Source organism: Schistocerca piceifrons, chromosome 6 (genome assembly GCF_021461385.2).
Source record: "Schistocerca piceifrons isolate TAMUIC-IGC-003096 chromosome 6, iqSchPice1.1, whole genome shotgun sequence".
Taxonomy (NCBI): Eukaryota; Metazoa; Arthropoda; class Insecta; order Orthoptera; family Acrididae; genus Schistocerca; species Schistocerca piceifrons.
In genome coordinates, this window is record NC_060143.1 from 413079983 (window position 1) to 414233415 (window position 1153433).

Genomic DNA, 1153433 nt, shown 5'->3' on the forward strand with positions numbered 1-1153433 from the left:
AGTGAAGATTTCATTCTAGAAACATCCCCCAGTCTGTGGCTAAGCCATGTTTCCGCAATATCCTTTCTTTCAGGAGTGCTAGTTCTGCGAGGTTCGCAGGAGAGCTTCTGTAAAGTTTGGAAGGTAGGAGACGAGGTACTGGCAGAAGTAAATCTGTGAGGACGGGATGTGAGTCGTGCTTGGATAGCTCAGTTGGTAGAGCACTTGCCCGCGAAATGCAAAGGTCCCGAGTTCGAGTTTCGGTCCGGTAAACAGTTTTAATCTGCCAGGAATCCAGGAAGTGTCATATCAGCGCACACTCCGCTGTAGAGTGAAAATTTCATTCTAGAAATATCCTCCAGGTTGTGGCTAAGCCATGTCTCCGCAATATCCTTTCTTTCAGGAGTGCTTGTTCTGCAAGGTTCGCAGCAGAGCTTCTGTGAAGTTTGGAAAGTAGGAGACGAGGTGCTGGCAGAAGTAAAGCTGTGAGGAGCGGGCGTGAGTCGTGCTTGTGTAGCTCAGTTGGTAGAGCACTTACCCGCGAAAGGCAAAGGTCCCCAGTTCGAGTCTCGGTCCGGCACACAGTTTTAATCTGCCAGGAAGTTTTATTCCAATCTGATTTGTCTTTTCAGTTCCAGTTTTACAACAGATGACTTTGTCGCTAGGTGTGTACGTGGCATTACACGGCTGCTCTCTGCCACACATGCAACAAAATTGTTTTTCCTAAATACTGTTTCTCAACGCGCATCTTCCATAGCGTACATGTAGGCAGTTTTCAAACAGACAGTAGTGGCACTTACTAAAATTTATTCAACTAGTCCCTGGGTAAGCCTTACACTGCTACCCACGCGACTTTACCTATGCATTTCGCCGGCCGTGGTGGTCGAGCGGTTCTAGGCGCTACAGTCTGGAACCGCGCGACCGCTACGGTCGCAGGTTCGAATCCTGCCTCGGGCATGGATGTGTGTGATGTCCTTAGGTTGGTTAGGTTTAAGTAGTTCTAAGTTCTAGGGGACTGATGACCTTAGAAGTTAAGTCCTATAGTGCTCAGAGCCATCTGAACCATTTGAACCTATGCATTTCTCCTTCAAAACTAAACACATTATTTTCAGAATTGAATTTCACCACGGTGGTAAACGTTCATGACTGTTTAAACGTTTCTGTTCGCATTGTAATTAATCTAGTAATGTCCTCACGATCCCTAAGAGAGTGATTCTTTAGGGCTTGTAGTATATTCCTACATTCATCATTTAAGGCTGGTCTTGAAATTTGTAGGCTGTGTCTGGATATAGGTTGACTCTTACATAGAAGGTTACAGCAACCAGCCACTTTTTACAATGCTATTTATTTATTTAAACAGCGCCGTTACGAAAACAAGATATGAGACTACGTCTTTTTAACTGTAATTGTGCCTCAAAACGATTTTAAGTGATGTAAACAAATTATTATTATTATTAAAGGGAAGATGTTTCGATTACTTACGATGAAGAATCCGCGCTATTATGTTCCAAATAGTAAAGGATCGGATTCTTCATCGTAAGTAACCGAAACATCTTACCTTTAATAATAATAATTTGTTTACATCACGTAAAATCGTTGTGAGGCACAATAGAAATATTGTAGGATGGATAGCACTAGTGGTCTGTAAGTAGTCTCCCTTGTAGACTTTTTCATATTCATAAATGTGTTGCACCCAGATATTTGCATGGGATGATCAATTCCAGTTTTGACTAGTTGCTACTGTAGTGATAAGATACCAGGTAAATTAGTTTTTTGAAATTCAGAATTTTACGTTTCTAAACATTCACATGAAGTTGCCAATCCTCAAACCACTTTTAAATATTATCAATATCCGAATGAATAGATCTGCCGCATTTTTCAGACATATTTCATTATAAATAACCTTATCATCAGCAAAAAGTCTGAGATAGCTATTAATATTGTCTGCAAAATACGCAGTTTGAACAGGAAGGTCCCACTGCACACTTCCCCGGTTACTTGACTACTGAACAGCGTAGAGATCGCCACCGCGATGAGGAAATGGAAGCTTGACAACCAAACAAATGCAAGTAAGGTATTAATTGCCGAAGACAGAGTATTTCCTGTCGCACACTTGAAATATATGAGATTTCTATAATTAACTAAAACGTTTACGTTACAAATTCCAGGAGAGGGCAAATTTACGGATCACACCTCCGCACCTCTTCCCCCTTGCAGCTGCTTCACGTAATTTCAGCGATCGCTAACATAGTTTGGCCGGTGCTTCAGACTTAGCCTGTGACGTGTTTTCAAGTGGACATCTGAAGAGCTTTGTGTACCAGACTAGATCGACAACGCCATCTCAGTTCAGGACAAAAACTGAAACACAATGCATGGGATAAAATTGATAGCATTTGGCTGATGTGATTTTTACAGAATTATGACCAACAGAATTATGACCAATGCAATTTCCAGTCCTGTGCAACATATTTTGAACATCGAATAAAGTTCTGTAAAGCAACTTTACTTTGTTCTAGTTCTTTAAAATTAATTTTCCCGCTTATTTGCGCCACCCTGTTTTCCTACAACCCAAGCCCAGAAATGAGGATCTGTCTGTGGGTAGTTTTACCTAGGGCAAACACTTTTGAATGAGATGGGACGGCTTAATGCGGTGAAGCGGCGTGTAGTGTGGTTGCTCCCACATTGGCCTGTGTGGCGGGCTGCTCCGAGAGGTAGTTGTGGGGGTCATTGATCCTGTTGTATAATTAGTGCACACTGTTGGTGAATGTTGGTGGTCTACATGTGCCTGCGGTCTCATCATGGCCAGAGATGACCATTGCACAGCAGCGTCACTTCTGAGCAGAGAGCGTCTTTGCTGGAGATATCTTGTGCGAGTGATCGGCTTTGCCAAAATGAAGGTAAACTATTCCGTTCCCTCTGCATTTACTTTAAACACTGCATGTAATTTCATAATGGGACGCCACACGGTGTTCATTGCCCTGGACCATGTATACTGTCCACTGACATTAATGTGACCACCTGTTAAAACCCTGAATAATCTATAATCTTTTGCAGCACGTGCCCCTGCGAGACATGTAGGAGAGAGCCAGTGAGGTTCTGGAAGGTACCGATAGCAACGTGGAGCTATGCCGACTCCAGTGACTTGACCAGCAGCGCTATGTTTCTCGGCTGAGGATCCATAGCGCAAACAGCCCGATCGAGGTGGGCCCACAGATTCCCAGTTGGGTTTAACCCCGGGAAATTTCGTGGCCAGGGGAGAATGGTAAACTCATCCAGGTGCTCTTCGAATCACACACACACTGCGAGGTGTGTGAAATGTTGCATTGTCTTGCTGGTAGAGGTTACCCTGCTGAGGAAAAACAAATTGCACGTAATGGTGGAAATGGACCCAAGGATAGATGCATACTGGTGTTGATCCATTGTGCCTTCCACAAAGACGAGATCACCCAGGGAAGGCAACGAAAACATTCCCCAGGCCATGACGCCCCCTCCTGCGGCTTGGACCTCTCTTTCACCCCTATCATTTATGGCCCGAGATGCAGCGCAGTTGTCTCAAAGCCGATTTAGAATAGCGCCACTTACCACCCATGGCATAATCACAGCGGAACGTAAACAATTTACAAACAGCCGTTTGGCAGACGCTTCGACCCTTGGCCCGAAACCCAATGATCATGTCATTTTGGACGTCAGATAAGTCGCTCCGTTTCCGCATTGCAACAACAACTGAACTGTTTTCCACTTTCCCCACTGACACGCATCATACCCTCGACTGATAGTACTGCCACCTACCTCTGTGATTGGTTATCTCTCATTGACCTGGAACATAGCCGATGGGCACATTATTGTGTCTGTGCTGTTTATTTACCATGCAATTATAATTAAATCAAGACCCTAAGCTGTCGACAGGTGTTGATATACATCAACGGGGACAGTTCAAAATATGTGCCCCGACCGGGACTCGAGGACTCGAATCCTGAATCTCCTGCTTACATGGTAGACGCTCCATCCATCTGAGCCACCGAGGGCATAGAGGATAGTGCGACTGCTGGGATTTATCCCTTTCACGCTCCCTGTGAGACCCACATTCCCAATTTAATGTCCACACACTACATTCGTAGTGCCCCTGCCCATTACACTCATTACTCGCGGCAGACAATCTTACCGAGTCCCGTAAGAGTTCAATCAATGTGTGTGCATCCAGCACAGAAGAAGAAGTCCAATGGTCAGTTAGCCTTAACTATATGAAGATGGTATCTGTTCTTTAGGACATGTCCGAAAGAACAGATTCCATCTTCATATAGCTTGTTTACCACTCTGATTCCCATGTCAACCAGTCTGGATGAACTACAAGGCTGTGTGACGGTACAAACAGAAAACGAGTGGAATGTTAGAGACTGTATGAGGCGTGTTAAGTGACGGAAAAATCATGTTATTCGATAATTAGAACGAGTGAAAGGGTAAATTGTACCTAGCACACATCTGCAGCTGAATATTAGAGACAGACCAATAACAATTCTATGAAATGTGTGCAGGACAATTATTAATTCCATAAACATGTTTTTAAAAAATCAGTCTAAGTGAAGGGTTAAACATAACATAAGATACAGTACGTGAAAGGCAAACTTCCAAAGGGGTGTTTGAACGTGGTGCCTGAAAGTTAATTTTGAAAGCCGATAAAAGGTGTGTCACAGATTGTAGTTGCTGAACATGGCTGCGAACCAGGCAGAGAAAGTATTTTGTGTGCTACAATTTGCCCGTTACAAGCGGTAGTGAGCGTTCCAAGAGGTTTCCGTACCAAGTTTCACAAGACACCACAAATTTACATGAGAACAGCGAAGGACGAGGACGATGGTGGTTTGTGCGATGCAAAATGTTCGGGCTGACCAGCGTGGCAGTGTGAGGGACGTGATGTTAGGAAGTCCTACAAAGTCTACCTATCGTGCTACTGTAGCACTAAAGGTCAATCAGTGAATAATGTGGAAAGAGTGAAGCCTTACAAATCGTAGCTCCTGCAAGAGATGAGCAATAGCGACAAATAACGTCGTGTGAATTTCGCATTGAGATGCAGAAACATCTAAAACAGACGACATCCCAAGCAAATTAATCTTCAGTGACGAAGCCAGTTTTCATCATTCAGGTAAAGTCAACCCACACAACACACGCACATGAGGGACAGAGAATCCACATGCAACTATCGAAGTCGTCTGGGATTTCAAAGTTTACTAGTCTTTGACCGTATCTAATAAGACAAGTTTATGGACTCTTTTTCTTTGCTGAGAGAACTGTCAGTGGTATCAGTATCTTGATATGACTCACGTGTGGCTCCTGCCACGACCTGAAAGTAATAGCAGGGACTTAATCTCTCAGCAAGATGGCGCCCTACACATTTCCGAATTTGTGTACAATTATCTGAATGAGATGGTCGCCGGATCTGACGATTTCCTAGCTTTTCTTTTGCTGTTACAATAAGGATGGGCAGAAGATCGATGACTTGTGACACCGCACCGCAGCAGCTCTTCTTATGGTCACTAGTAGTGTGCTGAGTCGAGTGTAGGCAGAAATGGACTACCGATTAGATGCGCGCTGTTGACGAAGGGCGGACACACAAAAGGTTTATAAACACGGTAAAAAAATTTCGACAGTCTGTCTTTCATATAATCCATCATTTGTTACGTTGTTCCCGGTCATTTATCTGCACCGATGTTTTGAAATGTATCATGGGCTTTATAATCATCCTGCAAATATACTGATCGAAGCTCAGCACAAACCCAGAGTCGGCTCCGAAAAGAAAATATAACTTGGACCAATGGTATAGGGATAGCGTCTTTGGCTAGTTATCAAAACGTCATGGGTTCAAGGTTCAGTTCCAGCCACTCCTTAAGCTATAAATAAAAAATCGTCAGCAATGACGGCCTAGGATTTCCAGCACAAGAAGTCAAGAAGTCACCCTCGTTATGCCAACGGCTTTGTAAGAGATGAATGACCGGTGACCGGGGGGGGGGGGGGGGAGGAGAGGAAGAGACAGGTTCAGGGCACTCTCTTCCTCTTGTGCTGGAAAACTTCCCCTAAAACGCCGGAATGGTGGTGTAGGAGACAATTGAAACCAATGCATTAAATAAACATAAAGTGCTCAGAAATACATCCCGACGTTGCAAGCTGAAGATGAAGGGGCAGAGAAAATGTATGAGGATATTGAATGGGTAATTCAATACGTGAAAACCTAATAGTCGTGAGGGACTGGAATGCGGATGTAGAGAAAGGAGTAGAAAAAGGGGTAAGGGAGAATACAGGGTTAGTAGTAAGCATGAGCGAGGAAAAAGAATAATTGATTTCTACAATAAATTTTAGTCACTTATACGGAATAATCTGTTCAAGAGTCACGAGAGGAGGAGATATACATGGAAAAGGCCGGGAGATACGGGAAGTTTCCAGTTGGATCACATAATCGTCAGGTAGAGATTACCAAATCAGACATAGCATTCTAAGGCGTACCCAAGAGCAGATATTGACTCACATCACAATTTATTAACAGTGAATAGTAGGCTGTAGTTTAAGAGACTAGTCGGGGAGGGTCAGTGTGCAAGAAAGTGGGACACGGAAGTACTAGGGAAGGAAGGCAAACGCTTTAAGTTCATTGTGGATATAGACAATGACCAACAAAAATATCAGAGCCATACCTTCAGCCAGTACAATTATGGCAATGGTCTCCTGGGATTCTGAAAGGGTCATTCTGTTTCATGCCCTCCTTCATGGTATATCGATCAGTTATGAAGTGTATTGCGCTACCCTCAGGAAAATGAAAAAACCACTTCAGCGTATTTGTCGCCTCAACATGCAGATGAACGTCTCCATTTCAATGACAATGCAAGCCCTGACACAAATCTGCGCAACTGAGAGGAGCCTACATAACTTTACTGGACTGTTCTTCCTCATCCACGTCCATGTCCGCGACGGCTAGGAGAGTGGTCCTATGACTCCATGGTTAAATAAAAATTTTTATTTTTTTTAAACTTCGTTGTATTTGTATTAGAGTGTTGAAGTTCGATACATTGTACTGAAGATTTAATGTAAGTGGAATATGAATGAGAAAGCAGTGTATTTTTTGAATACGTTCTTTGAACATAGAGACAGAAATTACGAAAGAGATAATAATTTTTGGAACTCAAAATGTTGTGCTTATACGATGTAATAGTTGTAGTGACTGTAACAACCTCAGGGTTATTTAAATTGTAATTCATTTAAACAAACATAAAGTCCACAAATACGGAATCCATCTTGGGTTTTACATGGCCATTTGTGTGGAAGACCTTGGCGGGAGCTGCGCCAAGGGGGAAAAGATACGAAAACCAATTAGTTGTGGTGGAGCCTTCACAGTGTACACGTCATGCTGTTTCATGTGAGCCGATGTATGGCTCTAACAGTGCTAATAATGTGCAAAAAGTGCTACTACTATTCGTGCTACAGCGGAATTTATGTCCTAAAGTCGTCCCCAGAATTTTAAGTTCGGAAAGCAAGAGTTTCCGACTGTTTCGTGTAATGGAATCCACATAATCAAGTAAAGATGGCTACCTCAGGTTGTGTGGCTATCATAATTCCATCACTGGAGACGTGAAGAGCCGATCGAAATTATTCTGCAGGAAGCACAGTTCAATCACTGAAAGCTGCTCAAGGCAAGAAACATTTAACTAACATTGTGTATGCGGAGTGTTACAGTTACAGTTTTGGTCTGAAACGAAATAGAGCCTTCTTAGTCGCATTTCTGAGGCTATTTAACCCAAAGTTATCACCATTTCCATGTTTCCTTGTCATTTTTGTATAAAAGTCACTTGTGTGTTAAAGTAAATTTCTTTGTTCCAAAAGACATCCAAAATGCACAATAATTGAAATCTGCCATGTTATTACTGCATCACACTTCTTAAGAAAATGGTTTTTAAAAAGTGTTGATTGATTATAGTGCACTTAAGAATTCATGGTCGCATTCTGAAAATCACTTAACGTCAAATTTGATGAAGTTTTGCTGTTTGAAATCTAAATCTGCTTTACTTAAAAAGTGTCTACTTTTCGTAAATTTTGCTGAAAGTAAAGATGGCTGCAACAAGTTGGCTACAGAAGTTTTCAGTTTGCTACTATATTGTTTCAGAGTAAATTCACTTCAATTACAAGTAATTAAAGCCATTTAAGGTACTGAGAGAAAGTTGCTAAATTGCTCCTTCAGACCTGGTGACCAAAAATAATTGTTTAGAAATAACTTTTCTTTCAGTGGGTCTCAGCCAAGGTAAGCTTTCGGTCTAATGTGGTGTGCTACGGCGGTGTGGATGGATCTGATGCCAGCTAGGCCATACTGTGTGTGAAATTTGTGAGCCCTTTCATCCACATTGCGTTTTGGGAAGAAGCCCAAAGCAGACGATAGCCTTGCACTCAAAAGTCCGTTGGGTAAGACCGGTCAAAAATTCGTTATTTCTTGTGGTTTAATTTCAATAATAACGTTAATAGTAACACACGATGTAAAATCCATACTCTGTTGAATGCGTTAGCGACAGTATTTTGTGCTTGAGAAGCGAACAGCAGCGAGGCCAAGGAGGTAACCCCCACTTTTTTTTTTTTTTTTTTTTTTTTTTAACCTTCGCCTCCCAGAGGAATACGAGTGTTATTCCGGTCACTGTAAATTCGTTTATTTAAACAAACTCAAAAGTATGAAGGCCATAGGGAGAATTGTACATAGTTAAAAGGCATTTTCTTCCTCAACTACGAAAAACAGTACGATTCCGCGCGGTTCGTATACTTTAATTACTATTACGAATCGGGCACACATGGAATCGGCGGTTTCAGTTACCGTGTGAACATAAAGGCCCTCCCAGCAATGGGCATAAGGTTGTCACATTCAACGGAGATTATGTTGCAAAATAGGGTTTTACAACCAAAACAGTGGGGAATAATATGGTGAACTGACTACTGAATAAAACCAATCTACTTACAGAAAAGAAGTGTTGCAGTACTTATTGAATGTCCTCATTCAAGTACCTTAGAAATGGAATAAATAGTAATTGCAGGAAAGCTGAAGTGAAATGCCTGCTTGAAAAGTGTGAAGAAATAGAAAAAGGAACGATTGTCAGATGGTGCACCTTAGCCTATACAAAAATCAAAACAACCTTCTGTGAAATTAGAAACAAGGGCAGTAATATAAAGAGTTCAATCTGAATTCCACTGAGAAATGCAGAGGTGAGAGCGGAAGTAGTAGGGCAACAGTGACATCACCAAACGCTCTTGGTTGCTTCCATTCAGGGGAAGCAAACATTCTGGGGCAAAGCTACTGTTCTCTTTTGATTGATGGGTCCTTAACTTATTGTTCTTCTAAGTGGATTATGACCCCCTGGGAATAATCCATCCTTCTGAGAAACCCATAACCCCCCTCCTTCCCCTCCCATACCCCCTCCCCCAACTCTTTAACTCCCCTCGCCAATATCAGCACACTATATAAATTTCATTGATTAATTAATTAAATTGATCAATTAATTAACCACACTCTGGGAATCCCCCAGTCCTCCCTCTCCCCCTAACCAGCAAATTGATGGAAAAAGACTCAGGGTATTCGACATTTACAGGAAATCGATTGCAGTGTATGGAATATTGTTCAAACAATTTGGAACAGACAAGGGCAACATGTCAAATATTGATTATTTTAAAAATTTGTGGGATACAAGACGGTGTACAGAAAATAGTTTATTTATTTATTTAAGGAATTTGGAGCTAAATCGATTGTAGTGTATGGAATATTGTTTAAACAATTTCTGGTAGACTACGCAATGTGTGGAATATTGTTGATCTAGACAATTTATAGGATACAAGGCAGTTAATATATTCATTTAAAGAATTTTTTGGGAAATTGGCTGCAGTGTATGGATACTGTCTATTTAAACAATTTACAGGACGCAAAGTGTTGTTCGGAATATAGTTTATTTAAAGAAATTGTCAGCAAATTGATTGTAGTGTGTGGAATTGCGGAACTTTTTCATTCCAATCATGTACAGAAACATGCAATTACACTGTCATAGATCACTTTAAAATATCTGAAATAAATTCTCATGTCTCGCCACCTGCGCAAGCTGCCCGAAGTCGGGATGCAGACTTGGAAGCACTAGCAGGCTCGTGACACCACTATGAGGTGTCAGCTACCCCACAGCTCAGTGAAGCACTGAACTAATTCCTGGAACAAAAGCACACATCCTGTTGAGGTCCACCCCCATCTCAGGTGGTCATGTCCTGTGTCTGTATGTGTGAACCAACCTGTTGGGTACCAGTCCACATAAGACTAGTTCCTTTGAAAGCAAAGGCCTGACTGGGAATCGATCCAGGAATACTGCTGAAGTCAATAAACAATGAATTTCGGGTCACATGATCGTGATTAGGGGATATAAGGCAGATGCGATAGCTATTTCACACACACAAATTGACGATGACACAAAACTTATAGCAGCCTGACTCAAAATACACTTTAAAAATATCAGAACTAAATGTATACAAACAGAGAGAGTGAGAGAGAGAGAGAGAAAGAGAGATGTAGTTTGCTTTGCAGATGACATACAAACTAGTATGGTTTATTTAAACAATTACAATTTTTCGTTCTACCATGGACTCTAAGCTGCCCCAGTCTTCCTGGTGCATTTTCTTCATGGTACACTTGCCATTGAAAACAGACTACTTCAGGAGTTATCAAATTTGGCGTTAGGTAATGTGCAGAACATTTTCAAACACACATATATCGTGAAGATGTCACAAAGCTCTTCAAATGTTGCTTCAGAAGAGGCGACACAGGAAATATTAATTAAATCGTTTATATAGGTGTTTAAACAATTTGCTTCACACACAACAGAGCTTAAAACTACTCGAAATAGAAAGACCGACATTGCACAGTATTTTGTGTGCATAAACAATAGTGTTGTATTTTTGACCAGATATTTCATTAAATAATCCAAACCTATTATTATTTGGCGTCACGACCGCAAATGGTGATGTATAAAGTGATAGTTGCAGTTTTAGATTTGACATGAATTTATAACATCACAGTTATGGGATTTCTGACCAATACGAGTTCACTGAGTGTATTTTTTAAAAAGCATTAGAGAATTCCTTAGTTGGCTGCTATTCTCAGTTACACCACAGTGAAGAAGGAGGGAGGAAAGGGTCTATCATGCGATAAGGATAGTAACCAGAACAACATATACCACTGCAATGTATTGAGAAACAGGATCCTGTAGACGGCTAGATGTCTGAGATCACTGAAAATACTCGTACATCCCACATACTCACCTTCCAGATGTCCACACACAGGGCACCCGGCAACTGTTGCCATTGCACAAAGGCAGGAGAGACCATAGGGGTAAACACAGCCCATGGCCGCAGCTGTGGAGGCACATGTCAGGCAGAGAGAGAGAACCACCTGCCATGGAGGATCTCCAGGAAAAGCGGGGTCGTAAGAATTAGAATGCCATCAATACTCCCAGTGCCAACACTGGCAATGTTTGAACTCTATAGCTTTATTTTCCACGGAGTGTACTCACAACACTTATGTCCACTTCTATCGCCACTCACCCAGCACACTGGTCGCTTTGCTAGCCCCCGTTGTCACAGGTGAGAGCAGACAAGTCGGCGCATTTTTCTGTACCTAACTGCCTGTCACAGGCTGAGCTAATCCGTTACTCCAATTTTCTGAGTTCCCATCACCACCCCTGCCCCAAGTCTCGGTGTATTGCAAGACAAACAGCTGTGGCGTGGATATATGCAGTAATACTAACCAACACCACCCCTATAGAAACACCCCAGTTCAAAAAAATTCCACTTAACCCAACCCAAGACAGTGATGTTGTTGACTATACACATTGAATATCTCATGTGAAATCCGTATTTCTCCCTTTTATACAAGTTAGTTTCGAAGACAGAAGAAATTGGGACATATTCAAATTGTCACATCTCTAAAGTATCGTTGCTTGTTGTAAAAGTCATGTAACAGTGTGGCATAGGCTACGTTTCCTCTAAGTATTTTCTCATCAGGTAGAAAAAATATGTTCTAATCAGCTTAAAGTCTGTTACATCATTCATCACAGGAATAGAATATTAAACTCATTTTTGGCTCAAAAAATTGTTCAAATGGCTCTGAACAATATGGGACTTAACATCTGAGGTCATCAGTCCCCTAGAACTTAGAACTACTTAAATCTAACTAATCTAAGGACATCACACACATCCATGCCCGAGGCAGGATTCGAACCTGCGACTGTAGCGGTGGCGCGGATCCAGACTGAAGCGCCTAGAACCGCTCGGCCACACCGGGTTTGGCTCATGTCAGAATGCTAAGATCTACCTCTGTCACAAGATGTCTCCTCATTTTCGAACTCTCTTCAAGTAACCAAATACCTCGCCACAGATGAAGTCTCTTAAGGTAACAGCACAGTGAATTTGTAAATATCAGGTTTATGCTACGTATCACTTCATAAATTTGGTAACACATCTGATTTTATTATCATGGTAGTCTCTCCCTGTGTAGGTGGGAGATTGAAATTCCGTTGAAAGATATCGCCACAACGAGAAAAACGCCTGATTACGTCTCCAATTCAAGAATAATATCCACGATATCCTAGCCATCAATTCCACCTGCCAGAAAGCATATCATTGATATCAAATTGATAGGCTAGTTCATTAAATTGATAATGAGAGTCACTTTGCATGGTGAGTATTTGTTTTCAGAAATCGGATTTCACTTACCAGGTAGCTCAAATGGGAATCACTGGAGTGAAGATGATGTTCTTTTCGGGGGACGCTGTTAAGAACTGACGTCTTAAACTGACCACATTAGGATTCTACCGCTGGGAACATACATTTTGCGTAAGAACTGTGCTATCAAAAACACGATCAGAACGACTATGCTACTGTCAGCCTGTGTACAAACCTATCAAACTGCAGCACATGCACACTATAAAGAAGAGTGAGATTATGAAAGGAGTAAAACCTAGAGCGTATTCTGTGAAAAGTGTTTCGAAAGTGGCAGTCTTAACTGTTTCGGCTATTTTCCTTCAGACCCAGACACTTCTGAGCCCCATCTGTGTGACTCACAAGGTAAGGTTCAAGTAAGAAAGAGCCCCTATGTTTCATCTGAAGCGCCCATCAAACTTTCATTTCCTCTCAGTCGGTGCCACCTAAAGGATACCAAGTATGTATTTCTTCTGGGTTGAATAAGAGTAAAAGGTTCCTCTGACAATATTATGATTCCTGTTACGGAGCTCTCCTTACGTCTTCTTCCTATCGTCTTGCGAAGTCTAACTATTTCTTTAAGGACTCTCTTTGTGAAATAGGGCTTAATTAAAAGTTTGTGGCAGATTTTTAAAGTTTTTTCGCAGTTTGAATTTCTAGGGGATGGCCACACAACTGTCGCTCTACCTTGACACTGTTATGATAACTTCTTGACGAAATTACAGGCGGAATTGCATTAGTGTCCGTAACATAATTTGCGTTCTGGTCAGTAATGAAACTGGCTGCTTAACATTTGGTAATACTGTGGGTACAATGCAGATTGACTCGACTTCTCTATCAAGAGTGCGCGAAGTTCGGCTCAGTACATTGCTGTTCGAAGTTGAAATTAGAGAAAATCTTTAAGAACATTTGCATTGAAATTACCACTGTCTATTAACTGTTTCCTGTCGCGTGACAGATAGCTCAATAAGGAATCCAAAATCCTAATAAAAAGTTGAAAATTTCCCAGAAAGGATCTATACAAAGTTACAATTAAACGTCAAATGTTTTTCGATATTAATTCACAAGCACACGCATCTATGTCCTGATCATCACAAAATCTACCTGCTCGATGTTTTTGAACTTGTGTTCTTCTGTATGTAAGAACTTCTCCTTTTCCCATAAGGTGAGATGTTAACGTGTAATGTTTTACATGTAACTTCTCTTTATTCTCGGAAACAAAAAGAAATCAGGACTGTATGGCAGCCAAGGCCGTGCTTCCCCCCAGTTTCCGGTGGGGAACTCTTGCATGTCGAGCGAAGTGTAGTTTCCACACAGTCTTAATGCAAAGTCCAATCTACGTAATGTCTTTCCAGACGTGTTTCACCCCATCCAGCAACTGGGCAAGAGCTTGAGTGTAAAACTGGCGATTAAATGTTGGATCTTGAGGCACATATTCACTGTGACTCACGCCTTTGGAGGAAAAGAACACAGTGAATATTATACTAGCTTTGGGTTTGCTCGGGTGTCTTCTTCAAGCGTGATAAATTTTCGCGTGTCACTCACTGTTTTGTCTTTTTGTTTCAGAATCGCACAGGTATGTGATAACATCCTAAAAAATCGCCACTGAGGACTGAGCGTACGTAAAACAAAGTGAAACGTCTAAGACATAAAAACAACCTGGGGTCTTTACTTAATATAATTTTGGTCTACTGCGTGACTTACGCGTAGTGTCTTATGGTGGCTTTATTTTTGTAGATTGCATGCATTCCCGGTGGCAATTTTGGGACGAGAGGTGTTTTCCCTGGCCATGATTGAGATTTGGGGATCTTTGTAGTCACAATTTGGGATACTATTATGACGGTTCACGTACGGTATATGTTTGCCTACTAGTAGTTTAGACATATACATGACGTCCTATTAATGCTAGGTAGGCTGTTTTTAGTCATTTTACCCGAATTTTCGGTTCTAATTTTTATTTTTTAAATTTTGTAATTGTTTAAAGGAGTGGGTTACAACCACTGTTTTACTTTAGGTTTCAGATACATGTAAAACATTCTTGGTATTCTTGCCGCGCCAGTTCTGGATAAAATCTTATTTTATCCAGAACTGACGTGGCAAGAATACCGAGAATGTTTTACATACAAATGCCGTCGCGAAAAACTTCGTTCCCAGGTTTCAGATACACATAAAGATGAGACTAAGTGTAGCTAGTGTATAGGGTCTTCAGTCGTGTAAGATTTCGGTCACTAAAAGCACTGTACAACTGTGGCGCAATTGTTAACTTTGAACAATTTCCAACCCAATTACCGCCGCAGGAAAATCCACAAACTTTGATTTTTATGAATCAAATCCTACTTAAAATTTGTTTTCATGAGTGTTATCTGCGCATTAACAAGCTGCATCAGTGGCTTCAGAAGTGTCTATCACCAACACCGAAAAGTGAATCACTTGTGAGACAGTATCTTAAGGTTTCTCAATACAATGAAGCAAACAAATTTTAACTTCAATAAATCTGCAGGAATTTAGATCTGTTAACGACGTTTATATTCAACACGATTATCACAGTAAAAGATGGCAGCATTTATGTTGTGCCCCAGCTGGTCAACATAGGTTGTGGTGACAAATCCAGATCTGGCAGTATATCTCTAAATCGGCAATACGAGCATGTGCTTTCAAGAATATCTATCATTAATAGGGAAAAAAGTCAGCATATGAGTTAATTAATGCTGTCAAAATCATCATACATGTATATCTTACGCATCTATTTACTTACTTGGTCAAGCTATCAGCGTATTCACATCATCGTATTTTAGACGTACTGTTTCAGATGTTCGATATAACGCATTGGCTAAACATGTAATGTGCTTTATGTTAGGATAAAGGGTTCCTACAGGGCTCTCGGCCTTCATCATACACACATCAAAAAAGTTTTGCATCACCTCCGTTCTGAGAGTTCCACAAACTGTACAGAAAATTGGAATAGAGATCAACATAAACATCATTTCCGCCCTTTCTATTGCTCATGAAAACCACACATTGCATGTTGTACCACCATAAAGCGAGACCTTCAGAGGTGGTGGTCCAGATTGCTGTACACAATGGTACCTGTAATGCAAAGTAGCACGTCCTCTTGCATTGATGCATGCCTGTATTCGTCATGGCTTACTATCCACAGGTTCATCAAGGCACTGTTGGTCCAGATTGTCCCACTCCTCAACTGCGATTCCTCAGAGTGGTTGGTGGGTCACGTCGTCCATAAACAGCCCTTTTGAGTGTATCCCAGGCATGTTCGATAGGGTTCACGTCCGGAGAACATGCTGGCCACTCTAGTCGAGCGATGTCGTTATCCTGAAGGAAGTCATTCACAAGAAGTGCACGACAAGGGCGCGAATTGTGGTCCATGAAGACGAATGCCTCGCCAATATGCTGCCGATGGTTGCATTATCAGTTAGAGGATGGCATTCACGAATCGTACAGCCGTTATGGCACCTTCCATGACCACCACAGGCGTATGTTGGCCCCACATCATGCCACCCCAAAACAGAAGGGAACCTCCACCTTGCTCCACTCACTGGATAGTGTGTCTAAGGGGTTCAGCCTGACCGGGTTGCCTTCAAACACATCTACGACGATTGTCTGGTTGAAGGCATATGTGACACTCATTGGTAAAGAGAACATGATGCCAGTCCTAAGCGGTCTATTCGGCATGTTGTTGGGCCCATCTGTACCACACTGCAAGGTGTCGTGGTTGCAAATATGGACTTCGCCATGGACGTCGAGAGTGAAGTTACGCATCATGCAGCCTATTGTGCACAGTTTGAGTCGCACCATGATGTCCTGAGGCTTGTAATGCCACAATGAAGAATAGCCAAGGCGCAGCAGTTGAATAAGTGAACGCTCATGCCATCTATAGGATAGTTGCGCAAACAAAAGCACAGGTGCTTACGCCTGGCGGCAGTCAAATGAAATAGCGCTACGAGTAGGACGGTATCTGGTAGTGCTGCGCTCGGACGAGGAAATAAAGAAGCGTTAAACTAGGATAATATTATTACATATAGTAAAAATATTAATTTGATATTATGTATATAAAATGACTGTAATTGAATATGGTAATATTATGGTATGTCCATTTGTAAATAGAGAACTTGGCATAGAGTAAATTAAAGTTTAAATGTGAGGGAAATACCTGAGAACGCGGACAATGCAGGTTGGGGCGTGAATTTGGCAGTAGAGAGCTGTTCAGATGCAGATGCAGAGATTACGCGGCGCGAAAGTGACGGTTTAAGTACGGTACGGTAACGTTGCTTATAGACAGTTAAAAGTGAGCTTACAACAAACACGAACTGGATTTATGGTGTGTTAGCAAGTCAAATGGACAATAAGGCTTGCAGGATGCAACATTTCGACGGAGACGGCTTGTGAGCGATATAGTTGCTGTTCTCTCTCAAAAAGCACATGGCACGCCTTGTGGAAGTCTGCGTAATTTACGACGGACTGCAGCGACCAGCAGCAAGGTATGAAGTGACCAGTGTCGGCAGCTAATGTTGCAATGTGATCTTACTACCATATGAGATCCATTGATGTGCTCACGGCAGCACAAGCAACGAACTAGTAGTCATCGGTCGACAGTATTTTTATGAACAGTGCATTTTATACCGCCACCATAACAAGTACATTTATCTGTAGCGAACCAGTTTATGTATTTATCAAGTCAAGTTCTCTACAGTGTAATGTCTGAGTGAAATAATAAGTTTGTGATTCAAAGTGCATTCCACGAGTGTCATCAATTATTTACAGAAAATAGTTCATTATTATCCCAAATCCATCACTGTGTGTGCAGCAACACGAGTAAAAAGGCTACATTACGTATCGGCGTATTAATGCAACAAGAGGATATAATCGAAGTTAAATCCGAAAATTTCCAACCAACGCCGAATTATACAACTGACAGAAGACGCCAGGTACTGTGCCACATTAATTATAGTTCAACTCCATGTGGTGGCTTTTCAGTATATTATCAACGTAAAAACTCATTCAATTTCATTAGAACAAAATGCTTCTAAAGTAATGTTTTTAACATCTCTAATAACCATCAGTTCTATAGTGTTTATTGATTATTCAACTAAAGAATTTATTTCCACCACAGTACTCATTGTACCTTCAGTAAAATGCAAATTCAGTAACATTCAAATCATTACTGACAGTTGGTGTACATCAATCTAACTTACAGCAAGTTCAAGCGTTTATCACATATGTGTGTATATTGTGTTACGTAAATGTTGCTCGCCTGCTAGGTGTGATTAACGTACACCAGTTAGTGCATTCTGTTCAGTCACTTCAAAGAGGTTATTTTTGCTAATGAAAATCAGAATTCATTTAACATTCGATTTCATGTACGCAATCGCCAATATTTATTCAGTAATTCCGTGTAGTAGTCTGAACTACATAACAAAGCTATTCAGGCTTATTACACGCGATAGCCGCTTTCCAGACGTCCGATGCCGCATGGTCTAAAATATTACAGTACATTCGGATAGTGGCATCGCAGGCTGCACGAAGAACATTATTCAACATGGTGATACCTGGACACTTCCCTGGTTGAGAGCCCTTCCTGACACACAGGAACAATGCGGACGCGATCGAACCGGTTATTAACCGTCTAGACATGTTTGAACTACAGACAACAGGAGCCGTGTACCTCCTTCCTGGTGGAATGACTGGAACTGATCGGCTATATCGGATCCCCTCCGTCTAACAGGTGCTGCTCATACCCGGTTGTTTACATCTTTGGGCGATTTAGTGACATCTCTGAACAGTCACAGGGATTGTGTCGGTGATACAATATCCAAAGTCAACGTCTATTTCCGGGAGTTCTGGGATCCGGGCTGATGCAAAACTCTTTTTGACATTTATATATGGGTCAGCACCCCTTGACAGTAACAGGCTTTTTTTAATTTAAATTTATTGACCACAATATTCCTACAAAAAGTAAGAATATTAGATTACTGCTACATTTTAAAACATTGCATACAGTCTCTGGTTTGCGGATAGAAAGAAAGGGGCACACAAACATTCGAAAGGTGAGGGGTGATGTGGGGAGAAATAGTTACCGTAACCTCGTGCTGATCATCCGCTATAGTAAAAATGAAACACGCAGCTTGGAAGTAACAAAGTAAAGTGAAAGGGCGTAATAAAGAATCTGATGCTCAAATATGCTGCTCTTTGAAGTAGTGCATGTTAAATATAAATGAACCAGTGTGAACACTTGCAAATACTGTTAGATAATAAAGATAAGTAGTAGAGTGAACGCTCGAAGTAAATGTTCTAGTGACATCTTGCAGCCGAATTTTAAAAACAGTTCTACGAAGTTACGGCCTGTACAAAATTGCTTAATTTTTTCTCTTGTAAAATAGTAACTGGTGCGTAGTGTGAACATTTTTTTTTTTTTTGAGTTTACTTCCTAGGCGATTGTGTGAAAAGATATGAAGCAGGGATGTAGGTCGTGCAGTGCCGGCAACGTACTCTTTGAGCTGCATAGCTCGAGTACAGCGATTCGTAACAGTCACCGTTGATTGATAGGATTGGCAGCAATGGCTCGAAGTATACTGACCTCTGCCGACGTCCGCAGGCCTGTACCAGGACGCTTGAGCTATCTGTAAAGTTTACACACTGTAAGAAAATTGGTGAAATTTCTCGTTCTGAACTTAAATCGTAATTCGTATAAAAAAAAACAACAGAATTGATTGTAACCTATGCATTAAAGACAAAGAAATCATATAATACGCATTATAAACGTTTAAATTCATGCTGTTACATTGAAAAAAATTTCTAAATATTTCCCAAATGGCCAAAACATGGAAATATACATGCTACATCCTTTTGCATAGGGATCCCGGCACTACTTATTAGCCATCCAGTGATGGAGGTAGACATTCTCATGGACGGACGTCTGAATTATTTATATGAGTGGTATCTGTTGTTTTGGACTTATCCGAAAGAACAGACATTACTTTTTGTTTCAACGGCCTTATAAATACATGATGCAAAAGGAATTGAGATTTCAGCTGGAATGGGACACCGAAATAAATCCAATGGTGACAACTGAAAATTGGAACTGAACCCGAATTTCCTGCCTTAAGTGAGCGGTCGCCTTAGCCGCTTTGTGAGCACGCTTTCTGTCGAACCCAAATTCTCTACTTGTTGCACACAATACATGTAGCATCCACTGTCCATTATCCTCATTGCTCACAGCTTCACCTGATCGCAAGAGTTCAGACGTAGTGTGCACCTGCACAGAGGGCATCATTGTTTATCATCAAGGCGCATATGTATTGCTTTTACGTGAGGTGTCTGTTCTTTTGGATATGTCCACAGGAACAGACACCATGTTTTCATTCAACACCCATATATACAGGGTATAATGGGTATAAGTGTAAATGTTTTTATATTGGTACCTTAATATGTACACACATCACTGTGGTGGTTGGTATTTTCTCTGCATCGAACAGTCTTCCCACTAACAAGCTTTCCACATAGTTGTACTGTGCCACTATGGCTGTCAGAGTAGATTGACCATTTTGCATCCATGTGTCCAGACGTCAACGCCTGATCTACCGGCCAGGGGAAAATAAGCATTAAGGGCTTGCTCTTGCCACATATTCTTTTTACGACTTGTAATGGGTATAATTATTAGTCAGAAAATGATTTAAATACACATGTAATGTTAGTACACCTTCCTCAGTCACCAATAGAAATATCTGCACACATACTCCTTACACACTGTATATATGATGGAAGAGAAATTCAGATCTCATCTGAAAGTGTGCATTGAAATAAATCCAATGACGAAAAGTGTATATTTATGCCAGACTGGAACCTGAACTGGATTTCCCGCCTTAAGCTAGCAGACGCGTTAACTACTTTTTTCCTTGGTTAAGCAAACATTTTTATTCGTATAATGCTGCCCTTCTAGAAGTAAAGAAAGTGATTAAACAATAAAGCACAAAATTAAAGCATAAATAGAACGTAAAAGCCGCTCTTCCGGCGGAACCATCATTAGACATTGCATCCGCTGCTACCATCGATCAACATGTACTTGGATCCTTCTAATCTACCATTAGGGCTGGGCACACCTTCACGAAGAAAGGGTCCATTAAGTAAAATGGACATGCACATAAGGTTAACTTCTCACACCCATCACACCCCAAATATGAGGAGTGTCGAAGAAGACACTACCCAGTATTGGTAGTAGATGAATGAATGGTTCCAATGGGAAGGTCCAAAAATCGAGGAAGTGTTTGTCACCATCATGCTGAAGATTTAATATGCTCAAATTCTTGATCCATATCTTAATGTATGGATAAACTGTCATATCTTGTATAAGAAGGCATGTAAGAGTCGCTGCTGTAGGTGGCATTCGCTGCATGAGAACCAACACCAGCCTTGTCAACCACCACACCTCAATGGGAAGTCCATGCTCCAGACAGTGTTAGCTTGTATCAGGTAGATGGCTCTGGGTACATAATGGAGAATCTGCCATATGTATGGAATGGAGCCTCTGGCGATCCGCGTATTTGTGGTTGACAACCAAATACCAGGTCGCTTTCGTGACTGAATCTAGAAGAGTACCATGCACTCAGTGCCAGACCACTGGCCAAGTAACAAGGGTAGATGAGTTTCCATCAGATTTTCTGGATGGCCTCGCATCATATGGCAATAAACACCATGGGCTCTCTGCAACCAGTCACTCAGCAGGTACCGAGCGAGGTGGCGCAGTGGTTAGCACACTGGACTCGCCTTCGGGAGGACGACGGTTCAATCCCGTCTCCAGCCATCCTGATTTAGGTTTTCCGTGATTTCCCTAAATCGCTTCAGGGCAAATGCCGGGATGGTTCCCTTGAAAGGGCACGGCCGATTTCCTTCCCAATCTTTCCCTAACCCGAGCATGAGCTCTGTCTCTAATGACCTCGTTGTCGACGGGACGTTAAACACTAACCACCACCACCACCACTCAGCAGATCAGTGCTGACATAAGTGAAATCCACAAAGAACTCCTTAAGGCGAGATAGTGTCCGTGAACTATGTGATACTGCAATTGGTGGTTCATGAGAGATGTGGGCCAGTTCTTCAGTCAGAGTTCCTGTGAAGCTACACTGTGTAAGTGTAGTGATCATTGCTTGCTATTAGTCGAACCTCCGTCTGACGTCATCACAATGCTGTTTGGGCGGGTGCCCTGTGCAGTAGCACGAAATGATATTCCATGGTGTGCTGTTGCCAACACATAGTCTCCAGACCAAAAGTCATTATCGCATGCCACAGTACAGGTTTTGTGCAGTCAAGCCTCCACTGAATCGTGGAAGGAAACGTCAGATGCCACCTCTCACATTTCCTCCAGGTCTCCACTGTTCTCTACTGACACTGTGGACCATTGAGGAGCTCATCTTCCAAGTCTTTCTGCTCCACCAAATCCTCTGTCGTGAGAAGGAGGTGGTATAGACGTAAGCATCATGACTTGTAATGGTCGCCCGCCATATCTCAGCATCAAGCGCCTCTGCTGTAAGTCTCTGGGAGACTCTGGCGAATCGCCATAGGTCCAGTGACATATGTGTGTTTCTGTCTGTAGCTGCGAATACTTCACCAGGAATCAACGAGGCAAAGGTCTTGCACCAGATCCCTGCATGTGCTAAAGTGTGGTGACAAGACACTGTTGAAGTCTCCCCCTATGTCCCTTGAATAAGGGCGCGACCTCCTCCGCATAAAATCTCGAATGCACTTGTTACGTCTAGCACAGATGGCCCCTGCCACGCAGACTACACTCAATACACCCCTGTGTACCATATAACATACACAAGCACTTGCAGGCGCAACCAAGAGGAAAACAGTTCTTCAAAACAAACATAACTTGCTAGAGGCTAATGTGAACCTTTTTCTGCAGAGGTCGCCTCACAGGTACAGGGAAAGTGGAAGTACTCCACCGGACTCTGCCGGCGTTATATGGCCAGCGCAGCAGCAGTACAGCCAGTTCCTCGCCGAGCTAGGACCAGCTCCGATGGGCCTCACCGACGCTCTTGATGAATGGTCGTCTACAAGTTATTTGTTTTTGTGCGTATATAGTGATTGCTCGAGAAGTATAGTTCAGTTTCAATAAACGACATTGTACTGAGTGTTCTACAATACTGAGAATCCTCCAGTGTCGACGAGTATAGTGGAACGAACCGGCGAATATCATGTTTACGACAGCAGCGCCTATGGAATGGCAACAGTTCTTTCAAGGACTTCTGCACCAGTTTTTGGACACTCAGACACAACTGATCGCCGAAATCCGAAGGCTCCACCACCCCGCGACGCCACCGCCGTTCCAAGCATTCAACGATGAAGTTGAAGAATGGGAAACATACGAACGACGTATCCAGCTACACCTTATGATTCATCAAGTCACCCAAGAAGACAGGCAGCGCGCTTTTTTCTTGACATGGAACCATTCGAAGATGTACATCCTGCTCACGAAACTACAGCCGCTGGACCCCGACTCCCTCACCTTCACCGCCATCTGCGCGACTTTAAATGCCTACTACAACACTGATATCATGTACTCGTAGCCCGTGTCGAGTTCTACCAATGCCGGAAGAAACTCGAGCAGACCTATCGACAGTGGGCCGCCGAGCTGCAAGGTCTCAGCAGGAAATGTAAGTTTCACACACATCTTTCCAAGGAACCATATGCTGATGACATGGTGCGTGACCACTTGATGCAGGCAGCGCCAGACGCCGCTTTGCGCCACGACGCCCTCAAGTTAGAACACCCGTTCCTCGAGCAGGTCATAGAACTAGCCTATAAGTTCGAAATTTCTGCAGCCGCCGATCGTCGACTGGAATCCTGGGCAGATTTATCAGCAATCCGTGACGACGCCACGACGAACACCGAAGACGTTGCAGCAATCCAGGGCTCAACGCCGCGCTCCAACCGCCGCTGCGGTCTGAGACAGCCTCCACAACAAGACGCCAAGTCGCCACTCTAGTCGAGCGATGTCGTTATCCTGAAGGACGTCATTCACAAGATGTGCACGATGGGGGCGCGAACTGTGGTCCATGAAGAGGAATGTCTCGCCAATATGCTGCCTATGTGGATGAACTATCAGTCAGAGGATGGCATTCACGTATCGTACAGCCATTATGTCACCTTCCATGACCACCAGCGGCGTACATCGGCCCCACATAATGCCACCCCAAATCAGAAGGGAACCTCCACCTTGCTGCACTCTCTGGACAGTGCGTCTAAGGCGTTCAGTGACTGGGTTGCCTCCAAACACGTCTGCGACTCTGTTGTAGATAACCCGCTATAGTTCAAGAGAAGCAATGATATACACAATTACAATATGCGACACCCATTGGTGAAGAGAACGTGATGCCAATCCTAAGAGGTCTATTCGGCATGTTGTTGGGCCCATCTGTACCGCGCTGCATGGTGTCGTGGTTGCACAGGTGGACCTCGCCTTGGACGTCAGGAGTGAAGTTACGCTTCATGCAGCATATTGCGCACAGTTTGAGTCGTAACACGACGCCCTGTGGCTGCACGAAAAGCATCGTTCAACATGGTAGCATCGCTGTCAGGGTTACTACGAGCCATAATCCGTAGGTAGCGATCATACACTGCAGTAGTTGCCCTTGGGTGACATGAGCGATGCATGTCATCCACAGTTCCTGTCCTCTATGTCTGAACAACAACGCTTTGGTTCACTCCGAGACCCCTGGACACTTCCCTTGTTGACAGCCCTTCCTGGCACACAGTAACAACGCGGACGCGATCAAACCGCGGTATTGACTGTCTAGGCATGGTTGAACTACAGACAACACGAGCCGTGCACCTCCTTCCTGGTGGAATGACTGGAAATGATCGGTTATCGGACCCCCTCCGTCTAATAGGTGCTGCTCATGCATCTTTCTGCGATTTAGTGACATCCCTGAACAGTCAAAGGTACTTTGCCTGTGATACAATATCCAAAGTCAACGTCTGTCTTTAGGAGTTCTGGGAAGCAGGGTGACGCAAAACTTTTTTAGATGTGTGTATATTGTTTACATGTGTGGTGTCTCTGTGCACTTGAAGATGCTGAGAGCAATGAGGATAATGGGGAATTGACGGTACATGTGTACTGTGTTATAGTTTGAGAATTTGTGTTGGAGGAAAGCGTGCTCGGACAGCTGATGCGGTTAAGTCGACCGCTCGCATAAAGTGGCAAATCCGTGTCCCAGGTCAGATCCAGCACAAATTTTCACTTGTCGCCATTGAAGTTATTTCAATGTCCGATTCTGGGTGAGGAGTGAGTTTCTAAAATATCATACTGTCTGAATGTAAATCATTCTTCCATCTTCCACTACCACATCTACAGCGCATGGCCACCGGCCTCACTGATGATCCTCATGAGAGCCCACAAACAGATCCGGTGAGCGTATAACTGAATTCGCCGCAGAAATGCCTGAATGATTCGATGGCCTTGGAGTTCCCGCCAGGAACATCTGTGCTAATTTATGTACGATTAGAGTTTTATAGATATCCTTCTGTTTGCAGGTAGCGTAAGACATAGAAGTAAATATCCAGTGATGATTTTGAGACGACAGACAGACTTAGCTCGTGCGGGACAACAGGCAGTGCGGCGTGGCGCGGGTCCAGATACAGATGGTGGTTGGAGCTCTCAGTATGAGCAGTAGGCGAGACATCAATCTCTCCTTTGCGAAATAAAAGGACCATCGATTAAGCTTGCCGTTTACTGCAAATGGTTTTCCCGCAAGTTAAGGTCATTGTAAGTTCGTGGGTGGCATAAAGGTTCGCCATGGCAGAAACTCAGAGGCTCCAAATAATTTCACCGTCACCGCGTAAGTAAAATCAGTGCTAACAAAGATGTAGAATAGGCAATGGCACCTCATGAAAGACGCGAGGCATGAAGCACGTCTATTTATCCGCTGTGGAAAATGATCTAGAAACCTTATTTGGAGCCTAGAATTTAATCTCAGTAATTAACTTTTCAACATGGGTCGCTAAAAACAGTAGGGCCCTAATTGATGATGTTCCTCTGACGACGCTCAAAGCAAGAAAATAAGTGCATACCCAGTAAGAAATGCTCTCCCTGATCATGATGCACAGTTACGGTAAATAAGATAATGCCTTGCTGTATCGATATTCCTCAGTGGATATCAATGAGAATAATTGATGACTGCAGAACAATAGTTTTTAAGAATATTTTGCAAGACATGACCTGGGATGAAATTTATAATGAACCAAATGATGACACGAAATTTAATCTGTCCATAACTAATTCACATCATTATCTGAAAATAACTTTTTGCATAGGCTAATCAGAAAGGACATTAAACAGCCATGTAAAAAAACATGGATCACAAGAAGCATTAAAATATCTTCTAAAAGGAAAGGGGAAACGTATCTGTTGGCAAGAACTATTAAAGATCCTGCAGGAGCTGTACGCTACAAGAACTACTCAAAATTTTTAAGGAAAGCTATAAAAAATCAAGGGACGTGCACATTATGTCACAAATCAGTAATTCTTCGACAACAGACGTAAGGTTGTGTGGAATGTAGTGAAACGAGAGACAGAACAACCGGCCAAAGGATAAGGTGTCATCACTACTTAATTAAATGCAATGGCCTTAAACGATGAGTCACAGGTACGAGATGTGTTTAATAAACATTTTTTAAATATAGTACAAAGCAGTATGTTGAAAAATTAACTCACACAAAATTGTCGCTCTGATATTAAGAAAATTACATATTTGCTAAAAAATAAAAATCCATCTGGATTTGATGGTGTTTCCAACAGAGCACTGAAGACTTTTTTGTCATATAATAAGTCCTGTTTTGCCTGAAATACGTAATTCATCGCTGAGTCAAGTTAGTTTTCCAAAGATATTGATATATATCGTTGTTACACTCCGCTACAAGGAAGGTGATAGGAGAAATGCCGATAACTACCGACGTGTTTCACTACTGACATAATTTACCAAAATTTTGAGAAGGTGATCTATTCTATAACACAATCCCACCTGAGTTACAATAACAGTCTCTGAAATGACGTTTTGGCTTTCAGAAGAATTGCTCTACTGAGAATGTTATTTACATGTCCACTTACCAAATTCTGCAAGTACTAAATAACAAAACAGTGTCACTTGGTATTCCCTGTGACCTGTGTGAGGCATCAGACTGTGTGGATCGCAATATTGTCCTACATAAACTGAGTTTTTGTGGAATTGATACAGGAAAACAATGGGTAAAAAGACATCTAATCAAAATTATGCAGGAAGTTGTTCTTAGTAATGTAATGAGGAGATGTTCTGCTGAATGGCGATAAATCATGTATGGGTTTATCCAAGGCTCCTCATATATATAAACGATCTACTATCTAATATAAAATAAGCAGTAGTAATTCTTTTAACGAATGAGACTAGTATTGAAATCAATCCAAGCCTACATACAACAACAGAAGAAATGGCAAACAATGTTCTTAAAAGAGTCATTGATTTACTACGAATGGTCTCACCCTCAATTTTAAAAAGACACAACATATTCAGTTTTGCACATCTAGAGGTGATATACCAATGATAAGTGTAACACATGGTGAGGGTACAAAGTCCAAAATCTTTAATTATCTATATTGATGAGGGTTTAAACTAGAAAAAGCGCGTTTTGGAACACCTAAAACAACTTTGTTCTGCCGAATTTGGGCTTAGAGTCATTGGAAATCGTGGGGAGAGACAAATAAATTACTTGAGAAACTTTGCATATTTTCGTTCTATATCATGTAGAATAATGTTCTGAGTAACTCATCTTTCAGAAAGAAAGTCTTCATTGCTCTTGAACGTGCCTTAAGAATAATACAGGTGCTCCACCACGATCATGTTGTAGACATCTGTTTAAATAGTTGAGCAGTCTGACTACTGCTTCACGGTATATTTATTCCCTTATTAAGTCTGTTGTAGATAACCCGCTATAGTTCAAGAGAAACAAATATATACACAATTAGAATATCAGAAGGAAAAATGACATTCAGTACTACTGAAAAAGAAACAGCCCTCGGCCACTATATTTTTAACAAATTAACCTGGTTTCAGCACTGCTAGGAGTGTCTTCTACAGAATTTAAAACAAAGAATGATCTATATTCTATAAGTGGTCACTCAGTACTCCACATTAAGGTTGTCCTTAGCACAAAAAAGTGCATAATGCTGCAACTAAAATTTTTGATCATTTACTGATACAAATTGTGTGATAGACAGCAAAAGTAAAATTTGAAAACAAGCTGAAAAAGTTTCTCTTTGGCAATTCATTCTATCTGTAGGATAATTTATAATGTTGTTATGTGTAAGAGGTAGGAATTACTGTCTCATATACGCATGTTTCTTACTAAAAAGTACTTATAACTGTTCAGCATGTAGCCATATTTACAAATTTGTGATTTGAATGTGGGATGACTTGTTCCGCATTTTTACTATTTATCGTACAAAAAAATACATGGAATATGAAACTATCTAAAAAAACTAACCGAAAAATAACTTAAAGGTTGAACATCACGGATCACTGGCGAGGGCAAAAGAGACTTTGATGCACTGCCTTCAGGAGGTTCTCAGCGACACCTTCCAGATGAGAACTGGGGAAGGGATGTCAGAGATGCGTTGATGAGGAAGGAATGTGCTTCCAAGATTTTTAAGGTTTACGTTGAAAAACAATAAATCCACTTAAAAATTTGGTATGGACCCTGTTTACCTCGTTAGAACTCGTACGAGTAATTGTGGCAGAGCTCACAATATACAAAAAAAAGTGCTACCACTTAGATTTATTGCGGGACGCACTCTTAACCACGTGGACGTCGTTCATCGTCCGTGCCACGCTCCCTGTACGATCCGCATACGCTGTGCGCCCTCTTAACGCAGTCAGCGAAGCGTTGAACCAGATTTCACGCAGGGCTGCCTGAGCGTTAACAGAGAAGAGCGAAACGGAGGAGTCCGTTCACTACTTCGCGAGCTAACTTCATTTTCACCTGTGGCGCACGCTCGATTCTGTTTTGTTGCACAAATACGAGTCCGCTAAACAAGCCATTAACGTCACTTCGCCTACCGGTGCGGTCCTGCTATTTCAGTGCATTTACCTTGTCCGACAATTTCTATCACACCATTCTCGCTCTTTTCGTTTTCTTTCTGTCTCTCTTCCTCTGTGTACCTGTGCCCAACCTGCCGTATAGGTCATATACATTTTCGAACCTGCGCGCGGACGTACACAACATACACACACACACACACACACACACACTCAAACATACACACACTCTCTCAAACACGTTTACGCTCCGGGCGAATGGCGCCGAGTGAATGTCCATGTAGGCGCACTGCTTTGTGTCAAAAAGAGGCCATTAATACAGCCGTTCTTTGTCGCCTGTCCCGCTTTATGTGCCCCTGTCTCCACGCCGTCGTGAAACTAGTGGAGTGGGAGCGGGCTGGCGCGACGGTGCACAATATTTCCGCCCCCTCTTTTTTTTTTTTTTTTTACTGCTAGGCCATAACGCGGTCGTCTACGTAATTTAGAGCTGTTTTTGCAGGACTTTGCGTACGAGCTCGAAGCGGAGTGGAGAGGAGGGAAGCCAGCCAGCGAGGCCCAGTCTGGAGGGGACCCGACCCGCGGGTCGTCCAACAGGGGCAATGTGCGTGACGACAAGTGTTTTGTGCGGACGCGCGCTGCGGCTCGCTTTTCCTCCTTTCCGTTCCGTGACGGCTCGCAGAAGGCAATGAATATTTAACCGCGGGAGAGCAAAGTCGAGTGGCTTACGACTCCGGGAGCGCGTGCCTCGTGCCGTACTGCGAATAAGATACTGCCCTGGCCTGAAATGGAACCGGGCTGTGTCGCGGCCGGAAAAACTCGCTCTTGATGTTCCGCCGAGAATTGTCCGTCGCTGAATTATGCTGATACTGCTGGCAATTTTGTAGGACCTGCAAACCGTGCGGGCTACAGATCCAGAGACTGGGACTTAAATTCCTGAAGATCATGGTTCTGACATATGACAGTACCCCTTTTTTTTTTCTTTGACTCGTCAGTCTTTTGACTGGATTGACGCTGCCCGCTACGTGTTCCTCCCATGTACCAAACTTGTGGTGTGCGTACTGTAAGACCTTCAGTACACACACCATCAGGTTATTTGACTTGTCGCTCTAACGGAGTAGGCGAGTGTCAGCAATATGTCTCGCGGTCTTACCGTGGCGTGTTTATCTTCTGCCGTTAGGTCAGACGATAGAAATGCCACTTGCACGCTTAGAGTAGCAGATTGACGGTGACCAACTTTAAACAGAACTTTATTAATTTTCACACACATTTATTAAAATAATAACAAGCATAAAAATTACTTAACTTGGTTCTGAATGCTATTTACAATTGACAATCTGAAGTTTCTTTGGTATTGGTACGTTAATCTTATTCTCACATATATCTCTTATACTTGATAAAAGTGTGTATACATTTATTTACATGGCTATGTACAGGAATATGGTAATCTTTTTAGGCGCAGACTGAAACATGACTATAGACTGGTACAGACAAATGTAGAACTCATACAGACTGTTGCAGACAAATGCAGACTGGTACAGATAAATGCAGATTGACACTCGTTATAATACCTCGCGCGGTCATTTGTCACTGCGCGAGTGGTATCCGCGAGGAGAAAAGGTTCTACATTAGCAGCAATCTCATTGGCTGCGTTACATATTAATATGCGGATCGGCGGAAGCAGAATTTGGTCCGTCTCTATGGCAGCGCCATCTCGTAGTGCGGAGACGGACGAGCGCTGCGCCTGCGAAGTTGTGCTTAGTGGGGCGCTCTCTAGTGGGAAAGTTGTGTACGCGCTGACTACGCGGAAATATGTACACAACAAACCTCACAAAGCAGGACTTGCAACCTACGTCCTCAATTATTTGCTGGATGTATCGTAATCTTGTATTCCTCGATAGTTTTTACCTTCTACAGTGCCCTCTATTACTATCGAAGTTATTCCTTGATGTCTTAACGGCTGTCCTACCGGACTATCCCTTCTTCTTGTCAGAATTTTCCTTGTATTCTTTTCCTCGGCGATTGTTCGAGAACCTCCTCATTGCTTACATTATCAGACCACCTAATTTTCAATCTTATTCTGTAGCACCACATCTCAAATGCTTCGATTCTTTTCTTTTCCGGTTGTGTGACAAAGGTTATTTTGCTGCCTAGGTGACATACGTCCTTATCTACCGGGTGATCAAAAAGTCAGTATAAATTTGAAAACTGAATAAATCACTGAGTAATGTAGATAGAGAGGTACAAATTGACACACATGCTTGGAATGACATGGGGTTTTACTAGAACCAAAAAAATACAAAAGTTCAAAAAATGTCCGACAGATGGCGCTTCATCTGATCAGAATAGCAATAATTAGCATAACAAAGAAAGAGAAAGCAAAGATGATGTTCTTTACAGGAAATGCTCAATATGTCCACCATCATTCCTCAACAATAGCTGTAGTCGAGGAATAATGTTGTGAACAGCACTGTAAAGCATGTCAGGAGTTATGGTGAGGCGTTGGCGTCGGATGTTGTCTTTCAGCATCCCTAGAGATGTCGGTCGATCACGATACACTTGCGATTTCAGGTAACTCCAAAGCCAATAATCGCACAGACTGAGGTCTGGGGACCTGGGAGGCCAAGCATGACGTAAGTGGCGGCTGAGCACGCGATCATCAAACGACGCGCGCAAGAGATCTTTCACGCGTCTAACAATATGGGGTGGGGCGCCATCCTGCGTAAACATCGTACCTTCCAGCAGGTGTTTATCAGCCAGGCTGAGGATGGTGCGATTCTGTAACATATCGGCGTACCTCTCACCCGCCACGGTAGCAGTTACAAAACCAAAATCACGCATTTCCTCGAAGAAAAAAGGCCCGATAACGGTAGATGTAAATCCAACCCATACCGTGACTTTCTCGTCGTGGAATGGAGCTTACACGACAGTTCTGGGATTTTCGGTAGCCCAAATTTTGCAGTTGTGGGCGTTGACAGACACCCGGAGCGTGAAATGAGCTTCGTCGGGCCACAACACGTTACTCAACCAATCGTCATCTTGCGCCATCTTTTGAAACGCCCACACCGCAAATACCCTCCGCTTCACTAAATCGCCAGGTAACAGTTCATGATGCTGATGGATTTTGTACGGATAACATCAGAGGGTACGCCTAAGTGCCAACCAAACAGTAGTATATAGAATGCCGGTGCGACGTGCGACCGCACGAGCGCTGACTTCCCCATGCATAGACGAACCCGCTACATTCTCCATTTCTTCCTGAACTGTCTCAGCAACATTACGCCTTGTGCTCTGACGGCCACTACAGGGTCTATCGTCTAAACAGCCCGGGGCTTCGAACTTCGAAATCATTCTAGCCACAGCTGCATTTGTCAACGGACCTATACCCGTTCGCATCCCCTTCCTATGGCGATAGGATCGTAACGCTGAATTAGCACATTCCCCATTCTGATAATACAACTTCACTAAAAGCGCCTTTTCAGGTAACGTCAACATGCTGCGACTGCTGGCGCATCTGATTCTCTCTCTCTTTTTTTTTTTTTTTCTTTATTGTGATTTTAACACCTTATACAAAGGCGGGCTGGCAGCAGCACAATACGCCGCTCTTCAGCCTTGAGTGTTACAACAAGTAGTACATAAAGGTGGCACAGAGTAGACAGTAAAAACGGTGGGCAAAAAAATGTAGACACTAAAAATCGAAAAAACATGTAGCCGTTCACGCTGGACGAGAAACATCACGAACACTGGGCGACACGATGCACAGAACATGGATGATGGCGACGGCACGTGAACGGTGGGGGCGTGACGGCGAACAACACTACACACAAACGAAGGCACACACACGAAACACTGACGGCGATGATCTCCGGCGCGCGAATGTTCACTGAGCGTGTATGAGTCCGGGGACCTGCCAAGAGAGGAGGTGGAGGAGGAGGAATGGGAAGGGGAATGGGAGAGGGGGGAGGAGAGATGCCATGGGCAAAGGAGAGAGGGGGAGGGAGGAAGGGGGAGGGGAAGCCCGGTAGAGAGGGGAGGAGGGAGGGGGGAAAGGAAAGAGGAGGGAAGGGAAGGGAGGGAGGGAGGGTGCCTAAAGGAGAGGACACAGGAGGTGGGGGGGAGGATCAAAGTTGATAAGAGGGGTAGATGGAGGGGACGAGGACATCATCAGGGAGGGGGAGCTGGCGGAAGCCACCTTGGGAGAGGGTAAGGAGGGTGGAGAGATGGAGACCGGGTGGGACGTGGGAATACAGGCGCGGCAGCGGGCGGGGGTGGGAGAGGATCGGGGACACGAGCGGGTGAGGAGGATCAAGTTTACGGGAGGTGTACAGGATCCGTATCCTTTCAAGGAAAAGGAGGAGGTGGGGGAAGGGGATGAGATCATACAGGATCCGCGTGGGGGAGGGGAGACGGATGCGATAGGCAAGGCGGAGAGCATGGCGTTCAAGGATTTGGAGGGATTTATAGAAGGTAGGGGGGGGGGCGGAGATCCAGGCTGGATGGGCGTAACAAAGGATAGGGCGGATGAGGGATTTATAGGTGTGGAGGATTGTGGAGGGGTCCAGACCCCACGTGCGGCCGGAAAGGAGCTTGAGGAGACGGAGTCGGGAACGTGCCTTGGCTTGGATCGTCTGGAGATGGGGAGTCCAGGAGAGGCGACGGTCAAGGGTGTCGCCAAGGTACTTGAGGGTGGGAGTGAGGGCGATAGGACGGCCATAGACGGTGAGATAGAAATCAAGGAGGCGGAAGGAAGGGGTGGTTTTGCCTACAATGATCGCCTGGGTTTTGGAGGGATTGACCTTGAGCAACCACTGGTTGATTCTCTCTCTCATTACAGCTCCTTTTATACACGATTGTCATTCGCAATCACTGACGTTTCGCTGTCCAGCGCCATCTGTCGGACATTTTGTGACCTTTTTTTTGTTCTAATAAAACCCCATGTCATTCCAAGCGTGTGTGTTAATTTTTACCTCTCTATCTACATTATTCCGTGGTTTATTAAGTTTTCATATTTATACTGACTTTTTGATCACCCGGTATATGATGATCACGAATTCTGATGTTAAGTTTCTCACCATTCTCATTTGTGCTGCTTCTCATTACTTCTGTCTTTCTTCAATTTTCCCTCAATCGATATTCTGTTCACAGTACGTACATTTAAGATCATATTGCACAGTGTGTCATATGTCGTTTATCTTCTGCTACCTGGCATCAGGTAAATGCCGTCAGGCTAAAGCATGTTGCACCTGCAATAGAATCACAGTGTGAAACTAAAACCAAATGGGACATTGCTGCTAATGTAAAACAAGAGCACGTAATGACAAAAAGAACAGGATCGCCACTGAATGGAAATTGGAATCAGATGTCACAACAATGCAGTTACATCTAATAACTCTCAATCAGCAATCGTGTACACTTTTGAGCAACTACCCCTATAGCCATCTTGTGAGACAGTATTTATCGTCGTATTACAATAACGGCGCTGGTGTGGCGAGTAAAGCACTGATTTTTCCCATTCCATGGCCAAGCTCCGAAAGAGCGTAGTATGCTGTGAGCCGCTAACAAAGAGACTACACAATATACTTACGTAAAATTAAATGTTTAAATACTATTTTAATACCTGGTCAGATTACGTAAGATTATGAAAGGGTGAAATAGGGTGACTCCAACATGATCCACTAATTAGTTACTATAAAAATCCACCTTTGTAAAATTTTAAGACGTACGTAGGATTAAGGTTAAATGCTCTACTTCCGGAATTAAATGCGGTTTATCATAATAACAGGCGGTAAAAGTTTCCATGAAGCCACCTCTTTTACTTTTTGAATTATAATACTTTTTTCGGAATTTTAGAAGCATGTAATATTAAAGTTAGAGAGTTTTGCTTCTGGAACTAGGTTCAGTTTATTATAAGAACATGTCGTAGAAGTTTTCATGAAGCTACCTCATCTACTTTTGACTTATTAAGAAAATACAACTTTCGTACCTAAATTTTGTAAAACGAGTTAGATTAACAGACTTTGTTATTAAGCTACAAAGCCAAGGTGACACTACTGCAGTAATCATATGTAATAATGTTGATGTATAATTGTTGTGATTTGGCAAGACAGCCAAGTCACTATGAGGTGAAGCCGAAAGGCACGCGTTAAGCTCACGCAGACTGGCGTGAGGTCTGGAACAGTTAAGGGACTTGATAGTAGCAAATAAAGTACGTAGTTGACGTAATACTTAACTTTAATCCATAATTGGAGAACATCGCTCTTGATGATACATAAAAACAATCTCAATATAAAATGGTAATGGCGCTCCGCTAGGTCGTAGCAAATGACGTAGCTGAAGGCTATGCTAACTATCGTCTCGGCAAACGAGAGCGTATTTGTCAGTGATCCATCTCTGACAAAGTCTGCTGTACAACTGGGGCGAGTGCTAGGACGTCTATGTAGACCTGCCGTGTGGCGGCGCTCGGTCTGCAATCACTGACAATGGTGACACGCGGGTCTGACGTATACTAGCGGACCGCGGCCGATTTAAAGGCTACCACCTAGCAAGTGTGGTGTCTGGCGGTGACACCACAATAATAATGATGGTGAACTACGTTTCAGGATAATGTTATAATTTTACACAGATACAGAAATTAAAACAGACAGTTCAGAGGCCGACATCTACCTTCCATGCCGTTTGAAAAATTATAGAATTCAAAATGAAGAGTCATCGGGCTAAGGATTCATAGAACATACATAAAGTACAGTTTGACCCAGAGAAAATTTGGGATCGTTTTAGATTTAAACTAACAACTATATAAATAATTTTGTAGTCATAAAGAGTGCTGACTGGATGCTGCTGTCAAAGCTGGAAGCAGTTTAGGAGGAAACGTTTACTTTGCCGTCCCCATCGAGCATATACAAAGGTGTCTGCACATGGGAGATTATTCCAGCATTGTCAGCTATGCTCCTTGTCAGAATATATTGATCGGTTAAGCGTCGACTTTTATTTATCGATATGGTTCTTGACTTTTCTGCATAATTCTTCAGTTTCGGCGGGCTGAATTCTGGACTTGTGGACTGAAAATTGTTTAAAAGCAAGTTCTGAATCGTTTGAAAGTCTCTTCGGGTTTGCTGCTGGATACTAAAATCAACTCGATTCAATATTTCGGCGATGCAACTGTTCGTCATCTTCAGGAGAACGCTGATTTCGCTGCTGAGTTCCGCTGAGACCTGGTTCAGCTGGTTTAATTCTCAGCGGGACTCAGCAGCAGAAGCAGCGTTCTCCTGAAGACGGCGAACAGTTGGATAGCCGAAATATTGAATGGAGCTGATTTTAGTATCCGGCAGCAAACCGAAGAATCTTTCAAGACTTATTACGCTGGGAAAGCCTACGGAGTCTCCATCGCTTTTTGGCAGGTTGCACAAATAGTTTTCAGATTGTTGTAAAAGGCCGTCGTATGCAAAAATAGCAGAAGACTGTCAAACATCTCAACTTATAAACTAAATAACGAAGCGTATTAAATTTACCCGCCGGCCCACACTGTGGAAGATTAAAGACCAAACTACGAAGAGTAGTTTTTGTTTTGTCATAAACCTTCCACCTGGTTTGATGAAGCCCACTACTATTTCCTACCCTCTGGCAATCGCTTCATCTCGGAGTGGCACTTGCACACTACGTTCTTAGTCGTTTCTTCGATGCATTCCACTATCCGTCTTCCCCCTCAGTTTTCACCCTCTACAGCTTCTTCTTATGCCATGTAAGATGTTCCCTAATTTCTTAACAAGTGTCCTATCATCCTGTCTCTTCTTCTTGTCATCGTTTTCCGTGTGTTCCTTTCGTCACCGATTCTGTGGACAACTTCTTCATTCATTTTGTAGTTCCATCTAATTTTCAACATTCTTCTGTAACACCATATGTCAAACACTTCTCTTCTCTTTTTTCCGCATCCCCACGGTCAATGGTTCGCTGTCATACAATGGTGTGCCACAAACGTACGTTCTCAGGAATTCCTTCCTCAAATTAATTCTCATGTTTGATTTTAGTTGATTTGTTTTGGCCAGGAATGCTCTCTTTTCCCATGATAGCGTGCACTTTATATCTTCCCTGCTAAGCATGAAACCTGTTGTTTTTATTCCCAAGGTAGCAGAATTCCACCACTTCGTCTACTTCTCGGTTACCAGTTTAGATCTTAAATTTATCTCTAATCTCATTTCTGTTACTTTTCATTAGTTTGGTCTTCCTTCGCTTTCCTCTCAATCAACAATCAGTACTCTCCCCCCCCCCCCTCTCTCTCTCTCTCCCTCTCTCTCTCTCTCTCTCTCTCTCTCTCTCTCTCTCTCACACACACACACACACACACACACACACACACACACTCACACACAAACACTATTCGCATCCAAAAATCTGGTTCAAATGGCTCTGAGCACTATGGGACTTAACATCTGAGGTCATCAGTCCCCTAGAACTTACAACTACTCAAACCTAATTAACCTAAGGACATCACACACATCCATGCTCGAGGCAGGATTCGAACCTGCGACCATAGCGGTTTTTACCAAACGACACACTCCGGCAGATGCACATTATGTGATCAAAAGTATCCGAACAACTGGCTGAAAATGACTTACAATTTCGTGCCGCCCTCCATTGGTAATGCTGGAATTCAGTATGGTGGTGGCCCACCCCTAGCCTTGATGACAGCATCCACTCCCACAGGCATACGTTCAATCAGGTGCTGTAAGGTTTCTTGGGGAATGGCAGCCCATTCCTCAAAGAGTGCTACACTGAGGAGAGGTATCGATGTCGGTCGGTGAGGCCTGGCACGAAGTCGGCGTTCCAAAACATCGCAAAGATGTTCTATATGATTAAGGCCAGGACTCTGCAGGACAGGTCATTAGAGGGATGTTATTGTCGTGTAACCACTCAGCCACAGGCCGTGCATTATGAACAGGTCCTCGATCATGTTGAAAGATGCAATCACCATCCCCGAACTGCTCTTCAACAGTGGGAAGCAAGAGGGTGCTTAAACATCAATATAGGCCTGTGCTGTGATAGTGCCACGCAAAACAGCAAGGGGTCCAAGCCCCCTCCATGAAAAACACGACCACACCGTAACACCACCGTCCCCGAATTTTACTGTTGGCACTACACACGCTGGCAGATGATGTTCACCGGGAATTCGCCATTCCCACACCCTGCCATCGGATCGCCACATTGTGTACCGTGATTCGTTACTCTACACAACGTCTTACCACTGTTCAACAGTCCAATGTTTACGGTCTTTACACGAATCGAGGAGTCGTTTGGCATTTACCGGTGTAATGTGTGGCTTATGAGCAGCCGCTCGACCGTGAAATCCAAGTTTTCTCACCTCCCGCCTGTCATAGTACTTGCAGTGGATCCTGATACAGTGCGAGGTGCCGGGGCTAGCAGTATATTTAACACCAAATTCTAGAATCTACACATGTAAATGATGCTCTAAGCCCCCCCTATTCTAACTCCGACTTTTGCAGTTGCACAAGGATTAAAAAATATACGCGAACTGACTGTAATCAACCCTGCAAGTGGACTAGAAAAGAGTTTGGCACCTGCAATAATTTAATTTGATAAATAAGTTAAATAAAGGAAGGTTTCATTAACGTAGTGAGAAATGATGGGTTGCTCTACCGATTAACAGAATGAAAGTTCTGTCCAATATAACAATATGATTTATTTAGACTAAACATAAAATAACAAACAAAAACACATGAAACATTTATAATACATCAAATTGGCTCAAACTGAATACACAAACAAACGCTGTGAAGGTGAAGTTGTCCCTAAACTAGATTGTGAGGTTTATGACGAAGTGGTATGTGGAGCCAATTCCTTGCCACTCAAATCTTAAGAGAGACACACAGCTAACCCAACATTAATTGCTGCTACTCAAGACAGAACAAAGTTAGAAAAAGACGAACAGACGCACTCTGCTGAGCTCTGATTATCACCTAGGAAAATCCCTACCTGCCGGTGCTACGGACATACATTACCAAACTGTCTTCTTAACTGCCAGAACACGATCTGGCGTACCGGAGGCATTGGCTGGTTGCTTCGACGTCCTCGACCGAAAGGCGAGAGCTGACTACCTAGAGCACCCGTACAGGCCGAACACACAACATTCCCGCCCCCCGACAGTGGCCGTGGTTAAACGTTCCAATCAGCAACTCGAAAACCGGCGGAAAATTCCACTCCATTGCCGGAGCACTACCATTCCACCAATGGAGATTCTTGGCGCCAATTTCTGCGCTGATTTTGCTACGTCACGGAGCTATGCCCTGAGCCAGCCAATCACAGTTACTATTATGCAGAAAGCGCGGGAATTTTCCCGCCACAACTGCCTGGGTACACAAGTCATTCCCACGCCTCGCTGGTAGCCCGCCAGAAAGTATTTTCGCTAAGATTCTGCGAAGTAACGGAACCTCTAGCCCAGCCACTACTTCAGACCCCTCTGGGCGTGTCTTTTGACAATGTCGGCGTCTGCAAAGCATTCACTCGATTTCCTCACACCCGTCGGCTTAACCCTTTCCAGATCAGGAGATCCCGCCTGTCACCGGACCACCCAGGTGACGAGAGACGCTGCGTGGGAAGTCCGTGAGTGAAGGAATAGCAACTTTTCACCGCATGCAATTAGAGACGAAAATCGTAAGATAGAAATATGAGAGGGGGCTCATGCCACCTCTCATAGCCCCTACGCCATTTTAGATTGTAATTGGTGAGCAGTTGGCTCACTTAGGAGCAAGGTACTCAATAAAAAAAAATCACTGCAACTGAAAAATGCAGCTAATAGAGGGAGGATTATTTATGGTGTAGCCAACTTCACCTTCTTAATATGAACACCAACACTCACATCACACATCCATACCCAGGGAGCCCCTTCCAAACGCCAATTCACACAGACATTCACGCTCTAAATATGGCCCGAGCATGTGAGCCAAATATGGAGCAGTTTATTCTTCACAATCAGAGTTGGAGTGCTCCGCAATTAAATGCCCAAGATGTTACAACAATTTGAATCATTAAACTAACCTGAACTCACTCACACATGATACTGTTTAAGTTAACAATCTCTTTTTGTGAGCTTTCAGAATCTAATTACAACCTCCGTTTCATTCTGTCTCCCTACACCAAGAATAACCTTTACAAAATGTTCCCTGAACTGATGGTCCATTCACAATGACAGTGGTGGTATCTGCTTCAGTTTATGGGGATTTCAGGCACACTGTTTGAATACACACAACAATAAAAACAAAATACAAAAAAAACATGGTGTGGAGAACAATACAGTAATTTGTAAAAAGAATTACAGTGTAAAACACAAACACATACAAGGTATAACATACATTACAAAAACAACACTAGAGAAAAATTTAAGAAAGAAAAGAAAGAAAAAAAACAAGGTTCATGGGGCATCAAGTTGTGGGTGCACATTGCACAATGTTCACGACTGTGCTGAGAATGAGGCACTAAATCACATTGTTAGAAATATTCGGAGCACTTCACAAATTCCACAGTACTGACATCACATAGGGCTAAACGTCGGGTGTTGTTGCTACGTTGTTGCAACGGCAATAGGGTATGCTGGAGCATCTGCAGTACTCTGTTGAGATTGGACCAAGACCCATGCATATGATGACGGCAGTACGGTAGGAAGACACAGTGATAGGCTCTCCTCACGTCGATTAATTGTCTCTGAGGTCTATTTCTTGGGATACATCACTAGTCTAGGTCTCTTCTCTCGCTGGACAGTACTTTTACGTTTCCCAATATTGCAGTCCGACGAGGGATGATGGCGTGTGGAGTGATTCCACAAGTGTTTGAGGTCATCTATACAGGATCGAACTAGGAGCGACGATTGCTACACCTGCTCTCTAAGAGAGAGGAGAAGTTAGAAATGAGATCATTCCTTTGGTAGAGTGTGTGGCACGATACTGCTTTGTGTATGCAGATCGGCCAATGCTAGTGAGTTGTAAAAACCCAAACAGGTGAGTATATAGCGTCCCTTTCTGTCCTGAGGCACATGAGGCGCAGGTTCTGACATGATATGTGATCTTCTTCGTGTACTCACGACAACGTGGTCTGCCGCAGGGAATCCCTCGAAACGGCTGCCGCGTCCGGAGAGCTAGCAGGCTGTCGCGTGTGGGTCGCGTGTCAGTGTCAACGGCCAGCCTCACTTTCGCTTGTGGCCCGGCGAGGATTGTCTGCCGCCTAATCCCTCAGGTATACGTCCCAGTGACTGTCAGCTTGTAGGACCGGATGCTCTCGTGCCCTTCACGTCAGGTGGCGCGCTGACGCTCTCTTCTTGCAGGTAGCCGATGACCTCTTGCTTTTGCTCCGGCTGGCCTCTGCATTGCCATGATACCTGTCATCTGCACAATTCTTACAAAAATCTTATACCTAACTTTTCCCTATGACCTTCTATGTTATAATAAATTTACGTAACGATACATTGATGGTCTGTCATTTCAGACACTCTAATTTTAATTTTATGGTTATTTATCTGTAGCTATCATAACAAAATCATGGAAATAATTTATCTTGATATTTGTGTAGAGACCGATCCACTATTGTACATGGTGTGTGATGCTATATTGGATGAAGAAATAAATGTGTGGGCCCACACTAATATTACTATTAATTATATAGATCGACAGTAATGCTCAAGAATTAACTACCATTTGCCAACGATCTACATTCTATGTCTTTTAATTCAATTATGTTGTTATGCTGGTCTAAGTTTTACTGTGCTATAAAGAACATGCAACTATGCTACTTTCGCTCGCCCGTCGTCCCTCCATCTCCGGTTTGTGGTTTGGTGACCTGCAAAATAGCATCTCAACAGGCGCGCGCCAAACACTTGTGGTAGAAAACCGCCACAATATTAAGGATCTAGTTATTGTAAAATCCTAAAGTTTAATTTGTCCTAGTATATGGTACTCTCTCTATTATTATTATACTTTTTTTTTTATACAACACTCTTACATAATTCCTGTTACGCTGAGATGTCTTGCTGCTCGCCGCTATTGACGACAGTGATGTGCGCGCCGTACGACATGGCCTCCGAGTTCTCACTACGCCTTACTGAAACTCCAGAGACTGGGTTAGCCATGGCTATACAAGACAATAAATTTATAGTTGCAACTTCTTTCTCTATGTTGTATTCGCGATCAAAGCACACCTTTCCAGAGGCAATGTAATATGACCAAGCCAGGACTGGTTCCTGTTGAGGATTCAGTCGCCCAACACACGCCAGCTACACAGTATGTCACGAATATCCAAGTACAAGTCCCTGGTTATTGATCTGTGACAGTCACGAGCAGCACGCTAAATCCCCAACCAGCACATTGGCATGGTAGGCTTTATGCCCGCATTTCTCTCGTCTAGGGCACCATTGGAGTCAAACGCTCACAGGTTCACCCCGACTTGCAAGACAACGATGCTGGCGCAGCTCTGCAAAAAACTATACTGCCCATATTCATCCTCGAAATCACGCAATATACCACAATCTTGCAGTGCACTGACGCTTGCCTGTAAGCATTGGTATGAACGTCTCACGAACTGGTTGTGGCCGCTATGGAGCGTATCACGACTTCTCAGAACGCTTCTAAGAGCACGTTCTTGTATGCGCCCGTTTGTGCGACATCTCGTCACTCATCTTTATCCCTTAACATGGACACCAGATAGGAAAGGACAAAAACATTGCTCATGGAAAGGTAGTGCCTCTTATCGCAACGACAGAGGAGATCCCGAACATAGACAAAAAAAAATTAACAGCAGTAAATTCTTATGCGAGAAAACGCAGCGTGTTAATACTTTAACAATCTTAATCTATTAATGCAACGATTATTGATCCCCGAAGAAAGGTTCATATATTTGCCTATTCTACTATGTACACCACTTACACTACTACTATAGCAAGGTTCATGTATTTGCCCATTCTACTATGTACACCACTTACACTACTACTATTCCACGAACTCCTTTATGTGAGAGATGTGGTGGAGTCCTATGGACTTCTTTCCTTTCAGCGTCTCCAATTCATAAGCATTGTGGTGAGCTGCTCTCCTTATACGGTACGGGCCGTTGTAAACAGAATAGAATTTTTGGCATTTCATTTTTTGTTTGTTCGAAAGTCGGAAAGACTTAACGAGCACCTTTTGTCCAATTTGGAAGTGTCGTAGACCAGCTCCCCTGTCGGCACGTCTCTTCCTGACCTCTGCTGCAGCCCGTATCCTCTTGAGAACCAAATCCACTATGGCTTGGTGCTGCGTTCGCACCCTTGGTGGGAAGTTTACGACCTCGGTTATCAAGTCCTTAGGAATCCGGTTTTTCAGTATTGTAATGGGTGCCAATTTTGTTATCCCATGGGGTGCCTCATTGATCACCTCCTGGAAGTCTTTAAGGAAAACGTCCCATGTCGTGTGCTGTTTGTTGCAGTACAACCGGCACAAGTTTCCGAGTTCCTTAATAACCCGTTCTGCAGCATTCGAGCTCGGATGGTGTGAAGATATAAAAATGGGATCAATTTTACATCCACGCAACGTCTCTTTCCATGTTTTTGACTTAAACTGTGGCCCATTATCAGAAATAATTTTACTCACATGACCAACCTGTGGTAGGAAATCCCGGATTAGGGCTCGTGATACAGTTCGTCCTGTCGCCCTCTTCAGTGGCGTAAAGGTAACGTATTTGGACGTTAGTTCAACAAACACTAATACGTAAGTATATTCTCTTCTTGTTCTTGGCAAAGGTCCCATCAAATCTGTTGCTGCTAATTGTCTTAATTTGGTCGGTACGATTGGGTATAATGGTGCCTGCATGCTCACAGTGGTGTGCTTAGCCTTTTGGCAGTCTTTACACACCGACAGTACCCTCCGTATTCGACGCTCCATGTTTCGAAAGTAACACATGGTCCTTAGCTTGAGAGTGCACTTGCGTGGTCCGAAGTGTCCATAGCTGAGGTGAGTGTGCCATATAACCTTGTTTATTAGGTGTTCAGGGATGCATACCCCCCATTCAGTGTCATTGGCATAATTTCGGTGGAAAATTATGCCTTTCCGCAAGAGGTAGAACTGCCTGATGGTGGCGTGTCTTCTGTCTATCCATTTCTGTTTCAATAACACTAGGGCAGGGTCCTTGTCTTGCTCCTCCTTGATGTCCTGCATACTACAGGTAATAAAATTTTCAAAGGCTACTTTCTGCATATAGAAAAGGCAGTAGTGATTTTCCTCCAGATCTTCTTCCATGTTGTGCTCAAATCCGATCGGTAACCGTGATAAGGCGTCTGCAATAATGTTCTGACTGCCGGGGATATATTCTATCGAAAAGTTGTACTGCTGCAGATATGATGCCCACCTAATGAGCCGCCTGTGATTAAGCTTTGCAGTCATCAAGAACTCGAGTGCCTTGTGGTCTGTGTAGACCCTCGTCTTGCGACCAAACAGAAGGTATCTGAATTTTTCAAACGCCCATACAATAGCCAGCGTCTCTAACTCGGTTACTGAGTAATTCCTCTCACTCTTGGCTTGTACTTTGCTACCAAACGGAATTGTCTTCCACACACTGTTTCCTTCATGTACATAGTCTTGGAACACCATGACACCCAGACCTGAGTATGAACTGTCCGTTACTATGCAAAGCTCTTCTGCTAAATTAGGGTGTGATAGGATGGGTGCTTGCAATAATGCGAATTTTAATGCTTTCCTTTCGGATTCGGCCGCCTCATCCCATTCCCAAGGAATCTTCTTTCCTGTAAGTTGATGCAACCTAGGACTGCTCTGAGTTTTGACATGTATAAAGCGGTTGTAAAAATTTATGATCCCCAAGAACCCCCTTAACTGCTTCTTTGTCGTAGGAATGCGAAACTTTTCAATCGCTTCGATCTTTTCGGGATTTGGCGCAATGCCCTCACTCGTGATGATATGTCCTAGAAATTTGACAGAGGACGTCCCAAAATACGATTTTTCGATATTGATAGTCACTCCGTATTCCTTGAATGTCGCAAGGAGTTCACCGAGGACCGCATTGTGCTCTCCCCAAGATTTCTCCGCGATCAGCAAATCGTCCACATAGCTGGTGACATGACGTTTCAAATTATCGCTTAGTATGCCGTCCAGCCCCCGAATGAATGCGGCAGACGAAATGTTCAAACCAAATGGGAGACGACGAAACCGGTAACATCTTCCAAATGCTAAAAAGGCTGTGTACTGTCTGCAATTTGGATGGAGCTCGATCTGCCAGAAACTCGATTTTAGATCAACTGATGAGAAGATTGATATTCCATGGAAGTTTTGTAAGAGTTCCTCTAATCGTTCCGATCTGTCTGTTTCGGGTTCTATTATGGTATTAATTTGTCGCGAGTCCAAGACTAAACGAATACTACCATCTGCCTTCTCGACTACTCTTAACGGGTTATTATAGGCTGAAGCCGTAGGTTCTATTATTCCTTCACTCAGCATTCGCGTAATTTCAGCTGCTACTTTCTGTCGATATGCCAAGGGGATTGGATAGGGTGGCACACGAAACTGGTTGTGCGGACGTACACGAAATTCATATTGGAAGTTCTTTATTGATCCTCTCTTGGGAAGGAAGACCTCCGTATGCTCTTCTAGTAATTTATGAAGTTCTTTGCGGTGGTCGCACCTTATATTGTTTATTGCTTCCACTTTTTCTCGTATTTTCTCCTTTATTTCTCCCATTATTCCGACTTCATTCTCATCCGTGTCCTCTCCCCTACCCGCAACGTCGATCTGTTCTTCCTTTCTGTCTTTCAGACACGCATAGTTTATCCGTACACAGTTAGACGGTAGTTGAGCTGGGATCAGCTGGTCGTCGAAATTAATGTGGACGGGATTCCCTTTCCTCAAAACCACTTCACCTTGTCCTAGATCAACTATCGCTTCATGTTCATTTAGGAAGTCCGTTCCTATTATCATGTCTATCGCCAGATTTGGCACGATCCAGAAGTTAGACTCTATTTTGTGTCCTTGGCAGGAGAATTCCAGTCTTGTTTGTTGGGTGACCTCCGTACATTTACCCGCTAATGCCCCTTTTATTTTGGTTTTCTTAACCGATAGAACAGGCCAGTCCATCTCCTGAGAGCACCTCTTGTATGCTGCCTCAGATATTGCTGTTATGTAGCTTCCACTATCTATTATCGCATTCATACTCTTTTCAGCTATTGCTACTGTGATAAGAGGCTGCCGATCTTGTCGAGGAGTTGCTTTATGTTCCTCGAGCAGGATTTCTGATAAATCTTCGTAATGTATCATCCGTAGTTGGCCAGGTCCGAGATTACGTGCGAAATTCCGGCGGCCTGTGTTCGCACTAGTCTGGCGTCAGTCCCTTGTTAAGCTCCCCCTCCTCTGACGTGCATTAAGATTTGCGGGTCTAGTTTCAATCTCCTGGTTCCACTGTTGTCCTTGGTTTCGCTCTCTCCAATTACGGTCGCTTTGCCGTTCGTTATTCCTCCTATCCCAGATTCCTTGTCTAGATTGACCCTGCTCCCTGACGTTCTGGTTTCCGTGTCTTTGGTTTCCATAACCTTGAATAGTGTAACCTTGACTTCCGTAACCCTGGTTTCCTAACCGACCAGTGCGATTATGCGATCTGTTGTCGTCTTCCTTTCCTGGCCCGTGGTATTTGTTACTTTGCCCCTTCTTCCTGTCCTTTGCGTCTTGTTTATCAAAGACTACTTCGAGTTCGCGCAATAGACTCTTGAATGCTTCTATGTCAGATCCACACTTCCCGACAAGTGTCTGTTGGTACCTAACTGGCAATTTGGAAAAGCAAAATTTAATAATTTCTCCGTTGCTATATGGACTATCTAAAAATTGATTCTTCTTGAGTAAATCATCAAGAAATTTGGTTGCACTCCTATACCCAGACACTTCCAGTTCAGGACGATATACACTCCTGGAAATTGAAATAAGAACACCGTGAATTCATTGTCCCAGGAAGGGGAAACTTTATTGACACATTCCTGGGGTCAGATACATCACATGATCACACTGACAGAACCACAGGCACATAGACACAGGCAACAGAGCATGCACAATGTCGGCACTAGTACAGTGTATATCCACCTTTCGCAGCAATGCAGGCTGCTATTCTCCCATGGAGACGATCGTAGAGATGCTGGATGTAGTCCTGTGGAACGGCTTGCCATGCCATTTCCACCTGGCGCCTCAGTTGGACCAGCGTTCGTGCTGGACGTGCAGACCGCGTGAGACGACGCTTCATCCAGTCCCAAAGATGCTCAATGGGGGACAGATCCGGAGATCTTGCTGGCCAGGGTAGTTGACTTACACCTTCTAGAGCACGTTGGGTGGCACGGGATACATGCCGACGTGCATTGTCCTGTTGGAACAGCAAGTTCCCTTGCCGGTCTAGGAATGGTAGAACGATGGGTTCGATGACGGTTTGGATGTACCGTGCACTATTCAGTGTCCCCTCAACGATCACCAGTGGTGTACGGCCAGTGTAGGAGATCGCTCCCCACACCATGATGCCGGGTGTTGGCCCTGTGTGCCTCGGTCGTATGCAGTCCTGATTGTGGCGCTCACCTGCACGGCGCCAAACACGCATACGACCATCATTGGCACCAAGGCAGAAGCGACTCTCATCGCTGAAGACGACACGTCTCCATTCGTCCCTCCATTCACGCCTGTCGCGACACCACTGGAGGCGGGCTGCACGATGTTGGGGCGTGAGCGGAAGACGGCCTAACGGTGTGCGGGACCGTAGCCCAGCTTCATGGAGACGGTTGCGAATGGTCCTCGCCGATACCCCAGGAGCAACAGTGTCCCTAATTTGCTGGGAAGTGGCGGTGCGGTCCCGTACGGCACTGCGTAGGATCCTACGGTCTTGGCGTGCATCCGTGCGTCGCTGCGGTCCGGTCCCAGGTCGACGGGCACGTGCACCTTCCGCCGACCACTGGCGACAACATCGATGTACTGTGGAGACCTCACGCCCCACGTGTTGAGCAATTCGGCGGTACGTCCACCCGGCCTCCCGCATGCCCACTATACGCCCTCGCTCAAAGTCCGTCAACTGCACATACGGTTCACGTCCACGCTGTCGCGGCATGCTACCAGTGTTAAAGACTGCGATGGAGCTCCGTATGCCACGGCAAACTGGCTGACACTGACGGCGGCGGTGCACAAATGCTGCGCAGCTAGCGCCATTCGACGGCCAACACCGCGGTTCCTGGTGTGTGTGCTGTGCCGTGCGTGTGATCATTGCTTGTACAGCCCTCTCGCAGTGTCCGGAGCAAGTATGGTGGGTCTGACACACCGGTGTCAATGTGTTCTTTTTTCCATTTCCAGGAGTGTATCTTGCTGATAACTGTGATGTGCTACCTCTGTATCACGGTGGAAGTGGCACTCAGAATTCACTCTCCTAAGTGGGCTATAATTATTGGAGCTATTACTCGCTGTTTCTGCGTGTGCATTGTTAGTTCCGCACTCGGTCATTGGGCTAGAGCACGGCGGGCTTTTCCTCGGAGACACAATTCTGTGTATTCCATCATTGGTATCCGAACGCGCAGTGCTCGTGTGCCCGTTTTGCTCTAGTTTTGCTATCCGACTCTCTACTTCTTCCATTCGTTTCGTGGTGTTCGCAACCGAGATATTACCTTGAGTTTTTAAGAATGCTAGGGATTTTCAGTGGGATTGTGTTGTACGTCGCAAGTGCCCTGCGAGTTTAGAAGTTGCTTCCGCGACTTTCATGGCCCCTATTGCTGCCGTTTTCGCCAGGCCTGCTACTTTTTGTGCAGCCATTGACATTTGTTTTACTTCTCCACATTCTTTCTTTATTGTTAGTAATTCCCCTCGAATTTCTCCTATATGCGAAATTATTTCCTGAGTGTCCTTCTTACGCTGTTCGTCGGCTTTTTCCTTCTCCTTCTTACGTTGTTTCTCCTCTTCTTCCTTCTCCCTCTTACGCTGTTCGTCAGCTTCTTCCTTCTCCTTCTTATGTTGTTTCTCATCTTCTTCCTTCTCCTTCTTATGCTGTTCGTCAGCTTCTTCCTTCTCCTTCTTACGTTGTTTCTCCTCTTCTTCCTTCTCCCTCTTACGCTGTTCGTCAGCTTCTTCTTTCATTGATCGTAGGAAGCTCAGTATTGGGTTTACGTCATCTTTTTGATCCTCTTCAAACGTAGGAGATGTAACTCTGGACACCTGGGCGCTAGAGCTCTGACGTGGCCGAGCTAGCCCCTGTCTGCTCTCGTTCGTTTGATTATAAACTTCTGCTACCGTCTCGACTTGTGTGCCCGTCTCTGTTTCATCCTCTACCTCACTATCATAATCATGGCCGCGACGTTGCTCTAAGATCGCGTCCAAATCACCGTCCTCATCAATTACCCTGTCGTCCTGTCCTGCTAAAAATGTGCCCATCTCATCTCCTAACCTATCCCCGTCAGTAACGTGCCTTTTATCCATTATAGTATCCACTTTTGTTTTAGCTTCGCTCACTAATAGTCGTGCCTTACTTCTCGTGATCATTCATGAGAAACAAAATTTATCTAAAATACACAATAAAAATAATCTACTCCCTGTATTTTTACACATAGACATAAAATTTCAACAACGCCTCTCCTACGCTGTAATTATACACACGATTTGTTGTGGTACAGAAACCGCACACAAACCCGACAAAGTGTGATGTGATATGGACACACCATCAAAGGAACACAAAAACAATGAACAAAAGAATATATACACTGAAAACAAAAACTGTAATCATCGCTGCTACTTAAAACTAAACGCGGAACTACCAGAAAAAAACTTGGGTATTAATCAATAAAGAAATTAAGCAAAAAAAATTCTGAGTGTCCCTACTACTAATAATACTTGCTTATCAGCGATTCACAGGAAAGATCCTGGCAGGGTCGCCATTTTATGCGAGGTGCCGGGGCTAGCAGTGTATTTAACACTAAATTCTAGAATCTACACATGTAAATGATGCTCTAAGCCCCCCCAATTCTAACTCTGACTTTTGCTGTTGCACAAGGATTAAAAAATATACGCGAACTGACTGTAATCAACCCTGCAAGTGGAGTAGAAAAGAGTTTGGCACCTGCAATAATTTAATTTGATAAATAAGTTAAATAAAGGAAGGTTTCATTAACGTAGTGAGAAATGATGGGTTGCTCTACCGATTAACAGAATGAAAGTTCTGTCCAAAATAACAATATGATTTATTAAGACTAAACATAAAATAATAAACAAAAACACATGAAACATTTATAATACATCAAATTGGCTCAAATTGGATACACAAACAAACGCTGTGAAGGTGAAGTTGTCCCTAAACTAGATTGTGAGGTTTATGACGAAGTGGTATGTGGAGCCAATTCTTTGCCATTCAAATCTTAAGAGAGACACACAGCTAACCCAACATTAATTGCTGCTACTCAAGACAGAACAAAGTTAGAAAAAGACGAACAGGTGCACTCTGCTGAGCTCTGATTATCACCTAGGAAAATCCCTATCTGCCGGTGCTGCGGACATACATTACCAAACTGTCTTCTTAACTGCCAGAACAAGATTTGGCGTACCGGAGGCGATGGCTGGTTGCTTCGACGTCCTTGACCGAAAGGCGAGAGCCGACTACCTAGAGCACCCATACAGGCCGAACACACAACATTCCCGCCCCCACGACAGTGGCCGTGGTTAAACGTTCCAATCAGCAACTCGAAAACCGGCGGAAAATTCCACTCCATTGTCGGAGCACTACTATTCCACCAATGGAGATTCATGGCGCCAATTTCTGCGCTGATTTTGCTACGTCACGGAGCTATGCCCTGAGCCAGCCAATCACAGTTACTATTTTGCAGAAAGCGCGGGAATTATCCCGCCACAACTGCCTGGGTACACAAGTCATTCCCACGCCTCGCTGGTAGCCCGCCCGAAAATGTTTTCGCGAAGATTCTGCGAAGTAACGGAACCTCTAGCCCAGCCGCTACTTCAGACCCCTCCGGGCGTGTCTTTTGACAATGTCGGCGTCTGCAAAGCATTCACTCGACTTCCTCACACCCGCCGGCTTAACCCTTTCCAGATCGGGATAGCCCGCCTGTCACCGGACCACCCGGGTGACGAGAGACGCTGCGTGGGAAGTCCGCGTGTGAAGGAATAGCAACTTTTCACCGCATGCAATTAGAGACGAAAATCGTCAGATAGAAATATGAGAGGGGGCTCATGCAACCTCTCAGCAGTTTGGAATTCCTGTGTGATGGTCTGGATAGATAGCTGCCTATTACACATTACGACCCGCTTCAACTGTCGGCGGTCTCTGTCAGTCAATAGACGAGGTCGGGCTGTACGCTTTTGTGCTGTACCCGTTCCTTCACGTTTCCTCTTCACTATCGCCTCGTAATTGGTGGACCTAGGGTTACTTAATAGTGGGGCAATGTCACGTGCAGACGTATGACACAAGTGACACCTAGTCCCCTGACCACGTTCAAAGTCCGTGAGTTCTGCGGAGTGCCCCATTCTGTTCTCTCAAGATGTATAATGATTACTAAGGTCGCTGATATGGAGTACCTAGCAGTAGGTGGCAGCACAATGCACCTAATATGAAAAACGTATGTTTTTGGGATGTCCGGATGCTTTTGATCACATAATGTAGGTACCATAAGCGGGGTCCTCAACAGCACTTAACCCTCTAATCGAGGGCGTAGTTTCGACTATTGATGCTTGTGCTCCAATAAGCTTGTGCTTTTTGGACTGACGTAGGTTAATCGATGAAATTGAGTGAGACAGTTATTCCTTTACCTGCTGTAAGAGAACGAGATCATACTCCTGTCCCTGTTTTCCAACCCCAAGATGAACATACGAAGGTACAAAAGGTACTTTAATTGTATGACGCATCTGAACTCTGTGTAAAAAAGTAACAGAAGTTCGCACTTGCTAAAAGATGAAAAACCCCAGTGTATATCGAACACTGAAGTAATGGAAGTTCGCGAAAGCACATTATAGAGACAACTATCTTCAAATCCGGTACTAAATTGTAGCAAATAGTAGCAAATTAATTTGAAATTGTTGTAATACAGCGCAATAAGTGGACCAGAATTGACGAGTACCGTTAGACTGCTCAGTTTGTCAGAAGTCGGAACGTAACGACAGTCAACACTGTGTGTGCGCACTTGTACCTACACGCACCGATCACAGCTAGGGCAGTGATGCTCACGTTCCGACCGAAAAGCTATATGTTAGTGAAGTGGATCCCTCATTATTACATTTATAAATATCTTCCCAAGAAATTACATTAGGTATTTCGAAAACACTCTTGGGGTGCTATTCAGTACTCTGAGCGGAACTGTTATCAGAACTCTTGAGCGATTCCGTAAATTTTCGGTAGTGGAAATTGGCCTCTCATTACTGAAATTATCTCAAACTTTTATCTGTCCATAAATGTATCATTAAGGTTTTCCGGAGAACATGTGAAGAGCTCTTCAGAAGAGTGATCACAGTTTTATTTTCGCAAATCGGCCAATAATTTTTTTCAGAATTAAACTTTTTTCCGATTAGTAATATTTTTTCGTGAAATTCTCAAGAAATATTTAAATTTAGTACAGAGAACTCTAGAACTATAGTATATCTACAAAGAACTCAGAAAAAATGTACTTCACGGCTAGTCAATATCTGATCATAATTTTTTTTTCGTCGGATTCTACAGAACTATTCAAAATTTGTTCAGAGAACGCTAGAGCTGTAGCATCTTCGTAAAGAACTCTATAAATGTATATTTCTCGAAAATCGGTTGCCAACTTCACAGGTATTCAGTTATTATTGTTTGTGATCGTAGTCCTTTTTCGCAACATTCTGCAGAATAATTAAAATATTTTACAGAACACTTTAGAATTATAGCATACTTATCAAGAACTCTAAAAAAAAAAAAGTGTATTTCTCGAAAGCCGGGTGCCAGCTTCATATGACTGTGGAAGTGGGTCAATTACCATTGCAATTATCTTATAAACTACTATCTGCACCAGAAAATGTCCTTAGGGATTTCTGTTCAACTCTTCGGGAGCTATTGAAAATTGTGATTATTATTAATTTTTTTCGCAAATCTATCAATTAATTTCTTGTCCAAGATAAAAATTTTTCCAGGTGTTACTGTTTTCTTCGCGAAATTCTGTACAACTATGGCACACCTATGAAGAACTCTGAACAAAAATATATATTTCTCGAAAGTCGGGTGTCGACTTCACATGATTCTATCTTGGTACAAGCTAGTTCTCCTCACGGCATTAAGTTTCTTATTTTTGTCCCCATTAAGGATGATGGGTATATATTAGAGAATCTGCCAGTTCTCGTGTGTAATCCAGTGCTATACGATCATGCTTGTACATCTAATCTAAGGAAAATAGTTCATTTCTTGTAGCAGAAGCCTGTTTCAGTAACTTCTCCATTTTTTTCACTTCTGTTGACAGACTCTTCATTTTGTAATCATGTATAGGGAAAGTAATATAGTCTCCTTTTCAGTGCATTTTCCTTACCAGATGTCTTAACGCTGTAGCAAGTGACATTGCCTCTTCAGCCTAGTGAGTTCCATCACGTTTTGTATGCTCATATGTTGCAGATCTGTTCCGTTCTGATCTGTATTCTATTGCTTACCTCTCTGTAGTAGGTGTTTGTTTGCGGTACTAACTGGCTCTGAACCTCGTAACGTTTTTGACGCAGATCCGTATCCTTCGTTGCGAATCTTCTTTCGCTTCTGTAGGCATCGCAGTATTTTGCTCAGGTACTGTGCTATCGCATTCTACATACAATTGTCCCAAATCCTTATAGTCTGTTTCATATATCACTTTTAGTTTAGCCTGTGAACTTGCTTCTCTGAAATGAACTTGCTTCTCTGAACTTCTTACCTGCTTTTCGAAGGTACTTGAATCTCTACTTCTCTCTTTGTAGCTTGTTCTCTCCAATAGTAATTAATCCACACTTTTTCCCGTAAATTCCTCTCTCTGTCGGCGTCACTCCTCCTCCTCTGTGGTTCTTAATATTTTTTTTATATAGCAGACACTTGATAGCGTCATTAGAGACCTAATTAATTTCTAATGTTTTGAGATGCCTCTCCATAATTCTTTCTCAAAATCTGCCTTCTTAGGTTTTGATACGCGTGAGATTCATGTATCTTTCCCGTGCACTTTTTACCCCTACATTTGCATTGTGCATACTGCGCTTGATTGATTTTATTACGCCCTTTTCTCACGTGGCCTTCTTCCACACAGTGTCCATATATTAATACTTGCTTATCACAATGTTTTGCCAGATGACCAAGACCTTCCCTTGGCCGCACCACCTCACTACTGGACAATCTTTCACTGAAATCGAACAAATATACTTTTTATCGCTTCGTGAGAGCTGCTCTGATCTCAGTGCTCACGTTAATAACCTGATGGACCTCTTTTCTTCCCATTGGCCCTCTCCTGAATCGCACTGTAAAGCCGCTTTCGAAGCTTTTCTTGGTCAGTCAATCTTCAAGGTTCTATGTGTATATTGTGTCTTTTAGTGCCTTTGTATCCGTGTTGTCGGGGGTATAGTATAGTATCATTACAAGGATACTTTTCTTACGTTGTTGACGTATCAGTGTTTCTTGCACCTGCTTGTTCGTCATTGTCTTTTTCTTGTCACATGGTGTTGCCGGTTGCTGCATTGTCGGTTTGCTTGATCTTCTTTGCATATGTTTTCTCTGTTTCTTTCTGTGAATTATCTCTATAATTGTCATATTCTTTTTGTAGTTGTTTCAACGTTCCATATAATTGAAATAAATGATGTAGCACCGTCATAAATGGCATTGAGAAGTATACCATCGGTGCTGTAAGGGTGAGAAATACAGGTGATAGTCCACGTACAGAATCTGCTCCTGAAGTAATCAAAGCGGAAACGGTCGATTTAACAGCAGCAAAATGCAGCACAGAGGACGGACATTAGAGTACTTCCGATTAATTATGTTATATTGGCGAGTCCGCCTTTCGTGAGATCTAGTGGCCAGTAGATGCATCACATAGAGTTAATGTACAATACGACAGACAGCGTACGAGGACTGACGCACTATGTCTTGTAGGAACCAATAAACCTTTAGCCAGAGGGCTATCTGATGGAATATGGTTTTCTTATTTATCCGGAAGTTAAAGACACTGACTAGCAAGGGGAGGCCACGACGCTCGGCTCACGGAGTTACTTCCATCTCTTGGTACACTATTAATAGACAATTAGGACAACATAACGTGCAAGTAGAAAAGCGTACTACTGAGGCAATTTCGAGAAAATCTGACAAGATGTACGATTCAGAGATGCACGTGGTTAGCGTTCAAGGGAGTTTGCCTGACAAGCGAGCGGCCAGGATGTCTTTCTTTGCGTCCCGTCCGCAAAGATGTGAGCGAGCGTTTTTCTTTTTTTTTTCCCTCGCCGAAACTAGTACTCACGTCCGTTGACACTGAGTCGCTACGGCTAGTTCCTACAGAAAATCCACCATCAAGATCAGTTCCAGTCTGATCACGCAAGACCAAGTGCCTTCGAAATCCATCTCTTTACCCGTGACGAAGTTCAAGTAGAACCCCAGCAGATCGTCGGTATCCACCAATCCATCAGCAGTAGCGTCGTCTGCGTCAGAATGGTCGATGACGTGAGACGTAACGCTGTTGAAAGCACTCTGATGACTACATCGGGGTGGTTATCGTTGACCATAGAGGACTGGATTTGCGCGCACTACATATCTTCGGAAATCTGTTCGAAGTGTCACCAGACGTAGTCGCCGCTGCTTTTCTGTAGTATGTCTAAGAGAGTTCTGGACCAAAGACCATTTCTGAGTCAAATTTCCAGGATGTCGACCAAGAATCCAATTTCGCAGTTCCTCACAACCAAAAACATCTCATTTCCCTACATCTATAAACTAAATTCTACAGAAATACAATGGAAACAAAAATGGCGAAAAAAGTTGAGCTGTTAATAAACTTACAAAATTATAACAATAATCTTAATTTAATTGATAGAGAAATGCAAAATTTTTAAAAATCTCATTTGCCTACATCGAAAAACCAAATTCTCATTTTCTCATTTAAAAATTTTCGAATAGTTAAGAAAATCACTTCGCTATGCTTTCAGCTGCTTTTTATTTTTTCTATTTTTTAACCTTTTTAAATTCTAGGTACTTTTTCACAAATATAATAAATTTTTCTTGTACAAATTGAAGCTGAAAATAAAATGTGCGCTACAAACAAAAAGGACCATTCTATAATGCAGCTACTTGGAAATAAAGTAAAACCAACCGACGAATGATTTGGCTTATGATTACTTACAAAAAATTTAAATAATAATAATCTTGTTACAAAGATTGGAGATATGATCTACATAAAGGGAGAACAAAAATTAGATCAGTTTAAACCAATTACAGAACCATTCTGCGATAGTATGATGGTAGTTAAAATTACAGATTTCATACACTGTACAAAAGATGCAGGCAAAAACAATTTTTAGTTAAGAAAGAAATTTGTGGATCTTTTAACAGTTTCTTACAAGGCGTATTTTCTAAATTTTGTTCTGGGAAACATGTCGTTAAAGCTAAGTGACCCCTTCTTTTAGATTCGAATGCAGCAACACGCAAAGGAGCTAAACAAGCTATTAATGTAGATATGGATGTAATAAGAAGTAAATATACTAATCTAGTTATTGTTCCTTACAAAATAGAATTAGGAGATGCTAAGATTGACACAGCATTAAAAGAACCACCACAAATATTTGAAAGAACTTAAAATGGAACTCTATTATTTATTGAATATAGACATAACACAAGATTTTGCTGGAATTTTTAACAAAGAAGAAATGTGTATGTAACGTAAAATTTAATTTTGGAATGCTGGGAGAATATAAAGAAGATTGTAATGTAATAGTTAACAATAATAATTCTGTAGATAAAGACTAACTTGGATAAATTCTAAAACTAAAAATATACAGTAACTTTATTTGCCAAATAACAAGTCCAGGAGTAAATAAAAACTTAGGTAACCATATTAATGATTTTTTAAACTGCCCAGATAAAGTACTAAAAGAGATATTTGTTTCTAAATTAGCTAAAGAAAACGGAATTACAAGATTCGAAGCCACAATGTATAATTACATTAACACAGATTTCCATAAAGAACGATCCAGTAACAGATCGTTTACAATTAATAGCAAATAACAACAAATATTTCCATAAAGGCGGCGTCCAACGTCGTGGCGGACAGTGGGCATCATGTTTTGGCTTATCAGTGTATGTGTCGTCACCCATCGTCGCCATCGCATATGGCGCTGTCGACTTCTCTGGAAGTTACATATCGCTTATTGCCTTCTCCGGATTGTCAATGCGCTATCAAGGGGGCACGGAGTTTGTGGGTCCACCACCTCCCGACGTATCCTACATCGATCAATTGGTAGCTAAACTGCACCGCGCCGGCCATACGAAGAACCTTGATTACGTACGGTTGTGAAACCGCTGTTTGGATGCGGCGCACTTTTTCGTGAATGTGCCTCCCTGCCACCCACGCCAGAACGACAGATGACGGCACAGCCCATATTTGTCGACACGTCGGAGGGACCATCGTCCGATCGCGATGACGTGACACAACGGAATGACGTCATTCGAGAACGTAAATTACGACGCGGGCGCTGATGCAGGCCCTCACTACTGCGGACGGCCGTCGCCTCACCACGCAACGTGATGTTGATGCAGCCGCGCGGCTCTACTGTGCTCAGTGACGACGGTGACTGAAGCATCACGACTGGATTACGGCGCTGTTCCACAGGACTTACTAACTGAAATATTGGACGAAATTAGTGAAAAGAAGTTATCGACACCATAGGTGAAGGAGCGTCGAACAAGAGTCCTGGCACCGGCGGACTCCCTGAGAAGGTTTATAGAGCTTTTCAGTATTTACTGTCTCCCACGTTGAGGGAAATCTGTCGGAGACTTATGTCCCCTGTTGTAGTTGGCAGGAGAGCCAACACCGTGTTACTAAAGGAGGCCGAAATGCACGCGTTTTGAAACGTCCCCTTTGAACAATTATACATGACTGTGCTTAAACTGACACACAATATTTTTAGCGCAACGCAATCTGACTTTCAAAAATCCCTACAAAAGAATGGCCCTGACTAACATTAACCTATATGTTTCACAAATCACTTACCTCACAAAAAATCTTGGTTACTCGAACTACTGCAATACAGCGAGCGCCACTACTGCCAGCTAAATAAAAGATTCAAACTACGGAAGGCACTATCTACTGATAGGCATAGTTAGCAAATGAAAGATTTTAATAGAGAACAAACAATGTATTTACCTTAATAGTCATAATATATATAGCAGTTCATGACAAATTACAGAACTCCGCCATCTCTCTCCCCACATCCACCACTGCTGGCGGCTCACCTCCAACTGCGCAACGCTACGCTCTGTCAACAGCCCAGCTGCCCAACACTACAATGGCAGACAACAATGCAAACCAGCCACAGATTGCACACAGCACAGCCAGTGATTCTCACACAGAGCGCTACGTGGCGTTACCAATAAGAAAACCTAAACAGCCTACTTATAGTTTTAGCTCACGCAGGCTGGCGTGAGGTTTGGAACAGGACAAGGAAATTGGAATTTAGAAAAACGAACGTAGCTGGTGGAATACTTAACTTTAATCCATTAATGATGAACGTCGCTCTTGACGGTACATGATTCACAAGATCAATAGTAACTGAATATGGCGCCTTGCTAGGTCGTAGCAAATGACGTAGCTGAAGGCTATGCTAAACTATCGTCTCGGCAAATGAGAGCATATTTTGTCAGTGAACCATCGCTAGCAAAGTCGGTTGTACAACTGGGGCGAGTGCTGGGAAGTCTCTCTAGACCTGCCGTGTGGCGGCGCTCGGTCTGCAATCACTGATAGTGGCGACATGCGGATCCGACGTATACTAACGGACCGCGCCGATTTAAAGGCTACCACCTAGAAAGTGTGGTGTCTGGCGGTGACACCACATTCCCTGCAGTTCCACTTCTCACAGCCTTCACCGAAGGAGTGATTGGCTGGCTCTGAGGACTATGGGACTCAACTGCTGTGGTCATCAGTCCCCTAGAACTTAGAACTACTTAAACCTAACTAACCTAAGGACATGATACACATCCATGGCCGAGGCAGGATTCGAACCTGCGACCGTAGCAGTCGCACGGTTCCGGACTGCGCGCCTAGAACCGCGAGACCACCGCGGCCGGCGGAGTGATTGTACCACTCCACAAACCGACAGGTGGCTCTGCAGTACATGATGACCACCTGCTGATACTCTTCAACTGTGACATGAAGGTATTCAGCAGAGTGATAGCGACCTGTATACGGTCGATCCTGGCATGTCACCAGATCAGGCTTCCCTAGGGGCATCAATAACATCCACAAAGCACTGTGTCGATACCGTAACAATAGCCCTAGTGATGTCACGCCGCATCGCGGGAGCCCTGGTATCAATAGATTTTGGCCGAACCCTTGATCGGGTGGATCACGTGTACCTTACGTCCATTCTCCAACACGTGCCGTACTTACACCAATTTATAGACGTCGTACTCTCTCAGGTGCTTGTCAACAGGCATTTCAAGCACTCTCTCCCGATTTCCAGATCGGTGCCGCCTGCCTAGCTTACTTTATGTCCTGGCACTGGAACCGCTTCTTTGCAGCTTCCGTCAACGTCTCGCCGGACAGATGAGTTGGCCCCAGGGTGCGTCAACCCCTTACGGCTAAGTGGTGCTGTCAAATGTCTCGGAGTAGACTTTCACGATGACATACCGTACACTGCGGCCTTAACAGCCACCACTTGTAACTACAAATTCGGGTTAAGATCGCCAACCTTCGTCTGCGGAAGCTCGACGTTCTTCAAAGGACACACTTTGTCAATATTTACCTAGCACCACGCACTTCACACATTGGGCATGTACTTGTAATACCGGTACTGATAGCTCGACGTATACTAGCGGCATCTGGGGCCTACGTCAGTACAGACATGCTCTTCAAAATCAATTATGGATCACTGATTCTTTCCCCGCATAAGATAGGTTTTGGCCTAGTCACGTCCACGACAGAGCGGTGGCCCTGTTTGTCAGCTCGCACATCAAGCTGTGGGGCCACCACCCAGTATGTTTGAGAGATTTGCTGCTGGAGTCCCTGGCCCCGTCCTCCTTTACACCCCACTGAGGACGCAAGACATGCTCCCGCCTTTTTGCTACTTCGGCCACTTTTACCTTGAGCACATTTATGTCCACATCGTATTATCAACAACGAAACAGGACAGCACGGAAAATACACCACGTCCTACAACAGAGTCATCCACCCAACGTCGTAGAGGCCAAGGACCCTCATGTGTGGAGGACGACGTACCCGGTTACACTGGATACAGACGAACGACCAACGTGGTACATCACACTCAACGGTAAACAGGTCATCCTATCGAGCAAACACAGGATACATTTGGCGCACTCGTCTTTATGGACGGAATGCGGAACACCAGGCACGGACGAGCACCGTCTCAGATGTGGCGTAGCAGAAGACGTATGGCGTTGGTGCGTAAAATTTTGTCGCTCTTTCTACGAGTGATCAGGAACACATCGCACCTGGGCTTCTACTTTTTCCGGATGAACTGTATTTCCCACGCACCAAAACCAACGCAGTCACGTCGGTCCATGGTCTCGCGGTGAACTATTTATTTCACGATGGACCTAAAGATGTATTGAACTTGTGGCACTAACCACAAGAATATCATTGTAAGATTGTACGGAACCCAAAGTACTGTCAGTATAAGTACGTCAGTATAAGAAGTGCTCTACGCTTCTCGCCACGCAGCTGGATCATTAACAGGTAGGAGAAGATACCTATTGACTGAACTGACGAGAACACGAACGGTGTAAAAAGAGCAAGGAAAAAACCACTATCTAGATGCCTCCGTATGAGAACTAATTTCTCGCTTCTTATCTTCTTCCTCCCTGCGTGAAATGATCGCTTCTTATCTTCTTGCTCCCTACGTGAAATGATCGTGTGATCGTTGTGCAGCCAACTTCTAATGCCTGTTCCCTATACTTTCTCAGTAGTGTTCTTCGAAATGAATGTCTTCTTCTCCAGGGATTCCCACTTGAGCTCTCGATACATGTCCTTAACACTTGCATGCTGATCAAACCTACCGCTAACAAGCCTAGCAGTTGACCTCTGAGTTGCTTCGATGTCTTCTTTCAATCCGACCCGGTGAGAATCCCAAACACTCGAGCAGCACTCAATCACAGGTCACACTAGCGTCCTATATGTGATCTCCCTTACAGGTGAACTACACTTTCCTAAATTTCTCCGAAGAAACCGAAGTCGATCATTCGTCTTCCCTACCACAATCCTCACACGCTCGTTCCATTTCATATCGCTTCACAACATTACACCCAGATATTTAAACGGCGCGACTGTGTCAAGCAGAACACTGCTGATGCTGTATCCGAATGTTACGGATTTGTTTTTCCTACTCATCCACAATAATTTACATTTTTCTACATTAACAGCAGGCTGTCATTCATCACAACAACTAGAAATTTAGTCTAGGTGAGCTTGTGTCAACCTGCTGCCACTTATCTACGATACCTTCCTGAGCACCAAGGCATCATCAGAGAACAACCGTAGATTGCTCTCCACACCGTCTGTCATATCATTTATGTTTATAGAAAATACCAAACGTCCTACCACACTTGCGTGGACAGCAACTGATGATACACCTGTCTCCGATGAACACTCGCCATCGAGGACAACAGACTGGGATATATTACTTAAGAAGTCTTCGAGCCAGTCACATACAAGGGAGCCTATTCCGTACGCACGTACCTTCGCTAACAGTCTGAAGAGGGATACTTGCTTTTCGGAAATTTAGAAATACGGAATCTGCTTGTTGGCCTTCATCCATAGTTCGCAGTATGTCATGTGAGAAAAGAGGAAGCTAGATTTCGCATTAGCCATGGTTTATAAAGCTGTGCTGAATCGTGGACATGAGCTTTTCGGTCTCTAGGAAGTTTATTGTATTCGAACTCAGAATATGCGCTAGAATTCGGCAAACGGTTGTTGTGGATATTGGTCTGTAATTTTGCGAGCCCGTTCTTTTACCCTTGTTATATACATAACTCGCCTTCGCTTTTTTCCAGTCGCGTGGCACTTCTTGCTGGCCGAGAGATTCGCTATAAATGCAAACTAACTAAGCGGCCAATGACCGAATTGAGATTCCATCCGGACCTGGCGACTTATTTGTTTTCAACTCTTTCAGTTGTTTCTCTTTGCCAGGGACGCTTATTACCATGTCATCCACACGGGACTATCTGCTGTGGTCAAACGAGGCTACGATTGTACGCTTTCCCTGTGTAAACGTTTTCTTAGGCGTGGAATCTAAAACTTCGGATTTCCTTTTGATTTCTTCCATTACCAAACCAGATTGGTCAACGAGTGACTGGATGGAAGCCTTAGACCCGCTTAACGATTTTACTTAGGACCAGAATTTTTTCGGTTTCTCCGCTAGATCTTTAGCCAAGGTATGACAGTGGTAGTTGTTGTATGCTACACACATAGATCTTACAAGACACACGAATCTCTAATAACCTTAGCCTGTCGTCATTTGCGCGTCCTCTTTTGAAGGGAGAGTGCAACAGACTTTGCTTCCCCAGCGTTTTCCGGGTTTCGTTATTAAACCACGGTGGGTCTTTCCTATCATTCATCCACTTACTAGGCACTTAGTTATCCATAGTACGATTTACAATTTGTTAAAACTTAGCCCGCAATTCCTCTATGTCCATAATCCTGGAACTAAACGATTGCAGTTCATTGTCTAAGTCAGATGCTAACAACTACTTACCAGATTTTTCTAGCAATAACATTCTCCTACCACCGTTGACTGATTTACTAACTTTCGTAACCATAGTCGTTTGATGAAATCATGGTCACTAATCCCCATCTCTATACTGACGCCATCGATAAGACCCGGCCTCTTTGTAGCTACAAGGTCCAAGTTACTTCCATTGAGTGTGGGATGCCGAACTAGCTGCTGAAGAAAGTTTTCGAAAAACGTGTTCAAATGTACTTCACAAGACTGTCTGTTTCTACCCCCTCCAACGAATCCATACACGCCGCAGTCTACACTCGGTAGGTTAAAGTCACCACCAACTAGTATTGCATTATCGGTGTATTTATGCACAACTGATCATAGAACTTCTTTGAAAGACTCTAGAACTGTCACAGCGGAGTCGGGTCGTCGGTAAAAACATCCATCAGTTAACTTGGTATCACCTAGACCTGTTATGCTCGACCAGATAACTTCACTAACCTCTCAATTTCAATTTCAGTAGAGACAATATCTTTGCCGACTACAATGATCCTACGGCCTCTAATCTGTCTTTCTGATAAACATTCCAAGACTCGCTAAATATCTCAGAACATTTTACTTCTGGTTCTAGCCACCTCTCAGTCCCAAGGATAATTAGAGGTTGACAACTTTCCTGGAGGGCAGTAATCTCGGGAAGAGATACCTGGATGGTGAAGCGTAAGGAGAGCAGCTGCAGGCCCTTCTGCTTCGTGTATGAAGCTCATTTTCTGTTTCCCCATGTATATTGCCTCGGCCTAAGAAAGTCCCGGGATTTTCTGTTTTGTCCACTTAGGGCACGACGCTTGTTAGTTGCACGTATGCTAGTTCTAGTATTTAAAAAAAATAAAAATAAAGAATAAAAGTGGTCCGCCCCTGATTTCTCCTCACCGTTCCTAGTCCCTTGACGGCGAGGGGACACTGTGGCTAGGTCTGGGGTTACACCCCTGCCCACTCTGCCCAACCCGCCCCCCCCCTCCCCACCTTTCCCGCCCTCCCCTCCCTCCCCACCTTCCTGGCCTTCCCCTTCACGTCCTCCTACCTGAAAAAAATAAATAGGATTGTACTTTAAATATCACGCTCACCTTTCCTTAAAAAAATATCCGACAGCAGTTATATCATTTCGTCCATATTACATTAGAACGATAATGTGATGAGAAGACACGGGTATTTGCATGCAGCTTTACTGAACTTCCAGTGCTATATGGCCTTTTGTTACTTTTTACTATCACAATTAATATTAGGTTTATAATTATTGACAAGTAAACAACCAAACGCATGAAGTTTTCCTGAAAATATATGCCAATCGCGCTTTCCGAAATCCCTTATATCTGCAATCAGGCAAGGTACCGAGAACTGCTTTGGGCACGTATGCTTCGATCTACAGACACGGATTCCGAGGACATAGCACAGACTTGGGAGGATCAAGTCAAACATCGATACATAAAGGCATAAATAATCTGATGTGGTAAGAATATGTTACCGTCGCAAGTAAATGTGATAAATTGTGAGATCAGGCGAGATGCCGCATAGATCTCTCACTAAAATGAAAACAACAAATAAACGGGTGTGAAGTACGTTTCAACAAAGAAATTCAAGAGTCAAAACTTCCAAAATGGAACGCAATAGTCATAACATGTATTTGTGTAGAAAAAATGTGGGGTACGTATGTCTGGAGGTCCCTTCCTTACACCTCTCTGTTGCAAACGGACGTTACACCACGACAGAGACACAAATTAGAATACAGTGAATAGACACGTCAGTGACCGGACGGACAATTCACAATTTTGTAAACAATGTATATAATAGGCTTACGGGCCACGCATGAGATTTGCATACGGATCTCCCCGTTTGTAGTCCAAGACCGTGACACATAACCACGACACCGTGGCTACACAATCCGCTGAACGTTGCACATCTCGATCATAGGTCGTTCACTGTTTCGATTTCTCTTCTTTTTTCACAGATCAGTACACGTTCTTCCTGTTTCCATTCTTGATGTGTGTCCAGTTCTTGATGGGCTATCCACTGGGCCGTCTTGCCACCAAATCTGAGGGAAGTGCGATGGGGAGATTCCCTTGTCAGTGGCGCTTGGAACACTGCGCCTAACGTCATACAATAGAGAAACGTATGCGGGTTTTCAATGCAGGAATGGTTGAAAACCGTTGACTCCCATATTCATATCGTTGTGCAGTCCATCTCACCCGGATTTGCAGTGATCCTTCGGGGAGACGTTGAACAGTATTAGAAATGAAGACACTAATCTATCGTCCGGTTACATTAATGTGACCGCCGCCTTTGTTCGACGTCAACCTGCAATAGCCACTTCCCGACGACAGGTGGCACCACTAGCAGTGTCGGGGGACACTGACAACAGTGCAGTCCTTGTCGAAAGGGGGAAAGGGAGAGATTCATCTGATGTCCAAAAGAGCTTGATCACTGGCTTTTGGGCCAAGGCTAAGTTTGTGAACTGTTCGAATGTCGCCGTGGCTAATCTATACAGTGGATGCCAAAATGGCGCTATCCAAAACAGTAGTGCATCATGGACCATAGATGACAGGGTTGAACGACGGCTGCGGAGATTAGTGCGGGTGAAAACACTGGAACTACTGAGCAACTGATCACCCAACTGAATCAAGGGGCCATCAACAACATCTGTCCAACCATCGCTCAGCGAACATTGCTGTATATGGGCCTCCTCAGCAGGCACCCGGTTCGTGCACCCATGCTGACTACTGTTCACTGGCGACGTAAGCTGGAGTTCAATATCGCAGATGGACCTCCATTGAGTGGCCACAGGTGACCTTTAGAGATGAATCACATTTTATGCTCCATCTGACAGATTGCCGTTGGCGTGTAGACCGTGAAAAGTCCGAAACCAAACACACCGCAACAATCATCGGTAGAGTGCAGGGCGGAGGAGCGAGCGGTATAGTCTGGGGAATATTATAGTGGAATTCCCTGGGTGACCTCGTCATTCTGGAAGGCACAATGCATCAACAAAAATATGTATCTGTCCTTGGGAACCATGTCGTCCCGTACATCCATTTTATTTTTCCTAGACAGGATGGCATCTACCAGCAGGACAACGCAACTTGTCACGCTCCTCAAAGAGTACGTGCGTAATTCTAAGAACACCAGAATGCGTTTACCATACTTCTCTGGCCAACAAACTACCCAGATTTAAATTCAATCGAGAATCTGTGGCAGCACCTCTGTTGGGCTGTATGCGCCATGAATGCTCAGTCGAGAACTCTAGGGCAGCTGGTCACAACACTGGAGTCAACATGGCTCCACATCCCTGTCGGTACCTTCCAGAACTTCATTGACTTCCTTCCTGTACGTCTCACAGTGTTTCGCGATGCAAACTGTCGTTACTCAGACTTTTGACAGGTGGTCACATTAATGTGACTGGATGTGTACGTTACTAGTCTGTTTGCCTACCACGGTTTGTAAAAAACCTTCCTTCGATAACTAAGAAATATTTGGAGAGTCCACTTTTCGTGGTGTATTCTGTCAGCCTGCTGTTGGTCACAATAAATTTTCCTGTGCGTACTTCATAGCACTTGTTTGATTCGCAGTCAGATCAGTTCGCTGCTCACTCGATAAGTGACGAAGTTGAGCAAAAAATGCTCAGTGCCAGCGACGTTTGCAAACGATGGCGATGCCCTGTTTATTTGGGTATAATCCGCGTCCGCCAGGGAGCTTTATCTCCCGTTTCATCGTGACTGACTGAGCACCCGCACTATGGAGCTGCAAGCCGTTTCCGATGTTTTCGGTTCGTCCATTTCAGCGCCGGGAGAAAGCAATTTACAGTGTTTGCGTTTAATTAGTGGTCCAGTGTTTAACTTCCTGGGCGCCGCGGCGCTTCCTCAGCTGCACCTTCCTCTTCCCCACTCTTCCCGGCCCATCCCTCGACTCAACCGGCGGCATCTCGCCACCTCCCGTATCCAGCCAGAGAGCCGCCTCCTCCGAGTGTATTTGCACTTTTCGCGGCGGCTTGCCTGCGCACTTCAGTACGCACCGGAGCGCGGATTGTGGCTGCGGCGCGGCCGACGCAGTCTAGACGCTTCATGCACAGTCAGCGCCCGGCTGGAGCGCGCTGTTTCTCGACTACAATGTGGCAACGCTGTATCGTGCCTGGACCTAATAATACTCTCTCCTCAGCTCCCGAAGAAGGAAGAATGGAGGCTTCGAGTTTAGAGTCGCGTCGATATCATGATCATTACAGATCACGTGCTCAGTTCAATAAAAATGCAGAAGTAGCCTCCATCTTCTTCAACGAATCACAAACGTATTTTGATCGAACTGCATGCTTATAGATCACCGTCTTAGTTGTGCGTCTGGCTTAGCCACTTCCTTTAAGAAAGGTCACAGTTCGTACAAATGACGGGAAATCACCCAGAAAAAACTGAAATATTTGGGATTACATAAAGAAGTCTCATAGGTCTTCTGCTGCTCTTAATCTGCAGGGCGGGGGGAGAATTGACTTCCTACTGAAAATTATTTGTAACATTTTTAATACTTAACTAGTTTTCATGGAAGGAAAAACATATTCTTCCTTACAATGGTAGGATTTATTGCATTATATCTCTTTTATATCATTGTGAATATCAGTGGCGTGAGCGGGCTCAGCTGGCATCTCGGTACGAAGTTTGACGATCCGTGATACAAGTACAGAGATGGTGACAAAGTATGAAACAACCTCGTGCCTCGACAGACGCAAATGCCTTAGGGAATTGCCACTGGAAGTTAATGGACACAGGTTCTGTAAAAGATATTACGAGGGGACAAAAATTTTATCGAGACAATAATGTTTACTGGTGAGGCGCATTTTCTGTTGAATGGTTGCGTAAACGAGCAAAATTGCAGAGTTTGAGGCATGGAGAAGCTATTACACCCACAACGCACTGTATGACTGTGTGGTGTGGCATTTGGGCTGGTGGCGTAATTGAGCCGTACTTCCTCGAAGATGGTGCCGGAAATGCGTATAGCAATATACACTCCTGGAAGTTGAAATAAGAACACCGTGAATTCATTGTCCCAGGAAGGGGAAACTTTATTGACACATTCCTGGGGTCAGATACATCACATGATCACACTGACAGAACCACAGGCACCTAGACACAGGCAACAGAGCATGCACAATGTCGGCACTAGTACAGTGTATATCCACCTTTCGCAGCAATGCAGGCTGCTATTCTCCCATGGAGACGATCGTAGAGATACTGGATGTAGTCCTGTGGAACGGCTTGCCATGCCATTTCCACCTGGCGCCTCAGTTGGACCAGCGTTCGTGCTGGACGTGCAGACCGCGTGAGACGACGCTTCATCCAGTCCCAAACATGCTCAATGGGGGACAGATCCGGAGATCTTGCTGGCCAGGGTAGTTGACATACACTTTCTAGAGCACGTTGGGTGGCACGGGATACATGCGGACGTGCATTGTCCTGTTGGAACAGCAAGTTCCCTTGCCGGTCTAGGAATGGTAGAACGATGGGTTCGATGACGGTTTGGATGTACCGTACACTATTCAGTGTCCCCTCGACGATCACCAGTGGTGTACGGCCAGTGTAGGAGATCGCTCCCCACACCATGATGCCGGGTGTTGGCCCTGTGTGCCTCGGTCGTATGCAGTCCTGATTGTGGCGCTCACCTGCACGGCGCCAAACACGCATACGACCATCATTGGCACCAAGGCAGAAGCGACTCTCATCGCTGAAGACGACACGTCTCCATTCGTCCCTCCATTCACGCCTGTCGCGACACCACTGGAGGCGGGCTGCACGATGTTGGGGCGTGAGCGGAAGACGGCCTAACGGTGTGCGGGACCGTAGCCCAGCTTCATGGAGACGGTTGCGAATGGTCCTCGCCGATACCCCAGGAGCAACAGTGTCCCTAATTTGCTGGGAAGTGGCGGTGCGGTCCCGTACGGCACTGCGTAGGATCCTACGGTCTTGGCGTGCATCCGTGCGTCGCTGCGGTCCGGTCCCAGGTCGACGGGCACGTGCACCTTCCGCCGACCACTGGCGACAACATCGATGTACTGTGGAGACCTCACGCCCCACGTGTTGAGCAATTCGGCGGTACGTCCACCCGGCCTCCCGCATGCCCACTATACGCCCTCGCTCAAAGTCCGTCTACTGCACATACGGTTCACGTCCACGCTGTCGCATCATGCTACCAGTGTTAAAGACTGCGATGGAGCTCCGTATGCCACGGCAAACTGGCTGACACTGACGGCGGCGGTGCACAAATGCTGCGCAGCTAGCGCCATTCGACGGCCAACACCGCGGTTCCTGGTGTGTCCGCTGTGCCGTGCGTGTGATCATTGCTTATACAGCCCTCTCGCAGTGTCCGGAGCAAGTATGGTGGGTCTGACACACCGGTGTCAATGTGTTCTTTTTTCCATTTCCAGGAGTGTATTAAGAGAGGTACTGTAGTTTGAACTGGGTCGTGTGCATGTTGAATAGGTTTGATTTCAACGGATTATTTCACGGAAGAGTGAAGTAAATCGACTACCAAGAACTTGTGCTTTGACGCCATGTGATTTTCTTGCGGCAGAGGTGTTTGATATCTCGTGTGTATGCCAACAAACCAAGACCGTTTCCAGAGCTCAAAATTCCGCGTGTAACTTCAGAACGAGAGGTGCAAGTGTACTGGATTGTTACTGGAAATTTCAACCAAAGAACGAGAATGTGCCTACAGACTCGTGAAAGGCACTTGAATAACATCATATTTCACACATGATCACTGCAATAATATATAAACTATTTAATTCCATCTCTAAATATGTATCTTATTATGCAATGAAAAGTTGCTTTCTTTATGGATTCAACAAAATACCACAGAACTACAGTCACAAAATAAGACTTTTATCCATTGTGGATGTGGAACACTGCGACTGTGGTGTGAAAAGGTTTTCAGAAACCTTTACAGTCACAAAAGTCTTAAATTACAACCATCACATAGAAAATGTTATGAGGAACAATGAAAAGTTGCTTTCTTTATGGATTCAACAAAATACCACAGAACTACAGTCACAAAAGTCTTAAATTACAACCATCACATAGAAAATGTTATGAGGAACATTAACTAAAGAATTACTTTCAGTATTTCAAGGTTCTTAACATTATCAGGAAGAAAATCTCTTAATTGTCTTCCAGTAGTCTTAAACACTTCGCCAGTGTCGCTCAAATATCTGTGGTACCATTGAATAATTTACACACCACCGCTCAAAACATTAGATAAACTCTCTGTAGTATTATATTGCTATCAGGTTAAGCCTCTTCCCTCAAGTATAGATACCTGGTTGTCCAAGCAGTGTAGAATAAAACAAATGTTTTGTAATGTTAACTGTGTATCGTACTGCGAGGCTCTCCGCAACTCTCGCGAACAGAATTTCGACTATCGACCAGTCTGCGATACAGTATTAACCCTGTCAGTAATTATTTGATTATAAACCAACAAAATACTTTTTCGTGTGCTATTTATTTTGACTCTCTACCCTTTCAAATCAAAACACTAGAATTGTATCAGTGATTTATTTAATTGTCTGATCGCATAATGAATGTCATTAGGCTTTAATTTATTCCGAATATTATTATCTATGACTGCTTTTTTGCCATTTTTTAAAAGACTATCGCTGTGTAAGTGTGTTAATTTACACTACTGGAAATTGAAATAAGAACACCGTGAATTCATTGTCCCAGGAAGGGGAAACTTTATTGACACATTCCTGGGGTCAGATACATCACATGATCACACTGACAGAACCACAGGCACATAGACACAGGCAACAGAGCATGCACAATGTCGGCACTAGTACAGTGTATATCCACCTTTCGCAGCAATGCAGGCTGCTATTCTCCCATGGAGACGATCGTAGAGATGCTGGATGTAGTCCTGTGGAACGGCTTGCCATGCCATTTCCACCTGGCGCCTCAGTTGGACCAGCGTTCGTGCTGGACGTGCAGACCGCGTGAGACGACGCTTCATCCAGTCCCAAACATGCTCAATGGGGGACAGATCCGGAGATCTTGCTGGCCAGGGTAGTTGACTTACACCTTCTAGAGCACGTTGGGTGGCACGGGATACATGCGGACGTGCATTGTCCTGTTGGAACAGCAAGTTCCCTTGCCGGTCTAGGAATGGTAGAACGATGGGTTCGATGACGGTTTGGATGTACCGTGCACTATTCAGTGTCCCCTCGACGATCACCAGTGGTGTACGGCCAGTGTAGGAGATCGCTCCCCACACCATGATGCCGGGTGTTGGCCCTGTGTGCCTCGGTCGTATGCAGTCCTGATTGTGGCGCTCACCTGCACGGCGCCAAACACGCATACGACCATCATTGGCACCAAGGCAGAAGCGACTCTCATCGCTGAAGACGACACGTCTCCATTCGTCCCTCCATTCACGCCTGTCGCGACACCACTGGAGGCGGGCTGCACGATGTTGGGGCGTGAGCGGAAGACGGCCTAACGGTGTGCGGGACCGTAGCCCAGCTTCATGGAGACGGTTGCGAATGGTCCTCGCCGATACCCCAGGAGCAACAGTGTCCCTAATTTGCTGGGAAGTGGCGGTGCGGTCCCCTATGGCACTGCGTGGGATCCTACGGTCTCGGCGTGCATCCCTGCATCGCTGCTGTCCGGTCCCAGGTCGACGGGCACGTGCACCTTCCGCCGACCACTGGCGACAACATCGATGTACTGTGGAGACCTCACGCCCCACGTGTTGAGCAATTCGGCGGTACGTCCACCCGGCCTCCCGCATGCCCACTATACGCCCTCGCTCAAAGTCCGTCAACTGCACATACGGTTCACGTCCACGCTGTCGCGGCATGCTACCAGTGTTAAAGACTGCGATGGAGCTCCGTATGCCACGGCAAACTGGCTGACACTGACGGCGGCGGTGCACAAATGCTGCGCAGCTAGCGCCATTCGACGGCCAACACCGCGGTTCCTGGTGTGTCCGCTGTGCCGTGCGTGTGATCATTGCTTGTACAGCCCTCTCGCAGTGTCCGGAGCAAGTATGGTGGGTCTGACACACCGGTGTCAATGTGTTCTTTTTTCCATTTCCAGGAGTATATAAACACTAATGCCTTCAGCAAAATATTATTATTTTTTGTTTTTTTTATTTTATCTCTGTTTGCTTTTTTTCAAAATGGAATAGGGTTTTTGAAATGTTTATTTATTCAGGAAAACTAAACTATGAAATCGGAACTCTTAAATTTCTTTTTGAAACTTTCACATAAAATGTAATTTATTCAAAAATAGCCACATACATATCATTCGTCGTTGCGCACGACTGACCGTGTCTGCCAAACCTATTACTGAACTGGTGTGTTAACCAACAAGGAAAAAAAATAGTAAGCCGGCCGGAGTGGCCGTGCGGTTCTAGGCGCTACAGTATGGAGCCGAACGACCGCTCCGGTCGCAGGTTCGAATCCTGCCTCGGGCATGGATATGTGTGGTGTTCTTAGGTTACTTAGTTTTAATTAGTTCTAAGTTCTAGGCGACTGATGACCTCAGAATTTAAGTCGCATAGTGCTCAGAGCTATTTGAACCAAGCCAAAAAAAAGTAAATAATAATTTGCCACCATAATATTGACCCTAAATGAAACAGCATTTTCTCTAGCCAGGCCACTACAGGCTTTGGCGTCTGCTCTACAATACTTTACCCCAGTTTTTAGACTCGTATGGACACTTTGTAAATGGGTACTAACACTATTCGTCACGCGGGTTAATGTTTTCTTTAGGTCCAATATTAATCAACCGACTTGCTTAATAGTGAGCTAGCAATGCGGTAACACGAAGCCAAATTGTTCCAGTATGACTTACGTAGTGCTTGCCTTCTAAATGCAGCACAATAAGTCGCCCTTCGATCTCACTGCTACCGTATACCACTGTCATCAAAAAATCGAAACAGTTCTCCTTACGAGTATGATCGCAACAGGACACTAGGTTTTAAAACTGGAAAAGAATCGGAAACCTTACCGACTTTAAATAACTTCCAATCAAACTTCTCGCACCACCTCCGGTGGCTCGTCATAAGACAGCTTTTCTTCTAGCAGCTCTCCAAAGCTGCACAAGATCTAACCTGAATGTGCTTCCTTTATAATGTAATTCTTCACACAAGTTACACTATGGAACCACTGTAAAACTCAACAGAACTCAATGTTTATAGTAACAGAACCACGAATAAAATCAACAATTCAGCGTTCAGTTTGAACTTCCCGGAACAGTACCTTTACAAACCGACCTCGTACAGATCGATGTACTCACAGAGCTCTTTATACTCGTCTCTGTCCCCAATTACACTGCCATCAAAACTATATAATACCATGTTAGGACCATTAACACGAATAAATGAATAGCGTTAGGCCACTTTTAACAATGCACAGATTATTAAATTTAGTCCCCGCTATGTGGAATAGCGGCCCGTTCCCTTCTCTACGTCTTTGCCGCTCATAATGTTATTAAGCGAGCATCTCAGACCCCACCAGAAATGTCAGTTTCTTGTTTCTCTCTCTGCAGCAATACACATATACCACATGTAACATCATGGTGCACTGTGCTATCACATCCATAGATTCATAATTGATCGTATTTCTATCATAATGAATAGAGGCGACACATGACCTGTAACGTACCGTGCAAAATTATTTTGGAGCGTTACACAAACTGTGAAATAGCCTCCATATAGAAGAGATAGGTCGGGCCAGCAGGGGCAACAAGCAGTCTTGCATTATCTTGTTGAAAGTTAGTGTCAGACTCTGAAGATAGGTCTCAGCCATCGGCATTAATAAGTTGGAAATGTGACTCCTGCTGTTCAAATTACGGGCTAGGTGTTAGGTTGAAATGCTAATCGTTTGCATTCAGCATATAGTACACTTTTTGTGAATCTGATGTTCGTTGCACGCCATCCTATTGGTTTTAGAATTTTAATGGTTAGCAGTCTACTTTATTTATAAGACGGGGGAACTCTTCAGTTCATTGACGAAGTGTCTGTTTATTGTATTCCGAAAAATTTCGAAAATGTTCTAAATGTGCATTGCCTTCAATGGAGACGAGAGAGTATTTACTTCATCATTTCATCTTCACTTTCAACGTTACGTCGGGTTCGTTTTGAGGAAAGTTTCGCTCCACTATTCATATACCTTAGATTGTTTTATAGTAGCAATCTACAGATAGAGAATAAAATTCATCAGAAAATTTTTAAAAGATGTGTAGTAAGCACTCAAGATATAAGAATCGTTTAACATGGTTAATAATCGGGGAATTGTCTTATTCCACTTGTCGAATACATTGTTTCGATATTTGGGCTGTTGTTTGATCCGTTGAAACACACTGTGAAGCCCACTGCGGTACAGGTGAGCTCCCAAACAGTTTCAGCAGCATATACGCCATGATAGCTTCCAAATAATTTATTCCTATCAAGAAAAGTATCGTCGTTGAGTAATCATACAAAAATCATGATGACTAAGTTAACATAATCCCCTTAGGGTAATGAATAGCAGCTCAGTTGGAATCTACATACAGCCCCGTCCAAATTAATATGACCACTTAAGAAAATTTTAGAAATTACATAATATTACATAATTTCAACGAGAAAAATATTTTTAGGAATACTGTAAATATTATTAGCGACTAGTTGCATTCTTGTAGTTTCATTAAAACAATTTTTTAATTTTAGTTTTGTTGAAACGTTGACATCATTTGTGTTAATAGAAGAAAAGACATGTATCCAGTTTTTTACGAGTATATTGCCACCATAACTATCGAAAATAAAATAGTAAATTACCTAGAAAAAATATTTTTATTCCAAGTGTGTATGAAAAATAATTTTAGTTTATTTTTTATGAGCATGATTGCTGTTTTTCAGTGGCAAATTACTATTTAAGAAATCTAATATAATATCTAAGTAGTTTCAGATTTGAAGATCTTTCACCAACAAAAAAGGAAGTTGTTAAAGACCTCTTTACTGAAACAAATCGTCTACAACTAGAAGTAGCAAAACAAATTTCCAAAACTTAGTGGCTGATACTAATAATAAGTTGCGCAGTAGTTAATCCTTGACACCCAAGAAAAAGGGTACATGTGCTAGAAAAAGAAGCTACCTCCTTATGTCATGCGCCAGTTGTAAAAAACGGTATCGAAAGACATGACGGTATAAGAAAGAAACATGAAGTTGGAGAGTCTCTCATTTGTACCAGAAAAATTCGTAGAAGACTGACAGACTTGGGCTGCAGAAGTTGCAGACCTGTTTGTAAACCCAGACTAAACGCCTGGTTGATGAAATAATGATATGATTGGACTAAGAAATACAGGCACTTCATTATGGATAACTGGAGATCAATAATTTTTCTGAACTTTTTCTCTGTCTTATAAAAGATATTCCATTTTCATTTTACACTTTAACAGTTTGTTTTGTAGGTATGCTTCAGTGATGAAAGTATCGTTTTTGTCAAAGCTGCCATGTACCATAATCTTACTCCATAAACTGATTCCCAGCTACAAATGGGAGGACGCTTACGGTTAAAGTAAACATCAAGGATTGCCATATGTAACAACTAAAATACCACAATAATTTCTTATTCTGGTGGATTTTTAATATGTAGTTGGGAATCCTGTTCAGTACATTTTGAGCAGAGGCTAAGGTGGAGGTAGTCAGTGTCGCGACATTAGGGGGCAGAAATCTTTTTTAAAAGACAGGCATCACTACGATGAGAGGAGGAGGAGAAGCAGCCAGGTAGATGCACCAGAGCTGGTGTATTGCATGATGGCCTACCTCCGCCAGATAGGCGCAGCTTGTGTTTGCGTCCTAAATGACGGAAAGCGTAATGAAAGATTGTTTTTAACGTAACTTGTCCAATGGCGAAAAGGAGGTGCGTCGCGAACTAACAGTGCCTGGGCATGCCTTATCATAGTGCTCTGTGCCCTATAGGAAGTCTGTATTCTGGGAACTGCTGCGCACAGAACGGCTCAAAAAATGGTTCAAATGGCTCTGAGCACTATGGGACTCAACTGCTGAGGTTATTAGTCCCCTAGAACTTAGAACTAGTTAAACCTAACTAACCTAAGGACATGACAAACATCCATGCCCGAGGCAGGATTCGAACCTGCGACCGTAGTGGTCTTGCGGTTCCAGACTGCAGCGCCTTTAACCGCACGGCCACTTCGGCCGGCAGAACGGCTCAAAGATAAGATCTGTAAGGTGAAGTGAGATGAGACTATTTGACTGTTTTTTGCTTGAGAGTGCAGCGCCCACAATCATAAGGCTAGCGCAAAGCTAACTGAATTGTTGTTGACTCTGTCAAGGAACAGTAAGAGTAGTTACCATTGGTATTAAAAGTAAATTCTGGAGTGAATGACTAGAATTCGATTTTTCGTATGCGGAGAAGGCTTTACTGGCTGAAATCCGAAATAGAACAGGTAATGGGAATTAGAGGGTTCGTGTTTCTGAGCTCCAGCACTGAAAATGTCCATGATTGGTTAATTATATTAAAATTTAGTGTGGAAGGAAGACTGATGCCTTATTAGAACGGGTCTGATTGGTCAACACGTGGAAGGATCACTGTAATTGGTGTTCAAAACCATGGATAAGGCGCATACTCAGAAAATAAGCGCAAAAATTTAGCTTTTTACTGGGAGGGCTGTGTAGAACGACTTCCATCAGGGCATGGTTTAGCCGAGAACGGCACTAAGATTCCGGGCTCTGAAGGACAGAGAGATTTGGTGCAGACCAGGTGACTCAGCATTTTGCAATCACCACTGCAGCCATTCGCGGGCACAAGTATGCTAAATATGGTGAGCAACGCACTGTTCACAAACCAGTTTTTAGGGGGCAAGCAAAGACTTTAGATGGATATTAAGATTTTCACACTTTTAATTCAAGGACATTTATAAGCAATTGCTAGCTTAATATGCGTCCAAATAGATGGTGGGTGCATGCCTGAATCGCTGTGCACTTCTTTCCTTCCTCTTTGATTAACAATTGGCAATCACTGTGCAACTTCCGCGAACATCGATGTTTCCCAAAATGTTGCGTTTACTTCATGCTTTCTAACAGATCAGGTCAAGGGGAATATTTTACTACAAACTATAATACCCTAACTTAATTCCATAAAAAATATCACACTATAAACAATTAATTTGTATGTTTACAAATGTCTCGTAAAATTTAGCAATGTTTACCAGAAGCGAAGAACGAGTCAGAAAATGATTCAAAATGATATTCACACTAATTAGATTATTAATTACTTCGTTTATACATTCATACCCCTCTCAAAACATGTAATTTGTGTAAATTCGACTGCAGAAGTGAGTAGAAATATGCTATTACTCACGAAATATCTAATTCTGTTCTGCGACTTTTCTAGCAAGGAATTATTATTCACTGTTTCACGTTTATTCATAGAAACACTGTAAAGGACACTCATATTAATGTAACGTTCTTTAAATTCGATATTATACAAAATGTAAACAAAAATAGTAAATAAAAAAAGCGATTTACTTTGAATGCCACTTTTTGAACCTATGTAAGTTTCATGACACAGCTATGCTAATCCACAACAATGTATTTGATTTAAAATGTAATAGCACAAATAAAGACAGGAACTGCAATTTTAATTATCTGATGACTCCAGAATGTCAGTTTACATTAAAATCTCTGGAGAGTGTATAGATAGCAGCACCAACGGTTCTCGAGAAACCAGTTGGATTCAGTTTAGTGTTATCTACACATTGTCACAGCTGAAATATGCTAATTACGTGATGTGCATTTGTGAAGGAAGTGGAGTCTCTGTGAAGATGATGTTTGCTGTATATGAAAAAAGACGTAGACAAGTTGGTCACATGATGTGTGATATATTCGACTTGATTATAGAGGAGTAAATTATTCACTTTCTGAAATTAGAATTTATGTTAAAAAAATGTGGACTTCAGAGCAATTTTGGGATAAAGAGAAGCCGATTACAACTTGCAGTAAAAGCTAAGTCAGGTGTTAGTTAAGAGTGAAATCCAGGTTATTCTACTTATTGCTGATATGTACTACATATATTCTGATGACATATAGAGAGTGCAAAAAATGTGGTTTTAAATAAACTTTCACTAGTCAGACAGAGGAAGAGACCCATTTCAACTCAACAATCTTTACCTGATTTTTGTCAAGATGTTTGTATTCTAAATACATTGTAATCTGTGTTAATACTTACTGAGCACAGCGGTATCCTGTCTTTCTCCAATTGTGTTTAATAAGAAGTCTTCAGAGAGTTGTAATAAATAGGGTTTTATAGTAACCGTTGTTTGATTCAGTAGTTTTTGAAGAGCCTAGTTTTATCACCTCGTTAGCTACAACATCCATGTTTCATATATGCTAGCCCCAGCCCTATCTAATAAATTCAGTTCATTAAATTATCCATTGCTCGATACCTCTAATTTAATGCACATAACCATTTGGAAGCGATCTGTTTGTTGGCAAGTTCACCCAGACAGGTCTTCCTGATATCCACAGGATGACTAGGGTGAATTAGCCGTAACTTCACAGTACCAGTCAAATTGTGAAGACACAGTCTATTACGAGAAAGCCTTCGGAAAAATACAATAAAGGCTGCAGGCTGCGATTATTGCAAAGGATGGTTCAGCTAAATATTGACAAAAACCATGAAAGTGGATTAAATACCTTTGTTGGGTGGTTAGTTTTATTCTGACGCATGTTTTGTAATAGACAGCCGCGCGGAGTGGCCGCGTGGTTTCAGGCGCCATGTACGGATTGGCGGCCCCTCCCGCACTGTTTGAAATTTGAGACTTACATGAAAACGCAGGAACAGACAGCATTAAATTGTACTGAGATACAAACTGCTGTTGCATTTGAATAAATTTGCGACAAGATTTGTTGATGGACATAGTTATTGTCGTATCCTGGCCACTCATCTCAAATAGGGTGCCTAAGCTGTTTTCTAGGATAGCTGGACAACTATTCAAGCAAATCTTATTAATAGAGTTTATTACAGTAAGTTAAATTGAAAATACTTAACTTTGCGTTTTCACAAAGACGTGTCGCAAGCAATGTCCTTTGGCATACACAATTTTAATGCAGCAAAAACCCATCATTTCATAAGTAAAGCCTAAAGCGTTTGGATGACGGCTTGTCTTCTATTGCGGCCGCGGCTACGCGGAGTGGCGTTTATATTCTTTTCATATAGGTGCCGCTCCTGTCTTGGTGTCGTCCTAGTCAGCGTACTATCGGCTGACGTCGTCTCCCAGCCCTCTCTGCTGTAACGTTCCAGGCCGACGAGTCAGCGCTTGATGTTAGGCCGGAACATTCCTCCCCCCCCCCCCCCCCCGCCACCCCTCCCCAAAGCGGCGGACCGTTGTGTAGGGAGCGCGACAACGGTGGTAGAGGCCAAAGGGTGGACGCTGCGCTGGACCGGAAGCAGAGGCTGCAGGGGACGTCAAGCTTCCCGTCCTTGGCTCTGGCGGAAACGTTTCGCCGAAAACGACCAGAAGGCTCTGGAAGCTAATAACCAGATGTGGAACGCGCGGCTACTGTGGTGTGGTCGGGTCCAGCTCCATCGGTAGTACGAGTTTCGTAGATTTCGTGTTTGTTTTGAATACAGTCAGAGAGAGTCCCTTTAGTCAACCATAGTGCCAGTAGTGCTAGTGTTTGTTTTCAATACAGTCCAGAGACAGGTAGTGCTATTTTCTTTGTTTTCTACAAGAAGTGGCTAGCAATCACAGTTTAGTCAATAGTCAGCCGCCTTTAGTGAATTAGTAGTCTAGTTAAAAGTTGATTAACTCTCTTCAGTAAATTGATTCCTTAGGATGGATAGAATGTGTGACTGCTGAGTACGGACGCAGGAGGAGCTGGCCACTGTTCGCGAACAGCTGAACGTGTTGATGGCCGCGGTCAGCCGTCTTCAGGCTGCTGCCTCGGAGTGTAGCGGCAGTGGGGAGTCTGGTGCGTCGCAAGGTACACCCCAGGTGTTACATGTTTCACCCACTGTCCCTGCTGTCGAGACATCTTCGCGGGTACCGGGAGCGGTTGGGCCACCCTCTCCCGAAGGGGAGTGGCGGGTTCAGCGGCGTTCGCGGCGCACGAGGTGGGGGGTAAATGTGGAGGCTGGCCGTGTGGCGTCGCCCGCTCTGCCTGCGTGGACATGTGGCTGCTCCTTCAGCAAGGTCCGAGCAGGCACACGGGGGGAGGGGTTTATTAGTTATTGGGAGCTCCAACGTTAGGCGGGTGATGGAGCCCCTTAGGGAAATAGCGAAAAGGTCGGAGAAGAAGGCCAGTGTTCACTCTGTCTGCTTGCCGGGGGGTCTCATCCGAGATGTGGAGGAGGCCCTACCGGCGGCGTTAGAGAGCACTGGGTGCACCCGACTGCAAATTGTTGCTCATGTCGGCACCAATGACTCCTGCCGTCTGGGTTCAGAGGTCATCCTCAGTTCGTACAGGCGGTTGGCGGAATTGGTGAAGGCGGAAAGCCTCGCTGGCGCGGTGGAATCAGAGCTAACTATTTGTAGTATCGTTCCCAGAACCGATCGCGGTCCTCTGGTTTGGAGCCGAGTGGAAGGCTTAAACCAGAGGCTCAGACGATTCTGCGGAGATCTGGGGTGCAAATTTCTCGACCTCCTCTGTCGGGTGGAGAAATGTAGGGTCCCCCTGAATAGGTCAGGCGTGCACTACACGCCGGAAGCGGCTACAAGGGTAGCGGAGGACGTGTAGAGTGCACATGGGGGTTTTAAGGTTAGAGAATTCCCTCCCTAGGCCCGACAAGACGCCTCCTGAGACGAGGCAAGGTAGGAGTAGGCAAAATGCAACAGGGAATAACAATATTAATGTGCTAATAGTAAACTGCAGGAGCGTCTATAGAAAGATCCCAGAACTGCTCTCATTAATAAACGGTCACAATGCCCATATAGTAGTAGGGACAGAAAGTTGGCTGAAACCAGACGTAAACAGTAATGAAATCCTAAACTCAGATTGGAATGTATACCGCAGAGACAGGCTGCACAGTGAAGGGGGAGGCGTGTTTATAGCGATAAGAAGTGCAATAGTATCGAAGGAAATTGACGGAGATCCGAAATGTGAAATGATTTGGGTGAAGGTCACGGTTAAAGCAGGCTCAGACATAGTAATTGGATGTCTTTATAGGCCCCCTGGCTCAGCAGCTTTTGTGGCTGAGCACCTGAAGGATAATTTGGAAAATATTTCGAGTAGATTTCCCCACCATGTTATAGTTCTGAGTGGAGATTTTAATTTGCTGGATATAGACTGGGAGACTCAAATGTTCATAATGGGTGGCAGGGACAAAGAATACAGTGAAATTTTTTTAAGTGCTTTATCTGAAAACTACCTTGAGCAGTTAAACAGAGAACCGACTCGTGGCGATAACATATTAGACCTTCTGGTGACAAAAAGACCCGAGCTATTTGAGACAGTTAACGCAGAACAGGGAATCAGCGATCATAAAGCGGTTACGGCATCGATGATTTCAGCCGTAAATAGAAATATTAAAAAAGGTAGGAAGATTTTTCTGTTTAGCAAAAGTGACAAAAGCAGATTACAGAGTACCTGACGGCTCAACACAAAAATTTTGTCTCAAGTACAGATAGTGTTGAGGATCAGTGGACAAAGTTCAAAACCATCGTACAATATGCGTTAGATGAGTATGTGCCAAGCAAGATCGTAAGAGATGGAAAAGAGACACCGTGTACAACAACCGAGTAAGAAAACTGCTGCGTAAGCAAAGGGAACTTCACAGCAAACATAAACATAGCCAAAGCCTTGCAGACAAACAAAAATTACGCGAAGCGAAATGTAGTGTGAGGAGGGCTATGCGAGAGGCGTTCAATGAATTCGAAAGTAAAGTTCTATGTACTGACTTGGCAGAAAATCCTAAGAAATTCTGGTCTTATGTCAAAGCGGTAGGTGGATCAAAACAAAATGTCCAGACACTCTGTGACCAATATGGTACTGAAACAGAGGATGACAGACTAAGGGCCGAAATACTAAATGTCTTTTTCCAAAGCTGTTTCACAGAGGAAGACTGCACTGTAGTTCCTTCTCTAGATTGTCGCACAGATGACAAAATGGTAGATATCGAAACAGACGACAGAGGGACAGAGAAACAATTAAAATCGTTCAAAAGAGGGAAGGCCGCTGGACCTGATGGGATGCAAGTTCTATTTTACACAGAGTATACGAAGGAACTTGCCCCCCTTCTTGCAGCGGTGTACCGTAGGTCTCTAGAAGAGCGTAGCGTTCCAAAGGATTGGAAAAGGGCACAGGTCATCCCCGTTTTCAAGAAGGGACGTCGAACAGATGTGCAGAACTATAGACCTATATCTCTAACGTCGATCAGTTGTAGAATTTTGGAACACGTATTATGTTCGAGTATAATGACTTTTCCGGAGACTAGAAATCTACTCTGTAGGAATCAGCATGGGTTTCGAAAAAGACGGTCGTGTGAAACCCAGCTCGCGCTATTCGTCCACGAGATTCAGAGGGCCATAGACACGGGTTCCCAGGTAGATGCCGTGTTTCTTGACTTCCGCAAGGCGTTGTTCCCCACAGTCGTTTAATGAACAAAGTAAGAGCCTATGGACTATCAGACCAATTGTGTGACTGGATTGAGGAGTTCATAGATAACAGAACGCAGCATGTCAGTCTCAATGGAGAGAAGTCTTCTAAAGTGAGAGTGATTTCAGGTGTGCCACAGGGGAGTGTCGTAGGACCGTTGCTATTCACAATATACGTAAATGACCTCGTGGATGACATCGGAAGCTCACTGAGGCTTTTTGCAGATGATGCTGTGGTGTATCGAGAGGTTGTAAGAACGGAAAATTGTACTGAAATGCAGGAGGATCTGCAGCGAATTGACGCATGGTGCAGGGAATGTCAATTGAATCTCAATGTAGACAAGTGTAATGTGCTGAAAATACATAGAAAGATAGTTCCCTTATCAATTAGCTAGAAAATAGCAGGTCAGCAACTGGAAGCAGTTAATTCCATAAATTATCTGGGAATACGCATTAGGAGTGATTTAAAATGGAATGATCATATAAAGTTTATCGTCGGTAAAGCAGATGCCAGACTGAGATTCATTGGAAGAATCCTAAGGAAATGCAATCCGAAAACAAAGGAAGTAGGTTACAGTACACTCGTTCGCCCACTGCTTGAATACTGCTCAGCGGTGTGGGATCCGTACCAGATAGGGTTGATAGAAGAGATAGAGAAGATCCAACGGAGAGCAGCGCGCTTCGTTACAGGATCATTTAGTAATCGCGAAAGCATTACGGAGATGATAGACAAACTCCAGTGGAAGACTCTGCAGGAGAGACGCTCAGTAGCTCGGTACGGGCTTTTGTTAAGGTTTCGAGAACATACCTTCACCGAAGAGTCCAGCAATATATTGCTCCCTCCTACGTATATCTCGCGAAGAGACCATGAGGATAAAATCAGAGAGATTTGAGCCCACACAGAAGCATACAGACAATCCTTCTTTCCACGAACAATACGAGACTGGAATAGAAGGGAGAACCGATAGAGGTACTCAGGGTACCCTCCGCCACACACCGTCAGGTGGCTTGCGGAGTATGGATGTAGATGTAGATGTACGAGAGGAGGCGTATGAGGCGAATGATCCGTCTCCACGAGGTCGTCCCGCGGTGTCATGATAACACCCTCTGGCGTCTGATGTGGCCGCGCTGCCCTCGGGATCCGTGAATCTGGGGGAGGAGAGACAGAAAAATCACGATGCATATGACAGTGGCGAAGTTGATCGTGATGTCGGGGCTGCAAGCCGTCTGGACCTGAAGGGAGATACATGCAAACGTCAAGTCGACGGACGACCTCGCCTCGCGTTCCCGTCTGCTGCCGCTGAAAACCCTATAAAAGACAGTATCATGCGGCGCGAAGCGATACTCGCGGCCTTCCTTCGGCGCCGGATGCTGAGGAGGGTGCGGCAGGTGGAGCAGTGTCCGATGGCGGCGGCCGTGTAGCAATTCCGCCGGCGATGGTCCCTCTCGTGGGTGCGAACGATAGGAGGCGAGAAACAGTTGTAATACTTGATGCCTGGTGTCTGCGGTGTGAAGTTTGGCCATCTGCTGCTTGAAGGTTCTGACGAAACGCCCCGATTCGCCGTTTGACTGTGGATGGAACGTTGCACTAGTTAGACGCTGTATGCCATTCCATTCACAGGATATTTCAAATTCATTTGACGTGAACTGAGGGCCCTTATCTGACACTATGACCGCAGGTAAACCTTCGAGGCAAAAAATACAGGACATTACCTGAATTGTGCTACGTGCCGTTGTCGAGTTAATTGGCACAGCAAAAGGAAACTTGCTACACGGGTCAACCACAATCAACCAACGAGTGTTTCAAAAAGGTCCTGCAAAATCTATGTGCGCACGTTGCCGTGGTGATTGCGACTTAGGCCAAGCAGAGAATTTTTGTGGCGCAGCGGACTGATTTTCCCCACACGCGTGACACAGTAAGGTCATCTGTTCTGTTTGGGTGTTCATACCCTGCCAAGTACAGTGCCGACGCGCTGACTGTTTCGTACGAACAATCTCCCAGTGTCCTTGATGAAGTGACTGCAACACTTGTTTTTGCAAAATTTTATGGGTCAACACACGTGACTGTACACTGTCATTTTGAACATGAATCACTTCTTTCCACATAGCGAGGCTATGGCGACATGCAAAGTATCGGCGCACTTCAGAGTTCTTGTCAAATGTTGGACTGTGCCATGTTTTCTTCATCTTGTGTACTCTGTGTTCTTCGTTGCGTACGTTTTACTAGTGTGTAGTCCTGTGCCACTGTTTTGTTTTCGATGTCAGTTTTGTTTTAATTTTATGGATCAATTTGTGAATAATGCTTATTCTGTAACCATTTTCTCTGGCAATCCGTATGACTATGTTTAGATCTTGGACTGGAATTCTATTTAATCTGTGTAGGAGGTATCCGAGGCTGCTCTGTTTGTGCGCTAACTGGTATTATGCCCTGCTGTAAATAATTTTACTAGATGGTACATATTTTCTGTACATTGAGAACTGGTGTTGGTGGTTTTGTTTTCTGTTGTGATGTCTAAGAAATCTATCTTTTTCTTTTTCAGTTGCAAGGGTGATGTGTATTTTTGAGTGAGCTGTACTGGTGTCTCTATGTTAACTATGGTATCCTGTTATGTGTTTCTTTGGAACGAAATGTCCGGCTCTCTTACTGTTCAATTCGCCTGTGAAATGACTGCTTAAATGTGTCTCCGTGTGGAGTAATTAATCTAATTTTGCCTTCACGGTAATCTATAGGTTCTTCCTTTGATACAGTTCTTGATATTTTTGTGAGCATGCTTTCCGCAACAGTTTGCGACTATCTTCAAAAGTCAGCAATTCAGGTTTTCCAGCTTTTCTGCAATGCTCTCCCGCGACTCAGGCAAACATGTGACTATTCTCTCCGACCGTCTCTATGTAAGTTCAATACTTCTTGTTAGTCCTATCTGATATGGGCCCCACACACTTGAGCAATGGTCTAAGATGGAACGCGCAATCTATTTGCAATCAGTAAGTAGCCTCTTTTATAGAATTCCAGAATTTTCCAGTAGACTGCCAATAAACCTGCGTCTGTCAACTGCTTCACCTACGACTGATCCCATCGTCCATGTCATATCCCTACAAACTGCTACATCCAGTATTGGTATCAGTTGAATGACTCTAAGCGAATCACTGATGTTTTGCTCAAAGGCAGCTATGTTCTTTAGTTTTGTGTTTTGTTTTGTGCATAGTTTTAAATTTCTGCACATGTAAAGCAACTTGTCCGTCTTTGCGCTACTCTCAAATCTTATCCACATCTGACTGAATATGTATTCTGCCTTTTTCAGGCATTATTTCAGCAGAGATAGCTACACTACACCATTAATGCGTTATAAAGGCTAGACTGATTGTGGAGATATTGCCAACAGACTTCACTAGACCCCAGAACGAGCGAAAGCTCGAGAATTAGACTCAATCATAATTGCGACCCTTCATTTATTTATTTATTAGTTGCTGTTTTTTCAAAAATGTTATGCAGCATTCAAGATGCTGTAAGTCTGTGTTTCACAATTATGTTCATTATGAAAATCCATGGTACATTAATTATGCCAAGACACGTTGTGTTGACTGCACTAAGACTTCGCTAGATAACGGGGCGATGAAAAACCGAGGAGAGTACAAGATTTCCCGAGCTGTGATGGAAATTGTTCGAGCCGTTCGAACCGTGCTCAGATACAACACTATACAGAACTGCTCACATACTGACTCAAATTGGAGCCGATTCATAGTCATTCCAAATATTTGCTTTCACCTCGAGGATGAATGGTATCGCTGCCAACTAGGTAGAGGGCATGTTGTGCCATCGATAGTTAAAGTTGGTACGCGTGCCGGCTCATAGACGATTATGTCAGCGCGGTCTGACTTGTGCCTTGGCTGAAGTGTTAGCTAGTCTTGAATGCTTTCGTTTTGTGTGAATGAGATCGTACTACGCTCGTTGTGAAGTGGGGCCTTTACTGAGGCATGGTGTGCTGTGTATCCATTGCCATATTAAACTTTAGTTAGGGCCGGTTGGTGTAGCCATTCTATGTGGTGGCGTTGATGGTCCAGAATAAAAGGAGTTTGGTGGATTGAATTTGTCTAATTGGAGACGTCAGCTGAATCGTGTCTTCACGGTTGTCGAGCCACTCCGGATGGCTTACTGGCTCCTGTAAGCTACTTGTGGAGTCCCTACAAGGCTGCATGTTGAAGACGGTGACTAACGACTGGTATACTGTAAATGATCTCTTGCTTTCCACGTGAGATAACTGGAAAGTGGTGCTCCCCCTAAACGTCGTCATTGTTATGATCCAGTTGTAATGAGCTGTTAGTAACGGGCTTTGATGTAATGTTGTGGCACTTTGCTGTTCTAGCTGTGCAGCATTACTGCTTTTGAAAAAAAGTTTTACTGTTCATTTTGAAATCGTAAAGTAGCAGTGCTAAGCCACGTGGAGCTTTATTTGTCTGTTATTAATTATCTAGCTCATTTAATTCACAACTGAGCCTACTCGAGCGGCCAACAGCTAGTGCAGTTATTTAAAATTTTAGATGTGAACCGTTAATTTTAATTGCTGTAGTCGTTGGCTTGATTTAAAGTTTCATTAGATTTGTCGGAATTTTTTTAAAACTCTTTCTAATCTTTGCACGTTTGGGCAGTTCGTGTTAGGTCGTATTAATCATTTATCCATTTGTTGGTTGAAAGTCACATAGGGCCCCGATCTTGAGTGGGATTTCTTTTATAAGGGTGTTTTATATTAACTCAGTGGTTTACAGAAATATTTCATGTCTGACAATTATTTCATTTTACGTTGTTTTTAGAGATTTCTGTTGATACTACTGTAAACGGCGTATAAAGCTGATCTCACGTGGCCAGTACTGGAGTCCAGTGAGGGCCTGTACCTGGCTGCTTCCACAGCTGGAATCATTTGTTAAACGCTGCGTGGTAATGATTGGATTTTATGAGTTTTCATTTCAAATTAATTTTGTAAATGATTTATGTAATGAATTCTTTAATTCAAAGTTCACTTCCTCACAGTAGTCTGTTTAAGCACCTTAGTCTGCCGAGCCCGAGCTTTTATTCCTGTAGTCCTTCTCAATTCTGTGTTTCTATTCATGTGTTTCCACTTTGCATTAGATAATTTAGTTGTGCTTGCGACTAATTAAAGTAAGTAATCTGAGTAAAGTAATGTAATCAAAGCACGATGAAATGGGGTTCTAAAGCTTAAATAAATCGACAACAGCTCAAAATTTATACAGAGCCACAGGATTTGAGGATAGGAAGATTTTCTGTGCGAGATGCGCTTCTCAACAAACAACGTGACTACTGCAGTGATTTTCCCTTGTTTTGGGTCAGGGTGTTTTGCCCGCTCTGGCAGTGGAAGTTTCGCAGTCTTGCTGTACGTGCTGCCCTGTGCGTAAGAAGTGTCCGCTGCTGCCCCCTCGTTCTTCCGCTCCTCACTCGCAGGCGGACCCTCTAGAGAGCACTCCCTCGGTAGTTTCCCAGCAGACTCCACGCGCGACACGAGGAGATTACGAGCCGGATTTTGTCGCTGCGTTGTGAGCTGCGACTGTCGCCGCTGCACGCCGGTTCCAGCTAAAAGCCTGAGGGGTCGCCACTGTCACGCCACTACAGGGGTCTGTCACACCAAGTGTCGCGGAAAATACGCCGCCAGCGGAGTTCAGAGCGGCACGAGACCAGTTCAGAGTGGAGCGGCACAAACGCCCCGTGGCCGTCCCAGCTTTCCGTACATAAAGCCGCGTTCACACGTGCAACAAAAGTGTCTCCACAGCTAGTGGCATAGTGAAATTGCTATGCAGTTGTATGTGTGAACTCCTGGTTTTTGTTGTGGAACTTAAGAGAAACAACTTTTGTTATGTCACACACAGATCAACTTGGTTGTATTTAGTTGTGCCACTTTCCTTCTACCACTGCTCCCTGGTGGCAGTATTTCAAACACAAGCGTTCTGCTGCAGTAATCATGGAGTAATTATTGACATACTTCACTTGATTTCAGTGTTTTCATTGTATTACTGAAGGAAGTGAAAACATCGGTCGGCAGATACAGTTTCGCAGCTTCTGAAACTACAAGAGCACCAACCTATGTTTGATTTTCTTCATCGTATATGTACGTGCGTGAGTGTGTGTGTGTGCAATATTTGCAAAGCAATGACTTTTCCCACAATCTTAAAAGATGTTTGGATGAATAAATAAAAAAAAAAAACTTAGCATATGTAACCAAAAAAGTGAGTCGTATGAACCTCGTGATTTGAGAGACCAAGTACTGCATAAATTGTGGATTATATGTAGCAAATAGCTCCAGAGTGTGATGTGGCAGCTGTTAAACTAAAACTTTGTTGTTCAGAATGCCTATATCAATGAATACGACAAGATTCTAAAATCTTGCAAGAGTGGTATGTCTGCAAAAGATATTTAAATACGAGCTGTTGGCTAGTTTGCCATTGCAGAAAGCATTTTCGTCTCCGAGTGTTGTTTCTTTTATAAATGTGTTTGTGGTCTCTGATTTATCTCTGTGCGAAATCTGTTCTCGGAACCAACATTTGTGTTTCGTCATCCTTGTATTTAACTCTTGTCACAGCTGTAATACCATAACCTGCACAATAACATTTATACTCGCCCATATGATTTCAATTGACGCCATACTTAAAGCAGTACAACTACGTAGGATTTGTGACATCCTGTGTGAACGGTTGCCCATGATGCCACTAGAGAAAGCCACAAGCTGTGGTGCCACATTTGTTGCATGTGTGAACCCAGCTTAATGAACATTTTTCAAGATACACTTTGAAGGGTTAGACGTAACTCGGAGGGACGGATCTATGGCCATATTGTCACTTCTGGGAGAATGTACACTGCTGCCCACTGAAGCCTGTGTCTCAACTGACTACTTGAGACAATTGAGTCTACTATAGCGCACCTGTGGTTTTATTCCTATGCTAAGTCTCGTCCGTTTCGAGTGGTCACTTTCGTATACATGTTAGCGCCAAAATTGTGTGTTTTGTGATAGCTGTCTGTTGTGCAGTGTGACATCTGAACGGCGAAAGTGAGGCTGTAAGGGACTTTCCTTTTAAGAAAAATGGGAATATGACAACAAAATGTAGGAACAAGCTTTGATAATGGGGTTTATTAATGACCAAAGCAGAATTCACCGTGGAAGTTCTTGTCAAAGGTGTTGTGGTAAATTCTTTACGCTCCTGAGAAGTGTAAGAATAGGGAAAGTATCCTCCAAACTTTTCAGAACTATTTATTTGCTCGAGAAAATATGTACGCAATCAGCACCTTTTTCTTTTTTCCTTTGTATCTTGTTTGCTCGTCTAGAGGCAAATAAAAACGAAAATTATTTTTCTCGCCAAATCTATTTACATTCTTATTTACTCGTAGAGAAAAACGTAAATAATTTTTTCCTTATTGGCGATTTCGTCTCTCTTGTAGGGGAAGGTAGTAGGAAGAAAGTGCCAGGATTTTGTGTAACTCCTCAATGTGTCACGAAAACAAAGTAAACAACACAATGCAGATAAAGAGTCTCAAAAGCACAAAATCCATTTCTACAACAGGAGTGAGCTCTGCCATAATAACTTCTGAAGTTACCAGAAGCCATATCCGCCCTCGGTAGCTGAATGGTCAGCGTGACGGATTGTCAATCCTCTGGGCCCGGGTTCGATTCCCAGCTGGATATGGGAATTTTCTTCGCACAGGAACAGGGTGTTGTGTTGTCCTCATCATCATTCTATCATCATACGATTAAATAAATAACCAGACGCCATCACAGTTTACTTGTTTCTGCGCATGCTTACTGTGCAGCATACTCGGAAATTTGGAACTACGCACTCGGCACAATCTGTATATCATAGACAAAGTCAAGGCATTGGTGGTTGCTGATTTATAGGCAGGTACAAAAGGTGCACGCACTTCGAGTAGTTGATTTTGACCAGAAAGCAGCTCGTGTATAATGGCCTTTTGAGTACAATAACAGAAATGGCAGCAACTACCGAAATTTTATTTATTTTCCGTGCATAGTGCGAATATAGTGCGTTTACAGTGTGTTCACAGTGCAACACTGATGTTACAACTTATCTTATAACACAGTTTAATTACAGACACGCAGAATGCCGTGGCCAGAGAAGCGAAGATGGCAGGGCACACATGAGGAGAGGGGAACTGGTGGGGGCTGGAGGCAGGCGCTGTAGGGGAAATGCCGAGTGTTGGAGGGGAAGTGCCGTTCTAAACTGAAGCCTACACTCACACTTTTTCTAAATACTAAGTGCGGCCCCTGTGCAACCATATTTTCTTGGTGACCATTCAAAAAGATATGTCCCTCTGCTTCGATTGGTATCTAAAACGGATTTTGCCACAAATACAGCGATTTATTTTCGCCTGGCTAGCTAACCATTTTTAACTTCCAGAGATGTGACATGAATGACGAGAACCTACACATTTCTCTTGCTGCCACGTTAAAATTTAATTTGGTTCTTTTGTCAAAACCTAGCGGAGTTTACACTGTCTCACCTCACTAATGCGTTGTGGAGATGCAATTGCGAGAGAAATCTAAACCAGTGGTTTATTTATTGAGGAACTGAGGAAAAGTGAGGTCCATATCTTATGAAAAAGCAAATCCTCGGTGCAAAATAAACGTGTAATGTGTGTACCTATGTTGTTCCAAAACCCATAGCATTTCTCGTTTCACAAGCTACTGCTGGCCCTTAAAAATTACATTATTTCATCGAAAAAGTCTGTAGTTAGTGAAACAGCACGGTAGATGATGAAGTTTTGCATAATAACCATATGGAAAAATACTCTCCTCTTAGCTTGTTATCATTTGCCAAAACCTCATTTCGATATCTCAAACCGTTTATGAAAAATGAGGAACGTTGTGGGTATTTCACTCCGGCGTTATCGCTGGCGCAGTGTGATCGCAAATGAGAGTGCTGTTCAGATCAATTTTCTCGTGACTGGTGACAGCTGGAGACCTCCACCCAAAGCTAAAGAAAAATTCAATATGAAAGCTAAACTTCATACACAGCGACATATTATGTACTGTGTACCAAGCGCCAAATCATAGCGACCCCCATTTTTCATTGCAAACTTTTTCGAATTTTGCGCAGTGTCTTACTTCCACGTAAATATCACAATAACTATGACCATTGCCGAAATGATGGGCACATCATAATGAACCTGACACATAAAGCTACAAATAAAGTCAAAATGACTTTTTTTTACCGAGTAGTTCCTGTAAAATCGCTTGATAAAAGCTGCAGAACGATCGCCTTGATTCCGTCAGTGCAGCCGGCCGAAAGCGGACAAACCCTGTAGGCCTCCATTTCTGAACGGCCGATGAACTCGTGCAGCGCTTATGTTGAAAACTGGTCACTGCGCATCAGCCACTGTATTCTGTGCAGACTCTAGCCATTCGCGAGCTGCTCGTGCTGTTTAGGATTAAGAAGCACGCCGCAACTACGATGGTTGCAACAGTGCTGTCGCTACGTTTGAACCGCGAGATATTGGTGCTGCAAATTGACGTACAGCTTGGTATGCTCTATTGTCCGACCCATGTAACTCGGATTCGTGACCCATGGCTAGCTTCTTGCGTTATAGTGAGTCAAGTTAATTCATTTCTGCGCTCTCTCTAGGGACTGGTCTTTATACTGAAGGCATTATCGTTTGTGTGGAATTTTGACCTGTTCTACAGCAAGTACATTGCTAGCCCTGTGGATGTGTTATTGTGAGTGACTGTTTAGGAAACGTGTGTAGGGTCATCTCTCATTTACGTTTCCATTTATAAACATACGTGTTTCCAGACTACGCTGACTTTCAGTGGTCTGTAGCTTCCCCGCTGTCTCTCATTGTTAATCAGTTATTTACTAGGCGACGAAACACCTGCTGTAAGGAACGAAGTCCGCCCCCTGGAGTAGATCAACAGGTGAGTAAATTGCTAGGGTATAATGATAGTTGATACATCTCCGAAGAGTGTTTGTCCCATCTTTAGATAATGTATTTATTCAGACTCTAAAGAGGAGTGGCGAGAGAGATCCCAGCCACAGCTGGAGATATTCACCCAACAATCGTGCTACAGAAGGACATGAACGGAAAGCAGAGACTGAGATGGAGTTGTAGCTTATCCCTGATGTTATTTAGTCTACACACTGAGCCATCAGTAAAGGAATTCTAAGAGGAAGTTGGAAAGATAACTGAAGTTCAGGGAGAATGAAGTGAAACTTTGCGCCTTGTGATGGCACTGCAATTCTACCAGTGATGCCGAAGATATTGGAAGAGCCATTTTATAGAATGGACACTGTTTTGAAATGATCTCAACTACAATAGGAGTTAATGAAAAGTAGTCGGATTGAATCAGGTGAGGCAGAGGAAATTAGATTTGGAACTGATACTGGACAACAAAACAACTGACGATGACCAAAGTAAAGGGTATAAAATTTAGACGGGAAACAGCAAGAATTTGTCGACAAGTAATGTGAATTTAAGTCGTATGAACTATTTTCTGAAGGTGTTCCTTGGTGTGTAGTCTTCTAATGAATTGAAACGTGGGCAATAAGCAATTCACGCAAGAAGTGAATAGAAGAGTGCTGGCGTTAGATATGTAGCTCGGATAAGATAAAAAGGAAATGTAAAATGTGGATAAAAAAGAAATGTATGGGATAAGTTGACTAAAAGAAGGACTCGGTTGACGGGACACTTCCTAAGGCATCAAGGACTGCCGGCCGCTGTGGCCGAGCGGTTCTAGACCCTTCAGTCCGGAACCGTACTGCTCTATGGTCGCAGATTCGAATCCTGCCTCGGGCACGGATGTGTGTGATGTCCTTAGGTTAGTTAGGTTTAAGTAGTTCTAAGTCTAGCGAACTGATGACCTCAGATGTTAAGTCCCATAGTGCTTAGAGCGATTTGAACCATTTTGCATCAAGCACTCACCACTGTGGTAATGTGGTAATTGTTGAGGAGATTATTATTGAATTCGTACACAAAGAGGTTGGCACTTCTCAAATTTAAATAGTTTACTGAGGTTCCTTGAAGTCACTGGTGTCATAATGGACAGAAGTGCCGGGAGGTGGCGTAAAAATTGTAGACGTAGACCACTGCCTGAAGTCAATAAACAGATTCAAATGGGTGTATATTGCAGTAGGTATGCAGTATGCTTGGCTAGCACTTGGATGGGTCACCGCTCAGGTCTGCCGAGTGCTGTTGGGAAGCAGGGTGCACTCCGCGCTTGTGAGATCAATTGAGGAGCTACTTGACTGAGAAGTAGCGGCAAGGGTCACGAAAACTGACAACGGCCGGGAGTGCTGTGTGCTGACCACATACCCCTCCGTACTCGCATCCAGTGACTCCTAATGGCTAAGGATGACAAGGCGGCCGGTCCGTACCGTTGGTCTTTCGAGGCCTGTTCGGCAGTGTTTGTTTGTTTTGACTTTAAAATACTAATCTCTCTATACTCCAACTCCGTTCAGCTAACATCTCATTCACATGTGTTCTCTATAGCCACAGAGGATTTGGAGATGTCATGATTAGTATTTGGTACTCCTTCCTTTATTAAATACTACATTTGCCTGACGTGGACAATAACGATGTTTCTATCAAAGTAATAATTAGTTGTATTGTTGAGGAGATTATTATTGAATTCGTACACAAGGAGGTTGGCACTTCTCAAATTTAAATAGTTTCTGAGGTTCCTTGAAGTCACTGGTGTCATAATGGACAGAAGTGCGGGGAGGTGGCGTAAAAATTGTAGACGTAGACCACTGCCTGAAGTCAATAAACAGATTCAAATGGGCATATATTGCAGTAGGTTTGCAGAGCTGTTGAAGCTTGTGCAGGACAGATTAGCGTAGAGAGCTGCATCAGATAAGTCTGCAGACTGAAGATTAAAGCAACAAGGCGTATGATACAAAGAATACGCGATTAAATGTTGCATGGGGGCTTAATTATAAAGAATGCAAATATTTTAATTATTGTCGCTGTATGTTCGGCTACGAAGTCTCGTAACCGGTTGGCCCTGACTAGTATTTGTATGCAATCGGACTGCATAGAACAACAACAAAGAATGAAACGAAATTTCCGTTAACACAATTAATTAATTAAATCCCTAGCAACTATGAAAGCTACGAAACAACAAGGCACAAGTGTAGCTGTTCTGTGTGTGGAAGTGTGATTCAACGTACACATCTGGCACGGTTCTTCCTCAAAAAGACAAGATATTTTAAATACCATTTACACTGAATTAATTAAATAAAACTGAGATACTATACTTGCACATAGAAATCAGAATTACACTCTAATACATGAACACAAGCCAGATGCTTTGTTGACTGAACCTGTGACCAAGAGGCATTATTGTTTAACACATTTGAAATAAAAAAAAATTATTACCTTCATATATGTTGACGAAACATACACTCTGATCATTACAACATCCGCAATCGAACGGCATCGGCTGTCTAGCTCATCAGAACAACTGCATACAACATGCTCACAACTAGTCACGGCTACATCGGAACTCCTACTGCCCACTTCTCCATATGCACTCTCCACGACGACTTCTCGACAAGAACTCTCCACTACCACTTCTCAACAAACACTGCCAGTGGAGGCGGCTGAATAATACTCTTTGGCGCAATCTCTGGCGCTGTGACTCAGTGTAGCCACCTTTCATATGCCCCTCCTCGACGGGCTAGAATTTGATGGTATTTTTGCCAGCATTGGTGGTGGAAATACCACCAAATTCGTCCAAAAATACAGACAAAAATTAAAAAGCAATATTAATAAGTAAATATCACATAACTAAATAAATTTTGGCTTTGCACTGACCCTTCAATAACCTAATATATAAAATACAGTAAGGAATACAAATTCTTGCATACATATGATTTTACATAATAGTTTACACAAGTATCATGTGGTTAAACAATTCAATCAATAGCGTCAGCAATGACGAATAGGTGCAGGTAAGAGTCTCATAACATTTCATAAACAGTAAACACACAAAAAATCAGTTTTTACAAATATTCACATAAAACCCTTTCAATAGTTCAATAAACAAGTAGAACTCCTCAGAGTAGTTGACAGTTCCAACAGTAGCACCCAGCAATGATCAACAGGTGCAAATAGCAGTCTCATAACATTTCATCAGCAGTATTTAAACAGCTTCAACAGTGGCACCCAAAAATGGCGAGCAGGCGCAGACACCAACAAGTGACATTATCTCAGTAGAGGCAGTCCATTAGTGGCACCCAGTAATGTTGAACAGGTGCAGACACCAACAAGTGACATCATTTCATAGAAGCAGTCCATCAGTAGCACCCAGCATTGCTGAACAGGTGCAGACACCAACAAGTAACATTATTTCAGTAGAAGCAGTCCATCAGTGGCACCCCGCAATGTTGAACAGGTGCAGACACCAACAAGTGACATCATTTCAGTAGAAGCAGTTCCATTAGTGGCACCCAGTAATGTTGAACAAGTGCAGATACCAACAAGTGACATTATTTCCATAGAAGCAGTCCATCAGTGGCACCCAGTAATGTTGAACAGGTGCAGACACCAACAAGTGACATCATTTCAGTAGAAGCAGTTCCATTAGTGGCACCCAGTAATGTTGAACAAGTGCACATAACAGTCCATAATATTCACTATCACTAATTAGACAGTTCATCAGAGTTTATCAGCAGAAATTAAACATTTCTAAGTGGCACCCATTAATGTTGAACAGGTGCAGGAATGAACAACAGATTGAATGCACACACAATTGCTTTTACAAAATCATTATTAATGCTCTTACACTAAACATACAAATTATAATAAACACACAAATGATATCAGATAATTGTCATATTATATATTACAAATACACAAATATCAGTAAACCTATAATATTTATGGGTGTCAGTGCAAGCCACAACAAACAAGTAAAATAATATTTAGGAGATAGGTCGGTACCAATTATTTAGGATCAGGAAAGGAAGACACCCAAAACACACTCATTCACCTTTCATCCACATTAAATACTACTGTGTAATTGAATAGTGTTAACTGTGTAAATGTAATTCTGGCAAAGATTTGATGTTCGACATGTGTATCAAGTAGTAGTGGCAGCAGTATATAACAGTCAATAATAGTTAGTCAACATCGTAGTCATCATGTCAAGACCAATGTTTGCCAAGCCAAATCAAAATGTACGGTTGCTGAACAACTGTCAGTGTGCCAAAATATGCAATTACTTCCTCTCTCCAAAAAAAAAAAAAAAAAAAAAAAAAAATATACTGCTTATTGACTTAACAAAGTGTGTGTGTGTAGACAATCTTCTTACCACTTGAGTGTTCTAGTCTGCCATCTTCATCCTCCTTGTTCCATATAGACCAACAAACAAGCAAAAAAAAAAAAAAAAAATGCTCCTCACTTACTTCACCTCTTACCCACCAAAACTCCAATAATCATTATCATCACATAATCTTAATACTTCAATAATACCTCTTACGTCGATACATATAAACCTTATCATCAATATCATTTACCTTACCCCTTGTCCACCAAAACTCCAATAATCATCAACTTCACACAATCTCACTACCTCAATAATACCTCTTCAATACGTCGACGCATATAAACCTTATCGCCAATATCATTTCACTTCCATAACAACTCTTTCCTCTAGTCAGTCTTCTCGAACAAGTACAGATAAAATCCTAGTGCAAATTACAATTCATCATCCCATACAATCCGAAGACACAATGTCCACACACAACCTCTGTGTAATTCATATGACCCATATCTTCTACTCATTATGAATCATAAAATACATGTTGGTTACCTTGTCCATCATTAAATAAAAGAAATGCATACATGACCACTAAAAGCCTTTAGTTCGAATAACTTTCAGTAAGTAAGTACGAGTACGGAGTGTGTATGATCATAATATTTCACAGTGTGTACACCACTTCAAGAACCACAGCAAAACAGAAGCAAACATGTGGAGTATTTCTTGTGTCAAGTGTCACTTGCTATTTCAATTGCTCACGAAGAATGCAGTGTAATAACTGTCAATGGTCTAAACCTAGTGTTGGTAAGTCACATCGTTAGCTTCCTTCCTATTAGCATAAATTTATACAGCTTCCATAAAACCTCCAGCTCATGTGACTTCTATGACGTTTCTTGTACTAATGTCGTTCGTCGAATTATAGCAGTTCATTTTCTTATCTTAAAAATATAAGGCACTGAGCGTAAGCAAAACATGCAATAGCGAGTAAATATACCAGTAGAGAACAGAATGTCAAGCACAATCCCTACAACACGGCTCTGCCAAACGAACAATCTATAATTAATACCATAGTGTGACCTAAGCTCCATGTTTGTACACCGTATATCAGCATTTCTATACACCAAATTAAAGAGTAGTTATGACAACAAACAGAAATGTATAAATATGCAATCCATACGCAAAGCAGCAAATATGTATCTTACATAATAAACAGGTCATTAGCATCATATCAGCATAAGCAAATAAATGTTCATGTGTAATCTTAATAAGTAAACATGAAGGCGCAAGCAGATAAATCACAAAGTGTAACCAACATACATAACCACATCAGCACAATTAATCATGTGACAATTATAATTTACATAAATAAGCACAGCAGGCATATAATAAAAAAAAGTGACATCAGTGAAAAAGCATAGCAGCCAAGCGATACATAATATACATAAGTAACTACCCTGTTCATTAATCAATATTTGTCAAAATCAGTAAACACAAAGTATAAATCACGTAATCGCGAGCAGCAAATTACGTCTAAAGTACGTACCTAAGTGGAAGTATGTTAGCTGAAAAATAAACTCAATTAATAGTTACCTTTTTAGTTTATTAGTTTCTTCTTCGCAATTACATTCTTCCTGAAAATTTCTCGATAGCAAGTCCTCTTAACGTCGGACACACACAGAATTTACCTGAAGTTCTTAAATATTTTATACAACCATATCCTGAAAAATACTGAACGTTAATAACATAATTTATCAATTTATGAGGAGGAATTACATTGTGTATTTGTTTACGGCTGTCAGTGCATTCGCACTGAGCGCTCGATCAGCTGTAGGTATGCGTGACGTAGGAAGTAATTGTTTGCGGTCAACGACTGACTTGTGCGCCGCGCAGACTTGACTGTTTCTTTGAGTGTGTGCCGCCGCCGGAACACGGCGCGGTATCCTTGTATTCTCTGCATGTTTACGTATAACTGTTGGTTTCTCGAAAGTATGTCATTCCATAAAAATTTTAACGTTCGATATGTGATGTATTCCCTTAGAGCGCCGAGATTTAAGAGTTTCTACTTCGACAGTGTTATCATGAATAATTTTGCGAACTCTATATGGACCGTTATAAAGCAGAAAATATTTGCGGCACAAGCCTTTTCCTTTATGAGACAAACGATGAGACTTAATTAACACCTTTTGACCAACTGACAAGCTTTTTAAACGACCAGGACGCTTAGCTGATTTCTCTCTTCTAGCAGCCGCAGACGCAATATTTTGTAGAGCCGGGTTGACAACTTCAGAATGCCGCAGTTTCCGTGAAGGCGGAAAAGGAACGATTTCAGAAATGCGATTTGTCGGTGCTTTGTTTTTTAATATCAATATAGGCGGTAAAGAAGTTGAATCATTAGGGAGTTCATTCAGAATGTTTTGAAAAATATGAAGATACTGATCCCAAGTTCTGTGATTCTGATGACAATAAAGTCGACACAATTTATTGATTTCCTTCATCCATCTCTCTGAAGCGTTAGATTGAGGGTGAAAAAGTGAAATGAAGATTGGTTTAATCTTACGACACCATAGAGTACGAAACCAAATTTTAGAGTGAAACTGTGATCCATTATCTGATATAACCTTATCAACATGACCCACTTCTTTAAGAAAATGTTTGATGAAAGCGTTAGATACTGAACGAGCTGTTGCTTTGCGTAAAGGTGCAAAACACACATATTTTAATGTCAATTCCACTGCTACCAAAATGTACGCAAAACCAATAGTAGAACGGACCACTGGACCGAACAAATCGACTGCAGCCACGGCTTTTAATTTCGCTTGAATGATAGGAAACAACGGTGCTCTGTGAGAAATAGTTGGCGGCTTAGCCTTTTGACATAATTTGCATTTGGCAAGAACAGATCGAATACGTTTTTCCATATTACTGAAGTAGCAATTTTCTCGTAATTTATGAAAGCATTTTCTGGGACCAAAGTGTGCATAACTGAAATGTGTGTACCAAATCAATTTATTAACCCACTCATCAGGAATGCAAACTAACCAATCAGAGTTGTCGACCGATTTTCGTTTAAAAAGAATATCATTGCGAAGTAAATAATACTGTCTAATCGCTACGCTTTCCTTTCTCCTCCACTTCTCCTTAATGTCCTTCCAGATTGGATCCTTATTTTGCTCCTTAGCGATGTCCTGGAGCGAAGACGAAATAAAATTCTCAAACGCAACACCTTGAATATACATCAAACAATAATTGTTTTCTTTGCAGTCCTCCTCAGCACTTTGTATCAAACACATCGGTGCACGTGATAAAGCATCAGCAATAATATTTGAAGAACCCTGTATGTAAACAATACTAAAGTCAAATTCCTGCAGATACAACGCCCATCGTGACAATCTTCCATGTGTCGATTTTGTTGACATAAGAAATTCCAGAGCTCGATGATCGGTGTAAACCTTAGTATGTCTGCCATACAAAAATATGCGAAATTTTGTGAAAGCCCATACAACAGCCAAAGCTTCAAGTTCCGTAATCGAATAATTCTTTTCTGATTTAGAGAGAACACGACTTCCAAATGCAATAGCTTTCTGTACTACAACGCCGTCTTCTTCTATCTCTTGAAATAAGTGTGCACCTAGGCCTTTGTATGATGAGTCCGTCGCCAAACAAAAATCTTTAGATAAATCCGGGTGTGAAAGAAGTGGAGCAGCAACTAAAGCATCACGAAGTTGTTCAAATTCTGATTGAGCTTCCTCATCCCAACACCAATTAGATTTCTTTCCTGACAGTTCACATAAACGAGGTGTGGCCAAATTGTCCAATGTAACAAAGCGTCTAAGAAAATTACAGACACCAAGGAAACTACGAACATCACGTTTTGTAGTAGGAACAGCATAATTACGAATAGTATCTAGTTTCTCTGGATCAGGAAGAATACCTTCTGTAGAAATAATTGTTGTTGTTGTTGTGGTCTTCAGTCCTGAGACTGGTTTGATGCAGCTCTCCATGCTACTCTATCCTGTGCAAGCTTCTTCATCTCCCAGTACCTACTGCAACCTACATCCTTCTGAATCTGCTTAGTGTATTGATCTCTTGGTCTCCCTCTACGATTTTTACCCCCCACGCTGCCCTCCAATGCTAAATTTGTGATCCCTTGATGCCTCAAAACATGTCCTACCAACCGATCCCTTCTTCTAGTCAAGTTGTGCCACAAACTTCTCTTCTCCCCAATCCTATTCAATACCTCCTCATTAGTTACGTGATCTACCCACCTTATCTTCAGCATTCTTCTGTAGCACCACATTTCGAAAGCTTCTATTCTCTTCTTGTCCAAACTGGTTATCGTCCATGTTTCACTTCCATACATGGCTACACTCCATACAAATACTTTTAGAAACGACTTCCTGACACTTAAATCTATACTCGATGTTAACAAATTTCTCTTCTTCAGAAACGATTTCCTTGCCATTGCCAGTCTACGTTTTATATCCTCTCTACTTCGAGCATCATCAGTTATTTTACTCCCTAAATAGCAAAACTCCTTTACTACTTTAAGTGTCTAATTTCCTAATCTAATCCCCTCAGCATCACCCGATTTAATTTGACTACATTCCATTATCCTCGTTTTGCTTTTGTTGATGTTCATCTTATATCCTCCTTTCAAGACACTGTCCATTCCGTTCAACTGCTCTTCCAAGTCCTTTGCTGTCTCTGACAGAATTACAATGTCATCGGCGAACCTCAAAGTTTTTACTTCTTCTCCATGAATTTCAATACCTACTCCGAATTTTTCTTTTGTTTCCTTTACTGCTTGCTCAATATACAGATTGAATAACATCGGGGAGAGGCTACAACCCTGTCTCACTCCTTTCACAACCACTGCTTCCCTTTCATGCCCCTCGACTCTTATAACTGCCATCTGGTTTCTGTACAAATTGTAAATAGCCTTTCGCTCCCTGTATTTTACCCTTGCCACCTTCAGAATTTGAAAGAGAGTATTCCAGTTAACGTTGTCAAAAGCTTTCTCTAAGTCTACAAATGCTAGAAACGTAGGTTTGCCTTTTCTTAATCTTTCTTCTAAGATAAGTCGTAAGGTTAGTATTGCCTCACGTGTTCCAACATTTCTACGGAATCCAAACTGATCCTCCCCGAGGTCCGCTTCTACCAGTTTTTCCATTCGTCTGTAAAGAATTCGCGTTAGTATTTTCCAGCTGTGACTTATTAAACTGATAGTTCTGTAATTTTCACATCTGTCAACACTTGCTTTCTTTAGGATTGGAATTATTATATTCTTCTTGAAGTCTGTGGGTATTTCGCCTGTCTCATACATCTTGCTCACCAGATGGTAGAGTTTTGTCATGACTGGCTCTCTCAAGGCCATCAGTAGTTCTAATGGAATGTTGTCTACTCCCGGGGCCTTGTTTCGACTCAGGTCTTTCAGTGCTCTGTCAAACTCTTCACGCAGTATCTTATCTCCCATTTCATCTTCATCTACATCCTCTTCCATTTCCATAATATTGTCCTCAAGTACATCGCCCTTGTATAAACCCTCTATATACTCCTTCCACCTTTCTGCCTTCCTTTCTTTGCTTAGAACTGGGTTGCCATCTGAGCTCTTGATATTCATACAAGTGGTTCTCTTCTCTCCAAAGGCTTCTTTAATTTTCCTGTAGGCAGTATCTATCCTACCCCTAGTAAGACAAGCCTCTACATCCTTACATTTGTACTCTAGCCATCCCTGCTTAGCCATTTTGCACTTCCTGTCAATATCATTTTTGAGACGTTTTTATTCCTTTTTGCCTGCTTCATTTACTGCATTTTTATATTTTCTCCTTTCATCAAATAATATGACCAAGAAATTTCACCTGAGAACGACCAAATTCAGATTTTTCCAAGTTCACTGTAATGCCAACTCTTGCAAAAATACGTAATAATGAATCCAAAATTTTGTTATGCTCACTCCAATAACGTTTAGCAATAAGAATATCGACACCATATGAAGTAATATTGTCACGAAGATAAACAGGTATAATTTCGTTTAAACTACGAATGAATGCTGCAGAAGATACAGTAAGTCCAAACGGTAAACGGTAATTTCCGAAATTGGTAACAGTTACCAAAGGCTAGAAAGGCAGTGTAATATTTTCTACAATCAGGGTGGAGTTCTATTTGCCAAAAACTTGCGCGCAATTCAATCGTGGATAAAACTTTAATTCCATGGAAATGTTGAAGGAGTTCACCTAAATTTTGTGGACGGTCAGTTTCAGGAATGATGATATTATTTATCTACCTGGAATCCAGAACCAAACGAATTGACCCATCCTTTTTAAGAACGACGTGTAATGGCCTGGTATAAGGACGGACTGCTGGCTCAATAATGCCTTGATCTAACATGTTTTGAAGTTCACTCTTAATCTTGTCTCTGTAAGCCAAAGGAATAGCGTACGTTTTCCCCCGAAATGGTGTGTGTTCTTTTACTTTAAATAAATATTGTAAGCCTTGTATAGTTCCTGTGTGATGAGTAAATACTGTAGCATGTGAAGTCAAAATTTGGTGCCGTTCTTCTCTTGCAACGTCATCTGGCACTTCAGCTTTCTTAATCTTTTCGTTAATTAATTCTTCGCTATTAATTATATCATCCATTGCATCTCTGTATCTATTGTCATTGTCATGAATGAACACATTGTCGTCATAATGCTCATCGAAAACATCAGAAGTAAGAAACCTTAAACATTTTGTGTCTGATCCAGATTTTGTTAAACACTCGAAAAATTTCAAACTTTTCGGCATTCCGGCAACAGTCAAATTCACACTTCTCTCTTTAAAGTTTAAAATTGCCTTATGTGCGTTAAGAAACTCCATACCTAATATAATTTGTGTACTGAGTAATGGAACAATAATAAAATTAGCAGAAAATTCGTATCCTTGACAAATGAAATTTAAGTTGGTCTGTTGTTTGACTTCCACACTTTTTCCAGAAATAGCACCTCGAATTGTGGTTTTAGAAACAGGTAACACAGGACAAGCAATAGTTCTTACACATATACGAAAAACTGATTCACTAATGACATTCAATGGGCTCCCAGAATCTAAAACTGCAGTGAACTTATTCTTACCCACACATACTTCAATAACAGGATGTAAAAATGCGTCTACATTATTTTCCTTTTCGTCTAGCCAAATGTCTCTCATGTCTTCCAGGCGTACGTAGTGTAAAGTCGTAGTGTCATTACTTTCTGAACCGTCTATATTGCTGCCAGAAGCCGAAGCTACAAGTCATTGTCGATTGTTTGCGTCACGTCTTTGATTATTCGCGTCATTTCGCGGTTCAATTTCTACTATTTGCACTTGTCTCTCTGAATTTCTGTCACGTGGAGGATGCCAGTTAGGTCCCTCCTGTCTGTTACATGTAAATTCTTGGTTGTGTCTGTCATTAAAATTTCTATTTTCCTGGCTATCTGCATGACTACTTCTTGTGTAATTTCGACTGTCACTTCTGAAATTATTGTTATATCTACTACTCTGGTTATTTCTGTAGTAAGAATTCCTATTATTGTATGAATAATTTCTGTCTTGATGGTACCGATTACTGTTTCCGTATGATTGATCATTTCGGTAGGAATTTCCGTTATTATAATTGTCTGTGTAATTTCTGTTAGACCGTCTGTTATTGTCATAAGGCTGGTATCTATTGTCCTGTCTGTTACGTCTGTCATTTTCAAAATTGCCGCTATAACTTCCGTGCCGATCACTATCCCTTTTCTCTGAAAATCTGTTGTAATTACTGTTACTGAAAAAATTACAAGAAGTCACGTCGTCGTTGTCATACTCAAGTTCTTGTAGCAAAGTCTTAAAAGTCTCAATGTCGTCTTTACATCTTCCGGCTAAAGCAATTTGTCTTATGGATTGTGGCAGCTTAGTTAAACAAATGCGAATTAATTCAGTCGGGCTATAAGGGCTGGAAAGGAACTGATTCTTTCGAATCATGTCTTCAAAGTATTCTGCTGGCGTGCGGAACTCAGACTGTTTAAAATTACGCTGCATAATTAGACTATGTTTGACTCTGTCTTGCGTGTTTTCGGACCAATATGCCGATAGAAATGCATGATAAAAATCATTTAGATTATTAAATCTCTAATAAGTGCGCGCATCCGCGTCGCCGGTTCGTTTTCTAAATATCCACACATAAATTCCAGTTTGTGACTTAGTGGCCAATTTGGTGGAAGTGCGTACATAAATTGATCTAACCATGAACATGGATGTATGTCATTCTTAGAATTGCGAAAGATCTTAAATTTCCGAACAGTTAAGAAGTGTTTATAGTCAAAGTTTTCTCCTCGTGGCAACAAATACCTACCGCGTCTGTCCCAGTCCGAATGTCGATTATTGTCAAGTTCGCGCGCCTTGCGCTCTCTTGTTGCTTCTCGTAAATGAAATAAATTACTTTCTTCAAACCCCTCTGTTATCTGTGATTCTAAATTTCTTCTACTGTCTTTTCCTACGATTTCACCTTCAATTTGTTTGACTTGCTTTCGTAATGTCTCAAATTCCCTTTTAACGCGTTCATTAAATTTTCCCTGATTTTCAACATGTTTATTTATGTTCTGGTACTCTTCGGTTTCTGCAAATGGCAATGGAGCTGTATCATCTGAATCTCTGTCCCCATTTAAACTAAGACTTGTAAATTTATCTGCAATCTCCTCAACTCTTTCCGATAAGTCACCTATTTGTTCTTTCTGTTTATTTACATCTTCCCTAAGTGTCGCGACTCGGATTTCAGTATTGACACATTTAGTAGTTAACTGTTCATATTGTTGTGTTAGGTTATTGATTCTGTCATTTGGTACGGATTCCTCGATTCTCTCAAATATTTCTTCCTTATCGTGTGCACGTTGTAAATTTAACTCTGAAAATTTTTGTACTATCACGCGATCTCTTTCTTCCTGTTATCTATCCTGTTCCTTTTGTCTAATTTCTATTGCAATTAATCTGTTATTGTGAGCATTCAAAATTGGTTGTACTTCTTCTCTAATTTCTTTCTTTAATTCATCTTTTAAGTTTTTGAAACATGTCCCTGTTCGTGAGTCTAACCGTGTTTCCATTGTTCCCATATCAGTTTCTAACCGTGTTGCCACTGTTTTTAATTCAGATCCTAACTGTGATCCCAGTGAGTCTAACCGTGTTTCCATTGTTCCCATGTCATTTTCTAACCGTGTTGCCACTGTTTTTAATTCAGATCCTAACTGTGATCCCAGTGAGTCTAACCGTGTTTCCATTGTTCCCATCCGTGATCCCAAATTTAATATAGCACGCATCAACTGCTCCATATTAACTGGCTCGAAATTCTTTTCGCCTCTAACATTTCCCGAAAAACCAGCTTCCTTCGTCATAGCTGTAAAGCTATCTGTGTTCGATACAATTCCAGAATCTTCTGTCGTTAATCTCGTATTCTGAAAATTTTTTGATTGTGAAAAGTTTTGAAATGGTTCCGGACTACTTTCCCGGATTATTAAATTGTTTTCAACTTCATTATTCATCATACTGTTCTCCTGTGTTGGCGAGTTCGCCATGTCAACAATTTCGTCATTCTGACTATCCATCATTTTTGCCTTTTTCATCGACCGCGTAATCATTTACAAAACATACAAAACTCGTCACTATAAGAACATTACACACAATGACACTTTATCTCCAACAATACCATTCACACTTCCCGACAAACACGATTAACGAACAATTGAAATCTTCATAATTGCACAAAATTGTCAAACCCGTATACAAGACATCAAAAATTAAATTCTGCAAAAATACCATTAGAAGAAAGACAAGACAGCTACAAATGTTCATTACCAAATCTACACATGCAATATAGACTACAATTACTAAACTACAAATTACTACAACAATACTACTGTCTGCTATTTTTACCATCAAAAGAATTCCAAGGGACGATCCGAAGCAGCGGTCGCCACGTGCATGGGCGCTTAATTAAATAGAATGCAAATAATTTTAATTTTTGTCGCTGTATGTCCGGCTACGAAGTCTCGTAACCGGTTGGCCCTGACTAGTATTAGTACGCAATCTGACTGCATAGAACAACAACAAAGAATGAAACGAAATTTCCGTTAACACAGTTAATTAATTAAGTCCCCAGCAACTATGAAAGCTACGAAACAACAAGGCACAAGTGTAGCTGTTCTGTGTGTGGAAGTGTGATTCAACGTACACATCTGGCACGGTTCTTCCTAAAAAAGACAAGATATTTTAAATACCATTTACACTGAATTATTTAAATAAAACTGAGATACTATACTTGCACATAGAAACCAGAATTACACTCTAATACATGAACACAAGCCAGATGCTTTGTTGACTGAACCTGTGACCAAGAGGCATTATTGGCTTAACACATTTGAAATAAAAAAAAAATTATTACCTTCATATATGTTGACGAAACATACACTCTGATCATTACAACATCCGCAATCGAACGGCATCGGCTGTCTAGCTCATCAGAACAACTGCATACAACATGCTCACAACTAGTCACGGCTACATCGGAACTCCTACTGCCCACTTCTCAATATGCACTCTCCACGACGACTTCTCGACAAGAACTCTCCACTACCACTTCTCAACAAACACTGCCAGTGGAGGCGGCTGAATAATACTCTTTGGCGCAATCTCTGGGGCTGTGACTCAGTGTAGCCACCTTTCAATGTGTTGGTGGCTTGGTAGCATACAGTATGCGTCTTTTAGTACAAAGAGCTGTCACCTCTAACAGGAATAGCCGCCACACATCTGGAGGCAATCATTGTGAAGAACTGGCTGTTCTGTGAATGGCAGATCACCCGCCACCGAAACACAAAACCTCTGCTCAACTGCATCAGCAGAGAGATCAAGGCGGCCACAAAGACAGTCCTAATTTACTAAGCTCACTGACATTAAAGAAAATGCGAGGGTTGATGAACTGATTGTGGCCTAGAGAGAATTACAAGAATAGTTTTATAAGGATTTTGAGGACACTAACGATCTTATAATATATGCTTCTGAGCTGTTTTAGAAGCCGTTGCCATTTCATTTGCAAGTGTCCCTGTGCATGTGCAGATGTTACTGATTGGCTTGCAAGGCAATTCCAGTTATGGAAAATGTTTTTACGTTAAAATTGACCAGGACATCTACATTGGCTACCTTAGACAAAGTTTCCACATTTACATTACGAGGTTACAAAAGTGCTACAACATTTCGATTAACATACTTGTCTGAAAGAGCGTTTTTGGGTTAAGAAACTATATATGTCACGATACGTGCCTACTTGAATGCGAAACTCTGTGAGGTTGTCTGTGTCTGTCCGTATTCTGGCAGTTTGTGAGAGGTAAAAATTATACTATGTCTTCATTGCTCCAAAAATAATTAAATAATACTGGAAATCTGTTTTATTTGTGACCTATTTTGTTACGAAATGTGTAATATAAAACCAAGTCGCATGCAGTGCGATTGCACTGCCTTTTACACGCAGCTCGTTCGTAGTTTTTCCTCTTCCTCCTCCTCGCGTTCGGACAGCGTGGCGTGGCTGTGGGGGAAACGTGAAGCGAGGCTGACCGCTTTAGTACCCGTGCACAAGTCCGCAAGCCGAAATCTTGGTCACCTCTGTCCTACAAAACCAGTTCTTCCGTGTCGCTTGCCATTAGATGGCACGAATCCGTGGACGTGTCTAGCACAAAAAGCTCCCCTCTCCCACTAAACAAAATGCCACTCCGTCTGTTTTCACATCTGGCTCGCGTTTCCCTTCATATGGCAAGCAAGAGGGAATTTCTGTGAATGGCGCGCAGGTAAACTTCTTGTGGGTTTTACGACCTACACAGCCTTCCTCGCTCTTACCGACGTACAACTTGCTTTCCCAATGGCCTTTTATTCAGCAATGCTGGCAATATAATTTACGGAATCAAAATCCAAGTATTTATGAGTTGGCAGTCACTAGTACTAATTCTGTTTCTTTGCCCAGTGCTGAGTAATTTATTCCAGTTTACGTTGTCTATTTGTTACACATTTTGTACGTACATGTTCTGGGACAGTTTGATTAAAATGTCAAGTAACATTGTCACAAAGCCTACACATATACTAGAGTCAAATCGTAGTGTTTTATACAATGTAATTTTTACAGTTTTCTTCCACTACTGCTCCTGTTACTTGACGTCTTTGCAGATGTGCCAATAACGTTCTACTTTCACGGGAAGATCTTCTCATTTACTAGCCTGCTTGTGCGTTATTTCTAATGAATATTCGTACTGTACTTAATCTCATAACATAATTTTTAACACCGTTCTGCGGTACCACAATCCAGATGTTAGCAGTTTATCTTCGTCCAATTTCCCACAATCAATCCTTCCTCTTGCAAAACGTTGTTTGTGTGTTGTTTCTAAAACAAAAATTTTAATTTCATGCCATTTTTCTGCCAGCAACCTCTTTTTGATTCAGAAAGCTGTTTTCACACGACTGTAAGAGTAGCTGACATAGCTTTTGTTTCTAATATTTTGCGTAGTCTGCTTCCCAGACATGGTGGTTCTTTCCCTTCCACTCCTCTTATGTCCTAGGCAGTTTTGAGTTTCATTTGATTTCATTACCTTCAGCACTACTCATAATCACTTTCGACTTTACTTCGTTTATCCCTAAGGCACATAAAGGCGTAGTCACTTCAACTCTTTTTCTGTCACCAGTTTTCTACATCTACATCTACATCTACATTTATACTCCGCAAGCCACCCAACGGTGTGTGGCGGAGGGCACTTTACGTGCCACTGTCATTACCTCCCTTTCCTGTTCCAGTCGCGTATGGTTCGCGGGAAGAACGACTGTCTGAAAGCCTCCGTGCGCGCTCTTTCCTTATGTTATAAAGTCTTTTTCCGTTACGAAGATTAATACTATAATCAATCGCCCCCACCTACCCCTACCTTCAGTCCATTTGCTTCTGTTTCGTGATTTTCTTTTCCTTACTTCATTACCTTGCCCAAACGCAACTTAAACGTTGCCCGTGTAAAACTGCAGTCCTGTCGAATACCGTACTTCACAGGACATTCTCTCTTTTTATTTAATTACGCTATTATTATTTACAAGTGGTGACTGTAAAATGCCAACAGCGTTACCGCAGTGGTAATATCGGTTCCTGTCAGAACACCGAAATTAATCGGAGTCGAGCTTGGCTAGCGCTTGGATGGGTCACCGCTCAGATCTGCCGAGTGCTGTTGGGAAGCAGGGTGCACTCCGCGCTTGTGAGATCAATTGAGGAGCTACTTGACTGAGAAGTAGCGGCAAGGGTCACGATAACTGACAACGGCCGGGAGTGCTGTGTGCTGGCCACATACCCCTCCGTACTCGCATCCGGTGACTCCTAATGGCTAAGGATGACACGGCGGCCGGTCGGTACCGTTGGGCTTTCAAGGCCTGATCGGCGGTGTTTGTTTGTTTTAACTTTAAAGTACTAATCTCTCTGTACTTCAACTTCGTTCAGCTAACATCTCATTCACACGTGTTCTTTATAGCCACTTAGGGTTTGGAGATCTTACGATTAGTATTTGGTACTCTTTCCTTTATTAAATATTCCGATTTGCCTGACTTCGATGATAACGATGTTTCTATCACAGTAATAATTGGTAAGACTGTTGAGGAGCTTATTATTGAATTCGTATACAAAGAGGTTGGCACTTCTCAAACTTAAATAATTTCCTGAGGTTCCTTAAAGTCACTAGTGTCATAATGTATCTTTTGATAGTTAATAAGGAAAAGATGATAATACACGCTAGTGTTTGCATAAACAGAACACCAAGAAGGAACGGACTGAGCGCAGAATGTGACGGGTAACGAAACCATAGTAAGTGATTACGATTGCAAAGAGATGGCTTAAACGTAGGCCTAACTGTGCCATCTTCTACGTGACTATACAAGCCAGTGTTACGTCATGGTTAGTCGGTGCAGAGTCGTAAAATGAAGTGGAACAGGGCAAGCACATGGCGGTATGTCTCTTCGACGTTAAAGAATGCAATATAATCATGTTGCCGAGTTCGGACGGGCAGAACGCTTAATCTCCGGGAAATTGGTTTGTCATACCGTGACATTGCGGCTTATTCGGGAAACACTGCTATGACAGTGAGGCGCGTGTCGAACTAGTGGACAGAAGAGTGCCTCACACGGCGACGAACATGTACTCGACTCACAGCTTGACGACAGCTTGGGATGACCGCTATTTTGTTGACGTGGCCGTGACCAATAGAGCAGCTTAGTAAACAGCGTTGCCTCGACATTGAACACTGCAACGGCTGTGGGCATGTCTAAGTCGGTGGTTCGACGTCGTCTTCTGAAGGCTGGACTGGTGACTCGCATGCCATTGCCTCAACTTCCATTGATCTGAAAACCACCAACGCATTAGATTGAAATGTGCACATGAATCCTGTCACTAGGATGTTGAGTGGTAAAATGAAGTTTTTCCGGACAAATTTTACTTCATCTTGCCTACAGCGATGAACGTGTACACGTTAGACGCTCCCTTGGAGAACGCAGTCGCGCAGACAGGATTGTTGAGCCACATAGTAGACAAATGCTGTGTGATTCGTCGTAACTGCCGTCTGCTTCACGTCTGCTGTGCAGCGAGCTACCTTTATTTAAGTATTAACCGTATTTTTCTTACTTGTCACTTCTTCTTCCGTGTGTATTTGCTTTTAGGAAGCTTTAATTGTCTGGTGCTATTAATTGTGTTCCATAGATTTCGTGTTTGTTTTGAATACAGTCAGAGAGTCCCTTTAGTCAGCCATAGTGCCAGTAGAGTCAGTGTCGTCGTAACTGCCGTCTGCTTCACGTCTGCTGTGCAGCGAGCTACCTTAATTTAAGTATTAACTGTATTTTTCTCACTTGTCACTTCTTCCGTGTGTATTTGCTTTTAGGAAGCTTTAATTGTCTGGTGCTATTAATTGTGTTCCATAGATTTCGTGTTTGTTTTGAATACAGTCAGAGAGTCCCTTTAGTCAGCCATAGTGCCAGTAGAGTCAGTGTCGTCGTAACTGCCGTCTGCTTCACGTCTGCTGTGCAGCGAGCTACCTTAATTTAAGTATTAACTGTATTTTTCTTACTTGTCACTTCTTCTTCCGTGTGTATTTGCTTTTAGGAAGCTTTAATTGTCTGGTGCTATTAATAGTGTTCCATAGATCTCGTGTTTGTTTTGAATACAGTCAGAGAGAGTCCCTTTAGTCAACCATAGTGCCAGTAGTGCTAGTGTTTGTTTTCAATACAGTCCAGAGACAGGTAGTGCAATTTTCATTGTTTTCTACAAGAAGTGGCTAGCAACCCCAGTTTAGTGAATAAACAGCCGCCTTTAGTGAATTAGCAGTCTAGTTAAAGGTTGAACAACTCTCTTCAGTAAATTGATTCCTTAGGATGGATAGGATGTGTGACTGCTGTGTACGGACGCAGGAGGAGCTGGCCACTGTTCGCGAACAGCTGAGCGTGTTGATGGCCGCGGTCAGCCGTCTTCAGGCTGCTGCCTCGGAGTGTAGTGGCAGTGGGGAGTCTGGTGCGTCGCAGGGTACACCCCAGGTGTTACACGCTTCACACACTGTCCCTGCTGTCGAGACATCTTCGACGGTACCGGGCGCGGTTGGGCCACTCTCTCCCCAAGGGGAGTGGCGGGTTCAGCGGCGTTCGCGGCGCACGAGGCGGAGGGTCAATGTGGAGGCTGGCCGTGTGGCATCGCCCGCTCTGCCTGTGAGTGGACATGTGGCTGCTCCTTCAGCAAGGTCCGAGCAGGCACAGGGGGGGAGGGGTTTATTAGTTATTGGGAGCTCCAACGTTAGGCGGGTGATGGAGCCCCTTAGGGAAATAGCGGGAAGGTCGGGGAAGAAGGCCAGTGTTCACTCTGTCTGCTTGCCGGGGGGCCTCATCCGAGATGTGGAGGAGGCCCTACCGGCGGCGATAGAGAGCACTGGGTGCACCCGACTGCAAATTGTTGCTCATGTCGGCACCAATGACTCCTGCCGTCTGGGTTCAGAGGTCATCCTCAGTTCGTACAGGCGGTTGGCGGAATTGGTGAAGGCGGAAAGCCTCGCTCGCGGGGTGGAATCAGAGCTAACAATTTGTAGTATCGTTCCCAGAACCGATCGCGGTCCTCTGGTTTCGAGCTGAGTGGAAGGCTTAAACCAGAGACTCAGACGATTCTGCGGAGATCTGGGGTGCAAATTTCTCGACCTCCGCTATCGGGTGGAGAAATGTAGGGTCCCCCTGAATAGGTCAGGCGTGCACTACACGCCGGAAGCGGCTACAAGGGTAGCGGAGTACGTGTGGAGTGCACATGGGGGTTTTTTAGGTTAGAGAATCCCCTCCCTAGGCCCGACAAGACGCCTCCTGAGACGCGGCAAGGTAGGAGTAGGCAAAATGCAACAGGGAATAACAATATTAATGTGCTAATAGTAAACTGCAGGAGCGTCTATAGAAAGGTCCCAGAACTGCTCTCATTAATAAACGGTCACAATGCCCATATAGTACTAGGGACAGAAAGTTGGCTGAAACCAGACGTAAACAGTAATGAAATCCTAAACTCAGATTGGAATGTATACCGTAGAGACAGGCTGAACAGTGAAGGGGGAGGCGTGTTTATAGCGATAAGAAGTGCAATAGTATCGAAGGAAATTGACGGAGATCCGAAATGTGAAATGATTTGGGTGAAGGTCACGGTTAAAGCAGGCTCAGACATGGTAATTGGATGTCTCTATAGGCTCCCTGGCTCAACAGCTGTTGTGGCTGAGCACCTGAAGGATAATTTGGAAAATATTTCGAGTAGATTTCCCCACCATGTTATAGTTCTGGGTGGAGATTTTAATTTGCCAGATATAGACTGGGAGACTCAAACGTTCATAACGGGTGGCAGGGACAAAGAATCCTGTGAAATTTTTTTAAGTGCTTTATCTGAAAACTACCTTGAGCAGTTAAACAGAGAACCGACTCGTGGGGATAACATATTAGACCTTCTGGTGACAAACAGACCCGAACTATTTGAAAAAGTTAACGCAGAACAGGGAATCAGCGATCATAAAGCGGTTACGGCATCGATGATTTCAGCCGTAAATAGGAATATTAAAAAGGGTAGGAAGATTTTTCTGTTTAGAAAAAGTGACAAAAAGCAGATTTCAGAGTACCTGTTGGCTCAACACAAACGTTTTGTCTCAAGTACAGATAGTGTTGAGGATCAGTGGACGAAGTTCAAAACCGTCGTACATTATGCGTTAGATGAGTATGTGCCAAGCAAGATCGTAAGAGATGGGAAAGAGCCACCGTGGTACAACAACCGAGTTAGAAAACTGCTGCGGAAGCAAAGGGAACTTCACAGCAAACATAAACATAGCCAAAGCCTTGCAGACAAACAAAAATTACGCGAAGCGAAATGTAGTGTGAGGAGGGCTATGCGAGAGGCGTTCAATGAATTCGAAAGTAAAGTTCTATGTACTGACTTGGCAGAAAATCCTAAGAAATTTTGGTCTTATGTCAAAGCGGTAGGTGGATCAAAACAAAATGTCCAGACACTCTGTGACCAAAATGGTACTGAAACAGAGGATGACAGACTAAAGGCCGAAATACTAAATGTCTTTTTCCAAAGTTGTTTCACAGAGGAAGATTGCACTGTAGTTCCTTCTCTAGATTGTCGCACAGATGACAAAATGGTAGATATCGAAATAGACGACAGAGGGATAGAGAAACAATTAAAATCGCTCAAAAGAGGAAAGGCCTCTGGACCTGATGGGATACCAGTTCAATTTTACACAGAGTACGCGAAGGAACTTGCCCCCCTTCTTGCAGCGGTGTACCGTAGGTCTCTAGAAGAGCGTAGCGTTCCAAAGGATTGGAAAAGGGCACAGGTCATCCCCGTTTTCAAGAAGGGACGTCGAACAGATGTGCAGAACTATAGACCTATATCTCTAACGTCGATCAGTTGCAGAATTTTGGAACACGTATTGTGTTCGAGTATAATGACTTTTCTGGAGACTAGAAATCTACTCTGTAGGAATCAGCATGGGTTTCGAAAAAGACGGTCATGTGAAACCCAGCTCGCGCTATTCGTCCACGAGACTCAGAGGGCCATAGACACGGGTTCACAGGTAGATGCCGTGTTTCTTGACTCCCGCAAGGCGTTCGATACAGTTCCCCACAGTCGTTTAATGAACAAAGTAAGAGCATATGGACTATCAGACCAATTGTGTGATTGGATTGCGGAGTTCCTAGTTAACAGGACGCAGCATGTTATTCTCAATGGAGAGAAGTCTTCCGAAGTAAGAGTGATTTCAGGTGTGCCGCAGGGGAGTGTCATAGGACCGTTGCTATTCACAATATACATAAATGACCTGGTGGATGACATCGGAAGTTCACTGAGGCTTTTTGCAGATGATGCTGTGGTGTACCGAGAGGTTGTAACAATGGAAAATTGTATTGAAATGCAGGAGGATCTGCAGCGAATTGACGCATGGTGCAGGGAATGGCAATTGAATCTCAATGTAGACAAGTGTAATGTGCTGCGAATATACAGAAAGATAGATCCTTTATCATTTAGCTACAAAATAGCAGGTCAGCAACTGGAAGCAGTTAATACCATAAATTATCTGGGAGTACGCATTAGGAGTGATTTAAAATGGAATGATCATATAATGTTGATCGTCGGTAAAGCAGATGCCAGACTGAGATTCATTGGAAGAATCCTAAGGAAATGCAATCCGAAAACAAAGGAAGTAGGTTACAGTACGCTTGTTCGCCCACTGCTTGAATACTGCTCAGCAGTGTGGGATCCGTACCAGATAGGGTTGATAGAAGAGATAGAGAAGATCCAACGGAGAGCAGCGCGCTTCGTTACAGGATCATTTAGTAATCGCGAAAGCGTTACGGAGATGATAGATAAACTCCAGTGGAAGACTCTGCAGGAGAGACGCTCAGTAGCTCGGTACGGGCTTTTATTGAAGTTTCGAGAACATACCTTCACCGAAGAGTCAAGCAGTATATTGCTCCCTCCTACGTATATCTCGCGAAGAGACCATGAGGATAAAACCAGAGAGATTAGAGCCCACACAGAGGCATACCGACAGTCCTTCTTTCCACGAACAATACGAGACTGGAATAGAAGGGAGAACCGATAGAGGTACTGAAGGTACCCTCCGCCACACACCGTCAAGTGGCTTGCGGAGTATGGACGTAGATGTAGATGCTATTATCTATAACGTGCCACCTCGTCCCCCACGTACTGAGGTGAATTTGAATAGCAACCGCTACATGTAGGAGGTTTTAGAGACCAAGGCAACTCCATAAATCATAATTAATGGGGACAACATCCTGCCGCATGTGATAAGGAATGTGCAAGTCCTCTTTAGAGAGCGACGGGCACCATTGCTTCCCTAGCCCACACGTTCGCCTGACATGGCGCCCACGAACACATCTCAGATATGCACAGTCCAGTCACATTAATCTGACCACATGTCGAAAGCCTGAATAGCCATACTTTGCGGCGTAGACCGATGCGAGACGAGCAAGAAGGGAGCCAATGAGTTTCTGGAAGGTACCGACAGGGACGTGGAACCCTGCCGATGCCAGTTTCGTGGACAGCTGTGCCAGATTTCTCGACTGAGGATCCACGGCGCGAACAACTCGATCAATGTGGCCCCACAGATTAGCGACTGGGCTTAAATTCGTAGAGTTTGGTGACTAGAGGAGCCTGGTACACTCATACTGTTGCCCTTCGAACCATGCACATACAGTGCGAGCTGTATGAGACGTTGCATTGTCCTGCTGGTTGATGCCATCGTGTAGAGGGAAAATAAACTCCATGTAGCGATTAACAGGGTCTCCAAGGTTAGATACATACGTCTTTTGATCCATTGGGCCTTCCAGAATTATGAGAGCGCCCAGACCATAACGCTCCCTCCTCTGGCCTGATCCTAGTTTATTTCCAGACGTTTTACGTCATACATGTCAATGACTATATGTCCGATGGAGCATAAAACGTGATTCACGTGAAAAGGCCATTTGTGCTATTGACATGCGAATTCCAGCCTTCATTGGCGATGGACAGCTGTCAGCGAGGGTACATGGACCAGGCGCCTGCTGCGGAGGCTGCGCTATGGCGGAACAATCCTTCCCTATCTGCGTAATAACTATCGACGCTTCCTTGACCTGATTTGTAAGAAGAGCGTTCTAACGATGATTGGCACTTCCTACACTGCCTCACGTAAACGGAAACAACGTAGAAATTTGCTTAAAACTGTAGTTACTCACACAAAATACGTATCAGAATACGTTGCTCCTTAGTACCATACCAAGGACTCATAGTTACTGCACACGACAAAGCTATAAATGTGTGCTAAAGCGCCCTGATTATTCGTCAAAGGTAACTGTGTTCCAGCTCAAGATCATTTAATTAGCAAGTTATTAACGTCGTAGGCACAATTCGTTACGTCAAATCATCTGAACTGATAGTGTTAAAAAAATCGAGTGTTCTAGAAAACTTTGTTTGTACGCGTGCAATCGTGAGTGGAGAATAAATCCAAATATTACAGTTAAATCCAGCGTTAAAAAGCCTAACTGGATGATGTCACTTTACTAGCTTGTAGTCGCTTCCAAAAGTGTATTTAAGTGAACCTACTACTTTGTAGATCATGGCTAACGTTGAAAGCTCTACTCTCGCCGTAAGTAATTACTGAAATCTAATAATTAATTTAGAATCTCAGTGTAACTCCTTCAAAACAAGTATGTTAATAATAAAAAAAGCATTCCTACGGAATGATAATCCGGAAATACTTCTATATACGCAGTGGACCCATTTATATCCTTGCTCTTAACATTAACGTGAGATGAAATAGAATCATATTCCATTTAATTACACAATTAAAAATTGCCTTTTGCCTGCCATGCTACGTTATTGCCTGATATATCTAGCAAATAAATCATTATTTAAGATACAACTGTAGTTAAAGACGTGAATATTCATCAGTTAGATACGCCAAGAAATTTAATATCCAGAGATGTACCAGGTCACTCAGACAGCGATAAAATTGTCATAGCAAATTATCTCTATTTTGTTTCTTTTTTTCCCGTACTGAAATCAATATCTTTGTTACGTGGTTATTTAGTTCATTTATCTTTCAAGTAACCGTTCAATATTATTATCTTTTTATTTATTTTGTATGCTTAAGTGAGGAGGACTGAATAGAATATTTTGTAATCTTCTAACTCAAGAACAATTTGTTAATATTGCTGACTAACTACAACCCGTCCTACGTTTCGTGCCTTCGCACAGGTATTGTTAACGTCAGAAAAAGTCCCCGACTGATCATTCTATCACAGGGTAAATAATAGTCGGAATGTTATTTCAGTTTAACTCACGTCAACTTTTTTTCTGCTTTAACATACGGAAGCAGTCGATGATAGTGAACAAGTGACCGAAAAATTTTAAGCCCCAAGCAATCGGTCCGGTATTTTTTTAAAGGGAGTGAGAGAGGGAGAGGGAGTGCGAGAGAAAGGGAGAGAGAGAGAGAGAGAGAGAGAGAGAGACAGAGAGAGAGAGAGAGAGAGAGAGAAAGAGAGGGAACCTACGTGCTACCAGCATCTCATGCCATAAAATTTAAACAAATCAAAGCAAAATCATGGCTCCTCAGGTGTTGACTGATAGCGACCCTCTCTCTGTTCCTACTTTAAAGTTAAACGTAAAAAATGTAATGATAAAGCCTTGATTTGTATATGTAAATGGTTCCAATTAATTGTTACTCAACTTTCGAGGCAAGATCTTGGTACTGAGTGAACAAACTGTAGAACCAACCAATCAGTACGTCCCTTAACTCGTTAGTGCTAGCATAAAACTACTCGTCGCTTCCGAGTTACTGTTACCCAGTGAGAAATTAAATAAATTGTTGCAATTATAATGCACCACACTACTACCTCATTGTGTCCGTAATTACAGAAGTTTCTGCGTCGAACACTCAATTCAAACAGAATGTACCAAATTCCTACACCAAACAACAGTTACAACACTCAACCACGAATGAGCAACGAGCCTGCAGAAATGGAGCATAAAAAAACGAATTTAGGTTATTATTCTAATCAACACATGACAGCTCTTTGCACTCACGACTCATTAAACAGTGATGGTTCTCTGAAGAGTTTACGCTATTGAATTTTTGCTTTCAACGAAGTTTTCTCATGTTTTATCTTCTCCCACTCCACACTGTCAAAAGCCAAATCGTCAGAGATGTGATCGGTCGGCAACTTGTTCGTTCTGGTCCTCCTGCAGTCTCTGACGACACACTTTGCACACGCGTACGAACCACGTGCCAGTGTGTTACCCGGCAACTTATGCAGGTCCTCTGAGTTTCGATGCCACAATCTCTAGAGATTCCGATTGGAGCACCCGGATACTTCACGCAGTGCTGAATTCTCACCGTCAGACTGCATGTACAACTCTATAATATTAACCACTTGTGTGTTGTCAGGACTCCAACTGCGGAAAAAGTTTAACGGTAGTCACAAAGCTCCTTACTGGTATTCTTATTTTCACAAACAGTAGTGCAATTTCGGTGGTTAACAGAAGGCTAATACTGAGTGTGAAAACTCCATCATGCTGATTGTTTCTAAATTCCTGTTATAAGATTGGTGCATTAGTTCGTAGCGTTTTTGTTTTGCATGTTGGTATTCCGGTTGCTATGGGTTCATATAGCGATTGTAATTTTTTTATTTGTAGTTCACTTTCGCTATTTGAGTTTACATACTGTCATTTTTATCACTTGGAGATAGTGAGTGGAGCTGTGGACGCTACAAAATGAAATGCCAAGTGAAGAAATCGGAACATTTCCCATATATTCTTCTGTCTGAGTTCAGCACGGGGGTGACAGCGGTGGAGGCAGTCAGAAACATTTTCGCCGTGTATGAGGATAGTGCCAGTAGACAAAGGACGGCAAGAAAATTGTATTCTCGTTTTAAGGAGGGGGTCGTTTTGACACTAGTGACTCTCCACGTTCAGGAAGACTTTCGGGGTATGATGAAGATCGTTTAAACACATTAGTCCACTATGATCCACGTCAGTGTGCTACAGAACTGGTAACTGTGATGAACAGTGACCCTTCAATCATCGTGTGTGTGGTGGGAAAAGTTCAAAAATCGGATGTATGGGCACCACATGCTCTAAGCCAAAATCACAAAAATCAGCAAGTGGCCATATGTGCATATCTGCTTGCTCGTCATCAATTGGCTGGTTAACAACACTGACCATTCTTATACTGTATCGCTACTGATGAAGAGGAATAGTGTCTTTATGCTAACGTAAGGGCAATAAAGGAACGGTTGAGCTCTAACAAAGCATCAACTCTCCATACAAATAATGTTGTGTATCTAGTAGAACACTGACTGTGCAGTATGCTACGAATTGCTTCCCCGACGTGTAACCGTCACTGTTGACATTTATTGTCAACAACTGAGATGTCTTGTAGATGTAGTCCAAGCACAACGACCAGGGAGACTGTACGCTACTCCACGATAAGGCCAGCCCGCATTCTTCGAGACTGAAAAACAACACCGTACAGGAGTGGGGTGGGGAAGTCATTCCGCATCTGCCTTATTTACCTGATCTTGTGCCCTCAGATTTTCATATTTTTTGCTCTTTAATCATATCTTTAAGGAACTTCCTTTCTGGATCAAAACGCTCTCCGATGATAGCTCGACGAGCCATGTGGTCTCTACAGTTATCGAAAACTTACCCTAGCGTTGGCAGACTGTTGAAAATAGTAAAGAAGAATGTATTATTGATGACTAGAGCCTCTCTTATGTTTATCTTGTGTCATTATTAAACTTACGGAAAAATGCTAAGAATTTATGCACCAACCCAATACAGCTTTTGGGGGCTCGTAGTGGGTGTGTTTAGGCAGCCCAAGAAAGAAAAGGTTCCGTTACCAAGCTACATGAGCAAACACACAGCTCTTCGTTTTCTGCTGGAATGAGAAATATGGATTCACTTTTATAGAGTTAGTTATTACATTTATAACCAACCTGCTAATGTACCTACCCGAAGCGGTATAAGCTCGATTGAATTTAGCTGTGGCGAAGTTAGGAGACAGACTCAGTTCAATACATGAACTGAACACTGCTCCTCCTCCACTTCTCAGTGTTCACTTGTTCCTCCCTCGTCCACCTCAACCTCTCATCTCTATCTGGTCATCTTCTCTTCCCCATAATCTCTTCATCTCCTCCTCCTCCTTCCCCCTCCCTTTCTCCACTTCCTACACCCCCATCTCTGACCATATCTTCCTCCCCCTTCCTATGGCCACATCCTACTCCTCCCCTCTGCTTTCATATCTGCCTCCATCTCTTCCATTTATACTTGCCCACTACCACTCTTCACTTTCCACCAACCTCATGCATCTTCCCCTTCTACCCCTCTCTCTCTATTTCCTTCTCCTCCTTGCTATGCCCATGCATCTCAATCTGTCTGCAGTTGTGGTCGTTGGTAGGTGCAGTCCTTCCCATGAAGTTCAATAAAGTGGGCCAGTACTACTCCCAGAACATGTCCTATAGGGCAGCCTACATGTGGTGACATGTGGACCAGTCCCTTGCCCCTCACTTGTAGGGTGCCCTGTAAAGCAGGTTGATTTGGCAGGCTGATAATTTTCCCACATGACATATCTGTCATGCAGGGCAGCCTATACACCAGGGGTTAGAAAAAACACGTTTTTTGCCGGTATCTATGCTCCTGTTGGAGCTAGGAGGCTATAAACCACCCAGTGTTGATACTATTGAGGTCTTCTGTTCCTGTGACAAATTTGTGTGGCCCTGGAATCAATTCCTTGCGCCTCACATGTAGGATGTCCTGCAAAACAGGTTGATTTTGCAGTCTGGTACTGTTCTCACACAACATGTCTGTCATGCAGGGCAGCCTATAGACCAGGGTCTGGAAAAAAACACGATTTTTGCCCGCATCTCTGCTCCTGTTGAAGCAAGGAGGCTATAAACCCAACAGTGTTTCTGTGAAAAATTTGGTTGTGTGCAGGGTATGAACATACTAAAATATGCACAAATACTCTGCTTTGGTTGTGTAACTCATTTAGTACGTGCCTGTGGTGCTCTGATGGGTATAGAACTAGACTTCAGTCCTGTGGTTCAGTCCTAGATAGGGTCAGTGATCTTTAGCCGTTCCATCCCTATGAGAATAGCCTCAGGTCCACTTAGCATGCCGTAAAATGAGCACTGAGAATCTTTTCCTGGATTAAAAGGCGGTCAGGACACTGGGACCACCACCCATCCCCTTCTAGTGATGTGATGAAGAAAGTCTGTACTCTGACAGTAAACAAGCTACTGCCATGGTTATGGGCATATACCACAGACTTTATATTTAGTAAAGAATAAAGTGAAGTTCAGAAAATGTCAGACTTACTGAGTTAGTATGAGGGGAAGTGTACTGTCACGCTGTGCATGATCCACAGCCGCATGTGCAGATGCTGTATTATAAACATAGTTATTGCTAAGGGAAATGGAAAAATTCAGCCGCAACGTTTCACTCAGTACACTCAACGGCTTTTCGCTCATTGACAATCGTATTCTTCTCCACTAATATAAAGGTTAGCAAAGATACTAACTGCTGTCGGGCTGGGCTAGCACTTGGATAGCTGACCATCTGGTCTGTCGAGCGCTGTTGGCAAGTGGGGTGCGTTCAGCCCTTGTGAGGCAAACTGAGGAGCTACTTGATTGAGAAGTAGCGGTTCCAGTCTCGTAAACTGACATACGACCAGGAGAGCGGTGTTATGACCACATGCCCCTCCATATCCACATCCAGTGACGCCTGTAGGCTGAGGATGATACGGCGGCTGGTCGGTACCGTTGGGCCTTCATGGTCTGTTTGGGTGGAGTTTAGTTAGTTTTTAAAGATACTTATTACCAGACTGATAAATTGGTTTAAAATTTTACTATTATCAAAACCATGGTCCGCTATTATCGGTGAGACAGAAGAACATATAATAATACGTGCAGGTTCTTACATCATGGAAACCAGAGTGTCATAAGCTTCCACTCGAGATATATCATAGGAATATTGAAACTCTCTGTAGCCAACTTCGTTTTTGAAACAATTTTAATACGCTCATTTCTGGTTACTTTTGTGACTTCTCTTTGAAATTTGTCAAACGAAGCTGCAGTGGCGTCCTGGTACCGTTATTATTTTGGATATATATGGAATAATGTGAACGTTTAAAACAGCAGATGCGAGCTGATTCTCCAATTGGCCCAGTGACATTTCTGAAACTTGAAGCAACCTTCACGTGCGGAACTATATTGCGTATGTGAAATTGCACGAATTATACTGCAGTTCAGATTGTACAACTGCGAGGCGCAAAGGCTGCAGGCGAACACAATAGTCGTGTATATACAGGGTGTTTCAAAAATGACCGGTATATTTGAAACGGCAATAAAAGCTAAACGAGCAGCAATAGAAATACACCGTTTGTTGCAATATGCTTGGGACAACAGTACATTTTCAGGCAGACAAACTTTCGAAATTACAGTAGTTACAATTTTCAACAACAGATGGCGCTGCGGTCTGGGAAACTCTATAGTACGATATTTTCCACATATCCACCATGCGTAGCAATAATATGGCGTAGTCTCTGAATGAAATCACCCGAAACCTTTGACAACGTGTCTGGCGGAATGGCTTCACATGCAGATGAGATGTACTGTTTCAGCTGTTCAATTGTTTCTGGATTCTGGCGGAACACCTGGTTTTTCAAGTGTCCCCACAGAAAGAAGTCACAGGGGTTCATGTCTGGCGAATAGGGAGGCCAATCCACGCCGCCTCCTGTATGTTTCGGATAGCCCAAAGCAATCACACGGTCATCGAAATATTCATTCAGGAAATTAAAGACGTCGGCCGTGCGATGGGGCCGGGCACCATCTTGCATAAACCATGAGGTGTTCGCAGTGTCGTCTAAGGCAGTTTGTACCGTCACAAATTCACGAAGAATGTCCAGATAGCGTGATGCAGTAATCGTTTCTGATCTGAAAAATGGGCCAATGATTCCTTTGGAAGCAATGGCGGCCCAGACCAGTACTTTTTGAGGATGCAGGGACGATGGGACTGCAACATGGGGCTTTTCGGTTCCCCATATGAGCCAGTTCTGTTTATTGACGAAGCCGTCCAGGTAAAAATAAGCTTCGTCAGTAAACCAAATGCTGCCCACATGCATATCGCCGTCATCAATCCTGTGCACTATATCGTTAGCGAATGTCTCTCGTGCAGCAATGGTAGCGGCGCTGAGGGGTTGCCGTGTTTGAATTTTGTATGGATAGAGGTGTAAACTCTGGTGCATGAGACGATACGTGGACGTTGGCGTAATTTGGACCGCAGCTGCAACACGGCGAATGGAAACCCGAGGCCGCTGTTGGATCACCTGCTGCACTAGCTGCGCGTTGCCCTCTGTGGTTGCCGTACCCGGTCGCCCTACCTTTCCAGCACGTTCATCCGTCACGTTCCCAGTCCGTTGAAATTTTTCAAACAGATCCTTTATTGTATCGCTTTTCGGTCCTTTGGTTACATTAAATCTCCGTTGAAAACTTCGTCTTGTTGCAACAACACTGTGTTCTAGGCGGTGGAATTCCAACACCAGAAAAATCCTCTGTTCTAAGGAATAAACCATGTTGTCTACAGCACACTTGCACGTTGTGAACAGCACACGCTTACAGCAAATTGGTTCAAATGACTCTGAGCACTATGGGACTTAACATCTATGGTCATCAGTCCCCTGGAACTTAGAACTACTTAACCTAAGGACATCACACAACACCCAGCCACCACGAGGCAGAGAAAATCCTTGACCCCGCCGGGAATCGAACCCGGGAACCCGGGCGTGGGAAGCGAGAACGCTACCGCACGACCACGAGATGCGGGCACGCTTACAGCAGAAAGACGATGTACAGAATGGCGCACCCACAGACTGCGTTGTCTTCTATATCTTTCACATCACTTGCAGCGCCATCTGTTGTTTAAAATTGTAACTACTGTAATTTCGAAAGTTTGTCCGCCTGAAAATGTACTGTTGTCCCAAGCATATTGCAACAAACGGTGTATTTCTATCGCTGCTCGTTTAGTTTTTATTGCCGTTTCAAATATACTGGTCATTTTTGAAACACCCTGTAGTTGCGACAACGAAGGGGCGTTGGCAAAGAGACGTATGGGAAATGGCGTTATGTGATTGAAGTAGACGCGCGAAGAAGCTGCATCGATTCCAAAACAACTGCCAGCGATACTCTCTCGTCAACTCTTTATCTGCTTCCACCCTTCAAAAACTATTGGTGTTCTTCGAACGCTAGTGTACCGGTCACATGTGTCTTGTAGAGACAGCCTTGCAAAGCTGGAAAACATAAAATCTGTGTTCGAAGACAATCAATATTCTTCACACCAATCAGTATACTTCACATCAGATTGGGACAGCTTGAACAAAGAGTAGATCTAAACGTAACAACTCACATTATAAAGGGAAGAAAGAACTGTTCAAGTCCAAGGAAACATTTCGTCTAAACTAGCCACAGTCCTCCAGAAACATTATGTTAATCGTCTGGTTACTAACAATGACCTGTACTCTCCTCGGTTCACTAAAGGATGAGTTGAGCTTGCAGAAAGCTAGAATCTACAGTATAAAAGTCTCTATGGCATAGCCTACATTGGCCACGTCAATGCACAATTCATGGAATACGCGTAAACATAATTGCCACAATCGCATTTCGCAACCTTCTAAGTCGTTCATAACTGAAAACTTTGTATCCATGGGACGTTTGAAACATCTCATATCGTGAAAGACGGCAGTTTTGTTCGGAATGTTTGCCATTACATATGTCTTTAGATACCAGAATGGATGAGTGATTTCTTATTCTTTGGGTGTCACAGGTTGTGTTAGGAGTATACAACGTCACTATTATTCTGCTGCGAGAGTCTGTGTCGAGTGGTCGGTGAGCGAGGAACTGCGATGGCAGACGTAACGAATAGAGAACGATTTTTCTTTGAGCTGCTCTCTGGTATAACGGAGGACAGAGGATGCTTTATGAGATGCTTTCATGGAATGACTGTACATTCAGAAAGAGGTAACATGAACAGAGTTCTTATTTGCTGCAAGCACGCATTGCTCATTTAACTTCCGCATATCGCCGTAATGCAGAGGTATTATTCCAGTCAACAATAGCAATTGCAAAATTATCGGTCATGTGTTCAGAGTTTGATAACTATGCTTCACCTTTGCCCTGTCAGTTAAAAGTGTTTCATAGGAAATGCAAACAGTAAATTTCTTAATTTAAACACTGTTTCTCTCAATCAGTTTTCATTGTTTATGAAAATGGCATAATTTTCAATTTTATATGATCCATTTCGATGTTATTAAAATCGCATTACAGGTTCAGTTTAAAGAAATCTTTTCATTGACTGCCTGACACAACTGACATGCCTTGCACTATTGCATTGTCAGCTAGAACTATCCAGTTCGAGGAGCTATGAAAAAAGCAAATGACCTAATTTTTAAGAATACTTGCTGTGGCATGATTTCTTTCCGGAAAAAGAAGCCCTCTCAAAAAGTTTTCAGCAGAGATGAGTCGTCCATTGCACAAGTAAGAATTAAACGCAGGGCCAAAACGAACGTTGTGAGGTGGAGTTAGGAAATTATACTGATTTGTAAATTTTCACATAATTCATTAGGCGCGTTTTCTAACAGTCTACAAGTTTAATACACGACAGTAAATCAGTGTGTTGTAATTATTTGATGAGGAAGCCATTCTACAAATTGCTAACATCATTCATTGTATTCAATTTTATTTGTAGATTCTCAGATTCAATTTGGAGCAATCTGCATCATACACATTTAATCAAATTTACGAAGTTAATATTAATATTTGAAAGCAGTGCAGCTATGTCTGTTCCACTTCATAATTTAGAGTACATGCTGTTGCGTTGCTAATAATTCATTGAGACATTGTATATTTGTAGCATGAAAGAGTATAGTTTACTTTACGAAAACACAGTTTGGAAGTGACTTTGAATTTGCAGTTGGAACGGCTTAACAAAGATTTTTGAATCATTACGAAACTAGTGAAGAACACTAAACATTATACAGAGAAAAACATAAAATAAAAGTTATTACTTCGGCTAAAGCGTACAAGCTATACATTAATGATAATAACGAACATTATTAAGTAAAAGGTTTTGTCACACACAATTTTCATTTAAAGCTCACGCAGTGTCCAATCAAAAATTTTAAGTTGATAAGTCATACATTACAAATATTATAAACAACAACATATAAGTTGTGGGTTCGAACCTCGCCCTGCTTGAATTTTGAATAAAGATCATCAGCATTGGTGGACAAAGACTTATGGCATCAATCACCCATGTGCTGCTAACAGCCAGCCTTGTCAAAGATGGCGGAAGAGTGGACTGGCCACTTCGCTGCTCTTTTGCTGGGAAACTGCCGTTAATAGGCAGAAGAATCAATACTAACGACGACATGAGGGTGTAAAGGCTATGGAAGCCACTGCATTAAAGACACATACAGTATATCCATAGAAAGCGTTGTCTATACTTGAAAAAGTCTCATGATGATCTCTCCATTGCTAAAAGATTCCGAATTGTCCCCATTCGGATCTCTGGGAGGCGACTGCCAACGGCGGTGTGTCCATGAGAAAAGATAGAATAACCAACGAAAGCGTAGCGTTCTACGAATTGGGGAGTGCAATGTCGGAAATTTGGACATAGTAGGGAAGCTAATAAATCTGAAACGGAATTGCAGCGGCTCAATCTAGGATTTCTGGTCAGACGAGTGTAAAGTTATGTCACCAGCAGCAGAAATGATATAATGGGAGTATGATTCATTATGAATAGGAAGGTAGGACAGAGAATGAGTTTCTGTGGACAGTTCACTCATAGAGTTGTTCTCACCAAAATCGACAGCAAATCAACACCGACAACGATAGTTCAGGTATAAGTGCCGATCTCGCAAGGTGAAGATCTGAAGCAACAAGCAGTCTTGGTTGCAGCGTTAAATTTCTATTTGTCCTCGGAACAAAACGTTCTCGGTTTTCCAGACGCGCCAATTCGGATAAAATCCTCGAGCTTTCGATGACCATCTCCGCCATCGTCGTCAAGAGTTCACTGACTGCCGGGGCTGTTACGGTCTCTCGCTTATGTAGGCATGATGACATCATCATCAGCCAATCAGATCGATCCAATGTGGCGCGAGCGAGTAAGTCGACCCGGGAAGCTAGCGGAGCTATTGCCCGTGGCAGCACCGGTGACGTCAGGTGGCGCCAGAGGCATGCGCCACGTTTGAAACTGCCGCTCCCGCGTCGCGCATCTGTCTCTGCTTTCTTTCAATGTCCAGCGCCCGTCCCCATGCCCTTCTGAGTGTGTATCCCTGGTCTCTGCTGAAATTGTTGTTGTTTAAGCGAATCTCGGCCGCTTCCTTTATAGCGGAGTCCAAATATGTAGACGCATGAGCCAACACTTTTGTATTTTCGAACTGTATATTATGTCCGTTTTCTAGGCAATGCTCCGCTATGGCCGACTTGTCAAGCTCCCTTTGTTTTATATGGTGCTTGTGCTCAGTACAATACTCCGCAACTGTGCGAATTGTCTGTCCAATGTACATGCTGCCACATTTACAGGGTACACCATACACACCGGAAATTTTTATTATTATTTGTCAATGACACGTTTACCTTTATTTAGGCATTTTCGGTCTGGGGTACGGAAGAAATATAAAATTTCGTAGTAGTGGCGTGACCAAATTTAATAAAATTCGATAATCAAGAAAATATTGCACAACTTACTGATATTTGATAGTGTAGGTACATGGGATACCGTACATTTAATATCCCAGCAGGTAAATGCCCCTAGTTAAAGTTTTAAAAACACTGCATGGTATCCGATAAAATTAAGCAAAGGAAAAGCAATCTATCATAACTGGTGTTCAAAAAACTTGCATGGTTTGTTGTTATGAGAAGATTTGGGAATTGAACACAGTCGTAGATCACGCCTTGCAGGTGCCATCTGCTGAGAGCTGTGTGCACTAGTCTTAGGGTCCTTGTATGTTTTCATATCCAGGGTGATGTGTGCAACACAATATGGACTACATCTCTGGCACATTTATGATGTAAAGCTTCACTGCAGACCTAATCCCATTTGGTTTGCATTGGACTGCGTCAGTTGTCGTAACAAGGTAATCTGCTGCTTTCTTCTTATTTCCAGTGTGAGTTGTCAATTTGGGAACAAAGCAGGTTACGTGAGTTTTAAAAATAACTTTTGGTCATCTTCTGTTTTATTTTATATTCTAGCTCATCAAGCAGCGATTTTAAAGATTTGACAAGGGGCATTTAACTGCTGAGTTATTTTATGCACGGTATCCCATGTATCCATCGCTACCAAATACCACTAAGTCGTTCAGTATTTTCTTGGTTATTCAATCTCGCTTAATGGGGTCACATCACTGTTATGAAATGTTGTATTTCTTCCGTAGGGCAATCCGAAGATGCCAAAATAAAGCTGAAATGTTTCATTGGGAAATAGCTAAAAAAATGTAGCATTGCAACCTAGACTATTTGTTTCTTCACGTCATATATACAGGTTGCTGTATCAATCCCGTTATGAAACGTGAAAATAAGATGAAGAGATATAGAAAGTATGTGATGATACTGAACGGGTAATTTGGTACATAAAGGAAGATGAAAATTTAATAGTCATGTGGGTCAGGAACGTGGTTTCTGGGAAAGCAGTAGAAGAAAGAGCTACGCGAGAATATGGGTTTGATAATAAGAATGAGAGAAGAGGTAGACTATTTGAATTTTGCAATAAGTTTCACCTATTAATAGCGTATACTCTGTTCAAGAATCGTAAGAGCAGGAGAAAAATGTGGAAAAGTCCGGGAAAAAAGGAACGTTTGCAGTTAGATTATATCATGGTCAGGCAGAGATTCCGAAGTGAGATATTGGATTGTAAGGCGTACTGAGAAGCAGACATAGACACAGAACGCAAAGACTAGACAGCAAGAATCAATGCGGCAAGAAGTTGGATAGGGAAGTTCTAAGGAATGAAGAGATAGACTTGGTGTGCTCTGAGGCCATAGATACAGCGATAATGAACAGCTCAGTAGGCAGTTCAGTCTAAGAAGAATAGACATGTTTAAAAAGAGCAATCACAGAAGTGGGAAAGAAAAACAATAGGTGCAAGGAGGGTAACTACGAAGAAATAATGGATAACCGAAGAATTATTCCAGTTGATCGAAGAAAGTACAAGAACGTGCAAAAAACTTAAGAACTACAAAAACACAAGTCACCTAGGAATGACATAAATAGGAAGTGCAGGGAAGCTCAGGCAAAATAGCTTCATGAAAAATGTCAAGAAATCTCTGGAGGACTGACTTAGCATATAAAAAAGTCAAAATGACCTTCTGTGAAATTAAAAGCAAGGGTGTTATCATTAAGAATGCGATAGGAATTCCACTACTAAATCTAGAGAGAGCGGATAGGTGGAAAGAGTACACTGAAGCCCTTAAGGAGGGGACGACTTGTCTGACGACGTGACAGAAGAAGAAACGGGAGTCGACAGGGAAGAGATAGAGGATACAGTATTAGAATCAGAATTTAAAAGGGCGCTGGACGACTTATGATCAAATGAGACAGAAAGGGTTGATAACATTCCATCGAATTTACAAACTTATTGGAGGAAGTGACAACTAAATGCCTATTGAAGCTGATATGTTGAGTTTATGAGACTCGCGACATACTACTAGACTTTTGGAAGAACATTATCATCACAATTCCAAAGATAGCGCGAGCCGACGAGTGCGACAATTATCGCACAATCAGCTCAACAGCTCAAGAAGCCAAGTTGCTGACAAGAATAATATACAGAAGAATGGAAAATAAAATTGAGGATGTTTTACATGACGATCAGTTGGCTTTAGGAAAAATAAAGGTACCAGAGACGGCTCTGACATTGCGGTAGGTAATGGAGGCAATAGTGAAGAAAAAGCAAGACATGGTCATAGGATTTTTCGACCTGGAAAAAGCGTTTGACAACGTAAAATGTTGCAAGATATTCGAGATTCTAAGAAAAGCTATAAGGAAAGACAGGATGGAACAACAAGAGTAGACGACCAAGAACGAAGTGCTTGTATTCTGTAGTCTGTAACGGCACATCGTCCTCTAGCATTACTTTTCCTCAACAACAGTTGTCGATACTAGTAACATTTTTCGAATTTCGGGCTGTCAGTATTATCACAGCTGCTTTTCTGAAAACTTGCATGTAATTTTGTACACAGTACGTTATACACTACTGGCCATTAAAATTACTACACCAAGAAGAAACGCAGGTGATAAACGGGTATTCATTGGACAAATATATTATACTAGAACTGACATGTGATTACATTTTCACGCAATTTGGGTGCATAGATCTTGAGAAATCAGTACCCAGAACAACCACCTCTGACCTTAATAAAGGCCTTGATACGCCTGGGCATTGAGTCAAACGGAGCTTGGATGGCGTGTACAGGTACAGCTTCCCATGCAGCTTCAACACGATACCACAGTTCATCAAGAGTAGTGACTGACGTATCGTGACGAGCTAGTTGCTCGGCCACCATTGACCAGACGTTTTCAATTGGTGAGAGATCTGGAGAATGTGCTGGCCAGGGCAGCGGTCGAACATTTTCTGTGTCCAGAAAGGCCCGTACAGGACCTGCAACATGCGGTCGTGCATTATCCTACTGAAATGTAGGGTTTCGCAGGGATCGAATGAAGGGTAGAACCACGGGTCGTAACACATCTGAAATGTAACGTCCACTGTTCAAAGTGCCGTCAGTGCGAACAAGAGGTAACCGAGACGTGCAACCAATGGCACCCCATACCGTCTCGCCGGGTGATGCGCCAGTATGGCGATGACGAATACACGCTTCCAATGTGCGTTCACCACGATGTTGCCAAACACGGATGCGACCATCATGATGCTGTAAACAGAACCTGGATTCATCCGAAAAAATGACGTTTTGCCATTCGTGCACCCAGATTCGTTGTTGAGTACACCATCGCAGGCACTCCTGTCTGTGATGCAGCATCAAGGGTAACCGCAGCCATGGACTCCGAGCTGATAGTCCATGCTGCTGCAAACGTTGTCGAACAGTTCGTGCAGATGGTTGTTGTCTTGCAAACGTCCCCATCTGTTGACTCAGGGATCGAGGAGTGGCTGCACGATTCGTTACAGCCATGCGGATAAGATGCCTGTCATCTCGACTGCTAGTGATACGAGGCCGTTGGGATCCAGTACGGCGTTCCGTATTACTCTCCTGAACCCACCGATTCCATATTCTGCTAACAGTCATTGGATCTCAACCAACGCGAGCAGCAATGTCGCGTACGATAAACCGCAATCGCGATAGGTTACAATCCGACCTTTATCATAGTTGGAAACGTGATGGTACGCATTTCTCCACCTTACACGAGGCATCACAACAACGTTTCACAAGGCAACGCCGGTCAACTACTATTTGTGTGAGAAATCGGTTGGAAATTTTCCTCACGTTAGTACGTTGTAGGTATCGCCAGCGGCGCCAACCTTGTGTGAATGCTCTGAAAAGCTAATCATTTGCATATCACGGCATCTTCTTCCTGTCGGTTAAATTTCGCGTCTGTAGCACGTCATCTTCGTGGTGTAGCAATTTTAATGGCCAGTAATGTATTTCAAGCTGAAATGTATGAAAAGGAATTACTTTATTTTGGATGTTATAATCGATAAGTACTAGTTCTGAATCGATAGTTAAAATTATTTTTAGAAACATTTGAAATTACGAATTATTTGGTACACTTAAAATTTCTATTATTGATTACGCAACCTAGTACTGTTTACTATGTCTATTTCTGGATTGATTTATAAAACAATAATCGAAGCTAATGGAAATTCATCTGTTGTGAAAAATTGTAAACACTTTGGAATATTATTTCCGCTGAGTGAGACAATACTAAGCATGTCTCTGATGGGATCGGACGTATTTTTGTATTTTGTGCGAACAATTTAATTTCGGTTGTGTTAATGTGAAAAATAAAAAGACTGTATGGTCTACTAAAATGTGACAAAATATATTAACGTAACAACAAAAATGCTCCAACAACAAGTTGGATGATTTGTTCGACAATGCACACGCCGATGCCCTTCAGTTAATGAAAATAAATGAAGATAAATATTTTTACTGCCAAAGAGAGAGCCAGGTCGGCCTGAACATTTAGCTGGAGTGGACAAGAAACTGGAAAATAAGGAGGAAAGGTCGCCCATCAGAACTATTGAGGAAGAAAACCGACGTGCAAAATATTTTTTCACGCCAGCTCCTTCGACAGCATCTTATGAAGCATTACAAAATGACTCATCGTCAGATTGTAATGAAAATGAGATGTGTTTGCAAGAAAATTTCCCAACTGTGATTGAGAACATAAAATATGGAACCAGTAAAGCAACTATGCGGAAAAATTTCATTACTCCAAAATTAGTAGCAGCGCTAGATAGGTGTCAGTTGAGTGAGAGAGATTCAGTGTATATTCTTGAAGCTACCATAGATGCACTTGGGTATAATACTGATGAATTTCCTGTAAGTAAGTCCTCTATTCAAAGATTTCGTACAGAGAAACGGAAAGAGCGTGCGGATGGTATAAAAGTTAATTTTCCAAACGAGGTACCAGATGTTGTGACTGTCGATTTGGATGGCAAAGTGTTACCTGCTACACATGATCGGGAATCAAAAGAAGAACGTCTTCCGATAGTTATTTCATATAAAAATAAAGAACAACTTATTGCTGTGCCAAGGTTGGTAAACTCTTCAGGATGTGAACAGGCGAATGCTATTTCGAACGCGGTTGTGGACTGGAATCTCGAAGACAAAGTGCGGTTTCTTTGTTGTGATACTACGGCTTCAAATACAGGTCATATCAATGGTGCCTGTGTGCTACTTGAGCAAAAACGTAACAGAAGCGTCATTATTTTTCCTTGCCGCCACCACGTGTGTGAACTAGTGTTAAAAAACGAGTTCTAGGTAAAAATCAGTTCAATGACAACAAGATCCGATATTCCACTCTTTAAAAAGTTCCGAGATTACTGGAAAAATGTAGATCCAGATACCACACAGTGCTGCAAAGAAAAGGTCGCAATGCACCTGACTGTTTCAGAAATTGACATTCTGCATGCGTTTCACCGCACTGAACTGACAAAAGAAATAATCAGAGATGATTACCGAGAGTTGATAGAGCTTTCTGTTATATTTTTAGGTGGAGATACAGACAGAAAATTCGAGATACGGCCTCCAGCTGCCATACACCAACCTAGATGAATAACGAGAATTACATATTCCCTAAAAACATCATTACTTTGTGCTCAGTTAAAAATTTTGAGTAAGGAGAAGGTAGCGCTGTTTGAAGTTTGCCTGCTCATCGTGACATCCTACGTCAAATCATGGGCCCAGTGTATTTTGGCAGTAAAGGCACCCTACCAAGATTTGTGCGTTTGGAAGTCAATGAAGGCATATGAAAAAATAGATAAAGACATCTCAAAAGGAGCTCTACAGAAGACAAGCCAGCATTTATGGTATTTGACTGTTGAGGTTTCTGTCTTGTCACTGTTTGACAATGGTGTGGATCTAGAAACAAAAGTAAAAGTGGTTGAAAATTTAACCAAAGATAATTTATCAATTCATGCTAACCATTACATCCCTGCGAAAGAAGAACTTTGCGGTTGTAGTGTGCGTTCTGTAAGACCTTCGGTACACACATCATCAGATTATTTGACTTGTTGCTCTAACGAAGTAGGCGAGTGTCAGCAATATGTCTTGTGGTCTTATCGTGGCGTGTTTATCTTCGGCCGTTAGGTCAGACGATAGAAATGCCACTTGCTCGCTTAGAGTAGCAGATTGACGGTGACCAACTTTAAACAGAACTTGATTAATTTTCACACACATTTATTAAAATAATAATAATCACAAACCTTACTTAACTTGATTCTGTATGCTGTTTACAATTGACAATCTGAAGTTCCTTTGGTCTTGGTACGTTAATCTTATTCTCACATATCTCTGATACTTGACAAAGTGTCTATACATTTCTCTTCATGGCGATGTACAGGAACATGGTTATCTTATTAGGCGCAGACTGAAACTTAACTACAGACCAATGCAGACTAATGCAGACTGATTAATCGGAGGTCTGTATACTCGTTATAATACCTCGAGCGTTCAGGTATCACTGCGCGAGTGTGATCCGCAAGGAGAAAAGGTTCTATGTTAGCAGGAATCTCATTGGCTGCGTTACATATTAATACGCGGATCGGCGGAAGTAGAATTTGGTCCGTCTCTAAGACAGAGCCATCTCGTAGTGCGGAGACGGACGAGCGCTGCGTCTGCGCTGTTGTGCTTAGAGGGCGCGCTCTAGTGGGAAAGTTGTGTACACGCTGACTACGCAGAACTATGTACACAACAGCGGTCCATTGTATGGTGAGCTAAATAAATGAATAGAGACGTTGTTTCTTTAGTTTTCTGTTTACATCACAATTTTGTTAACTAGTTTGCTCTCTCTTAATTACAGAGAAAAACATCTACGACTTCATTTCAGTCAGAAGCAAGTCAATGTCCCATAGTCTTAACTTGATGACAATTTTCTCTACGGATGTCCTGACATGTGGTGAAACAATGCTTCCTTTCAAGAAACCAGAAAGAAAGCTTCAGCACTGAGAGCAGTGAATGATAGAGCTGAGAAAGGGGTCAAGTTGATGCAAGACTTTCATGGTTTAATCTCGGTTGAGGAGGAACAGTAACCATTTTTGTTACGTTGTATTCAAGAACACCGAAAGACTTATCTTGACTGCAGAAAACAAACTTTGAAACGAAAATATAGAGACTAATGTTTTTACGTGTTAAATAGTGAATAAACACGATTTGAGCAATTTGGTGTTTTATTTACCAAACAATCATTAAGTTCCAGAATCCCTCCATTCCCACGTAGTAAAAGCTTTCAAGTCTCATGTTTAGCATCAAACCGGCACGTGTTATAATAATTTATAATAATATTTAGTATGTGAGTTATTAAGATCAAATAGAAAAACAATAGGGGGTATGCGTTTTCGATTTCACGAAAAAAAATCCCCATTATATCTAGGGACACCGTAACCTCCATATAGAGTGGCGTGTTGTGTGGCAGGTGGAGAGCGCCGCCACTCTTGATACGAATGTTCAGTCCACTTGTTACATAACGGTTCATGGGATGCAGTTGTGTCAGTCACGCTTACACCAAATTCACCTCACGGACTCTCCCTTCTGTCACCTACGGAGTGATGGATATGTATAACCGTCACCTTGTCTGTGGATCGACGAATGATGTTTGGCATTTGGTGCACCAGATGCTGGCTTTCAACATACGCATGACACCCAACCAGATGGCTGCAGAATCGCTCCTCCTCACAGAAGATGTGTATTTTCTGAGAGAAAAAACGAATTCTGTGATATGGATATGTTGCATGTCGTGTACTGCTTGTTTGGTGATGGTGAAACTGTCCTCGAGTTTTGGCACTACTTAAACCAACGACATTGTGTGATCACACGGTACACCATGTACCAGCAATTCTTCTCAAATTTTCTGTGGAGCGTGTTCCATAACGCACTTCACAGCTGGATTATCGATGACAGAAGAAATTGAACCATGAACGTTTTTTGTGTGTGTTAAGATTTAACAATCAATGGCACCACATTGGTACAAGACGAGAGCATCGATAATTCTGCAGCAAATAGTGCCACGGAGCGTCCTCATGTTGTAACGAGATGACCTCTTTTGTTTCTCTTCCTGTTTGGTAGCCAACAAGACCCATCTTCCATTTATCTACCTTCAGTATTATGAAGTATGCCATACCATGAGCTACTACAGCACACTGGTGATGCATTTCCTTGATGCATTTTCGTCCTCTTGTATTCTATGCCCTCCACCCTTATTAGTCCTGAAGAGGAGACTGGGACTTTGTGACCAGGCCTTGGGTCACGACCTCTGCTCGCTTTGCCCCTGACATCCCCTACCCAGAAGTGTGTGATGTCATAACTTTTCGTGAGAAAGAAATGAGTGAAAGCGGTGCAGTGTGTCTTCGACAGATATTTACACAGTTCATCGGAGTTTGAATTTCGTGAATGGAGCTATGAACAAGCTAATTGAAAATGACCCAGTAGGTATTTCACTAGGTTTTATCAGAGCTGCTAGTTTTAGAATTCTGTTTGTGGGAGAGTGTGAGAACTTAATAGCTGCTAACGCAAGTGCCATTAAACTTCGACATAGTGCTGCCAGTGTTATTCAAGTGGCAACTGTACACGCAGAAAATGGGTTTAGAAGCTATGAAGCATGTATTCTATCTCCATGAATGAACTGTATCAGAAAATGCAGATGCATTATGCACTTGCCTATTTTACGACGAAATTTTGAGGCAATGAAAGAAAACTGTTCGTTTCAACCACAGTTACTGGTAAACTATCATGACACTGCTGCGGCACGCCTTTCTTAATTATGTCCTTGTTTCCTAATGGATATTACTCAGAATATGACGTTAGAAAGCAATCATAGCTGAGGTGCCAAATGTCAAATCTGGGTTCAAACAATGAATTTTGTTTACTCAGTGGCACACCTCAAATGGAAGCCATTCGGACTATTTCACTGAGATGATACGAAAGTACATTACTAGAAATAAAATCTGGCCGCTAGCTGGCCACCACTGTACTAATTCAAATGAAATTCACACTATTACGGTATCCTTACAAGGAAAGTTTACTTTTACAAAACATAAAGCACCCATAACAGGAACCAGAGTGTCTATGTCATCATGAATTAGTAAGATATTATTCATTCTGCACTTCAAAATGGTTCATGTTTACTCGTTGTCATTTGTGACAGTGACATAGTATGGAAATACAGCATTTCATAAATAAAAGTAAATAAAATTTTGTTATTGACTTTCGATATGACTGTGTCACGAAATGGCTAAAAAGGTATCCTTGAGCTAGTTTCCAGGTGGCTACATTATCTCACAACTAGTGGAATACTGCAGCATTGTGCTCTCCTTTACTGTTCCAGGATAGTTGGGAAAGGTAAATTCGCAACATGAAAGACAAGATTAATTTAAGTTTATATGTTGAATGACTTTTCTGGCTTCGAAACGAGAAATTGATAACTCTGTTTCACACCTTATGTAATAATCACTCAGATTGTTTAATGGAAATGATACAAATATATCACTTCAATTTTGTACGATAATTCTGTGTCATACAGGAAGTAACTCATCGGTCACGGTTGCCAAACAAATCTTGTGTCGTTACTAAGATTCTGGTATACTGCTAGCAGGCAGAATACCGACCTAGAGTGGCCTAGAAAGTGACTATAGTTCGTGTCTCAAAAGATGAGGCAGCTGAGCGCCAAAATATCCAAAGTATGTGTCAATTAATCATATTTGCGTTTCTATAACAGCGTTTAGGGGCTACAGTGTTAACACTAGTTACAGAAGCATTGATTGCAAAACAAGCAACACAAAACATTAATTGTCCATTTGTGTTTTCCTGTCTTAAGTTTACTGAAACTAAAAAGCTTGCTAGCTTCCTACTTTCTCTTGTAATCAGGACTAAAATAAAAATGGCAAAGGTAATGTTAATCAGGACACAGGGAGGAGTTGTGATCTAAATAACAATAGATTTATTCATACTTAACGTCACAGGACAAAAAAAAATGGCTAAAGAAACGTCACACAAACATTTTCACTTGACAAACGCTTTCACTAATATGGGGTCTATGGTGGACAAAGTAATCAGCTACGGATCGACACATGACACTAACCAGAACACTAATCGCTTCATCTGATTTCATACACGTGAATCTGCGGTATGGCAGAAAAGCTAGGCCACCGTCAGGCATCTGTACTCTGCTATTCCAAAAGGAAAAATATGGTTCGAGAGAACAGGGTGCTGCGAACCTATATTGGAGCCCTACGCAGTTGCAGCGAATACTTTACCCTTCTCCTGGTCAAGGCGGCACACCACGATGGGTTCGGCTGCTGAAGTGACGGACGGCAGCAATCTGTTATTAATGGCGCACGCCCGAATAATGAAAGTACGCGGTCTCGCGTTCGGCTAATTCGGAACGCAGGTGCTTCCCTATGAGCTTCTGAAACCCCAGTGGATTCCAGTGTGCAGGTGGACCCTCTCTGCTGATCTGCCAAACCAATCTCACTCCGTGCCACGATCATGCGTGACGGTATATGTCAACAACTCAAGACAAATAAGTACACCCACGCATCACTCGCGTGCGTGATGCTAGAAGCAGAACCAGTCACTGTTCAGAAGGTGACTGCACAGAGTCTAAGTGGCACACTAGCAAAGGAAACAAGTCTCACCGTTTAGGTAAAGACCTGCAGTTCTTCACTAGCGAAGCGCCAGTACAAGAGTGATCACTTCTCTTTCGCTCTATTTCCCTCGCCAGCTCGGTAGCAAAGCACATTTACATCTTAGATTACTCCCACTTTAACACAAGCCAATGACAAGCTGGAGTGCTGCATTAGAAGATGGGGGCTGCCCCTTGCTCTGCATGCGCAGATTGACCAATCAGAGACTTTTAATTGGGAGAAAAGGAAAAAAAGAGATTCAGCTTCGTGGCCTCTTTCCCATGCGGTTATACCGTGTCTTTTGCTAACAACATGACCAGGTTGGAACCACAGCCCTCCGTAAAAAGATTGTTATCTCCCCTGTTGTGTCCATTTCGAAGTTTCCAAAGAATGGCCATAAACTCACTAAAAGCTTCGTGTCTTCACAAATGTGTTTTGTAACATAGTCTGGAGGTCTGGGCGCCAGTGACCTGTCCCATGGAAATTCACATAAATCTCACAGTTGTCTCATCAGCTTCCTGCCTAACAAGGGCCCATCCTCTGCTTTATTGCCGGTCTTATATGGTCAGCCCATTGCAGCGGCGTCCATAGGAGCTCGTCAGCCTACCTGGACGTGGCCTCTGACCGACCGACGCCATCCAACGTGCCTGCACAATGAGACTGCGGAACTCTGAAGTCTGCAAATGTTTTCACCCAGGTTTCACAGAAAAAAAAAAAACGCTCCCCTCAGCCCCCAACCGCTATATGCTTTTACTGCATTCGTTTACATTGGCACCCTATTCCTTTGAATGCAGGTAAAGCTTACCGCTGTTCCTTCACTAGAGCACACAAGCAGGAGTGTTAACTACTGCCCACCATTTCATCATGATGTATGAAGTCAGATCGTAATAAACATCATCTTCTCTAAGAACATAAAGCAGCATGACACCAAATCAGAAGTGAGAGTGCCCTGCAATCTGTCAAGCTCACTGCCAGACATATTTCGCATTTTTAGAAAATCTCCAGTAGTCATACTGTAAACACTATAAGTAGACCATATCTTTTTTATAACAATAAACTTAGAAAACATTTTGCTTGAGATCGATGTCAATGTCACAATCCATAAAAGACAAGCACACGAGTGACATCAATGCAACATTGATTCCACAACATAATGTCCACAAGAAGTCTTCATAAGCTACGAATATCATGACGTTGCAAATCAAGAAAGGCTACTTTGTAGGAAACTTTAAAAATGAGAGAAAATGCGGGCTTTACCTTTCGTTGAAAGTGTAGCGGCACCACCGTTTAGGATAGGGAAAGTTAGTTTTGTGCGATATTCTGAGCACAAGTTACAGCCAGGTGTGGGCCGGATTGCATAAGTTACGCTGACCAGCGGTTGCGAAATGGAATGGAGGCCACAGGGACCATCGAACCGCTGAAAAGAGTAAACACAGCGGTTCGCATGTCGCAAGCTATAGGCAGAAGGGTCCCACTGGCGCAACCGGGGTGTTGGATGTATGTGACTCGAAGCGATGCGTTTGCAAAACGGAGGCGCGCAGCCGAGTATAAATAAGTGCTGTTTTCTAACGAGATTCATTCAAGTGTGGCAGCTCTCCTGGACGGCGGCGTGTGTCACATTGCCGGGCTACACGCAGCAACAGATGGGGCGACAGCATCCCAGTCCACGGCGGGTCGTTGGTTCCACCCTCTGAGGCCGACGTGGGGTCCACAGCCAGCCAGGGCGGGCCACCTTCGGGCCGCTTCCGCGGCAGTCGTCTCGGCTCCCGACACACTCCGGAAACTTCCGAGGCGAGGGGCCGCCGATTCGCACTCTGGATCGGGGGCGGTCGTTGCCGCCGCGTTCTCAGCTACGCTAGCGAGGAAGAAGCAGCAGCGGGGCGGGCCTGTGTCTCCCTGGCAGAGCAGCACAGAGTCAACGGGGATGGTGGGTGCTGAGTCGGCTGCTGGCGCAGCCATCCTGACGTAATCGGAACTCTACAGCTGGCGCACAAGGCCGGCACGACACAGCGTTGCAATGCACAGGCCGCTGGGGGTACTTCCTCAGCGGTGCGGGGCCCTGTGACGCGGACCGTGGTGAACGAAGCTCTGTAGTGGAACTTGAAATGTATGTGAAATCTTATGGGACTTAACTGCTAAGGTCATCAGTCCCTAAGCTTACACACTACTTAACTTAAATTACTCTAAGGACAAACAGACACATAACCATACCCGAGGGAGGAATCGAATCTCTGCCAGGGCCAGCCGCCCAGTCCATGACTGCGCGCCTAGACTGCTCGGCTAATCAGGCGCGGCAAGCTCTGTAGTGGAAACGAATAAATCATTTGAAAAGCTCGGCCGAGTTATAATACGGCACCCCCTGCCACCCATTCGCAACAAAAGTTAAACTAGTGAATGTATGTAGCGCAACTTCTATTCCAGGAGAATCAATTGTTATCAGAAAGTGGAACAAGGAACACAAAACACTGACAGTAAAATCTGCAGTAAGCCGTCCTTGAGAAAACTGTCATTCATTCCATAAATGCTAGAAGTAAGATACGTACAGTCTATTCGTTATGATTAACATCTGTTGTCTGCTGATTCTTTGTAAAAAAAGCGAAATGGGTCTGTCTTGAAGAGCTTTTCAGCATGCAGTATGGTTAAGACAGCGAGAACCCAGAATAACAATAGATTCACCAACTGAGTGACTGTGTGTGGTACTGAGATTCTGTGTATCACTTGAGCAGTGTGTTATTAATTTAGCCCCTTAATATTTACGACACACATAGGCTATCACAATGGTCACAGATAGGAAGACGGTTCTAGAATTATCAGAGACTATCCATATGCTGTTGAATCATAAAGCCAAAGTACCGCTACACCAGGTTGTAGGCTATACTTAATTTCTACCTCTGAAAAAACTGCTCAACAGTGAGTGAACAACAGCACCACTAACTGCTCACCCTACACACAACACAGTCCCAGTATATGCCAGTTAGTCGCTGCAAAATGTTCTACGCTCACATCTTTCTGGCAACGACTTGATTTCTATCGTAGGACTATCACCCCATTATCGAGGCTATAAGCGAGTGCTTTGGTCTACCACGCCTCCGTTCACGTCCGCTCTCTCCTCCCACCTGCCATACTCACTGTGTATGTCTCATAAATTATGACAATGAACGCAGATTTATACCTAAATTAACGAGATTATCATCAGATTTTCTGACTGAGTATTATACTTAAGGAAACTGTGAATATTCTGTGTGATCATCCACACTTTCCATTATTCCAGGCATGTTATTTGAAAAATTATGGAAATAAAAGACAAGCACTTACGAATCAGTAAATAATAATCAGCCACGAAAATGGTTGCTTTTTGACTTACACAGCACTGCAGCACATAACTTAAAGGTTTCATAGGAATCTGTTACTTAAAGTCGTTGCGGTGTTTATCAATTAAGATAGAAGAGGAGGAAAGAGTCTAACGCTATAAACATACTATTCCAGCGCGACTTGAGCTTTTGGCTGCAGTTTTAGAAGCCATCAACTGCTAAGGAATCATGAATGTGAACGTTCTCTTATTGATGTGGTGCAGACTAAGGTAGAGAAAAGCATTTTAATCATGTGTTTTATGTTTAACTGAACATATTGCAAAGCATTTCAAGCATGTTTCGCTCATAATCAGGCGCTTGTGCATGCAGAAAACTATTACATAAAGACAAATTATTTTAAACTAACTTAACATGAATATGTTTTGTTCACTGTTCACTGCTGGAGTGTCTATTGGAGTATTTCGTGGAAAGGGTGTCAGTGGGTGGCCATAAATCAATGTCCACATGTGACTTCTGCTGGCGTGGAGCTGTGGGGGGGGGAACAGATAATTTTGCAGAAGTTATTGGGTTGCGGTATTTTGTGATACACTTTTCACGTGTCGGTTGTTCAGTTACGATTTAGGCTTTTCAGGTACTCTGAAGGATTATTTACTACCAGAAACAGTCTTGATCACAATTTATTTATTACGGTGGCCGGTTTCGACCACTACTGTGGTTATCTTCAGACCAATGAGTAAGGAGTCTTGTGATCAAGACCGTTTTTGATAGTAAATATATGTAACACTTTGATCACTGTTCACTCCCACAATGTATTCAAAAGTAATTTACTCTGAAGGAGCTGTTTATAACATTACATTGTTGCACTGCTTAATCTGACACTGATTTGGACGTAATAAATCTACAAAAGCATGGTTCCTGAACGTAGCAAGTGTGACAACAATTAATGAAGAAAGAAGCAGTCCCACAAAGTAGTTGGCAAGAGGCATTGTGATTTTTCCATTAATAATCTTCTTGCAGTCCAAAACTTTTTGATGCATTCGTCCTTAGTACGTAATATGGATCGGAAACTTGCACATTATGTACTACGGACGAGTTTATCAAAAAGTTTCATCAAAATTACGAGCAAGAATCTAGTGAACCGAGTAGGATAATTTAGTTCCAGTCTAGGAAGTTCGTCGACAGTCACTGAGTGGCCAAATGTTTTTCGGGTGCATTTATATATAACTGTTTTGAGAGAAAATACAACTGATCTGCGAATATTTGTTTTGCTATTTGTGTCACGGGGCTTTAACGGCATCCTTTCCTTAGTCACAGCTTTGTCATGGCGCTAATACAGGACAAACACATGTGACTGAGATCGCCGGCCGCGGTGGTCTAGCGGTTCTAGGCGCTCAGTCCGGAACCGCGCGACTGCTACGGTCGCAGGTTCGAATCCTGCCTCGGGCATGGATGTGTGTGATGTCCTTAGGTTAGTTAGGTTTAAGTTGTTCTAAGTTCTAGGGGACTGATGACCTAAGATGTTAAGTCCCATAGTGCTCAGAGCCATTTGAACCATTTGACTGAGATCGTAGCGCCTATTTACGCAAACAAGTAACGGTAAGTATATATCAGAACAGTAGAAGCAACATTGCCGCAAGCTGTTCACTTAACTAGCTATAACATATTGAGACTGTGCAGCGGCTGCCATTTCAGTTGCAGTTATTTGTTAAGCAAATATCTGCAGAATTTATGTATTTAGTACAGGAATGTTCTCTGTGACTGCTTGATGCTATTGAGTTAGCTGTTACATATGTTAGATTGAGCAGAGCAATGGGTGTTTCCCTTCTAATGTTATGAGATTTGGGTACCATAAATTGCTTGTCTTCGAGTGTAACATGAGGCGGGATATCAGGGCAGATGTTCATAGTCACATATCAGTGTATAGTGTACGCTAGCTTGTGGAGCAGGATGATATAGTTAGAACTGAAGCAGAGTTGTTGGTCATAAGAGGCGACAACGCCACCATGCCATCATTGCTTAGGTAGGCACTTCTGATTAAGTGTACAACCACTAACGTCATTCAGAACAGGCGGGCCGCGTACCACGACCACATTCTCTAATCGTCTATAGCGTTCTGTTACTGTCATCTACTTTCGATGATTTCGATATAATTGCTGCTGATGCTTTGCCAAGAAAAGCGAAAAGCGTCTTTTGGATGGGAATTTCCATTTGCAGTACGCCTCGAGTTAATGCAGTTTGATCTTCATTAATGCCTGATAGTTTCACACACTAACCGGTTCTTGCAGCCATCGTGTGGGAACTGTCAACGTGTTATTGCTGGAACATGCGACTAACTTAAGTAATACTCCAATACGCGTTTAATATGGCATGGAAAGCTACGTTAATTTGGTTTCCAGTGTATTTCCTGACGACTAACTGAAAGATGTCTGGAATGTTTGAAAATGTAGTTTCTTGCCCAGTCAGTTTTGTAAAGTGTTGTGGAAGCTGCCAGTCAGAGCTGAATGCGGATGCACACAAAGATCTCCACTGCCGTATGGGCTGCATTTTCCCTACACTGTAGTTATTAACATAACATAAGGCTGATTCTGCTGCAAAAGCCGGCCGCGGTGGCCGTGCGGTTCTAGGCGCTGCAGTCCGGAACCGCGGGACTGCTACGGTCGCAGGTTCGAATCCTGCCTCGGGCATGGATGTGTGTGATGTCCTTAGGTTAGTTAGGTTTAAGTAGTTCTAAGTTCTAGGGGACTGATGACCTAAGATGTTAAGTCCCATAGTGCTCAGAGCCATTCTGCTGCAAAATTTCGTGACAAGAAGTCTGTCAATAAGAATATTCGAGCAGTAGTAATACGTAGAAGGAAAGAGACTGTTGTTTTTTGTGACGCTTTCGACTGGGACTATGATAAGGATGTGGTGTCATCTTAGATTTCAGCATCCTAAAATGGTTATTTTCTCACTTCACCTGACACGTGCTATGATGTGAGAGGAAGAAATGAATAACATGCTAGCCAGAAAAAGTATTTTCGTGTGTACTACTGTCAAGTACAGGAAAGCTCCCTAGCTCTTTTTGTGTATTGTGTAAATTTTTTGTGTCACCACATCTTACTTTCTTTTTTTCTTGTGTCAAAAGAGACTGATCACTTGTATATTTTCGGGTACCAGTTCCACTTTTTCTGTCAGATAAGCGAATGGAGTGTCATTTTGGCTGCTCTAAGAAATTCGAGACAGTGATGTCGCCACACTACATTCAGAGCTCCAGTGACTTCTTCAGTTCGTTCCTTGGCGTCTACCGCAGTTTACGTCGGTCAGTCAACACAAACGCATTGGGTGATCTTTACTGCTGCACTTGCCACGAGACACGACCTCAAGAGCGCACTGTGTATGCTAAATCTGTTATAGACATAATACACACTCCAAGAATTTGATTATCGTAATATGCAGGAAACAGGTTGAGTAAAAATCAATTTTAGGATTTGCTGCCACATTACAATACTGCAGACTGATACCTAACGCAATTTTTATAGTTGCCTGTCTTCTAAAGACAAAAACGTCCTCTCAGCCATTACGTCCAGTGATACAGATGACTAATGTCCGTTTGACAACATGCGCAGCAGTCCATTCCTCAGATGTCATCAACTGGGAGTGGAGTCCAGTTTTCCGGCAATGCATGAACTGTAGAAGAAGATTGGAAGATAATGGGCTTTTACTTCGAATAACTGGTCTAAAGCAGCGTTTGACTTTCATGAAAAGATTGACTGAAGCGGTTTTTCTGAAGAATGTACATCTAGTAATGCACTGACATTAGCTTATGATTTGCCAAAGAGTCGTGGCGTTGATCCCATTAAGCGCCTCAGATTGTAGTGTGATAGTGTATTTCCCGCCACATGTTTTCTGCATCTGTCCAAAGATCACTCGCGTTTCTAGGTCCACATGGCAATGTCCTTGATACCTCGCCCCACATATTCTCTACCATGTTGAGATCCGTGACCGTGGAACAAACGCCAATAGTTTTATTCTGTCTTGGCCCTCAAAGCAATCCTGAACAACTCTGCTCTGATGGATGGGACTGTCGTCCTGTGAATAAACGGTTATCTAGTTGTTTACTTTATTTAAATTTAAATAATGTATTTGCAATTGCCGCTCTGTATTACCATTTTTGTAGCATTTAAGAATTACCCAGTTCTAAGCAAAGAAGGGAAAGCAGAAAGGTGGAAGGAGTATATAGAGGGTCTATACAAGGGCGATGTACTAGAGGACAATATTATGGAAATGGAAGAGGATGTAGATGAAGATGAAATGGGAGATATGATACTGCGTGAAGAGTTTGACAGAGCACTGAAAGACCTGAGTCGAAACAAAGCCCCCGGAGTAGACAATATTCCATTGGAACTACTGACGGCCGTGGGAGAGCCAGTCCTGACAAAACTCTACCATCTGGTGAGGAAGATGTATGAGACAGGCGAAATACCCTCAGACTTCAAGAAGAATATAATAATTCCAATCCCAAAGAAAGCAGGTGTTGACAGATGTGAAAATTACCGAACTATCAGCTTAATAAGTCACAGCTGCAAAATACTAACACGAATTCTTTACAGACGAATGGAAAAACTGGTAGAAGCCAACCTCGGGGAAGATCAGTTTGGATTCCGTAGAAACACTGGAACACGTGAGGCAATACTGACCTTACGACTTATCTTAGAAGAAAGATTAAGGAAAGGCAAACCTACGTTTCTAGCATTTGTAGACTTAGAGAAAGCTTTTGACAATGTTGACTGGAATACTCTCTTTCAAATTCTAAAGGTGGCAGGGGTAAAATACAGGGAGCGAAAGGCTATTTACAGTTTGTACAGAAACCAGATGGCAGTTATAAGAGTCGAGGGACATGAAAGGGAAGCAGTGGTTGGGAAGGGAGTAAGACAGGGTTGTAGCCTCTCCCCGATGTTGTTCAATCTGTATATTGAGCAAGCAGTAAAGGAAACAAAAGAAAAATTCGGAGTAGGTATTAAAATTCATGGAGAAGAAATAAAAACTTTGAGGTTCGCCGATGACATTGTAATTCTGTCCGAGACAGCAAAGGACTTGGAAGAGCAGTTGAATGGAATGGACAGTGTCTTGAAAGGAGGATATAAGATGAACATCAACAAAAGCAAAACAAGGATAATGGAATGTAGCCTAATTAAGTCGGGTGATGCTGAGGGAATTAGATTAGGAAATGAGGCACTTAAAGTAGTAAAGGAGTTTTGCTATTTGGGGAGCAAAATAACTGATAATGGTCGAAGTAGAGAGGATATAAAATGTAGGCTGGCAATGGCAAGGAAAGCGTTTCTGAAGAAGAGAAATTTGTTAACATCCAGTATTGATTTAAGTGTCAGGAAGTCGTTTCTAAAAGTATTTGTATGGAGTGTAGCCATGTATGGAAGTGAAACATGGACGATAACCAGTTTGGACAAGAAGAGAATAGAAGCTTTCGAAATGTGGTGCTACAGAAGAATGCTGAAGATTAGATGGGTAGATCACATAACTAATGAGGAAGTATTGAATAGGATTGGGGAGAAGAGAAGTTTGTGGCACAACTTGACCAGAAGAAGGGATCGGTTGGTAGGACATGTTCTGAGGCATCAAGGGATCACCAATTTAGTATTGGAGGGCAGCGTGGAGGGTAAAAATCGTAGACGGAGACCAAGAGATGAATACACTAAGCAGATTCAGAAGGATGTAGGTTGCAGTAGGTACTGGGAGATGAAAAAGCTTGCACAGGATAGAGTAGCATGGAGAGCTGCATCAAACCAGTCTCAGGACTGAAGACCACAACAACAACAACATCCAGTTAGGAACGTGGTTTTCTGGCTCATCATATGATGTAGTCCTTGCCTGAAAGCCACATATTGTCAGCATGTAATATCATCATAAACTGTTTTATGTAATACTAATACCGGATTCCATACAAATGTAATTATATTGCATTATATATATTACTGATATGCAGATGCAATAAATAAGCCTGAACTTCATGAACATAAACCACTAACACTCACACTAGTAATTGCATGCAAGTAATTTCCCCGATGTGAGCTATGAGACGCAGTTCTGAGGGAAAGGAGAATTTTACGACAGCATGCCGTCCCACGTAGCTAAAAATCTCTCACCAAAGGATACCTAGCAGACACAATTAGACGCCGCCGCCACTGCGTAGGCTACCTTCAAAAGCAGCCCTTGTCTGTGCTTTTGACGACGACCCTCTGGAAAGCTTTTCTATAGGGAAACGGTGGGAGATCGCAGATGAAATGTCTGGAGAAACCCAACTCAAAACACTGGTGACTCATTGCAGCCAACTGTGTTAAAACTCGCATGAAAGAAAAAGCTGTTTGTCACAGTATTGTGTAGCAGAAGTTAAACTCTGCCCTATGAAAGAAACGACGCCTGTGAAAGATTACAAAAATTCTAGTGGGTGGAGTTATAACAAGTACGAACACCCTGACTGGCCAGAAAGAAAACGCGAGGCCACTAGCTTTGGTATGGGCAAAGTGCAGTCAGAGTAACAGGCTCTTCTCTTGCTGAAAATCGTCGAGTGTATGAGCAAGGCGACTCCCAGTCCGCTGAGATGTTTGCTATAGTCATTATGTGAACACATGTTCACTGGCTCTTCTGAACTCATAAGGAGCTAAACTACAAAGTTTCCTAGTATGGAGAATCGCACAGACCACTGACAGTCAACGCTTGTTAGCGATTTGAGCCAAATAGTGTGTACCATGCCAGTTAACTTAGCTAGGGAATAACTAGGATTCTCGGCTTCACCGAAGACGTAGGAAATGTATAAAACTGATGTTTAACACTCGAGAGAGATTTAGAGCAGATTTTCAGGTTCATAGCTCGCGCCAGCAGGCGCCACTGCCTCCGCAGACGGAAGGTAAACACACGTACGCTCGCGCCGCACCCACAAGTGATAAACAATTGACACTCAGAATTGCGAGTCTCTCCTATTTTTTTTTTTTCAACAATGAGCTGTAGTTAAACATATTCACGATTTTCGAGCCTAACTGAAGCAGAAAGACGAGATGTCCGATCTAACGAAAAGGACTGACCAGCCACTGTAGAGTTATGAATTGTTTTAATTGTGTATTTCTTTTTGATTGCCCATTACCAACTGACATTCAATTTTGGGTATCTTCGTTGTGCATTTTAGCGTAATTTATATCTCTGGCCCCAACTGTATTCAATTTGTTTGTATTTTTATCGACCCCAGACACAGTCATCAATCATCTTACCATTAAAGAACCTTGTAATTGATAGGAATTTCGCTTCACAGTTGTGCAAACCCAGCATCAATATTTTACCATCCTGTAGGTAGTTTTGCTAAGATTTCTATGTCATGAAGTCATATTTAGAGTAAAAATAAACCTTAACAACGAAAATGTAAGGTTTTCATTTTTTGCTAACAAATAGTTACGCCTGAAACCGTATGCTAATTTCTGTTTGCGATAACGTTTCCTTTATAGCGAATGTAGTGGAACCGACATTGAGATCATTGGCTGATTACATCAGTGTCTGCCACCCGTTGTGGCCGTGCGGTTCTAGGCGCTTCAGTCTGGAACCGCGTGACCGCTACGGTCGCAGGTTCGAATCCTGCCTCGGGCATGGATGTGTGTGATGTCCTTAGGTTAGTTAGGTTTAAGTAGTTCTAAGTTCTAGGGGACTGATGACCACACATGTTAAGTCCCATAGTGCTCAGAGCCATTTTTTTGAAAAACTGAAACACCACCGTCTTAAGGGACTTCAGGAATACCGAGAAAGACAACAGATAGCAGCCAGTGAAAACCAAATGGCAAGCATTTAAACAGACCCCTAATGACATTCAAAAACTGGAGCAAAAACTCTCACGTACTAAGGAAATTCTCAAAACAGATCGAAGTGGAAGGTATGACGTGGTAGATGGTAAAATTAAGATGTGAGCCTCTGGATGCCCAAAGAATCAAAATAAGTTTTGCTATAGGATTGGGCCCCCTGTCGGAAAAACAGGCATCCCCAACCCGAAAGAGGAAGTAATATCAACCTCGCCTCTCCAACTGAATAACGGTGGGAAACGGGGTTCTACCACGGACTTGATAAGGGGATTGCGTGGTCTGATGACGCTGAGTGTGATCAGTCGTACCACTGAATGACGCAAGCATATGAAATTGCCACCTTCAATGCAAATAATATTTTTTCCGACGTGACTTTACAATATCTAAATGACTGATTGAAAACCCTGTCATTGACACAGCGATGATACAAGAGGTAGTTACTACGAAAGTAGCGGATGTGTACAGATATGAGGCAATCTTGAACATCGTAGGCAATCAGTAAGTAATGGCAATATCGTTCACAAAAGGCATGCCATGTACGGCACAAGCTGTACTTGAATCTGGAGGAGGAATAACTTCAAAAATATATGATTTACTTCTTGTAAATGTATATGCTCCCTCCGAATCCAGCGGGAAACGTGCGAGAAGGAACTTGTTCCGGCATGCAATTGTTCCATCAATAACGGGTGCTCTTTTGAACATAATTTTGGATGGAGGATTTAACTGTGTATTGCGTGAAGAATATCACGTTCCGAATATCAACTTTTGCGAGGAGCTGTTGCTGTTGACTTATGGACTAGATTTAGTAGATATTTGGTGCCACCTCCGTCCGCACACACAAGGATACACACACTATCGAGTAGTTCGGGCCACGCGCGATTAGCTGAGCGGTCGTGTACTGTGCGGCTGGTCCCGGTAGAGGTCCTCCCTCAGGCATGTGTGTGTGTGTGTGTGTGTGTGTGTGTGTGTGTGTGTGTGTCCTTAGGATAATTTAGGTTAAGTACGGGGATACGGAAGTACTAAGGAATGACGAGATACGTTTGAAGTTCTCTGACGCGATAGATACAGCAATAAGGAATAGCGCAGTAGGCAGTACAGTTGAAGAGGAATGGACAACTCTAAAAAGGGCCATCACAGAAGTTGGGAAGGAAAACATAAAGAAGGTAGCTGCGAAGAAATCATGGGTAACAGAAGAAATACTTCAGTTGATTGATGAAAGGAGGAATACAAACATGTTCCGGGAAAATCAGGAATACAGAAATACAAGTCGCTGAGGAATGAAATAAATAGGAAGTGCAGGGAAGCTAAGACGAAATGGCTGCAGGAAAAATGTGAAGACATCGAAAAAGATATGATTGTCGGAAGGACAGACTCAGCATACAAGAAAGTCAAAACAACCTTTGGTGACATTAAAAGCAACGGTGGTAACATTAAGAGTGCAACGGGAATTCCATTGTTAAATGCAGAGGAGAGAGCAGATAGGTGGAAAGAATACATTGAGAGCCTCTATGAGGGTGAAGATTTGTCTGATGTGATAGAAGAAGAAACAGGAGTCGATTTAGAAGAGATAGGGGATCCAGTATTAGAATCGGAATTTAAAAGAGCTTTGGAGGACTTACGGTCAAATAAGGCAGAAGGGATAGATAACATTCCATCAGAATTTCTAAAATCATTGGGGGAAGTGGCAACAAAACGACTATTCACGTTGGTGTGTAGAATATATGAGTCTGGCGACAATCAGCTTAATAGCTCATGCATCGAAGCTGCTTACAAGAATAATATACAGAAGAATGGAAAAGAAAATTGAGAATGCGCTAGGTGACGATAAGTTTGGCTTTAGGAAAAGTAAGGGGACGAGAGAGGCAATTCTGACGTTACGGCTAATAATGGACGCAAGGCTAAAGAAAAATCAAGACACTTTCATAGGATTTGTCGACCTGGAAAAAGCGTTCGATCATATAAAATGGTGCAAGCTGTTCGAGATTCTGAAAAAAGTAGGGGTAAGCTATAGGGAGAAACGGGTCATATACAATACGTACAACAACCAAGAGGGAATAATAAGAGTGGACGATCAAGAACGAAGTGCTCGTATTAAAAAGGGTGTAAGACAAGGCTGTAGCCTTTCGCCCCTACTCTTCAACCTGTACATAGAGGAAGCAATGATGGAAATAAAAGAAAGGTTCAGGAGTGGAATTAAAATACAAGGTGAAAGGATATCAATGATACGATTCGCTGATGACATTGCTATCCTGAGTGAAAGTGAAGAAGAATTAAATGATCCGCTGAACGGAATGAACAGTCTAATGAGTACACATTAAGGTTTAAGAGTTAATCGGAGAAAGACGAAGGTAATGGGAAGTAGTAGAAATGAGAACAGCGAGAAACTTAACATCGGGATTGATGGTCACGAAGTCAATGAAGTTAAGGAATTGTGCTACCTAGGCAGTAAAATAACCAATGACGGACGGAGCAAGAAGGACATCAAAAGCAGACTCGCTATGGCAAAAAGGCATTTCTGGCCAAGAGAAGTCTACTAATATCAAATACCGGCCTTAATTTGAGGAAGAAATTTCTGAGGATGTGCGTCTGGAGTACAGCATTGTATGGTAGTGAAACATGGACTGTGGGAAAACCGGAACAGAAGAGAATGGAAGCATTTGAGATGTGGTGCTATAGACGAATGTTGAAAATTAGGTGGACTGATAAGGTAAGGAATGAGGAGGTTCTACGCAGAATCGGAGAGGAAAGGAATATGTGGAAAACACTGATAAGAAGAAGGGACAGGATGATAGGACATCTGCTAAGACATGAGGGAATGACTTCCTTGGTACTAGAGGGAGCTGTAGAGGGCAAAAATTGTAGAGGAAGACAGAGATTGGAATACGTCAAGCAAATAATTGAGCACGTAGGTTGCAAGTGCTACTCTGAGATGAAGAGGTTAGCACAGGAAAAGAATTTGTGGAGGGCCGCATGAAACCAGTCAGTAGACTGATGACAAAAAAAAAAGTGTGTAAGCTTAGGGACTGATGACCTTAGCAGTTAAGTCACATAAGATTTTACACACATTTGAACATTTGAGTAGTTCGGCAAACAGACTAGACAGGTTGTACGTAACGAAAGGCTTTATCCATAATGTACTGTACTGTGAAATTTGGACCATTAACTTCTCGGATCACTGCGCAGTTCGTACAACCGCGCAGCACACTAAACAAAAGACATATCTGGGCAGATGGCGTATGGCAGAACGTAGATTTGCAACAAGAGATTGTAACCTCCCAACAGATAAATTATATAATAACCTCCCAACAGTAAAAAATATAATTATATAATTCATGGTGTGGACTGGCAAGACAGCCAATCCAATGTAACGGGTAGCCGAAAGGCACGCGTTAAGCTCACGCAGGCTGGCGTGAAGTCTGGAAAATGACAAGGTCTTCATAGTAGCAAAAATAGTACGTAGCTTCTGGAATTCTTAACTTTAATCCATAATTGGTAAACATCGGTCTGACGGTACATGCATCACAAGATAAATAGCAGATGATAATGGCGCCTTGCTAGGTCGTAGCAAATGACGTAGCTGAAGGCTATGCTAACTATTGTCTCGGCAAATGAGAGCGTAATTTGTCAGTGAAACATCGCTAGCAAAGTCGGCTGTACAACTGGGGCGAGTGCTAGGAAGTCTCTCTAGACCTACCGTGTGGCGGCGCTCGGTCTGCAATCACTGATAGTGGCGACACGCGGGTCCGACGTATACTACCGGACCGCGGCCGAATTAAAGGCTACCACCTAGCAAGTGTGGTGTCTGGCGGTGACACCACAATTCACTTTCAGTGTAACTGCCCAACAGATAAATTCCGTAACCTACCAATAATACAATGTGACTAACCTCTCAATGAAATTGTCGCTCACTTATAACCTTTCAATAATGACTGTGATTTTAAACTGGTAAATTTTAGACGTCAGCAGCGCTGCGTCATGGCCCTGAAAGATCATTCTGAATAAATTGAAAATTATTACCTCAATAAGGTCGCCGGATAACGCGTATATATCTGCTTCTATAAGAAATTTTTCTGGCACAGCTCAGTGCAATGCTGGCCAATAGATTTGTCAAGTATAAAAAGAAACAACTGATTTTTCTTTACAATAATCAGGATGACCAAGGATTGGAGAAATTAGTAAAATCTTTAAATTGAGTTGAATGATTGTCAAAAGTTAATTTTTATAAGAAAGATTATTATTAAGAGATTTCTTTTTAAAAGCATTTGCATGGGACTTGATATAACAACAGTACATATACGCGAGGCTGCTTTTACCTTATGCTACAACGCTCAGGCACCGCCATCGCTCCACACGACCGGCCCGGCCAACACGATACACATGACTGCTAGCTACTACTTACTCCTACTACTACAGATACTGCTCTTACTGCACACAACACTGCTCTCTGGTCTGAGATTCTCTTATAGCTTACATATCGCAGGCAGCGCGTGAGCAATCCATCGAAATTACATCTGCTCGAGTGCGCTAGCAACTAATTCCTCATTCATGGACCTCTTACATTGGCAGGACGTAGATTTGCAACAAGAGATGAACGGCACATGGCAACTGTACCTTCAGACGCAATCCAGATATCCAGCACCCATCAAGTGATGGCGAAAACGCACCTTGGAGTATCACTCCTTATGCCTCCGCGAACTGTATAACGACCCCATGGAATTAATAGCAAACAGCTCTAGAATAAAATCCACTAACGCAAGATTCACAGCTTTGATACGACAATCTCTAGAGGGGAAAAAAGTTCGAGCGCGTTCTCCGACTTAAATGATGCAGGAAAATGTATCGGTATACACATGATTCGGGAAGCCAAGAGACTTGAACAAAAGTTACTCCATACTCTCAGCGACGAACGGGGACAAGAATACGATCAACAATCCGCGATAAAAAACTACATGGTGCAATATTATACCGATTTTTACGCCGCTTCGGCAATTGATATGACCGCAAGTGAACCGCTTTTGTCCTACATTCAACCCACGATCAATCCGAATGACAACCCCGACCGACCTTATAACCAACATTACAGTTGAAGAAATATTTATCATCCTCAAGGATTCACTTACAAATAAAAAGGGTGGTTTTAATGGCCTGCCCATAAAACTATATGCTTGCTTTTGGAACGTCATAGGAACAGAGTTCACCAAAATGTACAACGAGTTAATGGGGGACGTCCAGATGCCACCTCAGTTTACGGAACTGATTGTCGTTATCAAAAGAAGAAAAAAAAGTGGCACTTTGCTGAAGGATTTTCGACCACTAACATTACTCAACTACGGCTGTAAAATCTTCAAAACCTTCATCCGACTCATAAATGGTAGAATCAAATCGGTACTTCCGAAGGTACTTGGCTCTTATCAAATGAGTGCGTTATGTGAATATAGGGATATTATAAATTTATCGCCTTTGTAAATGAAACGGTGGTCTCGTGTTTCTAGATTTTCAGAAGGCATTTGACTGCATCAACCACCACTTTTTATTAACCGTAGTGCAACGAATGGGGCTCAGTGATCATTTTAATCACTTATACACAAGTGTATAACTTCCTCTCGTATCAAAATTAATGCCATCTAAGTTCACCAGCCCCAATTAAACAGTCTCTACAAGGCTGCCCCCTTTCTACGACATTGTACGCAATCACCGTAGAACCGTTACTGTGAAACCTGCATCACAGGTGACAAGGTTTACAGATGTTTGGTACAAAAACCGTGTGTCAAGCTTATGCTAATGATATTAGTATGATACTTAATACGACATCTGAAAGTGAAACCGTTCAAGAAATAATTCATGTTTACGTTACGTCTTCTGGAGAAAAGCTCGGTGAACATAAATCGAAGATTTTACCCATCGGACCCCAAATGGCTACAAACAGCAGAGTGAACAAACCACTTAGGTATTATTTTAATGTCTAATTCACCCTAGATGACAGTTGGCAACTAAGACCATAAACTCAATATATTTAGGGATACTCTCCAAGAACATAAAACTAGAACATTACACCATATACAGAGAGCCATAAGCAAAATATATGACTCGTAGCCACGCTATCGGTACCCAAGGATATAGCGTACAAGATTCTAGTTGCAGAGTATTGATTCATCTAGAGCGAAAATATCTTCAAAGTGACCATGCCAACCAAAGTAATAATCCACATTGCTGGTGATATGGGCGTCAAAGACACCCAGAAACTATGCACAGCTATATATACTGAAGAGCCAAGACACTGGTACACCGGCCTAATATCGCGTAGGGATTCCGCGAGCACGCTGAAGTGACAATGCGACATGGCATGGCATGCACTCGACTAATGCCTGATGTAATGCTGGAGGGAACTGACACCATGAATCCTGTCAGAGTCGTATCTAGACGTGTCAGTGGTACCATATTACTCCCACTACACGCGCCCCACACCATTACAGAGCCTCCACCAGCTTGAACAGTCTGCTGCTGACACGCAGGGTCCATGGATTCATTAGGTTATCTCCGTACTCGTACATGTCCGTCCGCTCGATACAATTTGAAACGAGACTCATCCGACCAGTCAACATGTTTCCAGTCATCAACAGTCCAATGTCGCTGTTGACATGCCCAGACGAGATGTAAAACTTTGTGTCGTCAGCCTTCGGGTCCTAAAGCCCATAACGATGATGTTTCGTTGAACGCTTCGCACGCTGACAATTACTGATGCCACAGCATTAAAATCTGGAGCAATTTATGGATAGGTTGCACTTCTTCCACGTTGAACGATTCTCTTCGGTCATCGCTGGTCTCGTTTTCGCAGGATCATTTACCGGCCGCAGCTATGTCGGAGATCTGATGTTTTACCGGATTCCTGATATTCACGGTACACTAGTGAAATGGTCATACGGGAAAATCCCCACGTCATCGCTACCTCGGAGATGCTGTGTCCCATCGCTCAAGCGCCGACTATAACACCACGTTCAACCTCACTTAAATCTTGGTAACCTGCCATTGTAGCAGCAGTAACCGATCTAACTACTGTGCCAGACACTTGTCTTCTATAGGCGTTGCGGACCACAGAGCCATATTCTGCCTGTTTACATATCTCTGTATTTGAATGTTTCTTTGGCGAAGCAGTGTGTATGAACTGTACCCGCAAAATGCTGCAATCACCACATAAAGCAATTATAAAAACGTTCTTCACCAGCTTAGACCCAACGAGAAAGAAGACTCCAATCGATGTTGGCCGCATTAACGCTCAACTCAACCACGTCCGCACTTACTGCCTGGAAATGAGCTATATTCAAGATAATCCACAGCAACGTAACACCAGCAGGACATACTGCCACATCACAAGATACAAGCTAAGCCCTATGGAAGAGAAATACCCAGTGGTCAGCTGGAAAAATGTCTGGAAAAATGTTAACAACCCCATCTTCCACTCGAAAATAGTGTCCACTTAGTAAAACATAGTAGACAAAAAAGTACCCACAAGTGAAAAACCGCACAAAATTAAATTGAGGCATTGCACACTGTAGACACCTCGGCAATCTGCCGAGACCAGTTCCATATATTCATCTGGAGTAGAAAAAAACTCGCAACGATGGCTAGGACTCTAGAAACTGCTATAACACTTAAAGAAGTACTTCAGCCAGACTGACATTTCTTTCCTGAAACAAATTATGTTTGGATTATCGCATATTTTGCAACTAGCACCGAAAATGCGAGTGTAGATGGGTATATACGATACATAATCGAAGAGCACCATATTCCTATAAAGAGTTCGATATACAAAGCTTTGGCTCAACATTTTTACTTCACACTTTACCGTAGACGAGAGGCACCTTTTGGTTGACGCACATTAGTTATGAGAGTTGTTACGAAGTGTGTATCATTTCAATGAATTTGGGACAAAAGAAAATATAAAAAAGTGGTAACATGTTCGATTTCCTACGCGCTGGTTGATAGACAAGTAGGTTTGTATCTCGCTGGACCAACTCTGCGGTTTGTAAGTCTTTTCCTCGTTTTCTTTATTCGTCCTGCAAACGGCCAGAACGAAATTCAGTGACTAAATCATGAGACAAACTCTGCATCATAAGCCGTCTCGCAACCTCCGTTGACTACATTGTAGGAGTGAGCAGAAGCTTCTGCTTCGGAAATACTGAGTTATTTCACAAGAAAGGCTCATAAAAGGCTCCAAGGGACCAATCATGACAGTGATTTGTGTGTTGTTTGTCGTTAAGGGAATCATCATCTAAGACAAACGTTAATGAAGCAATTAACATACTGTGGTAAATATGAAAGTGAAAAAGTACTGAATAGCAGATTTCATGCTTTTTCAAGTGTTTCTTTTTGTATCTGCATCAGAACAGATATATTTTCCTTCTAAATATAAATTTTGATCACTGTGTGATGTAGTTGAATCATGTCAGAAGTGTGTATGAAACAGTTTTCTTTCATTACGTCAAACTTTCGTGGTAAGACAGGTATGGTAAGTGCATAATTCCACTGCATTTTCTAATACACTACAGTTATGGTGATAGAATATATGCTTCAAAGATTCTCAAGCCATTTTCTGCACGGCCAATTTCCGCGTGAGTGTCTTTGACATCACTGTGTCGAAATTTTATGATACTTGCTTTAGCAGCTATTAAGTTCTCACATTCTCCCACAGACGGAATCTCCAAAACAAGCAAATCCGATAAAACCTAGCAGAATATCCGCTGTGTCAGTTTCAATAAGCTTACGTTCTTCATAACTCTGTTCATGGAATTCAAGGCAGACTATCTGTATTTCCGTCGAAAATGCACTGCGCCACTTCCACTCGGTATATCACTTCTTTTTCATGGAAAAGTTGTGACGTCACAGACCGCATCATACCATTTAGTAAGTGGAAACTACGCGATTAGTAGAACGGCTTAGTGGTCAAGTTTCCAATCTGCAGGTAGATGGCTCCAAATGTCTCACATCCATGAATTTTGAGTCATGGTAAGAGTTTTTAATTTGGTAGGACAACGAGAATTATTAAGTATTCATAATTTTAAAGTATTCATATGCATATAGACTCAACACCGACCTTGCACCACCTTTTCTGTTTATGTCTTATGATTTTTGCTTGGCATTAAAAGAAAATGAAATCTCCTTTGCGCTTTCCCCGGTATTGGCGTCATGTCTACATTTAAATAAATGCAACACAAATCAACATTATGCTTTTTTCTACGTAAAAAAGCTAAATGCTTTTGATAAGAGTGAAATAGACAGCTTACTTTTTATATATAATCTATTCCGCAAATAGGGGACAAACGAATTTTCCTCTTCGTCTAGGGAAAACAAAACGTTCATTTGTCGTAAACAAAATTTAATCCTAACAAAAAAATAATTCAGTACCAGTGACCTTCCTCCTCTACAACTGCATTTAATTTAGTCGCCGGCGAATAGAGTTAACAAGTGTCTGGGTAAATATATTATTCTGTGGCAACTCTTCTGATATGTCACAAACTGCCTCGGACAGCGCTGACTTAGTGGTCGGTGCTGCTCTTCTACACCAAATAATTTTCACCACCTCTGCCCATAGGCGTTCCATGGGGCTGAGGTCAGCACCTTTGGGAGGCCAGTCCAACTGCTCAACGTCTCGGCACATTTCAAACGAGTGTTGTACCCAGTTCACTGAGTGGACAGGAGAACGGTCATGTTGGAAGATTACTCTGCCTTCCGAGAATTTCTGACGAACAGAAAGAAGCATTACTTTCTTCAGCATTTCGTAGAAGTAATGGCTGGGAAGCGGACTGTCCAGATGCCACAGATCGCCACAACCACTTGCTGCTATCCATCCACAAACTGTGACATCAGTTCGGACATACCCTTGCCTCTGAAGGACATTTTTGCTGTCTAGTCTCGCTCCACTTGGAGGACATTCATGGACACAGGTATTTGGTGCAGTAGAAATTACCTTACAGTACGTAAATATAACTTGCTCCCAGTACGAAAGCGGTTTCCTTCTGCACGCCAGGTCGAAGTTTAATCTGGCGGCCTTATGCTGCTTCTTCTGCATTTCCTTAATCGCCGATTTTCGTCCATACCTTCCTTTCTCATTGAGACGACAACGAAACGTCGACCTGCTCACACATAACTGGAGTATGTTCCTAATTTCTGTGCTAGTCTAGAAAGGGTCTTCATCACTACGATGATCCGCGGTAGTTCGTAGACATCCAAGGCGACGGCAACGGCTGACGTCGCCTTCCTCCGTTATCCTCTTCACGCAGACAAGTATCGCAGATATGCTGTAACCTAGGGTATAGGAAACGGTGCCGATACAGTACTCATCTTCATAAAGCGTGAGAATGCGACCTTTATCAAATTTCCTGAGCTGTTAAGTTCCTCAAGCAAGAACCTACCGACAAGGCAGGAGGAAACGATGTACGCTACATGGTGGAGAGCACTCCCTTTCGCCCCAGAAGCCACTTTCCTTTCCAAGGATAAACTTTGAAAAAATATTTAATAAATAAATCCTTGTGAGTGCTGTTTAGAGTATCGTGTAAATGTACATATTTTGTCTCTAAACATCATACGTAGTGATAATAATGACACCACTGGCAGAGATTAAAGGTTAAATTTAAGTTCAGTCTGAGATGCAGGCCATGTTGACCCCATTTTAGTCACCCGTGTTAGCTCACATACTATGCCATAGAAATCTGGAAAATTATTTCATGCGACTGGTGGGATACTGGAGTAGGTAAAGTTTTGAGCGTGTAATGTCTTTTTATCGGGTACGAGTTCGGCCGCTTCTACAAATTTTAATTCGTTGGATACAAAGAGCTGTTAGTTTAGGAGAACAACGTCAATAGTAACGTTCAAAGTACGCGAAGTATTGCAAACATTTGAGTATCTGGCATCCAATGCTCGTTGGACGAAAGCAAGGACGAGCAGTCTCCCCTGTTTTCTCTGTTAGAAGTACACCTCAGTTTGAGAATAAACTAAGTTTTCGGTTGGTAATAGTTTTGTATTTTTAGCAGTCCGATTCCCTTACATGTTAAGGTCGGTTTCATCTAATGATTTCCGCAGCTACGGGAACACGAAATGTGATTCCTCTTAGGTAAATTATGAAGCAGGGCTATCAGATGGAAAGCTCGACCTGACACGGACTGTCTACACATTGTTTTTAACCCTTTCCCACCTGGACAATATGCCTTCTTCATTCGGTAAATTTGTGAACGTTGATTCTGAAGGTGCTTTAATATTAAACTAAATTCCTTCACCTGCGACAGCACTAAAGGAAATTATCTTAACAGCACTAATTAGCGGTTTATGAAGTGATTAATGGCTGCATTTTGCAGGATTACGGTAATTAGAAGGGGAAAATGATTTCTGACAAGAAAACTAGTCTCGCAGAAGCAAAAGGTGATATGAAATGAAATCACTCATGTTATGAGGTCATGTGACTTTTATTTCAGTGACTAGAAAATGAAATGAAACTAACTATGAAGTTGGCAGTAAGGGAACACTGTTTGTGTGAGTATAAGGTTGCAGTATCTGGAGCCTGAAACGATGCAGAGCCAGTTTAGACCAGGAATGTACAGAAAAGGAAGCCACGGCACTATTTAATTCTGCAGTTCGTATGCTTTGCTTGAGGCGAAATTACTGTTGCAGTCAACTGCAAGTCCTCTGAATCGGGGTTTTGCAACGTTGAAATACTTTTCTGAATTGTTGAAGGGGATACTACAGGTAGAGTAATTCCAAGAAAATGTGATCTTGAACAACGTAGAATTATCTTACTGCAACGGAAAACAGTTTTTCTTCTGTGATATCATAGTCATTGTACTATTTGAAAAAGGTTATGAGAGCAAGTCATCTTTAGAGAATGGTCATGATATTTAACAGAAGACATAAAAAATCCTCAGGCTTTGAAAGTGGTGGCCATTTTTAGCATTTTACGAACTTGCATAAAAAGTTCTCGGTTTACTTGCCGCGTCAAATTTGGATAACATCCCAAGCTTTCGATGACTACCTCCGTCATCTTCGTCAGGGGTCAGTTTTACCCCTGACGAAGATGACGGAGGTAGTCATCGAAAGCTTGGGATGTTATCCAAATTTGACGCAGCAAGTAAACTGAGAACTTTTTATGCAAGGACTCCGTCGCGAAAGACTTCGTAGTCATTTTACGAACTTCTTTGCAAAGCGCAAGTAAATGAAGTAACACAACGCAGTGTCTGTTCAAAATGGTTCAAATGGCTCTGAGCACTATGGGACTAAACATCTATGGTCATCAGTCCCCTAGAACTTAGTACTACTTAAACCTAACTAACCTAAAGACATCACACAACACCCAGTCATCACGAGGCAGGGAAAATCCCTGACCCCGCCGGGAATAGTGTCTGTTATCAAGTAACATCTTCATCACTTAACCTAGTATTATTGTAATCTACGAATAACTAGAGATGTCCAATATTAACTCGAAAAGAATTCATTCGACATGGAAGGAACTAAATAACTACTCGCTACAGTCCAGCTGCCACAGAAAGTCGCAAACATTTCTTCAAACTAAATGTTTACTTGTTTTTGGGCAACTGCTTACAAGAATGACCAAGAGGCATTAAAAGCTTCCTTCGAGCAGCAGTAGAATGAAGAAGTTAATAGCGATAATGGCAATAATAATCAACGTATCTGATAACTTCATACTCTGCAATGGTACTTCCGCAGCAAAGAAATTTCTTGAAATAGTGAAATTGCTTCGAATCGAGGCTATGGTGGCTAAAAGCGTTTATATATCCAGCAGACATGAGACTAGCATAACTTCCGTGTTCAAAATGGTTCAGATGGCTCTAAGCACTATGGGACTTAACATCTGAGGTCATCAGTCGCCTAGAACTTAGAACTACTTAAATCTAACTAACCTAAGGACATCACACACATCCATGCCCGAGGTAGGATTCGAACCTGCGACAGTAGCAGCAGTGTGGTTCTGGACTGAAGGGCCTAAAATCGCTCGGTCACAGCGGCCGGCTAATTTCCGTGTCAGAAGCCTGCTGATAATTAACCAATTAATGGAAAACTGAACTTTTTTCACGGTGTCGGATCTGTAAGCTTAGCACATCATACAATACGACATAGTCATGGTTGCAGCAAATGTGAGAGTCACTGGTCTCGTGGATTGATCCACTTTCTTAGTGCGAGGTATGATTCCCACTTCCAGCGGGTATTTTAAACACACACGAGCTGATCTCCTTCACTTCCAGTAACGCCAAGCGTAGAATGAGATGTTACATCGTAGAAAAGAATACGTATTATAAACATCAAATCCATTCGTTATCAACTAGAACATGGCCGGACTAGGTTGAAACATACCAGAGGCGGAAGTCGCGGCAAAAAAAAACTCCGTCTATAGTGAGCTTCTTTATACTACAAGTATTACTTTATTTAATGAACCAATGGTCATTTAAGGTGATAGGGCTCTTATTTTATTTGAATATGCGACGTGGAAAAATTTGGTGCTGGGTTTGGTTTCGAATTCGAATCTCCTTTGTCGTGGTATCTGACCCACAAGGAGTGAGATAGCTCCATCATTTCGGTGTTTTTCCAAGGTTGATAACTCCTCTAGGTCTCAGTGTACCGCAAACCGATGCACACTGAGCTTACACCATCCAGTCTAGAAGAGAAAATCTTTAAATACACTGGTACACAGAGCAGAAACAGTTTCTGACGAGGACCACTTGGATCCCGAAATTAATAATGTGAGGTAAGTGTTCCGAAGGAACGGCTATGGATCACTTGATATGAAGTCAGAGTTCTCCAAGAAAACGGAACGTGAAAATGTTGAACATTCACTTGATGAATCACCGATTACATTCCTTCCCTTCCACAGCGCTACATCCAGCAAGTAGGCACAGTTTCTGGAAGACGAGGTGTCAGATCTATTCTCCGACCTCCTAAGAAGATAAAGGAAATGCTACGCTTTCTTAAGGACAGTCTCGGCCTCAGGATTCCTGGGATTTACAACATCCCACGTGAGTGAGGAAGCCCTTCAGCACAGTCTCCGGCCGCTGCGCAGAACATCAACGGCATATTAAAAATCGAGAACTGGAGAAATCTGCAGTTGCACAGCCTCACAAACAGTCTTACTGTCTAATGAAACAAAAGTTCTGTCCAAGGCTCCCATATATTATCTACAATTAAAGAGGCTATATAAATAAGAATGTGTGAGAAAATCTTCAACTACGACTTCGGTTATAATCTTAGCAGTGCACGGAAGCGAGCTTTCGATGCAGAGAAGAGCCAGAGATATTCGTTGTGTCAGTGCAGACTTTGACACCATCTGCGACAGCACGTCGTAAATATCGACCAATCAGACGCCACCAAAGCAGCAATTTTGACAGTCAGTTGCACTTGACGAAAACTGTGGATGAAATCGTCGAAAGCGTGAGGTTTTACCCCGAACTGAAGCGGCAATAAGTTCGAGAACATTTTAACAGCAGTGTTGTTGCATAATTTGAACTAAGTCTTTCGCTGACTCTATTGGGTCTTATACAACACATTCATCAGATGACGCTACGAGAATACGTTAAGCAGACTGAAAACAGGTGACGGAGGCCGCGAAGTTACGCAGGCCCCTCGACCAATCCAGCGATCTCCAAACATGTGTCCAATCTGGGCACTAGCAGCTAGACTGAAGTGTGTGGGTGTACATTGTGCTGGAATCGATACGTCGCTGGAATGCAAGTGGCACTTCCTCTAGTAGTTCCAACAGCACTTCTCGAACGACCGCTGCATAGCTATCGTCTGTGAGTCGAGGAGGAAGTATGAGAGGCCAATCAACTGCGTATCATGTCAGTCCATAAATTTGTGGATGAACTCGTTCGTCGGCGCTCTTCTGCCCAAATATGACAATTGTGAGAACTGGACATGTAATCACGGTTGAAGGACGCCTAGTCCACAAACAAATCATACGCAGAATAATAAGGCATCGTGGCGCAATGCTGCAAAAATCACTACCCGAAGTACACACGCCGAGCAAAATCATTGGACGTCTGTGTCTGTGCCTTCTGAAAATGGAATGGATGGCTTCCCTTCTTATGAACCACATTCCGAACTGCTATCTGATTGCTTTGCAATGTGTGTGCCACATCGTTTCTCTCTAATATGTCCTCTTCAAATCGTAGGGTGCGTACACTTTACATGCGACCTGCGCGGTTTTGACGACCTTTGAAAGCATCTGTTCCTCCCTGACGCTAAAGAATAGCCGCAGAATGATGTGGCTGATACCTATTTGGCTTTACATTCATATATGTGTAAAGAGCTGCACGCTCACCTCATCTCGCCTCGCTATAAACGAAATGCATATCGCGCTGCTATGACCAGCTGAAGTTCTCCATGTTGCAGCACAGCAGCATGAGATAAACTACTGATGACCATTGTGTTTCCATCGCGTTTCTTTGTTTTTCCCCTCTGCCGCCTCTGCTGTTAGCAATCTTTATAGTATTACTGTGAGAGGCGTGGACGCGTTCGGTGCCATCTAACGTCGAGAATGCTATCAGCTCTATTGCGAGAAGTTCCGCCAGCGGCCCGTCAGCGAACAAGGTCATGTTTGCTGTCGAAGTGGTGACGTAGCTGCAGGCGCCGGTGAATAGAATTTCGACGCACGGTAGCGTCGATTTATGACGTTCTCTGACACGGGTTCCTATCCTCGGTTTGTTAATGCACCCTCCACGACCCGTTGAAGTTTGTCGATATTGTCTTGGAACACCATTATGTGTGTGTGTGTGTGTGTGTGTGTGTGTGTGAAACGTGGTTTTCGCCAAACGTTAGAGAATCTAGGGCCACGTGTGTTTTTGTTTGTTGATGCTTTTAGGGCTGGTATCAACTGAGATGCTCAAGTAAGTACGCTTTTTAAAATAGAACCATACACTTTTTGTAACAGCATTCGATAACACCTGAAAAGACAATTACAGTGATGTAGCGTTTGTTAATGTTGCTGTTGAAACCTGTGGTAAAAAGTTCGAGAAATGCCATAGAATGTGAGAGCACGGTGGCCGGAAACGCTATTTGCGGTGCAAACACTACCAAACAGGCGTCTCGGACCAGACTGCGTAGCTGTACACCGTAAGAGAATGAGGCTTTTCGGCGGGGTGGCCGAGCGGTTCTAGGCGCTTCAGTCTGGAACCGCGCGACCGCTACGGTCGCAGGTTCTAATCCTGCCTCGGGCATGGATGTGTGTGATGTCCTTAGGTTAGTTAGGTTTAAGTAGTTCTAAGTTCTATGGGACTGATGACCTCAGAAGTTAAGTCCCATAGTGCTCAGAGCCAATAAAGCTTTATTTTCCCTCTAACCAACTTACGACCTAGATGCGAGTACAACTACGAATGTTGTACATGAAAATTTGACATAGGTTAGGACCTAGCGTGTCACAAAGGACTTAGGAAAACTTTTTCTCATTTGTGTATCCTCCCAGATTTACGTGCGCTAAAACAGAGATATTAACTGTCTATTCTCCAAAAATAAGGAGATCTTATACGCAGCAAAAAGCAACTACTGCATTAAGTATCTAAATGCTGGAAGAGAGATTTGACCTCTCTTTTCTTTACGTGGCTATGTGCTTCTTAGCACATGCTGTCTGACGATTGTCTCCACCTACACTATTCTAAATTATATCGTATGGGATACAATCGTTGAACTAAACATTTTGTTAAAAATACTTTGGTGACCACCTGTAAAACACAAAGTAAATATTCTTCTTTATGAAGCGTCATTTCACGCTGACCGTAAGCGTGTAATGGGAGTGTTACCAGCTTCTTGCAATAGCCGCTGTCTATTTATTTGACACTGCAATGCAAATACCGTACACACGTAAATAAAATAAACAGTTTACTAACAATGATTAGGTAATCATTCAAATCACATAATATAAATTTTGTCTTCCAAAAGCAAATAACTTGATCCTTTATTTAAGCATGTCTCCAACCTGTTGGCCAAGGACTAAGAGGCGCATTTGCTCTTGCCTTTCGAAAGAACGATGAACAGATGTAATTACAATGGATTAGATGGTAGAGCATGCTCTGGCGTTTCGACGACACATGTTGTTTGGTATAGCTGGGGCTTCGTCTTAGGCTGCATCTTTGAATGCTCGCGAAAGACAGAAATCGAAAGAAGTGAAGTAGAGGGGCCTTGCAGGCCATTTGAAAACAGCATTTCGTCCTACCCAAGGTCCAGGATCATTCAGTATTTGCTTCGCAACAGGGAACGAGTGAGCTGGACAACCGTCGTGTTGCAGCCACATACACTGTCGAATGTCCAGAATGAAAGAACCGGCAGGATGTTCGTCAGAATGTGTGCATATAAATGTCCATTTAGAACGCCTGAGGTGAATTAAGGTACCATAATGTAACTCCCCATGATGCTGCACTGTACGTCTACGCTCCAACGCCGTTGAAGTTGCACTTGAAGAAGCCAGTGTGGATTTTCCGTTGCCCAGTAGTAAATATTATGCAAATTTACGTTAATGAGACGGCTGGTAAAATCCGCAGGACAGAACAGGTAGTTGGAATTGTGGAAAGGGACCAGAAATGAGTGGCTGTCAGTTACACTCGAACACATATAACTTTATTTAGTTGTCGAAACATTACAGCGCAAATTTCAGAGTGGCAGAAAGTGCAAGGTTTTATCCTTAAATAATATTTTAAATAAGGCTGAAGGCCCAAAAAATCTAAGACTTGACTAGTAAGGAATTTTAATTTTAATACGGCTGAAGGCCTGTGATTTAAAAACACAACTGCAATAAATTTTCAAAGACAGAAGGCCCAATGCTTTATCCTTAATTTTTAAAAAGGGGGGCTGAAAGCCCGAACAATCTAAAACTTAACAATCGGCTGAAGGCCCATGATTCTAAATACAACTACAATAAATTTTTACAAGGCTGAAAGCCCAAGGCTTTATCCTTAAATATATATTTTTTTTTAATGAGGCTGAAGGCCCAAACAATCTAAGATTTAACAAGTAGAGAATTTTAATTTTAAGACGGCTGAAGGCACATGATTGAAAAACACAACTACAATAAATTTTCAAAAGGCAGAAGGCCCAAGGCTTTATCCAGAAAAAAAAATATTTTAAATGAGACTGAAGGAACAAACAATGCAAGACTTGACAAGTAAGGAATTTTCAGTTCTAAAACAGCTGAAGGCCCATTATTTAATACCCAACTAAAAGCATACAAATTCAAACCATCGGCTATGAGCCTTTAAAATACACGATCAAACACCAATAAGAAAAGGCAGTACAGCCAGCGGCGCTCAGAAGTTTCCGGGGGTCGGTCTGCACTTGAAATATTAACGTTCGCTTAGGGGAGACAAGTAGTCGGCCCAACTATATCCGATCCGCCGGCAACCCAACCAAGAGACAGTCAACGGAGCCATCGACAAGACGACTTGCCTTCCACCAGACCAGTACACAAGGAACTCCAAAGACAAAACGTGAAAGGCGTAACCGCCCACAACCAAATATGCATAAGCTGTCAAAACTACACACACGTGATGGACAGCGACAACACGGTGAGGAAAGGACACTGCCTGAATTTTACGTCAGCGGCCAGGGCTGGTAATCGGAACGCTAACGGCCACAAGGCAGAAAATTCAGCTGGTGCACTTGGACTTCAAATAACCAAAATACAGTTAAACTCCACCGGATGGTGGCCAAACTTTCGCCAACTCGAACACTCGCTGTTGCTCATGGGAATACCCTTAACACCTAACCATGAAAACCAACGGCACAATGTTAAGACTGGCTTCGGAAATTAAATCACCACTTAAGTTTGATGACCTGGGTCGGTGAGCGACGAGCCTCGTAGCAATCAGAACAGCTCCCACACACTCCGACACACTGCGTAGAGACCGCCAGCGGGCCCGGCCCACTGCGCCACGCGGAGATTTCCTGGCTGATTCACACCAACCGACCGACTCCGCACACCGGCTAGCTGGAAACTATAAGCACCAGACCAAAGATAGTACAAGGTGCGAATATCGATACACACCACTGCTGCCACACGTAGAAAGAGGAAGAACCACGAAATAACCGCAATATCTGCGAGAAACCAAACGCAGAGTAACAGTCAAGGTTTAAACCAACGCATAAGCCGGGGCCAGCACGGCTCAATTAACGTGCGTGATAAACGTTGCTTCATCGGTAAAGAGCACACGTTGGGATAACGTAGGGTCGTCTGTCAGTTGCTGAAGGGCAAAACGACAAATTTCTGTACGATCGTCGAGTTTCTGATCTAGTGACAGATGATAGTAATACAAATGCTGTCGATGCAGAATGCGAATGACACCCGTCTGGCTAATTCCATATTCGTTGGCAATATGCCTCGTACTACTGTGTGAATTCATTAGTGTCGTAGCTATAACAGCTTCTTCGTGTTCTCTGCAGTTGCAGTCTTCTTTCTTGTCCTCTCTTTGACGTTCAGGCAGCCTGTCTGCACTAGCGTCTTAATAATTCGTTAAATTTCCTGGCACGTCGGACATTCTCGATCTGGATGTACCACTGTACTGGTTTTACGGATTTTTTTATATTTACCGTATAAAAGTAGTATACCCAGCTTGACACAGCGTAGCACGAGAGCTCTGCTTGGCGGTGATTACACCGCTAAAGCCGATTCCGGCCACCGTGCTCTCACATTCTAGAACATTTCTCGATTTTTTTTACGATAGGTTCCAACGTCAACATTAACAATCGCTATATCACTGTAATTTCTTCTCAAGAGCTATCGAATGGTACTATAAAAAGTATACGGTTCCATTATGGATCCAATGGAGGTCGTGCAAGGCACCATGACCACCAAGAAGTGTCGTACACTGGTTGCAGACCACGTACACTTCTTCATAACCATCATGTTAACCGACGGCAGCGGCATTTTCAACATAATAATGCACCATGCCAGTTCGAGGAAAATGTGGCGACTTCCAGTTGACGTGCAGGTCCTCCAACTCTCCAGATCTGAACCCGATCGAATACATCTCCTCCCTGGAATTTATGGGAATTAGGTGACTTGTGTGTGCAGATGTGGTACCAACTCCCTCGAGTGACCTTCCAAGGCCTCATTGCTTCCATGCCACGACTCGTGCCGCTGTTATCCGTGACAACGGTGGACATACAGGCTATTAGGTAGGTGGTCATAATGTTCTGGCTGATCAGCGTATTTCTGTGGTTAACGTAGTGAAATATTAGATCTGTGTCGTTTATCCAAAAACTTGTCCTCAATTGATAACTATCATAGATTTTGATACGGTCCATAATTCTTGTTTAATCTGTAGTATGGACTAACAAATATTCACGACAATTTTCATCAGATGACATTTTTTGTATCATCAGTATGACGCGCACTTCTTGCAGAAGTCATGTACGGAAAAGTACAGGATACTCCTTCCCTGCTGTCGCATGTTACTTGTCAGTAAAAAACTCCTGTGATCGGCACCATCGTGTTTTACTAAACACATCATTTTGTATCAAGTGATCTCGGCTCAGTTAACACGGGATAGACCTCTTGAAAAATCAAGACACGTTCATAGGATCTGTCGACCTGGAGAAATCGTTCGAAAATGTAACATGGTGCAAGATGTCCGAAATTCTGAGAAAAATAGGGGTAAGCTATTGGGAGAGGCGGGTCACATACAATATGTGCAACATCTAGGAGGGAATAATAAGAGTGGACGACTAAGAAGAAGTGCTCGTATCAAAAAGCGCGTAAGACAAGTATGTATCTTTCACCCCTACTGTTCAATCTGTACATCGAGGAAGCAATGATGGAAATAAAAAAAAGGTTCACGAATGGAATTAAAATTCAAGGTGAAAGGATATCAATGGTACGATTCGCTGATGCCTTTGATATCCTGAGTGAAAGTGAAGAAGAAATAAATGATCTGCTGAACGGAATGAATAGTCTAATGAGTACAGAGTATGGATTGAGAGTAAATCGAAGAAAGACGAACGTAATGAGAAGTAGTAGAAATGAGAATAGCGAGAAACTTAATATCAGGATCAATGGTCACGAAGTAGATGAAGTTAACGAATTCAACTACCTAAGGACGGAGCAAGAAGGACATCAAAATCAGACTAGCAATGGCAAAAAGGGCATTTCTGGCCAAGAGAAGTCTACTAATATCAAATATTGGCCTTAATTCGAGGAAGAAATATCTGAGAATGTTCGTCTGGAGTACACCATTGTACGGTAGTGAAACATGGACAGTGGGAAAACCGGGAGAGAATCTAAGCATTTGAGATGTATAACCCTACAGACGAATGTTGAAAATCAGGTAGACTGAGGAGTTCTGTGCTGAATCGGAGAAGAAAGGAATATGTGGAAAACACTGATAAGGAGAAGGGACAGGATGATAGGACATCTGTTAAGACATGAGGGGATGACTTCCATGGTACTAGAGGAAGCTGTAGAGGGCAAAAAGTATAGAGGAAGACAGAGATTGGAATACATCCAGCAAATAATAAGGACGTAGGTTGAAAGTGCTACTCTGAGATGAAGATGTTATCACAGGAGAGGAGTTCGTGTCGGGCTGCATCAAACGAGTCAGAAGACTGACGACGCAGAAAATGGGCCTCTTGACCGCAATATACAACATACATCCCACTCTCTATAGGAAAGTCAGTCCAGAACCGGGAACGAGTGTGTTCAGAAAAGTCGGTAGGTTCCCGAGGAGCGTAGCTATTTCAACACTATATCCTTATTCTTCCGGTAAGAGATTCGGTTAACATCATGGCAAGGGGACTTAAGGGGATAGCTTTAGAAGTGGTTATCTCTTGTATGGTGGATAAGTACAGAAATTTCACTTACAGAACTTTTCTTTATTATTAGACACCAACATTTGTGTCTAAGTTTCAAGACAGGAATCCGCAAAATCAGACGGATGCCTGGCGACAAAGATAAAGGCCAGGAATGCGCATTTTAATCTACAATCGACAAAGGTTCTTGTTTAAAGTCACTTTTATAAGAATTTGTATTCTAACAATCACCCGCAACAAGAACTAGATGAAAAGAACGTTAAAAAAGAAAACACTTCCTACAGTTCTATAAAATGTCTAGACACTTGGTAAATTTTCAAGATAAGTGGGTAAAATCATTGGCTAATGATACGCATATCTAATGTTTAATAATCTGTCTGAAATTTCCTTGACTGTGGGTACTTCATGATGTCATTAAATTTATTTCTTAAAATTTATATAACTTGTGCAACGAACGCTGGTAACGTCAGACGTAGTACATTTGCTTAACGTAACCACAGAATTGTTAAACCAGTTTCGTAGATAATTACATTGAAATATTTGGTGCTTTTAAAAAATCACTTGAGAAATAAAGTAACTTTTAATTTCTGTTCAAGAGGGTTGCTGTAATAGTATCACTTGAGAATGACACAATGTTTGACCTTCTGTTTGTAGAATAACCCATAATATTCATAACGAAAATGACCACCGTATTTAGACTCTTAAGAACTGCTTTTTAGCACCTAGCACATGTAAATGTAAATGTCGTGTGACTAGAGCCTCCCGTCGGGTAGACCGATCGCCGTGTGCAAGTCTTTCGATTTGACGCCGCTTCGGCGACTTATGCGTGGATGGGAATGAAATGATGATGATTAGGACGACACAACACCCAGTCCCTGAGCGGAGAAAATCTCCGACCCAGCCGGGAATAGAACCCGGGCCCTTAGGATTGACATTCTGTCGCGCTGACCACTTTTTTTTGGTTCTAAATTGTTCGTTGTTTATGTTCGGGGCGGACGTCCCAGGACACTCGTTCAGATTGTTCGTTGAGCAGTTCACTCAGTTTTTTGTTACAGAAGGTAAACACTCAGTTACCGGGTGCGGACACCTAGCACATCAAAGCTACTGGAAAGGTATCAGAATTTATTTGTTCCTATTCTGCAAGCTCACACATTACAATTACGAAATAAATGCGATGTTTGCTGCATAATGTACTGTAAGTCCAAAACGAAGCTATTTGGGAAAACTAAAATTAAAACTTCGAAGGAACAAAATAAATCAAATCATTAAACCAAAATAATCCTATTATTTTATTCAGCTTTACTGCCTTTCTTTATTTACTTTTTATTTTATTTGACGTAACAACAAGAAGTGCAATCTGCAGTACAAACTGTGATAGCTGCTTCTGTCCACTTGCATCATCTGCTGGTACCTTCATTATACACAAGTTTAACATTCCGTAAGAGAGCAGCGCTGAATTTATGTGAGCTTGCTTATCTGTAACGTCTGTTTCATTTCACTGTCCAGCATCGAAGTTAAGATCTGGACTCTTGAATCCATGTGCCGTTCAGCATTGAGGCCGTGACACCAGAAAGACAGACGTGAATTCCACGAAACGTCCGTCCTCCGCCTACCCTGTGTAAATCCGAGTGCTAAATTTTATTCGAGAGCACTCAGTGTTACCGCCTTACTTTCCTGGGAGATGCCATTTCCATATTAGAGGGTGAAAAGAGGATGAAGTTTCAAGGTATCTCTTCTCCTTCAAGTCTGACGCAGTTACCGAAAGTCCACGACCCACGAAAAATATACAGCGACAAACAGAAGCTACGTAAGTTTCAGAAATAATCATGTAAAATTACTCAGATAGATATTACTTTCCAGGAACACGATTTCTTCTCTCTTATGAAAATCAGCTCTGGTCTTAGGAAGGATGTGATAGAGAACACACAATTACATTCTGCGAAGTAACATCCAGGCTACAAGAATTCAATGCTACAAGAGAATTTAAGAAAAGCTAACGCTGTAGCTGGATAAATAAAGGAAACACGTGGTGAAAAGTCATAGAATATGGAAATTAGTAAACGATTTTCGTTTTCTAACAAAGACTTTATTTTAAAATGACAATATTCTCAACAGTCAACGGCCTTGCCGCAGTGGTAACACCGGCTCCCGTCAGACAACCGAATTTAAGCGGTGTCGGGCTTGCCCAGCACTCGGATGGGTGACCGTTCCGATCTGCCGAATGCTCTTAGTAAGCGAAGTGCACTCAGACCTTTATGAGGCCAATTGAGGAGCCACTTCACTGAGAAGCCGCAGGGGCGGAAGGGCGAGAGGGCTGTGTGCTGACCAAATGCCACTCCATATTCGCATCCAGTGAAGCAATCCTCTTAGAATGTCACGATCATCGGTCGGTACCATGTGGCCTTCCGAGACATGTTAGGAAGGAGTTTAATTTTTAGGATTCTCAACTTCTCTGAGCTAACAGGACGTTTTCGCTAGCAGAAAACCAGACCTTGCTGTATAAAGTATTTGCCACAAAAAATGGTCTTGAATAGTCGCTAGGAAACGTAAGCACTTCTATGTAGCAGTGTAGAAAAACGAATCAGTGTGTGGGTAATAAACCAGTGAATTCGTAGAAAACAGAAATGAACTACTCAAATAAAGTTTTGTGCCATCCTCATGACATGCAGAGATATTTTTCGGAAGTCTCTTTCGCAATACCTTTATGACCACAGGTTCCAATGGCTCTGAGCGCTATGCGACTTAACTTCTGAGGTCATCAGTCGCCTAGAACTTACAATTAATTAAACCTAACTAACCTAAGGACATCACACACATCCATGCCCGAGGCAGGGTTCGAACCTGTGACCGGAGCGGTCGCTCGGCTCCAGACTGTAGCGCCTAGAACCGCACGGCCACTCCGGCCGGCCTTGACCACAGGAAATCGCTATGTACAAGAAAAAATAAAGTAAACCTCCATTCCCAACGCGATTCCATAGTGTACACCATATCTCCAATCGTGAACGGGTCAATGTTATTTACATAATAATAAACAGAAATTAGGTCATTTATTTTTATTATCGGATTATCAGAATGTTTGTGTTGTGTGTTAAAGTGCTGTTTATTACTTGGTTTTACAATAATGAAGCTTGTGGAGTGGTTATTTACAGTTTCTATGAATGAATTTATTAACGCCGAAACAAAGTGAAGCTCAGCCCACTGGCCCGAATGGACCAACTCAAACCGGCCGACCATCGTTTCATCCTCTGCGAATTGTGTCTTGTGGACGTGGGATGGAAGGGCTGGGGCCAGGCACTGCTGAGTTGGTCGTTCTCGTTGTTAATACCACACGTCATTAAATGTATTCAGTCTCGTTAATGAGGTCATTGTATATTACCAAAAGTTTACAGCCAGCAACGAGATCTAATAATTTCATAGATTTTTACTTTTTTCTTAATTTTTGCCCTTTCAACGAACACATCCTTTTTCTGATAATTTTTATTCTCTAGGTACAGCGGGCTGTTCGAATAATGACCCGCGTAGAGTCAGGGACTTTCCCACTCCAAATACGAGGCGAACTGTTGGTGGGGCTGGGCGAATCCCAGCTGGGAACAGTAGAGAAGGGTTTCAGGTTCCTGCATTTGCCTTACAGCTATGTGAAACTACGAGGATTATTGCTTAAATACAATAGTCAACCACAAGTATGATATAATTTAACGACAATTGGGATATGGTTTAAAAAAAATACGTCATAGAAAGTGCATACACGATTGGGTCCTTCAGAAAGATACACCACCAACGGGTTATCCAAAATATATACTATGTACTGATTAGGTTCCGTAAATTAATTGCAGAATACTTCGCTCATTTCTCGCCCATGGAAATTCGCATTTGTTCAGTCCCTCTACCTCTAATTCGAACACCACAGTCTCAATTACCTTTGGTAAACTAAGGAGCTCAACGACATGGGCACCTCTCAGAACACTTTTTCCAATGAAAGCATTTACGAGTGACATTAGTCTTGGATTTGTAGCAAATATTCCCCACACTCCCCCACTTTCTCTAAAGCTACAGGTAATAGCGTTTCCGGCTACCAGTACCTTCAGGCCTTCTCTTTCAACCGGACAGACTTACGCGTAGCAGACATTTTATATCGTAATTTACTTAAATAATGACAGTAATTATAATTTTGTAGACAGTAAGAAGTGAAAAGGCACTGATAAAGCACTGACTAAATGTTAACAAAAACAGGAGCAAAACTACCATCTGTTACATGGACGCGGGAGGAAATGGAGAAGGTAAATTGGTGTTTTTACTACGCTAAAGCGTATGGTGCTGGGTCTGCAGCAGATTGTTTTAGGATTTAACGACAGCGCAATCTATACTTGAGCTTTATCTTGACTAACAGTAGCTTATCTCACAACGAAGGTACATTCTGTGAACAAAAACATTTTTACTGACGAGTTAGTACGCATCCAGAAGGGTGCTAAGTATTCCCTTACCATCACTAAGAATTGGATACCTATTGATGGTCTCGTTCAGGATTATGAAAACAATAGTATGGATCTACAATCTCCCTATATTAGTGAAGAAGGGAAAAGCAATAGACACACAGACTAAAACACAACGTCAACATCTTTATGAGGAGTTAAATTAACCAAAATGAATCATAGACAGATACAAAGCTACATGAAACATTTAAGGCAAGATAAATCATATTGTGAATTACGCGCTAGATGCGGTGTTGTAAGAGTGATTGTGTATATGCTGCTGGATTTGTAATACCTGACATGACTTTAGGAAAATAAATCCTCATAATTTCCAACGATAACAAGGAGAAATGGATGCATAATAAACCTGGGTGAAGAGGATGAAGCTATATATAGCTACCATACGTAAGACTAAGCTCTGTTGACAAAAGGGACGAAAAATATCAGTATACACAAGTTTGTTCTAAAATTTGTGATATTGAACGGAAGTATATTATTATAACAACTGATTATCGAGACATCATCACTGAAAAACTTAAAGGAAATATTTAGTAAATGCACAGATAGTTATTAGGTACTAGAAACGACAAAATCTCCGTAGTCAGAATAGATTTTTCGGTTAGATATGAATTAGTTCTCTAGAGGCTTGAATGAGTCAGAGACAGGTGAAATAGTTTTGAAACGGTAGGATGGCTCTGGGCAAATCTTAAGTTTCAATAAAGAGGATCGATCGGGTATCATGTACCTGCTTGGAAAAAGTGGCAACAGCATATTACGTAAGATTTACTGACACATCTCTACGAGAGATTTACAAAGAAATCACGTTTCCTCTTCGGCTACAACTGGACCTGAGTCCGGTGGTCGATAGACGTCTTGCCCACCCCTGGTACTGGGCATTACCCACGCCTTCACACATACATCTTCAATTTCTGTTTCGATGGATTTGAATTATATTAGCTGCCTATATCGTAAATTAACGACATTTTCGAGTTTGTTGGTGACAATGACCCCAAAAACGTTTCAGGGAATCAATAAATTCTATTCAAAGTTGTTCTGTTGTCAAACGGATACTTCCTTTTGGCTTAAAGTTATTTGTTTACTGTTTTTAAAATGATGCACTAGTAAGAACACAGAACCTCTGTGAATGCTGTTCTTAGCCACATGATGAGTTAGTTGGCGTCCGAAAGCAGCTGAAAATCGCCCTGACTACTATCAAGTCATTGGTAGCTTTTGCGAGAATCTTGTATCGGAGATACGAAAGGATACTTCAAGTACTGTCCTTCCTTCTGCATCCCATCACCTTCGCTTGAAGTATGGGATCTAAAATTTATAGTCGTCGACTATGAGCGGCATGTCAGTAGTAGGACCGGATGACTTGTACAGGAAAAAGCAGCTGAAAATCGCCCTGACTACTATCAAGTCATTGGTAGCTTTTGCGAGAATCTTGTATCAGAGATACGAAAGGATACTTCAAGTACTGTCCTTCCTTCTGCATCCCATCACCTTCGCTTGAAGTATGGGATCTAAAATTTATAGTTGTCGACTATGAGCGGCATGTCAGTAGTAGGACCAGATGACTTGTACAGGAAAAACAGGGACAAGAGAGATGTAGTGTTATTTCCATTCTCCCAAACAACAACCTCGAAGTGCTCTCTTCTACTAAAACTGAAACGAAGCTAGTGAGACTCACCTCACCTGCTGGGAATTCTGCTGTATTAAGAGGGCGCAAACGAAAAATGGTGGGGCCTGTCAGCTGCCAGCAATTCAAACATGTAGGAATAATGTTACCACTTGGGGAAATGGGAGATTGGGATGAATAGGAATACCAGGTGCACTCAGTTCGTATGCGTAGGGGCTTCAGAATGTTGACAATGCTGTTCTTGGCAGCCACTGAGGAAACAGGTTGAAACCAACTGTGGGTTGTGGTGCAAAACGATCTTATCGTCTGGGCTCCGAGGTCATACTAGGATCATTGACGCGATTGCCAGAGAAGGCTGAAAAGACCATTCTTGCTTATAGAATTCCAACCTGCAGCAGGCCGTGGTGGCCGAGAGTTTCTAGGCACTTCAGTCCCGAACCGCGCTGCTGCTACAGTCGCAGGTTCGAATCTTGCCAAGGGCATGGATGTGTGTGATGTCCTTAGGTTAGTTAGCTTTATGTAGTTCTGAGTCTAGGGGACTGAGGACCTCAGATGTTAAGTCCCATGGTGCTTAGAGTCATTTGAACTAGCCTGCAGTACTGTCCCCGGAACTAATGATGACCCCCAGTTTCCTGGTAGAAGACTTTAATTACAGACAAGTAGAGTTGTGTGACAACCTAGTCTGTGACTTACTAGACTTGGATCATACGGTTGAGTACTGTAGGATCCCCACCATACTGGTCAGCCCCCCCCCCCCCCCCTCCATGTCCACAGCCCACAATATTAAAATCATAGTGGTTAATTCTGGAGGGAAGCGTGGCGGGTAAAAATCGTCGAGGGAAACCAAGAGACGAATACAGTAAGCAGATTCGATGGGATGTAGGTTGAAATAGTTACACTGAGATGAAGAGGCTTGCACAGGATAGACCAGCATGAAGAGCTGCATCAAACCAGTCTTTGGACTGAAGACCACAATAATAACAACAACAGTTAAGGATCGAAGTGTGCCAGAGTTTCAAGCGCTCCTTAAAATCAGAGAAGCGAAGATAATACTAGCCAATGGCCTTGCCGCAGTGGTAACAGCGATTTCCATCAAATCACCGAAGTTACGCGCTGTCGGTCTGGGCTAGCACTTGGATGGATGACCATCCAGTCTGCCGAGCGCTGTTGGCAAGCGGAGTGCATTCAGCCGTTGTAAGGCAAAATGAGGAGCTACTTGATTGAGAAGTACTGTCTCCGGTCTCGGGATCTGACATACGGCCGGGAGAGCGGAGTGCTGACCACATGCCCCTCCACAACCGCATTCGGTGACGCCTGTGGGCTGAGGATGACACGGCTGCCGGTCGGTACCGTTGGGCCTTCATGGCCTGTTCGGGCGGAGGAGGAAGATAATACTAGGTACAAGAAGTTGGTTAAAAGGCTAAATCTGTAAGATTTTTAGGCTGAATTTAGGAGTACATCAAAAGTATAGGATAATGTAATATTGGTGCAGCGAAAAAAATGAAGATAATGCTCTTAATGAGATAGCTGAGTTCAAAAACTAAAAATATTTCATTATCCTTAATCTATTTCCAATTCAACAGTTGTAACTGTTAGTACGCGAACGTCGTTGTGAAAGAAGCGATAACTGATACCTAGCCCCACACTGCCAGAGCATCACAACGCTATAGGTGCGTAAAGTTTACACTCATATATAAACGTGTTATGCAGTGAAGAACATCGGAGTCGGTGTCAGTGTTAAACAGTACCGCCAGTTTACCCGAAGGAATCACAACTCAAATGAAGCTAAGGAACGCCGAAATCGTACGTCAGCAACTGATACGTCGTGGTGACTTTCTTTCAGAAAAATGAAGCTTGAATTTACTTAATATTCACCTCCAACTCCGAGTACTACCACACTTTCGTATGAAATAAATCTGTAACTTAAACTAGTGATCATGGAAATAAAAACACAATGTTTTCCTCAAATGATATTGAAAGCAATACAGGCCGTGGGTGTAACTTTGTAACAGTCTTTAAAAAGTGTTTAAATAACCGCAATAGCCCTGGCGCAAATGTAAATCGGGCAGTCCAGAATGAATACAATTCAACGACTGACTACTACTTTTATTTCTACTAACCACTACTGGTAGTGGATGCCGTTCCTCGTGGACTATTAATAACGTCTTCAATGCATTCTCGTCAATTTACCAGTTACTACAGTCTTCGGAACGCGAAGCTGGGTGGTGAATCCGACGTTCTTAGGAGTGAAAACGAAACCTTTTTCCAGAATTATTAATAAAATGATTTTCCCACTTGTTGGCCTTCTCCCATCACTCACAACAATTTGACAACGGAACACATACGACAACATAGGCTACCTAAAATGTTCCAAAACGCCGCGCATAAAAATAGGATTCTTCCAGGGCTCAGATCTCGGGTTCTGTTGTCGACAGGAAGGCAAGGTCAAAAGTTGTGATTAGTTCTTGGCCTAGGGACTATTTGTGTACCCAATAGAAGGATCGTCTTAGTGTCACTGTCCTACATTTCGAGATCGCAGTATAATTATTACTGGGTGTTGTGTGATATCCTTAGGTTAGTTAGGTTTAAGTAGTTCTAAGTTGTAGGGGACTGATGACCATAGATGTTAAGTCCCATAGTGCTCAGAGCCATTTGAACCATATAATTATTACACACTACTTCCTGCTTGGGTCAACTGAGAAAATCGGTTGTCTTTTTGCGTTTACTGTTGACCATGGTGGTCCTTTAGTAGCTTACGGATGCACCATTGGTTCATGGTATGTTTCTTAGAAAAACCCTAAAAAAGGGTTTTGTTTACCATTTTCTCGTACAAGAACCGAGCCGCGAATTCCAAGCCGGCTATACTCAGCAAATGGCTGAAATGTTTACAATATGTTGCTAAGATCTCGAACAACATTGAAAATTTTATTGACATATTAATCTGTTTCTGAGATACAGAGATTCAAAGTCACCCTAATTGTATGCGTAAAATATGCAGGGTGGTCCATTGATAGTGACCGGGCCAAATATCTCACGAAATAAGGATCAAACGAAAAAACTACAAAGAACGAAACTCGTCTAGCTTGAAGGGGGAAACCAGATGGCGCTATGGTTGGCCCGCTAGATGGCGCTGCCATAGGTCAAACGGATATCAACTTCGTTTTTTAAAATAGGAACCCCCATTTTTTATTACATATTCGTGTAACAAGTAAAGAAATATGAATGTTTTAGTTGGACCACTTTTTTCGCTTTCTGATAGATGGCGCTGTAATAGTCACAAATGTATAAGTACGTGGTATCACGTAACATTCCGCCAGTGCGGACGGTATTTGCTTGGTGTTAAAATGGATCGTTTACCAATTGTGGAAAATGTCGATATCGTGTTGATGTATGGCTATTGTGATAAAAATGCCCAACGGGCGTGTGCAATGTATGCTGCTCGGTATCCTGGACGACATCATCCAAGTGTCCGGACCGTTCGCCGGATAGTTACGTTATTTAAGAAAACAGGAAGCGTTCAGCCACGTGTGAAACGTCAACCACGACCTGCAACAAATGATGATGCCCAAGTAGGTGTTTCAGCTGCTGTCGCGGCTAATCCACACATCAGTAGCAGATAAACTGCGCGATAATCGGGAATCTCAAGAACGTCGGTGTTGAGAATGCTACATCAACATCGATTGCACCCGTACCATATTTCTATGGACCAGGAATTGCATGGCGACGACTTTGAACCTCGTGTACATTTCTGCCACTGGGCACAAGAGAAATCACGGGACGATGACAGATTTTCTGTACGCGTTCTATTTAGCGACGAAGCGTCATTCACCAACAGCAGCCTAATATGCACTATTTGGCAACGGAAAATCCACGATGGCTGCGACAAGGGGAACATCAGCGATCTTGGCGGGTTAATGTATGGTGCAGCATTATGGGAGGAAGGATAATTGGCCCCCATGTTCTCGATGGCAATCTAAATGGTGCAATGTATGCTGATTTCCTACGTAATGTTCTACCTACGTTATTACAAGATGTTTCACTGCATGACAGAATGACGATGTACTTCCAACATGATGGATGTCCGGCATATAGCTCGCGTGCGGTTGAAGCGGTATTGAATAGCATATTTCATGACAGGTAGATTGGTCGTCGAAGTCCCATAACATGGCCCGCACGTTCATCGGATCTGACGTCTCCGGATTTCTTTCTATGGGGAAAGTTGAAGGATATTTGCCATCGTGATCCACCGACAACGCCTGACAACATGCGTCAGCGCATTGTCAATGCATGTGCGAACATTACGGAAGGCGAACTACTCGCTGTTGAGAGGAATGTCGTTACACGTATTGCAAAATGTACTGAGGCTGACGGACATCATTTTGAGCATTTATTGCATTAATGTGGTATTTACAGGTAATCACGCTGTAACAGCATGCGTTCTCTTAACTGATATGTACACAAAGGTACATGTATCACATTCGAACAACCGAAGCAAAATGTTCAAACGTACCTATGTTCTGTATTTTAGTTTAAAAAACCTACCTGTTACCAATTGTTCGTCTAAAATTGTGAGCCATATGTTTGTGACTATTGCAACACTATCTATCACAAAGCGAATACCTACTACACGAATATGTAATAAAAAATGGGGCTTCCTATTTAAAAAAAACGCAGTTGATATCCGTTTGACGTATGGTCAACCATAGCGCCATCTGGTTTCCCCTTTGAAGTTAGACAAGTTTCGTTCTTTGTAGTTTTTTCGTTTGACGCTTATTTCGCGAGATATCTGGTCCGGTCACGATCAATGGACCACCCTGTATACGTAAAAACCAGTGTGAGATGAAAAATTAGTGTATAAAATGACGTAGCACAGATTACCGTAAAGTGTCTCCGTTATCATCAGAAAGGTTTTGGTAACCTCATGCTGTACAACTAAAGCACATGCAAAATTTTTTTGCCCATGTTTCCAACATCCCATTAGGTGAATATCGAGCTAGTACTCAATTCCTTCATCAGTAACACATTTCGTAAACGTTCAAAAAACTTATGCTCACTTTCACACGAATAACACTACACGCAAACAGTAGCGGTACACATATTCCGTCCCACGGGGTAGCCGGCTGGCGTCAGGGACGACGTCCGACCACCCCTTAAACTAAAAATGCTAAATTCTTTAATAACCATTCTGACACTGCGCCGATGCGGGACAAAGGTAGAATAAAAAATTAAAAGATAAAAGACCGGGGAATAAAGGAACATATGGAACTGGACCGTCATAATGTAAATAGTGTATCACAAGAGTATTGCTTCATAGCATCTGAAGCTGTGTCGTCCAATTCAACAGATAACAGAAGACGTTTTGCTGAGCTTCGCGTCAAAATAATAGCAACTGCAGAAAGTACTGGACGTCGACTTCTGAGTGCTCCTCTCCTACATATCGCAACAGCCACTCCATCAGTAGGACATTGCACGAAATTGTAGCTATAGTATTACTGTTTTCTTTAGATTAATTAATTAATTGTGACACTTCATTGTTAAGTAACGTACGTGCCTGCATGTATACGCTCCTAAAGATAAGCAGAATATAATCGAAATGCACAGGCGTATATTCAGTTAAAAGTATAATACATTTAAATGTACTGATACCAGTAAAATAGAAAGAATTATATCATATATCCGCGATTTCTGCACTTAGCCACTGTGGCATAATTAATCAGCACTACAAAACTTGAAGTATGCTTTGCCCAAGATCTCATGATGCAGTGAAGGCGGTTAAAACAGAACATGAATTACTGTACGGAACCGTGCATGTCTCGCGTGAAGTATTGTAAAACTTTTTGTCATCATTCGTGCTGTTCAGTAAGCTGGAACTAATATGGGGTACACGTGGCTATACTCAACAATGTAATCCTTGTTGCAAAAAATAATTATTATAGATTGGAGACAGAAACGGCGTTTATGAAGTACAAGAATGAGGTATTTCTACATTACTAATTGAAAGAAAGATAGTTAGATATATTGCACCAGCTAGGATTACTGGGAAATTGCTGACATCTGGAATGAAGAGGAGGGCTGTTCGGAATGTCTCTGAAAATCCCACTGTGCCACAGGATGTAAACTGGTCTGTTGTATCGCAAGCATAGCACTAAAAATAGATCTCAAGGTGGGAACATGGATCGAATAACTATTCTTGCAACAACCACTCACTTTAGGCATAGCAAAGAAGCAGCACAATCGTCGAAGTGCCTGTTTTAAGGTGGCCGTAAGTTGCTTTAGATACGTTCAGCTTTCGTGAAAATACAGTCATATAAATTCGTCCAATAGTTTAAATCGTGCTATAAAATGGTCGGACAAAAAAGGAAAATAAAAATTATCAATCGAGAATGGCGAGGAGTGAGCCGTTGTTAGAGGTAGGACTTTTAAAAATAAAACTGGCTCCCCGACATCCACTTTAAGCGTACGAGGAAGCTGAATATTTTAAAAGCTGTTTCAGTGCCGACTTTTTCCCCGCGCTGCCGAAATTAGACCGTGCTCCTTCCGCCGTTACGTTCTTGGCGAAGTAATTAGGCGTCGGCGGCCAGGCAGCTCTGGCGCGTTCGATTAAACTCGGCGAGCAGGCCAGTGAGGAGTACTGCTCCCACAATCCCCCGGTAATTAGCTATTTAAGATACGGCTCCAAGATACATATTTATGAAGGCGAGATTATTAAGAGAGATTTCCAATGCGAATGGATTCATTACAGAGCTCCCGAACGGAGAGACAGAAGAAAACGTAGTGTGTGTGTGTGTGTGTGTGTGTGTGAGGGTTGGTGGTTTCCGGGAGGTTGAGCTAAACCGAGTTTGTAGAACTAAATTGACATGGCTAAGATTCCTTTGCCTAATGAAGTACATCCGTGAAAGAAGAATGCACATTTTTGTAATCTTGTTAACTTCCAGTTAAGAAAATTATTTCCGTTGTCGACAAGCCTCGTTGAGCTCAAAGAAATTGAAGTCCCACAATTGCCAGTGACTTTTGCTTCTCCAATGTATGTAAGGTACACAAAGGAACCAAAGAGCATTGCGCTCTTTCTGCTGAACTGTACGATCTTCTTAGATAGGGAGCGGGTCTGTGTGGGCTGTCGACATTCGTGACTATCTGTTTACTGGTTGGTACAACAGTAAATATGATACATCAAGTAAAAGCGTGTCAGGCAGAATAAGTGGATAATTTCTTGGCTAGTTTTAACTTTCATTATAAGGTACATTAGTCGACTGGTTTCCTACCCTTTCTGTTGTGACAAGCTTAACATCAATACAACATCCTACGTAATTTGCCTTGCCGGTTTTCCCCGTCAAACTGCTCCAGGTCAATTGTTTTTAGATTCCTCAGCAGACGTTACGCTATCTTCTTATGATATGAATAGTGTAAAATGGTTTCAGATTATACTGTTTATAATGCTGAACCCTTCTCTCCCCTTCTCCTATCTTCAGACAGAGGGTGGTATTAAAATGGTGTTCCAGATATGCAACAAAAGAAAAAAAATAGTTTTAAAGTCACTATATCTGTGAGTAACACGTATCTTTGACTTAAATTAAGCCGTAGCCAAAAAGTCACCGTTAGGCATTACTTACCTAAACTTGCATACCTCTGGCATAATATTAAATTAACTACAAGGCCAAACACATACATTTATATGTACACACCCACGCATACACACAGACACATATATCTCCATTTAGTGCATCATATGCTGTGATCTCCAGTAATCATTTATCTTCCTCTCCCTCTCTCTCTTCTTTATCTGTCTGTCTGTCTGTCTGTCTCTCTCTCTCTCTCTCAAGCACATCTCTGTATTTCATACATCAAATATACAATATACCCAGTGGCCACAGACATTGGTCATGTGTATGCGAGTTCCGCTTGCGTGGATGTGTGGTGGGTTTTGTACTTCAGAAGACGGCCTTTTCGCCAGAAGCGTAGATCAATAGCAGTCCTTTCATTGTTCGTGGGGGTATGTTCCGTCTATGCAACTAACTAAATGCAGTTTGGTTATTGCCATACGCGTTTCGCTTCCTTTAGTTGGGAAGCAACTTCAGGCAATAAACGTATTATGAGGTAGATACAACATGCTGCTATGTTAACATTTTGTCGCGTTTTACTATTGTTTTGTAGGTTACAATCAACTTTTGTAGCACAAATTTCGTAATGTGAAATTATCGTTTCGACGTAACTTACGACTTCCAGCGCTCTTAACTCACGTGTGTGGTCCTGGAGGTGTATTCGTTAGTTTTCATGCTCCTGCTGGCAGATTTCTGGCGTTCTTTGAGCAACTTTGTTACATCGCATATATCTCTTGCACTTTGCATTTTGTGACCAACATATGTGTGTTTTAGTTGTGTAATGTTGCCAACTATGTGTTTATCTGTCATCGTTTCTCTTGTGTTGTGTGCGTGGTTTGATATTTTTCATTTGGTGTGTGTGTGTGTGTGTGTGTGTGTGTGTGTGTGTGTGTGTATGTGTGTGTGTTTACTGTGTATAATTGTGTAAGTCTTTCTTGAGAAGGTGATTTTTTTTAAAATGGATGTGTGTGTGTCTGTATTTTGCTGAGTATATATATATATATATATATATATATATATATATATATATATATGTGTGTGTGTGTGTGTGTGTGTGTGTGTGTGTGTTTATTTACATATATTTGTGTGTGTGGGGAGAGAGAGAGAGAGAGAGAGATTCATAGAGATTCATTAATTATTTGTCCTGGTTACATTTCGGTTTATTATTGTTTTGGTGGCTAGCATGATCAGAGAGTTATTGCTTATATGGATTTGGGTGTTGAGTACCTTCTTTTCCATTGCAATGACTCTTTGTATGTGAAAGTTTGCTTGCAATGTCAGGAGATTTTTGTTGTGGCTATTCACTCTGATAACTGTCATGTCACATTCCATGCTGGATCGTTCGTGTCCACGTTTTATCAGGTGTTCGGCGAAGGTAGAATTGCTATTTTCATGTTTCCAACTTCTTATATGTTCTTTATGTCTAGTTTTGAAGTTCCTGCTTGTCATCCCCAGTTATACTGATTTAAATTCTTTTCATTGTGTCTGTCTGGGACTCAGCATCTCCTCTATATGGTAAGTAGCTACCTATCCTTTGCGTATGTTTACCCTGTGCACTTCTTAAACACACATGTGATCAGAAATTGTAACAAACTTCCCCATGAAATTATCCTCTGCGCTGTGTCGTCATTTAATTACTTATTAAATCTAATCTTACATGTGTGTTTGTGCTCATCTTTCCTCTTCAGTCTCGTTATTAAATGTAATCTCCCACAACTTTTTTGCGATTCAGCGTAAATAATAGAGCTCTCAAACTTCTTTCGTTACTAACTCACAGTACACGTGTTACTTAGCTACAGTTCAGCTCATAGTCTGCCGATGCCAGATAGACTGAACGGAAAGAGGAAGTAGAAACGTTCGCTGATATTGTGTGGGAACAGATTACAGAGGAAGAAAATTCAAACACAAAAATGTGCTATATGCAAAGCAAATCGTTTTTTTTTCACGCAATGTTTTTTCACATGGTTCCATTATTTACATATTTATAATATTCACATTACATTTTTTAAGTATTTATATTTTTACAATAAATACCAATCAGGTATTTACATCATACATAATTTTGTCTTCAGTCCAGAGACTGGTTTGATGCAACTCTCCGTGCTACTCTATCCTGTGCAAGCCTCTTCATCTCCGAATAAGTACTGCAACCTACATCCTTCTGAATCTACTTACTGTATTCATCTCTTAGTCTCCCTCTATGATTTTTACCCCACATGCTTGCCTCCAATAGTAAACTGGAGATCCCTGGATGCCTCAGAACGTGGTCTAGCAGCCAATCCCTTCTTCTAGTCAAGTTGTGCCACAACTTTCTCTTTTCCCCAGTTCTGTTCGGTACCTTCTGATTAGTTACATGATCTACCCATCTAATTTTCAGCATTCTCCTGTTATTTGTTCAGTACACACCCATAATGGAAGTCGGCAAGGAGTGTTTTCAAAAATATAAAATCACCAACCCAACTGAGATTGGTTTGTCGAAGACAACAATTAGTGTTCAAAGTTCAATGGCAACAAAATTTTCGTTAAGAATGACAAACCCTTTAAAATTAAGTGGCCGAACCAAACCCGGCGTCCCACGATGCAGCAGGTCTAACACTCACATCGTTCGTATGTTTAGCATGGTTTTGCCGAATAATGCATTGTTAATGAGATTAAAGAAGTTGTTTTCAAACTGTGCATTCATGCGTTTTTGTTCGTTAATGACTACGGGGACCTGTGGCTACATCGAGGAACTTGCCCAAACGATAAGATTTCATAAATCTTTTTTAATACCAATACTGTTTTAGGTTTTTGTAATGAATGCCACAGTTTTTCTTGTCATTCTAAGTGGAAAACAGTTTCTTCGTTTCTTTTTTTTGTCTGATGGAGGTGCCACTTTGCGGACATAGGAGTAAATCTCAATGAAAATTGTGAATGCTTTCAGGGTACTTAAGATCTTCTTCCAGTGTCTGCCCTACGTTCGAATGGTATAGTACCTTCCCCACATAAAAATTTTTGATGCTCTTTGAAGGAAGCCGGTTAAAATTAGAGGAAGATGTTGCAATATCGCCCTGATGTATAAGCTATTCACGCAAGGTGTAAGATGTAATATTCATCAATGTTTCCATCACAGTCAGACCTGAATATGTTGTTGGCTACTCCATGTCTGCAAGAACAGAGAACAACACCGCCTCTGATGCTCTGCTCCATAGAGCGGAATGTTCGATATCGGTTATTAGCTGTGAACCCTCTTCTGTAATTTCCAACTGAACGTCCCATGCCAAGCCAGTTGAGGTAACATAATGAGCAGGGTTCAGTTCTTATGTCTCAAGGCAATCACTGCCGAAGTTTTCAGACATCGGCCCGGAGCAGGACATCAATTTTTAAATGCAAGTCAGTGTATTCTCTGAGTGTTATGAACTTAAATGGAGTCGGTACACTGCAGGCCCTTTGGAATTCAGAGTCTGTTATCGAGCCTCCTGTTAACTGACTTTTAAACTTTTCGGTTGAGTGAAGGCGATTTCCTAAAAGAATCGATTTATTGCTGAGGTTATCATGAGCCGTTCCGGCTCGAGTTGAACCTTAGGCTCGTTTATTTGTCTGATTTACTGGCGTTTCGGTAGGTGGTGTGATTTTAGTGTAGTGTCTCTGGATCTATCTTTGTTGTCGCGACTTGGAAAAAGAAAAAAAAAAAGACAAAAAATAACCTGAGCGCCAGCCGGGTGTTAATAAGAGCCGAGTGCTTGAGTACGACGCCGCCTGACGCAGTCAGCTCTTTGAAAAACGAGCACTACGCGACGAGAGAGAGCCAGAGTCTGACTTGGAGGAATCGTCGCCTTTATTGGCGATGGGAGTCGTCTGCGATTGTATTGGATTGCTGTAATTTTAAGTGTTTGGACTGTACAGCACTACTTGTGCAACAGTCGGTGCGTCCGCCCACTCAGTTCCTGCCATGCATGGCTCTCTGAGATTTGGTGATGCAGTTTAATTTTATGGAACAGTTACCAAGCAGTTTCTTCAGACTGAATTGGTGTATATTTAGATTATCTTATGTGCTTTTGGGGATTAAGATGTTTTATGGGCCAAGCTGTGGCGTAAAATTTGAAGATAAATCAGTACTTAGGGAAAGTTTTAAAATTATATACTTATATGGATATGGTAAATCTTTGAAAAACAAGCACTACGCGACGAGAGAGAGCCAGAGTCTGACTTGGAGGAATCGTCGCCTTTATTGGCGATGGGACTCGTCTGCGATTGTATTGGATTTATGTCCGAAAGAACAGACACCATATCCATATAAGTATATAGTTCTGGCAATAGCGGCCATGACCTTCCTCTTCTGTGCGGATGCACACATATTATCCGAACTCTTACGGGACTAGATAAGAATGTCTTCCACGAGTAATGAGTGTGTTGGGTAGGGACACTACGAATGTAGTGTGTGGACACATAAGGTGAGAATGTGGGTCTCGCGGGAAGAGTGCGAGAGATAGTCCCTGCAGTGACACTGTCCTCTGTGCCCTCGGGGCTCAGATGCCGCCACAGTAAAATGGTTCAAATGGCTCTGAGCACTATGCGACTTAACTTCTGAGGTCATCAGTCGCCTAGAACTTAGAACTAAGTAAACCTAACTAACCTAAGGACTTCACACACATCCATGCCCGAGGCAGGATTCGAAACTGCGACCGTAGCGGTCACGTGGTTCCAGACTGAAGCGCCTTTAACCGCACGGCCACACCGGCCGGCCCGCCACAGTAGCTCAGCGTGTTCGATCAGGGGGCTGTCTTGTGACGTCCGTCCAGACCAAAAGCAACGAAAAAAAAAAAGAAAAAAAATTGATAGAGCGTCTGCCATGTAAGCAGGAGATCCTGGGTTCGAGTCCCGGTCGGGGCACACATTTTCACCTGTCCCCGTTGATAAATATCAACGCCCGCCAGCAGCTGAAGTTATTAATATATAATTCTAATTTATTATTTCATGGACATGTGTTTTTCTTTAAATGGAGTTTCGTGATTTTAGAGGCCATTGTTAATAAGTGCTTGAATTGTGTTAGATTCTATTGTGCAAGCCTAAGACTTTGATAAATTTGTTGGTTGATAAAAAGTTGTTCTAAATTCCATCAGTTATAGAGGTATGGCTTAGGCATCCTTTAAGACACTGATTACATTAACGGCCCTTTGCCAGATCTGTATTGGTAAAGCCTTATATTTAAAGAATGTTTTCTGGAGTTGTTCACTTAGTTTTTTCTGCTTCGAGTTAGCTTTATTCTCTGAGATACTTTGGCGACTGGTGTTGTAAATTTTTCTTGTTTTAAAGTCCCTTATGTTAAAACGTATAAAGACATATCTAGATGCGTAGCTTAGTGAATAATTTTCTGGCTTCTTTGCTTTAGCTTCAAAAGGCGCCATTTGGTAAGTATCGTTAGAAGAGGCTTGAGCTATCTTGGCTTAATTTTTTTGCTCTTAGGCTATGGTATTCTTGTTGAAAGCGTTTGCTAATTGTGTTCCTGAAGTTCGGACCCTCGCATGATTGTAGCGCGCTTGCCGCGAGCTGGAGGCCTGTTAGTGTGACACGGCGATGTTTGCCCTATCGGCTGGTATCTGGGGCGGCACGGCGCGTGGTGCGCAAATTTGTTTATGTTGGCTGTCTACAGATTAGAGTTGAATTTCATCATCATTTCTCTTTCCTGCCTAAACCTTGGTTTGACACCTGCCTGTACATGTAGACGTCGTGTTTTCAGGTTCTTGTGATCCTTGGATTCAGTCAGTTATACTTATTTCACTCTGTAAAATTGGTTTCATTCCATATTGTCTCAGTTGCTCAAATGGCTCTGAGGACTATGGGACTTAACATCTGAGGTCATCAGTCCCCTAGAACTTAGAACTACTTAAACCTCACCTACCTAAAGACATCACACACATCCATGACCGAGGCAGGATTCGAACCTGCGACCGTAGCGGTCGCGCGGTTCTAGACAGGAACGCCTAGAAGCGCTCGGCCACACCGGTCGGACTCTCAGTTGCAGAATCTCTACTATTTACAGGAAATGACGCGTTTCGCTCTTTTGGTGCATCATCAGATAGGCGTACAAATTAATGTGGAAAATTAATGTGGAAAACCAACATTCATCCATTAATGTGCACGTATGGCATTAAGATGGTTCCTTAAAAAATTTTATCTTGATGATATGTGAGCATTAATAAAAGTATGTTGGTTTTCCATGTTATTTTATACGCCAATCTGACGATGTCCCAGGAGGGTGAAACGTCTCATGTCCTGTAAAACAATAAATATTTTGCAATCGGGACTTACTTCAATTTATTTCACTCTGATTGCTAGCAGGTCTTATTATGTAAGTTTCTTGCGGCAGTGTCTTGCATACAAAACTTTCCCTTAGTCTGAAGGTTATTTTTGAAATCCTGATTTTTAGTGATTAACGTTTTACCATACCTTTACCTTGTATAACGCAAATATTGTTCCATTTTTGAAGAAAATTTACCTATTTTTCCGTTTTCCAGATTTATATCGTTTGTTAGGGTTATCTGGGTCTACCTTCCTTAATGGCAAGATTGTCTGTTGATGGCGTCGGGAACATGTTTTACAGAAATCTTCTATTTAATTGTGTCATAATATATTAACTATAAAGCTACAGCGTTAGGGGATGAAATTTTTTAAAGTTATCATAAAATCTTAAATTCTATTAAGGTGCCTTTGATTTCAATTATTGGTTAATCTTAAGTGTGAATTCCTGAGCGCATTTAAATTGGCATGTATTGTTCATGCACTTTGTTAAAGTGTAATGTGTATTAAAAGTAAATGACAAATGGTGACAGTTGTGGGCCTGCCTTCTAAGTCTTGCTTTCCCATCCAGTCCTGTGTTCAGGTATAACAAATAAGGGAAAATTCCCTTCTGGTTAACTAAATTGAACACATATTCATCAGGAAAATATGCTCTCATTATTGTGAGTTCTTTTGCGTTCTGGTAACATGCAGTTTTCAAGGGAACTTGTTTAACATTTAATGAATCAATAAATCTGAAATTTATGTTCCATCTCTTCTCCTTGCGCATTACTGGGATACTATTTGTGTAAGATTTAAAATTTTCCACATTAGATGGTGTAGTGTGCGTACTGTAAGACCTTCGGTACACACACCATCAGATTATTTGACTTGTCGCTCTAACAAAGTAGGCGAGTGTCAGCAATATGTCTCATGGTCTTATCATGGCGTGTTTATCTTCTGCCGTTAGGTCAGACGATAGAAATGCCACTTGCACACTTAGAGTAGCAGATTGACGGTGACCAACTTTAAACAGAACTTGATTAATTTTCACACACATTTATTAAAATAATAAAAAGCATAGACATTGCGTAACTTGATTCTGCATGCTGTTTACAATTGACAATCTGAAGTTCCTTTGGTCTTGGTACGTTAATCTTATTCTCACATATCTCTGATACTTGACAAAGTGTCTACACATTTATCTTCATGGCTATGTACAGGAATATGATAATCTTCTTAGGTGCAGACTGAAACTTGACTATAGACTGGTACAGACTAATGCAGACTGGTATAGACAAATGCAGACTGACTAATCGGAGGTCTGTACACTCGTTATAATACTTCGTGCATTCATGTATCACTGCGTGAGTGTGATCCACGAGGAGAGAAGGTTCTACGTTAGCAGCAATCTCATTGGCTGCGTTACATATTAATACACGGATCAGCGGAAGCAGAATTTGGTCCGTCTCTAAGGCAGCGCCATCTCGTAGTGTGGAGACGGACGAGCGCTGCGCCTACGCTGTTGTGCTTATCGGGGTGCGCTCTAGTGGGATAGTTGTGTACGCGCTAACTACGCGGAACTATGTACACAACAGATGGTATCATAGAAACATGACTTAAATTTAACTTCATCTTCATTCTTGTCTACCGTCACCTGTTTACGTAGGTTCGTGATCAAGAAATGCCATTTCGTAAGTGCTCAAACTGTGAAACACTACAGGTACAGTATAGTGACGCCTATAATTCAGATTTCAGCCGGAATGTGCTGCACCTGGGTACGTGCCTGTGAAATAACAATGATCTCGATGATGCTTCACATCATCTTCTGCAAATGATTTCTCGCAAATGTGACAGGCTTTTGTAAAGCAAAATCCTGATTCTTCGCAGTGCATGTGCTTATTTTGTAATGAAGAGGTAAACACAGTCTCAGAGATTACATAGAGCTACTGAATAAACCATTTCATGCAATCGCTGCCTCTAATATTTTGGTATATTCTATATAAATGGTACTAATCCTAGTTGTAGCTACAGTGTACATAGTAGGTAACACTGAATGGTCTATGTATGGGAAATGTATCTTATTTCAATACGAGTCCGAGACTGTACTACGAATGCAGCCAGTGACTGGCTCCAATAAGCATTGCGTACCAGCATAAATCACGAAAGGCAGTTTCAGCTTATTACTGTTCTGTCAATTTCACAAACTCGTTATTGCCGCTAAACATTACACTGGTGACTGGTTTAAACTGCACACAGTGGACTGAGCGCGCGCCTAATCTTTCGTGGGAATAAAAATAACAGAGACGGCGTTCATATGCTACAACTGAGCTGTGGCAATAAGTAATACTACTTTGTGCTAATATCGACAAGTTTTCATGTGATATGTACGAGATATATCTGTATTACCAGCAACTAGCAACATAAGTCTTTCACATGTCTGCGACGAGAGTATTTCACAATATGCGCTCGGAATAATTTGTCTTTCGTCTTATCTTCTACAGTCTTCTTCAATAATATCAACAGTGGAGGCCATAAATGTTTACAGATACGTCTTCAATGTGTTTTTCGGAAATGTGAACATTTTTTAGCTCTGCAGGGAATGGTATGTTGGCAAAGTTTAATTGGTTTTCATATCGCCTTTATTCAGACTCACGTTGTGGATCCTTATTTACAGGACACAGTCCTTCTATAATTGGCCACTTAAAATATGCGTTATCCTTTGACTCGACGCTTTGTTTATCTGCTATTACCTTAGGAAGTGTCGTGCCTACTCCCGTGTAAGAAATCTATGTTTGATCAACATGCTATTGAATTATTTCCTTCAGTATCCAGACAGAATTGCGTCCTCGGAAAGTTTGCAGTTATTTTGAAAATAGCTCTAGGACATCGGTTGAGTACCATTCATCGATGTCAGCAATATACAGCAGTAGAGGCACATTCTCTGTACTGAGCCAAATCTATTATTCCTGACCTGCCTCCAAAACTGCGAACTATGTATCAATTAATATCAGCAGATTTGTAATTTGACGAACTTTAGTCTCGAAATGGGAAAACAGACATCAAAGAAATTTTTTGGGTCCTTACATCCAAACGTATTATCTATAACTAACACCAGTTCATACCAGTACATATTCGTCTTCTAAAAGCCCACTCAGCATGAAGACATTCGAGATCTTCGTCTACTTTAATATATAGTACTACTTGTTCAGTCATTATAATAATAGCATAACTATTATGTTAGTCGACGGAAGTTCAGCCTACCGAGGTGAAGGTTCTCTGCCGACGCTACTTCCTGCAGATTATTGTCTACATCATCTGCTCGATCAGGAGTTCTGCAAATTCTTTGCTGCTTGATCAGGAAGACTACAGATTATGTAATATTAAATGGGAAGAACAACATTGTATTCGTAAGTATGACACACAGAATGATTAAATGATGGTGCGCATAAGAAGGAGAAAAATAAACCTTACATTTTTTGTCTAATATCCGATTTCCCACTGCTTTTTAGAGCAGAAGAAAATACACTGCTGTTTTTGCAAATCCTTTTTTCAGTTTCCAGTCTGTTCCAGGAGCTCAAAACTGGTGTTTACAGCTCTGAAGCTCTTACAGAAATGCCTTTTGCGAGATGAAGGTCGATGCTTTATATCCTACAAAAAATGTGGAGGAGGGATTACTTCGAAAATTCCTTTGACGCAGACAACGATTCTGTTACATTGCTTGTGAAAAACAAAACGCATGTATTCATAATATGGCAAACAGAATGTTTGAATAACAGTGTGTGCAAGAAGAATACTTAGTTTTTTTCTCGAATTTCTGACTTCCAGCTGTTTTATTGTGCAGAAACTCCGAATCTCTTCCTTTCTTCCCAGATGCTCCAGGTGTTAAAAAAATGTTTCCAGCAAGATAAAGCAAGAATGACAGCTGGGATTTTTGTACCCTAAAACACTTCCAGAAACTTCTTGTTGCTGCTTCTGCTGACTTAGCATTCTTATCTCAGATGTTCAATCAGGATGATTGCTGATTTTGTAACATTAAATGAAAAAAAAGACATATTCATAATTATGTCGAACAAAATGTCTAATTGTCATATTGGACAAGCAGAAGAATATTTATATTTTCTCGTCAAATTTCCAACTCTGCTCTCTCAACTCGCAACTCATCCCACGATATTGACTGTCCAACGGTTGAACACCAAGCGATAGCTTCAAAGCAAGTTTTACTGATTTTACATCCAAATCTCACTGCTAAGCCAGCAGAGATTTCTTATCCTATGTGAGCTTGGATATGCCTATTCACGAAAATGCCAGTTTCCTATTAACGTCAGGGCGGAGGAAACAGACAGATCTAAGCAACCGGAGAGACTCGTTTTTTTTCTGATAGGCCAGAATCAGGAGGCATATCGTCTTCAGATTCTCCCTGGCATCTAGAAAAAAGACGAGCCGTACTACATTTAAAAAACTGCCGAGAAACAGTTTTTAAAACATCGATAGTTTTTGTATATACAAACCACAATGAAATCCAACACTCAAACGTAGAATTCCAAAGACAATGACTGCATCGAAATTATGTGCCCGCTGTGTTGCGTGACATCATCTGCATCACATTTGCTACGTCTTTTTTGTTGTTTCCCTCTTGCATTAAAAAATCCACTCAAATAATTTGAGACAGCTCTGCTTGTCTCTTACGAGCAATGGTGATGCAAGCCGATGTGTCCTCGCAAGAGGAATAAGATTGCGTATCTGTCTTGGGGACCCTGTCTCAGCATATCGGCTGACCAGTGGTACATGCCTCAGAAGGACGATGAAGTGTTTCCAGACGTTTTAGAAGCCACTAAGCCATCATAAACGTTTTAGTCAATAATTGAAACTCCTCTTCAGTTTTATTATTCTTTATCGCTTTCGACTGGTTCACTTATAGCAACAGTGTAAAATTAGAATGTGCAGAAACTTCTGCTCCACAGTTTGCAGGTCTAAGAAAAAAAGTCATTTCTCTTTCAACCTCAGAGCAGTAATATCATCGTAGGAAGGTCAATTCGGGACAGCTACATCAAATTTTAATGGAAGTTTTATTGCTATTGAACGTAGCAGACTAAACGTCATCTTCGCCAAATCGGTCACAGCTGGAATGGTGATTGTGGATAATGGCAAGATGTTTCTCATTATCGACTACACGTTCCAGACCTCCTAACCTCAGACAAATCCAAGGGGGTACCGGGAATCGAACCCAAGTCTTTCCACACCAAAGGCAGTGATGCTAACCATTCGGCTACGGAAGTGGCCAATTTAATTGTGTATGTAAGAACAAGATAAACCCTCTCTCTCTCTCTCTCTCTCTTCGGTGGTTATTTTAATCGTACAATAACGTGGTAAACTGAATGAAAGGCTGTAATGAGTGAAAAAGATTACAGTTTTTGCATTGTGTAACAGGGACGGTGATAGTAATTCTTGGTGCATTTTAGACTCGACATTGCATACACAAAGAACCATACCCTACTGGAGAAGAGGGGGTCTTTTCATCTTCATCCTCAGCTTGAGAGAATGTAGCATGCAACTGTTAATAATAATACCTCTCTCTGACGGAGGGAGTTAAAGCATGTATGCTCTCCAACACATTAGTGAAATATTCGTCTTATGTAGGAATTCCAGCACACAGACTGCGGTTTTTGTGTACAATATCTTGAAAAAACTCGTGCAAATTTCTTTAAAAGAGATTCTGGAGGTAGGATTTTCCCGAAATTTTTGGATGAAGCATGTTTTCATTCATAAATTTAAAAAGCTTTTATTGTGGCCGCTCACGATAAGATACTGTAGCGCTTACATACGAGTGTACAATCAGCTCCATGGGATAGGACAGGATATACCTTCCCACCCATTCTCTGTGCAGTGAAAAGGAGGCCGACATCCTATAACGTGCATAGCTGAGAATAATACACTAGTCATTGGTCTCTCTTGCAAGAACTGAATGTATCGACCGGTTTTACATGAATAAGGAATTTTTTGTGAATAACACTTGTCTGATAGAATGCACTAATTCATATCTTTGACCTAGGCCTCATTTTTGAGCATTACGCCAGAGGTATATACAGGGCTATTATAAATGATTGAAGCGATTTCATAAATTCACTGTAGCTCCATTCATTGACATATGGTCACAACACACTACAGATACGTAGAAAAACTCATAAAGTTTTGTTCGGCTGAAGCCGCACTTCAGGTTTCTGCCGCCAGAGCGCTCGAGAGCGCAGTGAGACAAAATGGCGGCAGGAGCCGAGAAAGCGTATGTAGTGCTTGACATGCACTCACATCAGTCAGTCATAACAGTGCAACGACACTTCAGGACGAAGTTCAACAAAGATCCACCAACTGCTAACTCCATTCGGCGATGGTATGCGCAGTTTAAAGCTTCTGGATGCCTCTGTAAGGGGAAATCAACGGGTCGGCTTGCAGTGAGCGAAGAAACGGTTGAACGCGTGCGGGCAAGTTTCACGCGTAGCCCGCGGAAGTCGACGAATAAAGCAAGCAGGGAACTAAACGTACCACAGCCGACGGTTCGGAAAATCTTACGGAAAAACCTAAATCAGAAGCCTTACCGTTTACAATTGCTACAAGCCCTGACACCCGATGACAAAGTCAAACGCTTTGAATTTTCGGCGCGGTTGCAACAGCTCCTGGAAGAGGATGTGTTCAGTGCGAAACTTGTTTTCAGTGATGAAGCAACATTTTTTCTTAATGGTGAAGTGAACAGACACAATGTGCGAATCTGGGCGGTAGAGAATCCTCACGCATTCGTGCAGCAAATTCGCAATTCACCAAAAGTTAACGTGTTTTGTGCAATCTCACGGTTTAAAGTTTATGGCCCCTTTTTCTTCTGGGAAAAAAACGTTAGAGGACACGTGTATCTGGACATGCTGGAAAATTGGCTCATGCCACAACTGGAGACCGACAGCGCCGACTTCATCTTTCAACAGGATGGTGCTCCCCCGCACTTCCATCAGATGTTCGGCATTTCTTAAACAGGAGATTGGAAAACCGATGGATCAGTCGTTGTAGAGATCATGATCAGCAATTCATGTCATGGCCTCCACGCTCTCCCGTCTGAACCCCATGCGATTTCTTTCTGTGGGGTTATGAGAAAGATTCAGTGTTTAAACCTCCTCTACCAAGAAACGTGCCAGAACTGCGAGCTCGCATCAACGATGCTTTCGAACTCATTGATGGGTCATGCTGCGCCGAGTGTGGGAGGAACTTGATTATCAGCTTGATGTCTGCCGAATCACTAAAGGGGACATGTCGAACATTTGTGAATGCCTAAAATAACTTTTTGAGTTTTTGTATGTGTGTGCAAAGCATTGTGAAAATATCTCAAATAATAAAGTTATTGTAGAGCTGTGAAATCGCTTCAGTCATTTGTAATAATCCTGTATGTGCACACAATTTTGCGTATTAGATGTTAGGTGTAAGACATTATGCGTCATATGTCACTTTATACATTAGCTGTTAAGCATCAGGAGTTTTGGATCTTTAACAGAATTATGACATCTAATGGAAACGCTGGAGGAGAGCCATAGGCGTTAGTCATTAGTTACACGCTTCCTAATACTGTGTGCAGTAGAATTCCAGTCTTATAATGTATATACACTTACCCACCTTAAATATAGCTATTATATGGAATACATACCTCATCTATGCCATCTATACCTCATCTATCTCCTATTTATATATATATATATATATATATATATATATATATATATCCCGCTTCTAACGACAGGTGGTCGAGCGGTCAGAACTTACGAGGTGGGGGTCCAGGGCTGATGTCAAATGATAGAACAGGAAATTGGGCTATATAATGAGAATATATGTCAGTGTACGGGATAAATGGAGCGCGACTAAGGCAGCCTACGAGATCGAACAAACTGAAGAAAGTGGCCAACGGAAGGAGAGGTGGCTCACTGTAAGATCAGTGGTGGCCTGTCAGGAGGTGCAGAGCCAGAGGCTCTGCCACCCAAGAAGGACGTCTGTCCTACTCGAGGTATCGATCCCAAGAGAAAGCAGCAGTTGTGTTCTGCCCTGCAGGACCCTCCAGCGCTCACAGACTCGACCTGACTCCCACGTATGCTTTTGGCTAAAGCGATGGCGTGAATTCGCTAGCAACTTCATTAGAGGGCTGAAGCGGTCTCTTGTCAGCAACCTTGGACAGAATTGCCTGCAGGCAGGCGGCTTGGGTCACGTAGGGACAGCCGAAGTTATTCTAGGAGAAAACTTGTAATAACTTGAATGGCATCTTTGAAATAAAATTTTTAAACCAATTCCCTAAAATATTTCTTGACTGGCTGCCACCTTGTACACATGGTCATGTTAGGAAGGTGTACTTCTACAACAGACAAGTTTTCTGTTTTCTGCAGACTGACAAGAGTGTCACGTATGTTCAGTGATGGATGATGATCAGTTATCCGTGATCTCAGTGTTCAGTGACACTCCGTGATCGATGATGGTCAGTGATCAATCATGGTCAGCGATCAACAAGCCTTATGCATTAGGCAAAACGTGATAGGTGTTACCGGGTGGAAAACTACAGGGAATGTTGGCGACCTAAGGGCAATGGTGACCACCCAATTTGACTTTGACAGAAATAATTTAACATGGTATGCAGGTCGTCACCATGCACGTCGACGATGGTCATGTGGGGTAGTGCAGAATCACATTACATCACTTAACACTATGCTATGCCATTCATCTGTAGCATCACACATGCTTCCGCCTCATGGTTGTAGTCGAAGTGCTACTGTTTGTTGCGGTGTTAATGGCAACCTAGGCATGAGAAAGTAAATTCTTAGTCCAGGTGCTAGTAGTTCGCTACGAATGGCGAAGTATATTGCAGGGGTTCCATTATATGTTCTCGGATGGCAGAAGGGGTTACGAAGAGCTTGATGGACAATGTCGTCATCCTTCCGTGTGTTCTTCAGACATAGTCGACTGAAACGTTGACGAACAGAATGCCTGTCCTCTCATTCACGCTGCCCAGCATCGTATCACTGTCACAAATGAAAGTCCCAGAAATCAGGATGTCGCACTGTTTGATCAGCTGTCCAAATGGAAACCCACAATGAGGCCCGTTTTCAACTCTGCCAGGTACCGATAACATTTTCTCACTCGAGTATGCGGCATCGGAGTCACAGTTATCACTCACCATTGATGGTTATTTACTCCCCTTATATACGCTAACAGGCCTGGCAACAACACAAAATGAACAGCATTAGCACACCCTGGTGTCCGTTCTATCTGTGACCAAGAATTGCAACGCTAAACGTTTACATACATTCTCGCCGAGGGTGCGCACTTTTACGAAGCTACTTTGACAGCCGATCGTGTCTGCTGAGTGTTTCACCATTTTTGTCAGGCAATATAGACCATCTGATCACCTCTCGATAAGAAGTGGAAACCGGTAATGACACTAAGTATGTGACCTGAAGCCCAAAAAATACGATGTAGTTTTTGGCAACAATTCACTTCTGCCTTGTCGACATACTTTCTCGAAAAGTGTACCTGCAGTCACACAACCGAGTAATCAGTTTTCTGGCAAACACCTGTAGAAAATGTTTTTTAATAATATGTAAAAAGAATTAAATAAAAAACTAAAAAGTCAGTCTCACAAAGATTCAAGCAGGAAATACTCTTCACAATGTGAATAATTTATGTCAAGTCTCGTATTTCTGTTTGGAATATTTGTGTTTTATTGCTTGTGCTGTTTCTACTTGGTTAATGCAAATATGTCATAATTCCTGCAATCTACCTTTTATTCTAAATAAGGGATCCTGCCCAAACTAACAAATTGAAAACGAAATTAAAAAACAACCGCGAACTTATAATTTGCTGTTAATGTAACTTGTCTTCCAAATACTTTCTCGAGGTATAGATATAATTCAGAACGAATTTTCACTCTGTAGTGGAGTGTGCACTGATTTAAAACCTCCTGACAGATTAAAAATATGTGCAGGACAGGAATTCAAATCTGGTACCTTCGCATTTCGCGGGCAAGTTCTCTCCCGACTGAGCTATCCAAGTTTGGAAAGTAGCAGCAGAGGTATTGGCACATGTGAAACTGTGAAGCGCTCTCGGGAGTTGTGTTTAGATAGCTCAGCCGGTGAAGCACTCGCCCCCTAAGGGCAAAGAGCCCAGGCGCGGCACAGACTTTCAATCTGCTAGGAAGTTTCAGTAAAACTTTGGGCACAGGTATTAATACCAAATACTGTATCGAACTTGTGTAGGAAGTTTCCTAATGACAGTCGCTTTCTCCATCTGAATTACATGGTCGCAGATTCATGTGGTAAGGGAATCAACAACCTTTCGGAATGCCTTAGACGCGCCTGCAAACTCGAAGCGTGCACAGAGTGTGCGTGCCGAAGTGCTTGTGCGGTCTTCAAACCCGCTGAGGATCTGAGGAGGCGGTGGTCGGGGAGGGGGGGGGGGGGGGGGGACGTCGCACTGCCGCACTGCGCCTCCGGACCATCTCCTTATCTTTGCCAACAAACTGCTCCCACTGAATCACTGAGACTGGCCGGAAATTCGCCGCCGACTGTTTTTCCTCTGTGAAGCGCAGACACACGAAGACAAAGCAGCGGAAAAAAAATGTCCAGCTTCCAGCCCGACCTAACATGTTTCTGCGTTTCTGCAGACCACCGTCGTATGTTCTGTTCCTCCTACCAGGGGCTTCTCTGCCATTTGGCTGAGATCAAAGTGAAAGACCCTCCACTGTAGCAGCGCAGCTCGTCAGGAGCATTAGGGGGGCTGTGCATTACGGGTGGTTGTTTGACAGCAAACAGTAAAACATCGGCCGCTGCTGTTTTCACGTTTGCACAACGTAGGCGTGGCTTTAAAGGGTAGATTAATCAGTTTGGGAAACGGCACTATATCACATCTTTGCTCAAGCAAATTGTAATGATGATCATGGATCTAAACTACTTTAGTCCAGTATGAGTATAATTTTTTAAATCCTGTTTCAAAGTAAATCCATTTACTGTGAAGATGGCAACTTCAAAAGACGAAAACAGTTTCCATCTTAGCCATTTTTACGCAACCCTTGTCATCCAACCGGAGAAACGGGCCTACAGTTTACCGTTGCCGTTTCTTTTGATTGCACCGATTTAGAAGCTTAGATTTTGGACACGACATAAGTTTCAACTTTAGACCTCTACCAGTTCCTGCGAAATAGGGATCTCAACAGACAAACGTATGGACAAGAAACTGATCCTGTAAGGGTTCCGTTATTATTGGCTGAGCTTTTGTTATGGAGTCATAATCTTCTGACTGGTTTCATGCGTCCCGCCACGAATTCCTCTCCTGCGGCAAACTCTTCATTTCAGAATAGCGCTTGAAACCTACGTCCTCAGTTATTTGCTGGATATATTCCAGCCTCTATCTTTCCCTACAGTTTTTACCCTCTGCAGTTCCCTCTAGCACCATGGAGTTTATTCGCTGATTCGTTAAAACATGTTCTGTCATCTTGTCCCTTCATCTTTTCAGTGTTTTCCATATGTTCCTTTCCTCGCCGGTTCTGCGGAGAACCGACACAATCATTACCTTATCTGTCCACCTGATTTTCAACATTTTTCTACAGTTTCGATCCCTTCTGCTCCATTTTTTCTCTGTCCACGATTCACTACCATACAGTACTGTCCTCCAAACGCTCATTCTCTTTAACTGTGCTAACTACTTCTTAAGTCCTCCTTACTTCGTCCAACATGGTTTTTTTGCTTCCAAGGTAGCTGAATTCTTTAATGTCGACAACCTTGTGACCACCAATTCTAAGTTTCTCGCTACTCTCATTCTTCTCACTTCTCAGTCATTGGATCTCGACCAACGCGAGAAGCAATGTCGCGATACGATAAACCGCAATCGCGATAGGCTACAATCCGACCTTTATCGAAGTCGGAAACGTGTTTGTACGCATTTCTCCTCCTTACACGAGGCATCACAACAACGTTTCACCAAGCAACGCCGGTCAACTGCTGTTTGTGAATGAGAAATCGGTTGGAAACTTTCGTCATATGAGCACGTTGTAGGTGTCGCCACCGGCGCAACCTTGTGTGAATGCTCTGAAAAACTAATCATTTGCATATCACAGCATCTTCTTCCTGTCAGTTAAATTTCGCGTCTGTAGCACGTCATCTTCGTGGTGTATCGATTTTAATTGCCAGTAGTGTAGATTGACAGTAAAGCGGTAAAAGACCCGCGATGGTGTACTCAACGACGAACCTGGGTGCACGAATGGCAAAAAGCCATTTTTTCGGATGAACCCAGGTTCTGTTTACAGCATCTTGATGGTCGCATCCGTGTTTTGCGACATCGCGGTGAACGCACATTGGAAGCGAGTAGTCATCGCCATACTGGCGTATCACCCGGCGTGATGGTATGGGGTTTCGGTCACCTCTTGTTCGCATTGACGGCACTTTGAACAGTGGACGTTACATTTCAGATGTGTTACGACCCGTGGCTCTGCCCTTCATTCGATCCCTGCTTAACCCTACATTTTAGCAGGATAACGCACGACCGCATGTTGCAGGTCCTGTACGGGCCTTTCTGGATACAGAAAATGTTCGACTGCTGCCCTGGCCAGCACATTCTCCAGATCTCTCACCAACTGAAAAAATCTGGTCAATGGTGGCCGAGCAACTGGCTCGTCACAACACGCCAGTCACAACTCTTGATGAACTGTGGTATCGTGTTGAAGCTGCATGGGCAGCTGTACCTGTACACGCCATCCAAACTCTGTTTGAGTCAATGCCCAGGCGCATCAAGGCCGATATTACGGCCAGAGGTGGTTGTTCTGGGTACTGATGTCTCAGAATCTAAGCACCCAAATTGCGTGAAAATGTAATCACATGTCAGTTCTAGTATAATATATTTGTCCAATGAATACCCATTTATCATCTGCATTTCTTCTTGATGTAGCAATTTAATGGCCAGTGGTGTATATTCTGTGCTCATTAGACTTTTCATTCCATTCATCAGATCCTGTAATTCTTCTTCTCTTTCACTGAGGATAGAAAAATCGACGAATATTATCACTGATATCTCTTCAACATTAATTTTAATGCCGCTTACGAATCTTTCTTATTTTCCATTACTGCTTCTTCGGAGCATAGATCGAACAGTAGCAGCGAAAGGCTACATTCGTGCCTTAAACCCTTTTCAATCCGAGCACTTCATTGTTGGTCTTCCAGTCTTATTGTTCCCTGGAGGTCTTTGCACATTTTGTTTATTACCCTAATTTTATTATAGCTTACGCCTATTTTTGCACCACCTGACATTGTCGAACACTTTTTCTAGATCCACAAATCCTATGAGCGTATCTTTAATTTTTTTCAGTCTTGCTTCCTTTACGAAGTGCAACGTGAGAACTGCCTCTCTGGTGCTTTTACCTTTCCCAGAGCCAAACTCATTAGCGTCTGATAGACCTTTAATTTTCTTTTCCAACCTTCTCTGCATTATTCTTGTCAGGAGCTTGAAAGAATGCGATGTTAAGCTTATTGTGTGATGGTTTTCGTACCTATCTGCCATTGCTATCTTCGGAATTGCGTGGATGATATTTTTTCGAAAGTCTGATGGTAAGCCACCAGTGTCATAGGTTTCACACGTCAATTTTAATGGTCGTTTGATTCCCATTCCTCCAACTAATTTTAGAAATTCCGATGAAATGTTATGTATCCCTTCTGCTTTATTTGACCTGTTTTAATTCCTGACTCTAATACTGGGTCACTTACGTCTTTCTTAACAAATGGTTCAAATGGCTCTGAGCACTATGGGACTTAACAGCTGTGGTCATCAGTCCCCTAGAACTTAGAACTACTTAAACCTAACTAACCTAAGGACATCACACACATTCATGCCCGAGGCAGGATTCGAACCTGCGACCGTAGCGGACTGCGCGCCTAGAACCGCGAGACCACCGCGGCCGGCTCTTTCTTAACCACTCCCGTTTCTTCTTCTATCAAGACATCAGACAAGTACTCCCCATCACAGAGAATTTCCGGGTATTCGTTCCACCTGCCCGTTCGTTCCTCTGTGGTTAACAGTGGAATTCCTCAGACTACGCTTTTGTTTGGCAACTTCGGTTTTGCTTACCGTGTCATAAGAATATTCTGTAACGACTTCAGTTTGTATAGCAGTTTAGGTTAAAGGTGGCTGATCACTCTGTTAATTATTTGACAAGAAGTTATCACTCAGTTAAAACAAATAGGAAAAATAAGAGATTAATTGTTGACAGATTTAAATAACACTTTCAGGCGCATTTAACATGTAACAAACGAAGCTGATGTACCGTTGTGGTGCAAAGTTAAGCATACAAGTTCATATGTGAAGAACAAAGCAAAATTGCCAAATTTTAGCGTCTGATTCCAATCTGTTTCACTGAAAAGATGTGATGACTCTAGAATACCAACAGGGCTCCGAACCCCCCCCCCCCCCCCCCCCCCCCCCCTTCCCCGGCTCTACGTGAAACAGACAACTCCAAATAACCCAACTGCATGTTAAAAGTATTACGCGATGCAAAACCTAAGTATTTTAAGGAAAATTAATAAGTTATGTGATGTCAAACTAGACCAAGTAACTCGGTTATGATGCCTGTATCTCTACATTTTAAGAACATAAAAGGAAATGGATAGAATATCTAAATGCTTAAATTAAATTCAAGGTCCAGTGGAATTACAACACCTATTTTTTCTGCATGCGTTCGCATGATGTCAACAAGGCACGGTATTGACTGACCCCTGATTTTGAGATCCGGTTACATCGCATGGCAAACGTCGATGTGTTTTGCCTTGCCGGAATCGTGGAAATGTCTACTTTTAATTGATGCGTGCATTTTATGTCTTTGCTGAAAATGGGATGAAATACGCGGTAATATTTAAGAGAAAGCGTGGCTTTTCGAGCATATTTTGACGAATGTCAACTCCAAAGAGTCACAGAAGTAAGACTGTAATTACGATAACAATTTGCTTTGTACAGCTTACAGATGCAATCGTTCTCTGCTTGCAAGTTGGTTGATTGATTTGGGGGAGGGCACCAAACAGCTACTCTACTTACAGGCTGATTTCCACTGGTTTCCGATTGGTCGTTTTGTCGTAGTAATAATGTATGTAGTTTCCCGAATTCGTTTAATGCTGATGCGTACGAACAAGACGAAAATGTAAATTGTAGCTCTTTTTTTGCCTTTCACAGTTATATCGTTATGCACATAACTACATAAAGCACTGAAATCACATATTTAATTTATACGCTTTTGCATCCTTGTGCGCCGCATGTAAGTGCATGGTATGTTGCCGGACGTCTCAACAATATTTCCGTTTCATTGTTCATTGTTGCAGTCTTTACATCGGGCTTCCCGTTATACAGGAAACAATCGTACTGCCATTTGTTGTTTTGTACTCGTGTGAGACATCCTCTAATCTTCATGATATTATTAATGGCCTTGTGCTTTTGACACCATGAATCATTCACGGAGATGTAAAAATGTCCATGGTAATCAGCGCGCATGTTTAGTTTGAAATTGGTGAAAAAGAACATGACTTATGCACCAGAAAATGTACACTATCTCAGGGGAAGTTTTCGAGAGTGGAGTGGTTGGAAAGGAATAGTTCAAACTCCGTCCGGGACTGGAAAAAGAATTATAATGTACCACATAGGGAACGAAGACAGGTTCGCGAAAAATGCCAGCTTATGTTTTACTACATAAAAAGGAGGTGCAGATTATCATTCTGAGATGAATAAAATTCTAAAATTTAAAGGAAGGTCAGCGTTGGTCGTAATATTGATGTTTTATTCATAGCAGAATCGATTTTTGATCACATAGTGCTATCAATAAAATATCAATATTACGACCAACCCTGACCTTCCTTTTAATATAACATATATGGTCGTGGTGCACACATCACTCCATGGGGTCGCCAATCAATGAATAAAATACACTGTGAAGATCGGTTTGGGAGTGTTTCCGAAAATTTACCAAACTTACCTTCAATTGTTATAGAGCAGGCTCCAAACTACTCGTTGATGAATCCATTATCTCGAAATCCATCTGTGGAATGGAAAATGGATTCTGTTATTGAATGGATGGAAATCAGCAATGTAGAGGTTCCATCTAATGTCATATCATAACGAGGAATTTAATGAAGTACACCTAATCGAACACGCCCTACCATATTTCACGCCGCAAGAATACTTTTTGGAAGTATATTGCGCTCAGTGGACAAGGAATTTAAACGTTTGTGGTTGCCTTTGGCACACAACGACTGCAACAAAATGGAAATTATTTGGGCCTTTGCAAGAAGGAACTGAAGGAGTCATGTGCACAAACTTGAAAACAGATATGCACAAAGAACCCACTGTCTTGAGGTCGCAATAGAACCGTTGCCTATCCAAGTAGACAACTGCAGTTGAAGCAGAAAGATCTCAGCCAACCACGAAAGCCATTAAGGTAAGTTTCATGACATTCATCATTCTTTTCGACAACATTTATTAGAGCTAATCGATTTTTCTTTTACTGTTAAAATGTGCAGTACCTTCCATTTTTTGTTTATTTTGAGCTGCTTGTATATCGAGCGCTGACTCGCAACTACCTACCTTATTGCCACTTACTCCTACTAACACCAACGGTAAACACAAACGCAGCATCCTGCATTTGACGTTATACCGACGAAACGACGAATCAGAAAATAAGGGAGAAAGTTGTCTCTTTAAACAATGAAAAGGACCTTTTTCTCCAAAATATGGTCTGATATCTGTGACTCTCCAAAGCTGACAGTCTCCAAAAAATGCTCCAGAGTATCTTTTCTCTTTTTGAGTGTTAGCGCCAATGTCTATCCCCGTTTCAACTCAAATGTAATGTTCATACAGACTCCTCGCAGGACCGTGAAGGACCAGGGGATCTCTACGGCCGCCGTGTCGTCCTCTGTCTTGCGGTGTTACGCCAATGCGGTACGGAGGGGGCATGTGGTCAGCACGCCGCTCTGCCGGCTGTTTTACAGGCCGTGAAGGCACCTCTACTAGGTGAAGCAGCTGCTCAGTTCATCACGAGGGTGAGTCTACAACGTACCACTCTTACCACCAAGGACAAACCCTTGGCAGTACACAGGAATCGAATACGGCTGCTCCGCACGGCAGCTATCTACACTGAACACCAGCCGCGGAAGTGGACTAATGTTTGTACACCAAATAAAAGTAGACATTTCCATGACTCCGGGAATGTATAACACATCTATGTTCGTCATGTGATGTAGCCGGAATACGAGCTCAAAGTCGGAGGTCAATCAATATGAAACAAATAGTAGGCAGGAGTATTGTTTCACTGTTTCCATTGTATTATCGTTCCCAGTTTTGATGTTATTCTCCTTTCTCCTCCTCTTCATTTCCTCTGTCTTAGCTTTGCTTATCCTTAAGTCTTCGCCGGACAATCGGGAGTTAAGGAAAACGGGAAGGACTGGACCCACAAATAAACTGGTTATTATTTCAAGTAAATAACGGTTTGTTGATAAGTTAAAATTTAACTTAAAATCAAAGAAATAAATACTGCAATTTAAATCTTAACGCCACATTTTAGAAAAAATGTAATATTCTTTAAATAATGATTATAATAATAGGGCCAGTTACGCAAAAGTTCAGATGAAATTTGCAATTTAAATGTTAAGTCCGCAGTTTGGAGAAATACAACATGCTGTTAATAATAATAAGATCATTCCTATTTTAAAAAGACGCAGTTGATATCCGTTTGACCTATGGCAGCGCCATGTAGCGCGCCAACCATAGCGCCATCTGGTTTCCCCCTTCAAGCTAGACGAGTTTCGTTCTTTGTAGTTTTTCGTTTGACCTTTATTTCGTGAGATATTTGGCCCGGTCACGATCAATGGACCACCCTATATATATAACACTCTGAGCTATCGTGCTGGCGTTTGTTGGACGGATGCGGCTTTCGCAGACCAACGTGGTTCAAACAGCTCAACTCAGCTCTCACATACGAACCCGATGTCACAAAGAACTCGGCTCCAACCGTACAACTCCCCTTTGTCGGAGCAACTGTCTTCCCACCCAGACACACACCACAAAGCCTGCACTTCCTCCTAGGCCGACTTCGGCCAAAGATGCTTACCGAACAAATAGCTAGACAAGACCCAAACGAAGTAAAATATGGCGCCACGGCTCAAGTCATATTCTGTAATGCTCATATTCGCAATTGCTTTCAGAAAGTTGGAGACATCCTTATATCCAACAAGAAGGGTTGCTTCGACTGCATTTTTACCTTTCTCCATTGACCGTTTATTCCTCTACCGAATCTCTCCTTCATTGTCTTCATTGCTTGTTCGACGTTCTGGTTGATACATTTTCAATGATAATTGATACCCTCTGAGTCACGAACAACAGTCGCCAACATAATTTTTTTCAGCGCGCTTTGATTTTCTTCAGATCTCTCTTTCGTCTACATTTTTGTCGCCAAGCTGTGATCCACATTTCATGAAGAATCATATAAGGACGCCAGATTTTTCTAGAATAATACCTTCACTTTCTTGAGCACGGTTTTGAAATGTTCTTCTTTGAACATTTCTTGTTTGGAGCAACAACCGCAGCACCCATCATTCATTTGATGTGTAACACATCTACATCTGCATCTACATAGATACTCTGGGAATCACACCTAAGTGCCTGGCAGAGAGCTCATTGAACCGGCTTCACAATAACTCGCTATTATCCAATCTCGAACAGCGCGGGAAAAAACGAACATCTATATCTTTCTATGCGAGCTCTAATTTCTGCCCTTTTTATTACGGTGATCGTTTCTCCCTATGTAGGACGGTTGTCAACAAAATCTTTTCTCATTCGGAGGAGAAAGTTGCTCATAGAAATTTCGTGAGTAGATCTCACCGCAACGAGAAACACCTTTGTTTTAATGATGTCCAGCCCAGATCCAGTATCATTTCAGTGACACTCTCTCCCTATTTCTGGAAAATACGAAACGTGCTGCTTTTCTCTGAGCTTTCTCGATGTACTTCGTTAATTCTGTCCGGTGAGGATCCCACACTGTGTGGTTGTATTCCAAAAGACGAAGGACAAGAGTAGTGTAGGCCGTCTCTTTAGTGATCTGTTGCACCTTCTATGTGTTCTGTCAATAAAACGCAGTTTTTGATTCGCCTTCCCCACAACATTTTCTATGTGTTCTTCTCAATTTAAGTTGTTCATAACTGTAATTCCTAGATATTTAGTTGAATTTACGGTTTTCAGATTTGACTGATTTACCGTGTAACCGAAGTTTAACGAATTCCTTTTAGCACTCAAGTGGACGACCTCATGATTTTCATTGTATAGGGTCAATTGCCAATTTTCGTACCACACAGTAAAACATCACTCAAGATACTGTGTACCAGTTCATTTGACATGACCGCATGATGTGACCGCTCTCTACCAAGCCGCTACGAATTTTATCGATAATTTGTTAAGAACAAATCTCAATCGGGCATCCGCAACAATAAAAAGCACCAGTTCTTGAAGATCACTAAATTCATTTACAAAATAATAGGCAATCTTAAGTGCGGGTCAAATGCCCTCATTAATTTCTTTTGACTCCATTTGTTCATGGTGTACAGTCAAATTTTTAAATAAAAATGTTTAGTACTGTTTGAAAACCGTATTTTTAACATGAACGAACTCCTTTACGATTCCACGAAATACTGAGAAACGTTGTTTGGCTTTCCTGTATGCGCAAATTACGTTCATTATTTCGCTGTGAAGGTTTTTGTTCACTTCAGTCCTTCCTTACCATTGTTGAACTTTAGATCGAAAATTCTCTGTTCTGGATCCTTTTTTGTGTGAGCCTGCCAGTTTTAGAACCTTATATTTTTAGTTTTCAAATCGATTTCGTGTGAATTTACCCCTGGTTCAAAAAAATTCAACTATGTACCTATTCATTTTCTTACTCCTGGTGTACAGGTAAGATTTTAATCTCTCTTTCCTAATGTTACTGTGAATATCAATGTACTGTTCAACCTTCTGTTCGCGTCTTAACCTGAATTTATCCATCCATTCCATTCTCTTTTTCAAAATGTTTTCGATATCTCCTATTCTGTTCATAATTAGTGTTTCTGAGAAGTTAAGGAGTTCTCGTTTAATTACGGAATTTTCGTGATTAAGTTCCTTATATTTGAAGATACACTTGTTGTTGTAGACATTTTGTGCGGTTGTTCCGTTCCTACTTTTCTTGCATCTAATTTCATCAGGTTTCCTTTCGATTCCGAAGGTACTGAAAATAGTGAAATCGCTGGATATTGAGATATTTTGCTAGTTTTTTGCAAGTGTAGGGCCAACGCTGCAAACGAGCACCAGCGTACAAAAACGAGGACTTAGACTTGGCTGAAAGCTGCAAAAGAGTAGCACCCTGTGACGTCATCTTCGGGCTCGTTGAAGCTTCAAGCAGCAACGTGTCGACACGTGCGAATATAAGAACAGAGCTCAGAAGTTCAAGTGAGGTGTAAGGTGGGCTAATGATGTCACATTGGCACCAAATTTCACTAAAATTCTGCCCGACTCTACCGTGGACGTGTCAAGTGACGAAAAGATCGTCACACCCCCTCCTACACACATTTCACCCCTTGTTTTGACGCCTCTGCGATGGAGGTGAGAACCGCGGCGCCCAGAGTTGGAATATTTAAGATACACCAGCGTTGTGAATCGGCGCATGATGATCTTGGGGGTTGAATAAAGTTCGTAAATGTAACCACCCCTTTCTTTGAGGCGTTCATACCCACAGATTTCGCTGTGGGAAACGACAGTTCACTGCGTGGTGAGCAACAAGACGACGTTGTTAACCGTCATTGACTCTGCTCACATACCCCAGATCGTTCCACCTTCTGCAACTGCATCGTGGACCAGGGAGCCCATTAAACGTGATTGCATCCCTTTGGGGTGCAGTATGACGACAGGTTTTGCTCTGCTATTCTGGAAGACCAAACCTAAGGGTGTAAGGGACGTAGCCTTTCGCCTCTAATGTTCAATCAATATATCGAAGAAGCAATGACGGAAATAAAAGAAGCGTTCAAGAGTGAGATTAAAATTCAGGGTGAAATGGTATCAATGATAAGATTCGCTGATGAGATTGGTTCAAATGGCTCTGAGCACTATGGGACTTAACATCTGAGGTCATCAGTCCCCTAGACTTAGAACTACTTAAACCTAACTAACCTAAGGACACCACACACATCCATGCCCGAGGCACGATTCGAACCTGCGACAGTTGCAGCAGCGCGGATCCGGACTGAAGCGCCTAGAGCCGCTCGGCCACCGTGGCCGGCTGATGAGATTGGTGTCCTCAGTGAAAGTGAAGAAGAATTAGTGGATCTGTGGATGGAAAGCACAGTCTAATGAGAACAGAATAATGTTTGACAGTAAATCGATGGAAGAATAAAGTAACGAGAAGTAGCAGACATGAAGACAACGAGAAACTTAACATCAGTTTTGGTAATTACGAAGTAGACGAAGTTAAGGAATCCTATGATACCTAGGCAGTAAAATAACCCATGGTGGACAAGGCAAGGAGGATATAAAAAGCAGACTAGCACTGTCACAAAGGTCATTCCTGGCCAAGGTAAGTCTACTAGTATCAAACGTAGGTCTTCATTTAAGAAAGAAATTTCCGAGAATGTACATTTGGAGCACAGCATTTTATATGGTATGGTTGTGAAACATGAACTTTTGTGAACCCAGAAGAGAATAGAAGAATTTGAGATTTGGTGATGTATGCGAATGTTGAAAATTAAGGTGAACAGATAAGATAAGGACTGAAGAGATTCTCCACAGACACGACGAAGAAAGGAATATACGAAAAAATTCACTGACAAGAAGGGACAGGCCAACAGGAAATTTGTTAAAACATCAGGGAGCAACTTCCATGATACTAGAGGGAGCTGTAGAGGGTAAAAAATGTGGGGGAAGACAGAGGAAATTGGATGGTGCTGCAATTGCTGCTCTGAGTTGAAATGATTGACACAGGAGGGGAATTAGCGGCTGATGATCAGAAGCAGCAAAGGGTGCCCATGCTTTTTCAGCCCTCCTGTTTCACGCCCTCCTCTGGCATGATCACGGAGGGGTGCGACATTGACACATGCTTGAATAAAATGGCAACGCGTCCCCCTAAGACCGCCAGTTCAGCCACAGTCTTGGTGCCTCTCCTTGCTTGGGTTGTGCACTTTCAAAACAGGTACCTGTACAGAGACAAATCAGAATGGAGTCCTAGGAACTTGCAGACAGGCATCACCTTGACACTCCTCCAGTTCCGGATGCTTACTACCAGGTGCAAGAGCAGCAACTGTGACGACTGTTACATGAGTTCATGGAACATATTTTGTGTTCAGACATAATGACTTTCTATACTCTGAGAGGCTCATCTGCAGAAACCAGCACTGTTTTAGGAAACAGCGGTCATGCGAGACACAGCTGGCCCTCTTTGTGCATGATATACAACAGGCTCTAGGTACCGGCTCCCAGGTTGATGCCATATTTCTCGACTTTCGAAAGGCGTTCGACTCAGTTCCGCACTGTCGCTTGCTACAAAAAGTGAGCGCTTACGGTCTATCCGATGATATATGCGGTTGGATAGAAAGTTTTCTAACAGACAGAGAGCAGTATGTCGTCCTGAATTGGGTAACTTCAACAGAAACAAGCGTAACTTCAGGTGTGCCCCAGGGCAGCGTAATAGGTCCTCTGCTTTTTACGATTTACATAAACGATCTGCTTGATGGTATTGACAGCGGCCTGAGACTGTTTTCCGATGATGCTGTAGTCTACAGGAAAGTAGTATCACACGAAAGTTGTGAGCAAATCAATGAGGATTTGCAGAAAATAAATGCGTGGTGTAATGACTCGCAGTCATCTCTCAATATTAGTAAGTGTAACCTACTGCGTATACAAGGCGAAAATCCCGATTAATGTAGGAGTACAAAAGAAATGCCCAGTCTTTGGAAGCGGTAATGTCCGTCAAGTATCTGGCTGTGACTATTCGAAATGATCTCAAATGGAACCATCAGATTACACTAGTAACGGGTAAGGCGAACTCTAGATTGCGGTTTATTGGTAGAATCCTGAAGCGATGCAGTCCTTCAACAAAGGAAACAGCTTACAATCGTTAGTTCGTCCAGCCTTGGAGTATTGTTCGTTTGTATGGGACCCTTACCAGTTGAGTCTGATTCAAGAGATTGAGAAGGTCTAAAAAAGAGCGGCAAGATTCGTGACTGGTACATTTAGGCATCGCGAGAGCGTTACAAATCTCATAGAAAGTTTTAAGTGGGACACACTTGCAGATAGACAGAAGGGGTTGCTCACTAAATTCCGAAATCCGATCTCCACCGAGGATGTACAGCAGGTACTATTACCAACAACTTTCAAATCGCGAAATGATCACCATTCAAAGATAAGGGAAATAAGAGCTCGTACTGAGGCGTTCAGGCAGTCGTTTTTCCCTCGTGCGATCCGCGAGTGGAACAGAGGGGGGAAATATGATTTTGGCGCGAATTGTGCCCTCCGTCACACACCGCTTGCTGGCTAGCGGAGTATATATGTAGATGTAGATGTAGATGCTATCTGAGCCGAGAAGGGAATACGAAAAATCTTTCAGATTACATAACGTCCAAAGTCATACTGATTCATTGGCAAATCGTGGTGTCAAATTACATGGAACGTTCATCAGGTTGGTGAGAGAGAAAGCTGTTTTGAAGTTTTCCATAACAAATGTAGTTCTATCAGATATCACTCTCTCGCTCTATAACAATGAAAACACGAAGTACTACCTTTGGAATTAACTGGCTTGGCAAAAATTCTATAACTGAGAAATTTAAGAATATTAGCGTGCCAATTTCTGTTCACTCTGTAAATCGGACTTCGTCGAGATAAAATAAAAGTCTCTACGTAATAAATATAAATTGTGATTACCTCAGTGAGATGGCTACAATGGCGGCTGAACAGAAGCTGGCTAATTCCGATCAAAAAAAGTTACCTCTGTATCCGTGAGATGAGCTGTTAAAATGTAATGTTGAGATTAAAATGAAGATGAAGAATTTAATGAATTTCATCTATCTTTACATCTTAGTCAAGGAGACTAATATGGACAATATGTTCGTGCAGATACAAGTAAGAAGGAGACCGTAAGAAAAGCTAACAAGAGAAGAATGAAACACGTGACAAAAAATGTTTGTCTCCTTACCGGTATATATTAAAGCGCTTAGCAAAGGCGGACGGTTGGCACGGAGGATGTTGCCGAACTGGGGGATCTTAAAGGGACATTTGTTTACTCACCTATGTATCATTGTCGCACCCTTCCGTGATTCCGACAAAGGACGGCGCGAAACAGTAGGACTAAAAAAGCAAAGGCACTCTTTGCTGCTTCGAGCCGCATTCAAATTCCGTCGAATGGTTTTTTGAGCAGTCCCTAGTGGTTCCACCCTTTAAATCAGAGCAGAAACTGCTGTAACACCGCACACCAAAAGGGTGCGATCACGTTCAATGGAGTTACTTGCATACGATGTTCTTCGAGAAGGGGTGAATCGTTCGGGGGATGTCAGCAGTGTCGGAGGTCGTCAAGAACGCAGCCCCGATGCTCCTCACACTGCGAACTGTTGTTTTAGACCGCGAAATGTGTGGGAATCATTGCCCCAAGGAAAGGGATGATTGAATTCACGTCCTTTATGCCACACCCTAAGGTCTTTTCTTGTAGATTCTGAGTGGTAGTGTGCCTGAAATGTTTTCGTCTGCCATCCATAAGAAAACAGCATGATTTCAACGCTGGGCGTGGTGGTTCTGGCCTCCATAGCGGAAGCATCAAAAGAAGGGGTGAACGTGGCTAAGAGAGTGTGTGGCGACCTTCCCCTCGTGTGATTCGTCCACGGTGGCGTCGGGAAGAGTTTTGGTGAAACTTGATGCTAATGTGACATCATTAACCCACCTTACCCGCTCACATAAACCCTAGACGTGTGGCCTCTTTTCGCTTGTATCGATACCTTGCCTGAGGGTGACATCACGGGGCACCACGCTGTCATATCATTACAAAAGAAGGTTAAAGGCACCTTTGAGCCAAATTTCTATCTTCTAGGTCGGAACGACAGACAGTGATGGCGTTTCGAAAAGTGATCCTTTAATTGGGTTGTGCAGTTTGCACTCTTCAACTGTGATAATTTAGGTCAATTGTTCATTACTCATCCGTGTTGATGTGCACCAACAGGTATCAGTGACTATAGCATTACATTCTTTGTCGAGAAAAATGAGAGCCAAAGTTCACTTTAATTTTCCTTTCTGAAGATGTCGGCCAATACCAACACTTCTCAACTCAAATGGAGTAGGCCAATAGCTCAGTCTCTACCTCTCATGTACTGGATGATTTCATTAACAGTACACTACATTCCTTGTCTACAGCAATGTGGCCCAACAGCTCATCACACTCCTCGTCCCTAATGAATGGACCATTAGATTACTTTTCAATGGTGTATTTATCCTCAGTTCGTTTTTATGTTAATTATAAGGGCCAGGTGTTCATATCATTCCTCTTCTATAGTAATGTGGTCGAACAAGTTACTACATACCTTGTTCATTTTGAGTGGTTCAAATGGCTCTGAGCACTATGGGACTTAACTTCTGAGGTCATCAGTCCCCCTAGAACTTAGAACTACTTAAACCTAACCAACCTAAGGACATCACACACGTCCATGCCCGAGGCAGGATTCGAACCTGCGACCGTAGCGGTCGCGCGGGTCCAGACTGTAGCGGCTAGAACCGCTCGGCCACCACGTCCGGCGATCAATGACAGATGAGTTTAATTTACAGTTATAGTATTTAGTTTAACAACAGATGTAAGCATGTTATACTTTTGTACAATAATAAAAAATCCTAAACACAACATAATAGTTACCCAGGGTGAGAATATTATCTTTCTTTTAGACACAACACTGCTATCTGATTAATGTTTAATTACGTTGGGGAAGTGATTAAACGTTTTGGTAGCAGCTCTTATCTTTCCTTTTCGAGCTAAAATGGATTTTATAGACGAGTAATGAACAGTGTTCTTCTTTCCAGTGTTGATGTAATGGAAGCCATTATGCCTTCTGAAAACTAATAAATTATTTACAAAGAGCGTCAAGATGGAAAAATGTGTACTGTGATGCTGTAGAAAAAAAGCCTAGTACCTTATATGTTTTCCTATCTGATGACTGTGTGTCATCGCAACTATTTTTTCTTACGGAGAATGAGGAAAGAGGGAAGGAATAAAGATTAGGGATTAATTTTCCGTCGAGAACACTGTCATTTTAGATGGGTGAATCACGAGAAAGTCTAACAACGCGACGACTGAGAAGACAGACGGCAGTGCAGCATTTCAATTTTGTTTCAACTTCAGAAGTGCACGCCCACCGATGTCTACAGCAAATGTTTGACTTCGTGAAGTGGAATTCGTGATAGGAATAGCAATCTCAAGACATCTGATGCTGGAAATCTAGTCATGCGCGCGGTCTGCATATAAACTACGTGAAGTGAACTGCAACTATCGCTTCCGTCCTTTGTGAATCGCTGTGATCTGAATATGATTTCAACCTAGTCTACACCGGAGATGTCTGAGAAGAGACATTTGGTAACGAGATGCTAAATATCTTTTCTTATCCAATGATAAGAATCGGAACGGGGATGTTCTTTGTATTATAGAATCTGTTGGTAACTTCGTCGTACTCGTGCAATACCACAACCAGAATTTTTTGGCCTGCGTGAAACACAGTTCAATGTGAAATGCATACGCACGTTTCTTAAAATTAATTTTATGGTTAGTAAGTTTACAGTCATCAACGTAGGACCTGCTTGAGACTTGTTCTTTATTTCCACCCCGTCCTACTTTGTCATGTAGGGGTCCTTAAGGAAGAGAATGTTCAACACAACAGTAAGAAACTGAATGTATCACTTACATAAAAATCTTTTTCGTGAGCGAGTGTTTTACACCGTGTTAGAAATGATGCGACGATCATTCATAGTGAGCGCCTTCGAACTCCATGACTTACAAATATACGACGTTACTACTATTCGGATCTTCGACTAACAAGGGAACAGTCCCAAGTTCAAAGAAACGATGTTGATGAAACAGGGCAGGTGTGTAGAGGGGGAAAAATAATGCAATATGTATTTTTTATTTGGGCCCAGTTTCACTTTTAGGGGGAAAGAACACCCTAAAAGGCTATTAGACATATTAGGTTTAGAGGGAATGTCTTCAAAACGATGATATTTTTTTATATACCCTCGTTTCGATGATATTAGCTCTAAACCTAATGTACCAAATTACGTTTTAGGGTGTGTTTTTCTCCTTGAAAGTGAAACTGAACACAAACAAAAAATACGTATTGCATTATTTTGGCGCGTCTACAAACCCACCAAGTTTTATCAAGAGCGTCCACCTGTAAGTAAAAAATGTTCAAACGTGTGTGACATCTTATGGGACTTAACTACTAAGGCCATAAGTCCCTAAGCTTACACACTACTTAACCTAAATTATCCTAAGGACGAACACAGACACCCATGCCCGAGGGAGAACTCGAACCTCCGCCGCGACCAGCCGCACAGTCCATGACTGCAGCGCCTGAGACCGCCTGAGAGCGCGGCCCACTTGTAAGTAATTAACTCATATTTTCAAGAATAGCTTTGTCTTGAACACGGGGAAACTTGCGTATGTTGCAAATTTTACGTTACATGGAGTGGTAGTTGCCGATTTCTAAACGTCTTTTGGAAATGGATATTTTTGGGGTTCAGTGGCAACCTCTTTTTATGTGTCCTCTGTTACCGAACATTAGCAAAAGTATTGACTGGTTCGGAGTAATTCGTCGGTGCTCTAAATACGTCACGGCTTGTGGTGCTTGAAAATAGCTTCCTGCCACAACTAATGTCAAACATTTGGTTGGCTGCAGGCGATACATTCAAATTCAGATCGTCCCACAGATAAACGTACAAGTAATTATTCGTGATTGTGATATAGTTCATTTATTACTTTAACGCGAATTTAAGTATGTCTGCATCTCAGTAGTGCTTATCTAGCTGTCCCTTCGAACCGAACAACAATTGAAAATAATAAGAAAGGTCTAATGTAACACTATTCGGAAGATTTAGAAGTTAATGCTTTTCTCTTTAAATACTTCAACAGTTCACAATCAAGTAAAGAAAACACGACGACAATAATAAAAAATAAATTGACTCCGAAAAGCACATAAATTTCCACAACTGTTCAGATGAGGATCACAATATATAACGGGACATGACATTTTTGTAAATAATCAGGACATCAATTTTTTTCATAACAATCCTGACATTACAGGGAAAATCACACAGTAAAAGATATTTATAATGTAGGTTTTATTATACTAAATGCAAAACATAGCTCAAGAAATAAGTTTTCAGATCCCGAAAATAAAGTTCAGAATGGAATTTGAGGAAGACAATTGTACAGTCTTCTTTGATACTACACTAAAAAAGAAGGGTAAAAACCAAGAATTTGGCATAGTTAGGAAACCTACATGCGCAGACGTCGTTATCAATGGCGTTCGTGCCATCCTCGACGATAAAACTGGCACTATTTTAGTAATTTAATACAACGGTATGTAGGTTATTAAGATTTCCGCTCCACCAGTTTACAGCGAGTGGAAGCGGCGAATGTACAGGGGTTGGAGAAAAATAAGGAAACAGGAGGAGAAAAGCATGCTTAAATATAAAGGCAGATGTTAGCCAAGCCTTATAGGTTACGCCGCTTTAATTAAGCACGAACGGCATCTGTGCAATGTCCTCAATGCATGGAAAATTTCATACGTGGTCAGAAGAGTGTCGTGTGTAGTTGTGAGTGCATTATGTCGGAGTTACGTAAATTCGAACGCGGGCGAATTGCTGGTGCTCGTGTGATGGGTGTTTCCGTAGCCATGAGAGACGAACTGAGCTCCTCAATCTGCGAATTGCTGGTTGAGGTGGAATTCGAAAACCACACATCAGTGATGCAAATGCCCGGAACTGGAGAACGTCGTGCCGGTTCGAATGGTTCTGAGCACTATGGGACTTAACATCTGAGGTCATGAGTCCCCTAGAACTTAGAACTACTTAAACCTAACTAACCTAAGGACATCACACACACCCATGCCCGAGGTAGGATTCGAACCTGCGACCGTATCGGTCGCGCGGGTCCAGACTGACGCGCCTAGAACCACTCAGCCACACCGATCGTGCCGGAGTCATAAAACCTGGACTATGGAGCAATGGAAGAAACTTATTTGGTCGAGTTAGTCTTGACGGTGTTCCCAACTTTCCTAATTTACGTTCCAAGATTGGAACACGGTGAGGATTCCGTACTGATGTGGGCAGCTATATCGTGGTGTTCCAAGGGCGCCACGATTAATCTGGAAGGTCGCATTAAAGGCAAGGAGTCTGTGACCAGTGTGGCTGATCAGGTCCATTCCATAGTACAATGTTTGTTTCACGATGGTGATGCTGTGTTCCAAGACAACTTTACACCTGCTCACACAGCTCGCACAGTCGAGGAGTGCTTTTGTGAGCACGAGGATGAACTGTCGCGTGTCGCTGGTCGTCACAGTCACCAGCTCTCAATATTATTGAGTTTTTGTGGTTTACTTTGGAGAGAAGCGTACATGGTCGCTATTCTCCTCCATCACCGTTACCTGTGCTTGCCACTATTTTGCAGCAATAACAGAAACAAAAAATGCTAGGCTGTGACCTATAACACAAAGACTTCCTACAAAATCGAGAAGTGGTTTCGTAAAAAGCATCTAAGAATAGGTTTTCGAAAGAATATCGTGCTAAAACATAGGCTGCGCCATGAAATATGTAACAGAGGAAATGAACTTGGGGTTTAAGGCGTGTATAGTATAGTACAGGGTAGGTGAGGAGGAGCTTCGAAATTCGATTCAGGGAGCACACGTTGTCACTCGCAAAGAAACACCGCGTTTGGGGGAGATATGATACCTTTAGAGCATTCTAATACTGATCACATTCTGGACATCTTAGAGCTCAAAAGAGATGATCATTTCACGTTTCAAAACTCGAAATTTAGAGATACTAAAAATCATATCCCGATAGAATTTTGAATGAGATAAGCCAATCGAATCACAATGCCTATTTCAACACAACATTTATGAAGACTTAGTGAGGGCCCGACAATGATCTGAGGACAGTCCACTCCTCATCATTACTTCTTGTACTTTTCTTTACTCATTTTTCATACCCCCTGAAAGGGAGAGAGCGGTATTTTGCAGAACTTAATTCTTTTGCGTCCAGTCTAGCTAGCATTGGGGCAAGGGGTACCCAATTGAGAATAATAAGGTGTCACACGCCACGTTGTTTTTTGAACTTGAAGCCCTTACGCAGTCACAATGAGGAATTAGCGGTTCACGGTACCTCTGATTTATGGTGAAGCTGTCGCCAGCGCCTCCGGTCGAGTGGGCCAATAGGGAAGTTTGTAAGTAGGCTGTTTATGTTTTTATGCTGTATGAAAATCACTGACTGTGCTGTGTGCAGTCTGTGGCTGGTTGGCATTGTTGTAATACTCTCCATTGTAGTGCTGCGCTGTTGGGTGTGAACAGCGCGTAGTGTTGCGCAGTTGGAGGTGAGCCGCCAGCAGTGGTGGATGTGTGGAGAGAGATGGCGGAGTTTTGAGAGCGGATGATCTGGACGTGTGTCCATCAGAGACAGTAAATTTGTAAGACTGGATGTCATGAACTGATATATATATAATGATTTTTGAACACTATTAAGGTAAATGCATTGTTTGTTCTTTATCAAAATCTTTCATTTGCTAACTATGGCTATCAGTAGTTAGTCCCTTCAGTAGTTAGAATCTTTTATTTAGTTGGCAGTAGTGGCGGTCGCTGTATTGCAGTAGTTCGAGTAACGAAGATTTTTGTGAGGTAAGTGATTCATGAAAGGTGTGGGTTATTGTTAGTCAGGGCCATTCTTTTGTAGGGATTTTTGAAAGTCAGATAGCGTTGCGCTAAAAATATTGTGTGTCAGTTTAGTGTTGATCAGAATAAGTAAAGAGCGAAATGTATGAGTACGTTCAGTTCTGCTCAGCTGTTTGAAAATCAAATAACCTAAGGGGTTTACCAGCACAGTAATTCAATAATTTTTCTAAGGGGACGTTTCAAGTTCCACGTATAGAATTCTAGTCGGTAGGCCCCACAGAGAGAGCGTTTGCTTTTCTACTGTTTGGTCATCCGTATTAGTTCGCGCTACTGGTTTCGCCTCTCGGTTTTTCCCACTGTAACACTATATTCGCAGAATACAAATTTTTGAATTTAAAATTTTAAAATAATTTTGTGTACTGAAATAGTTGCACATTTTTATATGTTTGCTAGTAGAAATTAATGTGACGTCTAGGTGGTACTGATTTCCTATGATACGTAGCTGTTAGGAGACCATTTCTACGTGCACGCATGATTGGAAAGGACAGTACACAGCAGTCGAATCCTGCAGCTGGACGCCAGCACTATACAGCGTGATTTAGCTACCCTTACCAAATTTTGTATCTGGCCTTCGAAAACCAAGCGCGAGATTTTCATATTCTCTCACTCGCTAAGCGCAGACAATTAGTCCCACAGAAAAAAAATTAAAACAACCTTTATGCGGGAAATTTAGTGCACCGGTAGTTAAATTTTGGGAAACTTAGGGTACCAGTAGTTACATTTTCTACTGGGTTGCATTTTCGTTGGAGGTCTCAGTTTTCAAGCTATTCGAGAAGAACGTACAAAAGTAATCTTCAAAAGCTTCTTCACCCTCACTCTGTTCCCTCACCAGTCAGGATTTCTAGTATGATGTTCGTGGCCTTCCGTCCTACCACTGTACAAAAATTTCCGCCTACATGAACTATTGCCGATATTCGACCTTTTTTGATTAGGCTATTACACAACCAACGTAGTCAGATTTCTCGTTGAGTTATTAATTTAAACGTGTCCTTGAAGATAATGAACGAAAAAACGGCTTTTGTAAACGTTACGCTAAAACTAATTAAGTTGACATTTCGAGCTGAACTTAATACTTACAAGTGCAGTATTTTCGCAGTGAGAAAGCCTGGCAAGTTCAAAAACGTAATAATTATTGTAGTCTGTTAAAATTCGCAAAATTGTAGGTAAAATTTAGGTAAATGTTGGTTTTACAATTTGCAAGTGCTCGACTATGACGGTGGCGCAATAAGGAAAGTCAATGGAGACCAAGAGAGGTCGGGTGTGGAAAATAATTTGTGCATTCGCAAATTTTTGTACAGTGAAATGAGGAAGTACCATGAAGAACGTACGAGAAATCCCGGCCGATAGATTCAGAGTGTGACAGAGGAGGGTGCGTTTGAAGATCACTTCTGTACGGAAGCGTATCCCAGTATAAAACTACATTAATCTTCCTTCAGGAAAGTCATGAGCATTTTTTTTTTCTGTAGGATTAATAGTTTGTGAGCACCGAGCGAAGAATATGAAAACCTTGCGCGGAGTTTTAGGAGGCCAGATATCTAATTGCAGGTTGCATAAAACGAAATCGGTAGGGGTAGCTGAATCGCCTTGTATGTAACGGAGTGTCATGACGGTCGCCTGGCAAAGGTGAAGTCAGCGGTTGAAGATGATAAAACATGAATCAGCAGTGAACTCTTTCTGTTCCTTCAGTAATTTATCACGTTCCGTTCTTAGATTGACATTGCAATGAATTTGTAAATGATTTTATTTTACATTTTGTGAACTGTACTTGCAGTTTTGAAAACATACGAATAAAATGAAATTACTCTTACACTACGTGTTATTTTAATCCTTTTCCGTGACCAAAAGAAGACTGGGATAAATAAATAAATGTGAAATTAGCAGCTGATAGTAAAAGCCCACTAAGGCACGGCAACAGACGGTGTTAACAAAAGAAATGTTGGCGGTAATGGATTTACTGCTTTTAGAACCTATTTGTACTCGCCCATTCTTAAGCGGGACAAAGAGTGCTTTAGCCGGCGTGCAGCTTGGGCAATACCTCATTATTAAGAAAGGCTTTTGGACAATAAAAGAAGGTTGTGCGTGCTAGTCGATGCATCATGTTGGCGAGCTTTACAACTCCGAGCTTAATAACACACAGAAATTACATTGTAACTGTTGAATAAACGAGAAGCTTAGAAAGAAACGCTCAATAACACAAAAGACCCTCGCTATAACGTAATTGGGAAACGCTTTGTTTTACAATTGGCGAGTTTTCAGGTAGCTTTCGCTCACGTCTAAGAAACCATTACCAACATGAACAAGGGATAGTGAGTAACGCCATTTACACTTGCCAGCTGTTCCTTCTTGGTACAAACTCTTTCTGTGCTCTGTATGCCATTTGTACTGTCCTTTATCTGTGCACTATTGCTTCACAGACAAGCGTGAGACCCTACGGAGCCCGTGGATCTTCCTGTGTGACACTAACAAAAACAGTTCTATAGTCAAAGTGAACTCGACTTCAGCAGGCCTAGAGACGAGCGTCACTTAACGTCGATACTGAACATATCGTGTTAATAAATGTAGGATGGAAACTGGTAACAAACGGAGCAATATAATAATAACAGAACGGGAAGAAGAGAATCAACGTCTGATGTTCTATATAACAAAGAGAGAAGAAAAAAAAGGTGTTATTCGATTACATGATTACTACTAAACTCCTGGAGACTGTCGAATACTTAAAAATTTTAGGTAAAGCAATGTAAACTGAGATGAAGATTTGGATGGAAGATTTAGATTTTTCGTAGGGCTCCAGCAGATGCAGAAAATCTATAAAGGAAATCACTACAAGATGTTAGTCAACCAGTTATCTAGTAGTATTCCAGCACAGGACAGCAAAAACCTAACGAATTCAGAGTTGCGCTGCAAGTTTCGTAACTTATGAAAGCCTGACAGTGACGTTCAAAGAACGTTGGTGGGAGTCTCTGGAAGAAAGAAGACGTTCTCCTTCCGAAAACCTGTTAGGATGGATTTAAAGAAACGGAATTTGGGGAAGACTGTGAGACAATTCTGCTGCCTTCAACAAATATACCGTGTAACGGGAATAAAATGAAAGAAATTAGGGCGTGCACAAATGGGGACACACAGTTATATTTACTAAAAGAAATGAATTTCTTTTACCATCAGCTCCACAAATGAGATTTTATTCTCTATCGTTTTTGGTCACTCAAACCATCACCACTGGAACACTATCAACAGAAGACTAAAAAATGCAGTGTACACATTATGGCCAGCAAAAAACACCAACAAAAAGATTACACAGCAATAGAAAAGTACTTACAAAGACAAATACATCAGATGTAAAAGCATTTCATCTCTCTCTTAGATATATAGGAAGTCTTCGACGTTACCATGATTGTAACAGGACTATGTATTATGTATCATGATCTTAAATAGCAACAAATTGGTCTAACAATAACGCATGACCAAATGTAAAGGAACTATCATGAAGAATTATCCCAGTTGACTAGAGAACAGCACAGATCATATATCTGGCAAGAACTCCAAAGAATACAATACATAATATGTCCTGCCATATCCAATGTCGACTGCCAAAAAGTATACAGTAACAACAGTCAAAAAAATCGAAACGATAAAGTATATCGCAAAAAACATCGTATTTACGGTGTGCTTATGTTGTCATCCCAACGCAGACCAGTAATATACGTGAAACAAAGTTAACATCATTACTCGGAACAGTGATACATACAAGTAAAGAAAACTTTGAAGTGAAACCGTACCTTGTGTGAATCTTAAAGTGGCCACATAAACCTCAATAACCGTAAGTAATGATTAATCCACAAGTTTCATCTACAAAGTTATGGCAGAAATAAAGTATAATACGCTCCAACACTTTTAAGTGCAAAAAATTTTAATCTTACGTTGTATAAGAATATACACAAACATGTATTAGTTGGTGCGTAAGGAATCATAATATTGACAATCAGAGTGTGTTAACGAGTTTTATCAGCAACAACGCAAACCACAAGCGCTAGTCCGTAATTATCTACGTAGTCTTTGAACCATAATGACTTTCAATCATACATTCCGGTTATCCAAGGCCTCATTGTATCGTTGTAGAATTTCGAAGCATCAGAGAGGTAGATGAATTGCTCTGACACCTAACGTCTTTGTCTTCATAAGTACAGAACTTCTATATTTCTCTTTAATCTTGGTGGACATAATGTGTACACTGCATTCTTCATCCTTCTACAACTAGTCCTCCAGTGCCTTTGGTCTGCGTGACAGAAACCGGTAGAGAATTAAGGTTTATTTGTACATTTGGCCATTAAAAATGCAATTCTTTAAGTACCTGACAGCAGCAGGAAGTCACCTCACTAAAATGTTAGTTATACCTGTCTCGGTCAGTTCGCCAATGTAATAGGAGAGAAAATCGTTAATAGTGGTACGAAATGTGCTCAACTATACACTGTTCAATGAATTCCGGGATAAGAGTGAATCACCGGCAGCTTAGTTGGACAACGATTCAGGGCGAATTTCCGTGGCTCTGACGGACAATGCGAGAATTCTTGTTAATTATTTTAGTCGGCTCACAGAAAATGGAAGCCAAGATGCCGCTAACCACCGTAGCAAATTGTCTATGGTTAACTGCTTACATTTTTAGTTTCACCGTATCAATGACATTATTAGTCGATACAAGCTCTCCCTTCAGACATCGTAAATTATACACTCGTGATACGTAACTGTGAAACTATTGAAGGAATTTTAAAAATGAAATTTGAAAAGATACACGAAGAAATGTTATTGTCCAGTATCTATGTACAGTAATACACGCATATGTCACTTCTACAGCTGGAAAAAGACTAACCAGTGTAACAATATAAATCACAGCTTAAACAGGAGATGCATGATTCATTTGGTCCTCATATTCGTCTACATCTACATACACATTACGCAAGCCACCATACGATGCATCGAGCATCGAGTGACATTATATTGAGTGCACTATCCGAAAATTAGCTCGAGCAATTAAACAGAGAACCGACTCGTGGAGATAACATCTTGGACCTACTGATAACAAACAGACCCGAACTTTTCGACTCTGTATGTGCAGAACAGGGAATCAGTGATCATAAGGCCGTTGCAGCATCCCTGAATATGGAAGTTAATAGGAATATAAAAAAAGGGAGGAAGGCAGATTTCAGACTACCTAACAGATCAAAACAAAAATGTCTGTTCCGGCACTGACAATGTTGAGTGTTTATGGAAAAAGTTCAAGGCAATCGTAAAATGCGTTTTAGACAGGTACGTGCCGAGTAAAACGGTGAGGGACGGGAAAAACCCACCGTGGTTCAACAACAAAGTTAGGAAACTACTGCGAAAGCAAAGAGAGCTTCACTCCAGGTGTAAACGCAGCCAAAACCTCTCAGACAAACAGAAGCTAAACGATGTCAAAGTTAGCGTAAGGAGGGCTATGCGTGAAGCGTTCAGTGAATTCGAAAGTAAAATTCTATGTACCGACTTGACAGAAAATCCTAGGAAGTTCTGGTCTTACGTTAAATCAGTAAGTGGCTCGAAACAGCATATCCAGACACTCCGGGATGATGATGGCATTGAAACAGAGGATCACACGCGTAAAGCTGAAATACTAAACACCTTTTTCCAAAGCTGTTTCACAGAGGAAGACCGCACTGCAGTTTCTTCCCTAAATTCTCGCACACACGAAAAAATGGCTGACATCGAAATAAGTGTCCAAGGAATAGAAAAGCAACTGGAATCACTCAACAGAGGAAAGTCCACTGGACCTGACGGGATACCAATTCGATTCTACACAGAGTACGCGAAAGAACTTGCCCCCCTTCTAACAGCCGTGTACCGCAAGTCTCTAGAGGAGCGGAAGGTTCCAAATGATTGGAAAAGAGCACAGGTAGTCCCAGTCTTCAAGAAGGGTCGTCGAGTAGATGCGCAGAACTATAGACCTATATCTCTGACGTCGATCTGTTGTAGAATTTTAGACAAGTTTTTCGCTCGAGTATCATGTCGTTTTTGGAAACCCAGAATCTACTATGTAGGAATCAATATGGATTCCGGAAACAGCGATCGTGTGAGACCCAACTCGCTTTATTTGTTCATGAGACCAAGAAAATATTTGATACAGGCTCCCAGGTAGATGCTATTTTTCTTGACTTCCGGAAGGCGTTCGATACAGTTCCGCACTGTCGCCTGATAAACAGAGTAAGAGCCTACGGAATATCAGGCCAGCTGTGTCGCTGGATTGAAGAGTTTTTAGCAAACAGAACACAGCACGTTGTTATCAATGGAGAGACGTCTACAGACGTTAAAGTAACCTCTGGCGTGCCACAGGGGAGTGTTGTGGGACCATTGCTTTTCACAATATATATAAATGACCTAGTAGATAGTGTCGAAAGTTCCATGCGGCTTTTCGCGGATGATGCTGTAGTATACAGAGAAGTTGCAGCATTAGAAAATTGTAGCGAAATGCAGGAAGATCTGCAGCGGATAGGCACTTGGTGCAGGGAGTGGCAACTGACCCTTAACATAGACAAATGTAATATATTGCGAATACATAGAAAGAAGGATCCTTTATTGTATGATTATATGATAGCGGAACAAACACTGGTAGCAGTTACTTCTGTAAAATATCTGAGAGTATGCGTGCGGAACGATTTGAAGTGGAACGATCATATAAAATTAATTGTTGGTAAAGCGGGTACCAGGTTGAGATTCATTGGGAGAGTCCTTAGAAAATGTAGTCCATCAACAAAGGAGGTGGCTTACAAAACACTCGTTCGACCTATACTTGAGTATTGCTCATCAATGTGGGATCCGTACCAGATCGGGTTGACGGAGGAGATAGAGAAGATCCAAAGAAGAGCGGCGCGTTTCGTCACAGGGTTATTTGGTAACCGTGATAGCGTTACGGAGATGTTTAACAAACTCAAGTGGCAGACTCTGCAAGGGAGGCGCTCTGCATCGCGGTGTAGCTTGCTCGCCAGGTTTCGAGAGGGTGCGTTTCTGGATGAGGTATCGAATATATTGCTTCTCCCTACTTATACCTCCCGAGGAGATCACGAATGTAAAATTAGAGGGATTAAAGCGCGCACGGAGGCTTTCAGACAGTCGTTCTTCCCGCGAACCATACGCGACTGGAACAGGAAAGGGAGGTAATGACAGTGGCACGTTAAGTGCCCTCCACCACACACCGTTGGGTGGCTTGCGGAGTATAAAGGTAGATGTAGATGCACAGCGGGGGGTACCTAGCCATGTCGTGTCCTGTTCCATTCGCAGATGGAGAGAAGAGCGACCGTCCGTTTGCCTTTACACGAAACCTGGTTGCTCTTATGTTGTCTTACGCGAGATTAACATTGGTGGCAGTAGAATATTTCTGCACTCTGTGACAAACACCAGTTCTCTAAACGTTCTCAATGGTGTTTCACGAACCGTACCATTTCTAACTTCCAAGCATTCCCATTTGAGCTCACAGAGAATTTCTGTAATACTCGCGTGCTGGTCGAACCTATTGGTAACGAATCTAGCACCACGCCTCTGAACTGATTCGCTGACTTCCGTCAATCTCACCTGGTAGGGATCCAACACTCCCTCAGTAATAAAGAACTGGTCACACAAGTGGCGTCTACGCTGTCCCCTTTACAGATAAGTTACAGTTTCCTAATATTCTCCCAGTAAACGAAATCGACTAGTCACCTTCTCTACAATCGATCTTACTGGTTGGATCCATTTCATGTCGCTCGATGTGACTGTGTTAAGCAGCACACCACTAATACTGTATTATAACATTATAGGATTGTTTCTCCTATTTATATGCATTAACTTATGTTTAGGGGAAATTGATACACACCACAGGAAATAGGAATTATATCGAAGTCATCAGTATCCTCAAGCAGTCACTTTCCCGTACCGTAAAGTGTTTTAAGGAGACAGTCGCTGATTTCTACTTACCTTATCCATCGAATCATTCGTGTATACAGAGGACGAGACTGGTCCTATCACACTTCTCTGGGGAATTTCTGACGACATGCATATCTCTCATGAACATACGTGGTCCAAGACAACATTCTATTATTTAAGAAATCTTCGAGATATTCGTATATAGAGCGGACATCGAAGTTATAATAATCACTCTTAAAACAATGCGACAGAGAGTCTATGTTGATTTGTTGTTGTTAATTCTTTTCTGCGCTCTCACCAGCCAAATTTAAATATTTTTACAGTGTTTCTTGACCTTGCGGATGACTTAATTGTAAAAGTCTGCTAATTTTGCCTTAGACCATACTTCCACTTCATCAATGACGTCAGATTTGTTGTCAAATCGGCGACCACACAACGGAATATTCGTTTCTGGGAACAAGAAAAGTCATTTGGCGTGAGATCGGGAGGGTAAAGCGGATCCTAAGAAATCTCAACCCCACACGACCTCGTTTTGTGACCTGCAGCTTGAGATGAATGGGCCGGTGGAGGTTCCGCCAGTAGACGAACGTCTTTGGAGAGCATACCGCGTCGTTTCTTGATAAGGGATTCGTGTGACTTGTCCAGAAGATTACTGTAGTATCTGCCAGTGATGGTTTGACCCTTGGCAAGATAATTTGCGAAGATAATTCCACTATAGTCCCCACAAAGTGAAAACATCCCCTTTCTAGCTGACTTTAGCACTTGGCTCGTCTGTCAAGGATTTGAAAATTCCTTTTCCTCCTCGCAATAGCGCCATAAGATCGGAGAACTCTTCCGTAAATAGAAAAAAATTTCACAATGGATTTCCCGGGCACTTTTATACTTCAAATGGAGGAACTTTATCACACTGTGAGCCTCAATTTCTCCATCTCCAACGCCAGTCGCTTCCAGCACCCTCTGTAAAAAGATGAGTAATGGCCACAATTAACTGAAATTTGCACTGAAGGGTTGTTATATTCGTGACATTGTATCAGTGTGGGGGCGATCTGCAATAGTGGACTCTCATAAACTTTCTAACGCCATGATCGCGAGTAAAGCGCTTATTAGATTTAGATAAGCGGTTCCGGCAAGACTATGTTTCCATTTTCGGATCTCCAATACGATAGAACCGAAATGGACAGAATAAACAGCTGACTAGCGTTATATAACACTTAATATTTCATTTAATATATGGAACAGTTTCGTGCCTTATGCTTTATAACATTACATCATCTTTTGCATCTACACACATCAATAAAAGTTTTGCATCACCTCGGTTCCGAGAGTTCCGGAACCTGTACAGAAAATTGGAAGAGAGGTCAACTTAAACATCATTTCCGTCCTTTTTATTGCTCATGAAAAGCCACGTTGCATGTTGTACCACCATTAGCGAGATCTTCAGAGGTGGTGGTCCAGATTGCTGTACACACCGGTACCTCTAAAACCCAGTAGCACGTCCTCTTGCATTGATGCATCCCTGTATTCGTCTTGGCATTCTATCTACAACTTCATCAAGGCACTATTGGTACAGATTGTCCCACTCCTCAACAGCCATTAAGCATAGATCCCTCAGAGTGGTTGGTGGCTCGCGTCGGTCATAAACAGCCCTTTTCAATCTATCCCAGACACGTTCGGTAGGGTTCATGTCTGGAGAACATGCTGGTCACTCTAGTCGAGCGATGTCGTTATCCTGAAGGAAGTCATTGACATGTGCACGGCGGGGCCGGAAATTGTTGTCCATACAGACTAATGCCTCGCCAATATGCTGCCTATATGGTTGCACTATCGGTCGGAGGATGTCATTCACGTATCATACAGCCGTTACTGCGCCTTCCATGACCACCAGCGGCGTACGTCGACCCCAATAACGCCACCACAAAACAGCAGGGAACCTCCACATTGCAGCAATCGCTGGACAGTGTGTCTAAGGCGTTCAGCCTGACTGGGTTGCCTTCAGACAAGTCTCCGACGATTGTCTGGTTGAAGGCATATGTGACACTCGTCGTTGAAGAGAACGTGTTGCCAATCCTGAATGGTCTATTCGGCATGTTGTTGGGCCCACATGCACTGCGCTGCATGGTGTGGTGGATCTCGCCATGGAAGTCGGTAGTGAAGTTGCACATCATGCAGCCTATTGCGCACAGTTTGAGTCGTAACACGACGTCTTGTGACTGCACGAAAAGCATTATGCAACATGGTGGCGTTTCTGTCCGGGTTCCTCTGAGCCATAATCCGTAGTGTGGCGTGTGTGTGTGTGTGTGTGTGTGTCGGCTCGATGGGGATGGTTGTTCAAGTCTGGTTGACACAGTTCGACGTCCGTCGAGCGCGACAACTCCGATCTGTAACTGTTAAACATACCCCTCGCTTAGTTTGTTTGGTTTCAGATACTATCTCCCTTTAACATCCACGTATCGATCGAGCAGCATGCTGAAATGTATAAGCGGCCCTCACTTATAATTGAAGCAATAGTGTTCGAAGGATGCCTGTCTTCTTTACTACTACACACAGCAACTGCACCACTCGGTACCGCAACGACTCCCTTTATCTGAAACAATGAACAAAATATCCTTGCCGTTTTCGCAACGGGCTTATAAGCTTACGCGAAACTTGATAACAGTAGTTTTTATGCCCGGTTTGCAAATGAATGTTCAAACGTACATAATATGATATCTCGAATGAGAAGTTCCACGATTCAAGCCGATGCCACATTATAGTCTTGCGAGGATGTTGATTTGTGAAGTATTATAAAGTCGTTAATGCGGCGCTACGGTGCTAATTCAACATCTCCTACGTCGTAAATCTAGAGATAATGTATTCTCTAAATAACGTACAGAAAGAGTCGTAATACAATGTTCAATTAAATGATGTAGACGACACGAAGTATTACAGTTATAACTCAGTTTACTGAAATTCTGAATTATCTAACCACTGCACTGGAAAGCACACCGATCTTCCATTCAGGGAATTGAAGCCACGATTTACATCAGCAATTCTGACATTGACTACAGCTTTCGACAACACGGCGTGTCTGTGAATTCTTCATGACCGCGTGTATATGTTTCCTACTCAAGTCTATTTGTAGAGTTTATGTCTGCGTTTGGTATATTGCTGCGTCCTTCAATGTTCTTAACGACACAGATCACGACGACTAAGTCCCAGAATTGATTAAGTATCAGATGAGTTACTTTTCCCTCGCGTATAATATCTATTCCGTTGTCTGGCTAAACGGTAAACGTTCTATCACTTTTCTTCAGAACTTCGACTAATACGTCAAGACGATACTTGAAAAACTTTAAAAATTGCAGATCGGTCTGAAACAATCTAGTATCGATCAATAAGCGTGCATTGCGACGTCTACAAGAGAGTGAATTAACATCTCCATTAAAGTTTTTCATTGTAGTCGCAGCGAACTTACAGCTCGATGCGGCTACAACTCTTTTCTTGGATAAATGTTATCTCTGATTTCTTTATCTCGTCTGGGTTTTAATCGTCGTAAAGCATATGTTTTGAATTCCTTATTTAGAGTTTCATGCTTCGTAGATTAAGTGATCATCTGATAGTGTTTCATTTAGTTCTTTCCGTGGAATAGATGTTGTTAGTTCCTAGTACTTCTTTTGGTCAAACTCTCAGTAGTGTTAATTTTTTGTTGCCAGTAGCTACCGTCAAGGTCAGTATAACTAATTTTTATATCTTTTGCTGTCAAAAAGGATGTCATTAGGGGCTCTATATTTGGGGTGTTATAGTAGGTAGCGGCAGTAGCCATTGGGCGGTCTGAGCGAGGCATGTCATCGACAGTTCCTGTCTCTCTGTATCTCCTCCACGTCCGAACAACATCGCTTTAGTTCACTTCGAGACGCCTGGACACTCCCCTTTCTGGCACAAAGTAACAATGTGGACGCGATCGAACCGTGATATTGACCGTCTAGGCATGGTTGGACTACAGACAACACGAACCGTATACCGCCTTCCTGGTTGAATGTCTGGAGCTGATCGGCTGTGGGTTGCTCATGCGTGGTTGTTTACATCTTTGGTCGGGTTTAGTGACATCTCTGAAAAGTCAAAGGGACTGTGTCTGTGGTACAGTATCCACAGTCAGGGTCTCTCTTCAGGAGTTCTGGAAAACGGGATGATGCAAAACTTTTTTTCATGTGTTTGTATATATATTTTCACCAGAAGTCGGCTCGTCAAACATAAAAGCAATACTAAGTACAAACAATGATACTCATGCGCCGATATATATATATATATATATATATATATATATATATATATATATATATATATATATATGTGTGTGTGTGTGTGTGTGTGTGTGTGTGTGTGTGTGTGTATAAGCCATATCAGAGAACATAATAATTTTGAGAGTATATTTTAAAAACATTGTTATGAAAAATATTTAAAGAAAAATTACAGTGTCAGAAACCAGAAGACACTTAGTTTAGGTTCTCTATGTATACCTAATAGTAACAGGCATGAAGATAAAACTTTACTATATCCAAGATTACATCGATATATACGAGTATAATTACCTACATGATGATTAAAAGTAACGCATGATGCATCTAATTTATTTACTTACACCCAAATGGAGGAGCATTAACCGTGTAACCGGTTTAAAACTATTTTCACTGAGATTTCTCCCAAGCGTACAGATAAAATTTCATCAATACAGTATTTCAGGGTGCTAAGTAGATATTTACGATTCCTTCCCATGTGAAAACCGTCCGCCTCCATAGGTGAATGGTCAGTGCGAAAAACTGCCAAGCGAGGAGCCCGTGTTCGGTTCCCGGCTGGGTCGGAGGTTTTCTCCGCTCAGGGACTGGATGTTGTGTCGTCTTCATCTTCATATCATCCTCATCGACATGCAAGTTGCCGAATTAGTATCAACTAAAAAAAAGACTTGCACCAGGCGACTGGTCTACCCGACGGGAAGCTATCGCCGCACGGTATTACATTTTATTCCGTAAGCTCTAACTTTCGTTAACAGTCTGTAGAGTGGCATTGTATCAAATGCTTCACCGTGGTTAGCAGGCTGTCGTACATTAAAGATTTAGTATGGCGAGGGATGATTGGTACTCCAGTTAAAGTTTATTTTTCAGAGTGTGGGCTATACGAGCTATCATTTGCTTCTGAAGACGGTAATATCTTCTCGAAACTGGTTACTTTTGGTAAGAGGAACAGTAAAAGTCTCAAGCAGAAGTGATTGCTTCACGCTCCAACATGACTGCGTCGTGTCTCGCTGCCCTTGTTTGTAGCAGCAAGGCTGTGCGTCTCCGCAGGCTGTCGGCTTACCGGCGGCGAGGCGTGCTGTGAGCAACGGCCGCTGTCGGCTGATGCCGGCCTGAAGGATCGGTCGCGTTCCCCGGCGGTCGCAGATAACTCAACCGCGGTCGTCAGTCGTCGCACGGGCGGCCGCTGCTTCGGGTCCTCTGCTGCAGGCGGGTTCCCTGCTTACGCTTAAGGCAGTACAGCGGTAACAGTTGGAATCTGCTGCTAAAGAGTATTAAACCGAACAAGTCTGTGGCGGTGTGAGGGTGCAGGCGTTGATTCAGATGAACAAACAACAAATTCTGGTTCGTCTACAGTATGCACTTTCAAATCATCAGTCAGCGATCTAGCTATGAGCTGGATTGACTACCTACATCCAGAACACACCGAGTTGTCCTGATCACAAGAGAATGGTCCAATTTGACACCTCGTAAACGACCCTCAAATTTTTTTTTGCGGTAAGAATACAATGAAAGCAACGCACTCTCAAAATTTTAGCTGCTGAAACGCCCTGCAAGTATTTTTAAAAATCGACCAAGTTACTCATTTTTGGCGTACGACGAACCGCTTATGAGAGGATTTGTAAAGCCCTTCCTGCATAGGGCGCCATCGGCCGCGACAAGAGAGCGTAGTGCTAACATCCTGAGTGACACAAGCGAATTAGAAGCATCTAAACCATACAAAAATGTCACGTATCATTAATGTTTTGAATAAGGGGTAGTGCGAATCGACAGCTAAGCTGTTGCACATGTAATTCTTACAAAGGTGACTAGCAGACGACAATAAATCAAGGGAGTACATCACGTTATGTTACATCAGTTGTGACTTTAAGGTATTAAAATGAAGTATTCATTACACATAGCCGGCCGGGGTGGCCGAGAGGTTCTAGGCGCTACAGTCCGGAACCGCGCGACCGCTACGGTCGCAGGTTCGAATCCTGCCTCGGACATGGATGTGTGTGATGTTCTTAGGTTAGTTAGGTTTAAGTAGTTCTAAGTTCTAGGGGACTGATGACCTCAGAAGTTAAGTCCCATAGTGCTCAGAGCCATTTGAACCATTACACATACATTATTTTACAACAATTGCTGTAGCACAGTTATTATGATAATTTTTGAATAATGTATATTTTAGTGTCAGCGAAACAGTTCCTTCCTTATTCCTCATAGTTGTGGCAATATAGGAAGTTTTCTTACCGCAAGCACATCTGACGGAAGAAAAATTAATGCGTTCGCGCACCTCACAGTAATTACTACTTTTCTTAGACAGAATTGTGGTGGAGTGAGAAATAATCCCCGTTGTTGCTCTGCTTGTTGTGTTGCACAGCGAGCATACTTAAAGCTGTTCTTAAAATGTGCCGATGCAAACTGATAATGCAAAAATGACTGAAATTTATGAATTCTGTTTTTCCCATAAATCACAAAGGACACGGAGTTATAGAAAATTATATTGTCCAAAAATTTCCTTAAAAATGCTTTCCACAGTTGAAAATACTCTTTATAGAGAGTAACACCGGTTGTTCGAGATGGAATCTGAATTGTACAAACAGTCTTTTCGTCTTTTTCCTGAAACACAGAGGTATTCTTATGTCCAGGCCAAGAGTCCAAGCCGGCCGCTGAGGCAGAGCGGTTCTACGCGCTTCAGTCCCGAAAATGTTCAAATGTGTGTGAAATCTTGCGTGATTTAACTGCTAAGGTCATCAGTCCCTAAGCTTACACACTACCTAACTTAAATTATCCTAAGGACAAACACACACACCCATGCCCGAGAGAGGACTCGAACCTCCGCCGGGACCAGATTCACAGTCTGTGACTGCAGCGCCTGAGACCGCTCGGCTAATGCCGCGCGACTTCAGTCCCGAACCGCGCGCCTGCTACGGTCGCAGGTTCGAATCTTGTCTCGGGCATGGATGTGTGTGATGTCCTTAGGTTAGTTAGGTTTAAGTAGTTCTAAGTCTAGGGGACTGATGACCTCAGATGTTAAGTCCCATAGTGCTTAGAGCCATTTGAACCAAGAATCCAACAAAAGCAATGAATTAATTTCTGCAGTTAATTAGAAACCGTTTCAAACGAAATGTTAAATATAATTCTTTCTTATTTTTCGAGATTTTGATAGTTCTATTATAAGATTTTTGCCGCCAAACCGTACTTCTTTTTGTTTTTGGTCCTAATATGCCTTGACGTCCCGAAGGACAGATTCACTATGTGATCAAAAGTATCTGGACACTCCCCCCCCCCCCCCCAATTCATATTAGGTGCATTGTGCTGCCACCTACAGCCATTTACTCCATATTAGCGATCTCAGTAGTCATTAGACATCGTGAGAGAGGAGAATGGGGCACTCCGTGGAACTCACGTACTTCGAACGTGGTCAAGTGCTGGGTGTCACTTGTGTCATACGTCTGCATGCGAGATTTCCACACTCCTAAAAATCCCTAGGTCCACTGTTTCCGATGTGATAGTGATGTGGAAACGTCTAGGGACACGTACAGCACAGAAACGTACAGGTTGACCTAGTCTGTTGACCGAGACCGCCCACAGTTGAAGAGGGTCGTAACGCGTAATAGGCAGACATCTATCCAGACCACCACACAGCAATTCCTAACTGCAGCAGGATCCACTGAAAGTACTATGACAGTAGCGTAAGAGGTGAGAAAACTTGGATTTCATGGTCGAGCGGTCACAAATCACGCCGGTAAATGCCAAACGACACCTGGCTTGCTGTAAGATGCGTAAATATTGGACGATTGATCATTGGAAAAACGTTGTGTGGAGTGACGAATTTTGATACACAATGTGGCGATCCGATGGCAGGGTGTGGGTATGGCGAATGCCCGGTGAACATCATCTGCCAGCGTGTGTAGTGCCAACAGTAAAAATCGGAGACGTTGGTGTTATGGTGTGGTCGTGTTTTTTTTTATGGAGGGGGATCGCCATCTTTCAACACGATCGAGCACCTATTCGTAATGCATGCATGGCCTGTGGCGGAGTGGTTACACGACAATAACATCCCTGTAATGGACCGGCCTGCACAGTGTCCTGACCTGAATCATATAGAACACCTCTGGGATGTTTTGGAACGCTGACATCGATACCTCTCCCCAGTGCAGCACTCCGTGAAGAATGTGATGCAATTCCCCAAGAAACCTTCAGCGCCTGATTGAACGTATGCCTGCGAGAGTGGAAGCGGTGATCAAGGCTAAGGGTGGTCCAACACCATACTGAATTACAGCATTACCGATGGAGGGCGCCACGAAGTCATTTTCAACCAAGCGTCAGGATACTTTTTATCACATAGTGCATAAAGCTGCGCAAACAGTAATCCACTTATATTTATCACTGTTATTCTTGTATATGAATTTGTCATAGTATTAATTATTGCACAACAGACCCTGTCTTTTTTTCGCCTCGAAATGATAAATCGCGGTTTGCTTGCAGTTCTTTCAGAAACCTGAGTGATCGATCGGCATTAGAGACAGCAGATGTGGGAATAACAGCAAGCTTCGTCTTTACGTCAGCTACGAGTTAATGGTGTCTCTTCTAGACTGGAGTGCACTTCATTGTCTCAGTAGCGGTTAAGAGGATCCATTCTCGTAGAACTCCATTGATAATGCTATATTTCCTCTAACGAGCAGCTCTACGTGGTTCGTATCTCAAGCATACTCCTTTAAAGTACTTTTGTTCATGTTATGTATTCAAGTGTAGGGGTTTACGTTGACTATTTGCAACTTCGTAGGGCATAAATTTCGGATAGTTTTTCTTTTACGGTTTTTCGAGTTTGTTTATGGCGCGAATTTATTACTTCCTCTAAGTCCTTCTTCCATTTAGAGAGTACACAGTCACATTTTATGACGGAAAACTTGGTCTGCACACTGCTTAATATTAATCATTAAACACAATGATTATTAATTCAGTTTTATCCTCATCGTTAAGACTTACACTACTGCTGAAACAGCTGATAATTATTATGAATAATAAATGATTTGAAAATATGAGTGAACAGTAAACGTGGAAAATAGTTTCAGAGAAACTATCGACGAAAACTGAAATTCGCTTTAGAAATTATGACCGCGCAGAGGCGTGTTCTGCCAGCACGAGTGGCTGGCGAAACGTCGGTAAAATCATTAGATGAACGTCGGCCAAATAACCCCCGAGACAGAAGCCAATAGGCAGATTGTCAACAAGTGGCCAGGAAAGCCTTAACAATTTTGATTTCCATTTTTTAAATTTTTTCTTAAATACTTAAAGTTCATCTTAGCAGCTAAAATTTTGACATGATCTTTCTTTCGGGGTGTTCTTCCAACACAAAAACTTTCATGGCATGTCTCGACATATCGGACTGGACCACTCCCTTCTCTGTACCGTAGGTCCTGAGGTACATGAATACGTAGGGAGCAATAACGGATTTCCCAACGGAAGTAATGCCTGTCTGAGCTGCAACAGTATTAGTACCCCTTCCTTCATCGCAAATGCACTTATGATGCAGCTTTCTACATTTAGCACATCGAGCCTTTTCCGTCTTTCTTTCCCTTACTTTTCTTTTTCATCATCCCAAGGTAGCACTTCCAACCTAAATCCTCAATTATTTGTTGGATGTATTCCAATCTCTGTCTTCCTCTACAGCTTTTACCCTCTACAGCTCCCTATATAGTACCATGGAAATTATTCCCTGATGTCTTAACAGATGTCCTGTCATCCTATTCATTCTCTTTGTCATTGTTTTCCTAATATTTCTTTCCTGTCGGATTCTCTTTAGCACCTCCTCATTCCTTACCTTATCAGTCCATCTAATTTTTAAATTTCGTCGGTACTACCATATCTCAAAAGCTTCTCTTCTATTCTGTTCCGGTTTTCCCACAGCCCATGTTTCAATACCTTACAATGCTATGCTCCAAACGTACATTCTCAGAAATTTCTTCCTCTAATTAGGTTGATATTAGTTGGCTTCCCTTAGCCATGAATGCCATTTTTGCCAGTGTTGTGTCCACCTTGCCCCGTCCGCCATTGGTTATTCTGCTGCCTAGGTAGTAGAATTCCTTAATTTCATCTACTTCATGACCATCATTCTTGATGTTAAGCTTCCCATTTCTATTACTTCTGATTACTTTCGTCTTACTTCGATTTACTCTCAATCCATGCTCTGTACTCATTAGACTATTCATTCCGTCCAGCAGATCATGTAATTCTTCTTCACTTTCACTCAGGATAGCAATATCATCAGCGAATCGTATCATTAATACCCTTTCTCCTTGAATTTTAATCCCACTCCGGAGCCTTTCTTTTATTTCCATCATTGTTTCTCCGATATACTGATTGAACAGTAGGGGGCGAAAGACTACATCCATGTCATACGCCCTTTTTAATTAGAGCTCTTCTTTCTTAGTCGTCCGCTCCTACTATTCTCTCTAGGTTTTTGTACATGTTGTATATTACTCGTCTCCCCCTATAGCTTACCCATATTTTTCTCAGAATTACGACCATTTTGCACCATTTTACACTGTCGAAAGCTTTTTCCACGTCGACAAATCCCGTAATCGTGTCTTGGTTTTTCTTTTAGTCTTGCTTCCATTATTAACCACATCGTCAGAATTGCCTCTCTCGTGCCTCTACCATACCTAAAGCCAAACTGATCGTCATCTAACACACCTCAATTGTCTTTTCCATCCGTCTGTATATTATTCTTGTCAGCATCTTGGATGCTTGAGCTTTTAAGCTGATTGTGGGATAATTCTCGCACTTTTCATCTCTTGCAGTCTTCTGAATTGTTTATGATATTTTTCCTCAAGTCAGGTGATATGTCGCCAGACTCATACATTCTACACACCAAGGTGAATTGTCGTTTTGTTGCTACTTCCCCCAATGAATTTAGTAATTGTGATGGAATGTTATCTATCCCTTCTGCCTTATTTTATCTTAAGTACTCCGGGCAGGTAGGTTAGAAAATTTAAAAAGGGAAATGGATAGGTTGAAGTTAGATATAGTGGGAATTAGTGAAGTTCGGTGGCAGGAGGAACAAGACTTCTGGTCAGGTGACTACAGGGTTATAAACACAAAATCAAATAGGGGTAATGCAGGAGTAGGTTTAATAATGAATAGGAAAATAGGAATGCGGGTAAGCTACTACAAACAGCATAGTGAACGCATTATTGTGGCCAAGATAGATACGAAGCCCACGCCTACTACATTAGTACAAGTTTATATGCCAACTAGCTCTGCAGATGACGAGGAAATTGAAGAAATGTATGATGAAATAAAAGAAATTATTCAGATTGTGAAGGGAGACGAAAATTTAATAGTCATGGGTGACTGGAATTCGAGTGTAGGAAAAGGGAGAGAAGGAAACATAGTAGGTGAATATGGATTGGGGGAGAGAAATGAAAGAGGAAGCCGCCTGGTCGAATTTTGCACAGAGCACAACATAATCATAACTAACACTTGGTTTAAGAATCATGAAAGAAGGTTGTATACATGGAAGAACCCTGGAGATACTAAAAGGTATCAGATAGATTATATAATGGTAAGACAGAGATTTAGGAACCAGGTTTTAAATTGTAAGACATTTCCAGGGGCAGATGTGGACTCTGACCACAATCTATTGGTTATGACCTGTAGATTAAAACTGAAGAAACTGCAAAAAGGTGGGAATTTAAGGAGATGGGACCTGGATAAACTAAAAGAACCAGAGGTTGTACAGAGATTCAGGGAGAGCATAAGGGAGCAATTGACAGGAATGGGGGAAAGAAATACAGTAAAAGAAGAATGGGTAGCTTTGAGGGATGAAGTAGTGAAGGCAGCAGAGGATCAAGTAGGTAAAAAGACGAGGGCTAGTAGAAATCCTTGGGTAACAGAAGAAATATTGAATTTAATTGATGAAGGGAGAAAATATAAAAATGCAGTAAGTGAAACAGGCAAAAAGAACACAAACGTCTCAAAAATGAGATCGACAGGAAATGCAAAATGGCTAAGCAGGGATGGCTAGAGGACAAATGGAAGGATGTAGAGGCCTATCTCACTAGGGGTAAGATAGATACCGCCTACAGGAAAATTAAAGAGACCTTTGGAGATAAGAGAACGACTTGTATGAATATCAAGAGCTCAGATGGAAACCCAGTTCTAAGCAAAGAAGGGAAAGCAGAATGGTGGAAGGAGTATATAGAAGGTCTATACAAGGGCGATGTACTTGAGGACAATATTATGGAAATGGAAGAGGATGTAGATGAAGATGAAATGGGAGATATGATACTGCGTGAAGAGTTTGACAGAGCACTGAAAGACCTGAGTCGAAACAAGGCCCCCGGAGTAGACAATATTCCATTGGAACTACTGACGGCCGTGGGAGAGCCAGTCCTGACAAACCTCTACCATCTGGTGAGCAAGATGTATGAAACAGGCGAAATACCCTCAGACTTCAAGAAGAATATAATAATTCCAATCCCAAAGAAAGCAGGTGTTGACAGATGTGAAAATTACCGAACTATCAGTTTAATAAGTCACAGTTGCAAAATACTAACACGAATTCTTTACAGACGAATGGAAAAACTAGTAGAAGCCAACCTCGGGGAAGATCAGTTTGGATTCCGTAGAAACACTGGAACACGTGAGGCAATACTGACCTTACGACTTATCTTAGAAGAAAGATTAAGGAAAGGCAAACCTACGTTTCTAGCATTTGTAGACTTAGAGAAAGCTTTTGACAATGTTGACTGGAATAGTCTCTTTCAAATTCTAAAGGTGGCAGGGGTAAAATACAGGGAGCGAAAGGCTATTTACAATTTGTACAGAAACCAGATGGCAGTTATAAGAGTCGAGGGACATGAAAGGGAAGCAGTGGTTGGGAAGGGAGTAAGACAGGGTTGTAGCCTCTCCCCGATGTTGTTCAATCTGTTTATTGAGCAAGCAGTAAAGGAAACAAAAGAAAAATTCGGAGTAGGTATTAAAATTCATGGAGAAGAAATAAAAACTTTGAGGTTCGCCGATGACATTGTAATTCTGTCAGAGACAGCAAAGGACTTGGAAGAGCAGTTGAATGGAATGGACAGTGTCTTGAAAGGAGGATATAAGATGAACATCAACAAAAGCAAAACAAGGATAATGGAATGTAGTCTAATTAAATCGGGTGATGCTGAGGGAATTAGATTAGGAAATGAGGCACTTAAAGTAGTAAAGGAGTTTTGCTATTTGGGGAGCAAAATAACTGATGATGGTCGAAGTAGAGAGGATATAAAATGTAGGCTGGCAATGGCAAGGAAAGCGTTTCTGAAGAAGAGAAATTTGTTAACATCCAGTATTGATTTAAGTGTCAGGAAGTCATTTCTGAAAGTATTCGTATGGAGTGTAGCCATGTATGGAAGTGAAACATGGACGATAAATAGTTTGGACAAGAAGAGAATAGAAGCTTTCGAAATGTGGTGCTACAGAAGAATGCTGAAGATTAGATGGTTAGATCACATAACTAATGAGGAAGTATTGAATAGGATTGGGGAGAAGAGAAGTTTGTGGCACAACTTGACCAGAAGAAGGGATCGGTTGGTAGGACATGTTCTGAGGCATCAAGGGATCACCAATTTAGTATTGGAGGGCAGCGTGGAGGGTAAAAATCGTAGAGGGAGACCAAGAGATGAATACAGTAAGCAGATTCAGAAGGATGTAGGTTGCAGTAGGTACTGGGAGATGAAAAAGCTTGCACAGGATAGAGTAGCATGGAGAGCTGCATCAAACCAGTCTCAGGACTGAAGACCACAACAACAACAACTCCGAAGCACTTTCAAATTATCATTCTAGTACTGGATCCCCTGTCTCTTCTAAATCGACTTCCCTTCCTCCTTCTATCACATCAGACAAATCTTCCCCTTCATAGCGGCCTTCAATGTATCCTATCCATCTATCCGCTCCCTCCTCTGCATTTTACAGTGGAATTCCCGATGCACTCTTAATGTTACCACACTTGCTTTTAATCTAACCGAAAGGTGTTTTGACTAGCCTATATGATGAATCAGACCTTGGGACATGCATTTGTTTTTAATTTCTTCACATTTTTCATGCAGCCATTTTGTCTTAGCTTCCTGGACGTCCTTTTCATTTCATTCCTCAGCGACTTGTATTTGTGTACTCCTGAATTTATCTGACCAGTTTTATACTTCTTTCGTATATCGATCAATTGAAGTATTTCTTCTGTTACCCATGGTTTCTTCGTAGTTACCTAAATTTTGATCTCCAGCTTTTGTGGTTGCCATTTTTAGAGATGTCCAATCGTCTTCAACTGTACTACCTACTGAGCTATTCCTTATTCTTTTATCTATAGCCTTAGAGAACTTCAAGCGTATCTCGTCAATCCTCAGTATTTCGGTATCCTACTTCTTTGCGTGTTGATTCGTCCTGACTAATCTCGTAAACTTCAGCCTGCTCTTCAGCACTACTACATTATGATCTGTGCCTTTATTTGCTACGAGTACGCCGTACAATCCAGTATCTGATTTTGGAATCTTGGTCTGACCACGATGTAATCTAGGTGAAGTCTTCCAGTACCACCAGGCCTTTTCCAAGTATAAATCCTCCTCTTGTGATTCTTAAACAGAGTATTAGCTATTATGAGCTGAAATTTATTAGAGCTCAATTAAGTCTTTCATCTCCCTCATTCCTGGCCCGAAGTCTATATTCTTCTGTAACCTTTTCCTCTGCTCCTTCCCTTACAACTGCATTCCAGTCCACTATGACTGTTAGATTTTCATGTCCCTTTACTCACTATATTATCCTTTCAGTATCCTCATATACTTTCTCTACCTCTTCATCTTTAGCTTGGGATGTCAGCATTACCTGAAATATCGTTGTCGGTGTTGGTTCGCTGTCGATTCTGATAAGAACAACCCTATCACTGAACTGTTAACAGTAACACACTCTCTGCCCTACCTTCCTATTCATAACGAATCTTTCTCCCGTTACACCATTTTCTGCTGCTGTTGATAATACCCTGTACTCATCTGACCAGAAATTTTCGTCTTCATTCCATTTCATTTCAATTACCCCTACAATACCTAGCTTTGGCCTTTGTATTTCCCTTTTCAGATCTAAATTTCCTACCACTTTCAAGCTTCTGACATTCCATTTCCGGATTCGTAGAACGTTATCCTTTCGTTAATTATTCAGTCTTTTTCTCATGGTCACCTCCCCTTCGGCAGTACCCTTCCGGAGATCCCAATGGTGGTCTATTCGGGAATCTTTTGCCAATGGAGCAATCATCATCACACTTTTTCAATTACAGGCCACTTGTCCTGTGGATACAGTGACGCCTATGATCTGAGGATGACACGGCGGCCGGTCGGTACCGTTGGGCCTTCATGGCCTGTTCTGGAGTAGTTTTCTTTTTTGTCCTGTGGATACACGTTATTTGTCTTTAATGGCCGTTGATCATTGCTGATTCTTCCGCCTTTAGGGGCAGTTTTCCAGTCAAACGACCAGAGAGTGCCTTAAACCTCGGTCCGCTCCTCCGTACTATTTGACAAGGCCGTTGGTAGAATGAGGGTGACATATTCCGGAAGTTTCGGCCGCTAATGCTGATTATGAATCAACGTGAAAATGGATGCCCAAGTTGGAGAGAAAGAAGACATTTGTTTGCCCGTTTCAGTTTAGCTATTCGATCACTGACACGTACGAACTTCTTAGTGTCCTGCACCCATTAACCGCGAGATTTCCGAAAGACTCGGAACGGTTCTTGTACTCTAGTACCTGCCTGGGTTGGTGTTCTAGATTTCGCATGCACATGGAGTACGCTGGGCAAAATATCCCCTTGTGGTAGTACAATACACTTGGCGTAAATTATCCAGCGGTGGCATGTGTCATCCCTAAATTTTCGGTGTGAGGAGTCAACCTTATCCATTCACTTCTTATCCAAGAACCCAGAGAGCTCTAGTATGTAGCTGGTGTTCAGTGTATGACTAATTGAGTTCCTCTGCGCGCTGGCCAGCTGAAAGGGTTTTATAACTTCTATGTAATCTACTTGGGCCTGAATTTATGCGAGCCTTTTTGCCATAATGAGAGTGGAAGGTCCTCTTCGTTTCTGCGTGTGTCTCAGCCACCACCACCATAGCTTTCACTAATTGTTTCGGCCTTCCTGTTTATTCAAGGTGGATACCGATAGGTCCTTTTCGATAAACCTATATGCTCGCAGAAACGTGCCCATGTTTCTAGATGACCTAAAGAGATATCAAACTTGATTAATGGAAATCTCAATGAAATTGAAGTAACACTCGTTGTTACAGATTGTGCCGAGGGAGTACCGGAGATGTTTAAGTTTACTGCTCATTTTGCAATCTGCTTCTCTGCTTCGTGAGACATTCGAGAAACAGTGCGTTTCGCGGCGCCTTTATACTCTTCGAATTTTCGAATGTCATCGTCTAACAGGTCATGGATCGTCTCATCTACTTTAACTAGCCGGTCTAAAGCGTCTTATTGTTTCTCTTTATACTATTTACAATCCGTGGTCTTGGGGTAGCGTCTTTGATTCATCATCAAAACGTCTTCGGTCCCGGGTTCGAATCCCGCCACTGCTTAAATTGTGATTAATAATTAGCATTGGCGGGCAAAGACTTCCGGCATAAGAAGTCGCTCTCATTCTGCCAACAGCTTTGTCAAAGAGGGCGGAGGAGCGGACAGAGATTCGGGGCATTCTCTTGTCCTAGGTATGGAAAACTGCCCTGAAGGCGGAAGAATCAACAAAGATCAACGGAATGTGGATGCAAAAGGCAACGGAAACCACTGCACTAAAGACACGTAACGTGTATCCACAGGACATGTGGCCTATAACTGAAGAAGTGTCATGATGATCACTCCTTTAGCAAAAGATTCTGGAATAGTCCCCCATTCCAATCTCGGGAGGGGACTCACAATGGGGAGGTTACCATGTGAAAAATATTGAATAATCAATGAAATAATAACATTCTACGAGTCGAGACGTGGAATGTTAGAAGCTTGAATGTGGTAGGGAAACTCGAAAATCTGAAAAGGCTCAATCTATATGTAGTAGGACTCAGTGAAGTGAAGAGGAAAGAAGACAAGGATTCCTGGTCAGATGAGTATAGGGTAATATCAGCACAGCAGAAAATGGTGTAATGGTAGTAGGATTCATTATGAATTGGAAGGTAGGGCAGAGAGTGTGTTACTGTGAACAGTTCAGTGATAAGGTTATTCTTATCGGAATCGACAGCAAACCAACACCGACAACGATATTTGAGGTACACATGCCGACGTCACAAGCTGAAGATGAAGAGACAGAGAAAGTTTATGAGGATATTGAAAGGGTAAAACATTATGTAAAGGGAGATGAAAATCTAATAATCATTGAGGACTGGAAAGCAGTTGTAGGGGAAGGAGTAGAAGACAAGGTTACAGGAGAATATGGGCTTAGGACAAGAAATGAGAGAAAGATTAACTGAGTTCTGTAATAAACAGCTAGTAATAGCAAATACTTTGTTCAGGAATCATAAGAGGAGGACATATATTTCGAAAAGGCTGGGTGATACTGGAAGAATTCTGATAGATTACATCATGGTCAGACAGAGATTCCGAAATCAGATTCTGGGTTGTCAGGCGTATCTATGAGCACATACGGACTCGGACCACAACATAGTAGTAATGAAGACTAGGCTGAAGTTTAAGACATTGGTCTGGAAGAATCAATACGCAAAATGGTTCAAATGGCTCAGAGCACTATGGGACTAAACATCTGAGGTCATCAGTCCCCTAGAACTTAGAACTACTTAAATCTAACTAACCTAAGGACATCACACACATCCATGCCCGAGGCAGGATCGAACCTGCAACCGTAGCGGTCGCGCGGTCTCTGACTGTAGCGCCTAGAACCGCTCGGCTACCCCGGCCGGCAATCAATACGCAAAGAAGTGGGATACGGAAGTACTAAGGAATGACGAGATACACTTGTAGTTCTTTAAGGCTACGATAAAGCAATAAGGAATAGTTCAGTAGGCAGTAAAGTTGCAGAGCAATGGACATCCATAAAAGGGCTATAATAGAAGTAGGGAAGGAAAATATAAGTACAAAGAAAGTAACTGCGAAGAAACCATGAGTAACAGGGGAAATACTTCAATTGATCGATCAAAGAAGGAAGTGTAAAAACGTTCCGGGAGACTCAGGAATACAGAAATATAAGTCGCTGAGAAATGAAATACATAGCAAGTGCAGGGAAGCTAAGACGAAATGGCTGCATGAAAAATGTGATGAAATCGAAAATGAAATGATTGTCGGTTGGACTGACTCTGCATACAGGAATGTTAAAACAACCTTCGGTGACATTGAAACCAAGGGTGATAACATTAAGAGTGCAACAGGAATTCCACTGTTGAGGGGAAGATTTTCTGATGTGATAGAAGAAGAAACATGAGTCGATTTAGAAGAGATATGGGACCCAGTATTAGAATCAGAATTTAAAAGAGCTTTGGAGGACATAAGATAAAATAAGGCTGAAGGGATAGATAACATTCCATCAGAATTTCTAAAACCGCTGAGGGATATGGCAACAAAACGACTATTGACATTAGCGTGTAGACTGTATGAGTCAGGCAACATACTGTCTGACTTTCGGAAAAATATCGTCCACACAATTCCGAAGACGGCAAGAGCTGACAAGTGCGAGAACTATCGCACATTCAGCTTAAAAGCTCATGCATCCAAGCTGCTTGCAAGAATAATATACAGAAGAATGGAAAAAAAATTGAGGATGCGCTAGATAACGATCAGTTTCACTTTAGGAAAGGTAATGGCACAAGAGAAGCAATTCTGAGGTTGTGGTTTATAATGGAAGCAAGACTAAAGACAAATCAATACACGTTCATAGGATTTGTCGACATGGAAAAAGCGTTCGACATTGTAAAATGGTGCAAAGTGTTCGAAATTCTGAGAAAAATAAGGTTAAACTATAGGGGGAGACGGATCATATACAATATGTACAACAGCCAAGAGGGAATAATAAGACTGAACGACAAAGAACGAAGTGCTCGTATTAAGATGGGGTGTGGGACAAAGATGTAGTCTTTCGCCTCTTCTGTTTAATCTGTACATCGAGAAAGCAATGATGGAAACAAAGGTTCAGGAATGGAATTAATATTCAAGGTGAAAGGATATCAATGTAACGATTTGCTGATTACATTGCTATTCTGGCTCAAAGTGAAGGAGAATTACATGATCTGCTGAATGGAATGACCAGTCTAATGAGTACAGAGTATGGATTGAGAGTAAATCGAAGAAAGACGAACGTAATAAGTAGTAGTAGAAATGAGAATAGCGAGAAACTTAATATCAGGATTGATGGTCACGAAGTAGATGAAGTTAACGAATTCAGCTACCTAGGTAGTAAAATTACGAGTGATGGACGGAGCAAGGAGGACATCAAAAGTTGACTAGCAATGACAAAAAGGGCATATTTGGCCAAGAGAAATCTACTAACATCAAATATCGGCCTTAATTTGAGGAAGAAATTTCTGAGAATGTACGTCTTGAGTACAGCATTGTATGGTAGTGAAACATAGACTGTGGGAAAACCAGAACAGAAGAGAATCGAAGCATTTGAGATGTGGTGCTACAGACGTATGTTGAAAATTATGTGGGCTGATAAGGTAAGGATTGAGGAGGTTCTGTGACGCATCGTAGAGGAAAGGAATATGTGGAAAACACTGATAAGGAGAAGGGACACGATGATAGGACATCTGTGCTAAGACATAAGGGAATGACTTCCATTGTACTAGAGGGAGATGTAGAGGGCAAAAACTCTAGAGGAAGACAGAGATTTGAATACATCCAGCAAATAATTGAGGACGTAGGTTGCATGTGTTAGTCTGAGACAAAGAGGTTAGCATAGGAGAGGAATTCGTGGAGGACTGCATCAAACCACTCAGAAGATATACGACGAAAAAATAAATAAATAAAAAAGAAAAAAAAAAGAAAAAAAAGGAAAAAAAGACATGAATTGCACAGTGTCTGAAAACTTTTGAAGCTCCTCGACGAAGCACTTAATGTTCGGTCTTTCCGTCGTGCGCTTTCTCTTTAGGCCGTGTAACGGTGCTTCCGAATTGTTGCCAACTACATCCAGTCCGTCACGGTATTCGGAGATCTAAGGGTTGCGATCAGCTGTTCCTGAATCGGCGATGTATGAAGACGCAGGTATGACTAGCAGCCCGCATCTCGTGGTCGTGCGGTAGCGTTCTCGCTTCCCACGCCCGGGTTCCCGGGTTCGATTCCCGGCGGGGTCAGGGATTTTCTCTGCCTCGTGATGGCTGGGTGTTGTGTGCTGTCCTTAGGTTAGTTAGGTTTAAGTAGTTCTAAGTTCTAGGGCACTGATGACCATCGATGTTAAGTCCCATAGTGCTCAGAGCCATATGACTAGCACAATGAACAACAGTCCTATGCCAGCATTAGTTGTATGTGCAAACACGGTAGTATTTGCAATTATCTATGTTCAAACTTAATGTTCGTTGTTTAGCGAGGTGATAATTTTTCTCTGGGTATGGCACAGAATCGAGTGAACGCTAGTCCACCGTAATTGCTAGAGCGGTTCAACTCGTCACATCCTCATATAGTGAACTATATTCAGCACTTTCTAATGCTTGTGAAACTCTTATTTGATTATTTCTAGGAGGTAATCTATAGTACGGCGTGTTTCACACACGGAGGCAGCTGTGGTTCATCGTGGTCATGATTATTCTGTAGACGAAATTATTTTTTCAATAATTAATGTTTATGAGGATTTTTCGTAATCCCTTGTGATTATTTATGATTCTAGTGTCTCTTTGGTACTGTGTGTACTCTGTAATCTCCACTGAGTTATCTCACGTAACGTTATACATTTTCTGACTTCAGAAGAGATAAGTGTCTTACTAAGCCACTGCTGCAATCAGTGTATAAGTCCCTCAAAACTACAGTCAGCAGTACACTGGCTATTTCGTTTCATGTTTTTGAGGCAGATATTTAAGTCGTCAGCTAGAGATGGAGAGAGCTGCGGTACATCATCCCTTAGACGACGTTATTGCTGCTTGTCATTACTTATTCAAATTTCTAAATGGGACGTTAGATTAACAGATGGAGTGAAGCATGCTCTATCCACATAACTTGCCTACAAGGCGGACTACTTACACGTCTTGCAACCAGGCTACGAGCATATCTCAAGTTAGTACAATTACAGAATTCAATCAAACGCCCATTTGTATCCACTATAAAATCGTTGCACAAAAAAAGTAAGATTGTCTTTTCTTTAATATTCCTCTAATGGATTATAGTCAGGTAGCATTATAATTTTCTTGGGTCTAAACATTACGTAAAAGTAGGCATTTTATTCAGAACATGTTCCAGGATATATATTGCATGTATCTGATTTGAATCTAGCAGAATGTGAAGTAGTTTCTTCTGTGCCACAAGTTAAATTTACAAAATACTGGATTTTTGGTGGCATTCATTAAAAAGATCCCCTTAAATAATGGTGGAACAAAAATTCTTTACCTTCCACTTATGATCCGCAGTTGTAATCTTGGTTACTTTTCTGAAGTTTCCTTGTAAATTATTTGTCTGTGTCACTTCCTTTAAAAAGACTGAAGACACATGCCAAAAGTTAATGTTGGCTGTCGATATGTTATTGACGTAAGACCCCATAAGTAAATTAATATTCTCACATAGAAAAGTGTTTTGAAGAAGATGATCGGACTTCTTATTATAATTCCAGATGCGACTTCAGTAAATAAACAGCTAGCGATAAAGACTGGTGGTTCTCGATGGTTGCGTCACCGAACGAACCATCTCCATTTCTGTTAAAACGGCCGAAACATTATTTCCATGGCTCAGTTAAAAATGAGTGGACTAATAAGATAATCACTTTACTGCAATAAAAGGGGATTTGAATTAAACACAACTTTATTATTAATAAAATTCATACGAGGGAGAAACGGAAAGTAATGCACAATAATCCTTTTCTCCCCTGGTAACATAGCTGAAATGTTCAAATTTGATAACGATATAGTCTGAAGTTCGCGCTACAGAAGGTATTTTGTATCCATGTGCAGCTGTAGTGAGAGATGCCTGAACTACGAAATAAATATGGCGCACATGTTACTGTCGTATACTTATGAAGAGCAGCGAAGTGTAGTTCGATATTTGCGGGTCAATAGCATAACTCGAGTCAGATTCACAGGGACATGCGTGACGTGTACGGGGACGACTGTATGGACCGTAGCAATGTCTCCCGGTGGTGTGCAATCTACCAAGATGGCCGTGTGCACCTTACTGATTCGCTACTCTCCGGGCAGCCAGTAGCAGCCGCAATCCCGCAGACTGTCGAAGCCATTGAGGCAACCATTTTGAACGGCGTGTGCAGATGCGAATCTTATCGCAGCTGTTCAACATTCCGTATGGTGCGGTGTATAATATTGTTCATGACAAGATGAAATTTCGTAAAGTTAGTGCTCGCTGCGTGACTAGGAACCTGACAGACAACTACAAAGGCCATCGAATGATTACGAGCTTGGATCACTTAACGCGTTACGCCACAGAAGGGAGATATTGGTGGACTTTGCTGAACACGAGACCACTGTGGATGGTATAGCCCAGATCAAAACTTTGGCCAAGTTGCGTCGTGCCCTTCGTGACAAACGCCACAACATTATTAATGCTGAAAGTGTGAAACTTCTTCATGACTGTGCTCACCCCATGCTGTTACTCCTGTTCGCAAGAAAATCAACAAATTTGGGTGGGAGGTGCTCCAGCATCCACCATATAATCCGGACGTTTCACTGTCGAACTTTCATTCGTTTGATCGCAAAAACGATTCCTAGCCGGCCAACGATTTGTGACATATGTGGAAGTGAAATCGGCAGTTCGAAGAATGCTATGCTCCATGTAAACGGACTTCTACGAACAGGGCCTAAGTAGAAAACTAGGTAAAAGTTGTATGTTCATTTGTAATTTCTTTCTGTTTTGTTATCTATTAAACTTCTTGGTAATAAAATTATTGTGCGTTACTTTCCGATCTTCCATCGCGCAGTGTGATCAACTTACATCTTTACTACCCAGCGTCCACAAGGTAAAGAGTGAAATATTAAAAACAATCTAACAATTGTTTTTTTGTGACAGAGACAATTCTTATTTGGAACTCTGACTCAAGTAACTTCACCATATTACTCATACTTTGTTTTCTTATTAGCGGTTAAAATATGCCACTTTACAGTATTTTCAATGAAAATGACTTCTCATTATGGATGTTTTGGATAATAATAATTTAAGGGTAGCTCATAAATAGGAATTAAATGAATAGCACTGTTTAGCAAGGTATCGACGTATTACTTGGGAAGGAGGGAGGGTGATTATGATAAAGCTACACTACACAATACTCAGAAATGTTAGAAGTAATGTGCATTACCTTCCCTCGCTACCAACATTAAATTACCCATATCCTAAATTTCAGTGGTAGCCAACAAATTTATATAAGTCATTAGAAAATAATAACCCTTCAACTATGTAGCTGATTTCATAACACTCGTGATGACTTAACCAGAGAATCGTATTTTATTATGTGTTATCCAACAGCAGTTTTGATGACAGGTATTGTCATCAGATATTTTTTGTTTCTACGTCATTTACTTTACAAATTCATGACAAACATGATAAAGCTGACATTATATAATTGGGGATTGTACCGCATCTTCAAAGCCTGAATTATGCAATGAAGAGCCAAAGAAACTGGTACACTTGCCTTATATCGTGTGGGACTCCCGCGAGCACGCAAAAGAGCCGCGACACGACGTGGCATGGACTCGACTGATGACTGAAGTACTGCTGGAGGGAATTGACATCACGGATACTGCGGGTCTTTCATAAATCCGTAAGAGTACGAGGGGGGTGGAGATCTCTTCTGAACAGCATGTTGCAAGGCATTCCAGATATGCTCAATAATGTTCATGTCTGGGGAGTTTGGTGGGCAGCGAAAGTGTTTAAATTCAGAAGAGTTTTTTTGGAGCCACTCGGTTGCAATTCTGGACGAATGGGGCGTCGCACTGTCCTGTTGGAATTGCTTAAGTCCACCGGAATGCACAATGGACATGAATGGATGCAGGTGATCAGACGGGATGCTTGGGTACGTGTTACCTGTCAGTCGTATTTAGAGAGGTGTCCCATATCATTCAAATTTCACATGCCCCACACCATTACAGAGCTTCCATCAGCTTGAACAATCCCTTGCAGACATGAAGGATCCATCGATTCATGAGGTTGTCTTCATATCCGTTCACGTCCATCCGCTCAATGCAATTTGAAACAGTACTCGTCCAACCAAGCAACATGTTTCCAGTCATCAACAGTCCAATGTCGGTGTTGACAGGCACAGGCGAGAGGACCTTCGGTTCCGAAAGCCCATATCGATGATCTTTCGTTGAATGTTTCGCACCCTGACGCTTGTTGATGGCCCAGCATTGAAGTCTGCAGCAATTTTCGAATGCGTTGCACTTCTGTCACATTGAACGACTCTCTTCAGTCGTCGTTGGTCCCTTTCTTGCAGGATCTTTTTCCGGCCGCAACGATGACGGAGATTTGATGTTTTACAGGATTCCTAATATTCACGGTACACTCGTGATATGGTCGTACGGGATAATCCCCGCTTCATCGCTACATCGGAGATGCTGTGTCCCATCGTTCGTGCGCCGACTGTAACACCACGTTCATATACACTTAAATCTTAGTAACTGTGTCAGACAGCTCTTGCCGCCGTGCGGTTCTAGGCGCTGCAGTCTGGAACCGCGAGACCGCTACGGTCACAGGTTCGAATCCTGCCTCGGGCATGGATGTGTGTGATGTCCTTAGGTTAGTTAGGTTTAACTAGTTCTAAGTTCTAGGGGACTAATGACCTCAGAAGTTGAGTCCCATAGTGCTCAGAGCCATTTGAACCATTTGAACCAGCTCTTGCCTTATATAGGCGTTGCAGACCGCAGCGCCGTATTCTGCCTGTTTACATATCTCTGTCTTTGAATACTCACGCCTATACCAGTTTGTTTGGCGCTTCAGTGTATTTCACATATTGCCCTCTTTTTCAGACGAAGTCTGCGGATAACCTGGGCGAAAACCGGAACAGGGCCTTCAGACATTTTAGTTACTCATGACTATAAGCTTTATGCGTTATACTGTACACTGAGTGCCGGTCATGTGAAGTTTAGAATTTAGTTAGAAATTATTGATATTTACGTTCTTCAAAAGTCATTCCCATCGTATAGCTTTATCCTTTTTGATAAAGATCATAACCTGTAATGGTTGACAAAGGTCCGGACATTTACTCAAATGTAGAATCTAATAGAACGTGAATTTTGTTCAGGAGCAATAAATTGCAGTCGTTTTATGTCGTTATATATTAAAGTGGGTTTCATCAATTTCATTTAATATTAATTGACCTTATAAACAGAGAATTCCAACGCCGTTGCTGCAGTGGTAACACCGGTTCCCGTCAGACCACCGAAGTTAAGAACTGTCGGGCTGGGCTAACACTTGGGTGGGTGACCATTCTGTCTGCCGAGCGCTGTTGCCAAACAGGGTGCAGTCAGCCCTTGTGAGGCAAATTTAGGAGGTACTTGATAGAGAAGTAGCGGCTCCGGTCCCGGAAACTGACACACGGCCGGGAGACGGGTGTGCTGATTACATGCCCCTCTATATCCGCATCGGGTGACGGCTGTGGGATGACACGGCGGCCAGTCGGTGCCTTAGGGGCATCACGGCCTGTTCGGGCGGAGTTTAGATAGATTTATAAACAGAGACTACACAAAAAATTGCTTTCTGGATGCGGATACTGTCTGCTAATAGTGTTGCGAATAGAGTTGGTAGCAACGAAGTAATAAATTTAAATGTCTTGCATGATGTGATAGTTTTTCAAGCATCTGAGTGTTTATGTAATTATGCTGGTACATTCAGTGGTATACGAAAACTACTGTACGTAAAAAGTGTTACGAATAGAGTTAATAGTAAAGAAATACACTACTGGCGATTAAAATGTCTACACCAAGAAGAAATGCAGACGATAAATGGGTATTCATTGGAAAAATATATTGTACTAGAACTGACATGTGATTACATTTTCACGCAATTTGGGTGCATAGATCCTGAGAAATCGGTACCCAGAACAACCACCTCTGGCCGTAATAACGGTCTTGATACGCCTGGGCATTAAGTCAAACAGAGCTTGGATGGCATGTATACGTGCAGCTGCCCATGCAGCTTCAACACGATACCACAGTTCATCATGAGTAGTGACAGGCGTATTGTGACGAGCCAGTTGCTCGGCCACCATTGACCAGACGTTTTCAATTGGTGAGAGATCTGGAGAATGTGCTGGCCAGGGCAGCAGTCGAACATTTTCTGTATCCAGAAAGGCCCGTACACGACCTGCAAAATGCGGTCGTGCATTATCCTGCTGAAATGTAGGGTTTCACATGGATCGAACGAAGGGTAGAGCTACGGGTCGTAACACATCTGAAATGTAACGTCCACTGTTCGAAGTGCCGTCAATGCGAACAAGAGGTGACCGAGACGTGTAACCAACCTCACACCATGCCATCACGCCGGGTGATACGCCAGTATGGCGATGACGAATACACGCTTCCAATGTGCGTTCACTGCGATGTCGCCAAACACGGATGCGACCATCATGATTCTGTAAACAGAACCTGGATTCATCCGAAAAAATGACGTTTTGCCATTCGTGCACCCAGGTTAGTCGTTGAGTACACCATCTCACGCGCTCCTGCCTGTGATGCAACGTCAAGGGTAACCGCAGCCATAGTCCATGCTGCTGCAAACGTCGTCGAACTGTTCGTGCAGATGGTTGTTGTCTTGCAAACGTCCCCATCTGTTGACTCAGGGATCGAGACGTGGCTGCACGATCCGTTACAGCCATGCGGATAAGATGCCTGTCATCTCGACTGCTAGTGATACGAGGCCGTTGGGATCAACCACGGCGTTCCGTATTAACCTCCTGAACCGACCGATCCATATTCTGCTAACAGTCATTGGATCTCGACCAACGCGAGCAGCAATGTCGCGATATAATAAACCGCAGTCGCAATAGGCTGCAATCCGACCTTTATCAAAGTCGGAAACGTGATGGTACGCATTTCTCCTCCTTACATGAGGCATCACAACAACTTTTCACCAGGGAACGCCGGTCAACTGCTGTTAGTGTATGAGAAATCGGTTCGAAACTTTCGTCATGTCAGCACGGTTTAGGTGTCGCCACCGGTGCCAACCTTGTGTGAATGCTCTGAAAAGCTAATCATTTGCGTATCACAGCATCTTCTTACTGCCGGTTAAATGTCGCGTCTGTAGCATGTCATCTTCGTGGTGTAGCAATTTTAATGGTCAGTAGTGTAACAATCAAAACGTCATCCTTCATGTGGCAGATTTACAGTATGAAAACCAAAATGCAGTAAGTTATAAACTTTCTCCTTTTCATTTTGTGGGAATCATCAACGTGAGAAAATTTCGTTAAGGTTCGAAATTATGTGTAAAGTTTGTCGCAAGTCTCTAAGTGCTCTCAGTCTCAAATACCGGATGACTAAATTATGGATATTCTGGCGTCGAGGACTACACTGCTTTTTCGTCTCCCCCACCATTTTAATATGTGAGTGGTTCTTACCACAACAGACAGTAAATTATCTTTGTACCGAGTTTGGTAGAAATCGGTCCAGTGGTTAAGGAGATGTGTAACACTCATACATTCATGTATACATACATGCATGCATACACACTTACATACAATTTTATAATGGCACTGCGGTTTCATCTGCATTTAACACTCTTGTGTCACTGGTGATGCTTTATAAATGAAAGCAAAACGAGAATTGTATAACAGTCTCTTAAACTACTCTTAAGACAGGAAAAATAAATTTATAATAACTGCCAAAGCAGAAAATAACCATCTGAAAAAATGTAAAATAAACACATAAGCGTAAGAGTTTTCTTCAGGATTTCACGTACATTCTCTAAGGGCCTACTGAAGGTGCTGGGACCTTGTTAAACCTTCATAAAGGACGTAACATCAGCTGGAAACAGTATATATTACGGGAATAATTGACTTTGCGATAAATATTTAAGCAGTGATCGTCCTCTACTGATAATAGTGAAATTCCCCACTTCGTGGAGGTCTCTGCAGATCAGCAAATGCCCCCTTCCTAGAGTGGCGTATGTAAGCGCCACGCCATGCAGCGCTAGTCCCGTGACGCTGGACGGCCACTAGTTTATTCACGAGTCCCGTGTGGCTGCCTATGAAGCGCGTGTGCGTAGCTGCGTGCGCCGTCGTGTATCCTGCATCAGCGTCACACGGGGCTCTCTCAGACTAGTGAGTGACGGATTTGTGTTGCAGTACATCTCGTCCATTTAACACAACCAAGCTTGACAGTCTCTCTTACAGAAAAAAGGCAGTGAAATTATCTTTTCAGTGTCAACTATGATGAAGTTTGCTATTTCAGTATTCCTAAGAGAAATTCGACTGCATACGCAGTATTCCTAAGAGAAATTCGACTGCATTCGCAACGAGGAACTCACCTATGTCAGCTCAAATGTATTCTGACGAGAGAAGGATGTAGCTAATTTATTCTAATCAAGACGTGTAGTTAGTAGCCGTTGATAATAAAAAGATTAAACTTGATGGGCACTAGGATAAGCGCATAATGGCCGAAACTTACTAAGTGAATTCTGTGACAGTACTATTTTGTAGATACGGGAAGAAATTACGGTGTAAAAGTGAGTTTAAATTGGAATATTTGCGTTTTGGCAATGGGCTGAATGACACGCAGTCCTGAAGTTTATGTCAGTTTCAATAGGAATGTAAGCCATCGATATAACAGATGGTTGCTCACTTGCATAATTTGAATAAAGTACAGTGTAACAACTTTGATCTTAGATTCGACTACAGTAGGTTGTCAATAAAATTTGAAATTAATTATAAAACAGCCTAGATCACAACGCACGTTTATTAAAAGGTCATCACTTGATCATCTTCTGACCTTCATCCATAATGACGGAGAATGGCTGTGGATAGCGCAGGAAACGCCGAATGACGATAGCCAACTGCAGTCATCAGCGTTTGCTGCTCCATGCGCAACCACTGTCCATCAATGTGGTTGAAGGTCTCCAGATGATCATCTGATGATCGAAATCGGCCACTCCTTAATAAACTTGCCTTCAATCTAACCTTTTTTATAATTAATTTCAAGTACTGGGTGATCAAAAAGTCAGTATAAATAAGAAAGTTAATAAAACGCGCCGGCCGGAGTGGCCGAGCGGTTCTAGGCGCTACAGTGTGGAACCGCGCGATCGCTGCGGTCGCAGGTTCGAATCCTGCCTCGGGCATGGATGTGTGTAATGTCCTTAGGTTAGTTAGGTTTAAGTAGTTCTAAGTTCTAGGGGACTGATGACCATAGCAGTTACGTCCCATAGTGCTCAGAGCCAATAAACCGTGGAATAATGTAGATAGAAAGGTAAAAATTGACACACATGCTTGGAATAACATGGGGTTTCATTAGAAAAAAAACACCCCATATTGCTAGACGCGTGAAAAATCTCTCGCGCGCGTCGATTGGTGATGATCGTGTGCTCAGCCGCCACTTTCGTCATGCTTGGGCTCCCAGGTCCCCAGACCTCAGTCCGTGCGATTATTGGCTTTGGGGTTGCCTGAAGTCGAAAGTGTATCGTGAAAGACTGACATCTCTAGGGATGCTGAAAGACAACATCCGACGCCTATGCCTCACCATAACTCCAGACATGCTTTACAGTGCTGTTCACAACAATATTCCTCGACTACAGCTATTGTTGAGGAATGATGGTGGACATATTGAGCATTTCCTGTAAAGAACATCATCTTTGCTTTGTCTTACTTTGTTATCCTAATTATCGCTATTCTGATCAGATGTCGGACATTTTTTGAACGTTTGTATTTTTTTTTTTTTGGTTCTAATAAAACACCATGTCATTCCAAGCATGTGTGTCAATTTGTACCTCTCTATCTACATTATTCCGTGATTTGTTCAGTTTTCAAATTTATACTGACTTTTTGATCACCCGGTATTACATTGCGATCGCTGACTTTCTCCAGCGATGTGGTTGAAGGTCTGCAGATGGTCTTCTGATGATCGAAATTGGTCACTCCTTAATAAACTTGCCTTGCGATCTAACCTTTTTTATAATTAATTTCAAATATTAAATTGCGTTCGCTGACTTTCTCCAGCGATGTTTACCAAAATAATCTCTATAAAATAACTGTTTTGGTGTAGAATTTATAGTTGGAACTATTCCGGCATGCATTTCCATATGGCCCTTTACAGGCAAAGAGCGATGTTTGTAAGTGTAAAATATTCGTAAATATTTGCTTGTCTACGACCAATATCTCTTGATAATATTGTAGCCGTTACAAGATCTATTGTTTCAGTTGCTCCGTTGGTAAGATTTCTACTCGGGGCAAATCTTCAAAGTCATCGAAGTCTTTCAACAGTATCGAAGAAGGCAGAACGATTATGAAAGCTTCTGTCCAGAAATTATTCTGCATACAGTATGGTTGCGCTTAGTACAGTAGTGGAAATTATTATAAACGCAGGGTTCCTACAGAAGAAAACGTACAATGTCTGAAGCATAAATTATTGAATTTGTTATGAAAGTAGTAGTTACATATAAGACGTAAACAATCATGACAGAATTACATTTCTTTCATTACGCGAGTAACAAAATATGGCGCTTGCGTTTCATGAACGGAAGTTGCTATAAATGCACTCACTGTCCTTTAGTGTTATTTGCGCTGTTAGTACGTTATCAAACCTCCGTTCACACTAATTACGTCAACTTCTTTTCGGTATTGATTTTCTTAGGGTTTCTATTTCGTACAGTGAAATTTTCACTCACTCTTCTCGTATCGTTATTTCCAGATCACTTACGGCCTCCAATTGCCTTCCACTGCGATAAACGCTCCTTGTAGGTATTCTCCAAAAGTTTTCCACATGGTTCAAATCTGGGATACGTGCAGGCCATGGCAGAACACCGATATCTTTATCTTCCAAGAACGTGTTAGTTGACGTAGAAACATTCCAGACCCATTATTTTGTTGAAACATTGGTCTTTTGTCCCGTTTGTCCTCATACACTTTAATCAATTTTATCTCTTTCAGCTCAGTGTACATCCTAGAGTTCTTTCTAATGTTCAACCAGGCAATACGTGATTTTCCTTTTTGCGCAAAAGGCTGCCAAAATCATGATACTTCCACCACCAAAATTTCCGATAGTTCTCAGATCATGCCAATAATACTAAAATCCCCCCACACCATCTAAACTAAACTTCTCATCAATGAAAACCATTTTACCCAATTCTGAAGTCGATGGCATATGTTTTTCAACAAACTGCAATCCAAACTGTTTATCCTTGCGAGTCAGAGGAGTTTTTTGCGGTCATTTTTTGAACACAAGATGTTTGTTATTTGACAAAATTTGTTGTACACATCTGGCAGTTACTGGAAACCATACAACAGCACCAAGTTGAAAGAATAAACCGTCTTGTCCCTTGCTATGCGCACCGTTTCGATGTCTCAGATAATTTTCTATTTTTTCCATATTTTTCGTTCAGTGCATATAACGCTTCCAATCTAACTAAATTATCAATCACTCTGCATGAACGGTTCAACTTCTTGGCGATTTGATGATTAGAAAGTCCCATTTACTTGTATGTGCTGAATTTTGCATTTTCGTTACATGGTAACTGTTTTCGCGTCGCATTGTCACAATCGTGGTTTATATTTATTATTTTATTTATATTTTATGGCCTTCGTTGGATCATTATAGTAAGTTATACAAAGGTTTGTACAGGATGTTTTTTTTCAATGATACAATACAGTTCAATAATAATTTCAATAAGACAGTTCAAGAGCGTAGTGGTTATACAGGAATTTCTGTAATTTATTACTATATGAACGGTGTTTTGCTTATCTGTCTGCTCAATACTTCATTCTTGCAGATGTTTTCTTCCCTTCTTCGTCTGTAGTCACTCTTTCTGTAGTGCTTTTATTGATCTTCGTTTGTTGTCTGGCTTGTGTCTCTCGCAGTACTCCGGTTTCCTGTGCTTTGTTTTTTTGGTCATCTAATATAATTTGGAGTTCCCTTGTATCTTCCTTAATTTATGTGATCCATTTAATGTTGCTCTTACTATTCAGCAATTTCTGTATTATTTCCTTACTAATTCTCATCAGGTGTCCAAAGAATGAGATACATTTCTTCCTCATCATGGTCATTACTGGTTCTATTTTCTTGTACACTGCTTCATTTGAAGCTATTCTGTGACGCCCATTTACTTGATACTGTCAATTTACACATGTCCTAATTATTTTTCTTTCTGTCTTTGGCATTTTGTCAATTTCTGTTGTGTTAGTTTTTTGAAGATGGTTTCTGCTGCGTAAGTTATTTCTGGTTATGAAACTGTGTCATAATTTTTTAATTTTGCATCTATGGATAGGTCTTTTTTTGTATTTTGTGTTCTTGGTCTTGCAATTTGCTTCGTTCAGTCTTTTATTCTATTTTACCAAGATGGTTTTTCATTTAGATTGTTACTTACGATTTCTCTTAAATATTTAAATTTATCAACAATTTTGATTTCTTCCTCTCCTACTGTAATTTCCTTTGCAAGTGATGGCACAGTTAGCATAAGCTCGGTTTTTTCAAATGATATTCTCAAGCCAGTTTTCTGTGTTATTTCTTGTAGTGATGTAACTTGTTGCCTGGTTTCTTGAACACTGTTGGCTATGAGAGCAAGATCATTAGCAAATCCCAAACAGTTCAAACTTATATTATTTTTAGCACTTCCAATTCTTATGTTCTGTGGGTTATGCTTGTATCATTCTCTAGTTATATATTCCACGGCACAAATGTACAGTAATGGTGATAGACAATAATCTTGTCTTAAGTCTGTTTTTAAAAGAAAGGGTTCAGAAATTCCTTCTCTAAACTTCGCTTTGGTGTTGGTAAGAGTACGTCCTATTAATCTAACTGGTATTAGGTGGAGCCACAGATTTCTTAAAATTTTTAGCACTGAAGGTCTATGGAAGCAGTCATATGCACTTTTAAAATCTACAAATGTTTTTGGAGAGGTTTTTTCCGTTTCATGTAGTATTCCAAAATCAATTTTAAACTAATGATATGCACAGCTTCTCTATGGTCTGAAACCTCCCTGGGATTCCTCTGACTCCTTTTATAGTTGTTCCTTGATTCTTCGTTATAGGATTTTAGATAAAATCTTGTATGTGCAGTCTAGGAGAGAGAGTCCTCTGTAGTTATCTGGATTGCTCTTATCCCCCTGTTTGGGTAGTGGGTGAATGATGGCCGTGGTCCAGTATTCAGGTAACTGTTCTGTTACTCAAATTTTTGTGAGAGTCACTTGAATATTCCCACATTTCAAAAAAACCTGATCTTCTCCACATGAAATGGATTTTTGTCCTGTGAGGACTCTTTCTATTTCTTGGAAAGTTGGGGAGGGTCTAATTTCTTAGGTTTGGTTTTAATTGAGGTATTTACGTCGAATTGTAAGTGTTGTTTGAGTTCTTCACAATTCAAAAGTTTATTAAATCCTTAAGCATCTTTTCAGAATTTTCTTTGTTACATCTTCATCTTTCAAAATTAGCGTTGGGGCTTCATACTGTTGTAGTTGTTTCCAAAAGATTTTGTAGTTGTTTCTGGAATTGATTATGTTGTAATTATTTTCTGTAGGGCTTGTATGTCTTAATGGAATCCTCTCTTAATCTTCCTCATGTTATGTGTAAATTTTTTCGTTACGTTTTTGAGATTGATGGCATTTTCTTCTGTTTTATTTTTTGTTTTAAACCTTAACAACGTTTGGTGTCTTTCTTCATGGAATTTGTCACATTCTGGAGTCCACCATGCATGTTTTCTTCGTGGGTTCAACGGAGCTAGATCCTCGGCTTGTTTCGTAAGACTTGGTACCATTTCTTCTAGATCATCTGTTACTTTAATGGTTTGTGTTTTTTGTTGGTATCTGTAATTTTTAACTAGTTTATGTGGCTTAATTTTTTCGTTACATTTTTGAGGTTGATGGCATTTTCTTCTGTTTTATTTTTTGTTTTAAACCTTAACAACGTTTGGTGTCTTTCTTCATGGAATTTGTCACATTCTGGAGTCCACCATGCATGTTTTCTTCGTGGGTTCAACGGAGCTAGATCCTCGGCTTGTTTCGTAAGACTTGGTACCATTTCTTCTAGATCATCTGTTACTTTAATGGTTTGTGTTTTTTGTTGGTATCTGTAATTTTTAACTAGTTTATGTGGCTTAATTTTTTCGTTACATTTTTGAGGTTGATGGCATTTTCTTCTGTTTTATTTTTTGTTTTAAACCTTAACAATGTTTGGTGTCTTTCTTCATGGAATTTGTCACATTCTGGAGTCCACCATGTATGTTCTCTTCGTTGGTTCAACGGAGCTAGATCCTCAGCTTGTTTCGTAAGACTTGGTACCATTTCTTCTAGATCATCTGTTACTTTAATGGTTTGTGTTTTTTGTTGGTATCTGTAATTTTTAACTAGTTTATGTGGCTTATACCTCCTTCTTGTTTATTAGTTTTTTCGTTTTTTTTCTTTAATGGAGTGAATTTGATTGTTCTTTTAACTAAATAGTGATGTGAGCCTGCATCCACTCCTTCTAATTCTTTAACATTGTATATTTCTTTGTGAAAATTTTTGTCGATAGAGCCTTGGTCTAGTTGCCACTCCCTCTTCCTACAGTCTTGGTGTTTTCATGTCTTAACTTTATTTTGCTTCCCGCTGAAATATGTTCTTAGATATAATGTTGTGTTCCCTACAGAGATCTACAAGTCTTTGATCATTTTTGCTTGGAAAGTTACGTGGACTCCATTTTCTAATTATATCTATATATTTCCTTTCTTCTCCCAATTGGGCGTTGAAGTCTCCCAACAATATTTTTAAATCCTTTTCATTTATTCTGTTCAGTTTGTTCGAGAACGTCCCACAATTTATCTATCTCCTGCTTTGTTTTTGTTTGAATTTTTTTATTTCTAGGGCATGATAATTTATAACTGTAGGTTTTATTTATTGTTTAAAGAGTCAGAGATGCAATTCTTGGCGATACTGCTTCAAAATCAGTTATTGAATCCAGTGGTTTTATGTTCACTGTAAATCCTGTCTCAGTTTGTGGACGTTGCTTCATGAACCTCTGTCCTGGTTTACCATTATAAATTTTATATCCTTGTGATTCGAACGGGTCCTCAATCGTGTTTCTCGTTTCTTGGAGTCCCGCTATTGAGACTTTTTATTTAATTCATCTGTGAAATTCTTGAGTTTTCCGATCTTAAATAGTGAGTTTATGTTGTGTGTTGCTGTGTAATTTATTTTCTTATGTTGAATCTTCTTTTTTTGTCTCATTAAGTATTTGGGCGATGGAAAATGCTGAGATTCATTGCTGCCTTCATATTTGGCTTTCAAAGGTAATTAACCTTAGTTGGAGCCGATTTACAACTACGGTCGTTAACCGTAGAGGGGGCATTTGGTCCACGAGAGGTATTTTATTTCTCTCAAGTCCGCCGGTGAGCTGGTGAGGACCAACTCTCTGCCACCTGGGACGCGTCACGTAGGACTATTCCCTCTTCTCCTGCTCCGACAGCGTAGTAGGTTCGTGGTTCATGCATGCTATGCGCACTGCCATTAATGGAGTCTGATCTTATCTGCAGTGAAGGCACGTAAGCACAAACACCGCACAGAGCCGACTGCCGTTATACGGAGTTACACCACGTACAACCTGAGTCGTCGGTGTCTTATGTACGGTGCTATTGACATCAAATGCAATACTACTTGACTGCATCTGTCAGTATACTGAATCTCATAACCCTTCTACAACTATTCCAACCAACAATGTTAATTTTTCTACAAATCTACGTGCCTTTGTACTTATTTCCATTACTGTATTATCACGTTCAGATGTATTCGAAGATCATGAGATGCAGTCCGCCTGACTTTTATACGACACTTTCTTACAGACTCTCCACTCTCTTTTCGTTGCAGTCGTTTGGCTTTACGAAATGATTACTACAGGTAATCATCAGAGCATATTAGCCTGTTGATAGCCCGTCCAGATGTAAATTAATACCACGGTTTCCCAAATATCTGGAGGGGATAGTCTGGTAAAAATTAAAACTTGTTCCCTAATTAACCAATTGGTCTCAAATTTTAAATTTACAATTTCTGGATATTGCTAAATATAACTACAAAGTTAAACTAGATCTATCCAATAGGTTTTGAGAAATTGTTATTTTATTTTGAAGGGTTTTATGAAAATATTCTTTTATGAAAAACATTCACTTTAATGTTCTTGAAAAAACGAAATTGTATTTAATAAATAGAGACAAACAGTTTTGTGTAAGCTTTTTCGGATATCTTTTACGGTGACCTTAAAATGAATTTTCAGAAGTCTGAGTTCTTTTATTGTAATAATCAAAACATTCTGACATCAATATTTTCTTTTCCAAATATTTTTTCCAAAATTATTCTCAATACTTTTGGGACCGACAGTAAGAGTATTCTCAAAAAATTTCATCCAATTTAGGGAATATTTACCACAAAAAAATTGTATTTGAATGTTCAGTTTCACAGATTAGCGATAAATGCAGTCAAATCTACACAACACAATTACTCCTAGGTACCAGCTATAAAATCCACATTAGCTGTATGTTCTTTCTGTTCTCTTCTGAGCTTCCTCAGCTTGTATGGCCGTCAGTCTGGATGTATGTCACATTTTTTTTTTCAAATTCTTGTTAGCTGGCTGGTGTGGCCGAGCAGTTCTAGGCGCTTCAGTCTTAGAACCACTTGGCTGCTACGGTCAGAGGTTCGAATCCTGCCTCGGGCAGTTCTAAGTTCTAGGGGACTGATGACCACAGATGTTAAGTCCCGTAGTGCTCAGAGCCATTTGAACCATTTGACAGGAAAAATGTTTGCTCAGTTGATGTGTTTACGGGGACAGCTGGTACTTCAGAGGTCGAAGTGTAACAGAATAGACGGTTGTGTTAAATGCTACAGCTTTTACTGCAGAATATGGCTCAGTGGACGGAGCTGATTGTAATTTCAGTTTTCCTTTTGACCTGCTGGGGCGACATTTCACGCTTGCGCTGTGCGACACGGCGCTTCGGCTCTTGGAGAGCAGCAGTAGTAGCGGGGAGAGAGAGGAGTTGAAGTTGGGCAGCCAGCTTGGGCTGGTGGCGACGCGTGCTGCAGCGCGACAGGCGTTCAGTACGTATTGTTCAAGTGTGTGTGAATTCCTAAGGGACCAAACAGCTGACGTCTCGGTCCCTAGACTTATACACGCTACTTAAACCAACATACTCTAGCGTATGCTAAGAACAATACAGACACCCGTGCCCGAGGGAGGACTCGAACCTCAGATGGGAGGGGCCGCGCATTTCGTGACATCGCGCCTCAAATCCATCGCGCCTCAAACTCCGCAGCCACTTCGCTCTGCTCAGTACGTATTGCTTTCTGTGTCTACGCGAGCTTGCTGTTTCCTGTTTGGGGACAGTTGGTGGGTTAATCGGCTGCGTGCCTTTAGAGGGCTATTCGCGCCTTGCTTATGTGAACTGTTGTTACTGGCTTGCTTGTGTCGCCGGTGCCCGGCTTTGGTTGGTAAACCTTGTGGCCGTTGGTTCTTTGGGCCTGCCTGCCTACGCGTAATTGAGTGTTGCTCCGGCTGCCATTCATCTGCATTGGTTTACCGCCCTGTTAGGGGCTTACTGTGTAATTTTCTGGTATCCCATTAATGTGTACTTGATGTCTGTAAAAGGTTTTTTAACGCAGCCCAGCTTTCAGCGTGTATCGTGGAAGGGCTTGCTCATCTTTCATATTTGTGTAAATAGCTTATTAGTTTAAACCTTTCTTCTAAATACATTTAAAGGGTTACCTTTTCAAAATCGTGTGTTTAAAATGTTTTTTTTGATTTTTTGTTTTTTTGTTTTAATCAGTTATGTTATTGAGATGTTTTAGATGTCCTGGTGCGCACAAGCTGTGCACAGCTGTTCACGTGTCAATAAGGTTACTGTACTTGTATTACGTAAGGTAAGTTCGACCGTATGGACTTCCTGCACACGCCGCTGTCCTACCCGTTTACTGTTTAAGTATTCTTATTCGAGTTCAGTACCTTCTGGCACATGTGTACGCAAATTTAATAATGTCATTTTGGCAAGTTATTTTATTGTTTCATATTTCCCTATAGAATATCTGGTAATTTGACGATACTAGAGGTTGGAGTGAAATAAGCAGAGGTCTTCCAATAAGTATTTGGGTCGCACCCTGCTGTCATTGAATATTAATATTTTTGAGTCAAGTGATTTCACTTATGTGCCTTTGACATTTATATTTATTCCTCAGTCGGAACTCATTGTGGCTTCCTGTTTCTCGTGGCGGTGCTGACCGTTGTGTACTTTCGCGAGGCGGGCCGGACGCCGGGAGCGAGTGACAGTAAAGTGCTGCTTGTGCTAAATCGCTTCGGCATGGTTGCGGCGCGTGTTATAGCCGCCAGTGTGACGGTTTGGTTCCAGCCTCCCTTCCTGTGTCCTGGGCAGTTTTCCACCCAGATATCTAAGCTGAGTTTCTTACCTTATTCCAGCCTAAAGTGGTGATCGTTAAATTATGTAGTTTATGGCGCGATCCTTACTTCAGTTAATTTGGGCGCTGACATCGGTGCAAGCGTGACTTTCAAGGGAAATGCTTTATGTTTCCTTTTTTGATGGTTCTTGTTTTACTTACATCGTAAATGTTTTTCTGTTGTCATCCAGATTAACCTGGTAACTTATTGTAATTGATTGTGCTTCCTTGTCAATTATTTCATCGTCAGGGTAAACTGAATTATTCAATCGAGTTCCTGTAATTATCAGTAATTGCACTTTCAAAATTACACAAAATGGATTTGAATAATTATTCTGTATCTGTTCTGGTGCCTTAACCATTTATTAATTATTAATGATACTTTTAAGGGCGCAGTACTCACCGCAAGGTAAAACCATTGAGCACTTTAACTTTTGTTAAACAAGTACTTTTCATACATATATTTACTAGTCCATTCCTCCTGCTGTTGTGGAAGTTCTACGTGAGTATTGCCTTGTAACAATCTGTATTCATTGCTTTTACTAATCGTTTAGAGGTTACTTCTTTACCTTAAAGCAAGCTTGCTGATATGTGTAAGTCGTCGTATCACATTGTTATCATTGTAGTAATTGATGATAAATATAATTATTGTTGTTGAAGGAGTGGAAAACATCCAGTTGAGGGCCAGGTGTTTTACGCTTACCCGGTACCCTTGTGGTTCCATTGTTGTTGTTGTTTGTTGTTGTGGTCTTCACTCCAGAGACTGGTTTGCTGCAGCTCTCAATGCTACCCTATCCTGTGCAAGGATCTTCATCTCCCAGTACCTACTGCAACCAACATCCTTCTGAATCTGCTTAGTGTATTCATCCCGTGCTTTCCATCTACGATTTATACCCTACACGCTTCCCTACAGTGCTAAATTGGTGAGCCCTTGATGCCTCAGAACATGTCCTCTCAAACAATACCTTCTTCTAGTCAAGTTATGCCACAAACCTCTTCTCCCCAATTCTATTCCGTACCTCCTCAGGCCGTGCGGTTCTAGGCGCTACAGTCTGGAGCCGAGCTATCGCTACGGTCTCAGGTTCGAATCCTGCCTCGGGCATGGATGTGTGTGATGTCCTGAGGTTAGTTAGGTTTAATTAGTTCTAAGTTCTAGGCGACTGATGATCTCAGAAGTTAAGTCGCATAGTGCTCAGAGCCATTTGAGCCAGTACCTCCTCATTAGTTACGTGATGCACCCATTCAATCTTCAGCATTCTTCTGTAGCACCACATTTCGAAAGCTTCTATTATCTTCTTGTCTAAACTATTTATCGTCCATGTTTCACTTCCATACACGGCTACACTCCATACAAATAGTTTCAGAAAAGACTTCCTGACACTTAAATCTACACTCGATGTTAACAAATTTCTCTTCTTCAGAAACGCTTTCCTTGCCATTGCCAGTCTACATTTTATATCCTCTCTACTTCGACCATCACCAGTTATTTTGCTCACCAAATAGCAGAACTCATCTACTACTTTAAGTGTCTCATTTCCTAATCTAATTCCCTCAGCATCACCCGATTTAATTCGACTACATTCCATTATTCTGGTTTTGCTTTTGTTGATGTTCATCTTATATCCTCCTTTCAAGACACTGTCCATTCCGTTCAACTGCTCTTCCAGGTCCTTTGCTGTTTCTGACAGAATTACAATGTCATCGGCAAACCACAAAGTTTTTATTTCTTCTCCATGGATTTTAATTCCTACTCCAAATTTTTCTTTTGTTTCCTTCACTGCTTGCTCAATATACAGATTGAATAACATCGGGAATAGGCTACAACCCTGTCTCACTCCCTTTCATGCCCCCAGACTCTGCCATCTGGTTTCTGTACAAATTGTAAATAGCCTTTCGCTCCATCTATTTTACCCTTGCCACCTTCAGAAATTGAAAGAGAGTATTCCAGTCAACATTGTCAAAAGCTTTCTCGAAGTCTACAAATGCTAGAAAGGTAGGTTTGCCTTTCCTTAATCTTTCTTCTAAGATAAGTTGTAGGGTCAGTATCAGCTCGCATGTTCCAACATTTCGACGGAATCCAAACTAATCTTCCCTGAGGTCGGCTTCTACCACTTTTTCCATTCGTCTGTACAGAATTCGTGTCAGTATTTTGCAGCCGTGACTCATTAAACTGATAGTTCGATAATTTTTACACTTGTCAGCACCTGCTTCCTTTGGGATTGGAATTATTATATTCTTCTTGAAGCCTGAGGGTATTTCGCCTGTCTCATTTATCTGCCTCACCAGATGGTACAGTTCTGTCACGGTTGACTCTCCCAAAGCTATCAGTAGTTATAATGGAATGTTGTCCACTCCCGGGGCCTTGTCTCAACTTAGGTCTTTCAGTGCTTTGTCAAATTCTTCACGCAATATCATATCTCCCATTTCATCTTCACCTACGTCCTCTTCCATTTCCGTAATTTTGCCCTCAGGTACACCGCTCTTGTATAGACCCTCTAAGTACTCTTTCCACCTTTGTGCTTTCCCTTTTTCGTTTAGAACCGGCTATCCACATAAGCACTTAATATTCATACAGATGGTTCCCTTTTCTTCAAAGGTGTCTTTAATTTTCCTGTAGACCGTATCTATCTTGCTGCTAGTGATATATTCCTCCACATCGTTAGATTTGTCCTCTAGCCGTCCCTGCTTAGCAAATTGGCTCTTCGTGTCGATTTCATTTTTGAGACGTTCATATTGCTTTGCGCCTGCTTCATTTACTGCATTTTTATATTTTCTCCTTTTATCAGTTAAATTCAATATTTATTCTGTTACCCAATGATTTCTACTAGCCCCCGTCATTTTACCTACTTCTACTGTATTTCTTTCTCCCGTTCTTCCCAATCGTTCCCTAACGTTCTCTGTGAAATTTTCTACAACCTCAGGTTCTTTCAGTTTATCCACGTCCCATCTCCTTAAAATGCCACCTTTTTGCAGTTTCTTAAGTTTTAATCTGCAGTTCATAACAAACGCCAGTTGTGTTTCTCCTGATAACGACATCCTCCTGAATAGTCCCCGCCCAGTGAACCGAATGAGGGACTATTTTACCTCCGGAATATTTTATCCAAGAGGATGCCATTATCATTTAACCATACAGTAAAGCTGCATGCCCTCGGGAAAACTTACGGCTGTAGTTTCCCCTTGCTTTCAGCCATTCGCAGTACCAGCACAGCAAAGCGATTTTGGTTAATGTTAAAAGGCCAGGTCAGCCAATCATCCAGACTGTTGCCCCTGCAACTACTGAAAAGGCTGCTGCCCCTCCTCAGGAACCACACGTTTATCTGGCCTCTCAACAGATACCCCCTCCGTTGTGGTTGCACCTGCGTTACGACTACCCGTATCGATGAGGTACTCAAGCCTCCCCACCAACGGCAAGGTCCAGGGGGTATGGTTCCATATCCTGGGGGCATTCTACATTGGAGACTACTGAAAACGTTAATTATCAGCCCTGAGAGCATGACCTTGTTCTGATAGTATTACTCATCGGCCCGTGCTTAGCTGAAATAAAGGGTGTCACTTAAGTAGAGTTAAACCAGAAGGTCAATACACCTCACTCTTGACATCACAGTTGAGTAACATGGAAGAGTCAAAAACTGGTGAGGTATCTGTCTTAGATAACGTGAGGTGGTTGAAGTAAATTAATTTCAATATTCAATATAATCCATTGCGTTCATGAAGCGTATTCTAAGTGGGCTAGGCGTAGCGTTTGTGACCAGTAATCAAAAACGTCCATGGCCTAGGTTTAATCTTGACACTGCTTGAATTTTGAATAAATATCATCAGCAATGGCGGCTGAAGGCTTCTGACATAAGAAGCCATCCTCAGCCTGCCAACAGCCTTCTCAAAAAGGGCGGAGGAGCGGACAGAAGTTCAGGGCACTCTGTTGCCCTTAGGCTGGGGAACTGCCCCCAAAAGGCGGAAGTATCACTAATGATCAACGACATGATGATGCAGGAGGCAATGGAAACCACTACATAAGAGACACATAATGTGTATCGATAGGAGAAATGGTCTGCAATTGAAAAAGTGTCATGACAGTCTCTCCTTTGGCAAAAGATTCTGGACTAGTCCACCATTCGAATCTCCGGGAGATAACTGCCAAAAGGGGAGGTGACCATTAGGAAAAAGACTGAGTAAGCAAAGAAAGCACAATGTTCTACGAGTCGGGGAGTGGATTGCCAGAAGTTTTAAATTGATGTCTGCAACGTTATCGAGTCCTCCTTGTAAAACATGTGTCTCCTGGTATGGATGTACCGTCCACAAGATCATCTGATCTTTATTCATACGACTGTAGGCTTTAGGGGTATCTAAAAGAACGCGTTTACCAGGGACACGTTCGGTCCCTAACCGATCAGTATACGGGAACACGTTGCTCAGATTCCACCGGAACTGCTGCGAGCAGCTGTTGATCACGTCGTTCGACTGATGAAGCGTCTCGTCAGTATATCCGGTGTTCCTGCTGAACAAATTCTGTATTGGAGATAAACAATCAACTATATGCCTTTCTGCTCACGTCCCGTTCCTAATCCTACATGGCAACGATTCTATATGTCTTTTTTCCAGATTTGCAGCTGGTGCCCAAAATTTTCCAGCTACTTCGGGGACACATTAACTCAATAGAATATTTACTAAGTTCCACTACAATAATTACAGCCCACAATAGACAACTGTGAGTAGCTGCACTTTAATTATAACCATCGGGTAAGTACATTGTTTGCTATTTCAAAAGCAATCATCATAACTGTTAATACATTTATTCCACTATGCTAAAAAATCGACAGTGCCTTCATAGACACAGGTTTGCGGTCGCCTACGGAGCCATGAATACGCAAGCGTGTAACTCTTCGTCCGAAACAAATGGATGCTCACGAATGTCTTTCCTCAAGGTTCCAAAATTCCGTGGGGAGAGATCGGGTCTGCACGGCGGATGTGTAAGGGCTTCCCAGCAAAACTTCTGTAGTGTTCTCGAGAACAATATTGACCACATGGAGATCCGTTTCCACTGTGTTGCAGAAATGTCGCTGGGAAGCCCTTAAAATCCTATATATAATCCCGATCTCTCCCCCACGCGATTTCCATGTTTTTGTAGCCATGAAGCATTGATGTCCATCGATTTGCTACGAACGAAATGGCGGTTCTGCATGCGACCGCAAACTATTTTCCATGAAGGCATTGACCATCTTGTAAGACAGTGGGGTAAATGTATAAGAGTGATGGTGACTGCTTTTGAAGTAATAAACAGTTTACTTAATTTTTTCCATCTGTATTGTTTCCATTTGATTGCCCCTTATGCGCAGACGGAAAATTACAGTTATGTTGCAATGACGCGCATGGGGTGTTGCCCATATATATCTCATCTCTCCCTCCTCCAGTCTCCTCACCAGCGTCGTTTAGCGTAATTGACAGAACGGTGACGGGTGGGGGCGGGGGGGGGGGGGGGGGGGAGCGGCAGGTGGTAATGACGAGACGGGAGCCAAAATGGAGGCCAGTACCGAGGTCCCGCCCATGCCCTAGCGAACGTCCTGAGCCGACCGGGAACACTAACCGAAAAACCAGACTGAGGTTATGCACCCACGTACAGAGGCGCAGCAGCACAGTAAGACAGAGGCACCTCGATGACTACAGAGGGACCCGAGGCAGCATACAGAACAGCCGCCAGGAAGAAGGACCCATCCCCAGACGGTGACGGCTGTCGAGGAAGCGACAACTGTGAAAGGGCGTCAACTTCCATCGGCTCCAGGACCAGCACCGATGGCAGAGGCCCGCAGGAGCCGGATGCTGCAAGGGCTGCTGCGTCCAGGCAGGCATGGAATCTCAAAGTACAAAGCATACGACACGATCACGTAAGTCACAGGGATGAATTTGATTCTGGTGGCGTTGCAGCAATCCTCAAGGTTCCTGCAGCAGAAACATAGAACATCCAATACATCGTACAATACTCCTAATGCCTCCATCCAACATGCAATCTGTAAAAGGTCGAATCGTTCGTTTGATACTCTGCCTGTCTGAGCAGCAACTGAAGCAAAGTGTGGTGGCGCCATCCATGTAACAACTCCGCCAGTGATGGTCTATCGCGTGGCCGGGAGCGATAGTAAGACAAGAATGGCAACAGAGCTTGATCCCATGTGTGCGAGGCATGAAGTTTGTCCATGTGTTGCGTAGATGTTCGTTCAAAGCGTTCAACTTCTACATTGCACTGCGGGTGAAATAGTGCACTCATGATGTGGTTGATGCAGGAGGTGGTGCAAAACTGTTCAAATTCGGCGCCAACAAGTTGAGATCCGTTGTAGTCATAACCACTTCAGGCAATCCCTTGAGGCATAAAATTTGAAGAGGCCCAGATGAGTGTTAATGACAAAGACTTGTTGGCACTGCTCATCCAGAGGTAGCTGCAAGTAAGTGGCACGTAAATCAATTTTGGAAAAGTAACGACTAGCACCCAATTTATCTATCAGTTCTTCTAGGCTCGGCAAGGGACAACTGTCAGTAACTGAGGATTAACGACTTTCTTAAAATCAGGACACAATCAAAGTCTGCTGGACGGCTTTCTGAGAATATCAAGAGGGAACGCCCACAGGCAGTAACGGGTGCTAGTACCCCACTGTTCTGCAAAGCAGTAAGTTCCTGAGTCACCTGTACGCGAAGAGCATTAGGAAAACAGGAAGATTGCTAACAAAACGTGGTTGTGCGTTGTTCTTCATTGTGGTATAGGCCACTCTCAGCAAACAAATTCTGAAGTTCTGCGCGGAACTTAGCAACAGTTTCCCGAGAATCAAAGGAAGACACAGAAAGTACATCGTCCTGAATGGTTAATCGAAACAAATAAAAAGAGTCTAGACCAGAAATATTAGTACTTTTTTGGAAGGAAAGCACTGCAAATGTCACTGTCTTCGTCAAATCTCGTAAAGTGCTACAAGTGCTACAAGTGCTACAAGTGTCTAAGACAGGAATGTCTGTGCCGTTATACACAGTCAGCCTATGGCTGTAAGCTGTAAGCTCACAGACTGTAAATGTCGCCGTTTGCCGTCAAAAAGGCAAGTTGCTTCAGGCATGGAGCAAGGTCGGCAGTGATACGATGTATTACAGCGAGGGCACGAGTTCACGTCTTGTGCCAGACGTGACACATGTTTGCGTGAGCACTGTGGCTGTGCCAAGCCAGGCCACTGTTCGCGAGCCAGCTGTGAAGATTGTTTGGCACGGGTATCTACAGAACAAGCAGGCGCTACCTCAAAACTGTCTGTTGAACCTTTGCAGAAATGCTGATAGTCTCGAACCTGTAGAACCTGCTGCAAGGAAAGATCCTGATATTTAAAAATCTGTTCCCGACTTTGAGACTCAACTTGTGTGCATGATGGCATCACGAATCGTTGCATCGCTGTAGTATTTGCCAGTCACATATGAATCAACAGTGTCTAGTACGCCCCTGCAATTCAGTCACACACGGACAGTATGTCTGTCCTTGTTGCTTACGCAACCTAACTGATCTGTAGCGCGCTCCGGCAACCTGTACCTTGTTATAATGTTTCGTGAGCGCCTGCAACAGTCCCTCCTATGGTAATAATAGTCCACAGCGGACTGTGGGAAATAACTTTACGCATAAGCGATACTCACTCACTCCTGCCGTGGCCAAGAAATAATAATGTTCGTCAGTACCTTGCATGTGATGTTCTGCGATGTGTGCGTTGAAATGCGAGAGGTACTCTATCTAGTCTTCCCTAGTCTTGTCAAACTCACGAAATAGTGGCAGATACGCAGCTGCTGCAGACCGTGGCGCTGTCAGTTGGTCCGTTGTCATGTGAGAAGTCGCTTGCGCCCTCATGAAGTGATTTTACTTCAAGCAGTTGCGTCATTTGTTGATTTGAATTTGAATAATATGAATTAGATCAACTGAAGGCGGGTTGGGCTTGGGAGACATAGTAACCAAGCAACGATCAAAACAGCATGACATTTAAGCTCAGAGAGATCAAAAAAGTGTGTAAAAGCAGCGACTGAGGAACTTGGAACAGAAAGAGCACCAACAAACCAAACACTGGGGCCAAAAAACACAAGCAAACGAAAAAAATGTACCAAAAAGATGAGAGAACGGGAAGAAGTAACTTGAAGACTTGGAGACTACAATACGTTGGTTCCAATATTCGTCACCAGGTTTGTTGTGTACGACTTCGTACACAACAAGAAGGAGAAGTGCGCTACAGATTGGTGTAGCAAATGTCGTCGTAGGATAGCTGGAAAGGAGGAGAAACTATTAGAGAACAAGTTAACACAATAAACATAAAATTTACTTAACTTGTATCTCTCCAAGTGAACGAAGATTCGTTACAAATAATGCAGTAAGAAACAAGAGTCCATCTATTACAATATTAACAAGGAAGAGACTTATTGTCCTGATCACGAAGGATGGTGTTGTCGTGTTGAGGCTCCAAGGGTAAGTGAGTTGAGTGCCTGCTGCTGGCCATCCTATACTGTGGCAGGAGGCGTGGCTCTACAGGCGCGCACCATTGGGTTCACCAGATCCTGCGCTACTGCTATTGTAGTTCCGTTGATATACGGCCTGTGGGTTGGTACAGATACGTGATACCACAGAACTGGCCAACACAAGTATGCATTTATTCTTTGGGACCATGTCAGTCCCTACAGACAGTTTGCTTTTCCTCAGCATAATGACATCTACCAACAGGACAACTAAATGTGTCACACAGCTTCCAGTCTATGTACGTGATTCGCAGGGCACCAGGACGAATTTACCTTACTCCCCTGGTCCCAGATTTAAATCCATCGAGAATCCGTAGGATCACCTCGATCGGGCTGTTCACTCCACAGATATTGAACCGAGAAACCTAGCTCCCCTGGCCCCTGCTGTGGAGTCAGCATGGCTCAAAATCCCTGTCGACACCATCCAGAACTCCACTGACTCTCTTTCCTGCAAGCTACGCAGCATTCTGCGCTGCAAAATGTAGTTATTGAGGCTCTTGACAGGTGGGTTCACATCACTGTGGCTGGACAGTTCGGAAAAAGCCAGACAAGTGTAGAAGCATATCGAGTCCGTTTCTTTCTGTGTGCCATTCACAAGTGTTTTAAGAGGAAGACGAAACGTTACGCACCGTTCATCACACACAAGAGAGTAATTTGCTGAGTACAGATATCGATGAGACAAAGAGTTGCCTGTGTTGTTGCTGCTTTTGTTCTGCAGCCAACTGTTCTCCGTTGACTTCACAGTTTCGGTTTAGAGTTCATGTCGGACCCAACTGTTCTCCATTGATTTCACAGTTTCGTTTTGGAATTCATGTTAGACCCCGACTTATGAGCTCGATGACAACAGCTTGTCTTAGTGTAACCTTACTCCATAGTCTCTGTTACTGTGCCTCAAGTGCGCCGTGCGCTACTTTTACTTTTTTCTGTCATCAGTTTTCTGACTGGTTTGATGCGGCACGCCACGAATTCCTCTCCTGTGCTAACCTCTTAGTCTCAGCGTAGCACTTGCAACCTACGTCCTCAATTATTTGCTGAAAGTATTCCAGTCTCTATCTTCCTCTACAGTTTTTGCCCTCTACAGCTCCCTCTAGCACCATGGAAATCATTCCCTCGTGTCTTAACAGGTGTGTCCTATCATCTTGTCCCTTCTCCTTATCAGTGTTTTCCACATATTCCTTTCCTCTCCTGTTCTGCGCAGAACCTCCTCATTCCTTAGCTTATCAGTCAACATTCGTCTGTAGCACCACATTTCAAATGACTAGAATCTCTTCTGTTCCGGTTTTCCCACAGTCCATGTTTCACTACCTCACAAGACTGTACTCCAGACATACATTCTAAGAAATTTCTTCTTCGAATTAAGGCCGATATTTGATATTAGTAGACTTCTCTTGGCCCGAAATGCCCTTTTTGCCATTGTTAGACTGCTTTTGATGTCCTTGCTCCGTCCGTCATTGGTTATTTTACGGCCTAGGTAGCAGAATTCCTTAACTTCATCTACTTCGTGACCATCAATCCTGATGTTAATTTTCTCGTTGTACTCATTACCTTCGTCTTTCTTCGATTTGCTATCAATCCATGCACTGTACTTGTTAGACTGTTCATTCCGTTCAGCAGATCATGTAATTCTTCTTCACCTTCGCTCAGGATAGCAATGTCATCAGCTAATCTATCATCGATATCCTTTCACCTTGAATTTCAATTCCACTCCCGAACCTTTCCTTTATTTTCACCATTGCTTCCTCGATGTACAGATTGAACAGTAGGGGCGAAAGGCTACATCCTTATCTTACACCCATTTTAATACGAGCACTTCGTTCTTGGTCGGTCATTATTATTATTCCCTTTTGGCTGTTGTACATATTGTATATGACCCGTCTCTCCCTACAGCTTACGCTACTTTTACAAGAATTTCGAATATCTTGCACCATTTTACATTGTCGAACGCTTTATCCAGGTCGACAAATCCTATGAAGGTGTCTTGACTTTTCTTTAGTCTTGATTCCATTATTAACCACAACGTCAGAGTTGCCTCGCTCGTGCCTTTACCTGTCCTAAGGCCAAACTGATCGCCGTCTAGCGCATCCTCAATTTTCTTTTCCATTCTTCTGAATATTATTCTTGTAAGCAACCTGGATACATGACCTGCTAAGCTGATTGTGCGGTAATTCTCGCACTTGTCAGCCTTTGCCGTCTTCGGAATTGTGTTGATGATGCTTTTCCGAAAGTGAGATGATATGTCGCCAGACTCATACAATCTACACACCAACGTCAATAATCGTTTTGTTGCCACTTCCCCCATTGATTTTAGAAATTCTGATTGAATGTTATCCATTCCCCCTGCCTTATTTGATCTTAAGTCCTCCAAAGTTCTTTTTAAATTATGATTCTAATACCTGATTCCCTATCTCTTGTCAATCGATTCCTGTTTCTTCTTCTATCACGTCAGACAAATCTTCCCCCTCATAAAGGCTTTCAGTGTATTCTCTCCACCTATCCGCTCTCTCGTCTACATTTAACAGTGGAATTCCCGTTGCACTCTTAATGTTATCACCCTTTCTTTTAATGTCACCGGAGGTTGTTTTGACTTTCCTTATGCTGAGTCTGTCCTTCAGACAATCATTTCTTTTTCGATGTCTTCACATTTTTCCTGCAGCCATTTCGTCCTAGCTTCCCTGGACTTCCTATTTATTTCATTCCTCAGCGACTGGTATTTCTCTATTCCTGAGTTTCCTGGAGCATTGTTGTACTCCCTCCTTTAATCGATCAATTTAAGCACTTCTTCTGTTACCCGTGGATTTTTCGCAGTTACCTTCTTTGCACCGATGTTTTCCTTCCCAACTTCTGTGATGGCCCTTTTTAGAATGTCCATTCCTCTTCAACGTTACTGCCTAGTAAGCTACTCCTTACTGCTGTGTCTACAGCATTAGAGAAATTCAACCGTATCTCTTCATTCCTTAGTACTTCCATAGCCCACTTCTTTGCTTACTGATTGTTCCTGACTAATGTATTAAACATCAGCCTGTTCTTCATCACTACTATATTGTGATCTGAGCCTACGTCTGCTCCTAGGTACGCCTTTCAATCCAGTATCTTATTTCGGAATCTCTGCCTGACAATGATGCAATCTAACTGAAATCTTCCCGTACCACCCGGCCTTTTTGCAAAAATTACATCCTCCTCTTGTGGTTCTTGAACAGAGTATTCGCTATTAACAGCTGAAATTTGTTACAGAGCTCAATTAGTCCTTCTCCTCTCTTTCATTGTCCCAAGCTAATATCCTCCTGTAACCTTTTCGTCTACTCCTTCCACTATAACTGCATTCCAGTCTCCCATGGCTATCAGTTTTTCATATCCGTTTATATACTGTATTACCCTTTAAATATCCTCATACACTTTCTCTATCTCCTCATCTTCAGCTTGCGACGTCGTCATGTGTACCTGAACTTCCGTTGTCTGTCTTGGTTTGCGGTCAGTTCTGATAACAACAACCCTATCTCTGAACAGTTCATAGTAACACACTCTCCGGCCTACCTTCCCATCCACAACGAATCCTACTCCCATTATACCATTTTCTGCTGCTGTTGATATTACCCTATACTCATCTGACCAGAAATTCTTGTCTTCTTTCCACTTCACTTCACTGACCACTACTATATCTAGATTGAGCCATTGCATACCCCTTTTCAGATTTTCTACTTTCCCTACCAAGTTCAAGCTTCTAACATTTCACACCCCATCCCGTAGAATGTTATCCTGTCCCTTGGCAGTCCCCTCCCGGACATCCGAATTGGGGACTATTCCAGGATCTTTTGCCAATGGAGAGATCATCATGACACTTCAATTACGGGCCGCATGTCCTGTGGATAAACATTACGTGTCTTCAATGCAGCGGCTTCCATTGCCTTCTGGATCCTCATGCCATTGATCATTGCTGATTCTTCCGCCTTTAGGAGCAGTTTCCCACCCCTAGGACAAGAGAGTGACCTAAACCTCTGTTCGCTGCTCCGCCCTCTTTGACAAGGCCTTTGCCAGAATGTGGGGTGACTTCGTATGCCGGAAGTCTTCGGCCGCCAGTGCTGAATATTAATAAAAATTTAAGCAGCGGCAGCAATCGAACCCGGGACCGAAGACGTTTTGATTATGAATTAAAGACGCTACTTTTACTAATCTTCTGATAATGTAATAGCGAAACAAGTGTAGCATTGTGTGGTACAACAACCAGCTACGGGTGAGCCGAGAACTCTGAAATCATGGCTGTGCCGATGAGCATAAGTTTATTCTTTTTTATACTACACTACTGGCCATTAAAATTGCTACACCAAGAAGAAATGCAGATGAGAAACGAGTATTCATTGGACAAATATATTATACTAGAACCGACGTGTGATTACATTTTTACGCAATTTGGGTACATAGATCCTGAAAAATCAGTACCGAGAACAACCACCTCCGGCCGTAATAACGGTCTTGATACGGCTGGGCATTGAGTCAAACAGAGCTTGGATGACGTGTACAGGTACAGCTGCCCATGCAGCTTCAACACGATACCACAGTTCATCAAGAGTTGTGACTGGCGTATTGTGACGAGCCAGTTGCTCAGCCACCATTCACCAGACGTTTTCAATTGGTGAGAGATCTGGAGAATGTGCTGGCCAGGGCAGCAGTCGAACATTTTCTGTATCCAGAAAGGCACGTACACGACCTGCAACATGCGGTCGTGCATTATCCTGCTGAACTGTAGGGTTTCTCAGGGATCGAAGAAGGGTAGAGCCAAGGGTCGTAACACATCTGAAGTGTAACGTCCACTGTTCAAAGTGCCGTCAATGCGAACAAGAGGTGACCGAGACGTCTAACCAATGGCACCCCATACCATCACGCCGCCTGATACCCAGTTTGGCGATGACGACTACACGCTTCCAATGTGCGTTCACCGCGATGTCGCCAAACACGTATGCGACCATCATGATGCTGTAAACAGAACCTGGATTAATCGGAAAAAATGACGTTTTGCCATTCGTGCAACCAGGTTCGTCGTCGAGTACACAATAGCAGGCGCTCCTGTCTGTGATGTAGCGTCAAGGGTAACCGCAGCTATGGTCTCCGAGCTGATAGTCCATGCTGCTGCAAACGTCGTCGAACTGTTCGTGCAGATGGTTGTCTTGCAAGCGTCCCCATCTGTTGACTCAAGGGATCGAGACGTGGCTGCACGATCCGTTACAGCCATGCTGATAAGATGCCTGTCATCTTGACTGCTAGTGATACGAGACTATTGGGATCCAGTACGGCGTTCCGTATTACCCTCCTGAACCCACCGATTCCATATTCTGCTAACAGTCATTGGATCTCAAAATGGTTCAAATGGCTCTGAGCACTATGGGACTCAACTGCTGAGGTCATTAGTCCCCTAGAACTTAGAACTAGTTAAACCTAACTAACCTAAGGACATCACAAACATCCATGCCCGAGGCAGGATTCGAACCTGCGACCGTAGCGGTCTTGCGGTTCCAGACTGCAGCGCCTTTAACCGCACGGCCACTTCGGCCGGCTCATTGGATCTCGACCAACGCGAGTAGCAATGTCGCGATTCGATAAACCGCAATCGCGATAGGCTAAAATGCGACCTTTATCAAAGTCGGTACGCATTTCTCCTCCTTACATGAGGCATCACAACATCTTTTCACCAGGGAACGCCGGTCAACTGCTGTTTGTGTATGAGAATTCGGTTGGAATCTTTCCTCATGTCAGCACATTGTAGGTGTCGCCACCGGCGCCAACCTTTTGTGAATGCTCTGAAAAGCTAATCATTTGCCTATCACAGCATCTTCTTCGTGTCGGTTAAATTTCGCGTTTGTAGCACGTGATCTTCGTGGTGTAGCAATTTTAATGGCCAGTAGTGTAAGAAAGAGTCAAGGAGAAAATTTCGCTATGGTGTTATGTAGACTTTACTTGTCGCGTGCACAGCAATCCCACTGCCAGCACTGCGACCTTGCCGGGAGAGGGTGGGATTCGCACCGCGAGCAGACGGCGCGAGCAGAGATAACTTCGGCGCCGCGCTGGGACGCCGGCGGCGTCGTCGTCGCGGCGCTGGGCCTCAATCTTGGCGTCTGACAGCCGCAGGCGGGCCAAGGCGCGCTGCTTAATGGAATTTCTTAGCCCGCCTCGCGGAACACGAGTGCGACGCAAATCGCGGCGCCCGGGCCCTGGGCGGGAATATCTGGCGCGCACGCTCTGCTTTAGGGGTCCAAGTTATTGCCGTCGAGGCGAAAGCCGAGAAATAGCTCGTAAAATTCTCCGCGTGCCCAGAGTCTGTACAAATTTTTTTATTTAGTTTGCTTGGCATCAAATGGCAAGTGACCCTTCCTTTTGGCTTCCTTTGTGACACATGCCTTTGTGGCAACAGGACCTGCACTAATTAACCTTTGACACCAATAGTCTCTTAACGACCCATCATTTACCGGGGCTTTCTACGAACTGAGTCATTTCAGGAGAGTACTCACTAAGTTTTGATTATCACTTTTAAGTTATAAAGCTAGGAAACTTTTTTGTTTCAATTTTAAATTTCGAGCATGCAGACGCGCAAATACTGCTTTTTCAGCGGCTACTGCTGTCGCGTGTCGTCCGGTCATTCTCATATTGAGTCGCAAAACTGACGACAGAGAGCCAAGCGCGGACTTATACACTGATAAGTCAAAACACTATGTCCACTGCCCACCGCGACATTGGATGCCACCTGGTGGCGTTGCGGGCACGTGACGCGGTATCAAAAATATGTAACCAGAGCGGTCACGGAGGGTGGTCACCCTCGCAAAGATATGGGGTGCAACTGAGGAAATCCATTGAGATCAGCAACTTTGACAAATGACAGAGTGTTATTACACAGAGTCAAAACGGTGAAACTGGTCGAATGTTCACGTGCTACTGTCGTGTGCATCTACAGAAAGACATAGGGCAGTGAAACTATCACTAGGAGCTAAGTGGTTGGACGTCCACGATTCATCACAAAACGTGGGGTTCGGAGGCTTGCCTGCTCTGTTAAATTAGGAAACACGGTGATCTGTGACATCTCTTCTGAAACAGCACATTGCTGGTGCACGCACAAGTGTTTCGGTCACACCGTTCATCGTACGTTGTTGAACACGGCCCATCTTCTGAGCGGGATGACGGAAACTCTGTGCATTCAGGTATCTTCGTCTACATCTACATGATTACTCTGCAATTCACATTTAAGTCTTTGGCAGAGGGTTCATCGAACCACAATCGTACTATTTCTCTACCATTCCACTCCCGAACAGCGCGCGCGAAAAACGAACACCTAAACCTTTCTGTTCGAGCCCTGATTTCTCTTATTTTATTTTGATGATCATTCCTACATATGTAGGTTGGGCTCAACAAAATATTTTCGCATTCGGAAGAGAAAGTTGGTGACTGAAATTTCGTAAATAGATCTCGCCGCGACGAAAAGCGTCTTTGCTTTAACGACTTCCATCCCAACTCGCGTATCATATCTGCCACACTCTCTCCCCTATTACGTGATAATACAAAACGAGCTGCCCTTTTTTGCGCCCTTTCGATGTCCTCCGTCAATCCCACCTGGTAAGGATCCCACACCGCGCAGCAATATTCTAACAGAGGACGAACGAGTGTAGTGTAAGCTGTCTCTTTAGTGGACTTGTTGCATCTTCTAAGTGTCCTGCCAATGAAACGCAACCTTTGGCTCGCCTTCCCCACAATATTATCTGTGTGATCTTTCCAACTGAAGTTGCTCGTAATTTTAACATCCAGGTACTTAGTTGAATTGACAGCCTTGAGAATTGTACTGTTTATCAAGCAATCGAATTCCAACGGATTTCTTTTGGAACTCATGTGGATCACCTCACACTGTTCGTTATTTAGCGTCAACTGCCACCTGCCACACCATACAGCAATCTTTTCTAAATCGCTTTGCAACTGATACTGGTCTTCGGATGACCTTACTAGACGGTAAATTACAACACCATCTACATCTACATTTATACTCCGCAAGCCACCCAACGGTGTGTGGCCGAGGGCACTTAACGTGCCACTGTCATTACCTCCCTTTCCTGTTCCAGTCGCGTATGGTTCGCGGGAAGAACGACTGTCTGAAAGCCTCCGTGCGCGCTCTAATCTCTCTAATTTTACATTCGTGATCTCCTCTGGAGGTATAAGTAGGGGGAAGCAATATATTCGATACCTCATCCAGAAACGCACCCTCTCGAAACCTGGCGAGCAAGCTACACCGCGATGCAGAGCGCCTCTCTTGCAGAGTCTGCCACTTGAGTTTGTTAAACATCTCCGTAACGCTTACCAAATAACCCTGTGACGAACCGCGCCGCTCTTCTTTGGATCTTCTCCATCTCCTGCGTCAACCCGATCTGGGACGGATCCCACACTGATGAGCAATACTCAAGTATAGGTCGAACGAGTGTTTTGGAAGCCACCTCCTTTGTTGATGGACTACATTTCCTAAGGACTCTCCCAATGAATCTCAACCTGGTACGCGCCTTACCAACAATTAATTTTATATGATCATTCCACTTCAAATCGTTCCGCACGCATACTCCCAGATATTTTACAGAAGTAACTGCTACCAGTGTTTGTTCCGCTATCATATAATCATACAATAAAGGATCCTTCTTTCTATGTATTCGCAATACATTACATTTGTCTATGTTAAGGATCAGTTGCCGCTCCCTGCACCAAGTGCCTATCCGCTGCAGATCTTCCTGCATTTCGCTGCAATTTTCTAATGCTGCAACTTCTCTGTATACTACAGCATCATCCGCGGAAAGCCGCATGGAACTTCCGACACTATCTACTAGGTTATTTATATATATTGTGAAAAGCAGTGGTCCCATAACACTCCCCTGTGGCACGCCAGAGGTTACTTTAATGTCTGTAGACGTCTCTCCATTGATAACAACATGCTGTGTTCTGTTTGCTAAAAACTCTTCAATCCAGCCACACAGCTGGTCTGATATTCCGTAGGCTCTTACTTTGTGTATCAGGCGATAGTGCGGAACTGTATCTGCGAACAACCTAAGAGAGCTGCTCAGATTGTCACCTAGGTCATTTATATAGATCAGGAACAGCAGAGGTCCCAGGACACTTCCCTGGGGAACACCTGATACCACTTCAGTTTTACTCGATGATTTGCCGTCTATTACTACGAACTGCGACCTTCCTGACAGGAAATCACGAATCCAGTCGCACAACTGAGACGATACACCATAGGCCCGCAGCTTGATTAGAAGTCGCTTGTGAGGAACGGTGTCAAAAGCTTTCCGGAAATCTAGAAATACGGAATCAACTTGAGATCCCCTGTCGATAGCGATATGCGCCGGCTTGCGGTTATTAAGGAGGCTTTTGAAATAAGAACGAGGCAAAAAGAACTACAATTTGAGCTGTGCATGGAAACGAGCGCTTGATGCAGAGAAGCATCAGAGACGTTCCTTCCGAGGTTTACGTTCCAACGGAAGCGGTTGCGCCACCGGCGCACACATGACACTGTCTGCGACAGCAGTACGTAATCACCGACCAATCAGAAGCCGTCCACGGGCTATAAAAAAGGCTACCACAATCATAGTGAAGACAGTTAGTTGCTCCTGAAGATGACCATGGAGGTAATCGTCGAAAGCTTGAGATTTTATTCCGAATTGACGCGGCAAGAAAACCCAGAATGTTTTACATACAGTAGGTCGATGGTCGTCTCCACAAACACCGTCATAGACGTCAGCGGAGACTGGAAACGTACAGCGCGCCACGGACGCAGGCCGATGGGAGCAGTGTTACGCTACGGGAGCATTTGCATAGGACTTGTGGTAGTAATCGAAGACACACTGACAGCTGTGAACCGCCTGCATCAATTCATGCTTGATGTGTTCTCCTACGGCGATGTTATTTTTCAGCAATGTCACTGTCCGTGCCTCGGAGCCAGAACCGTGCTACCGTGGTTTGAGGAGCATTACAGTGAACTCACTGATGACTGGGCGATTAAATTAGCCTAACGTAAATCTTATGGAACCGATCCGAGTAGCTCTTAAGCGCCATAACCGCTTAGCAAATAAGCGGCCAGATATTTGCGTGAATTACATGACCAGTGTACCTAATGCCACACACCTCCACAAACCTACCAACGCTCAGTCGGGTCCCTGATACGCAGAATCAGTGATGTATTTCGTTCTAAAGACGGACAGATGAGTTATTAAGCAGTGGTTATGTTTTGGCTCATCAGCGAAAGCGCCACCATGGCGGTACTGTGCTTGCGGCTCACAGATACTGATCGGAGGCAAAGAGGTACACTTACACACGCGCCACCTATGATGAAAGCGTTCAAACATTCGACTCGCTTATCGATGTATACTCGATGGTGGTAACACCTTGACGACTTGTTTGCAATTGAATTGCACCGAGAGCCGGATTCCATGCCTTTTCCAAATCTCTCTGTTTATTTAGCTACCGGTTAATATAATTTTTAATGCTTTCTTTGAAAACGGAATCCCAAAAAGAAGAGGTGGATGTTAAAATGTTCGTCACTGTTAGTTCATCGAATGCCTCGTATCTGTACAATGTGCTGCCATAGATGACTTACCTGGTTGTAGGAAGCCTGTGTATCTCTCGGTGTTCCACTCTCCTCTAATGAACGGTGTGTGTTGTCTAACCTGTTTACAACTTCCCGCAGCCCACACGCCTTAGAATGCAATATATCATCCTTCACAGGCCCGAGTAAGGCTGCAGTCTTCGTAGGAGGATCACCTTAACACGGTGTTTCTCGAGAATACGGCTTATCTTCGAGGAAAGAGCGACCGTATAAGGCGAATACGCTCTTAAACCGAAGGCATTACTTTCTTCTTCCAAATCACGTACTTGAATTGTAGGATTTACACTGAATGGCCTGCGAAGTTGTTTCTGGCAGTGTGGGCACTTCTTTCAAATTATCGTTATCGGAAATACAGTGTGCTCTGTGCATTAAGGTCTTACGGACACCAACGGCTTGTGAAGGGTGATAGCAACTACTTGCGTGTAAACATAAATTCGTATGCGTTGGTTTACGATACCCGGGATTTCCTAATGTGCCATCAACTTTAAGACGGAACGGAAACATTTAAAAAAAAACACACGCAGCCATATTTTTCTGTTTCCGTAGTAAATTTAATAATAGTGTGGATAGAATTCAGAAACCCAAGAACACCTATGCAGTTCATCATTCCCGTGAGGCCATACTACAAATGTGGCGTCCACGTAAGTAGTTACATTTTGTACGTTCTAGACCACAACCACCACAACACTCCAAAATCACTAAACGAACCGATAACTCGAAATTGTGTCATATTTTGAGGGAAATGACATTAAAATTTAGCCCCTATTCTACTAAAAAAGCAGCACCCATTTACTACCTTTTTTGCGTCTCATTCACCGTAAATTTGCCACGCAAAACATCGACATCATTGCTTCCATCTTGTTCATTCACAGCGACAGCGTTGCTAGAGAACTGTTCACTTACGATGACAGATTTGCTAGAACAGTTGAGGTACATTGAAGACAACGACTATTTTTATACATTCAATAGTACCCTCTCCAGCTGAACTTTACAATTTTTTAATTCATCAATTGTCTTTTTATTTGTTATAAATAGAGCGAGCAACATGATGACCAAAATGGAAACCCAGTTCTCGACAAACATGATGATGTGGATTAAGCACTTCACGGTTGCCCAACTTCGTGACTATTGTAGGATACACAATTTGAGTGGCTACAGCAAACTGAAAAAGACTGATCTAATTATATTTGTTGGAACACATCATCAGTCAAGGCGTCCTGCAGGACGTAATATTTGGAACAAATTACCATTTTATAAGATTGGTCTTCGTGACACAAAAAACTGGTGCTGATGAAGAAAATTGATCCCATTCTATACGAATTTATTTGGGAGGCCAAGACAAAGAAACACCGGTAAAGATTATGTGGTCGATACAGTATTTTCGAAGAGACTGCAGACCATAAATTTTGAGAACATTAACTCGATTGAGCCTAGTCACTTCTTGGCTGCAGTGAAGCCGAAAATTATGCAAATTGTCAATTATGAGATAAGAATACATCGTGAATTGAAGATGACAATGAAACTTCTTTGTGAATATCAAAAGCATGTGAGCAGCAGCTTAAGCGGTATTCAGGCTGTGCCTAATCGCGATCTTATGGAATTTCAGTTCCAAAGACAAAACTATAGAGTGACAAGCGTAGGTGACCTTACCGAAAAATGTTCAAGCTCGCTAGACAAAATATTATGTCAAGAATGGATGATTTTCAGGAGCGAGGATAAGGTTGGTCATTAAACAGAATTACTAGACTTCAACTAGGATTTAACAAATGTGGTCCAATGATAGGATCATCATACATTGAGTTACCTAGCGCCATAAAGTGCAAAAAGTCATGCATCAACGTAAAAAATGATGATCAAAAATGCTTTCTGTTGGTTATAAATCACAGAATCACAGAATCAGAGTATCGAAGTATAGAAATATTGGTCTTGAGCTAGACCAGAAGCTTAAGAATGTTCAGTTTCCTGTAGTAGTCGATCGTGTTCCAAAAATTGAGAATATGATCAATGTGTCCATCAATGATTATTCATTTGATGAAAAATTTCAAGTGTTTCCATTAAAGATTACGAATTGTGGAAAGGAAAGACATGTAAACCTACTCTACTTCAAGAATGGAGAGAACTCACATTATCGTGTCATAAAAATTTTTGTCTCGTCTCGTCTCGAGCGAATAAACAAACACAGAGAAGTGAAATTTATTTGCTTCACTTCAACAGCAAGCAAAAATTGGATGAGCACACAGACAATTGTATGATCAACAAGCCCATAAAGGTGACCGTGGCAGATATGGGCGAATATATTTGAGTAAAAAATTATCAACACACGCACACGGTCCCTTTCGTCATTTATGCTGATTTTGAAAATTTACTGTTGAAGATGGACAAATACCAGCCAGACCCAACATGCTCGTACACAATTAAGCATGAAGCACATGAACCGAGTGGGTTCTGCTATTACATTAAGTACAAACATGGACATTATAAAGATCCAATCGTGTACAGAGGACCGAATTCTCATAAAAAATTTGTAGAATTCACGAAGAAAGAGGTTGAAGCGATTGGAAGAATTTATAATTACGATGAAGAATTGGCTACGTTGAATGCTGAAGAACGAAGGAGACACAATGAGTCTAAAGTATGAGCAATTTGTGGTTGCCACTTTACGAAAAAAAAATTAATAAAAAGGTACACCATCATGATCGTTTGACTGGGAAATACATAGTTCCATTGTGCAGCGAATGCGACAATAAGTTGAAACATCCAGATTTTGTGCCAATATATCTACATAATATGTCTGGATACGACTCACATCTATTCGTGAAGGAACTTGGCTACGATGATAAGGAAGTAGACCTAATTCCACAGATTAAGGACTGATACATTGATGCTGAGATTCATTGACACATTCAAGTTGATGGCATTATCACTAGATAAACTTTCATCGAATTTGACTAGACAACAGCTGAAAAACACCAGAAACATTTTTACGACAGACTTGGTCGATTTGGTAGTTAGAAAAGGCGTCTGTCCATATGATTACACGGATTCTTGGGAAAAATTTGAAGAGACACAGCTACCAGCGTAGAAAGAATTTTACAGCAAATTGAACGGACGTGACGTTAGTGACGATGATTACATGCATGCAAAACTGGTTTGGAAAAAATTTGGCATGAAGAATATTGGTGAATATCATGATATATATCTCAAAACAGAAGTGTTGCTGCTTTCTTGAAGTGTTCGAAAATTTTAGGAAAGCATGTAAAAACGCATATAGCTTGGATCCATCATGGTATTTTACTGCGGCTGGCTTGTCATGGGATGCAGTGATAAAAATAACCAAGCGACCGCTTGACTTGCTACATCATTAGCATAAGATTTTGACGGTCGAAAAAATAATAAAAGGAGGAACATCGCAGTGTTGCAAGAGAGATGTTAAGGCAAACAACAAATATTTGAAGGATTTCTATGGCAACAAGACGTCAAATTATCTTATGTACTTGGACGCGAACTATTTATATGGCTACGCCATGAGTCAATATTGAGTGGAATGACCCAAAAAGCTTTGATTCTGCAAAAATAAGCGAGATGTCAAACACTTCTCGAGAGGGATACATATTTGAGGTAGATCTTGAATATCTGAAAGAATTGCATGATTTACACGAAGATTTGCGCCCGAAAATAAGACTGTACCTGGCACTAATGAGAGTAAATTGTTGACAACGTTGAACGACAAGCAGAAGTATGCAGTCCATTACAGAAGTCTCAAGCAGTACATAAACCTTCGATGAAGCACACAAAATACATAAAGTGTTAAAATTTAAGCCGTCTGCATAGCTGAAGGAGTATATAGACATAAATACACCCATTTGTAATTTCCTTGAAGAGCAAATCTCTTCCTCATGTTTTCTTTCAGTGTTCTGTTGAATCGTTCAACAACAGATGCTTCCATCTCTGTGAAGGTCGAATAGTGGTTAATGTATTTTTTCATGATCTCTTGAAAATATTTGTTATAGAATTCTTTCCCGTTGTCCGTCTGCAAATTTTTTGGTCTTCTAGTTATGAAAATGTTTTCGATTGTATCAGCCACTTTCTTGTCTGTTTTATCCTTAACTGGGGGGGCCCAGGCAAATCTAGAAAAGACGTCGATGATGGTCAATAAATACTTGTATCCCCTGCCTTCGAAATTCATTTCAGCCTTCCAGAAGCTATTTCGACTAAGTCAGCCTGCCATAGATAATCAACTCCAAAAGATACTACGTGTTTTCTTCCAAAAAATTTTTCTCATTGGCTTATGTAGCTCATCAATCATTTGTTCAAGAATAGAACGTGGTTCGGGGACTGCTTTAGCTGTCAAACGTCCTTCACCACCAAAATTTTTTAACGAACTTGCTCTTTTTCGTTTTGCATAGTGAACATCAACCTTCAATTCTTTGTCATCCATTTTTGGTCGTCAGTCTCTGTAGTTGAAATAGACGAAGGACTAAGTCTAGATTTCATATCTATTTCCAAATTACACTCCTGGAAATTGAAATAAGAACACCGTGAATTCATTGTCCCAGGAAGGGGAAACTTTATTGACACATTCCTGGGGTCAGATACATCACATGATCACACTGACAGAACCACAGGCACATAGACACAGGCAACAGAGCATGCACAATGTCGGCACTATTACAGTGTATATCCACCTTTCGCAGCAATGCAGGCTGCTATTCTCCCATGGAGACGATCGTAGAGTTGCTGGATGTAGTCCTGTGGAACGGCTTGCCATGCCATTTCCACCTGGCGCCTCAGTTGGACCAGCGTTCGTGCTGGACGTGCAGACCGCGTGAGACGACGCTTCATCCAGTCCCAAACATGCTCAATGGGGGACAGATCCGGAGATCTTGCTGGCCAGGGTAGTTGACTTACACCTTCTAGAGCACGTTGGGTGGCACGGGATACATGCGGACGTGCATTATCCTGTTGGAACAGCAAGTTCCCTTGCCGGTCTAGGAATGGTAGAACGATGGGTTCGATGACGGTTTGGATGTACCGTGAACTATTCAGTGTCCCCTCGACGATCACCAGTGGTGTACGGCCAGTGTAGGAGATTGCTCCCCACACCATGATGCCGGGTGTTGGCCCTGTGTGCCTCGGTCGTATGCAGTCCTGATTGTGACGCTCACCTGCACGGCGCCAAACACACATACGACCATCATTGGCACCAAGGCAGAAGCGACTCTCATCGCTGAAGACGACACGTCTCCATTCGTCCCTCCATTCACGCCTGTCGCGACACCACTGGAGGCGGGCTGCACGATGTTGGGGCGTGAGCGGAAGACGGCCTAACGGTGTGCGGGACCGTAGCCCAGCTTCATGGAGACGGTTGCGAATGGTCCTCGCCGATACCCCAGGAGCAACAGTGTCCCTAATTTGCTGGGAAGTGGCGGTGCGGTCCCCTACGGCACTGCGTAGGATCCTACGGTCTTGGCGTGCATCCGTGCGTCGCTGCAGTCCGGTCCCAGGTCGACGGGCACGTGCACCTTCCGCCGACCACTGGCGACAACATCGATGTACTGTGGAGACCTCACGCCCCACGTGTTGAGCAATTCGGCGGTACGTCCACCCGGCCTCCCGCATGCCCACTATACGCCCTCGCTCAAAGTCCGTCAACTGCACATACGGTTCACGTCCACGCTGTCGCGGCATGCTACCAGTGTTAAAGACTGCGATGGAGCTCCGTATGCCACGGCAAACTGGCTGACACTGACGGCGGCGGTGCACAAATGCTGCGCAGCTAGCGCCATTCGACGGCCAACACCGCGGTTCCTGGTGTGTCCGCTGTGCCGCGCGTGTGATCATTGCTTGTACAGCCCTCTCGCAGTGTCCGGAGCAAGTATGGTGGGTCTGACACACCGGTGTCAATGTGTTCTTTTTTCCATTTCCAGGAGTGTATGTCTTTCGTGTTCTTCCAGCTCTTTAGCTCCTTTTTTCTTGTTTATGACCATGTTTGCGATTGCTACAGATCCAACAGCAAGTGAGCCAATTTTTGCAAGATAAGGCAAGGCTGCTAATAGTAAATTAGGAAATCCATCTTCATGTTTCTTTTTTGTTAGATATTCAGTGATTTTATTAACAACTGGAATAGTTAAAGTATCAAGCAAATTCTCACCAACTTTTTTATCTTTCTTTCTTTTTGTGCATCAGTCAAAAATGGCTCAATCGCATGTAATTGCTCATTTTTCAGCCTCAATTTGATTGACTTTGGTCTTGTCTTGCCACTTTGAAGCAACGTATAATCTACTGATAAGTTGCCCATTTATGACAGCAAAAAAAAAAAAAGATGAAAAAGTTTTTTATAGGCCCCAGACATTTTCGTCATCCCCATGCCTAATTTTCGTTCGCCATACATTGTTCCTTGAAATGCTATTGCTGCAACTTTTTCTCCTAATGTAGCATCGCTTGCATACATTCTTTCTTTTGCCCCTAATTGAAGTTCTTTGTTTGCTTCGTGTCTCTTTTCTAAACCTTTATTTTCACGATAGGCGATCTCATGTTTTTTACAAGCTTCAGCTTGTGGATTAATTTCTTGATCTCCTCTTGATAGTCTTTCTTCTAATTTCGTTCCCGGACCACAAAATCGACTACCAGGAAGATGTATTTCGAATGGTAATTTGTTAATTAAAGTGTTTGCTAATACTTTACCATGTTTTTCGCTTGTCCAGAATGTGTATGGAAGATTCTTCGAAAATCTGATCAAGTGGGGAATCCCTTTAGGATTGTTGATGATGAAGTCGCTAAATTTGCGCGTCAGCATCTGCGTTATGCCAACTATTTCATTGTGAAGATTTTTATTTCCTACAAGTTCTCCTCCATGAATAAGTGCTAATCTGTCAATTAATTGTCGAACATTGCTCATCTAAATATACTCGATCGCCTCGCTGTATATTTTTTAACTAAACCTTCGCCAACTTTTTCAAATGATTCGCTAAGATTTGATTTTGAAAAACTGGGGAAATATTCAATGATCGTTTTGATCAAGTTATTGTACCTGTTGCCCTTGATCGGCTTTATTTTATTGGGATTGCTCTCGCTGTGTACTGCGTCCGAGTCAATTAAAATTCTTGCGTAATTCTGCAAATCGAGAGAACTAAATTTGTCGCCCAAATCATCCATAGCTATCTGTTTTTTAGTCAATAGGTTCATTAGGCCATCAGTCCCATCATATTCTTTATCATCGATTTTTAATTTATCACTATCGAACTTTATCGGCAATTTTCCGACATATTTGAATGTACCAACTGGCATTAACGCAAAAACATGGTCTTCACTATGGTTGATAAATTCTAACATTCTTTCACTTATGGTGATTTTTTGGTGTCTTTGTCTTCCATTTTGCTCTGTTCTTCATCATATTTCTTTAGCAAAATCGTTATTTCCGATTCGCTTAGTGTGTAATCTCTCTCTTCGCCCACAGAATGCGTGATTGTCGGAATATCGTTAAATTCATCAAAATCGTGACGATTGTATGGGACCATCTGTTTTTCAACATCTCTAGTCTCTTTGATGGCCTTCAATACTTTGTCGCCCAAGCCTTCGATTCCATCTTTGACTTTTTTAATCGTGTCAATGACTGGCTGATCATCTTTTTTAAAGTTTTCTTGTTCTGTCCTTGCTTGTTTCTTCCACTTTTAAAACTCTTCCTATTCTGCCTGGCGTTTTTGACGATTTCGGGATCGTAGGCTTTCAGCATGCTCGTCCCTTTAGAGCGATCGTATTTTGCGAAAATTTGTTAAGGAAAAAATGTTAAACTTCTTGTTTTTGTTCCTCCATCGTTCAGAGTTCTCGTTCATCGTTTATCGTTCATCTTTCAACGTTTATCGTTCATCCTTCAACGCTTATATTCATCGTTCAACGTTTGCAATCATCATTTATCACTTACGTTCAACGTTCAAAAAATCTTTAATTTTTTTTATATACTTGCCCTCATTAGGCTTTCTTGACATGTCGATCGTGATAAAGCCGAATATCTCTCTATTCCAGCATCTACTACATAGCTCCATAAAGTTGTCGAACTTCAAATCAACACCAAAAAATGCATGGTAGATGTGTCTCAAATTTGTGCCGTCCTGCCTGAAGATATTCAGAAAATTTAGGTTATCCCGAACCAGCTGTTTCTGTATTTTTGAATATGCTTGGATCAAATAAAAACAATCCATCCCCTTATGCCCCTCATCGTAAAATATTCTCTGACTATGTCTTGATTTTCGAGAATGAAGTCATCGAAGACCAAAACAGAATCATCTTTGCATGTATCTAATGGAATAATTTCATCACTGTTTTTTTTACATCTTTTTATAAATTCATGGTGTTTTGGCTGGTAGAAGCTTTTGGAGTATACATACAAATGTTTGATTTTCTTCCAATTCAACCAACCAGAAGCCAAAATATAGTTGTTGATCATTAATGTTGTTTTTCCATATCCGCTCGGCCCAATTATTGCACATCGGATTGAATTTGGTAAAAGTTTATTATGTTTGTTTTTTGACTTCTTTTCTGGAATTCTGACTTTTGGCTCCGAAACTGTCATTTACTTATGTAATTTTACTAACAGAAATGAATAGAGTATTTCAATTGAGTGATAATTCTTCTGTTCTCAAGAAACGATTAACTGTTCCATTAATGAATTTAAAAACTGCCTCAATGGTTGGATTCTACTCGTCTTTTTTCACGCCAAACATTACGCTGAAAAATAATAAACTATATTGTGATGGAGAAACGATAGAGATTCCTGTTGGTTATTACAATTTGAAAAATTTAGATAAAGTCATCCGCTCAAAGAAGCCAAATATTCACATCAAGGTAGAAGAAATTTTAAATAGAGTTGTCATCGAAAGTGACGTCAAATTATTTCAAATGCTGAATTTGGAGGGCCAATTATTCACGAGCCGCTTCATCCCGTAAATGTTCCGATTTTTGACCCTGTTCAACCGTAACTGATGAAAATGATCATTAGATTGACTTTAATGGTGACTGTGTCTCCATAATTTTAAAAATGGATCACTGAAATTTTTCGAAAATAAATCATCGTGAGTTAAAGTGTTCGTAAACTACGTCATGAATCACATTGAAAGCTATCAATTCTACTCATTCTCCGTGAATCAGAAGACAAAAATTAGTTTGAATCTCTCCAACAAGGAGAACGAGATTAGCATCAGTATTGGTGATGGTTGGGTTCATCCTAGCTGTTCACAACATTACAGGACTTTTGACGTGATTCCTACAGATGGAACCGATTTTTCTGCATATGATGGAAAATCGAATATTAAGCTAATCGACAACTTTGGCCTAAAGCTGTTTGATGTGATCACGATCAAAAAGGGGAACAACATTCTGTCTGAAATCGAACATTGCTTCATTACTTCTTCGAAGCTTATTCGTCTGACTTCTTCTCTGGCTAATTAATTGTCTATGGAAGGTTATATTCTCGATGGAAAAATTGAAAATAAACATAATGAAGTTCTCTATCCTCTACAGCTGTTTGGTGGATTTTTCAAAAATAACAAAGAAATTCTGTCTGAAAGTGACTTAACTGCAGTTTTCACGCTGAGCTCTAGTTCTGAAGATTCAACTCTTCGATGGTTCAGTAACAATAGCGATGGTGCTGATATTCCTGGCTCATGTCCAAAAGAAGGCAAAATAGTTGTAAAAAGTACGGAAATTCGCGTCCCTGTCATTAAATATGAGGCTGCATTTTCTCTTAAACTAGAACAAGAGAGACTCAAAAATCCAAAACTTTATACCTCTTTCTTTGAGCTCCAAAAAATTAAATTTCCTGGATTACATGGAAAACGAAATTTTGAGTTGGACATTACAAATTACTACATCTACATCTACATCTACATCTACATCTACATGGGTACTCTGCAAATCACATTCAAGTACCTGGCAGAGGGTTCATCGAACTACCTTCACAAATCTGTATTATTCCAATCTCGTACAGCGCGTGGAAAGAATGAACACCTATATCTTTCTGTACGAGCTCTGATTTTCCTTATTTTATCGTGGTGATCGTTGCTCCCTATGTAGGTCGGTGTCAACAACATATTTTCGCATTCGGAGGAGAAAGTTGGTGATTGGAATTTCTTGAGAAGATTCCGTCACAACGAAAAACGCCTTTCTTTTAATGATTTCCAGCCCAAATCCTGTATGATTTCTGTGACACTCTCTTCCATATTTCGCAATAATACAAAACGTGCTGCATTTCTTTGAACTTTTTCGATGTACTCCGTCAGTCCTACCTGGTAAGGATCCCAGACCGCGCAGCAGTATTCTAAAAGAGGACGGACAAGCGTAATGTAGGCAGTCTCCTTAGTAAGCCTGTTACATTTTCTAAGTGTCCTGCCAATAAAACGCAGTCTTTGGTTAGCCTTCCTCACAACATTTTCTATGTGTTCCTTCCAATTTAAGTTGTTCGTAATTGTAATACCTAGGTATTTAGTTGAATTTACGGCTTTTAGATTAGACTGATTTATCATGTAACCGAAGTTTAACGAATTCATTTTAGCACTCATGTGGATGACCTCACACTTTTTGTTATTTAGGGTCAATTGCCACTTTTCGCACCCTTCAGTTATCTTTTATAAATCGTTTTGCATTTCGCTTTGATCTTCTGATGATTTTATTAGTCATCTACAAACAACCGAAGATGGGTGCCCAGATTGTCTCCAAAATTGTTTATATAGATAAGGAACAGCAAAGGGCCTATAACACTAGCCGGCCGCGGTGGCCGAGCGGTTCTAGGCTCTTCAGTCCGGAACCTAGCGACTGCTTCGGTCGCGGGTTCGAATCCTGCCTCGGGCATGGATGTGGGTGATGTCCTTAGGTTAGTAAGGTTTAAGTAGTTCTAAGTTCTAGGGGACTGATGACCTCAGATATTAAGTCCCATAGTGCTCAGAGCCATTCTTGGGGTACGCCAGAAATCACTTCTGTCTTACTCGATGACTTTCCTTCAATTACTACGAACTGTGACCTCTCTGATAGGAAATCACAAATCCAGTCACATAACTGAGACGATATTCCATAAGCACGCAATTTCACTACGAGCCGCTTGTGTCGTACAGTGTCAAAAGCCTTCCGGAAATCTAGAAATACGGAATCGATCTGAAATCCCTTGTCAATAGCACTCAACACTTCATGTGAATAAAGAGCTAGTTGTGTTTCAAAGGAACGATGCTTTCTAAACCCATGTTGACTTTGTGTCAATAGACCGTTATCTTCGAGATAATTCATAATGTTCGAACACAATATATGTTCCAGAATTCTGCTGAATATCGACGTTAACGATATGGGCCTGTAATTTAGTGGATTATTCCTACTACCTTTCTTTAAAATTGGTGTGACCTGAGCAACTTTCCAGTCTTTGAGTACGGATCTTTTGGCGAGCGAACGGTTGTATATGATTGTTAAGTATGGGTCTACTGCATCAGCATATTCCGAAAGGAACCTAATTGGTATACAGTCTGGACCAGAAGACTTGGTTTTATTAAGTGATTTAAGTTGCTTCACTACTCCGAGGATATTTACTTCTACGTTACTCATGTTGGCAGCTGTTCTCGATTCGAATTATGAAATATTTACTTCGTCTTCTTTTGTGAAGGCATTTCTGAAGGCTGTGTTTAGTATCTCTGCTGTGGCAGCACTGTCTTCGATAGTATCTCCACTACAATTCTGCTGAATTTGACATGCCTTACTTTATCTTCGTTGTTTTCCATACCAAACGAAAGAATAATTAGCTGCTTGATTCTTCATTGTTTGATCAAATTAAGTTGCAGAATATCTATGTGAAAAATGGGAGAAATGAAGTTTTTCCTCTATAACTGTGCAATCTTGAGCCACCAGATAGCTTCTTGAAAGCTTATGATGAGTTCACATGTTTTAAGAGAATAACGCACTTAAACAACGATGTGAACGTGAGTCCATTCAGCTTTATTCAAAATTACCCAATCTATGTGAAAAATATGTCCAAGAGAAGGAATGTTGGAACCACTCAAAAATCATCGATGAAATTATATGCATTTTTCAACGAAAATGATCAAAACGACACAGTCGCGTACGCGATTAATTATGGCAAGAAGAATCTGACTTACGACTCACAGCATAGAATACTTCCTGAAAATTTTTGAAATTTTGTTGCGCTCATACGCCATCGTATGAATACTAGAAGTATGCATATAATTGTGATGACTATCTATATTACAATTTTTTTATACATACATGGAAGCTGTACTCAAGAAGTTCAACAACGCGAGTGTCTCGGAGGAGATTAAAAAACTTTCTGAGTTGGAGACAAATGTCCTATATACCGTCACCAGATGTGAATATTTACAGACTAGATACGGAGAAAAATTAGTATGGAGCTTAATCATGAGTTTAAGGTCATTTTACCAAACAGATACTGCAAGATGATTGGCGTCTTGGATCTGGAACTAGTTGGTGGAGGACAGATGAAAATGAAATTCAATGGGATGAAGAAACTTGTGAATAAAGATCTCAAATTTCATGATCTCGAATTTTTGCTGTAAATTTTTCGTCTATTCACCTATGAATGATGCTCACTAGACTATGATTCTAACGTCTGTTGGTATAACAAATTACGCTCACGCTACTATGATTCTAACGTACGTTCACCTAAAAACGACGTTATTGCATCTAAAATTTTAGGTGAATGACATTCACAAAAGAGGTGAATGTCACTCAAAAAATTAGGTCCACATGACTAAAAGTTTGGTATTCATTCACCTAAAAATGACGTTCACGCGAGGTATCGGTTAAATTTACGATTTTGCCGGGATGGTCTAGATGTGGTCTAGAACATACAAATATCATCTACTCATGCACCTCCAGAAGACCGTCCTTTTTTTGTTTGTGTGCAGGTAGGACCGTACGTGTCTGTAGTTCTGGTAAGAAATGTAAATACCACTCACGGACTATGCCTTAGGCCTATTCCACTGCTGCCTACAAGCAAATACGAGTAGCGGTCAATGATCGTAGGAGATGAGAGAAGCATGTCGCCAATCCCTCCAACTGTTAACGCTAGTAGATGAATCCTGGCGATAGCATTGCTTGTTTAGTCAGGAAGCTTCTCATTTGACCTCGTGAGGGTGCGTGGAGCCCGTTTCACATCTCTATAACTCAAAAAATGTCTGGCGAAGGGACGGGAATCTAACCCGGGTGCTTCTGCACCGGAGGCAGCGAAAGTAATCATTCGGCTACAGAGGCATGAAGTTCAGCCTCTGCCACAGTACCGTAGCCACGAGCTAAAGGAGTCAAAACAAAATGGCAAGGTAATTCGTTTTCTACATTTCCAGGGAAATAATCCATACTGAATTGGTAGCAGTGTACTACAACATTGCCATGTCACATATGGAGAAGACACCTTGTGGTCAGAAAACGCAGAATGAACTTTATTATGATTAGACACGGTCGTCATTAGAGAGTGCTCGAGACCGCTATTTATTCAAAACTGCTCACTTTCAGTTTACAGATCGCTTCTCTTTACTCTCAAATAACCGGTTTCGCGCCAGCTGCCCGCCTTCAGATCATTTGTTGCAGATACGGAGTAAACTGTCGGTACGGACCTACACGGTCGAGTCACATTAATGTGGCCACCGTCTACGTTGGACATCAGAATGCAATAATCACTCACAGACGGCTGGTGGAAGCACTAGCAATAGAGAGTACATAAAGCACATCCGACAGATCCGTACAACAATGTAGTCGTTATCTTAATGCACAGACCGAGTAATTTATCTGACATCCAAAATTGCATGATTACTGACTTTCGGACCAAGAGTAGAAGCATTTCCGAAACGGCAAAATTCGTAAGTTGTTCGCGTGCCGTCGTGGTTAAAGTATACTGTACAGTGCAAAGTGGCGCTAACGAAAACCGGCGCCGTGGCGGTGAACCACGGGTCACAGATGACATGGATGAACGACGGCGGAGGAGATATCTACAGGTGAATAGAAGATAACTACTGGGAACTGACTAAATGGAACAAAGGGAGATGAACAGCGTCTCCTCAACTACCTTTCTGAGAATCTTGCACCCATGTTGACTTCCGTTCATAGGCGACAAAGGATAGAATTTGCACACCGATACCGCAGCTAGACGCCCATTGAGATGCGACCGGCGGCCTTTTCAGATGAATCACGTTTTATGATCCATCAGGTAGCTGGTGGTTGACATGAACGTCCCTGCAAGAATCATCGGATGGGTCCAGGGCAGAGAAGGAAGCGTTATGGTCTGAGAAATAGTTTTGTGGCATTCCCTGGGTGAAGTCGTTACTTTGGTAGGCACAATGAATCAACACAAGAATGCATCTATCCTTGGGAACAATTCCTATGTAATTTCTTTTCTTACAGCGTGATGGCATCTACCAGCAGGACAATGCGATGTCACACAGCTCGCTGTGCGCTGTTCGTAGAACTCCGAAATGAGTTTACCGTATTACCCTGGCCACCAACTCCCAGGAGTTAAACCTGGTGGAGAATCTGTGGGACCATCTCGATTGGGCTGTTCGTGCCATGAATCCAAGGCCGGAAATTTATCGCAGCTGATGACAGCACTGTAGTTGGCATGGCTTCACATCCCTGTCGATATCTTCTCGATACCTTCCAGAGACTCAATGACTCTCTTCGTGCGCGTTCGCCGTGCAAAAGGTGGTTATTCATAGTTTTAACAGTTGCGATCGCATTTGTGTTACTGTACTGTGTATTATAGAATGAAGGCTTTCACGACCGGATGTTTCAGCTGCTGAGAATTCTTCCGGGTTGTATGGCCGTGGTCCATGGAACTCTTCAATCCCTGGCGTTTCGTCCAAGGCTACGCTGGACATCTTCGTAGGTGCTCCTGCTTGTGCTGAGTCTTACCGACGAGTAGGACGACCAAGAGCGGCCTAAATACCGTGGAAAGTGGGCGTGGTCTGGATTTCACGTGCCAGAAGAGGTAAACCTCGTCAAAGACAAAATTTTTTTAACTATCGATCATAGTACGTCAAAGACAAAAACTTATCGAGTCTGTAGCGCCACAATCCATATATCACTGAGCTTCATGGCTTCTTTTTTTCTGGTAAAATTATCACCATGTTTATATGTTTCGATGGCTTCTCTATATAGCCGTGGATAATAGTTCGTCGTAGTACTTAAAACTTCAGTTTCCCAAAATTTCACTATGTGATCACCTGATTGAAGAGCATGTTCCACCACGGCTGATTTTTCTGCTCTCCCTAGTCGGCAAAGACTTTTATGTTCCTTCAGCCGTGTATTCACACTTCTCTTTGTAGTTCCAATGTAGACCTTGCCACACGTACACGGAATCTTGTATACACCACTTGCAGACAGAGGGGGACGTTTATCTCTAACGGAACGAAGTGCTTGGCCTATTTTTTTAGTTGGTCTAAGAATCGGTCGAACGTCATTTTCCTTAGAATCTTTCCGATTTGATCCGTTACTTTTTTCATGAAGGGTAGAGAAACCGTGTTCTTCCATCGCTGTGCCCTACAGTTGTCCTTAGGCCTCCTGTTATTCGGTCGCAAAACTCTATTTATTTCCTTACTAGAGTACCCATTCTTCTCAAAAGCCTGCTTTAGATGTTTTAACTCGGCGTCCAGGTGATCCGGTGTACAAATCCTTTTAGTTCTGTGTACTAGTCTTTTAATTACACCTCTTTTCTGTTGTGGATGATGATTAGACTCCTTATGCAAGTATCTGTCGGTATGTGTAACCTTCCGAAAGACTTTATGTTTCAAGCTGCCATCAGTCTGTCTCATGACGAAGACATCCAAGAAGGATATTCCTCTGACTTTCTCTATTTCCATGGTAAACTGGATTTTTTGATATATACCATTTAAAGAACAAAAGAATTCCTCTAAAGCTTTTTTGCCATGTGACCAAACAACAAATGTATCATCCACGTATAGATACCATCGACATGGTTTCTTACTCGCTTTTTACAGAGCTAGTTGTTCGAATTTTTCCATGTAAAAATTAGCAATCGTAGTACTCAATGGGTTACCCATGGCCACACCACCAATCTGCTCATTAAACGCATCTTCCCATTGGCGCTGACTAGCGGTAAGGCAGTGTCTGAAAAGAGCAGTCAAATCCGCTGGGAAAACATTATACTTCGTTAACCGGAATCATATTAAATAAAGACACTATGTCAAAACTGACAAGAATATCCTCAGGAGCCAAAGCTTTCTCAATAAAAGTTTCAGTTATATCGGTTCTTTTCGTCTACGCTTTAACCTGACATTTAAAATAGCTAAAAATTGCCGATTTCTGAAGTAAGGGCGTTGTATTGCTGTTATTTCCGGTAATAAACGTACATAACAAAGAACGAGTGAGGAATTCTAAGACCCCCTCCCCCCTCTGACGTCTGCATTATACATTTAAAGATACGTAAAATCAAAATATAAAACAAAATACATAAATAAAAGAATACAAATAAACGAAACAAGGGAATGATCCAATCCGACATGTCTTAACGTGTCCTGATTTTTTTATACAGGAAGAATACACCTGAGGAAAGATAATAGAAATATTTTTAAAAAACAATGAAAACTGCCAAATTAGTAGCATACCAGGCGGCTGGAGAAATGTACACCCCTACCGTAGCTGTAGCGAACTGTACATGTACAACATGTCACATGCACATCCTTGGTTGACAGCACCTCGGTAAACACACGACAAGGGTCACCGCGATGGCAGTTTTTAAAAGGAATTTCAGTTTCCCTTTATAGTTTCTCCGAAGTAATTATCTACAGTTATTGTTCACTCAACTTTGCAACTCGTTTAATATTCTTAACAACTACCGTTAGCTTCTCTGGTATAAGTGTTAACAATGGAGATAAAGCTGGAGTAATGTTCATTGTGAAGACGCTTAATGTTAAGCAGCGTGCGAACATTTGTTTCGTGATATCTGACTGTGAACTGTATAAACGGAAGAAAAATTATAAGAAGTAATAAATATGAGCCAAAATGAAACTCGCAAAAATGTGAAAGAAAAGCAATGGTATTTGAAAGATTTACTGTGGAATTGCATATTAGAGGCAGTGCTACGTTATCGATGGAGGTCTACAAGGCTAGGCCCTGAAAATCGCATGTGAGATGAACATTGCTGATTTCAAGGCTTCTCTGACCTGGTTAAGTAGAGTCAAGGTACCATACTGTATAGGAAGTCGAAAAACTACGACCTTTATTTGGAGTAAACGTGTAGAGTAGATGCCATTAATCTGTATCCGACGTGAAGAAAAAGCTTCCTGTTATCCTCACGTTTGCCGTGTCTAATACCGAACAATCAGGCTCCGTGAGAGAACTGCAAGCAAACCGCACTTCATCATTTAGAGACGAGAAAAAGAGTGTTGTGCAATATTCTTATGCAACAATGCCACTGATAAGTATGAGTGGATTGCTGTTTCCTCAGCTTTATATATGTCTGCAGGGATCTCACTGCTAATTGGGACCAAAAACTAAAAAAGGACTGTTCAGTGGCAAAAATCTTTCAGTCGACCTATCAAAATCTGAAAAAATAGAAAGGAATAACTTTTAACATTTCATTCAACACGGTTTCTAAGCAGTTGCAGAAATTAATTCATTGCTCTTGTTGCACTCTTGTCCTGGAAATAACAATACCTCTGATTTTCAGAAGGATGACAAAAAGACTGTTGATATAATTCATTCCATCTGGAAAACCAATGTCGCTCTCTACGAAGAATATTTTCGAGTGTGTGAAGTATTTTTAATGATATCGTCGGACAGTAGAATTTCAGATAGTTTTGTGTGATTTGAGATTTATCAGGGGAACAGTATTCTTAAATTGCCTTGTGTAAGGACAATGCGTTATCAGTTTGCATTGGCACATTTTAGGAATTGCTTTGAAGAGTGCTCGGTATGCAACAGAATAAGCAGAGCAACGGCCAGGATCAGTTCTCACTCCACAGCAGTTCTGTATAAATAACTGTGACGTCCCTGGAACCATTAATATTTCTTTCGTCACGTGTGCCTTGTGTAAGGACAATGATTTTTTCGACATTCAAATGACCCTTCACTTTATTGTACGACTATGAGGAATAAACAAGGAACTCTTACATTGTAACTAAAATACACATTATTCAAAAATTGTCATATGGACTGTGCTACAGGAACTGTTATAAAATGATGTATGTGCAAGCAATATATCATTTTACTAAATTAAAGTAATGATTGATGGAGCTCGTCTGTAATATTTTACTTACTTTCCTCTGTTAATAAACTCTGTATGAATTACATCTACAACAATTTATGTTGATAAGAACGGCTTCTTATTAAAAAAATTAATGATACATGACATTATTTGTATGGTTTACATGCTTCAAATTCACGTGTGTCACCCTAGATATCTGTGTTACGCGCAGCTGTCACAAGCGGTTTTTTTTGTGCAACAGAAACAGTAACTGCAAAAATTTTCGAAACCTGCAGGTAGTTATCCTTAGCAACTAACATTTTAACAGTGCATTTCTTTCGTTACGTTATTCCCGCTGAATACTTGAAAAAAGTCACCAGTATCCTCAAACTGATTTTACTTTTTTGGATTCCTGCTCAAACATTTTGTTGTAATCGAGGTTCATACTACTATTTAGGCATCATGTGTAGTCAGTGCTAAAGGCTGTAAATTGAATTACAGAACTCAGGTTTTCCTATTAAGTTGCCCGTTTCCAAGGGTTACAAGCAGAAAAAAGCTTATTATGTAGACACGGGCACTAGATCAGCAACTGTCTATTTTTCTTGTAAACTATGAATGAATTGTTAAGTTTTTAATGTATTATTGATTTCATGATTTCCTTTTTCTTTGTTTATTTCATAGAAATGGCTGACAAATAATAAGCTTTTGTGTAAATTTGGTAGCGTTCTTTTTCTTTAATTATTTCAAATAAAAAACCCATTATGTAATAAAAGGTATTTGCTCACCATTTAACGGAAATTAGAATACAATTGACATTTTGCCGAGAAACCGAAAAATGCTCTTCCAAAAAATTCACCTGAGCAATTTTGATAGTAGGCAAAATTTATCCACTGACCAATATTTACTGTCTATTTTTTCATAAATATTTGTTATGTATATAATGTTTTCTTCTGCAAGTCGACTCCTTTCATCAGAAATAATATTCAAAGATGACACCAGTCTTTCAGAAGCCATAGAACTTCCTGCCAAAGGTGAATACTGTTTGGCTGCAAATGATAAGCCTGGACTACACCTTTTACTATGCTCCCAAAAACAGAGACGAGATGCTGAAAGTGAAACTCTATTTCGTTAGGCTCCACTGGACCACTCTTGACCACGTCCTGATCTTATAATGATCAAGAATGGTTTAATTGTTCTTTCCTTTCCCCTTTAAAGTAAAAGTGAAAGTTTACCGATTTCGTCCAAGTAATTACTTATTTCTTGAGTTAATTCTTTGCTGGCAATGTGGGGGTTCATGTTCATTTTTTTACACCATGGATCTGACTGTGTAGAGCTGCACGTGAAACAGTTTTGCAATACTTCTGCACTTTTTTCTGTTTTTAAGGCTGCACAGAAGCTTTTTAGATAGGAATTTGGCTGTACTATATTTATGATTGAGATTTCTTAATGCGCTTTTGACAATGATCACTAGGGGAATAACAAGAGCTCCTGTAATGAATTCGCTATCAGGTATTTCCTTTGTGGACCCTTAGAAAGGCATAAATTATCCATTATTGACAACAACACAGTGTCTTGGTGCCTTTTTTATGGAGGTATTGGCGAGCGCTGAACAGTTAACAGTGATAGTTTTGCAAATCTTTTCAACATCAGGTAAGTTGTATACCACCTTTTTTCTACAGATACAACCAAAAGCATTACGTTTCCCGCTGTTGTGCACTTCATTACTACAGCACTTCGTAAAATATTTCCACACTAGGAGTGGTCCCAACCTGTACTTCTGGAATACAACAGATGTAGAGCTACGGCAGCAGGTAACTACCGTATGTACCAGGGGATTGGAAGCTTTTCACACCGCTCGTACACGAGTACTGTCTAATAGGCCACGCCATAAGGCAACAGGTACATTATTGTTTCAACAGCGTCGTATCTTATGCAATGTGTCTGTTGCTCCTTTCTGTTGACGCTGTTATTAAAATAGCACTGATAGCTACTCCCGTTTCGTTCCCAATGCATCACAACAATGGAAATTTTACGAATGAACCTTACTAATTAAAAAAAAAACCGCTTTCTTTAGAAACCAAACGTTTTCGCAACACTTCTGTGGAAAACTGATATAACGGTTTATCTTAACAAGTTATTAGTAAACTGTTTTAACCGAGAGCAAACAAATCCCAAAAAATAGCGGTGATTAAAAGCTAAAATACCAGTATCTGTTTCAACCGGTCGGTTTCTTCCATCCCTAGTATGGGATGCTACGTAGGTCCGCACTAATACGGTATCGCCTTTGTGACGTCAAATGGGATGTCAGTTGTCACAACTCCCACAATCTTCCTGCAGCTTCGTTACTGCAGCACCGCCAAGCATCTGTCACGTGTAAACACATCGCGAAACGATTGTTCGTTGTTTATAAGGAGTGGAGATGCACATTCAAAATGCAAATAAGGTTGTATTTAGGAGCTTTCTGTGGCGCTATAAATATAGAAAGCGGTTTTGTAATGCAGGAAAAAGGTATTTTTTTTTAAAAAAAGAAAGGCAGCGTGTTACCGATAACAGAGAGAGATGGATACCTCCTCGCTTTCAAACCGAATAGGAACAGTCTCTACTGACAGATCTGTAAACCAGTCACAACTAGGTAATGTGTAAGGAAAAAACGTTAATTGTCACCACTGATTACTTGTTCATTGAAAAGGGATGGAGGGAATTAAAGGACTGCTTTTGATCGTCAAGGACACAAAATTAGCATAATACTATTCATTGATGATGCAGCAGTAATATCCAAAAGTGAACAGAAGTTGGGTTTTGTGCTTCAGTGTGATGAAACTTATGCTAGCTGTAGGTTAAAGTGTGTACATAAATCAGAAGAAAGAGTCGCAGTTGGACAAACTCGAGAACTAAATGTTACAGCTGGGAAAGAGACTCTGGAAAGGATACATACATTTTGATATCTAGGAAACACAGTACATAAACATGATAGGTACTCTCAAGACACAGAAGCAAGGACAAAGCCGCAAGGTCATTTATATAAAACATAACTGCTAATGTCCAAGAATCGTGCTTGGTTTCGAATGTATTAAAATGAATCTGAAATCCGTAAAGATACTCGCAAAACAAACTACACTCGACATAAGGCACCAGAAAGTGCGTGTCGCACGCTCACAGGCAGGTCCTTTTGAACATAAACGCACCAGGCCGCATTTCATTCCTCGTCCTAAAGGATTTTCGATGCTACAGTTACGACTAGGGTACTGTCATTTTACGATTAGTCTATAAGTTCATGTTAGCAAGAAGTGGAATATTAGTTTAATTATATGTTCCTATTCGTTTCGGAAAAATCATCACTGTGGTGTCACCGCCAGACACCACACTTGCTAGGTGGTAGTTTTAAATCGGCCGCGGTCCATTAGTACATGTCGGACCCGCGTGTCGCCACTGTGTGATCGCAGACTGAGCGCAGGTCTCGAGATACGGGATAGCACTCGCCCCAGTTGTACGGACGACGTAGCTAGCGACTACACTGACGAAGCCTCGCTCATTTGCAGAGCAGATAGTTAGAATAGCCTTCAACTAAGTCAATGGCTACGACCTAGCAAGGCGCCATTAGTAACATTGCATGTATCTAAAGAGTCTCACTTGTATCGCCACAATCTCCAGATGTACCAAAAAGGATGGATTAAAGTTAAGTATTCCAGAAGCTACATACTTTTCTTTATAGCATTCATTACGTATCCTGTTTCAGACCTCACGCCCATCTGCGTGAGCGTAGCGCGTGCCTTTCGGCTTCCTCTCATTGTGTCTAGGCTGTCTTGTCTAGACACAACAATCACTACCTTTAGTGAGACGGATATAAGGAAGTAACCGCATTTAAAAATAGCTATTTGTCAGTTGATATCATGTCACTCTTCTGTTACTTCATACCAGTCTCTTGGTGCGCTAACATCGATGGAGCTGTCGAAAGGTTACATTTTGTATTGCCCTGTTTTTCCGTAGGCTGTGCTCTATGTCCCGTTGGCCGCTCTCGATCGCACTGATTTAGATCCAGCCCATTATACTTACTCCATCAGGAAGGCCGGGTGTTTCGTCAGAAAGCTGGATACGGGTAACAACCACCTGGCAGAAAAGAAAATAAATTACACGGACTCCACCAACAAGTCAACAGGAGATAAATAAATCAAAAGAGAAGATAGACATTTCTTAGAAGTAAAGAAACGGTCGTCTCCACAAATACCTGAGCTTTCCATCCCATTTCAACTGGAAGAGACCATAGAAGCTATAAAGAACATGAAACCTAGAAAGGGAGCAGACGTTGACGATGTCTACTGAGTTCGTGCAGCACTGTGGTTCTGCTACTGTAAATGGCTGAACAGGTTCCTTTTTAACATCTTAGAATTAAAAAAAAAATGGCTCTGAGCGCTATGGGACTTAACAGCTCAGGTCATCAGTCCCCTAGAACTTAGAACTATTTAAATCTAACTAACCTAAGGACATCACACACATCCATGACCGTGGCAGGATTCGAACCTGCGACAGTAACGGTCGCGCGGTTCCAAACTGAAGTGACTAGAGCCGCTCGGCCACACCGGCCGGCATCTGGCATCTTCCTTCAAGAAAACTAAGATCATTGCTGTACCAAAATCGAACAAAGATCCATCAAAAGTTGAAAGTTACCATCCTATTGCTTTTCTTAGTGCCACGTTGAAGCTCCGGGAGAGGCTCACAACAGAATCTGATCAGCTATCGACAATCACAGCCCCATAGAGCAAGCTGTCTTTAAAGTAAGAGGAAGTGAGGAACAGATTCCAGCAGTAACAAACTAACATCGAGAAACAGCAGTTAAAGGGGGGGGGGGGGGCGAATCTACTTAAATGTAATTGCAGGCTGTGATACCATTTGGCACTACAGACTCCTGCTCATATTAATTGATGTTTTTCCGTGTCGGAAACTAACCACTCTGTCAACATGCTGAACGGTAGACCCCTGATGTATTCTCAGAGAACTATAAAACCAGAGTTCACGAGGTAAGTGATGGTGTCACATAATGTTCTGTTTTGACCCTACCTTTTTTTTATAATTTGTGTGCAGACGATCTTCCAGAAACAAAGTCCAGCAGGTTTATTTATGCTGACGATATTGCGTTGATCACTCAGGGCAAAGCTCCAGCACGGTTGAAACAACACTAACATCAAACCTGAAGACGATGGATGAAATATTCCGACGAATCTTCAAAAGACCGTTGTATCAAATTTTCACCTATGGAATAAATAAGCAAACTAGAAACATAACATCGCATTTAGAGATAAGATTTTCTAATATTTGAAAACTCTAAAGTATCTAGGTGTGTCCCTAAATGGGTCTTTGACGTACAAAATCCATCCCCGAAAAGTAGCAACCAAAATAAAAACTCGGAAAAATATAATGGAGAAGTTAACAAGAACCTCATGTGAGGAAGTGGCGCACTGCAACAGTCATCATCAGCTTTAGAAATTTCGTACCTAGTCGCAGAATACTGCTGTTTCACTTGGGTAAACTGTGCTCACACTAAAATAATTCACACATTGCTCGGTCAAGAAATCTTCCTAAATCTTTCTAATCGCAAGGTGTATTCGTTTCACATACACGCACTGGCTACCGGTGCTTAGTACTATTCTACTAGCATCAACGAGGGGACCGTAGTCATCGATGAAGGTGTGAACAAGAATAAAAAGCAACCCAAAATTACCAGTTCATTTAGAAATTTCATCATTAGAACCCAGCTACTGAGATATAGAAAACCATCGTGTCACACAGCAAACAGCCTCCCGCACAGTAACCTCAGCATGCAAGAAGAATGGAACAATCAAGAGCAGGAGAAGTCTGCTCTGAAACATCACCAGCTAATCAGAATTATCTGGGAATGACCAGCGGCTTTTCACCTATTTCGACGACAATGGTGCACACTAAGTCGAGTCGTAACTATTCGGGGCAAGATGTGGAGCATTGCTGCACCAGCTTGGATGAAGCCCTTCACTGTACGTGACTGCTGCAAAGAGCAGGAAACAATACATCACATATCATTTGAATGTCCCCTCAGGGCATTCAAACGGGATAATGGAAGACCTTCACATTTTGTCTACTAAAGGTTTTCACTAGATTTCAAGCCTAGACATAGAGCCATGAACCCATTACGAAGTTGTTACTGTGTGTATCTGTGTAGAGAGGTACATATTTGTTACAAATAATTGTCTAGTATTTCTGCTATTATCATACAATAAATAAGTTAATAAATATGGTCGCTGTTACTTCAACACAATTACCGCGCTGTCTGGTAGAGAGAGAGACTGCACAATCTAGAGACTTAGCTGCAAGTTAGAGAAGTGTAGTTCGCAAACGAAGTAGTTCAAGCGAACTATTCTTGGAAAGGGGCTGTTCGCAGTAGTAATCTTTTAGTGAACTTCCGTTTTCTGCTCCACGCTTCCCCTACCGCTTGGAAGTTAGAATGCATATGCACGAATCTCCCCTCCCTTTACACTGTGTATACCCCATTCGCAGGACCGAAGCGACCGTACTTCTCAACTCCTTGCGGTAAACTGTAATAACTGCGTTTGATTAAAGACCGAAACCTTTCGGTTATTTCATTTACATGGGAATGGTCCAATTCTACATGTCGAAAACTGCACTGAAATTTTTCAGAAGGGTAATACACCGAAGGAAATGCACTGTCGAAATTTTAGCTGCTGCGGTGCGCTGCAAATATGTTTAAAGAATTATAGTCATTTTTACATCTTTAAGAATCACCTGTAACAGCGATTTACACAGCCTTTCCTGGCTAGCGCGCGTATCAGTGAGACGCAGCCGTGATAAGAAAACGCTGCGCGTTGTCCACAATTCACAAACATAAATTTTATGAACTTAAACCGTACGAAAACTGTCAGAAATCATTAAATTGTTGAATAACTTGCAGTTCATACCGACAGCTGAACAACTGCAAATATAACTGTTACACAAGTGACTGCCAGAGGAAAGAAAAATGAGGCAGTTTATGATGTTACATTACAGACGACTTCCATCAATCGGGACTTCAATTTTTTGACATTCAATATTTTATAAGAATTTCTGTGACACACTTATGATGATTTTTGAATGATACATATCTGGTTAACAATGAAGCAGTTCCTTGTTTATTCCTCTACTGTTTACGTGGGGTAAACATCGTAATTTTGTGACTTCATTTTCCTTATAATGTCCTGGATCTACTTAACCAGGTCGAGGAAACCTGGAAACTAATGTTCATCTCGCTTGTAATTTAGGGCACCCAATCTCGAAGATCTAATTCAGGGTCTGATTTTACGAAACGAAACGGACTTTGAGCACTGTTTGAAGTTAAGCGTTTTCTTTCTCCTTTGTTTAATGAAGAAATTTAGAGCCTTCTCTTTGACATCGAAAGCTATTACTGCATACGTTTTGGTTCAAATGGCTCTGAGCACTATGGGACTTAACTTCTGAGGTCATCAGTCCCCTAGAACTTAGAACTACTTAAACCTAACTAACCTAAGGACATCACACACATCCATGCCGAAGGCAGGATTCGAACCTGCGACCGTAGCGGTCGCGTGGTTCCAGACTAGCGCCTAGAACCGCTCGGCCACCTCGGCCGGCGCATACGTTTTCCTTGGGCTTGAAGGGTGCTGTCTGGTCATCAATTAGCACAACCATCGTTCGAACCAAAATTCACACAACCTTCCGAGTCATTTCCTGTTTCATTAAATGTTCCCACAGAGTTTTAGTTAGATTAGTTAATTTCATTGATTTCTACAAATAAGGCAATTGTATAATTTCTTGCGTGAGAACGATGCTATCCGCTTATTAGTTAAATATTATTTAAACTTGTCATGAATACAAAACGAAAATGTGGATTTTATAACTGTTTAGCCGTTAAAACTTTTCTCAGAGTCAGCTTGGAAAACTGCTCCTTTCGACCATTTACTTTGACTGAACTTTAAAAAAGAAAACGGACTACACCTTTCGCCTTTTTTGCGTATTTTAATTTTAATCCGACAGATGGTCGAACTTTTTGAAAATCAGCGTTGTCTGTTTAGAAACTGGACATATTATAGAATGGAACAGTAACATTCTAGCAATAGAAATTTACTTACAATTTCATTATTTTAGTAGAAACTAAAATATACCACAAAGACGTGCCACAAATGCGTGCCCTATATGTTATAGAGCGTTTCCCGTGGCAGACCGTCTTTGGCATACGCAGTTCCTTGGTCACGTCACAGCACCAGTCAATAGCAATATAGAGCGCATTCTGCACAACGTATTTTTCTATGGGCTTTGATGCTTACAAATAGATTGCGTGTACAAAGTGAATTTTGATTCTGATTTATTAGTGAAAGGGATTTACCAAATGCTCTTATTTTTAGTACTTCAAACAGTAAAATGGGTCCGTACAAACTTAATTATGTATATAGACAGTGCATTCATCCCGGAATATGAAACTCTCGACGATTTTTGTCTGTTATCGGTATTGATGCTGGCAGCAACAAGTTATCTAGAATTTACATTTAATACTGGCGTCCATCTTGAAGCGCCTGCCAATTCAGATTTTAGAAGCTACGAACGTAAGTGGTGTTATAAGGTGGGCCGGTCAAGTGGTCTGAAGCAGTTCCCTCTGTAGACTAGCTCCATTTCCCCAGTGTCCCGCCAATTAGTGGAAGTCTGCCACCTTCCTTACTGTCGTTTGTGCCTATGTGATAATTTTGTCACCCCTACAAATTCGCCTTTTTTGTGTTCAGATAGCAATATTTTTTCGCTGTTTCTCTTTCTTTAACATGCTGCACTAGGGCATGTACTCATATGAAAAGAACTTTATGGATCAATAAAATTTTAATTGTTTACTTGTGTGAAACTGAAATAACACAAAATTAAGCTTACACCTCAGACCGGATTTTAAGTGCTCGAAAAATCTGAATGTGCCTCAGTAGTACAACATAGGGTCCCCACAACCCTTCTGATGATAACGCAGACACTTTTCAGCATATTTCCGCGTGTTACGTCACTTTATAATGGACGTTTTCACAGACCAGAATTTTACGCGCGTGTTTTACGCGTTCAGGTGGGGTCAATTTGAACCTCTGTTTCTTGGTAACGGATAACGATATGAAGAAAGTATTTAAGGTCGGTCGGGATTTGGTTCTAAGAAAACATCGTAAAAATTATGGTCATTTATGTCTCGTAATCCACGGCTCGGTTTTAGTACCCAAAATCCACGGTTCTCGGGTGTTTCTTGATTACTGCCAAACGTTTTTCAAAACGGGAAGCTGTAACTTCTAGACAAATCCCTACAGAATATGCTGTTAAAATTTGAGCTGTCGTCTGGAGTTAGTGATTTACATGTCTCCTGCTGACGGCGAAAAAATTAACTAAAGCCCATTAACGCGCACCGTAGACCGCATCTAATGCAAAAAAGAACCAACCGATTTGCTCCATTTGCCTGAGCTGGAGGAAGTTTGCAATATTCAGACTTTGACTCTGTACTGTGGAGTAGTTACAGTAAGCACAATCGCTCTTTCCGTTTGGTAAACTGTTAATAATTGTTGTAGTGAATAAAAAAGTCAAAAGAGAGCAAGGGTGATTATAATGATGACATTAACGACGAACATCGGCGAAAACTATGTTGTAGACCTATCTTCAACACGATGATGCGTGACCTTGGAAAGATAATTAATCACTAAACATAGCTCCATCTTAGCTTCAGGAGCGTAATCGTGTCTGTTTCCGTAGACATCCGAAATTCACGAGCGTGTGTGTTCTTCTTCGCACACGTGACTGCAACTGTCATACGAACAGTCAAAGACAACAACAAATGATCAAAGTTGAATAAACAGTTCTGTGCGTCAGAATCATCTTTGCAATAAAATGATGTTCATAAATCGGCATCTGACTTAGCTATCGTGTAATAAATGATGATAGGTCACGAGTATTGGAGCGTAAGGTGAGCACTCAAGGTTTCGTCAGTGGTGGCCGACCCATTACATCGAACGACCAACAGCGACATTGTGAGACAGAAATTTTTATTACATCCGTTGACTAAAGGGGCTGCGGGAGAAGAGAGCTAGTACAAATCAGACCAGCGTTTGTTATAAAACAAGATCATATCATAAATAAGTCATAGAACATATCTCTCAGATCGGGGAGCTATGATAGTATTAAGACATTGTGGGAATACATAAGACGATCCTTCTGTTGTGCAAGCAAATGCTCTCTAGCACAAGGGCTGTCCAAAATACTTGAACCCACCTACCACGAATAGAACCCGAGGTATGAGCCGTGAAAAAATCTCGTTTTTATGGGCGACGTTTTGGAATAAAATTGGTGGCGTGTGCTGCCTCATGCGTTTCGGTCTTAACAAGATCCGGCTTGACATTTGAGCTGTTCCTATGAGATAGTACTTCATTATAGACAACTGTTTCATCTGCAGAAAGTGTGGGCTACAATCTGTATTATCAGCCAGGACATATGTAAAATGGAGATCAACATTGCTCTCAGGAAGTCTAGAATTACTGCTTCTACTTCGTTTCTTTGATGCATAGCTTTCAGGACATAATGAACGGCATTTACGGAGTTCATGCTTGTCCGTACGTCGGAGGTCGTTGTGGTCGAGATACCTTTGTTTGTGTTCCGAACATACAATTCCTACAACAGAGTGATGTCGATATTGAACACTAATTTTGTGGCTCATTTCTGTTAGCCCCCTCGTTGACGGGTGTGACCAGTGCTTTCATCCAACTACTGGGCACTGTTTCTTAATCTAGAGATTTAGGTATATTTGCTTGAAACAGGTGCTAACGTATCCACAATCTCTGTATAGTGTCTTATAGGGATTCCATCAGGCCATGGAGCGTTGTTCAGTTCTAGCGATTTTCGTTTAGCTGACAGGCTTTGAAAGTATACCAAACTTCACAAAGGAGTGAAAATTTTTTTTTCATTATACTAGCGACTCAGGTGGACGTGGCACACACGTCTCCCAACTTGTTTCATTTGCTTCACATTCAAGCTATTAACAAACGCACCAGTCTCAATTAAACGTTGATCATACAGCACAAACATATTTAATGCGATCACCTCCTTTCAGGATTTATATGTATTGTTTGTTGTATTTTTGCATCCAAGAAAAACAGAAAAAATTGTTTCATCTGTCTGTAAGGATGTAGTCGTCAACGTGCCGTTAATCCGTAAGCTTCCCCCCTTACTATCTCGAAACTTCTGATAAATATTTTTGTCTAAAATCTTACTCGTAATTGCTAGACTTAATTTAACAACATATTGTAAAGCTTCAACTATCGATGATGCAAAAAACCGATAGTAACAGTGATAAGCCGAGAACGTGAATTACGTTAGTCACCACTCATTCGGTAACATATCGAGTCTAAAACCAGTAGGAATCCGAAGTACGGCTACATAATGTACGCGATGTAACAACAGGACAATAGAATGCAGTTTTAGGATATTTTGTGAAGGACCAATTTAATGCTTCGATGGATGGAAAGAACGCTGTTGTGCTATAATGTTCCAGATTTTGTTTAAACAACAACAGTGCACATAAATGAATACAACATAGAATTATTTATGAACGCGTAAATGAAAAGGAATGCGGTGACAATGGGAGGCATTCATCGGTAAATATTAAATAGAACCTGGTCAGGAGTTCGACGAGATACGGAAACAGTCACTCACTTGCCATATGGAGTTCGTACAAATTAATCAATAGTTACCGTTATGTGCATTAAGACTTCTGTATCGGCATCACATTATCATAGGCATCTTTCAGATCGTTCACTTTGATTTGACAGAGGGAATATGATATGAACAGGCGTAAGACGGTAGACGTGTAGAGCGCGTCATTGTGTGCTGGAGTTCTATTTCAAAGTAACGTAGAACATACACTGTCGCTCAAAAGTTTTCAGCCGGCCGATGTGGCCGAGAGGTTCTAGGCGCTTCAGTCTGGAACCGGGCGACCGCTGCGCTCGCAGGTTCGAATCCTGCCTCGGGCAAGGATGTGTGTGATGTTCTTATGTTAGTTAGGTTTAAGTAGTTCTAAGTTCTAGGGGACTGATGACCTCAGATGTTAAGTCCCATAGTACTCAGAGCCATTTGAACCATTTGAAAAGTTTTCAGTCGCCTATCACAACTACGGATTTGTGGTTAAAACATTTAGTTTTGAATATTCTGTCGTATCACCATTATTATATTAAAATAAATGCAGTATTTACATGTAAAGACTAAACACCACTGTTGCGTACAGTGGCGGATACGGAGAAACTTCAAGGAGAGGGCGCTAAATATATCTTGAGCTATCTTTACTTTTACCGTAATAAAAAATAATCAAGTCACATGCAAAGTTTAAGAAAGCTATATTTAAACTGATTATACACATATACAAGACAATGCCATCTTATGATATAAAAAAGTTACAATTGTGGTTCTCTTCATTAAATGATGAATTCTATGCTCCTAGTCTTCTTGGCAAATTGATTAATTACGTCGTCAATAGGACAATCAATGTCAGGATGAGTGTTCAACAGAACTAAGCCATTAAGTCGATCCTCCTTCATTGTCGACTTCAGCCATGTCTTTGTACGCCGCAATGTTGAAAAACTTTCTACTGTAGCAACTGATTCAGGAAGAAAAGCAAACATTTTGTACAGAGTGTGCAAGTAGGATAGTCAAATCTAGGACAATCAGACAACGATTACATAACAGAATCAAAATCGTTAAGGGCGTTTCTGCTCGTTTGCTTGTATTGAAGAATCTCTCCCAGTAGTCTCTTTTTAATCACAAAGAGTGATTTTTCTTCAAAGAACGGTAGTTCAACTAAGCGCTGATTCAATACATGTGCCAGATCATTACCGTCATGTTCCATTACCGTCATGTTCCAATAGTTGCGAGGGCAAAAGTATGTTGAATTTTAAATGATAAATGTTTTCTTCCCCTATACGTTCTCTCATGTCAGTCGTATTACGAGTTAGGTATGGTTCAAAAATGGCTCTGAGCACTATGGGACTAAGTTCATCAGTCCCCTAGAACTTACAACTACTTAAACCTAACTAACCTAATGTTACAAAGTTAGACATAAATCCCAATGAACTCTTATGGGATAAACTTGGCAGGTAGGTCGGAAAAACGAGGTCATCTACTGTTGCAGATCTATGCAATAATTTACAGACGTGTTTGAATCCAAGATGCGCAAAAACACTACCAAATACTATCTCGAGAATGCTAGCTGTTCCGAGTGCAAACGGTAGATAGTTTAAAAGGACTACATTCAAAACCATATTCTACTGTGTTTAATGACAGAGAGAGAAAGTATTTAAGTTGTTGGCCTGTTTGATTTGTGCAGTGCGTTTCTACAATGAAATAATGTTTAATGATGTTTATGGCTTTTCTCACTAGTGATCTAAGACTTTTGAGCGGTAGTGTATGTCGGCACTTGTGTGTTATCCAATAACGTCCGGTAAATTAGTCCGGATATTCTGCGTAGCCAAAGGTCTCATAAACTGGCTATGTTTTTGCATAAACTTCGATGTGCGATAGGCCTCCCACAAGAGCGCATTAGAGGCACCGCTTTACTGGCCGCACTGCTGTCTTCTTTCGTCGGCTGAAGCTGTATCGCAAGGCACCAGCAGGTGGCGCACAGCGTGTCTACCCTCTGGAATGATCTATTATGCTGAGCCAGACTGGCACTCTCTTCTCCGTCCTCTAGTGGCGCCTGCAACGGTACAGCAATTATAGTTGTTGCTGTCGCCGGCATCTGGGCAGTGCTGACGTCATTTGCCGGGGCCACAGCTGTCGTCTAGCCCGTGAGCGGTCATACTAACGAGGGAGCAGTTTGCGGCTTTTGAGGGCGGGTGCGCTGGTACGCAGTCGCGTCTTTAGACTTCTCACAGCCACGATAGGATCACCATAGCTATTGCTGCACTTTGAAAGGCCTCACCTTCGTCTGGAGGGCACTGCTGCCTTGAATGGTTGCCAGCGTATTGCACGCAAGCGTAAAGCCAACGGCACACGGACCGTGCATTCGAAAGTTGAGCGTTTAGCATGCCGAATTGCTGACAACGTCGTGTGGAGGAAGCGCGTTGTGAAGTCTTTCCAAACACACAGAGCAGTATCTAACACGTCATATTCTTAACGTACATTTTACTGCAGACCCATGGGATTGAACATCAGTCCAGTTGGCCCAGAGAGCCCACACCATTATGGAGCCACCACCAGCCTGCCTAGTTCCTTAGTGCCAACTGTGGTGTCACCGCCAGACACCACACTTGCTAGGTGGTAGCCGTTAAATCGGCCGCGGTCCGGTAGTATACGTCGGACCCGCGTGTCGCCACTGTCAGTGATTGCAGACCGAGCGCCGCCACACGGCAGTTCTAGAGAGACTTCCTAGCACTCGCCCCAGTTGTACAGCCGACTTTGCTAGCGATGGTTCACTGACAAATTACGCTCTCATTTGCCGAGACGATAGTTAGCATAGCCTTCAGCTACGTCATTTGCTACGACCTAGCAAGGCGCCATTATCATTTGCTATTTATCTTGTGATGCATGTACCGTCAGACCGATGTTTACCAATTATGGATTAAAGTTAAGTATTCCAGAAGCTACGTACTTTTTTTACTAGACTCAACTCCTTTAACTGTTCCAGACCTCACGCCAGCCTGCGTGAGCTTAAACGCGTGCCTTTCGGCTACCTCATAGTGGCTTGGCTGTCTTGCCAAGTCACAACACCAACTTTGGTCCATAGTTTCGTGGGGTCTGCGCCACGGTACATACGTCACATCCACGCCACAAACCTTCAGTACAGATTTGCGAGACGGCATACTCACTTTCCGTTGAGGGCCATATGTATATGTGCCATTTCTAAGCAACAGTAAATTGAGGATCTCTCGCAAGCCCGTTGTTAATTAGATAGTTTGTTGTAATAAAATCAGAGCATACTTTCATAATTCGCAAGTTGCAATAATTTCTTTAAACACCGATATACTATTTCCAGTTTCAAGGCTACCACACATTGAGATTCATCAGTAACACTTTGCTGTTGGTACAGTTTGCTGTAATTAAATGGCACTTAATAACATACCTACGATTAAAGCTTGCAGGAGATGGCAAGATCCAAAGTATGAGAATAGATAGTTCAGGATAGGTGTAGCGAAATGAATAGAGTCACAGAATTGTAACGTATCAAGCGATGTGTTACTGATTCGCATATCACTGTATCCCCAGCAAAGATTCCTGGCTCCCCATGGCACTGGCTTTGTAAATATCAGGAAAGCGAAAATTACTCAGAACTGGAATGCTTCTGATCAGTATGTATATCGTAGTATGATAAAATAAAGTATTACGCAACAACAACTAAAACTGCTAATAAAATATTCGACTGGTGGGGCGAAGGATCTGAGCAGGCCAGTCAAATACATTTACATACATGTAACGGATGTTGCAGAACCCCAAACGGAGAGTAATGATGAGGAATACTCATGCAGAAATACTTTAATGTTAGTCCTGCACGGCAGTTTCATGTCTTCTGAGAGGCCGTAAAGTGGTTCGGGACACAAGTGGTGTCACTGAGTTGGATTCAATGCTGCCAATGCTGTATGTTTGGCTCAGCCCGGCCCGCATCTGTATACACTCATTGGCCCTGCCTGCCTATTTATGCAAGTAACCACTCAACATCAACACATCATCTACACATCACCTCGTACTAACATGCACTAACGTGCCCAAGTCGGAGTCCACCTGCCGATGTTCCGTTTGTTCAAAGAAATATCTAACAGCTATGAAAGTGACTCTGAGATTATTATCGATAACACAGCCATATTCTTGTATTCTTTAAAATCTTAATTGGTTACGGAAAGACAATAATTGTTCCAGGTTAAATTTTGTGTAGGGTAACAAGTTGATTATAATGTACTTCCTGGCACAAAATCATTTTTGATTGCAAAATGGGAGTGCAATCTGTGATAAGTGATGAAAATGATTAAAGCATATGAACTGCCAAAACTTTGGTTTCGTACTGAAATTCCACAATACACAAAACTACCGCTCATTGTGGGGTTCAGTGGGTTGCTTACGTGTGTATTTTGTTGTTTTGGGACATTTCTCTGAGTAAACCAAATTTATCTTGAAATTAATTCGTTATTAGACGGAGGTGAGAAAAGTCTTGCAATACTTCCTCATATCCTGCTTAGTGCAGCAACTCGACGTGGAAGGACTCTGCATACTTTACTTGGTTTTATCACTAAAATATCAATTTTCATTAAATGTAACAATACGTTCTGAGTGACGGCCTAGCAACACGCCCTCTTTCCACAAGATACAGATTAGCAGTCCTCTTTTTTTAATAAATAATTTTTTTTGAGTCCTTACTCAAAGATTCACAACTAATATCGTTTTGGAAATTGCGCGCTTAAGAGTTTCTTGCTATCCAATTGCGCTTCACTTGATATTTACATACATTTCTGAGATTCTCAGAATAAAATTAGGCGAAAGTTAGTTAAGAAAAGGTTAGTGAGGCCGACATAACATTACAACTCACAAGTTGTTGGAAGTCCCCTGCAGGACTATTGAGCCATGCTACCTCAGTAACCGCCCATAACTCCGGAGGTGTTGCTGGTGCAGGACTTTGTGCACGATCTGAGCCCTTGACTATGTCCCATATAGGTTCTATGGGATTCTTTTCGGGCGATATGGATGGCCAAATCATTTGAAACGTCCACAACGTTCTTCAAACCAATCGTAAACAATTCTGGCCCAGTGACATGACATACATAGTTGTTTGGGAACATGAAGTCCATGAGTGGGTTCAGTTCGTCTGCAAGTAGCCGAACATAACAATCTTCAGTCAGTGATAGTTCAGTTGGACCAGAGGACAGAGCGCATTCCACGTAAACACAGCCCACACCATTATGGAGCCATGACCAGCTTGCGAAGTGCTTGGATCCGTGGCTTCGTGTAGTCTGCGCCACACTCTAACCCTACTATGAGCTCTTCTAACGGAAATTGGGACTCATCTGACCAGGCTATGATTTTCTAGTCGTCTAGGGTCCAACCGATATGATCACGAGCACAGGAGAGGACCTACAGGTGATATCGTGCTGTTAGCAAAAGGAATCACGTCGGTCGTCTGCTGCCATAGCCCATTAACACAGAATTTCGCCGCACAATGCTAACGGATACGTTCACCGTACGTCCTACATGGATTTCTGCGGTTATTTCACGCATTGCTGCTTGTCTCTTACCAACGATATCTCTACGCAAACGCTACTGTCTTGGCGGTTAAAAGTGAAGGCCGTCAGCCATTACGTTGCTCTTAGTGAGGTTTAATGCCTGAAATTTGGGATTCTCGGCACACTCTTGACACTGTGGAATTTCCTGACAATTTCAGTAATGGAATACCCCATGCGTCCAGTTCCCACTATCACTCCGATTTCAAAGTCTATTAATTCCCGCCGCGCGGACACAGTCACGTCGGAAACATTTTCACGTGAACCACCTGAGTACGAATGACATTTCCGCCAACGCACTGTCCTTGAATACCTTGCGTTCGCGTTGCTACTTCCGTCTGTATAAGTGAATATCGTTGTGCCGTGACTTTTGTCACCTTAATGTAATATTAATTTAAACGAACGAAGTAATGAACTATCGTGCCAAATAGTTAGTACTGATCCTGTGGATAGACTGCTAGAGCATAGTTTCTCTGATTGTGCAAGTGACTGGGGAAACGGTGGGGTGGTATATACACCGAAGCGTCAAAGAAACTGGTATAGTCATGCGTATTCAAATACAGAGATACGTACCAGTAAACAAGCAGAATTCGGAGCTGCGGTCGACAACAAGTGTCTGGCACAGTTGTCAGGTCGGTTACTGCTGCCACAATGGCAGGTTACCAAGACTGAAGTGAGTTTGAACGTGGTATTATAGTCGGCGCTCGAGCGATGGGCCGCAGCATCTCAGAGATAGCGATGAAGTGGGGGTTTTCCCGCACGACCATTTCGTGAGTGTATCGTTAATATCAGGAATCCGGTAAAACATCAGATCTCCGACATTGCTGCAGCCGAAAAAAGATCCCCCAAAGACGGGACCAACGACGACTAAAGAGGATCATCCAACATGACAAAAGTGCAACCCTTCTACAAACTGCTGCGGATTTCAGTGCTGGGTCTTCAACAAGTGTCAGCGTGCGAACCATTTAACGAGACATCATCGATATGAGCTTTCGGAGGCGAAGGTCCACTCGTGTATCCTTGATTTATCCTTGATAACTGCATGACACAAAGCTTTGCGCCTCGCCTGGGCCCGTCAACACCGACATTGGACTGGAAACATGTCGCCTGGTCGAACGAGTCTCGTTCCAAATTGTATCGAGCGGGCGGATGTGTAGGGGTATGGAGGCAACCTCATAAACCCATGGAGCCTGTATTTCAGCAGGAGACTGTTCAAGCTGGTGGAGACTTTGTAATGGTGTGGGGCTTGTGCAGATGGAGTGATATGGGACCCCTGATAGGTATAGACACGACTCTGACGGGTGACACGTACGTAAACATCCTGTCTGATCACCTGCATCCATTAATGTCCATTGTGCATTCCGACGGACTTGGACAAGTCCAGCAGGACAATGCTAAACTCTTCCACTGGCCTCGAAACTCCCCAGACATGAACATTATTGAGTATGTTTGGGATGCCTTGCAACGTGCTGTTCAGAAGAGATCTCCACCCCCTCCCCCAACCCCCCACCCCCCACCCCCCACCGTACTCCTAGATTTATGGACAACCCTGCAGGATTCATGGTGTCAATTCCCTCCAGCGCCACTTCAGATATTAATCGAGTTCATGTCAAGTATACTTACGGCACTTTTGCGTGTTCCCGGAGTCCTACACGATATTAGGTAGATGTACCAGTTTCTTTGGCTCTTCAGTGTATGTACGAGAGAACGTGAAAGGAAAAACGCAACAATGTATTATGAAGTAAGTCCGAATATGAACTATATCGTTCCTGTATGGTACAGAGAAGCTGCAAGAGGAGGAAACCAATTAGCATCAGACAAAAATATCAATTTCGTGCGCCGCAGTCGATGACGGAAGTCCGATAGGGCAGTACCAATGCAGATCTCCGATAGCCTCATGGAGTGAATGACATTTGCTTCTTAGTCTATTACTCAGAAAAGTTGAGACAGGAGAATGCAATGAAGGTGCTACGAGAAGACGAAAACTTTGAAGTGAACATGCTGTTTTTATGATAACCGTAAAGAATCTGACAGAGGAAGAAAATTTATTGTTGTGTTATGTCATTTGTACACTGTATCACGTTTACATATCTCTTACTCGACGTCTCGTGAAACATTGAAACCTTTAACCTGATAAAATGAAGGACATTTTGCAGAGTATGAGATAGTTTTCCAATGTGAAAAGCTTAACTTTTTCGTATAGATAAATCAGCATTGTGATGTATAGTAATGTGTAACCAATTATGGCGAATTTGGTTTACTTTGATGTATGAAAGTGGCAGCGTAGGGTCTTGATTTAATTATCATTTCATTCTAGGGCGCTGCATGGTCACCAATGGTATCTGTTCTTTCAGACATGTCCGAAATGACAGATACCATCTTCATATAGTTAAGGCTAATCAGTCATTGACCTTTTTCTTCTGTGCGGATGCACTCGTATTGCCCGAACTCTTATGGGACTCGGTAAGACTGTCTGCGAGTAATGAGTGTAATGGGCAGGGGCACTAAGAATGTAGTGTGTGGACATTCAGTTGGGAATGTGGGTCTCACGGGGACGTGCAAGGGATAAATCCCTGCAGTCGCAATATCCTCTGTGCCCTCGGTGGCTCAGATGGATAGAGCGTCTGCCATTCGAGTCCAGGTCGGGCACACGTTTTCAACTGTCCTCATTGATGTATATCAACGCCTGTCGGCAGCGTGGGGTCTTGATTTAGTTATCATTTCAAAGATAATGAAAGTTATAACCCAATACCACCATCCATTTGTTTAAATAACTGGAGTTCGTTCAGGTTCAGAACAGTAGGAAGAGTGAAAGGGATTCGTTATTTAAGATACTCAAATGACTATGCGGTTCAACTGTTTGCCTAACATACCTGCACATTGCATACAGAAGGGGAGAAAGAAACAAAATGACACTTACCGGTTAGAGAGAGTATTTAATATTATTTCAGTGTACATAAAATCATGTCAGATGTAGAAAGAAGTATGAGCCCATTTACTAATAAGATTCTGCAGCCTCTATGGCCTGAATACATGCGTTGCTTTAGATGGTAAAGCAGTTGTATCCTCTCCTGAGTCAAGCTGGCCCACAACTGTTGTAAATGGTCACTGATATCTTGTATGTTTGAAAAGGGACGAAGCTGACGTCTTGGCTAGTCTCACATCTTCTGTGAGGGATTTTATTGGCCACTGAAGTACCTCAACATAGCGCAGACAGTTAATAGAGGTTCCTGGCACGTGTCGTGCTGGAAAATGGAACCATTACATTATTGCGTGAAACGTAGCAAATGCGGACATAGGACGTCGATGACCTAGCGTTATGCCGTCAGAAATCCCTAAGTCACCACCAGCTGTGAACTAAAGTTACTCGTAGATCCGATGATTCCCCATAGCTGTGACTCTCCAAAACATTGGAAGACCAGTACCTCACCCCAGGTCACCTCCATTCTCGACGACAATTGTCACACAGGATAGTGCAGAACTGCGATTCATCGTTGAATGCAGTACGACGCCATTCCTTCCCAGTCTACGTTTCCCCATTACGGCACCCTCTAAAAGCAGCCCTTAGTGGTGTGGTGTTGTGTTAACTGTTGCCTATGCATGGGACGGTAATTCACTGGTCCAGCTGCTGCTAGTCTCCAACCAATGGTGCAGGATGAATCAGATTGTTACAGGGACTCAATTACTTGTTCTCAGATGGCAAGCACAAATGTGAAGGAATTATGCTATGGTTGGTGCACAATATGGCAGTCCTCCCTTGTGGTGGTAGATGTGGTTGACTGGAAATTTAACGATGAGTATGCCTCTCCTCAGGTTCCCACGAACCTGAATATTGCACGATTCGGCTACCTGGTCAAATAAACCACAGTGAAGTTCCTTTCAAACTCTCTCAGATGCTAATGACGCTGTTTCGCACAAGTAAGCGACATCACTGTGTCTACCACAGCAACATCTGGCATTTGTTTTCTTTATTGGATTGGGGGGGGGGGGGGTTGGCAGCAGCGTAATATGCTGCTCTAAAACCGACAGAAAATTTAAAAAACCAGGACGAGAATAGAAAAAAACAAGAAAAAAGGCGATAAAATGGAGACATTGTAAAAAACTGTAAAATGACGGTAAGTTGTGGAATATAAAAACACTGCGGTGACGATGCAGATGAAGACACACAAGAAGTAGACAGGCACAATTAAAAAACATGGTGACAGTCTGCTTTCTGTTCGCACGAGATAAAAAACGCAACTAGCGACAGTATGGCGGCTGTTCGCAACACTGACAGGGGCGAACAACACTGAACACTCACTTATAACAGCACTATATGGGTGACATGGCGGGAGATGAGGGGGGGGGGGGGACCCAGACCTATGAAGGGGAAAAGGGAGAAGGAGAGGAAAAGAAAAAAGGGGGAGCCGATGGAGGGAGGGGATACAGAAGAGGGGGGGGGGATGGGCGGACGTGAGAAGCAGTGGGAAAGGCAGAAAGGTGAGAGAAGGGAGGCAGAGAGAGGGTAGGTGGGGAAAAAACAGGATGGAAAGGGGGGAGAGGGAGCCCGAGGAAAGGACAGAGGAAGGGAGGGGGAGGTGAGGATCAGAGTTGATAGGAAGGATAAATGGAGGGAGAGGGCATCATCCAGGAGGGGGAGTTGACACAAGCCACCTTGGGAAAGGAGATGAAGAGTGTAGAGATGGAGGGTAGGGGGGACACAGCAGCAAAGGTGCGGCAGAGGGCAGGGGTTGGAGAGGAGCAACCAGGGGATGAGGGGGGATCAAGGCGGTGGGAGGTGTAGAGTATGCGGATATTCGAGGAATAGGAGCAGATGGGGGAAAGGAATCAGCTCATAGAAGATCCACACGGGAAATGGGAGGTGTATACGGAAGGCGAGGCAGAGTGCATGGCGCTCGAGGATATGGAGGGACTTATAGAATTTGGGGGTGGAGGGCATAACAGAGAATGGGACGGATTAAGGATTTGTAGGTGTGGAGGATAGTAGAGGCGTTCAACCCCCATGTCTGGTCAGAGAGGAGTTTGAGGAGTCAGAGGCAGTTGTAGGCTTTGGATTTGATAGGGCAGAGATGAGGTACGGTCAATGGTTAGGCCAAGGTAGGTGAGGGGGGGGGGGAGGCGGACAGGACAGGCGCAGATGGTAAGGAAGAAATCAAGGAGCCAGATGGAGTGAGTGGTATGACCTACGATGATTGCCTGGGTCTTGGAAGGGTTGATTTTCAGGAGCCACTACTTTCACCATGTGGCAAGAAGGTCAAGGTGATTCAGGAAAAATCTGACACTGATATACCTTACCAGGCCTCGTAACAACGCTTAAAACGACCATCAGTGCACTCTGGTGGCTGTACTGCTTGTCCACAAAATTGTTGCTCTAATCTTTTACATAAGCGAGGATGTTGTATACATATGCGAAGTTACATTGTCATCAGCTCATGTGTTTTGGATGTTTCAATTTGTTTTGTCAGGCAATGTACAAAGGGAACTTCATTTAAAACTTTTTCTAAGACTTTAAAAGTCGTTCAAAGTAAATGCAGTTTATTCTGTCACATTTGACCAAGTTATGATCCTTCATACGTGTCTCTCAGTCCAACATCGCTTATCTCAGTTACATAAGTCAGTTCCTTTCAACTATTTCACGTTACGAATATTTCAGTTATTTAGTGACTTCATCTGAAATTGTTCAAGACTTCTTCCGATGTCACAAAAAATAAAAATCGTACAAAGTTGTTGAATATTCATAAGGAGTCTCCTGCTTCATTTTCAACAGCGAAGATTCACTGATGAGCGGAAACATTGTCCACTCTTGTTTGTACAAGACTATAATGCGATCCTTTGTATACAGTGTTTCCTAGCTCATGCTTACGGAAGTTAAAGAAACAACTGAAATGAACCAGTAAATCAAAGTTTACGTTTCGTTAACCACTAATATTTTTGGAAGCTAGTCCTCAACATCACAGGAAAGAGTGTGAGGGCACATATACCTACAACTAGCTACATGTTATACACTAATGAGCACTTGCTTAAAGCGCATTTCACCATCTTTGGAAATGGAACGCAATACAGCAGCGATTGTGCATAGCAGGGATCCAACAGGTCATTAGTAGCTATCCTGAGGTATGTGGCATCGGATGCCTACTTAACATGGACGTGGCGCCCGATAGCGTCCTATATGTGTTCTATTGGGTTCAGATCATACGAATTTGCTAGTAAAGCCGCGAACGTGAGTTCTGTTGTTTACGACTTTGTGGGTTACAGAGTGGTCTGGCAATTGATGTTGTAGGAAAGCTAGACAGGAGGGGAAATACTTAGTGCACAAGTTAACACAACAAAAAGAAAATCTATTGAACTTGTATTTCTCCAGGTGAACGAAGACATAATAAATAATGCAGTAAGAAGTATAACGCAGCTACTACAACAGCAACAACGGTGGAGTCAGACGAGCGACTAGGTTTTTTATAGCATCCCGAAGCGAATGGGCTCCAAGCGGGTGGACTGAGTCCTGCCGCTGACTGTCCTATATTGCTCGAAGTACCGCGCTACTGGTTGTGTCGCTCAGCAGATGTGCACCATTGGGTCTGCCAGATTCTGCGCGACCACCATCGGCGTCAGATGGAAACTTGCCATTCCGTTACCAACCTAACACCTGTTGAGTGGTATCGATATGTGATACCACGAGTTCACTATCATGCTCTTCAAATCACTGTAGCACGATTCTGGCCATCTGACACTGGCAGTTGTTTTATTGGAAGCTTCCACCGGCACAGAGAAGGTCACGCATAAATGTAGTCAAGTGGCCCTTATCAATTTTTAAATATTCCACAGCTTTCATACTACTTCCGATTACTGCTACACTCCCACGGAAAATTGCCACTACCTGCCTCCACCCGCAGCACAGTACATCTTTGAAGCGGCCGTTCGCCTGGATGGTGGCGTATCCAGACACGACCTTCGTGCTGGTGTACCAAGAGACGTGATTCATACGACAGGACAACGCATTACCACTGATCCACACTAAAGTCTCCATGATCTCGTGTGTACTGCAGCTTTAACTGACCCTTACCTTGGGTCAATATGGGAACACATGGATCATCCTCTGCGAATTCCATGTTTCAATAATGTGCACATAACGATGAGTTTCTAAACATTTGCGACCACACCAGCATAGCATTCTATCGCCAGATCTGCAACAGATCGCCGCTATCCTACTCTGGAGAACGGACAAGCCTTAGACCTCCACTTCTAACACCATCTCATCTACACGTGGTGTCCACGTCCTTCAGCCACTTTCCGTAGATGTTTACGACAGTTGCACATGAACATCGGTCCAGCAGTCGTTTCGTAGATTCTCGTTGTCGACGGGCTATAAGAATCCGTCCTATGTCGTATGTCATTGGATTTCTCCATTTGTGTCCTTATCGCTGTTAGAATGACTCCTCATTCGCCTCAGCTCTCATTAAATAGTAGAGGTTGAAATTACGGCTTCATTTGTAAATTTCTTTATTTTTAAACGACCGGTTCGGACTGTTATAAGCCCATCTTCAGGTATCGTAGCTGTGCTGTGGTCCCCGAGCGCCGCGGAGCTTATAACAGTCCGAAATCAGTCGTGGAAAAATAAAGAAATATATAACATAAGCGGTATTTTCAACCTCTTCTATGATGCCCAGTTGCGGATGTTCTCCCAACAGGATTGTTCGTCTCATTAAATTCTTTCTTTACCGCATCATGGGCAGAGAAGGTTACCTGGCAGCTTATAGTATCGTGGTGGGCAGGGATAATAACGTTTTCGGTCATCAGTGTATAGGCTGTTGAATTAAAACGTAGCCATACCGCACATGGAGATGAAGTACATCACAAAGCTGTAACCGCAGTTGAAAACATCGAAAACGAGCACAATCAAATTTGTGAACGACATAGTAGGAGAAAAATCATAGTGCGTTTTAGGTGATTAACTAATCATGATAAACCTCTGTTCAAGATGTATACTACATTTCTTTAATTCTGGCAAGGGGTGACGAGAAACCAAAAGTTTTCATTATTTTAAAAATTTTGAGTTCAGTGAATCGACATCGCTGACTCTTGATAAAGTCAACATTATATCGCCGATTCTGCAGAACTATTTGGGCCAACTGAATGAAAAAATACCAGCTCTCATTGGTGCATTGACAATGGGACAATTGAGAAATCTGAAGAACGGACTCTGGATGCCGACGTGAAATAGACATAAGGACACTAACAAACTCGAAATTTTATATTCAAACACAACTATTAAGAGATTCTATCACGTGAGATGTGCTGAATATTCGACGTAAATGTTCGCTATCCGCCCAGGCACCAGGATCTGAGTTATGTCATCATGCATTCTACAAAAAGATTCTTGGAGTGATAAGGTTTTTCCAGAAGTAATATGAGATAGTTTGATGTAACAACGAGAATACAAGTATCGTGAAGATAAAGCACTACGTTCAGGTGAAAAATACAACAAAATATCTTTATCGCTATAAATCTGGAAAATACATATGATGTTTATTATATGATGTAACTAATATGCACAGAAAGTGTGGAAAAAATATGCGAGGAGGTAACTGAAATTTCACACTGTATTTCGAGAAGGCGTTTAGAAACCTCTAGGATATTCTTTGTTCCCCATATCACCTACAGTTCTAGAAACGCAAGAGGGCAGAGTAAATACAGTCCGTTTGAATGCGTTCAGTTATGCAAACAGACTGTACGACTATAAAAATACACTAATATACCTGTGGGCTTACCCGCAGCTCCGACGCAATTGCGACTGCGAAATAAGTTAATTTTGATTATTGTTAGGTGGGTAGAATGACTGCCATATGCTAGATAATTTTTGAAAACTACAATCAGGTGATTTCAAAAAAGAAATTTCAAAACTAGTAATTGTTGTCCAATCGTTTTAGTTTGTGTACAAATCTGGATGAATATTTTAAAGTGCAGCGAGTTGGAATACGCGTCTGGCGACTTACTCACACGTGAATCTAATGCTTACACCTGGTCCGCTGAATCAGCATCTAGAATGTGATTTGTAAGTGGTATTCCGTATGTGTCTGCATAAATGTCTTGCTGCTTCTTCACGTTCTATTGGAAACTTAATACACAAACATTTCATACACGAGTGCTCACGTAAAAACGTTTACAGGATTCATCGGCAGGCGATGAAAACACATTGCCAATGACGTTTGCTGAGACAGGAGGTGGATCTGACCACGGGATTAAGAGGAAATGCCGAATAGAGGACGGGCTAGTGTGCATCTTATGCGGATCCTGGGGGAAGAACGACAAAAGCAGAAAAAAATCATAAATTTGGTCCACTTCATTTCTCGAATCCTTTGGGTTAGTATTCGTAGTAATTTTCAGACAGTCCAATCATCTCAGTTTCTCTAAGCTTTGATTAATCGAATGTCATTCTAGCGTCTGTGTGACAGGACGACGTTGGCAAAGTTTTCTAACACCATATGGCACACATTCCGAGCAGACATTATTTTCTCATCACTCTTCATTATCAAAATTGCTTAACATTTAATATTTAGAATTACGACTACGTTCAAGTAACATGTTATGTGATATTTCCCGTCACACCGTTTAATGTATTCACCCTTATCTGCAATTCGTGTGATACAAGGGATGCATTTACGCAGTCCTTGTTGTGGTCGACCACTGGGCCCTTTGCTGAAGGCGCGTACAGACAGTACGGTGCACTTGTGCGACAGTGTTTCATATTCAAGGAGACCACGGCTGTAAGAAAACTGAAGGGAAAACTGCACTGCGTAAGTAATGAAAATAATTTATAATGAACGAGGAATACTATGTTTAAATATGAGGTACTTATAGTCGAAGATTCATCAGGGATAATGAGTGTTTCTAATTACAATAACAGGAATCGCTGTCACCTTTCGCAGACGGTCGTGCTCATAATAACATAACATCACTGTTTTAGAGCACATCTTCTTTATATGTGGAAATACGTGTCATCAGCGCACCTGAAATATTTGTGTTATTGTAAACGCTGACCTTGTGACAAGTACGCATTAGAGCTGCGAACTGGAGAGCCCTCTCACTTCACCGTCACTATCATCAACCATGACTGGCTTTGAAAACTACTCGCTCTGCTACCAAGATGCCTCCCGTCACCGTCGACATTCCCATTTCAGTCTTCCTGAAGATTCATTGTGGTTAGCTCGAAATCTTCATCTGGTCATAGACACCGGCACACTATTAGGAGCGTACTGGATCCACGTGTTCCTCGAGATATTCGAAATCCGGCGTCCATCCATCTTCTTATACACTTAACCCATATTCCTCTAGTTTCACAGGCTGAAGATTCGCTTCACTGTCCATCCATCGACAGTGTAAGTTACTTGCTACCAGAACGCCTAGCTTGCCGGTATTTTGCAGTAATTACTTAAAGTAGTGGGAAAGGTGAAGCGGACACGATGATCATACATAAATTGAATATTAGTCGCATTTTTGGTACACTGTAAACTCTATATACTGATAATCACAGAGTGCTAGACCTGTGGATATAATTTCTGGGAGAGTTTCAGCACCTTCTTATATGCTCCTCTTGTATGTATTGTATTGTATGTTAACTGGGGACCTAGAATCGACGGAGAGGCTCAGTCCCCGCCGCAGCCGCAGTGTTCCACAACCCCACGACGACTATCACAGTCCACTTCACCCCTCCGCCGCCCCACACCGAACCCATGGTTATTGTGCAGTTCGGCCCCCGGTAGACCCTCCCAGGGAACGTCTCACACCAGATGAGTGTAACCCTTATGTTTGCGTGGTAGAGTAATGGTGGCGTACGTGTATGTGGAGAACTTGTTTGCGCAACAGTCGCCGACATAGTGAAACTGAGCCGGAATAAGGAGACCCAGCCCGCATTCGCCGAGGCAGATGGAAAACCGCCTAAAAACCATCCACAGACTGGCCGCCGGGGGGATTCGTACCGGGGACCAGGCTCTCCTTCCCGCCCGGAATTCTCCCCTTACCACAGTGTAATCCTCGAATTGTCAACACTGTTCATAATACAGTTCTTTAAAACATTATTTTTACTGCCCGCTAGTAATTTTCAATGCATATCTTGTGTTCCTACATTTGAGTTTTATTTTTTACTGGATCTTAATCACTATGATGTATGAAAGAGTTGTGAGTCTCCTTATATTTCATGTTCTGGATACAAATCTGTCCCTTGCCCTACACTTCTTCCTCCTCCACTTATCATGAAACTCACAGACAGCTAACGGCGCCCAGTGTAGTGTAACGACGTAAGTTTTGTATAAATGATTTTCTTTTGACATATGACCATGTGCAGACTTCGTCACCTACGTCAGTTACAAAACACTTCAAAATTATTTAAATTCTTTTTAAAATTGTCTCTGAATGGTTCTTGAACGAAACTGTAATTAAAACATCATCATTTGAGTCGTATACGCAGAATTACGTCACTCAGTCCAATTGGTTTGCGCAATTTTTTTTCAATTTAGATGTCGTTTGTTTCTTCTCAGAAATTATATTAATGCAAGTTACCTGCTTTAATAAATATTAAAACCACAATGAATAAACTTTTGAGACTCAAACTCGCTATGAACGTTGTCAAAAATTAATAATCTTGTCAAATAAATCAGTGATACTTCTTCCTTAATATAATCCTTCATAAATAAATTCTCGGAACACGTGTTTAAACTTTTGTAGTATACACTAATTTATTATCTTCCTATATACTACATATAGACGTGAACCTGAGCCTTGACAAGATAGGACTCGACATTTACAACATGATTAAACTTTCTAGGACGTCATTGTTGTAGAAACATTACAAATTCTTTTTTTTCAGTTTTTAGAAGCACGACGCAACAACTCGGTTTCAGGATCTTCTGTTGCTCTTTGGCTGTCGACTCGCGACATATAGTGGCCAGCAATTTTCTCTCTGGTCCCAGCAGTGAAGATGCTGTCTCCGTTCGTTGCGCCACCCTCTCCGTACATGAAACATAAAAGTAAATACAAAACTTTAAGATAATTCACAACGATTACAAATATTACAAAATACATAAACAAAACACTAAATTAAACTTATATTCACCTGCAAACTGGGCTGACACGGGTGGATGGGTGACGCTTCAATTTCACGTCCCACTACATACCCCACCCACAAGCTCAGTTTGTCAGGTTTTAACCGAAAATAAAACTTCTTCTGTATACAATATTTAACTGTTAATATTATACATTTTTCTCACATTTTCCGTAATCTAAAGTCCTTGCTCTTAGATAGATTCAATCCTTTTATGACGATATTGTTGTGACTACTTGTCATTTACTTTTAATTGTGCTATTATGGTAATTCATAACCGAATATATGGAGATTACTCCTTTCCATTTAATAGTTGCTACTAAATAATTAGATTAGGTAATGAGACACTTAAAGTAGTAAAGGAGTTTTGCTATTTAGGGAGTAAAATAACTGATGATGGTCGATGTAGAGAGGATATAAAATGTAGACTAGCAATGGCAAGGAAATCGTTTCTGAAGAAGAGAAATTTGTTAACATCGAGTATTGATTTAAATGTCAGGAAGTCGTTTCTGAAAGTATTTGTATGGAGTGTAGCCATGTATGGAAGTGAAACATGGACGATAACCAGTTTGGACAAGAAGAGAATAGAAGCTTTCGAAATGTGGTGCTACAGAAGAATGCTGAAGATAAGGTGGGTAGATCACATAACTAATGAGGAGGTATTGAATAGGATTGGGGAGAAGAGAAGTTTGTGGCACAACTTGACTAGAAGAAGGGATCGGTTGGTAGGACATGTTTTGAGGCATCAAGGGATCACAAATTTAGCATTGGAGGGCAGCGTGGAGGGTAAAAATCGTAGAGGGAGACCAAGAGATGAATACACTAAGCAGATTCAGAAGGATGTAGGTTGCAGTAGGTACTGGGAGATGAAGAAGCTTGCACAGGATAGAGTAGCATGGAGAGCTGCATCAAACCAGTCTCAGGACTGAAGACCACAACAACAACAACAACTAAATAATAATTTAGTACGTTCTTTAACGTTGTTACATTAGGACAGAGCGTTCAAATTGTGATAGGTTAGTTTCAGTTTTATTCATTTACTAGAGTTACTCTTTCCAAAATATATATTACTAATAAGTTTCTCACAATAACTAATAGTACTATTTACTTTACGTCTTTCTTTTCCATAATGCTTTATTTATGCCTGAGGTCAAGAAGAAATCAAGCAAAACTTTCTTTAGAATCTCGGCACGGCTTTCTTTACCTTCGGACACTCTGTTGGGTAATGGCAATTTATTTAGGACAAACAAGCGAGAGAGCCCCGTTTGGTGTGTTCTATATTAACACTATTACAAATCTCTATTAAAGGCACTCTGCTATGTTCTCGTGAGGTATATAGCTCTGGACGCCCATGGTCCCTAAAATTATTAACCATCCCCTTTGGTTCCTACTATCCGAGTAAATATAAAATATACAAAATTCCTTCTGACCTAATAACAAAAATTTCTTCCATATAAATCCCCTTTTAGTTATCTTTCCCTTTTTGAAGTACTGGTAGATTATTGTAGAACACTTGTTTAAACTTCCTGTCATTTCTTTAAAATAACACGTAACTATCACTAAAAACTTCACATGAATAAACTATGGACGCTCGTCCGTATGTAACATATACTAAATATTAATTAATCTAGGAATGAAGGGTTTAAATTGATCGACACTATATAATCCTTTAATTACACCTGATGAAGTTTCCAAAAGAAGTAACGCTTCGGGATGTACAATCTTACGAACAACATATGGACCTTCAAAGATAAAGAAGAATTTTCTACATTCCTTATTGATCCTCGAACTTTTAGGATGAGATCGTACTAATACAAGGTCTCCTACCTGAAATGAGGGTTCTATAGCATGTTCTTTTGGCAGCTTAATGATAAATTGCAATTGGATCTTGTATAATTTTGACTAACAATTTCCTTTAGTCGACCTGTACTAAAGGACTTTACTAGTTTTCTGAACTTTGTATGATAACGTCAACTACAACTTGACCTTCATTAATTACTTGAGGATGATTTATCTCATTATCGTTGTTGTATAATTTCCGCATTTTAGAGTTATTACCCCGATTTTATTGGCTCTCTTTATCTTTAGATTGACGTTTTATATAACAAAACTGGCTATGATTGTTGTTAAATTTTCGTGCTTCTGAATTATTATTATTTCGAGGATTGTCATTTCTACCATATCTAAATTTCTCGTCTTCCCGTTCTCTATTAAATATCCTAATAATTCGCAAGGTTGTGACCATTCCCTTTCTATCATTCTTTCCTTTACATAATACGGTAACCTACTAATTAGGACTCGCATTCTATCCTTTACATAATACGGTAACCTACTAATTAGGACTCGTATTAGATGACTTTCAATAATTGGTTCTTCAATTAATTTAGCAAGGTTCAAATGCCATTAGAAATAATTCCTATAACCTCCCCACCGTTTAGAATATGGAGGAGGGTCTAACAACTCTAAAGTTAAGTGTTGTTGTTTTCCTCTTGACCAATAATTTTGTTTAAACTGCTTAACAAAATCGTCCCAGTCCCTAAATTCAGTTCTATGCAGTACTGCCCATTCCGCAGCTTCTGCTTCTAAATGTCCTATTACAAATTGAATCCGTTTTTCATTACTCCATTTAGGAGATAATGAAGTTTCAAAAGCTTTTATAAAGATTATAGGGTTAAGTTCACCTCCTGGTTTGAATACAGGAAATCGACTTGCTACATTTGAATTTGTCGTTATATCATCCCAACATTCTGCGAGAGACGTAGTTGGATTTTGTTTAGATTGCAGAGATGGAGTTGCGTCGGATTTGCTTGCCGTGATTTCTTTATGTGTATTGTTGTCGTCCGAGCTAGCAAACACGATGCGTCTGTTGTCTCTCGCTACGTTATTACTTCTACTACTTGAAATGTTTTCATTATTATCTAATTCCGATAACAGTTTAGTAATTTCCTGTATTCGCATTTCTGTATTGGATACACGGTTAGCTAATATCGATTCTTCACTGTGTTCACGATGTGAACGCTCTGTACCTTCGTCAATGTTAGTATCTTTGGAAGTCTCAAGGTTATTGCATATTTCGGTAATTAAAAATTTAATGTTTTCTATTTCAGTATGATCTTTTTCTACTCGACGAGTTAATGTCTCTAATTCTACATTATCTATTGAAGAAATCTCTACAGGTTTGGTAGAAACTTCTTTAATAGATTCTAATAATTCTCTACGAACAGTTTCTGTTTGCATAGAAAATTCATCTTGTAACTTATCGTTATTTTTCTCTATTTCATTTACAACTAAGACATTGACATTATCTAGTCTCTTGGTTAAGTCAGTAATATCATTTCGCATGTGAGCGTTTTCCTCACGCGATTCCTGGATATGTTCTTCTAACCTTTTACAACTATCAGCAATCTTATTACTAAGTCCTACTAGTTTTTCCTGCATTTCAACTTTAGAAGCCTCTATTTTGTCACTTAATTCTCGACTGGCTTCATTAAGATGTTCCTGTAACCTGTCTGTAGATTTTGTTAGCTCCCCTTTAAGTTCCTCTTTTAATCTAGCCGTAGATTCTTAGTTAGATTGTTTTAATTCCTGTTTTAGTTCCTCTTTTAATCTAGCAGTAGATTCTTCGTTATACTGTTTTAATTCCTGTTTTAGTTCCTCTTTTAATCCAGCAGTAGATTCTTCGTTAGATTGTTTTAATTCCTGTTTTAGTTCCTCTTTTAATCTAGCAGTAGATTCTTCGTTAGATTGTTTTAATTCAGCTAAAAATTCCCCGTTGGATTGTTTTAATTTAGCGATCGCGCTAAAAAGGGATCTCATGCTCCTATCGGACACAGATTGCTCTTCGTCTCACATTTCACTTCCCGACATTATTGTAAGATATTAACTAGTTACACATGCAGACTTGTAATCAACAATCCTATTAAAATCACTCTCCCTATGTGCAACACTCCACTTTCAACTTAAAACAGACTCACCGGACACTAATATTGTAGTTTGCAGTTCTCGGTGATCAGTGTGCTGCTATGGGCTGCAGAAGTAACAACCGTCGATGCAGCCGCTGAGATGCTGCGACCCCGCTTCCGCCACCGGCAGGACGCTGAGTCGAACACCTGAGACGTCACTGGCTGCAACCACGCCAGGCCGCGCCGTAGACAGGCGAAGCCCTCAGCAACACCTCTAATACCAGCCGGAGGAACGCCTCCCAGCTGACGTACTGGGCCTGTTAGTTTAGGGAGGAAAAGGTTGTCGGGGTTTGCAGCGTTCAGCTGCTGCCCAACAGATGCAGCTTCTCGTAGAATAACTGCATGACCGTACTGCTTGGCTGCGCTCCGTCAGATGCCCACACCCGCGAAGTCGCCACTGGCTGGTGAAGGCTCCACGAAGACTCTCGTTGACTTCCGAAGGACTCTTGATGTTTTGTTTCGTACCTGTGTGTCTTAGTTGCACACAAGTCCTGTTTATAAGGTCGCCACGGTGTGGTGTAACGACGTAAGTTTTGTATAAATGATTTTCTTTTGACATATGACCATGTGCAGGCTTCGTCACCTACGTCAGTTACAAAACACTTCAAAATTATTTAAATTCTTTTTAAAATTGTCTCTGAATGGTTCTTGAACGAAACTGTAATTAAAACATCATCATTCGAGTCGTATACGCAGAATTACGTCACTCAGTCCAATTGGTTTGCGCAAATTTTTTTCAATTTAGATGTCGTTTGTTTCTTCTCAGAAATTATATTAATGCAAGGTATCTGCTTTAATAAATATTAAAACCACATTGAATAAACTTTTAAGACTCAAACTCGGGATGAACGTTGTCAAAAATTAATAATCTTGTCAAATAAATCAGTGATATTTCTTCCTTAATATAATTCTTCATAAATAAATTCTCGGAACACGTATTTAAACTTTTGTAGTATACACTAGTTTATTATCTTCCTATATACTACATATAGACGTGAACCTGAGCCTTGACAAGATAGGACTGAACATTTACAACATGATTAAACTTTCTATGACGTCATTGTTGTAGAAACATTACAAATTTTTTTTTTTTTCAGTTTTTAGAAGCACGACGCAACAACTCGGTTTCAGGATCTTCTGTTGCTCTTTGGCTGTCGACCCGCGACGAATAGTGGCCAGGAATTTTCTCTTGGTCCCAGCAGTGAAGATGCTGTCTCCGTTCGTCGCGCCGCCCTCTCCGTACATGAAACATAAAAGTAAATACAAAACTTTAAGATAATTCACAACGATTACAAATATTACAAAATACATAAACAAAACACTAAATTAAACTTATATTCACCTGCAAACTGGGCTGACACGGGTGGATGGGTGACGCTTCAATTTCGTGTCCCACTACACTGATCTTTCTTTAGTCTTGATGTCGCATTGTATTCCACCGTCTTCTAATCAGCACGTTGTGTGTTGATTTTGTCTTGGCTTCCCATGTTTTGGCTGACTGGAAACATTTCATCGCTAGACTCACGATTTATGGCACCACTTTCGTTGTACACTAATCGTCAGTCGGTTTTCTGTACATCCGATGACATTTCCCACAAAGGCTCTTATTAACTAAATCGTTCGTATAACAAATTTACCTTCACAAGGCTCGTAATCAGTTACTTCTGGATCCTCGTACGCAAATCGACCTACAGTGAGCCTAATCTCTATTAGTGTATCATAATTAGATAACTTTTGCATTGTTAGGATATGAATTTAATCAATCCCGCCTTGGTGTACGTCTAATACGACCGACAAGGGTATCGTAGTCTGTAGTGGGCGAGATCATCTATTTGAATTTTGGAAGAGCACAGAAATTAGTTCCATGGAGAATTTCTAAACGACACTTTCTAATTAGATTTGTATCAGTATGGTTTAACTTACAATACTGAAAAGAGTCACACAATTTTCTGGCTATGATGGTTAGCGTAGTAGGCATCCATTACCTTTCACTGTACAAAAGAAATCCCATTCATACACATATTTGTGCAGACGTTTCATACTATGTTTACACAGGGAATCACACGCAAAAATTATCATACATACTACGAAATGGTACAATTCAACGAACACATTCACTATAAGACGTGCGGTGACAACAATAAGCACAGAGAAAAGGAATGAGAAACGGAAGAAAAATTGCAAACATCAGTTCTGCATTTTACATTAATTGAATGCGAATGTGAGCAAGGCTTAACTTATATAATCTGTTCATTACACTGAGGTGACAAAAGTCATGGGATACCTCCTAATATCATGTCGGACGTCATTTTGTCTGGCGTAGTGCAGCAACTCGACGTGGCATGGACTCAACAAGTCGTAGGAGTATTCAGCCACGCTACCTCAATAAATGTTTGGTGGGATTCACGTCAGGCGAACTGGGTGGTCAAACCATTCACTCGAATTGTCCAGAATGTTCTTCGATCCAGTCGTGAACAACTGTGACCTGGTGACATGGTGCATCTTCATCCATAAAAATTGTTGTTTGGGAAAATGACGTCCATGAGTGGCTGCAGATGGTCTTCAAGTAGATGAACATGACCACGACCCAGTGCATTCCTTGTAAACATAGCCTACATCATTATGGAGACACCACCAAAATAAATTGGGTTCATGAAATTGCTGGGACTCCCACCCTACTATTAGCTCTTACGAACCGAAATCGGAGCTCATCTGACCAGGCCACAACTATGCAGTCGTATAGGATCCAATCGATATTGTCACGAGACAAGGAGAGGCGTTGCAAGCCATATCGTGCTGTTAACAAATGCACTCGCGTCGGTCGTCTGCTGTCGCAACCCATCAACGCCACATTTCACTGCTTCTTACGGATACGTTCGTGGTATGTCCCACAGTGGTTTGTGCCGTAATTTCACGCAGTGGTGCTTCTGCGTTAGCACTGACTACGCAGGCACCGCTGCTCTCGGTCGTTAAGTGAGGGCCATTGGCCACTACGTTGTCCACAGTACGAGGTAATGGCTGAAATTTGGTATTTTCAGCACACTCTTGTCACTGTTGATCTAGGAATGTTGAATTTCCTAAAGATTTCCGAAATGGAAATGCTTCTAGCTCGAACTACTACTGCATGTTCATAGTCGGTTATTTCCTCTTGTGCAGCCATAATCACAAAAATTCAAATGGCTCTAAGCACTATGGAACTTAACATCTGAGGTCATCAGTTCCCTAGACTTAGAACTAATTAAACCTAACCTAAAGACATCACACACACCATGCCTGAGGCAGGATTCGAACCTGCGACTGTAGCAGCAACACGGTTCCCCACTGAAGCGCCTAGAACCGTTCGGCCACCGCGGCCGGCCCATAATCACATCTGAAATCTTTTCACGTGAACAAACTGAGTACAAATAACAGCTCAGCCGATGCACTGCCAGGTTGTACCTTGTGTAGGGGATACTGTCGCAATCTGTAAATACGAATATCGCTATACCACGACTTTCGTTTACCTCTGGGTATTAACATGTTCTGTGACTATAGATGAGTAGCTGAAGTTTACAGTACCAGAACGTAACTTGCAGAACATGGCCCCAACTTTGTGACATTTCAAACACTGACGCAGTGGCGGTTAGTGTCTTAAAAAAATTATTTTTACTTGTATCTCTCATCGTCATGGATGTATTCGACAGACAGGCTTAGCAAGTAGCGCATCTGAATGTTTCGCAACCACTGTTCCGTACCACTGCAGATAGTCTGTTACAGGTCAGTATTGCACAGATGTTGGTGTGTGACCCCTCTTTACGACAAGTAATGCACACAGCGACCAACTGTTCATTAAGACAACATTTGACATATTTTATTTGATTTGGAAATCAAAATGCCTTCTCTTGCTGCACTGTGAATTATTTTCCCAGATGCGTTCCGCCTTTTTTCACTTTAAGGCATCGTCAGTAGGATCTGTAATGATGCAGTTATGATACACTTTTCCTTTGATATGTATTGTTTGAGGATTAGGAAACAGTCCACTGTTTGCTTTTTATGTAAATAAGTGATTACTTACGGCTCTTCCTGTTTTTTGTCGGCATCGGTGTTTCCTCTCATTTAGTCACACGGAGGTCGCACTACCGCTCTATTTACGAAACGAAGGCACGTTTTTTGTGTTTCAAACCTTTTTCTTCCCACTTTTCATCTTGTTTGCACTTGTTGTGTACGGTGTGAAACAAACAACACACCTCATATTGAATTCCAGAAACAATTGCAGTTAACTCGAAATGTCACATGACATAGTAATGTGAAAATGTACGAATTTTATTGGCTCAGCGAAGCGAATAAACAAACCGACATTTCATGAATATAAATCACTAACACTCACACTAGTAACTGCACGCAAGTAATTTCCCCAACCCGAGCTATGAGACTCAGTTCTGAGGGAATGGAGAATTTTACAATGGCACACCGTCTCACGGTCTCGTGCAGCTGATGCCCTCACCACGGGACACCTAGCGGACACAATGAAACGCCACGGCCACTGCGTAGGCCGCCGGCAAAAGCAGCCCCTTTCCCTGCTTTTAATGATGACCATTTGGAAAGCCTTTCTCCAGGAACACGGCCAGAGGTCACAGACAAATATCTGGAGGAATCCAACTCAAAACATTGGTGACTCACTGTAGCCACCTGCGCTAAACTTGCGTCAAAGAAAAAGCTTTTTATCTCAGTAGTACGTAGCAGAAGTTAAACTCTGCCCTAAGAAAGAAACGAAACTTCTGATAGGTTACAAAACTCTAGTGAATGGAGTTATAACAAGTAAAAAGACCTGATTGACCAGAAAGAAGTATGGCCGCCAGCTATGATATAGGAAAATTGCAGATAGAGTAATTGGCTCCTTCTCTTGCAGAAAATCGTCGAGTGTTTGACCAAAGTGACTCTCCGTGCCGAGACGATAGCGAGAGTCATTATATGAACACTTGATCATAGGCTCGTCTAAAGCTTGTAAGGAGTTAAACTGCAAAATCTCCTAGTATGGAGAATCGCACCGAGCACTAACAGTTAACACCTGCGAGCAATCTAATGGCAATGACGTTTAGCACTATTCCAGCCAAATAGCATGTACCATGGCAGTTAACTTAGTTAGGGAATAAATAGGAGTCTCGGTTTCACCAACACGCAGGAAATGTGTCAGACTGGTGTTTAACAGTCGAGATAGATTTAGAATAGATTCTCAGATTCACAGCTCGCACAGACAGAAGCCACTGCCGCTGCTGACGTAAGGTAATCACACGTGCTCCCGCTATGCTAGCATGTGATATTCAATTGACACTCAGAACTGCGGTCGTCTCCGTCTCTCCTAATTTTCGTAAATCCAACCGTGATTTGTAGTTAAACATTTCACCATCGTCAGGCTTAACTGAAGCAGAAACGTGAGATGTCCAAGCTAACGAAAAGGACTGATCAGCCACTGTAGAGTTATGAAATGTTTTGATTGTGTACTTCTTTTGGATTGCTCTTTACCGACACTCATTCAATTTTTGGTATTTTTATTGTGCATTTTAGCGTAATTGTTACATCTGGCCCCAATTGTATTAAATTTGTTTATAGTTTTATTGAGCCCCAGATATGGTCATCAACCACCTTACCATTAAAGAACCTTATAACAATTAGGAATTTCGCTTCACAGTTGTGAACGGCCAGTATCAATGTTTTACCATCCATTACATAACTTTGCTAGTGTTGCTATGTCATGAGGTCATACTTAGAGTAAAAATAAAAAAAACCTGGAGACAAATTTCTGTTAGCAATAACGTTTCCTTTACAGGGAGTGTAGTGGAACTGACATTGAGATCATTATCTGATTACATCACTGTCCATACTGCTGTTCTCTTCTGAACTCTTCATTCATGAAGTGGTATCTTCCTATCTTGCAGGCCGTAAGTTCAACACGAAATTCCTAATACACTGACAGAGCATCCTTGTGCAACTGTGGTAGGGAGATAGATTAGAACCAGTCTCACATGGGTTAGAATTGTTCTAATTCATTATCAGTCTTCTGTCACTGGTGTAGGCTTAACACTAATATAGACATAACTACTTTGAGTTCCAGTGCATCTCATCCTGTTTCGTTTGTTTACTTACACGTACATGTTGCCAACCTAGTGAAGCACATGCTGAAAACTTATATTTAGCTTTGGTTTAATTGTTTTGTTGAGAGGTTCATGAGCAAGTGCATGGTAAGGGGTTTGGGTGGTATTATTATTATAGTCCACTGTTGTAGTGTTACACTAGTGTGTTATCTATAGCGTAAATAATGCATTGTTTGGTATATGTACTTGATCATTCAACAGGATTTACTTTTCTGCTTTGGTTTTCTGTATGTGATAATTTACTTGCAGGGTATAAGATGTTTTTTATTGTTGATTATGATTATTATTTTAATGTTTTCTTCTCTAGTGGTTGGTTTGTGATTGTGTTCTCTTAAGTGTTCTGCAAAAGTGGAGACGTTTGTCCCATACATCTTGTGTGTTCTTTGTATCTGATATATTCGGCCTGTTTGTCCTATGTATCTGCTGTCACCAGTGTTATAGTGTAATTGATGTATACCTGCTTACAGGTGTACACATCTGACTTTTATCAGTTTTGGAGTGTATTTTTGGATAGAATTGCCTGTTGCATATGCTATGTTTCTTCCCTGTCATTTGAAAACATTGGTGATTTTATGTGTGAGTTTGTGTTTGTATGGCGATGTGTACCATCTTGTGCTTTCTGTTATATTTCCCTGATTATTTTGTGTAATTTTTGTGTTACTGAGTGACTGTGATTGTTTTTGGTCCTGTTGCAATGGTATCAATGGATTTGTGCTTTCTGCTTTTATTCTACTTTTAATTCTGTTGTTTATCTTTGTGACTATGTTTCTATTGTACCCATTGTTTTGGTCTACCTGCAATATTGCTTCCAGTTCTTTTCGATAGTTTTCTTTGTTGAGAAATATTGTGTTGGGTCTACAGCTCATGTGCCGAAGTGCTGTTTGCTTTTGTCATTGTAGGTGGTTTGAGGAGGGGGGGGAGGCGGGATAATAATGTCAGTTGCAGTGGGTTTACATCAAATTTCTGACATATGCTTATTGTTTTGCTTTTTGATCGTTATATCTAGAAAGTTAATTTGGTTATTCTTTTCTCTTTCCTTGTGAATGTTCTATTTTGATGTACCTTGTAGATGTCAGTAAGTAATTTTTTAATTTTTGTTTGTGGTTCATCTATTAAGTGGAGGATGTCAATCATATATCTGAACCAGTATAGTATGTTGTATTCTTTTGCTATAATTTTTGTGCCAATAATCTGTTCAATGGGATGTATAAAAATATTTGCTAAATTCCTTATTGAATTGGAAGTAATTTTGTTTTGTTACGAGTATTATTAATTCGAGAAGTTCTTTAATCTATTTGTCAGGGAGGTGACTATGTGTTTTCAAGTTCTTATTTATGATTTTTATTGTTTCTGGTACTGGTATATTGGAATGCATGCTTTCTGTATCAAATGAGACAAGTGTTGTAGTGTCTGGGATTCTTATATCTTTTATTTGATGTATTAGCTGCGTAGTGTTTTCAATGGTCCTGTCTTCTTGTAGTTTGAAATTTTCAGACAGAAATTTTAATATGTATTCTGCAAGCTTGTAAGAGAGGATTTTCTGAAATCCAGTATTGGCCTCACAGGAAGATTTAGTTTGTGGATCTCTGTCTGGCTTCAGAGGACAGATGCAGTGGAATTAATCTGTCAACTTTATTTTACCCTGTGTTATCCAGTGAAATTTCTATATTTTCCAGAATATTCTTTACTTTTATCTGGAATCTATTTGTTGGGTCTGATTTCAGTTTTGTAATGTTGTTTTGTGAGATGAATTCTTGTGTTTTTTCAAAGTATTGTTCTTTGTTTGAAAGACTATGTTCCCCTTGTCTACTTTTGAAACAATGACTTTCGATTTCTGAGTCTTTCTTAAGTATTGTGAGTGTTACAGCTTGTGTTTGTGTTATTTTTGAACTGTTTCCTAGTTAATCAAATGTTGATGTTGCTGTTTTCTCTCCTATTTTCCCTTGTCAGTACACTTCCTTCTTGTAACAATTGTGATGGCAGATAGATAGGACAAATAGGCAGAACATTAGACAGATAAAAAGAACACATGAGAGCTGCATCAAACTAGTCTCAGGACTGAAGACCACAACAACAACAACATGAGAGCCTGAAAGTATGGGAGAAACCACTCACAAATCCATTGATAACATTGCAACAGGACCAAACACAACTACAAACCATCCACTAAAGAACAAGATATGAAAATAATTTGATAAACAATAATAAAATCTCATACCCTTCAAGTAAATTACCACATACAGAAAACCAAAGCAGAAAAGAAAACCCAGTTGAATGATCAAGCACATTTACCAAACAACTCATTTTTACACTAACAGATAACTCAATAGAGTAATACTGCAACAGAGGACTATTATTGTAATAATAACAAGTATAATAACAATATTATTCGTACCTCCCAACCCCATTACCACTCACTTGTCCATGAACCTCTCCACAAAACATTTAAACCAAAACTATATATCTACGCATGTATACTCTCTCTCTCAGATACACACACACACACACACACACACACACACACACACACACACACACACACACACACACACACACACATGCACGCACACACACACACACACACACACACATAGCCAAAGATGTAAGTGTAACAGAAACAAATAGTCATAGGTTTTCAGCATATACTTCATTAGGTTGGCAGCATGTGCTTGTTAGTAAACAAACCAAATATGATGAGCTACATGGGGAACTCAAAGGAGTTATATCTATAGTTGTGTTACATCTACACTAGTGACAGAAATCTGATAGTGCATCAAAATAACAAGTGCAAACAAAATGAAAGTGGAAAGAAAAGTGTCCAAAACAAACAAAAAACATTCTTATGTTTCGTAACTAGAGCTGTAGTGCAGCCTCCATGTAAACAGATGAAAGGAAAAACCAATGCCAACTAAAAATAGGAAGAAGCCTAAGTAATCACTTATTTACATAAAAAGCAAACAGCAAACTGTTTTATAATCTACGAATAATACATATTAAAAAATATATCATAGTTGTATCATTATAGATTTATGATGCCTTAAAGTAAAAAAAAAGCCGAAACGCATCTGGGAAAATAAAACACACTGCAGGAAAAGAAGGCGTTTTTAATTACAAAATAAATATTTCTGTGCTTGCTGCGGAGGATGGCTATGCAAAGAAACTCGTTAATATTTGACCTCTTTATTCAAAATTTATGATGTTTGAATTTACAGAGGTTTTTAATATCTTAAATGTTCTCTATTGAAAAATAAATTTGACGTACAAGTTTGTATACTGAAATATACATTAGTATAATGCTTGAATACTTAAGTATTGAAATTGGAAATATTTGTATTCGTATTTTTACAACTAAAATTTATCATACCTAAGAAACAAGGAGAGTACGAAAAACATCTATAGTAGTCTCATCAAACTGCACTATATTGAATATGGAGATGAAGCACAAATCATCTCCTGTTTTATGTGCTTTTTATTGGCATTCATTTTCAAACTGTAATTTTAAGTTCGAAGACGTATTTCGCTGGAGGGTTCACACTAACGTCACATTAGGCATCTTGGATTAGAAAACGCCCCATAGATAATTTACAATGGGACCTTGTCTCAGACATTCGTAATTTAATTAAATGTGAGAAATAGTTGACGTAGCTTTCATCTACGACTTTTATTAGGAATAAATTTTTTCCATCTTCCCATCACAGATAAACCGATTACAGGTGTAGGCATAGTGGCAAAGACTTTGCAGTTAGAACCTTAAGCACTGATGTCTCTCCCTTCCTCTTTTGCCACTTCTAAACTGTACTATGGCCTTTGTCTGTAGATTTGACTTTGATGTTCTGTAAGTTACCTACTTTTCGTAGAGTAATGTGTCACATCAAACAGTGGCAACTGGGATATTACTCATTGCTGTTACCAATTACTTTAAGATTCTCTTTCAAAAATACGTAATTCAATACGTACAGAAACGCCGAGATATGTATGTATGGCGATAAAAATATTAAAAGACTCAGCGCTGCAGGGAAATGTGTACATATTATGGCAAGGCTTTGCAATTGCTAAATATTTACCGGAATTGGTTTTATAGGTCCTAATATCCCTCCTCCCTCTCTCTGCACATCTCCTCCTGCTCGGCCTCTCCGTTCATCTCCTCCTCAATCCATTTTCCTATCGATCTCCTCCTGCCCCTCTCTGTCACGCCTTCCTCTTCACCCTGTCCCTGTCCATGTCCTCCCTCCCCCCTCTGTGTCCATTTTCCTCCAAACTTCCCTCTCTGTCCATCTCCTCTCTCTGACCTTGAGCTTGATTTATTTTAAAACCGACTTCCAGAGAGTCCTTGCTTGGGAACCGAAATCGCTTAAACTGAATGGGAAAATAGGCTGGGATCATTCCATATGGGGTAGAAGAGACTCCTTTCGCTACTGGATATGGGAAGGTATTAACTTTAATGAACGCTGGAATTGTGTTTCTATCTTTTGTATATTGGAAGTAATAAATGAAATTTGACAACAGGTTGTATTTCACAATCTAGACTGCGAAATAAAATCTGTTGTAGAGTCAAATGCGGTTATATCTCTCAGAAAGTTTTATATGACTGTGGCTCGATACAAAAGTAAAATCATTTAATGACAATACTTTGCCATAGTTTTAATCTGAAAATGAGCAGGGGTACGAAGTTTCGTACGTTTCAGATCCTGTAGTAGTTTTCTGACCAGAATTCGATAACCAATAAATAAACCTTCCCTGATTTCTTTTAAAACCGTCTGAGAGGAAGAAAAACAAAACATCATATAGTTATCCTTTATACACTCCTGGAAATGGAAAAAAGAACACATTGACACCGGTGTGTCAGACCCACCATACTTGCTCCGGACACTGCGAGAGGGCTGTACAAGCAATGATCACACGCACGGCACAGCGGACACACCAGGAACCGCGGTGTTGGCCGTCGAATGGCGCTAGCTGCGCAGCATTTGTGCACCGCCGCCGTCAGTGTCAGCCAGTTTGCCGTGGCATACGGAGCTCCATCGCAGTCTTTAACACTGGTAGCATGCCGCGACAGCGTGGACGTGAACCGTATGTGCAGTTGACAGACTTTGAGCGAGGGCGTATAGTGGGCATGCGGGAGGCCGGGTGGACGTACCGCCGAATTGCTCAACACGTGGGGCGCGAGGTCTCCACAGTACATCGATGTTGTCGCCAGTGGTCGGCGGAAGGTGCACGTGCCCGTCGACCTGGGACCGGACCGCAGCGACGCACGGATGCACGCCAAGACCGTAGGATCCTACGCAGTGCCGTAGGGGACCGCACCGCCACTTCCCAGCAAATTAGGGACACTGTTGCTCCTGGGGTATCGGCGAGGACCATTAGCAACCGTCTCCATGAAGCTGGGCTACGGTCCCGCACACCGTTAGGCCGTCTTCCGCTCACGCCCCAACATCGTGCAGCCCGCCTCCAGTGGTGTCGCGACAGGCGTGAATGGAGGGACGAATGGAGACGTGTCGTCTTCAGCGATGAGAGTCGCTTCTGCCTTGGTGCCAGTGATGGTCGTATGCGTGTTTGGCGCCGTGCAGGTGAGCGCCACAATCAGGACTGCATACGACCGAGGCACACAGGGCCAACACCCGGCATCATGGTGTGGGGAGCGATCTCCTACACTGGCCGTGCACCACTGGTGATCGTCGAGGGGACACTGAATAGTGCACGGTACATCCAAACCGTCATCGAACCCATCGTTCTACCATTCCTAGACCGGCAAGGGAACTTGCTGTTCCAACAGGACAATGCACGTCCGCATGTATCCCGTGCCACCCAACGTGCTCTAGAAGGTGTAAGTCAACTACCCTGGCCAGCAAGATCTCCGGATCTGTCCCCCATTGAGCATGTTTGGGACTGGATGAAGCGTCGTCTCACGTGGTCTGCACGTCCAGCACGAACGCTGGTCCAACTGAGGCGCCAGGTGGAAATGGCATGGTAAGCCGTTCCACAGGACTACATCCAGCATCTCTACGATCGTCTCCATGGGAGAATAGCAGCCTGCATTGCTGCGAAAGGTGGATATACACTGTACTAGTGCCGACATTGTGCATGCTCTGTTGCCTGTGTCTATGTGCCTGTGGTTCTGTCAGTGTGATCATGTGATGTATCTGACCTCAGGAATGTGTCAATAAAGTTTCCCCTTCCTGGGACAATGAATTCACGGTGTTCTTATTTCAATTTCCAGGAGTGTATAATTTCTTTTTAGAGTTGTATGTAAGGATGAAATATACATGTATATAGGAGTGAAGCACTGTGACTCATGGTTTAAAACCCCTGCTATTGTATTAAAACTGACTGCGCATCTTCACAGCATAGCATTTTCTTTCTTGTAGTCGGTTTAAACTTAAAATTACTAAACAGTTGTTTATAAGTTTCTATGAACTATGTCTGTCTGAATATTGTACTATCATGTAAAGGCTTCACGTAAATCGGTCAAGAGTTTTCCGGGTTATTGTTAACAGCGTTTCCCCCCAACATGCTATATGTTGATATATATTAATAATATACAGATAATGTGTATTCTACCGTTTAGTAGAGTATCATGTAAAATTTGAAGTAAACCGATTCAAGAGCTTCTGAGGCATAGGGGGGAAAAACGTGGTCTCTTACGTAACACCACAGATAAAAATCACAAGGTGTGAGGTCTGGAGTCTTGGGAGGCCACCTGCGATGAAGTTAACCTTCAGATCCTCCTCTTCCAATCCAACGTCCTGGAACGATGTCATTCAGGTAACGTTGGACGTGCTTAGAGAATTTGTCTCAGCACGTCCGACGTTACCTGAGTGACACCGTTCCAGGACGTTGGATTGGAGGAGGAGCAGAAGATGAAGCTGTGAATTCGATATCGAATAACCAGCTGCTTCATACGGCTGCAAATGAGCCACCGTTTTGATATTTGTCGTGTAACATATGGTACTCGTATTGAATGCATAAAAATTTGAATTTCTCTCTTTCTGGGAACGCTGGAATTGTGTTTCTATCTTTTGTAGTTTGGAGGTATATATATATATATATATATATATATATATATATATATATATATATATATATATATATATATATATATATAGAGAGAGAGAGAGAGAGAGAGAGAGAAAGAGAGACAGTCTGTGTCTGACCGAACATTTATTAGAGTATCATGTAAAAATTTGTAGTGAATCAGCCAAGCCAAGAACGTTTTGAGGATTTCCTGTCGATATTCCCCATTTATGTAGCATATTTATATATATACTTCCACAACGAAGTAACAAAAGTCATGGGATACTTCCTAATATTCGTGTTAGACCTCCTTTTGCTGGGCGTAGTGCAGCAGGTTGACATGACATAGACTCAACAAGTCGTTTGAAGTCGCTTGCAGAAATACTAAGCCACGTGGCCTCTATAGCCGTCCATAATTGAGAAAGTGTGGCGGATTTTGTTCAGGAACTGACCTCTCGATTATGTCTCATAAATGCTCGATGGGAGTCACGTCGGGCGATCTGGGTGGCCAAATCATTCGCCTGAACTGTCCAGAATGTTCCTCAAAACATTTGCGAACAATGTTGGACTGGTGACATGGTGCATTGTCATCCATAAAATTTGCATCGTTGTTTGGGAACATGAAGTACATGAACAGCTGCAAGCAGTCTCCAAGTAGCCGAACATAAATATTTCCAGTTATTGATCGGCTCATGTGGCCAAGAGGACCCAGTCAGTTCCATTCAAACACAGCCCACACCATTGTTATAAGTCACCACCAGCTTTCATGGTGCCTTGTGCCACACTAGAAACATACCATCAGCTCTTAGCAACTGAAATAGGTACTCATTTGACCAGGTCACAGTTTTCCAGTCTTCACATATATGAGGCTCGCCCAGAAAGTAATGCACCACGCCTTATTGAACATAATGACAATTACACGCACGCAACAATGGTGTTTTATCTACACAGCCTAATTTTCCACGTAATCTCCATCCCGCTCTATGGCCTTCCTCCAGCGCAAAACAAGGGCATGTCGGTACCAATCCCTGTCCTGGTGGCTGAGCCAGTGCTTCAATGTGTGACTCACCTTCTCATCGTCCTCAAAATGCCGAGTCGTAATTCATCTGTCTTCGGAAGGACCACGGTTCAATCCCGCGTCCGGCCATCCTGATTTAGGTTTTCCGTGATTTCCTTAAATCGCTCGAGGCAAATGCCGGGATGGTTCCTTTGAAAGGGCACGGCCGACTTCCTTCCCCATCCTCCCCTAATCTTTTTTTTTTTTTTCGGTCATCAGTCTACTGACTGGTTTGATGGGGTCCGCCACGAATTCCTTTCCTGTGCTAACCTCTTCATCTCAGAGTAGCACTTGCAACCTACGTCCTCAATTATTTGCTTGACGTATTCCAATCTCTGTCTTCCTCTATAGTTCTTGCCCTCTACAGCTCCCTCTAGTACCATGGAAGTCATTCCCTCATGTCTTAGCAGATGTCCTATCATCTTGTCCCTTCTCCTTATCAGTGTTTTCCACATATTCCTTTCCTCTCCGATTCTGCGTAGAACCTCCTCATTCCTTACCTTAACAGTCCACCTAATTTTCAACATTCGTCTATAGTACCACATCTCAAATGCTTCGATTCTCTTCTGTTCCGGTTTTCCAACAGTCCATGTTTCACTATCATAGAATGCTGTACTCCAGATGTACATCCTCAGAAATTTCTTCCTCAAATTAAGGCCGGTATTTGATATTAGTAGACTTCTCTTGGCCAGAAATGCCTTTTTTGCCATAGCGAGTCTGCTTTTGATGTCCTCCTTGCTCCGTCCGTCATTGGTTATTTTACTGCGTAGGTAGCAGAATTCCTTAACTTCATTGACTTCGTGACCATCAATCCTGATGTTAAATTTCTCGCTGTTCTCATTTCTACTACTTCTCATTACCTTCGTCTTTCTCCGATTTACTCTGAAACCATATTGTGTACTCATTAGACTGTTCATTCCGTTCAGCAGATCATTTAATTCTTCTTCACTTTCACTCAGGATAGCAATGTCATCAGCGAATCGTATCATTGATATCCTTTCACCTTGTATTTTAATTCCACTCCTGAACCTCTCTTTTATTTCCATCATTGCTTCCTCGATGTACAGATTGAAGAGTAGGAGCGAAAGGCTACAGCCTTATCATACACCCTTCTTAATACGAGCACTTCGTTCTTGATCGTCCACTCTTATTATTCCCTGTTGGTTGTTGTACATATTGTATATGACCCGTCTCTCCCTATAGCATACCCCTACTTTTTCCAGAATCTCGAACAGCTTGCACGATTTTATATTGTCGAACGCTTTTTCCAGGTCGACAAATCCTATGAAAGTGTCTTGAATTTTCTTTAGCCTTGCTTCCATTATTAGCCGTAACGTCAGAATTGCCTCTCTCGTCCCTTTACTTGTCCTAAAGCCAAACTGATCGTCACCTAGCGCATTCTCAAGTTTCTTTTCCATTCTTCTGTATATTATTCTTGTAAGCAGCTTCGATGCATGAGCTGTTAAGCTGATTGTGCGATAATTCTTGCACTTGTCAGCTCTTTCCGTCTTCGGAATTGTGTGGATGATGCTTTTCCGAAAGTCAGTTGGTATGTCGCCAGACTCATATATTCTACACACCAACGTGAATAGTCGTGTTAGTGCCACTTCCCCCAATGATTTTAGAAATTCTGATGGAATTTTATCTATCCCTTCTGCCTTATTCGACCGTAAGTCCTCCAAAGCTCTTTTAAATTCCGATTCTAGTAGTGGATCCCCTATCTCTTCTAAATCGACTCCTGTTTCTTCTTCTATCACATCAGACAACTCTTCACCCTCGTAGAGCCTTTCAATGTATTCTTTCCACCTATCTGCTCTCTCCTCTGCATTTAACAGTGGAATGTTACCACAGTTGCTTTTAATGTCACCAAAGGTTGTTTTGACTTTCCTGTATGCTGAGTCTGTCCTTCCGACAATCATATCTTTTTCGATGTCTTCATATTTTTCCTGCAGCCATTTCGTCTTAGCTTCCCTGCACTTCCTATTTATTTCATTCCTCAGCGACTTGTATTTCTGCATTCCTGATTTTCCCGGAACATGTTTGTACCTCCTCCTTTCATCAATCAACTGAAGTATTTCTTCTGTCACCCATGGTTTCTTCGCAGCTACCTTCTTTGTACCTATGTTTTCCTTCCCAACTTCTGTGATAGCCCTTTTTAGAGATGTCCTTTCCTTTTCAACTGTACTGCCTACTGCGCTATTCCTTATTGCTGTATCCATAGCGTTAGAGAACTTCAAACGTATCTCGTCATTCCTTAGTACTTCCGTATCCCACTTCTTTGCGTATTGATTCTTTCTGACTAATGTCTTGAACTTCAGTCTACTCTTCATCACTACTATATTGTGATCTGAGTCTATATCTGCTCCTGGGTACGCCTTACAATCCAGTATCTGATTTCGGAATCTCTGTCTGACCATGATGTAATCTAATTGAAATCTTCCCGTATCTCCCGGCTTTTTCCAAGTACACCTCCTCCTCTTGTGATTCTTGAACAGGGTATTCGCTATTACTAGCTGAAACTTGTTACAGAGCTCAATTAGTCTTTCTCCTCTTTAATTCCTTGTCCCAAGCCCATATTCTCCTGTAACCTTTTCTTCTACTCCTTCCCCTACAACTGCAATCCAGTCGCCCATGACTATTAGCTTTTCGTCCCCCTTTACATACTGCATTACCCTTTCAATATCCTCATACACTTTCTCTATCTGTTCATCTTCAGCTTGCCACGTCGGCATGTGTAACTGAACTATCGTTGTCGGTGGTGGTCTGCTGTCGATTCTGACTAGAACAACCCGGTCACTGAACTGTTCACAGTAACACACCCTCTGCCCTACCTTCCTATTCATAACGAATCCTACACCTGTTATACCATTTTCTGCTGCTGTTGATATTAGCCGATACTCATCTGACAAGAAATCCTTGTCTTCCTTCCACTTCACTTCACTGACCCCTACTATATCTAGATTGAGCCTTTGCATTTCCCTTTTCAGATTTTCTAGTTTCCCTACCATGTTCAAGCTTCTGACATTCCACGCCCTGACTCGTAGAACGTTATCCTTTCGTTGATTATTCAATCTTTTTCTCATGGTAACCTCCCCTTTGGCAGTCCCCTCCTGGGGATTCCGAATGGGGGACTATTCCGGAATCTTTTGCCAATGGAGAGATCATCATGACACTTCTTCAATTACAGGTCACATGTCCTGTGGATACACGTTACGTGTCTTTAATGCAGTGGTTTCCATTGCCTTCTGCATCCTCATGTCGTTCATCATTGCTGATTCTTCCGCCTTTAGGGGCAATTTCCCACCCCTAGGACAAGAGAGTGCCCTGAACCTCTACCCGCTCCTCCGCCATCTTTGACAAGGCCGTTGGCAGAATGAGGCTGACTTCTTATGCCGGAAGTCTTTGGCCGCCAATGCTGATTATTTATCAAAATTTAGGCAGCGGTGGGGATCGAACCCGGGACCGATGACGTTTTGATTATGAATCAAAGACGCTACCCGTAGACCACGGGTACAACCCAACCCTATGAGACCGATAACCTCGCTGTTTGGTCTCTTCCCCCCAAACAACCAACTAACCATTTCATCTGCCCTCGCGAATGACATCAGCTCTCTGCAACAAGACAGGTGTGACAGCCGTGAATTGTCTCCCCGACTTCTGCATATCATGGAAATCCGCCGGACCGCCTTCTGATGATCTCACACTCTGAGTCCAGCGACTAACTGTACTTCTGTCGATAGCAGCGTTTGTGAATATTCTCTACAATTTCTTTCGCTGGGGTGAGAGATTAAATGACAGCACGTTTCTTGTAATGTACATCACCTACAGACGCCATTTTGAAACTGTCCTGCAGCTACGCTATCTGTCGGAAGTGACAGAAACTTGCGCGCTCTCTCAGGAGACTTCAAGTAATACATATGTAACGTTTTGATTTGTAGCACTGTTTTCGGCAGGGGAAAAAAATGCGGTGCATTACTTTCTGGGTAACCCCCGTGTATGATGGACTATCTCAATCCATAATGGGAAAGGACTCAGAATAGAGATGAATGAGATAATGCAAAATATTTTAGCTAAAAGTTAAAGGTGGCAAGGAATGTCATGCATTGCTGCTAATGGCCCTGGCTTTGAGCATGATTTTTAAGGTAATTTGGAGGTTAAAGTGATTTTTTTAAGAATGGGAACTCTAACAGTTGATGTAAGATGTGAAAAGCGCGGCATATTTTAGGTATGAAATGATACATTATTCAAGGTCAGAGCAAGGTTTAACGAAGGTCAAATAAGCAAACATGTTTTTAGTTTCAGAGGAGTTTAACTTGGAATAGAAGAGGAGTACAGCAAAATACAATATTAGATACAAATTGGGAGGGACATAAGAGGTCATGTATCGATATCACAACCACCATCTTAAAGGTAATCATAACGATGATCTTAAAGGTAATCATCTAAAATCATTCGTAGTTTGAGTTTTGTTTCACGGAAACCTGTATTCGTGACGTAGGATTTGGAAAGAGAGAAGTGAGGTTTAAATTTTAACTATTAATTAACGTTTTTATTGCCAAAAATAAATACATCACATTGTATAAATGGCATCTTGACTTTTCACGATAGAACAAACATAAAGTATATATCATTGATTTACAAAATCGTTGAAAGAACCCCTCATAACTCATTCCTCTGGATACCCCTTCCAATTTGTATCTAACACTGCATTTTGCTGTATCCCTCCTCTATTCCGAGCAAATCTCTGTTGGATCTAAAAACAAATTTGCTTATATGACGTTCATTGAATCCCGCACTGACCTTCAATAACTTTTCATTTTATACTTAAAATTTGCCGCGCTTTTAAAATCTAAAATGACATGTTAGGATTCCCATTTTAAAAAATCACTTTAACTCCTATTCACCTTGATAATAACGTTCAGGTTTATAGCCGTTAGTAGGAATGAGTGACCCTCGTTGCCATCCACAACTTTTATCTAAAATATTTTGATGTATCAAAAGTTTTTCCGAGTTATTCACCATTGTGGGTTAAAATGCCATCTGAACATTCAGCAGAGTATCGTAGAAAAATTTAAAGTAAATCGACCAGGAACTTTTCGTGATTTTTGGTATCAGCGTTAAACAATGACCTGTATTTGTATATTGTAGCAATTTAGAAGTATCCAACGCTGGGTATGTGATGTGGTCGGGGGTAGAGGGCTATATATCACTTTTTTCTCCTGGCTAAACTACAGCTTTTAGGCTCTTTGTTCCATCTAGCCAGACATTCTTGGTGAATCTACTTTATTCATATAAATTTTACAGCGCATGAGCAGTGTATAGTAACTAATGGAGAGACCTTGTATTTCAAGTATATTTATTTGGCCAATCTTCTATGAAAAACCAAAACAAAACATTAACTTTGTCCGTAGCGTAGTATCGAAAAAAATTAATTTCTATATAAAACACGTTTGCAATTGTGAAACCGTTGCGCGAAGAAATATGAGTAATGTACACATGTATAACTACAGAACACAAATGTTTTGTAAACGTCTCTGTGGCAAAGCCTCTTCATAGCTCTGTAGACAGCTACTGTTATCGCCTACAGCCGTTTGAACAAAGCAGTTGAAAGCTGTCAAAAGTGCTGCAGGGTGTCAGAGATTTCCTTAAGTTTACTCGATTGTGGGAGGGTCTTACTAGTAAAGAATAATTGTATTAAAACTTGATGCATGGCGCGGCACTTTTCACGTAACTCAGTGTTTATGACATATCTCTTGAACTGTGTTTCGCACAATGATATATTTGTGAAGGCACATTCAGAGGCATGTGTGGATACTGTATGAGAAATATGTTGCGAATAGAGTTAGCAGCACAGAAGTAACAAATTTAAACATCCTGCATGATGTCTGCCCCTGGTAGCTGAGTTGTCAGCGCGGTGGAATGTCATACCTAACGGCCCGGGTTCGATTCCCGGCTAGGTCAGAGATTTTCTCCCATCAGGGACAGGGTGTTGAGTTGTCCTTACCATCATAATTTCATCCCCATCGACACTCAAATCGCCGAAGTGACGTTAACTCGAAAGACTTGCACCAGGATAACGGTCTACCTGCCGGGAAGCCCTAGCCACACGGCATTTCCATTTTCCATCCAGCATGATGTAGAAGTCTATCACACATATCGTTACTTGTGATGTTATATCTCCTGAACAAAGGTAAATGCTTTTACACGTGTGCATGTTGTTGCCTGGTAGTAAGTGATATGTGTACCAAATTTGGTTGAAGCCAGTCCAATAGTTTAGAAGGAGAAGTGGAGTATATACACATACATACGTCCATTTTTATAGCTGTATTGATAATAATAATGACAATATGTATACTAATTAACAATTGGATTTTGATAAATGTCAGTCTTATTAACATTAAGGAATTCTATGGTTGCTTTCTTCCTGCATGTGATCAACAGAAACGTGTGACAACAGTAGAGGAGGAATCAATGTGGAGTGAGAAATAATTAAGTAAGATTAGCAGATGAGATGGAAGGAAGAAGATAGAAATACAAAGGGATAAGATATCCATGGGTATTAAAGAATGTATGGATATACTAGTTCTGTATTGGATGGAAGGAAAACAGCTGGGATATGTGAAGAAGGGAGTTATGCCGATGATATCAGGCAAAGCTTAAATATAATCTTGAATGAAGTGTGGTTCTGGGTAAGACGCACGTTACCAGGTAGTTTGTTCGGTAGTTGTATAACTGAAGTCGTGGAAGAAAAAAAAATGGCTCTGAACACTATGGGACTCAACTGCTGAGGTCAGTAGTCCCCTAGAACTTAGAACTAGTTAAACCTAACTAACCTAAGGACATCACAAACATCCATGCCCAAGGCAGGATTCGATCTGCGACCGTAGCGGTCTTGCGGTTCCATACTGCAGCGCCTTTAACCGCACGGCCACTTCGGCCGGCAAGTCGTGGAAGAGATTGAGAGAGAGAGAGAGAGAGAGAGTTGGAGTTAAACATAGATACCGCTAAAATGCTGGACGCTTCCGATTTAGCACTGCAGTTGTGGAGTGATGACAGGTATCTGATATGAGAGGAGAAATATTGAGTACGTCAGTCAGTAACAAACGGCTGAAACAAACAGAGTGTGGGAAAATCACTGTGTCTATCTGGCTGCATTCAACCTTTCTGAGCACAGGAAGGACTGATAGTGCTCAAACAACCTATCTGACTATACGAAGGACTGATACTGATCAAACAACCCAAAGTTCCACCGATATCTCGAGCAAGTATCCATTGTTATCTCGAGTTGTCTCGAGTTTCACCATTTCTGCTGACTACACCACAATAGTAAATATTTGTCGGAACTACAGACTAGTCTAATTTTTGTTCAGTTTTGGATGTGTCACGCTACACATATTTAGACGTGCTATTTAGACGTGCTATTTAGTTGTCTACAGTTCAGAATATTGAAGCAATTCCAGTATAACAATACTATTTTCAGCATCTTAAAAACTATGAAAGTTAATAACTTACTTATAACTGTACATCTTCATAATAAACCTTGAAGTTAAAAACTTTTAAATGCTTCATGTGATTTCAGCAAACAGCATCTCAGATGGTAGCATAGAACCATAGCTATCATCGCTGAAAGTTACACATGTGTACCTGTGTTATTTATTTGTTTCTATATTTCTTTTAATATGCATATGTGTGTCAGAACATCTTACTCTCCACAGAAACACAGCAACTGAATGCAGCATGAATGCGTCACATCTTATCATGCTTGTGTGGTTACTTAATGAATATTTTACTAGTTTTGGAAGTAATTTTGTCTAGATGATGATTACACTTGGTATTAAAAACTTTTGTAATTTAAAACCTGTCAATTTCATTTATTAGTTTATATCACAGTTGGTAAGAGTGCCAAAAGACGCTTCTCTCAAGAGGCCTAAGTAACTGTTTATCAACATATAATAAAATCTTACTGTCATTTAATGTGAGCACACATGCATAAGAATGCTGGCTTGATTATTTATGAACAAATGTTATCTTTACATATTGTAAATGGTGTGAGTGTGGCCAAATGTTTAGAACAGTCTTCTTATTACGCACACACAAAGTAACACCGTCCCAACAGGTCCTAGAGGCCCAACGGCACCGTCTGGCCGCCGTGTCATCCTCACCCTTAGGTGTCATCGGTTGCGCATACGGAGGGGTATGTGGCCAGCACACAGCTCTCCTGGCCGTTGTCAGTTTTCGTGACCGGTGCTGCTACTTCTCAGTCACGCAGCTCCTCAACTGCCCTCACGGGGCTGAGTGAAACCAGTCTGCCAACAGCACTCGGCAGGTCCGTGCGGTAATTCATCCAAGTGCTAACTGACGGTGCTTAACTTCGGTGATCTGACGGGAACCGGTGTTACCACTGCGGCATGATCTCGCTGTTTGGTCTCTTCCCTCAAACAATCCAATCCATGGCCGCTGAGTTTTTGTTAAATACTGTTGTAGTTTTTTACTTTAGCGCGGAAAGTGATCCAATTGTATCAGATCATGTCTGCATGTCTGTAGAGCTCAAGAACGATGCAGTTTTGGTGGGGATGACCTTCAGCCAATGGGAGTTACGCAGTGGCGGAACATTGCTGCAGTCGAGTGAAGACAGGTACTTTTCGAGTGGTGCAGTCAAGGGAGCAATTCAGTACACTGCATGTTAAAATCTGGAAGAAGAGAGTCCTGTCTGAGGTAATGTCTGATATTCGGTCGTGTAGGTGTTACATTCTGGTGGTGAAGAGCCTCTAGAATAGTTCAATTTTTGGAGGTACTTTATGTTTTGCGAAGTCTGAATGTGACCCAGTTCAGAACTTTAATTTTCTCACTTGCCGTTACGGCACTGGAACTAGGCAGAGCATAAGTATCTACTCATTAACAGTCGTGTGCTGATATGTAAATCGTGATATTGAACAATGAATTATTTTGAGCTGGCGAGTATTTCGTTTATGGTGATCACGAAATGGACTTAGTTTTTCTCTCTGCACCATAGGACTAACATCTATGGTCATCAGTCCCCTAGAACTCAGAACTACTTAAACCAAACTAACCTAAGGACATCACACAACACCCAGTCATCACGAGGCAGAGAAAATCCCTGACCCCGTTAGGATGAGTATTCCGCAGCAATAAGGTTATCTTTCTGGTCGTTTTATACCTGGTTTCTCTGAGGATACTTACTCGAATAAACATTATTCGTCATAATTCTCTGGTGCCATCTCGTACATCAGTTTCAGACATTAGGGTAAAATGATTAATTATCCATTTATCTTTTATTTAAGATTTCTGATTATTTTATTAACTCGCTACTCTAGCCAATGCAAAAAGCCTCAGTGAACTTCCGATTATTTGACTTAAGGATCACAGGTACATTTTATTATTTGCAGCGAGTTTAGCTGCAGGGCATGAAAGCAGACGTATGCGGCACAACCCTACGACTTTATCGGGCCATCCTTTTTAAACAGAGGTTTTCGTAATCCTCATTACCTAGGTATATCAGCACGGAAGTAAAGTCCCAGGTTGAAAATTCTCCTAAATTTTTTGATTGCATGTAGGCAGGAGAGATATTCCCTGCATGCTGCGACAGTTAGTACTTCCCAGTACAGAAGTTCATCAGAGATTATGCTAAGGAACTTGCCCCCCTTCTTGCAGTGGTGTACCGTAGGTCTCTAGAACAGAGTAGCGTTCCAAAAGATTGGAAAAGGGCACAGGCCATTGAAAGGTGGCTACACTGAGCCACTGCGCCAGAGATTGCGCCAAAGAGTACTATTAAGCCGCCTCCACAGTGCTTGTTGAGAGCTCGTAGAGTCAGAGCCTGTTAAGAACTCGTAGCAGTCAGTGCCTGTTAAGAACTCGTAGCAGTCAGTGCTAGCAGAGAGCTCGTAGAAGTCAGTGCGTGGGCAGAGCTAGTGGTAGTCAGTGCTTGTTGAGAGCTCGTTGTAGTCAGTTCGTGCCGAGATGTGCTAGTGGGCACTGCTTGTCGTGAAGTCGGAGTGAGGTGTGATAGTGGAGAGTGTTGTTCCATGTTTTATGCAGTTATTTGATGGGAGAGATAGCAGATGTTATTCTAATGGAAATACTGTAACGATCAGAGTGCTTTTCGTCAATATATATGAAGGTAAAATATTGCGTGTTTTTTCATTAATTTCATGTTTTAAATAATGCGTCATTACAGGTACAATCAACAGAGCATCTGGCGTGTGTTCTTGTATTAGAGTTGAATTCTGCTTTCCTTACGCAATTGTAGTATTTGTAATTTTCTTTTATCACGTTAGTATAATTGGTATTTAAAAATTCTTGTCTTTTTGGAGAAGAACCGTGCCAGATGTATACGTTGAGTCACACTCCCACATACAGAACAGTTACATTTGTGCTTTGGTTTTGTAGGTTTTATAGTTGCTGGGGACTTAATTAATTAATTGTGTTAACGAAAAATTTCATTTCATTCTTGTTGTTGTTCTATGCAGTCAGATAGCGTAATAATACTGGTCAGGGCCAACCGTTTACGAGACTTGCGTAATCGGACATACAGCTACCAAAAACAAACAAAATATTTGCATTTTATTTAATTAAGCCCCCATGCACCATCCCCGTTTTGAAGAAGGGACGTCGAACAGATGTGCAGAACTATAGACCTATATCTCTAACGCCTATCAGTTTTAGAATTTTGGAACACGTATTATGTTCGAGTATAATGACTTTTCTGGAGACTAGAAATATACTCTGTAGGAATAAGCATGGGTTCCGAAAAAGACGATCGTGTGAAACGCAGCTCGCGCTATTCGTCCACGAGACGCAGAGGGCCATAGACACGGGTTCCCAGGTAGATGCCGTGTTTCTTGACTTCCGCCAGGCGTTCGATACGGTTCCTCACAGTCGTTTAGTGAACAAAGTAAGAGCATATGGACAATCAGACCAATTGTGTGATTGGATTGAAGAGTTCCTAGATAACAGAACGCAGCATGTCATTCTCAATGGAGAGAAGTCTTCCGAAGTAAGAGTGATTTCAAGTGTGCCGCAGGGGAGTGTCGTAGGACCGTTGCTATTCACATTATACATAAATGACCTTGTGGATGACATCGGAAGTTCACTGAGGCTTTTTGCGGATGATGCTGTGGTATATCGAGAGGTTGTAACAATGGAAAATTGTACTGAAATGCAGGAGGATCTGCAGCGAATTGGCGCATGGTGCAGGGAATGGCAATTGAATCTGAATGTAGACATGTGTAATGTGCTGCGAATACATTGAAATATAGATCCCTTATCATGTAGCTACAAAATAGCAGGTCAGCAACTGGAAGCAGTTAATTCCATAAATTATCTGAGAGTACGCATTAGGAGTGATTTAAAATGGAATGATCATATAAAGTTGATCGTCGGTAAAGCAGATGCGAGACTGAGATTCATTGGAAGAATCCTAAGGAAATGCAATCCGAAAACAAAGGAAGTAGGTTACAGTTCGCTTGTTCGCCCACTGCTTGAATACTGCTCACCAGTGTGGGATCCGTACCAGATAGGGTTGATAGAAGAGATAGAGAAGATCCAACGGAGAGGAGCGCGCTTCGTTACAGGATCATTTAGTAATCGCAAAAGCGTTACGGAGATGATAGATAAGCTCCAGTGGAAGACTCTGCAGGAGAGACGCTCAGTAGCTCGGTACGGGCTTTTGTTGAGGTTTCGAGAACATACCTTCACCGAGGAGTCAAGTAGTATATTGCTCCCTCCTACATATATCTCGCGAAGAGACCATGAGGATAAAATCAGAGAGATTAGAGCCCACACAGAGGCATACCGACAATCCTTCTTTCCACGAAAAATACGAGACTGGAATAGAAGGGAGAACCGATAGAGGTACTCAAGGTACCCTCCGCTACACACCGTTAGGTGGCTTGCGGAGTATGGATGTAGATGTAGATGCAGATGTAGATGTAGAGATGTAGAGATGCACACTCTAAACACCCAAAGACAAACATGGAACCTGTTAATGTGGTTACTCTTCTGTTTGGTGTCCGCAAAGTGCTGGACGCACTACGAGATTTAAATCACACTGATTTGATACTTGTAACGTGCTACGTGTGGTCGGCCGCGGTGGCCGTGCGGTTCTAGGCGCTCCAGTCCGGAGCCGCGCTGCTGCTACGGTCGCAGGTTCGAATCCTGCCTCGGGCATGGGTGTGTGTGATGTCATTAGGTTAGTTAGGTTTAAGTAGTTCTAAGTTCTAGGGGACTAATGACCACAGCAGTTGAGTCCCATAGCGCTCAGGGCCATTTGAACCATTTTGCTACGTGTGGTTACTCACAGTCGAGGGTTATGGTAAATTACAAATCTCTGAAGCAAATCTAAAAACACTTATTCTCCTATGACATATTTTCACTACTTTTGAGCTTAACGGTGTATATTACGAAAAAGCAATATTCTGTACTCGTGTAATCTTTACTGCTCTCTCGACAGTCATGCAGCTTTTGAAGCCGTACTCTAAATCGGTTATTAGCAATTTATCCAAATAATCAGCAAAATACTGGCCGTTGCAACTTATTTAACAGTGTGCGCGTGGTGCGGACAGACGGGGTATAACAACCCCCACGTACTGCGGGCGTCCGTCCATCACGGCGATTTCTGGCTAATACCCACCGGTAGAGGCCGCCCGCACCCAGTAACAGATGACTGTTTATGCTGACATATTGCATTACCTTCTATCGAATTGCGTTGCTCCAGAATGACAATTACCCAGAAATTGAAATGAAGCGCCCCTCCATAAAACAGGCGTGACAAATTAGCGCAGAGAAAACCTGTAAAATGAATCCCACGCTGAATGCGATATGTAAATATTACCGGGACGGGCAAAATTGCACGCTGAAATGTACCTCAATGAGAATAATTTAATTTCTGATGCACGGCTTCCGGAATCTAAATATGGATGTCATACTTCAGCGATTTCGACTGCGCAGCGAGGAATTATTCAGACCTAATTCAGTTAAAATTCTGGTGCACAAACTCTCTCAGATTAGAGTGCTGTGCGGACAGCTGGAAAAACTACAACCGCATTGCAATATTTAAAAACTTTGTTGCCCTTAAAATGAGATTGTATATACAAGAATGAGTTAAATTTGAGTCAGTTCCATGAAGCACGTATTTGCCACTAACTCTCCGCATTTCGGATCGGCACCTCCAACTTAGAACAGCAGAATAACTGCATGAGTACTCCTTTCAGCTATAACTTACTGCTACCTTCGTCAGCTTGTTACGAACCATCAAAAGAGTGACACTGCTTCGTGGGTCAAGCTAATTAAATCCTGCACTTCGCAGTCTGTGTTCTTGTGAGTGAGCACGAAATAAAAAAATGGCGAGGGGGGGGGGGGGGAGGGGACACTTAAAACCTGCTACTATAAACATTACCTACTCTTCTAGAAAAATACCAAGGTGCCTTCCAATGGATGGGTCGCCAACAACAGTCACATGCCGTCTGCAACAACGCCTCTAAAATAAGCCCATATGTCATTATTTCCAAGGACGTCAGATTGTGACTAGCTGTAACCTACGGTGCACATGATTTGTCGCAGGTGGACGTACAATCTTGAGGGAAATGTTGCAGAATTTTAATTTTCACCCACTTCTTATCCTCATGCATCGTCCTTTCGGACAATCGTCCACCGATGTGTGCTAAAACCAGCACCTGCCTCCCAGTTTCCTGCCTAACTGCGACATAGGCTTTAGTTTTCTCTCGTACATGCAGTTCTAATTAATCTTGCCCCCTCACTCAACTACTGTCACTCTGATCAAGCAACTGAAAGAAATTAGTCATTTTAGAAATAAGAAAGCTATGTAAATAAGATTAGTAGACAGATTCAAATGACAGACGCAATAAGTAAAGCCTTCAGCTACAGATAAAGTCTATCAGTTAGCGTGATAGTCCTGAAAAGAGTGGCAAAGCGTGCATAAACCAGCTTTAGAGGTTATTGGACTGGTAGTCACTGCACAGTGAAAAACAGAAAATCACACTCAATAATTACCTTAATGTACGAGATAACGAAGGAAGCCGAGACAGAGGTTCAGTCGAATGATACTGCTGCAGCAGCAGAACGTTTAGCATTACTTGAGCGGCTGCATGGGTGTCCCCGAAATTCGTTTACGGTAGTATTTTCGAGCTAATCTACCTTTCTGAGGTTCTAGGACTATGGAGTACTACTACAAAATGGCGCCTAAACTGTTGGTCCTTGCGGCACAGAGACTAACTGCACCTATCTCGGAAACGAGTGTTGACTTCTTCTCGGTGGTCCATAGGACTGAGGTTTTTTCTCGCTTTGGATGCTATTTAAAACCTTGATTCCACCCCTCCCCCACCAAAAGAACTTTTGTCAGACAAAAGTAACACTTTAAAGCCAACTCAACTGTGTCCTTTGCAGCAGCACTGCGAGGTGCAATCTGGGCTTTAAGCTGGCAGATACTGGTGTCTCCCAGAAGCTAACTTCACTTTGCAGGTGTAACCGTGCGCGTGAAAGCGTTCCAGTTCCCGCAACAGCTCGGTCTTAACTGAATCAGCGGAAAAAGCATGCTGAATTTAAGAGAACGCAAAATCTCCAAGATTGGCGAAGTTTTATGGAAGCTTGAAATCTAGCGCAAACTTCAGGGCGGAATGGTGTTAATGGGTTCTCTAGCTCGAAATCAAGCAGAAAATCCGAAGAGACTCCGGTTGTGTGTGAAGTGCACGAGCGGCAAGACACAATCAGTACCTTCACTGTGCGACAACGAAAACAATGTTACCGATGACAGTGTCACTAAAGGGTAGTTGCTTAGTCCAGTTTTTCGAAATTCCTTCACCAAAGAGTAGCCAACAGGAGTATCTTAGGAGTAGATATCATCACCGCAGCGAAGCAGCTTAAATCACTTAAGATATGTCCAGATTATGTACCAGCAACTGCTGCAGGAATATCACGTATCTGGTGGGGAGGAAGGATGTAACGTCCTGTCACCTGACGATCGCAGATACCTGTCCTGACATTGACGACGAAGGTGTGCTGAAATTTTCGTATACACATGGCTTTAGATTTTTCTTGATCCCAAATGTGAAATGTGCCCATTTCGGGCGTTGAAAACATCTTCCCTGTTAAAATGTGCTTCGTCAGTGACACAAGTTTCGCCTTGGAAACTGAGGAAAAACCAAGAACAGAAGTTGACACGTGACTCAAAATCCGCAGGGAGAATGGCGTGTACCTTCTGAGGGGAATAGGGGTGGAGTTGCAGTTCATGCGGAACACTCCAGACAGACGAGTGACACACATGCAAGTCACGTGCAAAAGTAGTCTTCGGTGGGTTCTCTTCAACTTGACTAAGCACTTCCTCTTCCAGTACGAAAGTGCGCCGCGTTCTTGGAGCACCACAGTGAATCTCCCACTTTCCTGCAGCCATGGCTCTGATCTGGCAAACATGGGATGAGATGGAGTGTCACACGATTTGGAAAGTACTTGTGGTACAGACTTTGAGTTTCTCTTTCATTACTGCAAAATTCACCGTGAGTAACAACATACCGGTGTACTCTGCGAACGTGTACTCAGGCATGCTGTTACTGCAGTACCAGTCACCGTAATGTCAACCGACGGATCATCAACAAGTATAAAAACAAGGCACTGCGAACAAAGGACATCACGTGACATCTCGTCGTCGTACCATTCATGAATGTGGGTAGTCTACCATAACCGGCGAACAGCGTAAGAAACATCTATCACCGGCCGCTGTGACCGAGCGGTTCTAGGCGGGTCGTGCGGTAGCGTTCTCGCTTCCCGCGCCCGGGTTCCCGGGTTCGATTCCCGGCGGGGTCAGGGATTTTTTCTGCCTCGTGATGACTGGGTGTTGTGTGATGTCCTTAGGTTAGTTAGGCTTAAGTAGGTCGAAGTCTAGGGGACTGATGACCTCAGATGTTAAGTCCCATAGTGCTTAGAGCCATCTGTCACGCGACTGGGTAGCTCTTGTTTTCCTTGTAACATGGGAACGACATGTCCATACTTGGGTTCCGGAGCAAAACTTGACTTACGTAACATGAATTGTGAAACACCCTGTATAATGTGCTCGAACCTTATTAATGACCTCGAGGGAGACGATACGTTGACACACAGTCATCACGGCATCACAGAATCACAATCGTTCTTGTGAAACACAAGTAGCTCATTACTCACCCAAAGTAAGAGTGCTATCTCCATGGAATCTCAAACTGATTCAGTATTTCTAGATTTTCAAAACCTCTCGACACCGTTCCTCACAAGCGGATTATAATCAAGTTTATAGAGTATACATGAAATGCATCCGCAGTTGCGAATACGAAGGACCATGAGCTGTAAAAGCTAATGTCGACAAAGAAAATTTGTGCCGGATTATGACTCGAACCCGGAATCGCCACTCACACGAGCGGTGGCCTTCACCGCTTTGGCTTATCGCTCACCAGACTCAATCTTCCATATGTCGTTGTTTCTTTGTCACAATCTGTACTCGTACACACTTAATGTAATTCCTGTTCAGGGAGCACATTTTAAGTGAAAGTCACTGCCTGGTATGGGCTGATAAATACGAGAGTTCAGTGCTTGTGTTCTTAAGAAGAACGATGCAACGTTCCGTCGGACATGCATACATCGGAACATGGTGCGATATCACTCAGGAATGTGGTATCGATAGCTAAGATGCCACGGCGTAGGTGCAAGTTCTTAGGTTGGCACTACGACACCGACACAGACGACAGCGCCCTCTAGCCGGCGCTGTGCAGCTCTACGAGCGCCGCTCCAGATTCAGCCCATTTGATTCCGAGTAGAAGACCAAGCAACATTGTTTGTAATTTCATGGTGGTCGAGCCACTACAGATTTTGCCTTTGTACCTTCTAGCCGATCTCTGATTGATGTACAGCTTCGCATCTACGTGCTCATCGCAGCCGAAGTTATCATATATGTACTCAAGTATCGTGTTGTGGTGTAGTAAAAACATTTTTAATTGCAGTACCGAAGCATTACACCTTTTCCTGCTCCTACTCACTTTCTACATTCGGCCTACCCTTCAGTTTACAGGAGCAGACCCACGCCTGGAAGGCGGGATACAAAAAGGACACCCAACTACTCTCTCAATCAATACCAGGACGAATACTGCTTGCATAGGGGACAGAGGTGGACCTATATGTTGTTGACTTGCTCGATTTGTCTAGCTGTTTTTCTTCAATAAGTCATCCAATTTTTCTGAAATTGCAATCATTTGATTGTGTTACATGTGAATCACTCTAACGGTTCCAGTTCCGTTCGGATGAGTCTTTTGTGTTGGCAGAAGAGCCAACACCGTGTTAGGAGTGGAGGCCGAAATGCACATGTTTTAGCTCACGCAGGCTGTCGTGAGGAGGGAAGAACTATTCTGACGTGAGGTCTGGAACATGACAAGGAATGAGAATTCAGAAAGCGGACGTAATTAGTTTGATACTTCACTTTAATCCATTAATGATGAACGTCGCTCTTGACGGTACATGATTCACAATATTACCTGTTCAGAATACATTCTTGAAGATAGTACTTATCGTAACTGAATATGGCGCCTTGCTAGGTCGTAGCAAATGACGTTGCTGAAGGCTATGCTAAACTGTCGACTCTGCAAATGAGAGCGTATGTAGACAGTGAACCATCGCTAGTAAAGTCGGCTGTACAACTGGGGCGAGTGTTAGGGAGTCTCTAGACTAGACCTGCCGTGTGGCGGCGCTCGGTCTGCAATCACTGATAGTGGCGACACGCGGGTCCGACGTATACTAACGGACCGCGGCCGATTTAAAGGCTACCACCTAGCAAGTGTGGTGTCTGGCGGTCTCACCACAGAGTCCTTCGTGATGCTTTCGTCTTATAAAGTATTTTAAAATTCACGGAATGGCTAGCAGAATATACACATCTGTTTAAAAATTTACATCAGCTAGGAATATACGTGAACCGCTTTCGCGTCGGAGAATATTCTCCCACACAGCCACAGCGCCTGTCGAGAAAAATCGACCGTACTTTAGCATATTAAAGACCGTCGGAATACTTCAAAGTCAGTTTTCTCGAGAATGTAAGCGGCATCGAACTGTTTTGGGGGATTGATATTTGAGTTTTGAACTTCACTTAGTCTAAATATAAACAACCTCAATGGTCCTCTTTTACGAGGATGGCCACTCCCACGAGAACAGAAGCGGTGGCCTCGCGAAAAATCAGACAGGGTGCTGTGATCGCGTGTCTTGCTGCGGACTGCGGTGGCAGCCGCCCCTGCGTTTGTGACGTCACGTGCAGTGTCGTCGCTCCGCGGTTTTAATCTGACGTCTGCTTCCACCCATCTCCCCACACCTATTTCTTTTTTTTTTCTCTCTCTCTCTCTCCCAGGCACTGGCCCGTGTGACAGTTGGACTGCAGCGGCCCTAGCAGCAGCTGTTGCTGCCGCGCGGCCCGGACGACATTTTCATCCCGACGAAATGCGACGTGCATTTTCCCGTCCGTGTCGCTCCGCTTTACGTCTCTCCGGGGCGGAGTCCGGAGCTCGCTTCTCACGTTTCAGACTGTGAAATGCGCCGTAATTCTCCAGGATTTAATGTCCGCTCTGCGGAATAGCTAGTTCCGTGACCCCGCAAAACTCCGAGGCTCTTTCTTACTCTTATTCGCCCCCTTTCATAGACGTTCTCTCTACGCTGATTGCCTTCGTGATTAACCGAGGTTCGTCAGAGTCAGCAGCGTGAGCAGGCTACTGAAAACGTGAGAGGAAGTATGAAGGAAATATATAAGACTCCACTGACTGTTGTATTTCCCGCTTACATGGAAGAATTGGTCGATGAGGGAGACATTTTTCCAAGATGAAAGCGGCAAGGCTGTACCACGGCCTTCACGAAACATGAGCGGAGTTGCAGGGTCAAGCTGCAAATGGAACACACACACACACACACACACACAAAGTTACATACGTACATACACACATACAGACACGGATTAGCCGAACTAATACATAAGAACTGTTCGATATGAACACCAACAAAATGCGGTGCGAACCGCCTTCGGCTGCCAAAGAGCCGGAATCCTTCTGAGAATCCAGAATGATATTAATGGCGTCTTACACCATTCATTGCAGAGACATTTGTCCCAATTCCTTCAGAGATGAAGATACTGGTAAGAACTTCCCCTTTTTTTCGAATACGAAGCTCAGTTGGTAGCGTGAGTACCAGGGGAAAAGTGTTATATGTTTTACATCTACGTATGCAGGGTGAACCAGAACACCATCGACAAACTTTCAGAGCTGTCAGTATGGACCAAATCAATAAAAGAATCTCTAGTACATATGGGCCCTAAAATGTATATGTTACAAGGTATGAGTACTTCTTCTACTGCAAGGTCTTTGCTATTATGATCGACCCACAGATCTTGGTGCTTAATAAGCCTTTTAGCGTGTACCATTATTGTAGGAAGAACAGGTTCTCAGTAACTGTACGTAGTGATAGGCTGAGAGGGAAATATACAGTTTCACAAAAACATTATTTCATTGAAAATGTACGCCGTTATGTCCCAAGAAAAAACGTTCCTAAAATGAAATTAAACAATCCAGTTTAACAACTATAAAGATCATTTAACCATCGGGAATACTCCCTGGATACATTCAACACCAAGTTTTCAAAATGCTTTAGTTGTCTGATCACGATACAGCCAAAGGGCCATAAGACGACAACATCTAACCTAAAACTATACAACAGGAGTTAAACTGCCCAAACAGAACTGAGTTATTAATATGTATTTAGCCAATAACATTAATGGTACTTCCAAAATTTGCTGGGTACATAATAAATAAGGTAGTTGAATAACCGAAATAATTCTTTCGTCTCAGTCGATTACGCCCGAATACATGTAACGTCAGATTGCTTACAATACGGCCACATATTGGCCAAGCTGCCCCACAAATCAGGAAATCAATCAACAGGTACTACTTGGCCCAAACCGAATCCAGGCATTTATCACTTATCAGGCAACAAAAATGATCCTCCAAATAACAAAATCCCACCAACAGAACTCAGAGCAATAAAAAAGTAAAAAAAAAAAATTAAATTATGCTGATATACAAAGACTTCTTTAAATATACAGCACGCCCAGGGTGGTCCGAGCTGCAAGTTATTGTAGACAGCTCCTACGATTCTCAGAACAGATTGATAAAAACTGAATATAACAAGTGACTCACCCAAACTGTAAAAATTATTTCCAGACAAAGTACATCCAAACTGTGAAGATTATGGCCAGACCTCTCACGTACGACTATTATTTCGAGGATATATTGGCTGCACAGTTAACTTCACTTCATGGCCCAGTGAAAACTAAGGCTCATGAATATTAGCATCCAATGCTGAATCACTAGGTAACAATAGCGGCAGAATCGGCCACAAGTTCCGTCCAAGTTCCTCCGGCAGAAGTTTGGACTCAGGCTTTACCCCCATCTCTACGCAGTCCAGATGCCTGTCTGCCACCAACGTGAACAAAATGTAAGATTGCCCGGCCACGTTGCCCGCGCTCGAGTTGTAGAAACAATGCACCATAGCGTCCACACAAACACGAGTAGAGCTGCGAAGTCACGCTCCTCTCAGCTGCCGGCCGCCGCCGGATGTTCAAGTGTCAGCTCTCGTAGTGACGTTCATAACATCAGAGTAGTCAGTATGTTGCTATTGGTATGTCTGGTACACCAGTCTAATCCAGCGTTATTTAGAAATGTTAATACAAGAAACTGTCACGGTGACAATTACCTGGACGTTATTAATTGATGTGTACCACACAGGAATAGTACAAGCAAAGGCTTCAACTGACGTTCATCCATGTACAAGAAAATGGTTCCCCTTGCTGACTAGAAAAGTCCAGTTATTTTGAGCCAACTATTAAATACAGAGAACAAAGTTGAGCAAGACTGGTCACAGCTTACATTAGACCACGCTGAATCTACAATGTAAAAAAATTAAAAAATCTTTAATTTTTTCGTTTTTTAGGTTATGTAAATTATTACAGTAGCTTTATCCCTAAATCAATGCAAATTACATATTTTATGAATTAAATGTCGTGCTCCGCATCACAGGAAAACACTACCCAGGACTTAACAAGTTTACTGAAGAAAAAAGTCAACTTCAACTATATGGAAACAAAGGCCAAGAATGTACTAACAAGAGTAACAAAGTAGGAACGAAATAACGATGGGTCACAGTCAGGTCAGCCTGGCACTGACTACCGAGGGCACTGGTCAGAGATTAAGTTTACAGGGGAAAAGACTCGCTGAATACTCCATTCACAATTAACACGGACTGGAGCCAAAGCAGGAATGAGTACTTGAGGGACACTTGGTTCGGCAATGCTCAGTGGCTAGATTCTGTGTTATTGACCTGTAAGTCGGAGACTGAGGATGAGAACTGTTGTTGTTTTGATTCAATAACATAACACTTAGAGTCTGGGGCCAAAAGGCAGAACGTCCAAATGAGAATAACGTCACTAATGATGAACTCACTATATTGCTGCAGAAGATATGCTTGGATATCAGACACGATGAGAGTTTGGAAGAAGATATGAGGATGACATTTGACAACGGCGTTCGCCTCTAACGATGAACTTTGAGGGCAGTCCTGTTTGATGTGATGAGTAGCACCCATCACCTGGACCAGAAGAAGCCCTCGAAGCCTGACTGACTAGTGCTGTTCCTGGCACCAGCTTATGTACTTACCTGGAGAAATACTGCTGGAACTATTTCTATGTCACAAGGCGCTCGGACACAAGTGAATTTTGTGTCGGTAGCGCCCTCTACAGGTACCGGCTTCACCTCCCCATGGCCGGTCTTGATCGCATTACTTCGTATTTGCTGTACTGGGGCATGCGGAGGTAGTGCTGGTTGACCAGATCATGGGGCTACCTGCATAATTGCAATGAACATGACAATAAACAGATTTCGTGATATATGTGTTTTAAAACTGCCAGCTGGCTTCACTGAACTAAAAAAAAATCTGAAATCATCTCTCTACCTGGAAACCTCCACATCATTCATCCAACTTCAGTGACTGATGCACCTCAATAAGGTATTGTCATCATCCTGTCCCACGAATTATTGTTGGCATGGAACATCCAGTCACGTGTACATCGAGAACACTGATGAGAGCACAGATGAAGTAACTCAGATTGATAACAAAACATTAGCAGTAATCTTCTACACAAACAAGTTTCCTATGTTTCTCTAGTGCACTGCTAACGGATCATAGCTGCTGATCTCAATTTTTGGCCCACATTATAAGCTTGCGTATAAAACAGTCCTATGATGACAGCAGTGGGAGTATTTTGAAGTAACAGTAATTTTGAAACGAAGTATTGTCCCACTGCTGAACATATGAAATATTGACACATTATTTGGCCTGCCATTTTCCACCAACTTTGATGCTCATAATGCAATGTGTTTTGACCAGGGTGACATAATACAAATTAGCTATGAAGAATTTCCTTGAAACGTTTGTGAAGTAGCCAAAGCAACAGGGTGGGGTGCACTACTTGACTGAGTGTCATTGGAGGTTCAGTAGGGGTGACCAGAAAACTTATGTGAAAGGACAGACTTGATTTATAAGGTATTTCATTCCCTGCTCCTTGCATCACTGGCTGAACACAAGAATGTTACGTCTTCTCATTCTTCACCCCTATGTCCCCTAGACGTTCAGTGATGATGGGGGTCTTTATATTTCCCATTTTCCACCGTATTATTCATATGTTTCATAAATTGCACTGGGGGATGTCCTGTTTCAAATACCAGGCATGCCTTCAAGTATAGTGGCCCCCGGCTGGACAAAGATATTGTACATGTGATACGAGCATGCCCCATTGGCTTGTAAAATTACGTGGCTCAGCACAACATATTGTCTGTGACCAGCTGGACCCCACTGATTTTACTTGTGCCCAACAGCGGATCACTCAAGCTAGCAGGTTCATGTTAACTTTGCTGGGCCATGTCAACGAACTAATTGATTGCTTGTAATGGATGCGCTCTCAAATTTTTATTACATGGCAGGAATGTCTACAGGAGCAGCAAACACTATCAGCTGTAGCCTTGTGACAATCTTCAGACTCTAAGACACTCCAAGCACTACTGTTACACACAATGGTCCCCATTTCATCTCACCTGGGATTCAGCTTTTCTGCTCGTGAAATACCATTAGTTTGACCAATTCTCCTTTCTATCAAGCATTTAAGTGAGAGGTAGAGCAGACTGTTAGAACCTTCAATATGCAAGCGAAGGCACCCTTACCATCTTCCTCACACTTTATGGAACCACTCCCATAAGAAGTCGCAGCCCCATCAGTACTTCACACGGGCACAGACCTCATAAACTCTTCGACTTACTGTGAGTGTCTCTGACACTTCGTAGTCAGCCTTCAAGTGTTTATTACTGCAATAGCTCCCACTTCAGAGACTTGATTTTCGACAAAGAACGTTATGCTAATGTGACCCTGTTTTAACTTGAGGATGCGGTTTCAACGCAGTGAAACCAATTTTGGCAATAAACAAATCACCAAACAGAGCTGTCTTGTGGCTCGTTTACTTCCATTCATTATGAAGTTTAACGGTTGTTGCAAGGTAACTTGTTTGGACTATTTAATTGGTTGAGGATGCTGGCAAAATTTAGAGTACTAGCAACATTTATTTTACCAAACAAGACATAAATTAAACTAAACAAGTTAAAGACTGAGTTCCGTAAACAACGAACAGAAGATTAAACACTTCACTGGGTGGCGCCTGGTTGGCAAAGACAGTTTAACTAGGTGATTAGTGAGTCAAGTGCTCTGGCTACAAAATGTGGATAACGCAAGCTGAATTGATCTGGCGCTGAGCAGACTTTGATTGATCAAATCTACTGAAGTTTCTCTACATAGGTGCAGCCGAGACCAAGTGGCGATTGAGATCTGTGCGGCCTGACAATACTTTACCCTGTTTACTTCGTGCGGCGACGTGACTTGCAGCTGGTGAGATGTGTGTGGCGGAGGAGGTGCGACGTGGAGGTGGCACCAGTGAATCGATTGCGGCCACGAAAGAAATGCAAAAATCTCACGGTCTAGCGATAAGCTTGACAGATCCCAATTTACTCTCTACCAGATCCCTGAAATCATGGTAGATTTCAGTGTGTGACACACCCGTTCGCTGGTCGTACCAAGGACCAGTTTGGCTCTCTCATATGACAGAGCGCACAAGGATACCAAACGTCAAGACTGGTAAACCAAAAGCGAGTAAGTGTGCCCTCGGCAAACGAGTAGTCTGAGACGTTTGAAGTCACATTGTTGGTACAGTAAGAACATCACCACAGGCTCCCCAGTCTAAACTACGCGTAAGTGAAGTCAGGACTGGTCCCAAGTACCAATCACACATGCCAGAGCTTCGACCAGAAGAGCTTGCCAGCCCAAAGTTCCCGCACCTGAGAGCTTCCTATCTATTCACAAAAAAATTCCATTTTCCTGCAAAGTGTACGAACGACCTCGCCTTCACACAGTCTTGAGGCAATGATGAGGCTCTAGAGGCGCTAAATCTCTCCTCCCACACGACAGCACAAGCTCATGTCGAACCAGGGCAAGCGTTAAGAAATCTGTGTCTCTGAAAGAAACAGAAACTGCCAGTTACTGGCTTTTTTTAAGCTTTCGCAGAGGGATGATTTTCTCCAAAGTCACGCTTCACCCCACTGCAAGAAGCTAACAGGTACATCTCAAAGCTCTTTATCAAAATCGCCTGTACCTTGGAGCTTGTAAGTCCTAACTATGAGGTGTAGTAAAGATTCATTTCTAAGCGTTTCTCAGAAGCCGGTGTTTTCTTAGACAGCAGGGGCGGCCGAGGGAAGTGGCTCACTGCCTTCTTGCAATATCGGCGAACATGAAAACATGTGAATTTTTATTACACGTGACTTTTCACACAATGCCCGGTTTACGACTCCACTGTGTAGACGTTTTCGTTTTGACCGTCGCTCCTGCCCAGGCTCCTGTGTTGGCGCTGCAGCAGGATTTACTAAGGTTGGACTCACTGACAATTGTTTTCAACTCCCAACAATCCGTTTCTACAAGCTAAAAATCATAAAAATACCTCATGCTTTTAGCGCCCTACTGGGCTTCATCAACGTCTGCTCAGGCCGTTAACTTTCTGGAGTCACGCTCAATGTGTGTCAGGTTGTAATAAAATCTTCAAAAATTATCCGTATGCGAAAAATAGGTTGAGAGAGTAGCTTGGCCTCTCTCACTGCCCCCTACCTGCCGTTTATTTATGCATGGGTAGTGTCTCACTTCAATATTGTTTAGTGTGACACGAATCGGAGGAAATCATTGAAAATAGCAGGAGAATCTCTTCCTGATAAGCGATATATATGTGAAAAAGGTAACTTTTCCAGTCAGGATTGCCCATGGCTAAAACACCTTCTAGATTGACCTAATTCATTCCAGGGGTCATTCACTCACATGATGCTGCAAGCCAGCAAGTGTACATGTAAACATTGCTGTGAATAGTAACAATTATGCTACACTCATGGGTCATTGCTACATCACAGACTTCTGTTAAACATTTGATATGCGGTTAAATGGCCTTGTAGCCAAGAAATGTACCCATTCACACCTTATCTTGAGGTCAGAGATGTCTAATGTCCCTAATCATGTCTAATGTCCTGGAGTACGAACTGTTCTCTGCCCATTGAATTACCCCTGCTCTGTCACTCATTTGGTCTCAGTCAGCAAACACATACGCTCTCAAATTCTCAACAAGCAACAAAAGACGACGACGATGCGGCATGCACGGGAATTATATTCAACTTCAAATGAGGGTTGGACTGCATGTCACAAGTGCAAGCAGTGGGCTCGTAGCTCGTGTTCTGGCATAGATAGTGAGAACGATAAAGCCCAGCTTGTTTGTAGGATGCCATGGAAGAAATTTAAAATAATGGCCGTGCGGTTCTAGGCGCTACAGTCTGGAACCGAGCGACCGCTACGGTCGCAGGTTCGAATCCTGCCTCGGGCATGGATGTGTGTGATGTCCTTAGGTTAGTTAGGTTTAATTAGTTCTAAGTTCTAGGCGACTGATGACCTCAGAAGTTAAGTCGCATAGTGCTCAGAGCCAAAACATTAAAAGAAACGGCGTCTTAGACAAAGCAATAAGTAAATTATTTTTTGTTATCTTCATTAGCAAAATTGTATTATAAAAATGTTGGGAAAAACGGTTCCTAATTTCTCGGAAAAATTTTTCATTAATGGGGCCTCAAAAATTTACTGCAAACGTTAGGCGGAGTGTTCCGTCCTGGTCTCCTCTATAGCGACCGTCAGGCATTAAACCGAGAGTCTCATGACCAGCATTTTCCATCTGTAGAGTATTCAAACAAATGTATAATAGTTTGGAAACTATCTGCAGATTTGTTAGTACTTCGCAGGTTTTACTTTTTCGAACCGAATGTGAAGCCTCACATCTTTGAAATATTTGGAGAATAGAGTATTAACGTCAAATAAGAATGGGAGGGAGTGTTTGAGGAATGGCTGTGGAACAGGTAATGTGTTTCAAAATTTTGATTACGTACTTACTTATTGATTGAAATTGAAAGGCAAATATAGTTTCAGTTAAAAGTACTACAGTTCGACTAGTCATATCAGTGTGAGCCTGAGGAAATGGAGAACAATCTTCTTGGTCTCTCAGCACTTAACTGAGATGGTGCCCAGTTCATTTTTAAAAACTACGATGACAGCCATTTCACTTCGACATAATTACCATTGGTGGGTATGCTAGAGCAAGTCCATAAAATATTCTTCTACGGAGGGATATCCTGGCAGTTTCTGTGAATAACGTGGCGTGGGGCCCTAGTAAAATGTTTTCACAGCTACTCTGTTGTCTGCTAACATCTGAAGGTGGACCCAGCGCTGTTGTCCCCACAGAAAATAACAAGGATGCCATCCCTTACGACTTGGTTCTTCTGTTTCAGTATTACACGGCGAAGGGGATGGCATTTTGTCTTATTCCTCTAAGACCAAGGTAATAAAAAGAAAAGTTTGTATTGATTTGCCAGCATGTTAATAATTTTGAGCAGTTTGCTTGATATCGCCATAACGTACATTCTGCAGATGTGATTACTTGTTAGCACAGTATTGGTCACTAGCTCATTGAGTTCCGAAATGGTAAGAGTATCTAGAAGTGATTTTCAGTGTTAAATCGAAGTGCTTTCTGGTTTATCATTCACGTTGTCCGCCCCAGATAGAGCACGACAGGGGTCGATCACGATGCGTCTGGCTGCCAGTTCCCCTTTCCTCTGTAATTATGTTCGTGGAATCTTTACGCAACGAGTATTCCGTTCCCCTTCTATATAGTAGTTTGCTGCTTCTGACATTTACTTGAATCGCACAGTTATGCATGTGTATGTGAACTGCATTAAAGACACGTAACGTGTATCCACAGGACATGTGGCCTGTAATTGAAGAAGTATCATGATGATCTCTCCATTGGCAAAAGATTCCGGAATAGTCCCCCATTCGGATCTCCGGGAGGGGACTGCCAAAGGGGAGGTTACCATGAGAAAAAGATTGAATATTCAACGAAAGGATAACGTTCTACGAGTCGGGGCGTGGAATGTCAGAAGCTTGAACGTGGTAGGGAAACTAGAAAATCTGAAAAGGGAAATGCAAAGGCTCAATCTAGATATAATAGGGGTCAGTGAAGTGAAGTGGAAGGAAGACAAGGATTTCTGGTCAGATGAGTATCGGGTAATATCAACAGCAGCAGAAAATGGTATAACAGGTGTAGGATTCGTTATGAATAGGAAGGTAGGGCAGAGGGTGTGTTACTGTGAACAGTTCAGTGACCGGGTTGTTCTAATCAGAATCGACAGAAGACCAACACCGACAACGATAGTTCAGGTATACAGGCCGACGTCGCAAGCTGAAGATGAACAGATAGAGAAAGTGTATGAGGATATTGAAAGGGTAATGCAGTATGTAAAGGGGGACGAAAATCTAATAGTCATGGGCGACTGGAATGCAGTTGTAGGGGAAGGAGTAGAAGAAAAGGTTACAGGAGAATATGGGCTTGGGACAAGGAATGAAAGAGGAGAAAGACTAATTGAGTTCTGTAACAAGTTTCAGCTAGTAATAGCGAATACCCTGTTCAAGAATCACAAGAGGAGGAGGTATACTTGGAAAAGGCCGGGAGATACGGGAAGATTTCAATTAGATTACATCATGGTCAGACAGAGATTCCGAAATCAGATACTGGATTGTAAAGCGTATTCAGGAGCAGATATAGACTCAGATCACAATATAGTAGTGATGAAGAGTAGGTTGAAGTTCAAGACATTAGTCAGAAAGAATCAATACGCAAAGAAGTGGGATACGGAAGTACTAAGGAATGACGGGATACGTTTGAAGTTCTCTAACGCTATAGATACAGCAATAAGGAAAAGCGCAGTAGGCAGTACAGTTGAAGAGGAATGGACATCTCTAAAAAGGGCCATCACAGAAGTTGGGAAGGAAAACATAGGTACAAAGAAGGTAGCTGCGAAGAAACCATGGGTGACTGAAGAAATACACTCCTGGAAATTGAAATAAGAACACCGTGAATTCATTGTCCCAGGAAGGGGAAACTTTATTGACACATTCCTGGGGTCAGATACATCAAATGATCACACTGACAGAACCACAGGCACATAGACACAGGCAACATAGCATGCACAATGTCGGCACTAGTACAGTGTATACCTTTCGCAGCAATGCAGGCTGCTATTCTCCCATGGAGACGATCGTAGAGATGCTGGATGTAGTCCTGTGGAACGGCTTGCCATGCCATTTCCACCTGGCGCCTCAGTTGGACCAGCGTTCGTGCTGGACGTGCAGACCGCGTGAGACGACGATTCATCCAGTCCCAAACATGCTCAATGGGGGACAGATCCGGAGATGTTGCTGGCCAGGGTAGTTGACTTACACCTTCTAGAGCACGTTGGGTGGCACGGGATATATGCGGACGTGCATTGTCCTGTTGGAACAGCAAGTTCCCTTGCCGGTCTAGGAATGGTAGAACGATGGGTTCGATGACGGTTTGGATGTACCGTGCACTATTCAGTGTCCCCTCGACGATCACCAGTGGTGTACGGCCAGTGTAGGAGATCGCTCCCCACACCATGATGCTGGGTGTTGGCCCTGTGTGCCTCGGTCGTATGCAGTCCTGATTGTGGCGCTCACCTGCACGGCGCCAAACACGCATACGACCATCATTGGCACCAAGGCAGAAGCGACTCTCATCGCTGAAGACGACACGTCTCCATTCGTCCCTCCATTCACGCCTGTCGCGACACCACTGGAGGCGGGCTGCACGATGTTGGGGCGTGAGCGGAAGACGGCCTAACGGTGTGCGGGACCGTAGCCCAGCTTCATGGAGACGGTTGCGAATGGTCCTCGCCGATACCCCAGGAGCAACAGTGTCCCTAATTTGCTGGGAAGTGGCGGTGCGGTCCCCTACGGCACTGCGTAGGATCCTATGGTCTTGGCGTGCATCCGTGCGTCCTGCGGTCCGGTCCCAGATCGACGGGCACGTGCACCTTCCGCCGACCACTGGCGACAACATCGATGTACTGTGGAGACCTCACGCCCCACGTGCTGAGCAATTCGGCGGTACGTCCACCCGGCCTCCCGCATGCCCACTATACGCCCTCGCTCAAAGTCCGTCAACTGCACATACGGTTCACGTCCACGCTGTCGCGGCATGCTACCAGTGTTAAAGACTGCGATGGAGCTCCGTATGCCACGGCAAACTGGCTGACACTGGCGGCGGCGGTGCACAAATGCTGCGCAGCTGGCGCCATTCGACGGCCAACACCGCGGTTCCTGGTGTGTCCGCTGTTCCGTGCGTGTGATCATTGCTTGTACAGCCCTCTCGCAGTGTCCGGAGCAAGTATGGTGGGTCTGACACACCGGTGTCAATGTGTTCTTTTTTCCATTTCCAGGAGTGTACTTCAGTTGATTGATGAAAGGAGGAAGTACAAACACGTTCCGGGAAAATCAGGAATGCAGAAATACAAGTCGCTGAGGAATGAAATAAATAGGAAGTGCAGGGAAGCTAAGACGAAATGGTTGCAGGAAAAATGTGAAGACATCGAAAAAGATATGATTGTCGGAAGGACAGACTCAGCATACAGGAAAGTCAAAACAACCTTTGGTGACATTAAAGGCAGCGGTGGTAACATTAAGAGTGCAACGGGAATTCCACTGTTAAATGCAGAGGAGAGAGCAGATAGGTGGAAAGAATACATTGAAAGCCTCTATGAGGGTGAAGATTTGTCTGATGTGGTAGAAGAAGAAACAGGAGTCGATTTAGAAGAGATAGGAGATCCAGTATTGGAATCGGAATTTAAAAGAGCTTTGGAGGACTTACGGTGGAATAAGGCAGAAGGGATAGATAAAATTCCATCAGAATTTCTAAAATCATTGGGGGAAGTGACACTAACACGACTATTCACGTTGGTGTGTAGAATATATGAGTCTGGCGACATACCAACTGACTTTCGGAAAAGCATCATCCACACAATTCCGAAGACGGAAAGAGCTGACAAGTGCAAGAATTATCGCACAATCAGCTTAACAGCTCATGCATCGAAGCTGCTTACAAGAATAATATACAGAAGAATGGAAAAGAAACTTGAGAATGCGCTAGGTGACGATCAGTTTGGCTTTAGGAAAAGTAAAGGGACGAGAGAGGCAATTCTGACGTTACGGCTAATAATGGAAGCAAGGCAAAAGAAAAATCAAGACACTTTCATAGGATTTGTCGACCTGGAAAAAGCGTTCGACAATATAAAATCGTGCAAGCTGTTCGAGATTCTGAAAAAAGTAGGGGTAAGCTATAGAGAGAGACGGGTCATATACAATATGTACAACAACCAAGAGGGAATAATAGGAGTGGACGATCAAGAACGAAGTGCTCGTATTGAGAAGGGTGTAAGACAAGGCTGTAGCCTTTCGCCCCTACTCTTCAATCTGTAAATCGAGGAAGCAATGATGGAAATAAAAAAAGAAAGGTTCAGGAGTGGAATTAAAATACAAGGTGAAAGGATATCAATGATACGATTCGCTGATGACATTGCTTTCCTGAGTGAAAGTGAAGAAGAATTAAATGATCTGCTGAACGGAATGAACAGTCTAATGAGTACACAATATGGTTTGAGAGTAAATTGGAGAAAGACGAAGGTAATGAGAAGTTGTAGAAATGAGAACAGCGAGAAACTTAACATCAGGATTGATGGTCACGAAGTCAATGAAGTTAAGGAATTCTGCTACCTAGGCAGTAAAATAACCAATGACGGACGGAGCAAGGAGGACATCAAAAGCAGACTCGCTATGGCAAAAATGGCATTTCTGGCCAAGAGAAGTCTACTAATATAAAATACCGGCCTTAATTTGAGGAAGAAATTTCTGAGGATGTACGTCTGGAGTACAGCATTGTATGGTAGTGAGACATGGACTGTGGGAAAACCGGAACAGAAGAGAATCGAAGCATTTGAGATGTGGTGCTATAGACGAATGTTGGAAATTAGGTGGACTGATAAGGTAAGGAGGTTCTACGCAGAATCGGAGAGGAAAGGAATATGTGGTAAACACTGATAAGGAGAAGGGACAGGATGATAGGACATCTGCTAAGACATGAGGGAATGGATTCCATGGTACTAGAGGGAGCTGTAGAGGGCAAAAACTGTAGAGGAAGACAGAGATTGGAATACGTCAAGCAAATAATTGAGGACGTAGGTTGCAAGTGCTACTCTGAGATGAAGAGGTTAGCACAGGAAAGGAATTCGTGGCGGGCCCCATCAAACCAGTCAGTAGACTGATGACCAAAAAAAGAAAAAAAATGTGAACGAGGTGGCGCAGTGGGCAAATTGTTGGTACTCGTAAGGTAAGTGCTGCCGTAAACAAAGTATCCGAAGTTTTTGGAGATCAAAGAAGCACCATACAGGGAAACTGGAAAAACGTCATACATTAAGTCACAACGCAAACGATAGTGTGTTTGTAAGTGATCGTGACGGACGGTCATTGAGAAGGATTTTGACGAAGAATAAGAGGAAGAAAGCAGCAAAAGCCAGTGCAGAACTGAATGCCACACTTGCGAACCCTGTCAACACCGAAACAAGACGGAGCTCTAGAAGTAGGAGGGAATTGCAGTGCGAGTTGGAATTCTAAAACCACTCGTCAGCGATGTAAATACAATAACAGAAAAACTTATTGCAGACGCCATAAAGCCTGGACTAAGGAGCAATGGAAGCATGTAATTTGGTTGGATGAGTCTTGTTTCAGACGGTTTCCACCTTTTGGTCAAGTTTAAGTCCCAATAGTGAAACGTAGCGTGCGTTCGTTGATGACTTGGACAGGTATATGGTGGTATTCAGTAGGTCCCACGATTACTCAGCAAGGGAGCGTTACTGCCAAGGATCGTGTGACAATGTTTGCTGATCAGATCATCCCGTGGTACAATGTTTGTTCCTCAACGGTGATGCCGGGTTATAAGACGACAGCGAACCTGTTCACACAGCTCGCATCGTCGATGACTCGTTTTGTGAGCACAAAGATGAATTGTCGCATCTTCCCTGGTCACAACAGAAACCAGATATTGTTGCTGTTGACCCTTTGTGGTCTGCTTTGGAGAGAAGGGTGCGTAATTGCTGTGGACCTCCATCATCGTTAGTTGAACTTGCTGCTGTTTTCCGTGAAGATTGGTATAAGATTCCCATGAAAACCATAGAAGGCCTGTATTTATCCATTCTGAGACGGCTGGAAGCCGTTCTGAACGCCAACGCTTTTCGTGCACCGCAGTAAGGCATGGTAATGCGTTGTGATTCCGAGGTTTCCATACTTTTGTCCACTACCTTAACTGTTCCACACTGTCACAGTTCTGTTGTAATGTGTCACTGGCTGGATTCCAACGGTAGCTTTCTGAGTTACTAGATTAGTAGCGCCGTTCTAGGTCCATCTGCTCCGAGATCTAGGCTGGGCCCGGCGTGCGGCGACTTACAAAGACGCGCAGAGAGTCATGTTTGCTTGCAGTGAGCAAGAAATGACAGCGTCCTCTGATGGTGAACGTAGCTCCACCAAACGAAAGACGGTGGGCTCTGCAGAAAGAGAGGCTCGGCAGCGACGCGTAGTGGGAGGTTTGAAATTTCGTCTTCCATGGCGAAGCGCACAGCGTGCGACGCGCCATGTGTAGCCAACCAAGACAACGTCGATACAACGCTCATCAAACATAAATATTGTGTATGATGTGTGTACGGCGTTATTTATACTTACGAATCCACAGGCACCCAGAAATATGATTTTTTTTAAAAATCCTATACTCAGCAAGCACAAGAAACACCACCACGCCTACAATAACTCATATTAATTACCGGGTGTGTGTGTCTGAAGGACGCACACGATCAAAGCATCGTTGCATGTTCTATTGTGTAAAGCGTTAGTGGGGAAATGACTGATCTTATCGTACTACATGGATAATCGAAACGTTCAGGAGCTACCTGCTCACACAACAAGCTTCATTTTGGCTAGCAGCCTGCGTATGCAGGCCCACATTGAAGGAACGTCTGTTAAATTGCATCAGTTCTGCTCGCGAACGATCTTGAATAACCATCCTACACTATTGAATACACTATGGAATACAGTTGGGAAATAGAAGAAAATGTGAAAAATTACGTACGCGAATTATAGGAACTGTTAGGTATCGCTATTGAGACTATTTATGTCTAAGGAAACAGGTCGTGGGCGTTTACTTTCAGACCATGCCCTACATGGAGCAGTATCTGGTACAATTTGGAATCACTCACATTGAGAATGTGCTCTAACTATGAGAATTAAGTTTGCGAATTGTCAGCGATGTTAGAGAAATGTTATTTCAGCAAACATATTGGAGAAGGAGTATTGTTAAACTAAAATACGTCCCAAAGGCGAACTAACCACACTTGGTCAGAGTAACAAAGACACAGCGACTAATTTAAACAATTAAAAATCACTAAAGATCGAAGAATAAAATAAACCAGTGTATTAACAATTGAAAGTAGAAGAGGCTATAACACCCCCAATTACACGCAACTTGCCTCGCATCCTAACAACTGTGAGTTCTAGTGCAGCAGAATAATTTATCCAGGCAGACTTGCCCTCAGCAGTCCGAACGAGAAGGAAGTGTCCATTTCTTTCTCACGGCAGCTTTCTCCACAGAGCTCAAAGCCTGTCAAGCCCGCAAGACACGTGACCCCATTCCAACTTCTGAAATTTTAGCCGTTTGACCTCACTGGCCACGATTTCCCACGGAGAGAAAAATCTCGCCTCAAATGTCCTCTGCAAACTAAAGGGATTATGAAAGCTGCTAGCCGATTGTTACAGCTGTTGTTAGGCCGACCAATTAATGACAGAAAGCATCTGCCTAGAGATGTCAGTCATTTTCCTCACTCTTCCATATATTTAGACAAAGACGAATTTAATAATTCTCATAGCATGAAACGAGTTAGCTCAACATTTTGTGATGAATTTCAATATAATATCCATAGTTGTTAAATACTGTATTAATGCCTAAATACCATATGGTGTATAAATTAGTGGTAATAGCTGACCAGTACTTTTATACCAATGGTAATCTAAGCAAAAACGAAATACAGCGTTCAAAGTGACAGATAGATAAATGTCGTTATTTGATTGTCCAGGTATGATTTTGCGTCATTGTTTTTGTTCACTCCATACATAGTGTCACTTCCGCAGAAGCAAGTAACTTATAGACGCCAGTACCACAATCACGTGATGACTCAGATGCGAAGTCCATATTGTCTTCTACATTGGCTGATGAGAATAATATGATAACCCATCATTTTTCTACCATTAATATACATCACCTAATAAAAAGAAAGTGATCTTATCACTTTTCGTCTAGAAGCTGGTTACTGATATTGCAGGTATACAATCCCAAGTCCATAAGAGAGTTATTGCTAACAGAACCAATTAAGGCGGAAACCGGCTGCTGATTTACAGAGGCATGAATGAAAGCCAGATGTACTGGTCGCTAGCAATTAAAGTGCGCAGACATCAACTGTGACTTCACCTTTAGCTTTGCCCATCTTCTCACGGGGCACAGGATAATTATGCACCAGATGTACAACCTGGCCACATAGGAAGCATGCCCCATAAGCTTTGACATTCGACCTGTTATTGGAATGCGCCCCTTTCGTTCACCCTGGAATTAAAGTTGTTCCGTCCATACCCCTCAAGCAACATTTTACGGAATCTCTTTATGACCCATGCTTCTCAATAGCTTGTGTAGTAACTCGACTCAGTTGGCCCCAAGATAAAGATAATACGAGTCGTGTGATTAAACACATCTCTGACCTATTCATTGGCATTATTGGATAGACTTAAAATATTGTGCACCACGGACCACACTGTATTTCGAGGCTTGTTAAACAACTTCCTGGACGCTATGCAGTCTTTTCACGTAACTACAACTTCTTATTGACCGTTACCATGAGCAGCCATGGAACCTCCACGCTTTTGCGAACTTTATTGTCAATGTAGCATATGACTCTCTAGTTGTAAACGTGTAACTTTATTATGGAATTACTCGTTTCATCTCAGGATCAGTGCTATGTAAGTTTATATCCTACACAGCTGCGCAAGTGTTTTAATTGTCCTTGAGCTCTAAAGACCTGGGCACGCACTGGAACACTGCCCTGCAGAGGTTCTAGATTGGCTCAGACAATCGCAACGAGACTGCTGCATTAAGGCCAAGCGTCATTTAACGTCACAAATGCTTTAAGAACTGATAGTTAACGTCTCGGTTCAACGCATCTCGCAAACAGTGACTGAATTCAATGACACTGCTCTCAGCATCCACACCGTGCATCGAAAGTTCAGGTTGTAATTGCTCCTTCGTTAAACCGTTATTCCCAGCATGTCATTCTATCTCACTGTGCAAGGTGCATTAGTATTGGATAAAGCTTCCAAAGATATGCAGTACATAAGTTACAACCTTCCATATAACGACACTTTATCAGAAACGCCGAAAATGAAATATAACTACGCTTTGCTGGCATTGAAGTAGCAGGAAGGGGATTGAGAAGTGATTTTAAGCTGAGCCAAGTGAAAATAACAAAAAAAAAGAAAAAGAGATGACATTCATTTAACAATTTTTCAGATCCAATGTGCAAAGCGGTCACAATCAGAAATGAACTTAAAAACAAAACAAAACACACAATGTTTAATAAATAAAATCCCCAGTCAATTGAAAATGTAAGATCGTTACATCTGCAATAAACCCGATTAAGAAATTTCACAGTTAAATATACTTACTTTAAAATTACACTGTATGACTCTCAATAGCAGTAAGATGAGGCTGGTGCCAGAAAAGCTTTAAATAAAGCTAAGTACTGACAAAGTTGTTTGTGCACTGCTGTACAGTTACTAAATTTAATAGTTTTCATCAGTATTTCGTGCTTTTTGTAACGACATAACGATTTAATAAACTTCTGGAAACATTCGCTCGCTGTGTTTTTTAGAGTTTTCTCTGCGTTGAAGACGTTTAGAAAATTCGTGCTTTAGTTTTCAGCCGACGTTAGTTATTGTTTCTAGTCAATTATTTCAGTAAAGTTTTCATTCACTGTTTTAACTTTGTTGAGTGTTGCAGTGGACGCTTGAATTTTTGATTTTAGCTAATACATTTTGTGAAGTTTTGTTGGTATTGGTATTAGTTGTGGTTAGTAGTTTAGTAAAAGTTGTTGCTTTCTTAGTGAAGAGTGAACTTAGAGACCCCTATTGTTAGTTCTATAAATAGTTCTACTCGTGTAACGTAACTTAGGTAACCTAGACATTTCGTTTTTTCAGTAACTGAAAAATGTTACTACGAGTGAGAAGTGTGGACTCTGTCGTAGGTTTGTGAGTAGTGGGTTACGGTGGGGGATTTGTTCAAAGTATTCTCACTGAGAGGAATCAGTGGGGAAGTCAGTGGGCATTCTAGTGAGACTCTTTCCTGGGAATGCAGAATCTGTACTAGAAATAAGTTGATAGAGGAGCAGGAGCGTAAGATTTGTGCCCTTCAAGTGCAGATACAATACGCAAAGTAGGAACTACATAGGTTGAGGAGGGTGAAGGGTGCAGGGGAATGGGAACTGGCAGTTGTCAAGAAGGCAGCTAGGAGGAGGAGGTATTCAGAGAGTTGCACTAAAACGTATATGCAATAGATATGACTAGCTGTCAGAGTTGAGTGGAGAGGAGCCTCTTTCAGCTGTAGGCGTAGGAAACATGCAGCAGTCCTCAGCAGTCACGAGGCCTAAGTCAGTTGCAAGGTCTAACAGAAAGAACAAGGTTCTGTTGCTAGGTAGTTCACACGGTAGAGTTGTGGGCCAGCAGTTGCAGGAAGTGTTGGGGAGTGAGTACCAGGTCCCCAGCATTTTGAAATCTAGTGTATGGTAGGCTTATGTGACTGACAGCATAGGGGAGTTATGTAGGAATTTTGCGAAAGAGGATCAGGTAGTAGTTGGTTGATTTGGGGGAAGGGACCAAACAGCGAGGTCATCGGTCCCATCGGATTAGGGAAGAATGAGGAAGGAAGTCGGCTGTGCCCTTTCAAAGGACCCATCACGGCATTTGCCTGAATTGGTTTAGGGAAATTACGGAAAACCTAAACCAGGATGGCCGGACGTGGGACTGAACCGTCGTCCTCCCGAATGCGAGTGTAGTGTGCTAACCACTGCGCCACTTCGCTCGGTGATAAGGTAGTGATAGTGGGTGGAGCACGGAACAATCTTGATAGGGACGGGGAATATGATGTAGGTGGTGACCTGGTAAAGAAAGCGACTGAAACTGGTGATACTAATATGCATTTCGTTCACAGATTTTTACATTAAAATGCTTTGGTACTCAAACAAATGTCACATATAATTACAAGCTATGTAGGAAAGTTAATCCAACAGCAATGGAGATTTTGTTAAAACTTGCCAAGGAACAAGACTGGCAGGATATTCATAATGTCGATAACATAGATGACAAATATAATGCTTTCCTTAACACATTTCTCATGCTTTTTGAGAGTTGCTTTCCATTAGATCGTTCTAAAGGGGTTGATGTTGTTGTTGTGGTCTTCAGTCCTGAGACTGGTTTGATGCAGCTCTCCATGCTACTCTATCCTGTGCAAGCTTTTTCATCTCCCAGTACCTACTGCAACCTACATCCTTCTGAATCTGCTTAGTGTATTCATCTCTTGGTCTCCCTCTACGATTTTTACCCTCCACGCTGCCCTCCAATACTAAATTGGTGATCCCTTGATGCCTCAGAACATGTCCTACCAACCGATCCCTTCTTCTGGTCAAGTTGTGCCACAAACTTCTCTTCTCCCCAATCCTATTCAATACTTCCTCATTAGTTATGTGATCTACCCATCTAATCTTCAGCATTCTTCTGTAGCACCACATTTCGAAAGCTTCTATTCTCTTCTTGTCCAAACTATTTATCGTCCATGTTTCACTTCCATACATGGCTACACTCCATACGAATACTTTCAGAAATGACTTCCTGACACTTAAATCAATACTGGATGTTAACAAATTTCTCTTCTTCAGAAACGCTTTCCTTGCCATTGCCAGCCTACATTTTATATCCTCTCTACTTCGACCATCATCAGTTATTTTGCTCCCCAAATAGCAAAACTCCTTTACTACTTTAAGTGCCTCATTTCCTAATCTAATTCCCTCAACATCACCCGACTTAATTAGACTACATTCCATTATCCTTGTTTTGATTTTGTTGACGTTCATCTTATATCCTCCTTTCAAGACACTGTCCATTCCATTCAACTGCTCTTCCAAGTCCTTTGCTGTCTCTGACAGAATTACAATGTCATCGGCGAACCTCAAAGTTTTTATTTCTTCTCCATGAATTTTAATACCTACTCCGAATTTTTCTTTTGTTTACTTTACTGCTTGCTCAATATACAGATTGAACAACATCGGGGAGAGGCTACAACCCTGTCTTACTCCCTTCCCAACCACTGCTTCCCTTTCATGTCCCTCGACTCTTATAACTGCCATCTGGTTTCTGTACAAATTGTAAATAGCTTTTCGCTCCCTGTATTTTACCCCTGCCACCTTTAGAATTTGAAAGAGAGTATTCCAGTCAACATTGTCAAAAGCTTTCTCTAAGTCTACAAATGCTAGAAACGTAGGTTTGCCTTTCCTTAATCTTTCTTCTAAGATAAGTCGTAAGGTCAGTATTGCCTCACGTGTTCCAGTGTTTCTATGGAATCCAAACTGATCTTCCCCGAGGTTGGCTTCTACTAGTTTTTCCATTCGTCTGTAAAGAATTCGTGTTAGTATTTTGCAGCTGTGACTTATTAAGCTGATAGTTCGGTAATTTTCACATCTGTCAACACCTGCTTTCTTTGGGATTGGAATTATTATATTCTTCTTGAAGTCTGAGGGTATTTCGCCTGTTTCATACATCTTGCTCACCAGATGGTAGAGTTTTGTCAGGACTGGCTCTCCCACGGCCGTCAGTAGTTCCAATGGAATATTGTCTACTCTGGGGGCCTTGTTTCGACTCAGGTCTTTCAGTGCTCTGTCAAACTCATCACGCAGTATCATATCTCCCATTTCATCTTCATCTACATCCTCTTCCATTTCCATAATATTGTCCTCAAGTACATCGCCCTTGTATAGACCCTCTATATACTCCTTCCACCTTTCTGCTTTCCCTTCTTTGCTTAGAACTGGGTTTCCATCTGAGGTCTTGATATTCATACAAGTCGTTCTCTTATCTCCAAAGGTCTCTTTAATTTTCCTGTAGGCGGTATCTATCTTACCCCTAGTGAGATAGGCCTCTACATCCTTACATTTGTCCTCTAGCCATCCCTGCTTAGCCATTTTGCACTTCCTGACGATCTCATTTTTGAGACGTTTGTATTCCTTTTTGCCTGTTTCACTTACTGCATTTTTATATTTTCTCCTTTCATCAATTAAATTCAATATTTCTTCTGTTACCCAAGGATTTCTACTAGCCCTCGTCTTTTTACCTACTTGATCCTCTGCTGCCTTCACTACTTCATCCCTCAAAGCTACCCATTCTTCTTCTACTGTATTTATTTCCCCCATTCCTGTCAATTGCTCCCTAAAGGGGTGCTAGCAGTAAAAGGCAGCTTGGGTGGCTGACTGGTGGGGTAAGGATATCATGTAGAACAACGCAGGAATTTTATCAAAATGTTTAGAATTAGTCACAATGAAGCTACAGTTGCCCATTACAAACAGTATTGTAAGGTGGTTAAAAATGTTATTAGGAAGGCAAAGAGTATGTGGTGCACAAATAGAATAGCTAATTCACAGGATAAAATTAAAACCATATGGTCAGTTGTAAAGTAAGTGTCTGGTCAGCAGCACAAGACTGGTCAATTTGTGTAAAATGTTCCATTTAAAACTCATGTCCACACATTTCCACAGACTACCAAGAAGAGCCAAAACTTGGAGACATACAAATCCAAAGCTAGGAGAATTTGAGCTGGACCACATAGCCATATATAAAAGATATATTACGGAAATTATGACTAGTCAAAAATAGGGAATTCGCCTCAGATCATTATCTCTCTAAGATTAAAATAAAATTTATTCCATCTAAAACAAAAAAGTGACCAAGAAATTGATCAGATACACCACTACAGATAATATTACAAAACAAAATATAGAAGAATTTAGAGAAGAAATTGAGACAAGTAAAGAAGGTGACTGGGATGAACTCCGAATGCAAATAACTCAGGCAACAGAGAAAACTTTAGGATTGGCCAAGAATAAAAAGAAGACATGGTGGAATGAGGAGTGTGAAGAAGTACTAATACAAAGAGCTCAAAAATGGAGAAAACAGAGATGTTCTTAGAAAGAGGAAGACCTTGAACAACAAAGAAAAGAAGCATCAAAAATAATCCGGAAAGTAAAAACGAACTTTGAAAATTCTCAGCTTATTGAAATAGAAGAAAATTTCACCCAAAATAATACTAGAAATTTTTACCAAACTTTTAAACACATACTAAAAGGATATCAGGCACCAAGTATTTGTTTCAAAGATGAAAATGTCAAAATGGGATTAAATAACGACGAAAATTGTGAAAATTTAGCAAAATTTTTTGAAAAGCTGCTAAACTGTCCAGTTACGAGAGATAAGTTAGAGATTCCAGTGACACCTCAAAATCTAGAGGTTGATTTCCTACCAATGGAGTTAGAAATTCATGAAGTCATCAAAACACTCTAAAACAATAATGCAAGTGGTGAAGACTCCATTACGGCAGAATTATTTAAGTGGTCAGAACCAAAAATCATAAAGGACCAATAAATGCTTCTTGAGAACATCTGGAAAACTGAAGGTATTCCAGTTGAATGGAAAACAGCATTAATCCACCTGCTAAATAAAAAGGGAGACATACAAAAAGGCAGTAATTACAGAGGAGTGTCACTTCTGCCAGTGCCATACACAATATTATCAAAAATGATCCTGAACAGAGGGTAGATACTTTAGACAAACAAATGGGTGAATATCAGGGTGGTTTTCGAAAGGGAAGATCCTCTGCAGAACAAATTTTTAACTTTAAGTCAATAATTCCCCATAAAATGTTAACCAGCAAACCAATAATACTGTTATTTATTGATTTTAGGAAAACATTTGATTGTATAGATAGAGATATCATAGATAAGGTCATTATAGAATTTGGTGTTAAATCAAAATTAGCAGATATAATTCGTGAAACACTAACAGGTACAATACCTAAAGTCAAAATTATGGGAGAAGTATCTCAGCCATTTGAAAACCTGGTGTTACACTTGGTGATGGTTTACCACCTTTACTGTCTAACTGTGTTCTACTAAAAATTGTAAGGATGTGGAATTTGGTGCAAAAAAATCACGAATTTCAACCAATAACTCTGAGAAGGAAAACAAATGAAATCAAGGTAAACTGCTTGGCTTTTGCGGATGATTTTGTAGTACTTTCAGAAAACCGACAGAAGCAGTTATTCAGATAAACCTTCTGGAAAAAATAGCGAACAGAACTGGTTATAAAATTTCAACTGAAAAAATAAAATGCATGACAAATATAAAAAAATGTGCCAAAATTCTTAGAAACACAAATAGGTAAAATAGAGCGAGTAAATAAATTTAAATATCTTGGAGAGACTATACAATAGAATGGACTAGAAAAATCTGCAATAGATGCAATAACTAACAAAATGGAAAGAGCATATGGTTTGACCAAAAAATTTACAATGAGAAACGTATATCTAGAAAAACAAAACTAAAAGACTACACCACAGTGGTATGACCAGAATGTTTATGTAGATCTGAATGCCTAACGATGAGCTATAAGATGGACAGACTAGAGGTACTGGAAAGAAGGAAAATTAGAAAAACAATGGGTGCAATAAAAACTGCAGATGGTAGGAAAATAAGAAGTAATGAGGAGATATACAAAAATACAGAGAAAATATCTGAAGTAATGGCCAAATGGAGATTAACCTTTTTCGGACACCTTTACCAAATGGATGGAAATAGACTAACAAAACAAATACTCCTAATTTCTGGAAGAAGAAATCGACAATAGCATGGATTACAGAAGTATGGAAAGATCTAGAAAGTGACAACATCAAAGAATCAGAAATAGCAGAAAGAAATTGTTTTAAAAATAAAATACTAAATTTGAACGGCTTTCAAAGCATTTGTTCTTGTTGTTGTGGTCTTCAGTCCTGAGACTGGTTTGATGCAGCTCTCCATGCTACTCTATCCTGTGCAAGCTTTTTCAACTCCCAGTACCTACTGCAACCTACATCCTTCTGAATCTGCTTAGTGTATTCATCTCTTGGTCTCCCTCTACGATTTTTACCCTCCACGCTGCCCTCCAATACTAAATTGGTGATCCCTTGATGCCTCAGAACATGTCCTACCAACCGATCCCTTCTTCTGGTCAAGTTGTGCCACAAACTTCTCTTCTCCCCAATCCTATTCAATACTTCCTCATTAGTTATGTGATCTACCCATCTAATCTTCAGCATTCTTCTGTAGCACCACATTTCGAAAGCTTCTATTCTCTTCTTGTCCAAACTATTTATCGTCCATGTTTCACTTCCATACATGGCTACACTCCATACAAATACTTTCAGAAATGACTTCCTGACACTTAAATCTATACTGGATGTTAACAAATTACTCTTCTTCAGAAACGCTTTCCTTGCTATTGCCAGCCTACATTTTATATCCTCTCTACTTCGACTACCATCAGTTATTTTGCTCCCCAAATAGCAAAACTCCTTTACTACTTTAAGTGCCTCATTTCCTAATCTAATTCCTTCAGCATCACCCGACTTAATTAGACTACATTCCATTATCCTTGTTTTGCTTTTGTTGATGTTCATCTTATATCCTCCTTTCAAGACACTGTCCATTCCATTCAACTGCTCTTCCAAGTCCTTTGCTGTCTCTGACAGAATTACAATGTCATCGGCGAACCTCAAAGTTTTTATTTCTTCTCCATGAGTTTTAATACCTACTCCGAATTTTTCTTTTGTTTACTTTACTGCTTGCTCAATATACAGACTGAACAACATCGGGGAGAGGCTACAACCCTGTCTTACTCCCTTCCCAACCACTGCTTCCCTTTCATGTCCCTCGACTCTTATAACTGCCATCTGGTTTCTGTACAAATTGTAAATAGCCTTTCGCTCCCTGTATTTTACCCCTGCCACCTTTAGAATTTGAAAGAGAGTATTCCAGTCAACATTGTCAAAAGCTTTCTCTAAGTCTACAAATGCTAGAAACGTAGGTTTGCCTTTCCTTAATCTTTCTTCTAAGATAAGTCGTAAGGTCAGTATTGCCTCACGTGTTCCAGTGTTTCTACGGAATCCAAACTGATCTTCCCCGAGGTTGGCTTCTACTAGTTTTTCCATTCGTCTGTAAAGAATTCGTGTTAGTATTTTGCAGCTGTGACTTATTAAGCTGATAGTTCGGTAATTTTCACATCTGTCAACACCTGCTTTCTTTGGGATTGGAATTATTATATTCTTCTTGAAGTCTGAGGGTATTTCGCCTGTTTCATACATCTTGCTCACCAGATGGTAGAGTTTTGTCAGGACTGGCTCTCCCACGGCCGTCAGTAGTTCCAATGGAATATTGTCTACTCCGGGGGCCTTGTTTCGACTCAGGTCTTTCAGTGCTCTGTCAAACTCTTCACACAGTATCATATCTCCCATTTCATCTTCATCTACATCCTCTTCCATTTCCATAATATTGTCCTCAAGTACATCGCCCTTGTATAGACCCTCTATATACTCCTTCCACCTTTCTGCTTTCCCTACTTTGCTTAGAACTGGGTTTCCATCTGAGGTCTTGATATTCATACAAGTCGTTCTCTTATCTCCAAAGGTCTCTTTAATTTTCCTGTAGGCGGTATCTATCTTACCCCTAGTGAGACAGGCCTCTACATCCTTACATTTGTCCTCTAGCCATCCCTGCTTAGCCATTTTGCACTTCCTGTCGATCTCATTTTTGAGACGTTTGTATTCCTTTTTGCCTGTTTCACTTACTGCATTTTTATATTTTCTCCTTTCATCAATTAAATTCAATATTTCTTCTGTTACCCAAGGATTTCTACTAGCCCTCGTCTTTTTACCTACTTGATCCTCTGCTGCCTTCACTACTTCATCCCTCAAAGCTTCCCATTCTTCTTCTACTGTATTTATTTCCCCCATTCCTGTCATTTGCTCCCTTATGCTCTCCCTGAATCTCTGTACAACCTCTGGTTCTTTTAGTTTATCCAGGTCCCATCTCCTTAAATTCCCACCTTTTTGCAGTTTCTTCAGTTTTAATCTACAGGTTATAACCAATAGATTGTGGTCAGAGTCCACATCTGCCCCTGGAAATGTCTTACAATTTAAAACCTGGTTCCTAAATCTCTGTCTTACCATTATATAATCTATCTGATACCTTTTAGTATCGCCAGGGTTCTTCCATGTATACAACCTTCTTTCATGATTCTTAAACCAAGTGTTAGTTATGATTATGTTGTGCTCTGTGCAAAATTCGACCAGGCGGCTTCCTCTTTCATTTCTGTCCCCCAATCCATATTCACCCACTATGTTTCCTTCTCTCCCTTTTCCTACACTCGAATTCCAGTCACCCATGACTATTAAATTTTCGTCTCCCTTCACAATCTGAATAATTTCTTTTATTTCATCATACATTTCTTCAATTTCTTCGTCATCTGCAGAGCTAGTTGGCATATAAACTTGTACTACTGTAGTAGGCGTGGGCTTCGTATCTATCTTGGCCACAATAATGCGTTCACTATGCTGTTTGTAGTAGCTTACCCGCATTCCTATTTTCCTATTCATTATTAAACCTACTCCTGCATTACCCCTATTTGATTTTGTGTTTATAACCCTGTAGTCACCTGACCAGAAGTCTTGTTCCTCCTGCCACCGAACTTCACTAATTCCCACTATATCTAACTTCTACCTATCCATTTCCCTTTTTAAATTTTCTAACCTACCTGCCCGATTAAGGGATCTGACATTCCACGCTACGATCCGTAGAACGCCAGTTTTCTTTCAAAGCATAAGAAATTAAAAAATCGGGAAAAACATGGACAGAAGAAAGGAAGAGACTTCATGGGGAGAAAATGAGGGAATACTGGAAAAATAGGAAACAAAAACTAAGGAAGAAGAGGAACTGAAGTTGTTAACGTGATCCTAGTGGGTCAATACGATTGTAAAAAAAAGGACTTCATCATTACTGAAACAATACATGATTATTGTCAATGACATAACTTATTATTCTGTAAAAACCTGTATCTCAGACGATACCTATGGAAAACGAGAATGAAAATATTCATCTTTTGTTATCTATGATTGTTCTAGAATAATCCTTCTTCTTGTTCGAACTGTTGTACTGATCGGATGTGATTGTTGTCTCGTAGCAGAGTGGTCTGTAAAAAACTGTGTTTTTTGTTAAGTAATATTTGAAAAATAGAGTTTCTGTGTCATTGAAATCAACCCTTTTGTTTGAACATTTATTTCAATATGATTCTCGTCCTAAATGAATGCTAAGTTTTCTTATCAGCTAAAATGGAGTGCTGCCATTAGCGCTATTGATCTACGGTGTGGTTCATTGGTAAATGCTGCATAATAAGTGATTAACATTGAGGATTACTTTTAAATGTTAATGCACAAAGTAAAGCTGCAGAAAAGATTTAACATATGTATATCATTTGTTAGTAGTAAAACAGTGCCTGAAGAAGATACGATAAGTGATTGTCTAATGTTAGCGGCCATCTGAGTGAAATATTGCAGTGGGAGTTTTAAACTGACTTTTTAAACATACATAAATCGTGATGGTCATTATTGCGATAATAATTGTGTATTGGTGGCCCAGATCCCACTCAGAGGTAATAAATTCCAGTTAGATTGTGAATAACACTTAACCATAGTGCAAATAGCATCTTATGTGATAAAATTTTTCTCTGCTGATGTATGAAACCTCGCTACTTCGTAACAACTTTTATGAAATAATTTTAACAGGAAACAATACGTTAGAGTTGTGTGCGTGTGGTATTGTGTGTCAAAACTGCTCATTTTGCTTAAAGAAAAATGTTAACCCCTCGAATAAGAGTAGCGGTAAACTGGATGGACGATCTGCAACTAGTAGTGAGATTATTATGCAATAGCACGAAAGATTGCTAAAAATCCTTATATTTGTATAATTGAGATTACTTAACATGCATTTAGCTTCTTTGCTGGTTGTATAAGATCACTTTTGTGCATGAACTTAGTGCCATTTACACTGCTTGACAGACAACATTGCTACACGACCCCAGGTGGAGATTTATTTAACAAAATAACGATTATTAGCCGGGAGAAACAGCGATTAAATAGAACCTCATGCTACGCTAAAAATAAGTAACTGGTTTTGTTGTAGTCCTGCCCAAATTTGTACAACACCAATCTACCACGACATGCCAGAATGGGTTAAACAACAGGTTTCGAACACTAGGCATATTTTTTGATTTAACTAAGGCGTTTGATTGTGTTGATAACAAAATATTCCTCCAGAAGTTGGACCATTATGGAATGCAGATAGTAGCTCACAATTGGTTCGTGTCTTACTTTAACAACAGACAGCAAAAGGTCATTATTCACACTGCTGAGAATGGCTGTGATACAGTCAAATGGGGGATACCCCAGGGATCAGTGTTGGACCCACTGCTGTTCCTTATTTATGTAAATGATATGCCCTCTAGTATTATGGGTAACTCTAAGATATTTTTGTTTGTAGATGACACTAGCTTGGTAGTTTGATGATGATGTATGGTTTGTGTGGCGCTCAACTGCGCGATCGTCAGCGCCCAGTAGCTTGTTACTAAAAGATGTTGTGTGCAACATTGGCTCGGTCTCAAATAGTGTTCATTACGTAAGTTCACGGCCTGTAGAAAAGAAACTAACGCTAAATCTCAGTATAACTCAGTTTTTACAATTTCTAACACAAAATTCAACAAAACCTGATGTTTTAATTTAACAGAATGGGCATATGATTAGTGAAACCGAACAGTTCAAATTTCTAGATGTTCAGAAAGCCCACATACAGGACCTTGTTGACAGACGTAATGCTGCCGTTTTTACTATTCAAACGGTATCTGAAGTAAGTGATCGTTCGACACGAAAATTAGTCTACTTTGCTTATTTTCATTCGCTTATGTCGTATGCTATTATATTTTGAGGTAACTCTTCCCGTTATAAAAGGGCATTTTTGGCTGATAAACAGGAGGTTGGGGCAATAAGTGGTGTAAGTTCGCGAACCTCTTGTCAATCCCTGTTCACTAGTGTGGGTATTTTGACATTAGCCTGTCAATATACAGGGTGTTACAAAAAGGTACGGCCAAATTTTCAGGAAACATTCCTCAAACACAAATAAAGAAAAGATGTTATGTGGACATATGTCCGTAAACGCTTAATTTCCATGTTAGAGCTCATTTTAGTTTGTTCTTCCACCTACGCTCAATGGAGCACGTTATCATGATTTCGTACGGGATACTCTACCTGTGCTGCTAGAACATGTGCCATTACAATTACGACACAACATGTGGTTCATGCACGATGGAGCTCCTGCACATTTCAGTCGAAGTGTTCGTACGCTTCTCAACTACAGATTCGGTAACCGATGGATTTGTAGAGGCGGACCAATTCCATGGCCTCCACGCTCTCCTGACCTCAACCCTCTTGACTTTCATTTATGGGGGCATTTGAAAGCTCTTGTCTACGCAACCCCGGTACCAAATGTAGAGACTCTTCGTGCTCGTATTGTGGATGGCTGTGATACAATACGCCGTTCTCCAGGGCTACATCAGCGCATCAGGGATTCCATGCGACGGAGGGTGGATGCATGTATCTTCGCTAACGGAGGACATTTTGAACATTTCCTGTAACAAAGTGTTTGAAGTCACTCTGGTATGTTCTGCTGCTGTGTGTTTCCATTCCATGATTAATGTGATTTGAAGAAAAGTAATAAAATGAGCTCTAAGATGAAAAGTAAGCGTTTCCGGACACATGTCCACATAACATATTTTCTTTCTTTGTGTGTGAGGAATGTTTACTGAAAGTTTGGCCGTACCTTTTTGTAACACCCTGTATATTCTTTACTGTCGTTTCTTGTTAACAATATCAGCTTATTCCCAAGAATACGCAGCTTTCACTCAGTTAATACTTGGCCGAAATCCAACCTGCATTTGGATCGGACCTCCTTCACTCTTGTGCTGAAAGGTGTGCAGTATACTGCTGCATCCATTTTCAGTAAGCTACCACAAGAATTCAGAAATCTTAGTAGTAATCCACGCGCTTTCAAATCGAAACTGTTGAGTTTCCTCATGGGGTCACTCCTGTTCTGTTGAGGAGTTCCTTGAAAAATTAAGCTGATTCTTATGTTATAGTGTTGACTGCGTTTATTTAAACTTATGGCTTGACTTTTTCTGGGTTCATAAACATTTTATTTTTATCTGTTATTACTTTTATGTTGTAATTTCATGTACTGACATATTCCATGACCTTGGAGATTTGGTCCTCAATTTGGTCCTACGGAACTCGACGTGTAAATAAAAATAAAAATTTATGTTACTTGTATTCTTCAAAATAGTCTGTGGTCGAAATGCTATAGAGGTTTACCAGCAGTAGAGAGCACGAAAACTTTCTTAGTAAGGAAGACCGTTTATAATTTAGATGAAGTCTATTTGGATTTCTCAAATGAACAGCATTGACGACTTTCACCAAGGTTGAAAACGGAGAATAAACTTGCCAGGATATTCTTAAGATTAGGGAATAGAACAAGTGATAAAGAGGAAACATTTCTTAAGTCGTCATTCTAGTAATTGAAAGTAATCTATAATTACAAATTTTCATAGAAAGAAAGCGACAGTTTTGGTCGGACTCAAAACAGTAGCGTCCCAAATTATTTTTCTAACAATTGTTTACAAATTATTGTCTTTTGATTAACCATCTTGTCGACAGAATGATTTCTAATCACGACCCACCGGCCAAGTTAGAGCGCAGTTACAGATCCCATTAAATATAGCATACTCAAAGCTACTAAAGATGCAGTCAGTTTTACTGACACACGACAATACACATGATCAGCTGGCCACGGTGAGGCTTCCAGTAGTTCTGAAAATATTTGTTAATGTAACTTGAAACTTATAACCTGCCCAAAATATTTTATGCAGCAAACTGTGTAAGTGACTTGATAGTTTAATTAGTATGCCACAATATAATAATTATTTTTTCCTGTTACACTGAATAGAAATTACTAATTTTACTTACGTTTGGCATTAAACAACAGTGCTAAGATCCAGAAACAACCATGCAACAGGTTTACCCTACCTTCTGAACATTGAATAAATACATACTAATACGAGCTGTGTGTGTTGAGCTCAGTTTTCCAACAACGACTCAGCAGCTTCCGGTAAACATCATATAACGCAGTTGCAAAACCAACTGGGTCTGGAACACAAAATCTTGTAATAAATAGTTTAAAACATTCCTTCATAAAAAAAGAAAGGCAGAAACGTGAACTAAAGTACAAATAACTTAATTGCAGAATTGCAGCTGAAACCAGCGAGACTATGCTTGCAGGCATTATGCCAATATAACAGTAATAACAAACCATGTAATGTCGGTGCTTATCGCCAGAGAACGACGGAATGAGTCATACTGGACTGGCAACAGTCGCCACTTAATCGACAACCTATAAAAAACTTCAACCCCCACGCAATCAGAGTGACGAAGTTGAACCATGAAATTTCTCACCATTACAGACCGTTATTCTGCCGTGGAGGCGTCCCAGTGTCAGCTATTTTATGAAGTTCTGTCCAGCACCACATTACCGAACGGAGACAACTGGTCACATTGGGCGGCTGACAACACAGACTGCCCTTTCCGTCACGGCCACAGGTCCGCTGCCGTTCTCAACAAGTTGCGGACAGTCAGGGTCTCCACACCGCATTAGTGCTTTCTTGTCCAGCGACTCTTCGCTACACTGCCTGTGAGCACCGCGAAAAGTGCATGCCAAGGAGGACCAATAATGGAGGAGAAGTTGTTATGATTCTAGCACACGGTACGTTTCTGTCTTGTTCGAACCACATGTTCCTCAGGTGACTCCTAAATCTATTTTATTAAACGCAGTCCAGGGATCTCGTATTCTTACCAGGTCATATTTCTTCAAAATTAAATACAATCTTTTTCGAATACCACTCACAACCGAACTATAATTCACAATCTCGTGTACTCTGCCTCACTGAACTGGTAATTCATTACTCTAATTCTTCCTGAACTATTCAACTTCCATAAATAAATCACTCTACTTGTATTTGACGCACAGGTGTTTCATGAGGGGGTAAAGTTTTTCGTTGACAATAGATGTAACAACGCAAAGCATAACCAGAACCAGCACATCTCCTGAAGCTGTGGCACTTTTGGTCGATACAGTCTGACGTTGCTTCCCGCGTTAGTGTTGTATGTACGGAAACATCAGCTCCACAGTCATTCGTTTCTTTTTCCAGGTTACGAATTCGTCTGTGGAATGTAGGTAGTCTGGTTTTAAAGTGTCATTTAGGACGGTTACATCCTGGGTTGGCAACGCATCTAGTGGTTTCTCCGGCCAATACATCGTAGGTTGTGTCGTGTTTACGACGGTTGTGCCAGTGACAGTAGCTGGTAGACGGGATGCCACAGGTCGTGCATTCCGCTTGTTCATACAATTTACGATCACCACTTTCGGAGAAAATATGTGCTAAACCAGTTGCATGGCCACTTTTCCTCTGAATTCGGCAAGGCTGTCTTATCTCGAAACAGTTAAACATTTGTACTTCACATGGCTGTGCACTAATCTCAATCATTGTAATCGAGCAGACGGTAAGATTCTCCTTTGGCGACCCATAACTCATCTGCCGATGTTATATCATAGGTTTGTTTTAGTTCTGAAACCAATATGCGATGGCAGAGGGAGTAATGGTACTGGGTTCGAGAGGTGTGCGTAACAACGCTCGATAAATGATTATTATTGGACAGCACCAAAACCATGCAATAAAATGAGGTAACCCCAAATAACAATTTTACAAAGACAAAATACAACAATCCCAAAATGTGCAATCATTTAAAACAATAACAAAATAACGTCCTTTGGGAATTTCATTACAGTCATGTACAAGGACCCCCAAAATGTACCATAATTAAAACAACACAACTAGTATTACTTAGGAAAATTTTACAAACTGTTTTTAATTTGTTAAATAAGGTCAAGGTAAAAACCAAAGTAAAAGAAATAACCTGACATCCACATTCACCTAGACACATATCAATATATAAGTCTCACATGCGTGAAACAGCAAGTTAACAGTTTCTGTTAACAACAGATCACATCAAATCGGTCTCACGTTAAATGTGACATCCCTCAGTTTAAATAAAAGGGCCCAGCAAAATATACAGCAATCAAAATGAATATTAGAAGTAACTGATACTGCTGAATGTTCGTGAACTGATGCATAGTGGCGGCCATCCAGTGGGCATCACCAGATAACACGAGTTCCCTTAATCTGTAGTGTATACCTTCACCTTGTATTATTAAACGGCACCGTCAGTAACTCAATGCAGGTTGCCACTGTAAACCTTCCATCAAGCCAAACATTCCGTATGGATAAGACAAACGGAGCAGACCGATGTCACGACGCAATATTTTGGCTGAAGGATCCGTTAATGATGGCCAGTTCGTGTCAGTTCGGCACATCCAGCAGGATGAATGTGGTTGATATAGACACTTCTCTGGCAGGGAGCATTGGTTAAGATGATATGGTTGGACCATGGCGCAGTTAAATGGTCACACAATAGCACTTCTTGTATCATTAAACGAACCCGTTTTCCCATAGCTTTCAGTTTCACTGGATAAAGACGTACTGTAAATTATTGATAGTGTGCATTCACACTAGCTACTGGAACTGCACCAACACCTACAGTCTCGACCCAGTCAAACTAGTTGAGATTTGGTAGAAGAGCGACAAACTTTTCTCTGTCAGTTGTATTAGATGCTGTAATTTGCTGTTACATTATGTTGCACTTTCTGTAGTGCGACTAAAAACTGTTCTTGGTAGCAACGTAGGACTTAATTGCTCATGTACTGCGTGATGGACTGCTTCTTGCAGCGTAATTAATCCAGTTCTTGCATCACTTAGGCTGTCAGCTAGCAAGCGTAGAAATCATGCTACAACTATTCTCTCCTCAAGCTCTTTTAATCCTTCTGTATTCTATCCAACACGCTGTTCACCACTCCCATGGAATTCTTTACATGTTGCTCCAGATTCCACAGTTGACTGTCTTACCACCTACTGCTATTCAGGACAATCGTGTTCTGTATTCGTCAGCTGTGTGGCAGGCCATTGCAAAGTTGCCCTTTATGCATCCGATACCGCTTTTACTTGTCCTACTGTGCTGTGGAGCTCTCGAATGTCATCACTGTCTGATGAGCCGAATACTGTCTTCAATAGTTTTCCGCCTACATCCCTGTTTCCTGTGTCAACCTCTGCGGTGCCATGTCCACTACATGACGTATCTGTTCCCTCAGCATCTCACATGAAATTGCATTCCTTGATATTCATCTTGCACTTCTGTCAACACCCGTCCTTTCTCTGCCTCTCTTTGCACCTTTGTGAACGTTTTCTGTTACCTATGTATTTCATTAATTACTTCCCACACATTCAAGGTTAATATCAAGTTCCACCAATGACTACTAAGTACGTCCTCTGCTCGTTTAGCAAATAATATTCCTACTTTCAGTAGCTATTTCTGGAGTGGTTCATCACTTCTCCCCCTCATTGATGTAGAACGACCAGATTTACGGCACTCATCTTGGGAGCTCCTGAAGATACTCCACCTGGGAGAAAGGAATCCGTGTCACTTCCCTCCCCCTTTCGAAAAGGGTGCGCACACTCCAATCACTATCCTAGTCACACAGACTATGTCATAACAACTTATAATGCCGTTATCAAAGGGAAAAGAAAATTTCCCATCAACACAACAATCCACAATAACAAAATAAATAAGTATTTAATCCAAACACATCAAAACAGTGACACACAAAATAAACTATTTTACTATTATCAACAAAATATTTCACAGGCCCATGTCATTTAGTTAGCGTTTGGTGTAGCACCCCATCTCAAATGCTTAGATTCACTTCTGTTCCGTTTTTCCCACAGTCATTGTTTCACTACCATAGAATGATATGCTCCAAACGCACATTCTCAGAAATTTCTTCCTCAAATTAAGACCTCTGTTTGATACTAGAAGACTTCTCTTGTCCAGGAATGCCCGTTTTGCCATTGCTAGTCTGCTTTGTATGTCCTGCTTGCTTCATCCTCCATGGGTAATTCTGGTGCCTAGGAATCAAAATTCCTTAGCCATTCCTTCAGTTTTCTAATCCCCAAATGTGGTATTAAGTTTCATGCTGTTCTCATTTCTGCTACTTCTCGTTACTTTCGTATTTCTTCGATTTACTCTCAATCCATATTCTGTACTCATTACACTGTTCACTCCATTCAGCGGATCATGTACATATTCTTCACTTTCACTGAGGATAGGAACGTCATCAGCTAATCTTGTCGTTGCTATCCTTTCACCTTGAATTTTAATTTCACTCTTGAGCCTGTCTTTCATTTCCAGCATTGCTTCTCTGGTGTTCATGTTGAACTGTAGGGACGAAAGACTTTATTCTTGTTTTACACCCTTTTTAATCGGAGCACTTCATTCTTGGTCTTCCTCTTTTATTGCTAACTCTTGGCTCTTGTACATATCGTACATCACCTATCTTTCCCTATAGCTTACCCCTATTTTTCTCAGAATTTCGAAAATATTGCACCATTTGACATTGTCGAACACATTTTCCATATCGACAAATCGTATAAACGTGTCATAATGTTTCTTTAGTCTTGCTTCCATTACCAGTAGCAATGTCAAACCTCCCATATGATACCTTTACTTTTCCTAAAGTCAAACTGATCGTCATCTAACACATCCTCAAGTTTCTTCTCCATTATCCTGTGTAGTATTCTTGTCAGAAACTTGTATGTATGAGCTGTTAAACTGACTATGCCATAATTCTCGTACTTGTCAGCTCCTGCACTCTTCGTAATTCTGTGGGTGATGTTTCTCCGAAAGTCAGATGGTATATTGCCAGACCCAGACATTCTACACTCACTTGAATAGTCATATTGTTGACACTTCCCCCAGTGATTTCAGAGACTGCTGGAATGTTAGTACGATAATGTTCATTTCAGGACAGTCTGCATTGATGCCAATTTTATTCAAGATAGCAGCTGTTGCTAGCTGTTCCCTCAATCTCCTCTCTATGGAAGGGGGGGGGCGTGGCAACGTCGCACTGATGATGTCACCACCCTGCTCCTCTGTTCTCTCGCACTTCCTCTCCATCGCCTACATCCCCTCCTCTCCCACACTTTCCCCCACTTCTCCTCCCCTCTTCCATGTGGGAAGTGGTGAATAAAAATGTGCTGAGCTGATGGAGAGGAAGGGTGTAATATTCTGTATTTATTTACTTTTGTTGTTTTCTGACCATGTTATCCCGCCTGAAGAAGTGCTCCTACTGATCTACAAGTGCGTAGCTCCTGAAGAACTTGTACACAGATTCATGATATACTTGTACACACATACATGATATGAAGAGACAGGGCAGCACACTATCATTAAAATGTTGGAAGGCCAATACATGCTGCCACAGCTGACGGAAAATGCTTCACTGCTCTATTTACACATAGAATTGTTGTGAAAAAGCCACCACACATAAAAAACGGATCCAAATGTAACACACGCACTGACAGTTAAGAAAAATTAAGGTAATAATGCAACCACCCAAAAAAAAGACCTCAAAAGATCTCGCCGGGACCACGAATAAGCCTGCATAGGACTCTTATGAGCTTCTCTCCTGCCTGTTGCAGGAGAGCTGGATAAATTCTATCTGCGCTAGGTGACTTGAACGGATGGAATGTTCCCACCGCCCATTGGATTTTATTAAAGTTCACACAGTCCTTGGCCAATTCCGTCCTCTCTTCGTGTGCCTGAGAACCATTGTCTCTCTGGGAAAGTGAATTTTGAGGAGCAGTTCCAGCATCTCATGTGCTGTCTTTGTGTATTCCCCATCCTCCTTCCTCAACGTACCTCCTGGATTGGTTGGTACTCTAGTGAGAATCTTGTGCAGTCAGGTTCGTGCAACCGTGCTCTCCACTTCCACACAGAATGCCTTCCATGATGCCTCCTTTGCTTGTATGATTGCAAGATCGTAGTTGACAAGGGCCTCACGATATTTAGCCCATTGTCCTTTGCGTCTCGCAATATTAAACAGTCTCTGTACCTGAAACTTTCTGGCGGATTAAAACTGTGTGCCCGACCGAGACTCGAACTTGGGACCTTTGCCTTTCGCAGGCAAGTGCTCTACCAACTGAGCTACCGAAGCACGACTCCCGCCCGGTACTCACAGCTTTACTTCTGCCAATACCTCGTCTCCTACCTTCCAAACTTTACAGAAGCTCTCCTGCGAACCTTGCAGAACTAGCACTCCTGAAAGAAAGGATATTGCGGAGACATGGCTTAGCCACAGCCTTGGGGATGTTTCCAGAATGAGATTTTCTCTCTGCAGCGGAGTGTGCACTGATATGAAACTTCCAGGCAGATTAAAACCGTGTGCCCGACCGAGACTCGAACTCGGGACCCGGGACCTTGGTAGAGCACTTGCCCGCAGAAGGAAAAGGTCCCGAGTTCGAGCCTCGGTCGGGCACACAGTTTTAATCTGCCAGGAAGTTTCGTATCAGCGCACACTCCGCTGCAGAGTGAAAATCTCATTCTGGAAACATCCCCAAGGCTGTGGCTAAGCCATGTCTCCGCAATATCCTTTCTTTCAGGAGTGCTAGTTCTGCAAGGTTCGCAGGAGCGCTTCTGTAAAGTTTGGAAGGTAGGAGACGAGGTACTGGCAGAAGTAAAGCTGTGAGTACCGGGCGTGAGTCGTGTTTCGGTAGCTCAGTTGGTAGAGCACTTGCCCGCGGAAGGCAAAGGTCCCGAGTTCGAGTCTCGGTCGGGCACACAGTTTTAATCTGCCAAGAAGTTTCATATCAGCGCACACTCCGCTGCAGAGTGAAAATCTCATTCTAGTCTCTGTACCTGTTTTCTTTGCATTTCAAAGTTGTTATTCCACCAAGGCACATTCCTATTTGTGCACTTCTTGGTGATTGTGCAGTTGTCCTGATATGAGGTCACTATGGCGGAGGTAACAGCCTCTGCTACTTCCTCCAATTCTACTGGATTCCTTATAGAGGTTTTAATTTCCGATAAGCCTAAATAAAGGTCCATCCTGTATGTCTCCCAGTCTGTTTTCTTGGGATTCCTATAGGTCATGGTCTGTCTGATTCCCATTTCAATCTTGAATTTAATGTACATGTGGTCTCATGAGGATGGCTCCAGCACCACATGTCATTGTTTGACATAGCTGCCCATCATCATGGAACTAAAGGTTATGTCAATTATTTCTTCCCTTCTGCTATTCCTGAATGTGGGTTCATTGCCCCTATTCAGGACCTGTAAGTTGTTAGCTAAAAGCAATTCAAGAAGGTACTCACATAAAAACAATTTCATGTCCTGGTCCCACATCGCCATCAGGAACTTATCTCCGACCTCCAGTACCAGGGTTCGTCCTTCCGGTGAAACCTTCTGTTTGATCACTTTCCAATCTTCTGTTGAGACTTTTGGGTTCAGGGGCCCTATTTTCCCGAACAGTGTCTTAGGAGAGACTTCCTTAAAGATATTTAGTACCCATATTAATATCTTTGCGGTCTTAGGAAGCTCCACTGCCGTCTTTACCAGTAGTTTCGCATCTTCTGAAGGGTATATCATGGGCACCTTGTCCTTAAGCCATTCCATATTGGGCACCCCCCTCACAGACAAAAATGAGGGCACCATGGTCTAGATAGACCCTCGTGATGCTGGGTCCTGGGCCAGCGTCCCCCCTCCCCCCCCCAAATCTCTTCCAATTCCTCCAGCTGTGTGGTGATGGCCACCAGTGGATAGCCTTCCTGGATAACTGCCATCCTAAAAACCGAGACTTCTTGCCTCGGTTTTTTCTGGACTCGCTTATCCGGGAGAGAGTCTTTGATTCCGCCCTTATCTTCTTGTTACCTGTCTTTGACACAGTGACAATCTGCTTACTCCCTTCAACCTGAGACAGTTTCTTCTTGGGGTCTTAGGTTGAAGTCCCTTTAATTCCCTCCACTTGCCTTTAGGAAGCCACTCTTTCCCTTCCTTTTTCCTCTGTTCCCTGAGTAGTTTCCTCCTTTTGGCCTCAGGCAAGCCCTTGATCTTAATCTGGTCTAGATTCTCGGTTACAGCTCCCACTTCTGGCTTAGGTCTAGACCCTGATTCAATAGTGGGAATGCCTTCCATCGGTACTGACACCGATGTTCGAATATCTGAGGTCTTAGTTTGCCCCTCAGTTTGTTTTTCTGCGTTTTATTTAATCGAGTCCATGTTGGTCCCACGAGATTAGGGGATCTACAAGGTCCACACCACGAATACCCCATGTGGTGTAAGGCTACATACTCAGGGAGGTCACCCAGTGTCCCTGAGGCTCCCTTTGCCACACGTCTTCCCATGTCCCACGCACCCCTTGGCATGTATCGCATCACACCTTGGGTTGGGTCAGGGAATTGGGTAGGACTATGAGTGGATAGGGAAGATCAGACGTTATGGGACACTCTTAGTCTGATCCATCGGCTGAAGCCTTTCTGGCAGTAGGTCCTCTACCTTCGGCATAGACCTCAGCTTCAAGCGGATAAGCAAGCCTCTCCACTTGCACGGACAGTACTTTGTCAAGGTGGTGTCCCCCCCCCCCCCCATAGGTAGGGATATTGGGTCTATTCTAACCAGTTTCTGAGGGTACATAAAGAGCTCGATCTACCGGCGATCATCTACTGCTTCCAGTCTGCAGAAATCGGTTACAGATGGAGAAAAGTATCAAGAACTGGATGCTTCCGGTAAGCTGTTGAAAGTATTTCTCAAAAAGGTTGCCTTCTCGAACACTAGCGAACTACCTGACTATCCACCATGGGTGAAGAACAGAACTGTCAATAGCAGCGTGCTTCAAACATTCTGGATATGCCAACACTGTCTGAAAATGGTCCTTGGCTAAGTAAAATAAGTCTCATATGTCCCACATAAAAAAGATAAAAACAGATCTTTATAATAGTCGTCTCATTGTGCGCTGATTTCCCAACTTAGCCTCTGGCAGGTGGAGAGCAGTGTATGCAGTCGCTAGCCTCATATGCTACATGTGTTTGTAGCCTATCCTCACTCATGTTTAATCTACTTATTCAGGTAAACTGTCCGAAGGCTGCTTGGTAGACGTTTCAGATGCTCCGCTGCACTGAATAACCCCAGCTGTGTGTATGTGTGTGTGTGTGTGTGTGTGTGTGTGTGTGTGTATATGTGCGTGTATGCACGTGTGCTCACATACTGTGGAAGGATAAGATTCCTGCTGTGCAGATGATATAGGAATGTATGGGTGAGAAATTTTACACAGGTCACTTGCTGCTTTTGGAGTAACACACTGGGTGTCTGCCTAATGTGTATCCATTTTTAAACAGCTCAAATTGTGTAATGTCAGATCAGTTAATTAAAAAAGAAGTGACTGAATAAACACGGACACTCATTTGTTGGATGAAGTATTAGCATCACATATTTTTCACGTGTGATCTTTATGCTTTTTACAACAAATATTGTACCAACAGACCTCACCTCACAATGTGTGAAGGGTGTAGTCTTACACTTTTAAACTGAATGTTGTGACAGTGAAAATAGTGGATATAACACAAAAATCAATGAAATCTCCAGCTAAATAACTGTAAATTCACTCTCCAGGTATGATTGTTATGCTTGCTACAGTGAATATTGTACCAACAGGCTTTACCTCACTTCATGTAATGGGTGTAGTCCTATGCGTTTGAAACGAATACCATGATGGCGATAGTGCAAATAGCGGATGTAGTACTAAAATCAATGGAATCTCCAACTAAAAACGCGTAAACTCATTCTCGTAATATGAAATTAGGCTTGCTACAATGAATATTGAACTGAGAACATTGAATCTTACGTTGAATATGCTACAAAATAAACACTTAAAACCATCCAACAATCATCAAACATACATTCATCTAGCAAGTTCTACAAACTATCTTCAGAAGAAGACTTCACCAAAAATGTAATATTGGTAAGACCAAACAACAACAAGATAACCAATATTGAACAAACATTCTGTGATTGAGAGATGTGTTTTTCTTGATTGGGGTACAAGTGTGTCTTAGGAGGAGAGAGAAGTTATCCTTTTATAAGCGAGAAACTATTAAAAAAATCACAATAGCAATGACTATGTTATATTACAAGTGCACCATGGTCTTAATACTACATGAAAACGATACACTATAATTCCATCACACAACTGAAAAAAAAAAACCTTTTGCGAGAGCAGTATAAGTGTCTTCACCTCGAAGTGTGGATACAGACTAAGAAGTTTAGAGCCATTGTTACCTCTACTCCTAACTCCCTCTCCTCCTCCTGTAGGTAGGTACACTGATTTTGTAGGCATGTTCTAAACTGTCACCGATGGAACCAAAGAGGTCCATCCACTGCAGGTGATCTGCTTTGGTCGGTGTTGTTTTGACGATGATGCATTGTTTCCTCTGCAGAAATTAAAAGTATTTCTAGAAATGCCAACCCTTGAAACAATAGCAAATTAGTTGACTATTTGTCATGGATGTGGCCAAGACAAATCTCCAGATGGAGAATGGCCCACAGCATATTACAGCCCTCAGCTACATCTTGCAGTAGGAAGAGGCAGCTCCAGGGGCTGCACTCAACAGAGTGGCAGGCACCATGACCTGCAGCCTTTGATTTAGTTATGGTTGATTGCTATTCAATACATTGGGACGACCACACCCGCTGTCGCTGGCCATTTTAACAGCCCCCAAGGTCCATGCACTCTCCTTGACTCCGACCACTCAAAATTACTGTCATGCATGTGGATATATGAATCACAGAACAGTAGCTTTAACGCTATCTAATCGCATGTCAGAAAAAAAGCATTGTCAATTGTACACCTGACAGAAAGCTACAATTCACATCCCCTCCCTTCTCAAATAGGTAAAACTACGAACTTGATGTACAGTATTGTTGTCGATGACAGACGAGCAAACTGCCGACATTTGAGTTCTGTAACAATACATTTGATGTACGTATTAACCAATCACACATCTCTTGTACATGTCTACCATGTATAAGATCGACAACAGTTAAATCAATCGAAAACTGTCACTATTTTGATGTGAACACTACTGATCACTGCAGAAAGTCCTTGTTATTTCGGAACATCCACCTGAGTAAGAGTGAGAACTTTCAACTCCAAAAGCATTCACTCAACCGAAACATCTATGATATAAGCTGTTGTGTTATGAATATATTCAGTGGAACAGTTATATTTAATGTCAGTTACCATGGGAATAAAACAGTCATGGTTCCGCAAAAACAGATTCAACAGATTTATTTCAGTTTGATGAACAAATCTGCATAATCGAGGGTGTTCTTCACATTCAAATTAGTGTGCGGGGAAACTTGTAAATAAATTATCATGCACCTGGGTATTACAGAATTTCAGAAGCACGAAATATTATTACAGGACAGTATCTTTCACAATATCTTTCCGCGTGTCAGAGAAAAACCACAGTCATTTTTACATTCAACAAAAATCTACTATTTGCACCTCTCTCTCTCCCTGTTATTTTGTAACATCCGCTGGAGTAAAACTACAAATTATAAAAACTTTGCTAATGTCACCTGGTACAGAACTTGATATGGCTTTCTTGATAAGATTTTTACCACATCTCTCTCTCTCTTTGATAGACAGAAAACAAATACCACGTGCATGTTGAAATTGAACACATGTGGCGATCTCATTAAATATACACATATTGGTGAACTGGGAGCAAGTGGCCACTGATCGAAGTCGCTTCCACAAACCTATTTAAGGTTTCGTCGCCTGTAATGGAAGAAGACCATACACTACAGTCTATCAATCGCAACAGAAAATTCCTGTGTTGTAGTTTTGTAAGTATTTTGATACATTTTTCGTTGGTGAAACACATCCAATCAGTGTAAGACTACAGCTTTGTACACAGAAATACATTCTGTTTTCATACCACGACTCTTAGGTCTATGTCAGGTGTTAAACCGACACTAAAAGGTTTTCCATGGGTGAGGGGGAAGATAGTGGCTTACTGATGTCATCATTGCATCATTTCCACTTCTAACCCCCTCCGCCCCCCCCCCCCAACAGTGAGGAGGTGGGGGACCACTCAGAGAGAGCTGTTATCTGAATAAATGTGATAATAGTGCAAACTGACCTGAAACGAATATTACCCCCTACTAATGTTATCCATCAGTTCTGTCTTATTTGAGCTTAAGTCTTCCAAAGCTCTTTTAAATTGTGATTCCAACACTACAACCCCCGTCTTCTACATCGACTCCTGTTTCTTGTTCTGTCATGTCATCAGACAAGTCTTCCCTCTCATAGAGGCCTTCAATGTACTCTTTCAATCTACCAGCTCTCTCTTCCACATTTAACAGTGTAATTCCCATTGAACTCTTAATTTTACTTGACTTGCTTTTAATTTCACTGAAGATTGTTTGACTTTTCTGTATACTGAGTCAGTCCTGATAATAATTTCTTTTTAGATTTCACCAAATTTTTCATGCAGCCATTTCATCCCAGCTTCCCTGCACTTCCTATTTATTTTATTTGCATGTGGCTCGTATTTCTGTATCCCTGAAACTTCCAAACGTCTTTCCACCTCCTTCTTCCATCAATCAACTAAAGTATTTCTCCCATTACCCATTGTATCTTCGCAGTTACCTTCTTTGTATCCATGATTTTCTTTCCAAATTCTGTGATAACTCTTTCTAGATATGTCCATTCCTCTTCAACTGAACTTTATACAGAGCTACTCCTTATTGCTGTATCTATAGCCTTGGAGACCTTAAGCTTATCTCTTTATTCCTTAGTACTCCTGTATACCACTTGTTGGCGCATTTATTCTTCCTGACTAGTCTCTTAAACTTCAGCCTACTCTCCGTCAGTACAAAACTGTGATCTGAGTCTATATCTGCTCCTGGGTACACTTTACAATCAAGGAATCTCTGCCTGACTATGATGTTATCTAATTGAAGTCTTCCCATATCTCACAGCATTTTCCAAGTATACCTCCTCCTCTTGTGATTATTGAACAGATCATTCGCTATTATTATATGAAATCTATTGCAGAACTCAGTTAGCCTTCCTCCTCTTTTATTCCTAGCACCAAGCCAATAATCTCCCATAACCTTTTTTCTGCTCCTTTCCCTAAAACGGCATTCCAGTTCCTCACGGCCATTGCATTTTCAGCTCTTTTTATATACTGAATTACCTGATATACTTCCTCTTTCTCTGCATCTTCTGCTTGTGACTCCGGCATGTGTACCTAAACCACCGTTGTCGATATTTGTTTGCTGTCGATTCTGATGAGAAGAAACCTATCACTGAAGTGTGTTCACAGTCAGTCATTCTCTGCCCATCATTCCTATTCATAACGATTCCTCCTCCCATCGTACCATTTTCTAATGCTGTTGATGTTATTCTATACACCTCTGACCATAAATTCTTATCTTCTACCCATTTCAGTTCACTGAGTCCCACTACATCTATGTTGAACCTTAGCATTTCCATTTTCAGATGTTCAAGTTTCCCTACCACATTCAAACTTATGACATTCCACACCCCTGATCGTAGAACGCTAGCCTTTCGTATGCTACTCAGTCTTTTTCTCATGGTCACGTCCCCCTTGGTAGTCCCCACCAAGAGACCTGAATGGGAGACTGTTCCAGAATGTTTTGCCAATGGGGAGATCATCATTACATTATTTCAATTACCGGCCACATGTCCTGCGGATAGAAGTTAAGTAAGTTTAATACAGTGGTTTCCGTTGCCTTATGTCTTTGATCATTGCTGATTCTTCCACTTTTAGGCTAGTTTCCTGCCTGAAGTGCAACAGAGTGCTCTGAACCTCCGTCTGCTCCTCCGTCCTTTTAGACAAGGCCGGCTGAATGACAGTGACTTCTCATGCCGGAACTCCTGTAAATGGCTTGACACGTCCTACAAGCATGACAGAGGTTTCCTTTGGCAGTTGGAAATTGACGGTGATGGGAGGTGATGTCTCTACGACCTGATGTCGTCTTTCACACTGGTTCAGGAATTTTTTTGTCTTGTTCTTCGGTTTGTAGGGATTCGTGAATACATTGTCCATTTTTATATTGTTGCTAACTTACACTCAGTTTCGTCTGTTTTTGACGATTGAGTGCATTTGTATTTGCTTTTCACTTATTGTCAAACACTGTGCAACATCTTCGCAAATTTCGTTCTGGATCTTCATTTATTTCAGTTTAGGCTTCATTTTGTCAAAAAATGACAGTGTCCTCTTTCCATGTAATAGGTTAGGTTAGGTTAGTGTTGTTTAACGTCCCGTCGACAACGAGGTCATTAGAGACGGAGCGCAAGCTCAGGTTAGGGAAGGATGGGGAAGGAAATCGGCCGTGCCTTTTCAAAGGAACCATCCCGGCATTTGCCAGAAACGATTTAGGGAAATCACGGAAAACCTAAATCAGGATGGCTGGAGACGGGATTGAACCGTCGTCGTCCCGAATGCGAGTCCAGTGTGCTAACCAATGCGCCACCTCGCTCGGTCCCATGTAATACCTTGTAGGGTGAGAACCTAATATTACTGTACATTTTGGAGTTCTGTGTTTGCAAAATGGATGAGAGATAGACGTCCTGAACATTATGATGTGCATTTATGCATAACAACTCAACATTTTTGAAGCTATGCAGTGAACGCATTCTGTTCTTCCATTCGATTAAGGGTGGAAAGAGTTAATTCTAAGCTTATGAACATGCAGTACGCTGCATCTCTGTTATATTAGATGATGCATAATTAGTGCCCTGATCTATGATTACTGTATTTTACCATGTGGAGCAGTCATTCTTCTGCGTTCTATATTTGTTCAGTTGATGACTTCATCTAGTATTTCCAAATAGCTCCAGGCATCCTTACGTTTAAAGGTTTCCAACCAACAAGCTGGACCAGGTGCCTTCTTTATGATACTGTTTTATGGCGTACAGGAAATTGCAGGAGGATCTAAATTCCAAATGGTTTCATTAAAACTAATGTAAGTGCTGGCATCTCTTCGCTGTTGATGTGGAACTTCATGTTTCAGGCTCTGATGAATTTATACTAGCAAAAGTACTGAAATCTACCAGAACATTTGTATTAGCAGATTCAAAGTTTGATTATTCACTGCTTCTATCAGCAAAAATACTTCCTTTTTCGTGTGAATCATCTCCTTCAAAGCAGTGTGTGACAACACTTTCAGAATTAGCTGCAGTTGCACATACTGACTCTCTTATTTTTCTTGATGACGCTGTAATAAATGATAACTTGAACAATAGTTGATGCAAAACTGAACAAGTCATATTGATAACAATACTGGCATCAGGACAACAAACTAATAAATTTACCTTGATGGTGATAAAAGCAGCACAGAGCAACAATACTGTGCAACTGTAAAACATCTAATTGTAAATAGCTTAAAGGTATTCTGAAATCTCTAATAAATATAATTTCCATCATGTTTGCTCTTATACTACTACCACAACTACTACCACAAATACTACTACAGCTTGTAAAAACACCATATCCTCTACTACAGTTATTGTTGAATTAATAACTGCTCCAAAACAAGTATGGGTATAAGTCAGTATGGAATATGGGGCCTTTAAACCCCGGCAAATGTATTAATGCCGTTTCGGCAAATATGTCGAATTACGAAAAAAAGCTGAAAAACAACTTATCTCAGAGTTGATAAGAGGGATGTCAAAGGGTAAGCGAAGGAATACTAGAAGGGATTCTGAAATCAAACCAAGAATTACAGGGAAATTTCAAAGGTATGACCTTCAGGGGTTCTGTAGCCCTGTATATGCGTTGTAGAGTGATGACAATTGTTGACAATGGCCTGATTCACTGTAAGTAGCTTTTTGGTACTGCTATCATTCTGACATAATGTGAAAAATGATATATCATAGTACATATTGGTTACCCTGTGGTGTTCGGTAGTTTGGTTCCAGAACATTGAGACCTAACTTCTGAAATGGAACCTGTTGATAGTTAAGCTCGTTGTGTTGCTGTGCATCTTTTGTTCATGATGCACAGCTTCTAACATATTGTACCTCATATTGTTTGCTTGATCTCCAAAAATTATTTTTGAAACAGGTCGATCAGTAACGCTCTGTACTTCGTGGCCTGACAGTACATACCAGACAGTACATATTCATGTGCTTGGCTCAGTACTTCCTCTTCAAATGCTGCAGGCATCACCAATGATGGTCCACACTTTGTCATTCTGCATAGAAAGCCTTCGTATACTGCAAACTGTATCTGTGGCCAAAATACTTTATCGTCAACATCATCATCCTGTGCATTTTACCACTAAGCTATGCTTCTACCCAATGCTTGCAATTCTCCAACTTTTCTGCTGAAGCCATCGGCACAGTCTTGCTGTCTGCATGGATTGTGCACTATCTCACACTCGAATTCACTTAATTTTAGAGGACACTGAGTCAGTCAACTTGACGGATCTTTTAGTCCCAATAACCTCTTCAAAACAGCACAGACTGTTACTACCCTGAATTTCTTCCGTAGAGATAACAACGGGAATATATTATACTGTAGGTGATGGCCAACATATACTATTCTCTATCTGTTTACTTTATTAACTGTCATGAAGGGTATATTACCAGGTGTTCCTTATAGTCCAACTTTGGCTGAGAATACATCCAATCGCTAAATTACTTGCATTAGATGATAAAATAAAGTACTTTTCAAAATTAGGAAACATCGACACTGGACTTGACATTAATGCTTGTTTTAACTTATTAAATTCAGATTGCATTCAATATACATCTGAAAATTTGCTCATTACTTTAACAAATGGTTTAATGGTTCAATAGGTCAAAACCCCCAACAGTTTTCAATAATAATTAGAAAGTCCAGGAAATGGCTGAACCTGTTTTCTTGACTATAATACCAAAAACTCACATCCTGCAGAAATTGTATGTGGATCAGTTTTAACCCCTTGTTGAGTAATTATATATCTCAGATAAATCAGCTACAGCGCTGCAAAATGTTTTTTACCCACACTCATTGTCAAACATCCTGTATGTAGCCTCCTGAATGTCTCTTCCCATCGTTTTACATACTCCTACATGTTTTAAGAAAAGGGAAATTATGTGATCAGGATAAGGCATGCAGTGTTTTGATTTTAAGTCTCTAAGTACCCTATGTACATTGAGACCAAACTGCATTCCATAATATTGATAATAACCCCATGGGATCGTAAACGCAGTTAAGAACTGATTTCTGGAACTACTTCCAACTGGTGATAACTACGTTCCCAATCCATCGTACAAACTCACTTACATTCATGTAAGTTACCTAAAGACTTAGTTAGGTTTTCTACTAATTGGTTACAGTTCTTGCATTCAGATACCTGTAGCCGCAGCAAAACTTATAATTTCCGGTACCATATGGCGATGCCTTTGGAATGATAACGCAGGTGTTACCTAGGGGTTATCACTATAATCAATAATGCGATCAGTAAACTACTGGTAGGTAAATACTTCCTTTATCTTTAGAAAGTGCTTTGCTTGTTAGACTCTAGTGTTACTTCCCATTGATGTTATATGTTGTGTGATTGAAGTCGCTGGTACTGTCCCACTAGGATTAAGCACTGTAACAAAGCTTCCATCGCTGTGCTCCCCCTACTTCCCAAATGCTGTACCTTTTCGCATAACATGGTTATGGTTTGTAAGGCGTCTACCTGTTTCTGTAATGTGGGATTGCTTTCCAATACCACAGCCACTTGTTTCTTACAAAACTGTTTCGTGTAACGAACGCCGGATTTTTTTCCCGGTATTTTCGCCGCCTCTATTTGACAATTACACATATTATGAAGGATTACTGCTGTAAATATACAGCCAGAGACACTAGAAAACTAGTCCTTATCATGGTCCACACAGATTTAATACACCGTTGCATTTCATGGTTAACCCTTCTACAAGTACCACACAATTGACGCTGCCTTTGTACATGGCAATTCATTCCCCGACAAATCTCAATTGGCATCTAACAGGTCACAAGTATCGTTCTCAAGGGTTGTTTCTCAATTGTGACAGGTTGGCTGTATCTTGCTCTTTTTCATACATTGCTTTCAAGTATGTATGAATGTCCCGTCCAGTAGGCATGACTGTAATATGCAAAACAAAAAACAACCAAAGATGCATTCTTTAGACTGCTAGATGAGACTGCAATTGCACCTCTGGAGCCAGGTACATCTACCAAAAGGCTCCTTACAGCAATACTTTGGACGACAGATGTAGAATCCTGGGGATTAGCAGGTCGAGGACAGGACGAGGCTGGCTACCCAAGAGATGTAGGTAAGCCGACTCACGGTGTACCCACCTGTCTGAAGTGCGAAGCTGTTATTGAAACAGCATTGTAGTATGAAATATTTATTCTCCACATAAAAACGGTTGACGCTTCAACATTCAGGCAGCCAGTGTGGGTAGAGCTGGTTTCAGCATACCTCCATGGGTGTGTGGTGTGTCTCTCAGTACTTGGCATGCAATTGGCTGTATTTGGGATCACCAGCCTCAATGTCACGTGGCCGTCACCTCGCCTGCATTAGTGCTCAGTGATGTCTGCACCAAGTGGGCTTAACATAGCTTCTGAGAGATGATGGCCGGAACACCCCTGTCCACGTCATGGACTGCACACAGGAAAGATATCTATCAGGTCTGCTAAGAGTATGTGAAGCCATGAAGAGAAGAAGTGCCATGGCCTCCAGTCAGGAGAGGAAGAGTGGCACTATCGAAGTCTGCTACAGTGGCTAGCGCCAGCAGAGGCTCATTTACATGATGACGGAGGGTGGTCTTGTTATCTGGGCCTCCCGGTGATGATGGCCACAGGTCCCCATCAGTATTGAACCAGACGTCGGAACTGCATCTCACAGTGACCATGTCCCTCCAGACAGCATTTGTTCCCCCGTATTAGATCTAAGGCGGCTAGAGAAATAGAAGATCGACCGACATAGGCCTCCCATTTCCTAGTTTTTCCATTTGGTCGGCTCTCTTGGTCATTTCAAGATTTCACAGCTTTACCGTGCAAACACTCTTCCTTCCATGTCAGCAAACTGTATAGTTACTCTTGCATCTGATTTACGCACACTTGTTACACTTTATGTAGTAACCATTATAACGATACCCCTTCGTCGCCGAGATGTCAATTTGTTACGTCAAGTTCTCTGCACATTCATGGTATTGCTATGGCTTCCATGTCTCTGCTGCTCCACCAGTGGTCCTGTCTTGGCAGCACTCTACCTGGGTATTGACCTGTGCTGCTCTGTCTCTGCCATTCCCAGAGAAGACATTTGGATAATTTCTGATTGCCCAAAGTATTCTACTGTGCTGTGCAACACTTGGCAGAGAAAAAGACAGACACATAGAGACGGAGATCGAGACAGAGATATGCATACTGTGGTCTGCAAAAATGTGGATCACTGCCAAGGCAGAAATATTGTATTTCTGTTAAGACGAATGTTTGCAGTATTAACAAACACATTTCAACATCGTATCTTGCCTACAGGTCTAATTTTTGTCTAATCATAATGAATAGTAAATAAAGACTTTCGTCAACGAAGATGTATGGAGTGATTTAATTTCTCAGCTACATATTCGCATATAGAAGTATTCCAGCACTCATTATTGTCCACGTATCGTTCACGATTCTTTTTATCATGGAATATCATACCGGTACCCAAAACGAGGTATTATTCACGCACCTTAAATGTACCGTTGCCTTGAAACAGCAAATTTTCAAAGCACATAAGTTCTAACACAAAACCATCTAGTACCGACCTTGAACTACGTAATTCCGTATTCCATTTCGGTGTCCTATTTCCCCTGAGACGTAGGAAGCAATATGACGTGATACTGGTTCGTGATACCTTGCGAAAATATAACATGAGGTACGCTCTATTTAACGTCGAAAATGCTCTAAACTGTGAAATTTTACTTCATGTCGTTACAGATCTCACCCCATTCCTCGTGGACTTCGCCGTTCCCGACCCGTGGCAGAGCGGCTTTATGCTGTATCACACGCGAGCGATAAATTTCTGGGAACACGGTTAACTCTCTTAGTCTCCCGCTAAGCCATGCTCCCTACGTTATTTATATTCATAACACCACCAGGTTTAATTTTTTGTCAGCTAAAATTTGAGGTTACAGAGGGAAAAAAAAGGGATTTGTGGCAATGCGAACAAAGCTAAAATCTTTCATGCTCTTGCTGGAAAAATTTCGTAAACAGAAATTTTTCGGGCTGTATAGGGTTGATTGTTCGATATCACACGATATAATAGCGAGTACAGCAAAAACAATGAGAAGCACTACAAAAATATCTGTCATACTGGCTGAGAAACTGAAATTTTGTTTTGTTTTATAATAAATTGGTTTCATTCAATTTAAAATGGGTCGAACAACTCTGTCGTGTTATGTAAGTTTCCAAAGACATATTTCGTCTAAATTATACGAGATGTTAGTGTTTGATTTATATTTCAGTAATCACTGAGCCTGCCCCGTAGCAGTTAGTTAAACTGAGTTTCTCGCTACGAGGTGAAGGTATGTTTCTTCCGTTTCTCTGGGCACGTAAATTACTGCAGCGGCTCTATCTGTTTCTCTAAAGTAATTCAGTAGTGTGAGGAAGCATTCTCCTAAGCAAGATTAAAATAATATCAGCACATGTGTACTAACAGCACTAATGTCAAAGAAGATGAAAAAAGGTCTACACATTTGTCTATTGACTAAAACAAGAAACAAAAAACACAGCTTTTGAACCAGTGGTTCTGAAACCTGGGGCAAATATAATACAGAATAGCGCTCTGGTCAAAATTGTCAGCATAAACACTCTACCATTGGCAATTTTAATCGCAACATGTGTTTAGCGTCCTTACTTATAACGACCTTCTAAAGAAGAAATTAAGTTGAAAGACGTTCATTTCAAAAGATCTTCCAAATAATTTATGTGTACATGGGTTATAAACCGTTAATGTAGTGAAAAGATATTCTGTAAGCGAGTTCTTGATTGCTGAGCTTCCTACAGTGTTTGATCGCTTGGTGAAGAAATATCTCACCAATCGTACGTTAGACTGCTTTAAAGGCAGTTTTACGGTTACACAAAGACATTCTGCTTTCCGCATTTCGAGATGCTGTTCGAAGAGTTGTCAAGTAACAGAAAAAAGTGCGTTGTCGTCAGCGGTGAATGTTCATCAAAGACAAGGTATCGTCGGGAGTGCCCCAGAGTTGTATGATAGGACCGTTGCTATTTTTTGTATACATAAATGATCTGGCGGGCAGGGTAAACAGCAGTCTGTGGCTATTTGCTGATGATACTGTGATGTGCTGGAAGGTGACGTCGTTGAGTGACGATACAAGATGGCTTAGAAAAAATTTCTAGTTGGTCAGATGAATAGCAGCTAGCCCTAAATGTAGAAAAATGAACGTCAATGCAGATAAGTAGGAAAAAAACTATGATATTCGGATACAGCATTAGTAGCGTGCTGCTTGACACAGTCCCGTCGATTAAATATTTAGGCCTAACGTTGCAAAGCGATATGAAATGGAACGAGCATGAGGACTGTAGTGGGGTAGGTGAATCGTCTACATAGGATTATTGGGAAAATTTTAGCACAGTGTGGTTCTTCTGTAAAAAGAGAGCGCAAATATAACACTAGTGCCATTCATTTTTGAGTAGTGCTCGAGTGTTTTGGATCCGCACTAAAAGAAGGCATCGAAGCAATTCAGAGGGCCAGATTTGTTACCGGTAGGTTCGAACAACACGCAAGATTTACGAAGATAGTTCGGGAACTGAACTGGTAGTCTGTAGAGGGAAGGCGATGTTCTGTTTGAGGAACACTTTAGAGAAAATTTCAGTATTTGAAACTGACTGCATAACCACTGTCTTGCCACTAAGTTCATATCGCTGAAGGAACACGAAGATAACATACAAGACATAGGGGCTCATATGGAGGCGTATAGACAGTCCTTCTTCCTTCGATCTGTTTGTAGGTGGAACAGGAAAGAAAATGACTAGGATTGGCACAGAGTACCCTCCGCCAGCTACCGTACGTTGATTATGGATTATGTGTGTAGATGCAGACTGGATAAAGAATTCCTGGCCGTCCCTGATCTTCACAGACCTGTCATGATCATAGTAGCGTGTCTCTGAATTCGTTTGAACGTTTGTTTCCCCAGCCTACTATACAGGGTGGTCCATTGATAGTGACCGGGCCAAATATTAAATAAGCATCAAACGAAAAAACTACAAAGAACGAAACACGTCTAACTTGAAGGGGGAAACGAGATGGCACTATGGTTGGCCCGCTAGATGGCGCTGCCAAAGGTCAAACGGATATCAACTGCGTTTTTTAAAACAGAAACCCCCATTTTTATTACATATTCGTGTAGTACGTAAAGAAATATGAATGTTTTAGTTGGACCACTTTATCCGCTTTGTGATAGATGGCGCTGTAATAGTCACAAACGTGTAAGTATGTGGCATCACGTAACATTCGTGATACATTACCCGTGTTAAAATGGACCGTTTACCAATTGCGGAAAAGGTCGATATCGTGTTGATGTATGGCTATTGTGATCAAAATGCCCAACTGGTGTGTGCTATGTATGCTGCTCGGTATCCTGGACGACATCATCCAAGTGTCCGGACCGTTCGCCGGATAGTTGCATTATTTAAGGAAACAGGAAATGTTCAGTCACATGTGAAACGTCAACCACGACCTGCAACAAATGATAATGCCCAAGTAGGTGTTTTAGCGAGTGTCGTGGCTAATCCGCACATCAGTAGCAGACTAATTGCGTGAGAATCGGAATCTCAAAATCGTCGGTGTTGAGAATGCTACATCAAAATCGATTGCACCCGTGCCATATTTCTATGCACCAGGAATTGCATGGCGACGACTTTGCACGTCGTGTACAGTTCTGCCACTGGGAACAAGAGAAATTACGGGACGATGATAGATTTTTTGCACGCGTTCTATTTAGCGACGAAGCGTCATTCACCAACAGCGGTAACATAAACCGTCGAAGCACCATAGCATGGCTCGCACGTTCACCAGATCTGACGCCCCGGATTTCTTTCTGTGGGGAAAGTTGAAGGATATTTGCTATCGTGATCCACCGACAACGCCTGACAACATGCGTCAGCGCATTGTCAATGCATGTGCGAACATTGCGGAAGGCGAACTACTCGCTGTTGAGAGGAATGTCGTTACACGTATTTCCAAATGCATTGAGGTTGACGGACATTATTTTGAGCATTTATTGCATTAATGTGGTATTTACAGGTAAACACACTGTAACAGCATGCGTTCTCAGAAATGATAAGTTTACAAAGGTACATGTATCACATTGGAACAACCGAAATAAAATGTTCAAACGTACCTACGTTCTGTACTTTAATTAAAAAAAACCTACCTATTAGCAACGGTTCGTCTAAAATTGTGAGCCGTATGTTTGTGACTATTACAGCGCCATCTATCACAAAGTGAAAAAAGTGATCCGACTAAAACAAATATATTTCTTTACGTACTACACTAATATGTAATAAAAATGGGGGTACCTACTTTAAAAAAAACGCAGTTGATATCCGTTTGACCTATGGCAGTGCCATCTAGCGGGCCAACCTTAGCGTCATCTGGTTTTCTCCCTCGAGCTAGACTAGTTTCGTTCTTTGTAGTTTTTTCATTTGACGCTTATGTCGTGAGATATTTGGCCCGGTCACGATCAATGGACCACCCTGTATAAGCACACCATACACTGGAACAGGCCACGCTAGCAATCTGTATAAGTTTTACTTTACATTCTGACCACAATTTATTGGTTATGAACTGCAGATTAGAACTGAAGAAATTGAAAAAATGTAGGAAATTAAGGAGATGGAACCTGGATATGTTGAAAGAACCAGAGATTGTTGAGATACATGGACAATAGACAGTTTAGACATAAAGGGAGTAGAGGCTTTCGAAATGTGGTGCTACAGAAGAATGATGAAGTTTAAATGGTTTGATCACATAATGAGGTGGTACTGAACGTAATTTGGGGTGGGAGAGGGGCAAGGGATTTCTGGTACATTTTCACCAAAAGAAGGGAACAGTTTATAGGACACATTCTGAGATACCAAGGGATTGCCAATTTAGTATCAGAGGGAAGTGTGGGGAGCAAAAATCGCAGATGTAGACCAAGAGGTGAATTCTCCCACTGCAGTGAAATATTCTTGGTGTGTTGGTGGCCTACGGTATAAAACAATGTTAGAAGCGCCATACGTCAACATAACTTATCTCCAAAGATATAATACAGAGTAAACAAATATGTGAGGTTAAGTGGTTATAGTACTTAAATCGTAAATTCCACTAAATTTTGTTGCAAAGTTGCAGGATTGTATTTTTGAAATATTGCAAATATTGTGCAGCACTTATATAATTTGCATATCACCAACTGGGCAAAACACACACACACACACACACACACACACACACACACACACACACACCAAAAACAATTTGCCACATGTGAAGCTGCTACAAAGATGGTGGATTCACAAACACAACAGTGCGAGAGATGTTCTCTTTCAGAGGTATTACAATATATAGATTCCTTTGCTTTCACAGTATTTATGTTTATAAAGAATAAAAGTTACTAATGAACAATTAAAGCACAGAGATAAACCTTACTTTATAAGCATATAATATTAAAGATGAAGTTGACAGGTGTAGTAACCAGTTTGTGTGAATGCTACTTACATGGTATTATGTAAATACTGTGTTATATACAGGAAACAAAATACAAGTGAGATAAAATGAATAATATGACAGTAGAAATTATAGTAACATAGTATGGTGCACTGAAATTATATCGTTTGGAGGTTAGTTACGTTCACATAAGGGGCTTCTAACAATGTTTTCTACCGTAGGGCGCCAACACACCAAGTGGGAGAATAAAACTCTTAAATTGATGTAAAGTGCATCTTGTGATTCTTGTGAACAGTCATCTGATAATGAACTTGTCTGTTCGAAAGCGGTTAAGGCGCTATTTACTTAAATAAGTAGCGTTATTAATAGTGGCTGGTTGCTGTCTTCTTCTTTTTAAGAATCAACTTACATTAGGATGTAGGTTGCAGTAGCTATTCGCACATGGAGAAGCTTGCACAGGATACAGTAATATGGAGAGGTGCATCAAATCAGTCTTCGGACTGAAGATCACAACAACAACATTGCCTTACAAATGCACTGTATTTTCCCAGAACCCATCCGACAAATCTAAACCTTCCATTGACCTTCCCCACTACTAATTACATGTGATTGTTCCATCTCAAATTCCTTATTAGTATTACCCCAAAATACACTCCTGGAAATTGAAATAAGAACACCGTGAATTCATTGTCCCAGGAAGGGGAAACTTTATTGACACATTCCTGGGGTCAGATACATCACATGATCACACTGACAGAACCACAGGCACATAGACACAGGCAACAGAGCATGCACAATGTCGGCACTAGTACAGTGTATATCCACCTTTCGCAGCAATGCAGGCTGCTATTCTCCCATGGAGACGATCGTAGAGATGCTGGATGTAGTCCTGTGGAACGGCTTACCATGCCATTTCCACCTGGCGCCTCAGTTGGACCAGCGTTCGTGCTGGACGTGCAGACCGCGTGAGACGACGCTTCATCCAGTCACAAACATGCTCAATGGGGGACAGATCCGGAGATCTTGCTGGCCAGGGTAGTTGACTTACACCTTCTAGAGCACGTTGGGTGGCACGGGATACATGCGGACGTGCATTGTCCTGTTGGAACAGCAAGTTCCCTTGCCGGTCTAGGAATGGTAGAACGATGGGTTCGATGACGGTTTGGATGTACCGTGCACTATTCAGTGTCCCCTCGACGATCACCAGTGGTGTACGGCCAGTGTAGGAGATCGCTCCCCACACCATGATGCCGGGTGTTGGTCCTGTGTGCCTCGGTCGTATGCAGTCCTGATTGTGGCGCTCACCTGCACGGCGCCAAACACGCATACGACCATCATTGGCACCAAGGCAGAAGCGACTCTCATCGCTGAAGACGACACGTCTCCATTCGTCCCTCCATTCACGCCTGTCGCGACACCACTGGAGGCGGGCTGCACGATGTTGGGGCGTGAGCGGAAGACGGCCTAACGGTGTGCGGGACCGTAGCCCAGCTTCATGGAGACGGTTGCGAATGGTCCTCGCCGATACCCCAGGAGCAACAGTGTCCCTAATTTGCTGGGAAGTGGCGGTGCGGTCCCCTACGGCACTGCGTAGGATCCTACGGTCTTGGCGTGCATCCGTGCGTCGCTGCGGTCCGGTCCCAGGTCGACGGGCACGTGCACCTTCCGCCGACCACTGGCGACAACATCGATGTACTGTGGAGACCTCACGCCCCACGTGTTGAGCAATTCGGCGGTACGTCCACCCGGCCTCCCGCATGCCCAATATACGCCCTCGCTCAAAGTCCGTCAACTGCACAAACAGTTCACGTCCACGCTGTCGCGGCATGCTACCAGTGTTAAAGACTGCGATGGAGCTCCGTATGCCACGGCAAACTGGCTGACACTGACGGTGGCGGTGCACAAATGCTGCGCAGCTAGCGCCATTCGACGGCCAACACCGCGGTTCCTGGTGTGTCCGCTGTGCCGTGCGTGTGATCATTGCTTGTACAGCCCTCTCGCAGTGTCCGGAGCAAGTATGGTGGGTCTGACACACCGGTGTCAATGTGTTCTTTTTTCCATTTCCAGGAGTGTATTTACTCAATTTAGCGTGCTCACGGTGTTCGCTACAAACATCGTAATCAGACACTACTGAAGTCTTTGTCCTCTTTATAGGTATTAAGTTACAGTTATACGTCTTCACTGTGAGCTGGCAGTCGTTCTATCAAGTGATAATTTTGTGCTTCTGCACTTCGTTACGGTCGTCCAAAGACGATACTTTCCTGTATACAGCAGCATCCTCATTGGGCAATTGCTGTTCAATCTGGTAAGCACACTGTCGGTAAAAAATTAGTACACCTGGAAAGACGACGTCAATTTTGATCCAATGACGGCCTCTGCCACTTGGGGAATAGTACATGTGCTGATAATGGTCGTCCACCAACAGATAGCGTAGTGAGAATTCTCCGAAAGGACCATGCCACCACTCGAAAGGCCACTATTCGACTCCTATGAAACTCGCACATTTGGCTGCAGGAAGCACGAGTGCGTCACCATGTCGTGGTTGCCTGCTCGCTTCACACTTTTGCACCACGCAGCCTTCTGTCAGTGAGCATTCACTATTAAACGTCAGAGTACTCTTGCTCGCCTAGCAGCATCGTGATCAGGTCTGGTCTAGGAACTAAAAAATACAAAATTTGTGGTTAAGCATTGTGATACGCTCGTTCGTCGCCTGGGCAGTGAGCGCTCGCGGTAATGTCGGGCGGTCACAGGCGTCATTATGTTGCACAGGAGCAGCGCAACCAGTGCATTGCCCGCAACGATCATAGGTTTGGCGTAGCCTTAGATGCGATCATATTCACTTACTTAAATCGGAGAGTTCCTCTTTTTTAATTGATGAGAAGCAGCATGATGGCCGTATTAGGAATTTCAAAGCGAGTGTCAGATTCCCCATCGTCAGTGTACAACATGCTAGTACATGGTGACTATATGTTCATAGTATGGTGTCTTGGTATGCTTAATATATTTCCAAATCATGGACACAATGAAAAAAAATTCAGTTTACAGCTGCATTAGAATACCGTCCCTGCAAAGGATTGGGGACAGCTGGAAGGTGAAGAGCGAGAAGTGGGGATGCAAAAATTAAAGAAAGCGCTATTGAGCAATGTGAATAAAGAAAATATTCATAAAACGGAGAAAACAAGGTCTGAACAACTTTCACCATATCAATATTTTTTTCTGGAGAAAAAAAAGGGGGGGGCCTCTAAGCACTATGGGATTTGACATCTGAGGTCATCAGTCCCCTAGAACTTAGAAGTACTAAAACCTAACTAACTTAAGGACATCACACACATCCATGCTCGAGGCAGGATTCGAACCTGCGACCGTAGCAGCAGCGCGGTTCCAGACTGAAGTGCCTAGAACAGCTCGGCCACAGTGGCCGGCTTTCTGGAGAAACATTCAACAAACGAATCTGCAGATCGAGGAAGTTATGATATCGCTTTTCAGTTTGCGTAGCATTGCCTAGTTATACTGGTATTCATTTAATGTTGACAATGTGGAAATCCCTCTACAGTTAGAGACATACAATGCGACAGTTCCATCATAAGTTCGATAGTAAAATTATTCTCGTCGAATCTTATTTCCTCCGTATAAATTTTCATGACTTCAGCCAAAATTAAGTCAGTGTTTCGATCTATATAATTGTACCAGCAACTTATTTCCGCACTGAAGAGAACCAAATCTATGAACAGGAGCTCACTGAGAGATTGCAATCTAACAGCTTCGAATTACAGTGGTACAAGACCGGTACTAGTAACTAACGCTTGAGTGAAAAGAAAAGCAGGTAATATTGACTGAGATACTGTGTGTCTATGCTCAACGTTTAAACGAAACGGCAACGAAATATAAATTTCTTAATTTCAATTTAGTACTAAAACGGTATCCAGCATAGGGTTACGTAAGTCGTAAGAAATATCGTGTTTCGTACTTAGCTGCCCATGTTCTTCTCTTCATCGTAATATTAAGACATGTTTCATTTGAGTGCCGTTTCTTAGTAATATAACAGTCTTAGAAAATAAATTTGCCGCGCATTAATGAGCCACAGTGACGTGATACATCTCTATATAACTTGACGTAATCCGCCGTAGCATTAAGACTCGTTGCCAGGCTATCTTGTTCCGATCCCTCCCTCCCCTACATTCCCCCTCACCCTTCCCCCCCCCCCCCCCTCCCATCAAATGTCGCCGTGAGTCAGCCGGTTGCTCACTGCTGTCGCGTGAGCGCAAGCCAGTTCACATGAGTAGATTGGTGAGGAGGCCTGTTGTAGACTACATTATACCATAAACAAAACAGCACTTCACTACACTAAGCTCCTATACTTGATATCAGAACAAAACTACAATACATTTTTCCGAAAACTGAGCTCATGGCGTGCTGACGCACTATTCAGAATTAACCTGTGCTATATTGCCGCGCTACTCGGTGTTAAAGGGATTGGGTGATTGCTGGCCGAGTCTCAGGAAATCTTTTCTGGTCGCCTCAGACGCTCGTGTCCTGTCTATTTGTGAATCTTTTTGCCCTGGTACGGCTGGCTGGCACGATTTATGGCCTCTTCTTGGTTGAATTTCGGCCATGTAGGCCTGCAGCTCTTAACTGTTATTTAGCTGTAGTACACCGACGTGGTACCCGTGAACAGTTCGACTGTGCCGACTGCCTTGCCACAACTCGGCTGCAAGTAAATAAACAATTGGAACTGCACGTCTGCTGCCGTTAGACATAGGAATATTTACCAGCCGCTTATAGAAAGCGCCACACAACGCCGCGGCACCAGCGTCACTCCACACGGTGCCACAATCACGGACCTATTTTCTACGCTGGGAACGTGCCGACCGGATAGTGTTCTTGTGTGCATCTACCGGGTGTGTACTTAACCAGCCGCTCGGTCCACAGCCAGCCAATGCTCGAGAAGAGCTGTCTACCGATGGGGATATTAAGGCCGGGGTGCCGGAAGCTCCGATTTAGATCCAGTATGTATAATGCCTACACAGCAGATCTCCCAAAGTCACCAAGATTCATCAAAGCTATGTATGCCGATGACATATTGCTTCTCGCATGCACTAGGTAGCCAGTGCCATCTACTGCAAGATGCTTGCAACCTGTTTGAAGAATGGGCTGCGAACTGGACAGTCAGTTTCAATGCTCGAAAAAGTCACTCTATGATCCTGACGAAGCGTCGTTTCCCAGAGGTTGCCAATGTTGTGCTCTTTGAGTATCCCATTCAATGGACGAAATTCTCGAAATACCTGGGTGTCTTTTAGATCAGAAGCCCACGTCGAAGGAGCAAATTATTCACGCGCATAAGCAAACAACGGAACAGATGATGCGCTATATCCACTACTTAACGAGAGGTCTTCCATCAGTCAGTTCTGGTCTCTATATCTACAGGTTAAGTATTAGGTCCTTCATTAAATATGCCACTGAGATATGGGGAAATGTATCTCCTAGCCACATTAAGCGCCTACAGGCCCTCTAGAACAAAATCCTACACAGAGAGTTTCTTGTGCCCTACAACGTCTCGCCACACTATCTGTCTGGTGACCTGAACATCTTTGAGGGATGCCAACGTGGGGCGAGAAGATTCTGCGCCAAGCCCCAACTTTTCCAGAGCGTCTTTATCCGCCAACCGTGGAGGAGGAACGGTAATTGTGACTGCTACAATCCGTGAGTGGCGCTGCTTCATCTGTAGGTAGCACCCTCCAACACTGAATTCAACTCAGATAAACTTGCACTCAAGGTGCCACCAACCACACTGTAGTCTAACGTGTATCACATGTCACGATTACAGTAGGCTAAGCCCTAGAGTTGATACTACAGTAAGCACGTTGTAGATTTACTGTCTCGACCCAAAGAAACGTGCCTGATAGGCCCACAGCAGAAAAGTTGTTCTGTGAGCTCCAGCACAGTCTTGAACGGTAGTCGTCTCGATGGGCAGCCAAGCCGTCAGCACCGCCGACCACACCCTGGAAGGGCTCTGCCTGCAGCACGCTCCCGAGTTGCCTCGCCGTCGCCCCGAGCGGTCGCCGCCTGCCATGGACAACGGTCCACGAGCCGCTACGACGACCCATGCAGCCGCTGCTCACCCTCCTATCACGGCCTCTCTGGATGCCGTCTGTCCTACGTCCTTCGACCCATGAGCATTCACCTGATGCAGCCATTGCTTAGTACTGATCGCTCCTGCATGGTTCAAAATGGTTCAAATGTCTCTGAGCGCTATGGGACTTAACTTCTGAGGTCATCAGTCCCATAGAACTTAGGACTACTTAAACCTAACTAACCTAAGGACAGCACACACATCCATGCCCGAGGCCGGATTCGAACCTGCGACCGTAGCGGTCGCGCGATTCCAGACTGTAGCGCCTAGAACCTCTCGGCCACAAAGGCCAGCTCTCCCGCATTCGGTATTTATGAATGCTGTAAGACATTTCCCGTTTCAGTAATCGAACCTACGCTCTGAGTGAACCTTCCTAATGGTGGCTAAAGTAACCTTATTTCTCGTTGCCAACAAGTGACTCTTTAATTTTCTGTAAGTCATGTTCACTGCTCAGTGACATAAGAAAGTACTGTTCGCAGCTGCTGGCAGCATATCAGTGAGTGTGTCCAGAAAGAAATCTTGATTTTGCAGCGGAGTGTGCGCTGATATGGCAAACTAAAACTGTGTGACGGGCCAAGACTCGAACTCAGACCTTTCACGTGTAAGTGTTCTACCGACTGAGCTGGAAACATCCTGCAGGCTACGGCTAAGCCATGTCCCCGCAGTAGCTTTTCTTTCAGGGATGCTAGTCTTGCAATTTGCACACGAGAGGTTCTGTGAAGTTTGGAATGTAGCAGGTAAAGAACTGACGGAAGTAAAGCTGTGAGAACGGGTCATGAGTAGTGCATGAGTAGCTCAGTCGGTGTAGCACTTGCCCACGAAAGGTAAAGGTTCCGATTTGGAGTCTCGATATGGCACACAGTTTTAATCTGCCAGGAAGTTTAATAAATGTGTTGTTCTCCTTGTGTTCAAGAACATAAAACTGGTTGTCCCAATTTCAGCTTGTGCCAAACCTCATTCATTATTATTTAACAGGAGTACTGCCAAGACATTCCAATCCAGGGTTGTACCATCTTGTCTAATGGCACACGTTCAGAGTACTGCCAAGACATTCCTATCCAAGGACTGCACCATCTTGTCTAATGACATACTTTCAGACGATACAGTCCCGGCCGGGTTGCCTATTGCTACACAATTACAGATCTCTGTGGTGTTTCGGTAACTAGCTAGGATATAGACCATGTCTCGACAGGAAGTGTATACTTCAATTGGTCGGAAGGAAATATGACATTCTACATCTTTCTTTTATGTCAGGAAGGGAGTAGCAAGTTCTCCTCCCTTTTTTTGCCTTTTCTCAGATGCCTTGCACTTCTCTCTCAATGCATGTCTTTCATTTCTTATCTAATATGGCTCCATTGTCCAGTATGTCCTTTACCTTGTCATATTCACCCTTCTTTAAACAATACTTTGCACCTCTCTTTCTTACTGCTTTGCCGATTGGCGTCTCAGTTGATGTTCTACACGCACCTGTCAGGCGCAGGAGTACAGTTCTCTGCGCTCGACGAAATGATGTACTGACTTTACATTTCTAGTTCTAAGTACTTGTATGCTCAACGTGTAGCCCACAATAGTGGTTAAGATTCCATTGCATTCGGCCGGCCGGAGTGGCCGATCGGTTCTAGGCGCTATAGACTGGAACCGGGCGACCGCTACGGTCGCAGGTTCCAATCCTGCCTCGGGCATGGATGTGTGTGATGTCCTTAGGTTGGTTAGGTTTAAGTAGTTCTAAGTTCTATGGGTCTGAAGACCACAGCAGTTAAGTCCCATAGTGCTCTGAGCCGTTTGAACTATTCCATTGCATTCCTCTCAACCTACACTTAGAAGCACGTGGAAGCTTCTTCACAGTGATTCCACTTGAGCCACGTGTAATAAATTTCGCCCCGACTCCACTGCTCTTTCCACCACTGCGATGTCTGTCGAGGTTAATTGATCAGCTGCTACGTATACTTTAATAGGTAAATTGCTGCTTTCGTTTGAAAAGACCGTCTCCATTAGGAACGACAGGAAGTTACCGGGCCAGTTATCGATTGCAGGTGTGGTAGAGCCCGCTCCAGATAAAGGCGTAGGAGGATGGGAAGGATGTGACGTTCTCCCGGCAGGCTTTAGCTGCGGTTCGCTGGAAATGGGCCGGCGACGGGTCACGTGTCGCAGGTAGCTGGTGGAGGTTTAGTAAGCCGGTGAGAGGCGCCACTTCCCGGCGCCGGCATTAGCATAAGGCCGCCAGTCGCCGTAAGCTGCGCCGGCGCCGCGTGTAAACCCGGCAGCAGGCCGGATCAGGGCGCTGGATAGCTAGCTTCTCGTTCGCCCAGGCGGCTTCTGGCCGTGTCGGGACGGCTCCGTCTTCTGCCCGTGCTAGCCTCCTTCCTGATAAGCTCCCAACTCAGCTACACTGCTGACCATTACGGCTGCAACAACACGAAACCGGCAAATAAGAAACGTCAGACTGGAATGCTACACGACCCGGTCCCTGTTACAGCGTGTGTCACGAGAAGGGAGGGAAGTATTTAGCTGACAGTTTCTTTAATTCCGGCTTGCGTCTATGTTAATCGGATTTTCTTTTTTGTTTACACTGTTTGGTTTTTTGGATATAGTAGGCCGTCCTGGCTTTCTCGTGGGCGCGGCTTTTTCAATGTTTTCCCATATTCTTTCACCCCCGTGGGGATTTATATTCAAACGTGGGACTTAGGGAAAGCAGGAAAAGGTGTTGCTCAGTAAAACATACACTTAATTTAAGATAATAATTTTCAACAATCATTTTAAAGGAATTGACTGTGACACAAACTACACTGATGGCTGAAGGCCCTATTAAGAGAGAATTCAAATTATTTGCCGGCTGAAGGCCACAAGCAATACTACAGAACGATTAATGGCTGAAGGCCTGAATTACAAATCAGAAAGATAATTACACGTAGAAAATATTAACATAAATTTTAAAATAATCATAAAATTACTGACTGTAACACAAGCTACGCTGACGGCTGAAGGCCTTATTAAGAAGAGATTCAAATCACTTGTCGGCTGAAGGCCGCAATAGAAATAATTGAAACAAACTATTATTTTTTTAAACAATTAACACGACCTGACCAAATAAGAAGGGAGTGATCCACAGACAGTGCTCCATGGGTCGACCTGGGAAAGTTCCTGAAATTTAAGTAAGGTGAGACAGGTAGTCCAGTGTTATACTCACTTAACAGGATGGTAACCCAAACCACAGTTCAAACACAAGACCAACACTCTCGCAAAATCTACCTAACGTCCGATGCCCAATACAACGATGGAATAACCCATACCAGGCAGACGGGAGGACTGACAAACATTATACAAGAGAACATGTTCAAACTCAATAGTAATCCCAGGTAATCAGCCGGCAGGAGGTTCGGATCCTGCCTCGGGCGTGGATGTGTGTAATGTCCTTAGGTTAGTTAGGTTTAAGTAGTTCTAAGTTCCAGAGGACTGATGACCTCAGAAGTTAAGTCCCATAGTGCTCAGAGCCATTTGAGCCATTTGAGCCATTTGAGCCAGGTAATCACAACAAGCTGCCTCCACGAATCCAGTATGCAGACAGCGTTAAAATGACTGCTCATTCAAAACCACACTAGATACACACGGATCCGCGAAAACAATTCCGCAAACAACTCACACAATACTAACACCAGTCACTGTGGAGCAACAAGGATGAATTACAAGTCGACACGAACGTAGAGGACCCAGAAGGGGTCGGAAGACCAAACACACGTCGTCCGTTGAGACGACCAACCAACGGTCACTCTCGATCAAGAAAGGCAAGGCAAACGTCCCAGTATGAATCGCCAACTAACAGCTTGTTACCATGACGTCACTTCGGCGGAAGGACACACACACAATGGTGGCGTTTTCACTACTCGGATTTAACGATCCATTCAACTTAGACTAGCTGAATGCGGTCCTTGACGTGGTCGTGCACTCTCGCGACCACATCCGTTCATCGAGTAATATTGTCAGCTGTCCCGGCGAGTCCTGGGTTCGTGCGGACCTCACTGGTGCCCCCAACCGAACTGCCCTGACACATCACGACACGGAAAGCTAGAGGTCGCTCCAAAGATAGTACCACAGTACTCACTATCGATAAACGCCGCTGCTGCCACTAAAGGACAGAGAAAGCGAGCAAACGTAGCGGCGCCAGTGAACAGACTAAGAAAACGAGAGGCGACAATCCCAATACACGACGCCAACCTGTCAATGGAACGAAGGCGAGCAGGCGCACGGCTCATATATGTTTTCAGTTGGGGGAGTTTGCTTGATAGTAACATACCTACACTGCTCCACAACTCTCCTTACTTGTATAACGGTGATATCTTTTATGCTTGCTCTTCGTTAATAGATGAATCGAAAAAAGGAATTCTTGCTTGTGACTATCCAGATAATTTATTTATGTTTTGTCACATTATTGATTCAGTTTCTCGTAGATTGATTCTGCATTCTGACTACGTCTGTACATTTATAATTTTTACTACTAGATGTTGAGTACCACACATCGTATCGACCTCTTGTATCATGTTTAAGTCGCACTGTAACTTTTCATTAACTGCGAGGAATACCGTATCTGGTCTTGATACATTTATTGGATGGAGATACATCTAATTATGGCATGTCTATTCCAAAATCCGTCATGCATGTAGTGTAAATAATCGACATCAATAAAGTTGAAAGCCTGTCACTGCCATTTGCTTTAACCTATGAATTTATAAGAGACTATGACACCAGATTTTGTGTCCTGAAACTTTGCCCATTTAGATAAAATCCGAGCCATATGTGAACAAATAGGTGAATAACTTTTTTCAAGTTTAGTAGTGGCAGAAACTTTCACAAAGATGCCACGGAATAATTAAAGTTGGTTGATTCGGGAGAGGGGACCAAACAGCGAGGTCAGCGGGTCTATCGGATTAGAGAAGGACGGAGAAGGAAGTCGGCAGTGCTCTTTCAGAAGAACCATCCCGGCATTTGCCTGAGGCGATTAAGGGAAAGCACGGGAAAACTAAATCAGAATGGCCGAACGCGGGTATGAATCGTCGTCTCCCGAATGTGAGTCCAGTGTGATAACCACTGCGCCACGTCGCTCGGTCTGAATAACTAAAGAGGGTTAAAAAAATGAATCAAGACTTAACTGAAAGTACTGTATAATCATTACAATAGATCTCATGAAGTTACTAACTACACAACCGCATCTTACAGACACAATTAGAGCTAAGTAAACGTTTTTGCTGTGTCTTTCAACATCTAATAATTTGAACAACCATGAGATATTGTGGTAGCTGAAATCATCTCGATGACTCCATCCTTGTTTCGCTTCGTAACCTCTTTTCTATTTATTTTATTTTATTATTATTATTATTATTATTATTATTACTTGCGTAACAACGCATATACGAAAAGAGCCGCGAAATACCTTTTATTAATGCTGTGCCATGAATTTCTTTATAAGCATTAATTTTCAACAAAACAGAATATATATTGTGTTCTTATTGTTCTGTATCTGGCTTTTATTAAAGGAACATTTTTGTTACTGTAACTCACTATAAAAGTCAACATATCTTCCCTACTTTATAGTTATTGAAAATGAAAATTACTTTGTTATGAATACTGATGTTACAGTTCGCAATGATTGTTCAACATCAAAATTTTGCAGTGGATTTTTGTTATCAGTAAAACACCAATAAGTACCACGACTAGCACAAGAACATGAGACTATTATCGGAGAAAAATACGTTTTTTACTATAAGGTTAGCCAGACCAGAACTAAGCACAGCAAGATTCCTATTATATTACGAAGGTAAATTATCTTTTTTGTACTGTTAGTAATATATTATCAGCAGCCCGCGTCAACCTGCAAAACACATCATAAAATCTGCTGCTCTGCTCTGCAAGTTCGGAAGCTGAAAGAAATAATTTTATTTCACTATTACCTTCCCGCTTCTTTGCGGTATGATAGATTTCATTTAATGCAGTTTGAATACGCCGCGGCAGCGGCTCGTTCGTTCGTAGCGCAGCTCTGCACCACGGATAATATTTAAATAACTGAAAATGTCTTAAAGGGATGGGATAAAATACCAGGCAAGCTTATTACAAATCATAATGCCAAGCAAGCTACTACAAATAATAATGCAAGGTTTCATTAAATAACTCTATTCAGAACATTTAAATATGTTAATTATTACACACCTTCAAAATGAGTACGTAATGGCGTACATCTCTCAGTCTCGACTCATTCTTAGCAACTGTGCTGTGAGCCTTTTCTTCAGTGTACTTTTTTTGTCAGTTTAGGATCGGGTCGCTGACATATAGCCGTAACGCAAGGAGTGGCGGGTCTTGTACGACATGTCGTTTAGCGTCTCCCGTCGGCCTCGGTGTCTCCCACAACACGTTCTGGGCGCTGCGCTTACCTACTGTGTCACTGGCTCAATCCGTGTCCACTTGGTGCCACTGGAACTCTCCATTTATTCGCCAGGGAGTGGATGCCGCTTCCTCGTCCACGATGAGCTGCTGTATCACGACTGGCACCCAATGTACCCCGAGCACGTCCACCTTCTGCCGCTTCGTCATCTGCACCAACCGCCAAGCCATCGCCATCTTGTGAGTCGCCCACAACACCTGGATCATTGCCATTGTCAGCTGCGAATAGAATCACATATCAAAATTCTTTGTAACGGATGAGAGATAGGGAACACTCGTAATCCATCCATGACGAAATTTGACATACGCGTTTAGATTAGATGACTAGTGACACTGCCTTTGAGTTCTGAACAAAGATTTATTTATCATTGTATTACCAGTCCATCAGGTAGCTGAATGATAATTACTCTGCCCCGCCGTCATCTTCCGTGTCAAATGCCCCGTCCTACATTGCACACATGTTTGTCTCCTGGTTGGGAGGGGCGTCCACGTCCTCGGGTAGAATCCGCAAATCCGACACCTAAAGAATAAAAGAAAGAAAGCCGTACAGTGGACTGCGCGCTCATTGGTTCAAAACCTTAGGTAGAATGAATCAAACTTACGTTGTGCATGTTTACGTCATCGTCAGAATCTGCTTGCTGTTCATTTGACGCTTTGAATCACTTGAGTCAGCAGTTTCCACTGAAACAAAATTGTCGACTTCCTCGTCTCATTACCAGATTCCACTTAATAGCGTCGCTGAAACGTTATCCAGGTAGTAGAAAATCTCGGCCTTCACGAGGCTACGTCGTCTTGCGATTGTAGCTTTAACGATTCGAACTTGTGAAAATAAACTGCTGGCGCCAGGACTGCCTCGACCCACTGGGCTTGACCACAGACGAAGATGTACTGACAGGAAACTTCCGTAAAGGCGGCGCGCCTGACGTCTGCTGTCGTATAAGAAAACTATTATCAGTGCCACACACAGAGGTTAGAAGGGGTAGGGTGTTTCCCCACTTAATAATAGATTACGCTTTGGCTTCCCAGTGTCACTTTGTAGGTCTGCATGTCGCTAGTCTGTAGAAAACGGAGAGTGGCGCTGATATAAACTATCACCCAACACAGAATTCTTCGTATTTCACATTATTTTTTAGCCAAAGTGTCGTAATATACTCCAACAGCTCGTGTATAGCATCGAGACACGCCCAGTAACTATGTAGTGTCTGAAAACCGGTGTTACTGATACCAAATTGCATTAAAAATGACCGACAAGATACTTTCGTATAACAGGTAAATTTTTTTATTCTAAATGAATTAGGGTGATAAAAGTTTTGTGAGTTCTACAACCCTTTAAACGATGAAAACTCAAGGGAGCGTTTGGTCCTTCGATGGTTATGGAAGGGGGTAGTGCCCTCGAAAATCCTTCGTAAGTCAAAACTGACCCACTTGGTACATCTAGTGTTAAGTGTAAGCTTGCAAGTCAGTAACTATCTGAGCAAAATCCAGAACGAAATCGGCTGAATATGCCCAATCACTAACTCTTATCAAATGTCTATAATACGAGGTAGATTCGGCACATAGACAACATGGTACCAAGCAGAAGACAAATTGTCCTTGTCTGCCAGCCACAGAGCCACGCAAATAAATTCTGCCACCAAGCACCCCTAGTCATTTAGTCTCTTCAAAGTTTGCATGACTTGGTAAGACGTAACTTACAGTTTCCATCCATGTTTTGACAGAATTAACGTTGAAAGGTGGCTACACTGAGTCACAGAGCCAAAGATTGCGCCTAAGATTATTATTCTGCCGCCTCCACTGGCGCAGTAGTAGTTCAGAGGATGTCGAGAGCAGTCGTTGTTCTGTTGGGCGAGAGAATAGACGATCTCAATGTTGACTGAAATGTTGTACCGTTCGGTTGGTGTAATGTATAGATCTAAGAAGATGCAATTGTCAGAATATATGTGAGAAAGGAGATGGGCTTTTGATTTATGATGCTGGTGTAATGGAATATTTTCGTCAATATATAATTAGGTAAAAAGGTGGTACAGTTTTCTTTAATAACAATCTCTCTTGCTCACAGGTACAGTCAAAAAAGCATGTGGCTCGTGTTCATTTATTAGACTTGTAATTCTGATTTCTATGTGCAATTATAGTATTTCTGGTTTTTCAGTTAGTTCATTGCAAATGGTGTTTAAAATAATTTGTCGTATTGAGAAAGAACCGAGCCAGATACATGTATGTTGAGTCACACTACCACACACAGAACAGTTACACTTGTGCTTTGTTGTTTCGTAGCTTTGATAGTTGCAGAGGACTTAATTAATCAATTGTGTTAATGGAAATTACTTGTCATTCTTTATTTTTATTTTATGCAGTCAGATTTTATGCTAATAATAGTCATGGCAAACCGGTTACGAGACTTCGTAACCGGTCACACAGCTAGTAAAATTATTGCATTTATTCATTAATATTAGTCTTTTCTTTTTAATTAAGCCCCATGCAACGTATACTGTGGTTCAGCCCCTACCGATATCGATTTACGCAGCCCGCAGTGTAATATCTGGCCTTCATAAACCACCCGCAAGATTCTCATATCCTCTCGCTCGCTAAGCACAAATTATTAGTCTTACCGTCAAATGTGGAAAAGGACCTTTTTGTTGGAAATTTATAGTACTTAAATTTTGCACTGGGATACGTTTCTGCTGGATGCACCGTTTTTCTAGTTGTTCAAGGAAGACGTACAAAAGTTACATTCAAACGCACCTCCACCTCCACAATGATCCTTCAACAGTCAGAAAGGATTTCTGATATGTTTTTCGTGACATTCCTTCCTACCATTGCACAATTGTTTCGGACTACACGAACTATTCCCAATATTCGACCTTTTTTAGTGTCTATTGATTGGGTCATTAAGCTACCATCATAGCTATTTCATTAACATTATTAATTTGAAAAAAAAGACTTTAGTAAACATTATGCTAAAACTAACTACGTTGGCAGTTAGATTCAAACATAACCTTTAGAAGAACAATATCTTCCTAGTCAGAAGACATGACGAATACTACGACATAATTCTTTATTTTATGCTGTTAAAATTAACAAAATTGTTAGGTTAAATTTGCGTAAATTAAATTTTATATTTGTAAATGCTCCCTTAAGTCCATGGCGTAATAAGGCCAGTCATTGAAGACCGAAAAAGTTCGAATATGAGAAATAATTCGTCGAGTCGTAAATTTTTGTACAGTGGTAGGAGGGAGCGCTATGGACAACATACTATTAATCGTAACCGGTCGGGATTGAGCGGGGGTGTGGACTGCGTTTGAAGGTCACTTTTCTAGATTTTTCCTGAATGACTCGAAAACTGCGAACACTAGCGAAAATGTACTCCAGTACAAAACTTAACTACCTTAAATTTTCTACAAAAAGGTCCTGTTAATTTTTTCAGCTCGTCATGTAGCACGCGAGTAGCGAGCGAGAGATTATAAAAATCTAAATCTAAATTATCTAAACATCTAAATCTAAATCTAAAATCTAAAAATCTAAATCTAAATTATGAAAATGTAGCAGGTAACGAAGTTCCCGATAGCGTGCCGGATTTATTCCATCAGGCCACGTTCAGTTGAATGTGATGGCCAAAAACGTTAAGACCACATATTAAATATCGTTTTGGTTCACCTTCGGAGTGCAATTCATCAGAGATGGTACGTGGCATGATTTTACGTCTTTGGTTAGTTTCCGGAGATATGTAGCACCAGATATCTATGAGACCACGAGCAGGTAACGAAGTTCCCGATAACGTGCCAGATTTATTCCATCAGGCCACGTTCAGTCGAATTTGGTGGCCAAAACATCAACGTGGGTTCACTCTCATGCTCTTAAAACTACTGCAGCACATATTAAATATCGTTTTGGTTCACCTTCGGAGCGCAATTCATCAGAGATGGTACGTGGCATGATTTTACGTCTTTTGTTAGTTTCCGGAGATATGTAGCAACAGATATCTATGAGACCACGAGCAGGTAACGAAGTTCCCAATAGCAAGCCGGATTTATTCCATCAGGCCACGTTCAGTCGAATTTGGTGGCCAAAACATCAACGTGAGTTCACTCTCTACTGCAGCACGATTCTGGCCTTGTGACAAAGCCACTTATCCTGCTGGAAGGGATACCATAGCCGTCGAGAAAGTGTCAACCGTGGTGGAATGCAGCTGGCCCGTAATACCAATGTTCACTTATTCCATCCAAAAAAAGTAGTATTTCCAACCCAAAACGTTTGTTGTGAAATACACATTTAAAATTTCGGGCAAAATGTACATATGGAACATCCATTCTAACTGGACTTGGCCATTAGGAACGTCGCATTTAGTCTGTATGATATCTTCTGAAACATCTGTACTTTTATTCCGAGCTTTGGCATGGATAGTGATGTCAAATGTAAATCAATAAAGTGGCAGCTGGAGTGGAAGTAAGTGCTGTGAGTCACAACGCACTTCCACGTTATTTAGAAATAATTGTTTGTTTTAACCTGCTTTTGCGCAGTAAATAAACAGCCCTTCTATTTACTTAATCTCAACAAGCCATAGCCACGCAACATCGAATCACAACTGCACTCGTCTTTTAATTTTGTGCAGATATAAAAGTGGCATATGTGCTGCTCAAGATCGATGCTCCGTGTTTGGGTAGTAAACATGCGTTCCAGATTCTTTCGGCGCTAATTCCACATACGTCCCCAGAGTTCTCCAACTACGACGTTGATAAAATAATTAACTATCACCATTTCTAGAAATCTGTAGTCAGTGACTTAGACCCAATTTCGTTGTGCAAATCCCACTTATGCGTAAAGCCTTCTGGAGAACTGTTAATCGATATTCTTCGTTTCCATATAGATTGCAAATACTGAATCGGATTTATACTAATTACAATTTAAATTGGTCCTTGCGCCAGTGTGTGCCAGCGTCTTCCCACTTCTCGCTCAGCTAGACTTCAATTTAGACTCGCAAATGCACGAAATTCCATTCGTGGCAAACAATCATTGTTTTTCTAAGCTCGAAAAAATTTCTAAAAGTCCCAAACGCCTTGATAGAGAATGCATGAGGATTAAATATTTCTAACGCAGTCTGTTTCAAGTTTTATGTAAAGAAAATATAGTCTTTCCCTGTACACATGTAACGGAATGACTTGAATGTCTCAGGTACCTTAACAATGTACATATTCGCTATACACGAAAGTTACTAAACGTCAGCAAATGTTCATTAACTGCTCAGTTAAATTGAAATACTGAAATTCTTCCTTTGCATTTCAGATCTTGATTTCATTTTAGTTGTCAACAACGAACATGATGAAACTGACAGAAATTTCAGTATAACACACATACTTTTTTTATGAACTGTTCGGAAGTACGACGAGTTAGAGAGTAGGAAGGATATTTTCTGCAGTTTAAAGGTGGCAACAGTAATTTACAATCATCCGCTATATTACTACAAGTCTTTAGGTTTACCATCACATACGTCAAACAGAGAACTTCGTCAGTGATAAGTCAAGTGCTCAGAGAAACTGACAGACACTTTAAATCACGTTCTCAGTAAACATCTAAGCTCGTTTGATGTGAAACGTTTTATTTTACGACCAGTTTCGACAGTTTCTAGTGGTTATCTTCAGATATGTTTCAGTAGTTTAAAAATGGTGCGTTGTCGACCTACACAACATTAATAATTTTGGTTCCTACTGGCATCATCCTGTCCATGGTTAAACAATTTCATGACACACTTTTTCTCTGCCGTATATATATATATATATATATATATATATATATATATATATATATATATATATATATATATATATGGTGCTTGGGGAGGAAAGGTCAATATTTTAAAGAGTGATAGTATAAGTAATTCTGAACGAAATTTGTTATATGAGCATAGGTCCGCAAATGCTTCGTTAGGAAGGTATGGGTATTGAAAGGAGCTTTAATTCTGCAAAATTGATGTGCACAACGTGAATGTATACGCAGTACAACTGAACCGTAACGTGATTTTTTTGCAAACAAACTTGGGTATATGCCATGTATACGCTATGCAACCTACCACGTATATGATCATGTGACGTACGTAGTACAATCACCCGTTGTTTTATGTCTACCTGGAGTGGCAAACGTAAGTTGGAATTGGTATAAGTAAGTGACCGAGGTGTGACGCAAGATCTGATGGCCGAGAAAAGATTAGTCTCAAAGTAAGGCGCCAGCGACCAGGAAGATTACTTATCTTTATTCTCCACACTGAAGCAGGCACCGTCTATTGCTCTCATAGCAAGCAGCTACGTAATTAAGTTCACAATACAATTCACAAATCCACAGTGCCGTCCAAATCGTAACCAAGTTCTAAGCTCAAGGTTGTCATATAAGATCTATACAATAACACTTGGATATTAACACCGCTAGCCAGCAAGAGCGAGTGGCCGTAGCGTCAGGTCTGCGCTCCCGTTATATCTTGTGGTCATAGGGGGAGCTGCAGGCGGGAACTACTGAAAGGCGCGACGTCTTCAGCCGGAGATAACGCCGTGAACCTCCGGCGGCCGCGACGTGAAGCTAAGGTCGACCACCGCGCATGGGGGGCCGGGCTGAGAGACGGCAGGGCGCGCGTGATTCGGTTAGGTCCGCGGACATAGCAAGTTGTTTGCGCTGTCGTGCCGAGTAAGCCGCATTGTGTAGTGTACCGGCGACGAATCGGTTAGCTGTGGAGTGTATGGTGTTAACTGTGTTCTTACAAGCGCTGCTAACAACGCCACACGTCTACAGTAATGAGAAATACACAGATATGGTGTACGTTTATTGCTTCTGCGACGATAGTGCTAACGCTGCAAGAGAAGAATACCACAGGCGCTTTCCGACTCGACGATTACCTGATCGCAGGGTGTTTATCAAATTGTTTATCACTTTGCGTCCAACAAGCTCTCTTCCAAGTAAACATTTTTCGTCCGAGCGTGCACGTCAGAAAACTTTGCAAGAACAGGAAGAAATTATCACAAGTGTTGAGCGAAGACCCAGTACGAGCATACGAAGAATGTCCCTGCGTATGAATGACCCGCAACACGTGTATGGGAAACATTACGTGCGGAAAACCTGTATCCATTTCACACATAGCGAGTGCAAAATCTGCACGTTGGCGACAGTGCCCAACGACTTCAATTCTGTTACTGGGTAATTAAGAATAGTCATTTGCTTCCATGGCAACGGCCTTGCCGCAGTGGATACACCGGTTCCAGTGAGAGCACCGAAGTTAAGCGCTGTCGGGCGTGGCCGGCACTTGGATGGGTGACCATCCAGCCGCCATGTGCTGTTGCCATTTTTCGGGGTGCACTCAGCCTCGTGATGCCAATTGTGGAGCTACTCGACCGAATAGTAGCGACTCTGGTCAAAGAAAACCATCATAACGACCGGGAGAGCGGTGTACTGACCACACGCCCCTCCTATCCGCATCCTCATCTGAGGATGACACGGCGGTCGGATGGTCCCGATGGGCCACTTGTGGCCTGAAGACGGAGTGCATTTGCTTCCATACATACTATTCACTGAAGAAGCCCAGTTTTCATGACATGGATTAAACAACACACCATCGATGGATGGTCACGGGAAAATACATACGCTTCAGTGGATAGTAATTTCCAAGTTCGTTTTTCCATAAATGTTTGGTGCGGCATGATCGGTAACAGTTTGATAGGCCCATTTATTATCAATCAGAGATTGACGGGAGAGAGAGATATCTGCATTTTTTGGAAAATTCATATATGGAAATAGTTTCTTTAGCCAGGCTTGCTGGAATTTACTTTCAACATGGCGGTGCCCCTTCACATGTTACCTTACCTGTGAGGAACCATCTCAAACGCACCTCCCCTAATCGCTGGATTGGCCATGGTGGCGCTTTTAACTGGTCTCCAAGATCACCTGACCTTTAGATTTCCGTTTATGGGGTTGCATGAAATCAGAGGTGCACAAGTGAAGGTAAATACTCGAAATAAACTACTTAGTCGCATCATGGACGTTGCTGAATTGACTAGAAACCAACCACAGGCAATTGAACAAGCAACACAACATGTTATCGCTAGAGCGCAAAGTGCATTGACGTTCATGGTTGGATATTCGACCCTGTTCTGTGAACTGTACAACATAAGTGTAAAAGCCGTTTGTGAAAAACGTGGTACGTCTTTTTCAACTGTGTACGTGTAACAAGCATTTTGTAATGCATTATGCACTAAACGCAAAGTAAATAAACATTATGTAAAAATGAGTTAATTAACTGTACTTCCCTGTAACATTGTTTTTACGAATATCACGTTACGGTTCAGTTTTATTGCGTATACGTTCACGTTTTGCACATCAATTTTGCAGAATTAAAGTTCCTTTCAATACCAATACCTCCCTAACGAAGCATTTGCTGACCTATATTCATATGACATTTTATGTATACAGGGTGGTCCATTGATCGTGGCCGGGCCAAATATCTCAAGAAATAAGCGTCAAACGAAAAAACTACAAAGAACGAAACTTATCTAGCTTGAAGGGGGAAACCAGATGGCACTATGGTTGGCCCTATGGATGGCGATGCCATAGGTGAAACGGATATCAACTGCGTTTTTTTTTTTAAATAGGAACCCCATTTTTATTGCATATTCGTGTAGTACGTAACGAAATATGAATGTTTTAGCTGGTCCACTTTTTTCGCTTTGTGGTAGATGACGCTGTAATAGTCACAAACATATGGCTCACAATTTTAGACGAACAGTTGGTAACAGGTAGGCTTTTTAAATTAAATACAGAACGTAGGTACGTTTGAACATTTTATTTCGGTTGTTACAATCTGTTCCTTTGTAAACTTATCATTTCTGAGAACGCATGCTGTTACAGCGTGATTACCTGTAAATACCACATTAATGAAATAAATGCTCAAAATGGTGTTCGTCAACCTTAATGCATTTGGCAATACGTGTAACGACATTCCTCTCAACAGCGAGTAGTTCGCCTTCCGTAATGTTCGCACATGCATTGTCAATGCACTGACGCATGTTGTCAGGCGTTGTCGGTGGACCACGATAGCAAACATCCTTCAACTTTCCCCACAGAAAGAAATCCGGGGACGTCAGATCCGGTGAACGTGAGGGCCATAGTATGGTGCTTCGACGACCAATCCACCTGTCATTAAATGTGCTATTCAATACCGCATGAACCGCACGCGAGCTATGTGCCGGACATCCATCATGTTGGAAGTACATCGCCATTCTCTCATGCAGTGAAACATCTTGTAGTAACATCGGTGGAACATTACGTAGGAAATCAGCATACATTGTACCATTTAGATTGCCATCGATAAAATGGGGGACAATTATCCTTCTTCCCATAATGCCGCACCACACATTAACTCGCCAAGGTCGCTGATGCTCCACTTGTCGCAACCATTGTGGACTTTCCGTTGCCGCTGTTGGTGAATGACGCATCGTCCCTAAATAGAACGAGTGCAAAAAATCTGTCATCGCCCCGTAATTTCTCTTGTGCCCAGTGGAAGAACTGTACACGACGTTCACAGTCGTTGCCATGCAGTTCCTGATACATAGAAATATGGTACGGGTGCAGTCGATGTTGATGTAGCATTCTCAGCACCGACGTTTTTGATATTCCCGATTCTCGCGCAATTTATCTGCTATTGATGTGTGGATTAGCCGCGACAGCAGCTAAAACACCTACTTGGGCATCAACATTTATTGCAAGTCGTGGTTGACGTTTCACATGTGGCTGAACACTTCCTGTTTCCTTAAATAACGTAACTATCTGGCAAACTTGGATGAAGTCGTCCAGTATACCAAGCAGCATACATAGCACACGCCCGTTGGGCATTTTGATATCAATAGCCATACATCAACACGATATCGACCTTTCCTGGTAAACGGTCCATTTTAACACAGGTAATGTGTCACGAAGTAAATACTGTCCGCACTGGCGGAATGTTACGTGATACCACGTACTTACACGTTGTGAGTACTACAGCACCATCTATCACAAAGTCTAAAAAAGTGGTCCAACTAAAACATTCATATTTCTTTACGTACTACACGAATATGTAATAAAAAATGGGTGTTTCTATTGAAAAAAAAAACACAGTTGATTTCCGTTTGACTTATGGCAGCGCCATCCAGCGGGCCAACCATAGCGCCATCTGGTTTGCCCCTTCAAGCTTGACGAGTTTCGTTCTTTGTAGTTTTTTCGTTTTATGTTTATTTCGTGGGATGTCTGGCACGGTCACTGTCAATGGACCATTCTGTATATTTCACGGCAACTATATTTAGACGTCACAAGCCAGTAGGCTATCTGACAGTCGCTATGGATCTTACGACATCTTGTACATTTCCTGCAATATTTCGTCAACAATATGATTATGTTAAAATGGTTTTTCCAGGCTTTTCGAATGCTGTAGACAGGGAGAAAAAAGTTTGGGTAGGTACGGAATAAATAAGCTTTCCGTGAAATATAGCTCCGTTTGAGCTGTTGAACATTTTGTTAACCATTTTTTAAAACGTCTTGGTAATTTTGCCAACGGAAGTACCCCGTGTTTGACCAGATCCCACTGGCAGACCGTCATTTGACACGAAGGAGAAAGGGGTGTGAGAGTTGAGTGCTGACTTAATTCGGATCAGTTGTTTACTGAAAACTTCAGAGGAATAATCCTATACAAAATAATTACATATGCGGCTTTTGCGATTATAAGAGGGCCCAGATTACAGTATTAGAACAAATATATGTTCTTTTGTGTATTTCTGTTGTTCGGGCGGTTTTGTGGTGCGGAATTCTAAACTGACGCCTAGATAGCCTGAATGTAAACGCAGTCCTGACTCTGAAACAAGGCCAGCTACTGGTGCGACCCTTTTAGGTTCCGGCACTTGCACTGTGAGAAGGGTGGGAGCTCGCATGCAGACACTGTTACTACTTTTGAAGGTTGCATTGCAATTAAAGGTGTTGTCTATCTCAATACTAGTTTTAATGCAATAACATTTACGAAATTTTAGTACAGTGTAATTTGTTTCGTAATGACGTCTCAGTAAGTGCAACTAATGATATGAAAAATTGTTTTTGATCAGTAAACCTGATGTCACGTTCAGTAATATGTTATCAGCGAAAAAATAAAATGATCGAGTGAGAACATTTTGAGACACCAGTGGTTCAACTGATTTGATACTGTCCTCTAGTTCTTCTTTTCTTGGTATGGAGTTTCTTTTCTCCCTAACTAGTGTACTCAGTATCGTACATAGCCTGTTTTGCATCTTCTGGTCTCTGTCGCTACTATTTGTGCACTATCGTCTTCCTTCCACTGCCAGGTTCCTAGATAGCGCTGCAGTTTCCCAATTACCTTGTCTCTTCTTCTCGTAGAGGTCTTCCATAGCTTCTTATCTCACCTAGCTTAATACTTCTTCATAAATATATTCTATCTGTCCACTTAATGTGTACCATGTTTCAGGAGCATCAAATTTTAAGTACTTTCAGTTTATTCTACTTCGTATTTACGATGCTTCAAGTTACATTTCCATACAATACTATGCCCCAGACAGACGCATTCAGCGCCTTCTTCTTGATTTCAATATCAGTATCCGGTACGACTACAGGCCTTTTATTGAAGAACGTTTTCTTCGAGAAGACCAGTCTACTTTTAATATCTATGTCAGTTTTCTTTTGGTATCTAGATATGCATCACAGCACTAGTACGGAGATTTTGATGTACCAGTCAATACGTGGTTTACTTAATTAAAAAAAAACATGTCTAGGAAAGGCATTATTCTATTATCAAATTCTGTGAATAAGGGAAGCATATGTCATTATACCTCATTATTTCACTTACCAACACCACCGTGCAGATACAAGCGGTCGGCCACTTAAAATTAGTGTCAGTTGTTCTCATAGCGTAGATCACAGCTCAGCAGACTGCTCAGCCTTTGGCTCCGTTATATCCTTACTTCCGTCCCATGTCCAACAATTGTATCGCCCTCTTGCATCTGGCGATCCGCTTGAGCTTGCGCTTGCAACAGCCTGACTGGCTAACGACAATGCTAATCAAATCTGGAACGGCAAAACTTACCGAATTTCTACTTAATACTTATTTCTTAGTACAAGCTACCCTACAACCACCTTACAACTTTTTACACAGTTTCTGACAACCCTGTGCAATCTACGTAATAATAGATACCTTGAAAGTGTTATGCATTAGGCACAGTAAAAGTGGGTAAGTAGAAAACAAACTTTGTCAACAAGAAAAACTCTAGTAGAAACCCGTACTTGCTGGTGGGACTTAACACTAGCACAGAATTTTATTATTGACTGTCCTGGATGATATACCAGTGGATATTATGCTTTGTCAAAATCTTAACAGAAGCAAAAATTGTGATGTAGATGTAAGATTGTTTTTCGGTTTGCTGTGACGGAGATATACAGACGTTCCAAGGTGCTTCTCCTGGCGGGTGTAAAATCAACGTGCGCAACGGAAAGTAATAAAATGAAGAATGGCCCTGTCTGACCATGCCATGAATTCTATAAATTACAATCTAAACGTAAATGAATGATGAAGACAACTAATCCTACTAAATGATAAACGTTGTTCCTGCTTGTATATTTGTTGTAGATTTAAAAAAACCTTTCATATTACAAAGTTTACATGCTGCAATGCTGAAAGTTCTTAAAAGTTTACATTTCCTAAGTAAAATTATTGATCAGTTCCCCAAATCTGCCCTTATTATGAGTGCTCCGTCTAATATCAATAACGCGAAATGACTGACATCATCTACGTACCAAACACTAGAAGACACTACTTTCAAAGATGATCTACGGTGGTGTGGAACCTCAGTGGAAATAAACTAACGTGATCACAGCTGTTTAGCTTTTATAACCCTAATAAGCCGAAGGAATTTACGATATCATCGAATGTACTGCGTCCGGTGCGTCGAAGTGATGGTTCTCGTACTCTTCTGCGACGATGGAAGAACTCCAGCCACAAATAAACTCTTTCAAACACTAGGACGGCAGAAGGCGGTCCTCTGACTGATATACTATAAACTGTCTTCTTCTCGAGAAACGCGAACTCCCAGACACAAGGACGGAGTTCAAATAACGTCTCAACGTAAGCGTAGGCAGAAGAAGTGCGCTCAATCACTGAACGCTGCGTACTCAACGACGACTTTCAACCTGGAGGCGAAGTCCAGAATCGTGTAAGTTCGCAACAGTACAGTGCCTAACCGTTCTAACTATAAACCCTCCTGAGAGAAAAGACAGCAAGTCCGCCTGTACCAACAAAGCTGATACTGAGCGATTGTCACACACGGGCACTCACAACAGAAGACTACATCTCTCCACTGCTGGCCTCCCAGCTAGGCTCGGCTCCCCACACTTGTAATTCCGAAAACGAATCATATTCCCGAAACCACGAAATATTCTCCCTCTCTAAAGATTCTTCCAAATGCCGACCAACCATATTTTAGTCTTTTGCCGTCCAGCGCAGAAAGTTTGCGAGGAAATACCTATACTCATACATTGGTACGCATCTGAGTAAAAATCCTTGTAAATAACCCAGCCTGCGTGGTTTCCGAGGTGCCGCTTCTTCATTCCTCTCACCTGCGTCCAAGATTTGCAAAGTTCGGAAGTATTATCCGGTTATCTTTCCGGCCCTACTACAATGGCGGCCGATAGCGGCCGGTCGCCGCTGTATTGTGTCTTCTCGCTCAGGTCTCCAGACTATCCGTCATGGCACTTCCTGTGTGGAGCTGAACCACAACACCTGTGTTGGTCTTCCACCGAGGGCTTGAGTTCCGCCTCCCCTTTCATTTCCACAGTCGTTCCACCCTCTACTAGTATAGGCAATCATTCATTATGCCGTTCTGATAATAAAGACACTCCGTCACTTTTCATGCAATAGGCATTAACAATTATTTACAAGGCGTACGTGACAATGTCAGTCTCCTTTATATATTTATATATACGATGTACAACTATCACATGATACCTAATTGTGTTTGTAGGTCACGGCAAAGCATGTGGATGGGTGTGAAACTATAGCCAGCTTACAACGTTCAAAAGTAGTTGAGTCAACAGCTGTTGTTTGGCACTGATGAGTACGTAACAAGAAATTACAATCTTTGGTAGATGAATAGTAGTTGACTTTCCTTGAGTTCTGCTGGAGTCATAAGCCCCACAGTTATTGCAGACATTATACATGATATGTCTAATCAAGAGTCATATATGTTTGACAATGTACGTTTGATGTTTGCTTATTTTGACTGTGCATAATACTTTTATGTCACCTAATACTACCGGATAGCACAGGCAGATTTTAGTATGAGAAATAGTGCGAAATAATGATAGAGTTTTCCTTTGTTCATAGAAGTCAATAAGGTGACCATGTTTTCCCGTAACATGCTGCGTTTTTAAGCTGAAGAAATCACATATTTGAACAACGGGAGAGTCATAATCTCCAGCAGCTGTGATCAGGAACAGAGGCCCCGGGTGACCCTCTCACCAAGCAGTGATGACGGTGCTGACAAGGAGATGTAGTGGTGTTGGAAGACCTTCAGTGGTAGGTGGCGGCCAATGCGAAGTCCCACGAGTGGCTGGTCGTGGTTACTTCGATGTTGACCTCTCAGGAATGACAAGCAGAACACGTTTTGTACGAGCGAATATGGCCTGTTTTCTGCTGGTTGTCGGCGGTCCACGTTCCGCTGTGTTTGCTTAACAATTTGTTACAAATTCTTAACTGCACTGACAGTTGTCAATGCGTCCAAGGTATATCTTGTTGCTCCACATATCAAGACGTCTCTTAGTGGACACTCTGCTGAATGTGTAACTTGGGCCTCTCGACTGGTGTCGAAGTTGCAACGTGTGATCACGTCCGCCACCGATTTGCAGTGCAGATTGATTCTTTCTGTTGTGTAGCTACGTCAGCACCTCTGCCTGGCGTCGACAGTGACTGTGCTACAGTGTATTTAAGAACAGTTATAATTTCTTCCCGTTCTCTACGCTGTGGCGTTACATTGTGCAATCTTGCTTCCTATGTAGGAGAAGTCTTTCAGTTTTTCTACTAGTGTTATTCTCAGTTTTGATGATAAATCGTTGTTCCACTTTCTACTGGTCTTTGTTTTATTTATGTTTACACCAAATTCGTACATTGATCATTCTCTTCGAAAGCTGTAAGTCTTCCTAACATCGAGATAGAACTTCTACTTCTCTGCCAACTTTAATACTGGCTGCCTCTGCCACTTCTATGTCATCTTGTTCGATCTTCTCCACAAAGACATGCCTTCTTTCCTCTGAAGGTACTCCGAAGGAACGAAATCGTGAACTGTGAACCGCAGAAACAAGGAGCTGTGCTAGTGCACATGGTGAAACACCAGAGAAGGAGGAACCAAACCGTTCGTTCTTAGCTCTGGCGCTGGACGGAGCAACTCGAATCCTTACACACTGACCAACTTGTCATATTATACACAGTACATGATCAAACGTGTCCACTCTTGGCCTTTATTACTGCTTGAATTCTTTTGGAGACACTTTAAGCGAACTGTCTGAATACCTGTGGAGGAATGTAAACTCATTTTTCTTTAACGGATGAAACTAGAGAAGAGTTCTCTCGGATCCTGAGCGAAGTCGACTCATTCCAAAGTTATTCCACTGAGTTCAAACTCTGTGGCACTGAGTTCAAACTCTGTGCAGACCAGTCCATTTCAGCAACATTACTGTCGACAACATATAGCACCACAGATGATGCTCTATCAGAGGGTGCCATGCTCACACAGTCATCGTCTCCGAACTCCTCCTCTCTTTACGCAGTACACAATGCATTAAAATGTGTTCATATTCCTCTGCATTTAGCGTTTTCCTAAACGCAATAAAGGGAAAAACACTACAATTCCGTAACACCATCTCCTTCGTACTTCACTTTGCACTCTTCATACGATGGCAGATAACATTCTCCACATAGTCAAACCCTTCCATCGCATTGTCGCAATGTATAACGTGATTCATCAGCCCAAATCACTCGTTTTCAGCGATCAACTGTTCACTGGCGTTGCGTTTTGCACCAACTGAAGAGTCGCGTAGCACTGACTATAGGAATGTGTGGCTTAGGAGAAGTTGCTCGATCGTTGTATCCCATTATATTTAGCTCTATGCGCACAGTCATTGTGATATTTTGACTGCTCGTAGCACTTGGACTCTCGATTTGCTCTTTCCGGACATTTTATGCATTATTTACGGCCACTCTCCCCAACAAACACTGGCACCTGTCCGTCAGTCTACCTAGTATGGTTTAGCTGTTGCGTTTCTACTTCACAATCGCAACGGTCGACTGGGCCATTGTTAGAAGGGTAGGAACGTCCGTGGTGGATCTGAGATTTGCTATTACTCAGGTGATGTCCAGTCACTAGTGTACGTTCGAAGCCACTGAACTCTCCTGACAGACCCCATCTCGTTTTTTCTTTATTTTCTGGCTCATCAGTCTTCTGAGAGTGGTTTGATGCGATTATTTACAAATTCCTCTGCTGTGGCAACCTCTTCATCTCAGAGTAGCTTTTGAAACCTAAGCCCTTTATTATTTGCGGGGTATATTGTAATCTCTGCTTTACTCAGCAGTTTTTGCCCTCTACATCTCCCTCTAGTACCATGGAAGTTATTCCCTAATGCCTTGACAGATGTCCTATCATTTTGTCTCTTCTTCCAGTCAGTGTTTTTCATATTTTCCTTTCGTTGCCGATTCTGCGGAGAACCTCCTCATTCCTTACCCTGTCAATTAACCAAATTTTCTACATTCGTCTTTAGCACCACATCTAAAATCCTTCGATTCTCTTCTTTTCCGGTTTTCTCACAGTCCTATTTCTCTGCCATACAATGCTGAGCTCCAAACGGACCTTCTCAGAAACTTCTTCAACAAATTAAGGCCTATGTTTGATACCAGCACACTTTCCTTGGCCAGGAATTCCGCTTTTGGCAGCGCTAGTCTGCTTTTAATGTCCTGCGTGCTCTGTCCATCATGGCATGGTTGTTTTGCTGCCCGTGTAGCAGAATTCCTTAACTTCGTCTGTTTTCTGATATTAAGTTTGTCGCTGTTCTCATCTCCGCTTCTTCTCATTACTTTCGTGTTTCTTTCATTTACTCTCAGTCCATGTGCTGCAATCATTAGACTGTAATTCCCATTCAACAGATCCTCAATTCTTCTTCACTTTCACTGAGGATAGTAATGGCTTCAGCGAATCTCATCATTGGCAGTTTTTCACCTTGAATTTTAATCCCACTCTTGAACCTTTCTTTTATTTCCGTAATTCCTTATTTGATACACACATTGAACAGCAGGAGCGAAGACTTCATCCTTCCTTACATCTTTTTAAATTCAATCACTTCTTTCTTGGAATTCCAGTCTTATTGTTCCCTCTTGGTTATTGCACATACTGTATATTCTCAGTCTTTTCCTACAGCTTACCACTATTTTTATCAGACTTTCTGACATATTTTACCGTTTGACATTGTCGAACCCTTGATTTTTCTTTATCCTTGCTTGTATTTTCAACCGCAGCGTCAGAACTGCCTCTATGGTGCTTCTACATTCCCTAAAGCCAAACTGATCGTCATCTAACACATATTCAATATTCTTTTCAGTTCTTCTGTATATTGTTCTTGCCAGCAACTTGGATGCATGAGTTGTTAAGCTTATTGTTCAATAATTCTCGCGCTTATCGGTTCTTGCAATTTTCCGAATTGTGTACATGATGTTTTTCAGACAGTCAGCTGGTACATTGCCTGTCTGGTATATTCTACAGATAAGTGTGATTAATCGTTTTGTTGCCACTTCCCCAATGGGTCCAGTTTTGAACCGCATCTGTGTCCATCGACATTTTGCCGAGAACTTTTAAAGACCCAAAGGGAGAACAGAAGACGAGTGCAAGAGGCATGGGAGAACCGGCCACCGCGTTTCCTCTCCATCGCCGAGCGAAGACCTCCCTTTTCCGGTGAGACGGAGCGCACGTCCGGTCTTCTAGAACGCTGCCAAAAGACTGCTCCTCTCTGCCGTGCTTCTGTCTTTACCGATTCGGGGTGATTAAATGCGGACATAGACAGCGATTCGGTCCCTGTGAATGAGGACGAGCGCGAGCAAGAGCCGCTCAAACGGAGGCCCGCTCTCGGGGAACGGGCCGAACGGCCTAATGCTTGCGCCAGTGCTTTTATCCGCGCTTTCAAGCCCGACGAAAATTCAGTCTGGCGAAATTCGAATTGCGTTGCGGCTGCTTGCGGATTAGTTCTGGCATGCCTATATGCTTTACCGCTCTGTACACGTCATCTCCGGAAAGAGCCGTGCCGCCTATGAACGGAGCTGTAGACCGTGTCGGAAATTACGTTCCGAAATTCGAGTTTTGGAGGTAATGTGCTTATACAGTACAAGAGTGAAATCAGACGGGCAGTTTAATTTCACATTTACCTACCTGATTGTCCAGGACTACTTATTTGCCCCAGTTCTATGTTAGATACGAAAAGGAAAAAAATTCTTATGTAGCAGCTGTTCCCAATCTGGGGAAACTGACGTCAACATTATTTCTTTGAATTTATGCCACATCTGCTCGCACTTACATAGTTAATTTGTAAGGAATACAGACTGGTTGTATGTAAGATTTCAGGCAAATGTGCGACTGCTTCTTTTACATGTATATTTGTTGAAGGTGTTATGGTATTCGGTCTGGCTGCAACGACATTGTGACCAGTAGTTTCTATCTCCATCACGATGCACTCTGTTTGCTCAGGATTGTTTGTGCTTAAAACATCTTAGTGTGTTATCGCAACCATTTATACTTCGCGTGGGCCCCTGAAACGTCTCGAAATACGTTTCGGAAAAGGGATGTAGTATAAAGGCACATTTGCATGCCGTGCGTGAGTTTCCTCGGAAACGCGAAATCTTAATTAAATAATTAATCTCTGACAAATAAATAAAGCCTATGGCACAGAACTGCAGCGCTATGCCGCTGATAAAACAAAATACAATTATGACACTCTTATGTTCGATTAAGAAGAAGGAGGTCTTGAGAACAACTCGTGCGGGATGCACGTATATTTTGTTAACTGGCACACCGCCATATTTGAAGTTATATAAGATCACTGCGAGTTGCAATCTTACTAGGCACTCGATTCTGTAAAGAATTTATATTTATGAAAGTAAGTAGAATTATTTAACTGTAGGCTTATTCGTTGAATATATCTGATTTAACTAACTGTGTAAACTTTTTATGTTTAGTAGACAGTCACCTCTGTACGACGTATTGACATGGCTGGCAAATTATTCTAATATTGAGATTTTGAGTCCGCACCTACCGCAGCAATCTTTGGAAACGATTTAAATACGAAATCCGATTATTTGAGTCTTATTTCACGGTCAACTACGAAAAACATTGCATTTAAGAAAAAGCCATTGTCAAGCGTCTGATACCAAATAATTAAACGTCCACGTTCCAGATAAGCAAATATTAATTACAACCAATCACTATAATACATAATATACAATAATTAATATTTTATTTATTTATTTTATATTGGCGACTGCGTGTCGGACTTGTTATTTTGTCATTTGTTACATTGTTCTCTTTGTTTCATGTGAAAAATCAACTTTCTGGATCTGGACTTGAATATATGAGAAATAACAAAAATCTGAAGATATTTGCCAATTCTAAAATTTTGCGGGAAGACGCAACGAAGCTTCCAGCAAAATAAGGTAAGACGCAGCATCTTTGCATTGACAGGCTTGACCAGACGCATAATTCAGTGTATTAGCTCTTCAGTAGATTCTGTAGTATTTCTTTCGCGCGTAGCAGTTTTCAGTGATAAATTTCATTCTCAGTACTTTTCCTAAAACAATAACTTCTGCAACAATACCAATACACGAGTGTACAATATGGCCGACTTCTGTACGATACGTTGTAACATGGCCAGCAGCCATTAAGAATAATCCGTTATTCAGTTTACATTTTTAAATTAACAAACAACCATTGTTGCTACGAGCGATTCATGTTCAACTGCATTTTATTTTAAAACCAGTGTCAAACTTTATTTTCTTGAAGCATATCTTACGTGTGGCATGGTCATAACTAGAAAACAATACGCAAAGATGGAACAGCAAAGACATACTATTCAGGCGCAATCTGACTCGGACGCGAGACAAATGTTTGAAAATGACTTTAAGACAGCAACCGGTAGTGACGATTCATCAAATATTGACGCAAGTGTTAATGGAAATTTTGACAATAGGCCGTCCACCACAAAAATTTCAAAGTCTCAGTCAGAGCCCATGTTAATACATGACGTCACGTCTAATGACGCGGCGGGGGCAGTGACCTTGCAAACAGTAAACATTGCCAACATGTTACAAATGCTAATGAAACAAAACGCAGAAAATATGGCAACCTTAAAGACACAAAATGATGAAATTAAATCTGATCTCATAGCAATCAAGACATGTAATGACACTTTATGTAAACGTGTGGAACTTACAGACGCCACACTGACCAAACAGATGACTGAACCCAGTACGAAATTTTCCAAGCTTAATACGATACAAGAAAAGACTACAAATGACGTAGCACTTTTACAGACACAAGTAAAAAACCTTAGTGTCACGTATGAAGCTCTTACTGAACAAATTCAAACATATCATTCAGTACATGACAACCTTGAAAAACGAATTACTGACGTGCAGAATAAATTTGACGATGTTGAACAACAACTGACTGACAGATTACAATCTGATGCCACAGCTCATTTTCAAAATATTAATAAAGAATTTCATGATTGGGTAGAGAGCAAAGACAAACATTTTGATAGATGCATACGTGAAAATTCACCAACAATTGTGTACGACTCCGTAGCGGAATACATCACTAATAACAAACAGCTGATTAGTGACGCAGTGCAATCCGTCACTGCACCAATGACAAAATTCACCGATCAACCACAGTCTGAATGTAACGAAAATATCAGTCAAAATGAACAGTTCAGAAACCAATATACATACGAGTATGACGCACACATACCGCACACAACAAACACACAAGAACGAAACACACCACGACAACAACACATACCACGTCGTGCAAATATAAACACAAGCTATTATCATAGTAAACCACAGCAACATTATCGTAATTACTCGCCATCTGAACATTACAGTAATTACAGTGGAACAAATCCATATCATAATGCAAAGATAGAAGAAAGCTTAATAAAACACAGGCAATTTCAGACTTTTATCCCGGAAAAACGAACCATTCATCCGGTGATTTTTCTTAAATCTTTTAGTAACGCATTTCCACGCACTTGGAGTGACCGGAAAAAGATTTCATATATTGTCGGTTACATCCAAGGCGATGCAGCTGTCTGGGCATACAGTCAAGCTGACGTATGTACCACGTACAGTGAGTCTGAGCGTGCCTTTCTGAACAAATTCTGGTCGCAATCCGTCGAGGAGCGACTCAGAAGACAAATTTTAGAACCTGAAACTTTTAACAGTAAAAATGGTAACTTACGCAGATATTTTGAAAAATACTTGAACATGGGACATTTTTTGGACGAATCAGTCGCAACACGTGATATACTCCGTGCGTTGAAGGCCAAATTGCTTTTCAACATTATAGAAAATCTCTTACATATTCCGGATGACGATCCAGATTATTTTTTAACAGCCTCAGATTCGGTTGACATGTTACTAGAAGATCAGCGCTTCGCGCGGCAAAACAGCAGCCACAATGTTTATACTAGTGGTATGCAAAACATGCAGGCTTGCCAACTCAGTTCTGGCGCGCCCACAGTTGGATACGCGGTACAGCAAAAACAGCAAACTCACATGCCGTCTCAATACGGAAATCAAAATCAACACGCGTATTCCAATACAAACAACAGTTACAACAGTAGTAACACTTGATGCGGCAATCCATACAAAAAGCACTGCGGAAATAACAACAACAACAACGGTAACAACGGATAAAAATGTAGCAACAAAAACACAAACAAAAATAGAAATAATAATAACTACGAGCCAAGACAGCATCAATGCTGGACTCGTAGCGATCAATACTTTCATTCAAACACTGCTTTACACAGCAGCCACCAGGACAAAATTGGAGCATACCTTACGACCGACAGGTAAGTTATAATGCGCAACAGCAACAACAACCGCAAAAGTTTGGAGATCACAACAGGCAATATCCGAATGTGAATATAATAGAAATGACACCTGATACACAACCCCAATCTGTGTCAGTACCTAATGCAAATTTAGCAAACTAGAAACAGTCACTTCTATGCCCCGGTTCGTGGCTGAAGAATTCTTGGGGGGCGACTTCAATGTTAATCAGTTATTTGACACCACCATTGAACAACAAAATATTGATATGCCTAATAATTTTAAACAAAAACTACCTGTATTATTTATAAGATACAACCACAATGAGAATATATCAGATGAACTTTTGCAAGACAGTACACAATGTCGTTCAAACACAAATGAAATTGTTTTAGCCTCTACTATTGGTGTAATAGGTGGGATTCCAACTACTATTATCTTAGATACAAGTGCAGCTGTGAGCGTTTTGTCTTTTAATGTCTATAAAAAGATGTGTGAATTGGAGCCTGTGCCTGAGTTTCCTGCCCAAAACTGTAAAATAACTACTGCTCTAGGTAATAAGTCATGTAGGGTTACGAAGCAAGTTTTTGTAAACATTAAAATAGGTAATGGAACCGTACAATGGCCATTCCTGGTTGTACAAAACCTTGTGAAAAATTGCATATTAGGATTGGATATAATGAACGAGAAGGACTGCATTATAGACTTCTCCAAAGGTAAATGTATTTTAAATGATAAAGGCAGTGTAATTATTATTGAGTTGGACAGGAGAACTCTAAAGCATGACAAACACTGTACAGGGTACAAGGTTCAGTTGGTACTTGACAAAGACATTCAAGACACGCACACACACTCATCCGACACAGAGCTAATGAACTTGAAAACATTGCTTGATCAAAAGATAAATGAAGCTACAGCTCTCAGTGTACATGAACGTATGAAACTACAGGAAGTGTTATCCGAATATTTACAAGTTTTTACCAAACGATTAGGTGTTATCAACACATATGTGTACAAGATTGAAGTTAAGCCTCACAAGATCTTCTACAAAAGACATACAACGTACCGTTATCTCAACGACCTGCTGTGTGGCAAGAACTAAGACAAATGTTAGACTGGAAAATCATTGAGCCATTACCTAAATTGGCAGACAAGGAAATCACACCTGAACAGAAAATAAAAGAAGTACTGACTACAGTGGCACATCACGCACAGATACGAAACAAACATCACACAAACATAATAAAAAGAAAACAAAAATTCAAGGTAGGAATGCTTTTACTACTTCGTACTCATCATAAATCTGTAGCACTCAAACGACGCAATGCTAAGTGGTGTCTGCTATATCAAGGACCTTATATTCTTATTAACATACCGCATCCTGGTGCGTATCTGTTACAACATCCTAGAACTAACAAAATTATTGGGCTATACGCACACCGAGATCTTAGAGCATATCATGCTAAATAATGTGAAAGTCATATCCATGAAAACATTGCTAAGCAACTCGCAAAACTCTGTTTGCTACAACACAGATAATAAGTAGTATAGAAATTTTCATTTCAGCTGTACCAGTGACGCAGTTGAAGACAGAAGAACTTTTCTTTCAACGCCGCGGCACTACCAAGAAGACTGAATATTAAGGTAAAATTTATGATTACGTAGCAGTGAATGATATATTAATTTTTTACGGAACATATGTGACTGTAGGTACCACTGACTTGGTATGACACCTGAGGAACCGACAGACGTCATCTGTGAAGCGATCTTTTACTTCGAGAAATAGATTAGACGCACATCTCTCAGCAAGAAAAGCATCTACCAGTAGCCAAGGCCACACAGACACTATAAACACACTCACAAAACGCGAGGAATCTAACAGTTTTCCTTCTCTTATTATTTTGAATATTTATTGAGTAGTGAAAACGCCTGGTCTTGCCTACTGATGTAATGAATGTTGTATCTAATCTATCTTAATTTCAGATGACATCACAAAAAACATCGATAAAATCCCAACAAAACCGTTAAAGAGAACGTAAATATCTGCAATTCATGTAATCAAATGTGACAAATGTAATAATTTATAGCTATGTAATGACGATGCAAACATGTTTATGTGTAACTGAATTATGTTTATGCTAAGAAAATATGTGACGTGTATATGTGTGATTACTTACGTTTTTTAAAAAACGATGTATAATGTAACTGTTACTATGTGAAAATTTGAACGATAACGAGTGCCAAAATGTGAAAAACTTAAAAAAAAAATTGCGTAGTGAACCACTGTTGACGGACATTAACGTACATTACTACGTCTGCAACTACGCAGAAACGTATGTGAAAGAAACTGTTAATGACATTCATCAAGCATCGTACCTTTGTAAACGCGATGAACGATTTCTTTGATAAGTAACTACGAACACTTAGGTGAGCTATATTTAGCAAAAAACTGAAAATGTGAAGTGCGTAATTGGTGCATCGTCTAGTGACATTACTACAGTATCTAACTTCAAGATGTTAACTGGATTAAATGGTCACAACGTGCCTGTCCAGAAAACAACACGACGAGTGGAAGAATTTTGGTTCGAACTTCAGGGAATGGAATGTTCTCGAAATGTGACGGACACACTTACCTGATCTGTCCCAGGATCGACGCCAGCTATATGCCGTCCGAGGTTCTGCAACCAAGCTTCCACGGAATATCGAAAACAAACTGCATATGGACCAATTACTCGGCGGGTCACGTCCGATCTGTAATAAACAATGCTTGTTGTCACAACGAACTACATCATAACGACTATAATGGAAATAGGAAAGGGACATGCTTATGTATCAATTACGTTGTTATACAGCGATGTTACTGTGATCAAAAAAACTTTACTTCGACGACACTAACCTGTGAAACATTACTGTGCAGCAGATGAACATAAACTGTAATAACGACACGATGTGTATAGGTGAACGCACCTGAAACAAAAAGACATTTTTCTTTGAAGCATTTCAATGCAATACTATGTAACTTAGAACATTCAACAATCTAAAGTTGTATTATAACAAATATTGTAATTTTAAAATTAAGTTACCTCTCATAGAATGTACTCTTCATATGTAATCTTGGTGGAATATTTTCTTTGTGGAAAGACTAAGAAATGCGCGCGCACACGAACAATATGAACTGCAACACTGTGCCGCGTGATCTAAATTTACGATATAACGGCAGTGCCGGAGTCACATAGACGCTTCTGCGCATGCGCGCACTCTATTTTGCCAACATAAGAACTTTTACGGCGCACGCGCGTCATTCAAACTTTGTATATAATATACCGTATAATGTAAGTCATGTAAATAGTTGTAGATAACTTAGATTTTCTTGTGCCTTTAGGTGAACTGCTCGCCTGCAGGTGTGTCCTTTCGCCTCGCAATTCAGGGGGCAATATAAAGTCACATTTGCATGCCGTGCGTGAGTTTCCTCGGAAACGCGAAATCTTAATTAAATAATTAATCTCTGACAAATAAATAAAGCCTATGGCACAGAACTGCAGCGCTATGCCGCTGATAAAACAAAATACAATTATGACACTCTTATGTTTGATTGAGAAGAAGGGGGTCTTGCAGAACAACTGGTGCGGGAAGCACGTATATTTTGTTAACTGGCACACCTCCATATTTGAAGTTATATAAGAACACTACGAATTGCAATCTTACTAGGCACTCGATTCTGTAAAGAATTTATATTTATGAAAGTAAGTAGAATTATTTAACTGTAGGCTTATTCGTTGAATATATCTGATTTAACTAACTGTGTAAACTTTTTATGTTTAGTAGACAGTCACCTCTGTACGACGTATTGACATGGCTGGCAAATTATTCTAATATTGAGATTTTGAGTCCGCACCTACCGCAGCAGTCTTTGGAAACGATTTAAATACGAAGTCCGATTATTTGAGTCTTATTTCACGGTCAACTACGAATAACATTGCATTTAAGAAAAAGCCATTGTCCATCGTCTGATACCAAATAATTAAACTTCCACGTTCCAGATAAACAAATATTAATTACAACCAATCACTATCATACATATACAATAAATTAATATTTATTTATTTTATTTATTTTATAGTAGTACAATGTACACTTCAGGATGATGTTTACCGCCTGTTTGAAAACACGTATTTTTACCAACATATCGAGAGTATAGTTACCACCAACTAAGACTGCACGACTTTTTAAACTGTAATTGCATCATTTGGCTGTAAGTTTTTTATTATTCATTAATTTCACACCACCGTGATATCGACTTTGTAGCCATTATCAAGTTCAAAAGTGAAACAGTCATTGCCCAACAAGTATGACGTCTAATGAATTTAAAAAAACTTGCAGTCAAATGACGGTAATTTCATTCTAAGAGGGCGTTATGACTGTGGGTCCCGAGCAAAGGAAATCCACTGACAATTGTATGAATGGTGTAGCTGTTCGAAATGACAGTAAAACCTTCCCTGAACTAAATTTGAAACAAATGAGCCCTCGGTCACAATTATTGTAAGTCTTATTGACCAGGTTTCAACACTTCTGAGAGTGCCTTCATCAGAATTAAACAATTAAAATATCCTATAACATAGTTACAAATTTATAGGAAAAGACAGTTTTGTATAAAAAGTATAAGTACTGACTAACAATGAAAGACAGAGGCAGTACTTACATGTCACATATACAATAATTAACAGGCCAGAAGGGCTGAGCAGGTACGAGCAGCCCATATGGCTCGCTTTCAAACGTTCCTTTTTATATATTTTGTGACTAAAGCCCTTCTGGCCTGTTAATTATTTTATATGTGACATATAAGTACTGCCTCTGTCTTTTATTGTTAGTCAGTACTTACACTCTTTTTCATAAAAATGTCTTTTCATATAAATTTGTAACTATGTTATAGGCCATTTTAATTGTTTAATTCTGATGAAGGCACTCTTAGAAGTGTTGAAACCTGGCCAATAAGACTTAAAATAACTGTGAGCGAAGGCCTATTTGCTTCAATTTTAATTTAGAAACGGTCACTGAACCAAGAAGCCATGTTTAAAACTTTGCTTCCCTGAAATTTTCAACAGCTGTGTCACCTGAGTGGAGGGGTCATTACATGATATCAGTCTCTAATTTATTGCTGTCGTCGAGTGTAAGTCCCCATCATATCAACTCACACCAGTCACCTAGTTCAGTTTCACTACAAGACAAAGTACTTCTAAAAGCAATAAAGACGTCACCACCAGCTGAAAGTAATCTACCGTTTCTGAACACTGTTAGGTCCATGGTACAAACTTAGCTGAAAGTGTCTCCGCTTTTTACCAACTTTCTGCCCCTATAACGATTTTTGCTTCATTCGCTTTCTACGAGTTGTTAGAGTTCTGAACCTCTCTCAGCACAGCTACGTCAGTTTGCAACTATAGCGCCGATGTCTCCTAGGCCTATCCCCGTAGTTTGTTTGGCCTGCCTCCTTGAGTCTGAACTTCTTTATGTGCTTTTCCGAGCTCCTCTTACCTAGAATATAGGCCAGTCTACTCCACTCAGTCCCCCAAACCCTGGAGCCAATTTCAGTGTGGTCTCTTAAGCGGATATCGACACCTCTCTACCCTATAGCACCATCAGTGACACAGCGTATTACGTTAGTTGCTGCCCCAGACATTTTGCCGATGAAGCAGTTATCTATGAACAAAGAAAACATGGTCCGTTGTAGGTTCCACATTTTTCAGTTTATTTCCTATTGGCCACATTCGACTCGTTATCAAAGCAGCCTTAAAAATACACCGAACGCAAGAAAGATAAAACGCGTAACTTCTATAAAAATCTGTAGAAAAACGTACCACTTGGCGGAGTAACTAATTTAACACAGGATAGGGTCTACTGCTTACATTCAGATAAACTTTATGCAACTTGTCGCAATAGAAATGGCATGAAAATCATTCCACCAACCCACACTTGGAACTACTTATGAAGATTAACATGATCTGTATCAAATAGGAAAATAAAGTTTGTAATATTATAACCCACCTGTTTATTTATAGAGGTTGGTTGGCTGCCGGGCAATTACTCAGTTACTTAGTTTGGTACATTATTATGTAAGTTTAAATTGGTATTTTGTTACAGAAGATACCTTGGGTAGCCGCCTGAGTTGACCAACCACGTAATTACCCCGAATGTCTGGTTGGAAAGAAACAATTCGTGGACAGGCCTGTGAAAAAGTGAAGAAATTTTGATCACACTGATAATTCTTGATTAATTCTGTATGAGAATCAGCTTGGGAAATGCTCTTAAATATACTAAAAAGTCATACAAGTTTGAGCTAAGCTATCCTGGGAGAGTGTCGATAAGGAGTTGGGTAAATGGTGGGTGAGTTATTGAACATCAGCATTGGCTTTTATTTCATATATATTTCATGATTAAATCTTTAAAAGGGAAGCATATGAACAAAATGTATATTAACGTAAAAGCCTTGGACTAACATGGAGTGCTGGTGCTGAATATTGTAAGATCCGAAATGCATACATGAATAACACGACTCTCTGAAATCAGGAGGCCCACGGGAATGATGGATTATGCACGCACACATTCAGGCTAACCATTCATTACAGAGAAAGAAGTCGTTCAATAATTTAATAAGGGAAACAAGATCCAAAATGGTTTGAAGAGAAACTGACGTCGATGGTTGAATACTTTAACATAAAATTATTTCAAAATTTATAAAAGAAATTATGGAAGATAGGAAGTAAGAACAATGAACAGGAACTATGTATTGTGAATTAAGTCTGCTAATATCAATAGGCGTCGTTCCACTTAAAAAAGTGTATGTTTTCACGGAAAATACACTTTCTAAGTGTTATTACAATCTGTTAGTTGGCTAACAATAAGAGCCTCTGACTACCAATCCGACGTGTAAAAACCGCACAGTGTAAGTAGGCTGTTTAGGTTTATATGTTGGTAACACCACGTAGCGCTCTGTATGAAAATCACTGACTGTGCTGTGTGCAGCGTGTGGCTGATTGGCATTGTTGAAATATTCGTTATTGTAGTGTTGGGCAGTTGGATGTGAACAGCGCGTAGCGTTGCGCAGTTGGAGGTGAGCCGCTAGCAGTGGTGGATGTAGGGAGAGAGATGGCAGAATGTTGAGAGCGGACGATCTGGACGTGTGTCCATCAGGTGATGACATTTTAACATCATTAAGTTACATAAATTGTTTGTTCTCTAACAAAATCTTTCATTTTCTAACTATGCCTATCAGTAGTTAGTGCCTTCAGTAGTTAGAATCTTTTATTTAGCTGGCAGTATTGGCGCTCGCTGTATTGCAGTAGTTCGAGTAATGAAGATTTTTGTGAGGTAAGTGATTCATGAAAGGTATAGGCTATTTTTAGTTAGGGCCTTTCTTTTGTAGGGACTACTGAAAGTCAGACTGCGTTGCGCTAAAAATATTGTGTGTCAGTTTAGTGTTGTTCAGAATAAGTAAAGAGAGAAATGTCTGAGCACGTTCAGTTTTGCTCAACTGTTTGAAAATCAAATAATGTAAGAGGTTTATCAGCACAGTAATTCATAAATTTTTCTAAGGGGATGTTTCAACATCAACAGGATCTTCCATTTCCTCAATACTTGCGGTGCAAGTTTTAGGTGAGTCACCCTGTAGATTTGTTATACGAATTACATGCTTTATTCTTTCCTTAATGATAACCATAAAATCAAAATTTTGCATCAGCAAATAAAGTAAAAAATGTACATTCCATAGCGGACAATTTTTTATTTTAAAAAAGAATTGTAGCTGTAATGCAATGTGCAAATAAAATCTATGAAGAATTTATACCCCTAGAAACTGCAGTAGTATCCAATTAGGTGTCGACAAAGTATTTGCAAGGTTTAAGCGACGAAAATCTATGTATTTCATTAAAAGTAATAACTTAGCATCCGCTGACTACAGGATTAATTGGTCATGAGTAAAGAAGTCATATAAGTATTGAGAAGTAACAATATGTAGATTATGCAGGTACATGAAACGGAACGACCACTTAGGATTAGCTGTAGATACAGTATATGGCAGACCGATTTACTGTTAGGGTAATGGAAAGCTGTAATTTGTCTACAAAAGCGATCGAGTGGAAAACACTTCTACATTTCATAGGCGAATAATACTGAAGCATTTGGGACCAATATCTCTTCAAACCAACCGGGGATATTTAGGTGTATAAAGAATATACAAAGAAGGACGGGGGGAATGGTTATTTGCTTTACTGTCGAATGGCTGTAACAGAAACGCTGGAAGGCCTTGAGTATCACACGCTCAAGGTCAAGGTCAAGTCGCACATTTCACGAGAGCCCTGTTACAAAATCACGAACAATTTTCAGAACAGAAGTTAGAGATTATTTTACACTACCATATATCAACCGAATAGAAATGGAGCAAATACAGTTCAGCAAATAACAGCTCTCACAGTGACGAGTAAGCAGTCGTTATTACCATGCTGCATCCGTTGCCGGAACAGGAAGAAATCTTAATATACGACACAATGAAAAGTGCCCTCAACCATTTCATAGTGATTCGCAGAAGAGAAATGTAGAATTAAATTATAAGACAAAATCACTGAGGTCTGGAACGAGTGATGAAATTTATCAGCCGCCCGTTTCAAGGGAGGCCATTATTCAGAGATTATCAGATGTGTAATTGACGGCTAACAGCGATGAACAACCATGGATTTTAGCAACAGATGACGAGACGTCCTTTTTACCTATCGTGTAACCATTAAAAATTATTAATGCAGGATTAAGATAAATGGTAAAATTTTATTGCGCTGCAGTCCAGGGATTAGCTGCTTAAAACATTATTTATGACGCTTTGCAATGTCAATAACTGAACCATTTGAATATTTGTATTTCAGTTATTCATGTGCTGAATTTATATTCATATAAATAGATGATTTTCGTACAAATAAATTCAAACGCTTATCTGTGCTGCGTATAAATGAATTACTTCAAAATGCAACGACACGGTACATTTACAGTGTGCTTCACATCTGTCGGCTCTGCTGCTCCGTAACGCGAGTGCAATATATTTCGGGTAAACTATGTCGCAGAAAAACTCAGAAGTGTGACCCGAATGGTGAACTTCAAATGACCGGAAAACCGTGGAAAATGCAATAAACAAAGCAACCTCCAGAATTTCTAACGAGTCGTGTTAAATAACTACAATAATTCCGTCTGACTCAAAGGTCCAGTGCAAATTTCTCATTTTGAAGGCACTTCGACAACTTGTTTGTCCCTAACCTACCGCTGTGTCGCTGTACCGAATCTTCACATCACTGAGAAGTGAAAGCGAGGCTGAATGCAGACTGAAGTAGGCCGTGATCCGACTGAGATACGATCCTGCAACCTTTCGGTTTCCTGGTATGCAGCTTGCCACTAAACCATCAGGCCCGACAAGATACTACAGCATCAGTACCGTTGAACAGAGCACCGAAAACTGAACATTGTTTGTCCCGAAAGTTACTTTTTTAATATTTCGAACCGATTCAGTGGTATCACCTAAATATCATTCTCAAATATTCTACCTGGGACCAATCGAAGCAAGTGGGAAAGATACTAGATAATATTACTTAGTTCCTCAATGCTAATGCCGCTGTTCGCACGTTTTGATGTGCCACTTTCAAACGGTTTTTTTGTTAGATACTAATATATTTGTGTTATTCACTCAGCAGTGGTATATTTTTGCGATTAGGGACAAATTTCGTTACCTTTCCATACTTCGCTACCAATTGGTATCTGTGTGCATTTTGTGTCGTTGTACTGCGTTTTTTCATATCAGATTTGTGGTACTGTTTTGGCTCTAACTTCGTGTAGTGTCGCTAGAGCTTCTTTGGCCTCTTTTCTGTTATTTGTATGATGGCTAAATCATGGGCATAAGCCAAACATTTTACGTTGATGGTTCTATCCTTATGTTACCCCATCTTGACTTCTTTGTCCCATGTCCTGATTATTTTCTCCAAAGCCGAGTTAAGTAGAGTGGGTGACAGGTCATCTTCCTGCCTCACTCCTGTATTGAATGGATCCGAGATCTCTCCCATACACTTGGCTTTGGATGTTATATTTGTTAATGTTTCCTGCATCAGCTTTCTGGGCTTTTGTCCATCTTCATTTATTCCAGTGTATTGAAGGGTGTTTCCGTATCTATGAAGTCGTAGGCCTTCTTGAAGTCGACGAATCCTATTGTGGTGTACCTCGACTTCCTTGTTGTTATGTTGTTGTCAGCCAACAGATGTGTTCAATGCATGATCATACATTTCTGAACCTTCGTTGACATACTTCTATCTGTGGATTTAACAGAGCTTTTGAGAGAATATGTTTTAAGTATTTTGTTTCATCGCGTAGCTCGCCACGAAATTCCCTCCCGTGCAAAGCTCAGAGGAGCACTTGCATAAAACATCCTCATTTATTGTGTATAATTCAATCTCAGTGTTCTCCGACAGTTTTTACGTTCTACAGCTCCTTCAAGTATAATAGGCAACCAACTCGTTTACTGTATGTGATACGATTTATTGTACCATTAACAAGTTTTCGGGACAATGTAGGCTCATCATCAGATGAAGTTATAGTAGGAACATCGTTTTTTGGACCACGCGCAGCTAGACGTTAGGATCGTGGTACTGAAGGAACTAAAGGAAATTTAACTAACGAAATATTTACGAAATGAAGTAGTCGTTAGGTTTTAGTGCACTTAGACTGCACGGCCTCGTGGTATTCATGACTAATTCATTCCGACGATATACAACAGCGCCCGCGCACGCACACATAGACACACAAACACACACACACACACACACACACACACACACACTCGGGAAACAAAAGCTCAATTCATGTATACATCTACAGCTTTACATGGCCATTCATCTTTGTCACATACGCTGGTAATTCATGTACTCTTTAAGTACGTAATAAATATTTTGATGTATTTGTTTATTTGCATGCTTTTATTGATTTTACGTCTATATTGCCAACGTGGAGAAACAACTGCAGCTTGCAATGTTCACCTTCTTGTACAAAATGTATTCCGTAATTTAATGCTTTTCATGTCAGAGATGGCGATGTTGCAAAGTGTAATGTCGAACATACTCATACTCCTTCTTCTTATGTTTAGTGTGTTTGTCTACTGCGAAAACAGTTCCATATAAATATAGCGCGCGTGTGTATGTGTGTATGTGTGTGTGTGTGTGTGTGTGTGTGTGTGTGTGTGTGTGTGTGTGTGAAAGCTGGCTGAAGTGTACATTTTTGGAATAGTTGATTAGTTAGTTACGTGTTCCGTGGGTCATTTGTACGACTAATTGCAATGATGGGGAACGAGTCATTTTACATTCACACTCGTATTGAAATATGGCTACATGCCGATCATCTACAGATCTTCTTCTTCTTCTTTAGTTTCCATCTTATACACATTACAAGATTAGAAATTCTGCTACGGAACAGAAGGAGCCGTCAAAGGAAAACTTTTCCAATTGTTTTCGAATTTAACTTTGCTGTCTGTTAGACATTTTATATTATTGGTTAAGTGACCAAAAATTGTGGTGGCAGCATTGTGTACCCATTTTTACGTTAAATAAATTATTAATGTTTGGAGTAATGAATGTTATTTTTATTCCGGTATCGTAATTACATAGATCACTGTTGCATTTGAAACGTAGTGGATTACTTGCAGAAAACGTCGTATGTGAGCCAATATACTATGAGGCAGTAGCCAAAATTCCTAAACAGCTGTCTGCAAGATGATCGTGGGTGAGCACCACATATTATTCTTACAGCACGTTTTTGAGCAACGAACACTTCCTTTCTTAAAGTTGAGTTACCGCAGAATATCATCCCACATGACGTCACTGAATGAAAATAACTTACTGATTTGTCTCCCCTATGATTTTAAATGATTAGAAGTGCAAATATGACTGAACTAAGTTGGTTTAGGAGTTTCAAAAGATGCTTTTTTCCGGAATTAAATTTACATCAGTAAGGACACCTAAAAATTTTGACGTTACCACCCTAGTTCTTACTTTCTCATCATGTGTTACATTGATCACTGGTGTAGTACCTCTAGAGGTGCAGCACTGAATATATCACGTGATTTCGAAATTGAGATCATTGGTAGAAAACCTCTTAATAATATCTTAAATAATAATCATTTGGCTGCTGTTGTAAATAATTTATGTAATGATCGGTTTCGTAGCTAACAAGCCACATCATCAGGTTGGATCTATGACAATAGAATTAATTTAACCGATCTAATCTGATGATGTGGCTTCTGAGTTACTAAACCTGTCGTCAAATAAATATGTGCAAGAACAGCCAAGTGGAGTTGTTATTCAAGATGTTTACTTATGACTGCGGTTGTTCCTCATACATAATAGTACTCAGTAATGCTTTCAAGAATATTATTTACCATTTCTTCTGTTGCCGTGTGTATGTTTGTACTGAATACAGTAGTACTGTCATCCACAAAAAAAAACTAATTCTGCTTGTTGTATGTTAGACCGAAGCTCTTTCAGATATGTGAGATATAATACTGGACGTTTGACTGAGCATTGAGGAACCACATAAGAGTCTTCTCCCCAGTCAGGAAAATCTCTCATGCTTCCATTTTTTGAACTGTTTGGTGCAACTCTCTGCATTCTTTTAGTTACGTATGATAATTTTCATTGGTTTGCTAAGTAATCATTCCATAAAACCTCGCTTTATCCAGCAGAATTTCGGTATTGTGAGTAACGGAGTCAAATGCGTTAGAATAGTCAGAGAATATAACAAATAGTTCTATTTCGTTACTTAGTGCTTGTAAAATTTGTTGAGTGAAAGTGAAAATGGTGTTCTCAGTTGAGTAATCTTCTGAAATCCGAAGTGTGCTATTCTGAGGATATTATTACTGCTCAGATGGGATACTATTCAACAATAAATGACCTTCCGAAATAGATGTCATTGTTTGGCCATGCATACCACGGCATGGTGCAGTGTAAGGGCTTTACAACATAACGTCTTTTCGTTCTGCAAACATTTCGTTATCTGAATTTTCGTTATTTCCGCCAGTACACCTCTAGCTGCTCATGTTCTAGAAATTAATGTTCTTGTGACACCTGCGTCTGATCAGCTTGCAGCAAGTTAAAGGTATTATGAATCGTATCAAATTAAAAAACAGACTAGTTGGTTATAATACCAGCTTAACCCGTCAATTGCTTTATAATTTCCCGAGTTTTTGCTTTTATGTGAATCTTCCCTTAATGCATGGGTCTACTGTATTAAACGCACTGCTGATTACAGACGTAATATGTAAATCTGTTAAGACCTAGGCAGCAGTGCACGCCTCGCTCATTCAGTCACAATCCATCGCACCGTACGTCGATCGACGGGTATCGCCCTGTGCATTCCGGAATACGTGTGCCCCTGTGCGTTTGTCACGTAACGCGGCTACGTGATAAAATACGCACTGTGGGTCGCGTAATACGGGGCGGCGGCGCAGCCCTGTCCACTGAATAAATCGCGCGCCCCTATCTGGCCTTTCCGGGTGCCGATGGAATATGAGTCGCTCGACAAAGGGAATCGCGACGGAATTGATTTATCGTCCCGACAGCTCGATGCGAAAGAGGAACTCATTTAGGATGTTTCGCTTGCAGATTACTTTGATACTCGCCGCACAAAAAAGACTGCGTTATTCGGTTCCGTGGTGAATCTGTTAGTTCGTTTGAGGGCCTCCGTTGTATGGCGCGTCCGCAGGTTGGGTGAGGCGGGGCGGACCGCACGCTGATTGTGATTCGCACGCAGCTGCGCGTCTCTGTATTCGTTAGGCGGCGCGCGGCTCATGAAAATGTCCTGCGATTTACGCGCTGAATGCCGTATCCGAAATCGACATTCGTGCGACTGTAAATGCTGCGCTTCAACATCGAGTCGAAAAAATCATCATTTGAAATTGTCCTATACCGCTTCGTTTACAGTTTGTTTACAGTTACATTAACACAGACGTTGCTTGTAAAATGATTTTCTTTCGTTGAAATGGTTCGAATGGCCCTAAGCACTATGGGACTTAACACCTGAGGTCATCAGTCCCCTAGACTTAAAACTACTTAAACCTAACTAACCTAAGGACATCACACACATCCATGCCCGAGGCAGGCTTCGAACCTGCGACCGCAGCAGAGGCGTGGTTCCGGATTGAAGCGCCTAGAACCGCTCGACCTTTTCTTTTGTGTTATGAGACGGCTAAGCTTCTCTTTTCTGTCCTTTTCTGGAGTATTGCTGCATGGTATCGAGCCTTATCTGATAGGATTGAGAAAGAGCATCGAGAAAGTTGAAAGAAGGGCAGATGTTATCGCGAAACAGGGGAGAGAGTGTCACGGATACGACAGCTGAGTTGGGGTTGGAATCATTGTAAAATAGGCGTACTTCCTCTAGACGAGACCTTTTCAGTCAACAACTTCTGCATTCCAAATAATTTTGTTGACTCCAGCTTACATACCAAGAAATCAGATTCGTGTGGAAATATTTGGGTGTTTAATTTTCCCACGGGCTATTCGACGATCAAGAAATGGGCTGAGAAATGACTCTACACTCCGCAATTACATGATGGACGATCTTCTGTGTTCTGGTTGTTTCTTAGCATGTGTCGACACCTTGCTGTTTGAAGACTGTCGAGCACGGATGATGTCGCAGGATGCCACACTTTTGAGAAGAATGACCGAGCGACGTGGCGTAGTGGTCAGCACACTGGGCTGTCATTTGGGAGGACGGCGGTTCAAACCCGGGTACGGTCGGCCAGTGTGGCCGAGTGGTTCTAGGCGCTACAGCCTGGAACAGCGGGACCGCTACTGCCGCAGGTTCGAATCCTGCCTCGGGCATGGATGTATGTGACGTCCTTAGGTTAGTTAGGTTCAAGTAGTTCTAAGTTCTAGAGGACTGATGACCTCAGAAGTTAAGTCCCATAGTGCTCAGAGCCATCTGAACCAAACCCGCGTAGGGCTATCCCGATTTAGGTTTTCCGTGATTTCCCTACATCATTTCTCTTGCCCCAAATCAATCACCCAACTAACCAACAGAAGACGTTTCTAGGCACCTTAGAACCCAATTCAAAACTTCTCTATCTCAGTAGTAGACAATTACGGGGTTTCGATAAAGTAATTCTGTTACGCAGTGTATAAATCCTCTGCCAAACACTTAAGTGTGAACAGCAGCAACAACCATAGTTAAAAGCTGCTAATGGATTGTGCACATGTATTTGGCGATGGAATAAAACAGAAGAAAGGAAAACCGGGGTTTAATATGCTGTTAAAAACGTGGTTGTTGGAAACGAAAATGAAGCTCGTATTCGAAGCAACCATTGTAAGTAGGCTGTTTAGGTTTTTATGTTGATAACGCCACGCAGTCTGTGGCTGGTTTGCATTGTTGTAGTGTTGGGCAGTTGGATGTGAACAGCACGTAGCGTTGCGCAGTTGGAGGTGAGCTACCAGCAGTGGTGGATGTGGGGAGAGAGACAGCACAATTTTGAGAGCGGACGATCTGGACGTGTGTCCGTCAGAAAAAGGAAATTTGTAAGACTGGATGCCATGAACTGATATATATATTATGACTTTTGAACACTATTAAGGTAAATAAATTGTTTGTTCTCTCCCAAAATCTTTCATTTGCTAACTATGCCTGTCAATAGTTAGAATCTTTTATTTAGCTGGCAGTATTGGTGCTCGCTGTACTGCAGTAGTTCGAGTAACGAACATTTTTGTGAGGTAAGTGATTCATGAAAGGTATAGATTATTGTTAATCAGGGCCATTATTTTGTGGGGATTATTGAAAGTGAGATTGCGTTGCGCTAAAAATATTGTGTGTCAGTTTAGTGTTGATCAGAGGAAGTAAAGAGAGAAATGTCTGAGTACGTTCAGTTTTGCTCAGCTGTTTGAAAATAAAATAACGTAAGAGGTTTTATCAGCACAGTCATTAATAATTTTCCAAAGGGGACGTTTCATATGTCGACTCTTAGCCGAGGATACCTCACTGGAATATTCTGATTTTTTCTTGTGTGTAATTAGTATAGTTATTGTGTATTACTAGCGCGTAATGGTAGGGAGAATGTCCTTTGTAGTTGTAGTTTTTCATTGTTGTACAGTAAAACAGTTGTCGCATGCTTGTAGATTTGCACCAAGTATTTGGCAGCTGCGTTTGCATTTAATTAGATATTATTTTTAGTGCTATGTTAATGTGTTTTCTTATTTTGCTCTTCCAATTGTTCTTTTCTGTGTTATCGTGTGAAATATTGTGACAGTTATGGCGTGTGAAAAACGTAATACTAGGCTCCAAAGTAAACTGAGAAATGACAGTGAAGACGAGAGTAGTGTGTTAGCGCCGCCGTGTAATGAATTAACTAATGTTCAACATAGTACTTTGGTAATTGTGCATAGTGGAATGGACCAGGCAATAAATAATCGTGTAGACAGTCAAACAGCTAGTGAACAGGGTGGTATTGTCGATCGATCCGTCGGCAACAGCTCGCCCCAGTAACCCGAAATGACAGGACACAATTTTGCAAATATCCTAGATTCAGGTTTTGCGTCATTACCCGTTTCTCAATCAAGTCAAGACACATTTTCTGCTTTTCAAAATGCGAATGTTTCCGGTGCAAATGCACTGCCGAAGAGTACAGCGGAACATGTTTCAGACACCAGTGCATTGATATTAGAAATTAATGCAACAAATGGGACACCAGCTTCAAAAGTTAGACACAATGGAACACAGAGACAAACACAGCAACAGTTAGACAGTTAGATACGATGGAACAAAATCAGAGACAAACACAGCAACAGCTTCAAAAGGTAGAGTCAATGGAACAAACGCTTGAACAAACGCCTGAAGATTTAACTGCAGAGTTACTTAAGATCGAATATAAATATCTAAAAGTTTGTAATGACGTAAAAACACCAAATTCTGAGCATTTCCAACCTATTTTTCCACGTCATGAAAATGCATTACAGAATCCCGAATCAACCATAAAAGAACTGCAAACTATTGTTCATGAAAATCACGACACCTTACAAGCTAAAATTGACTCAGTTGCATGTACCGATTCAGTTACGCAACTTATAAAACTCAGGAAAACTTAAAGGACGCAGTAGATACGATTTCCACGCAAATGGACACTCTGAAACTTGGTTCAGAAAAACACACTTAGGAAATCAGTTCACTACCAGAGAAAGTAGTCGAACTTTCGGATCAGTTCACTAACTTATCTACAAAGATAGATGATGATCTGAATGACACAAGACCCGTAGCCTTCACTGACACAGAAGAGTATGAAAAAATTAAGAAATTTAAACAAAATCAAAATCAAATTAATACGCAACACAAAAGAGAAATCCGGGAATTTCAAGATCAGTTGGCACAAGTAATACAAGAATTACGTATTTCAGAGGACACTCGCGCTCCAATACGGGAAGAGGGACATAGAAATACGGAAAAGCCTCAAAATAATAACACAGGGAATTTCGGAAATTATGAAAGAAATTGGCAAGGTGCACCGAATTTTGAGATGGAACTGCCGACACGACGTAACAATGACCGATATGCGACTTGCCGTCATGATGACTTTGACTATAAGTTGTTTGTTACTACACGTAAATTCAAAACATTTAAAAATTCCGGCGAAGATATTCATCCAAAAGCATGGCTTCATCAATTCTCTCATTGTTTTCCTCCCAACTGGTCACTGGAGCACAGATTATAATTTATGTGTGGCTACTTAGAGAATGAACCAGCTGTAAGACTGCGATCGGTCATTCAAGATTGTCACAGTGAAGGAAAATTTTATCATGCCTTCCTCTCAGCATATTGGTCTTATGCCACTCAAGATCGTTTAAAACATAGCATCATAATGATGAAACATTTCGAACAATCTGAATTTTCCAATCTTGTCAAATATTTTGAAGACATGTTGTATAAGAATCAATATCTGTCAAACCCATACACCCCTCAGAACTTATTCGCATTTACTTAATCAAATTTCCTGAACATTTACGACATATTATTTTGTCAGGACGTTGCAAAGATGGCATCGAAGCTTTTCAGGGACTGTTACAAGAATTGGAAATTGACATTGACAATCGCGGGACGCGAAAACAAATGGTTCAAATGGCTCTGAGAACTATGGGACTTAGCATCTGAGGTCATCACTCCGCTATAACTTAGAACTACTTAAAGCTAACTAACCTAACGACATCACACACATCCACGCCTGAGGAAGGATTCGAACCTTCGACCTCAGCGGGCGCGCGGTTCCAGACTGAAACGCCTAGAACCGCTCGGCCACACTGGCCGGCGACGCGAAAACAGGATCACAACAATTACAGGTCACATCCGTCACAATTCCACGATGACAGAAATAATAACTGGACACAACAAGGCTCTTCTTACACCGCAAATCGTGTCCAAAACAGACACCACCCGTATGACAACCGTTGGCAGAGTAGTAATAATTACAGGGAAAGATCACCTCTCCACAGTAATGACTATGACAGAGACAATCATAGAAACAAACAATATGGGAACCAGAACTATTATTATCAAGGCTGACAAAACAATTTCATACGCAACAGCCCATCGCGCAGTTACGACTCAGGGGGAAGTTCTCCACCACGTGAGTGACAAGAAAGAAATTACAGAAACTACCGACATGACGACAGACGATATAATCTAAACAACAGACCAGAATTTAATGAGAACTGGGGGGATTCAAACAGGGCACGGCCCTCTCGACAAGCTGAAGTTGTAGAGGTTAGATCTCCAAATCCCAATAACAATGCGAGAAAACAAATAGATAGTAGACAATGACACTCATCGCTGGCAGCCACAAAACGTACTTATGAAGCTGACGACGCAGCTGCAGTGGCTATTAATTACGTAAAAATTGGAAGGCATTAGGGACATCTTACTCCTGGAACACGACGTAAAACAGAACAACATTGTATATCCTGTAATTCACATTACAGTAAATTATGTAAAATTTACGGCTGTACTTGACTCTGGCAGTCCCATTTCAATAATTAGTGAAACAGCCTTTAGCAAATGCAACAAATCGAACGATTGCCCCACACTTCCGTTACATAAGATTAAATTACAGGGTGCAAACTTTGGAAAAAGTGTAGACGTACACAAACAAACCAACTTAGAACTGTTTTGTAAAAACCACAGATTCACTATGAACGTTCCTATCGTTCCATTATTGTCAACAGAAATTATATTGGGAGTAGAATTTTTGAATGAATACAAAGCAATGTTAAATTTTCATGATGCTGAAATAGCTTTGAAATTTGAAGATTGGCTCTCAAACCATGACGTGGAAATTAATCGGCTTTATCTCCTGTTAGACAACAGTTCGGAATTTTCGACTGAACTTGACACTAACAATCACTCTGCAAGTATTGACAGGGATGATATCGACGGCGTATTTGATGCTAATGAGTTGATTCAGAATAAAATTCAAACAATTGACATTTGTAATGACATTGATAGGCAGGACCTTTTTAAGATTTTACAAGCACATTCCATAGTTTTTACTCACACGACAGGAACAATCAAGGGATTTCAATACCAATTTTGTGTTCGTGAGCATACAAAATTTTGTGTTAGACCATACGTAATTCTTGCACATTATAGGGACCGTGTTAGAACAGAAATACTATCTATGCTTGACGAGGGAATTCTTGAGCCGGCAGTATGCTCCTACAACAATCCATTACATGTTGTTGAGAAGAAAAATGGATCGATCAGGCTTGTTTTTGATTCGAGACAAATCAATACTACCATCATCCCTGAAACAGACAGGCCGCAAGCGTTGGAAGAACTTCTTCAAACTTTTAATGGTGTAAAAGTGTTGTCTTTTATTGATCTCAGATCCAGCCTTTATCAGATCGAACTTCATCCAGAATGTAGGAAATACACAGCTTTTCTATGTTTCGGCGTTTGTTATCAATTTCGGAAACTTCCTTTTGGTTTGAACATTTCTTCCACAGTATCCATATTACCTGAGTTCTTAAAACGTCATATCACCTTATATGTGGATCATATTCTAATAGCAGAAGCCTCATGGGAACAATTTAATCGCATCCTCAATAGTGTGTTACGTATTTTTGCAGAATCTAGAATTACAGTTAACTTGGAAAAGTCTGAATTCGGTAGGACAAAGGTGAAGTTTTTGGGACACATTATTTCATCTGAAGGCATTCAGCCGGATCCTGAAAAGTTAGAAGCAATCAGAGCCATTCCAGTTCCATCCATAAAGAAACAAGTCCACAGTTTTCTAGGTGGAGTAAATTTTTACCGTCGTTTTCTGAATATGAAAATTCTAGTTACACCAAAACTTTGTTCTCTCACTGGAAAAAATACTATTTGGAGCTGGGACAAACAGGCACAGTTGGAATTCAATTCTTTGAAAGAAGCGCTACTTAACACGCCAATACTAGCGCATCCAGATCTGTCACAAGATATGTGCCTTAGCACGGATTCTTCTAAAGTCGGTCTTGGTGTCTATTTATTTCAAGAAGTCGCAGAAAATGACACTCCTATTCAGAAAACCATTGCTTTTGCTATCCGAGTGCTAACAAAATATGAAAAAAGAAAAATATTCCGTTACTGAATTAGAAGCTTTAGCTATCATTTGGACATTTAAAAAATTCCGTTTCTTTCTTTCTAGTAAGCACGTAAAAGTATACAGTGATCATCGTGCATTACAATTTCTTATGTCTTCAACATTAAATCATGACAGGTTAAAACGTTGGGCATTGTTTCTGCAAGAATTTCACTTCACAATAGTCTACATTCCCGGCAAGGAGAACATTGTTGCGGACACACTGTCATGCGCACCGGCTGGGCTTGAGAAAAGTAACACAGAAGGCAACCTCGAGAAAAATTTCAGTATTCTTTACATTCAGAAAGTCGCCTTTGAAAACTTCATCACCACATCTTTAAAGGACATTGCTCATGAACAAGATAAAGATCCGATTTGGAAAGACATCAAAAGTTAATGGCATGAAAAGACACACACGTAGATTCGGTATTATTATCTGGTTAGAAACAACATACTCTTCAAACGCTGCACTCTTGATGACAGGCTATGGGTACTTTTCATTCCTGACGATTTTGTTAATAAGCTCATCTGGTGTATTCATTTCAGCTACGCACATTTTGGTCCAAGAAAATGTTATCATGTTCTTTGGACGAATTGTTATTTTAACAATATGGAAAAGAGAATTCGAAAAGTCATGTCTATTTGTAAACTTTGTCAAAAAGCTAAACCATCTACCATCTCACATCGTTCTCTGTTGTTTCCTATCATTCCTTCTAAACGCTGTCGATCTCTTGGGACCCCTTGTCAAAACATCGAATGGATTTTCGTACGTTCGAGTCGCTGTTGAACTTAATTCAAAATTTGTTTCTTTCACACCTTTACGTAAAGCCACTGGACAGTCTGTATCCAACGCCTTTGTTAAAAATTTCTTACGCGAAGTCGGTCACGTTGCTAAAATCACTTCAGATAACAGACCACAATTCAGATCTGCCGTTTGGTCAAGCACGCTTCGGAATCATAAAAACAAACCTGTTTTTATTTCATTGTACTCGCCACATTGTAATCCATCTGAACGGATTATGAAAGAAATAAATAAGCTTTGCAGACTTTATTGTCACAGAAAGCATCAGTATTGGGACAGATATTTACACTTATTTCAAAACGTGCTGAATGAAATGCCTCATGACTCCACCGCTTTACCACCTATTCATGTACTGAAGAATGAGAGAACAAACAGAATCAGAGAGCTTGTACTTTTTCCGAAACCACGTTAACTTCGACGCAAAGACATAATTGATTTGGCTATTAAAAATATAAATTCTGCAGCAGACAAAAGGAGAAAACTACACGGTAAACAAATGCAAAGAAATTATATATTGGTCAGAAAGTTCTCATTAAAGCTCATTCATCGTCACATAAGAAGAAACACTTGAGTCACAAATTCTTTCTAATTTACAATGGACTTTACAGAATCCGACATATACCACATAACAATTGCGTTGAAGTGGAAACTCTGCGTAGTAGGAAGAGTAAAGGATTGCATCACATTTAACATGTAAAACCGTTTATTGAGAGATAATCTGCTTTTTAACTTAGTCTTTGCCATAAAACTTTTCACTTCACGTTACTAGTACGCTTTGTCACACTTAGAAACTGTTAACATGCAACAATGTTTGAAGTTAACTATCCAGTCAAGAACATAGAGAACTTATTTAGACAGTAAATACGAATGCATTGTTATAGTGAACAGACAACACAGTGTTACTGTGTGTACATTCTTACTTGTTCGTTGCACAATTACGTAACGACTATAAGGCTTATGTATAGGGACATATACTGCTAATGAGATTTTAATGCAACATTGTGGTTTACTTGAAAAGACATTCTTTATTTAAAGTACTTTCTGTGAGATTACAGATGACTCAGTATTTGGGTTGTTTGACAGCTCCAAGATTATATCACGATACTACTAATGTGTTTTTGGGGTGTATCTATTTTATATGTGCACATTTTTTCTGTATTATTCTGGCAAGTAAAACATGTTTTAGTAGTACCTTTGTGGTATAGTTACAATGAGACAGCCTTTACCATAGGACAACAATACATTACAGTACAGTACTTTCTTCATCACGGCAATAAGCGTAATAACTACGATATCTATACGCAAAGCATTTCACTTTTGTTTATGATGAAGTAAGTACATTGACTTCTGCAAAACTTTGCTTATGGAGGACAATAACTACGACACTTTGACGTAACTATCTTACAGCAAGATGCACAGTTTAGTGCTAAGGAGAAGCGTTTGAGTGATTAATTTTTGTACTTAAAACATTTATTTTTAAAGATTTTTGAATTACAAAGGTACAAAGAAGGTTTCCAGTGATACATTTCATTCCATATCTGCAATCTGTAACACCTGAGGGTATAATTACATTTATCTTCAGGGGGTGCACGCTTACTTTGTGTACTAAGAGTGTGGCAAGCGCTAGGAGCCCTAGCTAATATGGTATTTGCTTATACAACTTTACACATCGGTACCATATGTCTCTAACACAGAATTACACAGCTATCTGATCATTTAACTGAGAGAGACATTTTTTTTACTACGTCAGTGACACATGTTTACGCAATTACACAGATGGATAACTTCATACTTATGAAATTGTATTTTGTCTGTACTTTGTGTACTGTTCATATTTTTTTAACCATTGTGATACTATGAGAGATTTGAATGAGGTATTTAGTATCAGATCATGATTTTTGAAATTTGTTTGAGGTAGATGACACTATTTAAATGAGCAGAGAATTTTTTTTTTAGGTTTTGAAATTATTGAAAGGAGCTGCGACGATTTTGAGATGTGATTGATCTGTTATGATGATATTATTACAACAACGATGTGTATTATACTGTTGAGCTATGTTTATGATCAATAAGACGATGCTATATGAGGAATGTGACTACGTGTTTATATGTATATGAATGATGAGTTGTGGTTATGGACTCTGATTTGTAAAAAAGATGTTGGAAACCAAGAATCGTACTGTCAGACATGCATGAATGTATGAAAACACTGCTATTCATGAGATTTCGCTTCTAAATTCTCAACTTGTGAAATATATATAATATATATGAGACTGTCACTGTAGTGGAGATTGCTGGTGTAAATATTTCGGTAAGGAAGGTAAGTGACCTTGACATAATGCGCTGTAGCTGCCCAGTATGTGTGACAGTCACCTGGGGAAAAAGCGATGAGGTGGAGAAAAAAGAGGCCATTAACCTTGCTATTGACATTTCTTTGTAGAAACCACTGCAAATACGACACACTCATACTCGAAAATAAATGACTACACTTTGGAGCTTGTAATTTCTGATATTTACTGAAATGCCTAATGAAACGATGATAAACATTTTATATCTATTGTCTTGCTAGTTGAGAGATTTTTTTACTGACTTACGAAATGCCATATGGATAGTGAATGACGCTTCACGCCTTTCTTTATGTATATATTTACCTATTTTGTTTAATATCTAGTTTATAGTTGCACTGCAGCATTGGTTAAAATAAAATTTAATAGATGTACTAGTATCTCTATTTCTTGTCTACAGATGCATTAAATAATAATTTTATGATCCACTTTCTTAAAAAAAAAGAAAGGGAGCACAAATAGACATTTCCCTTCACAGGAGTTGCATACATAATTTTTTCAACGATTTGGTAACATTTTTGTTAGAGTAAGTTTTTGTGATGCATCACTCTAGTGTTAATATCTGACATAGGTAGTAGACATTTCCTATCTTTACTGTAATATTTTTTCTGCTTGAGCTTTATCGTGTTTAAGTATAAGTTATTGCATTTGCTGCTGCTGTTTGTCAGGCATAGTTCTACTGAATTTTATATTGTATTAAGCCAGTTTTACTACTGTTTTATTTTTCTTGTTGCTGCAAAATTGGCTCATATTAGTTGTAATGTTGCATTTGCTTTGCTAATTTAGATGCACTGCCACTTGCTTTGCCAATTTGCATTTTTTTGTCATTGCTGTTTGTCTTATTTGTTATCTGCTGCTGCATTGCCTCATCCCTTAGAATATATATCTTAGCTCAGTAGATTTAAGTTAGCTTAAGAGGGGGTAGGCTATATAAGAGAATGAGTTGCGATGAATTTGAAGAAATGCATTGAGAAGTTATATAAAAAAAGGTTTGGCAGAAAAAATTTGTGCACAATGAAGAATAATTATTTTGAAAGAGGATAAGATTAGAATACAGAAAGCAGGTGTAGATAGGACTTTTTGGGAATAATGATGATCTAAGGGAGATCTCCAAGAAGTAAAGAAAGTTTTGTTTGCAAATCAAATACGATAAATACTGCAGTAAAACAAATTCTGTCCTTTCCTTTTGTGTTATTCCGCTATGTGTTTGTGTAACCTTGTGTATTTGTGTTCTTCCTGTCTTTATGTGTTTACCTGATAAGACTTATGTTGTAGAATTTTTCTAATACTATGTTATTTACTTTGTAAAGATGTTTAGACATTATTTATTCTGTTCTGTTTTAATGCTCATGTGTGAAGTTAATCTTTCGAAAGCTCTTCTCATGTTTTTATTTAATTACTTGTGTCATAATTCCAGTGACACTGATGTATATGTCATTTCTGTTCTTTTGTAAAGCCCCTTTTACTACAAATGTTATCTGTATTATTATATTCTTTAATGATGTATTTTTTACCTTTGTAGTCGTATTCTTATGTTGTAAATTTATTACTGTATAGACACCAGTTCTTCAATTTAAGTTTTATTTCGCTGCACACGTTTCTGTTGGCCATAGTATATGCACAATATGTGAGAAGAAAAAAAAAAGGACTGTTAGTGCTTGCACATGTGGTGATAATTCAGCAAGGGACTGGTTAACAGCACTGCTGGTTCTAAGGACAATTCCAAAAAGGTTGTGATTGCACAAGTGGTGGTTTATGGACTTGTTATATTGTCCGCAAGATTATTCGATGGTGATTGTGCACCCACACAGTCGCAACAGATGGCTGCTGGCCATCTCTACAAGGACTACAGTGGGTCTACACCTTTGATGGCCCACCAATACCATTATTTCTACAAGGACTGCAGTGGGTCTGCACCTCTGGTGGCCCACCAATACCATAATCTCTACCAGGACTACAGTGGGTCCGCTCTGTGATGACCTACCTACCAATATTCTTCAAAATTTCGACTAATTCTGCTGTGGGTTTGCTCTGTTGTGGCCCATTACCTGTCTGCATGTCAAGAGTTAGTTAGCACTGTCTTTCCGTTGGAAGGACAACACTACTGCTTCAAGACTGCATGGAAATCCAATACTTCTGTGTGCATTTTCTTTTACTGCTCAAACTTTGAGAAAAAAACTGCAATTACTACTGTGATGATTGATGAGGACTGTCTTTATGGACTGTGAGAAAACTTTTGCTTTTGACCAGCATTGTATCGATAAGTGTGTGCATTTGATATATTTGTTAGCGTTAGTATAATTTTTTTAACAAATATGTATTGGCCAATGCAAATACAATTTGTAAAATTTTTTTTGGGGAGCATGGGGGCTATGTAAGTAGGCTGTTTAGGTTTTTATGTTGGTAACGCCAAGTAGCGCACTGTATGAAAATCACTGACTGCGCTGTGTGCAGTCTGTGGCTGGTTTGCATTGTTGGAATTTTCGCTATTGTAGTGTTGGGCAGTTGGATGTGAACAACGCGTAGCGTTGCGCAGTTGGAGGTGAGCCGCCAGCAGTGGTGGATGTGGGGAGAGAGACAGCAGTGGTGGATGTATAGAGAGAGATGGCAGAATGTTGAGAGCAGACGATCTGGACGTGTGTCCGTCAGAAAAAGGAAATTTGTAAGACTGGATGTCATGAACTGAGATATATATATACATATATATAATGACTTTTGAACACTATTAAAGTAAATACATTGGTTGTTCTCTACCAAAATCTTTAATTTCCTAACTATGCCTATCAGTAGTCAGTGCCTTCAGTAGTTAGAATCTCTTATTTAGCTGGCAGTATTGGCGCTCACTGTATTGCAGTAGTTCGAGTATCGAAGATTTTTGTGAGGTAAGTGATTCATGAAAGGTATAGATTATTGTTAGTCAGGGCCATTCTTTTGTGGTGATTATTGAAAGTCAGACTGCGTTGCGCTGAAAATATTGTGTGTCAGTTTAGTGTTGATCAGAATAAGTAAAGAGAGAAATGTCTGAGTACATTCAGTTTTTCTCAGCCGTCTGAAAATCAAATAACGTAAGAGGTTTTATCAGCACAGTCGTTAATAATTTCCAAAGGGGACGTTTCACCATCTGAGCATTCTTCTTAAACGATTCAGGAAAATCACGAAAAAATTAATTTTGGATGGTTGAACTGCGATTTGACCTCTACACCCTGAAATGCGAGTGCAATGTTTTCCCACTGCGCCACTTTGCTCGTTGCGTTTGTAGCGTGGTACTAGGTTGAAAGCATGCGGTACCCATACGATTTTAAACAGTCCCCAAAGCATGAAAATGTCGCTCGATGGTGGAGTGTCCACAGTTCACCACATTTGCCAGTTCGCAAGCACACTGATGTAGCTCATTGTGAATTAATGCGTTTGGACGATCTTCATCAAACCCCCGAAGGTTTTCTTGAACGTGGAGAGTCAGTAATGTCATAACGATCCTTCTTAATACGAGAAAAACATTTTCTTGCTGTGCTATTTCCAACGACATTATCCCTATACATGACGCAAATGTTTCTGGCTGCCATCCTTCTATTGAAGTGAAATAGAAGAATATGTCGGAAATGTACAGATTTCTCCACTCCATTTTATAACGTCCGCAGCTCCACTCACTGTCTCAAAATGACGAAATGACAGTATGTAAACTTATATAGCAATAGTGAACTATAAATAACAATGACAATCGACAGTAGACCCGTAATAATGGGAATGGCATCATAGAAAACAACACCTCTACGAACTTACGCATCAATCTTACACATCAATAGGAAGCACAGAAAACTATGAAATTTTACTTATTATGCAGCTACAGGTGTAGCGTTAGGCTTTGGGCGAAGTGGGGTTCTGCCTGGGGATTGTGCAGGAGTAGGCTTTTTGTGAGACACCACGTCTGCCAAACTCTTCTCATGCTGAGAAAGATGACAGACACCCAACGACTTTCCTTAGTCACTCGTTAAAGTAATTATTATTCACTCCGAAGAAGGAGCAACTCAACAGTATGTGGATAAAACTCTATTTAGTCTTCAATCTTTATACAAGGGTAAGTCTATTATTGTCCGCAAAGTAGTTATAAAATTTTATTGTAACCAAATAGGATCTTACAAGAACATCATTTTTCGACATAGTCCCCATGCGTTTCAACGCACTTGGTCCATCGTTGTACAAGCTTCATGATGTCCTCATAAAAAAAGGTTCTCAGTTGAGCTGAGAGGCAGAAATGAACCGCTTCTTTTACTACTTCATCCGAGGCAAATCGACAGCCCCTTAATGCCTGCTTTAGTGGACCAAACAAGTTATAGTCAGAAGGTGCAAGATCGGGACTATATGGAGGATGATCCAGTACTTCAAATTTGAGTTCCCGGAGCGTTTCAGCAGTGCTGGCAGCAGTATGCGGACGGGCATTGTCGTGCAACAACACCTTTTGACATCAATCCTCGGCGTTTGCTTCGAATTGCAGGCTTCAGCCTGGCCGTAAGCATCTCAGTGTAACGCATACTGTTTATTGTTGTGCCCCTTTCCCCATAATGTTTCAGTACTGGACCTTGTGCTTCCCAAAAAACCGTGAGCATCAGTTTTCCTGCGGACTGTTGAGTCTTGAACTTTTCCTTGCACGGCGAATTTGGATGTTTCCATTCCATATTCTGCCGTTTACTCTCCGGCTCGTAATGATGAATCCATGTTTAGTCGCCAGTAATGATCCTGTCTAAGTTGTCCCCTTCGTTACATAGCGATCCAAATGTTTTTTGCAGATGCCCAAGCGCGTTTGTTTATGCAACTGTGTGAATTGTTTTGGAACCCATCTTGCACAAACTTTATGAAACCCAAGTCTGTTGTGGATGATTTGTAGGCAGAACCGTGAGTAATTTGCAGACGATGTGCCATTTCGTCAATAGCTGATCATCTGTCTAAGAGAATCATTTCAAGTGAACGCTCAATGGTTTCTTCATTTGTGGCGGTAAACGGTCGTCCGGCTCCTTCATCGTGAGAAACACTTGTGCGACCATTTCGGAATTTTTCAATCCATTCGTACACACTCAGTCGAGGCAAAACGCTGTTCCCGTACTGTACCGAAAGTCTTCGATGAATTTCGGTCCGTGATATGCCTTCCGACCACATAAAACGGATCACTGGACGTTGCTCTTCTTTGGTGCAAATAGACAGCAAAGGAAACATGATTAACAGCATGGCAGCAATAACGAACCTAAACTAGCAGCTTGAAAATGGCATGGATATAATAACAAATAAACAAAGCATGTGTCATCAACGTAAAGCGACAGAACTACCAAAATAAACAAAAATATAACTAAATTGCGGATAATAATTTTAGGGACATGCTTTTCACATGAACATAGAAAGAAGTCCTAATGCCGTTAATATTTTTCGCCGCCTGACATTCGTGTCATCGGTATTCCTTGGAGCACTGTAAGTCGTAGACGCTTCTTTGCTGCGCATGTGGTTGACGTCAGTTGCGGGTAAACCAAACTCGGCGCCGCAGGAAGCCCAAAATAAATATCTCAGACAGACAAACTACAGCAATTACAACAAAATATAATGTAGAGGAACTATGCTCCAACTAGGGATAACTCTATCCTCGCTCTTCCCACTAACGTGAAACTTGTCACTCTTGTTCATTTATATGCTACTACAGTAGGTGATTTTCCCACCAGTCTACAACATCCATCAGAATTGTTACTTTTGGAAAATGTCGTACCCTAACATTACAATATTAAAAAGACTCATGACATCCCCACAACCCCTTCCCTGCTTCCTTTCTCCTCCCCCAATCACCTTCACCCCCTTCCACTTTCACTCCCCTTCCTTCTTCAGATTCCCCTCCCCCTCTCCCCTACCTCTAACTGGTACCTACATAAAACACTGACCGCAGCTGCAAAATGTAGTACTCTGATGTGACGTTCTGAATCGAGGAGACGGGTTGCTGACCCAAATACTTACGTAAATTTCACGTTTATGTACACCTCATTTTTCTACTTACTGTAAAATATTAGACGACGAATATTTAGTTTATCTTTGTTTCGGATCTGAAGATGATACTGAGCGATCGAAATTTGTTATCTAATCAAAAATGTGCGACTGAGCCCGAACAGTAAACGCTTATTATCGCAAATATTTATTGAACAAACAAATTTTCCTATGCAATCTAGAATTTAACAAAACTGACATATATATGAGTCTTTTACATTTCCTGAAGAAACGAACGTTAGAACACGACAAAAAAATGTAATAAAATTCCTTCAGCACAATGCAAAATAAATCGAAATTAGTACCGCCCCAGTAACACTACTATAACGAAAACCAAAGCATTTCACAATACTCGGTCTGATAGCCCTAAATACAATAAGCGCAAACTGAAAACACCCTTCAATCAGAACCACCTAAATACAATCAATAAAATTAGAATACCAAACCACACACATTGTAAGTGGGCATGCATACGTACACAATAATTCTAAATTCTACGTCTACTAATCACTCCCTCACCAGATACTCAACAGTAGCAATAAAACTGACAATCAATTAAAATACTACCTACGCAAATCACCAATTACCGTTCCCTGTATAGCAGTTACACCCACAGCGTAATGATAACAAACGAATTTTCGAGAGCTCTCGTTTTCACACAACAAACGCACGACAATCGTGCAGGCAAACACACAACACCGTGCACAAGGTCCGTCCATGTGGAATACGACTGGCATAACCGAGTGCTCTCTGCACTGTACGCAGCTCTGAATTAAATCAAACGACCAAATTTCTCTGCCAGTTACATAAGCACACTGTTAGCGCTCCTCTTGTAACACGGAAACCCCTGTCTGCGTACCTTCTGGATTCTTCGTCCTGACCTGCTGTGTCCACGCTCTGCCACCACAACCCACGCCGTCCTTTAGTCGATTGAAGGTCTCAGCTCTTTTGCACACCAGCTCTCCACTAGACTTCGTCCTCTTTGGCTGTCCACCCATACCCGCAGCTTCAACTGCAGGTCCTACGATGCCATTTCAGAGGAGTCGGGCGAATGTTCCAATTGGGGCCCGGTTTTATCTCTGGGATCTGTACCATAGCTACCGGTGGAGACTTTCCTTGACGTTACGGCATCTCCTGCTCCCCTGTCCTCAACTGCAAACGCAGCCGCTTCATCGACCTCTGCCGTCAAACCAAGGTTGTTCACATCCCGCGTTGACCGTCAGTGATGCTGCACGATTCCTAACTGCTTCACCGCGTTCCTGGCACTAGATTCCGGAATATGGTACCTCGTAGTCAGCGAAACAGGTGACGGCCGTCAATCGTTTCGTGTGTGGTAATAAAAATAAATGGAGACGGCTTTATCTATACTGAGAGAAGGCATTGGTTGAAGCCAGGGGGCAGGGCATTCCACCATCTTGTTGAGACTTAAACAACGCTTTCTCCCTCAAAATACTCTATGAAAACTGCCATTTCTACTTAAAACCACTGAATTGATTGTTAATCTTAGTATTCTCTTAGAGGCGAATGGAAAGTGTGGTGTCACCGCCAGACACCACACTTGCTAGGTGGTAGCTTTAAATCGGCCGCGGTCCATTAGTACATGTCGGACCCGCGTGTCGCCACTGTGTGATCGCAGACCGAGCGCCACCACAAGGCAGGTCTCGCGATACGGACTAGCACTCGCCCCAGTTGTACGGACGACGTAGCTAGCGATGCACACTGACGAAGCCTCGCTCATTTGCAGAGCAGATAGTTAGAATAGCCTTCAGCTAAGTCAATGGCTACGACCTAGCAAGGCGCCATTAGTAACATTGCATGTATCTAAAGAGTCTCACTTGTATCGCCACAATCTCCAGATGTACCAAAAGGATGGATTAAAGTTAAGTATTCCAGAAGCTACGTACTTTTCTTTATAGCATTCATTACGTATCCTGTTTCAGACTTCACGCCATCCTGCTTTAGCTTAGCGCGTGCCTTTCGGCTTCCTCTCATTGTGTCTAGGTTGTCTTGTCTAGACACAACAGAAAGCAAGGAAGATGAAGGTTTAACGTCCCGTCGAGATTGAGATCATTAGAGACGGAGCACTAGGTCGAAATGTTTCAAAGATGGGGTAGAAAATCGTCCGCGCCTTTCAAAGGAACCATCGCGGCATTTACTTGGAGTAATTAAGGGAACTCGCGGAACACCTGAATGAGGATCCACAGACGCGAATTTGAACCGTCGTCCTCCCTAACGCGGGTCCATTGTTCTGACCACTGCACCACGTCGCTCGATATATGTCCTTGGAGGCATACTTATAATCAGACAGTTGAGAACTTAGTTCATTAATGTGAAATTTTGTTCATTAAGCATTGACTACAACGCAGCAAAACAGCCGATCGTTGTAACTGAAGTACTTTTATTAGCTGTAACATAACAAAATACTTCCGATTATCTGATTGCAAAAATGTACGACTTTCATAACGCGAGAACTGAAGGTTTTTGTCACAGGTTGACGACAACATTGTATAAAAATTACTCTTTGAGATTTGGAGCAATTAAGCATTACCATTAAAACAATAAGTTTACACTTAATGTCAAGCAAATCCTATCTTTGTCTCAGACATTTCTCCCTCTCCCCTACCTTCTAAGAATGATTAGGCCATACTGCGATCATCATTCTCATTTGACAGTTTTTCTCAATCAGGAATACATATTTCAGTCACTAGTGCACCTATATTCAGTTATGAAACCTGCAACATGGAATTTCTACAACGAAGAGGTTATCCGCTTAAAAGGTCATTTTATATTCAACAGAATAATACTCCAGTGCTTTGTGAAATTAAATCTTTATTTCGCTTTCAACAATAGAACAGACTTTCAGCTTATTAACTTGTGCAGTTTATCACAAATCTACTTCACTGTCCTTCGAAGGTAACTAGATTACGGCGTCTCTATGCACATTTGTTTTTATGAGGGAAAGACTTGTAGCATTCTCACTGTATGAGCCTTACTAGACTGTAACATCAAATGATTACAAAAAAAAAAAAAAAAAATAAACTTAAACCTAATGACATCACACACATCCATGCCCGAGGCAGGATTCGAACCTGCGACCGTAGCGGTCGCACGGTACCAGACTGAAGCGCCTAGAACCGCTCGGCCACACACGGCCGGCCAAGTGATTGCCAAGTGTCCATTGATGTCTCATGTGAGCACAGAAATCGTAAAAAAGTCTTGTTTAAATATTTACTTGTAAGTCACTAAACATTAAATCAATGGAGTTCTGTGGACATACGTGTTGCATGGCCGCCGAAACAAGGTGCCTCACCTAGATACCGATTATTGCTCTAGGATTTTGTCGTTACAACTCTTCATTTGGACTACACTGGATACTCTGTTGAACACTAAAATACTCTTCATCCACGTAGTTCCTATTCTGCTTAAGATTCACATTAGTATTTCCCTGCATGAGGCCCCAGATTGGCTTCCGAGGAAGCTTGATGTTATTCCCGGTTTCCTTGTTCTCTTCTCACACACTGCGCAACTTTCTCTCGATATAAGAAACTGTGTCCTGCGGTGAAAAATTTTTAGCAACACTAGAAAGTAAACAGATTCGTAAAATCAGCATTACATCTACAAGTTTTTGATGCACAAAAAATAGTTACTATTTTGTGGAGCAGGAGTTCTCAAAATAAAGGGAACTCTTCCAACATAACAATTAACATACAAAAGAGTAGATAATTAATATGATGAAAATCCTAAATAAAATATTTGGTACCTAGACACATTACACACTCGCTGGATGATCTGGAAGGTAAACAGTCAAGTAAAAGATAAAAAAAATGTTCAACCTCAAATAAATGAGCAATACACGCATCTTGCGTGTGGTCCTTTCAAGCACATTTAAGTAAATTTACTGCGAAATATTTTCTCCTCTTACCCACATATATGGAAATAATTATTAGAATCGTAAAACTACTCAACCTTCTATTTAGGCCTATTTAGCTGCCTACTTTTGACATGCGTATGTGATCTCAGAACATGAATATTAAGAAGTCACTTAGCGCTTCTCGGTTATCTATGGTATGCGTATTTTGTGTAGCAACATGAACTTGGAATCTATGATTTAACGTACATTTTGCAAAAGTTTCGGGTGGGCACTGCAATTTTATGGCACAGCATTTCTCCTAAGACGAACTGTTGAAGGCGACGTTCGATCGATGGCCTTTTCTCCAAAACGCTGACCACATATTGTGTTCCATATAGATGCTCGCCAATTCTTTCCCCTCACGGCATTTTCCTGTAGAGAGTTTTGGAAATATGAAATCGTTTGAGAGAAAACTGCGCTACAGTAGAAATTTTTTCGCAATAAAGGTGGTAAAATAACACGTCATCGAGGAAGTTTACACCTCAAATGTTATCCATTTCGATTTAGCTTCACAATCAAAACGATTCGTGCTTTCAGACACTACGCAAGTCACCATTATAGCTCAAAATCCTTCCAGAAACTAGAGACAAACCTATGGACACAAGCTTAGAACAGCAGTGTTTTGGTCGGATCAAGATGGCTACCGACTGAATTTCTTGGCTTCACAGTTGTGACGCCAAGGCCTGTTATTTTATGATCTTGATCATATTGACTCCACAGTTGATATTGATGTTAATAATAAAAACCACTTCAGCATTATTATTACACATGTAGCACATTAAATGTGTTTCTTTGAACCTCTTCGCGTCGTCGGCTGTTGAGGAAAGCAGGAAATTAGGCTAAAGCTACGATGTCTAAACGAATATTTGTGTGTAATTATTCCACAGTCGTCTGTGCAATAAATCGTATGGCTCTATCAACGTAGTGACAATATAAGTTTGAGTAACAACTGGTATTAGTTCACTTCCATTGTAAATAATTTTAGCTAATTTTGTGCATCTCACTTGTAATTTTGTTAGCAGTACATGATAACTACCAGGTCAGTAGCTAGAGTTCTCATACATTTCTAACAACAATGCGTCCTTTGTGACTATATTACTCATGACTTACGATAGTTCGGTGAGATAATTGCCGTTATTGATAATTTTACATAATTAGTTCGTAACTGTATTTTATCGTTCTGTATGTCAAATGAAAACACAGTTTGTTGTAAGCAGTGTCATCTGATCCCTTGTCATTGTGCGTAGAAGTATTGAAAACCTTTGTATGCAGTCCTAAAGCATCGACTGCACACCGACTAGCGCTGCGCCACAAAACGCATCAAGAAGGCGCTGACCCGCATGCCAATGGAAAGAGCGGGCAGCGTCACACCTCCAAGACGACAAAGTTTAACGCTAGCTGTCAATGCTGATTTAACTAGCCGCCTATCGATGGTCGGCCCCCTTCCGGAAGATGCCCTCTCTCCCTCCAAAAAATGGTTCAAACGGCTCTCAGCACTATGGGACTTAACATCTGAGGTCATCAGTCCCCTAGAACTTAGAACTACTTAAACCTAACTAACCTAAGGACATCACACACATCCATGCCCGAGGCAGGATTCGAACCTGCGACCATAGCAGTCGCGTGGTTCTGGACTGCAGCGCCTAGAACCGCGTGGCCACTGCGGTCGGCTCTCTCCCTCCATTTATTCCTCCTACCAACTCTGATCCTCACCCCCCCTCCTTTCCTCCGTCCTTTTCCTGGGCTCCCTCTCCCTCCTTCCATCCTCTTTTTTCCCCACCTACCCTCTCTCTACGCCCCTTCTCTCCCCCGAGTCCTTTTGCGTTTCCCTCCTCTGCCTTTTCCCATTCCCGCTCGCTTCTGCCCTGCCCCTCCACCCCCTTATGAGTTCTCTCCCTCCTTCTTTGGTTCCCCCCCCTCTTTCGGTTTTCCTATCCTCCCTCCTTGTTTTCCCTCTCATCTGTCCAGGTCACCCCCCCCCCCCCCCCCCGATCTGCCCTTGGCTAAGGTGTGTCGTCTTTGTGCCGACATTTTAGTGCAGTGTTTACAGAAACCAGACTGTCGCCATGGTTTTTAATTGTCTGTCTCCTATGTTACCTGTCTGCTTCCTGTGTATTTTATTAGCATTGCCAACCCTTTGCTTTATGTTTTAACTTTCTACAATTTTCCGCCGTTTTTCAATTTAAGTCACCGTTTTATCGCCTGCTTTTATTGTTTCTTATCTTCTTCTTACGTTTTAAAAAGTCTGTAGGTTGCAGAGCAGCGTACTAAGCTGCTGTCAGCCAGCCCCCTTCGGGGGGAATCGACATTCAATAAAGGAAAGAAAAAAAAAATAACTGGTCGCCTCCAGCTTGGTCGCGGAATTCGAGAGCATCAGTGCTGGGTAATAGAAAGACGTTGCTGAGCCTGCAGTCTGCTAGTAGTAGTAGATTGTCAATGTAATTGCATGCAGGAGGCACAGAAAACACAGGAAGTATCGTTTGTTCCCTTAATACAAATAAAATTTTATGTTAATTCGAAAGTGTTTTGTTCAGGTGATTTTGGATTCCTGCCACTAGCCATCACAACCTCTCCTCTTCCTTGTTTGTGTCTGTACTGACTCCCACAGTAACCAGCACAACACTTTTCTCGTATCTATTTTCCAATTGTTTTGATTAATTACGCAGTGGCTTTTATTCTTTACCAGCTCTGTACCTGTGCATAACAGAGGAAAGATAAACACAGGTAGATTTTAATTGTCAATATACGATTGAAACTACACAATTTAATTAGTTTATCATTTCACATGTTCAGTAACAACGCGTCTTCTTGTTATCGCTTTTGTCCGTTACTCACGGTCAGTGTGTGTGAGCACATTTACGGTGATTTTGCTATGTTGTGTACAATTACTTTAAATGTGTAACTGGTTACTCACTGTTTTATCCCTCTACGTCACCGCAAATTTGTGTAAGCTTTGGCATCCGTTCCTCTATCGAAGAGACATGTGGCAAATTAAGCACAGCTCGCCTTACCTTGTTAGCAACAAACAAAAACTACCCAGTTCAGCTATTTACAATTCTTTCATACGTTCCATGACTTTATTTAAGACAGGAAGACGGTCAGATCAAGATTCCAGCTAACAGTGGAACTACTATCAGTGCTTTACAGGTAGCCATGTAGCTCAATGTAATTATAACAACAGCCTAATGCTTGTTCATGTCTAAGCAACATTGGAATACCTATCTTTATAACTACTTTGAGTCTACATGACTACGTATAACACACTTATCATAGCTGTCCGGCCGGAGTGGCCGAGCGGTTCTAGGCACTTCAGTCTGGAACCGCGCGACGGCTACAGTCGCAGGTTCGAATCCTTCCTCAGGCATGGATGTGTGGTTTAAGTAGTTCTAAGTTCTAGGGAAGTCCCATAGTGCTCAGAACCATTTGAACCATTTGAACTTATCATAGCTGCACTTTTAGCTGAAATCTGGATCTACAATAAAAGAAAAAAAAAAAAAACAGATGATATTACTGCAGGCGCTGACCTTCCTTCTGTCCTGAAGTTCATCACAGTCACAATCATTGCCAGTGAATCGAACATGAAGACGTTATTTGTTGTAGCGGCTGCTATTCTGTAGTCATGATCACTCTGTATGATCACAATCACAGGATCTGTTTTACTATACGTAATTACTTCACAATCGACTGTATAACAAGTCGTATGTTGTTATCAACTAATGATGACACAGTTTTGCGTAACCACTGTGTGTGTTCTCTTCCATTCTAAATAATTGTAGATAACTTAAAACAGCTCTCATGTACTTTGATTCAAATGGCTCTGAGCACTATGGGACTTAACTGCTAAGGTCATCAGTCCCCTAGAACTTAAAACTACTTAAACCTAACTAAGCTAAGGACATCACACACGTCCAGTCCCGAGGCAGGATTCGAACCTGCGACCGTAGCGGTCACACGGTTCCAGACTGTAGCGCCTAGAACCGCACCGCCACCCCGGCCGGCTCTTGTGTACTTTTATTAACAACATACGATTGGTTGCTTTATAATCGATCTGTGAGTTAAAAATTTTCGTTCCAGATGTGTATTAGTTCACTATCCGCAACTGTATATTCACTTGCTGCCACAGATGTCAAATGATGATGTAGTTTGGTGTAACCACTGTCATCTGTTCCCTTGTTGTTGTGCATAATTGTGTCAACAACTTTGGTTCGGTTGTACAGTTCACGTTTTTGGATTAATTGCGCTCTTTAATACCGGGTGGTCATAACTAAACTTTCCCTACTTAACACGTGTCAACGGCCGTGCCGCAGTGGTAACACCGGTTCCCGTCAGATCACCGAAGTTAAGTGTTGTTGGGCTGGGCTAGCACTTGGATGGGTGACCATCCGGTCTGCCGAGAGCTGTTGGCAAGCGGGGTGCACTCAGCCCTTGTGAGGCAAACTCAGCAGCTACTTGATTGAGAAGTAGCGGCTCCGGTCTCGGAAACTGACTTACTGCCGGGAGAGCGGTGTGCTGACCACATGTCCCTCCACATCCGCACCCAGTGACGCCTGTGGGCTGAGGATGACACACTGGCCGGTGGTTACCGTTGGGCCTTCATGGCCTGCTAGGACGGAGTTTCAGTTTTTTACTTAACACGCTGTAATATGCAAACTAATTACTGTACAAGTACCAAACTTGGTAGCATTAATGTCCTGAGTATAGGGTGCGTGATATTCATGAGTCACAGCGCAACCGTCGAGTCCCAATTATGGTCAGCAGGAGCCGTGATCAGTCATTATGATTCATAATCTCATCCCGTGGTCTAGGGATAGCGTCTTTGATTCATAATCAAAACGTCTTCGGTCCCCGCCACTGCCTAAATTTTGATAAATAATCAGCATTGGTGGCCGAAGACTTCCGGCCTAAGAAGTCAGTCTCATTCTGCCAACGGCCTTGTCAAAGAGGGCGGAGGAGCGGATAGAGGTTCAGGGCACTCTCTTGTCCTAGGGGTGGGAAATTGCCCCTAAAGGGGGAAGAATTAGCAATGATCAACGACATGAGGATTCAGAAGGCAATGGAAACCACTGCATTAAAGACACGTAACGTGTACGCACAGGACATGTGGCCTGTAATTGAAGAAGTATCATGCTGATCTCTCCATTGGCAAAAGATTCCGGAATAGTCCCCCATTCGGATCTCTGGGAGGGGACTGCCAAAGGGGAGGTTACCATGAGAAAAAGATTGATTCTACGAGTCGGGGCCTGGAATGTCAGAAGCTTGAACGTAGTAGGAAAACTAGAAAATCTGAAAAGGGAAATGCGAAGGCTCAATATACACTCCTGGAAATGGAAAAAAGAACACATTGACACCGGTGTGTCAGACCCACCATACTTGCTCCGGACACTACGAGAGGGCTGTACAAGCAATGATCACACGCACGGCACAGCAGACACACCAGGAACCGCGGTGTTGGCCGTCGAATGGCGCTAGCTGCGCAGCATTTGTGCACCGCCGCCGTCAGTGTCAGCCAGTTTGCCGTGGCATACGGAGCTCCATCGCAGTCTTTAACACTGGTAGCATGCCGCAACAGCGTGGACGTGAACCGTATGTGCAGTTGACGGACTTTGAGCGAGGGCGTATAGTGGGCATGCGGGAGGCCGGGTGGACGTACCGCCGAATTGCTCAACACGTGGGGCGTGAGGTCTCCACAGTACATCGATGTTGTCGCCAGTGGTCGGCGGAAGGTGCACGTGCCCGTCGACCTGGGACCGGACCGCAGCGACGCACGGATGCACGCCAAGACCATAGGATCCTACGCAGTGCCGTAGGGGACCGCACCGCCACTTCCCAGCAAATTAGGGACACTGTTGCTCCTGGGGTATCGGCGAGGACCATTCGCAACCGTCTCCATGAAGCTGGGCTACGGTCCCGCACACCGTTAGGCCGTCTTCCGCTCACGCCCCAACATCGTGCAGCCCGCCTCCAGTGGTGTCGCGACAGGCGTGAATGGAGGGACGAATGGAGACGTGTCGTCTTCAGCGATGAGAGTCGCTTCTGCCTTGGTGCCAATGATGGTCGTATGCGTGTTTGGCGCCGTGCAGGTGAGCGCCACAATCAGGACTGCATACGACCGAGGCACACAGGGCCAACACCCGGCATCATGGTGTGGGGAGCGATCTCCTACACTGGCCGTACACCACTGGTGATCGTCGAGGGGACACTGAATAGTGCACGGTACTTCCAAACCGTCATCGAACCCATCGTTCTACCATTCCTAGACCGGCAAGGGAACTTGCTGTTCCAACAGGACAATGCACGTCCGCATGTATCCCGTGCCACCCAACGTGCTCCAGAAGGTGTAAGTCAACTACCCTGGCCAGCAAGATCTCCGAATCTGTCCCCCATTGAGCATGTTTGGAACTGGATGAAGCGTCGTCTCACGCGGTCTGCACGTCCAGCACGAACGCTGCTCCAACTGAGGCGCCAGGTGGAAATGGCATGGCAAGCCGTTCCACAGGACTACATCCAGCATCTCTACGATCGTCTCCATGGGAGAATAGCAGCCTGCATTGCTGCGAAAGGTGGATATACACTGTACTAGTGCCGACATTGTGCATGCTCTGTTGCCTGTGTCTATGTGCCTGTGGTTCTGTCAGTGTGATCATGTGATGTATCTGACCCCAGGAATGTGTCAATAAAGTTTCCCTTTCCTGGGACAATGAATTCACGGTGTTCTTATTTCAATTTCCAGGAGTGTAGATATAGTAGGGGTCAGTGAAGTGAAGTGGAAGGAAGACAAGGATTTCTGGTCAGATGAGTATCAGGTAATATCAACAGCAGCAGAAAATGGTATAACAGGTGTAGGATTCGTTATGAATAGGAAGGTAGGGCAGAGGGTGTGTTACTGTGAACAGTTCAGTGACCGGGTTGTTCTAATCAGAATCGACAGCAGACCAACACCGACAACTATAGTTCAGGTATACATGCCGACGTCGCAAGCTGAAGATGAACAGATAGAGAAAGTGTATGAGGAAATTGAAAGGGTAATGCAGTATGTTAAGGGGGACGAAAATCTAATAGTCATGGGCGACAGGAATGCAGTTGTAGGGGAAGGAGTAGAAGAAAACGTTGCAGGAGAATATGGGCTTGGGACGAGGAATGAAAGAGGAGAAAGACTAATTGAGTTCTGTAACAAGTTTCAGCTAGTAATAGCGAATACCCTGTTAAAGAATCACAAGAGGAGGAGGTATACTTGGAAAAGGCCGGGAGATACGGGAAGATTTCAATTAGATTACATCTTGGTCAGACAGAGATTCCCAAATCAGATACTGGATTGTAAGGCGTACCCAGGAGCAGATATAGACTCAGATCACAATATAGTAGTGATGAAGAGTAGGCTGAAGTTCAAGACATTAGTCAGGAAGAATCAATACGCAAAGAAGTGGGATACGGAAGTACTAAGGAATGACGAGATACGTTTGAAGTTCTCTAACGCTATAGATACAGCAATAAGGAATAACGCAGTAGGCAGTACAGTTGAAGAGGAATGGACATATCTAAAAAGGGCAATCACAGAAGTTGGGAAGGAAAACATAGGTACAAAGAAGGTAGCTGCGAAGAAACCATGGGTAACGGAAGAAATACTTCAGTAGATCGATGAAAGGAGGAAGTGCAAACATGTTCCGGGAAAATCAGGAATACAGAAATACAAGTCGCTGAGGAATGAAATAAATAGAAAGTGCAGGGAAGCTAAGACGAAATGGCTGCAGGAAAAATGTGAAGACATCGAAAAAGATATGATTGTCGGAAGGACAGACTCAGCATACAGGAAAGTCAAAACAACCTTTGGTGACATTAAAAGCAACAGTGGTAACATGAAGAGTGCAACGGGAATTCCACTGTTAAATGCAGAGGAGAGAGCAGATAGGTGGAAAGAATACACTGAAAGCCTCTATGAGGGTGAAGATTTGTCTGATGTGATAGAAGAAGAAACAGGAGTCGATTTAGAAGAGATAGGGGATCCAGTATTAGAATCGGAATCTAAAAGAGCTTTGAAGGACTTACGGTCAAATAAGGCAGAAGGGATAGATAACATTCCATCAGAATTTCTAAAATCATTGGGGGAAGTGGCAACAGAACGACTGTTCACGTTGGTGTGTAGAATATATGAGTCTGGCGACATACCATCTGACTTTCGGAAAAGCATCATCAACACAATTCCGAAGACGGCAAGAGCTGACAAGTGCGAGAATTATCGCACAGACAGTTTAACAGCTCATGCATCGAAGCTGCTTACAAGAAGAATGGAAAAGAAAATTGAGAATGCGCTAGGTGACGATCAGTTTGACTTTAGGAAAAGTACAGGGACGAGAGAGGCAATTCTGACGTTACGGCTAATAATGGAAGAAAGGCTAAAGAAAAATCAAGACACTTTCATAGGATTTGTCGACCTGGAAAAAGCGTTCGACAATATAAAATGGTGCAAGCTGTTCGAGATTCTGAAAAAAGTAGGGGTAAGCTATAGAGAGAGACGGGTCGTATGGAATATGTACAACAACCAAGAAGGAATAATAAGAGTGGACGATCAATAACGAAGTGCTCGTATTAGGAAGGGTGCAAGACAAGGCTGTAGCCTTTCGCCCCTACTCTTCAATCGGTACATCGAGGAATAAAAAAAGAAAGGTTCAGGAGTGGAATTAAAATACAAGGTGAAAGGAAATCAATGATACGATTAGCTGATGACATTGCTATCCTGAATGAAAGTGAAGAAGAATTGAATGATCTGCTGAACGGAATGAACAGTCTAATGAGTACACAGTATGGTTTGAGAGTAAATCGGAGAAAGACGAAGGTAATGAGAAGTAGTAGAAATGAGAACAGCGAGAAACTTAACATCAGGATTGATGATCACGAAGTCAATGAAGTTAAGGAATTCTGGTACCTAGGCAGTAAAATAACCAATGACGGACGGAGCAAGGAAGACATCAAAATCATACTCGCTATGGAAAAAAGGCATTTCTGGCCAAGAGAAGTGTACTAATATCAAATACCGGCCTTTATTTGAGGAAGAAATTTCTGAGGATGTACGTCTGGAGTACAGCATTGTATGGTAGTGAAATATGGACTGTGGGAAAACCGGAACAGAAGAGAATCGAAGCATTTGAAATGTGGTGCTACAGACGAATGTTGAAAATTAGGTGGACTGATAATGTAAGGAATGAGGAGGTTCTACGCAGAATCGGAGAGGAAAGGAATATGTGGAAAACACTGATAAGGAGAAGGGACGGGATGATAGGACATCTGCTAAGACATGAGGGAATGACTTCCATGGTACTAGAGGGAGCTGTAGAGGGCAAAAACTGTAGAGGAAGACAGAGATTGGAATACGTCAAGCAAATAATTGAGGACGTAGGTTGCAAGTGCTACCAGTCAGTAGACTGATGACAAAAAAAAATCAAAAAAATCACACACCTGACCGGTCGGAGTACACTTGTTGACTTGTCAACATGAGCTTGGACGAAAGGAGCAGTGCATTATTGGTGAAGCTCTATTATCAAAACAACAGTAATGCTGCAGCCGCACTTCGAGAATATCGCCGACTGAAAGGATTACGGAAGGGACCTCTTTCTCCACCTGCTGTGGGGAACTAGAATCAAATTAGAAGGAAGGTCAACATTGGCCGTAATTTTGATGATTTGTTAGCAGCAAAATCGATATTTCTATCACATAATGATCATCTTCAGTGCTTTAGCGTACAAATTAAAGCTCGTAGGCACTGGTGTCTAGTTATTAGTAGTAACAGAAGCTATTAAATGATAACAATAACTCACGAAATCGGTTTTCGATCACGTAATGATCATCTTAAGTGCTTTAGCGTACAAATTAAAGTTCGTAGGCACTGGTGTCTTAGTTATTAGCAGTAGCAGATGCTATGAAACGATCACAATCTTAAAGGGTTAAAACTTATACAAAAACACTACGAATTTAAGCACCAATCCAATAATTAAAATGGCTAGCACTGAATTACTAAATAACGGCAAGTTTAACGTTGGAAGAATGTTAGAGGCATTACCGTCATTCACGATGGTACGTTTCACACGTTCTCCATTTCGATTAGGAACTGATGTCTTCTTTACGATATACTAAGGTGCACAGTCACACGGTCTAGTGATTAACCTATCGAAGTTCAACAGTGTTCGCTACAGTTTTACTCGTTACCAGTAGCGGTACAAGGTAGGAATGGTCGGTGTTGTTCAGGAGATAATTGTTCGTGGGCAAGCAGAGATGCACTTATGGTCACCAGATGATTTTTGTAATTTTGGGCTTCTGTGTGACTTCCTTACATCCACCAGTCTTTGCTGAAGGCAGAGGCGTCCTTCTGCAGTGAGTGATCGAGACAGCCCCGCGGCAGGACGCGCGCGGGGGCGGCGGATGGGGTGCGGTCGCCGGCGCGGGCAGCGCCGCGGCGGACGGCGCTTTTTAATAAAACCTGCCCGTTATCTCTGCTTTAATTAAAAGCTGCGGAATGCGCCGAGTGTTTTTGCGTCCCTTGTCAGCCCGGGGCGGCTAATTACTGCGCGGCCGGAGACTTGGCCCGCCGCCGCCCTCGTGCCGTCTCTGCCCGGCCAGCTCCAGCTGCCACCTGCTCACCTGTCGCCCTGGCTTCGGAATGCCTACGTCACCGCCACACTCTCCCCGTCTTATCAGCTCGACGACGAAATAACGCGCGCGACGCACATAATTTGGTTCCCGAGGTGCGGCGAGCCGCTACTGTACTCGGGAGATCCTTGCTGGTAGAACCCAACACGTCGTTATTAACGGAACGGAATCGATAGGTGTAAAGGTAACTTTGTGAGACGCCAAGGGAATGTCGTAGAGCCGTTACTTTTTACAACGCACAGGGTGATTCAGACATCCTACATGGGCCAGACACATTACTATTACCACTGCCTAAGTCCGACTTCCTGTAGGTGACAGCATTAGCAGTGGGCGCGTTCTAGGCAGATGCGGCAAACAGTGCAGTAATTATTGTAATGAGGAGGCCGTGCGATTTATCTGGCGTCCAGAGGGGCACGATCATCGGCTTTCAGGCCAAGGGTGGAAGTGTGGTATCATGGGTCGATACTACTCCACAGACGTTATGCTGTTGGCAACTGAATTGCAACATTCCATCCGCCAATAACAACGGTCACACAGGATCTTGCGGATCCAATGGTGCGCTCTTGCTGAGCCACGCCTCCAATGGCTCTGTACCATGAGTGCCCTCTGCGCCGGTGGCAGGTACTCAGCCCACTCGAACTTGGGACCTCTTTGCTAGGACACATTGTGCTTATTCAAGGGAGCCTCATCCTTGTTGACATTGATAGCTGGATTCTATTCCCTGCTGTATTATTTGCAATGAGTTTTTATACTCTTTGAGAAATACAAGTTACGTAAATACTAAGCCCGCCCGGTTGACCGTGCGGTCTAACGCACGGCTTTTCGGGTGGGGAGGAGCGCCTGGTCCCGGGCACGAATTCGCCCGGCGGATTTGTGTCTAGGTCCGGTGCACCGGTCAGTGTGTGATTGGTTTTTAGGCGGTTTTCCATCTGCCTTGGCGAATGTGGTCTGTTGCACTATGTCGGCGATTGCTTCGCAAACAAATTCTCCACGTATGCGTACACCACCTTTACTCTACCACGCAAACAAAGGCACTCGTCTGGTGTGAGACGCTCCCTGGGGGGGGGGGGGTCTACCGGGGGACGAACCTCACAATAACCCTGGGTTCGGTGTGGGGTGGCGGAGGGGTGAAGTGCACTGCGGTAGTCGTAGTCGGGTTGTGAACCACTGCGGCTGTGGCGGGCACAGAGTCTCTCCGTGCTTTCTAGGTCCCCAGTTAACATACAATACGTAAATACTGCGTTCTTTCTGTTAACTTGTTCAAAAATCATTTCTTCCTCTGTCCATATTTCCTACGAGGACAGTTGCTGTAGCACTGTGTAGTCCAACTCTCCTTACCATCTTGCACGAAGTCGTGCGCAACAGTAAGTATTTCCGAAATGGCTAAGTTTGTAAACTGTTAGCATGCCACCGTGGTTAAAATATACCGACGCTATCGAAAACTGGTGCTGAGGCAACTGTGGTGTATCATGGGTCGTAGATGACAAGGGTGAATGACAGCTGCGTGGACGTGTACAGGCAACGTGCCAAGTGTTGAGCAACTGACCGTGAAGATGACAGCAGTGTCTCTTCCACGACCGTTCAACAGCCGTTGCTGCATGTGAGCCCTGATTCATGCACCCATGCTGATTGCTGCTCATCGACAACGAAGGAGGGCATTTTCATACCAGTAGAGGAAGGTCAAGTAGTATCGGACGGTGAGTTACATCGGACAAGTGCTGCTTCTGATTTTTGCCATGCGCAGCAGCACCAGTCAACGTCACCGCAGTATTGGCTTTGAAGACAGATGGGAGGTTACGCCATCTTGTACCGCGCCGACTTTTTGTATGGAAGTGACTGCTCATTTTCTGTTATGTGGGTTTTTCTTTTTGTATGAAGATAACTCTGGAGTGCTATACAGGCTTGAAAGTAAGTGTAATTCTATTATAATGTCATTGGTAGCAATAACGGGTATTGTACCATATGTTTAGGCAGTAAATCTGTTTAGACTTATTAGTAAGCACGTGACAGTCGAATTGTCTTCTCATGTCTGTCGGGTTGTATCGGACATAATCTTTGAGGGTTGTATTGGACAACAATCATAGCCGACCACAATTAAATTTTGAACGATTTGTTTCATTTTACGGGTGAAATGGGGAAAGTGAGGCACACTTGGAGAGAAGAAAATATCAAGACAGTTGCAGAAAAAGTTCATTTAAAGGAAATGAGAATTCGAAAGGCTATTGAGCGTTTTTCATTCCAAAAAAGTGCGCTTGGCCACCCGCTTAGGAACTTTTCGGAAGGGATGGAGCTAGAACTGAAACCGAAACTGGGAAACTCAAAAGATCTTGCTACAACTTCCAATGACGAGCAGGAGCAAGTACTCTACGCTCACATTAAAACTCTAGACAGTCGGCTAATGCACTAAGCAAGGAATAGTTTTTGAAAATGGTTCAAATGGCTCTGAACACTATGGGACTTAACATCTGAGGTCATCAGTCCCCTAGAACTTAGAACTACTTAAACCTAACTAACCTAAGGACAACACACACAGCCATGCCCGAGGCAGGATTCGAACCTGCGACTAGCGGTCGCGCGGTTCCGACTGAAGCGCCTAGAACCGCTCGGCTACTCTGGCCGGCAGAGTTTTTGAAGCTTGCTTTTCAATTTGCAGAGAAAATGAAAATGAAACATACGTTCAATAAAGAAAAACTGAAGGCAGGAAAAGACTACTACTACGATTTTATGAAAAGACATCTAGATCTGCGGCTGATGACAGCGGAATCAACAAGTTTACAGAGAGCAGCACGTTTTAGCACAGAACAAGTTGACCGATTTCTCGACAGACTTTCTGAGTTGATGGTCAAGTTCAGCCCCTCCAAGTCTTGTCACGGCGACGAAACTGACGTAACGTCTGTTCACAGCAACAGACTGAAAGTAATGTCAGTTAAAGGTAAAATGTTGGAACATTTATCTCAGATGAGAGAAGCATGAATGTCACGATTCTTCTCTCAATTAAAGCTGCAAGGGATGTATTTATCCCACCGCTGTTTGTCTTCCCCATGTTCGACTTGACAATGATCTGAAGAAAGGTGTCCCAATGGGAAGTGTTTTTGATGCCCAACCAAGTGGATGGATTACTAAGGATAGTTTCCTCAAATTACTTGTTTCGTGTGTAGAAAGAGTGAAGCCAACCGAGAAAACCCCTGCATTACCAATCTTGGATGGCCTCTCAAGCCACAAGCACTTGGACGTCATAACGCTTGCAAAGAAACACCATATTCACATGTTAAGCCTACCTCCACACACTTCCCACGAACTACAGCCACTGGACAGAACCGCTATAAAACCTTCCAATAATGATTATCATGAAGCATGTTCATACTGGACGCGACAACATCCTAACATTAAGATAACCTTGAAGGACATAGTAGGTTTAGTGAGCTCAGCTTTCTCAAGGATTTACAGGATGGTGATGGCAAAGTCTGGCTTTGAATGCACAGGGATTTCTCCCCTGAAGCGAAATATTTTCAGTGACTTGGATTCCGCTCCTTCATTAAACGAGAACAGTGAATCAACTAGTACCTCATTCACCTGTTCTGGACCTGGCTCCTACTCCGCCATGCCTTTACCATGCCCATCTTCTGCCATGTCTTTACCAAGCTCCTCATCTGCTGCCAAGTCTTTACCAGGCCTCTCATCTGCCGTATCTTCACCAGCCCCCTCGCCTGCCATACCATACCTTTACTATGCCCATCTTCTGGCATGTCTTTACCAGGCTCCTCATCCGCTTCTATGTCTTTACCAGGCCCCTCATCTGTCTCTACCCCCCCCCCCCCTTCCCTGCCTGCCAACCATTAACTGAGTCCTCGCTCCTCGTCCGCATTACCAGAGTCCTCTAATCATGATGTAGCAATTGAGTTCTCTAAGACATCTCAGTCTCAACAAAAAGCCTGTAGGCCTAGCTAAAACCAAACTTTTGACCAATAGAAAAATTGGATGTTGTAAGAAGAATGAGAGTTCTACAACAGAAATGGGAAAATCCTGCGAAAATGATAAGAAAAACCTAAAATTTGGCGATGTAAACAATAGAAGTGATTGCGTGAATCACTGCATTACTTATGACGAAACTTTTGAAGAGGACTGAATCCAGTGTCGATTGTGTAACGGATGGCCCCCGAAAACTGCGCAGACCTTGAAAGCAACGGTCTGTGTTGTGTCGGTAGCTGGGCCGACACCGTGAAGTTTAGATGGCTGAAAAGGAATGCTAGACTAACGCTGTAGCCGATAGGGCACGCAAGGCTAAAGCAGACGGGCGTGAAGTCTGGAACATGAGAACTTATAAATGAATAAGAAGAAAAGTATGTAGATGCTTATTACTTATCTTTTTATTAGTCCTTGGAATACATCTCTCTTGAATACTCGTAAGCTATAGGCACTGATACAAATGGCGCCTTGCTAGTTCGTAGCCATTAACTTAGCTGATGGCTATTCTGTCTCTCGGCTAATGAGAGAGAAAGGCTTCGTACAACTGGTCGGTAGCTAGGTTCTCGTACAACTGGGCGGTAGCTAGGTTCTCGTACAACTGGGGCGAGTGCTCTCTCGTATCACGAGACCTGCCTTGGTGGTGGCGCTAGGTCTGCGATTACACAGTGGCGACACGCGGGTCCGACATGTACTAAATGGACCGCGGCCGATTTAAGCTACCACCTAGCAAGTGTGGTGTCTGGCGGTGACACCACAGTCTGTGCTATGAATGCGATGGCTGTTTCTTGAATATAAAATAAAAGTCGTGTTCAAGATGTAGTAAAATATGTTGTTAAGTGTGTAAAATGGCAGATTTATTATTTTCTTATTATTTAGTGACTATTTGTGAACCTAAAATTATTAAAATCACTCAGTTCAATTGCCATGTATTAATACCAATAAATCAGTGTTTTGTGAGAAACAATTGCTTATTTTCTGTATTTACATCCTGTGTGATCAACCCTTCAACCTTTCTCCTTAGTTAACATTCAAATAAATTTTAGAAACCTGTAGATAATAATAATTCTCCTCCATAAGAGTAAATGCTAGGCTGGTTGTTTTATTACTTATGACAGTACGTTATGGTGGTCATTGTTTTCATATCAAGCCTTTAATGTATTCAAAACTTGAAAAAAAGCTTAACCGTCTGATATTATCTGGCCTTCCCCTATCACAACTGGACATTCACATAGCGACGACAGTTGGCCTTTCCAGATGAATGACGTTTCATTCTGTACCAGATAGATGGCTGTTGACATGTATGGCCCTGCAACAATAGTTGTGAGGGTCCAGGATGGAGGATGGACTGTTACACTCTGGGGCAGAATGGATCAGCACAATTGTATATTTATCCTTCTAGACTATATCAAAACCTACAAAAAGTTTCTTTTCTCCTTGCTATGACGGCCTCTACTAGCAGGGCAATGCAATGTGTCACAGATCACAGTCTACAGGCATATGTCGATGAGAAACAGGATGAGTTTACCATAGATCCGTGGAAAACAAATCCTGAGAATTAAATCCAACTGAAAATCCATGGACCCACCTCGATCGGGCTGTTCGAGCCATGAATCCTCTACATAGAAACCTAGCGCTGCTGGTCATGGCAATAGGGTCAGAGTGGCTCCACATCCCTTTCGGTGTCTTAGAGAACCTCATTGATTCACTTCCTGAAAGTCCATGATTTTGACAGATGGTCACTTTATTCTGACTGTCTATCATATAGTTATTGGCGGTGTAGAGGGGACTCAGGAAAGCAATATTTGGTAATAAACCCTTGTCCAGAAATGCGCCATTTGGAAGATAAGGAAAGCAGTAAACACTGACAGAGGTCAGTGTCTCGTGTCATATAAGGTCTTGTGTGATGTCATGTCACGTGTCATCTGTGAACAAATCAATGAATTGAAGCGCATGTACATCAGTTGGCACTGAGTGATCGAGAAAGATGAGGCATTACAGGACGGCACAGTATACGGTTTCGGAGAACACAGACATGTTGTTCATCTACTGTGGAAGAGGACGAAATGGTTAATTATCAGAACGCATCTCTCACGAACGTGCCTGTACATCACGTGGCATTTTTACAATATTGGAACAACGACTTATCGAAAGCGGCACCTTCAAGGCTAATATGGCAGACTTTTGTCATGGCTGGACGCATTACACTTTTGACATGAAGGAGGAAGCCCTCCAACTGGTCGACCAGAACCTCTTGACGAGTACCTGCAGCATTGCAGGTTCGGTGGATGCGTCCTCGAGTAGCGTCTGGCGAGTTCTTCATGGACAGCAACTTAGCAACTTCCCCATATTACCTCCAGTGACTACAGGCAATGGGGCCGACTAATTTTGTGCCACGTGACAATTAGTGCACATGGTTCCCACAGCGCTGCGTCAAGTTTCAGTCATTCCTCCGCTCATTATTTTCACAGATGAAGCGCATTTGACAAACGAAAGTCAGCTTATCCGTCATAACAGCCGTATTTGGGATGAGGAAACTCCCCACGGCAAACATGCCGATTGATTTCAACATCGTTCTGGTATTAATGTGTGGGTCGTTATTATCCGTGGTTGCCTGACTGATCCGTACGTTATACCGCGCCACGTAGCGGGTCACAGCTGCTTGGCCTTCCTGCAAGACATCCTGGTGCGGCATTTGTAGGATGTGCCGTTGCATATCCATCAGACGTCGTGGTTCCAGAGCGATGGAGCACCATCCAACTTGTCTTGTTCTTCTAAGGAAAGTTCCTTTACAGCTTTTAGTCCTTTTAAGGCACTGTAAGTCGTTAAATGGCATGGGGAATTAATATTTCCAAAACTGCATACATTAAATGATCTTATTTTTCCATCTTAGCAACAACTTGATACGCTTCAGTCACTAAAATCAAACCGTCCTAACTAAAGAAATGAAATAAAATTAATATGCATTCAGCTTCACTAAAATTATGTAGCAGTCTCTAGTACAGTTAAATGGTGAAATTTAACAATTAACCTGTCACAAACAAATTTAAAATCACCAAATAAACAGCAAAATGAATATTTAAACACTGCAGACGTAATCAACAAAATTTCAAATTTAAGGCGCAATTTTTACACCTTACCCAATGAGACACCAAAATGAAAATAAGTTTTGCTAATAGAATGAAATGTGCTCTGTTGAATGGTGTAAATGAATGTAATGTGGTAGGTGTCCATTTTGAGACACATGACTCTGAACACGGGGATATTTTGATACTTTCATGTATTTTAGGAAATTTATAGGTGTCACAGTAATGAAACACACAAGCCAAGCCCAAATTTGTGATATACTAAACACCCCGGCGGACAGTGATTTCGCTAAAGAACAGGTCCATAGCGCACTTTCTCCACTACTTATGCCTCGCTAAAGTTTGGGACAAACTCCTCGCGACTTTGTTTGTTGCCCACTTTGAACTGATATTATGCTAAATGCATTGCTTTCTGAACTCTACTTCCGTCACTTGTGTGTAGAGCACAAAAGGTTGTACCACTAAACCCAGAAGCAAGAGTCTAGCTTTTTTACATTAGGAACAGTGGAATGGCAGACTTGAAGATTTCTTCGCGACTTTTTGGTCTCGGTAAAAGAGGTATTTACAAAAGTGACTCTAACATCTCAACCAAGTTACAGGTGAGCCTGAAACTTCGCATAGGTTCATGTAGGGCCCTGACTTACACGTTGTACAAAATTAATGAAAATTGAAGATGGTCGAGCTAGGAGCATCTTCTAAAGTCGGACACGTGACATGGAATGACCGACGTGTGTGATTTTATCCAAATAAAGAATGTTCCATATATAACTGGAGCGTGAAAAATATTAGCAGAATGGATGTCCCACAGACAGTTCATTCTGCCATAAATTTAAGTCTCAGTAGCAGATGCGTCTTTCACTGTGGTTGCCATATTTAATATTTTCAGGTACAGGAACCTACTTACAAATAAATATCTCTTTGCAAAGTATGTTGCGAGTATAAATAATCAATAATTAACAAACCTTGTATTTTTATAAAGTTTCTGTGTTCCGGGGTCACATAGTACGCCGCCCCCCTTTCGTAATATACGTTACTGAAAATGCGTTGCTACTGCGAAAATTCATAAACTTTATCCTACAGTCCTCCCATTCGCTGCGTCTGTAGTTAGGCATATAAGTAACAACTTTTCCCTACGATCTGTGAATCGTAAGGAAAGAATCTATAATACAGGTTACAGTAAAAATTACCTCTTGGGGTGCATCTCAACATAGCTAAGCAACAAGAGTCACTATTTCAAATCCTTGAACTGCAGAGGGTAGGCTGTACGATAATGTCAGTGCGAAAATCATGTTGCTTCAGAGTAGTTGACAATATATAATGATTTACGCTGACATAAATTACGCGCTTGGTTTCAGTTTGCTGAGCATAATAGATGAGAATCTTATCCTAAATGACGATGGCCGCACAGTAAGCGAACGTCAGCAGTTTGCTGGTCCTTCTGACCTCCAGGAACTCGCAGGACCATAAAATTTTAATGTATTAACGCTATTCAGTGCGATTATACTACTATCGTATCAAAATATGTATACCTAGCTCGCCAGATAGATGTAAGAAGTAGGTGAATTACTAGCAGCTCTTAGAAATTCAGAGCTCTCGCGAATAACATACGAAGCTCCAGACCCGAAGAGCTTAATAGAAGGGGTAACTTACAGCCACAATAGAAAACTGATCTGTCATTACCTGAAGTAGTTATGATGGCTGAGAACAATCACACTGACACAAAATGGAATCGTCTAACTGCTTTAAGTTTTGTGGAGTGATACCTAAAGTAGCCAGGAAATTAATGATGCTGACAATCCCTTGAGGTTCCTTCCATAAAGCAAATTTCCCTTCCTTACTAGGCAATATCGCCTGATGTTCGCCTGACCTCTGTCCTTCCATTTTTACTTTACTGTTAAGAGTGCTGGATTTGTCTGTTCCGTAGGAAAAGTTACATGTCTACCCTGACTGACTTTGATCCAAGTTTGTCGGTTGATTAACTTTAGACCGATTCATTGTTAATTTTGTCTGTCTTCTCATTCTCATTCCACCCGCAACAAAACTACTCAAATGTGATGCAGAATTTCATAGTAAAAAAGGTGTAACACACCCACGGACCCCCCCCCCCCCCACACACGTGTGTGTGTGTGTGTGTGTGTGTGTGTGTAAACCCATCAAAAACTTAAAACGCTTATATTGATGCAATGTTCAACAGGGTGCGAAAACGTGGAACAGAATACAGAAAAGAAGAGAAAACCAATAGATAAATACATATATTAAATAATGGCAGCAGAAAATTAATCTAATATTATAATACCGTGGATCTATTGTGTCTCAGACTTTTCCCAAACAGAGAAAATAAAAAAAGAATTTACTGACCATGATCACTCGTCAGTCAAACGTTTCTATGTTAACTGCTTGACGAAAGACCACGTAAGTACTTGATACGCCGACAGGGTCATCAAATTATGGAGAACCCAGGCCTGTTAGCGGGAGATAATGATGCTAACTAGTCGCTTACCTAGATCTCTGCCCAATAAAACACTTCAAATTAAACTGTTTTCAACAGAAAACAAACGCTAATTTGTGGAGTTTCGCTATCCATACAGTGGGATGACTACTTATGAAACGAAACCCAAAGGTAAAGCAAATCCTTGAGTTTATAGACGATAATTAATATTTTTTGAACCATGTCAACTAATCCAGGAACAGCTTACTCCTGATGTGACAAACATTAATGATAAAATGACAAAGCAAAATTGTAGTGACTGCTTAGCACACTGAAAACACAAGTGAAGTTATTATGCAATTGTGCCAGCCCCAGTGATCGAGTCGAACTGAATCGCGAAATTATGGCTCGCTAAGTATGATTGTTTGGACGAAGCAGCTACATCGCACTTGGACAAAGCCTGAAAGAGAAGTCTGCTGGGCGAAGACTCCAGCTGAAATGTCCTGACTGAAGTGTCAAAACAGAGAGCAAAATCGAAAGTGTCGAAAAAGTGCAGATATGTCTGTTCTCTGAACTTTATTTTTGCGTTTCAAGTAGTAACTGCTAATCATAAAAGTTAAATTTAGCATTCAAGCAATGAGAAAATCATGCTGCCGCCACTGTACTCCTACCAAAGCAGGGAAAATTCAGCCATACAAATAAAGTGTAATGAATTTCAGAATTTTGCGTCTAAATACATTACGTCACGATTTTCAATCCTATACCTTTTTATTATTTTGTTGAGTGTCTCTGTCACCCTGTTATCTAATGTGTCGACCGAACCATGGTAACATTGTTTCCAGAGAGTTGATGTCTTTATGAATGTTCCCAAGAACCACATCTGCCCTAGAAAGTTCCTCTAAGGAATAGCCCAAAAACCTGCCTGTGTTGTTTAAGAATCCTCCTTCGACCACAGAAATGTTTTGTATATGTCCGGAGCAGAGAGAGATCTGACTCACGTCGTCTCTGCAGGAAGCGAGTAGCACAATGGGCAGTGCTCTTCCCATCGACACTCTCCTGCACCCGCCAGCCGGCACTGTCCTCACCTCCTAAGCCCGTCAGGGGTGAGGGTGGGACTACGACAGTCATTGTGTTAGAGATGGGCAAAACTCATCTTTTCAGAGATCGGGTCGGAACTACTCATTCACTGGAATGAAGTAGCTCTTTTTCATGACTCGCCATTCATCATTCACTCATGAAAATAAACAAAATGAAGTCAACTTGCCGTTTTAATTCAGGGAATTTTACCTCTATTTTTATCCCTTTTAGTCCTCTTTTGAAACACAGTAGAAAGCGAATCAATAAGCTTTTGTTATGTCGCTAGTAGCTTCAGATTTAAACGTATATGTGTTCCATTTGCTGAAAAACTTAAAAATATTACAGCAAAATCCTAAATATTTTTTATCAAGTGGGGGATTTTTAAAAGTGAGACTGATGCAATATAAGAAATACAGCATACCTGTAGTCACTTTAACTATCTACAGTGTACTCGTTTAATCTCTTGGGCCGTGGTCTAAGTGGAGCGGGGAGGGCAGCATTGGACACTGTTTCCCCCCACAGCTTGCAAAGAAAAAACACATTTGACGATATGGAAGTGTGCTGGCAGCAATAGCATGCTGCAGTGTTTCTACAGCGAGCAGTGAGACATGTTCTTCGAAGAAATTATCTCAGCAATATATCAAACGACAAAAATCTGGAAATCTAGTCATTCTCAGTATAAACATAGATCGATTCAAAGGAGGATATAGAGTGAAATAGCATTGAAACTTAAAATGAAGGCAAGTAAATAATATTATTGTGTCATTCAGTTTTGGCGAAATTAATTCAGATACACATCTCGAGAATTTCTTGCCACTAGTGAGGTTAGAAGCTATTGTTTTCGTTGTGTAATGGTATTTTCGATCAAAATAAAGTATAAAAAAGCAAAAAGTTGTTGAACTGACTTATTTACATCAAAGTTATTCCTCTGACAATATAACTGAATGAAAATGCGCATGTATAATTTATTATCAATTTACACTGTGAGGGCACAAATATTGTTTTACCCAATTATTTCTTTGAACTATCAAGAACAAGATTATGTGGTAAACATACGTGCAGAGGTACTCCATGGGTCCCTCTCATGTTTCTTGCTTGCCATCAGTAGGAGATAAACAACTAGAATTCATATAACTGAGGCAGTAGGAGGGTTCTTCAAAGTAGTAGCATTCTTAATAATTTGCTACGTTGATTTAAGCTGATAAAATCACTAAGAGCATCAAGCAGTTTAATGATAAAATGTTGTTAACAGTGTGAACGAATTATTTTTCTGCTCTTCGTTGTTACTGTAGACCTCAACTCTTCCCGCATCCCTCAAGGGTTTGCTACTTGGCTGCTTGGTTTTCTCAACGTTACTCAGTTAGTCGCACATTGGATCATTTGAACGATTCTCTTATTGACCACACACACACACACACACACACACACACACACACACACACACACACACACACATATATATATATATATATATATATATATATATATATATATATACGAGGTGTGGCTAGAAAAAAACCGGACTAGTACTGGTGTAACAATAAAACGAATGCAATAAGGCTGAAAGTCGCGTGGCCTGTCACGTGACTCTTTCTCCGCCTACCGCTCGAGTTTCATCTGCCTCCTGCACTCAGTCTGCCCGTGGCGTCTGTTTTAAGTAGTTGACGTTTTGTCTGTGCGTCGGAAAATGTTGAGTGTACAGAAAGAACAGCGTGTTAACATCAAATTTTGTTTCAAACTAGGAAAATCTGCAAGTGAAACGTTTGTAATGTTACAACAAGTGTACGGCGATGATTGTTTATCGCGAACACAAGTGTTTGAGTGGTTTAAACAATTTAAAGATGGCCGCGAAGACACCAGTGATGACACTCGCACTGGCAGACCATTGTCAGCAAAAACTGATGCAAACATTGAAAAAATCGGTAAACTTGTTCGACAAGATCGCCGTTTAACAATCAGAGCAGTGTCTGAGTTAACAGGAGTTGACAAGGAAAGTGTTAGGCAGATTATTCATGAAAGTTTCAACATGAACAAAGTGTGTTCAGAAATGGTTCCAAAGTGTCTCACAACTGAACAGAAGGAACGCCGAAGAATGATTTGTTCTGACATCGTGGAAAACATTGAAAGTAATCCCACCTTCTTACAAAATGTTATTACTTGCGATGAATCGTGGTTTTTTACTTACGATCCCGAAACTAAACGCCAATCGATGCATTGGAAAACTCCTGGTTCTCCACGACAAAAAAAAGCACGAATGTCAAAATCGAAATTCAAGGCAATGATGATTGTTTTTTTGACATCAAAGGGATTGTGCACATTGATTGGGTACCAGAGGGACAAACAGTGAATCAGCATTACTACATTAGCGTCCTGGCTACCCTACGTGAGCGAGTACGGAGAAAACGGAACGATTTGTGGAGAAAAAAGTCATGGATCCTTCACCAAGACAATGCCCCAGCTCACAGTGCGTTGTCAGTGAAGACGTTTTTGGCAAAACACAACATTCCCATCTTAGATCATCCACCCTACTCACCTGATTTGGCCCCCTGTGACTTTTCTCTTTTCCCTAAAGTCAAGTCAGCTTTGAAAGGAACTAGATTTGAGACTGTTGAAGCAGTAAAAGAAAAAGCGACAGAAGTAATGTATGGACTTACCGAAAATGATCTGCAGCATTGCTATGAACAGTGTAAAATTCGTATGGAGCGGTGTAGAGACCGAGGAGGAGAGTACATTGAAGGAGATAACATGAAATTGTAAATAATTGTAAATAAATGTTTTTTCCAGCATTAGTCCGGTTTTTTTCTAGCCGCACCTCGTATATATATATATATATATATATATATATATATATATATATATATATATATATATATATATATATATATATGTCACGCGCCAAATACCTCTCGAAATAAGCGTCAAACGAAAAAACTACGAAGAACGAAACTTGCCTAGCTTGAAGGGGGAAACTACGTGGTGCTATGGTTGGCCCACTAGATGGTGCTGCCATAGGTGAAACGCATATCAACTGCGTTTTTTTAAATAGGAACCCGCGTTTTTATTATATATTCGTGTAGTACGTAAAGAAACACGAATGTTTAGTTGGATCACTTTTTTCGCTTATTGATAGATGGCGCTTTAATAGTCACAAACATATGGCTCACAATTTTAGACGAATAGTTTGGTAACAGGTAGGTTTTTTAAATTAAAATAGAGAACGTAGGTACGTTTGAACATTTTATTTCGGTTGTTCCAATGTGATACATGTACGTTTGTGAACTTATCTTTTCTGAGAACGCATGCTGTTAAGCGTGATTGCCTGTAAATACCACATTAATGCAATATATGCTCAAAATGATGTCCGTCAACCTCATTGCATTTGGCACTACGTGTAACGACATTCCTCTCAACAACGAGTAGTTCGCCGTCCTTAATGTTCGCGCATGCATTGTCAATGCTCTGACGCATGTTGTCAGGCGTTGTCGGTGGATCACGATAGCAACTATCCTTCAACTTTCCCCACAGAAAGAAATCCGGGGACGTCAGATCCGGTGAACGTGCGGGCCATGGCACGGTGCTTCGACGACCAGTCCACCTGCCATGAAATATACTATTCAATATCGTTTCAACCGCACGCGAGCTATGTGCCGGACATCCATCGTGTTGGAAGTACATCGCCATTCTGTCATTCAGTGAAACATCTTGTAGTAACATCGGTAGAACATTACGTAGGAAATCAGCATACATTGTACCATTTAGATTGCCATCGATAAAATGAGGGCCAATTATCCTTCCTCCCATAATGCCGCACCATACATTAACCCGCCAAGGTCGCTGATGTTCCACTTGTCGCAGCCATCGTGGATTTCCCGTTGCCCAATAGTGCATATTATGCCGGTTTACGTTACCGTTGTTGGTGAATGACGCTTCGTCGCTAAATAGAACGCGTGCAAAAAATCTGTCATCGTCCCGTAATTTCTCTTGTGTCCAGTGGCAGAACTGTACACGACGTTCAAAGTCGTCGCCAAGCAATTCCTGGTGCATAGAAATATGGTACGGGTGCAATCGATGTTGATGTAGCATTCTCAACACCGACGTTTTTGAGATTCCCGATTCTCGCTCAGTTTGTCTGCTACTGATGTGCGAATTAGCCGCGACAGCAGCTAAAACACCTACTTGGGCATCATCATTTGTTGCAGGTCGTGGTTGACGTTTCGCATGTGGCTGAACACTTCCTGTTTCCTTAAATAACGTAACTATCCGGTGAACGCTCCGGACACTCGGATGATGTCGTCCAGGATACCGAGCAGCATACATAGCACACGCCCGTTGGGCATTTTGATTACAATAGCCATACATCGACACCATATCGACCTTTTCCGCAATTGGTTCAAATGGTTCAAATGGCTCTCAGCACTATGGGACTCAACTGCTGAGGTCATTAGTCCCCTAGAACTCAGAACTAGTTAAACCTAACTAACCTAAGGACATCACACACATCCATGCCCGAGGCAGGATTCGAACCTGCGACCGTAGCGGTCTCGCGGTTCCAGACTGCAGCGCCAGAACCGCGCGGCCACTTCGGCCGGCGCAATTGGTAAACGGTCCATTTTAAAACGGGTAATGTATGACGAAGCAAATACCGTCTTCACTGGCGGAATGTTATCGTTAGTGACTATTACAGCACCATCTGTCAAAAACCGAAAAAAGTGGTTCAACTAAAACATTCATATTTCTTTACGTACTACACGAATCTGTAATAAAAAGGGGGTCCCTATTTAACAAAAACGCAGTTGATAGCCGTTTGACCTATGGCAGCGCCATCTAGCGGTCCAACCATAGCGCCATCTGATATCCCCCTTCAAGCTAGACGAGTTTCGTTCTTTGTAGTTTTTTCATTTGACGCTTATTTCGTGACAATAAGAGAATCGTTCAAACGATCCAACATGTGTCTGACTAACATTCACCTAACCAAGGAACCAAAAGACAAATCCTTGAGGGATGTGAAAGGATTTGAGGTGTACGTTAACAACGAGGAGCAGAAAAAGAGCTGCTTCACTTCACACTATTAACAATATGTTATCATCATACTACTTAAAGTTCTGAGTGATTACATCAGCTTGAATCAACGTAGCTAGTTATTAAGAATGCTGCTACTTTGAATACATGTAAGTAGCATTTGGAAATCAACATGGCTAAATAGTTTTGCTGAAACTGGTAATCTGAATAAATGTTATACTAAAGCGATCGAGGCATTTTCAAGTTTGCTACTTCTATTTTCATAATTATATTGTCCTAACCACGCAACCACCCTTAAAAATTTTGTTACTTGCTGCTAGTTTCTAATTAAAAATTCGTCCAGGAGATGAAAGAGTCGCCCAGGAGAAATTATATTAGGCTGGATTTAAAATTTGTTTTGCTGCCTGTCAGACAATCTATGTTACGAAGAAAACGATTAAAAACTTTGTTGCTTCATACTGAACGCCTTCCTGAGCCATTGTCAGCTTTAATGATGGGGTTCAAAATGGCTCTGAGCACTATGGAACTTAACTTCTGAGGTCATCAGTCCCCTAGAACTTAGAACTACTTAAACCTAACTAACCTAAGGACGTCACATACATTGATGCCCGAGGCAGGATGCGAACCTGCGACCGTAGTGGTCACGCTGTTCCAGACTGTAGCGCCTAGAACCGCTCGGCCACTCCGACCGGCTTAATGATGTGGAATAAATGCCAGTTTTCCTCTAATGCTGTAAGTATGCAAATCACTATTATTTCTAAAATTTGATGGATTATTTATGATGAATTTCTTTAGCGAATATATTCATTGTGATGGTTCACTTAAAAAGCCTAAGTCATAGAAGAGGTACCTACAGGATGATCGAAGGTGAACATCAATCACACATTATTCTTACTGCTCGCTTTCTAGATGTCAATTCTATTTTTCTAAGTGATGAGTTGTATCAGAAATTTATCCCGTAAGAGATTATAGAGTGGAAATACCAAAAATACCTCAACAAATTAATTGTTTGAGCATCACTGCAATATGCTTCTTCCAGTTCAAGTTTTCATCAATATATACACCCAAAAGTTTGGGTTATCTTACCCTGTTTACTGATTCCTGCTTGTGTGCCAAATCAATCGCTGGTCTAACTCTGTTTTTTGTACAGAACTGAATTTAGTGGCGGACCATGTTCAGAGAACGACTTAATAATTCTTTAGAAAACATCATAACAAATCTCGTCTGTTCTTTTATCTCTATAGGGATTTGTTTTAACGCTAGCTTCAAAAGGTACCAACTCTGCATGATAAATATTAAGCGAAAATCATTCACTTTTATAAGGAATCCCTGAGGACCTCCTTCGTGATTTCCCTCTGTCACTAAAATTTTCTGTCCTTAAAACATTGTTTGAATTATTCAACGAAACTTTCTGGATTCTTTTTTGTTACATATCATTGAAACCAGCCCCGTAACGCTTAAATTTCTCTAGGAGAGTAACATGATCAGCGCAACACAAAGCACGAATGAACTTAAGAGGAAAATTTCTTATACTCTTCCGATGGCCTGCTCTAGCCGCCATGTCTACTTTTCACGTTAGGGAGCCGGTCACGGCGACGGAAGTCAGTGCCGACCGGCTCTGCAGAAAGTTTACGGTCTGGTTCGTTCCGCGGCGTTCAGTTGTGTTGTCACTCGCGGTGGGCAGCACGGCGTGTGGTGTGTGTGTGTGTGTGTGTGTGTGTGTGTGTGTGTGTGTGTGTGTGTGTACACACCGTGACGAGGCGTTCCGGGCAGTGCGACTCGGAGCTACTCTGGTATCGGTGGCCACAGGACCTTCGCGGGCTGTAAAAGTTTATGGCGTGGCCGAAGGCTTCTGCTGGCGCTATTCTGTCAGCGAGCGCGACAGCCAAGCACACTACTCTGATCACATTTTTCCACATTTTTACGTCCGAGTGTGATAGTATACATGCTTCAACACTCTCGGCTTTGCAGACCTCTAAACTCTGAAGGGGTGGCATATCCGTCTACAGCGCTGTGCAGGATCAGCGTACTTGGGTCGGTTTCTGACGAAATGGCGTTTTATCTCATGTTTATCTGTGCTAAGTCCAATATATTTTTTCTGCCTTTAAACATGAAATACATAATCGTCATATTCCCGTGTCAAACATGACTCGTCAAACAGAAAAACATCAACAAGCGCTATGCGAGAGAGCTAAATCTGCCCTCAAGTGACCCCTCGTTACATATCTGGTCTTTTTTTAAATTAAAATTAATTCGAACTGGCCATGAACAATCCCAATATTTGATATAAAATCACGAAAATAAAATAAAAGAATAATAAGAGCCAATGGAATAGAGCAGCAAAGGCGTTATTCAAAGGGTTTCTAACGAACGTCCCTTTTGTTTCACAACTAATATAAAAGCCCAATGCACGTATTGTTAGCGTCTTTAGCGTCTGAGAGTCTTTGTGTTCGAGATTTTAGTGTCTGAGCCTTAGGCTTTGGAATCGTGAGTATTCGTGTCTCTCAAGTTCATGCGCGCCATGACGTGAAATAGTCAACTTCATTGGAAGCCGGGCTAATTAAAAATAAATTTCTGTTCGTTTAATTTACTGCCAAAAGTATGAAAACTGACAGAACTGAGTCAAGGCTAATATCCACTAATATCCAACGAACATCTCGATCGATGAAAGATCGATGTTATTAACTCCACTTTAAGAACCTCAGTTGTTGCCGAAGCTGATACTCAAACATAGCGTCGTAGCTGGAATTTCGATTATAGGCCCTGTTTGGACAATTACTATCGGTAGTGGATCATATCGATGAAACTGTATTATTAAAAACCGAGATAAGTAGAAACTATAGTGTCTTACGATTTCGAACAGAGTATCCCGACAAGTGAATCGTGTACTGGATTTTCTCTGGACAGTAATAATAGTAATAATAATAATAATAATAATAGTAATAGTGTATTCGACATTAATATTAAAGGCAATAATTTTCAACCGACAAAACATCGTGCTGTTTTAAATGAAGCCTGTGACTTTTGAACGAATTTATTCCGTGTACATGTGCTACGTAAATCAAAGATATAAATTCATTTTGAAACGCGAATTGGCTGCCAAGTAATTGTTAATGAGCGTCTTTGGCGCAAAACATGCGGCTAGTCGATAACAATAATTTGAATGTGAACTTATTAACGAAAGAGTCTGACTCAAATTAGTAAGAAGAGCGGCCATAATCAACAAATATTGACTGGAATAGGAGATAGTGTTGTATCGACGAGGTGAAGAATACTGGCTGGGCATAGAAGGAGGATATTAGACTTTCGCTGATGATGGAAGTGTCACTAGGCAGCAACAGGAGGCGTCACATTCACCAAGAAAGTCTAAACATCGCAGTGCTTAACAGGAAAGGGCCTCTTACGGGGTATATGCCCTTGCCTTCCTCCTACCTGTGAACTGAGTTATCGCCGTAGCATTTCTGGTTCTTGCAGCCATGATGACTTCACTGTACATCAATGCGTCCTACGTACTATACAAGCAGTTGCATTGTAAAGTACTGATTACGGGATGCGACCAAGGAATGCTACATCCACCACTTCACACATGGCACCATATTTCCGTGACATGCGTCATTTACCTGACGTCTTAGTAGCGGAGTGATCGTAAACTATGATGGCTAGAGGGGTGCTGCATGCCCGCCAAAGCTCGTAACTTCATTACCTATTACGTTTCAAGTGAGACGACATAGGAACCCGCACGAGTGTGAATAATCTCTCGTCAACTTCGACATTCGAGAGTACTAACAAAAAACTATGACGGTAATATTTTAAATACAAGAAAAGCTGCGGACAGCCGGAATCACTATATATGCTTTTGTGTAGTCATTAACGATGCCGCAAAGAAGTGCGCCACACTCGCTGTGAAGAGAGAGGTCCTTCCGGCAGCCAGTAAAGATGTGCTCTGTGCGTCGATTCTGCGAGTGGTGCACATGATTTATATGTTAACACAGTAATATCTATTGTTCATTTGTGTATGAAAAATATATTAATTACCAGTGTGGACTATTTTGCGTGTGGACGTACATATCACGTGTCACTGTGAACACAATTCTTTTTGTAGACGGAAGTCTTATTATTTTAAGCAACGTATATGTCATGAATGCAATAGTATGTTCCTTAAAAGTTCTGCCTGAGCCTAAATGCTCATATACATAATAATAATCCATTCCAGACAGTAGTAACTCACAAAGATAACAGGCCTCATCTTTCATACCGCTGGGATGACTACTTGAATATCCCAAGACAGTACAATTTACAGAACTTTGTCATCCTTTCCGATGAGATAAGATACAGCTGCGACCCGTACACAGACTACAACTTGAAAGTGAATGAGGCTAACACCATAGACGCATTGGTAATATTTGTAGGGGTAAAGTTCCACCCTAATAACGTACAAAACAGTTGTACAAAGAACTAATAGGAGCATCTTAAGTTTGACGTAGACTTCGTGATAGGACGAATTTCACATTTTTCACGAAACCAAAACGTTGTCAGCATTGAAAAAGTGAAAAGCCACAGATAAAAATCCTAGAACTGGCTGGGGATGAAGCAGCAGAAAACATTTATAGCGAAGCGAAACTTGTGTTGTTTGTGTTACTTCGTGCGATAGTGACTTAATTGTTTTAAACAGAACCTGTTTCACGATTATACAATATATTAATAATGACTTCATGTTTATGTTCTCATTATGGTGAGAACTCATTGTGTTAGTACTCTATTAATTGATTTCTGTGCTTCGCAATAACCAGACAAATGTATGTTGATAACGATTTGACACTTTCATCTACACTCCTGGAAATGGAAAAAAGAACACATTGACACCGGTGTGTCAGACCCACCATACTTGCTCCGGACACTGCGAGAGGGCTGTACAAGCAATGATCACACGCACGGCACAGCGGACACACCAGGAACCGCGGTGTTGGCCGTCGAATGGCGCTAGCTGCGCAGCATTTGTGCACCGCCGCCGTCAGTGTCAGCCAGTTTGCCGTGGCATACGGAGCTCCATCGCAGTCTTTAACACTGGTAGCATGCCGCGACAGCGTGGACGTGAACCGTATAGGCAGTTGACGGACTTTGAGCGAGGGCGTATAGTGGGCATGCGGAAGGCCGGGTGGACGTACCGCCGAATTGCTCAACACGTGGGGCGTGAGGTCTCCACAGTACATCGATGTTGTCGCCAGTGGTCGGCGGAAGGTGCACGTGCCCGTCGACCTGGGACCGGACCGCAGCGACGCACGGATGCACGCCAAGACCGTAGGATCCTACGCAGTGCCGTAGGGGAACGCACCGCCACTTCCCAGCAAATTAGGGACACTGTTGCTCCTGGGGTATCGGCGAGGACCATTCGCAACCGTCTCCATGAAGCTGGGCTACGGTCCCGCACACCGTTAGGCCGTCTTCCGCTCACGCCCCAACATCGTGCAGCCCGCCTCCAGTGGTGTCGCGACAGGCGTGAATGGAGGGACGAATGGAGACGTGTCGTCTTCAGCGATGAGAGTCGCTTCTGCCTTGGTGCCAATGATGGTCGTATGCGTGTTTGGCGACGTGCAGGTGAGCGCCACAATCAGGGCTGCATACGACCGAAGCACACAGGGCCAACACCCGGCATCATGGTGTGGGGAGCGATCTCCTACACTGGCCGTACACCACTGGTGATCGTCGAGGGGACACTGAATAGTGCACGGTACTTCCAAACCGTCATCGAACCCATCGTTCTACCATTCCTAGACCGGCAAGGGAACTTGCTGTTCCAACAGGACAATGCACGTCCGCATGTATCACGTGCCACCCAACGTGCTCTAGAAGGTGTAAGTCAACTACCCTGGCCAGCAAGATCTCCGGATCTGTCCCCCATTGAGCATGTTTGGGACTGGATGAAGCGTCGTCTCACGCGGTCTGCACGTCCAGCACGAACGCTGGTCCAACTGAGGCGCCAGGTGGAAATGACATAGCAAGCCGTTCCACAGGACTACATCCAGCATCTCTACGATCGTCTCCATGGGAGAATAGCAGCCTGCATTGCTGCGAAAGGTGGATATACACTGTACTAGTGCCGACATTGTGCATGCTCTGTTGCCTGTGTCTATGTGCCTGTGGTTCTGTCAGTGTGATCATGTGATGTATCTGACCCCAGGAATGTGTCAATAAAGTTTCCCCTTCCTGGGACAATGAATTCACGGTGTTCTTATTTCAATTTCCAGGAGTGTAGATTCCCACTGGCGGTCGAACGCAAATGTGCATCTGCATTGAAGGTTGTGGGTTCATTGCTCATCGAGGTGACTCAGTTATATGTATATATGGTGTCTATTCTTTTGGAAATGTCCGAAACAACAGACACCAAGCGGAGTCCGCAACAGTGGTGCATATTATGTAAACTGGTATTTGAGGGGGAGAAAGGAAAGGAAAAAGAAAGAATTAATGAGATCAGCTGCATCGCGATTTTATGCGGAATCAGAGGTGACGAGTGAAAATCTGTGCATGGTCGAGCCACGAATCTAGGATCTCCTGCTTACTAGGCAATTGCATTTACCTCTGTGCCACCTAGAAACAGTGTTTATCACAAATGTGAGGACTATGTTGACACAATTCCTGTCGAACTGACACTCCCACCTAGAGCCACACAGTCCTCGTCCATGTCTTCCAAGCTCGCTGATTTTAGAGTCCCACTGGAAGTCGAACGTAAATTTGCATCCGCACTTAAGGTTGTGGCTTCATTGCCCATTGAGGCGAATCGGTAATACGAACCTTGAGCAGGGACTGCAGATGCACTATGTGATCAAAAGTATCCGGACACCTCAAAAACATACGTTTTTCGTATTAGATGAATTGTGCTGCCAGGTACTCCATAACAGCGACCTCAGTAGTTATTAGATATCGTGAGAGAGAAGAATGGCACTATGTGATCAAAAGTATCCTGATACCGCCAAAACATACGCTTTTCATATTAGGTGCACTGTGCTGCCAGGTACTGAATGTCATCGTCCTCAGTAGTCATTAGACATCAAGAGAGAGCAGAATGGGGCGCACCGCGTAACTCACAACCTTCGAACGTAGTCAGGTGATTGAGTGCCACTTGTGTCATACGTCTGCACGCGAGATTTCCACACTCCTAAACATCCCTAGGTCCACTGTTTCCGATGTGATAATGAAGTGGAAACGTAAAGGGACAAGTACAGCACCAAAGCGTACAGGCCGACCTCGTCTCTTGACTGACAGAAACCGCCGACAGTTGAAGAGAGTCGTAATGTGTAATAGGCAGACATCTATCCAGACCATCACACAGGAATTCCAAAATGCATCAGGATTCACTGCAAGTACTATGACAGTTAGGCGGGTCGTGGGAAAACTTGGATTTCATTGCCGAGCAGCTGCTCATAAATCACACATCTCGCCGGTAAATGCCAAACGACCCCTCGCTTGATGTAAGGAGAGTACACATTGGACGATTGAACAATTGAAAAATGTTGTGTGGACTGACGAATCACGGTACACAATGTTGCGATCCGATGGCAGGGTGTGGGTATGGCGAATGGCCGGTGTACGTCATCTGCCAGCGTGTGTGGTGCCAACAGTGAAATTCGGAGGTTGTGGTGTTATGGTGTGGTCGTACTTGCACCCCTTGTTGTTTTTCGTGGCACTATCACATCACAGACCTACACTGATGTTTTAAGCACCTTCTTGCTTCCCACTGTTGAAGAGGAATTCGGGGATGGGGATTGCATCTTTCCACACGATCGAGCACCTGTTCACAATGCACGGCCTGTGGCGGAGTGGTCACACTACAGTAACATCCCTGTAATGGATTGGCCTGCACAGAGTCGTGACCTGAATCCTATAGAACACCTCTGGGTTTTTTTGGAACGCCGACTTCGTGCCAGGCGTCACCGACCAACATCGATACCTCTCCTCAGTGCAGCACTCTGTGAAGAATGGACTGCCATTCTCGAAGAAACCCTCCAGCACCTCATGGAACATATGCCTGCGAGAGTGGAAGCTGTCATCAAGGCTATGGGTGGCCCAACACCATACTAAACTCCAGCATTGCCGATGGAGGACGCCACGAACTTGTAAGTCATTTTCCGGATAATTTTGATCACATAGTGTTGGTGGCGCTAGATGGGGAGTGTGAGATGGGCGGGGTGCGCGGCGACTTGTTCCTCCCATCTGCGATAACACTGTGCCCAGGTAGAGTTGTTGTTAACTCCACTGTCTACTAACCATTAGATCCTGACTTGGATTCCCGGTCTGGCACACAGTTTCACTCGTCGCCACTGGTTACGCATAGAGTCCACCATGCAAGTGATATCCTAAATCATTCCCTTTCCTTTCCTTTCGATTTCCTTTCTCCCCCCTCCAACTTCAGTTTACAGAACACGTATCACAGCTGCAGATTTCGCGCGGTGTCTGTTCTTTCGGACTGTCTGAAAGAATAAACACCACACATGTGTAAGAAACCAACTTCCTGACTTGTACTGGTGCAAAACAAAGGATTCGGTAATTACTATAAAAGTGTGGACAATTTATTTATTAATAATGAAAGTATCCGCTATAATACTTCATTTACAATGTCCAGAAAATATTGAAAGGTTTTAGTATCAAATTAAACCACTAAGTCAATAAGTAAGGCATAGCAGAAAAAAAAATACAATAAGGAAATAAATACTTCAACAATCAGAAGCAAGGGTCACTGGATCACGAATGGCCGCCGTGTTATTCTCTGCCAGAGGGCGTTATCTAGATACAGCATGGAAGGGCATGGGGTCAGCACATTGGTATCCCAGACATTATCAGAGGCGGTACTTCTCATTCAAAGAACTCCACAACTTACCTGCCGTGATTGAGTGCACTCTGTTCCAGTTCTCCCATCAAGGAGAAACATCTGCCAATACCGGAATTGAACTGGAGTCCTTCGCAGAACAGAACAAACTGACAGCTCAATTTTAGGAGGAGGATATAAATGCAGTTGACTGTGACGATTAGTAAAACGTTTCCTGTCTAGGGTAGGTGCACCAGTCCTTGTATGACACTTCGTTTCATCCTGGTGCAGATTATCAGAACGGGTTAAATTCCGAACTGCAATTAAATAGATCGGATGTGGTACTAAAATTTATTAAAGTGAATTAATTGTGAGTGGCTCAATGGAGTCAAGTACGTACATAGGCACTGGTGTTTGTTTATCTCCAAGTGAACATTTATCTACTTGACTATATTTCATTGTCTATCACTGCTGATGGTATTGCTATTGCAGCAATGTGAATCAGTACTGCATCCCTCTCTTTGTGTCTGTCTCTGTCTGCCTCTCTCTCTCTCTCTCTCTCTCTCTCACACACACACACACACACACACACACAAACATAAACACCCGCTTGCCTGCACCTGCTTAGCGCTCGCCTGCATATACCGTCTCAGATTATTGTTGTTGTTGTTTTGGTCATCAGTCTACTGACTGGTTTGATGCGGCCCGCCACGAATTACTTTCCTGTGCTAACCTCTTCATCTCAGAGTAGCACTTGCAACCTACGTCCTCAATTATTTGCTTGTCGTATTCCAATCTCTGTCTTCCTCTACAGTTTTTGCCCTCTACAGCTCCCTCTAGTATGATGGAAGACATTCCCTCACGTCTTAGTAGATGTCCTATCATCCTGTCCCTTCTCCTTATCAGTGTTTTCCACATATTCATTCCCTCTCCCATTCTGGGTAGAACCTCCTCATTCCTTACCTTATCAGTCCACCTAATTTTCAACATTCGTCTGTAGCACCACATCTCAAATGCTTCGATTCTCTTCTGTTCCGGTTTTCCCACAGTCCATGTTTCACTACCATACAATTCTGTACTCCAGACGTACATCCTCAGAAATTTCTTCCTCAAATTAAGGCCGGTATTTGATATTAGTTGACTTCTCTTGGCCAGAAATGCCTTTTTTGCCATAGCGAGTCTGCTTTTGATGTCTTCCTTGCTCCGTCCGTCATTGGTTATTTTACTGCCTAGGTAGAAGAATTCCTTAACTTCATTGACTTCGTGACCATCAATCCTGATGTTAAGTTTCTCGCTGTTCTCATTTCTACTACTTCTCATTACCTTCGTCTTTCTCCGATTTACTCTCAAACCATACTGTGTACTCATTAGACTGTTCATTCCGTTCAGCAGGTCATTTAATTCTTCTTCACTTTCACTCAGGATAGCAATGTCATCAGCGAATAGTATCATTGATATCCTTTCACCTTGTATTTTAATTCCATTCCTGAACCTTTCTTTTACTTCCATCATTGCTTCCTCGATGTACAGACTGAAGAGCAGGGGCGAAAGGCTACAGCCTTGTCTTACACCCTTCTTAATACGAGCACTTCGTTCTTGATCGTCCACTCTTATTATTCCCTCTTGATTGTTGTACATATTGTATATGACCCGTCTCTCCCTATAGCTTACCCCTACTTTTTCAGAATCTCGAACAGCTTGCACCATTTTATATTGTAGAACGCTTTTTCCAAGTCGACAAATCCTATGAAAGTGTCTTGATTTTTCTTTAGCTTTGCTTCCATTATTAGCCGTAACGTCAGAATTGCCTCTCTCGTCCCTTTACTTTTCCTGAAGCCAAACTGATCGTCACCTAGCGCATTCTCAATTTTCTTTTCCATTCTTCTTGTAAGCAGCTTCGATGCATGAGCTGTTAAACTGATTGTGCGATAATTCTCGCACTTGTCAGCTCTTGCCGTCTTCGGAATTGTGTATGATGCTTTTCCGAAAGTCAGATGGTATATTCTACACACCAATGTGAAGAGTCGTTTTGTTGCCACTTCCCCCAGATTGTATGTATGGTTAACTAGCTGTTATTGCTTTCCCGAGGCAATTAATGAAAATCATTTCTCACAAAAAAGCCAACAATCAGTCCGTACGCATTTTAGGAATAACATCAGCGATTAAATCTAATGAAGTATTTGTTCATATGTCTTTGACCACCAGGGGAACATCCAATGTTAATTTTAAACTCACAAGAGAGCTTCTGTGCAGTTTAGAAGGTAAGAGACGAGATACAGAGAGAAAGTCGTGCTTGTGTAGGTCAGTCGGTACATCACTTGCCCGGCAAAGGCAAAGGTTCCGAGGTCGAGTCTCGGTCTGGCACACAGTTTTAATCTGCCAAGAAGTTTCATATCACTGCATTTTCCGCTGCAGAGTGAAAATTTCATTCTGGAATCAGAATGGAACGCTCATAATTTTTATAAAATTTAAATTGTGTTTCCTTTGATGTTTCATATTCCAAGGTTTTTTAAATTACTGTTACAGAGATGATTTGGCCTCTGCAACGTTCCTATATTCTTTGGTTTATATAACGTATTGCGAAAGTCTTGTTCATTGAATTCAATGTTCTGGCATGATTGCATTTACGGCTTGTAACTGATCGTGACAACAGTTTTCGCACTTGAATTAAATGCAGTTCGTAGTTCCTCTTACTTTATGTAAATCACAGGAAATCACTAAAATTACTGCTGTAACAGTTCTACATCTTCATTTCTCTCGTTCGTTGTCACAGACATTTCTATTACTACACCCAACTGTTCTACGGTATGGGATTTCGAAGTGTACAATCTTTTCGAATGAACTACAAGTCCTAAATAATGAAGCAAAAATTAAGTAAAACGAAAAACAGAAACCTGTAGCGCTTCAAACGAAGACTATGATATCAGTATGTCACAAACTTTGGAACAGCGAAAGCATTTTCCATTGTTAATCGAATATCACTGTTCTTTATTATGCATGATTCTGCTGGAAATGGTACGATGCTGTCTTTCCCTAACACAGGGCTGGATGACACAACCGATTCATGGAGGCTGGGGACTCAGTGCGGAATCCGAACGACGGCGTTTTTCTTGTCTCCATTTGAAAGGTTCATAACCATTAGCAGGAAACGCAAACCATAGGTAGATAGCTGTCATTGAAAAGCAACAGTGTAATTTCGATACTGTCTAGCAGTTGACTTCCTTCCGTCGTACTGTTGGTTATACATATATAAAATCCATCTAAAAACCTATTTCACAACTGAAGCGCTAAAATGTTGCAGTAAGAGAGAGTCTTTACCGTTGATTATTAGGAAAGTGAGATGTTCCAGTGTTGCATCTGGGTTGATCTTCATGAACCGTTGTGGTCCAAAATCAATTTGAGCATCAATAGCATACAGTAATTGGCATTTTCTGTGACAGTTGTTTCCTTTCTTTTCTTATTCTTTTTTTTTATCGAATTGATATTCTGTTTTTGGTGTACAAACAAACACAGTGACCAATTAGCTGCGTGACTTCACAATTTTTTCATACTGCGTATTTTAATTTGGTGGCTCAGTGAATACGTTGGCCAAGATACGCAAACTTCTAAAAAAACTTTAGAAACGTACCAGGAATATACAGGGTGCACGCCATTACGTACATGCGTCAGCCATCCACCCAATCGGACAGGCAATTTTCGTCACTCAGCGACCAAGGCTTTCCAAATTAACATAAGAAAACACTGTAGAACGTACAATACAGGTTGTTCAGTAGATTTGTTCTCAATCAACTGCTGCAAAAAAAGTGTACACTGTAGAGAAAGTTCTTCGAGAACAGAATATGGAAACTTCGGACCAGGTACTGAAAGCATTCTTCTTCAAAAACTATGTAAAAGGATACAGAATATCGCGGCTGTGTTCTCAGCCACATATAAATCTTTGGCGGACACGTCACGGTACACATGGGATCTCAATTACTCGAAAATGACTTTCATAAACCCAGTAACTCCATACAACCATGTAGGACGTGACTTCAAGAACGGGTATCAGCTATAAGAGGACATACATCTAAATTCGACGTTTAAGATTCTGAAAACTGAGATGACAGTATCACTCAGTGTTTCTTTTTGTCATTTTAATACCAGACTGTGCTGCCACAAATTAATCTAAGGTTTAATACTCCACACCTTAGTTGTATCGACTTATATTACCTCGGAAAGAGCTTTATACGCGAGGAAGTTGAAAACTAGACGACCCACATTGACAATACGCTGCACGGTAGTCTACAGTCGGCTGTTTAACGACTGCTGCAAAGCCTGCTGGCCTTGGCCACAACACCTCCTTCCACCCTGGAGACACCGGCTGCTTTCGCTGCCGGCAACACGCACTCCCCTGCCTCAGCGCGCTTCGCTATGCGTTGTTTCCTGACCAGTCCTGACTCGGAGCCGCTTATGTCCAGCAGCTTCATCCTTGCGGGATTTGCTCCTAAACATACACAGCTCCATTATCACATGAAAGTGTCCAGTCTCTGCCAGCTTATCTCAACAATTTCTGTCATATATTTAACCGAGCGAGGTGGCGCAGTGGTTAGCACACTGGACTCGCATTCGGGAGGACGACGGTTCAAACCCGCGCCTGGCCATCCTGATTTAGGTTTTCCGTAATTTCCCTAAATCGCTTCCGGCAAATGCCGGGATGGTTCCTTTCCTTTGAAAGGACACTCCGCAAGCAACCTAACGGTGTGTGGCGGAAGTACCCTCTACCACTACTAGTCATTTCCTTTCCCGTTCCACTGACAAACAGAGCGAGAGAAGAATGGCTATCTATACGCCTCCGTATGAGCCCTAATTTCTTGTATCTTATCTTCGTGGTCCTTGTTGTTGTTCATGTAGTCTTCCGTCCAGAGGCTGGTCTGATGCAGCTCTCCATTCTACTCTATACTGCGCAAGTTTCTTCACCTCCGAGTAACTACTGCTCGTGGTCCTTACGCGCAATGTACGTTAGCGCCAGTGGAACCATTTGACAGTGAGCTTCAAGTGTCGGTTCTCTAATTTGCTCAATAGTGTTCCTCGAAAGGAATGTCGCCTTTGCTACAGGGACCCTCATTTGAGTTCCCGAAGCATCTCCATAACATCTACTTGTTGTTCGACACTACCGGTAACAAATCTAGCAGCAATGTAAAAACAAGTTTGACCACTTAATAGAAGAACTGATGTGGAGAATGATAAGGGCAACAGAACGGTTGTTTATTTTTTCAGCAAAGAACGTGTAATGGTTCTCTATTTACGTGACCACTACGGCACTCCAATCCCAGTTCTCGAGACCAGTAATATCGTACTACTTTTCTGCGAAGTAACAGACATATTTTTGTGACAATATTCACATTTGGTTTTATTAATGTGTAGGTACTCCGATGTATCGATATATTACAGTGATATGGTTCTTGTGTCTATTAATTTCTGAGAGACTGTCGTAATCTTTGACTTACTTGTAACCGTTTTGGCGCGAATGCGCACAGAGCAGTCTTTGTTTCACTGTGGCAGAAGTTAAGTTGTCATTTCGCTTTGAAAAAGAACAGTCAAGTCTTGCGTTTAGTTAAAGTGGAAATTAAATATATGAAGATCGATACAAAACTGTTTTCTTGATGACGTGACAGTTAAGAAGAAGCATATGTGAATTTACAAGAAGTGTAATAAAAATGTGGATCGTGAACACAAAGTCAAAAATTACTTCTACCTTCCAATGTTCTGATCTGTGATTGTTTGATCATTAAGAATTTCCTGAAAAACGCATTTGTTAGGACTTCAAATATTGCTAAAATACAGATCTGGAACTTCTAGCAGTCAAAGTGGAATCACCCTATAATCAACAAGATGAGCCTTAACGACTTCTACGAAATCTACGTGGGAATCCATTCAAGATAAGCGCCAAATCAATGACGTTTTTACAGTGACCTCATTATTTCCATTATGACGATACCGTCAAGAGTCAATAACTTTGTTGTTGCCCGATAAAGCGAACATATGCTGCGTGAGCAACATTATTAATCTGATTTCTAACCTACTTTGCAAGTGGTGGTATTGTTAGAAACGGGAAGACGGATATGTGGCAGCGCTGAGTAAGGGGTTTAATTTTTCTCGAGGTCCGCGACGTCTGCCAATATTGGATATTCTTTATTAGAATAGAGCAGTGCATTCGTCATCTCTCGCACGGCACAACTAAGGACGACAGGCTAACAACCAAGCTCATACTGGCGAAAGCTAAGACACCGAAATATAATATTTGCCACGACGAACGACGTGGCTTACGTTTATTACTTGAGAACGAGGGCTTGATTGTCTTGCCAGCCGACAGAGTAAATGCCACCTTCGTTCTGACCGGTGAAGACTACTATATGAAGGCGCTACATTTATTATACGATGACGGGTACCGGTAGCTTAGTCGCGATCCGATGCAACCCATCGTCAGAAAGACAAGGAAGTTATTAAACGACTCTTGTTTACCAGACGAAGAAATTAGTGTCCCGTGCTGTGAGGCCATACATAAAGAAAATGACCCTCTAAGGTCCATTGTTACAGCACTCAGCGACCCACCTACAGAGTGGCAAAGTATCTGGTAGGGTTAATAACACCAAAACTGGGACATTGTGACTACCGTGTTGTAAACTCGCAGACATTTGTTGAAACACTGAACAAGATGAATACAGGCCGATACGAAGTAATGGTTAGTCTACACGTTGTTTCACTTTTTGCTAGGGTGCCAGTACAAGACGCGCTGGGTCTTTAGGCCCTGCAGTTTTCACGTGGAATTCTAAAGTTGTTCCTTCATGTTGTTGCGTCAACGTGCTTCAAGTGTGGTGACGAAATTGCGAAATCACGTATGGCACAGTGATGGGGTCACCACTGTCTCTGATAGTCGCGAATTTCATCTTGGAGTATTTAGTGGAAAAGGGTCTCAATTCTGCTGCGTTCCGTCCGAGTTGCTTCCTAAGGTGCGTTGATGACATCTTCCTGACATGGCCTCACGGTGAAAATGCACTGCAGCTCATAGTCTATCACATGAACGGTGTTCATCTCAACATTAAGTTTACCATCGAGATGGAGAACAATGGCAAGCTATCGTTCTGGGATGTTTTACTTCAGTGGAAGTCTGGAGGCGGGTTTGGTCATTCAGTGCACAGAAAAGCAACGCACACCGATCGGTAGTTTCCACCACCCTGTACACAAGAAAGCGGTCCTAAACACTGTAGTATATAGAACAAAAATTATTTCTGGCGACGACCACTTACAGTCTGAATTGCAGCGTTTGAGACACGTATTCAAAGTGAATGGTTACAGCAAGAGGAACATTGCAAACACTTTCGGGTGACATCGAAGAAGGAATACTTGTGAATCTGCAGAAGAGTACAAGCCGGCTGCTTTCCCGCCGTATTCTGAGGCAACAAGCAGTAAGTTAGGAAGTGTACTGCAGAGACATGGATTGTGAACGGTGCTTCGGCCCGCCCCCAAGAATTGAGATTCGCTGCGCCCTGTTAAAGGCGAGATAGCTCACCGTGTGCCCGTTTTGTATGGTTTTCTTTCCGAGTGCGGCAGCATCTAAATAGGTCAAACAATTCGCAAGGCTACGGTGCGACATATTGAACAAAGGGAGCATGAAAAGTCGGCCACGTTGAGTATGGGAAACAGACAAAAAATACAGTTGGAAAGTGCTATGTCGTCCGAACAAGACACAGCCAGGGCAAAAACACCACAGGGACAAATATGCGAGCTGGTGCCAGTGCTATAGAGACTCGCCGCTTGCGCGAGTTTCAATAGCGCCACGGACGGCGTTGAGGATGAACCTGACATCCGACCCTGGGAGCATAGCTGTGTAATAGTGGCAGGGAGAAATTGTCTTAGACATGTACTGTGCCAGAAGCCGTTTCACAAACTCACAAACTCGGCCTACCGTAATAACAGTGGCAACTCGACTTCCGCAGCAGTAGCGACGAGGACTTCACAAAACTGGCGACGAGGTTTCACAAAAGAAAGCACGATAGTCTTGACTCATGGGTCAATATACTGGAATTCCTTTATAATGGAGACGGCTGAGATTAGGATAAATATCAACAGTTTTAATAGGGACCATGGTATACGCTTAGTAGATCATGGGGGCAGGCTTTGGATATAGAAAGAAAGCAAAGAAGGATACTGGACACTTGAAAGGAGGCGGGACCGGCAGTTCCAAACGTGGCGCCGGACCCTCGCACGATATGACATCACTCGGTCCCGCGGCGGACCGGAGCTGCTAACAGCTGCCCAACTCATCTTCAGCGAATGCATCGTTTCGGCCCTTTCTATTTGGTGACAGATGTTGCTATGGTGCCTCTATAAGGGGAAAACAGGGCAACCCTGGCCCCACCCATGTTCTGTAATCCCTCCAAATCCTGAAATCCTGGAACGCCATGCACTCGTCCTCGCTTTCCTCATCCGTTTACCTGCCCCCGCAAGGATCTTCTACCATCTCATCAAATTCCCACCTCTCCTCACGTTCATCACCTCCGAACAATATACATCATCCTCAAACAAGTCTCTAATAAACCTGTCGTTTTCCCTCTATTTTTCAATACTTGTATGTTGCCGCGCCTTTACGAACACATCCCACCGACCTTACACCTACATACCCTCCACATAGTCTCCCAAAGAAACTTCAGCCATCTCCCTGATGATGAATTTCCCCTTGACATTTGCCCATCCACCCCGCTCATTCCACATCATCAGGGCTTCCTCTTCCTGCCTTACCCACGTTACCTTACCCCCATTTTTTCTCGTCCTCCTTTCTTTCCCGAAGCCCCTATCCCCCACAACTATTAGGCTTACCAGTACCCCCCTCTACACAAACCCCCTCTTCTGACGCAACAGCCACTATGACCCCATCAATACCGCAAACCAGTCCACCATCCATGTGCCACCACATTCATATCCTCCTCATCGGCCAACCTTTTCCCCTTTTGCCCTGTCGCAGGGTAAGTTCTTCCACTTTTAGTGCCAGGAAAGTGCTTCTTTTAAATATCATTGTTTTTGTATCATGTTTCAGATGTTTTTAAATGTGTTCTTGTTACGTTTCGTTTTGCGTTTGATTATTACTGTTTTTAACTGCAAGTGCCGTAAGTCCTATCTCTCGTATACATATAAACTTACATTTTAATTAGCACCTGTAAAAAGTTCTAAATTAATTGCAGTATCTTACCTAACTGTTTCTTGTTTTTTTGTCTCATTATTTTTTAATTTCAATTGGCTGAAGAGCAGGTTGACTGGACCGATGACAGCCCACACCCCGTCTATATGGGAGGCAGGGATGTGAAATGATTAAGAAAAAAACAATCAGCTCTTGCAGTGATTTTTACTCTTGACGATGAAGGCGAATATGGACACCGAAAGTTCGAGATTTTTATTCGAAATGGCGCAGCTTGAATAAGTAAACCCATCAACGGTAATTTTGACGAATAACCTATGCGATTCCGGCCATAGTTATAGTACTGCAGGTGCTAAATGCTACTTTCATTTTGTAAAGTGATATCTGTGGTTTCCGGACGAAGGCTATGGCGGAAATTCACCTCGAAGGGCCTGTGACTGCAGTGAATCACCTGTTGAGACTTGCTTTTATGTATTTTGGTCAATCAATCAAAAGAGTAAGAAGGGGAGAAAGGTCGAGCTTAGACAGTCGGTTTTAGTCTGCTATCGACGGCCGCAAGCGTTAATGGTGAGAGCAGACTGATGCGAGAAGGACAGGATGTAATTAACATAAAAGGAAGAGGGTGGCAGTTCCACATGGGACACGAGCAAGTGGAGACGTCCAGAGAGAGGTAAAGTGCCGAGGGCAACTAGCTGTAGCCTGTATACGTGTACAGGGAAAGAATGTTAGGTAGAAAACTGAAGGACTCGTACGGGGTACTTACTGGACCTTAGTGAGGATTAGACCTCTGTGAATCGCTGCAGTTTTATTATGCCAACTTTAGCTTTCTATTACGGTTTTGAGCTTTGACGACAGACTCTTGAGTGTCTAATGGTGTTCCTGAGGCTAAGTTGAACTTTACGTTCCATAGTATGTAGATGTTGTTGTTGTTGTTGTGGTCTTCAATCCCCAGACTGGTTTATCTACACCCTTTCGAATCTGCTTAGTGTATTCATCTCTTGGTCTCCCTCTACGATTTTTACCCTCCACGCTGCCCTCCAATACTAAACTGGTGATCCCTTGATGCCTCAGAACAAGTCCTACCAACCGATCCCTTCGTCTAGTCAAGTTGTTCCACAAACTTCTCTTCACCCCAATCCCATTCAATACCTCCTCATTAGTTATGTGATCTACCCATCTAATCTTCAGCATTCTTCTGTAGCACCACATTTCGAAAGCTTCTATTCTCTTCTTGTCCAAACTATTTATCGTCCATGTTTCACTTCCATACATCGCTACGCTCCATACAAATACTTTCAAAAATGACTTCCTGACACTTAAATCTATACTCGATGTTAACAAATGTCTCTTCTTCAGAAACGCTTTCCTTGCCATTGCCAGTCTACATTTTATATCAAGAAGATTAATAATAGACATTTAATTTATTCCAAAATGTCCTTTTTAATAGTTAGTCTTGTCGCTTTAAGTGTTTTGCAGATAGCTTCTGTTTTCATTTGTTTGTTCCCGGCAGATATAAGCGAAAGGAAGCGTTTGATTTTATGTCGTCAATCTTCCTTCGTCGATATCCCTGCGATTCACCGGTACTATGAACTGACGCTGGATCTTCGAGACTTTCAGGAGGGTCTGCGATTCCTGTTTAAAATACTGAGTTTGTCTCGCGACTCAACTAATTTCAATTTGAGGTACTGGTGGTAGCAGAAAGAGGCAGCTGAACATGAATATCTTTATTTAGGTGCCCAAATGAAGGAGTGCAAAGTCCCATACTAACTTTCCTCTTCCTTTGATTCGTACACAAGTGAATAAATGGACTTCACAGTCGTTTGCGACGTGCGTGTATGTCGATGAAGTATGCCTAAATAATCAGAAAATAATCGACAGCTGCTGCAGTTACGGCTGTGATAACCGCATACTGAGTTCGCGGCCTGCGCCCGGTTTTAGAGATTCGTCAGTTGGTACGCCGGGCAGCGTTCACTAGCGATAGCTGGCCGATAGAGGCGGTAGAGGCGGCGCGGTGGCGAAAATGCGGGAACAGCAACCGCAGGCATTGGTGGCAGCAACAACAGCGGCGGCGGCAACGCGTCTGGAACGTCGCCCAACGGCCCGGCAAATTGGAGCCGCGACGCCCGCGCGCCGCATCAATATGTATTGCGCATCAGCGCCGACCGCATCCCGCTTTCCGGCTCCACTGCAGACGCCGGGGCCGAACTGTCACGCGGCGGGAAACGACGTGTTTTTGACTGACGGCGCCCGCGTGACCGATGCCGCGCCGGTTGCATTGTCTAGGGGCAGTGGCCGCTGGAGAAAGTACGGCGGCCTGCAGAAGAAAAATGTGTTACGTCTCTTGTGAGGCGAGAAATAGAATATGGTGTTCAGTTCACAAGCGTGAAGTAATCGTCGTAACTTGAGCTCCGATCTCGCCTTTTTGTTAGGGTACCGTCCCCCACCTTATTAAAACGGAACGACTATGGAATCGCTTTGTTGTTCTTCTACCTGTTTGTATGACCGACTCTTGAAAATTCTTTTTCTCACGGACGGATGGACGTATCAAGTTGAAATTTGTGTCACATTTTATGGTCCGCGGTCTGTTGGCAGTGTAAAAACTTTAAGTTTCTTGGTTAATTCAATAATAACATAAACTATTTAAATCATATATTTTGATTCTCGAAAAGTCACACCTCAGAAACTATAGGGTATTGTATTGAATTGTATGTTGATCAGACACCTAGGAACGACGGGGAGGCACCGTCCCCACCGCAGCCGCAGTGGTCCACAACCCCACGGCGACTACCGCAGTCCACTTCACCCCTCCGCCGCCCCACACCGAACCCAGGGTTATTGCGCGGTTCGGGCCCCGCGGGACCCCCCAGGGAACGTCTCGCACCAGACGAGTGTAACCCCTATGTTTGCGTGGTAGAGTAATGGTGGTGTACGCGTACTTGGAGAACTTGTTTGTGCAGCAATCGCTGACATAGTGTAACTGAGGCGGAATAAGGGGAACCAGCCCGCATTCCCCGAGGCAGATGGAAAACCGCTTAAAAGCCACCCACAGTCTGGCCAGTTCACCGGACCTCGGCACAAATCCGCAGGGTAGATTCGTGCCGATGACCAGGCGCTCCTTCCCGCCCGGAAATCCGTGCGTTAGACCGCACGGCCAACTGGGCGCGCTAACTATAGGGTACTTTCCGTTGATCTAGAATCATGAAATATGACAAAGAAATTAGGTTTCACAGAACAAGTAAGGGAAAGATCCGAAAATTGTTAGTCTGTAATTATATCACACGAAAAAAATATTTCTCTTGGTATTTGTTATCCGACGTAAAACTCGAAATTACAACAGTCAGTAGCTCAGCATTCCGGCTGATGAGATCCCAACGTTAAAAGTCAGACGTCCGGCAAGGAATGAATTTATTGCTCATATGACACGTCTGGAAATGTTTGTTTCACGTACAACGTCAAACGCCATATCTACAAGCAGTAATCGCCCCTGGATATCTCATCATGGATATGACGCTGCAGCCGAGGCCGCAGTCCATCTCGGTCGGCCCACCTCTTACTCTGTTCCCTTGCAAGATATTCGTAATTTTCTCTATCGGCGTATCACGTCACTTTGGCATGACCATCGGTGCTACCGTCATGCGAACAAACTCAGAGAAGTCAAACCTCTCCCAACAGCCTGGTCGACTTCCTCTCGGCCGTCTCGCCGTGAGGAAGTAATGTTAGCTCGGTTGCGAATAGGGTGCTGCCGCTTTAGTCACCGCCACTTGTTGAGTGGCGACCCTACACCCAGCTGTCCTTTCTGTAGCCAGACATTAGCAGTCAGACATTTCGTGATCCGCTGCCCCTAATGAAGCCACTTACGTCTCAGGGTCGGCCTGCCGCCCTCTTTTCCGGACATTGTAGCGGATGAAGTGCGAGCTGTTTCTCGTGTTTTAAGTATTTTTTTAAAAGCAGTAATATGATAAAAGATATTTGATTTCTACCTGGTGACTCCGGTGTCTTGTCGACGTCTTTTAGATACTCTTCCTTAACGTCTTGTCGTTTTAGATTTGTTTCTTCTTCCTTTCTGTACAGGAACTCGAAGCGGTTTTTTACCCTTGCGGTCCCATCATTCTATGGTTCTAAATTGGGCGCTTATAACCTTAGATGTTTTGCGCCCTAAACCCGCCCCTCCAAAAAAATGGATAAATTCTGAAACGTGGTATATGAGCAATAAAGTCATTCATTGCTGATGTTTGAGTTTTAACATTACTACCCAGTCAGCCTGAATGGAGATCTACAGGTTATTATAATAATGGTCGCCTGCCTCGTGCATGACTTTACATCACATATTATTGAAATTAAAACATTTTTGAAGATTTTGGAATCAGTGGGATAAATATCTTGCCAGTATCAATGTCGATATACTCCGTTCCCGATGTGGATGAGGTCTATGTACATAATTAAGCTTCTGTAGAACAAAATATTTTTATTTATTCTCTCACTTTGTGTCCAATAGAGAGTGCACATTAATTTGTGGCTATTCTTGATCGATATATAAACATACATTGCACAACACCATTAAGGGACAACTTTTTCGAAAATCCTTAATTTTATCACATTGCGACGCTGAAGTTTGAAATTTGGCTCAGAGCTGCCCAGAAGCCTCCTCTGTAAGGATGCAGCAGCGTGGCACCCTGCGACGGCAGCCTCGGACTGGGCCACGCTTCAAACAATGCTACACACACACACACACAAAAAAAAAGGCAGAGCTCAGAATCTTATATGAGGTGTAAGGTGGGTTAATGACGACACATTAGCACCAAACCTCACCATACTTCTGCCCAATGACACTGTGGACGTCACCACTACCCTTCTCACACTCATCTGACCACTTCTTTCGACGTGTCTGCAATGGAGTTCAGAACCGCAGAGCGTGGCGTTGAAACCACGCTGTTTTCTTACGGACAGCCGAGGAGAATATTTCAGACACAGCGCCGCTCAGTAGCGAAACTAATAAGCCTCAGACGGCGGCATAAAGATCGTAAGTGAAACCACAACTTTCCATGGGGTGTTGACAGCCACACATTTTGCGGTCGAAAACGACAGTTCACAGTGCGAAGACCAACAGTACGATGTTCTTGACAGCCTTTGATGTTATGGTTCCTCTCTCCACCCGCACCGGATGATTCAACCCTTCTCTAAGGATATGGTTGGCCTGAAACGCCACTGAACGTTATCGCACCCCTACGGAGTGCATTGCGACTGCACTTTTTCTCTGACGTACAGGTTGGAACCTCTAGGGACCGTTCAAAGCTATTCGACGAAATCTGAACGTGATCTGAAGCAGTAAGTTGTGTTTACACATTTCCAACCCTTCTCTTTCGCACTCGCCTCTGGTCAGAGAATGAAGCAGTCTGGTGCGCCATTCACACAAGCGTGAATAAAATGGCAAGGAGCCCCTCTAAGGCCCACCCCCTCCCCCCCCCCCCCCCACCCGCTTCAGTAACACCCTCAGTCTCACCCGCACGTCTTAGTTGTGTACTTTAAAAATCTTCATGTACAGAGAGAGCCAATCATTGATTCCTAGGCATCGGCTTTGGAGGCATCCCTTTCGACGTCCCTTAAAATCCGCGTTTTAGCGACGTAGCACCCACTGAAAACTGGCTGCTTGTCACAGTGGCTCTCTCTGTGCAGTTTCATTTGCAAAATGCTCAACATAGTTTCAGTGGTGGTACCGAGTGTGTTGCTGAACTGGGGGATCGTAGAGAGACCCTCATTCTCACATCAACCGTAGTCCCGCCGCAAGAACGCGCAAAACAAGAGACCTGAAAATGCATTAACGCCCTTTACTGCTTCAGACCACGTTCAAATTTCATCGAATGGTTTGAAATGGTCCTCAGTGGTTCCACACTGCGCACTAGAACAAAAAATGCGACTGTGCTACGCTCCAAAGGGATAAGATCGCGTTGAATCGGGTTGCGGGCCCACTATCCCTTTATACAAGGGTGGAATAGTCCGGAAGGTGTCAGCACTGTCAGCTATTGTCAAGAACGTCTTCCCGTTGCTCATCGCACGGCGAGTGTCGTTTCCGACCACGAAGTGTATCCGCAGTAACGTCCCAAGGGAATAGATACCTTTATCGACGCTCTTTATGTTATACCCTGAGTCTTATTCGTGACGATACTGAGAGGCGGAGTGACTGAAATATTTTCCTTAGTCCCCATAAGAAAACCGCTTGATCTCAAAGCTAGGCGTTGCAGTTTTTACATCCAAAACAGAGACCTCAGAAGAAGAGATGAAACGTTTGTAAGAAGGGACGTGGTGACCTTCCCACCATGTGACACATCCACGATTGCGTTGGGCAGAATTGTGCTCATAAGGTCACTAATCGACCTTAAAACTAACCTGAACTTCTGAGCTTCGGCGTTCTTTTAACATGTGTCATCACCCAGCTCTTTGAAACGTACAACGGGGTGACATCGCGGGACACCACGCTTTTGTACCCTTGCAGACGAAGGACTTTGAAGTGATAGGGAGCTGGTTGGTGAGTGGTAAGATACTGGGTTTAGAAAATAATGTACACTCGGCCAGCAGTTTATTATCGGATCTTTACAGTTAGAAAATTTACATTTTAACTGTCTTGCAGGCACACCCAATATTGTCAGTGAAGTAGGTGCGCTTTCTAAAAATAAATCATCGACATTTTTAAGAAAACGCAAGCCTGTACTGAAAAAATTATTGAAAGTATTGAAGAAAACACTTCATAGTATAGATTGAATCTTACACGGAAGATTACAGCACCCAGCCACTTTTTACAGCGCTATTTATTTATTCATACAGCACCGTTACCGGTTTCGAACGATAGGTTCATCTTCAGACGGCTAGCTCACGTTTTACATTACATTTCGTATTTTGTTTCCACACATGACGAAACTTTCTTGGGGCGGTGATGCCAATGAAGAATCCGCGCCATTACGTTCCAATGCAGGTTGATTATCATCTTGCATCATCCAAAATTGTATAATGCACTTTTTTCTGTATATACAGGGTGAGTCACCTAACGTTACCGCTGGATATATTTCGTAAACCACATCAAATACTGACGAACCGATTCCACAGACCGAACGTGAGGAGAGGAGCTAGTGTAATTGTTTAATACAAAATCCGGAGATATTGTAACCTAAAGTTGACGCTTGAGTACCACTCCTCCGCTGTTCGATCGTGTGTATCGAAGAGCACCGAATTATGTAGGGATCCAAAGGAAAAGGTGATGGACCTTAGGTACAGAAGAGACTGGAACAGCACATTACGTCCACATGCTATCACCTTTTTATTGGTCTTTTTCACTGACGCACATGTACATTACCATGAGGGGTGAGGTACACGTACACACGTGGTTTCCGTTTGCAATTACGGAGAGGAATAGAGTGTGTCCCGACATGTACGGCAGCACTTTCAAAATCACTCAAAATCAGAGTCTCACTACAAAGAACGTTAATAGCATTCAAGCAAGATATAGACCGAAGACTTCCGTCATAAGAGGACAGGCTCATTCTCCTAGCGACTCTGACGAAGAGGGCGGAAGGGTGGTGGACAGAGGTTCAGAGTACTCTCTTGCCCTTGGGGAGGGAAACTGCCAATAAAGGCGGAAGAATCAGCAATTATCAATGACATGAGGATGCAGAAGACAATAGAAACCACTGGAAACCACTGCATTAAAGACATATAACTTGTATCTGTATGGCATGTGGCCTGAATGGAAAAAGTGTCATGATGATCTCTCCATTGGCAAAAGTTTCTGGAATAGTCCCCATTTGGATTGCCTGGAGGGGGCTGCCAAGGTGGAGGTGACCATGACAGAAAGATTGAATAACCAATGAAAGGATAACGTTCTGTGAGTAGTGGGAGCGGAATTCCACAGGTCTGAACGTGGTAGCGAAGCTAGAAAATCTGGAAAGGGAAAAGCAGAGAGTCAATCTAGATAGAGCAGGGGCCAGTGAAGTGAAGTGGAAGTTCAAATGGTTCAAATGGCTCTGAGCACTATGGGACTTAACGTCTGTGGTCATCAGTTCCCTACAACTTAGAACTACTTAAACCTAACTAACCTAAAGACATCACACACATCCATGCCCGAGGCACGATTCGAACCTGCGACCGTAGCGGTCACGCGATTCCAGACTGAAGCGCCTAGAACCGCACGGCCACGTTGGCCGGCCGGAAGTGGAAGACAAGGATTTCTCGTCAGATGAGTATAGGGCAACAGCAGCAGAAGCTGGTGTAACGGGAGAAGGATTCGTTATGAATAGGAAGGTAGGGCAGAGAGTGTTTTACTGTGATCAGTTCAGTGATAGAGTTGTTCTTATCAGAATCGACAGCAAACAAACACCAACATACATGCCGACGTCGACGAAGATGAAGAGATAGAGAAAGTAAATGTGGATATTGAAAGGGTAATACAGTACATAAACGCAGATGAAAATGAAATATTCCTGGGGGACTGGAATAAAGTTGTAGGGGAAGAAGTAGAAGGAAAGATTGCGGGAGAATATGAGCTTGGGAGGAGAAAGACTAATTGTGTCCTGTAATAAATTTCAGCCAGTAATAATGAATACCCTATTCAAGAACCGCCAGAGGTGGAGGTATACGTCGAAAACGCCTAAAAATACGATTAGATTTCACTTAGATTACATAATACTGAGGTTGAGATTCCGAAATCAGATAAACGATTGTAAGGCGTACCCAATAGCAGACTTAAACACCAGTGGCAATTTAGGAGTAATGAAGGTTTAATAGACTTGTCAGAAAGAGCCAATACGCAAAGAAGTGGGATACGGAAGTACTTAGGAATGAAGACGTACACTTGTAGTTCTTTATGGCTATAGATAATGCAAAAAGGAATAGGTCAGTAGGTAATTCAGTTGAAGAGCAATGGACATCTCTAAAAATGGCAATCACCGAAGTTGGAAAGGAAAACATAGGTAGAAAGATGGTAACAGCGACGAAAAAATGCGTAATACAAGAGATACTTCAGTTGATCGGTGAAAGATAGAAGAAGAAGCATGTTCTGGGATATTCAGGAACAAAGAAATACAAATAGTTTAAGAATGAAATAAATAAGAAGTGCATGTAAGCTGAGGCGAAATTGCTGCATGAAAAACGTGAAGAAATCGAAAAACAAATGATCGTTGGAAGGCCCAACTAAGCACATAAGAAAGTTACAATAACCGTCGGTAACATTAAAAGCAAGGGTGGTAACGTTAAGAACGCAACGAGAATTCCACTGTTGAATGCAAAGGAGATAGCGGACAAGTGGAACGAACACATTGAAGGGCTGTATGAGGGTAAAGATTTGTCTGATGTAACAGAAGAAGAAACAGGCGTCGATTTAGAAGAGATAGAGGATCCAGCATTAGAATCAGAATTTAAAAGATTTTCGGAAGACGTAAGGTGAAATAAGGTGGACGGGATAGGTAACACCGAATCAGAATTTCTAAAATCATTGAGGAAAGTGGGGGGAAAAGTAATATTCACGTTGGTGTGTAGAATGTGTGGGTCTACGATATCCTATCTGACTTTCGGAAAAATATCATCGACACAGTTGCGAAGGATGCAACAATTATCGTTCAATCAGCCTGATAGCTCATGCACCAAAGTTGCTGACAAGAATAATATACAGAAGAATGAAAAAGAAATTTGAGGATATCGTAGACGACGATCAGTTTGGCTTCAGGAAAGATAAATTCACACAGAGGCACTTCTGACGTTGCGGCTGATAATGAATGCAAGACAAAGGAAAAAGCAAGGCACATTCACAGGGTCCATCAACCTGAAAAAAATGTCCGACAATGTAAAATACTGCAAGATGTACGAAATTCTGGTGAAGTTAGGGGTAAGCTATAGGGAGACGTGTGTAAAATACTACATGTGCAAGAGCCAAGAGGGAATAATAAGAGTGGAAGACGAAGAACGAAGTGCTCGGAATGAAAAGGGTGTAAGACGGATTTGTAGCCTTTTTCTCTATTGTTGAATGTATACCTCGAAGGAGCAACGACGGAAATAAAGGTTCAAGAGCGGAACTATAATGCAAGACAAAAGGATGGAGCTGATGCGATTCGGTGATGACATTGATATATTCAGTGAAAATGAGGAAAAATTTAATGATCTGCTAAATGGAATGAACAGTGAAATGAGTACAGAATATGGATTGAGAGTAAGTGGAAGATTGTAGAAAGTAATGAGAAGTAGTAGAAATGAGAACAACGTGAAACCTAACATCAGGATTGATGGTCATGAAATAGATGAAGTTAAGGAATACTACTACATATGCAGCAAAATAACCATGTCGGACGGATTAAGGAGGCCATCAAAAGCAGACTAGCACTGGCAAGAAGGGGATTCCCGGCCAAGACAGAGTCAAGCACATGCCTTAACTTGAGAAAGAAATTTCTGAGAACGTATGTCTGTAAACAGCATTGCATGGTAGTGAAACATAGACTGAAGGAACCCCGGAATAGAAGAGAATCGAAGCGTATAAGATGCTAAAGACAAATGTTGAAAATCAGTTGGACAGATAAGATAAGGAATGAGGACGTTCTGCGCTGAATCGGAGAGGAAAGGAGTATGTGGAAAACATTGACAATAAGAAGGGACAAGATGATAGGACATCTGTTAAGATATCAGGAAATAACGTGCATTATACTAGAGGGTAAAAACTGTAGAGGAAGGCAGAAATTGGACTAAATCCAGCAAATAATCGAGGACGTAGATTGCAGGATGGATTGGTACGGGAGAGAAATTCGTGGCGAGCCGTAACAAATCAGTCAGAAGACTGATGACTCAAAAGAAAAACAGGATAACTGAATCAACGACCGCCGACCTTGCGCACAAGCTTTGCAGTTGGGTAATGTGCTTCATCATTTACATGAAATTTAAAAATTTAAATTGAGAAATCCAGCAGTAGCTATTTTTGAGGTATACTAAGCTTACGTCTGAATTTGCCTCCACGGCCAGGCACGTCATCAGGTTTACAAACACAGTGAGCTTTACGGTGCAATGGCCGGTCAAAAGACTTGGCACAAGACGTTAAGTTCGTGAGAGCTCCACGGCGAATTGCCTAAACGATGCGGGGCGCCGCGAATGGCCGAGAAGGACTGAAGGCCGCCTCGACGCAGTGTTGCTCTAATTCACGTGAGCTGCATTAAATCATAAAGGACATTGATCATATATCAGTACCAAATACAATTAAAATATAGAGCAGCAAAGCAAGGCAAACGCTTAATCTCATGAGTTACAGGTAAGCAAACAACGGCAGTAGCTAACCAAATACACAGGAGCAATCATCTAAGCCCCGCAGGCAGAAACGGAGACAAACAAATCACAAATTAGTTACTACAAAGGCAGGTAGTTCGGAACACAGCTAACAACAAGTAGAGTGGCTTTACTAGAATCAGCTGGCCAGCTGACTAACCAAAACAGATAAATTTTCTAGAGATGAACTCGCACGAGAGATTTACATTATAAAATTATTCTGTGAATGCCATAAGACCGACTAAAGCATACAGTAAATCCTTATTCCAGGTTAACTCCGGAATTCAGTAAATAAGGCATTAAAAGATGTATAAACTATCCTATAACACACACACATGAGCAAACACACACATGAGCAAAATTAAACACTTTTCTAAACAAACACAAGACAACAAAGAATATATATTGGAAGGAACTAGAGTGCAACCTGTATGTAAACGTCTTGCTGGGGTTGTACACTGATGTGACAAAGTCATGAGATAACAATATACACCTGTATAGATGGCCTTAGTGTCGTGTACTCAAGGTACAAAAGGTCAATGCATTGGCGGAGTTGTCGTTACTACTCAGGTGATTTACGTAAAAGGTTTCCGACGTCATTAAGGCAGCAAGATGGGAATTAACTGATTTTGAATGCAGAATGTTAGTTGGAGCAAGACACATGGAACATTCGATTTCGGAAATTGCTAAGGAATTCTATATTCAGAGACCCATAGTATCAGGACAATGCCGAAAATACCAAATTTCAGGCATTACCTCTCACAACAGACAACGTAATGGGCGTCGGCCATCACTTAACGACACAGAGCGTCGTCATCTGCGTAATAACCGCATAAATCAATGTGGTACGTACGACTAACGCAACCTTCAGGACAATGGGACGAAATTTGGCTTTAATGGGCTGTCGCAGCAGATAAACGACGCGAGTGCCTTTGCTAACACCACGACATCGTCTGCAGCGCCTTCCCTAGGCTCAGAACCATATCGGTTGGACCGTAGACTGTTGGAAAACCGTTGTGTGGTCACATGAGCCCCGATTTCAGTTTGTAAGAGCCGATGGCAGGGTTGGAGTATGGCACAGACACCACGAAACCATGCATCCCAAGTCGTTAACAAGGCAATGTGGCAGCCGGAGGTGGTTCCTTAATGGTGTGGGCTTGTTTAACATGGGATGGACTTGATCCTCTGGTCCTATTGAAGCGATCTATGACTGGAAATATGTTCGGCTACTTGCAGACTATTTGCAGCCATTCATGGACTTCATGTTCCTAACAACGATGGAATTTCTATGGATGACAATGAGTCATGTCACCGGCCCTCAATTGTTCGCGATTGGTTTGAAGAACATTCTGGACAGTTCCAGTAAGCGATTTGGTCACTCAGGTCGTTAGTCGTGAATCACATCGAACATTTATGGGCCATAATCAAAAGGTCAGTCCGTGCATAACATCCTGCACCGTCAACATCTTCGCAATTATGCCCGTCTAGAGAGACAGCAAGGCTCAATATTTCTTCGGGAAATTTTCAACGACTTGTTGAGTTCATGCAATGTCGAGTTGATGCACTGCGCCGGGCAGATGGAGTTCCGACACGATATTTGGAGGGATTCCACGACATCTGCCACCTCGTTGTAGATATCCAGTGCTGTGAAGCCCTGTAGGAAGTTACGTCAGTGACTCGTCCTCGGCCCTGATTGATTAAATGAATAGTTGGGCTACGCTCGACAACAAACGTACCTGCAACTCTGTCACTCCTTCCTACCGTTTTATAGATAATTTTGGAGTACTCTGGAAAACTGTCTTTTTTCTTGAACTTTCAGCATCGAGGCTCTCAACACATAGCGGGTCTTCCACCCGTGGCATGTTTCAGTTTTTTAAGTACAAGGGCAAGGTTTTCCGATGCGTAACAGAGATGCTGCAGTTGAGTTAAGATCAGTATATTGATCCCTAGAAACAGGGCAGCCTTCACAATGCAGAAAAACCGTGAATAGTGGAATACTACCGGCAGAAGTGAGCCATCCACCGAAAAGTTAATAAAATACGCAAAAAATGGCGATGAGGGTTTATTTCAGCCCTCCAGGAAAATTACTTGACGCACTGACGGAGAACCGATCAGACTGAAATAATCAAACACCTAATTAGCCACGACCAAAATAGAAATGGGAAACGGAGTGTGCGGGCGCTCGGGCGTGTTGCTTACACAGATGCTTTGAGGTGCAATTGGACTGCCCGTATAAACAGATGTGAGCGTACCGCTACTGCGATTGTGACCATAGCGCGCATCTTCTTAAAATGTTACCAGATGTCTATTTTGAGTATACTGCACATGGCTGGCTTCAAAGGAATAAGGCCAAGGAACATGTTGTAACTAATAGCATGATGGCGACCGACGATGCCACACCTGGTCCACTATATCAAAGAACATTTACAATAAATCGGCCTGGACTATTTTTCGGTCAACACTCAGAAATTTGTGGAGAAAACCATAGATTTATACCAATTGTGAGTGAAAGAACTTCAGTAAATTTATGTGCACCCCATCTTCCCTTTGTACCGAAGCAAACAGAACGCGAATAGATTGCTTCAGAGTGTGCACAGTGTGACTTCCGGACCCTGTGTATCTCACCCTGCTACCTAGGTGGCTAATACGAAAAAAAAAAGAAAACTTGTTCCATACAGTCAGCTTGACCGAAAACGCAGTGCTGTCCCTGTTGTGGGGCTGTAGGCAGAGAGGCGGGGTGAGACCCCTGTCGTATAGGTTGCATATTCTTAAGTGGCACTAGACCAGCACCACCGACAAAAATAACGTCTGCCTCCACGGAAGAGTGTCTGCGAAGGGAGTTTGAGCTCAATGGCTCCTGTCTCCTTTCCACCGGACTATTTTACAACATTGATTTCCAGAAATCTAAAAATTTTGCAGACCTTCCCATAATGTCGTCCGTTTCCTTGGCAACACGTAAGTCGATTCAGATTCGACGGGAAAATTAGTTTTGAGGGTGAAATTTGGCTATCAAATTCAACAGTCCATTAAATATGCATGTCATTTGGTTTGTCATCTCCTTTATAGTCCGAATATGTTCTCGTATTTTAAATTAGTTAAATATTTCGTGTCCCCTTTTTTGTAGAGCTGAACGAGATGGTCGACGGAACCACTAAGCGTGGAGGCCGGCCGTTGTGGCCGCGCGGTTCTAGGCGCTTCAGTTTGGAACCGCGCGACTGCTACGATCGCAGGTTCGAATCCTGCCTTGGGCATGGATGTGTGTGATGTCCTTAGGTTAGTTAGGCTTAAGCAGTTCTACGTTCTAGGGGACTGATGACCTCAGATGTTAAATCCCATAGTGCTCAGAGCCATTTGAACCATTTGAACTAAGCGTGGGTGTATCTGTGTACTCGAAAACTCTTCTATTAGCAAGTGGAAAGACATGTTGAAAGCAAAACAGAAAATACGTGTGGCAACAGTACTGAGAACTAAATCCATGGTAGAAGCTTTTATATTAATACTCTCAGCCAAATACACTGCACCTAACATCACCTCACAACAATTTTCACTGCACACAAATTATTATATAAACTAACTAAATAAAGAAACATCATTACTAACCAACAACTACACTTTCTACAAAATAATGCAAACGCTGATTAACAGTTTAAAGATTCGAAGAAAACAAGTTACCTTTAGAGTGATATCTATGCTAACTATGCAATACACTGACAAAGTAACTTACTATTTATTTTATGCTTACAGTAACGCTGAGCATCACTGTATAAAAAGAACGCACCACGAAACCACCCAAAGGTATAGTAATGTATCTCTATTTACGAACCGCCAGTTTCGGTCAAGCGATCATCTCTATGTCACGAATTCCGTTATATCAGGTAAAAGGAAAATACCTTGGCGTCAAGTACACAATTAATGTCAGGTGCAACAACATTGCTTTATAGACTGAGGTGGCAAAAGTGATGGGATACCTCGTAATATCGTGTCGGACCTCCTTTTGCCCGTCGTATTGCAGAAACTAGACGTAGCATGGACTAAACAAGTCTTTGGAAGACCCCTGCAGAAATATCGGACCATGCTGCCTCTATAGCCGTCCACAATTGCGAAACTGTTGGCGGTGCAGGATTTTGTGCACGAACTGACCTCTCGGTTATGTCCGATAAATTTTTGATGGGATTCATGTCGGTCGATCTGGATGGCCCATCCTTTCCAGAACTGTCCTCAAATTCTTCAAAACAATCGCGAACAACTGTGGCCTTGTGACATGGCTCATTGTCAGCCATAAAAATTCCATCGCAGCTCGGAAACATGAAGTCCAGGAATGGCTCCAAATGGTGTCTAAGTAGCCGAATGTAACCATTTCCAGTCAATGATCGGTTCAGTTGGACCAAAGAACCAAGTCCATTCCATGTAAAGACACTTACAAGATTGCAGAGCCGCCTCCAACTTGCACAGTGACTTGTTGACAATTTGGGTCCATGGCTTTGCGGTGTTGGCGTCACACTCTGATTCTACCATCAACTCTTACCAACTGAAATCAGGACTCTTCTGACCAGGCCATGATTTTTCAGTCGTCTAGGGAGCAACCGATATGGTCAGCAGCCCAGGAAAAGCGCTGCAGACGATATCGTGCTGTTAGCAAAGGCATTCGAGTCGGTTGTCTACTGGCATAGTCCATTATCACCAAATTCCCTCCCTCCCGTGAAACATTGTCCTAACGGATACGTTCGTCACATTTCTCACATTGATTTCTGCGGGTATTTCATGCATTGTTCCTTTTCTATTAGCATTGACAAGTCTACGCAAATGCCGATGTTGTCGGTCGAGGTAATGCCTAAAATTTGGTATTCTCGGCACAGCCTTGACATTGTGGATCTCGGATTAATGAATTTCCTAATGATTTCTGAAATCGAATGTCCTATGCGACTTGCTCCAAGTACCATTCTTTGTTCAACGTCTATAATTTCGTCTTGCAGCCATAAAGTTGGAAGCCTTTTCACATGATTCTCCCGAGTACAAAAGACAGATCTGTCACTGCACCGTCTTTTTAGACCTTGTGTACGCGAAACTCCCGCGATCGATATATGTACGCATCACTACCCAATAACTTTTGTCACTTCAGTGTACACTAGTCACTAACTGCACGAACTGATAGTCTATTGGATTGTTCAGCTTATTGTCCCCCCAGAGTCGTATAACACATGGTACTTGAGGTGACTGTTAGATTCTCTATGGCCAAGCGAACAGTATGTCAGTCCTCTATGGCGCTAGACTCATGGGGCTGTAATCTTGCACAGCGTTGAGTACGGCCGTCCTGACCACATCGATCCCATATCTTCATGAAATTCATAGTATCGCGGTCAACTCGAGTGGCAATATCGTAGAATGATAATCCACAAGGGTCTTGCCCCTGCCGAATTCCAGCATTTTGCTTTTACAGAAAAAACTGCGAACGGCGAGCATGTAACTATATAAATATTTCTGTATATTTTTTCGTATGTATGTCTGAATCTGGTGGTAAAATGCTATACTGCACCCGTTAGCTTGTTAATGATGGACTGAACTACTACTGACAGGAACCGAGCGTGGTTGAGCAGTAGTTACGGTACTGGATTTATATTCGCGAGAAATGGAGTTCTCACACTATCCGTAATCAGCTTTATGTGGATTCCCTGACTCGCTTCAGATAAGACATAATTCCTCCCTGAAATGACTAATAGTGACTTCAGGCATATACACACCCACTAAATTCATGGTATATCATTATTCGTCTTGGTGTTCAGGTAGCACTCGTAAAATGCTCTGTAGTCCAGTAGAATTAGCGTTCAATTTAATGACTTCGTTTGTGTCCCAGTATGACTGTCCTAGGTCTTCCCCCTCGGAGGAGTTGTGGAAAAGTGGTGGGGGGCAAACATGTACCCGAAAAAGGGGCATTTTTTCGGTTTTTTGATTATATCTCGTAAATGACTCACAATATCGAAAACATTGCGGAGTTAAAAATTGTAGGGCATGAACGTCCGCATTGAATGAGACCATTCGCATATTTTTTGGACCACCCGTTTCCATACTAGTGCTCTTCAAAATTGGACCAATTTTACATGTTCATGTAAAATTATCGTTTTAACCTCTGTTTTTTTTGGTAATATGTTTGAAACTAACCCTCCTATCAGTAATGTCGTTCATAAAAATGATATCGAGGGATAAATTCTGCATTCGATGAAACCAAAAGTGAATTTATTGGACCACCCATTTGAGTACAGCTCCTCATTAAAGTTGCACCATTTCTCATCATCAATGAAGACATTCTCAAATGTAGTCCTTCAGTAATTCTTATGTACACTCTTTTAAATACAGAACTGTCGCAACCTATTTTCCTGTACTTATTTAATATAGTAATAGAATAAAATATTAAACTTTTGTTAAATTTCAAAAATAATATTAAAAAGTTTTTCATATATCGAGTGTTAAGAACTGAGACCTCGTATCTGACATATGTCAGAAAAAGTCTTGACTCTAAAAAACTTCTAAGTGAAAGAAATATATATTATAACAAAATGAAGAAAAAACGACAATGCACAACCTGAGAGTAATAAATGATTATGCTCGAAATAAAAAAAATCAAAGCAATCAAAATTTTTACTAAAAAGGTGTGCTTTTAGCTCCCCTGTAAAATTTGTCTCTTGTCAGATACATTGTCTCCGTTCTTACCCCTTGATATAATATAATGATATCCATTCGTCTTATATAAAGGAGGCAGGAAGAGATAGACAATCCTTCAAATTAAGTAGTGGTTATTATATTTCGTATTTACAAAATTTTACATAAATATGAGATGAAAAGGCTAAAAGTAGGTATGTAAAGAAATTTCACATACGTCGACGTTTGACTGTCATCGCACCACTCGGCTCCTCAAGCTCTGTAATTTCCGAGTCCGACGCCCCGTCACTCGGCTCCTCAAAGTCAGCAATTTTCGTCACCTCGTATGTACAGTCCAGGTCTTCGTCAACATCTGGTTCGTCAGTTTCATCTAGATGGAAGGAGTTAGTGCATGAGTTCCCCTTGCAGTTGACACAAATTAATGAGCACTTAATACCAGCCTTCCGACACTCACAACTACTTGCACAGCCATTGTTGCACTTGCACGAAATTGTTGAGAGAAGAGACTGTGGAGCTGGTTCTTTGGACGTATGAACGGGGCCAAGACCAAACTCTGAAGCCTGCCATCTCCAGAGGAGCGGATCCATCTGGTGTCCTACCCACATTTGTACTTATAAGTAGGTCCTCAAGCAATGCTGACGAGCTGCTTCCGACGTTGGTGGTAGGGATGCTAGGGTGAATCTGGATTTCACAATCGCTTTGGAAAACAGGCCGAATCGCAATTTGTCTAAAGTGTCTCCTGCCGTACCTTCATAGAGGGTTGTTAAAAATCGGAGGCCAGCTTCGACAATAGCTTCAGCTGGAATGTCATGCTCTAAGAAAGGTTTGATATCTTCCAGAATACATTTATTTTTGACCAGTAGATTGACCACCTTCTTGTTGACCTGACCGAAGAGTGCTGCAGTTGTGTCACATCCACTTATGGCGTGGAGAAATATGAGTGGCCTTCTGATGTTGTTTGCCGCCAGTTTGAAACTGCTGGAACCAAATACTTTTGATGAGGTAGTTCCTCTTCCAGGTTTCAAGAAATATATATTTGCTGATGGTGTGGCTAGGGCACAGAGCATGATGAGAAGGTCCGTATCCTCACCAACAACCACAACCTCCTCATGTTCCTGTGATACCTCAAGCGCTGTGACAACAATTAGGTGGTCTGCGTCTTCATTAGCTTGCTTTACTGAGAAGCCTTCATCTTCAAGCCTCTAAATACGCAAGCTAATGAGACGTGCTTTATTTCTGCCATTGAAAAGGAATTGACCCTGAGTCATAGTCACCATCATTAACTCGGTAAAGATGACCTAAGGAGTGTGTCTTTTGCTTCGGCGGAGTCGCTCAGCATATTTGATGGTCTTGATGGGCAGGTCTCCTGGGTAGCCATCGAACACCACACTTGTCGCACTTCCGCTGTAGTGTCTTTTTAAACCACACACTCACGTTATGCACAATGTTCTAGTGAAGGAAAAGCTGCTCTTCCAAATGGTGAATTTTAAATTAAAATCAGAGGTGACCTATATAAATATATTTGCCTCCAAATTTGGTCAAATGTAGGGTTCTGATTTTTTAACGGTAACTTTCTGGACTATTACCTTAGGCATTACAAAAGATACACTTTCGTCATTATTACACTGGCTTGCCAGACAGAACGTATACACAAAGGCAGAATAACAAGGTGCAAAGACGCTTTGCCGTTTAATAAGGGATTCAAAGCTGACCTTAAATTTCTTGTCACGGAATTTACCCCTGACTTTGAACAGTTTTTAAATTTTTTTCTCAATCTTTACTCATTATAATCTTATATTTGAGTTCTCTGCATAAAACTGATCTAGCGACCTAGATTTGTAAACGTGAAGAACCTTACATGCATAGCAATGACAGTCCAAACTTAGCCGTACAGAAACGGGAGATCCATTTCACTTTTGGTCTCATCAAACGCAGAATTTATTCCTCTATAGCGTTTGTATGAACCACTTTATTGATAGATGGGTTAGTTTCAACGACATTACCACAAAAGAGTGGTTAAAAAAAATTCATGAACATGTAAAATTGGTCCCGCCTATAACTTTTAATTTCACTATATTTTGGATATTGCGAGTAATTTAGGAGATATAATCACAAAACCGGAAAAATACCCCTTTTTCGGGTACGTTTTTGCGCTCCCCCCACCACTTTTCCACAACTCTTCCGAGGGGGAAAACCTAGGATAGTCATATTGGGCCACCTTTTTTAGCAATTATTTCCGATTTGTCTAATTTTTAGGTTTAACCCTATTGACTACTACGTTAACATCTAACCATTCTGTGGTAGAATGGTGTCAACGCTGCTAGTCATTGACTGTCAGCACCACGGAAACTGTAGTAGACTATTTTGGTCTCAGGATACAAACAGTGGGTGTCTGTGACAAACAAAACAAACCCTACTAGTATGATCGTTGTATTTACGGATAGCAGAATTTCGGTTTATATTTCTGGAGCCGAAGCTTGGTTAACATTCACGGTGGAGCAGCTGAGAAACAACACCGTTCGGCAAGAAGGGGATAAGTTAAAATGTTTGTCCCTGCATAATTTTAAGGGTGCAACAGCTTTTCTCAAACTTCGAAGGACGAAGGGTTCGCGAAATAACAGAGTCTGCTGTTGATGAAGAACTTTCTCTAAAACTCCGAGTGAAAGCCGCGGTCAATACACTGGAACTTAGTGAATGCACGCTTCATGTCTGTGGCTGGAGAAGATAATTTCTGTTCCGGAGAAATTGTTCTATAACTTTCCTCTGTGTTATGTAACGAAACGTGTTCAAGATTTCGGCTTCTTTTACAAGGAAATAATTCTAAAGAGACTGCTACGCTTTTCATTTCCATTAATATTTTTTTGTCACATTTAGTTTTCTATGCGTAGGAAAAGACCTTTGGATGTTCTTATAAAAGAGAGGAATTTTGGAACCTAATGGCATGTAGTTGAGAGAAGATTTAGTCTTTGCTTATGAAGTAGCAGGCACGATGCGACGATTGTAGTTTTGGAAGCCACATCTACCTCTTCCGTCTCCGCAACGAAGAATCAATGACGGAAAGAAAAGGAAGGCTCAGTAGTGGGACTAAAATTCAGGGTAAAAGAATATCAATGATAAGGTACACTCTGGGGCGGTGAGGAACAATTTCAATACACATTGAGTATAATGGATAATCCAGTGAGTACAGAATGTGGACTGGGAGTTAACCGAAGAAAAACGAAAGTAATAAGCAGCAGCAGAAATAAGAATAGTGAAAAACTTAATATCAAAACTGATGATTACAAAAAAGACGAAGTTAAGGCATTCTGTTACTTTGTAAACAAAACAACCCATGACAGACGAAGCAAGGAGGAAATAAAAAGGAGAAAAGGACAGGCAAGAGCGTGTTCGTAGCCAAATAAGTTTACTAGTATCAAAAACAGTTCATAATTTGAGGAAGAAATTCCTGAGAATGTATGTTTGGAGCACAGCATTTTATGGCACTGAATCATGGACAGTGGGAAATGCGGAACATAAGACACTCTAAACGTTTCAGATTTGGTGCTACAAGAAGAATGTTGAAAATTATGTGGACTGATAAGGAAAAGAATGAGTAGGTTCTCCGCCCAATCGACGATGATGCAGACATGAAAACACTAAAGAAGAAGGGACAGGATGGTAGCACGTCTGTTGAGACATCAGAAAATTACTTCCATGGTACTAGAGGGAGCTGCAGAGGGTAAAAAGTGTAAGGGAAGATAGAGATTGGGATACATCTAACAAATGATTGAATACTTAGAGAACAAGTGCCACTGTGACAAGAAGAGTTTGGAAGGAAAGGAAAACGATCTTCCAGGTTTATATCAAGACCAGGTCTGCTTCAAGTTCCATGTGACTCGTGTTCGTGGACTTCATGTATCTTTTAACGCTTGCCATAGAGATGGGCCTAGCCATCGTCTTAGTTGAATTATAATGTTTCAACGTTAAAAAAAAATGTTCAGTGGCTATATCAGTGGTTAGTCATTATGAACAATCTAAGTCATAAACCTAGTTTTTCCACATAGGGACCTCATACATCCCTGTTTCGGACAAAGGCACTTAACTTGTCACAAATGAAGTCGTCAGTCTTCAGGCTGGACTGATGCGACCGGCCATGAATTCCTCTCCTGTAACAACCTTTTAATCTAAGAATAACGCTTAAATTATTTGCTGGGTGTATCACAATCTCCGATTTCTTTTACAGCTTTTGGCCTCTACAGCTCCCTCTAGTATCATGGAAGCTGTACCCCTACGTCTTAACGTCCTTTCATCGTGTCCCTTCTTGTTTTCCACATTTTCGTTTCCTCGCCGATTCAACGGAGAAACTCCTCATCGCTTATCTTATCAGTCCACCTAATTTTCAACATTCTTCTATAGCACCACATATCAAATGCTTCGAGTGTCTTCTGTTCCGGTACTTCCTTAGTCCTTGCCACTCTGACACACAATGTTGCGCTCCAAACGTGTATTCTTGGAAATTTGGTCTTTCTTCGGTTTTCTATCAATCCAAATTCGGTACTCTTTAGACTGTTTAGTCCATTTAAGAACCCTGAAATTTTTCTACACCTTCACTGAGGTGAGCAATGTCATCTGAAAATCTTAGTGTAGAAACACTTTCATCTTGAATTTTAATCCCACTCGTGAACCCTTCTTTATTTCCGGCATTGCTTCTTCGACGTATAGGCCGAACAGGAGGGCTGAAAGGCTACATCTCTGTCTTACACCTACATTAGTCCGCGCAGTTCGTTCTTGGTTTTGCTTCTTCGACGTATAGGCCGAACAGGAGGGCTGAAAGGCTACATCTCTGTCTTACTCCTACATTAGTCCGCGCAGTTCGTTCTTGGTTTTCCACTCTTAATGTTGCTTCCTGGTTCTTGTACATATTGCATATTACCCATCTTTCCCTACAGCTTGCCCCATTTTTTTTCTTCAAAATTTCGAAGTTGTTGACCGCTTTCTCCAGGTCGACACAAAGTATTCTATCAACGTGTCTTGATTTTTCTTCAGTCTTGTTTGTGTTACCAACCACAACGTCAGAAGCGTCTCTCTGGTATTTTTATCTTTCCAAAAGCCAAAGTGATCTAAGACAACTTCAATTTTCTTTTTCATTCTTCTGGTATGTATTACTCTTGTCAGCATCTTGTATACATGATTCTCCAATAATTCTCTCACTTGTTGGCTCTTGCAGACTTCGGAATTGTGTGGACGATGTTTTCCGAAAGTCTGTTTTAATTTCCCCTGATGGTTTCAGAAATTCCGATGGGATGTTGTCCGTCACTTTTGCACTATTTCACTTTAAGCTTTCCAAAGTATTTTTAAATTTTGATTCTAATACTGGATCCCCTATCTCTTTCCTATCGTCTCCTCCTTTTATCACGTCATCAGATAACTTGACCCTCTGATAGAAGACCTTAATGTACTCTATCCACCCATCCGGTCTCTGTTCTACATATAACACTGCAATCCCCATTGCACTCTTAATGTTACCACTTTTGCTTTTAATTTCAGCGAAGGATGCCTTGACTTATCTATATGCTGAGTCACTCCTTCCGACAATCATTTCTTTTTAGATTTCTTCTCATTTTCATGTAGAAATTTCACCTTAGCATCCAAGCAACTTCTTATTTCGTTCTTAAGTGGCTTGTGTCTCTGTATTCCTGAATTTCCTCGAACATTTTAGTACTTCTTTCTTCGATCAACGTAAGTATTTCTTTTGTTACCCATGGTTTTTACGGAGTTTCCTTCCTTGTACCAACGTTTTTCTCTCCAACTTCTGGGGTTGTCCTTTTTAGAGATGTCTATTCCTCTTCAACTGGAATGCCTTCTGAGCTATTAATCATCCAATATCTGGCTCTGTGCTATGGGACTTAACATCTGAGGTCATCGGTCACCTAAAACTACTTAAACCTAACTAACCTAAGGACATTACACACATCCATGCCCGAGCCAGGATTCGAACCTGCGACCGTAGCGGTCGCGCGGTTCCAAACTGAAGAGCCTAGAACCGCTCGGTCATACCGGCCGGCTGGCAATATCTAACAGCCTCAGAGAACTTCTGGAGTATCTGTTCATTCCTTAGTTCTTTCGTTCCCACTTCTTTGAGCATTGATTCTTTCTGACTAGTCTCTCAAACTTCAGTCTGCTCTTCATTATTACCAAATTGTGATGTGAGTCTATATTTGCTCCAGAGTGGGATTTGCAATCCAGTATCTGATTTCGGAAGATCTGAGAGACCATGATGTAAACTAAATGAAATCTTTTATTTCTCTGTTTTTTCCAAGTGTACATCTTCCACTTGTGATTTTTGAATAGTATTTTCGCTATCACCACCTGAAACTTATTTTAGGATTCAGTAAGTCTTTCTCCTCTCTCATTCCTACAATCAAGCCCATATTCTTCCCTAATCCCTTAATCCACTCCTTCCCCTACAACCACATTCCAATCCCCCATGAATATTGGATTTTAATTTCTGTTTACGTAATGTATTACCTGTTAAGTATCCTCATATACTTTCTCCTATTCCTCATCTTCTGCTTCCGTCATGGGCATGTATAACTAAACTATTATTGTCGGTATTCGTTTGCTGCCGATTCTGATGAGAACAACCCTATCACTTAACTGTTCACACTAACTCAGTCCTACCCTCCTATTCATAACTAACCCTACTCGCGTCATATCATTTTCTGCTGCTGTTTATATTATTCTGTCGTCATCTAACCATAAATCATTGTCGTCTTGCCATTTTATTTTACTGAACCCCACTACATCTAGATCGTGCCTTTGCATTTACCTTCTCAAATTTTCTAGCTTCTCTATCACGTTCAAGCTTCTGACATTCATACCCCGACTAATAGAACGTCATCCTTTCGCTGGTCTTTCAATTTTTTTCTCATGGTGGCGTCACCCTTGTCTGTCCTCTCCCGTAGATCCGAAAGGGGGTCTATTCCGGAATATTCTGCAGGTGAAGATATCATCATGACACTTTTTCAATTACATACCACATGTCACGTGGATACACGTTATGTGTCTTTAATGCATTGCTTTTATAATCTCATGCCGATCATTGCCAATTCTTCCGCCTTTAGGCGCAGTTTCCCATCCCAAGGACACGAGGCCTTTGACATAACGAGAGTGAAGTCTTCGACCTCCATTTCTGATGATTTTTATTCACAGTTTAAGCAGTGGTGTAGTTAGAAGCCCGGAGTGAGGACGTTTTGATTAATAATCAAAGACTCTAACCCTAGACAATGGGTGCATCGCCATATCTCAGTTTCTTATGGCGTCTAATGGCCGATTTTGAATTATATATGTGGAAAGCGTTGAAACTCGCCGTCACAAAATACGCAGCCGCCAGGTTTCTGTTAAACTACCGGGCTTTCGTGTGTCAACGATAAAGATAGGCGTGTCATGGGTGCAACTGCAACAGAAGTGCATCTGAGAGGAGGCCACACTAAACTGTAGCTCCTGAAGGGAGCCAGAAAACTTTTCAGTAGCTGCAGAGGCAACAGTCTGGTTGTATGACTCGTCTCGCCTTGTAGGATTATCCAGTAGGGCCTTTCTGTACTGGCACTACCAACTAGCTCTACAGACGATGAAAAATAAAATGTATGATGAAATAAAGGAAACTGTTCATATAGTTACTGAGATGAAAACTTAATCTTGATGCATGACTAAAATTTGAGATTGGGGAAAGGAAGAGATGAAAAACGGGTTGGTGAATGTAGACAAGGAAAAAGGAAAGAAAGAGGAGGCAACCCGATAGAACTTCGCATAAAGCATGATTTATTCACCGCCAACTCTTGGTTTAAGAAACATGAGAGAAGTCTGTATGCGTGGAAGAGTTCGGGCGCCACTGTAAGTTTTCAGACTATATAATACTAAGGCAGAGATTTCAAACCAGCATTTAAATTGTAAGAAATTTCCGGGGGAAAATGTAGACATTTTGCTGATGACCTGCAGATTGGAACAAAGAATTTGCAAAAATGTAGGAAGGGAAACTTATGGAGCTTGGATAAACTGAAGAGAACTAAGAATGTTGAGTGTTTCAGTGGGAGCATCAGGTAACACTGAAATTGTGGAAGGGAAGACAATAGGAGACGAATGGGTAGCTTTTGGTGATGGAATAGGAAAGACGGCAAAGAATCACATAGATAAAACGGCAAGAACTTATAGAAATAAATGGATAACATAGGAGATATTGAATTTAAATAACGAAAGAATAGCAAAATGAAGCACATGCACAAGGCGAAAGAGAATGCAAACGTCTCAAAATGTGGTTGACGGAAGAGCAAAATGGTTAAGCAGGATTGGCCAGTGGGCAAATGCTAGACTATAGAATCATGCATAACTAGAAGAAAGATAGCTGCCGGCTACTGGGATGTTAAGGACATCTTTGGAGAAAAGAGAAGTAGCTGTATGAATATCGAGAAATCAGATGGCAAACCAATAAAAAGGGAAGAACGAGAAGTTGAAAGGTGAAAGGAATGTGTAGAGATAAACAAACTTGGCGACAATGATATAGGAAGAAAAGGGTAAGTAAGGAAGATTAGAGGGAGATGTGATATTTCCAGAAGAATTTGACACAGGACTGAAAAACCTAAGTGGCAGCAAGGCCTGTGGAATTGACTGCACTCCGTTAAAATTGCTGTTATGCTTAGGAGTGCCAGGCGTTGCAAAATTATTCCACCTATTTCCGAGATATTTGAGTCACGGGAAACACTCTCGAATATCAGGAAGAATGTAATCATTACAATTCTAAAGAAGACAGGTGCTGACAGACGCGAATACTAGCGAACAATGAGTTTAATAAGTCATAATTGTAAAATAGTCACAGGAATTATTTACAACAGTATAAAAAACAGGTGGGTGTTGAATTATCTTAGAAGATGTGTTAAAGAAAGGGAAATCTACGTTGCAGCATCTGTAGCTTCAGCGAAAGCTTTTGACAATATTAAATGGAATACGCTCCGGAATTCTGAAGATAGCCGGCCGGTGTGGCCGAGCGGTTCTAAGCGCTACAGTCTGGAACCGCGCGACCGCTAGGGTCGCAGGTTCGAATCCTTCGAAGGTTGTGAAAGGGAAGAAGCAGTTGAGATGGGAGGTGTGAAAAATTGTAGTCTCTGACGTTATTCGGTCTATATACCGAGTAAGCAGTAAAGGGAGACAAGGAGAAATTTGGATGTTGAAAGTCGAAGAAATAACAACTTCATGGTTTGCTGATGATATTGTAGTTCTATCACAGCAAAGTCTTCAGAAGAACATTTGAACGGAATGGATATAGTGTCTTCAAAAGAGGTTGTAAAATGAACATCAACAAAATTAAAACAGGGGTAATGGAGATTAACTACATTAAATGAGCCCTTTAGATTATTAAATTAGAAATTAAAAGTAGTAGATGAGTTTAGCTATTTGTGCAGTAAAAAAACCGATGTTTGCCGGAATAGAGAGGATATAAAATGCAGACTCTCAATAGCAAGAAAGGTATACATGCATTGTAGCCTTGTAGGAAAGTGAAATGTGGATGATTAGCAGTTAAGAGAAGCAGAGAACGGAATCTTTTGAAATGTTGTGCTTAGAATGCTAAAGATTAGATGGGTAGATCATGTAAAAACTGAGTCGAATTTGGCAGAAAAGAAATTTATGGAATAACGTTACTAAAAGGAGGCATTGGTTAGCTGGACACATTATGAGGCATTAAAACAATAATTAATTTAACTGGAGGGAAGCGTGGATGGTAAACTTTGTATAAGGGGGAGGTATCAATACTTGAATACAGTACACAGATACAACTTATGTAGGTTGCGAAAATTATGAAGAAACGTAGAGGCTTGCACAGAATAGACTATCATGTAGGTGTAAGGTAAGGTTCTGCATTCTGGCTTTAGGCAAGCCAATCAGACCCGACCGACTGCTGTGCCATCTCTGCCAATGGCGTCACTGGATGTATTATGGTGGGGCATGTGCTCAGCACACTACTCTCCCATTCGTTGATTCTCGTGGAGAGCTGCATGAAATCATTCTTCGTTTTGAAGAGAACAACAACACTACTGGGAGCCAATAATACAGCTGTCTCTCATCGGTAACTTTGCCACTTCCATCACGATCTCTACACACAGACAATATTTTCATGTGGGTGGTAATGTGCATAGGTCACTTTTCTTTACAAAAAATGGGTGAAAGATCAGATATAGTAAATTAGTTTTCAATTTTGCTAATGTCCGCTGTTGCAGGATAGTAGTGCATGTTTCAAGCTCAGAAACTTTGACATTCCTTTGGAAAAACACCCTCCTTTCAGAGACTGGCAAGGATTTCAAAATGAAAAAGAAAAAAATTGTGTGAAGCTCAGCTTGCTTCATTCATCTGTTATGTACATAGAGCAGAGTGTATGTACATTTGTGTGTCTGAAATTTACACCCAAAGACCAGCTCGAATAGTAGTGGGGATATGCACAAGCACATGTTTTTCTAGTCCCTAGTGTGTAGGCTGGCTTGGATGACAGCATGTTATGGGGGAACAGTTGGATCCTGCCAGATCAACCTGCTTTTCAGACCAGTCTACTTATTGTGGGCAGACACAGTTTTCAGGGCACTGACATGTAGGCTTTCCTGCATGACAGGTAATTTGTGCTTAGTCAACCTGCTTTGTGTGGCGACCAGAACTTCAGGGGCAAATAAATAATTTTCAAGCCCCTGATGTGTAGCCAGCATTTCATGACAGGCATGTTGTGGGAGTATTACCAGCAATTTTTTTTAACTGTACTGCAGGGCCTACACATGCTCATAGCATTACAGGGGACCGGTTGAGGGGGGTAGAGGATGTGGTAGAATGCTGGGGAGGAGAAAATGGGCAGACAGAGGCAGGTGGAAGGTGAAGACAGGTGGCTAGCAGATGGGACAAGAAGAGAGGGAAATGGAGATGCAAAGGAAGAGGAGGAGGAAAATATGATCAGAGCGAAGGAAAGAATTTTGTCAAAGAGAGGAGGTGAGAAAATGGTCAAAGCGAGGACAAGGACGATTTGAAGAACAAAGTGGGGAGGAAGAAATAGACAAAGGTTGAGGATGAGGTGGGCAGGCTGAGGGAAGAAGAGTGGATGGAGAGAGTTAGAGAGGGTATGTGGGTGAAGCCTTGGGGAAATGGTTAGTGTAGGATATACTGCAAACAGCAGATGCAGGTTAACAGGTAGATTCCATTTTTGTAGATCTCTAAAAGGCTTTTGACACTTTACCACATGGTCAATTACTACCCAAAATGCAATCATGAGGAATACCTTTGAAAATATTAACTTGAGGAATATTTGACTAACAAATCCTGATATGTTATCCTAGTCAGCTAATGTCCCACTGAAAGGAAGTAACATACAGTGCGTCCCAAGCAAGTGGAATAGGACTTCTAAGGTTTTCAACATATATAAACGATTTATCATGTAGGACCAGCAGCGTTATAAGATTGTCCGATGAAAATGCTGTTGTCAACAAAAAAGTATCGTCGTTTGTCGGCCGTGAGGAATTCCAGAAAGACTGGGGCCAAATTTCCAATTTTTGCAATGAATGGCAGCTCTCTTTAAATGGGTCAAAGCCTATAGCACAGGAGAAGAAGGCGATAGTATTAAATTAGAAGGTTAGTGAAGAATATATTAAACACATCACATAGTACGATAAGTATCAAGGTCACAGTACTAATAAGCGATACGAAATGGGACGATAACATATAATCATTGTTAGGGAAGGTAAACGGAAGGCAGATTTGCTGGAAGGGGTCCAGAAAATGCAGCTCACCTGCAAAGGAAATCGTATTTAAAACCTTAGTGTGACTGATGCCGTTGTTGAAGTGAATGGAGTTCTGGTAGGTGTGACAACAAACGTCAAACAAATTAAGAGTTGCACTGCTACGGTCGTAAAAAGTTGGTATGTCCTGTGCGAATGTTTAACAGAATTGGTCAGGAATAGAAACGACGCACTTTTTTCGTGAAACCCTGTTGGGTAAATTTAAGGAACTTGTGTCCGAAGGAGACTGACCTATCATTTTTCTGCCACTGTCAAGTATCTCGCGTAGAGGTTATGAGTATACGATAAAAGAGATTAGGACACATACAGAGCCATAATGATTCTCCCTCGCTGAGTACACGAATGGAATATGAAAGAAAATCAATAATATTGGTATTTACTTTCTGCAGTGGCTTGGGAAGAGTAAGAGTAGTCGCAGATGTAGATTACGTACAAGATCTCATTGTCCACTATGCACATTTTGTGTGAGTTGGCTCGTGTATGACTTAGATGTGGGCTATGTATATGGTTAGATGGACTTTATCCATTCTTCTGGTTTATGTTCTAGTACTATATCCTGAACTCTGAGCAATCTCAATAATAGTTGAACAGTTAACTGCAGGACGGAAGCAAATCTACTTTTGCAAACTTTACAGTAGAGACAAACTGCATAATGCAAAATCTCTAAAGCAAATTTGTATTATTTTTCTAAAAGTATGTGATTATACGATCGTTTAGATAATGTAATTTTTATTCAGCTTCAATTTTTTACCAGGAGGACATGTTCCCTTTTTGCAGCGTAGATCCATAAACGCACCTTTTCTTCTGGAGTGTAAATTAAAAGTCTATAACATCATCCAGTTTTAAGTTGTTTATGGATTGTTTGGCTTTGTAGGTCAGTTTCTTTGGAAGCTCTAGATTCATCTGAATATTCTTTAAACAAAAGCTACCAGCTCTCAGGCCATTAATGTTTACCTTACACTTAGCAAACTGTGGTCTATCTTTGTTGAAACTAAATTCATGATACTTTGATAGTGGGAAGAAATCTTTTGCTCCTTTGGTCCACTTTTTCCCTTAGAATCATTACTGAGGCAACGCTTTTTGCATAATTCTGGTCAAAAATTGTTGTAATCTCCAAAGTCTTATGTTTGCATGTGAACCAAAATAAATTTGTCTTTCTCCTGTAAAGAATCCAGTATGATGTCTGTCACCTCACTAACAGTGTAATATCGTTCCTGTTTTCAAAGTTTCCTCTTAATTTTGCCAAAATAGCTATCGTCGGCGTTGCCTTCTGCTGTAAGCAGTTGCTAAAGCCGGTTTATTGACTGTGTATAAGTTCCGTATCTGCAGTGAACGATGCCAAACAATTGGATTTCTTTGATGCAGGAAAACGAATTTTGAAAATTTTGGACATGTTTCCTTTTAATAGACAGCGTGCCAGTTTCTTTTAACGTTGCTGAAGGAGTATCAGTTCATTATGACAGTAAGATGGTATGTGATAAGTGGGTGTTGATAAATATAACTGTTTAACTGCCAAATCAGAATTCTGTGCTCTTTATGCAAGAACAATTTCTGGAGAAAGTGTAGGCGAGAATGAAGGTGGTAGATCACAGTCTTTGGGCGAATTCCTAAATTTTTGGGTGTACAGTTTAAGAAGTTACAAGCGATTGATGGAAACAATTATTGTATACTGAGTATGCTGCCAACAGAATTTCACCGAGAATGAATCTTCCAGCCTACAGCACAGCGTATGGGGTTTGTGTTCAGCTAGAGTCCCCCATTCGATACTTGGTTTCAGCCAATTTGGAAATTTTTTCAATTTCATATTTACGTTTTCATCTTTCGATACATGGCTTCAGATCTTTAGGAAATTCCTCAGTTTCACCTTTACACACATAGTTCCTGGTAACAAGTATCATTGAGGACTGTTCACGAGATCTCTCTCCTAAAGTATACGTATTTTTAAAGAGAAATGGTAAATGTGATAGATTTTTCTTATAATTTGAATTTTGATGTAGATATTTGAAGCGTTCCGTTTAAAATTTGGAGACCAGGTGGTAGTAAGAACGCACATCTTTGAAATGAGAACGATGTTTCAGAATGACGAGTGATGTATTCAAAATAGTGAAAGTGAAATTTTCTGAGCAATTAAGCAGCGTCATCCGTTATTTCTTCAAACTGATGTTTCGATCTCCTGCTGGGAACTTTCCAGGGGTCTGGGCACTGTGGAAAGCCTGTGTCACATTACAGGCCAAAGGAGGTTACTCCCTTGTTTCATCCGAAGAAGGATAGATGATAAAATTTGGGCCAGCACAAGGCGGGGAAGTGTTTCAACGTAGTGCTCTCACTGTACAGCCCAGGCGTCTCCCTGAAAGCTGTTAGTATTCAAAACCAGCCGCAACATCCTTCAGGGTGGGCAAGACTCAACTCGCTATTGAAAATTGTTCATAATTATTTAAATTGTTCCTTGAAATGCTAGAATTTATTAGATTATATATGATTGAGTTTTGCAGATATCAGTGGCTGACCAGGAGGAAACGTGTAACCTTGCGTGAATAGCCTCAGCTGGTATTCCAATACGAAGTATGGCGATCCGTGTTACAAATACGTGAAATGATCTCGTGCCTAAGCAAATAAAAAGATCACAAGGAATTGCCACTCGAAGCTAATGGACAGAGTTTCCGCATCAGATGTTAGAAGAAACGGTCGACCCTCAACATCCAGGACAGAGGAAAATATGCATCTGATTCAGGGAAAGTTCACTCGAAGTTCTCAGAAATCACTAAGATAGTCGCCTCGCGAAAGTGATTTAACTCCACACACAATCCGGACTGCTTTCAAGAATGAGTGAAATTTTAGTACATGGGAACCAAAATACTGCGAGGAATTATTACAGAAAGACCAGGTCATCGGTTGGAGTGTGGAGAGGTGATGCTTGAATGGTATGAAGACTGGTCCGATATTTTCAGTAATATCTTGTGATGAGATGATTCCGTGTATAATACTGGGGGGTTTTGTTAGCGGGAAAAATTGTTATTGTTGGGTAACAGGGGATCCGAAGGTAGTTGCTGAAGAAAGTCAACGTCACCCAAAGGTCACAGTGTAGTGCTTCGTGACATCCACAGAAGGTCCGGGTCTGTATCTCATTCGGGACGCAATGAATGCAGTACGGCACCTTAATATACTTGAAAATTATGTTCACAGTGTCGGACGGAAATGGAATGATTATATTAACCTCATCTTTATACAAGATGGCGCCTCGCCTCACCTCGCATGTACTGTCCGCACGTGGCTCGACACCCGTTATCTAGGACGCTGACTGGGGCGTCATGAACCCCCTTGAATGAGCACCAAAGAGTTCTGACTTAACGCCCTACAATTTTTTCCGTTAGAAGTGAGCGAAAAAGGAAGTTTTTTGCACTAAACTAAAAACTTTTTATGAACTGGAGAAGTGAATTTGCCAAGTTCCTTGGAATGTACTGCAGTGTTCTGCGGAAGTCTGTTGCAAACATCCACATCTAATTACGAAAACTGGTAGAAATGGTGGTGCTTATGTTGAAGTTAGCAATACATAACAATTCCATCACTGTAAGGAACTAAATTTTTTTGCTTCATGAAAATTATCTAAGTACTCGAATTAAAAAAAGCTGTAAATAGTTCATAATAGGAATTCTCACCAACCCTGTAGTTACCAGGCCTGTAGTATATAGTCACTATGTCTGTTGAAGTTCGTTTCTTAGATATCTCTGATGACTGCCCTATTTTGCTTCAGTAAATGTTTCATTATTTGGTTGGAACATGTGTCTTTCTAAAATTTTTGTCATGACCACAGTATTTATGTACTCCGATAACGTTAACTTCACGTGTGGTTTCAAACGCTTGTGTTGCAAGTACTCTGTAATAGACAGATGGCCATTAAAACTGCATGAACATGAAATTATCATGCAACAGACGAGATACTGGCATGAAGTGCGCTACTTATTTAGGTAAGCTAATAAGTAGATTTCAACGCAAGCACACAAAATGCCAGGAGCAATGACATCTACATATATGAGGCTACGAAACAGTTTTCCACTCAGAAAACACATCTAAATGTTAGTTACTTGCGAGAAGTTGCTTCACGTAAGAAGGAGGAATGTCTATCAACTCCTGCTGCAATTCAATAGTGGTAGATAGTAACATCGTTCCGCGATGTTGTTGCTCTCATTGGTTGGGACCTCAGTATTGTTCTGTCAATATGCAATAGAGATTTCAGGAGGGCTACCACAACTCCACGATGGATCAAAACGGCATCACGTGACTACCTCCTGAGAAGACATGTCGTTCGCTCGGCCGTGCAGGATCGCACCACCTTGACTCAAAATACGGGGCTAACTGCAACAAGACTGGTATCCACACGCATAGCGTTACAGTGACTGAGGTATAATGGACCGACAGCACGGTGACGATTCCCTTTACGCGGCAGCTCAGAGATATGTTCTGTGCAACAAAGATAGCAGTGGACAGACGTGTGGCACCTCGTCGTCTTTTCGAACGAGTCACGGTTCGTGTGCTGCATCACGATGGACTCACCCACGTGTAGAAGCCCCGAGGAAAACTAACATTAGCAAGTTGGGATTGTCACCATGATGTGGCCCTACCGCCATAGGCGCGCCATTGGATGCAGATCACGAACACGTCTGGTTAACACAATCGATAATCTTATCAGCAGTCGATGTTAAGGCCGTGGGCATTGCCCTATCTTCGAAATCTCTGTGCCACCATCTTTCAACAAGATAACGCAAGACCGCTATCCTGACCTACCTTAGTATGGAGATTGTTCGACTGCTGCCTGGGCAGGGCGTTCTCTAAATCTCCCACCCTTTCGAAACACCTGGTCATCAGTTACTGCAAGACTGGAACGCTATTACCCGCCAGTCACTATAATTGATTAACTCTGGTATGGAGTCGAAGCAGCATGAAATGAAGTACCGTACGTCTCAGCCGAGATCAGTTCGACTAGATGCCCAGTCTGATTACAGCCTGCCGGCCGCGGTGGTCTAGCGGTTCTAGGCGAGCAGTCCGGAACCGCGCGACTGCTACGGTCGCAGGTTCGAATCCTGCCTCGGGCATGGATGTGTGTGATGTCCTTAGGTTAGTTAGGTTTAAGTAGTTTTAAGTTCTAGGGGACTGATGACCATAGATGTTAAGTCCCATAGTGCTCAGAGCCATTTGAACCATTTTGATTACAGCCATTGTTGCTGCCAGAGACGGCAGTTTTTTGTGTAAGTCTCGCACCCCGTATATGGCCGGACCATCTACAAATTTTGTCGTGAAGTTTTTGTTTTGTAAGTAAGATTTAATGGTCTATAATTTACATACTTTTATTGGCTTTGCAGTTTAATGTGTGTGTACCTTATCACAATCACAGGCCATTTCATAAACTAGTAGTGTTCAGACTACTAAGTGAGTTCGTGGACGGTTGGGAAAAGTTCTTTTAATTTACACTGGATGAGACTCTATTACACAATGTTATCGAAAAATTCCACCCTTCCGGATCGTTACACACAATAACGTTATAAAATAGCAAGGAGAACCTAGACCGTCTTTCAGTGGACAGTTGTTCCAACGTTCTATCGATGCAAATGTACCCATAGCAGTTTTTCATTAGCTGGCAGCTTGTATACTGCCGGACGATCTACGAATTTAATCATATAGTTTTCATTCTGTAAGAAGGATTTCGTTATTTAATGTCCATCTTAGTGTAGCAAATTTAATGACCAATAGTGTACATTATTTTATTGATCTCACTATTTGTTCTGTGTATAGCATACCAAAAACACACGACGTTTCATAAACAAATGTAATGTACAGACTACCAACTGCGTCTGTCGAAAGTCGGTGAAACCTTTTTTTTAAAAAATTTGCGTTCATTGAGAATTATACTATAAAATGCAATTGAAACATTTGACCATTGAAAGAAAACCTCAACCTTATTTTCTCTTTTAGTGGCACATAGTTAGCTGTATCTATGTAAATGCCCCTTTCGTTAAGGGGAACCTTACGTTGCAAGCGTCATTTCTTGGTAGAACAGTTTCATACTTCAGCCTTAAATGGAAAAAAAAACAGATTTGACCCATTACTGTTTGTTTATTATGAACCTGTTTTCGGTTTATGAGGCCATCGTTAGATAACCAGTGACCAGCGTCCGCAAGAGATTCTAGCATACGAGAAACCAAACCATAAAACTAAAGACATTATCAATGCACAGAATATTTTCTTATGACAAGAGCAGGATGTCAGATCGAGAATTATGTATGAAATACTTGACAGCAATCGGTATTGCGTAGGAATAGAAAATGAGTTAATTGTAAGATAAATGGTTGTCACTATATGAGACATATTTCAATTCAAATATCTCATAGGCACTAATCGCCAATATAAGAAACATATTGAAACAGAATTATTATTGATAAAATTACAGTAGGAAGACATGGTTTTACTGTATATTGTCCAGATCAGCTACTTAAAGACAGTTGTACAATACTGAGCCACTATCTACTGTAATATATTTGATGCATTCCACTGGATTTTACCTTTGCAGCCTACTGTCTTAACTTAAAATCCTGTGCATTGATAGCATCTTTCGTTTTAAGGCTTTATTTACTGTATCTTGTGGAGGTAAGTCAGTGGTTACCAGATGATGACCTAATAAATCGAAAACCCTTTCATATTAAACAAGGACAAAACGCAGCTTCTTGAACTTCTTATTTCATGCCATTGTTGTCAATGACACTGAAAGCCGAAGAAGATGGTCTGCACGTAAACTAAATATGTGCTCCTGTTAGTGGACCTCCTAAATAATGTTTCTAGGAATGGCCGATAATGCTCGTTCTCCTATGAGAAGTTGATTTTAACGTGGACATCATTCACGAATTTATTGAATCAATTATAACGTGGCAACTTATCCTCAAACTGTCGCGCAACTAATTTTATAAAGTAATATGCACATCCCATTAGTGAATGTAGTCATTCCTTTATCGCTACATCATAACTGAAGACTGTACTCAATACTATCAGTGACTGCTCACGCGTAATTACTTTTACTGTTCTTGCCCTTCAGTATGGTGAGAGCCATCTGTTATTTTTTCAGTCTTCATAAGCTTTTTTTAGCTGACTTAGGCAACATGGAGGCTTACTCTGAGGACCAGAGAGGGTCATAAACGTATTCAGGGCTGATAGCAGGTAGGAGATGCAGAATTCACTACATCTCAGCACAGCAGGTGAAGTGGTGTGGCCTCTTTGCCATAACACACTGTTTTGTGACATGCTGAAAGGGATCTTTTCGGAAAGGTGGACACCACACCAGTAATGTGGAGCCGTGTGACCAACCATTTCTCTGTAGTCATGCCACGAAAGAAAGTTCATTTAAAATTATAGAAAAAGTGATTCTGATTGGCTCACAATGATAGTTTCCCAAATACGTTTATATGTAAGACATTTGATTGATCAGGTTTATAAACCTGTCATGCAGTGAGAGGGATTCTATGCCTTCTTTTTCACACCAAACAGGCGTTGGTTAACCAAGACAAAAATCCGTGAGAGTAGGGGTTTGTTTAACGTATTTACAAAATTATTGCTTGTTGGAGCTGACAAGGTCTGCTGCAGTTGTCCAACAAGAACAACAGCAGCACCAACAGTAGAAACAAGCAGGTTTCGATGAGTTAAGTGAGATGACACTGTCTGCCCGGTGATGGAAGGGAGTAAACTTGTTGCCGGGAGATCAATGAGTACACACTTGCAGCCAAGGTGTTGTAAAGAAGGATGTCTCCATATTAAACCTGAATACAGTGTGCGAGCTGGATGAGGACGCAAGGTTAATTATATTTCATCAGGGTTCAATTCTACAGTTTCAACGTTTGCAACCAGCTACATTCTTCCAGCACGCACTTTGGCTATTCTACAGGTTTCTGTATTTGTTTTTATGGTTCTTTTTCTTAAACCATTCATCATTTTGGCAGTTAGTGACCGTATCTGCAATACGGTTCCATTTATGCTTTCAGGTGTCCATCCACCTGTGCTAAGGCTATATTTCATAGCTGTAACCCATTTGTCCTGTTATTAAATGTTTTCATACTTGAGTGTGTAATTAAATTGTTTGATACTTTATGGTAATAAACCAAGTTGTTTTAGTGACTGATAGTTTCGTCTGAAGTCTAGATAAGCCCCTACGTAAACAGATTCACATATGTTGTTGTACCCATATATTTATGCTTGGCTGGGCCATCGCTAGTAGTTTTCCTTCAATAAGACATCCCTTAATCGAGCAGATAGGTTAGAAAATTTAAAAATGGAAATGGATACGTTAAAGCTAGATACACCGGGAATTATTGAAGTTCGGTGGCAGGAGGAACAAGACTTCAAATGGGGGTAATGCAGGAGTAGGTTTAATAATGAATAAAGAAATAGGAGCGCGGGTAAGCTATTAGAACATCATGGTAAATCAATTATTGTAGTCAAGATAGACACGAAGCCCACGCCTGCAACAGTAGTACAAGTTTATATGCCAACTAGCTCCTCAGATGACGAAGAGAATGAAGAAATGTATGAGGAGACAAAAGAAGTTATTCAGATAGTGAAGGGAGATGAAATAGTTATGAAATAATCATGGGGGAATGGAATTCGAAAATAGGAAAAGGACGAGAATGAAAAGTAGTAGGTGAATATGCAATGGCGGTAAGGAATGAAAGAGGAAGCCACCTCGTAGAATTTTGCACAGAGCATAACTTAATCATAGCTATCAATTGATTTAAGAATGATGAAAGAAGGTTGTATACGTGGGAGAGGCCTGGAGACACTAGAAGATTTCAGATAGATTATATAATGGTAAGAGAGATTTAGGAACCAGGTTTCAAATTGTAAGACATTTCCAGGGGCAGATGTTGACTCTGACCACAGCCTATTGGTTATGACCTGTAGATTATAACTGGAGAAACCACAAAAAGGTGGGCATTTAAGGAGATGGGACCTGGATAAACTGAAAGAAACAGAGGTTGTAGAGAGTTTCAGACAGAGCATTAGGTAACGATTGACAAGAACGGAGGTAAGAAATACAGTAGAAGAAAAATGGGTAGCTTTGAGCGATGAAACAGTGAAGGCAGCAGAGGAGCAAGTAGGTGAAAAGACGAGGGCCAAAAGAAATCCTTAGGTAACAGAAGAGATACAGAATGTAATTGATGAAAGGAGAAAATATAAAAATGCGGTAAATTAAGTAGGCAAAACGAAATACAAACGTCTCTAGAATGAGATCGACATGAAGTGCGAAACGGATAAGCAGGGAAGGCTAGAGGACTAATTTAAGGATCTAGAGGCATGTATGACTAGGGGTAAGATAGATACTGCCTACAGGAAAATTAAAGAGACCTTTCGGGGAAAAGAGAACCACTTGTCTGAATATCATGAGCTTAGATAGAAAACCAGTTCTAAGCAAAGAAGGGAAGGTAGAAATGTGGACGATATAGAGGATCTACACAAGGGCGATGTATTTGAGGGCAATATTATTGAAATGGAAGAGGACGTAGATGAAGATGAGATGGGAGATACGATACTGCGTGAAGAATTTTACGGAACACTGAAAGACCTAAGTCGAAACAAGGCCCCGGCAGTAGACAAAATTAGAACAACTGATAGCCTTGGGAGAGCCAGCCCTGACAAAACTCTACCATCTGGTGAGCAAGATGAATGAGACAGGCGAAATACCCTCAGACTTCAAGAAGAATATATTAATTCCAATCCCAAAGAAAACATGTCTTGACAAGTGTGAAAATTACCGAACAATCAGTTTAATAAGTCACGGCTGCAAAATACTAACACGAATTCTTTACAGACGAATCGAAAAACTGGTAGAAGCCGACCTCGGGAAAGATCAGTTTGTATTCCGTAGAGGCAATTTTGACACAAAGACTTAGCTTAGTAGATAGATTAAGGAACGGAAAACCTACGTTACTAGCATTTGTAGAATTAGAGAAAGCGTTTGACAATGTTGACTGGAATACTCTCTTTCAAATTCTGAAGGTAGCAGGGGTCAAATAAATGAAGCGAAAGTGCTTATGGTTTGTACAGAAGCCAGTTGGCAGTTATAAGAGTCGAGGGACACAAAATGGAAGCAGTGGTTGGGAAGGGACTGAGACAGGGTTGTAACCTATCTCCGATGTTATTCAATCTGCATACTGAGGAAGCAGCAAAGGAAACAAAAGAAAAATTTGCCATAGGAATTAAAATCCATGGAGAAGAAATAAAAACTTTGAGATTTGCCGACGACATTGTAATTCTGGCAGAGACAGCAAAGGACCTGGGAGACCAGTTGAACGGAATGGACAGTGCACTGAAAGAATGATATAAGATGAACATCAACAAAAACAAAACGACGATAATGGAATGTAGTCGAATTAAACCGGGTGATGCTGACGGAATTAGATTAGGAAATGAGACACTTAGAGTAATAGATGAGTTTTGCTATTTGGGAAGCAAAGTAACTAATGATGGTCGAAGTAGAGATAATATAAAATGTAGACTGGTAATGGCAAGGAAAGAGTTTCTAAAGAAGAGAAATTTGTTAACATAGAGTATATATTGAAGTGTCAGGAAGTCGTTTCTGAAAGTATTTGTATGGAGTGTAGCCATGTATGGAAGTGAAACATGCAATAGTTTAGACAAGAATAGTACAGAAGCTTTCGAAATATGGTGCTACAGAAGAATGCTGAAGATTAGATGGGTAGATCACGTAACCAATGAGGAGGTACTGAACAGAATTGCGGAGAAGAGAATTTGTTGTGCAACTTGTCTAGGATAAAGGATTGGTTGGTAGGACACGTTTTGAGGCATCAAGGGATCATCAATTTAGTATTGGAAGGAAGCGCGGAGGGTAAAAATTGTAAAGGGAGACCAAGGCATGCATACACTAAACAGATTCAGATGGATGTAGATTGCAGTAGTTACTCGGAGATGAAGAAGCTTGCACAGGATAGGGTAGCATTGAGAGCTGCAACAAATCAGTCTCTGGACTGAAGACCACAACATCAATAACAAGACGTTTCCGTCGTGTGACAGAGTTTTACTTAAATTTGTGTGTTCGTATTGGGAGTTTCTCTTCCCTGTGGGTCACTGGGGATCAGACTTTAAGATATCTTAGGGGTGTGCTGTTCATCTCAACCAACACCTCAGTCTACGAAGCTCTTCAACATTGTAAGGGTAATGATCTAGTGGTAAAGCGTGTACTTGGAAATTAAGTGGTCAAGGGATCCAATCCTCGTTAGAGCAGGTCTATTTCATGCTTTTTTAATCTAGCTATTACGTCCCTATGATATTAAGAATCTGCAGCAACCACGGGTTTTTTAGATTCCACTGTAAGCAGTACATCCGAAGAGGCGTGTAAATAAGACTTGCACCAGGCCGTTGAGTTAGCCGAAACTGTTATTATTCTGTACCGTGAGACAGCTTAACAAGTATGCCATCGACGAAGAAATCACACGGATGCTAATGAGATCTGCAAACTTCATTGCTCTGTAGTTGCAGCTATTTTACAAAGTGTGACAAACTGTTTCGTGGAAGTCGTCACTGCGACTCCGGTATTGGAAGAGTGTCTCCTTAGAGAAACTCACTGTGTTGAAATCTAGTTCCATCATGTGTGCAGAGCCATATGTCAGCGTCCGCTTAATGCAGCATCATCTCATTCACACTGCTATTTTCAGTGCACTCTCCGTAACTCACAGCCGGGTGTCGACACATACGTGGTTAGCATACAGTGCACGCATTAGTCACAGCCACGCTGCGTGTTGTTTATTATGAGTGGACACAGAGCAGACACTCTTCTGCCGCTCCCCAGTTTATTTACCAAACTCACTGCATCAACAGCAGGCTCGTTAAGATAATGGACGCTCGCCTTGTGCGCAAAACAGTCCGCTTGCCGGTACGCGGCTCGAAAATAATAAGCTTTATTAAAGTGCAAATAAATGTTACGCTGAAAACGTACTTTGGAGAATTCAACCAGATGCGACCTGCTATGGACAATGTTTGACTTACATAGACATATAATGTTTCGTGCCAGCATACATGGTGCGTCATACTTAATAATAATAACGAAGAGTGACATCCGTGAGAGCCTGGAAAACACTTTGGCTACAAAACTGACGCGAAACTGACCTTTGTTAATGAACAGAAAATACTGTAAACTGTTGCTTCGATACACCAGTCGATTGCTGTGACACGTCTGCTCACGCACATCTCCTGCATCCTCTGTCCCGAGTTCTTCGCTGTGTCGTTGCTTTTGAGTGATGAGAGGAGCTGACGCGTTTAGTGACCAGTCGAATGCAACTGTGGAGTGTTACGTGAAACGCAGTTCATGGATAATGTGTGTATAATTGTTTGTGCAAAGTTTAAGACTGGAAGTGATTTTACAGGATTCCAGCGAAGTCTTCAATGCAAAAATTAGTGGTGAAACGGCGCGAAACGGGCTCTGTAGAGGGTAAAAGCCGTAACTAAACGAACAGATTTCGATCACCAGGAAACATCGCTCGAATGAAGGAAAGCCTGCAACAAAGTCCGACGAAATCTCAGTCACATGTATCTGTGCAATGTGAATTAAGAAATAGTGATGTCGAAACATTATTGAAATGTTTAACCTTTTCCAGTTCCACATACGACATATCTTAGTATTTTGAATACAGACCCAAACAATGTTAACTGATATATGAAAATATTCAAGATAGCAACGGCCGCTGGCATTTAAAATTGTAGCACAATTATAAATCCAGCTATAAAACTACAATTTAAACAACGACGGACAGCTTTACCCGGAAGGAATAAATAAAACATTTGCTATGTAAGTAATTTGAACCCGGTTCGGGGCCATAGGTGTTTACAGGGAAAAGGTCCTTTTTTTTTTTATTAAGTCGTCAGCCTCCTACTTTGATGCCGGACAGCACGGATTTTTATCAGTAGTTTAAATGAAATAAGTTTATTTGATGAAATAGAATCAGAGTAGCAGAAAATATAATTAACAGGGAAAATTTTGATAATTAATTCTTCAATTACTTGCTGTATGTATTCCTACCTCTGTCTTCCTTCAGTTTTTACCCTCTACCGCTCCCTCTAATACGATGGAAGTTATCCTCTGATGTCTTAACAGATGTACTATCATCCTGTCCCTTGTTGTTATCAGTGTTTTCCACATACTGCCTTCCTAGCAGATTCTATAGAGAACCTCCTCATTCCTTACTTTTTCAGTCCACTTAATTTTCAACATACTTCTGTAGCACCACATCTCAATTGCTTCGATTCTCTTCTATTCTGATTTTCCCACAGTCAATGTTTCCCTACCGCATAATGCTATGCTTCAAACAGGGAAGGAAAATTTATTTAATTAAATAACTTAAGTACTGCAAAGGGCCCATGAATAATTACAGCCAATAAAGATCGATACATATTAAGCAATTATTTGAATAACTTATATACAACGAAATCATTAAAAGAACTTCTCTCAGTTGTCTGCGCATTGGAACTTCACAATCAAAACATGATCTCAACACAAAAATTTCAGTTTAAAATCATTACTTTTGCTAGCAAACTTCTAAGAACTGTGCAAGTTGTTTATAGTTCCTCCAGCTGACCAATGGTGCCTGCTGGATTGGCCGAGCTGTTGTAGGCGCTACAGTCTGGAACTGCGCGACCGCTACGGTCGCAGGCTCGAATCCTGCCTCGGGCATGGATGTGTGTGATGTCCTTAGGTTAGTTAGGTTTAAGTAATTCTAAGTTCTATAGGACTGATGTCCTCAGCAGTTAAGTCCCATAGTGCTCAGAGCCATTTTTGACCATTGGTGTCTGAGAGATACAAAATATTCAGCAACAGCAGCTAGTACAAAGTCCATTGTTCTACACAGGTTCCTTGGCAGCTTAGTACACACAACAGCTTCGAACCCTACAAGCAATGAAACCGGTATAAATACATACGCAATCGCACAGAAAAACAATCATGCTTGTATTCTTGTGAAAATTTACTGGATATCAATTTGCAAGTAACTGAGTCGTTTAACTCCAAACAAATGACTCCGGAATGATGAATCCTAAACAGAAAACGTGGCGTCTTGGCCTGTTCACACTAAATCTCGAACGTGACAGGACGTTTGCGTACAGTTCAATACTCATAGTATCTACACTCCTGGAAATGGAAAAAAGAACACATTGACACCGGTGTGTCAGACCCACCATACTTGCTCCGGACACTGCGAGAGGGCTGTACAAGCAATGATCACGCGCACGGCACAGCGGACACACCAGGAACCGCGGTGTTGGCCGTCGAATGGCGCTAGCTGCGCAGCATTTGTGCACCGCCGCCGTCAGTGTCAGCCAGTTTGCCGTGGCATACGGAGCTCCATCGCAGTCTTTATCACTGGTAGCATGCCGCGACAGCGTGGACGTGAACCGTATGTGCAGTTGACGGACTTTGAGCGAGGGCGTATAGTGGGCATGCGGGAGGCCGGGTGGACGTACCGCCGAATTGCTCAACACGTGGGGCGTGAGGTCTCCACAGTACATCGATGTTGTCGCCAGTGGTCGGCGGAAGGTGCACGTGCCCGTCGACCTGGGACCGGACCGCAGCGACGCACGGATGCACGCCATGACCGTAGGATCCTACGCAGTGCCGTAGGAGACGGCACCGCCACTTCCCAGCAAATTAGGGACACTGTTGCTCCTGGGGTATCGGCGAGGACCATTCGCAACCGTCTCCATGAAGCTGGGCTACGGTCCCGCACACCGTTAGGCTGTCTTCCGCTCACGCCCCAACATCGTGCAGCCCGCCTCCAGTGGTGTCGCGACAGGCGTGAATGGAGGGACGAATGGAGACGTGTCGTCTTCAGCGATGAGAGTCGCTTCTGCCTTGGTGCCAATGATGGTCGTATGCGTGTTTGGTGCCGTGCAGGTGAGCGCCACAATCAGGACTGCATACGACCGAGGCACACAGGGCCAACACCCGGCTTCATGGTGTGGGGAGCGATCTCCTACACTGGCCGTACACCACTGGTGATCGTCGAGGGGACACTGAATAGTGCACGGTACATCCAAACCGTCATCGAACCCATCGTTCTACCATTCCCAGACCGGCAAGGGAACTTGCTGTTCCAACAGGACAATGCACGTCCGCATGTATCCCGTGCCACCCAACGTGCTCTAGAAGGTGTAAGTCAACTACCCTGGCCAGCAAGATCTCCGGATCTGTCCCCCATTGAGCATGTTTGGGACTGGATGAAGCGTTGTCTCACGCGGTCTGCACGTCCAGCACGAACGCTGGTCCTACTGAGGCGCCAGGTGGAAATGGCATGGCAAGCCGTTCCACAGGACTACATCCAGCACCTCTACGATCGTCTCCATGGGAGAATAGCAGCCTGCATTGCTGCTTAAGGTGGATATACACTGTACTAGTGCCGACATTGTGCATGCTCTGTTGCCTGTGTCTATGTGCCTGTGGTTCTGTCAGTGTGATCATGTGATGTATCTGACCCCAGGAATGTGTCAATAAAGTTTCCCCTTCCTGGGACAATGAATTCACGGTGTTCTTATTTCAATTTCCAGGAGTGTATATTTAAACCCACACACTCATACATTAGTAGGCCAAGCGGTAACAAGTCATTCCATAATGCAATACCAAGGCTCAAACAGCACAACTCAGTGTATAAGCTTCCACGAACAGTCACTATTAACTGATGCACGATCAAAGAGTCCCCTTTGATTTCAACATAACATAGCTCCTGATGTGTTGGCAGAAGAGCCAACACCGTGTTGCTAGAGGAGGCCGAAATGCACGCGTTTAATTACACGCAGGCTGGCGCGAGGTCTGGAACAGTTAAGGGAATTAATAGCAGCAAATAAAGTACGTAGTTGATGTAATACTTAACTTTAATCCATAAGTGGTGTACATCGGTCTGACGGTACAGGCATCACAAGTTAAATATCTATTGATAATGGAGCCTTGCTAGGTCGTAGCAAATGACGCAGCTGAAGGCTATGCTAACTATCGTCTCGGCAAATGAGAGCGTTTTTGTCTGTGTAGCATCGCTAGCAAAGTCGGCTGTACAACTGGGGAGAGTGCCAGGACGTCTCTCTAGACCTGCCGTGTGGCGGCACTCAGTCTACAATCACTGACAGTGGCGACACGCGGGTCCGACGTATACTAACGGACCGCGGCCGATTTAAAGGCTACCACCCAGCAAGTGTGGTGTCTGGCGGTGACACCACATTCCTCCCCCGCAAATCGGCGTACGGTTGTGTTATAAGGCTTCCGCCCGCCGTGGGGAGGACCCCATGATGACGTATGCGACGAGGTGGGGAGCCTAACAACAGGCGAGGCTGTGCCACCCGCACCCGGCCATTCGGTCCGAGGGGAGCTAGGAAACGCCTGAAAATCTAGTCCAGGGTGCACGCCAACATGCGGTGTACGCGCCCGTAGAGAGACAGGAGGGGCCGAAGGGTCGACCTCCATCGCGTCGGGGAACCCGACGTTCGATGACGCCATGTGGTCCGGAGCGGGCAATAGTTCCATGTAGGAGGACAGCTGGTCATGGGAAGCGATCGGCGGCGCGTGACCTAGGGAGGCGCCCGGCGGCTGCAGCGATGCGTCCACTGCGGGCGTCGCCGGCTGGAGGACAGGCGGCGGCGGCGGCGGCTGCGGCGGCGCGTCGCCATGGGGCAAAATGGAAGGCAGCGTCGGTAACACCTGGGGATGAGGCGAGCCAGTAGATGGGTCCCCAGGGCGCTGACCGGACTGCACCGTCGCTGAAAGCAGACGGGGAGCGGCAGAACCCGGGCGACGACAGAGGCGCAGCTGATTGAGATGCCGACGCGCCTCACCAGAGGCCCCCAAAACCACATACATAGCGCGGCCGAGGCAGCGAAGAATGCGCCCTGTGAGCCAACGCTGTGAACCTCGATAGTTGCGATAGTATACAACGTCGTACAACGTCACCTGGAGCAAAAGCAGGCGTCTGCCGCTGCAGAGGAACCTGATGCGGCGGATGCAGCAAAGACATCAAGGTTCGATGAGGACGACCGTGCAACAACTCAGCCGGCGAGCGACCATCTCGGGGCTGAGAGCGATACGCGGACAAAAAAAGCAATAACGCATCCTCCCGCGAATGCGACTCTTTCAACTTCAACATCTGTGACTTGAGAGTCCAGACCAATCGTTCAGCGGCACCGTTTGACTGAGGCGAAAACGGCGCGAATGTCAGATGTTGAATACCATTGGCCTTACAGAATGACTGAAATTCTGCGGACATGAATTGTGGGCCATTGTCGGAAACAATAGTCTGTGGAAGACCTTCAATGCAAAAGATAGCCGATAACGCTTGGATGGTGGCAGATGACGTCGTGGAAGACATCTTGACAACAAAAGGAAAATTACTGAAGTAATCTACCACAACCAACCATCGAGAATTCCAGAATGGTCCAGCAAAATGTATGTGTAAGCGTTGCCAAGGGGAAGTGGCTTTCGGCCATGCAAAGAATTTCCGCGGCGGGGCGGATTGTTGTTCGGCACACGCCGTACAGGAAAAGCACATATCCGTAATCGCAGCATCGATTCCGAACCAAGTACACTGCTGACGAGCAAGTTGTTTCGTGCGCACTATACCCCAATGTCCTTGGTGGAGAAGCCGTAAGACAGAGGACTGTAACGAACGTGGGACCACGACCCGGGACTGATCATTATCAGACCGCAACAGCAAAACACCACGTCGAACAAACAGTCTCTCCTTGTGAGCAAAAATTCGGCGAACCAACGGATCCTCGATCCGTGACTTTGACAAGGGCCATTGCGTAGCAACAAATCGCAAAACTGTAGCAAGGACAGGGTCAACAGCTGTGGCTGTAGCCACACGACGAAAATCAATAGGAAACGATTCGACCACGTCATCGGTTTCCGCATCAATGAACATGCAAGCAAGTTCGGAAGAATCGAACGCTCTATCCTCAGCAACAGGCAAACGGGACAACGCATCGGCGTTTTCGTGCTTAGCAGTGGACCGATACAAGATATCGTAGCGGTACTGCGAGAGGAAAATAGACCAGCGAATGAATTTCTGCGCTGTACGTGGAGGTACATGCTTGTTCGGATGAAAAAGCGAGATCAAGGGTTTGTGGTCTGTGATGATGGTAAAGTGACGACCATACAAGAAATCATGAAACTTAGTAACACCAAATACGAGAGCCAAAGCTTCTTTCTCTATCTGTGAATAATTTCTTTGCGCAGACGAGAGCAATTTGGACGCAAAGGCAATAGGGCGATCGTGCGATCCATCTTTGTGCGTAAGCACAGCACCGATCCAGAAATCCGATGCATCTACCATCAACAAAAGGGGTTTCTGGGGATCGAATGGCGTAAGGCAACTATTTGAAAGCAACGCCGATTTCAACTGGCCAAAGGCGCGTTCGCATTCCGTCGTCCAGACAAACGGAACACCTTTACGGCGTAAGCGATGAAGCGGAGATGAAACGGAAGAGGCATTGCGCACATATTTATGGTAATAATTAATTTTACCCAACACACTCTGTAGCTGTTTCACATTTTGAGGGGAAGGCAATTCTTGTATGGCACAGAGGTGCTCGGGACTGGGATGTATGCCTTGGGAATTGATTACATGTCCCAGATAGGGTAAGTCACGAGCAAAAAACACACATTTGTCCTTCCGCAAGCGAAGACCATTTTGTCGCAAGACCTGAAATAATGTTCGGAGGTTTGCTAAATGTTCTTCTGTCTTTCCAGAGATCACAATATCGTCCAGATAGTTTGCTGCAGTAGGGACCGACGCACAAACAGTTTGCAGATATTGCTGAAACAATGCAGGGGCGGATGCACACCCGAATGGCAGTCTTTTGAATCGATACAAACCATGATGCGTGTTAACCACCAAAACGCGCTGGGATTCTTCGTCCACTGGTATTTGCAAGTACGCATCTGCGAGGTCCAACTTCGAAAAATATTTACCCGGGCACAGTTTGTCAAAAAGTTCTTCCGGGCAGGGTAAAGGAAAAGTTGCAATCACGAGTTGTGGATTCACTGTAGCCTTGAAGTCCACACAAAGTCTCAATTTACCGGAAGGTTTCGGCAAAATTACTAAGGGTGATGCCCAGAGAGAAGCCTGCACACGTTCAATTACACCTTGTGCTTCCAAATCGTGTAATGTTCTTGCGACCTCATCATGCAATGCGTGGGGAACATTGCGCGCTCTTAAAAATTTCGGTTGTGCGTTTACCTTCAGTTCCAAATGTGCTTCACAGTTCGTAGCGCAACCAAGGCCCGGTGCAAAAATGTCTGCAAATTCTTCACATAGACTAGAAACACTGGCTGAAGGCACAGTCTGGTTCACTGATAGGACCTGATTGACGATAGACAAGTTAATCAACTGAAATAAATCTAAACCAAACAGGTTCACTGCAGAAGAAGAACGAAGTACGTAAGATGACACAAGTTTTGTTTGACCCTTGTATGTTGCAAGAAGGCTGCACTGTGCTAACACAGGGATATTCTGACCGGAATAGCTAGTTAACTTAACATTTGTGGCGCGCAACGGAGGTTTGCCCAGCTGTTGGTACATGTCGTGATTGATTAGTGAAACTGCAGCTCCGGTATCGAGCTGGAATGGTATCATGTGGCCATGAATGTCCAAGTGTACAAAAAGTTTATTGTCCTGCTGACAAGAGCGACTGTCTCGTGCAATTTGAACTGACACTGGTACAGAATCACTTGCGACTTGACGCGATTTCCGGCGATGTCGACGCACACTATTTGTGGGACGAACACAGTCACTGTTAGAGAGAGTGGCACTGGGCGGAGTGGAATTAACTACATGAATTTCCATGGTTGACGAGCCTGAGTATTCTTGGTTCGATTCCGATTCCGGCGCGAAGCAAAGGGCCTGGAATGGTTGGGAGTGTCCGATCTGAGCTTTTTCTGGCAAACACTCTGAACATGTCCTTTTTTATTACAGAAAAAGCAAATAGCTTGGCGTGACGGGCAATTGTCACGCGAATGTCTAGTAGCACACCGCAGGCATGACTTCAGCACTGCATTTGCGTGCTTGCGTGGCACACATAGCTGAGAGCTTGGCGGCAGCTGCGCGGACAGGCGCGAGGGCTGTTTACTGTTCCGTGCAGCGCACCCGGCGGGCCGGTTAACGTGACACACGGCTGGCGATGTTTCAAATGATTCCTGAGCAAAGTCAAGTGTGTCTTGCCGATCCAATATGTCCATCACTTGTTGAAGGGAGGGATTGACTAGTTTCAAAATCTGTTCTCTTATACGAACATCAGAAACGCTTTGTGCAATTGCATCACGCACCATAGTATCTGAATAAGGGAGTCTACATTCACACTCAGAAGCACAATCCCAAGTAAGGCCTTGAAAATTTGCAACCCACTCCCGATTAGTTTGACCGGCCATACGAAAGAAGGTATACCTTTTTGCAACTACATTGACAGATTCTTTGAAATATGCATCTAATGCCGACAAAATTTCGTCGTAGGACAGAGTTGCTACGTCGCGTCGGGGAAATAATTTCGCTATCACCCGGTACGTGGATACGCCGACACACGCGAGCAAAAAAGGCTGCCGCTCGTATCCTCGAATTCTGTAGGCGGCGAGATGGAATCCAAATTGGCGTGACCACTCCGTCCAGCTTTCCAGTGCCGCATCAAAAGGACGAAAAGGTTGTGCAACTGCGTGTTGTGGCTGCGGTAGCGGTGGAGCGGCGGCTGCCGCATCATGTTGCATCGCACGTTGACCCTGGACGAGCTGTCCAAGGGCATCCAGTAAGGCCTGCGTCTGCTGATTCTGCAAGCGATAAAATTCGGACAGTACTTCTGGAGATTGTGGCGAAGCCATGACACAAGTAATTTAAGCAAGTAGCAACGAAAAACCCTCGGCGCCATGTGATGTGTTGGCAGAAGAGCCAACACCGTGTTGCTAGAGGAGGCCGAAATGCACGCGTTTAATTACACGCAGGCTGGCGCGAGGTCTGGAACAGTTAAGGGAATTAATAGAAGCAAATAAAGTACGTAGTTGATGTAATACTTAACTTTAATCCATAAGTGGTGTACATTGATCTGATGGTACAGGCATCACAAGTTAAATATCTATTGATAATGGCGCATTGCTAGGTCGTAGCAAATGACGTATCTGAAGGCTATGCTAACTATCGTCTCGGCAAATGAGAGCGTTTTTGTCAGTGTAGCATCGCTAGCAAAGTCGGCTGTACAACTGGGGAGAGTGCCAGGACGCCTCTCTAGACCTGCCGTGTGGTGATGCTCGGTCTGCAATCACTGACAGTGGCGACACGCGGGTCCGACGTATACTAACGGACCGCGGCCGATTTAAAGGGTACCACCTAGCAAGTGTGGTGTCTGGCGATGACACCACAGCTCCGTTTAAAACAGTTGGAAGAGGAAGTTAACCATTTATCCGAAGAAGTTGAAAGGGTGGATGCAACTTCCACGGATATGTAGCACTATGTGGTTCTTTCTCCCTCGCACCACGACCTTCCACGCCAGAAACTAGATTCTGCATTCTTCAAACCAGCTCTGTGTGGCGTCTTTGCAGAACACAGTGGCTACGACGTCGACTGGTCAATGTGACGTATACAGTAGTACACCTTCAGCCGTAAATTTTGAACTCTTTACACGGCACCGGTTTGGATGTTACATTTCATCGTCATCAGGCCCCTTGTGAAAAGCAGACTGGATGAAGTCTAATTACATGTATTCACTGTAACAGCCAGAATGAGATCACCGGTCTCCACAGATCTGTGGCACAAACGGCGTGATCAGTTCGTGCATCTACCGACAACCGTTCGAATCTTACAGCTGTCCAACAGTTTTCGATACATGCACGGAATGATCACGTCGTTTAAATCAAGGATCTGTGGATACCGGTTATCTTTGGCGCCTACAATGTCTACACGCAGCTGGGTTTTGTCCAGCCTACTTTTTTCAAGGGGTCTGGTGACGATGCAATGTAACATTGAAACCGGTATCGTAATTAAGAGTTCAAAATTTACAGCTAAGGTACACTGACGTTTACTTCGCTTGTAAATTGTACCAGCCTGTCATCGGTTCCACTCCGTTAGCCTCGTTGTCTGTCCGAATTCAAAATGGGCGTGGCAGCGTTTACGTGGCCACGTCGGCTCTGCGTCCTCGTTTCCTGACGTCTTTCACGAGCCAATTGCCTATTTCGTACTTGTGCAGCGCGTTCAAATCGTCTCTTGCCGTGGTACGCACACTCCCACAATACCACCGGGAAGCGCAATTGCCACCGACGCTGGGTGACGCCTTATCGATACAAACGTCTCAGTTACGAAGAAGTATCTGCCACTGTATCCGTTCAAATTTACAGTTGTGAATGCATAAGCGAGAACATAAATTTTCAAGTGTTGAGGTCTGTCAGTAGTTTTTGAGTGGATTGGAATGAGAACGTTTTGAATACGGAACCTGGTGCAGCCTGACAGGATAAGTGAATTAAAATGGTTCAAATGGTTCAACTGGCTCTGAGCACTATGCGACTTAACTTCTGAGGTCATCAGTCGCCTGGAACTTGGAACTAATTAAACCTAACTAACGTAAGGACATCACACACATCCATGCCCAAGGCAGGATTCGAACCTGCGACCGTAGCGGTCGCTCGGTTCCAGACTGTAGCGCTTAGAACCGCACGTCCACTCCAGCCGGCGTGAATTAAAAGAACGTGCTATTTATACATTAGAAATGTCCCAATACTGCTTTGAATAACTATTTGCATATCCTCGAAATTGATGTTTGGTGCACAATGTCTGTTGTTCGGCTCGTAACAGGATTCGTTCACCAAACTGTTAAAGCTAACCGGAATGTCCATAAACTGTTTAATCCATATGCCGATCAATTCACAGAACGTAATGACTGCGAGTATTTTCAGCAAGACCGAACAATAGGAGTTTAATATTATGACCACACGAGTGCCTGATCTCTCTCTCTCTCGCCGGCCGGTGTGGCCGTGCGGTTCTAAGCACTTCAGTTTGGAACCGCGTGATCGCTACGGTCGCGGGTTCGAATCCTGCCTCGGGCATGGATGTGTGTGACGTCCTTAGGTTAGTTAGGTTTAAGTAGTTCTAAGTTCTAGGGGACTGATGACCTCAGAAGTTAAGTCCCATAGTGCTCAGAGCCATTTGAACCATTTTCTCTCTCTCTCTCTCTCTCTCTCTCTCTCTCTCTGTAATTATGACCTGTTGAGTAAATTGAATGATCAAGTGTCTTTAGATTATCCTCGCACAATGGAAGAGCTACAACAGAACACTAAAACGTTGTAGCTGCTCAGACAGAGTTGCTACAACTGATAAATGGAGTACAACATGTTACAATTTACTTACACTGCACTGTTGTAGAAGGTGTTCCACATGTCTTCCTCGCATTCCGATGTACTACTGGTCTCATCAGTGGAGTGAGTTATGAATTCCTGCAAACTCTCGCGGATCATCTCGTAAATATTGACAAGACCGTACAGTTCGCTGCTCCAGTTCTTGAACTGTATGAAGGCATGTGTAGTACACTACACTATCGAGTTGAACACACGCGGAAAAATTCAGAGGTTTGTGGTTAAATGATCATGGAGGTGAAGCTAAGGTACAGCTTTACGCAGCCATCTGGGCGATTTGGGTGCGTTAGATGTCATACATCAGCAGGAAAATGCGCCTTCGTCTCATCATGCATGCGCCACATCCCCCAAACACAGAAGACTGGTGAAATTTGAGCCGTGTTAGATGGGGGACTCAATCGAAAAGTTTACTTTTCAAATAAATTTGTACTGACTAGGACATAACTTCGTACTGTAGTCACTGGCAGCTCGTAACAAAGCAGCCTCAATTCCCTAGCAAACAGCTACTTTGCGGACACACATTTAATGATAAATATTTGCTTCTGCTATCGCATACTTCAACTACTGTCAGTTTTCACTGTTAGTTGTGATACATTCAGTTAAATGGGTAAGTCATGCGGAAACGCACATGATTTGAGGAGTCATAGTAATTCTGAACAAAAAAAAAAGTAATGTGAACATATATGCCATGTTATCAACCATTTCCGAGGAAACTAATGGAAATAATGGGGAACAGGGTAATTGCAGGTAATAGTGAATGAAACATTGTGACCTAAGTTTTGTTTAATTGCGTAAATTTCCACACAAAATATTTTTAAAAAAGTCCATCGTTAACTATAATCAATTTTGCGGCTCTTGTATTCAGCTACTGTGTTGCTAGTCTGAATTTATTCCTGTAGTCCTTCACTTCAGCAAACGCATGTAAAATACAAGTCCAATTGAAGTAACCATGGAAATGGTCAGTGAAGATAACACTACATGTCACTATGGTTGTGATTACTAGTGAGCAAGGACACGAGACTGACGACCGTGATTTTCAAACACCTGCTTGGTCTGATACGTTTAAGAAAAGGACAAAAGGGCATATGCTCATTTGAAATTTTCACAGTCACTAATACCATCACCGTTCAACACGTGTATCTTCCCTCCTGGCACTCCCTGCATTCAGGTACCTACGCAATGAGTTCAGAAGCTACTTGTAACAGCTTCAGATATACGCTACTTACTTCACTGTGGAACAGGTTATGATCCAGCGTTTGTCTGTTGTTGTAGTTGTGGTCTTCAGTCTAGAAACTGGTTTGATGCAGCTCTCCACTCTACCCTATCCTGAGCAAGCTTCTTTATCTCCAAGTACGAACTGCAATCTACATCCTTCTGAGTCTGCTTAGTGTATTCATCTCTTGGTCTCCCTTTACGAATTTTACTCTCCAAGCTGCCATCAAATACTAAATTGCTGACCCCTTGATGTCTCAGAACATGTCCTACCAACCGGTCCCTTCTTCTAGTCAAGTTGTGCCACCAACTCCTCTTCTCCCCAATTCTATTCAATACCTCCTCATTTGTTTTGTGTTCTATCCATCTAATCTTCTGCATTCCTCTGTAGCACCATATTTCGAAAGCCTCTACTCTCTTCTTGACTAAACTATTTATCATCCATGTTTCACTTCGATATACGGCTACGCTCCATAAAAATACTTTCAGAAAAGACTTCCTGACACTGAAATCTATACTCGATGTTAATTTCTCTTGTTCTGAAACGCTTTCCTTGCCATTGCCAGTCTAAATTTTATATCCCCTCTACTTCGACGATCATTAGTTATTTTGCTCCCCAAATAGCAAAACTCATTTACTACTTGAAGTGTCTCATCTCCTAATCTAATTCCCTCAGCATCACCTGATTTAATTTGACTACATTGCATTTCCTCGTTTTGCTTTTGTTGATGTTCATCTTATGTCCTCATTTCAATACACTGTCCATTCATTTCAACTGGTGTTTCAGGTCCTTTGTTGCCTCTTACAGAATTACGATGTCATCGGCAAACCTCAAAGTTTTTATTTCTTCTCCATGGATTTTAATTCCTACTCCTAATTTTTCTTTTGTTTCCTTTACTGCTTGCACAACATACAGATTGACTAACATTGGAGAAAAGCTACAACCCTGTGTCACTCACTTCTCAACCACTGCTTCCCTTTCATGACCCTAATCTCCTATAAGTGCCATCTGGTTTCTGTAAAAATTGTAAATAGCCTTTCGTTCTCTGTATTTGACCCCTGCCCCTTCAGAATCCGAAAGAAATTATTCCAGTCAACATTGTCAAAAGCTTTCTCTAAGTCTACAAATGTTAGAATCGTAGGTTTGCCTTTCCTTAATCTATCTTCCACGATAAGTCGTTGGGTCTGTATTGCCTCACGTGTTCCAACATTTCTATGGAATACAAACTGATCTTACCGATGGTCGGCATCTACCAGTTTTTGCATTCGTCTGTAAAGAATTCGTTTTAGTATTTTGCAGCTGTGACTTTTTAAAGTGATAGTTCGGTTATCTTCACACCTGTCATCTCCTACTTTCTTTGGGGTTGGAATTATTATATTCTTCTTGAAGTCTGAGGGTATTTCGCCTGTCTCATACATTGGCTCATCAAATGGTTGAGTTTTGTCAGGACTGGCTCTCCCAAGGTTATCAGTAGGTCTAATGGAATGTTGTCTACACCCGGGGCCTTGTTTATCTGTAGGAAAACTAAAATAGAAGAATACTATGCCATACTTCGTCTACTGGTTTTCCATTGAATGAAGATTTTCGTTACTGGTAAGGTAGACAACGATAATGCGTTAGATATTGCACGAAGCATGTAGAAGGAAATATTTAGTCTACTGCTAGTAGCGGATGTTTCGAGAAGATCGAATTAAGAAAAATAATATTCAGAGACATGATAACCGTTATTTTGGAGAAAATGCGGACGCCTTTGCCTATCGATTGGTGCAGTTACCAGAGCTCACTGTGGTGGCCTATGGCTGGCGTAATTAAATTGAGAGTCGCTGATTTTTCGAGAGCAGCGCACGAGTGTAACGACCGCGAACTAACGAGTGGGAGTAAAGAGTGCGTTGGCGGCTTAGTAAACAGGGAAACAAACTGCCACCAGTTCATAAATACCCCGACGGCATTAAATTACATACCTACCTAGAAGAGATAATCGAGGCATTCAAACGTCACCCTTACACGTAGGCAGCTGTACCTCTGCACTTCGAAACACTTCTAGATAGAGGCGCTGACGGATACGTGGCTGCGATTGAAGTGTGGAATGTAATAAAGTGTTTTCGTTGGGGAAAACGTACCTAACTGAAATTAATCGCCAACTAGTGAAACTTTACGGATCTAGTGTATATCGCTTGTAATGTAGGGTTTCGGTGGAGTGGAGGCGGAGTTTGGCAGCGTGGGCTCAATTTTAGAAGGAATCTATTAACCATAAAGTATTCTTCTTGATAACAGAGAAATAATGACAAAATAGAACTTAATTTACAGCACATTTCAGTTCTTGATGGCAGAGTTCAACGAAGGAATTACATGAAACATCTTTAACAAAATGAAAATAAAATTCAAATGCACTTTGGCCCAGCAGATACAATCAAGCCAATTACAGCTTACAATAACAGTTTACAATACACACAGCCAGAGGCAGAAAAATGGCAATAACATGACTTCTGCAAGTAACTGCCCGACGACAAACTATTTTATAGAATTCTATAACTTAAGTATGGCTGCTTACTTTAGCCCTCAGCTAAATATACATCTAGCACCAAACAGACATTAGAGGAAAGATAAGCTACCATCAACCAGCTACAGGACGACCTACACCGATTTCTCAGAACAGTTTTCTGTACGATATACAAAAAGAAATCCCTTTTACTAAGAACATAATTTTAGATACAGTGGTGTCAACAAAATCAGCCACACTCACAGCATAGTAGTAACCGCGGCAGACAAAAGACAGTCACTCTCATGGCATATAAATAACTAAATCAATATGGATATTGCATTAAGACGAAACATGCGCAAACCTATTGTGCCATCACCCGACGAACTTACCACGCCATACAGTACCGACGGACTTCCCATGTATAACATTACTGATCACTCGATGCACTAAATGCAAAGCCTGTTCATTTCACGGCACACCGTATTGCTTCGCTCGACCGACCGAAATACTAATGTCGGCCACTAAAGGACCCAGTTAGTGGTCCTCTTGTAGTCTCGAGGCCCCTGACCACGTATCCACCGGTATCGCCATCCTCCTGCCCGGAAAAGAGACAACCACCCGTCTGGGTTGCTTGTGTCCATACAGCAGCCACGCCCTGCACTGACGATTAGTGAGGATTAGTACTTTATGGATCTTCAGTAACCTTAATTAAATTTACTGAAAAAACCGGCAAAAAGTTGTGCAAAGAAATATTATTTCTTTATCCGTTTCAGGCACCTAGTTCCCCTTTTTAGTTCATTATCACATTATTAGCGAGCGTCATAAATAAGCAGGTGTATGCAGCATATTTGTGTAGTTCTTATTGGCGACACATTCCTAGTTAAAATTAATGCGGTTGGAGGCCCTCAGTGTCTCCAGCTACTTTTTCTCGTACACGTAGATGCTTTTTGCGTCTGGCTTGATGTTAAATTTAATACTTTACTTACCTCCCGCAAATGTAAGTGTATTTGTTGAAAATAATCAGCAACGAGTTGTACAGAAGAAATTTTATTTCTTCACCGGTTTCAGCCACCTAATCTTTTGTGCAACAGCTTGCTGACTTTTTCAGCAAATTAGTGAGGTCATGTAGACAGCTCTTGGGATACCAATTTGGAGAAAGCTTTCCATTCTTGGCCTTTCACCAATTCACTGCTTCCAACTGATCCACTGGTTACCACTGGACGGCGTTGACGTCACTGCTCACACTGAGGTAACGACGGCTTTTTGGAGACTATTTTGCAGCCATTCATGGACTTCATGTCTCCCAACAACGATAGAAGTTTTGTGGATGACAATGAGCCATGTCACCTGGCCACAATTCTTCACGGTTTGGCCACCCAGATCGCCTGACATGAATCCCATCGAACAATTATGGAACATAATCGAGAGGTCAGTGCGTGCATAAAATTCTGCATCGGCAACAGTTTCGCAACTATGGACGCTACTGGCCATTAGGGAAGCTCTTCGTTATGGTACCCCGACATTCAAGTTCGTCGTGACACTTACGGACTCTCTATGCGTGCTGCAGAAATTGAAGCATCCTGCGTTTGATAAACAGAGTAACAGGTTATGTTCTGGACGTCTTGGTGTCAATAAGAGACGCGCAGGCTTTGGGCTTTGCCATTCTATTACTCCTGATTAAAGGACATCATGGCATTCATCATAATAAACCTGTTGACCGCTTGTGGTGGTGGTGGTGGTTAGTGTTTAACGTCCCGTCGACAACGAGGTCATTAGAGACGGAGCGCAAGCTCGGGTTAGGGAAGGATTGGGAAGGAAATCGGCCGTGCCCTTTCAAAGGAACCATCCCGGAATTTGCCTGAAACGATTTAGGGAAATCACGGAAAACCTAAATCAGGATGGCCGGAGACGGGATTGAACCGTCGTCCTCCCGAATGCGAGTCCAGTGTGCTAACCACTGCGCCACCTCGCTCGGTGACCGCTTGTCAAGAGGAGTATTACAGAAGGTCAGTTACTCCGAAGGCTGGTCGCTTTTACGGATCTCAACATCAAAGATGAGTAAGGCTGATTATCACTCTTGCAACTGTGGATGGTATGTCTCTCATCACTAAGGGCGGTCACCTGACGGCCATGCAACCGAACATCTCTTCTCGACCACTGTTGGCTCGGTGCTGCTTCGCAGACGTCATGTCACTTACACCATTCGCATGAGGCAGGGACACGGGTGCTATACCGCGCAGCTGTACCCGTTGAAAATTACCACGGCTGGACTCTGCGATAAGGACACAACGGCAGTCGCGGATCTTAACCACATCATATTGGTACGTTCCAAGTACACGACTGCACAATCATATTGTGTAAGAAATTGGCCCAGAGATGTTAACGCTCCCTACTAGTGTTCCTACTTTACTTCACCGTTTTGATAAACATGACTTGCTCACAGGCTATTTGAAAGCCACCGGCAGCCAGATTTATGTTATGAATTGAAACGGTCTTCATTTTCAAATGGCATCACCCCAATTCGCAATCGGGTGCGTAATTTTGTGTTTTAATTTCTGTGCGAACTTCTATTTGTACATTGCATTTTCATTATTGCTCTCTTCTGCATTTTATGTCACTTTTCTATTGGCACTATTGTGCATACCGTTGTTTGAACTGCGTTTGTCATTTTGGGTTTTTCTTTTATTTTAAGTACGTTTGTTCAGAGAAAAGAGAACCACTTGTATGAATATCAAAAGCTCAGATGGAAACCCAGTTCTAAGCAAAGAAGGGAAAGCAGAAAGGTGGAAGTAGTATATAGAGGGTCTATACAAGGGTGATGTACTTGAGGACAATATTATGGAAATGGAAGAGGATGTAGATAAAGATGAAATGGGAGATATAATACTGCGTGAAGAGTTTGACAGAGCACTGGAAGACCTGAGTCGAAACAAGGCCCCAGGAGTAGACAACATTCCATTAGAACTACTGACAGCCTTGGGAGAGCCAGTCCTGAGGAAACTCTACCATCCGGTGAGCAAGATGCATGAAACAGGCGAAATACCCTCAAACTTCAAGAAGAATATAATAATTCAAATCCCAAAGAAAGCAGGTGTTGACAAATGTGAAAATTACCGAACTATCAGTTTAATAAGTCAAGGTTGCAAAATACTAACTCGTATTATTTACAGACGAATGGAAAAACTGGTAGAAGCCGACCTCGGGGCAGATCAGTTTGGATTCTGTAGAAATGTTGGGACACGTGAGGCAATACTGACCCTACGACTTATCTTAGAAGCTAGATTAAGGAAATCAAACCTACGTTTCTAGCATTTGTAGACTTAGAGAAAGCTTTGACAATGTTGACTGGAATACGCTCTTTCAAATTCTGAAGGTGGCAGGGGTAAAATACAGGGAGCGAAAGGCTATTCACAATTTGTACAGAAACCAGATGGCAGTTATAAGAGTCGAGGGACATGAAAGGGAAGCAGTGGTTGGGAAGGGAGTGAGACAGGGTTGTAGTCTCTCCGCAATGTTATTCAATCTGTATATTGAGCAAGCAGTGAAGGAAACAAAAGAAAAATTCGGAGTAGGTATTAAAATCCATGGAGAAGAAATAAAAACTTCGAGGTTCGCCGATGACATTGTAATTCTGTCAGAGACAGCAAAGGACTTGGAAGAGCAGTTGAATGGAATGGATAGTGCCTTGAAAGGAGGGTATAAGATGAACATCAACAAAAGCAAAACGAGGATAATGGAATGTAGTCGAATTAAGTCGGGTGATGCTGAGGGAATTAGATTAGGAAATGAGGGACTTAAAGTAGTAAAGGAATTTTGCTATTTGGGGAGCAAAATAACCGATGATGGTCGAAGTGGAGACGATATAAAATGAAGACTGGCAATGGCAAGGAAAGCGTTTCTGAAGAGGAGAAATTTGTTAACATCGAGTATAGATTTAAGTGTCAGGAAGTCATTTCTGAAAGTATTTGTATGGAGTGTATCCATGTATGGAAGTGAAACATGGACGATAAATAGTCTGGACAAGAAGAGAATAGAAGCTTTTGAAATGTGGTGCTACAGAAGAATGCTGAATATTAGATGGATAGAACACATAATAAATGAGGAGGTATTGAAAAGAATTGGGGAGAAGAGGAGTTGATGGCACAACTTGACTAGAAGAAGGGATCGGTTGGTAGGACATGTTCTGAGACGTCAAGGGATCATCAATTTAGTATTGGAGGGCAGCGTGGAGGGTAAAAATCGTAGAGGGAGACCAAGAGATGAATACTAAGCAGATTCAGAAGGATGTAGGTGCAGTAGGTACTGGGAGATGAAGAAGCTTGCACAGGATAGAGTAGCATGGAGAGCTGCATCAAAACAGTCTCAGGACTGAAGACCACAACAACAACAACGTTTGTCTGTGTGTTACAATGCTCACATTGTTATAAGACTTTATTTGCAGTTCTGGTCTTTAACTATTGTTGTACTTATTGTGTTATGCACGGTGTTTGCTCTTTAAAAAATTCAAATGGCTCTGAGCACTATGGGACTCAGCTTCTGAGGTCATTAGTCCCCTAGAACTTAGAACTAGTTAAACCTAACTAACCTAAGGACATCACAAACATCCATGCCCGAGGCAGGATTCGAACCTGCGACCGTAGCGGTCTTGCGGTTCCAGACTGCAGCGTCTTTAACCGCACGGCCACTTCGGCCGGCTTTGCTCTTTAATGTTTTGCCTTTTTAATATAAGAGCATATCTGAGCATATCTATGTTTGTCATAATGCTGTATAGTGTTGTTTGTTATTCTGCTCCAATGTCATTCTCATCACTGTCGTCGGCTTTCTGGTGTTTGTCGAATAGCGCTTTCATTCTATTTTAAGAGTGTCTTTATACGCTAACTTCCTAATTTTGTGCTATTCTGCATTTTTGGGATTACGTTTCTTAGGCACTTTATAACCGTTGTTTGCTGTGTGGTCCTTGTAACCCAAAGTCAAAATAAGAAGTAAAAAAAGAAGAGAGGAGCAGCCGTCCCTTGCCACTCCGTTATGTAGTGAACTGCAGACCGTCGCTCGCTATCCGAGGTCCGACTGATCTGTATGGCTCGCCTGCTGACCAGTCAGAGTCACCGGCTTGATTGGTGGTCAGCCCGAGGCTGTGTCTTCACTCTACACCTAACGTCGACGCCCACTCCCCATATCCCAGCGCTAGAGTGAGTGGAGCATTGACACGGCTGGCTGGGCAGGGCAGGAGACAAAACTTGTGGCCAATTACAGATTCACAGCACTGACTGAAACTGGTGTGGTTTCAGCCGTAAGAATTTGATGAAGACAGAACAGATGAGCGAGACGGCCAAGCGCGTCTATTTAAGACGACGTTTGTCGTACCGAAAGGTTCATTCCAGCAAATCGTTGCATTTTTGTGATGTTGATCACACACTAAGTTAGTATGTCCAATGACAGATAAACAATAATCTATTTTAAAGGTAAGTATCTACTAAACTTGGTTGAAAGGAAAGGTATAACATCCTACACGACCAATAAAGCTAAAGACGTAATATATAAGAGGTGATCCCTTCGAAGGCCGTAAAGTCCGCATTCAGTATGCCAACCAGATAAAATCGCAGTGAGCACTGAGGCAACGACCCCACCAACGAACGGGCTTGAAGACACCGTGTCCAGCTGTGTTTGTAGCTGCCCGCTGCACATCCTCGACCTTATAGGAATCGCCACATTTCAAGGCCATCTTAAAGGACTGAGGGCGTGATAATCGCACGAGAACAGATCAGCACTATACACTGAGGTGACAAAAGTCATGGGATACTCCCCAATATCATTTTGGACCTCCTTGTGCCCGGCGTAGTGCACCAGCTCGACGTGGCATGGACTCTACAAGTCGTAGGAAATCTGCAAAAGAAATGTACAGGCATGCTGCTCTACAGCCGTCCGTAATTAGGGAAGTGTTGCCAATGCAGGATTTTGTGCCTGAACTGACCTCTTAATTACGATGGTAAGTCAATTCTTATCGCCAAAGTAGTTATAAAATTTTATTGTAAACAAATAGTAAACTTACAAGAACATCATTTTTCGACACAGTCTCCTTGCGTTTCAACGCACTTGGTCCATCGTTGTACAAGCTTCCTGATGCCATCATAAAAGAAGGTTCTCGGTTGAGCTGCGACTCAGCAATGCACCCCTTCTGTCACTGCTCCTTCCGAGGCAAATCGACGGCCCCTTAATTCCCGTTTGAGTGGACCAAAAAAGTGATAGTCCGAAGGAGCAAGATCAGAACTATATGGAGGATGATCCAATACTTCAAATTTGAGTTTCTAGAGCGTTTCAGCAGTGTGGGCAGCAGTATGTGGACGAGCATTTTCGTGCAACAACACAACACCTTTTGACAGCAATCCTCGTCGTTTGCTTCGAATTACCGGCTTTAGCCTGGCAGTAAGCATCTCACTGTAACGTACACTGTTTATTGTTGTGCCCCTTTCCGCATAATGTTCCAGTACTGGACCTTGACCGTCCCAAAAAACCGTAGGCATCAGTTCTCCTGCGGACGCTTAGGTCTTGAACTTTTTGGATGTTTCCCATCCATACTCTGCCGTTTACTCTCCGGCTCGTGATGATGGATCCATGATTCGTCACCAGTAATGACCCTGTCTTAGAAGTTGTCCCCTTCGTTACCACAGTGATTCAAATGTTTTTTGCAGATGTCCAAGCGCGTTTGTTTATGCAACTGAGTGAGTTGTTTTGGGACCCATCTTGCACAAACTTTATGAAACCCAAGTCTGTTGTGGATGATTTCGTAGGCAGAACCGTGACTAATTAGCAGACGATGTTCCACTTCGTCTATCTAAGAGAATCATTTCACATGAACGCTCAATGGTTTCTTCATTTGTGGTGGCAAATGGTCGTTCAGCTCCTTCATAGTGCGTAACACTTGTGCAACCATTTCGGAATTTTTCAATTTATTCGTAGACACTTCGTTGTGGCAAAACACTGTTCCCGTACTGTACCGAAAGGTCGATGAGTTTCGGCCCCTGATACGCCTTCTGACCACAAAAACGAATCACTGAACGTTGCTCTTTTTTGGCGCAAATAGACAGCGGAGCAGCCATGATTAACAGCACGGCAAGGATAACGAAACTAATCTAGCAGCTTGAAAATGGCAAAGATATAACAACAAATAAACAAAGCATGGGTCATCAATGTGAAGCGACAGTACTACCAAAATGAACAAAAATATAACTCAATTACGGATAATAATTGTCTTACCCTTGCATGTTTCGTACCTGTCCGATGGGATTCATGTCAGGCGATTTGCGTGGCAAAACCATTCGCTCTAATTGTTCAGAACGTTCGTCAAGTCAACAGCGAGCAATGATGGCTCGATGACATGGCGCATTGTCATCCATAAAAATTCCATCATAGTTTGGAAACATGACATATGAATAGCTGCAAATGGTCTCCAAGTAGTCGAACATCCAGAGGACTCAATCCATTATGAGCCCCCATCAGTTTGCACAGTGCCTCGTTGACAACTCGGGTCCACGACTACGTGCGGTCTACGCCACACTGGGACCCTACCACCGGCTCTTACTAACTGAAATTGGGACTCATCTGAACAGGCCACGGTTTTGCAGTCGTCTAGGGTGCAGCCGATATCGTCATCAGCCCACAAGCCCAGGAGACGCTCTGCAGGCGCTGTTGTGATGTTAGCAAAGGTACTTTCATCACTCGTCTGCTGCCATATCCCATTAACGCCAATTTTGCGGATCTGTCCTAACGGGTACCTTCGTCATACGTCCCACGTTGATGTCTGTTGTTATTTCACTCAGCGTTGCTTGCCTATCAGCACTGACTACTCTACTCAAACGCCACTGCTTTCGGTCGTGAAACGAAGGGCGACGGCCACTGCATTGTCCATGGTGAAAGGTAATGCCTGACATGTGATAATCTCGGCACACGATTTAAGCTGTGTGTCTCGGGATACTGAATTCCCTATCGATTTCCGAAATGGAATGTCGTATGCGCCTAGCTCCGGCTACCATTCCCGTTCAAACGAAGAGATAAATTTCAGTGAGAATTTAATGTACTTTGCGTGAGCACAAGTTGCCAGTATTGGACATATCTCCAACAGGACAACGACATTAATAGCAAACAGTGAAACCACTCACGTGGGATAGCTATTATATGTACCTTGCTTGTGCGTGTGCATCCAGTGATAGATTATTAAACCGTGTTAGCAAACAATGCTTATTTCAGTGGACTGAAAAGCCATAGAATGAGAAATAAGAATTTACGAGCACCATTTATGACTACAGTTATGTGGATGTAGGTCCTGAACATCATTGTGACATGACTGTAGGAATATCAGAACAGTGTACTACTTCCACTAACGTGATCTCCAGAACCGGTACTATTCCGTCTACTGTATGGGCAGGGCGGGCAGGGCATGTGGCTCATATAGCAGACTTAGCAAGCTACGGATGGGTTTTCGTGTAAAACCAGTGAAAGTTGTGTATGAGATTAGTGAGCGAAGAAAGCTCAAGCCAGCTGCTATTGGAAACAGAATTTGTGTAGGCGCGTGATGTTCTAAGTCTAACGCTGGAAAATGATAGCATTCATTAAAAACAAAATATGAATATCACCAACAATAAAACAAAGGTTACAGCATTTAAGCAAAAATTGTCTATAAGGTGTAGAGTTACAATAAATAACATAGTACTGAAACAGGTAACCTACTTTCAGTGTCTCAGCTGTGATATAAGATGAAATTTCACAATGAAATAAATTTTAACGGAAATTCTGGAACAATTAGAAATACACACAAAATAGTTAAATAAAAAATAAACATAATAAAAATCTAAAGAGACATAGATTAAGTGTTACAAAGTCCCGGCAGTACCAACTATGCTCTTAAAAATGCGTTCCCACGCAAGACGATATGAGTAGGATCCAGGCTGTAGAAATGAGGTACCACCGTACTGTTATAGGTTGTACCAGACAAGATCGGTTCAGAAATGGTATTAGAAGGGAATTGCAAGTTGGTTCACTGCACAAGAAAATGTTTAAATACGGAAACTGACGGTGGGAATAAACAGATAGAATGTCTGAAAATAGGCTCCCAAATTCAGTTCTGGACTACAGACTTAGAGGAACAAGACAGATCGGAAAAACACGGAAGGGACGACTGGATCTTATTGATAGGAAAATTTGAAATCATCCAATCGGTGAAGGCAGTGAAAGACGAAAACCTTCTACAACGACAAAACTATATCTTTTCTTGACCTAGATATTTCAGTATGAGTTGATCTGATAAAACATCTTAGCATTTCACAGATGAAGCACCTGAAATAACAAACCAATGCATTTGGAGTATATTTACATACAGAAGCGTTATACGGGTTCTACGAGAACTGGAGAATGAGAAAGAGGTGAGATCTGAACTTCGATGACAGTAAATAATGTTAAAAATTAAATTGAGAGATAGAATACAAAATGAAGAGACGTTAGATATAATATGTGAGAAAACAAGCACAGAGAAAGAAATAGAGAGATGGAACATGAGCTCTGTCATCCAGGATAACTACGGTACTTTGGCACCGTGTACGTGATGCTTGTTTCCAACTGTAACATTGAGATGCCGAGATTTTGCTTAATATTCGTCGACGTATAAATGGGCCATGATGCACTCAATATTCATTGCGCGATACTGAGTTTTATGAAATAACATTAACTATCTGCGTCGATACTGACGTTTTGCGTAATTTCTTGAAAAAAAAAAAACTGCTGAAATTTATAAGCGTTAACGATCGTTCAAAATATTTTGCAATACATTGGACCGTGTAAGTGTAGTTCCTGTCGAGGCTCAGCCAAATTCAGTTCGCTCTGAACGATTTTCAACACAGCACCGAAAAAAGTAAATGACAAAGTATTAGGAAATGGGTCGGAATATGTATGGTAACTGAAAGTAATAATGTCATGCAAGTTTTAATGCCATGTGTAGTTTCATGGGTAGTTTGGAAGTATTCCGAAGATGGCAGCGCTGTGTAAGTAAAGAATAACAAAGGGGGAAGCCTCCCAGCATGCTTGTATCGCCCTTACACCAACAGCAACCTGAGTGTGAGTTGGACGGCCATCAGGGTGAGGTCGCGTGCTAAAAGTCTGCTTTCTGTCTACACCTACATCTACATGCATACTCTGCAAATCAAATTTAAGTACTTGACAGAGGTTGCACTGAACCACCTTCACAATTCTCTATTATTCCCATCTCGTATAGCGCGCGGAAAGAATGAACACCTATATCTTTCCGTACGAGCTCTGATTTCCCTTATTTTATCGCGGTGATCGTTACGCCTTATGTAGGTCGGTGTCAACAAAATATTTTCACATTCGGAGGAGAAAGTTGGTGAGTGGAATTTCGTGAGAAGATTCCGTCGCAACGAAAAACGCCTTTCTTTTAATAATTTCCAGCCCAAATCCTGTATCATTTCTGTGACACTCTCTCCCATATATCGCGATAATACAAAACATGCTGCCTTTCTCTGAACTTTTTCGATGTACTAAGTCAGACCTATCTGGTAAGGATCCCACACCGCGCAGCAGTATTCTAAAAGAGGACGGACAAGCATAGTGTACGCAGTCTCCTTAGCAGGTCTGTTACATTTTCTAAGTGCCCTGCCAATAAAACGCAGCCTTTGGTTAGCCTTCCCCACAACATTTTCTGTGTTCTTTCCAGTTTAGGTTGTTCGTACTTGTAATACCTAGGTATTTAGCTGGATTCACGGCTTTTAGATTAGACTGATTTATCGTGTAACCGAAGTTTAACGAGTTTCTTTTAGCACTCATGTGGATGACCTCACACTTCTCGTTATCGATGCTGAATATTTTCCGCGAGTTAAAGGAGGTATGTATAAATTTCTAACGGCTTTCTTATTTAATATTTCGATTACTGTGTGATTACAATGCAGTCTTTCGTTTATTAAAGAATGTGAGTACATTTTAAAATATTCAAATACTTTTCAGTGCATTTGATAAAAACTTTAATAAGATACCTGCACGTAATAAATGTTATTTCTGTATTTTTCTCGCCTACGTGACGATCTGGATAAGTCTTGTCAAAATCTTGGTGCGAAGTGAACTACTGAGGTTCACGAAAGGTCATTGGAGAAGTTAGATCTCGAATTAGTGTTTCGACGGCTGCAAGGGCCTTTAACATCCCATGAGGAACTCTTCGGGACTGGCTGAACAAGGATGAAGGGAGAACGGCAGCTAGGAAACCTGGCCGTAATGCTATGTTGAATCCAAACATTGAAAAAGAACTGAAGGAAAGAGTTGTTCGGCTGCAGCAAATTGGTTATGGTGTCACCAAAAAACTTCTGTGCAAGAAGGCAGCTGAAATCAGCCTTTCTCTGTGGATCTTGCCGCAAGATACAGGTTTACTAGATCTCGACATTGTTCTCAGGGAGGGTGGAAATTGTGGCCGGCCTATGCGATTTATCATGCAAACAGTGAAGCACTTACCTGATCTTTGGGCTTCGATCTACGACTAAGCCGAACTGTTGCCACATGAAATTTATAGTTTGGCTGAAACTGGTCTGCAATTAATGTTCAGTGATACCGACAACGTTCTCGCTCGAAAAGGCAGTAAAAGAGTACTTGTGGCAACACGTGTAGAAACAGTTACAGCTGTTGGATGTTGCATTGCTGCTGGTATGTGGATACCGTCCGTGGTCCTTCACAAAGACATCTATACAGAAAAGGAAATCGGAGATGACTTTCTAACTGTCAGCACATTTGATATGACATAAAAGGGCTACGTCACTACAGACTTGCGCTGTCATCTCTGAGACATTTTAACCACTGCCTGTCTTCTGGAAACTGCTTGCTCACCGTAGACGGCCATAGAAGTCATTTGGATGTCAGTGTACTGAATGTAGAAGAAGATCTAGATTTCAAGATATTCTGTCTTCCAACCCATCCAGTCATGAGCTCCAGCCTCTGGATAAGCGTTTCATCAGATGTCCTAAAAGTCTACTGGAACGAGGCTCTTGATGGTTCCCGTCGTTAGAATCCAGGACAATCACTTGGAAAGCTACAATTTCCTGAAGCGCGGTACCGAGCTGCAACTCCTACTAATGCTAGTTTTAGGTTTAGGGAAACTGGCGTTCCTCCATACAAGCGAAATGTTTTCTCAGAAACGACATTTGCACGAGTTCTGTATCTGAGAGACGGATTGCAGAAGTCAGCTTTCCAGGTCGAAGGGAGGACTCCGGTTCAACAACTAACGGCAATGCCAAGGACAGATAGGAAAGCTACCAACAAAAGGTCGATTAGTGGCAAGACAACAGTTCCCAACAGAGAATTGTTTAATACAGATTCATCAGCAGCATTAACATTGGATCTTGGAAACGCTTGCAAAAAAAAAAAAAAAAAAAAAACGTCAACCAAAGCACACTCCAAGTCCTGTTCTAAGGAACTGTACTGCAGTTTCTGTGGTGGCTACTTCTACGACAGAAGGAGCAGGAAGAACTGGATTCAGTGCACAAAATGTAAAACATGGTATTATGGAACCTTTGATGATGGGTCTGTAAAGCAAATGAGGGCTATGCAAATTGTGCGACGATGTCTGTGCTGAACTTGAAAGTGATTGACTTAGAAGTTCATTATACGCTTAAGATTTGAACTGTTTTCATAATTGTTTAGTGTGTTACTTCTATTATTCGTTAGAATTATGCTTTTTTCAGTTTTGAATTGTGTGTCATATAAGTGAGCTTCACTACTCCCTACAAACACTTGTTTTCTCTTTCCTACATCAAAATTTACACCTAAAAATACTAATCAATCATAGTCTAATTATTTTAAAAGGAATAGATAAGGGAGTCATAGGGCACAGCTTTCGTTTTGGACTTAGACTGAAATTACAAAATGCAAGGAACTCGTTAGGCAAATACCACACTCTTATACACGGAAGAGCCAAAGAAACTGGTTCACCTGCCTAATAACGTGTAGGGCCCCCGAGACTACGCAGACGTGCCGCAACATGACGTGGCATGACTCGACTATTGTCTGAACTAGTGCTGGAGGGATTCCTGTAGGGCTGTCCTTAAATCCGTGAGCGTACGAGGTGGAGATCTCTTCCGAGCAGCACGTTTCAAGGCATCCCAGTTATGCTCAATAATGTTCATGTCTGTGGAGTTTGGCGGCCAGCGGAAGTGTTTAAACTCAGAAGAATATTCCTGGAGCCACTCTGTAAATATTCTGGACGCATGGGGTGTCGCATTATCCTGTTGGAATTGCCCAAGTCCGTCGGAATGCACAATGGACATGACTGGACGCTTACGTACGTGTCAGAGTGGTATCCAGACGTATCAGGAGTCCATATCATCCAGCTGCACACGTTACACACCGTTACAGAGCCTCTACCATCTTCAGCAGTCCCCTGCTGACATGCTGGGTCCATGGATTCATTAGGCTGTCTCTATATCCGTACACGTCCATCTGCTAGATACAACATGAAACGAGAGTCGTCCGACCAGGCAACGTGTTTCCAGTCATCAACTGTTCAATGTCGGTGTTGACGGTCCCAAGCGAGGCGTAAAGCTTTGTCTCGTGCAGTATCAAAGGAACGCGAGTCGGCCTTCGGCTCCGAAAACCCATATCGATGACACTTGTTGATCGCCCAGCATTGAAATCTGCAGCAATTTACGGAAGGGTTGCACTTATGTCACGATGAACGATTCTCTTCAGTTGTCGTTGGTCCCGTTCCTACAGGATCTTTTTTCTGCCGTATCAGTGTCAGAAATTTGATGTTTTTCCGTATTCCTGTTATTCACCGTACACTCGTGGGATGGTCGTACGGGAAAATTCCCGCTTCATCGCCACCCGAGCTGTGTCTCATCGCTTGTGCACCGACTGTAACACCACGTTCACACTCACTCAAATCTTGATAATCTGCCATTGTAGTAGCAGTAACCGGCATAATAAATGCACCAGACTCTTGTTTTCTTATTTACGAGTTGCCAACCGCAGGGCCGTATTTGCCTGTTTACGTATCTCTTTATCTGAATACGTATGCCTGTACTAGTTTCTTTGGCGCTTCCGTGTATATTCATTGCACCTTCGCCTTTAAACGACACGCTGTCATAACACACAAGTAATAATATGGTAACAACCGAAACATAATGAACGCCGTGTGTCGGCAGTCGGTTCAAATGTCAAATAAGGACGACACATGATGGGTTTCCCACTTCAGCCAAATGCCAGAGGCACTTCCGAATTTTAGTCATTGGTGTCACATAGCCATCGCAGCAAAAACGGCCGCGTACAGGGCAACTCTGCTATGTTCGTTTCTCCCAGGACACTTGTACCTCAACGAGTAAGTGAATCTGATTTTCAGCTTCCCCGAAATGCTGCACATAAGCACCGTTGCCAGATACCGTCATCCAGATATAATCCTTGCGGTCATGTAGCGTGTTTCCTCATTCCCACTTCAATCGAAGAACAGCTGGTACAGAGCTTACCGGCATCTTCAGATTAAAACGTCACTAAATGAGCCGTCACAACATTTTCAAATAGTCGACTGAGAGAATCTGTCTGCCCTTGAATTGCATATACGCAAACTTCAATGCACATACGAGGTGTGATAAGAAGTAGTGGTAACTTTTCAATTTCGCGGGCTTTACACATCCGATTTTCAATTTTTTAAATTTGTTCTTACACGTTTTCGTGGTGTACGTTTGCATTTTCAGGTGTTTCGAATATTTAGTTTATTGTTGACAGTCGAAAAGGTTGTACGTGTTTTCGAGTGCTCGGCGAATTTTTATTGTTGAAAAAGATGGATCAAAAATTTGCTTTACATTTTGCTTGAAAAAACGGATACAGTACAGCAATGCATTTGAAACGTTGACTGTGACTTTAGTGAATCTACTGAGTAAGACAACAATGTACGAGTAGTATACATGTTGAAAGAAGATTCAGGAGGAGTTGCAGACGACGACCGCTGCAACACCGTAAACGCAGAATGCATGGCACCTGCTCCTGATGTATAACTTTTTTTGCTGAATTGTGTGTAAATATTTGTTATTTAAATGCTTTCTTTTAATAAGTGAGGACATTGCTTCACTGTATGTGTAAATTTAGGTAGAAGTCTGTTGACATTTCATTGTATTTACCTGTGTGTTACTGTGAAACTTATAACCTATGGGTAAAAGCCAAAGGAATTGTTATTTGCAACGATAATAGCAGTGCTTGTGCGTTGTAAAATCTTTGGGTTAAGTTGTTGCGAGGAGTGCGTTGAGAGAGGGAGACGGGTTTCAGTGCTTGTTGTGTGCTCTCGCATTAGAGAGTACCATTTCGGCGGCATCATGTGCGCGCAGCAGCCAGATGTGTAGTAGCAGGAGTGAGGGCAGTGGACGGGCAGAAGAGGCTGTATTAATTATGACTGTCCATTCCTGTAATAAGCCGTACTCCACAAGATGCTACCATCTTCAACAACAGCAGCAGTACCAGCAACACAGATTCGTCGTCGGCTCCGAGTTCTGTCGTATGCGCAGCACTGACGTAAGACTGTTCATTGGTACAAAGTATTAACGGCTAAACCAGCGGTACAGCTGAATGTGATTTGATTGATAACATTTATTTAAATAATAATCAGTAAAACTCAGGGCGATTGTGTCCTCATTGTTCTCGGACATTGTTAACAAGCAGGGTCCTTGCTCCCTTTTTTCCTTATCTGCTAACCGAATGTCATAAGAAACAAATTGAACGGTTACAACCAGTTTATTAATGAATAATTTCACTTTTAAGTGTATTTTCACTTAACTGTTCTACAACAGAGGCTTCAGTATATGAGTAAAGTAAAGCAATTTCATTTTTCAAGTTTGAGAATCAATCACTGGAAAAAATCGAAATCTAAAGAAATGCATAAATGAAGAGTGCGGAGGTTTTACTTATTTCACATGTAGCTTGGAGCACATGGCTGTTTGGTTTGGTACATATGCTATTATTTATTTCTGTTCAAGTCAGCAAAAAAGGCTCAGTTGTTCAGACAATAATTTGAAATCCAATTTGCAAAATAAGTAACTGCAAAGTAAAAAGTGCTTGCTTTTATTCCAAATTTCTTTGATGACGTTACGTTGAGGTCACTGAAACTCATTGTTCGCGTAACGAAGATCAATACTAACGTACAGTTTAATTGCATATTTTCAAATCATTACTTGATTTTTTTAAAATTTAATGACGAACATAACGTAAGAGTGACTTCTCAGCTTTCTTTTGCATTACATACTCACTTAAAATTAGTGTCAAAAAACTTGACAACCATCAGTTGCCACGTCAGTGTTTAATAATACATGTTTTTCTTTCCCATCATCTTGTACAGGATTTTTGATGTAAATTTCCCTAGTGGTTTGGCGACAGTTAAATATTTCCTTTTCGTTCATTAGTGTAACTTTTGGACTCATGACCAGTGGTACCCCTTTTCTCTCCAGTGTCCTTCGTGAGTGAATGCACAAAATAACTTTAATTTTTCCAAATTATAACGCTGTTAGGTTTAATTACTTTTTATTTTTTAGTAGACTTTTCCATCAGAAAGGTCTGTTGTACACTTCCCTCCTACTTATCAGTATTATTTCTTCGGGAAAAATAGCCTTATCCAATTAGTAAAAATCCATTAGGCATACACGCGATCCACGGTCATATTTTATATCGGAAGCAGGATAGGCCGGTTACTAAGAGGGAGGTTAATCTGTCATGGACGAATACCTATCAATTACTAACGACAATTTAGAAGAAATAATGAAAATGATTGTGGAAAATCGCAGAATCACCTTCAGAAAAGTTGCTGATGATGTTGATATTTTTTCGCAAAACTCTAAACCACTATCTTGCCTCAGCTACCGTTTTTGCCGGACATGGATATCTGTGACTTTTCCTGAAGCTTAAGAGAACCGTAAAAGAATGTCGTTTTGCCGCAATTGAAGAGATACGAAAAGAATCGCTGAAGCAGCTGAACACCATAACGAAACGTGAGTTCCGAAAGTGCTTCCTAGATTAAATTATGCGCTGGCACAAGTGTATTGTAACTGAGTTGTATTACAATGAAAGGGACGAGTTGATGTTGATGAATAAATAACGATTATTTAAGAAAAACAAAAACTCCCGCAACTTTTTTGTCACATCTCATATACTGTTATTTTCACTTTATTTGACACTACATTAGCACACTTTTTCTGAAGCAAGCATCTTACTTATTGTGTTTTTAATGGATGCATGAAAATTGAGTTCACTTGTGGCGCAGGATATAGGTGTGAACTCAGTTTTTCTGGGGTTGCGTAAGAATGAGCTGTTAGCCAAGTAATTTGATTTATCAACGAAAACTTACAATGCCAGAACGCATGCATAACAAACAAGACAAGCACTTGCAATCAGTTTTCCAAATTAGTTAACTCCTGATGTAATAATATAAATTTGATAAAAATCGTTACTCTCCCCGCAGTAGTAAAATAATGAAACCTTCAAAGAAATGTCAAAGAACTTAACACATCATTAAACTAAAGCACATATATATATATTTCATTCATTAGACATAGGTTGGTCGGTCGGGGTTGAAGGGACCAAACAGCAAGGTCATCAGTCCCTTGTTTCAAATGTTGTCCATTCCGATAGTGTGACACCTCAGAAAAGTCAGAACGATAAAAGGGAAAAGGCTAAAAAATGTAAAAGGGCAGTCATGTTGTCAACGGTAAAAACAAAATGAGGTAAGTCAGCAAAGAGCGAACCAAACGCTATGCTAGAGGCAGAAAATATCCCACCTGTGAAGCAGCAGAGGCAAGACCACCGGCGACTTAAAAGGTGCAACCGCTAGAATGTAGAAGTGCGTATGGGAAAAGGAGACTAACCAATCCTAAAAAAAAAAAAATGATTAAGATAGAGTAAAAGGGGAAGAAAAGAGGATCTCGGCCAGTGAGGGGAGTCGGGAATCTCCAAACACGGTTTACAGTGGGAGATACTCCAACACTCACCGCCCTGCCCAACACCAGAGAGATTAAAAAGCTTAAAACTGAGAATAAAAACCACTTTCCCGGAGGAAACCGAGAACCATCCGGGTATCGTCAGCCAACATCAAAGGTAAAGTGCGGGGGAGTCTGTACTTAGAACGCAGAGCCAAAAGAGGTGGGCATTCAACCAAAATGTGGGCTACTGACTGGAAGGCTCCACAATCACCAAGTGGGGGTGGCTCATCACGCAAAAGAAAACCATGGGTCAGCCTGGTATGGCCAATGCGGAGACGACACAGTGTGGTCCTTTCCGGAGAGGCGAAAGGAAGAATGCCACTGGCCTGGTGTCACCTTAATCGCACGAAGTTTATTAGACAGGGAAGTAGCCTCCCAAAAGTTGGCCCATGATTGTGGGAAGTGGGATTTGATGTGAAGCCGTAAATCCACTGCAGAAGGGGTTACAGAAAACGGGGGGTAAGAGACTGCTCCCCCGGCCAAACTATCAGCGAGCCCATTACCCGGGATACCCACATGGCCAGGAACCCAAAGGAAGTCAACGGAACAAGCAGCACGGTGAATATCAGCGAGATGGTCATGGATAGCAGAGACCAAAAGATGGCGCGAAAAACACCGGTCAATAGCCAGAAGGCCACTCATTGCGTCCGTACATAACAAAACGCAGTTGTGTTGGGACTGTTTAAAAAAGGTAAGGGCCTGGGAAATTGCCATCAATTCCGCAGTAAACACCCCACATGTAGGTGGCAGCATATGATCTTCCGTTCCAACAGAGGACGTGAAGGCATATTCTACATGATCAGCAGATTTAGAGCCATCAGTGTAAAAAACTACAGCATCCCGAAACTGCCATAAAATTCGGTGGAAAAAGGAACGGAACACCATCGGGAGGATGGAATCTTTCGGACCTCGGAGGAGATCCATTCGAATTCGAGGCCGAGGAACTAACCAAGAGGGAGTGGAGGGGAGGGAGCGAGGAAGACAGGACAAAGAAGGAGTCTGAAAATCACGGCAAAGAGACGCAAGGCGGAGCCCAACCGGTAAACCCGCCCGAGGGCGGGAATCAGGTTGGCGACGTCCATGGCCTTGGAACAGGATAGAATAGGAAGGATCCGTGGGAGAGGAACGGACAACGAGTGTGTAAGACACCAGAATCTGGGACCGCCCAACAAAAAGGGGGGGGGGGGAATTCCACCTTGAACCGGGAGACTATCAACAGGGCTAGTAGGGAAGGCATCGGTGGCCAAATGGATACCACGGTGGTGGACTGGCTCCAGCACGTGCAGTGAGACAGAACTAAAGCACGATAAAGACGGAGAAGGAGGGAGCGGTCCGCACCCCAAGAGGAGTGGGCAACAAAGCGAAGGACATTGAGTTTACGGAAACATCCTACCTTCAGAAGTCTGATATGGGGCAGCCAAGTGAGCTTGTTGTCGAAAAGAAGACCCAGGAAACGAAACTGTGGGACCACAAGCAGTCGTTGTGCATCGAGATAGAGCTCTGGATCAGGGTAGATCGTAGTACGGTGGCAGAAGTGGACCACTTGCGATTTTAAAGGAGAGAATTGAAACGCGTGTGAGAGGGTCCATGCAGAGGCACTCCGTATAGCTCCTGGAGCTGCCGCTCTGCAGAGGCCATCGAAGAGGAACTAACCCAAATGCGTAAATCATCCACATACAGGGCAGGGGCGACCAAAGGACCGACAGAGGCCACAAGTCCATCGATAGCAATGAGGAAAAGAAGTACACTCAAGACAGAACCCTGTGGGATGCCCATCTCCTGGGTCCGTGGAGAACTAAAAACAATACCAACCCGAATCCTGAATGACCGATGGAACAGGAACTGGCGGATAAAATCGGGAGTGGGCTCCAAAGACTCCATTGATAAAGTGTAAGTAAGATGTGATGGCGCCAGGCCGTGTCATAGGCCTTGCGAAGGTCAAAAAATACTGCAACCAAATGGCGGCGCTGGGAAAAAGCCTGCCGAACTGTGGATTCCAAGTGAAGTAAATGATTGATTGGAGACCGTCCCTCTCGGAAGCCACACTGGTAAGGGGACAATAGATCCCAAGATTCGAAGACCCAATTGAGCCGACGGGCTACCACCTCTTCAAGTAACTTGCAAACAACGTTTGTCAGACTAATTGGACGATAGCAGTGAGCAAATAGGGGGTTCTTACCAGGCTTAATGACAGGAACCACGATGCTATCCCCCCACTGAGAAGGGAAGTCAGCCTGGAGGCAGATACAGTTAAGCACCCAGAGAAGGTGTTGCTGTTGTGAACCACTGAGATGTTGAAGCAGTTGCTTATGAATGGAGTCTGGGCCAGGGGCTGTATCATGAGAAGAAGAAAGTGCACAAAGAAATTCCCATTCAGTAAAAGGTTCGTTGTAAGATGCTGACTGACAAAGGGTAAAACATAAGGTGGAAGCTTCTGTCCGCTGTTTCCGGTGAAGGAAAGCAGCTGGATAGGAGGCTGATGCGGTTGCCATTGCAAAATGGGTCGCAAGATGTTCCGCAAGAATCAACGGGTCTGTACAAAGGCCATCTGGGAGGTGAAGGCCTGGGAGGGTGGACTGCCGATGGCAACCTTGGAGAGAGCGAAGTGTAGCTCATACCCGTGACATAGAGACAGTAGAACTAAGGGAAGAAACAAATCGTTCCCAACATATCCGTTTGCTCTGTTTGATTAAATAACAGGCTTTGGTGCCAAGGCGTTTAAAGGTAATAAGGATGGCTGCCTCTGAAGGTGTTGCGAAGCTCGACAGTGATCACGGATAGCAATGGCAATGGCCGTACTCCACCACGAGACTTGTCGGCGACGAAATGGTCCAGATGAACGCGGTACAGCAAGGCTAGCAGCGCGAACAATCGCGTCAGACACGTCACGTAGGACGTCATCAATACAAGCCGACAAAGAGTGAGAAAACACGACCTGTGCAGCTTATAGAGGCCAATCGGTGCGTTGGAAAGACCAACGAGGTAACCTGTCCATTGGGGAGCGGGAAGAGAGAGAGAGAATCAACGTTAAGTGGTCACTATCACAAAGGTCGTCGTGTGGCGACCAGTGTAATGAAGGGAGGAGTGAGGGAGAAGAAAGAGAAAGATCAATGGCAGAAAAGGTACCATGACCGGCACTGGAATGATAAGGGGAGCCATCATTAGGAGAGCACAAGTCGTGGTCTGTAAAAAACTGATCTAAGAGAAAACCTCGTCTAGATGGAAATGCATAGCTCCACAAGGGATGATGAGCATTAAAATCCCCGAGAAGTAGGAAGGGAGGAGGAAGTTGCTGAAGAAGGGCAGTTAAGGCAGCAGGTGTAAGAGTCCTGTCAGGAGGGAGATAAAGATTGCAAACCATGACCTCAGAGTCCAGGTGGACCCTAACAGCAACCGCTTCCAATGTAGTTTGAAGAGGAATCCACATGCTAGCAATGTCTGTATGGACCAACGTACAAACGCCACCAGAAGCCTGCAGGGGTCCGAAACTATTTCGACAGAAAACACGGAACCGACAGAGGGTCGGTGAGTGATCATCAGTAAAATGAGATTCCTGTAGAACTACACAAGCTGTAGAGTCAGACGAAATAAGGGATCTCAATTCCAGAAGGTGACGGTAGTATCCGTTACAATTCCATTGGATAACCACAGAACGATGATTTAAATGGGGTTTAAACAGGCTAAAGCCAGTCATGCCGCCGGGTCACCACCCGTCACCGACAAGGAGTGGGCTACATCCATGAACGACAGGTCAGAATCTGGTTGTGAAGCCGGGGATAGGACCTCTGGTGGCACCAGAGGCTCTTTGTCCTGGGACTTATGTTTCTTCTTCTTTTCTGTTTGAGATCGAGGAGGGCTGTGTGGCATAAAGGAGCCAGCTGCAACAACAGCGGGAACAGAAAGAGATCGGGCGACCTGGGGGCTGACAGACTGTGGTTCTCACGGTCGTTGCATGGCAGCAGACCTTTGGCCTGGAAGGTGCTGGGAAGGGGTATCCCAGGAGGGGCGCCCTTGACCGGCAGACGCCGAAGGAGTGGGACACTTCTCCGGCTGGGGAGGGGGAGCAGCGCCCAGAGGAGAAGGTGTGGGAGCTACAGGGGAGGGGGGGGGGCAGAGGGGTCGGGGACTGGGGTAAGGAAGGGGGCAGAAGGGGTGAAGATGTAACTAAAGCATAACTAGACATCATGGACACAGGGTGAAGACGTGTATACTTCTTACGAGCCTCGGTGTAGGTTAAACGATCAAGGGACTTTTACTCCTGTATCTTCTTTTCCTGCTTATATACTGGGCAGTCTGGTGAATGTGGAGAATGATTGCCATGACAATTAACACACACAGGAGGGGGAACACAGGGACTCTCCTCATGGAGCGGACGTCCACAGTCACCACAGAGAGGGGCCTGCGAACAGTGGGAAGACATGTGACCGAAACTTAAAACACCTCATAGGAGGTGGGATGTACGGCTTCACATCACATCGATAAACCATAATCTTTACTTTCTCAGAGAGGGTATCCCCTTCAAAGCCCAGGATAAAGGCACCAGTATCAATGTGATTGTCCTTAGGACCCTCCTGAACACGCCGAACAAAGTGAACACCATGCCATCCGAGATTGTCCCGAAGTTCCTCATCAGTTTGCAGGATGAGGTCCCTGTGAAAAATCACACCTTGAACCATATTTAGAGACACAGGACACAGGAATTGTGCCAAGATGGGTACAGGGATGAAGGGCCGCAGACAGGGCAGCTGAAGCAGTTTTGATCAGCAATGAACCCGACCGCATCTTACTCAGGGAGTCCACTTCGCCAAACTTGTCTTCAATGTGTTCCACAAAGAATAAAGGTTTGGTATTGGCGAAAGTATCCCCATCAGTCCTGGTGCAAACCAGATAGCGGGGGAAAGGCTTTGTCCCTAGCCGACGGGTGTAACCCTCTTCCCAGGTGGTAGCCATGGAAGGGAAGGCTGAAGGGGCAGGAGAAGCAGCACTAGAAGGATCAGTTCCACGCAGAGAGACTGCCGCAGAAGAACGGCCAGAGTTCTGGGCCTGTAGTGCATTTGCATAGCGTCCGCCCTGATACTACCCACTCCGATCAGGGGCTCTCCTCAATGGCACCACCCAGCCACAGCAAGGGCCGTCTGGCACAGCGGCCATTGCCAGGAGTTCCGATGCTCCAGGATGACGAGCAACCACTCCGAGGCTTGCAGGAGGAGGTCACAGCTCAGGTATCAGAAGTGTGATCCCTGTGTGATCAGGGAGCTCAACCAAAAGGGTACATAGCAACCCCACCACACGGGCTGGCTACCGTGCTGGCTACACACCCTAGCGTCAGACAACGACGTGAAAGAAAAGGTGGAATGAACTAGGAGGGCACATATCGGAGACACTAGGTAAGGTGCTCTTCCCCAAATGGCTCACACTACAGAAGAGAAATTTAGTAATGGAGGTCAAACCCCAGAGGGGGACCAGGGAGTGCCAAAACCAACAGAACCAGGAGGATAGCTGGGGCCAACATAAGCATGGACACCAAGAGAGGGAAAGGAGAGGGCGAGGGGGAAGGGGCAAGGAGAGCAAAGGAGGGTAAGGGGAAGGAAATGCAGCCCTGGAAAGAAGGAAGGCTGCAATAGCTCGGGGTCCCGTGCTCGCCACGCACGTATCCACAAAAGAGTTGTGGACCCCCTGGGGGGTTCGTTAGACATACTTTCGCACAGGACTTTACAACGGGGAATTGAAATAATTCTACAACAACACCACTAGCTCACCAGATAGCACGAAAACACCTAACTAAAACCAGTCCCATAATCACGCGCTGGACAGACACCACATGGGAACAACACAATCAAACTAACATTACAGTCAACTATGAATCTATATGGATTGGAAACAGACTCACTAAAATTTATGACTAGGAAGCAATTAGATCACACAACGATCTCACCTTGGTTCATCAAATAAAATAAAAGTACAAGTAGAGACAGAGAAAACAAAGGCCTGGGTGTGTATTTTCAATTCAAATACGGTTATCCATGGTACTGCCCTGCCAGTGCAGACGCTACAACGGTCCCAATTTTACTGACGCGCAACTCTTGGTCACGTATTCACGCCCGCACAAGTGCAGTTCTGAGCACCACTCGACGGCACAAGTCACTCTTAGCTTCCATTTGCCAATCGTCGTAATAGAAACTTTCTTTAGCAATATCTTCTTGGCTTCTGGCTGCCAAACTCTCTGGACTTCGGAGGTACACGCCGTTAGCTACTGCTGCCCAACCATATCTCGCATTTCAGTCACCCGCACTCCATGTTGAGTGCTCCTAGACCAATTGTTCCACTTCCTCAGTCCTGTCTCTCCATGGCACTCTTCATCTTGTACATTTGCCGACGTATCCCAGCTGCATACGGAAACAGTCTTCGGTGAAATTAAAAGTAAGGTCGGTAAAATTAGGAGTGCAATGGGAATTCCGCAGTTAAATGAAGAGGAAAACGGATATAGTTGGAAAGAGTGTATTGAAGATCTGTATGAGGGGGAGGATGAGTCTGATGACTTACTAGAAGAAGAAACTTCAGTCGATAATGAAGACATAGGGGACCTAGTATTAAAGTCAGTATTTAAATGAGCTCTGGAAGATTTGATATCAAATAACGCTTAAGGCTTAGACAACATTCCATCAGAATTTCTGACATCATTGAGCAAAGCGGCAAAGAAACGACTATTCAAGTTAGTGGCCACGTACCATCACACTTCTGGAAAAATATCATCTGCAACATTCAGAAGAGAGCAGGGGCGGGGAAGTGATATCTATCGCGCAATGAGCTTAACAGCTTGTGCATCTAAGCTGCAGAAAATAACAGTATACGGAAGAATAGAAAAAGAAACTGAGGAACTCTCACGTCACAATTTTTTTGGCTTTAGGAATAGGAAAGACACCAGAGAGGGATCGAACAAGGTAGTGCAAAGTTAGCACACTGGGCTCGCATTCGGGAGGACCATGGTTCAATTCCGCATCCGGTCATCCTGATTTAGGTTTCCCGTGATTTCCCTAAATCGCTTAAGGCAAATGTCATGATCCTTTGAAAGGTCACGGCTGATTTCCTCCTCCGTCCTTCCCTAATTCGAGCTTGTACTCCATCTCTAATGACCTAGCTGTTACATTAGCGGGGAAGTTCTCCCGTTGTGCTTGATAATGTAAGATATGCTCGTAGCATTCGTCGATCTACAAAAAGCATTCGACAATGTAAAATGGTGCAAGGTTTCGAAATTCTGAGGAAAATAGGAATTAGCTAATTAGCTATGGGGAGGCGGATAGTAAACAATTTGTAGAAGAACTGCAATTGCCCTTGAGCTCTTGAGCTCTTCTAGTCCTTTTTTGACTGTTCCTTTCGTAGTAGCCACAACTACACGGAATCCTATAAATTCCAGCTTTTTCCAACCGTTGGCTACCATCCTTGGCCAATTTAGGTGATCTTGTGTTTTCCGTGTGAGTGTGTAAATTACCGTGATGTTCCGCTTTTTCAATACTTTTCCGCAATGAATGGCACGGAAATTTTCGATTTCACCGGCGCCTGAGCATCGCTATGCTTTCTGAGCGATAATATTAATGCTCTTTTCACCTGTGAGCGAATAACCGTTCGTGAACAGTGCACTGGTGAAATGTTTTAATTCTGCGTCAAGCAGCTCTGGGTCACAGATTTTCCTTGCTCAACCCGCCAACATTTATATGATGCGTCGCATTTTTTTTTTTTTTTTTTTTTTTTTTTTTTTTTTTTTTTTTTTTTTTGTGGGTGGTAGTTCGAATTCCGGTGTAGGTAACGGTCTGTGTGCGTGGGTTTTCGGTAAACCGCGTGACTCAAGCTATCATCTTCTTGAAAACTAGCTGATGAGGAAAGTTTAATCTTCCACCTGCCGCCTTCTCCATAGTGAACTGAATCTTCGGATTCACCCATTTCAGATGTCTGTGGAAAAGATACAGTTACTCCCTTCCATGCTGCCACAAATCAAACGTATTACCCACGCAAGGGAACCAAATATTAGGTTTCTTGTTCGCAGTCTCCAATGCCTCCTCCTAGAATTTTTCCATAAAGAAGACCGCTATAACCGGGCGTAAGGGCTCCCCATACCGACACCATCCGTCTGCTCATAGAACATTTTATTAATTGTGACATTTCCGGCCGTGAAAGTTTACATTTTACGATGAAGAACGTCTACTTGGCTGTACCAACAGGATGGTGCCACATGCCACACGTCTCTAGTGACAATAGTTGAGGTCGAATAATTTTTCCCCGGCACAGTGATTTCGAAAGGACTTTGGCGCATTCTTCTTCTTCTGGTTCCTTTCCGTTCTGGATGTTGGCAACCACCTTGGCAGTGCTTTTCCTGCCACTTGCAGCTCTAAATAGCTGTGTAGATGTTTTAGAGGTGCACATTCTGTTGTTCTTAAGCCACGATATTCTTCTCCGACCAACGCTTCTCTTCCCTGATATTTTTCCTTTGCAGGTGGTCTGGATGAGATGGTATCTGTTGTTGTTCCGCATGATGTGTCCCAGGTACTGGGTCTTTCTTCCTTTCACGGTGGCCAGTACTTCTTTCTCTTTCTTCATTCTTCGTGGAACCTCGACATTTGTGACATGTGCTGTCCACGGTATTCTTAACATTCTCCTCTACAGCCACATCTCAAAAGCCTCCAACCTCTTACCCAACGATTCAGTCAGAGTCCATGTTTCAACACCATGGAAGAGGCTGGAAAATACATAGCAGCGTAGATGTCTGATCTTCGTCGTCACTGCTAAGCCATGATTCTTGAAAAGGTTACTCATCTTATTCAAGACAGCTCTGGCTTTTCCAATTCTAGTTCTCACCTCATCAGGAAGATCCCACTGGTCATTTATTGTAGTGGCGCCTAAGGTCACCTTTTCCTCTGGGCGGCCTAAAATTCAATGATTACAGGAACAAGCCACAAAACTTGAAAGGTTTACGAGAGGACATCATCCGTGAAATCTCGGCAGTGACACCAGAGGTTCTGGCCGCAATATCCAAGAACCTACAGCGTCGTGTTCAACTGTGTTTGCAAGCCGAGGGCGGCTACTTCAAGCACCTTTTGTGATTCGCATTTATTTTCCCATGAACAAGTTATGACATGTTTATTTGAATTCATTTCCTAATTTTTATGGAAAGAATTTAAGTGTGATTCAAGCAAATGTTTATTAGTGGGGCCTCTTTCGAGTGGAACATCCTGTACATTCGCTCTCGAAATTTCAACAGGAAATCTGGATAACGATTCTCTTGTAGCATCTGTCACTGTAGCATGTTTAGGATCACCGTAATGTTCTCTAACCAAATAAATAATCCTGTGACGATACTAGCCGCTCTTCGCTTGATCCTCTCTTTCTGTTTTATTAGTAGTACCTGGTAAGAGATCCAGACTGACAAAGAATACTCACGAATTGGCAAATCAAGAGTTTTGTCACTTATATCGTAGATGAATTATTTTATTCCAAATTCTGTAAATGAATTTTGGCCTTTTCGCCCTGTGTTTTCCTTTTCCATAATATTTATATTACAAAGTCATTCCAATACAAATGGTTACTGTTAGGTATTTCGAACTTTCTTCTATATGCAATACAGGGTCTCCTGCACTACCAATCGTCGAACTTGTGCAGGTTACCCTGCTTTTCGCCACAGTATTCTGAACTTGCAGCCTTGCTATAGAAAGCAGCATCGTCTGCAAATTGCCTCACGAAGCCCCAAACGCTATCCAGTAGAATTTAGATGATTAATAGAATAACGGCGCTATAAATACTCGCTAGGGGTATTCCTGAAATGCTGTAATTTTGCTGCATGTTTGGCCGTTGCTTTGAACTGCATTAACAAAATCCCACAACTGATTGTGTGACTCGGTTCTTAAATTGTAACATTTTATCTCCTTCCTCATGCATTCTTGTAATGTTATAAATAGTAATTGTCAATCTTCTTACAATTCATTTCATTTAAAGAGAAAACGGAACTGAATTGGACATTGTTGAGGAGGGACTGTTAATTGAAGGAAGGAATAGAAGGAACGGTGCAGGGGAAGGGGAGGAGGAAACAGAAGACATCAAATGCTGGACAATATAAAAGGAGACAAATATTCAGAAATGAAAAGACTGGCTATGGACAGACAAAAGTGGAAGAGGCTTAACCCGTGACAAGAACTGGTGTAAGGCAGAATACCATACTACTACTACTATTATTTGTGAATACAATGATTTTATTTTAGATACGTATTTCCGGCTGTGGCATCGTCAGAGCTTTTAACATTCACATGAAATTTTCCATCTTGATCTGATTCAGCACTATCATTTGCATGTTGTGAGGAAACGCTTCACTTGTGCAGCTGACGAAGCCCCTCAAGATTGTTTGCTTTCTATTGTACACATACCGTCACAAGGGTAAGAGTATAACTTTGAAAAGAAAAGATTAGAAAAGTTCTACTATATAGATATGACACATTGCTGTCAGACTACAATTTATTTACCATAACGAGTTATGTAAGTTATAATGAAAAAATGCAGTGTGTTTCTACATTTTTTGCACGAGCTGATTTTTGGAACAACTGAAGAAGAAGTAAGGGCTACAGTAGGTAGCATGATTTAAGCCATGTTTCCAGTTCAAAGGAGAAAGCTTCATGTGAATGTCGAAAATCATGATCATAGAGCTTTCTCTCCGAAAACTGGATCGGAAATGATAGTCTAAAATATGTCTTTAATAGTCTCCGTGTGCCGAGAAATCATTATGAATTCTAAAGAGTTGCGTGTTTGCCATCAGCTGTAGAAATTTATTATTTATTTTCTTATATATGATTTAACGAAGCCATCATATTGCAACAAGATTTAACGTGACCTGGTTTCGACACCGCCTCAGTGTGTCGCCATCAGAAAATCGAAAACAATTACATGTATTTACTATCAAAAACAGTCTTGATCACAAATTATTTATTCCGGTGACCGTTTTCGACCACAACTGTGGTACTCTTCAAACCAATGAGTGAGAACTCCTTCTGGTGGTAACTTAGAACCACTTCAACCTAACTAACCTAAGGACATCACACAGATCCATGCCCGAGGCAGGATTCGAACCTGCGACCGTAGCGGTCTCGCGGATCCAGACTGTAGCGCCTAGAACCGCTCGGCCACTCCAGCCGGCCAAAATGTATTCAAAAGTAACAATTACATGCAGTGACAGATGAACAAATGTACGAGAAAAATACTCTCAAATAAAACAATTTCTTAAGATCATATTTACAGCCATATAAAAACTACGTAACAGTCATATTAATAAGTAAAAATTATAGCTACAGTGTGTAGCACACTATACGGCGTTAAGGCCTGTAAGAAGATTCAGGCACTGAAGGTGGCATCGCTACAGTCAGACGAGACAATTTTGCTCGTAAATCAGTTCATCTGTGAGTAGACGTAATTGTTTTACATTTTTTGATGAAGACAACCATAGTCGGTGGTGAAACAAGGTCAAGTTAAATCTTGTTGCAACCCTATGGCATTATACAAATTACATGTGTTTTGTACCGGTTTTGGTCGTAGAGACCGTCTTCACAAGAAGAAGAAAGGCTGGCTCAAATGGTTCAAATGGCTCTGAGCACTATGGGACTCAACATCTTAGGTCATAAGTCCCCTAGAACTTAGAACTACTTAAACCTAACTAACCTAAGGACATCACACACACCCATGCCCGAGGCAGGATTCGAACCTGCGACCGTAGCAGTCCCACGGTTCCGGACTGCAGCGCCAGAACCGCACGGCCACCGCGGCCGGCAGAAAGGCTGCACATTACGTGATTAATAATTCAATCCATAGTCGAACAGCAAATCCATTTAATGTAGAGCTATCTTTCATCTTGTGAAGACGGTCGCTACGATCGAAACTTATAGAAAATAAATATAAAATCTGTTAAGCTGATGGAAAACATGCAGTTCTTCAGATTCCTGTCAGATGTATCGAGTCACCTCATTAAGCCATTACAGATTTGTTAAAACTTGTTCTGTTAAGTTCTTCTACCCATTTATTTGCTTTGTGGGAAAAACATACAACGCTATTACAAAATCGAAGGTGATTCAGGAATGTTTCGTCAGCTTGAATTTTAGTTTAGTGACCAGTATACAAGGTTATTCAGCTGCCCCAAGCGACGGGTTTCATGCAACCCACAGCACCAGGTACAAGATTTTAATATTCCCTCGTCCGCTACATTCAGACTATTAGTCCTACAGAAAATATGAACAGTACCGTTTTTGTAGGAAATTCAGTGTAATTAAAATGTGTACTAGGATACGTTCTCGCTTCAGGCCGTAGTATTCGAATTATTCAAGAAGAACGTACGAAAGTGACCTTCAGATGCGTTTGTCTCGAGTATCTGGAAAACAGTGACCTCCAGCGAAAACGTATTCCAGTACAAAATTTAGCTTCATTAAATTTCTTGCAAAAGCTTCTCACTGATTTTATTCTGTAAGGCTAACAGTTTACACACAGTGGACAAGAGAATATAAAAATCACGTCTGTGGGTTTTGAAGGTGTTCAAAAAATGGTTCAAATGGCTCTGAGCACTATGGGACGCAACGGCTGAGGTCATTAGTCCCCTAGAACTTAGAACTAGTTAAACCTAACTAACCTAAGGACATCACAAACATCCATGCCCGAGGCAGGATTCGAACCTGCGACCGTAGCGGTCTTGCTGTTCCAGACTGCAGCGCCTTTAACCGCACGGCCAATTCCGCCGGCTTTGAAGGTGTTTTCGGTCGCGTGAAACCTATCGTTAGGTGTGGCTGAAACACCCTTCATTCACGAAATGAGATCGTTTGCAAGTGCAGATGAGATTTGCATAATAGGAGTCAGTGTCATACCACTTTATTACAACTGATGTATGGTTTGGGATTTATAGCAATTATCAGATCTAAAACTGATAAAAACATAAACAAAAACATATCAGTAGATTTATAAAACAGAAGACTGCTCGTATTAAAGGTTTAGATAAAGTGAACCGGTTTCGTAATGGCTGCGGCAGGGACATGAATGTGTGTAGTCAGCATATAGAAGAAGTGCTGAGAGTTCGTATTTATAGATAAAATAAATATTTGCAGTGCTAATAGCGGCAGAAATAAAAGCAGTTAGATGAGCTCAGTTTGACCATCAACGACGGTAGCAGCAGATCAAATAGTGGGATAGGCAGTTCACTGGTTTTTATTGATGTCGATGGACGGAAAGGACGCTGCCAGCGCGAAGTACATATGCAGAAACTGGTGTATTACTAGAATCAGTAGTACTGATCATTGTAAGCTTTTACTCCATCAGGAAATCCTCACTCCCTGCTCTTGTTCTTCTATGTACTGACTATGTGTCTATTAGAGGAGGAGGAGGAGATTAGTGTTTAACGTCCCGTCGACAACGAGGTCATTAGAGACGGAGCACAAGCTCGGATTAGGGAAGGATGGGGAAGGAAATCGGCCGTGCCCTTTCGAGCGAACCATCCCGGCATTTGCCTGAAGTGATCTAGGGAAATCACGGAAAACCTAAATCAGGATGGCCGGGCGCGGGATTGAACCGTCATCCTCCCGAATGCGAGTCCAGTGTGCTAACCACTGCGCCACCTCGCTCGGTGTCTATAGAGACTAGATTAGATTAGTAATTGTTCCATAGATCATGAATACGACACTTTGTAGTGATGTGGAACGTGTCAGGTTAATAAAATGTGTCTATACAAGACATTAAATTACACAAAATATTACATGACACTCAATATTTTTTTTTTTTTTTGTGGGGGTTGGAGAAATTACCCACTTACTACAATCAAAAATTCATCTAATGAGTAGAAGGAGTTGCCATTAAGAAATTCTTTTAATTTCCTTTTAAATGCCATATGGCTATTTGTCAGACTTTTGATGCTATTAGGTAAGTGACCAAATACTTTCATGGCAGCGTAATTTACCCGCTTCTGAGCCAAAGTTAGATTTAACCTTGAGTAGTGAAGATCATCCTTTCTGATAGTGTTGTAGCCATGTACACTGCTATTACTTTTGAATTCGTTCGGATTGTTAATAACAAATTTCACAAGTGTATATTGTGAGGCTACAGTGAAGATCTCTAGCTCTTTAAATAAGTGTTTGCAGGATGATCTTGTATGATTATATGATAGCGGAACAAACACTGGTAGCAGTTACTTCTTTAAAATATCTGGGAGTATGCGTGCGGAACGATTTGAAGTGGATTGATCATATAAAATTAATTGTTGATGAGGCGGGTACCAGGTTGAGATTCATTGGGAGAGTGCTTAGAAAATGTAGTCCATCAACAAAGGAGGTGGCTTACAAAACACTCGTTCGACCTATACCTGAGTATTGCTCATCAGTGTGGGATCCGTACCAGATCGGTTTGACGGAGGAGATAGAGAAGATCCAAAGAAGAGCGGCGCGTTTCGTCACAGGGTTATTTGGTAACCGTGATAGCGTTACGGAGATGTTTAATAAACTCAAGTGGCAGACTCTGCAAGAGAGGCGCTCTGCATCGCGGTGTAGCTTGCTCGCCAGGTTTCGAGAGGGTGCGTTTCTGGATGAGGTATCGAATATATTGCTTCCCCCTACTTATACCTCCCGAGGAGATCACGAATGTAAAATTAGAGAGATTAGAGCGCGCACGGAGGCTTTCAGACAGTCGTTCTTCCCGCGAACCATACGCGACTGGAACAGGAAAGGGAGGTAATGACAGTGGCACGTAAAGTGCCCTCCGCCACACACCGTTGGGTGGTTTGCGGAGTATAAATGTAGATGTAGATATAGAGCTCCAGCAATTATTCTGATTACACGCTTTAGTACAATGAACACTCTTTTACTCACTAATGAGTTACCCCAGAATATGATGCCATACGAAAGCAAAGAATGAAAATAGGCGTGGTAAGCTCATTTACTCAGATGTATATCGCCAAAATTTGCAATGATCCTAATAGCATAATTAGCTGAACTCACCTAGAAATTTTGAATATTCTACCTTAGCTACCGATTTCTGATCGAAGTCTATATTTATTAATGGTGTCATTCCATTTGCTGTGTGGAACTGTATGTACCGTGTTTTGTCAAAGTTCAATGAGAGCCCATTTCCAGAGAACCACTTAATGATTTTCTGAAAAACATCGTTTACAATATCACCAGTTAATTCTTGTCTGTTGGGTGTGATAGCTATACTTGTATCATGGGCAAAAAGTACCAGGTTTGCATCTTCGTGAATATAGAGTGGCTAGCCTTTAATATATATTAAGAACAGCAGAGGACCCAAGACCGAAACTTGCGGCATCCCATTCTTGTTTGTTCCTCAGTTTCAGAAATCACCAGTTTTTTTGCATATTATGTGAACTGCTTATTTCAGCTTTCTGTACTCTTCCAGTTAGGTATGATTTAAACCATTTGAGCGCTGTCCCATTCATACCACAGTACTTGAGCTTATCTAGAAGTATTCCATGATTTACACAATCCAATGCCTTTGAGAGATCACAAAAAATGCCAACGGGTGACTTCCGGTTACTCAGAGCATTTAATATTTCATTAGTGAAAGGATACATAGCATTTTCCGTTCCCTGCTGCAGTTATTAGAAAACCCCTTTCCTTTATTCGCACGTTTAATAAGTTCATTTTCTTGTTTCAGAACTGTACTGAATTTTTTGTTTGTACATTTTCATTTTTAGGTAAGAGTATAGCTGCAAAGTCATACCGGTAATAGATTTTAATAACGTAGCATGTGACCAAGATATTACTTAAATAATCTGTTCATTATGCACTTAATATGAACTGTCGAGGTCACTGGGATGTAGTATTTACGCGCGGCAGTGGCAGAGGAGGGATTGGCTGGCTAATGGCAGTAAGGCAGGCGTTAACTCTGGGCCAGGGAACAGGCAGGAATTCGACAACTCTGTGGGAACAGGCGGGAACTCGCTAACTCTGCGTGCGGCTGGCTGGTAACTGCGTCAGTAGTCAGTGGGTCTCCCCGCCCCGCCACGCCGGCTGTCCGTCACGAGAGTGCGGGCTGTCTGCGCCACGGCGCGCCGGCATTGACGGCATTCAGCGCATTCAGCGCGGCCGCCGGCGCTGAGAGACAACGCCGATTCAGCCGAGTGCCGGCCGGCCCACTCGCGCGATTAAGCTCAATGCGAGCGTCCGGACGCGCTTTCATCGCCACGCGTCAGCCGGCACTGTGCGCGGACTGCATGCCGCCGGTACTCGGCTGAGCTGGCTGCGCCGGTCAGCATCCGGCGGGGGGGAGGGGGTGGGGAGGGGGGGGAGGGTTGCCCTGCTCAGCGCCTCCGCGCCGATTGCAGTTTTATCGAATACTAGTTGACTATCCAGTACTATCCAGTGTTGTATTTATTCCAACTTCCTATTAATCTATCTCCTCCTTCCTTCCGTCTGTCCGTCTCCTCATTCACCCTCTCTATCTGTCTCCTCCTTCCCTTCTCCTGTCCTGCGTCTCTAACCCCCACATTCCATCTCCTCCTGTCTCTCTATTTGTCCATCCAGTCCACTCTCCTGCCTGTGTCCATCTTCTCCTCCTGTTTACCTGATGCTTCCTCTATCTTCTCCTCCCCCTCTCCAAGTTCATATACCCCCCTTCTCATGTCCATCTCTCCCTCTCTCTGTCCCTCCTCTTTCCTATTCATTTCCTCTTCCCACTCTGTCTCTTCACTTCCTCCCCCACCACCTCTCTGCCTCTCTCTTCCTCGTCTTATCTACGACCATCTCCTTCTCTTTTGCATCTCTATCTTCTCTCACCTCTCTCTGACCATTTCTTCCATCCCTATCACTGTCCATATCCTTCTCCTATCTGTGGCTATCCCCTCCTTCTTCCTCACTGTCTGTCCATCTCCACTTTCTCCCTTCTACCTCCATGTTATCGCCCTCATTCTAATAGGAGAATGGTGCTCCATACTCCTACAGTACTTCTTTTCAGACTGCAACTGGTATGTGTACCAGATTTCATTCAAATCGTTCCATGGGTTTAGGATGAGCTTTTTACCTGTGGCTTTGTTCGCATAAGCAAATGTCAAATTTCACAAATATTTAGAATATGTCTATCTAATTTCGCCGCCGGCCGCGGTGGCCGTGCGGTTCTGGCGCTGCAGTCCGGAACCGCGGGACTGCTACGGTCGCAGGTTCGAATCCTGCCTCGGGCATGGATGTGTGTGATGTCCTTAGGTTAGTTAGGTTTAAGTAGTTCTAAGTTCTAGGGGACTTATGACCTAAGATGTTGAGTCCCATAGTGCTCAGAGCCATCTAATTTCGCCCTGCAGTTTCATTTTCATGTAGCTCTATGTATATGATGAGGTATCTCCAGAACTATGTGTTGTACGATGATATAATTTTGTAAGTACAGCCGATGGTATTATATGTACCCATTGTCTGCAAAATGTGTTGTGGAAAGACTAAGTAGTGCAAAAATGGCTCTAGACACTGCGGAACCTAACATCTGAGGTCATCAGGCCTCTAGAATTAGAACTACTTATAACTATCTAACCTAAGGACATCACACACATCCATCCCCGAGGCGACTAAGTAGTAAAGAAGTAATATATTAAAACATCGTGCATGATGCTGCAGATTTTCGATCACCTCAGTGTTTACGACGTCATATCTCCTGAACCACGTATAGTACAATGATAAAATTTTCTTGGTGCATTTACCGGTATAGCGAATATAGTTGCAACGAAGTAATACACGATGCAGTAGTTTTTCACGCATTCAGTGTTTGTGACGTCGTATAGCCTAAAATAAGTGTCGTGCAATGATGCAATTCTTCTGGTACATCCATTGATGTATGTAAATACTGTCTGCAACATGTACCACAAATCTAGCTAGTAGTAAAGAAGTAATAAAAAATCATGAACAGCAAAAATGTAGTATTCAACAAACTTCTTTCCTTTGATAATTTTGTAGGTTAGTCATCGAAAAAAAGCTTCGCAATGGTTTGAAAATATCTGTGAAGTGTGTTGCAAGTCTCTAAGTGGCTCACTCTCAAATACTGGATAACTGAAGTATGAGTATTCTTGTGTCATGCGCTACAATGCTTTTTCGCCCCTGCTCTCACCTTTTTGATTGGTGTGTTTTTCTTATCCCCACTGTGATTCTTTCCAGACAGTAAATTATATGTGCATCGAGTTCAGCTGGAATCGGTCCACTTGTTTAGGAGAGATGTGGAACATACATACTCACATTTTTGCAATTTGTATGAATTAACAACGTGTGCTCCCCCAGGACGCGTGTTTGTCGTGACCATAGAATACCTTAACTGGAAACCCAGTTCTAAGCAAGGAAGGGAAAGCAGAAAGGTGGAAGGAGTATATAGAGGGTCTATACAAGGGCGATGTACTGGAGGGCAATATTATGGAAATGGAAGAGGATGTAGATGAAGATGAAGTGGGAGATACGATACTACGTGAAGAGTTTGACAGAACATTGAAAGACCTGAGTAGAAACAAGGCCCTGGGAGTAGACAACATTCCTTTAGAACTACTGACAGCTTTGGGAGAGCCAATCCTGACAAAACTCTACCATCTGGTGAACAAGAAGTATGAGACAGGCGAAATACCGTCAAACTTCGAGTAGAATACAATAATTCCAATCTCAAAGAAAGCAGGTGTTGACAGATGTGAAAATTACCGAACTATCAGTTTAATAAGTCACGGATGCAAAATACTAATACGAATTCTCTACAGACGAACGGAAAAACTAGTAGAAGCCGACCTCGGGGAAGATCAGTTTGGATTCCGTAGAAAGGTTGGAATACGTGAGGCAATACTGACCTTATGAGTTATCTTAGAAGACAGATTAAGGAGAGGCAAACCTACGTTTCTAGCATTTGTAGAATTAGAGAAAGCTTTTGACAATGTTGACTGAAATACTCTCAAATTCTGAAGGTGCTATGGACAGACGTGAAGCTACCATCCTAACACTGCTTGACTTTAGCAAGGCTTTTGATACAGTTGACTTTGATATATTACTAATTAAAATGAAGCAGCTGAATTTCTCAAACAGCGCAATATACTGGTTCGACAGCTACCTCAAAAACAGAAGTCAACAAGTCATTTGTGGGTCGAAAAAGTCATCATGGAAAAACGTGCGCTATGGAGTTCCCCAAGGCTCCGTCCTTGGTCCTTTACTCTTCTCACTGTACATTAATGATATTTCTTCAGTGATTCACTCCTGCAACTACCGTCTATATACCGACGACATCCAACTATACATAAGTGCAAGCCCCAAGAACATTGCTGACGCAGTAGCGAGTATGAACGCAGATCTTTGCTCTGTTTCTCGATGGGCACAGAACCTAGGTCTGAAACTAAACCCCAAGAAATCCCAGGTCATACTTATATCTCAACCAAAGTTAATCAGTCGGTACTTTCACGAAACAGTCCCTCATATACTCCTCAATGGTACCCAACTACCATACCTAAAAACAGTAAAAGACCTTGGAATAATCTTGGATGAACACCTAAACTGGGAAGAACAAACAGTCACAGCTTGCCGGAAATCGCTCTCCTCCCTACATGCAATTCAAAAATTTAGAAAAATATTTCCAACCCATGTTAAACAAAAATTAGTCCAAACACTAGTCTTGCCTAATCTTTACTACTGTGATGTAGTTCAACACGGCACAAATAGTGAAAATTCGAGATGCCTCGAGCTAGTGATGAATGCTTGCGTTAGATACGTATGCAATATACGGTTGTATGATCATATCAGTCCTTCATACTCCCAGCTAGGTTGGATACGCCCACATAAGGCACGCGATCTCCACACGATGTGCTTAATTCATCGATTTCTTAGCCACTGGTGCCCCCAATACTTATCTTCTCACATTAAACATCTATCATCATTCCACAACCGCAATACCAGATCGGATACGTCTAGCATCTGGGCTGTACCTTTACATAACACAAAATCTTTCTCCGTGTCATTCTCCATTTCAGCCATACGACTATGGAACGCGCTCCCCTGTGATGTGCGTCTTATCCAGAACCACTCAACATTCAGGAGGGAACTCAAGACTTACATATTAGGGACGGTATAGCCACCATTGTTGTGCCCCTCTCATCTTTTTCTTTCTCCTCTCCATCATAGCTTCGAATTTTACCATTCTATTTTTCTTCCTCTAACCTATCTACCTCTTCTGTATCTCTTTCACCCCATTCTATCGTCTTATGTCTCTGCTTGATGAGAATAACTCACAAGCTGCAAGAATAAAACGAGAAAATTCCCAACTAGACATAGGACTGACAATCATAAAAGAAAAGTATGTTTACTTTCATATACATAGTCATTATTATTATTATTATTATTATTATTATTATTATTCTTGATTGTTATAATTATTTTTTGATTGTTATAATTATCATTGTACTACTTTTATAATCTCTATTTTTTTTCTTTAGCATTAATACTGTATAACATGTTATATGTCCTTAATGTTCTGTAGAAACTGAAATTTGTTGAATCTGAGTATGGCTGGTTAGGTGTAAGAGAGGGCCTGAAGGCCCTAATCTTGCCAGGTAAAATAAATGCATAAATTAAATAAATAAATAAATAAATAAAATACAGGGAGCGAAAGGCTATTTACAATTTGTACAGAAACCAGATGGCAGTTATAAGAGTCGAGGGGCATGAAAGGGAAGCAGTGGTTCGGAAGGGAGTGAGACAGGGTTGTAGCTTATCCCCAATGTTATTCAATCTGTATATTGAGCAAGCAGTAAAGGAAAAAAAAAAGAAAAATTCGGAGTAGGAATGAAAATCTATAGAGAAGAAATAGTAACTTTGAGGTTCGCCGATAACATTGTAATTCTGTCAGAGACAGCAAAGGATCTGGAAGAGCACTTGAACGGAATGGACAGTTATTAATTGGCAACCAATGGGCAGTGTCTTGAAAGGAGGATATAAGATGAATATCAACAAAGCAAAACGAGGATAATGGAATATAGTCGAATTAAATCGGGTGATACTGAGGGAATTAGATTAGAAAATGAGTCACTTAAAGTAGTAAATGATTGTTGCTATTTTGGGAGCAAAGTAACTGATGATTGTCGAAGTAGAGAGGATATAAAATGTAGACTGGCAATGGCAAGGAAAGCATTTCTGAAGAAGAGAAAATTGTTAACAACGAGCGTAGATTTAAGTGTCAGGAAGTCGTTTCTGAAAGTATTTGTATGCAGTGTAGCCATGTGTGGAAGTGAAACATGGACGGTAAATAGTTTGCACAAAAAGAGAACAGAAGCTTTCGAAATGTGGTGCTACAGAATGTGTGTGCCAAAGTGACTGCAAATTTCCGTTACACTATAAATTACACAGATCAGTAGGCTATCAATTCAACAAAATATGTAAGGATGACAATTACGAAAACTTCAACTGGAACGGTACCACAGAAAATGTTGCGGGGATGGCGAACCAAATACTGTATTTCATTGGCAGAACATTCATAAGATGTAACAGGTCCTACTAAAGAGACAGCTTCCACTACGCTTGTGTGTCGTCTGCTTGAGTACTGCTATGCGGAATGGGATCGTTATAAGGTTGGATGACATAGGGCATCGAAAAAGTTCAAAGCGGCTCGTTTCGTATTATTGTGAAACAGGCGAGAGAAAGTCGAAGGTACGATACTGTAGTTGGAGCGACAATTCCTTCGAGGTCTCTTCACTAAATTTTCACCCCCAACTTTCTCCTCCGAAAGCGTATTATTTTGTTGACGACTACCTACACAGGGTGGGTTATCATCGTTATAAAATAAGAGAAATATGAGGTCGCACGGAAAGATTTAAGTGTTCGATTTTCACGAGTGGAATAGTGGTGAAATGGTGTAAAAGTAGTTCAATGAACCCTCCTCACTTAAGTGTGAATTATAGTGTAGTCATGATGATGTAGATGTACATGTACATTTAGAATTCATTTCTTGGACGACACGCACGAAAGCAGAAAGAGGAACTTCAGTAATCCGTGATTATCTGAGAGTCCTCTGGTGTGAAACAGTGAATGGGGAAGGGTACGTTTAAGCTATGATTCTGAATAAACGTGAGGCTAGAATATAAGTAAAGTTTTGTAACGCACCAGCGAGTCCATAAATGAGTTGGTTGCGTCTGAATACGAAATGGAAAGCTGAGAGTCTGGCGGAATTCCAGAACAGTTGGCCAGCTCATTAAGTGCGCTGCGCAGTGTGCACAGCTGAGATATGAAAGTGGCGCAAAGCAACGGCGCAGACGCGGCGCCGGAACGAACTTTTTGTGTCAACGGACGGAGACCGGAGAGTGCGTGATCACAGATTTAATGACAGGGTCCAAAAACTAGCATAAAGTCATGTTCCTGTTATACTGAACAACGCAATAGGAACTACTGATGCTACTATGGCAGCTGTAAGCAACGGTGCAGATTAAGCTGTTAATATAAAAATGGGGGAGAATAAACATAAATATTGAAAAAAATCATCTCAGTTTTCAGCGACAGGGCACATTTGTAGATAAATTATTCGTGTAAAAACAAAAATTCTTTGTTATAGATGATATTTAAAGTGTTATGTTTTCCCTACAGAATTGCACTTTACTATTCAGAATTAATACGAGTGTTGCATAGTGCATGATCGCAATCTCATAATCATCCTTTAAATTTGGGTTTCTGGACACATTAAATTTACCAACAGACCACCGTTAAGCTATTATGGTAAACGATATTGAAGGTTGATAATAAATAGATGGATACGTGTGTGTTGTTCCGTCTAGCGGAGAAAAGAATTTTTTATATGTAATTTGCATTCCTGAAGGGTATAGATTACTCCTGCAAAAGAGCTTTTTCATTGTGAAATAATTTTCGAAGTTACAGACTGATGAATGGATTCGTGCACCGACCGTAATATAGGCAGCTGCAGGTGCTCGATGAATTGGTTCAGTTAAATATTCGACAAGGCTACGAATGTCTGTATGATGAAGATTTGCTTAAAAGATACACAGGCGCCAGTATGCAAAATGATGAGAACTGTAACGCTTGCATTTGTAAACTGGTAGTGAAACATCTTCATTGTGGGGCAAAAACTATTGAAGTAGCAGCGTATATAGCCGAAGGTGTATTCATCGATGGTTATTCACTTGTTATAAAGACGTGTTAGGAGTCATCGCAAGAACGAACAGCAAAAACTTCACGGAGTTATCTGACAGGAAACACGGGGCCGCAGAGGAATAAGCAATGTCTCAGTTCATTACAAGAGCCCAGACTGCAAAAAATACAGCACCAGATTCGGAACCAGAGCATGCCTGAGGGAGGGGAAGGATGCATGTATGGTCCTGCGATCGCAGATTAATCTTCAGCTTTTAAACAACGTTTTCTTGTTTACTCCAAACTTGAAACACATTTTTCCCGAAAGAACAATTTTTACCGCGTGAAGCGCTCTAGAGCCTCGACAGATTAACCAATTCATTTTTGAAAACAAAAGATAATTAAATTTACTGGGGCTTAGCAAGAGCTTTTTTTATTCGAATTTTAAATATATTTTTAAATATATGAACTTAGAAAAAACATGTTGAGAAATTAACATGTTTTTGAAATTTTTTTGAGGTAGTTTTGGAAACCCCCTTGTGATAGCCACCCACATTCATTCTAATTTACGTTTTTACGTATTTTTATGGGTTTCAGAAGTAGCCACGGGGCTGTATAACACTTCGTGCAAACCAGGACGAACTGCGAGGCACATACTTTGACAACCGCTGCAGCTGCCGTTATTAATTTGTAAGAGGTATTTTTTTCATGCACGAATGTACGTATAGTAATTTGATAAAGCCCCTTTTTTAATAAAAATAATACTTGTGCGAAAAAGAAACAAATTCTAAGATTCGCCCATTTTTCGTACCTCTCGACTAGAACCTCCTCTTAATTTCATAGAAAGTTAACCTTTCGAGATGTTCTTGAGCAATCAGTTTTTTTGAGGATATCGGCAATTTGAGAAGGTAGTGAAACTCCCGAAAAACTCGCTGGGCACAACAGGTAATTAGGATTGTGGAAAGGTCCAAGTAAGGTGTCTATCAGTTTCTCCTCAAAATTTTAGTTTATTGTAATTTAATAACAATAAAGAAAATGGCACTCAGAAGCCTCCAGGGGGACGGTCTGCCCTCGTTCACTTAAGTGAGACAGGTAATGAGCCCAGCTACACTTGATCCGTCGGAACTCAACCAAGGGACAGCCATGTACTGATCGACAAAAGACTTGCTTGCCACCAAACGGTACATGAAAATTCAAGCAAAAAATTTTATGGGCGTGATTATCCTCAATAAAATATGTATATGTATTAAGCTGTCAAAACTACACACCGTGTTGGACAGCGACAAGAGGTGAGGAAAAGACACTGCCTAAAAGTACATTAGTGGCCAGGGCAGGTAACTGAAACACTAACGGCCACAAGGCAGAAAATTCTGCTGGTGGACTTTATCTGTAGTCAACCAATATAGTTAATTCCACAGCATAGCGGCTAAATTTCAGCAATACAAACACTCGGTGTTGCTCGCAGGAAAACCTCGCCAACAGTGAACCATCGAAACGAACCCCACAACATGACTGGAAATGGCTTGGGTACTTGAAACTACTTTGACGTCCTGGGTCGGTGAACCACGAAGCTCGTAGCGATCGGACAGCTCCACGCATGCTCCGACACTGCGCCAGTGGACTCAAGCCGACTGCACCGCGCGGAGATAACTTCCCTGGACCGCAGAAACCGACCGACTGCCTGCTGGTCTGTCTGCGACTGCTGCACCGTCGCGACTGCACTGCTGGCGCGTCTCCCACTCTCTTCCCGTCACACGACGGTGGAAATACTGACTCGGACCCAACCATTCAGAGGAAACACGGCCACTGGCTAATCAACATCCCAGCACCAGGAAAGCACCGACCCAAGTTCCACAAGGTGGTAAATGAAGGGGCCCAGAAGCGTTCAGAGAACCAGTTACACGTCCTCCGATGAGACGACCGACCTCTCAGGGCCAATACGCCGAAAACATTTAAAATATCTTGTCAATCAAAATCACACAAACCACACACAACCTGAGAAACACTTGCACGAAGACCTAAACGATACTCAACAGTAACTAAGCACGCAATAGGACAAATCGAAAGTCGAAGCACACACACAAAGCCGACTCATGAATTATCAGCAAGCCACAACGCGTCGTCCGGTAAGACGACCGACTGACGATTCACCAAGACCGTGGCCCGGCTCAAGTGATGCGTGGCGGCAATGGTTGGGCGAGCCATGTCAACGCATACCTTACTGCACCAACCCGACTGCACTAGTGCCGCATTGCAACTCCCCGACTGGCAGGTCCAGACTGCACTCCAGACGCGTTCCAACTGACTGGCAGCCTGAACTCGTGACCCGAGCTCGCTTATGACAGACAACTACCGGGAAGTAATAGCAGTCCAGCAAAGATACTATGAGAGGGGAGATATCGATACGCGCTACTAGCGGCGCTCATGGTCAGGCAAAGCAGCAACTCAGTGACAGTAGTAATTTAAATTAACGTCGTGAGGTGGAAGTACCTTAACGACAGGGTGTAAAATGCATGATGGCGGGAACACGAGCCACACACAGCTCAGACAGGTACTTAACACGGATAATGTTGAAAGACATAATCGACTAGAACGAATGAGCCAGCTGACCTCTACGTGAACACGTATCCCGTGGTAGTAGGAACTAAAAGGTAGCTTATTAAGAAGCTCCTGGTTGCCTAGAAATGTACGTTACTGTATTGTGACCCATAATATTATGTCGGATGCTGGGCCCCTATGACTGACGACTGGAATCCGGTAAATTTTGCCTTTCTCAGAACATTTACGTAAGGAGACATCCATCTCATATTGTAAGCAGAATCAAGATTCATCTGAAAAGACGAAATAGGAACAGCCCTGTCTCCATTGGTACCACTGCATACGCTGTTGTCGGTGGCCTTCTATCTTTTGCCATGTCAAGGGAACGCCCAATAGTGTTCCACATGTTGACCGGTAGGGGTGCTCCAGGCACCGTCTTCTTTTTCGTATGACTATGATGATGATGATGTTTGGTTTGTGGGGCGCTCAACTGCATGGTTATCAGCGCCCGTACAAATTCCCAACCATTCGTCATCCCAATCTCGCCAGTTTCGTGATTGATGATGAAATTATGAGGACAACACAAACACCCAGTCATCTCGAGGCAGGTGAAAATCCCTGACCCCGTCGGGAATCGAACCTCGGATCCTGTGCTCGGAAAGCGAGAACGCGACCGCGAGACCACGAGCTGCGGACTCGTGGGAATACTTGTGTAGCGGCAAAAAGGCCCATCTCCTCACTCGAGGTGCGTGGTGTGGCTGTACCATCCTGCATGGTTGAGGGAACTTAACATCTGTCCTCTTGGGAGCTAGACGCATGGCGATACTGACATGCTGCATGGAGTGGAATACTGTCTTCCTGAACCCATCGATTCCGTATCTGGTAGAAAGTCGCATGATCGCTCCCAACGCTAGCAGCGATATCGCGAAACGATGAATTGTTGTCTCAGTAGACCACAATCCTACAACATATGCTGGTAGACGTCTCTGCTTCCTAGGGAGGTTATAGCACTGTCTTACGCCGCCTCTTCTCTTCCAGGAGTAAGTTACTAGTCTGTTCCGGGATCTGTCTTCCTGCATTTATTCGTACACCGATCAACATCTCTTCTTCCGGTAGGATAATATATTGTTGGCTCGTAGCGCTTTTCAGTTAGTTTAATAAACACCACAGATAAACGTAAAGGAGACTTTAGTCATCAGTAATATTCTCCCATTATTTACAAGTGTCCCAACGCTGGGGTAACTTTCCGATTCCGAGACTGTAGAAATCAAGTGATTTTCAGCCAAAGGAATAGTCGAGCGCGTTTTCATACAGCAAGAAAGTTCCTTGGAGGTTGTTCGATAGCGAGCAGAAAATTTTAAAATCTGGGGGAGCTGGATCAGGTGAATCAGGTGGGTCTGGAATTACATCCCACACCAACCCCTGTACAATGTTTTTTGTCATGCTAGGAAAATACATGTGGAATCTTGGAGTAGTATCACTTCGTGCAGTGTTCCACGTCGTTGTTCTTCGATTGCATCTGTAAGATATCTCAGTAGTTAATAATAAATGTTAGTAGTACACCACACCGCTTCTATTTCACCAGATGCATACATTATCTTTTGTGGATGCGCGCAGGTCTGTGTACGGGGAGTTGCTGCTTTGTTTGCGCTCAGAGATTCCTTTCTTTTCCTTATATTAGCGTACACACAATTCCTCGTCACCAGTAATGATAATAGGAATGGCCAGTGTTGTTCACGTGCCAATTGATGACGAGCAATCAGAGATGCACGTATGACGACCCGCTGATTTTCGCGATTTTGGCCTGGAGCATACAGTACCCATACAACCAATTTTTAAAACTTCTCCATCGCCTGTAAATGTCGCGCGATGCTGGAATGATCACTTTTCATCATATCTGCCAGTTCGCGAATACCCTGACTTGAATATTTGTCGCCTAATGTATTTAAACGTTCTTCATCAAATTCCGAAGGTTCCCCTGAACGTGGAAAGTCACTAATGTCAGAACGATCCTCCTTAAAATGGGGAAATCATTTTCTAGCCATGCTCTGTTCAATGAAATAATCCCCATATAAAGCGTCAATGTTTCTGGTTGCGTCCGCTTCTGTCACTCCTCTGCTGAATTCAAACAGAAGAATCTGTCGGAAATGTTTCCACTTGGCACTCCATTTTCTAGCATCAACAGCTTCTCTCATTATTTCCAAATGACAAAACGACAATACGTAAACTCAAATAGCAGCAGTGAAATAGAAACAAAAAGTGACAATTGGTAAATAAACCCATAGCAATCGGAATCCCACTATGCCAAACAAAACGATACGAACTTGCGCACCAATAAAGGGTAAGATTCAGAAGTATGTTGTCCTCCAGTCAAAAACGTGTTTTTTTCTAGTTTCTCACATGCGACCAAAATTTAAATGCGATATCTGAATGAGACATTCGCTGCACAGTATTTCCTTAAATACATAAAACAGAACACGTCATTCTTATCTATTTTACGTTGTTACACTAATACGCATATTCAAGGCTGTGGTGCACATCATGCCAACTTGACATTCGTTGCACACCGCCTTTCATTACGTTGCTAATTTTGATGGTCAGCTAGTCGTCTTGGCGGACACTTACTGCGCCACTCCGCACTTAAAATTAGGTAGGCAGCAAATAATTGTAACAGTTTCGATACCATTTGTTTGTTCACTTCCTTCATTATTTTCACAGCTTCGAACAGAACAAGGACGTACAGCAAAGTAATACCTCAGAATTTTTTAATGTGAAAACTCTTAGAGCTGTTTAAGTAATACAAACGTTTTTCACTTTTATTCTTCATTTGCAGCCCTCTGCCGCTATAGGGATTCGAATTATAGCGTGTAACTTCGTGGCTTATAACGTAACTATGTGGGTGCGTGGGAAACAGTGTGGTACGGTCGTGTTTCGAATTCAAAGACTTTGTCCACACAGTGAGCACACTCTCGTTCAGCATAACAATGCCAGACCACATACGAGCGCTGCGACATCTGTGTTGTGGACTGGCAAGGCAGCCAATCCACAGTGACGGGTAACCGAAACGCACGCGTTTAACTCACGCAGGCTGGCGTGAGGTCTGAAACAGGATACGTAATGAATGCTATAAAGAAAAGTACGTAGCTTCTGGAATACTTAACTTTAATCCACAATTGGTGAACATTGGTCTTGTTACTGTACATGCTTCATTAGATTCATAGCAAAGGATAAATGGCGCCTTGCTAGGTCGTAGCAATTGACTTAGCTGAAGGCTATGCTAACTATCTTCTCTGCAAATAAGCGAGGCTTCGTCAGTGTTGCATCGCTAGCTAAGTCGTCCGTACAACTGGGGCGAGTGCCAGTAAGTCTCTCTAGACCTGCCGTGTGGCGGCGCTCGGTCTGCAATTACTGACAGTGGCGACACGCGGGTCCGACATGTACTAATGGACCGCGGCCGATTTAAAGCTACCACCTAGCAAGTGTTGTGTCTGGCGGTGATACCACAATCTGCATAGTCCGACGCCTTGGGTTCACTATCATCGACCATCCTCCATACAGCCCCAACTTGGCCCTTGCCTATTTTCATCTGTTTCTAAGACTTTAAGAACACCATCGAGGACTTGACACTGATAGTGATGGAGCGGTGCAATCAGAGTTTGGGTTGTGGCTCCGTCAACAAAGTCAAACATTCTACACTGAAGGTATGAAGGAACTGCACTCTCGTTGGGATATGTGCCCGTTTCCAGGGTGACAATATTGGGAATAAAAAACGATGACATGAAGAATAAAGACGTAGAATGTTAAAAACTTCCTGACACATTAAAACTGTGTGTCGGACCGAGACTCGAAGACGGGACCTTTGCCTTCTGCGCGCAAGTGCCCTACCAAGTGAGCTACCCAAGCACGACTGACTACCCGTACTCACAGCTTCAATTCAGCCAGTACCTCGTCTTCTACCTTCCAAACTTCACAGAAGCTCTTTTGCGAACCTTGCAGAACTAGCACTCCTGGAAGAAAGGATATTGCGGAGACATGGCTTGGCCACAACATGGGGGATGTTTCCAGAATGAGGTTTTCACTCTGCAGCGGAATGTACGCTGATGTGAAACTTCCTGACAGAAAAGGTCCCGAGTCAGAGTCTCGGTCTGGCACACAGTTTTAATCTGACAGGAAGTTTCATATCAGCGCACGCTCCGCTGCAGAGCGAAAATCTCATTCTGGATGTATAATGTTTCTTTCATATAAAAAGCTTTAACAGTTACGATTTTAAAAAATTCGGAGGAATTACTTTTCAGCGCTCCAGTGTAACTGGCGCAGGGCTCTGTCCAGCAGTTCAGGCCCGTAGACGACTCCTGCTACTTAGATGTCTCCTCTTAAAGGCGAGCTCTTCCACGGTACAGGAGACGGAGAATAGCTAACACGCTTGGCTGCTTTCAAATATTTTATCGCAGCCCTCTTTGTGAGCGTTGCAGAGGGGACGAAAGGAAGAAAAAAATTGTTTGCATCCCCTCTCTTGCCCCGAAGATTTCTTAAAAGGGACTTGGGGCATCTTCCTCATGCAACGGTAAAAGGATGCCAAAAGCGTTAAGAGTAGCAGCTTGTCAATATAAGGAGACAACACAGAAAGAAACAAGAGACATATTTTTAAGTGAAAAGCCGGTTAGAATTTTTTATCGTTAATTGTTTCGTTTATGTATTCATCATTGTACCTGATACAACAAAAATAACGGAAATAGTTTGTGAGAGTTACTACAAACTTTGTGATTCCTCACCCTTTCTCCGCTTCAGTGACTGTTTGTTTCAAAGCGCCCTAGGAGATATGATCGTATCATTAACTCTGGTTTATTACAAATATTTCGTATGTTTCTGTCTCCATGTTTCCTGTATTTTTTGTCTCATTTTAATTAACATCCTTTCGTAGTCTCATTTCAGAAGAGCTTCCAATTTTTCCTGTTCATGTTGTTCGAAGTCCTACTTCACACTTTGGCACAGTGTCGTGCTACAGCTGCCCATTTGAAGCAGTTCCTTCCTTATAGTGACGCCGACAGATTTGTTTCTCCGAAATTTTTTTCCCTTCTTGTTCTTCATTCCTCAGGTGTTTCACCTCGCTTACCAGATAACTGCTTCTTCATCCTCCAATGTTCTTGGATGTATGTAGTTGTAATTTCAGTTTCTACTTTTGACACTTTTCCTATCACCGTATTTACTATTGCAAACTGGGAGAACGTCAAACACTAGCTAGAACAATTTCCATCGTCTTCCATCATTAAAAAGCCAGATAAGTTTTAAATTCTCACCCAGTGAACATAGAGAACACTACATAACTATCGTTCCAATTAGAGACTTAGTTGTATGATAATGGTAAATGGAATCATTTCTTGAGGAAATTTTGATTTTATTCTTAACTGGTTTACCGTTATCAAAACTAATACTAGTCAACAATAATTGAACCTACACAATTCAAACATATACCTCAAACTGAATGACATTACACATGATACGGTTAACTAAAATGTTTATTTGTTACTTTTTCTTCAAATAATGTTATACAGTATACAAACTTGTTAAAATATTAAACGTTGAGGACTATTAGTAATGAGACTTTGATAGAACACGTCCATCAGCGTGAGGAAGAAAATTACTGACTGTTAGTTGATCTTATAAACTGGAAGTTTGCCGGGCCTTAACATAAAATAGTTAGTGCTGTATGGAGCAACATAAGACCCTCGTTTAATGTGATTACTTTATTCCTTAGTACTGGCTTGCAAGCTGCTAAATGCTCTAACGAGGAATGTTATTGAATCGTCATTGTTTATTTCTGTTACAACTGATAGTTTTTTAATACTTATCTGTGCGCAATACTGAAACTTTACGCACCAATATACATTACTTGCAAGAATTTTTGACGTATACTCCCAGTCGTCTATTAAGCACAATATTTCGTTCTCAGGCTATTGAATTTTAAATATTTTCAGTGATTAAATTCAGTGTCTACTGACTTGTAAAAGTACTGTTGGGAACGCATGTTTAGGCCGTACAGAACTGGAAGGTCAGGCAATGTTAGGATTTAAAATAATGTGTTGTTTCCAGACTAACGTACGTGTCTTTTATTAGTTATCTTCTGGACGTTTGCACAGTAACGACGCATTCTCACTAGAGATTATAACTTACGTGACAAGCATTTCTTTTACAAATTTCACGTCGTAATTTAGTATCTAGCAAAAATTTTACTGAGACATGTCCGACTACTTTGTACACTAACCGTGCCACATTTCAAGCAAATAAACTTTTTGTGGCATGAAAAAACGCAACACAATTCGTTCAACAAAGCCTGACACAGATATCCTGATATCCATATCAACGACTCGTTCTAATGACATGTCCAATAATGCTGTCGAGCACTTGCCTCCAAACACTAATTTTACTTTAGTCTACAGTTTTTAGAGCATATCAAATACACATACATTTAATATATGAATGCGTGGTGTCTGTTCTTTCACCAAGCAATGGAGATACTATCGAAGATAGTGCTGAAAAGCAGAGTTACTAAACACACCCTTCCGAAATGCCTTCACAAAAGAGACGAAGTAAATATTCTAGAATTCGAATCGAAAACAGCTGCCAACATGAGTAACGTAGAAGTAAATATCCTCGGAATAGTGAAGGAACTTAAATCACTTAATAAAAGCAAGTCTTCTGGTCCAGACTGTATACCAATTAGGTTTCTTTCGGAGTATGCTGATGCATTAGCTCCATACTTAACAATCATATACAACCGTTCGCTCGATGAAAGACCCGTTGCCAAAGACTGGAAAGTTGCATAGGTCACACCAATATTCAAGAATGGTAGTAGGAGTAATCGACTAAATTAACGTCGATATGCAGCAGGATTTTAGAACAGATATTGTGTTCGAAGATTATGAATTACCTCGAAGAAAACGGTCTATTAACACACAGTCAACATGGGTTTAGAAAACTTCGTTCTTGTGAAACACAACTAGCTGTCTATTCACATGAAGTGTTGAGTGCTATTGACAAGGGATTCCGTATATCTGGATTTCCGGAAGGCTTTTGACACTGTACCACACAAGCGGCTCGTAGTGAAATTGCGTGCTTATGGAATATCGTCTCAGTTATGTGAATGGATTTGTGATTTCCTGTCAGATAGGTCACAGTTCGTAGTAATTGACGGAAAGTCATCGAGTAAAACAGAAGTGATTTCTGGCGTTCTCGAAGGTAGGGTAATAACCCTTTGCTGTTCCTTATCTATATAAACGATTTTGGAGACAATTTGAGCAGCCGCCTTCGGTTGTTTGTAGATGACGCTGTCGTTTATCGACTAATAAAGTCATCAGATGATCAAAACAAACTGCAAAAAGATTAAGAAAAGATATCTGAATGGTGCGAAAAGTGGCAGTTAACCCTAAATAACGAAACACAACTAGCTCTCTATTCACATGATGTGTTTAGTGTTATTGACAAGGGATTCCGTATATCTGGATTTCCGGAAGGCTTTTGACACTGTACCACACAAGCGGCTCGTAGTGAAATTGCGTGCTTATGGAATATCGTCTCAGTTATGTGACTGGATTTGTGATTTCCTGTCAGATAGGTCACAGTTCGTAGTAATTGACGGAAAGTCATCGAGTAAAACAGAAGTGATTTCTGGCGTTCCCGAAGGTAGCGTTATTGGCCCTTCGCTGTTCCTTATCTATATAAACGACTTTGGAGACAATTTGAGCAGCCGCCTTCGGTTGTTTGCAGATGACGCTGTCGTTTATCGACTAATAAAGTCATCAGATGATCAAAACAAACTGCAAAAAGATTAAGAAAAGATATCTGAATGGTGCGAAAAGTGGCAGTTAACCCTAAATAACGAAAAGTGTGAGGTCATCCACATGAGTGCTAAAAGGAACTCTTTAAACTTCGGTTACACGATAAATCAGTGTAATCTAAAAGCCGTAAATTCGACTAAATACCTAGGCATTACAATTATGAACAACTTAAATTGAAAGGAACATACAGAAAATGTTGTGGGGATAGGTAACCAAAGACTGCGTTTTATTGGCAGGACAATTAGATAATGTAACAGACCTACTAATGAGACTGCCTAGAGTACGCTTGTCCGTCCTCTTTTAGAATACTGCTGCGCGGTGTGGGATCCTTACCAGATAGGACTGACGGAGTACATCGAAAAAATTCAATGAAAGGCAGCACGTTTTGTATTATCGCGAAATATGGGAGAGGGTGTCACAGAAATGTTACAGGATTTGGGCTGGAAATCATTAAAAGAAAGGCGTTTCTCGTCGCGACGGAATCTTCTCACGAACCCCCCATCACCAGTTTTCTTCTACGAATGCGAAATTTTTTTTTTGGCACCGACCTACATAGGGAGGAACGATCACCACGATAAAATAAGGAAAATCAGAGCTCGTACGGAAAGATACAGGTGTCCACTCTTTCCGCGTGATATAAGAGTTTGGAATAATAGAGAATTGTGGAGGTGGTTCGATGAATGTGATTCGCAGAGTATCCATGTAGATGTAGATGAAGCAGAATCAGCAGCTGTTATAGATTATATGAAATTTGAAGGTGGAGATAGGGTGAAATGAAAGGAAAGGAAAAGAAAGGGAGGGGACCACTGCTGACAGCTGCATCGGGACATTACGCAGAATCAGCGGCGACGAGTGAAAATGTGTACCGGACCGGGATTCGAATGCAGTATTTCCTGCTACCACTGTGCCAACCGTGACACAGCGTTATCCCAACTGTGCGGACTATCTCGGCACGCCTCACGGCCGATCCACGTTCCCACCGAACTCGACCTGTCCGCAGCCCCGCTGTCCATTTCCTGCTTGCTCGCTCTCTGAGATTCCCACAGGAGGCCGGATGTATTTGTGCCTCCACACAGAAGACGGTGTATCCAATGTCCAGATAGGCCAATTTATTGTATGAATACATTCAATCATCGATATTAATCTACTTTAAGTGTGCTCACTTGCTGTCTACTTCTGCCAGTAGGGGCATCTGGTGTACAATCGAGAGCTGTAGCTCCGAGCGGTAATGGGTGTCTCACACGTTCACCCATTGGATCACTACCTATCGTGTCAAAAGAGTATTCGCATCACGTACTGCACTTAATGCTTTTTCCAGCTTCTTTGATTATCTTTAACCGAAACAATTTCTGAACAAAGATCTCACAGGCAACAGCTCTGGTTAGTCTTCCTTGTCTTCAAACAAAATTATTCCATCTTTGGGAGAGTAGATTCTCAAAAAGTCTCTTGCATATTCATTTAACATGTTAACTTTCCTTTCGCTTTCTTGTTCTCTTCTTTAACTTCATCATTTTTTTTCTACTGTCCTTCTAATACTCTGTGTCCATAATTGTCCTTATTACTGATTATTCTATCATACCTGTCCACAATTTTGTGCGACGCTTTGTTTTTCGTGTGGTACACAGCCATTTGACCTCCACTGATTGATCTACACTGATTGCAACACTGCGATGGCAACAGGCAGCAAACCTCACTTTGGCATGAAGTGCAGGGGAGAATTTTGAGGATAGTGTATCTAGGATCACGCGATTTTCTCGGTCGGTACTTCGGTCTAGTGACTGATATTAGAATCACATGCGCATTAGCGATGGCCGTAAATAATTTCTGCAATTTTCAACAGTTTCTGCTGTTATTAGACGTGAGGTTGTGTTTTGCACAGCGTTTCTAAATATTTCATAATCAGTACATGTAAGCACTGTGTTATATGTGGAAGCTATTTGGAACATACTGTTAATTCTTCAAGTACAGAATTTTATGGCGAGTAAGATGCTGTATAGTTTTAGAACTGCTTATATAACTTGTGGACAGTTAAGTCATGCTTCGTCGGACGTGTACCATCCTGTACCTTAAAACTGAAGAAGATCTTTCACCAAGGAACATGTGATACTTTCAAATGAACTGAGTATTTTCAGTGTCTTCACAGTTCTAAATGACTTTAAGACTGATCTTGAAAACGGAAATTTGTATTATTTTCCAGGAGCTTCTATTAGAAATGTATTCCGCTTGCAACTGGTTTTTTACTATATTTCTGCTTCATTTTATTTTCACTTACTTGTCATTGATGTGTGTGGTGTGCATACTGTAAGACCTTCGGTACACACACCATCAGATTATTTGACTTGTCGCTCTAACCAGTAGGCGAGTGTCAGCAATATGTCTCGTGGTCTTATCACGGCGTGTTTATCTTCTGTCGTTAGGTCAGACGATAGAAATGCCACTCGCACGCTTAGAGTAGCAGATTGACGCTGACCAACTTTAAACAGAACTTGATTAATTTTTACACACATTTATTAAAATAATAACAAGCATAGACATTATGTAACTTGATTCTGGATGCTATTTACAATTGACAATCTGAAGTTCCTTTGGTCTTGGTATGTTAATCTTATTCTCACATATCTCTGATACTTCACAAAGTGTCTATACATTTCTCTTCATGACTATGTACAGGAATATGATAATCTTCTTAGGCGCAGACTGTTACTTGACTATAGACTGGTACAGACAAATGCAGACTGGTACAGACTAATGCAAACTGGCTAATTGGAGGTCTGTACACTCGTTATAATACCTCGCGCGTTCAGGTATCACTGCGCGAGTGTGATCTGCGAGGAGAAAAGGTTCTACGTTAGCAGCAATCTCATTGGCTGCATTACATATTAATACGCAGGTCGGCGGAAGCAGAATTTGGTCCGTCTCTAAGGCAGCACCATCTTGTAGTGCGGAGACGGACGAGCGCAGCGCCTGCACTGTTGTGCTTAGCGGGGCACGCTCTAGTGGGAAATTTGTGTACGCGCTGACTACACGGAACTATGTACACAACAATGTGTAATCCATATACATTACAAAACTACATGTACATATATATTTATGTGCGTATATTCCATGTTTCCTCCTAAACCACGGGACCGATTTCAATCAACCTTGGTGCACATATCACATAATGCCTGGAAAAAATTTCTCTGGGTTAAGAGCTGCCTGCCTTTCACAGGGGTTGTATTTGCGATAAAAAAGCAGCGTAGCCCACGACGCGCGGATATCCATACTTTAACTATCCAATATTTGAGAACAAAAGCCGTTAGTAACCTGCAACTAAGTTTGCACAAATTTCAAACCATTATGAAACTTTTTCTCGTTGACAACTCCCACAAAAGGATGAAAGAAAAAAGTTTATCGCTTACTACATTTTTGACGGGCATACAGTAAAACTGCAGCATGAAGCATGACATTTCAATTTACTGCTACTGTATTCACGACATGTATTGTAGCAGCTATTCACATATCACACTGAATGTGGCTAAATTATATCACTGTACGGCAAATAGTTCAGAAGATATGGCGTTATATACACTGAGATACGTGAAAAATAGCCGCATCATGCATGAGGTTTTAAATTATTGCTCTTTTAAGTAAAAAATCTAGTTACACATTTCCCAGATAGTAGCCAGGTACGCTACTGGATGTACCCGCAACGTTATTGTACGAGATATTATTTAAAAGATACGATCATAAACGTCGAGCTGCGTGAAAATTAAACTGCAGGGTCAAATTGGCTAGAGATGTGTACAAATACGTGCGAAATATGGTAAATACATGTGAAATATGTGTGCCATCTGAGTAAGAGGTCAAAGCCAGAGCTAGAATACTCTTTATGCAGTCTTGGAACGATTTCAACCAAAATTGGTAGGCGTGTTAGTTACTATATGTGAAGGAATACTGCGGTGCTAAGAACCGCCAGCTTCTTATAAGTGTGAGGATTATAACGAGAAGAGAGAAGGGCTGAGGAGACGATGGAACAACGAAGTGGGGTAAGGATGAGATATTGATGAGGTGGACATGATCAGAGCGAGCGGCAGGTGGAAATGGACAGAGAGAAGATGTGGAGAAAATGGACAGACAGAGGAGAAGGAGGAAGTGAACTAATAAATGACAGGAATAAAAACATACATGGATAACGCCGCGTACGCAGCCGTTAGAATACCGGACTATTCTGTTGTTTACAGTACGCTGCATCAATCAAATGGTTCAAATGGCTCTGAGCACTATGGGACTTGACATCTGACGTCGTCAGTCCCCTAGAACTTAGAACTACTTAAACCTAACTAACTTAAGGACATCACACACATCCATGCCCGAGGCAGGATTCGAACCTGCGACCGTAGCGGTCGCGCGGTTCCAGGCTGAAGCGCCTAGAATCGCACGGCCACACAAGCCGGCGCTGTGTCAATCACACAGTCTTCAATACACAAGGAATACGGCACGTGGTTAGAGGAACTGTAATTCGTCTGTGCCATCTAACATGGAAAAGATGTATTTCCGGTTCAGAGGATCTTTTTCTCTCCAATTCCAGTCAGGAATCCATCCTTGCAGTTTGTCGGTTTCATTAATGTTCACCTTGTGTACGTAGTAGTGACAAGTAAAACTCTTCCACATTTCAATCGAATATGAATATCATTTAAAATGGAGTTAAAATGTCTTGTGTTTCTATTACACGACTGGCTAGAGGCGAAAATCTGAAAAGTGTGCCAAGGCACGACGCACTTTCCTACTATACATACGGAAAAAAAATTACAACAGTGAAAGATGATTAATGTAGAGTAACGAAATTTTGGAAACACAATAATCTAAGAAACACATTTAAGTATTAATATTGCAAGATCATAGATTAGTGTAAGAACGAGATAAGCCGTTGCAAATGTGAAATAGAGATAGATTAATTGTTATAATCGCCAGAGAGTTGAACGGAAACATGCAAACGTGCATAGATCCTGTTGTACAGGTGCTGGATGTCAGTTTGTGGGATGGAGTTCCATGCCTGTTGCACTTGGCTGGTCAATACAGGGACGAGTAATGCTTGTAGTGGATGAAGAAGGAGCCGTCGTTCCAATGATATCCGTTATGAGCTCTGTACGCATTTAGTATTCGGATGTTTGCTTTTAAAGCCCTGTGTCATATATTCACATTCATGGCATGCACTACACATTTTAAGTAATGACTAATGCAACATGGTGGCTTAAACCATTTTAACCCTTCATCCGTGAAGATGGTCTAAGACTGAAACCGGTAGAATTTGGGTTTAAAATAAAAAGAGCTCATGGTTCAACTATGCATTTTATACATTACGTAACAGCTGTTGGCAGCTACCTTCCAAGATTGTTTAGTAAAACGTCATATTGGTGGTTAAAGATTGAAGACATTCGTGTTTGATACAGAAGTGTCCTAAAACAACTAGCTCGCAAATATTCTTTATACTTAATAGGTGACTGAGATTAAGATAACTGTTAATTCTTTTGCAAAAGTTAGTATTTTTTACGCTTTTTACTCTGAGTAGTAAATTGTTTAACCATATGATCAACTTGTTTTCCATATCTACATGCATTTGCATGTTTCATGCTTAATTTGTAAATTGTTGACAACGACAGTTCATCCCTGAGGGAGCACTCATATGTATGTAACATCGAATACATACCTCTATTTAGTTGACAAGGAAGTCGCAGAATCTTTTAGAAAGCGGGAGAAATTTTTGAGGACTACGTGGAAATTTAGGCTCTGCCTTCGAACTTAGAATTCATACAGGCTTTAACCAACGATAAGTCATAAGGTGATGTTTAATTACAACAATTATAATAAATCTGACCAAGAGTGACGTGTTTTTTACAAATCTTCTATACTGCACGTGCCGTCAATTTGATGTCATGTATGAATGAAGTCTTGTGATCCGTTAACCATGTGAGAGAGCCCCGTGTCGAAGGGTAATGATAGGATTTCCTGCGGTTGTCGACATAGCGTGTAACTTGAAAATGACGTCACATTTGCAAGAACGGGGTCCACGAGAAAGACAGGCCGTGGTGCGTACGTCACAGCAGGTGACACTGCAGGTCTTACGAGTCCTAGCAGCAGTCTCTGGCGGGCAGCGAGCAACTATTTCAGACGAGTTCGATAATTCTTAACTGTGTGTTTAAATGCGTACAAGCTCTCGACAGCATGCGAAAAAGTTAAGACTTTTAGTGGGTACCTTTTCATAGACATATTGATATCCTGTGGGCCCTGCACTGAGCGGAGCGTTCGCGAAGTATGTCGGAATAGGCGACTAGTGTGACGTCAAAAGTACGTTGCGGGACCCGTATTTCTCCTGGGCCCCGTGCAGGAAGTCTCTGTGCTGGCTTGTAGAAAGACAGAAATCCAGAGGGGCAGTGTGACTCCGTCTAGAGCGGCACGGATTGTCATCGCGGCGATCATTAATGTGGCTATCCTTGACGCAGAAGCAGAGTGAGACGCGCTGACAGTAGCGCGCCTAACGATAACTTCGGACACAGGAGCGGCAACAAGGCAGCTTTCCAGGTGAGCGCAGGTTATCTGTACAGCATCACAGTCGACGTAACTGTGTGTGTGTGTGTGTGTGTGTGTGTGTGTGTGTGTGTGTGTGTGTGTGTGAGTGTGTGTGAGTGTGTGGAGGCTCCGAGGAAAACGAACATTGCCAGATCGTATTCGTCATCTTTGTGAGGACCCAGCACCTGACGTGCTGTTTTGGGTGCCTCAAGAACATAGGACGATCTCCACTTGTTTGGATGGCTGATAATTTGAACACTAGGCCCTATATTTCTAATGAGTTTAGGTCGAGGGCGTTTTTCGTACCTTCGAAGTATCTGTGACTTTATTCTTCATCAAGATGGACGAGAACACCATGTTGCCCTGCTTTTCTGACCTACCCCGACATAGAGAGCCGAAAACCTTTTCCTATCTCACATCAAATGAAAAATGTGTTCATTGGTTGGCGAGAGAATAGCACGCCATCCCTCGCCAGTCACTTCGACTGAAGAACTTTCACACACAGCTGGAACAGTATGACGCACCGGTATCTGTGATCCAAATTGAACGCTATGCAACTGGTGCTAAAAGAGATGGCAACTCTGTCTACTAAATTTCGCACCCCGTTACGAGCAAATAGAAGAATAGACAGTGGACGTTACCAGGGTGTGACGAGTTGTCCAGATGGTCAGTCTGCTTTCGCCGGTGGTGAGTGAGCAAGCTTTGTTTGTGTCTTGCTTGCTGTGCTGTTTGGGAGCGAGTGCGAATTTGTTTACTTCTGTGTCACGGTTTTTCTTCCTATCCGAATTCGGCGATCATAATGACGTTTGTTTATCGCCAAGACTCGATTAAATTAATGTTTCCTTTAGGTGATGAACGATCCACAGCATATGAAGTTTAACGGTTTATACGGGACAAAATGCGTCTCCGGCTGCGAGATTTGTTCGGAATCCATTTTTCGATCCTTAGTGACCCTGTACTTCAAAGCGAATGAAGAACTGTGCGCCGATGTTGTGCGGAGTCGTGCCAACGATCTCAAGTTCCGATACCCTGACTGCCGTGTAGGAGCTATCTTGGTTGATCACAGTGGTTTGGGTCTCCGAACGTTGCGGGTATTCGAACTCCCGCTTGAGGTGCCGATGAATATTGTCGTAGCCGCCTTTAAATTTTAAGTCAACGTCGTCAATCACGTTTCTGAAACGTGGAAGACGTTCGAAATATACCGTGACCTCAATGGGTTCCAGAAGATAAAAATGGAACAGAAGAAGCACGTGCCTTCCTACTTGGTAAATGCCGGCTGCAGAGCTGTCGTCATGTACGATGGGCAGCCACATACTTGTTGACGTTGTGGCCAGGAAGGTCATATCCGTTCGGAATACCTCCGACGTAGAATGGTTCAGACGTCGATTGGAGACATCACTCCCTGCGGCGCCCACTATGTTACCTTTACCTTACGTGTCCGTGGTAGGGCCACCTGCTGTGCCCACTCTGAATCACCGGAATGAACTTCCTTTTTCAAGCTGTTTTTCCTACGAGCTTGAAAAAGGTAGTTTATTTCGAAAGCTAGCAAAGCTCTGTACCTTTCGTTTTTGTGCCTATCGAAGATGCAGTGCTCCTGCCTCACGGTGAGTCGCCTCCTTTATTCCGAAATAATTCGAATTTAAAGCTTTAGTTGACAATGAAAAAGCGAAGTATTACAACAATCGGCAGACGTGATTCACTCTTCAGCAGATGAAGAAGCACTTTGTGCTAAATTTGAAGACATGCAGCACGTGAAGGAGTTGGTGGTATTAATAATAAAATTTCTGAAGTCGCACTCATTATTCCACTTTAAGTTGCAAACAGTTTTCTGAGGAACTGAACGAATAGTGTTGAGACTTTATATATTACTGCAAGATACGTTGGTTACGTTAAATGGCATGCCTGGGACGACATTTCGATGTAAGACTTGCTGTTGTTGAATTTATGAAGAAAAAAGGAGTGTAGGAACTAAAATTAGAACATCCAGAAAGGGTTTCAGACCTCGTATGTTAAGTGGATTTGACTACACATTGCCCACAATAAGACAATGCAAGTTGAGGAACAACTTCTGTCTAATTTTATGGCGATGGATTTAAAAAGAAAATCGCGCTATTGAAGGAACATATCCTGATTAACACAGTCCAGTTCCATAAGCGCATTCCCGTTAATGACAACGCAAGGTTTGAAGAATTCATTACGGCTTTGAAAGTATAACAAGCACAGTTTCCTAAATGCTTTCAGGCCACTGCCAATCTTACATCTGCTTTCGATTTGTCTTTCGATCTGTTTCTGAGACTGTTTGCTGTTTCAGCTGAAGGCGTCCCTGTGCATGCGCTGATGTAGCTAATTGACCCGCAAGGTAATTCTCGTTTAATGACAAGTTCTTTTACGTTGTAATTTTTCCTCTCCTATCTACGTAATTCTGTAGCTCTCAATTCGTTCGAGCAATCAATCATTCATGATAGGAAACACAGTCGTAGCTCAGTCACTCAAAATGACTCTGAAATCAGGCGATGATTCTTCTTCTCTGCAGGCTCGTGCTTTGCGGCAGTCTGCTAATCTGTACAAATAAAATGCCTCGTAATTTTGGGAGCGTTGTATAATCAGTCGGGAAACATATCAAGCGGATATGTGGCTTTGATGAAGTTTAACCTTCCGAAGAAGTAATGGAGCTCTTGGATTATTAAATGCAGGTTCGTATCCAGTCTTTCGCGAGTTCCCTTCTGATTAACAACTACGCAATATATCGATAAATATCATTAATTCTCAAATTTCCAATACACACCTTTTATTTGAAGGAGCAATCTATATACATTTCCTTTTTAATCGTACAGCTTCGTCTCAGTTATCTTCTGTCGTAAATCTCAATAATCAGATTACAGTTCATCCAAACCAAGCTCAGGCTAATCGGCACGAAGACAATCTCGGAAACTACCTTTTTTTTTTTTTTTTTTTTTTTTTTTTTTTTTTTTTTTTTTTTTTTTTTTTTTTTTTACAACCACCAGAGAGAGTACTACAAAGAATACTTATGCGCTCATGGCATAGCTATTGTATGAACTATTTTTCGCATGGATTCTGCGAGTATGAAGATAGAAAATTAGTAAACGTCATTCAAGGGTAGAATTGTATCTGAATAATTCATCGAATATATAGAGATATTACAACGTTAACACTATTCGGGACATCTTCATTGCATTCCTTAGATAGAGTTTCCACATCTCCATAATAAGGCTGCATAAGAGTTACAATATTTCGATCGATGTATTGCTATGAAAGTCTTTTTCCCGATTGTGAAACAAAATAAGTCACGATTACGTGACAATCTGAGTCAGAAAAGCTGTGAAATTGTCTACGTCTGTCCGCATGCTAATTGTTTGTACCAGGGCTATAAAAAGAATTTAATAATGTTGAAAATTAGTTTCCTTTGTGCTAAATGTCGTTGAGAAATGTGAATACCAAGTAGTATGCAGTGCGCGGTCAGACAGCGCGGTGTCATAGTGGGAGAAGCGTGCAGCGAGGCTGCGCGCTGTGGCCGTCTTGCCAGCGCATGGTTCGTGAACCGAATTCTTGGCCACATTTGGTGTAACAAAATCAGCTGCTTTGTATTGTAGCATAAAACTGTTTCTGCCTGCAGATAAGCAGCCCAATGAACTGATTTCTACAGCGATCTGCTGCAGCGCCTTCCCAGCGTTTCGTGTCAGTGAATGATGCGTTGACGTTTGCCAAGTCACAGACAGGACCCATGTTTAGCGTCTGTAATGTGCTCTAGTCATTGATATGCATATATTTTCAGTATGTTTTCAATATACGTGTAGTTTTCTTCTGGAAACCCAGAGATACGTACGAAAAACGCTTCAACTCATTGAGGTAATTCAACGTCGTGTCTATATCAGTTGACAGATCCTTGTCAAATGAAATAATGTGTCATACAATCAGTAGAGCAGCTGTACATGTGAAGTACAACATCTTCAGAAACATCCTTGTAATTATTCTCCTGCAGAACACTGTCTGAATTTTAAATACATTGGAACTAACAGAAACGAAATTCAGAAGAAAAAGTTGTTTTCTGGACGTGTGTGCTAAACAGAGTATGATTTATTATTTATGTATTAAATGTTTAAATGTTTAAATTATTATTAAAGGTTAAATCTAATTTGTGACATTAAATTTAAATTTAATCTAAATGTAGCCCTGCGGAAAGGAAACACATCTTGGTAAGTCCCATACTTTCCTCTGTACTACAGTATGGCTCGCAGTTAGTGTAACGGAATCCTCAAGATTTAATTACTTGAGTGAAGGTAATTTAGTTAGTGTAATGTGTAAAACAGGAAACAATGAACAGGTATTTCATCGAGGAACGGAGCTAGGACTTATTGGATGATGTATACATTTCGTGCGCTACATGTACACGCCTGAATATAAGGTATGAAGACTGTAATATTCAGTTTCATAATGTACTTTCTGTATTTTCAGACAGTAATGCTAGACCTCAGTATTTGGTTCCATTGTTCGCCTTTGTTTGCTACAAATAGAAAGATTATATGTTCGTTGTTATTGCGGACTAAATCTCCCTAGAAAAAAGCATTATTTTAGAAGTACCCGCCATCGTTACTAATAATAGCTTTAAGTGAAACAAATTTTCTGTTTTTGATATTCACGAGTAGCTAATTTTCAACTAGCCCGTAATATCACTCGCAAATAAATGTTCTAAACTTACACTTTCTGCAACACTGGATATTCTCTTTTTCGCGAGAAAAGACTTTTTAGCGTTCTAACACCATTTAGTGTTATCTTTAGACGACTTGTATTTAAATTTCATTTCATTATGTAATTTCTCACTGAATCGTATCACTCGTACGACGAACAGAACTCAATTTTATTGTCTCTATCTTTTGACTAAATCTTTCGTAACTAGGTTTCAGAGGATAAGAAATTAACAACCAGTGAACTACAGAAAATGGGCATTGGTTATGAAGACACTTTTAGACTTTTACTTGGCAACACGTAACAAGACAAGTATCATACTGGACTTATATTCGGAGGAAGACCGTTGTAAACCAGGTTTAGATTCTCTATGGTTGTTTCTCAAACGGACATTGCCGGATTCCTGTCTCCTTAAATTGCGCAACATCTCTAATAATGTCGGTGAAGAGACGTTTTAATTTTCCTTCTTTTCCATTCTTTTATGATAAGTGCTGATGGATCTATGATGCATAGATCAGTGACAACGAAATCTATCAATCTGTTAACCTCTTATATCTATCAAATAAACGACGATGTTATTGTTTCTTCAGTCCAAATCCTGTCTCCTCGAACTTTGTCAGTAACATTTCATAATAGACAGCCCAGCCAATGTGACGCCTAAGTTCGACATCAAAGTACAAGAAGCATTCACAGACGCGGGTGGTAACAATTGCAGTAGATACTATATAAAGCAGGAAAAGTGCCGTCGTTGTCGTAAAGCAGAAGCGGAGAGATTTATCTGACGTCCAGAAGGGCGTTATCATTGATTTTTGGGCTGCGGTAGAGAATTTCAAAATCAAATGGTTCAAACGGCTCTAAGCACTATGGGATTTAACCTCTGAAGTCATCAATCCCATAGACTTAGAACTACTTCAACCTAACTAACCTAAGGACATCACATACATCCATGCCCGAGACAGGATTCGAACCGGCGATCATAGTAGCAGCGCGGTTTCGGACTGAAGCGCCTAGAACCGCTCGGCCACAGCGGCTGGCGGTAGAGAATTTCCTAAAGGGCTAACTTTATACAACGTTCGCGTGCCACCTTGGTTTAAGTACATCGTGAATGGCAAAATGGAGCTGTCCAAAACCGGCGACGAGGCAGCAGTGGTGCACCAAGGGCCGTAGATGATGCGGCTGAACGATGGCTGTGAAGTTGCGTGTAGGTGAATAGTTGTGCCACTGCTGACCACGTCACCGCACAGATGAACCAAGAGGCTTCCAACAGTGTCTCCCCAACGACTATTCAGCGAACGTTGCCCCATATGGGCCTTCGTGGCATGTGCCTGCTCATGCACCAATACTGACTGCTGTTCACAGGTGACGAGGGCGGGAATTTTTACGTCATTACCTCAAATGGACATCCACTGTGTGACGAAAGGTGGGCTTTTCAGATGAACCACGTTTATGCTCCATCCGACAGATGGCCGTTGGCATGTACGGCATGAAACGTCTGAAAGCAAACACCCTGTGATAATCGTCGGAAGAATGCAGGCCGAATGAGGCAGCGTTATGGTCTGGGGAATAACGCATTCCCTGGGTGATCCTGCCACTCACTTCGGGACCATGTCCACCCCTACGAGCAGTTTTCTTATTTTGTTTCGTTTCCTCGGCACGATGGTATTTACCAGAACGACGACGCAACGTGTCACACAACTCGCAGTGTGCGTGTGTGTTTCACAGAGCACCAGACTCTCCGGTTTTAAAGCCAATCGAGTATCTATGTGATCACATCGATCGGGCTGTTCCTGCCTTGAATCTTCAACCGAGAAATGTAGCGCAGCTGCTTACGGCAGAGGAGTCGACATAGTTCCATATCCCTGTCAGTATCTTCCAGAACCTAATCGACCCTCTTCTTACACAACTCGCAGCGGTTCTTGCTGCAGAAGGTAGTTTTTGAGGTTATTGATAGGTGCTCACATTAACCTCACTGGTTAGTGCACGTAAGTACTGGAAGAAACTTTGCACTCGAGTTCTATGAATCTGATTTAGGAACTAAACCAGGATATAAGGTCCCTAAAATGATAATGTAACCGTATTTGATGATGAAATGGAATAAAGAAAAAATCTTTCACCTCTGAAAAACGTAGCTTCGTTGCGTAGTTCAGACGATGTTATATACTGTGCCAAAAAGTTCACAAGGAAAGCGTACAAACTGGTCGTTTGTTAGTAATCTACGTGCACCCACCTACTTCTTGTTGTTGGAAAATGTGAATATCATATTTCCAAGTTAGCAAGACAGGACCCTCTAACTACAGGGTGTTTCAAAAATGACCGGTATATTTGAAACGGTAATAAAAACTAAACGAGCAGCGATAGAAATATACCGTTTGTTGCAATATGCTTGGGACAACGGTACATTATCAGGCAGACAAACTTTCGAAATTACAGTGGTTACAATTGTCAACAACAGATGGCGCTGCGGTCTGGGAACCTCTATAGTACGATATTTTCCACATATCCACCATGCGTAGCAATAATATGGCGTAGTCTCTGAATGAAATTACCTGAAACCTTTGACAACGTGTCTGGCGGAATGACTTCACATGCAGATGAGATGTACTGCTTCAGCTGTTCAATTGTTTCTGGATTCTGGCGGTACACCTGGTCTTTCAAGTGTCCCCACAGAAAGAAGTCACAGGGGTTCATGTCTGGCGAATAGGGAGGCCAATCCACGCCGCCTCCTGTATGTTTCGGATAGCCCAAAGCAATCACACGATCATCGAAATATTCATTCAGGAAATTAAAGACGCCGGCCGTGCGATGTGGCCGGGCACCATCTTGCATAAACCACGAGGTGTTCGCAGTGTCGTCTAAGGCAGTTTGTACCGCCACAAATTCACGAAGAATGTCCAGATAGCGTGATGCAGTAATCGTTTCGGATCTGAAAAATGGGCCAATGATTCCTTTGGAAGAAATGGCGGCACAGACCAGTACTTTTTGAGGATGCAGGGACGATGGGACTGCAACATGGGGCTTTTCGGTTCCCCATATGCGCCAGTTCTGTTTATTGACGAAGCCGTCCAGGTAAAAATAAGCTTCGTCAGTAAACCAAATGCTGCCCACATGCATATCGCCGTCATCAATCCTGTGCACTATATCGTTAGCGAATGTCTCTCGTGCAGCAATGGTAGCGGCGCTGAGGGGTTGCCGCGTTTGAATTTTGTATGGATAGAGGTGTAAACTCTGGCGCATGAGACGATACGTGGACGTTGGCGTCATTTGGACCGCAGCTGCAACACGGCGAACGGAAACCCGAGACCGCTGTTGGATCACCTGCTGCACTAGCTGCGCGTTGCCCTCTGTGGTTGCCGTACGCGGTCGCCCTACCTTTCCAGCACGTTCATCCGTCACGTTCCCAGTCCGTTGAAATTTTTCAAACAGATCCTTTATTGTATCGCTTTTCGGTCCTTTGGTTACATTAAACCTCCGTTGAAAACTTCGTCTTGTTGCAACAACACTGTGTTCTAGGCGGTGGAATTCCAACACCAGAAAAATCCTCTGTTCTAAGGAATAAACCATGTTGTCCACAGCACACTTGCACGTTGTGAACAGCACACGCCTACAGCAGAAAGGCGACGTACAGAATGGCGCACCCACAAACTGCGTTGTCTTCTATATCTTTCACATCACTTGCAGCGCCATCTGTTGTTGAAAATTGTAACTACTGTAATTTCGAAAGTTTGTCCGCCTGAAAATGTACTGTTGTCCCAAGCATATTGCAACAAACGGTGTATTTCTATCGCTGCTCATTTAGTTTTTATTGCCGTTTCAAATATACCGGTCATTTTTGAAACACCCTGTACTTCAAAGTCGAAGGCCTGCAGCTCGTTCATTGGATACTTCCAACTAAAGAGTCCTCCGCTTTAACTAGCGAAAAGCTGACCGTAAGACTAATGAAACTTTGTACCTTTGCAACAACGGCTGGAGAGTGATACATGTACGATGGAACGCCAGCCCATTTTCTTCGAAACGTCCAAGAACACCGCGTTGGCGGGTGCCTGGCTCGCCATTCGGCGCACGGTTCGTCGCAGCTGTGGTACTGGTCCGCTGTCCGCTTATCATCCTCCTAAAACTCAGATGCAGAGAACGGCTGCAGTGGCCGCTTTAAGTTAAGAATTCGGACGCAGTATTTGTGACACGTTCTGGAACAGAGTCTCAAAGCGACCATCAGCTAAAGGGAGGTCTACGTTGACGAAAGTGGAGTGTTCCCGCTTTGCTGCTCCCCCACAGGCTCGCCTTCTAAAATTCTTGCTGATTCTGCCAGCACCGGTTTAATGTTCGTCAATCGCTGTAAATCTTCCAGGTTCTGTCCAATCGAAAAATTTACAAATATACTTGCACCCCCCCCCCCCCCCCTCTTAAGGAATCTACTGTGATTAAGAAGTAACACACATTTCTCTCTTGGAAAGCGGCGGACAGCAGAAATTGTTCCCCAACTATGAGGCTGGTTTCACATTTTGTCCAATATACGAGCTGTATATTCACACTGGGGGGGTTCTCTTCGCCGTGACAACAATAGTTTTGGTGAGCCTATCCTGTGCTCACTTCTAAAACTTCCCCACTATTTAAGGTTAACCTCATTTGAGTCGCGTACACTCCTCTCTCTCTGAGTGTCTTATGTTTCCCGATCCTCACGCCGATCCCTGTCGTTTTCGAAAGTTTTCTCGTTGCTACTCTCACAATGCCGGCTTACAAATTGCCGAATGCGGCATCCTGCTCCCTGGTGCAGCTGTCACCGGGATGCCACGAACTCCAACCCAAACGATGACCGTTGCAACAGTGTATACCTGTCAGGAATTCTGCAATTTAGCGAAAACCACTTTCACGACCAGTCTGCTGTTCTTATCTTTCGACCGTTACTTTGTCACAGTCATTGCAATCAGCTCATAAAAAATTACTCAGAGCTTTCACCACTGTGCCGAAATGAAATGAAGAAATACATGTTAAATTCACAATCATTGGTGTTTGTTTAAGTTACATCCATATTTTCTAGTGTTGCTTATAATTTGAGTTGATTTGGTAGTCTAATTTGAATAATCGGTTGTTAATTAGGTTACAGGGCAGTTTAAAGAAAAATTTGTCAATAAGAATATCGACATAGTACAGCTAAGTTTGGGTAATTGCGACGTCTTCACCCAAATTCAAAATGGTTACTTTCGATAATTCGTCGTCGGCATTGTTGTCTTTAAATTCTAATTTTACTCCTTTGTAACGTTCTATCTTCTCCTACCTCAATTTATTTGAAAGCTGTATCATTTTTCCTTAAGATAGAATTTACAGGAACCACTAAACGAATAAATCAATCTACGACCGTTCACCTATCTCCATGTCTCAAAGATGGCGTTTCACTGTCGCTAGCATCACTTTACCTTAAAAACTCTGTGAGACAAGGGCTGTCAACGAACGAATATTCTCAGGTCCTCTGATTACTTCTATATAGAGGGCGTGCAGCTCTTTCACTGCACATTTGCAGATTATCAATAACAAATTCAGCGATGGTAAAATATTGTGAAACATTTAACAGACTGAGAAGAATTAGTACATAGAAGGAAACACGTGAATTGTAACACGGCTACAAATAGATTTCACGTGCTTTAACATCGTGTTCTTGTCATGCTTATGAATGCCACCCCAGTGCTGGAAACAGATTTAGGTCATGTCGTGTCCTTCTCCAAAGTGGAATAGAAGATTCTGCTATTCAGGCATCCCCTCCCCCACCCCTTACGCTAGGGTGCCTGAGTATTTTCCACCCAGCTACACCTTTTTAATACAGGTGAAATATTTCAGAGATTTACGTTTGTGTCGGTCTAGTGGCTGCTTCACTGTATCTCCCTCGCCTTCTCTCGCCACCCACGCCCAGTAAAAACCAATTTTCGTTTCTCGTCTAAATCCGTCGGTAGATTTTATTTCTGTCTAGGATGCTTACTGATGGCTTTTGACCTATAAAATACGAGTACATCAATTCTATTTCGCGAATGCATAAGACATCAAATCGAGCTTTCCATAAGTGGCTGTAAGCATGTCACGGGCGTGGGTTGTGCGGATAAAACTCTTAGCTGTTGCATCAACCGAGATACTGAGACAAGGGTTTATTTTAATTCATTTTATTTTAATAGAGGTCTGTACTTTCTTCAACGGTGTTGGAAAGCTCTTTTAATATAAGAGGGGTTGGGTTGTAAGGGGAAGGAGACCAGACAGCGAGGTCATCGGTCTCATCGAATTAGGTAAGGAAGTCGGCTGTGTCCTTTCAAAGGAACCATACCGGCATTTGCCTGGAGCGATTTAGGGAAATCATGGAAAAACTAAATCAGGATGGCCGGACATGGGATTTGTGTGAAATTTTTCCTTGTATTTGTATACACACACACACACACACACACACACACACACACACACACACACACACACACAGAGAGAGAGAGAGAGAGAGAGAGAGAGAGAGAGAGAGACTCTGCATAATTTTCCATCTCTGCAAATACTGTACTGTCTCATTGAATTTCATCTTACATATTTCTGATTTATATACCACAACATATTCACTTCCTCTCTCTGTAACGTTCAGTCGTTCAGTCTAATGAGGAAACAACTCTGTAATATACACCGAAGATCCAAAGAAACTCATACACTTGCCAACATCGTAGGGCCCCTACGAGCACACACGATGTGACATGGACTTGACTAATGTCCGAAGTTGTGCTGGAGGGGGCAGACACCATGAATCCTGCAGGGCTGTCCACAAATCCGTACGAGGTGTTGGAAATCTCTTCTGAATAGCATGTTGCAAGGCATTCCAGATATGCTCAATAATGCTCGTGTCTGGGGAGTTTGGTGGTCAGCATAAGTGTTTAAACGTAGAAGAGTGTTCATGGAGGCTCTCTGTAGCATCTGTAGCAATTCTGGACGTGTGGAATGTCGCGTTGTCCTGCTGGAATTGCCCGTCCGTCGGAATGCACAGTGGACATGAATGGATGTAAGTGATCAGACAGGATGCTTATGTACGTGTCACCTGTCAGAGTAGTATCTAGACGTATCAGAGGTCCCATTTCGCTCCAACTGCACATGTCCCATACCACTAAAGAGCCTCCACCAGCTTGAACAGTTCCCTGCTGACATACAGGGTCCATAGATTCATGAGGTTGTCTCCATACCCATATGTGTCAACCTGCTCAATACAATTTGAAACGAGGCTCGTTCGACTCGTCATCAACAGTCCAACGTCGGTGTTGACAGGGCCAGGCGAGGTGTAACGCTTTGCGTTCCAATTTGCGGAAGGATTGCACTTCTTTCACGTTGAACGGTTCTGTTTAGTCGTAGTCGGTTCCGTTCTCACGGGATCTTTTTCCGGCCGCAGCGGCGTCGCAGATTTGATGTTCTACCGGATTCCTGATATTCATGGCACACTCGTTAAATGGTCTTACAGGAAAATCCCCACTTCATCGCTAGTTTGGAGATCCTGTGTCTCATCGCTAGTGCACTTACTATAACACCACGTTGTAGCAGCAGTAACCGGTCTAATAACTGTGCCCGACACTTTTTGCCATACATAGGCGTTGCCTACATCAACACCGTATTCTGCCTGTTAACATTTCTTTGTATTTGAATACGCATGGCTATACTAGTTTCTTTGGCGCTTCAGTGCATTACAGAGCTTATGAAGCATTACTGTTTTCCCAATTAGCTGAGACCAACATTGTCAGAAAGCCCCTGTAGCTGACATCTGCCCCTACACCCATAGTACCTGACACACACAGTAGCTGACATATCCCCAGCATATGTTATCGCTAAACCTGTGAAAGTTGACACCTTCAGTACCTGACACCTACTGCACTGGTGGAGCAAGTCTCAACTTTTGTGCCATGTTCAGAAAAGTATATATACTCAAACTTCATCGTTAGTAAGACACACACACACACACACACACACACACACACACACACACACACACACGCACACATTATTTAAATTTTTTCGATTTATACGTAATAATATCAAACCTCATCATCGTTGTCCTCTTTCAGACAATAATGACACCAAGACAAAGTATTCACTATTATCCAAAATTTATTACCTGGCGTACATAAAGGTAGTTTTCGTTTTTCTTAGTGGTAATTACACGTTGCGTTGACTGAATTACATGTTGTACAGTAGTTTTGATTTCCAAATCAAACACACATTACATGTAATCATCCACAGTTAACCTATTAATAGAAGACCGTTTTCTACTGTTTGCTCTGTGCATTCTGTATCCAGATTTATACATTTCTGTATTCAGGATTTGTACATTGTTACTCATATAATGACAAATTCTGTAACAGATCCAGCATTCAGTTCACCTTTGATTAATCCAACATTTACTTTGTCATTTTAATATCGTATCCATTATTGTCAGTAACACCTGAACCTTGTATGCAGATCACTCCTGATACGTTCGTTTTTATTTACAATTTGGAAGAGGTAGAGTTAGCTACCATGGTCTCTGTAGCACAGTTTTACAAGATCGTGAGAAACTTGTTTCATGTGTTCATAAGAAATCAAATTATCAAGAATGGCCATTCGTGTTGCACTTGGATTTTCAAAAACTACATTAAGCCTGTTCAGTTTAAATTTGGGTTAAAAGTAACGCTCCTTGAAAATTTGATTTCACAATTAGTCCAGCTAACTCACGTCTGCCTTCCCAAAATGTAGCTAGTTTAAAGTCCCAGATCTTTGGGACATTTTGTACGATTTTCCCACATAAACTCCTATTCATCCGTTTGAAAAAGCTCTTCTTGAAATAATTGCTTGCACTCATGCGTTTTTTGGTATTAATGTCAATGTAGAACTTTGTTCCGGACGCTTCATTAAATGAATCTTTTTTTAAACCTATTTATATTGTAGACATTTATTTTCAGATTTTTCAAGTAAATAAAATAGTTTTTCTTATTACACAAGGCGAAAAATAATATTTTTTGGTAGTGGCACTTTTTACGGATGTAGGGAAAATCCGAATGAAAATCGTGAATACCCTTGAGACAAGTGAGAATCACTTTTAAAATTCTGCGTCAGAATCGTCTCTTGCGTTTCCCATGCCATGTGTTTTAACACTTTCTGGAGAAAACAGAGAATTGGACACTGGAAGATACTGAAACATTTCCCATTTGTAATGGCTACTTACATGAAGACACATGATGTAAGATTCATCAATTACGTCATAATAACAGCTCATGAATAGGTTGTTTGCCACTGCATGTCTGCCACAACAATGGAGAATACCGTCTCAAATAGCAGTTTCAAAAAATTGGAGTTGTTGAGTATCGATTATTAGCTGCAATGCCGCTTTAGTAACTCTCAGCAGAGCATTCCACGTCAAGCTAAGCAAAGTAAGGTAATACACAGGATCAAAGTCAAACGTTTTGAGACAAAGAATGCACATCTTTTTGAACACGTCTTCTTCAGATATAAACTGGAATACGGTCCAATAGTATTACATTTGTACGCATTCCATGCATTGAAAACTCTTTTATACTCCGCCTCTGTTGTCATTTCCACCTTTTCAATTGTAACTGGTCTACCTGTAAAAAAGATTCATTGCTCACATACTTTTATGGAAACATTTCCGGCTGGTTTACTGCTTTAAACTCGTGACCATCAGATAAATATGTCCTTACTACCGTGACTTCATCCGATTTCGAGTGTGATGAACACTTTTAGACTGATTGCGCCAAGAAATTTAGCGAATCAGAAATTCATATTTCAGTGCTGTTCTTGGTGCACTACTGCAAAACTCTTCAAAAAGAATGTATATTTTTCCGTATTACGTGATAGAAGAGAAACATGTCTTGGCTTTTATATAACTTATTTGATGCCATGTGGCGTCATTTGTTCGGATATGAATGGTACACAGATTGAAGGGGCTCTTCGATATTTTTTCCTAGCTGTCGTCGTGAATACCAGTTGTTGCTGTTACTGTGTACCTCAGTATGCAATACTCTTCTTTGTGAATAAAATAACAAAGGAAAGGAACCAGTACAGAGAAAGAAGGGCCTATCGACATTTTTCAGAGAACAGACGGGCTCATTGCATTTTTCTGAGAATCACAACATGTGGTAAGGTACTAGCGAATTGTTCTGTTTCATTCTCCGATGACATTTTTGTCGGCGTTCTTTATTCAATGTTTCTACAGAAGAGGCAGTGAGAATATATTTTTTATAGTTTTCGTGTAAGTGAAATACATCATGAAAACTAAAACAAAGAACTTAAATCGTACGGAAGATTGTATGCAGCGGAAAGGAAAGAAATTTAATATGCAGTTGTATGAAATGGGAGATGACTGTCAATGTATGGGACAGTCCTTTGAATCAGTACCAAGAGAAACAAGACAGGAAACAGGTCCATTGCTCTGAAACAAATTATGACTGCAATATTAACCTCTACAGCTTGAATTCTGTGTAGCCAGTAAACAGACACTCGAAAAAAAAAACCATTTAGTACAATATATTTCTAAAACGTTTGTAGGCCATACTAAAACGAAACTGGACGGAATCTGTAAAATAATTTCAATTATGTGGAAAAGCTGTTATTGATATTCGTGTAATCATAAAGGACAACACTGAACATCCCGTGAAGAGCCTACAAAGAACAGGCTGTGAACCAACTGACGTGCTTACAAAACATGGCAATCACCACCACAAAATACTGAAATTGTAAGTAATGCATGGCAGCATATAAATTTCTTAAAGGAACTTCAGATCCACTACAGTTTGCATAATTCTTCAATGCAGTATCTATATGATGAACTGATTATTAGAAAAAGTTTCGAATGTTCCAAGAAAAATATCCCAATATAAAAATGGGCTAAGAGGCCTACAGAGGCACATTTTTAAAGTCTTCAGTATCGGATTCGTGTAATCAAGAACGGAAAAATGCAGTGCATGAGATGAGTGAATTATTAAAATGAGAAGTTTAGAAACAGAGGAAATTAAACTGTACACAAACAGAAATGAAAAGATAGGACTGTGAAATAAATATACCGACATTCGTCAACACCTGACACACGAAAAAAAGGAGATATTTTGCTCTAGGAAACGCTGTTTAAGGAGAAATCATATGTGCATGAAGAGAGGAAAGGAAGTGATGATGTTTGCTTCTTGGTGCATCACTTCGCCTGCAACTTTCTCAGTTGTGATGTAGCCCATGTGAGTGCGTCCTGTGACTCTTGCAATGGTCAAGAAAAGAACTTCACTTTATTTCGGTTAATTTATAATCTGGCGAATGGTGAGAAAGAACTACAGTCAGCCCATATAATCTTTCCCACACGAGGAAATTCAAATCTTGAAAATGAAAGTATGGGGCCCGTGAATTGTAAAGCAAAGGCTGTAGTTCCTGAGGACTGTATCCCCTTTATCAAAGATGTCTATCAGAAACCCTCAAACTTCGATACATTATTAGTTGACCACAGCATGTTTAGAGGCTGGACAACATCCTTGGTTAAGAGATACGAAAAGAAGTCACCATTTCAATCCGGTCAGTACAACACATTAAAATTCAGAGAGATTCGCTGTTGTGCTTCTGGAGCACGTGCAGTGGAGTCTTGGGAGTCGGATTCCATAGCAGCAACTCGAAACAGAGGCGCTACAGTCACTCTTCCTAGATATCTCACATTTTGCACATGAAGGTAACTATTTTATTTCTAGTTTACCATTATCACACTCATTTCATGCATTAATGTAAAATCAAATATTCCCCACACTAATTTAATTTAGGTGCTCCATAGCATTCTAAGAAATTAATTTCTTCATTGGCTCTCTACCAATATATGCAGAGAAGTACAGAGACACAACAGTCAATAAAGATCTATTTAGAGGAAAGCAAGGACTATTTTTCAAACCTTCCATAAAAATAAAATGAACTGTCTGTTCTTCATGAGAAGTTTATGTAGTAATGCTAAGTTTGAAACTAATATGAAAGAACTAAGAAAAACGACATTGTGCAACGAGCCATTCTTTTAGCATACAACTGGGTAGTTATCAATCTACAGACGTCGATGAGCTGAATTTAGAAGTATCTACATGCTTACAATCAAATTTCTAAAACATGTGACATAAAAACACATGAACATTTGTAAAACACAAGATCTACACAAAACGAAATCTTTGAAATTCTTCCCCTGATGATTTCACGAAAAGGATACATGAGTTACAGCAAATAATCAGTAGACAATAGATATAACATTATTAAGAACAATACGTATTAGTGATACTTACACTTTCTATTTGGATAATCATTTCCGGATGGGTCAAGTTAACAGGCACGTGAATCCACGGCCCATAGCTGGACTCGAACGTCGGTTCTCTGCTGGATGTGAGGAAGAGGATGGTGAGGTTTAACCATGGATGGCTCCTAATAACAAAATAACAATATTTATTTGATCAGCTACAATACATTGGTTGAAGGGTCTTAGGGCGAGGTTTGCTTGTGCTCGTAATATTCTCGTCAGCGATGAAGGTTGCCTGTGGACACCCACACCCACACTCCTGCGGCAGCTGTAGCTGCGCTGGCGTAACTGGAATCCGCTGACTCGGCAGTGGCGCTAAAGCCTTGATGGGTCGTTCTGCGGCGGAAGGAACCACGTGCCACCTGCCTCTGTTGCAACTCTGGATCGGTGGATGGGGTTTGGTGGAGGTAGGTCAGGTCATAGACCTGTCTCAGCGACCATACCCAGCTGCGGCTGTCTGACGTCCGTCGACCAGGGTCCATGGATGCGGCCCTGGTCACAGTATTTGTGGTGACATCGTCCCAGGAAGGTGGCAACAGTGAATTACCACTACGTACCCCAACCGATGACTCCCATCACAGGTGGCTGCCTGTTGATGCTTCATTGGCGACGATCTGCGTTAAGACAGTGACTGTGATGGCAACGACGACTCCTAACTGGTGAAGCCGCCAAGTGACTCAGGCTCTGGGTCACCACAACGCCTCACGATGGACAATGATGACTAGCTGCTGATTTATGCTGTTCTTCTTCCACATTAAGTCTGTTAAACATGCTGATATTCCTCGGGTGGTGCAGATGAACCGATTACCGCCCCCAGTGCTGACACCCAGGCATGCAGCGAGCTGCTCTGTATCACGCCCTCTGCTGGTCGGTGATGCAGAATTCTCCTTCATCTTGCTTGACTCGGCGAGCCTCTGACCCACTTACGTCAGGGCATCGTACTGCTAAACTGTGCAAAGGAGTGTAACACACGTACGACTTGTGGCTCCCAGTATTGCTTCACAATTTAACTAACTTCAATACTGTAAAGCTTCCAACTTTATCGTTCTAATCATTCAACCCCATAAATTCCCCCTTCTGAGAAAGAATGCATCCTCACATTCTGCCAATACGTCGATTTACATAGTTTTGAGCCACCCAACATTACCCGACTTCTATCATATCGTACGCCCTTCTCCTCCTTTGAAACAATATATTGTGGCTTATCACAACTAATTACTTCACAGTTCTCGCTATTATAGGCAATTGTTCCTTATGGTCCTTGAGCACACTTAATCTTTGCCTTCATGACTGCTCTAAGAGATGTTCCATTGTAACATGACCATGTTGGATGGCAATCATCTAGTCCATAGAGGTGAGCAGGTCCTCATCAATGGTACTGTTAAGAAACTTAAGGTGTTTGGGTGACAAAACAGATGAAGGTAGGTGAAGTAAATAAATTAAGGAATGGGCAGAGAGCCATGGAAAATTCTTGTCCTATGTAAAATCTGTAGTCGAGTCTAAGTCTTCCTTTCATTCCCTTGTCGACCAGTCTAGGACGGCAGCAGAAGATGGCAAAACTAATGCTGAAATTTTAAATGTCACTTTCGAAAAATCGTTCATACAGGAGAATCGTGCAAACATTTTGTCATTTGACCATCGGACAGACTCCCGTGTGGGCGGAATAGTAATAATCATCCCTGTTGTAGAGAAAAAACTGAAACGTTTGAAAGTGAGTAAATGACCAGGTCTGTAATGAGTCCCAATTAGGATTCACAAACAGTATTCTACGGCACCGGCACCTTACCTGGCCTGCATTTATCCTGAATTTCTCGCCCAGCACAAGGTCCCAAATGACCGGAAAAAAAGCGCAGATGACTCCAGTATATCTTCTTCTTTATCGTCGTCTTGTCCCACGTGACGTAGGGTCTGCGTTGCTCTTCTGGTTCCTGCTCCTCGATAGTACTCTATCCAATGCCTCTTCCTTCTTCCAACCTTTCTCCCTTAGGTCCCCAGATATCTTATCCTTCCACCTCATCTTCGGTCTTCCCCTCTTTCTCGCTCCTTCAATCTTTATATGTTCAACTCTGTTTCCAATATACTCTTCCCCTTATCTCTGTAAGTGTCCGTACCACCTTAGTCTGCTCTCTTGTATCTTTTTCCCCATGGGTCCCACTTTCACAACTCCTCCAACAAATTCATTTCTAATCCTGTCCTTCCTTGTTACCCTACACATCCACCTCAGCATCCTCATTTGCGCCACTTCCATCTTACTTTCCTAGGCTACTGTGATTAGTCATGTCTCTGCCCCTTATATCATAGCAGGCCTTACCACAGACTTGTACCCTTTCCCTTTCAACCCAATGCTCACCTTATTGTCACACAACACTCCACTCATTTTCCTCCAGTCGTTCCTACCGCAATTATTCGGTGTTGTAACTCGGTTTCCAATCCTCCGTCCCTCTGTATGTACGACCCCAGGTATTTAAATTTGCAGACCGATTTCAGCTCATCATCCTGGATCTTGCAAGACCTCACCTGCACATCCTTCAGTGCTAAATACTCTGATTTTGTCCTGCTATTTTTCATCCCTCTTTCTTCTAGTGCCTTCCTCCAATCCTCCAGCTTTTCTTCAAGTCTGTCGATGCTATGCTCACAAAGAGCAACATCATCCGCAAACATCATATTCCATGGCGCTTCCTTCGTCACATCTTTCACCAGCACATCCATAATTGGGTCAAAGAGGTAAGGACAACGCGCAGACCCTTGATGTACCCGTACTTTTTCTGGAAACTCCTTTGTCATCCCACACTACTTCTCACCTGTGTCATTGCTCCTCTGTACATTTCCTTCACTAACCTCACATACTTCTCTGGCACGCACTGCTCTCTCATCCTTCTCCATATTTCGATCCTTGGGACTCTGTCATATGCTTTCTCCAAATCAATGAAAGCCATATGTAGATTGGCTTGTAGCTCGCCGTGTCTCTCGACTAACCGCCTTAAAACGTGCATTGCATCAGTCGTCCTCTTTCAGGCATGAACCCAAACTGTTCTTCACACACTACAGTCTCCTTGCGTAATCTTGCTTCTATAGCTCTTTCCCAAATTTTCATTGAGTATGCCACCAGTTTAATACCTCTATAGTTACTGCAGTCCTGCACATCACCTTTCCCCTTAAATATTGGGATCAGTACACTAGTTCTCCATTCGTCTGCCATCTCCTCCTGTCGCCAAATCTTCTTCATTAAATTCCAAAGGAGCTCAATTCCCTTTTTACCTAGACACTTCCATACCTCAATGGGGATCTGGTCTGGGCCAACTGCCTTCCCATTTTTCATCTTTTCAACTGCCCACTCGACTTCATCTCTACTTATATCCATCGTTAATCCTTCGTTTACCCCTCCTTCCTCAGTTTTCACTCTTACATTTTCTTTATTCAACAATTTCTCAAAATAATTCAACCACCTTTGGATTATTTTTCTATGGTAATGCAGAATTTTTCATTTGTTTTATTGCTGTTAGATCCTTAGAAGCTTTATCTCTTGATTTTCCTATCCGTATCAGTTGTCTCATATCCTGATTTTTCTGTAGTTGTTCGTATGCCTCCCTTACTGATTCAGCTTTAGCTTTAGCCACGTCTCGTTTTGCCTCCTTCTTTGCACTTTTGTATGCTTGCCCATCCTCAGCACTTCCTGACGTATCCCACTTCCTCTTAGCGTCTTTCTTTTCCTTCACAACCTTCTGCACCTCTTCATTCCACCACCATGCTTTCTAATCTTTTGGCACCCCTCTCCCAGATGTTAACCCAAACACTTCCTCCCCGGTCTTCCTTATAACAGCACTATTTATTTTCCACCACTCCTGCACACTCTGTGCCAATTTTACCTTTCCCAGTACTTTTTCACTAAACTATTCTCTCGAATTTTTATCTTTTAATCTCCATCACATAATTTTCCTTTCACATTGATTTATATGCCTCCGTCTTTTACATACTTTCATCTCACAATCCGCTACAATCAACTTATGTTGTGTTGCTATTCCTTCACCGCATATGACCTGAGTATTTCGCACCTACCCAATATTTTTCCTTCTACATAATATGTAATCAATTTGGCTTTTATTTTCACCACTCCTGAATGTTATTAGTTTTTCTCTTTTCCTTTGGAATTAGGTATTCGTTATCAATAGATCAAAAGCCACTGCAAACTCCACTACCTTTTTTCCTTCCTCATTTCTCTCGCCAAACCCCCATCCTCCATGCCTCCTCTCTTCCCCACCTTTCCTTCCGCTACAAGACCGTTTAGATCCGCTCCGACTATCACTCTTTCATTCTCTGGTATTCCGACCATTACTCCATCCAAATCTCTCCAAAATTTTTCCTTCTCGTCCTTCAAACATACCGCTTGGGGTGCGTAGGCTGTCAGGACTGTTACCATTTCTCCGCAAAACATCATCTTAACATACATGATCCTATCATTTACTCTGCTGACTTCACATACCTCTTCTTGAAGCTCTCTGTGCAAAATAATTCCAACTCCATTTCTTGATTCCGGGCTTGCACTACTATAAAGTAGCTTATAGCCTTCAGCCAAGGTCTTTGCCTTATTGCCCTTCCACCTTGTCTCTTGCACACTCAAAGCCTTTATCCTCCTCGTCTGCATCATATCTACCATCTCTCTTCCCTTTCCCGTCAGTATATAAGAAGGGTAAAAGAGAAGACCGCAAAATTACAGATCACTATTCCTAACTGCGGCTTGCTGCAGAATCCTTTAAAGTATTATCAGTTCGAATATATTACACTTTCTTGAGACTGAAAGGTTTATTTCCACGAATCAGCATGGATTTAGAAAGCATTGATTGTGCGAAACTCAGTTTGCTCTTTCCTCACACGACGTAGTGCAGACTATGGATGACGTGCTGCAGGCAGATTCCGTATTTCTCGATTTCCGGAAAGTATCTGACACGGTGCCCCACTACAGGCTGTTAATTAAGGTAAGAGCGTATGGAATAAGTTCACAGATATGTGAGTGGCTCGAAGACTTCTTATGTAACAGAACCTAGTTCATCAGAGATAAGGCTGTCTTCAGGAGTGCCCCAGGGAAGTGTAACAGGACTGCTGGCGGACGGGATGGGTAGCAATCTGCGATTGCTTGCTGATGACGCTGCGATGTACAGTAAGGAGTTGAATTTGAGTGACTGTTGGAAGATACAAGATGACTTACAATGGGAGGCCGCCAATTGTGAAATTCAGATTCGATTCATACTGCGCATAATAAAAGCTCATGGCCAGAAGTGTAATGTGGCAAAGCACCAAGATGCACTTCTCAGCCGTTGTCGAGAAAATCGACAGTTAAAAGAAACCGTTGCGGTGAAATACTCTCTACGATTTATAATTTTCTACAGCGTCGTGGCGCAGCGGTAAGCGCTCGGGTTCGTAATTCGAAGGTCGCCGGTTCGAATCTCGCGCCATGCAATTTTTTTTATTGTTAGTTTTTTGTAATTCAAATATATATATATATATATATATATATATATATATATATATATATATATATATAAAAACTATTAATGAATTGCTTTTGCATGTTGGTGTAGGCGGATCGCTCTCCAATTGTACCGCCTCCATTTTTCCGTTTGTTTAACAGGGTGTACCAAAGCTCTCCCGTCCGCACTGATTTTCGACGATGTTATAAGTTGCGCTAGGGACCATGTCTACCTTCTTTCGGAGTTAGCAGGCAACTACGCTGTTATGCGGCGGCTCGTTTCGGCCTATTCAACATCTGTCCTTCAAGTGTAACGAGCGAGTAACGGAATTTATATTTCATACCTGCCACAGCAAGTTTGTGTTCGTGGGGTCTCTATTCTAATTCGAACGTTTGACTTACGCTATACGTATTCGTTTCGGAATATCGTTTCTACGTCTTCCGTTAACTATACGTGGTTAACATTATGAAGATAATTAATAACATTTGTGAAATACAACTTTGTTTGCGGAAAACATAATGATGTTCGAAGTCGCCAGTTTTTCCACGACAAACGACTTTCAACAACTTATTATATGCATAATCGTTGAATTACAAAAAAACAAATACTAAAAAGAAAGGTAGCATGGCGCGAGAATCGATCCGGCGTCCTTCGGATTACGAATCCGACCGCTTACCGCTGCACCACGACGGTGTAGAAAATTAGTAATCGTAGAGGGTATTTCACCGCAACGGTTTCTTTTAACTGTCGATTTTCTCGACAACGGCTGAGAAGTGGATCTTGGTGCTTTGCCACATTATACCTCTGGCCATGAGCTTTTATTATGCGCAGTATGAATCCAATCTGAATTTCACAATTGGCGGCCTCCCCTTGTTAGACAAAATTTCTGGTGATGAACGGCAGCTGGCTCTAAATTTTGGAAAATGTAAATTGATAGTGATGAATAGGAAGAATAAACCTGTAATGTTCGGATACAGAATTATTAGTGTCCTGCTTGACACAGTCAAGTCGTTTAAATATCTGGGGGCAACGTTGCAGAGCGATATGAGATGGGACGAGCATGTGAGAACTGTGGTCGGAAAGGCGAGTGGACGACATCAGTTTATTGGGAAAATTTTAGGAAAGAGTGGTTCACCCGTAAAGAAGACCGCATATAGGACGCTGGTGCAACTCATTGTTGAGTACTGTTCGACCGTTCGGGATCCGTTCCAGGTCGTGCAATTCAGAGGTGGGGTGCTACATTTGTTACAGATATACTTCGGGAACTCCCTGGAGGGAAGGCGAAGCTCTTTTCGAAAAACACTACTGAGAAAATTTAGAGAACCGCCATTTGAAGCTGACTACCAAACGATTCTACTGCCACTAACATACGTTACGCGTGAGCACCACAAACATACGAAACGAGAAATTAGGGCCGATACGGAGGCATTTACACAGTAGTTTTTCCCTGGCTCCATTTGTGAGTGGGACAGGAAGGAAATGACTTGTAATGGTACAGGGTACCCTCCATGACTCACTGCACGGTGGCTTGCAGGGTACCTATGTAGATGTGAAAGTTGTGGAAGTTTGTATTTTGGCTGACAAGGAAACTGTTAACCTCGAAAATCATCTCATTGTCATTCTCATGCAATGTTTTCTTTATTTGAACAAACTTAAAAAATTACGCTGCCATATCAGGAGAATACGGAACTGAGGCAAAGTATGGTAGTTCAAAGAAGCAGTAGGTGTGATTGTGAATTGTGCAGAATTAGTAGGGGGTTGCCGTGAAGCAAAAATGGCCACATTAATTGCTTCCCGCCCTGATGGCATCCCGTGCTAAAGTGACCACTCCGGAGCAGTTGCAAGAAACACTCAGCATCAACTTGCCTAGTCAACGCGTTCGCCTTTTTTCGACAGTAGAGCATCGTCATGTTTCTTCTGCTTACTTTTCTCCTTTGTTAGGGTCACAGTGGTGGACCCATCGCATAATGAAGATGATTGGGTGGCGAAAGAAGTAGTCTGGATTGCGCTGACGACTTTATAGTTTCCCTGCTGTCCCAGGTCTCTGAGAACCAGGATCTCCAAATGCCTTGTCACTTCTCGTTCTCCACAGAGAGCTAGTATCTCACATGATTCTTCATCATCCAGACTTCCTCAGCATAGAAGCGTTTCCACCCTCACCCCCTAAAAACCAAAAAAATGTCTTTTTCTCGAGAATGCAGGCATTTTCCTGTAAATAAACAAAAAATAGGTACATAACCTTATATTTCGGAGATGTAATTTAAAATTTTGGACTGTTCAGGTTTCCAGGTTACAGTATGTACAATATTTTCAAATGAGCACCTGCTGGCTAAATAAACACCTGCAGAAAATTTACTCGAATATAAGTAAACAACAAGTACGTAAAACAGAAACGTAATGGTGCAAAATGAAAGTTGGCTCGCTGGGTTGATTTTAAATTATTGACCACGTGAGAGAGGGAGAGGACTGTTCAGCAGCCCGACAACTAGCTGGGACGGGCGGCGGCGGCGCGGCGCGGCGTTATTCACAGTAATATCCGCCCATCACGGATTTGTTAGCAGCGGCGCAGCTGCTGCCCGCTGTTCGGCCGCCCAATAACTCGCCAGCACCGCGCAGCGCCGTCCGCCGGCCGCGTCAGAGTTAATCTCTGGCACAAAGACCGGCGAAAAAGAGAAAGCGTCGGCGCCGGCGCCGGCCGCCTCTTTAATATACAGGCGCCTGCGAGAGCTCGCCGACACGTGTCACAGCAACGTCCCGGTGACTCAGAGCCGCACAGCTGCGGCAGCTCGGCCGATTACGACCGAGAGCTGTCACCGGCGTTTTAACAGCTGCTGTGAAGAAGCACTGTACGGCGTGGTCTCTGCGTTCCTGTTGAAGCTACGTGATTAGGATCAAAGCACACAATTACGAAATTCTGTGGTCGCATGTAGTGAGTGGACAGGAAAAATTCACGGATGGAAGACTGGAGTTAACCATTATGTCAAATGGTTCAAATTGCTCTGAGCACTATGGGACTTAACATCTGAGCTCATCAGTCCCCTAGAACTTAAAACTACTTAAACCTAACTAACCTAAGGACATCACACACATCCATGCCCGAGGCAGGATGCGAATGTGCGACCGTAGCAGCCGCGCGCTTCCGGACTGAAGCGCTTAGAGCCGCTCGGCCACCGCGGCGGGCAACCATTATGTCGACGTTGATACCATTAGAGATGTCTCAATAAGAACACGTAACAAACTGTGCTGCGACAGTGATGCTTATCTTTATACGTCAGACATTAGAAACAACGACTCATGTGACTCGTATTTCTTGCATTTCGGCAGAATATAGCATCAGACGACAATAAAGAAATGTCACGAATGTGAAAACTGCAGCCAGGCACACTTTTTCAATGAAGAACTTGTTTCACCATAACTATTAGGCACAACACAATTAAAGGATCACATTTTCAAAACCAGGTACTTGTCTCGCATTGCGACGTAATATTTTGAAATTTGGCTCAAAGTTGCCTACAGCCCTCTCCCTCTTCTGTAACGGTGTAGAAGTGTAGCTCTTTGCGACGTCCTTTAAACAGTACGGTTTCGACACATGCGAAAAAAAGGCCCGGGCCACAGATGTTCAAGTGAGGAATAATGATGTCACATTGACACCTAATTTCACCACTATTCCTCCAGCCACAAGGTCGACAGACCTTCCGGAACTCACATTTCGCTTCTTATACGCCTACTTAGGTAAGTGGTCAGCGCACCTGATTGCCATGCAGCGAGTCTGGCTTCGAATCTCAGCCATGGTGGCGATTTTCCCCATTTGGGAACCGAGCGAGGTGGCGCAGCGGTTAGCACACTGGACTCGCATTCGGGAGGACGACGGTTCAATCCCGCGTCCGGCCATCCTGATTTAGGTTTTCCGTGATTTCCCTAAATCGCTCCAGACAAATGCCGGGATGGTTCCTTTGAAAGGGCACGGCCAACTTCCCTCCCCGTCCTTCCCTAATCCGATGAGACCGATGACCTCGCTGTTTTGTCTCTTCCCCCAAACAATCCAATCCAATCCCGCTTGGGGACTGGGTACTGTGTTGTTGTCCTTGTCATCATTTCATTATCATCGAAACACAAATTGCCCACTGTTGTAGTATCTGAAAAGACCAGCAACTCAGCAGCCGAATTTGCTCATGTGGGTATACGATTCTTTCATTTCTTCCCTTGTTTTGACGGATATGTGATGGAGGTCAGAACCGCGATACTTGGCGTTGAATTCACGCTGTTCTCTTGTAGGTCGCCGAGGAAAACATTTCAGACACACTGTCGCTCAGAAACGGCACACAGAGCACTCATGATGTAGCCTACATAGAGTCAATAAAACTCTTTCAATGGGGCGTAGATTTCGCCGTCGAAGACGACAGTTCACAGTGCCATGAACAACAGGACGAGGTTCTTGGCAACGTATGAGACAGCTGGCACCTCCCGTAAGTACTAAGGACATCGTGATGATGATGATGTCTCGTTTGTGGTGTGCTCAACTGCACGGTCATCAGCGCCCCGCCCGCATCTCGTGGTCGTGCGGTAGCGTTCTCGCTTCCCACGCCCGGGTTCCCGGGTTCGATTCCCGGCGGGGTCAGGGATTTTCTCTGCCTCGTGATGGCTGGGTGTTGTGTGCTGTCCTTAGGTTAGTTAGGTTTAAGTAGTTCTAAGTTCTAGGGGACTTATGACCACAGCAGTTGAGTCCCATAGTGCTCAGAGCCATTTGAACCATTTGAATCAGCGCCCGTATGATGTCCCCATTTTTATGCAGATCAATTTTTGCACTTGCTAATCTAGCCACAGTCACGAATGATGATGACGAAATGATGAGGACAACACAAACACCCAGTCCTCGGGCAGAGAAAATTCCCAACCGGGCCGGGAATCGAACTCGAGACCCCATGATCCAGAGGCAACAACGCTAGCCATCAGACCACAAGCTGCGGACGGAGGACATCGTGGGCCAGCAACCTACGTTGGCGCTGACCGTAATCTCACCTATTTGGAGTGCAGTGCTACTGCAATTTTTGCTCTGGAGTGCAGGTTGGAACAACTAGGGGGCGTTCAAAACAATTCGAGGAAATTTGAGCTTCGTTCGAAGCAGCAAAAGTTGCTAAAGCTTTTCCAGTCCTGGAGTTTCGCGCCGTCCCGTGGCTTCATCATGCAGGGGTGCAACGTTGACACATGTCTGAACAAAATGGCAAAGGATCCATGTAAGGCCTCCCAGTTCGGTAACACCCTCAGTGCCTCCCGGTCGTCTTTGTTGAGCACCTTAAAAATGTACCTGTACAGATAGTATCCGTGACCCGAGCCTTAGCCGCCTGCAGGCAGGCTATGATGCTGTTCTTGCACCCGTTAGGATGCCTTCAGGAATCGATAGGATGTGAAAGATGTCAACCGACTGCAAAGGCCTTGGATTTAATCACAGGTTGTCTCTGTTCAGGTACATTTTTAAAGTGGTGAGAAAAGTCGGATGCATGCCACTGAGGGTGTTGTAAAACTGGGTAATATCAGAAGAACCTTTTGAAGTTTTATTCACACATGTATCAATGTTGCACCCCTCTTTGAATGTGCACAGAAGGACAAAAAATATGAGGGCTGAAAAAGCATAATGTGTCGTCCCAGCGACAATTGTGTCGTAAAGACATTAAAAAAATACTTGAAAACGAGAACTGTATCTCGCAACGAAATAAATTTAAACGAACTTTAAGTGTTTCACCGACCGCATAGGAGGCGTAAAATTTTCGTGTTTTATAGCAAATATTAATCTTAGCATCAAGGAGTAAATTCCTTAAATGAAATAAATTCTAGGCAATTAATAAGGGAGAAGAACGCTCCAAGCTTGTTCTTCTCTCCCCCTTCTCTTCGCTTGTTTCTAGTGATAGAAAGCAGACACATTGTACCACGAAGATAATGTAAGCATTTGTACTGTTAACATTGTTAATACAGTATGCTAATATATGAGTTAGTTCGATGCACAGTGAGCCTCTGTCATGTACATTGCATTGAATTAATTTTTCTTAAGACATTTACAGCTCCACAATTTTTGCGGCCGCTGCTTCAACGGACGCCATTACGCGTCGACCTAAAAAGTGAAGCCATAGCGGAAGCGCAGAGATCACCAGCTTTAACATTTAACAAACATTTTTTCACAGCAAAGGGGCGCAGCGGAGAGCAAAATAACGATTTTACTTTCCAGCTTACGCCGAGAGCCAGGATACGACTACCATAGCCTCTAGTGTTGTGTGGTTCCACAATAAATTCAATATCTGAGTCCACGCTCTTTAAGTACTAATACGCCGAGGCTAATTATAATTCTGTTATATTTTCATTTTCATATTCTTGGAAGTAAATCAGTCCATTATGTTTGATGATTTTACTGTTCAGTTGCGAGTTACGCAAAGGTGAAACCAATTTTGAAATAATTTTATTTTCGTATTGGAGCACTCAATTACACTCATGCATGTTTTTAAAGACACTGAACAAATGAGAAAAATATAAATAAATAAACATACCCCTCCAGAAGAGCTACTTCAGTTGGCGCCTAACGTGGGTATAGTATGTGTGTGTGTGTGTGTGTGTGTGTGTGATATGTACTTACATAACCATTGTGTGATATTAATGCCTATATATAAAAATTTATTTCATGCACAACAACCAAATCCCTGAGACGAAAGAAAGAAGATATTCTTGATAAAGGAAACGAAAGGAATTTAAACAGCAAAACCTGTATAACAAAAGTGGTTAAAGTGCAAGAGTCCTGGAAAACTTGTGCTAAATATCGAGGCCATACGCACATGAGGAATCCTTGGTAAAAGCGGTAAGTAGTGTTAACAGTGTAGTGAGTGCATTTGTGTATGTATTTGTGTGTTTTATTTTGGAAGGGATATATGCACATTTGGGTTAGTGTTTGAACTTCTAGTTGTGCCAAATTAAATCCATGATAGATAAAGTAGGTCAGTCAAAGGCACCTGCATCTGACGTGCACCATCTGCTCCATAAGGAAGTAAAAAACAATGTTCAGATTGGAAATGAATCCCATCCCACCGCATCGGAAAACATACCTTCCGAAGCGGGGCACGAGATTTTGTGGATACCAAATAATGCACCACAGAGTAATGAAGGTGTGAGGCCTATAACTCCGCTTCATGTGCAGGGGGGTAAGTCAAGTGTGCGGGCTCTCAAACAAGGAAGTCATAACAACTTTAAATGATTAGTATGATAGTAGAAGTACTTTTGGAAATACGGTATATTTCTGCAAAACACTTATTGGTGTCGATGGTCCAGCAACAATAGGGAAACAATAGATTCCTACTGCACGTAATTAGTTATGAACAACAACATAGCACGCGAGATATTCACTTCTAAACGCACACACTACGTCTTCGCTGTAGAAGCCACAGAAATCTCACAAGTTCACAAGTCCGCACTCCGAAGTATTTCATTCTCTCGCGATCACGCGCAAACCACTCCACACTCTCCAAGAGGGTCCGCCGCTCGTGGTCTCGCGGTAGCGTTCTCGCTTCCCGAGCACGGGGTTCCGGGTTCGATTCCCGGCGGGGTCAGGGATTTTCACCTGCCTCGAGATGACTGGGTGTTTGTGTTGTCCTCATCATTTCATCATCATCCAGGAAAGTGGCGAAATTGGACTGAGTAAAGATTGGATAATTGTATGGGCGCTGATAACCACGCAGTTGAGCGCCCGACAAACCAAACATCATCATCATCATCACTCTCCAAGAGCTTCCCGCGACTGCGCGTCCGTCGCGCCGTCACGTCCAGCACTTCGTGTCCTGCCCGTAGTGTCCAGAAGTACCTCCTTGTGTTCTCTCTCGAAACCATGCTTCTCTCCAACTCTCTTCCAGTCTCCCCATTCACGAGCGCTGTGATTGGGTAGAGCGCTCGCGCCATGTCTTCAAGCAAACGTATCCACAAAAACATAATGAAACATATTCGAAATACTGGATTTACATTTAAATAACTTGAAATTAAATAAATATTCCTACGGCTGGACCATAAACACGCTCTAACACACATTATTAGATACATACACAAATTAAATAAACATATATCAAAGGAATAGAACAAAACGTAGGCAAGTAGCCTAATGTCTCCATGCTTTGTAAAACATAGTAAATATTTAACCAATTTCTTCATGTATCATATATATCGGATATAAACAAAGACATAGATGAATAAATATACTTATAAGCATGCTGCTACCGGTTTTTCGTATAACTGTGGAGAACTTATGGCGTGACACGATCGATAATAGTCGTCCACTTAGACCTCCAATAACTCATGTACTATTCATGTTACATGCCTGTAATTCATACCAATTTAGGTTTACACTAATAGCTTTCTAAAGACTCAGCGATCGACAAAATCGGGTGAAGCGTTTATATTTCGGGAATTCGTTGCTGGTTGTTACTTGTATAATTTACCATCAGATACTAAACTTTAAACTAATACAGATATTGAAAATCTGATTACACCATCAGAATCGTCGTGCAAATAATATTAATGTACCTGTTTCTTTTTGAGGTATCATGATTGATTTGGCTACTATTAATTTCGATACGGACTGTGAAATGTCTGCCATTAAGGTTTCACAAAGTCCGCCATCTTTGGCACTCCCGGCATAGACATCTACTTCATCGACACAAAGCACCGTCCTCGTCACAGCGGAATTCCCAGCCACGAGGCTGGACCATGAACTGGGGCTACCCCTCTCGTCCAACTAATGTCTGGCACCACATGGTCCAGCTGCTGTGCGGCATCACGCGGTTGATAACGAGCCGCGGCTTTGACGAGCGTTCTGTGCAGCCGCCTCAACCCCGAACATAGAATATTTCCAGGGCGCCACAGCTCGCCCGTTACCTCACAGGTGATAGGATGGGTGTGTTCACCTACCGCTTCGCAGAATTTTTACGACGACTCGGTCAGAAAGAGCGGAAGAGAGAACAGAGGTTATTTCAAATGCTCAATGAACGTGAACAAGAGCGTGATAGGAAACTTGAACAAAGAACAAATTTTAGAGAAAAATCTCAGTAGCAGACATTCCGAAATTGTGGAAATGCGTGGTGTATGCAAAGAAATACTCGATCTAGTACAAAACTTAACTAGTGAGATGCAAAATTTACAAACAGGTCACACTAGCCTTAAAGACGAGGTTCAACACTTGACAGGCCGTGTCAAAAATGTAGAGCTTGAGGCACGTCAGAACATAGACGAATATCTAGACGACCAAGCACTAAATTTCGAAAAAGAGTTTGATGAGTGGCTATCTGTAAAGGATTGCGAAATTTTATCAAAGATCGAAATAAACATAAAATCAGCTGTTGAACAAACGACAGCGGATCTGAGTGCGAAAACCGACGCCAGTGCTGCCGCAGTTCAAGTAGAATTAATTCAGCTAAAGTCACGTGTACTAACGGAGTTACCCTTTGGCAAAGACGTGCCACTCGGAGACTAATCTATCTGGAAAAGCAAGCTGACGTTCGAGGACCGGTAGACAATCAGGTTCCTCGGCTGGAAATGAGCAATAACATAAACAAGGCGCAGAGCAAATGTTCAAATGTTCGTGAAATCTTATGGGACTTAACTGCTAAGGTGATCAGTCCCTAAGCTTACACACCACTTAATCTAAATTATCGTAAGGACAAACACACACACATTCCCGAGGGAGGACTCGAACCTCCGCCTGGACCAGCCGCACAGTCCATGACTGCAGCGCCTCAGACCGCTCGGCTAACCCCGGGCGGCATGCGAAGAGCGCTTACGTATATGCACCACCAGTTGACAACAGCAATTCACAGTACCGAATGCCTTACGGTTCACCTCCTGATATGAGGATGGAAGTGGACAGTGGTAATTCACTGTACCATAAAGAGAATAATGTTATTAAACACAGGCAGTTTCAACCGCCCAACAGTGAAATGCGTACCCTACACCCCGTGGTGTTCATTAAAAGTTTCCCTAATGTTTTTCCAGGGGGATGGACGGAAAGGCAAAGAATTCAATTCATCGTATCACTAATACAAGGTGACGCGGTACTCTGGGTAACGGACGCGTTCGAGAGGTGCCATACCATGCAGCAGCTTGAGTATGCATTTTTACAAAACTTCTGGTCCAATTGCACACAGGAAAGAATAAGGAAGGAGTTGTGCAGTTCTGAGATGTTCAATCGAAGACTCGGAACCCTCTGCAAGTATTCTGAAAAGTATATAAATAAGACAAGATACTGGGATGAACCAAGGTCTGACCGGGAATAATAAGGCTAATTAAAATGAAATGACTCAGTGACATAATAGTCGAAAGCTTCTGCAGTACTTGCGGTGGTTTTCTTGCTTGCGTGACATTGGCAATACAATTCGCTTACCCTTGTTTACAAGACTTAATTCTCTGGCGTAGGAACTTTATTCCCAGGATTCAAGCAACCATCAACCCTCTGACGAATAGGAACGAGCTCTTTATGGCTTCATTCCTCCTCTCAATTCAACTTGCGCCTGGTGCCTTATCACTTGAGTCTGTGCGCCGATTGCGCCTGTCACTCGGCAATTTCTAACCGGTAAGACAGGTATACTGTCATTTAGACATGTGCTTGCACAATTCTAGACTCAGGACGTTCGCCGACGCGCCTGTGTCACAATCACCTGGATCGGAACGCCGTAGATTTCTGCTTGTAATATGGCCTGCCCAACATCTTTATCAGTTTGTTGACACTTCTGAGGTACGTTCATTAATTCATCCTCAGTGTTAACTAAATTTTTGTTCCTCAGCATTTTTAGATTTGCGTCTTGTGCGTGGAATGTGCTCTTACTACACCCTTTCACAACCAGCAGTGGAGAGCAGATTGTGGCTGGTTTTAGTTTGACCGCGTCGCTTATAGTGAGTTTACACCTGTCGGTCACCTCAACAGTCCTCACGTTCTGATTTTATTATCATTATGATCGTTGGATCAACAGTTTTACCTTCCCTGTGGTGTAGTTTGATAAGCCGAATTATTTTGATATTGTTGCTGGTTGCTATCATCAGCCGTCATATTCGGAGGTTGGTTGGAATTCTGTACCCATTGTGGCGCCGTATTTGATTGCCACTGCGCTAGTCGTTCATTGTAATCGCGCTTTTGGTTACGATTAATCCGTCATTGCGGGTTACCGTGACCATTGTATCCGTTGTTCATGCGCCCGTCGTGATGCCTTTTTCTACTTTGATTCTTATACCCAATACCATTATTCAGCTCCCGATTCGGTCGCCTCCATTCGTTACGGTTAGAATTACCGTTAGATGTTTGATTATTGCTGTTGCAGTAGTTTTCAGCTTTTTGCTGACTGCAACCTGCGTGATTAAGTTTACCTTCACTTTTCATGCCTTCGATAAGCAAATCTACACAGTCAAGAACCTCCATAAAGGTCCCTAGTGATTCTGCCCTGTGCACCAGAACAAAAGTTGAGGTCGCACTGCATCCCATAGGAGTGGGATCACGTTCAGCGGAGTTGCTGGCCCATGTCTATAGAGAAGGACTGAATAGTTCAGGGTGTGTCAGCCGCGTCAAAGGTAGTCGAGAACGCCGTCTTGTTGCTCGTCACACTGCGAACTGTCGTTGTCGACTGGGTAATGAACTTAGAAATCAACGCCCCAAGGAAAGAAATGGCTTCATTGACGCCCCTTGCGCTACCCCTTGAGACGTTTTCGTGTCGATTCTGAGCGGCCACCCATAAGAAAACCGCAGTGCTGGGCGCCGCGGGTCTGACCTCCATCACAGAGGCATAAAAAAAAGGAGTGAAATATCAGTAAGAGGAAGGGGTGGGACTATCTTCTCGGTATGCTACTCGTCCACTTATACACCTTACACCTCATGTGAATTCTGAGCACTGCCCTTTCTTTCCATGTATTTTTACGTCATTGGTGTTAATTTGTGTCCATTAGGACGCAATTTATGTCCATTACGACATAAAATTTTTTAGCCCTAAACATTAAATGCACTTAAAAAGTAGTTTCTTTTTCTACTTGTAGGAGAAGTGATTTCAGTTTAGATTTAAAAGTTGCTTGGCTATCCTGTGAGACATTTTCTGATTTTGAGAAAAGGATAAAAAATTTTTGTTGCTGCATATTGAACTATTTTCTTGAGTCAACAACAGACGCCGGCCGGAGTGGCCGAGCGGTTCTAGGCGCTACAGCCTGGGACCGCGCGACCGTACGGTCGCAGGTTCGAATCCTGCCTCGGGCATGGATGTGTGCAATGTCCTTAGGTTAGTTAGGTTTAAGTAGTTCTAAGTTCTAGGGGACTGCGACCTCAGAGGTTAAGTCCCATAGTGCTCAGAGCCATTTGAACCATTTCAACAACAGACACTGGCAAGTTTGTCAACTTGCCAACCTCAGTCTGAAAAGTGGACGCAGTCTTTCCAGAAATGCCTTGATTGTTCAGTTCCCCTCATATTCGTAAAATGTACCTCCCAATAGCAAAAATGGATGCAAGCAAACGTCACACTTTCTCCACTAGCATTTGCCACCAGTCACTGTAGATTCATTATATCATCCCATTATCCACTTCCACGGTAGTATACCACTACAAATTAATGCAAAATGTGCTACACTTTCATTAGTAGAAAGAAGTCAAGTCCTCAGAGTTATTTAAATTTTCATCGCACCATGGTAATGTACCTTAATATGCGTAAATTCAGATCGTTGAAATTCTTGTGGGATTTTGCAGCTCAGTCAACATGTTTAGTAAACATGATTCTATCCCAGCTTGATTGAGCGAGATAGTTGACTCTGGAAGCGTTATCCATTTATTAGAGTGTTATAATTTGAGAAATAAATCATTTTATGCATTAATTGTATGCCCTTAACATCTAAAAGCAGATTAATTACTTAATTCAATTTTGTCATGATTTTCTGTAACTTCAGCGATTACTCTGATGCATTTATTTATCGACTGGGTTTATTTTTAACTTTGGCTTATAAATTTTTCCATTAATGATGCTGTTATATTACCATTTACTCTTACAGAAATAAACAAGCACAACAATGTGCGGTCGTGAGTAGTATAAGCATACGTTTTAGTAAATGCTGCGGACAGCAGTAGGTTGTACTCTATACGCTGGAGCATTGCCAAATTCTTTTGTTTTATTTTTAGTTGAACCGTTGGCCACCACACAGTGTAATCTCCGAAGTTAGCCTTGGAGATCTGTGTCATGCGGAGTTCACTGTTTCTCTCACTTTTTAAATGTTGTATCACTGCTACATTTGTGTTGCAGCTCCACGACAGAAGCACGCAGACCAATTCATAAATTTCTCTGCCTCATAAATACTACCTTTCTGGACCGAAGTGGTCATCCTTTTCGTAAATATAATAAATGTTTCCGCTCTTCCCGTGACAGCGTACAGCGTGATGCTTGAGGATAGCTTGTTATTCCCGTGATATATATACCTTTGTAACCGTCGTTTACCGCTTTGGTTGATAGAGAGTCATTTTGTTTAAACGTCACACCAATATTCAAGAAAGGAAATAGAGTAACCCATTGAATTACAGACCCATATCACTTACCTCAATTTGCAGTAGAATTTTGGAGCATATATCGTTCTCGAACATTATGAATCACCTTGAAGAAAATGACTTATTGATACACAACCAACACGGATTCAGAAAATATCGTTATGGTGCAACACAGATAGCTCTTTATTCCCATGAAGTAATGAGTGCTGTCGACAAGGGATCTCAGATCGATTCCATATTCCTAGATTTACAGGCTTTTGATACTGTTCCTCACAAGCGACTATTAACCAAATTGCGTGGATATGGAGTATCGTCTCAGTTGTGTGACTGGATTGGTGACTTCCTCTCAGAGAGGTCACAGTTTGTAGTGATAGACGGTAAATCATCGAGTAGAACACAAGTGATATCTGGCGTTCCACAAGGTAGTATCATAGGCCCTCTGCTATTCCTGATTTACATAAATGATGTAGGTGATAATCTAAGCAGCCCCCTTAGATTGTTTGCAGATGACGCTGTAATGTACCGTCTAGTAAAATCATCAGACGATCAATTCCAATTACAAAATTATCTAGAGAGAATTTCCGTATGGTGCGAAAAGTGGCAATTAGCACTAAACAAAGATAAGTGCGAAGTCATCCACATGGATACTAAAAGAAAAACGATAAATTTTGAGTATACGATAAATCTAACAAATCTAAGGCCTGTCAATTCGACTAAATATCTAGGAATTCAATTACGAGCAACTTAAATTGGAAAGAACACGTAGATAATATTGTGGGGAAGGCGAAACCAAGACTGCGCTTTGTTGGCAGGACACTTAGAAGATGAAACAAACCCACTAAAGCCGGCCGAAGTGGCCGTGCGGTTAAAGGCGTTGCAGCCTGGAACCGCAAGACCGCTACGGTCGCAGGTTCGAATCCTGCCTCGGGCGTGGATGTTTGTGATGTCCTTAGGTTAGTTAGGTTTAACTAGTTCTAAGTTCTAGGGGACCAATGACCTCAGCAGTTGAGTCCCATAGTGCTCAGAGCCATTTGAACCATAGCCAAACCCACTAAAGAGACAGTCTATATTACTCTTGTCCGTCCTCTGCTGGAATATTGCTGCACGGTATGGGATCCTTACCAGGTAGGACTGACGGAGGACATCGAAAAAGTGCAAAGAAGGGCAGCTCGTTTCGTGCTATCGCGCAATAGGGGTGAGAGTGTCACTGATATGATATTCGAGGTGGGGTGCCAGTCACTGAAACAAAGGCGGTTTTCTTTGCGGCGAGGTCTATTTTCGAAATTTCAATCACCAACTTTCTCTTCCGAATGCGAAAATATTTTGTTGACACCCACCTACGTAGGATGAAATGATCATCATAATAAAATAAGAGAAATCAGAGCTCGAACGGAAAGATTTAAGTGCTCCATTTTCCCCACGCGCCATTCGAGAGTGGAATGATAGAAAAGTAGTATGAAAATGGTTCGATGAACCCTCTGTCAGGCAGTTAAGTGTGAATTGCAGAGTAACCATGTAGGTGTAGAAGGGGATGCAGTTTCTACACCTTGCGGCCTGTCGGAGAAAAAAATTATTTTCTTTTCAGTCTTTACCGCCCAAGGCAATAGAAATCACCAATACTTGTAGGGCTTTCTAAACTGGTTGATTTGCTTAGAAGTAGGATATGGGCTATATCGCACAAAGAGAAAAGGCGTTCATTAAAATTATTCTGTTGTATAGTGAGGATCTATTACGTTGTGGCCAAGAACCGCCTTCACAAAAATGTGGTTGGAGCTAACTGTAAGTAAAACTCTAAAACTTAAAGGGAAACAGATACTATTAATCAATTACTAAACAGGTGGTGACAACCTAATGGCGGACAAAGTGCAATTGCTCTAGAGTTAAATTCAACCTCTACACTGCAAATACTGTTGGGGAAAGATTTTGAGATGAACCAGGAAATCAAAGAGATCATTGCAGTTAGATCAATGTTACAAAGGGGGGGGGGGGGGGTCGTTTGATATCATATTAATACACAGCGATGCCAAGCATCCAGCAAGGCGTCTCCAGCGATCCTACCCGAAACTGCTGCTCGTGTCACATTAAAAAATGTTGTACTTTATGACAGGCATAATTACGCGTCTTTTTTCAAGGTAAGGAACAGCAGATGTGTAGCAAGACTCTAGACGAGTAGTATGCGGAGACGAACACTATAACCGTTGGCATCTTCCGAATGTACCACCTGACTGCAACTGCTGATGCTCAAATAAGAAGGAAGGACTGCCACGGCCGCGTTCCAGAGTTTTATGTCGACGTACTGAGAGCTTCTAACGAGGAGAACACGGCAAGTGTTGTAGCCAAATTTCTCAGAAATTTCGCTCAGTAGAAGAGCGGTCAAAACAAGCAAATTTGTGTCTCGGCTAAGCCGTAAATACTCTGCCGTTTCTGAGGAGGCACCTAATGTGCCTTTTAGTGAGTAAGTAGTTCAATCGAAGCTGTGGCACAGCGTCTATCGTCGCAAATACAAAATTTTGCGCCCCGTGTGTAGAATCCGATCACAGTTTTTATTTTTGTTTTTCATTTATCTACACATCTCCGCAGAACATTACTGCACCAATGTTTTCCAATGTATATTGAAATAACATTGTCTTTATTTATATACTAAACGTACGTCTGGTGAATGCGTAAAAAAATAATGAGAAAATTATTTGAAACTGTTTTCTGTGAAACTCCTGTTGTGTATCTTGATTCATAATCAACCCGAAGCGTCATTTTCCGGTAATGTGATCCATTATGCGTGGTTTGCCGCGAAATTATTACTAACGCGCTGAATCTTCAGCAGTGTCAACGACATTTGATTCGTGAGTGAGATTCATACGAAGAAATGTCACGGTGGGAAACCTGCCTCCGTGCGATGCTCGTGTGTTCGGAATTTCTATGTTTAGAATGTTTCTACGATAAGTATCATCCAAGGGAACGCACCAAATGTTCCTGAAGAATAAAAATAGCAATAAAATATAAGAATTAATATAACAATGAAATATAACAGTACGAGAATTTAAAAAGTTTGTAACCATGAAAGATTGTGACACCCATTGGTAACAATATAACGCACTCGTATCCCCAAACTTCAGGAGAAACATTTTGTAGTAATCTTCCACGAATATGTGTAGATAATAGAAAAAGAAAATAAAAAACAACAATAATTTTAACAAGGGGCGCAAAAAGAGAGGCTGCGATGCTAGCCACTGTGCCACTGTGCCCTTGTTTCTGCTAAGACTGTCGTGCAATAAAAGACGTATAAATGACGTCGAGAACTTTGACCGCCATTTTCTCAGAAACAGCAGAATATCTACGCATAAGCCGAGTCACATGATCGTTTACTCTGTCTTCCGGTGAGCGAAATTTCTGGGGAATTGCGTTATGGCACTTCCTGTATTCTCCTCGTAAGCAAGCTTACAATGAACAGGTCTCCTGCCTACATCTGAAAACGACAGTGGCCAATTTGTACCAGATGAGAAACAGATATCACCCTCGTTCCTGAGAGGTTTTCCATCCTTTCTTGGCACGAACCGACGTTAAGGACGAAGTATTCTGCGCCAAGGCACATCTTTGAAGAAGATGGAGTCGCTCAAATTTTTAGTGGGTTCTGATACTTGTTACGAATTTGAGTGATTGCTCTGAGTCATAGATCAGATTTCGGGATGCTTCTCTGTAGTATGTAAAGTATTTGGCTGTGATTGCATCTTTACTCTCCAAGTTTTCTTTAAGGGGAGAAACCTTCATGTAAACTACCGGGTGATCAAAAAGTCAGTATAAATTTGAAAACTGAATAAATCACGGAATAACGTAGATAGAGAGGTAAAAATTGACACACATGCTTGGAACGACATGGGGTTTTATTAGAATAAAAAAAAATATGTATATACAGAAGTTCTAAAAATGTCCGACAGATGGCGCTTCATCTGATAAGAATAGCAATAATTAGCATAACAAAGTAAGACAAAGCAAAGATGATGTTCTTTACAGGAAGTGCTCAATATGTACACCATCATTCCTCAACAATAGCTGTAGTCGAGGAATAATGTTGTGAACAGCACTGTTAAGCACGTCCGGAGTTATGGTGAGGTATTGGCATCGGATGTTGTCTTTCAGCATCCCTAGAGATGTCGGTCGATCACGATACACTTGCGACTACAGGTAACCCCAAAGTCAATAATCGCACGGACTGAGGTCTGGGGACCTGGGAGGCCAAGCATGACGAAAGTGGCAGCTGAGCACACGATCATCATCAAACGACGCGCGCAAAAGATCTTTCAAGCATCTTTGGTTTTTGTTGTTTTTTTTTCGTTTTTGGGTTCCAATAAAACGCTATGTCATTTCAAGCATGTGTGTCAATTTTTACCTCTCTATCAACATTATTCCGTGTTTTATTAAGTTTTCAAATTTAAACTGACTTTTTAATCATCCGGTATTCAGCCAACGAAAGAAAATTAATATTATAAAATGAAATTAATGAATTGTTACCTGTCTCGGGAGGATTAATACTCTGTAGGAGTATATTCTGATTTTAATTAACTGGGTTCTCTCTCTTTATTGTTCGCTCTCGTGGAAGCACTTATGTACACCCCGCAGCAGGTGACGACGATATGGTTGACTTGCAATGTCATGTCTTGCCAGTGTGTATCACGTGGCGTGCATGATGCGATGTAGCTTTGGACGACACATGTAAGAGATAAAACTATTTCTCTAATGTCTTGTTTGACATAAAAGCTATTCAAGTGAGCATAAAATGACAAACAGAAACAAGGGAATAAGTAAATAAGTCCAGTACCTGCCTCGTGTATTGATTTCTACGGTTCGCCCACAGGACGCCACGTGGCCAGAGGAGAAGGCCTGGGGCAGCTACCGGAAGCCCCATCGCTCCCTCTCCCCATGTTGGGAGTTCCGTAGCTGTCTATGCATTCCTCCCCTCGGTGCGATTCGCGCTTTCACTCCCTCAACCTTCCTTACAGAATTCGCAGGTTTCGTGTGAGTTTGCGTGGGGAGGCGGAAACGTGTGGTGCGATAAAGGCCATGATTTAACTGCGCTTGAAGGGGTAGCAGGAATGAAAAGCGATGATGGAGGCGCGGCCGCCCCTGCTTTCCATTTCTTTGAAAGGCAGCCGCCCCAGCCGAGCGCCAGACTAGATTCATCACGGGGCCCGTCCTCCGCAGCTGCCGCCTTTATTGTTATTTTATTCCGAGCGGCCGAGGGGACGCCGCCTCTTCTCCAGCCACTTGCCGCTTCTGTTGCACCTAAGTGCACCGGGGGCGCGGAAGGTGGCGTGTTTGTCAGCTAGTCGTGTAGGTCAATTTTTCAATCGAAGAGGACGGTCGGCAGTGAGCACACACTGTAGTTAGCAGGTGCAAATGTCAGCCTTATACTGATGCTAGTTTTCGAAAATTTTCTGAGATCTTTCATTCAGAAGGGTGACTTGCAAGCAATGACACAACTCTGACGAAAAGTATCAAATGTAAAACGCTTACATCCCGTGTTCGAACTCAGTCGGGATGTAAAGATTGGACGGCAGAGCTTAATGTGGAGTGCAGGAGTAATTACAATGATAAGGAAGTGAGATCTGAAAGAGGAAGACTGCCAACATCGTGAAAACTGGCGAATGGCAATACAGGGCAACTACTGAAGAGTGGAGAAGCCCTTAAAAGCTATTAAACCTACAATGGCGGCCAAAGGTATCCAACACGAGAAGTCACCCTCGTTCCGCCAACGGCCTTGTCAAAGGTGGTGGAGGGTCGGACAAGAGCAATGCACTATCTTGCTCATGGTGTGGGGAACTGTCTCTAAAAGCTGGAAGAATCAGCAATGGTCAACGACCTTAGGATGAAGAAGGCACCGCATTAAGGAAACACAGTTCTTCCCAACAGCACATGTGGCCTGTAATGGAAAAGGTGTTATGATAACTCCGTTGGCAACAGATGCCGCATTAGTCCCCCATCCAGACCTCCGGGAGGGGATTGCTAAGAGGAAGACGTCCATGAGAAAAATGTGGAGTAACCAACGACGGGATGACGTTCTACGAGTCGGAGTATGGAATGTCGAAAGTTTAATTGTAGTAGAAACTAGAATATCTGAAAAGGGGAATGTAAAGCCGCAGTCTATATGTAGTATGGGTCAGAAAAGCGAAAGGGAAAGAAGACAGATGTATATAGGGTAATATCAAAAGCAACAGAAAATAGTATAACTGGGGTATGATTCATTACGGATGGGAAAGTAGGACAGAGAGTGAGCTAATATGAATTATACAGTGAGTTGTCATTAGCACAAACAAAAAACCAATGCCGACCACGGCAGTTAAGGTACACATTGCGACGTCAACATCAGAAGATGAATAGACAGAGAAAGAATATGAAGCTAACCGGTAATTCAGCACGCAAACGGAGATGAAAAATTTGATAATCATACTATGGGACTGGAACCCTTTTGTAGAAACTCAAGGAAGTATTATCGGGGAAACAATTGGGAAAAACTTTCTCTAAATGTCTTCTATCATCAACGGAAAAATGTGATGGTGCCCTGTGAAGCTGGGACCATTATCGTTGCCTTACCGCTGGCGGGACCTTCTCCAACATTTCTGGTAGTACTTCACAGATAAAGATTCGTTAAGTTAGAACATGTGGTCTGATCAGACATTGACAAACAATGCTACGGTGAAGCTGTGTTGGTGGTGGAACACATGATTTGCCTTCAGATTTTTCAGTTCCCAGACTTTTCTGTTGTGGCTGTTGAATATTCTTTTCCTTTCGAAGGCTGCATTGTCCGTAAACATAACACACGTTTGGAAATTATAGATGTTTACAATTTAGTGTAGGTAACATTGACTGAATTTCACTCGCTGTCATCAGCAGACAGATCTTGTACCTTCTGATACATGAACATATGGTATGTATTTCCATCTAATGTAGAACGTCCAACACAGTGGCGTTAGTGATATTTAGTAAATTTGATATGGATCGTGGGCTGGTGCTGAGGTTGTCTTCAAACTGAATGGTTCGCACTCTGTCAGGTCCACCAATTTTTCGTCGGTCTGCTCTAAGCGATACTAAAGCAGGAAGATGATTAGGAAGATTTTGAAATGTGGCCCTTCTCGTAAACTTCTGCCTATAAATCATTCTGGAGACCGGCGCCTAGGTGTTCGAATGTTACGTTGTGTCTCTCCATCAATGAGATGCATATCTGCTGTATGGGTGACAGTGTAATCAGCTGTCGACAACTTGTAAACATTAGCAGAAACTTTCACGTAAACACAAAATAACATAAACATTAATAATGTAGCTGTTTATCCAGGGACTTGGACACAACTAGCAGCAATGAATACTCACTATTTATAGCAGAAAGATGTAATTGTATACCATATTCCACCGTCAATCGTATATGAAGCAGTAAAAAAGTTGCGAACGTTGGCGAAGGTAAGCCCAGCCTCAAACCCTTCATGGAACCCTAGCGGAGAGACGGCGCACTTGTGTCACTTAACAAACGTCTTTTTATTTTGTTTCTAGTTACTTAAGGCAGATGTCAGTCTGTTATGGATACCCACTAGTTCTGGGATTTTTCGTGCCTGTTCCTGACCGTTGCTGCGTCCGTTTGGGGGGTCCATGCCGAGCCTGTGTTGGAAACAGCTGAGTGGGCGGGCGTCCGTTTCTGGGCGTAGTTTGTTGAATCACGAGGTTGGTTGGTCACACGAAATTTTATATTTTACATCCTACATTGTAGGGTGCTTACCTTTTAAGTAACATGGTTGTGTGCCACGGTATCTGATTTGTTATTGCCTGAACTGAGAGTTACTTTGGTTATACCAATCACTGCAGTAACGAAAGACTACATTTCCTTCTTAAATTTTAGTAAATAGTTCTTCAGGTTGATCATAGTTTTCGAGTAAATAATTTTTAATCATTTCACTAAATGTGTAATGGGCCATAATTGCCGTGGTTTATGAATATTTAAATTTTGCAGTAACTCGCTGTCACCTAAATGGTAATTTAAAAATGTGTTGATAGTTTTATTTGTTATCTGTCTTGTTTAAATGTACCATATAAATGTTGAGTGCAACTGTCGATCGTGAATGGTCTAGTCCTACCACCCCACAGCCTGTTGTGCTGAGCTTGTGTCGTTGTGTAAAGGCTGAATTCCATGCTGTGCTGACACATCACCTCCTACATTCCTAACTTCACTGTTTTGCCACATACGTAGCAGAAAAAACTTTGCTGGGAGTGCATCGGTGTAAGTGTCGTAGGTCGACAGAGTTTTGATAGACTTGCAAATTAATCAGAACAAATAAACACTTCCTTCCTAACTTCTAAATTCATTGGGGGAAATAACAACCTACAGATGATTCAAATTAGACGCGACGGGGAAAATAAGTAAGCAGAGCAGTGACAAACGAGGAAACATTCTACTGACGATAAGGGCTCGTATATGAGCAAATCCACTGACATAAGCGACTTCGACAATCGGGACATTGGCACGCCCCGGGGTCTGGGGTGGAGCACCAGGGAATCGGTAAAGCTGACCAACTGTTGGCGCGTTTTTGTCGTCAGCTTGGATGGAAAACGGTTGAGGGAACCACTTGCAGGTGGCAAGCTGTGTGACTTCACTTCTTATCACAGCATGTTGAGGTCGGAGGCTTGTGCACCCTGTAAATCATGTCAGGCAAAACCTGCGGCAGATTTGACGGAGAGTACAATGCTGTAGGAGGTACAAGTTTCTAAGAGCAAATAGCACTGTTGAAGAAACGATTCAGCAGCAGGCCATCCCTATATGTTCGGATGCTAGCGAAACGACATCGTCAATTACGACTTCAGTGGACTGAGAAGATCGAGAGTTGGCTGTGGATAACGGAAACGTATCGCCGGGCCAGGTTAATAACTTTTGTTGTTACACTGTGTCGATGGTCGTTCCCGTTTATGCCATCATCTAGGTAATCAGGTGCTGGAAACATACCGTATCAGGGACACAGGGTGATAAGGGCTGTATCACGGGCTTTTATGGTCCTTCCATAGGAATGGAACACATTATTACAGGGGTGGACTTCGTGAGCATTATTGCCGGCTGCTTGATCTCTTCCCCGACGGCGATGGCATCTTCCAGCAGGACCAGGCTTGTGCTAAGAGATGTGGAACGCTATCGAGCACAAGCTCCGCATCCACATTCCGTAGGCCCGTGATTTACGGTATGCGCCTGATCTGTGACTAGACGAGGTTGCCAAATACCTCCGGATACATATTAAGCACTTGTCGAATCGCTGCTGTATTGTGTACTGTCGGCGGACCGTTAAGCTATTAAGCAGATGGCCATAAAGTTCTGGATCAGTGTATATCAGATGCCATTCAAGCTGGTGCCGCATAGAGGACGCTGTCATAATAATGTGACTGAACGATGTATAGAGCGCGCCTGCAGAGGTGGAGCACTGCTTGAGGGTGAGCGCGATGGCAGGCGACGCCTGCTGGGCCCACACATCAAGCCAGGCAGCGGTGCTGCAGGCTAACCCTCCCCCCTCTCCCTCCCCTCACTGAGCAGCCGGCTTTGGCCGTGGCAGTAAATCCCTGAGCCCCAGGCTGACGCACGGCCTGAGCCGAGTCCGGCGCCGGACACCACGAATTTGGGACAGCTGAGTCTCTGTCACCACCGCGGGGCACGGCAGGCTGACGAAAGGAGCTGGTCTCATAATGCACTCCACTACCGAGGGCGCTACATTATGAGATCTGCGCTTGTGTCGTACTGTGAAATCCGATTTATTGACTATGCCAATTTGTTTATTCAAAAGAAAGGCGCACACACACACACACACACACACACACACACACACAAACACACAAACACACACACACATGACCTGAATACTGAACAATTTTATGTTCTGAAATTCTGTGCACTGTTGCAACGGCACTATGCCACCTTCATGTGTTCTGTTTTAGCATTCGTACGGACTGTTTGAATAATTTTGGCCTTGGGCTCTGATAACATTTCACAAAAAACAATGTTAGATAATTCATTGTATACTGTAAGAAATTCAAATTAATAAAGCAGGGGAAAATTTAAATTTATTATAATAATGCCCAAATCGTCAGTACAAAACTCTCGGTGACGATTTCACTGGGAGTAGGACTGACTTGGTAATTCAGCATGTGAGGGTGGATGGGGGAGGTAGGGGGAGGTTAAACATTGTATCTACCTACATGATGGTATCACCAGTGTCTGAATTCGAGGGCGGGTGTCATGATATCGGCGCAGTTTTTCGCCCTCTAGGTTAGTCGGCATGTGTCACGAGGCCATTGATTGACAGGCGGGAGTTTTTATCTCTGCATCTGCATTTGTTTGCTGCTTTCAGTATCAGAAGGCACGAACAGACTCACACCCCTCCCTCCCCCAGCACTCAGAAGGGATTATCCGAATGTGACGGAAGTCGGTAGATGTAATGTGCAAGTGGTTACAGTTTCAGAGGTACTGGATGATTTATTCGAGAGAAAGAACATCACATAAATTGAGAAAGTCAGTAACGCTTTGGTCCACCTCTTGCCTTCATGCAAGCACTTATTCGGCTCGGCATTGATTGATAGGGTTGTTGGATGTTGTCCTGGCGGATACCGTGCAAAGGTATATCCAATTGGCGCTCTAAATCGTCAAAATCCCGATGTGGTTGGAGTGCCCTGTCCATTATGTTCTGTACATTCTTAATTGGGGAGAGATCCGGCTACCTTACTGGGCAAGACAGGATTTGGCAAGCACGGAGACAGGCAATAGAAACTCTCGTACTGTGTGGACGGGCATTATGTTGCTGAAATGTAAGCCCTCGGTGGCTTGCGATGGAGAGCAACAAAACGGAGCATAGACTATCGTCGACGAACCACTGTGCGCGCATGACGACTAAGGGGTTTTGCTATGAAAAGACCATCACTCCTGCTTTTGAGGCCGTATGGCGGGCGGCAGTCACTGCTGATTGGGAAGTCTCCAGATACGTCTTTGGTCAATAATCTCATTAATTGGAGTCGAATAGTTTTCAACGATGAGTCTCAGTTTGAACCGAGCTCCAATGACCAGCCAATTTAAGTTTTTCGTAATAGCAGTTCCTAGATGTTTAGTTGAATTGACAGTTTATTAATTTGTGTTATTTATATTACAACCGAAATTTAATGAATTTCTTCTCTTACTCATAAACACGGCCTCACACTATCTCTCATTCACATTAAATTGTTAATTTTCGCCCACACAGGTAACGTGTCTAAGCCATTTTACAATTGATTTTCATCTCCTGATGACTTTACCAGCCGGTAACCGACAGCTTCATCTGCAGACAACCTAAGTGTGCGGTTCAGATTGTCTCTTAAAAAATCATTTACTTAGATTAGGAACAACAGAAGGCTTGTAACACTACCTTGGGGAACGCCTTATATGACTTCCATTATATCGATGATTTTCAGTCTGTTACTAAGTACAGTGACCTTTCTGACAAGAAGTCACGAATCCAGTCTCACAAATGATGCTCCATGGGCACACAATTTGATTAGAAGTCTCCTGTGAGGAATTGGAAATCTACAAATATGGTATCAATCCGAGATCCTCGTCGACAGCATTAATTACCTCGTGCGGATAAAAAGATAACTGTGTTCCGCAGCAACGATATTGTCTGAATACTTGTTGACTGTGTGTCAATAGTCCTACCTTCCAGTTGATTCATAATCTTTGTACACAATATTTGTTCCAAAATCCGACTGCAAATCGACTTTAGTGATATGCGTTTGTAAATCATTGGTTTACTCCTGCTTCCTTTCTTGATCTGTGTTACTATTCAATCTTTTGATAGGGATATGCCAGCTAAGAATGAGGCTATTGTATTGGTATACTCTGCAAGGCACCTAATGGGTATATCACCTGGGCCGGGAGACTTGTTTTATTAAGTGATTTGAACTGCTTTGTTACACCTAGTACATCTACTTCTAAGTTGCTCGTCTTGCCAGCTGTTCTTGAATCGAATTCTGGAATATTTTCTTTGTCTCTTTGGTTAAGTGCTTTCAGTAGTCTATGTTTAGTAATACTACTTTAGTGACCCTGCCATACTGGCAGCGCGCAGCGAAGGTATTGATTCTGTCTTGCCTCTGGTGTACTTTGGATACCACAGAATTTCTTTAGATTTTCTGTTAGATACCGAGATAAAATTTCGTTGTAAAAGCTATTGAAAGCATTTCGCATTGAAATATACACTAAACTTCGAGCTTCAGGAGAACATCACCAGCCTTGGAGCTTTTGGTCGGTTTTATGTTTGGCACCTGCGGGATACAGGTAACGTCTTTGATCAGAAATCAAAACAACTCGGTTCCCAGTTAGAAACCCGTCGCCGCTTAAATTTTGAGTAAAGCAAGATGGCTGAAGACTTTTGGCGTAAGAAGTCACTCTCATTCAGCCATCGGCCTTGTCAAGGAGGACCGAGGAGAGAATAGAGTTTCAGGGCACGCCCTTGGGGTGGAAAACTGTCCCTAAAGGCAGAAGAATCAGTAACGATCATATTTACTGCAAGTAGCTTAATATGTGTTCTGCTTAACCATTGCTTTTAACTTCAACTACAAACAATGTACTGAACATCCAGCAATGTTTTCGTAGAATATTGTTACCAGGTTACTTGAAAGTGAACTAATGTCGAAAATGCTCAATAATGTGTAGACAAACTACAGTTCAACATTTAAGAAATTAAATTGATTGAAACAACTTCTGGTATTGTGCCGTGATCTCATCTCTTGAAAATATTCCAACATTTTTTTTCATTAGGACATAGGATATCTTACTGAGGAATCTTGATTTCGATGTCCCAAAAGTGTGAGCTCGGCTTGTTAATTGCTGAACTGATAATTCTTTAGCAATGTACATCTATAGAGTGGATGGTATCGCCCGTTCTTTCGGAATTTAAGTGTAATTTGTGCATTAGTGTCGTAGTTAAAAGGATTGATCGAAGATGTAGCACTGGTCCACTTCCTTTTAAATATAGAAAACCAGTTACCATTAAGCGTAGATTTAAGTACTGGTACGCATAGGAATTTCTATTCTCTGTCTGTCCATTCCGTCGTCGTGTTGACCCGCGGCTCAAGAGGATTTGCGTCTTAACCAAGCAATTCTTACAGTATCCTGGTTGAAAACTTTATTTCACTATAGCAGATATATCAGTTTTGTTTCTCATACGTTATTTGTTGTCTACCGTTGTCTCCCTAAGTACCCATGTCATGAATCAGTAGCTACAAGATATTCTAAATGTTTCTGGCTATTTTATTGGCACTCATTTCTGCCTAAGCTGTGACATTCATACAACTCCTTTGTGGTACTGTGTTTGGCTTTCTGATTGTCTAATGTCGTTCTTATAGTGTCAATTACGGCAGATGAAAAGATGTTGGATTTCACAAAAGTTTACTACGAAACGTCATTTGTATGGGAAAGGGGTTGTACACACTGTCATACCAGTAGAGCAAAAATCACTTTCATTTCCATGTACACTTGCTACTGTTTTCTCTTTCCTTTAAAGATTTTATAGCCCGTGAATGTGTCATGAATTATGGATTCAATTCCAGAGAGATTAAGGGATTCATTTGTTACGTTGAAAATCTACTGTCGATTGTTCGGAAAGCTAATGTTTCAAATAATTCAATTTTCCGTTTACATGTTTCTCCGTGGTTAACAGAATTACCAGGATGACCTTAAAGTTATCTTGAAACACAGATGTTTCTTTTACCATGTCTTTGGATAATGAATTCCTTTTCAAGGTAACTGAAACAGATTCTTTAGACGCGCAGGGCAGCCGCGTTGTCTGAGGCGTCTTGCCACGGTCCGCGCGGCTCCCCCGTCGGAAGCTCGAGTCCTCCCTCTGGCATGGGTGTGTGTGTGTGTGTGTGTGTTGTCCATAGCGTCAGTTAGTTTAAGTTAGATTAAGTAGTGCGTTAGCTTAATGACCGATGACTTCAGCAGTCTGGTCTCATAAGACCTTACCACAAATTAAATTAACTAACAAATTCTTGATGTTTTAGTAGCAGTTCGAAATCTTTGTGCTTCAAACATTTTAAGACGGAGATTTTACCAACGCGATACAGATTTTGAAACACATAAATAAGTTGAGCCGTCAATGTGAAGATGTGAAGTTTGACACCATATGATATCTGGTAATAAATAGGAAATTCAACAGTCGCCCAATGTGACTCGGTAATAGCAGAGGTGAAAGTAACCAACAACAGCTAAACTGTGCTAGAATTTCAGAAAAATGTTATTTCTTCGGGTGGATTGCGTTGCAGGTACAATTCGGCTTGCAGCAAGTGGCGGTGTGCAGGCGTCGTACATCGCAATCCTGATGCTCTTATGTATATCCTCTGTAGTTTCTGGCAATGCGCTAGAATCTTCAAGAGAATACGTGTGACCACGGACTTGCAAACCTCATAATAATATGTCGTGGTTCAGATTGAACACTAAGATACAAAAAAATGGCGTCTCATGGTATCCACTTGCTGTAGTCGAAGGCATGCGGCTGCGACACACCCGACCTGCTAACCATCCCAGCGTTACATCAATGTGAGGCAAGATTCCCATAACCCTTCGTCGTTGCGCCATTGTGTCAGTGAGGCCGTGTGCGTCACTGTCATCAGACAGAAAACAACTCGGTATGGGGACATTATAAATAGTCAGGTTTCATGTCCAACAGCTGTTAGTGGTTTCAGCTGGCCACTGTATTAGGTCTGTCTGTCTCCGCCAGTGAGCTACCGGCCACGTTCCTTAGGGTCCGAGGTGTCAATACACCAGGCTGTCCGTGGAATCCTGAGAATACATCAGGCCATTGCCAAATCGCCATCAGCTGCGCTACCTGTAGTCTCTCCAGCCTGCAGGAACGCTGCACCAGCATCTGTTGGCTGCTTCAGCTGCATTAAGGACTTCAGACACGGCCACTACATCGAGTATTCAGACGCCATTGGTCGATGCCAGGGCACGTCGACCGGGCGAGGGCATGCATCTGGGTCTGCTACAGCTCGATGTATCAAGAAAGGGTTTTATTGTAATCGAACTTCTGAATCACTTGGCCACTGATCAAACCTGCAACGCCTACGTAGGTTAGTGGCTATGCCATCCTGAGAGACCAAAGCAACATTACTCCTTCTCTCAACAACGAAGACTTGAATCGGCCAATTACAATTAATATGTTTAGGAACCCTATTTATCCGTGTAAACTCTATTTATCTGTGTAATTAATCATTGCCATTGTGTATATCTGATGAGGCACAGCACAGAACGCTGAAGTGGATTAGTTGTCCAGAAGGTTAGTTCATATGAAGAACTAGGAATCAGTTATTTGAATGAATAATTTCTACGCTTTGGTTGGATGGCAGTAGGTCTGACGGGGTTACACATCGAGTGTAGACAGTGTTTCAATATTAACCAAAGATAATGTGGTAAAGATATAATATTTCTGGCTGGGTCCGCCAGTATTTTATCTTGCTAGAGGCGATACACGTGAAGTAGAATACAGTATAAAAGTGGAGTGAAGTACAAGCAGCAGATGGTACCGTATGTACTATTCCCGTGGGAGAGTTTGCCAATTGCACTGAACTTGCTTCTGATTCGTCGGCACATTCGGGGGTTAGGCGTCAAAACGCCTCACTTCTCTTGTTAATTATTTATATACTTTCCATTGTATTTAACCAAGTTTTCAGTATGACAATCTGTCATGGTTACCCTATGAGTCTACCGCTTTTTGGTTATTAAATTTCACTATTATTGAGAAACATAAGTGTAATGATATTACGACCGAAGTGCTTCGGACACCTTCGGGTCGCTTTGGCGTGCCTTGGTCACTCTTGTTTCGGGTGTTCTTCAGAGCCGTACCTGTATCTCTGTTTCAAACGGACATGTCGTATTCTATACCGGAAGTTGTCGGTAAAGTTACCGTAGTATTAAGAAAGCTATGTCGAGTGTTGTAGAAGACAGTGTAAAAAGTGATATTCTGAAATATAAACAAAAAATGGTTCAAAATGGCTCTGAGCACTATGGGACTTAACTGCTGAGGTCATCAGTCACCTAGAACTGAGAACTACTTAAACCTAACTAACCTAAGGACATCACATACATCCACGCCCGAGGCAGGATTCGAACCTGCGACCGTAGTGATCGCGTGGTCCCAGACGGTAGCGCCTAGAACCGCTGGGCCACTTCGGCAGGCTAAAATATAAACAAACAGGATACATTAATGAGAGGTGTCACCTACCATCATTGTCACTGCTACAGGTCTTGCTCTCTGTAGATACAAACCTGGGCAAGTGGAATCCCACCAAAAAGTACAAACACAGGTTCAAGTTCGAGATGACAGCACAGCAGCCTCCGCTGAAGAAGATACCACGACCAACGAGCTGCCTTCTGCGCTGGGGATCCAACTTTAGAAGACGATAGGTTGGTCGAAAGAACGGTTTAGGACTCATATTTAATCTCTACAGATCTCTCTAGCTTCTAGATTTGACCTCCCACACGACAACGTATAATTTATAGAGGCGGCGCTGCGCCATTGCGTATTCACCCTCCACGCTTCACTCTATGATTCGCGGGCCATGAACGCCCTGTTTACCACCTAGCAGGTCGTTCGTAAATAGCCAAGGTACTGTGTAGAGTCAAGCTGCCTCCAGCTACCACATCGTCCCTGGGAGTTAGCATCATCACCAAGTGGCTTGTATCATGGATCCTATTTATGTCCGCGTGGTCATGTATCCATGTGACACCGCTGATGTACCCTTCCGCCGACATCTTCTTATGTCGGCGCTCTACACTTCGAAAGCCAGTTACGATCCAGGCTGCGACAGACCAACTGCACTTGAAGTCTCCGCAACGAGTTCCACAAATGGCCCGACAACTGCCGCTCCTGCTGCGCCCAGGACGTCGTACCGTCCTCTCCCTGAGCTACGTCCGTCACCGCACTTCGGCTCCTGTAGGCACACACCGCTTCACACTGTTTCCCTGTGACTGCCCACGAGCTCATTGCCTCGTGGGACCGTGTTGTTACAGCATCTTGCTGCTCATCTAGGGACTGCGTGCCGGCTTCGAGCCTCGTAGAATTGTACCGTTGTTAATCTACACCGCTCTTTGAGGCATTTCTGTTCTCAAATTATGTAAACATTCATTCTCTTAAGTTCTACTTAATTTCGTTCTCATAATAAACAGATCGCATTTCGAATAGTGCATTTCAATATTACCAGGCAATCACTCGGATAAAGGATATTATAGATAATCTTCGGAAATATATTGGGCAGGGCAGTGACAGCAGTGAAAAGTAATAATATATTGTATACAAAAGTCTTAACGGCATGAAAACAGAAGTGGTGAGCGGTTTCGACCTAATGTGGATTATCTTCAGACTATACTCCAGTGAGGATGTACAGACGATGGCAGGAACTGTGGATACCACCCACGTCGACTGTTCCATATAACATTTTATTAATAACCACAGTATTGCATAACCATGTTTTCAGTTTTCTTTTCTTTTCAAGCATACATTGGCGCAAATTAGGAAGACGATGTACATTTGGAGGGGCCAAAGCAAGATATCGGATACGTCGTAGAAGTGTAGGGAAGAGCGTCTTGTCTGATCGAGAGCCAATAGCCAAAACCCAGTCGTGTCTCAGCCCGACACTCTGCTACCCCAGACCCCACGTGAGCTTTATCCTACGAATCCATTGTTCGAGGACGGCAGGTGTCCATTTGTCTACAGTCGTCTAAAGTCCTTGCCATAGCGCTGCAACCGAGCTGGAATTGTGCTCGGGATGTTAGAAGCTGTCTCCCAATAAGCAGCAAGTAATGAGTTGCCCGATTTCCACGTGCACTCTCTAAAATGGGTGCCTTTTTGTGTAGAATCATTTTGGTCTGAGTTATTGGGGGAGCATACATCTGCCTTCCCCGTATGATCGAACAACATCAACGAGACTATCAGTCAAGTATTTTCCGTAATTATGACAGGAAAAACGAGTCCACATGGAGAGTGAAGTATACAATACATAAGTCACGAGCCACAGACTGGAGACCTCGCCTCCATAGCAATATATTCAGTGTATGTAATGTACAATTAAGTACAGTGTCCTGGACAGCTGATTTGAAACATTTCTTCCACTCATCATCTAATATGCAATGGCGTCATAAACAGTATTAGTTGCAGCAGTGGTCTAAATTAAAGCCCTCTCAACAATAATGTGCATGGGTATATGAGATACGCCTTACATATGGAGCAAGTCATCGACATTCCTCATTATACACCTGAAAAAATTCATATATACGTATACTAGGCTTCAAGTCATCAACATTCTTCATTACACACCTGAAAAAATTCATATTTACTAGGCTTCTGTCTGTCATTTATTCCAAGAATCTTAATGCAATGTAATTCATCTGAGAAAACGCTTGTATGACATATTATTGAGTATTGCTCATTGGCCTGGGACACATACCAGACTGTATTAATACACGGTCCATCGTACTGATGTGACAACCGCCTGTGTTCGACGTCAGCGTGCAAAAATCACTCGCAGATAAGTGGTAGCACTAGCGGTGGAGAGTATATAAAGTGTGTGGGTGGATGCGGGCAACAGTGCAGTCGTCATCGTAATGCGATTTATCTGACGTCCCAATGGGCATGATCATTGGCTTTTAGGCCAACGGTGGAAAAATTCCGAAACGGCTAAGTCTGTAAAGTGTTAGTGTGCCGCGGTAATTAAAATGTACAAAAATGGTACTGTGCAACCTGCGCGGAGCCAGTTGCGATGCACCTCAGACCGTAGATGACAGGGGTGAACGACGCCTCCAGAGATGTGTACAGGCCAATACACGTGGAACTACTGAGCAATTAACCACCCTCATGAACCAAGGAGCTACCAGTGGTGTTTCCTCCACGACCACTCAGCGAACGTTGTTGCATATGGGGCTCCACAGCAGACGTTTCGTACACACAGCCATGTTGACTGCTGTTAAGGAGGGAGTGTTACGGTTTGGGGAAAGTATTCCCGGCATTCTCTGGGTGAACTCGACATTCTCAAGGGTACAATGGATCAAGACAAGTCCTGGGGACCATATCTACCCCTGCACAAGATGGTATATACCAGCAGGACAATGCAATATGTCACAGATGTTGCACTGTATGTGCGTATTTCGAAGAACACCACGATGAGTTTACCATACTTCTCTCGGGATCAATGTCCCCATAGTGAAACCCAATCGAGGTTCTGTGGGATCACCTCGATCGGGCTGTGAGCGCCATGGATCCTCAGCCGAGAAGCCTAGCGCAGCTGCTCACGTCACTGCAGCTGGCATGACTCCATAACTCTGTCAGTACCTTCCAGAACCTCACTGACCCTTTTCCAGCAAGTCCCGTAGCGTTGACAGGCGATCACATTAACTAAGAGCGGTGTGGATCGTCAGGGACTCGTTTAATGAACGTACGGCATTGCGGAGATTCTAAAAAAAAAAAAAAAAAAAAAAAAAAAAAAAAAAAAAAAAAAAAAACCTACAGTGGAAGAGACTACAAGGGCGGAAGGGAGGCTATGTGTACCGTGGAGAAATTTATTATCAACATTCCGATAACGAATGTTTAAAGAAGAGTCGGATGAATATTCCCGCCTCCCACATATCACTCGTGAAATGACGACGATAGTCGCTAATTTCCGTAGGAGTCTCATTTCTTCTGTCACTCTTTCCACGCACCTCTAGCGAATGGAAGAAGGAAGGGGGGAGTTTGAAATGGTTCTCTCCGTCATGCAGCGTAGTGTGGATTACTGAGTGTTGCAGATGGCTGCGGCCGTGGTGTGCGTATTACTGGCTAATGGCGATGGCAGGTTGGCGGCGTTCCGGGACGCGTGGGCGTGGTGAACAGACAGCTGGACACTAACGTTAGCAATTATTCCGCAACCTTTCTCACAAAGAGGGAGCTGCTACTTTTGCGCTCTGAGCCACGCTATTGTTTCTTTCCTCGTAAGCACTGCTAATTATATACTCTCACAGAGCGTCATGCTTGGCTGACACTTTTGTTTGTCTTTCTATTTCTCTCATTGGATTTCTCATTACTGGCTTAAAGCAATGGCTGTCTGTGACCAGCACTGCAAGCTTTGGTCTTGAAGTTAATTATTAATTTCAGCTCCTTCCGGGTTACTTGCTACAGACTCTTTCTTCTGTTTTTCGTTAAGTTATCGTGCCAACTTTTATATTCCCACTTTAGTCCTGTCTCAGATGGCAGGCGTGCGCTACTTCGTACTGTTTTGTACAAAAGTCCATCTTCCTACTTACTGTCTGTGTACTTTCTCAGGACGCTTATGGCAATGTCCTTTACGCCCTAAAACAATAATCACATCACATCGTGTCCGTTTCTGTGTGCAGACAAATATAAAAAAAAAAACTTCCGCAGAATTGCGCACTGGGATGGTAACCTGCAGTTTACGTCAGCGCCTCGCTGCATCCTTTTACTATAGCCCAATTAAAATTACATGATACTTGACACTTCATGCGTTGGAGCTGGTTTCCTCCAATTAGGGACGTCACACCAGAACCTATCGCCGTTGCAAATCGTCACAAAAATTGGTAAGTTCACTTGCAATTCCTTGTCTGGCTTTCTTTCTTCGCCTACCCCCCCCCCCCCCCCACACACACAACGATACTAACGAAATACAGACTTTGCATACACAGCACTAACTATACAACTGGATCCTTCATCACAAGACACGATTCAGTCTCACATACACAGTTATCATAAACACAGAGAGCGATTTACATTAGACAAGTCGATCGACATTGCATGATGCCAAATTTGTATCTGGGACTTCTGATTCATAAGGGGGAATCGCACAGAAGCGCCATAGCGCAGTGGTTAGCGTACGAAGCTGACGTGTAGACGCCGGGCAGTTCACGTCTCATCAAACACAGTTTAATGTTTTAAACATGGCTGCTTAGTCTTATAAGACTAAATAAACATAAGACTAAAAATAATTGTGACCGAGGCCTCAATTGTTTCGATTTTAATTTAGAAACGGTCACTGAGCAAAGAAGCCATGTTTAAAACTTCGCTATTCTTGCCTTCCCAAGCATCCAAGTTTGCCTCTGAATACAAAGATTTGAAGAAGAAACTACGAAGTACAGGTATGGCCATTAATTTTAATAAGCAATGTAAAAAAAGGGGACTAGTCCCTACTTACGTGAAAGCCTATATTAATTTCGCTACTTGTAAGAAAGATCCCAAGTTCTTCAGACCTATCATTAAAAACATCATTTCTGATAATGTTAAAAAGCTATAGGCTAAAAAAGACCTTCTTAACGAAGAGGCATATTACCTGTATTTAGAACTCACAAATATTTTTCGTATTAATTATAATTTTAATATTGACAGTCTCTGGATACAGATTAATGAACATCTAGAAATCTGTAAACAAGGCATAATGCGTAAGCACGAAAAGAATCTTAGTAAGCTCTTTGTCTGTTTCCTGATGAAAAATGTACGTTCAAAAAAAGCGGTCACGTTTTTTACAAAAGAATTCTAAACAAAAGTAACATTACATTTACACAGAATGAAACTGTCTTGTTGGAAAAAGGGCTGAAGTACAGTGTCATGCCCAAATTTTCAGATAAAAATATGATAATAAAAATGCTTGTCGACTTACAAATTAGTCTTGATTGCAAAAAAAAAAAAAATTGATAATGCATGTCAGACTAGAATTGCTTATGATGTAGCTAACATTCTAACAAAAATACAGTCTCTCTTCATAATGTTACGCATTGCGATAGAAAATTGGTTAATTCCATTAATAATAAACTGAAAGAAGCAGATGCTCTAATAACTAAGTCTGACAAAGGTTGCTTTTTAGTTATCGCCTACAATTCTGAATATATTTCCAAAACCTTGGATTTTTTAGCGAAAATAATATTTCGGAACTCCATAAGGATCCAACTCCAGAATTACAAAAAGAAGTCAGTTCAGCCACCAATAACGCAAAATTTCTAATCAAACCTTTTCAGAAGAAAATCCTCATTAACATGAACCCTCAGCCCCCACAACGTTAGTGTCAATTTAAAATCCACAAATCTAACCATCCGATACACCCGATATCTAATAGTATGAATACCGCGTACCGTGATTTGGCCAAATTTCTACATGAAAATCTGAAAAAAATCATTCGTTTTCGAGAACAATTATTTCGTCCCGAATAGCCACGCCTTAGTCCAAAAAATAAAAGACTTAGAATGCAGTTCATATACCAAGTTGTTTTTATTAGATATCAAAAATCTTTATGCTAACGTCCTTGTCAGGGAAAGCTCAGAAAAAAATTTAAGTCATGTTAAAAAAGATCTATCAGATGAACAAATCACTGACTTCATGAATCTCATCACAGTCGTAGCCAAGTACAACTATTTTGAATTTAATGAAAAATTGTACCAGCAATCCGACGGTCTCGCTATGGGAAAACCCTTAGCTGGTATCCTTGCCGATATCTTCATCAACTCTCTAGCAGAAAAGTTTTTTAACTGTTTTTCAGCCACATCACTAGGCGTTCTCTCCAATTTCAGATACGTTGATGATATGTTAATCATCTACAGGGGATCTGCTGATGGCATAAACCGTATTTTTACTCTCATCAATGATATTCATGAGAAAATGTCTTTCATCATCGAACTTGAAAACGAGGCCCGCCAATTAAACTTTCTTGAGTTGACGCTTACAATAGAAGATAATAAAATCTCATTTCAGTATTTTTCGTAAAGAAACACACACTGATCAGATCACACCTGCGTCCTCCATTCATCGACAGTCTCATAAAAAGGCCTTCTTTCATTCTGCTATTCACCGAGCTACTTGCATTCCACTCTGACACGAAATGTCCAACGACGAAATTAATTTACTCAAAACGATAGCAGTTAATAACGAATATGACGCCAGCATAGTAGATAACATCCTTACAAAGAAAACTACTAAAAGAGTTACTGCACTCGTCATCTCTATCACTGAATCCAACCAAAAAAAATATTTCTATATTTCATTCGTGGGGCCGATCTCCTATCAGATCCAGCGCCTTCTTCGTAATAATTACAACTACAACGGTGCGTTTTCTACCAATAATAATTTGAAAAAAATCTTCATTCGTACTTTGAAATCGATTCGTTCCCCTTTAGAAAGTTCTGGCGTCTATAAGACTGTCTGCGATACCTGCTCTTCTTATTACATAGGACAAACAGGACGTGCCTTTACAACTAGGTATAAAGAACACCTTGTAAGAAAAAAATAGCACTAGCCTCCAAAATTTGTCTTTTGCCGACCATCTTCTAATTACAGGTCACGCGCCTAAAGCTATTTGCGATATCAACATTTTGCAGATCGAGAAAATATGACGTAAATTAGACATTCTGAAAGAATTAGAGATTTTTAAACATCTTTCTCGAAGTGATAATCTCATTCACAATGAACAGTTGGAGTTGCGTGACAAACATTTCTTCAACGGTGTGAAGCCGTTACTTGACATTTAATTTCGGGTCTCCTTGCGCAGTTTACCGAAATGTTTTTTTTCATCTAAGTTAACTCAAAATTTTTCATTTATTAAATGGTTAATTGGCTGTATTTCATGGTATATCGCTTTCTACAATCTGTATCATTCAGCCCTTCCTGTATTTTCTTTAATGGCGTTTTTGTGCTTCAAACTGTACTCTGATGCAGACAAAATGTAACTTTATCTGTCGCTGTTAAACAAAATATTACTTTTTACGAAATGAACTGAACAATATTCATTACAATTTTCGTCTGTCTGCACTTGAATATTAAGTAGCCAAGTTGTACCTACGGTTACTAGATGGCACTCTCGATGCAACGTCATGTTCACCTGCCCGCACTTGTTAACGCGGGCGCCTCAGTCCGAAGCAATCTGTGGCTGTACAGGTACGAGCAGCCCATCGTGGCTCGCTTTAACGCATTTCTTTTTAAACGTTTTGTGACTAAAGCCCTTCTGGCCTGTTAATTATTTTATATGTGACATGTAAGTACTGCCTCTGTCTTTTATTGTTAGTCAGTACTTACACTTTTTACATAAGAACGTCTTTTCCTACAAATTTGTAACTATGTTATAGTCCATTTTAATTGTTTTAACTCTGGTGAAGACAGTCTTAGAAGTGTTGGAACCTGGTCAATAAGACAAAAAAAATTGAGACCGAGGGGTCATTTGTTTCAATTTTGCAGTTTAATGTCTTTTCTTTCTAAATCAAATCAAAAGATTTTTATTATTATTTTGTTCACTTAAGTCGTTTGAATGTATATTTTTCATTTCTAATGCTTTGCTGCGTCATTTTCATCATCCTGCTGACTTTTTCATTTGCTCTTATTTTTCTGCCTTTCATCCATTTTTCGTTTGGAATCTGTCTGTGTCGCCTGTAATCTGCAGCCAATCTCCAATCAGGACAGCTCCTCGCTTCATAACGTGGCAGCTCAAGTAGCCTGTGTGAGAATAGTTTCACCTGACCGATGACAGGGATAAATTACAGTCTGATTTTAGCGCTGAAATTGAAGTTTTTGTCTTGAGCTTGCTCGAAGTGGTAGCTTTCATCGCCCTGAACAAAGCGATCGTGATTTTGGTCCTACCGCGGACTGTTTACAGCCGTTGTTTCGGATACATTGCGCACCACGTATGGGATATGAGTTTAAATTCAGAGCTATAAAACGCGTCCTGTGCCGCAGTTCTGTCACTGGTCGCTTAAAATCAAATGTCGGCAGAGCATTTCGCATTTTCGTCATACCTCGCGGAGGCCGCTTCCAACACTGCTGCGCGTTGCACGTTAACAGCATTTGCGAATAACGCCTGGGGGCTTCTGCGGCCCGGAGTACGACCTAATAGCCTTCGCAGGGATGTCTAGCAATGACTGTGCACCAGTTACTATCTCAACAAGTCAGAAAGTAGAGATTTTAGGGTAATACATCATTAATTAAAACTATAACAACTTATGACCTGACTGACACATGAAAACCTAATTTAATATAACCAAATACTAAAAGGGGATGGCTAAAGTAGGTACAGTTGGGGGATGGTCTCCCTGTAATTGGTTGGAGTTTCTTAAGAAGTGTTCACATAACAGAATGTGACTTCTGTTCAGTATTCTCACCCACTGAAGACGTGAAAAAATTCGCTTCTAGCACTTTCTCATGTAGACTTGTTGTTGTTGTTGTGGTCTTCAGTCCTGTGACTGGTTTGATGCAGCTCTCCATGCTACTCTATCCTGTGCAGGCTTCTTCATCTCCCAGTACCTACTGCAACCTGCATCCTTTTGAATCTGCTTGGTGTTTTCATCTCTTGGTCTCCCTCTACGATTTTTACCCTCCACGCTGCCCTCCAATGTTAAATTGGTGATCCCTTGATGCCTCAGAACATGTCCTACCAATCGATTCCTTCTTCTAGTCAAGTTGTGCCACAAACTTTTCTTCTTCCCAATCCTACTCAATACCTCCTCGTTAGTTATGTGATATACCCATCTAATCTTCAGCATTCTTCTGTAGCACCTCATTTCGAAAGCTTCTATTCTCTCTTTGTTCAAACTATTTATCGCCCATGTTTCACTTCCATACATGGCTACACTCCATACAAATACTTTTAGAAATGACTTCCTGACATTAAATCTATACTCGATATTAACAAATTTCTCTTCTTCAGAAACGCTCTCTTTGCCATTGCCACTCTACATTTTATATCCTCTCTACTTCGACCGTCATCAGCTATTTTGCTCCCCAAATAGCAAAACTCCTTTACTACTTTAAGTGTCTCATTTCCGAATCTAATACCCTCAGCATCTCCCAACTTAATTCGACTACATTCCATTATCCTCGTTTTGCTTTTGTTGATGTTAATCTTATATCCTCCTTTCAAGACGCTATCCATTCCGTTCAACTGCTCTTCCAAGCCCTTTGCTGTCTCTGACAGAATTATAATGTCATCGGCGAACCTCAAAGTTTTTATTTCTTCCCCATGGATTTTAATACCTACTCCGAATTTTTCTTTTATTTCATTCACTGCTTGCTCAATACACAGATTGAATAACATCGGGGACAGGCTACAACACTGTCTCACTCCCTTCCCAACCACTGCTTCCCTTTCATTCCCTCGACTCTTATAACTGACATTTGGTTTCTGTACAAATTGTGAATAGCCTTTCATTCCCTGTATTTTACCCCTGCCACCTTCATAATCTGAAAGAGAGTATTACACTCAACATTGTCAAAAGCTTTCTCTAAGTCTACAAATACTAGAAACGTAGGTTTTCCTTTCCTTAATCTAGCTTCGAAGATAAGTCGTAGGGTCAGTATTGCCTCACGTGTTCCAATATTTCTACGGAATCCAAACTGATCTTCCCCGAGGTAGGCTTCTACTAGTTTTTCCATTCGTCTGTAAAGAATTCGCGTTAGTATTTTGCAGCCGTGACTTATTAAACTGATAGTTCGGTATTTTTCACATCTGTGAACACCTGCTTTCTTTGGGATTGGAATTATTATATTCTTCTTGAAGTCTGAGGGTATTTCACGTGTCTCATAAATCTTGCTCTCCATATGGTAGAGTTTTGTTAGGACTGGCTCTCCCAAGGCCGTCAGTAGTTCTAATGGAATGTTATCTACTCCTGGGGCCTTGTTTCGACTCAGGTCTTTCAGTGCTCTGTCAAACTCTTCACGCAGTATCGCATCTCCCATTTCATCTTCATCTACATCTTCTTCCATTTCCATAATATTGTCCTCAAATACATCGCCCTTGTATAGACCCTCTATATACTCCTTCCACCTTTCTGCTTTCGTTTCTTTGCTTAGAACTGGGTTTCCATCTGAGCTCTTGATATTCATAGAAGTGGTTCTCTTTTCACCAAAGCTTTCTTTAATTTTCCTGTGGGCAGTATCTATCTTACCCCTAGTGAGATAAGCCTCTACATCCTTACATTTGTCCTCTAGCCATCCTTGCTTAGCCATTTTGCACTTCCTGTCAATCACATTTTTGAGACGTTTGTATTCCTTCTTGCGTTCTTCATTTACTGCATTTTTATATTTTCTCCTTTCATCAATTAAATTCAATATTTCTTCTGTTACCCAAGGATTTCTTCTAGCCCTCGTCTTTTTACCTATTTGATCCTCTGCTGCCTTCACTACTTCATCCCTCAAAGCTACCAATTATCCTTCTACTGTATTTCTTTCCCCCATTCCTGTCAATTGTTCCCTTATGCTCTCACTGAAACTCTGTACAATCTCTGGTTTAGCCAGTTTATCCAGGTCCCATCTCCTTAAATTCCCACCTTTTTGCAGTTTCTTCAGTTTTAATCTACAGTTCATAACCAATAGATCGTGGTCAGAGTCCACATCTGCTCCTGGAAATCTCTTACAATTTAAAACCTGGTTCCTAAATCTCTGTCTTACCATAATATAATCTATCTGAAACCTGTTAGTATCTCTCAGCTTCTTCCATGTATACAACCTTCTTTTATGATTCTTGAACCAAGTGTTAGCTATGATTAAATTGTGCTCTGTGCAAATTTCTACCAGGCGGCTTCCTCTTTCATTTCTTACCCCCAATCCATATTCACCTCCTACATTTCCTTCTCTCCCTTTTCCTACTACCGAATTCCAGTCACCCATGACTATTAAATTTTCGTCTCCCTTCACTATCTGAATAATTTCTTTCATTTCATCATACATTTCTTCAATTTCTTCGTCATCTGCCGAGCTAGTTGGCATATAAACTTGTACTACTGTAGTAGGCGTGGGCTTCGTGTCTATCTTGGCCACAATAATGCGTTCACTATGCTGTTTGTAGTAGCTTACCCGCATTCCTATTTTTCTATTCATTATTAAACCTACTCTTGAATGACCCCTATTTGTCATTGTATTTATAACCCTGTATTCGCCTGACCAAAAGTCGTGTTCCTCCTGCCAACGAACGTCACTAATTCCCACTATATCTAGCTTTAACCTATCCGTTTCCCTTTTTAAATTTTCTAACTTACCTGCCCGATTAAGGGATCTGACATCCCACGCTCCGATCCGTAGAATGCCAGCTTTCTTTCTCCTGATAACGACATTCTCTTGATTAGTCACCGCCCGGAGATCCGAATGGGGGCTATTTTACCTCCGGAATATTTTACCCAAGAGGATGCCATCATCATTACCCATAAAGTAGAGCTGCATGCTCTCGGGAAAAACTACGGCTGTACTTTCCCCTTGCTTTCAACCGTTCGCAGTACCAGCACAGCAAGGCCGTTTTGGTTAGTGTTACAAGGCCAGATCAGTCAATCATCCAGACTGTTGCCCCTGCAACTACTGAAAAGGCTGCTGCCCCTCTTCAGGAACCACACGTTTGTCTGGGCTCTCACCAGATACCCCTCCGTTGTCGTTGCACCTACGGTACGGCTATCTGTATCGCTGAGGCACGCAAGCCTCCCCACCAACGGCAAGGTCCATGGTTCATGGGGGGAGACATGTAGACTTAGTTGACTGAAAAGATGCTGTGACACGCCATCACTTAAAAAAAAAATATTAATGACTTTTGGGCATGACCCCTACAGCCAGTCACAGACAATAAAACAATTATGTGTTACAATCATTTAAACTGAACATAATAAACGATCTAGGTAAATTAACATATTTGATATAATATAAAAAATTCTGTCTTTCTATATTACACTACTGACCATTAAAATTGCTACGCCCAGAAGAAATGCAGATGATAAACGGGTGTTCATTGGACAAATATATTATACTGGAGCTGACATGTGATTACATTTTCACGCAATTTGGGTGCATAGATCCTGAGAAATCTGTACGCAGAACAACCATCTCTGGCCGTAATAACGGCCTTGATGCACCTGGGCATTGACTCAAACAGTTTCGATGGCGTGTACAGGTACAGCTGCCCATGCAGCTTCAACACTATACCACAGCTCATCGAGAGTAGTGACTGGCGTATTGTGACGATCCAGTTGCTCGGCCACCATTGACCAGACGTTTTCAATTGCTGAGAGATCTGGAGAATGTGCTGGCCAGGGCAGCAGTCGAACATTTTCTGTATCCAGAAAGGCCCGTACAGGACCTGCAACATGCGGTCGTGCATTATCCTGCTGAAATGTAGGGTGTCGCAGGGATCGAATGAAGGGTAGGGCCACGGGTCGTAACACATCTGAAATGTAGCGTCTACGGTTCAAAGTGCCGTCAATGCGAACAAGAGGTGACCGAGACGTGTAACAAATGGCACCCCATACCACCACGCCGGGTGATACGCCAGTATGGCGATGACGAACACACGCTTCCACTGTGCACTCACCGCGATGTCGCCAAACACGGATGCGACCATCATGATGCTGTAAACATAACCTGGATTCATCCGAAAATATGATGTTTTGCCATTCGTGCACCTAGGTTCGTCGTTGAGTACACACCATCGCAGGCGCTCCTGTCTGTGATGCAGCGTCAAGGGTAACCGCAGCCACGGTCTCCGAGCTGATAGTCCATGCTGCTGCAAACGTCGTCGAACTGTTCGTGCAGATGATTGTTGTCTTGCAAACGTCCCCAACTGTTGACTCAGGGATCGAGACTTGGCTGCACGATGTTACAGCCATGCGGGTAAGATGCCAGTCATCTCGACTGCTAGTGATACGAGGCCGTTGGGATCCAGCACGGCGTACCGTATTACCCTCCTGTACCCACCGATTCCATATTCTGCTAACAATCATTGGATCTCGACCAACACGAGCAGCAACGTCGCGATACGATAAACGGCAATCGCGATAGGCTACAATCCGACCTTTATCAAAGTCGGAAACGTGATGGTAGGCATTTCTCCTCCTTACACGATGCATCACAACAACGTTTCACCAGGCAACGCCGGTCAACTGCTGTTTGTGTATGAGAAATGGGTAGGAAACTTTCCGCCACCTGCGCCAACATTGTGAGAATGCTCTGAAAAGCTAATCATTTGCATATCACCGCATCTTTTTCCTGTTAGTTAAATTTCGCGTCTGTAGCACGTCATCTTCGTGGTGTTGCAATTTTAATGGCCAGTAGTGTATTATTTAATCCTCCGTTATAATCATGTAGGGACTTATACAATTTTCCGTTTTCTCATGTTAATAGGGTTTTAATGTTTATAGGCAAGGAAATTTAGAGGTCATAAGATGCTGTAATACCTTCGTAGTTTCTTGAAATCTTCTGTGGCCGCTGAAGAAAATGTGATTAGCATCTTCCTCTCTGCCCCATCCACATGAAGGAAATGTGATCGTATTGAGGTGGCAGAGATGATCCCGGCATCTCCCATGACTGAAGCGAAGTAGTGCCATTGTCATTATAAGTCTTCCGTTGTATCTGTACAAAGGAAGTGATTGGAGAGTAGGCACCACTGCGGTATACTGTCACCCTTTAATTTTGTAAGACCTTTGGAGATTTTCATTCCATCGGGCCCTAATTGTAGTCTTGAAGGTATGAAGAACATCTTTGATTAGCACTTTATATTTCACTGAAGCAGTGTATACAGTTTTCTTGGCCAGAGTATGTATTGTATCATTTCCTTTTATTTTCCTGTGCGCTTTCAGCCATAGCGAGATATTCGTCTTATTTACACGGGAAACCTCTCGCACTTCTATAATCCGATATACTAGACAATTTTTGGTATTGGTGACGTCGCAGCATTTTAACAGCATTAATGCCGAGTCTGACAATATTGTGACAGGCCATAAAAAACTCATTTATTTCTGGTTGTATGTTGTGGAACTGCCGTCTAATAATTAAATCCAACACTGTGGGCGAGGTAAGTGACGCCTGTTCAGTTTCTAGTAGCTTGTTGGTCTGAAAGCCAATATTGACTTGTTTAAAGGTACTGTCCCAACCCATGTCCATTCACAACTCAGTCATTTAGGTAATATAGTGCAAAATCTCACCTTCTTTAACACTGTGTCAAAGCAGAAGGCTGCAATAGAAGAATTACGTGATATTATTCGTTTAGGACTGAAGCGAAGATTGCTCAGTTGGCTGGAGAACGTGGGTTGGGATAAGGGTTCTGTTCCTGGGTAGATTGAGCAGCAAGAAATGTCAAAGTCAGGTGGCCAGGAGCCCACGAAGAAGGTGGAGATTATTAAACAAATTGCCGAGCACCTTATGGTCTATTATGCACAGGACTGTCAGTTTATCTTTTGAGACTAGTGGAAAAGGTGGTGGACTTACAGAGGTTAACTGTGCACTTGCAAGTCGAAGTGGCCATTTTGTGGGTTGCACATTCTGTAATTTTTCAGGTCATTTACTCCATGACTTGTAGGAAGCTACGTGGAACTGTTTCAAAAGCTCTTGGTTTGGATGAAACAATGAGTGCATTCCGACGGAGGTTGTTAGAGAAACTATGTCTAGTCGTAGTTGCAAAGACCTAGTGAGTCAATATTTTTATTGGGTGCCAGGACATAACGAAATTTTAGTGCAGTGTATCGAAGCTATCCGCATCACAATGATGACTTTGTGGTTAGGTGTCTCTGAGTAAGCAGCTGTTAATAACATTTTGGAAAGAATACGTCCAGAGGATAGAGCGCTGGTTTTATTTCCTACTGAGCCACAAACATTCTCTGAATTGGATAACTTGTTGCCAAAATCGAAAGTGTCCGCTACGGTGATGTGAAGCTTGACAAGGCACCATCTGTTTCTAGAACGCGAGGGCAACGATCACCCGCCTGGGCAGATAAACCTGCTGCTAATCCAAAAAATGCGAGGGCTTGTTTTCAGTGTAACTAAGTCGGGTACTTGTTGCGAAACTATCTACCGACGCGAGAAAGGAGTAGGTGAAGTCGACGTCATTCGGGCGCAGATCGTTCTATGGATCTGCGTTGATTAACAAAATGTCCCGATAAAGTCTGCACTCTTGAGCGGACTGACACTAAGCTGTCTATAAAGTATTATCTGTATGTGACTGAATATGTTGATTTCAGACTTTCTTCTCAATGTAACGTGTATTTAGGTATCGCATTCTGGGGGGGGGGGGGGGGGGGGGCGGTGGTAGGCTGCATGGACTACTGTGTCCTGTTGTGGGGTTGTGAAGGACTGAAGGCTATGCTGGGACGAAGCCTCTTCGTCGTTTCTAGGTCCGCGGTTCAATACACAATACACGCACACACACACACACACACACACACACACACACACACACACACACACACATACACACAGTAGGACAGTTGGTCGCAGCTGCTTAGATAGTGAATTATTTTGATAATTTCGATGTGGTCCATCAACCTGTTCGTTCTTTTTTTTTACTTTTTATTTTTTAGTTAGTATATTACTGCCATGGATTTCAAGTATTGTATTTAATTGCGTATTTTCCACTACAAAGAATTTGTTTCTGGTAAGAAATTGCTGTTCTAGCAGACACCATTTTGTGGTCCCAGTACCTTTCCTCACTCCCAGCTGCTCCCTACAGCTTCAGCTGTAAGTGAAATTTAGCCCCCCTCCCCCCGTTTTTTCTGTCATAACGGCAGTTGTAGGATAGATACAAACAGATAATATGTGTGTGACAGTTGCAGCTGTATCGGAGCAGATAATCAGGTTATTGGTAGTAAATTCTCAGCAGAAAGAGCTTAGTGACAAATTATGTAGACAAGTGGAAGTGTTGGATGTCGTTCAATATCAGGGAATCAAATTCGCTGTTGAGTGAACATCCTCCTTCCTTGTGAATGTTGGGCCATGGTACGGGTTCTTAATCATCTTTGTACATAATGCAGATGCACTAATGGTTTGCTTGTTGCTTTGGTCATTACATGATATATCAGTATCGTCTTCAACAGGGAATCATTAAATCCTTTTGCAGACTAAACTCGTTCATGCCAAAAGTATCCAGGCTAACAGGACTCACATTCTCAACGTCTATACACTGATTATGCAGAAATCACATGATGAGGAATGATTGCTAGTCATATACTCGCGCTGCATGTAGTACCAGTGAACGTGCTGTTTGTCTGTAGAATGGGGGAAGGCGTGCGATGTACCTCAGTTTGACCGGGGGCAGACTGTGATAAGCCGGTATGACCATTTCGGATACTGGACGATCTGTCGGGTGCTCGAGGAAAACTGTGCTGAGTGTCTTCAATAAGTGGCGAAACCAAGGCGAAAGCAAGTCCAGACGTTGTGGGGTTGGGCGGCCAGCCATCATTACAGATGTCGGACGTCATGGGCTGGGTAGACTGGTAAAACAGGACAGGGGGCGAGTTGTGGCGGAACTAACACCAGACTTCAATCCTGGTCAGAGTACAAGTGTGTCTGAACACACAGTGCATCGAACACTCTTAACGATGGGCCTCCGCAGACGACGATTCATGCATGTGCCAATGTTAACACGACGACATTGGCAACTACGACTGATACGGGCATGTTACCATAGCCACTGAACGTTGGCGCAGTGGGAGAGCGTTGCGTGATCTGATGAACCCAGATACACTCATCATGCCGACAGGAAGGTGCGAATCCGTCGTCTTCCAGGGCAACAGCTGCTTGACAACTGTACTGCAATACGAAGACCAGCTGGTGGCGGCTCTGTTCTGCTCCGGAGAACATCCACTGGTCGGCCATCCATGGGTCCAGTGGAGCTCGAGCAAGGCACCATGAGGGCTAAGCAGTGTAGTACACTGGCTGCACCCATTCATGACGATCACGTTACCTGGTGGCAGTGACATTTTTCAATTAAGTTAATGCGCCGTGTCAACCCGCCAGATTTGAACCCGGTCGAGCCGCGCGGGGTAGCCGTGGTTTATTGTGATTTCTTCAGAAGCAATGAACTGTTACCTACTTTCTTCAAATTTGTCTCTTCATTTGACTGCCTGTTACATGATCAATTAATCAAATACCGTACTGGCACCAAAGGAATTTGCAGATAAGTATTTTAATGCCGGCTATTAACTGTCAGGAATCGGAGTGTGTCACTTAGGCTGGACACGCATTCTACCTAGAAAAGTTGTCAATTTCAGGCGTTCAACTGGTCGTGCATGATAACTTCAACATTTAAAAAGCAATTCTCGCTAGAAACGGTAACGAATAAGAAATACACAAATATGAAAGTATGAAAACAGACTACTGCAGCTTACAATGAGAGCGTGTAGAAAGAAAATAATCTTCACAGCTCAGAATAATCATTAATAACAGTCTGATAATATTTTGTGAAGAGCCGTCCAACAAGCAGACGTTTACTTTATAGCAAAGTACAATCACGTATACATATGTAAAAAAAGGTCTTAAACGCTATGGCAGTGGTTTACATCCCTTTTTTACATTCTGACTGGAGAGCAAAGATCATGACAAGAACAGCACAGATAAACAATCGGGTGAAGATGTTGAAATCGAATGAAGCTGGGCAAGTTACATAAAAGTTGGTTGAAGTTCGTCTTGTAATCAAACGTGAACAACACCTCTCTGTAACGTAAATTTAAGGGCATGTCGTACTCGCACAGTCTGGTGTTATTCAGATTGTCAGATAACGTGTGTACGCAAGAAAAGTTTTTAATTAGTGCAATATTTTGGATTAAGCCACCATTGCGGCATATCTGGTAGATTAGGTCGTATTTATTCTATGTAACTTAACTTTAAGTTTTAATATTAATTTACGTCTCTTAGGTTAGGTTTTCAACTACTGACAATGCTAAGAAATTCCTTTTGCAATTGCTTTTTCTTTGTTCACCAGATGACAACGTGGGAATAAAATAACTAAAGAAAAGCCAGACAAAACGAATATAGCGACCCTCGTGAGAAATACACCGATAAATTTTGTTTTATAAGCTTGACAATCATAGGTGGGCCTCGTCAAATCCGTAAAAATTAGACTACTTCGCAACAATACCAAAAAAGTCAGTTTAGGACAGAGTAACTTACATCGTGATAAGCATCTGGAACCATAGTCAACCACAATGTTGTGTGCGTTATCTCTAGTGCATACTATGGGCTCACTGGTCGGCTGCAATATCAAAGCAAAATTGAGGAAGCTGTCATTTGATTTGGTGTGTAAGAATCGTATCAATATGTACAAACCACTTATTCGTATTACCTTCTCGTTAAGTAAGCGGTAAATTCTAGTCAGTCACAATCCACTCCACGGTTTCAATTCAAGCTCGTCTTTATTTTCTTTTCCGTGAATATCTCTAATTCTTCTAGCATACTTAAGAACGAGCCTTTATCTGGTGTGGGGATTACGTTCATGTCGTCTTGAATTTCACTTATGCTATACTTCATTACCTTTAAGTGTTCGGCTAATGCCGTACGGTGTGTACTTGCGTTGCAGTGTTCTCTATAGCTTGAAACGAGTTTCCTGTTTGATCAGAATACTCGTATGGGATTTCGCAAACTCGCCACCTAAGGTGTAGCCAAGAGGGCAGCAATTGTAAGCTACTACGCAGTAGGTTGATCTTTAGTGATCCTTAAATACTCTAATTTTTACAAATCTGATGACGCCAGAATATGATAGGTGAAAAGTCAAATTGTGTGCGACTTTGGTTGTTTTATGTGCTTATCATATTAAGACAACTATATATTACATATTCCGTAGTTACAGTTTAACTAGTTTCGAACTTCCTGGAGATTCCCTAAACACCAATTAAAATCGAATGTGCACTGTCTATTACTTCACAAAAGGTAAATAAGCATTGTATGTTACTGACGAGTCTACCTCTAAAGCTGCGTTAGCAACCCTACGTGTCTGTATCAGAACTAAACAACAGATTGCTGTGGTATGCAATTGTGGTCAATGTTTTAAATAAATAATTTTAAATAGTTAATTAACGGTGGGAGGGGAAAGTGGGTTCAAATAGCTTTGAGCACTATGGGACTTAACATCTGAGGTCGTCAGTCCCCTAGAACTTAGAACTCTTTAAACCTAACTAACCTAAGGACATAACACACATTCATGCCCGAGGCGGTTCAAATGGCTCTTTGCACTATGAGACTTAACATCTGAGGTCATCAGTCCCACAGAACGTAGAACCACTTAAACCTAACTAACCTAAGCACATCACACACATCCATGCCCGAGGCAGGATTCGAACCTGCGACTGTAGCAGTGACGCGGTTCCGGACTGAAGCGCCTAGAACCGCACGGCCACCGCGGCCGGCGCCCGAGGCGGGATTCGAACCTGCGACCATAGCGAGGAAAGTGGGGAAGGTGGGAAGTGGTTGTATGGGAGAAAGAGTGAAGCAAGGTGGATTGGGAGAAGGAAAAGGAGGCACAGAGTAGGAGGGATGTCATAAGCATAACGGATCTACATTCGGTCCAAAACCATAATAACTTTTGTGGGGAGTCTTATGCTGAAATTATTACAAAAGTTAGTGTCGAAATATTAAAAGTGCAGCACAAAATGGAAGTGTAAACTGTAAAAGCTACAAATTGGAAGTGTAAACTGTAAAAGCTACAAAATAAATAAAAGTATTAATGTGAAACGATGTGAAGTAACTGAAAGTAATTTGTCTGAAAATATTAGAAGTTTAAAACATTGGAAGCTTGAAAGTACAAAAACAATAAATATAGAACAATAACATTTTAAAAGCGGAACAACGTGCCGCAACTAAAACTGCAAGGAACAAGACGTTACAGTTGCAGTTACTTTCATTTTCTTCTAGTTGGTGACGTTGTACGGAGTGCAAGCTTTAGACTGTGTACGGAGGCTAGTCCACAGGCCAGCTTATTGTTAGGACTGTGTGTGAGCCGATGCGGTGAATGGGACTGTTGCTCATACTAACGTTGTCTCGAGGTGGACGTTTGGAATAGGACTTCAAAAAGTGTAAAAATACAATATTAAAAAAATCTGACGAAATAATATTTTCCAGGAGACACTGAGTCTCACTTTAACTTCGATAACGATAGAAACCGAAGTACTGAATTAAAATTGGTGCCACGGTCAGGTTTAGAACCTGGATCGCCTAAGAACTAGACTGATGTATTACCCACCACGTGACCCTGTCACTGCAGCTAACACAGCGGCACGGACTATGCAAGACCAATGCCCTCACTAACACCTACTTGAATTCAGACATTCCATCTTGATTTTTCCCCTCCTACAATCATGCTCATAAATTAAGGATAAAGCTGATACGTGGTGAAACAACGCTCTGGTGTGCGGTTTGTGGGTTTAAATCACCTCTGAGTATGACCATGCGGTCGCAGGTTCGAATCCTGCCTCGGGCATGGATGTGTGTGTTGTCCTTACGTTAGTTAGGTTTAAGTAGTTCTAAGTTCTAGGGGACTGATGACCTCAGAAGTTAAGTCCCATACTGCTCAGAGCCATTTGAACCATTTTATGACCATGCAGTGCATTTGACCTGAGGTCGTCGCATGGTGGCGCTAGCAGCAGTCCACATACGCAGAGGTGTGTTAGTGTATGTCAGTACAGTGCAGCGAGTAAATATGCAGACGTTTTCAGACGTGCTAATGGTGACTGTGTGTTGAAAATGGTTCAAAGAACACATATTGATGACGTTCTGAGGGACAGAATACTAGGGCGACTGGAGGCTGGTCAAACACAGCAGATCGTAGCACTGGCCCGTGTGCCACAAAGCATGATCTCAAGATTATGGCAACGATTCCAGCAAACAGGAAAAGTGTCCAGGCGCTACAGTACGGGACGTCCACAGTGTAAAACACCACAAGAAGACCGATATCTCACCATCAGTGGCCGCAGACGGCCACGGAGGACTGCAGATAGCCTTGCTCGGGACCATACTGTAGCCACTGGGTCTCCAGACACACAGTCTACAGACGACTGAACAGATATGGTTTATTTACCCGGAGACCTGCAGGGTGCATTCCACTGACCCCTGGTCACAGGAGAGCCCATAAGGCCTGGTCTCAAGAACGCAGTACATGCTCATTGGAACAGTGGCCCCAGGTTATGTTCACGGACTTGTCCAGGTATAGTCTAAACAGTGATTCTCGCCGGGTTTTCATCTGGCGTGAACCAGGAACCAGACTCCAACCCCATAATGTCCTTGAAAGGGACCTGTATGGAGGTCGTGGTTTGATGGTGTGGGGTGGGTTCAAATGGTTCAAATGGCTCTGAGCACTATGGGACTCAACTGCTGTGGTCATAAGTCCCCTAGAACTTAGAACTACTTAAACCTAACTAACCTAAGGACATCACACACATCCATGCCCGAGGCAGGATTCGAACCTGCGACCGTAGGGGTCGTGCGGTTCCAGACTGTAGCGCCTTTAACCGCTCGGCCACTCCGGCCGGCGGGGGTGGGATTATAATTGGTGCACGTAAACCCCTGCATGTCTTTGACAGAGGAACTATAACTGGTCAGGTGTATAGGGACGTCCCTTTGCACCAGTATGTCCGCCTTCTCAGGGGTCCATCGAGCTGCCATCGTGGAGGAGTACCTTGAAACAGAAGATATCAGGCGAATGGAGTGGCCTGCCTGTTCTCCAGACCTAAACCCCATCGAGCACGTCTGGGATGCTCTCGGTTGACGTATCGATGCATGTCTTCAAATCGCTACGACACTTCAGGATCTCCTACAGGCACTGGTGCAAGAATGGGAGGCTGCACCACAGCAGCTGCTGGACCACCTGATCCAGAGTATGCCAACCCATTGTGCGGCCTGTGTACGCGTGCATGGTGATCATATCCGATATTGACGTCGGGGTATATGCGCAGGAAACAGTGGCGTTTTGTAGTACATGTGTTTCGGGACGGTTTTCTCAACTTAACGCCAATACCGTGGACTTAAAGATTTGTGTCGTTTCTGTTCTACATCTACATCTACATGATTACTCTGCAATTCACATTTTATTGCTTGGCAGAGGGTTCATCGAACCACAATCATACTATCTCTCTACCATTCCACTCCCGCGCGGGAAAGACGAACACCTAAACCTTTCTGTTCGAGCTCTGATTTGTCTTATTTTATTTTGATGATCGTTCCTACCTATGTCGGTTGGGCTCAACAACATATTTTCGCATTCGGAAGAGAAAGTTGGTGACTGAAATTTCGTAAATAGATCTCGCCGCGACGAAAAACGTCTTTGTTTTAATGACTTCCATCTCAACTCGCGTATCATATCTGTCACACTCTCTCCCCTATTACATGATAATACAAAACGAGCTGCCCTTTTTTGCACCATTTCGATGTCCTTCGTCAATCCCACCTGATAAGGATCCCACACCGCGCAGCAATATTCTAACAGAGGACGAACGAGTGTAGTGTAAGCTGTCTCTTTAGTGGAGTTGTTGCATCTTCTAAGTGTCCTGCCAATGAAACGCAACCTTTGCCTCGCCTTCCCCACAATATTATCTATGTGATCTTTCTAACTGAAGTTGTTCGTAATGTCAACACCCAGGTACTTAGTTGAATTGACAGCCTTGAGAATTGTACTATTTATCGAGTAATCGAATTCCAACGGATTTCTTTTGGAACTCATGTGGATCACCTCAAGCTTTTCGTTACTTAGCGTCAACTGCCACCTGCCACACCATACAGCAATCTTTTCTTAATCTCTTTGCAACTGATACTGGTCTTCGGATGACCTTACTAGACGGTAAATTACAGCATCACCAAAGAGAACTGTTCAGATTGTCACACAGGTCAATTATGTAGATCAGGAACAGCAGAGGTCCCAGGACGCTTCCCTGGGGAACACCTGATATCACTTCAGTTTTACTCGATGATTTGCCGGCTATTACTACGAACTGCGACCTTCCTGACAGGAAATCACGAATCCAGTCGCACAACTGAGACGATACCCCATAGGCCCGCAGCTTGATTAGAAGTCGCTTGTGAGGAAGGGTGTCAAAAGCTTTCCGGAAATCTAGAAATACGGAATCAACTTGAGATCCCCTGTCGATAGCGGCCATTACTTCGTGCGAATAAAGAGCTAGCTGCGTTGCACAAGAACGATGTTTTCTGAAACCATGCTGATTACGTATCAATAGATCGTTCCCTTCGAGGTGATTCATAATGTTTTAATACAGTATATGCTCCAAAACCCTACTGCAAACCGACGTCAATGATATAGGTCTGTAGTTCGATGGATTACTCCTACTACCCTTCTTAAACACTGGTGCGACCTGCGCAATTTTCCAATCTGTAGGTACAGATCTATCGGTAAGCGAGCGGCTGTATATGATTGCTAAGTAGGGAGCTATTGTATCAGCGTAATCTGAAAGGAACCTAATCGGTATACAATCTGGACCTGAAGACTTGCCCGTATCAAGCGATTCGAGTTACTTCGTAACCCCTAAGGTATCTACTTCTAAGAGACTCATGCTAGTAGCTGTTCATGTTTCAGATTCTGGAATATTCCATTCATCTTCCCTGGTGAAGGAATTTCGGAAAACTGCGTTCAATAACTCCGCTTTAGCGGCACAGTCGTCAGTAACAGTACCATCGGCATTGCGCAGCGAGGGTATTGACTGCGTCTTGCCGCTTGTGTACTTTACATACGACTTCGGATTTTCTACCAAATTTCGAGACAATGTTTCGTTGTGGAACCTATTAAAGGCATCTCGCATTGAAGTCCGTGCCAAATTTCGCGCGTCTGTGAATTTTAGCCAATCTTCGGGATTTAGCGTTCTTCTGAACTTCGCATGCTTTTTCCGTTGCCTCTGCAACAGCGTTCGGACCTGTTTTGTGCACCATGGGGGATGAGTTCCATCTCTTACCAATTTATGAGGTATGAATCTCTCAATTGCTGTTGCTATTATATCTTTGAATTCGAGCCACATCTCGTCTACATTTGCGTAGTCAGTTCAGAAGGAATGGAGATTGTCTCTTAGGAAGGCTTCTAGTGATACTTTATCCGCTTTTTTAAATAAAATTATTTTCCGTTTGTTTCTGGTAGATTTGGAAGAAACGGTATTGAGCCTAGCTACAACGACCTTGTGATCACTAATCCCTGTATCACTCATGATGCTCTCTGTTAGCTCTGGATTGTTTGTGGCTAAGAGGTCAAGTGTATTTTCGCAACCATTTACGTATCGCGTGGGTTCGTGGACTAACTGCTCGAAATAATTTTCGGAGAAAACATTTAGGAAAATCTCGGAAGATGTTTTCTGCCTACCACCGGTTTTGAACAAGTATTTTTGCCAACGTATCGAGGGAAGGTTGAAATCCCCACCAACTATAACCGTATGAGTGGGGTATTTATTTGTTAGGAGATTCAAGTTTTCTCTGAACTGTTCAGCAACTATATCATCGGAGTCTGGGGGTCAGTTGAAGGAGCCAATTATTAACTTAGTTCGGCTGTTAAGTATAACCTCCACCCATACCAATTCGCACGGAGTATCTACTTCGACTTCACTACAAGATAAACCACTACTGACAGACACAAACACTCCACCACGTATTCTGCCTAATCTATCTTTCCTGAACACCGTCTGAGGCATCCCAGCACAACTTCAACAATTTACAACTACAATTCCGACTGTTTCTTGATCAAAGCACGTCCTGTATTTGCCTTTCCCGAGGCCGTCTAACTTAAAAAACCGCCCAGTCCACGCCACACAGCCTCCGCTACCCGTGTAGCCGCCAACTGAGTTCCCTATGCGTCTATGCTATTAGCGCCAGTTTTGTGTAATGCGACGTTGTGTGGCAGCACATTCTGCAATTATCCTTAATTTATGAGCATGAGTGTAGATCGCCACCATTGCGGAGGCTCTCCGCGCCCAGCTTTGTACGTAATGGCGAGATGCAGGTGAGGCTCAATACTTGTCTAGGAAAATGTAATCCCATCAGGTCAATAAGTCATCTACGCAGCAGGTACAGACAGGACTGCCCCATTGCATACGAAGTTGGGGTGCTATTCTAGTCACAGAGATCCTCGAAAGTATGACGTTTTAAGAAGGCGAAAAATCAAGATGAGCTGAAGTGTGAACTGGGATTTGTTGCGGAGGACTCTGCACTAAGGTTGTCGGTGCTGGTGAGTAAGCCAAAATGCCAGGTTGGTGCAGGAGATAACACATCTGCCCAGTAAGCAGGAGATATCGGTTTATGTTTCGGCTTGGTCATAAATTTTAATCCATTGCTTCAGCTTCTATCTTTAACAATAAAATCGTTCTGCTGATTCAATGAACTCTTTGTAATGGTTATAATATGGACTGAATTATCTCGAAAGCGTGCATCGGTTTTTCCGTCCACAGTGTATTTTGTGAGACTGATGAAATACGGCAAGCAGTGGCGACGCGCTACACAGCCCTCTGCGGCTGTGCTGTGCCCTGCGTTGCTGTTTATTCGTGTGCGCAGCGCGATGACGCAGTCGCGGCTTCCGCGCCGCCTGGCGGTCTGAGTTATGGTCTCCCGCAGTCGCCCGAGACTCTCCTGATGGCGCCACGGGGCACGGGGAGTTGGGGGGCTCGCTTCTTCTTCTTCTTGCGCGCCTGATTTGTTGGGCGCCGCCGAAGCGCGGACGTCCGCCGCACCTGTTGCTTGTCCCGGCCTGAATGAGAAGTTGCCGACCGAATGGGTGACGCCATTGTCTGCAGCGAAAACTCTGCGAAATTGGGCCCGAGAGGCGCTTAATTCGCGGAACTCGGCTCTGGCAGCCAGTTGCCCATTGTGAGTCGCCACGCCTCTGCGAAGTACCACTCGCGATTTCAAACTCCTCTACAGTCCCCATCCCTCTCTAGCCGAGAAACTTTCCGCGTGCTGCCACTAAACGAGTTAATAGCTTCCTCGAGTGGCTCCGGTTGATAGCCTCTTGACTTACGCTCGAATGGCGTTCACCGCCAAAAGGCATAGAACAGCGAGCGTTAGATAAGTAATGAGAAGGAATTTGAACGTGCGATCTTCACTTGATGTGCTCGTTCGATAAGTTAGCAGCGATGTGTCACATCGGAGGAGAAAATCGTGCAACTTATTTACTGTTCCGTACTTTCATAGTTTTTATGATACGTGTAACCCCGTTTTAACACCCAAATAACTCAAGCGGTTACTTGGGGAACTGAACTGATAGTGACGCCAGGGCCCTCATGTGTGTACTATCTCTACAGGATGTATCATAACCAGTACCGAAAACTGACAAAGGCGAAAATATACAACAGATGCAAAAATATTCCAGTAAATATGTGTCACAAACGAGACATTTCCAAGGCGTTTGCTAATTTATAGTTACGAGCAACGACTGGCTTCAGAATCGAATATCGAAAGGAAGGAAGGAAGGAAGACTGGGTTTAACGTCCGTCAACATCGAGGTCATTAGAGACGGAGCACGACCTCGGATTGTGTGAGGCTCGGGAAGGAAATCGGCCGTTCCGTTTTAAAGGAACCATGTCGGCATTTGGCTGGAGCGATTTAGGGAGTTAACGGATATTTTAAATCTTGATGGTCTGACGCAGGTTTGAACCGTCATCCTCCCGAACACGAGTACAGTGTGCTAATCACTCCGCCACCTCTTTCGGTACTCAAATATCATACTAGACTGTATAAATATACAATGTGCTCGGAATTCCCGTTAAATACTTCTCGGACTTACAGAGGGCAGTAAGTACATAATATTTTGAACAGGAACCCATGTTCAGAAACGTACCGTTTCCTGCTACAGGGATTTGAAAACATATTTGCTACGTAGGTATGCAACAGGGGAGTCATGGTGCGGGGTAATATGTAGGATCAGCTGATGTAATTTGACATGTATTCCACTTCTGTGACATGGTTCGAGTCTCATTCACGTGTCTGTGAGTGTTAGAGCCACGTGGTTGACTACACGTTTGCAGAATGCACCAACATGATTCTTCTGAATGACGAAGCTCACGGTAGGGGAAGAGCTGCTCGTTGCCTTCATCACGATCGTTCCATCGCATCTATTTCTCGCCAAAATTACGGAATGGCTTCGAGGAAGGGTACCTTCACCGTCAGCAGGCGTAACTACGGTGCTACGAGGAGATGCCGCACACCCGTATTCGCGGAGGCCGTACTGAACGAAGTTGAAGAGAACCCCTCAACGAGTACTGGAGCAATCTCATTGGCTCAACTAATGACTGGGAAACAAGTGATGCACTGTGTCACGCCTAGTCAATTACTAGTTAAAGTAGTCGTGTTACCAACGTGTTTTCATATGGTTGTAGCACAGGAACGTAAGTTTCCGGGCATGTGTTCCAATTCAAAATTTACCTATTCACTCTCTTCTACAAGTTTTAGAAGTCTATAGCAGGAATTTCCGAACTTCCTGTCTTTATGTTGTACACTTTTCGATTAAGACCCCATCTAATTGTACTCAGATTTCACCCGAAGCCTGTCATAACAACAAATACAATACTACTTGTGCACGTTACATGTACTGAAAGGAGATTCACATTCTATTCTATTGGACTGTTAAATTAAATGTCTGTATATCCATCTTTTTAGCGATGGTTGCGGGACTCTGCTGTTCGATAGAGGATGTTAAATTAAAAAGTTTTCAGCCGTCAGTTTTCTACCTTTTTTTATTTGGCAACCAGTTTCAGCGATTCACTACGCCATCTTCAGGCCCTGATCCTCGTGTAGGAATAATCTACCTTAATTACGATCAAAACAGGGGCCAGCAATACTGGTATTAATAAGTATTTGCTATAGTGACCACTTCAACCATCACAGTCGGCCGGTGACGGCGGTTCGCCGCAAAGTTGTGTACGAAAGAATTAATTGTAAAATACTGACAACAAGAAAGGATGCTAGCACATGTATTGAGCCATCAAGAGTAACTTCCGTGGTAATGAGGAAGCTGTAGAGAACAAAAGTGCAGCGGATGATAGAGATTGTAATGTATTGTTGTAGTGGTCTTCAACCCGAAGAATGTTTTGATGCAGTCCTTCAAGCTAGCGTATTCTGTGGAGGCCCCTTCATCTCTGGATAACTACTGCAACCTATATTCATTTGAGCTTGTTTACTGTATTCACACCTTCGTTTTCTGTACAGTTTTTTAACTCCTCTCCTCCCCCCCCCCCCCCCGTCCCCCCCTCCCCACACACACACACAAACACACACTCCATTTGCAGACTGACTACTCTTTTGCGACTCAGAACGTGTTGTACCAACCGATCCACTCTTTTAGTCAAGTTTTACCACATATTTCTTTTCTCTACAGTTGGATTAAGTGCATCCTCATTGCTTATTCGTCTTTTCTGTAGCACTACATTTCAACAGCTTCTATTCTTATCTTGTCAGAAGTTCATTTCTGTACAAGGCAACAATACAAACAATTACAGAAGAAGACTCCCTGCCACTTACATTTATGTTAGATGCTAACAAATCCATGTTTCTTAGGAACGTATTTCTTATTGTTGGCAATCTGCATTTAGTATCCTGTCTACTACATCATCTATTTTGCTGCATGAATAGGTGAAGTACCTTTGGTTTTAGTGTATCATTTCCAAATGTTATTTCCTCAGAATAATCCGATTTCATTAGACTATATTCCATTAAATTTGTTTTACTTCTGTTGATGTTCAGCTCTGAAATGTGATAATTACGGCCTCTTGATTCAGCCAGGTAGGAAAACCTGTAAGGGCTGGACCTGTGGGGATATTACACACTTGATTCATTGGTGGAACCCAAATTCATTTTACATAGTTAGAATCACATAGCAGCCTATTAAGCCCTAAAAACACAAGCAATAAGACCCATTTAAAATTCAATGCCAGTTCAAATAATTTACGGAAAGTTTAAAGTTATCTTTAATCGAAGATGACTTAATATTCCCGAAGGTAAGACGTCCTACATAAGACGCAGAATGAAATAAGGGTAAAGTCGTTACAAAGGCAGACGTATAAGTAAACAACAGTATCAGAACTGATCAGTAGGGCCTTAATTACCTAATGGTGAGAATAAAATTTTAATTAAACTTGACTGATAAATATAAAACCCTAGTTAAAACAGTGAAAAACAATTTAACACCAATATCTAGGCAATATAGTTTTGAGCCCAGAAACACACTTCAACTGAAGATTTAACACATTTTCCAACAACGCAAGAATAATTAAGTTACAACATATTAAGGTATACGTTGGGATCCCAATGTACATCCGAATTGGCTTAAGGTGATGGCCACAAGCTAACGGATATAAATTCAGAATTATTCCAAGTATAAACTTAACTTTGACAGAATATTGACTAGTGCGGCTGCGGTTGAAGGAAACAGTGCCAAAGACAGTGGCGAGAGCTGCCGAGTGTATGCACTCCAGATGACTTGAAGAACCGGCTAAGTAAGCCGATGGGCGTTGAGTAAGCAGGACCCGATCCTGGGTAACACGTACTAGTAATGAGGTGCAAAAGATTATTGACATTCCCTGCAGCGCAAATAATTTTAATTAGAATTCCAGCAACCAGCTGTGCATTAAATAAATAGTTGCTAGGATACAATTAGTTAATGTGAGCTCTTACCAAAAATCATTACAACCATAAGATTTAAGAAACCAGCTACAAGCATTTTTTAAAAATAATTTCAGCAATAAGATATATGTATATTTGTAAACCATTGAAGAAGCCTCAAGGACACTCGCCTGACATTCAAAGCTCATCCGTACACACATTAATCAATTGTGGTTCGAAGAGAACAAATGCGACCTGGGAGAGACTGAAATTTGTATAAGCCACTTAAATAGAACAGATGCACTATATAATTTCTTAGACAGCATAGACCTATAGAATTACCTTCAGGGAAACTAGAACAACAAAAGAAAGTTATAAATAGTCCAGTAAAATACCAAAACCGAGACACATTATGACACGAACAAGTAAACATCCGTAGTAACTGGTAATACTAAACATTTCACTGCAGTTCCAATTAAAAGCTACATGACCAATAATTTGCTTTAAAAATCCGCAGAATTAATGGGGGGCGGACAAAGACAGGTAATGCATACACTAATGCACGGCGCCAATCTTCCAAATAAACTTTCTTCTGGAACACGGCACTTACTAAAGGTGTACAAGCACCACGGATACATAAGGTTAACATATAAAACAGATTGTTACAAGATATTTGCCAGTGAATCAGTCTAAAATGTCTACCAGATCTTGGAATCACGTTTCCCTTTGATTACCAGGGAGACACGGACATCCGTACCCAACAAACAGAAGGAAAGCAGACCAAAATGACAGTGAACACTGCCCTGACAGCTCGTTGTCCTTCTGATGAAGCACAGTACAAGCCAGGCCGGAACTCAGTAATTCACACGGAGCGACATAACCCCACTATTGGCGACCCGCCAATAACTAACACCACGGCGAGGGAGCCCCACGCAAAACTCGTTACAGCTTCGGTATTATATTGATTGTATTATATTGATTAACTTACAGATTGAATAATGTCTTTCTTCTCAACCACTGCTTCCTTTTTATGTCCTTCGGCTCTCATAACCGCTATTTTCTTCTGTACGGGCTGTAAACAGGCTTTGGGTAATTTATTTTAGCCCAACTGTCTTTAAGATTACTGTCAACATTGACCAAAGCTGTCTCCAATCGTACAAATGCCATAAATGTAAGTTAACCTTTCTTCAGCCTGTCTCAGAACATGGAGGGTAAGTATTGCCTCGCGTTTTCCCACATTTCTCCGGAACCGAAACTGATCTTCCAGCAGGTAGGATTTCTCCCATTCCTTGCAATCTTTCCTAACTAACTCGTGTTCATATACAGGGTGTTACAAAAAGGTACGGCCAAACTGTCAGGAAACATTACTCACACACAAAGAAAGAAAATATGTTAATTGGAGATGTGTCCGGAAACGCTTACTTACCATGTTAGAGCTCATTTTATTACTTCTCTTCAAATCACATTAATCATAGAATGGAAACACACAGCAACAGAAAGTACCAATGTGACTTCAAGCACTTTGTTACAGGAAATGTTCAAAATGTCCTCCGTTAGCGAGGATACATGCATCCACCCTCCGTCGCATAGAATCCCTGATGCGCTGATGCAGCCCTGGAGAATGGCGTATTGTATCACAGCCGTCCACAATACGAGCACGAAGAGGCTCTACATTTGGTACCGGGGTTGCGTAGACAAAAGCTTTCAAATGCCCCCATAAATGAAAGTCAAGAGGGTTGAGGTCAGGAGAGCGTGGAGGCTATGGAATTGGTCCGCCTCTACCAATCCATCGGTCACCGAATCTGTTGTTGAGAAGCGTACGAACACTTCGACTGAAATGTGCAGGAGCTCCATCGCGCATGAACCACATGTTGTGTCGTACTTGTAAAGGCACATGTTCTAGCAGTACAGGTAGAGTATCCCGTATGAAATCATGATAACGTGCTCCATTGAGCGTAGGTGGAAGAACATGGGGCCCAATCAAGACATCACCAACAATGCCTGCCCAAACGTTCACAGAAAATCTGTGTTGGTGACGTGACGTCAGCATTACCTTCCTTCAATTGTGCCAACTGGCGGTGAATCGAGGAAGTACAGTACATACTGACGAAACTAAAATGAGCTCTAACGTGGAAATTAAGCGTTTCCGGACACATGTCCACATAACATCTTTTCTTTATTTGAGTGTGAGGAATGTTTCCTGAAAATTTGGCCTTACCTTTTTGTAACACCCTGTACAGCAACCGTGACTTCTTAAACTGACGGTTCAGTACAATTCGCACGTTTCAGCTGATACCTACATCGGAAAACATGTTACTACATTCTTCTTAAAGTATGAGGATATTTCCTGTCTCGTATATGTAGCACAAAAAACAAACCCACGATCAGGGTCTGAAGTCCATGCGCTGTCGAGCGGCCGCCGTGTCACTCTCTGCTATGAGGCGTCATGTCGATGCGGTACAGAAGAACATCGGGTCGACACACCGCTCTGCCGGCCGTTGTCGACGTTTAGAGGTTGGAGCCGCTGCTTCTCAACTCCTCAGTTGGCATCAAGAGGTTGAGTGCACCACATTCCTGTCCTCGAGCCAACGAAAAATCTTTTGCTGTATCAGAATTCGAACTAAACCGACCACCCAGGTGTAGAGGCGGACATATCTTCCACACCGGTGAAATCGTCATATTATTGCTGGATCTCCCAAGTATCTCAATATTTCTGGGTGGTGTCGTTTACTCCACAAGTCTTGTTTCTACTTATGTCTTTCCGCACTCTGTCGAATTCTCCTAGTATTACCATATCTCCCAATTAATCATGAGCTACTTCCTGTTGATTCCTTTCTTTTTGCTTACACCATAATCCCGCAGCGATCACAGGGTCGGCGTGGTTATAACGGATTTGGCAAGGTTAGATTTAGGGGTGACCACATGCCCTTCCTGCCGCCACCTTCTACCCCCAGGGATAGATGGAATCAGTGTACCCCAGCTGTCTGCATCCAGGGTAAATCGTGAAATAGTGCGAACGTGTTTCAAATGTCTGCGACGCGTGTAACTTCAGGCGGAACGTGGGGACCAGCCCATTATTCACCTAGTGGGAGGTGGAAAACCGCCTAAAAACCACATCCAGGCTGGCCAGCACACCAGCCCTCGTCGTTAATCCACCGGGCGATTCGATCCGGCCGCGCCGGATTAGCCGAGCGGTTTAGGGCGCTGCAATCATGGACCGTGCGGCTGGTTCCGGCGGAGTTTCGAGTCCTCCCTCTGGCATGGGTCTATGTGTTTGTCCTTAGGATAATTTAGGTTAAGTAGTGTGTAAGCTTAGGGACTGATGACCTTACGAGTTAAGTCTCATAAGATTTCACACACATTTGAACAGTTTTTTGACTGGATCCGGGGCCGGCGCACCTACCCGAGTCCAGGAAGCAGCGCGTTAGCGCTCTCGGCTATCCTGGCGGATAGCTACTTCCTGTTCTCTTTCTATAATATTGTTCAGCAGTTTCCTTCCCTTATATGGATCCTCTGTATATTCATTCCATATTTCAGCTTTCTGTTGTTTGCCTAGAACTGACTTGCCATCTAAATTCCTGATGTCTATAAAGTTGCTTCTGTTTACCCCAGGGGGCCTTTAATTTTCAGTCGGCGGGATCTATATTTTCCCAATTCAATATTTCGTTCTTTCGTTAATTAAATCTAGTATCTTTTATGTTATATAAGCTTTTTACCTCCATGATCCCCAGCAACCTCTACTGTTTCATTTCTCAAAGCTACCCATTCGATTTCTATTGTATTTCATTCTCCTGGATCAGTCCTCCTTTAGGTAATTCTCCCCATCAAACAGTTAATAATTTCTAGTTCTCCACAGTTTATCCAAATGCTGCCTCTGTCTTTCTTGCGCTTCTCCAGTTCCTCCAGTTTTGATCTGCAGTTCATAACAAATAAATTATGAGCAAAGCCCGTTTCAGCATCTTGAAGTCTCTTATATGCATTCAGTCTTGCTTCAAGACTCTTAAAGCAGGTGCTGTAGCATAAATGATAACTCGAAGAAAGACCCACTTTTTCACAGGAAATTACATACCCATTAATCAAGTAAAGCTCATTTGAAACGAAGCTGAACGCAATACGCTCGGTGATATGCATCTCACCATATTAGTGATAGACAATGGCCTGAATAAATGATTTATATGACTTGTTTCGAATGAAGAATCATCTCCCGTAACCCCCCCCCCCCCCCGCCCCCCTCCCCAACGAAGATCTGCCAAGAACTGCTTTGTGTGCTCGGGTTGCAAGGACAGAACAAGCCAAACTAACTACTGCCTACCGTTGCGACTAGCCGACTCAGATTCAAATACCTTATCTTCTCAAAGGAGATCGCAGCAATCCTGGACTGGTTAAAAATACATTGCTCCATGGTGTTGCAGTCGCATACTGATCAACAGGCTAGAAAACGAGTGATAAGGATTGTGCATATTGCAGATTCAGGAGGAATGAAAAGGCGCTCGTCATTAAGGGGACACCTTCCAGTGTTTGATTTTGTAATTACAATTCATTATTCACCTGACCAGAAGTCCCGTTCTCTCTGCCACAGTACTTCAGTAATTCTCACTATACCAGGTTGTGACATATTAATTTCGCTTTAAAATTCCCCTAATGCGGACAATCGAGAATGCTGTGAGTGCAGTCTGAGAAGAAGAGGTTGACACAGGTGCAAATATGACAGTTGTGGCCAGCAACATCAAATTAGTCAGAAACAAAAGTATGAAGTAAGTAGTGTCCTTTTTAAGGTATTGTCAACTAACATAGAAAAATCATAGGTAACCTAAATCAGGATTACCTCATGGGGCTGTAAAGTTTGCTCCTCCAAATACGAAGCGAGTTCTTTAACGGAACATCCAGAGAAGTGTAAGAAGGAACACAATAAAGACCACCCTCTGTACGGACATCATGAATCTAAACGGAGACTGCTGCCCAGGAAAAAAATTCCCGAGCAGATATTACGAGCAATGCATTTAACTTGAGTTCGACGAGCTAGATTCAATAACCAATAGGAGTTGATGTCATCAAGAGAAGCTCTAAAAGTGACAAGAATTCGGAATACTGGAATAGAATATATGGTACTTCAGCAAAAGATTAAGGAGCGGTGTTGGAGGAAGGACGAAAACTTCTTAGGGACCAAATCACTCTTTTTTAGGAGACAACATTAACTGTCTAGCACCGGTCCTTCCTTCCGTTGTGGTCGGCAACAAATACACTGGAATAATTTTTCTTGACCTTGAATAATTTAATAATTTTGGCACACTAATTAATACTAATGTTTATTATATTAATCCTATTAGCTACATTCCTGTAAGTTAATCGAGAGTGGTTCTGTAGTCATTGGACTCGCATTTGCAAGGACAACGGCTGAAATCCCAGAACGGCAATTCAGATCAAGGTTTTCTGTGATTTCTCTAATATCGCTTAATGCAAATGCGCTGTGCTTTCTTTGAAAAGGTCACGGCCGATGTTCTTCCCCTTCAGTCAGTATTCCGAGGCTGTGCTCAGTCTCTGATCTCGTTCCCGACGGGACGCTAAACACTCTCCTTCATCTCCTTTAGTGTCCTTCATTATGTTGATGACAAATGCAACTTACAAATTCAATTTTAAATTCCCTTGTGTTAAAATAAAAGTAAATTTCTGTGGATGCTGGATATAGTCCTTCTGGCACCTAATGAATAAGACCACCACACCACATCGCTCAGCAACAGTAAACGATATCAGAGTGAAATTCAATCAGAATTCCTACTGATACTTTCATCGGACATACAGCTGGATCTTGAAGCCGACACCTGTTGCCAATGTGTCACAGTTATTCCGCAGAGAAACCTCACAAAGTCAAAGAAATTCCTTTTATTCTGAACACTCGAGGTAATTTCGTATTATGTTGAGCGACTGTGCAATTTGGTGCTGTGGAGTTCGTTTTAAGGGTATCTTTGAAATGAACCAATCCGGAAAAGTGTTTGAGACGTTGTGTTACCAAAGCATGATGCCTAAAAAAATGAAGGCAATAAGGTTTTCCGCAGAATAGGTTAGGAAAGAAGTATCTGGGCAGACTAACTAGAAGAAAGGACAGAATGATAGGACATATCTTAAGACGTCAGGGAATATCTTCCACGGTGCTAGAAGGATCCGTAAAAAGGAAATAAGTTAGAGCACGTCAGAGGCTAGAACATATACAGCAAATAACTGAGGGTGTTGGGGGTAAGAGTTAAAATGAGGTAAACATACTGCCGCAAAAACAATATTAGAGGTTTCCAATTCACCCAATATTTATTGTTCCAACATTGCGTATGAAGTCATGAAATGATTACATCTGCAGAGCAATAGCACAAGCAATTCTGACGTACCAGGTATCGACCCATGCTGAAACACTCATATTAGCACATGATGTAGTCTCCTCTGGAGGCAACGCAGGTGCCGACTCTGGAATCCGGTTGATCGTACAGTTTGTGAATACTGTCCTGGGATACGTTATTCCGCGCCTGCACGACCTGTTCACGTAGTTCAGTAAGAGTTGTCGGCTGAACAGTTGCTTGAGTCACTTATCGTTCCATCATATCCCACACATACTCAACTGGAGCCAAGTCCGGGAATCTTGCTGGTCAGTGCAATTGCTGCTCTTTTGCAGAGCAAGTTGAGTATCAGGGGCAGTATGTAAGGAAGTATTATTCTGTTAGAACACAACATCACCTTCCTGTTGCAAGAACACCAAACGAACGTAACTAACAACATGCTGCACTTAGCGAGCATTGGTTAGCGTTCCCTCCAGAAGCGCCAGAGGTGAACTAGGGTTGAAGCTTACGCACCCTAGACAGTAAGGCCTGGTGTGGGGCCACTGTGTCCTGAACGAATGCATTCTATGAGACAGCGCCTATCTGGTCTACTTAGTACGCGCAAACGACAGTCACCTGCGTTCAGCAGCATCTGCTTTCACTTGTAAAGACCACGGTGCACCATTCCTTCTTCCAAATGATGCTCTGACGACGCCAGTCGAGCAGTACACGTCGACGCTGTGGCGTGAATGGAAGACGGGCTAGAGGTGTTCGTGCCCACGGTTTCACTGCTAATAACAGGTTCGCAACAGTTCGTGTTGACACTTCTACTTGTGCTGTAGTACCTGTAGGATCTGCCACTACCCCTCTACAATACAACGGTCTTGGAGGGCTTCTGTGTTCTATGGACGTTCAGAGCCTCGTCTACAGAGGTGAAAATGTTCACGTAGCCACTGATACCAGCATCGACGCACAACTGATGCAGCACGTCTAACTTGTGTGGCAGGACCATCCTGTCACTCGGGCCGGCCGCGGTGGCCGAGCGGTTCTAGGCGCTTCAGTCCGGAACCGCGTTACTGCTACGGTCGCAGGTTAGAATCCTGCCTCGGGCATGGATGTGTTTGATGTCCTTAGGTTAGTTAGGTTTAAGTAGTTGTAAGTTCTAGGGGACTGATGACCTCAGCTGTTAAGTCCCATAGTGCTCAGAGCCATTTGAACCATTTTTTTGTTACTCGGGGGGCTATAATTTGACCTCTTTCAAACTCGCTCGGTGGGTATTGGGAGGCATGGGAGCGTCTCTGTGGCATGGTTTCCTGCTTCTTTCACAGGTCTGCATCACACTGAGGCTTCGGGCTATGAGCATTCCCTATTAAAAGATACACGCAGATGGCACTCTGGCAGCTATGTCACTATGCTATCTCTTGGCAGACGACTTTGAAACTATTATCACTACATCTACAATCCCCCAGATGGCATATGCCGTCATCAGATCAAAATCGACGTCATCTTTCCAGGTGTACTACCTTCTTTCCGGCAGTGAATGTTGAGACACGGGAGTAACTCGTGGTGGGTGTATTAAACAGTAGAAGAATGATGACTCACAACATAAGTGTTTATGGAAAGGCGAAGCAAAATCTGATATCAGCACATGACCCACTGTCAAGTAGCAGCAGAGTCGAGTTATTGTGAAAGTAAACATCACTTCATACTTTTAATGAATTATTATGAGATTTATAATTTCAGCCATGGTTTGTAAGTAATATAATGTTATCAGAAGTATCAATATGCTCGTTATATGATTTTGATTCTCCGGTATTTGTAAACACACTTAGATTCGTGACAGGGTATTAATCTGTTCATTTTGCAATTTTTCAAGCCTTATGTTATAAGATTCTTCATGTATATTTTTCGCATGATTTAAAAATGTGTGCGGTATGTTTCATCCAGGACAAACTCTTATATCTTTATTAAATAATCAATCACGAATTTAGAATAACTTATTTTCTAACGTGACATCTTAAATTTGCCGTTTTCTTATGTAAAGCAGTTGTGCTGAAGATAAATATTCAGTAATTTTCTCAAAGAATAACTTCGGCATATAACACCTTAGTTTGCCACGCCACCTTTGGCGAACACATCTTTGTAATGTGCTCGTAACTAATTTCGTGGAGTTGCAAGACTTCCAAGCGAGTGTTTGAATAAACGTATTCACAGGGTCATAAATAAATTCCGAATTTAATGAAAATTTTACCACTAAACACAGTACAAACCGCGGGACTTGAAGAAGGTAGCTGACAATAATGTTGGTTACAATAAATAAACGACGGTGAGGAGGTAATTAAATATCAGATCTACTGATCGTTTTCGATCATTGCTGTAGGAAACGTTAAAGATAAATTTGTTTTTGGAATACAGTGAATACAGAATTAATGATTATATTCTGTTTAGACTAGTTCTTACAATGCGAGCGTCCCACCACCCTTTACTGACGAATAATAATGGCAGTGCTTTGCGTAGGTGATGGACCCTGTGGCTCTGAATATGAGGGGTGGGTTGAACACTACTACGCTTTTACCCCAGTAACCCTTTGAGGCACAGAATATAAAATCACTAAATTGCAGGTGGAAGTTGATTAAATTAAATCAAATGCACGATACGAAAATGACAATTTATTAATTATTTCGTACATTTGCATGTAATTTAGGGTGTCTCTTCATTTGAAGCCACTGTGCCATACCTTAGCGACGTAGACAAAAGGTAATGAACAAACAACATAATATGAGGACACTCAAAATAACTAAATACGGAAAGGACTGAAACAATTCCTGACAGATGGCAAGCATAAGCCTAAAAAATATCGTGTGACTAGGGCCTCCCGTCGGGTAGACCTTTCGCGGCTGGAGGTCTGCCGATCTGACGCTACTTCGGTGACTTGCGCGTCAATGGGGATGAAATGATGATGATTAAGAGAACACAGCACCCAGTCCCTGAGCGGGAAACATTTCCAACCCAGCCGGGGATCGAACCCGAGCTCTTAGGATTGACATTCTTTTATCTCGTTTTGTTCTATACTTATCGTTGAATTGGCGGACGTGCGATGACACCCGTTCAGGTTGTTCGTTAACCCGTTCACTCAGTTTTTTATTACAGAGGGTAACTAATGCTGAGCTACCGCGCCGGTGAACCACTCAGCTACCGGGGCCGGACAGCATAAGACTGTATCACATGTATTACAACTCCATCTGGCTCCATGAGAGGTCTTTTTCGTACTACAGTATGCACAACGTTTTGGAAGCCGATGTTGTGGCAAGTGTTTTGCTTCCGGCTTTCTCTTTTTCAAGGGCACTTGTGGACCGAATATCTTAGGTGGAGTTGTACTACGAGTACATGATGGACCTGGTAACCTGTCACATTTCTAGTACCCATTGAACCAGTTACAGCATTCCTTCTAAATTCTTTGAGTCCTAAATTCCTACCAGTGATGCGCAGAGTGTACAAAATAAATTAGTTTACAACACACTCCAAAAAATACCAAAACAATCTTAGCGAGGACCTTTTTGATTTTCTATCAATTGTATAGAATAACCTTAACATGTTAGCTTTGTCAACGCACCTCATATTCGCATGACATTCCTTTCCAACGTTAGGACAAGCAGTTTGATTTATGCTACCATCAGCATCCCTTTTGTTTACAATTGATAGTAGACAAAAACATTACAGTGCGTTTGTCCTTACGTTTTATTGAGACTATACTATCACTCCTTACTGATCATATTCCCGTCTACTGAGTTCTTTGTTATGCTTCAATTGTGCGACAACTTTGCGATCACACCTGACAGTACTACAGCTTGGCATTCCACGTTGTTTCAGCTTCTCAACTAGTGACAAACTTGTGGAGCAATTATCTAAAAATATATGGTAACATTCCCCTTCAGATCCTCGCACAAATCCAATACAACTCTTTGTCTTAAATTAACCACAGCCATATCTTTTTTCCCAATGTACGCTTGAAAATCACAAACAAATCCCAATTTATCGGCTCTAAGCCATACCTTATAACCTCTTTTGATGGCTTTGTTACCATGTATTGTTTATCAAAAATGGTTCAAATGGCTCTGAGCACTATGGGACTCAACTTCTGACGTCATCAGTCCCCTAGAACTTAGAACTACTTAAACCTAACTAACCTAAGGACATCACACAGTCCGCAGCTCGTGGTCGTGCGGTAGCGTTCTCGCTTCCCGCGCCCGGGTTCCCGGGTTCGATTCCCGGCGGGGTTAGGGATTTTCTCTGCCTCGTGATGACTGGCTGTTGTGTGATGTCCCTACTTCAGTTAGGTTTAAGTAGTTCTAAGTTCTACAGGACTGGTGACCATAGATGTTAAGTCCCATAGTGCTCAGAGCCATTTTGACATCACACACATCCATGCCCGAGGCAGGATTCGAACCTGCGACCGGAGCGGTCGCGCGGTTCCGGACTGTAGCGCCTAGAACCGCATGGCCACTCCTGCCGGCTATCAATAATCCTTTCAATTTCACAATACGTTCATCAACTGCTTCATATGTGGTGCGGGTATTATTCTCTTTGAAAAGTTTCTCACTATGTCAAGCATAGGTCTTATCTTACAAAGATTATCGTAATTTGGAGAATTCTTTCTTGGCATCATGTCGTTATCAATCATATGAATTAGTGATAGTAGCCATCCGAATCTGTTCAGGGACGAGATTGAAGTTACATAACCGTCGCTCAACTCAAGTGGCAAGACCAACAGTCACGATAACTACGAGATGATTTTATTCTCACGAGAATATTTATTGTTAGAAAAACTAACGTTTCGTCGTTGGTTATAAGTTTAAATGGTTTGGATTTTTGAGTGGCATATAAGTTAAGAATTCATATGGTGCAACGTCGTTACGTTTATCTTTCAATTTGCCCTTTAGATCAACATACTCATTGAAGTTAGGATTCTTTATACTACAACGACAAATTTTACTCATCTTATTAGTGGAAAGAGAAGATAAAGGCACTTCGCCATCACTGCGAAAGCTATCATCATGATCACTTTCACTCTCATAAATTTTTAGGCCTGTCAGTATTGTAAGTTGTGGCATCTCGTTGTCACTTTCTTCAGCAATAGCATCCGGAACTGGGTCAGTATTGGCATCAACGACACTTTATTACATTCTGAGTAGGGTTTAGAAGCAACTTCACCAACAATTTCTAATATTTCTTTCTCAGACAGCGTTTTCCTAGACATTGTGCTCTGGGGAGGAAAAATTGTAGATAAGGATTGGGCAAATGTGGTCAACCACAGTGGCCCCATATGAAACCACCATATTACTGCACATATTGTGCTAACTATGCGTTTCGTTTCATAGATTAACATATTACGCATTACTTATTTACAACATTTTTAAACATAAATACTATGTATGAATAAGAAATGTTTGCTTGAATCAATTGAACAACAGCCATCACAACCCAAGCGAACACCAATATTTGAAATTTTTTTATGACAGCGAAGCAAAACCTGCTCCTATTTACAAAATCTCCCTCTGATGGGAGCAGCGTGTATGACTCAGGGTTGAATTCACTAAGTCAGTCGCCTGGGAAAAAATAAAAGGCTAGGTGGATCACACGAAGCCACTATTTCTCAAAGGGGCAACAGTACGCCTGAGGACATAAGCGGAACAAATAATTGAATCAGGGACTCAAACCTTGACGAAATCGATTTAAAATTGAATACTGTCCTGTAAAAAAAAATTTCACAAATAAGGTTTTTGCCTCACAAAATGTTATTAGAAAAGTGTCTACTTCGGTTCAAGTTAAATTATTAAACCTGTAGCGAATGAAGTTAAGTTTGCGTGAAATAGTGAACAATTTGGCAGAGTTTTTAGTAGGATTGTCAAAGTCCTAATCCCGACGAAACATAGAAAGGCTTAGGAGTGTCCTCGCAAGAAACTTGGACAAACTTTGGGCGTAACAGAATAATACCCCGCTGCAGTCACAATTGACGATGTCGTTGCGTTAGAATGGGAACATGTAGGAGCCTGCTGCTGCAGTCTCGTCTTCAACATGTGCTGAACGGTGAGTTCCAAAAGATTGTGCCGATACCACCATCGTGCTCCGTAGTCAGATCTCCCACAGATCGCCTCCTATCTTGGTTTACGGAGCGGACAAGTCCCCAACATCCAGGTTGTGCAGTGAGGCGTGGACGTCCGATATCTTGTGGACGTCCAGTATCGACTGCTCGTGTACAACCGCCCTACAACTACTTTCCACATATGTTCACGACAAAGGCACGCAAACAGCCGACCAGGTAGGTAGTTTCCGGGATCCTCGTTTCAAGGTGCTGTGCTATGACAGCCTACCTTCTGTCAAACTCGCTTAAGTCGGTGAATTTCTCTAACTGCGGCCCGTTTCGCCGCTATAGTCACTTCTCATCCGTCTCTTCTACGCATAAATAATTCTCCTACGGAGTCACGTTCCTGCATTGCCAGTATCGCAGTGGGCAGTGATCATAACGTTTTGCCTCGTCAGTAGATACCTATCCGTTTAACAGGATGTAATGGATGTTAACACAACCTGAAGAACTAGCGTACTACACTAGTAATAAATGCGTAATTTAAAGTTCGGTCTGCCTTTTGTTCCTATGTTAATGTAATATACTGTATAACGTCGCGGTTTTGAAAGAAAGCAAGCGTGTACTATACTTTCGTTACTGTTAGCATTTAGGGAAAAATAAATTACCATTGCCCATGTATGGGCACTACGTCGCCACTAGTTTTAAAGGCATGTGTTAGGACGGCCCCTATAACACGCGAAAAGTGGCAGTTGACTCTAAATAACGAAAAGTGTGAGGTCATCCACATGAGTGCTAAAAGGAACTCGTTAAACTTCGGTTACACATAAATCAGTCTAATCTAAAAGCTGTAAATTCAACTAAATACCTAGGTATTACAATTACGAACAACTTAAATTGGAATGAACACATAGGAAATGTTGTGGGGAAGGCTAACCAAAGGCTGCGTTTAATTGGCAGGACAATTAGAAAATGTAGCAGACCTACTAAGGAGACTGCCTACACTAGGCTTGTCCGTCCTCTTTTAGAATACTGCTGCGCGGTGTGGGATCCTTACCAGATAGGACTGACGGAGTACATCGAAAAAGTTCAAAGAAAGGGAGCACGTTTTGTATATCGCGAAATATGGAAGAGAGTGTCACAGAAATGATACAGGATTTGGGCAGGAAATCATTAAAACAAAGGCGTTTCTCGTTGCGACGGAATGATCTTACGAAATTCCAATCACCAACTTTCTCCTCCGAATGCGAAAATATTTTCTTGATACCGACCTACATAAGGAGGAACCAGCACCACGATAAAATAAGCGAAATCAGCGCTTGTACGGAAAGATATAGGTGTTTATAGAGAATTGTAAAGGTGGTTCGATGAACCCTCTGCCAGGCACTTAAATGTGATTTGCAGAGTATCCATGTAGATGTAGATGTAGATGTAGATGAACATGCGGAAACAGTGCGTGTGTGTCATCTGTGACGTAACTGGTTCAGGAGGGTGGGGATTAGCGTTATCACTCTTCTATTTGCCAACAGAAAATAAATGCGTGGCACAGTCGACAGCACGTTTAACATCTTTAGCGCATAATTTATTGTATCCCAACTTGTGATGCATAGCCACTACAGCAGGATGTTAATTTCCGTAGGTACGTCACTCGTTCTAGATATGTCACCCGCTTCTCACTGAATATACAGACCTACAATTTCACCAGACTTTCAGAATCAACATCCAAAACACAAAATTCGACTTTCCAACGTGAGTAAATATTATATTTATCTATTTTACTTGGACTAGAATGGAAATTTTTATGTGAAAGCCTACGTATTTATGAGGTTATAACTTTAGTCTGTAAATCTATGTATGTGATAGCTTAGGATAATTACTAGTGTTTACTATTTAGCTCGGTTTATAGGCGCTTTTCTGGTATAACCGGTCAGCCCAGTATTCGGTTGCGAAAAGCATCGCCCCCCACCCCATCTCAGAAAGAAGAAAAAGAGGAAAACGAAAGAAAAAGATTCAAGAATAGTATATTTCAGCTCCTACTACTGCAAACAGTATTTATCAATTGATGGGTGTTTACCATTTTTCCTTGGGCGTCGTCTGCCTCATTATAGGTGGAATAAAGTCCTTGCATCAGAAGATATCAGTAAAAATTTTGTTTAAATGGAGTGAAACACTTTCTCGAAATGAGCTACATGTTGTTCTAACGTACCGGTAACAAATCTTGCAGCCCACCTCTGAATTCTTAGATGTCTTCCTTTAATCTGACCTGGTACGGATCCAAAACATTCGAGGAGTACTCAAGAGTAGGTCGCACCAGCGTCCTATGCGCTGTCTCGTTTACAGTGAACCACTACTTCCTAAAATTATCCCAATAAAGCGAAGTCGACTATTAGCCCTCCCTACCGTTGTTCTCACATGCTCTTTCCATTTCATATCACTTTTCAATGTTCAAATGGTTCAAATGGCTCTGAGCACTATGCGACTTAACTTCTGAGGTCATCAGTCCCCTAGAACTTAGAACTACTTAGACCTAACTAACCTAAGGACATCACACACATCCAGGTCCGAGGCAGGATTCGAACCTGCGACAGTAGCGGTCACTCGGTTCCAGACTGTAGCGCCTAGAACCGCACGGACACTCCGGCCGGCATTTTCAATGTACCTCCAGTAGTTCTACCTAGGCATCCGCATTAATTTACATTTTTCCACATTTAAATCTCGCTGCCATTCATCACACAAACCACAAATTTTGTAAACGTCATCTTGTGTCCTTCTACATTCAATCACCTTCGACACCTTACCATACACCACAGCATTATCAACAATGAACCTTTCAGACTTTATAATTTATCCTTCACACCTTGAAAATGTACAAGTTCTATAAACGTATGTTTGTCTTACTTCAAATTATGTTATAGGATACGTCGTAAGGTCAGGATAGCCTCACGTGTTCTCACATTTTTCTGGAACCAAAACTGTCTTATCTCAAGATTTTTCTGTACCAGCTTTTCCATTTTCTGTAAATGATTCTTGTCAATTTTTGCAATCATGGTTTCTTAAACTGATTGTTCGGTGGGATTCACATCGGTCAGCAAACTCCTTCTTTGCAATTATAATTTTATAATCTTCCTGAAGACTGAGGGAATTACAGTTGACTCATACATCTTGCAGAGTAGGTGGAAAAATTTTTCGTGGACGGCCCTCCTAGTGAACTCAATAATTCAGAGGGAATGTCGCCCACTACAGGAGCCTTGTTTCCACGTAGGTCTTTCGAAGCTCCGTTGTTCTACCATACCTCTGAATGAAATTTTTACAGTGCAGCGAAGTGTGCACTGTGAAACTTCCCGGCCTAATAAAACTGTGTCTGACCGAGACTCGAATTCGAGCCGTTTGCTTGTGCGGACAAATGCTCTACCAACAGAGCTACCCAAGTATCAGGTGGAAGGAAAGCTCTGAGGCCGAGTCGTGAGTCGTGCTTGGTTACCTCACTTGGTAAAGCACATGACCGTATAAAGAAAAGTACCCGAGTTCGAGCCTCGGTCTGGCACAACGTTTTAATCTGCAAGGAAGTTTCAACAAGTCTCCCATCTTCTCTTCACATACTTTCTCTTCACTTTCGAAAATACTGTCCTCAAGTTTGCACCCCTTATACACACCCTCTACATATTACCGACATCCTCCAACTTTCCATCCCTGCCTATTAATGGCTTGCTGTATACGGCCAATGGTCATCCCACGGATCGCAGCTGTCATTTTGCTAGTTGTGCATGGTTCTACAGCACTGCATTTGTTCTCTAACCATCGCTATTAAGCCGTTTTACAGTTTCTGTCAGTGCCATTTTTTAATCTTCTAATTTCATTTCGTCTGCTTCATTTGTTGAATTATTTAACTGCCTCCATTCGTTAATTAAATTCAGTATCTCGTATGTTTCCCAGGGATTTCTACTACACCTTGTCTTATGACCTATGTGATCCTGTGTTGCCTTCCTTATTTCATATCTCAAAGTTTTCGAATCGTCTTCTCTTGTATTCCTTTTTCTGTTTGCACAAATCTGCGTAGTGCTCATTCTCGATCTCTCAACAACCTCTGATTTCATCAACTTATCCAAGTCCCATCTTCTTAACATCCTATCTTTTCACAATGTCTTGCATTTTGGACAGCGGCCCATAATACATAAATCACTATATAATTCTGAAATATTAAGTACTCCAAGATCGCTTGTAAAGCTTTTTATGATCAATAAAAGGATTCCGAAGCGATCTTGGCGTACCTTATAATCCAGAATAATCTAACAATTCAGATCACCTCCAGCAGTTGACACAATGTCAAACATATCTTAATTAATTATGGTCAGAGTCCTCATCTGCACGTGGAAGTATCTTAATCTGGGTAGCATTACCTGTTTACCGTTACAAAATCAAATCTTCCAGTGGTCTCAGGTCTATTCCACGTTTACAATCTGTTTTTCATGTTTCTTAAACAAAGTGTTAGCAATGACTGAATTATGCTCTGTGCAAAATTCAGTGAGGTGGCCTCCTTTTTCATTCGTATATCTCAGTCCATGTTTTACTATTTTTCCATTTCTTCCTTTTCCTATTCCGAATTACAGACCCCATTTCACAAGCAATATTCATCTTCTTTAAATATCTCAGTGGTTTCTGTTACTTCAGCATACACTGTTTCAAATTCGTCATCATCTTCCGAGGTAGTTCACACGTAAACTTGTACTACTATCTTGGGTATGCTAATTCATCTATTAGGCGGTTCTTAGTAGTTTACCTATATCACTGTTTTCTTATTCATTATTAGAACTATTCCACCATTAGCCATATCTTATTTTGCGTTGATAACCCAGTACTAAACTGACCGGAAGTCTATTCTTGCTGCCACGGTATTTCACTAATTCCCATTACATCTAGCTTCAGTTTATCCAATTTCTTCTTTAAAATATCTAACTTACGTACCCGTTTAAGGGATTTTACTTTTCACGCTCCAAAGCATAGCTAAAAATAACGGCTGTACTTCTCCTTCGCTTTGAGTGGTTCACAGTACTATCACAGCAAAGTCATGTTGACTAATGTTACAAGATCAGATCAATCAGTCATTCAAACTGTTGCCCTGCAACAGCTGAAAAGTCTGCCCCCCCCCCCCCCGCCCCCCTCTTCAGGAACCACGGGTTAACCTGCACATTCCATATATACCTCTCGTAGTGGTTACGCCTACAGTTTTAGCTAACTTTATCGTTAAGCCACATTTTAATTCTGCGGCACAATAAACGCCCGTTCCTACACAGGAACATGGTAAAAATCTAAAAGTACAGTTCTCAAACCGGCACTACATACCTGGATGTCATAGCCACTCATCAGGATCGATACATTTTAGATGACTACCTCTATGTTAAGACCAAGAGGTCGAATAACTTCCACCGTAGGGCGTACAGGTATGCTAATGACCAATGCTAAACTATGCGTATTTCCAGATTCCTTACTGTACAGCGTATAGATTTTTTTTTTACAGAAGTACCCGTTACTATTTGATATACATGGTATCTGACCAAAAATACCAGCACACCTATTAGTTGACATTAGTATACGGTGTGGCCACCCTTCACTATTATGATTGTTTGAACTCGTTCAGGGGACACATTCATTGAGGCATCTGAATGTCAGCAGAGGAATCACAACCTGTTCTTTGTCAAGAGCCGAAACGCTCGGGTCCGCAGCGAAATCGACTCTCTAACTTATTCCAAATGTGTCCCATCTTGTTTAGTTCGAGGCTCTTGGCAGGCCTGTCCATTATAGGAATGTTGACCATAAACCAATACGTCACAAATGCTGATATGTGATGGGGTGTGCACCATGCTGATAGAAACATCCTTGTTCGGAACTGTCCCTCTAATGTTCAGTACACAATAAAGTAAAACGTGTTCATATCCTTCCACATTTGGCATTTTCTTAATTGCGATGAGTGGCCACAGCCTAACAACGAAAAACATACCATAACGTAAAGCCACCTCCTTCGTATTTCACGTGTTGGCACCACACATGGTGGCAAGTGACGTTCCTCAGCCATTCGTCAAACCCAAACACTTCCATTGGATTGCCACAGCGTACAGCGTAATTTATCATTCCATCTCACTCATTTCCAGTCAATCACTGCGCAGTGGCGTCGCTCGTTACTCCACTTGAAGCGGCGCTCAGCACGGCTACAGAGAAGGGTGGCTAATGAGGAGCAGCTCAACCACTGTACTCCGTTGTTTTTAACTCCTTTCTTGAAGACATTGTGGTAGCTGGACAGCTGGGAGCACTTTAGAACTCACGAGTGATGCCTTCCACTGATTTCTTCTGACTTTTTTCCACCAATATCCGCAGCGCTCGACGGTCCCTGTTGGTCAGTACATAAGGTCTTCCCGCTATGGTTTAGCTATGCTTCTTGTTTCCTATTACCAATTTGTAATAACATCACCAAAAGCCAACTTGGACAGCTTGTAACGTTCCTGATGGATCAGTTACTCAGGTAACATCCAATGACTAGTCAACATTCGAAGATACTTAGCTGTTCTGACAAGTCCACTCTGCTCTTACGGCTCCGCAACTGACCACACAACATTTATAGTCGTGCTTCTTCCCCTCGTGTCATCCACCGGTCGGTTCCACATTACACAGGAGTTTCCACATATTGTTGATGAGACAGTGTACATGTGGATTGGTGGATAACGTTGGATGGTGTCTGACGCTATCTTTAGGAGTTTTGTGCTGACAGAAGACTGCAACCAAACGCAGGAAGACTTGCAGATGATCGACGACTTGCGAAGGGGCAGAACGTTGGTCCTTGACGTAAATGTATGAAACATACTCCATATAAATAGGCGGAAAGGTCAACTAATGGTCGGTTATACCATTCGATGTAAGTCTCTGGGAACTGTAACTACCGTGAAAACTCTAGGCACAGTAGTTCGGAGCGACGTAAATTCAAATGATCACATGAAAGAATTGTAGGAAAAGCAGATGCGAGGCTGAGAGTCACTGAGAGAATCTTAAAAGAAGTGTAATTGATCCATGAATGATATGGCTTGTATAATATTAGCTCTACCGACTCTTGAGTACTTGTCGTCAGTCAGGAACCCTTACTTGTTTGCATATACTTGGAGAGCTGGAGACGGTCCATCGAAGAGTTGAGTGTTTCGTTATCGGATCGTATAGGAAGGACAAGAGCGTTACTGGATGCTAAACAAATTCCAGTGGCACACGCTACAAGAGAGGCATTCAACATCACGAAGAGGTTTGCTGTTGTAACTCCGAAAGCGTACATTCGAAAAAGATTTGGGCCTCATACTTCTCAGGAAATGAGGACGATAAGAAGTATGAGAGAAACTAGAACCAATATGGACGCTTACTGAAAAGAATTCTTGCCACCCGTCATTTGTGCATGGAGAAAGGAAGGGCATTCCGTAAGATGGCGTGCAGTATTGATGTAGAAACAGATACAGTCCCATATCAAGACAATCCGTCATTACTGCATTATAACAGGAAGATAGGTAATTTTTTTTTACATCGTTTAGTACGTTTTTGAGTCATACACAGTTTTATAAGTAAAATGTTGATTTTATTTTACGTGCGATAAGTTTGTTAGTTTTTAAAGTTTTCCTAGTTTACGAGATTATTAAAAATTATTAATTGCTGATGAAACAATCGTTGTTATAATTATGGTATATCAGTCTATTTTCCTGTTTTCTTTCTCTTGTCATCGTCGAAACTGTGCTGGTACTTCAAAATTGAATTTAGACATTTAGGAAAGGCGGGGAAAATAGCATAAACAGTTAGTTGGATACCTATTGAATATTCCGGTGGCAAAAATTTTCGTTGAACGCCAACTGTGACTGTATTCAGACTGTTGTTGTAGCACCAATTTGTCAAATGATTAAATTACAAAGTTGATCTAAGATTCATGTTCAGAGCTACAGGTACTGACATGAGGGGTTGATGTCAACCTTGCGTTGGAAGAAAGTAGTCGTTAGCAAATATGCCGAAGGTCCCGTGTGGATTCCATTACCTTCCTGGTTGCAACAGTATCTAAAGCCAAAAAAGATTGGTTGGATGATAAGAATATATGTTATTTCTCTTTACTTAATTGCTCTCTGAATCACTGAATGGTTTCGGCTTCTAATCTAACACCATCATATACACAAGGCATCAGTGGCCATATTTTGTCGAGAGTCCAAGAAATGAACAATTTAGACTTAGTTATAAGAGTCAATCAGATTACCATACACCAGACACAAATACTCTCCACTTCACTAAAGTCATCACGGAAGATCCAATTATTTAAAAAAATGCATTGCTGGGTAAGTTCGTCTCACGGTTCTACGACGTCTCGGCAGTTCAGTTACAAGAAAGTTTATGTGAAATTATAGTAACGAAAAACAACTTTCCCTGTTTCATCTATAGTACAACGATATTTACAAAGTACAATGTAATTGTCATTCTGCTGTAACTCCCGAAGTATTTGTGCTCGAACAGTCCACGGGTATACTGCCGGTTCATAGTGTAATTCCAAAAAGATGTCTGAAATTGCCATTGCAAGTGATTGGTGATTTTCTAGAAAACACAGCTACACATTGCGTACGGTAGGCCAAGGTTTGTTGTAAGTTCCAGTGTCGCGGCTGTTGTGTTACAGCTAACGTCGCAATTTAGCGATGCTGATGTTGCTGGAGCTTCACGGAACTTATCCACATTTTAACAGAATATTTTCTACCCTCGTCGCTTAAATGTTTCGTAGCGATAATACATCTTGGACCGCTTATTAAAAGCCCTGCGCGTAGCGCGGACTAGAAATTTGTCGTTGCAGCCATCTCTTGTACAGTATGAGAATCCCATTTAGCTGCTGGAAGGGTTATGATACAATTAAAATTTTGAGAGGCGGAGCTCAGCGACTGGAGGAAGCGAGGTTTTTGACGTAATTAAATGTGAAATTATAAGTCTCGACAAGTTCCTCGAGAGACTCTGATCTTATTTTAAGAGGCGGGTATTCAGAATCCTTGAAGCAGCGACGCTCTAATTGTTCGCAAACTTTAAATGGAGTGGCATTTTCCGCTCGGATGTATAGCAGTCCTCTCGATGCTCGTTCAACGTGCAGCTTACGATATCTACAGCACGAACAAAATGGCTGCATAGCGAGATAGAGTAGACAACCCGTGCATTCGCATCTGGATGGCAGTAGTACGGTACGAGTCCAATGTTTTCCCTGGCACACGAAAACAGCCAAGTGCTTCCAGAGGGCGAATCAGCCTGCCAACTGCACACTTTCCACTCCGCAGCCATTCGACACGTACATAACCAGCATTTTGATCTACACACAAGATACCTTACGGTGTGTAGCGCAAGATGATTCCTAGAGTAATGTTACTTCCACCGTTCTGCTGTTACAGTCGCGAATGGTGTGCGGGAAGAGTGACTGCTGCTAATTCCACCTCCGTCATCTTTTCGATAGATATACGCAGGAACACCGCTGTGCATAACACAACCCAGTCTGACACCTACTTTTCCTAAGAATAGATCCCATTTAAATCGCGCCTTACACGTATTTCGGCAGAACTAATGTGTGTAAATGTGTTCAGTGACTGGTCGGTCCTCGAGTAATGATTCCATAGCGAGGATTCCATGTATTTATGCACACTGCGGTACTTACGTTTATGTCGAGGGTTAACTTCCAGTCCCTGCACGATAGGTCGATTCTCTTCTTGTCTTCCGGTATTAGTTACAATTTTTTAGCATGTGGGTTATTCAGGGTGGTCAATCTGAAGTTTCGGATGATATTATCTCGAAAACTATACGTGGGGAAAAAGGGGGTAAGACAAGTCCGTAAGCCCCAAGGGGCACATGAAATGATCTACACGTGACTTCCAGCCCCCGCCCCCTTGGGTGGGGCGAGAGGCAGTTTCTAAATCTTAAATGGAAACCCCTATTTTTTATTGCACATTCGGATTCTCCATACAAAAAAGTAATCAAGTTTTGTCTGAAAAAATTTTTAAACCATTGACAGTTGGTGCTGAAATCGAGAAAAAAAGTAAAATTGGGTAAGAACTGTGATTTATTTAGAACCATCCGAGAAAGACGCATCAAATCGATAAAAAGTGTGCACCAATTCATTCGTTGCGCCACATTAAGCTATTTTTGTACAAAATCCTACTTTTAGCGTTATCCAGGAACAACGGCATGGGCGTAGTAGAATGATGTTCCCATAGGATGCTTCATTGGTGTGAGTCCCCTTGCGTCTAACAATTTGGGGTGCTTAATTAATGAAATTAGCCACGAAGAAATTGTTCAAATTTATCCCCATTTGCTTCAGTGCATAAAGTCAATCGTCTGCGAAAGCCACAGCTTTGAGAAGTACATCCCGTGGTATGGCTGCACACGCTCTTCGAATGCGTTGCTCCATATAGTTTCTGGTTGTGGGCTGTCTTTCATAAACAATATTTTTTTAAATAACCCCACAAGGAAAAATCAGGAGATGTTAGGTCCGGTGAACGTGGAGGCCACTGAACTGGTCCGCCGCGTCCTATCCGCCGACCAGGGTACCGTAAATTTAAAATGTTCCGCACACTTTCAGCATAATGGGGAGCTGCTCCGTCCTGTTGGAACTACATTCGTTGCCTAGTTTCTAGTTTCTAAATCAACATCTTCCGTTAGCTCCAACAAATCATCACGGAGAAGTTTTAAATAAGATTCCCGAGTAACATTTCCGTCAAAAAAAATACACGAAAAAAAACCGGTTATATCAAGTAACAGTTTAAAATACGGGTTTGTGCCAGTGTGTATTGACAGGGGACCAATAATGACAATCGTTGTTGTTGTTGTTGTTGTTGTGGTCTTCAGTCCTGAGACTGGTTTGATGCAGCTCTCCATGCTACTCTATCCTGTGCAAGCTTCTTCATCTCCCAGTACCTACTGCAACCTACATCCTTCTTAATCTGCTTAGTGTATTCATCTCTTGGTCTCCCTCGACGATTTTTACCCTCCATGCTGCCCTCCAATGCCAAATTTGTGATCCCTTGATGCCTCAAACATGTCCTACCAACCGATCCCTTCTTCTAGTCAAGTTGTGCCACAAACTTCTCTTCTCCCCAATCCTATTCAATACCTCCTCATTAGTTACGTGATCTACCCACCTTATCTTCAGCATTCTTCTGTAGCACCACATTTCGAAAGCTTCTATTTTCTTCTTGTCCAAACTAGTTATCGTCCATGTTTCACTTCCATACATGGCTACACTCCATATAAATACTTTCAGAAACGACTTCCTGACACTTAAATCTATACTCGATGTTAACGTATTTCTCTTCTTCAGAAACGATTTCCTTGCCATTGCCAGTCTACATTTTATATCCTCTCTACTTCGACCTTCATCAGTTATTTTACTCCCTAAATAGCAAAACTCCTTTACTACTTTAAGTGTCTCATTTCCTAATCTAATTCCCTCAGCATCACCCGATTTAATTTGACTACATTCCATTATCCTCGTTTAGCTTTTGTTGATGTTCATCTGATATCCTCCTTTCAAGACACTGTCCATTCCGTTCAACTGCTCTTCCAAGTCCTTTGCTGTCTCTGACAGAATTACAATGTCATCGGCGAACCTCAAAGTTTTTACTTCTTCTCCATGAATTTTAATACCTACTCCGAATTTTTCTTTTGTTTCCTTTACTGCTTGCTCAATATACAGATTGAATAACATCGGGGAGAGGCTACAACCCTGTCTCACTCCTTTCCCAACCACTGCTTCCCTTTCATGCCCCTCGACTCTTATAACTGCCATCTGATTTCTGTACAAATTGTAAATAGCCTTTCGCTCCCTGTATTTTATACCTGCCACCTTTAGAATTTGAAAGAGAGTATTCCAGTGAACATTATCAAAAGCTTTCTCTAAGTCTACAAATGCTAGAAACGTAGGTTTGCCTTTTCTTAATCTTTCTTCTAAGATAAGTCGTAAGGTTAGTATTGCCTCACGTGTTCCAACGTTTCTACGGAATCCAAACTGATCTTCCCCGAGGTCCGCTTCTACCAGTTTTTCCATTCGTCTGTAAAGAATTCGCGTTAGTATTTTGCAGCTGTGACTTATTAAACTGATAGTTCGGTAATTTTCACATCTGTCAACACCTGCTTTCTTTGGAATTGGAATTATTATATTCTTCTTGAAGTCTGAGGGTATTTCGCCTGTCTCATATATCTTGCTCACCAGATGGTAGAGTTTTGTCATGACTGGCTCTCCCAAGGTCATCAGTAGTTCTAATGGAATGTTGTCTACTCCCGGGGCCTTGTTTCGAGTCAGGTCTTTCAGTGCTCTGTCAAACTCTTCACGCAGTATCTTATCTCCCATTTCGTCTTTATCTACATCCTCTTCCATTTCCATAATATTGTCCTCAAGTACATCGCCCTTGTATAAACCCTCTAGATACTGCTTCCACCTTTCTGCCTTCCCTTCTTTGCTTAGAACTTGGTTGCCATCTGAGCTCTTGATATTCATACAAGTGGTTCTCTTCTCTCCAAAGGTCTCTTTAATTTTCCTGTAGGCAGTATCTATCTTACCCCTAGTGAGACAAGCCTCTACATCCTTACATTTGTCCTCTAGCCATCCCTGCTTAGCCATTTTGCACTTCCTGTCGATATCATTTTTGCGACGTTTGTATTCCTTTTTGCCTGCTTCATTTACTGTATTTTTATATTTTCTCCTTTCATCAATTAAATTCAATATTTCTTCTGTTACCCAAGGATTTCTATTAGCCCTCGCCTTTTTACCTACTTGATCGTCTGCTGCCTTCACTACTTCATCTCTCAGATCTACCCATTCTTCTTCTACTGTATTTCTTTCCCCCATTCCTGTCAATTGTTCCCTTATGCTCTCCCTGAAACTCTCTACAACCTCTGGTCCTTTCAGTTTATCCAGGTCCCATCTCCTTATATTCCCACTTTTTTGCAGTTTCTTCAGTTTCAATCTGCAGTTCATAACCAATAGATTGTGGTCAGAATCCACATCTGCCCCTGGAAATGTCTTACAATTTAAAACCTGGTTCCTAAATCTCTGTCTTACCATTATATAATCTATCTGATACCTTTTAGTATCTCCAGGATTCTTCCAGGTATACAACCTTCTTTTATGATTCTTGAACCAAGTGTTAGCTATGATTAAGTTATGCTCTGTGCAAAATTCTACAAGGCGGCTTCCTGTTTCATTTCTTCCCCCCAATCCATATTCACCTACTATGTTTCCTTCTCTCCCTTTTCCTACTGACGAATTCCAGTCACCCATGACTATTAAATTTTCGTCTCCCTTCACTACCTGAATAATTTCTTTTATCTCGTCATACATTTCATCTATTTCTTCATCATCTGCAGAGCTAGTTGGCATATAAACTTGTACTACTGTAGTAGGCATGGGCTTTGTGTCTATCTTGGCCACAATAATGCGTTCACTATGCTGTTTGTAGTAGCTAACCCGCACTCCTATTTTTTTATTCATTATTAAACCTACTCCTGTATTACCCCTATTTGATTTTGTATTTATAACCCTGTACTCACCTGACCAAAAGTCTTGTTCCTCCTGCCACCGAACTTCACTAATTCCCACTATATCTAACTTTAACCTATCCATTTCCCTTTTTAAATTTTCTAACCTACCTGCCCGATTAAGGGATCTGACATTCCACGCTCCGATCCGTAGAACGCCAGTTTTCTTTCTCCTGATAACGACGTCCTCTTGAGTAGTCCCTGCCCGGAGATCCGAATGGGGGACTATTTTACCTCCGGAATATTTTACCCAAGAGGACGCCATCATCATTTAATCATACAGTAAAGCTGCATGTCCTCGGGAAAAATTACGGCTGTAGTTTCCCCTTGCTTTCAGCCTAATGCCATAACAATTAAGTTGCAGCTGCGCAATTGTATGCGGATCGTCTCCCAAACAGACGACATCAAAGTGAAAACGTTTTTCGAAATTGCACTCAACGAGCTAGAAATCATGACAATCATGACGATTTAATTCGCCATTGTTTTTGAATGTGGCTTCATCGGTAAACTTAACGTATCTAAAAAATTCATTGTCACCTCTTATCATTTCCAAGGCCCTTTGGCAGAAATGCACGCGTATTTGCATATCTTTCGTCGTTAATGCCTTTCTCACTGTGATATGATATGCGTGATATTTATGTGGCTTCAAAATCCTCAAAACAGTTGATTTAGGTATGCCTGTTTGTTTTTGAATGCACGACTACTAATTTCAGGATCCAGTTGAGCACAGGTGAGAACGGTAACTGTACGCGCGTCATTTTCATTGTATTCGCGATGACGAGGTGGACGGTGCATGTATCCATTTCGAGCTCGTTGAGTGCAATTTCGAAAAATGTTTTCACTTGGATGTCGTCTGTTTGGGAGACGATCCGCATACAATTGCGCAGCTGCAACTTAATTGTTATGGCATTCACCTAAAATTAACATCATATCAACAATCTCTGTCGGAAGATAGTGAGCCATGTTTCGCTAAAGAATAATTTACTTTCGTCAGTTGATGTTTACGGTTCACAATTTGAAAGTGAAGTGACGTCTGATGACACTGCACCGACCTCCATACTGAATCATAGTTCTCAGTTCGGCCACGGTAGCGCCACAGTTGGGTGAGCAATACAGTTGTGAAAAGTTCCCTAACCAGATTTTAACACCATTCTGCTTCCGTCCATCAAATACTGTGGCGGGTAGGATAAATTTTGTAAAAAATAGCTTAATTTAGCGTAATGAAAGAACTGGTGCACATTTTGTATCGATTTGATGCGTCCTTCCCGGATCATTCTAAAAAAATCGGGATTCTTTCCCAATTTCAATTTTTCTCGATTTCAGCGCCACCTGTCAACGGTTTAAAAAATGTTTCAAACAAAACCTGATTATTTTTTTTATGGAGAATCCGAATCTGCAATAAAAATGGGTGTTTCCTTTTAAGATTAAAAGTGGCCCCTCGCCCCGCCCAAGGAGGCGCGGGCTGGGGGTCACGTGTAGTATCATTTGATGTCCCCCTCTGAGCTTACGAACTTGTCCTACCCACTGTTTTTACCCGATGTATAGTTTTCGAGTTAATCTCATCCGAAACTTCAGATGGACCACTCTGTATAAACGTCACTGCCTCAGCTCGTGGCGTTATCTCCTTTTCCACTTCCACACATTCAAGTCACATTAATGCTCGGCGTCAACATGCAATAACTACTCGCTGATGGTGGGTGGCAGCACTTGCAGCGGAGGATATATAAAGTATATCGGCGGGGTCGCGGAAACAGTGAAGTCGTTGTCGTAATGCGGAATCAAAGCAATTTTTCGGACGTCCAAAGGGACACGATCATTGGTTATACGAGGCCTGTTCAGAAAGTAAGCTCCGATTGATTGCCAAATTGAAACCACAGTGAACATCAGAAATGTTTTACTTGTAACAATTAGCTACACCTTTCAGCTACTTCTCTACGTAGTCGCCGTTCTGACTTAGACTTTTGTCATAGCGTTGTACCAACTTTTCAATAGCCTCATCATAGAAGGCAGCCGCCAGTGCTTTCCGCCAATTCTCCACGCTGGCCTACACCTCGTTGTCTGTGTCAAAATGTTGTCTTCAAAGACAGCGGTTCATGTGACCAGAGATGAAACTCAGGGGAATTGCGGACTGTATTGTGGGTAATCTAACATTTCCATTTGAAAACGATGCAGGAGCATCTTCATTGCCCCTGCAGAATGCGGCTGAGAATTGTCGTGAAGACGAAACAGCACGACAGTTATGTAATGTTAGCTGCATAGCTTCAGGCGAAATTTCTCACCAGGCCCTCGTACTTGGCGGCAGACACTATTTTCTAGACATCTTTACGCACTTACTGCGAGCTCAGAAATGAGAAGAGCGACGTGATGCTAACTGGAGTTATACTAGAGACACTACCCAACACATCTGTGCAAAGCTTTATCGGATTTTCATAGTCGTTTCCATTTCGCGACCGATCGGAGCTTACTTTCTGAACGCCCCTCGTATTTGTAAACTGTACGCGTGCCGACGTGTTTCAGGTATACTGTGCATGGAAAAATGGCGCTGTATAAAACCCCCACCCAGGCAACTCTAGCGCACGGGCCGTACGTGACAGGTGCGAACGACGGCTGCCGAGTTGTGTACGGGTAACCAAGCTGTTATCAACAGTGTCTCCTCAACGACTGTTCAGCGAACGTTGCTGCGTATGGGCTTCCGCGGCAGGCCCCCGGTTCATACAACCATACTGACCGTTGTTGGGTGGTTGGTTGGTTGGTTTGTGGGGCTTAAAGGGACCAGACTGCTACGGTCATCGGTCCTTGACCGTTGTTCATCGACGACTAAGGCTGGAATTTTCACTCCATTACCGCAACGCGATGTCCAGTAACTGGCGACAGCTGGCGTTTTCAGAAGAACCGCATTTAATGGTCCATCGGGTAGATGGCTGCATGGCATGGAAAGTCTAAAAGAGCAATCCAGGCCGGTGGAGGGAGCTTTGTGGTCCAGGTGATGTTTTCAAGGCATTTCCAGGGATAATTCGTCATTCTAAAAGGCACAATTGATTAACACAAGAAAGCACATATCCTTGAGTACTATGTGCACCATTACATACAGCTTTTTCTACCTCGGCAAGATGATGTCTACCAGCAGGATAATTCAACACAATCGAAGTGTACGTGTGTGGTTCTAAGAGTACCATGATAAATTTATCGTACACCTCTGGCCTCCAAACTCCCCGGATTAAAACCCAGTCGAGAATCTGTGGGACTACCTCATTCTACCATGAATCCTCAAACGAGAAACCTGGAGTCGACCTGACTCCACATCCCTCTCGGTATCTTCTAGAACCTGATTCACTCTCCTTCTGCACATCTCGCAGCGGTCCGCGCTGCAAAATGTGGATATTTTGACAGGTGGTCACATTAATGTGACTAAAAAGCGTATGTATATCTAGTGAACAGTATGGTAGTATACAACTCCCTTGGTGTACGCACAAAATTTACTTTTATATCTGTGAACACTTATCTCCGTTAGGAATGACATGCAGTGCCCAGTTTGTTAGGAGCTCCTCAGTCCAGTGATATAGCTACTATGATATTATTTACTGTCGTATTTCGTTCATTAGGCGGCACTGCCTTTTGGACGTCAAGGAGCTCTGCATCAACTTGGTTCCCAGCATTAATTGCCTTTCCTTTCGGGGAGCGACTAAATACCGGCATCGGAGTTGGTGTTCACACTGCCACGTAATGCATGCAATACGACCGTGAAGAATGGCATAAAAGCTATGTGGTTGGACTGAAGTCTTCCTTGAGGTTTCGTACAAACTGCATCCGTGGTCTAGAGGTAGCGTCTTTCCTAGTATTTAAAACATCCTCCGTCCCACGTTTGAACCCTGCCAGTTAAATAAAAATCATCAAAGGCAGCAGAAGACTTTCGGCATAAGAGCCGCGCGGGATTAGCCGAGCGCTGCAGTCATGGACTGTCAGGCTGGTCCCGTCGGAGGTTCGAGTCCTCCCTCGGGCATGGGTGTGTTTGTGTTTGTCCATAGGATAATTTAGGTTACGTAGTGTGTAAGCTTAGGGACTGATGACCTCAGCAGTTAAGTCCCATAAGATTTCACACACATTTGAACATTTCGGCATAAGAAGCACCATAATTCCGCCGACGACCTTCTCAAAGACAACGGAGTGGCGAACAGTGGTTCAGGGACTCTCTTGTCCTTGGTGTGGGAAACGGCCACCCAAAGAGAGAAGAATCAGCAATGATCAACGGCATTAGGATGCAGAAGGCAATGGAAACCGCAGGATATGTGCCCCGTAATTGAAAAAAGTTGATAAATCCATTGTCAAAAGATTTTGGGTTATCCCCATTTTGGGATCTCTTGGAGGGGCAGCCAAGTGGGAGCTGACCACGGGGGAGAGATTGGATAACCGACGACAGTATAACGTTTTACTAGTCAAGTCGTGGAATGTAAGGAATTTTAAAGTGGTAAGGAAGTTAGAAAATATTAATAGGGCTCAGTTTAGATATTGCGGGGCTCATTCATGTGAAATGGAGAGAAGAAAAGAATTTCTGGTCATATGAGTGTAGGGTAATCTCAACAACAGCAGAAAATACTATAAACGGAATTAGAGTACGATGAACAGCAGTCTACGGCAGAGACAGAGTTACTTCTAAAGGGTTATCGTTATCATAATCGACAGCAAGTGAATACTGTCAGCGATAGTTCAGGTACCCATGCTGACGTCAGAAACAGAAGAAGAAGAGATACAAAAAGCACACGACAATACTGAACGTGCAATTCAGTATGTAAAAGGAGATGGATTGGAATGTCGTTGTAGGGGAAGGAATGGAAAAAAGCTTTGTGGAATAATATAGGCTTGGTAGTGGGAATGAGAAATGAGAAAGTCTAATTGACTTCTGCAATAAATTTCACCTAGTAATAAAGAATACACTATTCTAGAATCACAGGAGAAGGAGGTAGACTTTGCGAAGTCCGGGAGATATGGGAAGATTATAGTTAGATTACATCATAGTCAAGCAGAGTTTCCGAAATCAGATATTGGATTGTAATACATACCCAGTAGCAGATACTGACTTAGATTACAATTTAGTAATGATGAAGAGCAGATTGAAGTTCAAGGGACTATTCAGGAAGGATAACTGCGCACGGAAGTGGGATACAAAATTATTAAGGAAAGTGGGGATGCGCTTGAAGTTCTCTGAGACTATACGAGAGGGAGGTATGTGATGACGACAGAGGAATAAATGGGAATCGATATCGAAGACATGGGGCACCCGAGCTCCGGCAACGCAGCCGAGTCTGCTCAGTACTCCGGCTTCCCCGACCGCTGTGCTATTCCGAGCAGGTGTGGGAATGAGCATCCTGTATGATGGTTACGCACGTGGCAAACTTAGAAAGAAGCGTTGGCGACACAGTGCGGCTGCTTCTAAGAACCGAATATTGCAGCATAATTCTATAAGCAGAATGTTATACTAGAGTTCATTTTCAAAATTTCTTTTTCCTGTCAAAGCAATAACTTCATTACTTAACTAGATAAGTACGTTATTCTTTTTACGAAAATGAAAATCAGACTTCTGCTCCAGCTTGATTTCTGTTTTGGCGTAAAGAATTCGAATACACGTCGCAACTGTTGAGTATCAAGTATGACCAAAAACATTAAATAGTACTAATACGTCAGCACATTTGCAAAAATTACTTACAACGCTTCGTTTGTACAGGATTCTTCGGCAGAGTGCTTCTCGAAGAGGAACAGGAATTTGACATGACGCTGTGACGTCTATAGGTTTACACATTTCGATTTTCGAAAACATGATACATCTGTAACTATGCTACATGGTACAGTCAAACACATAGATTTACGCAGATTAAAATCTGTTAAACCCGAAGACTGATGTGAGTTTGTCCGATTCGTAATAGAAATAATGTATCCACACCTACGTTGAACAAAACATTTAAATAATTTTAGCGGTTTGTTTGAGTAATCGAGAATATTGCTCTAGGCGTAACATTTTACAAGAGCGTTCTAAATTGCTGGATTGCATAAACAGGTCTTTCAGCTGGTTGGTACATAGTACGACTATCAGCTCAAGTTGGAAGTAATTAGTAATCGTATTATCTTTTGCTGAGTGGTGTGGCTGTACGTAATGAAATGCACGCTTTGAATTCATAACTTTTAAATAGAAGAACCAAACTAAATACACGCTTGAGAACAGCAGTTTGTTGAGAAGCAGGAAAGACGAGCAACGGCACATTCCCATGAACTGTAAATATATAGTGGAGGTATCTATGAGATTTTCTGCGCTTCGTGCAAGAAATTTTACATCGGTCAAACTAAAAGGGAGTTTAAAAGTAGATCTCATGAATATGGATACGCAAAATAGTGGAAGTGTGTTGGGATATCATTTAAAGGAGAACCAACATTGGCTTAAAGGCATTGAAGACGACATGTTTATTTTGCATTTTTGTAATAAAGATATAGGATGAAGCGCCAAAGAAACTCTCATACGCATCTGTATTCAAATACAATGTAAACACGTAGAATACGGTGCTGCGGTCGGCAACAAGTGTCTGGCGCAGTTGTTACTGCTGCTACAAAGGCATGTTGTCAAGATTTAATTAGATCAAATGGCTCTGAGCACTATGGGATTTAGCTCCTGAGGTCATCAGTCCCCTAGGACTTAGAACTACTTAAACCTAACTAACCTAAGGACATCACAAACATCCATGCACGAGGTAGGATTCGAACCTGCGACCGTAGTGGTCGCTCGGTTCCAGACTCTAGCGCATAGATAGTCACGCGCAAGCGATGGGGGAACAGCATATCCGAGGTAGCGATTTTCCCGTACGACCATTTCACGAGTGTATCATCACCATCAGGATTCCGGCAAGACACTAAATCTCAGACATCGCTGCCATCGGGAAAAGATCCTGCAGGAAAGGGACCAACGAAGACTGAAAAGAATCGTTTAACGTGACGGAAGTGTAACCCTTCTGCAAATTGCAGCAGATTTCCATGCCGGGCCATTAACAAGTGTCAGCGTGCGAACCATTCAACGAAACATCATCGACATGGGCTTTCGGAGCCGAAGGCCCACTCGTGAACCCTTGATGACTGCAAGTCGCAAGTTTTACGCGTAGCCTGTGCCCGTCAACACCGACATTGCACTGTTGATGACTAGAAACATGTTGCCTGGTCGGACGAGTTTCGCTTCAAATAGTATTGAGCGGATGGACGTGTGCGGGTTTGGCGACAAACTCATGATTCCATGGATTCTGCATGTCCGCAGGAGGCTGCTCAACCTGCTGGAGGCTCTCTAATGGTATGGGGCGTGTGCAGATGGAGTCATAGGGGACCCCTGATGCGTCTAGAAACGACTCTGACATGTGACACGTACGTAAACACCCTGTCTGATCACCTACATCCATTCATGTCCATTGTGCATTCTAACGACCTTGGAAAATCCCAGCAGTACAATGCGGCACCCCACACGTCCAGAATTGCTACACAGTGGCTCCAGGAACACTCTTCCGAATTTAAACGCTTCCGCTGGCCGCTAAACTTCCCAGACATGAACAATATTGAGCATGTCTCGGATGCCTTGCAACGTACTGTTCAGAAGAGATCTCCATCTGCTCGTACTGTTACGGATTTATGGACAGCACTGCAGGATTCATGGCGTCAGTTTCCTGCAGCAGTACTTCAGACATTGATCCATGCCACGTCGTGTGCGGCACTTCTGCGTACTTACAGGGGCCGTACAAGATAGTAGGCAAGTGTACCAGTTTCTTTAGCTTTTCAGTGTAGTATTACGTATTTTAGAAGAAATATAAATAGATATGAGTAATCAGGTAGACGCAGAATTTATAATAAATGAGCAGATTTCAAGCAGTCGTAGGTTGTCCTTAAATTTTTTCCATGATTTGCGTGTGGGTAGGAAAAATTTATAAGAGACCTCATCTGGCTATTCTTTCTTTTAACTTTCTTTAGGTTTTATATTATTCTTAAAGATCACATCTAATTTACTTAGCGAAATGTTTTTCTGAAGTGGTACTGCAAACGTAAAGATGACATGTAACAGTTTGTTTTATGAAACTGCACTATCGCATTATGTCGAATATCTTAAACAGCTGTGCTACTAAATTCGAAAAAATTATTCCAATTACCTTTGCATCGGATGTTATGCCCTTTACTGAAATTATGAATAAATCAACCGAATCCGATTGTATATGCCATTATTGTATACTGGTTTTACAACTGACCTTTGTACATATTAGTGCTGATAGAGCTGTTATTGAGCCGTGGCTCTCAATGTCAGACGACATTTTCTTTCGGGAATGACCTTTGCGAGACTTTCAGAAGGTTGAGTAGATATACGAACCACGAGATAGTCGGGGTTGTGGCGTAAACGAGGAGGCGCGTGTGGACGGTGGTAACAATAGGGAGTTTGGAGGAGTGCAGTGGAACCACACGGGGTATGGAGACTGGCCCGTAATTAGTCGGCTGCTGCTGCCTTGGTCGGCTATAGTTGTCCTTCAGTGATGTGGTCTGACAAGCTGTGATGTGGTGGCCTCTGGTCTATTGATACCACTGTGCACGCTGCCCGACGAGGCCACTTCCGGCGATTGCAAACGGTGAGCCTTGCTGCGCATCGGACAGATCTGAGTGTTAGGTTAAGTTAGGTTAGGTTAGTGTTTAACGTCCCGTCGACAACGACGGAGCGCAAGCTCGGGTTAGGGAAGGATTGGGATGGAAATCGGCCGTGCCCTTTCAAAGGAACCATCCCGGCATTTGCCTGAAACGATTTAGGGAAATCACGGAAAACCTAAATCAGATGGCTGGAGACGGGATTGAACCGTCGTCCTCCCGAATGCGAGTCCAGTGTGCCACCACCGCGCCACCCCGATCGGTGTTATGAGTGTAACGAATGTTTGTCAAGTGGCGAGTTGCATCACAATCTGATTGTGAATGTTTCTCATGAATCGAGTTTAATACCTGGAACTGTGTACTCTGGTTAAAGGTGTCACAAGTGTAGTGGCCTCAAGCACACGCTTGCATGTGATTTCGTGGTATTGATCGGTCAGCTGAATTACATGGGCTACTCTGTTAGTATTCGCAACTGTAAACGCTCCCTTGCAGTGTCGTGTTTGCTGTGATGGCATACATTGAACCTTATCAGTGTAGACTGGCCATAACTTGGTATATTCAGGATCCATTCTTGTCAGATCATGGAGTTTAACCTTGTGTCAATGCTCACATGCCAAGCCCCTTTTAAGTAATATAATTATGCTATAAACTTAGTACGTTTTACTGCACTACTCCTCGGGTCCTGTAACTGATCGCTTTTCCCTCCATACTGTTGGGAAAGCAATTGAAGTTGTTTTTCGGCGGTCCAAATGGTCTGTGAAACCCAGGTAACAGGTTCATGATAGGAAAGGATCAAACATCAACACGTGGAAGAGCGACCCATCAGATAGTTCGTCATTTTCACCAAATAAACATTTATTTAAGAGAAACATACTGATCAATTAAATTTCAGATTAATAAGGTGAAAACGATCAGAATTCTAGTGACATAAAAAGTGACAAACTACTGAGATTTACCAAATAAGCAAAAGGAATCAGTATTCAATAAACACAATAAAAAAGAAATTTGAATCGTAATTTACAAGCTTCATGAATTAATCCTGCCAAACTCCACAGCCTACAACTCTGGTGACAGTCGCTCAATCCAGGTATAGCTCCAAGGAACAAGACAACTATTCAACTTCTGCTAGGTATGGCAGACGAAGGGGCAAAGCGCTCCCGCGCCAGTAACTTAGACCTCGGGCGTTGGGCAGGATGCCGCGAAGGTAACGGCCCAGAAGTCGGCTGCGAACACCAAGGTAGACTAGCTTGTTTCGCAATCACACGCGATGTAGCACCTTAAAACAACAGCAGAATATACAGTCACAAATGACGAGACATATTGTGGTGTGTGTACTGTAAGACCTTCGGTACACACACCATCAGATTATTTGACTTGTCGCTCTAACGAAGTAGGCGAGTGTCAGCAATATGTCTCGTGGTCTTATCGTGGCGTGTTTATCTTCTGCCGTTATGTCAGACGATGGAAATGCCACTTGCACGCTTAGAGTAGCAGATTGACGGTGACCAACTGTAAACAGAACTTGATTAATTTTCACACACATTTATTAAAATATTAACAAGCATAAACCTTACATAACTTGATTCTGGATGCTATTTGCAATTGACAATCTGAAGTTACTTTGGCCTTGGTACGTTAATCTTATTCTCACATATCTCTGATACTTGACAAAGTGTCTATTCATTTATCTTCATGGCTATGTACAGGAATATGATAATCTTCTTAGGTGCAGACTGAAACTTGACTACTGACTAATGCAGACTGGTACAGACTGGTACAGACTAATGAGGACTGACTAATCAGAGGTCTGTACACTCGTTATAATACCTCGCGCGTTCAGGTATCACTGTGCGAGTGTGATCTGCAAGGAGAAAGGGTTTTACATTAGCAGCAATCTCATTGGTTGCGTTACATATTAATACGCGGATCGGAGGAAGCAGAATTTGGTCCATCTCTAAGGCAGCGCCATCTCGTAGTGCAGAGACGGACGAGCGCTGCGCCTGCACTGTTGTGCTTAGCGGGGCGTGCTCTAGTGGGAAAGTTGTGTACGCGCTGACTACGCGGAACTATGTACACAACACACACACACACACACACACACACACACATACATACATACATATATATATATATACATATACATATACATATACATATATATATATATATATATATATATATATATATATATATTCTTCTCTTTCCCAATGAACAACTCACTCAGGATCTAAGTCGACTGGAAAAGAATAGGTGCAAGAAATTTAAATTGCTCTGAAGTTCTCTTAGATATCTCCAGAAAATCAAATTCTTGATGGTTGAACAGAAATCTTAGACTTGCAAATGTTAGTCTTACATGCGACCCAAATGTTATAACAATACCTAAAAATAATTATTTAATATATTACGCTGTATGGTCAAAATAATAACAAACAAAATGCTGGCGCTGAGTGCTGTTAGATATCTACAAATAAAGTTTTTGTTTTGTTTATTTTTTTTTTGTGGGTTACTTACCTTTCTGACTCTTTTGATGTGAGAAATTCCTCTTCAAAGTTGCGCGCGCATTCCAAGCTCTGTCTATTCGTATTGTTTCCACCCTCCTCAGTTCTCATTACAGAGCAGCACTTACACTCAACTTCCTCAATTATCCTCAGTTATTTGTTGGATGTAATTAACTTCCTTCCTCCCTCTAGAGTTTTGACCCTCTACTCGTCAATCAGGCACCGCGGAAGTTGTTTCTTGATGCCTTAATACATGTCTCATCATGTTTCACTTCGTCTAGTCACTGTTTCCCATGAGGTGTCCACATCGCCGATTTTGCGGCGAACCTTATCATTCCTTATTAGTCCACCTAATTTTCAACGTCATTTGCCAGCACCAGACCTCAGCGATTCTCTTATTTTCCTGTATTCTCACAGTTTATAATTCAATTTCATACTTTGCTTTTACTCCAAAGAATAGTTCTCTCGAATTTCTTAGTTTAGTCCAGTCTTTGATACCCGTAAACGTTCTTTCCTAGGAACATAGTCTTTGCCAGTACTAATCTATTTATACGTCTTACCTACTTTATCCATCATATGTTATTTAGCTTTGTATCCCAGTTAGTCGCATCAATGGTAGTGATTTTTTTGGGGATCCTAATGTTCCAGTTGTAAGTAGGCTGTTTATGTTTTCTCTATGTAAGTAGGCTGTTTATGTCTTCTTATTGGCAACGTTACGTAGCGCTCAATATGAAAATCACTGGCTGTGCTGTGCGCAGTCTGTGGCTAGTTTACATTGTTGTCTGACTTTTCAAGCTTTTGTCCCATTTGTTGCATTAATTGTAATAACAATGCACTGGTGTCTGAAACATGTTCCTCAGTGCTTTTCGGCAGTGAAGTTGCACCGGCAACATTCACATTTTGACAAGCAGAAAATGTTTCTTGACTCATTTGAGAAAACGGTGAGAACCCAAAACCTGAGTCTACAGTATTTACAATATTGTGTTCTGTCATTCCCGATTCCTGAGGCAAGCTGTTGCCGACCGATCGATCGATAATGCGTCCCTCTTCACTAATTGTTTCACTGTCCACGCCATTGTTTGCCGCCTGCTCCATTTCCCTATGCACAGTTACCAAATTACTACTTTGAATGTCTGTTAATTCATTACTCTGCGGCGCTATCACACTGCTTTCGTCTTCACTGTCATTTCTCAGTTTACTTTGGAGCCTAGTATTACGTTTTTCACACGCCATTATTGTCACAATATTTCACACGGCAACACAGAAAAGCACAATTTGAAGAGCAAAAATAAGAGAACACATTAACATAGCACTGAAAATAATATCTAGTTAATTGCAAGTGCAGCTGCGAAAAACTTGCTGCAAATCTACATGCATGCCACAACTGTTTTACTGTACAACAATGAAAAACTACAACTACAAAGGAAATTCTCTCTATAATTACGCGCTAGCAATAAACAAAATCTACACTAATTACACAAACTACAAGAAAAAATCAGAAGATTCCAGTGAGGTATCCTCGGCTAAGGGTCGACATATGAAACGTCCCCTTTTTGAACAATTATACATGACTGTGCTTAAACTGACACACAATATTTTGTTAGCGCAACGCAATCTGACTTTCAAAATTCCCTACAAAAGAATGGCCCTGACTAACATTAAACTATACCTTTCACAAATCACTTACCTCACAAAAATCTTCGCTGCTCAAGCTACTGCAATACAGCGAGCGCCACTACTGCCAGCTAAATAAAAGATTCAAACTATGGAAGGCACTAACTACTGATAGGGATAGTTAGCAAATGAAAGATATTAATAGAGAACAAACAATGTATTTACCTTGGTATCATCATATATAAATATAGCAGTTCATGACAAATTTCAAAACTCCGCCATCTCTCTCCCCACATCCACCACTGCTGGCGGCTCACCTCCAACTGCGCAACGCTACGGGCTGTTCACATCCAGCTGCCGCTGCCCAACACTACAATGGCAGACAACAATGTAAACTAGCCACAGACTGCACACAGCACAGCCAGTGATTTTCATATTGAGCGCTACGTAACGTTGCCAATAAGAAAACATAAACAGCCTACTTACATAGAGAAAACATAAACAGCCTACTTACACAGTGTGTAACAAAAAGACATGGCCAGACTTTCGCAAATGATTTTTCACACACAGGAGAATAATTTGTGTTATGCAGATGTTGACCTGAAACACATTATTTCAAGGTCAGAGCTCATTTTATACTTTTCTCCATAATCACATTAATAATGGGAAACACCACTGCTTTAAAGCATACTTAAAAATACAATACAAATAGTTGTGCTCAGTTCTTCAATATTGGAAATCGACGAAATTTTAGAGATAATGGACAAATCACGAATTAATCTTTTCATGAGCTGTCGAGAATCGCCACTAAAATTTGCAGTTACATATCAACAAAGATTTTGTGTCAGAGTTTGGGCCAGCAGCTTTGGTGACTCATTTAGGGAAGTGTACCATACTCTGCTGATACGTTTTGTCCTTAAGGGTTTCCCAAGAATAAAGCCTTGAAGAGTTGTAGAAACAGGGGTCTAACTTGCAAATAGAGCGTTTCTAGATCCGTCTCCATTTACCATACTTCGTCTGTAAACAAGGCATGTTTCATGAATGTTTGGCCATACCTTTTCGTTATACACTGTATTCTCGCCATTGCGAAATTCTCGCAGCTGCTGCAATACTGGACTTCGCAGGAATTCAGTAATCAACTGAGAAATCTCATCGACGAGCTTCCTTTTGCATCAAGGCAGTATTTCATCGCATATCTCTCCAAATACCGTGCACAGTACTGTATTTTGTTGCACCATGCCGTCGAGAAGTCGATATTAAAGTTTCACTGATGTTTGCTTGTCACTGACACGAGGACTTTTCATCACTATTGACATATTACCAATACCCTCCAGTTTTCCCAATATAGCGGTTAACTCCAGTAATTAAAATGGGAAATTCGTAGTCTCCAGGTGAGCAGTTCGCACCGCTGTGACGATATATATATGTTCCCAGGTACCATTCGCCTAGCACCACACGTTGGAGGACACTACCATCCCGCGCTTACTGTAATATCATTTTATTCAATAGGAATTGCAATTTCGACACTTAGGCCGTTATCAAGTGTCGCTACAACATAACCTCAGTTGTAAAACGTCTCATAACATGTAACATTGTAAACATCACATTTGTTGATCGAGCCAAAATCCGAGGACAAACAGTGCACTAGTATACATTAAAAACACCCGTTCACTATTCAAAGATCGAGATATTATAGACCATTATTTTGACCCTTTATTAATTGATATATTTTTTGTGTACAATTCGGTACTTAACTGTAGAAAGGCGCTAAGTGCCTAATTTGTGAAAAAATGTGGTAAGTGATTTGAGAGGTGCAGGATACTGAAGAGGATTACTTGTAGCGAGCGCTATGTGCGCCGAGAATCACAAACGGCTCCCCATGCCCCAGCTAGATGGCAATGGTGCTACATTACCCAATTATTTCTTAAGAATGGTGCAATGTACCATTCAGTTGTTTTTGCTTCTCTTTGCTGACGTGATAAATGTATGCATAGACTTATTATTCTGTCCTTTTTGTGAATCACTGCCCTTCAGGCTATAAGGCATGCACATAAATATCGCATAATATTATGATCATATACAATCATACAACACTGTCATATAAATGAAATATTATATGCGTATAGGTTATCTTTAAATAATTTTCTACGCATGTGATGTGAATTTTTTAGGTTACAGCGTGAAACCTACAAAAGATAAGAGTTCTGTTGAGTGTGTACGTATTTTCAGTGTTCTTTGTAGGAAACATAATGTTTTGTTCTTGGGTCTAATGCAAATATAGATTCAGGTGTAGTGAACTGACGCCTGCATTGAAAAGAAATTTGTTATTTAAATCCTGTAGGCAAGATTACTCAACACAAGGAACCTTCATGATGGATCTTCTTAGTGTCACACCAGAACATTTTCAATCGGCCTGGAATCTATCACAACCCCACTGAAAATCACTGGCAGAGATCGTCAGTTCAATATTCTATTCCAAATGGTACAGATGATTTTGAAGCAGTTTATGACACATTTTTATTAATATTTTTTAAGTTGGACAGAAAAGGTTGGAAATATTTATTAATAAGAAACAACTTGGAGAAACAACATTCACTAACCACAGAACAAGGCACGCTCAATCAAAATATAGTGACGATGACAAAATGTGTAGAAAGCAGCAGATAAATGACTTTTCCCGGGTAGTCAGCCGTTGCAGCCGAGCGAGATAGAGCAAGGAATACCTCAGTCCTTACCCGAATATTTCAAGACCGTAACCCCCACCCTCTAAGAAGATATATTCTGAAAGCACCCTCAGTTCCAGTTTTCTTCGCGGTGTCTTTATGGAAGAAGTTGGGGGGAACCAAAGAACCAGGGAGGATTACTGCGAAACTTGAGGAATACTGAACACTCAATCAAAATCTAGTTTCACGACAGTAACAGGTGCGTTGAGAGATTCACCATAGGAAGGCAGAGATGTCACAGAGCCTTTCGAAGACTGACATCAGTTCGTCTGACATTGGTTGAATGTCGACTGATCTGCAGGTTATGTTGGTGTCCACGTTGAGGCACTCTGAAATGATCTATCGCCATTAGTCACTTTGTTACAGCTTGTAAGTATCTGTATGTGATACCATTCAGTCTTATATCTGAGTGTGGGATGAGAATATCGCTGGTCGAAGTGATAAGGAAATAGCGTCGTGCGTTCTGAAATTGTTGAACACCGGGATAACAATGAGAAGAAAAACCTTATTTTTTGGAGTTAGAACTGTGCTGCTCAAAACAAGAATCGTATGACGGTATTTCTTTCACCTTTTTTTGGCGACAAATGGGATCTTCACAGGAACAGAGCAGCGGTTTCTTGTTAGTGGGGACAGCTTCTTACTCTGGGTTTGTCGTGGTACAGAAAACATAGTGACGAAGGCATTTGCACCTGTGACGAATGCAAAATGGCGAAGGAAGCGAAGGCTGTTAAGCATTTCAAAGTAATTTCCATACATAGTTCAATCTTTTTTAACATTGAAGCTATCGCAGAAATTCTGCACATTTCAAATGCTGTCAACATCGCATACGATTCATCAGACGTAGAAAGTGTAGCAGCAAAAAAATGATAACACCGAAATAAAAAGGGTCCGTAGGGTGAAACTCGTCAAAACGGGAGACATGAAAGAAACATTGACTCTGCTACCTTTGAATCTAGTACCTCAACGAACTCAATCATGGATGAAAATAAGAAGGACTTGAAACCTGCGATCTCTTACGTGGAAATGAATGACCGTGCAGAATGTCATGTGCAGATCTGTGGAGAGTGACTGAGAATGTAGTTCCTGGAATAGTTCAAGGAACTTAGTACCTTTCATAAATGTCTATGCCTGATTTGTCTGGAGCACCAAAAATTTCCAACTGTGGCGTGAAATTGCCAATGCTGTATGATGAAGAACTCTCATTTGTAACCTGGAGAAGTTTCAGGAATAAATTATTAAAACACTTCACTACAGCCAGTTTTTGTAATAACCTTTGTTCATACGTTTGGTATTTTGCACCTTTCTACAGTAAAGTATCAAATTAATTTTGAATTGTGCAAAGAGGATGACCGTAGTCAATGGACAATAAGTGGAATATCTAGTGCATATGAGATTCGCCTTTGATTGGTTTTTTAAACGGGCGAGTTATTTTTATCGTCAAGTTTACTTCGATGAGTGACATATTGTTACGTTCAACAAGAGGAATCCAGCGCCATGTTTTAATAGCATAAGAGTCTCTCAAACAGATCAGGGAACAGCGAGGAGTACACCAGATGGTTGAGATTGTAATGAAAATTAAGAGGCGAGAGGAGCGATGTGTAGCCGTGCGAATGGAAGGAAGGATCCAAGAGACAAGGAAAACCAGTGACAACGAACTGCATGTATTACACAAAACTTTAAATCTTACTGCCCACCGGAAGATTGCCACCTGGTGGCGTTGTGAGCACTTGACGCAGTGTGGAATGGGGAACTACTCTAGCGACAATATGGGCCCCAAGCGAGGAAATTTGCTGACCTAAGCACCATGATAAAAAGTACAAAGTTATGGACTGGAGCCTGGGAACGGACATCTCTGGAACGGAAAAACAGGTCGGCTGTTAGCCTCTTCTGTCGTGAGCATCTACGGAAAATTGTTGAACGGTGGTGCAACGACGAGTAGGCTACCAAATACTGGATGTCAAATCCTCATCACAGAACGTCGACGGCGGAGGCATGCCCACTCTGTAAAGAAAAGTAGTCGTCCAGATATAATGACAGAGTACAATGCTGATGCAGATACAGATCTTTCGGACCACAGCTTTCAGCGCACAATGTTGAACATAGGGCTTCGCAGCAGACTGTCCATACATGTTCCATGTTGACACAGCAGCTGCCTCAGTTGTGGTTACACAGGACACAGAATGATAGAGACTGGACTAATGTTCACTGGAAACGTGTTGCCTTTTCGGATGAATGACATTTCTCATTGCACTAGTTCGATGATTGTGTGCAGATATGTTGTCATTGATGCGAACGGCTGCTAGAAACGTACACCGCACCACGGTCTCAACTTGGTTGGGCAGACATACATCTCGTAATTCCAACGGCCATGTGGTTGTAATCGAAGACATTAAAATGGCTGTGGACTATATGAACAATATTGCTGACCAACTGCTTCCCTTCACGTCTAACGTCTTCCCTCACGGCGATGGCACTTTCCACCAGCATAACTGTCCGTGTCAGGAGGCCAGAATCGTGACACAGCAGCCTAAGACGCATTATAGATAACTCATGTTTACGTATTGTCCGTCAAATGCGAAGGATGCAAATTTCCTGGGACTTTTCGGGTGCCAGCTACGTGCCTGCAAATCACGGGCCCGCAAGTTATAGAAATTCCATAGACATCCAGGGGACCAAACCTCCAGAAGCCTACCAAAGACTTGTAGAATCCATACCACGTAGTTTGCGTTCCGAAGGTGAACTAACATGCTATTGAACAGATCATCACAATAATTAGTATTTTGCTTCATCAGCGATACTGAGTGTGAAAATAGTCCATAAGAGGCTTTTCATTGCGGTAACATTCTTTGGTCCATGGTGCATATCTTGCACGTTGATATTCTTATGATTACTCCACAGATCACTGAATCTAACTTTGAATGATAATGTGGGCTAGATAAATGATTTTCTAAGGTGTGTGTGAATCGCAAACGGCATATTTTGTGTGACGGTGAAGGGAGAGAAAACCGGAACTGAAAAACATTTTCTCTCCCATTAAACATCGTGTCGTGAAATCGCACGACAGTTGCAAAGAAACTTCTTCTGCTCCACGAATTGCTGTAAAATGTCACCCGACAGAAGACATCTTCACAGATAATTCCAACTCAAGGCGAATATGAAAGTTCCGTACAAAAGGTTCATCATCCTTTTGTTTCTCATGCTTCCTGCCAATATGATGGAGAAAAGTACTGCTGGAACCAGCTAGTTTCTGGCATGCGAAAAACTCTGACAGTCTGTCAACATTTTTATGGAGGAGGGTACGAAGAGGCAATCCATAGATGTTTCCACATCCAAGCATTAACCAAAGTTTTTAGAATTTTCTGAGCAGAACATTAAGTTGCTTACTGAATCGACATAGAAAGAATATTGCCGAATTCATACTATTCGATAATACGTAAGCATCTGGATAAAAAATGTGACATCTACAGCAAATATCACATCAGTACCGTGTGACACCGCCTTAGCGTTGACAACAGTCTCAGTTGCCCGAGGCAACAAGTATAAAACCTTCTTCAGGTGTGCCACATCAAGTTAAATCCGCTGATAATTAGATCCTGTGGCACTACCAAATTGCGGGAAATTTGAAAACAACATTTCGTCAAACACGCCCAGGTATTTTCTGTAGGATTAAGATCGAGTGATTTAGCTGGCCAGTCGAGCTTCAAAGCGTGTCTGAGTGATCTACATGCAGGAACATATGCATGACTGCAGCCTAGTGTCAGAGTCACTGTGTCGACGCTCAACAGCCGCATTCAATAAGAATGAGGTCGCAAACTGGGATTAGGTTCCTCATTATCTGCAGAATGTTTCAGACCCGATGAAAATCTGTGCCAGACCGGGCCTCGAAATCGAATTTCTCGCTTACAGCTAGCGGTCGCCTTAACCACTTCAGCTATCGGAGAATCAGGAAAAATGGAAATTTGGGCCGCTCCTTAAAGCATGTTCGTAATGCCAAAGTTGTTATCGAGACCGATCGCGACAAGCGGGAAATCCGGATCCGTGTTTCGGTCCGGCACAAATTTTCATTCACACCGAAATATTCTACAGCTGATGAGGAACCATAATTCCATGGTACTGAGAGAAATCTGAGTATCAGTTATTATGATTCAAATTTTTGTTTTATCATTGATGATGTTTGTAGTGAATCTAAAAACCTTCTTTGTAGTTTGTTGTTCAATTTCTTTCAGGAAGTCTACTCATCACACAGTCACCATTTCGACACCTCTTTTATTATGGAGGACACGTCGATAGTTAGTAACATAAGAAATTATATCACAGTAAAATTCAGTATTTTACACACAATGATGAACTAAATGCAGAATTCTATTGCAAGCAGCTATATATTTTCTTTTAACATTATATACGATGCAATAATATTTTCATTTATACACTCCTGGAAATGGAAAAAAGAACACATTGACACCGGTGTGTCAGACCCACCATACTTGCTCCGGACACTGCGAGAGGGCTGTACAAGCAATGATCACACGCACGGCACAGCGGACACACTAGGAACCGCGGTGTTGGCCGTCGAATGGCGCTAGCTGCGCAGCATTTGTGCACCGCCGCCGTCAGTGTCAGCCAGTTTGCCGTGGCATACGGAGCTCCATCGCAGTCTTTAACACTGGTAGCATGCCGCGACAGCGTGGTCGTGAACCGTATGTGCAGTTGACGGACTTTGAGCGAGGGCGTATAGTGGGCATGCGGGAGGCCGGGTGGACGTACCGCCGAATTGCTCAACACGTGGGGCGTGAGGTCTCCACAGTACATCGATGTTGTCGCCAGTGGTCGGCGGAAGGTCCACGTGCCCGTCGACCTGGGACCGGACCGCAGCGACACACGGATGCACGCCAAGACCGTAGGATCCTACGCAGTGCCGTAGGGGAACGCACCGCCACTTCCCAGCAAATTAGGGACACTGTTGCTCCTGGGGTATCGGCGAGGACCATTCGCAACCGTCTCCACGAAGCTGGGCTACGGTCCCGCACACCGTTAGGCCGTCTTCCGCTCACGCCCCAACATCGTGCATCCCGCCTCCAGTGGTGTCGCGACAGGCGTGAATGGAGGGACGAATGGAGACGTGTCGTCTTCAGCGATGAGAGTCGCTTCTGCCTTGGTGCCAATGATGGTCGTATGCGTGTTTGGCGCCGTGCAGGTGAGCGCCACAATCAGGACTGCATACGACCGAGGCACACAGGGCCAACACCCGGCATCATGGTGTGGGGAGCGATCTCCTACACTGGCCGTACACCACTGGTGATCGTCGAGGGGACACTGAATAGTGCACGGTACATCCAAACCGTCATCGAACCCATCGTTCTACCATTCCTAGACCGGCAAGGGAACTTGCTGTTCCAACAGGACAATGCACGTCCGCATGTATCCCGTGCCACCCAACGTGCTCTAGAAGGTGTAAGTCAACTACCCTGGCCAGCAAGATCTCCGGATCTGTCCCCCATTGAGCATGTTTGGGACTGGATGAAGCGTCGTCTCACGCGGTCTGCACGTCCAGCACGAACGCTGGTCCAACTGAGGCGCCAGGTGGAAATGGCATGGCAAGCCGTTCCACAGGACTACATCCAGCATCTCTACGATCGTCTCCATGGGAGAATAGCAGCCTGCATTGCTGCGAAAGGTGGATATACACTGTACTAGTGCCGACATTGTGCATGCTCTGTTGCCTGTGTCTATGTGCCTGTGGTTCTGTCAGTGTGATCATGTGATGTATCTGACCCCAGTAATGTGCCAATAAAGTTTCCCCTTCCTGGGACAATGAATTCACGGTGTTCTTATTTCAATTTCCAGGAGTGTAGAAAATGTATGTTCATTCCTAGTAATCTCATGCAACAAAATAATTTAATAGATATTGTCACTGAAGCATGTGGATATAAATATAAATAATACACATTCACCAATGAAGCAACAAGTACTAAAAGGAATTCTAAGAGAAAGCCTGATGATGAAGGGATGCTGTAGGGTGATGACAATAGTTTAGTATGATTCTGATGCACGTTTCAATATGCTCGAAACCTTAATTCGCTATTTTCGGCAAGTTGTTCTTTCAGATTTTAGGTACAGATATCTCCTTAAGTTTATAAAGTATTGCATTAACTTCTTATGAAACTTGAAGTTATATATACCTATCAAGTCCATCTAAACTCTATTGCAGGATCAACTACGTTATAGACACAAAAAACTTCTAATTAAGCAAAATATTCCGAATATTAAAATATAATATGTAATAATTTTTGTTCTAGCTAATGTAGTTGATGTTTACAATTAAATAGGTCTGACATCTCACTCAATCTATTATATACATCTTATAAAAATTTGGTCTCCTCCACATGTGTACTACTGGATTAAATAGTTCTTACATTTGAAGAAGCATATGAGAAAATCTTATGCATTAGTTTTTAAATTACTGTTTTTATAAACATCAATATGTCCTATATCGTCCAACATCCTAGCAAATTGCTTAGAAGGTGCTCTTCATTAATTGTGACTAACTGCAAAACCGTTACAGATATACAAAAGTGCATAAGAGAAATAAGCGCTGATTTTCACAAAACATGGAACCGAAAAAGTACCCTGGCTGGCTGCGAGCAGTATGCCATTCACTGTAGTCACGTTCAATAGTCCATGTTGATACACAAACAAATCGGTCAACTTCATTCGCGGTGTGGTAGCTGCGTTACGTCACTGTATCACGTATCGACGTCATCCCCTGTTACTGATACTATGAAACTGACCGGCACACACAAACCACGTTACTAACACGACCTGCGTTAGCGTTGGAGGGTCACACGATGGCCTAGTACCCGTTCGAAACCACCTACAGCTCTCCAAATCGAGCAGTGAGCTCCTTTAAGAAGACTGATATTTTGTCCGATGACATTGGTAGGATTCCGTAATTGGTCCTGAGAAACTGGGGTTGTTCAGCATTTCTTTCTATTTGAAGCCACTTCTATGACTTGCTCACCTTTGTGATGAAGATGAGGTGAAGCGCTTAAAGAAACACAAAAACCCAGCCCCCAAATTAAGAAAATTTCCAAACTAGTCGGGAATAGAAGCAACACTCTTCGATTCAGAGGGAGCTACACTAAAAGCATGTTTAAACTTCCTTCTTCTTCTTCTTCCTATATATTGCTTCGTTGTTTTTCTTCTGCAGTTCTGTGTGGAAATCTCATGGTATCTCTCAGATTTCAAAGATGAGGATTTTACTCAGATTCTTTTCTACACAGGGTGGCCAGTCGGCTGATTGACCACGGTGAGCTACGGCGCCGACTTCACTAGCTCCCAGAGCGCGCATGCTCAGTCAATATAGAGTTAGTTCTCTAAGCAAGTATCAGGCCCCTGTAGCTGCCTCTCATTTGATCTTCATCCAGCTGTTACAACTGAGATAAAATTTCGTCTCTAACGGCCTTACCAGCGATGATGCATTAAGCGTCTATCTTCCTTCCCTTCTTTATTGTCATAATGGTGACTGTTTATTAGCAATATTAGTGCTCTGGTCACATGAAGCTTGGATTTATATTATCTCACATGTAACGGGTATCAGAGAATATATTGAAAAAGATAATAAAGCTAGAATCTTGTTCAATTTTCCCTACGTTCGGGATCGCAGCTGTCTTATTCTTCGACACAGAACACACCTTAGAAACATGACCGAACACAACAAATAAGAGAGGCGAATAATTTGCAACAGGTCAGATAAATTTTCAAAACTATTACCACAATCTCTATCATGCTAAAATTATTAATGACGGGAGAGACTAATTCATCTAAATTAAAATTTGATCCGCTTACACACACAATAATTTAAATATACGACACAAGCCTTGCAGAATACAATAAATTGGATGTCAAACCATATCACCAGTAATTTTGTGGCATACTGTAAAATAACGATAGAAACAAGGAAGCAAGAACGGAGCTACTACCAAGAGATGCGTAGAACGCAAACAAAAAATGTTAAAATTGTGTATTCGTGGGGATCAATAGCCTCTAGATTCTTAATAAACGTAAGCATGGTGCGTAGTAGGCTGTAATGTTATGTTTATTTAACCGTGCGATTAGCTAATTTCGACTAAGTGTCATACTCCAACACTTTTGTAACATCAGTACTTCATGTCATTTTCAAATCACTCTTTGTCACAAGTAAGAATTATCGACATCAAATGACGGAATATGACTATGTTTTATTTGTAATTAAGAATGATTTGAAAATGACATGAAATACACATGTTACAAATGTGCTTGACAGTGGCTTAAAACTGGTTCAAATGGCTCTGAGCACTATGGGACTCAACTGCTGTGGTCATCAATCCCCTAGAACTTAGAACTACTTAAACCTAACTAACCTAAGGACATCACACACATCCATGCCCCAGGCAGGATTCGAACCTGCGACCGTAGCAGTCGCACGGTTCCGGACTGCGCGCCTAGAACCGCGAGACCACCGCGGCCGGCGACAGTGGCTTAGTTGAAATTAAGTTTGCTAAAAAAAATGTCGTTACATCATGATTGCAGATGTGAAACTGTTACGTTGTGAAACACAGAACTGGGTAACGAAGAAAATGTATGATGCATGAAACACATGACACAGATTTTGGTTGCGGTTGTAAATAGGGTACCCAGAGCTATGATCATTCGCTCTAACACTAAAATATCCCTGTTCAACGAAGACGAACATTGAAGAGATAAGCAGTGATATTCCAGACTCTAACATTTAAGGAATTCGGCTGTTCCACTAACAGCTTTACGTTTTTTATTGGTAAGAGAAAGGACAAGAAATAAATGGGAAAAATCATGTTCACGTCGAAATCAGAAGTGTAAAATCTTCTCAATATACAATGTTGACCATTTGCTTTGTAACGAATAGAAAAATAATTATAAAATTGACTACTAGATATTTATGGACCTCTGTAAAGACATAGATAATACGGTACAAGAAGTTCTGAATCATTAGGGATAAGGGATTAAGGACAAGCTGAGACGAAAATAATGGAAACTATGTATGCACATACAATGGTACGAGAAGAAAACCAAGATCGACACGATATACAAGCAATCCATCACAATAGCTGTTTCATTTGCATGCCAAGATATGGTTACATGAGCGATAACTTTTCAGAAGGTTTGATCTTTCTCACTGAAAGGAAAAACGAGGTATATGAGCGATTAAATGAACTGAGCACCTTATGGAAAGATTCCGAACGACCTGAGTTTCGTTATGCCTGATTTGTACGTAACTCACATGATGAATCTCCCCTGCAGTTTCTCTAATTTCTTTTCGGTACAGTCGTTTAACCACACAAAATGGTTACTACAAGAAACCACTAGAGTTGTATGGTAGTTAGTCCAGATGCAAATTAATATACCACTATATTGCAAATATCAAAAACCACGTTATTAGAAATGATGCAGTTTTAACGATTGTAAACTCAAATTTATTACAATAAATGACATTTCTGTATGCAATTTCAACTTGAAATTACATGACGAAAATTTTTATACTGAACTGCGATCCAGGACTCCTATCCAGAACTATTGGACCCGTTAACTCACCACGGAGGGTATTATATGTTACAAATAACAAAGTGTGTGCACGTTTAAACTGAATGAATTGGCGTAATGTTTCTTTTAGATTGGCGTTCAAACCTTGCACCTAATCGATTGTTAACTATACACACTCAGATGTCAGATATTCAAATTTTCACTAGTAGCGCGATGATGATACTGAAATGACGAGATGAAAAAGATTTTCGTTACTGTTTACTGTTTACTTTTGTGCAGTGGCCACAAATATACGTTAAATAGCTGTTTATTTTGTCAGTAGTGAGACGGGTAGATGTTTGAAATGGAAATATCGAGACGAAAAATTTTGTGCTGGTTGGGAGACAAATCTACACATATCATTGTTGACGACACACGAAGAGATGTTAACAGTACTGCACCAAGGGTGGCATATGCTACAAGTAGTAGAGGCTCCATTTGCGAACCCTGTCACTGCAGTTCGAGCTCACGCCTCGGCGACAGCCAACAGCTGCATCGCTCCAAGAGGGCGCAGTCAGCGCTGACTAATTGGCTTCCGCAAGATCACGTGATCGAAAACAGGTCTCACGTGATCGAAAAGAGGTTTGGCGCCTCAACAATATTTAGACCAGTCCGTGGCTATGGCTAGTGAGTACTCTACGGAAGATTTCTCTGGGCTTCACGCCGACCGCTTCCATGGTTCCTCAATCAGCAGCTCTTCTGGAATTTTCTCACAAACGTTCGACCGACGCCAATCTTCCTGGCTGGTAGTTTCGCTTCGGATGCTATGTTGTGCTGCCGGCAGTCGTCCTCAAGGTAAGTCGAAACTCGGCTTTGTATTTTGGTCGAGCACAGTGTTTGTATAACCTGATACAGTCAGTTTCTCGTGAACCATTACTTTGACTCTAATAATTGTGGTTCAGTTTCCCGTGGCTGACAGTCACTGGTGTTATGTACCTCATCCACTTTAAAGACAGAGACTTACCATTGTGAATTACTTCTTTTGTTGTTTAATTACGCTCAAAGAGAGATGAACTACCGTGTTAGACTCTTTCCAATAAACTTGTTTATTATTGTCTTCTTAGGCTTTACTTTTGCCCGGTGTGGTCCACTTAAATTGGTGATGACTTTTTTTTCTGAAGACTTAATCTGAATGCTTGTGCTACATCGCAGGTGTGTGGTACTTCTCTCTGTGTTTTCCAAGTTTCTGGCGGACTAAGGTCTCTGGCTACATGCCCTTCCCTCATCGAGGATTTTGACCAATCCATCTGGTCCTCGGCGGCTCTGCAGGACCCTCTCAGTTGTATGCTACCCGTAACTCGCCGACCCAATCTCAGCCCATCCCACTAGCTGGCCTGCTTTTTTGGCCAAGTCTTCCACCAGCAAAGATGCCACCGGTGAACGGCGTACCAAGCAGTTGCCTTCGTGCTGTAACTTTTTTGTAGCATTTCATCGCCAGCAGTGCCACTGTCGTAGAGCAAAAATCACATTCGGCGGAAGAAATGGACACAAAAGCTGAAGTGCACTTATCATCCATGAAGATGACAATAGATTGTGACCGACTGATTCTGACTGAGCAGACACTGACTGCGTCTATTCTCCTGATGTCATACATATCCAGTCCATATTTTCTATCTCCGACACGTTATTAGCAGTTTATTCCATGTTTGCCACAGGTTATTAATATTTCAAGCGCTCATCAAATAGTTTTTCTAATTGTTCCTCTATCTTCAACCACGTTTCGATATCTGGGCTCCCCTACACTACAATCTTTATCCAAACAATTGAGAAGCTAGTAGTGACACTAATGAGGTTAAGGGTCAGTTCGCATTCAGTACCAAGCAGTTTCCTTGTCAGCCCGCGTCCTCATGCTGGCCCCGATGGCTGCCACAATGCTTAGCTCCATTTTCAAATTTTCCTTTACAAATGAAATCCAGGAGAACTGTACCAATGTAACCTTCGCACCACTGAAAAGATAAGATAAATAAGTGTTAGTGTCAGTGGTGTTCAGGAACAGCTAAAATTGTTAAAATTCTACAATGCTTGAGGGGCCCGATGGAATTCCTATCACTCTCTGTACTGAACTCGTTGCTTTTACTGCTTTTAACGAAAATCTATAGGAGATTTTTCTAACAGAACACCGTGACCAGTAGTTGAAAGAAAGCACAGATCACACACACTTACAAGAAGGATGGTGGAAGTGATGGACAAAACTACAGTCCAGTTTCTTTGACACGATTTGTGGTAGAATCTTAGATCGTATCCTGAGCCCGAACATAGAGAGATACCTCGAACAAAATAATCTTTTCATTCCAACCAGCACGGATTCCGAAAAAATCGATCATGTAAAACCCAACTCAAAATTTTCCCACGTGACATTGAAAGCATTAGATCAAGGCAGTCAGGTAGATCCAGTATTTATTGATTTCGAAAAATAATTTTCCTTTGTATCTCATGTATGCATATTGTCAAAGTACGATCATCTGGGGTATAAAGTGACATTTGTGGCTGGACTGCTGATTTTTTGGTAGGGAGGACGCAGCATGTCATCTTGGACAGTCTTCATCAGATGCAGAAGTAACTTCGGGTGTACGCCGAAGAAATGTGTTAATGATCTCGGGGACAGTAAAAAGCTCAGACGTTTTACACTTATTGCAGTCATCTTTAATGAGGCACTGTCTGAAAGAAGCCACACAAATATTCAGATCTTGATAAGCTTTCAAGGTGGTGCAAAGTTAGAATACTAATGCCTGGGTGTAAAAAATGTATGGATCTGAAATGGAACGCTCAAACTGAGAGTCGTTTCTAAGATATTGAGGAAATGCTTTCCCACTATAAAGGAGGCTGCTTACAAATCAATAATGCGACCCAAACTAAAATACTGCTAAAGTGTGTGGGACCCATACCAGAGAGAACTAACGGGGAATGTTGAATATATATGGAGAAGGACGGCGCGATTGGTCACTGGTTGGTTTGACCCATAGAAAAGTGTCACAGAGATGCTGAGAAAAATGATCTGTCGGACACCAGAAAACTAATGTAAGCTACCATGAAAAAGCCCATTCACAAAGTTTTGAGAACCGACTGTAAGTGACGTATCTAGAAATATACAGCAATCTACTGCGTGTCGCATCCATAGGGATTGTGAGTACGAGACAACGTTAATTACAGTGCGCTCAGAGGCATTTAAACTCTCATTCTTCCCACATTCCCTACGTGAATGGAACAAGAAGAACCCCAATAACAGGTACAATCGGACGTACCGTCTGCCATGCGCTAGTTTGCAAAAAAATGGCTCTGAGCACTATGGGACTTAAATACTGAGGTCATCAGTCCCCTAGAACTTAGAACTACGTAAACCTAGCTAACCTAAGGACATCACGCACAACCATACCCGAGGCAGGATTCGAACCTGCGACCGTAGCAGTCGCGCGGTTCCAGACTGTAGCGCCTAGAACCGCTCGGCCACACCGGCCGGCGCTAGTTTGCAGATCAGATTGTGGATGCAGATGTGGACATGTCGAAGCCTCAGGTATTAGCCACAGATACATTCAATTGCAGCTTGGCGGGGGTGGGGGGGTGGGGGGAGGGGGGGGTGTAGTTTGTGACAAAGTCGACGGAATTGAACGCCCAATTTCCAAATGTTATCACAGGCACAGCGAAATCACAGTAAAAGTGAAAACTAAGCCTCAGGTGTCATTTTTGTATGAACAAATTTCACGATTATGTGTATCGACGGCGATTAATCAATCCAGTTAATGGATCGTAAGCACCTGTTACTACTATTTAAAGTCCACCCCAGTACTGAGACCAGGACTACCCGACGCCTGCAGAGATCGGCACTGTTCTTCATGGAATATCAGTATGACATCCGTTATTGGGCCACAGTGCAACAGGTCTCTGCGGACATCCTATCACGTCTCCTTGTGTGACAAGTTCCCATGTCTGTGTGGCTCCTGAAGTCTGGTTTCATACTGACCCTGAAGCCGAGGCAGCTATGACCGGCACTCATTGATCGCGAAAGAGTCAGTACCCATGGAAAAGTTATCCAGGCTGTACACAGACCACTGCCACCGTTCCTCTATCAGAAGCTCTCCTGCAATCTTCCCACAACCTGTTTTACGACGTCAGTCTACCTGCATTGAAATCAGGTGTGCCTAGACTCGGCCTCTGCACCAGTCACGTCCGGTATTTCAGTGTTACGCGCAGCCAGCTCACACGCTTGCAGTTTTTTGTACCTTGTAGGGATAATGTGTTCTATTTGGTTTCTATGTTCATTACCTAAATGCTGCATGTTGATGATCACTTTCAGTTGTTGAATGTGTTGCGTAGGTATTCTACGACCATGCTTAATAATGCTGGATCGGAATTTACTTAACCTTACGCCGATGCCATTTCGTACCTGTTGTTTATCTCTAATGCCTTTCCAATATCATTTTCACTGAAGATTACGAGAACTACATTGTCAGCATGGGACTTACAAACAATTTGTTGACAGTGTATGCACAGCATTTGTAGGTGCTGCGCCTAGGTTTGACAGCAAGAGATTGGTCAGTTTTTCATCTTGGTACATTACTAGAACCATTCCTGTTACAAATCACAGTTCCCAGTTCGTTTCCGCTACTCGTGTTAATCAGGACGTAAGTCTCACATAGATTATGTCATTTAAATTTTTTATTGTTCCAATAAAATAATATCAACAATTTAAGCATATAAAAAGTCTTTTAAACTATACTGTTTACATTCAGCGTAGAAGTTCTACAGACCTGAAAAATGTTCATGTATAATGTTTATAAGTTGGACGTTTTCTTCACTAACAGTCTATATTAAAATTTTCACACGTGGCGGATACAGATCATGTTGCAATTCCTTGATTTGGGAGAGTGAACTGGTCATTTGTGGAAACCGGTTGTGTGATTCACCCATTTCTTCGTCCTTAGTGTAATCATCTGCCCAGTGCTTGAATGAAAGGAGTCTGGAACAGTCTGTACCCATTTCATGGAAGTTCATCAGTACATAAGTGGGTGGCTTCAGTTAATTCTCGGAGTTCCTCGGTGTAGGTTTTGTCGTTTTTCGGTTGTTATTTGTCTTGGTCGGGGCTTAATATGATCACAAGGATTCCCGATCAGCAGTAGTATCTTGAGAAAGGTTTATGCTTTCAGGGTCTGTCTTGAAAGTGTTATTTAGTGTAATTGCTCTTCTGTACTTTATGTGTCACGGCTCCCAGTCAATACAGTGGCAACTAGCGCCGGCTCTGTGTCTTCGGATGGCAAGTTTCGAATGTCTTTGAATGGCAATAGTCAGATGAAGAAGCATTGAGCAAATACATTTTATCAGTCACCAGTGTAATGGAAATATGGCAGTATTGTATAATACGTTTGACAATTTCGTAATCGTCCATTTAATTCCTCGAGTAGCTCAATCATCCTGCTAAAATAACTTCATATATTTTTGTCACTTGCAAGAAAAGATCTGAGTGATTCTCCCTTAATTGCAAAATTGAGGTTTTAATTTTACGGTTTGAGTCAAGGAAGATCATTCTATGCAGAATCTATAACTAATTTCGTATTTTACGTTGTGAATTTTCTGTATTATCTATCACTGTGAAAATGAGAACACATTATACGCTGTATTGTCTTGCCAGCTAAGTGGTAATACAGTTTTTGTTAGAACAGAAAGTTACATTAACTCTTCGTTCCAATCTTTCTGGAGACTTAGACAGATTGTCAGTATTTTACCTCTTCTCTTACCAAGCTACAAGAATCCAGGTCGAAAGCGAGTAGGAAAATCTTAACTTCTTCCAGACTTCTCGCAATCATTATTTAGTACCTCCTAAATGTAAAAGTTAAATATTTAAGAAATTTGTGTATTGTAGCCTTTTAAAACTTACATTTACTTTGTTATAACCACATCATTTTTATTTTCTGAATATGCAGCTTGATTATGTCTGGCAGTCAATAATTTACTGGCCTTTTTTCGGATCTTGCTTCACTGTCACAATTACTTATTCGCATGGTAGTCCCTTAACGCTTCTCGGATGGGATACAGGGTTTCATGTTTAGAAAGATCATATACAGGTCAAAAGTTTTTAATGATTTAGAAAGATTCAAATTACAGACAGCATACTATGGTAAGATGTAAATCGCGGGTGTTAGAACAGTTCTTATTTTTATAGTAGTTCTCGTTATTTAACTGAATATAACACAGAAACATGAGAGACAAATCAACTAAATTATCTCTCACATTACCTAAAACAGTCTGCTGGTACTCAGGTATTTTCTGGATTCCACACCTGTGGTTTGGAGCTGAAGATGTGAGACAAAATTTAATTAGCATTTTCATCCATAAAGAAATTTTCTTATGGGGTGCTCCATAAGAAACTAGAAAGGTCAGTGCTTGAGAGTGCAAGATTAGAATAACAAGCATGGTATCAATGGGTAAGTTCTTTTATGAAGTCAGCAGCGTGCAGAAGGGAGTTCTCGTACAGTAAGGACACTCGATGCCGTTTACTTCCTCGGTTTTTCATATATTGCGCCCACAAGGCATATTACCTACCGTCAGCAGTGGCCAGCTACCATCGATGTACCCATGGAATGCAGTACATAACACAAAACACCTTCTTTGTGCCATCAAATGCATAACAATTCCAGGGCTCGCACTAGCCTTTGGCTGGTTCAAATGGCTCTGAGCAGTATGTGACTTAAGTTCTGAGGTCATCAGTCGCCTAGAATTTAGAACTAATTAAACCTAACTAACCTAAAGACATCACACACATCCATGCCCGAGGCAGGATTCGAACCTGCGACCGTAGCGGTCGCTCTGTTCCAGACTGTAGCGCCTGGAACCGCACGGCAACTCCGGCCAGCCCACTGGCCTTTCCTTCAGCTATTGTTTATTGGGGTAACCATTGCTTTCTTTCCATGGGTTTTGCGCACTGTGATTCAAATCCCCGTCTAGCCATCCTGACGCAAGTTTACTGTTATTTCCTTCAACAGATTGAGGAGAATCGCTGGGACCTTTCTTTAGAAGGGTCACAGGCAACATCTTTACAATTCCGAATCCCGGATCCTACTTCGTCTCTAATGACCTCGTAATCGACGACACTTTTAACTTCTTTCCCCTTTCCTAAACATTGACCGCTGAATGCAGCTGTCTCAAGAAATTCAAATAGTCGCGGTTCGTCGCATTTGCCAATAATCGGCTGAAATATTGTGGTAAACCGTAATAACGTCATTCATTTATGCTCGTTGATGTTCTTGATTTTGATGAGAACCTCACGTCCAAGTGATCTTTCTTGGAACGAGAAAACTGTTTTCTGACATCGTCTCTTCGATGAGCTTACACCATACAAAACATAAATGTTTCAAGCTTCCTCCATTGATTGCAACTCTCCATTACATCAAGAATCTTCGCATCCTTCAAATGTCCAACATTCGATAAGTCACTGCAAAAATGTTGTACGACCTCAAATTAAAAAAGACGATTGATAAATACATTTACAGTAAGATGTGTGACATCTCACCACACAAAATATCTACAGATATTTGCACCACTTACTTTTTCAGAAAAAGCAATTGTATGTAGAAGTAAGTTACATGCTTGAACATTCTTCAAGACATTTTCTGCCTGAGCAATGGTCACAACGTTGTTGCGATTTACAAAGGGAAGATATGAATGATCTCCATATTCCATAGTTACATTTGCAATGAGGCACGTTTGCCATTAAACCGCTAATAAAGACAGCACAAGAGCAGCACAAGTAAAAAGCAATAGTTTCTATGGAAACTTTCGCATCCTATAGTGTTGCCAGTTCCTACAGAAGGCCATTACATGATTTTATTTGTGTCATTGCAAAATGAAGTCCAAAATACGCTTTAGGTTTCTGAGGTAGCTGATGAATGTCAGGACGTCAGAACAATAAAATGAATGTTTGGAGCGCGCTGTAATCCACCTTCAGTGAGTCACAATTCTCATCTAGTGTGGAAGATCTTTTATTACGACAAAAGCATGAGCCAGCCGTGTGTTTGGTACAGTAGTCTCTAGCTAGTCTGCATTTGACTGAAACCATAGGCAACCACTTTCAGGAAGCATGAATGACCCTCTTCTCTCACTGAAGAACTTACGGTCGCTACGTGGCTCCAAACCCACATTAAACATGATGTCCATTCGACACTGTCTGCAGGAGAGTCGGCAAAGTTTGGGCCTTTGCGGAGGCGGAAATCATTACAAGTGGAAACACTATCACTATATGCTCCCTGGCACCAGACATTTTAATCTATTAATGAACTGTATGATGTGCAACGTCACTAGACAACTCTTTCTTATTATTTTCGAACTGGAACGTGTAACATATAAGTGCTGAGCTGGGATTCGTACTCCGATCTCTTCATTCGCGGGATTTGGAAACTGCGAGAATGAGTATAATGGGCAGGGCACTATGAAAATAGAGCGGGACAGTAAGTTGAGAATGTGGGTCTCACGGGAGGTGTGCCAGAGACACGTCCCTGCAGTCGCACTATCTTCTGTGTCGTCGGTGGCTCAGATGGATAGAGCGTCTGCCATGTAAACAGGAGATCCCGGGTACGAGTCCCGGTCGACGCAAATATTTTCAACTGTCCCAGTTGACTTATAACAACGCCTTTATGCAGCTAGGGGTATTCATTGTAATTTTAAAATAATTATGACTTTTAACAACTCCCGGTGCATTGTCAACAATAGTGATAGGTGCCTTCTTCGACTCAGAGTGAGACACAGGAAATTTTTATCACATCGTTTCTGGCGCAAACATACCACTCCCAGTTACTGGTGGAAAAAAATTCTACAGTTAACTTCTCTTCGTGTGAATCTAACAACGATGCTACTTCTGGAGTTCGGCTCGCAATCAGCACTTACCTTTTCGCCACGTTGTTTCCAGTTCAGACATGTGCACATCGCGCTACTAGTGAAATTAACGTTCGAATCTTGGTAAGTCGATACTTTTTTCATCTCGCCCTTTCAGTGTCAGTGAACTCCTTGCTAGTAAAACAACTCAATATCTAATATTTTATTGTCCTTAAGTGACAATCCGATTACGTGCTGGGTTGGGATCCCCGTCCAACACAAATAATACTCTACGTGATTTTATGTTTGATCAGACACTCAGTCAGTCACTCACTTTGTTACTTGTGATTTATACTATAATTTAGCTCTTTCATGGTTATTTAATAGAGACAATAGCTACTGGGTACGAGTCTCAGGTCACAATGCAGCATGATAATTTTCATCACTTATTTTCGAGTTTGAACGTGCTTTCTGAAATGTAATTTATTGTAAAAAAGTTAAGGGGAGCTGCAATAAAGTTACATTTGTTGCTGCATTCAAATCAGGTAGAACGCAATTCGAGTCATTGACTTTTGAGTACGACAGTACATATATAACATAGACTAATGAATATGGAAAACTATTAAATTTTTTCCGCGTTACAGAATTGTAGTCCACTCTTAATATGGTTTTTCAAATAAAATTTCGATGCTAGAAAATAAAATTGCTGTACAGCAAAAATAACTAGCAATATGCGATAATTATGTTACAGGGAGGATATAAGATGAACATCAACAAAAGCAAAACGAGGATAATGGAATGTAGTCGAATTAAGTCGGGCGATGCTGAGGGAATTAGATTAGGAAATGAGACACTTAAAGTAGTAAAGGAGTTTTGCTAGTTGGGGAGCAAAGTAACTGATGATGGTCGAAGTAGAGAGGATATAAAATGTAGACTGGCAATGGCAAGGAAAGCGTTTCTGAAGAAGAGAAATTTGTTAACATCGAGTATAGATTTAAATGTCAGGAAGCCTTTTCTGAAAGTATTTGTATGGAGTGTAGCCATGTATGGAGGTGAAACATGGACGATAAATAGTTTGGACAAGAAGAGAATAGAAGCCTTTGAAATGTGGTGCTACAGAAGAATGCTGAAGATTAGATTGGTAGATAACGTAACTAATGAGGAAGTATTGAATAGGATTGGGGAGAAGAGGAGTTTGTGGTACAACTTGACAAGAAGAAGGGATCGGTTGGTAGGACATGTTCTGAGGCATCAAGGGATCACCAATTTAGTATTGGAGGGCAGCGTGGAGGGTAAAAATCGTAGAAGGAGACCAAGAGATGAATACACTAAACAGATTCAGAAGGATGAAGGTTGCAGTAGGTACTGGGAGATGAAGAAGGTGGCACAGGATAGAGTAGCATGGAGAGCTGCATCAAACCAGTCTCAGGACTGAAGACCACAACAACAACAACAACAATGTTACAATGGCTGTACGTAGTTTAACCCGGCTCTCACTGCATTAATTGATCGCTCAGACCTGTTTACCTTCCATGTTTCCGCGCAATATACCACACAGGCCGAGCTTCTGATGTCTCAGGGCAATCTAGATCAGAAATATTACTTACTAATCGCCTATCAGAATTTTTTTGCAACAGTTACAGAACAACAGAGTGGAAGGGCTAGGCTGAGGTGAGTGTGATACGATTCTTCAAAAACGTTAAAATTTATTTTCGAAAACTGTCATTCAAAGAAAACAGTGTTCACATCTCCATTCAATTAAAAAAAAAGTATAATTTTAGAACTGTGTAGTGGATATACTTCCATAGTAATTACAAAATGCAGCTACAATAATTTGTGAAGCTACGGCGATAAAACAAGGTCAATAAACAAATACACAAATCCCCGACTGTCCATGCGGGGAAAGATACTGCTGTGACGTGAATGGTATTAAGCCTCATAAAGATAAAAGTCAATAAAAGAATTTTCCCTTACATAAAAAATTATCATTATTTAGGGACACAATCAAGAAAATTTTCGATAGCTTGTCTTCATGCTGAACTCCGACTAAATGCAGCAAGTGGCAAGGCTAGGGCCACCACAGTCATAAACTTATGACAGCCATCTTGCCTTTGTCCAGGCACACCAACGGTTTCCTGAACCACGACAACCTTTTTGCATAACAAAAGAACCATCCAGCAGGACACCCACCACTACCGCTCATGCAACGAGGTGCACTAGTACCTATAACCACGAGAAGGCGACCTTTAGCACACTGGGTCACGAGATGGTAGGTACCACCGTTGACGACACTGATCCCGCAAAACTAAAAATGGCAAACTATGGCTCCAGCGGGGAAGGCACCGGCGATGGCTGCTGTAGGTTTACAACTGCAGGCGGAAGAGAACTCGTGTTGTCATCCCGCGGCAGACGGCGGCTGCCTTCGTTTAGGAGGTGCCACAGTCACGCTGGACACAGCGCCGCCCAAAATCGGCAACGGCAAAGTCGTGCGGGGGAGTTAGTGGCGGCTTTCGTGTCGGCACAGCAGTATTGTATAAAGTGATCTGATGAGCAATTCAATGTTTTTGCAGTATTTTTGGATTATTTGCTACTATCGAACTGAATTACAAGAATCAGTCCTCACCTGACACGAGAGAAAAAAGCTCTGTAATAGTACAGACAGGTTTTGGAGAGTTTTTCTAAATGTAACACGGTGAACAGCCCATCTTCCTCGCCGGCCATTGTGGCCGGTAGGTTCTAGGCGCTTCAGTCCGAAACCGCGCTGCTGCTACCGTCGCAGGTTCGAATCGTGCCCCGGCCATGGATGTGTGTGCTGTCCTTAGGTTAGTTAGGTTTAAGTAGTTCTAAGTCTAGGGGACTGGTGACCTCAGATGTTAAGTCCCATAGTGCTCAGAACCATTTTTGAACCATCTTCATCGACACCTGTTAAACTTTCTTGGAATATTTTCGTGAATAAAGCGGAATGCAAAGGAACAAGAGTCATTTGAATTCTGGTGCTACAAGAGGTCGAAATAGCTCGGTAAATCGTGAGTCGATGATTATTTTACTGAATGGGACTGATGATGAAGATGATGTTTGTTTGTAAGGTGCTCAAGTGCGCGGTCATCAGGGTCCGTACAAAGTCCCAATTTTTGCACAGTCCAATTTGTTCCCAATCCAATCTAGCCCCTGTTACGAATGATGATGATGATGAAATGATGAGACAACACGAACAACCAGTTCCTAGGCAGAGAAAATCCCCGTGATCCAGTGGCAGCAAGGCTAGTGAATGGGACTAATTACAGTTTCAGCGTCTATAAAGTCTCTGTATACAATGTTTGCAAAGATTCACATCCGTGTTTGTGAAATACTGGAAGACTATAAAATTCTTTACTCCAGTTCTTCGACCGTGTAAGAGAATGTGCTGTAGGTTTCACTTTTGAGATGATTACAGACACAGAATACCAGAGCGTGGAGGTCAGCTGATCTTGGGGACCAGGGCGCAGGACCTTCTCGACCATCCATCGTTCGCCATATTAGTAAGTAAAGTTTGCTGGGGCTCATAATCAAGATTTCACGACTCTCTCGTTTGCAGGCCCATCCTTGCTGGACCGCTTTCGGTCAGCTGCTTATGATACAGCAGTTCCCATTAAAGTGATATTCGTAGCCAACACTTGATATCTGATGATGGTTTGCAGGACATCGAAAATGGTATTAATATAAGATAAAGATATTTTGTTATGGAGACAGAACATTTTGCATTACTAGCAGTACTGTGATCAATCCATTTCAGTGATTATCACCATTTCAAATTATGATACATTCTGTATAATATAACTTACTATTATTATTGTCAATCTCATTGCGAGATAGTTCTCTCATTTATCTGTTTTTGCTATATAAGTGTCAGTCAAACGAAAACGAGACAAGCAGTTTACTTACTTTTCTTCAATTTATTATTTCCGAAGTAGTCGCTGTAACTGTAAATACGTTTATCCCACTGTGACACATGACAAGTAATGCCTTAATGGATAAAATGTTTACTAGGTGCCGGGGTGGAGAAGAGTTTTTTTTTTTTTTGCATGAGAACTGGACATGCACTCGAACCCCTCCTTACATACTACCTAATGGATTACGTGCGTAACGGTAACGAAAGAAAATGATGGTGGACCTGCTAGTTGGTAAAATAAGGGGTGCACACTCACAATAATTTAATAAAAATCGTAATCTACTCAGAAAAAAGGGAACTTTATCATAATAAACAACATTAAATTGGATTCTGCATATATCTACGAAATGATATGCGGATTAAATATTACAATGAGATTTATTATACATCACAAAGTAAATGTACATGATTATCGACACAAACAGTGGGTTAAAGGACAGGGTACACTGAAATATTATGAGAATAAGAGTTGGCTTGAGAACTAGGGGCTCCTACTCTCTCTGATGCAAACAATTGACGATAATGACTGGAGGCCCTAATGAATCATATATTAATCTCCCGACTATATAGCAGTATCGCAATTAGTAGTGAGAGCTGAAATGGGATCACATGGAGAAATAAGCAAGGTGTACTTGTAGCAAAGTGAACGTGCGTACTGCTGTGGGATTCAGTATAAATTTGATAAAGTCCTACAATGCAGGAGCCGCAAAATACTGTACCAGTGCTGAAATCTGCAGCACGTCGTCGGTAGGCGCCGACTTCTGCCGTGCAGCGACTCTGTGTCAATCCCTGGCCGCGAAGGCTGTCGGAGAACTCTGATTTCTTCATGAAACGAGCGACCAAGTCGCAAGACCGTCCCACTCTGACGAACATCAGATCCAGAAATCACCTCTGTGATGCGAAGCAAGAACTCCATACTCTCTTCGAAAATTGCGAATCCGCATTCAGTTCTGATTCCAAAATTCCCCCACACTGTCTCAGAACATCATTAGCGCCAATAGCGAACATTCCCTCCAATTTAGAGCAGGGCTTTATGACGTCAACTAGCCTCAGTTTAAGTTGACCAATCATGCCTCTGCTATTCAGTTGAGGGCACTGAACTTGCCGTTTGACCGGCTACGAAACCAACCTGCCTAGACAACTGACCAGACAGTCGCACCCAGGAGGGCACAGTCCACAAGTATTCTCAGAATGAAGAGGAGAATGCAGTCAGCCGGTGCGAGGAATCTTCGTTCCGGACGCGCCGGTACGGTAAACACTTAAACGTCGGTGACACTCAGACGTCTCGCAGGTCGTTTCGCCCTGCATACAATAGGCGAAACTCGACCGACGTAGGTCATTCTGCCAGGCACTTAAGCCTATTGTACGAACCCCACAGTATTATGGGAAGTACAGCCCCGAACCGGAAACGCAGTGTGCTGTGTCCTCCAATGCTCGCCCCACACAGGCCACCCATGGAACTAAACGAACTTGTATAGGAATAAAGTGAAAAGTATTTTTTGAGCTCTCAGTACAAATACTCTAATTGCAATAACCTTATTCGGTTTGTTACTACCGTGCAATGACGTAGAACATTGATAAAATTGATGAAAATGGGAGGCGACATGCAAAAGAGGGCATGGAACCTCTCATGTTTGCGTTTGAATATAGAACCATAGTGGCATCAAGGAGTACATCTTTTCATTCGAAACAAATCGCTACCCAAGAACATCTTTCTTCAGAGCTCCAGAAGACATGGGTCACACTGGACGAGACTGCGATTGTATGAAGTATGTGTAAGGGAATCCCAGCGAAAAGTCTGAATCGTAGTCGAAACAACTTCAGCATATGTGGGCGGGCATTATACTGCAACAGAATGAAGCCGTCCGACAACCTACTGCTCATTGGCTTTCTGCATCACACCATCACAATTAACACACAGCGGTACGTAGACACTTTGCAAAAATTGAAACGTTCAGTCAAGTCCAAATGCGCAGGAAGGTTGATGGACGGTATCATTCTGTGATAGGATACTGCCCGCCCACACGTTGTCAAGGTTGTTGCGACTACGCACCTGACGGTTCCGTGGGAAGCCCTTACACATCATCTATACTGTTCCGATCTCTCCCAATGCGATTTCCATACTTTTGGAGCCCTGCTTGTCGGTTTGCTTCGGACGAACGGTGCACTCCTGATAATAATAATGCAATAGAAGGCATTTACCGTCTTGTCTCACTGTGGTATAACTGTATTAACTGTTTAAACAAAGACTGTACTTATTTCTTCCCATCTGCCTCGTTTTCGTTCGACTGGCCCTTATATTACCATTTATCACATTTTAAGATATCGTCGTATAACAGCAGTTTAACGCCACCGTTCCTCACGTTCATCAGTGTGTTTCACCTGTAGAAGACACTGAAAGTAATCAGCCAGCAAACGAGTGTCAAACACTTGTTAAGTGGTAACTCACAGGTGTGTCCACTGCGGCGGAAGTGCTGCTGTTGGTCAGCGGTGGGCGTGGCCAGGGCGACGGGGGGTTGGCCGCTGGCGCAGATGGCCGTCCTGCGCGTTCCAGGCATGCCAATTAATTATCCAGCCGGCTGGAGACTGCGCCCCAGTGCGCGGTGGCCACCGGCGGGGGGATGCCGTGGACTGAACGTCTCGCCAGGGGTCATCGGTAATGCCCGCAGCAAACTGCCCCGATCACTTCGCTTCGACGGAGCAGCGCGCCCCGTTCATATTACCAAAAATATATTTACAATATACTTCAACAGATTACGCTATCACTCGCTGACGTCTTCCTATGTTTACTTTTTGTGATTACACTATGATGACAAAAGTCGTGGAATAGCAAAGGCATGTCTACTGATGACGGTACTCTCGCGTACGCAAGATATAAAGGGATGTGCATAGACAGAGCTCTCTTTTCTACTCAGATGATTCATGTGAAAGCTCCGATATGATATTAGGAGGTAATCCACGACTTCCGTCACCTGAGTGTTTCTCATGTCCAAGATTCCCCTTAATTTACTTACACTTATTGTATTACTCACTACTGGTAGTTCAGAAATCTATGAGGGCTATCTGTTAATTACGGTCAGATAGGTCGCGAAATGGAAACCACAGTGAAAATCAAAAACGATTTTTTGGAACAGTTAGCTACGTTTTCCAGCTGCTTCTCTACATAGTCCTCGCTAAAACTTAGACACCTGTCGTAGCGTTGTGCCAACTTTCTAATTCCCTTGTCGTAAAAGGCAGCCGCCAGTGCTTTCGATCAATTCTACGCTTGTCTGCAGCTCGTTGTCTGCCAACGGTTCATATGAGCAGAGATGAGACTCAGACGGAGCCAAGTCTAGGCTGTGTAGTGGATGATCAAACAGTTCATATCGAAAACGCTGTGGGAGAGTCTTCATTTCCCCTGCAGTGAGCGGCCGAGTACTGTCGTGAAGAGGGAAATGCATGACTGTTACTTATTGTTGGCTGCATGAAATCAGGCGAAATCTACCAGCAGGCACTCGAACTTGGTGGGAGGAATTATTTTCTAGGCAACTTTACCTACTCACCGTGTGCTGAGAGCTGAGAAAATGACGTAACCTGACCGACGGGCATAGTAGAGACACTGCCCAACACAACTGTGCAAAATTTCATCGGATTTTCACACTGGATTCCATTTCGCTACCAGTCGATCCTTAATAAACGAATAGTCATCGTATTTATCGACACAAATTGTATTCATCTTTATCTCTTCACTCTGATGATAGCTGATATTGAAACAGCTGATAATATTTTTTCTTCTCTATGGCAGACCCAGGCATGGTGCTCGGTCAGTTCTCCCGATTGTATGTTTTCTTCTTTAGATACACATACTATTGGCTTTCCAACCTGACACTGCCCTTAAATTAGTACCTTCTCCCTCGTGCCGCTTTTTCCTTCTCCATTCCTTCAGTTCTACGCTGCAGTGAGCGCTGTCGGATAAAGATGTCGCCTATTCAACTGCCGGCCGGTGTGGCCGAGCGTTTCTAAGCGCTTCAGTCCGGAACCGCGCGACTGCTACGGTCGCAGGTTCGAATCCTGCCTCGGGCATGGATGTGTGTTATGCCCTTAGGTTAGTTAGGTTTAAGTAGTTCTAAGTTCTAGGGGACAGATGACCTCAGATGTTAAGTCCCATAGTGCTCAGAACCATTTTGAACCTAATCAACTTTTTCTCCTTTTCCTTATGATATCTAAGATTTTTCTCATCTTCTCGACTCTTCTCAACACTTCTTCGTTTCTCACCCGATCTTCCCATCTCGCACCCTTCAGTTTCTTCCATATTCACATTTCTAGTGCCCCCAAGTATTATTTCCTCGTCTTTTCTCAATGTACAGGTTGCTGCACCATATGAAACTATGCTCTTACTTGCTGAGTCTTCTATTCCATTTGTAACATGTAATTAGAGTCCTTGTCAGTACTCAGTCTAATCTCAAAAGCCACTACCGACGTCTTACTCCTTCCAAAAAGTACAAATCACTTGAGCTCTGCAGGGCAATGACTTGTGTAATTATGATAATATCATTATGGATCGACGTGAGTCGAAAACATGCCACTTTGCAAACAACTTCTTCGAGTTTGGGTAATGGATGGATAACTGTTGCTTTCGTTGCCTGTAACAGTGCAGGGAGAGCTGGTTTGGAATCCTTTGAAACCCGTGAAATTTTGGCCTACCGTACTATACCTGTATCAGAGATTATTATCTCTGGTGAGGGTTCCTACATTATGCCACATGGGAGTTTGTCTTTGACTTGTCGTAGACGTCTTAAGATAAATTCTGATTCCAATCTTCATTTATGGGTTAAGGCCAGTGGTTCACCTTCTTTGGAAGATTGTCGCATTGTGGGCGACTGTACAGTCTATAACCATTGAAGCAGTTCTCAACAAAAGGCCCTTTTAAGGGCCACAATACTACACATTGATCTTGCCAAAAGCCGAGAAGCGATTCTTTTTGGTGTTGTAGCTCTCTGGGGCACCCTGGGATGCTCTCTGGGCAACTCTCTGGGTGCTCAATAGATGGCCGACGATTGCTTGTCTACAAGACACTTGTAAATGTGGACGGTACTCTTGGTGCTTCCGCATCTTCCTCGAAGGGAAAAAAGAACGAAGTACGCGGAGTAGGTAAAACTGCTCAATTTGTTCTTTTAAACGGATGGATGGGTAATGGATGGATAACTGTTGCTTTTGTTGCCTGTAACAGTGCAGGGAGGGCTGGTTTGGAATCCTTTGAAACCCGTGAAATTTTGGCCTACCGTACTATGGTGGACACTGTTCGCCAGCAACAAATGAAGCAGAGCAATGACTTGCTGTAATGCAAACTAAAATGCTTCGTTGGGTATCTGGCCTGATATATCATGATCAAGTAACCAGTACAGGTGTCACCTGCACTTTGAAGTCGAGGGAAAGCTGTGTACGGCGGTATGGACATGTGCTTTCATGATATCAACAAACAACAATAAATCTCGGATTTTCTTTGAAATTCGATAGTAAACGACCTATTGGGAGTCCGAGGTAACATAGGCTTGAACCTCTATCCCGACAAAGCACGAGGTAAGGCCAAATTGAGACAGACCTCAACGGGTTCCCTATTATATTGCTGGATAAAAGCTGTGGAAGAAGAAGCTGAACACCAATTTCAAGCACGGATCGGTGGATAAAAGTAAAATTTGGGGACCCGTATACAATGCCTGTTCTGCTCAGTTATAAATCATTTTTTTTAGTTTGAGGAGATTCTAAAACGTTTATCCGATTTCACAAGAAAACATCGGCTACATTAGGGGTGACCAAGAATTTGTCTCAGGAGTCATGCACTAGCACAAGTGTTATAGTGTATGAGCCATTTTTAAATGGCAGTGCTGTCGCACTGCATACGACATAGTTTTATATTTCACATTTGTGAACAACATGGAGCACAATCGAAACAAATTTTCAGTATTATTTAATTATTTTGGCACACTGAAGACATAATTTAACTTTCCTCTGGTACATACCGCTGGTATACGTACAGAGGCTGGTTTCTATGTAGTCGTGACTGGACAACAAAAACATTGAGAACAAGAGCCCATTATCTTGATCCCACAAAGAAGCCAAAAGGTTTTGACCTACCCAGGAACCTCTGGTGCCACCTCAACAGGTTAAGGACTGGACATGGTTGTTGTAGCTACTTCAGGTACAAATGGGGCTGGATCAGTTCACCAATGTGTGAATGTAATCAAGAAGAGCAGACAACTGAACATTTAGTCCAACGCTGTCCACTTCATTCATACCCTGGAATCCCCTACGACTCGTTCACTCTCGCACCAAGCTTAATAAATCGGTTGAAATACACGGACTTAAGGTTTAACCAATATCATATGCATATTGTATAAAATCACTTGCCTTGTATCAACTGTATATTGTACAAAATCACCATAGGATTAAATAAAATAAATAAAGTCGTGACTTAATTAGTTTCATACTCGAAAAAAGGTCTTTTCCACAAATATGTCAATGGAAATACTGTAGCAGTTACACACCTCATTATGAAGACGTGGAAACTCTAGCTGAGGAATGCAATGTACACGTCCTGGACAGTTATAACGTCAAAGGATTTTTGATTAACACGAGAATTACCTTGCAGTCTGCCGGTAAGTTATAATTGAGTGAATCAGGTACATTTGTACATCCACAGTAGCGCTTTGAACTGAAACGCCGAACGGTCTCGAATACTGATCGAAAATAGTTGTAAGATTGGTAACGTAGTTAAAAGGTTTGGGAAACGATTCTTGCCATTCTTTCAAGGAAACCATTGAATTCATGAAGGGTCGCGTTTTCTTTAACGGCGGCGAGTATAAGGAAGTAGACTATGTTTGCCAAAACGTTTCCCTTCTGTACCGCGGATTTCTTTTCAAAAATACCCCGTCAAATCAAGAAAAGTTGTTTCTTACCTTTAATTGTCCTACTGCGGACTGCGTGCAGTGAAGTCCTTTGAAAATACGACGTCTCCAATCCGTTATGAATGTTCTAATTTTTTTTCCTTCAGTCCTTTTTCCGTCATAAATTCAACAATAGCGAGTCTTAAATCGAAATTCCTTCCAGGCATGCCCCTTCACTTAATGAATGTACATCCCAGTAATATGTATAATATATTTTAAGCTTGTCTAAAATAATATTCAAAGAGAAATAAATCTTCATTTGAAAGACATAGATAACTAACTAGACACAAAGACATAGATAAGTAACTAGACACAAAGGTTAGACTAAATAATATGAACACTTACATAATAACAGTACACAAAGAAAATCGGTCATAAACTTCCATCCTTCAACACTGAACATTACCAGGCAATAATTTACACAAACACACGTAGGTCCATTACTAGCAGAAAGCTGGTATAAAAGCTATGACGTGGAAAATGACTGACAGAAAATTCATTCAATTCATATAGATATTTGAGTCAGAGAAACAACACGAGAAGATGTCCACTATATGTTTTTGCGTAGCGTTTAGCAACTGAGTTTGGAAACATATTTCAGGCTCTAAAGTCAAATACGTATCAGAAATCATATGATTTTCAGGATTAAATTACAAATCTGAAAACAAGAAAAAAATTAAATGTACATAAAGCATATGGAGCGATATGTAACAGGTCCAAGATGAAATCAATATGCTAGAATATAAAATTAAGACATTACTACATTGTAATGAGGCCCGAAGCATTGAGGCATATTATTAATTAACGTATATAGAAACAAGAAGCAAAATTAGCCAGAAAAATTTTCTGACTATATTGCACAGGGATAACAAGGTGGAAAGAAAACCTTAAGTGTTATATAAAAAGTTCCAGTAAGAACTGACTGAAATTTCGTGGTCATATTGTCAAACAGAACAATTCTGGAGTTACCAAAAGATTCCTAAATCTTTACCTGTGAAAGGCAAGAACAACTAGCGTCACAGAACTGCCAGAGTCCTTCAAAAGCAGTTGTGACAGGGGACATAATAGTAATGTATAGTGTCCCATAGCCCTCGTTTACTTCCATCAAAAACTGTCGCAACTGACTAGTGTAATGCACGTGACTTTAGAGTTTGCTATTTCTAGCATCAATTTCTTCACATTCTACATTCCTACAAATTTATCACAAAGTGCTTCTTGTTCATCATAATGAATTCCGTAGGTCAATCTTTTAATTTTTTACTCTTTCACTATCAGCTAAATCATTGAATTCTTTCTCCAGTGTATTGTAATGTCATTTCATAACAAATCTACTTATGTGACGGCATAGTATACACTGACAGAAAAAACACAACACCTAAAAAGAACTGCTTCAGAGTAATGAAATTTCTGGAATACATTTGTCTAAGTAACATATTTAAGTGATAACATTGAAAGTCACAGGTTAATGTAAGTGCGAGCTAAGGAATTACAAATCTTAAATGGAGATATATTAATAATCGGTGCAATCGCTAGAATGTTGAATGAAAGCATGCAAACGTGTATGCGTTGTGTCGTACAGGTGCCGAATGTCAGTTTGTACGATAGAGATCCATTTCTGTTGCGCTTGGTCGGCCAATGAAGGGATGGTTAATGCTGTTTGTGGACGACGCTGGAGTTGGATCCGATAATGTTCCGCGTGTGCTCGATTGGAGACATATCTGGTGATCGAGCACGCCTAGGCAACATTCTCAAAAGTGACATAAAACAGTCACGGGATGTAACTTCGCCGAAAAATGGAGTGCTCAGAAGTATATTTCAGGACCAATATTCCCTTATTCTCAACTTTTTAACAAGGGCCATGAAAATTCAAATGCCAATGAAACATTACAGTTCCTCAAAACCAGCATCTTTCCAAGTGGAGAATGAACTGATTCCGACGTATTTGCCATGGTGAAAGTGTAAAATCGGTTATTTTCAAGAGCTATAAATTTCATCAGATTTTCTGATTGAAATAGCATGAGAAAAGATAAAGCGCTTGGATCAACAACTAGATGGCAGTTATGTCCCGAAGATGAGTCATCAAATGCATGCAGTGCTGGACTGAAAATCACGCTTTTGCTGATCAGATTTGTCACTAAGGCGTGGCCTTTTACGGATCGATTCGACTTCACTTTCAGAATTTGAAAAATAACTATCCTGGCGAACTCTACAAGATGAAGTATGTGCAAGCGTATTACTACAGGTCTCTTCTGAAGAATCATCATCATCATCATCACTACAGTCATTGAAGGTGCCACACTCACTGTCACTGTCATTAGTTGTATCTCCAGTGTCTCTTCGTCAGTGCAACCACGCCGACGTGCCATTTGTTTGTGGAACTCAAAAGAGATAGCATTCTAAAAATCCTGATGAATATGCAGAAAGCTGAACGACAGCACGGAAGCAGAATGCAGATGATCACACGAACCAGCTAGCATGAATGTCGAACAGCAACTGTGAATGCGGAAATACCGCTGAGAGGGTAGAAACGTCCGCTGCAATCACAGGTAGCGGAACCGGCTGATGGTAAAAGCTGTCATTAAGACTTGAATACCGGCCAGACCGCGACAGTGAATGTCGTCTGCAGCTCCCATAGGAAATATCACTGCAGCGGCTAAGGATGTCCGCAGTCCCTGCGGAAAGGTGGAGCGCAGCAGGTTCTCACGTCTACAGCGCTCAAAGGGTAAACAAACATTCCGCATTTCGTAAGATTCAGTAGTTTATAAGATGAAGATTAAGCGCACCTATTAATGAGATACCGTAAAATTTTTCTTTGTATTTCAAAACATAGTACACTACTGCTACACTAAGAAGAAATGCAGAAGGTAAGCGGGTATTCATTGGACAAATATATTATACTAGATCTGACATGTGATTACATTTTCACGCAATTTCTGTGCATAAATCCTGAGAAATCAGTACCCAGAACAACCACCTCTGGCCGTAGTAACGGCCTTGATACGCCTGGGTATTGAGTCAAACAGAGCTTGGATGCCGTGTACAGGTACAGCTGCCCATGCAGCTTCAACATGATACCACAGCTCATCAAGAGTAGCGACTGGTGTATTGTGACGAACAAGTTGCTCGGCCACCAGACGTTTTCAGTTGGTGAGAGATCTGGAGAACGTGCTGGCCACGGCAGCAGTCGAACATTTTCTGTATCCAGAAAGGCCCGTACAGGACCTGTAACATGCGGTCGTGTATTATCCTGCTGAAATGTAGGGTTTCACAGGGATCGAATGAAGGGTAGAGCCACGGGTCGTCACACATCTGAAATGTAACGTCCACTGTTCAAAGTGCCGCCATTGCGAACAAGAGGTGACCGAGACGTGTAACCAGTGGCACCCCATACCATCACGCCGGGTTATACGCCAGTATGGCGATGACGAATACACGCTTCCAATGTGCGTTCACCGCGATGTCGCCAAACACGGATGCGACCATCATGATGCTGTAAACAGAACCTGGATTCATCCGAAAAATTGTCGTTTTGCCATTCGTGCACCCAGGTTCGTCGCTGAGTACAGCATCGCAGGCTCTCCTGTCTGTGATGCAGTGTCAAGGGTAACGACAGCCATGGTCTCCTAGCTGATAGTCCATGCTGCTGCAAACATCGTCGAACTGTTCGTGCAGATGGTTGTCTTGCAAACGTCCACATCTGTTGACTCACGGACCGAGATGTGGCTGCACATCCGTTACAACCATGCAGATAAGATGCCTGTCATCTCGACTGCTAGTGATACGAGGCAGTTGGCATTCAGCACGGTGTTCCGTATTACCCTCCCGAATCCATCGATTCCATATCCTGCTAACAGTCATTGGATATCTACCAACGTGAGCGGCAATGTCGCGATACGATAAACTGCAATCGCGATAGGTTACAATTCGACCTTGATCAAAGTCGGAAACGTGATGGTACGGATTTCTCCTCCTTACACGAGGCATCACAACAACGTTTCACCAGGCAACGCAAGTCAACTGCTGTTTGTGTATGAGAAATTGGTTGGAAACTTTCCTCATGTCAGCACGTTGTAGGTGTCGCCACCGGTGCCAACGTTGTGTGAATGCTCTGAAAAGCTAATCATTTGCATATCAGAGCATCTTCTTCCTGTCTCAATTGGGTCTGTACGGGCAGTCTAAGCGCCAGGCTGAGCGCAGCTGCTAGCATTTCGCGCAGCCAACGTTCGGGGCCTCCAGCATAAGGGAAACTATGTTGCTCGTCAGCAGTCACGTGAAACAAGTGAGACGCAGTTTCACATCGCTGCGCAAACCAGGATTTAAGCCGCATTCCTCTGCTTAAAAAACAGTTCCAGTTGCAATTGCATATCCATACAGCTCAACAGTTTCATCGCATCACAACAGCCATGAAGCTTCATTACGTTCGTGGAAGTATACGCCCTGCGTGCCGACGACGAGTTCGACGGGAAATTTGCAGGCCTGTAACAACGCAAGACATTATCACGATGCAGTGTTTACGCTGGGAAGAAGATAGTCCTATTCCTGGACTGTGAAGGAGGCAACTGTACAAGCTTGGACTATTGTACAACAATCATATCACACTTGGGTAATTGTTTTAATGAATAAATGAGTGACATTTTGATTAATTGGGTTTCTGCCGGTTATTCGTGTCTTTCCTGCACGATATTTAAACTGCGTGAATCGCATCTTCTTCAGGTGCTGTCCGATATTGATTCCCGTGTGGAATGAGTCTGGTATTTATGCCTACGTTGTGTTAGTCGTTCCACCTGCTTTCAGCGCCGCGTCTGCGCTCTGTCCGTGGTGTGCACTGGCCAATAGCAACGGCTGTAACGTTCTCCTCTAGCTGCGGCTGTTCCGAACGCTGTGCGCGTTCTTTGTGGATCTTATTCGTTGTCAATATTGCTGAATTAAGTTCTGAATGGCATCCAAGCTGTGTTAGACGTTTTATCTGCCGATTGTCGTCATTTGAGTCCTTCTCTGAATTGAGACGTACCGTTACCGTGGTATGCTGTGTTAGGCGTTCTTGTCCCCCAGTAGTGGCTGCAGTGTCATTTTCAGGACGATTCTGCTCAAATTGTCGCTCAAGACGCGGAAGAACGCCGTCTGTTGTCTGAGGTACAATTTCACGTATGTCCTTTGTTAGATGTACTGGGCTGTCCATCTTTACACTTGTGTCCGTTGGCGTCTGGATTTGCCTACGTTGCGTCTTCAGAAGATCGAGGGCTGGGTTCAAGCCGAGCTCAGCTGGAAACCGGTGTCCCGATTAATAAGATTCTCCACGACCTTAATCTCAATAGATTCTTTGATGACGCTGTCGCAGTATCTCGATGTTTGTGTTAAAATCTTGGCATCATTATACTTCATAGAATTATTGAGTTCTAAACAACGATCTTCAATCGTTGACTTTGTCGCCTGTCTCAGCCTGGTGTGCCATTGGTGCTCTTTGCACCCGATGTCAACGGTCCTGGTCGTCAGGCCGATTTATGCCATCCCACATTCACATGGTGTATGCTAAATGCCCCGTTTCCGCAGACGCAGGTCATCCTTCACACCCCATAGCAGAGCCTTGATCTTGGTGGTTGGGTGGAACACGCTTTTAATGTTATGCATGCGGAGAATTCTGCTGATTTTGCAGATATCGGCCCAACATATTGCAAATGTGCAACCTTCTGCGTTCCTTCTTGTATCTCTTCAGGAACCTCTCGTTGAGAAACAGGGCACGGCGCCCTTTGAAGATCTCGAGAAGAGTACCCACTTTTGTAGAACACGGATTGTAGATGTCCTATCTCCGTCGCCAAATTATCCCGATCTGACAGAGTTTGTGCCCGGTGAACCAGTGTTCTGAGTACACTGTTTTTCTGTGCCGGGTGATGGCAACTGCTGGCCTGCAGGTACAAGTCGGTGTGAGTGGATTTGCGGTAAACATCGTGACTGAAGGTACCATCTCCCTTCCTCCTAACTAGCACAACTGGGAAAGGAAGTAGTCCATCTTCCTCCAGTTCCGTGGTGAATTTAATGTTAGGGTGACGTGAGTTTAGGAGGTCCAAGAAAACATCGAGCTTTTCCCTCCCGAGGGCCATATGACAAAGGTGTCATCCACATATCTGAAAAATCATTTCGGTTGACCTGGGGTCGATGTAAGTGCGTCCTCTTCAAATCTTTCCATAAAGAGACTGGCTACCACTGGTGCGAGCCGGCTGCCCATTGCCACCTCTTCCGTTTGCTCGTAGAATTGACCCCCATATAGAAAGTACGTCGAAGAGAGTATGTGTCTGAATAAGTCCAGGAGAGCACCGTAGAACTTTTCTCCAGTCAGCTCAAGTGCATCACTCAGTGGTACTTGGGTGAACAGGGAGACCACGTCGAAACTGATCTTTAATGTCAGAGTCTGAGATTTGGAGCTGCGTGAGGTGTTGCAGGAGATCCTATGAGTTGCGAATGTGATGGGCACACTTCCCCACATATGGCGAGAGCATCTTCTTAAGGTGTTGAACAGTGAGGTAGGTGGCTGCGCCAGTATTGGTGACTATCGGACGTAGAGGAATCCCTTTGCTTGTGCACCTTAGGCAGGCCATAAAATCTGGGTGGTACTGGTGCTTTAGCCCCTAGCTGCTTAACGGTCTTTTCTGGAAGGCTGGTTTCCTTTACAAGAGCCCTGGTCTTCTTATATGTCTTGTCTGTGGGGTCCCTTTCCCCTTTCTACTGGTACGTATGCCTGGTCGTCTACAAGTTGTCGCACCTTACTGTCATAACCTGCCTTCTGTAGGAGGACGGTCGCATTCCCCTTATCTGCTGGTAACACCACAATGCTGTCATCTTCTCGGAGTTGTCTGAGGGCCAACCTCTCGTCACCGGTAATGTTTGATTTGAGGAGCTTGGTTTTAGTGAGCACATTACAACGTATCTCGTCGGATTTCTTGAACCTTACTGGTAGGAAGTTTCAGGGCCACCTGCTTCACTGCACTGGCGAAGGACGACACAGAAATATTTCTGCTGATAACTGTGAAATTGAGACCCTTGCTCAATACTTCCGAGGTTGTCGCGACCAATTCCGTCTCGCTCGGTTGACGACAGTGCGAACGTTCTCGTTCTGCTGCTCCCTGTTGTTAAGACGGTCAAACTTCGCTAGTTGACACGACGCCGATTTCTTCCTCGTGCACTCTGCTAGGCAGCAGGAGGTGCCATCAACTCGGTTCCAGTCTCGACTAGTCAGAGAATTAGCTATAAAAATGTGTAAAGAGATCAACTCTCTGAATGTCACACCAAATCGTTGGCGCATGTCACGTACTCTCTCCCCGCTAAGCTCGCTCGATGTTTAACTCTGTTGGACGCTCTGAAATTCACGTGATGTTTCATTCTGCGGAATACTGGAACCACGTTCTCTTCTCGGCATCGCAGCAGGAAGCAGAGAGAACTCAGCAGGCTTATTTTCCTTTGTAGAAGCTTGTCCAGCATTCTAATATTTAAATACACTACTGGCCATTAAAACTGCTACACCCCGAAGGTGACGTGCTACAGACGCGAAATTTAACCGAGAGGAAGAAGAAGCTGTGATATGCAAATGATTAACTTTTCAGAGCATTCACACAAGGTTGGCGCCGGTGGCGACACCTACAACGTGCTGAAATAAGGAAAGTTTCCAACCGATTTGTTATTCACAAATAGCAGTTGACCTGCGTTGCCTGGTGAAACGTTGTTGTGATGCCTCGTGTAAGGAGGAGAATTGCGTACCATCAGGTTTCCGATTTTGATAAAGGTCGGATCGCAGCCTATCGCGATTGCGGTTTATCGTATCGTTACATTGCTCCTCGCGTTGGTCGAGATCCAACGACTGTTAGCAGAATATGGACTCGGTGGGTTCAAGAGGGTAATACGGATCGCCGTGCTGGATCCCAACTGCCTCGTGTCACTAGCAATCGAGATGACAGGCATCTTATCCGCATGGCTGTAACGGAACCCCGAGTCAACAGATGGGGACGTTGCAAGACAACAACCATCTGCACGAACAGTTCGACGACTTTTGCAGCAGCATCGACTATCAGCTCGGAGACCATGGCTGCGATTACCCTTGATGCTCCATCACAGACAGGAGCACCTGCGATGGTGTACTCAACTACGAACCTGGGTGCACGAATGGCAAAACGTCATTTTTTCGGATGAAGCCAGGTTCTGTTTACAGCATCATGATGGCCGCATCCGTGTTTGGCGACATCGCGGTGAACGCACATTAGAAGCGTGAATTCGTCATCGGCTTGATGGTATGGGATGCCATTGGTTACACGTCTCGGTCACCTCTTGTTCGCATTGGCGGCACTTTGAACAGTGGACGTTACATTTCAGGTGTGTGACGACCCGTGGCTCTACCCTTCATTCGATCCCTGCGAAACCCTACATTTCAGCACGATATACACGACCACATGTTGCAGGTCCTGTACGGGCCTTTCTGGATACAGAAAATGTTCGACTGCTGCCCTGGCCAATACATTCTCCAGATCTATCACCAATTGCAAACGTCTGGTCAGTGGTGGCCGAGCAACTGGCTCGTCACAATTCGCCAGTCATTACTCCTGATGAACTGTAGTATCGTGATATCGTGATGGAGCTGCAAAGGCAGCTGTACCTGTACACGCCATCCAAGCTCTGTTTGACTCAATGCCCAGGCGTAGCAAGGCCGTTATTACGGCCAGAGGTGGTTGTTGTGGGTACTGATTTCTCAGGGTCTATGCACCCAAAATGTGTGAAAATGTAATTACATGTCAGTTTTAGAATTATATATTTGTCCAATGATTACCCGTTCATCATATGCTTTTCTTTTTGGTATATCAATTTTAATGGCGAGTAGTGTACATTTCCTCCCGGTAGAGTCTTCTAATGCAATTCTTCAGGATATCCCGGCGAGGCGTTGTCATGTTGATTAATCGGGTTTCTGCCAGTTATTCGCGTCCTTCCGGCACAAAATTTCAACTGCGTGACTCGCAGTCTTCTTCAGGTGCTGTCCGACACTGATTCCAGTGTGGAATGATCAGTTTCGCCATATTCTACCTGTTCACCCTCATACCACGAAGTGATGCACTTGAGCTCATTGGAGAAAAGATCGACGGTGCTCTCCTGGACTTATTCAGACACGTACTGTCTTTGACGTGCTTCCTATATGGCGGTCAATTCTACGCACAAACGGAAAGGGTGACAATTTGCAACCTGCTCTCACCAGTGGTGGGAAATATCTTTATGAAAAGATTTGAACAAGAGGCAATTACATCGGCCCCAGATCAACCGAAATGATTTTTCAGAGACGTGGAGTATACGTTTGTCTTATGGATCCACGAGAGGGGAAAGCTCGATATTTTCTTCGACCTCCTAAACTCACGCCACCCTAACATTAATTTCACCATGGACCTGGAGAAAGATGGACTACTTCCTTTCCTAGTTAAGGGAAGGGGATATGGTGTCTTCAGTCACGATGGTTACCGCAAACCCACTCACACCGACTTGTACCTGCAAGCTGGCAGTTGCCACCACCCGGCTCAGAAAAACTTCGTACTCAGAACACTGGTTCACCGGGCACGAACTCTGTGAGGTCTGGATGATTAGGAGACAGAGATAGAACATCTACAATCGGTGTTCTACAAAAATGGATACTATTCTCGGGATGTTCAAAGGTGATTCACCCTGTTTCGCCATTAGAGGTTCTTGAGGAGGTACAAGAAGAAACGCAAGAGGTTGCACATTTGCCATATGTTTGGCCAGTATCTGCCGAAGTCAGCAGAATTCTCCTCAAACATAACATTATATGCGTGTTCCATCCACCCACCAGGATTAAGGCTCAGCTAGGGGGTGTGAAGGATGACCTGCGTCTACAGAAACCGGGCATTTACCATGTACCATGTGAATGTACATGACTATTTTGGATGATTATATTCGTCCCAAAGTACAGTGGTTGCACCGCAGTGTCGAAATTGTCTTCGAAGACTACAGCGTCCCACTTTACGCAGTTCACATCGTCCAGTACTAGTTCTGTAAGAACGAAGATGATTGTCGCATCTCCACTGGCAACTATATTCACCAGATCTCAATATTATTGAGCCTATATGGTCTACCTTGAAGAGAAGGATGGGTGATCTCAATACACCTCCATCGCCGTCATCTGAACTTGCAACGATTTTGCGGGAAGAATGGTACAAGATTTCTTGGAGAACCGTACAGGACCTGTATTTACCCATTCTGAGAAAGCAATCTGAAACACTTCTGCCATCAAAGCGAGAGAAATGAGAAATGTGCCCTTCTGTTTCAAACCCATGAGGCGACCACCGAACTACGCCTGCCCGAGTCTCTCGTTAGCTGCCGCAGATTAAAGCTCTACGTTTGCTACAAGAGAACTCTGCCCTTTCCTGTTCGGAAAAGATGTGCGTATTCCTCGGACAGGGGCAACTAGCACTGATCGATTGTGATACAAGAAGTAACTTACACATGCCGTATGTGAGTGAGAAGTTAGAAATGAGCTCACGACGAACTGACATTTTAGTTTCTTCGCACTGCTTGTCTAGGGTTAGGGTCTTTCTCTACCAGTCAAAACATCATGGTTTCTGGATTAGAACATCCCCTCCCCCAAGCTTAAATTTAGAAAAAAAATCATCAGCAAATACAGCCAAAGGCTTAACATGTCTCCCTCGTTCTGCCAACGGCCTCGTCATAGAAGGAGGGGGAATGGAATAGACAGATTTTCACGGTACTCTCGTGCACCTGTTCCGGGAAACTGCCCCCAAAAGACGGATGAATTAGCAGTGACAGTGGCCTGAGAATGCCAGAGGCAACGGGAACCACTGCATGAAAGGCACATTAAGGGAATTCACGGGACGTGTTGCCTGTAATTGAAAAAGTGTCACGATGGTCTCCCAATGACAAAAGATTGCGTACTAGTCCTCCATTAGAGTTCCGGGAGGGCACTGCCGAGGGAAGGGTGACAATGACAAAAAAATGTTCAAATGTGTGTGAAATCTTATGAGACTTAACTGCGAAGGTCATCAGTCCCTAAGCTTACACACTACTTAACCTAAATTATCCTAAGGACAAACACACACGTGCCCTAGGGAGGACTCGAACATCAGTCGGGACCAGTCGCACATCCCATGACTGCTGCGCCCACACCGCTCGGCTATTCCCGCGCGGCTGACAGTGACAAAAAGATTGAATTACCAACGAGAGGGAAACGTTCTACGAGTTTGAGGAATCGAATGTGAGAAGTTTGAGCGTGACAGAGAAGCCAGGAAATCTGAACAGGAAATGATGAGGCTGAGTTTAGATACAGTGAAGTCAGTGAAGCGAAATTGGAAGACGATATGGATTTTTGGTCAGAAGTGTATAGCGTAATATCAACAGTGGCAGAAAATGGTATAACAGGAGTTGGATTCGTTATGAATAGGAAGGAACGGCAGAAAGTGAAATACTGTGAAGAGTTCAGTGATAGGCAGTGCTCGTCAGTATCGACAGCAAACCAGCACCAATGACGATAATTTAGGAATACTTGCTGACGTCGCAAGGAGAAGATAAAATGATAGAGAGAATCTATAAGGATACTGATCCGATAATTCAGTACGTAAAGGGAACTATAAATCTGATAGTCATGGGATTCAGTTGTAGGGGAAGGAGTAGAAGAAAGTGTTTCGGGAGAATATGAGGTTTGGTAGTAGGAATGAGAGAGGAAACTGACAAATTTATTTCTGCAAGAAATTTCAGCTAGTAATAGTGAAACCTCCGTTGAAGAATGGCAACAGATGGAGGTATACTTGGGAAAGGCCTGAAGACGTGGGAACATTCCATCTAGATTACATTATAGTCAGGCAGAGATTCCGAAATCAGATATTCGATTGGAAGCCGTATCAAAAGTCAGGTGTGTACAAGCGCATTTGCAACTCATGTCCAAACTTCTACATTGAACAAACTGGTAGAAACTTCCCAACAAGATTTAAAGAACACATAGATGGACTCTGTCTTAACAACCTGGAGTCCAGCTTTGCCTCACATCTTGCCCAACAATAAAACAGAACCTCCAAATACTCCATTTTGAAAACAAAGGCACAATACTTAACCTTCTTGAAGAAATTGAACTACTCAATGATCAAATTGAACTGAGAAACAAATTTTGCTTCAGATCTTTGAAGATCTACTAGTTGAAAACAAATAATCACTCAACGAACCCAACACTGGCTCCCCACCCCCCCTCCCCCCAACGACCTCCCCCCTCTCTCCCCTTACATACTAACTGCACTGGTCTCAATATAATATCCTACCACAGAATAAAGCCTGTACTATATTTCTAAATGTTAAAGCCATCTACTGCTAACATAAATCAGTACATTTATACATATTACTTCTAGCTGGAACAAACAGTAGCTGTCTTTACCAATATTCCAGATGACTTTAATGTAAGAATAAAAATAAGCCAACAGTTAAAGAACTTTTGTTCATGCTTTTTAAATATAAAGTGTACAGCCACACAAACAGCTTTAGTCCATTACAATCACTATACATATACCCTTAGCTAAAATAAACTGAATCTACTCTTGCTAATACCCCAGATCCTGTTAACATAACAACAGAAGTAAGTCAACAGTACAATTCTAGGTTTGTTATTAATTTAAATGTAAAGGCCCTAGTCATACAGACAGCTGCATCTCACTGCATATACACTCCTGGAAATGGAAAAAAGAACACATTGACACCGGTGTGTCAGACCCACCATACTTGCTCCGGACACTGCGAGAGGGCTGTACAAGCAATGACCACACGCACGGCACAGCGGACACACCAGGAACCGCGGTGTTGGCCGTCGAATGGCGCTAGCTGCGCAGCATTTGTGCACCGCCGCCGTCAGTGTCAGCCAGTTTGCCGTGGCATACGGAGCTCCATCGCAGTCTTTAACACTGGTAGCATGCCGCGACAGCGTGGACGTGAACCGTATGTGCAGTTGACGGACTTTGAGCGAGGGCGTATAGTGGGCATGCGGGAGGCCGGGTGGACGTACCGCCGAATTGCTCAACACGTGGGGCGTGAGGTCTCCACAGTACATCGATGTTGTCGCCAGTGGTCGGCGGAAGGTGCACGTGCCCGTCGACCTGGGACCGGACCGCAGCGACGCACGGATGCACGCCAAGACCGTAGGATCCTACGCAGTGCCGTAGGGGACCGCACCGCCACTTCCCAGCAAATTAGGGACACTGTTGCTCCTGGGGTATCGGCGAGGACCATTCGCAACCGTCTCCATGAAGCTGGGCTACGGTCCCGCACACCGTTAGGCCGTCTTCCGCTCACGCCCCAACATCGTGCAGCCCGCCTCCAGTGGTGTCGCGAGAGGCATGAATGGAGGGACGAATGGAGACGTGTCGTCTTCAGCGATGAGAGTCGCTTCTGCCTTGGTGCCAATGATGGTCGTATGCGTGTTTGGCGCCGTGCAGGTGAGCGCCACAATCAGGACTGCATACGACCGAGGCACACAGGGCCAACACCCGGCATCATGGTGTGGGGAGCGATCTCCTACACTGGCCGTACACCACTGGTGATCGTCGAGGGGACACTGAATAGTGCACGGTACATCCAAACCGTCATCGAACCCATCGTTCTACCATTCCTAGACTGGCAAGGGAACTTGCTGTTCCAACAGGACAATGCACGTCCGCATGTATCCCGTGCCACCCAACGTGCTCTAGAAGGTGTAAGTCAACCACCCTGGCCAGCAAGATCTCCGGATCTGTCCCCCATTGAGCATGTTTGGGACTGGATGAAGCGTCGTCTCACGCGGTCTGCACGTCCAGCACGAACGCTGGTCCAACTGAAGCGCCAGGTGGAAATGGCATGGCAAGCCGTTCCACAGGACTACATCCAGCATCTCTACGATCGTCTCCGTCGGAGAATAGCAGCCTGCATTGCTGCGAAAGGTGGATATACACTGTACTAGTGCCGACATTGTGCATGCTCTGTTGCCTGTGTCTATGTGCCTGTGGTTCTGTCAGTGTGATCATGTGATGTATCTGACCCCAGGAATGTGTCAATAAAGTTTCCCCTTCCTGGGACAATGAATTCACGGTGTTCTTATTTCAATTTCCAGGAGTGTACAATAACTCTGTATCATTGATTCCTGGGTATTGATGTTAATGCCAATAATGATTTTTTTTAAATGCTATAAACGGCCTGTATTATACGTAATATACAAATAGAAATAAGATATCACATTACCTGAAGTTTGTTTTTGTAGTTAATTATTTATTTATTTATTTTATTTTGTGCTCTCAGGTTACCGCCAGTCTGATTAAAATATTCGCCTTTATATCGACTTTAATACATGTAAAGAACAACAAATTACATCTCTGTGCAAAGTAGGTCCATGCCACATCTTTCTGTCAAGATCTTTGTTACAGGCAACAGTTGTAAATCGCATGCTGGATGCTGAAAAAGCCTGACCGTCAGAGTATAAATTAATGTAGTTTGTGTGGAAGTTTGTATAGTGATATGACAACTGGACAACAAAATGGAGACAGACAGGTGGACACTAACCGTTAAAAGCCGCCTATGCTGTCGCAGTAAGTAAAAAACTAAATTTACATCTATATCGACAGATAAGCTATAGTCATGGCGATACATTAAAGTATGTTCCATCTTTTTCTCATAGAAGCAGCAACCAGCATTATGCTAGCAATAATGGTGTAACTTCCCGTAACCATCTGAAGATGTAGCTGAAAAGGCTCGAAAACTTGTTCGTGGAATAAAACATAATTATTCCATAAAGTGACTGGTTGCAGTTTTGTATAACTTATTTACATTCAATACACAGTCATGGTTCTAAAATATCCATAATGGATAACCATAATAAAATTTCCCTCTGCTGGGTCGACGAATTCTTGGCATTCCTTTCTCATTTTCCAGGAGTGTATGTCAGATTAAAAAACGATAATAGATTATAGCTAAAAAAACATGTTTTCCTCATCGGTATTGAACCTGTAATAACTCACTCAAATTGAGAGACAGAAATCTGTTTTTTTTTTCAGAGTTGTTTTGTTGAGAAATTAATGTTGTGAGTAGAAGAGTTTTTTTCTAGTCCTCAGTCGTTTAATGGGTTTGATGCGGCCCGAAACGAATTCCTCTCCTATCCCAACCACTTCGTCTCAGTGTAGCACTTGCTACCTACATCCTGATTATTTGCTGGATGTATTCCAATTTCTGAACCATCATGTCTTAACAGATGTCCCGTCATCCTGCCCCTTCTTCAAATCAGTGTTTTCTGCGCAGAACCTCCTCATTCCTTACCTTATTAGTCCACCTAATTTTCAACATTCCTCTGTAGCACCAGATTCCAAACGCTACGATTCTCTGCTGTTCCTGTTTTCCCACAGTCCATGTTTAACTCCCATTCAATGATGTGCTCCAGACGTACAGTCTCAGAAATTTGTTCCTCAAATTATGGTCTATATTTGATACTAGTAGACTTCTGTTGGCCAGAAATGCACTTTTTTTCCACTGCTAGTCTGCTTTTGATGTCTTCCTTACTCCGTCAGGTATCGGTTATTTTGCTGCCTAGGTAGTAGAAATCCTTCAGTTCATCTACCTCGTGACCATCGATCCTGATGTTAAGTTTCTCGCTGTTCTCATTTCTGCTACTTCTCATTAATTTCGTCTTTCTTCGATTTACTCTGAACCCATATTCGATTCAGCAGATCATATATTCTTCTTCATTTTCACTCAGCATAGAATGTCATCATTCAATCATATCATTGATATGCTTTCAGGTTGAATTTTAATTCCACACCTGAACCTTTCTATTATTTCCATGATTGCTTCTTCGATGTACAGAGTGAACAGTAGGAGCGAAACATTACAACGCTGTCTTATACCCTTTTCAATCCAAGCACTTCGTTCTTGGTCGTCCACTCTTATTGTTCCGTGTTGGCTCTTGTATCATACATATCGTATGTTAGCCGTCTCGTCTAAGGCGCTGCAGTCATGGACTGTGCGGCTGGTCCCGGCGGAGGTTCGAGTCATCCCTCGGGCATGGGTGTGTGTGTTAGTCCTTAGGATAATTTAGATTAAGTAGTATGTAGGCTTAGGGACTGATGACCTTAGCAGTTAAGTCCCATAAGATTTCACACACATTTTTTTGTTACCCGTCTCTCCGTATAGCTTACCCCTTTCCTTCTCAGAATTTCGAACATCTTCGTTTTACGTTGTCGAAAGTTTTTTAAAGGTTATCAAATTCTATGAACGTGTCTCGATATTTCTTTAGTCTTGCTTCCGTTATGAACCGCAGCGTCAAAACTGCCTCCCCTGCACCTCCGCCTTTCCTAAAGCCAAACTGAAAGTCATCTCACACATCCAGAATTTTCTGTTGTGTGAGAATGATAAACAGAAGAATGGAAAAGAAAACCGAAAAGAAATGAAAAAAATACAAGTTTCAACAGCTAAAAACCCATAATTTTCCAAAAGAGGCCCCTTTTCGTTTTCAGTCTCACAATTACCGCCTGGCTGCTACACTGGTATTTCCGTCACATTATCATGAGACGTCATCGCCAGTTATAAGCCACCAGTGGCGGTGGTCCAGATATCGGATACGGCGAGCGCACCACGTCATGCGCAATAAGTCGGTAGCGGACTATAGCAACAGAGCGCGAGACGTCGCAGGCAGCCAGTCGGCGTGGGGTCGCCATTGACGGTCGGGCCGGGCGCGGAGCGGCCATTAATGCCATTCAATTAGGCGGAAGCCGGGGCGCGGTGTGCAGCGGCGCGCCGTCCTCCGCCGCTGCCGCTGCCGGTCGCCGCCTGATTGCCTCGACCCCGAGCCGGGCGGCGGCGCCGCCGCTGCCTGGCCTGGCCCGGCCCGGCGGGCTGCGACCTGCCGGCGCGCCTAACGAGCTGCGACGCGGGGGCGGCCTTTTTCAATTCCGTCTCAATGAAAACGGCGCCGGGTCGTTACGGCGAACGGCGTCTTGTCGCCGGCTACCTGTAACTTCCTCCACTTGCTACGGAGCCCTGTTTAGAGGCAGGGGAGCTGGCTCCGCTGAATTCAAAGCATCGTGCGCGAAACAACGGAGTAATACGTGTAAATATTTCTTTCTTTTCTGCATCTCTTTATCTACAGGGTTGTCACGAAATAAGCATCAAACAAAAAAACTACAAAGAACGAAACTCGCCTAGCTTGAAGGGGGAAACCAGATGGCGCTATGGTTGGCCCGCTAGATGGCGCTGCCATATGTCAAACGGATATCAAGTGCGTTTCTTTAAGGGGGCTAGGACGTCAAACGGTCCGACTTGGAGCATGAGAGGCACCACAGAACATTTTAATTTCCACTGTCTATACTTTTACAACTAAATTCATAAAACTTTGTCAGCATGACCAGGAAGGATTCAGGATTCACACTAGCAGCAGCGGAAGTTCAAAAACATAACAAAATAATTTTTTTTACGTGTGAAATTTCGTCATTTTTCCCTTGCTATTGGTTGCATTTGTTGCTATAGGTACACTTTTCTTCATAAGTAAGAGAGACTGTTCGATGAATTACGCACAGCATACAAACCATACTTACAGGTGTCTGAAACTCTACAATATATTTAATGTATGAAAAAATGAATGAGCTGTTACGTTTTAAACTTTATGTTTAGAAAAAAATCTAATTTTGTAGTTAATTATCTAAATTTTTACCTCAATTTTCAATAGATTTGGAAAATTCTAGAGTTTCATCCACCTGTAAGTATGGTTTATATGCTGTGCAAAATTCATCAAAGAATCTCTCTTACTTGTGACAAAAAATGTACCTATAGCAACAAATGCAACCAACAGTAAGTGAAAAAACGATGAAATTTCAAAAATATATAAGTTTTTTTGTTTTTGCACATCCACTACTATGAGTGTGAATCCTGAATCCTTCCTGTTCATGCTGACAAAGTTTTATGAATTTACTTGTAAAAGTATAGACAGTAGAAAATAAAATGTCCTGTGGTGCCTCTCCTGCTGCAAGTCGGCCCGTTTGACGTCCTACCCCACTTAAATAGGAACCCCCATTTTTTATCACACATTCGTGTAGTACATAAAGAAATATGACTGGTTTAGTTGGCTCACTTTCTTCGCTTTCTGATAGATGGCACTGTAATAGTCACAAACGTATAAGTACGTGGTATCACGTAACATTCCGCCAGTGCGAACGTTATTTGCTTCGTGATACATTACCCGTGTTAAAATGGAACGTTTACCAAATGCGGAAAAGGTCGATATCGTGTTGATGTATGGCTATTGTGATCAAAATGCCCAACGGGCGTGTGCTATGTATGCTGCTCGGTATCCTGGACGACATCATCCATGTGTCCGGACCGTTCGCCGGATAGTTACCTTATTTAAGGAAATAGGAAGTACATGTTTTAGCCGCTGTCGCGGCTAATCCGCACATCAGGAGCAGAAAAATTGCGCGAGAATCGGGAATCTCGAAAACGTCGGCGTTGAGAAAGCTACATCAACATCTGTTGCACACGTACCATATTTCTATGCACCAGGAATTGCATGGCGATGACTTTGAACATCGTGTACAGTTCTGCCACTGGGCACGAGAGAAATTACGGGACGATGACAGATTTTTTGCACTCTTTCTATTTAGCGACGAAGCGTCATTCACTAACAGCGGTAACGTAAACTGGCGTAATATGCACTATTGGGCAACGGAAAATCCACGATGGCTGCGACAAGTGGAACATCAGCGACCTTGGCGGGTTAATGTATGATGGGGCATTATGGGAGGAAGGATAATTGGCTCCCATTTTATCGATGGCAGTCTAAATGGTGCAATGTATGCTGATTTCCTACGTAATGCTCTACCGATGTTACTACAAGATGTTTCAGTGCATGACACAATGGCGATATTCTTTCGACGTGATGGATGTCCGGCACATAGCTCGCGTGCGGTTGAAGCAGTAGTGAATAACATATTTCGGGACAGGTGGATTGGTCGTCGAAGCACCATATCATGGCCCGCTCGTTCACCGGATCTGACGTCCCCGGATTTCTTTCTGTGGCGAAACCTACAGCGCCTGACAACATGCGTCAGCGCATTGTCAATGCGTGTGCGAACATTCCGGAAGGCGAACTACTCGCTGTTGAGAGGAATGTCGTTACACGTGTTGCCTAATGCATTGAGGTTGGCGGACATCATTTTGAGCATTAATTGCATTAAAGTGGTATTTACAGGTAATCGCGCTGTAACAGCATGCGTTCTCAGAAATGATAAGTTCACAAAGGTACATGTATCACATTGGAACAACCGATATAAAGTGTTCAAACGTACCAAGTATCTGTATTTTAATTTAAAAAAACTACCTGTTACCAACCGTTCGTCTAAAATTGTGAGCCGTATGTTTGTGACTATTACAGCGCCATCTATCACAAAGCGAAAAAAGTGGTCCAACTAAAATATACTTATTTATTTACGTACTATACGAATATGTAATAAAAAAGGGGGTTCCTATTTGAAAAAAAGCGCAGTTGCTATCCGTTTGACGTATGGCAGCGACATCTAGCGGGCCAACCATAGCACCATCTGGTTTCCCCCTTCAAGGTAGACAAGTTTGGTTCTTTGTAGTTTTTTTTCTATTTCGTGAGTATTTGGCCCGGTCACGATCGATGGTCCACCCTGTATATCTACGTTAGCCCAAGTGTTGTAACTCCGCTATTCTAACATCGGTATGCATACGACAGCGTGCGTACCTAATCTGTTAAAAAACGCCTCGCATGAAAACGGAGTTTTCCGGTGCTCATAGCTCGAGTTCTTTTGCTGTTAAAAAGATAGGATCAAGTGTAGATGCTCCTGTATTTAATTTTCTATGACCTGGAAAAAGCCTTTGATTCAACACTTAGATCGGCCGCGTGCAAGGTACTAATACACTGTGGACGTTCTGAACACGATGTGCAAATGGTTCAAGCTTACCACGGTGGCACGTCTGAGCATGATCTTCACGCTAACTGTGCATCGGATTCGTTTGCAATCTCTCCGGGTTTGAAAGAAGGCTGTGTGCTTGTTTCAACACTCTTCACACAGTGCATGGCTGCTGTGCTATATGAATCATCTGATATCAACCAAGGCATGGAGATTAAATTTTGTTTTGATGGAGGTCTCTTCAATCTGGCAACAGTTCGTTCGCAAAGACGTACACAGGTCAACGTGTAACAGAACTTCACTATTCCGATGACACTGCATCTCCTGCTCCAACAACGGCAGAGTTACAACAGTCAGTCAACTGCTTGAAAACTGCATGCAGTCGCTTTGGTCTTACCATAAAAGTGGGAAAAACAAAGACACTCGCAAGACTTGCCTCAGTATTAACTCTCCCTGAGTTCGATTTCTCCATCCTTGACACTTCACTGGTGCAGGTTCACCACTTTTCATATTTCGGAAGTAGCTTGTCTAAACGGTATATTTGCGAACGAGATGTTGAGAAAGGAACTGGGGCTGCGTTTGGACGATTAACACACAGAGTCGTCACGAACAAAGGCCTAAAGCTGCACATCAGGCTCATGGTGTCTAGAGGTGTTGTCATTTCCAGGACTGTGAAACGTGGACACTTTATCGCCTTGATACCAGGAAACTTGAGCGCTTCCACTAGTCAAAAATGAGATACATCTTTAACATTAAGAGGGGGGGAGGGCATGTGATCCACACTGCTATTCTCGAGAAAGCGCATCTAAACAGCACTGAGGGACCCCTATCGCTCATCGCATGAGTGATACGAGGCTTCCCTGTCAATTCATTTATGGTGGGCTTTGCACTGGCAACAGACCTTAGGGAGCGCCTCGCAAGGAGTTTAAGGACCATCTAAAACGCACCGTGAAGGCGACTGGCGTAAACGTACAAACTTGGAAAGAACGTGCTGTGGACCGCTGACTTTGGGAGGAAATGGCATCCACCGCGATCAACTTATTTGAATGAGAACACCGTAGACATGTGGAGTCCAAGCGACAAGAAAGAAAGCTCCGTCAATTACAACCCCTCCCCCTTCCAATCACTCAGTACGATATTTGTGGACGTCGGTTTTATGTGAGGATTGGCCTGTTCAGTCATCGGAAACAAATCCACGAGTTGAGTTGAAATGCTCGTTCTCTGCAGGAAGGAGCTGTGCGTACTCGGAATCGAGTTGCAGCCGACGTCGACGACGATAGGTTCAAGTGTTTTGTGTAGCTCTCGGTTTATGCTCCATTTGTATGCTCAACAGAAAGGTCATCTTAGTGTCACTAACCTTTAGTAAAGGATCAAAGTATGAAACCAAATACGTCGGTTCTTTTTGCATTTGGTTTGGTGTACGGTGAGCTCGAGTGACTTACAGAGCCATCATTAGTTCATGGGCGGTTCCTCGGTAAATCTCAAAGAACGGTTTCTCCAGGATATTTTAAGTCACCGGCGGACCAAAGTTGAGCCGAGAGTTGCTGAACAGCTATTCACAGAAAATGGCTGAAATTCTTACGACATATTTCTAAGACCCTTATATCGACAGCCATGGAAAATTTTGCGATATCTTAGTCGTTTTCCAAGATACAGAGTTTCAAACATACCCTACTTCCACATAAAAATCCAGTATGAGGCGAAATATAAATAATATATAACTGCAAAAACTTGCTCAAATTTTAATGGCATATTCTCTAGGCATTTATCTAGAGGAGCTATTGGCTCGTTTTAAAAAATCTTTATCCGTTGGAGAGAAACACCCCAAAAACTTGCATTTTGAGTACCAAAACCCAGCCGCTGATTCCGAGATGGCTATGCACAACAAATCGCTGTAATTTTTACCATGTATTCCTAAGACCACAATGTCAAACAGAAGTCAAAACTTTCTTCATAGTCTTATCCGTTTACGAGATAGAGAGGCTTAAAGTTACTCTTCTAGTACACGTAAAATCCAGTGTGAGGTGAAAACATAGTTTATAAAGCGACTGAGCACGCATAAATGTGCTGTAAAGTGTCTCCGTTATCAACTGGAAACCTCATGTTGTAGTCCTGAGGCACATACATTTTTTTTGTATTTTTGGACTTAAAATCCGGTTGAGGTGCAAAATTAATTTCATGTTATTTCGGTTTCACATAATTAAACTCTAAATTTTGCTGACCAATACATTTATTTTCATATGAATAACATGCCCTACTGCAGCAAGGAAAAGAAGAGAACCAACGGAAAAATGTTCACATCGGGACACAAAAAATGCGAATATGTTCCTGTTTATTTAAAAGAATCTGACTGAAAAATGACGTTCCGGCTGCCTCATTCCACCTTTCTCAGCAGCGTTCAAAATTTTTCGAGAAATTTTGGTATTATAACATATTCGAGGTTTTTTATATGTAGAGAGATGAGACGAAAAAAGAATAAATACAGGAAGATACTGGACAGTGGTAGTTTTATGAAAAGAGTGAAGGAGACAATGGCAGTGTGAGAGAAAGTGAGGGAGAAACTGCCCGTGGAACGCACCTCGCAGTGATAGAACAGTGCTAGGGAAAGACTGTAGGAGACATTGTCGCGGGTTAGGGGGAGGGGGAAGCAATAAGCGGCTCACGGCGATGGACTAGTGGGTGTGTTTGAGTTGAGTTAGAGGAGCTTGTGGCAGTTTGATGTTGGTTGCATGGCAAGAAAAGCGCGAATGTGTTCGCATGCCAATATTTTTGGGAAATTTTTTAAATGTGCTGTGGAAGGTAGAATGAGACAGCTCGTACCCCAATTTTCAGTCAGTGTATTTTAAATGAACAGAAATATATTCGCATTTTTGCACTCCGATAGGAGCATTTTTCTGCTGGTGTTTAGCAAATTCGGAATCATATCCAGCAAGTAACATTATGTTAACATAACAAATACTTTAATTCCTAACTGGCTTAAAAACCACACTGGCAGCAGCACAAGTTTCTACTGCAAGTAAAGACATTTGTCTGTTGATAGATGAAGTACTTCCAATTGGGGATTATATCCTTGTTCCTATTATTCTTTTGAATTTCCTCAATTTGTTGTGGTTGTCCGATCTCCTTCTAACAGTTCAGAGCAAACACGAAGAAAAGCATTTGATTATTTTTGGGAAGTAGGATCTCTCACTGCTCAACAAGACTTGTTGTATTCTCTTGCAAAACAGAATACGTCACAACGTCGTTGACCAACAAACGGCATTAAAAATTGAAAGTGAACCGTACAACTAACGTCTTCCGTGTGAGCTTTGAAGAGGGAAGTGAAACAGAATTTAGAAAATGCTTCTTGGAAAGATTCAAAATCTCCGATGACAGAATGGCCTCAAGGTGAAGATAACTGAGGCAAGAACGTCTCTGGTAACAAAACTCTAGAAAACTAAAAGGTAATCGTAAGTGGACACATAGCTTCATTCCAGTCTTATCAGTGGCACGATAGTGGAACCCCCTACACAAACAAAAGACACTTACCACAAGATTTCAATGTTATATGTGTTGGAAGTCAAGGAAAAGGGTCAGTTTCTGAAGAAATTTATCTCATTGTTACAGGTCAGTTTTTTCCAAAACTGCCCCACAGCCTAATTAATAACCCATTATTCAAATTAGACTGCCTCGTCAGATCGAATTACAAACGATGCATAAAAGTACGTGTGTAACTGAAACAAACGTGAATGATTGTGAAGTACTTCTTCATTTCATTTCTATATGGTGGTGGACGCTATGTGTAATTTTCTGTGAGCCAAGTATGGTTACTGACTGTGAGAAAGCAAGGGGATAGTAAAACTTTTTGTTTGCTGAAAGGCAAAGTCCCACACAGGTGTACATTGGGCAACGGATGCTGTTTGTAACAGAACTCGGGGCACCGGTGGTGGTCACAGCGGAACAGGAAGCAAAATTTAACAAACTGTAAACTCACATTGTGGGAAACAGCAATAATAATGCCTTATAAAAAATATACAGATCTGCAAATGAGGTCAGCAGTAACTGAAAGTAAATCTTGTAAGGAAGACCAGGACAATTTTGATAGCATGGATGATAGCTCGTGAGTACCCAAATGCAGCCAGTACCATTGGCCAGAACGTGAAATGAACGTCATAGTGGAGGATAATTTTTTCTGCCCCATTGTAAGATAAAAATGTATTTAGCTGATTAATCAACTCTGATTCATTAAAAGGAGTTGGACTGCTAATATATTTATGAATTTTTCATTGGACAGGACTCTGAAGACCCACACCTCTCGACTAACGAAAATCCGGTGTTGCCAGACACATCAAATTTTTTTGAAGAAGAAGTTATGCACACTTTATCATAGTGTTCCAGGGAGGGAACACTCGGTCTGCGTCTACATTTACAGCATTCAACGCTTTGGTTGATTGTCGTTTTTAGATGCTGTCTCACCGCCCATCGCACATTCTGGGGATGAACGAGTAAGTTTCAGCTACCACTGCAGCTATCCTCCGCATCTGAGATTTAGAATGATGGTAACTGTGACCAGCATAAGTGCACGACATGACGAAGTAGACACACAGTTATTTATTTCCAGTTAGGGTCTTGCTTTTCCGGATTAATACATGCATTCAGCTAGTGAACTCAGCATGTATTTGGGTATAGGAAATGGTGATCAAATGTCATTTCTGGGTCTTTATTTTAATCAGCATTCATGGCGGATTGGGTTTACATAGTTAACTGTACGTCATTATTATGATTTCCTTTCAAATTCCACCAGCTTTTACCAAGGTATCATCATGTATGTTCACTAATCCATTTGAACCACTGCGCACTTAATAGTTACTTGTATTATCTACTCAATATTGGGAGTCGCGTCCATGCATTTCAGCAATAAGCAGGATATTATTGTGACCTTTTTTTTCATTCACTGGATAGGTGAAACCCTACTCAGTACACTACCGCTCATTAATTTCAATACACCCAATAAATGACATCTAGTACTCTGTAGATAAGGTTTAATTCTGTGCGTACGGTTGTCGAAGCAAAGGAATAGTACAACAGTTGTACACATCTCATGATTTTTGTTTGTGGTCATCGAGATACAATAGTATCCATCAAACAATGTTGTGTACATGAACGTTACGTACCTATCTGATATGTTTGTTTACCTATTTGCGGACGGACACCCTGTAGTGATGTGATGTACGCAGCGAAGGGTAAGCATTGCGACGATACATAACATGTTCTTCCTGCACATCAATTGCATCGTAACATTGAAATGTGCACATCGCTCGTATGGCTCCACGAGTGGAGATATTAATAGAAAACCGTACTGCAATTGTAGCACTGGGCCAAACAGGTTTATCTATTCACCAATTTGCGAAACACTGTAGTGTGTCTATAGGGCGAGTGCAATACACCCTTCACCGCCAGGAGACAACAGGTAGCAATAAGAACGTAAAACTACCAGGAAGACCTCGTGAAACAACAAAAAGTGATGATAAATACTTCAGAATTACCAGTAAGAGAAATAGATTCAAAACAGCGCCCCAGATTCATGCAGAATTGGTATAAATGAGCACGGCAGCAATATCTCTTGAGACAGTAAAAAGGAGACTGACTGATGCCGTCTAGAAAGGATGTGTCACAGCAATAAAACCCCTTCTATGGCCCATAAATAAACATAAGAGACTTGAATGGGCTAGGGAACATCGTAATTCGACATCGGAAGAGTGGACGAAGGTGTTATTCACCGATGAATTGAAGTTCGAGATTTTTGGAACCAGAAGGACAATATTTGTTCGCCGATTTGTAGGGGAAAGGGTAGCCCAGTAGTGACCTCTACCTACAGTTAAACACGGTGGAGGTTCTATTATGGTTTGGGAATCTTTTGCCGGTGATAGAGTTGGCGACATTGTGAACATAGAAACAGTAACACGGCATACTTCATTATCATGCAATACGAAGTGGCTTGCGCTTAATAGGGAAAGGGTTTACGTTACAAAAGGATAATGATCAAAAATATCGGTCAGCACACTGTACGAACTACATGGCATCAAAGGAAAAACAAACTACTGAATGATATTTTATGGCCGTCCCAAAGCCCCGATTGTAATCCCATTGAAACGGTATGGAATGAAGTGGATAGACGTATCAGGGAAGTTAATATATCCAGGAAGGAACATCTCTGGAATATTGTTGTGGATGTATGGAATCATATAGATTCACCATACCTACAAAAACTGATTGACCGCATGTCTCGAGTTTGTGAGGCAGTCATTAAATCTAAAGGAGGATACTTTGATGAAAGTAAAATATATTGATTGTGATTGTATCACATATGTGGAAGCTAATACAATTATATTTTGTGAGAAGTTACGTTTCAGTTGTGTTGTAAATCTGAAATAGCAGGGTGTATTGAAATTAATGACGCGACCGCTACGGTCGCAGGTTCGAATCCTGCATCGGGCATGGATGTATATGATGTCCTTAGGTTAGTTAGGTTTCAGTAGTTCTAAGTTCTAGGGGACTGATGACCTCAGAAGTTAAGTCCCATAGTGCTCAGAGTCATTTTGAAATTAATGATCGATAGCGTATATTTACATGAGATATGGCGTCCATATTTCATGTCCAACTGGGCCAATCCTTTTTAATTCAGATGTCCCATATAATTATCCATTGCGCAAGTTTTGTTTGTTATTCACATGGCGTGATGTGGAGTTATCTGTTCATGATGATGGCGTTCAGCATTACAAGAGCATGCTTAAATTTCAACCGTAACCTCACAGTGCAGCCTTTTCGACTTCAACGTGTATTTCCGTTCTTCTCGAAAGGACATTTGTGTACAAAGTGATAATTTTGCTAAGAAACTCAAGCGTTCACCAGATGAACAAGAAAACGTACAGCCTTAGCAGAATCTCGTATTGCACCTAGGGAAAGGTGCAAATGCTCAAGAGTCAATGACGATGGGCACAGAAACGTTAGTTTCTGACATCTCTTGCCCAAAAAAAAATCGAAGAATGACGCAGTGCACAATGAAACCTGAACGGGATGGATGAAGAAATGGAAAATACCCATAACATTAATGAAACTATTTTCGAGCGGAAAGAATAACCTTGTCATCATGAGGCAATAGTTCATCCAAAGCGGCCATTCCTGTCTCCCAAATGGCGGTGATTTTGCATCAGTAGTAAGATGTAACACGACATAACAGATATTTTCTCACAGTAATTGCTACAATGATATTTGATGTTCAAGGAAAACCTAATCGTTTTCATATCACTTTATTGACAAACGACGGCTTCTTGACTTTTGGAAACCTCTTGAAGTCAATAATAAATAGGGAGACTGAAGCTGGACAACATCACATTGGTTTAACGTGCTGTGTATTCGATATCAAAAAATAAATCATTCACAATCTTTTTCAAGGAATATCTTTCAATAGACACGTAGTTTCACATCTTGGACTTCAAGTCAGGATCTAAAAAGGGATGCCCAGTCATCTGTCATTCCTCTGGGGAAGTTGTACACAGGACAACAGGATGTTATAAAAGAGAAGAAGAAAAGCATGAAACACCTTTCGCCCTTCAGTCTACCTGTTCATCGCGATTACCTTCAGGCTCTTCTTTCTTATGATAATGATGAAGACGTGGGGGCCACTAAATGGAAATGATGGACTTGCTGATGACTAACTAAGAATATGCGAAATTACGTAAATACACTGTTCATGAATGCAATTTATATTTTTATAGCAAATAAAATCCAGAAATATTTTTATCAGAAGACTTGTAACTTCATTTGGAGCCTTGCAGCATGTCTACAAAACTGCACAAGATTTGCTAAAGTTGTTAACATTAGTTTGAATATAGCTCCGTAATATCATATGTGAGCCAACGGCCATGCCGCAGTGATAACACTGGTTCACGTCGGATCACCGAAGTTAAGCGGTGTCGGGCTGAGCTAGCACTTGGATGGGTGACCATCCGGTCTGCCTAGCGCTATTGGCAAGCGGGGTGCACTCAGCTCTTGTGAGGAAACCTGAGGAGCTACTTGATTGAGAAGTAGCGCTTCCGGTCTCGGAAACTGACATACGGCCGGGAGAGTGGTGTGCTGAGCACGTGCCCCTCCGTATCCGCATCCAGTGACGCCTGTGGGCTGAGAATGACACGGCGGCCAGTAGGTACCTTTGGGCCTTCATGGCCTGTGCTGGAGGAGAGAGAGAGAGAGATAACATATGTAACAAAAAGTAATAAAAGTGTGCTGTCGAAATACTTGTAGCAACCAGCTAAAACGTTAAATTTCTCAAAAAAAAAAAAAAAAATGTATGTGTTACACCACTTGGGCTTTAAGAGGCTCGTAAATATTCCACAAGCCGCTGCACAGTACTTGCCGGGGGTTACAGCGGACTAATATTGTCAACTTTCTCTCCTACTTCTTTCGAGTATTGAATGAAGAAAATCGCTGTGTCTGTACATGTCTTTATCTCTCAATGTCCCGTGCTAGATACACGACGGTAGAAGCATAATAGTCGCACGCTCTGCTTCGAATGCTGGTGCTCTGAATCTATCTACCAGGGTTAATGAGAGAGATTCCGATTTAAATTCACCGTACGTCTCTCTTAAAATTCTACAAGGTTTATACCGACCACTCATAGTGCTAGCTTCTCTGAATTCGTTCTGTGTCTGTTGTCGTGCCTACATAACATCTACTCCACACACTGGAACAAAACTGAAGAATAAGTGGTACAAGTGTCTTGTCTGTAGTTTCTTTCACCGATGCACTGCATTTTCCTTGAATCCTACCAACAGAACTAAGTTTTCCATTCTGTTTCACAGTACACACTTTACATGATGGTCCCATATCAAGCCACTTATGAGTGTTACTTCTGCAGGGTGGGTAAAATGAAACTGGTCTGGAAAACATCTGTAAGACTCATGCGGAAATGACCCTTATTAAGGAACGGAGAACCACCCATCATGGTAAATGGTTGAATCCGCGATTTCGATGCACCACGTCAGTTGCTGTCACGTGTCGGCACATGCGCATATGCCACGTGTTCCGTAGGAGTAATCCACTGTGTCGTGCGTTTGAGTAAGTCGGAGGATGAGCAGACGTGTTTAGTGACCAGAAGAATGTTACAGAAAATGGTGCTCATGATAAAACTGCGCATGTTCATGGTCGAGTGCTATACGAAGAACGTGGGAAACGTGTGCAGAATGGTTTGCGTAAGAGTTTAAAACCGAAAGTGTTTTGGTGAAACCTCCTACAAAACTGCACGAAATAAAATCCGTAGCTATCGAAAAAGGGCTTTAACACCAGAAAACATTGTTGTAAATATTTTCCATCCTGCCGATACTTATACGAGAAATGTTCAGAAGACAGGTGTACTGTGACCTATGAGCTATGTTTATTGTTTTTTGAGGATTCGCAATACTCTGTGGTACAGGGGAAGCTCCTAACTATAGAGAGCATTGCAGGAACACAACAGTAAGTAAACTCACGTTGTAGTGTTCAGATGCACGAAAAATGTCGGTAAGAAATCCCCCCAAATGCGAGACAAGTGCTGCGACGCGCTTCCTACTCGCGGAAGGAATAACCCCTATTGAAATATTTTCGCGAATCAAAAATGTTCACTACGAAGACGTTATGAACAGCACGAGTGTGTATAAATCATAGGGAGGTTAGTGGAGGCAGAACAAATGTTCATGACAAAGAGAAGTGGAAAACTGATGAGATGGTGCAAAAAATCAAGGAAGCTTTTCGTGAAGACCACGACCGTCAGTGATGAAATTTTTGCGATGTTCCACAACTCTCTTACACGTGACACTCATAGAAACGCTGATAAACCGGAAACTGGGCGCAAGATGGATCTCAAAACAGCTGATGGGGCAGTACAAGAAAAACCGGGACGAAAGCGCCCGCGAGTTTCTTGAGCGACAGGAAAGGGAGGGTGAGGATTTTCTGAGCTGTAGTGTCGCTGGAGATGAAAACTTGGTGTTTCATTACGTGTTTGAGATCAAGAAAGTCGTCAAAGTGACCTCACACCAATTCCTCATATGTCCATTGTTTCGGTCAAAACAATCATGACCTTTATGCTTCGAGATCGAAAATGCGCCATTTGGTCGAATTTCGACCTCAGGAGGAGCCAGCCCTTCAACGAACAAGTATGTTATGAGACCCTAAAAAAACTCAAAAGGGCATCAAAATAAAAGCAGGGTAATTCTGACTAGGGGAGTCTGCTTGTTGCGCCGCAATGCCAGTCCTCAGACAGCCATAACCACCTAGGCGCTCTTGTACTCGAGTGAACGGTATGTTTTGAGCCAGCCTCCATATTCTCCTGGCCTGGCGTCTTTTGTGTATCGTCTTTTAACTTTCCTGAGAGAATACATGAGTGGAATTAAATTTTCAACCGTTGAGCAGGTACAGAAAGAGGTTCTAAAGTGGGGGAAGTAGCCGGCGGGAGAGTTCTTTGAGTAGAGTCTAAAGAAGCTTGTGCCACAGTTCACCAAATACATTGAATCTGATGGAGATTAACTGGAAAAATAATCAGCAAATATATAAAAATATCCTGCTATTATTTTCAAGAACACTTTCTCTAAAAAACAGAAATAAATATTTACTACTCTTTCTTTCTGAACATACTACATATATTGTGATATTCTCAGTGAGTACATCAGTAAACTTGTAATAACACAGCGGCCTCCTCGTCTTTGTTCCACGCGTCGCCTTGCATTTATCCTCATTCAGTGTGAACTGCCACTCTTTACACTAAGTATGAGATTTCGTAAAGCCTTTCATCAATTTCGTATGATCGTATAACAATGCTGTAATTCCTTATAGGACCTAATTGTCATTTAACACTCTTGTAACGATCCTGATACTGTCAGATAAACTGTTGATAAATTTAGGTAACATGGTTTGAATAATGACGGATGCCATCAACAGTGCTAATTCATGTTACTTAACAAAATACAAGGAAGCCTTTTTCCTTCACAATACTTAATAGAAATGGTGAAATTGCCTCTAAATCTGGACAAAAGAAAACAATGGGTATTAGGGATTTTAAAGCAAACTACAACCAGAAATCATTAGGATTCGACAATTGTTGATGACCTTTTTTAAAATAATAGTATCAAATAAGTCTGAACTGTCATCTAAACAATTCTTCCCTACAATAATTTATATGAGGACATTGTCTAGCAGAATCAATAGCCTGTTTAGAAATACTGACATTCCAATTGCTTTTTCGACCGAAACATGGCTTTCAATAAACAAAGGCATGCTAGTGGGAATACTAATAGACATTACTTTGGCTCAGGTGTATAAAAACTGGCTCGCAATGATTGCGATAAATTCCATATTGGGCAGGTTGAGTACAACTACAAAACACGTTGCAAAGAGCACATTTCAGGTGTTTTACGTAACAAGTCAGTTTTCGGACAACACTTCAGGAGCGATAATCATTCAGAAACTTATATTTCAAAGAGGCTTGATATTCTGCAGACTGCTCCAAATGATTTGTTGTTGTGCACTGTGGAAGAGTTAGAGAAATCTTTGTTTACTACGGGAATAGGTGTTCTAAATGGAAAATAAGACTTCCGTGAGAATGCTTCTTTCGATATTTTTAAATGTGTTATTTAAGAAAGGATAGCTGCTTTGTCGTCCCATTGATTATCACACCGCTATTAACTCCATTATAATTTATTGCATGGAAATTCCTGTACCACAGTTATTTTACAACTTGTGAATGTTTTTCATGTAACAGCAAACTTTTACCACTCTCATTGACCTTAACTTATTTTTATACTTTCATGGAGTTCTTACTTTCAATCATATTTTTAATTTTTTACGTACCTTTAATCCAGATTTCTACAACTCTCAGTGATCTTAAGTTACTATTTTTTCATGTACCATTACAGTTTTTTTTAAGCAATGAGATTTTCTGTTTGCGTTTGATTTCAAATATGTTATACACCACGATACTTTCAGCCAGATTTTATTGTATTTTTATTATTGTCTCTAGGATTCAAAGATTTCTATTTAAGGTTTTAATAATACAATTTAAAAATAGGTTTTATAATAGTTCCTCATGCCTCTGATATCCACATTCTTCAGTGTTTTCATATACACAATTATTCGTTACAGTATTACATTTTTAGGCATTGCTTTCACTACTCGTAGCAACATATCAAAACACTGCCGCGAATAGTCTGCGGTCCCTTACTGGTTCTTCCTAACCGCTGCATGTCAACAATCGCACACCATCGTTATAGCAATCTACTGCGTCCTCTTTGTATATCTTTGACTATCAGCAGCCATTTTGACGACGACATCTCTATGAAAACAGGGTCCCTCAATGCCACCCCCACGGGGCGATAGACTATCATGTAGCCTGTTTTTGTCTCTTTTAATTTGAAATGGTTTTATCATAGACGATTATTATCAGCGATCTGGAATAGCTTTTTATTCGTTCATTTAAACATATCTTACGAAAGTCTTTGTCCACTGACTGAGGCTGACGTCATGCCATGAAGGCATTCGTCTTCATGGACGACAATTCGTCCCGCCATCGTGCACATCTTGTGAATGACTTCCTTCAGGTTAACGACATCGCTCGACTAGAGCGGCCAGCATGTTCTCCAGACATGAAACCTGTCGAACATGCCTGGGATAGACTGAAATGGGCTGTTTATGGACGACGAGACCCACCAGACACTCTGAGTGATCTACGCCGAATCACCACTGAGGAGTGAGACAATCTGGATTAACAATGTCTTGATGAACTTGTCGATAGTATGCCACGAAGAGTACAGGCTTGCATCAGTGCAAGAGGACGTGCTGTTGGATGTTAGAGGTGCCAGTGTGTACAACAATCTGGACCACCACCTCTGAAGGTCTCGCTGTGTGGTTGGTAAACATGCAATATGTGGTTTTCATGAGCAGTAAAAAGGGCGTAAATGATGTTTATGTTGATCTCTATTCCAATTTGCTTTACAGGTTCCGTAACTCTCGGAACCGAGGTGATACAGAACGTTTTTGACGTGTGTACTTTTAATATGCCCGAATACAAAGATTTACATAAAAGTTGATGATATTAGAATGGAATTAGACAGCCAATTTGAATAACTGTTGTAAAAGAATTCACGAAATTTTCATTCAGTACGATACAACAAATACCTGTAGTAATTAATCCTTACACAAAAACACAATCACAATAGTGCAAAAACGAGTGTGCACGTCTATGGGTACTTACAGACATAGATTTTTCCCTCATTCTATACATGAATGGAGTAGGAAAAGCGGACGGTAATGGTGTACAGCGTACAGTGGCTTGCCAAGTATAGATGAACCTCTTAAAGCCGAAGTGAAGTAACTCACATCATTCTTGTTTCGACAGAGTAAATTGTTTACGAGGATTGGTCCACAAAATTCAACAGTACAATTTTATTATTATTTTTTCTCACGTATGATTCTCTTAACTCAGATTAAGAATGCAAAATAATCTGGATGGTAAAGGTGGATCAGACATGGTCATGAAATGCTTTTATAGACTCTAGTATCAGCATATGAAATATGGATGAACGTTTGCAGGGAAATTTGGCCAATATGTCACGTAAATTTGCTAGTCACGTTATAATAATTTTAGGTGGTGATTTAAACTTGCCAGCCACAAAATAGGTGAGACTAGAGATTACAGCGTGTAGTACGGACAGGGAATAGTTCGAATTTGTTCTAAATGCCTTATCCGTAAAAACAGGGAACCGATTCTTGAAGGTAACAAGCTGGATCTGCCAATTGGATCTGCTAGCGGCAAACACACCAGAACTTTATGACTAAGTTAGCTTACAACAGGGAATCATTACTCATAGTACCGTTACAGGATCAATGAATACGGTTGTAAGTATAAATACTAAGGGAGGTGGAAAGATCTTCGTCTTCAGCAACAGTAACGAGAAACAGATTTCAGGTTACCTCACTAGTCAACCTGAAAATTTCATCTCCAACACTGACAATGGTGACTATGAATGGACAAAGTCGAAGAGCATCGTAAAATACGTGCTGAGCAAATTTATGAGGGGTGGAAAAGACACACCGTGGTTCGATGACCGTGTCATGCAGCTGCTACGAAAGGAAATAGAGCCTTACTGGTAATTTGAACGTGGCCATAGCCTCAAGGAGAAACAGTAATCAAACGAAGGCAAAATTAGTGCAAGGAACGCCAGACGTGAAGCATTCAACGAATTCGAAAGTAAAATCCTATCTAACGAGAACATTCTTAGGAAGTAATGGTCTTATGTAAAACCAGGAAACGGATCTAAGTCACCTGCTCAGACACTCTGTGACAATAAAGGAATTTTAATGAAGGATGACACAACAGAGAAGGCTGAAATACTAAACGTCTTATTTCCCAAACTGTTTCATAGAGGCAGATCGCACGATCGACGACATGGCAAATATCGAAACAAGTGACCATGGAATAGAAAAGCAACTGAAATGGGTCAATAAAGAAAGTGCCACTTGGACTGACTCGATAGCAACTCGATTCTACATAGAGGATGGGAAAGTATTTGCATTCTTCTAGCAGAAGTGTACAATTGGCAAGCGTTCATAATGACTGGAAAAAAAGCGCAGGTCATTTCCGTTTTCAAAGAAGGCACACAGTGTTACAGGCCTATATATCTGACATCGGTCTGTTGCAGAATTGTGTGTTGTGATCGTGTGCTATGACATTTCTGGAGACCAAAAATCTCTTGTGTAGGAATCCATATGGGTTCCGAAAACAACGATCGTATGAAAGCCAGATCGCTTCGTTCGTCCAAGCAATGCAGCCGTACACGTACGTGTTGTGTTGATTGACTTCCTGAAGACGTTCAAAACAGTTTCGCACTGACGCCTAATAAACAAAATACGAACGTACGGAACATCAGACAAACTGAGTGATGTTAAGAGTTTCAACGGAACAGAATACAGCACGTCTTTCTCAAAGGAGAGGAATCTTCAGACAAAAAGTAACGCTGCCCGCACGTAAAGGAAATGTAACAGGACTAACACATTTAAATGATTCAGTAGATAACGTTACTCTTTCCATGAGGCTTTTGACGGATGATTCTGTTGTATAGATTGAAGTCAGAAGGCCATAAAATCGTAGCGAAATGCAGGAGGACCTGCAGGGGGTTGACTTTTGGTGCACGGCGTGACAATGGACCAATACAAACAAGTGCGAATTATTGCATATATGTAGAAGAAAGGCTCATTATCGCATGATTACACGATTGTAGGATAATAACTAGAAGCAGTTACTTCTGTACAGAGCGCTTTAAAGTGGAACGAGCACATAAAATAAATCACGAGTCAAGCAGATGCCAGACTGTGATTCATTGGAAGAATCTCTGAAAATTTTAGTCATCAATTAAGGAGGAAGCTTACAAAATACTTCTTCGACCAATACTCGAATACTGTTCGTCATTCTGGGAGGGCAGTGACCCCAAGACAAGATATTCACATCAGTTACAATTTACATTTTCCACACGTAGACTAAAACCAGTCAAAAATCTTGAGTTGTAACATAGACGTTACATAATTAGTCATCATCATGTATCAGGCAGTTCGAACCACCAAGCAATAAAATCAACATTCATCATTATTTTTCAGGTGGTAGTGACCCCTAGCTAGGGTGTTCGTCTCATACGCAAGTATAAATCGTGTATTATCCTGTCTTGATGTCTAATAATAGAAACTACATGGTGCTTTTAATGGCATACGTAGCTGTAAAGCTGTTTTAACTGCAGAATAAAATACACATTGCCTCTTAATCGTTTCACACCTATTTTATGCGCACTGACTTGGTCACGGGTGCATATATCTAACTCGTAGACCAATAACTTTGGTAACAGGTTTATCATTGAATTCATCTTTCATTAATCCAACTTCGTTTTTAGTCACAAACGCAATGTTATACATGGGGTCGCACTGTGCCACTTTGTAAGCAAGTACGACTGACAGTTTATTTTACCTAACAGTGTATAAAAGAGTGAGATAATTTTGATTGGCAGTATATGATCGTCACTGGACTTACTTGTTAGTGCTACCCAGTAGTTTAATTGGTCAGTCTTCACTATCACACGTCAGTGTAAGTCATCCAGCACTACATATTTAGCACATGTATAAGCAATTTTAGTTTTAACGCATCTGACTTATTATATTTTCACAAAGGTGTCTAAGTTCTTAATGGATCGCTTATACGTACTCGTGAATTTCGTAAAAGTAATAATAGTATTTTAAAGTAATTACAGTTAGCTACCTTTCTACGTAAAAACTGTAACGGATATTATCTTCCTAACAGCACTTTCACTGACCTAATGAAGTTTCTTTAGCTGTGGTAAGCAGCTTAAACGGTTTTCCAAATTAGTGTGCTGCGTAAACTATATATCGCATGCTATTATCTGTGTAGTATCGATTTGAGGCTAAGCCCACTCAAAGTTAACATAATAAATATTTATTTTGTAAATAAAAACCGCGTTTTCTTGCTGCGCGGTACTTTATTCCTCCTAGACGCTTTTTTTAAGGCAACTTTTGTGGGATTTGGAATGATACAGTTTTATTTTTATATGTGTTATTTGTAGATGATGAAGCAGTTCACATCTCGTTTTTATGTAATCAAATAATTATTTATAGTTTTTCGTGTTTTTGGTTGGCGTCTACGTTTCTTCTCATCTGGTCACATGCTGGAGATCGCACTATGACTTCATTTACGAAATATAAACACTTTTTCGTGTCCCCAACTTTTTGCTTCACAATTTTTGCATTGTTTGTTGTTGGGAACTATTAGACTTCTGTCACCAGTTGTAGATATTTGATCTGAAACTGATTGAAAGACATAAATATTGTTAGTGCACTGTATATCTCATCCTATTTTGTTTCTTTACGTACATCTTGCCAACTTAACGAAGTATGTGCTGAAAGCTAACGTCTATTCATTTCTGTTATGTTCATGCCTGTGTGTGTGTGTGTGTGTGTGTGTGTGTGTGTGTGTGCGTGCCGGCCGCGGTGGTCTAGCGGTTCTAGGCGCTCAGTCCGGAACCGCGCGACTGCTACGTCGCAGGTTCGAATCCTGCGTCCGGCATTGATGTGTGTGATGTCCTTAGGTTAGTTAGGTTTAAGTAGTTCCAACTTCTAAGGGACTGATGACCACAGATGTTAAGTCCCATAGTGCTCAGAGCCATTTGAACCATTTGTGTGTGTGTGTGTGTGTGTGTGTGCGCGTGTGTGTGCGCGCGCACGAGTGATGGGTTGGGAGTGGTTATTCAGTGCGAGTTGTAGAATGTTGAATATGAAAGCAATAGCTGTCAGAGACACGTTGCAAGTTTCAGTGTCCAGCTGATATGACTTTTGATTTAAATGTTTTGTGGGCATGTTCATGGTCAGATGAGTGGAAAGAGGTTGCGTGATATTATTATTATTATTACGATAATAATCCTCTGCTGGAGTGTTACTCTATTATTTTATCTACTAGTGTAAACAATGAATTGTATGGCATGTGTACCTGATCACTCAACACGGTTTTCTTTTATGCTTTGGTTTTCGGTATGTGGTAATTTTCCTGCATGGTCAGGAGTTGGAGGGTTTTTATTATTGATTCTAATTGTTTTCATGTCTCCTTCTCTAGTGGTTCGATTGTGGTTGTATTCTCTCGTTTGTTATGCAAATGTGGAATGGTTTGTCCCATAGTTCTAGGCTCTCGCCTCTCGTCGATTTGAAGTCAGTATCAGCAGAAAAATGTAATTACATAAACCTTTTATTTATGATATGTCTATCCAGCGAAAATTACGGTCTTTTGTACCGTAACATTTATCGCAGCCTGATTTTCTCTGCTTTTAGCTTTGCCAAATGTAGTTAGTTTATAATATCTATAATCCAGTCAGAATATACATACATTTGGTTCTCAAGTAGTTCTCTTTAAAAATTGTATTTATTTCTCTTTTTAAACTAAACAGTCATAACCTAGATATAACTCTTTGCGTTAAATTTTTTGCGCTATAGTGTGTACCTTTTTCTTAACTCGAAAAGTTCTTCACACCATTATTTCGAAATTAACTTCAGTCGTGGTTAGTTTATTTCAATTACAAATTAGGAATTCAATTTTATTAAAAGTACCTTAACTTTATTTTATTTCTTTCAATCCAGTGCAGCCAAGTCCCCACTGACGCATAGAAATTAATAAAAGTTACAAACAAAACACCTAGGTGGCACTACCCGTTTGGTACGTACAATTAAATAGTTTGAACAGAATTAAAGCCTCTTCAGTGGTAGACGATACCTGACCCACTAACGACTTTTATCAGAAATGATCACTCACACTTATATTGAGAAATAACGGACTGGGTGTACGGGTGCCTGCAATAATGGTCCCTTAAAAGACGTGACCTCTCTTTAATTGTGTCGGGAAAATCTCCACGAACCCACGGACAATTTTCCACTCTAGCAAAAAGATAATTTTCCAGTTCAAACGGTTGTGTCTGTCACATTAAGTACCATGCACTAGACTCATTACCTTTCTGTAGGTCCTAATAAGATAGCAACACCTCAATCCTTAGAGTGTGCCGCACAATAACAAAGTTAATCACTGAGTACGCCACGAGAAGCACAAGTCATACTCCATGGTTCAGTACAGATCCAAGTCTGCTATAATCGATCAAATCATTAACGCTTGTTCCATAGAGCCCAGCAACACTCTCCTGTACCAATAAGTAACTATGCTTGCCCATCAAACATTAATTCGCTTCTAAAGATCTTCCATCATGCAATCTATTAGGCGAATCCTAACATTGTCAGGTACGAAATTAGATATTATTTCCTCCCGAATACATCTAAGAAGGAGAAGCAAAGCAATACATCTAGTCATTAGTCTCATCCAGTTACGACCTTCAGCATTAAATACCTCGGTTCCCACAACTGTCTTACTCAAGGCTGTCCCCTGAAAACTAGAACCGAATTCTTCTTCGACTGAAACAGCACGGCTTGCGTAGACCATGTTAAAACACACTGTAACCATTGATTTTAACAAATGTGCAGCGCCACTGTTCTTTTAATAATTTCAGTAATGTTGGTGGAGGCTGTCGGCTGCATTCTCGGCGACCAGCTCCGATGGTAGGTCTGACCTTTCTGGACGGCGGGGTGAAAGGTTGCAGCGCACCGCAGGAACTACCGCACATGCACGTACTTTATCCTGACTTTATGAAATCTGCAACACAGTCCCAAGACATATATTAAAAAATTTTTACAAGTATTGTTGTTCACATTTGCTTGGGTATGAAACCTGTTTCCGGATACTAATTGAGTGAGTAGACGCGAAACAAAAGAAATGTTTCTTCTCTTTTACTTGACACAGCACAGAGCCTCTTCCTCGTCTTAACTTCATGAATGCAAAGAGCGAGATTCTTCTAATATATAAATTTTATTTATAAAATCCTATGAGATTATACATACATTATCTATTTTAATTCCCTATCCTCTTTCCCAATTAAAGTTTGTAAATTCTAATGTGAAATTTTAAGGATTTTGCCTGGATTTCCGAGTCAATTTTTGCAGATATTTGGGCTTCATTTTACTACGGTTCATGCACCTTATGAAACCACAAGACATATAGATTTGGAAGGTCAAATGTGCAACCCCATAGTTTCAATGACGCAACTCCACGACCACCACTTTGAATTTGGGGAAGTCCTTGTGACCATCACTCCTAGTTGTCGTGCTTTATGGCGAGCTACAGTCAGGTTAGTAGCCCACCGATATCTGGGGTGTTTCCAGACAGATCTTCGGCCTGGAATATCACTGACTGGAGTGGAATGGCCTTCAGTGGTGGATTCTGCTTCGATATGCCCCAGTGACAAGCGACGACGTGTCTGGAGATGCCACGACGGCGGTGTCATAACAACCTGACTGCCGCCCTTCACACGGCCCAAGAACGACGAGTGATGGTCTGGAGTACAGTTTATTTTCATAGAAAAACGACTTTGGTTGCCATCGGCGTCATCATTGCTGCACAGCGCTACGTCGACGATATTCTGCCACCCATTTTATTGCTCTTCATGGGCAAGCCATCGTGGGACTACATTACAGCAAGATAATGTTCGCCCGCACACGGCGAGAGTTTCTACTGTTTATCTCCGTACTTCCCTAACTCTACACGGGCCAGTAAGTTCGCCAGATTTCAAAGCAATTGATAACGTTTGGAGCAGTATGGGCAGGGCCCTTCAACCAACTCGGGTTTTTAACAATCTAACGCGCCAATTGGACAGTAATTGGCACAATATCCCTCAGGACTACATCCAAAACTCTGACAAACAATGCCAAGCGAATAAGGGTCAGTGCTGGACCAGCACTTTATTGACTCACTTAATTTGTGAAGATCTTTCCCTTCAATAAATCACATTTTTCTGAAACTGAAAATCATTTGTTTGTCTGCACATGTACATATATCTACTGATACTCGTCCCATTCGGATAATACCGTCTATTTCACTTTTGAGTCTGTTCTCCTTCATTCTCCAGTACTGAATGGCAAATGGAAATGCCAATGCTATCAGCAGAGATAACATGCACTTGATGTTCTTATTATACATCACGAATGAAAATAACACATTTTTGAGCTCACTGGGAAGTACCATAAAGCTGTAGGTCTGCCTTACAATGGCATTTTATCTCTTGATAATCTTTTTGGTTGTATGTATGGCTGTACTGATAGAACTGAGACTCAAGTTTAGAACAGAACAGAAAAATTTTAATAGCTCCCAGTTTCGCATTAAAAGTTTTTCTCAAATTGTAGTTAATATCCCATAATGGCGTATATCCTATAACAATCATAGGTGCGGTGCTATGTCAAATGCCTTACGGAAGTTAAGAACTATTTCATCTACCTGCCTTGATCCATGGCCTTCAAGACGTCAAGTGAGAAAAGTGCGATTTCACTTGCTTGACCGATGTTTCTGGAATCCATGCTGGTTGTCATGGAGGAGATCATTATGTTCGAAATACCTCATTACGTTTGAGCTCAGGATATGATCCAAGATTCTAAAACAAATACTGTCAATGTTCTTTCAGATACTTTGTTCGTCCAAACACGTTATCGTGCTGTCAGCAGGAGACCCAAACACCCCTATCTCCACTAAGTGGAAAACAAACATCGTCATAGTCACCGCAAGTGTATAATTAGTGTTTTTTCATAATAAAGTCAACTTTTGTGTCCCTTTTTAATTATAAATCAGTATCTGCAGAGTGATAACTTGACATTTCCCATGCTGCAAGCAACTGCGTCGAATGTAAATAAGAAACAAGGAAAAACTGTAATAATCTGTCTCTAAGGCTGGTATCAGTTAATGATTTTTAATCAACTGTCTTGTCTTTCTGTATATTGTAATCCCTTCTACCACATTAAACACTGTACATCTACCTATTGAACCATATGCCATTTTGGAGGCTAAAAGGTGCTCACCGTTCGTCTACCGTTGCGGATTTGTAAGACCGTATTGATATTGGGAATTGAGTCCACACGGAATCTACCTTACCCAAATGTTGCTTGATGTTGTTGTTGTTGTGGTCTTCAGTCCTGAGACTGGTTTGATGCAGCTCTCCATGCTATTCTATCCAGTGCAAGCTTCTTCATCTCCCAGCTATTTACTGCAACCTACATCCTTCTGAATCTGCTTAGTGTATTCATCTCTTGGTCTCCCTCTACGATTTTTACCCTCCACGCTGCCCTCCAGTGCTAAATTTGTGATCCCTTGATGGCTCAGAACATGTCCTACCAACCGACTCCTTCTTGTAGTCAATACCTCATCATTAGTTATGTGATCTACCCATCTAATCTTCAGCATTCTTCTGTAGCACCACATTTCGAAAGCTTTTATTCTCTTCTTGTCCAAAATATTTATCGTCCATGTTTCACTTCCACACAGGTCTACACTCCATACAAATACTTTCAGAAACGACTTCCTGACACTTAAATCTATACTCGATGATAACAAATATCTCTTCTTCAGAAACGATTTCCTTGCCATTGCCAGTCTGCATTTTATATCCTATCTACTTCGATCATCATCAGTTATTTTGCTCCCCAAATAGCAAAACTCCTTTACTACTTTAAGTGTCTCATTTCCTAATCTAATTCCCTCAGCATCATCCGACTTCATTCGACTACATTCCATTATCCTCGTTTTGCTTTTGTTGATGTTCATCTTACATCCTCCTTTCAAGGCATTGTCCATTCCGTTCAACTGCTCTTCCAAATACTTTGCTGTCTCTGACAGAATTACAATGTCATCGGCGAACCTCAAAGTTGTTATTTCTTCTCCATGGATTTTAATACCTACTCCGAATTTTTCTTTTGTTTCCTTCATTGCTTGCTCAATATACAGATTGAATAACATCGGGGAGAAGCTACAACCTTGTCTCATCCCTTCCTAACCGCTGCTTCCCTTTCGTGCCCCTCGACTCTTATAACTGCCATCTGGTTTCTGTACAAATTGTAAATAGCCTGTCGCTCCCTGTATTTTGCCCCTGATACCTTTAGAATTTGAATGAGAGTATTCCAGTCTTGATATACGACAATTAAGTGATCAGATTGCACTTTACGCTTTATAGATTTGATTTTCGATAGAGTTTCACAGGTAACTGGCAGAAATGAAACCCATTATGTATCTGCTTCCCCCTTTCTTGTATACTGGGTGGATTATGGTAAACTATTATTTTTCAGGGATTGCTTCGTCCAGCCACATATCTGTAAGACCTTCATAAATTTTCTCCATGAGGTGTTTTCCTCCTATTTTCCGCATCTCTGCTACTATATCCTCTTCCCCTGCAGCTTTATTGCTTTCAAGTGCACATATTACTTTCTCAGCATCAATTTTTATGGTTTCTGATTCTATGTTTTGCTCAGGTTTTCCAAATACACTATGTGGTTAAAAGTATCAGGTCATCCCCAAAAACATACGTTTTTCACATTAGGTGCATTGTGCTGCCACCTGCTGCTAGCTATTCCATTAATTTGCTTCAATTAATGCAGCAACCTATAACCTGCACTGAAGAATCAGTATCTCAATATGCAAGGACGATTTGGCAACAGAGATATTAATAGAGCAGTAGTAAAGATTTTACGTGATGCGAAAATAGTAACAAGGTATTTGCTTCTCAGCGTTAGTGGGCATAATGCCTGATCATACACTATGTGATCGAAAGTATCCGGACACCCCCAAAAACATACGTTTTTCATATTAGGTGCATTGTACTGCCATCTACTGCAGGTATTCCATATCAGTGACGTCAGTAGTCATTACACTTTGTGAGAGAGCAGAATGGAGCGTTTCGCAGAACTCACTCACTTCGAACGTGGTCAGGTGATTGGGTGTCACTTAGTCATACGTTTGTACGCGAAATTTCCACACTCATAAACATCCCTAGGTCCACTGTTTCCGACGTGATAGTGAATTGTAAACGTAAAGTGACACGTATAGCACAAAAGCGTACAAGCCAAACTCGTCACACATGAATCCCAAACTGCATCAGCATTCACTGCAACTACTATGACAGTTAGGCTGGAGGTCAGATTTCATGGTATAGCGGGTGCTCATGAGCCACATATCACGCCGGTAAATGCCAAATGATTCCTCGCTTCGTGTAAGGAGCATAAACATTGGACGATTGAACACTGGATAAACGTTGTGTGGAGTTTCTTTATTTTACAGGTCCGTCTTGATCACACAAATTTTGACACTTCACTATTACCGGTTTCGGCTACTGCTATCCTCAGATCATAAAATATTTTGATGTGGTGTCAACGTCCAACTAAATATGTAGGTTCATAGTAAATGCTCTTACAATGTACCTAAAAGTTTCGTTAGATACTGATAATGCATCAGAATATTTTATAATCTGAAGATGGAAGTAGCCGACCGGTAATAGTGAAGTGTAAAAGTATATGTGATCAAGACGGATCTGTAAAATAAAGTGCCAAAAATATGACCGCGAACTCATTTTCAGACTTTATGTCTTCAATTGATAATATGTGTGGAGTGACGATCACGTTACACAATGAGGCGATCCGATGGCAGGGTGTGGGTAAGGCGAATGCCTGTGAACGTCATCTGCCAGTGTGTGTAGTGCCAACAGTAAAATTAGGAGGCGGTGGTGTTATGGTGTGGTCGTGTTTTTCATGGTGGGGGCTTGCACCCCTTGTTTTGCGTGGCACTATCACAGCACAGGCCTACATTGATATTTTAAGCACCTTCTTGAAGAGCAATTCTGAGATGGCAACTGCATCTTTCAACACGATCAAGTACCTGTTCATAATGCACGGCCTGTGGCGGAGTGGTCACACGACAATAACATCCCTGTAATGGACTGACCTTCAAAGAGCCCTAACCTGAATCATAAAGAAAACCTGTGGGATGTTTTGTGTTGTGGCGTAACAAGCTAGTTACGCCACACTGAGAAGGGAGCCGAAAGGCACGCGTACACACACGCCGACTGGCGTCAAGTCTGGAACAGGATACGTTATGACTGCTATCAAGAAAATACGTAGCTTTGGAATATACTTAACTTTATTCTTTGTTGGTTTACAACGTTCTTCTTGAGACATTTATACGATAACTCTCAAACTAGGTAAGGCTAATGGCGCCTTGCTAGGTCGTAGCCATGGACTTAGCAGAAGGCTATTCTAACTGTCTCTCGGCAAATGAGAGGAAGGCTTCGTCCGTATTGTCGCTAGCAATGTCGTCCGTACAACTGGGGCGAGTGCTCGTCCGTATCTCGAGACCTGCCTTGTGGTGGCGCTCGGTCTGCGATCACACAGTGGCGACACGCGGGTCCGACATGTACTAAATGGACCGCGGCCGATTTAAGCTACCACCTAGCAAGTGTGGTGTCTGGCGGTGACACCACATTCCTCCCCCGCAAATCGGCGAACGGTCGTGTTATAAGGCTTCCGCCCGCCGTGGGGAGGACCCCATGTTGACGGATGCGATGAGGTGGGGAGCCTAACAACAGGCGAGGCTGTGCCACCCGCACCCGGCCATTCGGTCCGAGGGGAGCTAGGAAACGCCTGAAAACCTAGTCCAGGGTGCACGTCAACATGCGGTGTATGCGCCCGTAAGAGACAGGAGGGGCCGAAGGGTCGACCTCCATGGCGTCGGGGTACCCGACGCGCGATGACGTCATGTGGTCCGGAGCGGGCAAGAGTTCCATGGCGGAGGACGGCTGGTCACGGGAAGCGATCGGCGGCGCGTGACCCAGGGAGGCGCTTGGCGGCTGCAGCGAAGCGTCGAATGCGGGCGGCGCCGGCGGGAGAACAGGCGGCGGCGGCGGCGGCGGCGGCGGCGGCGGCGGCTGCGGCGGCGCGTCGCCATGGGGCAAAATGGAAGGCATCGTCGGTAACACCTGGGGATGAGGCGAGCCAGTAGATGGGTCCCCAGGGCGCTGACCGGACGGCACCGTCGCTGAAAGCAGACGGGGAGCGGCAGAACCCGTGCGACGACAGAGGCGCAGCTGATTGAGATGCCGACGCACCTCACCAGAGGCCCCCAAAACCAAATACATCGCGCGGCCGAGGCAGCGAATAATGCGCCCTGCGAGCCAACGCCGTGAACCTCGATAGTTGCGAAAGAATACAACGTCACCTGGAGCAAAAGCAGGAGTCTGCCGCTGCACTGGAACCTGATGCGGCGGATGCAGCAAAGACATCAAGGTTCGATGAGGACGGCCGTGGAGCAACTCAGCCGGCGAGCGGCCATCTCGGGGCTGAGAGCGAGACGAAGACAAAAAGAGCAACAACGCGTCCTCCCGAGAATGTGACACTTTCAACTTCAACATCTGTGACTTGAAAGTCCGGACCAATCGTTCAGCGGCACCGTTTGACTGAGACGAAAACGGCGCGGATGTCAGATGTTGAATACCATTGGCCTTGCAGAATGACTGAAATTCTGCGGACATGAATTGTGGGCTATTGTCGGAAACAATAGTCTGCGGAAGACCTTCAATGCAAAAGATAGCAGACAACGCTTGGATGGTGGCGGAGGACGTCGTGGAAGACATCCGGACAACAAAAGGAAAATTACTGAAGGCATCTACCAGAACCAACCATCGAGCATTCCAGAATGGACCAGCAAAATCAATGTGCAAGCGTTGCCAAGGGGAAGTGGCTTTTGGCCATGCAAAGACATTCCGCGGCGGTGCGGATTGTGGTTCGGCACACGTCATGCAAGAAGAACACATATTCGTGATCGCAGCATCGATTCCGAACCAAGTACAGTGCTGACGAGCAAGTTGTTTCGTGCGCACTATACCCCAATGTCCTTGGTGAAGGAGCCGTAAAACAGAGGACTGTAACGAACGTGGGACCACAACTCTGGACTGATCATTATCAGAACGCAACAACAAAACACCACGCCGAACAAAAAGTCTCTCCTTGTGAGCAAAAAATCGGCGAACCGACGGATCCTCGATCCGAGACTTTGACAAAGGCCATTGCGTAGCAACAAAATGCAAAACAGTAGCAAGGACAGGGTCAGCAGCTGTGGCGGTAGCTACACGACGAAAATAAATCGGAAACGATTCGACCACTTCATCGGTTTCCGAATCAATGACCATGCAAGCAAGTTCAGAAGAATCGAATGCTTTATCCTCAGCAACAGGCAAACAGGACAACGCATCGGCGTTTCCGTGCTGAGCAGTGGACCGATACAAGATATCGTAGCGGTACTGCGAGAGGAAAATAGACCAGCGAATGAATTTCTGCGCTGTACGTGGAGGTACAGGCTTGTTCGGATGAAAAAGCGATGTCAAAGGTTTGTGGTCTGTGATGATGGTAAAGTGACGACCATACAAGAAATCATGGAACTTAGTAACACCAAACACGAGAGCCAAAGCTTCTTTCTCTATCTGTGAGTAATTTCTTTGCGCAGACGAGAGCAATTTGGACGCAAAGGCAATAGGGCGATCATGCGAGCCAACTTTGTGCGCAAGCACAGCACCGATCCCGAAATCCGATGCATCTACCATCAACAAAAGGGGTTTCTGGGGATCGAATGGCGTAAGGCAAGTAGTTGAAAGCAACGCCGATTTCAACTGGCGAAAGGCGCGTTCGCATTCCGTCGTCCAGACGAACGGAACACCTGTACGGCGGAAGCGATGAAGCGGAGCTGAAAGGGAAGAGGCGTGGCGCACATTCACTCACACCTTGTGATTCTAGATCGTTTAATGTTCTTGCCACCTCATCACGCAATGCGTGGGGAACATTGCGCGCTCTGAAAAATTTCGGTTGCGCGTTGACTTTCAGTTCCAAATGTGCTTCATAGTTTGTAGCGCAACCTAAGCCCGGTGCAAAAATGTCTGCAAATTCGTCACATTGCCGTGAAACACTGTCTGAAGGCCCAGTCTGATTCACTGATAGGACCTGATTTACAATAGACATCTTAAACAACTGAAATAAATCTAAACCAAACAAGTTCACTGCAGTAGAAGAACGAAGAACGTAAAATGACACAAGTTTTGTTTGTCCTTTATATGTTGCAAGAAGAGTGCACTGTCCTATCACAGGGATGAGCTGTCCTGAATAACTTTTTAGCGTACCATTTGCAGCACGCAACGGAGGTTTGCCCAGTTGTTTGTACGTGTCGGGATTGAGCAAAGAAACTGCAGCTCCGGTATCGAGCTGGAATGGTATGACCGTGCCATTAAAGTCCAAATCTACAAAAAGTTTATTGTCCTGCTGATGACAAGAGCGACTGTTTTGTGCAATTTGAACAGACACTTGTACAGAATCACCTGCTAATTGACGTGATTTCCGGCGACGTCGACGCACACTTTTTGTGGGACGAACACAGTCACTGTTAGAAAGAGTGGCACTGGACGAAGCGGAATTAGCGACATGAATGTCCATGGGCGGAGGTCCACGAGCCTGAGTGTCCTTGGTTCGATTCTGGCGCGAAGCAAAGGGCCTGGAATGGTTGTGATTGTCTGATCTGAGCTTTTTCTGGCAAACACTTTGAACATGTCCTTTCCTATTGCAGAAAAAGCAAATAGCTTGGCGTGACGGGCAATGTTCACGCGAATGTCTAGTAGCACACCGCGGGCATGATTTTACTGCATTTGTGGGCTGGGGCGGCACACCTGGTTTAGAGCGCGGCGGCAGCTGCATCGAAGTGCGCGAGGGCAGGTGACCCGGCCGCGCAGCTCGCCCGGCGGGCCGGTTAATGTAACACACTGCTGGCGAAGTTTCAAAAGATTCCTGAGCACAGTCAAGTGTGTCTTGTCTATCCAATATGTCTATCACTTGTTGAAGGGAGGGATTAACTAGTTTCAAAATTTGCTCCCGTATGCGAACATCAGAAACGTTCTGTGCAATTGCATCACGCACCATTGTATCTGAATAAGAAAGGCCACAGTCACAGTCAAAGGCACAGTCCCTAGTAAGGCCTTGCAATGTTGCTACCCACTCCCTATTAGTTTGACCGGCCGTACGTTTTGTACGAAAGAAAGTATACCGTTTTGCAACTACATTAACTGTTTCCTTGAAATAGGCATCTAAAGCAGACAAAATTTCTTCGTAGGACAGAGTTGCTAGGTCGCGTCGGGGAAACAATTTCACTATCACATGGTAGGTGGACACACCGACACAAGAAAGCAAAAACGGCTGCCGCTCATTACCTTGAATTCTGTAGGCGGATAGATGAAAGCCAAACTGTCGGGACCATTCTGGCGACGATTCTTGCTCTGGATCGTAGTGCCTAAAAGGCGGTGCAACTGCGAGTTGTGGCTGCGGTAGCGGTGAAGCGGTGGCTGCCGCATCGGTTTGAATGGCACGTTGACCCTGGACAAGCTGTCCAAGGGCATCCAATAACGCCTGCGTCTGCTGATTCTGCAAGCGATAAAATTCGGACAGTACATCTGGCGAAGCCATGACACAAATAAATCAGAGCAAAGCAAGTAGAAAGAACATGATCCTGTAATCCTCTTTGAATCCCATCCTCGTCGCCAATCTGTTGTGGCGTAACAAGCTAGTTACGCCACACTGAGAAGGGAGCCGAAAGGCACGCGTACACACACGCCGACTGGCGTCAAGTCTGGAACAAGATACGTTATGACTGCTATCAAGAAAATACGTAGCTTTGGAATATACTTAACTGTATTCTTTGTTGGTTTACAGCGTTCTTCTTGAGACATTTATACGATAACTCTCAAACTAGGTAAGGCTAATGGCGCCTTGCTAGGTCGTAGCCATGGACTTAGCAGAAGGCTATTCTAACTGTCTCTCGGCAAATGAGAGGAAGGCTTCGTCCGTATTGTCGCTAGCAATGTCGTCCGTACAACTGGGGCGAGTGCTCGTCCGTATCTCGAGACCTGCCTTGTGGTGGCGCTCGGTCTGCGATCACACAGTGGCGGCACGTGGGTCCGACATGTACTAAATGGACCGCGGCCGATTTAAGCTACCACCTAGCAAGTGTTTTGTCTGGCGGTGACGCCACATTTTGGAGTGCCGACTCCGTGCCAGGCCTCACCGACCGCTATCGATACCACTCCTCAGTGCAGCATCTGACTGAATGTATACCTGTTAGAGCGGAAGCTGTCATCAACGCTAAGGGTTGGCCAACACCATGTTGAATTTAAACATTACCGACGTAGGGTGCCATGAACTTGTAAGCCATTTTCAGCCAGGTGTTCGGATTCTTTTGAGCACTTAGTCTATGAACTGGACTGGGGAAGATTCCCAGTCTGAAATATCTTTAAAAGCAGTTTTCTAACAGTTTACAATTCCCTTTGTTACTTCTTACCAGAGTCAAACTGGTCATCTAAAACAGAAATTAGGGGTCTGAGATTTTGACATTTTTTCTCCAAAAATTTTTCTTCAACTCTTGTTCAACTTGTGCAAGTCTGGTTATGTCATAACGGCGTTGAGAAGATCGAATGATACGTGAAGCCTGTTTCTGGACGTCAGCGAGTTCATGCCACTTTTGTGTGATTTTATAGGAAATCCAGCTTTTCCAGACTTTAATTCCTTAATCTGTGACCATGCAACAGAAGATTTCCAAGACTTAAATTTATGTTGACTTGGTGATATAGCAATACATTGCGCAAATTGTAAAGGAGTATCTTAAAGCTCTAATCAATTAAATACTTCTTGGCTGAGGGTGTCTGCATTGAAAACGTGTAAGAAATTCCGGATCATTTCTTAGATTTCTACCTGCTCTTGGTTTGGTTCTATGTTACGAAAGGTAGTGATCAGAATCTATGACTCCTGTTTTACTTTTACATTCAAAATTTCTTTTTGACTTCTGTTGGACATATATGCAAAATCTACCTGACAATCGTAAATATGTCATGGATTTAAAGAAAGAAAAGCTGAAAATGAATAACCGAATCTTCCAGGTGCCAGAGATTAGATGCGTACTTGCATACTGAAAGTTCATATTTCTTTAAGTTCTTTCTTGCGTTACAATGGCTGATTAAAGCAGGTCAATAAATTTTGTACCTGGAAGATGATGATGGGAACCATCGAAACTCGTAATGGAAAAATAAATAAGTGGCTGAGGCAGTAAATTATTTTATTTATATTTATCAACAGTTCGAACCCTTGTGACTCCAGTCTTCATATGCGAATATTTATCTCTAGTCTCTCAATGTTAACTTCCAAGTGTAAACGTCTAGAACAAGAGTAACAGGCTTAGAAATTTTGCTTTCATTTTAGGACATAATGGGTAACAGAGTAACCCGGAAACTAAGTTTGCTTATACATTTTTTTTAAAAAATTGATTGTATTTATCCGGGAATAGAGCGACTGAGTGGCAGATGTATGATATAACAATCAGATGTCGGTTAGAAAAGTCTCAAGTGCTGGCAGTAATGCTGCAGCAGTGGCATGAAATGGTATCTCTTGTTCTTTCTCCCATCGAATGAGACTTCGGGTCGAAAACACAAAACACAGAGCAGATCGTAGTTCAAACGACAGTGCGCCATTGGCGTGAGGAATTTTCCGAGGGTCGTGAAAAGTGTCTATTTGAAGAGAGCCGCAGGCGACTGTGATTCAACAATGAGGACCTTGTTGAGCTCGTGTTTCAGTTCATAATGGCGAACTGTGCGCTCCACGATTATGTATTCCAGCTTCCGTTTACCCCAGGTATCGAGATCGTTGTTGCATGCAACTGGCATTAAGTACGTGCTGCTCAAGGAATTATGTGCCATCTAGGTACCCAAAAGCCTGATATCCGAACAGAAAATGAATCGCTTAGGAGCAGCATTGCTATTTCTACAGCAGTACCATGATGACAACGACGAGTTCCTTTACAGGATCTTCATGGATGGTGTAAAGTAGGTTGCTCGCTTTAGCTCGGAAACGAAGAATCAGTTGATGCGTTGTGGTCACAGAGGCCCTCTGGTCAAGACAATGTTCATACAGGCTGTGCTTGTGCGGAAAGTGATACTCACGTTCTGAGAAAGGAAGGGCGTTCTGCTCAACAGCTTCCTGTCTTGTGGTGAAACAGGGAAGGCTGACAAAGGAGCGAATCGAAGCAAGGACTGTGGAATGGTCAGTGCAAGTGTGGTGCTGATCCATGACGATGCTCGCCTGCGTACAGCACGTCGCACAACTGTTCCAAACCAGTTCTTCTGGGAGTTGTCATTCACCGAATGGTCCTGATCTTGCTCCCACTTATCTCAGAATTTTCCTGTACCTTAAGAAAATCTTGTCCTTTCATCGGCATTTTCACACTGAGGAAGAGCTGAAGACACGATGCTTTCATTCCCAGTGGCAGACTTCTACGATATAAGACACCAAAGTTAACCTCGTAATGTGATATGTGTCTCAATACTTCAGATATTTCTGAATATTACGGTATATTGATAATATTTAGTTTTGGACCGTCTAACTGCAACTGAATTCCACACAATTTTCGTGCCATACGCGTTTCATCTTTATTCTCCGCAAGGCATGTCCAATGGCCTGGAGTATGTACATATTTTTACTATTTATTTTACATTTAGGGGTAATGTACCTACAGGCTGTAAACAGTTCTGGTGGTTGTTTTTTTCTATGACGTAGTAATATTTTAAATACTACTTGCAGGCTGCAGGGAAGATTTTTTACATGTTATGTTTCTGTTACATTTTTGGTGCTGTTCCTCTTCTAATAATTGTCACTTGGGGTTTTTGTTTTCTACATTTCACAGCACTAGAAACTGAACACTTGTTTTGAAGCAATGTTTTGGTTTGTGTTGCCAACTTTAGGATGTTATTGCAAAAGATCGAATGTTATTGCCAACTTTCGAGTGTAATTTTTGAGATACGTGTGATCTGTTTGTGTATGCAGGTGTGTTTATATGTGTGTGTGTATGTGTGAAATGGTATTTGTTTTGGTGAGCTTTTATCACGTGTTTGTTTTCAGCGATAAATGAGCAAACACACATCAGTAGACTCCCTACTACACTTAATCAAAGAAATGATAAATATAAAAGTCATCCCTCTCGCACATGAAGTAACAAAAAAGAAGTATCTCTCTCTCTCTCTCTCTCTCTCTCTCTCTCTCTCTCTCTCTCCACCCCCCGCCCCCTCCACCCACCCGGCCTTTTTACCTTGTGGACACACACACACACACACACACACACACACACACACACGCACACACACACACACACATACATACATACATACACAAGCAGATCACACATATCTCAAAAATTACACTCGGAAGTTAGCCATAACATTTGATCTTTGGCAATAACGTCCGACAGTCGGCAACAGAAACCAAAACACTTTATCAAAGCAAGTGTTCAGTTCCTAGTACTGTGAAACGCTGAAAAGAAAAACCCCAAATGGCAATTATAAAAAAATGGCACAGCACCAAAAATGGAACAGAATCATAGCATGCAAACTGTAAGTAGAATTTAAAATACTACTACCTCATAGAAAAAGCAACTATCAGAAGTGCTTATTACCTACAGATATACTGCCGCTGAATGTAAACTACGTAGTAAAAATATGTACATATTCCCGGCCACTGAAGATGGCTTGCAGAGAATAAAGGCGAAACGCGTATGGCACGAAAATTGTGTTACATTCAGTTGTAGTTAGAAGTTCAAAATTAAAAATTATCAATACACCGTAATACTACACGCAACAGAGGAAGACAGGACTACAAAAGTTGAAGATTTTTGCATATGTTGCCAATACAGTTTTTCATGTCTTCCAATCTGTTTAAAAAAAATTGGGAACTTAATTTCGGATTATCCTCGATCTAAAGCTACAATTCATTGACTGTACTTCCTTTATCTTCGGTACTCTTTAAATAACATTTGTAATTCATTCACATACAGTTACATAACCAGATTCTGTAATTTGGTGGAAGAAAAATCCATACATATTATGACCATTGGACTGATGTGAGCCAGTCTTGGTACATATATCACTTACTGTCTGGAGAGAATATCTGTGAAGGTAAGAACCACCTTCCTATCAAAGCGGTAGTCTACGAAGCGCGAATACGAGTGCTTTAGTCATCCAGTATTTGAGAACGCGAGCACTTGCAGACCTGCAACAAATTTTGCACATAATCTCAAATTTTTACGGAACATCCCCAGAAAATTATGTAACGAAAAATGTTTATCACTAATTACATTTTCATTGTTCATGTACTGAAACTGCCGCATAACGGATGATGTTATAGATCACTATTTCTTTACTACCAACTGTATTCACGACAGATTTTTCAGACGGTATTCCCATATATCACGAATCTGTCAGTAAAATTACATCATTGTCTCCACATAGTTCAGCAGATGTGTCGCTATAAACACTGTTATACGAGAAAAACTACAGCATCATGCAAGATGTTTGATTTTATTACTTCCTTGTTACGAACTCTATTCGCAACACTTTTCGCAGGCAGTATCTAAATCTGCCGTTGAATGTACCTACAAAAATATATCATTGATCTAGACAAAGTTCAGGAGATATGACCTCATAAACACTGACATCCGTGAAAAATATCCGCATCATGCATGTCGTCTTAATTTATTACTTCTTTACTATTGACTCTATTCGCAACTCATTTTGCGGACACGTGTACCAATGGATGTACCTACACAACTATATCACTGTATGGCAGAGGGATTTGGGAGATACGACGTCGTAAACATCAAGCTGCGCGGAAATGAAACTGCAGGGACAAATCCGCTAGAGATACCGACTAACTATGTGTACAAATAGTGTGAAATATGTTACATGTATTTGAAAAGTTCATATAAGCGCAAAGTCACGTGTAAAAAGCTCATTCTAAGCCTCAGGTATGATCTCCATCACGTTTGGAACACATATACCTTTCGATCTGGAAAAAAATTCTCTGGTGTAAGACTAACCTTCTATTGGGGTGAGTGTTATAACGTGGAGACAGGAGGTGGGAGTAGATGAACAGAAAGAGAGGAGAAAGCAGGAGGTGGACACATATATAGGTAGTGGGAAATGTGGAGAGAGATGGCAGAGTTGAATAGAGACAGTGTAACGCCGGAAATGCATATCCTCCTATTTCCATCTATTTTACCATAATTTTTTTCCCTTGTTTTGTTACCTCAAGATATGACATTTCTGTCTCTTTATATATTGTAATTGTTTTACTGTTTGTATATATATATTTATGCACTTATGTCGATGTATAATTGGTTTGTTTCGTAAATATTATTTGTATTTTTACGCTGGGTCTTGCCTAGGGAAAACTGCTATCGAACGATTACATCGATAGGTCGTGTGAAGAATCAAAGTGTGTAGGATCTTTGGTAGTGTTAACTCTGCCGCGTGGAGCGCGGGCAGAGCATGGGGGAGTCTGGCTGGAGTAGCGAGTGGAGCAGGTGTGTGGTGTGAAGCTCCCGCGAGTTGCCGCGCTTTCGGGGTTTGGCAGTATGTAATTGCGCTCGACTTGCGATGATAGTTTCGGACATGGTGTCGCGGACGGGAAGCATTAGCTGGCGCACATCAAGAGTCCGTTTCGTCTGGTGACCGTGTCGAGAAGAAGGCGCGCCAACATCCAGCTTCTGCAACAGCGACGGCCGACAATGAGTGACTGTCGCCACCTCCTCGATCGACGACTTCAAACCTTCAATCAACCAACAAGGAAGACTAAAAGCACGTAAAGTTTCAGAACTGTGTGGCAGACCTCAGCTTTTCAAATTGTTCCATTTGCCTCGCAAAATTACAGCAACTTAGCATGAACCTTTGTTGCTCATTGTCCCAATTGCATTGCCAAGCAGGGTCCCTTCCTTTTCCGAAATGAACCCGAGTGTCGTTGAAATTCAAACGCCAGCATTAAAGTAATATAATTCGATTTCTCTGCTTTCCTTTCAAAGTTCAGTTAAGCCATTCATAGCTGGCTACAATATTTAGATCACACAAGCACAAATTAAGAGTGCGAGTTTTGTTACCGTATTTTAGCTTACCTGTGACTGCAGCTCAGCTTGGTACGTACTAAATTTTACTATTGTTAAATGTTCAGAATCATTTAATTCAAGTTCGAAGTTAAATCTCTTATTTCTAAATTGCGTAGATTCAAGTAGCTTTGAAATGGTTGTTGAGGTAGCCCAAGACTAACTGTATTTTACTGAATTTCGATATGCTTCAGAAACAAAGTTCACTATTAATTTCAGTCACTAAATTAACTTTCAATTTTCCAGTTTTAGTAATTCTTTTGCTAAATTAAGTCAGGGTGTAGCGAAATTTATTACTTCAGACAAACATTCAGCTGTCACACAACACGTGTCAACCTTCAGTTGCAACGCTTTTAGTGCTAATTATATGTGCAATAACCTTTCTTTTTCAGTTTTTATAGTAATTGTCCATAGGACTGGGGACCGTAATTTTCCCCAAATCTCAAATATCTAATTACCGCTAGTTAATTGTTAATGTAACGGCCGCACATTTACTTTCTTCATTAACTTTACGCCTTTTCAAGATTAATTTCCACCAGTTTCATTTGCATTTTTCCTTTCATTAAGATGTAACCCTTTCCTCCCTCTTTACCGACAGATTAACTTCGGTGACGATTGCTTTTCCCAAGCTTCCACTAGGTACACGCGGTTTAATTTTTCACTGTCATTAAGGTCAATAAGTGAGGGGGAGGTTACAACAGGGCACAGAGGAGTGGGGAAAATGAACAGAGGGGAGGAGGAAATGGACAGCGAAAGGGAAGAGGAAAATAAGGACAGAGAGAGGGACGAGGAGGAGATGAGCAGGGAGTGGGGGCGGATGAGAGAGACAGAGAGGGGGAGGAGAGTGTGGACAGACAGAAAGGGTGGAGGACATGAAGAAAGAGGGGGGGGGGGGGAGGTAGAAATGGAATTAGTGGGGCAAGAGGAGATGAAATTAGAGGGGGAAGAGCAGATGGACAGAGGGGGAAGGCACGGATGTGCAGAGGGGTGAGGAGAAGATGGAGAGAGAGAGGGGCTGAGGACAGGGTGGACAGGGAGAGGGTCATTTTGAGATGGACAGTGGAGGTGGGGGGGGGGGAATGGAAGAGATGGACAGAGAGAGGGGGTGGGGAGATGGAGAGAGAGGGCGTGAAGAAGGAAACGGACAGAGAGAGGGAGAAACACGAGATGGGTTCATAGAAGACTGCGATAAAAATGAAAAAATACCTGGATAATTCCGATACTCAGCTAGGGCTCTATAAATATAACATCAACAACACCGACAAACACACACATCACAAGCATTGCACACATAAGTGTCTACTATATTACGTATAGTAGCACTGACGTGTAGATAGACTTCCAGACACATAGTAGCAGAGAGAGAGAAGGTAATTGATTACAAAAGTCTTTCAGTGTGTAAATATCCTGATTTCAGTTCGGAACTAGCCAGGTCTGAATCGTAGTTTCCTCCATTACTTATTTCTAATAAACGGTATCAAACAGCTACTGAGTGTATGAAAGCGCTGCCGTGTTTTCAGATGTTTGCAGTACTAGTACTGATATTTACACGTCATATGAAGACCAGCATTAACTGCTTACGTTGGCGAACACAGCTTCTGGGGAAAATGAACGAAAGAGAGAAACTACGCGAGAGGTTTGTCAAAGGCAGCGGCAGTTTCCTGACAAACAGGGACGACGACTAGCTTTGAGGTCGTTTTACTTGTGTGGTACCTCCCACAGAGAGAGAAAATTATGGCTGCTTGTGTATTTAGCCCGCTGGGCATATGCAAATTAGACATTCAGCGAACAAGTCACAAAAACATCGCAGAAAATTTTTTCATTTGGCTTATATTCACATAGGCAGAGTCCTGTTTCGAATGGATTGTACATATGCTTGTCAGTTAAAGCGATGAATAAACTAGGCTGAGGAAGATTCTGTATGACTAAGATGATAACTTACGATTGCACGAGAGAAACGTATGTCCAGAAACATTTATGGAAGTCACCATCAAATCACTTATCAGGAAATGTCGGTAATATGCAGTAAGCATGACATGAATGTTTTCTATACAAAGATACAGATGCGTATTTCAATCTGAAACTACACAGAAAACCGACATGTTTTAGCTCTAAGGTAGCCATATGTGTTACATGTTCAGAATAAAGTTCATCGGTGGGATATATGTTCACAAGAAGAAATCTTTTCAGATAGTTTGTCAAAGTTAATACAATTACAGGTCATTGGTTACTCCAGGCGATGTAAAATTTCGCATACGGTGATTCACACTTTTTCGAGACCGTGATTGAAGATTAATAAATTTGAACAAGTAAATCGGTCTTTTCTACATATACAGCTACGTGCTGGTACTTACTCAGCAAACCACCGCACGATGCATGGCTGAGGATACACATACCACTTCTAGTCATTTTCTTTCCTGTTCCACTCATAAATAGATCCAGGAAGAAACGGTAGTCTAAAATCTTCCTTATTAGCCCCAATTTCTCTCGTATTATGTTCGTGGCTCTACGTGAAATGTACACTGGCCGCACTAGAATCGTTCTGCTGTCGGGATCAGATGTCGGTTTTCTAAATTTCCGCAGTAGTATGTAACGGAAAGTGTGTCTTCCCTGCGGGGACTCCCGTTTGAGTTCATAAAGCACCTCAGCAATACTTGCATACTGATCGAAACTGTCAGTAAAAATTCTAGCAGCCCGCCTCTGAACTGCTTCGATGTCTTCCTTCACTACGATCTATTGGTAAACCCAAACACTCGAACAGTACTCAAGGATCGGTCGCGCTATCGTTCTTTATGCCGTCACCTTTATAGATGAGTTACACTTCCCCAAAATACTGATAATAGGGTGAAGTCGAGCATTCACCTTGCCTACTACCAACTTGATGAACTCATTCCGTTTCGTATCTCTTTGCAACGTTAGGTCTATATATTTAATCGATTTGACCGTCACGCAGTACTCAACTTACGCTGTATTCGAACGCTACATGATTATTTCTCCTATTCATCTGCAGTAACTTACATTTTTCTACATTTAGATTAAGCTATCTTTCATCACACCAACTAGAAATCATCTTGCATACTCCTAAAAACACTCTGACATTACCATTCCGTAAATCACTGCTCACCCAGCACATTAGATCATCTAATGTGTTGGAGAATAAGAGCGATCCTATCACACTTCCATGGGGCACTCCTGTCTCTGATGAACATTCGCCATCGGCGACAACGTGATGGCTTTTGTTGCTTTTGTGTGTGTGTGTGTGTGTGTGTGTGTGTGTGTGTGTGTGTGTGTGTGTATAGAATGTAGCTAAGATTATGGTTACTACTTGAGCCCCATCTTATTCTATTACTCTCTCCTGTGAACGGCAACGCGCTATGCAGGTCTTGGAGTCACTCACGTCCATCTATAAAGTTTTAACTGAGTATAAAGAAAGAGATGTTGGCCTTTGGCTACACTGTATAAAGGATCGTTCTAAGAAATACCAAATTAAGATCAACCTGAAGATGCCTAAATAAGGTGAAACGCGTTGTTGAAAAATAAAAAAACTAAAATTGCAACCAAGACTGTTTTGAACCAATACTAGAATGTAGCTAAGATAGTTGGAGACATTCGTTCTTAAAGAGCGCTAGTGCGATATGTTAGAGAAAAAAATAGGTATCCAATTAACTTACCGATGTGTTTTGTAACGGTGTCGGCAGTGATAAGTAATGTCGACTCCCTTGGAGGGTCGTGGAACAGGTGTAGCCATGTCAGGGTCGCTGTTCCAACCTCGTCGCCACGAGACTGAAGTTCATCTAGTGAGGATCAGGATCAAATCATCAAAGCTCGCCAAACAACCACTCTCATTTATTAGCGTTGATAATGTTACAACGATGCTCCAGGTCCACGTCCAGCGGGCAGTACGGGTGTCGAAACTACATTCCTTGGTGGTGGTGCCTTCTCTGGATCAGGGACACAACTGTAAACAGCGTATCTTCGTCAGAGTGGAGTATTCTTTCTGGCCAGGCATCCGATGGAGGCTGACGCTGTCTGTGCAGGCTACGTAACCTCATGGCTTGAATGTCGGTGACAGGCGCAGCAGCGATTTGTGGCGAATGCTGTTTCATCTAGGGGGCGATCTCCGGCCCTCGAAGTGTGACTGGTGGCGACCGGGAACAGTAGTGGCTTGTAGAGTTCCAGTTGGACCCTAGGGCGTAGGGTTCCAGTTAGATCCTAGGGCTCATCTGAGCTACATGCAGAACCGTAGGGCAAGCATTTTCGTTGTATGATACTGACTGGCGCTGATGGCTGCACCAGTGAATGGTGATCGAGCGACGATGCTCGTCCGGACCCAACAGCTTTTACTTATTTAACAACGGTCGCTGACTCGATGCCCTCTGTGGCTGGGAGGAGGCTATTTTTTTCAAGTCTGGACCCAGCTCGCTTTCGTATTGACCTGTCAGGTACTCCGTCTGTGAGGACACTGGAGTGATGTCCCGGATTTCGGTAACAGCGCATGTTGTAGAACGCACGTTGTACCGATGTGCTAGGGCCTCATGATGTAGTATTGCATCGTCAGTTTACAGCAATCGGCGGCTGTTATGTAGTCATCAGATGGTGACCAACAACTGCTGCATAACAGAGTTAACCAGTGTTAGCCAATGTAACTGCAGACGCGGAGCGCAGTGGGTGAGCTAGCAGTAGCTGCAGTTTCTGCTTGTTACAAGGGATTATGTTTAGTTTCTAGTTTCCGTGCTACTGCGAGCAAGTAAATTGTATCAGTGTATAGTCCTGCGTTTAGTATGAAACAATTTATTCACAGCTTACACGTTAACTGCAGTGCATTTGCATTCAGTGAGCTGTCTTATGGAGTGTAGCAGAAACCGGAAGTTGTGTTACATATGGTACAGTCGAAAACCGATTAAGGGGGATCGGACGCCAAATGGGCCGACTTGGAGCAGGGGAGGCACCACAGGAATTTTAAAAAATGGCTCTGAGCACTATGGGACTTAACTTCTGAGGCCATCAGTCGCCTAGAGCTTACAATTACTTAAACCTAAGTAAACTAAGGAAATCACACACATCCATGCCCGAGGCAGGAATCTAACCTGTGACCATAGTGGTCGCGCGGTTCCAGACTGTAGCGTCTAGAACCGATCGGCCACTCCGGCTGGCAGGAATTTTAATTTCAGCTGTCTATATTTTTACAAATAAAATTATAAAACTTTGTCAGCAGGACCAGGAAAAATTCAGGATTCACACTCATAGCAGAGGAAGTTCAATAACATAAAAAATATTTTTTTTTACATGTGAAATTTTATAATTTTTTCACATACTGTTGGCTGCATTTGTTGGTATAGGTACACTTCTCTTCATAAGTAAGAGAGATTCTTCGATGAATTTTGCACAGAATAGAAACCATACTTACAGGAGTAAATTTTAGAACTTTCCAAATCTATTAGAAACTGTGGTAAAAATTGAGATAATTAACTATAAAATTTTAGTTTTTTCTAAACATGCAGTTTAAAAGGTAACAGCGCATTAATTTTTTCATGATGAAATTTCACATGAGAAAATGTTTATTTTGTTATGTTTTTGAACTTCCACTGCTCTGAGTGTGATTCCTGAACCCTTCCTGGTCATGCTGACAAAGTCTTATGAATTTATTTGTAAAAGTATAGACAGTGGAAATTAAAATTTCCTGTGGTGCCTCTCCGCTCCAAGCCGGCCCGTTTGATGTCCTACCCCCTTAAAAACCGATAGGTACTGCTCCTGTTACGTACAGTGTAGAGGAAGTTGGCCCATGTTCATAAACAGCTGGATGCTTTGTTGACCACAGTGACAGACTTGGGGCTGCTGCCTTGTGTTGCAGTGACGTTGAGGCAGCTAAAACGATTGATCTGGCTTGTTTGAAGCCTATTGTGTCACCTGTCACACCCGATGTCACTACGCCTTTCGACCGGAGTCTCGCAGTCGGTCGAAACCTACTTGACAATGAATGGCGAGCAGTAGCTGTGTCATGAATCTCTTGGCCTAATATGAGTAGGGGCTCTCCCCGCACTCTTCATAAAATGTCTGAGATATTTCCCACTGCTGAAAGTATGTGTAAACAGACTTGGGATGACTCGCCTGGTGGACTGGGGCTGCGTTCCTGGGAGGTCCGAACAAGGACGTCCGAACGAGTGCAGAAAGTGGGAGTGTTTCTCATTAGAAGATCCATCATTAGGTGATCGACGTAGTCCAGTGTGAAAATTGCGATTAGGCTGGAAAAGGCGATCGGTGACAATTTTTCATTGTGTGCATCCGGCTGCAAATAGTTGCTCATTTTGGCACAAATGACATCTGCCGCCTGAGTTCAGAGGTCATTCTCGGCTCTTACAGGGGTTTGGCTGCTTTACTGGAGACTGGTATCTTTGCTCGTGGGTCAGAAGCAGAGCAGAATCGCTTCCAAAATTGATCGTGATCCTCTGATCAACCATGACTGCCCACCATAAGAGAGGATCGTCGTTTTGTGCACTAAGCACATCATAGCCACTTCACATCAGCGCTTGCCTTGCAAGAGCAAGTATAGGAATTCCTGCAACATTCTCTAGCATCCCGCGCCATTAGTCAGGGATTAACTGCACCCGGGCTAGAAAATTACCGTTCCTTGCGCAGGCTGCCGTTAACACCACAACGGGAACGGCTGCGTTCCGAGTGGTGCCGCACTTCGAAGCACAGTCTGCTGATGAATACTGTCGCATCGTGTTCGGCGATAAATCGCGGTTATGCACTTCCCCGGATGACTGTCAATAGCGAATGTGTCGGCGACCTGGGAAGAGGTGCCATTCTTCCTATGATTTGTAGAGGTAGAGCGATGTTACCCTTGGCGACATGACGTGGCGAGCCATCGGGTTTAGCTTCAAGTCACGGCTGCTAGCAATTGAGGGGACTCTGAGAACATCACGATACGTCAAGGACATCCTGCATTCACCTGTGCTGTATCTCATGCAACGTTACCGGTGCGCCATTTTTAAACAGGGCGATGTTGGTCCACACATGGCACGTGTCTGTATGAAATGACGCCTTGATGTTGAGGAATTCCATTCACCTGCAAGGTCCCTAAATCTGTCTTCGACCAGCTCGTACGTCTGTTTCGTCCCAGCTGCAGTATAGTCGTATTACGCATCATTTACAACACTAATGGGACAGCTTACCCCAGGGGAGGATGCAAGGGGTTTTGTCAAACCGTTGCAACTGAATCAGTGCGTGCGTTCAGGCCAGAGGGACAGTAGTGTCATACTGATAAGTGGGATCACACTGCCAAGTTGTTTGTGAACTTACATGGATCTTTTAATCATTGAAATAACATCACACAGCCTCTCAAACCGAATAGTTTCATTTCAGAATGAGATTTTCACTCTTCAGTGGAGTGTTCGCTCATATGAAACATCCTGGCAGATTAAAACTGTATGCTGGACCGAGACTCAAACTGCCAGGAAGTTTCATATCAGCGCACACTCCGCTGCAGAGCGAAAATCTCATTCTGAAAACATCCTCCAGACTATGGTCAAGCCATGTCTCCGCAATATCCTTTCTTTCAGGAGTGCCAGTTCTGCAGGTTCGCAGGAGAGCTTCTGTAAAGTTTGGAAGGTAGGAGAGGAGGTACTGACAGAAGTAAAGCTGTCAGGAGGGAGCGTGAGTCTTTCTTGGGTAGCTCAGATGGTAGAGCACTTGCCAGCGAAAGGCAAAGATCCCGAGTTCAAGTCTCTGTCCAAGACAGAGTTTTAATCTGCCAGAAAGTTTCAAGTTTTATTTAATTTCATTCTCCCACCTTTTTGAGGTTCACGCTTTGTTATCAGGCTGTGCATTTGTTTCACTCTACAGCTCCTTCTATGGTCAAGTTAGATGTCTGAGTTCTATAGCAGATGTCCCTCAAGTCCCTTCTGGTGAACGTCTACCACAGACTCCTTTCCTCACCTGTTCATTTTAGGGTATCTTCATTTCATACTTGATCTGTCCAATTAATGTTTAACAATCTTCTGTAGCACCAAATTTCATACACTTCCAGTTTATTCTTCTCTCAATTTCCGCCGATTCAAGTTACACTGCTTTACAGTGTTGTATTCTGGAAGTGCACTTCCAGGACTTCCTCAACAGCATACAAATATCTTTACTAGCAGAGATAATTTATTGAAGAAAGCATTGTTCATCTCCGGTAATCTACTTCCGATACCTTCTCTGATTCGGCCATCCTGAATACCTTACTTTATACACAGAAGAATTGTATCAATATTTAAATACTGAAATACTGCACCAGTTAAGTATGTTTTCATACTTAGCACGGTGCGTTTAGAGAAATTATTCTCGCTATCAAGTTAACATATTTACATAAGTATTTTGTGCGAGCTTTGCATGTGTGTTGTTCTGCCTCTTTGGCACTTCAGTCGTCTTTTAGAGATTATACTGGAACTGGAAAATAAGATGAATGGATTTTGAGATAGGTTTATGTGCCAATGTTGCAAAATAGAATTTTTTTCTTAGTATTTGGAGGTAATGTGGCACTTGAATGACGCAGGAATTCGCACATATGCAAACCGTCATTCACAATGTTTCTCTGAAAAATCGAAATAATGAAGAAACATATTACGACAGTAAGACCTGACACCATAAAATTAAATCAGCTTGACATAAAAAGAAAATACATGGCGATAATAGGCATAAAGCAATGAGCAGGCCAAATTCACATACATGTTGCACTTGCATTACACATTTAGTTAGCAGGAACATCACAATTCCTTGATTTATGATCTTTATCTTTACCATTGATAAGCAATCTTTGTAAAGGTAAAATTTATTCTTGATACAGTATACGAACAAAAATAATATTTTGCCGTATGGAGTTCAGGTAACTTCATCTGAGAATAATGTTTTAGAAACAATACAAACTTTAATAAGAGAAAAAATTTATCAAATGCTGAACCTTTTAAAATCCTTAAAAACAAGACTGGATTTACGAATGGCTCTGATTCACAGACACAGGCTCAACAGTAACCCACTTAAACAGACTGAAAACCTCGCTACGGACGTGGCCACTTAGTCCCTGTCTTAACTGAAACATCCCGAATTAACCTTAGATGAAATCTGAAATATCACAAAATCATAACATTAACCATGACGAGACGAAAGTTCTGAGACGCACAACTGATTTGACACAGTATTAAATCCTAAAGTAAATTAATAATTTACCAAACGAAACACAATAGTTCAGCTCAAACTACTCTAGGGGAATTCCTTGTTTGCCAAATAACTTGCTCGGCTGCAGCCATTCAGTGCCAGACAATAACACGTTCAGGTTACAGGACGATCAAATGAGGCGTTAGCCAAACTGAAACGACATACTAGTAATTCACTTAGGAGACATAGCACAGTATAAGCGCGATGTCTAAATCATTGCAGCCATCCACTGCACATTACGCAGGGAACAATGAAGTAAAGTACAAATTACAGGTTGCAAGTCAAACCTATACGACCAACCATATTCAAAATATGAATTTTTTCAACATTCACTCCCCGAAATTCAACTCTACCACAGTACACACCAATCGGAAAACGAAACCCAGTCATAATACAATACCTTACAAATCATTGCTGTATAACACACAACGTTTCTCCATATTACTCATAAAGTCGCGACAAGTTACGCTGCTGACTGTTGTGCTCTCACTTACTGAATTTCTTCATAGAGATAGACAGCTTAGAGCCCCGCCGACTAACGGCGTCGACTCGCGGCTTTTATAAACCGCCCTCTCCTCTTCGCAAGCCACAATCTTGCTCACTGTGAGAGTCACTGCCTTGATCAACGCAACAGTATTAGGGCTCAACGTACCGTCCGCTCCCAGCAGAGGGCGCGGTACGGACTTCCTTTAAACGATCGCCCAAGCGACAGAGTCAAAAATATTCGGACAACTGACACATATTCAGCCCTTTAAACCGTATAACACAGACATTCCGAGCCCTCCATATACATGTCCCGAATGATCAGCGATTATTAGAAGTAAAAGGAAATATCTAAAATAATACCTACACAAACTTACTGCTACACGGTGATATTGCCAAGAAATGTCTGGATCACCATAAGCCAAACGACCATGAGGGTACAGAGAACGTAAATTACACCAAATATTCTGATCTGCTCATATCTTATTTCATTTGTTGTTAACCAAATTGACTTAGGACCAACTGTTGCTGTCAAGGAATTGGATCCCACGCCAATAGGGCTACCGGAATTAAAATCTCCGAAATCTCTTAAAACTCAACGAACTTGGACGACAACCTGCTGGTGACCTTATCGGCTGCCTCAGTAGTGGCATCAAAAATTCTTCATCATAATCATACTATCCAACTGAAGACTGTTTAACTGCCGACCTCTACTGCACTGTTTAGACACCTGGACGTGAGGTCTAAGCACGTTACCCTTAGCCCATTTCCAATAGTCAGTCATTGTGACCTTCTCATGTAACGAATCATAAAAGGGGGAATTTACCATAAATCCGAGGAACACCTGGGGTAGCCTTGCTGCAGAAATCTTAAAAACTGGACACATTCTCTAGTCTCTACAACCATATTCTTCCAAATAAATTTGTACCGTGTTCTCTAGCAGGTATTGAAAATTCCCAAATGGTCTCCACCCAGCGAGATGGGAAAATATTCAAAAATATAGGTCATTAGGTGGTCTGGCATGACAATTTTAGCCTTTTGACTATACTGAGCTGTACAGTAAACTACCGCATGCCTTAATAGTTATGACTTGCCCATTTCCCCTCTCTCCAATCTTTCCTTCACAGCTTTTACGTATGAGTCCTATTCCCGATATTGCTGGATCCCCTGCAACAAAGTTGGAAATTCGTGATGTATAAGGTTTATGGGCAGTGGTTTTATTCTCGTCGAGGGAATATCAAAGTCCTTCCCTACAATTTTTTCGCGAAACACCCTACTTAAATTATCAGCTACCTGATTTTCACTGCCACTGATATTAAAAACCTTGAATTTAAAGGCAAACCTACAGGGCTATCCAGTCACTTTTCTGCCGTTCCCCTAAAACCCACTTCAGTGCTCGGTTTTCTGTTTCCAACCTAAACCATCTCTGTTCCAGGGAGCATTGAAATTTGTCTAGGTTAAACAATTCTGCCAGGGCAGTACAGACCGAATATTTAAGTTCTTGCTCTTTAAGTCCCAAGGGCCATAAGGAACCGGTATTGGCTAAAACAATTATAGAACAGCTGAAAATGTTTGGGACTGTAAGAGACTGCCTGGCGACTGAAAAATGGTCACAAACTCCGATGTACTCCCTGGTATGTGATAATTTACTGAAGAGAATGATCCCAGTTGTAGAAGGAATTGTAGGTGACAATCAATGTTGTTTCAGAAGGAAAAGATAAACCGTTGACCAACTTATTACGCTGTGACAGGTAACCTAGAATGTTAAGGAACATAACGTTGATATCCACATAGTTTTTTGTAGATTTCAAAAAAGCTTATGGCAGCCTAACCTGGCGTACACTCATCAGTGTCTTGAAAGAGGTTCACTTTTCACAAAAGTTAATAAAGCTGATAGAAATGTGTTTACAGGAAACCTATTACATAGTAAAGATAACTAAGGGATCTTCAGAGCTTTTTGGAACCTGAACTGGTCATAGACAAGGAGATGCGCTGTCTTCAATACTTTATAATTTAATTTTAGAAAACTTATAGAACAGCAAAAAGTAAACCAAGCTGGAATGAAACTGGGAAATAACCCAATATATTGTCTTGCATATGGGAATGATGATGTTTTAGCAAGTGGTAGCAAAGAGGACTTGCAGTTAATGACAACTTCTTGCAGAAATATTGCAAAGAAAGCAGGATAACAAATCACGAGTATACTGAGTTCATGGTTGTTTAGTAAAGCGCCCAATGACCAGACTCTATTGATAGTCGACGAATTCGCTTTTAAAAGAGTGAACATATTGAAATATGTTTGGGACGCATCTTTAGTGAGCATATCAGATAGGAAATTGAGATTAAGGCAAGGAACGTAGCAGCAAATAGGTCATATTTTGTCTTATGGGATGTGGTGTGCAACATAGCAGTTTTGGGGAGTTCTAAAATCAGACTACACCAGAGTATGATTTTCCCAGTAGCTCTATGTGGTTGTGAAACATACACATGAAGAAAAACAAATGAACAACAGCTCTTAGCCCTTCTGAAAAAATATGTTAAGGAAAATATTTGGCGTCAAGAGGGACACCCAGTCACAGAAATGGAAGATGTAAAGACCTAGACCTATACTTGCAAGCTGATTTTGTCCAAAGAATGAAGGAAATAGAGCTAATGTAGTCACCACTGTAGAGGCTTGTACCCCAGGGAAGCAAGTGGGAGGATGTTGTTATGGGTTGCTGGTTTTATCTCCAACACAAATGCACATGTAGATAATACAGTTCTTTGTTTATATGAACATTTACTTAACTTGTGTTGTTGTGCAAGCTCATCTGTAGTAGTCATCTTTCGACAGTATCGGTAATCTTGCTATTACAGACATTAGTCTCACTGATAATCCGGCTATAGGCCGCTAATCTGGTCGCTATGAATTGAGCCCAGTCTGTGAATGTTCTGACAGACGCCAAACTGAATGAGTCAGTCAGTGAGCGAGTGAGGTCCTCCGAACAGCGGCGGCGGCATAAATACGTGCTGTCGAGAGGGTGTTGGCGGCGTATTGCTTGTCAGTGTGTCTCTGGCCTCTCTCATGATAGGCGCACTTGATCCTGCGGCTTCTTATCGAGCTTCGCGCTTCATCTTTGCCAACCGGTGTGCTGGCGACAGCTAATGGCAGCATAACCCTAACCCCCCCCACCACCACCTTCCCGCTCCCAACCCCGAAATTCCGCACCGTTGTCGGCGTTGTCGTGTAGGGAGGATGTGAACGACAATGGATGGGGAAAAGGGGAGGGGAAGCAGGTCGGTGGATGTAGAGATGAGCCAGGAGCCATGATTGTATAGGATGGCATACTCCCGACCATACCCCGCCGTCTGGCTCGTGAGGCAACAGGACATCCTCTGGAAAACCGCTACCAGAGTACACGTCCAAGAATGAGGACGTGTGCTGTGGCGATGAGAGCGACGTGACGGCACGACTGGTCCACACCCATTGGGTCGGTGAACGGGGAAGACGGGGGCAAGGGCGCATCGTCCATCCGCTCCTTCTGGGGTGCTCTGGTGGCACCAGCTGTCCATCCCGTTAGGCCATGAATCATGGGGCAAATGACACGCACGCATTTGATTCTGGTGGCGGCGCTGTAAAGTAACTGGACCTTCGATCTAGCACATAAAAGAACCGATGCGTTCCTGGATCACGCCTTTTACCCAGTGCCCACAGTTGCCATAGAACCTGAAAAGAACAAGATCGCAGGGGAAAAAGCGATACTTGCGGAGCTTTGGCGGCGTCGGATGCTGCGGTGGGTGCAGTAAGTGTAGCAGCGACCGATGGCCGCGGCCATGCAGAAGTTCCGTCGGTGATGGTCCGTCTCGTGGGTGGGAGCGATAGGAGACGAGAAAGAGTTGGAGCTCCTGCTCCCGTGTGTGGGTTGTGCGAAGCTTCGTCATCTGTTGTTTGAAAGTGCACATGAAGTGCTCTGCTTCTCCGTTGAACTGGGGGTGAAACGGAGGAAGTGGTACTGTTGTGCGCCCCATTTGAGTCTTTGAGGCTAATTTCTTTTACATATTAATGTGCATTACGTGCAGTTACCCCTCTAGCCAGCTGGGCATGGGAAGTTACCATTGGAGTTTTATTTTTCTGCCACACTTCCTTTTTTCTTTCACCCTTCCTGTATGGATGAGTGACTGAAAGTAATTATTTTGGGAGTAAAAGTATGGATCATTAACCAAAGATAAGTAAGTGGTGGTGGTATTGAATTAGCAAATCTTTGAAGTCAGGCGGTGCAAGAGTAGAGTTGACAGTGACTTGCTCGAGTTTCACCTGTTTCTGGAGGACGAGGCAGGAAACAGCCAATGAGAGGCGACTTCCTCGTTTTGTTTCAGTAAGTGGTCGGTGGGATAGCTTTCCGCCATGTTTGGCACTTAAAATAAGAATTGAAGGTCCTACAAACCTACTTCCTGAAGTAAAATAACATTACTAGTGTAAGAAAGCTTACTAGAGACATAGTTGCTACAAGCAGCGACTTATGCCCTTGACAGCCAAAAGCAATCATACTCTGTTCCCGTCAGAAGCAAACAGTGAGCCCCGCCGGCTAGCCGCGCTGTCTAACGCGCTGCTGCCCTAGCGGGAAGGCGTGCCGGTCCCCGGCACGAATCCGCCCGGCGGATTAGTGTTGAGGTCCGGAGTACCGGCCAGCCTATGGATGGTTTTTAAGGATACAGGGTACTTATAATTGGTGGAAAAACCGAATTTTGTTTGACTTTATTAAATTCTGTAGTCTTTCCTGATTTCATTGATATATACATTATAGGGATTCAAATGAAAAATTACATATATATACCAAATTTTAAAGTTATGGTCATGTATGCCGCTACGCCCCGTTCATGTCTGCTTCAGAAAACAGTATTATTTCGAAAAGAACTGTGAACTTCCTGTTTCCAGCGATTATACATTGTATACGTTGGTAACAGTGCAGGATTATAGTGTCTGTAAATGATTATCTTTGCTAAGCATTTACTTTTGTTTCGATGAAACAGTTTGTTCAAGTGTTACTGAATGTTTGTTGCCCAAGTGCTACATATATTTGTGGAAGTAGGCTGGGGACCGAACCACACAATAACCCTGGGTTCGATGTGAGGTGGCGATGGAGTGGGTGGACCGCTTTTGTTGTGGGTTTGTGAACCACTGAGGGCTACGGTGGGACGAAGCATCTCCATCGTTTCTAGGTCCCTGTTCATTACAGAATACAATTCGCAGTAGCAAATGGACATGTTGAATGTTGACTTTAAACCACAGTACATTCTTGAGTTCCCTACTTGGCATTACTGCCACCCACACCGTCGTCATTACAAACTAGCCTCAGTCCAACCAACCACTAAATTTCACTTGTCTTACCATCATGTTTTTATCATAATGGGTACACAGCACACCGTACGAGAAGTGCTGACCTCTACTTCAGGTATTGTTGTGAATATCCTATTTGTGGTCTAGTAGTCAACGTCATGCAGTGCGAACGCAAAGCCGTCATATCAAATCGCTTATTTTCCGCTAAGAGCACCAGCCTGACGGGAAGCGAGAGACAGTTTCGTTCATTTTCTAACCAGCCAGTAACAGAAAAACCCTGCGAAAACGTGGTTGTGAAAGGGCTCGTGTGTGCCTGTCATGATAAGAACGATTTCAGAAGCTGCTTGGGACAGACCGGCGTCCGCCCAAGAGATCTCGACGCATCGCTCATAGATCCACTGGTTACCAACGGACATATATGCGCTCGAATTAGGAAGTATAACACAACGGACAGGAAATTCCAGTGCTTGGAGTGTGTAGTTTGCCTACTTTTTACAACACTTACAACTCTCGCTCTAGGAGAGTGAATTTTGGTGTATTGAAATCAAGAGACAGTGAGAACATATTCGCTTTAGATGCCTTTGATTTGTTTGGCCTTAGCGTCCAAGACAATGTACGTTTAGTGTCTCCTTTTGAACCAAAAGACAATATACCTAGTTTGCTTAAAGAATTTCCTGAACTGTTTTCAGAAGGAATGGAGAAAGCTAATAACTTTGTATCGCATGTTACGTTGAATGACAATGCACAGATTAAATTTTTCCAGGCCAGCCCAATTCCAATTGCTTTAAGAGCGAAAGAGGACAGTGAACTGAAAGAATTACAAGTTAATGATGTAATTGCTCCTATTCGAGAGTCATTGGTTAGGTCCTCTCGTTTTGTTGCCTACGCCTTCTGGTCGCATTCGCATTTGTTTACTTTAAGTCAACCCACAGACTGTAGTTGACGCTTATGCATTATCTCGCTCTGAGAAACTAACGGTTGTTGTGAATATCCTATTTGTGATCTAGTAGTCAACGTCTGCTTGGTGCAGGACGTTACTTTCCTTAGATAGATTTGAGTGACGCCTACTTGCATATTCCATTGGATAAAGAGTCACAGGAAGTGTTTGTTGTAAACACACACTTAGGACTAAGTATTTGGGTTTGCCCTTCGGCACTGCTCCCGCACCCGCCATTTTTCAACGTTACTAGGAACAGCTGACTCCAAAGTGTCATTTTGTTCAAACTAACGTGACGATGTTGTCGTCTCAGGCGTTATACCAGAGGAACACATTGATAATTTGTGTACTCTTTTTTCGAATATTATCAGAAGCAGGACTCGAGTGCCTTCTTGAAAAGTGTGATTTTTTTTCAAACTGAACCACAGTACATAGGTCATGTGATAAAGAGTCAGGATGTGCACACAGTCCAATCTCATTTGCTTGCAGTCCATGACCTGCCTGTTCCTCGCAATGTGTCTGAACTATAGTCAGTACTAGGCAAGATGACTTACTACATTTTCCCATACCGAATGCCACGAGGATCACGCCCCACTGCATCGCTTGCGTCAGAAAAATGTGCCTTTCGTATGGACTAAAGACTGTCAAGACGCAAACTCAAAAACGCTTTGCTTAGTGCCAGATGGAAACTGGAAATTTGTGGTAAGTTCCTATGGGACCAAACTGCTAAAGTCATTGGTCTCTACTCTTACACACTACTTAATATAACTTGAACTAATTTTACGCTAAGGACAACACATACACCCATACCCGAGGGAGGACTCGAACCTCCGACGGTGGAAGCCGCGCGAACCGTGGCAAGTCGCCCCCTCCCCCCCACTCCCCCCCTCCCATAGACCACGCGGCTAACCCGCGCGGCAGTGACAGATGTTTAGTGCATTTTGACCCTGCCAAGAAACTAGAAAGTAGTTTTGCAAGTCGATGCTTCTTCCTATGGAATCGGCGCTATGCTTTCGCACAGAATTGGTGCACAAGGCAGATCCATTGCTTTTGTCTCGAAGTTGTCAACTCAAAGTCAATGCAGTTATTCTCAAATGGAAAAAGAGGTTCTCGGTATTGTGTTTAGTGTGACAAAATTCCATCACTATTAGTATAGTCCCAAGTTTTTTTCAGTGACAGATCACAAGCCCTATCAGTCCTTGTTTCATCCTCCAAAGCCGATTCTTACACGCACTGCTCAAAAATTGAAACGTTTGACTTTGTTGCTTTCCCAGTATGAGTATGAAACTGTGTACAGACCTACGGCAAAGCATGGCAATGCAGACGCCCTATCTTGTTCTTCCGATTCACCGAGACCCTGATTTTGATACATCTGCTGCATCTTGTTGCCAAATCGAAGTGCAAGGCTCTGAATTGCTGCAATAAAAAAGCAGACCACGGGAGCAGATCTCAAGATTTTGTTGGATTACCTTCGCACGTCTTGGCCTCTTTCATTTAACAGTATCCAGAACCCAGTTGTGCTCTGATATTTGGCACGTCGGCGTCACCTTTCAGTTCAACAGGGTGAGGGTCTACACTGAAGCGCCAAACAAACTGGTATAGCCATTCGTGATAGGTGGTACTTGCTGGAATCAAGGAAATCGTGGAGGGGAGGACCCACCAATATAACTTTCTTTTCACACAACGTTTATGTTTAACAATATATAAACTGTGTTTTTCAGTTAATCGAAGCATTTAACCATAAAACTTTCTTTAAAAAAATGAACAAATTTGCAAAATTCCTTTGACCTTAAACGTTAACTTAAATGAGCTTTTAATCTTTGCAAAAGAAATCTGAACTGCTGTATTGCAAAACAGCAAACAATATGACAATGATTACAAGACAGATGGACGTGCAGACCACCCGTTATCTGGTGAAATAGATGACCTCTCATCCGTTACATTGCCAGATGCTAAGTATGTTTTGTTTGCAGATGACACACACATTGCAATAAGTAGCAAGGCAAATTAGAAACAGCTGCTAATCAAATTTTCACTGACATTAATAAGTGGTTTAATGCTAATTCACTGTTATTAAACTTTGAGAAGATCCGCGATATGCAGTTCTAAACCAGTAAAAGATTCTGGGGCAACTCATCAAACCGAGCAAAAGTTTTTAGGGTGCAAAAGCGTGTGATAAGAATCGTTTGTGCTTTAAATTCAACAACATCTTGTAGAAACCTGTTCAAGGAACTTTGTATTCTAACCACTACTTCTCAGTACATTTATTCCTGAATGAAATTTGTTGCAAATAATACATCTCTCTTTCCAACCAATAGCTCAATACTTAGTATCAATACTAGGAGTAAGAACAATCTACATAAAGACCTAAAATTACTTACCTTGGACCAAAAATGGTTCAATATTCAGGAACACACATTTTCAGTAAATTGCCAGCAACTATTAAAAACAGGGTTTCAGATAAAGCACGGCTTAAACAGAGTTTGAAAGACTTTTTGATAGGCAACTTCTTCTACTCCATAGATGATTATCTTAACAGGGACTCTTAAGCCAGCTTAAGTAAATACATCTGTTAGATTTCAGTTTGGCAACACTTGTTCACAACAGTCAAGATTAGGTATTTATTAATAGTGCATAACAGTGTTTCATTCTGATAGTGTGCTAATTCTGTAAATATTAGCTGTTCCAGTTTACTGCCTTGTATTAACCTCTTTCGACTATCTCCTGACAAATCACAGTAGTAAGTATTATATTCAAATGTTTTATGTTATATTTTCTGACATGTTCCACACCCACGAGAATCATCTCACTTTTTGGGTCTATGGAACGAAAACTGAATCTAATCTAATCTATCTTCAACCAGCTGCTACCGATCTTGGACTGTGCGGACTTTGAGTGGAAACTTTTTGATCGTCGTTTATAAAATTAGATAAATGACATGGATATGTGATTCAACTGAAGTTTACATGTTACATGATCACAATCTTATTTCCCTAGTTACTGCCATCTTCTTAGTGTTCACTTGTTCAGATAATGAGTTCTAAAAAGCCATATTTTCTTCAACACAAAGTTTGTGGAGCTCACATTACGCGCACCACTAGGAAGAGGGACAAACAACAGACTGAACCACTAATTTCTTCTACGACAAATACTGCAGTGGACAGCTTTCATCTACACTTGTGTGAGGCGTTAGTAGTGGCTAATGTGCAATGGAACTTGCTGAAAGATACCACTTTACAAGGGCTTCCTACAATATACCAGATAAGTCGAATTTGCGCAAAAAATATTTTCAACAAATATATGAAAAGGCTTTTGCTGATATTACAACAGACATTTGTACAAACGGTATTTGTCTTTCTGTCGTAGAGACTACTGACATCTATGACAGAACTTTTTCAGCCTGCAAAATTGTATTGAAAGACAGTAGAAAAAGTTTCACATTACACAGCTTAGAAATGTGTTTCACTCTGTACTCTGTACTCTGTACTCTGTACCAAGATGTAATATAATTGCGGCGATAGGCTACGGATTGTGGTCATTCTCAGTTACACATCCCAAGTCTGTCTTTTTATGTGAGTGACACATAAAAGAAATTTTTCCATGGAAGACGTCCCATTATAATATTATGAAAAGTGAAAGCAGTTGTAGCAGCGGTAAATATCTCAACTACTTGTGAATTTTTGCGAGTTTTCATATAAGGAACGAGTAGTTGTTTATTTTTCACAAAGAACTAGATTGACTGTGTCAAAAATATAACAAATTTTTCTATGTTAATATTGGAGTTTTAATTGGTGTTTTTTTTTTAATTCGAGGATTCCAAAAAGTCGAAAATATTTTTCAAGTAGATAAAGTGCTACAATAAATTGTACAAAAACCTAACAATGCGGGCCCTAGTGATTAGCAATGGTCGTTGCTTAGCATCGGTCTCAGGCCAGGCTCACAACAATGAAAATATCGCGCGACGTGACGTTGCCGTTGCTTAGCAATAGTCTGCTTTGAGAGTTGAAGTTAGTCGGACGTTTGTCGGTGCTGTTCGAAAGGAATATAGTGATATAAAAGTTTGCCGCAGATCTCTGCAAACAGAAGTGAAATAAGACTTTGAAAGAAGGTTAACTACTGAAGAAAAGCAGACTTGTGAGGTAGAAAACATCAAAGCGAATGGAGGTAAGTGACCAGCAGACATCCGTACTCAGCCATCATCACACGTCCACGCTGAAGTCCTATACTGTAGGCAGCAACTTCAAAAGCTGCCTCAGCTGAATGTTGAATATCCTAATTAGAATGAGATACAGCGTGAATAAGAGATTACAAAAAAAATATTTCGTAGATCTTTTACGTTTCTTTCTATTTTTTTTTTTTTTTTTATTTTGGCATGGGAGGCTTGTGTGAACCGTGCATCACTCTGCGTCGACAGCTATGCTCCGCAAGCCACTTTACGGTGTTTGGTGGAGAGTGCTTCAACATTCCCGTCTTTCTTTTTGTATTTTCACATTGCGTGAGAAGGTGTCCTGCAAACAAACCATTGTAACGGCCTTAATTACTCAGATTTCCGAGTCATTAGCACTTCGTGAGATCTCTATCGGGGCAAGTAATTTGTTGTCCGACTCTCTTCGGACGTACTCTCTTGTAATTTCTACAGACACCTCGTCATGATGCACAACGGCTCTTTGTAGCATCTGAGACTGGGGTATGTGTGTTGAGCATACCCGTAACGTTCTCGCTCCTACTCAACGATCCTTTGACAAAATGTATGGGGTGTAGAGGAATGATCGATACTACCCTTGACCTGTTACGTAATGGCTGCTGGTGCGTATTTTGAATTGAATTTTTGTGTAGCCTTACATTCTATCGACCGTAACCTCGTTGGTTTGTACAGAAAGTAATTTCTTAATCTTTACGCGGGATTTGAAATTGCATTTTAAGTATTAGTTGCATCGCGAAATACAAGGCAAGTGCGGGACTAAGTTCTGCTCCCGCTTTTGAAGATGTGGAGAATAGTAGGGACGGAGAACAACATATTCCCCATGTTCGTTTTACTATTGTGAAATTAGCTGATGAAATGAAGCAATTGAAGAATGTCATCAGTTTTCCAGACAGTACAATGAATCGAAGGCTATTGTAAGTGCAGTGTTTCTGGCAACGACATGACATATCCCACGTTTTCAGAGATGCACACGAACGAGTAGTTTATCTGGCGCTGTGCAATAGATCGTGCGTGGCGGTCCATTCGTTAGAGGGACGTGGTTTGAGAAATCAAGACCTCCTATGAAATGTATTTTATTACTTTCTTAGATTTTTGTTCAAGCTCTACTATTCGGCTTGTTGTTCATGAGATGGGAACAGGTCATGCAACTCTTATAGACTGGTATTCCTTTTGCCAGGAAGTGTGTTCGGATTTTGTTATTACACCTGGCTGAAAATGACTTACAACTTCTTGGTGCCCTCCATCGGTAATGCTGGAATTCAGTACGGTGTTGGCCCACCCTTAGCCTTGATGACAGCTTCCACTCTAGCAGGCATACGTTCATTCAGGTGCTGGAAGGTTTCTTGGAGAATGGCAGTCCATTCCTCACGGAGTGCTGCACTGAGAAAAGGTATCGATGTCGGTCGGTGAGGCCTAGCACAAAATCGGCGTTACAAAACATCCCAAAGGTGTTCTGTAGGATTCAGGTCTGGACTGTGTGCAGGCCACTCCATAACTGGGGTGTTACTGTCGTGTAACCACTCCACCACAGGCCGTGCATTATGAATAGGTGTTCGATCGTGTTGAAAGATGCAATCGCCATCCCCAAATTGTTCTTTAACAGTGGGAAGTAAGAAGCTGCTTAAAACGTCAGTGTAGGCCTGTGGTGTGATAGTGCCATGTAAAACAACAAGGGTTGCAAGCCCCCTCCATGGAAAGCACGACAGAACCATAACATCACCATCTCCGAATTTTACTGTTGGCACTACACACTCTGGTAGATGACGTTCACCGGGAATTCGCCATACCTACACCTTGACATCGGGAATCGACAAATTGTGTACCGAGATTCGTCACTCCACACAACGTTTTTCCACTGTTCTGTCGTCCAATGTTTTCGCTCCTTGCACCATGCGATGCGTCATTTGGCATTTAGTGGCGTGATGTGTGGCTTATGAGCAGCCGCTCGACCATGAAATGCATGTTTTCTCACCTCGCGCCTAACTGTTATAATACTTGCAGTGGATCCTGATGCAGTTTGGAATTCCTGTGCGATGGTCAGGAAAGATATCTGCCTATTACACGTTACGACCCTGTTCAACTGTCGGCGGTCTCTGTCAGTCAACAGACGAGGTCGGCCTGTACGCTTTTGTGCTGTACGTGTCCCTTCATGTTTCCACTTCACTATCACGTCGGAAAGAGTGAACCTAGGGATGTTTAGGAGTGTGGAAATCTCGCGTACAGACGTATGACATAAGCGACACCCAACAACCTGACCACGTTCGAAGACCGTGAGTTCCGCAGAGCTGCCCATTTTGCTCTCTCACGATGTCTAATGACTACTGAGGTCCTGATATGGAGTACTGGCAATAGGTGGCAGCACAATTCACCTAACTTGAGAAACGTATGTCTTTATGTTTATCCGGATACTTTTGACCACATAGTGTAGAAGGGGAAAAAAAGAGGTAAGAGAGAGCATGATGTTGTTGGACCATGGGGTGTGCACAGTTGTTTCACGAAATCACTCTTTTGTGTTAGTTATGAGGGATTATATGAAATTGGGTTAATGCAGTTGGCTGTCAATCATTCCATGAATTTAGATCCAAAATCAGGGACATTTACAAATACGACTGTGGGATATTGGGTGTGGGGCGAGGAGAGGCGGTCAGTAAAAAGTATTACTGGGAGAGGGAAAAGGAGAATTTCAGTACCACATACTGATCTAAATGAGTATGTCTCCAGGAAGAATGTTCCACAAAATCGGTGTTTGCTTGATATTTTTTTTAGAAGGTGTGCCAAGGATATACTTGCCAAAGAAAGATAGTTAATGAATGGTGTTGAATTTTTGTTTTTCTTGTTCTAATTTTTGAAATTACTTTTGTTTCATGTTTGCTTTCGAAGTATTAGGATGATTTATTTTAATAATTAATAGATAACTTTGATTTCTTGCATGTCAACCTATCGGGGTTACTAATCTGTTATTGGTAAGTACCGCAGTTTTCATTTCTGTTCTAGTTTTTTCTAACAGTGGCTTGCTGTGTCATGGTTCTTGCATTGCGCTGATGTTGGTGTTAGCAAATTTGTAGATAGCGACTGAGTACATGTCGAGGAGGAGGTGGAGTGAAAAGAGAGGTAGATTTTTTTGGAATTACTGAAGAAGTTCCGCGAGTCAGTAGAACAGCTTAGTGTCAGGGTAATGGACTGACTCTGTCGGAGGTCTCAGTTACAATGGAATGTGACGATTTGGATGTGAGATGGCAAAGCCAACGAGTCTGACAGCGGAAAAGATTTCTGTGGTGACGCACTGCCTGTAGGTTAACCCGATGTCTAGGTTAGGCTGGAATGCAACATTTTAGTTGTTAGTTTGCGAAGACAACGAATGCGACAGCGAAAAAGAGTTCTGTGGTGACGCGCTGATTGGTAGCGCAGCGTGAGGTCTATATTAGGTTATAATTGAACAGTTTTGTTGTTAAAGCCAAAAAAACTACATGTGGTGAGAATCAGCTGTAGTGTACCAAGTAATGTGTGTCAGGTGTATTGTGCAAATTTCGCTGAGACGTCGAAGGAAACAAATACCAGCACGAATGTACGGTGTCTGGTTGATCTGCACCGTACGTCGTGATATATGGTGCTTCTATTTGTCTTTACGGCTTTGCGAATATTTGGACTATGTGGTTCGATTACGAGTTATTAGTAAATAAAAGCAGCTGATATTATCTACGAATGAGTACTGTTGTCATTGGCTGACCAACTATTGACGATTTAACGTTATCAGTTTGTTCGTTGTGATGCTTGTTTGGCTTTGTTCGGAATGTGATTCGATTTACGAGGAATTAGTTGTTAGAAATATTTAGCTATTTCGGAGTATAATATGAGCCACTGTTATTCAGGGAGCAAATATTATTTCTGACAATCATGGGAGCCATTATCAATAGTAGCAGACTTTGGAAAAGTAGTTGAGCCTATAAGCGCGTTTCCTATTTTTTTTGTCTGATAGTTTTGACTCTTTGTTTAGTGGTATGGTTTATTTTCAGTTATAGGCTGTACTAACAGATACCGGTAGTTACAGTTCTCGGCTAAGATTCGATTTAGTGTCCAACAATTCACATGCAGTATCTATAAATTCGTAATGAAATGATAGTAAGAGAAACATGAGTGAAAAAAAATTAACGACGTCGCAAAACAAATGTTAGGAATATTGTAATGTGAGAAATAGTTTTGAGAACGAAAAGGGAATCGAGTAGACGCTATCGTAAAAACGCAATCTACCACTATAATCGACGTCAGGACATTAAATATGATGAGGAAAGAAACGAAAGTAGAAAGTACTCGAAAACACACTTCAGCTCTATTTGCTATGTGACGTTGTTAATTTTTTTTACTCACTGTTTCTGCCTATTACGTTGAGGAAATCCCCACTGATATGACGTCACAATGAACATAATACGTCTCTTGCATGTTTTTTACGTCACTCGTCAAAGAGAACGACTCATATCGAAGACTGCTCCTAATCTAAGTGTACCGACCTTTGTTGAATCTTCTCAATCTCCTCTATTACTCGGACCTGACAACTTCCCCAGACTGATCAGCAACCCTTAATGATCTGTCATGCAAGATATTTGCAAGCCACTGCCTTCGTGGATGAAATAGATTTCCTTAAGTCCCTTCCAGTGAATCCCAGCCTGGCATCTGCTTTTTGTAGAATTAGTCTTACGTAATCATTTCACTTCAAATCGCTTCGGGCATTTATTTACAGATATTTATCCGTAGTATATTTTTCTAGGAACTTACCGCCAATAGCGTAATCGAACAGTAATGTATTACTTCGGCAAGTCATACGCAATGTGTTACAATTCACTCGGTGTTAGGGTCCTGCTAGTCTCTGTACTACTAATCGACTCTCCCCAGCTTTTTCTGCGTTTCGCTCACAGTCTTCTGACGTGGCGTACGTCCTACAGCCAACAGACTGGTGTGCGTGTAGCCTCATCGAGATTCTGACGTTATCAGCCTCCGTTTATAGAAGACTCTTTTACAGTTTTTCTTCCTCCAAAAACCTCGTAATGCGTGAGCATAAAGGTAGTTCCACAATTCTACAGCAGACTGTCGCCAGTAATATAGGCCTATAATTATGTGCGTCTACCCGACGACTCCTCTTGAATACGGGAATGACCCGCGCTTCTTTTCCTATCGTTTGGTACCCTCACTTGCTACAGCGACCTACAATAGGCTGGTACTTGAAGGGATGTGAGCACTGTGTTTAGAATGTTGTACTATCTCATGCAGCCGCTATGAATTTCCTCTGATGAGCGATTTCAGTTGGTTTCCTATTTCATGATCACTTGTCTCAAAACTAGCTCTTCGGCATTTGCGCTGTGATTGAAAGGAGCAAGAGTTGTTCGAACTTTCGTGGTGAAACTTTTTCGGAAAATCAAATACCGCAATATGGCTTTGTCTTTATCGTTTTCTATTTAAGAGCGGGTATGGCTATAACAGCGGCTGATTAGAAGATGACGATTATTTAAAGGGACTTGCGATGAACTCACACATCTTCACTGGAGTGACACTTACGGTGGTCTCAGAACGAGCATGTTGAGTTCCAGAAAAATTGACAAAACGAGCGTCGGGTACTGCTTCGCTAAACCACGTGGAACTAGTTTCACCAGTCCACAGTGTAGATGCAGTAACTGAGAAAGTACGCTGTTAAATTTTAACTCCATCTCAGATATGTGCATGTTTCTCCAAACAGCAGAAATATTTACGTCCGAAGGAAATAGGTCTGTTAAATGGCTCATCCATAACTCTCCGACCTACCGCTTTCATTTTCGTAGATAAATCATTCGCCACGTATGCTACGCTAAAAGATCGCCTTATATCCATTGTCAGCAAAATTAATTGTTTTGAGAATCATGAGGGTTATATTTTCAGCAAAGTATGTTATATATGTTTCTTTAGGCGTTAGAAGGTTAAGACATTGCACCACGCATGTCCAAACTTTATCTTCGTCGGCTGTACGATATAATATTCCTACCTATCGTAGCATTTTGTGTCCAAGTACGAGAAATAAGATGACAATTTATATTTTAAAAATATTTTTCCGTGTTCCTGAAACCACGATCTCCATTGTTCTTATTCGGACACATATCAGTGTAATGTGTATATAATTAAACGTTATTAAGTCCGATGTGCATATAAATTGCAAGATCTACTCTAAAAGGTCACCGAAATTCCTCATTCTGCCGCGGCTGCACAATCAGCTCTGTTGTAACACTGATGACTATCCATAGAAAACGCAACTACCAGTTATTTTGCGAATCTCAAGTGTTTGATCACGATATATCTATCGTCGGATTATTTTAGACTAATGTAGTAAAGGAAAATTTGGAAATTTGTGTGAATTTCCTATGGGACCAAACTGCGGAGGTCATCGGTCCCTAGGCTTACAGAAAACTTAATCTAACTTAAATTGACTTACCCTAAGGACAAGATACACACCCATACCCAAGGGAGGACTCGAACTTCCGACAGGGGCAGCCCTTAGAACCGTGGCAAGGGGCCTGAGACCGCTCGGCCTCACCCCGCGGCTGTAGTGAAGGAAACTATTTGCGTTGTTGATCATAGGATACCTTCAACACTTGAGGGAGGGAACCTAAACCCAGAAAATACGGATGAATATGGATGATAACCGTAGCTGATTTGCTCTGTGAGGCATTGCAAATATTCTTCACCATTCATATTTAAATAAAATAACGAATGATTTTAGTAAGCCCCGGGAAGGAGGTAAAATGAAGCAGACTTGATCGCTAGGACGAAAACTACCGATTAGGGATCCAAAAATCTACCACCTGATTAAAAGAATTTCTAGAGCTCTGTTAGAGCTTCAGCCAACGATATGAAGCGGTAGATGGCAGAGCCGGAAACTTGGTTCTGTCGTCTAGTCGACGTTGGGATAAGGCAAAAATGTACCACGAAATGGAACATAAACCATTCCGTCATTTGCTTAAAGTGGCTTGAGGAAACGAATTCAATCGCAAGTGAGATCGCTGAACGACGATGTGAGTAGCTGTAGACGTATGAAACTCCAACACGCTAACCAGTCCGCCAACACTTCCTGCTCTTCCTTCTCTTAGTGTCCATAACACCAAACACAAGCCATTGCCCGTTAAGACAACGGATCTGGGCTGCTGGGCATTAGATACATTTGCCACACCTGCCCTCTTTTTCTTTTGAGGTCGTTAATTAAACGGAAATGCTCTTTATCCCCTTGTACCAGGTGATTCAAAAAGATAAGCAAATATAAGTTGTTTATTGCACATTGCGCATTGATCTGGATAGAGGAAGGCTCAACGATTTGAGACGGCTGCGCTGCTTGTTTGTTTGTAGCAATATGGCGACTGCACCACCAGAGAAATCGTTCTGTGTATTGGAATCTGCGGGAAGTCAGTCCTTGGTTCACGTGCAACGTACATTTCGCCGCCCATACAGCAAGAAGAACCTGTGCTCATGCAGATTTACGACTGACATACAATAATCTTGGAAGGTGGTTTCATATGCACAGGGAAAAACAGTGATCGGCTACGCACGTTTGATGGAAAGGTCGAGCGTGCCGCGAGATGAGTTTACACAGAGCCCTCGGGAGTGCACAAGACGGGCAGGCCAGGAACTTCAGTTTCCTCAACAACTGAAATAGTGTGGCGTGTCCCGACGAAACGACATGTGCATATTAAGCCTAATAAGTTGCAGTTATTGCAGCAATTGCGTCGCGGCGACCACGACGGAAAGTACGAATTTTATATTCCAATTGTCCAGAATATGGCATAGGACATTTTTTCTGAGTGACTCAACTTTTCAGACGAGTTGATGTTTCATCTATCGGATAAAGTAAACCGCCATAGTGTAAGAATTGTGGGACCACAAAATCCTGTCCTCGTCGTCGAATACTGAAACTGAGCGTGTTTTGGGCCGTTTCTGCTCGGAGAGTTCATGGACCTTTCCTTAATGCGGAGGAAACTGTGACAGTAATGTCGGACTTGAAACATGATGGAAAACTGGTTATTTCGTCCACTTCACGAAGATTCAAATGACTTTATTTTTATGCATGAGAGTGTCCCGCCCCACTTTGGCCTTTGGGGTCAGCGTTATTTTAGCACCACTGTCCTGCAACGCTGGATTGGAAGAGGTGTACAACAAGACTTTGTTCATTGTTTTTGGCCTCCCAGGTCACCAAACACCACATTTGGAGATTTTTTTCTGGAGGTGCATTAAAAAATGTCTTCGTCCCACGTATGGCACAATAGCTGATAAATAGATGAAGCTGTCACTTTAATAAACAAGGCGTGGTTGACACATGTGTTGAATGAAGTGGACTATCGTTTCGATGTTTCTCGAGCTCATGTTGATTGTATGGCACCGTGTCTGTACGAACATAAGACTTTCGTCCACCCTGTATCCAGTGACATGCGTAAAGTGTCCTGCATTTTACAGTTTGTAATAAGCAACTGAAATCTGTTCTTTCTTTATGAATCATCCTTTATATTCAGCTGTCAAATCAGCTTTAATCAGTGCAGAGTAGGCAAAGTGTAATGTGAAAAAGGCATTAGCAGGACAAGGAACACACGTACTGAGCCTTTATTTTGTTGCACTTTTAGTATTATGATTATTATTATTTGGCTTGGGCCATACTCCATCCAGCTTGGTGCAAATATAAACTCATGAATGCAGATAAAACAGAGTATAAATAGTGTGTACAGTGGCTTTAAATTATTTTACTTTTTCACATGGGTTTAATGCATATAGACAAGGAATCTTCACATTTCAACTAAAGACAGAATATAAAACAGCTTTGTTAATCCACCTCGGTCCTGAGCTTAGATTCTGTTAATGAAAATCCTGGTGGTCAATGATTTGTTCTGGGACCAAACAGGACGGAAACACCCATTTGAAAAAAATAAGAAAAGGACCCTCGTGAGTCAACTCCGTGCCCTTCACTGGAGCATGTAGCATACAGACAACATGATAAATCAACCTCATTTTTCATTATAGTAATGATATGTTCCCACGTATTATTTTTATGAATTTTATTTATAAACGGAGAACTGTAATATATGAATGCATGTATGTAAGGAGCACAAAATGTTATTATGTCAGAAATATTGTCAGAAAACTTCCCGTTCGAGGGTCGTCAAAAATAAGTTATACATAATTATCGCAGCCCAAGAAACTTTTAATAAATGCGGCACTACACTTCAAACTGACAAAAATACCTGATACTATTTTGCGATATAATCATTAAAGCTCTGTAAATGGCCCTCGGAACGTTTTGCCAGTCGTTCAGTTCCCCGACTATCGAAATCAGCCCCTCGGTCACGGAGCCATTCCAGGGCCGCTGTGTAAATTGCTTCATCGTCGCAAAACCTTTGATCACTTGGAATCATTTGCTCGACTGCTTTCACATTGTCATCTGTGGTCGACGTCGAAGTCGATGGTCCACCTTCCCCACCAGCACCACCCACATTTGTGTGGCTTTGCTCAAACTGTCGGCACCACTTCACTGTGGTTGGACACAACATTTCATATGGCCCACAGCCCACCAGAATTCACGGTTAATCTGTGGGCAAATTAGAATTTTTTCCACTGGAAACGTACTGTCTCTCTAATTCAACTTTGGAGTTCGTTGCCAGTTGCTACCCCGTTTCACTCTATCCTGTGAGGCACCTTTTATTTGTACCACAGTGAATTGTCTGCAGCACACCCAGAGCACTTACTGTCCTTTGGCAATGCGTCACTCTTCTTGCACAATGATTTTAGTGTGGGGTGATATGTGTCTTTCATAGTTCCTTTTGCTATTACTTAAGGAATTGCAATAAAGTTCATTTTATCTCTGCAACAAAAACATATTTCGCATTTAGTGCACTGCACAAGTCTGAAACACTTAGAGGCAGCAACGCACATCGGAAAAGACTTTTATGGCTTTTATTCAACATTCATATTTAGGTGACACAGTTCTCGTGCTTTAGTCTGTGTAGGAACGCATCCGATTTTGTGACTGTTAACGAGTTCGTAGCCGAGGGCGAATTATTTAGTCTCACCTTTGTGCTTTGGTGGTTTAGTATTTCAATCTATGCGTGTTAATTTATTTTATGAGACACAGTTCATGCTTATGTCTGTGTCTATAGTAGGAGTTCGTAGCTCGCGTCGATATTCGTTTTTTGGTCTGTGCAGTGTAGTATTCCACCATGTTTAGAAAGGATAGGGACTGTGATTGCTGTGTGCGGATGCGAGCTGAGTTGGTGACACTTCGCTCTCAGCTACAGGCTGTGTTGGCTTCGATTACACAGTTTGAGGCTGCAGTGGATGGACATCAGTCTTGTCTAGCGAGAGGTCAGGTCGGGGCGTGGCAGGCTGCAAATTTGAGGCCTCCACGGTTAGTCAGACAGACAGATTCCAGGTGCTATCTGCCGCTGACAGTGTCTCTCAGACAGATGCAGTCGCTTGTCCTGTTTCAGAGAAAACTTCTCAGCCAGCAAGATCCGGGCAACCACAAAGGGTGGGAGTTATGATAGTTGGGAGCCCCAATGTTAGCCGCATTGGACTTCGCTGCCAAGAGGGCGAAGAAAGCCACTGTACGCTCTGTGTGCATACCGGATGCAGTCCTTCCAGACATGGAACGGGTCATTCCGGGTACCATGATGGGCACAGGGTGCTGCCAACTTCAGGTGGCTAAAAGAAAGCACTGCTCCTCAAATAGTTATAGGCACTGAAAGCCGGTTAAGGCCTGAAATAAGCTCAGCCAAAATTTTTTCGAAAGACCTATCGGTGTTCAGAAAGGAAAGGCTAAATTAGTTGGCTGTGGCGTGATTGTTGCTGTTAGAAGTAGTTTAGCTTGTACTTAAATAGAAATAGATAGTTCCTGTGGGTAAGTACGGATGTGCCGCGTGGGGTTAGCCGAGCGGTCTAAGGCGCTGCAATCATGGACTGTGCGGCTGGTCCCGGCGGAGTTTCGAGTCCTCCCTCGGGCATGGGTGTGTGTGTTTGTCCTTAGGATAATTTAGGTTAAGTAGTGTGTAAGCTTAGGGACTGATGAACTTAACAGTTAAGTCCCATAAGAGTTCACACACATTTGAACATTTTTTTTAAAGTACGGATAGCTATCATTCGTGGCAACCGGAATAAAATAACGACTGGATCCTTTTATCGACCTCCCAACTTTGATGACACAGTTACTGAATGGATCCAAGAAAACTTGAGTCTAATATCAAACACGTAACCGACTCACATAATTATCGTTGGTGGCGACTTCAATTTAACCTTGATATGTTGGTGAAAATATAGGTTTAAATCTGGAGGTACGCACAAAACATCATCCGAAACTGTGGTAAATGCATTCTCTGAAAATTATTTAGAGCATTTAGTTGATGAGCCCACTCGAATAGTAAATGTATGTGAAATCACACTTGCCCTCTTAGCAATAAATAGTCTTCAGTTAATAACGATATAAAAACGGATACGTTGATTAGTGAACACAGGGTTGTTGTAATCCCAAATCCACCAAAAATAAACGAAAAATATATCTATTCAAAACAGCAAAAAACGTTTGCTTGACGCCTTCATGAGAGACAATTTCCGCTCGTTTTTAACTAATAATGTAAGTGTAGACTACATGTCGCTTGAATTCAAACAAATAGTATCGACAGCAATTGAGAGACTTATACCGAATAAATTAACACACGACGGAACTCATCCCCTATGGTATATAAAACAGATCAGAATAATGTTGCAGAAATAACGAAAAGAGCATGGCTGATTTAAACGCCTGCAGAATCCCTAGGATTAGCGTTCTTTTTACAGAAGCTCGAAATTCTGCGCGGACTTCGATACGAGATTCTTATAATAGTTCCCACAACGAAACTGTGTATCGAAACCTCGCGGAAAATCCAAATAGATTCTGGTCGTATAAAGTATGCTAGCGGCAAGACACAATCAGTGCCTCCTCTGTGCGATAGCAGTCGAAATACTATAAATATTTACAGTGCTGCTAAAGCAGAGTTACTAAAGAAAGTCTCCCAAAATTCTTTCAACAAAGCAGATGAAGTAAATATTCCAGATGTCGAATCAAGAACAGCTGCCAACATGAATAGCTTAGCAGTAGACACATCCTCTGAGTAGTGAAGCGACTTAAATCACTTATTAAAAGTAAGTTATCTGATACAGATTTATACCAGTTAGGTTCCTTTCGGAGTATGCTGATACAATAGCTCCATATGGAAGTGATCACTCGACGAAGGACCAGTACCCAAAGACTGGAAAGTTATACAGGTCTTGCCAATATTAAAGAAAGTCAATAGGAGTAACCCACTAAATTACAGGCCCACATCATTACTGTCAATATGCAGCAGGATTTTGGAACGCATATTGTATTCTAACATTATGAGTTAACTCAAAAAGAACGGCTTCTTGAAACATAGTCAACACTGACTTAGAAAACTTCTTTCTTGTGAAACACCAACAGCTCTGTACTCACACGAAGTGTTGAGTGCTGTCGACAAAGAATATCAAACTGATTCCGTGTTTGTAGATTTTCAGAAGGCCTTTTACATCGTCCATCACAAGCGGCTTATAATCAAATGGCGTACTTATGGAAAAACGTCTCACTGATGCGACTAGATTGGTGATTTAGTGTCAGAGAGGTCACAGTTCACCGTAATTAACGGAAAGTCATCGAGTAAAACGGAGCTGACTTCTGGCGTTCCCCAAGGTAATGATATAGGCTCTCTGCTGTTCCTTATCTATATAAACTATTTACGAGACAGTCTGTGCAGCCGTCTTAAGTTGTCTGCAGATGATACTATCGCCTATCGTGTAGAAATGTGTTCAGAAGACCATAACCAATTGCAATTTTGTTTAGTTATGATGTCTGTGTGGTGCAAAAGATTGGTAATTGACCCTAAATAATGAAAAGTGTGGGATCATCTACATGATTGATAAAAGGAATCCATTACAGTTCGGTTACACGATAAATTAATCAATTCTAAAGGCGATAAATTCAACTAAATGGCTAGGAATTACAGTTACGAACAGCTTAAAATGGAAAGAACACACAGATAATGTTGTGACGAAGGCGAAGCAAAGACTGGTTTCTACTAACGAAATACTTAGCTCATGTAACACATCTACTAAAGAGACTGTCCGTCCTCCTTTGGAGTACTGCTACGCGTTGTGGAATCCTTACCCGTTAGTATTAACGGAGAGCAACGAGAAAGTCAAAGAAGGGCAGCACGTTTTGTATTATCGAGAAATACGGAGAGAGTATAACGGACATGATACTACATATGGGCTGGACATCATTAAATCACAGGCGTTTCTCATTGCGGTGGGATCTTCTCGCGAAATTTCAAACATCAACGTTCTCCTCCGAATGCGAAAATATTTTGTTAACGCCGACCTATGATCATCATAAAAAAAGAAAAACATGAGGTAAGTCAGAGCTCGCAGGAATAATACAGATGTTCCTTTTTTCCGCGGGCTGTTCGACGATGGAATAACAGAATTATTGAGAAGATGGTTCAATTAACCGTCTACCAAGTATTTAACTGTGATTTGCATAGTAGAAATGTAGATGTAAATGTAGAGATCAGGTAGATGCATTGCATGGAACATCCTAGCTGTTGATGTTGGGACGGTCTTTGGTGTTCTGGAGCGTTTGCTAATTGGAAATGCATCACCTTTGTCATCATTTCCGCATCTTCATCTTCACTCTCTCCTACGCTTGTATTCTCTGTTGGGAGTGCGAAAATATGGATCGTTGCAGAATACAGACTCAGTGCTACACCAATAAAATGTATCGCTGTAATGTTTTGGGGAAATAAATAATTCCTTTCTCTATATTTTTCGGTATATGGCATTTTAAAAATATGTTCTAACTACATTATTGTTCAAAATTAATTAAGACATTCTAAACTTACCACACATTCTCAAAACCGCGGTAACACTGCGATAAAAATGTTTCTTTAATCAGATGTTGAATCATACGGGAACATGCTGAAACAAAATCAAGCGATAAACAAGAAGCACGTGGCGCGAAGTACAGGCTACTGTCAAGGACAGTAAGTTTTCCTGAGATGGAAAAAATAAAATTGTTTGATCCAACAGACATATTTCGTGACGATATGACGAAACATTTGCACTTGCTGAAATGAGAAACTTCAATTTCACAAGGTTTTGCAGTAAAGACTTTTTCTGTGTTTAGAAGTAAGAATAGGAAATCAGCAGATTGTATGCATCTCCTTATTCTACCTTCTAGGAGTCGCAGAAACTGTTATCCTTGATAACGTTAGTGCGCAGGATGAACTAAGGTTGAAGCGAATTAGTATCAAGGTCGTTATCAGGTTTCGCTCGCATGAAATTTTCGAAGCCAGGGCAAATATCTAATTACTGGATGAATCGCATTTGTTTTACTGCTAGTTTCCGCTCCCATAACTTGAAATCGGGGGATGTTAGACTGACGTTGATTGCCCAGCCACATCCATTGGTATTGTTTCCAGCTGTTCGACTTCGTTTTGTAAGCCATTCGTTCATGACCTGGGGCCCACAAAAAAGAGATTCCTTTACTTCTTCGCCTATACTGCAGTGATTCTCGTAAAATTTCCAGTGTTTGAACATTCGATTTAAGTTTCCATTTTAGAATTTAATTATATTGTAATACGCTTTTTGAATCCGAAACTACAGCAGGTTCTGAACCCAGGCATGAACACCAAATATGAGAGCCTCGCGAATCGCTATCTCTTCCGCGGTAAAAACTGGACAATACTAGAGGTGGACGAAATTGGCTGGAATACATCACCTTCGGGATAGGAATTACACATTCTACTACTGATGTCTCTTGAAATCGAAAGTTATCAGTATAAACTTGAACAACGTGCGTCAATAAAGTTTAATGTAAATAGTGAAACATGAACTTACTGCCCCAAAACAATTTTTCATGAAATTGTAATAGTGGACATGGAGGTTTCCCAGCTGATATCGGTATGGAGTTTCAAATGGATCTTTGGAGGTAACTGAGTCCAGCGATGCTGTACAAGAGTCCAATGCTTCCACTGGAAGAGGGAAAAGGCTCCTCATTTCCGATGTAGACCTTACGTGCAGAAGGCTGTCATTTTCATAGGAACGTCATTAATTTGCTATTGAGCTGTTTTCTCTCTTAGTAAATAAATATTTTCCCCAAGAACAGACGTCGAAACACAGCGGAGATTCAAGAGTTTCCATGTATAAGGAATTCGTCAAAGTCAATCGCATTCCTCACACACAAACCGCAGGCATGCAAATTATTCTATGTCATATTTATGATGTCGCGGTTAAGCAGAGTTGTGATTAATGAGCGGACGAAGAGAATGATTGCCTCTGCACGCCGCTATGTTCTCGCCTCCTGTCTCATTCTGTTAATGATGTTTTCTGTTTTCTTGATTGCAAGAGATACGTTATCAGCGCCTGTTATGCGCTTGTCACATAACGCTAGTCGCCAGTGGGAAGAGAAACTTCCTAATAAATGCTTGAACTAGTCTATCGTACACTTCTGCTGCTGAAGAGAACTACAGATGGTGTCTCAGTCAAACTATTAGGTCGTTGGCACTGAACCAGTAGGTTTATGCGTAAATGGCTCTGTTTAATGTTAGGAAAAAAAGGCGTAAATCGTTTACATAGTGGAGAGTTTCAACCTCTGATGTAATGATGTTGTCCATAACTCGTGTGGATATTAAAAGCAGAAGACAGTCGCAGGTTCGAATCCTGCCTCGGGCATGGATGTGTGTGAGATGTCCTTAGGTTAGTTAGGTTTAAGTAGTTCTAAGTTCTCGGGGACTGATGACCTCAGAAGTTAAGTCTCACAGTGCTCAGAGCCATTTTAAAAGCAGTAGAGAGCTGTGAGTTGAGCATTGAGGCAGACCATTTGAGTTTCTGCGAGTAATTTGTTCTGGAATGTCAGATACATAGCATTGTGCTTTAGAAGAGTTAGAGCGCCAAACACAAAATCTTTTGCCTATTGCTGAATCCAGGAAATAGTTCAGAGGGCTGAATAGAAGGACTGTCTAGTATATCTTAACCCTTTAAAACAAGCTGGTATCTGAAAGTAAATTCTGGGATTCCAAGCACCACTGTGAACGAAGCTTAATAAAATTTTCAAGTGCTCTTCTGGCACACGGTGGAAAGGAGACGTGCATGGAGGACGTTGAATTTCCAGGCAGTGCTTTACGTTAGGGTGCTGGAAGCATTATTTGAATTGTTCAGTGAGGAAGCTGACTCTAATCGCCAATGCACGATTTGGCAGGACAAACAGCACAGGAGAGTGAATATAATTAATTCCAAGGGTTTAGTTCGTCGAGGACTTCAAGAGGCGTGACGCATGGTTTTTGTGTAGAAAAAATATGGGTACGTACATCTGGAGGGCCTTTCGTTACACGGCGCTGTTCCAAACGGACGTTATACCACGATACAGACCCATATTTCAGTACAGCGAAGTCACATCAGTGACTGGACGGGCAGCTCATAATTTTGTGAAAAAAAAGTGGGGCATTAGGGAGATTAAAACCTGGATCTCCCTCTTGCCAGTCAAACACCGTACCCACATGAACACGACGCCACGGTCATTCAGAGTCGCTCTTGAGCGTGGACCTTTCACTGTTTCTATTTTGCTTCTTTTTTCCACAGTCCAGAACACCTTCATTCTGTTTTCATGTTGATCTGTGTTCAGTTTTTGACGGGGTATCCACTGGGCCATCTTACCAGTAAATGTGAAGGGGGTGGGATGGGGAGTTTACCTTGTCAGCAATGGTCATATATTTGACTACTTGCTGATAGCGGAACTGCACGCTAAGAGAAAGCCCAGTTGTCAAGCACAGCTTCTAACACGCTGTCATCCATTTCTCCCAGGTCTGGGCTCCAGTTACGATTTCTGACCTTTCTTATTGTACTTCAGACATCAGACACCCTGATACTTCTGTTCACTTTCAGTACGCTGTCCAATTAAGACGTTCTTCTTTCTTTGAAGTCTATTAGACTTTGTAAGTACTACGTTCTAGTAGCGCAAGTAAACACCCGAGAATGAGATCTTAATGCTGTTAAAGTGCTTGTCGACGATCGGCTGTCACTGGTGAGCATACCGTATTCCACCATACGACGGAGTTTCTAACCTGTAATGAAGTGGCACGACACGTCGCTTTTGGAAATAGAAGTGCGTCGCATTTAATACTTTGAAGAACATGTAGTAAGATACGTCCACTGAACCGGTTCCGGTAGGCATATTTAAGCAACCGTATTCTCCATTGCTTTCTTGAAAGAGTGCTAGTTAGCATTGTTGATGTTAAAATGACTATTAGGAAAGATTTAAACGTCTCTTGTTGCCGCTTCCATCGTCAGAATAGCAGAGAGATTACCTGATCTTAATTTCTTATGGAATATCGACGGAGTAGAAATATTGGTAGGTGGTGGAGAGCATAACGTGAGGTCCACAACACAGTCTTCTTTGTGGGGAACAGACACAAGCATTGGAGAGCCGTCATTGAGGACTATGATGAAACTATTTCCGTTAAATTAGCTAAGCTTTGCCCTAGTTTACCCATTTCTCCAACTAGCGCTATGAACGTCGAAATCCCCAAAGAACACCAGAGGTGTTTCAAGTTGGAGCAACAGTATGTTCGATTCTGATTCACGTATCGCGCTTGTCGGGGAGCAGTATCCCACCAAGAGCGGGGATCTTACAGAACGTAATGTAATTCGGGCTACCGTTATCTGCGCTCCTGCGGTACGGGAGCTGAGGTGTACTTCCGAAAAATTAACTTCTTTTCGCAGCAGGACAGCGATACCAGCCTTACAGTCTGGTCTGCCCGACCTGATAACGATGAAACCGTCAACAGTTGATACGCGTCTCTAGTTTGAGCCACTTACGGAAATGATAGCTACAAATATTTCTTGGAGATGAAGTTCTCTTAACAGATTCTCTCTATTGTATACGGCTGACCGAACGTTTCACTGAAGGAACGTGGAAACACTGATTGCAAATAATGCTTACAAAATCCATTTCCAAATCTGCTTTGGTGAAGGACAGCATCTCAGTTGTTAATATGAGACTGCAGACATTATCTGCGAGTTTATGGCAGTTGCATTTGTCGTGAACGTGCTGAAACTACTAGTGTGATTTCCCCGGTGTCCCTGTCTTATGACTAGGCAAGACGGGTACCCAGCTCGCCCAGGATAAAAGAGGCAGAAGAATAACATGTTCAAAATGTTTCAGATGTTTCTAAGCACTATGGGACTTAACGTCTGAGGTCATCAGTCCCCTAGACTTACAACTACTTAAACCTAACTAACCTAAGGACATCATACACATCCATGCCCGAGGCAGGATTCGAACTTGCGACCGTAGCGGTCGCGCGGTTCCGGACTGAAGCGGCTAGAACCGCTCGGCCACAACAGCCGGTGGATAACGTGTGAACCTCCAGTGCCTCACATCACTCTTCATGTGATAATTCGAAAAATGTTGTGTATCCGCACTGGTCGACATTCTACTTCACCATAGCCCCATTGAAGGTGGAGAAGTGATCGAAGTTTATAACGGGTTATTTTCTATATGTTTGGAGAAAAATCATGTGGTATCGCAGATTGTAAGGTGTCAAGAGACTTATCCAACAAACTGAGGGAGGATCAAATCCTTGTGGAGAGACAGCCCACACAAAATTCCCAACTATGGCGTGTCTGCAGTCGACGTGCGAGGCGCCGTCTTTGCTGGCTTAACATATAAGCTCTGAATCAGGCATGTTGTGATTGTGTTCTGTCTGCACAGGTGCTACGGAGCATCTTGTGCTGTCTGTGTCTTCCCTGCAGGAAGACAAAACCGAAGCCAACACCTTATGTGGAGCACTTCTCAAGTAAGAAAGAGTGGAAGAAAGCCCGTGATTCCGGCATAATGGACCTGAACCAGGTAAGCGACTTCAGGACGTATCAAAAACGCCACATTGTGGTTAGCGAGCAGGTAGATGAATCTCGTTACCGTCACTGCCATCATACCATGCTGCATATCACTGTATGAACTTCTGGAATTAGGAAAAGTGTTTTTAACTACTCGTGATTAAAAACAAGCCGTCATGAAGGATGGAGATAATGACTTCCAGCCGCACAGGGCGTTGCAGCAGTGCAATGGTGAGAGTCGAAAATTTATGCTAGACCGGGAGTCGAACCCAACCGCCCCACTTCTCTATAGCTGTTGCCTTAACCGAGTTGGTCATCCACACGCGGTTTTCCGCCTGTTCTGTCTGACATGTCCGAGTGAACAGACACGACTCATATCTATAATATCCGGCCGCTGTGACCGAGTGGTTCTAGGTGATTCACGCCAAAACCGTGCTGCTGCTACAGTCGCAGGTTCGAATCCTGCCTCGGACATGGTTGTGTGTGAAGTCCTTAGGCTAGTTAGGTTTACGTAGTTCTAAGTCTAGGGGACTGATGGCCTCAGATCTTAAGTCCAATAGTGCTTAGACCCATTTGAACCATATCTATAATGCAAGCGGGAATTTGAAAATTAGGGTCGGCTGGAAAGCGTACCTGAATGGTCGAGGCGATAGAGGCAACTGTTACAGAGAAGCGGAGCACATGGGTTGGAGCCCCTGTCCGGTACAAATCTTCAACCCTTGCTGTCTCATTGCCGCAGCTCCCTCTGTGACTGGATGCCGTTATTTCCTTCCTATTTCTTTCCTATATCACCTCCTTTCGATTCCTTTCACACCAATTTTTCATGCCTCCGTCCCAGCTGCTTCATCTCGAATAGTGTGTTTCGTCAGACATATCTAACACAACAGACACCACTCATACATATAATTCTATGGGCGCGAGGGCTCTTTGATGTGAAAGTTTCAATGTGGGTGCACAGTCAACGACCGAACTCCTACATGTATCAGAAATCGGCGACTAGGGGTTTGTGGGTGGGTATCGTTGCTGTGCGGCGAGCGGTAAGTTGGGAATTTGCGCCTGACGGAAAGAATTTCTGATGACAGAGGCAGGAGCTCTAGAGAAGCGGAGAACCGAGTTCGAGTCCCAGTCCGGCACACTCTCTCAACTCCCTCAGTTGCATTTCCACAATGCTCTGTGTGTGACTGGATGTCATTATATCCTTCGTGCCTCTTTCCCTTCACGTTTCTTTTACATGCATTTCATCTCAGTAATTTATGCAGTTGTACAGGTCCTTCTATTCAATCTCACACTGAACAAAGACTTCACTGGGGACAAATATCAATTCTATGGGGCAAGAATATGTCGAATAACAATAATATATCAAGATCCATATATATTATAAAAACGGGTGACATATGTACATATGTAAGTACGCATGTACTTCGCCCGTCCCCACCAAAACCAGTTGACCGACATCCGCTAAGTTTGGTACACCTATCACTTAGTTTGTGGAAAGAATCACTGTTGGGGTAAGAACCATCTTGAGATGGATGGTGACAGGGGATTAGAAGAGAGCCGCAGAGAAAGGGGGAGGAGAAAATGGACAAAGGGACATGAGGAGGAAATGGGTGAAAAATAGAAGAGCAGTAAGTGGAAAGGTAGAGGGGTAGGAGGACACAGACAGTGAAAGGAAAGATGAGAAAATGGACAGCTGCTGATATGAAGAGTGATAGGGTAGGAGGAAATGAACAGGTAGAGATGGGGGGGAGGAGATGGACAACAAAGGAGGGGTGAAGAGGTGATAGATTGCAGAAGGTGAGGAGGAGATGGCATGAGAGAGGGAGGAGGAGGAAATAGAATTAGAAGGTGAAGAAGGAGATGGAGAAAGGGTGATGGAGATAGAGGGGTGACGAGCAGATGGACTGAGAGAGACAGAGAGAGAGAGAGAGAGAGAGAGAGAGAGAGAGGAGGACAATTGGATAGAGAGGGGGAAGGAGCAGATGGATGGGGAGAATTGTAGGAGTAGATGAAAAGAGAGAGGGGCAGGAGGACATGGGCCGAGTGTGAGGGGTACACAGCGCCCAACGAATAATGTGTACAAGAAGGCGAGGTAGCAACGAACGTACATCGTAGAAACGAGAAGAATGCATCTTGCGGTTCCATGTGCTTTGTAACAAGTAGTGAAATTCTTCCTCTCGAAACAGTTGTCGAGAGTAATTCCGACTAATTTAATAATAAAAGCCTAGGTGACCAGTTGAAACAAGTGTGATTCCTTAAATAGATTCATTGTTTACACGGTTTATATCAAAAAGTATAAGAGCTAATACTAGCATACCCGATCTGTATGGGATAAATGGAAAAAACTGTTGCTGTACTTCATTCGAGTGAACCAGGTGTTGTGCACTCTTTACGTACATAGTCTGATCGACATTCTATTACCAAACGACATTCTATTACTGGTGTACGTCATTGAAAACATAAACATTACTCTATTTAGGTAAACGGATCCTGAAACGAAGGATAGGAAACTGTAACCAGAAGTACGAAATTTTGTTTCTCTTCTCACAATGTTGAATCTTTTAATGGACTATTCGAGCGTCGCGTTAATTACCCTCTGTCTCAGATTGAGACAGATCTCCTAGGCGACCCTGAAATCTCCGGACGGCGTTGCCTGTAGCAGCTGTTGTTTTGAAGTTACTCAAGCATGGAAACAAACAGGAAACCATGTGCACCGTAGGCTCTTTTCTGGCCACGCGTATCACTCAACTAGGCGCCAATCTCCAACCTAGAAGTCCGAAGATAGCGAACCAGCGAAATATATAATTTATAGGCTTATTACCATGATGACTGTCTTACCTTTATCTACGACGGGCATTCTGTGTTAACAGAATTCATCATAAGAATTGTAAATACTGTGAATATGACATCAAGCAATAATGACAAAAATAACAGTATCTGTATTGCCATGCTCTATCTTAAGTCGAGAGACACTTTATTTCGTCTCAAAAAGGAGACTGTTTCAGGCGGCACGTGCCCGCATATCGACTCTATGATTTGTCTATAATGAGATCGTCAACTCGTCAAGACATCCTCTCTGAAGGAGATGTAAGAAGATTAAAAGTTCAGATTATAGCCTTAGAGAATACCATTGGTGCGTGGAGGAACACCGATAATTGGAAATTCTATGGAAATCGAAATTATCAAGGAATGATGCCCTCTGGGGCAGATCTATTGGCTAATCGTCCGTGGGATATGATTAGAAAGCTCCTTGCGTTCGTGAATAGGGGTTATTTGATTGAAAGCATTATCGCTTACGAATACTCACAGTTGTTACTTCTGATAACATTGCCACATTGTTCGATGGACAAATACAGACTTCGTTCCAAGGCAGAAGAGGTGCTGGAACTATAGAAATGCTGGAACAATTACCAATGAAAGAAACTGAAAACCAGTTATCAAATGGAAAGCAATTCTGTGAGTGTCAGATAAAGTAACCTTACTTAGGGAAACATCCAGACGAAAGAATCGCCATATAGTAAAACAAATACTAAATGGAACAACAATGTACACGGAGAAATGGCTCAAACATTGTGTGTGTGAATTATTAAGAAAACGAGAGTTAATAACTACACAATTTCTGAAACTAATACAGAACAACGTGTGATGAGACTGGATGTATTACATGCGGCTAAATGTATTTCAACAAAAAATTTGTCATAACACCTGATATAAATATTATCAGCAGTTACATATTATGTAGTGTTAACTGAACTTAACTAGACAGGTGAATTAGGGTAGTACTGTCAGTATAAGTTTACATTTTCCATAGCAAGCATTGGTGTTTACAATTGCCTACATAGTTCAATATGTATTTTTTGTAGATCTCTGTGCACGTATGTATACTGTTGAAATTAGTAAACAAAAAAATCATCATAATAGCCATTTACAGATCTGGTAACAGATATTTCATTATGATTTTAGAACATAATTCTGTTGACTACTTTCATTCTTCTTGACGGGCTAATCTTTTATACCAATACCTTTACCACACACTGTTTGAGCAATAATCTGATTCATATATTATAACCTCTGCAAGTACACACAATGCCATTCCGTTGAATCATGTCTCACACACTTTAAACGCTATGCTTATGGATTGCTTACGCTATTTAAAATCTATCCAAGTATTATAAATCAAATGTCTAGAGTATTTCTATACATGCCATACTATCTGAGTCAGTAATGGTAGAACACATCTCCCACAGTTTATGGAGTATGGTCGCTTCAAGGAGAGGAGGGAGCCCGAATATCCATCTATCTTTGAGATCTTTGATTTGTCCCAACCGACTCCGGATCCCGCTATTCGCATCAAGAATGAAGAGAATAAATCTGAAGAAATGCGGAAGGACAGCGGTACAGAGGTAAGACAACATCAGTATTACCACGTAGAGCAAGCAGGAAGAGACGGCAAGACATGCCGAGAGGATAAAAAGTCCAATTACATCTCTTACTGTATGCAATGCAGAACCATCCAGCCTCTCAGATAACTATATTTTTACTTTTAGGACTAAGCAAGGAACGCACTTTATTGCAATCCCTTAATACTAAGTAGCACTGGTTACAAAATCCCAAAGTAAATTTAAGGTGGAATGTGGAAAGTAAGATTCCGTTGTAAAATTACCTGGGATTCGGAATATACCACTCGTTTGCACACAAGTTATAAACGCACTTACAGTCTTCCATTATTTCCAATGGTCGTTCCACATGCTATCTCATGTGTCCAGTACACAATGTACGACCATACGGAGTGTCAGTTTGAATACGTTTGCGTAAAACTAAACACTGCTCTAAACTTCAGTGGGAATATACTGTAAGAAATAAAGAAGACGAAAGCAGACTTCAATTTCTGTGCAGTAGTTTGAGGAAAACGTGAACGATGCTAGAGGGACGAAATGTAGATTACACTTCCAGATTTTGTGAACTTTATCACGGCCGTACGCAGAAGAAGATTTAGAAACCAGAAGAATCTATACATTCAATATAATTGTAAATATCTGACGTCTGTAAGTAGGGGATATTTAAGAAAACTTAATATGAGGGGCCTTTATGCCAGCAACAGAAGCCAAAACAGTTATTTTTAGAAGTTTTGTCTATTTGTCCGTATCTTTGTACGTGTATCACACAAAAACTACTGTACGAAACTGGAAGCAGTTTTCACAGATAGGTCTCACTTAAAATAACGTACACGTTTCATCTTGATACGCTGCCTACAAGACAGGTTTTCTATACATACAGGGAATTTCACTGAGTGGGTCAATACCGAAAAAGGGGAATCCATAGGAGGTACAGGGAAACCGTATTAGAAACTTTTCGATGATTTTTGTAAAAACCAATTTTTCGTTAATGATGCTTTTGGTCAAGCTTGAAGTGTCCACGAAAATGCATAGAACTGTCAGTTTTTTATGTGGATCGACTCAGTTTCATGTAAGGAAAATTTGAGTATATCTGAATAAAAAAATTGTGAGAGAAGATGTTTTAAAAACTGAACTAAACAAATCAAGATAGAAATGATATTGTCACAGAAGAATCTGAGTAGCACCATCGCCGTAATGTAGTGGTTATCATACTGGGCTGTTGCATGGAGGGTCGTGAGTTCAAAATTCAACTGAACTGTGAAAATTTAAATTCTATATTCGGTTCGAGTTCATTCTAGAAGTATCCACAAACGGCAAGAATCATTGTACTGGAATTTTCTTTAACTGTATATATATCGTATGTGTTCTGGCCGGAGGCAGTTCGCTTCGTGCTCTTGTATGTGCATGTGCTGAATAAACCTTCTTTAAGTGAAGTTAGTGTTCGTCATTCATCTACTCACACCTTCTTCTACGTGATAATATTATCCATAAAAAGTAGTATTTTGGACCGTTTTATCATAATAATAATAATGTTAACAGTTCAACTCCGCGATCCAAAGACATTCTTGAAGTCATTGTTGATGCGCTGCAAATGTTATCTTTGATAAATCTTTGGAGTAGGGACTAAAAATATATTATCGTTGAGAAATTTTTCGTGTTGACACTAAAAATCACTGTCATATTGTTCTTCAGAGATTTTCATCGTGTCTTACAGGCATAAGTGAAATGATACAGTTGGTGTGATTTCGAATTAGAGTCTTATTCTTTTAACTTCTGTCATCCACAGTAACTCTGCCAGAGAGCCTCTGTCTAATGGTTCCTTCGGTAGAGGAAGTCATTCGTTTCATTTATTGAGATGTATCCCAAATAACGCGTCACGAAAATTCTTGGCTTTGTGAACGAGCAATACCGACGCCTTAAAACGATCAAGTGGCTTCAATAAAACAAAGATTTTTGGAAAAAATTGATGGGATCGAGGTGGTATGTTGGTCCAGAAATACTGTTCTGGACCAAACTGATGCTACCGCTCATCTGGTGGAATTTCTTAGCTCCGTTTCTGCATCCGGAGTTCCCATGCATAATATCGCTCTTCCTATTACGCTGCTTCGGAACATAACATCTGCGAAGCTAGGTAATGGAACTCGCCTTAAAGTGGAGTCACTTCACGGTTTCCTGTGAGCATATACCTCGCCATGACCGTCACCAAGCTGGAAGGACAGAAACTTCGAACAGTCGGAGTCTGTCTTAGCATAAACTATTTCTCCCACGGACGGGTCTCGTAGCTTGCTCCCGGGACACTAGCTCGGATTATTTGTTTTTAATGGCTGCTACGTGCAAAACACTAAATGTTGTATATAAAGAAATTATTAAATCTTCGTAATTTCTTTAAATACAATGCTATGCCGTTCCCCTACCCAAGTCTATTGGTACTTCATGTATGTACTTCACATATCTGTGCTTACAGACACATCAGTTTCTCACCGTTGTGCAGTTTTGACAGCTTCATCTTCAGTTTTTTATATCCGTTTTTCTCGCCGATAATAAGCTACAATTTATTTTAAAATTCCAGTGGGTTCGAGATCCATGCGCACAGATTCGCGTGCTAAAGCTAGTAGTTGATAAGAAATAAAGTAACCGGAACAGACGACACGAATATATAACAGAGAGTTTAGGGTGTGAGGACTCTTAAATAAACTTGGTTGCCGTAGAGTCTCCTTGCGTAGTCCTCCAGAATCGGAATTCCAGATTGATTGGGCAGCACTACGGAGCATTGCACGTATATTCACGTGACGATGGGGAGGGTGAGCTGAGAGAAATTGGGTGGAAACAGTGAGTATTATACATGTAGGTTTCGTTAGAAAATTCTCTTGCTTGCAATTGCCTGGGTATTTTGCTATGTACTTGCTGTACGTTCACACGTGTTGCCCTGTCGCAAGGAGTGATCAAAGAAGTATCACAAGCGTTACATACGAAACTTGTTCCATCTTCCTGCATGCGGTAATCATTTTCTGTCTTCCTTTGTACTACACACTACATGGGCAATATTCTGCCCCATATGTACTTACCTTCTCACATCTTCACATTTTTTCCTTTTTACGTCGATTCATTCCTGGATGCCTTGGTAATAGGTGTATCAACCTAACCTTTATTCCATTAAGTGTGTTGCATAAAAACATTCTTTTGGCTTTTCATTCGTGTGCCTCTCAATTAGTATTAATTTTTAACAGAAGTCTATAGCACTGCATTTCACATTATGTAATAGGCACAATTATGGCCTACTTAATTGATACACAGCCTGTTGAACAAAGCTAAGTCAGTTGTCTAAAGTTTTCTATCTGTTAGACGTACGCCATCCTAGCTGAATAATTGACGGTAAACCATCCACAGGGTAACGTTGCTGGGCGCATCAAGAAGAGAAATGCGGCGGAAGAATTACCACCGTCTGATGTCCACAATGGAAAACAGATTGCAAAGCGCCGCCATCGCCGCAAGAGACGTGAGCGGAAACTGCAGGAGTGCCCCGCTGAGGTAAGTCAGTGTCATTACTGCCACGAAGAGCACGCTTGACGAAACGGCCACACGGGGTGAGAGCCAAGGAAGAGCAACTAGTTCTCGAACTGTACGCATTGCAGATTCAGCCACTCTGCGAGATCATGTCTGTAGAGAATTTCTGTACTCCAGACATGCCTCCACAACTCTAAATTCAGTCGTCTCTCATGTGTATAATAAGAACAATTTAAGGGATTCACGCTATTTACAATCAAATAATACATTGGTTACATGACTATGAGATAAATTTTGGGTCATGCAGATTTTTGCTGCTGTGGAATGCTAAGGACCGTTGTAAAATTGCCTTGGTTAGGGAATATAACACTTGAGTGACACAAAGCTTCAATCAACTTGATATTCAAAAATTATAGACCTACTTACGTACGAGTCACAACTGACCAACGACTACTGCTGGTTGGAGACACATCCATCTATCACTATTGCAAATTTGAGGGAAGGGTGTAAGATTAGAAAATGACTTCCAGTTTCGATAAAGTCATTATCGATGTAGCGCGTATTAGAAGCGTGGAATGATGGGGAATGAAACTGTTTGACACATTTTAGACGCAAAATATGACGATAATTCTTTTAAGCTATCTATGGACTCACGCAGAACCTCAGTTAGACTGGCCGACGTTAATTAAACAGAGCGCATACTTATTTCGACTACTGCGCCTAAACCAATTGACCACTTCAATTGGTTGCAGTTTCTTGTGAAAATACCATTTTTGTTCAGCTTGTCTCTTAGAGAGACGTAAAACGTCGCCCAAGCTTCAGACTGCGGGAGAGCTGAACTGCTCAGCAAAGGGTGAGTTCAAGTACCTGTGGTTGCAAAGGTATTACATACTTAGCTGTTTGTTAGGAAGGAAAGAGGAAGTTAGCTAGACCGAAGTAACATAATCTCGTCTAGTTAGTCCCAAAATAAACAGAAATACTAGCACTAAGATATATCACATAAACGCAAAAAACTGCAATTTACGAAAATATGCTTATAATCGATATTACCCCAAACTATTAGCGTAACTGCACACTTGAATAGGGTACACAGGTACTCCAAAACTGCCAGCTGTGAACATGTTATGAGGCAGTAGGGAACAGATAAACAAGTCGGAAACAGCTACAACAGCCCAACGATTTATACCTATAAGGAAGTAATGTCTTATCTAACGTAGACAGCAGAAACGGAATGACTGGCATAACACATCAGAACGCTCGGTAGCGAGTATATTGGTTCGTTACCTCGTAATAATTGGGCAAGTTGAATCTGATCTCTTTAACATTCCAACCGTATTAATGACAACCTCTGTCATTGTCACAAAGGACACAACGAGAACAACTTAAAGTAACAGATCTAATACATGAAGAGCATCAGATCTACTTTCGTGCGATCCTTTCTGCTGTATTAAAATCCTATTAACAATACCTCGCGTGATGAGATAAGCGCAACTTTGAAACTAAATAATTTATTTAGACTACTTGTGTGAGTTAGTAGCAACAGTTATCGGTAGAGCATACACGATATGAATGGCACAAGTCTAGAAGGAGCGTTATTGTCTCACTGGAGCGAATGAGGGCTGGCCCAGGAGTCTCGGTGCAGGTTCTTATAGGGTTACTACGAGAACCTAACCGGTTGTCATCCCATCTGTATGTCTAGTTCATCCCCGATTAGTATAAGTACCGAAGTTCTAGCACCTAAAAATAAGAAAAAGAACAGTATGCGTAGGGCTAAAGAGCTGAAGTAGAAATGGTGTGACTTGATAAAAAATTACTGCACTAGTAACGTTAGAGATCATAAAAGCTCTGATAGTACAACAGAAGACCGCGAAACAAGTGCATATGTTGCACTGACTGACTTTTCCGTAGGTTCTTGGTAGAGTATTTTATACATCATGAATGAAACACACACAACACAGGTGTAATATTGTACAGTAAATTGTAGGATATTATACCAGTGTCGTGCGTGTTTCATTCATAATGTAAGTGCAAATGTATTATTTGTCAGTTAATACTTCCCCTCTACAGATTAATATATTATTAGGGCAAGTGTCATAAAAATAGTTAATAACTCCACAGGATTTATTTATAATTGCACTTAACACTCAACTTTGGCAAAAGCTTCAGCTTAGCAGTATAAAAGTAAACTAACCGTTTCGTTAGCAGGCTCCCTTCGTGAACTCACGACCTAAGCCAAGACTATCACTACGGATGTCAGAAAGACTTGAACCGGATCACTTTATCGATAAACATGTCGCTCCCTATGGGATCACATGTTTGGAATTAAAGATATTGCGCAACAAATAACTTAATTGAGTCTATAAAAATGTTTGCCCCTAGCACGTGTAAAACATAGATCTTGTGTCTCACATGACGATAAACCGTTGGCTACAGACTTAAATTTAAACACGAGTGCGCAAGGTCAGGAAACTGTTAAGTTCGTTAATACGTAAGTTAGGTTACAGTGGAACACCTTGGCAAATATTGTGTAATCAGTTTGAGGTGAATATGTTAGTACCACAGTGACTGCCGAACATTAGTCAGATATAAGGGAAGGAACTATAGAAATAATCAAGTATGCACCTAATATGTGTTGAGCCCGGACCTGCTAGTAAGCACACTTGAATGAAAAAGGTGAAGATCCTAATGTCAATCTGAAATCTTTGCATACATCCCATAACTGGGTAAGTGAACTCTGCGGTTGCTCACCACACACAGCGTCACCGGTGCCAGCAAGTGGCTGCCGTAGTTACTGCAGGATTCTGCGTCATCTCACCTACATCAAAGCCTGTTCTCCCTCAGAGCGCAGAATCATAGTGCCTCTCTCAACTGATGTGTCTACTGGCGAGTCTCGGGCGGAAGCATTTTCTAGAACGCTCCCAGTAAGAAGAAGGATTCTTATCTTGTTGTGTATGCATGATTTTGACCACCTATGACGGTGAGCAAGGAGTAAAGGAAACAAAAGAAAAATTCGGAGTAGGTATTAAAATCCATGGAGAAGAAATAAAAACTTTGAGGTTCGCCGATGACATTGTAATTCTGTCAGAGAGAGCAAAGGACTTGGAAGAGCAGTTGAACGGAATGGACAGTGTCTTAAAAGGAGGATATAAGACAAACATCAACAAAAGCAAAACGACGATAATGGAACGTAGTCGAATTAAGTCGGGTGATGCTGAGGGAATTAGATTAGGAAATGAGACACTTAAAGTAGTAAAGGGGTTTTGCTATTTGGGGAGCAAAATAACTGATGATGGTCGAAGTAGAGAGGATATAAAATGTAGACTGGCAATGGCAAGAAAAGCGTTTCTGAAGAAGAGAAATTTGTTAACATCGAGTATAGATTTAAGTGTCAGGAAGTCGTTTCTGAAAGTATTTGTATGGAGAGTAGCCATGTATGGAAGTGAAACATGGACGATAAATAGTTTGGACAAGAAGAGAATAGAAGCTTTCGAAATGTGGTGCTACAGAAGAATGCTGAAGATTAGATGGGTAGATCACATAACTAATGAGGAAGTATTGAATAGGATTGGGGAGAAGAGAAGTTTGTGGCACAACTTGACCAGAAGAAGGGATCGGTTGGTAGGACATGTTCTGAGGCCTCAAGGGATCACCAATTTAGTATTGTAGGGCAGCGTGGAGGGTAAAAATCGTAGAGGGAGACCAAGAGATGAATACACTAAGCAGATTCAGAAGGATGTAGGTTGCAGTAGGTACTGCTTGCACAGGATAGAGTAGCATGGAGAGCTGCATCAAACCAGTCTCAGGATTGAAGACCACTACAACAACAACATGACGGTGATTCTTCTCAGTGACAACCAATGATTCTTTCTAACGTTACAGCAGTCTCCCTTCCATACCCAATTAACCAGCAGTGAGAGTCATTATGCTGGAGCTCAGAAACAGGCAACATCTGACTCCCACCATCTGTACTGTTTCCCAGTTCCGCCAACCAGTCCATGGAGATGTACACACGCAAGCGAGTTTTGACCTCCCACTACAGACTTTACCTGTATAATCCTACGGTAGCCACTCTTCTGTTTCTTAGCAGAGTCAGCAACAGTTCACTCAGATTCCCACGAACCTGACGGCTGTGAGTGCTGTGCTCTCAGGTACAAAAGATCCAGATAGTCTCTCCTCCCACTTCACTTCAGAGACTTCATCTTTGTAGTTCCCAGAACGTGGGCTTCCGCAGGACGCAGGCGTTGTGACACCACACACCCTGTAGCAGCTAGCTCGCTACGCGTCTCCTTGCTGTCCCTGAACGTGCCAGGTTAAATCTGCACACCTTATCTTTCCATCGTTTACCACGAAAATATGGAGGCGCCTCTCCCGCGGAGCTTAGCCGGCATGCAACATATTGAACCCAGCTTTTACTTGGCTAGTCCTTCCGCTCTTGTAGTGGCGATGCCCGTCCTCTGAAGAGAGCTGCGGCACTGTTAATAGCCTGACACCAACCCACACTAGACTACTCAGCTAGCCTCTGTTCAACATGTAACCAGTAGGGTTCCCATCAATACATTGAAAAAGTCCTCCAGATTAAGGGAATAATATGGACATTTAATGGTTACATTTGACAATTCTACATTTATCTAAGATGGTATTCGAACTCTCATTTCTAGCTGGCAGTTTCGTAAACTGTCTGCGTTTATCAATTTAATGGAGGTTCATTACGTCACGTGGCAGTCTTTAGAAAAACGTCCGCATGATACCTTGTTTCCAATTACGTGTATACTTTATTTACTATATATCCGGGGTACATGTGAATCTGCCTTACTGTTGTAATTAGTAAGCAAAAAATGTTCAGAGACGTTACAACAAAACAGACAACTGATAAAGTATCATGTTTTTAGATTTACCAGTCTCAAGGGTGGTTTCATTCTTCTTTATGAGTTATTCTTTTTGTATCAAAGTGTACATTATGCACTGTTTCGGCAATGAATTGTTTCTACATTCCAATCTTTCCACATTCTCTCAGATTTTCCTGTCGAGTGCCTGGTTAACTATTTAACTATTCATGAATGCCTTACAAGTAATCGTGTCGACCTGCCGCTAATGCTCGCCTTTGCATTCTTGTACTCCTCAGTTCTCCATTTTGGTTAACATCTTAGTTTTTAACTGATATCTACAACACCGTGTTACACTTTTTTTACGGCCTGCACTTAAGAACTCCTTGTCTGGTATATATTATTTGTTTTAGTATTCTATGTGTCTAAGCTTTCAGGTATGATAGGTATATCCAATCCTACCCGAGTAAGTAATGATATAATCAAACCACCCACAGGTTCACGTTATTGGGCGCTTCAAGGTAAATAAGGTAGCAGAAGAAAACCCATCGTTCAAGGCTCAAGATAGTGACCTGACGACCCAAAGCGAGATTTGCCCCAAGGAGCGGGACAGGATACTGGTCGTTGCGCCGCAAGAGAGCCCCGATGAGGTAAGTCAATATCTTTACCATCAATAAGAGTAACCAGAAAGATACGGGCTGATAGGGTTAGGGTGAAGCAAGACCAGTTACATCTCAGATTGTGCACTTTGCAGAATGATCCAATTAGCAAGATGATGTTTATCGAGAATATCTCACGATCTCTACGTATCTCCATAAATGTAAAATGCAGCCGACCCTGAATTTTAAATGAAGGACTAAGAAAATGATTCACGCTATTGCAATAAAGTAATACTAACGTTCGTTGGTTAGAAGTTTTCATGGGGGAATGCAAGGTTCCATGGCAAAATTTTCCCAGGTCCGAAATGTTTTGCTCGTGTGACGCACACCAGCCTAAAAAGGTATCAGATAAACCAATTACAGAACTCCATCCTGGCAACTCCCAACAAGCCGACGGCTACTGCCAGTCGGAGACACATCCGTCTATCAGTATTGTAGGTACAAGGCAATACTGTGAGACTAGCAGGTGAATTTCAGTTTCGGGAAAAGTCGTTACTGACGTAGCCCAACGTCCTGTTGTTGCTGTTTTCTGGGCAATACCATCTTCGTTCGGCTTGTCTCTAAGAGAGACGCACAGTTTCTCCGAAGCATCCTATCTCGACAGAATTCAATGCTCACTGTTCACTGGTTGCAAGTGATTTTAACTACCTCTTACTTGACCGAGATTGTATCCTTACCATTTTCTTCCAAGAACAACGGAAGTTTCGTAGATGCTGATCTGTAATGGAAACATGAACCGCAGAGCCATAGAGTCGTCTTCTTCGTGACACACTAAACAGTGATATTTGTGCGAAGTAGTATCACTATCAAAGGAAAAAACTTAAAATGTATGTGAGATTACGAAAACTAGTTACCAGAACTGAACACTTGAGAAGGATTTGCGTATCTGAGTGGATACTAAGTGGAAACTGGAAATAAAAGACGCCATGTAAACCCCTAATGAACACGTTATGAAGCAGCAGACGACGAATAATGCACTCAGAAACAATTACAACACTCCTAAGATTGATGCCTAGGAGAAGGTGATATCCCATCTAATATAGACGACTGAGATGCAGTGAGTACTACATCTATTCAGTACGCTTGGCATCAAGCACTATGGTTTCATTTCTTGAAACAAGCAGGATAAATCTGACCTCATTAACATTCCAACTATATTAGAATATTATCCTGCTATCGAAACGAAGACATTCTTCGTCTTTGCCGGCCGGGGTGACCGAGCGGTTCTAGGCGCTAGAGTCTGGAACCGCGCGTCCGCTACGGTCGCAGGTTAGAATCCTGCCTCTGGCATGGATGTGTGTGATGTCCTTAGGTTCGTTAGGTTTAAGTAGTTATAAGTTCTAGGGGACTGATGACCTCAGAAGTTAAGTCCCATAGTGCTCAGAGCCATTTGAACCATTTGAACCATTCTTCGTCTTTCCTCCGACACCGCTCACCCAGTGAGAGCATCTGCTGTACTTCCATGGTGTCCGTTTTGCTCTATAACGACCACGCCAAATGATTCTTCTAATGTTGACACAAACATTCGTAAGCTTGTAAGTAGGTTTGCAATCCAGACAACATGTTTGAGCTGATGCTAAGAGCTATTGATAGAGCCGACACGAAATCAGTGGCAGATTTTATGACGAAGCGTTACTACTGTTATTGGGAATTCATCTCAGCTGCACGTTCAAAGCAGTCTCCATCACCATTAACACCAATGTTTTTGAACATAAAGAAACGAACATGATATTGCGGCATACTTACTGAATACCAGTCTATAATGTGTCAACACTTTATTTTCTACAAACAGAAGTATGCTGTTTTCGAGTTTAAACTGTTTCAGTTACGGCTGGATCAATAGTGTGTATTTTATTCTGTTCCGGGCTGAGGAATTAGTTTGGGGCAAACCTTATAACTAATGAGTCGATGTACTAAAAAACGTTTACTTTGACACTGCTGTCTCTGATTGATACGAAGTTCACTTCTGGATGGAGTCCAACAGAACATTATGTGCTGCAAAGATTCACTTCTGCCCTTACAAGTAACACAGGCGAACCACAATCACCCAAACCACACATCCATTTCCGAACATTTAAAGAGTGTTGCCAATATTTGCACCAAAACGTCTCGAATACTATTACACTAAAAAGGAAAAGCAGGACACCCTAGGAATAAATTATGTGAATGGGTCGTCGGAAATCAGTCGATGTGATGTGTATTTACGGCCAAATTAATAATTGCAATTTCAGAAAAGCTGAATAATTGATTCAAGAGAAAGAGCTTCACAAGTTCAGAAAGTCAATATCTCGTTGACCAGCATCTGTCGCTTATGCAAGAAGGTATCCATAGGTAAAGTTGGTGTATGTTCTCCTGGGACAAAATTCTATCCAATTTGCACGTTAGATCGTCAAAATACGAAGCAAGTAGGAGGGCCCTGCTCATAATGCTTCAAATGATCTCAAATTGGGAGAGATCAGTCGACGTTGCTAGCGAATGTTGGGTCTGTCAAACACGGGGACAAGCAAAAGAAACTCTAGCCGTGTGCAAGCAGGGATTGTCTTGCATTATTTCCCTGGTAACATCCTCCCCTGTACAAGGGCCCTAGGCGCACCAGTGAGACTCCACCTTCATTCATTTGCAGAAGTGGAAATATGACTTTTAGTTCCTCTAGTTACAATATCCGCGGATGGGTGTACTACTTGAGACATCTTTAATGTCTCTGGTACGAGTCTCCGAGTATCGTCTGCAAAAGTCCATTCATAGCAGCTTCCTGTCTCGTGAAAGCGGTCGGGGTGATTTCCAACTGCTTACGAGCAACTCATCCTGATCCCACACCTTTGAACTGAATTCAAAATGGAGCTACAATGTGGCATGTGCAGTGTATGCTGAACAGCATACGAAACTTTCAACTGGTCTCGCTGATTCTCTTTTAATTGAGGGAATTGAAGCGACTGCCACTCAGTAAAGTGATTTCTGGTAGGACACGAGAAAAACAGATATCACTTGTAGTTACTTGTTACGTTGACCCACGAACATTTCTTGTTTCGACGCTATGATCACTAGCAAACTCATAAAACAATTTCTAAGAAATTATAAAATTACTATAAAGGTAGACAACGCTCTCGAAAGGGGGAAACTATATGTAAGTAGATACGATACTTACTGAACACCTTTACCCATGACATCTGTCGATTTCCCCTGCGTGTTCTGGAGTATTTCCCTGTTGCTTCCTTTTTTTAGAAAGACTCGAGAATGCAACGGGAATCAGAGAATTTGCGACAACTCTTTCATTACCTAACCAGCTTGTCCGGGCACTTCTCTCTGGGCTTGAGTTTTTCCCTCTCTCACCTGTTTTCCGGGCCCATATACGTCTACTTCCGTGGTGTGTGCCCCGCCCATACCTTCGGCTCGATTTGGCACAGGACCCCAAGGACTCAGTCCCTCCTGAGGCCCTCCGCCGCCGCTTTCTTTCAATCCTTGCCGCGTTTCAAGGCTCTGACGTTGTCTATGCTGACGGTTCGATGGTTGCTGGTCGTGTCGGCTAAGCTCTTACTCTAGGAGATCATTATGAACAACATTCATTGCCGGCTGGCTGCAGTGTTTTCACTGACGAGCTGGACGACATCTCTCGCCCCCTGGAGTATATCCGCTCCTGCTCGGGTGATTTCGTTTTCTGTAGTGATTCCCTGAGCAGTTTACGAGCTATCGACCAGTGTTTCTCTTGCTCTCGTCTGGTGATGACTATCCAGGAGTCCCTCCATACTCTTGCCCGTTGCGGTCGCTCTGTGGCCTTTATGTGGACCCCACGTCATGTCGGCATCCGGGGAAATTAACGTTTTGACACGCTGGCCAAACAGGCTGTTAGTGCTCCAGCCTTGGAGATTGGCTTTTCAGAGAGTGACCTTAGGTCAGTTTTGCGGCAGAAGGTACTTCGCACCTGGGGTGAAGAATGGCGCACCCTGCCTTCACCCAACAAACTTCGGGCCGTCAAGGAGACTACTGGTGTGTGGCCCTCGTCCTTAAGAGCATCCCGCAAGGATTCAGTTGTTCTCTGCCGGCTCCGCATTGGCCATACCTTGGTGACGCACGTCATCTCTTGCGCCGTGAGGATCCACCTCTGTGCCGCTGTGGATCAGTGTTGACAGTGATCCACATCTTGTTGGCCTGTCCGTTTATAACTCCACTCAGGCAGACGTTTGCGATACCTGATACGCTCCCTGCACTTATATTGGATGACGCTGCAATGGCAGACCTAGTTTTGAGTTTTATTTGTGGAGGGGGCTTTTATCGCTCGATCTAAGGGTTTTGCGTCCTTTTTTGTGCTGAGTCTGGCCTTTAGCCTACAGTTTTAGACTGTGGTTTTTAGCGTGTTTCTAGGTGGTTGGCTTTTCCTTTTTTTGTTTCCGTGGTCGGCCAATCACTGTAAATATTTATGTGCTTTTATTTCCTTGTTTTTGGTCTTTGTCTGTGTTCTTGTTCTGTGTCGTACTTTGTTACCTCATTTACTTGTTTTTACGCCCTGTAAGTTTTTATAGTCGTGGAACAAGTGACCGATGACCTTTGTAGTCTGGTCCCTTCGACCCCAACAATCCAACCAACCTACCTAACCAGCTTCACTGCTTTCATGCATCATAAAACTCAGCGTTTTGCAACGTTAAGGTATCAGGTAGGTTGATGGAGATTACGCGATGGGGGAAACCCAATAAGCTGAGCTGTCACATGCGTCGCCGATTTTCGCCAGTACATAGTATTCCAATTGTGGCACATTTCGGAATTATATAGGGCCACAGATAAGGTTTTCTGTGCTGTTTTTTCTTCAATCTAAAACAATTTGGGAGAACGTTAAGACAGCCACTACGTGATTCAGCGCTACTCTGACGTCGTATAATAATTTTCACTACACCCATATGTTAAGAGCAGCAGATTCCTAGATGAATCCCGGAGGGCCGGATTGCTCACAGACGTCTGCTGAAAACTCGCTCCAGTAATTGTAGAGCAATGGCATGACATGTTGGTAAGAACGAACTCGCAGCCGCATTGACTTCAAATACCAGCGGACTACAGAGGACGGTCATATCGGACACTGTAGTGTAATTTTGGAACTTGAGAGAAATGTTTATGAACTAAACAGAGCCTATGTGCCAACATGTGTTCATTATAGTGAAGAGACTGGAAGGCACCGTTGAAATCTTCTGGTCATTCTACATATAAAAAGCACATTATGGAGTAGCAGGCGGCTTGGAATACATTATGGATTTCGACAAGGACACCTAATATTGTGGGTAATATAAAACCCTACATTACACTAAATGTCTTGTCCGCTGACAGTACTTAATTTAAAGGACATGCAGAGAGAAAGCGTGTCGAATGTTAGAAGTCTAATGAAGCTATTGACTGTGGAGCCGCAGGAACAACTCCTTCTCTACTTATGGTCAGGTAGCTACTTCGGCCAGAATATTCCACGAAACAATCTTTTCGGTGTGAGGTTATGTCCATTTAGTCTTTATTAGTCTTCCAGTAAGAACAGCATCAATACGGCCGTAACCTCTTTCTAAGGCAGGACCAGGCAACATTTAAAAAATCCCCCCGCGCGTAGTGTTCTTGTTCGGCTTAAGACTCGTGCGATTCAGATCGCCAAATAAGTCAATCCTGCATGAGTTTTCGCTCCTCCCTAAATACTGGAACCCACGTTCATTTCAATCTGCTCAAGCCTTCTCTATCTGTAGAATTGTTACTCCCCTCCCAGTCCACTCGCCACTGACTCTCTCACATTGCGCTATTAACAAACCAACGATCGTTTCATGCCGCATGATCTGCACTATAAACTGACACCAGTTTTTAGCCAAATTGTGTTATAAAAGACATATTTCTCCGTTGCAATTAGTTCCTCATTGCATGTTACACACTCTACGCAATTAATCTTCAGCATTCTCCAGAACTAGAATATTTCAAAACCAAATATTTTCTTTCTGAGCTATCTATCGTCAACGTTTCACTCAACGATAACCAGTATACCCTGAGATTAGACGTTCTAATACTGAAATTTATATCCTTCGTTGTGTTATTTCTTTCTTAATATTGGCAGTCTGACTTTTACATCACCTCTAATTTGGCAATCATCTGTTATTTTTTCTCAAATAGCAAAGCTCAATTTACTACTTTCGCCGCGCGCAGTGGCTGCGCTGTTTGAGGCGCAATGAGATGGCCCTTCCCGCCGGAGGTTTGAGTCCTCCCTCGGGCATGGGTGTGTGTGTTGTTCTTAGCATAAGTTAGTTTAAGTAGTGTGTAAGTCTACGGACCGATGACCTCAGCCGTTTCGTCCCTTAAAAATCCACACTTTACTACTTTCAGTGACATTTGGTAATATATTTCCCCCTGCGACTATTGATTTAATTGCAGTATACGTTACTACCCTACTTTTACTTTTGTTCACGTTCATCTGATAATCTATTTTCAAGACGTTACCCATTTCGTTCACTGATGGTCCGAGTAAATTGCCGTCTGACAGAGCTGCAATGTCATCGATTGATCTTTAAGTTTAATTTTTTCTCTCTGAACCTATATCCCCGTTTCTAGCCTCTGTTCTCTTTCTGTACTACTTGCTGAATGCATTCATTGAATATCACGGGAACATATTGTAAGCTTACCTCCCTCAGTTACTGTTTGCCTGCAAGGTCCTTAAACTCTTATAATCACATTGTGGTCTTTGTACCAGTTGTGGATAATCTCTCGCTAGCTGTATTTTATCTCTGTAACCTTTGGAAATCTGTATTTTATCCCCTTTAGCTTCAGAAATTCAGCTGCTATAAACATACGTTTGCCGTACTTCAGTATACCTTCTGAGTCCTAGAGCCCAAATGCCTCACTCGTCCCTACATTTCCGCGGGACCTAAACTGAACTCCCGCGAGGTTCTCCGCTGCCAGTACCTTCAGTAATTTGTGTTGGGTTTTTCGTAAACATTCTGTCAACATCTATTTTGTCTGAATTTCGGCTCTTTGGGAATGGGATTATCTGATGATTTATAAAGTCTGAGAGTGTTTCTCCTGTCCTGCATGTCTTACGTGTCACATGGACCACTTTTTTCAAGTTTCTACCAGTTACCTCAATAATTTTGAGACAAAGTTGTCTACTCTACTTATCTTTTTTCGACTTGGGCCTTTCACTGCTCTGTGAAGGACCCATGCACACTTTATATCTAGCTTTCGGACTTCCATCCTTTGCTTCGTACTGGCCTGCCATCTGAGATCTGATGTTCATGTATCTGAATCTCTTTCCTCTAAGGGTTTCTTTAATTCATCCATATGTGGTACATATCTTTCCCTTTGTTACGAGTGCTAGTGTAATTTCACATTCCTTCTGCATCAAATCTCCTTTCCCTTTCCAACTTTAAGACAAATTTATTTTTAGATTTGCGTACGAACGTTTGACGGCTTCATTTGCTGCTTTCAAAATTTTTTTTCCTCCATAATTTAGTTCAATACCTGGTGAGTTAACCGTGGATTTTACTGGGAATTCTCTTTTGTGCTTTTGATCCTTTACTGTCCTCTCTATTTCAGATAGCCAAGCTACCCATTAGTGTTCTAATCCAGTGCTTTCCTCTTCCTCAGTCAATCATTTCCTGATATTCCCAGTGAAACACTCGACAACCAGTGCTTTTGTAACTTATCTATAGCTCGTTTTCCTTGTTTCCTGCCTTACTGCAGCTTATTCAATTTCAATAAGCCGCAAATGCGCAGCAAACTATGGGCAGAGTCCATAATTGCTCCTGGAAACATTGACCAGCTTAAAATCTGGTTCTCAAAACTCTGTCTTGTCAATAAAAATCCTGTCTGAAACCGTTTGATTTTTTGAAGTTTCTAACAGGTATGCAGCCACTTTACATTGTTTATAAACCAACTTAAAATGATCACTGAATACTAGCCTACCACCACAATTAAAATTTCATCCCCTTTTACGCACTGAATAATCTCTTTTATTTTCTCATACATACTTTCATAGCGCTAAGGATATGGGACTGAGTTTTGTGTTCCTTTCGCTGTGATAATACGTTCTCTATGCTGTTGAGCACCATCCAGTTCTTTTATTCGCAATTACACCAACTCCTAAGAAATTTCCCCTCGCTTTCAGCTGTTCACTGTACCTATACAGAAATTTTATCATCATTAACGTTAAAGCACCAGTGTAGCTACTCACTGGGACCGCTACCCCTGGAACGACTGAAAATCCTGCGAACCCTCTATAGGAATATTAGACCGCCCTAACAAAAGTCATCCTTTCAGTGAGTTTTTGTTTAATGTATGCTATCGTCACCTGTAAAGCTAGAAACGAAAGTCACGTTAATGTGGTAAGGTCGTACATAACATACAGAATCATAAAAAGTAGTTCATACAAAAAATGGTTCAACTGGCTATGAGCCCTATGGGACTTAACATCTGAGGCCATCAGTCCCCTAGAACTTAGAACTACTTAAACCTAACTAACCTAAGGACATCACATACATCCATGCCCGAGGCAGGATTCGAACCTACGACCGTAACAGTCGCGTGGTTCCAGACTGAAGGGCCTAGAACCGCTCGGCCACCGCGGCCGGCGTAGTTCATACAATTTGGGTGTAAGAGTATATGATCATTGTGCCTTACCAATATAAAAACAGGGATAGAGAGTTTTAAAGAAACATCGAAAGTGGATTCAGAAGGATATGAGAGAAAATACGAAAAAATTACATACAAATATGTAGCAAATTCATAAAGATCTCTGAGAGAGGAAATGGTAGATCACCAATCCAACTCTACTGACGAAATTAGATGAATTTCGGCATTGAAGACACCAAGTGTCATTACACAGAGGTGAGCGTAAGTCACAGCCAAATTATAAGCTGCTCTCTCGTCAGTACTCTTCCGAAATGTGGTGTGCAGTAAATAATCCGTCCGTCAGGAAGCAATCAGCTACGGACCCGCATGAGTACTTTGACTCACCTCACTGTGCAGTGGCAGGTGGCGTGTGGTCTACTGCCACATCACTAATTTCACTACATCAAATTCCCACATACCCTAATACTAAGCATAATATGATCGTCATCTGTAGATGTTTAAAGATAAGATGGTTGTCCTGAGAGGACTGGGATCGTTGTGGGCCAAATGTGTAGAGCAAATGAGGAATTCTGTATCATTTGTGAACCTCCAAACCACATAACCCTTATATCTGATACAGTTTCCTTCGTATGCTGGTGTACAAACGATTCAGGTAACTCTCAGTGAGAAGACTCTTATTTAAACAATAGCATCAGGAGAGAGAATTCCACAACACTGTCCATAGTCATATCCAAACCATTTGCAACGGACATACTAAGTTCTAGTTTCAGTTTAATTAAAAACTTACCAGGGATCAGTGAAACTTTTTCTTTACAGCCCTACTGCCAATATGAGATCCTCAACGCTATCTTGTAGAAATGAAGACGCCTTTTTTTGAAACCATTTACTAAGTTCATAAACTTCGAAGTTTCTATTTCGTAATAATAGCTCTGCATCTTATTTGTCAGTTGACATCCATTGACAATACTGTTCATATATAGATTTTTTTTTACTCCTTTTGAATCACTCGCAAAATAACAGTGCTCCATAACGACTCCTATTTCACCACAATTTCCGAATTTAATAATGTAAGTTCTAGGTGAATAGTGTTGTTTGTAGTATAACAATGCAGCTAAATCTATCATTGTTGCCTAGGTGGACGCTACAAAGATTGATCGACGCCGTGAAGAGTTGGAGGAAGGGGCATTCAAGAGTCTACTGGATGCTGCCAAAATGGAACAAGTCAGTAAACAGTTAGAGGGGGGTGCAGTCGACAGTGTCGTGGATGCTACCAAGATGGACAGAAAATGTGAAGATCTAGAGGAGAGAGCAGCTGGGAATGAATATGTGGAGGAGGGAGTGTCTGATAGTCTTGTCGATGTTTTGAAGAAGGATCAAGCCCGTGAAGACTTGGAAGAGGGTGCTGCCGATCGTCTTACAGAAGATGAATGGATGGATCATGCCGATGAAAATGCGAAGATGGACCAAGACCCTGAAGGATTGGAGGAGAGTGGAGCTTACAGTCCAATAGAATATGACAGAATGGACCAAGTCCAAGACGATGGGGAGGAGCGAGGAGCTGATGGGCTAATGGGTGCTGTGAAGATGGATAGAGCCCATGAAGAATTAGAGGAGGGGACACCTGAGAGTCTAATGGATGCTGCCGATATGGAGCAAGGTCTTGAAGAGGTACAATTGGAGGCAGCTGAGAGTCTCAGCAGTCATCCTACGGGTGACACTGTCAACCAATGAAAAAATAGTTTCTGCGTTTCTCAAGTTCTTATTTTTCATTTTTGTTCTCTTTACGTTTCTGTTTTCGTTTATGTTCTATGTTTTCGTTTTCTGTTGTGTTCACATTAATTTTGTTTGTGTTTCTTAATTTTTCAATTTTCATTAACAAACTTTGGAATATATTAAACAAAAAAAATAAATTTTCCGTATTTCACCAAATGTTTTCTCGTTTCTTTAGTGTGAAACTGAAACAATAACGTTTGCCGAATCGACAGTACGTTTGATTTTCAGTTTGTTCTGTAACTGACAGTGTTTTCTGTCTTTACAAACAACCAACAACACACACTACAAAATCCTAAGAGCAGACTGAGGTATTTGGGAAGGTCATTCCAGCGGCATTGAGAGATCTGTCTGTGATACATAGACAAGCGCAGTCATCACTAAGTGCTACATTCACCTCTAGATTGCACACTTCACGCAGTGCTGAAGGACCAAGTCTGGAGTAGTTGTTACAGAGGTTTCTATAATAAGCCACAATATCATTGTAGCCCAATAACTCTAATTGTTCTGGATGGTATTATGGCGTGGACAATTGTCCCCACTTGTGAACAATATGTGTGAGGGGTAATTAATGATCACAAGAGGTACAGAAGAGCGTTCGATTGAAGACGATGATAGAGTATTGTGAAGATAGCTATAATCTGTCCTCTTCTATGTAGCTTATTTTTTTATAGTAGAAGAGTACATTCTTATATCTGAGAGTTGACAGATTTACAACATATTGTTTGTGTTTCTCCCTGCCTCTCCACTGAGCATCTTTCTATTATTTTTAATAATATTGTCATGAAGTCATAAAATATGTTAATAGAAGTCAAGCTGCCTTGGAGAGGATTTGTCCCCCATTATTTTCCGATATGAGTAGCATATATGATTCTGCGCGAATAATACGGGGGCTATTCGTAAAGCAAGGAACTATAGTTCGCGAAATGGAAACCACAGTGAAAATCAAAATTGGTTTATTTCTCACAGTTAGCTACAATTCCCAGCTACTTATCTCCGTAGTCGCTGATCCGACTTAGACGTTTGTCGTTGCGTTGTACCAGCTTTCCAATATACTCGTTATAGAAGGCAGCCGCCAGTGCTTTCCGCCAATTCTCTACGCTGGCCTACAGCTCGTTGTCTGTGCCAAAATGTTGTCTTCATAGACAGCGGTTCTTCTGTGCAGAGATGAAACTCCGAAGTAGACAATTACCCGCTGTATTGTGGGTAATCAAACGTTTCCAATTGAAAACGATGCAGGAGCATCTTCATTGCCCCCGCAGAATGCGGCTGAAAATTGTCTTGAAGAGAGCGCACGACAGTTATGTAATGTCGGCTGCATAGCTTCAGGCGAAATTTCTCACCAGGCCCTCGTATTTGGCGTGAGATGATATTGTTCTAGGTATCTTTATGGGCTCCCTGTGTGCTCAGAACTAAAAAGAACGACGTAACGCGATCGATGGGCATAATAGAGACATTGCCCAATATACCTATGGAAAACATCATCAACAGTGGTTTCCATTTCGCGACCGAACGTTCCTTTCTGAATATTCCTAGTACATAAACATTATGTTGCGGTGTTTCAGTTTTCCTTTGTTTGCATCTCGGTAAAATCACTAGAGATGAAAATAGAGTGAGAGTGGTGCTGGAATTAATCTTGCGTTGGTATAACCTGTATTTACAGGTCCACATTCGAGCACCTATGTTTCTCTGAGGAGGTTCTTATAAGAATAACACAGTAACATGACCTGCCCTAACGTTACAACACATAGCAAGTCACTGTAATGTTAATGAAGTGCACTGGATATGGGAGGGAAGTGTGACCAATAACTAACTGGCGGAGTTTGTATCTGGGTCGTAACACATCCACTCTCAAGATCTTAGAAGTTAATTGGGGCGCCGGGTCTAGTGCAGCAGGGGATACAACCCGTCGGCTTTGAACAATGACGTCACAAGTCGCCAGAGACCATGTATTAGAAAGATGAAAGAGCTGAGGAGAATGTTGAGAAACAAAGGAATGCGAGAGAGATAAACACTGATCTTGTCAAAAGCCGAGAAGCGATTCTTCTTAGTGTTGTAGCTCCCTTCAGTAGCTAATAAGTGTTTTTTGGCTTTTTAAAAAAAATCTCACGAGATAGAATAAACTGATCCTACTTTATTAAGCAATCAGTAAAAAAACGAAATTGAAACATAACAGCAAAAGCTGTTTTTTTTTAAAAAAGCCAAAAAACACAAACCACATTACCTCAATATCATTACGAAAAATATTAAGTACCAGCCGAATAAAAAACAAACAATTAAGTTAATTAAATCACACGTTTAATGATGTACCGAATATCAAGCGATCGCTTTTAGATTAACATTCAATTATTTTAATGATAGTGCTTATTAGAACACAGAACTGCTTTATTATCTATGCCTCGAAGTGAAGACATTACGATCTATGACTAAGGAATGACGTCATTGTTCAAAGCCGACGGGTTGTATCCCCTGCTGCACTAGACCCGGGGCGCCATACGCCTAGCAGCCGTTGTCGCCGAGCAGAACGCAGACTGAACATTCACATACGATACATTCAGTGAGCACGCCTGCGTACTGGTTGCAGAAGTTACGCCAGTGTGCGTAACAACAAAAGGAATGAGTGCAGGTCGGTATTTCAGTCTGACAGAATGCACACCAGTACACAGGCCAAAGACTGATGAACTTCATTGTACATGCAGTTGTGACTGAGTCGAACATAGTAGAGAAATGGCATATATGTTATTCACAACGAAATCGATCTTGTATCGACTGCAGCCCATACAGAAGTATTCATATTAAATTCGCAATAACACAAGCACACAGCCAGATCTGGAAGCTATTTCAGAACGGCGTAAGCCCATTGTCTGTGTACTGTTACCCATGTGGCTTTTGGAAGAGAAAGGCATATATTACACAGCATTTAATAATTCTTTGTTCCGATAAAATTCAGACTCAAATAGTCTCAATTTACACTGGCGTACACATGCTGCCTAAGATGAAAGTCATTCATCAACGGTTAGAGGTTACTGTTTAGGCAGCCCTGGCCACAAGGGAAACAGTAACAAATAGGTTACTGACCGTGAAATCATTCTTCGTTGCAAGAACGTTCAGACGATAATAATATTTTTATAGAGCGTATACGAACGCGGGCAAATTAATCATGAAACGGCATAGAAAGGGTGATAGCTTGTTGTTGTCGGTGCGGCCTTAAACGGTGGATCTTAACAAAATTTATGCAAAAATAAGAACGGTGCACCTGTAACGGAAAAAAGATTACATCAGCAGTCCTAAGGATTAAGGCTTGGACGAATGTTCGTGCTTACTGATGACTCAAAGCCTGAACAAAGGAGTTCCCATCAGTCTACGCTCTCCCTACTGATTTTACGAGAAATTTAAAAATTTGTACGTCTTGCAACTCTTCCCTCTCTTAACAGACCTGAAAGAAAACGGATTAATAGTTTTCGTTACACAATAACTTGTTCTTATACCGTAAACTGCGACATGAACAAGATGCTCTGACGGAGCGATCGTTCACTTACAAGCCAAAGACACAATGCCTATCATGGCGGACACACAGAGGCAGCATCCACCTTATGCTCCATGGAGGGGCAAAAGAAATCACTTCTGTGGCCAACTATGGCTCAACACCTTTCAGTATCTCTCATATCCCATACATACCTGTTTTCGTTGAAGTTTTCCCCAGGAATCTAGGTTGGTAACAACACAATGCTACACATGCATTTATGGATGCCCCATGCAAGGATGCAAGTTTATGATTCACTCCACGCCATCTACACGTTAAGAAAATGTCGACACGTAAGGGGAAAAGAGAAGGACCTGCACTGTTTAATAGCTGAACGAATTATTCCCATTCTTTGTCAAGAGGATGTTGGTGTGCTAGATAAATAAACGCATTACAAAGAATGTAGTAGTATTATGATGCAGTTTATACCAAAAACCATAGTGATGAAACGATACCTATGGTAGAATTTCGGCATTAATGTAATATTAAAATTATTATTTTATACAGACTTCGAGTGTTTAGGTTCTCTAACGTTTTCATTAAATAAATCCCCTCCGTCCTTGATCAGGGGAGTTTCATGCAATGAGTGCAACTTTACTGTCACCAAGATACAGAATTGAGTCAAAATCTGATAGAGACCAATATATCGACGTTCGTTCTCACTCTGCTAGTTCTTATTTACCCTCCGAGCATGCCAACTAAGCTAATCCCATATTCATCATTTGTATTTGCAGCTCCTTGTGTTGACCGCGTTTGCAGTTAAAATTGTAGGATGCGAGGTCCGCGAGTAATGCAAAACACCGGTGTTTTGCATAACTGGCGGACCGTTCATCCTACAAAGCACTACTCCCATCTTGCAAATCATTTAAAATTAGAGTGAGGTTGTTTGCGTATGTTCATCCTGAAATCTATATCAGTCCCGACTAAATGAGGTTTCTGGGTCAAATATGCACACCATTCCTTTTCCAGAGGTTAGTAGGTAGGGATCCGACTATGGCAGATGAAGTTCATGCCCCATGCCTAAGCCACTCCTATTTATCTGATGTTGTAATGTCTCACTCCTCCAGTCTGATTACAAAATCTTACCAGGCAATAAAACGAAACAACTAATCACAATACAATGTCTTACACGCCATTGAAGCGAAACATTCCCAACCATGTGTTTTCTCTCTGCTTTCCACTTGCCAGCAGAGGAGTCTCAAATACAGGAGGGGAGTCGTTCAGTAAGTTTTTCTCAGGACATATTTAGACTTAATAATCAGAATTTGGTGACAAAGTACATCAACATGTCCATGTCCTACCTTTCTACGTAGTCTCTCCATCACTTTCTATGACCGTACGCCAACGTTGTGGAAGAGCACGTATTCCCTGCTGGTAAATGCTCTTGCCCTGTAGGCGTAGCGATGTTTTCACTGTATAACTGACATTCTCGTCATCTTCAAAGTGTATTTCCCAAACAGATGAAAGTCCGAGGGTGCGAGGTCTGGACCGTAGGGTGAGGGAATGATGACCAACCCAATTAGGCGATGAGTTCCGAGGTTCTCAGACTTGTTTTTGGGCGTGCATTATCGTCCTGAAGCAAGATTTCTGCTGGATTCTTGTCAGATCGAACACGACCGTCAGTATGGGTTGTATGTGTCTGTCCTGCAGCCCCCTGGAGTTCGCTTTCGTCACCTGCTTCGACAATTGGATTTTGCCCTCCCTATCACCTTCAGAGAGGGTGTTAGCCCGACACCACCTTGGCTTCAGGCTCCGGTTCACATTCATCTTGACCTCAGCTCGCTCCCGAAGGAGGGTACTCCGGATGCAGTGTATTGCTCACGGTTTGTCGAACTTCGTGCGCGACTCGTCAGTAAGACCTGTATTTACACTGATGGCTCCAAAACTGACGATGGTGTCGACTGTGCCTTTGTCGTCGGGGACGTCACCTTTAAATACCGGCTCCTCGACCAGTGTTCCAGCTTTACGGCCGAGCTTTTTGCTCTCTATCAGGCCGTTCAGTATGTCCGTCGCCACCGCCATTCTCCGTATGTACTCTGCTCTGATTCACTCAGTGCTCTTCAGAGCCTCGGAGCTCCATATCCGGTCCATCCCTTGGTGCAACGGATCCAGCAATCCCTCCATTCTTTTGTTGATGATGGCTCTCCTTTCGCTTTATGTGGGTTCCAGGCCTTGTAGGAGTGCCTGGGAATGAGGCTGCTGATGCTGCGGCCAAGGATGCAGTCCTCCTGCCTCGGCCAGCCTCCCTTTGTGTCCCATCGTCTGACATTAGTGGGGTTCTTTGTAAGAGGTTTGTGTCATTATGGTGGGATACTTGGTCGTCACTTCAAGAAAATATGCTCCGGGCCATAAAACCGTTCCCAACAGCTTGGACAACCTCCTCCCGACCATCTCGGCGAGAGGAGGTCATTGTGGCCAGGTTGCGGATTGGGCATTGCCGGTTTAGCGACCGCAACCTGCTATCCGGTGACCCCGCCCTGCAGTGCCCTTGTGGTCATGCATTGACAGTGCGCCATGTTTTACTGTCGTGTGCCCGTTTTCATCAATCTCGTGTTGTCCTGTCTCTACCATCTAGCTTACAGGAAATTTTCGCTGATGACGTTTGAGCAGCTGCTCGTGTTCTTCGTTTTATTACTTTGACAGACTTGTCCAAAGACATTTAACTCTTTTAATTATTTTATCTGTGTCTTTATAAGAACTTTCTGGTGTCCCCCCCCCCCCCCCCCTGAGTTTTACCAGATTATATGTGCACTTACATTTGTGACTGGGCGCTAATGACCTTACTAGTTGCGCGCCATAAAACCCTACAAAAAAAAACACCGTCGGAAACGGTTCTTCAGTATTCAGAGCTTCGCGTATGCCTCTGAATTGATGGTTCGCCCTTTTGGCATCACATCCACGAAAATGACGCCATCATAGTCCCAGAAGACTGTGACCATGACTTTTCTGTCAGAGGGGGTCGTCTTGAATTTCATTTGTGGTGAATGAGGATTATGCGACTTTCCAGCCCAAAGTGGTGCACACTGCTTTTGTACCCCGTAACGTTCCGTAACAGAAAGGCCTCTCCGTCCGTCTCAAAAGGCTTCAACAATAGTCTTTCTTTGAAAGTGTGGTCCGCTGTGAGCATTCGTGGCACCCGTCATGAGCACCTCTGGATATCTGAGAGTCTCAGTCATTGGAGACGCACTCTAGGTACTGACCGACAAGTGTACAGCCAACTGTCGAGTTGTGATGTGCCGGTCGGCACGAATAATGGCATCCGCACCATTCAGCTTGTCTGGAGCAATGGCTGTGACAGAAGACCCGAGCGTTAATGATCGTGGAGCTCTGTTTCTGCGTTTTCTGAGGCTGTAACTTCTTTTATCCATCACCCAACTGTACTCTTACCAGCTGCAGCACCTCCATACACTGCATACAAACGTTTATGGATGTTCACGGTTTCTTTTTCTGCACACAAGAATTCAGTAACAGCACGTTGCTTGTAACGTGATTCGTATGTAGACGCCCTTTTGACGCTGTACTACTGCTGTGCCATCTGCCAGAGCGGTTCGAAACTTCACCTGTACACAGAACAAACATCAAATGCGAAGCACCAACAAGGACGTTTGTCTATGTATATTATTAGCTTAAAAAAAATTTGAAGCATTACTTAGTGAACGACCCTCGTATTCTTTTACCTAAGTTTACTGTGTTATTTATTGCACCATGTAAAGGTAATGACAATGTTGGTGTAATTATCAGGATTTCAGTGTCTAACATATCTGTATTATTTATAGAAATACACACGACACTGCCAGTGATCGGATTCGCGAGTTGAGCAGCGCTTGTCAGTAAGCATAGTTTGATTATTGTACACCTTTCTATCTCTTAAACACTAGTAATTAACCAAATATGTAATGATATTGGCATCTCGTTTCCGGCCTACTTCAGGCACTGTAGTTCCTGTATGAAGACAGACTTGTCATCACCTGACGTGTTGAGATTTCTAGTAATGTTTTACCTCACCGATCACCGATCAAGGGGACTAGACAATAATGCATCACGTTATTCAGTAAAAAGTGTTATCAATGTTATCGAAAGCTAATATTATTTTTCTGTTACGTTAGACCATTAGCGTATGTGTAGTAATGTGTTTAACCACCAATGTTATATTTTTGTACCACTGAAGCTCATCAAACTATAATAAAAATGATACTTTATGACGAGGTGTCTAATGCCTTCTATCATTTGCACTACATATTATCGTAACACACGACGAAAGCTTTATAATGATCCCGATACATGGCGAAAAAACACAATATGTCAAAAGAAAAAGATCGCTCAATTTGCAGATGATGCCTAAAACCATGAATGTGGAGTCCCAAACATAACTGGAAAAAGCACACGTTCTGCTCTAAAACAACTTGCTTATTGGCCAGCTCACAGTTCGTGCTAGCCTATAAAGAACTAAGCTCAAAAGCTAACTTCACCAACCATCATTTTAGGGACCACGATTACCATCAGTTTAAAAGATTTTTAATGCTTGTATCACTTGAACTACAAAGTTTCACAGTGCTGAAGGATGAATTTGCAGCGATCTGTTGTGAGATACCAACACATAACATAGTCAAAGAAGAAGTTGGTATACCTTTCCCCGAATAAGCGGCAGTTCTCAACATGAATGTTTCGGTTACTGTACCGCGTTTCTCTAGGCACATGTGGATTGTCTGTATTGCTCCTTAAAATATAATTAGCTTATATCTTGGCAATAATTACATTACTTACATGTTGGTCGACGAATTTAAATCGATTTTTGTCCCACAGATTAAAGAAACCAAGAATTCTCTGTGTTATTTATCAAAGTACCCAAAACTATGTCGTGTAGGAATACAAAACAAAAACGGTAGCGTACCAGTGATGATGAGATTTAGAGCCTAAGCGTGCTTGTCAGTGAGAATATATTAACGTTTGTATGAAAGTAAACAGCGTTATTCTCAGAACTAAATTGTCTGCGTTACTTGTCAAAACTAATCTTAGTTCGTCTAAAAACAGTATAAAAGTCAACCTAACATATCAGGGACTCTATGCAAGAGAATTGGAATATCTTTGAGTAGCTAACATTTGTGTACTTCAGTTGATTAGGCTGTCTTACACTGTCTACTGTGGCGACCACATGACATTTCGACGAAACAGCATGCTGAATACTAGTAACACACATTCATAGGTGAGAAACATGGGTTGCTGTGCTTTTAGCTACTCTTCAGATTGAACCTAACTTTATAGCGAGTTCATGACAGGTCCTAACTTTATCTTGCAGTACAAAAGTTCTATCTTCTTCTGCAGATAATGGTAGCTGATGCTATCGTGGAGTGGTGAAAAAATGATAGTTTGTCCCCATACCATCGTCACTGCACAGTAAAACTGTAACAAACTGACCCTTACATCGCGTATTCATAGCACAATTTTTACAAACAGGTGCAACATAACGACTTATGGTGTGAGAAGTGTCGTGTGGTCTCCACTATGTGATGGCTTACGTAAGCATTGTCAGCAGATTTCAAATATTTTGTACTGCAAGATAATGTAGACACCGCAGCATTAGAGTCACTACAACTTTTGGATGAATTTCATATTGAGTTGAGATATATTAAGATTAGTTTAGACACGTAATAGAGGCAGTTTAAAAGCTGGAATAACATTGAACAATTCTTTAGACGAATTCCGTCTAAAAGTAACTTAGATCAGCAGCTGTGCCATATGTGTTTACTATGCTGTAAAACAATTTTTTGCTTACTTTGGTAATCAATACAGATGCTCCTTGGCTTCACCTATACGCGGTACAAAAATTGAACTAATATCATTCGATATTATCGAATTTATACAAGCAATGCCCGTGGTCTAGGGCGCCGGCACGGTACCTCAGCGTGTTCGGTGAGAGAGCTGGTTGGCCTCTGTAATAAAAAAACTGAGTGAAACGATCAACAACGAACTTGACCGGATGTCGTGTGACGTCCGCAACGAAGAATCACAACGATCAACAATGAACAAAATGGGGAAAAAAAGGCGTAGCGTCTTTGATTCATAATCAAAACGTCTTCGGTCCAGGGTTCGATTCACGCCACTGCCTAAATTTTGATAAATAATCAGCATTGGCGGCCGAAGACTTCCGACATAAGAAGTCAGCCTCATTCTGCCAACGGCCTTGTCAAAGAGGGCGGAGGAGCGGATAGAGGTTCATGGCAATCTCTTCTCCTAGGGTGGGAAATTGCCCCTAAAGGCGGAAGAATCAGCAATGATCAACGACATGAGGATGCAGATGGCAATGGAAACCACTGCATTAAAGACGCGAAACGTGTATCCACAGGGACATGTGGCCTGTAATTGAAGAAGTGTCATGATGATCTCTCCATTGGCAAAAGATTCCGGAATAGTCCCCCATTCGGATCTCCGGGAGGGGACTGCCAAGGGGGAGGTTACCATGAAAAAAAGACTGAATAATCAACGAAAGGATAACGTTCTACGAGTCGGGGCGTGGAATGTCAGAAGCTTGAACGTGGTAGGGAAACTAGAAAATCTGAAAACGGAAATGCAAAGGCTCAATATAGATATAGTAGGGGTCAGTGAAGTGAAGTGGAAGGAAGACAAGGTTTTCTGGTCAGATGAGTATCGGGTAATATCAACAGCAGCAGAAAATGGTACAACAGGTGTAGGATTCGTTATGAATAGGATGGTAGGGCAGAGGGTGTGTTACTATGAACAGTTCAGTGACCGGGTTGTTCTAATCAGAATCGACAGCAGACCAACACCAACAACCATAGTTCAGGTGTACATGCCGACGTCGCAAGCTGAAGATGAACAGATAGAGAAAGTGTATGAGGATATTGAAAGGGTAATGCAGTATGTAAAGGGGGACGAAAATCAAATAGTCATGGGCGACTGGAATGCAGTTGTAGGGGAAGGAGTAGAAGAAAAGGTTACAGGAGAATATGAGCTTGGGACAAGGAATGAAAGAGGAGAAAGACTAATTGAGTTCTGTAACAAGTTTCAGCTAGTAATAGCGAATACCCTGTTCAAGAATCACAAGAGGAGGAGGTATACTTGGAAAAAGCCGGGAGATACGGGAAGATTTCAATTAGATTACATCATGGTCAGACAGAGATTCCGAAATCAGATACTGGATTGTAGGGCGTACCCAGGAGCAGATACAGACTCAGATCACAAAATAGTAGTGATGAAGAGTAGGCTGAAGTTCAAGACATTAGTCAGGAAGAATCAATACGCAAAGAAGTGGGATACGGAAGTACCAAGGAATGACGAGATACGTTTGAAGTTCTCTAACGCTATAGATACAGCAATAAGGAATAGCGCAGTAGGCAGTACAGTTGAAGAGGAATGGACCTCTCTAAAAAGGGCCATCACAGAAGTTGGGAAGGAAAACATGGGTACAAAGAAGGTAGCTGCGAAGAAACCATGGGTAACAGAAGAAATACTTCAGTTGATTGATGAAAGGAGGAAGTACAAACACGTTCCGGGAAAATCAGGAATACAGAAATACAAGTCGCTGAGGAATGAAATAAATAGGAAGTGCAGGGAAGCTAACACGAAATGGCTGCAGGAAAAATGTGAAGACATCGAAAAAGATATGATTGTCGGAAGGACAGACTCAGCATACAGGAAAGTCAAAACAGCCTTTGGTGACATTAAAAGCAACGGGGGTAACATTAAGAGTGCAACGGGAATTCCACTGTTAAATGCAGAGGAGAGAGCAGATAGATATAAAGAATACATTGAAAGCCTCTATGAGGGTGAAGATTTGTCTGATGTGATAGAAGAAGAAGCAAGAGTCGATTTAGAAGAGATAGGGGATCCAGTATTGGAATCGGAATTTAAAAGAGCTTTGGAGGACTTACGGTCAAATAAGGCAGAAGGGATAGATAACATTCCATCAGAATTTCTAAAATCATTGGGGGAAGTGGCAACAAAACGACTATTCATGCTGGTGTGTAGATTATATGAGTCTGGCGATATACCATCTGACTTTCGGAAAAGCATCATCCACACAATTCCGAAGACGGCAAGAGCTGACAAGTGGGAGAATTATCGCACAATCAGCTTAACAGCTCATGCATCGAAGCTGCTTACAAGACTAATATACAGAAGAATGGAAAAGAAAATTGAGAATGCGCTAGGTGAAGATCAGTTTGGCTTTATGAAAAGCAAAGGGACGAGAGAGGCAATTCTGACGCTACGGCTAATAATGGAAGCAAGGCTAAAGAAAAATCAAGAAACTTTCATAGGATTTGTCGACCTGGAAAAAGCGTTCGACAATATAAAATGGTGCAAGCTGTTCAAGATTCTGAAAAAAGTAGGGGTAAGCTATCGGGAGAGACGGGTCATATACAATATGTACAACAACCAAGAGGGAATAATAAGAGTGGACGATCAAGAACGAAGTGCTCGTATTAAGAAGGGTGTAAGACAAGGCTGTAGCCTTTCGCCCCTACTTTTCAATCTGTACATCGAGGAAGCAATGATGGAAATAAAAGAAAGGTTCAGGAGTGGCATTAAAATACATGGTGAAAGGATATCAATGATACGATTCACCGATGACATTGCTATCCTGAGTGAAAGTGAAGAAGAATTAAATGATCTGCTGAACGGAATGAACAGTCTAATGAGAACACAGTATGGTTTGAGAGTAAATCGGAGAAAGACGAAGGTAATGAGAAGTAGTAGAAATGAGAACAGCGAGAAACTTAACATTAGGTTTGATGGTCAGGAAGTCAATGAAGTTAAGGAATTCTGCTACCTAGACAGTAAAATAACCAATGACGGACGGAGCAAGGAGGACATCAAAAGCAGACTCGCTATGGCAAAAAAGACATTTCTGGCCAAGAGAAGTCTACTAATATCAAATACCGGCCTTAATTTGAGGAAGAAATTTCTGAGGATGTATGTCTGGAGTACTGCATTTGTAACACCTCCGATTTATGTATCCCGCTCGATCGGGATCTGAATAGCAGCCCAAATAAATATTAATTAATGTGACCGTGTACCTAATGGGGCTGGCAATCGGATTTGACTGCTTCGGAGTTGTTACATTCCATTTTGTCCTCCTCAAATGCTGTAATAATGAAATGTCTGGTAACAAGGAGAACAACAACACAGCTTCACTAATCAAGACCTATATTCGTCTCAAAAACACAAGAAAAAGGAGACAGCCACTGCCTTCGTCATACATAATTAATTACGGCTAATCTCAGCACAGGCCTCTTCGTTATTCATTATTGTCACACGCAAATTCAATCACTGCAATCCAACACTGCAATCCAACACTGCAATCCAAATGATGCCGGCGTGGTAGACGCGAAACCAAAAATATCGCCACAGAAATATCACTGATCACTCTAGTAATTATACTTCTTCACTTTCCCGTATTATTCTAACACAAAGGGGTTAAACCGCGGCGATGGCCACTCCCTTTGTCGGTCAGCCTTGTATTATCGCAACAGGCCTCCACACGGCTGGGCCCGCAACCTGGGAACTAACTCAACTCACACACGCTCTCGCAACTCGACACACTATCGATAGTTTGCCCTATCGACCTGTGCCGAGTGCAAACTTATAGTAAGGGCCTACGGACCCCTTACACATTGTATGGTAGTGAAACATGGACTGTGGGAAAACCGGAACAGAAGAGAATCGAAGCATTTGAGATGTGGTGCTATAGACGAATGTTGAAAATTAGGTGGACTGATAAGGTAAGGAATGAGGAGGTTTTATGCAGAATCGGAGAGGAAAGGAATGTGTTGAAAACACTGATAAGGAGAAGGGACAGGATGATAGGACATCTGCTAAGACATGAGGGAATGACTTGCATGGTACTAGAGGGAGCTGTAGAGGGCAAAAACTGTAGAGGAAGACAGAGATTGGAAATGCAGGTGATGCGTGTGCAAGAGCAGCGTGAAGCTGCCCGATCTGGCTATCTCCCTCTCAGTTAAGTTTTAGACGCTGTTGCCCGACCTATATATGCGCAGCCCAGGAGTCAGTAGTTTTACTGCTGAAGACGAAGACGGAGACTGCTGTGGTTACTCGCCAGGCCAGCCTGTCGCCTCTACTGTATCACCCTGCCTGCCTCCGTCTGTGTAGCGTGTATTTATCCTGTTTCTGTTATTTATTATAAGGTGAAGCGGCAGGTTCACTATTTTCAGTCATATGAGAAACCATACCATTTATGAAACATGGGGTATATTAAGTGAGAACTGAAACCAGGGAGACCTTTATACAGTGGAGAGAGGAGTCAAACAGGGAAACTCCATCATTGTTATGCCTAGGTGTTTATTTGACGTGACTGTGTCAGACAGCACTCTACCACAACTGCACTTGAACATTACATTACTGTTTTTCCTAGTCGCTCGTGTTAAATTATATTTTTCTACGCTTACAGAAAGATGCTATTCGTCAAACCACAGTCACTCAACAATGACATCCTCCAGTGCACCACAGCATGTCTGCGTCCTATGTGAGATTCATGTCTTATGTTCATTAGCTGTGTGGGTAACATTTCTGTGTCGTGATACAATTAATAATAAGGCAAGGAAGCAACGGAGAGAATGTTGTTATGGGTGGTCGGCGTCCTCTTTCTCGAACACGAATGCACATGTGGATTAATAGGGTTCTTTATTTACATGAACATTTACTTAACTTGTGTTGTGGTACAATAGTAATAGTCCTCTTGCGACAATATCGCTAAGCTTCCTCTTAAAAACATTAGTCTCACTGCTAGTCCCGCTATATGCACTAATCTGGTCGCCACGTACTGTCGTAGCCTGTGGCGTGAACTGAGCCCATTCTGTGAATGTACTGACAGACGCCAAACTGAGTGAGTGAGTCAGTAAGCGAGCGAGGCCCTCCGATCAGCGGTGGCAGCCTAAATACATGCTGCTGGAAGGGCGTTGGCGGTTTGTTGCTTGTCGATATGTCTCTGGCCTCTCTCGAGATAGGGGCACTTGATACTGTGCGTACTTACGATGGGTCTTCACGCTTCATCTTTGCCGATCGGTGTGCTGGCGACAGCTTAACGCCAGCACAGATGTGGGCTAAACATCTAATTAGGATGGAGAGGAAGGACTACTACTAGTAGCATTCTCAAGATCTGTGAAAGGCAAAAGGCTGAGGAATACCACAGCAAGATGGAAGGATGAGATCAACAAGGGTATGGAGGTGAAGGACCTGTGAAAAGGAGAACTGGTCACGAAAGCCAGGACCAGTAACGACTGGTGGAGGACTGTATAGAAAACATAAAGACTCCGGGCCTAACTGTCAGTTAAGAAGAAGAAGGAGGGTACAAACATGTGCCTTCTGGACCTTTCTGGAATCGAACATCCCCTACCCAGGACACTTACACATCTGTCTGCACTATACAGAACATGTCACAGTATCCTAATGCCTACCTGGAGCTGTAAGAAGGGAGTCCTTAAGTCCCACAAAAGTCAGTTCCTGGGAACCATCCATTCGAATTTTGGTCCTTATTTCCTTAACAAATTCAGGGAGGTGGGCTTATATACAAATTATAGAATAAACTTGCTGAAGAACTTTGCCGTCATTCTCAATATAGACACTCCCTTAACATCCTTGGATGGAGGAATTGCCAGAATAGCTTTGACGTTCTCTGAAACGTCTCCAGTGGGCAACCAAATAGGTACTTAGCTGAACTCAGATAAATTCCAAAGAGTCGGGAATGCTGTCATCTTCCAAGTGTACTCCTTTAATGGGATCTGATTATTTGCTTGTTTTAAATCCAATGTAGTAAGGACTTGAATCCGGCTAAACCAACGAAAACAGGAATGCGAGAGAGGAAGTAAGACAGGAAGTAGACTGTATTTTCATTCAGATCCATAAATTTGCCTTCGAGATGGATAAACCCTTCCGATTTAGGAACAGGAAATCTGGGCTGCACGTGGCGAGCTGGGTGGGCCTAAAAACTCCCTGATCCGAAAGATTTTCCACCGTAAACATAAGCTCCTTGATGTGTGTGTGTGTGGGGGGGGGGGGGGGAGGGGGGGCGGAGTGAGATGTTGACATCATTTATGGGTTTTGTTGGTTGTTTTTGGGGAAGAAGACCAGACAGCAAGGTCATCGGTCTCATCGGATTAGGGAAGCACGGGGAAGGGAGTCGGCCGTGCCCTTTGAAAGGAACCATCCCGGCATTTGCCTGAGAGCGATTTAGGGAAATCACGGAGAACCTAAATCAGGATGGCCGGACGCGGGATTGAACTGTCGTCCTCCCGAATGCGAGTCCAGTGTCTAACCACTGCGCCACCTCGCTCGGTCGATATCGTTTATGCACTGGAATGTTATCGCTGACATCTACATGATGTTCCACCAGGGAGGTAACCCGATCTGCTGGTTTCCGTGTCAGGGAACTCCTGACAAAGGCTGCTCATTTTTATAACGTATTAGGTATGTGTACTGCACATGAACTGTGGTGGATTTCACCTTTCCCTCCAATTTACACTCATCTAATTCCCGCACTACATTTTTCAACGCTGCTGTCAAGCCGAATGTACCCATGCTGACCAAGGTAATTATAGCCTTCTGGAGAAATTTAAAGGGAAAATTGTTATCTACCGAGTCATTTATTAATCCGACTTTCTTATGAAATCTGCACCTAGAAATCAAGGTATTGTTAAATTCTATATAACTTTGACCTTAGTTCTCCTGGAAAAGCCGTTAATGTTAACCTTCACGGAAATTATTCCCTTCATCCCCAATGAGTGTGTTATTAGCGACTGTGTAGCTGTTTTTCTCTGTTTTAAACACACCCCATACACAAATATTCTGGTTTTCCTTAAACCAATATTAATTAGCCGCACTGAGGCATCTAGCTGAATCCAGAAGGGCACATACTGGTCCCTTGTTGACGTAGCAACTAGAGAAAGGCAACCCCTATCTAGCCTTACTGTTTACGCCCCAAGCCCTTATTTCCCTTCCTTTCAGTAATTCTACACCTTTCGTTTAGTCATAGTTGTTTCTGACCTTTTGTCCTGTGCCAGAAATTCCTAGTAATGTGACCCTCCTTCCACAATTAAATTATTTAATTGAACTCTCTTCCTTCTCTCCAGAGGCACCAGGAAAATATCTTAGAAGCGAGCTTGAAGCAAATTAATTTCGAACTTTTTAGAACACTGCCCATGAAAAAACAGCGATAGATGAAACTATACTAAAATTATTTCAATTAAAGCAGTCTTGATCGCATATAATTTATATAGTTTACGCAGTGACCAGTTTATATTTCTTGTAGGATCATCATCAGGCCATTTTATTCTGCGAAAAAGAGTAATACAGTTTCTTAGAGCTCAAAGGACTTGATTAGAGTCTTAAGAATAAAATAATATAGAAGTATGGCTGATATCTGGTTGGTGACAGCAGAAGGCGTTGGCGTGGAGCACTCCACTCTGGAGAGGTGTTAAGAACACTTGAATAAGGCTCTCTTGCAAGTATTTTAATAGAGAGAGCTACACTCAGCGCCTCCATCATAACGTCAATAACAGGCAACGGTAGTGAGGCATGACAACTTCCCGTTGAATATATTTCCGAAAATATATAATTATGAGACATTTGGTTATAGAATGAACAACTATAAATGCTGTAAATAGTATTTAAAATATTTGCATTGTAAAAAGTTCAAAAGCAGAGATTAAATCGGTATCTAACGATATTGGCTCATTTAAATGTAAGCTGCCCTCTGGAGGGACTTATGGTAGACGCAATCGTAGCAAAGATGGTTGATAGGTGGCCAACAGCTGATCGAGAAAACTAGATAGACCCGATATGTTCCCCCATCAGTCAAAGATGCTGCATAATCCAGTTGGAAGGGACGCAAATAGGTGACCAAGAAAACGACATGGCAATCTAGAAGTAACATCGGTCATAGATATTGCAAAGTTACTTGAAGCTACATTTTTATGTGCATCTATTATGAGTATGTCCATGCAGAGTTAGGTCCCAGTTATAGTCTGTAGTTAAGATTGAGTAGATGTGATATTATTGTTTAAAATCCTGTGCCACTATTTATAAGTAAAATAGAAGCATGTAACGTTATAATCTCGTGTACAAATTACAAAAGTGCAGCAAACTTTGTGCAAATGTGATATCCATACGTACTTCAAGAACGCAAATGACCTTAGCTCATACATTAATCTTGGTAAAGGAAAAATGGCCAAGTTGATGACAGTGATGTAACAGTGTAGATGAAATACTGTGTGCAGTCATTAGGTTCTATTATAGTGATACTTACGAAACAGATTATTTTCGAGAAATTCAAAGGATATAATTTAAGCGTTGTCACAAATATAAAGTATTTTAAATATTGAGGTATTTTAAATAATAAATAGCACAAGAAGGGAGAAAATGGACCATAATGGTACTATACGTACATATATACGTACACAGTACTCTGAAAGTGCACTTAGGTGTGGTTGTAGAATAATGTTTGTTTTCTTATAACCCACAAATAATTTAAAAAGAGACGTAAGATACGCGAATTTTGGACAAGCCCGACTTCGTACAATGTGCATAAAAATAATAAACAGTAGTTTTTGTCTCGAAAAAGCTATTGGTACACCTGCAAAAGTCTAGGAAAGATGTATGTGGAAAGGTTTTAGAAAAATAAGGTAAAATATAAAGCAAAAGCATTATTGATTAAAACATGTAACAGATAAACGACAAGCAATAGTTTATTCTCATATAAACAGAAAAAAACTAATTGACACTATATGAGGGGAAGAACAGGAAATTCTTTTAGAAAAAGAAGGTAAAATATCGATTAAAACATGTAACAGATCAACAACAAGTGATAATTTATTCTCATCTGTACAGCAAAAAACTAATTCACACCATACGACGGGAAGAGCAGGAAATTTTAGAGTAATTTATCTAACAGATCATAGAGAAAATTCCCTCTAAAATCTAACTGCTCATTAAGGAGAGGCAATGCCTCCTTTTAGTGATGTATTTAGATTTCTAGTTTCTTTAAGGTATTAAGAAAGTATCTTTAGGGATAATGTGAAGAACTTTCAGGTTATTAGAAATAGTTCCGACAGAATGCTTCAGAATAAAGTGCCACTGTCTGACTCAGAAGTTAGTTGATAATATCCAGATCGAAAACTCCTGTCAGACTTATGTAATGGCTGTCAAAAGTATTAGACATTATTTTATGACATCTGGAGTTGAAATACTTATTACGACAGTCGTCAGTAGTAGGTTTTAACTTATTCTACACACGGTTATTCGTTGAAAAGGCTATGGTTAGTTCTGTATTTTCATATAGATTATACATCTTATCAGAAACATTGTCTAGGCAGACAATTTTAGAAAACCTAATGGCCTCCTTTAGTGGGAGTAAAAAACAAGAGTAGGCAACAGTTGCTCTAATAGTAGCATAGGAGAACAAAAATATATACGCTAATTTGCAGTAAGGTATGTTTTACAGTGCAAGACTGGAGTAAATGTAATCTGTAAAGGGAATTACCAATAACATACAGGTTTCTTAAAATTAGATTAAACAGAAGCGTAAGAAGCGCTAATTCTGGGAAGACCCGATTTTATTATGCAACGTGAACAAAAAACAATAAACTTAAAACATTATTACGAATAATAGAAGTTTTCTTGTATTGAAGAACAATTAATTCATCTGCATAAAACTAGGAAAAACATTTGTGCATAATTTTTAGAAAAATAAGGTGAAATGTAAGTAAAATATAAATAGCATGTAAGGGGACTACTGATGAAGTGACTGACCGGTTAAGGACAGCTTAGTATAAGCTGCTTATAAATCCGTCAGCAGATCCTGGGGTGTTAATTTCCGCTTTTGCTGCCATCTGTTGGGCCACTGTTGAATTTTAGGTTCTATAGGTGCTGTTTAGAGAAACTGCTGATTTTATTAACTGACTAGTATTCAGAAGAGGCATTGCGAGAGAACCATTGCTAATAACCTGAAAGATCTTCACAAGGTCTCTAAAGGTATTTTATTACTTATAAGGGTCTATGAAGATTATAGCCCACCAAGAGGAGTTTTTAAGGGCAGGAAAAGTATCCATTGCTCAATTTGGTGATCTGAACCAACTTTTGCCGAACTGTGTCCTATTTCCTCTGTCCTTGAAACTAAAACAAAAATCTCCACACTTATTTTGTTGTTAGTAAGCTTAGTACTTTTCAATGGGAATATAGTAGTTCTGCAGACCACCGTTATCGTCATAGCATATTCTGCGTTTCTGCTTATTTTACTTCCCCCCAAATTGCTACTAGCCCTTTTATCGTTATTGGCGCTGCTGGTCGAATATCCCAAAAAAATGGTTCAAATGGCTCTGAGCACTATGGGACTCAACATCTAAGGTCATCAGTCCCCTAGAACTTAGAACTACTTAAACCTAACTAACCTAAGGGCAGCACACACATCCATGCCCGAGGCAGGATTCGAACCTGCTACCGTAGCAGTAGCGCGGTTCCGGACTGAAGTGCCTAGAACCGCTCGGCCACCGCGGCCGGCGAATATCCCATAATTCGAATTTCATATTCGATGCCTCGAAGCACATCGAACGGCTTTATCAAAATTTTAACCATCGGTGGGCCATAATGTAAAGTTTATGCGCCTGCTCCCAGTTTCAATGTCTCTTATACGCCTCTCCTCTTGAGTTTCATTGTGTTCTTGTTATGAGTTAGGCAAGATATCTGTAGGGCGCGAAATGTTACAGTTGTCTCTATTAAAAGGAATCCGCTAAATTTCGGTTACACGATAAACCACGCAAATCCAAAGGATTTGAATTCAACTACATACTTAAGACCTACAATTACAAATTGATAGGAAAGACAACATAGATTATGTTATGGGGAAAACGAACTGAAGTTTACGATTTATGCCATGACACTTAGAAAATACTACAGTCTACTAAAGAGATTGCCTACACTTCGCTTCTCCGTCCTCTTATGGGGAATCGATGTGGGATCCGCATGATATAGTACTGACGGAGGACATCTCAAAAGTTCAAAGAAGGGCAGCTCGTTTGTATTATCACGAAGCAGGAGAGAAAGTTCCACGAATATGATACTCGAATTGGCATGGCAGTTATTAAACCAAAGCGTTTTTCGTTGCGGGAAGATCTTCCCATAAAACTTCAATCACTAACTTCCTTCTCCGAAACCGAAAAAAAATTTGTTGGCGTCCTCTACATAGGAAGAAATGTTGATCATAATAAAGGAAGAGGAATCAGAGATCCTAACTGAAGATTTAAATGATGGTTTTTCTCCAGCGCTATTCGAGAATGGAACGGTAGAGAAATAGCTTGAAGGTGACTCGATAATCCCTCTGCCAGGCACTTAATCGTGAATTGCAGAGTAATCACGAAGATTTAGGTGTACATAATCTCAGAGCTTTCAAACAACATTCGACTAGGTTTCTTTGGCAATGTAACTATTTATTCCTGTCCCGTGTAGTTTGTAGAATGATGTAGCTGATTTACTGCCGTAATTCATCTATCCTCGTAATATTTTGAGTTTCATCGTTATCTTTGCGATACAGTTTCCAATTATTACCTTACTGTGTATAGACAGGTACTGTACTACGAGAACGCCTTCGGCGAGTGTGTAGTGCTGTGCTGCAGTGTGCAAGTTCAATTGCTTATGGGACGCGTATTGGCACATGACTAAAAAAAAATTTCTTTCATGGTTTAATGCCAATTAGTAAACAGATCATACATTTTCGAGTCTCACTGGTTTGCTGCCGCCTAAGACGACTTCCAATACGGCACTAAACTCTTTATGTCACACAAGGCGTTGTATCTTACATCCTCAATTACTTTTTCTTTTTTTCCAGTTTCTGTCTTCCCCCTCTCAGTTTTTTCCTCTACAGCTCTCTTTAGTACCATTGAAGTTATTGCCTAATATTATATCTAATGCCCTATAATCCTTTCCGTTCTTCTAGTCAGTGTATTCGAGCCGTTCGTTTCCTTTCCTACTTTGTGGAGAACTTCCTCATTTTAAATCTTATGCATCATCTTAATTGACAACTATTACCTGAAGCGTTTGCGATTATCTTTCTTGTTTTCCAGTTATTCCACATTCCGCCATGTATTATTTTACTTTCTAGGTAGGAGAACTCTTCACTTGATTCAGAGACTCTCCCTACAAAGATTTTATTAATGCAGGTAACAGTCCGCAGATGTTACACTCAGTGGAGTTAACTGCGCCTTAAAAGCATATCGGTCAATTTCTTTATAAAAGAGTCAAAATAATTTTTGCTCTGTACCTTTTCGCGGTGCTATATCATGCAGTAAATGTATGAGAGACAATGTTATGCGATTCTGGATTTGCTTTGTTATAGTACTCCAGCAGATTTCGTTTCAGAGACCTACAAAAGTCCGCACTGGGGTAGTCTGAGATCGTCGTCTACATTATTAAGTAGCTATCGTGCTTTTTTTTAGGAGAACAGAAAACGATGTTAATGTGGTACCACCTTCCAAACAGACCATTTTATTTGGGTATTTAGAGAAACGTTGTAGCTGCTCATTTGCCAGGTTCATCTTTTGTTTCCTCCAGTTGTACCCCGTCGAAGTTGTGTGTAGTGCTGTCCGAAACTCTCGTTCTGTATATATTTTCTTACATACTACAGTCGTCAGGTCTTATAGATCTTTGATGATACAAACGTGTTGAAGATGATGCGATCTCTGTAAGAGTGAGTTTATAGTACTCCACTCCTCTGCTGTCGGTGGTGGGAACTATAAGCATGCAAATACAAGAATCGGAAAGGAGGAATGCTAAGGCTCAGTCTAGACACACAGGAAATCAATGAAGTGCAGTGGGAACAGGAGAAGGATTTCTGGTCAGAAGAGTATAGGGTAATATCAACAGCTGCAGAAAATGGTATCACCTGAATAACATTCGATATGAATAGGAAAATACGGCAGAGAGTGGGTTACTATGAACAGTTCAGTTACAGGGTTGTTCTTATCAGAAAGAACAGCAAGCAGGCACCGGCAACAATAGTTCACGTTTACATGCCGACGTCACAAGGAGAAGATGAAGAGATAGAGTAAATATACGAGAATGTTGAATGAGTGATTGCGTATGTAAAGGAAGAAGAAAATCTAATACTCACGGAGGATTGGAATACGTTTGTAGAGGAAGGAATGAAAGCATTGTTTAGGGGTGAATATGTACTTGGTGCTAGGATTGAAATAGAAGGCAGACTAATTTAGTTCTGCAATAAATTTCAGCTAGTAACAGCGAATATTCCATTCAAGAATCACGGGAGAAGGAGGCGTATTCGGAAAAGGTCGGAAGATACAGAAATATCATAGGTTATGTTGTATTCGCAGCATCGATTCTGAACCAAGTACAGTGCTGACGATCAAGTTGTTTCGTTCTCATTACACACCAATGTCCTTGGTGGAGAAGCTTTAAGACAGAGGACTGTAACGAACGTGGGACCACTACCCTGGACTGATCATTATGAGAATGCAACAGCAAAACACCACGTCGAGCAAAAAGTCTCTCCCTGTGAGCAAAAATTCGGCGAACCAACGGGTCCTCAATCCGTGACTTTGACAAGGGCCATTGCGTAGCAACAAAACGCAGAAAGGTAGCAAGGACAGGGTTGGCAGTGGTGGCTGTAGCTATACGACGAAAATCAATCGGAAACGATTCGACCACATCATCGGTTTCCGAATCAATGAACATTCAAGCAAGTTCGGGGGAATCGAATGCCCTATCCTCCACAAGAGACTAATCGGGAGTGGGTTGCAACATTGCAAGGACTTACTAGGGATTGTGCTTTTTAGTGTCAATGTGGACTCCCGTATTCAGATACTATGGTATGTGATGCAATTGCACAGAACGTTTCTGATGTTCGTATACGGGAACAGATTTTGAAACTAGTCAATCCCTCTCTTCAACAAGTGATGGACATATTGGATCGACAGGACACACATCACTTTGCTCAGGAATCATTTGAAACTTCGCCAGCCGTGTGTCAGGTTAACCGGCCAGCCGGGTGAGCTGCACGGAGCAGTAAACAGCCCTCCCGCCCGGCCGCGCCGCTGCCGCCAGGCTCGCAGCCACGTGTGCCACGCCGGCAAGCACATGCAATGCTCAAATCATGCCCGCAGTGCGCTACTAATTATTCACGTGAGAATTACCCGTCACGCCAAGCTATTTGCTTTTACTGTAATAAAAAAGCACATGTTCAGAGTGTTTGCCAGAAAAAGCTCAGATCGGAAACTGAAAACCATTCCAGGCCCTTTGCTTTGCGCCGGAATCGGAATCGAACCAAGGATACTGAGGCTCACGAAACTTTGCCCATGGAAATTCATGTCGTACATTCCACTCCGCCCAGTGCCACTCTCTCTAACAGTGACTGTGTTCGTCCCACGAATAGTGTGCGTCGACATCGCCGGAACTCCCGTCAAGTCGCAAGTGATTTTGTACCAGTGTCAGTTCACATTGCATGGGACAGTCGCTCTTGTCGTCAGCAGGAAAATAAACTTTTTGTAGACTTGCACATTAACAGCAAAGTGATACTATTCCAGCTCGATACCGAAGCTGCAGTTTCATTGATCAATCAAGACACTTACAAACTGCTGGACAAACCTCCATTGTGTGCCACAAATGTTAAGTTAACTAGCTATTCAGATCAAGAGATCCCTGTATTAGGACAGTGCAGCCTTCTTGCAACATACAAAGAACAAACAAAACTTGTGTCATTTTACGTCCTTCGTTCTTCTGCAGTGAACTTGTTTGGTTTCGATTTATTTCAGTTGTTTAACTTGTCTATAGTAAATCAGGTCCTATCAGTGAACCAAACTCTGCATTCAGACAGTGTCTCTCGTCTATGTGAAGAATTTGCAGACATTTTTGCACCGAACCTCAGTTGCGCTAAGAACTATAAAGCACATTTGGAACTGAAAGTAACCGCGTAACCGCAATTTTTCAGAGCGCGCAATGTTCCCCACGCATTGCGTAATGAGGTTGCAAAAACATTACACGATTTGGAATCACAAGGTGTAATTGAAAGTGTGCAGGCTTCTCTCTGGGCATCACCCTTAGTAATTTTGCCAAAACCTTTGGGTAAAGTGAGACTTTGTGTGGACTTCAAGACAACAGTGAATCCACAACTAGTGATTGCAACTTTTCCTCTACCCTGCCCGGAAGATCTTTTTGACAAACTGTGCCCGGGCAAATATTTTTCGAAGTTGGACCTAGCAGTTGCGTACTTGCAAATACCGGTGGACGAAGAATCCCAGCGCGTTTTGGTGGTTAACACGCATCTTGGTTTGTATCAATTCAAACGATTGCCATTTTGGTGTGCATTCGCCCCTGCATTGTTTCAGCAATATCTACAAACTGTTTGTGCGTCAGTCCCTACTGCAGCAAACTATCTGGACGATATTGTGATCTCCAGAAAGACGGAAGAAGAACATTTAGCCAATCTCAGAACATTATTTCAGGTCTTGCGACAAAATGGTCTTCGCTTACGGAAGGACAAATGTGTTTTTTGCTCATGACTTGCCATACCTGGGACATGTACTCAATGCCAAAGGCATACATCCCAGTCCCACGCACCTCCGTGCCATACAAGACTTGCCTTCGCCGCGGAATTTGAGGCAGCTGCAGAGTGTGCTGGGAAAAATTAATTATTATAACAGATATGTGCCGCATGCCTCTTCCATTTCCGCTCTGCTTCATCGCTTACGTCGTAAAGGTGATCCGTTCGTCTAGACGACGGCATGCGAACGCACCTTTCGCCGATTGAAACCGACGCTGCCTTCCATTTTGCCCCATGGCGACGCGGCGCCGCCTCCGCCGCCGCCGCCACCTGTTCTCCCGCCGGCGACGCCCGCAGTGGACGCGTCGCTGCAGCCGTTGGCCGCCTCCCTGGGTCACGCACCGCCGATCGCTCCCCGTGACCAGTTGTCCTCCGACATGGAACTCTTGCCCGCTCCGGACCATATGTCGTCTTCGCCCGTCGGGTACCCCGGCCCGATGGAGGTCGACCCTTCGGCCCCTCCTGTCTCTCTGCGGGCGCATACACCGCATGTTGGCGTGCACCCTGGAGCAGGTTTTCAGGCGTTCCCTAGCTCCCCACGGTCCGAATGGCAGGGTGCGCGTGGCAGAGCCTCGCCTGTTGTTAGGCTTCCCACCTCGTCGCATACGTCAACATGGGGTCCTCCCCACGGTGGGAGGAGGCCTTATACCACAACCGTCCGCCGATTTGCGGGGGAGGAATGTGGTGTCACCGCCAGACACCACACTTACTAGGTGGTAGCCTTTAAATCGGCCGCGGTCCGTTAGTATACTGTAAGTAGGCTGTTTATGTTTTCTCTATGTAAGTAGGCTGTTTATGTTTTCTGTATGTAAGTAGGCTGTTTATGTTTTCTTATTGGCAACGTTACGTAGCGCACAATATGAAAATCACTGGCTGTGCTGTGTGCAGTCTGTGGCTAGTTTACATTGTTGTCTGCCATTGTAGTGTTAGGCAACTGGCTGTGAACAGCGCGTAGCGTTGCGCAGTTGGAGGTGAGCCACCAGCAGTGGTGGATGTGGGGAGAGAGATGGCGGAGTTTTGAAATTTGTCATGAACTGCTATATTTATATATGATGATATCAAGGTAAATACATTGTTTGTTCTCTACTAATATCTTTCATTTGCTAACTATCCCTATCAGTAGTTAGTTCCTTCCATAGTTTGAATCTTTTATTTAGCTGGCAGTAGTGGCGCTCGCTGTATTGCAGTAGCTTGAGCAGCGAAGATTTTTGTGAGGTAAGTGATTTGTGAAAGGTATAGTTTAATGTTAGTCAGGGCCATTCTTTTTTAGAGAATTTTGAAAGTCAGATTGCGTTGTGCTAACAAAATATTGTGTGTCAGTTTAAGGACAGTCTTGTATAAATTGTTCTAAGGGGACGTTTCAATACGTCGGACCCGCGTGTCGCCACTATCAGTGATTGCAGACCGATCGCCGCCACACAGCAGGTCTAGTCTAGAGAGACACCCTAGCACTCGCCCAGTTGTACAGCCAACTTTGCTAGCGGTGGTTCACTGTCTACATACGCTCTCATTTTCACAGACGAGAGTTTAGCATAGCCTTCAGCTACGTCATTTGCTATGACTTAGCAAGGCGCCATATTCAGTTACTATGAATGTATTCTGAACGGATAATATTGTGAATCATGTTTCGTCAAGAGCGACGTTCCTCATTAATGGGTTAAAGTTAAGTATCAAACTAATTATGTCCGCTTTCTGAACTCTCATTCCTTGTCATGTTCCAGACCTCACGTCAGTATAGTTCTTCCCTCCTCACGCCAGCCTGCGTGAGCTAAAACGCGTGCATTTCGGCCTCCTCTAGTAACACGGTGTTGACTCTTCTGCCAACACAATAGGTTACATCATGGTTCGACAGAGATTCAGAAGTCAGATGTTGGATTATAAGGCTTACTCAGGAGTAGATATGAACTCGAAACTCAGTTTAGTAGTGACTAAGAGTAGCTGAAGCTTAAGAGATTGGTCAGGAAAAATCAATGCGTTAAAGAAGTGGGATACGGAAGTATTAAGGAATGAGGATATACGCTTGAAGTTCTCTGAGGCTATAGATACTGCGGTAAAGAGTAGCTCAGTAGACTGTTCAGTTGAAGAGAAATGGATGTATCTAAGAAGGCCAATCACAGGCGTTGGAGAGAAAAACATAGGGACAAAGAACGCAACTGCGAAGAAACCATGGGTAACACAAGAAATACTTCAGCTGATCGATGAAAGAAGGAAGTACAAAAAATATTCAGGGAAATTTAGGAACACGGAAATACTAGTCACGTAGGAATGAAATAGATAGGAAGAGCAGAGAAGGCAAGACGAAATGACAGCATGGAAAATGTGAAGAAATAGATAAAGAAATGATAGTCGGACATACCGATTTAGCATATAGAAAAGTCAAAACGACCTTTGGGGAAATTAAAAGCAAGGTTGGTGACGTTAAGAGTGCACTGGGAATTTTACGGTTAAAATCAGAGGAGAGAACGGGCAGGTTGAAGGCCTCTATGAACGGGAGGACTTATTTGATGTTTTGAGGGGAGAAGAAACAGGAGGCGACAGGGAAGAGATAGGGGATCCAGTAATACAATGAGAATTAAAAATAGCTCTGGATGACTTAAGATCAAATAAGGTAAAAGGGATAGCTAACACTCCATCGGAATTTCGAAATTCATTGGGCGATGTAGCAATAAAACTACTATTCACGTTAATATGTTGTGTGTATGATGTTGTATGTACGATGATATACTGTCAGACTATCGGTATAACACGATTCACACCATTCCGAAGACAATAAGAGCTGACAAGCGCGAGAATTATCGCACAGTCGTTTATAGGTTCCGTTGACCTAGAGAAATCGATTGACATTGTAAAATGGTGAAAGATGTTCGAAATTCTGAGGAAAATACGGGTAAACTATAGAGAATGGTGGGTGATACACAGTAAGTACAAGAACCAAGAGGGTAAAATAAGATTCGAAGGCCATGAACTACATGTTCGGATTCGAATAGGTGTATTACAAGGACGTAGTCTCTCGCATCTACTATTCAGTCTATACATCGAAAAATCAATGATGGAAACTAGAGAAATATTTAAGAGCAGGAATAAAATCAGGCTGAAAGAATATCAGTGACAAGATTCGCTGATGACACACCTATCCTCAGTGAAAGTGAATATGAATTACGCATACAGGAGCTGTTGAATGAAGTGAACAGCATAATGAGCGCAGAATAGGCTTGAGAATATAAAGAAGAAAGACGAAAATAGTGAGAAGTAGCAAAAATCAGAACAGCCTGAAACTTAGCAACAGAGTTGGGGATCACAAAGTGGATGAAGTTAAAGAATTCTGCTACCTAGGTAACAAAATAGGCCATGATTGACGGAGAAAGGAGGACATATAAATCATACTAGCACTAGGAAAAGGAGCTTTCCTGAGTAAGAGAAGTATATTAGTATCAACGATATACCTTAATTCGAGGAAGAAATTGCTGAGAATGTACGTTGGGAGCACAACATTGTATGGCAGTGAAACATGAACTGTGGGAAAACCAAGAAAGGAAGGGATCGGTGCATTTGAGATGTTGTCCTGGACGAGAATGGCGAAGGTAAGAAATGGGGAGGTTATCCATAGAACTGGGGAGGAAAGTAATGCTGTACATGGAAAGTGCTGGTAAGAAGGAGGAACGCCTTGACAAGAGATCTTTTAAGACATTAGGGAATAACCTCTCTGGCGCTAGAGGGAGCTGTATAGGACAAAAGCTGTAATGGATGATGTGGTGTCACCGCCAGACACCACACTTGCTAGGTGGTAGATTAAATCGGCCGCGGTCCATTTAGTACATGTCGGACCCGCGTGTCGCCACTGTGTGATCGCAGACCTAGCGCCACCACAAGGCAGGTCTCGTGATACGAACAAGCACTCGCCCCAGTTGTACGGACGACCTAGCTAGCGACTAGATGTACGAAGCCTTTCTCTCTCATTAGCCGAGAGACAGAATAGCCTTCAGCTAAGTTAATGGCTACGAACTAGCAAGGCGCCATTAGCCTTACAGTGATTGTAATTAAAGTCTCCTGTGTATAGTCAAGAGCGATGTACCACAATGATTGATTAAAGATAAGTATTAATCCAGCTACGTACTTTTCTTCATAGCATTAATTACATAGCCTGTTCCAGTACTTCACGCCCGTCTGCATTAGTCTAGCGTGCATTTTCAGCCATCTCGATCTACAAGGTGTTGGCCCAGCTGCCGACACATCACATGAGATAGACTGGAATACATCCAGCAAATAATTGAGGACATAAGTTGCAAATTTGTACCATGTAAAGATAAGGTTGACACAGGTGAGGATCTCGTGGCTGGCGGTATAAAACCAGTCAGAAGGCTGCCGACTCACAAGCTATTAAGACACAGGAGCACTTCATCAAATTCGAACTGTATCATGAAGATGATTTTGGAACATTATTGAGTTCTAGTATTCAAAAAGTTTTGTATCATGTGGCAATCAATGCAACGGTGAAAATTAAGAAAACATTTGCTTGAAGTGTTCAGTGTACAGTACGTTATGGCCATAGCCGGTGGTAGGTCACTGGTTAATCCACACATCGTTTCAAAGTACATCGCTCCGATGTCTGAGCTCGGCCGAAGGGGTTGGTAGCCTCCAAGTCGAACGTCTGGCCAGTAGTTTCCAAGTACGCCCGCAGCAGCACTTTGGTAAAACGACACCTAAGGCGAAGCGGATAATGATTACCAAATCATTAAGGCTTTTTCCGCTGTCGTGTTGCTCAACTATATGGAATTGTGAATATGATACTCACAACAATCAAAAGAAGAGCTAAGTACCTCTTCAATATATGTAGAAGGTAGGTACACCCAATCTTGTTCTTTATAACCTTTTAGAAGCCCGTAAAACCTCAGCAGAATTGGTGCTCATTGTCATAGTCTCATAATGGTTTAGTGTGCTAGGTGTGATTTTATGAGAAGCACCTCGGTCACACTGTTTATCTTATGGGTGGAATACATGTTGATCCTCTGATATATATATTCTACCGGACACACCATTTTGTCGATGTAATCCTGGCGTCGTAGGACAACCGTCGCTTAAATTTCGTCGAGATCATCTCTTAGTTCACTAGTTGTTGTCCTGTCCTTCATAGAAGCTTCCGATTCAATTTGTTTGCCTAGCATAACAACCTGATACATTACGTAGCCTACTAGTCGTAATTCAGCTGGCTCAGGCGAAGTTGTGCAGCTCTCTGCACCGTACTGATAATTAAATCCGTGACCGGCGTAGATTACCGGTGGGGATGAAGTTGTCTCTTCCTCAGAATTGAAACCGTGTCATCAGGAAGAACCTTCAAACGTCATGTATATCTTTATTGGCTTACCTATACCTTGGATTTAAAATCATCTCTAATGTGGTAGGATAAAGGACCTGGTTTCCCTAAAGACAGGAAGCTATCGTGAATCCGAGTAAATTAGTAACCACCGCACTTAAATTTTTGGCGTCTCAAGTAACAAGCTCTTCACATTGTTTCTTATAAACGATGTTTTAAACAACGTACGAGCTCTGGAAAATAAAACTCTCTTTGACCATATTGTAAACTGTCCTAAGCACGATTATATACTGACAGCTTTCCATTGTGAAATGACATACGAAAATAAAGTTTTAACTAAAGAAAAACTACAAAAAATGGCTCTGAGCACTATGGGACTTAACAGCTGTGGTCACCAGTCCCCTAGAACTTAGAACTACTTAAACCTAACTAACCTAAGGACATCACACACATCCATGCCCGAACCAGGATACGAACCTGCGACCGTAGCAGTCGCGCGGTTCCGGACTGGGCGCCTAAAATCGCTCGGCGACCACGGTCGGCGAAAAACTACAACTTTTGTATTAAAACATGCAAAGTTAAGTTTCCATAGAATATTTTTTAGATTACGAGTATGTTTATATCTACTTGGACAGACGTGTGGTTAAACTTCTTAGCAAAACGTGTTACAAAGGGTGTAGAACGTTAGAGGAATCGTTTTTCCACGCAAATATATTATGTTTGGCAATAATAAATACGTACGTATAGAGGTATGTAAAGTTTTCATGTACATTTTAACGATTTAATGTTTGGAATCTTTCGCAAAAAGTTTGGTACATTGTCCAAGGTCGTCATACACCACATATAGGAGACTATGAAAGTGCAGTTTCGTTGTCACCGCCATAAATAAGGTCTCTTCAGTACATGAATGGATTGCAACAGTCTCAAACATACAGAGAAATTCCACAGGATTAACTACATACACTGTCAGCAATGTAACTGTAGTGTGCGTACTGTAAGACCTTCGGTACACACACCATCAGATTATTTGACTTGTCGCTCTAGCGAAGTCGGCGAGTGTCAGCAATATGTCTCGTGGTCTTATCGTGGCGTGTTTATCTTCTGCCGTTAGGTCAGATGATAGAAATGCCACTTGCACGCTTAGAGTAGCAGATTGACAGTGACCAACTTTAAACAGAACTTGATTAATTTTCACACACATTTATTAAAATAATAACAAGCATAAAAATAACTTAACTTGGTTCTGGATGCTATTTACAATTGGCAATCTGAAGTTCCTTTGGTCTTGGTATGTTAATCTTATTCTCACATATCTCTGATACTTGACAAAGTGTCTATTCATTTATCTTCATGTCTATGTACAGGAATATGATAATCTTATTAGGCGCAGACTGAAACTTGACTACAAACTAATGCAGACTAAGGCAGACTGACTGATCGGAGATCTGTACACTTGTTATAATACCTCGTGCGTTCATGTATCACTGCGCGAGTGTGATCCGCGAGGAGAAAAGGTTCTACGTTAGCAGCAATCTCATTGGCTGCGTTACATATTAATACGTGGATCGGCGGAAGCAGAATTTGGTCCGTCTCTAAGACAGCGCCATCTCGTAGTGCGGGGACGGACGAGCGCTGCGCCTGCGCTGTTGTGCTTAGCGGGGCGCGCTCTGGTGGGAAAGTTGTGTACGCGCTGACTACACGGAACTATGTACACTCTTTGACATAAAACTTGACCGGCGGCCGGCCGCTTCAGAGGCTAAGTCCGCGCCGATCGCGACATGGGACAAAAAAACTGGCCAACTCGCTAATTCTCTAAGTCCAGTTATCTGCACAATCTGGCAACACTGTAGACTGCGGCACTTCCTGGAGGAAAACTTGTCCCATGATAGAGAAACTCTAGGCTGATTACTCCTGTGGTCTAGCGGTAGCGTGCGTCGTTTCTGTTCATAATGTCAGTGGATCGAGAGCAGCTGGCATAAAATATTTTTATAGCCTCTTCTGTCTGAATGCTGAAGACGTGAATGTAATGGTAGCGCAGATTCAATCTATTTCGCTTTGTGACACACCGATATCAAAATTTTATCCAGTAACGATTTTGCGGCAGATTTCCTGCAGACTGTCCTCCTCTGGACGCCGTATGCGGCAAAGCTCCGGGATCCATTTGCTGGCTACTGGCAGCGGCCGTGGCGACAGCAGCGGCGCTGCACTCCCCCGTTCTTTATCGAAAGCGCCTGCTACCGCTCATCGCTTTTGATGATTTAAAACGCTTTATTATTAAATGTTGCTCCACAGAAAATTTCTACAATTTCCATTCACGCTCAAAAGCAACGGAGACAGACGCCCTGATTAGTAGGCGGGTATTATATTACATTAATCGGCAAGAGCTGAGTATGGCCCGAAATTAATTTTATAGACTGGGACGAAATGAAACCACCTCACTACATTCGATGAATTTATAAATGCTTCATACCTCGTTTCTTTTCCTTCCAAACTCAATTATTTGTGCAACTTTTGGTCAATGTTTGGATGTTTTCGTCAAGCCAGAGTGAGCGTCTGTGGTGTAAAGTGTATTACAGTTCTTGTTTCATTCCTTATGGTAAGTCTATGCGATAAACTGTGTGAATACCTTGCAATGCATGCTCTGTAGCAGTGCAGGAACACTGCACATTTGGAGTTCATGAAGTATTTATTGTTGATCGGAAGTGATAGTTAAGGTCATCAGATTTAAACCAGAAAAATTTGTCGTTTTGAAGGTTTCAGAGAACGGAAAGGAATTGCTAACGCCGGTGTTAGGAAACGTCTACAGTTAAATGCTACTGCAAAAATTTAGAAGAAGGGAACTATATTAATGAACATGTGCACTTCATAAACAACCTTCTGACATGTTAGATCTATATGACGAACAAAGCTCAAATTTATATCGTTGACAGTCGGTTTGAATCTTTTCAGGGTCTGTTTTACAGTGAAGCACATTGGAATTTGCATAGCAGAAATCCATTATATTAACTTAATTTACTAAGTCGAAATCGGACGAAGATTGATGTTTAAAGGCATTCTTCAGATTTCGCATAAGAAATTTTTACTAGCAGTTTGCAACTCCATTAATTAAAATGGAAAATAAAAGGTTGTAGTCAGCGGCTTCTACCGTGATTCGAACTGCTATGTCTTGTAGTACAAGCACTGCAACGCACAAGGGAACCTCTGAGCTAACGACACACTGGCTGCCAGAGGCGGAATATAGTCACTGCGATGTTGCCTGAGCCTCAAAACGCAACCTTAAACACACGAACAGAGGAGGTGGAGATTACTGTTTTAACGTCCCGTCGACAACGATGTCATTAGAGACGGAGCACAAGCTCGGATTAGGGAAGGATGGGGAAGGAAATCGGCCGTGCCCTTCCTAAGGAACCATCCCGGCATTTGCCTGAAGCAATTTAGGGAAATCATTGAAAACCTAAATCAGGATGGCCGGGCGCGGGATTGCACCGTCGTCCTCCCGAATGTACACACAAACAGGTGTTACTTATGTGAAGAACGCCGTTCTTGGAGTCCAGAAATTAAATATACTTTCTAATTGTGTCATCTTGCAGTGGATTATATCGTACGAGTCTTCGATGTGGAAAATGAATGTCAAGTGAATTTAGCGAGGTAACGCCGACCTACTCCCGGAAGTAAATGCACTATCAGAGTGTTGACAAATACTTCCTACGACGCTGCCATTTCTAGGCTCTCTGACGAGGCAGCTCTTCAGCGAAATTCTTGCCGTGATTCTCCGATACGGTTCTTCAGAGTGGAGACGAGCGCGCACGTTTGGTTTTTATGCGGCGTTCTCCCCTGATGGTTTCAGACGTCGCCTTGTGGGCTATGTATACATATGAGACATTCAATTATCATTAATCCAGAATCATACAAGTTTCAGCTTCCGGTGTGGAAGAAGGCTGTTGACGCCGACATTATATCATTTCAACGTAGGGAAAGCAAAACGGATCATTCAATGTTTCTCATTCAACATAAAGCATGTGAGATAATTTTCCGTAACGTTCATAATCATCTAAAAATACAAACGAAGTAAAAATACACCGGAAGCTTATTCGAATTGAATATAACGCTTTGCACCTCGATGTCGAATTTGTCCACTTGCAATCTTTTGCAGCATACACATAGAATCACCTCGATGTCGAATTTGTCCACTTGCAATCTTTTGCAGCATACACATAGAATGTCATGATTACCACGAGAATGAAGAAATATGTTGGTAAGGATGGAAGCAAGAAGAGACGCAGTCAACAAATATTCTATTCCTCATGACATTCATTTCATTTGACACGTAAGAAGAGGTAAAGCGGGAATTTACTTTCGTTAACACGAAAGATATGCCGCACATATTGATAACGAGGAAGTCTGCGTCTTCATACGTTTCCTCCTTGAAATCTGTGTGCTCTATTATATACTAAGCAGCCCGATCATTGTTTCAGTAATGTTACCCTCTTGTTTGACCCCGTAACGATGAACAGATTCCAAATGCATGTCTCCCTTCCTGGGTTGTTTTTTGTGTTTTATTGCTTGGAATTCCTGAAGCAGACCACTGTGCCTTCCCCCATCGTGGGTTAGGTCTCAAAACTAAACCGCTTTGTATCCAATGGCATAATTTATTCAGACAGCATGAGCATAAGACTATGAAACAAAGCCTTCCATTTACAGTTGCAGCACTCTAACCAGCACTGACCAAAGTGTAATCCACGGTCATGGTCCTAAATTACCAGCTGTCTGCTACTGTGGCAAAGTCCGTACTACACTTTCGATTCCGCAGCACCATTTTATCTGGTAACACTGTGTAGTTGCACAGTTGTGCTACCAGGTCTGTCCTCACACTGTCAACTTTATGTATCTCACTTCTCCTGTAGCGTAGATCACGAGGAGCCGAAGTAAATGAGTGTATTCTGCATGACGTAACATTCAGTATTCCCTTCTTTCATAGCCACTCTTCATGTGCATCGATACCAAATAGGAATGCGAAAACTCTTGCGAGTGAGAGAATGACAATAACAATCGTAACAAGAACAAGCAAATAATGAATGATGTTTATTCCAACGCAGAACGAGAATGGCTTTAAATATAAAAATCTGTATCTATATCTATATCCATATCTATTGATCTTTGAGTTGGCACAATGCAAATATATTCTTAGCATTTAGTTACTGAATTTAGTTCTGGATGTTTGCAGAGAAAAGGAAAAGTCGGTACTTCTCGATAGTGTAATATAATGTGAACCAGCAACTACCCTTTCCTTAGAACACGACTCAAGCAGGTCCTCAAGTAGGTAGCAAGGCACTGCTGCATTCTGTTCCCTGACATTGCTCTGATGACGGTTAATGCAGATAGTTCCGATTATGAAATACAAAACGTATTGCAGGTTAGTTCCTAGGATAGTAACATTAAATTTGCGTTGTAGACGGCATATGAACGTGACGACTATCCATATTACTCATCAATATAAAAAGACAATATTTTGGGAATTTAGCAGGATTACTCAAAATGAATTCTGAAATTGGGTGACTGACTGCACAGGTGCTAAACGTCGTCAAGAGTATACGATGTCCTAATCGCATTAGGAATATGAAGATCGTCTTCGACAGCTCGCAACTTTCACATTGCTATCTCCACCCTACTCCAGACAGCCCTCGGTGGAGTTGCACTACGTTGCCGATGTTATGGAAGGCCTTCAAACCGACAACAGACCACATATTAAAAAATACAAGCGAATTCTCTTGCAGCGTAAGCTTATTGTAACTAATCTAAAAATTATTGGAGAGGAACATTGTCCTATTTAAAAAAAGTAAAATGTTACACACTGTTGACGTCAAACGGACATTATCTATGCCCTGTCTTGTGTCCTACTCATCTATAATATCAAGTGTACTATGAAAATGATTATATATAATGGATGATAGGGTAATGCATTGATACCAGATGGTGGGGGCCGGCCGGTGTGGCCGTGCGGTTCTAGGCGCTTCAGTCTGGAACCGCGTGACCGCTACGGTCGCAGGTTCGAATCCTGCCTCGGGCATGGATGTGAGTGATGTCCTTAGGTTAGTTAGGTTTAAGTAGTTCTAAGTTCTAGGGGACTGATGACCTTAGAAGTCAAGTCCCATAGTGCTCAGAGCCATTTGAACCATTTGAACTATTTAACACAAAATGACATTAAAAATTAAAGTTATTCACGAGCAGCTAGTTGAGAATATGTATGAACATTAAATGACACAACGAACTGAAATAATATGACGAAGAGTTCAGCGCTCACTGGGAATAGAGCCCCACACATATCGTTGTTGACTACACACAAAGAGACGTCAGCTACCGAATTTTTTTCCACCAGCTGCTCAGAATAGCATCTTGAACTTACAGTCATCTCGCAAATAGTTCTGTGTCTCACTGGGAGTTAAAAACGTCGGATATCGTTAGTGTTGACAACGAATGAAAATACATTAAAAATCAAAATTATTATCCACCAGCAGATAGGTGTTCTCCTGATAGAGCTTGATAATACATAATTAAATCTTTAGTGCCGGGCCAGGATTCGATCCCATTCACGCGTAATATGTGAAGGTGTTGAGGAATCTGCAGTTTTGAACAAACAACAAATTGTAGCCGAGCTGTATTGCCACGAAGGGATCAAATTCCGCGTTACGGGCGGTCTGAGTTGCATTCCCAGTTTAGAACCAATTTTATCGACATACAGAAGCTCAAATAAAAGAAGGAATAAGTGTCCTGTGACCATACATAGCGTTTGTGTAGTCACTTGAAATAAATAACTAGTATAAGAAAGGTTACTGGTGATACAGTTTCTATATGTCGCCACTGCAGACTTTATTGTGGTTCAACCTACCGTCTACGTGGTAAAGAAGGAAAATCATCTTTAATGTGAATTTTCAGACCACGCAGCCATTATATCTCCTTCACTTGGTGTAGCCAGGAGAGAATGGAATCTGTCTCTCCCTATCTAAAATCATTGACGGAAGTGGGAATCGAACCCAGACCATAGGTATAACAACCTACCATCCGTGCAACAGACCACGAAATCCTCTCCTCTGCGAGTCATTTTTCTATCGTAACGCAGTTGCGCCACACTGGATGAGAATTCTGACACACAGGCTCCCTGTAGTAATTTGCAGCATGTTCAGTAAATTCATTTACTTGGTTGACCGAATCACCATGAACTAGCTGCCTCGGCTACCCAGTGTATACATTCGGCTACTTTGTAATCACAGAAATAAAATCACGTAACTGCCACCTACACACAACTGCCAACAGTGTAGGATGCAGAAGTTTAAATAGGAAGTGTTCCTTTCCACTTGAGCTATTCTATTGCGCTATCTGTTACTAGAAAACGTCGTTCAGTCCAAAAGAAAAGCTGTAACTGTTTGTCTCTCAGAAGTCAAGACCTGGCCATATGCATAATCTCACAGTGCTGTGGAATCAAAAAGTTCTGGAGGAATAGTTGCTGAGCTCTGGAGCTTATGTAGCTACGTGTCAGCTTGTAGCATAGATGAGATGTCGCGAGTTCGAATACATTCAGTGCTACATTTTTTAAAACGCAATTCTGCTCTCTGCTGAAGGTATCAATCTAATGGAACTTTGAACATAATTCCCTTCACTTCTCAACCCAAAGTAGTCGCATGTGGAAAAAGGGCTAACTACTGTGACATTTTGTTCTATTCAGGTTTAATAGACAGCAGGCAGCGGATGCATCTCGAAGATGTACTGGGAGAGCGCATCGTGCCATAATATGTCAGAAAAGTATTTTCTACATTAGCCGTCGTGTGGTAGTGATATTTTATTCTTCTTCAAACTTTGTTTGACAGCTTTAACTCAGAACAAGTTTTCTACATGCATGTAATCAATAAACTGCATGTGCATTGTCAGACTGTCATAGGTAACATCAGAGAATTCGCATATATCGTTGATGATTAATTTCTCTCTCATGTTTACTATTGTTTTAACAACACTAAAGGAAACCTTACGAAAATTGTGCACTGTATTATAAGAAATGAAATAAAACTAACCATGATAACCTTACGACGAAAGTATCTGTACACAAGCATGCCTCTATCGACACGAATTAGTAAAATACTACTCACTTAGATTTTGATTGGGTCTGTGTTTAATTGGTATGCTGTGTCATACTCAAGAGGTATGCAAATGTGGCAATTCATAAATATAGTTACGTATTCCTAGAAACCCAAAATTCGCTTGGCAGCAGCGGAAAGAGGCCTTACCTGTTGTGCAGCATTGTAAGTTTTTCAACATTGCACTATGAGCTGAAAGCATTTTCTTGCGATTTCCTTATTGATGTTTGATCTGACTGCTTGTAGCTCTTTCACAGAAGGGATAAAAACGTTACAGTCAGTGAGACTGGAACTGCGAACCATAACAGACGCTTTCTCACAGGTCAGCACGTTACCACAGAGCTGGCTAGTAGGTATGGGTCTGAGCTTCCTATTACGAAGGCAATAGGAACTCGAACTCGTAAACCGCTATTTGAAGGTCGAGATTAGTTGCGGTTTCCACCTGCAACGACTTTCCTGGGCTGGAAACCGTAAATTTTCAATCTTTTGTTTCCCTTCAAGCGATAATAACTCAGATTATTCAATGGAAATGACAGGTAAAATCAAATGAACTTTGAGGCTTAATTCCGTGCACACCAGGAAGTAACTCGTCGATCACAGAGTTGCCGAACATACGTTGCCTTGTTTCCAAATCTCAGTTACAGTACCAGCAGGAAGAAGACGAACCGATGTGATCCTACAGCGGTCTGGGAAGTGACCATAGCCGGTGTCTCCAAGTCGCGGCTGCTACGGCCTGGAATACGTAATGCGTCTGATTCGCTTTCTGTAACTAGGTTTAGGGACTGGAGCGTAGTTACTAATAATACTCAGAACTGACTGCAAACTGAGCATCATAAATCAGTAACTCTCATTGTTGTTTTTATATTTCTTTCGTAAGTGTACTCAAAACTAAGAAAGTCATTCACAGGCGTTTTCGTGCCTCGCCGATAGTCGAGCACAACATACAAATAAAAATAAAAAAGAATGTGTGTGTGTGTGTTTGTGTGAGAGAGAGAGAGAGAGAGAGATAAATAAAAAGCAATGAGAGAGAGTGTAAAAAATTGTTGTAAAGAAATTGAATCATGGTATTTAAAGAAATCTTTCATTAAAATGACACGTTCCACATCATTACGAAATGTCGTATTCATGATCTATGGAACAAGAGTTAATCTAATGTAATCTAATCTAATCTAATCACATCATATTGATGATTAGCCATGAAGAGTCATGAATTACCGAAATTTTGGCCGATACCAGTAACCAAATCTAAACTTGAAAATAAAAGACAATTTTTGTAATAAACCGTGACTCCTATCAAGACCCTTTCGTCCCTGTTATCTAACCTCGAAAGATGTCTGATATACCTCCATTCTGAAGTAACAAAGTGTGCATGCATTTAAAGATGAAGTGCATGATGTGAAGTTCTGTGACGGAGATACGAACCCAACACGTAACCCGATTGTTAACTAAGAAAAATCAAATGTTACGTATCGGTTTTTCTTACGAGCCGCTAGGTGTCTGAATCTAAAATAAGGATACAAACTTTTGTGCCTAAGCGACAATCGAACTGCACACCTACCGTGCATCCACGAATATAGCTTAAGTATCAGTTGCTTACTCATGAACAGTAAGATGTGTGCGTGTTTGACCAGAAATAACGACACCTGTTGCGATTGTCGGAAACACATGAACAGACATTGAAATTGCGCGTTAATTTTCACTAGCAGGTGGGTGTGCACTTGATAAAGCTAGAAATGAAATTATGAATATTTTTGTATTGGATCAGGTTTCAGACCCACATACTTACCTTTGGAGGAGACCTAGACAAGATTGCAGTCTTGGGAAAAGGAACGAAATGACTGAACTATACTGTTCCGAGAGATTCAGATCCTCGAAAGAGGAGATACGAATTCGAATCACAGTCCAGCACCAAATTTTTAAACGTCTCTAGTTCAATCAAGTACAAGTAAAATAAGAGCCCTGTCCCTTTAAATGGCTATCGGTTCATCAAATAAAATAAAATTTTCTAATGTAAGTAAGCTTACTGGCGACTGTATTTCTGTTTACCATGACTTCCGCTGTGTCATTTCCCAACGTAAACCGGCTCTGCCCAGTTGGTAATGAAGGAACATGATGTTTAATGCGGATTCTGGATTATAACGTCTTTCTCTTGAGGTTACCACAGGTAAAATAAATCTGTTTGTGCCTCTTAAAAGTAAATGCCTGAACCCACGCATTGCACCTGTGATAGCTCGTACCACCATACTATTTAAACTGGTGTCACTCTGAGCTAGAATTTATGGTCAGCGACTAAGTGTAAGGTCAACGTTTCGGATGCGAGTTTTGCGACTTTGAAATACTTTCCTACATTATAGAAGCGAATATTAAATTTGAACTAATATTGCGAAAATTTTGTACTTGGACAGCTTAGAATGAAAATACTTCTGTTTATTTCAAAGGGAAACAATAGATTTTCTAAAACACTGTCTGCCATACACAACTTGAAACAGCAACGTATACCGGAAGGCAGTAAGATCTCTTGCCTTTTGGTTTGTCAGTACTCGATAGCCATTTTTAGGCGAAAGTAAATGAAGAAAGGCAGTGCGTTTTTGTTACCAAGTAACGTCTTCGTCAATTACTTTAGTTTCAAAGTAATCTACGAGTAATTGCTGGTGTTTGATATTAACATGAAAAGGATTCCGTAGACAGGGAAAGAACCTGTTCTTGGGAAACTACATCTATAGTGACCAAAAGGCATTAAATGATGTTCAAGCACTTGTGTTACAGCAGCGGTATGAATAAAATGATATTAATAATAACAGTAATAATCGAATTATCCGGCAACTTCACACGTCACAGTGGATTTTCTCGAACTAAGAAATTTGCTGAATTTGTGAAAAATCAAAATGGCTTCACTTCCAGCCTATGATACCTAGAAGAGTCTTTACATCCTGCTGACATGAGAATAGCATAATCTCTGCGTCAGAAGCTTGCTTCTACTTGACCATTTAATAGACTCGCATTTTTTCTACCGTGACTAATTTTGTAAGCTAAGCACGTCATCCGTTACAGCACACTCTTGGGGCTGGGTAATGTGGCCACAATGGTACGGTGGAACGAGCTATCACAGGTGCAATGCGTGGGTTCAGGCATTTACTTTTAAGAGGCACAAACAGATTTATTTTACCTGTGGTAACCTCAAGAGAAAGACGTTATAATCCAGAATCCGCATTAAACATCATGTTCCTTCATTACCAACTGGGCAGAGCCGGTTTACGTTGGGAAATGACACAGCGGAAGTCATGGTAAACAGAAATACAGTCGCCAGTAAGCTTACTTACATTAGAAAATTTTATTTTATTTGATGAACCGATAGCCATTTAAAGGGACAGGGCTCTTATTTTACTTGTACTTGATTGAACTAGAGACGTTTAAAAATTTGGTGCTGGACTGTGATTCGAATTCGTATCTCCTCTTTCGAGGATCTGAATCTCTCGGAACAGTATAGTTCAGTCATTTCGTTCCTTTTCCCAAGACTGCAATCTTGTCTAGGTCTCCTCCAAAGGTAAGTATGTGGGTCTGAAACCTGATCCAGTACAAAAATATTCATAATTTCATTTCTAGCTTTATCAAGTGCACACCCACCTGCTAGTGAAAATTAACGCGCAATTTCAATGTCTGTTCATGTGTTTCCGACAATCGCAACAGGTGTCGTTATTTCTGGTCAAACACGCACACATCTTACTGTTCATGAGTAAGCAACTGATACTTAAGCTATATTCGTGGATGCACGGTAGGTGTGCAGTTCGATTGTCGCTTAGGCACAAAAGTTTGTATCCTTATTTTAGATTCAGACACCTAGCGGCTCGTAAGAAAAACCGATACGTAACATTTGATTTTTCTTAGTTAACAATCGGGTTACGTGTTGGGTTCGTATCTCCGTCACAGAACTTCACATCATGCACTTCATCTTTAAATGCATGCACACTTTGTTACTTCAGAATGGAGGTATATCAGACATCTTTCGAGGTTAGATAACAGGGACGAAAGGGTCTTGATAGGAGTCACGGTTTATTACAAAAATTGTCTTTTATTTTCAAGTTTAGATTTGGTTACTGGTATCGGCCAAAATTTCGGTAATTCATGACTCTTCATGGCTAATCATCAATATGATGTGATTAGATTAGATTAGATTACATTAGATTAACTCTTGTTCCATAGATCATGAATACGACATTTCGTAATGATGTGGAACGTGTCATTTTAATGAAAGATTTCTTTAAATACCATGATTCAATTTCTTTACAACAATTTTTTACACTCTCTCTCATTGCTTTTTATTTATCTCTCTCTCTCTCTCTCTCTCTCTCACAAACACACACACACACACATTCTCTTTTATTTTTATTTGTATGTTGTGCTCGACTATCGGCGAGGCACGAAAACGCCTGTGAATGACTTTCTTAGTTTTGAGTACACTTACGAAAGAAATATAAAAACAACAATGAGAGTTACTGATTTATGATGCTCAGTTTGCAGTCAGTTCTGAGTATTATTAGTAACTACGCTCCAGTCCCTAAACCTAGTTACAGAAAGCGAATCAGACGCATTACGTATTCCAGGCCGTAGCAGCCGCGACTTGGAGACACCGGCTATGGTCACTTCCCAGACCGCTGTAGAATCACATCGGTTCGTCTTCTTCCTGCTGGTACTGTAACTGAGATTTGGCAACAAGGCAACGTATGTTTGGCAACTCTGTGATCGACGAGTTACTTCCTGGTGTGCACGGAGTTAAGCCTCAAAGTTCACTTGATTTTACCTGTCATTTCCATTGAATAATCTGAGTTATTATCGCTTGAAGGGAAACAAAAGATTGAAAATTTACGGTTTCCAGCCCAGGAAAGTCGTTGCAGGTGGAAACCGCAACTAATCTCGACCTTCAAATAGCGGTTTACGAGTTCGAGTTCCTATTGCCTTCGTAATAGGAAGCTCAGACCCATACCTCCTCGCCAGCTCTGTGGTAACGTGCTGACCTGTGAGAAAGCGTCTGTTATGGTTCACAGTTCCAGTCTCACTGACTGTAACGTTTTTGTCCCTTCTGTGAAAGAGCTACAAGCAGTCAGATCAAACATCAATAAGGAAATCGCAAGAAAATGCTTTCAGCTCATAGTGCAATGTTGAGAAACTTACAATGCTGCACAACAGGTAAGGCCTCTTTCCGCTGCTGCCAAGCGAATTTTGGGTTTCTAGGAATACGTAACTATATTTATGAATTGCCACATTTGCATACCTCTTGAGTATGACACAGCATACCAATTAAACACAGACCCAATCAAAATCTAAGTGAGTAGTATTTTACTAATTCGTGTCGATAGAGGCATGCTTGTGTACAGATACTTTCGTCGTAAGGTTATCATGGTTAGTTTTATTTCATTTCTTATAATACAGTGCACAATTTTTGTAAGGTTTCCTTTAGTGTTGTTAAAACAATAGTAAACATGAGAGAGAAATTAATCATCAACGATATATGCGAATTCTCTGATGTTACCTATGACAGTCTGACAATGCACATGCAGTTTATTGATTACATGCATGTAGAAAACTTGTTCTGAGTTAAAGCTGTCAAACAAAGTTTGAAGAAGAATAAAATATCACTACTACACGACGGCTAATGTAGAAAATACTTTTCTGACATATTATGGCACGATGCGCTCTCCCAGCACATCTTCGAGATGCATCCGCTGCCTGCTGTCTATTAAACCTGAATAGAACAAAATGTCACAGTAGTTAGCCCTTTTTCCACATGCGACTACTTTGGGTTGAGAAGTGAAGGGAATTATGTTCAAAGTTCCATTAGATTGATACCTTCAGCAGAGAGCAGAATTGCGTTTTAAAAAATGTAGCACTGAATGTATTCGAACTCGCGACATCTTATCTATGCTACAAGCTGACACGTAGCTACATAAGCTCCAGAGCTCGGCAACTATTCCTCCAGAACTTTTTGATTCCACAGCACTGTGAGATTATGCATATGGCCAGGTCTTGACTTCTGAGAGACAAACAGTTACAGCTTTTCTTTTGGACTGAACGACGTTTTCTAGTAACAGATAGCGCAATAGAATAGCTCAAGTGGAAAGGAACACTTCCTATTTAAACTTCTGCATCCTACACTGTTGGCAGTTGTGTGTAGGTGGCAGTTACGTGATTTTATTTCTGTGATTACAAAATAGCCGAATGTATACACTGGGTAGCCGAGGCAGCTAGTTCATGGTGATTCGGTCAACCAAGTAAATGAATTTACTGAACATGCTGCAAATTACTACAGGGAGCCTGTGTGTCAGAATTCTCATCCAGTGTGGCGCAACTGCGTTACGATAGAAAAATGACTCGCAGAGGAGAGGATTTCGTGGTCTGTTGCACGGATGGTAGGTTGTTATACCTATGGTCTGGGTTCGATTCCCACTTCCGTCAATGATTTTAGATAGGGAGAGACAGATTCCATTCTCTCCTGGCTACACCAAGTGAAGGAGATATAATGGCTGCGTGTTCTGAAAATTCACATTGAAGATGATTTTCCTTCTTTACCATGTAGACGGTAGGTTGAACCACAATAAAGTCTGCAGTGGCGACATATAGAAACTGTATCACCAGTAACCTTTCTTGTACTAGTTATTTATTTCAAGTGACTACACAAACTCTATGTATGGTCACAGGACACTTATTCCTTCTTTTATTTGAGCTTCTGTATGTCGATAAAATTGGTTATAAACTGGGAATGCAACTCAGACCGCCCTTAACGCGGAATTTGATCCCTTCGTGGCAATACAGCTCGGCTACAATTTGTTGTTTGTTCAAAACTGCAGATTCCTCAACACCTTCACATATTACGCGTGAATGGGATCGAATCCTGGCCCGGCACTAAAGATTTAATTATGTATTATCAAGCTCTATCAGGAGAACACCTATCTGCTGGTGGATAACAATTCTGATTTTTAATGTATTTTCATTCGTTGTCAACACTAACGATATCTGACGTTTTTAACTCCCAGTGAGACACAGAACTATTTGCGAGATGACTGTAAGTTCAAGATGCTATTCTGAGCAGCTGGTGGAGAAAAATTCGGTAGCTGACGTCTCTTTGTGTGTAGTCAACAACGATATGTGTGGGGCTCTATTCCCAGTGAGCGCTGAACTCTTCGTCATATTATTTCAGTTCGTTGTGTCATTTAATGTTCATACATATTCTCAACTAGCTGCTCGTGAATAACTTTAATTTTTAATGTCATTTTGTGTTAAATAGTTCAAATGGTTCAAATGGCTCTGAGCACTATGGGACTTGACTTCTAAGGTCATCAGTCCCCTAGAACTTAGAACTACTTAAACCTAACTAACCTAAGGACATCACTCACATCCATGCCCGAGGCAGGATTCGAACCTGCGACCGTAGCGGTCACGCGGTTCCAGACTGAAGCGCCTAGAACCGCACGGCCACACCGGCCGGCCCCCACCATCTGGTATCAATGCATTACCCTATCATCCATTATATATAATCATTTTCATAGTACACTTGATATTATAGATGAGTAGGACACAAGACAGGGCATAGATAATGTCCGTTTGACGTCATTAGTGTGTAACATTTTACTTTTTTTGAATAGGACAATGTACCTCTCCAATAATTTTTAGATTAGTTACAATAAGCTTACGCTGCAAGAGAATTCGCTTGTATTTTTTAATATGTGGTCTGTTGTCGGTTTGAAGGCCTTCCATAACATCGGCAACGTAGTGCAACTCCACCGAGGGCTGTCTGGAGTAGGGTGGAGATAGCAATGTGAAAGTTGCGAGCTGTCGAAGACGATCTTCATATTCCTAATGCGATTAGGACATCGTATACTCTTGACGACGTTTAGCACCTGTGCAGTCAGTCACCCAATTTCAGAATTCATTTTGAGTAATCCTGCTAAATTCCCAAAATATTGTCTTTTTATATTGATGAGTAATATGGATAGTCGTCACGTTCATATGCCGTCTACAACGCAAATTTAATGTTACTATCCTAGGAACTAACCTGCAATACGTTTTGTATTTCATAATCGGAACTATCTGCATTAACCGTCATCAGAGCAATGTCAGGGAACAGAATGCAGCAGTGCCTTGCTACCTACTTGAGGACCTGCTTGAGTCGTGTTCTAAGGAAAGGGTAGTTGCTGGTTCACATTATATTACACTAGCGAGAAGTACCGACTTTTCCTTTTCTCTGCAAACATCCAGAACTAAATTCAGTAACTAAATGCTAAGAATATATTTGCATTGTGCCAACTCAAAGATCAATAGATATGGATATAGATATAGATACAGATTTTTATATTTAAAGCCATTCTCGTTCTGCGTTGGAATAAACATCATTCATTATTTGCTTGTTCTTGTTACGATTGTTATTGTCATTCTCTCACTCGCAAGAGTTTTCGCATTCCTATTTGGTATCGATGCACATGAAGAGTGGCTATGAAAGAAGGGAATACTGAATGTTACGTCATGCAGAATACACTCATTTACTTCGGCTCCTCGTGATCTACGCTACAGGAGAAGTGAGATACATAAAGTTGACAGTGTGAGGACAGACCTGGTAGCACAACTGTGCAACTACACAGTGTTACCAGATAAAATGGTGCTGCGGAATCGAAAGTGTAGTACGGACTTTGCCACAGTAGCAGACAGCTGGTAATTTAGGACCATGACCGTGGATTACACTTTGGTCAGTGCTGGTTAGAGTGCTGCAACTGTAAATGGAAGGCTTTGTTTCATAGTCTTATGCTCATGCTGTCTGAACAAATTATGCCATTGGATACAAATCGGTTTAGTTTTGAGACCTAACCCACGATGGGGGAAGGCACAGTGGTCTGCTTCAGGAATTCCAAGCAATAAAACACAAAAAACAACCCAGGAAGGGAGACATCCATTTGGAATCTGTTCATCGTTACGGGGTCAAACAAGAGGGTAACATTACTGAAACAATGATCGGGCTACTTAGTATATAATAGAGCACACAGATTTCAAGGAGGAAACGTATGAAGACGCAGACTTCCTCGTTATCAATATGTGCGGCATATCTTTCGTGTTAACGAAAGTAAATTCCCGTTTTACCTCTTCTTACGTGTCAAATGAAATGAATGCCATGAGGAATAGAATATTTGTTGACTGCGTCTCTTCTTGCTTCCATCCTTACCAACATATTTCTTCATTCTCGTGGTAATCATGACATTCTATGTGTATGCTGCAAAAGATTGCAAGTGGACAAATTCGACATCGAGGTGATTCTATGTGTATGCTGCAAAAGATTGCAAGTGGACAAATTCGACATCGAGGTGCAAAGCGTTATATTCAATTCGAATAAGCTTCCGGTGTATTTTTACTTCGTTTGTATTTTTAGATGATTATGAACGTTACGGAAAATTATCTCACATGCTTTATGTTGAATGAGAAACATTGAATGATCCGTTTTGCTTTCCCTACGTTGAAATGATATAATGTCGGCGTCAACAGCCTTCTTCCACACCGGAAACTGAAACTTGTATGATTCTGGATTAATGATAATTGAATGTCTCATATGTGTACATAGCCCACAAGGCGACGTCTGAAACCATCAGGGGAGAACGCCGCATAAAAACCAAACGTGGGCGCGCGTCTCCACTCTGAAGAACCGTATCGGAGAATCACGGCAAGCATTTCGCTGAAGAGCTGCCTCGTCAGAGAGCCTAGAAATGGCAGCGTCGTAGGAAGTATTTGTCAACACTCTGATAGTGCATTTACTTCCGGGAGTAGGTCGGCGTTACCTCGCTAAATTCACTTGACATTCGTTTTCCACATCGAAGACTCGTACGATATAATCCACTGCAAGATGACACAATTAGAAAGTATATTTAATTTCTGGACTCCAAGAACGGCGTTCTTCACATAAGTAACACCTGTTTGTGTGTGCATTCGGGAGGACGACGGTGCAATCCCGCGCCCGGCCATCCTGATTTAGGTTTTCAATGATTTCCCTAAATCGCTTCAGGCAAATGCCGGGATGGTTCCTTAGGAAGGGCACGGCCGATTTCCTTCCCCATCCTTCCCTAATCCGAGCTTGTGCTCCGTCTCTAATGACATCGTTGTCGACGGGACGTTAAAACAGTAATCTCCACCTCCTCTGTTCGTGTGTTTAAGGTTGCGTTTTGAGGCTCAGGCAACATCGCAGTGACTATATTCCGCCTCTGGCAGCCAGTGTGTCGTTAGCTCAGAGGTTCCCTTGTGCGTTGCAGTGCTTGTATTACAAGACATAGCAGTTCGAATCACGGTAGAAGCCGCTGACTACAACCTTTTATTTTCCATTTTAATTAATGGAGTTGCAAACTGCTAGTAAAAATTTCTTATGCGAAATCTGAAGAATGCCTTTAAACATCAATCTTCGTCCGATTTCGACTTAGTAAATTAAGTTAATATAATGGATTTCTGCTTTGCAAATTCCAAGGTGCTTCACTGTAAAACAGACCCTGAAAAGATTCAAACCGACTGTCAACGATATAAATTTGAGCTTTGTTCGTCATATAGATCTAACATGTCAGAAGGCTGTTTATGAAGTGCACATGTTCATTAATATAGTTCCCTTCTTCTAAATTTTTGCAGTAGCATTTAACTGTAGACGTTTCCTAACACCGGCGTTAGCAATTCCTTTCCGTTCTCTGAAACCTTCAAAACGACAAATTTTTCTGGTTTAAATCTGATGACCTTAACTATCACTTCCGATCAACAATAAATACTTCATGAACTCCAAATGTGCAGTGTTCCTGCACTGCTACAGAGCATGCATTGCAAGGTATTCACACAGTTTATCGCATAGACTTACCATAAGGAATGAAACAAGAACTGTAATACACTTTACACCACAGACGCTCACTCTGGCTTGACGAAAACATCCAAACATTGACCAAAAGTTGCACAAATAATTGAGTTTGGAAGGAAAAGAAACGAGGTATGAAGCATTTATAAATTCATCGAATGTAGTGAGGTGGTTTCATTTCGTCCCAGTCTATAAAATTAATTTCGGGCCATACTCAGCTCTTGCCGATTAATGTAATATAATACCCGCCTACTAATCAGGGCGTCTGTCTCCGTTGCTTTTGAGCGTGAATGGAAATTGTAGAAATTTTCTGTGGAGCAACATTTAATAATAAAGCGTTTTAAATCATCAAAAGCGATGAGCGGTAGCAGGCGCTTTCGATAAAGAACGGGGGAGTGCAGCGCCGCTGCTGTCGCCACGGCCGCTGCCAGTAGCCAGCAAATGGATCCCGGAGCTTTGCCGCATACGGCGTCCAGAGGAGGACAGTCTGCAGGAAATCTGCCGCAAAATCGTTACTGGATAAAATTTTGATATCGGTGTGTCACAAAGCGAAATAGATTGAATCTGCGCTACCATTACATTCACGTCTTCAGCATTCAGACAGAAGAGGCTATAAAAATATTTTATGCCAGCTGCTCTCGATCCACTGACATTATGAACAGAAACGACGCACGCTACCGCTAGACCACAGGCGTAATCAGCCTAGAGTTTCTCTATCATGGGACAAGTTTTCCTCCAGGAAGTGCCACAGTCTACAGTGTTGCCAGAGTGTGCAGATAACTGGACTTAGAGAATTAGCGAGTTGGCCAGTTTTTTTGTCCCATGTCGCGATCGGCGCGGACTTAGCCTCTGAAGCGGCCGGCCGCCGGTCAAGTTTTATGTCAAAGAGTGTACATAGTTCCGTGTAGTCAGCGCGTACACAACTTTCCCACCAGAGCGCGCCCCGCTAAGCACAACAGCGCAGGCGCAGCGCTCGTCCGTCCCCGCACTACGAGATGGCGCTGTCTTAGAGACGGACCAAATTCTGCTTCCGCCGATCCACGTATTAATATGTAACGCAGCCAATGAGATTGCTGCTAACGTAAAACCTTTTCTCCTCGCGGATCACACTCGCGCAGTGATACATGAACGCACGAGGTATTATAACAAGTGTACAGATCTCCGATCAGTCAGTCTGCCTTAGTCTGCATTAGTTTGTAGTCAAGTTTCAGTCTGCGCCTAATAAGATTATCATATTCCTGTACATAGACATGAAGATAAATGAATAGACACTTTGTCAAGTATCAGAGATATGTGAGAATAAGATTAACATACCAAGACCAAAGGAACTTCAGATTGCCAATTGTAAATAGCATCCAGAACCAAGTTAAGTTATTTTTATGCTTGTTATTATTTTAATAAATGTGTGTGAAAATTAATCAAGTTCTGTTTAAAGTTGGTCACTGTCAATCTGCTACTCTAAGCGTGCAAGTGGCATTTCTATCATCTGACCTAACGGCAGAAGATAAACACGCCACGATAAGACCACGAGACATATTGCTGACACTCGCCGACTTCGCTAGAGCGACAAGTCAAATAATCTGATGGTGTGTGTACCGAAGGTCTTACAGTACGCACACTACAGTTACATTGCTGACAGTGTATGTAGTTAATCCTGTGGAATTTCTCTGTATGTTTGAGACTGTTGCAATCCATTCATGTACTGAAGAGACCTTATTTATGGCGGTGACAACGAAACTGCACTTTCATAGTCTCCTATATGTGGTGTATGACGACCTTGGACAATGTACCAAACTTTTTGCGAAAGATTCCAAACATTAAATCGTTAAAATGTACATGAAAACTTTACATACCTCTATACGTACGTATTTATTATTGCCAAACATAATATATTCGCTATTGTAGTGTTGGGCAGTTGGAGGTGAGCCGCCAGCAGTGGTGGATGTGCGAAGAGAGATGGTGGACTTTTGAGACCGGACGATCTGGACGTGTGTCTGTAAGAAAAGCGAAATTTGTAAGACTGGATGTCATGATTTCTCTTTCCTTATTCTGATCAAGACACACAATATTTTTAGCGCTATGCAATCTGACTTTCAATAATCCCCACAAAAGAAAGGCCCTGACTAACGATAATCTATACCTTTCATGAATCACCAAAATCTTCGTTACTCGAACTACTGAAATACAGCGAGCCCCAATAAAAGATTCTAACTACTGAAGGCACCAACTACTGATAGGCATAGTTAGCAAATGAAAGATTTTGATAGAGAACAAATAATGTATTTACCTTAATAGTGTTCAAAAGTCATTATATGTATATATATATATATATATATATATATATATATATATATATATATATATATATATATATATATATGTATGACATCCAGTCTTACACATTTCGTTTTGCTGACGGACACACGTCCAGATCGTCCGTTCTGAAAGGTCTGCCGTCCCTCTTCGCACATCCACAACTGCTGGCGGCTCACCTCCAATTGCCCAACACTACAATAGTGAATATTCCAAAAATGCGAACCAGCCACAGACTGCACACAGCACAGTTAGAGATTTTCGTAGAGAGCGATACGTGACGTTACCAACATAAAACCCTAAACAGCCTACTTACACGAGCTCTGCGATGGTATGGGATGCGAATTTCTCGACCTCCGCTACCGGGTGCTGAATTGTAGGGTTCCCCTGAGTAGGTCAGGTATACACTACACGCAGGAAACGCTACTAGGGTAGCGGAGTACGTGTGGCGCGGACACGTTTTTTTTTTTTTTTTTTTAGGTTAGAGGACCCCTCCCTTGGGAGCAAAGACGATTTGCCTGTTAAATGCACCACAGCGATCTCAGAGAATCTTGGTCCTCGCAAATCAGAGAAAGAAAAGATTAATATGATTTTAGCAAACTGCAGGAGCAGCCAAGGAAAGGTCCCAGAGTTACTATCGCTTACTGAAGATTATAACGCACAGATAGTACTGGGAACAGAAAGCTGGTTGAAGCCACACGTCAATGACAACAAAATCCTAAGTTCAGACTGGAATATTGATCGTAAGGATAGGTTAGTCGCCAATGGTGGCAGCGTGTTTATTGAAGTACAAAATTCGATAAAATCTAGCGAGGTTATCACGAATTCTGAATGTGAATTAATTTGGGTGAAATTGAGTATGAAAGAACGGTCAAAAATGGTGATCGCAGGGTTTTATAGACCACCTGGGTCAGGATCTGTAGTTGTAGAGCGCTTCAGACAGAACTTGCAGAATATCATTAGTAACTTTCCTGATCATGCCGTTGTAATAGGGGTTGTCTTCGACTTGCCAGGTATACACTGGGAGCATTATGCCATCAAAACTGGTGCCAGAGACAGGGAATCGTGTGGCATTGTTCTGGATGTCTTGTCTGAAAATTACCTTGAGCAGATAGTCAGAGAACCAACTAATGAGGTTAACATCTTAGACCCCCTGGCAACAAACAGACCTGAACTTATCGAATCAGTTAACGTAGAGGAAGTATCAGTGATCATTAGGGTGTGACAGCACCTATGACGACGGGTCCTACAAGGAATGTTAAGAAAGGAAGGAAGATATACACTCCTGGAAATGGAAAAAAGAACACATTGACACCGGTGTGTCAGACCCACCATACTTGCTCCGGACACTGCGAGAGGGCTGTACAAGCAATGATCACACGCACGGCACAGCGGACACACCAGGTACCGCGGTGTTGGCCGTCGAATGGCGCTATCTGCGCAGCATTTGTGCACCGCCGCCGTCAGTGTCAGCCAGTTTGCCGTGGCATACGGAGCTCCATCGCAGTCTTTAACACTGGTAGCATGCCGCGACAGCGTGGACGTGAACCGTATGTGCAGTTGACGGACTTTGAGCGAGGGCGTATAGTGTGCATGCGGGAGGCCGGGTGGACGTACCGCCGAATTGCTCAACACGTGGGGCGTGAGGTCTCCACAGTACATCGATGTTGTCGCCAGTGGTCGGCGGAAGGTGCACGTGCCCGTCGACCTGGGACCGGACCGCAGCGACGCACGGATGCACGCCAAGACCGTAGGATCCTACGCAGTGCCGTAGGGGACCGCACCGCCACTTCCCAGCAAATTAGGGACACTGTTGCTCCTGGGGTATCGGCGAGGACCATTCGCAACCGTCTCCATGAAGCTGGGCTACGGTCCCGCACACCGTTAGGCCGTCTTCCGCTCACGCCCCAACATCGTGCAGCCCGCCTCCAGTGGTGTCGCGACAGGCGTGAATGGAGGGACGAATGGAGACGTGTCGTCTTCAGCGATGAGAGTCGCTTCTGCCTTGGTGCCAATGATGGTCGTATGCGTGTTTGGCGCCGTGCAGGTGAGCGCCACAATCAGGACTGCATACGACCGAGGCACACAGGGCCAACACCCGGCATCATGGTGTGGGGAGCTATCTCCTACACTGGCCGTACACCACTGGTGATCGTCGAGGGGACATTGAATAGTGCACGGCACATCCAAACCGTCATCGAACCCATCGTTCTACCATTCCTAGACCGGCAAGGGAACTTGCTGTTCCAACAGGGCAATGCACGTCCGCATGCATCCCGTGCCACCCAACGTGCTCTAGAAGGTGTAAGTCAACTACCCTGGCCAGCAAGATCTCCGGATCTGTCCCCCATTGAGCATGTTTGGGACTGGATGAAGCGTCGTCTCACGCGGTCTGCACGTCCAGCACGAACGCTGGTCCAACTGAGGCGCCAGGTGGAAATGGCATGGCAAGCCGTTCCACAGGACTACATCCAGCATCTCTACGATCGTCTCCATGGGAGAATAGCAGCCTGCATTGCTGCGAAAGGTGGATATACACTGTACTAGTGCCGACATTGTGCATGCTCTGTTGCCTGTGTCTATGTGCCTGTGGTTCTGTCAGTGTGATCATGTGATGTATCTGACCCCAGGAATGTGTCAATAAAGTTTCCCCTTCCTGGGACAATGAATTCACGGTGTTCTTATTTCAATTTCCAGGAGTGTATTTGTTCAGCAAGGGTGACAGGACACAAATTTCAGTATATCTCAGCAGTTAGCATAATATATTCGGTGATGAGGACGAAGATGTGGAGAAGAAACGGAAAAATTTCAAAGGCATCTTTCAGTATGTCCTAGACACGTACGTTCTGAATAAAGTTTTAAGGGATGGGAAAGATCCACCATGTTTTAACAGCCGTGTTAGAAAAGCGCCACGTAAAGAAAGAGCACTTCATCTCAGGTTCAAGAGAAGTAAAAACCTAGCTGACAAACAAAAGCTGAACGAAGCGAAAATGCGCGTAAGGAGAGCAATAAGAGAAGCGTTCAATGATTTTGAAAGTAAGACATTGTCAACCGATCGGAGTGAAAACCCATAAGGGGTTTTGGTCGTACGTAAAATCAGTAAGAGAATCAAAATCATCAATTCATTCTGTCGGAGACCACACCGGCACCGAAACGGAAGATGACAGAGAGAAGGCCGAAATACTGAATTCGGTCTTCCGAAGTTGTTTCACCGCGGAAGATCGTAACACTGTCCCTCCTTCAATTGTCGCGCGAACGTCAAAATGGCAGATACTGAGATAACCGATCGCGTAATTGTAAATCAGTTACAATCGCTTAGTAGAGGAAAGGCTTCAGGACCAGATGAGATACCTATAAGATTCTATAAAGATTATGCGAAAGAACTTACTCACCTTCTAGCAGTAATTTGTCGTAGATCGCTTGAGCATCGAAACGTACCTAACGACTGGAAAAAAGCGCAAGCCATTCCCGTTTCTAAGAAAGGTGTAAGGTAGATCCACACAATTATAGGCCTATATTGTTGACGTCAATCTGTTGTAGAAATGTGGAACATGTTGTATGCTCAAGAATTATTACTTTCTTGGGAAATGAACATCTCCTCTATGACAATCAACATGGATTCCGCAAAAACAGAGATCCTGCGAAACCCAGCTCGATCTGTTCCCCACGGGGTCCACAGCGCAGTGGACAACGGCGCTCAGGCTGGTGCCATGTTCCTTGATTTCAATAAGGCATTTGACACCGTCCCGCATTGCCGTTTAACGAAAAAAAAAACGAGCTTACGGAGAATCGGAGCAGACTTGCGATTGGATTCAAGACTTTCTTGCAGATAAAACTCGACACGTCGCGCTTAATACTTAACAGAACTAACTCGACAGATGTAAAGGTAATATCCGGAGTACCAGAGCGAAGTGTGATACGACCGTTGCTGTTTGCAGTATATATAAACGATCTAGCAGCAAGTGTCGGGTACTCTTCAAGGCTACTCGCAGATGATGCAGTTGTTTGTACCAAAGTAGCAATCATAGTAGATCGGAAGAATTTGCAGAACGACCTGCAGAGAATTGGTGAATGATGCAGACACTGGCAGTTGACCCTGAACGTAAATAAAAGTAACATACTGCGCATACATAGAAAACAAATCCACTGCTGTACACCATTGATGACAAACAGGTGGAGACAGCGTTTGCCGTAAAATATGTAGGCGTAACTATCCAGAGCGATCGGAAGTGGAATGACCATATAAAACAGGCGGTGAGAGAAGCAGACACCAGACTCAGATTCATCGGAAGAATCTTAAGGAAATGTAACTTGTCCACGAAAGAAGAGGATTATAAGGCGCTTGTTCGCCAGATTGTTCAGCCATCTGGGATCCCTACCAAGTAGGACTGATAGAGAAGATCCAACGAAGAGCGGCGTGTTTCGTCATTGGATCGTTTAGCTGGCGAGAGAGCGTTACGAAGATGCTAAACAAACTCCACAGGCAGACGTTACAAGAGAGACGTTGTGCATCACGGAGAGATTTACTATCGCAATTTCGGATCAGCACTTTTCAGGGGGAGTCAGACAAGATTTTACTTCCCCCCACATACATCTAGTTTATTGAGCACGGGAAGAAAATTCGAGAAATTAGAGCCAATACAGAGGATTATAGACAATCGTTCTTCCCACGCTCTATTCGCGAGTGGAACACGGTTGGAGGGATTAGATAGTGGTACCGAAAGTACCCTCCGCCAAGCACCATTAGGTGGCTTGCGGAGCATGATTTAGTTGTAGAATGACGTGCCAGAGCCATATTTTCGCTGATATGTGGTACAGCAGAAGTAGGCTCAAACGGCTCAGAGCACTATGGAACTTAAGACCTGAGTTAATCAGCCCCCTAGAACTTAGAACTACTTAAACCTAACTAAGCGAAGGACATCACACACATCCATGCCCGAGGCAGGATTCGAACCTGCGACCGTAGCGGTCGCGCGGTTCCAAACTGAAGCGCCTAGAACCTCTCGGCCACACCGGCCGGCAGCAGAAGTAGGGTATGGGCCTTCGCTACTTAACATGGCACCTAGCGAGTGCTGAGCGAGAGGTGTATATCTGTATATCTTGCGCGACAACAGGCAAACCGGTGGAGCAACGTCATGCTGTGATGCTACTTTTAGCGACTAGATCGATACATTACTTTTCCCTCTAATTGAAGAACATATGACGTACTCCAATCTATAACTTTTAATATATTGTTGAATGGTGTGTTCCACTTTATAGGCAATCACTGTGTTATTAACCATGCAAAAAAATTTTTTGTAGATTTAATACTGGACGAGATATTGATACCTAAGTACGCAAAGCCGATGATTACGGAAAACTGAGACTAAAGGCTTGCCCGTAATTTTTTTCTTCGCGATGACATGTCAAAACATTCTAGCTCCATAATCTAGTCGATTGTGAGTGTCCCTTTTACCTCCTCTAGTTTCCTTTTTTTCTTTGTTATTCTAGCCCCGTTGGTCACGCTTTCAGCACCTCCTTTGACTTCAGCGACACGTCGCCTGTCCACTTGTAGCAGCTCACTTTTCATGTTGTCCCCAGTTTTGACGCCTAGTCTGCTCACGGTTTTTAATCTGCTTGTTATTCTATTATTAAAAGAAATTATGGTGTCCATCACATCAATCTGAAAAGCAGGCGCACCACCAACAACAGTTTTTGACAAACATTTCCAAATGCACCTATTGAAGCTTCAATTCGAATTCTGCATTTTGCCACATAAAGATCTTTCCAGGAGTTTAGGATATGACAGGCCTCTTTATATTGGTTTTAGTTCTATCATTAAAAATTTCTGTCTTGGGACGTGCATCTTTAGGTTTTTGTCCATTATTTTCACATCTATTGCACTTCTGACATCGTCAGCATGCGCTCGAGCTGTAGTATTATGAACACTGAATAAATTTTCATCTGCAAGGATTGGTAAAATAATTTATTCTTAGAGATTACCTGTTTCAGCACTTCTCTGTTGCCGTCTTCGGATTTATATTTACAACATTACACAATCTTCTCCTTCACTACAGTAAGTCAATGGGATTTACTAGAAGTCGGCTTGTCAGTTTTAAAATAACAGCTATGTACACACATGTTTTTGCGCCGATTACAAGTGCTCACATTCATCACCACTTTATGAGGACAGTTGAGAAGTAGGGATGAATGAATTTGTGTAATAATGTAGACATAGATCCGAAGATGGCAACAGAGAATTGCTGAAAAGGTAATCTATATGAATAGATGAGGGTCTCTCAGGGTGTTTGCACCAGTGTATCACTCAGTGTAGACTGCAGGAAACGACTTCGCTATGTTCACGGTGATGAAAAGCCCCACTCGTCGACTTTGTGTAATAACGCGGTCTTCCTCTTTCCTTACGCTTGTGTCGCTCGCTCCGACTGTCTCAAAAACTGTTTCAAAAACTTTACCCGTGTCTTCTGCGCCATTACACAAGTGTTTATGTGCTGTCGTCTGAGAGCTTAGTTTGGTGGGGTAAGGTTACAGGTGCAAAAGGGATTTAACTAATATTGATAATAACAATAATAGTAATAACTTTAAAATTGGTTTCAATAGAAAATTATCTCTTTTATTTTCTCCAATTTTATTTGAAATCATGCTACTAAGATCTTGAACAATGGACAACAGTCTTTAGAGCACTTTTTTATATTACAGTCAGAAATACCTGCACTCAATCTAGTTTTTGTACAAGCCGAAACAGAAGAAGTATATATGTGTACACATGTTGAATCTAACGTAGAAGTAATCTTCGCTGCTTCTCAGTGCGGCTGGGGGAATTCCTCCTCCGACAAATTCTCCACCTTTAGTGCTGCAAAGTAAATCATTTCTGTGATCATCGTCCCGAAAATCGATTAGTTCGAAATGAAAGTCTGGAGGCACACTTTCAGTTTCCACCGAAAACGGCTTTAGAAACACTTCAGTTTCAGGCTTTAAGTAATTTACTGCAATAAAAATAAAACCAAAGTAATATATAAAATTGCTTTGAAGTACTAACAGACGATATATTTCACTAAAAACCTATTGTGCCCTACTTTTTTTAATGTAATGTTACACTTATAAATTTAACAAAATCGACTTTATTTTGCTGTTAGTTACATATCGCTACATTACCTGGAATCGGTCTCGTTAAACGCAGTTTCACAGGGTTGTAGCACCTTAATGTATGTTTCAAACTGCGCTCCTTTCCGCACAGATGCTTAAAAAAGGAAAGGAAAGAAAAGACAAAAAAAACACATAACACCGTTTTGAACAAAGCACTTTTAAAACCGTGGCAGCCTTGTTAAAGCTAAAATTTATATATTACTTACCTAGCTCAGGGAAGTGTTGTAGACTTTTCTCTGAAAGGTTGTTTTTGAGGAGCTAAAGTTTACGTTGGAACGCATTTACTTTGTCGATAATATCGTTGATGAGATTATTTTCTTTCTGGAGTTGCAGAATTAAATCATTTACGAGAGACAGCCATCACGTCTGTTAGAAATCCTGAAACAGCCATCTATTCATGGTCATGCAAAAGTGGCTCTGGACGTTCTTTCTCCTCCAAAAACTGAGTCATGCCATGCGTAATCAAAAAAAACCTCAGGAAATCACTTTTCCTTTGTTCATCCAGCGTGCCTCAGAATCGTTGAGGATATCTGGGTACTCCTCTTCAAATGAATTCAAAAATTGTTTGAGAGCGAACATACACCCCACTACTATCATCACCTATTGAAGACCGATAACTTTTTCATAAAGAGCCTTTTGGTGTGCAAAGCAATGAACGGAAATTAAATTCGGCATGTTAAGCTTTTCTGCAGTAGGCTGATAAACCCTTTTACTTTACCACACGTAGCTGGCTTCTCGCCTGTGGCTACGGAAGGAAGCTTTTTACGACTGCGTACTATCCTTCATCTGCCATTTCGACCGCACCTAAAATATCCGTACCTGTAGCAGTATCCTTCACCGAAATCACATCCCGGATCTTTTCCGTTACATGTAGCTTGTCGTCCACGCCACGCAAAAAATGGCTAACGAATCCATTTCGGCAGTACCCATAAACTCATGAAGTACAACAGCGCACGCTAGAAGTTTTTCAGTTTTGGCTGTCAATCGTTCATTCAGATCCCCCCCAATGTCTCTAAGTCGCCGAGATATTGTCACACTGAAAAATGGTATTCTGCTGTATGCGGGATATAACGTGGGATTCACTGTCTACACTACTCCCAATGAAATGTTCTATGTTAATGGCCCTTTCATAATCGGCTTCCGAGCCACTGCCAAACGTACAGCAGTTTTATAACTAGCTCTAAGAGTCATTTCGCTACACCCTTTTCACCCTAAATTAGAGGGAAGGTTGTGTTAAGATTAGCACAAGCGAAAACGAAAACGATTCCACATTTGAGAGGAATGTAGACAAACTTCTCTTTGTTTCGCAGGAACCTTAACCAAAATAAATATAATTAAATACTGGTACAAATCTCGCTAGTGGAGAGAGAATTCTCTTCGACAAGAGTTCGCAATTTCCTTAATCCTCCATCTCTGGTGTCACCTGTGATTTAATTATACTTTTCTGAATGTGGTTTGCTGTAATGTCTTCCAATACACGATTTTCTTACATACGTAACTAGCGTACTGCAGATTAGACGTTCGTCACAACAAACAAAAAATAAGAATATTCCTAGTTCGATTTGAATAGGCTTTTGGAAGTCTTCACTTTTTTATAGCAATTATTCTCTTAATTATTCTAGTAACTGTCCAGCGCTTATCTATTTCAGTACTGAGCTAGCCGTCTGGAACTCACTCGGCAGCGTACCACGGAATTAAACCACGTTGGACCGACGAACTATGCAAACACTCTGTGCACCTCGCTTTCCACGAGTGCGATTTTACGTGTGTGGGAGACCCTGGAATAGATAATTTTAGCAATGTTGACTCTTGAAAATTTATTCAGTGCTCGTGAAGTGTTTCCTTTTGGTCAGGGCCCATGTTTGCGCATGCTCTTAATTGGAAAATCATGTGTAAGAAAGTTGCCCGAATTGCTTTTCTCACTTCACTGACATTTTTGCTGTTTCTCTTGATGGTTACACCATAATATTCTATGAAGTTTACTGTTTCTGATTCAGGTATTCTGCCTTGTCCACCAATTGCTTTGCCATCAGAGAGATTTCTTCCTGTCATGTCCTTGAAGAGTTTCCTAAGTCTTTCCTATCCTCTTCTGCACATGTCCTAGACATTACCTTTGTTTTAAATTCCAGGTTCACCATATGGTTTAGCATTCACAACACTATTGCAACCTTTAGACTCACTATCATCAAGTAGTCAGTGTATCGCATACCACGTCTAGCAATCTAGCAGTCAATCTACTAAAAATTGAGACTGCTCCATTGCTCTCCATTCCACCACTGAAACCTTCAAAATATTTGTGTCAAATATGTGTTCATTTAACTTACTGCCACAACTTGGCAGTGTTTTGTAAGACATCCATAGCCCTGAACTTTGCCTGCATCTACAGAGTTCACTGTGACAACTCAGACTCCACCCTGTGGAGCAACAATATCAGCAAATTGACAAATATCTACGGTTTCTTTCGCTGCCCTCTGGATGGACGCTTCACTCACTTTTGTTAGAATATTGTGCAAACATTTATAATGCCTCTCAAATTTGACAGGTGGCGGTGGGAGATCTATCATAGCACAGAACATACGGACTACTTTTCTTCTTTTCACTGTACACCTCTTGACATAAGGCGAGTATTCCCTGCACTATATTTTGTTCATGTTACAAGAGATGTCATTGAACGTTTCATTACTTTACACAATTAACATTCCAAAAAATTTTAGCTCCACCTTCAGATATTTCTGATGATGAAAACATGAACCACTGAAATGTATAAGAGTTAGAACTTCTGCATTATGAGTGTATGAGCCTACGTTTTAGCTTCAGGTCTAAATAGACGATTAAACATTCTCATTGGAGCCAAGATGAGTTAATACAAGCTGTAAGATCCGTTTTAAGGAGCAACAGCAAATGTGAGAAGCTCTGTTGCCACATATTATCGGAATACCAGGCTCTTAGAACGCTTACAAACATTTTAGGGAACTATTTGTCCCGTTTAGAACATCAGAAAGATATAGTTCGACATCCTGTAGAGCGCTTTACTATTATCGCCATTATCACTCACTATTTGTTCAAGTCTGTCAACATTACCTTCTGAGGAAGAATCAAGCATGTCAGAGCTATTATACCCGATACGTAATGTACTGGTGTGAAAAACTTACGGACGAAAGTAACTTTCGCATTATGTGTCACTGCCAAGTAACGTAATACGATGAAACTAGGACCTTACATAGACTGAACTGTTTCAATGAAGTACAGAAGGTAACTGAAAGAAATACGCAATGAAACGACAAGATATGACACTTTTGTTCAAGCCGCCGACTGCAATGAATGCTCTGTAATGTACTCCTATGCTGGTCACAAGCTTGTTGAGAAGGTTTTGTGATACGGCGTCACATTCTTCTAACAGAGCAGTTTACAAATGATGGATGGACGTTGGTGTTTGTGGACGTGTAGCAATACGTCGTCGCAATGCATTCCACAGTGCGCAATGCGATTCAAGTCGGGGGAATGGACAGTGCGACAACGACGTTGTAGAAGCGGTAACACCGATTCCCATCAAATCACCGAAGTTTGGGGCTGTCGGGCTCGGATAGACTTGAATGGATGACCGACCGGTCTGCCGAGCGCTGTTAGCAAGCGGTGTGCACTCAGCCCTTTCGAGGCAAATTAAGGAGCTACTTGACTGAGAAGTAGCGGCTCCGGTCACGAAAACGGACAACGGTAGGGCGGTGTACTGACCTCCGCCCCCTCCAAATCTGCATACAGTGACACCTGAAGGCCGAGGATGACACGGCGGTCGGTCAGCACCATTGGGTCTTCCGAGACCTGTTCGGCCATTTTTTTTTTCCAACGGGTGCACCAGACCATTCTCCGAATGTCCTCTAATTCCATGAACCCCTCCTACTGCGTTTTTCGATGCGATAGCACATTGTCATCCATAAAAACGAAGTCAGCGCATACGCACCACTGAAAAGACTCCCACGAGAACGAAGTACAGGTTCACAACGACGTCGCTTGAGAAGCGTACCGTGTTCAGGGAGTGTGAGTGCTGTCATGTGACATTATGACTGCCCGTATCATAACGCTTGGACCACGAAAACGGTTTCGATCGCCCGTGTTCCTGGGTGCACCACGTGTTCCCATTTGCTCCCATGTGAGGGCATGTCTAGTAACGCTTGTTGCTCCAATTGCGTGTTTCATTCAGTTACGTTCTTCAGTATTCTGTAGCAGTTCTTTCTGTGTGTGATCCAAGTTTCATTGAGCTATGTTTCCTTGGAGTGACACATCATACGAAAATTACATTCGTCCTTAAATTTTACACCCTAGTGTATAACGGGTGAAATGTCCTCAGACATGAACAAACGATAAACCCCTCACCCCAAGGAAAGCAACTGCTAATAGTTTGGAATATTAATGCATCATCAATTCAGCAGATAATGGTTGAAAAATACAAACACGATTTGTTTCCAGTAGAAAGAAAACAATTGGTGGAAGCTGACCTTGGTGAAGACGAGTCCGGGTTCATGAGAAATTTAGGAGTACATTGGCAATAGTGACGGTTCGATTTAGTATGGACAATAGATTGTGAAAAGGGAAAACTACTCTTGTGGATGGTAGAACTCTACTGAAATGTTGACTACAATAAACTACTTGGAATTCTAAATTTGTCATCGACAGGCTAAATAGAGCGACAAGTTATTTACAAATTTTACGTAAACGAGACGGTAATTATAAGAGCCGAAGAAAATGAAACGGATTCAGCAGTCGGGAAGAGAGTGAGACAGGTTTATGATCTACCTTGCTTGTTTTTCAATCTGTACATAGAGCAGGCAGTAAGAGAAACGAAAGAGAAATTGAGAAAGGGAATTAAATTGAGAGATAGATAAAACCTTTAAGGTTTGCCGATAACTTTACTCTTTCAGAGACAGCAAATTACGTGGAAGAGCTGTTGCATGGATAAGTTAGTATTTCGAAAATATGTTATGAAACGAACATGAACGAAAGTAACGCTTGAATAACGTAATGCAGTTAGATGGTGTGAGAGGGAACTAAACTAGGGAATGAGTAAAAGAAAAGTAGACGTGAGCTGTTGAGGAACAGAGGTAGAGAGGACGTGTAATACAGACTTAAAACAGCAAGAAAAGCGTGGCTGGAAAAGAAAGAAATTTTAACGTCTAATATACTACGCTAGTGTGCCACGACAGTATCACTACTTCCACCCGCGGGAGTGATGCAGCCTATTGCCGTTGAGGGTACGTGACGGCAGAAGGAGAGTATATAAGCGGAGAAGACATCAAGAGGCAATCTTTCGAACGAATATATAGACCCTAAATGACGAAATCCATTGATATTAGCGACTCTGACAAAGAGAAGACTATTATGACGTAGCGCCTAGGACCTAGCACCTCAGGAACTGTTGGCATGCTACTGTTGTGAGCATCAGTGGAAAGACGTTGAAAGACGGTAAACCATAAGTAGGTAAGAAGATGATGATGGTCCAAGACTTCAGAGCCTGGTGGTCGCAGGTTCATCTGCTCTGTAAAAGAGGATGAAGGAGTGTGTGGATGTGATTATTAGGGGAAATGATGGAGGGAGGAGGGGGGCGCTTGCCCTGTGGCAGACTGACGATGGTGCAAAATTGTTTTGGATCACACTATTCGGCACACATTCTTATTAAACATACGGACCCACATCAGACGACCCGTATGTGTTCGCATATTGACCGAAGGACATAGTCATTTACGAAAGCAGTGGGCACAAACCATTGAGACTGGATCGTGTTTCATGGGAAAATGTCGCCTACTCGGATGAATCACGCTTCTTGTTACACAATGTCGATCATGGTGGTCTGATACGCTGTCACAAAGGCGAGTTATTTACTAATAGCCATCAAGGAATCAGAACGTATCGCTCTTGTGAAACACAGCTAGCTCTTCATTCTCACCAAATAATGTGTGCTATCGATAACGGATGTCAGACTGATTACATAATTTTTGATTATCAGAAGGTTTGTAATCATATTGCATGCCTACTGAATAACCACTCAGCAGTGCGACTGGATTCGGGTTTTCTTATCTGGAAGATCACAGTTCGTAGTAACTGACGGAACAAGAAGATGTTATAGGTCCTCTGCTATTATTAATCTATAGAAACGATTTAGGAGAAAAACTGAGCACCATTATAGACTGTTTGCAGATGATATCGTCATTAACCGTCCTGTAAAGTAATCTGATGAAAAAACCAATTTCAAAACGATTTACAAGAGGTATCTGTATTATGTTAAAAGTGGCAATTGATTCTAAATAGTGGAAAGTGTGAAGTCATCCTGATGAGTACTAAAAGGAATCTGCTAAATTTCGGTTACACCATGAGTCGCACAAATTTAATGGCTGAAAATTCAAGTAAATACTTAGGGATTACAGTTACGAATATCTTAAACTGGAACAATCATATAGGTAACGTAATGAGGAAAGCAAACCAAAGGATGCGATTTATTGACAGAAAACTTTGAGAATGCAACAGGTCTACTAAAGAGACTATATGCGTCGCTGCTTTGCGGTGTGGGATCTACATCAGATAGGATTGACCGATAACATCGAAAAAGTTCAAAGAAGGGCCGCTCGTTTTATGTTATTGCGTAATAGGGGAGAAAGTACCACTGATATGACACGTTAATTGGGGTGGAAATCATTAGAACAAAGAAATTTTTGATTGCTGCAGTATATTCATTTGAAATTTCAATAACAAACTTCTTACCCCGAATGCGAAAACATTTTGTTGATGCCCACCTACATAGAGAGAAATGATCGTCATAATAAAATAAGAGAATTCAGAGCTCGTATAGAAAAATGTAATTGTTCTATTTCCCGTGTGCTGTTCAAGAGTGGAATGGTAGAGAACAAGCTTGAAGGTTGTTCAATAAACCATCTGCCACGCACTTAACTGTGAAACGCAGAGTAATCATGTAGATGTAGAGCGGCTGCTCAGAAGATGCGCCGCGTCATGGATGCAGGACGTTGGGGACAGTATTACGCTACGGAAGACATTCACTTCAGGTTCCATGGGACCTGCGGCAACAGACGAATACAACATGACAGCTGTGGACTATGTGAACATTATTAACGACTATTTGTATACTTTCATGATTCACATATTTCTAGGGTGATGTCATTCCTGATGGATAACTGTATCAATCAAAAGGTCAGAATCGTGGTACAGTGCTTCGAGGAGCACGATAGTGATAAATTGGCCACTAGGTTCGTTTGTGATGAACTAGATGGAACACGCCAGTGAGGTCATTGGGCGCCCTGTATGAGTCCAAAAACCGTAGATATGGTGCTACATACATCTGGAAACTTTTTGAATCATTGCCATGCAGAATCGTCGCCGTTATGGGTTCCAGAGGTGAACCTACACGCTATTAAAGTGGTGGTCGTAATGTACTGGTTCATCAGTGTAAATTAGAGTCTTAGGAAGTCCTTTCGGAAATTATTTTTAAGGAGTGAAGCCCTGTACAGAAGTGAAAGATAGACGATAAACAGCAGAGAAACGAAGAGAATCCAGGTTTTTGGAATATTGTGCTACTAAACAATGCTGAAAATTAAGTGTGTAAATTGAAAAACTAATGAAGGGATAGTGAAAAAAAGAAATTTATGGCACGGTTTGACTAAAAGAAAGGATCGGTTGACAGGACACATCCTGTGGCATCAGCCATTAGCTACTATGGTAATTGAGTGTGCCAGACACCAGCAATCCTTGCAACTTGTTTGAGGACAATATCGATCCTTCTTAGCTTCTGGCCTAGGGCCCCTTCTGCCAGGACGAAATTCCGGGTTACTAGGTGGCGTTGTTTGCTCAGGAACGGATATTTAATGTATAGCATAAGCAGTAAAGTGGGGATTGTGTACATGAGGAAGAGCGAGTGCTGTGTGGGCATTTTGGATGTCAGGAGCTTGTTGATATCGGCTGCGAGCCTATGGCCAACACGACATTGGTAGTGTGTGGTTAGAAGCCCTAACTGCTGTCTGCTATCTAAACACATCAAAAAAAGTTTTGCATCACCTCGGTTCCGAGAGTTACGAAATCTGTACAGAAAATTGGAATAGAGATCAACATAAACATCAGTTCCGCCCTTTTTATTGCTCATGAAAGCCACACACTGCATGTTGCAACACCGGTACCTCCAATACCGAGTAGCACGTGCTCTTACACTGACGCATGCCTGTATTCGTCGTGGCACACTATCCACAAGTTTATCAAGGCACTGTTGGTCCAGATTGTCCCACTCCTCAACGGCGATCCGGCCTATATCCCTCAGAGTGGTTGGTGGGTCACGTAGTCCATAAATAGCTCTTTTCAATCTATCCCAGCATGTTCGATAGGGTTCATGTCTGGAGAAAATACTGGCCACTCTAGTCGAGCGATGTCGTTATCCTGAGGGAAGTCATTCACAAGGTGCACGATGGGGGCGCGAATTGTCGTCCTTGAAGACGAATACCTCGCCAATACGCTGCCGATATGGTTGCACTATCGGTCGGAGGATGGCATTCATGTATCGTACAGCCGTTACGGCACTTTCCATGACCACCAGCGAAGTACGTCGGCTCCACATACTACCACCCCAAACAGCAGGGAACCTCCACCTTGCTGCACTCGCTGGACAGTGTGTCTAAGGCATTCAGTCCGACCGGGTTGCCTCCAAACACGTCTCCGACGATTATCTGGCTGAAGGCATATGCGACACTCATCGGTGAAGAGAACGTGATGCCAATCCTGAGAGGTCAATTCGGCATGTAGTTGGGCCCATCTGTACCACGCTGCATGGTGTCGTTATCGCAAAGGTGGACCTCGCTATGGACGTCGGGAGTGAAGTTGCGCATCATGCAGTCTATTGCGCACAGCCGGCCGGGGGTTCTAGGCGCTTCAGTCTGGAACCGCGTGACTGCTACGGTCGCAGGTTCGAATCCTGCCTCGGGCATGGATGTGTGTGATGTCCTTAGGTTAGTTAGGTTTAAGTAACTCTGAGTTCTAGGGGACTGATGACCTTAGAAGTTAAGTCCCATAGTGCTCAGAGTCATTTGAACCATTTATTGCTCACAGTGGGTCGTAACAGACGTCCTATGACTGCACGAAAAACATTATTCAACATGGTGGCATTGCTGTCAGAGTTCCTCCGAGCCTTAATTCGTATGTAGCGGTCATCCATTGCAGTAGTAACCCGTGGGCGGGCTGAGCGAGGCATGTCATCGACAGTTCCTGTCTCTCTGTATCTCCTCCAACTCCGAACAACATGCAAAACTATTTTTGATGTGTGTATTCTGTAACGTGGTGCTGGGAAAAGCCTCATAAGAAAGCCGATACTGGAAAGACTTCACTGTAATATAATGGTCTCAAAATGACCAAAATGGTTTCGCAATTGTTTTGTATGATGTTTAATGGAACATGCTGAGTCGTTGCTGCCAAACTAGCCTAATGTTTTCAGCTCAAAGGATAGTACTCGCATTAAAAACTAATTTGTCCTTGCTCAGATGGTATAGTAAAATTGTGGCATGATTGTTCGTCGTTCTTAGGCCGGCTGTCGCACGTCAGACTGAAACAAATTTAATGAGTTTTCCTTAGTGTGAAAGAAAAAAGAGAAAACTTTGTGACAGGCTTTCAAGTCAGAACTGTTTTCTGTATTAAATTTTCTGGGAAGGTCATAAATTTCAACACCCACATATATTCTTTTTCAGAACTGCTTAAAAATTCGTTTTGGCCAATTGATGGCATGTATTGTTTTGTGTGTCACTAGAACTGTATTTAATAGGTTTTATCACGCAGTGCTTGATGCCGTGCGTGGTTGTGAGCTAACTTGGCCGCTGGAACTTGAGGTAATTATTCTGGCCAAAAAATAGTATTCTTTAAGCAGTCGTTAGAATAATAAGTTGAATCGTTGTTGTTTTCAGTCAGATCAAAACAGATGCTTTCTTTCACTGACGCTTTTTAATCGTGTAATAATTCCAGTTACTAGAATCACAGGCGCTGGAAAGAAAAACATAGGCGCAAGGAAGATAACTAGTAAGAAACTATGGGTAACAGAAGAAATACTTAAATTAAACGATGAAAGTAGGAAATACAAATGATCAAGATAATTCAGGAATGCAGAAATTCTTAGGAACGAAATCAACGGGAAGTGCACGGAAGCTAAGGCAAAATGGCTGCATGAATAACATGAAGGAATACAAATAGCAATAATTGTCGGAGGGATGGACATAGCATATAGAAAACAAACAACTTTCCTTGAAATTAAAAGCAAAGGTTGTAGCAAAAAAGTTTTGGAAATTTGTGGTAGGAGCCTATGGTATCAAACTACTGAGGTCATCGGTCCCTAAGCTTACACTAGTTAATGTAACTTAAACTCATTTACGCTAAGGACAAGACATACACCCATGCACGAGGGAGGACTTGATCCTCCGACGGGAGGAGCCACGCGAATTGTGAAAAGGCGTCTAGACCACGTGGCTACCCAACGCGGCAAGGGTGGTAGCTCAAGAATGAAGTGGGAATTGCCCTTTCAAATGCGGAGGAGAGAGCGGATAAGGGGAAAGAGACACTAGAGGCCTTCATGGGGAGGAGGACTTGTGTGATAATGTGAAAGAAGAAGAAACTGTTGTCGATGTAGAAGAGAAAGGGGATCTAGTATTCGAATCAGAACTTAAAAGAGCTTTGGAAGGTTCCATTGGAGTTTCTAAAACCATTGGGCGAAGTAGCAACAAAATGGCTATTTACGTTGATGTGTAGAATTTATGAGATTGGCGATATACCATCAAACTTCCGAGAAAACGTCAGCCACACAATTCTGAAGGTATCAAGATCCGAGAAGGGCAAGAATTATCTCACAATCAGCTTAAAGCTAAGACATTCAAGTTGTTGAAATGAATAATATGCAGAAGAATAGAAAAGAAAATTGAGGATCGATTAGATGACGATCAGTTTGGGTTTAGGAAAGGTAAAGACACCAGACATTTCTGACGTTGTTGTTGATAGTGGAAGCATGACTGAAGAAAAACGAAACAAGGTCGTAGGGTTTGTCGACCTGGAATGTTCGACAATATAAAATGGTGCGAAATATTATAAATCCTAAAAAAAATTGGTGCAAGCTACAGGAAAAGAAGGGTAACATTCAATATGTTCAAGAACCAAGGAAGAACAATAAGAATGGAAGACCAAAAACGAAGTGTTCAAATAAAACAAGTGTAAGACAGGGATGTAATCTTTCGCCCTTACTGTTCGATCTATAGACTGAAGAAGCAAAAACGGAAATAAAACAAAGGTTCAAGAGTGGGATTACAATTCAAGGTGAAAGGACAGCAAGATTCTCTGAAGACAACGCTGTCCTCATTAACAGTGAAGAAAGATCACAGGATCTGTTGAATCGAATGAACAGTCGAAAGAGTGCAGGATAACGATTATAACGATTGAAAATAAACCGGAAAAAGATGAAAGTAATGAGTAACATTAATGAGAATATCGAGAAACGTAACATTGAAATTGTTGATCGCGGAGTAGATGAAGTTAAAGAATTCTGGTACCATGGATGCGAAATAACCCATGGTGGACGAAGCAAGGACGACAGAAAAAGCAGACAAGCACTGGCAAAAAGAGCATTCCTGGCCAGAAGAAGTCGACCAGTATCAAACATAGGACTTAATTTGAGGAAGAAATTTCTGAGAATGTACGTCTGGAGCACAGCATTGTATGGTGGCGTAACACGGACTAGGGGAAGAACTATACAGAAGGGAATCGAAGTATTCGAGATGTGGTGTTGCAGAAGAATGTTGAAAATGAGGTGGACAGATAGTGTAAGAATCTTTTAAGTGCGCAGTAATGTAATCGCATTTTTTTGTGTTCTCATGGCTGCGTTTTTCCGCTGGTTCCCTTCTTTTTCCCGTTGCAGCAGGATATGAAACACAAATGAAAAGAAATGTATTGGCCAGTTAAGTTTATACAGTTTACTTGCGTGAAATTGAAATAACGCAGAACTAATTTTTCATTTCAGAGCGGATCTTACATGCAAAAAAATTTTTCATCTGGTTCAGTACTGCAACATTTGCTTTCCAGATGCTAACGGAGACAGTTTACAGCATGTTTCTGCATGCTACTTCACTGTATAAAATTGATTTTCGCGTCACACCGGACTTTACGTGTAGAAGCAAGACATATTTAAAACTCTGTATCTTGGGAAATGAATGATAATATGAAGAAAAATTTCAAGGTGTTTCGAGATCGGGATCTTAGCAAAACATCGTACAAATTTCAGCCATTTCCTACACCTAGCCGTTTTGGAATCCTCGGCTGTGTTTTGAACCGCTGGTGACGGCGCAAATGCAGAACAAAAATGTTTTTTCCGTGAAACCACCCATGAAATAAAGGTGCCTTCGTAAGTCGCAACAAGCTCTCCGTAGACCACATGGAATGCAACAAGAAGCAACCGACTTGCTCCAGTTGCCTAAGCAGATGCAAGTGTGTAATATTCATACTTTGACCTTGTACTATAGGATAATTTCAATAAGACTATCTCTCTGTTGGGTAGAAAAGTGGTTCCTAGCCGAAGTGCTATTCAAAAAACTTCACGCTACCTTTCTATCACCAATAGAACTCGAGATATGAACACCTCGAAATCCCATTATAGAGTCCGGTGTTTTGGAACGTATGAGGTACGCATGTTGACGCATACATACTGATTTTCTGGCATTGTTTTGTAATTTTCACTGGACTGAGCCCAAAACCACTTCCCACTACCCACTTCCCACTTCCCACTACCTGGTATTTCGTGGAGAGAAGTGAGGATGAGAGAAATTGTAGAGAGAGGGCTTGACTTCCCTACAGTAATAAAGTTAAGCCTGATGTTGTGTGATATAGTTATTCAGGCCTTCACAATATAGACTTTCGTGGAAACCTTTATCAAACAAGTGTTCTAAGTGAAGACGACAGCAACGAAACAACTACAAAATGATTTTAGTCCATTCCATAATGTATCTTTCCTTGCGCGGAACAGCTGTGCTTACTGTCAGTGGTGAAGTGTACCACGCCTACATCAAGGGACGGAAGTAAGTGCTATAAAGCGAGAGGCAGTTCAGTTTGGCAATCATCGACTTGGCAGGAGTTCGCATTCGGCAGTGAGAGGGGACTGTCAAACACGGGGACCGGTGCAATAACGGGACTTGGAGAGGCGAGAAGGAGAGGAACGAAGTGGTGCGGCGCAGCGGTCGCGAGCAAATGAGGGCGTTTAGCATACGCGCGGTCGGCGGCACCCTGGCGGCGCTGTTTATTTAATTCTCGCCACACCAGGCCGCGCCAGGGAGGGTAAATGTTGTTTCAGCCGGCGTGCGGCTCCCCTCGCCACGGTCTGGGTACTTCATCTGGCAGCAGGGGGCAGCCAGCACTGCGCGATGTGTGCTGAGACTTGCGGCTAACTCAGCGACCGGCGGGCAAGTTGGTCGCAGCGCGGGATTGCTGGCGCCTCTCTATCTCTGCCGTCGCCCCGGGGCCCTGGGCACCAGCTGCTGCTGATGGAAGCCCACGTTATCATTACGCTAGACGGTAACCGTAGAGGGTTCCACAAATCGCGAGAGTTAAAACTAACCAGGGGGACACTCATAGCGCGTCACCAACTTCACTCATCTTTCGGGCGGCTGTAGTGCATACTGCTGGTAGCCAAAAGTCCGAGATTCTGCAGAAAAGTCACCAGCATTATAAAATTCCACCGCCATGAGGGCCCAGCTATGTCTCTTGACTGCCAGTCGTCCACGAGTTGCCGTTGTGAGTGCATTGCTGTGAACGTTGTCACTCATTTATTTGTAACTACCTGTGTACCTGCCGTTGCCTGGGTATGTGTTTGTTCTAATTTTGTTAGTCCATCTCCTTCTTCCCCCCTCTCCTTGTGCAACTCCTCCACCCTCCTCTCTGTCCACCTCCTACTCTGGCCACTCTCTGCCCGTCTCATCCCCCCCCCCCCTCACCGATGTCAGTCACCTCCTGTACCTCTCTCTGTCCATCTGTTCCTACTTACTCTCATTCACTGTTTCCACCTGCTTTTGCCCCTTTTTCCCGTCTCCTCCACACTCCCGTCCAACTCCTCCTGCCCCTCTATCTCCTCATCACTCCCTTTATCATCCCCTCCCATTTCGCCATTCGGCTTCTCCTCTTCCTCTCTCAGCTCATGTCCACCTGTTATATTTGACCCACAATATGTGTACTACCAAGCTCTCCATTTTTTGGTCAAGTGGAGTCACAAACTTCTTCTTTCTTCAGTGGAATTCAGTACCTCCTTATTCTATTAAGTTTCTTGTGTATTTCCATAGAAGCACTTTATAACCGATTATAATCTCTTGTTTTCTAAACTACTTACCGTCCACGTTTCACTCCTACATCAATATCTACATCTACATAGATACTCCGCAAGCCAGCGTACGGAGCGCGGTGGAGGGTACGCCGTACCACTATTTGTCATTCCCTTTCTTGTTCCACTCGCAAACAGAGCGAGGGAAAAGCAACTGTCTGTATGCCCCCGAATGACCCTTAATTTCTCGTATCTCATGTTTCTGGTGTCCGCCCCCGGTAGCTGAGTGGTCAGCGTGACAGACTGTCAATCCTAAGGGCCCGGGTTCGATTCCCGGCTGAGTCGGAGGTTTTCTCCGCTCAGGGACCGGGTGTTGTGTTGTCCTAATCATCATCATTTCATCCCCATCGACGCGCAAGTCGCCGAAGTGGCGTCAAATCGAAAGACTTGCACCAGGCGAGCGGTCTACCCGACGGGAGGCCCTCGTCACACGACATTTCTTTTCATCTTTGTGGTCCTTACGAACAATGAATGTTGGCGGCTGTAGAATCCTTCGGTAGTCAGCTCAAATGTCGGTTCTCTAAATTTTCTCAATAGCGTTTCTCGAAAAGAACGTCGCCTTTCCTCCAGGGATTCCCATTTGAGTTCCCGAAGCATGTCCGTAACACTTACATGTTATTCCAGCGTACCAGTAACAAATCTAGCGGCCCTCCTCTGAATTTCTTTGATGTCCTCCTTCAAATTCGACCTGGTACGGATCCAAAAGACTCAAGCAGTGTCCAAGAATAGGTCGCACGAGCGTCCTTTGCAGATGAACCACACTTCCCTGCCGGCCGTTGGTGGCCGAGCGGTTCTAGGCGCTTCAGTCTGGAACCGCGCGACCGCTACGGTCGCAGGTTCGAATCCTGCCTCGGGCATGGATGCGTGTGATGTCATTAGGTTAGTTAGGTTTAAGTAGTTCTAAGTTCTAGGGGACTGATGACCTGAGATGTTAAGCCCCATAGTGCTCAGAGCCATTTGAACCATTTAGCCACACTTCCCCAAAAATTCTCACAAAACACCGAAGTCGACAATTCGGCTTTCCTACTACTGTCCTCACATGCTCGCACCATTTCATACGACTTTGCATCGTTACACCCAGATAATTTAATGACGTGACTTGTAAGTAGGCTGTTTAGGTTTTTATGTTGATAACGTCACGTAGCGCTCTGTATGAAAATCACTGGCTGTGCTGTGTGCAGTCTGTGGCTGGTTGGCATTGTTGGCATTTGCTATTGTAGTGTTGCGCTATTGGCTGTTAACAGCGCGTAGCGTTGCGCAGTTGGAGGTGAGCTGCCAGCAGTGGTGGCTGTGGGGAGTGAGATGGCAGAGTTTTGAGAGCGGATGATCTGGACGTGTGTCCATCAGAGAGAGAGAGTAAATTTGTAACACTGGATGTCATGAACTGATATATATATATATATATATATATATATATATATATATATATATACGATAGGACGAGAAGTGATTCGGGGGATCGTTGACCAACAACTTCTACAGAACTATGGGAACAGGGTCAGCAGGCGTGGCATAAAGTATATATATATATATATATATATATATATATATATATATATATATATACAATCACTTTTGAATATGATTAAGGTAAATATATTGTTTATTCTCTATCAAATTTTTCATTTGCTAACTATGCATATCAGTAGTTAGTGCCTTCAGTAGTTTGAATCTTTTATTTAGCTGGCAGCATTGGCGCTCGCTGTATTGCAGTGCCGGCCGCGGTGGTCTAGCGGATCTGGCGCTGCAGTCCGGAGCCGCGGGACTGCTACGGTCGCAGGTTCGAGTCCTGCCTCGGGCGTGGGTGTGTGTGATGTCCTTAGGTTAGTTAGATTTAGTAGTTCTAAGTTCTAGGGGACTTATGACCTAAGATGTTGAGTCCCATAGTGCTCAGAGCCATTTGAACCATTTTGTATTGCAGTAGTTCGAGTAGATAAAATTTTCGTGAAATAAGTGATGCACGAAGGGTATAGGTTATTGTTAGTCAGGGCCATTCTTTTGTAGGGATTATTGAAAGTCAGATTGCGTTGCGCTAAAAATATTGTGTGTCAGTTTAGTGATGATCACAATAAGTAAAGAGAGAAATGTCTGAGTAGGTTCAGTTTGGCTCAGCTGTTTGAAAATCAAATAACGTAAGGGGTTTACCAGCACAGCAATTTATTAATTTTTCTAAGGGGACCTAACAGGTTCGTTTTTCCTAATTATCAGCATTAACTTACATTTTCCCACATTTAGAGCTAGCTGCCATTCATCACGCCAACTAGAAATTTTGTATAAGTCATCTTTTATCTCCCTATAATCATTCAATTTCGACACTTTACCGTACAACGCAGCATCATCAGGAAACAACCGCAGAATACTGTCCACACCCTTTGTCAAATCATTTTTGCGTATAGAGAACAACAGCGATCCTATCACACTTCCCTGCTACACTCTTGGTGATACCCTTGTCTCTGACGAACACTCGCCGTCGAGGACAACATAGTGGGTTCTGCTACTTAATAGGTCTTCTAGCAACTCGCATATCTGTGAACTTATTCCGTGTGCTTGTACCTCCCGTAACTCCCTCCACAGGCCACGCTGTCAAATGCTTTCCGGAATTCTAGAAATATGAAATCTGCCTGTTGCGCTTCATCCATTGTTCGTAGTATATCACGTGAGAAAAGAGTAAGGTGAGTTTCGGAAGAGCGATGCTTTGTAAAACCATGGTCATTAGTGGGCATAAACTTCCCAGTCTCACAAGTAACACAAGCCGTTCTGAAGTATCAGGTGTCGACCCATGCTGAAACACCGATGTAAGTACGTGGTGTAGCCTCCACGGGCGGCTACGCTGGCGCTCACTCTGGCATCTAACCGATCGTGCAGATGGGGAATACTGTTCTGGGATACTTTATGCCACGCCTGCTGACCCTGTTCCCATAGTTCTGTAGGAGTTGTTGGTCAACGTGTGGTGTCACCGCCAGACACCACACTTGCTAGGTGGTAGCCTTTAAATCGGCCGCGGTCCATTAGTATACGTCGGACCCGCGTGTCGCCACTGTCAGTGATAGCAGACCGAGCGCCACCACACGGCAGGTCTAGAGAGACGTACTAGCACTCGCCCCAGTTGTACAGCCGACTTTGCTAGCGAAGCTACACTGACCGATACGCTCTCATTTGCCGAGACGATAGTTAGCATAGCCTTCAGCTACGTCAATTGCTACGACCTAGCAAGGCGCCATATTCCTTTGCTATATATATATATATATATATATATATATATATATAGTGGTTATAACATGACCGTCAAGAGAGATGTTCTACAATTGTGGATTAAAGTTAAGTAATTAAACGCGTGCATTTCGGCCTCCTCTAGAAAAACAGTGTTGGCTCTTCTGCCAACACTACACAACGAGTCCCCCGAATCACTTCTCGTCCCATCGTTTCTAACACGTGCTCGATTGGAGACAAGTCCGGAGATCGTGATGGACAGAGAAATTGCTGCACGTCTTGTAGAGCACTTTGAGTTGCACGTGCAGTGTGTAGGCGAGCATTTACCTGTTTGAACAACACATCACTTTCCTGCTGAAAGAACGGCAAAAGAACGGATCTAACAACATTCTGCATGTACCCGGCGCTGATTAATGTCCCCTCCATAAGCGCAAAACTGAAAGACAGTTTTAGCATATCGCACCTCAGATCGTATGGCTGGGTCGGGCCAGCATGTCTTGGAGTATGCGCTCTGCGAGACAACGCTCACCAGGTCTACGTCGTACTCGCAAACGACCATTACTTGCGTGCAGGAAGTATCTCCTTTCATCGCGGAAGTCCACGTCGCGGCATACCAAGTGACCCTCTGACGGCATCAGTCGAGTCGTGTATGCCGATACCGTGACGTGAATGAAAGACGGGATAGAGATGTGCGTGTCCGTAATCCCACTGCAAATACCTGATTCGTGACAGTTCGACGTTGACACACGTGAGATCACGAACACTCTTATCCAGTGCTGTTGTAGCTGTACGATCTACCTCTGCTGCCCTTATAATACGACGATCCTGGTTGTTGTCTGTGCTGCGTGGACGTCCACAACCTTGTCTATGCGCCTGAGAATATTCACGTGACCACTGACACCAGCATAATTGCACAGCTGATGCAGCGCATCCAACTTACGTGACAATCATCCTAAAGGACTATCCCACCACTTGGAAATTCCCAACTTGATAGCTTCCGAACTAGTTCAGCAGGCTGTAAGAAAGTTGCTGGCTTGTTTCACGCGTTCGTCGCACAGTGGGCCTTCTGATTGTGAGCATACCATATTAAAGAGTAGACAAAGAGGGCGCTCTGGTAGCTACGCCACTACACTCTCTGTTGGTGGACGACGTTGAAACCAATTGCAGTACATCCACTATCCCCCAGGCTGCACGTGCCGTCTTCAAATCAGGATCGACATCACTTCCCAGGTCTAGCATTTCTTCCTTTTCTTTTTTGGCAGTGTATATGTGTCAGAATAAGGTGAGACGCCATGTAGATACAGTGTGAGTCTTACTAACACTTGTAGACCTGGTAGCAATGTAGATGACACTGAGGCAAGTGGGGTCACGAATGTCGGTAAATACCCCAAAAGTGGATGACAAATGTTGAACACGTCGCCACGTCCTCGACGGACGTATTGGGATTGGGCTTGTCGGTACTCTCTTGCTGATATCGGGTAGTCCTACACGTGGCTCTGGTAGGCTACACTGTTTTCGTAAATGTAAACCAAGTATCGCAAGCACCACCGCGTTACATTGCATAATGCGAGAACGAAAACAGAGTAGCGTAGCGGAACGATGTGTAGAATGGAAGGTGGAAGCGGAGTTCTCACCAGCTTTGCTGGAGGACTTGAGAGAAGTAAAATAATTCTCATGGACCAAGAGCACATCCCATCAAGAGCACATCCCATCACCTTTCCCCATCGCATTTGAAATTATAAACCCTGGCATTAGTCAGACATTGTGCATTGATCAGACAATCAAGCAAATATGAGGAGTCTTCTATTGAAAGAATCCACCGGTCTGGAAAGTCACAAGGTTATCCAAGAGAAGACGCCATTTGGATACGTGGGGATGTCACATAGAGGCCTAAGGCGAACCGTAGCGCCAAGCGACGCACAGAATAAGAAAACAAACATGCCACGTATTCCACGCACGAATATGCTGAAATTTAATAAATCAGGAAGTTTTTCGTATTTTGCAAGAGTAAATATCAATTCTTCGAGAAAATCCGGTAGGTTAAAACATCTAAAAGACATCTCGCTCTAAGATATCACAGCCCTTCAAGAGTTAAGTAATACTGATCAGGACGCGATTGAATTAGGAGGATAAATCGTTGAAATGGCTCTAAGCACTATAGGACTTAACATCTGAGGTCATCAGTTCCCTAGAATTAGAACCACTTGAACCTAACTAACCTAAGGACATCACACACATCCATGCCCAAGGCAGGATTCGAACCTGCGACCGTAGCAGCACCGCGGTTCCAGACTGACGCGCCTAGAGCCGTTCGGCTACAACGGCCGGCTCAGGAGGATATCAGCTTTATAAGGAGCACCAGGAGAAATTGCAGTAGAAAATGTTCCTCAGTTCGGCATGAATTTGTTGGTACACAATAGAATATTGGATTAGATTGGGTATTTTTCATCTGATTCCGCCTGGATGACTTTGTTAATAATTAAGGTGACAAACTTAATCTACGTACTGATAAATATTCATGCTCCAGCTAATGTTAAAGATAGAACTGATAAGGACGGAACAGAAAAATTTCGGGATGAACTTGACCAATTGGAAACGACCGTGCCGGATACCAATATTAAAATTCTATTTGGAGACTTAAATGTGAAGATTGGAGGAGAGAAGAAATTTTGAAGCGTGTGGGGCGATGGCAAGCCATAAGCTCACAAACAGGAATGGAGAGCAGTTAATTGAATTTTGTACACATGGGTGGGTTCTGGAGACAACAAGTTTTAAGAGGATACTAAATAAGTTAGTGATTTGAATATGTCCCAACGTCAAGCTAGAAAAGTTTCAGATAGACCATGTGCCCATAAATTGTTAATTTTATAAAGAAATCTATAATGTTCAATCATCCACTCTGTCAATATTGACTCAAGCCACTACATGTCAAAAATTAAAATTAGACTGATACCCAAAAGGAAAAAAAGCGCCAAAAGTTAGATAGAAAGAGAGCTTACAATCCTAGTTACATTGTTAATAATCCGATTTACTGCGAGAGATCTAGAACACCTTTAAGTGGTAATCCAGCAGCAATTATCAGTCTATTAAAAGCCTTGGTTAAAGGAGTTGATCCCTTACGGAAATGGAACAAACATCTTTGGAGGAATGAGGAATGCGATATGGCAGTCCTGCGCAGGCATAAAACTTAGTTAAGTGACCAACAACTGAAAACTGAAAGTTCGAGGGAGGAATTAATCAATGTTACACTACCCACTACTAAAGAAATTAGAAGCGTTGGAAGGAAATTTCATTAGAACTCACTAAAATCATTCTATGAGGCCTTTAATGGTCTTGAGACAAGAAATTGCTATCAGACATTTAAACAGTACTAATCGAAATATACTCCACTTACTGTTATTATGATGGATATGAAGGGAAAGGCAGCACGTACCAATTATGACAGTTCAATGATTTTGGCTCAATACTTCAAACTGTTATTAAATAGTGCGGAACCTAGACATTAGTTGGAATTTGACCCAAATCCGAGAAATAAAATTCTGCCAGGAGAAGTTCCATCCCCACATCCAGACGAAAAACAAGCAGCGATTAATTCGCTTCGGGATTATAGGGCAGCAAGAAAGAATCAACTAGTGGCAGAACTTTGGAAGTAAGCAAATGTACAAGCTATTCTGAATTTATATAAACATTTTATCATTTGGAATATCGATAAATTGGCAGAGTAAAGGAATGTTACAATAATCCATCCGTTACACAAGAAGGCAAATTGATTGGATCCAAATAATAATATAAGTATATCTTTGCTGGAAAACACTTACACAATTGTCTCTAAGGTTTTGTACGTCAAAAATCATGAACAGCTTGAAGGTAAATTAAGCGAATATCAAGGACGGTGTCGTCCAAGACTACGCTGTCCTGATCAAATAACTAGTGTTAAATGAATAATAAAACAACAAATGGTCAGAAGCAAGAAGCTAGTGATCACTTCTGCCGATTTTAAAGAAGCCTATGACAGTATTCGTCGTGAATCCCTACAGTCAATACTTATAGAATTTGGCTTATATCACAAATCGTCAACGTTATTGCGGACGCTCTTCGAAATACTAAAATAGAGTACGATTCAAAATTGAATCCTCTGCACCTTTCGAGATTCTAACTGGCCTTCAACAAGGTGATGGTTGTTTCCATTACTGTTTAATTGTGTGCTGGAGAAAGTCATGCACAAATGGAAGAAATATGTCCATCATCTATTAACACTGGAAGAAAGATTCGACTTAATTGTCTTGCATTTGCAGATGATTCGGTGTTGTTAGCAAACAGTATCGGTGAAGCAAAGTTTCAGATTGAAGAACTAGAACGATTAGCTTCAAATGTGTGGTTGCAAATTTATTCTGAGGAGACAGAAATGATGCTCATCTTCCCAGTTGACACATACCATTTTATATATGCCGAAAAAATTAAGATGGTAAAAAGTTTAAATACCAATGAAAGAGAGTCAATAGCTAGTAGAACATCAAAACTGTAACGAGCACAAAGAACTACGTGGCTAACATACAAAAAACTTTTTCAATGAATACCAAACTTCAATATTTTCCCACTGTTGTTAAACCGGAGGAAGTGTGTGGAATGAAACATTACGTAAGCTAAGCCCTCAAGAAGTTGCGGAAAGTTGGTAGAAGAATACTCCGAATGATTGTCAACAAAAACACCAAGCTAATGGTCAGTGGAAACTCTTGCCCATTTACCAACAGAGCGAATTCATTGTAGATACAATGCTGTAAAAAAGACTTGTATTTTTTTACCACAATTCTCGCTTACCGAATACTAGACTCTTGAAACAACTTTTTGACTACGTTTGGAAAAGTAAAACAAAAAACAACCTGGTTAAAGAATTACAAATGGATATAAATGAAATGAACATTAACAAACATCAAATGGAACGTAGAGAAGAGCAGCTGCTGCTGAAGAAGCGATACATACTTACCGATACATACATAGCGATACATACATACCGATACATACATACAGATACTTACATACCGATACATGCTTTTTGTCGTTCATGCTACAGGGCCTAAAGATTACTACATTGAGGAGGCTAAAGTAGAAGCTTAAATAAAAAGTTATAAGAATAACAGCTTGGGGAATATTGCTTTTACAGTTCATCGAGCAGCTGTAGTCCCACATTCATAACTGAAATATTGGCTTGAATTTACATTGTAATAGTTTTCTTTCGTGCCTCATAAAAGCATTAGAGTTTCATTCTGTCTTCCCGTTTTCTTCTGCCTTCTTCATCCTCAGGGCTCCCCACATGCTTCGGTTAAAATTCTATTCTACTTTTACCATTATTATTATTATTATCATCAATTATCTTGTACAGTGTCATTAGATTGCCTTTATTTTTAATACTATTTCTTTTCCAGCAAATAATCTAATTTCTTAGTCGCTATTTTATTATAATTATTATTTGGTTGTAAGTGTAGTTTCGCATTTAAGGAAATCGTAATTTGTTAGGGACTCTTGCTTATGTGTTGGACAGAGGCCGTAGTAGATAAATTGAATGCATAAAACAAACGAAGACAATTAAATAATAAGTTAGTTGATTTCATGTAAAAGTTAGATAGTAACATTTATTAATCATATAGTATTAGAGACCCACACAACGTATTGCAATTTGGAATATGTCATTCACTGTCCAAATGAAATTCTTCATTCGTCCCTTGTGACAGATGCTGCTTCTGAACGGAACTCTTGAACGTAATTCCCAGATAAGGATCCCACACAGCCATATCAATGTCCTATATCTTTAATCCCTTGCGAAAACCAGATGAGTGCCTTCCTGCTGGCACGAAGCCAGAGCTGCAGAAGACGCCATTTCGGCTTTAAGGCACGCATCAGACGCAGTAAACGGCACAGGAAATGAAATCTTTTAGTTTATTCAACAGAAAGCCGACCGACCGAAACGGCTCACACAGAGGCCGTTAGCGAATCGATAAACCTTTAAGAAAAATGGTTTCCTTTCAGTGACGAAGGGAAGGATGAAGAACGTTCCTCGATATCCGCCTGCGCGTATCGCATCGAAAAATATAAGCCAGCAAACACAGAAAAGATGTTTGTCTATAACGCGGCCCGCTCTCCGGAAAACGGCAGCGCCGGGTCCCCCGCAAGAAATCTCCTCTGCCTGTGGAGCCAGAAAACCAACTTTTCAATACCCCCTGGCAGCCACAACGGACGAGCTGGCCAGACTCATTGATCACTGTCTGATGCTCGTATGAAAGTGGCGCTTATCTGGTTTATTCAACAACTTTATTTATTTCTGGTGACTGAGTGATGTCAGGTTACTTTTCTAAACGAGATATACAACTTCACAGATGCTACCAGGCAAGATTCGTCTCTGAAAGGTCACAGTATTTTGACAGAAGACACTGACAACACTCTGAGGTAACAGGTAGTCTGTAGCACACTCAGAGCTTCAGTGGTAGTAGTAGGTTAAGTGGTGTAGACACTTTGATCCATAGGAACATAGTGAAGAGATCTCCAAGAATGTAAAATATTTCATAAAACGAGAATGCATATCACATATTTACAGTGACCTTCATGCAGATCAGAATTTAAATGGCCCTTTAATGTCAAAGGACCCTGAAATATTTTTTTTAATTTATGAGATAATAGCACACTTGTTACAAGAAAAATAATTAAATACTAAAATGAAGCAATTGTAGCGATGCAGCGCCAAACAGTAGACCAGTTTACAACTCTTACTAGCAGTGATTACATAGTTGCAATGAAGATATACACTACTCAACCAGAATGAAATTTTCACTCTGTAGCGGAGTGTGCGCTGATATGAAATTTCCTGGCAGATTAAAACTATGTGCCGGTCCCAGATTTGAACTCGAGACCCTTACATATCGCTCTACCATCTGAACTACCCAAGCACGACTCACGCCCCGTCCCGACAGATTCCATTCCCCCGCGTTCGAGTCTCGGTCCGGCACACAGGTTTAACCTGCCAGGAAGTTACACTATTGATTTTTTACATGACGCTTACATTATGTGATATCTTTTATAACAGAAGAGGTGTGCGAGAAAGCCGGCCGAAGTGGCCGCGCGGTTCTGGCGCTGCAGTCTAGAACAGCGAGACCGCTACGGTCGCAGGTTCGAATCCTGCCTCGGGCATGGATGTGTGTGATGTCCTTAGGTTAGTTAGGTTTAACTAGTTCTAAGTTCTAGGGGACTAATGACCTCAGCAGTTGAGTCCCATAGTGCTCAGAGCCATATTTTGTGCGAGAAAAGTAATGAGATTGATGTTTTACCTACTAAAGATTTTATTTTTACAAACGACGATGTTGTCCTTTTCAAACTAGTTCACTTCGGCAGCTATACAGTCGTTGTTCCCAGTCTTAGCAGCTCTGAAAAGCCTTTAACTTCTTTCACATTGTTTTTAACATTTTGTAGGCTCCCAAAATGGCGTCTTAAACTTTTTTCCATGCCTGGAAAATTGGGAGGTCGCTTTCAGATGGATAGGGGGCCTGTGAAAAAACGGGAACACTTTTTGAGATAAGAAATTCCGTGACGGAAGTGGCCGTGTGACATGGAACGTTGTCAAGATGCAGAATGCACTTGTCTGCCATGTCCAGACCAACTCGGTTCACCCTTTTCCTGAGCTTCTCAGCATCACTCATCATTCTTATCGTTAAACGTCGGTCTTATCTCAGAAGGCGCTTTCGTCAGTTTTTGAAGTTCAAGGTCTCCCTGAGCGAGGTTCGCCTTTAGCGTGTATTCGGCCATTCAAAAATGACTTGTGCCAGCGGGAAACTTGTGTTCTTGATAAGAGATATACATAACAGAACTATTTCAATTTTTCAGAGTTCATCCTTGCCGTTTCTCTAAGTTTAACACATAACTTGACGTCATAACGTTTCTCTAAACTCTGCTGTTCCATTTCCGTAACACACAACAATAACACATCACTCGTGGCGCTCTCCAAAACCACGCGATGACTGTACGGTCCTGAAACTCGGACTGAGCATCTGCATCTGCAACATACCGGTGTACAGATTACTCGAAGTGCTGCCAAACACAGTACTTTCCTCATGTACGTCAAAATGGTTCAAATAGCTCTGAGCGCTATGGGAATTAACTTCTAACAAGGGAACATCCCCATCGCACCCCCCTCAGATTTAGTTATAAGTTGGCACAGTGGAAAGGCCTTGAAAAACTGAACACAGATCAATCGAGAAAACAGGAAGAAATTGTGTGGAACTATGAAAAAATAAGCAAAATATACAAACTGGGTCGTCCATGCCTAAGATAGGCAATATTAAGGGCCATGTGAGCCGAGGAGCGCCGTGGTCCCGTGGTTAGCGTGAACAGCTGTGGAACGAGAGGTCTGTAGTTCGAATATGCCCTCACCTGAAAATTTTGCTTTCTTTATTTTCGCAAAGTTATGATCTGTCCGTTCGTTCATTGACGTCTCTGTTCACTGTAATAAGTTTAGTGTCTGTGTTTTGCGACAGCACCGCAAAACCGTGCGATTAGTTGACGAAAGGACGTGTCTCTCCAATGGGAACCGAAAACATTTGATCGCAAGGTCATAGGTCAACCGATTCATCCACAGGAAAACACGTCTGATATATTCTATACGACACTGGTGACAGCATGTGCGTCACATGACAGGAATATGTTGTCGACCCACCTAACTAGTACACTTGGCGAATGGGTAAAAAGATTCTTCTACCTTGCCCGATTTAGGTTTTCTTGTGGATGTAATAATCACTCCAAAACAAGTGATGAAAACATAAGGGTTTGTCACATAAACTGAAAATGAAAAGTTAAAATTTTCGGGCGAGGGAAGATCTGAACCAAAGACCCCTAGTTCCGCAGCTGTTCACGCTAACCACGGCACCACGGCCCTCCTCTTCTCAGACTGCCCTTAATTTGCCTATATTGCACATAGACGACCCAGTTTGTATATTTTGCTTATTTTTTCATAGTTCCACACAACTTCTTCCTGTTTTCTCGATCGATCTGTGTTCAGTTTTTCAAGGCCTATCCACTGTGCCAACTTATAACTAAATCTGAGGGGGGTGCGATGGGGAGGTTCCCTTGTAAGGTCATTAGTCCCCTAGAACTTAGAACTACTTAAACCTAACTAACCTAAAGACATCACACACATCCATGCCCAAGGCAGGATTCGAACCTGTGACCGTAGCGGTCGCGCGATTCCAGACTGTAGCGCCTAGAACCGCTCGGCCACCTCGGCCGGCTCACGCACGTCGTACACATCAACTAGTTCTGCTAAAAGACTTGACAGTATAGCAGAAGTTGGCCACCAACAAAATCCATAGTTTCCTTTTAAAATTAACTTCATATTTATTAGTAATAGTGGAAGTTTATTCATCCATGGATCACTTCCATAGGTATATGGGACCTATCGTGATATTACGTTTTACGAACAAAGAAAATAACTCGTATGTAATGAAACGTCCCCTTAGATCAATTATACATGACTGTGCTTAAACTGACACACAATATTTTTAGTGCAACGCAATCTGTCTTTCAAAATCCCTACAAAAGAATGGCCCTGACTAACATTAACCTATACGTTTCACAAATCACTTACCTCACCAAAAATCTTCGTTACTCGAACTACTGCAATACAGCGAGCGCCACTACTACAAGATTCAAACTACGGAAGGCACCAACTGCTGATAGGCATAGTAAGCAAATGAAAGATTTTTATAGAGAACAAACAATGTATTTACCTTAATAGTCATCAAAAGTAATAATATATATAGCAGTTCATGACATCCAGTCTTACAAATTTCAAAATTCCGCTAATTCTCTCCCCACATCCACCACTGCTGGCGGCTCACCTCCAACTGCGCAACGCTACGTGCTGTTAACATCCAGCTGCTCAACACTACAATGGCAGACAACAATGCAAACTAGCCACAGACTGCACACAGTACAGCCAGTGATTTTCATACAGAGCGCTACGTAACGTTGCCAATAAGAAAACATAAACAGCCTACTTACAGTAAAGTCTTACATACTTACAGGAATAGTTTGACAATGGTAGTAGCCTTTGTTAGCATCCATCAAGGTAACTGTTTGAAGTAAGAAACAATAGAAAACCTAAATCAGGGTAAGTGGATGAGGATTAGATTCTCCGTCCTACCGAATACGAAGGTGTAATCTGTTTAGCACAGCCCAGCCTCTCCCTATTGTACAATATTGTTTGTTGATACGTTCTTCCAGATATATCACAAGGTTAAAAAGTAGTAGAAAAGCTAGTGCATCACTGTTTATTCATTTCTCAACACCGACCACTGCTGGACTTACACACACTAAAACATACTATCAGCTGATATCAGGACCATGAGGATTACGAACGGTTTCTATTTTGTGTACGGCAGTTTCCAAAGTGCTTACCCGACAAATTGACATAGTCCAACAAAAATTACTAATATATTAATTTCAGACAGAAGATAAGACATTAGTATTGGCATGGAAGTACTTTGGTGCGAGGTTTCCAAAAAAATGTTTCAAGGAACAGGGTTATACAGACGGTAATACATATAGACAGAGATCTAACAACAAGAAAATATTTAATTGTTTATTGAGATAAAGAAGTTATTCAAGTACCCTCCATACATTCTGTGGCGCCATTAGCAGAGCAAGACACGACGGCTGGACGTCCAGTAAAATCGGAATCCTTGTTTTTGAAGTTTAGTGAATCGGCCGAATGTGTGGTAAAATAATACTGTGAGATTAAATGCACATCATAATTCCATAGATTATTATTATAAAAATATAAAAAAATGGTTTGATTCCATGGGGAAGCATGTGTGCTAAGGGTCTATATATAGTTCAAGTACTGAAAGATACAGCAATAAGTCACAAGTAATGGTAATTGCATATCCAGATTTCGATCAATGTTTGGCCATGTTCAGTGCAGTAAATGTAAGCTCAAACATTATAACCACGTATTTATACACATAGTCCCAAGTAGACAACAAATGTCAAAGGTAAGGCATTTTTCTCACACACATCGTACACATCAAATGGTTCTACTAAAAGATTCGACAGTGTAGCAGAGGATGGCCACCAACAAATTCTATAGTTTCCTTTTAAAATTAACGCCATACTTATTAGTAATAGTGGTAGTTTATTTATCCATGGATCACTTTCAGAGGTATATGGGTTCTATCATATTGTGAGTGTGTTGGTAAGAGAGTCAGAAGGTGGAGAGAGAAGGGGGCAAGAGGAGATGGACAATGAGATAGGAGGAGGAGTTGGACAGAGGAATGGAGAGGAGGAAATGGAATTAGACGGGGCATGAGGAGACTGACAGAGGGGGAAGGAGCAGAGGGACAAAGGGGGAAGGGCACAAAGACACAGAGAGGGGAGGAGGACATTGAGAGTGGAGTGATGGAGGAGGTAAAAGAGGGAGATGGATGGAGGGAGAGGGAAGGAGGAAAGAAAGATGTACTAAGTATTTTTTTATTTTTTAGTCCGCAGTATCGCTGGTTTGGCGCGCCCCCTATGAATTCTTCTCCTGTGCCTATGCCTTCATCTCAAAGTAGTACTTGCAACTTTACACCCTCAGTTACTTGCTGTATGCATTCCAATCTCTATCCTCCTCTACAGTTTTTACCCTCTACAGCCCCTCTTGTACCATAGAAGTTGTTCCTTGATATCTCAAGAGATGTCCTAATATCCTGTGCCTTCTTCTTGTCAGTGTTTTTGATACACTATGTGATAAAAAGTATCCGGAATCCTGGCTGAAAATGACCTACAAGTTCGTGGCGTCCTCCATCGGTAATGATGAAATTAAATATGGTGTTGCCCCACCATGAGCCTTGATGACAGCTTCCATTCTCGCAGTCATACGTTCCATCAGGTGCTGGAAAGTTTCATGGGCAATGGCAAACCATTCTTCAAGGAGTGCTGCACTGAGGAGAGGTGTCGATGTCGGTCGGTGAGGCACGGCATGAAGTCGGCGTTCCAAAACATCCAAACGGTGTTCTATAGGATTCAGGTCAGGAATCTGTGCAGGCCAGTCCATTACAGGGATGTTATTGTCGTGTAACCACTCCGCCACAGGCCGTGCATTATGGATAGGTATTCAATCGTATTGAAAGTTGCAATCGCCACCCCCGAATTGCTTTTCAACACTGGTAAGCAATAAGGTGTTTAAATCATAGATGTAGGCCTGTACTGTCATAGTTCCACGCAAAACAACAAGGGTAGCAAGCCTCCTCCGTGAAAAATACAACCACGCCATAACACCACCGCCTTCGAATATTGCTGTTGGCACTATACACGCTGGCAGATGATAATCACCGGGAATTGGCCATACCCACACCCTGCCATCGGATCGCCACCTTCTGCACCGTGATTAGTCATTCCACACAACGTTTTTCCAATGTTCAATCGTCCAATGTTTACTCTCCTTACACCAAGCGAGACGTTGTTTCGCATTTACAGGCGTGATGTGTGGCTGATGGGCAGCAGTTCGACCATGAAATCCAAGTTCCCTCATCTCATGCCTAACTGTCGTAGTACTTGTAGTGGATCCAGATGCAGTTCGGAATTTTTATGTGATGGTCTGGATAGATGTCTGCCTATTACCCATTACGGCCCTCTTCAACTGTCAGCGGTCTCTGTCAGTCAACAGACGAGTTCGGCCTTTAAGCTTTTGTGCTGCACGTGTCCATTCACGTTTCCACTTCACTATAACATCGGAAGCAGTGGACCTAGGGATGTTTAGGAGTGTGGAAATCTCGCGTACAGACGTATGACACAGGTGACATCCACTCACTTGACCACGTTCGAAGTCCGTTAGTTCCGCGGAGTGCCCCATTCTGCTCTTTCACTGTGTCTAATGACTGTTGTGGTGGCTTATATGGAGTGCCAGGCAGTAGGTGGCAGCACAATGCACCTAATATGAAAAACGTATGTTTTTGGGGGTGTCTGGATACTTTTAATCACATAGTGTATATTCTTTAACTCTCCGATTCCCAGGAAAATCTCCACATTACTTACCTTATTGCCCACCTAAACTTCAACATACTTCTGTAACAACACATCTCAAATGCTTCGATTGTTTTCTGATCCTGTATTCGCACAGTCCATTTTTCACTACCATAGACTGTTGTGCTCAAATCGTACATTATCAGCAATTTCTTCCTCAGATTAACGCCTATGTTTCGTACTAGCAGTCGTCTTTCGGCCAGGAACGACGCTTTTGCCAGTGGTAGTCACCGATTCTTATCACTGATGTTCTTTCACTTTGAATATTAATTCCACTCTTGCGCCTTTCTTTTATTTCCGTCATTGCTTCTTCGACGTACAGACTGAACAGTAGGGGTGAAAGACTACATTCTTGTCTTACACCCTTTTTAATCCTTCCGACAATCACTTACTTTTCGATTTCTTCAGATTTTTCATGCACACATTTCGCCTCAGCTTACCTGCAATTCCAATTTATTTCGTTCCTAAGTGGCTTGTGTTCCTGTATTCCAGAAATTTCCACATCATTTTTGTACTTCCTTCTTTTAGCGACAAGCTGAAGTATTCATTCCATGGTATCTTCGCACCTACCTTCCTTGTACCCACGTTTCTTCCAATTTTTCTGATTGCCCTTTTCATTGACGTCCAGTCCTCTTCATTTGAACTGCTTACTGAGCTGTTCCTCATCGCAGTACCTATAGCCTCAAGGTATTTCAAGCGTATCTCTTGAAAGATGGACGTCCGTGATTCAGCTGTCTGCATACGAAAACTCTGAGATGTTATTATCACGTCTAGTAGCGAGTGAACAGTTGCCGCGGGGAGTCGGAACTGGTCGGACGCAGAGTGCGGTGAAGAGAAGCTGCTCGACTTGAGAGGTCGGAGCCTGCCGTAATGGTGCTAGTAGCGCCGGAGGAGGCTTTGGTATCAATTGAGGTTGTTTTTAAATTTACCTTTTTGCTGCACTTAGTTGCTGGTTGTTTGCGCACTGGAGTGATTTTGTCAGATTTGTGTATGCATACATTGAGAGTAATATTTGTGTCTTTGTAGTGGACAGAAACAGTTTTATTGAGTACAGACATTGTGGAATACTTAAAAGGCTGTGTAAAGTTTGTCAGTGTTTAAATGTGGCTATAGACGTTATTGGTTTTTTCATTTTTCTTTACATCGCTTAAGGTTGGTTGACTAAACCCCTCCTGATTATTGAATTTCTGTGTATAAAAAATGTGGCAGTAGTTGTCGCAACAGGTCCATGCGTTGCACTATGCATGGATCGTAGTGTTGCTTTCGAAATATTTTAGCATGTTGCTGATCACGCAGTTGCAGCGGCGAGACAAGTCGTCTGCTGCGCACAGGAGCATTGCTGAACAATTGTTACGAGACGTTAGAGAATCTCCCAGACCAACCGAGATCTTATGTCGAAACCAGATCAGCGCACAATTTGGAGCACTATTCTGCCAGGGGGATTTTCGACAGACGTGCTGCTCCACACACATTCTTCTTTCTCTGATGAATGTCAATCGGTGTTTGTCCATTGACAGCCCAGTAAAGGATAACAGCATGTTGGTCCTGATTGGACGCACTTCATAATGGCGACCTAGTTCACTTTTCCACGTTTACTGCACGCACGTCGGAAAGATACGAAAGACACACTAATTTCTAATCTGTATGTCGGTATATCTGTAGCGGAATCGCGCTATTGTGCATATACGCCGTAGCAACGCCCTCAATCTCAAACTTTCTAATCACCTCTGAAATATTCTTCAGGGAAGCCAGAAGAGAAGATAATCGGTTTGAGATGTGACGGACCGACTAAGTGCAGTCAGATGTTAACCAGTATCCCCACTAAACTTTAGAATGAAGAAGCCTTTTCTTTGAATGCTTTCACTTTTAAAATGACGAAAAATAATTGATATTTAGTTTTTGTAGGCATTTTATTAAACTGTGAACTAACGAGTCAACGAGACAATTTGTATAGATTGTTTCCAACAACCTTCTTTTGATTACGGGATGAGAAGCATTCTCATTGCATCGCGAGGGTTACCTACAACTCCTTCTAAGAAAAGAAAATTGACTATCTACAATGAAGGTTGATACTTACTACGAAATATGCTTCATCTGCACCACTCCATTCCCTAACGACACTTACTTCACCCTCACCCTGCACCCAATATAAAATCATCAAGTTTAAATATGTACACTATACTTAGAGTTATTGTCTGTAAATCATTTGATTTTGTGACTCCTTCTTTCTGAACTGGCGGAAGCTGCAAAACTTGAGGCTGCAAATGCTTCGCGTCTGATCACTACCACTAATAATAATAATATTAATAATAATACTTATGCCATTACGTACTTACTGCTTTGTTGTGCTGTCAAACATTACTTTTATTGTTGTGAAGTCAATAATAAAGGAACTTCTAGTCCAGTGCGAGAACTGGCTACAACTCATGAAGGAATTTTCTAGAGATATTTAAATGTATTGGATGTATAAACCTCAGTTTCACTGTCTTAGATGCATAGTGTACAGAATTTGTGTTGTGGATGAACTATGTGAGGATGGAGGGAAGATGTTGATTATATATCTATTACACAAGATGTAACCTCCAGTTCTTTCTACGCGTTAATGCTAGTACGGTATTTGAAAAAAGTAATTATTTTTAATTTATGTTATCAAGTAATGAGTATCACAGTCTTACGAAACAGTGACAACAGTACTGATATTTTAAAAACAACTTAGTTTCGTGATCGAAATACAAATTTACACTTATCGTTTTGCCCGTTAGGGAATTATATTCTAAGGATAACTACAGCCAGGTTGGAAACTACAGATGTAGAGGATACGAACTGTAGGGTAACAGAGAGATTGGATTTTATCCAACCCGCAATTGAGATTCGTATGCAAGTGCTACTCTGATACGAAAAATATGACAGAGGAGAGAAATTCGTCACGGGGCGCAACAAATTAGTTGTGGCTTGGATCCAGGCATAGCGTCTCTAAACATCGAATGATATGTAAATAGCTTCACCGAGGTACTGATGAGTTACGACTGCTTCGAGACAGATGTGCATTTGCGATCTTGCAGGTGTAATATTTATGACTCAAGCCGAGAGATTACAAACAAGGAAATCGTAAGCAGTCAAAAGAATGCACTGCCGTAAATAATTTTATATTTCGCCAACGTTATAGTTTCTGTCAATTACTGTTGATTAAATGTGTTTTATTATTACAGTGAACGAAGCCGTAAATTAAAATAAAGTAAAATGTGGGTACTGGCGTGTCTATTAAGTGAGTAAATGGTAGCCTAAGAATTGTAACAGGACAGCATAAGTCTCATGTTCAGAGGTTATTGTAGATGATAATTTGCCGGGTTATGGTCCTGGGGAAGCAAGAAATAGACTCAGATAATTCAGTTACGTAGCGAGAAGATTATTTTTCTAGTTATTTGCTATCCAAATTTGTTCAGTTAATAAATTTCTCTGAGAAGATATTAAGTTGTGATTGGCCCAAAGTAAAGGACCGAGGCTAGTGCGGTAAAATACCGATAGCTAAATGGGTATAGTATATATCACTCAATCAGGAGAGAGGGATCGCGAGAATTTTTTAGGTTAGGGAATTCCATTGTGGGATTTAGAAAGAGATTCGGAGATCAGCCTTCATGACGATAGAATGTATTTATAGTGAGCTCTGAAAAGAACTTATAATTTTGTGGAATTGTTGTGTAAAATCGTTCGTGCAATGTCAGAAAGTATTTACGGAAGTACGCTAAGTACAAAACAGCGAATTCCGAAATTTCTGTATCATCTTTGACTTGACCACTAACTAAAATTGATGTATTATATTGTGCTAGTCGTGACCGAGACCTGAGCATTTGAAGTGACCAATTCGTTTAATACAGGGAGAGCATGGTGTTTCAGAAGCGATCCGTTTGCAAATTTTAAGGAAATTTGCTACGATGAACTCAACAAGCTGGCTATTCAGATTGGTTGAATTTCGGAAACGTAACTTCGTACTATTAAGGACTTGACAGCGTACTTCTAACCAAGAAATGCCAATACATCAAAAATACAGACGTCAAAAAAAGTTTGCATCTCCTCGGTTCTGAGAGTTCCGCAACCTGTACAGAAAATTGGAATAGAGATCAACATAAACAATGTTTACGCCCATTTTATTGCTCATGAAAAACACACACTGCATGTTGTATCACCATACACTGAGACCTTCAGAGGTGGTAGTCCAGATTGCTGTACATACCGGTACCTCTAACACCTAGTAGCACGTCCTCTTGCATTGATGCATCCCTGTATTCGTCGTGGTATACTATCCACAAGTTCATCAAGGCACTGTTCATCCAGATTGTCCCACTCCTCAACGGCGATTCGGCGTAGATTCCTCAGAGTGGTTGGCGGGTCACGTCATCTATAAACAGCCCTTTTCAATCTATCGCAGGCATGTGCGATATGGTTCATGTCTGGAGAACGTGCTGGCCACTCTAGTCGAGCGATGTCATCCTGAAGGAAGTCTTCACAAGATGTGCACGATGGGGGCGCGAATTGTTGTCCATGAAGACGAATGCCTCGCCAATATGCTGTCGATACGGTTGCACTATCGGTCGAAAGATGGCATTCACGTATCGTACAGCCGTTAGGGCGACTACCATGACCACCGGTGGCGTACGTCAACCCCACATAATACCACCCCAAGCAGCAGGAAGTCTCCACCTTGCTGCACTCACTGTACAGTGTGTCTAGGTCGTTCAACCTGACCGGGTTTCCTCCAAACACGTCTCCGACGATTGTCTGGTTGAAGGTATACCCGACACTCATCGGTGAAGAGAATTGATGCCAATCCTGAGTGGTCCATTCGGCATGTTGTTGGGCCCATCTGTACAACCGGTGTCATGCTTGTAAAGATGGACCTCGACATGGACTTCAGGAGTGAAGTTGAACATCAAGCAGCCTATTGCGCACAGTTTGAGCCATAACACGACGTCCTATGGCTGCACGAAAAGCATTATTCAACGTGGTAGCGTTGCTGTCAGGGTTCCTCCGAGCCATAGTCCGTAGGTAGCGGTGATCCACTGCAGTAGTAGCCCTTTGGCGGCCTGAGCGAGGCATGTCATCGACAGTTTCTGTCTCTCTGTATCTTCTCCATGTCCGAACAACACCGCTTTGGTTCACTCCGAGACGCCTGGACACTTCCCTTGTTGAGAGCCCTTCCTGGCACAAAGTAACAATGCGGACGCGATCGAACCGCGGTATTGTCCGACTAGGCATGGTTGAACTACAGACAACACGAGCCGTGTCCCTCCTTCCTGGTGGAATGATTGGAACTGATCGGCTGTCGGACCCCCTCCTCTAATAGGCACTGCTCATACACGGTTGTTTACATCTTTGGACGCATTTAGTGACATCTCTGAGAGTCTGTGATACAATATCCACAGTCGACGCCTATCTTCAGGAGTTCTGGGAACCGGGGAGACGCAAAAACAATTTTTATGTGTGTGTTATTCTAAGTGTTTAAACATGGTACTAGGATAAACTTTTAAAGCGCCCATAAGATGCGTTTAGTGCGACTGGCCTTACTACTTACTGCTTTGCGATTCGAGGAGCGCTATTCGTTTTCTGACAGGGCACGCGTGGCTGCAGGGGAAAATAACCGATAGGTAAGTTGAACATTGGTTTTGTAGACGACAGCACGTCACGCGCCTTCACACATTCAGTTAAAAAATAAAGCAATATAAAATATATGACGTGTGAAGGGTCTTCAGGCCTAATTGCAATAAGATTGGAGCCTTTCATGGTGTAGGAGGCAAAGCAGTGGCCGCTATTTACTTCCCCGAAAGATTGCCGGTACTCATTTGATAACAAAGTGAATGAGCTTGAGATCATCCTGGATTAAGTGGAATAGGGAAAAATTAGCGTTCCTATCTGGGACTGAGCCAGGACCTCCGCAGTCTGTGTCTAGCGTTCTACGCCATCGATCACCACGCGAGGAGACTAAAATTTCTTAGCTTAACTGTTACTGTATGAACCTGTTCTCACACCAATCACATTGTGGTACATGGTACGCTACACTTCATCTTCATCTGGACTCTGCGAGCAGCGTGGAGGAGAGTGGCTAAGGGTACATTTGAAACCACTATACAATCCCCCTTCCCTGCTCCACTTGGCGAATGGCCCTTCGGAAGAACGTTTACTGGGAAAACCGCTTTATTAGTCTAATTTCTGCAATTACACTGAGCCGTAGGTAGACTTGCAGCAGCGGCGCTCTCGACCGAGTGAGCATGCGCAGCGGTAGAGGAGCGTGAGAACTAGTAGCAGGCCAGGGCGTCCGCAGTGTGTCTTACTTATTACACTTTGGGAGCAGAAATTCCTCCGTCCCGCGCTGCAGGTCGGGGAATTGTTCCAGCCAGGCACCTGGCGGCGACCTTAATAACAAAAGATATTAATCACTGCTTCCGGCCTCCGTCTTCCGTTGCGCATAAATCGCTCCTGTGGAAGGCGTTAACTGTGAGGAGCTACCATGGGAGGATATTCTGTTAGCTGCCGGTGACATACAAAACTAACAGTGGTTTCTGATAAGAGTTACTGGAATCGTGATACGAAGATTGTACACATATGCACAAATTTTGACGCTTTCTTCCTCTTCATGCGAGAAGCAATCAGTGATTCACAGTTACAATCTTCCATTCACGTGTCCAACTGGTTTTAGGTAAACACTTGCTACTAAGTTTTATTTTTTGTGTAATCTGTACTAGCTCTTCATGCAAGTAAAAAGAATCCATTGAAATACAACGATGAAAAAAAATCGTAACACCAATAAACAGTTATGTAGAGTAATGAATGTTCGGGAATATGTTTTTTTAAGATAACATAGGTTAATGTAAGGGAAAGATAAACCACTGTAAATATTAAATGCTGGTACCTTCATAATCGGTGTAACCGCCAGAATGTTGAATGCAAGCATGCAAACGTGCCCACGTTGTTCTGCACATGTGTCATATCTCAGTTTGTGGGATGGAGTTCCACCGCTGTTGCACTTGGTCGGTCATTACACGTACGGTTAATGCTCTTTGTGCGTGATACTGGATTTGTCGTCCGATGATCACTCATACATGTTCGACTGGAGACAGATCTGGTGGTCGAGCATGGCGAGGCAACATGTCGACATTCTGTTGAGGGTGTTGGGGTACAACAGAGGTATGTGATCCATTGTTATGCCGTTGGCAACCACTCCCTGGTATGCTGTTCATGGTTGGGAGCAAAACAGGTCGAATCATCAGACTGACGAAAGGTTTTGCAGTCGGGGTGCGTGGAATAACCATGGGTGTGGGCCTTCTGTCATACGACATCGCAACCCAGACTCTATCTTCAGGTGAAGGTCCAGTGTGTCCAGCACGCAGACAATTCTCCTTCTAACCAACACACGACCATCGCTGACACCGAAGGAGAATCAGCTTTCATCATAGAAAGCAACAAGCCTCTACTCTGCCCTCCAACGAGCCCTCGCTTGTCACCACTGAAGTCGCAAAAGGCGTTGGCTTATACACACCACAGGGTGTCTAGCTCAGAACTATCCTTGAAGTAACCCGTGAGTAATTGTTCGTTGTGTCTCTGTGGTGCAAGCTGCTTCCCAGACTGCTGCTGCAGATGCGGTACGATGGGCCACTGCCATACGCCGTACACGATGGTCTTCCATCTCGTTAGTGGCATGTGGCCGTCTGAGCCCTGTCTTCTTGCGATCGAACATTCTCGTGATCACTGCTGCCAACAATATTGTACAGTGGCTGCATTCGTGGCAAACCTTTCTGCAATATTTCGGAAGGAACATCCGGATTCTCGTAGCCCGATTACACGTTCTGGTATTGAAAATGGTGTCTCTCGCATAAAGGCATTCTTGAATATCATCATCACCACTTCTAATCTCGAAGGTAACTAACTGTTACTATTATTATAACCTGCGTTTGAAGCAAATCTGATCTGCATTGTCACAGCATAGCTACTATCGCCACTCCTACGCGATTGGCCCAAAATCTGAACAGATATCATCTTTCATTCTTTCATATGAAGAAACACGTCTACGAACTTTCGTTTAATCGCTGAACTCCTGTATATTCCAGTTTTTTTTCCGTCAGTTAAGTTGAGATTATTTATCTGCACACACTTTATCTATCAACAGCAAGTGACAGAAATAGATTACCAAGGTAACTGTGTACAAAACAAAATAGACTGTAGTTATAGGATTGGACTGAAGACAAGATATTGTGGAGTTCTAGATACGAATTCGGTACAGTGCCTGATGTCTAATCAAGATTGTCCGTAACCAAAATCCATGAAACATGTGCACGATATGGCAATGAACATGATTCTTCTTAAATAGTCATTAAATGACAAACGGTTAGGTTTACATACAACAAATCTTCACATCACACAACTTAAAGTACAAAGTGCAAATGAAGCAGTGCTCTAGGTTTACCCTTTAGAATCTCCGTATGCGGAATATTGGTAAGGAGTACGTGCTCCCACACAACGCATTGAATACCAGATATTCTGAAGCTTGTGGTATAACTCTACATGGCACCTGATGTCTGCTCAAGATTATATACATACTCAACATCACTAAAACATGTGTACGATAAGGCAATGAACACGAACCTTCCTACAGAATCGTTCCGTGACAAGCTCTTAGGTTCACATAAAAGAAATCATCATACCACACAAAACAAAAGTACAAAAAAAGTACACTCCTGGAAATTGAAATAAGAACACCGTGAATTCATTGTCCCAGGAAGGGGAAACTTTATTGATACATTCCTGGGGTCAGATACATCACATGATCACATTGACAGAACCACAGGCACATAGACACAGGCAACAGAGCATGCACAATGTCGGCACTAGTACAGTGTATATCCACCTTTCGCAGCAATGCAGGCTGCTATTCTCCCATGGAGACGATCGTAGAGATGCTGCATGTAGTCCTGTGGAACGGCTTGCCATGCCATTTCCACCTGGCGCCTCAGTTGGACCAGCGTTCATGCTGGACGTGCAGACCGCGTGAGACGACGCTTCATCCAGTCCCAAACATGCTCAATGGGGGACAGATCCGGAGATCTTGGTGGCCAGGGTAGTTGACTTACACCTTCTAGAGCACGTTGGGTAGCACGGGATACATGCGAACGTGCATTGTCCTGTTGGAACAGCAAGTTCCCTTGCCGGTCTAGGAATGGTAGAACGATGGGTTCGATGACGGTTTGGATGTACCGTGCACTATTCAGTGTCCCCTCGACGATCACCAGTGGTGTACGGCCAGTGTAGGAGATCGCTCCCCACACCATGATGCCGGGTGTTGGCCCTGTGTGCCTCGGTCGTATGCAGTCCTGATTGTGGCGCTCACCTGCACGGCGCCAAACACGCATACGACCATCATTGGCACCAAGGCAGAAGCGACTCTCATCGCTGAAGACGACACGTCTCCATTCGTCCCTCCATTCACGCCTGTCGCGACACCACTGGAGGCGGGCTGCACGATGTTGAGGCGTGAGCGGAAGACGGCCTAACGGTGTGCGGGACCGTAGCCCAGCTTCATGGAGACGGTTGCGAATGGTCCTCGCCGATACCCCAGGAGCAACAGTGTCCCTAATTTGCTGGGAAGTGGTGGTGCGGTCCCCTACGGCACTGCGTAGGATCCTACGGTCTTGGCGTGCATCCGTGCGTCGCTGCGGTCCGGTCCCAGGTCGACGGGCACGTGCACCTTCCGCCGACCACTGGCGACAACATCAATGTACTGTGGAGACCTCACGCCCCACGTGTTGAGCAATTCGGCGGTACGTCCAACCGGCCTCCCGCATGCCCACTATACGCCCTCGCTCAAAGTCCGTCAACTGCACATACGGTTCACGTCCACGCTGTCGCGGCATGCTACCAGTGTTAAAGACTGCGATGGAGCTCCGTATGCCACGGCAAACTGGCTGACACTGACGGCGGCGGTGCACAAATGCTGCGCAGCTAGCGCCATTCGACGGCCAACACCGCGGTTCCTGGTGTGTCCGCTGTGCCGTGCGTGTGATCATTGCTTGTACAGCCCTCTCGCAGTGTCCGGAGCAAGTATGGTGGGTCTGACACACCGGTGTCAATGTGTTCTTTTTTCCATTTCCAGGAGTGTATGTGCAAATGATGCGGCCCTCGAGGTCTAAGTACAAGAACAGCATTTAAGAAATATTAGCAATATCAGAATAATGTGGTGCACAAGCTATTAGGCTGACATAACAGCAATCATAATACATTCGTGAAGCTGTACATTCTCGTGTTCAGTGAATGACTAATAAAATATTGTGGAACTCAACATTAATCAACGAGAAATTCGGTGCTCGAAACCTACGTTTGACACAATACTCGAGGTTAAGACCATCAGTACAAAGGTCAGGAAGTGAGGTATAAAATAGTATTGACTACAAATATTTCTTAACTATATATATCGTTAAGTAATATTTAAGAATGTTTTAAAAATAGTATTGAATACAAATATTTCTTAACTATATGTAAAGAAATATTTGTTTTCAATACTGTTACATATGTGTATGTGTATGTGTGTGTGTGTGGGTGGGTGTATGTATGATTCTATGTTTGAGGTCTACATAAGAGAACATCCACTCACACTAAGAAATCAATGTGCTATCATAATAAATATACTGTTTACAGCCACAAAATAAATTTTAAAAATCATACATGCGAAAGTTGCGGTGGCTGAGGTCTGTAGAAGATCATGTAGGTTCATGAAATACTGGTACAGTTAAAATGATTTGATGTTGAGTTGCAAGTTTCACAAAAAGCCATCGTTATAATTTCTTGTATAGTGCATGCTCACACACCAAAATATCGACATGTGCTGTGGCGCCTGGGGTTCAAGTATGCTGCAGAGTTCAAGGTTTTGTCTTACTGTACTCAAGTTTTAGTGTAAGTGGGCAGAAGGTTTATCCAGAAATCAGATGTGATATGATAACAAATTACAATATTGTTTGCATTATAACTTACTGATACATGGTTGAAATTTTTTTATGATATAGTTCGAAGTGATGTGGTGCTCAATCTTTGTGCTTATTACATTACTGGAGATTTAATTCAAAGTAGACTAAACAGTAGAAGCATCGTGGTAGACAGATAAGTTACAGCAAACAGTTAAAGAGTTCTTTACATAAATGTATTTAGAACATATAAAATGAACCAGAAAGCATAAGTGCTAGTGATGCGGTGCTCGAGATCTGTGTAAGAGATTATCAATACAAGACCATCGCGACAGAGTCAAAATAATTCCCTACATGAGCTCAAAATTACAGTTTCGTTCTTTGCCTGTCGTTTATATTTGTTAGAGTACTCGTGGTTTATTGATGTACCGTCCAAACAGTTGATACAACAAGAAGTCGGGTGTGATCTAATTATAAACTAAAACATTCCTAAAAAATACATGAAATAAACTAAAAGCTTCAGTGCTTGAGATCTACATAAGATTATGCCTGTCTACATCAAGAAGTTACATGTGGTATAGTAATGAATCAAATAAAGCGTATATAACTGTTTCCATATCATAAAACTAAAAAAAACAACATAAAGACCTACATGTGAATCATGTGTTTTTTCATGTCTACATAAGAGCTTGTCCCACCCCAAAGATATTGGAATGGTCACAGAGATATGGTGCACAAGGTGCCAGGTTTACGAAATGACACTCATAATACATTTATGTATAAACATGTCAATGTAACATCTGGAAAGTGTTTTGGAGCTTCAGATTTAAGAATAACAGGAAGCTTGAGATTTACATATGTTGTAGTACTCAAATTTACTTTAAAAATAGACACAAGTTACTTAATTATTTACTGCATTGGCCACACAAACCGCAGTCGGTCTTTAACCTCACCACTCAACCTCCTCCAGCGTCCTCGGTCCATGTATTCTTCTTCAGACACCCCAGCGTACTCATATCCTCCCTGACCTGATCAATCCATTGGAGTCGTGATCTTACCAGTCTTATTTTGCCTCTAATATCTTCCTCGACTATCTGCCTGATGATCTGGCCTTCTCGACGCATTATGTGTCCATACCACTTCAGTCTTCTTTCTTTGATCGCTGCCATGATGTCCATCGACTTGTATAGCTCCTACAGTTCACAGTTCTTTCTTTTCCTCCATTCCCCTCCATCCTTCACTGGCCCAAAAGTCTGTCTGAGGATGTCATTTTCCAATGTCAGGTGGTTTCTTTCCATATTTTGGGTGATGGTCCAGGTCTACGCTCCATATAAGACTACAGAATGTATTATTCTCTTCTAGATCTTGGTCTATGAGGATCTAAATAGAGGCCAGGACTTTAACAGCTTTCCCAGAGCAAACCTTGACCTGTATTCGTGCAGCAATTTCCTGGTCTATCTCGTTCCTTTCATTGAGTATAGCCCCAAGATATTTAAAGCCTTTACCCTTTCAAAGACTTTGTCCTCCACCCTCAGGGTCTGTCATTATTATCTCTGCTAACTACGAAGTAATTCAACTTCAGGCACGCTATCATTGCCTTTTCCATTAATGTTCTTGTCGTCTGAAACAGGTTTTGCTCTTTCTCTGCTATTAAAACTACACCACCCGCATAGGCCAGCGTGTTGATCCCTCTTCCCAGCTGTATTCCTGTCTGCAGGCTTGCTACCTTTCTCAGGGCTCTCTCCAGTTCCAGGTTAAACAGGAGAGGGGAGAGGCAGTCTCCTTGTCGCACTCCAGTCCTCAACTTCAACTTCTTTGATTTGTTTCCACTTACTTTCACCACGCATATTGTCTCCCGGGTGCATACTGTGTCAGTTTTATAAGTTTTCTGGTAACTTGTGACCTTTCGAGTTCTTGCCACATTGCTTGTCTATTCGCACTATCAGAAGCTTTTTGGAAGTCCACAAAAAGAAAGTGACCTTTTTGCGGGATTCCCAGCTCTTTGCTAGCACTTGCCGTATTGTATGTAAATGGTCTACAGTTGCCTTTCCCTTTTTGAAACCTGGAACCCCAGTACTTTCTCGACATGTGGTGTTAGTCGCTTCAGTAACAACATGCTCAAGATCTCATAAGCTGTACATAAAATGTGATTCCTCTATAGTTGCTACAGCTCATTGGGTCTCCTTTCCCTAGTATAGGGCAGATGACAGACTATTTCCATTCTTCTGGGATCCTTTCCTTCTTCTAAATTAGGCAGATTAAGTATTATAGTCTCGTTTATAGAGTAGCTCTTCCCTCCTTCAGCATCTCTGCAGGTAAGCCATCTATTCCTGTCGCCTCCGCCCTCTTCAGCAGTTTTATGGTCGCTCTTACCTCTTCCATGCTTGGTAGTTCATACTCCCCTAATGGTACAGTATCTCTGTTCTCTATGTGATTCATCTTCTTCATTTTCTGTTGTAGCACTCATTGTGTTTACATCCACATTCAGGTTGTTTTCGAAGTAGCTTTCCATTCCTCCATAGCTTTAATTTCATCTGTGATTATCTGTCCTTCTTGGCCTCTGATCACGTCAATCCTTTGATTGTATCCTTTCTTCACGAACCTGACTGTCCTGTAAAAGTCTCTTGTATTTCCTACCGTCAGGTCTTCTTCTGCCAGTTTCATTTTACTGTTTATGAACTCTCGCTTTTCTGTTCGAAGGATTTGTCTTGCTTCTCTAGCTGCTGCCGTGTACCCCAACCTTGTTCTTACATCCTTTTCGTTTCTCAGCCATAACAGTTCTGCTACTTTTCTCTTGGTAACTTTATCTCTACACCTATCATTAAATCATCCTCTGCTCTTCCTCCTTTTCTCTATTGGTTTCATCACCTCACTTGCAGTATCTTTTAAATCCATCTTGATTTTCGACCAAAACTTTTCAATATCATCTTCATCTTCTTCTTCTAGGGAGCAAACCTGTTTCCAATTTCAAGTGCATATCTTTCCTTAACGTGGTCCTCGTTCAGTAGGTCTGCATTTACTTTCTGGCCTGCTTCTCTTCTCCTGTTGCTACGGCTTACTATCCTCTCTTGTATGGTTGTCACCACAGGGTAGTCTGATCCTATTCCTGCACCCCTTTGAGATTTCACATTCTAAATAGCACTTGCGTGTTTGGCATCCACAAGTATGTGGTCTATTTGGTTCTGAGTCTCATGATCAGCTGATATCCATGTTATTTTATGGATGTCTTTGTTAGGAAATTAGGTACCCATAACCGTTAAGTTTTTTGAAGCTTCCAGATTGACTAATATCATTCCATTGTTGTTAGAGGATCATGCAGACAGTGAAGGCCAGCGTAAGGTCTCAAAATCTCTTCCTACTTTACCACTGGTATCACCAAGGAAAACCTTCACATCGTATGATGGTGCATCTTCATACACTGATTCTTGGTCTTCATAGAAACTGTCCTTTTCACTGTCATCTTTATGTTCTGTAGGTGCATGGAATGAAACCAGAGTTACGTTGTAGAATTTTCCTTTTATTCTTATCCAGCATATTCTTTCATTAACAGCCTTGAAGTTGACGATATTTCCCCTTACTCTGCTGGCCGCTGCAAAGCCCACTCCAAACTGATGTTTACTTTCTTTATTTCCACTGTAGAAGTAGCGGAACGATTTGAAGTGGAATGATCATATAAAATTAATTGTTGGTAAGGCGGGTACCAGGTTGAGATTCATTGGGAGAGTGCTTAGAAAATGTATTCCATCAACAAAGGAGGTGGCTTACAAAACACTCGTTCGACCCATACTTGAGTATTGCTCATCAGTGTGGGATCCGTACCAGATCGGTCTGACGGAGGAGATAGAGAAGATCCAAAGAAGAGCGGCGCGTTTCGTCACAGGGTTATTTGGTAACCGTGATAGCGTTACGGAGACGTTTAATAAACTCAAGTGGCAGACTCTGCAAGAGAGGCGCTCTGCATCGCGGTGTAGCTTGCTCGCCAGGTTTCGAGAGGGTGCGTTTCTGGATGAGGTATCGAATATATTGCTTCCCCCTACTTATACCTCCCGAGGAGATCACGAATGTAAAATTAGAGAGATTAGAGCGCGCACGGAGGCTTTCAGACAGTCGTTCTTCCCGCGAACCATACGCGACTGGAACAGGAAAGGGAGGTAATGACAGTGGCACGTAAAGTGCCCTCCGCCACACACCGTTGGGTGGCTTGCGGAGTATCAATGTAGATGTAGATGTAGATGTATAACACTTCTGTTTATGCGTTCCTTCTCAAGGCCATCTCATTCCTTGCAGTGCCACCATGTCTAGCCTGTGCCTATTCAGTTCTTCATCAAGGACCTTCACCTTTCGAGGTGAGAATAGTATTTTCACATTCCAAGTGCCACACTTTACTCCATGTTTGTTCCGTGATCCCCTGGCATCAACATTTGACTTGATGGGGTCATTTCCATTGTTCTGTACCGAATCCGACGCTATTTCTTGGCGTTTCGTAAAAATCATCCTTTTTTCGGTGCGGGGGTGTTGGCCTCACGCCCAACTCCCAATCTGGAGGATCAGGGTGTCCCATTTAGTCTAGTTCATCACCTTCTGCCTATCTGGTGTGGGAGATCCTGCTAGTAGCACAGCTACTCCCAGTCTAGCTCTCAGGATCATTTGACCACGAAAGCCCCACAAAAATGACAAGGTAAGGACACCTTTGAGGACACTAGTTACTAAAAGAAATGGCTCTGAGCAGTATGGGACTTAACATCTATGGTCATCAGTCCCCTAGAACTTAGAACTACTTAAACCTAACTAACCTAAGGACATCACACAACACCCAGTCATCAAGAGGCAGAGAAAATCCCTGACCCCGCCGGGAGTCGAACTCGGGAACCCGGGCGTGGGAAGCGAGAACGCTACCACACGACCACGAGATGCGGACACACAAGTTACTACCTAAAACCGGATTTGGTATGGTAATAATATAATTTAAAATCAAATATGTTCAATAGAGACCATATTAGTAAAGGAAGAATGATATGGTGCACAAGCTGAGATAGAGTTTACCTGACTACGCTCACATCACATTCTAAGAAACTACTTTATGAGATACATTGTAACTTAGCTAGAAGTATATATATTCATAATATACAATGGTATCTGGCCAACACCAGATGGGCTCCTTGTCTTGCATAGCAGTGTATTGGTTCTAAAATATCACCAAAAATACCGAAACAATACTTAGAGTTTGGGTCAGCACAAGTCAACGTGTACACAGCTGTCTTATTACATTTATTGTCAATTTTATGACATAGTTCTAAGTTAAGCGTATTTTTCGTATTAAAAATTAAGACTACATTCAGTTTACGAAGTTGATATTCAAGATAGACTGGCACTTTCCCTCTGTAAGTCATTAAGGGCCATTAAAATTGCTACAGCACGAAGATGACGTGCTACAGACGCGAAACTTAACCGACAGGAAGAAGATGCTGTGATATGCAAATGATTAGCTTTTCAAAGTATTCACACAGGGTGGCGACACCTACAACGTGCTAACATGAGGAAAGTTTCCAACCGATTTCTCATACACAAACAGCAGTTGACCGTCGTTAACTGGTGAAACGTTGTTGTGATGCCTCGTGGAGGGAGGAGAAACGCGTACCATCACGTTTCCAACTTTGATAAAGGTCGGATTGAAGCCCATCGTGATTGCAATTTATCGTATCGCGACATTTCTGCTCGCGCTAGTCGAGATCCAATGACTGTTAGCAGAATATGGAATCGGTGGGTTCAGGAGGGTAATACGGAACGCCGTGCTGGATCCAGACGGCCTCGTATCACTAGCAGTCGAGATGACAGGCGTCTTATCCGCATGGCTGCAACGGATCGTGCAGCCACGTCTCGATCCCTGAGTCAACAGATGGGGACGTTTACAAGACAACAACCATCTGCACGAACAGTTCGACGACTTTTGCAGCAGCATGGACTATCAGCTCGGAGACTATGTCTGCAGTTACCCTTGACGCTGCATCACAGACAGGTGCGCCGACGATGGTGTACTCAACGACGAACCTGGGTGCACGAATGGCAAAACGTAATTTTTTCGGAAGAATCCAGGTTCTTTTTACAGCATCATGATCATCGCATCCGTGTTTGGCGACATCGCGGTGAACGCACATTGGAAGCGTGTATTCGTCATCGCCATGTAATCGTCATCGACATACTGGCCTATCACCCGGCGTGATGGTATGGGGTGCCATTGGTTACACGTCTCGGTCACCTCTTGTTCGCATTGACGGCACTTTTGAACAGTGGACGTTACATTTCAGGTGTGTTACGACCTGTGGCTCTACCCTTCATTCGATCCCTGCGAAACCCTACATTTCAGCAGGATAATGCACGACCGCATGTTGCAGGACCTGTACGTGACTTGCTGGATACAGAAAATGTTCGACTGCTGCCCTGGCCAGCACATTCTCCACATCTTTCACCAATCGAAAAAGTCTGGTCAATGGTGGGCGAGTAACTGGCTCGTCACAATACGCCAGTCACTACTCTTGATAAACTGTGGTATCGTGTTGAAGCTGCATGGGAAGCTGTGCCTGTAGACACCATCCAAGCTCTGTTTGACTCAATGCCCAGGCGTACCAAGGCCGTTATTACGGCCAGAGGTGGTTGTTCTGGGTACTGATTTCTCAGGATCTATGCACCCAAATTGCGTGAAAATGTAATCATTTGTGCCGGCCGGAGTGACCGAGCGGTTCTAGGCGCTACAGTCTGGAACCGCGAGACAGCTACAGTTGCTGGTCCTGCCTCTGGCATGGATGTGTGTGATGTCCTTAGGTTAGTGAGGTTTAAGTAGTTCTAAGTTCTAGGGAACTGATGACCTCAGAAGTTAATCCCATAGCGCTCAGAGCCATTTGAACCATTTTTTTGTAATCACATGTCAGTTATAGTGTAATATATTTGACCAATGAATATCCGTTTACATCTGCATTTGTTCTTGGTGTAGTAATTTTAATGGCCAATAGTGTATTTCACTTTTGTTTTCAGCATAGTATGCTTTTTACTTTTGCTTACATTCTCGGTATTTTGTTTTTAAGTCTAGTATACGAATCACTTACTAAGTAGCGAGTGTATCCATTTGCAAAGGCAATGTACTTTGGTTTAGTAAATTCCATTTCTATTTCTTCCTTATCCAGCTGCAACTTTAGTAATCTGTGTACATACTATTAAAATGTGTTATTTTGTATCGCATCTACGAGAAGAAGGAGCATTAATAACTATACCTTTATTTGTCGGTCTTTTGTAAGCACTGCATACATACTTCACATTTTGTTTTCTTGCAGTTACATCTAGGTAATTAATGCTGTTTTGTTTTTCGGCTTCTGCAGAAAATTTTGGTTGTCATGCTATGTTGTTTGATTTGGTTCAGTAATTCTGAACATTATTAACGTGTAGTTTTACAAGAACAATGATCTCATCTACATGTTATCTGAGATATACTGTTTTTTCAGCGAGTTCCTTGTGTAACCAAAGAATTTATTTCCTATACTATTTACGAAAATATTAGCGATGATCTCCGCTAGGCTGTTATTCGTTGCTAACCCTTCTTGTGCCGAGATAGTCCGCTCAGTTTCCTTAAACAGATTGTCCAGGTGGGGCTACCTAGTAAGCAGGACATCCTGGGGGATCCCCGTTCGGCCGCCATTTTCTCGATCTCGCCGCTCATTCCGCATAAGGCCCCAATGACATCTGTAGTTCATTCCGTTTCCTTTCCTTTCTACCCCCTTCAGCCTCAGTTTACATAACAAATATCTTTGTGGCTAGACAAGCTATTATGTAGACCTCGATAAACATGTAATTTGCAGAGAGGTCGTTATATTTTATTTTATATGATATAGAAACAGTTGAATAAATGCTACATTACATCTGACTTCATGATATGAATGGACATACTCTTCCTAACACCTCAAGTACTGCATCATTTACATATTGGATATTTTTGTTTATTTCACTTATTGTTTAGGAAATTTTAACTTATTATTGTCTCACACCTGACTTCTTGATGTGTCGACTGTTTGCCAGTTCTTAATTAAACCCTGAGTACCCTAACAAATAGAATCCTCGATGAATGAATCATACTGTAACTATTACAACGCTTCTGAGTTTATTCATTGAATGAGGGCATTTAGTATACACAAACTGATTACATTTGCGGTGGACCGATTTATTTTGACTCTGTCGAGCTGCTCATGTGTGGACACGCTCTTACGTAGAACCCAAGCACTGAATAACTTGCATGTATGACTTCTAATTAGTTTTATGTATGATTGAACGTATTTATGTACAAAATGTTTTAATTCGTCACTGTAACAGTTCAGTCTGGAGTGGTGCATTCATCGTCAGGTCTACTTTGAACTAAGTCTCGATACTGTAATAAGCATAATCATAGAGCACCAAATCATTTAGAAATAGATTTTTAATCATGTATGAAGAACTTAAAATGTGAACAATATTGCAAATTGTTACCAAACCGCATCTGCATTTTGGATGTACCTTGTGTCTACTTAAAGTAGATATTGAGTACTGTAACAGATATAAACGTTGAGGTCCTTAGCACATTTGAACGTCAGGTTCCATAATACAAGGCAATCTTTTCGTGCACGAGCATGTACTATACAATAAATTATGACGATCAATTTTTTTTCAGCCTTGCGGCTCATGCATCACATATTTCTAACTGTACCCATACCTTCATGGGTGCACATGTTCTTATATAGACTTCGACCATTGTTGCTTATGCACATACGATTTTTTAAATTTATTTGTGTCATATGTAATCATTTAATAGTGCAAATATTGTAATTAATTATGACAGCAAGTTCTACGCCTTGATGTGGGTCGATGGACGAGCTCCTTGTAACACCTCCGATTTATGGTTGGTTGGTTGGTTGGTTTGGGGAAGGAGACCAGACAGTGTGGTCATCGGTCTCATCGGATTAGGGAAGGATGGGGAAGGAAGTCGGCCGTGCCCTTTCAGAGGAACCATCCCGGCATTTGCCTGGAGTGATTTAGGGAAATCACGGAAAACCTAAATCAGGATGGCCGGACGTGGGATTGAACCGTCGTCCTTCCGAATGCGAGTCCAGTGTGTAACCACTGCGCCACCTCGCTCCGATTTATGTATCTCGACCCGATCCGGATCTGATAGCAGCCCAAATAATAATTAATTAATGTGACCGTGTACCTAATGGGGCTGGCAATCGGATTTGACTGCTACGGAGTTGTTACATTCCATTTTGTCTTTCTCAAATGCTGTAATAATGAAATGTCTGGTAACAAGAAGAACAACACAGCTTCACTAATCAAGAACCTATATTCGTCTCAAAAACACAAAAAGAAGGAGACAGCCACTGCCTTCGTCATACATATTTAATAACGGCTAATCTTAGCACAGGTTTCTTCGTTATTCATAATCGTCACACGCTAATACAATCACTGCAATCCAACACTGCAATCCAACACTGCAATCGAAATGATGGCGGCGCGGTAGACGCGAAACCAAAAATATCGGCACAGAAATATCACAAATCACTCTAGTAATTATACTTCTTCACTTTCCCGTATTATTCTAACACAAAGGAGTTAAACCGCGGCGATGGCCACTCCCTTTGTCGGTAAAGCCTTGCATTACAGCAACAGGCCTCCACACCGCTCGGCCCGCAACACGGGAACTACTCAACTCTACGCTCGCTCTCGCAACACGACACACTATCGATTGTTTGCCCTATCGACCTGTGCCGAGTGCAAACTTATAGTAAGGGCCTACGGACCCCTTACATCCCCACCCTCAAAAACTTCTTTGGAGCCACAGGCGTAAAAGAATCGGCAAGGGAATTAAACATTGCTACATGTGAACAAAACACACAGTGTAAATAATTAATGAAATTACAATTCACCAAATAATCCCTCGACTCCGGTAGTGGGCTGCCTCAACAATAATATTCTACAAAAGGTTATTACACCTCATAAACATGGCATTGTCCAAATTACAATTTTTTATATCAAACAGCAATAGTCCTCTATAGTCCAATATTGAATGAAACATACAACATACAATCAAAAATTATTACTTGAACACATGACATATGAATTATTGTTGTTGTTGTTGTGGTCTTCAGTCCTGAGACTGGTTTGATGCAGCTCTCCATGCTACTCTATCCTGTGCAAGATTTTTCATCTCCCAGTACCTACTGCAACCTACATCCTTCTGAATCTGCTTAGTGTATTCATCTCTTGGTCCCCCCTACGATTTTTACCCTCCACGCTGCCCTCCAATACTAAATTGGTGATCCCTTGATGCCTCAGAACATGTCCTACCAACCGATCCCTTCTTCTGGTCAAGTTGTGCCACAAACTTCTCTTCTCCCCAATCCTATTCAATACTTCCTCATTAGTTATGTGATCTACCCATCTAATCTTCAGCATTCTTCTGTAGCACCACATTTCGAAAGCTTCTATTCTCTTCTTGTCCAAACTATTTATCGTCCATGTTTCACTTCCATACATGGCTACACTCCATACGAACACTTTCAGAAATGACTTCCTGACACTTAAATCAATACTGGATGTTAACAAATTTCTCTTCTTCAGAAACGCTTTCCTTGCCATTGCCAGCCTACATTTTATATCCTCTCTACTTCGACCATCATCAGTTATTTTGCTCCCCAAATAGCAAAACTCCTTTACTACTTGAAGTGCCTCATTTCCTAATCTAATTCCGTCAGCATCACGCGACTTAATTAGACTACATTCCATTATCCTTGTTTTGCTTTTGTTGATGTTCATCTTATATCCTCCTTTCAAGACACTGTCCATTCCATTCAACTGCTCTTCCAAGTCCTTTGCTGTCTCTGACAGAATTACAATGTCATCGGCGAACCTCAAAGTTTTTATTTCTTCTCCGTGAATTTTAATACCTACTCCGAATTTTTCTTTTGTTTCCTTTACTGCTTGCTCAATATACAGATTGAACAACATCGGGGACAGGCTACAACCCTGTCTTACTCCCTTCAGAACCACTGCTTCCCTTTCATGTCCCTCGACTCTTATAACTGCCATCTGGTTTCTGTACAAATTGTAAATAGCCTTTCGCTCCCTGTATTTTACCCCTGCCACCTTTAGAATTTGAAAGAAAGTATTCCAGTCAACATTGTCAAAAGCTTTCTCTAAGTCTACAAATGAATTATTATACTACAAATTAGTTGTTACAGGTTTTATACCCATTCTCAGGTAATCGTCGATATGAAATATGCAATTCTAATTATAATACATCAGAAAACACAATGTAAATAAACATTTTCCTTTTTCAAATGTCCGTTTAACAACTAAATGTTCTAAACATGTACTACCCAACTTCATCAAGGAGCTTGAACACTCTTATTTCAGACATTCGCCCCAATCGAGTTCCCCTTCCTCATCTGGGTTATCCCTGTTCTTGTGTGAGTAGTACCTTTTTATGTTTTCCACATGTTCCTTACCATGCACTCTCTTTGTCCGTGCATATTCCAACTCCACAGTGTTAGGATGACCAATTTTTATTATCCTGTATGGTCCTTTATAAACGTGGTTGAATTTATGTATTTCACAGTTTATTTTCTTTGATTTTGCATGAACCTTTACTAGTACCAAGTCTCCCACTCGGTAAGTCATCGGTTTCACTAGCTACTATCATAGGAAGCATGGTTCATGGAAAGAATATCTGGAAGAATTTGAGCGGGTCGGGAATCACCTCCCACATGATTCTACAGGATTTGCACCATGTGAAGTTTTGCTCAATCAAGAACCCGACAGTAATTTTCGTGAGTTGATAGTCTACCCACCAGGAAGTTCATTGACCTGGGAAAGAACTTCCTGGTGGGTAGACTATCAACTCACGAAAAATACTGTCGGGTTCTTGATTGAGCAAAACTTCACATGGTGCAAATCCTGTAGAATCATGTGGGAGGTGATTCCTGACCCGCTCAAATTCTTCCAGATATTCTTTCCATGAATCATGCTTCCTATGACAGTATGTTCGGCATAAACGGTTCAATTCCTTCATTGTTCGTTCTGCAGGGTTAGAAGCTGGCCTATACCTAGAAATGGCAATTTGCTCTATTCTGTGCTCAGTTAGCATCTCTGTCCACTCCTTTGACCTAAATTGTGACCCATTATCACTCAAAATTCGCTTAGGAATACACACCCTTTGAAAATAGTCTTTCTCAAAATGGTTAATGATGGCTCAACTAGAAGCTTTCTTCAACGGGTAAAATTTTATATGCTTGGAAACCAGTTCTTCCACTACTAAGATTTGTGTGTAATTCCCTCGTGAGGCAGGAAGTGGCCCAAAGAGATCCACTGCAACTATGTCCTTAATTGCTGTTTGGTACAATTGGATGCATATATCCTTTGTGCTGTACTGTAGTCGTTTTAGATTTTTGACAAGTGTCACATGTACTCAGTATCTTACGTATACGCCTTCCCATGTTGTTGAATGCACAATCTAACTTCAACTTTTCCAGACACTTCTTCGGTCCATAATGCGCATTACTATAGTGCATATACCAAATTAATTTTTCTACCACATGCTCAGGCACACAGAGTTTCCAGTTCTCCTCACTCTCCTTGTTCCTTTTATAAAGTATCCCATTATGAATATAATAAAATGTGCGAATCCTTTCCTCTCCTGCACACCTGTATTTGTTTTTAATTGTCTTTAATTTCTCGTCCTCGTTCTGTTCCCTGCGCACATTCTTTAGGAATTTCCTTATGAATTTTTCATACTGTACTCCCTTCATCAGGTTAATTCTAACTCCTTCTCCTTCTGGCCTGTCCACCAACATTCCTCTCGAGTCAGCTGGTAATCTTGACAAAGCATCAGGTATTATATGTGTTGCTCCTGGTTCATAAATTATCTCGAAGTCATAGTCCTGTAATGCCAGGGCCCATCGCGTTAGTCTGCTATGCCTCAACTTGCTTGTGGTCAGAAATGTAAGGGCCTTATGGTCAGTCACTACTTTCACATGCCTCCCAGCCAAATAATACCGGAAACGCTTAAACCCCCACACAATTGCCAATGCCTCCCTTTCAGTAATCGAATATTTCCTCTCCCAAGCATTTAAACTTCTGCTACCGAACGCTATTGTTCTTACACTCTCACCATTTCCGCTCCTCTCCATTTGGTACAAATGTATTCCTAGTCCATAGTCAGAGCTGTCTGCTCCTAAATAAAAATCCTTGGAAAAATCTGGGTGGTACAATATATCTGCACTATATAGTGCTTCCTTGATATTCTCAAACTCGGTTTGGCACTCTGCACTCCAATGCCACGGCATCCTCGCCTTGGTCAATTCCCTCATACTCGGGGCATTAAGTACAGATTTTCTATAAAACTCACAAACCCAAAAGAATGCTCGCAACTGCTTCTTACTATGGGGGGTCGGAAAATTTCTAATAGCCTCCATTTTACTAGGATCAGGATAGATGCCCTCCTCGGATATTATATGGCCCAGGAATTTTATCTTTGATTTGCCGAATTCCGACTTGTCCAGGTTTACAGTTACCCCCGAGGTTTTAAAAGCTGCCAAGATTGCATCCAATCTATTCAAATGATCTTTCCATGATTCGCTTGCTGTCAAAAGGTCATCCACATAGACGGTGACCTTTTTCAGTAACTCTTCGCCTAGTATCTTATCCATCGCTCTTATGAATTCAGACACTGACACATTAAGCCCAAATGGCAACACTCTAAATTGATAGCACCTCCCTCCATAAGTAAATGCTGTATACTGGCGGGACTCTGTGGCCAATGGTATTTGCCAGTAACCAGCAGTTAAGTCGATACTACTAAGCACCTTTGCTCCTCAGAATTTTTGAATCAGTTCTTCTATAGTCTCAGGTTTGTCCCGCTCCGGCTCGATGATTTTGTTCACTGTTCGTGCATCCAAAACTATCCTCACCTTTCCATCCTTCTTATCAACAACAAATAGGGGGTTGTTATATTGACTGTTGGCCCTTTCTATAACACCAAGGTCCATCATCCTCTGTATCTCTTCATCTACTGCTCTTCGTTTCGTCTGGGGAATGGAATACTGTTTTATATTGAACGGTTTATGGTTCTTTATCTTTAGCTTACACTCCACCCCTTTCATGATACCTGGCCGTTGAGAAAACACCTTACAACGCCTGTATAATACTTTGGCTAATTTCTTCTTAGTCCCCTCATCTAGGTGTGTCATCTCCTCCAACTTTTTGCTGATCTTATCCTCTTTATGTCTATCCTCTCGTGCTAATCCCTCAAGGTATATCAACATTTCGTCTTCTAGTTTCTCTTCCTCGTATCCCATGGTGGGTTCCTCTTCATGACACAAATTTATCCTTCAGAATTCCTCCTCTTCTTCGATTGCACTCCCCTCAGCAAACTGTAATCTCTTCTCTTCTCCCTTTCTTCCGTTGACCTTGATAGTACCTTCATCAAAACTCACTACTGCATCAACTTCATTCAACCAATCTATCCCTAAAATAATTGATGTGTTCAATCCAGCCACCACCAAAAATGTTGCTTCGTATTCTTCTTCCTCTATCTCGTAGGTAATCAACACTTGTTCTTTAATAGGTTTACTCCTTGCACCCAACGCATTCACAATTCTCACTCCACTCACCGGGAAACTAGGCAAGCTAATATTTGCTTTTAGTATCTGTTCATATAACCTTTTGGATACTGCACATGCTTCACCTCCTGTATCGACTAATGCCTCGATATTCAGTCCACATAGCTTGATCCCTATCATGGGTAGCATGGGTTCTTTGGGAATCCCACTTCTTTCCTCCAGTAGATCTTCTCTCAGATCTCCACCATTGTCGTGTATTAGTAGGTTTACTCTGGTCCTTGTAGCTCTCATTCCTGACCGGACCTCATCTGGAGTGTCATTCAGTTTTCTGGTCTCTCCGCCTCTTCTATATGCACTGTGTCATTCATTCGCCTACCCCATCCTCTCTCATGATCTCTTGGTTCTTCACTCCTTCTCCAATCATTTCTCCATTGCTGTTCACCACCATGGTTCCTGTACCTATGGCCACCACCTCTTCCTCTATAATTAGACGAATTACCAAAATGATTCCTTGGGTCCTCGGTTTTGATCATTAGCTTGATTGTGTTCCTGTGATCGAACAGATTCCAACTGTTCCAGTATTTCCATCAAGGCCTCCCTATCTTTAATTAGGCTCCCGGACACAGTTTCTTGCATTCTCTGATTCAATCTTCTTTTCATCGCAGATATCATTACGTCATCCCTCAGGGGTTGTTCCAGGGTCTCGTTCAATTCCCACAAATGTTCGGCAAACTCTATCAACGTTCCTCTCCATGTACCAAGTGATTTGCGGTGTAGTAGGTCCTCAATTGCTGCACACTGATGACTTTTGGACCAGCATTTCTTTAAGAATTCCCCTTCAAACTGATCAAAACTAGTAGTCCCTTCCTTCTTCCTGACTCCCCAAGTGAAGGCCTCACCTTCCATTCCATCTATTGCAAATTGAATCTTGTCTGAGTCTTTAAGATGTGCTGGGAAAACTCCTTTTAACCATTTCATAAATATCATTGGGTGCAACCCTCCTTTTGGTCTAAGTTTCTGCCCTGTATTATTTTGGACGTACCGATTATCACTGCTCATCAAGGTAACGACTCTACCTTCCCCAATGGTTAAAGTGGCATTGCTAATTCGTTTATCAATTTCTTCTGTCTTGCTCTCCAATTGCTGCACTCCCTGTTGTAATTGGATTACCTCCATTGCAACCCTCTTGTTATCCTTTTCCTCGTTGCACGGCTATGGCATTTCTCAGATTGACAGCCAGTTGGTTTTGCCTATCTCCTATCCCCTTAACTGCATCATTGCATTGTTTCTGCATCTGCGTCACCTTGGCGATTCGATGATTGCAATTTGTTTCCACTTCATTGATTCTTTCTCCCAATTCGGTTTTCGTTTCTTCGAAATCGTCTTCTATCTTTTTTGTTAACTTTCCTTCCATCTTCTCCACATCTCCCTGGACTTGGTCTATATTCTTCTGTAGCTTAGTCTCTCTCTCGTTGATGTCCATCTTCAGTCGTTGTTCTAATTCCTGTATTTCCTTCTTCAGATTATATTCTATCTTCATCTGCGATGTTTTGATCTCTTGTGCTATAGTTTCTTGTAAATCTTCCTTTAATGATTTGCGGAATATTTCTTCCCTTTCTGTAGCTTCTTGTAAACCTTTCTCTAATGATGCATTAGTTTCTTGTAAACCCTTCTCTAATGATTCTTGGAGTATTTCTTCCCTTTCTCTAGTTACCTTAACCTCCTTTAGCAAGTCTGCCAACACCGACCACGTATCGGCACCCTCTGAAACTGACTTATTTCTCGTCGTTTGTCCCAGTGTCTCAGGATAACTAGTTGAATGTGCTAATGGGCTATCTAATGACACTCCATAATCACTGATTCCCGAATCATCTCTTTCTTCCTGTCCTATCCCTTTCCTTTCAACTACTGCCTCACAAACTTGCTTATCTTCAGTAGACATGTTTGGTTTATTTTTAATGAACAGGCAAGTAATATAAAATAACCTCTAGTAACCCAAAACACTCCTAATTACCATGAAACTAATCAAACAGTACCTTGCAGTATCTTCAGTTAATCCCAAAATTGATACAATACGTATGAATACCGAACATAACAACTCTCAAAACCTAATAACTTCAAATATCAATTCTCACATACACAGTTTATGTAAAACGTTCTAAATAAGATAAATCACACCACTCATAAAATCTATAAATGTAAAATCCCCAAAAACAATGAGCATATATGTGTAATGACCATTTAGACAGCGCAGTATGCATCAATAAGTATGCTATATTTCAGAGTATGTTTCGCAAACTTTTCAGAAATTACTGTAATTGGGCACTTTTCCTAATGTGAAACTCCGTTTACAATTGTTTATTTACCGCGAAGACTGCGCACTACAATTTAATGTTATGCCAACCAGTCGTCTTCACTCACCAACTGACGTTACCACGAGTCGATGTTTTGACGTTTGAAGTGGGCGTGGCGCTGTACTGCCGCCGGAGCCGCGTGAAGTCGCGCTGAAGATCTGTGGCGAGTCGTCGTAGTTCTCTGTCGGCCGCTCCGTGGCGCTGCAGGCGGGCGTAGTTTGTAGTTCGGCTGCTAGATGCCGGGTCGGCGCTCGGTGTCTCGAAGTCGCGCTGCTCGCTGCGGCGGGACGTCGTAGTTCTCAGCCGGCCGCTCTGTGGCGCTGCAGGCTGGCGTAGTTTGTAGTTCGGCCGCTAGATGACGGGTCGGCGCTCGGCGTCTCGAAGTCGCGCTGAAGACCGTCGGTGTAGTGCGTCTGTGCTTGAACTACTCCTTGCACCGGTAGTTGGGATGACGTGTGAAATCACCTCGCAGATCGAAGCTCTTTGGCGCAGCTGCTACACAGGTCTGCGTGACGTCACTCAACAATTGCGCCGCCACAATAAATTGTCGCCTGCATAACAGTTTATGGGTCCACATGAAGCTGTCCGATTTTCACTATTCAAAGGGCAATTTCAGTCATAATATTACCACTAAACACTTCTTTAAAGCTTTTGTGACGAATTCTTAGTTCGTTTGCTGTAGTAATGTTCACACGTGTATTTCTTTGGTGTTCCCTTTTCACAGTTTTTCGTGCGGATTTACGCGTTTGCACATTATGACAGAGTTTATCGACACTATTATTCTTATCAAATATGGCGAGAAGAAACAGTTTAGTCACAATCGTAAGATGCTATTACTTCGTATTGTTCAAAAATGCACTGTTCTTGTCGCGATTTTAAAGTTTATGCTCTGTCCCGATCCAACATTGAAAAATATTTTCTCGCGTTTAGCAAGGTAAAATTACCTATTGTTCTTTACGATTCGTCCGAAAATTGCACTTGTCCTTTCACAGTAAGCCAAGGGTGTAACACCTCCGATTTATGTATCTCGACCCGATCCGGATCTGATAGCAGCCCAAATAATAATTAATTAATGTGACCATGTACCTAATGGGGCTGGCAATCGCATTTGACTGCTATGGAGTTGTTACATTCCATTTTGTCCTTCTCAAATGCTGTAATAATGAAATGTCTGGTAACAAGAAGAACAACAACACAGCTTCACTAATCAAGAACCTATATTCGTCTCAAAAACACAAAAAGAAGGAGACAGCCACTGCCTTCGTCATACATATTTAATAACGGCTAATCTCAGCACAGGTTTCTTCGTTATTCATAATCGTCACACGCTAATGCAATCACTGCAATCCAACACTGCAATCGAAATGATGGCGGCGCGTTAGACGCGAAACCAAAAATATCGGCACAGAAATATCACAAATCACTCTAGTAATTATACTTCTTCACTTTCCCGTAGTATTCTAACACAAAGGAGTTAAACTGCGGCAATGGCCACTCCCTTTGTCGGTAAAGCCTTGCATTACAGCAACAGGCCTCCACACCGCTCGGCCCGCAACACGGGAACTACTCAACTCTACGCTCGCTCTCGCGACACGACACACTATCGATTGTTTGCCCTATCGACCTGTGCCGAGTGCAAACTTATAGTAAGGGCCTACGGACCCCTTACATCCTCCACAGACTTCAGACACGACGTTATTCGTATATAGAATACTCTTAGTACGTTTATATAATGTTAAGGAATATTTGATTTTCAATACCATTTCGTCCTTTACCTCCTGATGTGTGTAGTGGTGGACCTCGAGTACTGTAACAGACGTAAACCTGGAGTACAGAATCACAGATTAAGTTTGAGCTCTACGACGTTTTGTTAGTCTTTCATTGAGTTGGAGCTGGTACAACACATGAATACATTATGACAGCAGTTACGTCAGAATGGTTGCTTGTGTACCGCATAATACTGACTTTATCACTATACCAACATTTGTTAAATGGCATCCTTGTACGTAGTCTCGAGCACCGCATTATTTGCATACTGCCAGAAAAAAAAAAAGATTAGTACACTTGGAAAGACGACGTCAATTTTTATCCGACGACGGCATATGCCACGTGGGGATAGTAGATGGGCTGATAATAGTTTCAACGTCGTCCGCCAACAGATAGCGTAGTGGCATAGGTACCAGAGCGCCGTCTCTATCTACCCTTTAAAAGGGACCGCTCGCATCTAGAAGGCTGAGTGTGGCGCAAACGTGTAAAGGAAGGAGGAAACCATGCCACGGAGACGCACTCGTGCTTCCTACAGCCAACTGACCGAGTATGAAAAAGAGAATTCTGTCTCGGAGAATTGCCACATAGGTTGGGCTTGCGGCGTCAGTTGTACAACGATGCTGGTGTCAGTGCATAGGTGAACATTCCCACATCCGAAGACGAGATTCCGGACGTCCATACAGCACAGAGGCTCGCCGGGATCGTCTTATTGTAATTGTAGCAGTGGCGGATGGAACTGTTACCACAGCATAAATAAGACGGCTTGTGAGCCCAAATGTCTCAACACGAAGTGCCTGTAGCCCGTCTTCCACACACCACAGCATCGGTATGCACGGCTTGACTGGTGCCTTGAGAGGATCATTTATGAGTTAGAATTACGCACCGTGGTCTTCAGCGATAAAAGCAGATTCTGCCTGCATGCAAGTGATGGTCGTTTGTGCCTACGACATACACACGTTGAACGCTGCCTCCTAGGGTGCAGTCATCCAAGAAACACTGGCCTCGTCCTGGGTCTTATGTTCTACAACTCTCGTTCACCTTTATGTTTCTGGACGAGACACTAAGCACGATCCGTAAGTGAAGAATGTTATTCCACTAATACTTATGCCGTTCTTTCAACAGGGAGGTGACGTGTTTTTTGAACAGTATGATGCGCGCCCCCACACTGCACGCAAAACTTCACCTGCTCTTCAAGATGTGAAACAACGTCCTTAACCGGCACGATCTCAGGAATTGTCTCCAATCGAGCACCTTTGGGATATAATGAGAAGAGATGGGGCTCTCGTGACTCATCAGCCAAAAACTCTTACAGAATTACGTGAAAATCTCGAGCAGATATCCGAGTACAATATTGGCCATCTTTATGACCGGCGGGATAGCAGAGTCAGCACCTGCATTGCCGCCAGTGGGGGCTACGGCAGGTACCAATATGGGTGTTTCAGCGTGGATGGATGCTTCGTACCTCAGAACAACCTCTGCTAGTGACCTGTAAATATAGTCACTTCATTTACACCATTCGCTCTGTTGCAACATTACATCTGAGTGAACTGGAAACCTCTAAATACATGTAATAATATCTTCCATTAGTGTATGTTATTTATGGTTTATTTTGAATAGTGTGATGATTACTTTTATGTAAACCATACCGTTTGTCATAGAATGATTTTGTAAGAATGGTTCTTTATTCTTCCGATATCGAACATATGTTTCAGTGATCTTGGTTTTGGATGTAATCTTGAGTACACAGCAGGCACTACATCGAGTTATACCACACGCTCCGTAATATCTTGGATTCAATCCATTGTGTGGGTGCACTTAGCCCTTACCAGTATTCCTTGAATAGACATGCTCGTACGTAGACCTCAAAAAAATGTTAAAATGTGTGTGAAATCTTATGGGACTTAAGTGCTATGGTCATCAGTCCCTAAGCTTACACACTACTTAACCGAAATTATCCGAAGGACAAACACACACATCCATGCCCGAGGGAAGACTCGAACCTCCGCCAGGACCAGCCGCACAGTCCATGACTGCAACGCCTAGACCGCTCGGCTAATCCCGCGCGGCACGTAGACCTCATCACTCTTTAATTTGCACATACGATTTCTTGTAATTTATTTTGCGTTGCGTGATGATTTCTTTTATGTAAACCTTATTGTTTGTTATACAGTGATTATGTTCATTGCCATATCGTACATGTATTCCATGGAATTTGGTTATTGATGTAATGTTGAGTAGACGTCAGACGCCACATCGAACTTATACCATGAGGTCCATAATATCTTGTATTCACTCCGATCCCATATATGTGGTCTGTATTATATGGTATACAGTTATAATGCTGATATATTTCTGTCAGTTGTTTTCGATACATATACTGTGTGTACATAAATAATCTGAGCTATAACAAGTGTGTCTGTGTGTCCATCCTCAACAGCAAAGATGTAAAGACTTGTTTTGTAAATAAAATTGCCTTTTCCTGCTGCTAGTCACTTTATTTATCCCATAGGCGTTTCGCCTTCTCCTGTTGTAGGGCACCATCATTAGGATCTATAACGATACAGTTTTGATAGATTTAGATTATTGAACTGTTCACTCCGCAATTTTTTGTCCAAAAAAAATGTAATTACCTACGATTTGCTGATCTGCGTTTCCTCACATCTGGTCTAGAGGTCGACTAACCCCTTTTATCACTGCCATATAACTACATCTTTGTGTTCTTGCCTTCCACACGCTGTCAATCATTTTTCTCACTCTTTTTCGTGGTGGACTGTTGTTCTTTTGTCACTCGATACAACTATTTCGTCGTACACTGTTTTTCAGATCGTAAATATTGCGATTCCATTACGTGTTTCATCTTCTTTGGTATGTTTACCTATTTGTTGCCAACCTAACGAAGACTAACTTCTATTTATGATGTTTATACCGTGTGTGTGTATGACTGAGAGAGAAAGGGGGATAGAGCCGACGAGGATATTTTTTTTCTGGGTGGTAGGGGGGAGAGGTGTACTAGCTGTTAGCCAGTGAACTGACGTTTCGTTTCAGTATTCTGTGGAGGGTTCATGGATGAGTCAGTGTAAAGATGTTGGGTTTTATTATTATTATATTAAACAATATTATTCTATTAATACTTGTTACGAATGTTATTCTATTATTTTATCTATTAGTGTAAATAATGAACTACTAGGCATGTGTACTTGGTCATTCAACAAGATTATCCCCTCTGCTTTGGTTTTCTGTATGTGGTAATTTTGTTGCATTGTTAGGAGGTGTTTTTTATCGTTGATTCTAATTACTTTCATGCCATCTTCTCTAGTGGTTGGTTTGTGGTCATTTTCTCTTAGGTGTTCAACAAATGTGGTGTGGTTTTCCCATATTTCCAGGCTCTCATGTGTTCTTTGTATCTGACATCAAATGTTCTGCCTGTTTGTCCTATGTATGTGCCTTCACAAGTGTTACACTGTAGCTGATAAATACCTGCTTTCTGGTATATGTCTTTGTTTTTTTGTCAGTTTTGGGGTGTATTTTTGTATAGATTTGTCTGTTATGTACGCTACGTTTATTCCCTGTCTTTTGAAAATGTTGTTAATTTTATGGGTGAGTTTGTGTTTGTATGACATTATGTACCATGTTGTGTTTTCTTTCATCTTACTCTGATTATCCTGTGTAGTTGTTATGGGACTGCATGTTTGTGTTTAGTTCTGTTGTGTTTCTGTCTGTGATTTGGAGCTTTTTGTTTTTATTTTACTTTTAATTTTGTTGTTTAGCTTTGTGACTGTGTTATGATTGTAACCATTGTTTTGTGCTATCTGCATTATTATGTCCAGTTCTTTTTGGTAGCTTTCTTTGGCGAGTGGCACTGTGTTGAGTCTGTGGAGCAAGTGTCGTAGTGCTGCTTGCTTTTATGCGTGTGGGTGGTTCCAAGGATTGGGAAATGAACGCTTGTAACTCTTTTCGGTGATTGCGGATTTGGACACGTTTGTGCTGTCATCATCATATCACATCAAAACACCTCGTATGTACCTAGCGTTACGAAATTTCTACCACTCTGAAATCCTAAAACAACTGGTGAAAGTTCTCTCATTGTGACGATCGAAGGGGTGTCTTATTCTTCCCGAGAACACTGGTGGACACAAAGTGATGAGAATCTGACAGTTTGAAATCAAAATAATACGTTCTCGAATCCATCTTCCTCTCGGAATCTGCTTATTTCAGATTTTTTAGATAGTCAATAGAAGGGACCAAAATGAATGAAAGCTTGGGTCTCACTGACACTATTTCCAAGGTGTAAACGTTATTAGAAAAAAATAAAGCTCAATTATTCTCGCTACTTTTGAGTATATGCCTCCCTCCACCCTCTCTGTTTATACTCTGAGACAAAAAAAAAGTGCACCACCAAGGAATAATCATAATGAAACAGAAATTTGTAAATGTGGTCCACATGCACAGACAAAAAAAAAAAAAAAAAAAAGATTAAAGTTTCAGAAGAATTGAATGATTTTTTCAAGAGAAATAGGTTCACAAATTGAGCAAGTCAATAACGCGTTGGTCCAGATCTGGCCCTCATGCAAATAGCTGTTCGGTTTGGCACTGATTGATTATCCAGCTGAAATATACGCCCAGGATCGATTTCCATGAAGGGAATCATAAAGGGGCGCGGGAAATTGCTATCAAACCGGTGTGCTGTAAGAGAGCCGTGGTGACAGCCAAAGGGGTCTTACTGTGAAATGATCTAACGCTCCAGTTGGACAGAACATGACGTGATATCGCTCAAGAGAGTATCTAAGAACACTGTCAGTCAGTACCAAGTCACATAACTGCTTCCATAACGACGAGAGGTTGACCAACGTGTTACTGACTTGTTTGCCTTGTTACGCTCTTTCTCTTGAATAAATCATCCAGTCGTTCTGAAATCATAATCGTTTGTTTGTCTGTACATGTTCAGCACATCTAACTATTTCCGTCCCCTTCAGATAATTCCTTCGTGTTGCGTCATCTTTGTCTTTTTTATTTTATTTTTTTTTCCGACGAGCGTATGCAGCCGCCATGCTAAAACGCCATAGGCAACGTTTCTTACCAGAATGTGTAGTTTCAAACTCAAACAAGTTAGCTAGCTATATTGTAATGTTGTCTTACCAAGAATCTGCTGTTGAAGACGGGGAGTTTTGTTGTGTAAAAACATCTAAAGTAATCATAGTTAAATATGTTTACATTCGGAAGCGTGAGCCGCGAAGGCGACGGGGAGATGGTTCCCGCCTACTCACGCAGTGCTGTACGCACCGTCGGGCTGGTCCCTTGCTTAAACAGTTTCAAGGTGAGAGCAACGCTGCCTCCGGCGAGACGGATGTCAGGAGACCCTCCCGGGCCTCCCAGGCAATTACGCAAATTTATGGTAAACTCTGGTGAAGCTTTGTTATTATTTTCCGAAGCTAGCGTTCACCTGACGGGGCCTCAGGCGCTCTTTGTTGCCTGCTTTCCTGCTAGGTGCCTCTGCTACATATAGCAGCGAATTGGGTGAGCAACCGAAAAACGAACATGAGCGTTGTGTCAGCTGTTTCCTTAATGCTGGGAACCCCAGGCATGAAAAATCGTAGTTCCTCTGAGGTTATTACACAACAGGGTATGTGGAACAGTACCTTCTTCAACTCTTCTACGTCGGCGACAATATTTGTTTCACTTCCTTTGGTCCGGGAAAACTCGTATTCACTGTAAGAAATAAAATTTATAAGGGTACGGGATACGGTGTACTGGATGGCAGTGAAACTGTTAATTTTGTCTTTGTCAGAAACTGCCCTGATTGCCTTGGAGCATTACCTTGGAAATGAGCCGATCCTTTATTTGCCCCAGTAGAGTTATTGTCCTCCACAGTGTCGCAGGTCACTTTGAAGCGTCTCATTAACAGCGAATAATTAGATTTTGGCGAGATACTGTAGTGTTTATTTCAATATAACTCGCATGTACATTTGGCATGCGCCAGCAGAGTCAGAGAGCCTTCCAAGCATTATAAACAGCCACTCTTTTCTCGCATATACTCTGGCTTTAGTGTTACTCAAAGATGTTACATTAGCTGTGGTTCTGTAAGACAACTGAGTTAGCACAATCTGTGACCACTGACCGACTGCAGTATCTTAGGTTCTGACGTTAAGGACTTATGTCGGAAACAGAGGACACAGGCCCGATGAGACAGACTCGCGGAAACTCTCACTGAGACAGTTGAGTCGTAGCTGCTGCCTGTTATAGACCTCGACGCCACTGCTGTTGGAATACTTTGGATTACACGCTGCTTGTGCTCGAGAGAGCGAATTGACTTTGTCACTGCCGCAACATCAGTTCCGTAGATAAAATGTTTGGTTAAAATCTTGTGAGTGGCCCTTAGCCAAGTAGTCATGTTTCATACTACCTACCTCAATTATTACGTGAAAGCTTTGCTTTACAGCCTTTTGATGTAAATGTGTCTCCGTACATGTAATGTTCCATAAACAAACCGGCCAACGCGTTTGTGGGAGTTTCACCCCATGTTCCTGTTTGTATAAGTTAACGCGATGTTATTGTGCTCGTTTTCGGGCCATGTGCATCATAACTATTCGGGAATGTGTTGTATGCCCGTGAGCACCACGATTTTTCACACTACCTGTTGCCTACTTTTTTTCCAAGCAAATCCCATGTCTTACCACGTGGTGATTCACGCTAGAATCCATGCGGCTCTTAAGAGATAAAAAATGCACTTTCATAAGACTTCAGGATTCATGGTTATTTTAGTCGTCTTCGAAGTGGTTTCGATTCTATTTTAAATTTGGGAAACCAAGACCTCTTTGGCGACTACGAGTAGAACTCGAAAGAGTCTAAAATTTTGTCTTATAGCATTATTTACACATCATGTTCCGAGTCATTTCCGTTGTTAATCACATCTTTCGATTACAAAATTTAAATGACAGCAGATTTCTTCACTTTTGATCAGAAATTTCACTTGTTCCTGAATGGTTTATCCTTGGGCAAATAATGTATTAGATGCGATAAACACATGCGCATTAGTTCAAAGTAACAGGATTATACATTTTCTGCATGCAAATTACGCACTCCTATTTTCCTCCTCTTGTATATTATTAACCCATATTGTAGATTTATTGCGCACTGTTTCATCAAGTGCACCCTATGTACATATATTCGTTTCCTTTTTCTTAAAACAGACCTTATGTATAATGATTTAGACCCCGGATATAAATTCTTACTAAGCACTAATGAAGATGAGTTAGCCCTCTGCACTTTCACTGTTACAAGATGTAGCACAGTATCTCTTCTTCCATCTTCACGTTCCAGTACGAAGAGCTTTGATCTAGATCACACATAGGTGGAAATTTAGTTGGTCCGCTAACTCCAAAGAGGCGTTAAATGTTTAATGTGTGGTTGAATGCAGAACAATAGCGTAGATAGAATGGTGGCCTTATGCAGTCAATGAAGTTACTCGCGTGTGCTTTTTGATGTAAATAACAGTAAAATTTACCACACGTCCGATGTATATTAGTCAATCCCTTGCACTTCCACATATGTTCTCAGTCTGTTGCGTTTGTATATTTACCAGTAGTGCGTAAATATCAATGTTAGTTAATTACAATTAAAGAATCATTTTGTTTTAAAAAGCGTCAATCACTTACAGTCATTCACGCACAAAGGTAGTCTTCATTAAAGTTTAACCGGAGAACTTCGAGTAAAAATTTAATGTGTTAACAGGAAATTGTGTGTATGAAGAACAGGAAGTCAATGCTATCAATGAATATACGCGTAGCAGACCATTGAGTAAATTGCCAAATGTAAGGGAAAACATCGACAGACTTGTCAACTTCACTGACATTAAAATGGACTACGAAGTGTGTTAATTAACACTAAAACAGACGTAACAGGTGGAAACAGGGCACAGAAGAGCCTCAAACAAACGTAAGTTTCTTCTTTAGGCAATTGTTAACATACTTTGAAGAGGAAAATGTTGCCCTGGTATGAACATAACGCAGTAGAATAATGCCTCTAGGGTTGCTGTGGGCCATATAACCGTAGATTTAGATAACAGCAGTAAATAACTGGTAAAGCAGGTACCATTTTATAGTAAGTGTAGCAAATGAATGTTCAATGCACTGCTGAAATGAAAGTAAGAATTGTACTGAACATTCAATTGCTGACTTTCATTTTTGAATAGTGGCAGTAATGAATACGTGCAACAGTGTATATATCAATAGTGCATAATGTAATCTATCAATATGTACCGTAAATTTAATTTATTTGAAACCATTGTTCATAGTTGTGTCGGCACTGCTTCAGTTGCTTGTAATTTCAATATACTGTACAGTATCTCACGCAGTATTACAGTTCAACTATATTTTATTTAATAACTACGTACTCTGTGTGTGTATTTCTAATTATCGATTCATATAAGTATATTAGGAAACATTGTTTGACCTTTCAGTAATTAGGACTAAGTGTTGTGTCGCCCCAATTAGTTCGAATTAGTGATGTTTCACTGTAGCAGAAAATGTGAAGAATAGATGCTACAAAAACGTAATTGAGAAATATCATATTCGTGCGAATCAGTGGCACATGGCTATAGAAGTAAAGATTCGAAACGCTTTTCTGTGGACAGACAGAATCACTTTATTATCGATTAAAACATCAGGACATATGAGGGCTGCCTTTTTCGTTTTTACTCTATTAATGGAAAACTTCTGTAGTACAAGTCTTTTATTAGTTTTCAGAATAGTCGACTTAAATTTATATATTTTTGCATTCGTTCGAACGAATCCTGCATATATATATATTAATTCTGATAGAAATATTTCAAAACCACGGTTTTCTATGGATTCATCACCGTCTTAGTGTTGAGGCAGATCGTTATCAAAACAAGTTTTGCTTCGCTTAAGGTCATAAAAACAAGTCTCTTTGCAACAAATCAGACGAATACGGTCAATATGATTAATTCAACGTTTTTTCCTGTCGAATCAGTTGATTGATTTGATATGTGACAGCTGTCTTTATCATGATTAAGAATAATGTGACTGTCCGGTTGTTCTACGCTAATTTCATCGATGACTTGTGGCGAACTGGTTATTGTATAACATTCAGTAATAACTGTGTTTTGGTGGTATAAACCAATAGTCGTTACATATAAAGTGTAACCGATAAACATAGTCCTGGAAGTATATCGCTAGCGAACCTCTTTTGGCGGTTTCTGTTGAGTTTGAAACACCTAAAATGATGACTTTTACTTGGTTTCAAGCTCTGAACAGCAAATCAAAGTTTCGTCTCTGAGATGGTACATGGATTTTTCATGTCCTCTGCCGAATCATTTGAGTATTGCCTTTTATCACTCGACATAGCCTAATTTTGAAGTTCATTCAAACCGATTCGAATTTGCACAACTGCACGTATTACCCTGGCGTGACTCCTTCCTCAATCCAAATTCCCATTCACGCCACAGCACGCTCTTTATTCCCCCTAACGTCGAACAGCATTACAGAGACTCTCCAACTGTATTGGAATAGCGCCTCATCGTCGAACGAAATGGGCGATCCTGCCAGAAATCAAAGTGTAGGTGCTTTAATCAATTGAAGCTACATGGTTCCACAGGCTTTTTCAAGTCTAAAACATCGTCCCGGCGCTATTCTCGCAATAATTCACTTTACACTTCTTACAATAAGGTACAGCATCCTCAGAGCCCGCCGCCGTGGCCGAGCGGTTCTCGACGTTTCAGTTCGGAACCGCGCTGCTGCTACGGTCGCAGGTTCGAATCCTGCCTCGGGCATGGATGTGTATGATGTGCTTAGGTTAGTTAGATTTACTTAGTTCTAAGTCTAGGAGACTGATGACCTCACAGTGCTCAGAGCTAGTATCCTCAGAATTGCGTAATATATGTGAAAATAAGGTCACTGATGTGTATGATGTGTACTTGTGTACATGTATTTTCTCCAGGTTAATAAGGAAAAGAAACCACCGGAACTGAGAAATGAAGTTGAGGCTGTTCAAAACGTGTTGAGAATGCTATGCTCGAGGGAAGTAATATGGATATCATAATCATTTGTTTCCATTAGGTCCAAACTATTTGAAGAAAACGTAAACAAAAGTATAGGGGAATGGAAGTCAGGCAAAAATTGAGCAGTATATATATATATATATATATATATATATATATATATATATATATTTCCATTCCCCTATACTTTTGTTTACGTTTTCTTCAAATAGTATATATATATATATATATATATATATATATATATATATATATAGTAAGTCAGGACGAAAGGTACATGCTTTGAGGAGTGACACTAGTGGTCATTCGGAACATAGAGCTCTTAGTAAACGTATGCCCTTTTCTTAACCGTTTCCGGGTAAACCAAAGAATGGTTCAAATGGCTCTGAGCACTATGAAACTTAACATCTGAGGTCATCAGTGCCCTAGAACTTGGAACTACTTAAACCTAACTAAGGACATCACACACATCCATGCCCGAGGCAGGATTCGAACCTGCGACCGTAGCGGTCGCGCGGTTCTAGACTGAAGCGCCTAGAACCACTCGGCCACACCGGCCAGCCCGGGTAAATCAATGAAAACAACTAGGAACGGGAAACGTGTAGCGTCGTCCTTACTAACCGTGTCAGTACGCAGTTCACTTGAGCATGGTGCAGTTGTTTACCTCAAATATCTACGTCTACAGGCGCAGAGTGGACCCAAGAGAGGAACTTGCTTGTCGTAGTGCACGGTACTACAGTGTTGTTACGTGAACAACGAATACAGTTTTGAGTAGTGAAAATGCCACGGATCTTCACACGGGTGTGGGACTCTGACGTGGTATTTGTCTATGGTTTGTCCAATGAGAATGCCAGAGCTGCTGTGTGGGAATACCAACAACGATTTCCGAATCACAAAGTGCCAGATAGCAGGGTGCTTAGCAGGGTGTTTCACGGATTGCGTGAGCGTGGTACGCTTCCCAGCGTAAATGTTGTCTCTGAACGTCCCGTACAACCAACTCTTAATGAAGTTGACAATATTCTTGAAGTAGCTGTAGAAGAACTGCTGCTCAACTTGGAATTCCACAAACACGAGTGATACGCACATTGCAGAAGTAAGGTCTGTATGCCTTTCAACGGCAGAGCGTACAACATCTGCGTAAGGGAGATGCTGCCGCCCGGCAAGAATTCTGTCAATGGATCACTGCCAATGATCGATTAATTCCATGTATGCTGTTCACTGATGAGTCAACAACATGCGCAACTCTCATGTGTGGGCAAATGAAAATGTGCGCGCTACAGTGGAAACGAATTTTCAACGACGTTTATCAGTCAACGTGTGTTGCGGTATTATTGATGGCCAACACATCGGCCCAGTTGTTTTAGATAACCGTCTTGAGTTTCTTCAAAATGTGTTACAGAATACGTGGAGGATATCCCTTTGACAACACGAGCTCGTATGTACTTTCAGCATGACGGAGCTTCTACACACTTCGTACTGCCAGTGACACAGTATCTCAACACAACGTATCCTGCTAGATGGATCGTTCGCCGTGGAGTCACTGCTTGGCCACCGAGTTCACCCGTCTTGCCCCATTGGATTACTGCTTTAGGGGGTTGCTGAAGAGCGACGTCTACAAGCGCAGGGTGGACACAAGAGAGTAACTTCCCGCTCGTATTTTACATGTTTGTGCCCAGATAAAGGAATGCAAAATTGAGTTCCGATCGGCGACACAACATCAGTCTATAAGAGCAGCAGCAAGCAGTGAAGTTGACGGTGGACTGTTTGAATATCTTCTGCCAGGAAACGTACACAATTAAACAAACCATAACGTAACAGTATCTTAATTTACCGACACCTGCACCTTTCCCGTTCCTAGCTATTTTCATTGGTTTACCCGGAGATGGTTAAGAAAAGGACATATGATTATTAGAAGTTTTTTGTTTAGAAATAGCAGTACTATCACCCGTCAAAGCATGTATCTTTCCTCCTGACTCACCCCATATATATATGATAATGCCGAGATACTTCGAGACAGCACACGTCTGGTTTTCTTTACTATCCTTCCATTCCCACCTCCACTACGCGAATGGTCTCTCCGTTCCTTCTTTTCGTGAAATAGATTGTAGCTTTACCCAAATGTTCTCTGGTCCTTCTTAAAGAATGGACTGATCAGTCCTCGTTTCCAATCGTGTGATACGATGCGTTGTTCAGTACGACGTGATATGGTAGCTTCCTCTTTCTATCGAATGGTCTTTCGTCTTCAGTTACTCTCGGTTCTACTTATTCCACATCTGGAACTTTAACATCCGTAGAAGCATCGAAAGTGAGATTAACTGTCTTTACAATCTAAGAAGTGTGTTCTACGGGGTCGTTTAACAAGTAATGCAACACATTTTTCTTTTCTCGTGTCAAAATGTGTCTGAAATCTTATGGGACTCAACTACTAAGGTCATCAGTCTCTAAGCTTACACACTACTTAACCTAAATTATCCTAAGGACAAACACACACACCAATGCCCGAAGGAGGATTCGATCATCCGCCGGGACCAGCCGCACAGTCCATGACTGCAGCCATTTAGACCGCTCGGCTAATCCCGCGCGGATTTCTTTTCTCGAAGCAGGTTTTATTCAGGATTCTAGTATACCATATTATTCTCCACTCTTTCGGCTAAAAGACCCTATTATTCTAGAAACGTCCGTTCAATGCAACAGCCTTACGCCACCTTATTGGGAGAGACTGTATGCCCGCATGGTATCACTCTAAAACGTCTTGCTGCATCAACAACTCATCCATCATTACGTGCTTCCCGCGGAATACATCTTTCATTGAGCCAAATAGATGGGAATCGGAAAGTGCGAGAGCCGGACTATAGCGTGGATGAGGAAGAGTATTCCAATGTAGTTTTGTGAGTTCCTCTCAAGTTTGCAGACTATTGTGACACCTTGCGTTGTCATGGAGAATGAGGAGTTCGTTTGCGTTTTTGTGGCTACGAGCAGGCGTAAATCACCTCGAATGAGAGTGTCCGCACGTTCCGACATTACAGAAATCACATCTGTGTGCCGCCAGCTGCTACACGGGAAACGGACAGGTTTTCTGCGATCACGTCTGATCACAGACGTCTTGCCCTACGACACAGTGCCGTGTCTCTGTAGACATTCTGCAGGCACCTATGAACATCTGCGATGCTCTGGTTTTCTGTTAAAAGAAAATGAATGACAGTTCTCTGCTTGCAACGCACCTCTAAATGGTTCTAATGGCTCTGAGCACTATGGGTCTTAACTTCTGAGGTCATCAGTCTCCTAGAACTTAGAACTACTTAAACGTAACTAACCTAAGGACATCACACATATCCATGCCCGAGGCAGGATTCGAACCTGCGACCGTACAAGTCGCACGATTCCGGACTGAAGAGCCTAGACTTGACTTGGACAGGATTTGTGATCGGTGTAAAGAATGGCAGCTAACTCTAAATATAGATAAATGTAAATTAATGCAGATGGATAGGAAAAAGAATCCCGTAATGTTTGAATAGTCCATTAGTAGTGTAGGGCTTGACACAGTACTGTCGATTAAATATTTGGGCGTAACATTGCAGAGCGATATGAAGTGGGACAAGCATGTAATGGCAGTTGTGAGGAAGGCGGATAATCGTGTTCGGTTCATTGGTAGAATTTTGGGAAGGTGTGGTTCGTCTGCAAAGGAGACCGCTTATAAAACACTAATACGACCTATTCTTGAGTACTGCTCGAGCGTTTGGGATCCCTATCATGTCGGATTGAGGGAGGACATAGAAGCAATTCAGAGGCGGGCTGCTGGATTTGTTACTGGTAGGTTTGATCATCACGCGAGTGTTACGGAAATGCTTCAGGAACTCGGGTGGGAGTCTCTGGACGAAAGGAGGTGTTCTTTTCGTGAATCGCTGCAGAGGAAATTTAGAGAACCAGCATTTGAGGCTAACTGCAGTACAATTTTACTGCCGCCAACTTATATTTCGCGGAAACACCACAAAGATAAGATAAGAGAGATTAGGGCTCGTACAGAGGCCTATAGGCAGTCAATTTTCCCTCGTTCTGTTTGGGAGTGCAACAGGGAGAGAAGATGCTAGTTGTGGTACGAGGTATCCTCCGCCACGCACCGTATGGTGGATTGCGGAGTATGAAAAAAAAAAAAAACAGGTCGACCACAGCGGCCGGCGAACTCACCTACGTTACGGACGATAATTTGAAGATTATGCATAGCACTGCCAGCTTTCGGATTCATGTAGCTATAGGAACCGAAGCGGAAATATTCTATAATGTCCCACAACAAATTCGGCATTCTTCAACCGAAGTTGCCCGAGAAAAAGTGTATCGCTGAAAGGACGGTGTCAGCAACAGGCCAACAGCTTACGTTTCCGCCTGGCTGCTGCATGAAACTGCTCTATAGGGAAACCTCTGCTTCGTGTGCTCTCTTGGTGAGGATTAGGAACCTCAGAGGTACATTAGCAAAAGATATTGTGTTACGTAATAATTATGCTCTTTCTAAGGTCAGATGTCATATCGTAAAGCAAGCTCCCGGCCTTACCGAATACTACTAGGCCAGTGTGTACCACTGGCGGAGGCCCGCTCGCTCTGTTAAGACGTAGCGGTCACCCTCTCGTGACCGGTCTCCAATTAAAAAGCTACCCGCAGCGGCCGAGCCCCCGGCGCCGCCGACCTTGCCCTGTGGACACCGCAAAGGCTGGCGGGCCGCGCTGGCGTATCGGATGTGGAAGGCGTGTAATTACGTGCAGGCGAGCGGTCGGCGGGCGCTAATTGCGGAGAAATTTTCTTAGGCCTCTTCCCTTCCGTGGAAGGCGAGCCGGCGCCCAGGCGGGTAGCCGCGGCGCGCATCACCTGCTGGAAGCAGTAATTACAGCACACAAAAACGGAAGGAAGGACGGATAATTAGGATTTTCCATGTTTATTATGGATCACGGGTGGTGCAAGTTTGTCCGTTTTCTTCTGGGTTGCGAGAAGCAGCACGCTATGCATTCAACAAGTCACAGGAGTGCTTCCACCGGCCCATTGCCTCTCACTCTCTACGACTCTCTTCAAGGCATTTTCGAGCCCACTGTCAGTCATATGACCGATTTCCCTCCCCCCTACTTGTGCAGTTCAGCCTGCTCCACGAGTCTCCTCTTCGAAGGGGGTTGAATGTTCCTTCGAATAAGTGCTTACCAAATCATCAGCATTTGATGTAAACTGAAGTGGCAAAAGTCATGTCATTCCTCCAAATATCATGTCTCTTTGCCCGCTGTAGATCAGAAAACTTGAGATGGCATGAACAGAACAAGTCGCTCGAAGTCTCCCGCAGAAGCATTGAGCCATGCTTTCTCTATAGCCGTCTTCAAATGCGAAAGTATTGCCGACGCAGGATTTTGTGCACGAACTGACCTCTTGATTATCTAGGATAAATATTCGATGGGATTCATGTCGGGCGATCTGAGTAGCTACATCATTCGCTCGAATTTTGCAGAATGTATTGGCATGTCGCATTGTCAAACATAGAAATTTCGTCGTTGTTTGGAAACATAAAGTCCACGAATGGCTGAAAAGTATCCAAGTAGGCAACATAGCTATTTTCAGTCAGTGATTGGTTCAGTTTGGCGAGAGGATCCAGTCTATACTACGTAAACTCAGCCCACACCAATATAGAGCCACCACCAGCTTGCACAGTGTCTTTCTGACAACTTAGGTCTATGGCTTCGTGAGTTCTATACGACAATCGAACACTACCATCAGCTCTTACTAGCTGAAATCGGGACTAATCCGACCAGGCCGCAGTTTTCTTGCCGTCTAGTGTCCAACCGATATGGTCACGAGCCTAGGAGAGGTGCTGCAGGCCATGTCGTGCTCTTAACGAAGGCATTCGCGTCGATCTTGTGCTGTCATAGCCCGTTAAAGTCAAATTTCGCCACACTGTCCTAAAGGATAGGTTCGTGGTATGTCCCACACTGATTTCTGCGGATATGTGACGTAGTGTTGCTTGTTTGTTAGCAGGGACAACTCTACACAACTGTCGTCGCTTTCGGTCATTAAGTGAAGATCGTTGACACTGCGTTGTCCATGGTGAGAGGCTATGCATACTTTGGCGCTGTGGATCTCGGAATATTGAATTCCTAAACGATTTCCGGAGTAAAATGTCCCACATCTCTAGCTGCAACAAACTTTCCGCGTTCAAAGTCGGTTGATTCCCTCTGTGCTGCTGTAAACACGTCGGAAACCTTTTCACTTGAATCACCTGGGAACAAATGACAGCTACAACAAGGCACCGCCGTTTTATACCACTGTGTAAGGTGTCAGGCATATCCAACACCTTCCACGAAAACCCTGACATAATGACAAATCCGGCAGTGCGTCACATAGCTCCGAAAAATTCCTGACGTTAAATTAACCGAAGTAATATGATCAACGAGTGAGCAAATGGAATACCACAGACTTAGACAAGAGCGCCTAAATGAATGTCATACCTTCCCACCGTGAAACAGACGCAGTTCCGAGGGGGAAACGAGAACAGAAGCCGAGAGCAGAACTGTGTAGACTAGAAGGCACTACAATAATGGACGGCCACCCACATTGCAGGCTGATCGCCAGGAGCAGCCCCCAGCCCATGTTAAAAGATAGAGCCCTCCAGAAGAACAGTATAGATCTTACGATAACACTAAAGGGACCACACCAGTTGCAAGTTTTAGCGTGAGACTACACGCGTCTCTGTTACGTATCAAACGTTAAAAACATTGCCCCACCCCGAATAGTATAACGTTTGTCATTGGATAGACAGACTTTTTGTAGGTGGAGCTGAAGTTTAACATTGAGACCCAGATTGGTCAGTTGAAAACACAGCCAGATACCTTTTGTTAAACCTACTTCAGTAAACTGTAATAAAGGTAAGTTCGTGAGAGTTGCTACCGAGACGACGAGGTGTGTGGAGCTGCACCGTCCGCCGCCCCCTGATACTGACCAACCACCGACAAGCTAATGAACGCGCGTGATGCCGCATAAGAGCACATGAAGCTTCACTCAGAACTGCCGAAGTCTCATCTGTTACATCCCCTTTTTAGATAATGCTAGTGTCGATAGTCAGTTAAACTTCGTGGTATTCACATTTGCTACTTGAAGTACAAAATCTGAAATGCGATGGTTTTTATGTTATATAATTATTGAAAAGCCACATCAGCCACTGTAATTTACGCCAAGTTAAATAAGTAATTACAGATAATTGAGGGACACTGTAGACCATTTTTGATGGTTTTCTCTTTTATGAAACTTAACTTAAACCTAAATTATACATTTGATATGGCATAGAAGCAACAATTTCAGAAATTGCGAACAGATTTGTTGCAAACCATTGAAGAGCGTAGTGAACAGGATCAAACAAGCACTGAGTCTGCAACCACATCCGTATCTGTAACAGCACCGGAAAAACAAGCAATTAACGAAGATTTCATGCATTTGCGATGCCAATCACAGGCGGAAAGTAACATACATGAAATCAGACAGCCTGCACAGCAACAAACACGTTTCGAAATTCTTGATGAACAAACGCCACCACAAACGCATGCGGAACCACAAATATATGTTTCACGACAGTTTGGATGGTGCAATGAAGCGGCAAGCTTAGCCAGACAAGATACCGAACCAATACGTAACAATGGAAAGCCAGGTCACGAAGAGTACAGTGCAATGCATTCAGCTACACGTTCACAACCGATAGAAGAAAATTATTGCGTACCACTTCAACGATATCACGCAAGGGTCGGTATAAGTTACAGTGGACAATATCCAATGGATCTACCACAACCGGAAAGAACGACGAGAGAAATAAAACAAAAGTGATGAAGAATCGCGAATTTCATATGGAACTATGACGAAGTACGACAACGATCATTTCCTCACAGTCAGAAAATTACAACACTTTCGAGAAGGGAACTCATTACATCCACAAACTTCCATTGATCAATTCCGGGTAGGATTACCAGAACACTGGACGCTAGCACACAAATTAGACTTTATCTGTGCACACATGTCAGGAACAGTCGCAGAAACCATGCAAAATGTTGCAGCGACATGCTGATCGTACGAAGATTTCAGAGAGAAGTTTCTCTCATGATATTGGTCCAGCGAAGCACAGAACAGAGTGAATTACGAATTACTACAGAACCTGTATTTGGAAAATTCAGGAGAGAAGAGTCCCGTGAAATTTTTAGAAGTAATGGCAAAGAAAAATCAGTGCTTAGATGTACCATACAGTGACGGAGAGTTGATTAAATTATGCACGATGAAGTTACCATTGAAATACCAGCAGTCATTAGTAGGTCGCGGAGGCAATGACGTCGAAGCATTTAAAGGAATCCTGAGGGAACTAGAGTTTATATTTTCGGCGGATGACGCAAGAAAAAGACGAAGCGCACGTGAAAACGAAAGCAAGAAGCAGTGGAATCCACAAGACACAGTACGAAGAAACAATAATTATGAACCACGTGATAACTTCACACCAAGAAATGGCGACAGATTTCAACAAAGAGATGGTTATGGATTTAGAAGAGAATATGGCAATAACTATAATTCACCCAGGAATGGCAACAACTATTACAGAGGGAATAATGACAACTAGAACGGGTATTGGAGACCGACAAATTATTAACAAAGAAACAAATATCAACAAGCTGAACAAGAAAAGAGAATACAGATAGAAGAGGTGGAGGTAAGACCACCAAACCCCGGAAAACGTTCGAATTGAGAGCTAAGCGCCCAAGCCAAAGAGAATGACGTACCGACCTAGGATGCTTGCAGCACTTTTAACAGAGAAGTAAATACCTTATCACAAAACCGCAGGGACCAGATGAAATCGAAGACAGGAAAATAACAATATCGTGTTGGGACGAAATTAATTGGGAGAATACTGAGGAGGAAGATGAATTACCAGAGGCATGCATGAATGTAGGTGGAAAGGATGAAGTAATGAGTATTGCAGAGCTATTTAAGATGGAAACCAGGGAAAGTGAATTGAATGAAGATAATGCGCAGTCGACGGAATTTGAAAATAGGTTACTAGTGGGCACACAACCCAACGTATATAATAAAGGAAGATATGAAGCGGTAATAGAGCATTTAGATGCGATTATGTGGAAGTAGCGACGAAGAAGGACAAGATAGACGAAGTTGAAGAAAAAGTAGAGGATGTTGTAGAAAGCGTAAATGAAGGAAGAAATAGAGAAGAGGAAATAAAAGAGAGAGGAGTAGCAGTAGAAGCTTATCCTACAGAAAGTTCGAATTCACAGGGGAAATTCCTGAAAAGATGTATGATTCAGTGGAGGGTTCGTTGTTGCAAGAAGAAGAAGAACAGAACCAACCCTTTCAAATTCAACCAATTGTGAAGGCCATCGTAAAACAGATCCCAGTCAATATTGTAATTGATAGCGCAAGTGAACTGATTGCGATCTCAGAAAATTTATTCATGCAGTGTGATGCCAATGAGGAATTGCCAGTTCTGAAAACACATGAGATTGAAGTAAGAGGTCCTATTAGAAACAATGCTCGGAAGTTACGAGACAAACAAGGTTAACATTTTCGTGCGAAGGTCAAAAGATCGAAGCCAACTTCGTGATTATACCAAAACTAAGTGTCGATTTGATTATAGGTGCAGATTTTTTAAATGAGACACGAGCAATAATAGATATGGGGAAAGGTAGTGTAACATTTGGGAATGTCAAAAACTAAAATTAGAAGAAATACCAGTTATAAACAAACAATTAAGAATGATGTGAGGTAAAGAGGATGGTATGCACAAAAAGGGGGAATCGCCTCAACTCATTTTAGAAGTCCATAAAGAAATCGAAGAAAATTGCAAGAAGTTCAAGTAAATAATTAGCACAATATTTCAAGTTTATGTTGCAGATAAGATCGTGAGGAGAAAGAAGAATGAAGAGTGTGGAAGGTGGGAAAAAATGTAGATTCAATATATATATAAAACGCCAATAGTAGCATAGATTAACGTGAAGGGATAAAGCATATATAGTCTAACAGCATGAAATACTAAAATGATATACACCACGACACTACACAAAAATAAAAAAACAACCGAATTTGAGGATTCTTGTAGAATTTAAGACTCACTATATCTTAGAATTGTAACATGGAAAGGGTGCCGAAATTTGTAAAGCTTTTTAAAAGGCGTAAAACAATGTAGGTACTAGACATATGTTAGTTGATTGTAAGTAAAACTTTTTATAAGAACCGTTGTAAAAAACTCCAGCAAGAACCAGATGCAACGGTCCACAAGTTGCAACGAGAGAAGTGTCAAGAAAGAAAAGGACATAATTAGCAAGGCACGATTCGTACAAGGCAGAAGTGTCGAGAAAGGGAAAGAACAGTGAGACCAACAAAGGGCACTTGTATCCGAAAACGGCAGTAAATCTACTGCTAAGGGGAACCCTGCAGGGACAGACAAGCAAGCACCGGACTTTCGCCCCTCGTAAACACCGGGACGCGGAGTCAGTCCGACTCAGCAGACCGAGCAAAAAACGCCCGACGAGAAGACGGCTAGGGCAAGCCACCACTGGCAAAAAATATGTGTAAAAGTCACACACTACTGCTATTAAACAGCAACGCTGAAGTACGAAATCGAAGACAACTTCCACAATGTAGAAATGACACATCCATATAATTTATCAAACTGTTACTAAGAGGAGAACTTCAAAGCGACTAGTTATCAATAAATATTCCAATATCCTGCCCAGAAAAGAACCAAGAATCAAATAAAAAGCAGAGAAAAAGCAGGAAGAACAGAAGTTAAGGACTCGCAAGATTGAGACCAAGAAAGAAGATGGGTGAAGAATAGACAACATACCTTCCCAAATCCCTATCCTATTGTAAACTAGTCGTCTGCGAAGTATTACAACGAAAAACAACTGCTTTCAGCGACATATAACGATGACTTTCACGTATACAAAGCCAGTAAACCACGAGATACCGTACTCACAGCTCCATTTTATTATGGGACCGCCACAACAGCAATACACAGTTGCAAAACCAACAAGGAACGACGAACGAGCCTGTACATCAAATACTTTCCCACATCCACTTCGCTCAAGTCTATCAACTTCGTGCAAAAACATTCGTCAATCTCATAAACTTTCATATGAAGTGAAAATGTGTGAAATCATGTGATGCAGGAATTGTGCAAAAGACATGTGTGAAAAACTAAGTAAGTAAAGCACACCAGACAGCTAGTTAACTACAAAATAACAGTCATTGACTATGGACTTAGGGAAATATAGACTGTCGATAAAAATAAGTCATGACTTCTGAAATGGACAGTGTATAAACAACAAAAGTAAGGCATAATAAACATTAAAACTTTATGCCACTTACTTTCTCCTCATAAAAATCAAAGAATAACTATATTTTACTTATTTTCTCCTCATAAAAACAAAGAATAAAAAATTATCTTGTTGGATGTCTTCCCTTTTTTAACATTCGTACCATTTGTTAGGATAATATCTGAATACTTATTTATGTATATTTCTTTGTCAAAGCAATTCTTGGAAACAGTTCTTATTTGTTACTGTAACAAAGTTCAAATGAATGTCTAGAAACAAAAACATTTTTTGAATAATGACCAACAATATTCACAGTATTTACTTGTACATGATATTTAGAAAATGTGTTAGGAATACGTTTTACTTAATTACTACATTTATATAAAAAGTATTTCTAAGAAAATCGATGTGAAGGACTCCTCACTTTCGATAACAAACTTCTTAAGAAATCAAACTTCACACTTAAGTAAAGAAAGAAAAAATTAAAAATTAATGATGATAACAGCATAAAAATATTCTTCTCTTGTAAATATAAACTTATTTTTGAGAATAATGTGGAAGAATATAAAAATATAAATTAGTAATTCAAACTAGCATAGAACTAGAATAATGTGGCTGAACAGTAGGCAACAAAATTTAGACAAAGGAATAATTTTTGACTGACTTAGACAACAATTCAGTCATTGCCTAACTTCACTGCAAAACTGAAGTTCGAAGGGTGGTATTATGTAAGGTGTCAGGCAAATCCAACACCTTCCATGAAATCCCTGACACAATGACAAATCTGGCACTATGTCACATAGCTCCGAATAAATCCTGACATTAAATTAACCAAAGTAATATGATCAACGAGTGAGCAAATGGAATAGCACAGACTTACACAAGAACGCCTAAATGCATGTCATACCTTCCCACCGTGAAACAGACGCAGTTCCGAGGGGAGAAACGAGAACAGAAGCCGAGAGCAGAGCTGTGTAGACTAGAAGGCACTACGATAAGGGACGGCCACCCAAATTGCCGGCCGATCGCCAAGAGCAGGCCCCAGCCCATGTTAAAAGATAGAGCCCTCTAGAAGAACAGTATAGATCTTACGATAACACTAAAGGGACCACACCAGTTGCAAGTTTTAGCGTGAGACTATACGCGTCTCTGTTACGTAGCAAACGTTAAAAACATTGCCCCACCACGAAAAGTATAACGTTTGTCATTGGATAGACAGAATTTTTGTAGGTGGAGCTGAAGTTTAACATTGAGACCCTGATTGGTCAGTTGAAAACACAGACAGATACCTTTTGTTAAACCTACTTCAGTAAATTGTAATAAAGCTAAGTTCGTGAGAGTTGCTACCGAGACGGCGAGGTGTGTGGAGCTGCACTGTCCGCCGCCCCCTGACGCTGACCAACCACCGACAAGCTAATGAACGCGCGTGATGCCGCATAAGAGCGCATAAGGCTTCACTCAGAACTGCAGAAGTCTCATCTGTTACAGCCCTTTTTTACATAACGCTAGTGTCGATAGCCAATTAAACTTCGTGGTATTCACATTTGCTACTTGAAGTAAAAATCTGAAATCCAATGATTTTTCTGTTAAATAATTACTGAAAAGCCACATCAGCCAGTGTAGTTTACGACAAGTTAAATAAGTAATTAAAAATAATTGAGGGTCACTGTAGACCATTTTGATGGTTTTCTCTTTTATGAAACTTAACTTAAAACTAGATTATACATGTGGTATGGCATAGGTCATCCTTCGATCCATTATAGAGCTTGGAAACCCATTCAGGGAGTATTCATTCACATTTTTGTTGAAAGCAGTTCGTTTTTATCATCCTGTATTAAAATATTTCCTTTTATCAATAGTGCAATTTATGAACAGTGTTTTGTGAGTAGAATAAAAATTCAAATGGTAAACTTAACTGCTTTTTCGATGTTGCTTCACCAGCTAGCTAAAAATAGGAAAGCCCTGAACCCCTTCCACTAAATTTAGTCAGTATTAAGATTCTTTTACAGGGAGTGCAGTGGAGCTGACGCTGTAATTATTAAATATTTGATTGTGTCATCACTAGTCTCACTGAACTCTTCTGAACTCTACATGTCATGTGTGGTCTGGCGTCTCCTTACGAGCAACAGGTTCCAGAGTCAAACTAGTCAATTCCCTAAGAAACATGCTCAGAGTGTTGTTGCGTGAAAGTGGTAGGGAGACACGACTCAGAACAAACAGACACCACCCAGAATGTTAGAACTCTGTACGAGAAACCACTGCCATCTGCATAATTGCATGTCGCTATCCCATGACTTTTGTCAGGTCAGTGCATAGGAACTAATCAGTTTTACTTACGTTACTGTCCTTATCTTTTGTTTTAATTTCTTTAACTTCTATGGTGTACGAGGGTAATCCCAAAAATAAGGTCTCCTATTTTTTTATAAGTACATAGACCTGTTTATTTCTACAATGGTTTACATCAGTTTACAGCTTAAACATTTACCTGTTTTTCGACATAATCACCATTTCTGTCGATGCATTTTTGTAGGCTCTGTGGCCAAATATGTTCTAATAGCTATCTTTACATTCTTCATTCTTTCGCCTTCAGTGCCCCTTGCGCTTGAATTAAAAACATTTAAAGTGTATCCACAGGACATGTAGTCTTTCGAAAGTAATGTCTTGATGACCATTTCCTCGACAAAGGATTCCAAAAGTAAAGTAATCCACCGTTTGGGTCTCTGTGTTGGGAGTACTGAGAAGGGGCGCACGAGGAAGAGAACAAATACGCTCAATGTTCTAAGAAACCCAGTGTGTAATTTAGCAAGTCTGAATGCTGTAGAAAAACTGGGGAATCATAAAAGAGAGATCATAAGGCCAAATTTTGGCTTCGCATGAAGGATAATATAACGGGGCGTAGAGTGTTGTCGCCGTGTCGCTGTACTATAAGGGTGCCGCGGTTGACAAACAAAGAGGTCCTGCTATGAAATGAAATGCCACCCCAGACCGTCACTTCTGATTGTCACGACGTATGGCAGTCGACACTCAGGTTGGTATACCACCGCTAAAACGGGGGGATTATCCAGGCACATCTTCACTTGTCATAGCAGGACTCATCACCAAAGACAATTCTGGCAGGTCTACTGCAGTCGATGAGATTTCAGTCCGAAGTTGTGTCTGAAGACAGCCGGGGCAGTGGTGGGATAAAAAGCTGAGTTTCGACAGTAATATGGCCTGACAACCAGAAGTGGTGGTCTGGGCTGCCATACCTTTTCATAGCACTCTCCCTTTTGTTGTCATTCTCGGCACAGTCACAGCACAGAGGTACGTCAACAATATTGTCCGTAATTGTAATCATTTGTTTGTCTGCATATGTACATCACATTTTCCTTTTTTAGCGTGTTTAGACGGTAGACTGTGACATTTGCTGATGTGTATTGGATGTTAGTTACACGTAACATTAAATTAAAGCTCTGTACTGTCAAGTGTTCGAAATGTATACGAATACAACAGGGCTAAACAATGCATTCCATGTCGATTATTTCCATACCTTTTAGTAGTCATCCTTTTGCATGCTATACAAGTAGTCGATCGAAGTTTGAGCTGGGTCATAAAGTACAGGGTGTATCATAATGAAGCATCCGATTTGGTAGGTCTATATTTCTGAAACTAATAAACGTATACAATGAATTTTGGGTTTTTGATAAACGAGAAACTCAAAAAGTTTTTTAATACCTTTTCAAAAGTCTTCAATAGCCCCCGCCCCTCCCCTTGAGATCCACGGCATATGTCAATGCAGTATTCAGAATTCCTTGCCCGCGAAAGGCAAAGGTCCCGAGTTCGAGTCTCGGTCGGGCACACAGTTTTAATCTGCCAGGAAGTTTCATATCAGCGCACACTCCGCTGCAGAGTGAAAATCTCATTCTGGAAACATCCCCCAGGCTGTGGCTAAGCCATGTCTCCGCAATATTCTTTCTTTTGGGAGTGCTAGTTCTGCAAGGTTCGCAGGAGAGCTTCTGTAAAGTTTGGAAGGTAGGAGACGAGGTACTGGCAGAAGTAAAGCTGTGAGTACCGTGCGTGAGTCGTGCTTCGGTAGCTCAGTTGGTAGAGCACTTGCCAGCGAAAGGCAAAGGTCCCGAGTTCGAGTCTCGGTCGGGCACACAGTTTTAATCTGCCAGGAAGTTTCAGTATTCAGAATTGTTTCCACATTACAGCGAGCATGTCTTTAGTTACAGCTTGCACAGCTGCTGTTATGCGACATCTCAGTTCATTCAATGATGTTGGTAACGAAGGCCACGTGGGATTAGCAGAGCAGTCTAAGGCACTGCAGTCATGGGCTGTGCGGCTGGTCCCGGCGGAGGTTCGAGTCCTCCCTCGGGCATGGGTGTGTGTGTTTGTCCTTAGGATAATTTAGGTTAAGTAGTGTGTAAGCTTAGGGACTGATGACTTTAGCATTTAAGCCCCATAAGATTTTACAATATTTGAACATTTTTGGTCACGAAGGCACATAAACAGAGTCTTTTATGAATCCCTACAACAAATAATCACATACAATCATGTCCGGTGGCCTTGGAGGCCAGTAATGTAAGGCTGAATAATTTGGTCCAGTGCGACCGATACATCGTTCCGTAATTCCTTGATTTATAAATTCCCGCCCTTTCATGTGTAAATGTCGACACCACACACGCCAGACGGACATAGGGGGCAATTTGAGCTGTCTAGCTGCACGGTGAATGGATTTCTGCGGACTCCTTGTGAAACAATGGCGGATGCGTTCGATGTCCGTGCCAGGCACCCTGTGATGGCCTAGCTATTTGCCTTTCAAACAGCCTGTTTCTCGGAATTGTTCAAAAATGGTTCAAATGGCTCTGAGCACTATGTGACTTAACTTCTAAGGTCATCAGTCCTCTAGAACTTAGAACTACTTAAACCTAACTAACCTAAGGACATCACACACATCCATGCCCGAGGCAGGATTCGAACCTGCGACCGTAGCTCGGAATTGTTTACGCGGTTGTCTAATGTTCTGTGCTGTAGATGGATCCACACCACACCTAGTACGAAAGTCACACTGAACAGATATTACTGACCCGCACTGCGAAAAATGTAGAATACAAATCGCTTTCTGTTGTCCCGACACTATTTTTACTAGGCTTGAAGTGAGCGCACAGTGCTATTACGTGGCGAGAACCATGCAAAACTCGGGAGTTTGCTCTTTCCAACAGTACATGGTTCACGCACATACGCTATCTGATCAAAAGTATCGGGACACCGCCAAAACATCCGTTTTTCATATTAGGTGCATTGTGCTGTCACTTACTGCCAGGTACTCTCTATCGGCGACCTCAGTAGTCATTAGACGTCGTGAGAGGGCAGAATGGGACCCCCCGCGGAACTCACGGACTTCGAACGTGGTCAGGTTGTTGGGTGTCGCTTGTGTCATACGTCTGCACGTGAGGTTTCCATATTCCTAAACATCTCTAGGTCCACTGTCCCCGATGTGAGGGGACACGTACTCCACAAAAGCTTACAGGCCGACCTCGCCTGCTGGCTGACAGAGACCGCCGATAGTTGAATAGGGCTTTAATTTGTAATAGAACAACATTTATCCAGACCATCACACAGGGATTCGAAACCGCATCAGGATCCACTGCAAGTACTACGACTGTTAGGCGGGAGGTGAGAAAACCAGGATTTCATGGTCGAGCCGCTGTTCATACGCCACACATCACACCGGTAAATGCCAAACGACGCCTCGATTTGTGTAAGGAGCGTAAACATTGGACTACTGAACAGTGGAAAAACGATGTATGAAGTGACGAATCACGGTACACAATATGGGGATCCGATGACAGGTATGGAGTTGGCGAATGCCCAGTGAACGTCATCTGCCAGAGTGAGTAGTGCCAACAATAAAATTCGGAGGCGGTGGTGTTATGATGTAGTCGTGTTTTTCATGGAGAGTGCTCCCCTTATTGGTTTGCGTGGCACTAGTCACCAGAGGCGTACATCGATGTTTTAAGCATCTTCTTGCTTCCCGCTGTTGAAGAGCAATTCGGGGATGGCCATTGCATCTTTCAATACTATCGAACACCTGTGCATAATGCACTGCCTATGGCGTGTGGTTACATGGCAATAACATCCATGTAATGGAATGACCTGAACAGAGTTCTGTCCTGAATCCTATAGAAAACGTTTGGGATGTTTTGGAACGCCGACTTCGTGCCAGGCCTCACCGACTGACATCGATACCTGTCCTCACACTCCGTGAAGGATGGGATGCCATTCCCCAGGAAACCTTCCAGCACCTGATTGAACGTATGCCTGCGAGAGTGGAAGCTGTCATCAAGACTAAGGGTGGACCAACACCATACTGGATTCCAGTATTACCGATGGAGGACGCCACGAACTTTTAAGTGATTTTCAGCCAGGTGTACGGATACTTTTGATCACATAGTGTATCTCAGATAACATAGTAGTTATAATTCTTTTTAATGGGCAATTTTTTGATAACCTTGTATAGCTGTAGATGTGCATTATAATTTTTGAGCACGAGACTTGGTGGTAGCATTCAAATTTGTATTAGCTCTTCACACGTTGCCTTTCTTCATTTTGCTTTGACAGGAAGCACTTTACTATATGTGACTTACCCCACTGACGTAGTACGGGAAGTGTAGTGTTTTGTTGAGCAGCATATAGAAGTGGTGGTACACTACAGTCCGGGTTGAGTATCTCTTCTCGAACACATTACAGGAAGTTGCTGTTACCGATGTCAGCAACTTATTCTGAGCCTGACACTGAACGTTCCATCTGCTTTTACTTAAAACGATACTGAAATCATCATTCGTGCAGTGCTCCCAACGGTGTGATTTCATCGTTATAGGGAAATACAGCTCGAAATTGATCTAACTACCATTCAGTGATCACTCCTTAATTGAGTACGGAGCAGCGATATGTCTCACCCACGAACCCCTGTAAGTTCATCCGAAAACATAAACTGCCTCTTCTTTTGCATACAGAGAACAATAAATCTCGTTTGGGACATATATGCCAATCACGAAATTGCTTTTAGAAAGATATCAGGTGAATCTTCCAATCCAATCAGAAGACAGGAGAGGAAATGTCCGTCTCTCTCGGCCTGAAGTCCTTCGTTAGTTTCAAGACCGCGTCCCAAATTTCGGATTCGAAAACAGCCAATCTCCAGGTTAGATGCCTGGAGACGAGCAGCCTCGCCTGGCGACACACTATCGCAGCACATGGTCGCGACTGGTACTGGCTTCTGTAGAAACGTTCAGCTCTCTTCCCACGCTGTTATATAAAACCTAAGCAAAGCGGTCCCATCTAAATTTGCATAGTTACATGCACTTGTTATCACATCCACCTTCATTCAAAATGAGCCACCATTCATGTTTGGGACAAGGGATAATAGCTACGTGATTTACTGTCTGTCAGCTGTAACTAAGGAAGTAATAAAAATACACAATATATGGTTCCCACCGTGATCTTCCTCCCTAGCACACCAGTGGCATCGCTCTTTATATCAACTCAACATCGATTGCATTTCTTTTAACTGTCCCCGGACACTCATCGTGCTGGTAGAACTTTGGAACTCGCGATTGATTCCTTCCGTTTATTTCACTCGTTTTTCTACAACATCTGGGCCTGTCCGTCAGCGCATGAGCTCTGCTTAGTCTTTATTTTGCCAGGGTTGTTCCTCCGCGTTCTCATTTCACAGTGACATCACCTACAGTCGACCTTTACAGCTTTAGAGGGTTGAAGTAGACCTGATGGATTTGTTACTCAGGTAGCGTCCAGTGGCTCGGCCACATTCGAAGTCACTGAGCTCTGCTGGCCGACCCGTTCCACTGTTCTCTACTCACTGTTCTGTCCTGACAACGCATTTCTTCCTGCCTCCTCTTATACTAGCTGCTATGCAACTCGCGACATCTAGTGGTTCATTACCCTATACACAGGTATGTTCAAATGGTTCAGATGGCTCTGAGCACTATGGGACTTAACTGCTGTGGTCATCAGTCCCCTAGAACTTAGAACTACTTAAACCTAACTAACCTAAGGACATCACACACATCCATGCCCGAGGCAAAATTCGAACCTGCGACCGTAGCGGTCACGCGGTTCCAGACTGTAGCGCCTAGAACCGCACGGCCACTCCGGCCGGCACACAGGTATGTCCGGATACTTCTGACCAGCTAGCGTATTTCATTGCGTATCTCCGTCCGCCTCAGGTACCTGACTGGTAGGTCCTGGTTTCGATTACGAGTTCTTCTTATGCCGGCACGGTAGCTCAGCGTGTTCGGTCAGAGGGTTTAGCTACCCTCTGTAATAAAAAACTGAGTGAAGGGGTCAACGAACAACCTAAACGAGTGTCATCGGACGTCCGCCACGAACAAAGTCAACGAACAATATAGAATAACATGAGATTTAAAAAAAATGGTCAGCGCGACAGAATGTCAAGCCTAAGGGCCCGGGTTCGATTCCCGGCAGGGTCGGAGATTTTATCCGCTCACGGACTCGGTGTTGTGTTGTCCTAATCATCGTCATTTCATCCCCATCGACGCACAAGTCGCCGAAGTGGTGTCAAATCGAAAGACTTGCAGCCGGCGAACGGTCTACCCGATGGGAGGCCCTAGTCACATGACATTTACATTTACATTGTGTATCGCCTTCGTGTTATTCGTTTTGTGTTGAACAACATTAGTATAACATTGCTCTAAGCTGGAATTTGTTAAGAAGCTGAGATAACCTCAAAAATATACATTGATCCGCCGACCTTCATCCCTGGACAACCAACTACCATAAGATGAGTGTGTTCACAGGAGTCGTGATTTTAAGCGTGTGCTGATTTGAGAGGGGGCTGGGAGGGGGGAAGTTCGTTTTTTGTAAACTAAACTAACTCTTAACTCACGGTGTGGGTTACCTCAGACCGCACGAAAATTTACAAACTCGCTTACCAAGATCAGTTTTGGCTGAATGCTTCTATAAACCCCCCTCCTTAAAGAGGTAATTGTACAATGATTTGTTGTTGGTTGCAGTATTGCATTTACTGTTTGTAGTTTATACATGTTGGAGTCAGCTAAACGGTGCCTCGGGAACTGCGTGCGGTTTTTTTTTCAGCACAGTACAAATAGTGTTTCCAGGAACATGACAGTTTTAACGATCCTAAGTTTAATGAAACTGTTATTCGAAGGATGGAAGAAGACGTCAGTGACAGAGTTCAAGAGCAGGCAAAAAAGACGATTTTACAACAGCCAGTCATCACAGTTCTGTTAGCTGGGGATCACCCAGAGGAAGACCTCCAGGAAAATTATGACAAAATACTTAAAGTGTTGGTTACAATCTAGAATGTTCTGAGGGATGGTGAATTAGAACCCACCATAGAACGTCAATTTAGCAAGCGTCTTTTGCACCTATCGAGCCGGCTGCTGGTGGCCGAGCGGTTCTAGGTGCTTCAGTCTGGAACCGCGCGACCGCTACGGTCGCAGGTTCGAATCCTGCCTCGGGCGTGGATGTGTGTGATGCCCTTAGGTTAGTTAGGTTTAAGTTCTAGGGGACTGATGACCTGAGATGTTAAGTCCCATAGAGCTCAGAGCCATTTGAACCATTTTTTTTTCACCTATCTAGGGCAGTTTTATATGCATGTTTAAGTCCTCAAATTCAAATATATGTGAAAATTTCCTTATTAGAAGGATCTTAGAATTTTTCAGAATGTAAAGTACAGTACTATTGGAGTTTGTTTATATGTACTATACCTGAGGACACACTATTGTCATGGTAGACATCTATTCCAATTTTCTATTAATCCACGTTCTCCTTGCCGTTTTCTGTCTGCCCGTCCTATCTTTCCCCTTCTCTCTCCATGTTATCACCACCAACCCAATAAAAGGCTTCTGGTTCTTATCCCTATGGTATTTCTTACCAAGTCGCAACTAACGCGTGTAACAAAATTCGCTGAAATCCTTCCAGGGGCTTAGAATGAGCAATTTACCCGTGGGTCTGGTCGTGTGCGCAAATATCAAATATATTTCACATATTTTTAACTTGTTTCACACTTATCTGTAAACATATATAACGAATTTCCGGCAGCTATTTCATTTTCACGCGCCTCACTGTTTAGGACGTCGTATCGGTTGAAATATATTTCCTACAAATATACGGGGCTATTGTCTGTGAAATTTATTGAGAACAGATTGAGTGGTAGAGAGGTAATAAATTACAAAGTCACGCATGTTACAACACTTTTTCACGTATCTCAACAGTTGACTCCATATTTCCTAAACTATGTATGGAACAATGTTGTATTGCTGTATGTACATTTAGCGACGTATGTGGATACTACCTGAGAAATGTGTTGCGATTAGATCTAGCAGTAAGGAAGTAATGATGCAGCAGATTTTCGGTCACGTCTCTGACTACGATTTCATATCTCCTGACCTGTGTGCTGTACAGCGATATATTGTTGTAGATACATTTACTGGCATATGCAGATACCGTAAGTCAAATGTGTTTGGAATAGAAGTCGTAGTGAGGAAACAATAAATTAACACCTCATGCATAATTTGACAGGTTTTCAACCATCTCAGTGTTTATGACGTCACATTTCCTGAACGATGTATCCTACAATAATTTTACATTGCTGCTACATTCAGTAGAATATGTGAATACCGTCAGTAAAATGTGTCACAAATACAGTCAGTAATAGGGAAATATAAAAATTAAACGTCATGCTCCACGCGGCAGTTTTACTGCATGTACAGTGAAAATGTAGTAAGCGATGAGCTTCTCTTTTTTTATCATTTTGTGGAGGTTATTAGAGAGAAAAAGTTTCGTGATGATTTTAAATTATGCATAAATTTTGTTGGAAATCAATAAGCTTTGAGAGCTACACTGCCTTTTCATTCCACGATCAACCGTTTGATAGGTAGGTGGCTCTTACATCAACATAGGTCCTATCCCCACAGAAAGTGATAAGTGTACCAAGTTTGCATGAAATCGGTCCAGTGGTTTAGGAGGAGATATGGAACATACATAAATAATATACAGCCGCACAGTCAGGGGCGCCTTGCCACGATATGCACTGCTTCCCCTGTCGGAGTTTCGAGTCCTCCCTCAGGCATGGTTGTGTGTGTTGTCCTTAGCGTAAGTTACTTAAAATTAGGTTAAGTAGTGTGTAAGCCTAGGAATCGATGACCTCAGCAGTTTGGTCCCATAGGAACTTATCACAAATTTCCAATTACTGTGCTTATGACCATTATTATAATATGTGTGGACTGAAAACCCGCAAAAATATGTAATTTTCTCTCATATAATGTATATACTGCTGGCTTTATGTACTGCAACAAAAGCAACACGTGATACACTGAAGAGACAAAGAAACTGGTACACCTGTCTAATATCTCATAGGGCCTCCGCGCGCCAAAACACGACGTGACATGGACTCAACTAATGTCTCAAGTAATGCTGGAGGGAATCGACATCACGAACCCTGCAGGGCTGTCCACGAAACCGTTAGAGTACGAGGGGATGGAGATTCCTTCTGAACAGCAGGTTTGCAAACCATCCAAGATATGCTCAATAATATTAATGTCTGGGTAGTTTGGTGGCCATCGGAAGTGTTTAAACTCAGAAGAGTTTTTCTGGAGCCAATCTGTAGCAATTTTGGACAAGTGGGGCGTCGCATTGTGCTGCTGGAACTGCTCAAGTCCGTCGGAATGCACAATGGACATGAATGGATGCAGGTGATCAGACAGGGGGCTTACGTACGTGTCACCTCTCAGTCGTATCTAGACGTGTCAGGGGTCCCATATCACCCCAACTGCACAAGCCTCACACAATTACAGAGCCTCCCCCAGCTTGAACAGTCCCCTGCTGACACGCAGGGTCCATGGATTCGTGAGGTTGTCTCCTTACCCGTACACTTCCATTCACTCGATACAATTTGAAACGTGACTCGTCCGACGGGACAACATGTTTGCAGCCGTCAACAGACCAATGTCGGTGTTGACGGGCCCAGGCGAGGTGTAAATTTTTGTGTCTTGCAGTCAGCAGGCATTCGGCTCCGAAAGCGCATATCGACAACGCTTTGTTCAGTGGTTGCGGAAGGGTTTCATTTGTGTCACGTTGAACAATTCTCTTCAGTCATCGATGGTCACGTTCTTGCAGGATCTTTTCCGGCAGCAGCGACGTCGGAGATTTGATGTTTTACCGGATTCCTAATATTCACGGTACACTCGTGAAACGGTCGTACGGGAAAATCCCCACTTCATCGCTACCTCAGAGATGCTGTGTCCCATCGCTCGTGTTCCGACCATACACACGACATTTCTGACAGTTGCTTTGCCCACATAAGAAGTTTTCTCTTGAATGCCAAAACAGTGCCAAACACTTCGCTAATTACCTTATTTCTACCTTTCAAAGGTACATTCAAGCTATTCAGATGCTTGGTTACGTCAGTTAAAAACTCAAAGTCTAAGACCCGCTGTGCGTCATCCAATTCTCTCACCGAGTTTAGTTTCTCATCCATGAATAACGCTTCATATTTATGTAAATTAAAAAGTCTTTCTAAAACAACACCTGGACTCAACCAGCGTACTTCACAAAAATGTGGAACGATTTGAATTATCTGTGTCCCAAACCGTGAGACCTGAGAATGTTAACTGTTTTTATAACCACGTCCATGACGCCAACTAGTTCTGCACATTTTGCTAGCAAATTAACACGATGAAGAACGCAATGTATTGCTGATACTTCCTGCTAGACACAGACGGCCCTCAACTTTTTCGTATCGAAACAACGACACCAGACTTATGACCAATCATTACAGGAGCCTGATCTGTTTCAATCGATGAAAGCAGCTCGTATTTCACTATTATATGTCCTACGCACGAAAGGTCGTGTGCCGACCGTAACATCATGTTATCTTGATAACCTGCTACTGTAGCAGCAGTAACCATCTAACAACTGCACCACACACTTGTTTTCTTATACAGGCATTGCCGACCGCAGCGCCGTATTTTGCCTGTTTAGATGTCTCTGTATTTGAATACTCAAGCCTATACCAGTTTCTCTGGCGCTTCAGTGTATAACTGTGACAAAAATATCAGATGGCTTACACGAGGGCTGGGCAAATACCGTTCAGCGATCGCGGGCGCACACATACGCCCGTAAGGCCTGCTCACGCCCCCCCCCCCCCCCCGCCCCCTTCTCTGCCAGCCAGCAGTACCACCACCATCTACTCACATAGCCACGCACGTCACTGCACCACGCGGAGCCACTCGGTCCGTTTACTTCCCGTCGTTTCAATTGTCTCCGTAGACATCGCGTTGGGTGTTTATGATAAAACAGAAATAGTGAGCGGGAAATGGCTGGGAAGGAGTTAAAATAGTTGAAACGAAAGTCCTTTGAACCCATACTCGTTCATCCATAGTGGGAATAAGTACTTTTTGTTGGAACGCAAAGCGGACGCCTGTGTTTTATTTGCAATGCAATATTGTCTTCACAGAAGAAGTGCAATCTGTAACGACATTATCAACTGCTTCACTAGAAAGATATAGTCGGTTTGAATAATGAAGAAAGAAAACCCAAACTTATCGGTCTGAATTAGAGAAAGGAGAAAGACGTAGGAAAACATGTAAATAATTATGACACTCATGCACATTATTACTGTTACTAATAACATGTTATGTGCATTTTCTGTCACTTTTATCTTTTTCTGTAGATATTTATAGAACGAAATCTTCATCATCCACAACGATGCAGCGATGACAGTAAGCTACCATGTAGCTCTTAAAATAGCTAAAACAGCACAGGCCCTTCGGTGATGGAGAATTTCTGAAAGAATATTTCGTTTGTGCCACTGTTTTTGAAACCGTTACCCTTCCACGAAGAACGTTTTGCAAGCGAATTGAAGAAATGTCACACGATATGGAAGCTCAATTGACAAACAGGATCAAAGATTTGGATTTCTTTCCATTAGCATTGGACGATAGCACTGATGTAGGTGATGTTGCCCAACTTTTTGCGTGGAATTGATGCTCAGTTTAATATGATTAAGGAACTCCTCGATTTAGTGCCATTGCATTACACAACAACGGCCGACGATATATTTTCGTGCTTAGAACATATGATAGAGAAATACGAGCTATGTTGGGTAAACTTTCATCGATTGAAACAGATCGGGCTCTTGCAATGTTTTGTCATAAGTCTGATGTCGTTGTTTTGATACGAAAAAAGTTGAAAGCAGTCGGTGTCTAGCAGAAAGTACCAGCAATACATTGCGCTCTTCACCGTGTTAATTTTCTAGCAAAATGTGCCGAACTAGCTAGCGTCATGGACGTGGTTATAAAGACAGTTAACATTCTCAGATAGCACGGTTTGGGGCACAGACAATTCAAATCGTTCCATATTTTTCTGAAGTACGCCGGTTGAGTCAAGGTGTTGTTTAGAACGACTTTTTAATTTACATAAAGATGTAGCGTTATTGTGACTCTGGAAATTTTCCCGGCGTATCGAATATTCCACAAGATTTCGGGATTGCAGCCGGATCTCATCGACTTCTTTCCACGATATTTCGGCTGACAATCTTACAGCCATCTTCAGGCGAGTGTTTGACACTGGAGATTGCTACCTTTTTTTTCTTCCTTTACTGAAATTCAATTCCCCCCGAAGGGGGTGGGCTGGCAGCAGCTTAGTATGCCGTTCTTCGGCCTACAGACTTTGTTAGAATGATGAAGAGAATAAATAATAAAAACAGGCGATAAAATCGGAGACTTACAGAGTAACATGGCGAAAAGATGATGACGCTGAGAAAAGACATACAAAGTAGACAGGTAAAACAATAGATAGACAATTAAAAAGACACAGCGACAGTCTGGTTTCCGTTCGCAAAAGACATAAAATTCACACCCAGCGACAGCATGGTTTCTGTTCGCAACACGAGAAAGACGAACAACACCGAACAGTCACTGGAACACTGCACTAAACAGTTGGCAAATGTGACATACCACAGCTGAGAACAGGTGGAGGGAAACTGATGATGGGAAAGTAAAAAAAGGGGGGGAGCCGGGAAAGGAGCTGATGGAGGATGAGGACCGAGATTGCCAGTGCAAGTCGCTCTATTTATACGTAAAAGTGCCGCAGGCGCGCATGCGCAGTTACCGTAGCTTGCGCGCCACCTGTCGATTCCAACGCCCTCTACAATATTACTGCATCTATGGAGCGCCAACGAATGCGTGAAAAAAAGTAAAACATGCACGCAGACGTGTCCAAAACAATAAAATGCAAAATTTCAATATTAAAATTAAAATTACTTGTCGCTCGACATTTCACCATGCCCTGTCGTCTACTTACTTTCTATTTAATAATGAATATTTTGAGCAACTTGACGGTATTGCCATGGGCAGTCCTCTGTCCCCTCTGGTGGCAAACTTTTATATGGAAGACTTTGAGGAGAGGGCTCTCGATTCGACGATGTTGAAACCAACAGTCTTCTGGCGGCACGTGGACGATACCTTTGTAGTGTGGCCTCTCGGTGAAGAAGAGCTTTCACGGTTTTTACAACATCTGAATTCCATCCACATAAACATTCAGTTTACGATGGAAGTTGAAAAGGATGGTTGCCTACCATTTCTGGACGTCATGGTTAAACGCAGGGTGGGTGGGTCATTGGGGCATTCTGTCTATCGAAAACCCACGCATGCGAATCTGTACCTGCAGGCGTCAAGCTATCATCACCCGTCACAAACTATGGGTGTTCTTCGAACGTTGGTGCATAGGGCGCATGTCGTGTCTGATAAAGACAGCCTTGCAGACGAATTAGAGCACTTGAAATCTGTATTTCAACATAATGGATATTCTGCACATCAGGTCAGTACTGCTTTAAGGAGGAAAAAAACGTGATCACCTACAAGATCAAGAGGATAAAGAGGTGTTTAAGTCCAGAGCATTTCTCCCATATGTCGGGAACATTTCATCGAAAGTAGGCAGAATTTTAAAGAAACATCGTGTGAAAGCAATATTCCGGCCACCTACAAAGACTCGTGCTCTTCTGGACTCAGCCAAGGATGATCTAGGATTACGGAAGGCTGGAAATTATAAAATACCTTGCGAGTGTGGGAAAGCCTACATTGGTCAAACCACACGCACAGTACACGACCGCTGCGTTGAACATGAGCGCCACACTCGTCTTTTACAGCCCAGTAAGTCGCCCATAGCCGAACATTGTATTTCCACAGGACATAGTATGGATTATTCGGCGACGAAAATCTTGGCCCCATCGAGATTCTTCTGGGATTCAGTTGTGAAGCAATCCGTGGAAATACGTTTAGCAGAAAATCTCATTAATCGTGATGGCGGCTTTTTACTGAATAAGGCCTGGGACCCGTTGATTTCTTTAATTTCAACCAAAAGAAAATTTTTTATGGCTTCTGACATGTCAAGCGACAAGTAATTTTAATTTTAATACTGAAATTTTGCATTTTATTGTTTTGGACACGTCTGCGTGCATGTTTTACTTTTTTCACGCGTTCGTTGGCGCTACATAGATGCAGTAATATTGTAGAGGGCCTTGGAATCGACAGGTGGCGCTCAAGCTACGGTAACTTGCGCATGCGCGCCTGAGGCACTTTTAAGTGTAAATAGGGCGACTTGCACTAGCAATCTGCAGTGTCAAACACTCGCCTGAAGATGGCTGTAAGGTTGTCAGCCGAAATATCGTGGAAAGAAGTCGATGAGATCCGGCTTCAATCCCGAAATCTTGTGGAATGTAGGGTTATTCATGGATGCGAAACGAAAACCGGTGAAAGAATTGGATGACGCACAGTGGATCTTAGACTTTGAGTTTTTAACAGACGTAACCAAGCATCTGAATAGCTTGAATGTAGCTTTGAAAGGTAGAAATAAGGTAATTAGCGAAGTGTTTGACACTATTTTGGCATTCAAGAGAAAACTTCTTTTGTGGGCTAAGCAACTGTCAGAAATGTGTGTATACTTCCCGAGCGTTACACTAGTTGTTAGTGAAAACAACTTGAAACAGGAGAGGCTCAAAAGACATTTTGATGGGGTTGTAACAGTGCTACCGTCTCTCGAAGGCATGTTTGATAGTAGATTTGAGGACTTAAATCAACTGGAATGCATTGTCAACCTTTTTGTGACTTCTTCTGCAGTTAATGTTGAAAATGTGGCTTCTGAATTTCAACTGGAACTCACTGACTTTCAATGCAATGGCGTGTTGAAGGAGAAGTTCCGCACTGCAGAAACCTTGGAAAGCTTCTACATGTATTTCTCATATGAGCAGTTTCCGTTGTTATTTAAAATAGCTGATCGTGTGAAATTTTTTTTTTTTAACAACATAATGAAACTGACAAAATCGAAGCTTAGGAATAGTCTTACTGATGTCCCTCTCACTCCTGCAGTGCGCCTAATGACCAGTAATTGCACACCAAATATAGAGATGCTAGTGCGAAATCATTGTAAAAACATCCAGGATGGTATAAATTAATGCCTGTGTCCTATTCGTACAAGTACCCATCCTCTGAACTACTCACGTCTGTGTGAATATAACGTAATAATTACAATACAAATGTGTTTGTTTCTTAATCTTTTACGTCTGTATCCTGTTTGTGGCCGTGAAAGTAGAATGTGTTATTGTGTTTCATCTGTACATGGTCAAACGCTGCATTACACAGGATACCCAAACTTCTCGTAAGCACGTTTTACACTTACGTCCCACACATGCATGTCGTGCCACATTTGATTGGCCTCCCGATAACCGTGCACCGTTGCCGTGTTCACGGACGCCACATAAGTGTGAAACGCCCTCGGACGTATGTGCGGTCCACCTGCACTACGTATGTTAGCTTGTCCATACTCAGCTGTGGTGTGCGTGAAGCGCTCTCATAGAGGCATGGTTGCCCCTCGTGCAGTGTGCATACCCAAGAGGCCAGCCACAACGCTCAGCTCTGCTACCCGCACTACGTGCCCTCACAGCTGCTCAGCGTTGCCCTTGCGGCACACGGTGCCCACGGACAACCATTCCGGCAGCCCTCGTGCCCACCCCTGGCTTACACCTTAAATCTTGTTTTGAACATAGGTGCCCCAGAGACCACAACTCGTAGTATAGTTCACATAATAGTCACTTCCTGAGTTGTGGGCAGCTGTCGACTGAAAGAGAAACAGATACAAAGAAATTGCTCTCGTTCAATGAAAAATGGTTCCACTCCTGCACTGCGGGAAACGTTCTGGAGCTGGGTCCACCACGGGCCTAGATGACGCGTCCACAGACCAGACGACTGCTGGCGCACGTAGTTCTGTGCAGCGGCGTGTCCTGCACTGTGTCGCAGGGACGCTCCGCAGTGGCCCTGCATCCGGAAGGAAGGCGGGCGGCCTGAAAGGGCCGTGCGCTCCCTATTACGCGCAACTGCCCGCCCCGCTTTTCACCGGCGGGCCAACTATTGTTCTCGCAGGCATAAAAGCGCGCCGATGCGCGTTTTGTTTCGGATGTTTTTTGAGCGATGGATCAACTGCTGATTCCCGTCTCCACTCTCACATTGTGCTTCAGTCGTCAGTTCCTCGTTATTAATATACAGCGTAAATGCATACAAATGAAATTCCATTAATATAAACGACATTTCACACTTCGAATGGCAGAACTCATAATAGGAACGGACGGAATGACGTTTCTGTTTACGGGCGTTTCACTTTTCACTACTTGTCAGCAGCCAGTGAAACAGTTCCATTGCAAATTTATACACCATTGCAAATTTATACACCGACGCACGACAGGCAATATGAAAGAATGAAATCTGTATCTGTGGTCTATAACTCACTCTCGTACGTCAGTAGTAAATCCAGAGGTAGGGTTGGAGTACAGGATACGAAAATGTTCTAACTCCAATATTTAAATGGCAGTGATAGGATAGATGGCCTTGTACAATTCCAGCTATAGCGTTCCATTAAGTTTTTATTTTCACTTGCTTGGGTCGTAACGGCAAAACAGATTCTGCGTAGATAGATCATCATCGTTTTTTGGCCTATTCCGCCACATAACTGTTCACGCCATGTCTTTAAGGGACATCTAACGTTACTCCTCCCTGTTGGCTTATGTTGTATGGGAGCTTTAGTTAACATATTATCAGTAATACGTGGGACACGGGCTTCCCGGTGCTTTCGGTATTTATCAGTTCACACTGTCCAGTAACATCAATAAGACCACCTGTCAAAAGCCTGAATAGCCAACTCCTACGGCGCGAACCACAACGACAAGCGTAGGAAGAGAATCTGTGTGGAGCCATGTCGACTCCAGAGACACGGCCAGCTGCGCTACGTTTCTCGGGTGAGGAGCCACGACGCGAACAAGACGATCGAGGTGGTAGCACTGATTCTCGATTGGTTTGAAATCTGAGGAGTGTGGTGGCCGGAAATAGTAATAAACTCACGCTGGTTCTCTGCGAACCTCACACGTTCAATTCGAGCTGTCTGACACGTTGCATTCTCCTGCTGGTAGATGCCAACGTGCTGCGGAAAAAGCAAGCTGCATATTGGAATTGACATGGTCCCCAAGGATAGATATTTTTGTTGACTCTGCTTTCCAGAATGACGAGTTTAACCAGGGAACACCACGAAAACATTCTCCAGAGTATAACACTCCCTGAAACTTCCTGGCAGATTAAAACTGTGTGCCGGACCAAGACTCGAACTCGGGACCTTTGCCTTTCGCAGGCAAGTGCTCTACCAACTGAGGTATCCAAGCACGACTCACGCCATGTCCTCACAGCTTTACTTCTACCAGTACCTCGTCTCCTACCTTCCAAACTTTACGGAAGCTCTCCTGGTTCGCAGGAGAGCTTCTGTAAAGTTCAGTTCACTGTAAGAAGTAGAGTCATACAAACAACTCATATACCGCATGAGCAGGAGTCAGAATGCTCCAGACTTTTAGGTGTACGTATTGACGAAAACTTGAAGAATCATGTTGTCGAGCTTCTCAAACAATTAAGTTCACCTACTTTTCGTCTTTGTATAATTCCTAATCTTGGAAACAAACGTATCAACCTCCTGACATATTTTGCATATGGCCACCCAAAACTGTCAAATGGAATAATCTTCTGAGGTAATTCATCACTTATAAAGAAAATATTGATTCCAAAAAAGCGAGCAGTATGAATAGTATGTGGTGTTCACCCATGAACGACGCATTTTGATTGTGACAATACATATTTTCGCTAAGGAAAATCGTCATAAATAATCCCTCACAATTTGAGAAGAACGGTACATACCTACAGCACTAGTCCGTGAGGGGTGAGTATTGGGGGGGGGGGGGGGGTCAGTGACACTTTGTGCCTAACTTTTGAAAATATTGTAATTCAAATTGGTTTTTAATATTTTAAAATTCTGATGAGAATATTCATTGTTTTTTTATTATTTCCTCTACCTGATTTTACAAATGTAAAGTTTTTTTTTGCCTGTACTTAATCCATTAATTTAGCCTAATGGCGGTCATCATAAAGTCTACGTCCTTAGTAGTAGAAGTGGTTGGACAAGGAATCTCTTATTCCATAAATTATAACCTTTCTTCATTGTAGACTCTCTGAGCATTGAATTTCTCTGCATAGGTTTCAACAATGATCTCAACAAAGAATCATATCTCTTTCGAAGTGTGTGGTTTCAGTCATGGGAGATATTCTCGGACGGAACATCAAGCAGAAGTTAGATGCATAGGAAGCTCAAGAAGGAAGGGGGAAGTATCATTTGCGTTGTTGTGAATGCCATTTAAAAACAATGAAATACAACAAAGTGAACAAAACAACAATGATCTGTAACTAGTGTAAGAGATACACATGCAGTAAACACAGTAAGAAAACTGTTTTATGCTCCAATTGTGAAGACGTTTCCAAATAAAATAATGAATAAGTGATCCTAGAAACTATATAACATAAACTTCCTTTTTTAGCATAAAATATGTATGTAATATTTTTGAATTATATTGAAGTGTTCTTCAATAACTATGTAATGACTTTCACTACCAACATAAAGAGATACCTCTCAAAAAAATAAGACTGCATAAACTTAAATTACGAAAAAAGTGAAAAATAATAAATGCGTTTTTGTAGAGAGTGCTGAATTAAATTGACAGTTTCTGGACTTTTATTACACATCAATAGCTCTTTATACAATACTTTGTTAATAAATATCAATAAAAATAAAATATAATTGTAAAAATATTTGGTACCCCCTCTTCGTTTGGCGCATTATGAAAAATACGTTGATACTGTAACGCTTGAAATAAATTTAAACTCATTTCATCTAGAGTACTCCTTCAATTAGAATTACGAATTTCCTCTTAAAACTGGTAGCCAGTTACAAAATACCTCGATTTTAATTGTATTTGCATGAGTAGGAAAAAATGGTGATGTGTTCATTATTGTCAATGCTAATCAAGTAAACTTATCCGGTAAACTGACCCATTCCATACCTTTCCATAATAGACTCGTTCAAATGATCTATGAAACACATAACTAGTTAACAAACCAACTGAGGTGTAGTTGTTGCAAAATCTAGAACTTGTGTCGGTAACGGTGTTGAATAAACAACAAAATTTTCCGTTCTGTTGCTCATGGAATGGACAAGTCCTGTCATACTACTCGAACAATAGCATAACTAAGGGCACTTGTTGCATGGTCATTACATCAACAACAACCTCGTCAATAACTTCTAGCGGGATGAAACACGTTCTGCTGCCAGATGCCACATTAAGCTGGTAGAGGAGGAGATCAGATATGAGCACAGTCTGTATTCTTGCCAAAGTTATTCAAGACAGCGTCGCTAGATGTGGCAACATCGAACTGATGACATCACTGCTGGTAATACAGCTCATTCGACTGTGGTTGTTCCAATAATTTCAGAGCTTAGAGCGACATGTAACATCAAATAAACATGGATATAGTATTTCAAAAACTACACAAACCAACATGCGTAACATACCCTCGTAAACCAGTTATAATTAAAGGTTTAGATGATTTATGGTATGTACATGTTGTAGATATAATGGAATATTCATGTGTGAATAATGGTTTCAAATATATTTTAATGGTCGTTGATATATACTCCAAAGTTGCCTTCCCATCCCCAGTAGTCTCACCATTCTTTCGTGAGTTCGTGCGTGGCACACACGCGGCCGCAAGTTATTGCAGCCCATTCTTCCTTCCTAGGCTGCATATCCTCCACCGCGCCTCTCCTTCATCCTGGCTCCTTCCCTGCTGCCAACACTTTCCCCTCTCCCAGTGATTTTATTTATGTCGATCTGTCTATCTACCTGGTCCCCTGTATTCCTTTGTTCCTCTTATCCATTCTTTCATCCTCCCCTCCCACTGGGGTTCGATATCGACTTCGAAATTTTCTGTCTTTAGTGTGAGCCTTTTTGTGGTAAACTCCCTCCCTAGCATCTACGGCGTGGATTCCTTCCACCTTTCCATCTCCTCCTCCTTTCTCATCGTTGTTAACCTCTGTCCTGCTAGGTTACTAGCACATGTATCCAGTCTGTGTGATGGGGCTGCTATGTAACCATACGGCTGAGCCTTCTGACAACACAGGGATCACACTACTGGTACTTAAGCTGTTCCCTTCTCACATCTGCCAAGGAGTGGTTGCTTGCCATCCTGAAACATCGAAGCTCCGTAGTCTTCTGGGCTACCACCGACAATCAACTGTCTAAGGTCTTATCCTACAGGGCACCCTGTGTATGGTCCATCAGTCCTTGTAGAACACCTCGTGACACACTTTGTGAGAGAATTGGCGGTCCGTTCCTATCCTGCTGCCTTTCTCTGGCAGAAACGATGAGCTGAAAAAATCCCCCTCTGTTCCAACCCTCACCGAGCTGAATCCCATAATCAACCATTCACCAAGTGGGAATTCTTCCAGGCTCTTACCTGACACGACCCCTGGCCCAGATTTCATCCGCAACCAGATGGTCCAGCACTTGGGCATTACCCAGAGGTAACATGTACTCAGAATATTCAACGTAATTTGACTCACAGGTGCCTTCTCCTCACAATCGTGAGGCAGCTTAATTATCTATGTCCTTAAGCCTGGAAGAACCCAACTCTCTCGACAGCTACCACCTGATTAGACTGACCAATGCACTTTGTAAACTGCTTGAGAGTATGGTTAGCTTCCAACTGTTCGTTGGGTACCCGAATATCAGGACCTTTTGTCCCCATATCAGTGTGGCTTTCGGGGAAGGATGGTCTGCAACTGACTATTTACTAATATCGGAAACAGCAAGCTGTTTGGCTTTCACTATCAACTGGAGTAGTCTTTGACCGACATAAGGCATACGACACAGCTTGGTGCAATCACATTTTAGCTACCCTCCATGACAGGGGATTTCGCGGCCCCCATTCAGATTTTTATCGGTTAATTTTTATCCCACTGACTCCCCTGGGTTCGAGTTGACACTTCACTCAGCACCCCTCAGATCCAGGAGAACGGTATCCCACAGGGTTCTGCGTTGTCACAACCTTCGTAATCGCTATCAACGGGCTTGTAACCTCTTTTGGGTCTCTGGCTACCCTGGCGTTGTATGTGAACTATTTTTGCATCTGATGCACCTCTGACTCGGTAGCATCTGCTGAATGGCAGCTCCAAGGTGCCATGTGATAGGCCTCTGCATGGGCCCTCACCCATTGTTTCCAGTTTCTCCCTCCAAAACGTGGTTTCTTCATTTTTGCCGTCGACACACAGTAAACCTCGATCCAGAACTTTATTTAGGTGACCAGCACCTAGATGTAGCACAGTCCTGATTCTTGGGCCCTATTTTTGACAAAGAGCTGACGTTGGTGCCTCATATTCGCCACTGTAGAGTACCTGCATGTGGGAGCTCAATGCTCTCCTAACTTCTTAAGGTGCAGACCGTGCTTCTCTTCTCCATCTTTATCTCACTCTAGCTTTGTCCAGCCTAGATTATGGTTGTCAGCTTTATGGCTCAGCAGCTCCTTCCACTCTGAAACTACTTGACCCTCCTCATAAGTATGGGATGCGTCTGGCTATCAGTGCCTTTAGCACTAGTCCCATCGACAGTCTTTTGGCAAAAGTGGGGATTCCCCTCTACGAATACGACGGAACCAACTCCTTGTTTCTGACCATCCCGTGTACACCATTCTCTCTGCAAACAAAGGATGTCTCCCTTCCAATACCCGCCCTTGGGTGGGATTGCGGGTTGGATCCTTCTGTCATAGTCTCCACTCATTGGAAAATGCCCAATATATTTCGTGCCACAACCTTCCTTGGACAGTACCTTGACACGGATCTCGACAAACCTATTCCAGGATCGTATGGTCTCTGTCGCTTCAATGATATTGCGGCGTCTTGTACGTTTCATACTTGTTCCTGTGTGCTACCATAGTCTACGCTGATGGTTCTAAAACGACACACAAGGTGGGATACACTTTTATGTCTCCTACTGGTGTGGAAAACCATTTACTGCCAGAATCATGTAGTGTGTTCACAGCAGAACTGTTAGCTATTAACAGGGCCCACCGTTTGTTACTCAGGCCTCCCTCCACACTTTTTTATTATGTACCTACTCAATGAGTAGTCTGCAGGCTATAGACTATGTACTCTCGTCACGCTTTGGTCTCTGCTATCCATGGCCTTCTCTCTGTTCTCTGCCATTCTGGCATCTCCATTGTCTTCCTCTGTGTCCCAAGTCATATGGGTATCCCAGGAAATGGAAAGGCTCACTGTTTGGTTATAGAGGCAGATACTTACTCCCCCCCCCCCCCCAATTCCCTTTATGATTACAGATACAGATACGAAGATATACATCAGATCTCTCTTTTCCCAAAAGCAGAACGACATCTGGTACACTAAAGGTCTCAGCAATAAACTCCACACAATCAAGGAGGCTACTGCAGTTTGCGTTCTTCCTTCCGCTCCTGTCAAAAGGAGTCCACTGTCTTATGGAATCTATGCATCGGTCATACTAGACTCACCCAATGTTCTCTCTTGCGTAAAGAGCCACCACTACAAGAGCTTTCCAGAGCCCTTGTCTTTAATATTAGTTTCTGTTGTGGATTGGCAAGACAGCCAACCCACTATGAGAGGAAGCCGAAAGGCACGCGTTTTAGCTCACGCAGGCTGGCGTGAGGTCTGGAACAGGTCAAGGAAATGAGACTAACAATACTGGAATACTTAACTTTAATCCATAATTGGTGAACATCGCTCTGGACGGTACATGTTTTACAGCATCAATAGTAACTGGTAATGGCGCCTTGCCAGGTTGTAGCAAATGACGTAGCTGAAGGCTGTGCTAACTATCGTCTCGGCAAATGAGAGCGTATTTTGTCAGTGAACCATCGCTAGCAAAGTCGGCTGTACAACTGGGGCGAGTGCTAGGAAGACTCTCTAGACCTGCCGTGTGGCGGCGCTCGGTCTGCAATCACTGATAGTGGCGACACGCGGGTCCGACGTATACTAACAGACCGCGGCCGATTTAAAGGCTACCACCTAGCAAGTGTGGTGTCTGGCGGTGACACCACAGTTTCCTAGGTAGAAGTGGTTTTTATTTTCAGTTGCAAGGTTTTGCTTTACTCCTGGGGGTCCTGATGTGTATGCTAGGTCTGGGACTCATGAATACCCTCCATGCAAAGATTGCTCTTTTATCCCCTTTTTTCCCAGGTTTTAGATTTGGCCTATCCTTTTATGCCTTCAGCTGTGCGTGTTTCAACTTCCTCGCTTTACGATTTGACTCCTCTTATGTATCCGCCAACTTTAAGTGGACCCTCTATCTTACGCAAATAACTTTTGATTCAAAGGCCTCATGACGTCGCCATTTAGTCCCACCCCTCTTCCCCAAATCAATCAATCTAAATTTGCCTCAGCATTACTGGTAAATGCAAAAACGTGGAAAAATGTTGCACAAATGTTTGAGCGATTGCTACAGCTGGGGGTGAATGATCCTATGACAACCTTTCAAGACTGTGATGGAATAGTATGGAATCGACTACTACTCGACATTCACTCACATGAAAGCAGGTACCAAGGAATATATGAACGGAAAACTGAAAGCTCAGATGTGGATGCATTCGTCTTGAAGCTCATACAAATGGGTAGATATCCACCCACAAATAGTTTCATAGTATAATTGAACCAAACATCGCACAATGAAAATGAGACCAATCAATGCCCATGATAACGGACTCCTAGATGCAGTATACAATCGTGTTAAAATAGTAGATACATGGAAACAGTAAATTAGTATTTATATCCAAGCAGAAGACAGCATTTGTGAAGTCATACTTCCCAAACTGGTTGAATGAGGTATCTACCGTTTCTAAAGTGCAGAGAAAAAATACCAGAACTTACATCTTAAAAACATTTGGAAAGGCACTGAAATGGCAGGATGCTTGTACACAGAGGAAATACAACAGAGCTCAGAATCATATGCGTTTCCCATCGAGAAGGTCATACGACATCGATAGAATAGAGCATTACTTAACTGGCTTGATTTTCTTGCAACAAAAAACTGCTGTATTGATGCCAACGATTTGCTGTGTAATGGGATGCGCAGTCCACAACTACCACTGCAGTCTAATGTGAGAGATGGGAGGTGCATTACATGACGTTGTGTTATTATGGACAAACTGCCAGACGAATAAAACCTTCCTGAATATGACTATGGTTGGCACGTGGTGCTAAGGAGATGAATGTGCTTGGCGAGGTATGCACTGAGCATGACACTGCATACACAGCAAATAAAGATCTCTGAGGACACCACGTTGCAAATCGAATTTTACCACATCAATCTAATGAAATACGTGTATACTGCTACAGGTCAATGCACTGCAGCATTTGCACATTATAAAACTATAAATGGTAAAATTAACTTGGGTTTGGGGGTGAATTTCAAAGAAGTTATGGGTGCCACAAATCGTTGAGTAAAGAAGAAGACAATGACTATGAAGAAGACGAGGAAGAAAACGAAGCATGGGTGTTTCAAAAAATGCATCCTGGCAACTCTGTATGTAGATAAAAGCACTTTGAAACAGAGAGGAATGAGAAGACTAATTAGATTTTTGGTCCTGCCAGTACCCAACATGTCAGGTACAATTCTTCCCTCCATCGTCCTAGTTCTCGTAGGTACGTATCTCAGCTCTGGGTTCACTGTTTCGTAGCGCTGCACTTACTGCCAGAACAGTCAAGAGCGTGCCAATTTCCCAGGAGCAGCTAAAGGTAGTAAGAGGATGTAACTGCACGATGGAAGCAAGAGCCATCGGAAAAGGACTATACATCAAACTATATAAGAAAGGACTAGGTCTCTTCATAAATAAAATAAGTTCCCCTTGGCCATCATACTGGATATGGCGCTTACAAATATTGATCTGCTTAGGTTTGATAGAAAATTTCAACATTAAAGGAATCCATCGTGTGTTTATGAAGGATACATTAGCGAAGATTATGTGGAAATCCCGAGAATATGGAATTGTGAATATAGAAGTTGCTGGAGGACCTGGAATTCACTTGGTAGCATATGCTAAAAATACAAATAACATCGACTATTTCGACTCAGTTGGTGGCCTGCAGCCTCCAGATTAATTAAAACGATACTTCACCAGCAGAAGACATGTGTTCCATGATTTTCGACGCTATCAAGACTTTAATAGATACCTGTTTTGTTATCTATGTATCAAGCTCCTCCTGACGTTTACGAAGAAAGATATGTAAGGAGGTGGAGTAAGCAGCTATTCGGCAGTTAAAATTCAGGTAGAACGTTGTGTAATCTGGCTTTAAAAGAATGATCGTCAGTATTATGTACAAATTACCTCCCACCAATTGACTTAATTTTTTGGAGATTAGAGTATTACGCTGACTGGGCTGCAAACATACAACAGCATCCCAAATATCACAGTACCTAACAGTAAACTGCGGCTGGAAATTAATGGTAAAAAAATTGTGAAATAAGAACCCTGTGTGTACGCTACTGACGATTTGAATGAAGTGTTTAAAACAGTATGGAATGGGGATTGAGCTGCGAGCAAACATCAGTACACGTAAATCTGAAATAAGGACGATGAATGCAACGACTTACTTTAGCCAGAAAGGTTCAGTAGGATGAATATTGGGTTTCACAGAGGGACAAGTTTTGAAGAAGGATCCTACTACATTTTACAAGCCTGATCAGACTGTGGATGTACTCCTTACCAGTACAATCCTGGTTGAATGTAACATTGCAAAAAACTCATATCTCAACGGTAGACTGATTCAAACAATTTACAGATTCTTCCCTTCAGTTGGATCAGACTACAACATTGTTAAGGCTCCCACCAACGCTGTACTGTATACCTTCCAATTACAGTTCATACGATGGGCTGGAGTTACATATTACCAACTACAATAATCAACTTCTTGACCTACAATGTGAGGAAATCATTGTACAACTACATCTAATACGGGATGAGTGTAAGGTGTGAAATCAGTGCACACACCACATTTGCAACTGCAAATTAAGTAACGTCAGAGTCTACTTGAATTCGGAATTCTGTCCATATTACGATCTACTGCTGCAGTGGGGTGAAGGTGTATACAGTCTAGTATTTGACATGTATGTGGGGTTATGCGCTTCCTACTATAAAGGTGTTGAATAGGAAGGATGCCCATTCAGCCCAAGGCAATTCAAGGAGCTGATACTAATAATCGTAAGAGACTGCTCTAAACAGAACGAGATAATTAAATCTGGGTTAGTGAATATATGAATTTAATCTGAGTCTTCAGCAAGTTAACCAGAACGCACTGCATGTGTTCTAGTTTTATGTGATCATTTGATTAACTACTCCCCACTCACTGGTGTTGTGCAGCGAACTCTATAAATGAACTGGTGTTGTATCAAGCCCAGAGCATTTCACAGTGGCATCCCAAAGTGTGAAAATCATTGTAGACGTTCAAGGTTTCTATGATGATGACAATGATATATCTTTACAGATACTGCATTCATAGCATACATAGAAGATTCCAGGACAATAGAGACATTCTTAGCAAGTATGGCATTTCCGAAGCCTTTCAAAGATGTGGAGATTTCAAGAAAGCGTATGATTATGTTGACCAACAGTCCTTTTGCAACGTTTTAGGAGAGCAAGGACACTACCGAAAAACACTAGAATTAATCAGACAGACATTCGCTAACACAACATCGAAAGTTAAATTCATGATCACAGCTGGAGTGCGCCAAGGCGACGGATTATTCCCCACTATTATTCAACCTAGTCTTGGATAAAGCAATAAGGGAATGGGAAAAAGTACTGAAATCTCAAGTATACTAGAAACCAACACGACTAGGAAGATGCCAGGACAAAGTAGAAATATGAAACATAGCTTTCGTAGACGACCTGGCCATACTCTCAGACAACGAAGTAAAGCCATCGAAACAAATGGAGTTACTAAAAGAATGCGCATATAATGTTGGACTGCAAATCGCCTTGCAGAAGTCTGAATTTTTCTTCTCAAAATTAAACATAACAAAATTAGACAAGAAATACAGTAAAATAAACATAGTTGCACACTTCAAGAATATAGGTGAACTCGTTGAACCTACAGGAGGAGAAAAGATCGCACAGAAGATTCGACTAAAAAAAAGAAAAAAGAAGTAAGCGTTCGGCAAGCCACAGCAAGCATATAATAAAAAATGCATGTCCATTCACACAAAAGTCAGACAATACAACACAGTAATCATGCCTGAAATACAGTATGCAAGTGAGACACTAACACTCCAAACTAAAAGTGACATGAAAAGCATACCGAAGAAAGAAAGGAAAATCATGAGGAAAATTCTCAGACCAAAGCTGACAGAAGAGGGATACTGATTACACTCGAGAAAAACTACAGGCAAGATGTCAGACATAGCAGCAGATTTCAGTAAAAGAAGGTCGGAGTTCTATGAGCACATCGTCAGGCTATCACCAAAACGACTCACCAAAAGAATTTTAACATATATAGAAGGGGTCAAATCAACAATACCATGGATCACACAAGTCAAACCTGACCTAGATGTAGCAAAAGTCGATCCAATATAAATTGAAAATTTATACAGTTAAAAGATACACAATAGGAATATGAGGTCTGAGAATGAAGTCCCAAAGAAACCAGGGACAAAGTTGACTGAACACAGAAAGAGACTCTATGGAGAAGAAAATGAGAGAATCGTTAAAGGTCAGAAAGAACACTCAAATGAGACAGAATGCTTTGGGCGAGCCTACAGGATGTCGCTGTAAATAATAATAATAATATATGACAGATATATTTAGTATTTAGTTATTTAAAAATTTTCATATCTCTTTCACACATAGATATGAAAGGTGATACAACAATCTGCTTCCTAAGAAATTTTCTCATAATATTCTTGTTTCAGTGCAAAGATACGTTTTTACACTATTACTAATATCAGTAAGTAATATGTATATCATGGAATGATCCTCAGTCCACCCACCAGCAGCACAAGATGCAGCAAATTGATGTTAAAAATTATTTCGAAGGATGAGAGACATAGTTCACCCAACAGTAGAACTGGTTGAGGACATTTACAATTTCGATGGACTGTGAACTGTACATCTACACTAAAAGTTATTAGATCTGCATGGTTATCAGCAGGTGAAGATTAAAAAAGTACTCTGTTTACAAATGTACATTTTCGTCAGCACACATGATGTGCAGGGAATAGATATTTACAAGCGAAATTTTTTAATGACACAGACATTTACACTTTTGCTTTTCATCCGAAAGGTCTACTTACAAGTGACTTTTTCGTTAGCAACTATAGTGTGTGTGGTGTCACCACCAGACACCACACTTGCTTGGTGGTAGCCTTTAAATCGGCCGCGGTCCGGTAGTATACGTCGGACCCGCGTGTCGCCACTATCAGTGATTGCAGACCGAGCGCCGCCAGACGGCAGGTCTAGAGAGACGTCCTAGCACTCGCCCCAGTTGTACAGCCGACGTTGCTAGCAATGGTTCACTGACAAATTACGCTCTCATTTGCCGAGACGATAGTTAGCATAGCCTTCAGCTACGTCATTTGCTACGACCTAGCAAGGCGCCATTATCAATTGCTATTTATCTTGTGATGCATGTACCGTCAGACCGATGTTCACCAATTATGGATTAAAGTTAAGTATTCCAACAGTGTGATTATTTATTCTCATTTTATCAGCACATGTAGGATGCATATCTATTTATATGTGTAGATGTTACATAACAGAAAGTTTTTACAGTATGATAAATCGTTCATACTCTTCCACATATATACACAATTGACAACCACTGTAACACTCTCTCATCAAGTTAATAGTATGAGTGTGGGCGAGTTTCAGTCACATCTTCACAAACGACCTGTTTATCATCATGAGGTGACAGACCGACTTTATACTACAGCGCATTGTACCCTTCATGCCCTTGTAGCTGAATAGTAGTTCGCTGCACCGTACAGTCGGTCTGCAGTGGAGCACTGCTAACAGTGCTGTACAGGCACTGCAAATGGTCTTCATTCGTGAGAGCCCACGATGCCACACAACACACACCCTTCGCCCACCTGTGGGTGCCGCATTCCAATGTGTGATATGCATACATGTTCGATTTGAGACAGACAAACTCCACTATCGTCAACCGATTCGCCTCTTCTTTCATTAGGCTGATAAACTTGTTGTTCTGTGGAACAGTACTTCATGGATTATAGTGTGCATATGAGAATGTGTCAACGCATTGACATGTCACCTTATTATTTCATATACATTGCAGGTCTTCATCAAATAGATGAAGCTATCTGTATCCACGTGAAGGAACTTAGGATCTGCAAATTGGGATTTCGCATCTCAAAACGGAATCGAAACATCTGGTGTTTCGACAGATCTAATATGCACTTCCCACACAGAGAGGCTTTGTGAACTCTACTGTAATCTTCACCATCTATACAACAACTAAGTTCGTGTTTGTATGTTCCCTTTTAAAGTCCAGTGTCATATATTTACATTCATGGCAAGCACTGCACATTTTAAGTAATTATAACTGCAGTATGGTGCCTTAAACCATGTTAACCCTTATAGGTGAAGATGGTCCAAAACCAAAAGTGGTACATATTCAGGCTTAAAATAAAAACAGCTAATGGTTAAAATATGCATTTTATACGTCACTTAATGGCTGTTGACAGCCACCTTCCACAAATGTCCAGAATATATGTTGTCATGGATACACTCTGGAATTTTTGGAAAACGTCAGCAACCAAACACATGTCAGCGTGTGTATAAAGTTTTGCGTACTGCCTTAAATTTAGGATGTTGAACTCCTGCAAAACACTCACAGGAAGCTCATACTCTGCATCCGACAGGACAATACCTGTAAGGTTACTGATGAATACAGTTATGTCGGATAGTCTGGTTCTGTTAAGTTATTCCGTACAATCCAGATACTCATATGGGTTAACCTCCTTCCTCGTCAAAAGCTTCGTGTCATCACGATAAACATATCGATCGATGTGCATATTATTCTGAGGCATAGTTTTAACTAGTTTCTGGAGTATTGCCTGCGTAAAATGTAACAATTCTAGGAACTGGAGCACAATTCTTTGCATAATTTGCTTGGAGGATGAAATGTATTTTTCAAAATTCATGGGCAGGACACTGACCTGACCTTACTTCAAAAAATTGTTCAAATGGCTCTGAGCACTATGGGACTCAACTGCTGAGGTCATTAGTCCCCTAGAACTTAGAACTAGTTAAACCTAACTAACCTAAGGACATCACAAACATCCATGCCCGAGGCAGGATTCGAACCTGCGACCGTAGCGGTCTTGCGGTTCCAGACTGCAGCGCCTTTAACCGCACGGCCACTTCGGCCGGCACCTTACTTCAAACCGAAACTCACCAACAGTTCAACAGGAAAGTGAGCATCATACCCTCTTAAACTATAAAAGAAGACGGGTGTGTGTCGTGGTGATTTATACATCATGTTGCATGTGCTTTGAACAGCACAACAGAAACCTTTAGTTGACTGTTTAACGGCAGCTCCCAAATATGACAGGGAATCGCGCTATTGTACAAATCCTCATTCTCCTTCGATTTGATCATGAGAACTTTGCTGCTGTAAAGTTTACCAACCCTTTAGTTGATAGTGGTTCCCGCGAGGACTTTCTGCATTTTTGTTTAACGGCAGCTCACAAATATGACAGGGAATCGCGCTACTGTACAAATCACCATTCTGCTTCGATTTGGTCCTGAGAAATTTGCTGCTGTAAAGTTTATCAACCTCCCGTGAAAGTTTTCCGAACTCAGCAAGCAACCAATCTGTGGCAATTAAAACTCGAATCATATACGTAACTGGTACACAGCCACATATGATATTTGTTTTTCTTTGAAAGTACAATGTGAGGCTGTAGGGTCGTCTTCACAGCGTATCACAAAAGCGAGGAAGCACTCAAAGTGAACATACACTACAAAGGGCCATCGCTCCTGGAACTGAGCATCCTTAAACCTTAAAAATTTCTTTTCCTTTGCGGGCATGAGAATCTGTACCGGTTTCTTGGTAGAACAATCCACAAGATATTTTGCTAATAACTCGCTTCTTGGAAAGGCATTGATATTCCTTAAGAAAATATGCTGGTTATGGCCGCGTTTACTCAAATCGGATGAAAGGCACTGAGACACGTCTTTGATCCATATGCAGTTATTATTACTGTGCCCCTCACAGAATAGTAGCAAATTCAGAGGTTTGAAGGTGTCCAATGACTTTATCCGATTTGTTCTGGCAATTTGAATTGCGTTTTTATCTCTCTAGACAATAAACAGGAACCGATATCCCAGTATTCTGTGACTAAAATTTGGGAATGTCCTGGATCTTAATAAAGAACTTGATACTGTCAAAGTTATAAAACCCACGAATGTCAATATCTTTACCATGCCGAGATTCAATCTGTGGATTTGTCTTATAAGTTCTCTTGCAAGCTGTGACTGACGTTAAAAAAAAATCCCGTAATTTTTATTTTGAATGTTAATACATTCCTGCTTTCTCGCTATATCCTTAGAAAGTTCGATACAACTAGATCCTTCATTTATGGGATCAAAGACGTGTGTATGGATTTCGAGGTGTAGCACTCAGCTGACTGCTTTAACTTCCATCTCAGAAAACTTGTGTTGAGTACCACACGTAGTGAATTCACGAAATCACTTAGTGATTGGTGTGCTCCATGACACTACGCCATTTTCCCTCAAATATACACATTACTCGTCTCCTCAACACTGGAGGTCTGTTTGGAGGCATGCGAGAGTTTGCAACATAGCACAGCACTAACTTAATGACGGGATGCCATATGTCGTTAACAATTTTGAGGAGCTCTGTTTCCAGAATGGGAAGGCACACTTTGAGAAAGCTGATCAGAGCTCTGTTACATCCTGCAGGGTTCTCTATACGAGCAAACGAGATACAGGCATCACATGTTTTCTCAGTCACCTCGTAGTTTCAATGCAGCATTTGCTGATCGGGTTGCTTCACCAATAGGGGGAGAGAGAGAACTGCTGCTAGCCAGAGGCTCACCACTGCTACTACTAACAAATCAGGATGATTGTCTCCATCCATTCAACAAAGCTGGCTGCAGGGTGGAGTAAGGAGGTATATATCGTGGTGCACCCACCTTACAAGGCAGCCAGTTCAGATGAGGAGCTGGAAATGCCGCGTTTGGCCAGAAAGAACATCCAGGCCGCAGGGATGGCTGCCAGTACCGCCTGTGGTGGTGATTGGCAGTCCTGATTCAGATGGCGGCGGTGGTGTACTAGTGGCCGGAAGGGTTGAAGCCTATGGGTTTTTTGTCAGGCACGGCTGTCAGAAAGGTGCCATGGCGGGGATGGCAGCACGGTCTGCGATGGTGGGGCAGCGGAGCTGGCAGCTGAGGCACCAACCTGTACAGCTTTTGTGAGCCTTGAGCTTATGGGTGAAGTGTGACTGACAGGGCCGTATTTTGTTGATGCTGTCTGCACCTGCCCTGACACCAGAGCCACTGTATACTGTGTGGGTGGCGGAGTGGATCGCACTCCAGTCAGCTTGCCGACTGTAGAGAAAAGAAAGAATAATGAAAATAAGTACAACCTATAAACTTGCCTGTTGCTACAACAAAGAAGAACACTGATTGTATATACTACAAAGAATATAGATTCGTACATAAATTATCTGTATCTCCCTGTGTCCACAATGACGCAATATTCCTGAGGTCATCTGGTATGGCCTCCACCCACTCCAACTTCTCTGACTGGAATTCAGGAAGCCACAGCTCCTGCTCAGTTTCTTCCACCCAGTGCTCTATTTCCTCATCTGAATTGGTGTGGAGCCATCGGTACAGCTCTCCACAATTGCTGACGATAACATATTGATTTAAAAAATATACAGCATTGCGCAAAACAAATTAATGGAAAGAACGTGTACTTACACGACAAATGCGATGCGTTTACTACGTGTAGTGTAACACTATTCTCTGACTCATCAACCTCCTGTTCCTCAAAACTACCTACAACAATAACAACAACATACTGATTTAAAAATGTATACTGCAGGGACACAAGAAACAGAAATTGCAACACTATGAAAAAAATGTAACGTGAATATGTCTAATTACCTGACCATTGTGATGGCTAAATTGTCTCTGGAGACTGCTACATGCCTACAGTCTCCAGCAACTGACCGAGATCGAACAATGTACGTGCTGCGACAGCACGAAGAATTGTTGTATACTACTAACACTTGTCAGTGCATTCTATACTACGAAATGTGAGCATGGAACTATTTTTTAACGAGAATATATACTCACATGACTGCTGTGTCGACCGAATTGCCGCTGGAGGTTGCTCCAGGATCTGAGACGCATTGACCTGTCTCTTTTCATCCTTCAGCTGTCGACAGAGGTCAGCCAGCGTTTCGAGAATCAGTTCTGTAACAACAATGAGAAATTGAAACATGCGACAATTTTCTAACAAAAGTGTACTAAAACGCATCGATTGGATAAACACTTGCTATTAAATTTGTTTAAGATGCGAAATTCGAACATATACTGTGAAAGAATATAAGTCGCAATTTCCCCTCTGACTGCCTCAGACGTTTGCTATCATTGGCACTGCTGCTGTTCAATGCTGATGAGGGTTTCATGATGAATCTTTCACAGACATCAACAATAAACACACAAGCAAACGTAATGGCGGACTCACACTTAATACACACTGACAGCTGTAACCAAAAGCTAGAGCAGGATGAGGATCACTGTGGATGCGGTTGGGTTTATATACACTCACGCTCATAGGAATGCTTACACAGAGGGGAAAGCCAGACCTGAATTTGAAGGGCGCTAATAGGAATACTTCTACAGGGGAAGAATCCAGATCTAAAAGTTCAGGCATGTGAGGTATTATACCCATCCTTAAGGACCAGCCACGCAAATGGGAAGATAGGAAACATATTAAGCGACAAGTGCTCTTTGGAATGCCTTTGGTCTACCTGCTACAAACCAGATATCCCATATCAAAGCAAGCAGTTTTGTTCACAAGGTCAACATTTCCCTCAGCGTCCAGGGGTTCCAGCACGATTTTGGAATGCCTCTGACGGAACCAGTACAGAAGAAACATCTGGTTTCCCTCTACTCCTCATTTCAAGCGGTCAGTGACACTGAAGTGTGCAGGCAATTGCCCATCCTTCCGAGAAGAATAGAACAGCGTTGTCGAGTTTGAGGAATGTCTCTGAAGTACACACTTGTGTGTACTTCAGAGGAGACGCACTGTTTCACGTGGTTGCCGATATTTAAGCCCCTCAGGTGTTTGTCAGTCCATCCTGGAAGGAAGGAATATCTTTGTTCTACCCACTACAGGTTTATACAGGCCAGAGACCACCACCCACTTCGTTTTGGAAAATACGCTTGGTGGCTTTTGTGAGAGAGATCCGAAAGGCTTTGTGCTTTGCTGGTATTTCAATTAGTCACTGAGACTTAATGTACGTGACCAGAGATGCCAGTCAGCAATAAAGCAAGTCGCCGCCAGCGCACGTCTATAGAGGATTACAGGAGCATGTTGGCTGAGTGGAAAGCCCAGACCACTAGAAACAGTAGAAACGACGTCTACTAGTGCTGTCTAGACTGTGAGCACTGTGGTTCTCTGTGCCGCAGACAGATATAATGCAAGCACACAGTTTCAGGCACCGAGTGCAGGCCAAGTTAGCTCTACAGCCTGCTGTGCTGCTGCATTAGCGGTTGACAGAGGCCAGTCGAAGGTCAGTGGATGCGTGGGGATATGCTCAGTGCCGTAGTTCAAGCTTCCAAAGTAATGTTGACGGTCCTGCCGCTCAGTATATTGCAGAAATGGTGGCTCAGATGGCTCTGAGCACTATAGGACTTAACTTCTGAGGTCATCAGTCCCCTAGAACTTAGAACTACTTAAACCTAACTAACCTAAGGACATCACACACATCCATGCCCGAGGCAGGATTCAAACCTGCGACCGTAGCTGTCACGCAGCTCCAGACTGTAGCATCTAGAACCGCTTGGCCGCAGTAATGGTGTTTTCTAGTGATGTGCACCAACTCAGAGCTGTTACCAGTTGGTGCAGATATTATTATAGACTCCATTTGTGGTCCTAGTGTAGGTGCTTATGATCTGTAGGACAAGTTTAGGAGTGCTGGCATACTTCGTTTAATGATATTTGCAATATGATTAGATCTTTGTACACTGAAGAACCAAAGAAACTGGTACACTTGCATAATGTTGTGTAGGACGCCAGCGAGAATGCAGAAGTACCGCAACACGATGTGGCATGGACTTGACTAATGTCTGAAGTAGTGCTGGAGGGAATCGACACCATGAATCCTTCACGGCTGTCTATAAATCTGTAACACTACGAAGGGGTGAAGACAACTTCTGAACAGCACGTTGCAAGCCAACACAGATATGCTCAATAATGTTCATGTCTGAGGAGTTTGTTGGCCAGCGGAAATGTTTAAGCTCAGAAGAGTGTTCCTGGAGCCACTATGTAGCAATTATATATATGCAGGGTGTCGCATTGTTCTGCTGGAATTGCCCAAATCCAACAGAATGCACAATGGAAATTAATGAATACCGGTAGTCAGACAGGATACTGAAGTATGTGTCATGTGTCTGAGTCGTATCTAGACGTATCAGGTGTCCCATATCACTGCAACTACACACCCCTCACACCATTGCAGAGCCTCCACCACCTTGAGCAGTCCCCTGCTCCGTGGGTTCATGAGGCAGCTTACTTACCTGTACACATCCACCCACTCAATGAAATTTGAAACTATAGTAGTTTTTGCAGTATGTAACTGGATCTATAGCTGTGCTTATGATTTTTATTGAAGGTCTGTAGCAGTGTAATTACGTAATTAGGACATATAATTACTGGTTTCGGAAATACTTGTGCCTCCCTTAGGTTTTTCTGCCAGTTTCTGCCGGTATCAGAAAATTTTAACAACAGGATAACACCTGCACATACGAAACACAAACGATGAAATAATGAGATCCTTTCACACCAACAGCTCAAAATGGACTGAGATTTTCCCACCATTTCCCAGATGGGGGAGGGCAGGGTAGTGAATGGGGAGTGGTGAGGATGGGAGAGGGAGTTGGGCGAAAGAGTGGTGGGAAGAAATTTATGCAGGGGCGACAGAAATGGCATCATCAGTTTTATGTTGCCTCATCTAGCGATTCCATTTTGAATAAATTGGGCAACAATACAGACAGTGTTCATATTGGCTCTCCTGCTCTACTGAGGCTCATCTGTCTTTTCGAATTTCATTATCATATTCTTTAAATAATTTGATGAGATCACTCCAGTCGGTGATACTCTCTCAGTGTAGCAGTGTAATTGCTGCCATTCACATAAAACAGTTTCATTAACAGCGCACGGTATCTGTTCTCGTTAACTATACTATTCAATTACGTTATGGATTGGCAAAGAACATTGTGGATGTCATACCACAACACAGACAATGTATAGCGACAGATATGCACCTGATGGACGAAACTGAAACTATCTTTTTTCCAGCACAAAATAACTTTTGCATTAACACATTAGCATATCTCGCAAGCTTCACTGTCATACGATGAATACAGCCCACAATAGATCTCCGAGAATGGCTGCACTTTAATTGTACCAACTCAGTACGAACAAAATCTCTGACACGATGACGTAATTATGATGGCCTGTATGATTACATGATGATGGCGTCCTCTTGGGTAAAATATTCCGGAGGTAAAATAGTCCCCCATTCGGATCTCCGGGCGGGGACTACTCAAGAGGATGTCGTTATCAGGAGAAAGAAAACTGGCGTTCTACGGATCGGAGCGTGGAATGTCAGATCCCTTAATCGGGCAGGTAGGTTAGAAAATTTAAAAAGGGAAATGGATAGGTTGAAGTTAGATATAGTGGGAATTAGTGAAGTTCGGTGGCAGGAGGAACTAGACTTCTGGTCAGGTGACTACAGGGATATAAACACAAAGTCAAATAGGGGTAATGCAGGAGTAGGTTTAATAATGAATAGGAAAATAGGATGCGGGTAAGCTACTACAAACAGCATAGTGAACGCATTATTGTGGCCAAGATAGATACGAAGCCCACACCTACTACAGTAGTACAAGTTTATATGCCAACTAGCTCTGCAGATGACGAAGAAATTGAAGAAATGTATGATGACATAAAAGAAATTATTCAGATTGTGAAGGGAGACGAAAATTTAATAGTCATGGGTGACTGGAATTCGAGTGTAGGAAAAGGGAGAGAAGGAAACATAGTAGGTGAATACGGATTGGGGGACAGAAATGAAAGAGGAAGCCGCCTGGTAGAATTTTGCACAGAGCACAACATAATCATAACTAACACTTGGTTTAAGAATCATGAAAGAAGGTTGTATACATGGAAGAACCCTGGAGATACTAAAAGGTATCAGCTAGATTATATAATGGTAAGACAGAGATTTAGGAACCAGGTTTTAAATTGTAAGACATTTCCAGGGGCAGATGTGGACTCTGACCACAATCTATTGGTTATGACCTGTAGATGAAAACTGAAGAAACTGCAAAAAGGTGGGAATTTAAGCAGATGGGACCTGGATAAACTAAAAGAACCAGAGGTTCTACAGAGATTCAGGGTGAGCATAAGGGAGCAATTGACAGGAATGGGGGAAAGAAATACAGTAGAAGAAGAATGGGTAGCTTTGAGGGATGAAGTAGTGAAAGCAGCAGAGGATCAAGTAGGTAAAACGACGAGGGCTAGTAGAAATCCTTGGGTAACAGAAGAAATACTGAATTTAATTGATGAAAGGAGAAAATATAAAAATGCAGTAAGTGAAACAGGCAAAAAGGAATACGAACGTCTCAAAAATAAGATCGACAGGAAGTGCAAAATGGCTAAGCAGGGATGGCTAGAGGACAAATGTAAGGATGTAGAGGCCTATCTCACTAGGAGTAAGATAGATACCGCCTACAGGAAAATTAAAGAGACCTTTGGAGATAAGAGAACGACTTGTATGAATATGAAGAGCTCAGATGGAAACCCAGTTCTAAGCAAAGAAGGGAAAGCAGAAAGGTGGAAGGAGTATATAGAGGGTCTATACAAGGGCGATGTACTTGAGGACAATATTATGGAAATAGAAGGGGATGTAGATGAAGATGAAATGGGAGATACGATACTGCATGAAGAGTTTGACAGAGCACTGAAAGACCTGAGTCGAAACAAGACCCCCGGAGTAGACAATATTCCATTGGAACTACTGACGGCCGTGGGAGAGCCAGTCCTGACAAAACTCTACCATCTGGTGAGCAAGATGTATGAAACAGGCGAAATACCCTCAGACTTCAAGAAGAATATAATAATTCCAATCCCAAAGAAAGCAGGTGTTGACAGATGTGAAAATTACCGAACTATCAGCTTAATAAGTCACAGCTGCAAAATACTAACACGAATTCTTTACAGACGAATGGAAAAACTAGTAGAAGCCAACCTCGGGGAAGATCAGTTTGGATTCCGTAGAAACACTGGAACACGTGAGGCAATACTGACCTTACGACTTATCTTAGAAGAAAGATTAAGGAAAGGCAAACCTACGTTTCTAGCATTTGTAGACTTAGAGAAAGCTTTTGACAATGTTGACTGGAATACTCTCTTTCAAATTCTAAAGGTGGCAAGGGTAAAATACAGGGAGCGAAAGGCTATTTACAATTTGTACAGAAACCAGATGGCAGTTATAAGAGTCGAGGTACATGAAAGGGAAGCAGTGGTTGGGAAGGAAGTAAGACAGGGTTGTAGCCTCTCCCCGATGTTGTTCAATCTGTATATTGAGCAAGCAGTAAAGGAAACAAAAGAAAAATTCGGAGTAGGTGTTAAAATTCATGGAGAAGAAATAAAAACTTTGAGGTTCGCCGATGACATTGTAATTCTGTCAGAGACAGCAAAGGACTTGGAAGAGCAGTTGAATGGAATGGACAGTGTCTTGAAAGGAGGATATAAGATGAACATCAACAAAAGCAAAACAAGGATAATGGAATGTAGTCTAATTAAGTCGGGTGATGCTGAGGGAATTAGATTAGGAAATGAGGCACTTCAAGTAGTAAAGGAGTTTTGCTATTTGGGGAGCAAAATAACTGATGATGGTCGAAGTAGAGAGGATATAAAATGTAGGCTGGCAATGGCAAGGAAAGCGTTTCTGAAGAAGAGAAATTTGTTAACATCCAGTATTGATTTAAGTGTCAGGAAGTCATTTCTGAAAGTATTCGTATGGAGTGTAGCCATGTATGGAAGTGAAACATGGACGATAAATAGTTTGGACAAGAAGAGGATAGAAGCTTTCGAAATGTGGTGCTACAGAAGAATGCTGAAGATTAGATGGGTAGATCACATAACTAATGAGGAAGTATTGAATAGGATTGGGGAGAAGAGAAGTTTGTGGCACAACTTGACCAGAAGAAGGGATCGGTTGGTAGGACATGTTCTAAGGCATCAAGGGATCACCAATTTAGTATTGGAGGGCAGCGTGGAGGGTAAAAATCGTAGAGGGAGACCAAGAGATGAATACACTAGCTGATTCAGAAGGATGTAGGTTGCAGTAGGTACTGGGAGATGAAGGTGCTTGCACAGGATAGAGTAGCATGGAGAGCAGCATCAAACCAGTCTCAGGACTGAAGACCACAACAACAACAACAACATAATTTTTCTAAGGATTATAACTGCTGACAATAAGAACCACGATAATAGGTTCTCCATAATGAAGATTAATTTGGACTTCAACGAAAGATCGACATTTCACATATATTTCATGTGACAAGTCAGCTGTGAGTGTGGCAGCATAGAACGTTAGCGTCGTGGAATGCATCCCAGCACCATAAATAGGACGTAGTCATAGCCTTCCAGCTGGCCACCAGCCCTCCTGACGTACTCGCCCCATGTCTGATGTCCGGATTCCGGACACGCGGATAACCGAGCATGACCGGTCACTGCTGACGTCTCACCTCGCTTCTCCCCGGCTCGCTGCACTGTACAAATCCAACGCCTCTCTTTCTCTCTCTCTCTCTCTTATAATACAAACTAACATTTCCAGGAACGGGTACGTGACACAGCTAAATTCATAAAGCACCTGGAAAGTAAAATGATATTTCAATACAATCGCGGATAGAAGACGAGTCTCATTTCCAAACAAAAAAGATATTTTTCCTTTAATTTATAGGAAACATTAAATAAGTGCTTTCCCTGTAATCTAGAAGACAACCATCTTCATAAAGAAAGCATACAAAGAACATTAAACATTTACAGACGTAACTTGTCATACGTTCAATTGTTTGCAACATAAACAAAATTATAGTTATTGTTGATCAGCAGGAAATCACTAACGCGTTCCGGATTTAATTGGCTGCGTCAATTTGTTAGTAACATGCCGGCTTTACTAAAGCACCTTTCACTAGGTGCGCTTGTTGCTGGGATACATAAAATACGTCTTGCAACTGCAGCCAAACCTGGTAGATCTGTTTTATGTCTGCTCCACCACTTTAAGATGTCATCATCATCTCCGGGGTGCATTAAAATGTACAGATCTACTTCATCTGCTGCGGATGATCTGTTGTTCCTCCATTCCTTGAAACGAGCTCTCTTTCTGGGTGGTGATGACACAGTACTTGAAGGATCTATGATAATAAACAAAAGAGACAAGTAATACAGAACTGATATGGAAATCATCGAAACATTCCCGTAAGAGACCGATGACCTCGCTGTTTGGTCTCTCCCCCCAAACAACCCGACCCCCGTTCCCATAAAAACGAGATGTTTTACGTTAGTGAAATATTATAGGAGTCACAACATTCCCGTTTCTCTATAATACACATTCCACTAACTATGCAAAAACGATTATGTTAATGATTGAATGTTGTACCTGCGTACGTAGCACACATTTGTCGCACATTGTTAAGAATTTCCTGCTTTTCACTTATTTCAAGCATATTAAGATAACGGAAGGACGGCCAAACAAACGATCTTTGTGAGGTTTCTTGCAACTGTGTTTCTTTAAATGAGTGGTTCCCGACTGGAAAAACAATAAAGTGGAGCAGTTTATGCACGATACGTACCCAGTAGACGCAATGTTTTCATCTACAACAAACAGAAATGTACTCCATACTTGGCTTCTTAGACCTTCCCATTTCTTTAATGTGTAAACGTTGGTTTCAATCTTACGTCTTACTACACTGGCTTCCTCGCGCTGCATGATTACAGAGAGAGACACACCACAAATACGAAGCCCGTACTGGCTGCAGTCTCACACGAATGATGACACGTGTAATGTGTTTGAAGTTACGTGCTACGTATTCGGTCACGGCTTCTATGCTCGGTCACAGAACTAGTGCGGGTAGCCTATCCAGTTAGGGTGTGCTCGCCCCACCTCGTATTTTGTGCTCGCTTACTCGGTCATGCAGGACTCTAACCAGCAACGCTGTTCCCCATTATGATTCTCCTGGCACTCGGACATGCTTTGCATTATATTATTACAGATTTATGGCGATGCCAAGATAATTTTTTTATATCTTTTCAGGATTCCACTTGGCATAAGGAATTCACAAGTGGCAGTTGTGTTTCTAGTGATTCTTGTCATGGAACACTAGACCAGATGTGGAATACCCAAAGAGTTCAGCTAGCCTCATGAACAGTGCTACATCTCGGCAAAGCTATTCTCACACCAGTACCAGCCTGTGTCCGCTTACGGATCTCAGAGCTTGAGGTTTGCGTATTCATCAAGTGTCAAAGGCACCTCAGGTATCCAGTCAATATCGTCATTTTATAGTTGAGTAGTCCCCGCCCGGAGATCCGAATGGGGGACTATTTTACCTCCGGAATATTTTACCCAAGAGGACGCCATCATCATGTAATCATACAGGCCATCATAATTACGTCATCGTGTCAGAGATTTTGTTCGTACTGAGTTGGTACAATTAAAGTGCAGCCATTCTCGGAGATCTATTGTGGGCTGTATTCATCGTATGACAGTGAAGCTTGCGAGATATGCTAATGTGTTAATGCAAAAGTTATTTTGTGCTGGAAAAAAGATAGTTTCAGTTTCGTCCATCAGGTGCATATCTGTCGCTATACATTGTCTGTGTTGTGGTATGACATCCACAATGTTCTTTGCCAATCCATAACGTAATTGAATAGTATAGTTAACGAGAACAGATACCGTGCGCTGTTAATGAAACTGTTTTATGTGAATGGCAGCAATTACACTGCTACACTGAGAGAGTATCACCGACTGGAGTGATCTCATCAAATTATTTAAAGAATATGATAATGAAATTCGAAAAGACAGATGAGCCTCAGTAGAGCAGGAGAGCCAATATGAACACTGTCTGTATTGTTGCCCAATTTATTCAAAATGGAATCGCTAGATGAGGCAACATAAAACTGATGATGCCATTTCTGTCGCCCCTGCATAAATTTCTTCCCACCACTCTTTCGCCCAACTCCCTCTCCCATCCTCACCACTCCCCATTCACTACCCTGCCCTCCCCCATCTGGGAAATGGTGGGAAAATCTCAGTCCATTTTGAGCTGTTGGTGTGAAAGGATCTCATTATTTCATCGTTTGTGTTTCGTATGTGCAGGTGTTATCCTGTTGTTAAAATTTTCTGATACCGGTAGAAACTGGCAGAAAAACCTAAGGGAGGCACAAGTATTTCCGAAACCAGTAATTATATGTCCCAATTACGTAATTACACTGCTACAGACCTTCAATAAAAATCATAAGCACAGCTATAGATCCAGTTACATACTGCAAAAACTACTATAGTTTCAAATTTCATTGAGTGGGTGGATGTGTACAGGTAAGTAAGCTGCCTCATGAACCCACGGAGCAGGGGACTGCTCAAGGTGGTGGAGGCTCTGTAATGGTGTGAGGGGTGTGTAGTTGGAGTGATATGGGACACCTGATACTAGATACGACTCAGACACATGACACATACTTCAGTATCCTGTCTGACTACCGGCATTCATTAATTTCCATTGTGCATTCTGACGGATTTGGGCAATTCCAGCAGAACAATGCGACACCCCGCATATATATAATTGCTACATAGTGGCTCCAGGAACACTCTTCTGAGCTTAAACATTTCCGCTGGCCAACAAACTCCTCAGACATGAACATTATTGAGCATATCTGTGTTGGCTTGCAACGTGCTGTTCAGAAGTTGTCTTCACCCCTTCGTAGTGTTACAGATTTATAGACAGCCGTGAAGGATTCATGGTGTCGATTCCCTCCAGCACTACTTCAGACATTAGTCAAGTCCATGCCACATCGTGTTGCGGTACTTCTGCATTCTCGCTGGCGTCCTACACAACATTATGCAAGTGTACCAGTTTCTTTGGTTCTTCAGTGTACAAAGATCTAAACATATTGCAAATATCATTAAACGAAGTATGCCAGCACTCCTAAACTTGTCCTACAGATCATAAGCACCTACACTAGGACCACAAATGGAGTCTATAATAATATCTGCACCAACTGGTAACAGCTCTGAGTTGGTGCACATCACTAGAAAACACCATTACTGCGGCCAAGCGGTTCTAGACGCCACAGTCTGGAGCTGCGTGACAGCTACGGTCGCAGGTTTGAATCCTGCCTCGGGCATGGATGTGTGTGATGTCCTTAGGTTAGTTAGGTTTAAGTAGTTCTAAGTTCTAGGGGACTGATGACCTCAGAAGTTAAGTCCTATAGTGCTCAGAGCCATCTGAGCCACCATTTCTGCAATATACTGAGCGGCAGGACCGTCAACATTACTTTGGAAGCTTGAACTACGGCACTGAGCATATCCCCACGCATCCACTGACCTTCGACTGGCCTCTGTCAACCGCTAATGCAGCAGCACAGCAGGCTGTAGAGCTAACTTGGCCTGCACTCGGTGCCTGAAACTGTGTGCTTGCATTATATCTGTCTGCGGCACAGAGAACCACAGTGCTCACAGTCTAGACAGCACTAGTAGACGTCGTTTCTACTGTTTCTAGTGGTCTGGGCTTTCCACTCAGCCAACATGCTCCTGTAATCCTCTATAGACGTGCGCTGGCGGCGACTTGCTTTATTGCTGACTGGCATCTCTGGTCACGTACATTAAGTCTCAGTGACTAATTGAAATACCAGCAAAGCACAAAGCCTTTCGGATCTCTCTCACAAAAGCCACCAAGCGTATTTTCCAAAACGAAGTGGGTGGTGGTCTCTGGCCTGTATAAACCTGTAGTGGGTAGAACAAAGATATTCCTTCCTTCCAGGATGGACTGACAAACACCTGAGGGGCTTAAATATCGGCAACCACGTGAAACAGTGCGTCTCCTCTGAAGTACACACAAGTGTGTACTTCAGAGACATTCCTCAAACTCGACAACGCTGTTCTATTCTTCTCGGAAGGATGGGCAATTACCTGCACACTTCAGTGTCACTGACCGCTTGAAATGAGGAGTAGAGGGAAACCAGATGTTTCTTCTGTACTGGTTCCGTCAGAGGCATTCCAAAATCGTGCTGGAACCCCTGGACGCTGAGGGAAATGTTGACCTTGTGAACAAAACTGCTTGCTTTGATATGGGATATCTGGTTTGTAGCAGGTAGACCAAAGGCATTCCAAAGAGCACTTGTCGCTTAATATGTTTCCTATCTTCCCATTTGCGTGGCTGGTCCTTAAGGATGGGTATAATACCTCACATGCCTGAACTTTTAGATCTGGATTCTTCCCCTGTAGAAGTATTCCTATTAGCGCCCTTCAAATTCAGGTCTGGCTTTCCCCTCTGTGTAAGCATTCCTATGAGCGTGAGTGTATATAAACCCAACCGCATCCACAGTGATCCTCATCCTGCTCTAGCTTTTGGTTACAGCTGTCAGTGTGTATTAAGTGTGAGTCCGCCATTACGTTTGCTTGTGTGTTTATTGTTGATGTCTGTGAAAGATTCATCATGAAACCCTCATCAGCATTGAACAGCAGCAGTGCCAATGATAGCAAACGTCTGAGGCAGTCAGAGGGGAAATTGCGACTTATATTCTTTCACAGTATATGTTCGAATTTCGCATCTTAAACAAATTTAATAGCAAGTGTTTATCCAATCGATGCGTTTTAGTACACTTTTGTTAGAAAATTGTCGCATGTTTCAATTTCTCATTGTTGTTACAGAACTGATTCTCGAAACGCTGGCTGACCTCTGTCGACAGCTGAAGGATGAAAAGAGACAGGTCAATGCGTCTCAGATCCTGGAGCAACCTCCAGCGGCAATTCGGTCGACACAGCAGTCATGTGAGTATATATTCTCGTTAAAAAATAGTTCCATGCTCACATTTCGTAGTATAGAATGCACTGACAAGTGTTAGTAGTATACAACAATTCCTCGTGCTGTCGCAGCACGTACATTGTTCGATCTCGGTCAGTTGCTGGAGACTGTAGGCATGTAGCAGTCTCCAGAGACAATTTAGCCATCACAATGGTCAGGTAATTAGACATATTCACGTTACATTTTTTTCATAGTGTTGCAATTTCTGTTTCTTGTGTCCCTGCAGTATACATTTTTAAATCAGTATGTTGTTGTTATTGTTGTAGGTAGTTTTGAGGAACAGGAGGTTGATGAGTCTGAGAATAGTGTTACACTACACGTAGTAAACGCATCGCATTTGTCGTGTAGGTACACGTTCTTTCCATTAATTTGTTTTGCGCAATGCTGTATATTTTTTAAATCAATATGTTATCGTCAGCAATTGTGGAGAGCTGTGCCGATGGCTCCACACCAATTCAGATGAGGAAATAGAGCACTGGGTGGAAGAAACTGAGCAGGAGCTGTGGCTTCCTGAATTCCAGTCAGAGAAGTTGGAGTGGGTGGAGGCCATACCAGATGACCTCAGGAATATTGCGTCATTGTGGACACAGGGAGATACAGATAATTTATGTACGAATCTATATTCTTTGTAGTATATACAATCAGTGTTCTTCTTTGTTGTAGCAACAGGCAAGTTTATAGGTTGTACTTATTTTCATTATTCTTTCTTTTCTCTACAGTCGGCAAGCTGACTGGAGTGCGATCCACTCCGCCACCCACACAGTATACAGTGGCTCTGGTGTCAGGGCAGGTGCAGACAGCATCAACAAAATACGGCCCTGTCAGTCACACTTCACCCATAAGCTCAAGGCTCACAAAAGCTGCACAGGTTGGTGCCTCAGCTGCCAGCTCCGCTGCCCCACCATCGCAGACCGTGCTGCCATCCCCGCCATGGCACCTTTCTGACAGCCGTGCCTGACAAAAAACCCATAGGCTTCAACCCTTCCGGCCACTAGTACACCACCGCCGCCATCTGAATCAGGACTGCCAATCACCACCACAGGCGGTACTGGCAGCCATCCCTGCGGCCTGGATGTTCTTTCTGGCCAAACGCGGCATTTCCAGCTCCTCATCTGAACTGGCTGCCTTGTAAGGTGGGTGCACCACGATATATACCTCCTTACTCCACCCTGCAGCCAGCTTTGTTGAATGGATGGAGACAATCATCCTGATTTGTTAGTAGTAGCAGTGGTGAGCCTCTGGCTAGCAGCAGTTCTCTCTCTCCCCCTATTGGTTAAGCAACCCGATCAGCAAATGCTGCATTGAAACTACGAGGTGACTGAGAAAACATGTGATGCCTGTATCTCGTTTGCTCGTATAGAGAACCCTGCAGGATGTAACAGAGCTCTGATCAGCTTTCTCAAAGTGTGCCTTCCCATTCTGGAAACAGAGCTCCTCAAAATTGTTAACGACATATGGCATCCCGTCATTAAGTTAGTGCTGTGCTATGTTGCAAACTCTCGCATGCCTCCAAACAGACCTCCAGTGTTGAGGAGACGAGTAATGTGTATATTTGAGGGAAAATGGCGTAGTGTCATGGAGCACACCAATCACTAAGTGATTTCGTGAATTCACTACGTGTGGTACTCAACACAAGTTTTCTGAGATGGAAGTTAAAGCAGTCAGCTGAGGCTACACCTCGAAATCCATACACACGTCTTTGATCTCATAAATGAAGGATCTAGTCCGCCATCCGACCAGTAGGCCATGGTGTAGATTTGCCATTTCCTGAGACAAAAGATGGTTTAAATTCTGTTCCAGCAGAAGTATTTTCTGATGTACGATGTGATTTAGATGAATCAGATAATGATGAATTCTATTGTAATATAGAAAGTCTAGAGCCCAAATTGTTTACTCAGACCGAGCTTAATGATTTGGTTAGGGATCTGGGCATAACGAAAAAAAAAGCTGAATTGCTTGGCTCTAGATTAAAAGAAAAGAACTTATTTGTAGTTGGAACCAGCATATACAAGTATAGAAAGAGACAGCAGCAATTTTCCAAGTTTTTTCAACAAGAAGGTGATTTAGTGTACTGCTGAGACATTCCTGATCTAGTGAATGAGTTGGGTATTGAATATAGAAAGGAAGACCGGAGGCTGTTTATTGATTCATCCAAACCTAGTTTAAAGGCTGTTTATGGTTACAAGTATGCATCTATACCTGTTGGACATTCTGTACATTTTAGACATAGTTGCCGGCTGGGGTGGCCGAGCGGTTAAAGGCGCTACAGTCTGGAACCGCGCGACCGCTACGGTCGCAGGTTCGAATCCTGCCTCGGGCATGGATGTGTTTGATGTCCTTAGGTTAGTTAGGTTTAAGTAGTTCTAAGTTCTAGGGGACTGATGACCTTAGAAGTTAAGTCCCATAGTGCTCAGAGCCATATTTTTAAAGAAAGCTATGAAAACTTAGAAATGGGATAAGTAAACTAGGCTATTCTGCTCATGGTTGGATGATATGTGGCGATCTAAAAGTAACATGCATGCTCCTTGGTCAGCAAGGTGGCTTTACCAAATTTCCATGTTTCTTGTGTGAATGGGACAGTAGGGCTAGCGATCAATACTGGTGCAGAAAGAACTGACCTGTGAGGGAGTCTTTCAAACCTGGTAAGAATAACACTCTACCCTAAAACCTTGAAGATCATAAAAATGTGCTCCTACCACCTCTACATGTAAAGTTGGGCCTAATGAAACAGTTTGTAAAGGCTTTACGTAAAGATGGAAAATGTTTTCAGTATTTCTGCCAAAAGTTTCACAATTCCCAGAAGCTAAACTAAAAAAAGGCATCTTTGTCGAACCTGACATTAGAAAATTGATGTTTGATGTTAACTTCGAATTCATAATGACCTTCAATGAGAAAGAAGCATGGGTATCATTCATGCAAGTCGTTACAAAGTTCTTATGACATGAAAAACACCCAGAATATGTTTCTATTATAGCTACAATGTTAAAAAAGTTTAAAACTTTAGGATGTTTAATGAGCCTGAAAGTTCACTTTTTGAACAGTCCCCTTGATTACTTCCCGGACAATATGGAAGATGTTAGTGAGGAGCAAGGAGAGCGTTTTCACCATGACATTAAAGTGTGGATAATCGCTACCAAGGCCGCAGGAACGCCAATATGATCGGGGACTATTGTTAGTCACTTCACCGAGAAGTTCAGCAAGCGACTCATCGTAGAAAAAGCTACACAAGAGGCTTCCATGAAAAAAGGGAAAGAAAATACAAACAAATTGCAGCTGACAAGGGAAACCACTGTTAACAAATATCACTGTTTTAATTAATTTACTTTAAATACAAGCCATGCTTATGTTGTAACAAAGCATTTCATTAATTCCCCGTTTACTGTATAGCATAGAATTTTTATACTATATAATAAAAAGCATATTGCTCGAAAACTATGAGTGATCCAAAAAAACTAAGGCTAGATTTGGATTCAACTCGTAAAAATCTATAGAGATCAGTTATCAAAGTAAAAAAAAAGTTATTCAAAACAAATTGTTCGTTGGCTTGTGTTATTTAACACCGATTGCTCACTACTGCCTAGTCTAAAGCACATTTGTTAGTTCAAGCTATCATCGTGGTTACTGCGCTGAGGTCATTTACACGACGGGAGTAAAGACAGTGTCCGAACCTTATGGACCGATAGTGTAAACAGATTACCAGAACATGATTGACCCCAAATAACATCTCCAATGGCCACCACCCAGTTGCACAATTCCGTCGTTCGTCTTGTCAAACACAACTATTTTATTTGTACATTGCCAGTTATTTTCTCACACACACTGTCCTGTTGGAATTGCTTAAGTTCGTCAGAATGCACAATGGACATGAATGGATGCAGGTGATCAGACAGGATGCTTACGTACGTGTCACCTGTCAGAGTCATATCTAAACGTATCAGGGGTCCCATGTCACTCCAACTGCACACGCCCCGTACCATAACCGAGCCTCCACTAGCTTGTACAGTCCCCTGCTGACCTACAGGGTCCAAGGGTTCATGAGGTTGGCTCCATACCCTTACACGTCCAACCGCTCGACACAATTTGAAACGAAAGTCGTCCGACTGGGCAAAATGTTTCCTGTCATCAATAGCGAAGTTTCGGTGTTGACGGGTCCAGGAAAGCGTAAAGCTTTGTGTCCTGTAGTCATCAAGGGTATACGAGTGGGCCTTCTGCTCCGAAAGCCCGTATCGATGATCTTTCGTTGAATAGTACGCACGCTGACATTTGTTAATGGCCCAGCGTTGAAATCTGCAGCAATTTGCGGAAGGGTTGCTCTTCTGTCACAGTGAACCATTCTCTTCAGTCATCGTTGGTCCCGTTCTTGCAGGATCTTCTTTCGGCCGCAGCAATGTCAGAGATTTAATGTTTTATCGGATTCCTGATATTCACCGTACACTCAGGAAACGGTCTTGCCGGAAAATACCCACTCATCGCTACCATGGAGATTCTGTGTCCCATCGGCCTTGCCCAAACTATAACGTCACGCTCAAACTCACTTAAATCAAGATAACCTGCAATTATAGTAGCAGTAACCGATCTAACAACTGCCTCAAACTCTTGTTTACTTATATAGACATTGCCGATCGCAGCGCCGTATTCTGCCTGTTTACATATCTCTGTATTTGAATACGCCTGCTTATATCACTTTCCTTGGCGCTTCAGCATTTGATTTACAGGTGTAAGACATAGCTGCTGAATATTCAACTTATGGAGGGTGACCCAGCACGGACATAACAGGAACGACCAATAAAGGAAAGACGTATAGGAAAAATGAACTCTAAAATGCATGCCTTAAGAGCTATGAACACATATTCACCTTCGATACAGTGATACAAATCTCTTCTAACAGAAACTCTTTGCTTTAGGTATTGGAACCTGGGATACACGAAGAGTGCAATGTTGCCGAACCTATGGCGCCGCTCGTGACATCTTTCCTCACTGAGTCGAGCTTTAATCAAGAAAAAGATGTTCAGTAAACATAGGCTCTGAAGTTCGTACCTCGACAACTATGAGCATTTGTTAATCTTCGTTATCTTTAAACCAATCTCCTGCACTGAATAAGTGCCCATAGTTTTTAAGGTATGTATAGTGTTCTGTAGCTTCGTTTTTCGTTTTCTTCGTAAGTCCGTGCGATTTTAGAACTCTGATTTAATTTTCTGGGCTTAGATGCCTTACGGCTAGTCATTTAACTACGCTCAGGAACCCACTTCATTTTTGTTGTGGTTGTGGTTATTTATGTGTGCCAGATTTTCATATGATGAAAAGTTGATTTTTGCTCCCTATTAGGAACATTTTTACCGGTTATCGCCATGTTTTACTGATACTAGTGTGAGCTGTTTTGAGGTTGTTTTGAGATTGCGGAGTTGGGGGATAAAATTAATTTCGTCAAGTCTTAATGTATTTCAATTTGAATATATTATTGAAATAGGCTAAATAGGAAGAGATCCCTCAGTTACGTTTTATAGACTACTGAAGGAATCTCTGTCCAGTTGGGACGTTCACGCCGCGCGCATGTCAGCTTGTTGCACAGTAAATTCAGTTGTCGGGTACGTATACAATTTTTTTTTAAGTTACTTCTTGGCGCAGACGACAGAGAATGAGGTCCGACACATACCGTGTGTCATAATTGGAACCTGGGATACACGAAGAGTGCAATGTTGCCGAACCTATGGCGCCGCTCGTGACATCTTTCCTCACTGAGTCGAGCTTTAATCAAGAAGCGAAACGGCGTGATATGACGGCACTTAATGCATCATTTTGCGAGCCTTGCACTACGAAGACGGACGACTAGGGGAACTCACAATAACAGAGACATCAAGGTGAGGGAGGACAAGTACGCTGATACCTCCACATAATGAGGCCAAATGACGGCATCTCCGGCCGCAAAGAGGTTATGCCCAGTTTAAATACGACCGTTTCCGAAGCCTGTGTCTGGTCGACCTGTCGCAATCTCTGATTCCAACGGAATGGCAGCCTCACTAGTACAGTGTAACGTGGCTGGCGAATCGTGATGTGGTTACGAGACCACAGCCAGATGGGTGGTTGGTTGGTTGGCTGATCTGGGGGGAAGGGACCAAACTGTGAGGTCATAGATCTAGTTGAGTTAGGGAAGGATGGGGAAGGAAGTCGGCTATACACTTTGAAACGAAGCATCCCGACATTTACCTGAAGCTATTTAGGAAAATCATGGAAAACCTGCCGGCCGAAGTGGCCGTGCGGTTAAAGGCGCTGCAGTCTGGAACCGCAAGACCGCTACGGTCGCAGGTTCGAATCCTGCCTCGGGCATGGATGTTTGTGATGTCCTTAGGTTAGTTAGGTTTAACTAGTTCTAAGTTCTAGGGGACTAATGGCCTCAGCAGTTGAGTCCCATAGTGCTCAGAGCCATTTGAGCCATGGAAAACGTGAATCGGATGGCCGGACGAGGGTTTGAACCGTCGTCCTCCCGAATGCGTGTCCTGTGTGCCTAGCTAGCTGTAATGGGACTTAGACATAGCAAGCTGCCAATGCTGTTTGGAGATATCGACGAGCCTGGGCCTCCTCCTGGTGAAGAGCGATACCAAGTGATTGCAAACTACCGCCCAGAACCTGTTTGATAGAGACAGCTGAGTAGCGTCTCTCTAGCTGTACGCCATGTTGCTGATTTGGGTCCTTTTCTTCGGCCTTCATGGCTCCCACCATGCGTGACATGCTTTTACTATCTGCTTAAGCGCACATCCACCTTCGAGAACACTATGGCGGCCCGCAATTGCTGCCATGATACGCGATAGACTTGCACGTACACACTCTTGTTCTGACCACCAGCAATGGCATCAGCGCCAGTCCCTGACGCGGACAATGGCCGCAGCCTACGAAGGGCTGTGTATCATTCCTTCCCGCATGACTAAGAAGAAACATATCTAAATCAAATGCTCAAGACGTTCTCCACAGAGTTCTGGAAAAGAAAAGAGTGTTTGTAAGATTTATCCCACACATATTGACTCCAAAACAATTGTCGATGCTTGGACGCTTGTCGCATCTTGATGGAGATGCACAATGCGGACAACATTTCCTCCGAAAAAATCATCATTGGTGATGAGTGCGATACGAGAGTTGAGAAACATAGCAAAGAAGGATTCCCCTGCCAGTTTCAAAAGGTTCTGTGAAAGTTCCGTGTGATGAACTCGCCGGCCGGGGTGGCCAGGCGGTTCTAGGCGCTACAGTCCGGAACCGCGCGACCGCTACTGTCGCAGGTTCGCATCCTACCTCGGGCATGGACGTGTGTGATGTCCTTAGGTTAGTTAGGTTTAAGTAGTTCTAAGTTCTAGGGGACTGATGACCTCAGAAGTTAAGTCCCATAGTGCTCAGAGCCATTTGAACCATTTTGTGTTGTACTCGAATGTTTCGAAACATTATAGACTTAAGGGCTATTGTGTTCTGTTGGAACTCCAAACTGAATCACAAGGTAATTCAGTGGATAAAAAACTGTCATTTGTTCTTGGATTCACGCAAAATGAAAATTCCCACACATTTTCTGATAGGGACTCAGCAGATTTGTTGTAAGACTCACTCATAACGCATTCTACGAATCGCGAGTAGTCCTTATATTTGCTTTACCAGTTCCGCTCCATTTCCTTTTCTGAGTAACAATCACTCTTTCCTAACCTATGAATGGTACTACCAACTATGGTACGCAAATGACGTCTTTCGTTACTTCTCTTGATATGTGTTTGTCTAGAACATGATATATGATGTGACTCTCTCCATGGCTAATCCACGTTTGTCTAATTTGAAGTACATGTTTTCAGTGCATGTTTTGAATAAGATGTTGGTATTATTTCTATCAGACATAAACACTGGTCCATAGGCGGTGGAAAATGGCTGAATAGCTGAAATCTTTTACTCAGAAACATGTAGTAGCATATTAATCTCTTTTACTTGACGTTTGTTTCATTTTATGTAACCTTTTTTTGTCCGCGTCACTATAGTCTCTATTTTTTACTGACCTTTCGTTCCTGTTTTGTAGAGTGTCTGGTGTTTACGAAGTAATTACCGAATGAGCTTGTGTTGACAAGTTTTGTGAGTGTTATTAAATTAGTTTCAGCATTAGGAATCCAATAATAGGAAAGAATAATTTGGCAGTGTAACTTCAGTCTGGACTCAATATGTCGTAGAAATTTAGATGGACGTTCTTCCATACGTCGTGTAATTTCTTCAGTACATACTTTGTATCGAAATATTTCTGGAAATGAAATGTTGCAGACTGAAGACAAAAATATTTCCACATTATTTATTCACTCTAAGAGAATTCCACCTTTATGCGGTGATCCTACAGCTGGCACCGCATCCCGGATCCTGTCTCCAAATGTCTCGATCTCTCCATTCTTTCTCAATCTCTTGATTTCCCTTTCCGCTATCCCTTCTTGATTATGACGTAGCTACGCTACCCATTGTGTTTCTCTTCTTCCTTCCAAAAGGTTGCCATGAGGGTTTTCTCTTCGACCATCTGTCTTCATCGATTCTTTTGATATGCTCAAACTATCGCAGCTGCCTTTCTTCTAGTTTATCCGCGATACTGAATGAGTCGGTGTCCTCTCTCTTATTTCCTCATTTATTACGTGGTCAAGAAGAGACATTCTACAGGCTTTTCTCAGATGGTCCGTTTCTAAAGCACTAAGTCTCTTTTTATTTCCTTCTTTGATTTCCTAACACTCCCATAGCTTGTTATTGGTTTCAAGAAGGACTTTTATAAATGAATTTTAATATTTAAACTCATTTCTGAGGACCAACATATAGTGTTTAATTTTTAGATAGTCGCCCTTCCTTGCTTGATCCGTTGCCGGATAGCTCTTTCCCATCGTCCATCGTGTAATACGATACTACCCAGCTGCTTAAACTCTTTATACAATGTAATTAGATGTCCATTAGTGTCCAGACGACTTACCTCTTTTCCACAACGTACATATTTCTTCTTCTCAAGATTAATTTTCAATCCCCACTTTTTACACTCCACTCATAGTTTCCTAATCACGTTAGATATGTCCTCTTCATCGTATGCTCCAATGAATTTTTCAGCAGCATAGAAAAGTACGTACATACACTGGATTCCTACTTCCTTTCCCATGACCACGCACTTTCTGCACCAGAGACCAGTACCTTCTGCACATACATTTTAGCCGGCCGGGTTGGCCATGCGGTTCTAGGCGCTACAGTCTGGAACTGCGCGACCGCTACGGTGGCAGGTTCGAATCCTGCCTCGGGCATGGATGTGTGTGATGTCCTAAGGTTAGTTAGGTTTAAGTAGTTATAAGTTCTAGGGGACTGATGACCTCAGAAGTTGAGTGCCATAGTGCTCAGAGCCATTTGAACCATTTGAACAATACATCTTAAAGAATGTGGGAGACGGACAGCATCCTTGCATCATTCCTTTAGTTATTCTGAGAGCCTCTCTAGAAGTTTCTTTCGCTACTTTAACGACACATTCTGCTGACTTGTAGAGGTTTTTGATACTTCTTACGTAAAGATTTGGCAGATACCCTGTCCATAACAATTCGAAGAATAGCCTTAGTAGCACTGTGTCATATGCTTTCTCAAGATCTATCAAAACCAAATGACTGCTTAAATTCCATTCCAATCTCTTCTCCTTGATCTCTTCTTGGGTAAACATGTTATCTGTACATGACCTGCCTCGTCAAAGCCAATTCATTCTTCCACTTCATTTACAAATTTCTCCACTCTTCATTTTAAAGTCTTCCCGTTCAGATTGCTAATTGGACTTGTGACTCTTATTTCACTGTAAATGCTACATACTGCCCTGCTTCCTTTTTACATAAGGAACTTAGTTACAATAAGTTCCATTCTGCTAGAATTTCCTACCTACCCCACAAACATTTGTTAAATAACTTGTTTTGAGATTCATATAGAATGCTTGGGTCGTACCTTATTTGGCAAATTTCCAGGCCCTGGTAATTTTTCAATTTCCATTTGTGTAGCTGCCTTCTGTACGCCTTTTGTACTTATTTTCTCTACCTGTTCACCCTTCTGATTCTCCCGTATCTCCTACTTTATATCCTTGTACTCTGTCCTTTCTTCTGGTAACAGGCCTTTGAAATGATTTTCCGGCTCTACCAGACTGACAATTGGCGGCTTTGGTCTTTCTTTTACTTTTTTTCTCAGTCCTAAAATCATTTTAATGTTGCTGCCAATTTTGTGTCCAGCATGCATCCATCGACTTCTTCACATTTATCCTCCCAGGTTTCGTTTTAAGTTTTGTAGACATCCTTTTCTACTTGTCTATTCACTCCGTTCCAATTATTATAGCCATCTGTTTTGGGTTCTCTTTTCCTTTAGTATCTGTGTCCACCATTGAGGGAGCCTCAATTTATATATAAAATGTAAGACTCTTGTTTCCAGCTGTATAAGTTGTATTTCATGGTATCCACTGTCCGCGTTGGAATATTTGTCTCTTTAATTTGTCTTTGGCCCTCGGATGCTATTATCATCTTAGCACCTGGTCTGCGCCACGTTCTACACTCCTGAAACTTTAATCTTGTTTTTTTTTCTTGTGTTCGAATTTTCATTTTGAATAATTTAGTCGACTATTGACCTGATATTTCTGGAAGGACTCTCCCATGTACACTTTCTCGATCGCCTTGTGAAGAAGGAAACCATTTAAATTTCCAACGTCAGTGGCTCACAAATACCCTTAACCTATCTGCACTGTCATTTACTGTGTCATACCCATATCTTCCCATTACTCCACTACCAGTGCCCAACCGTACTTTTGCACTAAATCTCCACTTAAAATTATTTATTTGTGGGAACTTACGCTTTCGAGCACACTTATTGATTTTTCTTGAAGCTAATTTTTGTCTTTGCTGTCAGCGTCATTTTTAACTGCATAAGCCCCGAAAATTATGAATTTGTGGCTGTAATTTGAGATTTCTACGGTAATTATCCTCTCATCAATTTTCGACCAACATTTGATGCCTGTTCTGTGCTTCTTATGGGCGGATATTGAAATCCGTCACTTGATCCTTCCTCTTTCTTAAGGCCACTGTAAAAATGAATGCAATCTGCTATATTTTCATTTCCTTTCCCCTTGCCCATTGTTTCACTGAGGACACACAAACATATCTACATTCAGCGTCCATAGTTCCTGGAATACTTCTCTTGCGCCAAACCCTTAATATTCGATGTGGTTACAAACAGAATCCTTTTCCGTAGCCATTTTCGTCAACGTGGTGAAGTAATATCGTTATGGTCCCGAAGTTTTTAACTGTGATCTCGATCCCTGATTTTTTTTTAATACAAATGCTGGGGAACTGGCCGATCGATTCAGCCCCCATCCTGGAAGACCGGGCAATATTTTGGACAGCCATTCCCTAGGCACACCGCAGGACTGGTTTTAGAAAGCGACTACAACAAAATATTCGCAATATACTCGTACATGTCTGATAATTTAATTTAGCAGTTGTCAAATATTTGTGTCTTTGGTTGGTACCGGAGTTTTGGCACTACTTGAGGAATTAAAAACTGACGAATTAACTTCGGTTCAATGGAAAAAAGAGTTAAAGTGCTGTATCGACGGTTATTGGCGCTGGTAAGTCGTTGAGCGCTTATCTTTAACACTTTCGCTGCGGCATCGGTGCAGGCGAGCAACTCTCCAGTGCGGCCCGGCAACGTGCGAGTGCCCTAGATCCCTCTTTTGTATTTTCGCTCAGCAATATGTTGACTGTGCTATCGTTCGTTTCGTCAACTACAAGTTGCAACAATTGGTCTGTTACCAATAAACTGAAGGCATCCATAGGAGAATTGCCAGCAGGATGAATTTGCAAAACTACTTCCTTCGTAAATGGGTGATACTGCATGTTATGTGGTTCTTTATGCCGGGACTCACCTAGATTATCTCCGTGTGACAGGTAGGTTTCTTTTTCGACGTCTGTTGCCACACAATCGTCGTGATCCGTATCGTCAGATTCGGAACTGTCACGAAACAGATTCGAAAGCTGTGCTTCCACTCTATCATCACTCTGCAATTCTTCTGCAGCCTCTAAATGACAATCTCCGTGGTAGGTCTCGTCCTCACCACACAAAAAAATCACTGTCGTCTAGTAACTAAATAACTGTTCCTCTCTCAGTTTAACGCTTTTGCTGCTCCTTTTCACATTGGAAGGTCCAGATGTCGGATCATTAGCCGCCATTACGAACAATATACGTTCGATAACTGACCACACAAAACAAAAGTTTACACGCTTTGATGCTAGCTTAGACGCTGCAACTAGACTGGGTAATCCGGCAGTGAGCGCGGATGCTTATAAGCGTCAGCCGCACTGGCTCGTGGCTTGTTGTGACGCTTATAAGCGTCAGCCGCAGCGAAAGTGTTAACTAGCTTAGGATCCGGCGGCATTGCCGGGGTACGTGTTTATTCCAATCTTTTATTAGTACATCTCCTTCATCACTCATCTCTTTCCATCCCCTCATTCACTTCTCCCTGTCCTCCCCCTATCATTGCCGATCTGCTCCTCCCCCTCTCACTGTTAATCTTCTTCTCTTTCCTGTTTGTGTCCATCTTCTCCTCTCCCCTGTCTCTCTCTGTCTTCTCCCTTTGTTTCCATTTCCTCCTCCCCCTCTGTCTGCTAATGTCTTCCACCCCTCTTTCTCTGCCTACCACTTCCTCCTCCTGTCTCTGGCCATCATCTCCTCTTTCATTTCTCTGTCCATCACCTTCTCTCCCTTGTGTCCATCTATTTCGCCCTCCTTTTCTCTGTCCATCTACTGTTCTTCCTTTCTATGCCTAACTCCTCCTTCCACCATTATGTCTGTCCTTCTCCACCTCCCCCCTCTTTCTCCAAGTTATCACACTCACTCCAATACAATGCTTCTTGTTCTTACCAATGCCAGATTGTGGGACATTCTATCAATTTTGACTGAAATAGTTCCAGCGATCAGTATGAGTTTCTGTTCGTGTCTATACCCACATGGAAACATGTCAAATCTGTTTCACATACGTTTAACATGTTTCACACTCATTTACACACTTATTTCACCTGTGTATCTAGCAGTTTAATTTTCATGCATGACGTTGTGTGTCCCAACCTATGTGCTGTAAAAAGATATACCGTAATTTTGCAAATACATTCAGTGGAATATGCGGGTACTGTCTGTGAAACGTACTTTGAATGGAATTAGTAGTGAAGAAATAATAAATTACAATATCACATATGATGCTACAGTTCTTAAGACGTCTGTGTATCTGAAGTCACATTTTCTGAACTATGAGTCGTACTGTGATATATTTTCATCGGTACTGTCAGCAGCAGATGTATAGAGACTGCGAAAAGAGTTGGCAGTAGAATCAATAGCAACAAAGTAATGGATTTAAACGTCTAACATGATGCGCTGACTTTCACGCATCTCACAGTTGATGACGTCATATCTCCTGAACTAAATGTAGAGCAGTGATGTCACTTTTCTGGTACTTTTAGTGTCACATGTGAATGCTGTCTGCAAAATTTCTCACGAATACAGACAGTAATAAAGAACTAATAAGTTAGAAAGCCATGCCTCATGCGTCAACTTTACTGCATGAACTGCGAAAATTTAATCTAAAAGTTTTTTTCATTACATCATTTTTTGGGGGACATCAGAGAGAAGAAGTTACATTTACAGGTTTGAAATTGTATGTAAAGCTCGTTCCAAGCCTCTAAGTGCTGTGATTCTGAAACGTTGGATGTATAAATTACATGTATTGGTGTGTCGTGGGCTAAACCGTTTCTTCACGCATACCCCCACTCTTTTCAAAGATGGGTGGTTCGTATCCCCAAGGTGAATCTTCCCAGACATAAGTAAAAGGTGTACGAAGTTTGGTTGAAATCGGTCCTGTGGTTTAGGAGGAGATGTGGAACCTACATACATACATACATACACAATTACCTTTGTGCATCGTTCTTTTATAAGTTGTGTGTGTTAATGCAGCAACCTATATATAACCTGACTGAAGAATCAGTATCTCAATATGCAAGGACGATTGGGCAAAGCGATTATTAATAGAGCAGTAATAAAGATGTTACATGATACGAAAGTAGTAACAAGGTAGTTGCCTCTCAGCGCTAGTGTACATAATATCTGATCATACACTACGTGATCAAAAGTATCCGGACACTCCCAAAACATACGTTTTACATACTACGTGCATTGTGCTGCCACCTACTGCCATGTACTCCATATCAGCGACCTCAGTAGTCATTAGACATCGTGAGAGAGCAGAATGGGGCGCTCCTCAGAACTCACGGACTTCGAATGTGGTAGGGTGATTGGGTGTCACTTGTCTCATATGTCTGTACGCTAGATTTGCACACAGATAAACATACCTAGGTCCACTATTTGCGATGTGATAGTGAAGTGAAAACGTAAAGGGACACGTACAGCACAAAAGCGTACAGGCCGATCTCGTCTCTCTTGACTAACAGAGACCGCCGACAGTTGAAGAGGGTCGTAATGTGCAATAGGCAGACACTTATCCAGACCACGACACAGGAATTCCAAACTTCATCAGGATCCACTACAAGTACTATGACAGTTAGGCGGAGGTTAGGAAACTTGTATTTCGAGGTTGAGCGGCTGCTCGTAAGCCACACTTCGCGCCGGTAAATGGCAAACGACTCCTCGCTTGGTGTAAGGAGTGTAAACATTGGACGTTTGAACAGTGGAAGAATGTTGTGTGGAGTGACCAATCATGGTATTCAATGTGGCGATCCGATGGCAGGTGTGGGTATGGTGAATGCCCGGTGAACGTCATCTGCCAGCGTGTGTAGTGCCTACAGTTAAATTCGGAGTCGATGGTGTTACGGTGTGGTCGTGTTTTTCATGGGAGAGGCTCGTTGTTTTGCGTGGCACTACCACACCACAGGCCTATACTGAAATTTTAAGCACCTTCTTTCTTCCCACTGTTGAAGAGCTACTCGGGGATGGCGATTGCATCTTTCAACACGATCAAGCACCAGCTCTTAATGCACGGCCTGTGGAGGAGTGATTACACATCTGTAATGGGCTGGCCTGCACGGAGTCCTGACCTGTATCCTATAGACCACCTCTGGGATGTTTTGGAACGCCGTCTTCGTGCGAGGCCAAACCAACAGACATCGATACCTCTCCTCAGTGCAGGATTCCGTGAAGAACGGGCTGCCATTCCCCAAGAAACCTTCCAGCACCTGATTGAACGTGTTCCAGCGAAAGTGGAAGCAATCATCGAGGCTAAGGGTGGGCCAACACCATATTTAATTGCAGCATTACCGATGGAGAGCCTGCGAACTTGTAAGTCATTTTCAGCCAGGTGTCCGGATACTTATGATCACGTATTTTATTTGAAACACACTTTGGTTTACATGTACAGTACTGTTAATCTGGTGTATATACATTACAGTCCCCTAGTTTCAATCTAGAACATGTGATAAATATCACAAGAGTGCTGCCGTGGAGGTGAATATTGCGACATTTGCAAGGTACAGTTCCATTATGGAGGCAAAATATAACCTCCACATGGCAAGCCCGTGACAAGTGGCTCATAATAGTACCAGAATGTCGTTCCACACAGAATGTAGAGTGACGTCTGTGAGGCACATGCTAACGTACGACGGGCATTCAGAGGGTTGCCCACCTGTGCTACGTCACAGCAGCTGCCACGCCCTACAGCAGATGCGACAGCGGCGAACGCTACGGCCGTTAATGAGGCGCCGTATTAATCAACGCACCGCGAGCCTCCTGGCGGCACACTAACGCCACACTGTCTTGCTCGTTGTTAGTGAAACTTTGGTGCGTACGTTACTTTCAAGCCGCTGCACTTCACGATGCAGCAACCATTAAACACGTTGGGATTTTGAGTCCACGGAAGCCATATTAGTCTCTTGGGAGACAGGCGAAGCAGCTGCTACAGGTCGGTGCGAGGTAGCTTCTCTAATCTTGACCGTATTCTAAGCTCGAATATAATAAACTTCCTTGAGGGGCGAAAGCTTCGACTCGCAAATAACACTTGCGATTTTGACACTCTGTCAGATTTTGCATCACTGTTATCTTCAAACCGAGCAAATCAAAACACGTTACAAATGTTCAAATGTGTGTAAAATCTTATGGGACTTAACTGCTAAGGTCATCAGTCCCTGAGCTTACACACTACTTAACCTAAATTATCCTAAGGACAAACACACACACCCATACCCGAGGGGCACTCGAACCTCCGCCGAGACTAGCACCACAGATCATGACTGCAGCGCCCTAGACCGCACGGCTAATCCCGCGCGGCAAAACACGTTGCAGACACCGATTTTGAAGGCATTGCTTTCGCAAAACACAGCTTGCCATTTCCTCGCTCTAATTCGTGCGAAGTACGGACGAAGGGCAACAGGTAGAGTCCATGATCGTAGATATTCGGAAAGCGTTTGACACAGTAACGCATTGAGGAGTGATGTCCGTAACTCGTGGTCAACTGGGTAGCGTCACTGTCTCAATATTGCGGGGTCCCCTGTTTAATTGCTCGTGGTAGTCACAGATAATCTTCGCTCGGGGACTGGATTTTTGGGTTGTCATCATTTCACCTCATTTTCATCAATGCACAAGTCGTCGAAGTGGTCTCAAATAGAGGGACTTGCAATACGAGGCCGAATAACTACAGACCGCGTCTCTCGGCCACTGATACCATACATTCATTTCATTGTACTACTGGCTGTTAACGAAGGTCCGACCATAAGGAACAGGTTCTCAGATATGTCAGTGGATTGAAGTGTTTTAAAGTGATTTAACCCAGTTGTTTGTCCTGGATAGATAGGTCCATCAAAGACTGAGGTACTGTCAGGAGCACCTCAAGGAAGCGTGGGAGTACTGCTCCCGTTCTCTACATACGTTAATTATGTGACAGAGAGGGTGAGCAGTTATCTGCGACTGTCTGATGATGTTGTTTTAGCATGTCGTCTTTGAGTGACTGTAGGATACAGTATGATATGGACGGAATTTCACCGAACTACGTGGCGCAATGGTTAGCACTCTGGACTCGCATTCGGGAGGACGACGGTTCAAACACGTGTCCGCCCGTCCTGACTTAGGTTTTCTGTGATTCCGCTAAATCGCTTCAGGCAATTGGCGGGATAGTTCCTTTGAAAGGGCACGGCCAACTTCCTTCCCATCGTTCTCTAATCTGATGGGACCGATGACCTCGTCGTTTGGTCCCTTCACCCAAATCAACCAATCAACGGAATTTCTATTTTGTTTATTGTTGGTAGCTTGCTCTAAATATGGATCAATATACATTAGTGCAGTGAATAGAAAAAACAGTCCTATAGAGCTCGAATGGACTGCAAGCGGTCTGTTGTTTGACACAATCACGTCTATTAAATATCTGTGCGTTCCATTGCAAAGTGGCATGAAATGGATCATCGGCTGTAGGGAAGACAAATGGCCAACGTCGTTTTATTGGGAAAATTCTAGGTACGTGTGGCTGACCTATAAAGAGCGGCCACATAAAGATCACTTATGAGACGCATCTTGAAACATTGTTCAAGTTTTGGGATCTACACCAGATTGGATATATAGGAAGAATCGAAGCAATTCAGATGTGAGCAGCTCTATTTGTTAGGGCTATGTTCGATAAAAAATTCGTCTATTACGGAAATATTCCTTGAACTCATTTGGGAACTCCTGGATGGAGATTTTTTCTTCCCAAAAATACTATGGTAATCGTGTGGTGTCTTGCTGAATATGTATGTAGATGTAGATGAGTCGTCTTGGCTTCGCAGGAAAAAAGGCTGGTTTTAAAGAATTAGTTTTTTTTCAAAACAACTTTATAACCTTGTAATTACTGTTTATAGTCCGCCCGCTTAGCTGGGTGGTAACATGCTCACCTCTCATGCAAAAGGGCCCAGGTTCGATTCCCAGACGGATTGGAGATTTTCGCCGCTCGGGGTCTGGGTGTTGTGTTGTCCTCACCATCATTCCATCCTCATCACCGCCGAGCAAGTCGCCCATGGTGGCGTCGACTGAAATAAGACTTGCACTTGACGGCCGAACTTCCCCAGATGAGGCCATACGTTCATTTTCTTTCTTTATTTTCTTTTTTTTTCTCTCCATTATACATCTGTCATTCCAGGAACGTCTTTGCCAATCGGTGTCAAAGAAAGTTTACTGTGAGTGCTGTTTGACTGGTATTATTTGTGGCCAAGGAGGGCGTGAAGCACAATCGGCTAGTGGAGAGACAGGGCAAGCAATGTGCCTGGGGGCAAGGAAGTGAATACATTGTTCACTGGAGTGTTCGGCGAGAAGCCAGGATGTGCACAGCACTCACGGAGGTACGATCGCTGAGCGACGAAGGCGGTGCAGACCTAGGGGTTGTCCTTCAGTTTCCCTATCTCGCTGCCGTGTATAGAGTATGGAGCACTGGTGGAAGCTATGCCTGTCACCTTCCTATAAGGAATTATGTAATTGTGCTGCCCAGCTGCGTTTGTAAGGGAATAAATAGCCACCAAGCCAGTGATGGCCAGAGCTGAAATTATCTTCTGTTCGCTGTGCTTCACCGTGCGTTCTGTTCTAGTAGAGGCAATTTAGTGTGTTTTCTTCTTTATTGCTGTAGGATGGTACACCAGTGCGGTGGGTGTGTAAAGTGTGCTTCCTAAGTGTTTGAGCGACTTTTTTTGGGCGACGTTATCTTTTATCAGTATCTGGCTGACGTCGTACAACAGACATTATGATTGAATAGTGTATGAGTGACATTGTTTTGGCTGTTATTAAGGTTCATTAAGGCGTTGTCCTTTTAGTTGTGTCTCCTCCGTCATGTCTGTGTCATTAGTGGGGTTGAATTAATGTTGCCTCCTCATGTGAGCTTGTGTTCTTATTAAACTATGTATGCTAGTGTATTAGTCTCTAAAATATGTGAGGGGCTTGTTTTCACAACCAACATCCATTCTTGTTCGTCACCCGCTTTAAAATTAGTTTTAAGTTTGGTTTGTAATTTTCTTACATACGCCTCTAAGCAATGCCTGATTTGTTAAAAAAAGAGGATCCAGTAGTGCGATCTTCCAGGCAGTGTTTTTTGGAAATCTGTGTGTCTTAAAACGTGATTTTATCATTTTTTCGTCAGAGTTACCGCTGCGACGTCGTGGCGCGTAACGTCACAAATCAAGTACTACTTGTAACCATGTGTCTTAAGCGGTGCAACGGACAATGACATTTTATTGAGAGGTTAATTTACCAAGCTTGCCACCATTTTATTGCCTTTAAATATTTGTTGCACTCGTAGCGTCGAAACTGAGCAGAAGATTATTATATGTATGTGAAGGGTATTGATCCAAGGTACCGCCTTTTAAAAGTGTGAAGTTTAGTGCACCAGTTGCACCAAGGTTTAATCAAGACTTCAACGTGTGCTTTGCTAACTGATCTATATGTGCCACGAATATTTTAGAGAGTTTTCTGTCGCAGATTTATCTTTAAAGAAACTGGTAACTGCTCAATTTGTTTCGTGATTCTGTCACCGGTTGCAAAGCTGCTGTTACTGGAAATATGAATATTTGTCGTAATAAACTCTGTTTGAAATCGGCTATCAGCATTCAGTTTTGTTATCATTTTCAGCGAACGACTGGGATTAATAGTAACACTATATACCGCTGAGTGTTATTTTTGTATAATGTACCTGAAAGATTACATGAAATTTTTTTTGTTACCAGTTGTAAGATTGAGGATTATCCAAGTCCCTTCCTATGCTGGGTTGGGGGAAATTGTTTACAGTGTAAATTTAACAACATGTGTTTATAATCAGACTTTTCTGTCGTTATTTACAACTATACTGTAATCATGTACTGTTATTCTCCTGTTTGCAACCTGATAGTAATGTCACGGTTTTTAATACGCTAATAATCCAAAAATGAGTTCCTTGTAGACTTGGTACATATTTCTTACAGTGTGTTATTTGTTTCATGTGGGCTATTGATGTATTTGTTTAAATGTTATAGTGTGGTACTTGATGAGTCTCTTATTTACATGTGTGTCTTTGGAATACAGAGAGAAAATCAACAAAATTGTAATGAACTTTAGGTAGCGACAGAGGGATGTGGTCATACGTCAGTGAATGTAAAGAAGGTACATAGCAGGAGTGTGTTTATTGCTAAATAAAGCACTGTAAAATTGTTAAGTTCAGGATATCTTTGTATTTAATTGAAATAATGTGCTGCGGTAACCATTCAACATTTAAAATAACATATTCACATTCATCTTAGAATGAAGGCAAGGGTAATTGTGAAATATTGGGAGACAATCAGTAAAATAGTCCTAAATCTCTAAACAGCATTGTTAGGCGTTCGTATATCAGAATGCTTACAGAAAAATGCCATTGTTTTTAACAAACTGTCGTCACACAATAATGAGAGGACAGTTCCCTTATCCCTGGACGGAGAAAACAAGAAGAGGTGCAGATACGGAAAGGTTTCCGACAAGGTTGCGCACTATCCCCTGTTATCTTTAACCTATGCATTGAAGAGTCGCTGAAAAAAGTAAGGGAATATTCACAGACAGGTGTAGTAATTCATGGCCAACGAACAGATGTAATAAGATATGCCGATGATATAGCTGTCCTAGCTGAAAGTGAAGAAGATCTTGTAGTCCTACTGAATAGAATGGATAAAGTTATAGGGGAAGAATATAATATGAGAATTAATAAAGCAAAAACAAAAGAATTGGCATGTGACAAAAAAGATCAAGTGAAAGTCCAAATTTACTTATCTGGGCAATAATATTACCAGGGATGGAAGGAGCAAGGCAGAAGTGAGAAGTAGAATTGCTCAAGCAAAGGCTACTTTTAACAAGAAGAAAAACATCTTAGCATCTAAGAGCATCAGCCTTGAAATCAGGAAAAGATTCTTGAAATCGTATGCGTTGAATGTGGCATGCTATGGGTGTGAAACATGGACTCTCGGAACAAAGGAAGACCAGATGCTAAATTCTTTTGAAATGTCGTGCTATAGACGCATGCTCAAAATAAAATGTATCTACAAGGTCACAAACGAAGTGGTTCTGGAAAGAGTAGGTGAGAATGGAAGCATCCGGAGTTTCATTGTTAAAAGAAGAGTGCAATTTACAGGCCATCTACTAAGACATAAAGGACTCCTGAACACAATCACAAAGGGATATGTCGAGGGAAAAAGGCCAAGAGGAAGACGACGGCTGAGGCACATGGATCAAATCGTGAAAGATGTGGGATGTAACACCTATAAAGAAATGAAGAGAAAAGCTGAAAGACGCACAGAATGGAGACAAGCTGCCATTGTAGCTGTTGCAAACCAATCCTTGGATTGATCACTACAGAAGAAAGAAGAAGAAGTTTCCTTGTAGATTTGATAAACAGCAATCGTTTACTTTTTGGAGTATGGTAACCGCTCACTCTCACAATTATGTACGTCTTTGTCTGATGATCCTAAAAATCTGGAAGAAATTAGTTAAAAATGTGACAAATTGTAAATATAAAAGGGAAGTTATAATACAAATATATTGGAGTGGTTACAAAAAATGTATTGGAGTCAATTTATATTAATTTAGCCTTGCTGCAGTCATACATTGTAACGTCAAGGTACCTTACTTCAAAACCTGTTAATATTTTCCACCATTTTGCACAATATGCCATGACATCATTATGTTACAGTATTCAGTCACAGTCCAGAAACATACGTAAAGCTAAAGTCTCTTATCTCATACTCCTATATTATGGTAATATCTACCACCATTTTTTGATGTAGGATAACTTGGTACCTGATGATATTCTCTCTACATGACACAAAGCACAGTTGACGAGGCTCACGTATCCACTCTACTAATAAAAGGGGGAATGGGAGGGCGGCCTGATTTAAAACATCCAGTTGGCCTAGAGTGACAAGGAGGAGGGGGGGGGGGGGGTCACGGTGACTTCTTCATTTTCTGGGCATGAAATGGCACAATGAGTGAGTGACCCTCAGTTTCCTGCCACAAAATTGCCCGAGTTACGTGGCTGACCTTCACGGCACTTACCTTGCCATATGGTTTGTGTCAGGTTAGGTGGTGATTTAAATGTACCACACGCCGTTGCCTCATAGGTATGGATTGGGTATGAGGTAATATTGTGACCTTTAATTTGTTTCCGGGCCCCCCAATGCTATAGTATCAAAATCGACCACAGAAGACATTTCTAGGCAACCAAGTAATTGATTCGCAGCAGTTGCAAGTTTCCCAATGAAAGACATTTCCACAGCCATTCTAAAATAGCTCCATCACCAACGTCCGGATTTCTGTAGTCGAGGAACAACTGGAGTGTTCTGATTGTCGTTTCCAGAGACCTGGTTACTATGCTGATAAACTGTATCACTTTTGTGTATCTCTGCAATGAAGTGTAGCATTGAGCTTAAGGTACTTGGCCATCCATAATAATGTGTAACTTACGTTTTGGAGTTGAGAGAGGATAATTTAGTCTCTCGCCTATTTTTCATAAAGATTTTGTTACAACGCTACACAACTTGAGCGAGACTCTAGAAAGTTAACGGCCTGAGTAGGCATAGATGGAGCCTGGTAGGGAGCTAAAAGCATGAGGCATTTTTATGGTTGTTAGTTCGTAGAAACAGCATGTTGGAAGTCGAAAGCAAGAGGCGGCGAGCCCATCCCTCAGTAAATCTAGCTGGACAGGCCCACAGCCGTACAGGTGTCCAACAGGACAATGCCAAGCTATACCAGCATTGGCGCCAGCCGAAGGCTGGGCTGGGGGCGACAGACTGAAGGGACGTGTCTACACAGTGGAGTCATACACTGGGCATTGTGTGCTGTGCCACGCCTAATAACAATTTACAAGTTTTCGTGTTCGCCGATACTGCAAATAGGCCTGTGATCCAATTCCATCAGCAACCGCAGTTGTAGAAGAAACTCTGGCGTCTGAGAACCGTTAAGAGATAGCATCTCTATGACACCTCACAGCTAGGACTAATATGCTCCAAGGCACAGGCGATTTAGAGAAAGATCTTTAAATTGTATCTGCTCGCTTGTTGCCATGGGAAGCGACACAACTTCAGAGAAGAACATCTTCTCGCTCCGCAAAAACTTAAAAAGTCCAGTACTTGGCGGTTTCTCTTTTCTCCAGGGACATAGGTTTCTTAACTCTTGCGCTGGCTCAACATGAGTTTGTGTTGTCATGTAAGAAGGGAGATTTAGCGCCTCTAAAGCCCTGTGATTGGCTGGCTGAAGATGGGATGAAGGCAGTGTCATTCGTGCACTTTGCGGGAAAACTTTTTTTTTTAGCTACAACAGGAAAACACAATTAATTAGCAGGAGTACAGGATAAGAAAGTATTTATTACTTAACTTTGCTGTAGTCCATGATCTGTTGTTTCACAATTATAGGAGACACAACTAGACTAAGCATGTGTAGAACGACATAATTTACAAGTCACAAATCTTACAGTGGCGAATTAATCTCTCGTAATCTTTAATGTCTAATCTCCTGAATTTGAAGTCTAACTTGGCTGTCGACATGCCACAGCGCAGAATTGTTTATAACTGCCAATTTAGTACTGTAGACTTCACTGTAGTACTATTACGAGCCGGCCGCAGTGGCCGTGCGGTTCTAGGCGCTACAGTCTGGAGCCGAGCGAACGCTACGGTCGCAGATTCGAATCCTGCCTCGGGCATGGATGTGTGTGATGTCCTTAGATTAGTTAGGTTTAATTAGTTCTAAGTTCTAGGCGACTGATGACCTCAGAAGTTAAGTCGCATAGTGCTCAGAGCCATTTGAACCAACTGTTACGGAACTTTACAACAGGGCTACAAAGACTTGATGGCAGCAATGACTGAGCTGCAGACGATGATTGACTAACATCGGCAGTGGCTGACCACTGCGAGTGGCTGCGAACTGTAGACCGGCACAAATGCATTACACTCCTGCTAAACATGTAGTGGCCTAGGGTGCAGACCGGCACAAATGCATTACACTCCTGCTAAACATGAAGTGGCCTCGCGGTGAGCCGAAGTACTGCGATTGGCTGTGTACTCTTTGGCTATCACAGCCGTCCTTCTGTTCCGTTTACCGAGAGAATCGCATCCGGCAGATCGATCTCTCAGGCAGCGGTGTGGTCGTATGACTGACGACAATAGAGGTACGACCACCGAATTGGTGTGCTACACACTGAAATCTATCATGATTTCAGGGCTCTGTTAGAGAGTAAATTTCGATCCGTCTACCTGATCGCTGGATCGTGATATTTTGCATTTCTTTTGTGGCTGCGATCGATTCACAGGTACCGCACGTGACTTGCAAGTTACATTTCTGCATGAAGCAAACACGGTAAATTACTGCTGCTCCGCCCTTGTTTGGGTGTACAAATCCCATTCGCCACTTTCTCTCAGCTGCAACTATCAGGACTTCCGTAGATTATCAATCAAAATCTGCTCAGTGTTAGTTGTTTACAAGATTCTACCACAATTTGTTTAACTTTAAATATGTCTGTCTGTGTTTTTGTTTTTGGGAAAATAATTGTTATCAGTAAACTAAACTTAGCTTACATTCTCAATCAAATCATCATTTTTATATATTCGCCCCAAGGGCTAACTTTCCTTGTTGCATCCAATCCCAGGATAACTTTCATTGTGTACTATCCTGCCAGGATAACGTTAATCGTGTATGACCCTGCAAAGTAAATTTCATTGTGTACAACCCCACCAGGTTCTCAATCACTCATTTTTATACAGCCCACAAGTGGGTTACCTTTCACTGTGGCTACCCTGCCAGGATTACTTTCAGAGTCCCCTTGCAAGAAAATGTTCTGGTCGTATTTCCATATATATAATAACAAGACATTTTGTGGTAGTTGTGCAAATATAGTTGTGTGTTTGAGTGGTCAGTTTGTCACTAAAATCCAACAAAGGAATCCTTGAAAACATGTCTCTACTACGATAAAAATCGTATTTCTGTTCAAAAATGTATGTGAAATATTATGGGACTTAACTGCTAAGGTCATCAGTCCCTAAGCTTAAACACTGCTTAACCTAAATTATCCTAAGGACAAACACACACACCAGAGGCCGAGGGAGGACTCAAACCCCTGCCGGGACCAGCCGCACACGTATTTCTGTCCAGTTATATGTAGTCTTTTCCAAGTATATTTATGAATCACGATAGTTTCTTAATTTTACTATTTTATTATTTTTGTGTTTCAGAACATTGTGTTGACCTTTTATTGCAAAAAATATTCACAAAATATATGCTAAGGACTGCGAAAGTTGAAACAGATGGTCACAAACGCGAAGACACATTTATTGTGGAAGAATTTCATTCTGCCACAATCTCTGATGAAAGGAGGAGAAATTTATTGGCAATGCGAAGCAGAGGCATACTGGCTCATTATTTTGTGTGTTGTCAAGGCAGACTGTGAACCGTCATATGCATTTCGCAATAGAGGCACAGATTTGTTAATTTGATTTTCGATGTTGGTTGCCATATTTGGTAGTTGTAAATTCGACTGATACACAACAAAACAAAATAATCTCTTTCTACTGATTCTTTGGGAAAGTATTTAAAAATCCGTTTTATGGCAGTGTTTAATCCCTATCCTTTGCTTGGTATAAGTACCATGAGGCGAGACGATCTTGTGGCGTAATTCATATGACACAAGGTTTGATGGCATTGTGGCACCTTCTACACGAAACGATCATGGATTCAGAATGTTCCTTAATAGTTTCTAAGAAGTTGTAATGCAAGTTGCAACCGATATCTCATTATTATTTGTCATTCATTCTATATTCATAAATAAAGTAATTAACACATTACATATTTATCCTGCTGCTGACAATAGCTATATTACATATGATTCCCTTCGAGCAATCATACGGGTAAAACCTCATAAATCCAGTTAAAGGGAACTTTTAAAGATGTTTGGCTTGTCTCTAGTTACATGTTAAAAAAATAAATCTTGATTGGATTCCGTCATAACTGTTTTTCCCTTAGTCTGTTTGATGTTGATGGCACTCTGAATAAACGTATGTTACGAGTTTGGGGAATTACATCGCCGGTTCTCTTGCAATTCCAATTGATCGTGTAACCCCGATAGTTATATTGATAATGAAATGTGATAAGGAATATTTACCAAAAGGTTTTCTGTCTCCAATTGAATGCTCTGCGAAATCTAGAAATAATTCAGAGCTAATTTTATGTTAGGTCGTGTCATACTTCTTCCTATTCTTGCATTCATCGGTCTCTATGTCGGCATCTGCTCTACTTCCATAATTGTAATTTGTATCTATTTTCTCTTTACCAGGAGGACACATTGTGGGAGACAGTTGCAGAAACACAGAACGGAGAACGAAACACTGCCTGCTGTCAATAGGCCACCATGCACCCTGCACTGGCTTTTCGTCAAGCTGGCCTCTCTTCTGACGCCTGTCCTAAGGCCCATATGAACTGCCCAATTGAATCTCGTGGCCAATAGCACTGCGGCTGCCCCGGTGCAATGTGGCTGCCCCTGTGCGGTAATGTGGCTGGCAAGCGGCGAAGCTGTGTTTGAACTGTAGCATCTACCCTTTACGCCACAGTACTGCGTCCATTTACCACTCAGATCCTGTTCCGTAAACATTCCGTACCTGTAAACCAGCCTCAGCCCCTTTTTAGCGCCTGTCACTGCAACTGAATACGCAATTCCGGGAGGCTCCCACATGCACTAAAGGAATCGGCGACAAAACGCGCTACTCTTCTCTGTTCTCTAAAATTTATTCTATTACTCAAGAAAAAGTAAGAGGCACATTTTGAAAACTACGTCCTTCCGTAATATTTTTCGAATGAATTTCAATCTTGCACCACATTAAAATGAGTCCATCAATGGTACTACACATAAAATATACACACTTGACATCTTTCCACAATCCATTGACTTCTCTGCTCGATATCCACGGATTATGACTAACGATGGGTTGACGAAATAGTTCACGACTATAACGCCAGAGTTCAGTGTTCAACGGCCACAATGTTTCGGCAAACTACCATTCTGCCTTTATCAGGTGCACTCACGACCTCATTGCCTAGGAGGTGACGAAGGGCTTATATCTCCTCCTCTGACCGCCCCCCGCCCTCCCATTCCGCCCGGTCCTCTAACCGATGTTAGGTAATATATGCGATCCGTGGCCAGGCGCTGGCGTGCGCCTAGCATCTCGCCCTACCCCTTCCTCCTCCACCTGCCGCAAAGTCGCTCCGTCATGTCCATGCACAAGCTCGCATGCTGGTGGCGTCTCCATTTTTATTCTGCCTGTCCTCAAACTCAGTTCGTTGTGGGCTATCTCCTTTCTCTCCTCACAATTAATAAGTGGTTCCCCGACTCTTTCTCGATCGGTTCTTCAGTAAAGTGAGACGTCTGCGCCGCAATCTTAACTTCTACATGGCAACTTTGCAAACTACACATAAGGGCCTTGCAGAAGGTTCATCCAACAACCTTAACACTGATACTCTTAATCCATTCTCGTAAGGCGCTCTGAAGAAACGAACAGCTACATCTTTCCGTGCGAGCTCTGATTTTCCTTATTCTATTATGATGATCGCTTCTCCCCATGTTGGTCGGTATCGACAAAATATTTTTGCATTCGAAGGAGAAAGTTGATTGTTGAGAAGTTTCGTGAGAAGATCCCGCCGCAACGAAAAACACTTTTTTTAATGATTTCCACCCAAAATCCTCTATAATGTCCGTGAAACGCTCTGCCCTATTACTTTACAGTACAAAACGTGCCTCCCCTCTCTGAACATTCTAGACTTACTCCGTTAAAACGGCCGCTGTGGCCGAGCGCTTCTAGGCCCTTCAAACCGGAACCGCGCTGCTGCTACGGTCACATGTTCGAATCCTGCTTCGGGAATGGATGTGTGTGATGTCCTTAGGTTAGTTAAATTTAAAGAGTTCTACGTCTAGGGGCCTGATGACCTCAGATGTTAAGTCCCATAGTGCTTAGAGCCATTTGAACCATTTTTTTCCCTCATTAATCCTCTCTGGTAAGGATCCCACAGCTTGCGGCAGTACTCGCAAAGAGAACGGACAAGCACTCACCTTCACGGCTTTATTTCCTATTGAGCTTAGTTCTTTCCTTGCCCATGCCTGCTCACCTTTCCGTTACTCATGCAAAATCTAACGTACCTCCATCCCCCCCACCCCAATGTGTATTCTGCCTGTGAAATTAGGTCAAATTTGTCAAGGCAGTAGGCAGTAAGTTTAATAGACTTGGTGCATCTTTCTATGTGTTTTGTCGGTAATACTCATTCTATGGTTCGCCTTTCTCACAACATTTTCTATGCGTTCTCTCCAATTTAAGTTGTTGGGAACTGTAGTTACTAGGCATTTAGTTGGATATCTAGTCTAGTCCGCTACCAGTATCTGAGTGGTTGGCGCGACAGAATGCCAATCCTAAGGACCTGGGTTCGACTCTCGGCGGGATCGAGACTTTCTCCGCTCAGGGAGTGGGCGTTGTGTTGTCCTAATGTTCATCATTTCATCCCCATCCAAGCGCAAGTCGTCGAAGTGGCGTCAACTCTAAAGAATTGCGCCCAGCGAATGATCCACCCGACGGGAGGACTTATTCACACATCTTTTTATTTATGGCCTTCAGAATTGACTGATTTATCGTGTAACCGAAGTTGAACGGATTCATTTCAGTACCCAAGTGGATTACGCCACACATTTCATTATTTAGGATCAATTACCAATTTTCGCAATATACAGATATCTTTTCTAAATCGTTTTGCAAATAGGTTTAATATTCATATATCTTTCATTTATAGGAGGAGGAAAAGAGGGCCTGTAATACTATCTTGGGGAAATTCATATGTCACTTATGTTTTACTAGATAACATTCCGTCAGCTACTGCGAATTGTAACCCCTCTGACAGGAAATCACAAATCCAGTCGCATAATTGAGACGATATTCCATAAGCACACATTTCAGTTACAACTGCTGCTGTATATCGACGATGGTATGGGTCTGTAATGTAGTCGATTACTCATATTGGCTCACTTGATTATTGGTGTGACCTGGGCAACTTTCCAGTTTTCGGATACGGATCTTTCGTCGAGCGAGCGGTTGTATATGATTGTTAAATACGGAGCTAATGCATCAACGTACTCTGAAAGGAACCTAATAGATTTACAATAAGGATTGGACGCCTTACTCTTTTTAGAATTTAAGTAGCTTTACTACCCGGAGGAAATCAACTTCTAAGTTACTCATGTTGGCAACTATTCTTATTAGAATTCTGGAATACTTTGTTCGCCTTCTCTGGTGAAGGTAGTAATTCATTTTGTGTATTTCCTACACGAAATATTCCGCGACTGCCAACTGTTCTTCTACCGCAGTCTGGTGTATCTTTGGTACTCTATGTGACTACCTTCTAGAGTACGCACCGTTTGGTCTAGTAAGTCTTGCCGAATATGCAGGTTATCTGGGTGCAATGTTATTTTGATAATAATGCTAAACGTATGGTTAACAGACAGTCAGCAGGAGAGCGATCTATAGTTTTCGCACCTATCTAGCCTGGCTTTCTTCGGAAAGGCGTAGGTGATATTTTTCCGAATGTCTCGTGGTACGTCGCCAGTTTCATATTTTACACACGAAAATGAATAGCCGTTTTGTTACCACTTTCTCCAAAGACTTCAGAAATTCCACTGGAGCGTTATCTATCCTTCTTGTCTTAAATCTTCCAAAGTTCTTTTAAATTCTGACAGTAGTACTGGATCCCTTATCACTTCCATATCGACTCGAGTTTCTTCTGCTACCACATCCGACAAGTCAGAGGGGCCTTCAGTGTGCTCTTTCCACTTATCTGCTCTCTCTTCTGCGTTTAATATTGGATTTCCGATCATACTCTTAATGTTACTACCCTTGCCTTTAATTCCACCGACGATCATTTGTTTCTCGACTTCTTCACATCTTTCCTGTAGCAGTTTCGCCTTAGCTTGGCTACACTTCCTATCTATTTCATACCGAAAGAATCTGTGATGCTGTATTCGAGTCTTTCCCTGCACATTTATGTACTTCATGTAATTCATCTATTACCCAATATTTGTTCGCAGTTACCTTCCTTGCGCCACTGATTGTCACTCCGACATTAGTGATTGCCCTTTTTAGAGAGTCCATCTCCTCTTCAACTCAGCCGCCCTCTCTGATTTTCCTTGCGACTTTATCGGCATCCTTAGAGAACTCGTCAGTCCTCATTACTTCAATATCGCGAGTCATTCAACATTGATTCGTTAGGACGATTCTCAGTGTACTCTTCATCATTACTAAATTGTGATCTGAGTCTATATCTAAGAGTGGATACATCCTGCAATGCAATATTTAATTTCGGAATCTCTGTCTGATCACGATGCAGTCCAGCTGGAAACCACCCGTGTCCCTGGGCGTTTACCAAATTTACTTTCTCCTGTTATGGGTTTTGAACTGGCTATTCGCTATTACCAACCGAAAATTTTTTCAGAACTCAATATTAGTCTTTCTCATTCCTTCTATTCATTTCCTTACAACCATATTCCAATCACCCGTGACTATTAGTTTTTCTTCTCCCTTTACATACTGACTCACCCGTTAAATATGCTCTTATACCTTGTCTATCTCTTCATCTGCTATTTGCGGCATTGGTACGTGTACGTGAACTACTGATCTTGAAGTACTGATCTTGGAGTTGGTTTTCTGTCGAATCTGACAACAACCGTATGTCTGAACTGTTCACAGTGTTTCACTCTGTCCCACTTTTCTATTCATAACTAATCCTACTCTGGTTGTGCCATTTTATGCTGCTCTTGATATCACCCTATATTCATCACACCCGAAATCCTTACCCTCTTTCCGTTTCACTTCACTGATCCCTACTTTATGTAGACTGAAACTTAGCATTCCCATTTTCTGATTTTCTAGCCCTCCTACTGACGTTCCGCGCCTCGACTCATACAATGTTATATAGTTGTCGATTATCTCATCTTTTTGTCATGATCGCTCCCCCCTCCGCCCCCCTTGTCAGTCCCCTCCCTTGGCATCCTCTCTGACTTTTTCAGTTACAGGCCACATGTCCTGTGAATACACATTATGTGTCTTTAATGCTGTGGTGTCCATTTCCTTCTGCATACTCATGCCATTGATCACTGGTTGTTCCACCTTTCCCATCTCAAGGGCTAGAGAGTGCTCTGAACCACTGCTCCTTTACCCTTTTTGATAACGCTGTTAGCAGAACAATGGTGACTTCTTATACCGGAAGTCTTCGGTTGCCACTGCTGAAGATTTTTTTTTTAATTGAAAATAAGCATTGGCTTGTTTGGAACTGGTAACCCAGGGAGTTTTGATTAGTAGTCAGAGACACTACCCCTTCGCCACGGGTGGTCTCTAATTTCTCTTAAGAAATGGAAAATCCCCCTTCAGCAGAGAGACGCGTGTGGGCTGAGGATGACACGGTGAAGGATAGGTTAGGGTCAGTCGTGACTACATGCAGCACTGCCTATGGTATCTAATTTTGAGAAACAGACAGATGGGAATGAGAGGTTATATAATTCTCTGAACGTTTATTCTATTTCAATGACAGGAGCTCCTATAGGAATGTCTAACGCTTTCCTTTAAGCACTCTTAATATGTAACAACACCTCCCATAAAACTCCATTCACCTTCTCTCTCTCTCTCTATCTCTCTCTCTCTCTCTCTCTCTCTCTGTCTGTCTCTGTCTCTCCTCCTCTCCCTCTCCCTCCTGTGTCTCTGTCGCTCTTTATTTTTCAGTTATTTTTCAGTTATTTTCGTACAGAGAGTGGGAGATACGGAAGCTAATGGTCAATTCACCATGTTTCACTTAGCTTTGACAAAGAAGTTGTCGCCTAGGCAGCTACACAAAGAACTTATTCTGCATGTGAAATCCTACGGTTCTATAGTAACTAATACATTTAACGATTTTATAATAAATTTATAATACAGTCACTGATCTCAATAAATTTTATACAACATGAATACATTGGAGTTCAAATGAAAGGAAATGTTGATGAAGATACAAATCCAAAGAAAACAAGGGGGAGAGTATGCACTTAAGGATAAATTACTATTTTAAATCATTCATAATAACTAACCCACAATCAAATGTTTGTAAGATTACCGTTCCTCAGTTTTTATTGTGCTAAATCAATCTAAATGAGAGAATATGTGTACAGACGCGGCTGCTGTGTAAGAACACAAGAGCACGTGGACCTCTTAACTTTCGACACTTTACGGGTTTACTGGTTACTTTCCTTTGAATTCTGTTAGACGTAACATAGATGCTGCAGTCTGGAAGATACGGCTCTTAGGAATACCGTGCTACTGCTCTTCTGAACTCCGTCAAAATTGGCATCACGATCGCAAGCTCACCGTAAGTTGTGCATATTTTGAGGAGCTTTTGCGCATGAGCAACTTCTACATCTACATCTACATCCATACTCCGCAATCCACCTGACGGTGTGTGGCGGAGGGTACCCTGAGTACCTCTATCGGTTCTCCCTTCTATTCCAGTCTCGTATTGTTCGTGGAAAGAAGGATTGTCGGTATGCTTCTGTGTGGGCTCTAATCTCTCTGATTTTATCCTCATGGTCTCTTCGCGAGATATACTTAGGAGGGAGCAATGTACTGCTTGACTCTTCGGTGAACGTATGTTCTCGAAACTTTAACAAAAGCCTGTACCGAGCTACTGAGCGTCTCTCCTGCAGAGTCTTCCACTGGAGTTTATATATCATCTCCGTAACGCTTTCGCGATTACTAAATGATCCTGTAACGAAGCGCGCTGCTCTCCATTGGATCTTCTCTATCTCTTCTATCAACCCTATCTGGTACGGATCCCACACCGCTGAGCAGTATTCAAGCAGTGGGCGAACAAGTGTACTGTAACCCACTTCCTTTGTTTTCGACTTGCGTTTCCTTAGGATTCTTCCAATGAATCTCAGTCTGGCATCTGCTTTACCGACGATCAACTTTATATGATCATTCCATTTTAAATCACTCCTAATGAGTACTCCAAGATAATTTATGGAATTAACTGCTTCCAGTTGCTGACCTGCTATTTTGTAGCTAAATGATAAGGGATCTATCTTTCTATGTATTCGTAGCACATTACACTTGTCTACATTGAGATTTAATTGCCATTCCCTGAACCATGCGTCAATTCGCTGCAGATCGTCCTGCATTTCAGTACAATTTTCCATTGTTACAACCTCTCGATACACCACAGCATCATCTGCAAAAAGCCTCAGTGAACTTCCGATGTCATCCACCAGGCCATTTATGTATATTGTGAACAGCAACGGTCCCATGACACTCCCCTGCGGCACACCTGAAATCACTCTTCCTTCGGAAGACTTCTCTCCATTGAGAATGACAAGCTGTGTTCTGTTATTTAGGAACTCCTCAATCCAATCACACAATTCGTCTGAGAGTCCATATGCTCTTACTTTGTTGATTAAACGACTGTGGGGAACTGTATCGAACGCCTTGCGGAAGTCAGGAAACACGGCATCTACCTGTGAACCCGTGTCTATGGCCCTCTGAGTCTCGTGGACGAATACCGCGAGCTGGGTTTCACACGACCGTCTTTTTCGAAACCCATGCTGATTCCTACAGAGTAGATTTCTAGTCTCCAGGAAAGTCATTATACTCGAACACAATACGTGTTCCAAAATTCTAGAACTGATCGACGTCAGAGATATAGGTCTATAGTTCTGCACATCTGTTAGACGTCCCTTCTTGAAAACGGGGATGACCTGTGCCCTTTTCCAATCCTTTGGAACGCTACGCTCTTCTAGAGACCTACGGTACACCGCTGCAAGAAGGAGGGGCAAGTTCCTTCGCGTACTCTGTGTCAAATAGAACTGGTATCCCATCAGGTCTAGCGGCCTTTCCTCTTTTGAGCGATTGTAATTGTTTCTCTATCCCTCTGTCGTCTATTTCGATATCTACCATTTTGTGCGACAGTCTAGAGAAGGAACTACAATGCAGTCTTCCTCTGTGAAATAGCTTTGGAAAAAGACATTTAGTATTTCGGGCTTTCATCCTCTGTTTCAGTACCATTTTGGTCACAGAGTGTCTGGACATTTTGTTTTGATCCACCTACCGCTTTGACATAAGACCAGAATTTCTTAGGATTTTCTGCCAAGTCAGTACATAGAACTTTACTTTCGAATTCATTGAACGCCTCTCGCATAGCCCTCCTCACACTACATGTCGCTTCGCGTAATTTTTGTTTGTCTGCAAGGCTTTGGCTATGTTTATGTTTGCTGTGAAGTTCCCTTTGCTTCCGCAGCAGTTTTGTAACTCGGTTGTTGTACCACGGTGGCTCTTTTCCATCTCTTACGATCTTGCTTGGCACATACTCATCTAACGCATATTGTACGATGGTTCTGAACTTCGTCCACTGATCCTCGACACCATCTGTACTTGAGACAAAACTTTTGTGTTGAGCCGTCAGGTACTCTGTAATCTGCTTTTTGTCACTTTTGCTAAACAGAAAAATCTTCCTACCTTTTTTTAATATTTCTATTTACGGCTGAAATCATCGATGCCGTAACCGCTTTATGATCGCTGATTCCCTGTTCTGCTTTAACTGTTTCAAATAGTTCGGGTCTGTTTGTCACCAGAAGGTCTAATATATCGCCACGAGTCGGTTCTCTGTTTAACTGCTCAAGGTAGTTTTCAGATAAAGCACTTAAAAAAATTTCACTGGATTCTTTGTCCCTGTTACCCCTTATGAACGTTTGAGTCTCCCAATCTATATCCGGCAAATTAAAATCTCCGCCCAGAACTATAACATGGTGGGGAAATCTACTCGAAATATTTTCCAAATTATCCTTCAGGTGCTCAGCCACAAGAGCTGCTGAGCCAGGGGGCCTATAAAGACATCCAATTACCATGTCTGAGCCTGCTTTAACAGTGACCTTCACCCAAATCATTTCACATTTCGGATCTCCGTCAATTTCCTTCGATACTATTGCACTTCGTATCGCTATAAACACGCCTCCCCCTTCACCGTCCAGCCTGTCTGTGCGGTATACATTCCAATCTGAGTTTAGGATTTCATTACTGTTTACGTTTGGTTTCAGCCAACTTTCTGCCCCTAGTACTATATGGGCGTTGTGACCGTTTATTACTGAGAGCAGTTCTGGGACCTTTCTATAGACGCTCCTGCAGTTTACAATTAGCACATTAATATTGTTATTCCCTGTTGCATTTTGCCTACTCCTACCTTGCTGCGTCTCAGGAGGCGTCTTGTCGGGCCTAGGGAGGGAATTCTCTAACTTAAAACACCCCCATGTGCACTCCACACGTACTCCGCTACCATTGTAGCCGCTTCCTGCGTGTAGTGCACGCCTGACCTATCCAGGGGGACCCTACATTTCTCCACCCGATAGCGGAGGTCGAGAAATTTGCACCCCATATCTCCGCAGAACCGTATGAGCCTCTGGTTTAAGCCTTGCGTGACGTATTAGCCTTATTGGTCAAATACATAGGGATTCGATAAATAACGTGCACGGTTCACGATATAAACAGCTAGCCAGTGCCATTCAACTAGAAGTTTACATTGCCACCAGGTAGTAGCACACTACGGCTTACTTTTATCCCCGTTCTCTCGCCATAAATCCTGCTAGATGATGACACACTCGTCAGATATGCTTAATACACTCATTGTGTGTTCAAATGGCTCTGAGCACTGTGGGACTTAACATCTGAGGTCATGAGTCCCCCAGAACTCAGAACTACTTAAACCCAACTAACCTAAGGACATCACACACATCCATGCCCGAGGCAGGATTCGAACCTGCGACCATAGCAGTCGCGTGGTTACGGACTGAAGCGCCTAGAACTTCTCAGCCACCGCGGCCGGCATTGTGTGTATATGTTAAAGTTGTACTGACAGTAAACCTATTTTTTGGATTTCTGAATGAATTACAGTATGCTAAGAATTTTGTCATACAGTTACCCATTTGAGTCACTGAGAATCATAAGGGCCAAAAACACCTCACGGTCTATTGTGAGATTGTATCATTTATTCATGCTTCTGAAATTTGTTGTTCTTATGGTGAGTCAGATACACTATGTGATCAAAAGTATCCGGACACCCGTAAAAACATCCGTTTTTCATATTAGGTGCATTGTGCTACCACCTACTGCCAGGTACTCCATATCAGCGACCTCAGTAGTCATTAGACATCGTGAGAGAGCATAACGGAGTGGCAGCGGAACTCTCGGACTTCGAACGTGGCCAGGTGATTGGGTGTCACTTGTGTCATACGTCTGTAAGCGAGATTTCAGCACACCTAAACATTCCTATCTCCACTGTTTCCGATGTGATAATGAAGTGGAAACGTGAAGGGACACATACAGCACAAAAGCATACAGACCGACCTCGTCTGTTGACTGACAGAGACCGCCGACAGTTGAAGAGGGTCGTAGTGTGCAAGAAGCAGACACTTATCCAGACCATGACACGGGAATTCCAAACTGCATCACGATCCACTGCAAGTACTATGACAGTTAGAAGGGAGGTGAGAAAACTTGGATTTCGTGGTAGAGCGGCTGCTCGAAAGCCACACATCACGCCGGTAAATGTCAAAGGACGTCTCGCTTGGTATAAGTAGCTTTATCACTAGTTATTATGATATTTACTTAAATGTGAGATCGACGGCGTTGTGCTTTATGCCCTTACTGATCTCATCTCCTCATTTTTACTCTCGTCAAGGGACCATGTTGGTAGACATTACTACTTGAGTGTAATTATATCCACAAATGACACTTGTATGTGGAGTTGGTTGTATACTATGCGGGAATCTGCTTTCGTGTGCAGAGTGAACATCAACTACACTCCTGGAAATGGAAAAAAGAACACATTGACACCGGTGTGTCAGACCCACCATACTTGCTCCGGACACTGCGAGAGGGCTGTACAAGCAATGATCACACGCACGGCACAGCGGACACACCCGGAACCGCGGTGTTGGCCGTCGAATGGCGCTAGCTGCGCAGCATTTGTGCACCGCTGCCGTCACTGTCAGCCAGTTTGCCGTGGCATACGGAGCTCCATCGCAGTCTTTAACACTGGTAGCATGCCGCGACAGCGTGGACGTGAACCGTATGTGCAGTTGACGGACTTCGAGCGAGGGCGTATAGTGGGCATGCGGGAGGCCGGGTGGACGTACCGCCGAATTGCTCAACACGTGGGGCGTGAGGTCTCCACAGT

The 1153433-nt window shown here is 42.3% G+C and overlaps 2 non-coding genes and 1 pseudogene across 2 annotated transcripts; 2 read left to right on the forward strand and 1 right to left on the reverse strand.

The window, feature by feature from the left end:
• Positions 1-314668: 314668 nt before the first annotated feature.
• Trnas-gga lies at positions 314669-314750 on the reverse strand. Its single transcript is given in 2 exon segments — positions 314669-314703; positions 314713-314750. It is a non-coding gene; the product is annotated as a tRNA-Ser (tRNA).
• A 96503-nt stretch (positions 314751-411253) lies between these two features.
• On the forward strand, positions 411254-411328 carry Trnap-cgg. Its single transcript has one exon. It is a non-coding gene; the product is annotated as a tRNA-Pro (tRNA).
• Positions 411329-501968: 90640 nt separating this feature from the next.
• LOC124803553 lies at positions 501969-502086 on the forward strand (annotated as a pseudogene).
• The last annotated feature ends 651347 nt before the right edge of the window (positions 502087-1153433 follow it).